General features: G+C 42.8%; 4 protein-coding genes, 5 long non-coding RNA genes, 1 other non-coding gene and 4 pseudogenes across 33 annotated transcripts in view; 10 read left to right on the plus strand and 4 right to left on the minus strand.

Moving 5' to 3' along the window:
• The first annotated feature begins 10,354 nt into the window (after nucleotides 1-10,354).
• On the plus strand, nucleotides 10,355-87,725 carry E2f3 (E2F transcription factor 3). 7 transcript variants are annotated; one of them, XM_039095500.2, is made up of 7 exons: nucleotides 10,365-11,114; nucleotides 74,773-74,884; nucleotides 76,200-76,401; nucleotides 77,286-77,444; nucleotides 80,691-80,805; nucleotides 82,940-83,075; nucleotides 84,098-87,722. In XM_039095500.2, exons 1-7 carry the CDS (start codon nucleotides 10,743-10,745, stop codon nucleotides 84,358-84,360), a joined length of 1,359 nt encoding a protein of 452 aa, XP_038951428.1. In that variant the 5' UTR covers nucleotides 10,365-10,742; the 3' UTR covers nucleotides 84,361-87,722.
• Rpl37l3 (ribosomal protein L37-like 3) lies at nucleotides 114,243-114,561 on the minus strand (annotated as a pseudogene).
• On the plus strand, nucleotides 127,221-679,827 carry Cdkal1 (CDK5 regulatory subunit associated protein 1-like 1). Of its 10 annotated transcripts, none has more exons than XM_063276594.1 (17): nucleotides 127,222-127,359; nucleotides 127,976-128,019; nucleotides 130,310-130,427; nucleotides 132,547-132,716; nucleotides 136,343-136,455; nucleotides 212,660-212,744; nucleotides 279,669-279,765; nucleotides 288,460-288,508; nucleotides 305,984-306,104; nucleotides 370,208-370,311; nucleotides 448,264-448,430; nucleotides 475,790-475,935; nucleotides 521,337-521,517; nucleotides 552,325-552,387; nucleotides 641,910-641,993; nucleotides 645,007-645,171; nucleotides 678,970-679,827. In XM_063276594.1, the coding sequence occupies exons 4-17, from the start codon at nucleotides 132,547-132,549 to the stop codon at nucleotides 679,159-679,161; spliced, it is 1,737 nt and encodes a 578-aa protein (XP_063132664.1). In that variant the 5' UTR covers nucleotides 127,222-127,359; nucleotides 127,976-128,019; nucleotides 130,310-130,427; the 3' UTR covers nucleotides 679,162-679,827.
• On the minus strand, nucleotides 152,260-152,366 carry LOC120098014 (U2 spliceosomal RNA; annotated as a pseudogene).
• LOC120097733 (uncharacterized) lies at nucleotides 521,524-550,870 on the plus strand. The gene is made up of 2 exons (XR_005495363.2): nucleotides 521,524-541,628; nucleotides 543,369-550,870. It is a non-coding gene; the product is annotated as an uncharacterized LOC120097733 (long non-coding RNA).
• On the minus strand, nucleotides 611,225-628,579 carry LOC120097731 (uncharacterized). Its single transcript, XR_005495362.2, has 4 exons — nucleotides 628,431-628,579; nucleotides 628,170-628,287; nucleotides 616,716-616,782; nucleotides 611,225-611,539 (listed from the first exon to the last, which is right to left on the minus strand). It is a non-coding gene; the product is annotated as an uncharacterized LOC120097731 (long non-coding RNA).
• A 19,701-nt stretch (nucleotides 679,828-699,528) lies between the features above and the next one.
• On the plus strand, nucleotides 699,529-699,681 carry LOC120098052 (U1 spliceosomal RNA; annotated as a pseudogene).
• Nucleotides 699,682-707,719: 8,038 nt separating this feature from the next.
• LOC120097975 (small nucleolar RNA SNORA67) lies at nucleotides 707,720-707,850 on the plus strand. The gene has a single exon (XR_005495930.1). It is a non-coding gene; the product is annotated as a small nucleolar RNA SNORA67 (small nucleolar RNA).
• A 50,890-nt stretch (nucleotides 707,851-758,740) lies between these two features.
• On the plus strand, nucleotides 758,741-764,556 carry LOC102548193 (uncharacterized). Its single transcript, XR_360997.5, has 3 exons — nucleotides 758,741-758,883; nucleotides 763,676-763,747; nucleotides 764,112-764,556. It is a non-coding gene; the product is annotated as an uncharacterized LOC102548193 (long non-coding RNA).
• A 170,333-nt stretch (nucleotides 764,557-934,889) lies between these two features.
• Nucleotides 934,890-948,414, plus strand: Ppp1r14b-ps1 (protein phosphatase 1, regulatory (inhibitor) subunit 14B, pseudogene; annotated as a pseudogene).
• Nucleotides 948,415-966,053: 17,639 nt separating this feature from the next.
• LOC100909866 (uncharacterized) lies at nucleotides 966,054-1,003,304 on the minus strand. 9 transcript variants are annotated; one of them, XR_005495826.2, is made up of 5 exons: nucleotides 1,001,503-1,003,297; nucleotides 1,000,108-1,000,747; nucleotides 994,932-995,050; nucleotides 974,783-974,886; nucleotides 966,054-974,227 (listed from the first exon to the last, which is right to left on the minus strand). It is a non-coding gene; the product is annotated as an uncharacterized LOC100909866 (long non-coding RNA). The 9 variants fall into 9 exon arrangements; XR_001841923.3 differs by lacking the exon at nucleotides 1,000,108-1,000,747 and having other exon boundaries at nucleotides 1,001,503-1,003,205; XR_010059157.1 differs by lacking the exons at nucleotides 1,000,108-1,000,747; nucleotides 1,001,503-1,003,297 and adding an exon at nucleotides 1,001,144-1,001,496.
• Nucleotides 1,003,305-1,076,297: 72,993 nt separating this feature from the next.
• Nucleotides 1,076,298-1,081,004, plus strand: Sox4 (SRY-box transcription factor 4). The gene has a single exon (NM_001271205.1). It carries the CDS (start codon nucleotides 1,076,954-1,076,956, stop codon nucleotides 1,078,274-1,078,276), a length of 1,323 nt encoding a protein of 440 aa, NP_001258134.1. The 5' UTR covers nucleotides 1,076,298-1,076,953; the 3' UTR covers nucleotides 1,078,277-1,081,004.
• A 47,170-nt stretch (nucleotides 1,081,005-1,128,174) lies between these two features.
• Rpl29l1 (ribosomal protein L29 like 1) lies at nucleotides 1,128,175-1,131,227 on the plus strand. Its single transcript, XM_006253902.5, has 2 exons — nucleotides 1,128,175-1,128,230; nucleotides 1,130,468-1,131,227. Exons 1-2 carry the CDS (start codon nucleotides 1,128,202-1,128,204, stop codon nucleotides 1,131,084-1,131,086), a joined length of 648 nt encoding a protein of 215 aa, XP_006253964.4. The 5' UTR covers nucleotides 1,128,175-1,128,201; the 3' UTR covers nucleotides 1,131,087-1,131,227.
• A 10,705-nt stretch (nucleotides 1,131,228-1,141,932) lies between these two features.
• Nucleotides 1,141,933-1,147,500, plus strand: part of LOC134482707 (uncharacterized) — a 372,018-nt gene continuing 366,450 nt past the window's right edge. The window contains exons 1-2 of the long non-coding RNA XR_010059159.1: nucleotides 1,141,933-1,142,529; nucleotides 1,144,082-1,144,346. This is a non-coding gene — a long non-coding RNA (uncharacterized LOC134482707). The remainder of the gene's footprint in view (nucleotides 1,142,530-1,144,081; nucleotides 1,144,347-1,147,500) is intronic.

Below are 1,147,500 nucleotides of genomic sequence, written 5' to 3' on the forward strand. Positions count from 1 at the left end.
ATCGTTTATTCATCTATGTATGCCTGTCTAATTTTGAATTTAATAAACCAAAGCCAAATGAAATGTAAAACTTGACCCATTGGTCATGCTATCTGTTGTTTATCTTGCTTAGCCACACAGCTAGGGGGTTAACCTATCAGATACTGCGAAATTGTGAACATGTTCACTATTTTAGAAAGCTCTGACAATAATCCATGAGTGGTAGTTAAAAGTTGAAAATAAATACCAGATCGTTTGGGAAGGAGTTCAAAAAGCAAAACATAGAAACACTATATTTACAGAAGGTCTACCCCTAAGCGTATATCCAAGAGAACTGGAAGCAGGAACGTGAATGGACATCTATATGCCCATCCTGCAGACTTTGAGGCTCAGTGGTGAGACCCATTTCTTCCTCCATCCCTCCTTTCTGGACCACAGGAGATGTGAGAAGGCGGCCCCACTGCTGCCACTGTCTAAAGCCACCCCACATTCATGCTTTCCTACCACGTTAGACTGTGCCCTCAAGCCATGAGTCCAAATATATCCTTCTTCCCCTAAGTTGCTCTATCTCATGTATTTGATCATAGCAATGAGAGGAGTAAGTCACACATCGTTTGGTGGGCACAAAGTTTCTGTTAGAGGATGATGGAAAAGGTTTGGGTACAAAGAGTTGTATGGTTAACCACCGTGAATGTATGTAATCGGATACTTATAGATGGCTGAAATGGTAAATATTACATTGTGTCCATTTAACCACGAGAAGAAGAAGTGGTCCAGAAGAGAATATTCAGAGTAACAGTAGCACTCGGAGAGAATACAGAAGAGATTTGAAGTCATCGATGGGATCCAGGAGGTCAGAGGAGTAGAACAGACATCACAAGGGAGTGCCACTGTCAAGGAACCCAAGGTAGCAAAGAAAAAGTAATTGTTTACTTATAGGCCCTTGTGACATGCTACTGGCAGTGTGCTCCATCTAAAGCTCACAAGAGGCACAACCAGCTCACCAAATATGAAAGGTGTGTGTTAGGCTTCCTTCCCCTACGAATCACACCATCATTGCCCACATGAGCTGAAACTCCTGTTCTGTCATTAGCTCTTTTGCACATGTTCTCAGAGACATTAGAAATAAAACAGCCCATAACTCTGCTTTTCTTTAATGCTTGTAGGAGCATCTGCCTAAGTGACATCACTCAATGACAAGCCAAGTCAGTGGGTTCAAAATAAATATTTTACAGCAGCAGTTCTCAGCCCGCCTAATGCTGGGACCCTTTAATATAGTTCCTCATGTTGTGGTGACCCCCAACCATAAAATTATTTTTGTTGCTACTTCATAATTGTAATTTTGCTCACTATTAATTGTAATGGAGGTATTTTTGGAGATAAGGGTTTATGAAAGGGGTCACAATCCACAGGCTGAGAACTACTGTCGTAAGATGATAGATAGCAACATTCTTCCATCTTTCTTTATCCTACCCCCCCATATTGTGCAAGAATAGAAATGACTTCTAGACAGTAGAGCCCAAAATACACAGGAAATGTTAGAACAAAACTCAAATATATACCACCTGAGTCCCAAGGAGCAATGAATGAGTGCCAACTGCCGGCTGCTATAGGCATCATGGGCTATCAGCAAAGACATAGGCAGTACACAAAAACCCAAGAACATGAGAACCTCCAGGTAGCAACCTCCAGACGCCAGCAGTTAGATATGAGAAGGGTTTTGTCCTCCAGCAGCAGGTGGGGCTAAGGGACTGTGGCTGGAAGATCTAAAGGATCTGGGGAAATCTAGCCTGCCTCTCTCTCTCAAAATAGACATCCAGTTGTCTTGGGAGGTGGCTCATTCAATGAAGTGCTCGCTTTGCAAGTGTAACCAGCTGAGTTTGCTTTCCTAGCACCTACATTTAAACACAAAGCGGGCATGGCTGTTGTAATGTATATTTATTAACTCTATTGGTTGTTATCTGACCCAACCAATCCTAATAATGGAGACTGGGTCCTCTGGATTTATTTAATCAGCTTTAGCACAATTACTGGGCAATTATCCCTAATCTACTTTTCTATATGCTAGACTAACTAATTCCCAGCTGTGACCCCCAAGTTACTTGTCACTGAATCTCAACCAGGCGCCCTTTTGCTCCATCTGCCTCTCCACAGGACACATTCTTTTCCCTGTGCACTGATCCATCTTCTCAGGGCAGCCTCCTCCTCCTCCTCTCTTAGTCTTTCTCCTCCTGTTCCTCCTCCTGTTCCTCCTCCCCTCCCCCTCCCTTTCCCCCTCCATCTCTCTTGGTCCCTACCAGCCCCCAGCTCAGTAACCCAAGTCCTGCCTACCTCTATTCTCCACAGTAATTGGCTGTAGCCCCTTTTATTTAACTAATAGCTTTAAATTGGGGAACAAGGTTTATACAACAAAGGCAGGTGCATGTAAGAACTCACTCCTCTGGGGGCAACCAGATCTTGGGGTTCAAAATTTAGCATTTGTATACACATAACAGCAGACCAACCCCCAACTCATGGTGGCACCCAAATGATTATAATTCCAGGTGATACAGGGCAGGGGAGAAAGGTATTCTTCTTGGGCTTGAGGGTCAGCCAGTCTGGACTACATGGTGAACTTTGTGGGCAATGAGAGCCTCTTTCTCAAAATCAAGGTGACAGGTACCTACCTAAGGAACAACAACTAAAATTTTTCTCTGTCTCTTTGTCTCTCTCCTCTTCCTTGCATACACACACAGAGGCATGCACACATACTCATGGACACATACACACACATGCACACGTATAAAAACATGCAAACATACAAACATGCACATATACATACATACTCACACACATACATGCACTGCCCCACATACATGCACTGCATACTGCCCCTGCACTGTATAAACATACAGACCTCTACACAATTCCCCTTGCATATTCATCCATGTACACATCCATACACACTTGCATGCATATATATACATATGCCGGAATACATGCACGCTTGTACACACACATACACACAAACTCACCACTGACATTTCCTTTTAAGGTAGGGTCCCAGATTGAGAACCCACTGACAGTGGAATCAAAACGGGTCAAGGCCGGATACAAGAGGAGGATTGGAAGGTTTAGAGTAGATGTAGGGAACGGAAAAGGTAAAGCCAGAAAACTCTCAGAAAACATGTCTCCATGTTCCTGGAAGCACCGAAGAAGGAGTCCTTCGAATGCTTTGATTCTTATTCAACTATGGAGGGGTTTGGAACATATATGTGTGCATATGTATTATGTGTGGAGATCAGAGAACAACTCGCAGGAGTCATCTCTCACCCTCTTCTACAGGTTCTGGGGGTTGAATTTAGGTCATTAGGTTTGGCCAAAAAAATTAAAAGTAATGTCCTTACTCACAGATCCACCCTGCCAGTTCCTAATCAGGAAATCTTTTAAAAGGGCCAAACGACATTCCACCCACCACATTCTTCAAAGAAGATAGAAAGCATACCTTGTAAAGGGATTGGTGAAGCACCATCAGCCTCAAAGACACCTTCAAAACAAAGTGACATTGTTGTTAAACAGATAAGAGTATACTGTGGGCCGGGGCAGCCATCTTCCAGTAACTCGCCAAAATGACAAACATAAAAGGAAAGAGGGGAAGTACTCGGTATATGTTCTCTAGACCTTTTAGGAAACATGGAGTCGTCCCTTTGGCTACATACATGCGAATCTACAAGAAGGGTGATATTGTAGACATCAAGGGAATGGACACTGTTCAAAAAGGAATGCCCCATGAGTGTTACCACGGCAAAACCAGAAGAGTCTACAACGTCACCCAGCATGCCGTGGGCATCATTGTAAACAAGCAAGTTAAAGGCGAGATTCTGTCCAAGAGGACCAGTGTGCGGACTGAGCACATCAAGCACTGAAGAGCAGAGACAGCTTCCTGAAGCGGGTGAAGGAGAGCGATCAGAAGGAAAATGAAGCCAAAGAGAAGGACACCTGGGTTCAGCTGAAGTGCCAGCCTGCACCACCCAGAGAAGCCCACTTTGTGAGGACTAACGGAAAGGAGCCTGAGCTGCTAGAGCCCAGTCCATACGAATTCATGGCCTAATGGACAAAAGGAAATAAAGGACCTGGACTGCAAAGTGTTTTCCTTAGGTTGAAATGTGGTGTCTTCTCCCTGAAAGAATATGTTAAAGCAAATTTTCATTGTCAAAAAAAAAAAAATAGAGTATACTGTGGTTCCCAGAAGTGTGCCCTCCACTGGCTTACATGTTGAAGGCCTGGTCTCCAGCTCGCAGAGTTCCGCTGAGAAAAGACTAGATTTTGTGGTCGTTTACCTTCATTAATGGGTTGCCATCGACGGCTTGAAAGGTGAATGGACTACGAGGGCTTTATATCTTGTTTCTAGCCCCTTTCTGATTGCTTCCTGACTGTCATGAGGTAACTAACTACCCTTCACCATATCCTTCGATCTCAGCCAGCCCTAAGCCGTTGGATCTGGTTAACCTGGACTAAAACTAACATGAGCCAAAATACACCTTTCTTCCTCTCAGTTGTTTTTCTCAGGTATTCCAATGAAAATGGACTAAACGACATGGCAATGAGGCTCTATATATCAGGCTCCGGGTCCTTCTGCTAGGAGGGAGAGCCGTGCTCAGGGTGGAGCACATGACTCAGGCCTCAGGGGCTCAGGCAAAGTTCTACTTCTAGACCTGGGTGAAAATGACAAGGTGTCCTCCCTTAATGACCCAGTGAGGCACACATTTATTTTGATGTTTTTCCTCATGTACTTTACAACATGGCGGAAGTGTGTTTCAGAAAGGCAAGGAAGCACACCCCTTTGAGATGGTCCCCTTTCTTACCCACCCACCCCAGCATATTTTGTCTGAATCACACTTGTTAGCTGAACAAGAACCTAAGTAAAAAAAAAAAAAGATTCCCATTCACACTACAGTCTAAATAGAATCATGCTCACAGTACTAGCAGTTGAATTACAAATGCTATATACGAGGGAGTTTTCTATGTTACAGTTACTCCCCCCCCCAAAAAAAAGAACAATTTTTTAATGCAGAGAGATTGCTGCCAGGTCACCCATGTTTGTATGGTAGTGTTTATCAAAGTCCATGATTCAAAATTATCCTGCAGATTTCTGGATTCCAACCCGAGAGCTAGATTCCTAAGAAGCAACTGAGGGCAGTGCTGTGTGTCAGAAGCACATCCTGGAGATATTTAAAGAGGCCCTGCCCATAGCCAGCAAGAATCTTTCTGCCCGAAGAGCTGAAGGCTTTATGCTGATGAATATACAGATCTTCAATGATGAAGCGGTCAGCGTTCTAGGCTACACCCTGAGACATTTTGTTATCAGTGTTTGACGTGGCAGTGCCTTAAGGACATACTCGCCTCTCTTTCTTCCAAACCAGGAAGCTAAAACAGAATGTCATTTCTTCGTGGGCCACTAATTGAACTGTCAAGTAAGACCCCTAAACTATGAAATTGGTCCATTCCAGATGCTAAAATTTAATTCTGTATATTCTAAATCTGATTGGCAATTAAACTGTGTAAGGCACAGTCTAAACCTTTGCTGTGCTGATGAACCTTCCTTAATCACCCAAAAGTTGTGATTTTTCCATCTGAGGGGTCAATAGTGAAGTTTCATACAACTATTGAATTCATAATGTTTTGGGGGGCATGACTCACAGGTGCTGACATAACTTTATCTCTAAATTGAAAATGTACATTTTTAGACATGTCAATTTTGTATGGCTACAGATAACATGTTTACATTGTATTCAGATATATACATACACATACATATACATATGTGTATATATATCCATATATAAACATATATGTGTGTGTAAATGTAAGTGTGTACAGGAAGGGGAATCCAAAGCTCCCAGTAATTTCGAGGGAAATTACAAACCCTAAAGTATTTAGGTATAGGACCAAGGATCAGAAGTCATTGGCTGGGCTTAAGAGATGGCTCAGTGGTTACAAATGCCTGCTGCTCTTGCAGAGACCTGGAGTAAGAGCCCCAGAACCCATGCCACAATGGCTCACAACTGCCTGTAACTCCAGATCCAAAGGGTCCAGTATCCTCTTCTGACTCTCCAGGTGCCAGCATCCACGCATGTTCCAGATCTCTGTCGTTAAGCAGACTATACTCGACAACTCCTCACCAGAGTCTATAGCCCGACCACAGTTAGCATCACTGGTGTTCAATACGGAATGATACCCTGGCAGGAGATCTATAACGTGAGTGGGAGCTTAGAGGTTTGAAAGTCTGGGTAGGTAGGATAACAGACTGGATTTGTTTCCTAAGGTGTCATACAAATCACCACAAAGTGGACAGCTCAATAAAAGTGTATTCTAGCACAGGGCTAGAGGTCAAAAGTCCAAATTCGAGTTGTTGACAGGGCCCTGCCCCCTCGAGGTTTAGAGATTTCCCCCTTGCTTCTTCCGTTTCTAGTGGCTGTCAGTTGCCTTGACTGCAACTCCCTACTCAACTGTCTTCAGAGCTTTGTCTCCATGTCTAGATGTGTCTACTGAGGAAGGATACTTACTGCTGGATTTAGGGACGCTCCAGGATAACCCAGAATGGTCACATATTGAGATCTCCTTCTCCTGTGTTGGTTCTAAGAATCAAAGTGTATTTGATTCTTAGCCATGGAAACATTTCTTTGGCCATAATCTTTTCAAGACAAAAGAAAAGACAAAAACTATATATCTAGGATGTGGCAAACACCACCCTAGTAACATCTGAAAAGACTGTCTTTCCTTAGATAGTGTCACAATCATAGGCCCCAATGAGTATAAGGTAGGCCTAGGCCTATCTTTGGAGGGTCCCGCTCCATCAGTCACATAGGCCAATTCTAAGAAAACTAGCTAGGTGTCAGAGTAAGTGAGAGGGGATGGTTGGTGGCAAAGCAGTCAGGCTCAAGCATTATGGAAAAGCATGTTCAAGAGGAGGTGGCAAGGGTTCAGAAGCGGGCCCCTAACCAAGGAGGAGGCTGGAGTGGAATGAACAGCAGAGGTGACTTTATGCGTAACCCTCATTTCTGAGTCAGAACCCTCTGTCCCTATACTACAGAACACGGTGGTACTTTCAGTTGGATAAAATCATTAAGCTGCACTAACAGGAGGACATTGAAGGCTCTCAGAAGGTTAGAGGCTGGGGCATCAGGCTGGCCTACAAGGAATTACGAAGCATGCTCATGTGAATTAGTAGCCTCCTAAGTAGCTACTGCCGACTGCACAGCCGCTATGCTCCCAGAACACTGCACATGTGCTATGGCCTCTTTTCCGCACCACCTTGCAGCTCGAGTTCTAGAATATGAAGTTCCATTTACCATATGAGAAAACAGGTGAGCCAGGACGGACGCCAGGACAGGTGAGATGGTACACCAGCTTGGCACCAAAGCCTGTTGAGCTGCATTCAATCCCAATCAAGGTGGAAGGAGAGAACTGAGTCCACGCACATGTCCTCTGGACTCTACATCCTTGTGGTGTGTGTCAACAGTCACATGCATCACTCACCTCCCCCAACACAATAATAAAAAATAACATGCGGTATGTAGGGTGGAGACCAGAGGACAACATGGGGAGTCAACCTTTTTCCCCCACATGGGTTCTGGGGATCAAACTCTAAGTTGTAGCTCTTGGCAACCAGTGTACTTTGACCAGCTGAACCATCTCTCTGACCTTTATTTTCTTTTTAAACAAGCAGGAGAGAGAGAGAGAGAGAGAGAGAGAGAGAGAGAGAGAGAGAGAGAGAGAGAGAGAGAGAGAGAGAGAGAGACCCAGATTATACTGACCCCTAAGTGCAAATGTACTAAAATGTGCTGACTCTCACCAAGGACTCATGGATTCTAGGGTCCGAACACAGGTCCTAGTGACTTACCAACCAGACTTTTTTCTCAGCTCCCAGGGTTATGCCCTACTTACCTTACTGCTGGTCACCTATGGGGAGCTCAAGTTTGCAAAGACGGAAATCTGGTATTGTCTGTAATGTCGGATGCAGCTCTCTGATGACATGTTGCAACACCCCTCCCCCTACAGTAACCTCCCTACAGGAATATCACGCAGCTGCCAGTGTCCTAGCTTACAGTATTAGCTTTCTCCACAGTGATCCACAATGCAAAGCGACAGTTATAAGATTAAAGAAGTGGTTCTCCTCCCTCTTACTCAACCAGGCATGTGTGCCTTCTGAATTTCACCTTACCGACTCTACAAACACAGCCAATAAGATTACTGGCCACCAATCTTCAAATGTACAAATTCTATGGCTCTTCAACCAATTTGAATGCAAAACCAAAGTGCTTCCAAGCCTGGCATGAAGCTTAACAGTATTTTTTTTTAAAAAAGATTTATTTATTTATTATACGTAAGTATACTGTATCTGTGTTCAGACACACCAGAAGAGGGGCATCAGACCTCACTAAAGATGGTTGAGAGCCACCATGTAGTTGCTGGGATTTGAACTCAGAACCTCTGGAAAAGCAGTCAGTGCTCTTAACCACTGAGCCATCTCTCCAGCCCCTTAACAATATTTTTAATTCCAGAGATGGTAATAGGACTGAAATATTAAATGGTCCTAACCTGAACTGACTCAAATTGTTAGGCTTCATATATGGTTTGAATGTGAGTTTGGGTAAAATAATAATAATAATAATAATAATAATAATAATAATAATAGCAACAATAATAATAAATAATACTCAGATGAAAGTACTCTGTGTAATGCAAGCCTCATCATCCACTGAGCAACCCACCAAATACCCTACATTTAAAAATTATAATGTGCCTGAGGTAGAACCATATATCTTAACAGCTGTTTCCCACAGTTCTCAGCTACTAAATGAAAATCTGGTCTACATCGTTCCTCACCTTCCTCCTCAGTCTTAAATACTTTTCTTGTGCATGTACAAGTGTATGTGTACATGTGAATGCACAAGCTTGTGTATACACGTGCACATACAAGTCAGAGGCCAACCTCAGATGTTTTCCTCAACAGCTCTCTACCTTAGTTTTCAGAATAGGGTAGCTCAATGAGTCTGGAATTTACCAACTAGCTTCACTGCTGACCAGCAAGCCCCAAGGATTTTCAGGTCTCCATCTCCCCGTTCTGGGATTAGTGATACATGCAGTCATGCCTAACTTTTTAAATGTGAGTGTTGGGGATCAAATTTAGGTCCTCTCGCTTACGCAAGTAAGCATTTTACTAACTGATCCGTTTCTCCAGCCCCACAATCCTCATTTTAAAGATCCATAAGTATTCACTTTCATATAGAAGCCAGTTCGACAACTATTTCATTTTCCTTGACATCTTCTGATTTACATATATACATAAATGTGCATACATTTTTTCTTTCTTTTAAAATATATTGGGTTAGGATTGGGTTGTAGTGTTTGCTGTTTGCTGAAGAATTTCCTGGAGTCTCAGGATGTAAAGAGCCGAGTGCAGGCAGCTTTCACTGGAAGTCCCACGTCACCATAAAAGCCTGTACTTCTTTGGATTGCTGCATGGCGGATTAAAAACCCGCGGATCAGTTCTAGGTTAGCCCTGATTAACTCCCCTGATTGTTTCTGGGCCAGAGAGGGTGTTTGTTAGACTCAAACCTATACTTGTAACAAGAGTTCACTGAACAAAGAGTTAATTTTTACTTAAACCGAATTCGGGCTAATCATGAAGCTGCCAGGAATGATCTGGAATATGAACTAAAGTGTGCCTGCAGTCGCGTCAGCTGAACCTTCTACCCCCACGGTTCTGTCTGCCCACATGCTTCTGTCTATCAGCCTCGGCCTCCGGATCCGCTCTCACGTCATTGGTTGGATTTCAGGAAGGAAGAAACCTAGGATTTAAAGGGCTCAGTTTTCCACCTGCCAGGCCGGGTCCAACTTGCCTTTGACACATATTTGGGAGAATTTCTACCAGTTCTTCATTTACTACCCTGATTGGTTAAAGGAAACAAAGTCCCTGAGGGTGTCACCTTGACAATCTCCAAAACCGAAACTTGCGCTCCAGACTAGATCCACACTGAGTCTGCGAGGCAGAGTCCCTGCCCAGGTCATCAGAGCCAGCCCCGCGGGTAGGAGCGAGGGAGGGGCCTGTGATGGGCGTGGCTTTCCGTGGGAGAGTAGGACTTTGCCCCACCTCCTAAGAAGCCTGCTCTGCTTCCACCCAATCAGATTTTCCTATGCAAATAAAGCCTAGGTCACCCCGGTAACCATGGTGCATGGCAGCCAATGGAAAACAGCCAGTGGCGACCTCACTCCAGGATTGGTACCGAAGTAAGGCGACAGCGATCCAATGGACTGTGGGAACAGTCCTCGGCGGGTTGAGGGGCGGAGATATGCAAATATGGTTTGAAAAGCCGGCGGGAAATCTGAGTTTCGCGGGAGGACCTTGGCGCGTAAACCGTATCCCTTCATTCATTGTCAGCAGCAGCTTCCTGGAGCCATTTTTCAGCTGCCGGCCGCAGCACCCGGGCTGCCGCCGCCGCCTCGCAATCCGTTGCATCGGCTGCCCCCGACGCCTCCATCCCTCCTCGGGGCCTGATATCCGTGCGGCCGGGACCCTCCTCTCTCCAGACCCCCGATTATTTTTGGCCCCCGGGGCCTGTGCGGTGCGGAAAAATAAAAAGAAAAGAGAGAGAGAGGGTTCGGAAGCGCCGGGAGGGGAGGCGAGAAGGAGAGACTTGGAAACTCCGGCTGCAAATAATAAAGAAATTGAAAGCAATACGTTAATATATCGTAACACTAAAAAAGAGCAGGAGCGAGAGATGAGAAAGGGGATCCAGCCCGCCCTGGAGCAGTACCTGGTGACCGCCGGGGGTGGGGAGGGGGCGGCTGTCGTCGCCGCCGCCGCTGCAGCCTCCATGGACAAAAGGGCACTGCTAGCCAGCTCCGGCTTCGCCGCCGCCGCCGCCCCGGGCACGTACATCCAGATCCTCACCACGAACCCTTCCACCACGTCCTGTGCCACCTCCCTCCAAAGCGGCGCCCTGGCCGCCGGCCCCCTTCTCCCCAGTGTCCCCGGCACGGAGCCGGCCGCCAGCAGCCTCCTCTACACCACGCCACAAGGACCCTCCAGCAGAGCCGGGCTGCTACAGCAGCCACCAGCAGCAGGACGCGGCGGCGGCGGTGGCCCACCGGTAATACCCTCCTCAGTGTCCTTAGCCCAGGTGGGAGGCGGGCTCCCGGGAGCGGTGGCGCGGGAGCGCGAGGCTGAGCATCGTGGGCCTCGTTGCTGTCCCTCCAGCGTGTGCTTATTGTTAGACTCGGGGTGCTTCCCTGCGGACGTTGGGAGGACATGGGGGCTTGGGCTGGCGCGCGGGGCGGTGGGGAGTCCCTCTTTGCGAGCCACATCCAACACTCCAAAACTTTTCGCGCCCCCCCTTCTTTTCCTGCACTTTTCCCTACCCCCACTCTCCCCTCCCTTGCAACTCGAAGCTTCCTCTTTCTCGGGCGTAGGAAGGGGTCACGCCCCGGATGGAGAAGGGGGTGGGGGAGGGAGTAGTGCACTGGAGAGTGGGGGACCCCAGAGGATGTAAACCGGGGGACCCGAGGCGTGCAAGCCTGTCTCCTGCCTCTGCAGCCCCTGGGCGGCCGGGGGTCCCGCAGGCGTGCTCCGAGCGCTGGGGCGCCAGTGCCTGGCACCTTTGGGGACCTAGCTCCCGGCAACAAAGGGGATCTGGGAGGTGGACGGGTATCGCTGTGGGGGAGGTGGAGCTGAGAGCCCCGGTAGACCAGAGCTCGCGCTGTCTGCGACAAGGGGCGGGCGGGCGGGTGCTCCGGCCTGGGCGCATCTCCGCGGTGGCAGCGGCGGCGCCCGCGTGGCCGGAGCGCTGGGGCCTTGCTCACCGGGCCCCGGGCCTGCCCTTGACCCGCCTCTCCCCTTGCCCCTTCCTTCCCCGCCCTGTCCCCCTCCCCGCCCCCCGGCGACGGAGGGCGGGGGCAGCCGGGTTCCCGTCCCGCCGCCAGGATCTGTCCCTTCTCTCCGGGACCCGCCGGTGACGTTTCGCACACGTGCGCGGAGGACGCGCCTGTGACTGGGGAGGAGGCGCCGGCGGGAGGGGGCGCTGGAGGGGGAGAGGGGGCACCCACTTCCTCCTGCTCGCCGGCTCCCAGGCCTGGGACGGTCCCGGCGCCCTCGCACCCGGCACCGCCACCCTCCCTCTCCCGTCCCCACCCCCCCCACGGCGCCCGCCCTCGCCCGGCGCCGCCGCTCCACTCGGCCTCGGGCCCCCTCTCCAGCCGGCCCCCCACCTCCCCCGGAGCCAGGCTGCTTTCGGAAATGCCCTTACAGCAGCAGGTTAGTGACCCGGACCGCGCGGGGGCCCGAGCCACCGCCGCGGGGACCCCGGATCCCCGGGGGGCCGGAGCCGGAGGGTAGGCGACCGAGCGGGGTTTTGGAGTGGGAACGGGGGGTTGGGTGCTTGAGGGAAATGAGTAAGCAAGAAAAATCTAACTAAGTAAATCCCCGGCCTCGGCTTCTAGGAGCCCCGGGGCGGGAGTAGCCGCCCCCGGGGTGGGTATAGTGTTTACGTGTGTTTCTTTTGGGGGGTGGATGGATGGGCAATTGAAACCCAGATGAGGGCTTCACGCCCGTGGCCGAGTTGAGCTGCTTTCTGTCTTGCTTCCCTTGTGCTGGAGGGGGAGGGGGCGGGTCAGAGGGTAGGGTGTCTGTGGGGTTCCCAGGCCACCCGCCACCCCCTCCCTTTGTCCCTGTAATTTATAAAGCGCCTTTGAGAGATGATTTAGGTCAGTATGCGGCTTCCCTTTTTGTTGCTACTAGAAAGAAGTGTGGCCCCGAGGTCTCCCCCTCTTCCTTTCTCTCCTGCATTCCTTCCTCCATGCCTTCTGTCTTCACCCTCGTGTTGAGGCTTGGCTCCGACCAGGCTAGAACCCACCCGGACTCAGATACCTATGGTTGCATGGTAATACCAGTCGAGGACCTCACCTAGTCCTAGGTCTAGATGTGTGTGTGTTTTTGCACAATCAGTGTTTTGCTGGGATCTCTTAAGAAAGTCTGTACACATATATAGGACTTTGGGAAATGGGGTGGGTAGAGAAAGAATTAATTTTTAAAAATTTCCTTTCTGTTTATAATTTTTCCCGGGGTTGGATCTTGTTCCTTCCATTCTAGATACTTACTAGGGATGTGTGATAGATACAGTCCCAGTCAAAGAGGCTCATCCTTTTAGTGACTAGGGTCTGCCAGCAGGGGGGAAGCCGAGTACAGTACCTGCTTGCACTGTATACAGTATCCAGTGTGCTAGATTCTCAGGCACAGGATAGTCCATGCTTTCATTAGCAGTTCATACTTTTATGGACTTGATTAAACATGCTTGGCCATACAATAAGCCTATTTCCCCTACGCACCCGGTTCCTATATCATAAATAAGCTGAAACAACTAGCTATTGACACACTTCTTGGATTAGATTCAGATTTGCAGGGAAAGTTATTTTGGATAGTAGGAAATTGTGAGGCTACTAAATTGCTCCTTAAAAAAAAAATCTTAGATTATTCATTGGACCAGCTCACCAAGACTGTCTCACCAAATTTATATGTAGTTCATTATATGTAGTTAAGTATTTAAAGTATAAAAATATTGCCTTCACCATCTTCCAAGTTATTTCTAAACTTTTATTATCCTTCTTGCCATGAAGTTGTTATTCCAGGAATATAGATGGTTCTGAATTTGTATATTTGAAAATAATGGTTCATTATAGGAACATTAATGCTTCTTACACATATTCAGAAGTAGTTCTACATAAGATTGTAATGTATGCCGAGTCACTGGTTAATCTACGAGTTCAGAGCTGTATCTTCTGGGAGGGGTGCACAGTTTATCTCCCAAGTGCATACAAAGTCCTAAGCGTTGGAGACAATGCTGACTTATTTGTTTATTTTTCTTGTCAGTGTTTCTGAAAGCTTCCAGTTAAATCTTGCAATTTATTTGATTTTGGGTTTATTTGGGGGGGGTCTTTTATAACCTTGAACTCCTGGTCTTCTTGACTCAAGTGACCAAGTTCTGAGATTAAAGACATGCATTGCCACGTGTTTTAGAACTCTGTTGATGGTTTTTCCTTAAAGGTTGGGAAGGCATAGAAGACTAAACATTCTATGTTCAAGAAGAGTTCTTCAGGGGACCAGAATTCTAGACCCATTTGGGTCTACTTTTCAAGTTCTGTCTCCGGAGCATCTAAGAGCTTGACAGAGCGAGTGACTTGCCTTCTTGGGGACTGTATAGCCTCCTGTCTTTGTTCACAAGTCGTCTCCTATTAGACAAATAGCTTTATCTGCACAAATGGTTCATTCTGTAAGGTAGGACAATAATGCCAACTAGAACATTAAAAAGTCATACGGTAGTAAATGTACAATATTTAGCTCAAGGCCTGGCAAATGGTAGCTGCCCCATAAAATCCGTATGTATAAATCAAGTATTTTTGTAACTCAGAGACTACAGGTGCCGTCCCTTTGTTTACCAAATGAGCAGAATGATCATAAGTTTTCTAAAGTGATAGGTAATTTCATTTTTCCAGAAAATTGAGAATCTGACAGTGCAAGAGGCAGCCTGTCATGTCAGATTTAATTTAATCCAGCCATAGCAACCTGCTGGTCCTTCAGAGAACCTCAGTGCCTGGGAATCTCCTCTGAGATTGGAGGACCGGGGGTGCTCTTTCAGCAGGGTCTCTTTCCCACAACAACTTTGAAGAGGAAAACTGTGGGTTCCTGTGGTTCTGTATGCAATAAGCTCGCTTCCACTGAGACGTACGCTTGATGCCAAGTTGAAGCAGGGAGAGAATTTTTAGTCACTCCATACCCCAAAATGGAAGTTTTAATATAACGCAGTGCCCAGGCGTGGGCAGTACAAATAGCTCCCCTATAATCAGTACTGAGGTTGCCACCCTAATCATGCTTGGGAACAAAAGCACCCTTAACTGAGCCAAAGCACCCAAACTTGAGAACAGGAAACGATATTTTGTGTGTGTGTGTGTGTGTGTGTGTGTGTGTGTGTGTGTGTGTGTGTATTTTTCTAAATATCACCACCTCGTATAATATAAGAAGGACAGAGTCTGAGTTTTAACAGTGTGCTGTGTAAAGTTAACTTGGAAAAAGAATATACTCTGGGATTAGCAATAAATACCAACACCTGGAAGTGAAAGGAGAGAGGGAGGGGGGATAGTTGGAGGGGGGTGTCTTAGGAATAAGCAGTAGTTTCTCCTTAACTTCTCTAGCGAACACACACACACACACACACACACACACACACACACACCTTTAATCCCTTTCCAATTGGCTTTTTTTCCAGCTTACCCTGACTTATACATAGTCCATATGTCAGGCCGTTAGTAGTGTCTCAAGCTAATCAACTTCTATTCTTTTTACTCATCTACTTTTTAATAATATTTAAGTCAGGGTGGGTGGAAATCATTTACTTGGTTTGCTGAGTCCCTCAAAGTCTGTGAGATTACCTGAATAGTGCAAGGAGGAAAGATTCCAAGTCTCTCCACCCCCATCCCCGAGTTCTTTGAGGTAGGAAGTGTGTGGTTTGATGCACACTCTCACAGTTGTGAGTAGCTTTAAGTAGTGTTTCAGGGATTGTGTTAACAGTTGCTAAGGAGCTCCCATCCAATATGGGACTAAGAAGACCAGATAAAGAGTGAAGTAATATGTATAGGAAACCACAGATGGAGGGCCTTTCACCTCCCCATCCTGTCTGCCTTCCAAGAACGACTGGGAAAATGATCTTGCACAGAGAAGAGGTTCTGGTACTGCATACAGCGTCAGAAAGCAACCACGCAAGGAGACCAGCAAGGTGGGGGTGGGATTATTACCGCAGAATTATTTATCTGGCTTTCCAGTGGAGGAGGCGTTTGATTTATTTTCATCTCCTGCTTTTGCTTTAAACATTGCCTTTAAGCATGTAAGTTGTAAGAGTGTTTCTCTACCCTGCTCACCTTAATGGGAGTTAGTCTTGTAGCCACAGGCATCCGTGACTTTGAGGACGTGGTAAAGCCAGGATGGAATCCAAAGGCCCCCGGGAACTTGACTTCACAGGTGACCGGAAGTACCAGGCTGCAGTTGGTGCTTTGTCGTGTAAAGCTGGAGCTGTGTCAGCTGGACGCATAAGCAGGGAGAAGAGAGCAGGTAGAATGCAGGGGATGGAACTAATGGCCAGACTATTTGGGACCCATGCAACAGTCCTCTTAATTTGACGACAGTAATTCGATACTTGGTAAGTCTGTTGGTCTTAGAATAATAACATGGGGGTTCGTAAAAGTTTTCCTATCCAACCTGCTTCTTTTGCAGGTAAGACATTTACAGGCCCACTGCAGTTACCCAGCCAAGGTCACAAGTCAACAGCTCCCCCACAGCCAGCCAAAACTGAAATTGGAGATTCTTGCCCTCTTAGAACCTCTTTTTGTGAGGAGAGGCCTAACTGCCTTATATGCCCTACATGGGAGGCTTAGGTGTGCGGACTGCGTTTTAAGTTTCCATCAGAAGTGGTTACACTGCCCCAGAGACACTGCGAAATCAAGGCTACTTAGACACTCAGTGGAAAGGACTTTTAAATGGAAAAAAATGACAGGTTCCCTACATAGTGGTACTAGTGTTTTTCAAAGCTTGGTCTGATATTTGAATTTTCAATTATTCTTTGGATGTGACTTTTCTGGTACCCTGAGAGACAATTTTACTTAATCAACAACAGCCTAAAAGGACTTTTGTAACTTTCTTGAGAGAGGGACACTGGGGGAAGCGTTGTCCTGAACCATCTACATCCTGAGTGACAGTCATGGTTTGCAGGGTTCCCTGGGCCTTTGAGTTACACCATTGACCAAGAGGCTCTTCCTCTGTGGTTAACACCAGGAAGATCTCTGGTGTGTCAAAGCTGCCGATCAGTTAACTCTTTCAGAGGGAGTTGTCTAACACCAGAGCTCGTTGCCTTAAAATGGTCTTATTTTACTTGTGGAACCGAGAAAGCTTAAAAATAGAATTGCTTCAAGCTCTGAAGCCGGAACGTGAAACATAATCCAACATGGTTGTGGCTCACAGCCTGCCCTGGGACAGGGGTGTCTGTTTATCTGTAGTGCACCAGCCAGGACGGTCCCCTGTGTGTGTAAGGGCTGACTTCCTGTGAGCCGTGAGTAGCAATTGATGAGAGTCCCCTTATCAGTAAGGCTGAGTTCCTCTGGAAGCACATTTGATGGCTGGAGGAGGTGAATGCCCTTGGCCTTCCTTCCCTGCCATTTCTTGCCAGTCTGCCCTGGAGAAACTTACGGCTCTTCTCCCGTGCTCCTGAGTGATTGCTGAGAATGGATCCATCCTGTTCTAGCCACAGGAGCCTGTTGTATGGATTCAGGCGGAGGCGGCGAACACAGGGTCTGTGTGTTTCACTCCGTCCGGGCACTGGGGCTTTGGGAAAAGACAGAGCAGGGCCCTCCAGTCTTACTTACACCATCACGTCTGCCCTTCGAATTCAGCCTCACTGTCCAGAGATGGTGGCTTGACTATAGAAGCCACACTCACCTGAAAGGCAGAGCGAGAGACAGCTGGATAGAAAAGTTAAGGGATGGAGGCTGAAGTGTTCTGGGTTCCTTTTCTGCCTCCACCTGCCAGACTTGGGCAGAAGCTCTACTGCCCTCTTCATTTCTCATCTTGCTGGGGTTGGGGGTTCTCACAAGCGAGATAGAAGATGAAAGGAGTTGATGATGTCTGGGAAGCACTTAAGCCAGTGTCCCACAGATGTGCTAGAGGTGCCAGGCCATCTCTCTTGCCATTGTATTTTGTGTCTTGGTTCTTTTCACTGAGAGTGGTTGACTGGGAAGGGGGTCCTGTGTCCTGGAATGGATGTCATAGTGCCGTCCTTGGACCCCTGGTCTTTGTTACCTCTTTCTAAGCTACCCATTGACCGGGAAAGAAACAGAAGAATAAGTTTTTATTGTCGTGGTGCAATCAGCAGTCCTGGTGCTATGAATAAAACCTTTATTTCTCTGGTGGAACATGTTCGTGAAATGGCTCGAGGAATGCAAATTGCACTGTTAACATAATTTCATGTCTGTACAGTAAGCCATAGTTTAAGACTGGTTCAGAAATTGGATGCTAAGCCTTAACTTGGAGGCGCCTTGGGTATGTATGTTAGGGCCAGGAACATGTCTTGCTCACTAGAGGCCACTGAGCTCCCACTGAGCCTTTTTCCCCCCTCATTTTCTCTGGTTTTGTTCTTGAGATGGTCTCATGAAGCCCAAGCTGGCCTCCAGTTCTTAATCTAGCTGCAGCTGGTTTCAACTCTTGGTCCTCCCCAGCACTGAGATGACAGATCTGAGTGACTACATTCCTCTCGGTTCCACAGTCTACTCCTGTGCCTCTTGCAAGTCCCTCAGACTTGCAGCTGGCTCCCTGGCGTGGGGGGCATTGTGAAATCTCGATTTGACTATTCCTGCTGTGTTTTCCCCGCCTCTTTCTCATCAGTCCTTCCAGGGTCACCTGAAGAAAGTTCATGCAGAGTACAGTCCCTGAGTCCCCAAGCCTTGGACCACTTCTGTGACTTCGGGCTTTTTCTGGTACATCATAGACTCCCTTATATCTGTAGTGTTTTGGGTTTGGCCTTTTACCAACCATCCTGGCCAGAGAGTGGTGTAGCTGGTTCTCCATGTGCTCTTTGCAAGGCCTTTCTGATTGTAGAATGAACAATTTGAGGAGATGCCTTCGATGTGCTTGGCACCCCGTTAGCTCTGCTGGGGATAGGACAGAAGGATGAGGTGGGATACGCCCTTTGTTGAGTTCACTTTCTGTTTGGGAAGACAAGCTTTAAACACAAGTGATCTGTAAGCAGGATTAAACAAGAGTTGGGAAAGAAACAAGACTCATCTGGTCCTATGTACGATGCAGCCAGGAAGTACCACAGGAGAGAATGGGGGTCACTAGACTCCACCTGGCTTGGGTGGTACATACCTTTACTACCCGCATTTGGGAAGAGGAGGCAGGAAGATAAAAACCTGGGCTGTATATTAAGTTCAGGGCCACCCAGGCTACATGAGAACATAGCTTTAAAAAAAAAAGTATCTCCTAGGACAAATATACAGATACCTGGGCCCTACCCAGACTAGCGATCTCTGAGGGTAAGACACAAGACACAGATGTGTGTGTGTGTGTGTGTGTGTGTGTGTGTGTGTTTTAATGCCAGACCATGTCAGTATGTGGCTGTCCACCACCGACTAGGTGGACAGAGCGAGCTGGCTTCTTTAATGTGCCATACAGTTTCCATATGAGACTTGAACCCACAGTGGGGCAGCAGGCGATCAGTTATCATGAGGGTCGCTAGTTGGGGGATACGTCAGTTGGGTATGTTAGTAGATTTGGTCTAGAACAGGGGTTGTTGCTTTCATGAACAGGCACAGTGAGGGGTGAATTGGGAGAAGGGGAAAGTGGGACAGACCTATTCTTGTAGAGAAAGTGGGTGTTATCAGAGGGGTGCCTAGGTTCCTGGTCTGTGTAAGCCAGAGGCCAGGGTATTTTTGCGTGTTGCCAGACATCCAATCTAATCTAAACATGTTTACCAGTTTTTAAATGTTGGATTGATTGAAGAGGAAAGTATGAGGGCCAAACGAAATAGGTCTCTAGGTCAGGTTTGGCTTAAGGGCCGCCACTCGGCAGTCGATGGTCTCTGGGCTGATAATAATAGCCAGTGTTTATGGAGTGCCCGTGGGTATTGAGGGCACTAGACTAAGTGCCTTCCTCGCCTTAGCACAGAGGCTGCATGGCAGCCTATAAAGTGGATGTTAGTACCGTTCCACACAGGAGGACTTGTTCCACACAGGCTGCCGGGGTTAGGGCTGGCTTAGGACCCTGAGAGTAAGTGGGACAACCAAACTTAAACTTACAGAGACTGTTCCCAGGGTCTCAGCTTACTTCCTCTTTATCCTCTGTGGCCTTGCACTGGGCAAAGCAGGTAGTAGGAAGCCAAAATACCTGCTCAAAAGGAAATAAGTTAGCGTTTTACCTGATGCAGGTTAAGTAACCTTCATTCAAAGTGCTGGGGACGAGGAGTGGTTTTTTTTTTTTTTTTTTTTTTTTTACGAGGAGTGTTTTGATTTGGGACTTTAAGACAGCCACTTGCTGCTTAGGCCAGTGGTTCCCCTAACTACATAGTCAAGGCTGACCCTAACTGGTGCCTCCTCGGAAGTGTGAGCTGAGGGGAAACACCCTGCTGCCAGGGTGCCGTGTTTGTTTGCTATTTGCACATAACTAATGACAGTGCTCTTAGGAGTGGGTCTAAATGCCAGGTAATTGGTGCTGTCGACACAGATTTAAGGTCATTTTACACGTTGTTTCTAATAGTTTTGTGCAGAACACCAATTTTATGATGTTTCAGGTTCTTAAAGTCTTTCAGATTCTCAGATTAGGGATATACAACCTGTAGTAAGATCAGCCTTTAGCATTTGAGCTAGGTAACGGATTTCCCAATCCATCCCTAACCTGAGTTGGGATCATGGCACCTGATCTTGAGAAATGTGTAGGCAGTCACTAAGAAAGTTTCTTCAGTGGGCGAGAACCTTGTATATGGTGCTCAGTCCATCTTTTATTTTAGAGAACAACAGACCCAAAGATCTTCCTGCCTACTCTGTCCATACCAGTGAGGTTCTGTCTGAAAAAAGAGGGAGAGGAGGAAGAGGAGGGGAAGGAAAGAAATGATAGGTGGAAAGTAGTCTAGAAAGATGCCCGCTGAATTCTTTTGGCTTCTGCATGCACACGCTCACACACGTACAGCCACACGAATACACACATCACACATAAAACCCAAAGGTGGTACAAGGAGTTTGCTAAATGACTGAGGATCTAAGTGTGGGAGGTCAAAGCGGGAAAGTTTGCTGTGTCCAGGCACCAACACTGACTGGATGCCCTGCTCTGAGTGGTTTAGTCTAACTGTAGGCTTTCTGTTCCGTTGCTCTGGTCTCTAGGAACAGATAACCAGATGGACAGAAAACTGGACTTGAATTGGAAGAGAGGCTGGGCATGTCTTTGAGGTCATGGATGCTATAGAATTGATATAACTGGGAGGAGGATGGAAAGGGGGGTGGGGATTACTAGATCTTTGCTTCAAGATAGGTGACTATGGGGGCTGCAAGAATAGTTGAGGCTTAGCACATCCCTAATTGTGTGGCTCTCCTGTGTGGAGAGAATCCTCCGTGGTGGGGAGGAATATGGGTCTGAGCCCTGGGAATGTTCTCGGCTTTGGCATAGAAGTTACATTAGAATTGCTCAGAAACCACAGATCAAATCTAGTGTTTCTAGATTTTGGAGGGAAAACCACATAGGTGTAGAGACATAGAAACCTTGCACGATTTTGCTTCTCCCTGTGTAATATGAAGATGAGTCAGATTCATCAGACTGATTTGGTGGTGGTGGTGGTGGGGATCAATACTGTCAGGGCTCCCAGAGACGACCCATCACATGTTATTTATGATGTGTTACTGTGCATGGCAGCGAGGCTGCTCTGACAGAGAGCTGGGGTTTTGCCGTGTCACAGAGCACAGGACCAACAGGGGAGTGCCATTTTTTAAGGACAAGTCATGCAATTATGTCTGAGATCAATGTGGCCCCTTTCTTCCTAATTTGCTGTGCTCTTTTGATTTTGCTAATAAGGAAAAAAAAATCTTGAAACTGCTTCGTTATGCTGTGTCAAATTGAAATTTTTAGATGATGACAGTGTTTTGGAGGACAGAGCCAAGTAGATTCGAAATGTCTACAATTAATTTTTTAAAATACATAACACGCTGAAGCCTGTTTGCACCACTCCTTGAATTGTGGCTGATTTTGTTGGCTATGTTGTATAGCAGTGTGACAGTCACGCTAGCACTGTCCTAGGCTTCCCAGCACTTTGTGTTACTGCCCTGCTCGTTAACACCTCAGACACCCTGATTCTGAGAATGGTGAGTTTTCAGCCCTGGAGAGCCATGACACAGCAGTAGGGTATGGAAGGAGCGCGGGACTTGGCGATCTGACTTGAGAAAACATCCTTTCCCAGTTACCAGCGTGTGACCTTTCACCAGTCACATCGGTGAGACACGCTTACCTAAAATAGTGATTCGGTTTCATTGGCTGGCCGGCCAGATTAAATGAGATAGTGTTTATAGGAAACACAACTTGGACTTTCCTCTTCCCAAGGTAGGAAGTGTTCAGTTTTGGTCTAACTTTCCAGGAAATCAGCTGTGGAAAAAGTACCTCATCGAACACTCCCCTTTTGGTGTGTTTGTAGGTCCTGGTACTGTAGAGGGCTCACGAAGTGATTAAGTTGTCTTTGTGGCCTTCCAGTAGTGCCTCAGTAGACCAGAGTAGTGTTCTCTAGTGCTGAAGATAATGTCCAAGGTAGTGGGAAAATAGCAGTGATGTTTCTTAAGTAGGCATCTAGACTTGGGAGGAAGGGGGTTCAGGAGGACAGGAAAGCAGGCTTGGAAAAGTTTAAAATAGAGCAACCCCATTAACATCTTGTTGAGGAAGACAGTCCTGTGCAGTTAGGATTCCTAGTATGTCTGGCCCCCATGTTCTTAGATGGCCAGGAGCAGCATCCTGGATGCTGACAGGGTTAACATTGGCGCCAGACATTTCTAAATTCCCGGGAGCAAAAGCACCATTGATTGAGAACCACTGGACTAGACCTTGAAGAAGGGTGTTACAGAGATCTCATGTGCGTCTCTTCTATATATACCATAAATATTTTTGTAATTGTTTGATGTATGTGCATGTGGAAGGCAAACTCGGATGTTCCTCACGTGTCATCTCTTTTTAAAATTTTAAGACAGCGTCATTCATCGGCCTGGAACTTGCTGAGTGGGCCACCTTGGCTGGCTGTTAAGCCTCACGGATCCACCCCGTCTGCCTCCCTAGAAGCAGGCACTACCACACCTAGCTTTCTTTTTTTTTTTTTTTTTTTTTTTTTTTTTTTTTTTTTGGTTCTTTTTTTCAGAGCTGGGGATCGTACACCTAGCTTTCTTAACATGGGTTTGGGGACTTGAACTCGAGTCGAGTCCTCAACCTTATCTGGTGAGCACTTTGTCATCTAAACTGTCTCCTGGCCCTAAACGTATCTCTGTGTGCGTGCGCGCGCATGTGCACGCATGTGTGTACGTGTCGTTTTAATATTTTAAATCATCTAATATTTTTCAAATTTTAAATTTGCAAGCAAGTGGCTCCTCATCCTGAATTTCACTTTGAACTGATTGCCCAGCTGCCCTGCAGACCACACTGTAGCTTCTCAGCCTTGGTAGACGGTACTTTCTGTCGCTGGCTCAAGCTCTGTCGTTTTATATGAGCAGAATAATATTAGTTTGCTGCAGGGAGCCTCTCTGGAACTCAGACCAGAACGGCATAAAGTCTGCAGTCCGGAGAAGTGACTTACATTGTCATTGTCCTGCTCAGATCAACTGCTCCACTTCACGGTGGGATAGTCTGGGCGTATCGCCTTCTTTCTATGGCCTGTTTGCTCCCGGTTCCTGCCTGGAAGGATAGCAGGTAGTTATGATAAGTGCTGGCCGAAGCTCTGTCCATGGCTGAACACTGAAGTTCCTGTCTTCCTCGTCTGTATTATCATTACTTCTCGGTCCGGCCTCTGTTTCGGGACAACTGAGCAGCAACTCTTTCTGCTTTCCTTCCCTAGGTGGCAGTGTCAGCCACTGGGAGTGGTGAGTTATTTAGCTTAATTGGGTGACCCTGTGTATCACCTGGTGTAAAGAGCAGAATCAGAACACACAGAATTCCTTAATCTACGTGACCTTATAACTAATGAGGAATAAATACTCGGTAATGTTACTGTCTCTGATGCACTTTGTGCATTGTGGCTCATGATGAGGGCCTGCAAACCAGTGCTATCACTTTGGAACTTGTCCTGAATGTTTTCCACCCAGGATCCCAAGACCTATTGAGTCAGAAACTTGAGTGTCGGAGTCAATAGCTTATTTGATGACCAGTCCTTGGGGGGAAAGTTCTGGGGAGAACCCAAGGGGCTTTGATTGGACTGCAGTGTTCTGTGGTATCAAGTAAGTGTTGCTTGTGTGGTGATTCTGGCCTCAGAGTTTACGTACTTGGGTATGTTACAGAAATTCAAGATGGTGGCACCTTGTTGGCTCATTTTGTATGGACCAACCATGGTTTGAGTGGGATGACTGAGAGGGTTCTGGCTAACAGAAATTCTTGGTCTTTCATTGTCTTTTCATTAGTAAAATGAAAATACTGTCTTTGTCTGGAGACTTTATTTTAATTTGGAGATAAAGTTTAATGTAGCCAAGGCTATCCTTGAACACTGTATGGCCGAGGATGACCTTGAACTGCTGCGTCCATCTCCTAAGTGACAGAGGCCTGTACCCACTGTGTCCTACTGTCCAGTTACTTACAGTCTGTCTGTTTTACCATTGCTATTCTTATTTTAATTCCTTAGCTGTCATTTTATCTGCTCCTATTAAAAATCTTTATATGTGTAATCAAATTGCCAGCCAAGCACACAAGGCTTATTTGGAAATGGAGTGGTGGTTCTCCTTACATGTTTGGTAGTTTGCATATTTAAAGATACTGTGAGGAGTAATGAAATGGTAGACCATGGGAAAGAGTCCAGCTGGGAACTGGGCACAGTGTAGCCGCAGGATAAATGTCCATGTAATTGCTGCCCTATCCAAGTTCATTAGAAAAGCCAAGGCATTAAATAAACAAGAGTTCATTGCATGAAAACTTTTGGATTCAGTTTGCATATGCGTTACCATCATAGAAATTAGAACAGGAAGCATAGAATCTAAAGTTTCGATTTGTACAGGACCCTATCCTAAAGCCTACCCTCAATACCACAAAAGGGGGAGAAAAATAAAAGCTTTTTTAAAAAAGGAATATTTCTCCCCCCAATCTCTGTGTGTGAGTGTGTGTGTGTGTGTGTGTGAGTGTGTGTGTGTGTGTGAGGGAGGGAGGGTGAGTGTGTGTGTGTGAGAGGGTGAGTGTGTGTGGGGGAGAGGGTGAGTGTGTGTGTGTGTGTGAGAGAGACAGAGAGGGTGTATGTGTATTGTGTGAGTGTGTGTGTGTGAGGGAGGGTGAATGTGTGTGTGGGAGAGGGTGAGTGTGTGTGTGTGTGTGTGTGTGTGTGTGTGTGTGAGTGTGTGTGTGTGGTGGAGAGATGAGATGCTTTTGTTTTTTTTTTTCTTTTAAGGAAAGGCCAAATCTTTTTGATTTGGTAGAAATACTTTGCCTGGCACCTTGCTCTGTCCTCAAATATGAATTATAAGTAATCTGTCCACTCAGTAGTCACCATTCAGTTTAAAGGCAGAAATTGCCTTCAGGTTAGGAGGGCTGTTTGGACCTCTGTATTCAGTCCTTTTGAACAAGGTCTTGACCATGCATAGGAGAGATGAGGGTCTCATCTCTTGATCCAGGTGTGTCTCAGTTCTCTAAAAACAGTCTCTGCCGGTGGCATTTCCTCTTTTTCTGCCCACCTTGCGCTCAAATAACTTCTGGCGACAGCAGTAGTTTGGAGGTCACCATTTGTGGTTGGTTTTACAATAGGGGCCATGAAAGGAAGGCAGGTGGTGTTTGTCTCTTGCTTCCTGCCTTGTTTCGGCGTATAAGGATCAGCTTCTCTCCTTGGCTTTTCAGTTTGCCTTTCTGGGTAGAAAAAGTGGCCCTTAGATACATAACCACCTATGAGCATCTAGCTCCATTCAGCACGACCGCTCTAGCTGAAGGCAGCCCCAGGGGTGGAACTTGAGGTCTCTTCTCTTGACTTAACAGAGTAAAGAAATAAAGATAGGGCCATACTGCCTTAGTATCGATGAGTTTCATAAAGACTTGTCAGAATCCAGTGTTTGGGGTATCAGTGGGATGAACTCTTGAGTCAAATACATCCAGTTAGTTGGTGTGTGTGTGTGTGTGTGTGTGTGTGTGTGTGTGTGTGTGTGATCATGTGGGGCTGGGCGATGAGACTCAGGGCGGCAGGCTTGGCACGCACTTTACCTGCTGAGGCCTCTCTGTGGCCGCAGCCCTGCTTTCATGTCTTACGTTATGTGAGCAGTGGTGTCAAAATGACATCACGTGGCCGTCCTTTTAAGAAAGGTGGTCTCCTGCGATCTTTGAGCCTGAGAGTGATTGCTGTCGGAAGAGGCTCTGATCCCACCTTACAGACTTAGGAAATAACGTTTATTACTCTGGAAGGTTGCTTTGTGTTAATCGGAGTTCCAAAGACTGATAAACTTAAAACATATACTTATTAATTTACCTCAGGAAGTAATACTGCCAAGCGGACAATTACAGATATTTTGGTACTTATCAGAGGAAAAATAAATGAGTTGAATGGTCCCATTAGTGTTGCCCTGCTGTGGTGGCCCCTTCTGGAGTGGGCCTTGGAGGCACAAGTATTGCCAGCTCCAAGGAATATATGCGAACGGTTACTTACTGAGGGTCTCCCTCCCTCACCCCACTGGGGACAAACGGTCACTTACTGAGCGTCTCCCTCCCTCACTCCACTGGGGACAAACGGTTACTTACTGAGGTGTCTACCTCCCTCACTCCACTCGGGAACACTGTCTTTGTTTATATAGAAAATACATATTTTTGGGACATGATTTTTCTTTTATTTTTAATCAGAAAATAGAAAGTAGAGTGAAAAGTTAAAATACCCGTAGTCCTGCTTCTTCCCCAGAGGGGGAACTGCAATAAAATGTTAGTCTGGTCCATTTCATATCCATTTGCAAATGTATATTTAATACAAAAAGACAAGTGATTTTAAAGTACAAAAGGGATACAAACCGGCTTGCAAAGTCTACTCCACAGCGTTAGAAGGCTCTCAGTGTCAGTGTTCACTGATGTGTTATTCTTAGTGGTGGCCACTCGTGGGATATGCCGACGGTATTTAGTTATTCCCACTTGATTTCTGTTATTTTTGATTCTAGCTGTTACTATTTTAAATAGCGCTACATTGGCTAGCCACAAATCGTCCTTCATCAGCTGCTAATGAGGGCACCATCCTTCATCGGGTACAACACAGACTAACCCTGCTGCCCCCCACGCCCGCTGCCGTCACTGCTATTGTGTATTGTGAAACGCAGCGTCGGGTGATGCCACCATTGTTACTGAGCGTCCTTAACAAACTCGGAGGGCCTAAGACAACCACTAGATATAGCCTTTTTCTGCAGTCAAGAGACTTGGTCACCATATAAGGAGGACTACACTTAAATTATTGGTAAGAGGTATAATTTTGGGGGCGGCGGTAACTCAGTAAAATTAAGTTTGGTGTCACATAGTGAGTCCCCGGTACCAGTGAGAAAGACCTTGTCTCAAAAGACAAAGTGAAGAAAGCCTGAGCTTGGTCTCTGTACCTGATCACATGTATCTTCACACATGAAGATATGTCTGCTCACGCGTGAGCACACACGAAACATAGTATAGTCTCTCTCGGGGTTAGTGATAAATATATTTTCATTGTCAAACATTGGGTGTGTCCACAGTTGTGCACCTCTCTGCTGTTGTGTGACTGGCAACTTGGGCCTGTTTACCTCAGTGTCATTAGCATCACAGGAGTAGTGTGTTGTACGGACACATTAGGACAGCCACCATGTCACTACATAAGAATTCTTCAGCTCTGTGACAGTCTTAGGGCATCAGAGTTTATAAGTGGTCTCGTTAACTAGATGTCATCTTCTGTACATAACTGTTGTGTGTGTACAGATGTGTGTTTCTATATGTCTTGGGATAGCAGGGCAGTGTATTATCACTAGCCTCGCTCCCTCTCTATTTAGACCTTTTCTTTCCTCCTGTGACCTTGGTTGTTTTACTTCACATGAGACATCAGGTGCTTCTTATGCCGATGTTTAACTCTTCCTCCTCTCGCCGGCTCTCTTAGAGGGATGGGTCTGAGGTTTAAAAGACAGATCCCGTATTCCCAGCCTTTCCATCTGTAAATTCAAGCAAGGATACAATTTACTTTTAAATGCATCTGCTTTAAACATGCAGACTTTTCTTCTTGTCTGTACCCTCTAAACAATACCGTAGAGCAACAGTTCTCAACTCGGTCCAATGACCCTTTCACAGGGGTCTTCTAAGACCATCGGAAAACAAAGATATTTACACTACGATTTGTTAGTAATTACGGTAGTGAAGTAACAATGAAAATAATTTTCTGGTTGGGGTCACCACAGCACGAGGAACTAACTGTATTTAAGGGTCGCAGCACTGGGCAGGTTGAGAATCTCTGGAGTAGAGTAAGAGCGGCATTAATATTGCACGAGTAATGAGGATGATTGAAGTGCACATGGAGGTCCTGTGGAAAAGAGAAGCTAAGACGAGGCCATGTTGCTTAAAGGACTTAACATCTTTGGATCTGCGACCACAGCAAGGTGGTGGTTGTTGAACTAATCCCCACAGGAACTAAAGAATAACCACACCATAAGGGTAATGACATCCTAGACATTCTGGCCAGAGGAGACAGCGACACAACCCTGGGAGTTGTCTACATATTCAAAAACATTGTAATGTGGTTAGCCGTCAGAGAAGTGACAGATCTGTGGGAAATCCAGAAGTACTGCTTCCCTGAGGAGGAGCCTTTAAACACCAGGGCAACTCAACTCGTGTGTGTGTGTGTGTGTGTGTGTGTGTGCGCGCGCGCGCGTGCGTGCGTGCTTGGACGAGGCACCCTATCGTCTACATAGTTCACACTTGAACTGTGAAATTAGGTTATTTTAAAAGTACCCTCAAAGCACGTGCCGGAAGACACCCCAGAACCACTACAATGGACAAATGTGGGATGAAGAGGTGGGAAAGATTGGAGTGGCGCTTGCACTAGGGACAGAGACAGAACTGGTGATGTGATGGTGGTGACAGGCGAGAGAGGATTGAGGTCTACCTGCTATCCTTGCCCAGTAGGGTCCACAGGATGGTGTACAATAGCCTGGAGCTTATGCACACACAGATTCAGCCCCCAGACCTGCTGGACCTGCTGCCCAGCTGGAGAATCGCTTGGCTCTAAGCAGTGATGGGGGCCAGGGATGAAGAAAGGTTCACTTTGTGGATTGAAGGACCATCATGATCCTCGATGCCATCGGAGGCCATTGGTGTCCATGGTCCATGCTGCTGCCCTAGACCACGATGAAGCCTCAGATTCATGGTGCCTTGGTGACGTCGTCACACTTTGCTACCTCAGGGAGCCATGCCAATGGGAGTGGCATGTGTAATCACCTGAGACCATGCTGAGGCTCATGGTCTAGGCAGCTGCTCAGGGCCATGCTGATGTCAATGGCCTGTGTTACCCCTGAAGCCGGTGCGGATGCCCGATTTGGTGGGCAGGGGCGCTCTGCAGTTCTCAGCGCTATAGTACACAGGTGGTTGTGGTCTACCTCACAGCTCTCCTCAGCTGATGCCTTCTGGCCCAGCTACAGGCAGAGAAAGAGTCATCCTCCCTTAGGGGCTGGCCACTAGCAATTTGGCCATACTCTACTAGTGAATATATAAACCACACAAAATATACTTTCAGGGAGGTATGGGGGATGGGATAGACATGGGAGGACTGGGAGGTGAGCGTTATTGGGGCACGTGGTGTAAGATTATCAAATAATTATTTTAGAGAAGTCTCCTCATTCCCCTGATACTGGTCTAAGTTTACATGTTAGGGGCTACATTCGTAGCTTTCTGGTTTCAGTTTGTGCCTGATGGAACCCTCCCTCCTCACCAGGTAGGGTAGCCCCTTGAGTCTTATTCTCTCTAGGGTTTTCTGCTGGCCCTCTTGGGTGAACATCAAGAAAGTGGTTTTCTTTGGGGACCTTTGAGACTGACTCCCTAACAGGGCACACATCAGGTTTTGAAGTAATCCTATTTATGAGTAGTAATGTATTGATTGTGTGTAAAATGGACCCAGAGGCCTGTAACCAGGAGTCCATTTGAATTATAATTTAAGATATCTAGCAGAATAACTGGTGGAATGTTATGTCTGCCCTTAGGATAGAAATGGTGAGTTATTTAGTGGGCTTTTTGTAATATAGTTGGTGTGCATGTGGGGTGTTTATTCAAGTTTGCTTGTCTTTTTTTTAGAAATCCCTGGTGTGTGTGAGAGATTGATTGATTGATTGATCATAGGTGCTCATGTGCCATGGGGTACGGGTGAAAGCCAGAGAACAATCTTGAGTATTGGTCTCTTGACCAGTGATGTTGAACGGTGTTTGAGAACTGTCTCTTACTAAAGCTTCTGGGAGTCCTCCTGTCATTGTCTCTGTCTCAACATAGGGCATTGGGATTATAGACAAACACAATGTTCAAGTCCACCTTCGCCTGGGGATTTGAACTCAGTTCCTCACAGTGGCAGAACTAGCACTTTAAGCCGCTGAGCCATCTCCAGCCCCACATCCAAAGTCCTTTAATGTGCGTTTTTCTCAGCAGTTAAATGGAGGCACTTAAGTCAGTGTCATAAAACACTTATAAAAACGTGGTTCTGCTTTGTTTATCCATATTATGTGACTTTATCTTAGACCGTAGAAGGTACTCGGAGCTAGGAATGCAGCTCGGGGTAGAGGGCTAAGGGGACAGAACCCTAGGTCCAATCGCTGTGCTAGAAAGACAAAAAGGCTCCTAGTTAAAGGCTTCTTACATTTACTGTATGACTATGCCCCCAGTCTTACGAAAGCCTAGATGGTTTCCATCTAGACTAAGGACATGCGTGAGTATTTTGTTGTAAGCATGCTTCTCGGGTCTGGGACATCTGTGCCATGCTCGCCCTCCCCATGGGCAGTATCTAGATCACCATCTAGCCTTACATTGGCATTATGGCTACATGTCGGCCCTTCCAGGGCTGTGACCGCTCCCTGGGGCCTGTGTGGGCGTCCTGACCTGGGTCCGCCAGCGGGGCCTTCGGTCCTCCCAAGGGCTTTACTAATACTTCCGTGCCTTCTTTCCCATCCTCCCCTCCCCCAACACAACTGCCCCGGCATCCTGGCTTTTTCCATTCTTGACAAATGATCTGTCCACTGTAACTGTAGCTAAGCTGTGCTGATATCTGTTGAAATTAGACCTAGAATCTAAATGTGGCTTCATGAAATGATGGGCAAGACATTTTTCCCTTCAGAGAGTCTGGATTCTTGGCAATCGAGCCACCTCCCAGTAGTTTCTGAGCTGAGATGTTGAGGGACAATGGCGTAATATGCCGGGAGCTTACTTAGAATGACAGTTCTCCGAGTGGCACACACGGTGTTGGCTTTTGTTGTTGCGATGGGATGAGGTAGGGAGCAGTGTTTGCTGCCACTGCACCTGCATTCCCTGAACCCGTGGACTGACTTCAACCTGGTGGCATCCCTTATCTAACAGGAATCCCAAACCTTCCTGGTGTCCCCTTCTTGCAGCCATTCCAAGTCCCCAATGAGGCTTTGTAACCCAGAGACTTAATGTCTTAACCAATACTGACTTATTCAAGTTCTGTGTATTTGGTCATTCCTCTTAACAGTTTGAAACAGTAATTTGATGGATGAAACTATCTCTGTACAACAGGTCAGTGACATGTGAGACCCCCTTTGTCCTGCAAGACTGTGTGGCCATTATCTGGGTGGCGAACCAAGACATTGGGAAGCTACTTGGGGAAGAAGGGTCTCCTGGGTCACAGGCAATAGTGAGGTTTACTGTGTAATCAGACTTGGGCTTCAGGACGCAGATGTGGACCTGTGGGCTCAGAGAGATTTAAAGCTACCTTCCACTCAGTCTCTCCTCAAAGCCACAGGGAGTTTTGCTGTTCAAGGCTTCATTCTGCTACTGAGCTCTAGAACCCACTTCAAGAGCTCACTGAATGCTGCCTCTGTTCTTAATGATGCTGTGAAGCACTAAAATCTTATTTTGAAGTTGCTGGTGAGGAGAGGCGTACAGGTCAGACGGAAACTCTCACCCAATCACCAAAGAGGAGGTTAGCTCTGGACTTCAGTGCTGCTTGGGTTTAAGATCTCATGACCTGGACAGTTCTGTAATGAGGGGTAATTTCACCTCCTAGAGTGAAAGGTGTGAGGGGATCAGCAAAGGGCTAGGGGATAGCACAGTCAGTCAAGTAATGGCCTCAAGGGTGAGCATGTGAGGTTGAGCCCCAGAACTTACATAAAAAGAAAGCCAAGCATGGCGGTGCTTGTAATCTTAGCTCCTTGTGAGCAGAGATGAGGACTGGGGCTTGCTAGGTTTAAGTATGTAATATGCTCTGGGCCAGAGACCCTGTCTCAAAGGAAGTGGAAACTGTGGTACTTCAGATGGTCCTCTAGCCTTTCCAAGCGTGCACACGCACACATGCACCAGTGCATCCACACCTGAGCTTATCTTTAAAAGAAGGATTCATAAAGTTGGTTCTGGTTGTGTCGAGCAAGCAAGAGAGTGAAACCAGAAGCATTCTCCCAACACAACTTTTTGTATGTAAAAGATAGATACGTCTGTTTAGCTATACTGTGAATATACTTAGAATGATTTTGGTCAAATGGGGTTTGCACACATACTGTTATTGGAAGTTACCTTGCAATGATCAGTTTAGTTTTAATGATTTTTACAATTTGTTTCATTTTTTACATGGATGAGTGTTTTCCCTGCATGTGTGTATATGTGTGTACATGTATGTGCAGAGGCCAGAAGAGGATGTCAGATTTCCTGGAACTAGCACTAGGGATGGTTGTGAGCTGCCATATCAGTGCTGGGAACTGAGCCCAGGTCCTTTGGAAGAACAGCAAGTGCTTTAAAAAACTAAGCCATGTGTCGAGCCTCCCGCACGAGCCTCCCGCACTGGAATTAAAAAACAAAACGGAACAAAGAAACTCTAGGACCTTGGAAACATTTGAATTGCTAAAGCAGAGGTAGAAACGGTCCTGCAAGACCCTTAGTTCTCAGCTGGGAGTGGTTCCCCCTCAGGTGAATTGAGAACGTCTGCAGACGTGTTTGATTGTCTTAACTGGGGTGTGGGAGGTGTTACTGGCATCTGAGCCATGCAGTTGAGGAATATATTTAGACAATCTAACATTCCCCCTTACAAACGTTAACTAACCTCAAATGTCAATACAGTAGTTCTTCGTAGCCACAGTTTGGCTCTCTGCATTTTTAGCAGCCGTTGTTCAGCCGAAAGTATTAAATGAGATGTAATAGAAATAACCACTGTTCATAAGTTAAATTGTACACTGTTAATGAGAAGCGTGATAAAGTACCGCTTCTGGCTGTCGTTCATCCCTTCATCCAGTGTGTAGGCGCTGTATGAGCTACCCACCTGGTAGAGATCCCGGGAACAACTAGAAGACAGTTACATAGATTGAGGGGAAGGGACTGTGGACTGATACTTGTATTGTTGTAGCATTTGTGTTTGCAGTTAGGTTCTCCTCAATTACCGTTTCTTATTTTTTGAGGCAGGTCCTCTCCCCAAACCTGAAACTCACCATTCTCAGGTAGCTTACTGACCAGCAAGCCCCTGCAGCCTCCTGTTTCTATGTCCACAGTACCGGGGTTCCAGGTGCATGACCCCACACCCGGTTTACCGCCCACACTTCACAATCGCCAGGCATAGCGCTATCTCAGAGATTGTGCTTTACAAAGTGTTAAATAATACATCTCGAGTAATTACTTGCCATAAGGAAGGAGATCGTTTCTGAAAAGTGATTTACAAACTGTGTTCTGTAGTCACATTCATTTGTCTCACAATGTAGCTCAAATAAACTGCCGTGGTGTGACTCCCTGGAGAGAGACCAGCAAATGTCTACCTCCCCCAGGCAAGCAAAGACCAAACCAAAGACGCAGTACCATCCAAACCTGGTTTGCTGAGCCAGTTTGAGTGGATTTAAAGGAGTCCAAGTGAGAGGTGGCTTTCAGGAACACAGGAGGCTTGAGCAGCTGAGGCACTGCAGAGCCCACCCTAGCGCGGCTGAGGACTCGGTAGCCGCCTCCCTGGAACTCTGTAGCTCTGCAGGCAGCCCCGCCAGGCTCCTCTTCCCCATCAGTTCAGCCTCCGTCCCTCAGAGAGGGACTCTCCTGAGCTGTAGAAGCTTGATGTCTCATGAGCTTCTGTCCTCGTTCATGAGGGAGTGTCTTATACGTGGAGGGAATCGCTCGCTACTCACCACAGGGTTTGTTAGTGCTACTCACCACAGGGTTTGTTAGTGATGTCCGTTGTGACATCCAGAAACCCCATTGTAGAGGCAAAGCTGGGCAGGAGAGAGAATCCTTTCCACGGGTGGTGTCAGAGATTGCCTAGAAATCCAGTTTGGAAATGAGCTCCAAACACCTCGTGAGGCTCGTGAATAGTAGATTGTCTTTTAGCATTGAGGATCAGTTAACGAATAGAAAAGGTGGGCGGTAGCTATAGAGTCACTTGGGAAAATACGTACGCATGTCTGTGATATAAAAAAAGTCCTTTGACAGGGGAGGGATTGGAGAGGTAAATCACTTTATATGTGTGAAGGCCTGAGTTCAGATCCTCGAAACCCGAATGTCTGTAATCCTCAGGCTCAATGAACCCTGTCTTAGAATATAAGGTAGTGGGGCTAGAGAGATGGCTCCGTGGCTAAAGGCACTGTCTGATCTTCCAAAGAGAGGGCTTGAGTTTGATTCCCAGCATCCAAATGACTGTTGACAGTTCTAGGGGATCTGATACCTTCTGACCTCTGGGCCTCAGGTAGGCCCATTGGTGCACAGACATACAGGCAGGCAGAACAACCTGTACACATTTTAAAAAGGGGGAGAGCTATCAAGGTGAGATTTACTTCCTCCAAGACTCAACCCCGGAGTTTGGTTCCTGGGATCTACATGGTGGAAGAAGAAAACCAGCTCTTGGAGGTGTCCATCACATTCACATCTTAGTACACAGAATGTGTGTGTGTGTGTGTGTGTGTGTGTGTGTGTGTGTGTGTGTGTGTGAGTGTGTGGTGAGTAAAGTTGGAAAGCAACTGAGGAAGACAGCTGGTGTTGACCTGTGGCTCCCACGTGCATACTTATGCATACAGCACACACAAAATGAATCCCCTGTTAGATGCTTGCTAGCTTCTATGACCTTAACGGTGTTTTTGACCCTGTATGTATGTGGTCTGCTGAACGAACACTCTGGTTCCACAGCTTGTCCCTTGCCTTCCTCTATTTTCCAGCCAGCTCTGTGCACACTGGGGCATTGATGGCTCTAACATTAGGTGCACACGGCACTCACTGCCTGGTGGTCTCACCAGTAGCTTCCTAGTGCCCCTGCCACCCACAACACCCTGTAAGTCAGGACAGTTGGTGCCTCAGGATCAGCCTCTCACCCTAGGGGAATGAGTAGTACTTGGGGTTTCATTTTGAGTGCTTCCTAGGGAGCCTTAGCAGACTTAGGCCACTGCTTCCTATCTCTACAACCTTGTGCTTTATGGGGCCACTTCTAGTTAAACCATAGAAATGTACTCTGGCAGTTCTGGAGCCCCAAAGTCCAAGGTCATGATGTCGTCAGAGCATCACTCTGCTGTGCGCAGGTGCCCTTCCTGTATCCTTTTCCATACAGACCAGTTCCACGGTGTCACCACATGCCCCGAAGACCTTGTTTTATAACTTCCTCTCTTTAAAGTTGCTGTCTGCAGATGCAGTAATTGTGAGGTTCAGCGCATGGATTTATTGGAGGGCACAGTTCAGTTCCTAACACCTGTGAAGAACAATTCGGGTTAGAATATGTGTCTTAAAGTGTAATTATTTGGCTTTAAGATTAGAAGTTTCATAAAACTCTTCTTTATCTAATTGACCTGCTGAAAAAGTCTTGCAATGAGTCTGAAGGAGGAAGAAAGACGGTCCCACGAGGTAGCCATCTCCTCTTAGTTCACTTGCCTAGGAAGGCCTGGAAGAAGCTGCTGTCAGACCTGGGAAGTGTAACACTTGCACCAGAACACAGTGAACTGTTGAGAAAACCCTACTTCCATGGGTTGAGCATGTGAAGGAACAGTTAGGACCCTGCCCTGGGCCATCACACTCCCTGCTTCCTCTGCCTGGAGCAGCCTGGCTTCATACCATAGTGGCTTGTCATCACTAGTGAAGTCTCAGAAGAGCTTGTGCTCACGGTTTGCTGCCATCCACTCTACATCACTGTTTTCCTGTCATTCACCGTCTGAGGTCAGAATCTTACCTTAGCTGATACCTACATAATACTCCATTATTATTTGTTAAATGAGTGAAGGCATACACGCAGGCCAGGCGCTGTAATACATGTTCATAGCAGCCTTATTTATAATAGCGAGAAGCTGGAAAGAGCCCAGATGCCCTTCAACAGAGGAATGGATACAGAAAATGTGGTACATCTACACAATGGAGTACTACTCAGCTATCAAAAACAATGACTTCATGAAATTCATAGGCAAATGGATGGAACTAGAAAATATAATCCCGAGTGAGGTAACCCAATCACAAAAGAACACACATGATATGCACTCACTGATAAGTGGATATTAGCCCAAAAGCTCGAATTACCCTAGATGCTATCCACAGACCACATGAAGCTCAAGAAGAAGAATGACCAAAGGGTGGATGCTTCAGTCCTTCTTAAAGGAGGAGATACGGAGACAAAGTTTGGAGCAGAGACTGAAGGAATGGCCATTCAGAGCCTGCCTCACCTGGAATCCAGCCCATGTATATACAGCCACCAAACCCAGACAGTTTTGCGGATGCCAAGAAGTGCATGCTAACAGGAGCCGAAAATAGCTGTCTCCTGAGAGGCTCTGCCAGAGCCTGACAAATACAGAGGCTAATGCTCACAGCCAATCACTGAACTGAGAACGAGGTCCCCATTGGAGGAATTAGAGAAAGGATTGAGGGAGCTAAAGGGGTTTGCAACCCCAAAAGAACAACAATACCAACCAACCAGAGCTCCCAGGGACTAAACTGCTACCCAAAGAGCACACATGGACAGACCTGTGGCTCCAGCTGCATATGAAGCAGAGGATAGCCTTGTTGGTCACTAAAGGGAGGAGAAGACATTGGTCCTGCCAAGGCTGGACCCCCCAGTGTGGTGGAATGTCAGGGTGGTGAGGCGGGAAGGGGTGGGTTGTTGCGTGGGGGAAAGGGGATAACATTCAAGATGTAAATTAAAAAAAATGTCAAATAAATACAAACTTAAATTCACTTTTGGAAACAAAACAATATATGCTGTCCTAGTTAGAGTTACTATTGCTGTGATGAAACACCATGACCAAAGCAAAGGCCAGAACAGGCATCCAAACATGGAGGGTCCTGGAGACAGGAACTGATACAGAAGCCATGGAAGGGTGTTTGCTCATTCTGACTTGCTCAGCCTGTTTTCTTGTAGAATCCAGGACCACCAGCTCAGAGATATCACTGCCCAAAGCGGCTTGACCCTCTTCCATTAAACACTAATTAAGGAAATGCCTTATAGCCAGATATTGGAGCATTCTCTCCATTGAGGTGACCGTTCTGATGTCTCTAGTTTGTGTCAAGTTGACATAAAAGTAGCCAGGACATATGTAAAATCAAGAGAAACAAAAACATGAAATACCTTATTTACTGGTTACTGACACGACATTTTAACTATTCCTTGTTAAATTTTAACATTAAAAAAATAAAACTTCAATAAAATGGAACCAGACCTCAGAAGCTCATAAGGAATTCCAAAAGCTAGGTTTTAAACAGATCATCATTGGACAGAATTGTAGAAACCACCCATTATTTTATTTGTTGAGATAAGGTTTCGTTAGCCCAGCCTGGCTGGCTTGGAACTGACTATGTGAACTCCAGGGTGGCCTTAGACTTGCAGTAATCCTCTGGCCTAAGCTTCCTGTCTGCTGGGATTGTAGGTGTGCCTCACTGTGGCGACCATGTAGATACTTTGTAACTGACGTTTACCCTTCCTCCCATCATGAATATAAGTAATAAACCACAGCAGAGTGCAGGGGACGAATGACTTCCTCACCTTGACAAGTCCCAGCTGCCTTTTCAGATCACATTTCACATGCTGCTGCTGTCTTTGAGATACTGCGTATATTTATCATGCTTTTAAGATTTTAAAGCTACAGGAGTTCTTTGGACCTCCTGGATCTTTGAATCTAACAGGCATGTTACTGTATCATACATATCTTTTTGGCACTTTGAATAGCTGTATTTCCATACAGGGCATTTCCTTGGTGTGTTTTATGTCCCAGAGTGTAAAAACAGTAGACTTGGAAGACTGTCATAGCCTTTGCTAGATGGCCAGAAGAGAATGGGCTGGCTGGGATAGAACTCGGCTGGTATACTGATTGACTAGCACGAAGGAAGCTCGGCGTTCAGTCCCCAGCACCATGTAAACAGGCTCCCAAGGTGCATGCCTTGGGATCAAGTAGGATTGGAAGTTCAAGGCCAGCCTGGGCTGCTTGAGATCCAAATCTGGGGTAGATGTGTGTAGAATGGGAAGCCCTGCCACCTTGTTTTTAAATGTGTTCTTGAAGCTCCCTCTAGGAAGTGCTCCCTCTCGGTGCTGTGCCTCTCCCCTTTGAAGCCGCTCCCACATCTGTCAGTTTCAGAGTGGGTTATAATGGTAGCTGCTCGGTTTATCAGGACTGCCGCGGGATATCCAGGCTTTGAAGGAGCAGAAGGATCTAGGACAGCTGGTCAAAACAAGCTTGTCCTTCCTCGTGGGAGGGACGGAGCTTTCCAGTTGATCTTTTGGTTAAGACCTTAATTAAAAACAGCCTCGGTCCACTTGTGGCAAGAATTTATTAAAGAAAAACAACCGTGATCAAGTCGACGTTGTCCTCTCAAACAGAGCGCTCACATGGGAATCACGGCTTAAATTCTGGTGAACTAACACAAGGAGCCAAGGCACCGTGGACTGGTTACTTAACAGTTCGCGATGCATGTAATTAGGGGGAGGATTGGTCTCTGAGATCTAAGAATCCCCGTACTTGAAGACACTGTGATTTGTGGCTTAATTAGAAACTGTGGTGTCATGATGCCAGAAGGAAGATGTATAGTCCTTAATTTCCCCTGTGCCACCGCAGTCTTGTGCCTCGACGTCTCCATGGAGTCTTCATTACTACTGGAAGCCTCTTGGTTGTTCTTTGTAAAATATAGAGAAAACCACAAATTTCTTCCACATCTCCTTAGAGTGGGCTGCAAGGCATCACTTTTGTGGTGTTTGGCACCAGAGGGTTTCAGGTATCTGAGGCTTCCCTGCCCTGACACCCCATTCTCTGCTGCATGCGTTTATGATGGCTGCGTGTGAGTGAACACTGGGAGCCCCACTGTGGCTCACAGCAAACCTCGCACACATTCATAGAGAGAAAGCTTGACAGATGGAATGGTGGGAAACCTGGACTGCAACCTGCTGCGGGCCCTGGCATTAGAGAAGGCACAGGAGCGCGGTGCCAGAGCTGGAACCCCTGGCACCAGTTGCAGATAGGTGTGGCCTTGAACTGAGCAAGGTCCCTCTGGGTTTATTTGTTCTTCCCAACAGCTGCTCTTTGAAGTCTTAAATGGTGTATCCATTTTACAGAGGAGGAGCTTGAGGCCTAGGAGGGTTACAACATGCCCAAATTGGTTACAGTGTCCACATGCCTAAAAACATTAAGGGGGAAAAACCAGCGGCCAACCCAGACTTCTTGATGTAAAAGGCTTGAGTATTATCATTTGGTCCTTTAGTTTGATAGTGAGATCAAGTCCCTTGAGAATAATAAAAGGCGGAGCAAGGGAAGCAAAGAGACCACACAAACACTCCCGCGCCCTCCCAAAGGGTTTTTCTCTGTCACTGTGGCTGGCTCAGACTGAGAGATCCCTACCTCTGCCTCCTAAGTATGAGAGAATAAAGGCATGGGCCACCATGTCAGTCACGTGAGACCCCATCTTCAAACAGGAAACCACACCCTGGACAACAGCAACAGAAAGGATAATAGAGTAAAACAAAGCCAGTTTGTTCCTTTAGAAGGGAAAGGGGGTGGGGTAGGGTGATAAGCATTGACTTGCTGGGCAGACAATAATTCAGATGTCATGGGCAGTAAGAATGAGCTCTGTTGGATATGTAATAATAATATTAATAATAATAAGTGCTGCTTTATTATTGCCTTCCCTTGTCTCCTCCAACATCCTCGAAGAAAAAGAGAACTTTTCAAACTGAGAGGAATGCTTGAGTCTTAACATTACTTAAGATAGCGATTCCAGGCTGCAGACCTGCTTATTAGATGACTTCCCACACACGATAAGAGCCCTGTTCCTTAAAAGTCCCAGGCCACCCTGGGTTCGGTCCCCAGCTCCGAAAAAAAGAACCAAAAAAAAAAAAAAAAAAGTCCCAGGCCAGGCACAGTGATGCCCGCCTCCAATCCCTGCAGAGGCAGATGGATCTCTGAGTTAGAGGCCAGCCGGGCCGCATTGTGAGTTTCAGGCAAGAATAGGACCTTAAAGACCAAGGGAATAGCTGCGGTGCTGATGGTTTTAGCTGTTCGATTTGTTCTGATAAGGAAAGTCACAGGAAAGCATTACAGTTGGGTCAATGGTACAGAGTGGGGAATTCTTCAAAACTAAAAGTTGGTCTGTGGAGATGGAGAGATGGGTCCGTGGGTAAGAGTGCTTTCCTGAGCCAGTATGGGGACCCGAGTTTGAATCCATTGCACCCACATAAAAAGCTGTGTCTGTAACCCAGCTCAGTCCTGTCCTCTACAGAGTGCACATGTGTGCATGCTTGCACACACCGAGGGTTTGGTCTGTATTCGCACATGAGAAAAAGAAGGCTCTGTTGGTTTACCACTATGGTTTGGTAAAGCATTGGGCAAAAGCAGCTCCTTCCAGAGACTGTCATTCCCACTCAGTTTAGTAGTTTGTGATATGACAACACTATAGTGTTCGATTTCTGAAGTAGAAAGAAGCCTTTCTTATTCTTGATCTTTGTAGGGCATGAAAACTGGCCTAAGCCAAGGTTGAAAATACAGCGAAACAACACAGTCATCTACAGAAAACATAAAGTTTAGGGCCTATTGGAAAGTAGATTGTTCCTAGTGTCGGTAGATTGTTCTGCTGAGCTTAAGTAACAGCTATTTCCAGCGAAGGGGAATGAGAAACTTTGGAGCAGAAACCTCTAATGTCCAAAGGAGAAACAATGGTCTGTTCCAATCTGAGTGTGCTAAAGCCACTTTGTTTCAGAGTCTAGTGAGGAAGGGACTGGGGAATTGTCGATCTCTTTCCCGCTATCCTGGTTTGGTAACAAGTCCAGCAGAAGAGGCTTGCCCGGGGCCAGCCTGAGCACTGTCATCTGCATACAAGCTCAGCTTGTTTCTAAGATTTATTTAATGGCATGTGTGACTCCGAGGGTGTCCTGGTAGTGAATACCACAGATTTGGCTGGGTAACGTGATCGTTTTTATCGCTTTAAGTTAACTTTAGCTTCTGGTGTGGCGTGATGGACAAGGGCAGCAAACTTGGATCCCAAGGCCCGAGTTCAAGTTTCATCCTTGACATTAGCTTCGCCTGAGCAGATCTGTGGGCTCTGTTTTCTTGATCCTAACACTCGTGAACTTTCCCTGTGTGGTTGTGAGGGGCTCTGTAAAATCTAAAGTAATGGCAAGCAAAGAGCGAGGTCAAGTTTTTTGTTTGGTTGTTTGGTTGTTTGGTTTGTTTTGGTTTGGTTTTTGGTTTTTCAATTTTTGGATAATCAGATCTGCATACCCCTGCATTGTTAGGTATTTCTGCTTCTTGTTCCTGATGGGTTCTCGTGTTGCCTGATTACCTCTGAACTCCCCTGTGCGTGGGAGGCAAGCCCTGAACTCTCCCTTCGCATTGCCTCTAGCTTCCAAGCACTTAGATCACAGGCACACCGGGCCTCGCCCTCTTTGTGCTTTACTCAGGATTTTTTTTTTTGTCTATGGAAGTCCATGTATTGTAAGTTAAGGTATTTCCCCTTCAGCCTTTGTCTCTGGTGAGTAAACTCCCGCTATCCCTTCCATAAAATTCACCGTTTCCTTGGCACACAGGTTGGTTTGTTTGTTTACCTTTTTTTTCTGTTTTACTTTACCTGATTAGGTATGAAACAGGGTCTCTCTGTAGACCAAGCTGGTTTCAAACTAGTGATCAGCCTATCTCTGCCTCCCCGAGTGCTGGGATTAAAAGTGTGTGTTGCGCTTGACATACATGTGGGTTTTCACCATCTCGAATGAACTCTTAGGTGTGGTTTTGGCTGCAGAGTAGAAATTGATAATTACACCCTAGTTTTCTGTGACTATCCGGGCAACATGGACACCAGAGTGGTTTAGGGAATCAACAGAACCACGTACTTCCCAGCTGTCCCTTGCTCTTCCTCTTGGAGGCCAGGCCCGATTGACTGGCTGCTGTTACTCACATGGGCGAGTTAGTTATTTACAAGCAAATATTAATATACTATTTGACTGTCGGTTTAATTGAGCCGTTCTTGAGGTGATTTGGGAGTCTCCCTTGTTGATGTTGGGGGTATAAAAGGGACTCGGAGGTTGATAGGATGAGGTTTTGTGAAACACTCAAAACTTATCTAAAATTCTGACTATTTTTTCCTTCTAATTTTTCTAACAAAAAAATGGAAACCCCAGCTGTATAAATAATGATTTCTGTTTGAAACTATTTCTTCCCTTGTTTTTAGAACCATCCAGGGAATTCAATTATAAATAGGTCTTAGCAGAGAACAAGTGTCACTGTGGAACAAAATGCAAGGCTGTTGAGTTTTGACCCTAGGCTCCGGGTAGAGCGGCTGTTTGTGAGGTAGAAAGGGTTTGTGCAGATGCTGCTTTTCATTGTCTTCACTTTCCTTGCTAGCTTCTTGCTCAGTTGTTTTAGATGGGTTTAAACATCCTCTTCTTTATGTATATTATATGTGTGTTTTTCCTGCCTGGATGGCTGCACCATATGTGTGTGTGCAGTGCCCATAAGAGCCGGAAGAAGGCAGTAGATTCCGTGGAACTGGAGTTACAGAGTGTTGTGAGCTGCCATATTGGGGCTGAGAGTTGAACCAGCCTCCAGGGGGAGCCACCAGTGCACTTAGCTATTATTAAATATCTATCCCCCCCCCCCAATTCAGAGGTGCTTTAGCTGTCTAAAATGGTACTTTCCATGTATTCATTTCATGTGTGGGGGTGGTGAGGGGTCACACCTGCCCCACATGGAGGCCAGAGGTTGACCTCAATTGTTCCTCTATCACTTTCCACCTGACTTTGGGATGAGGTCATTCACCCTGGATCATAGCACCTAACATCTGGCATCTGTTTCTGGCCCCTGATGCTGGGATTTAGGACAACACAAGGCCCTGCCCTGCTTTTTTCATGAGTACTAGGGATCACATTGGGGACCTCTTGCTTTCATAGCAAGCACTTTACTCCACTAAACCTTCTCCTTGCCTCTAAGATGATATTTTCTGCAAGCGTTTATGAGACTGTTTTCCCATGCTTCAGCTTTGACTGTGGCCTCAATCCCCATATTTTCTGTAGACGGATGACTTCTTCTTATAGTCATAGAGCCCAGTTAGTAGAGTGCTTATTTATCATGCTTGGAGTCCTCGGTGCCATCCTCGGCACATCGTCCAGGTTCGGAGACATTTGCATATAGTGTCAGCACTCAGTGGGTGGTGGTTCACATTTATCTACTCCCCAGACCTCATCCTGCTTAGCATATGTGACAGAAATGCCTAAGTCTGTGGCCTGCGCTGATCGCTTTCTTGCTTAGGTTTGTGTTTAGTTATGAACAAGGGCACATGTGTCTACCCAGGATGCAATAGACCTTCTTGTCGATGAATTGTGTGCTTTCTGATCCTCCTTGTTGTATTATTGGACAGTTCGTTTCATCCCATTTTTTATACATTTTTTGTCGTTATTGTATTTCATTTTGTATTTTTTTCTTTGAGATAGGGTTCCTGGTGGCCCGGAACTTACTAGGCCAGGCTGATCTCAAACTCACAGAGATCCACCTCCCTCTGTCTCTTGAGTGCCCGAATTAAAGGCCTGTATCACCTTGTCCAGCCCTTAATCACATTTTGAAATCAACTTTTCTTCTAGGGAGTCTTTTGGTTTTGTTCTCCATTCCACACATTCTTTGAAGTGTTGCTTCCAAAGAAATTGTCATAACTACTTAACACAGTTACTCAGGAAAAAAATCACAAGAAAAATGTAGGCATTAGTCTAAAGAAACAGGAGGGAACGCGACTTGTGTTAGGGGAGCCAAAGAAGAGCTCACTGTCAGCCCAGAGTACGTGTGGTCCCTTATCTCTGGCTTGTTGGTAGGAAGTCATTGCTACCTGCATGAAGAAGGCCGGCCAGTCTTTTCTCTGTAACCCACTAGATGTTTTCTTTCCATGCTGGGTGCTGGCCTCCAGTGCTGATAGCCCTTTCTGAGGGAAGCTCCTTACGGGTGACTTGTTTCTCTTGGAAGTGGAAGCCGCACGCTGCAGCCTAAGGCTGCTCAAACTCTGCTTTCCAGACTGGCCTGTGCCTAACTTTTGCCAGGAATAAATTCAGTGGACATCCTGAAGGAGAAACGTACAGATGTTTACAGGAAGGGCAGTGATCGCAGTGGAGGATGGGAAGGTTCTACCTCACTGATGGGCAGGGCCTGCCTTGGTTAGAAGCTCTTAGGGAACTTGTTTTTGCCTTACCATGGTGACGTAGATGGAACATGCAGGCTTAACTTTTGTTTTTATTTGGTATATGTGTGTGTTTGTTGTGTATGTGTGTACTCTGTACAGACATGTAGAGGTGGGTTTTCTCTACCTTATCTTTTGAGGCAGGGTCTCTCATTGTCCTTGGAAGTGACCTGTGGGCTCCCGGAACCTTCCTAGCTTTCACGTGAGTCTTCTGATCAAACTCAGGCTGTGGTGCTTTGGATATGAAGCATTTTACCAATGGAGCCATCTCACCAGCCCCAACATTGGCCATTTTAACTGTTTTTAGTTGTAGTATCCAGTAGAACCCGGTACATCTATCATGCCTGCCTGTATTCTAACACAGACTTCTGATTCCCTCCAGCCCCTCATGACGTCTATTCTGTTTTCTGCTCTCTATGAACTTGACCGCTCTGGATAATTTGTACAGATAAAACCAAACATTGGTCTGAGCAGTTTGTTTCAGCACAATATCTTACATTTGAGCCATGCTGTGTGGTATGGACCAGAACCTCATGCTTCTTATGACAGCAATATTCCTTTTATGTGTGCGGCCGTTCTCTTTACCCATCATGTGTTGAAGAGCTGCTCGTGCAGCACCTCTGGCTCCCACCAAGAGTGCTGGTCGGATGTTAGGATGCTTGCACTCCCCTCTTTTCAGCCTCTTTGGGTATGGGGCTGAGAAGATGGTTGAGAGAACATGCTGAAGAACACGTATTGCACTTGCAGAGGATCCAGATTTGGATCCCAGTACTGTGCCAACTCATTTGGGTGTATCTCCAGAAGTAGAATTTCTGTCATACAGTTACAGAGAATTTCTTGCAGGACCCGTACCGTTTTACAGTCTATGTACAGCAGAAGGCCATGGCAAGAGGCAAGAGGCATGTTGAGCCCTTTGGATGTCATCTGCGGCTTTCCCTTAATCTGCCTCCTCTTCATTGACCACTGCATCTCCCCTTATTGTTTCTGATCTGTGGTGGGGCCTCCTCCCCTGCCCACTGGCTTCTGTTGTTGATCCGGCTGGATGGACCTGTCTGTCTGTGAGGTGTTGGAAGGTGTGGCTCTGTGCTGCTGTGCGCTCTTGAGCATCGGGGGAGCAGGGTGGTGTGTGTAACCCTGTGCCCTCCTCAGACTGCCATGAGCCTTCTCATTCTCTTGGAAGCCACCCCTGTAATAGGTGCAGCTTCATGCGAATGAAAAATTCATTCCTATTCTGCCAGCCCGAAGGAGCGGCTCCTCACGTGTCCCATATTATTTTACCAATTATCTCAGTGACTCAGATGCGTCTCCCTTCTCAAAGGGAAGTTTAGAGTAGTGTGAGCTCGTGGAATAGTCAGTTCTGTGATGCGCTCTGTCATTCCAGTAAAAGGAAGCCTTCGAAGGAAGTTTAGGATTGTTCGAAATGCTTTTACACTTTGCATTAGCTATGTAATTGTGTGGGGCCCACATCGGGACATGATTCCTTGCATGCAGCCTTGTAGACAGAGCCTTCCTAAGCAGTGGAGGTCTCAGATCTGCGTGTGGCATTATTTTTCTTTAACTTTTGAAGCCTTTAGGGGCAGCAGGGGGTTTGTGGGTGCTAGTATCTTCTTAACAGATAAGGAGGCTGTCAACACAGAAATCTGGATCTGCTCAAGAACTTTCTGGGGTGCCATTTGGGGGCACCATGTAGGAGCTGGGCCATCTGCCTTCCTTTCTGTGACCAACCTCCACAGACATTCCCCAGGTCCAGGACAACTCTTCTTGACATTGGTTTGTTGCTGTTTTTCTCATGGAATCCTGGTGCTGGGCTCATATGGACTCACAGTGCTAACCCTTCATTCAAAAGCTGAAATCCTCTGCTGGGGACCATTCCTGACAAAATGTTTAACATAATGAATTGTGGTGCTTTGTATAGCATGTGAATTCTGGTAGGGCTGGCCTTCACAAGTTATGTGACGTGTCTGCTGCTGCATGTCTTCTGCTAACTAATATAGTGCTTCCAGGTACCTGCTGTGACTTTCCCGTCAGCCTCTCGGATGTTTATTAGCTTCAGAATGGTGGGGTGCTCTCTCAGCTCAGTCTCCTACTGTCTTAGACACTTTTAACAGACCACATGTTTACAACATGGCATACTGTTTTAGATAGACAGTAACAAAGTTGTTTCGGTTGAGACAGAGACAATCTCTTTGTGGCCAAGCCTGGTTGTAAACTTCTGTCAATCCTCCTATCCCTACTATACCTGGGCTAATACTATGTGTGAGCCATTGCACAACGAGTTCGTTATAAAGTAAGCTTGATTCAGATCCTCACGAATAAACAACATTTCTGTGTAGCTACACAGTTGATGCTGGAGACAGATGATGTGTTTGGTTCTTAGCTCATTCCTCCTGAATAGAATATCTAGTACCCGCTGTGATCCCCAGTGAACCCTCAAAAGTGTTAGCTGCCACCTTTTCCGAAAGCTGGGCTGTGGTGTGTTTTGCTGGTCCACTTGTGTGTTCGTGATACATCTGGGTCCAGAAGACAGTGCAGAAAGCCAGCCCCAGACTTCCAGTGTTACACAGCTTGTTTCTGTGCTCATTTACAAGCAAGCAGGGAAGTTAAATGGTGTGCCAGCCACAGCAGCAAAACAGAAAACATATTTTCTTAACTGTTTGCTGCAAGACTTTGTTATTAAGTCTTGGGGAAAGTTACGTGTTAATCCAAGGGCCTTGGGAAGTCCCCCTGAGTCATGGACGGGTGTGGTAGCATTGACATGTAGACCTCTAGAGCTCCCCAGATCCAGCTCTTTGGTCTGTTTAACCCCAGGCCCAGCACAGCTCCTTGAACACTGTAGGCTTAGCACTGACCTGCACTGACCTCGGGCAAATCCGAGTCATCTGGGCATCAGGCTCTTCTTCATTAGGGTGGAGAGTAGGGGTCAGAGCACTGTGACTTACTCCTTCAGAGAAGACTTTTTGGTGACCCAGCATGTCATCCTCGAAGAGAAGAGTATTTGTCTGGTCTTCCTTCTCAGGATGAGGCGGCTTTGGGAACATTAACCATCGATCATTACCTACAGTTAATTAGTTCTAGGAAACCCCTGGATACTAAAACACGGGTTCTCAAGGCTTTCATAAGAAGGTAGTCGTGCACCCTTTCCTACTTTTGTCCACTCAGGGTCATTTCTAATAGCCACTGCAATGAGTGTAATGCTGTACTGTGTTGTATAGTTCATGCTGTGTTGGTTGTGGGAATAAGAAGACAATTAGATTGCCCCTGGATAGCTTCAGTCCTTGGTGGGTTGATTGTACAGATGTCTACTTTTCTTCTTTTTGAAAACTAAAAATTATTTTTATGGTGTGTGTGTGTGTGTGTGTGTGTGCGTGTGTGTGTGTGTGTGTAGAGGCGGGGAGAGGGAGAGAGGATGTTGTATGTGTCTCTTGGGGCTGGAGTTTCAGATGGGTGTTAGCTGCCTAATGTTCTCAGCAGCAAGCATTCTTATCCCCTGAGCCATCTCTCCCGTCCTCTTTTCTCCATTTCTTCTCAAGATGTGCGTTCTTTTTTCATTCGTGCATTTGAATTCCATCCTTGCTCTTCCTCTGCATTTGCTGATACAGCGTGGCACATCTCGTAATCCTGGCTTCATGTAACCGGGACGTTTGTCTTCGCTCTTGGAGGCAGCCTCGTATGATCACTGCTAATTGTGATTAAAAAGACTTGGGTAAAATGATCATTACAGCGTCAATATTCTGGGGTTCAAGTCTCCACTCTGCATCTTTTAAATCCAGAGTCCTCACGGTTACACCCTGGAAGTTACCCCTATTTTGCAGCTTCCTAAATAGCAGAAAGTTTGGCCATGTATGACTTGGAGAGGAGGGAGTAGCTGGGTTTCCTTAGCGGCCTGGCTTAGAGCAGAAGGCTGGTGTGTATTGGCCGTGCTTACTTCCATGCAGTTATTTCAGAGCATGGCATTGAAATGCGTACTTGACATGCGCAGGAGGTGCATGAGACACCACAGATGACCCTCAAGGTTGCAATCATGGCTGAACATGATGTAGGATACCTGTTTCTGACTAGGAATTAACATGAGCTTTGTAGCCGCTTTTTATACTATTTTGGGTTGTGTATACAGGATGTACTGAAAGGGGATTTAAGACGTTCAAAGCAAAAACCAAGTCCGCGTTTACCGACAGCAGGTTTGCGAAATTGCGAAATGTTACCATTTTGTAATGGGATACAACCACCTTGGACCCAGAGGTGGTCCTTCTGTGGATTGTCTTTCTGGTTGATATCAGGATGTGATAGGTTAGGTTCACATCTCGGCTTGTGTCTTCTCAGGGAACATAGGTAGGTCTTCAGAACCTGAAGATCTAGGGATTTCCACACTGTCCTTTCCAATGTCACAGTGGAGGAACAGTCCCCAGCCAGGGCCTGGTGCTCCACAGCAGGCGATAGATGTGGGGGAAGGGTAACCTTTCCCTTGTGCAGTTTCTTGCCCCAAGGGCAAAAGGGTTAAGCAATGCTGTGTTATTAAAAGGGTGTGTGCGTGCAGATGGTCGTGGATTCATGCACAAACATAAGAGAGAAAAACAGGTAATTCTTGCTAATTTTGCCTTTTCTCAGACAGCTCACCCCAGCCCCTTGGAGCAGGAATGGAGTTGTAACCCACAAGTGACTGAGTTTCCTGCCTAGAACCCTGAATTCTAAACTTGAGCAAGTCTTGTCAGTTCACTGCTGTAGAACACTGACTCCCCAAGCAACCTTCTGGGGTTTCCTTCCCCAGTAATGACAGTGACCTGTACTAATGAGGCCTCCAAAGACAAGGTCCATGGTGAATTAGAAAATACACTTTCATTATGCCATCTTGTGCAGGCACTGCTATACAATTAGAAATTCAGCGTCTAAGAGAATAGCCTGTGAAATGATATTGCCTGTGTAGGGGGAGGGGAAGGTAGGGTACAAGCACATTCGCCCATTGTGAACTGTCACCAATTTGTGTGTGTGTGTGTGTGTGTGTGTGTGCGTGCGTGCGTGTGTGTGTGTGTGTGTGTGTGTGTGTGTGTGTGTGTGTGTAAATGGCGAGTGTGTATGCTCGCTCGTTCATATGGATGCCTTGGAGGTCAGAATAGAGCATCGGACCTGGAGCGGGAGCTACAGCTAGTTGTGAACCGCCTGTATGTATGCGTGGTGTGCACAGAGGCAAGAAGAGAGCATTAGATCCCTGAACTGGAGTTACAGGCAGTTGCAAGCAACCGTGCGGTGCTTAGAATTGAACCTGGGTCTTTGGAAGAGCCTTCTCTTTATTCCTGTATTTTATTCTTGATAGTACGTGGGGTTTTCAAGTAACCAGAGCAAGCTGTTAAAAAATAAGTAGTCTGGGGTCTAAATTTTAGTTATCACAACCCTTGTTTGTGCCTTTGGTGTTGGGCAAATGAGGACCAGAATCAGGAAAGGAACACAGTGCGCTAGAGCCACAGCCAGGGCCAGTCTCCTCCATCCTTTGGGTCTTCCTGGTTCCACGTGGCCTCCTTCTTTCTGCAGGTGAATTACAGATGATGATGCGCGGAGCCGAGCAGTGGATAGGGAAAACTAGTACGTAATAGGCTCCTTGTCACTTCGAGTGTATCTTGAGTGCTCCCAGCACACAGCCTAGAAGCCTCTCCTGACAAGCGCAGATCTGCTCTTGGAGGAGTGCAAGCTTGTGCAAGCAGCCATGCTGCCTTGGGAGCTGATGTACACCCTCCTGCTGGTTTCTCAGTACTGAACGTCAGTGGAGGCCTGCAGACTTTCCCCCCCTTGCAGGGCTGACAGCTTGGGAAATGCTATCCTGGTGCTCTGCCATATCCTAGGCAAAGTTAAATACTTGTCTTTATCTTATATCGCCATGCATCAGCAGGCTGACCAGAGAAACTTTTTATTTTATATTTTATAGGGGAGCTTTTTTAAAGGGTATGTAGCAGGGCAGAATGGTTCATAACTGAAGTTTCAGTACATGAGAAACTAAAGAGAAAGATTACAAGGAAGAAAGGAGTACAGGTATTACAGGGCTAGGGATGTAGCTCAGCGGTAGAGCGCTTGGTTTAGCAGACACAGAGCCATGGGTATGGTCCCCCAACATGGCAACAACAGGAATGTAGAGCCTGGAGATTGCAGCCATTTCTAGACAGACATGGAGACATTGAGAAACTTTGGGTGCTGTGACTGTTATACTGTATCCGAAAATATCACCTTTACTTTGAATTAGTTAAATGACAAATTTGAGAGGTGGGGGAGGAACAGGTCAGATTTCCTGCCTGTTCTGGGGAATTTTGTATTTGAAGTCTTTAATTAGGTGTTCCTGTTGATTGTCTGTTTTTTAGAACAAAGTTGGGGGTGTCTCATAGTAAGAGACCTCCTATGCAGACATCAGAGCTCACTTAAAAGCATTGGCTGGAAAGAGATGTAAATTCACTGTTAATTGGGAGAGAGAATTTATAGAAAGTGAACGGTCCTATAAAGCTAAAAGCCTGGCTGCTTTCATCTCAGAGTTCTGCTTTAGTGCTGTGTCTCTCAAAAGTCCATGTCTGCAGGGTGGACTTTGCTGTGGAGTCCTGCCAGCTCTGAGGTCAGTAATACCTTTGGCTTAGCCTGGTGACTTCGTTCCTATCTACCAAGTTTTTTGTTGTTGTTTTGTTTCGCTTTGTTTTGCTTTTTGACTTTGGACTATGCTGAAAACATACCTGTAAAAAAAGATGCTTCTGTGTGTGCTGAAAATTTCTCTTTGTACGTGTGAGTGTGTGCACATGTGTATGTAGGCCAGAGGTCGGCCTCTGGTGTCTTTCCTTGGGAGACATCCACCCTGTGTTTTTTAGACAAGGTTCCTACATTGCCCTGGAGGTCACTGTTAAGTGAGGTTGGCTGGTCATAGAGCCCCAGAAATTTATGTGTTCACCTCCCCAGGCCAGGATTAAAAGAGAAAATCACCAGCGTGTTCTGGTGCTCTCTCTCTTGTCTCTCTCTGTGTCTCTGTCTATCTGTCTCTCTCCCTCTCATTCTCATTTGCTCTCTCTCTCTCTCTCTCTCTCTCTCTCTCTCTCTCTCTCTCTCTCACTGTGTGTGTGTGTGTGTGTGTGTGTGTGTGTGTGTGTGTGTGTGTGTGTGTTGATGATTAGGTTTTTGGATTTGTTTTCTTTTGGGATGAGGTCTCTCACCATGTGTCCCTGGCTAGCCTGGAAGTCACAGAAAGCTGTCATCCTCTGCCTCTCCAGTAAACACCCTGCATTTCTAGCAAATTCAGTGTGGGTCCTGGAATCACTCTGCACCTAATGCTCGAACAGTAAGCATTTGTCAGTTGAGCGGTATCCCAGCTGTCCTGGTTTTGATATGGTTGGCACTTTGCAGTCACTGTTGTACAGAAACCTCCCTGGGAAGCTCTTGCTGTCCAGCGTGTTCCTGTTGCAGCTGCCCTCTATGGCCTTTCCAGGCCAACAATGCTATGTTCATAAGTTCTTCCACTCTTTATGAGACTCAAGGGTTTTTGGATTTTTTTAATTTTATTTATTTATTTGTTTATTTATTTATTTATTTTTTGAGACAGGATTTTGCTGTGTATCACTGGCTGGTCAAGAACTCTTTGCAGATCAGGCTGGCTTCGAACTCAGATCTGTCTGCCTCTGTCTCTGTTGCTGGGTATAAAGATGTGCGCCATCATGCCCAGCTCAAAGGTATTTTTTTAGATCTATTTTTAAGTTTGTGTGTGTGTGTGTGTGCGAGAGAGAGAGAGAGAGAGAGAGAGAGAGAGAGAGAGAGAGAGAGAGAGAGACTGACTCTCAAGGGCATACAAGGTCACAGTGTCCATTGTGGAAATCAGAGCACAGTTGGAGGAGTCAGTTCTTCTTTGTGCCGTGAGGGTCTAGAGGTTGACCTCCGATGTCTTTACCCACTGAACCGTCTGCTGCCTCACCAGCTCTGTGATTTGCTTGTTACCCTGTTGTCTTAGAACAGATGGCGAGTTAACACTTGCTTGCGCATTGAACAAAACTGAGTTTTCCAGGCCCATCAATGAACGTTACTTCCTACGTGTGCAGATTTGTATGTAGGGAACTTTGGGCGATGCGTACGTTCATAGATAATGTCTAATGATATTGATGTCCCTGGGTACTTATTTATTGTTTATTTTGATTTACCAAATAAATGGTGACCCTGTCCTTGCCCCTGCCAGGCAAGCACTCTACCACACACACCAACTGCGTGCCCGTTACCTTTTACTAGTGAGTAAGTTGCCAGTGATGCCGTCAAACTCACTCTGTAGCTCAGGGTCCTTGAGTTTGCAATCCTGGCCTCGCCCTCTGTGGTAGCTGAGATACAGACTCGCACTGTGGCCCCAGCTTGGTTTCCCTTTCCAAGAACTGATTTATTTTGCACTAACAGTTGCTTTGGGGAGCTTCACCAGCAGAGTACGTTGTTGTGCATTCTGGATTCTTGCCATTCTCATGCAAAAAAAGCACAATATCCATATGGTTTGAATTTATAGCTAGAGCTTGAGAGAGGTTGAGCATCCTGCGTTTGTGTTCCTCCACCGTCTCTCATGCCAGGCGCCCTGCTCGCGGTTTGCTCTTCTTTGGGTTTGTTTCCTTTTCGTCTCTTTGATATGTGAGGTCTTTATAAAGATTGCCTTTAATTCTGATGTGATCTCCAGGAATTACCCCCAGTTGATGACTTCCTTTATCTTCAAGGGGTTTTTGCATGCCAGATACAGATGTTGTATGCATCTGTGTGATACATATATATGTACACGAATCCACATGCTCACCGAGGCCTCGGATTCACCTGTCTCTGCATCCCCAATGCTGGCCTACAGATGTCCACTGCCACGTCGAGCTTCTACACTGGGAGTCGGACCACAGATCTTCATGCTTAAATAGCAAACGCTTTTGCCAGCCGAGCCATCTGGCTGGACCCTAGAAGCTCCTTTTTTGTTTGTCTTGTTTTCCTTTCAAGACAGGGTTTCTCTGTGTAGCCATGGCTGTCCTGGAACTCCCGCTGTAGACCAGGTTGGCCTTGAATTTAGAGATCCACCTGCCTCAGCCTTCCTGGTGCTGGGATTACAGCCTGACCGGAAGTTACTTTTATAGAGCACATTTCTTCTTAACTTTTCAGCTCCTAAATTATGGATTACGGAGAGCCTCTTCCACTGCCCCCTCACACATACAAGAGTTGATTCTCATTTCATGCAGAATCTCTGGTATCATTCTTTCTGTGTTTAAATATATGATCCATTTGATGGGTGTCCCAGTACTCTGAGGAGGATGCCCATGTCCTATGCCTCCATTATAAGGATTTTTAAAATGAAAGGTACACACTATGCCCATGTAAAATCAGAAATGATGGGTCACGTTTGGATATGGGGGCATTTAGGTCCTTTTGTAGCTTAAGGCAGTGCTACGCTCTCTCCTTCAAGAGTAATGTGTTTACTCTTGAGCATGAATGAGTGAACACACTGAGTCCACCTGTGTGATCAGACCTAGGGGGACAATGAAATTTTGCCTTTGGAACAAATCCCAAGATATACCCGAAGACAATGTCTTCTTTTACTTGAAGTGTTTCAGTTTCATTCTTTATTTCCCCAGCATGAGGAAATTTCTCTTGTTTAAGAATTGTGCCTTTTGTGAGCCTTAATGTGAGGATGCTCAAAGTAACATCTGCGTCATTTAGAAGTTGCCAGAAACGGCCACTCCTATTGACGTAGTTTCAAAGTCTTTATGGCAAGTGCCGGGGGTCTGGGGATGGCGCTCAGCTGGTCAAGCGCTTGCCCATCATCCATGAAGCTCTGGCACCGTCCCCTGCACTGCACGCACCAGAGGGGAGGTGGTGAACACGGGCAATCTCAGCACTTGGGAGCAGCATGAGCAGCCCGAGTTCTAAGTCATCCTTGCTACGTTCAGGGCCAGCCTGGGCTACGTGAGTCTGCTGTCTCAAAACAAAGCAAAGCAAAAGCAACAACAAAAAGCCCTGCTCTAGCAAGGCTCAGCCAGTTCAAGATGTGTAATGAGAAAAGTGGCGAGCGGAGATTATTCGGGGTGGCTGCACTGGAAAGAGGAACAGATAAGGAGTGCAGCGACCCATTGCTCCCCTCCCAAGACCCCTCCAACTCTGTCCTGACTTTAGGATTTAGTTTAACAGAGGCAAGAAGAATACTGGGTCATTCATTCAGCCTTGGTCAAAGGTCCCTGCCCACCAGCTCAGCTCCAGTTCTGCAGGCTGCCTGATGTTTAGTTGTTGATCTGTTCCTTGCTGTCATCCCCATAGTGGATTCCTACCAAGGAGCTGATTCTGGTGTGGCACTGTCTTTCTTTTGGGGATTAGGTGACTGAAGAGAAAAGGTTAAGACCTCTGACAAATCTCTGTGCTCTCGAAAATGTAAAGGCGGGGGCAGAATGGAAGCAGTGGTGCTAGGCTTTCCTGCTGTCTAGAGAGTGTACATCTTGGTACTGTGTAGACCCAAGTGTGGAGTCGGTCACCCATGATCCCGCATGCAGGGCCTCAAGAGCCTGACTCAGCCTTCCAGGGGAATCTGAACATGCTCCGGTGTGAGTCCTGTGGCGGCCTTAGAAGTTGTATTTAATTTTGTAACAGCAGATCACAGTCTTGCGATGCTACCATGTGAGTGAGTGGGATTGGCCCTTCTTGGCATGTAGCAGTGTAAGGACTTAGGAAGTGGTGATATCTGTTATTTGACCCTGGTGTGCTTAGGAGTGGGAAATTTCTTCAGGAATTTTCCAGAGCTCACAGAGTCACTGCTGCTTCAGACTCTGTTGCATCCAGAATCCTGCCGACTAGGCTAGTGCTTCCCAATGTCATATAATTAAAAACCAGAAGAACGGGTTTCCAGAATATGCTAGGAAGTTTTGTGGCACTGGAAACTTGTTTACCCCCAACAAAAGCACCATTGTTCCTCCTCATCCCTCTCTCCCCTCTGCCTTTAAAAATAATTTGACACCAGAATGGAATACATATTTACCTGTGGTGGCTGTGGGCCAGGGAAAGTGGAGTTCGCCTACACAACAGTAATTTCTAAACTTCACTGCACCTACTGTTAAACTTAGGGCAGCTTTGCAGGACAGAATCCCCTAAATCCCTCTGAGAAGTCTTAGCACTACCTAACCCACATCTGTGTAAACAAGTTCATGTCTCAAGAGTGAGACCTGGGAGATGGTTTTCCTAAAGTTCCCCCAGACATTTCCACTGTGTGTGCACGTTTGAGACCTGAGCCTTTAAAGTCATGGAGTCTCTTATCACAGGGACCAAAGATCACACACACGAGAGAGAGAGATCTTGGCCTGGCAAGATGGTTGAGCCAGTGGATAAAGGCACTTGCTCCCAAGGTTGAGGAACTGAGTTTGTCAGGACTCCCGGGGTGGAAGGAGAGAATTGACTCCTACAGGTTGTCCTCTGACCTGCACATGGACACCATGGTATATGTTTGCAAGTGTGTGCACACCCGATAGACAAACAAATAAATAAGTGTCTTACAAGTGTGCATACACCCAATAGACAAGCAAACAAATGTAATACAAAGAACGGGTTCCTTAGGGTGAGTATAGTTAGAACAAGAAGTTGGTCGTTTACTTAGGAACGCACATGGAACTTGGTTCCTGGGATGGCTTTCCCATCTGAGAAGACCTCAGCCTGCAGTGTGTCTGTTTCCTCCTGAATGTCTTTGTAATGGTCTTACCCATTGATTTTGCTGGCTGCCAGCAAAGGTAATAAAATGCCAGAGGCCACCTGTGCCAGGGAGGTCAGGGCTGGACTTTCCTATTTGGCTCTGTTTTGATAGCATTAGCGGATTAATTCAAACCCCTTCTGGAGACTTTGACCTCTACGGGATTGTGCTGTCTTTGAGAGCAACAGTCCTTTCCAGATCTTTTCCTGTTAACACAGCCAACAGTTGAGAATCCTTAGGAAGTCCGTGGCCTTATTTACTGGCTCTCCTGCGAAAATTTCCCCGTACAGACTCTTTCAAAGTTTTCCACAAGGAAGGGAAGATGCAGATTAAGAACACCACTGCTCGGGGCTGGGGATTTAGCTCAGTGGTAGAGCGCTTGCCTAGCAAGCGCAAGGCCCTGGGTTCGGTCCTCAGCTCCGAAAAAAAAAAAAGAAAGAAAAGAAAAAGAAAAAGACAAGAACACCACTGCTCATCACAGAGGGCGTTCAGGCCCGGGGCACAGGTGCTCCAGTGGCATTAACGGGAATGCTATATGGTCATACCCAGAATGTAATCCCAGCCCTGGGGAGGGGGAGATAGAGCAACTCCCGATGCAGCCAAGCCACTGTAAGAAATGTGCAGACACCAGGTACAGTGAGAGACCCTTTATCGAGCAGTAAGGTGGAAAAGCAGTTGACAAGAAAACTGATGTCCACCCCTGGCCCTCAACACGTGTGCGTGTCTATGAAAGACACCAAGCTTTTGAACTTCACCGTGTGAGGCTTCTGACACTGAAGGACATTCCGAGGACATTTTCTCCTCTTCACTTTCTTTTTTTTTTTTGGTTCTTTTTTTTCGGAGCTGGGGACCGAACCCAGGGCCTTGCGCTTCCTAGGCAAGCGCTCTACCACTGAGCTAAATCCCCAGCCCCTCCTCTTCACTTTCTACCACTCAGACTCACTGGATCCACAGCTTGGCTAAGGTCTCTTGCCTGCTAGCCAGGCTCCCAGGTTAAATAATAAGTTATATTTTGCTGACTTGCAAAGACAGCTGTATGCTGGTGCAACTGAGGTCATGTCTTTTTAACGCGTCTTTATTCACCGATGTAAACGGCTGACAATGGTGATGTAAAGAGCATGTAAGTCAAGTAATCCTTTGTTTAACTCCTTCTTCTTTTGTATGGAATGACAGCCTCTATGCACATTAGTGGCCAATAAAAGGTGTGAGTAGAAGTACATTGGGAGGGGGAGGTTAGTGTTAGTCTGTTAATAGAAAAAACAGACCACAGACCTATAGGTTCAAACCATATCTCTAAGACTCTTGGGCTTTGGGGAACTGTGTGCTTTGGATGTATAAATAATATTCTCAGACCCATGAGCTTTGACTGCTTATAGAAATCCTGAGTTTTTGTTTACCCTGTGTGCATGTGTTGCTTCTTAGCCAGGTGGATATTTTGCGTTAATAATGATAACATTACTAAAAAGCTAACTCTGCTGGTAGGAATCTTCACGTGTGTTCTTGGGGTTCTGTGGTGTTCACTTGGGGTCAGTCATCGAGGAGAGCAATGCATTTAAGGCCTGTGAATTAAGGTGGTCACAGGTGAGCTTTCCCCGCCTCTCGGAGGAGGAGGGGACGTCATGGGAGGATGTGACACAGATAGCCTTCCAAGATGTGTGGTTTCTCCCCGTCCTCTTGGACATAATGTAGTCTAGAGAGACTATGTTCCCAGACTTGTGTTCAAACAGCATGGAATGTCCTAACCCTTTCCCTCACTGATTATGAAGCCTGTGTTTTAAGCAGTTCCCTGGTACACATGTAATTTCCCATGTAGTAAAGATAAAAGCAAACTTGCACACTGATGAGATGGATATGTCTGTCTAATACCGTGCAATTCAAAGATACACCAATTTGGTATTTACGCAGATGCTCTCATAATTCCTGAGAGGAATGATAGTAGGGAAAGAATAAAAGAATAATTAAACAAACTACCATGCTTCTGTAGGCCCAACGCATTGTGCAGACAGTAAAATATATTGCATTTTATGACACATAATAATCTTAACTCTGAGCCAGCGTGTTGCAGACAAGGTGCACTTGTGTTCCATAGTGTGACAGCATGCACAGTACAAAGTGTGTGCTGTGTGTTCTTAGTCAAGGCTGGGGCCAGGAAGGTGGACCGTCTTTATGCCCGGTGAATGACCTGATTCACTCTCCAGAATCCACATGGTGGAAAGAGAATGGACTCCTACAAGTTGTCCTCTGACCTACACACACACACACACACACACACACACACACGCACGCACGCGCGCACACACACACACTTTGTGTGTGTAAAATTAGAAGCTTCGAACTGTTTTCTTACTTCTCTGCTTGGTCTCCTAACTCGTACATACCTATGAAGTAGCATCTAATGGTCAGAATTACTATGAGGTACATAAGCTAGAAGTAGTTAAAAGGTAAATGGGTCGGAAAATAAACTCAAAGGAGACAGGATCTCAAATTGGACACCTAGTTGTAGGTGCCAGTGTGGTCTGCAGATGACTTTATGCTTGACATCAGCTAGATTCCTGTTCTCATAAATCGTTGGCTCCCGCGATAACGAGCTACTGAGGAAATCGCGGGCTCCTGATGACTCTGTCACTGGTTTTATCTTACTAAACGTTATCTGGGTGTCGTCATTCCCTATACAATGCACTAACATTTTTCCAAGCTCGTTTTAATAAAGAACACTTATTTCCCGGAGTTTAGTGACTTCAGAATTACCGGCCTTGTATATTTACAGAGCTGCAGCTCTCCTCTTCTCCACCCCACATTTCTTGCCACCTTTTTCCCTGGTGTTTTCCAGATCCTTTTACGTGCATCTGGAAAATGAGCACGATTTCCCATGTATTCATTAGGAGTCCCTGCCAGAGGCTGTTCTGTTTGATTTTCTTCCCCTCTGAACCTCAAAGGTAATGGTTCCTTCCTTATAGAGTAGAAAAAAGCTAACAGGGCCTTGTTCTGCATTTTCGAGGGTTAAGTAAGAGACTTTCCAACCACAGCCTCTCAAACATTTGCCCACATTAGTTGTAATGGGGAGTTAAAACCTTGTTCAGACAGCATCACTGTTACGCTAACTGTCGAGTGAGAGTGAAGGAGCTGCCTTGTGCTGTAGGGATCCATGCTTGTTTCCCCCAACTGAGGTGCCAAGGCATGGGTGAGTGACACTGGCCCTCTCCAGCCTGGGTCCTCTTCAAACTACTGTACTTCCCTCAGTGTGGAAAATCTTCTGGTGGGCCTTCCTAGAAGGTCCTAGAGATCCCTTGTCTTGGTTGCTTACAGAAAAGGCCAGTTATGATCCTAGAGGAGGTGTCTTAGTGTGGGTTAACGGATTGCTTCCCGGCCGTTCTGTTTTGTCCTTTACGAGGTGACCTGTTGTATGTGTGCAGGATGACGTTCTGTAACCCTGGTGCTTCCCTGGCAATAACTGGGAAGACTGAGTGCTCTATTCCGAAGGACCTTCAGTAATAAGCCCTTCTTTTGGGGCATTGAATGTGATTTAATGACTTCAAAAGTCATTCAGCCTGGGGTGGTGCGTGCCTTTTATCCCAGCACTTTGGATACTGAGGCAGGTGGATCTCTGTGAGTTTCAAGACAGCCTGGTTTGAATAGCAAGATGCAGGCTCTATAGGGTACATAATGAGACCCTGTCTCATACAATGAAATAAAATTAAATTTAAAGTTGCCTAACCCTGTGTTTGCCTTATTGAGTGTGTTGTGCTGGGGAGTGGGGGGCATATGAAATTGGGTCTCTGCAAGATTTTCCATAGTTACTTGTTCTTTAGTAAGATAGCTAGAGGGCACTTCAACGAAATGAACATCAAGGGGAAGGAAATCACTGGGCTTATCTTTTTTTATTATTTTTTTTAAATTGTTCTATGTGTATGAATATTTTGCCTGTGAATATATATGTGCACCACATGTGTTCCTGGTGTCTGAGGAGGTCAGAAGAAGGTGTTGGAACCGCTGGAACTGGAGATGGTTGTGAGTCTCCACAGGGTTATTGGGAATTGAACCTGAGTCCTCTAAAAGAGCACCAAGTACAGTATTATAACCTTCCTGAGGCGTCACTTCTTCAGCCTGCAGGATGTATCTGAAGAAGTTTAATTGATGAGGAAGTACATTGTGGAAAAGCTTTGCCATCATTGGGTGAAGAGGCTGCTCTGAATTTGTCCTATTACCAACATAGATGGCTCCTGAGGACTGACACCCAAAGTTGACCTCTGGCTTACATCTGCACGCGCACACACACACACAGTGGGCCAGCATGTTAGAACTTTCTGTATGACATGTTTTTTCACATAAAATAGTACATATTTGCTGTATTGTAAATAGTTCTTTTTTAATTTTTTTTTTTTTTGGAGCTGGGGACCGAACCCAGGGCCTTGCGCTTCCTAGGTAAGCGCTCTACCACTGAGCTAAATCCCCAGCCCCTTTTAAATGTATTTTTATTTTTAATTATATGTAAGTGTGTGTGCCTTTATGTGAGTATGTACACGTGAGTGCATTAGCCAGAGAAAACCAGAGGTGTCAGACCACCTGAAGCAAGAGTTAGAAACTTGTGAACTGTACGGTGTGTGTTTGGAAATCAAACTTGGGTCTCCTGGAAGAACAAGTGTTCTTAACCCCTCAGTCATCTTCCTATCCCTGCTTGTTGTCTTTTGAGTAGATGTAAAATCAAGGGGGAGAAGTCATCTGTGTACCCATCTGGTCACACTGCTAATGTTCTTTCTACCTATGCAGGCTTCCACTCCTCTTCCTCTTCCTCCTCTTCTTCCTCCTCCAAGGGCTTTACCATTTCTGCTGTGGTTTTGCTGCTGAAGAATCTTTCTGCAGGCACTGTTGGGGATCAAAGCAGGCATTTGCTCAAACTCTACACTAGGCTATATTCTCAGTCTTCTTTTAGCTTTTACTTCTTTTTTTTTTTTTTTTCCGGAGCTGGGGACCGAACCCAGGGCCTTGCGCTTCCTAGGTAAGCGCTCTACCACTGAGCTAAATCCCCAGCCCCCTTAGCTTTTACTTCTAAGAAAGTCTTTTCTCTCTGAACTGTGAAGTGTATTTTTGCTAGGTATAAAAGTCAAGTTTGCCAGTATGTACCCTGAATATTTCCAAGCTGCTCTTCTGTTTTTTGGATGCATTGTTAGAAATGAGAACTGTTCTACCTTTTTGTTCTTTTTCTCTTTAAAGAATTGTATTTTCTCTTTATCACCAATTTTAAGCAATGTGGTTGTACTACGTCTCTTATTTTTAAGTTTTTATTTTGTTTGTTTATTGTCAACATACACATAGAGGTTAGAGGACATCTTTGAAGAGTTGCTTCTCTCTGTCCACTACTGTGTACGTTCTGGGGTCAACTCAGGCCATCAGGCTTGGCAGCAAGCAACTTTACAATGAGCTAGTAATTTTTTACTGGAAACTAGGCATTGTTGGGTACAAGATGTTTTTGTGGTTTTGTAAATGTTCTTTATCTTCCAGAACTGAGGCCACTAGTTTCATCTTTGAGGTCTTGCTTCGTTCCGTGTGAACAGAGTATTATTTTTTGGGACTGCTTTTACCCTTGAAAGAGGTGACAATACGGACCTCAGTCCTCTACCCTGCACCTGTGATGTATGGGGCATTTTTTAGGCCTGGTAGGAACACACAGGTTCTGACCCCCAGGAGTTCCCACCACTGTGCATGTTGGTTTTTTCCTCTAGGACTTGGGTTTATTTGCATCTTCATTTTCTTGTACATTCTCTGGGCCTAGCTCTACTCCATTGAATATGAGGAGCCATTTTCTGTAAGTCTCCAGCGGGGTTGGGCGCTCCTGCTCACTTTCTCCCTCCCCCTACTATCCTCTGGTACTCTGTCCAGGTTCTGCTGCTTTGACATCCCTCACCCATCCTTCAGCTCCACCCTCTTAGCTCAAGAACATTACCATATCCACCTGGGCTTCTGCAGTCTGGGGATTTCCAACCTCCATATGCAGAAGGCTTGAGTTTATATGGATTGCAAGTAGAGTGAGCAGAGCCATCTGTCGTTTGTCTAGGTGTTGGATGTCCATGGCATAGTGCAAGACCAACATAGCTTCCTGTTCTTTGCCTGCCTTCCTTACTGTTGAAAGTTTCACTCTTTATTCTGATCATCCTCATACACATGCTCTTCCCATGATCCTCTAGCCTCAGCTGCTCCCTAAATTATATGTCAGCCCCCAAGTAAGAAACTGTGTATGGGTTTTCATCTGCCTATAAACTGTCCTTGAACGGCTGGAAACATAAAAAGGCATTCTCTAGTTTTTCCGGCTGTGGGGTTATGTTGTGCAAATCAGTGGGACAGCTTAGCATCACTTTTTAGTCCTCGGCCAATAGACTAAAGCATGGCTGAGGTATCCCATTCCCCAAAACGATGATTGGATGAGCAATATAGAGTCCATTAATAAAAACGCAAATGACTGCTGGGTGTGCTAGTGCACACCCTTAATTTCAGCACTTAAGAGGCAAAGGCAGGCAGATCTCTGTGGGTTTGAAACCAGCCTGGTCTGCATAATGTTTAGCAAGCCAGAGCTACATAGTAAAGCCCGGTGTTGAAAACAAAACAATAAAAGCTCAGAGAGATGACTCAGTGGGCAAAGCGCCTGTTCCACAAATGTGGGGACCTGAGTTCAAATGACCCATGTAAAGTCAGTCAGAGTGGTCATGCATATCTGTAATCCCAGTATTTATAAAGCAAGATGGGAGGAAGACCCCTCCAGGGTCTCATGGGCCAGCTAGCCTGGTATATGCAGTCGGAAATAAGAGACCTGATTCGAGGTGAAAGGCTAAGACTAATACCCAAGGTTGTCCTATGACCTTCATACACGAAGTATGACATTCATGGTGGTATTCATCCTAAATGAACACATAGCCTTGTATACACACACAAAGATTTTGAAAGAACATACTAAGTTACAAAAGGAATTTATCCCCGTAGCCCTAGAACTGGCTGTGGTCCAAAATATGGCCCCTGGCCTCTTTTATAAATAAAGTTTTATGGAAACACAGCCCAGTCCCTTTTTTGATATCCTCTCTGTGTCTATGCCAGAGCCTAACATACTCCTCTGCCCTTTGCAGAACATGCTTTTGAATTCCTGTTCTATTTCACTGTTGTCGAAGCAAGAAGTAAAAATCACAAGGCCAAAAGTTAAGACTTAGAAGAAAAAGTAGAATAAACTGTACTCGGGTAGAAGATTCCAGAACACTTGCTGTGAAAAATACACACAGCAGGATTAGCCTAAACTTCATCACCACTCACCACCGAATATATTTTACATATCTTTTGCCAGACTTAAAAATAGAAATTTGGGTGTCCAAAGAGGATGTGTTCCCTAGTATGGGCAGTGTTTATACAGTTAAGGTTAGCAGTTTTAAGGAAACAACACATCACAAATCAGTAGAGTGCATTTAAAACCCTCTCTTAGGTTACTTTGTGCTTCCCCGTGTCCAGAAACAGCCGTCGTCTTTGGACTTGGAGCAGAAGAGCGACGCTTCAGTTGTGAGTGTCCAGCATTTCCATGCAGACCGCCCTGCCACGGGACTGCTGCTCTCACAGACACAGGTTACTCATGGCAGCAAATTATCTACAACTTCTTATAAATTTTGCGCATCTGCCCTTTTATGTAAGTTACATTAGGCTTAGTTGATTTATTCATTGGGTCTTTCTCCTTACCTTCTACTCCAGTTGATACAGATACAGGATTAACCTGGGTTGGCCTTGATTTTGTAGTTGTTAATGTTTACTTATGAGAGTGTTTGAGAGGTCGGAAGATGGTGTTGGACCCTCTGGAGTCATAGGCAGTTGTGAACTGCCATGTTGGTGTTGGGAACTGAACCCTGGTTCTCTTCGTAAGCATTCTTCACTGCTGGAACATGGCTCCAGACCCTGTTGTTTGTTTTTAAGACAAGTTCTTGTGTGGCCCAGGCTGGCCTTGAACTCAAGATCTTCCTGCCTCAGGGCTGGAATTACATGTTGAGGACCCTTTTCTTAGGATTTCTATTGCGGTGAAGCACCATGATGAAAAACAAGTTGGGGTTAAAGAGTTTATTTTGCTTATGAAGTTTGTACATCACTGTTCATGGAAGGAAGTCAGGGCGGGAGTCTAGAGGCAGGAACTATCCAGAGGCCATGGAGGGAGGCTGCTCACTGGATTGCGTCTCTGTGTCTCTTGGCTTGCTCAGCCTGCTTTCTAATAGAACCCAGGACCACCAGCCTAGGGATGACCATACCCACCATGGACCAGCACAGTCCACACCCCTCCCAACCACCCTATCAACCATTAATTAAGAGAATGCCCCACAGGCTTGCCTACTACCAGATCTTGTAGAGATATTTTCTCAATTGAGGGTCTTTATTCTCAGATGACTTTAGCTTGTGTTGAGTTAACATAAAAACCAGCCAGGATTTTAGTTTACTTTTAGGACCAACATCCTGTACTTGGGGAATGACTTGAAGAAGATACTAGAGCTTGCAGAAGGGATCGTTAGTTATGTGAGCTCATCTGCTAACAAGCCTGTCTGGAGTACTTAATGAATGTGAATTATTTGTATTGAGTAAATATTGAGACTGTGCCTTTCTGTGGCCCCAGCTGACCTAGAATTCTCCATAGACTCAGGGCTTGCCTTGAACTTAGCCAGTCCCCTGCCTCTGCCTCTTCTTCCCCTGTGTTGGGGTTACAAGCTTGTCCCACCATGCCCAATGAGACATAAATACAGAGGTTCACTCCTGCTTTGGGAATACTGACCTTCATACAGTCTGGGCTATACATGGAGGTCTGCCTCCCCAAATACATAAATGATGAGAGACGACCTTGATGGGAAAGACAATTCAGCAGACTTCTGGAATGCCAGGAATAGATACCATTGACAACCAAGTAGAACAGAGGAAGAAACTGTGAACACAAGTACCACACACAAGTAATAAAACCAAGAGTCAGTGGAGCTCCAGTGGAGACCAGTAGGCTCAAAACATTTCAATTTATTTTATTTTAGGTTTGAATGTCACCATAGCAGATAATTTAGTCATAAAACAAAAACAAGATCTAATAGTGGGGCTGGAGAAATGGTTTAATGGTTAAGAGTGCTTGCTAATCTTGTGGAGCACTGGGTTTGGTTCCCAGCACACATAGGGTAGCTCACAATTCCTTGAAGCCACTCCACTTTCTGGAGATCTCACCCTTCTCAGATTTGTAGGTACTGCACATTTGCAATGCACACACATGCATATACATGGGTGTGCACACACATAGAAATTACATAAATGGAGCTGGGCAGATGGCTCAGTGTTTAAGGACACTAGCCACCAAGCCCGATGTCCTGAATTTGTTGCCAGGACTCACATAGTGGAAGGAGAAAACTGACTCCGGCAAGTTTTCTTCTGACTTCCACATGTGTGCCTGTGCATATACAAAGAAACAACAAAAACCCAAAAGTTTGTAGCTGGAAAGATGGTTCAGCAGTTGAAGAGCATTTGCTGCTCTTGCAGAGGACCTGAGTTCCCAGAACCAACATGGCAGCTCATAGCCATTTGTAATTAGAGTTCTAGAGGAATCAATTCCTCTTCTGGCCTCCAAGACCAGTACGTGCATGGTGCACATACAACATTCAGAAAAAACATCTATCTACGTAAAAATAAATCTTTAAGATTTAGAGTTAAGTAATAGCAAAATCCAAAAGAATGAGGCTCAGATTGGCCGTAGGTTTCTCAGCACTGATAGTGGATGTGGAAACAAGCCTTTGGGGCTTTGAGAACCACTGATGTTCAGTTTTGAATTCTTCCTTAGACTGTCAAGTACCAGGGTAAAATACATGGTTTTATCCCTCCAAGAAATACAATTTAATGTTCCATACACTGTTTTGATGTGTTCCAGGAAACCAGTAGATTAATAATCTACAAGGGTGCCGACTCGGTTGTAAGCAGAACTAGTTTGGGTTTATTGAACCACAAGAGGAACGTATTGAAAGGATATTGGATAGCTCACAGGGTGGTTGGGAAGATAAAACCAGTCTTAGGGAACAAGTAGGGGCAAGAAAACCTAGACAGCTAGATCCATAGCTAAGATGGGAGACCCCATAAGGGACCAGCAGTTGGACTTCCTCTGAGGCCTCCTGGGCCTCTAGCGATCGTCATGGTGCTATGTACAACCTCCTGCTATTGGTGCCACCACCAGGACTATCATCATCACCTGATGTTTCCTAGGGTTCAAGTCCAGGGTGGGTCTGTGCTTTGCCTCCACCTAGGTCAGGGGCTTATAGTTGTCCAACTTGTAGCCCTTTTTGATGAAGAAATTTTTATATGACCCCAGGTACATGAGTATATATAATAGGTATACAAACTAATCATTTACTGATAATAAATTATTTAAGAATTGCTTCAAGCCATTTTTGTGTAACACGCAATTTTACCACTTATTAAGGACAAAGGCAAATTTGCATACTAATAAAGCAAGATGTGCTTTTTATTTTAATATGAACAATGAAATCTTGAGCTGGGAAAATTATACCTCAACAGTAGAACACGTGCCTGGCCTGCTCTGGTTCTGGGTTCAGTCCCCCAATATTCAGATTCAGGGGGTGAGGAGTTTAATCTTGGCAGAATACCACAGAAGCTAAAGGAAATTCAACCTTTTTCACAGTAAATTGATATTTTTACTTTATAATCTTCGAGAGTGAGAACACCAGTCACATAAATGCATAACTAGATGGCAGAAATATGATTGGGGCTATTTCAGAAATGATTGGAAATCCTGTCTTGTTCTCAGGTTTTTAATGAAACTGAAGTCAACTCAAGCAGTAGTTTTTGTTTTTTGAATTTTAGGATCGCACTCCAACGATACACTAATTTGATTTTCCTATGCTGGGGAACAATGATAGGAATATACTAAAAAGTCTTTGTTTTCCGTAATTAAGCCACGGTGTTTCTGTCAGCAGAAAGCTTTGTGTGTATGGTGCAAACACAGTGGTTTGTGAGCTACGTAATCTCAGATTTGTACTGTTTCCTGGGGTGTGTTCATTGGTGTTTTTCTGGTGTGATGGCATGTGCAGTACAAGCGGTATCTTGGGTGTTCAGAACCAAGGCTGTGGTGGAGGTGTCTGATAAAATATGAGTGAACACTCCCAGACACCTATGGTCATTTTGCGGTGTTTAATTTGGGGTTAACTTTTGATGGTTGCACATTCAAAAACCTTTGACAACTACCAGTTATTTCATGTGACTCCTAAATGTGGTTATGCAAACTTCTGTGTAGGGTCAAGACTACCCTTGTCCCACGTTCTTCACGTGTGCTGTTTCGTTCATGCTTTACAATGCTTCGATCCAGTGAGGTAGCTATAATTATATATAATTATCCCCATGATTCAGATAAAGAATTGTGAGAGAGAGGCTGCACGTAGTAGATGTTAGATGTTGAGTACGGTCTGGCCAAGGTTCCAGAGAAACGAGTACAGAGAAGTGGCTGTTTCAGCTTCCGTAGCAAATGGAACTACTCACACACACTGATAAGAGCATTTTCTTAACACGGGGCCAGGTTCCAACAGTAGGCAGATAAATAATGTCTACCAGAGGCTTCAGCACTGTGGACAGTGAAGGAAGATGGCAAAACAGTAGCCATGTTGGGGACTGGGAAGCAGCCCAAGGTCTAGGCAGCAGATTGGGAAATGTAGGCAGAATATGGGGTGGGGGTGGGAATTTGGTAGACTATCTAAGATGGAGGGTATAGTAAAGGCAAGAAAGAACTGGACACAATCTTACGGGAGCTTTTTTTTCCTGGCAAGTTGGAAGCATCCATTCATCTCAGATAGGGCAACAACAGGTTAAAGAAATGGTTCCACCCACGTCCAACCTATGAGCGGCTGAGTTCACCTGGGCTTGACTTCAGGAGCATGGGCGATTTATCAGGCAGAGGCTAAAGAACCAGGAGATCTATGCCAACAATAGTTAACAGAAAGAAAACACAAACTGTTGTATTTGACTTGGACATGAACAAAATTTCAATAACCGTGGTGCGCAAAAATGGCCTGTTTATCCAAGGGTATAGTGTGTTTGTAGAGGGAAGGGAAGAGAGGGGAATATTGCACCCCCAGAAGATTGCAGCACAGGATAACAAAATTGGCTAAATTTAAGAATTGGCTGCTGGAGTTGGGGATGTAGCTCAGTGGTAGAGCGCTCGCCTAGCAAGCGCAAGGCCCTGGGTTCGGTCCCCAGCTCTGAAAAAAAGGAAAAAAAAAAAAAGAATTGGCTGCATAAGCATATTACATAGGGACACCAGCCGCAGCAATGGCGACATTGGTTCTCCTGTAAATGCTCTGAAGTGGTAGACTTTGGGACTTCCTTTTATGTTTAAATTATCTTAAATTGTTAACAACAATGTAGCAGGGCTGGAGAGAGAGTTGAGCAGTTAAGAAAGAAAACTTGTTACTCTTGCAGAGGAGACCTGGGTTTGATTCCTAGCACCCACGGAGACTCATAACTTTCTGTAACTAGTTTCAGGGGCCCCCACACCCTCTTCTAACCTGTGTGGGCACTACGGGCACACAGTACTCAGACATACATGCAAGCAAAACACCCACAACATGGTTAAAATAATTAAAAAAAAAAAAAACACCAAGGTGCAGAGCAGGTAAAGAGATGGCCAGTGGTTAAGAATGCACAGTGCTCTTACAGAGGACCTGAGGCTGTCCCTCAGCACCCAGGTCAGGTGGCTCACAGCCACCTATAACTCCTGCTCCAGGGACATCTGACATCTCTGACCTATGACGACAGCTGCATGCCTATGCTCCCACAGAAACACGCACACACAACAGCCTAATTTTTAAAATAATTTTTAATTGCTTAGGAAGGAAGGCAGATCTTAATTCATGACTAAGTGGCTTCTAAGCATTGGGTGTCAGCTTGCAGCTGCTTTTCCCTCAGAAACTCTCATAAATGGAGAATTGGATCCCTGAGTGAGCCCATACATAAAAGTCATAGTTTAACAGTCTAAAAGAAGAAAGTGACTGAGCTTGAATAGTAGTTGTAGTTCAAGAAATAATGGTGGAAAAAGTTGACCAGGGGCTCTCGGGTCACCTGTTCAGGTGACCTCTCACCCTTGCCTGGATTGGTTTGGTTACTCGAGGCTCCTCACTCACAAGCTCACACCCAATGGTGTTCGGAATGTACCTCTTAGAAGATCTCACTGTGGGATTCCTGGTGCATTCCTTTTGGTTTGTGTGCGTCCTCTTAAGTAGCAGGGACCATTGTGCCCCCTCCAAGACTTGGCCATTTATGGTAGACACTGGGAAGAAACAAGTATTTTAGAAATTGCTCTTTGATTTGAGACCGTGTCTCCCTAAGTAGCCCTGGCCACCCCACAACTCACTATGTAGATCAGGCTGGTCCCAAATTCACTAAGATCTCCTGCCCCTGCCTCCTGAGCACTGGGATTAAAAGATGTGTGTCACCATGCCTCAACTGCTGTTCCTAATACACGGATGCCAGAGAAGAAATACCTGTTGGGGTTCTACTGAAGAATTGCTCGCTTGAATATTGTAAGTTTAATATGTGGAAGTGGCGGGTTTAAAAATACAATAAAATGTTACAAAAATAAGCACGAACTCGTTGCCTCATTTCCTTTCATTGTACTTCACAGAAATAGCCACCATGAACATTTGATAGTGGATCTTCTTTTAAATTATAGGTCCTTTGTATGTGGTCCAGGCTAGCGCCATAAATTATCTTCCTGCTTCCACTTCCTAGCTCAGCGTGCCATGCGTCTTTCCGTGCCCCTCTCCCCTGTGAGAAATTCTTGTTCAAATGCATAGTTGTATGCTCCCACTGCCCCCTATATCTCTCTACAGCTCTCATCGCCATGGTGTTTTTCCTGTGTGGTATGTGGTATTAAACTCCAGTCCATGCACAGACAGACACAGTTATGCATGGACACACATAGCTTTTACAGGTTAACAACTCTAAAGCTTCGTGATGGGGAGTTAGAGAATCAATCTCTTGTCTTATTCTGTATAAATAAATAAATAAATGTATGAGGAGCACGTCTTTCGTCTATCGCCTTCTCTGGGGATCCTAAGCCCCGTAAGACTTGAGCTTCTGGGCTGGGCATGTTGGTGCACCCCTTCAATCCCAGCACGCAGAGGCAGAGGCAGGCAGATCTCTGTAAACTCAAGGCCGTCCTGGACTACTTAGTGAGTTCCAGGCTATCTAGTGAGATCCTATCTAAAAATAAAACTTCTGGACCAGTGTTGTCAGTAAAATCGTGCTGTGGCAGCCCATAAGTCGCTATGGAAGCAGAGGATGTTCATCTCGTAGCATCAGAAAAGTCAAGGTTGCTTAGAATCCGTACAGACCACATTCGCTAATCAGCTCAGTACAGAAAGAGTGTTAATACCTATTCCACAGAGTCATCATTAACATCTATGGAGAAATTATTATGTAATCGTGTTGAATGCTCGGTCACAGCTTAAGTAAAAGTAGCCTGTTAATTACTGTATTATGCCGTCACGAGGAAGCAAAGTCATGCACTGCCAGCTGTCACACTCCAAGACATGTTGATAAAATAGTGTTGGCATCACTTATTTGTAAAAGGACAAAAGTTAAAAATATTACACTATGGGGATGTGTATATATTATATATACTTAGATTTATACACAGAACATCTGAAAAGTTGTTGTCCAAGTAACTTCCCAGTGCTTATTTTTGAGAAAAAGACCCGGGGATCAGGAGCAGGAGAAAATCTCGCTTTTCACATGTACCTGTTTGCAGTGATTAAAGTTTGTGTTTATGATGGAAAGAAGAGTTTGGCTTTTCTTAATGGATGAAATAATCTTCAGGTTTACTACGAAGGCAATATCAAGGGGCTAGAGAGGCAGCCCAGCGGGTAAGAGCTCTCAGTGTTCTTACAGAGGAGTGGGGTTCCTAGCACCCACGTCCTGTGGCTCAGTCTCCTGTCACTCCAGCTCCAGAGGCTTCTCTACTCTCTTCAGGCCTGCGGGACACCCACACATCTGTGCACGCATGCATGAAAGTAGATAAGTGAGTAAGTAAGGCACGGGGAAGTGGCTCCGTGGGTGAGCGCTGCTTCTAGCAGAGGACTTGAGTCCAGTTTCCAACACCCTTATCAGGTGGCTCGAAACTGCCGGTGACTCCAGCTCCAGATTGGTATTTTTCTGGCTTCTGTGGGCACCTACACACATACATATAAATAAAAACTAAAGTAAGGTGGTGTCGATCTACAATAACTCTTCAAATGTTTTTATATGGCAGTTTCCCCCGAGCTTCTCGTGAAGCGGCGGTAAGCGAGACATACCAGTTCTGGGCTCTAGAGACTGTTGTTGTGTTAGCAACTGCCATACGGGGAGACCATTAGATGTCACAGCATAATCAAGTACAGAGCAACTAACACTGGTATAAGGCTGAGTCAGGACCTTTGCGTGGCCTGTCAGTCTTTCCGTTTACCTAAAGTTAAAGGGCTCGGTCCCCCAGCCATGCTACTGCCCATGTCATCCTCAAGCCCCAGGTTGTCTTACCTGTGCTTTCGGCTGACCAACTGCGAATTAGCTGCCATGAGCACTTTACTTATCCTCACTGGCCAACAGTGAGGCTATTCCAGAGGAAAGAGACGGTTGGGGTGAGGTACAGAGAAGGGTGTGGACCTAATGTGCCTCCACTTGATTATCAAGCTCCAGGATGACTTACTCAGAACCTTCTGAACCCGGTGTTTTGAGTTTTTAATAGAAGCTTCATTATATAGGCATGATTGGTTTAATTATTGGCCATTGACAACCAATTCAACCATTATGCCCCTTTCCCTGCCTGAAGACTGGAGTGGGGACTAAAATCCCTGTTATGGCTGGAGACAGACAGCCCTTCACAGGCTCATGTCTTGAATGCTGTTTTCCAGCTGGTGGGGTGATTTGTTGTAGGGTTACGGAAACCTTTGGAGGTGGGACCTAGTCACTGAGGGCAGGCCTATGAAGGGGACACCGGCCCTAGTCACTGTGCTGTGATGGTAGGCTCCTCCACACTCACAATGGCTTACACTCAACCATGCCTTTTCCTCTGTGGTGGGTTGAGATTCCTAAAAGCATGAGCGCAAATAAACCTTTCCTTCCTTGTTATTTCTGTCAAGTTTTCTATCACAGTAGCACAAAAGTAATATAAGCCCCGACCTTATAGTAACTGTCACCACTCAATTCATCAACATACCAAAGTCAGGTCACTAGGAAGCCCTTAAGTTTGGGAAGTTGTGTGTAGGTGTGCCAAATGAAGACCAAGTATGTGTTTCATATCACAGTTTTCAACCAAGATACACTGTGAGCAGACAAAATGACAGAAGAGACTCATACGTCAATAGAGGCAGAGATCTTATCACTATTTAATCTAGCTTTTCTTTTTTCTTTTTTTTCGGAGCTGGGGACCAAACCCAGGGCCTTGCGCTTGCTAGGCAAGCGCTCTACCACTGAGCTAAATCCCCAACCCCTTAATCTAGCTTTTTTGTTTTACTAAATATATATTCTTCAATTAGCCATGTTCAACATTAAAACCACATTGCTCTATCACAGATCAAAATTTAGCCTTTGCCCTCAGAGTCTAGACACTAGGCATGTTCAAATGGGGGACTTACAGGAAATGTATCATTCATTCAAGTCTAGTCAGCCCTCTCATTCAGTTCATGAAACGGAAGGGGATAAAATAGACCAACAGAAATACCCACTTAAGAAAGTGGGACACTGTGTAGTGATCATTTTCCATAACCCCTTGTGACTTCAACAGGAATGGCAGGTATGGACTGACTTGGTGGGGATGGGATGATTGTGAAACTGCTAATGGCCTCCCCAGTTGGACACTCTGGAAAGGATATCTTTGGGCTGCCTTTCTTCCATAGCTTGTTTGTTTGTGGTGTGGGTCTCTAAACCTCATGATTAACACCCTTAAGAGACCGAGACATGGCAGGCCTGTGCTCCCCCACCTAGCATTTATTGTACCGTCTGGTATTTACAATTGGTTTTGCCTTGTTGATGCTTAGTAACCAGAGCCACACGTGGAGACCTTCTGGTCCTTGACATTACAGCTCAGTCGCTTAGCAGTAGACCTTTGGGGACTTGGTGCTTCCTTAGGCCTTTCCCGAAACACACATTTAAATAGCCTTGGGCGATAAGGCAGAAGTCACATGTACCTCAGCTGCTGGCCAGAGGATAGATCTTGACTGAAGGAAAGCATAGATTTGGTGCCTCCGAGCATTTCCTGGATCCCAGACTTCAAGCTTTGCCTTCTGTTGACTTGGCCTTGGGTAGAGGAGACAATTGTCTGAACTCTGAGTTGCTCTTCACAGACATAACAGGACACGATGGCTTACTATCAGGTGGTCTACCTCCAAGTCAGGTTTTCTATCCGTAACAACTTTCCAATTGCCACAAGGAGTCACACACGTGTGCTGACCTTACCATTCTACTTTCTACCAGGACCCTGCAGTTTTCTGTTGCACCCTGGCCCATCTTGACTTTACTGCTGCTTGCAACACACTTCTAATGTCTCAACCCAAAGTCCCTTTGCTAAAGCTGCCTTTATTGCCTAAAGCAACAAAAGGATGTGAAGACCAAGCATTGCTCCTAACGCATGAGCCGAGCCAGACTCCTTTCTCTCCAGCCCTGATTTCAAGCCTATAACTTTGCCAGTAGTTCCTGGAAAGTCCTTAGAGTTGAGTTGTCCCTTCCTTCCCCAGCTTTGGCCTTATGTCATGCAACCTAGTTGCTGTGGGGCATGGACCAGGAGGCATCACAACCGTTACACAGATCCAGGTGTGTTCAATTGCACTTAAGCCCTAAGGGGGAAGGGCTGGTTCTTCTTGCTTAACCTCGGCTCCTAACTGCAGTTCCCAGTATTAATGTGTTAAAGGGATATTCAGTGGAGTGGAAAATAAGTTCAAAACTTAAATGAAGGTTCCTGGCTTGCCTGTTATTAGTGCTGTAGGTTGTAGCTCGTGGTGGTGTATTTACGACGTTTACCTTTTCGGATGAAGCTGCGGCGTTTGTAGCCTGTCGCTCATTGTGTTCCTCTGAATCACTCACTGGATGAATGTATATAGAAGGACTGGCTGAATACCTGCAGATCCAGGCTCTTACCAAGCTCCAGGATGCAAAGATAAATGAGAACTGTCTTAAAGGAAATGAGAGGCAGAGAAGTAACCAGTTAGGGTTGCGGGATAAGCAAACACAGTATCTAAGGAACACTAGGAGGAGTATCCAATCATGTCAGATGGAGAAATCCCCACGAATGTCAACTTCTGTTCCGTAGCGCGTGAGATATTCTTAGCAGCCAGCCCCGTGCCCAGCACATACACTGAACAGTGGATAAATGATGAAGCCAGAGCAAGAGTTTCGTTGTTCAACCATCCAAGTGTAGGTACAGGATCATGGCAGGGGCTGGGAGTTTGTGTGATGGGTTGACCTTCTGAGTAAGACCCCGGCTGTGGGGCACGGCAAGCCACAGAGTCGGATAGAGCAGGAGAAGGAAAGCAAAAACAGGACCAGTGACAGCCATCTCCCCTTCTGATTACAGGCAAAGCGAAGGCTGGAGCTGGGCGAGAGTGGCCATCAGTACCTCTCAGATGGTCTAAAAACCCCCAAGGGCAAAGGAAGAGCTGCACTACGGAGTCCTGATAGTCCAAAAAGTAAGGATGCTTTCGTCTGTTTCCCTGTTCTCCTTGGTGTGGGACTCTCAACTTGCAAAGCTTGTGGCTGGAAGGGTGCCAAGGTGTGAATAATTTTGGCATGTTTTCTTTATTTCTTTCTGTGCCTATCCAAAAAAATAAATAAATACAGTTTCTTCTGGCACCTAGCAAAAGGCGATAGTCACTCCAGTACCTGGATGCATTTGCATTTTGAACTAGTCAAATTTAAGTTTCCCTTCCCTTAATGGACGTCCCTTAAGAGCGCAGGGGTGGAGGTACATGTGGTGGTGTAAATGATGCCTCTGCCAACCTCGTTCTCCATCTCATCACACCGAAGCCTATTTGGGCAGAACTTGCCAAGCGTGAGGACGCCTGAGCTCAGTCCCCAGCACCACATAAACTGGTAGCACACATCCATAGTCCCAGCATTTGGGATTTGGACGGGGAAAGGTCATGAGTTCGGATCATCCTCCGCTACATGGTGAGCTCAAGGCCAGCCTGGGATCCGTGATACCTTAGGAAGGAACAGAAAGAGAAACAAGTAGTTGTGCTAAGTCCCAGCTAATTTCTGCCTCGGTGAATACTGTCATCATGTTTGAGAAGGAAAGGAATGCATTATAAACACCCAAATAAATATCTCCTCTGTTTCTGCTCTCAGTGCGAAAGCTAACTCAGCTTGGCTCTTCCCCCATGGTTTCTCTGTTATGCATCTGCAGTCTTTGTGTAAGGGATAAATTAGAACCTCACCGGGAGCTCCGACAGGAGGATGGCACAGCACTAGACAATGGCATTTCGATTCAAGGAAGTGGGGAGCGTGAACTTTTGGGGCTATTCTTCATCAAAATAAGACTTTTTCTGTAAGACGGATTGACAAAGGATATCACAGCAGCACCAGAAGGGCTGGTGAGGTCCAGTCTGTTTGAGACCCTGTTTTGAGCAAAGATGACCTGGCTCCCGGAGTTTAGGCTTCTTAAATGAGGTGCAGGGAGGGCTTAGCTGTTTTCATCCATTCACCAGATACTTCTAGACCCAGAGAATAGGGCAAGAGAGCATAGGAACTATTGACAGAGTCCAAGGAAATGTTACTACCCGACATAGGAAGCCTTTATTAGCTCTTCCTTTTCTGATAAAAGGACTTCATAGCTTTCTATAATTTACCCCCAAACAACAACCAGCTTTGCTTTAGATACTAATCTCGCTGCCGTGGGAAAGAGGGCTTGCTTAGCTGCGAAGCCGCCCTTCATTTCTTTACCTCTCCCCCTATCCCCCACCCGTTCGGTTTTTGTTTTTCTTTAAGCTCCAAAATCTCCCTCAGAAAAAACGCGGTATGATACGTCACTCGGTCTGCTCACCAAGAAGTTCATTCAGCTCCTGAGCCAGTCACCTGATGGGGTCCTGGATCTGAACAAAGCAGCAGAGGTGCTCAAGGTGCAGAAGAGGAGGATCTACGACATCACCAACGTGCTGGAAGGCATCCACCTCATTAAGAAGAAATCTAAGAACAACGTCCAGTGGATGTGAGTAGGAGCCCTTCTCTCTCCAGGCACCAGCTCCTCAGGACCTGCCTCAGTTTATCCAAATTTACCTTCTGCATTCAGACCCATACTTCTCCCCTCCCCGCTTCCTCTCCCTCCGTCTCCCTCTGTCTCTTTCCCCCTCAGAGTTGTAGAAAGTCAGGGCTGAGGATGGAGCTAAGTTAGTGAGTAGGCTGCTTGCCTAGAAGGCATGGAGCCCAGGGGTCAGTCCCAGCCCCACACACACTGAGTATGGTGGTACTGGACAGCCTCAGTCAGAAGTTCAAAGTCATCTTCCAGTACAGGGGGAGTTTGAGGCCAGCCCAGGATGCATGTAACCCTATCTCAAAGAAGGAAGGAAGGGAGGGAGGGAGGGAGGGAGGGAGGGAGAGAGGGAGGGAGGGAGGGAGGGAGGGAAGGAATCGAGTGGATCTCTATCTAAACTTGATCGGGTTTGACTGTGTGTGTTTGGAATCATGGACAGCTCCGGCACTCACTTTGACCTGTGCCTTACAGAAACTGTGAACTACTGGTCTGTCTTCTTGCAGATGCCTAGCACACCTGTCCCATATGTCCCCAGGGATGCGAGTATTAGGTGATGGGGGCAGACCAGGTGGCTGCTTTCTTGCCCTCAGGATTTGAGACTCTGAACAATTAGACTTTTTTTTTAAAAGTAAGACCCTGAAAGTAACTTTTCACCTAACTTTGTCATGTGTGAAGAGTACATGGCTGTATTTATAAAAACTGTATTTATAAAGATTTACTCCTGACACTTGGCTAACAAACAACACAATGTGGGTGAGGGAGGTTCTTGACCCCGGAGGAGTCATCCTCCCACCCCACCCTTTAGCTCCTGTAAAGCGTCATAATCTGTGTTTGGGTTCTAGGGGCTGCAGTCTGTCTGAGGATGGGGGCATGCTGGCCCAGTGTCAAGGCCTGTCCAAAGAAGTGACCGAGCTCAGTCAGGAAGAGAAGAAATTAGATGAACTGATCCAAAGCTGTACCCTGGACCTCAAACTGTTAACCGAGGATTCAGAGAATCAAAGATATCCTTTGTGCCGCTGGTGGTTAGAGCCTTCTGTGCTGTTCCAGAGCTGACAGACTAACTTACCCCCGAGGTAGAGAGATGCTACTCTGGCATCATATAAACTAGCAGTGTCTGTGTGTCTGTGTGTGTGCGCGCGCTTGTGTGTATGTGTGTGTCTGTGTGTGTGTGCGCGCTTGTGTGTATGTGTGTGTCTGTGTGTGTGTGCGCGCTTTTGTGTATGTGTATGTGTGTACGTGTGTGTGTTTGTGTGTGTGTGTGTGTGTGTGTGTGTGTGTGTGTGTGTGTGTGTGTGTGTTGTGTCCACACATTTAATAACATACTTTCAGACTATGTGTATAATCTGTGGATAGCCAGGTGAGAATTGTATTTTCAAGCATATTATTCCTGTGTGGTTGTAACATATGAATACACTCACACCATAAGAACACACTGTTAAACGATGTTGTAAGGTGTCTGTATCAGTATTGATGACAACATTCAGCAGATTTGGCCTTGGCTTCCCAGAGTTTTGGTGTGGGTTAGTTGTCACTGTTGGGGTTTTGGACCTCTATTTCTTTTTGTTTTTTGTTTGTTTGTAGCAGATGGAATTTGCTGAGTCTAACGTGTTGGGCTACAGTTGGAAATAGAAAAGTAAACCATATCTGGGTGTCCTGGGACTGCCTGTGATCCTTACAACAGGGAAACTGAGCCCTGAGTGCACAGCCACCCTGGCTACAACCACAAGGCCCTATCTCAAGAAAAAAACAAGTCAGGTGTAGTGTTGCACATTTGTGATAGCAGCATTTGAAAGATAAAGACAGAATTATCAGAGGTTCAAAGCCGGCCTGGGTGCCACAGCAAGTTTAAAATTAGTCTGGGGTACATGAGCACCTGTCTCAAACAAAGCAGAAAGATCAGAAGTTCAGGGTTACCTGTGTCTGCCTAGAGAGTGAGGACAGTAAAAGCAAGATGCGGTGGTGTGTGTCTTCAATGCCAGTGTTCGGGAGTCAGATTGAGCCCGTCTACATAAGGAGTTCCAGACTAGCTACAAGTGCATAGTGAGTATTTCCTGTCTACCTTGTCTCAAAATTTTAAATAAAATTTTAAGAATAAAAAGAGCCTGGTGTAGTGGTGCCCTGCAGCTATCCCAGCTTTTGGGAGACAGAGGCAGGCAGATCTTTGTAAATTTGAAACCAGCCTGTCCTCCATAGCAAGTTCCAGGCCAGCCAGGACTACACAATGAGACTGTCTCTAAATATATAAATGAATAGTAGGTAGGTCAGCAGGTGAAGGTGCTTGCCTCCAAACGTAAATACCTGAGTCTGGTGGGTGGGACCCACCTGGTAGAAGGTAATCTGACCTCAGAACTCATACTATGACATGCCCTGTGCCACTCATACCCACTCATTCACATACTAAAGAAACAGATACTAGCTCTTTTTTTTTTTTTCCGGAGCTGGGGACCGAACCCAGGGCCTTGCGCATGCTAGGCAAGCGCTCTACCACTGAGCTAAACCCCCAACCCACTAGCTCTTTTTTTTTTTTTAAGAAAGAAATCAATAGTGGGCCTTTATAGTTCACTGTTAAATTGGAACTTTGTTTTGGAAAAGCTGTGTGGTTACACATGATTGGCAGCTGTCCTGAACATGTGGCTTATAGTACTGTCATTCCTATTGACTTCTTATGGGACCTTTTCTACAGGGAAAAAAACTGTTTTCTAGCCAAAACCCAGATTTCAGAGGGAGCCACATCAGAGGAAGGACTTTCAAGTCTGTAACTTAGAAATTATATTTATGAAATTTACCTCACTCTTCCATTCAGTTCCCTGTCTGGTACAGCTTCTTCACAGATGTGTTGAAAGTCTGCTTCCTGTTGAGTAATTGTAGATGAGCTTTATTTTTGTAAGCTCTTGTCACATAGCTTTTTTTGACAGTGGGCTTAAGGTTTAAAGCTTGGTTATCAGTTTATATAGTATTCTCAACAAACAGACAGACAGAAGACAGAACCGTCCAGTGTACCGTTGGCTCCTTTGGTGGGCTAAGTAGTGACTTAAAGCCTACACTCTCCCAAGAGCATTCACACCTACCCTGGCTTCAAGTACTGAGATTTGGGAAAGAGTCCAATACAGGCAAAAAGAGTTCTGAGCTCCACACAGTGCACATACCTATAGGCAGGCAAATACTCTTACACTTAATTCAAGTATTTAGATGGCCCTCAGTGGATAAAAGTGCTGCATAAGCTTGGCTGGTGACCTGAGTTTGGTCTGTGGAGCAGTGGTAGAATGAGAGAACCTGGCTTCTAAAAGTTGTCAGCTGACTGCCACACTAGCTGTGATGTGTGCACACGTGTACACACGCGCGCATGCACACACACACACACAAACTAATTTTTAAAAGGTTGACTAGAAACTCATATAATATCAAATGTGTTCCTCTGTGTTGATTAAGAGAAAGCCTTGAGCTGTAGACTACTGCTGAACGTCTGTCTCTAGCTGAGTGTGTGAGCGCGTTTGTCATCCAAGCTCTTTCGTGATATCCTTTTAGGCTTAGCTTCCAGGACACTTAGACGAATTGTTCAGGACTTGGAAGTAACTGCAGAGAGTCGTGAAATGTTAATTTATTCTTTTTAGCAGAGTCATTGTATCTTAAATTCATTCAGTTGCTGAGCACCTGGGAGCTGCTCACCTCCTTGGGAACCCTGAAATGTTCTGGTGATAATAATAACAAGGGTGATTTTTTTTTCTAACAGAAATAATGATGCTCTGATCTCTAGGCAATATGTAATCACAGCAGCCCAGGTGCACTCCAGTAAACAGGCTTGTCTGCCCGAGCGGTAGACGCCATTCTTCCCCCGATGTATTTGCTCTTTATTCATTCATTTGGTGCCTGCTGACACTTGCTAATAGCAAGCAGAAGTAGCTGCGATCTCAAATTTTGATTAGTAAATCTTACTCCCCCCACCCCGCTGCAAATTAGGATCATCTGTCAGTCAGTTTGATTGACAGGGCACTTCACTGGAGTTCATGGGATACATGATACATGGTACACAAGATTGGCAAGGTAAAGTAGATTTCTTTTAGTCTTAAACACCAACCAGAAAGGAAGGGCCATGAGGAATCCATTTATTTGACAATCCGAAAGGGAAGGCGTACCTATTCTTAAGTCATGGAACCATGGGTAATTTTTCTGTGTCTGATACATCATTTTTTTATGGTAGCTATATCTGTGGCAACAAGGTGGAAGGTGATTTCCTTAACGCGCCTTACGTTAGCTTATGTTACATATCAAGATATTCGAAAAATTAGTGGCCTTAAAGACCAAACTGTTATAGTTGTGAAAGCCCCTCCAGAAACAAGACTTGAAGTGCCTGATTCAATAGAGGTAAGGAGACAGCGCTGCGGTCCATCTGTGGAGAACATTCCAGAATGCCTGAACTGAAGAATCGTCGGTTCACGGTTAAAGTCTAACCCCGCCCAAGAACTTGATGATCCTTTCCCATATATACCTTCCCTTAACCTAAAGTTTAAAGGGGTTCAAAAGTCCCCAAATGCCTGGCTTCAATTTAGAAGGGTGTTCTGTCCCAGCAGGCTTCGGTGCCCTTGCTGTCTTAAACTTGCCTTTTTCACAATTTGTTATCTGGTGGTTGTGATCAATTTGAACCACTTGAGAAATTTTATGTTGACTGCCTTGTGTACGGACAGTCCCCACTATGGATTGAGTTCCCAGGGTTGTAGAAGTAACTCCCTGACCCAGCCCATTTTAAGAATTCGTAAAAATCATTTGTAGCCTGTTTACTTTGAGAAAATTAAATGGGACCTTGGGGTAATCAATAGCCGAGAATATTGTAAGAAAGTAGGACGGTCGCGCTTGTAATTGCTTTCAGGTGTACTTGGATGAAATCAGCCTAGGCTGTAATTATAAGGTAAAGGATCTATAGTGAAAAGAAAATACCTAGACTGTTAGAAGATAATACCTAAAATATTAAAAATGCTAAATTTACAAGGTAAATTTCTTACCTTATACAGTTACAATGTTATGGCCTAGATAATAGTGTACTGAGCAAGCTGAAGAGATGGCTCAGTGGTTATAGCACTGACCCTATTCCAGAGGACCCAAGTTCAGTTCCCAGCACCAATGTAGTACACCTCATAAGGACCTGAAACTCCAGCTCCTGAAGATGCAGTGCCCTCTGGGACTCTGGCCCACACCAGCCACACATAGGAAGCTATATTCACAGAGACATTAAAACATACCTTTAAATAATGTGCTGAAGAGATGGCTTAGTGGTTACACCTATTGCTTTGCGAGAGGACCTTGGTTCAATACCCAGCAGCCATGCGGCACCTTACAACCATCTGTAATAGCTTGTCAGGTGCCCAGGCATGCACATGGTGTAAAGACATACGTGCAGGGAAAACATACAAACACGTAAAATGAGAATCATTCTTAAAAATAAAAATAATAAAATTAAACTAAGTCTTGGGCTGGAGAGATGGCTTAGTGGTTAAGATCAGTGGCCGCTCCTCCGAAGGACCTGGGTGGTTCCCAGCACCCACACAGCAGCTCACAGCCATCTGTAATTCCATTCTCAGCGGATCCAGCGCCTCTCACAGCACCAACAGGTTTACATGCTGATGCGTAAGGATGCATTCCAGCAAAGCACAGGTACACATGAAAACAGATGAGTGATTCTTTCTTAAATTCATTTATAGTCCAGTTATTTTAAAATAAGTAAATAAACATTTTTTTTAACAATATGCTGGGCAGTGGTGACACACGCCTTTGATCCCAGCACTTGGGAGGAAAGGACAGGTAAATCTCTTGAGTTCAAGTCCAGCTTGTAGGCGAATGAGTTCCAGGACAGGCAGGGCTACACCAAGAGACCCTATGTGAAAAACAAACAAGCAAATTTAAAATAATCAATATGCTTTATTTATATTCTCTTACTAAAGCTCCTAGCAATTTAAAATACTGTTTATAAATTGGATATTAGAGTTTAATATTAGAAAAATCTTATTATGAGGAATGAGAATACATTGTTTGAAACATTTAACAGACCTTTAAATAATCTGTAGGAAAATAATATAGCTAAAGAAGACCTGGACATCTCCACCCCCCAAAAAATTATTTCTCTAGCGAGAATCAACAAACTTTTAAAGCTCCAGGTTGTCCTGGGCTTTAGGCAACATAGTTTCTGTTCAGATTATTCAAGCAGTAAACTCTATTACATGTTACTATGTGATGTGAAAATAGCCAGAGGCAATATAGGCAGCCTGGGAATGGCCACAAATTCTCTGTCCCAATAAAACTTTATTTACAAAGCTGGATGGTGGCCTGGATTTGGCCTTCAGACTGTAGTTGTTTGCTGGCCCCTGCTCTTGGAAAATGTCAGTGCTGACAGACTAAGAATGGAGGAGCGAAATAAAGAATGAATGTCGCCCTTCCATTTCAGTGTTAGGGAAGATGTGCTTTGCTTTTCATTTCTAAGTGAACTTGATCTCTTTCTTGTTTCTAGAGCCTACAAATCCATTTGGCAAGTACCCAAGGGCCCATTGAGGTTTACTTGTGTCCAGAAGAGACGGAAACACACAGACCCATGAAAACAAATAACCAAGACCACAATGGGAATATCCCTAAGCCCACTTCCAAAGGTAAAGAGACTTCACTCTGAGAAACAGTGTTTACAAGGAAAGTCGCTGAGAAGGATCTTTTGGGACCCCATGGCTAAGACTTAACAAAATGCTTGGGTCCACTAGACTGATGCCACCTAGATTGATAGGAGTCACCTGTAACCCATCAAACTTGCCAGAGTAACCAAAGTGCTGGGCAAAACCAGTTCACAGGGTCAGTGCCCGCAAGTGGGCCTGGAGTTTATGAGTGACGCTAGCCGCTCATCACTCACCGTGTTAAAGGCCTGGTGCGAGAGGGTGACCTGCTTGCCCTGTAGGAGTCAAGAAGGTGGCTCCAAGTCCATTGTGAACTTGCTTCCGGGTCCTGGGTATCCACCAGTTGGCCATGGGATGACCTGCGTGTTTTATGAAGGGCGGATGGGGAGAGAAGTTTCATGTTATCAGAATAGTTTTCTGAGGCATTATTATCAATTTGTAGACTAAAATAATGATCTTGGTCCAAATGGTCCCTCACCCTGATGAAGACTCTTGAAATCAGAAAACTGTTTCCTTGGTGTACCGGACAATTGCTAACAGTGAGGAGTGAGGCTGTGGATGGGGGTGTCAGCCATGCTTGGGTAGACATCTTGAAGTCTACCCAAGTCATTAGGGATAGAATTGAAAAAACAAGCCTTGCTCAGAGCCTTGACCTCATCTTCCTCTCCAGGGCAGAGAGGAGAGGCTGTATGCACTCAGAACACGGCAGGGAAGTAGCCCACTTCTCTTTTCCTCCCAATGAAGAAAGACTCTTGGGAGCTTCAGCTTGGAATTAATGATATAGAAAACCCGTCTCAAAAAAAAAAAAGGTTAAACATGAATAGGCTAGAGCCAAACAAGTGATGCCATTCTTCATGCCTATTAGCCCAATGGTGATCTCTGTCCTCAAATAGCCCCATTGAGTGAGGGACAGCAGTATATACATTCTTCCAGAAAAAGTAGCTTGTTTGTTTGAGTTTTCTCCTAACCTTGGCTCTCCTCCCCATCCCCCTTTTCCGCCCTTACAGACTTGGCTTCTAACAACTCAGGACATAGCGACTGCTCGGTTTCTACAGCAAACCTCTCTCCTCTGGCCTCCCCAGCCAACCTTTTACAGCAGACTGAGGACCAAATTCCTTCCAACCTTGAAGGACCTTTTGTGAACTTACTGCCTCCCCTGCTCCAAGAGGACTATCTGCTGAGCCTTGGGGAGGAAGAGGGCATCAGCGATCTCTTTGATGCCTATGATCTAGAAAAGCTGCCCCTCGTGGAGGACTTCATGTGTAGTTGATTGGGCTTTGTACAAACTGTCCTTATAAACCAATTATTTTTTTATCACGGAATCAGAACGTGTATCGCAGTGTTGTCCCTTCCTACCTTCTTCCTCCAAGAGTATCATGAAGTAAACTTCAGAACAAAGCTGACATTTTGATGAATTAATTTTTTTTTTCTAAGCGCACAGTTGTGGGCTCCCTTGGGAAAAGCCCTGCCTGGTCCCAGGCTCCCAAATCTTCCTGACGAGTCAGCAAGTGAGAAGATGTGCAATCAGGTGTCTCTCACCTGTCCTTTTCTGCCCTCCTTCCTCTGCTTTCCTTGCAGACTGGCTTGCTGTGCCTGGTGGACGGGCTGTGGGATGGGTCCGGCCCCCTGGCCCACTGGAGAACGGCCCCCCTGACAGCATTTCAAGCCGTGCCTTCTCTGCAGAATGCATGTTTGTGAGTCTGCTAACATGGAATCGAATTCTGCCACAAATGCAAGCTTGAAGTCATGCAAAGGAATGACACGGATTTTCTTCAGCTCTTAGGAATATTTAAATTACTCTTCTAATTCAGTGTAAGCTATGGGCCGCGTGTCCCACTAGGAGGCTGCAAGAGCCTCCGCAGCCTTTTGGATGAAGACCTTGTTTGCAAGTACTCATTGCAGATACAGAGACTGGTAGAGTTCTGCTGCTCGAAGCTGTTGTGGATTTCCCTGTCTCCATACCCCTCTCACACGTCCCCCATCCTGCGTATTTGTGAGTTTCCAGTTGGTTACTTTCGACTTAGGAGTTCCTTGTGGGTTGTTTTAGAATTTTTATTTTTTTCTAGCTGCCATCGACGCATTCCTGTGGCACCCATCACTATTTCGATTGAGTTGTTTACCTTAAAGCGAGTTTGCAAATTCCTATTCCTTTAGCAGAGGGAGAGCACCTCTACTATGAAAGCATCTGCCCTGTGTGACCTAAGGTCCACTTAGCCTCTGCCAGAAGCATCCTCTTGTCTTGCTTCCTTTCCCAGGAGGGGAGCTGAGGGCGAGAACCGCTCTGGAGCTCGCTGCCTCGGGTGGCCCACGGTGAGGACCTCGGGCCAGATGGTACAGCTGTCCCATGGAGCAGCAGGCATGGATCCCCTCCATCCTTGGGCTCCCCGGGCCCCTGTGACCGGGGAAAGGGCTCTAATGCCACACTCAGGGAGACCACTTCTCAGGATGCGGTCAGGTGGAGAGGCCCTAGGGAGAAAGACATCCCATGGTGTGAGTGGCATTCTGTCAGGGACACTTCCTTAAGTTGGAACAAGGAGCTCCCACTGTGTCTGGGGGTGGACTAGTTCTAGCCAGAGCCCATTCATCCCACCCACTGTGAGTGGGTGAGTTTGGATTAAGGGAGATCAGGACACGGGAAATGTCGTTGATAGAATGCCAGGGCGACTCCCTTGTTACTCCTCAGGAATGGTGTCCCAAACTGGAGGCTTTGTGTCAGCAAAGACCCTTCCAGTTACTTCCAAGAATAGCGTTCCCACTGGCCGGTGGCGAAGGCCATCTTGTCCTGGTGTTGAATATGGCATAGTACCTCAAATCCATTCCTCGGATGCTAAGGGCTGCGGAAATGAGTTAGTCATGACAACTAACCTCCAGCTGAGCAGTTTGAAACACTATGTGCCTGGCCTGCCCAGGAGGCACGTAGTAGGCACTCAACTCATACACACTTGATCGAGTTGAAAATATCCCTTGGGAAAACACTGACTAAACCACAAGAACCCTGGCCAGTTTACTCTAGATAGATTTCCACAATATGCAAAGTGGTGGTGGTGTGGGGAGGGTGGAGACAGAAGACACCGGCACTTTAAACTCTGTGTGTGGGTATGCGTGGTGTATGTTTGGGAAGAAAAAAAAAATCAAAGGTGCAGACTATCTTCCTCTCTCTTCTTCGGCCTCCAGCCCCGGCCTCCTCCCCTCACACACTCTGGACTTGGTACAGAATAATCCTCCGTGTGGTCCGAGCTGAAGCACTGGGGTGGAGGAGGGAGGGGGAGTTTCGTGTTAAGTGCCTACTGGAAATGCACTGTGGGGTTTTTTCCTGTATGGGAAACCGTTTATGCCAAGCTTTCCCCCATGCCCCTATATTTATCTCATCTGGTTAGCTGCCTCTGCTTCTGGCGTTGTGTAATTCTCTTTGCCAGCTGCATAGGGCTGGGTTTCTTTCCCCAAAGTCTAATGACTGAACTCACCTGGCCCTAGGTTGTCGTGTGTTTGGTTGAACTTTTCTTGTTGAAACTATTCGTATTGTAATGCCGTATTTATTGTTCTAAGAAATGAAAGGAATACTAATAAGTCTTCAAGAGTTCTTTCACGCATAAGGCTTTTTATTTTTTTTTCCAGTTAAAGGGGCTTAACTGGCGTACGTAGTATGACACATCCATACTATGTTCTGTTTGCATTTAGGCATTTTCTTTGCTCGTAGCATCTGGCACACAAAGTTAGATGAGTACTACAGTATTTTTGTTACTTTGAAGGCCTGAGATGCAGGTTCCCTGGTACCATTGAGTTGCTGCTACTGAAAGCTCACATGCGGAATGGCTGAAAGTTACACGTGTGCGCATGAAGACGGCGTGAGCCTCGGAATTTAAAACTGTATAAAGGGCAACACATGAGCTGTCAAACAGTGTTAGGCGTGTGTTTGTGTACATAGCCGTTTTATTTAAGTCAATACAGTCCACTCACAATGCCATTATTTACCGGTTTTGTACAGAGATAGCAATTCAGTTGTAAACACTGCCAGAATATTTTCTAGCTGGTTTGTAATTTTTTAAGACCGTCGCCTTTGGGTTTTCGTGTTTTGTTTTGTTTTGTTTTTTGTTTTTGTTTTTTTGTCGTCGTTGTGCCCGAGACTCTTGTTTGCCTTTTTTTTTTTTTTTTGTGGTTCATGTAGTTCTGTCTGTAAATAGAATCACAGTATTTAAAGCTTTCGCTTTCAGGAAAAAAAAAAAAACGAAGTAAGAATCCAAGTGTGCGCGTGGCAGGTTGTGTGTGTGAGAAGGGATCTGAGGAAGATGCCTTGAGGAGGAGGTTGGGTGGCAGTTGGCAGGGTGTGGGAATGTCTTTCCTACGGGGTACATGCTTTTTGTAAAAAGGAAGTGTTCCTCCCAACCCTGGGAGTAGGCAAACTACTAATCAGTTTAGCTTTGTGCTGTATGCTAGTTTAAAAAAAAATAAATAAATAATGTAATATAATGTAAAAATAGACAAACAAACAAACAAAAGCTTTTATGATGGATTTTGTAAATAGATTTGTTACAGGGTGACCTGTTCTAGCTGTGATCTTACCACTTCAAATGGATGTAATTTGAATAAATTTTGTATGGTAAAGGGTCAATAAAATGATTTTTTTTTTTAAGAGTTCAGACTTGTGGCTGGATTTTCTTAGTGTTAAGTTCTCCTGGGATGAGGTGGTTGGTGTTTTAGGCAGGATATTCTGTATTCTGGTTGGCTTCGAACTTGCTGTGTGGCTGAGCACAGCCTTGAATTCCAGATCTTTCTGCATCTACCTCACCAGTGCTGAGATCATAGGCCAGTGGGTACCACCTCACCCGGTTTGTTTTATGTGTTGCTGGGGATTGAACTCAGGGCTTTGCTAGACAAACACTCTACCAACTGAGCTACGTTCAAGGCATGCTCCCCACTATAGATAGGGTCTTACTACGTGGCCCAAGCCTACAGTGTGTTTAGTCCTGCATCATATATGTCGTGGATGTTTTCCTATGTTGGCACTTACAATCCAGATTCATGTTTGTAATGGCCTTATACCATTCTCAGGATTTTACTCATTACCCAGTCGCTTTCTTATTTTGAGAAATGGGTTGGGGGTGGGGGCACAGTAGTTATGCCAGGAACTTTTTTTTAGTGTAGTAAAACACACAACAAAACATATCATTAGTGACTTTAGTGTGTTGCTCACAGTGCACAGCCATATCTATCTGGTTCCTAAATAGTTAATCACCCCAGAGGGAAATCTGTATAAACTAAGCAGCCACTTCCTTTCCTCCCTACTTAATGCTGGTGACAACCGGCTGCCAAGGGTTGCCTTTCTGAATATCTCCCATAATGGAATAAGAACTATAAAGTCTCTGTGTCTGGCTTTTTAGTACAATTTCAAGGTTCATCCATTTAGTAACATGGCCAATCTTTCATTCCTTTTTATACCTGAATAACAGTCCATTGTGTGGATGTGCCTCAATGTATCTTCTGTAAGCCGATGCATACACGGGTTTCCAACTGTAGACTGTTAGAATTCTAAACACTATCTCAGGTGCTCTGATGAATGTTCTGAGTATTTGCAAATCATGCATGAGTTAGCTCATGCTGCCTCCTCTTTTACCTTAGAACAGAGGTTCTATAATGGTTTCTGTCTGGTTTACTATGATGATTTCAGTTCCTAGAGTAGTGCCTGCGTGTACCAAACCCCTTGTAAATACTTAAATGAAAGTTCTTTTGGGTTTTTTTTTTTTTTCAAGATAAAAAAAAAAGTTTTTCTGTGTAGCCCTGGTCATCCTGGAACTCATTCTGTAGACCAGGATGGCTTCCAACACAGATCTGCCTGTTCTCCTTCCCAAGTGATGGAATTAAAGGTGTACACCCCCAACCACCAACCACCCAACGAATAAGAGTTCAGATTTTGCACATTTAAATACCCAAGGGTAGGCTGGAGAGAGGACTCAGTGGTTAAGAACCCTGACAGCTCTTCCAGAGGTCCTGAGTTCAATTCCCAGCAACTGCATGGTGGCTCACAACCATCTAAAATGGGATATGATGCCCTCTCTTGGTGTGTCTGAAGACAGCTACAGTGTCCTTATATATAATAAATAAATAAATCTTAAAAAAAGAAACCCAAGGGCCATATCAGTTCAGAATTTGTTTTGTTTTGCTTTTGCTTTTTTGTTGTTGCCTATGTATTACTGTTTCTCAACTTGGATCTGACTGTAATGTGTTCCCATTTGTGTACATTGTCTTACATTTCATTTTGTTCTGTGTAGTGTCATGTTCACCCAGAGCTTAGGACCTGACTTTTCTGTCATCTAACATGGCTGCTGTCCTAGCCAAGGAAACCTGTGTATTTGGTCAGCAGGTCATCGAGTCTACAATCAAGCCAGTGACTGAAGCATAACAAAACAAAGATACATTTTTTTTCCTTTCAGCAGTCTACTCATAACAGAGTTGACACATTAAAGAATTTCTCATCCACAAAAACAGCTGAGAAGTTTAGATAGATGAATTTGAGTCCAATCACATAGGGTTGAGTTATGTAGGAACATGGACTGAAGACAAGGATCTGTAAATTTCAGAAGCATGCTTGGTATTATATAGGATTGATGTCTCTAGTGAGGAAAGGCTGGACATTGGTCTTAGTAACATTTAGAATCAGCATATAAGGGCTGTAAAGGTTAAGCAAGTAAAGGCATCTGATAACATGAGTTGTATTCCTATGGCCCACAAGATGGAGAGAAAATCGACTCCTGCAAATTGCCCTCTGACCTCCTCACATTATAAATAAATAAATGGAAATAAGTAAATGTATATTTTTTTAAAGATAGCAGATAAGTAACAAATTTTGTATTCACTCATCAGGATAAGGAATTTGGTTGTTCAGTCATGCTTTGAATGAACAGAAAGTGGTAGTTTTATGCCAGGTACTGTTCTAGGTGCTAGAGTTGACTGGGATGGAGGAGGGTAGGTTTAGGTGGTAGAGAAGTCTTGCACATTCAGTTGCACAGGCCAGAGAAAGAACTTTTAACTAAGAGAAGCAAATACGGATCTTTTCACACCTTCCTTTCTAAAGCCATTTGCGGAAGATGCAGAAGAACAGATGGCTAAAGGCAGAAGCAAAAACAAAGGATCCAATCCTGTCACTGGGGAACTCGACAGAGCATCTGATGAAGGGTGGTTTGGGGCGGTGCCCAGTCTCAGGCCCGTGTGACTGAATGTAGGAGTGTTTGGAGAAGATTGCCCAGACAGACACAATTCCAACTCTACTAAACCCAAGCCAGTCCTTTCTCTGCGAGGTAGGGTAGCCTCAACCCGTATCTCAACTACAACCTTGATGGGAAGAAAATAACAAGATTCCGTTGTAAATCCATGTGTTCTGAACAGGATTTGTCCCCTGCACGCTCATGTGCTTCAACACTTGATCTCTAACTGGTCACAACATGCCACTACATTAGTGGATTGTGGGGCCTTAAGACTGAATTCAAAATGTGCTTATATTATTTGATCGTGTGTGTGGGGAGAGGGGTATTTGCCTATCAGTACAGGGGCCTTTGCAAGCCAGAGGCATTGGATCCCCTGGAGCTCGAGTTGCAAGCAGCTAGTTGTGAGCCATTGGATGGATGCTGGGAACTGAACATGGGACCTCTACAAGAGGTGCTTCTACCCACTGAATCATCTCTCTCCAGCCTGCGTTGTGGAACCTTAAAAGGTGGAGGAAGTGAGTCATTGGTGGTGCACCTAGAGAGGACTGCCGCATCCTGTCCACACTTTCTGACTGCAGATTATGGCCTTAAAGCGCCATACGTTCCTCGACATAGTGGACCACATTCCCTTGAACTGCAAGACAAAATAAAGCCTTGATTCATGCTTTCTCAGGTATTCACCGAAATAAGAAACATGACCGATGAGGTCATCTGTCTGTCAGTGACCTACAAAAACTCCTGTACTGACCAGTTAGAATCAATCAGTCTGAGGACTTGAGCTCTTGGAACCCACAGGATAGCATTCAATAAAGCCTCAAGTTCTGGAGGAGATGGTGTTCTAGAACCTTCCCCCAGGAGACATTATAAGAAGACTCAGGCTAAGAAAGCTAATCCCAGGACAGGAAGGAGGAAGCACAGAGAAAGATAAGAAACCGTCTATATCTTCTACCCCAGTCTGGAAGTCCAGTCCATAGCCACAAAACCGGCCTGGAAGGTACAGACAGCTTACAATGTCAGGTTGGAAATCCTACACAGGAGAACGTGGTGTGCCTGACTTTGGGTGCAGGCTGGCATTGGAAAAGGCAATCATAGCAATGGTCTCAGATCGTGGAGTGCTGCAGCAGGGAGCTATCTCCAGAGGACGACAAGACTTGTTTGGGCTACGCTACTCTGGAGACCTAGAAATAGGGAATAATCACAAGTCAGGAAAGCTGTGCATACCCTGTAGGTCTGTGTGGTGGCCAACCAGAGGTCCCTGTAGATGGAGGAAGAATTAGACATAGACAAAAGGCTGCTCGCTGAGCTCTGAGCCCAAGGTCCATTAGATGTCCAGATTCTGCGTCTCACACACACACACACACACACACACACACACACACACACACACACACACACATTTTGCTGGATGGAATCTAAAAGCACTGAGCCAGGCAGGCAGAAGAACCCCATGCCTTCGACTCTCCATCAAGTGCAGAACCGTTTCGTGCTTCCCTTTCTGACACACTGGGAAGTGTGTTCCTTTCTTGGGCATTTCCGTCCTAGCACATGGGATGCACATGTTCCAGGGAGCAAGTGAGCCTCGGCAGTAGTGGTTGCTGCTTGACCGTGGGGCTGAAAGGTAATGCAGTGGCAAAGTATTTGTGTAAAGCCCCCTGATGTATGATTGACGAGCCTGATCTCAAGTCCATACCACCAACAACCTGGAGAGTGTGAAGAGGGAAAAGCCAGAGTCCATTCCAGCCCTTACCCCAGACCTCACAGATTCCAATGTAAAAGGGCCCAGAAAGCTCTTCAATGTCCACTTTTCTGTTTCCACTGTTATTTTTTTCAAAGTTGCTTTTGCTTTATTTTTAAACCTTTGCCATCCCTCTTTCATCCAATTTTGTTTACATAGTCTATTTTGTTATTAGATAGTTTGTAATGGATGTTCGTCACGTGTGTGAAAATGCCTGTAGGGGCCAGAGAGGGAATGAGTCCCTCCCCTACCCCAGAGTGGAGTTACGGGCAGCTGTGAGTCATCCAGTGCAGGTGCTGGGAACAGAACTTGAGTCTCCTGGAAGGGCAGGAAACCAGTAAATGTTCACCATCGAGCCAACTCTCCAGCCCATTACTAGATGGTTTTATGTCTTGCCTTTCTTTATTACTATTTTCTTTTGTCATGCTTCTCCCTACTTCCTGCCGCCCTTCTTCCTCCCTCTCCCTCTCTTTCTCTATCTGTACTCCTTTTCCTCTTATGAGTTTTTAACTCCACACTTATCCTAGGCTATTCTTTCCCTCTCTTTAGTGTGGTTACCATGGTGGACATGCTTATTGGCCCTTACTATGTTTCTCTGTCAGATCTGTTCTGATACGCTGCTGTTACAGAGGCCTGCTTTCTCTTCAGTGATACTGGGGATTGAGCCCTCAAGGAATGACTGCTCATCAGAAGAGATAGCCATCTCCACAGATGCATAAATCTTCACATAGAAACCACCAAACAAAAACCAAAAAGCAGAGCAAGGACTCCTCCAAAACCTGCTCTGGGTCACGGAGGCAGAAGACATGAAATGGCTAAAATGCCAACAATTCAAAGGTCCAGGTTTGGGTTTTGCTTCTGCGGTAAAACTGCCCAAATCCCACTTTTAGAGGAAGCGGTTTGTTTCAGCTTAGAGTTCTGTGGTGGGCTGATCTTGGTTGTCAACCGTGTCCAAATCAACTTTAAAATGAGCTGCTGGGTACTTCTGTGAGGGATTTTCGTGATGGGTTATTTGAAGCAGGAAGACCCACTATGAGTGTGCACGGCACTTTCTGGTGGCAGCACAGATGAACAGACATGGAAGGTGGAAGCTTTTTGCTCTTTGCCAGCTTGAACTCACCCTTGACGACGAGTTTATCAAGTCTGTGGCTGAAGCATTCCTTCACCAATGTTGCACAATCGACTTCTTCCAGCTTGTAGTGTAGACTGAAGGCCAGTAGCTCTCTAAAGTCATCTAGGCCTTCAGCACCAGATGGGGACTGCTGAGACACCCAGCCTCACAGACTGAACGACTACCGGATTTTCATGTGAGATGGCCATTGTTGGACAACCCAGACCATATCCTGTGAGCCCAGTTCTGGTAGCTCTGTTCCTTTAGTGAACCCTGACCCATATAAGCATCAAGATGCCAGGGCAGAAACCTGGAGAGGCAAGAACTGAAGCAAAAACTTATGAGGGAATACTGCTTATTGCCTTTCTTGCTCTGGCTTACTAAGCTACTTTTTTTTTCTTTTAAAGACTGATATCTTTTAAATTGTGTGTTTGAGTGCTTTTGCCCACAGAGACAAGAGGACGATGAATCTGCTTGAACTGGAGTTAAAGACGGTTGTTAGCTACCATGTAGGTGCTGGGAATTGAACCCAGGTCCTTTGGAAAAGCAACCACTACTGTTAACCACTGAACCACCTCTCCAGCACCCTGACCTACTTTTCTTATATAACCCAAGCCTATTTTCTTAGTAATTAAGAAAATGCCTGTGGCTAGAGAGAGGTCTTAGCAGTTAAGAGCACTGGATGCTCTTCTGGAGAACCTGGGTTCAATACCCAGCACCCACTTGACAGCTCACAACTGTCTGTAACCCTAGTTCTATGCGATCCAACACCCTCATACAGACATACATGCAGGTAAAACACTAATGCACATAAAATATAATAACTCATTAAAAGAAGAAGAAATTCCTCGCAGGCATGGCCACAGGCCAGTCTGACAGGGCAGTTCTTCAACTGAGTTCCTTCTTCCCAGGTGTGTTAACAGTGACAGTTCCATTGCTGTAAGTGACCAATTACCTCAGAAAGAATTAAAATAAACAAAAGAATGATGCGTGAAAGTTAAATCAGACTTGGGAAAAATTCATCTGGATCATACTGAAAAATCAGTATGGATGATAAATAAAAAGGTTTCATATTTTGAGGGCTGGATAAAGGCCTTAAAATACCTGTTGTGAAACCTTAAGCTCCTAAATTTGGATACTCAGAACCCTCATTAAAACAGGGGTATGGGGTTGGGGATTTAGCTCAGTGGTAGAGCGCTTGCCTAGCAAGCGCAAGGCCCTGGTTCGGTCCCCAGCTCCGAAAAAAAGAAAAAAAGGGGGGGTGGTATGGTTGTGGTTTCAGATGGATCTCTGAAACTGGACATTCTAGCCAGTGGATGAGCACCAGATTTAGTGCAAAGCTAAGATAGACATTGTAACCAGGCAAGGACTCAAGTGGAACGAGAGGGTCACCAACCCAGCCACAAACTTCCGACCTACAATTTGTCCTGCCTGCCAGATATGCTGGGACCAGAGCCTAGCATTATCATCCTCAGAGAGATTTCATCCATCAACTGAAGGAAGCAGAGTCAGAGTCCCACGGCCAAATACGAGTGGAACACGGGGAGTCCTACAAAGGAGGGGGAATAAGGATTAGAGGATCCAGAGGGGCCAAGGACACCACAAGAACAGGACCCACAGAATCAACTGATCAAGATTCAAGTGGGTTCGCAGCATCGGGGAGCCTATATGGGTCTGACCTAGGCCCTTTGTGTATATGTTATGGTTGTGTAGCTTGGAGTTTTGTGGGACTCCTAACAGTGGGAGTCAGGAACTGGCTCTGACTCTTTTGCCTTGCCTTTAGGACCCTTTTCCTCCTGGGTTGCCTCATCTAGCCCTGATGTGAGACTATGGGCCTGGACTTCTTTGTAGCTTGTTGCGTCATGTTTGGTTGATGTCCCTGGGAGGACTGATCTTTTCTGAGGGGAGGTGGGAGGAGAGACTCAGGGGAGGGGAGGAAGGGGAAGCCACAGTATATGGCAGAATAAATAAAAAATAATGTAGAATAACTGAATAAGACAGTAGACAGTGACCTGTAGCCTCAGTATATTTGTATACACACACACACACACACACACACACACACAATCAAGCTCATATATACACATGCATACATATCACATATATATATGATATACAAAAGATATTCTAGGAAAAATAGAAATATTAGCAACCCATTTTCAGGACCCTTCCTTGCTACTTTACTCAGTAGAAGCCTTGCCAGCTTACCCTTGAAAATCAAAAAAGAGACTGATGAGGGCTCAGTGGTTATGAGCATGTACAGCTCATGCTTAGGGCCATAGGTCAATTCCCAGCATCCAAGTGAGGTGCATATGTCCAAGGCTTTTATAAAGGAAAATAAATCAAGATTAAGAGCTCAGACATGATTCTTTTGATGTAGCAGGAAGAAATAAATTATATAAAAACATAAACTATGTCCAATGAAACTATACTAAACAAAACAAAACAGAACTAAATTAAATCTAGAAAAAAACATGCCATCCCAGTACAGGATCATTTAGAGCCTAGTTAGCTAGTTGTCTGTGATCATGACACAGATTTGAGCCGACTGAGTAGAGAGACCCTCAATTGAGAAAATGCCTCCCTCAGATTGGCCTGTAGACAAGTCTGTAGGTCATTTTCTTGATTAATGTGAGTGGGCCCAACCTGCTGGGGACAGTGCCACCCCTGGGCTGGTGGTCCTGAGTCATGCACGAAAACAAGCTGAGCAAGCCACAAGGAGAAAGCCAATCAGCAGCATCCCTCTGTGGTCGCTGCCTTAAGGTCCCTGTCCTTTTTGAGTTGCTGCCTTGTTACCTCTGATGATGGACTGTGGTTGGGATGGGTAAATAAACCTTTCCTCCCCAGGTCGTTTTTTGTTTGTAATTTATCATAGCAATAGAAAACAGACAACACACAGTCCCACATAGAAGCAATGAGGAAAGCACCTCTCCGCTTTCTGTGCCAAGAGTAGAGAACAGCAAGAGAATAGAGAGTTCCGGGGGTGGGGGCCGGGGGGGGGGGGAAGCCGAGTTACTTAACAAAGGCAAAACTGTTAGAATGGCACGTCTAAACATACATTCCAGATGCAGGAAAGCATGAAGAACTGATGCCTATCAAGTTCTGAAGCAAAATAGTTGCCAATCAAGGTTCTTCAGCAACATTTTTCTGTCATGAAGAAAAGGAAAAATAAGTGCTAAAGGACGCAGCTCTCATATACTATGGATGAAATGTAAATTGGTCCAGCCAGTATGCAAGTCGAAATGGAAACTTCCTCAACGAACAAACTAAAGATAAGGTCTCAAGAGATGAAATGGCTCAGTGGCTCGGAGTGCGTGTTACTCGTACCGAGGAACCCAGTTTGGTTCCTAGCGTCCGCGTGACAGTGAACAGCCGTTTGCAGCTCCAGTTTCAGAGGGTCTGGCTCTCTCTTCTGGCTTCCATGGGCACTGCATGTGCATGGTGCAAAGCACCTACACACACAAAATAAAAATTTAAAAATAGCAAATAGGCCTTGGAGGGGGCTCAACCATTGAGAGCATGGAATGGTCTTCCAGAGACCTGTATTCAGTGGACAGCACCCACGTGACATTGGTAACCATCTGTAATGCCATTTCATGGAAAATTAACACCCTCATCCAGCCTCCGAGCATCAAGCAGCATCTAGCAATGCATAAACACAGTGTAAATATATATACATATATATGTATATGTATATACATATATATACACACATACACATATAGTGGAATATTGTCAGCCATAGAAAGAATGAAATAATGCCATTTACAGGAAACTGGATGTAACTGGAAATCATGTTAAATAAACCAGAGTCAGAAAGACAAATACCATTACACTTTCTCTTGTGAGAAAAATCTAGATTTTTTTTTTAAAAAAGTAAATCTCCAGTTAATGGTGATTAAGGTGTGAGTTTAATGAAAAAAATATGTTCATATACAAAAATGTCAAAATGAGGGTTTATGAGATGGCTAAGCACACGAAGGCACCTGCTGACAAACACTTGCCATTCAGGACCCATAAGGAAGAAGGAGGGACCCCACTTCTGACATCTGTCCTCTGACCTCTGACCATCACATAGTGCACACACACACACACACACACACACACACACACACACACCACCACCACCACCACAACCACCACCAACAACAACAACAACATGCAAATAAAGTTCAAACGTAATAAAGAAATGTTGCAGTGAAACCCCTTCTTCTGTATAATTAAAATATGCTGGTCTTGATAAGGGGAATAAAGAAGTTGCAGATGCAGCTTTGCTAACAGGAAGTGGAAATGCTACATGGGATATGGAGGTCAGCCATTGTGCTCTTACATCTAGAACTTGAAGAGTGAAAAACAGATGAATTTATTAAAGTATTAATATTATTAATTTATTAAAGTATTAGCAAAAATTATACCAGATATTCTGAGAATGCTCTTAGGATGTGTGAGAAAGTAATCGTGAAGCCCCTGATGCTGGAGTTTCAGGGAAGTGCAATGAAAAACAAGGAACAAAACAAACAAACAAACAAACAAACAAACAACCATGTTATCGGTGTCACGGTCCTGGTCCAGCCTTGGAAGTAACACCGGAAACCCACAAGATGCCCCAACATATAAAAAAGACACATGCTCCACTATGTTCATCGCAGCCTTATTTATAATAGCCAGAAGCTGGAAAGAACCCAGATGCCCTTCAACAGAGGAATGGATACAGAGAATGTGGTACATCTACACAATGGGATATTGCTCAGTTATCAAAAACAATGACTTTATGAAATTCATAGGCAAATCAATGGAACTGGAAAATATCATCCTGAGTGAGGTAACCTAATCACAGAAAACCACAGATGGTATGCACTCATTGATAAGTGGCTATTAACCCAAATAACCCTAATAAAAAATGGAGTTCAGAACTAAACAAAGAATTCAGCATTACTCCTGCTAGGATGTTTTAGGAGTTGGGTACATCCCATAACACAAGAGGTAAAGTCAGTCCTAGCTGAAGAGTCGCAAGTGTTTCCTCCTCCACATCAACAACAGTGGCTGCCTTTCCTCAGATTGAAAATACAGAAGTGCAGGAATTTAACCACAGGCGTTTCGATAGGCTAATAGGGGTCTTCAGAGATGGCTCAAACTTAAGAGCGCCTGCTGCTTTCAGAGGACCGAAGCTAGGTTCCGAACACCACATCAGTCAGCTGACAGACACCTTGTAACTCCAACTCCAGGGGATTCAACACTTCTGGCCTTGGTTGGCACCTGCACACACATACACATACCCGCATGTGGATACACACATGCAAATAACTTGTAAAATAATAGAAGAAAGCTAAAAATAAAGATAGTTTTTAAAGATAAGCTAGGACTGGAGAGATGGCTCCATGACTGCTCTTCTCAAGGTCCTGAGTTCAATTCCCAGCAACCACATAGTGGTTCAGAGCCATGTCTAATGTGATCTGATGCTCTATTCTGGCATACAGGTGTACATGCAGATAGAGCACTCAGATACATTAAATAAATCAATCAAAAAAAACACCCCCTCTCCAAAGTAAGGTAACAAAACAAAACCATTGTCTAGTTTTTCAACACTGACAAAAACCACATGAACTAAAAAGAATCACAGAATCATAGGGCATGAATTAAAGACACCTGCACATCCAGCAAGGAGCCCATCCCATTGTGTGCTCTACCCTCTGTCCTGACCCCCATCCCCGCTCCCCACCCCGTGTGCTGTGGATCACACCCAGAGCTTTATGTATACTAGACAAGTCACTGAGCTACACCCACAGCCCAATTTTTCATCAGGAAAATGTTCTTAGCCTCCAGGTCCAACAGTTTCTGGTACATTTATAATCTCTCGCTTCTCTTAGCTACACCCATCAAAAGTGCTACCCTTCCAAGTCTCAGCCTCAGAGCTGTAACCTAGATGTCATGCTTAGTTTATTGATTTACTTATTTGAGTTCTGGATGATTCCTTACCATACTCGATTTTTAAAATTATTTATTTATCCTGTGTGTGCTTGCAGGATTTTATGGGTACCAGGTACACGTAGCAGCCTGTAAAAGTCAGAAGAGAGAGATGGATCTCCTGGATCTGGAGTTACAGGTGACTGTGAGCCACCATGTGGGTGCTTGGAACCAAAACCTGGGTCCCCTGCAAGGGCACCCAGTGCTCTTCTTAATCTCTGAACCATCTCCCCAGACGCCTGGCCATGCTCTTCTGCAGCCCCGTAACACTGACTCTTCACAGTCTGTTTCTGAAGTTATGTGGCAGCCATGCTCTCAGCTCCCGTACAACAAATTGAGAGAGGAAAATTGTAAGGAGAAAAAGTTCTGGAGGATGTCTCAGTGTTTTGCTTGTCTTCAGTATGCAGTGGGAAAGGATTTTTCTTATTCAAATAGAGGAGGAATCAAGTTGGCAGTGGCTTCTTCATAGAATATTCCATTTCCACCTCGAAAGACGCTGCCTCTCCAGACTACTGCTCAGCTTTGGAATTCTTTGATGGCTTTTGTGCATAATTGAATTCAGAAGTCTTATTGTGACTGTAAGTTTTGTTTCTGAATAGTCCTGAGCATTTCAGGGTCTTCACAGAGTACAAGTATTTTCATGTGCCTGTCTCTTCCTTTAAAGCCGTGCATAAGTGATGGCAACAGCTGCATATAAACTAGTCAATCTGGAAAATAAAGGTGTGTGTGTGTGTGTGTGTGTGTGTGTGTGTGTGTGTGTGTGTGTGTTCCTATAAATGGAAGAAGAACGTGTTTGGCTTCAGTTTACAGCCTGGAGACGCAGGAACAAGAGACAGTCAGCACGTCCACAGCGGACACCAGAAAGGCTATCAGTGAACATAAATTAACTGTGCCAAGGAAAAGGCTAGTGGTGGCTGGAATAGGAATGGCCCCCACAGGATCATCAATTTGAATGCTTGGTCATTAGCGAGTGGCTCTACTTTAGAGGGATTAGGAGGTGTGGCCTTGTTGGAGAAAAGAGTCTCGCTAGGGTGGGTTTTAGTGTTTCAAAAGTCTAAGCTAGTCCTAATGTCTTCCTTTTCGTGCTGCCAGTGACTCTGAATGTAGGACTCTCAACTACTTCTCTGGCCCTGTGGCTGCCTGTATGCCACCATACTTCCTGCCATGACAATAATGGCCTGACCTCTGGAACTCTAAGTAAGCCCCCAATTAAATGCTTTCCTTTATAAAAGTTGCCATAGTCATTCTGTCTTTTCACAGTAATAGAACACTGAATTAAGACAATGTACAACCAGGTAATAACAGCAAAAACAAGTGTTCATCTCTCTCTCTCTCTCTCTCTCTCTCTCTCTCTCTCTCTGTGTGTGTGTGTGTGTGTGTGTGTGTGTGTGTGTGTGTGTGTGTGTGTGTGTGTGTGTGTTTAGGAGCAGAAGGAGACAAAATGAGACCTAAAATATTTTCTTGTGGGTTTGTTGTTGTCTTTTCTGTTCAAGACAAGTCTCACTATGTAGCCCTGTCTGTCCTGGAACTCATTTTGTAGACCAGGCTGGCCTTAAACTCACAAAGCTCCACCTGTCTCCTGCCTCCCGAGTGTGGTATTTAAGGCCTCTGCCATGGTGCCCTGCCAACTTAAGTTTAAAAGAACCACAAGCTACACCCTGTCCTTGGCAAGAATACGAAGAATGGATGTTCCTTTCACCAATAAGGAAGTATTGTCCCCATCACCCAGAGGTTGGGTATTGTTAATGGATTACAATGAGTTCTGAACACAGTTGTGTGCTATGGCGAAGGGTGGGGAAGATGAAAAGTATGGAAATAATCTCCACATAGCTCTGGAAGGCGATGAGCTGGCCAGAGAGGGCCGAACTTAACTCGTAAAAGCAGAAAGGGCATTGGACGAGACGTCTGGCGATATCACAGATTCAAGTGACATAAAGCCCTTCTTTTACGAACCCTCTAATTTCAACAGAAAGAGTAACTTTTTCTTATTGCTGAAAGAATGGGAAATTCCCAAAGAGATTGAACAAACCCAAAAGCCAGGATGAGAACCAAATCAATAAATGTGCACATTGGAAAGACAAGTACACAAAAGAATGTATACCATATGCATTCAGGGGCACGCAGAGGCCAAAGAAGGTGTCAGGTTCCGTAGCCCTGGAGTTACAGGAGTTTAGAAACTGCCCACTAACAGCGACGGTGCCACCAACTGACCTTGTCTACAGTAGCAGTAAGCACTCTTAACTGCTGAGCCATCTGTGTTAGCTACTCACCTGCCTGTGGCACTAAAACACCTGACAAAATTAACTTTAAGGGAGGATATATTTTAGCTCATGGCTCTCTGACCTCCACGTATGTGCAGTATCATACATATAGCCCAGGCCCCACTATAGACAAATAAATATTTAGAGAAATAAAAGATGGCATGTCAAAAACGTATGACCAATGAAAAGTATCATAATTTACCAGACAGATTAGAGAAAGGACAAAATAAAACACTAGAGTTAAAAATACAATTACAGGAACTGGCTGGTGGTGTCTTATGCTTTTAATCCCAGCACTCAGGAGGCAGAGGCAGGCAGATGTCTGAGTTCGAGGCTAGCCTGGTCTATAGGATGAGTTCCAGGACAGCCAGGGCTACACAGAGAGAAACCCTGTCTCAAAAACCAAACCAAGGGGAGACAATTACAGAAGGAAACAACAGCAATAACAGGTAATTGATGACTAAACAAATTAAAAAATGGTTAAAGAAATAACAAGTTGGAAACATCGTCTAGACTGCAGCAAAGAAAGAACGGAAGACGAGAAAGGTGAGCCTGTGTCAAAATGTGGTGGCAGAATTGCCATATTTTTCTATAAAGAGTGAAGAAACAATTGTTTTAGGCTAAACTCTGCCTCTGTGTTTGAATGTACTACTAAAAATTCTATCATGACGGTGGCCATGCTTCAACAAAACGTCCCTTATGGAGCTAGGGCAATGACTCCGTTGACAAAGTGCCTTTTGTACAAGCAGGAGAACCTGAGTTTGACTCCCCAGCACCGGTACAAACAGCCAGTTTAGTAACAATCTTTCACGTATACAACTCACAAAAGGATGATCCACGGGAAAAAAAACCCAAGTTAGAGAGTTTTCACAGTGTTAATGCATTGATCTGAAGTGGTAAGATCACAGGTACTGGCTTCACCATTAACCACTAAACTTTACTTTTATGTTGTTCATGATTTTTTTATAACATTATGAACAAATTGAGAATATATTTTAAGCTGGATGTGGTGGTGGGTACCTTTAATCTCAGCACTCAGGAAACAGAGGTAGATGGATCTCTGTGAATTAGAGGCCTGCCTGATCTACATAACAAGTTCTTGAATAGCCAGGGCTCTGTAGAGAAACCCTACCGATATACAGACATGCACACACACAGAGACATATACATTCACACACACACACACACACACACACACACACACACACACACACACACACACATATGATAAGGTCTTATGTACGCCAGTCTGGCTTTCAATTTACTATGTACCTGAGGATGGATGACCTTGGACTTGTGCGATATCCCCTCACATCTCCCCTCCCCTTTACCGTTTTTCCTGTCCTCACTCCCTGCTCCCCAGGAACAAAGCCCATGCTTCATGAATTCTAAGCATTTCTTTACGAGTGAACTTTAACCCCAATTTATTACTCCTTTCCTTGATATTAGTTTGTTTTATGTATGCGTGTTTTGCCTGTGTGCATATATGTGCAGCACATGCATCCCTGGTTCCTGTGGAGCTCAGAAGAGGCCATTGCATCCCCTGGAACTGAGTTATGATTGTTTGGATGTGGGGAACTGAAACCATGTTCTCTATAAAAGCAACAGGTGCCCTTAACTGCTACACCATCTCTCCAGGCCCCCAATTTATTGCTTTTTAACTCTAGATGAACTATAAGTGTCCCTGCCTACTCCACGTATCTGTGACTGCCTTCCCTCAGTCTTCCTTTCTTGAGTTGGTACAGATGTACTTACTTAACAACCCCCTTTCTGCAAGCACATGTCTTTCATGATAGCTGGTGTTGGTGTTTGAATCTTAAATCTTGATATTTCAGTCCTGGCCTTCACAGCATGCATGTAGCAAGCAGAAGAGGAAAGAAAACAAACTCTCATTCCTGACCCTTTCCACCTCAGGTTAGCTACGCAATTCAGTTTGAGATCTTTAGGCCTGTGCTCCCCCCCCCCAACCATTTATTGTACTGTGCAGGAGCATGTCATATAATCTACATTCCTCTGTGAGGGCTTGAATGAGATGTCCCCCCATTCTTGAGCACTTGAGTGCTTTGTTTCTAGTTGGTGGCCCAGTTTGAGGAGGCTTAGGAGGTGGAAAGGAGTGTATCACAGGAGGTGGACTTTAGAGCTTCAGAACCATCCCCATTTTTAGTTCGCACTCTGTTTCTCACTCACAGAGAGATGTGGGCCTGCTCCATTGTTGTGTACACTCACCTCCTGGAGGCACAAACCCAAATAAACATTTCTCTAAGTTGCTCTGGTCACGGTGTTTCATCACAGCAGTGGCAAAGACACTAATACAGCTGCCCATCCTCTCACTATGTAGCTGTTGATGTGAAAATCATTTTCTTCTCTGAGGTGGGATTGTCTATTTCTTCCTCTCCCAGCTCTTGAAGCAATTATTTAGCACACCTGAAATAGGCTTGTGGTGGCGATTCTTGGTTGTCAACTTGACTACATTCAGAATTATCTAAAAACGCAAGCACCTAAGTACATCTGTGAGGGCTTTTTCTTGATAAATCATTTGAGGTGGGAAGAAGCCCCCACCTCTTCCCCCGCTCCTTAAGTCTGGGCCATGCTCTCTGGTGGCAGCCTGAATAAACAACATAGAAGGAAGTACTTAGTCTTGGCCTGCTTGCCTTTACTCTCCCTGGTGAGCTCATTCCCTCACTGTGGTGTCTACTGAAGGCCAGCTGAGACTCCTGCCTAGTGAAATGAAACTACTGGATTCTTGCACTTTACATTGAGAGACAGCCATGGTCGAACTAGCTGGCCACAGATGTAAGTCATTCTAATAAATCACACACACACACACACACACACACACACACACACACACACACACACACACACGCACGCACATACACACGCAAGCATGCATGCACACAAATGCACACATGTGTACATGCATATCCACTCTGTTCCTCTAGAGGAACTGCTGACTAATATAGTGCTAATAGTTTAGTGAAATTCTCTTTCATTTGTGGAAACATCTACTTAGAGTTGCTTTATTTTTCACTTAGGGCAAGGAGGTGATTTGACAGTAGAAGTGGAGATTACCCTATGGTTGTTTCCTGACTTTGCACGCGCTACCTACAGCTGCCATACCCCCGGGGCTATTGCAGAACACCACAAGAGATGGATGGCCTGGAAAGCTCCAACAGTTCCAGTGAGAATTCTAGTGAAATTCTTCTTGTTTCCATTTCCAATGATGCAGTAGTGATTGGTTGCATTTTAACTTTCCATGCTTAGACTATATACAGGATGAATAAAGGAGACTTTCCAGGATGTTCTGGAAAATTCTACCCACAGTCATAGTTGTTGAGCTGATTTAGATATATAATAGCAAAGACCCTGTCTTGGTTCTGTATCTGCTCGACAACTTCTTTTTGTCTTCTCAGCTCCACCATACTCTTACCCAACAAGGGCCACTCTTAGGGTAAGCCACATTTTTGTAGGTCAGAAGAAAATGTACACTTTGAGATGGTCAAAGATGAACAATTTAGTCTGATAAGAAAAACAATGCCAAAAGGCAACACACTGGAATACTTAGTTGACTTCCAATTAGTTATTCTTGAATAGTGAGAGACTGGTGTAGAGCTTCTGCTTAGGGCTGGAAACAGGGACTCTAGCATGGAAAGGCTGTCAAAATCAGACTGTATGATGATGTAAAAGCTACAAACTGATTACTTCAGAGTCATTAAACAGTGGAGGATGTTCATCTTTGCTCTAAAAAAAAGATCAAGAAGTTTGACAAGTGTTTTCTCGATTAATTTATACTCTTGTCATAAAGGGCTGCTAAATAAATTAAACTTCAAAACAAATTAATTAGGCAATTAAGAAATCAAAAACAAAGGTTTCTGAGCTATTACATACATGGGAATATGATTATATTATCAAACACATCTGTAAGGTACTGTGCATTTGCTAGAGAGAAACACTAATTAAAAGAGTTTTCTAGAACCAACAAGAGCACAGAAGCAACATTATACAATTTAAACTTAAACAAACAAACAAACAAACAAACAAACCAAGGTCCAGAAAAAGGTCTAGTGATTTCTGGTTTTAAGTTCCCCAAACTATAATTTTTCTGTAGATCTTCACAGAGAGAATACAGGTTAAACCAGACAACAGCAACAACAACAGCAACAACAACAACACAGATTGATTCAACCAACTATCATTGAGAACTTGTGATAGTTGCATTTATGTTCTAACTTGCCCAGGCCCTGATACGCCCACAAGTGATACATTACCTTGACTGTTTCTGTCAGGGTTTTTGGGGATGACATCAACATTTAAATCAGTGGATTGTTAATAAAGCATGCTATTCTTCCTCCAAACATGAGTGAGCCTCATATAATCAGACGAAGAAGGCCCAAATAGAACAAAGGCTAACCTTGGAGATGGAAGAGAGTCTATGGGAAGACATTTTCTGGATTTGAACTGTAACACAATTCCTTTCCAGGAAACTGGGTATCTTAGCTACGGTTAGCTGAGATGAAGCAAAAGCAAAAAATGACCAAAAGCAAGTTGCAGAGGAGAGCGTTTATTTGCTTACATTTCCACACTGTAGTCCATCACTGAAGGAAGTCAGGGACCTGGAGCTGATGTGGAGGCTATAGAGGGGTGCTATTTACTAGACTGCCTATCACAGCTAGCTCAGCCTGCTTTCTTAAGGAACCCAAGGCCACCAGTCCAAGGATGGTACCACCCACAATGGTCTGGTCCCTTCCCTATCAATCACTAATGAAGAAAATGCCTCACAGTCAAACATTTGGCATTGGAGGCATTTTCTCATCGAGTGTTCCTCCTTTCAGATAACTCTCACTTGTGTCAAATTGACATAAATCAAGTCAGAACACTGGTTACCAGCCCAACAGCCCACTCTGAAAATTTTGCACTTACTAGCCTCCATTGTGGAATGAGACAATTACCTAAATCAAGGCACACACTCTCTCTCACACACACACAGACACACACACACACACACACACATGCTCACAGAGCTCTGTTTTCTGGAGAACCTAGCACAGCATCTTTGCAATAGAAATATTCTTACTGTATGACTTTCTTTGTCTCTCAAGTCACAGGGTCTCAGGTGAGTCCTGATGTCATTTGTGCCTCACCACCTGGATGCAGTTGACAGAACATGATCCTTTTCCAAGAACCTGAAATCATGGCAAAGATAAATGTCCTCATTTAGCTTTTGTTGCTGTGATAAAAGCCCATGACCAATCACAAATTGGGTGAGGTAAGAGTGCACTTGGCCTACACTTCTACGGTCTGGTTTATTATTGAAGAAAGACAGGGAAGAACTCTAGCAAGAACCTAGAAGCTAGAACTTGAGCAGAGATCACAGTTCATGGTTTGCTGTGCTTGCTTTCTTAAAATACCCAGGACCACCAGGGGTGGCATTGCACACAGTGGAATGCCCTCTCATCATTGTAATGAAGAAAATGTCCTATAGACAAACAAATGAATAGACTTATCTGCGGGAAGCAGTTCCTCAGGTGAGCTTCAGTTTTCTTAGGTGACTCTGATTTGTGTGGAGTTGACAAAAACTAACAAATATAAGAAAGTGAGCATTTAATCACAGATAGAGAGCATGCACCTGCTCAAGAGCGAAGCTAACCATCTTCCAAATGAATCTAATTCAGAGAAATTAGACAGAGAAAGTCGAGGCAATTAGAGAAGGCTCCCCAAGAGTCAAGATGGAGAGCACTGGGCTTGTGATTCTGAGAGCTGACTGCACGGTGTCTGTGAGTCTCCATGTGACGCATCCTTCGTTTGAACCTCTCTATCACTTGCAACAAAACACTGTAATACACTGTAGTGTTTTGGACAATTTTACAGTCACCACTGAACCAAAGACAAAAGGGCAGGGCCAAAACATAAAGAAGCCCAAGGGGTAGGGGAAACATAGCTTCCTCTCTGCCACCCTTCCAACTGCTTAACAAAAAATAGACAGACAGACAGAAAACAGAAAGAAGTCATAGTCTCTTTTTTAAAAGAAACATCTAATATCCAAGTAACAAGCACATGGAATAGTGTTATAAGTGAAGAGATCTTTAATGCTGCCATATTTAGAAAACAAAGCCAGGAAACCCTCTACAGAGAATATCTTATGTATTATATGAATACATCACCTGTCAATTAAAAACCTATGGCCTATAAAAAAGGGTAGAATAGAAGGTGGGACATACGGAGGCAGAACGAATCCTGCAGTAGAGCCAGGTTACCTGTGCTCAGGCACCATGCCCTGTCTGGTCACATCTTCCCAGGCAAATGCAAGATGCAGCGGTGCAGTAGTGGCACAAACGTTGCTGGAGAAACTAACCACTGTCTGGTTGGATTTAAGGCCTACTCCCATACTCAACGCTTCTTGTGTGGCCAAGAACCTAAGGCCATGGACCTGTGGGAAAACCAAATACAACTGTTCTGGTAAATGAATGTAGCAATAAAGTTATTCCTAATGAGAGTCTGTTATACTCCTAGATCAGAGACTTGCTCAGCCATCAGCAGGAGAGCTTCCTCCTGGGGTAAACGGGATCAATCACAGAGCTCCACAACTGGACAGCGTGAAGACAGTGATCCCTAACACTCAACCCTAAATGCCTCCATCAAATCCCTCCCTCTAGGGCATGAAATTTATTAGAAGAGCCAATGGGAATGAAGGAATCCACCGAAACAAGGCCCTCTAGACACAACAGGGTGGAAGCTTTTCGAACGCAGACTGTGGCAGCATGCTCAGGGCTAAGCTAGATGGAGACCTAGTGCTGAGAGGGGAAGCTCTGATCCCTAACTCAGAAGCTATCATAATTGACAATTACTCTCAAAGGAAAACATAGTCCTCCATTGGAGGCCCCACACCCAACAGACGGCCAACAGAAAACAAACTCAGTGATGCCTGAGGGGTTCTTTTTCTCATACAATTTTTGTCTGAGTATCTTTTTTACCTTACAGATCTTTTGCTGATACATTTTCATTTCCAGTGAAGTGGTTTTATGGGAGTTCTGTGTTTGTTTTTGCATCTATACGTTTCTTGTGTCTTTGCTTTGACTCCTTTTCTTTTACTTTGCTCTGTCATTCTTTTGTTGTTGTTTCTTTTTTGTTTTCTAATTAGAGAGAGAGAGAGGGTATAGATTTTGTGAGTGGGGTGGTAAGTAGGGTTTGGGGGAGGGGAAAGCATGATCGTACTATGTCGTGTGATTAACTATGTCGTGAGATAAAACGTCTATTAAAAGTATCTGGGCGAGGGGAGGAGGCAGTAAAGAACAGGTATGGTGGTGCACGCCTTTAATCCCAGCAATGAGGAGGTAGAAGTAGGCTGATTGCTGAGAGCTCAGAGTGAGCCTGATCTACACAGCAAACTCTAGTCCAGGCAGAAATATATAGTGAGACCTTAGGTCAAAAACAAAACAAAAACCTACCAATAACTGCCACCCCCAAATAATTGATTTGGGGGCCAAGGAGATGGTTCAATGACTGAAGGAAATAACTTGCCACCGAGCCTCAGTTCAATCCCTGGAATCAAGCACAGCATAAACTAGGTGTGATGTCACAGGCCTATAATCCCAGCATTGAAAAAGTGGAGGCAAGAGGATCACAAGTTCAAGATCATCCTCAGCTTCTACGTTGATGTCGGTGTGAGATTCATTAGACCATGTCTTAAAATAGATAAATAAAATGTCTTATTTTAGACAGAATTCTTTATGTCCAGATCTACAGGTATGAATGTTTCCACACCTCACTTTTCACATGGCCCAGCTTTTATCTGAAGCGTTACAGATGGTTTCCTTTGATGCAAAGTTGAACCTACTGAGAGGCAACCCAGGATGTCATGTGATGGGAAATACTCTCTTTAATAGAGAACCATAAATAAATATGAACAGAAAGGAAACACAAAGTGAGTCCACATACATCTGAGAAAAACCCATTTGCAAGAGAGTCATCACTGCCAATGCCTGCCCTCCCAGCAACCAGGCAGCAGAGGCAGGAGGACACCTGCATTGGCAGGAAGAGTCAGCATTGAAAGTTTCCAGGTCAGCCTAGTTATAAGCACGACTCAGCCTCAGGGGGGACAGAACATTGACTGCTCTCGGAGAAGACATGAGTTCAGTTCCCAGCACCTATGCACTGTAACCCAGTTTTGCCTGTAACTCCAGTTACACAAATCTGACACCGTCTTCTGTCATTCTCTGGTACCAGGCACACATTCTGTGTACATTTGGACAAAGCCCTCATAGACATAAAGTAAAAATAAACATCTTTAAACAAACAAACCAAGTGTGATGGTATATCCCTTTAATCACAGAACTCAGGAGCTAGAGCCAGATGGCTCTCTAACTTCAAGGCAAGCTTAGTAACAGCAAGTTCTAAGCCAGTCAGGGATACATAATGAGACTTTGTAAAACACAAAACAAAACATAAAAAAAAAAACAAAATCGAAGAGGGGAAGGGGCAGAGGACACACACACACACACTCACACATACACTCACACAGAGAGACAGACAGACAGGCAGACAGACAGACAGAGAGATAAGAGCAATACAACAAACCAAAACAGGACAGCTCTCATTGTTCATGATAAGACTTAGTGGCCACACTAAGGAGACAGGCAGGGCCTGTTGTGACTATTGAGAAGACAGTGAGGGCTTTTCATGGATGTGTGGGAGGGAGACTGGGTCGGGGGGTGGGGGGCACTGACACCGACTGTCAAACTTTTGTTGAGGAAAGGTCAGCAGCTACAGTGTGAAAAGCAGTTCTGAAGAGAATGAGGCCCAGGGCAGGCATTTACAAACCTATTATTTAACAGTGCGTTCGGGTGCCAATGGCGACCCAAGCTATGCACCAAGAGTAACCTGGTGAAAGAACCTGAAAAGACCTAGCCTGTGTACTCAGTGTAAAGACCAAAGGCCTAGCCTGTATATTCATTACAAGCCAGTGTGAATGCCAAGGATGAAAATCAGCCTAGGATGGCGTCCAGGTGCTGGATTTTGGCTATCTGATTTGTTACATCATGAATTGAATTTGAAAGGTAAAGGCAGATTTGGCTGATGTTAAAATGTTAACAGAATGATCCGTGTGCTGCCTTTGTGGATAAAGGCAGTTACCACTAAGTCTGACAACCGGAATTCAGCTCTCAGTATTCACACAGCAGAAAAAGAGAGCTGAGTCATACAGTTGTCCTTTAACTTCTACATGTATGCCTTAGCATGTGTGCCTACACACACACACACACACACACACACACACACACACACACACAATGAATAAATATATGTTGGGACTAGAGATGGTTCATTAGTTAAGAGCTGTACTGCTTTTGCAGAGGACCTGAGTCCATGTCTGAGCATCTATAGCAGGTGCTTCAAACTGCCTGTAACTCCAGTTCCAGGAGATCCTTGTCTCCATGGGCACTGATGGCACTCACATACCCAAACACACAGAGAGACACACATAATTAACCCATAAAAGTAAGGTCAGGCCTGGTGACACACACCTTTCATCTAGGTACTCAGTAGGCAGAAGCAGGCCAGTTTCAGACCAGCCTGGTCTACATAGCGAGTTTCAGGACAGTCAGGGCTACACAAAGAGACCCTGTTTCAAATAAATAAATTGTTTCTAAAATTTTTAAATATTGAAACTCATTTTGGTAGTGCTATGAATATTTTTTCAGAAGTAATTTGCCCAAATTCACAGGCAACACCAAGTGTTATAATTTTCACAGCAAAGCACCTAGTGGGCTGCTTGTTAAAATTTTTGTTATCATTTGTTGTTACTTAATTAGAGCCCTTAAATACATTGTCTCAAGACAAAAGTGAGTCTTTAGACAGCCAAGCGATTTCTGCAGATCAGGAATTCATTGCAACTTTGCTAGGTGTCTCCATGGCTGTGAAGATGTCCACAAAGGTGATCTTTTTTTCCAGGTAGGCCTGGGGCAGGAAGAGTGACTGAATTTGGCACTCTCATATACGGCAAGCTGGTGGCTTTTGTTCTTCCCCTTGGGAATGTCTTCACAGGGCTACTTTGGTGTCCTCATGAACATGGAACAAGTGATCCAAGAGAGAAAGACACAAATATCAAATAGCATAACCCTCTGTGGTGATTTGAATGAGAACTGCCCCCATCTGTTCATATGTCTGGATATTTGGTCCCTAGTTGGGGACTGTTTAAGAAGGTCACACCACTGAGAGGTGTGACCTTGGAAGAGGTGCGTTACTGAGGGTGGGTTTTGGGGTTTCAAAACCCAATCCATCCCTAGTATCACTGTCTTTCCCTGCCCGCAATGTGCAGATCAAATGTGAGCTCTGAGCTCCTGCTCCAGCGCCAGGCCTTCAGCCAGCTGTCATGATTCCCAACACGATGATCACGGAATAAATCCCTAAAACTTTAAGCAAGCCCCCCAATTAAATGTTCACTTTTATACATTGCCTTGGTCATGGTGTCTCCTTCCAGCAATAGAAAAGTGACTTGACAATACCCAGCTCATATACTGCTATTTCTTCTGTATCCCATAAGGGATTGAAGTCAGACATATTTAGCATGGATGGGAGTATACAGAGCTAAGGACCATCCATCTCATCATCTTGGGTACTGGCCGCCCATATGTTCTACTTACATTCTGTTGTTGTGATAAAAACACTGTGACCAAGAGCAACATAGGGGAAGGAAGGATTTATTTATCTGCCTTTTACTTCGGGGTCACAGTCCACCACTGAGAGAAACCAGGGCAGAGTGTTGAAGGAAATACCGGGGAGGAATACTGCTTGCTGACTTGTTCACTCATGCGCATGCTCAGCAAACTTCCTTACACAATCTGAGACCAGATTGATCCACAGGAGACTGAAATCTTCTACATCTATCAGCAGTCAAGGCAGTCTCTCAGAGGCATGCACATGGAGTAACCTTTCCTTAATTGAGTCTGTATTTAATCTTTGGTTTGTTTGAGACAGGGTCTCATTATGGAGTCTTGGCTATAGAAAAGAGTCTGGCCTTGAGCTCCCAGAGACCTGCTTCTGCCTCCCAAATGCTGGGATCAACAGTGTTTGCCACCATGCCTGACAATTGAGACTCCTTTTCAGGTGATTCTAGGCTGTGTCAAGTTGACACCTCATGCAAACTAGGACGCATACTTTTCCATCTGACCACATGGCTCTGTGTCACAGAGTCTTCTGCTGTGCACTCTAGCTTTCAGCTCATCTGACTTTACTCAGAGATAGATTTTTGGAGACAAGTATGCCCTCCACACCCTTAGGGTACTCCTTTATTAATATTGTATCTGTCAGGCCACCTCCAGTCAGTGTTAAGCATCAGGAAATTTGACAACATAATCCCTGACAAGGTTCCTAAGGGTGATAAACACCTCTTGCTAAGGAAGGACACAGAAGTCCTGCCTCCTGAGCTCTACTGATATCTGCATTTCAGCTCATGCCAGTCTCCTCATGCATTCCTTTCTGACTAGGCCTTTCCCCACCTCAGAACCTGTGAATTCACCATGCTCTGGAATGCTTTTTCCCTTGCTCTCCACCCCACGCCTATCTGCTAACCCCTACCTTCTTCTTATCCTAGGCATCTGCTTAAATGTCAACACCTCAGAGAGAATGTCACTGCTCTCTTAGGGCTCTAGCAGAGCAATGGGCCCTCATAATTGGGGCCCTGAGCCAAGTCTCTCAAAGATGCACTTGAAGAGGAATCTGTCGTTCCAAGGAAAACAGCTCCAGCAGAACTATCATGGAGGAAGCTAGGCACAGTTAAGTCTGGTCCGGTGTCAACAATGCTGATAAGAAAGGTAAGTGTTGCTATAGTGGTTGGTCTTTTGGTGAATGGATCCTTGTCTTCAACTCCTCCGAGACTTGACTTGTATAACAACACTAGTGAATATATAAAAGCAGATTTCCTGAAAATGTCAAGGGATAGATAAAAAAAAACAAAACCTGAAAAAATTCCTTTGATTTGACATTTTTCAAAGCATCTTTCCTTCTACTCTGGCATCGGATTATTTTATTCACTTGTTATGCTGGTAAATGTTGAACAATTCTCTGGGGGGCAGGGTGAGATGGGATTGCACAGCTGCAGCTTTGAGGGTCTCTAAAGGCTGGGAAATGATGCCGCCTTTGGCCTAGAGAACCATGGCAAGAGCTGGGAACCCTAGGAGCTCCCTGCAAGACAGTCTCATGGAGACTCTTCCTCACAGCCTTACCCGCTCTGCTAACCTAGATAGATCAATTCTGCATATGTAAACTCTGTTCAATTCCCCAAAGATATGAGTGAATTCAGCCTTCCCAGAACATATTTTTTTTTTTTTTTTGGTTCTTTTTTTCGGAGCTGGGGACCGAACCCAGGGCCTTGCGCTTCCTAGGTAAGCGCTCTACCACTGAGCTAAATCCCCAGCCCCCCCAGAACATATTTTTATAGCAGACCTTTACTCCTGGTATCCTAGCCTCAAGAAACACACCAAACACTTCCTCCAAAGTTTTTATTAGGTCATGAAAGGAATTTAAGAAAGTGATGTTTCTTCTCTCTCCTCATGCTGTCTCTATTAGTTACTTTTCTATTGCTGAGACAAAACACCGTGACCATGTTGTCTGATCCAAGAAAGAGTTTATCTGGGAGTTTAGTTCCAGAGGGCTAGAGTCCTCATGTGGGGAAGCATGGCAGCAAGTCACAGGCATGGAGGTTGGTGCAGGATGCTGAGAGATCACGTCTTGAATAGAAACCATGAAACAAAGAGACTGAACTGGAAATGGCACAAGGCTTTTAATCTTGAAGACCACCATCTGTGACATATTGGGTGTTGTTGTTGTTGTTGTTGTTGTTGTTGTTTTTAAACCAGAACATTTATTTTATGACCGATTGAAATCCTCAAGATGAACTGGATGCTGCAACAGCTGCCCTCTTGGGTTTAGGTGTTGTTCCTTCACGGAATCCATGTCTGAATCTTCGGTAGACAATCTTTAGGTGCCTCATCCGACCAGTCCCGGTAGTGTTTCGCCTCTTAGCCTTGGCACTCCAGTTATACTTTCTCTTGGGCTTGGCAGGGTAGCCACATTTGCCACAGGTCGACTTCTGAAGGTGGTGGGCCTTGGAGCCACAGCGGCGGCACAGCGTGTGCGTCATATTTCGATGCTTTCCAAAGGATGACCTTCCTTTGGTCATTTTGCTTCTACTGGCGAGGCCAAAGAGCATGACATATTGTTTTGCACCAAGGCTGCCCCTCCTAAAACTATCCCAAACAGCACTTCCCACCGGGGACCAAATACTCAACTACAGGAGCCTATGGGGACATTTCTCATTCAAACCACAGTACTTATCACACGGTGTCATTGGAATATTTAATATCCCACTTTTCCAAGTTAAGAACATGACGTTCACAGAGTTTTAGATGTGGTGACCAAACTCACTGCATTAGGAGTGGCTTTCCTAGGACTTGAAGCCAAGGCCAGTTGCCTGAAGCCTAGGCTGTCGGCTTTTACTTTGTGTCACAGGATACTAGTGATGAAGCACTTACAAGGAAGAAGCTTACTCAGGAGAAGGGCAACATTAACACAGGGGACAGGAGAAGGAGAGAAGATTGTAAATAAGGAAATGCAGTAAATGTCATTCAAGTCTGCACAGGAAGCATGGGCCCCGGTGAAGCAGCAGAAACAAGACATTAGTGTTTGTAGAGAAGTAGCCCATCTAAGTAGCCCTTAGATGAGTACTCTGGCAGTAATCTTGGAAGTCTACACAGCTTTAGTATGCACCCCACTCCTGTGGGATCCTCAGAAAAATTCGATCTGTGATGTAAAGTTATTGTTTTGATGACCAGCCACCCTTTGCCTTTCTGCTTTAACAGTATCATTTGCTCTGGGAAGCTAAGTGTCCCCGACTTTATTACAGCTGAGTAGCCTAGACAATATTTCATATGCATTATAAATATAGGCTGCTATGTAATTTACTTATTTGATTCTATATTTGATAATATGTGGACTTTTTATACAATACTTTATCTACTCAGTTTCTCATTATTGACAATGGAGAATTAAAATACTCAGCATAATTTTGAACTTATAAATTGCCCTTTTTTTTTTTTTGAGACAGAGTTTCTCTGTGCAGAGCTGGCTGTCCTGGAACTCACTCTGTAGAGCAGGCTGGCCTCAAGTTCCAGGACAGCCAAGGCTACACAGAGAAAGAAACTCTTCGTCGAATCAACAACAATGTGTCCTACGGCCAAAGGGAAACCCAGAACTGGTAACCAGTGGCCAGAGAGTTCATTGTTTCAACTTAGATTTCCAGGTGGGCTTACACTATTTCTTTAACATTTCTGGACCAGACAGCTTCCCGGAGGGTATGTTCCTGTTCAGGTGACTGACCGGTCCATTTGGATTAACTCTTAAGGGTCGGGGGGGGGGGGACAATGCTACGGCTTTGTTCTTTTCCAGAAATCCTCCAGCTAGATAAGAATCTTAAGATCTTTCAGGAAGTTTAGAATATCCTGTCACCACCCAGGGCCAGTGATTCCTTCAGGTCTCATTCCTTCAGGCCTGCAGTCTTGATTCTTGCTGCTACAGGGGCAGGTACGCAGCTATGAGGGTGCATCCTGTATGATCTCCAAGACTGTCGATGTCTAACCAGCTACTTAGCCGTCTCTTCAGCTATCTTTGTCCTCAGCACGTCCCTCAGCCTTCTCTGCTGGCACTGCCACAGGCTGACACTCAGTAGTCAATAAGCTCTCTTGACAGGGAACCAACTGGATGGAGCTAGCTGAGAGAGAGAGAGAGAGAGAGAGAGAGAGAGAGAGAGAGAGGAGAGATATTAATGCGGGTTCAAAGGTCATTATAGAACTGAGGGTCACAGTGCTGTGTGGAATATGTGGGTCACAGTGCAGTAATGGAGATGGTTTGCTGGGTAAAAGTGCCTGCTATCAGAGAGTTCCTGGGGGAAGGAAACAACCAGCTCCTGAAAGGATCCTCTGGCCTTCACACACACACCGCGGTGTGGTCCGCATTGGTAAAATAATTAAGAATGCAGCCTTCCCTTCACAGGATCAGAACCACAGTTTTCTTTTCAATTTTTTTTCTACTTCTTCTTTCTTCCTGGTTCTTTACCCTTTCATTCTCTTTGTAAGTATTTGCTCCTAGCAGTTACACAGAACTCTAAGGAAGTGACCTACAGCATACTAGCTGTACAATAAACGGTACTATAACAACAGGAATTTGTAGTAAAATTCACCCACTTTGGCAGTTTGGCCAAGGTGAGAGTAAATGTTTTATTCCAGTTTTAATTAATTATCTTTTCTCTCTCATGACCTATCACACAGTACATAATAAATAGGTCTATATTGCTAGACCTGTTTATGGGCTGTAGAATGAATCAAGTGGACGAATCGACTGTTTTGAAGAGGCTTCAGAAGAGGCCTGACAAAGACTCTCTGTAGGTTAGAGAATGATCCAGACCAACGCCAGGTGGAAACTGCTGGTGCAGAGGAAGAAAGAAGTCAGCCTCGAGGCAAAAAAGGTAAACCAGGCTGGAGCAGGAAGCAACCGGTCAGATCCAGAAGGGTGAATGGGTGGAGGGGCAGGTAGAGAAGTAGGCTGTGTCAGCAGCAGAGAGAGTCCCTGAGCTTTGACACACACCAGGTATTAGACATAGGTTGGTATGGGGCGTGCTACCCCAGCATTTGTGAGTATCATTTACTTTATGGGGTTCAGGGGGAGCTAAGCCCCTTTTCTAACTGACGTGTTCCATATGTTCTTGGGTCTGCTGCCCTTGACAGGATTTTATGATGCCCATGTGGCCTCCAGTTTTAATGCTGTCCAATGAACTCATAGGGTGGCTTCCTTCCTAGTCCCAGGGACTAGCCATTTATCAGTCTGTGCCAGATGTGTGGTGCCTGCCAGTTGGTGCCGTTTCTGGGTTTCACTCAGGGGCTGCAACATTCTTTTTCCTCAAAATAGAGTCCAAAGCTGCTTGTAAAATAGTTTTCCAGGGCAAAAGAGAGCCTGAAAACCCACTATTTTAAAGCAACTCTACCCTAAGTAACTTAGGGTAGAGTACAGCCAGACCTCAACAGTTAGTCACAACAGGTTCTTTTCTATCCAGAAAAATGTTCACTGTCAGACACACATAGTTGCTCAATGATAAACAGATGAGGAAACTGAAACGTGTTCCCAGCTTGCTGCTTACTGTACAGTTTTTGCAAATTCAGTGTTTGTGGGAGAAGGCTGTGGGGAGGGGGGTCTCCTTTTTCAGTGTTCTTCTGTATTTTAGTTGATGTTTAAGAAGAGATTTTAGGATGTGGAAAACATTCGCATTTATTGCTAACTATCAAAACTTCTTCCCCCTATTTAAATGGAAAGGCCTTTGGATTTAACACACTTAATCTCCGTTTTTCAATTAAAATTATTTTATTATTTTATGAGAATGGTTGTTTTGCCTGCAGTATGTCCGTCTGTACATTCCATGGTTATGCAGTAACACATTCCCGAAGTAGTCTGAAGAAGGTATCAGATTCTTTGGACCTGAAGTTACAGACAGCTGTAAGCCACCATGGGACTCAGTGCTTTTACCTCTGAGTCATCTCTCCAGGCCCCATCGGCAAAACTGATAGGCGACATGAATTCGCTGGAAGTAAAATTACCCCCTGACATTGATTTGTTCATATATAATCATATTGTTTTAGAAGGGCACACACCAGTTTATTTAATTGACTGTTGATAATCTTGGCTAGTATAGGGAAAACTACTGGGGTTGGTGTTTGAGATATGGGTCAGCAATCGCCAGCAATGGCTGCTCTTCCAGGGACTCAGGTTTAATTCCTAGCACCCACATGATGGCTCACAACCTTCTGTAACTCCAGTTCTAGGGGATCTTTTTGCCTTCTTTTGGCTTACTCAGGCATAATGAACACGTATGGTGTACATACATACAGGCAGGCAGACACTTATACACATAAAATAAAATCTTTAAACGCATAACTAAATTTTCATGGTAGTTATGTGTAATATATGTAAATTATACCTTGAAAATAGATATCTGGGCCATTGAAATGGCTCAACTCCTTTTTTTTTTTTTTTTTTTTTGAGCTGGGGACCGAACCCAGGGCTTTGCGCTTCCTAGGTAAGCGCTCTACCACTGAGCTAAATCCCCAGCCCCAAATGGCTCAACTCCTTAAGGCCCCTTTCACTATGCAGGAGGAGCACCTGAGTGTGATCCCGAGGCCACACACGGTGGAAGGACAGAACTGACTCCTGAATGTTGTCCCTGTGGCATGTGCACGCACCCAAAAGAAATAAGCTAAAATCTAACAAAATTATCTTTTTAAAAAATAGACTGTGGAACAATTCACTGAGTGCCTTTTATTAAACTTTTTTTTCTTCCCTTCTTACTAATGTTTGAGAAGTTATGGAGGGAAATATGAGATGAAGATTTTCAAACAAAAGGCCTTTTGTTCTCCCTTTGTTTTGTCCTCTTTGCCTTTTCTTTTGATCTCCGCTCCTGTTGAGTGGACAGCCTGGGAGAAGGCTTTGCAGATCTTTGCAATAAGTAAATAAGCTGAAATGGAATATTTCCGCAGCCGGTTCTGTAGGTTAGGGAGCACGTTCTCAGGAGACCACCAGCTGCTGGGTGTCCTGCTCGCTCTCTGAGAAAGACTTCCTCACCAGCAAGTCCCTCTCATGCCTTTGTTATTTCACTCTAACTAAGACTTGCTTGGTGGGATTGCAAGTCTGAATTTCACCTACAGATTAGCACTTGTAAAGTGTGTGTGTGTGGGGGGGGGGTGGGGCATCAAACCTGTAAGGAATATAACTGGTAGTGAGAATTTAGTTAATGTGGGATCTGTGAGGCTCTCTCTCTCTCTCTCTCTCTCTCTCTCTCTCTCTGTGTGTGTGTGTGTGTGTGTGTGTGTGTGTGTTGGAGTATCAAACCTGTAAGGAATGTAACTGGTACATTCCCCATTTAGTTAATATGGGGTTTGTGAATGAATCTGTGTTTGTGTATGTGTTGTGTCTGTTTGCCCAACAAACAAAAGCTATGAATGCCCTGTGGCTAAAAATAAGGGAGCTTAAAGAAATTTATTTTCTCTTCCCTCATCTTCTTGGCAGTAACTAACCAACCACGTTCTGGAACTTACTAGAGAAGACTAGAGAAGTACATTTCCAGTAGACTATTATACTTGACCATTGATAGTCAAGCTAACACCTTACTAGAAATCTTCGGTGTTTGTTTTTTGTTTAATTTTTAATTTAAAAACATTTAGTTGTTTTAAAAACATTTTAAAACTTAGATTTTAAAATGTCACAAGTAAAATGTTTTATTTGTTTTGTTTTGTTAGAGACAGGGTTTCTTGTAGCTCAGGCTAGCCTCAAAGTTCTATGTAGCTGAGGATGGCCTTAAATTCCTGATCCTCCTACTTCCCAGGTGCTGGGATTATAGGCTTTTGCATCTTGCTCTCCCTACCTTTTGACAGTGTCAGTGTGTCAAGTCTGGGGCCTCCTGTATCCTGGGCAAGCATTCTACCAATTACCAACTGAATCTTCAGACTGTTTTAATCACTTAAAATAGGTTTTAGCTGTTTGTTTGCTTGTTTTTGAGGAAGGATCACAGTATGTAGACTTGTTGGTCTGGAACTGTCTTTGTTCTGGACTCAGAGATCCACCTACCTTTGCCTCCCAAGTTCTGGGATTAAGGGCATGTGCCTGTAACTTTAATGTTTTCAAATCTTATTCTTAATGATGGTTCTTAAACGCTTTAACCTCCCTGCTAGCCCACCACCCACCAGAGATAGTGGGAAAGAAAGAATATGGGGGGAATAGATCTGTTGAGAAAGGTTCTTTGGATCAACTCCTGTCCATGTTGTCTGGAAATCGGCAGTTCAGTTCACAGATCAGCAGGCAGTGGTAGCTCGGTCTACTTGCAAACAGTTCATGGATACACCAACAGTCCAGTTCAGTAGAGTTGGGTTAGCAACAGCGGTGACACGACCTAGCAGAGACAGCCAGGCCTCAGCCTCAGCTTGAGTTAGGAGGTGGGACCAACAGGAATACCAGAAGTTCTCAGCTGTGCCTCTCTCAGAGAAGCGAAGACTCGAGACCCACAAGTGCTGCATGGCTACTGTACCAGCAAGCCAAGCTCTGTCTCCGTCACTCCATAGAGTCCTTTATACCCTCCAAACATCAGGTGTCCTCCATGTGCCTTGCTTCAGCACAGCTCTTGCCTCAGCTCATGGAGTCAATCAGCCCAGGACCTGAGAAGCAGCAATAAACTGAATAAACTGCAGCACTCCACCATCCATCCATATATATATGTGTGTGTGTGTGTGTGTGTGTGTGTGTGTGTGTGTGTGTGTGTGTGTGTGTGTGTGTGTTTCTCTCTGGTGTTTCAACAAATGCAGCTCAACTATGTAAGGTGGACCAATACGTTGTCAGTGAAAAATCCTTCATCACTTGTCCTTTCAGGTGCTTGTTTTAGCAGAACATCTCTCCTGTGTCTGCTTCATCAAAATGTTCCTTCAGGAGTCTGCCTTAGCCTTTCACACCTGTGTCCACTTTCATGAAACATTCCTTCGCATGTTTGCCCCAGCAAAAATGCCATCCAACCGACTTTTCTTTTTTCTTTTTTTTTTTTTTTTGGTTCTTTTTTTTGGAGCTGGGGACCGAACCCAGGGCCTTGTGCTTCCTAGGCAAGCGCTCTACCACTGAGCTAAATCCCCAACCCCCCCAACCGACTTTTCAAAGAACCCTTAAGTTTCCACTTCATATGCTACCTGATATTTTTATTTATTTTTAGATAACTTTGGCTTATTTTAAAAATATTTATACCTCAAGGAATATCATTCTGTCTCCTTTTTTTCTGCTACCATCATCTTCCCATTTCTAGGGGACTTAGCATTTAAGTGTTCTTGTTTTTCATATCTTCAACACAATTCTTTCTTTTGAACATGCCTCCCTCTTTGCCACAGTCCCATCTCTCTGCTCCTGACTGACATCCTGTCTCTAGTTCCCTTCCCCTTTTACCTTTGATATAGTCCAGTCAAGGTTTACTCCCATCATTCCTCCAGAAACTACCTATCCAGGCTGTTCACACTGACATCCCATGCTCATCATCCCTTCCCTGCATCTACAGCATCGGTTACGGCTGCCTGCCATCCCCACCTCTGAGTTTCCCATTGGTTATTTTTCAGTCTTTTTTCCTGTCTCTTCCTTTTCTCCCCCACCTCAGTATTGGCCTGCTTCAGGCTCATCACACGGGCACTCTCATACACCTCAGAAGTCCTGGCTTAATATTCTACCTGTGTGACACTAATGCCCAACTTCACAGCTTCCTCCTGCATTTCTCAAAGCTTTAGGATCATAAGTCCAATTGCCAGGTCAAGAATCCACATGGATAGCTAACAGAAACTTCAAGTTTGCCATGACTATTCTGTAGCCTCTGGAGCAATGACAACCAGAAGCAATAGCACACTGCAGCTCATATCATTATTTACTTATTTTTAGTTTTGTGTGTGAGCATGGATGTGTTTTTGTGCATATGTAGATGCAGGGTCTTTTGCAAGAGCAGTAAACGTTGCTACCTACCTTCCCTTGCCTTCCCTTGCCTTCCCTTGCCTTCCCTTGCCTTCCCTTGCCTTCCCTTGCCTTCCCTTGCCTTCCCTTCCCTTCCCTTCCTTTCCCTTGCTTTCCCTTCCCTTCCCTTGCCTTCCCTTGCCTTCCCTTGCCTTCCCTTGCCTTCCCTTCCCTTCCCTTCCCTTCCCTTCCCTTCCCTTCCCTTCCCTTTCCTTTCCTTTCCTTTCCTTTCCTTTCCTTTCCTTTCCTTTCCTTTCCTTTCCAAGTAGAGTGTCACATGGTCCAGGATATACTTTCTTTGTAGCAGAGTCTGGCCTTAAATTCCCTATTCTTTTGTCTTCATCTCCCACATTCGTGAGCTATAATGTATATCACAACATTTGGCTTCCTATCTTGGTCTCTAGCACTTTAAACTAATAGGAACTATAGTTCTGTGGAGATTAGACTGATTGCAGGGATGGGGTAAGGAGGTATAAGATGAACTTTGGCACATATTGCAATAACAGGAAAATGTATGTCTTCATAATTGAAATGTAGACATTTCCAAAGAACACCAAAGGAAACCCAAAGCCATGGCCAAAGTTGGGATAATTTGAGCAGCAAAATAATACTAACAATGGCTTAGAAGCTATAATATAAAATGAGCACAGTCATCCATACCAATATAAATAATTGAATAGATAAATGAGAAGGGAAAGCCCATTCAATAATCTAAGTAGAAGGAATGATAGAAATGGAAAGTCCCCATTTGGCAAGTGCCACAGTAATAATTGTTCCCTGCAGGGCCATTTAGAGATGCCGCAATTAGAGGCAGCAACATACTCTGGAACAAGATGCTACTGTAATCTCAGCGTGCCTTCCCTCAAGTCACTCATTGATAACAGAGGGTGGAAGGGTTGTTTCACAATGGTGAGACTGACTGTTCAAAGTACTGCTAATGAGACAGGTCACATGCCTTGCTGAGATAGGCCAAGGGGAACAGACAGCATTTCTTCTGTGGTGTTCCTGCCCCAGATCCACAACTCGAAGGTAGCTGTACCAGGCATGGTGCCGTACACCTTTAAATCCTCGTACTTGGAGGCAGAAGCCTTTGGAACTCTATCAGCTTCAGGAGAGCTAAGGCTACGTAGCAAGATGCTGTCTATAAGCAAAGCAAAGCAAAACACAGAAAACAAAACACATGTGTAGTTGTGAGAACATCAGAGGACTGAAATGGAGGGAAAGTTTACGAACATCTGTGCCATTCTTCTTCTAAAGCATCAGGTTAAAGAAGAGAAGAAAATGAAAGACTCTCCCAGGATTAGTGCAGTCAGATGGCGTTATAGCCACAACAGTCCTGGGTGTGGTCACTGTACTTTGGTCGTATGAGGTGCTATTATTTGGGAATGAAGCTTATACATGTATCAGTTACAATATTCGGGCAACTTTTAAGAAATGTGAAATGAGCTAGGTTTGGTGGTGAATGCCTTTTATCTTAGAGCATTGGGAGGTAGTCGCAGGGCAATCTCTGTGAGTTCGAGGCTAGCCTGGTCAACATGGCAAGTTGCAGGACAGCCAGGACTATAGAGACCCTGTTTCAAAAAGAAAAAAAAAGAAAAGAAGTTTGAAATAGTTCCCAGATAAAAATTTAAAAAGAAAAATAAAAATCTTGGGAGGAAGAAGTGATATTGAGGGTGTATGGGAGGGAGTTGGGGAGGATGTGTGGGAGGGAATGGGAGGAGTGGATTTTGTCAAAACACAAAATATGCATGTACGAGTGAAATTCTTTTTTTTTTTTTTTTTGGTTCTTTTTTTCGGAGCTGGGGACCGAACCCAGGGCCTTGCGCTTCCTAGGTAAGCGCTCTACCACTGAGCTAAATCCCCAGCCCCTACGAGTGAAATTCTTAAACGACTAAAAATGATATCATTGTGTGTGCGTGTGCGTGTGCGTGTGCGTGTGCGTGTGTGTGTGTGTGTGTGTGTGTGTGTGTTTGCTTGTCAGGCTTGTGTGGAGGGCAGAAACAGCATTAGGTATCTTCCTCTCTTGCCTTGCACTCTGTTTAGATCTCACTAGGTAGCCTTGGCTAGACTGAAACTCACTATGTATACCAGGCTGGCATGGAAACGCACAGAAATCCACAGAAATTCCCTCACCTCTTCTTCCCAAAATGTGGGATTAAAGCAAAGTGCCACCGTGCCTGGCTATATTTGCTATTTGCTATGTTTTGTCTTTGTCTGCTGGCATATGTCTGTTACCCTCTTAAGGAGGTAGAGACATTGTTGCGTTTCATTTCCCGAGCATTTAGAGTAGTCCTTAGTATACCTAGTCCATGCAGTAAAGCTTATGTAACTCAATTCAGGTGGGCATCAGATTTGTCATTACTGTTAGTGTTTACAGCAGTGGTTATTCAACCTGGGGCCTTAGGCATGCGAGAGTCCTAACACTAAGCTGTATTCCTCACAGAAACAAATTTATTGTGTATTGTCATGTGTTAGAAGGACAGAGAAAACATCATGTCTCCTGCTGATACTTATAAACCATGAGACTGTTATACAATAGATGTGAGTTATCACTTTAAATCATTGGAAGAATATCTAACAATAAGAATTTTAATGTATTGAGGTTCATGCCTTTTATCCTGGCACTTGAAAAGTGAAGGCAGGAGGATCAGAAATTCTTAGCTACACTGAAGGTTTGGAGCCAGCAGTCTGGGGTACATGAGGTTCTGTCTTAATACAATTAAAACCAAAAACCAAAACATCATCACCACCACCACCACCACCACCACCACCACCACCACCACCACCACCACCACCACCACCACCATCAACGGATAGAACTCTTTTGGTTGTAAGAGAAATGCATATGGATTTTTTTTTAAAGGGAAAAATGTAGTGATTTATTTGTTCAGAAAATTGAACTACTTAGAAATAAATTTTGCTCTAGATAAGCTGGGTAGCAGGGATCTTGAAATTGTCTTTAGAATTTACTGATCCCCCTCCCCCCATCACTGCTTATCTTGGCTTCATCTGAAACAGCCTTGGGCAGGTTCTGTTTTCTTCTTCTTCTTCTTCTTCTTCTTCTTCTTCTTCTTCTTCTTCTTCTTCTTCTTCTTCTTCTTCTTCCTCTTCCTCTTCCTCTTCCTCTTCCTCTTCCTCTTCCTCTTCCTCCTCCTCCTCTTCCTCTTCCTCTTCCTCTTCCTGTTTGTCCGTCCGTCCATCTGTCTGTTTGTCTTTTTGTGGAGCCAGCATCAGATTCTTGCTTATGACAAAAACCCAGGGGGCTGGGGATTTAGCTCAGTGGTAGAGCGCTTACCTAGGAAGCGCAAGGCCCTGGGTTCGGTCCCCAGCTCCGAAAAAAAAGAACCAACCAACCAACAAACAAACAAACAAAACCCCCCAGAATTCCGGGCCCGGGTAGATTACCTGCTCACAGCAAAGGGATGTGGTATTCTATTTCCTCTGACAAGGGTTACAGGTTGCAGGAGCCTGAAAAGAGAAAATTACTTACTGAAAAAGCAACGCCATTTATGTGAAATGCTAAGCCAATAGCTGGTGTCAGAAGCTCAGTACTCTGACCTCTAGTGGTTACTTTTTAAGATGCCCTTCAGCGTGCCTCCGAAGAATGGAGGCGATTTCACGTCACATCGTCACATCGTCTATCATCAGCTAAGGCTTCTGGCGTCTTCCTCTCACCCTATATTTCGAGGCATTCATCCACTAGAGGCAGCCTTTCTTTTGACGTTGGTATAACATTCCTCCTGTTTTCCCTTTGTTAACACTGTCACTCTTTCTCGTTGGGTTCATCCAACTCTTAGGGGAAAACTCTTCCTTAAAAATTACTGTTGTATGGTTTTCAGGCAGGGGAGGTTTATTCTGTCCAGTAATTTCTTATACCCGATCGATCTCAGTCCCTGCATCCAACATCAATTCTTGTGTGTATTCCTTGTTTTGAAATTAGAGCTGGATTTTAGTCACAGATTGTGGAAAGTCAATGTAAATCACAGCATATTTGCCTAATGCCTAATTCCTGGACTTCACAAATTAAGGGCACCTACATTTGTCCTGTTCTCCTAAGAAACAGACTTATCCGTCTTAAGTCGACACTATTATGTGCATCTAATCTCTGCACAAACAATTCACATGTCCTGTTCTAAGAGCAAATTAAACACACACACATTGTGTCTCATGAAAAGGTTATCGATTGGCTTAAATTCTTTAGTGCAACTGATAATTGCTAAGGTTATAAACTAAATCTGTTTCTAAATTTTTATAATTTCTAGATTTATTCTTCCTTTGTCCATTGAGGGTAGTAAGAATCCATTGGTCTTATTATGACTCACATTTTCCCCTTCGGTTTTCACTATGGAGACAAAAACAAATAAACAACAACAACAACAAAAAACAACAAAAACAACAAAAACAACAAAAACACAGGGGCAGGAGATGCAGCTTACTGGTACGGTGCTTGCTTAGCATGCATAAGTCCCTGGGTCCCAGTACATGAACTGCTAAACCATTCATCCTTCAACAAAAATCTGCATCACTCTAAAAACATAAAAGACCTCATTCCATATTTTTCATATCACTCCTTTCTTTATGCTTTTCAAACTTAAAGTTATTCATTACTGGTAAAGAAAGTATTACATATTCTTATGGAATCATTAAATGAAACCTGACTACCTAGGCTGAATTGTCTCTGCCGAAGCAGAAATAGAAGCCTACTGCGGTGAGCCACAACCATAATCCCAGCAGTAGGAGGCAGATGTAGGCAGGAGTTTGATGTTAAATGACTTTTGTTATTCAATAGAACAACCATTTTTCTATTATTCTTCTTTATAGAAGTGAAGGAAATTAGCTGGGCATGGTGGTGCACGCTTTTAATCTCAGAATTTGAGAGGTAAAGGCAGGCTGGTCTCTTTGAGTTTGAGGCCAGTTCGTTTCATATAGTGAGTGACAGGGCTATATAGAGAGATGCTATCTCAAAAGAGATGATCGATCGATCGATCTCGATCTATCGATAGATAGATAGAGAAGTAAAGTAACAAAATGTAATGAATGTAATGAAAACGATTTACTCCGGGGAATTACTCTGGTAAGTACTTGAAGACTCCAGTCCCTTTTTTGAGTAAGGAGTAGTAATAATAAATGGCGGGATGTTAATGTTAATCCCTTAAATGTGCAGTACAGGTTATAACTTAGAAGAAGTTAGTTGATAAGCCACTCTGAGAACATAATGAGATAGGAATGTACTCTCTTTTTTGTTTGTAGAAGAATCTGGTAACAATTATGAGGCCAAACGCAAACTTGAAACAATGATATGTTTTGACCTCTCCTGGCTGCCGTCGCGGAGCATGCGCAAATAAGCCCGGCGGGACACAAGTGTCATGGCGCGCTCCATCTGAAGCCTGTGCAGTTTCCTGACAGTGGCTTGTGGTTTTTCTCTCAGTTTGGACAGGTGAATTTCTGGATTTGTGTATACTACGGGCAAATGTACCAAATGTCCAGCGACTGTGGGCCGAGTTGCATTTTTGGCGGAGCCTCGTTCCTGCAAATTTTCTTCTTTGGGCCGATCGCCCGCTTGTTTTCGCAGTTTGAAAGACTTGGCAGCTGGCTTGGGGAATCGGATGCTGGAGTGCTGCCGGGAGAGAGGCCGGTGTGGCCGCAGATACTGCTGGCTGGCATAGTAAGGGACTTTCAGTCTGGTCTAGCCTCATTTTCTCCTCTAACTTTTCTTGTGAATGTACTTGTGCTACGTGATCAGGCTTTCAGGAAAGGAGTGTTTTACACTGAAGTTGGGCACAGGGGCAGTTGCTTTGAGTTTTTGCGCCCCTTCTCCCCAGGCCCCTTTCTTTGCTCCTTTGCTTAGAAAACTTTCCTGTATTACAAGGGATCACTTGTTTCTTACTTGGTGATTTTCACTGTGCTCAGGAGTTACAGTGCAGGGAGGCAGTTTTCAAAGTGGCTAGATGCGTCTTTTTTTTTTTTTTTTAAAGGAAGTTGTAAAGAGGTCTTACACTGGTTTTATGAATTTATAGGATACTTGCATTTTCTAATTAATTTTCATTTTCCAGATTCATCTTTCAAGAGGACTTGAGACCAATTTCAGATAATCAAGGTATTGGTTTATTTTAATTTTTAATAGTTGAGTAATCAGTTACGCATTAGAATATGAAGAAAGATGTCTCAATTTTTTAGTAGTAAGCCACCATCATTTTGTAAGAACTAGATTTCTCTATAGCTGAATTGGAGAGATACTTTTGTATTTCTTCCTAGTTTTTCATTTTCATTAAGTAGCAGGGACATGCTCTCTTCCTTTGCCATGTGTGGCTGTTACTTCGTCCTTGTTATATCCTACTTCTCTACCTGGCTGTTAAATATGGCTTTCTTTCTTCTTTAAAATATTTATTTTTTATTTCATGTGCACTGGGCTTTTGTCTGAATGTATATCTTTGTGAGGTTGTCAGATCCTGGAGTTATAGACAATTATGAGCTACCATGTGGTTGCTGGGAATTGAACCCAGGTCCTTTGGAAGAGCAGTCAGTGCTCTTAACTGCTGAGCCACATCTCCACACCAAATATGGCATTCTTGAAGGCTCGTTTCTGTACCTCTTCCAGCTAAGTTACCTTGTTTTCTTTTTTTTTTTTTTTCGGAGCTGGGGACCGAACCCAGGGCCTTGCGCTCGCTAGGCAAGCGCTCTACCGCTGAGCTAAATCCCCAACCCCTCTTTTCTTTTTTTTTAAAATTTCTTGAGACATTGTCTTAATGTGTTTTCCCTGCTAGCCTGGAACTCAATATGTGACCAAACTTGCAAGTGCTGGAATTAAATGTGTACACCACCATGCCAGGCCTGATTATTGTTTCCTTTCCGTGTGATGTGATTCAGTGCTGTTAACATGACTGCTTGTCTTTGTGATTCTAGTTGTCCCAGGGAGTGTGAAGTGTATGTCTTTGTGGGTTCGAATGGCCTTTCCCTCATAGCTGATTTTACTGACAGCTCTCTGTTCTTATCAGATAATTATATATCGTCTTTGGAAATCTGTTCAGATTCCTTTCCCATATTTTAATTTGGGTTGTATTTTTGAGTTTTTTATTTACTCTGATAAGAGGCCCTTATTGTATTATGTGAGCTGCTGTTTCCTTCCATTGCATGCCTTCTCATGATCTTCATGTTGTCTTTGAAGCATGAGAATCTTTTCTTTCCCCATTTTTGAGAACAGGTTTCACATAGCCCAGATTAGCTTCAAGTTTGATTTTATCTGAGGACAGCCTTTAACTCATGATCCTCCTGCCTTAAGTTCCCAAGTGCTAGAATTGGAAGCACGAGCCACTGTGCCTGGCTGAAACACTTTAATTTTGATGAAGTCTAACCTGTTGTTTCCTTTTGTGCTCTTGCTGTCCTACCTAAGAAGTCAGTGTCTAATTGGGACACTTGGTACTCTCCTAGTCTAAAAGTTTAGGTCTGTATCCCCCATGAGTTAACTTTTGAGTAGGATGTGAGATGGGCCCCAGCTGCCATTCTTTGTGTGTGGCTATCTAGTTGCTGTGGTGTCATTTGTTAAGAAGACTGTTCTTTATCCCATTACATCATTTTTATACATGTTACAGTCACTTGATTCACTAACGCCTATTCGACATGCCTTTTAGGTAAGTCTTTATGAAATAAGAACTCTAAAACAGTAGATATCAAAATTATTGGAGGGTCTTTTGAACCCGCTATCTGTATCTGTGAGGAGACTTCCAGAGAGGTTTAGCTGATGAAGGAATTGTGTCCTGGATGTGGGCTGCGCTTTAAGACTGAATTAAAAAGTGTGTAAATGGAGGACGCCAGCTGAGTACTAGCATTCATCCCTCCCTCCTGATTGGTGCAGTGAAACGAGCCACTGGATGCCATCAAACCTTTGCCTGGATGGACTGTATCTTTTCAAATTATGAGCCAAAATAACCACCTTTTTTGCTGGTACTTTGTCACAGCAATGGGAAGAGTAACTAAGACAGAGGTAGCCAGGCCTGTATTTTGTTAGACCGGGTGGGCTGCCTGTAGTGAAAAAACAATTACTGAGAAGCTGCAGGGTGTTAGAGTTTTATCAGGATTAGAGTTTAAACAGGATTAGGGAAGTATGGAAATGGAGCAAGACGCTCTTGCAAGTCGTCCTCTGAGTGTTGCTACAGGTACTGTGGCACACAGCTGTCTGCAGTACCACTCCTGTGCTCCGACACATATCATACACATTATGAAATACTTCTTTAAGAGCTTGGTAAGGAAATACTTTTTAGAAAACTACTAAGGTCAGAGAATGTTTAGTTTCTTTCCTGCACATCTTCACAGTCCAAACCTGTGCATTATAGATCTGTAAGAGGCAGAATTTCCTAAACTTGTTCAAACTGTTATTTTTTCACTGACAGTTATTGCATATAAATGGAACCTCTGTGGGAAAGGCCAACCTGTACCCTCATGGCTGTGTTGGTGGACCTTTGTTTCTAGGAGGGAAATGCCCAACTCAAAAGATGCTAGACTCTAGAGGTAGGTTGGTGGCTCAGAGGGGTGAGCCGAGGAGAGTTGCACCTCAGGGCTCAAATGCAGTTATTATGACTCTTTGTGTCTGCACCTCCTGCTGGGCTTCATCCCTTAGGTGGGTGGCACAAAGTTCACAAAGTTGGCCTGTTACCCCAACCCCATCCACTGTCACTCCAGGAAGCTGCCTTTACTGTCGGTTATAGAAAGGTCTGGCTGGATGGTCTTGTGACTATGAACCAATCGTCGTCTAGGAAAAGGGAGGATTGACTGACCATGTGATGTGCTCATCACCCTAACAGTTTTAAGGAAGGGTGCTTGGCTCACTTCTTTTTTCCTTTTACTGATGACAGATATATAAGTAGCTGAGATTTAAATAGAGGTCTAAATGATGATGCATACGCTGTTAAAAGTTTTAAAGCAAACATTTCAAATTCCAGGCACAAAAGTAGGCCTGGTAGGAAGCCACTCTGTTATTTGGATGATATGAGCAGAAAGATGGGAATCCTGTAGAATAACAGACAGGCTTGAAGACAGGTGAATATACAGCGGTGGTTCTCACCCTTCCTAACGCTGCAACCCTTTAATACAGTTCCTCATGTTGTGCTGACCCCCAGCCATAAAATTCTTTCAATGCTACTTCATAACTGTAAATTTGCAATTGTTATGAATTACAATGTAAATATCTGTGTTTTTGATGGTCTTAGGTGATCCTTGTGAAACTATTTGACCCCCCATCCCCACCCCCGAAGGGGTCATGACCTACAGATTGAGAACTGCTGATTTATAGTCTTAACATTAGTTCAGATGACCTAATGAGGCAAGCTAATAGGTAATAGATGCCATAGTATGCATGGGCCTAGACGCTTTCTTCTCTGCTGGCTTCAACCCCAGTTTATTACTTCTTTCTTTGAGGTTATTTTATATGTGTGTGTGTGTGTATGTGTGTGTGTGTGTGTGTGTGTGTGTGTGTGTGTGTGTGTGTGTATTAGGTACTGCATGAATGCCTGATACCCTTGGGATTCAGAAGAGGGCATCAGATTCTCTGGAACTGGAGTTATAGATGGTAGTGAGGCACCATGTGGGTGCTGGGAACAGAACCCAGGTCCTCTGAAAGAACAACAACCAGATCTTCTGCAAGAGCAGCTGGCTTTCTTATTCTGCTAAACCATCTCTCTGTCCCCTTCTCTAGGACTTGTATCATGAAGGCATGCTGGATTTTGTCAAAGGCTTTTTGTGCATCTGTTAAGATGATCACAAGATTTTTAATCTTTAAGTTCGTTTATATGATTTATTACATTTATTGGCTTAATGTATGCTGAACCATCTCTGGGATCATTGGGATACAGCTAATTTGATGTTTTTGATATATACACCTGTGTTTGGTTTGTAAACATTTTATTCATGATTTTAACATTTGTGTTTGTCAGGGATATTAGCTGGTAGTTTTCTCTTTTTTTTGGTGTGTCTTTACTTGGTTTTGTTATTAGAGTAATACTTTGTAGTTTTTTACCAATACTAGTTTTATTTGGCATAGCTGACCTGTGTGTGTGTGTGTGTGTCTGTGTATGACTCACCATATATATGTATTATGAGTGTTTTGCCTGTATGTATTTATATCCACCAAAAGTGTGCCTGGTGCCCAGGGAGGTCAGAAGAAGAAGGTGTCCACTGAACTGGACTTATGAGGGTGCTGAGCCTCTATGTGGGTACTGGAACTGAACCTGGGACTTCTATAAAATCAGCAAGTTCTCTTATCTGCTGAACCATCGTCTCTGTAGCCCTTCTTAAAGTCAGGCACACCAATTCCTTCTCACAACACTGGAGGCCTTGGTGGTAATCGGCCTCAGCAGCAGTGGCTGATGGGAATTTCTGTTTCCTTTCTCTTGAAAAGACCCTGTCCTATGTTCCCTCCATAGTATTAGTTATGCCATTTTCCATTCAGTCATGGCACGTTTCTGCAGGACTTGCATGGTTGTTTCTTTGGTTTATCTGCCTATGTTTTCTGTGAACTTAGGCTTAACAGAGTTGAGAAGATTCAAGGTTGGTGAGAATTGTTTACCAATACCATGCTAAGTGGATTTTACTAAACCTCTGCTATTTGTGACTTTTTTCTATACTACAAAAGATGCCTTCTGCATCCTGTGATGTACTGCTGGATGACATAGAAGATATCATATCACAGGAAGATTCAAAGCCACAAGATAGACATTTCTCAAGAAAGCATGTGTTTCCTAAAGTACGGAGGCGGAATACCCAAAAATATTTGCAAGAAGAGCCCAGCCCACCAAGTGACAGGTAAGCATTCCTCAGAATTACATTTGTTTCCATCCCAGGAGAGGCTGACACTGCTGGCCTCACCATATGTGCAATATCTCCAGGATTAGGATCTTTCTATTTCTAATAGGAAATAAAGCACTTCAAAAAAAATTTGAATTGTTTCAAATCTGGCAAGTAATAGGTTAAAAAATTCAGAAAAACCAAGGGGTTGGGGAATGGATATAGGAGAGGTTAGGGGAATAAATATGATCAAATTACATTGAAGAGAATTTTCCAAGAATTAATTAAAAAACAAAACAAAGTACCAGATTAAATGGTCTTTGCAGGAGGCGACAGGACACTAGGAATTGTTTTGATTTGACTATAGTTGGTATAAATCTGTTGTAATTGCAAGTTAGAACTTTTATTGAGATTTGTGATTCCTATTTGGCAATGGTGTATGGACATGTGATTATTCTTAGTCAGTGCTTAGGCACTGGGCACAAAAAAAATCATTGTCCTGTTTATACTTTGCGTGGTGGGATTCTGGACAGTAAGATCTAATGTGACAGGGCAGAAATGATTGCCCAGTTGTATGGTTTTAGCTTGTAATTGTTTATCTAGGAAATTGTGGGCAGGTTTAATGTTTATTTTGTTTGGGTTATTGAGCTTTTCTAGGCTGTGCATGTAGAATGTGTTTTAATTAGTGGGGGTTGTCACATGAATTCCAACATCTCTTTATTGTCACTTCTGTTTACTTTTAAATTGTTAGGGCAGTCTAAGAGGGAAGTCTTTTTGTACTTCCTAAATAAATTCTTTAGAAATCTGTGACTGGAGTAACATTAATTGTGGAGGTTTCAATTTTGGTTATTTTAATGTGTAAGTTTTAAATGGATAAAGATTACAACTAGCATTTAAGAGTGTGTGAATGGACAGGTCATCAGACTTTGTTTTTGTTCTTTATATGTTTTTTGTGTTGTATATGTGTGTAAATGTTCATGAGAGTGTACAGGTACCTGTGTGTGTGTGTGTACGCGTGTGTGCACGTGTGTGTGTGTGTGTGTGTGTGTGTGTGTGTGTGTGTATTGGGACAGGGACTGTCACTGAAGCTGGAGCTATTGATTCTGCTAGACTGGCTGGCCTGTGTATTTTGTGATTCTTCTGTCTTCTCCCTTGACAAGCACTGGGTTACAGATGCCTGCTGCTCCACCTGACTTTTATCTGGGTGCTGGGTGTCTGGTCCCTAGTCATGTCCTCATTCGTATAGGGTAGTACTTTGATGGTTTCATCTCTTTGGGTGTTATTGTTGCAACTGGCATTTTCAGTGCCACCATCCGTGTGTCCCTTTCTAAAGGTTGCACTAGTCATAAGTAGTATGGTTAGTAAGGAATTAAAGTTACTCTCCAGAGAAGAACTTTTTCTGAGGCATGATCCCTTGTAGCTTGGTCCACAGATGACCCTCAACTTCCTGCTTGGCTTTCCTAAGTGCTGGGTTTACAGGTATGTGCCACCTGGCTTGAAAGGACTTTTAAAGAATTTGTATTTAAAATGTTTTAAAAAATTATGTTTTATTTATTTATGATCTATGAATATGCATGAACACATGTGCTGAAGCATGTGAGTGAGGGTCAGAAGTCAACTTGTAGGAATCAGTTCTCTAGCATGTGGATCTTGGGATTGAACTCAGGTCATCAGGCTTGGTTGCAGGCACCTTTACCTGCTAAGCCTTCCCATGGATCCAAAAGGACATTATTTATTTACTTTTTAATTAAAAATTTTAAACATTATTTTACCCTTTTATTGAAAATAGATTTTTTCAACATAATATATTCTGATTATGATTTCTCCTTCTTCTACCCCTCCCAGCTCCTCCTCATCTCCCCTCCCATCTAGATCCACCCCTTTTCTGTCTCTCTCAGAAAACAAACAGAATAAGATATAATGTAATGAGATAAAACAAAAAAAAAAAACACTGAATATAGCAGAATGTCATTAGGAGTCATTTACTTCTCCATTCTTTTAGTAGAATGGTAGTATTCGGTTTTACCCTAGTTTCTGGCCTATCTAATCTCAGGTTCATGGCTACCCGAACACAGGCGGGGATGGGTTCCATCTCCTGGAGTGGGCTATAAATCCAGTCAGGTATTAGCTGGTTTGTCCCATAAGCCTTTGCTACTATTGCGCTAGTGCCTTAGTATTTCTCGGCCTTCCTTCTGATGCAGCTCTTTATACAGTTCCTTTATGTGGTGACCTTCAGTTATAGAATATTGCATTACAGCTTCATAACTGTGATTTTGCTTAGTTTTGAATTATAATGTAAATATCCATATACAGATATATGGATGTCTGATAAGCAGTCCCCAAAAGGTCATGACCAATGGGTTGAGAAGCACTGCACTATGCATCTGGCGTACAGGCACCATTGTAGACTGAAGAGTCTGTAGCAGGGCCAGTACTCACCCTTCTCCTTTAGTAGTGTGCAGAGTCCATTCCAGTACTGTGAACATTTAGTTGTAGGGGCGAAGGCTCTAGGTAGGCACCAGCTGGACTTCTCCCTGCTCAGTGAGTTGTGTAGGTGTTGTCTTCAGCAATAGGACCTTACCATAAGCTTATGGAAAGCAATCTGTAGTACTGTAGTCTTGACAACAGCTTGGGTTGTTTTGGGGTGTCCATGGGACCCTTTGGCCAATTAGAGGTAATCTATTTCTAGTCCTGGCATTTGGTGACAAGAGATGCAAAAGGACGGTGCTTAAATACAGAGATTCTTCCTGTGATTCCATGGTTATTTTAGTTTTAAAACACTTATTATTATTGTGTCTGTATACATAATGTGTCTAAGTCTTAGGTAGGGTTTCTATTGCTGCCATGAAACACCATGACCAAAAAGCAAGCTGGGAGGAGAGGGTTCATTCAGCTTACACTTATATCCACAGCACTTTCGTCATTGCAGGAAGTCAGGAAAGGAACTCAAACAGGGCTGGACGTAATTGATGTAGAGGCTGATGCTGAAGTCGTGAAAGGATGCTGCTTACTGACTTGCTCCTAGTGGCTTGCTCAGCCTGCTTTCTTATAGAAATCAGGACCACCAGCCCAGGGATGGCATCACCCACAATGGGCTGGGCCCCCTGCCTTCAGTCAATAGTTAAGAAAATGCCTTATGGACTGAACCTCCAGTGAACATGATTGTTGGGGGGAGGGCGGCAATGGGGGGAGGGTGGGGAGGGGAACACCCATAAAGAAGGGGAGGGGGAGGGATTAGGGGGATGTTTGCCCGGAAACCGGGAAAGGGAATAACATTTGAAATGTAAATAAGAAATACTCAAGTTAATAAAAAAAATTACAAAATAAATAAATAAATAAATAAATAAAAAAAAAAGAAAAAAAGAAAATGCCTTATGGCTGGTTCTTGTAGAGGCATTTTCTCAGTTGGTATTTCCTTCTTTCAGATAACTGTAGCTTGTGTCAAGTGGACATTAGTGATCTAGCTCACTGATCCTTATTTTAAAGTTTTGTTTTAACAGCAGGTTTTAAAATAATTTGATGCATTCTGAAACTAGGTTGTGAATTGATTCTAATTTGTTTTTTGTGTCCTAAAATCATCTAGTGGCTTTTATCTTAAAACTCACTCACAGATACTCACTTTGTTTTAATTGATTACTTAACAGCACGATTCCAGGCATACAGAAAATTTGGATACGAACATGGGGCTGCTCACATAATAATTCAGATGGAGAATACATGGCTGGACAGCTTGCTGCCTATGGCTATAAAATTACAGGTAATGAGATCCATAATGTATTTGTATTGATTACATTTCAGAGTTGCAGATTTTGGAGACAGGTAGTCTAGCCCCAGCAATTTAAGGGGATTTTTAGAGTAATTTAATGATTTGAAGGTAGAACACTAATAGCTACTATGTATTATTAGATAGCTGGTTATATATTTCTTGACTTTTGTTGTATTTTTTTTTTGTTTATATTAAATTTTGTTTGTGTGTGTATATGTGGGGGCACATATGTGCAATGGAGGTCAGGAGACAGTTGCAGGATGAGACTTCGCTTTCTCCTGTGTGGATCCTTGTCGGCAAGCTTGATGACGGGTGCCTTTGCTCACTGAGCCATCTCACCTGCCTAGTTATTTTAAAAGAACCTAACGACCTTTTGTATTTTGAAGTGAAGCTACAGAAAATTCATATAGGGCCAAAAGAGGGCGTTAGATCCTCTGAGTTTGGAGTTACAGACAATGAGCACTGCTATATAGGTATCAGGACTGAAACTTGGGTCCTCTGGAAAGAGCACCATGGTCTTAAATGTTGAGACATATATCCCGTCCCACTTTTAGCAATTTTTATTTTATTTTTCATGAAACTATTCATTTTATGTACAGCAGTACAATTTGCACATTAAAAAACACAAGAGAATGATTATATATATATATTTTTTCTTTCTTTTTTTTTTGGACAGAGTAGCTCTGGCTGGTCTGGAACTTGTTTATGTTGACCATCTGGCCTTGAATTCACAGCATTAATCCTTCTGCCTCTCTTGGGATTAAAGGCATATACCCCCATGAGCAGTCTGGCTTCATATTCACTGTGTGCCCTATGTGGTTTGCACTTACGTGGGTTCTGGAGATCCCACTGTTAGCTTGCACAGGAGGTGCTTTATGCCCCGGGCTGTCTCCTCCCTCTTTTCTTTTTTAACACTGTGGAGTTCACCGAGTCTTTACCTCTGCTAATCATATCCTTTGTCTTGAGCTGTAATTCCCCAACTCTCTGTAGAACTCAAGTTTAGATCTGAAGCATAATTTAATTGGTTTCTGGATTACTGATGTCAGGTTTTTGGATTATTATGGATTAGTGGGATTTTATAAAATTATTAATTTAAATTGTTTTTGTTAATTAGGTATAGCCCTAAAATAGCAATGAATATATCATAGGTATAAAATTTAGATTTCATGTATAGAATACAGAGATTATTGGAAAGAAGTCAGGATTTCTTAATAGCTCCTCGTAGGCATTTTACTATTCGGTGAAGAAGCATGAGTTGACTTACTTGCAATTGCTGCTTGTAACTATGAGTCCAGGCCATGATTATTCTGCAGGAAAACTTAAGATTTGGAGTGGTTGTTACTTATTTCTTTCTGCCATTTTTAATTTTGAAGGAAAAATTCATAATTTAAGAAAATATTGTTTTGACACAGGGATTCAAATTACTGAATTAGCTGAGCATGGCTTTGCATTTCTGCTCTTCTGCGTGGTTTTGTGCTGTGCTGTGCTGGGCACAGAACCCAGGGCAGAGGAGCGTGCTGGGCAGGAACCCAAGGATAATGGGGAATGATGGAATTAATCGCCAAGGTAGCAAGTAGGTGAACTAGTGCTTTTAAAAGAAGCATGGTTTGGTTGGGCTTGCAGGTGACTTGGGAAACTGAGCCGGGAGAACTTTGAGTTGTCAATAGCCTGCTGTGTAGTGGGACACTCTCAAAACTGAGTAGAAATGTGATCTGAATGCCTACAGCCCAGGAGCACATTCTTTAAGGAAGCAGTTCTGTAGGCTGACCTTTCCCCTAGAATGGCTCTGGTTATTGTTTCTGTTGGAGATCTTGCCAAAGTCTTTCCAGTGTCTTCCCACATGAGGTGTTAGAAACAAGAGACCTGTGAGTACGATTCAGGGCATGCTAGTGAACAGTGCTGCTTTATCAACAGTAGACATTTCATCTTTTATTTTTTCTGAAAGCCCAGGCTGGCCTTAAACTCACAGCAGCACTCCTGCCTAGGCTTCTTGAGTACTGGGAGTTTTGGTAGGCACATTTCTGTCATAATTGGTTCTGGGAACTCTTGAAGAGTAGCAGCAATTCTTATTTATTTATTTATTTATTTATTTATTTATTTATTTATTTATTTATTTAAACATACTATCTCTCTGTCTCCTTTCTGTGTGAGGGCCAGGCTGTCTTCAGCAGTAACTCTTAGGCTTTGGGTTTCTTCAGACTCTTTTAATACATTTCTATCAGAGAATTCATTACAACCGCGTAGTCCTAGTGAAATGTGGGCCTGGCTTCCTTAGGTGGGTGCTGCATTCAGAACAGTTATGCTAATGTGTAGTTACACCTGCTGTGCATGGGTACTGCATGGGCATTATGGTTTGTGGGAAAGTTCACCCCCTGGTTGAGACCTCATAAGCACATGAGGGGACTGTATGTTTGTGCACTGAGGATCTTATGGAAATCAGACCTGAGTGCTTGTCTTGGGTGCCCTAGTTTCAGAAAGCTTAAAGACTGCTAGGTTTTTGCATTCTTGATGGTTTCTCTGTATCTTTGTGTATAGCTTGTTCATTTGGCAAGTACTTGTGCACATACTGTGTATCCATGGGTAGAGTTCTGGGAACTTGTGGAGATATAAAAGGAAGAATCTCTATGTTCTTGCTTAAATCTTAGAGGTTATCTTAGGCAATGCTTATTTCTAATGGATTCTTTCTTTCTTTTTTTTTTTAATAATGGAGGGATGTAGAATCTGCTCTAGTTAAAAACTTTTATAATTTATATTTTAGAAATACTTAGTCATGTCAGGTCAGAATGTGGCATTTTATGTTCAATTTAAGGAAACTTATGTGTGAAACTCGGTGTAGGGGAGATAGCACAGTGGACTGATTCAAGTGTATAGAGTACTTCTGGGCTTTGGCCATTCAGTGTGAAGAATCTTTAATGTTGTGCCTGAGGTCAGTTTCATGTATTTGATTCATGTATGAAAATTTTTGTATAAGAAATACATCCAAGGATCACATTACTGATGAGAAGATTATTAAAATGTAATTTTTAGCTGGTGTTGATGTTGACAGAAGTAGTGCTTGTGACATTAAGTTACTCAAAACCAGCAGCCACAGCAAATGTTGCCTGATTATCTGTTTCCTTTGCTGGCTCGTGGTGAGGTCGCTTCACATGAACGTATGAAGCTTGCCTATATAGTAAATTACTTTAAGACACAGAGTAAGCTGGGTGTGGCTGGTGCGGGTCTTTAGTCCCAGCACTCCTAAGAGGTTTGTTTGTTTATTCATTTTTTTAAATATTGGGAAGAGGCAGAAGCAGGTGGATCTCTGAGACCAGCCTGGTCTACATAGTGAGTTCTAGGACAGTCAGGGCTTCATAGAGAGACCTTTTCTCAAACCCAACCCAACCCAGCCCTTTCCATAGGGTTCCCTGAGCTCCAAGGGGAATTAACAGAGACACCCACGTAGGGTTGAGTGTTCCAAGGTCTCTTACTCTATGTTCATTGTTCAGTTCTGAGTCTCTGTTCTCATCTACAGCATCAGGAAGCTTCTCTGACACTGGCTGAGCAAGATGCTGATCTATGACTATAGCAGAATGTCATTAAGTGACATTTTATTGTTACTTTTCTTTAGCAGGTATTTGGTTTCTCTCCTATGTCCCTGGTCTGTCTGGTTCCAAGTCCTTGGCCACATGAGCAGTATCAGAGATAAGTTCATCTCATGGAGCGGGACTCAGATCTAACCAGAAACTACTTGGTTTGTCTAGCAAGTCTCATGCCGTTATTGCATTAGCATATTTTGCATGTACATCACCCATGTAGATCAAAGAATTTGTAGCTGAGTTGAGTCTGCCTTTCTCCTTTGGTAGTATGCAGAATGCCTTCTGGCTCTGTGCATATTCTGTCAGTAGGGGTGAAGGCTCTAGGTGGACACCAGTTGGCCTCCTCCACACTCAGTGAGCTGTTGTCTTCAGCAGCAGGGCTTTACTATAAGCTTATGGAGAGCAGTATATAGTTCTGTAGTCGTGGCAACAGCCCACGTTGTTTGGGGGTTCCTATGGCCAACAACTTGATTGTGTGTAAGCCAAAGAATACATTTTTAAAAGAGAAAAATTGCAGTGAACAGACTTAATGCCACAAATAAAACTGAAGGCTTTAGTGAAGGTCATTAGAGTGTGTATATATGTGTGTGCGTGTGTGTGTGCGTGCTTATGTGTTTGTTAATAATGACTTCAGCTTTTGGAAGGATGTGGACCAATGTAATTGAAAACCATTTGTATAATAGGGCATCACAATGTTACAATTTGAAAGGCCATTGATATATGTAATTAGTTGCTGGATGCTATGCATAGCTCTCTGTGGCCTCAAGGGACAAATGTGCCTTTGAGAAGTATAGCAGCGCTGTGTGCCACTAGGGTTGGGTGGTACACGGCAGAAGGGAAGCTCTGGTAGAGGTGCTGCACAGCTCCACTGAAACACTCTGGCCAGTATTGTTCCTATAAAATAGAAAATATTAAGCATCTTACATATAATTTACTTGCAAGAAAGTTGTTGAGAAAAAAATGCCTTCTTATTAAGATTTATACTTTATATTATAAAAACTAGCAATTATTCTTTATTCACATTTCTACAGTCTATGATCACTGTATTAAATATTTTGATGAATTTTGAAGTACTTGGACTGGGGATATAACTCACTTACTTGGTAAAGTGCTGGTGCACAGGACCAGGATCCAGCCCTGTTATCTACTTAAAACAAAGACATGAGCAAAACCAAAGTCCAAACAGAACAAAACAAAGCACCCAGTGAGGTGCTGTGTTTTTGTGATCCCAGCTCTGGGGAGTCAGACAGACAGATTCCTGGGTCTCTGGCCAGCCAGCCGTGCTTGTTTGGCATGTTCTAGGCCAGTGAGATTCTGTCTTCAAAAGGTGGACTATACTCAGTAAAGAACACCCGAGGCTGTCCACTTGCCTCCACATACATGCTCACACTTTTATTTACACTTTTATTTTTCAGGCAGCATAGAAATATTTAATTATTAATTTTTTTGTCCAGTTGGCTCAGAAATTTCCCCATATTTGTTTTCTTAGAAAGTACCCAAACTCAGTTTGGACCAACAGAATGCTAAGCAGCCCTGATTTGTCCTGTACTGTGTTACCTGTACAAACCAAGTAGTTTGGGCCTTTCCTGTGTCCTTTATACTCTGAGCAATATTCTCCTTATGTTTAAATAATCTTGAATGATTGAGTAGAATGTTTTCTTGAAGGGTTAATTGAAAATCTAGTTCACTCTCCTGAATTTGAGTGTTTGATTAGAATTGTCACTTTTTGTGTTTTGGTTTTCAAGACAGTGTTTCTCTCTGAATCTTTACTTTTTTTTAAAGGAGTAAATGAAATCTAGTTCATTCTTGTGAATTCTCAAGTTCTTGGTTCTGTGTCCTCCTTCTGAAGATGCTCATATTCCGTCTAAAATGAATGGCCAGCAATGATTAAAACTTCCGTGCTAGTGAATCATTTTGAAAATGGTCAAAAACGTGCTTTCCCAATTTTCCCACTATTAAAGTTGAGACGTTACCATCCTCCTGTTCCTCACTGTGAGCTTGCAGTTGCTCTTCATCCTGTTACCCTTGGCCTGACCTTTGAGTCTCATAGGCTTTAGCTCTGTGTAGTTTGTGAGTGGAAAAGCCAGCCGTACGCTGTTTTCATGAATAAACTTGATTGAATGGGAAACTGTGTCAGGAGATCAAGGATCAAAAAAAAAAAAAACTGCTTACACTGTTCTACCTACAAAATGTTAGAGGTTTATGAGGTTATGTTATGAGACAGACAAAACACAAGTCCATATACTTTCAGTAATCTGATATCTGTTTAATTGCTTAATAGTTCAGATTATGCTTAAGAGATTTTGTACAGTGTTGTTGAATAAATTTATGTAGAAATAGCCAGAATTTAAGTTGTATTTTTTTCTTAAGGAAATGAGTAGATGGCAAATTACCATAAATGAAAACGTCATTTAAAAAGTTACTTTTTATTTTTTTATCTCTTTCTTTTATTTTGGGACTGAAAACTTGAGGGTCATCAGTAGTTGAGCTTGTTCGACACTGGCCTTTGAGGGCTTGCATTAAAGACAAGTGTGTTTCTAGCTCCTGAACAGCAGATGGCAGTATTGCATCGTATGATCACTTGGTGGTGTTATGACCCCGAACATGAATTTCATGTTACAAATGATCATCTAATAAAATGATTAGAAGTCATTAAGTTACCTAACATTTAATTTTTCTCTGCTTTTTCTATTTTTTAACAGTATTTATAAAAGAACTTGGCAAATTGACCTTTTCAGAGGCCTTGTGAGCTCTTGTTAATCTGAGATGCAGTGTGCAGGAAATCAGATGTGTGATTATCCAGTGATGGGCTGACAGCTCCAACTGGTCTTGGTCGCTCTCACTGCTTGTCCTAGCGTCTGTTGTGGCCGTTTTCCATAGGAATATATTAAGGTGGGAATTTCGAGTGTGAGGAAAAACTATTTGTTACTTTCTGACTTCATTACTTTCACACATACTAAAAACAGTGGGTCCGCATCTTCAGTACCTCAGTAATCCTCAGACCTGCTTACCAAACAGGCTTAGGGAATGGTAAAGCAGAGTGAGCTGAACTCTGCACTTTTACGTTATCCTCTGCCTTGATGTGGGTTGGAGGCTTGATGTAAGGGGCTCAGAGTTTCCGTACAGGTTTATGTATACCCTTGCCTGTATGCTATATATCAATTTAAGGGCTTTCTTGGTGGTGGCGGTTGTGGCTCAGCGTTGTTTCCATGAACCTGATCATCGTAGACACTAATTTCCATAAGCCACACACGGTGGCACCATGGCTGTTTAACTTACTTCTGTCTGCTGTGACAGTGACTTCTTAGCCAGTCCCCACCTCAGTGTGACTCAGCCATTTTTCCTTCCTTTCCCTTCCTTTCCCTTCCCTTCCCCTCCGTGAAGCCTTTCCGTCTTTCTCAGCTTGTACATTTCAGAGATACTTGCTCAGCAAATCAGAGCTGAAGTACCCAACTTCTAACTCCGCCACACTGTAAAATCAGCTAATATCTTCTATTAGCCTAACAGCTGGACAGATGACAATGGTTATGTCAGTGTTCTTGTTAGGATTACTAGAGTAGTCTCTCTCTCTCTCTCTCTGTCTCTCTCTCTCTTCCTGCCCCCCCACCCCCAGAATCTTTCCATATAGTTCAGGTTAGTTTTAAATGCATTATATAGCCCAGGCTAGCCTTACACTTACAGTGATCCCCATGTTCGTCTCCCAAGTCCTGTGATTTGGTTGTGGTTGAGTAGAGGAATAAATGAGCTAGCATGTGTGTTTGAATCACTAGTGCCATTGCACAGGGGACCACACACAATAGGAATTTTTAAAATGTGCATTATATATGTATGGGTTAGTGATCAAGTAAACTGACTTTTGAATATGATAAATGTTAATAATTGTTTTCCAACTTTAACACAGCAAAACGTGAAAGTATATTGTAACAGTAAACTGAATGGTCTGTATGCATGTGAATGTCTGGAGCTCTCAGTAGAGTCCTATTTAGGTGCTGTCAAGTCCAGTTGGCTTATTCTTGACATGTCTGAGATAAGATCGCACGCCATCACTCTTCTTGACACGGACACTTTTACAAATGGTATTGAATCAGAAATCCAGTTTAATCCATTCTTATTAAATTGGAAGCAGTAATTGCTCTCTTGTTTAATGGGATGGAATTGACTGTAGCAATCTCGATGGACCTTTAAACTTGATAAAATATGGTTACATATGTTCGTGTTGGTTTGTGTGCTCCTAAGAGTAGGGGTAAGAGCGATCCTTTATTCAAAAGTTGGATTATTTGCAATGGTTGGTAAAGGGTATAGTAGAAAGGTGGGGATAAGAATGGCATCTTCTCATTTTCTCCCTTTTTATTTCTCAGGAAATAAAACAGAAATAAATCTAAGGGCCTTCAGAATGGAGTTTTCACTCACCACTCAGAATTAGGGGAAGGAGAGTATCTCTAGAGAAGACCTGGCGGGCGCACACCGGCCCCTGAGAAGTGAAGGAGAGCTTGGGGAGTCACAGCCTCCGACAGTTAGGCTTTTATTTAGTGATGTCTAAGTCTCTCCATTTCCGTGTCTGTTTCTGTTCTGTAGAGTGACAAGGCTTGCCAATGGCCTGAAGATGTTTCTGAGATGTTTAATGATTGCTGTTGTAATTTGCTTTCACAGAAGAGCTCAGTGTAAAATAGCTTTTCCTGTATCTCAATTTCTGCAATGCTGAGTCTGACCCAGGCCTTTGTGCACAGCAGGCCAGCACTTAGCAGATGTCCTGTGTCCCCAGCTCCAGAGCATCACTCAACGCACCCTTCAGCTTCTGGTGTTGATCCTTCTGTGTTTTCTGTCGCTGTCTTGCTAACCTTATAAGGTGTCTTCATTTTGATAGCTTTTAGCTGTGATTTAAAAACTCACTATCTGAAGAACTATTTGCCGATGGTGATTTGAGTAAAGTTGAGTGATTCAAGAGCACAGGCAGACCATTGTAATATCTTCTGCTTTCCACACGAGAGCTGAATTGGTAGTTAGTGGACAGAAATGAAGGAACGAACTCTGAGGGGTACTAGAGAAATATGTTGTGATTTCATAACACTGAAATTATTGAACAATATCAACAGGGAGGACAGTGAAGGTGGTTTGCAGACCTCATCAGTTTAAGGCACAAATCCTTGAATGGGCGTGTTTGAAGCTTATCAACCACAGTTCACTTGTGCATCTTGTGCCTTAGGCATGGTGTAAGGCAGAGGTGCAGGCTGTAATGATGAAGGCTGAACTTTTTCCCGTAAGGGAAAGGCCATTTGCAGTTTCAGTGATGAGGCCCTCCCCATTGACACACGTATAAATATTGTCTTGGATACACTGTTTAATATTTTTGAAATGTAAATACCTTTATGAGTGCAGTTAATGTTTGTATAGTCATGTAATAATTTAAGCATAAACATCATTTTCTGGGCACATGTATAAGAAAAAACATTGTAAAAAAGAATAAAACCATTTTTCAACGTATATAGAAATGTGTGTATTACTTATAACAATTATGATTATATGGTAATATAATTATAATAAATTAATGTTGGAATTCGAAAACTAGTATTTTGACCCAGCTGATTGGCTCAAGGGTTTTCAGAAGTCAGTCATTAAAGCTTTCTCAGTTCCTATAAGAGAGTGGTTCAACCAAATGGAGCTGCAATAAAAACGAACATGAGTTTAAGAATGTGCTATTACATTGATAGGATGTAGGTTATAGAAGTTAAAACCTGCTATTGACTTGCCTCCTCTTCTGTGCTTTCCTTATATGCTGCATTCAAGGTGTAGATTCTGTACACCTTCATGCAATTACAAAACAACCCAAAAGATGGCAGTATTGACCCGTGTTAGCATTTCCATCTGCTTTTTTTTTTTTTTTTTGATGAAAAAAGTGTTGGATGTCTTATCTGCAAATGTCTTAAATTGAGGTTATATTTTTTACATTTAATTTTCTGTTTTGTAAATGGATCCTTAATTCATGTAAGGCTTGCTGGGACCAGATTTCATTTTTATTTTGAAATGGTTTGGAAATTTGGTTATTTAACAATCATGTTGTAGACATAAACTATATAATCCAATATAATTAATGATGAAACCTTGTCTCAGTGTGACAGCTAATGTTTCATGGGAGACATAGTTGCTGTTGTGTGGCCAAAACCATTAATTTTTTGAAGTCTCTAAAACTGTCCAGTGATTAAAACATAGCAGGAATAAATAAACAATTTGTGTGGCTTTCAGGTCACGGCACTCTGGCTTATCCATTTTGGGAAGTCATTTTATATTAACAGGACTTTTGAAAATTTAGCAAAACCTTTCACTATTTTGGGTCCTCTGGCTGTAATACGATAGAAGGAGGGTCTAGGGCCTATGAATAGCTTTTCTAGGTGAGAACTAGAGTAGCTAATGAGTCTCTGGCCCCACGGTAGGCTTCTTTGAACAGCAGCGTGGTTGTACCCACCAGCATCATGCTGTTGAGCACCTTCTGAGGCCATCCTGAAAAAAGATTTATATTTAATTGTGTGTATATGAGTGTGTGTTGTGTGTGTGTGTGTGTGTGTGTGTGTGTGTGTGTGTGTGAGGATGTATGTGCATGTGTATGTGTGTGCACGCATGAGTGGGTGCGTGAGTGAGTGGGTGAGTGAAGGAGTGAGTGTGTGCTGTGTTTTGGTCTGTGCATGATGAGTGTGCAGATGTCTGCAGATGTCAAAGGCATCAGATCCCCTGGAGCTGGAGTTGTGAGCCTGCCTGAGGTGAACGCTGGGAACCCAACCCAGGTTCTCTGCAAGAGCAGTGTATGCTCTTAAATGCTGAGCTGTTTATCCAGCCTCTGATGCACAAGTGTGACCCAAGTGTGATTGTACAAGTGATGGTCTTCTGTCCAGTCAGAGGTGTCTGTGCTTGTTTCTCCCTTGTACACTTACTGGAAGTGAGAAAGCACAGACTACTTACCCAGCTTTTTTTGTGAGATGGGTGCCCTTGTTTTGGGTCAGAAGTACAGGACCTTGCAGGTGCCTTTATCTTTCAGCTTTTATGTTTCTTCTCCCCAAATCACTTTTTATTACTATCCCTTAAAACTGACGATATTGGCACCTTATTCCATTACACCCCGTTCTCACCCTGACAGGATAGTCACCTGTGTGCCATTTCAGGAGTGGCGATGCCTCTGGCTGCAAGAGTGGTTTGTTCTTGTGTTTGTGGGAACAGATGTACTTCTCAGCAGATCTTCACTCTTCTTGCTGCCTTTGTTGATGCCAGTGACAGGGTGCACATGTGATGTGCCTGAATTGCTTAACAATGCACAGTTAAGGGGGCGGTTGGTTCCAGTGGATTCTGACTGACCGACAGCCCTCTAGAAATTCTCCTCCAGGATCGTGGTCTTGTGAGGGGAGAGCTGTCTGAGAAGTGAAAGGCTTGCCTTCTGACCTGGATGCTTTGGAGGACATGCTTGCTCCAGACTTCCTGTAGCATGGGCGGTGCTGTTATTAGTATGAGTCTAGCTCCTTCATCTCTTCTTGGAGATGGCAAACTCTGGGCTTGGTAAATAACAAAGGGTTAGTTTCCTGCACGACTTTATGTTTACAGACTCTGGTAGGAAAAATAGAAAAAAAAAAAACCAAAAAAATGCACTAAAAACAAAATAAAACCTTTATTCCCAGAAATGGACAAAATCAGCTAAGTGTTTAAAACATGTGTTAACAAATTCCATCTCAAGCCATACATCCAGGCTGTCTGGATTCAAATTTGTATCTCAGGCTGGAGTGGGAGTAGTCAAAGGTGCTACTGTACTAGCAATATTTCCTCCAAGTAGTTCAGTCAAACAACATTATATGTTTGTGTGATTCAGAGATCGGCTGTGCGGAGTTTTGCCTGTCTTCTGTAGCTGTCTCGTAATAATGTGCTAATTTATGCTGATGATCTTACCTCATGACCCTTCTGTGTGGCCTAGATATGTTAATACGCTATAGCTTTTTAATTTCAATCATCCGTGTTGGCTGAATCTGCTTGTTAGCGCCCACTACCATTTATACTAGTCTGTGTCAAGGCCTGGTAGAGGACAAGAAAAATGTATCTCAGAATCAATTTCTTTAAGCATGCATTAGTAATGGAAGAAATTATAAGATAGACATAATTTTAATAAGACTGTTATGTCTGAACATTCATTGCGAATAGTAAGTATTCTTACTACCGTCAGCTTTTAATTAAGAAAGGGAGTCGGGTCATTGGCTTTATTAAGCAAAGGCTCATGACCATCTTTTGATTTTTTTTTTTTTTTAATGTCTGAGAGGAAGTATCCAAAACAGAAAAGTAGGTATCACAGGCAGTTTTACAGAAGCTAGCGCTCCTTGGTTATACCTATGTCTCTAGTCCTTAACCGTGAGTCATGTATTTAAATACTGCACAGTGTATGGTGGAGAAATTGAGAACTCTATGTAGAGAAAGAGTCAAGCTGACCAAAGTTTAAATAGCTAAGTCTGTTACAGTGAAAATTCCGTAGGGGAAATTTATAGATCTTAAATACATTTTCTTACATTTTTGTCAACAGAATATTTTTATCTTTATTATAGAAAATATACTTAGGATATTTCTTCCTTATATTTAGCCTTTTATATGGTAGGAACAGTATCTACTGTTCTGTTGAGTTCTGCCCTAAAACTGTTTCTTCTCCAGCCTTTGGATCAACTTTTGTTCTTAAGGATACTGATAAATCCAAACACCGATAAAACCTGGAGAATGTTGTCATAGAAATGATTCTGGCTTCTCTAGGCCCATGACTCTTCATGTCAGGAATGGTTCTAGGGCTGTTACAATGACCAGTAAATGGCTGGCAGACATTAGCCTTTAGGCTCTAATGAAGAAACTTCCCATCTATGATGTCTTAGACTCCAGTACCTTACATGCACTGACCATGCTAATGAAATTTGAATCAAGCATGTATTTAATGGCTTTTGATCAATTTAGATGTCTTTTAGTTGTCTATGTTTCCCTCCTGTGTATCTTTGTCTGTGGTGAGTGTTAATTAGGAAGCGAGGTAAACTCTGATGGCTTCTTTGGGTAGTCAGCGAGTCAGACAGCAGTGATTTTTATCAGAGAAATATGTGGGATTAGGTGTCAGAGGATATGGAGTCTTGTTCCAAAAATGGCTGGTAGTCAGTGAACATCCTCATCTTTTCTCAGGTTTTTAATTCTCACAAATGAATCATGTTGACTATGGCAGAAGTGAGAGGCCGGGTACACCATGTAACTTTGTCTGAGGTGAAGCCCTTGATTAGAACTGTCAGGTGTGAAGCTCTGTTTGAACTTTTCTTACTCTTCCCTTCCCTGCCCTGTCCCACGCAGACCCCACTCAGGTCCTTCTTTTACAGTGCCGTGGCCTCCAGCCTCTCTTTCCCACCTGTTTGTGCTTTGCTCTTACTGGGACGCACCCGAGTAAAGAACAGTCTTCTCCTTTTGTGTTCCTAGCACCCACTGTATTTTGCCTACAATATGTACTTGATTAGGATTTAATGGTTTATGTCAATATTCATGCCATTTTATGGGAAGCAAACAGAGCTTGCTCTGTATGTGTTTTCTCTTTCTTGTGCTGCTCTTGTCCCTTGTTAGGTACAAAGCAAGGGATGACATGCTACCACCTGAACAGACAGGGTTTAGCATCTTTGTAGTCTGTATTTAGTTATTAAGTTTTCGAGGCCCTTTCTTCCAGCAAACCAGTGAAATGGCTTTGTCCGTACCTTTCAGATGTGATTCATAGGCTCTGGTGACCATGAGTCAGTAAAAAGGCACATGCTCTTTGCTACTTTCCTCCGTTGGCTCTTTTCCTCTTTTTACTTACTGGTGACTCCTTGGCGCATCTGGCCAGTGTTGGGTGTTTCTTTCTGACTTACCATTTCTTCTGTACCTGCCAAACAAATGCTTTTACTCTGGTCAGGAGCATTTCCAGTGAGTTAGTTTTACTGTTGGCGTAGTCATGGACCACCTGATAAATCCCAGTGTGTCACACTAATGAGTGCTGACTGCCAGTCACCAGATTGTTTGGTTTGGGGATATCTTACTGATGGTTTTGAGTGTAGAAAAAATTTCTTTTCTGATTGTAAAATTAACCTCCAAATAATACATTTTTCACCCATAGCTGTTTTTGTGTGGTTCAAGTTTCTAGAAAGAGTGATATATTGAACTTAAATCTGTATGTAGGGGGGAGGGGAGAAAAAGCAAAGGCATAGTGTTAGATTGTACAGGAATGACCAACTGGCCCTGTGGCCTTAGTGACACTGTCCAATGTTCCTGAACCACAGGTTATTCATAAATAAGATGAACACATGAAGTCCAGTGCGCCTCAGACTCTTTATAGATTCATTTATTCACTAGGTATGCATGGATCGCAGGCCTGTGCTGTGTATTCAACCAAGGAGACAAATCTGGTCTTACCCTTGCAAGAAGACTTCCATCTCCCCTCTGTCCGTCCACCTGCCCTTCTCCCTGCTTGCTGGTTTGGTCAGTGGGTAGATAAGGAGCAAATGAAGCAATGTGAAGTGATTCATGACAAATTCATGGGCTCTTGTCTTATGTACAAAATGACTGACCTTTTTTTTTTGTGAACATAAATGGTCTATAGATACAATAGCTGATATTTGCTTTAATGTTATTAAAATGAGGTGGATTATCTAGTAATGGCAAATTAATTAGGTGCTTTTTAAGTGAGAAGGTGGAAGACTTGGCTGTTATAAGTTTAGGTGCAGTGTATATAAAACAGGAAAAGGATTTATTCTTGACATTGAAAAGCAACTTAAAGAAAAGCACAAGATCTGGGTAGTTATTCATACAGCTGTGGGTGCTGAATATCAGAAGTAAGTTTATTTTGGGGAAAATCATCTTTGGTATAAGTCAGGCCTCTTATTTTGAACATTTTACCTTTATTCTGGAGAACTGAAATTTATTATGTTACAAATGGGAAAATTAATTTGAATGGAGTTAATACAAAGGAATAAAATATCATTTAATTGAGAAATAGGGTAAGGTCTCCAAAATGAGGACACATTTCTTACTTGTACTCGTCTGAAGGAAGCCCGGGTTTGTACAGGTTTGTACAGGTTAGTTCAGGTTTGTACAGGTTTGTACAGGTTAGTTCAGGTTAAGTTCAGGAGAGTTTAGCTGTGGGCAGATGCCAGGTTGGTGTCGAACAGTTCAATTCTCTGACTTCTCCGAAGACACTGATGAGGGCAGCTAACCTTATTGGTTATTAGGTGGCAAGAGTAAGTTCAATTTTCTCTGTACTCGTGACGATTAGAGGCTGGTTCTAGCATATCTAGTGCTCGAGTTTCAAGGCTACCTCTATTTGAGAGCTGCTTTGGGGAGATAACCTTGTACCACATACATTTTAATGAGTGCATTCCTTTTACCACCTGCTGAAGCCGACTCGGAGTGACTACTGACCTGAAGTGAATGCCTGCGTTCAATATTAATATGGCATGTCTGAATCCAGACAGCAATCTTTCATTTTGACATGCACATAGTCAAAGTAAATTAATGTTTAAAACCTGAACACTCCAAGTTCAGCCAGTGTGTGAGTCCCATAATAATCCTTCAGATGCAGTTTACATAGAAATGCTGAGTGCTTTCTTATACTTTATTTATCATACACATGGGTCTGCACTGCTGCATTCGTAACAGCGTTCATCTAGTCCTGTTGTTGTGGTTCACGTGTTTTGCATTCGCTAATAAAAGTAATTTCCTTGTTCCTAGATTTATTTTTTTGCATTATTTTAGGGAAAGTTAATATTTTAAAAAACATATTCACATGCTTTGGAGGGCAGTCACAATTCAGTCATTTTATGGTAGTTCCGTACTTTATTTCTGCCCACATCACAGTCTTTGGTGACAAAGATAGGCAATGCCAACTCGGTGGGGCCTGGAGCAGGTGTGAGTTTGTGCTGGGGGGACTTTCCTTCCGTGGATACCGTTTTGTTTTTGATTTTATTGGTTAAAAACCATCCATGACAGATGTAGTAATAGGGAAATTCTATTAACATTTAAGTATTAAATTAGCTAGTAGCCAGAGCCTCCTTTTAATATGATGACAGTTTGTAAGTTTGGGATCCTAAGGACCACATCGCATAACATGCTGTACATTTCCTGTTGGCCTGTTTCCCCTTTAAAGTGGGTTAGCTCAAATGTTGGAAATTTCCATTGCATATTTCAGTGTTACTATTTTACTCTTCAGTTCTATGGTTGATATTTATGAATTAAGATATATGTATATAGGTGTATCAAAGATTAAACTGATAAAAACAGATACCACATTTGATTTTAGCTACAAGGCCAAGAAGCAGTATATTTTAGTAAATTAATAGCCAATTTAAAAAAAGGATATTATGTAGAAATACATACATACGTATATACATACATATGTATATATATATATTGCATGCATGCAATGGCCATAATGAGAATTTTGTGATAACATCTTTGAATTTTAATTTTAATAGAAAAGTCTAAAGTTATATTATTAGTAAACATATTTCAGCTAGAAAGTTTTTCTTGCTACAAAATGATAGTGGATGGAAGTGAACCTATTATGTACTCAAAGAAAATATGCTGCTCTTATTTTAATTTACATCAGTATGATGACTTGGGCATTGTCTTAGAGTTATGAATGCCATAGTTTTGCTCTGAAAACAAAATTAGATTTTGACTACATTTCACAGGATTTGTGTTCAGAAATAAATTCACTATTTCATTTAGGATACAGAATATCCAATAATATTTAACATACTTATTCTTTTATGAGTATTGTATATCTCAAACATCAGGAAAACATGTGCCTTACCCGTGGTACATTGGCTTAGATTAGATTTGAAAACACTGTGCAGAGAACACCTATTGTTTCTGCAGAATGCTGTATGCCCCATAGAGGTGACCTCTGACCCACTGCTCTTGCAGTAGTAATGGATTCGCACTGATTGGAGCACAGTCTCCCACTAGCTTCTGCTTTCAGTTTTCATGTGTAATAGCTGCCTAGCACAATCAAACATCTGCTTTGTGGCTGTAGAAGGCAGTGTGACAAGCTGGCTTGGACCAATTCGCATTTGTAACCCTGACTTGGCGATATTGTGTTTTTACTACTGAATTAGTAAGCTGTGTGTGGATAAATTATCTTTGATGAGTACTCATTCTTGTTCAGCTGCATGGAGCGTTTTGCCCACATTTAGGGTTTTGTAGAACATGGTATTAGCTTAGATTAATTGAAGGATCAGCATTGAACACCACCTTTTTTCTAGTCAGAGGCTTGGTGAATAATTTCCAACGAAAAGTGAGCATTTAAGAGCTGCTTAGATTGACTCTCTTATTACTGACCTGATTCTAATCTGCTTTGATAATCTCTTCAGGGAAAACTCAGTCATATTTGCCCCTTAGACAGTAAGAAGTAATTCTAGCTGAGGTAATCTAGAGTCCTCAGAAGCTGAACCAGTTTGATAGAAGCTATCCCTATGCGTTCCTTCATAGAGACGTGACAGGGTAGACATCTTTAGTGCAAAGTGGCCTGTAGCTGATGACTGTTCTCACCACGTGCAGCCTAAAGCACTGGCATCAGAGGCCTGGTTACTCAGTGCAAAATATGTGCATGACCACATATAATCAAGGTTAATGTTTATCAAGGGTCGCCATGTTTTTGCTATGGTCTGACAGTCATGACCTACATTGAAAGGGCCCTGTGAGTCTGTCTGGTATGTTTTTCTTGATGTCTGCTTGTCAGTTTGTTATAGATCATCACTTGGGGTCCTTTCTGGGTTTTCAGGTGTGCCGTACACAGTGTTCTTTGCTGTTACATTGTTTTGAGGAAGCTGCTGCTTCATAATGTGTAAATAGACTTTAGTCTTGAAGGGTAAGCAATTTGGGGGACGTTGTCCATGGGTGTGGTGTTGTGTTCAGATGGTAAATTATCTTAGCGTAGAGTAAACACTAGCTTTTCAACCAGGATTCCAGATTTGGCTTAAGCAGTTGATCCTTTAGTGAGCTCTTCTTGGGAAAGCAGTTTGGGAATTTCACTTCAAGTCTATTTTAAGAAAAATCCAGATGAGTGGCTTATTTCATAGTATACCAACTAGAGAGATTTTATAAGATAGAAATTTGCAAACATTTCTCTTTTTGCTGGTAAAAGGGGGATAGAGGTTAACGTTTTTAAAAAGTGTCATTTTGAACACTTTGGTACCACAGAAGCAAAACTCAATGCCTGTTAAATTGTATTTTTTTGAAGTCATTCAATTTTGGCCACATCTGTCTTAGTAGTTTAAAGAATAAACAGTTCAAACGGTAAGGGAAAGGCACTTTGTATTTTGTCAGTTTTCAGCTTTAGATATCAGTAAATCATTGCTGTAGCCTTCTTTATCTTTTGTTTGCACAAAAACCCTGTTAGAATTGTGTCTGGGGGACCATCTGCTGTGGTTCCCAGTCTCAGGAGTGTGATAAGGGATAAGCTGTATAAACAGGGCACCACGAAAAAGAAAAAAAGGAAAAGCTTGCTTTAGGAGTAGGGGAAAGTGTAAGGCAGTTTTAATTTTATAACAGAGCCACAGAAAGTCACAGGCTCATAATCTGTCAGGATGGAGGCTATGATGTATTTATTCAGAAAGCACGAGACAGTGTGTGGTTTATCGTCTCGTGAAGTTAATATTGTCTTTCTTTTTTATTGTAGTATTACTGCTCTGGAGGCCGAAGCTTTTAGAAGTTTTCCAAGTACACTTCAGCATAGCTCTTGACATTGTGAAGGTTTCCACATTGTCTTCTTAGGTTTTGGCTTTTTTTCCCCTCTCCTAGCCATTAATTTTTCTCTCAGTTGAATCCTCAGAAATCATCCTTTCCCTTTTTCATTTGCAATGAGGTCATGGTGCTTCTTGAGGAGCAAGCCAGTCATTTCCATGGCAACAGGCTCTATCAAAACATCACAAGTCTGTCTTGCCCCTTACCTTTAAACTTAAGTACAAGGAGGGGGAGGGGGAGGGGTGGGAGGAGAGGGAGGAGGAGGGGGAGGAGAAGGAGGCACCTAAGAGCACTGCTGTTCCTATAGTTTCGGGCTGCAGGGCCAGGGTAAGGAAAGTCAGTTTTAAAAATGTAACCTCTAACATACTGTAAGTTATTTAGCTGTGATGTCTGTATAAAGGACTTCTTTTACATTAGGCTCCTTCAGTAGAGCAAACGTTGGTTTCTAATGTCATTATCTAAGAGAACAGTAAAGGAAAACTGTGTGTTACAGTGCACACATGTCTCACCATGGCCCGAGATGCCCACTGACGCTTTGGTGCTCTGGTCTGGGTCGTCATTTTGCATTAAGGTAATGGGATTTTGTTGATGGAATAGTGACACCTTGTACTTTGAAAGGAGCCCAGGACCTTCTCGGGCCTTTTCTCCTTTTCATCTGTTGTGCCAGTGAGGTGCAGTGAGTTTGTGTTTATGGACTGGGAGAGTGGCCTGTGTTGCTCACTGGTAGTCAGGCATGAGATATAGCACAGTCCCTCTGTCCTTGAGGTGCTGGAGACTGAACCTGTGTCGCTGGGTGTGAGACACATGTACTTTATCACTAAGCTGCATCCTCAGCGCCAAAAATAGTTTTGCTTTTTGTACTTCCAAAATACCCGAATTGATTAGTAAAATTCCTAAGCAACGTTAGTTGCGTAGTTTGCAGTTTGCTAAGTAGTCCCTGTTCCTTCTTACCAGGGCATCGACAGATACAGGTTCTTTTATTCTGATTTTAACTACTAATATCAGCTTTCAAATCACATATTACACAGTACAAAGTAAGAGCGTATATGTTACAGAGTGGACGGCATTCAGTGCCTTACTGGAGGCAGAGGAGGCCTGGCACCGCTACAGAGGGTCACTGTCACTGCAAGGGTTCTAAGATGGTAATGAAGTCAGCTCATAACAGTTTCATAAGTTTAGAGATTTTATGGTGAATTACTTTTTTTTTTTGGCCAGGGTCTTTTTGTGTAGCTTTCTTCAGCCTCGTGAGTCTGGACTTGCAGGCCTGTCCCACCTTGTCCGGCTCAGTTGTAATTTTATTAACTTGAAGTATTTTCAGTATTTCATCGGCTCAGTTCTACCATAGCTTTTCTTTCTGCCCTTGCCTTTCCAGGTGGTGGCCAGCCCTCCTAGCATCTGTGCTCCAAGCCGCTCCTCGTCTGATGTTTCTGAGCTCTGCTCACCCGACTGCTTCCACTCTGGCTGAAGCCATGCTGGAGGCAGGAGCTTGATTTTGCAGTGTAAGCATCCAGCATTGAGGAGCAAAGGACCAGTGACTGACTGTAGAGAGTAACGGCTAGCAGGCCTGTAGGCAGCTGTTTGTAGGAGATGTTTCCTATGGGAAATGCCGATTACTTTTTACTTGTTTTGTATATAACATGAAGTCAGAATAAGTTCTACATACCCATCTTGTAACCTTTATGGTTCACTGATGTTATGGAGACCAGGCCCTGACATGTAGCTTTGCCTGGCCTGCCGTATGCTGTGTGGCCTCGTTAGGCCCTTTGCTTGCAGGGGTTCTCCTGCCTCAGCTTCCTGAGTGCTGGGATTAGAAGTCTATGGTTCAGTGTCCTTGAGTGCTGTGGTGGGCCATCTTCTCAAGCTGTTCATACCTCCCGCTTTTGTTATGACGCTCATGTGTCCTGCTCCCCATTTCTCCTCAGTTGTGGTGAGCTAACACTGACACTACTTAAGCTGTCTGTAAGGGGACAAAACTGTGTGTGGGGGGTGGGGTGGAGAGAGCTTTCAAAGTCTATAGACACTGTCAAATTAAGATTTTATTATGAAATATTTTCTGGAGAAAAAGCATTAAAAAACAAGATAGAATATATACTGTCTACCCAGATTTGGAAACAAAACACCCCCAAGTGCCAAACTTCTCCATGTATGAGTAAATGTGCCTGGCACTGTGTTTTTCATTCTCTCTGCCCTGTGGAGAAGCTCCAACCTTCAGAGGGAATCTTCCCTGCTTTCTGTTGCATAGCACTACCCCAGGCCTCTGTGTACTATTGAACCTGCCAGTGTGTATTAGTGTGTTACAACCATCTGTTCAGTTGTCTGTCACCTCCACCAGGCTCAACTTGGGCTTTGTGTTCTCAGCTCGACACATAATAGCCGGAATGGAATAGGTGCTGTCGTGTGAAGGAGTAAATGAATGAGTAGGTGCAATTCTCTTCCAACAAATGCCCTCCTAGCATGGGGTTCTGTTTAGCGAATCTGTTTCCTTGTCTGGTCCATAGTTAGAGGGTCTTGCCGCTCTGATTTGAGCAAATTGAATTAAACAGAAAGTCCTGTAGAACAGGTGCGTTTACAAACCTCTGCTCACACAGCTGCTGGGCTGTTTAATAAAATCCTTGCTGTTTTGATTGGGTATTCAGTCTTTCTTTCTGTCGACTGCGTTGCTGTCGTGGTCTAAGCAGCGCTGCAGACTAGAGCAGATGAGGGGAGGAGGGAACTGGTGCTCCTGGCTAGGATTGCGGGGATGCCGCATGTCACGGAGATGGAGGGGAGACGCTTCTTCTGTAGCGGTAGATATTTAGACAGATGCAAATATCTGTCCTTCCTGGACCCCAACTTTTAAGTCTTTAACTCAGTACTTCTCATTTGTTCTCCCCCAACCCCAGGTTGCTAAGTGCATCCTCTTTCCTCTCTGAAGGAGTCTAGAATAGAAGGTGTACCCCATTGCTTTTGCTGGTCAGGTTTTGAAAGTTTAGGTAAAATGATATCCAACAAAGGGACACATTTCAGTTTTTTTTTTGCAATATTTATATGTGTGAGCAAATGTGCTTGCATGCATATAGATGCCATGGCGTGCATGTGGAGGACAGAGGACAACCGTCAGGAGTCGGTTCGCTCCTTTTGCCACGTGGGTCCCAGAGATTGGACTTCGGTCCCCAGGCTTTATAGAGAGCGGCTTACCCACTGAGCCCACTTAAAACTGCTGATACTTGTTGATATTTGAGACAGAGCCTTGCTGTATAGCCCGCACCGTCCTGGAATATACTATGTATAATAGCTTCTTCTCCTGCTTCAGCTTCCTGACTACTGCTATTGGACCTCTTAAAACTTTCAATGTGTAATCAACAAGTTGTTCCATTTTATTGGCCATGTTAGTATCGCTACAAACAAGGTGGGAGACATTTCCATATTCTAGAAACTATTTTGTCACAGACATGTTTCTCTTCAGTTCAGAATGGAGAGAGAATAAATGTATCCATGCAGGTGCTCCCCCTCATGGTGTGTCTTCCCACCCCAGGGCAACCTACTTCGAAACATCCCTCATGGCCGTGCCCACAGGTGCCAGCATAATCTGACCGTTTCTCCTTGAGCATCTTCCCCAGTGAGTATAGACTATGTCAGGTTGATGATGAGAAGTAGCCATCAAGGCGTGTGTTTGAGGATTGTCGTTTGAGTTAGTATCAGCTTACATTCTTGGCCATTAGCTCCAAACTGTGCTCACAGGTGTCACTGTATTGTCACTCGTGCACTCGGTCCCCCAGCAGAGCAGTCTGGTGAAAATCTTGACACACAGTGACGGTCTTAGTGCTTGCCAAGAGGGCTCCTCTGTGTCTCATTCTGAATCCCATTGTTTCCCTGTGAACTCAGCACAGGGTATTGGTGCGCTTCAGTCCTGAGCTAAGCACCCCAGGAAAACTCAGTCTAGAGTCTGCTCTGAGGCTGTCAGGATTAGGAGGGTGTTGGATCCCTTGTAGTTGGAGTGATAGGTGGTAGTGAGCTTCCTGATATGGGTGCTGGGAACCCAACTTAGGTCCTCTGGGAGAGCAGCAAGTGCTCTTAACTACTGAACCATCCTCTCCTTCAACATGACCTGAATGAGTCATGTATCTGTACTGTTTGCTTTGCTAGCATTTACCTAATCGCTTATTCAGTGACATTTCTGATTTTGCATATGCTAATTCTCAAAACTGAGTACTGGAGCATTTTTTTCATTCTACCTTCTACACCTGAAAGGACTGGGTCAAAGTCATAGAGCACGGGTGGAGCTGTGTTTGCATCCGGACAGTGGTTTTCTGCCTGTGCTGTGTGTTCATGATGCTTATGCCTCTGTTTTCTGCCTGTGCTGTGTGTTCATGATGCTGTATGCCTCTGTGCCTGTGCTGTGTGTTTATTATGCTTATGCCTCTGTTTGCCCCCATACATAACCCACTCCTCACCTGGGAGGCGGGGTTAGTAGAGATTCACAATATCAAACAGATTTAAGGATTAAAGCTTCTTTATAATGTGTGCACAGTTTACAAGACGTCTCAGAATGGTATAGTTTTTCTTTGCAAGTGGGGCAGGATATTTAGGAAGGCCTCTTTCAATTTGTACTCTCTGGCCCCAGAAGTCAATATAAGGACTTTAAGCTTCAGGAAACTAGTTGTTAATCAGTTTGGAGCTGTTTCAAGATGTGCTTGGTGCTTCTTAGCTGGGTGACAGTGGTCCTTGGAGGAGACAGTGGAATCCACAACACATGGGTGTGAATTGGATGATGGGAACTAAGAGTACTCATCCTTTTCGGGGGTCCTTGTGCTTGGAAGGACTGGGCACCCCCGCAGTAGGTGCTTCGCCCACAGTAGGTACTTGATGTTTGTGAATTTGGTATGTGGGCTTTCAGGGTACCTGCAAAGCCTGTGACATTTAGTTGTTTGCTATGTTGCTATGAGCATGATGCCTGTTTCATATAATGGGCTGTAAAAAAGTGGTGCATACAGGAATGGCTGTTCAAGGTTGTAGTCCATTCTGCCCATTTGGCATTTGAGAGAGGAAGATTCCAGCAGCAGAACTTTATGCATATGCAATGACATCATATTATCAGGAATAGAAAGTAATTCTTTTTTCTCATTTATATAATTACTTATTTACTTACTTCCTTACTTTACGTCCTATCTCAGCCTCCATTCTCCTCTCTCCTTCAGTCCCACCTTTACAAATCCCTCTTCCCATTACCTCACCATTTCTCCTCAGAGAAGGAGAAGCCCCCACTTGGGTATCACCCCATCCTGAGACATCTAGTCACAGCAGGACTAAGCATCTCCCTCCCAGTAAGACCCAACCAGGTAGTCCAGTTAGGGGAAGGGCCCAATGGCAGGCAACAGAGTCAGAGACAGCCCCTTCTCCTTTTGGTAGGGGACCTAGAATTCTTTCGTGAAGGGTGATTCTTTTCTGGAAAAGTAAACTTGACCTTACCTTGGACTGTAGCTTGGTTGGCCAGTGCTTTCTGCAGAGGAAGTCCGTAGGGGTCTGTTTTATCCTAGGTTTTTCTTTCTTCTCTGGTCACCACGTGTACTAACTACCCTTCCTTACTACAGTGTAGCTTTTTTGACCCCATTCTTCATTTTCCCGTATCTCTGTTTCATTTCACCTTAATAAAGGGTTTTGATCCCCGAGTCAGAGGACACATGTTTATCATATTGATGTTTTCAGTATTGTAAATGTCTATAACTGGCATTCTTAGTGCGAGAGTAGAGAGCTGATGTGTTATTAACATTGAGTTGCCCTCAGTGCACACTGAAGTGTGTGTGGAATGCGTGTGGCTGTGCTTCATGTTTGAAGATTAAAGCCTCTATGTGATCTGGAAAGATGAATGGCACACAGTGTTTGCATGGTAATATGCAGAACTAAAACACATAGTATAGTGGTTGGTGGTAGGCTCTCTTCAGGGTCAGCGCTTGAAGGCTGTGGAGGACAATGGGAGAATGGAAAAGCCTAGAGTTAGGGTAGTGTGGGTGCTACTGTTGTGGTAGATGTGACAGGCATTACACTTGTTCTGAAAGCTTCCTCTTTGTTTGTTAGAGTTCACTGTTGTAAGGAGTATCTTCTTCAAGTAATTTTGGCTGCTTATGATATTTTTTACTTTTATTTGTATTTTGTATGTTTGCGAGTGCATGATGTATGTATGTGCACCGGTGCCATAGCCTGTGTGGAGGTCATAGCTTGTGGAGTCACTCCTCTCCTTCCACTGTGTGGGCTTTGGGATGGACCTCAGCCCTCAGACTTGGTAGTGAGCGAGCACTTTTACCCATGATGCTGTCCCATCCGCCACTCACTGTGCTTCTGAGGTAAAACACTGACAATTTTTAGAGTTGAAGTTTGATGTTTATGAACAGTCCAAAAGCACTTTTTGAGTATGGGATTTGAATTTGCCTCCTTAATGAATACCAGAAATCTAAGGAATCAGAACACTAGTGGTGTTGGCAATATTCTGCGCCCCAACCTTTAAATGCAACTATGCCGTTCACATTTGGTTTGTTTCTGGAATATCTCCTCTTTGAGTGGCTCGGGAAATTAAATTATGTATGTATTGTATGTATTTAGTTTCTAATCTCATTCTGTAGACTTTTTTAAAATAGGAATTTTGATACTTGTGAATCTAGGGACCAGAGGGAACCACATAGGAATCAGATCTAATCACAGTAGATAAGGTGCTGTCTAGAATGTTTAAGGGCAGACTGATATTCTAAAAACATCAGACCTGACTGGTCTATAATGAGTAAATGGGACAGTTATAGGAGGTTAGCTGGTTGAAGGTAATGATGATTTGGGTGCTATGTGAGCGTATGGTGGTGTGTGTGTGTGTGTGTGTGTGTGTGTGTGTGTGTGTGTGTGTGTGAGAGAGAGAGAGAGAGAGAGAGAGAGAGAGAGGGAGAGAGAGAGAGAGAGAGAGAGAGAGAGAGAGAGAGAGAGAGAGACAGAGAGACAGAGAGACAGAGAGACAGCTCGAGAGCCAGCCCTGTGTAGAGGTCAGAGAACAGCCTTCTGGTGTCAGTCACTGCTTTCCCATCTTCTTTGAGACAGGGTCTCTTCAGGTTAGCTGCTCTGAGCTTCTGGGGATTCTCCTGTGTCCCTGCAGGGATGTGCTGGGATTACAGGCCCTTGGGCCATATTTTCTAACTTTTATATGAGGTTTGTGGATATGTGCTTGGTGGTGAGTGCTTTACCCAGTAAGTCATGTCCGTAGCCCCATTTCAGTAATTTTTAGTAAAATGGACATAATTTCTGTCTGTGTAGGTAGGAAGTACAGCTCTCCTTCCCAGGAATCAGCAGGACAATAAGGGGACAGGATGGGCTGTGGCCGTGATAGCTGTAAGCGTCTTCTTGGTGATGCTGACTGAGTGTTTACAGCTCAGACCTAACTGGTAAGGTCTATGTAGGTTAAGGCTTAAGCCGAGGTCCCTTGGTGTTCAATCTTTCTATCAATTTATTTGCTCAGTACAACTATTGAATAATTTAAAGCCTGCAAGCTTGTTAGTGTTAACAACATAGATGATTACAACAGCCAATTCCTTTGAAAGGCTGTCAATCTAGTGAGGTAGATTGTTGTTTAGAGCCATCAGGAGCAGTGTCTATACTTTCCTGCAGCAAATCTGCAGGTCTGAATGAGGGTCCTTCATGCAAGGGCTCTGTGGTCCCTTTGTCACACTTCTTAATAGGTCAGCTGAGCTGCTGTGTGAGGCCCACCTCTGTCCAATGCCCTTACCTCCTGGCTTCCAACATTGGCCACTTTCCCTTTTGCTGTTCTTTCCTGTTTTCTCTAATGATTCTAGGTTTTTCTTCCAATAGCAAAACTCCTTCTCAGAGTCTGTTGATATCTGTTGTTTCTCCTGCTGTTTTGAGAGTCAGGCCCTCTTTATCAAATTCACCAGTGACTTCTTCATGGCCAAGTGCAACTGTCATTCCTCAGCGCTTCTGTCTTCCTTTGTCAGGATTTACTGGAGTTGGCCTCTTTTCTTCAGGGGTGGTTATCTCCTGTCCTGAGCATAGTACCCCCTGGCTATGGCTCTCTATTATTCATGGGCTGTTCCTCCATGAAATGTTCTTGACTGTTGATGCTATCTCCAAGGCTCCTGTGTGTACTCAAGTACTTTTCAGTTTTATGTCCTCCCAGCTTTTGAGTTTCCTCCCTATATGGATGCCTCCCAGTGGTGTATTTCCTTTGCTCTCTGGACTCTCCCTCTTGTTTATCACTTGAATGCCAAGGAATGCTGATTTACCCTGCCCAGAATTCTTCAACTCTCCCAGAGGCTGCTTCTCCAGTCTTTCAGTCTTATTTAGAGGAACGTGGGCCCTTCCAGTTGCTAGGGCCAAAAGAATTGGAGTCAAGAAGAAATACTCTTGTTTTCGTGTCACATTACATCTGTTCAAACATCCTGCTTTGCGCACGCTAAGATACGGATACAGACTCTGACCTTTTTCTTTTTTCTTCACTTAACCTACCTTCCCACCTCCTCTTCTGAACAGTAGCTGGATTCTACTCCTGCTTTCCCTCTACAACTGTTTTCTATGTCCCCATCAGGAAATGTTTTGAGATACTCAGGTTAGAGATGTGGCTTGTGATACACTGCACATTTAGCCACGTGAGATCGTGGGTTAGAGCCCTAGCCCAGAGTAGAGGATAGAGAATCGAAGTCAGATTTTTTTTTTTTTTTTTTTTTTTTTTTTGTATACATAGATAGAGTAGCCTCTAACCTTGCATGACCTAATTCCTGGTGTGTCCAAGGGATTGAATTGTAAATTATACTTTTTAAAAGTTCAAATAGAGATAGCCACATGAGTGAAGGGCAGAGTTTTGTTATGTCCTCTATTTTGTCTCTAATCCCACAGTCACCTTGTGTGTTAGTTACTTTTCTATTGCTGTGATTAAACACCATTGTCAAAGCGTCCCATAGAAGAAAGGGTTTTGTTTGGGTTTGTAGTTCCAGAGGGTTAGAGCCCGTGAGAGTGGTATGAAGGTGTGATAGCAGTCAGGAGGCTGAGAGATCAGGTCTAAACCACAAGCACAAAGCAGAGAGTGAACTAGAAATAGCCAGAATCTTTAAATTTTCAAAGCCACTTCTCCAGTGACATGCATCCTCTAGCAATGCCACACCTCCTAAATTTACCCAAACAGTGCCACCAACTGTGGACCAAGTATTCATGCCTGAGACAGTGGTAAACATTTCATATAAAAGACCACACCTTGACTTCTTACTGCTCTTTGAACATACCAAACATGCACTTGAAGTTATTAATCTCTTGTGTCTGGAATGTTCTTCTTCCCCATTTTGTTTCCTCATGTCACATTTTTGCTCACATGTCATTTCATCAGTGAGGTCTTCCTTGAGTCGTGTACAACAGGCCTTCATCTCTAATTTTCTTTATTTCTTTGGAATGATAATCATCACCTCATGAGTCATGTCTTGATTTGCTGTTTTCTTTTCTTCTTTGTCTGGTGATACTGCTGTGTAAAAATGGTCAGGAGCCTATAGTAGTCATTTGGTAAGTATTTATCAATGAGTAGAACTGTCAACCAAGGTGATCTGCTGTTGGCCAATGAATAAAAACTGTCTGTCGAATAATGGAGGAGGACTGGGGAGATGGCTTAGTGGGTAATGTACCTCTTCACAAGCATGATGGCCTGAGGTGTTTAGAGCCTCAGAACCTATGTAAACACCGATTATATATTATATATTATATTTTGTAATATGTTATAATTATATATTTGTTATATGTTATATATATACATATATATATATGTATAAATATGTTTGCAATCCTAGTGCATCAGTGTGACAGACAGGAGGTTCCTGAGAGCTTGCTTGTCAGCCAGTCTGGATGAAGCAGCAGGGTAGAGTGTGAGAGAGACACTGACTCAGAGATAAGGTGGAAATGGATAGAAACTCAGGCTCTGGCCTACATGTGTGCATGTATAGGTGCAGGTACTTTTAACCATGTACTCACATGCACATAAACTATATTAAAGAATTATGGAAGAATCAGCAGTAACTTCTATGTTAGGACTTGTGGAATCTTCATGCAAACAGTAATACCTCCATGCAGACAGTGCTGACTCCATACGAAAACTGATAACTCCATATGATCTTGTGATACCTTCATGCAAAGAGAACACCATACAGTGATACCTTAATAAAACAATAATACCTCCATTGCAATCAATGATACCACCATATAAACAGTGACATCTCCATACACAATGATACCATCTATCTTATTTGGGTTACTGTCGTATGATGAAACACCATAACCAATAGCAAGTTGGGGAGGAAAGGGTTCTTTTGGCTTATGTATCTACATTCATAGTCCATCACTGAGGGAAGATTGGACAGGATCTCAAACAGGGCAGGGACCTGGAGGCAGGAGCTGGTGAAGAGTCCACGGAGGGATGCTGCTCACTGACTGTTTATCATAGCTTGCCCAGCCTGCTTTCTTACAAAGCAGGACAACCTGCCCAGGGATGGCACCACCCACAATGGGCTGAGTCCTTCCCCAGTAATCACTAGTTAAGAACATGGGGACATTTTCTCAATAGAGGTTTGCTGTTTTCACATGGCTCTAGCTCATGTCAAGTTGGCATAAAACCAGCCAGCACAGCTCCATATAGACAATACCTGTACCCAGACAGTGATGCCTTCGTGGAAGCAGTGGTGCCTCCAAACAACATAAGCCTTCAAGAATGGAGGCAGATGTGTCTAATTTCAGTGGGAAACTAGAATTACCTCATTTAGTTAGATGCTTGCTTTATCCTTATTCAGATAATGCTGATGTTTAGGCAACAAAATGAATAGACGAGTGCTTCTATGGAAGACAGCTATGTTTGACCTGGTGATTTTGCAGATAAACGGTTGTAGTGGGGGGATTGCTTGCCCAGCGTGAACAAAACCTTGAGTTTTATTCCAACTCCATGACCTCTGGGGTGGGGGCGGGGAAGAATTGTTTTTAGGAATGTCTGCTGATTGATAGGATGACATAGTGTAGTGATACCCACTATTGGAAATAATGAGGGTAGGTTTATTTTTCTTAATTAAAAAGTATTTTTATTTTATGTGCGGGTGGTTTGCTTGTATGTATATCTATGTATCACATGCGTGCATGGTGCTACCAAGGCTAGAAGAGTGTATCAGACCTCCAAGAACTGGAGTCGCCTATAGCTGTGAGCTGTTGTGTGGGTGCTGGGAATTGAACTTGGGTCCTTTGCTAGAGAAAGTCCTTTTAACTGCAGTGCCATCTCTCCAGCCCTAGCTTTAGTTTTATCAGCATATTAAGTGGTGATTTAGAAGATACCCCTTAAGAGACATGAGTAAGAGAACTGTGCCAGAGTGATCTCATCATCAGCTCATGTTGTGTGTGTCTGATTCTCAGCAGCTGATTGGCTCTAACTGTTGTCATAGGGACCCAGCTTTCTTTTCATCTGCATACTTCTTTCTTGTGACAGGAAGGGAAATTTGTGCAAAGTTTACTGAGATAATAATATTCATTAGTTGTTCATAAGCTTTCAGACACTGAAAGTGTGCATTCTTGGGGCTGGAGAAATGGCTCATTGGTTAAAAGTACTTGCTGTTTTTCCATAGGGCACCGAAGTCAGGCAGCTCCCCTCTGCCTGTAACGCAAGAGCATCTGACTCTTTTGGCCTCATCAGGTTCCTGTACACACAGAGCACTCCCACCACCACATGCACATACATAGCAGTAAAACGTAAATATAAAGAATGGATTGAGCTTTTTGTTCAAAAAGGGATGACCTGAAGAAGTTGATATGTGATCTTGGTCTGCCATAGAAGGTTGCTGTAGCGACTTTAATGTCCCTTAAAGGTGAGTAGATGGTGCTTCAGCCTGTCCTGCTGTCACTTCCATAGCATTTCATTGTGCTTCACTGTGGTCTTCTTGCAATGAGATTTTCAGAAAGAATTTTCTTTCCTTGTATCCCCAAAAGTATGTTCTTCAAAGCTGCCTTCTGCGCTCCTGCCTCGCCCAATAGCTCGTCTTTTCTCCATGCTGCCTTTGTTACTCTTATTTCTTTGAGCCCACCTTTGAATTTAGGACTTGTAAAATGATAAACATTTATAAATGTTTGATCTCTGTGTCCATGGAACAGCTTTAAAAATCTTCTTTAATCTCTGAGACGAGACAGGCAAGAGTGCGGCATCTTCGATTATAGACTCTCTTTGAAGTTGTCGAGCATTTCAGTGTTTCCCTCCAGCACTTCAGCTTGCAGCGAGGATGAGCTACACTTTTTTTTTTTTTTTTATTAAAGTTTTCCCCTCCCTTTTTGCTTAAGTCTATTTGGCAATCTTTCAAAGGTTCAGAGGGAAAATTAGTGAAATTATACTTTGAACTTTTCTTATTGTTTTCTAATTCTGCTTCTAAGTTGTGTCAGAGGCCACCTTTTAGAGTATCTAATCTGTTTTGTACATTATTTCTGTTTTATAGAAGGACTTTTAAATTTTATGTGTATGCACCTGAGTGCATACATGTGTGTGTCTATTTATATATGTGCATGTGTGTATAGATACATAGATACATACAGAGACATATATATGTGTGTATGTATGTGTGTGTGTGTATGTATGTATGTATGTATGTATGTATGTATGTATGTATGTATGTATTGTAGCAAATATATGTAGTGTCTGTGGAGACCAGGAGAGGGCACCAGATGCCCTGGAGCTGGAGTTACAGGCTCTTGTGAAGCTCCTGGTGGTGCTGGGTACTGGACCTGGGTTCTCTGAAAGAGCATTAAGTGCTCTTAGCTGTTGAGCCCCCTCTCCGCCTTCCATTTTTGCTGTTGTCACAGTCATGGCCTTAAGAATGTGCTCTTATGTCTGTGATTAATAAATCAATATGTCTCCACTCTAAATTTGCAGTTACCCATTTTACTCTTTAGGGTTCTATATTTAAGTTTGGCTTTATGAGAGGAAAAAATTGAAATCTGGTAACGATAGGTTTTTTTTTCCTTTTTCTTTTAGTATAGAAAAGATTATTATAGGGTAATGTGAAATACCTATGAGTTGAGAGAGTGTACCATGCCAAAGAAAACATTGTGTAAAACTACATGTTTAGGGACACTGTTCACTTTCCTCTGGGCTTTTATGTGAATCATAAGATCTTGCTCTAGGCAATATCAAAATTTGACTACAGAATGGAGAGTTTCTTGTTTCTTTTTTTCTTTTTTAAATTTAGGTAGCTCTGTGAAAATATTACTGGATTTTGGGTTCCATAGGTATCCAGAGTCATGCTTGAGAAGATTTCTTTGCTTTTGTTTATTAGAGTTGCAGATTGTGACTATTTAGGCTAGATACTGTCAGTCAGAACCACTAAGATACGTTTGCCATTGTATCATGCATATTAATATTGTGTGGTGTTGTTATTACTGGACTGGGAGTGACAGGGCAGACACTTAGGGCTTCTTTCTTGAGCTGCTCTCTTATTTTAATGTGATAGTCTGCAGTCACACATAGCTGTGAGGGATTGGAGTGGAGAATTTCAGAAAAGAAGTAGGAAACGGCATCTCTTTAAATTCTTATGTATGGGAAGAGTTGCAGAAAGCACTCAAAAGCAGTTTGGAATAAAGGAAAAGCTGTAGCCATCCAAAATAGCTTTTCTTAATGTCACATGCTAATTTTCTTTTTTTCCCAGAAGGCAAAGTTGTTTTTAAATGGAAACCTCAGCCTGCTTAGTTTTGTTCTCAAGGCTAATATACTGCTGACCAAAAGCTAGGTTACTGCCATTTTTGACTAGAAAATATGTTCCAACATTTACATTAAATGTGACATGTGCTATGTGTCTGACACATGGAACTAAAATCACTCACTAATTCCATGACCCCTGTCATTAGCACATTTTAAATTTACAAGTGGTGGCCTTCTGAGAAATGTCTGTTATGCTTATTAGAATATACATGTATACCTAATAAAACTAGAATCCAATGGAACATTTCAAATAGTTAATTTTATCAACTTTAATAATTAATTAGTTTTTGTTAGCACTGAGAATGAAGTAATTACAATACATTTGCTCTCTGCTTTAAGACTTCTGCTTCTGGAAAATGAAGGGAACACTTACTTTTCACAGATTTAGGTAGTTCTACTTTTGTTCTCTGGAGGCTTTGTGTATAACAAAGGCCCTAATGGAGGTTTTTATTTTAAAGTTATAATTACATAAGATCTTTAATGCCTTTTGATGTGGCAAATTGAATTGAGGTGGGTGACAATGATGGAGTTCCTCCTTTGGTTTCTGTGGCTAATGCAAGTCCTTTCTGCTATTGAGCTGTGTGGCCATATCATCTTATCATTTCATTTACATTCTTGTTGATTCAGTATTTGAGGTAGTTGGCATCACGAGTTAAAATGCTCAAAATGTGAAAAGATTTACATGCCAAACTGTTGTTTCTGTCTAAATCTCTTGTTTGCTTAGCTTGCACGTCCTCTCACATAGAAATGTATTCCTCCAGTTATACAAATGCTGCCCAGTGCAAACATATTTCAGATTTTCTACCATTTATTCCACTTATAAATGCATAATTCTAAAGACAATAGGTGCTTGATAGTAAAACTAACATTACTTAGACCAGGCCCTAGTAATTTTCTACTTGGACATGCTTTCATATGTTTATATTTCTTCCCCTGTCAGACACTCCCAGTGGATTTCAGCTGGGATATATATTGTTAGCTTCATCTTGAGAACTGTAAGTTCCTGGGGAAGACAGACCGCCCTTTCTGTATCTGTTTCTGTTTGACCCATTCTATGCAAACTCACTCATGCAAACACTGGGTGCTTTACACAAACACTGCCACCTGGATTATTTCTTTGTGTTTCTCAAACGAGTTTTGTTAAAATTTGCATCTGATTTGGCTCATTTAGCTTTGTGTGGTGTTAAGACCTCAAATGCTATGGATATGAAAGATTACATTATATACCAAATAAAAAGGTTCTGTGACAGGCAGTGTTCTTAGGATAACTGTGTCTTAGGTGTTTAAATCTAATTTGCATGTGGAATTTAGACCCATGATTATTAACCCAGCCCCATTTACAGTTGATGAAGATTTGCATAAAATTGGTCTCCTTGATAGCTTAAGGTATAGTGAGCAAAATGTTAACTCCTTCTGTAGTGAGTGCTGCTATGATTGACTGCCACATAAAAGGCTAATCTAACACATTTGCCTGACTGATCATCTTTTCCAGAAATTAGCTGTGGTATCCTATTAGGCTATCAGGAAGATGTCTGACAGCTTCCCTTCCCTTCCTGGAAAAGGGAGAGCAGTGTGACATTCAGGCAGTGTGACATACTCAGCACATGGGTCTCTTCACGGTCGTCGGCTCAGTTTAGAAGGCTTGTGATTTGCTTTGTAATTACGAAAAATCATGTACTGATTTTAATGCACTTAATGTTGACTCTTACTTTCCTGGAGGTTTTATGTTTGGCATGATCAGTGACTTCCCTCCCCACCGTGGTTCTTTTTGTAGTAGTTTGCATTTGGATATATATGATTTTTCTTTTTCTTTCCTTTTTTTTAATACTAAAATCATGTGAGCATATTCATTCGTGTGTCTCCTGGGACAGGAGCTGATAGAAATCTCCTTTTTTCAGATGGGGTTTCTGGTTATTGACCAAGGCTGATTACTTTTTAGAGCAAAGATGGCCTTGGATTTGCAAAGGCAGAGAGAGCTCACATCTTGTATTTTACCTTTTGCCATCTGTTGTTAAATCTACTGTAAATGCTAGTAGGCATTTCAGGTCACTGAGGGGTTTGAGTCTGTGAGTGTCATTGAAGTCACCATTGTTCCTGGGACCCTAAATGAAATACCTTTTTTTTTTTTTTTGCAGTGCTGACCCTTAGTTTCTAAAATCTGTTTCGTGTGTGTGTGTGTGTGTGTGTGTGTGTGTGTGTGTGTGTGTGTGTGTAAAGGTCTCTATCTTTGTCTTTTGGAATGATGATGACGTTAAGTATGATGGTAATCAATACCTAAGATTCTGTATTTACTTTCATATATAATGTTTTGATTATTGCAAATGAATCTGATGATGGTCAGAAACAGAATGGACATATGCATATCTCTACCCTCACTATCTGTCATCCATAATCCATTTATTTATCTACCTATCTATCTCATCCATAATCCATCTGTCTATCATCTATCTATCTATCTGTCTATCTAGTCTACACATATCAATAATATATGAAATTAGTTATTCTTTAATAATATCCTTTTTAAACTATAAATTTTCTTTATTCTGGAGAGCTTCATTTATGTGGGTTTTTTTTTTTTTTTGAGGAATGACCTTATCTACTCAGCCATTTTTCTTTCATATTCCCTGCAGCATGTCCTCCTTCCAACTTACAACATTTATTTATTTATTTTTTATTCTGAAACAGTATTCATTTTTTAGTTCTTGCTAGCAAACACCACTAATATACTTAAGCTTGTATCAGATTCATAACGGTCATTTTCTGAATGCTATTAGATTAGAATGTACATTACATGCCTCACACCTGTATAAAACCTAGCATGTTTTCATTCTCAAGTTCTGTGTACCGAATGGCAAACATTCCTGTTTTAGCTAGATTGATCACAAATCCCCGAGGGGACTAGCAGTTTTCCTTTCTATGGCATTGGTAAGTTCTTCCTGTCTTGCTTTCCCTGCGGCCTGTACTTAGGTCAGATTACTGAGAAAATCGGTGTTATTGATGAATGCTGGGGAAATGATCATAAAAGCCTCAGTACCTCTGAGAAGGAGCAGAGACACATAATTAAATGCAAATGGTGTCAGCTTGTTTAATTTTGAGTTAATGTGGGTTAATCCAATGCCATTGATCAGTTGTGAGTAGCACTGTGTGTGGTCCGTCTAGTGAAGACCATAACGATTCTTGTTGTTTTCTTGTAGGTAAATTAGTTTGAGTTTGAGGGGGACATTTTTATTTCAAAACTGGTGCTTAAGTGCTAGGCATGGTTACATATTCCTTTAGTCAGTAAGTAGAAGCAGGTAGCGCCTGTGAGTTTGAGGACAGCCTAGTTTACATAGTGAGTTCCAGGCCACCAAGGGCTAGATAGTGAGAGACCCTGTTGTTTGTTTGTTTTTTTTGCAATTTTGAATTGGATTTGCTTACTATTTATTTATTCTGTGTGTGTGTATGTGCATGTGTGTGTGGTGTGTGTGAGTGTGTATGTGTGTGCATGTATGTGTGGTGTGTGTGAATCTGTGGGTACTTGCACATGTGCTTATGCACATAAAAGTCAGAAAATGCTCGTGGAGTCTTATTTTCTCCTTCTACCATGTCGGTCTTTGGTTTTAAACTCAGATAGTCAGGTTTCACAGCAAGTACCTCAACCCACTGAGCCACCTATCTCGAAATTTTGAGATTTTATTGATGGGTTTTTTGCCTTTATGTATGTCTGTGTACCACATGTGTGAGAGGTTTTAGGTCCTCTGAAACTGGAGTGACAGATGGTCTTTAGCCAATATGTGGGCAATAAGAACTGAACCCAGGTCCTCAGGAAGAGCAGTCAGTGCTCTCATGGGCTGAGCCATCTCTCCAGCCCTTATCCTTGGGAAGTGAGCTGGTGTCTGGTTTAGATGTGGATGATACAAACAGAAATCTGGGAGGCCCACATACAAATAGGCTTAAAACTTAAAAGTCTAAGATATGCTTATTGCATTGTAGATTGTAATGAAGGAAAGAAGTCTTGATAGCACTTAACTCAAACTCGTTTTACAGCTCAGCAAATGGAGGCTCAAATATATAAGAGGCCTGTGCCAGCCAGTGAATGAGTTACTGGCAGCCTGAAAGCCAGCTCCTATTTGCTTAGCCAGTGCCTCTCACCATATTATTCTTTGCCATGTTTATTACTTATACATAATTGTTATTGGGTTGCCAGATGGTTAAACATGATTGAAAAAGCAGTAGGAATACCTAATGGAAAAGTTGATTTCCTAAGTCTGCTGAAGACCAGGGCTGCTGATGGGCGTTAGTGGTAGTAGCTTGTATAACACGGAGGACTGCTGTGGAAGAAGCACTTTGCGTGGTTTTACATGTACCTGCATGCAGTCTTCCAAAGAGATCTGTGCAGTAGATAGCATTATGATACTATTTTATACATACAAATGTGAGTCTTAAAAGGGGCTGAAGTAATTTGCTAAAACACTTCTCCGCCTAGTGTGTGAGCGTGTTTGAACTCCTACCATGTCTCCTACTGCCTACTTGGATCCATCAGCACAGAAAGGGACAAGGAACAAATCCAAAGCCCCTTTTTAGCTACTAATCAGTGACTTCTAGACTTTAGCTTGAAAAAAATGTTGTTTTTATATTGTGTTCTCCCTGGCTCCCCTTGGCTGAGGACAGAACCTAGGCTTTTGCGCTTGCTGGACCAGCAGTCTTATCACTGAGTTAAATCTCCAACCGGGTTACTGTTTTTAAAATTTTCTTTTCCATTATCATTTGAAATCCAATTAATATACTCTTATTTTTGCTTCTAAGACTTCTTTTTTTGGGGCATGTGTGTCTGTGTACTTCCCTGTGTATTAATGTAGGTGTGTATATATACATGTTGAGAGGCTAGAAGTTGATGTGCTGTATCTCCCTCACTTTGCTTATCAAGGCAGGGTCTCTGATTTAACCTAGAATCACCAATCCAGCCTCTCTAAGGTAGCCATCTTGCTCTGTGGGTCTGATTCCTGCCTCAGTAGCATTGAGACTGCAGATACACCTGTCTGGCATAAGTTTTAGCACTTAGGAACCTGGTGCAGGAGGACCAGGAGTTTGAGGTTAGTCTCGGCTACATAGCAAGACATTTATCCCAATAGCATAACGGACACAGGTGTGCATGTATGCACATGCATGGACACACATACACACACACAAATCAAAAAACAAATTATGATTATATCTGAAGACTGAAAGACACTGAATAAATCACCCAACTTATATGTATTTTGAGAAGTGATGGTAGGGTACAGAGCGACTCTAGTTTGGAGTCTCAAGGATTGATGACAGGGAATGGGTCACCCTGACTTTTGAGTGTATTTCAGCTTGATGTCTGGAACAGGTAACCCTGATTTCTGGTTGTATCTTAAGGATGATGGCAGCAAACAGGTCACCCTGGATTTTGCTTGCCCACTTTTATTTCCCATGTCCTTCCTTTTGCGTACTTCTTTAGAGCTTCTACAGTGATAGAGGTGGAGCTCATCTGTTGCATTATTTTTTGGTGTTAAAGTTGCATGGGTTGTTTTTAGAACTCTGAGGTGCTTGCTGTAGTCTCTCATCCACCTCCGTGTCTGTGGTGATTTCTTTTAGCCACACTATCCATGTGCTGTCTGATCTAAAGAAGACGGTGACTCCCAGCTCTTGAATGCAAGGATGAGAACTCACTGCCATGATTTCCATGGAAACTATGTTTCAGAGAAGAGCATATATTGGGAGGGACATTCAATTTGTTCCCACTGAGTTTGGAGACCTGGGGGACATTGTGGCTAAAGCTTGTGCTCAGGTTTTAAAAAAAAAAGTTACCCATTGTCATCTTTTTCTGGTTACTTGTTTCTGGTCAGTAAGAGAGTTAACAGGAGAACTCTTGGTCTGCTGGTTGCCTTGAGAGACATAACAGATGAGCCAAGTTATCTTTGTGTCCTGTCATGAGCTGGGTGGTTTCTAACCCATTTAGCTATGCATAGTAGCAGTCTATTGTCAGAGGGAAAGGTCTACAGGAAACCAAGCTTGACCAGGTCTGGATGTCAGTTTTAAGGAGTGAGTCAGACCCTTTAGTGCCGCTGCTATCCTTCTTTATTCTGCTTTTCTTCTGCTCATGGCTTCTTGAGTTGTTGCCATGACAGTTGACTGAAGAATAGAGCTTGAGTTGGCTTACAAATGGGTCTGAATGATTTCTCTTGTACTCAGAATTAGACATCACAGCACCAAAGTTCCTCACAAGACTGACCATGCAGGACAGTGTGAAAAAAAATACCTCCACTTGGCAAAAGTTGGGGCAGTATAAGTGGTCACCTATTATTACAGAGCGAGAGAAGATTGGATAGAGCAGAGTCTATAGTGACGAGTGCACATTTACTAGTGCTTTTCTGTATGATCTGGACTGGTGGCAAGTGAATATGAAGGAAAGGTGTGAGGAGGGAGAAGGGCTGCAACACGCTGTGACCATGTCAGTCCAGTCCTCTTCCTCTCCATATTAGGGCTTGAGCAGCGGGCCCACAAATAAATGGCTGTGTTGGCAGTGGGAAAAGCTATTCATGGGTTCAACAATAAGGACCATTGTTAGTGTTGTAATAAGGCCGACCTGGCTGATGTTACTGTTGAGATGTTACTACTCTGCCAACTGTAGCGTCCCATCTTTGAGTCCCTGGTGTGACACCATTCTCTGAGGGAAGCAGCCAGCCATCTGTTGGTGGTTAAATTATATTGGACCTTTTCCATCACCGGGAAGGAGAAATACATCATTACTAGAATAGTCATCTATTCTGCATATGGCTTTTTCTCCTCTCCCTAGAATCCTTCTGTCAGCACCATTATCTGTGGATTCAGAAATCCTTGTCTACTCATAGGGCACTCTGGATTGTATCCCTTCTGGCCACTGCATAGTGCTAGTTGAGAGATAGTACCATGAAAGGATGTTCTTGCTTCTTCCCAGGATGCAGTGTGCTCTGTGGATCAAAGACCATTGCACGTGTTGTCGTCTCTCTAGTAATCATACCCGTGGCCTTGGAAATCGGGGTAAAAATTAGAGCTGCTTACTATTTTACCTAGTGATCCACGTTGTGATTTGTATATGCCCTTCCCTCATGGCTCTTGTACTGAAGGCTTGGTTCCTACTCATGCGACACTAATTTGGGAGGTTCTAGAAAGTAGGAGGTGGGGCCTACCCGAGGAAGTAGACCTGGGGACATATCTTCAGGGCTGTATCTTGTCCACCCTGCTCTCTGCCTTTATATTTTTCTGTTTCCTGGCCAGTATGAGAGCACAGCCTCCTGTGCACTCTGACCATTGTGTTGCACTGCCTCATTGCAGTCACAGAAACGTGGTCCATGTGACCATGGGCTGAGTGAGGGCCCTGAGGCTGTGAGTACAAATAACCTTTCCTCTCCTTAACTTGTTTATGTCTGATACTTTCCACACTGATGAGTCTGAGTTTCAGACCCATTGGGCACAACTTTCACTTTGTGCCATGTCAGCATTGACCTCTCTGCTCTCTGCGAGGTCATGGTTCCGAAACGGCGACTGTCTCCATGGAGAGAACAGTAGTTCCATTGCATCAAACGATGAGACCGTTCCTTGGCTGGTTGGGTTCTCACCTCAGTGAGTCAGCAATGACCCACAGTAGCCTTATAGGAATGAATGATCCTGAGTGCTGATCTGGGAGGATTGAGTTTCTGTTCCACAGTGGTGCCAGGGAGGTGACATCTAGGCATGGGATCCTCTGGGCACTTCTTAGCCTTTCCATCCCCAGTCTTAAAGGTTAACAGAAAAATTGATCAGTCAAGAAAGGACCAGCTCACAACTTTCAAGAATAAAGTTCTCTCTGCCAGCCGAAGAAGCAGAACAACTCAGTTTCATCTCTAGAGCCTCAGCTGGGGTTGGCTTCCACTCTCTTGAACATCTTAGAAGGCTCCACTTAAAATTTGAATTTATTTAACACAGTTATAACAATATACTGTTGTTATTGTCTGAATTAGAACATTGTCGTCATTACTAGGTCACCTGTTTTCTGATTTTTCTCTGTATTTTGAGATAACATTTCCCTTATTCTGTCACTCATGTTAGAGTCAAACCAATGTAACTTTTTTCTAGTAGGTATTTTTGTATCTTTTATGCATATTCTTGAGTTCTGATCTGGGCTGTAGTTGTTTAGAAGCATTTGGTTCTCTTGCGTGGAATAGGGTTTTGTTTAGTTAGGACTGATTAGTCCCTTGGACTGAAGTCAGGTCCTTTGTGTACTACCCAGTGGGCCACGATTCATCAAGTTTCCTGCGTGGCTGAAAGAGCAGGTGCCCCATGTGAGCTCTGCGCTATCACCTCCATTTTTTCTGTTTGTGTGTCTCAGTGTGCTGTGGAGTTGATGTTAGGTGTGCTCCTTAATTTTGTTCTTTGTTTACTGAGGCAGTGTGTGTGTGTGTGTGTGTGTGTGTGTGTGTGTGTGTGTGTGTGTGTGAGAGCCTCACTGAATCATAAGTGTGCCAATGTAGCTAGTGTAGTCAGCTTACCCTCAGGATCCCCCATCTTTGTTTCTCTAGCTTTGGGATTACAGAGAGGGTCATGGTCTGGGGACCCCAATTCTGGACCCCAAGCTTGTACTGCAAACCTTCGGTCTACTAACCTTTTCTTTTCAGTATCCTCACTGCAGCTCAGTGTGGAAAAAGCCAGGCGTGGGCCTCATGGAAATCATTCACCGTTGTCTTCTGTTTCTCAGGGGCTCACTGTCCTTCACCCCGTCAGCTTCAGGGTCTGAAAGCACTCTTGTATATTTTTTGCCTGTTTCTTTTTTTTAATGCTGTTATTTTAATGAATCATCTGAGATCATATATTTAGGCAACCCTGAATAGGCTAAGATCAAACATAGAAAAGATATTTACTAAGAAAGTTGAAACATTTTTGCATAATGGGAACCTGCTTTTCATTATTTAGAACCATTTCTTAATTATGTTTTTATGGAAGACTTGTCTCTGCAGATTTCTCTTATAAATAGTAGAATACAAGGAAGGGGAAAACAGGTGGGATCCAGCCATGTGCAGGTCTGTGGAACGAGAGGAGCTGAGCCTGGAGAGGTTCAAGGTCAGAGGGAAGTCTGGGGCTAGACTCTGAGCTCCAGAGAATCATTTGTAAATAGGATAGGCTGAGAGAAATGCAGACTCCAAAGCTGTGTTTGAAGCCCCTTGTTCCTCAGGTCTTGTCTTCAGGATATATTTCTGTGTTTGTTGCGTATTGATTGGAGATCTTCTCAGTGGTTGTTGGAAAATTTATCAGGCTGAACGTGTTGTTTCTCAGATGCTGGTGAGAGGCTGTTTATGAATTGGAAAGAAAACTAAGCTTAAGAGATGCGTCACGAAGTTCAGTTAGATTCAGGGTAAAAATTGTATAACTCCATGCTTGACAATGAGGTTTTGATGCTGTCCTGGTTTCCTATGAGCCTTAGGAATTTGGGATTTATTTATTGGGATGTCTTTTGCCTGACAGATGCCATGGGCTTTACATGCGTCATCTCATCTCGGCCTTCTGACAAATGCTGCTAGTTGAATGATGGTGATCTCATTTCAAAAAATGGAGACTCCCAGACTGTTCATTGACTTCGGGTAGTGGGCAGGTATTAGACCTGGGACTTTGGCTCCTGGACACACATTCCCAGTGTCCTCACACACATGGTTGCCTCTCCTGGAAGTCAAGGGTAAGATTTTTGTCCTTGAATGAGGCGACAGACGGCGAGGTGGAAACTGTTCTTACATCAGCTCTGAGGTTAGTGGGGTTGTAGGCTGTGTGCCTTCTAGACTCGGCTTCCCATTCCCCTTGTTCTGCCTGAAGAGATTCTGTTCAAATGCCTGTACTGACTTTGTTGAAATGGCCACACATTTCTAACTAAGGTTGTTTCATTCTCTTAAATGCGTATTTTATCAGTTGACTATGCTGTCTGGTTAAATGATGTGTAGGTTACAGTAGATTTTTATGCCATAAAGTGGCACTGGGAGTTCCGTTGTTAACATCAGACACCACCATCTGGCCTGAAGTGTAGCCCTGTGGAAGTGAGCTTCTTATGATAAAGCCGGCTACATTCCTTTTGCACGTTTTTTGTCCAGTTTTGTTATAATAAGGTCAAGTTGGATACATCTAATGTCTGCTTGAATTATTTTCCAATGGTTTACTGAATTAGCTTTTACTTTGAGAGAGTTTTAGCATGGATCCAGCCCGTGACTCTAATTTCTGTCTCTTATTGATGGAATTATAGACCTGTACCACCATGCCCCAGCTTCTGAGATAGTGTTTGATCGAGAAATAACTCGGGGTACTTTAAATCTTAGTATATTTTGTTGTTCCTCAAAGAATGAATGTGTGCATAGTTGCTAAAGTACCATCATTTGGACAGACAGAACTGTGCTGAAGAAAGAAATTGAGTGTCTGTCTTACAAGCTGTATCATTACTTTAAGTAATGTCTGAGGCTTGTAGTCAAGGTGCAGACAGATCATGAAGTAATGGAGATGGGCCCCCCTGGGCTGTAAGGATGAAGTTAGCATGTGTGCCTTGGACCTTTAGGAAACTGGAAAGGAGCTGAGGATCTGTCTCTGCTTTTCAGGCATTCCTGGCTTTGTTCTGGTTACTTCCAGCTTATGTAACTGCACTATCCTGTTGTGTCCCCATCCCGAAACCAGACACATAAATGAAATCTCGTGTGTTGTATCCTTGACAAGAGCACTGTTTTGTTACTGACATATGGTTTGTCATTAGTTTTATTCAGTACCAAACCTTCCTCAGTTAATGGCACCATCTGTTAAAACTAGGGCTGAGACCAGTAGAGAGGAAGCCAATTATCCTTTTGTTTGTGAGCTCTGGCTAGGTGAGAGTATGTCTGAGGTTGCCTGCAGTCAAGCACTTTACAACCGGTCTAGTCAAACAATTGGACCTGGGGCTGCCTTGGGAAACCAGATCAGGAAAAAACATGAGGATGCTTGTCTAGTCTTCATCTACACTCAGCAAGAACAGCGCGTTGTAAGAGTAAATATCATAATTAAGTTATTAAGAAAGGTTTGTATGATATACTTTTTATCTAGTGCTATCAAACTATTGGTGTTCTGGTCACATCTGTCATATCAAGAGCTGGCAAAGGACTTTTTGTGGCTAGGCCAAACCTTTACAAGAATGATGTCTCAAAGGCATCTTTTCTTTTGTGTATGTGTATAGATTTGGGACAATATTATGAAAATAAAATAAACACTATGATTGTCAGACATCATTTTCAGAATTGGGATCATCATATTAAATAATTCAGACTTAGATAAATTTATGTAATACAGGGATTAGAAGAGACACTGTGTGGGAAAAGGGAGAGGACTAGCAGGTTCCAAGGGAGGGTAAGAAAGGATCAAGGGGTGAAGCATCTGCATGAAGATGTCATAATGGGGCCTGGAGAGATGGCTCACATGTTTTAAATGTGCATATATGGATGTGAATAAACATGTATGTGCTGGGCTCTGAGGCTGACATTAGGTGTCTTCTTTGATTACTCTCTACCTACATACTGAAGCAGGATCTCTAATTCGGGTCCAGGGCTTCCTGGTTAGGCAGGTCTCACCAGTCAGCTTCCTCTGAGCATACTTGTCTTTCCATTCTGAGCACTGGTAAAAGCTTTAAGCACTGATCTTCCAGCCCTCATATCAATGTTTTATTTATGGATTTCTGATTTCTGTTGGCTTGGCACTCTAAGCCTCTCTCTCTCTTTACCCTTTCTTTACATCTTCCATTGTGTGTTCTGGAATTCGCTTGGCTATGGTGTGCCAGAATCTAACTGGTAGCAGTTAACTCTTGTGTGCTTGCTTACTACTCCACACACATTAGTTATGCCTTAAAAAAAAAAATCTGTGTTGCAGGCATTTAATGAAGACTCTACATATTTTAGCATTTTCTAATATTATTTATCTTGCCCCCATTGTGCATGCCCATGTGTGTGTGTGTGTGTGTGTGTGTATGTGTGTGTATATGTGTGTGTATGTATGTATGTATATGTGTGTGTTAATGTATGTATGTATATGTGTGTGTTTATGTATGTATGTATATGTGTGTGTATTTATGTATGTATATATATGTGTGTGTGTGCGCACGCCTGTGGAGGCCCTGAAGCTGGAGTTACAGGTGTTTGTGACCTGCCAGATGTGGGTGCTGAAACTGGAAGTCAGGCCTCTTGTAACAGTGGTTCGTGCTTTACCCACTGAACCATCACTCCAGTCCCACAATATCGTCTGTGTGCCAGGATGACTGCGTGTTGCCATTAGTGACTTCTGCTCTTCTTAGGTTTCTGAAGGTCTTCTAGGCTTGCTCTGCCACTGCTGTCCTTTGCTTACCTGATTTGCTTTCCTAACCTGCTTTCTTGTTAGAGAAAGGGCTTTTTTAGTTCCTTCTTGCCCACTCCACAGCAATTTTCCTCTACTCAGAACTGTCAATCACTTTGCTTTAATTAAGGAAAAATCATAGACAAAGCATGTGTTATTTCTTACTCATCGGCACCTATGTGTTAGCATGTTGGACAGCTGTTTGAGGAAGGGTGTGCTCCCTTACTAGTCCCCGGGAGAACAAGACAGACAAGAAAGATTATTTCCATGTGAGAAATGTATTTCAGCAGCTAACTGTATTACTGGGGTAACTTGGATGCAGAAGGTTTTCCTTGTAACCCAAGAACAAACACATTACGTGTTTTAGACTAAAATTAATAATGTGTATAACAAAGACCCTAGTTTTTTAAATTCTACACTATCAAACTAATGCTGGCAATGGATTTCTGAATACATATTTAATTTACAGAGTGTAAGTTCATCAGAAAGAATGTTTGGCAAGAGAGTAGATGAGCTGGAGAGCATCATGGTAGACTCTTTGCTTGCCTGGCATGCACAGGGCTCGGGGTTTCAATACCCAGCAGGCTCAGAGGTTTGTTCTAAGTGCTGTGTTCCACCATATCAGTGAAGCATGGTCTTAACCAGTCCGTCCATCTGACTGTCCTTCCTTCCTTCCTTCCTTCCTTCCTTCCTTCCTTCCTTCCTTCCTTTTAAAAGGCTTATTTATTTTATGTATATAGGCACACTGTGGCTGACACACCAGAAGAGGGCATTGGATCTGATAACAGATGGTTGTGAGCCACTGTGGTTCTGGGAATTGAACTCATGACCTGTTGGAAAAACAGCCAGTGCTCTTAACCAGTGAGCCATCTCTCCAACCCCAGCCCTTTCTAGACTTCCCATTTCTTGTCTGTTGCTACCACCAGTGATGCTTCAGTGATTCCTCTGTCTTTGTATGTAGGTGTAATATGTGTGTGTCATTTTGCACACATGTAGCTGATCTTTGGAGTAAATACCTGTAAGTATAATAATTGGGTTAAATGTGTATAAATTTATAATTTTACTATAGACATGTTGCCTTCTGTAGAGAGTGTATTAATTACGTTCCTATCGGCAGTATATGAATTTGTTATTTTCCCCAGAGTCTGGCTAACATTATGTGGTAACATTATGAGCCTTTTGGTTTTTACTAATCTGATGAATGAAGAATGGTATGTTAGTGTCTTTTGATTTGCATTTCTCATAAGCATCATTTTACTTCCTTTTCTGTAACCTATTCATAGCCTTTTATTATTTTACTGGATGGTGATTAGTATTTTGTAGGTATTCTCTTGGGGACATCAGCTGGGCATAAGACACTTGTTACTCTTGATTGCCCTTGTTGTGAAGAAACTTACTGTTCTTTTACACAGTTGATTTTTTTATTTTATTCCTTTTTAAAAAAATTTTTTTTAAGGTCTAGATGACAGCAGTCACCTGGGTTTTATTCCTGCTATTACACTAATGCTCTCATTTTCTTACATTTAAATCAGTTACATGGGATTGTCTCTGATTTACAGGTGATGGATGGACCTGCTCTCATCTTCCCAGATGACTAATCGTCTTTCCTGATACCATTTATTAAGTAATCTGTCTTCTCAACTCTAATTTGAAATGCCACTATGATCATACACAAACTTTCTAAGTGTATTTGTATTCTTTCATCCTTCAGAGCTGATGGTTTATTATGAAAATGTTTAGTCTCTCACAAGAGGGGGAACTAGTTCAGAAGCGCCCTGCCCCCCCCCCCCCAGGGGATTCAGTGCTTAAGATTGGCTCCCTTCTTTTAGCTGTTGTTTGATTTTACCACAGGATAGTCGGGAACTCCATCTTTCTGTCTCCTCTGGAAGGTGGGATCACAGGCCTCCTCTACCTGGCTCTTTGTTATTTATATTTTTGTTGAAGGACTTGGATGTTATGTGTCTGATGTACCTATGGGCGAGTGTGGGCTTATGTATGCTATAGTATCTGCATGGTATCCATCCTCATCTCTTACCTTGTTTGAGACAGGCTAGCTGGCCCACGAGTGTGCAGGGATTTGCTTTCTCTACTTCTTGCCTTGCCATAGGTCCAGTGGGACTACAGGGGTGCACTACTCCAGCTGGCTTTGTTTGTTTCTGGGGATTCAAAAAATTCAGGTTTGCTTACCCAGAAAGCACTTTATCTGTTGAACTCTATCTTTAGTCCTCTGTTGAAAGATTTTAAAGTAATTGTAGATATTGTGCCATTACTCACCCTCATCCTTATAGATATTACTTTAAAAATAGTTAGATGATAGCAAAGTATTTGTTTTGTTGATCTGAAATACAGAGACAAATCCCCTTGGGACTACCATTTGGAATGCCTTCCCCTGTAAGGCAGAAGATAGTGCTGTACTGGCCCTTTAACTGTCTACCATCCTGCCAGGAAGCTTCCCCCGAGTTCACGTGAGGGGAGACCTCCTACAGACTGTGGGTCTGTACTTGTTAGTGTCCAGGTGTGCAGTGATTTTACCAAGACCTTCGTGAAAGGTAGAGCTGTGAGTGATGCCTAGGTGAGTTCAGAAACTGTTTCAATGCAGTGCAATGGACTTTTGAGAGTAGAGAGGGCTCAATGTTGAAATCAACAACATTTTGGTCAAATTTCTGATTGCTTTCTTAAGAATTGGTCTATTAAGGAATATGTTTCATATACAGTACTGAACTTAGTGCCTTGTTTTAATTTTATCAGTTTCGGAAGAGGAAAGATACGGCTACAGATAGTTTATGTAAACATGTGCTTCAGTTGAAATTCTCTTTGTAACTCAGAGTCTGTTCTGCGAGCTGTCCTTATAATGTTTTTTTACTGCTAGTACTTGTGCTAACTCAGAGATATCCTCAGATATGTATTGCAAAGGCAGCTTTAGAATGGGCTGCACATTTTTTTTAATTCATGAAAATCTTTTAAGGATAAAGATTTCATCTGAGTAGTAGGACCAATAGTAGCTCTGTTGTACATGGTGTCTTAGTTAGGGTCTTGTGGCTGTGAATAGACGCCATGACCAATGCAAGTCTTATAAAGGACAACATTTAATTGGGGCTGGCTTACAGGTTCAGAGGTTCCGTCCAGTATCATCAAGGCAGGAGCATGGCAGCATCCAGGCAGACATGGTGCAGGAGGTGCTGAGTTCTACATCTTTACCCCAAGGAAGCCAGGAACAGACTGAGCATCCCCAAGCAGCTAGGAGGAGGGTCTCCAAGCCCACCCTCACAACAATACACTTCCTCCAACAAGGCCACACCTTCTAATAGTGCCAATCCCTGGGCCAAGTGCATGCAAGCCATCACACGTGGTGATAATAGTGTTAACTGATTGTCATCATCTTCATCATCATCATCTGAGACAGGTTTAATTCTGTAGCCTTGGATGGCCTGCCTTGGACTGTGTAAACAAGCTCTCAGAGATCTGCCTGCCTCTGCCTTCTGATTGATGCGTGTATTTTAATTTGTCACAAAAATATTTTGGTTGAATTTGTCTACCTCCAACTCTCCCCAGATCCACTGTCTCCCACTCTCACCCGTCTACCCATCCTGTTTTGAGCCCATCACTTCCAGTTTGGGCTGCCTATTTACTCTTGGGAGTGGGTCTTCCTTGGAGTGCGGTTGACCCACCCAGGGTTATACTATAAAGAAAACTGACTCCCTTTCCCAGTAGTTATCAGTTGCCAATGGCTTCTCAACTAGCAGTTGCATTTCGTGCTATCCCCCCTCTCTCTGCTGAGATTTCTGTCTGCTGATTTTGAGCTGGTGTAGGTTTGTGCGTGCTGTCACAAATGCTGTAGGCTCATCCGTGCAGCTGCCCTGTCTTTTGTAGAAAACACGGTTTCCTTGAAGTCATCCATCCTCCCCTCTGACTCTTATAATCTTTCTGTTCCTTCTTCCATGAAGATCACTGAGTCTTGGGGTGGAGGGTTGTGATACGTAGATCCTATTTCAGGCTGGGCACTCATTGTGTTGACTAGTTGAGATTCCTGTGTTAACTGCCATCTACTCCAAGAAGAGGCTTCTCTGATGAGGCTGGAGAAATTTCCTGATCTATGAGCATAGCAATATATTAAGTTCTTAAAGAAATTTCCTGATCTATGAGCATAGAATACATTAAGTTCTTAAAGTCAAGAGAAGGGATGTCAACATCATGTGGGTGTTCTTACACCAAAAGTGATAATAGAACCATGTGTGGTAAAATATATGGTAGTATATATATTAGGGTATATATTAATAATATATAATATATTAGGGTAATCCACAACACACACAGACACACACACAGACACATACACATGGAGTGCTTAAAATATATGGTAGCTAGCTATATTAGGGTAATCCACAACACACACACACACACACACACACAGACACACAGACACACAGACACACATGAAGTGCTTAAAATATATGGTAGCTAGCTATATTAGGGTAATCCACAACACACACACACACACACACACACACACACACACACACACACACACACGGAGTGCTTCCAAATACTTTATGTGGTGAATACATTCTGAAAGGGTAATAGAATGAGAAACCCTCTTGCTGAATAGGCCTACTTTTCAGATGTGTTCCTCCAGCTACTTGGGACAGTGTGAAGTGAATACAGATTTGGTTTGAAATTTATCAAATTAGATTAATGTCTTCCTTTTTTTGGACAAATCTGTAATGCTTTGACTATCTCCCTCCCACCCCCACCAATTGGGGACTCTATGTGTCTTATTACAATCTGTTTGAGTCAACTGAGGTGTATAGGTTCTCAGCTGGTTGGGTCTATGAGAGCTTCCCAAAGATGTATTATTATATTTAGCACACCCCTGTATATAGGCATTTTTTGGGGGAGGCTACCTTATTGGGCTCTACTTTGTACCACCTTTTTCTACCTTCCAACCCATCACCACTAGATAGGTGAGAAAAAAGGCTAGAAGGTAAAGGGGGGATAGACCTCTTCAGACTACTTCCTGCTGATGAGGGGCATCGAGTTCCTATGGGAAAGTCCAATCTTTGTCGTTAGGATATATCTATCCAGCCACCAGCAATCAACAATCCAGCAGCTCAGCAGCCCAGCAGCCCAGCAGTCCAGCAGTCCAGCAGTCTAGCAATCCAGCAAGCAGCAGTCCAGCAGTCCAGCAATCCAGCAATCCAGCAGTCCAGCAATCCAGCAAGCAGCAATCCAGCAATCCAGCAATCCAGCAGTCCAGCAATCCAGCAAGCAGCAATCCAGCAGTCCAGCAATCCAGCAGTCCAGCAATCCAGCAATCTACCAATCCACCAATTCATCAATCCACAGTCCAGCAGTCCAGCAATCTAGCAAAAGCAAAAGTAGCAAACACAGCAGCAGGAACCAGCAGTATCAGGGACCAGCAGCAGCAATGGGGGGCGGCAGCAGCAGCAGGGGGAACAACAGCTGCTACAGTTCCCTCTCTCATATTTATACTCTCTCAAGAGTCTCCAGAATTCCAAATGTAAACTATCTGTAGCTGGCGAAAATCATGCCCCTCCTAGATCATGAGACCATCATAGTGACTGTAGACAATCTAAAGCAGCCCCATATCCCACATCTGGGATTAAAACAAAAACAAATTCATATAACATGACTGGGCTTTTAAGAAACTGAAATTCTCATTACATACATTCAAGTGTGGTCATGCACATATGCAGGTGCATATATACTGTGGCACACATGTGGAGTTCAGACAACATACAGTTAACAAGTGATTTAAAAGATGCCCTGTTGTTACAAGTTTCTTTTTTTTTTTTTTTACTTGATTCTATTTGTGTACATGGGTGTTTTGCCTGAATGCTTGTATATGTACCACATGTGCGCCTGGTGCCCATGGAGGCCAGAGAGGGTATTGGATCCCCTTGTACTGAGTTACTGGTGGTTCTGAGCTGCCTTGTGGGTATTGGGAAGCGAACCCTGGTCTTCTGCAAGAGCATCAAGTGCTCCAGTGTTTTTTTTTTTTATATATTTTATATAAAATATAAAATCGGTGTTTTTATATATTACCATCCTTTTAGAGCTACTGAATTTGGAATTGCTGAAATGGTTATTTTTTTCTAGTTTTTTCAATAGGAGCATCAGTGCCATTTAGGCTTTTCTCTCGTCTGACACAGTCCTGATGGTGTTTGCCTTTGTCTTTATTTGTTATGATAGGTACACAGAGTGTACATCCTGCACTCAGATAGGTGCCACCACTGTGGTTCCAGAAGTTCTGTGTCCTGGTGCGGGCCTCCCATCTGGGATGTCATCAAATGTAGACTTGCAGTCGCATTGCCATCCATGTGCTATGTTTCTCCTCCTCCTCACTTTCGTATCCCATGGTAGCTATTACCTTTTAAGTATTGTGCCTGCCGATGCCTATTGATTTTATATTTGGTTATTATTCAGTAATGGCTTCCTGTGTGTCTTCGCCACACCACCCGGCTCTGTGAGATATTTCAGCCTCATCTTTTGCATTTCCCAGCCAGGTCCTTAATCAGCCTTTTTCCTGAGGGGAGGTGTTTCCTTTCAATGGAGACCAAGTGTGGTGGGCTAGAGGTACCAGGTAGTGGATCTGCTTTTCTTTTAGATACTCGATGGCACATCAAGGACATCTGTATCTGTGTACATGTGTGTACGTTTCTGAACCAATATGTACCAATACGAATTCATTATAGCTTCTACCTAAAAACCTTCTGTCAACATGTGAAAGCGCTCTGGCAGTGCTTCTCACCCACAGATCTCTTTTCTGGTGTTTAGTCTAGGACCCAGATTTAGGAGGACTCATTGACCACCCTCCCTTATGTAAGAGAGGGGCTCCTCAAGTTGTGATCTTTTTAAACCTTCTTGGGGTTGTTTGATTTACATAGGTCTTCTCCTTTGACCTGAAGAAAGTATTCATGGGTAATTGTTTCCTAACTCATTGTTATGTAAATTGTATGTTAATTTTCAATAGTATACAAGTTTGTCTAGTTTGAGTCTATTCTCTCCATAGACACCTCGTGATGTTTTTGTTGGTGATTTTATTTCTTTGTTTAGTTACTGGGTTTTGAGAAAGACAGAATTTATGATTTTATATTCTGCCATTTTTAACTTTGAGGCTTGGAAAAAATCCACCTAAAACCCTTTCTGCTCGTATCTAGCTGCCTTGCCAGATTTATTATGTCTGTTTAAATACAGCCATAGTGTCTGATTGCTATCTGAGCTGTCATCCAGTGCAACTCTTTTACTTTATAGATGAAGCAATTTAATTGGCTATTATTTGCATTAGAAGTGATTTTCCTAAAAATTTTTTTTCCAAGAAGAAAGAAACCACTTACTTAGTTGCCTTTGCCAGCTCTTTTCATTAAGATGTTTTTGTGCCTAACATGTTCAGGGTGAGTAATTGTATTGTTTTTATATGGATTTCTAGGGCAAGAAGAATTAAATGTGTTTTGTTGGTTAGTAAGGTAATGAAATATGAATCTTTCCAGGGCAAAGCATGCATTACTCCTCTTAGAACAGATTGTTCTGGTCAAATTTGGTTGTTACAGAAAGTCCATTCAGTGTTAATAAAAATACAAAAATAGTTTTAGCTGGGCGTGCTGGCACACATTTAATCTAGCACTTGGAAGACAGATGCAGGAAGATTTCTGTGAGTTTGAGGCCAGCATGGTCTACATAGGAAGTTTCAAGGTAGCTAGCTCTCTATGTAGACACCCTGTTTCAAAAAACAAGCAAACACCACTCCCCAAAATCTAACATAAAAGTAGCTCCACATTTTGGTGCAATATACATTCTTGTCTGAAGAGAGGAATATTGTTTGAAGAATCTTGCGATGATCTGTATATGATTTAACTCTGTCTGTGTCGGTCCAGCTGGGGATTTGGATGTGGCATCATGGCCCAGTCTTCCAGTTTTGGATTGTCAGTGTGCAAAAGACTTGTTATAATACACTGTTGTATTCTCACCTTGCTGAATGTCTGTTACAGTTCACTGAGGGATATAGCAATTACAAATATCCAGTGCAAGGTGCTCACTGTGTGTTTGACAAAGTCAGTCAAGGTAGGAGTAGGTATTTATTAGCGGTAGAGTCAGTGGTTTCTCTACCGTTGTTACTACTTAATTCCTGGTTTTCTGATCAAGTACATGGCCAAAAGCAAATTGTGGAAAAAAGAATTTATATTGGCTTATGATGCCAGATGAATGAGTCTGTGACAGGGAAGAGGCGTGGCAGCAAACAACAGGCATGGTGTCAGGGGCAGGAAGCTGAAGAGGTATCGTCAGCCCCAAACAGGAAGCAGGAAAGAAGACCAGATTATACACTCTCAAAGCCTGCCCCAGTGAAGTATTTGTCTAGTCAGACTGCATTTTCCCAAAACTTTCCCAAAGAGCACTAACAACTGGGGACAGAGTGTTAAAAGGCTTGGCCCCAGGGGGGGCATTTCCTATTCAAGCCAACATGGTTGTGGTGCCTGCTTGTGCTTGTTTTTTTTTATTATTGATCAATATTGAGATGCTTTAAAATAATTTCATAAAAGTAGTAATCAGCTTGCAGAGCCAGAGCCAGATTGCCGAGGACCACTGTTTGCTCACTCGTGATCTCGGCCGCTGAGGTCGCTCTCGTGAGTGGAACTCCGCATGAAGGATTATCCAAGGTGTGGGATGAAATGTTCACATACGGCACAACGGACATGCCCTGTAAGCGCGAGCTGTGCTTACACTGTGTTGCTTTTAAGGAACACTAGTTATTCTTCATGTGCTTCCTTTGTAAGAAGGGTAACCACTGTGGAGTCCCCTTATCCTTCGATTTTAAATCTTACAGAACTGGGGTTCTGTAGGCTTCTTTTCCAAGTCTTAAGGTTTTGGGCACTTGGTTGTTTGTGGTGACAGTGAGGAAGAATGGAAACTTTTCTGTCAGCTGATAGAAGTGTTGAGAACTGGGAGCCATGGAGAATCACCTCTTAGCAGTCCATCAAGATGGACGTGTATTAGATTTCAGTTTTTTCTTTTGCGTTTGCTGTAGATGTTTCTTGCTGTCTTTGATTCTGTTCTGGGGGTCCAGATTGAAGGTCCTGCTTTGCTAAACTGGGTTCTTGCTTCCCCCCACCTTAGTAATTTTTTCACAATCCACCTCCCACTGGATTCTCTGTGAGAATGGTCGGCCTGCTCACTGATTAGGCGAGAGGCCTAGAATTAGCAGCAACATAAACAAAGAGTATGGGGAAACCGAGAAATGAATCTTGAGAAGCATTTCAAATCACAAAGATTGTTTAGTATTCATATTTTATACAGGTTTCTGAATTTAATTCTGCTTAGCATTAAATCCCCATAGAATGTGTGGAAACCCAAGTTTCTGTTTATTAATTATCCCTTCAAGAGCTGATGTTCGAGTGGGCCGTGCAATAGCCTCTATAATAATTATTTTGTCAAAAAAAAATTCTACCTCTAATGTTTTTATGCTTTTTGGCACAGATCATGAGTAAGCTTTATCAAGATACTTCCTGTGCACTTATGTTCTGAGTACTAACACTATTACTTAGAACGCCAACACACCTAATTCAAAACACAATATTTGTTTATAAGATAAAGCCATGAAACATCACAGATGGAAATATTACAGAAAGTGAGATCCTTGGGAAAATTATTCTCTTTCCCCTGGAGAAAATAGAGCTTCCTGAGAGACAGACATGGCCTTGTAATTATATCCCTACAGTTTCCACTCCACGTCAGCTGCTGGCTTGAATGCATCATAAAGCTATTGTGTTATTTACCAGAATTCCTTTATTTACCAAATAGGAGAATGACTTATTGGTGGAGTCAGGTAAATTATTGTATCAGTATGTATGTGTTTTCTCTTTTCTGTGCTACTTCATTGAGGAAGAATCCCAAGAGTTGGGACTAGAGAGATGGCTCGGAGGTTGACAGGACTGACTGCTTTTCCAGAGGTCCCGAGTTCAATTCCCAGCAACCACATGGTGCCTCACAACCATCTGTAATGGGATCTGATGCCCTCTTCTGGTGTGTCTGAAGACAGCTACAGTGTACTCATATACATAAAATAAATTAATCTTCAAAAAATATCCCAACAGTCTGTAAGTCCATACTTACTCCCATAGTGCTAAGGATCCCAATAGTGTGTTAATCCACTTGGACTCTCATAGTGCCCACCAGGGAAACAGGTGTTACTATGTTCACTGGGTATCTTTTGTGACTTATGGCAAATCCTTGAAAAATTGGAGTTTCAGATGAGTCAGGTTATGTGGTTTGTTTATAAAAAGTCAATATTTTGCTTTAAGGTTCAGTTTAATAAGCATTTATTCTGTTTGGCTTAAATGTGCTCTGTGTTTTTCAACTCTCCTAAGTGATTTTTAATATTTAGATCTGTTTTCTCTATGGTGTCAAGTACAAGTAAGGTATTTGTAATCGATGAATTGCTTTAGGGTAGAGTTCCATACAGAATTTGCTATAGTAAAGATGCCCAAATACTGTCTTAAAAGAAAATGCAAACTGTTACATCAGAAAGTTTACATTCTGTACAGCTCTAATTAGGAGCCTTAGAAGAGGACTCTTGGCTAGTTGTAGCATCTCGGTTTTCTTTCTAGTTTAGTTCTGTATATTAAAAATAGTATTCTCTGCATTGTCTTTTCTGTTATGTCTGCCACACCTGACTTCCGGGGTCTGACTTAGAATTAGTTTTCTATGAGATAGTTTGCTAAACAGGGTGATGTGGGCTTAGAGACAAAAATGGATTTTTTTTGTACTTTACTTTGCAATTACTTTATTTCTAACTTTCTTTTTATTGATTAAAGTTTATTTCCTGCACTTACTGAGTCTGATGGTTTGGCTGCTGCCTGTTAAGGGTAGAATCTAGCCTCATTGCCTTCCAAGTGGTAGGGTTAGGACACTGTGTTGCTGTGAGAAAGAAAATACGTGATTGCTTAAGCAGCTTAAGGGAGGAAGCGATATCTTGACTAAAAGTGGCTCACAGTTAGAGAGGAAACAGTCCATCACGTAGGAGATGACATGGTGGCAGGAGGGGGCAGCTAGTACATTCATCCAGAGCCAGGAGCAGAGGGTGAGTGCTGGTGCTCAGCTGGCTTTCTGCTCTTTAGGTACCTAGGTCTCACACCCCAGCCCATGGGATGCTGCCACCCAGTCTCCTCAGCTACACCCTTCTGAAAACACCCTCGTAGACATGCATGCTCCCATGCTGATTCGAAATCCAGTCAAGGTGACAAAGAGGTCCGTTATCATCTGCTTCATTTTACAAGTAGCTTTCCATGTTAGAAGGCAACATGGCTGTCTAGTTCTAGATCTAGACCTTTGAAGGACACTGAACTCATTCTTTGGCACTTAGACGTAAAGATGAAATGGTTCCGTTCTTCGTGGATGGAGAAATGGGTCATCAGGTTAGGAGCACTTGGTGTCCTTTAGACGATCCGAGTTTGAGTCCTAGCACCTGCTGCCTCCCTGGGATTTGACACCCTCTTCTAATGCCTGTACATGTAGTGTGCATATGACATATGACATACACTCATGCAGACACATGCACATACATAAAAATAAAAAAATTTTATTTTATTTTAAAAGATTTAAAAAATTCCTCTTCTCTTCTCTTTACTCCTCTCCTTTGCTCTCCTCTCCTCTACTCTACTCTCCTCTCCTCTTCTCCTCTCCTCTCCCTTCCCCTCCCCTCCCCTCCTCCCCCTCCCCTTCCCTCTGCTCCCCTCCTCTCCCAGACCTTCTTTTCTCCTTTCTTTTTCAGGACAGGCTTTCTCTGTAGACCAGGCTGGCCTCAACCTCAGAGATCCAGCTGCCTCTACCTTTTGAGTGCTGGGATTAAAGGCATGTGCCAACACACCTGCTCATTATTAAAATTTTTCCTATGTATACATGTTTTGCGTACATGTTTGTATATGTATCATGTGTATGCCTTGTATTTCCAGGGGCCAGAATAGTGCATCTTCTGTAATTGCCATGTGGGTACCAAGCCCAAGGTCTCTGCAAGAGCAAGTGCTCTTACCCACTGAGTCTCCCGCCCCCATGGTTTCATCCTTGAGATTTTGTACTGTATACGCTTCCTTCAGCCTTAGCCATGAAGTCCACTACCAAGAGTCCAGATTATGTGAGGGACATGCTCCGCCATTGAAAGACAACTTGAGGTTTCTTTGCAGAGAAGATTTGTCAGAAGACCCAGAGCTTGAAAGCAGAGTTGTCGTAGGAAAGACTCTTAACCCGCTGGAATGTATCTGGGAAGCACATGGAATGCTGCAGGGGGCGCATGAGAGCTGCCCTGTACCAGACACAAGGTTCTTTGAACTGAGCAGAGCTGTAGGAGTATTTTTCCAGCCATGTTTGGCGGTAATGATTTCTTGTACTTGAATTTTAAGGTTTGTTTGTGAGAGTCAATGGACTGTAGGAGTTAGGTTGGTTTTTGATAAGGAGCTGGGAAAACTTTCTTAGGTATTTTGTTCTGTGTGTCACATTTGTTATTCTTGATTTTTTTATTTTTTAAACCTTTTACTAATTTTGGCACTATGTAATAGTGAGGAAATCTTAGTTTTTTTTTTTTTTTCATTTTTTCCTTTATGGTTGAATCTTTGAAAATAAGTGAGTTGCATTATTTGTCAAAACCTGAACCAGATGGCTGGAGAGATGGCTCAGTGGTTAAGAGCACTGACTGCTCTTCCCGAGGTCCTGAGTTCAAATCCCAGCAACCACATGGTGGCTCACAACCATCTGTAATGAGATCTGATGCCCTTGTCTGGTGTGTCTAAAGGCAGCTACAGTGTACTCATATATAATAAATAAATAAAATATTAAAAAAAAAACCTGAACCAGAGTCCAAAACAGGCACAGCAGGGTTCTTCCTGAAGGGTTTCTGTATGTCTAATGAATCTGAAGGAATCCCTGACCAACAGGGTCATAGTTGTTAGCATTGTGTCTAGGCTCTGCCCCACAGTTACCTGGCAGCAGCCAGGTGTGCCTGACACTATAAAAGGGGCTGCTTGCCCCCTCTGCTCTCTCTTGCCTTCTTGCTCTAGCTCTGTCCTCTCATACCACTCCTCTCCTCCCTCTCTCTCTCTCCACATGCTCATGGCCGGCCTCTACTCCTCTATTCTCTCTCTCTGCCTTTCTCTGTCTCTACTACCCTCTCAACTCCCCTCCCCATGCCCTGAATAAACTCTATTCTATAGTATATTGTCTGTGGCTGGTTCCTCATGGGACAGGATGCCTCAGCATGGGCCCGTGGAGGAGCCCCTTTCCCCTCACACCTGACTACACATTCACCAAACATATTCCTTCTCTCTTTATTTTTATACCTAGTTACCTCGGAAGCACAATCCCTGCAGAAATTTTAAGTCTTATAAGAATTTTACAATAGGCATTTGTACCTTTTTATAATGAAGAGAGTGGGACTTTTATGTGAGAAAACCTGGAGGTAGATATCTGCTGGGTGCCTTGGCTGTGTGCCTTTGGGTGGGCTGATGCTCTGCGACTTCCTTGGCCTTTTCTTAGTGGTGGCAGGAAGCCTGCTGCTGACTGGGACCTTTCCTTTTGCTGTGTGACCTGGGTGATGGTGAGCAGTGGTTCCTCCTTACAGTCGGAGGCTACAGCCTTTCTGGAAGCCATGCAGCACAGCTCTCCCCCCAGATCTGTTGCCACTCTGGCTGGGAGGAATGCCTTGAAGTATTGAGTTAGCCTTTCCAGCTGCAGGTGGAGATGGAGGACCTTGAATCAAACCCTCAGTTTGTGACCAACAATATTTGAATAATCTATCTGATGGGTGGCTAACCAGAGTCTGCTTTCCGTGTCATCGTTCCTGAGAGATACACTTTTTTTTTTTATGCTTGTTTCTTTTTTTTTTTTTTTTATTAACTTGAGTATTTCTTATATACATTTCAAGTGTTATTCCCTTTCCCGGTTTCCGGGCAACATCCCCCTCCCCCCTCCCCTTCCTTATGGGTGTCCCCCTCCCAACCCTCCCCCCATTGCCGCCCTCCCCCCATAGTCTAGTTCACTGGGGGTTCAGTCTTAGCAGGACCCATGGCTTCCCCTTCCACTGGTGCTCTTACTAGGATATTCATTGCTACCTATGGGGTCAGAGTCCAGGGTCAGTCCATGTATAGTATTTAGGTAGTGGCTTAGTCCCTGGAAGCTCTGGTTGCTTGACATTGTTGTACTTTTGGGGTCTCGAGCCCCTTCAAGCTCTTCCAGTTCTTTCTCTGATTCCTTCAACGGGGGACCTATTCTCAGTTCAGTGGTTTGCTGCTGGCATTCGCCTCTGTATTTGCTGTATTCTGGCTGTGTCTCTCGGGAGCGATCTACATCCGGCTCCTGTCGGTCTGCACTTCTTTGCTTCATCCATCTTGTCCAATTGGGTGGCTGTATATGTATGGGCCACATGTGGGGCAGGCTCTGAATGGGTGTTCCTTCAGTCTCTGTTTTAATCTTTGCCTCTCCCTTCCCTGCCAAGGGTATTCTTTTTCCTCATTTAAAGAAGGAGTGAAGCATTCACATTTTGATCATCCATCTTGAGTTTCGTTTGTTCTAGGGATCTAGGGTAATTCAAGCATTTGGGCTAATAGCCACTTATCAATGAGTGCATACCATGTATGTCTTTCTGTGATTGGGTTAGCTCACTCAGGATGATATTTTCCAGTTCCAACCATTTGCCTACGAATTTCATAAACTCGTTGTTTTTGATAGCTGAGTAATATTCCATTGTGTAGATGTACCACATTTTCTGTATCCATTCCTCTGTTGAAGGGCATCTGGGTTCTTTCCATTTTCTGGCTATTATAAATAAGGCTGCGATGAACATAGTGGAGCACGTGTCTCTTTTATATGTTGAGGCATCTTTTGGGTATATGCCCAAGAGAGGTATAGCTGGATCCTCAGGCAGTTCAATGTCCAATTTTCTGAGGAACCTCCAGACTGATTTCCAGAATGGTTTTACCAGTCTGCAATCCCACCAACAATGGAGGAGTGTTCCTCTTTCTCCACATCCTCGCCAGCATCTGCTGTCACCTGAGTTTTTGATCTTAGCCATTCTCACTGGTGTGAGGTGAAATCTCAGGGTTGTTTTGATTTGCATTTCCCTTATGACTAAAGATGTTGAACATTTCTTTAGGTGTTTCTCAGCCATTCGGCATTCCTCAGCTGTGAATTCTTTGTTTAGCTCTGAACCCCATTTTTTAATAGGGTTATTTGTTTCCCTGCGGTCTAACTTCTTGAGTTCTTTGTATATTTTGGATATAAGGCCTCTATCTGTTGTAGGATTGGTAAAGATCTTTTCCCAATCTGTTGGTTGCCGTTTTGTCCTAACCACCGTGTCCTTTGCCTTACAGAAGCTTTGCAGTTTTATGAGATCCCATTTGTCGATTCTTGATCTTAGAGCATAAGCCATTGGTGTTTTGTTCAGGAAATTTTTTCCAGTGCCCATGTGTTGCAGATGCTTCCCTAGTTTTTCTTCTATTAGTTTGAGTGTGTCTGGTTTGATGTGGAGGTCCTTGATCCACTTGGACTTAAGCTTTGTACACGGTGATAAGGATGGATCGATCTGCATTCTTCTACATGTTGCCCTCCAGTTGAACCAGCACCATTTGCTGAAAATGCTATCTTTTTTCCATTGGATGGTTTTGGCTCCTTTGTCAAAAATCAAGTGACCATAGGTGTGTGGGTTCATTTCTGGGTCTTCAATTCTATTCCATTGGTCTATCTGTCTGTCTCTGTACCAATACCATGCAGTTTTTATCACTATTGCTCTGTAATACTGCTTGAGTTCAGGGATAGTGATTCCCCCTGAAGTCCTTTTATTGTTGAGGATAGCTTTAGCTATCCTGGGTTTTTTGTTATTCCAGATGAATTTGCAAATTGTTCTGTCTAACTCTTTGAAGAATTGGATTGGTATTTTGATGGGGATTGCATTGAATCTGTAGATTGCTTTTGGTAAAATGGCCATTTTTACTATATTAATCCTGCCAATCCATGAGCATGGGAGATCTTCCATCTTCTGAGGTCTTCTTCAATTTCCTTCTTCAGTGTCTTGTAGTTCTTATTGTACAGATCTTTTACTTGCTTGGTTAAAGTCACACCGAGGTACTTTATATTATTTGGGTCTATTATGAAGGGTGTCGTTTCCCTAATTTCTTTCTCGGCTTGTTTCTCTTTTGTATAGAGGAAGGCAACTGATTTATTTGAGTTAATTTTATACCCAGCCACTTTGCTGAAGTTGTTTATCAGCTTTAGTAGTTCTCTGGTGGAACTTTTGGGATCACTTAAATATACTATCATGTCATCTGCAAATAGCGATATTTTGACCCCTTCTTTCCCGATCTGTATCCCCTTGATCTCCTTTTGTTGTCTGATTGCTCTGGCTAGAACTTCAAGAACTATATTGAATAAGTAGGGAGAGAGTGGGCAGCCTCGTCTAATCCCTGATTTTAGTGGGATTGCTTCAAGTTTCTCTCCATTTAGTTTAATGTTAGCAACTGGTTTGCTGTATATGGCTTTTACTATGTTCAGCTATGGGCCTTGAATTCCTATTCTTTCCAGGACTTTTATCATGAAGGGGTGTTGAATTTTGTCAAATGCTTTCTCAGCATCTAATGAAATGATCATGTGGTTCTGTTCTTTCAGTTTGTTTATATAATGGATCACGTTGATGGTTTTCCGTATATTAAACCATCCCTGCATGCCTGGGATGAAGCCTACTTGATCATGGTGGATGATTGTTTTGATGTGCTCTTGAATTCGGTTTGCCAGAATTTTATTGAGTATTTTTGCATCGATATTCATAAGGGAAATTGGTCTGAAGTTCTCTTTCTTTGTTGTGTCTTTGTGTGGTTTAGGTATAAGAGTAATTGTGGCTTCGTAGAAGGAATTCGGTAGGGCTCCATCTGTTTCAATTTTGTGGAATAGTTTGGATAATATTGGTATGAGGTCTTCTATGAAGGTTTGATAGAATTCTGCACTAAACCCGTCTGGACCAGGGCTCTTTTTGGTTGGGAGACCTTTAATGACTGCTTCTATTTCCTTAGGAGTTATGGGGTTGTTTAACTGGTTTATCTGTTCCTGATTTAACTTCGATACCTGGTATCTGTCTAGGAAATTGTCCATTTCCTGAAGATTTTCAAGTTTTGTTGAATATAGGTTTTTATAGTAAGATCTGATGATTTTTTTAATTTCCTCTGAATCTGTAGTTATGTCTCCGTTTTCATTTCTGATTTTGTTAATTTGGACGCACTCTCTGTGTCCTCTCGTTAGTCTGGCTAAGGGTTTATCTATCTTGTTGATTTTCTCAAAGAACCAACTTTTGGTTCTGTTGATTCTTTCTATGGTCCTTTTTGTTTCTACTTGGTTGATTTCAGCTCTTAGTTTGATTATTTCCTGCCTTCTACTCCTCCTGGGTGTATTTGCTTCTTTTTGTTCTAGAGCTTTTAGGTGTGCTGTCAAGCTGCTGACATATGCTCTTTCCTGTTTCTTTCTGCAGGCACTCAGCGCTATGAGTTTTCCTCTTAGCACAGCTTTCATTGTGTCCCATAAGTTTGGGTATGTTGTATCTTCATTTTCATTAAATTCTAAAAAGTTTTTAATTTCTTTCTTTATTTCTTCCTTGACCAGGTTATCATTGAGTAGAGCATTGTTCAATTTCCACGTATATGTGGGCATTCTTCCCTTATTGTTATTGAAGACCAGTTTTAGGCCGTGGTGGTCCGATAGTACGCATGGGATTATTTCTATCTTTCTGTACCTGTTGAGGCCCGTTTTTTGACCAATTATATGGTCAATTTTGGAGAAAGTACCATGAGGAGCTGAGAAGAAGGTATATCCTTTTGCTTTAGGATAGAATGTTCTATAAATATCCGTTAAGTCCATTTGGCTCATGACTTCTCTTAGCCTGTCGACATCACTGTTTAATTTCTGTTTCCATGATCTGTCCATTGATGAGAGTGGGGTGTTGAAATCTCCCACTATTATTGTGTGAGGTGCAATGTGTGTTTTGAGCTTTAGTAAGGTTTCTTTTACGTATGTAGGTGCCCTTGTATTTGGGGCATAGATATTTAGGATTGAGAGTTCATCTTGGTGGATTTTTCCTTTGATGAATATGAAGTGTCCTTCCTTATCTTTTTTGATGACTTTTAGTTGGAAATTGATTTTATTTGATATTAGAATGGCTACTCCAGCTTGCTTCTTCTGACCATTTGCTTGGAAAGTTGTTTTCCAGCCTTTCACTCTGTGGTAGTGTCTGTCTTTGTCTCTGAGGTGTGTTTCCTGTAGGCAGCAGAATGCAGGGTCCTCGTTGTGTATCCAGTTTGTTAATCTATGTCTTTTTATTGGGGAGTTGAGGCCATTGATATTGAGAGATATTAAGGAATAGTGATTATTGCTTCCCGTTATATTCATATTTGGATGTGAGGTTATGTTTGTGTGCTTTCATTCTCTTTGTTTTGTTGCCAAGACGATTAGTTTCTTGCTTCTTCTAGGGTATAGCTTGCCTCCTTATGTTGGGCTTTACCATTTATTATCCTTTGTAGTGCTGGATTTGTGGAAAGATATTGTGTAAATTTGGTTTTGTCATGGAATATCTTGGTTTCTCCATCAATGTTAATTGAGAGTTTTGCTGGATACAGTAACCTGGGCTGGCATTTGTGTTCTCTTAGGGTGTGTATAACATCAGTCCAGGATCTTCTGACCTTCATAGTTTCTGGCGAGAAGTCTGGTGTGATTCTGATAGGTCTCCCTTTATATGTTACTTGACCTTTTTCCCTTACTGCTTTTAATATTCTTTCTTTATTTTGTGCGTTTGGTGTTTTGACAATTATGTGACGGGAGGTGTTTCTTTTCTGGTCCAATCTATTTGGAGTTCTGTAGGCTTCTTGTATGTCTATGGGTATCTCTTTTTTTAGGTTAGGGAAGTTTTCTTCTATGATTTTGTTGAAGATATTTACTGGTCCTTTGAGCTGGGAGTCTTCACTCTCTTCTATACCTATTATCCTTAGGTTTGATCTTCTCATTGAGTCCTGGATTTCCTGTATGTTTTGGACCAGTAGGTTTTTCCGCTTTACATTATCTTTGACAGTTGAGTCAATGATTTCTATGGAATCTTCTGCTCCTGAGATTCTCTCTTCCATCTCTTGTATTCTGTTGGTGAAGCTTGTGTCTACAGCTCCTTGTCTCTTCTTTTGGTTTTCTATATCCAGGGTTGTTTCCATGTGTTCTTTCTTGATTGCTTCTATTTCCATTTTTAATTCCTTCAACTGTTTGATTGTGTTTTCCTGGAATTCTTTCAGGGATTTTTGTGTCTCCTCTCTATGGGCTTCTACTTGTTTATTTATGTTTTCCTGTAATTCTTTCAGGGATTTTTGTGTCTCCTCTCTATGGGCTTCTACTTGTTTATTTATGTTTTCCTGGAATTCTTTCAGGCATTTTTGCGATTCCTCTCTGTAGGCTTCTACTTGTTCTCTAAGGGAGTTCTTCACGTCTTTCTTGAAGTCCTCCAGCATCATGATCAAAAATGATTTTGAAACTAGATCTTGCTTTTCTGGTGTGTTTGGATATTCCATGTTTGTTTTGATGGGAGAATTGGGCTCCGATGGTGCCATGTAGTCTTGGTTTCTGTTGCTTGGGTTCCTGCGCTTGCCTCTCGCCATCAGATTATCTCTAGTGTTACTTTGTTCTGCTATTTCTGACAGTGGCTAGACTGTCCTATAAGCCTGTGTGTCAGGAGTGCTGTAGACCTGTTTTCCTCTCTTTCAGTCAGTTATGGGGACAGAGTGTTCTGCTTTCGGGCGTGTAGTTTTTCCTCTCTATAGGTCTTCAGCTGTTCCTGTGGGCCTGTGTCTTGAGTTCACCAGGCAGCTTTCTTGCAGCAGAAAATTTGGTCTTACCTATGGTCCCGAGGCTCAAGTTCGCTCGTGGGGTGCTGCCCACGGGCTTGGGCTCTCTGCAGCGGCAGCAACCAGGAAGACCTGTGCCGCCCCTTCCGGGAGCTTCAGTGCACCAGGGTTCCAGATGGTCTTTGGCTTTTTCCCCTGGCGTCCGAGATGTGTGTGCAGAGAGCAGTCTCTTCTGGTTTCCCAGGCTTGTCTGCCTCTCTGAAGGTTTAGCTCTCCCTCTCACGGGATTTGGGTGCAGAGAACTGTTTATCCTGTCTGTTTCCTTCAGGTTCAGGCGGTGTCTCAGGCAGGGGTCCTGCCACCCCTGGGCCCTCCCCCACGGGAGCCCAGAGGCCTTATACAGTTTCCTCTTGGGCCAGGGATGTGGGCAGGGGTGGGCAGTGTTGGTGGTCTCTTCTGCTCTGCAGCCTCAGGAGTGCCCACCTGACCAGGCGGTTGGGTCTCTCTCTCACGGGGTCTGGGAGCAGAGAGCTGCTGCGGGCGGGGATCCGCGGGTGTGGGACTTCCGGTAAACACAGAACGTGCCCAGTCCTAGAGGAATTCTGCTTTCCTGTGTCCCAAGCTCACCAGGCAGCTTTCTTGCAGCAGAAAAGTTGGTCTTACCTGTGGTCCCGAGGCTCAAGTTCCCTCGTGGGGTGCTGCCCAGGGACTCTCTGCAGCGGCAGCAAGCAGGAAGACCTGTGCCGCCCCTTCCGGGAGCTTCAGTGCACCAGGGTTCCAGATGGTCTTTGGCTTTTTCCTCTGGCATCCGAGATGTGTGTGCAGAGAGCAGTCTCTTCTGGTTTCGCAGGCTTGTCTGCCTCTCTGAAGGTTTAGCTCTCCCTCCCACGGGATTTGGGTGCAGAGAACTGTTTATCCGGTCTGTTTCCTTCTGGTTCTGGTGGTGTCTCCTAGAGATACACTTTACAGAAAGGCAGTCTCTAGTACTCCGAGGGAGATGATACATCCCCACCAACTGCCGATCTTGCCTCAGTCCACAACACATAGTTTCTCCATCAGGACTGGCTAGAGCTATGCTTTCAGAGTATCAGCAAAGTGGAGTTGCTAAAACCGTGATAACTCTAACAAACCCTCTTGAGACGGAGAACTGGAGTCTCAGAGTCCCCGGTCTAGAGATATGCTCTGTGGTGCAGGGTGTGTGCTGAAGAGTTCCTGTTCCGGTGTGTGCTCATCTTCCCCTAACTGTGTGCTGGTCCTGTGTCTGCCCTTAGAAGACTCCACTGCAGCCATGTTTGACTACAAGGTCTGCATTACCACAGATACAACGTATATCTCTAAAGCAGCTGGAGAGGCTGGTTCTACTTGTGTTAACTACTGTTTGGACTTCTTTATATGGATTTTGAAAGAAATTGACCCCTCTCTGCCTTGAGATTTGATAGGATTTTTTTTTTTTTTTTTTTTTTTGCACTCATTGGGGCATTTTGTTAGAGAAATACATTTGGGTTTCATTTTCTTTAAAGAAGTGTTATTGTACATGTTTTTTTCATTTTTCCTTCAACTTGACTTGTTATCAGTGTGCATTTGCTTCTGTTTGTTGATCTCACTTTGCTTGGGGTGTGAATTCCTTTTGATTTACTGCACAGTGGACTGTCTATGCCCTAGGCAACAGAGTGTTTCTACCCTGCCTGCTTTATAACTAGAATTTCCTCAACTCTGATGAAGATGGATGGTGAGATTTTAGGGAATCAAGTTAAGCGTTTTGATTGCACTCGTGACCTGTAGGCAGACCCCTTTGACTCAGAGTGCAGAGAAGAGGCCTTTGCTTTCCCTTCCCTCAGAGCCAATCATTCTGTCACCATTGCTCAATAAAGCAAACCCTCCCAAGTCCTGCTCACCATGATGCTTCTGGTGTGTATTCCTACCTACCTGATGATTTTTATTCCATGATACAACAGTCCTTTCCACCCTAGATTTGCTGTTCATCATCTGGGGTGACATCAACCTTTTTTGAGCTCTTTCATGTTCTCTGGTTGCTGTGGCATAGTCCCGCTCATCTGTCACAGGGCTTGGAGTGAGCAGGGCTAATGCTGAATACCTTCCTCTTCTTGCCCTTCCTGCAGTCTGTTCCTTTTTGGAGTGGCCCCTTTTATTAGCCTTATAGATTAGAAATCTTCAACTCTTCCTCTTGTCGTAGAGGAGATCTAGTTAGTTACCGATTTCTTCTGTTTTTTTCCAAATACCTTCTCCATTTGCGTCTCAGTTTTCCCACAATTAACAGCATACTCGACCACGTATGTTCTTACCTTTTAACTATTGAAATAGCCCCTCTCAAGGCAGAATTAGAGCTACAGTGGGTGTTTGAGTGAGTCAGATGATACAGAACATGTATCCAGAGATTTGTAAAAACCTCTAGATGTACACCTCAGGCCTGGGGGAGAACACACACCTGCTAAGCCCTGACTCATGGCCAGATCTTCAGAATCTAGGAAGACCTGATTTCTAAAGTTTGAATTCTATTCATACAAATGCTGGTGCCCCTACATTTAGTTGACATTCCTACTACTCTATTGTTAAAGCAATCTCCTTTTACTTTTGCTCAACTGTACACTTGTATCAACTTTATATGCATCCCTTAAATCCTTCAAACAGGACTTTTGTTGGTGTTCTTTTAGTAAATTTAATTTCTTTGTAATTGATACATGTATCTTAATGGAAGAAAGACTGCCATCTTTGTTTTCTCTTCCTGTTAGAACAAGACGTTATCCTGGAAGAGATACCAAACTGTCCATTGGAGCTGGCCTCAGCGTCTCCTGAGACTGTTTTTCTAGTTGTCTTTCTGATTCTGGTGGCCCCATGGCCATTATCTGTTTTCAAGCATGGTCTCAATTCTGCAGTCCAAGCTGTCCTGTAATTCATCATGTAGTCCAGGTTACCCAAGAATTGGTGCAGATCTCCTGCCTCAGCCTCCCGAGTGCTGCAATTTCAGGCATGAGTTACCATGCTCAGCTGCAACTGTCAGTCTAGAATCACCTCCATTACCACAAGAATAAGCCGCAGGTCATCGTAATGTCTGCTCCTCTGCCTCCCCAGCCCTAGGCAGTCTGCCGTTTTTTTCTGTTCTGTGTTTGTGTCTCATCTGGACCCTTGGTTATGGTGTATGGGCTTGCCTGACTGACGTCTTTCATTGAGCATAGGGTTTCAGGATCCATCTGTGTTCTCTCTGTCATCCCTCATTTTTCATGGTCAGTAATATTTCGCTGTCTATTCTGGGTTATATTTATCCATCCATCAGTTGATGGCTGTTTAGATTTTCTCTACTTTCCGGCTCTCAGACCGTCGTGAATGTTGACGTACAGGGTTCTGTGTGAGCATGCGTTCACATCTCTAGGGCAGATGTGCAGAGGCCTTGGTGGATTGTGAGGTAATTGTGTTTAATAGTTAAAAGACCAGCAGGCCATTTTTGCAAAGCAGCTAAACGTTCTGACAGATGATCTGCAGCCTGGGAGTTCCCCAGGTTCTAGTGTCTTCATAGCTTTGCCAGCACATCTTTAAAACAGTCTTAGAAACTGTAGTCGTCCCAGTAGGTGTGAATCCGTCCTCTTCCGTGGTTTCCCTTTGCCTTTCCCTGATGGCTAACGCTGTGGGGCATTGTTTGTACACTCACCGGCTCTTTCTCTAGCTTTGGACGAGTGTCTACTTAGATCTTTTTATATTGGATTATTTGCCATTTTATTATTTCCATCTAATGTTTTATGTTGTCTGTTTTTTTCTGAGGCAAAATTGGAACCATGATTCATTGTATTTGACTTTGTTGTTAGAAAATGTCCTGAGGCAAGACATCAAAATAAATTTAACATTTTTTGTAAGCAGTGTTTACACAGGAGCACTTGTGTGAGTTTGTGCACTCGCCCGTGGGAGCCCATGGCATCCAGAGAGTGTTGGATCCTCTAGCTGGAGTTCCAGGCCATTGTGAGGTGCTGGTGTAGGTGTTAGGAAGTGTAGACGCCAGCCGTCTGCAGGAGTAGCGAGCGCCCTTGATGGCTGAGCCATGAAACCCCAGCGCTTGTTCAGAGACGTTCCATAGGACATACTTGCCTTTGGTCATCTTTGTCATTTTTTTTCTTTAAAAAATTTTTTTAGTCAAAATAATTCTCTCCACCTTATATATATATTTTTTCTTTTCTTTTTTTCGGAGCTGGGGACCAAATCCAGGGCCTTGCGCTTGCTAGGCAAGCGCTCTACTGCTGAGCTAAATCCCCAACCCCTCTCTCCACCTTCTTAGTGCAAGAAGCTTTTAGGTATTGTGGCAAATGCATAAGGCTTTCTAAATAGCTGTCCTTCCCAAGTAGTGTGTTTTATTTTTGGTAAGTTTTGGGTAGTTTTTGACAGTGTCTCACTCTGTAGCCAAGACAATCATAGAACTTACTCATTTGTTCAGATTGGCCTCAAAACTCACTCTTCCGAGTGAGTGCTTTGATTATAGGTATGGGCTACCTAAAATAGAATTATAATGCAATATTTTACCCTTAAAATGGCCATTTACTTTTGTTGCATTGATGAAATATGCCTGTACTTTTAGCTGTCGTGATATACCTATTTCAGTGATTTCCATTCATTAACAAGTCAGTAACAAGTAACTGTATTGTTCAATTTGTTTCTTTCTCGGAGTAATTTAAAAAATCTAATGTGGGTCTGGGATGAATATTGAGAAATAAAGCTTAAGCAACTTTGTGCTCTCTCTCCTTCTCCCTCCCTTCCCTTTTGCCTCCCCTCCCCCACTCCTCCCTCTGTCCCTCTGCCTGTCCCCCTCCCCAGTGTGTGTGTGTGTGTGTGTGTAAGTTCGTACGTGTGGAAGTGAGAAGACAAACTCCAGCTACTCCTTTGCTGTCTCTACCTTCTCTTTTTGAGACAGGGTCTCTTTGGCTCGGGACTTGCCAAAGGGGCTGAGGTGGTTGGCCCCGTGGAGCTGCAGGGAGATGGTTGTTTTGTCTGTCTCATGTTGGGATTAAGGTGTGTGCCACAGTTCCTGGCTCTGTTCCATGGATTCTGGGGGATGGAATTCAGATCTGCATAGTTGGGTGGTGAGCATTTTGTTGCCTTGTTTTACATATTTGGTATCATTTTGTTTATTAGATCTTTGATGATATTCCTCTTTTCATTTCATCGAATCTGTTTTATCTTGCCATGTCATATGGATGGCACCCCTTCCCCAACTCCTCGAATAACCAAATTGGTTATTGTTTTGACCCAGTAAACTTGCTAAGTCAAATCCAGAAGTGACCCTCGTATTAACCTTCCCTGTATTCCAGGGTTGTTTCTGATCCTGGAAATGCACCACTTCTAGTGGATGACTTGAGTTACTGATTTGTGATAAACAACTGGGGACTGTACACAATCTGACAGAAACCAGATGTTTTTGGCAATTTGCAAGCGAGTGATGGTCTCGGGCTTGTTTAGGTCTTTTGCTAAATAGAAGTCCTTTTGTTCTATCACTTTTAGGGTATATGAAGAAAGCTATTTTATGTGGAATATATAAATTTAAACATCAAATTGTATTTTGGACTTTAATGTATTAAGGCACGGGCTTTGAAGGTATACTGCGGCAGGAAAAGAGCTAGGCAGCTAAGGGTGAGCAGTGGCTGTGTGCAGAGGCTGATGGTGGCACAGGTATCCTGGCCTTGGCCACCAGATGCCCTGTTTTCGAGTCTTTAGAGTTCTGAATCATTATGTGTGAGACTCATCATGGCTATTAGAAGTGATAAACAATATCAGCAGTGCTCGTCTCTGTAACGGGTCCATGGCTGTCCTGTGTTCTCATTTAATTATGACCAGGAGAGTTATACAGTGAAGGTTCAGTAGTTGCTGGCGGAGTTTTGCCAGCTTACGTATCACTTAAATGAGACATTCTTTTTCCTTCCTTAGTAAATAGAGTTCATGCTGACTTTTAGTTCTCTCATCCTACTTCTGTGAAACACTGGATAGGAGCATTTTGAATTATGAATTAGGAGTATTAAGAATTATGGGATAACCTGCCAGAGACTTCCTACATCTTGCTTTGTGCAGGGAGTCTCCACAGTGACCAGCACTCTGGAGCTGAGGGCCCTTCCTGCTCAGAATTAGACACGAAGTCTGGACTCTCTCAGCCCTCCAGGACTCTGTCCTCCATCTTTTCTTCTGATCCTTTTTCCTTATCCTCCATAGCTGGCTAAAGGGAGACTACTTTCTAATAAGTCATTTTCAGTGGTTTTTAAGAACAGACTGAGACAGCGTAGTTAGTCCATACCATTTTATTGGCCACAAAAAGAGTAGTGGGTGACCTGTAGAGGAAAAGTTAGCTGAGGACCAGCATTTTAAGTTATCTTTTATTGGTCTTACGAAGTTATCGTTTCCAAGATACACCTTTTGGTACATTTAAATTCTCTCATTAATGCGCAGTTTACTCTCAAAGTTTTTAGTAGGCTCTCAGTGATTTGTATTATACAAATAAACTCCTTGGGTCTGAGTAAGCTTAATAGACATTTAAACTGTTTGGACTCTTCCAGAGTTCTGTGGTAAAGAACACTCAAAATGCTTTTGGGGCCAAAACAATCAAACTTTCTCCTCTTCACTCTGACTTAGTATGTGCACCAGCGTAACCACCCTCCGTTTCAGTCTGTGAATATATGCTTCTTACTGCTGCTCCTCTGCTGTCTTTCGCATGGAGCAGTTGTACAAGAAAAACGCTCTTTTCTGCCTGGTGCCGAATCGTGCCATGCAGATGCCTGCAGAGAGCAGGGACACCGGCAGGCGTGTCTGGGCTTCAGACTAATAACTCTCATTTGCCACAGAGTCTCTTGTTACTTCTTCATTGCCCACCTTGGATGAGAGCAGACCAAAGCTGGCCCATTCAAAATTCTTAGAAATATTGGACATGGAGGAGCAGCTGTGTCAGAAGCCTAGAAATACTTTGAACGCAGCATTCCAAGGCCAAGTTGGCGCTGTTCTTAGATACACTCTGCATTAGTTTCGGTCAAGAGGTGGAGAACCTCTAATGAGACATGCTGACTGCCTCAAGTTCACAATCTGTGGAGTCAGTTTGTCTGGACTTCTAATCCTTCCCCGTCCCTTAACCGGTGACTTTCTGAAAGTTGTTTTTCCTTCTAAGCTTTGAGGCTCCTTCTCTGACAGTGGGTATAATTTAAGGTTCCTCACACAGGGAGAGTTGTATGTGGCATGGATGGCTTCCCACCTGACACAATATATTCAACAGTGTCAGTGCTGAGCCTATTACCGATTGGGGTTTTCTTACCGTGGACTTAAAAGCAGTTTCTACTGTGTGTAAAGAAATCGTTTAGAAACTAAGTGCATTTTGATTAGAACAAGTATTTGTTCCTCTTTCCTTATGCTTGGAGTGGGTGGTTTGCTGGTGACATCTCTTTCCTGGCTCAGTGACCACAGCTCTAAGCAGGTGGTGTCTGTCAGGTCTTTGCTTTCGTGCTGGGTCACAGTAAGGAGGTAGTTCATGTTCTCACCTTAGGGAAAAGGAAGTGGGAGACTCCATGTACTGTTAGGAAGGAGTCAAGGAGATGAAACAGGTTTACCGATTCCAGAGAAAAGAAAGCAATCCGTGGTTTGCTAAGTCAGGTACGGCCAGTGAGATGGCTCAGTGGTCTGGTGCCAAGCAGTTTCCAGAGCTACTCCTGCGAGCTCTCCTGTGACCTCTGCATGACCTCTATGCACTCATGTGCACGCACTTATTAAGGTAATAAAGCCAAATAGGGCCAGTGAGATGGCTTGGTGGGTAAAGGACACTCACTGCTACAGCCTGGGGACCCGAGTTTCATCCCCGAGACTTTATTACATATGTCTTCCCCAAGTTTTTCTCTGATCTTCACAGGTACATTGTGACAAGTACCTCACCACCATCAAACAAACAAACAAACAAACAAACAAACAAAAATAAACAAATGTGCTATTTTTCTTAAAAAAAAAAAAAGAAGTCATATCAGGGGTCAGAGCAATGGCTTAGCAGCTGAGAGCATGTTCTGCTCTTGAGGTGGACCTGAGTCGGGTTCCCAGCACCATGTCAGGAACCACCTGTAACTTTAGTTCCAGAAGGATCTGAAACTGTCATTTGAACTCTTTGTGCATTTTATTCATGTGGCCACCCCCCCACATATGTATACACCAAATAAAAAAATAAATCTTAAAACTCAAATAGTATGTGAGAGGGTATAAATTAAGCACTGTCCCTTGCGCTCCCTCTCGCCAGCAAGAAAACACGTGGGGACATAGGAATCCTAGCTGCGACCAAACTTTATTAATATCTTAAGGAGAAGCCCCGAGCGCCAGCATGGCGCGCTTATATACACCCTAGCGCGGCGCATCCACACATGATTGGTCGCTTACTCATGATCTCATCAGGCACGCCCCGGAGTGGGCAAAGACCTGGCACGAAGGCACTCTTGCACATGCGCACACAGTTAACTTCCTGAAAGGAAGTCGGCTGGCGCGGCGAAGGCCGGCGCCATCTTGTCTAGCTCGGCCTTCCACGTGGGGCGCAGTGGAAGCCAGCGCCATCTAGTGGTGGCGAATGTTATTGCGGCCCTCTACAAAGCATTATTTTGCTCTTAAACATTAAATTAAAAAACCAATCGGCATTCACGCACGCTGAACTAAAACCAGAGAAAACGGAAAGTTAGATGTAGGACCTGATGCAATGGCTTAGCAGATAGAGGAGCTTACTGTCGAGCCTGATGACCTCCGTTTGATTCCTGGAACTCACATGGTAGGAGAGAGCTGATTCCTACAGATTGTTGGTGACAGTCACATGTGTGCCCAGATGCATATAGCTACATTTACACACACACACACACACACACACACACACACACACACCCCTGAACAACCAGCCAACCAAGATACAACAGAACAGTATTGAAAGACAATGCGTTTTCTTCTCACCTCAGAGCTAGATACCTAGGATACATGTGTCTAGAAAGTTTGTTTTGCCTTTATCGTCTTCTCCTTTTTCTTCTTTGTCATTTAAAACACAAATTGGATATACTCTTCAATACCTTGCTCTGTCTCACTTTATATAACCGATCCATACAAGTTATCCCCTGGGGATTTATTTATCTTGCTTTTTAAACGTGGTGTTTCAACTGCAGTCTGTGGTCAGTTGGCTTCCCATCACTGTGACAGCACACTGGGGAAGGTCACCTTCAAGGAGGAAAGGTTTATTTTGACTCAGGGTTCCAGGTCATGGCTGCTTTTCTTTGTTGCATTTGGACCTTTGATGAATAGAGGAAGCTACTCAGTTCATGATTGTGAGTTAGTAGAGGGAGAGAGAGAGGAGAGAGGAGAGAGAAGAAAGGAGAAGGGAGAGGGGAGAGGGGGGAGGGGAGAGGGGAGATGAGGGAGATGAGGGAGATGAGGGAGATGAAGGGAGAGAGGACAGGGGACAGAGAGAGAGAGAGAGAGAGAGAGAGAGAGAGAGAGAGATCACAATCTTAGTAACTCCCTCAAGTCTGATCAACCTGTTATGAAACAGGTTCAGAGAGAAAGAATTTATTTCCACTAATGAATCTGAGGTATCACTGGGGAAGGCATGGTGACTCCATGGATCAGCTAGCAGAGAAAGGGGAGAGGAGGGGAGGGGAGGGGAGGGGGAGGGGAGGGGAGGGGGAGGGGAGGGGGAGGGGAGGGGAGGTGAAGAGTGGGGAGGGGAGGTGAAGGGGAGGGGAGGGGAGGGGAGGAGTGGGGAGGAGAGGTGAAGGGGAGGGGAGGGGAGGGGGAGGAGTGGGGAGGGGAGGGGAGGGGAGGTGAAGAGTGGGGAGGGGAGGTGAAGGGGAGGGGAGGTGAAGGGGATGGGTAGGGAAAGAGAGAGAGGGAGATGCACTGTGCCTGAAAGCAGGGGTCAGTTGTAACTCTCATGTCTTGACCCTTGGTGGCCCATTTTTTCCATCTATGACGCATATTCTTTTTTTTTTTTTTTGGAGCTGAGGACTGAACCCAGGGCCTTGAGCTTGCTAGGCAAGAGCTCTACCACTGAGCTAAATCCTCAACCCCTATGACCCATATTCTTAAGGTCGCATAACCTTCCCAAATAGTGCCAGTTTGTGGATCAAGTGTTCAACCTTCTATAGGCTTCACATGCAAATCATAACGTCCTGTACTTTATTTCCTCCTAAATATTCTTCTACTGTCACTGATACTGCTGAGTACCAGTGTCCAAACTTTAACACATGGCCCTTTGGGGGATACTTAAGATCCAACCACTAGTTATGTATTTATTTAAGCTGTCTTTTTATAATAGATTTACAAGCTTTCTAGTTCTTATTATCTTATTATTCATCAATGAAAATTTTGTTTTATATATATGTATATGTGTGTATGTTGAATTCATGTATGTTATATGTTAAATGTGATCCAAGTGTCCCAGTGAATATTAAATGCTTGGTTGCTGTTCTGCTTTGCCTTGCTGAGAGCTTCTTCAGCATGGATGGCAGTGAGGGAGCGACAGTTTTCCTTGTTGCCTTGCTTATGTTACATAGCATCACACTTACAATTGTTTTCCAACTTGATAGGAAAATGCAAGCACTGACTTTACTTTACAAATTCAGTAACATCCCTGTGTGCCAGAGTAAATGCCTAACATCAGGAATCAAAATGCAAATTCATGTCCTATTGGTAGGAACAGGCATGTTCTTTTCCAGTCACGGATAAGGGAAGTGCCCTCATTGTGAGTCACAGTTGTAAGGCCAAATTTCGGGAAATAAAAGGAGAAAAATTTTAGCAACGTGATGCCTCAGAAATAGAAAAGTATCATGAAAACTGACAAAAAAAATTAAATGAACTGAGGAAAATATTGTGATGCCTGTTCTAGATGTTTCCGTAAGTGTTCGGCAGCCCAGTTGAAAGCACAGAAGGTAGGAGAACTCCCTAACTGAGTGTGGAAGATTTTCAAGTCATGATGCGAGGAATTTACTTGGACCCATCCCTGATACCCTTTTTTCCACCAGATTGTTAAGAGGTCAGAGGGTGACAACCCATCTAGTAAAAGGCTAGGACAGCTCAGGGGTCCTGTTCACGGATTATATGATGATATACCCTGCCTAGGGTGCTTAACAGTCTGCAAGGACATTTCAACAATTAGTCTTCGATTCAACAGTCCCACTGTTTATATTGATACCACAGGAACCATGGGAAAATGTCACGTCACACGGAGTCACAACGTTGTCTATAGGACAGATAAAAGTTATGTAGACACTGTAGAACTGCTGCCACTCCAGCTCACTGCCATAGAGTATGGTGCTGGGTTTACACTTCAACCTCTCATTGTTAGGTACACTTCAGATATCACTTAGCACTCACACCTACACACACACACACACACACACACACACACACACACACTCACACACACACTCACACACTCACACATCCTCACACACTCACATACACACGCTCACACACACGCACACACACACACACACTCACACACACACTCACACACTCACACACTCACACATGCTCACACACTCACATACACACACACGCTCACACACGCTCACACACTCACAACACACACACACACGCTCACACACGCTCACACACTCACAACACACGCATGCACGCACGCACGCACGTGCGCACACATACTCACATACACATGTTCATTGAAGTCCTGCTGAAATACTGAACAGCTTTAACTAATGTGGGTTTTAAAGGAGAAGTTGAAGCAGAGGCTCCATCTGGCTATCATGACATTTGCAGGTTTTCAAACCCGATCTGACCAGAGCTCTGACTGTCAGTGCTGCAACGGTGCTCACGCTGACTGACATTCCTGCTAACACTGTCCCCAGCATCCCCCTGCCGCCTGGGGAAGCACCTGCATGGTTTTGAAGTGACTAGATGTGATATTTATCTTTTCTTTTTGTGTTCATTCTTTCCTTTACTAGAAAATGCATCAGATGCAGATCTGTGGCTCCTGAACAGCTGCACTGTGAAGAACCCAGCTGAAGACCACTTCAGAAACTCAATCAAGTAAGTAAGGGATCCCATTCTCTTCCTTTTACATAATTGATGGAGGAACTAGTGTCAGCCAAGAAGCCTTTACTTAAAACAAAACCAAAAAAACAAAAACCACAAATTTATTTGTGTGTATGTACCTCAGTGTGCACATGGAGGTCACAGGTCAAGTCGAGGGAGTCAGTTCTGTCCTTCTGTTATGAGGGTCCTAGGGATTGAATTCACGTCTTGGTGGGAATGACCTTTATCCACTGAGCTCTCTCTGCATCTCCAAATAAGTCTTTAAAGATTTCTCATACGACTCTGATTTCTCTTCAGCTCACATAAATCTTTTGCCTTTTACTGAGTGACTCCTAATAGTATTAGATATTTAGTATGTAACAAAAGTATAAGTTAGACTTTAAGTGGTTTTTAAGATAAAACACTCTATTCTATTAACAAATAATAACGTCACAACTGGGTTGAGGAAGCCAGTGAAGCCCTACCCAGGTGGGCTTCTAGGATCTAAGAGTTACCTTACTATCATTCTAAGATGCGGTCGATGTGGATATGTCTGATGAACAATGTGTCACTGTGGAGTTTCACAGTGCGATTTGAGCAATTGAGAAGTGATTTGTCTGGTTGGAGCTCTGTGTTCTTCTTGGGGGAGGCAGGCAGGCCTGGTAAAGTTGCTTGCTGTAGCCCTCCTTCCGCCCATTAGCCTTTTTCTAGGTGGTGCCGTGTGGGCCCGTGAACACCAGTAGGGAACTGATGTGTGGATCCTTGCTTGGGTTGTCCCCTCCGTGTGGAAGATGCTTTCTTCACATATGCTCTGAATCTTATTCTACCCGATTCCTTAGAAACCTTATTCTATTATTTCCTCCCAGGCTTTCAGTCTCTCCAGCTCCATTGGCTCCTTTCCATGGCTGTTCAGCACTCCCAGGTCTAGTCAGTCCCAGATGTCTTTGTTACCTGTTTTCCCTCGCCTTCCCAGCCAGACCTTTTCTTAGCATTACTTCTGTTATTTATTTATTAAATATTTATTTTCAATTTATATGTGTGCATGTGTGCACCTGTGTATGTGTATGTTATATATGTGCAGTCAAGAGTGGAGGGTGGCATTCTTTTTAACTGAGCAGGAACAGAAAAATTTTGAGTCACTGCAGGAGGTAGGAAGGCTGGACAGAGAAGGAATGGAAGGTGAACTCCAGAAGAAAAGTCCTAAACCATAGCAGGGGATGGTGCTGTTCACTTCCAGGAAATTATTCTCTCTCTCTCTCTCTCTCTCTCTCTCTCTCTCTCTCTCTCTCTCTCTCTCCTTTCAGAGTGAGAAATCTGTCATATTCACGACCTTGTCTGTAAGACAGATGAATTACGCAGACACTGTAGAACTGCTCCTCCAGCTCACCGCCATAGAGCATGGGTCTGCGGTTACAGGAATCACTCAGCAGTCAAGCCTGTGTGTCTGGTGTTCTGAGTTCAGTTCACAGTGTCACCACAACAACGAACAGCCTGGACCCAAATAAAAACACAAGGAAAGAATGAAAGGGAAAGAGGAAAGTCCCCCCATTTCTTTTCGTGGGTTTTGTCTTTGAGCATGTAAGCAGTTGCTTCCCTTTGGTGAATGAGCCTCGATGTCAGTATGGGGCATGATGAAGCACCACTAATCGCGGACGGAAAGTTTGTTCTGGTAACACCACAAAGCTAAGAGTTGTAAGCAAGGGTTTCTTTAATGTGCAACTCTGCTTGAATGAAGACAAGGGAAAAGGAGTATTATATATGATTAAATATTTTTAATGGCTTTAAAGGCTTTTGATCCATATAGCCAATTGTTAATAAAATAGCACTTCAACTAATGTTTGATTTGTTTCCAGAGTAAATCTGATCATGTATCATATACAAACAATTTACACTGAGAACATGTTAGGTACAAGTGATACTTATATATGTGAAGACGTTACACACACGCCATCCTACTTTTTGCCATCTCCTAACAACAAAAGGTAAAGATGAATATTTTGTGACCTTTATGTATTAATATGCTATTACATGTATGCAACGATATGTAGTTACATTTGTCAGCTGTCATTCTGTGGATCCATTCTTTCAGACTTCATTCTTGGATGTGTTTTGTGTTGCTTTATGCTTTTCAATAGATGAAGTAGCATTTAAATTCAAGGAGAATATGATACTATGCCGCTTGTCCATTTGTGGTGGCCAGTCGTCTCTCTTAGAAGATTATAGTCCTTTTTTCTCCCCTGGATCCCTTATCCACAATAATTGCTTTGCTTTATCCATATTTAATAACAAGTCCCCTGGTGTGGGGATAGCACTAACTCTCTACCCTTGAGTTTCTCCTCAGGACCTGGAGCATGTTGTGCACGTGCTGTCCTTGCCCTGTCTGTCACTTCTGCTTTGTTCCTCTCCAGAGTATTCTTGGTCTTTAGCCACTGCTTGCCCTGCGTTACCCATTGTCCATCACATCCTTTGTTTCCTGGACCATGAGGTAGATCCACCTCACTGAAGCAGGGACAGCAGGGACAGGGATGAGTGATAGGAGGTTGTCTTCTTCATGTGATTGATACAAGTCTCCTGTAAGATCCAGCAGAGCGTGTGTGTGTGAGCGTGTGTGTGTGTGTGTGTGTGTGTGTGTGTGTGTGTGTGAGTGTGTGTGAGTGTGTGTGAGTGTGTGTGAGCGTGTGTGTGAGCGTGTGAGCGTGTGTGCATGTGTGTGAGCGTGTGTGTAAGAAGACAGCTGTGGTTTTTTTTTTGTTTTTGTTTTTTTTTTCTTTTTTTCCGGAGCTGGGGACCGAACCCAGGGTCTTGCGCTTGCTAGGCAAGCGCTCTACCACTGAGCTAAATCCCCAACCTAGCTGTGTTTTTTAAAAATGTTCCTGAGGATTTTTATGGTAGATTATTGATCAGATTGATGAAATCATAGAATTTTTAAGTAACAAAAATAGAAATGAAGTTGCCTTTCTGGGCCAGCCTTGAACTTTGAACTCTTGTTATTGGCTGAAGTACTTCACATAAAAACTGCTAAGGGACCTGTGTTTCATGATGCTGCCTGTCAGATCTCTCTGTTTCCTCATCTGTCAGTACCAGGTTTCTGTTTCATCCATTATTCCAGCGTGGTTTAAACAGTATGGGCTTTAACTTGAGTAAATGAAAAAGATCAAAAGTTTGAAAAAAAATTGCTCTTAATGAGAGTATCAAATCAGAAAAACCTTTGACTTGTGCTTTACAGAAGTGTGGGGTCTTTCTCATGCCACCTAAGGGGGTCATGCAGAGGCTGATAAAAATAAACACATCTTGTGTGTTCCATGTAAAGACAGGCAGAGCAGTCAGCATGCTTTGATCATGGACTGATGACCCCTGTTTGACCTTGTACATTATTACCCAAATGGCCACACCGGTAGCAGACAGACAAGAGTCATTCCTGTTTTGAACTGGCCTTGCCCAGAAAAACGTATGCTAAAGCTGACAGGACTGGTTAGATAGCCAAGGAAAATGATTTGCCATAGTTGAAAATAGAGACCTGGGCACAGCAGGGAAAGGTGGGCCTGAAGTGCAGGTTACCTGCTTCCTGTGGTGTCTTTTCTCTACAGGGAGTCCCTTATACAATGCTCTTTTTAGCAGGAAAAAAATGGTTCTACACTCCTTCCTGCAGTGGAAATATTGTTTGTTTTATGTGGATTTATCTCTGAGTTCTTCATAAATTGTCAGAGGTAAAAGAGTGCTATTTCAACCAGAACCCATGAATAAATTGCTTTATAAAATAAGCTGAGCTGTTAAGAACAGACAAGGGCGTGGCCTCTCAGTAATTAATAACCCTGTTTAAAAGAAAGGGAAAAACTCAACTGATTCTATTGTTAACTAGATTCACTAATAGTTATTAGATTTTTTAAGTATAATTTCTGTGGTTAATTTTGATTTTCATTTCATTTAAATGAAAAAATTGACATTAGAAAATAAAACCACACTGGGCCTCATTTGGCTTTTTGTAATAAGAAGGTTAGCTAATGAAAATTGTTCTCACACACACACACACACACACACACACACACACACACACACACACACGGGCAAGAAGAAAAGGAGAGAATGTTGCTGAGAGTGTGGACATGCACAGGCCGCAGCGTGCTTGTGGAGCAGGTCAGAGGACAACCTTCAGTTGCCAGTCCTTGTCTGGCCACATTGTTGGAGACAGGACATTCTTACCCTGTCCTACCTTTCCCTAAGGAATTTAGGCTGGCCTCTGAGATGTTCCTGCCTCCAGCCACTGTTTCCTGCAGCCTCGGCAGGATTGTAGATGCCTGCGCTTCTGCACTTGCTTGACTCTTGCATGGTTTCTAGGGATCCAAACCTAGGCTGTTAGGCCTGAGCAGTAAGCGCTTTTACTTGCTGAACCTTCTTCTGGCCCACGTTTGGTTTTTAGTGCTGTGTTTTCCTGAACGTAGATGTTTTACCTCAGCTAGTTGTATGCCTGGCTCGAGTCTCAGTTTTGTGTTGTCTCCAGTGTAAGAGGCAGATGTGGTGAATCCTTGGCTCTCCTACACCACAGCAGTCTTGGTGTTTCAGCCATTGCTACACACCAGCCTTCTGGGGCCCTTAGTTGGGAGTATTGGCCTGTGTAGTTTTGTGTGTGTCCTGTTGTCTACCCCATGCTGGTCTTAAGCCTTTAATCCTTCTGTCTCAGTTTCCTGGAGTGCTGGGGACCCTTTCTCCTTGCTACTTGAGCCATCACTATTGACTCGGATTGTCTGGTGGCATCATCTGGAAGTTTCTTTGTTCCTCTTTCCTTCCTTCTTGCCCTTCAGCCTATTTCTCTTCTTTTCCAGTCCAAGCCTCTTGCCATTTACCTGCTGGTGGTCAGGGTTCCTTTTGAAACAGCATCAAAACAGCAGGCTCCTATGCTCTACCTAATTATACGAGCCAGTTATAAGCCATTTCAATAGAATCTGTTCTATCCCAAGCTTCTGCTTTAGATAATAGTAAGTAACCTTTTACACTCTTAACAGAGCTGGCTTTCTTTCTCATCATTTGGCCTCTTTAAAATCCCTTTCATGTCTCTCACCCTGCAGCTACACAATAGAAGACATAATTTCTCAACATGAAATACTTTTGTTTGTTCTTTGCCTACCTCTCCTACCTCCCTTCTGTCATTCTCTCTTTCCTTCAGACTGTAAAATTTTGCAAGCACACAAGATGTCTGCACATATTCCCCTACCTGCTGCCCTGTGTGTGTGTGTGTGTGTATGTGTGTGTGCACGTGGCTTTATGTCTGAGGCTAACACTAGGTATTTTGCACAATTGCTCTCTCACGTTTTGAGGCAGAGTGTTTAATGGAACCTGTTGCTTACTGATTTGACTGGACTTATGGCCATGAGATCCCAGGCATACTTCTGTCTCTCTCTCCCTAGTGTTCAATTACAGACACGCACCACCATGTACGTTTTTAAATCAGCAGTTCTAAGGATTGAATTCAGATTCTCAACCATTGCCTCAGCTTAAGAAGGTCTTCTGTATGGAGTCTTTGACCCTAAGACTGTAGCTTGTGATTATCTTTTTCCATTCATAGAGTAAGGTTCTTTGAGCATGGTCTACAAGGTTGCCATGCTTTTATAAACAGGAGAGAGAACATTATTAATTTTCAAGTCCTGTGTTGAGGACTCTCTTTTAAGAAGTGCTGACACTTACTTAGAGACTAGGAAGTAATCGGCCTCTCTTGTCCTGAAGAGGTGAAAGTCTGCTTTTTTTTTTTTTTTTTTTTTTTTTTTTTTTTTTTGGTCACAGTTGGTTTCCAGTTTCTTTCCTGAGGGATGTTATGACAACATTAAGAGAACCTGTGTCTTGGAGTCACCTGACCATGCTGGTAGCTCTGGGCTGTGAATGTCAGGACCTCTTTCTCTACCAAACTAAACCAGCCAGGGCATCTTCTGGATTGTACTCCTGGGTCATTTTGAGTCAGAGGGAAGGAACTGTGGTCTTTTGCCTTGAGCTTGAGAGCCATGATTATTACTTCATACACGTTTGTTTAATTTGCCTCAATTCAGTTTTCCTTTCTGGGAAGGATCAGAGTCACTCCTGCTGACACTGTCCCTGCAGCTCGCTGTCACTGTCTTAGTCAAGGCCATTGTCACTTCTGTGTGGTCTACTGTTAACACCACAGCATTGCCTTGCATTTGGACATCAACTTGTTTATAGTTTCTGTGAATGAGAAAAAGCCACCAGATCTCTGAAGAGAAGACAAAAGACTAGTGAGGAAGGATTGCATTGGGAAAGTTAACCTGGTATGTTAGGGTCTAGAGTGAGGGAAGGCACGGCTCTGTAAGGAAAGACAAACTGGCAGTGCAAGGTGTCGCAGCTCTGTGGCAGATATGCTGTAACTAGTCAGGGGTGAACCGATGAAGTCCAGTTTCTCTGGTGAGTTGTTCATGGTTAGCTCTGGTTGCCCTTCCTCGTGTGTGGATGTGTTTTGTGTGCATTTATTTATCTGTCTTAGTTCTGTTTAGTCCTCTCTCTGCTGTTTTGGGGACTTTGTTACCTGCCCAACCCCTGGAGGAACTTTGGAATGGAGGGTACTACTGGTGGAATGAACTTTCTAGGCACATCAAATGAAACTTAATTTCTTTTTCTCTTGAAAGCAGGGACTGAGTGAGACAGGCATGTAGGACATTGTGTTTCGTTGCTCATCCTGTAAGCACAGCATAGAGATGTATGGAAGGATGGAAGACAGTTAGCTCGTGTGTATTCCAGTCAGAAATTCAGAAGAGAAGGTAGGAAATGTACTCAAATTAATGGTTGACTTTATAAAGGTACAGAGACAAAAAGGAACTTACAGTTAGAGCAGTCATTGAATTTGCAAATAAGGAACAGAAAAGCACTTGCGAGGGAGGGAGCAAATCACTTTAAAATGCAAAGCCGAGTTGTGTAGTTATCTGAAACCTTTCTGGAGAGTAGTATTTTGCATATTTCATGATTACTGTCGCATCAACAGTTGCTTTGTTTTTGCCGTTTTATGCAAGAGAGTGAGTGAAAGAGGTCAGTGTATTATGAGCAGCAACAGCTGGCTGATGGCGGAATCCTTACAGAATTAAATACACGTGTTGGCCGCTGTCCTAACAGCCCCGTAGGTGGAGGCTCCGGCAGGCGTGCAGAAACTTGCTTTAGCCGGATTGGAGAGGAACTCACCTTAATCTAAGCCTGGTCTTTGAGCCAAGTGATTTCCTGTTTTTTTTTTTTTTGTCTTGTTTTGTTTTTTGTTTGTTTGAATGACATTCTCCTAAATCTTGTGTGTTTATAAACAGCCCGGAAAAGACTTTCTCCCTACTGTATTCTGCCAGTATGACAAACCTGATATTTCTTAATTTTTCCATAGAGTTGTTGAGTAATGGACAAGAACTTCCATATTTCCACTTAGCACATGCTATCCAAATATGGAAATTTATAATTTTGGGTGTTTTCTGGGGCACACTGCTGAGGTTGCCTAGATAGTGCATGGAGGTATGCTTTTCTGTGATTTGGGAAAACTGGCTAGGGTGGCAGTGGAGTAAAAATACAATCTTCAGGCAGTAATGCAGCTCAGCTTTTGGCTGGTGAATGCTTTAGGACTCTGAGGTAATAGCCATGGTGTGAATCCTCAAAGTTCATTCCCCTTTGTAACTTCACGCTGAGGCCCTGCCGTAGCATTGGAGATAAGCTTGATGAGTCTTAGAAGGAAGAGGTAGGCACAGTCCAGTGCAGGCTGGGTGTCCTCCCCTTACCGTAACTATTGTAATGTTCTTCTTGTCTGTGTCCCCTTCAGCTCTCAGGGACAGCCACTGTCTCAGTGGCTCATCTTGTGGAGGATGATGATGCTTGAACAAATGACTGGACTGACTTGTATATCCGCCTCCCTGGGCATTTATGTTCCTCATCCCCTCTCCCCTCTGCCTGCCTCCATCAGACCCATGCCTTCCTCTGAGGATTTTCTAAGAACCTTTTCTGTGTCTCTTTCTTATTAGATTGTATTGCTTTCACTTAACTTCAGAAAATGTCATATAAAACCTAATAAATAGAGATTTAAATAAGGTGGGGGATTTATTTTTCTGATATATTGCCAATTTCACAGTTACCAAGTTGTTAGTTTGGTTTACTCGTTGGGGGATCTGAGGGACTGAGGTGTTTGTGTTATCAGTGGCCTTTCCTGGCTCCCCAGCTCCTGCACGGTGTTTCCAAACTTTAGGAAGGAGAGAGGAGTATGCCAGCTGATACTGCCTCTTTTTCAAAGGTGCTTTCTAGAAAGTTTTACTCAAAACCAGTGTTTCTCTCTTGTCTGGATCCTTAATGAGAGAACCACCTGCATGTGAAAGAGGCCAGGAAACACAGTGTTTTTCTTTCTTTTGGATGTAGTCCATTGTTGCTCTCAACAGATTGACAGCTCTGCAGGAAAGGAAATAGACACTGTTTATTGGGGGCTGACTTAATGGCTCTGCTACAGGTCTAAGTGCTGTGGTAAGATGCACATTTTGTTTATCTTTCTATCTTTACCAGGACCAGAATGTCAGAGCTGGTCTTTAAGGCATTTGCACGCAGACCTTTTTGCCTTCCCTGCATTCAGACTATTTAAGAAATAACATAGTTGACTGGCATTTGAGAACATTTCTTCATTTGTGGTCTCTGATGAAGTAATAGCAAAATGCATAGGAGAAGTTCACGGCTCTGATGTTCTACAATGCATTGGAACACAACTAGGACTTGTACATGCTTGGTACTCTTAACACCTACAGTGGCCATGTCTGAAAAGGATTCTGTAAGGAGAGTGTGTATGTAACTCCTGAGATCATACTCTCATACGAACATCATAACCAGGGCTTAGAAACCAGAAATTCGAAAAGAATTTAGGTGGCAGGAATAGAGTTTATACTATGGGGAGGGAGCAGGTTATATGAGAGTGAAATTCATTTTAAATTATAATATTAGGGGGCTGGGGATTTAGCTCAGTGGTAGAGCGCTTACCTAGGAAGCGCAAGACCCTGGGTTCGGTCCCCAGCTCCGAAAAAATGAACCAAAAAAAAAAATTATAATATTAGAAAACAATGTCTTGTCTAATTGTAAAAGTAAGTGGCAGCTGGGAACAGTGCTTCTTCTGTTCTGAGGACGAAATGTCAGAGTTTAGGGTTAACTTACGCATGGAGAGTTAGGTAAAAGAATTGGAAATCTTCTCTGTGGGGAGGGTTCACTGCTGTCTGCTGCCCTTGGATTGCGTCAGAGGGAAGTTAACGCATAAATTCTGGTCTCACTGTCACCTTCACAGTTTGCCTTCTGTATCTGTGGTTGTCAGCTACTGGGCGTGTTCATGTTGGGATGGCTCAGTGCTTTCTTGTTCTAGGAGGCTCTTTTGAATGTCACTACATTAAGAACTGTAATGATGGAATCACATAGAATTGTCTTGGGAAAAAATATAAATGGAAGTGATGTCGAGGACTCCTTTAACTGTCTGTTTTAGAAGTCACTAGTGTATCCTTTGTGACAACCAGCCACTGTGTGTTAGGTTTATACATTGTTTTCTGTAAGATATCTTTTTATATCAGTTGAAGAGGGATTATAGTAAAACAGGAAAGTTTAATTTGGTGCTGTCTTAAAGTGCCTGTCCGTATCTTATAATAGTTAAGAAAAAGCCCTGCTTTTCTTTGAATGAGAATATGTTTGTGTCAGTGTATTTATAGTTTTTTAATCATTCATAATTGAAACTTAGCTACTCAAATAATGTTCATTTTTACTCCTTTAGTAATATAGGGTCATCAAAGTAAAATTTATAAACTAATTAGCAAGTCGTAAGAGCAAAGCTGGTGGATACTGCATTGAGCAAATTCTTAGAAACGCTAACATTTTCTCTTTCTTCTGGGCTGCTAACATTTGCGTCATCATTTCAGTATCAAATAAGGAAGACTTGGAAATATGCCACCTTGGTAGTCAGCAGTGGCTAGTTTGAATGTTGTAGTTTCTAGTCAAGACTTTTAGAATCTAGGATGATTAAGGGCAGTGAGATGTTTTGCATTCCCTTCATTGTCCCACTGCTTATGTGACTAAGGGAGGCCAGGTGTCAGAAAGGCCACCAAGACTCTGAGTCCTGTGAAGAGAGTGCCCTGTGTAGGTCGACTTGGCAGAGGCCCTATCATGGTCGAGAGGATAAAAATCCTCAAATGTGGATGGGGCGGGGTTCTTTATTTTCTGTCCGTAGGCGTGGCCAGTACTTCTGAACTCCATCAGACACTCAGCATTTTATATATTCTTTTGTTTTGCAGTATACCTTTAAGAGAAGCCCATGACCCCTGTGATTACTGCCACACATAATTCTGCATCAGTTAGTACAGTCCTCTAATGTGGAACAGAAGTAAGACCTGATAATGAGCCAGGCTGGAGACGGAAAGTGCTCAGGCAGACTCTCTGAGAGGGCCGTGCACAGTTACTGGGAGTGCTGGGTAAGGAGGACAGACACATGTCACGTGTGGAACAGCTCACCAAGCAAGAGCAGCAGCGCCCCATGCTCCACATGCTTTTCCAGAATGTGTGACACTTCCTAATAAGACGAGTAACTAGGAGCTGAAAGAGAAACACACTGTATGCAAAAATTAAACTGGATTCTGATGGGAGATTGCATGGGACATTTGCAATGTACACAGCACATTGCGATCCTTTGTGCAGAGAGGCCTGTGCTGGGGAAAAACCTATTAGCCCTTGCAGCTCCTGCACAAAATGGCAGCTACATCTGGCAGTCAGTAGCACAGCAAGAGAGCAAAGGGGTTTTCTACTTGGTGACTGAAATTTCTATGTGGGCTGCAGAAGCTCATATATGATTAATCAAAAATGAAAAATCAGTACACACACAGGCACAGGCACATGCACACACACTCATATACATCATTTGTATACATATATGCACATATATGTATATATATCATTCACTGTGACTGTACACAAGCGCTTTCATTTATGCATGAACGTTCTTACCTTGACATATATACTAGTTGTGCATTCTTTTCATTTTTCCATGTATTAGTGACATATATTTCTAAGGAAAGATAAATGATATTGAAGAGCTGCTTTAATTCCAAACCCAAAGGATAAGAACATGCAGTTTCTGGACGAGGCAGTGCTAGTGGCAAATAAATAGGAAACTTTTTTTTTTTTAATGTTTACCACCACACAGATAAAAATAAGGTACTGTTTAAGTGAGATTCTGCTTTTTAACTTCACCAGAATTTAAGGTGCAGACTTCCTGAATGTAAGGAAGTGTTAGCGGTGTCTCATTGCTGGTGGGACTTTGAGCTGCTATAATTTTCTTGGAAGGTGACTTACTGCTAAGTAATATAAAATCCAAACACACGTGCTCCTTCGTCTAGCAATCCTGAGTTTTCTGACCTGGCCTACACATACAAGAAGCATTGCCTGGGAGGATTGGAACATACCGCTGTTTGTCGCGTCATCGTTTAGAACAGGAAGTGAGTTGTACACCCCTTCCTGAGCGTGTTTGGGTGCTTTCCTCTCTGGCACGGCCTAACACAGAGTCCGCTAACAGCAAACTGTCCAGTGAGAAGAATTCAGAGGCCCACCCACCACTGTACTTCAAAGATCCTTCTTACTAGTGACTGTGTTGACATTACCCTTCCTTGAACCCTTTCAAATGCACAGAAATATGCCCAGATGATGTTTTGGATGTATCTGGAGTCTATGTGCTGCTGTTTAAAGATTTAACTAGTTCTCCCTGTCAATTAAGATAGAATCTTCTAGCCTTCTCTTATCACTCCTGTAAAATATCATTTGGCCCATCTTTCTATTTTCGGTCCAGTCAGAAGAGACACATTCCAGATACTAACCTTAAGATAGCAGGCCCGTAGCTTTTATCTGAAATAAATGTTTATGTTCCTTGGCCTCCATGTTAAATATGTATGGAATGTTTCCCACATTTGACAGTGAATATCCCGTTCAATTGACTTCAATTTTCCCTGTTCCTGCCAACAAATTGTAACAGTTTCAAATCGCATTCTTCTGATTTTTCCAATTAAATGACTTTTGCATCACACTGAGCCAGCTAATTTTTGCTCTATGCTAGAGAGAATTGATATTAACTTCACAGAAAACTGTTGGATATTTATGCGTTGAAGGCTTTGTCAGTTCAAACAGTAATAAGGCATACTAATAAGCTCTTAGAAGGTGGTCTCTTAATAAACATATGTGGAGCTAGAGAGATGGTTCAGCAGTCAAGAGCACTGGCTGCTTTTCCAGAGGACCACAATTCACAGCACCCAACATGGTGGTCAGCAACCATCTGTGACTTCAGCAGGGGATCCAATGCCCTCTTTGGACTTCCGCAGACATTAGACATGCATGTAGTGTATAGACACACACACAGACAGAATACCTATACACTTAAATGTATTGTAAAAGAATAAAGACACAATTCAACAATTCTAATACAGTTCGGTAGGCTCGGTAATCCCATCACATAGATAACTGCCAGTGGTTGGTGTATTATTTCCTTAAAATCTTAGGCCCGTCTCAACTCTCAAGCCATGTTGGTTCTACATATTTTAATTTATAGCTGCCTCTGCCAGCTGTAAGGAAAATTTATCATCTCAAGACACAAACAGCTTCAAGGATGGGTAGTTCCACCTTTGATTAATTTAGTGTTTCAAAGATGTTGTCAGGCATCCCGGGTACTGGTATTGTCTAACCTTTCTACCTTTATTTCTCTGTCATGCCATGTTCTGTGTACCGGCTCGGTCTTTACTCAGGTTGCCTCGTTTTGTATGGTGGCTGTGTCAGTTTTGGATGCCATGTGGTCAGAGACAGTGTCTTTTTTATGTGTCCTCTTCTTTGTTAAAGTTTCATTCTGACATAATTTCAGACTAAGTGAAATGTTCAAAGGATTACATACTGAGTGTGTGTATTAACCAGGCCCCCTGGAGCTAAATTTGTGATACTTATTTTTTTCATTTTGGTTATGACTAGTATACTTTTATAGTTAAAATAAAGGTTTACTCTCTTAGTCTGACACTAACCCTCCTCTGTTCTCACTACAGTTTGTAGAAGCAGCCATCCTGCTGCTTCAGTCCTCCCCTGCTTTTCTTTTCATTTTGTATTTCTCATCCTAACACTGTGTTAACTAACCTTACAGAAGGCGGATGGATTTACTCAGTATTTTTATTAAGCATTATGAAGCCTCTATGGCTCGACCACTCTCCTATTTATTCTCTATTCACACAAAACTAGCACCAGCAGGCTCAGTTGTAATGTGCTCACTCTGGAATCTACCAGAGTCTACCTGGACCATGACTGCAGTGACATCTGTACATCTTTCTGCCTGAACATATAGGTCAGCTATCAGCGAGCAAATCTCTGGGTGACTCTGAGTGTGTAGGATAGTAGTATGGGTCTTCTTTCTCAAATGCATACCTTTGTAACTGTTTATACATTTTTGTCTTCCGTCCTGAGGTTGGTAGGACCCCCCTGATTGCCTAACGACATTCAAAGCATTTTTCTTATTGTCCTGCTGTAAAGGGCATGGCTTCTTCTTAATGGTATTAATCTCTGCACCTTCTTTGGTCATAACTTTAAACATTAGTTCCTCCCCCCAAAAGCTGTAAATAAATACTGTGTCTTCCTTAATTCTTACTCTAAATTTTGCCAAAACAGCAGCACCCTCCCATGCTGCTGCCCCAATGCTCTGTCCGCACAACAGCTTTTGCTCATGCGAGTGAGTCCATCACCGTAAAGCCTGCCTGTTTCCCACAATGTCAGTGCACTGACAGAGAATTCAAATTCTTCACCATGGCACAGCACGAGTGGCCTCCATTCCTTTTGTCACCTTTATGTGCAGCCTCATGCATGCACAACTGTTTCTGCTCACCTTTTGGCCAGCACTTGGGTCTTCCGAGTGCTCTGAACAGGCTCTGACCTCCACTCGTAGCTTCTGTGTTCTCTGTCTGTCTTCTCCAAACTTGTCCTTGTCCTAGTTCTCACAGACCCCTTTCCCTGCACCCCTGGAGGATGTTTCTCCATGGCTGGTCTATACTACACTTGAATTTGTTTTAGACAACTCTGGTGCCAGTTAAACCTTCGTTCATTACTTTATTTTTTCTTCTTAGAGAGTCATTTTTTATTTTTGAAACCTTTTGAAGGGGTGTGTCTTAGAATCGATTGTCTCAGTTAAATTTGCTCATTCTTTCAGCCTGCAGACTCCCTTAAAGGAAAGGAAAATTTCTCTGATGCAATTACATCGATTATACAGTTCTTTGACAGGTTCTCTTTCTTTATGCCTTAAAAAACCTTTTTGGCTAGGGTTCTAGTTTTAAGACTGTTTTCTTGCCTTCCTTTCTTATTTGTCTTTGCCTGTGACCTCTTCCATCAACTTATTATTTTGGTATTTTCCTGCCTTTGTTGAATACCCACTATTAAATGTTTATTGGTAATTTGTAATGGTATTTATGACAAATGAGGTTATTTTTGGATGGGCCTACTTAGGAGGACTTTTAGAAGGCATATGTTCAAATCTAGAGCGCAAATGAATTCTCAGAAATTAATTAATAGTCAATGAAAGGAAAGATCATTGCCTTAGTGGGAAACCTGCTAAGCAAAATCTGTGTTCACTATTCACTGCCCTCCCTGGTGTTAGCATTCTGGTCCCCGCCCTCTTCAGGTGAGACCTAGATCTCTTCTAGGAGCTCATTTCCTTTGGCACTGATGAATAAAGGAGTTTTTAGAATCAGTGTCAGTGTACAAATGCCATTAAACAGATCATTTTTCTCTTAGTACTTTGACTTTGTGGGTATGAGCAGCACTATTCCCTATGGTTAGAGGTGCCTGTGCTTTACACTATCTCGTGGGGAGATCCTGTGTCTGTTCCTTCAGAAAGTATCAGTCATCTCAGTGTTGGACAGTTGTTAGGGCTGGAGACACACATGGTTCATGCTTCCATTGTGAATGAACCATTTTAAGGTTGAATGGCTTTAGAGAAGGATTCCTGTATAAAACATTGTTTAATGCCTGCAAGCTGAATGAATCTACTTTTGAACTGTATTGAAAAAACACACTTAAGATTACAGGGACGTTATCAACAGTGTTGAGTCTTAAAAGCTTTCCGTTCTCTTAGTTGACCCCAAGTGCTGTTAGACTTTGAAGGTGTGGCGATACATTTGTGATGACTTTCCTCATGAGTGTGCAGCAGACTAAGGAAAACCGAGGAAGAACTTCTTACCAAGAACACACTGCTTGATTTCTCATGTTCACTTGCTCAGACCATGACTATTTCAGTACTGCTTCTTTCTATGGCTGGCTAAAACTAGGATGGGCTATCACTTGCCTGGAACCTTTCTTTCTATAAGCAAGGTCTTATTAATAGGGGTATGTTGTCTCCCTCTCCCTTTCCTTTGAAAGTACTTTGTTCTGGTTAAAAGGAAATCTTTGCTCCCTGAGCACAGCTTTATATGCACAGCTGGCACCAACAGGGCACTTTTGGATCAAATCTTGGAGCTTTAAAAACATGAAAAAAAAAATACAGCTAACAATGCTTGTTCTGTTCAGTAAGGCGAGGCTGTTTGTAACTGGGCAAAATTTAAACCTGTGTTTCTTGTTTGCTAGCTGCAGAGATGCGTCTTGTTTGATCCATCAAAGTTTCCTGACATCAGGATGTAATTTTAAGAAGACAAAATAACAATTCTGACACTAAACATACCAAAGCATGGCAGGTCTTAGTGAACAATTGGTATTTTGTTAACAGTCAGAAGTAGGCTCTGAAGGGCGCAGGGTTTTGATTTGTTTCAACATGTTTGTTTGAGACTCGTAGCTAAAGCCTCCTCCCTCTTGGTTGGCTTTTGTCTTTGTTGTTTCCTAGGGTTTGAAAGTATTTGCAGTTGGTTTACAAAAAGGTCCACGGAGATGAAGCCCCCACAAAGCATGCTGTGTTACCTTGCTTCAAGAGTTCCTGAAATGTTTTGGGTAGCACTAGCTCTAAATATGCTCCACTTTTGGGGACACTCACTTCCTGTTGGGTAGACCCTTCTGTCTGCCTTGTAACTACACCAGCTCAGATGAGCGTGTCTCTCTCTCTCTCTCTCTCTCTCTCTCTCTCTCCTCTCTCTCTCTCTTTCTCTTTGTCTGTCTCTGTCTCTATCTCTCTATCTCTCTGTCTTCCTCTCTCTCTGCATCTCTCTGTCTCCCTCTCTCTCTGTGTATCTCTCTCTCTCTCTCTCTCTCTCTCTCTCTCTCTCTCTCTCACTGTGCTTTGCCAATGAACTGTTTTGGTGTTTTATGCCAGTCATTGTGTTGGAGGCCCAGGACAAAAATGTGAGTAAGGCAGATTTCCTGCCTAGTGTTAGGCGAGCCAGCTCGGCCGTCTGTGCCTTGTTTTCTTTGCTGCTAGACCTAGGCTCCGGAACAGTCGTCTTGTGTTAGCAGGTGGCATGGTAGCTTTGTTCTGAGGGTGTGACAGGGACAATGCAGCCCTATCACCAGCAAAGCCATCTGCCTGTACCGTTTGTTCATTCCCCTACTGCTGGGCATTTGATTGCAAGGTTCAGCCATTGTGAGGGAATGGGCTGAAACTCACATGCAAAAAGATCCATAAGACTTTGGATCTTTTACCTCTAGAGAGGACACGGAAGGGTCTGATTGCTAATTTTGCAAAAAGAAAGTCTAGTTCCCCAGCCAAGCTGCTCGGAATGACGGCAGCAGTGAATGGTGTGTAGGCAGCATTGCGTTTTCTTGGTTTTGTCCATTGCAAGAGGCACCACCATTCTGTACTTTTTTCTAGTAGCATATGACAAAGAACGTCTTTCTGTGTTTGTACTTCCCTATCACTCCTCCCAATCCCCTCTAGACAGGACATGACCCAAACCAGCTTGGAAGTTACTTCGTGGCCCAGGTTGGTTATAAACCCATTATCTTCCTGCATCTATTTCTCAGGTAGCTGTGATTACAGAACTGTACCATCATGTCTGGCTCTGTGGAATGGTGCCTGTAGAAAATTATTTTAAGTTATGATCACGTATGAGGCCACGGACATCAAATTCTCTTGGAACTAGAGTTCCACGTGGTTGCGAAGCACCTGATACAGGCGCTGGGAATTGCACTTAGGTTTTCTGCAAGAGCAGAGCAGTGAGTAGTACCCAGCGGCTCTCCAGCCAGCTGGCCTCTTTGTTTTGCTCACTGATTCATTTGCCTATTCTTTTGCAAATAGCACACACTCTGTTAGATCTTCGGAACTCTTTAAATCAATTTTGTATTTTAAATTTCTTCTTATTAACTATTCTCTCTCTCTCTCTTTCTGTGTGTGTGTGTGTGTGTGTGTGTGTGTGTGTGTGTGTGTGTGTGTGCGTGTGTGTTTGCATGTGTACCCATGCTCATGGGACTGTGCCACAGAGTCCTTATGGATGTCAAAGGACACTTTTTGGAAGTTGGCTCTGGCAGGGCTGGAGAGATGGTTCAGTGTTTAGGAGCACTGACTGCTCTTCCAAAGGTCCTGAGTTCAATTCCCAGCAACCACATGGTGGCATACAACCATCTGTAATGGGATCTGATGCCCTCTTCTGGTGTGTCTGAAGACAGCAACAATGCACTCACATACATAAAATAAATCTTTAAAAAGACCTTTATATATATAAAAAAAAGAAAGTTGGCTCTGTCCTTTCACTTTGGATCTAGGGATGCAATTCAGGTCCCCAAGGGTATGTGCCAAAGTGCTTTTATATATTGAGCCATCTTGCCAATTAGGTATTTTGACTCTCCTTATTTAGAATCCTTTACTTGACAATCCACAAAACAACATGGTGGGCTGCTGAGCAGGGTGGTGTTAACTACATTGGTCACATTTGTAAGAAGTAACCTTTGACAGTATTAAATCTTTCTACCCTGTGTTTGTTAAGTTCTTCTTTGATTTTATGCATTAGCTTTGAATTTTTCTTTATATAGATTTTATACATATTTTGTTATATCTGGACCTTGAAAAGTGCAGAGTTGTGCCCACCCAGCAGCTATGTGAGGCTGCGGGTAGTTGTAATTGTCTTAGAGCAGCTGCCTTGCTGCCTGTATAAAGTCCCATGTTTAATCTCTAACACTGCGTAAAAAAATGGAAGTGATGGTTCACACCTGTAATTTCAACACTAGAGAGGTGGGGGCAGGAGGATCAGAATTTCTGAAGATCAGGTCTATGTACATAGCAAGTTTGAGGCCAGACAGGTCTTTTTCAACATGCAACTTTGACTTGCTCAGAACTCAACTATTATAGTCTGTTATTGACCAGAAGCCTTACTGGTCTGACTGTTTGTTAACTCATACTGAGTATGAACACACACACACACACACACACACACACACACACACCAGCACACACATGTATGTATGTATGTATGTATGTATGTAAAAACACAGAATCATCAGTGGTTACACATTTCAATACAATACCCAGTTTATTGGAAGGCAATGCTATTCATACGGAGTGGACTCATTTCTCACAGTGTCTCCAGTGTTTGTGTGATATAACCCCGCCTTAGCTGTGCTTTATTAGCACCATTGCAGGTGTGGATTATTTTCCCAGTTATAAATGGTGTGGTGCATGGTCTGTATGTGTTTTTATGAATGTTCGCTATATTGTAACCCTGTATAGTAATTCTGTGGAGTTGGAGCATCATAGTAAAGAGCACTTGCTACTCTGGAAGAGGACCTGAGTTCAGGTACTAAGACCACATCTGGTGGCTCAGAATGCCCTGAAGCTCTAAGGCTAAGGAATGTGGTATCTTCTGGCTCTGCAGGCACTGCCCGTATACATTTTAGAAATTATAAAAAGTTGTATATATTTCTTGGCAGCAGCGTAAAGTGTTATCTACATCTGTCTTATGGCTTGTGGCACAGCGGAGATTATCGTGTGGTTGAATATCTGTTTTCACCCCCTACTTTTGTGTCTTGTATGTGTGCATCAAAATTAATGATTACACGTACCCATGAACAAATTGGGGTACTGTGGCTTTTGTTTATTTGTTATACTATTGTTCTCTTTTTTAAATATAATTCTAAACCTGCCTCTTAGCTCAGTCAAGTACAAGAAAATCACAATTTTCTATTTTACCTTCACTGTTGCTTCGTTAAAGTCCTTCTTCATGCAGGTCTGTATCTTTGGCCTCTATGGTTTCCTTCTCAGTGGAGAACCTCTCACATTTCTCAAGAAGCTGTTTTAATGTCGGTGAAATCCTCAGTTTTTCTTAGAGAATAATCTTGCATTTCAGAGTTCAGAGCTTTATGCCCCAGTGAAACACTCCACACATGTTTTCCTTGCTTCTATGGCCTTTGTAGGGAAGTCAGAAGTAGCTCCTACCTTTGTTCTCCTCTGTAGGTGTCCTCCCCTGGCCAGGGCTTTCCTGGACAGCTTTTGCTACACTTTTCTGGTTTAACCACTCCTTTGGCATTGTGCTGCTCAGGGTATTTGAGCTCCTTGGGTCTGGATGGTGCATGACAATGTCAAGGAATTTCTCCGTGGTCAGTCTTTTGTCTATCCCTTCTGAGCTTTCCTTTGCAACATCTTCTCTAGTTTTCTCATTACTGACCCCCCCTTTTTTAAAAATTATTTTATAGCTTTTCAAGTTCCAACTTTGTATTTTCTAGTTTTGTATTTGGTTTAATTTTTTCTTTTCTGTTGAGTACCCTCAAGCTCAGAGCACCTGTAAGCAGCTATGTTCAGTCTCCTACTGAACCCAGGAGAAGCATACCTTGTCTGCCTCAATGGCTTACTGTATCGTGTTTCCTTTTGTTCTCACACGTAGTCTGTTTTATCCATTAAAGACATTAGCATATTAATCATTGTTGTTTTAAATTCCAGGTCTGATTAGCCTAACGTGCCTGCCATATCTAGGTCTGTTTTTAATGTTTGCTTTCTTTTCAGATCTCGCCTTTTGCTTTTAATCATACTTTGTGATGTTTTCTTGATATACAAGCACAGTCTACTTGGGTAAAGGAACCGAGGTGTAAATCAGCCTTTAGTACTGTAGTAGCAAGGTGCATGGTATAGGAGTGCTCTGTAGTTCTGTGAACAGGTTTCTGTGTCTTGGTAGTTTGTGCTCCACAGGGGTTCCTTGTCCCCTCTCCCTGGGTAGAAAGAACTAGAAGGCTGCGGGGGGGGGGGGGGAGAGTGGGGGGGCTGATCTTGGGTATTTCCTGTCCTAGATCAAATAGTCAAAACCCAGAAAGTTAGGCTGTGGTTAGTTACTTTCTTTTTGGGACATTCCTAATCTAGAGGAACTGAGTGCTGTGGTATGTTTACAAGTGGCTTCTTTACTTTGGTCTTACCAGAAGCTTCCCAGGGGCTTCTGTATCTGCTGTGAAAGACATTAACATCCTGGAAATAAAACTAACAGTTGACAGAGTCATTTTGTGCCATGGAGTTTTAACTCCAAAATTATCCATACAGTACCCCCAGAAAGTTGTTAATTACAGTTAGGGTCTTGATAGCACGGCTTTCTGTGACTGCCTCTTTGGCAAATTATAATTCTCTTCTACCTAATGTTAGGGCAGTAGTGTATCCTATGGCCTTAATTCTCTTATGTATCTGAGAATTGTTGATCATTTCATTTATTTAGAGTTTTTACTTGGTAGGAGGGTGAAAGACCAGCTTACAAACTTCTTAAATTCTTATTTCTGAATGGTAAGTTCCTGTAGTAATTTTAGGTATGACAAGATTGCTGAGGAACGGCTGTGGTCTAGGTCATGTGTACTGTGTAATTCCTAGTGTGGTTGGGTGGCACTGAAGTTACCATTGGTGGCAGTTTGTGAATGTTGATGATGTGATACAGATTCTCAGTGAAAATGTCAGAATCATATGAGAAAGAATTCTCTATTGAATATAGCTTTTATTTTATGAAGCTTGTTTTAGTGTAAAAAATAATTTTCAGAAATCACAGTGGTGGTTAATCCATGGACTTTAAAAACTATTTTTCTTCTTAAGTATTAAAAATTCTAATATGGAACATTTGAAAGATATGATTTAAAAATTACTCATTTATGCTGGTTTCTCTAGGTAACATTAATAAATGCTCATCTAGTCTTTTCTTTATTAGCTTCTCTTCTATATAGATAAAACTTTTATACATAATCATATTTAATGTCTATTTAAATGACTATATCTAATTTTATGAATACCTTTAGTTATTACTTTATCTTTGAGTGCTTGCATTTTTTTTCAGTTCTTCATTTACTACTGCAAACATATTAGTTAAATAAATGAATATCTTTGGACAAACATCTTTGTCTTAGTTTATTGTTACCACATTTTGTTTTGTGTAGATAAGATTCTGGAAGGTGAACATTGTATCAAATTGGATCATTTGAAGAACTAACTCTCTCTCTCCCACTGGAGAACTGGGCTTGCCACTTGTCTGCCATGTGGTAGTTTGAGTGAGGGAGAGATACCTCTCCGCTCACCGCAGTAGGCTGGAGAGCTGGCCTCAGGTCATGAGAGCAGGAGAGATACCCTTGCCCCTCACTCAAGAGCAGGACCTCCTCTTCCTCCCCTAGGCAGCACAGCAAAGCTGGCCCTGATGGGGAAGGTGCAGGTGAGTTGGCCCCAATGGTGTGAGAGTGGGAGAGCTGGCCTAGCCTTTTGCATGCTGAGGCATTGGGTGAGCTAGCCAGGGCAGTCAGTGCTGGAGAGCTTGCTCTCATGGTGTAGGTGCAAGAGAGCTGGCATGCTGACCAACTCAGCCACTACCCAGGCCCAGATTCAGGGCGTTGACTTGTCCACCCAAATGTATACCCTATCTTTGAATTGCTGTAGCATGTAAAAGGGCAAGTCTTGCAGATCCAAAGCTTCAGGATCTCCATGACACAAGGCAACAACACGATATCCAAGAGGAGTCTCGGAGAGCATCCAGTATTGATACTGTAACAGATGCCAGAGGCCTTGAGCTAGATCAATGACTCATTGTAATGAATGTTGCAAGTGAAGATGAGTGTGTACAAAGGTAACTGTGGGACACATTGTGACATAATTCATGAGGAGAGTTTTTGAATGTTTAGTTTATTTATTTTGCTTTTTATTTTCTTTTTTGGAGGATGCTTGCTGCAAGAGCAGAGGGTGGATATGAGGAACTGGGGGATGAGTGGGCTTGGGGTACAGGATGTGAAAATCACAAAGAATTAATAAAAAGTTACAAAGAGAGATAACTCTCCTAAGAGTAGCCAATTTATTCTTGAGAAAAGGTGAATGAATAATGCTGTATACTATCAAAGAAGCTCTTTCCCCCTGGCTCTATCATTCCCTCCTCTTCTTCTCCTACTTTCCACAGACCTGTGCTTTTACTGTTACTAGCTGCAATTGTGCCAACCAAATGGTTGTGGGAATGAAAGACCACTGTTTCATTGTCCTTGTCTTTCTTCCTTTGGGCCAGCCCACCTACCCATAAATAGAGTTGAATGTCTTTACAGCTACCGGGATTATTTACCATTGTTTTGTCTTTGCTACACAGTCCATGCCTCTCGGTATGTGCATATGAGCATCTTGGATAGAGAATCAGCTGTGGAAAATGTTTACAGTCCTAACTACTTTACCACGTACACTGAAACAGTCATCACTTTTAAACACCCAGACCTTGAGAAGAGGTTATTATGAACATGTAATGTATTTTCACTAAGTGATTGTTGTATGTTCCCTCCACTATCTGATTAAGTACTTTAATTATTATAAGAATGACAAGGATTACGATATCATATGATAATCATTTTATACAGATGCAGTGATGAATATAGTTTAAAATGAACTGCATATTGCACTCAGTAATGCTTCCGTCGACTTTAGAGATAAGGATACACCTGTGCTAATAGAATTTAGTGGCTTCAAAGTTCTTCTACACTGTGGTGCTATCTGACCCTTCTACCAGGAGGTGACACTGCTCACATCTTTAAACTGCCGAGTTTTCTCCCGTGCCTTTTCTTTGGCGCTTTCTAGCTTTTCTTTCTAGGTCTTTGGGTGAGTTCCTGCAGGAAATCTGAGTTCACAGTGGGGCTCTCTGGGCCTGGGCATCTCTGAACCAGCAGACCCTAAGCAGTCGGTGCCTTTGAGAGCAGGTGTGTGTGCAGATGGCATGGGGCGAGGGAGCCTGCCTTCTGCCCAGTGATGCTGGAGAGGGTGATTGATAATAGTGCTTACTCTGAGCCATGCTCCAAGGCCAGCCGAGCCCGAGTACCTGGAGAGGAAGGGTGGAAGTCAGTGGCTGGCAGCATGATAGATACTTGATTCAGCCAGCAGTTAGAGTAAACTTTCTTGTTAGTGTGATTAACCTGGGCTTGCCATTTGATTCTGCCCCTCCCCACCTTGCCTTGTCTTCTGAGGGAGAGAGTACTAAAAAGCAGGAGGTACAGAAGGTCCCTCTTCTGAGCTGGAGGTTTCAGTTGGCAGAATTTACCTTAGCATGGTCTCCATGCCAGACTCAAAGGCCTCTCACTTTTATCTCTAGTTGTCAGTTTGAGTTAGTCAGGGTTCTCTGAAGGAACAGAACTGATGCAATGAATATATCTAATCTCTATATCATCTGTCTAACTGTCTATCATCTATCATCTATCTCCTATCTATCTATCTATCTATCTATCTATCTATCTATCTATCTATCTATCTATCTATCATCTGTCTGTATCTATGTATCTGTATGTATGTTTGTATCTATCATCTATCTATCTACTATCTATCTATCTATCTATCTATCTATCTATCTATCTATCATCTGTATCTATGTATCTGTATGTATGTTTGTATATATATGTATGTATCTATCTATCTATCTATCTATCTATCATCTGTATCTATGTATCTGTATGTATGTTTGTATATATATGTATGTATCTATCATCTATCTATCTATCATCTATCTGTCTGTATCTATGTATCTGTATGTATGTAAGTATATATGTATATATGTATGTATGTGTCTATCATCTATTTATCTATCTACCATCTATCTGTCTGTATCTATGTATATGTATGTATTTATGTATGTATCTATCATCTATCTATCTATCTATCTATCATCTATCTGTCTGTATCTAGTATATGTATGTATGTATGTATGTATGTATCTATCTATCTATCTATCTATCTATCTATCTATGTGGATGTATGTATGTATGTATCTATCATGTTTGTTTGTTTTTAAATAGCTGCTCACAGACTGTGTTCTTGGTATTCCAACAATGGCTGTCTCACAACTGAAATGCCAAGAATCCAGGAGTTGTTCAGTCCATAAGGCTGGATGTCAGCCTGGAGCTAGAGACCTGGAGGATAAGTGGGTTCTGATTCTTGGTGAAGGAGTGCCAGAGCAGTATAGATGAGCTTGCCAGTGAGAGTGAGGGCAAGCAAGGCAAAAAAGCAATAGCTTCTTTCTTTCATGTCCTTTCATGTGGGCTGCTGCTACCAGTGGTCCAGATTTAGAGTCAGTCTTCTTACCTAAACATCCAGTCAAGAAAATTCCTCACATGTCCCTGGCTGCTTGGGTTTTGGTGAAGTTGATAACAAAAATTACACCTTACAGTCTTTAATTGCCTTCTGAGTGAGTACACATGTCCTTAGGTCAGTTAAAGTAATGTATGGGGTAAATTAAAAAGAAAATATTAAAAAACATTTTTGTTGTTTTATTTTTGTGACAGTTTCATTATTCCTTCTGGGCATGGTATTCTGTGTCTGACTTAGAGGTCAAAGCTCAACCTTGACTGTTGTTTGCCATCTACCTTGATTTTTGATAAAGTGTGCCCTGGCCTGGAATGTGCCAGCTCGACTAGCATGGCTGGCTGGTGTCCTCCCGGGATCTGGTTTCAAGTGGGTAGTTCTTGAAGGTCTAAGGAGTTTCTTCATCTACCCTGCTTCCAATTTACATATTTCAAATGTGAATACATTTATTTCCTTTTCTTGTTGCAAATACCATTAGTCAGGTTTCTGGAACCTAGAAACGATTCTGTTAATTTGCCAGCTGAAATAAGAGAATTCTTATAGCTTAATTCCAGATTCCTGAAATCCTCTGGTATACCTGTTTTACAAAGTATAAACCATGGCTGATCATGGTGGCACATGCCCTGAATCCCAGCACTTAGGGATTAGTTGCTCTCTGAGTGTCATGCCAGTCTGATCTGCTTAGTGAGTTCTCTAGATTAAGTAATGCCCTCTTATTTGTTTGCTTGTTTGATTTTTTGTTTTTGTTTTCCTTTTTATTCCCCCCTTCTTTGCTTGTGTAAAGGGCCACATAGTCCTCCATAAACAAACAAAACAAACCTTAAACCATAATAAATGACAGAATTCTCTTTCCATATTAATTAGTTTCTCCCAGAGACAAGTGTTCTGTGTAAATTTATTTTCAGTTTCTATATTTAATGTTAGTGTGTATGACAACACCCAAATTGTCTCTTTTCGCTTTCTGAAGGTCAGGCCTACAGAGATCCTTGCCTGCTTTTGGCATGTGCAGTTTATGTCCTGAAGATGATGGGAATCTAATAGTAAGAGCTTCTCTTAGTGCCTGGACATGTGATGCCCTGGGCCAGCTTGACTCACAAAAGCTTCTGGGTGAGTTGACAGGCCACTGCTACAAGGCAGGAGTCACCATTGGCATGGTTCTAAGAACCTGCCTCCTGCTTTCATCAGAGTGTCAGATTTTTACTTTGGATCTGGAAACACTCCTAATGTTTCTTTAATAGGAGCATGAGGTAGGCAGGGTACCCTGGGGGAGTGGAGTAGGGAGGGAATTAGTTTGGCTTGCATGATGGGGCTGGATAGTTAAGCCATGGCTGTCTGGTTCCTAGAGGGACAAAGAACCAGATGGCTGCTTGGTTTGGGAAGATGATGTCTCCACAGTCTGAATGTGGAACTGAAAGCTTGGAAGATTCCTATGGAATCACTATTTTTTAAAGGAGGCTAAAGAAAGTCTGATGTCAGCAGTCACAGCAGCAGCAGCGATAGATGCATTCCCGAAGAATGGCAGCCGAGGCAGGCGCACAAATGGTGCCTCTCTCTAGGACCTCTTTTATATCTGGTCAGTAGGTACAGATTACCTTGTGTTACTTGGGAGGCCGTCCCCCCTCAGTTCATTGTCTCTGCAAATACCACCAATGACACGCTCCTAGGTGACTCAAGTCTCGCAGATTGACTGTCACAAACACACACACAGAGAATTCTATAGCTCCCTGTGCTTCTGGTGCATGCTTTGAAGTGTGCAGAGGTCCTCCTCCGCAGTGCATGCTGTCTCTGCCTTTACTAATGGGGCATTATAGCCATGGACGTCACCAAACAGATCACAAGCCATGAGTGTGCTATTCCCCAGTGTACCAAAACTCACAAAGCCTACGTAGAAGTCTTTGTGACTTTCTCTTGGTTTACTGAAAGAACAGAAGATCTTTTTCAGATTCTGTCATGCAGTACTACTTTCCCGAGCTAATAACTGGGAAAGATGTACACACAGTTAACATTTTTTTTTTCAAGATTGAAAAACGCATCATGTCATAACCTGTAGAATTAGTTTGTTTTTTTTTTTTTTCATGCTTCTAAGCAAAATTTGACACTGACAAGAATATCCAGAGTGATTGCACAAAGACTGTGGAGGACATTTGGCCTGTTACCATTTCTTTCATTTGGATGAAGGGCTTGCAGTCAAAGCCAGCTTTTAGGACTTCCTCGGCACTCACACTTTTCCCACACAGCTGAGCCCAGATGCTGAATTGCAAGAGGAGGAGGTGACATCTGCATGTCATCTGGGAGCTTCGTTTCCATATGTACAGGTTCAGTGATGTCCCCTGACCTCTTGACACCTATGTCTACAACTTCTATTATTTTTTTCTGATTTCTCTGGCAGGTAAATATTAGATGGCCTCCAGTGTAAGACATTTCAACCTTATTGTGGCCCAAAGCCAATATGCATGCACGTTGTTAAAAGTAAACTTGAACTCAGCAGCTTTCAATCCTAGGATGCTGTTGTTAGGATGTTGGGTAGTGGCAGTGGCTGTTGATCCCTGTCATCCTCATGGTCTGAACAGAAATATCCTGTGCACTCTGCTGTGTGTGTGCTGTGATGCTATGACATGACCTAGCCTACTGATGTTAAATGTATTTTGAATGGCTCTGGATGGAATATTAGTTTGTAAGCATACCCTGGGGCAGGGACATCTGTTTTCTGAATTGTATCCAGATAAGATAAGATTATATATATATATATATATCTACCTATATATATATACACACACACACACACACACACATATATATATGTATATATATATTATGATATATAAGATTTATATAAGATATATATAATGATATATGATATATATAAGATTTATATATATTTTATATATATATAAAATAGAGCAGAAGCTGGTTTCATTATTCCAACTGAAACCCTCCTAGCAATCTTTACTCCTCTCTCCCCTAGTCCCTGCTAACCCCCTATCTGCTTTCTCTTTCTCTGAATTTGCCTGTTCCAGGTACCTCATAAATACATCCTCTGATATGTTTAAGGTAGACTTGTAAAAGCTACATTACTCAAATTCATGGCTTAAATCACCAGTTAGTTTGCTTTTCTTTTTTTCTAGCTGTGTCCTTCAAGATATTCTACCTTGGATATCTGTGAGCAAGGCAGGAAGTCATACCATCCTGTGGTATTCTTGTGTCTCACTTTGAATGTTTAAATGATATAAGCCATTTAATGAGTGATGAAGGGTCATCTGTTTACAGATGCTCATCAAGGGGAAAGCACTGATAAACTTCAAAAGCCTCTCAAATTATTTCAAACCGAGCACAATTATTAATTGAATTTTTCCCTCTTTTGTGTTTTATTATTTTTTCTTTCCATGTGTGATTTTTTTTTACATTAGGGTTTATGCTATTTAAGTTGTGTTAACAATATTGAATATTATTTTAAAGCACTTGTCACCAGTGTGGTTTATCCCTTAATTAATGGTAAGATGATTTTGTAGACAGGTGACACACTTTAATTTATTACAGAGACTGTTCTTGCTAGTTATTGATTATCAATGAATAAATTACTGCCATTTTTAATCATAAGTTTTCTTTTGGGAATAATTAATCAGTTTCTATCTTTGTAAGTAGTATGGCAGTATTATCTTCTGTATTAACAAGCACGAACCTGCCTGCCTCTGCCACAGGTAAATTGAGGGCAGAGGGAGGCAGGTTTTCAGGCCTGTGATTTGATCTTGACTTTTATTAAGCAGATAGAAGTGTACATGCTTAAAAATGACTTCAAACTGCCTTTCCTGTCGGATAGGTTTCACACTACCTGCCTGACAGATGGTGTTGGAAGTCATTACTGAAATCATGTGTTTACCTGCTCATGGACATGTGTTCACCAGATGCACCCTGTTTATCCAAGACTGCTTGTTTCTTAAAGAAATATGCACCTTCTGGTGAGCGTTGCATAACTTAGGAGAACAGCAGCTCAGCAAGCTGGAGCTTCCGATTCTGTGCCCTGAATTAGCCACAGTTGAAAGACTGTTTCATTCTTAATGAGAGAGCAGAGAGGCCCAAGAGCTCCTCGTCAGTGTCGATCTCTGCTTCCTTTGATTGTGCTTTAATTCTGCCTGGCGACTGAATTATTTACCAACCGGTCCCCCCACCTTGCCTTGGTTCAGTGGCTGCACTCATGACTAACCAGTCTTTTAAGGCGATGCTTTGATTAATTATGTTTACTGAGTATTTGGAATGTCCTACAGACCATTTTCTAAACGCTATATGCTTCTCTCAATTGTAAGTTCTTCTTCTGGAGGTTTGGTGTCTAGATGAAGTGCTGTCCCCATTTTAGCATTTCATAGGTCATTTCTGTGCTCCGCAAGACTGAGTATTTTGTTTGCTACCTTCAGAACCTCATTCAGTCTTTCCTCCTCGCCACTGTCTTACTTCTCCTGAAAAGTGGAGAGAGCAGAATGGTAGCCGCTCCTCTCTCCTCCGCCCTGAGCTCTTGGCTTTGGAACGGAGCTTGTCTAACTGTCTGTAAACCCCAGGAAACAAGGAAAGTTATTGTTTGAGGATTGTGACAGGTGCAGAACTGTAAATAATTACAGGTCTGGGCAGAAAGTGGGGCAGAAGTTGCACGGCAGCTGGCAGGCCTAACCTGTGGCAGGCCTGTGCTGAGTGAGGGAGCCCGAGTTCGCGGCAAGCTCAGATTCGTTTTATAGTCTGAGGCCCATCTTCTGCTGTAGGAGAGGCTGCTGATGGAGGCAAGATACCAGCTGAGCAGCGAGGCACCTTGATGAGTGGGAAAGAGAGCTGCCCACTGGGCTGCCCCTGGTGTGGCTCCAGGGCCAGCTGGAACTTGTAGATGTGTTTCCACACTGATTTACGTTCTGCCAGAAGCCAACCGCTCAACAGTGAATGTTTGCAACGGCTATCGCTGGGGCAGCCTGGGCGTTTTATTTTTAATTTTAAAAAACTTTCAGTGTTGCAAAAAGCTGATGACTGGGCTGTGGGCTGAGTTGTCATTGACTGGTGAAGTGTTTCCACAAATTGTTAGATTTACATGTAAAAAGAAAAATTATTTCTGGTTTCTAGGCAAAACCTACTGATACAGTCCTGCAGCAGATTGGAGCTGATGAATGCCCGCACCTGTGCTGTTAGACACTGGTGTGCCTCAGTCTCTGTCACACCTGCACCTCTCTCTGCTTCCCTGCCATGCTGAGCTAATGTGACACCTGGACTGTATGTAGGGTGTGTGGGTACAGAAGTGAGCAAACCCGCCGAGGAAGGACACGTGTCAGCACCTTTGCCCATCAGGATTGGTTTGCCTGGATGCTGCATTCCTTGCTAAGCCCTCCAAGTTCTGACCCTTTTTCCTTCTCCCCAATCCCTGCACTGTCTCCATCCTTACTTAATGCAGAAAACATGAGTTCCTTGAACAGGGATCTTGTAACTTACCGATTCCATGCCCCCAATGCTTTGCTTGGCCAGTTTTTCTCCCTGTTTTTAGAGGAAGCCAGCTTTATTAAATGAAAACACACAATGGGGAAAAGGCAAGTGGCCCCTCTTAAAGCCCCGGGTAAGACCATGGTGTGATGTCATGGTGGGTGACTTAAGATGCAGTAGTCATCTTGAGGCAGAGGAGAGAAGCTACAGGTTAAAAGTTTTCCAGGAAAAAAAAGTCAATACTCTGTGGGGGCCTGACTTTCATGACGCAGTTGCTCGGCAGTTCAAGTGACTTCTCTTTGTTTTTTCACGAGGGACAGAGGAGGCTAAGGAGATTTGCTCTAGTTGTCTAAAATCTACCAACTAAAAGTAAGACTGTTTCTGTTGCAGCTTGTATTTTAACAGTAGTGGAAGTTAAGCAAAACCATCACCATATGGTACTTTTGGCACACAGCCTGTTCATAAGCTGGGTCGTTGTGGGCTCAGATAATGTTCCTGGAGGAAATGAGGTGGGCTAGAGATCTGCCAACTCTAGCCTTCAGAACAAACCTAGCTGGTTACTTGGTTTTTGTTAATAAAGTTTTATTGGAACAGACAAGTTTATTAGCCAATGTGCTTTTCCACTGTTAGGGCAGAGTCTGGAGTTTAATTGCGACATAGACCATATAGCCTTCAAACTCTAAAACAGTTATCTGGCAGTTGACTGAGAAAAAGGTTGCTATCCTGCCTATCAAAGGTTCTGTCCAAAAATGGGCACAATAGCACCAATTCCGGACAGTTCCTCTGTGCTCTCCAAGATGGTTTTGTTGGAAAAAAAAAAAAAGGAATTAACCATGTAATTAATTTTCTTTTTCTTTTTTTTTTTCCGGAGCTGGGGACCGAACCTAGGGCCTTGCGGTTGCTAGGCAAGCGCTCTACCACTGAGCTAAATTCCCAACCCCTCATTTTCTTTTTTAAAAATTAATTTTTTGTGTGTGTGTTAGTGTTTTGCCTGCATGGATGTCGTCTATGCACCATGTACATGCCTGATGATGTGGAGGCCTGAAGAGGGTATTGGATCTCTGAGATTGGTATTTCAGATAGTTGTGAGTGGTCATCTCAGTGGTAGAATCACCAAGCCATCAGTCTAGCCACCAATTCATTTAACTTAAAAGTAGAGAACTATTATTCTGCTCCTGGTTTGGGAGAGCCTAGGCTGTGATCAGCTGAGCATACCTTTTGGGTCTCTTGTGAGGATGCTGGGTAGTAATGATAGGGGACTCTTAGCTTAGCAATTTTGACTGCATGGCCAGGAAGTGGAAAGTAATGAGTAATGTCTGCTAGCATCCTCTAGTGCCCTGAGGACCTTCGTGGTGGCTTGAAGAAAATGTTCCTCGTAGGCTGCTGTATTTGAACACTTGGTTTCGGTTGGTGTTGTTTTCTGGGAAGTTTGTATGGAGCTGCAGCCTTGCTGGAGGAAGTACGTCCTTGAGGGCACACGTCCCTCAGAGACTGTAAAGCATCGGTCTGAATCCCCTTAATGCTGTGACCCTTTAAAACAATTCCTCTTGTTGTGGTGACTCCAAGCATAAAATTATTTTCATTGCTACTTCAATACTGTAATTTTGCTAGTGTTATTAATTGTAATGTGAATATCTGATATGTAGGACATCTGACCTCTATAAAAAGGTTGGTTAACCCACAAGAGGGTCCTGACCAACAGGTCAAGAGCCACTGCTTTAAAGCCTTGGTCTGCATGTGTTTGTTCTAAAAGATATATCTCTCAGCTTCCTCATTCTGCTACCTGATCTGTGCCTCCTACCATGGTGGACTCTCATTCCTCTGGTACTCTAAGCCTCAACTCCTGCTGTGGTCCTTGTCATGGAGTTCTGTCACAGCTACAGAGAAGTAATTAATACAACTGCCCAATGAGAACAACCTTGCCCTGATGTTCCATCCCTATTCATAGTGACACCCTTGCAGCCATCCGTTAACACTTATGTGTTGGGAGGACAATCAGCAAGGATCTACATCTTCTTAAGGCAGTTTTATATTTATTTGTTCATTTGCATCATTGTCGTCGTCATTGATGTCATTGTCGTCGTCGTTGTCATCAACATCATCATCATCACCCTTTTTGTGTGTCTGTGTGTGTTTGTGTCTGTCATGTAGAGGTCAGATTGATGTGATTGATGGTTCTCTCTTCCCATCATGTGGGTCCTGGAGATTGAACTCAGGTTGTCTGGCTTGGTGACAGATACTTTTACTCCTGAAGCCATGTCACCAGCCCAAATCTACATGCTTTTTTTTTTTTTTTTATTAACTTGAGTATTTCTTATATACATTTCAAGTGTTATTCCCTTTCCCGGTTTCCGGGCAAACATCCCCCTCCCCCCTCCCCTTCCTTATGGGTGTTCCCCTCCCAACCCTCCCACCATTGCCGCCCTCCCCCCATAGTCTAGTTCACTGGGGGTTCAGTCTTAGCAGGACCCAGGGCTTCCCCTTCCACTGGTGCTCTTACTAGGATATTCATTGCTACCTATGGGGTCAGAGTCCAGGGTCAGTCCATGTATAGTCTTTAGGTAGTGGCTTAGTCCCTGGAAGCTCTGGTTGCTTGACATTGTTGTACTTTTGGGGTCTCGAGCCCCTTCAAGCTCTTCCAGTTCTTTCTCTGATTCCTTCAATAGGGGACCTATTCTCAGTTCAGTGGTTTGCTGCTGGCATTCGCCTCTGTATTTGCTGTATTCTGGCTGTGTCTCTCAGGAGCGATCTACATCCGGCTCCTGTCGGTCTGCACTTCTTTGCTTCATCCATCTTGTCTAATTGGGTGGCTGTATATGTATGGGCCACATGTGGGGCAGGCTCTGAATGGGTGTTCCTTCTGTGTCTGTTTTAATCTTTGCCTCTCCCTTCCCTGCCAAGGGTATTCTTTTTCCTCATTTAAAGAAGGAGTGAAGCATTCACATTTTGATCATCCGTCTTGAGTTTCATTTGTTCTAGGGATCTAGGGTAATTCAAGCATTTGGGCTAATAGCCACTTATCAATGAGTGCATACCATGTATGTCTTTCTGTGATTGGGTTAGCTCACTCAGGATGATATTTTCCAGTTCCAACCATTTGCCTACAAATTTCATAAACTCGTTGTTTTTGATAGCTGAGTAATATTCCATTGTGTAGATGTACCACATTTTCTGTATCCATTCCTCTGTTGAAGGGCATCTGGGTTCTTTCCATTTTCTGGCTATTATAAATAAGGCTGCGATGAACATAGTGGAGCACGTGTCTCTTTTATATGTTGAGGCATCTTTTGGGTATATGCCCAAGAGAGGTATAGCTGGATCCTCAGGCAGTTCAATGTCCAATTTTCTGAGGAACCTCCAGACTGATTTCCAGAATGGTTTTACCAGTCTGCAATCCCACCAACAATGGAGGAGTGTTCCTCTTTCTCCACATCCTCGCCAGCATCTGCTGTCACCTGAGTTTTTGATCTTAGCCATTCTCACTGGTGTGAGGTGAAATCTCAGGGTTGTTTTGATTTGCATTTCCCTTATGACTAAAGATGTTGAACATTTCTTTAGGTGTTTCTCAGCCATTCGGCATTCCTCAGCTGTGAATTGTTTGTTTAGCTCTGAACCCCATTTTTTAATAGGGTTATTTGTTTCCCTGCGGTTTAACTTCTTGAGTTCTTTGTATATTTTGGATATAAGGCCCCTATCTGTTGTAGGATTGGTAAAGATCTTTTCCCAATCTGTTGGTTGCCGTTTTGTCCTAACCACAGTGTCCTTTGCCTTACAGAAGCTTTGCAGTTTTATGAGATCCCATTTGTCGATTCTTGATCTTAGAGCAGAAGCCATTGGTGTTTTGTTCAGGAAATTTTTTCCAGTGCCCATGTGTTCCAGATGCTTCCCTAGTTTTTCTTCTATTAGTTTGAGTGTGTCTGGTTTGATGTGGAGGTCCTTGATCCACTTGGACTTAAGCTTTGTACACGGTGATAAGGATGGATCGATCTGCATTCTTCTACATGTTGCCCTCCAGTTGAACCAGCACCATTTGCTGAAAATGCTATCTTTTTTCCATTGGATGGTTTTGGCTCCTTTGTCAAAAATCAAGTGACCATAGGTGTGTGGGTTCATTTCTGGGTCTTCAATTCTATTCCATTGGTCTATCTGTCTGTCTCTGTACCAATACCATGCAGTTTTTTATCACTATTGCTCTGTAATACTGCTTGAGTTCAGGGATAGTGATTCCCCCTGAAGTCCTTTTATTGTTGAGGATAGCTTTAGCTATCCTGGGTTTTTTGTTATTCCAGATGAATTTGCAAATTGTTCTGTCTAACTCTTTGAAGAATTGGATTGGTATTTTGATGGGGATTGCATTGAATCTGTAGATTGCTTTTGGTAAAATGGCCATTTTTACTATATTAATCCTGCCAATCCATGAGCATGGGAGATCTTTCCATCTTCTGAGGTCTTCTTCAATTTCTTTCCTCAGTGTCTTGAAGTTCTTATTGTACAGATCTTTTACTTGCTTGGTTAAAGTCACACCGAGGTACTTTATATTATTTGGGTCTATTATGAAGGGTGTTGTTTCCCTAATTTCTTTCTCGGCTTGTTTCTCTTTTGTATAGAGGAAGGCAACTGATTTATTTGAGTTAATTTTATACCCAGCCACTTTGCTGAAGTTGTTTATCAGCTTTAGTAGTTCTCTGGTGGATCTTTTGGGATCACTTAAATATACTATCATGTCATCTGCAAATAGTGATATTTTGACCTCTTCTTTTCCGATCTGTATCCCCTTGACCTCCTTTTGTTGTCTGATTGCTCTGGCTAGAACTTCAAGAACTATATTGAATAAGTAGGGAGAGAGTGGGCAGCCTTGTCTAGTCCCTGATTTTAGTGGGATTGCTTCAAGTTTCTCTCCATTTAGTTTAATGTTAGCAACTGGTTTGCTGTATATGGCTTTTACTATGTTCAGGTATGGGCCTTGAATTCCTATTCTTTCCAGGACTTTTATCATGAAGGGGTGTTGAATTTTGTCAAATGCTTTCTCAGCATCTAATGAAATGATCATGTGGTTCTGTTCTTTCAGTTTGTTTATATAATGGATCACGTTGATGGTTTTCCGTATATTAAACCATCCCTGCATGCCTGGGATGAAGCCTACTTGATCATGGTGGATGATTGTTTTGATGTGCTCTTGAATTCGGTTTGCCAGAATTTTATTGAGTATTTTTGCGTCGATATTCATAAGGGAAATTGGTCTGAAGTTCTCTTTCTTTGTTGTGTCTTTGTGTGGTTTAGGTATAAGAGTAATTGTGGCTTCGTAGAAGGAATTCGGTAGTGCTCCATCTGTTTCAATTTTGTGGAATAGTTTGGATAATATTGGTATGAGGTCTTCTATGAAGGTTTGATAGAATTCTGCACTAAACCCGTCTGGACCTGGGCTCTTTTTGGTTGGGAGACCTTTAATGACTGCTTCTATTTCCTTAGGAGTTATGGGGTTGTTTAACTGGTTTATCTGTTCCTGATTTAACTTCGATACCTGGTATCTGTCTAGGAAATTGTCCATTTCCTGAAGATTTTCAAGTTTTGTTGAATATAGGTTTTTATAGTAAGATCTGATGATTTTTTGAATTTCCTCTGAATCTGTAGTTATGTCTCCCTTTTCATTTCTGATTTTGTTAATTTGGACCCACTCTCTGTGTCCTCTCGTTACTCTGGCTAAGGGTTTATCTATCTTGTTGATTTTCTCAAAGAACCAACTTTTGGTTCTGTTGATTCTTTCTATGGTCCTTTTTGTTTCTACTTGGTTGATTTCAGCTCTGAGTTTGATTATTTCCTGCCTTGTACTCCTCCTGGGTGTATTTGCTTCTTTTTGTTCTAGAGCTTTTAGGTGTGCTGTCAAGCTGCTGACATATGCTCTTTCCTGTTTCTTTCTGCAGGCACTCAGCGCTATGAGTTTTCCTCTTAGCACAGCTTTCATTGTGTCCCATAAGTTTGGGTATGTTGTATCTTCATTTTCATTAAATTCTAAAAAGTTTTTAATTTCTTTCTTTATTTCTTCCTTGACCAGGTTATCATTGAGTAGAGCATTGTTCAATTTCCACGTATATGTGGGCATTCTTCCCTTATTGTTATTGAAGACCAGTTTTAGGCCGTGGTGGTCCGATAGCACGCATGGGATTATTTCTATCTTTCTGTACCTGTTGAGGCCCGTTTTTTGACCAATTATATGGTCAATTTTGGAGAAAGTACCATGAGGAGCTGAGAAGAAGGTATATCCTTTTGCTTTAGGATAGAATGTTCTATAAATATCCGTTAAGTCCATCTGGCTCATGACTTCTCTTAGTCTGTCGACATCACTGTTTAATTTCTGTTCCCGTGATCTGTCCATTGATGAGAGAGGGGTGTTGAAATCTCCCACTATTATTGTGTGAGGTGCAATGTGTGTTTTGAGGTTTAGTAAGGTTTCTTTTACGTATGTAGGTGCCTTTGTATTTGGGGCATAGATATTTAGGATTGAGAGTTCATCTTGGTGGATTTTTCCTTTGATGAATATGAAGTGTCCTTCCTTATCTTTTTTGATGACTTTTAGTTGGAAATTGATTTTATTTGATATTAGAATGGCTACTCCAGCTTGCTTCTTCTGACCATTTGCTTGGAAAGTTGTTTTCCAGCCTTTCACTCTGAGGTAGTGTCTGTCTTTGTCTCTGAGGTGTGTTTCCTGTAGGCAGCAGAATGCAGGGTCCTCGTTGCGTATCCAGTTTGTTAATCTATGTCTTTTTATTGGGGAGTTGAGACCATTGATATTGAGAGATATTAAGGAATAGTGATTATTGCTTCCCGTTATATTCATATTTGGATGTGAGGTTATGTTTGTGTGCTTTCATTCTCTTTGTTTTGTTGCCAAGACGATTAGTTTCTTGCTTCTTCTAGGGTATAGCTTGCCTCCTTATGTTGGGCTTTACCATTTATTATCCTTTGTAGTGCTGGATTTGTAGAAAGATATTGTGTAAATTTGGTTTTGTCATGGAATATCTTGGTTTCTCCATCAATGTTAATTGAGAGTTTTGCTGGATACAGTAACCTGGGCTGGCATTTGTGTTCTCTTAGGGTCTGTGTGACATCAGTCCAGGATCTTCTGGCCTTCATAGTTTCTGGCGAGAAGTCTGGTGTGATTCTGATAGGTCTGCCTTTATATGTTACTTGACCTTTTTCCCTTACTGCTTTTAATATTCTTTGTTTATTTTGTGCGTTTGGTGTTTTGACTATTATGTGACGGGAGGTGTTTCTTTTCTGGTCCAATCTATTTGGAGTTCTGTAGGCTTCTTGTATGCCTATGGGTATCTCTTTTTTTAGGTTAGGGAAGTTTTCTTCTATGATTTTGTTGAAGATATTTACTGGTCCTTTGAGCTGGGAGTCTTCACTCTCTTCTATACCTATTATCCTTAGGTTTGATCTTCTCATTGAGTCCTGGATTTCCTGTATGTTTTGGACCAGTAGGTTTTTCCGCTTTACATTATCTTTGACAGTTGAGTCAATGATTTCTATGGAATCTTCTGCTCCTGAGATTCTCTCTTCCATCTCTTGTATTCTGTTGGTGAAGCTTGTATCTACAGCTCCTTGTCTCTTCTTTTGGTTTTCTATATCCAGGGTTGTTTCCATGTGTTCTTTCTTGATTGCTTCTATTTCCATTTTTAATTCCTTCAACTATTTGATTGTGTTTTCCTGGAATTCTTTCAGGGATTTTTGTGTCTCCTCTCTATGGGCTTCTACTTGTTTATTTATGTTTTCCTGGAATTCTTTCAGGCATTTTTGCGATTCCTCTCTGTAGGCTTCTACTTGTTCTCTAAGGGAGTTCTTCACGTCTTTCTTGAAGTCCTCCAGCATCATGATCAAAAATGATTTTGAAACTAGATCTTCCTTTTCTGGTGTGTTTGGATATTCCATGTTTGTTTTGATGGGAGAATTGGGCTCCGATGGTGCCATGTAGTCTTGGTTTCTGTTGCTTGGGTTCCTGCGCTTGCCTCTCGCCATCAGATTATCTCTAGTGTTACTTTGTTCTGCTACTTCTGACAGTGGCTGGACTGTCCTATAAGCCTGTGTGTCAGGAGTGCTGTAGACCTTTTTTCCTCTCTTTCAGTCAGTTATGGGGATAGAGTGTTCTGCTTTCGGGCGTGTAGTTTTTCCTCTCTACAGGTCTTCAGCTGTTCCTGTGGGCCTGTGTCTTGAGTTCACCAGGCAGCTTTCTTGCAGCAGAAAATTTGGTCTTACCTGTGGTCCCGAGGCTCAAGTTCGCTCGTGGGGTGCTGCCCACGGGCTCTCTGCAGCGGCAGCAACCAGGAAGACCTGTGCCGCCCCTTCTGGGAGCTTCAGTGCTCCAGGGTTCCAGATGGTCTTTGGCTTTTTCCCCTGGCGTCCGAGATGTGTGTGCAGAGAGCAGTGTCTTCTGGTTTCCCAGGCTTGTCTGCCTCTCTGAAGGTTTAGCTCTCCCTCCCACGGGATTTGGGTGCAGAGAACTGTTTATCTGGTCTGTTTCCTTCAGGTTCCGGCGGTGTCTCAGGCAGGGGTCCTGCCGCTCCTGGGCCCTCCCCCATGGGAGTCCAGAGGCCTTATACAGTTTCCTCTTGGGCCAGGGATGTGGGCAGGGGTGAGCAGTGTTGGTGGTCTCTTCCTGCTCTGCAGCCTCAGGAGTGCCCACCTGACCAGGCGGTTGGGTCTCTCTCTCACGGGGTCTGGGAGCAGAGAGCTGCTGCGGGTCGGGCCCAAATCTACATTCTTATTGTTAGTTATGTGATTGACCCTGAAAAAAAATCTTTTATTTACTATCTATATACCTAACCTCTAATGGCCCATCCATCCATCCATCCATCCATCCATCCATCTATCCATCCAGCATATCTGCCTACTATATAGCGTGTGTTGTATCCTCCTGGGTTTAACCAGGGTGGTGAGGTGATAAACACAGGACAAACATACAGGCCCACATTCAGAAAATCTGGGATTGGGTGGTCTGGGCCCTTGGGTGGATAATCCTCAGAGCCCCAGAGGCTTAGTGTGTTTATTATACATGGTTGTACAGGGAGGAAGGGTTATTATACACAACAGAACAGGAGGCAGGTTTGACCAGTCTGAGTAGGAATAGGTCCTGTAGAGGTAGTCTTAACAATGTGAATATCTGAGCCAGAGAGAAAGTTATAGTAGCCGTTTCCTTCACAGAGGTCGTTATCCACACAGGGCCAGAGAAAGGCTTTGCCATCTCTCTGAGCCTCAACAAAGGAAAGGCTGTTACTCTCTCGGGTCTGAGGCCATGCCAACAGCACACATTCATGCAGGACTTCACTTACTCCTTACATGTGGGAATGCATGTGTGGATTAGAATATCTGTGTGGCAGAAGCTGGGGACCTTCTCTACTGCTCAGCCTGTTCCTGTCTGTCTTTACAGAAGAAAATGTGTGGCTGCCTCTGGCTCACAGTTGAGTAGGATGCAGGTTGATGAGTGTGCAGAGACAGCGGCAGGGAAGGCATCTCATCACGTCTGGTGTGGCATGGAGAGAGCAGGAAGTGACTGGACTGAGGTGTACCCCTCAGTGAGGCTCCACTTCCTGTTTCTGTGACTTCTTACAATCCGCCTATCCCTTTAGAGGCAGGGTCTTTCCTTGAACACAGGGCTTGCCTTTTCTCTCCTAGGGTGGGTTATCGTTCCTCCCTGTCTCTGCCTCATTGGCCTGCAAGCCTGAGCCTGCTTCCCACTTGTCGAGTCTTGGGATCCAGTGCTCATGATTGCACAACAGTCACTCTTAACCATGGAGTAGTCACTTCAGCCCCAACTACAGCTTTGTCTTGCTTGTATTTTAATAGTGAGCAAGGCCAGAAAGTTGTTTAGAAAGCCAAAATAAGATATTAATCAAATTTAGTAAAAATAAAAAAACCCAGACTGTTTTGATGAGAAGACTGAATGTGGTAAGTTAAAGTGGGTACTTTGTGTTCAGTTTTGTTTCCGTGGGCATTTAGAGTTGTCAGTGTCCACATATAGTCCATATGCAGTAGTTTCAATCTTTATAACAGTTAAAAGCTTTAGTGATTATGGGAATAGTTAACTTTTATTTATTGATCAAATTTAAACACTGTTAAACACTAATACAGTTATTTCTTTATTGCTTTTTCTCATTTTGAGAGCATTTAACAATAGTAGGTCAGAGAGTGGACGTTTAGCTCAGCAGGAGAGAATGCACTTCATTTATCAAATCTTCCTCATTGTAAGCAGACAGACAAATCGTCAAAAAGCCAACATGCCTGTGTGTTGAAAATCACTCAACATAATTACCCAGCGCCTCAAGTATTAAGTATTTCTCTAGGTACTGGGCCTTCAGTACTAAACAGAACAAAAGACTTTATGAGTGCACATGGGGAGGGTCCACATTTCATAGATGTTATTATTTATTGAGCCAAGTTCCAGTGACTTGTTTGTTTGTTTTTAAGGACCTGGAGATACAGTGGTGAGCACATTGAGTTTTTGTTGTTGCTGTTTTCCCTTTTCCTTGTAGCTTACATCGTCACTAAAAACATAGTCTTAAGTCAGGTACTCCATGCTGTGAAGAATATGAAAACTAGGTCTTGGAGAGATGGGACATGCATGAAACTTTGTGTAGCAGGATTAGGAGAGACTTCTTTAATAGGATTGCATTTGAGCAGAGACCTGAAGTGTTAAAGAAGGAAACAGAAGTATAGAGAATGGAGGAGCATGCTTGGGAAGCCATGGCCAGTGTTGCTGGGGCCGAGGAGCCGGAGGGGGAGGTTCTAGGAGATGGGACCACACTGTGTCTAGTGGCCAGGGACAGTAGTACAGGACCTATGGAACATGTCTCTATATCAGGGGTCAGGAAGAGTACTTCTTTGCTCATTGCGTCTCCTTAAATCTGACTCTCCGAATCTCTGGGTGACTTAGTCTTTCAACATGGACTTTTGGATGACACTGTTCAGTTCCCGGAGGCCATGCTGGTGGTTGAATTTATGTAAGCCAGCACCATCACAGGTTGGTCATCTGGCTAAATTGTAGCAAGGAGTATGAAGTTTGGAATAAGTGGGTCAGAAAACAGGGATGAAAGGAAACTAACAATTCATATTCAATTAAAATGTGCATAGCTTGCAACAGCTTTTGACTGTGCTTAGATAAAGGGGAAAAGGAAGGATGGTAATTAATAGTTGTAAATTTAAAAGTCAGCCCTCTTCTAAGTGTTAATTTTTCCTGTAAGTGTTGTACAAAATGGTCAAGCTCCTGAAATTGGCGAAACACTGATCATGGTGTTTGTAATTACAAGGCATGCTGGGTAGCTGGCCTCAAATGTGAACCAATTAACTTAGGGCTGGTACAGTACACTTCAGCAAAAGTAGATATTTAAAAACAACTGGCTCTTTTCTCATTTCAAATGACTACTTTATAGCATTTAATTCTGTTTGCCTTCACGTAGTGCATGTTTGTGTAGTCATAATTTCAATTCTAAAGTACAGGTTGAATAGCCCTATTTAGAAATCACACTGATCTGAAATTAGAATTACTTTGTGTTCTAATATGACATTCAAAAGTTTTAGATTTTAGAACATTTGGGTTTCAGATTTGCAGAGTCGGATGCTAATCCCTGATGGAAAAGCCTGTGTCATATTCTAGAAGCTAAAAACTTCCCCAGTTCCACAGTTCTGTCCCAAGCTTTTAGGATGAGCATGCGGATTAGAGTGAATTTGTCTCACATGAGATGATCATCAGCTAAGTTTTTCACAGAGTACAAGTTTAGTGAAGAACTGTGTCATCCACTGTAGTTCAGCTCCTCCAGGAGCAGCTCCTTCTGGAGTTTTGGCATGCAGCGTTAGTGAGTACACTTTAGACAACTAGAGAAGTCATTCCCCAGGACAGTGCCGCATACGAACAAGTTCATCTGAGAAAACACTTGGAGTTTACCCAGGAAGAATAGCTGTAGTAATTCAGTTGTTAGGTAAAGCCAAAATGTGAGGTATCTGAGTCTACTCATGAACTTTAGAGGAGTCCCTGGGGAGGGGTTCAAGTGGGAACCTCTGCCTCTTCCTTAACCTGGTTGCGTGTTTCGGTGGCACAGCAGGTCTTGAGTCTGCTTGGGACCAGTTTCCTGTTTCTCCCTGTATTGCCAGCTCAGGCTTCATCTCCCTGTATTGCCAGCTGAGGCTTCATGTGTTGATAGAAGAGCTGGATCTCGGACCCAGGGGTTGGGTTACTGACATTACCAAACATGGGTACCCATCTGTGAAGTGCCAAGGGCAGCAGGCTCTATTCGTGGGTCCCATCGGTCACTGTCTGATTGATTGTCAGGGACAAGAAGGCTGAGGTGATACTAGAGGCGTGTTCCTGGTAAGGCACGGGCCAGGCACTTTAGAGGGAAGTCGGCTGAGACAGGTGGGCCCTGTGAAGAGCCCACACATTTCCTGTCCAGGTTCTGCTTCTTTAATTCTGCTGCTCTGTCCAGGATGCCCAGGCCTTTACTGACCTTTGATAGAGGGAGATCGACCTTGGCTATGGAGTTGTTTAATGGGGACGTTGTGAGGGAGGGAGAGAAAGAGGGAGAAAAATCACTTAGCTTAACTTCTTTTCTGTTGCTTCAATCTTTTCCCTCCTTTTCTGATGAGCTTGATATATAGCTCTAATGTAGGAGGGAGTATGTCCCGCCAACCCCCAGATGGTGCCTGAAACCATGGCTGGTACTGAAAACACATGCATGCACGCACGCACACACGCATACACACATTTATGCACACATACACGTGCGTGTTTCTGGTATAAACAAATCTGTGATGCGGCTTAATTCATACACTAAGCTCAGTGAGATTACCCACTCCTAATAAGAACAACTGTAATGAGATGCAGGTAATGAAAGTCCTTTGCCGACTCCTGGCCCAGCAATCTTCTTACTCTCCATTCTTAAACCTTTAGTGGAAATGCTCTTCAGATTCTAAGGACAGGGGACATACCTCTCTTCTCCCTGCTCTCATCAGGTTTGCAACATTTTATTTGTATTTACTCAAACCAAATGCTCACTTGGTTTGGCCTCTAGACTTTATGACCTAGGACATGAAATACCATCGAGTATGTGACTGCACTTGACTCCATCTGTGTTCATGTGGATGGTTTCTCTGTCTGTTATGCAAAGTCATAAATAATCCAGGAGCCCTGCATCTGTCCCACCTGCTGCCGTCTTTATGATGCGAAGTGGTGAGTCACATGAGTAATTGTGCTACTTGTATAAAGAACTTGGAAGACAGTTTCACTTGTGTAAGTCCTGGCTGTATGTCATAAACAAGAAAAGTGTGAGCCATCTGTTACTTAAAAAATGACACTGCTGTACCACCTGCTGTTTAACTAGGCCTCAGGATTTGTTCCAGGCTCAGCACTGCTTCACTGAACAAATACTGAGGTGAGGGTGGGGTAAGGCTTGGCAGGTACCTCTGGGCCTTGGGAGGGGCTGGCTGGCCCTTTTCACTGAGCTCTGAGCAGACTTACTTTTATCATTGATGTTTCCTCTTGTGGTTTGCCCGCTATTAAAGGCAGTTTTGTTTTAATTTTGAAAATTGGATACCAGGGGTTACATCATACAAAACAAACCCATACAAATTGTGGAGATAATGTCACGTGCAGGATGGCTGAGTTTGGAGCAGAGGATGGCCACCTGCTAGGACTTTGTTCCTTAGCAGTCTGGTGAGTGGCCCTGTGTTGTGGTTGCTTCCTTGGTTATGTGGCTGTTGAGATTTGTTTTGGTTACTGCAAATCATTAATCCCATTGCACAGAACTACAGAATATTTGGCTGCTGGATATTTGAATGAATGAAATAAATCCCCTTTAAAGTTACTATTCTGCAACTGAAGAGTACTTTTATCACTGCTGAAGTAAGCATCTGAGGCTTTACGTTTTATCCACTGCCAACTTATTCTTATCTACAGCATTAAAAAGAAGTATGTGTGGTATTTGGCAGTATGGCAACAGTCATGCACCTCTCTGCTCAGCTACTGTGATGGGCTATGAGGAATGTGGCACAGTGAGCACCCTCACGTGTTCCAGAACATGCTAGAAGTTAAAAATTGACTAATACTGGTGCTGGGCCATCTCTAGGGTAGAGATGGAGATGGCTATGGTGGTCACCAAAGCAAGGCTACACATGTCACTGTGATCTTCATTTAAGGATAAGCACGCACTCCTCACTCATGGGAGGGTGATTTTAGAGTTGGATTTCTCGTCTGTGGGTTTAGCAGGTGGTGATCCCAGGATTTACAAAGAAAACCAGGGGAAGAATTGCATGTGCCTGACCAATCCCAACTTAGTATAACTGTCTGCAGCATAGTTTACAACCATGAGTAGACATTTCCATTCTCTTTCTAACGTAATCTTGAGTTTATATAATGTTTCTAGAAGAATTGCATGAGTTATATGCAAACAGTACATGGTATTCTGTAGAGAACTTGAGCACCTCTGAATTTTGCTGTTAGTAGAGGGTTGACCCCAGAACCCTTTGCTTACAAGGAAAGTACTCCAGTCTTGAGTCCCAGGCCCATGCCAAGTCTCATCCCCAACGCCAGGTCTAGCCTAACAACTGTATTTTTAAAAAGATAGATATGTGATAGATATATGGAATTTGAATAACTTACTCTTTAAAATCTTAAAGTCTTCTGCTATATCTCTTAAAATGTACATTCTCAAAGAGCTGTGGGTTAAAAATCTTAGGTATTTTCTTTACAGTCAAACCCAGTCTCATATAGTCCCATAGTGATATCCATGGCCTATGACATAAACTCTGAAACTGTTTTAATATGGAGAATAGTATAAGGATAACTTTTAAAATTTCAACTTTCTAGTGCCTACTCTCCTCTCTCCAGTGATTTAAAGCATATTGTCAAAGGGCACCCCGTTCTCCAGTGCTCCTCTCTCAGGCCTTACTGTTTTCCTGCAAATAGTTAGCAAGCAGTTCAGTGGCTCCCTGATGACTTAGACTTCTTCCTGAACCGTGAAGCACCGAGCGGCCTCCTTCACGTGTATGGTCATACACTTTGTGACAGCTTTCTAGACTGTTGAGACTGGATATTGGAATTTTCGTTATGAATTGTTAATTTTGGAGTTTATTACTTTAAAATGGTTTTTTTTTCTTTTAAAAAAAAATCCCCTCTGTTTCCCAAGTCTTTGCTATGTGCTGAAGGGAAGGCTGCCTGCGTTCCTGACACTGCCGTGAGTCAGCTTCCTCAGCTCAGGAGACATTGATTGGATTTGGGTCCTCAATGGAATATGCTGCAGAGTGAGCTGTTGTTGGTCTCAAGACTGTGCTGGGCTGTTCTGGTTAGAAAGTGTGGGCTAGAAACTTTGTGGTCCCCCTCCTCCTCCTCCTCCTCTTTCTCCTTCTTCTCCTTCTTCTCCTCCCCCTCCTCCTCCTCCCCCTCCTCCTCCTCCCCCTCCTCCTCCTCCCCCTCCTCCTCCTCCCCCTCCTCCTCCTCCCCCTCTTCCTCCTCCCCCTCCTCCTCCTCCTCCCCCTTCTCCTCCTCCTCCCCCCTCCTCCTCCCCTCCTCCCCCTCTTCCTCTCCCTCTTCCTCCTCCTCCCCCTCCTCCTCTCCCTCTTACTCCTCCTCCTCCCCCTCCTCTCCCTCTTACTCCTCCTCCTCCCCCTCCTCCCCCTCTTCCTCCTCTTCCTCCCCCTCCTCCCCCTCTTCCTCCTCCTCCTCCACCCCCTCCTCCTCCCCCTCCTCTTCCTCCTCCTTCTTCTTCTTCTCCTCCTCCTCCTCCTCCCTCCTCCTCCTCCCTCCTTCTTCCTTCCTTCTCCCTCCCTCCCTCTCCTCCTCCTCCCCCTCCTCCTCCTCCTCCCTCCTCCTCCTCCTCCTCCTCCTCCTCCTCCTCCCCCCTCCTCCTCCTCCTCCTCCTCCTTCTCCTCCTCCTTCTGCTCTGAGATGGATTTTTAGAAAGATGTTGGGAAAATCTCTGTATCAAGACCCAGTTAATTGACACAACATCCCATCTGTCCCTGGGCTCTGGTTCTAATAAGACAAAATGGAAACAGATGCCATTTCAACCTCCCCAGTTTTCCTTCTTTTATTTTTAAATTAAAAATTTTATTTTATTTTGAGGACAGTGTGGGTCCCTCTATGTGTCTGATTTTGCAAATTTCTTCTCTCTGTTACTTTCCTGTACTCTTGGCCTGATCTCTGTGGTTCTTTCTCTTTTAGTTTTTTTTCCCCCCTGACTTTTTTTCTCGCTGGCTTTTTCCCACTGGAGTGGAAGAATTCACCAAATCATTTTGTTTATAAGCATCTAGTTGGTTGTAATGTTCAGCTATGGATCATGTGAGGACTTGCTTGGGTCCTTCATGAAGATGCTTGCTTTCTTGTTAGTTAACTCCTTCTTTCTGTCTAAGCTTCTGCTCACTTCTAATCCCCAGAGTCTGGAAGTGTGTGCTGGGCACTGAACAATTATTTAAGGATGCAGAAATGCTTTTTGCTTTGCTGACAGATTAGCTGTCATGTGTTGCTAAGGGAAAGTCTTGGCAGTCCTTTGCTCCACAGACAACTTGCACATTGGCTGGTATTTAATCTGATGGGGAAGAAAGTCCTTTTATTTTTGGAGCACTGTAGGTTCACGGTCTCTTATTTCTATTACTGTTGTCAAGTACAACTTGATTTACTGATTTGTCTGTGCCATCTTTCATTCCAGTACCAGAACCTCATCCAGGAGTCACTGCAGCAGTAAGGAAGTGGGGTGTGTGGCTCACGTAGGCCTTGGGAACTCAAGAGTGGGGTCAGTGAGATCTATGGTGTTCCTAGGCACCCAGACTCTTTCCTTTCTCTTGTTATTCTCTCTCCTGATTGGCTAAGAGGCTAGCCTGCCTTTCCACGAAGGACTCAGCAACAGTCTCTTCATGCATCGTTAGTACAGATTCTCCTTTGAGTCCTTGGCAAAGCTGGTGAATTACAGGGTTGACTTGGACCAATCATCTGTAGTGAGATGGATGAGCGAACTGACGATCACACAAAAATCCCATCCGAATCACCGTTTAGAGATAACTTCTACAGACTTGATTTCCAGAGCTCAAGTTGAGATTTCCCAGTCTGATTGGCTTGGTAATGAAGGTGTTGGATGAAATCAACATTATATGATAATTATTTTATTACAGAAATTGTAGCATTTGAAATAGAAATACAAGCAAGTTCTACCTATTTAAATTTAGTAAATATGCTACTCAGCATTGCTTTTATAAAACAGAAAGTGGATACATAAGCCCAGTTGGAGCTATGACTCCCTCTCCAGTGTGTTTGAACTGATAACAATTGGTGTGTTTAAATTATTCAGATAAAATAGAAGCTTGTTGACTAGAAGAGTGGAAGAGATAACTGAGTAGTGGAGCTTATTTCAAAAAATAAAAAGTCAATATTTAGGACAGTGTACATCTGTCAGCCCAACCTACTAAAAGGTTTTTGGTTTACTTGAACACAGTAATGGATTATTTTTTGTTTGGCCAAGTATCCCCAGTAAATATTTAATAGGCAGCTTAGAAGCGGTCTGGTATTAGGAGAAAGCATTGAATTAGGAATTGGATTCCACATGCCACTTCTGGTTCTGGCCCTAAGTATCTGTGATTTCTAGTAAAGCAGCCAACCTCTGTGGAGCCCTTCTTCTGTTATCTGTAAAGACATTCCCCTCTGTTTTGAAGACACAGCTTGGTCTCCATTGGTCGTAACCACTCCTTTCCTGGGAACTGCCTGACACACTGAGCAGTGGTGGTGGTGTGCTATAAAAAGTGAATCAAGATTGTGAGATAGAAATGTCTTCTGCTTTCAGTGTATGCGCTAAGTATAGGAAATCCTTTGTCAGTTCATTGCACAGGAAGTATTTGTAGGTGTAAGCACATTACATTTCCCCAGTGTGTCTGCTTCCTCATTAGTCAGATCTGAGCTTCTCATGACACCCGGCATCTGGAATGGCATTAGGCTAATAAGTGTGTAAACAGCAGACAGAAGTGTGTACTCCCTGTCACCTGCGGTACACGGGAGCTCTGGACTCACACTGCTGAGACTGGGCTGGAATCGTACCTAGCACAGCTGGTCGGAAAGGGAGCCTGTAGCATGCCAGCTTATGACCTGCGCACTGCAGTCAGGTGGAGGTGGGCATGAGTTCAGGCTCACTCCGTATGTTAATGTTTATTTTATTTTATTATTTCTTGTTTGTTTTTCAGACATGGTTTCTCTGGGTAGCCTTATCTGTCCTGGAACTCGCTCTGTAGACCAAGCTGGCCTTGAACTGAGAGATACACCTGCCTCTGCCCCCGTGTGCTGGGCCTCTAACGCATGTACCTCCACCATCGGGCTGCATTAGTGCATTGCTGTGAAAGGAAGGTGATTCAGCTTGAATAGCTTTGGCTGTGTGCAGCAGGAGACTCAATCAAAAGCAGAGTGGAACGCTGAAGGTTTTGTTCCTAATTATTAAAAATGTGTGTGTGTGTGTGTGTGTGTGTGTGTGTGTGTGTGTGTGTGTGTTCACAAGCATACATGTGGAGGCCAGAGGACAACTTTGAGGTGTCTGTCCTTTCATTCTACTACATGGATTCTGGGAATCCATTTAATTCATGGAATATATATATATTTTTTTCTCTTTCAAATTTCAAATGAGGTTCCTCTTCCCAGGCCACCCTAGTTTATGTCAACTTGACTAAAATCCAGTTGATTAGCCATACTGACCACATTATAGTACCTCAGTATTTAGTAGGACCTGCATTTAAACCATGGAGTTTGGTAACGTGTGGATACTGTCGGCAATGTGGGAATTCACAGAAGCATAGACAGGGAGAACACAAAGGGCAGAGTTATGATCAGAGATTTTTCTAAAAGAAAAGACATCTCACTTATTGCCTGACTAGATGGGAATCAGGCAAGAATATCCAAGTAGCAATGTGCCCTTCTGTTGCCAGAACACGATACCCAACTGTGCTGGGTCCTAGTTTTCAGGAACGTTTTAAGACAGGCTTTGACCTACTTGGACTGAAGCTCTATTATAGCTAGCTAGAGCTGTAAGAACTAGTTCTTTTTCCTTTCCCCTTCCTCCTCTCTCTCTCTGTCTTTCTTTCCCTAGACAGAGTCTCTTTGTGTGGCTCTGTCTGCCCTGGAGCTCTCATTATAGACCAGGCTGGCCATGAGCCCAGAGATCTGCCTGCCTCTGCCTCCTGAGTGCTGGCATTACAGGTGTGCACCATCACACCCAGTTGTAACGTCTAATTTTTAGTGTGATCCTTGTTAAAATACAATTGTATAATGTTAAAAGTGTTGCCTTATAAATGTGAAACACTGTCTTTGATCTCTGTAACAATTTAAGTATCAGTGTAGTAATCATGTGGCTTTTAACTTTTTCCAAATAAAGCATTGATTCTTAACTTAATGACTATAGTGAGAAAAGTATATGCTAGAGTAAAAATGAAGGCTGTCTTTAATTACTGAGGAGGATAGTTAAGGAAGCTAGACATAGCAGTGCACAGGTGTTACTGAGATAGGAAGGTCATGAGTTCTAGATTAGCCTATGCTACACAGTCAAGAAACATGCTGTCCCGTAATTCTATTTCATTTCAAGCTTTTGGATGAATTAATTGGTGAGTTTTGGTACAAGAAATTAGACTCTTACATTTTCTCTTTATGATCCAGAAGTGAATTTACATTTTCTGTGTAGTGACATTATTTTACTTCCTCTTTCCTAAAGTCTCTGAGGTTGATACTGTGCTATCCAAGGAGTAGTTGGTGTAGTCGATTCTCACCCCACATCCTTGCCAAAAGCAGTGTGCTGAGAACTTTGTCTATTAGATACGTTTGTTTGTATTTCTCGACTAATTCTTCCCCAGGTATATTCATGGCGAGTGCTCACAAGGCTAGCCAGCCATTTTTAGATAACAGGAAAAAATTATGACACGTGATTATACATGTAAATACTTGACAGAATAAGACCCATGTAAGACACTGCAGTCAAGTCTCAGTAATTGGTGTTCATCCGTGTCAGTAAGTTTTCTTTGCTTGTTAAAAATAAAACAGAATCTTTGCCTAAAATGTAATAATCACATGAAATATAAAAAATTGGTAGAGTGGTTTGCTGTCGATATGCAGGTGAGGGCAGGTGAGAGCCTGTGTTTGGGCAGTGGAAAGGAAGGCGGGCTGAGAATTTTAGAGATGGGCACAGCGAGTACAGAGAGACAGAGAAGGAAGGAAGATGGAGGAAGAGAAGGAGGACCCAGATCTGCGTGGCTTTAAATAGCCACAGGTAGCGATGAATATCATGTAAGGGATGGATTTTTACAGGACAATTTGTTCAGCCTAAGTGGGCAGCTTATATCAATATCAATCGGCTCTGAGATCTCTGGGCGTTTTGTGGGGTGGGAATTTACTGCTATAAATCTGACTGATAAAATACAAGCCTCCAGAGTTTTGATTTTGCCGGGTTACAGGGATTTGTGACAGCTAACCACAGGGGCGGAAGACTGGGAATGCAACCAGAATCTACAGCAGGAGAATAGCAGTTGGGCGGTCCCTGCATGGGGCTGGCCATGGAGGCAGCAAGACCACTGGGCCAGAGAGTAGCCGGCAATAGCAAGGGATGTTCCTCTTCTTTTTTATTACTATTTCATGCAACAGGTAGATCTATTCTTTAACAAAAATTTAAAATTGTATTTATTGTTTGTGATTGAGTGTACATCAGATGACAGCTCTCAGGAGGTGTGAAGACCTCTAGAAAAGTCTTCTCTCCTTCTATTGTGTGGAGATGGCGCTGAGGCTCTCAGTCTGACAGATTCCTCAGCTGCTGCACCCCACGTCTTGCAGATCATTAAAGTATCAAATGCTTCATCATACATCATTATTATCATTTGCTTTTGAGAGTCAGCCTCTTACTCTGTATCCTAGCTTAGTTTGGAAGTTACCATGTAGCCAAGCTAGCCTCAACTTCACAGCAACACTCAGGCTTAGCGTCCTGAGGTACAAACTACCATGCACAGAAAGAAATTACTGTGAAATATGTGGACTGGTGCTCCTTTGTGTTTGGTTTATATAAAATTCCAATGTGAATCAAAGCAAACTTTACTTTTTCCCTTCCCAGGTTATTGGACTAAGTGAACATCAGTGATACTATTCTGATCATATTTGGATTTTTAACAAAATTATTCTCTTTGAAAATTGTATATAATGGTAAAAAGAGTGATTTTTATAGGTTATAATTTAACACTTCTTTGTTTTTTGTTTTCTTTTAATGAATTTTTTAAAAGATTTATTTATTTATATATAAGTAGACTGTCTCTGTCTTCTGACACACACCAGAAGAGGGTATCAGATCTCATTACAGATGGTTGTGAGCCACTATGTGGTTGCTGGGAATTGAACTCAGGACCTCTGGACAGCAGTCAGCACTCTTAACCATTGAGCCATCTCTCCAGCCCTTAAAGAATGTTTTAGTTTTCTTAGATGGTGTTTTTTTTTTTTTTTTTTTTTGGTTTTGTTTTTTTTAGCTTCCCTGAGGTTTCATGTGCTGTTTTTATAATAAACAAAAAGAACTTTATATTGATAAAATTGACAGTATGATAGAGTGTACCATCTTGCTGTAGTATTTAAAATATTTTATTACTCTAAAAATATCCTCCCTCACCCCCAAAATCCTCAAGCAAACAGAGATGAAGCTGAGGATGAGGTGGAGAACTTGCCTAGCATACGAAGCCTTCAGTTCCCAGCAATATCCAAAGTGGGCGCATGGTCTAGACCAGTAGCACCCATACCCAGGGCTGGTGGCAGGAGGCTCAGGAGCCTCAGATACTCACAGTTCATGTCCAGGCTGCATTATATGAACCCATGCATTAAACAAAACGAAACAACCCAAGATGAGATGAAGGAGAACGCAGAGGCCAGGCGCTTGAGTTCATATTTAGCTTCCTTGGATTCGGATTCATCATGGAATTCCAGTACTGCTCCATGTCTGAGTATTTCAAAGATAGAGCAGCGGAGGCAAGAAGTGCGGTTGGACTGTGTCACGCCTTTCTCACCATGATGGACTGGACTGTCCCCTCAAATTGGGAGCCAGAACAAACCCTTCCTTCCTTAGGCTGCCGTTGTCATGTACATTGTCACAACAATGGGAAACGTCACTAATGTAGTAAAGGAGAACTTTATCATATGACATTTGAATGGGAAAGGATTTTGTTGGGCATCTCCAGTGCCCTGTTTTGTCTGTGTGTGTCCCATGATCATTATTTGGAAAGTTCTCAGCTGTGTGTGTGTGTGTGTGTGTGTGTGTGTGTGTGTGTGTAAGCAAATCAATATTTAAGAAATGAATAACAACTTCATGTTTTGAGATACTCAATTATAGGAAAAACAAGTCATCCTGGCGCTTGGGAGACTGAGGCAAGATGAACAGTCTAAGGACTATTTATTTCATAGTGAGAGTTAATTTGAAAACCATCAGCCAACCAACCAACTATACAGCCAAATCGGTAAAAACTATAGGGGGTGATGGAGCCCAAGGTGGCATATTTCATTCACTCCAGTCGAGCTTAACCTTCTAAAGGAGAGACTATTGATCAGAGATTGGTGAAGTAACTGATCAGTCTCCAAGATCTCCGGAGTGAGGTTGTGAGATTATCATGTTCATGGTCAGGAAGAACCTCTGAGTTTAGATATTGTAGTCGTACTGGCAATGAGAAGGGCTTGAGTTTGAATTCTGTTTTAAAGCTTGAAACAGTGGCCTTTGTGGGCACATTGAATGTGGACTCTGAGAGGGAGCAGTTCAGGGAAGTTCCTGGTCTGCCTGCCTACCTGCCATCCTTCCTACCCCTTCCCCTTCCCCTTCCCCCTTTCCCCTTCCCCTTCCCCCTTTCCCTTTCCCCCTTTCCCCTTCCCCTTCCTCCCTCCCTCCCTCCCTTCCTCCCCTCCTTCCTTCCTTCCTTCCTTCCTTCCTTCCTTCCTTCCTTCCTTCTTTCCTTCTTTTGTTTCTTTGTGGCAGGGGAGTTGACTATTGGGTGTGCATTGATTCCATTTGTATGAAATAGGGTGCTATTCTGTTTGTTTACATGTGGAGTGGTGTGGGTATGGGAACAAGAAATAAGGATCTGTCTGGAGCATGCTGACTTGAGGTACTTACTCCATACCTAGGGAGAGGGGTGTGTGTGTGTGTGTGTGTGTGTGTATGTGTGTATGTATGTGGTGTATGGTGTATGTCTGTATATGTCTGTGTCTCTATGTGTTACCCCTTGCTAATGCCAAACATTATCTTCGGCCTCAGTCTCTCTAGTACTGAGGTTTTGTCTTATATATATATATATATTTTTTTTTTTTGGTTCTTTTTTTCGGAGCTGGGGACCGAACCCAGGGCCTTGCGCTTCCTAGGTAAGCGCTCTACCACTGAGCTAAATCCCCAGCCCCTTGTCTTATATTTTTTAAGATGTGATATTATGTGCATCTATACACTTAATAGAGATCCGTTGTAGAGGGAAAATGCCTGCTAGAAGAAAAGCAGGTAAGCACAGCAGCAGTATGTGTGTGCCGGAAGGATTGGGAGGTATATGGATGGGAAGCATCTCAGTTTGTGAGGGATAAGGACAGTTGATCTATCTGTGGGGGGCACACATGACATGGCCTGTGTGTGCTAATTGTTAGGTAAGCACTCTCTGTGCTGAGCCAGTGTGTGTAGAAACAGCCTCTTTCTCTTTCTTTCTTTCTTTCTTTCTTTCTTTCTTTCTTTCTTTCTTTCTTTCTTTCTTTCTTTCTTTCTTTCTTCTCTCTCTCTCATTCTTTCTTTTTAGTAAAATAAACTGGAGAGTCATTTGCTGAGACTGCTATCCTATGTAGGGGAGGCTGTGTTACGTATAAAACGTTTAATTTTTAGAGATAATGCCTCAGAAGTGTGCTTTAGCCAGCAATAGTCCCTAAATTGATTTAATTGAAGCAGGGAGACCTGGGTTCACTGAGCCTTCCATGGCAGGCATTAGGGACACACGGTCCTTTGTGTTTACTGAGGGGATTTGAAAGCTGGAATCTGGCGTATTGGTGCGGCCTCTTGTTTCTGTCTCTTGCCTGAATTATGGTAACACAGAGTGGGGGTAAGCATTTACTTCTCTGTCTCCTACACCTGGAGCCTCTGGGGATTGAGCGCTGCTTGACTCTGTCCGGGGCAGCTGTAATCTCACTCTTGGGATGATGACTTGGGTACCTGGAACTCAGGGGCTGTTGTTTAGAATTTAAGTGAATGCCCATCATTCTGTGTCTGCCACAGATTCCCTCCGAATTCCCATTTGCTGTGTTTTGTGGATGCTTTCAATGAACTTTTGTGACTGATTTAATACTGTAGCATTTAGAAAAGGTTTCACTCATTCCTACAGTATTTCTTTTTAATGTTACTAGGCTTTGTTTGTAATTACTGCCTGTTAAGGCAAGTGTTTCCTATTACAGTTGTAGAGTTTTCTTGCCAGTGTAAGCTGCGGGATTTAGCAGTTTCCATTTAACACGTGAGAAAACTAGGGCAGAGACAAGGTCTGCCTTTCGTTCAGTTTGCCACAGAGACAGAATCTAAACTGAACTCTTAAGACTGCTGGTTTAGAGCTTCCTTCAGAACCACGTTGTGTCCGTCAGCAATGACTGAGGACAAAGAACTCACAGAGAGGAAAGGGATAGGTGGCCCACAGTCTAGGATTGGTGGCTGGGTACTCAGCTGCAGTTTGGTAGGATGTCATAGAAAGAGATCAGGCAGGACAGTACCAGTTACATCAGAGAGAGGACAGGCCAGGGTCTCTGTGTCCACCAAAGGCACGTCAGCACTGAGTTAAAGGCCTGCTTCTGTCTCCAAGCTAGCAATTGTCCTTGTAGTAGCACTTGAGAACCATGCCTTGAACACATGGGCCAAGCTTAAAGTTTGTTTTCAGAAACAGAGTAATGAGGCGGCCCAGACACACTGTGGAAGAGAGCCGGTACAGGTGTATCCTGAGCACGTTTCTTGTCTTCTCAGTAGTATAGCTTTGAACTTATTGCCACCAAAATGTAGAAAGCCAACCGATTATTTAATGATGTCTAAAATCCCTTTAATCAAAATTCTTAATTAGTTGGTTGAAAACCCCACTTTATTTCTTCTGAAATGATCATAAGACCAAATACCATCATTTTCTTCCCTAAAGCATTCATCAGGGTTCTTCCAGCTAACTGTGACATCCTGTTTATAAGGCATGGGTTAAAAACCACTTTTATGTGGGTTCTGAGATAAATAGGAAGGTTCAAAGGATGTAGGGACACTAACCACAGTTTTATTTCTCTTCCTCTTTTTGCTGGGAAATTTCTGCTTATTTATTTTTAATTAAAATATTGGTTTATTTTTAATGTCTATATTGTTAAATAAAATATTTTAAAGTCACACAAAAATGTCTGGGCCAGCAAATTGCTTAAGCAAATGCTCATCCCTATTGATACATCTTCTTCAACAAGGCCACACTTCTCTTTGTCTCTTTGAATTTTTAAAATTACTTTAGAAAACCTTTTATTGACTTTTTAAAAATTTTACATTCACTGCAATTCCATCATCTCTCAGTCTCTTCAAATCTAGCCTTGCAACTCCTTCCCTCAAGTAAACAAACAAAAAACAAAAACAAAACAATATCAGACACACACAAAAACACCACCTTGTCATGGAAGATATGGTGTGTCACACGGTACCCCCTTTTGCCCAAATAGCTTTCCTTGAAATGTTCATTGCAGTGAGTCATTGGTCTGGCTGGAGGCCTCTGGCTTCTGTCTCATTATCAGTACTGGATCCGCACCTGGACTCCTCCTGGCTATCCTCTTGTGGCCCTGTGTCATGGAGATCTTGCAGCTTTGGTTCTTAAGACAGAAGGCCCCATTTCTTAGTTCTTCCCAAGCCATTCCACCAACTGGTAACCAAGAGTTCAAATATATAGGCCTTGGGAGCCATTCTCATTCAAATTATCACACTGTGGAAGTCACTGCTTGCTTCATCTATAAGTGACCACAGTTTTGATGAGTTGGTGATTAGTTTTGTGGGTTCTTTATTATGATCTTCTTTGTCATTAAACAGTAAAGTAAAATCCTGATGATTTTTAAAAATACTTACTTGCATCCTACATTTCTTTTAATCTGTAGGCTCCCCCTATGTTTTTCTTTCCTTACAATTTATCCATTAACTATTTCAGGCATTTTGACTGTCAGCTTCCTGTGGGCCAAGTTTTATACAAGATTATGCTTCTCCAGAGATGGGCCTCCTTGAAGCATAGTAGAGTTACTGATGCTTTTGGTGTACTTTGTAGCAGGGTTGTGCCTTTTATCAATGGCAGAGTCTCCACTACTGGCCTCTGAGGAGGTGAGGCTCACAGGCCCAAGTGGAACAACTCGCACTGGTTTGTGTAGAGATGTGCTTGTAGTCCCAACTTGTGAGTACTTTTGGGGGCTGGCCACTGCAACATTAGGAATATTCATGTCAACATGTGTTCATCTTTAGCCAGAGGTCTGCTTTCTCTGTCCCTTCACTTGGCTCTGTGGCTTTTCTTATAGGTCATGTTTTTAAGAGTTACACAGAAACGCGTTCATGTTCAGGTTGTTTATGGGTTCTCCCTGCTTACATCCCCGCCATAGGCTTGCTCTCATGTGTGTTTGTCTTGTCTGTTGAGCTTAGGAACTCACTGAGCTATAAGCTTTTAGTGCTTCAGTCATCTCAGTCCCCGAGAACTCAGACTGTAGTGTTTAGGTTTGCATGTTTAAATTATTTAGAGATATTAAATTCATGCCTAATTATTTTTTCATTTTTCATTTTTATTTTTTCCTACTTATTTTTTTAAATGAGGCTCTGATCAATACATAGTTCATTCCAGTTTTGACTTACTTCATAACAATTTTCATATGATAATTCTGAATGGGATTCTGTCATCTCATTCAGATCTTGGTTTTTGAGCCATAAATTAAGAATTTAAAAGTATTTGTATGATATACAGGTTTAATTTTATTTATATTTGAAAGTACAAAGAATATGTAGCTCTTTTCTCACTACTTCCAGTGCTAAGATTATTTAACATCAGCCCAATGCCACGTTGGCTGCCTTTACTCTCCTCACTCATTTTTGTGCAAACATGAGAATGAATATTTGTGTATTCTTTGAACACTAGTAGAATATAGTCAATGATTATTCACAGAACAATCCTTGGAACAAAAATTATTCTGACTGTAGATGTCAATTTACCCTAACATTAGATAATTATCCCAAGATGGCTACATGCCCACAATCCTACATATAGAAGGCTGAAGCGGGAGAGTTGCTCTGAATTGAAAGCCAGCCTGGGCTACAAAGTGAACACCAAATTTGTTAACATCTTGTTACTCAGCTAGAAAACAAAAAACCAAACCAAACAAACAAATAAACAAAAAGTATTTTATATGGGCAAGACGGTTATTAGAGTTAAATTCTTTTTATCATTATTAGCATATATGTTTATATATATATACATACATACATATACATACATTAGTGTCATCTCAGGTCAGTTTTGTTCTAACCAATAGTACACGCTGGGTGGTACTGGTTCTTATACATGGTGGGCAAACATTCTACCACTGAGCTATTTTTTCCTCTGTGTGTGTGTGTGTGTGTGTGTGTGTGTGTGTGTGTGTGTGTGTACATTCTTTTAAAAATTTGTTTGAGAATTTTATACAATGTATCTCGATCATATTTGCTTTTAACTCTTACAGATTCACCTCTACCTCTTAATCACCCAACTTGTCACTTTTTTAAATTTGATAATCCACAGGCTTTAATTCATGCTGCCCATATTCTTGTGTTTGTGGGCCACCCCTACGTGCCTCCTGCGTGGTGTTTAATCAGCAGGCTGTGGTTGATTAGCTCAGGGTTTTCCACTTGCTACAGAGCTGGGCATCATTTTTCATGGATACATATAGACATTTTATCGTAGCTTTCCCTAGGGAGATAACAACAGCGCATCCAATCAAGGCACATTCTGAGTGCATGCTTTTCCAAGGCTAATTGGCGAAGCTTCAGCTCCCTTTCTGTAGGATTCTGCTGAGCCTTACTTTCCTCTGCATAATGGACGGTGGTAATAATGAGGAAACCTGGTTTCAGTTATACATTACAGCATAATTTGGTTTGTTTAAGTCCTGTTGGTAAATGGTGAGTGCTGTTTTCATGGTTGTTTTAGTTGATAATTTGAATTGATGTTAGTGTGAGTTTGTCCATGAGCTAGAATTGAAACAGAAAAACTGACAACTTAACCCCTCGAAGTGGATGCTGTTTTGCCCATTTATGTTGTCAAGAGGGCATTTTTACATAAAACAGTGTGTGGTATTTCTGTCTCCAAAACCACTGGAGCAAAGGCTGGGTTTGGAAGTGAATAGTGGCTCCAAGGTTTAGTCTGCTCTATGTATGTAGGCCACTGCTATTTTAAAAGGATCCCTCCCCCCAGCTAACAGTTGTATTTAATTACATAGCTTGTGATGAAGCCACCTACACTAAGGTCAAATGAGTTCTATCCATTGCTTTGCCACTTTTCTGACGTTAGGCTTGGTGTAGCTTTTGTTGCTTTTAGAGGAGAAATGCAACAAAAAGAAGGGAGTTGGAGGTGGCTTATATACTAAGAAACTTCTCTACAGTACTGTAACCCTTATGGATTCAGATTTTTGTTGGCTCGACTTAAGGATTTATCATAAACCTCAGATGTTGGTCAATGATACTAGATTTGTGTGTAATTGAATGTAAGCTATATTCCTTCTCATTGGATTGTGTGTATTTTACTTTTTACAACTATTATTTGTAAGTGTATGTGTGCATGTTTATGTGGATGCTTGTGTGTTTGTGCATATAAACATTTGGGGATCAGAGGACAATTCTGGGGAGTCAGCACTTGTCTTCTCCTTTTCTTTTGAAGCAGCATCTCTCTTGTTTTGTGTCACTGTACTGTGTGTTCCTACTTAACTGGCTTTCAAGCTTTGTGGTCAATTCACTCGTATTAGATTTTCCTCTTTCCATGGGAATAACAGAATCACATATGCAAACCACCGTATGAGGTTTATCATGTGGATTCTAGGATCTGAACCCAGGTTTTCAGGCTTGTGAGGCAAGTGCTTTTCCGTGCTGAGCCATCTGCCCAGCCCTTGTGCAGCCATTCTCTTAAGAGTTTTAGCAAGAACATTGAAGGTACGTGGGGGAATCACGTCTTTATTTTATAATGTGGAAAATGCAGATGAAGGCATTGTACATGCTAAGTGCATACTAGACTGAGCTATCCCACAAGCTACGTGTTACTTTCCTATTGGGATTTTGCCACATCATCACAGAATCAGAATTTTATCATGTTCAGGTTAACTTTAAGAAATTACTACTTGCATGTAGCAGGTTTGTATCTTGGTGATCTGCCCAGAGCACCTTCTCCTGCTCCTGTCACAGGCATGGGCTCCTCCCTACTAGGTGCACTGTACATTGCTCACCATAGTGCAACACTTTTCCTTCTCACAAAGCGTGAGTTACACTATTACAGTGGCACTCCATACCGCGCTGCTGAGGTTATGCTCCATACTTGGAAATTGAATGTCCCTATACATTCCTGAGTGTTTCTGTTTGGACCATTACTTTTGGTCTGTACATCTTAGAGTAGGTTTTAGTTTTACTTCAAGCTTTTGGGAGCTCATGGCCCAGCTGTGCAGTTGTGACAGCAGAGTCTTGCAAGTGCACACTGCATTACGCCAAGCATCTCCTTCTCGACTGGGTTCAGAATAGGGAAGGCACTGTGGCTAATGAACTGTACCAGAGTCTCTCTTGTTTGCTTAGGTGTGTCTCTGTGTTGCACATGACTGTATGTATATACATCAGTTGATACCCCTTGTGAGAACATCTGATTGCAAGAGTCTTTCTTGTAGGTGTGCTTGCCTCCTACAGAAACACAGTGCATGACCCTCTTCCTTTTGCAGTCATGAGGAAGAGTTTTACACTTAGAAGTGTAAAACCTAGACATACCGAGGGGATTCATTTTTCATAAGATTCTTTATTCTCTAATTGCTATTTTTAAAAAAAAACCTTTTTATTGGTTCTTTGTGTGTTTCACATCATTATCCCCAGTCCCTCTCATCTCCCTGTACTCTCCTATCAACCCTCTGCCCTTGCAAACACCCCTACCCGCTCAAAAACACGTGCTCCTGACAAACCCCCCCTTTCCCCCCAAAAAACCAACAAAACAAAAAGTAACAACAGAAACATAGAAAGCACCTCATTGTGGAAGCTGTACGTGTCACAGTGTGTGCCACAGTATATCCCTCTGTCCACACGTCTTCTCTTGCAGAGTTTTATGCTTGAGTCATTGGTCTGGTTCAAGATCTCTGGTGTCTGTAACACCAACTGAGAATCAATCCACTTAACCTGTTGTTGCCCTGTCCTGGAGATCTCACAGCTTCAGATCAGCAGGGCTGCCCCTTTCACAAATCTGCAGTTTGCAGATGGTACAGATTTTGGGGTGGGCCAATTCAGAGCCCTGGATCTAGGCTTGGGTGATAGCTGAGCTGGTCAGTGCACCCCCATCCCTGTTCTGTAGCCCCAGGGCGAGTTCTCCAACTGCTCCAATGGGCCATGCAGCACCACCATTGGCAGGAGGCAGGGTCTGCTTCCCTGCTCTCAGGCCCTCAGGGCCGGCTCACAGGCACCCATGATTCCAGAGTGAGCTGTGCTGTGCTGCACAGTTAAGGTGCGGGGCCCACTCTCCCAAGTTCTGCAGCCTGTGCGGGGCTGGGCCAACTCCTCCTCTCACACTCTCTGGGCTGGCTCACCCTTGCCTTAGCCTCTAGGACCAGTTTCACTCTGTTGCCCAGACTAGGTGCTGGCTTGCCCGAATGCCAGTGAGAGGGCAGATCTAGTTTTCTCATTGTTTTGCCCTGGGGACCAGTTCTCCAGACTGCCACCTCAGATGAGTGCTGGGGGAAACTTCACCCAGGCCACCTCAAGGAATCTCGTCCTTGGGGCCCAGTCACGTGAGGCCCCACCACCACTGTCAGTTCTGCTCTGCTGCCTAGACAAGGTGCAGGGCTAGTTCTCTCTTTTTCAGGATGCTGTGAGAAGATTTCCCAACTTCCAGAGGTGGTAAAGGGTGGGGTTGGAGGCACTGGGACGGACTTCTGCTCCACTGACAATGATACACGACAGGAGTTTTTTTAAATGAAAGGGATTTTAGGTGAAAGTTACGTTACTATGAATATTTTTGTATTAATACCAATTTGATAACATGTATGAGGAATAAGAGAAGTACAGATGGAGATTCCTCAGTCTCCCCTGACCTGATACTAGTAGAAAAAGATCCATGGTTTTCTGCATATTCCAATGAGTCTAGTTTTCTACCAGACCATTATGTTGCTCACTGGACTTGGGTGAGTAGAACAGATACTGAATTGAGGCTCTTCCTGGAAGGCACTTGGCTTAGTACATGACCATGTGTTCCAGAGAAGGAACGATTCCTCAGTGTTTGTTACTGCGTTCTCAAATGTGGGACTCGAGGATCCAGGCGATCTTGGGCTCACCCTGGCTCTGGCTCACTCAGCTGAGATCACTGCTTCATTTTGAAGCTCAGTTTTCTTACTTTTGAACTAAAGAAGTGACGCTTTGTCATCATTAGGGATCCTCACGCTGCTGTGAATCTTCAGCTTCTCTACAAACCATTTCCTGTGCTTAGTATTCAGAAGAGGAGGTCCCCGCTTTATTTTTATTTTCTGTGTCACTCAAGTTAATGGTCTATGCAGGTGCATGCCACCAGTCTCATTTGGAGATATGTTTCAAGAATATATGAACCAAAATATTAAATTAACTTTATATTCATTAAATTTTTAATTAACATGCCAGTGCCACCTGAAAGGAAGACATGGTAATTCATACTATTTTAAACTTTCTTAAGTTATTATTCTCAGGAGCATTCACATTTTGAAGGATAAAAGTTTTTTAAAAATACCTGTGTTAGGGGTTGGGGGTTTAGCTCAGTGGTAGAGCGCTTGCCTTGCAAGTGCAAGGCCCTGGGTTCGGTCCCCAGCTCCGAAAAAAAGAAAAAAAAAACCTGTGTTAGGTACGTATCAAAAGAAAAATAATTTCACCTTGTATTAACATGAGCAAAGCTTATTAAAGGAAAAGGACAGGCTGTCAGAAAGGAATGATTATAGCAGGAACATTCGGAGACTGTATTAAAGCTTTGGTGCGTTATTTTGGTCACATGTAAAGTGTGGCATCAGTATCCCATGGCTGGGTTGAGGCTTGTCGTAGGTGTACTTCTCATCTGCCCTGCCATTTTGAAGCTGAATTCAACTCAGCTTGGAATAGTTCTTACTTAGTAAGTTCCTAGGTCAGGCCTTTTCTGAACCTTTACTCTTAATATTATGGTATTCATAGTGCTTGACAAACAGCCTGTTCTGCCTGGTGCTATGGCTAACACTGTTCTCCTGTCCTCCAGATCACTCTCTTTTCTTTGTTCTGCTATAGTGACTGCTGCAGCTTTCTGTGCTTCTTTGTCTGCGCCTTCCTGCTTATATTTGCTGGTAAAAATGTCTTCATGGAGGCTTGTCTGGTTTGTACATTGATCTTCTCTTCAAGACCCCTGCACTTCTCTCTGCCACTGAGAGGTGCATGGTTGCTGCCAAGTTGGTTATAGTTTTGTTGTATCACCTTTTATTAACATTGTTGAATTGTAGGCATGAGTTTTCCTCATTTCTATATTCCCTTTAAATCGTTTCATTTCATGGGAAACAGGTATTTTCTTTAAAAAAAAACTTTGATATTAATTTTATTCTTTTATGTGTGAGTGCTTTGCCTTCAGGAATGTATGTGCACTGTACCTGGTGCTGAAGGATGTCAGAAGAAGGTATTGGTTCTCCTGGACAAGATAATTCTTAGTTTCCATGTGGGTGACAGGAGTTGAACTAGGGTCCTCAGTGTCAAGTGCCCCTAACTGCTGAGCCATCTCTATGGCCCCAGACATTTTCTTTGAGCATAATTTTGGTGATCTTTTGGATACTTAGCTGCGATTCTACATGTGAAGGTTCTTGGAAAGCACAATGTTAGCTGTCATGTAGAGTTTGATAATGAGAATGGAAAAATATTTTCATTTGTTAAGGAGTTTTGCATTTACTATTAAAATGTATTTGTTTGAAGTGAAGTCCTTATCAATAAAGTGTAATTTTGTGGCAGGGATAGGTGATAAATCCTTTGGATGTCCTGTGAGTCACCCAAGTACAAGCTTGGGTTTTTAACAAAATTATTTAGCAATTGTTTCACTCAGGATATTTTCTAGTTTCATCTATTTGCCTAAGAATTTCACGAAGTCATTGTTTTTGATAGCTGAGTAGTACTCCATTGTGTAGATGTACCACATTTTCTGTATCCATTCCTCTGTTGAAGGGCGTGTGGGTTCTTTCCAGTTTCTGGCTATTATAAATAAGGCTGCTATGAACATAGTGGAGCATGTGACCTTATTATATGTTGGAGCATCTTTTGGGTATATGCCCAGGAATGGTATAGCTGGATTCTCAGGTAGTGGAATGTCCAATTTTCTGAGGAACTGCCAGACTGATTTCCAGGGTGGTTACACCAGCTTGCAATCTCACCAACAGTGGAGGAGTGTTTCTCTTTCTACACATCCTCAACAGCATCTGCTGTCACCTGAGGTTTTGATCTTAGCCATTTTGACTGGTGAGAGGTGGAATCTCAGGGTTGTTTTGATTTGCATTTCCTTGATGGTTAAGGATGTTGAACATTTCTTTAGGTGCTTCTTGGCCATTTGATATTCCTCAGCTGAGAATTCTTTGTTTAGTTCAGTACCCCATTTTTAAATAGGATTATTTCATTCTCTGGAGTTTAACTTCTTGACTTCTTTGAATATATTAGATATTAACCCTATATCGTATGTAGGATTGGTAAAGATCTTTTCCCAATCTGTCGGTTGCCATTTTGTTCTATTGACAGTGTCCTTTGCCTTACAGAAGCTTTGCAATTTTATGAGGTCCCATTTGTTGATCTTTGATCTTAGAGCATAAGCCACTGGTGTTCTGTTCAGGAACATTTCCCCCATGCCCACGTGTTCGAGGCTCTTCCCCACTTTCTCTTCTATCAGTGTATCTGATTTTGTGTGGAGGTCTTTGATCCACTTGGACTTGAGCTTTGTACAAGGAGATAAGAATGGGTCAATTTGCATCCTTCTACATGCTGACCTCCAGTTGAACCAGCACCATTTGTTGAAAATGCTTTCTTTTTCCAGTGGATGGTTTTAGCTCCTCTGTCAAAGATCAAGTGACCATGGTATGTGGGTTCATTTTTTGGTCTTCAGTCCTATTCCATTGATCTGCCTGCCTGTCTCTCTACTAATGTCATGCAGTTTTTATCACGATTGCTCTATAATACAGCGAGAATTTTTTGTGAGAATTTTATTGAGTATTTTTGCATTGATATTCATGAGGGAAATTGGTCTGAAGTTTTATTTCTTTGTAGGGTCTTTGTGTGGTTTAGGTATAAGTGTAATTGAGACTTCAAAGAATGAATTGGGTAGTGCCCCTCTTGTTTCTATTCTGTGGGCATCCAGAGACTGCCCCACCTGGGGATCTATCCCATATGCAGCCACCAAACCCAGTCACCATTGCTGATGCCAAGAAGTGCTTGCTGACAGGAGGCTGATATGGATGTCTCCTGAGAGGCTCTGCTCGAGCCTTACTGATAGAGATGAGGATGCTTGTGGCTAACTATCAGACTGAGCATGGGGACCTCAATGGAGGAGTTAGAGAAAGGACTGAAGTTGCAGAAAGCATTCGCAACCCCATAGGAAGAACAACAATATCAACCAACCAGTTCTCCCAGAACTCCCAGGGACTAAACCACCAACCAATGAGTACACACAGAGGGACCCATGGCTCCAGCTCCCTATGTAGCAGAGGATAGCATTGTCTGGCATCAATAGGAAGAGAAGTCCTTGGTCCTGTGAAGGCTCCTTTTCCTGGTATAGGGGAATGCCAGGATGTTGAGGTGGGAGTGTATGGCTGGGAGTGGGAGCATCCTCATAGAAGCAGGGGGAGGGGTTATGGAAGAGGTTGAGAGGGGATAACATTTGAAATGTAAATACATAAAATATCCAATAAAAAAAGAGACTTGAAAAAAAGTAAGAACCAGAGGATGTGTTTGCTGTGAGACTGTGTCTCCTAGTAATGCCAGAATCCATACCCATAAAGTTCTTCTCGACCGTCCTAACATGAGCTGAGCACAGGTGATGCTAATGAGCATGCCAAGCTGGACAGGGAAATCCCATGAGGTTTCAGTCTTACACAGAGAAGTACAAGCCACCGAGTGAGGCTGGGAGTGAGAGAGGCGGTCCTTCCCCTGGGAGAGTCCACCAATGGACTGTCTGGTGCCACATGGTGAGCCTGGAACACGTAGATTCAGGTGGCATTATATGGATACAGCAGCTTATATTTAGGATAGATATGTGTACACACACACACACACACACACACACACACACACACACACGCAGAAACATTCAATGAAAAAACAGGCTATGAATTTGAAGGAGAGTTGTATGGGGTATATGAGAGGTTAGACAGAGGAAAAAGAAGAAATGTCATAATTTAAAATCTCAAAAAAAGAGTGAATTTATATGCACTTATTTTATTCATTTCACTCTTTTTGCACTTCCCAGAATTTTTTTTTCCCCGACGTTTAATTACAACGACCTATTTCTACTGGCCCCAGGAGTTTTCTTGTTGTTACTGTTGGCTTTTAATTCTGAACCTGTGCCCTGGAGTTGTCAGGAAATGACAACAAATGTATGCTGGGCATGGAGACACATCATTTCTTCACATTCTTCATATTCTAAAGTCAAGTCCAGAGCCTGGACTGAAAAGCCTCAGCTTTCTTGGGTGTTGGAATAGCATGGTTCCCAACCTGGTACATACATTATGATAGCCATGAATGCAGCAGTTGAGACCAGTAACCAACTTCCAAACTGATGCTCTGGAGAAAGAGTCGAAGGCCTGCACATTTAATTTTATATGAGCAGAGGATATAGTTGACTCCAGGAGGTTTAAATAGGCACAGATGTCTGTTGTCACTAGCATAAAGTCAGTGTTGCTGGAAACAGTGAGTGACTTTACGGACATGCGTCTTCACTCCTCAGTAACCAAATGCCCCATAATGCTACAAATGCCAGGCGCTCCGTTGAGCCAGTGTTTCTACTTAGAACTTATTTGTTTGTCAGCTTTTGTTGCGGTGGAAAAATATCAGGAAATTATCAGTAAGACAAAGGTCCAGGAACAAGGTCCACATTTCAAGGGTTTACTTGCTGCTGCTCTCTAGACCCGCATTGCTTCTGAATGGCTTGTGTAATAAGAAGTCACTAAGGGATTAACCCATGCAGAAGACCAGGCTTCATTAACCAGTCTTTCTTAAAGATAAGTATGTATGCAAACATGTACATATTTGCATATGTGTGGACACCTACATCATCCAGTCATGCTTGCTGTGTGAAGGGTGACAGCCAACACAGGAAGCCAATAACCAAAGGTTGTCCAGGGAGAAGGAGTTGGCAGGGAGTTTGGGAATTTCTATGGTACGAGATATTTTACCTTCTATTCTCTCCTGTTGAAATTATTTGAACTATACTTTATTGTTCAATGTTTAAGAAAGAATATATGATGTTTCATGTGCATTCTTACTAACATTTTAAACACATGACTTGTTTGAAGGCTTAGCCTATCTATGTGGAAAAAAGATTTTTGCAAATGTTTCATATCAGCATTGCAAACTTGTATGATTTTTTTTTTTTTTTTGGCAATATGGTGATGATGAAAGTTCTAACAGACACATGCATTAGTGGTGTGAGAAACGGGCAGGCAGTACATAAGTTTAATGATGAATATTTTCTTTAGCTCACCGCTGGAAAACCCTGGTTCATGTTAGATGGGCTTCTTAATTGGAGAACTTAGGTGCACAAACATCACTTTCTAAGGCTGTGTCAGTGAGCAATAGAATTCACAATGATTTTCTCCATTACAGAAAAGCTCACGAGGAGAATAAGAAAGTTGTCCTCGCTGGCTGTGTTCCCCAAGCCCAGCCTCGTCAGGATTACCTCAAAGGACTGAGCATCATTGGGGTAAGAGTGGACTGGATGGATAGAAAGAAGAATTGTCATGTTGTCACCTCATTTTATTTCCTCATGATAGTTTACTTATGACTTTTCTAAACATAACTGTCTTTATCTCCTGTGGAACTCCTTTCAGAATGTGTGACTTTTCACCTTCACACACACACACACACACACACACACACACACACACACACACCCCCATGTTGTAGGCTCTCTTACTAAGTCATTAGCACTGTAAAAACTACACCACTATGGGGTTTGTGCCTTGTCATGTCTTGGTCTTCATCCACTCTTGTCACTCTCCACGTCATGCCACATTTCCCACCTTCCTGAGCCACCGGCCCATCGTCCCCAGTACATAAATGTCTGTTTGGAAAATGTTCTGCTTTCCTCACCCCCAGGTCTCAGCCTCTGGGGAGCCCAGGCTGTATAGCTCTTTACTATGGTTCTCCAGCATCCCATCTTTGGGTGCCTTTGCCCCCTGCTTCTGCCTCTGTGTTTAACTTAACAGAGAGTTAGGGTTGTACACCTAAGCAATTTTATTCTCCCACAAAGCCCATAACTCCAATTTAATTTTTTACACCAGGGAAGCTTTTCATCACTTTAACCACTGTGTTTCTCCAGCCTTCTCCATCACTCATACACAAGTGTATAAGTTTTGGTGTATTATTTTCACCAAACATTTTTCCTTTTGTAGTTTTGTTCTTAAACATAACCGTTGGGCAGCCAGATCTGAGACGTCCACAGACTGTTTAACTTAGTTCCCAAAATGACCCTGTGCAAAGCTTCTGGCACTGTGGGTTGTGACCCCATAGTTATGAAAATGACTGGGGATGGCCATGAAACATTTGGCAAGTGAGTTACATTTCTGAATGCCTAGCAACTAAAAATAAATGCACATCACCAGGTAGCCGATCTGTGGTGATTCTGACACCCGTGTTGTGTCATGTGACTTCACTGTAGCCTTGGTTCTGAGCGTAGCTCTGCACACGGTACTGAGCACACTGTCTGGCCTCACAGCCCTGGTGAACACCTCTGCTGGAGCCATCTCAGCTCAGATCCCAGACTGCGCATGTGAGCTGTGAGCCGCAGTGCGTTCAGACTGTGCATGTTCTGAAGTGCTGAGCGCTTCTTGTACCCATAAACCTTTCTTCTCCCCCAGAATGTAATGGTTGAATTACAGAAAACAAAGGTGTTTGTGATTTTCCCATGATCATTCGTTAATCTATCAAGTCTGTATATATTTTTGGATTGTGTTGGTAGAGACAAGCAAGTTCTTCTGTGTTATTGGTATGCAAATTTGCTTTAATTTTAAATACATGGTGGAATTATATACTGATGAAATATTTTAAAATAAATTTCTTATGATTTGCTATCAGCAAATGTTTGATTTATATACCTATAATAACGTATCTCTTTATCCTCAGAGTCACGTAAAATCCTTTAGGCAGATAGGATTCACAGTGGAAAAGACGCTTCCCTGAGGGTGTAGTTGCCTTCAGTCAGCATTTCCTTACGAGACGGTGGCAATTTCCCTTCCCACCATTCTACTGAAGATCTGCTCAGAAAGCTCACCCATGACCTTGAAAGCAAAGCTTTATCTTATCCAAGGGCAGGCGAGGCGGCCCAGTGGATAAGGACGCTTGCCGCAGAGCCTGCTGTGCTGAGTTTGATCCCCAGGACGTTTAGGATTAAAAGCGGTAACTCATGTTCAATACTAGCATGCAAGCAGAAATCAAAGAATTACCTAAATGTTGGCTTTATGATTGTACCCATTGGCTTGTCTCGAAGGCTGTTTAGGAAAATGCCCCAGATGCCTGTCAGAGCTGGGCCTCTGGCAGTGGAGTGAGTCCTTCCACCACAGGCGTGTGGCCCTCTTTTTCTAGCCCAACTGGGAAGCTGTCTTGGAGGTGTTCATTGGCTTCTAAGAGCTGACCTGCAAAATGAGCTCCTGACTTACAATTCCTTAAACCTTCCTGTCCCATATGGCTTAAGTTAAACATTTGGGGTTTGAGCTGAGTACATAGTGACCACAGGTGGTTGGTAACTGACACAGTGGACAGCACTGTGTGAGTATCTCTGCCCCTGGGAGAAGTTCTGCTCTGAACAGTTTGGAGATGTGGGAATAGCACCTTTCATTTGCTGTAGGTGCCAGCATGTTGGCCCGTTCCCTCTCTCCATGTTCAGCTGTGACCCTGAAGTCTTTTCTGAGAGCAGGGTAAAATGTTTGTATGGGCCCTTTGAAAGTCCCTCCTCAGAATGACTCAGTACTGTTATTTATGAATTGTTTGGTCACCAAGTCCTTGCTCCCTGGTTGAGAACGTACGGAGCCAGTAAGGGAACATGCTGCGTGCTTTGTTTTGTTTTTCCTCTGTATACTAAAAATCAATTGCCCGAAGGGCACACGATACTGTTTTACGTGTTTTATTTGAATTATATGCTGTTGAATAAGCTCTTTTTGTATCCAGGGCTGCAATTTATGGTGCTAACTGAGAACAGCTTTCTTTTTTCTCCAGTGGAAGTTCAGTCTATTTTTCCCTCCTCAAGGGGAGTTTGGCTCTGCCTTTGCTCTGTCCCTCCTCCCACCTGCGCTCAGGCTGGCCCTTCTTCCACCCCTGCCTGTGGCTGCGGTTCCTCCTCCTCTCTGCCTTTTCTCTGTCTTCTTTTCTCCACTGCCCTTATCACGCACGGCAAGTGGACACAATAGCTTCCTAAATTACATAATGAACTTCATTTCTGCTTCTTTGTAATTAAGTAAAAATAATGGTTTCTTACTCTGTTTTTATACACACTTCTTCCTGGTCTTTTGTCCTTTATGGATGCAAAGCCCCCAGCTGTCCACAGTTGCAGGGAGCTGTGAGTCCTCAGGGTCCCTCCCTGTGCAACCTTCCTTAGTTGTTTTCTTTAACGACCTTCACAGTACAGCAGTCGGCCATTTTCGTGTTTTGTTCTTGTTGTTTTTAGATATAATGGCCTTCTTGACATACAATTCATACTTCACACAATGCATCCAACTGTAGTGTGTAGTCCTGTGCTTTGTATTTCGAGTCTACGACCACCACCATAAGCAGTGTCAGAACACTTCCCTCCTGGAAGAGAGTCGGGCTGCCTAGTGCAGCTGTCTAGTTCCCCTTCGGCCGGCATCCATCCGTGGACGGTCTCTATCTTGCTGCCCTTCTGACTTCTTGTGGACATTTCATCTAATGGGCTAACTCTACAGTATGAGGACTGCCTGATTCCCACTGCCTGTGGACATGTAGGTGTCTCCTTGTTCCCATCTCTTTCTTGGTGTACACTTCATTATCAGTTGGTGGACAGTTCAGTCTTTGGCCATAAAAACGTTGCTGTGCACACTGTGCACAGGTTTCGTGTGTATAGGTTTCATTTCTGTTGCATGGATTGAGAACCGCTGGGTTATACAATAACTGTGTTTAACTGAGGAAATGTCGGATTATATTGCAAGGATCCTCCTCCTCCTCCTCCTCCTCCTCTTCCTCCTCCTCTTCCTCCTCCTCCTCCTCCTCCTCCTCCTCCTCCTCCTCCTCCTCCTCCTCCTCCTCCTCCTCCGCAGCAGCAGCAGCAGCAGCAGCAAGAGCAGCAGCAGATGTCACTCACTGCTGTCCCATAGCTTTCAAACAGTCCCCATATGCGGAACCCTCATCTTCCCTTTGGAACTTTTCATTCTCTCTCTGTCTCTCTTTTTTGTTCTGGTTTCTGCCATGGCCACTTTCTTTACTGCTTTAGGTCTCTTCCCATTTCTGTTGTTCCTGCTGCCACCAGGGTGGTAGCCACCGCCGCTGACTTTGCTGCCTTGCCGTTGTTTCAGCTGGCTTCTCTAAGTTACCAGTCTACTGATGGATGATAAAGGTAACCATAGGCGAAGGACGCAGTGGGCGAGTCTTTCATGAAGGTTAATTTTATTTGGGAGCAGCACAGATGGGAGTCTCCTGATCAACATGAAGGTAGGCTCCTCCTAGTCCCTGAAGAGATAGAGCAAGAGTGTTTATACAGTCATGGCACAGTCAGTCAGAGACATTAACCAGTCACAGACCTTCATCTGGACATGCAGAGGAAAGGCTAGAGCCTTCGATGGTAAGAAGTTTGCTGCAAGCTAGTTGAATCAGTCCTGTCTGGGGATATGCCCTCTGGAGCTGCAGTTGCTTGGGCGAGCCTGTGTGGTTGCTGGGTAGGTGTTCTGCATAGTTGGTAATCCAGCTGGCTGCTTGTCTCCAGGCAGCCAGGACACCAGGGAAGGATCTAAACTGTCTGGGCCTCAGTTATCTCGGCTTAAATGAAAAACAAACATTGCGCAGATACTTTAATAAATGCTTAAATTACTAACATTAATTTAAAAGTAGTTAACAATACTCTAATATTGCTTACTTCTTGCCTCAGTGTCCCAAAGAGAGGTGGATCCTTCTAATCCATCTCAAACCACCATTTTATCCAAGGTTCTCGTGGGGTGTTTCTGGTTTCCCTATTGGGCTCATAGTTTAAATATATGGACATATTGTAACAAATGTCCATCACGTTAGACCATTCCCTGCTTCCTTACTGTTTGTGTGCTATAAGAGCGAGTGTTGGATTCCGTCCGAACCCTTCTTTTTCCAAGCACATACGAAGACAGTATTGTTCAGGCCCTATTAGTGAGTTATTTCATATTTTCTCATCCCCCCCCCCCACCGCTATCCACTGTTCTCAACCGATAGCTCAGTAATTCATCTTTATACTATACACAATCTAGTCAAGACCTCTGCCTCCTACCTCTCTCCAAATCCTGGTCAATCGAGTCCCTATGTGTGTTGTGACTTACACTTACCCAAACTTGCACTTCCTTCTGGGTCAACTCCAGTGGGAATCACCTGCACGCTGTTTCGGCACCCTGTTTCTATAAGCAGACACCGGCCGCACTTTTCTTCACAGGTACTGAAGAGCTGAGCCCACACTAATTAAAACCTGTATTTTTCCTTTCACCATCCTTCCTCCCTCCCTTCCTCTAAATATTGGTTCTGCTTATTCATGTGTTTTTCAAGCTTCATCTGAGCCCCATTGCAGAGTCCACTATTTTCTTCTGTTTGTCTCTCGTCTCTGCCACTTGCTTCTCCTGTGCCATCTACAGGTGCTCCTGCTCTGCTTGTCCTGTTTTCTCCTCCCCTTGATTCAGTGGAGGAGACTTTCCATGCTAGTCTTGTTTCCACCTTTCACTCCCTTTTCAACCTCCCTCCCCCGCCTCTCTCTAGTTCTCTTCTGCTCTCTCTCCTCTCTCCTTTTTCTCTCCAAAGGAATGAATCTCATTGTGACATTTTTCCTACATGTGTATAGCATACTTTGGTCATAGGACTGCAGTCCTGTTCCTTAATAGTTATGTTTTGGTTTTTATGCTGTCAACCTTTTGTTTTTTTAAAATTATTTGTCCTATTTTTTATTGATTGATTGATTCATTCTACATCCTGATCACATCCCGCCTCCCTCTTCTCCTTCCAGTCTTACCCTTTCACTCCCCCTTTCTCCTCTCCTTCCAGTCTTGTCCTTTCACTCCCCCTTTCTTCATTTTTTACCTCTCCTTCTCAGAAAAGGGGAGCCTCTCCCTTTCCTGGATACCAGCCATCCTGGCACATTAAGTTGCATCAGGACTAAGTGCATCCTTTTGTACGAGGTCAGACAAGGCAGCCCAGCTAGGAGAAAGGGATCCAAAGGCAGGCAGCAGAGTCCTAGTCAGAGACAGCCTCTGATCCAATTGTTAGGAGACCTTCATGAAGACCAAGCTGCACATGTGCTACAAATGAGGGTTTAGGTCAGCCCCTGTATGCTCTGCGGTTGGTGTCTCTGTAGGTCTTCTTGTGGTGTCCTTGATTCCTCTGGCTCCCTCACTCCTTCTCTTGACTCTTCCACAGGACTCCCCAAGCTCCATTTCATGTTTAGATGTGAGTCTCTCCTCTGTTTCCATCAGCTGCTGGATGAAGGCTTTCTGATGACAGTTTACACCAGGTGCCTGTCTGCAGTCATAGCAGAGTATCATTAATAGTGTCAGGGGTTAGCTCTCTCTCATGCTATGGGTCTCAAGTTGGGCAAGTCATTGATTGGCTTTTCCCTCAATCGCTTCTCCATCTTTATCCCTGCTCATCTTGTGGACAGGGAAAATTGGGGTCTAAGGTTTTGTGGGTGGTTTGGTGTTCCCCCTCCTTTTACTGGAAGTCCTGCCTGGCTATAGGAGGTGGCCGCTTCATTCTCCATATCCCCAGCTGCTAGGAATCTCAGCTAGGGTCACCCCCATATCCTCCTAGGGACTTCCCTATCCCAGGTCTCTGGCTTGTCCCAGAGATGGTCCCTCTGCTCTCCAATTTTCCTGGCTCAACTATTAAATGCTAGGCTCACAACCAAAAATGTTCGTCCTATTTTTAACATTTCTCCACAACCTTTCTTCTCTTTGCATTTAAACTGTTTAAAAATAGTTATGTAGACCAAACTAGATAAATTATTGATAATGCATTACGTTATCTATATCCTTGTTTGTGACTTGTTACCACTGTGCCTACATCTTTTCCTGAGGTTTCCAAAGTGCTCCTCCTGGGTTTGATACCCAGAAGTAGTCCTCACAGGCTGCTCCTGCCTGAGAGCAGGCAGAGACAGCGCGTGGTTTGTGATTACACACCTCTCCATTTTTTTGTGTGTGAGACACTGAGGATAAAGAAATATTTTTCAGAGCTGTCATATGTGTTTTTAACGTATCTGGTGTAAAAGGTTCTTCTCATCCTGGTTTAGGACCACATCACTGTGGTGTGATAGCGCTGTTGTTTTATCAGTAGGGTGTAGATGAGTGCATATGGTCTCTTCAGTGAATGGGATGCTAGGCAGCTGGTAAAACCAGCACAGTGGACCCTGTTGCATCAATGATGTATACACCCGCCTCTTGGTTTTTCCTTGTCTATGTGTCTAAAAACCTCTGTTACGGTCAATGACAATAGCCACAGAGAAGACATGCATACACTCCAGAAGGAATCTGAGTGTCTAGTTTTCATAATGAGTTATTTCATTTGTGCAGCAGAAATAGAAGGTAAGTCAGGCATGTTTGTCAGGGAACGCTTTTAACCCAGCACTCTGGAGGCAGAGGCAGGCAGGTCTCTAAGTTTGAGATTAGTCTTTTCTACAAGTTCAGATCAGCCAGAGCTACGTAGTAAGATCCAAGATCCTTTTCTGAGGTGGGCGGTATTATGTACTGATTTAATCATATTTTACCATTTTCTTTTACCGCGCTTGCTTTAATTTCCTGAGCTCATTGTTTTGTTTTCTTTCTGTCTTTGTGTGTGTGTGTGTGTGTGTGTGTGTGTGTGTGTGTGAGAGAGAGAGAGAGAGAGAGAGTGTGTGTGTGTGTTTGAGAGAGAGAGAGAGAGAGAGAGAGAGAGAGAGAGAGAGAGAGAGAGAGAGAACACAGATACTTGGAGAACATTTAGATGGTCAGCCTTGAGCTATTCTAAAGAACTTCTCTAACTTCTGAATTGTGATTTACTTGTTGTGCTGCCTTCATTTCTTTCCGACTTCCTCTGTGGCCCTCGGTTTTCTTAGTGGCTTTTCATGCCTTTATTCAGAAGACTCTCTGCTCCCTCACTCCCTTGATTTCCTTTCTCTGTGTTTCTGCTGCACTCCAGGAATTCTTCCCCGGTCACTTGTATGTTGAAAATGTTGTCTGTGGGTACCTGGGTCTGAATATGGTGCTCAGCACAAGGCATTAACTCACTGCAAAGGTTTTAAAATTTGAAATAATAAAGCACAAGATTTCCCATGTTTATCTTTAATATTCTGTTGTGTAATCTGCCATTTTATATCCTGCAACTTGAAGCTTTGAAGGAAGAAACATATTTTGATTAAAATTAGTTTATGATTCAGTCTGAGTTTACGTGGATAGCTATTACCTGGCTGTTTATTAGGAGATAAGAGCAAATGTCTATCCAGCCAGGTCAGACTCTGACAATAGTCAGCTGTGCAATTCAGCCGATTTTACCCTTAGTACGATAGTGAGTTTACTACTTTATTACAGGGTTACTTGACAAAGCAAGGTAAATTCCACTCCAGCGTAGGGGGAAATTCACTAAGGCTACAAGTTAAAGCCATCCCATTTTCCCAGTGTTTAACCTTGGGTTAGGAGTCTCATGAGTCTTAGAAGCTGTTTGAGCTTTCTGAGTCTTTTCTTCTGCGGTCATGGTTCCAGCCCTAGTAACAGTGATGCAAGAGGATACACAGCTCATGGCAACAGTCACACTATACTCTTTCCCAGGACAGCCCCATAGGTTAATTCTGGTTATCTATCTACTTTCTATCTATTGTTTATCATCTTATCTATCTATCTATCTATCTATCTATCTATCTATCTATCTATCATCTATCTCTATATCTATCTATCATCTATCATCTATCTATTTAATGTATATATTTAATTAGGCAAGTGGAGTAAAACATACATCAATGGTTCTTTCTATCTGTCTATGTATCATCTATCTTTTCTACTTATAATTTTATGTATGTATATATAATTTGGTAATTCAAGTAAAACCTATATCAACACTTATATTTTTATCTAATCCATTTTATGTGTGTATACATAGTACTTAATCTAAACTTAATTTTACCTACATCAGTGTTCTTTGAAAATGTACTTTGACTTCACCAGAAATGTTCTGACTTCTTATCTCTCCCCCTTTTCAGGTTCAGCAGATAGATCGTGTGGTAGAAGTTGTGGAGGAAACAATAAAAGGTAATGTGGGATGTAAGATGCAGCTTCTGAACTGAAATTTTGGTATGCCATTGAGTTAACACTTAGTGAGCATATTTTAAATAAAGAATATCATTGTATGATAAAAGTCGTGTGTGTGTGTGTGTGTGTGTGTGTGTGTGTGTATCATCCATCAATCAGCCTCACAGGTTCAGCGTCCACCCCTGCCAAGTGCACCTATCAAACTATGCCCCTGTCTCCAATCGTCTCATGATATCGCTAGCCCTGAGCTATCACTTTTCATCCTGTGAACAGCCAGTGAGAGTTCCCATCGCTGCATCTCTACTACTGTTTCTAGCAGCACAGCCTCCCCTCTGAACCCACACTGGGCCCAGCTCATTAGTGAGAAGCCTTTCCTCATCACCCTGGCTATATGTATAGTTCAGGTCCCAACTGAATCAGGGAATTTGCTCATAATTCCTTAAAATTTGTTAAACACTAAAAAAAATGAGCAATGAAGTCCTGAAAGACAGAGGGTTTGCAGAGTAAAATAAGGCAATCTTTAGTGTTATTAAAATGATTTTAATAATGCTACGTGGTATCAACTATATGACATTCTGGAAGAGGGCAACTGTAGAGGTGGCAACAGGATCTGTGGCCTCTGTAGTTAGATATGTAGGGAAGAGGTGAGTGAGAAAGACCCAGAAGAAATTTGGGTCACCTGTGACCCCTGTGACCCCTAAAGACAGGTCACATTAAGAAAGCTACCACTGATGCATTTGGGTGCAGGTGCTGAGTTTACCTGTGAACCTAAACCTTCTTGAGAAAATTGAATGGGTTTTAAAACCAGGTGGAATTCAACCTGAGCTTCCTCGGAAGTGTGTAAAGACAAGGGTTTTGTAGCTGACAGAGGCCTTTCTCCCCCTGGCCAGGGTGATGAGGAACGCCTTCTCACTGCCTTCTCACTAATGAGTTTGGCCAGTGTAGGGTCACTGGGGAGGCTGTGCTGAGGGCGGTTGTGAGAAACAACAGAAGGTATGAGATGAAGTCGGTGGGAACCCTCATTGGCTGTTTGGAGGATGAAAAGTGATGAGCCCAGTGCGAACAATATCATGAGAGGGTTGGAGACAGGGGCATAGTTTGTAGAGGTTGAGTGAGTTCACTTAGTTAACCGAAGTCTGGGAGTGAGGCTCTGTCCTCATGTTAATTTGCAAAGACACGTTCTGTACCTTGTGTTTCTGCACACATCGGCAGCCCTCCGCCACCCATCCCGCATAGCACTGATACATTTGTTGATTGCCTTTGGGCACATTGGTTTTCAGATGCTTAGTGGCCGCAGCTGCAGCGGGAGAGGATTTAAAGGTTTTCCATAGACTTTTCAGCTGCTTTGCTTTTATCTTAATGTCCCAAACAGAACTCTCTAACCTCTGGCTGCCTCCCCAGAGCTATTTTCCACATTCGTCTGTGTCCACCCAGGCTGGGATTTATGTGCTAGATTGCTTAGTATCCAGAGCTACTCTCTTCTCATTGGTACCCAGAGGTACTCTTGTTCTCTGGTGCCCAGGAGGACCCTCAATCTGTTGTCCATTAAAACCTGTGTTCTCTGGATCCCAAAAGGATCCTTGCTTTCTAGTATCTAGTCGAATCCTCAGTCTCTGGAGTCTGGTGCGATCGATAGTTCCTCTCTAGCATCCACTAGGATCCACATTCTTTGGTGTCCGATGATATGTAGCTAATGGGGAAGGTGACTCTCTCCTTCCGTCATATGGACCCTAGGAATTGAACTCAGGATGTCAGATTTGGTGATGAGTGTATTTACCCACTGGGTCATCTGCCTCCATAAGTGGTGTGTGTGTGTGTGTGTGTGTGTGTGTGTGTGTGTGTGTGTGTGTGTGTGTTTACAAATTTGTTGATGGATAGTACGAGTTAGGTAACCAGATATGGGACCATGAAAACTAATTTTAAGGTGGGCAGGAGATATATATATATAGATCTATCTATCTATCTATATCTATATATGTGTATATATATATATATATATATATATATATATAGAGATAGAGAGAGAGAGAGAGAGAGAGAGAGAGACAGACAGAGAGAGAGACAGAGAGACTGACTAGCTTTGTGGGGCGTAAGGGGCTTGGGGAGGGTATGAAGGGTACAAGTATGTATGAAAATGCCCTAGTCATGATGAATTTCTTCCTCTGTATGCTAACGTAAACACAGATGATAATAAATATCCTACTACCTGATAGAGAAATAGCCCTGCCTTTCTTCCTGGCTTAAATATTGACTTACATGCTAACTCCCTTGTAAAACACACTGTCTGGTTATCGGGGAAGATGAGCCGGAAGAAGATTTTCATTAATAATTTTAATGAAAGACATGGTGAAATCTACTGATGCCAGTTTCAATTCGAATGTCTTTACTGATTATTTATGCTATCTATGTGGTATGCTGAGATGTGGCAGTTTCTGAGATCCATGTTCTGATCTCTACAACATATTGCTTTCTATCATATGATAAAGATGGTAAAGTATCAGTCCCATAACAAATTTGTAATATATATATAAACTTCATTTTTTTTATTCTAAAGGACTTGCTTGTAAAATACAGCAGGTTCTGACTCCATTAACAAAACATGTTCACCTAACACACATAGCTGCAGCATACTTTTCATATGCTTCCCGGAGGACAATCTAGTCAGCAAAATGCCTGCCATGCGAGCCTGGGTGCACCCAGAGGAAAAGTTGGCATGGTAGCATGTCTCGTAAACCAGGCTCGGGGAAGGTGGATGGACATAGATGGATGCCTAGGGCTCTCTTGTCAGCCAGCCTTGGCCCATCTCCATTACAAGGTTCAGGCCTATCTATGAATGAGCCTGACTCAAAACAATGGTGACACCTGCGCAACTGTGCTTGTCCTTCAGTGTCCCCGTCATGCCCAGGCTCCTATGCATGTGTCCTCAGACACTTTGTGAACCTGCATTCGTGAATATGCAGTACATGCATGTGCACATGTGTGTGCCTGTACACACACACACCACACAGAAAGTTTTTTTCCCATGTGTTATTTTAACAAGACTAAAAATGGTTAGGCTGGCTGATCATAACCTTGCTAAGCTTCGTGTTGGAGGTTAGCCTTGTCAGTCTTCTCTGGGCTGCTGGCACTGTGGGCCATTGCCATGGTTGGGTGTAATTTAGGGTCCTTGGGAAGCAGTCGGTGTTCTCCTAGCTTCCTGCACACATGTTAAGCCTTCCAGGATCTGGTGAGGGTCTTTATCTGCCTCTCTTTCCCTTCCAGTCACTGCACATGAGTGACTTCATAGGCATCACCCTGAATCTATAATACTTTAATTACTTAGGTAACAAATCACTTCCAAAATTGATTTTCATTGTCAGTTTTTTATATAAGTGGAAGATTACATTCACTTGCAGCGTACGAAACTTTCCTCACATCATTAACACGGTAGGTCTTGGTTGGACTACACTTGCATTAATTACTGTGGCAACTGGAATAGCACCTTGTCCAGCTCTTCAGAGCTAATCTTCTCCATAGACATTAATTCCCTTGCATGCTGCAGGAAGCCTTGCTGTGCTGGTGCTGCACTGGGCAGCCCTGAGTCTGAAACCTCGCTCTCTGGTTCCAAAGCCCGTGTTCTTTCTGTGTTCTTTCTGTGAAGCTGCTTGAAGTGAACAGAGGGAGGTGAGGAGGAGAGGACCTGCTGACTGTAAACCCATCCCCCTCCAGTGTAACTTTGCCTCTCACTTTTTCCTGTTGTCCTCAAGTCCTCTTCACACATTTTGTTCCTTTACATTTTTGCTTCTTTTTACCTCTCTCTCTCTCTCTCTCTCTCTCTCTCTCTCTCTCTCTCTCTCTCTCTTTCTCTCTCTCTCTCTGGGGAATGGAGAACCTTTTGGTGTCTGGAAGTTAGTAAAGATTTGATTCATTTTTTAAAAAAATTCAGTAGAATGTTTTGGTCTTGCTTTGATGTTAAGGTACTTAAATTAGAACATGAGCAAAAGGGTTTCTTCATTGAAACTGGAGATGAATCCTGAGTATAAGCAAGGAGGTAGCAAAGAGTTTCTATAAGGGAAGTTCTTTTTTATGTGCATGTGTTAAAGTTGACTTGAAATTTTACATAAATTACACTCTCTATAGTTTTTATTGTCAGTCGATAGGCCAAGAACATTGTTGTGCATTTTCCTAAGGACACGAGGAATCTCGCATTCCTTGGTACATACTACAGGCAGGAGAGTGTCACCTCCAGAGACACACATATTCTCATGTAGAAACTACAATCCTTAAACTTCATCATCACCATCAGAGTTCTAAAACTAAACTCCTAAGAAGATGTTTGATTGACCATTTGATTGTAACCAATGCTTGAGAGCTTTCTCTATTCTTATTTCATAAATGCTATTTCGGGCATTATTTTTAGAAGGTGTGCCTTTCCACCACGGGGTCGCTTCATGCCCATTCTTAATAAATCTTTTTCCATGGGATGTAGTTCTGGTGACAGGCATTTTACTTGATGCTTTAAGGAAAATTAGCAACCAGTTGTAGTTCTAGCAGAGTGTACTATGACACAGAAGATGTGTTTTGCATATTCAGTGTTCTAGATAGCAGGAGGGGACTCTAATGGGTGTCCCTGAGACAAAGTCTGTCACCGAGCCTGGAGCTTGTTGTTGTTGTGTCTGGCTTCGGTGATGGCCAGGAACCCATAGCCATCCTCCTGTCTCTGCCTTCTCCCAGGGCTACGGTTAGAGGCTTAGGTTGCCACACCTGCCTTCTTACATGGGTGCTGAGGAACCAAGCTCAGACCTTCTGTCTTGTGCAGCAAATTCTCTTACCCTCTGAGCCATCTTCCTATCCCTGTGGGGTTCAGTCTTAAAAATTAAATTTCGGGGAGATGGGAGAAAGTTGTGTGTGTGTGTGTGTGTGTGTGTGTGTGTGTGTGTGTGTGTGTGTAGGGGACTGACCGGGAGGGGAGCCATGAGCAGGATGTGTAAGTGAATAAGTAAGGAAAAAAAAAGATAAGAAAGTTGTCTCAGTGGTTCCTAAAGTCATCTATTCCACTCCTGTGATTTCTCCAGCAGGAAATGCACCCAGACCAGGACAGAAGCACTTACCCCTTTATCGTTGGAAATATCACAACCTTGCAGCTTTTTAAACAAACTTCTAATGGGAAAGTCTGTCCTAGCAGGGAAGGCCATGGCCTGAGAGGCTTCTATTCAGGGTCAGGGGCCTGTTGGCTATTGATAGTTTGAATGGACAGTTGAGTTAGATTGCAGATAACTGACACCCCACACACATCTCCTTCCCTTGTCATAAGAGGCATCTCTGCTTACAGAAGGCATAATTAAGATATAAGATACAATACAATACCAGTGTATTGTAATTTACCTGCAGAAGGCATTTCTGTTAGAGCTAGAGGACATGTTGTGTAGGTTCAATCTCATAGCAATCTGTGGTTTAGTCTAACTTTAGTTACCATAAGCTAAGTCTACTAGTGTGCGTTGGAGCAGAGCATCGCTAGGAACCTCCTGTTGTAGCAAAGCTTTCAGTGTCCACACACCAGGCTCTCACTTTGATGGTATAAGGCAGGCGTATTTTTCTGTGCAACATGAGGTTCTGACATAAAATCATCTTCAGATTTGCAGAGATTTAAACTGTGCTGTCTAATTTTTCATAGCATCTTATTTTTTAAAATGTTAACTTAATTAATCTTAAAGAGTATGTTTTTTATTGATTCTTCGAGAATATCATGCAAGCATGCAATGTGTTTTTGTTACATATTTATCTTCCCTCCAACTCTTCTGTTTTGTTTTTTTTTTTTGTTTTTTTTTTTTAACTACCCCTTGAGTCTGTAATGCTGTCTGAATACTCATGGGCATTGGTCTGTCACTGGATTATGGTCAACCTAACAGCCACATTTTTTTTTTTTTTCGGAGCTGGGGACCGAACCCAGGGCCTTGCGCTTCCTAGGTAAGCGCTCTACCACTGAGCTAAATCCCCAGCCCCAACAGCCACATTTTAAAGAAACTCTCCTTCCCCTGGCAGCCATTCACTGTCAGTAGCTCCTCAGCGGGGGTGGAGGTTCACATACCCTTCTGCTATCCAAGCTGGAGGGTTGAGTAGACTCTTCTTATACAGGTCTTGTGTGGGCAGCCACAGCTACTGTGAATCCATCAGCCCTGTTATGTCCAGAAGAGACTATTTTGCCTCATTTTTCCCTGACCACTTGCCCTTACAGCCATTTTATCTCGTCTTCCTTGATGTTTTTTGAGCTTGTGGAGGAGGAACTGTAATATAGACATGGCGTATATGACGAAGCACTCCACAGAGTCAGCTTCCTGTTCTGTGATCTGTTGTGAGTCTCTATAAACTGTCTTCCAGCACACTAAGATGTTTCTCTGATTAGCCTTGAAAGCTGCACTGATCTGTAGAGAATGAGCTTCCTCCTGTGGAGCAGGCATTGAATCATGGGAAAGCGATTGCTCATCCCTATAACATTTGAGCCACGGTTGCACTAGTGGGCATATCTTGCTTTGCCTGTCATCGTTGCAGGTTCACTGCTGGGTAAAAGTGTTGCTGCCATGTCTCGCCCAGCAGCCTGTTAACAGCTTTGCTATTATGAAAGCTAGTCATCAGGGAGAAAGCTTCTAGGTCAGTACCAGCTTGATTTCTCCAAATCCTGTGACCAAAGTATATAGCTGTTACTAGCAAGTTCTGGTGGGTAGCCAAGAGTATTGTGTTCTTTATGTTTTGATAAGGTCTAGAAACTACTGAGCTGAGAGCCCGCCAGTACGTCCTTTTCCAGTGTGGCTTATGCTTTGAGTTCTTTCCTTTCTTAATCACATGTATGTGTATGTTAGCATTTGGGTATTTTCATGGTGCCCCAGGAAGTCACAGGCTTTGGATCCACTTGGAGCTGGTGCTATAAGCAGTTGTGAGTTGCTTGATGTATGTTTGGGGAACCAGACAAATCCGCTGCCAGAATGATAGCAGTCCAACCCTGAGCCCTCTCGCCAGCCCCGTCTTAGTATTTCTGTAAGTAAGTGCTGTTACTCGAATTACCAACAAGTCCTACCTGAGGCTCATGCTGCCTCCTCTCCATGGCTGAAGAGGTTCGTGAGTTGTTCAGCCAGCTTTGTATTACATACTCTTTTCCAGCCTCAACTTGTGAGGAAGCTGTAGCTTCTGCTGAACTCGTCTTATTTGTCATTTCTCAAGATGAAAATATTTGAAGGCAGGGTCGTACTTCTGTTGTGGATATCAGAACATGCCCTTTCCCGTCAAAAGTGTTGCATATGAGGAATTATATTGAACGGAGTGGAGAGCAACTTTGACTATGCTGTGCCTTCTGCTCCCATATCACTTTGGATTGCTTTCCTAGTACGTATTTCAGGAGGCTGAACTGCTTAGAATTCAGTTCTGCCTTTTTTTTTTTTTTGGTTCTTTTTTTCGGAGCTGGGGATCGAACCCAGGGCCTTGCGCTTCCTAGGTAAGCGCTCTACCACTGAGCTAAATCCCCAGCCCCCAGTTCTGCCTTTTTATTGTGTGCCTACTAGGTCTACATTTGTGCAAAGTCATCAGTCAGTGAGAGATTAAGAAATCAGGAAACAGTAGCCTGCTGTCTAAATAGGTGGGATGAATGAAGTTCTAAAGGAAACTTTGGCTATTTTTACAGAGTATTTAGAAAAAAAAAGAAATGAAAGACAAAAGTATACAAAAGAAATCCCACTTGTCAGATTGTTGATGTTTTTACAACATATAATGACTCTCCAAGCTAATCTGTGAGAGTGAGAAGGGAGAGGAGATGGGTGTGTAGGCTTTAGTTAATAAACACATGTTTGGGAGGTCATCATATTTCTAACATTCTTTCACTGTATGTGCTGGCTTGTGACTGGCCGTTCTGACAGGCTCACTGATCAGACACCTGGGTGGCCGTCCTCCTCTCATGAAGGCCTTCAGAACTGTGGGTTTCATCAGAGTTTGCTCTCGATCCACAGACAACACTGAGTGTCAGTGCAGTGTGTGTAGCAGCTGTTGCCCCAATCATGTAGGGCGGCTTGGCTTTCTCTGACCCAGGTTTAGAGTTATGAAGTGAGTCCTAAATAGCTACCTTTTGGGTTCAAAATTCACCTAATAGGTAATAATAAATGGTTTCATGAAAATTTTCAGTGAATTAGTTCTAATGTAAAAACCATCATGTAATCAGTGGTTTGAAGTTGGTCTATAAATAGCAGCTGAGATCTTTTAGAGCCTATAATTGAATTTCGCTTTCACAGTTTTGAGTTTTAAGTGATAATTAAAAGCAATAGCTTAGAGAAGTATTTATTGAAGATGGCTAATCTATTCAGCTATATCTGGTCATTATATAGAGACACGAAGTGTGGTTATATTTGAAATGGAAAAGAGAGGACGCGCTAAGTTCCCCACTCTCGTGGGTCCCGTCACCATGTGACGTCACTTCTCTTTCTTCCCTGTGTTGCAGTAGCTCCTATTTCATCTCGCTCCTTCTTTATCAGTTTCTCTTCAGCAAGAGTGTTAGGACTCAGCTTTGTCGTGCCGAACATCATTCACTCCATCTTGTAATTTCTTTAATATGGATCATTTACTGTCTGTTCCTGTTAACCTCTGTTGTCTCTATTTTCTTCCTCCTTCTCCCCTAATTCTCACAAGAAAGGTGATAAAATACATCCCAACCTGTTGTCATCTTTTTCTTCCCTGGCAGTATGGGTGACATTCACTTTTTGAGACAGTCTTGTAAACTAGTCTGGGGGGTGGGGTGGGGCATTGGGCTGATCTTTCTGCTGCAGCCTCCTGGGTATCCGGGATTACAGGCTCATACCAGCAGGCCGTGCTAGCTGTCATTCATTTGCTATCACAGTGCTGGACACTAGTGGCTTACAAGAAGGGATCAAGCCAAGATGTAGCACGTGGGTGTTCAATTATAGTCTTCTCTTTATGGCCCTTTATATATACATATATATATTGAATAGATATATATTAATTTATTCATTTTCATGATATGTTGCTTCAAGAATCTGCCCACGTCTCATCTCCACTCCTTCAGCCTGCCTTTCTGTTCCCCCTTGTTTCCTCTTAATGCTATACCTTCATGTTCTTCTTTATGTTTTTGAATTTCAGTTTTGCTTCTGAAGGCAACAGTATTGATAGCTGCACATGAGACAGGAAATAACTTGGAACACGTGTACTCTGCTTTATAGCCTGTGGGTTTGACGAACATTTTGCAATAATTTCCTTTGAAACAGGACATTAAAGAGGGATAATATATCAAAAACAGGAGTTTCATTTTGTTAGTCCTTTTTAAAAGAAATCCCATCGCTTCCTCCCTTTCATCTTTGCCTATATATAACAAACAACTTTTATGCTTTCTATTTCTGTCCTCGGTGCACCAAACACCAACTGGCCTATTGTTAGATATGATACTTTTTAACGAGTCATTGGATTAGAAAATAACTCTTCGTATCATTGCATGTAGGCACGCTTCTCTATTTATATGCAGATAGTGAAGATGAATAATTTATTGAATATTATTAGAGCAGGCTGCATATTACAGAGTCCCGGCAGGACATGAGGAAATTTGCCTGGAGCTTATATGAAAATGGCTTTCCTTTTGCATAGTCATTCTTGACCTTTTGGACTTTCTCAGAGAACTGTTGTGTTATCTGGCCAATCTCGCTCCTCTCTTCATTAGCTGGACCTTGATTGAGAAGTTCATCTTATCTTGAACATCTGTAGGATTTAATTAGCCACATACGTGGTAGGCTTTGACTATTCATAACTGTTCGAACAGACATTGTCAGAATGAATGGACATTTCCTATTTGAGTTGTTAGTGCATCAAGGGCTCTGACTGATGGTTTCCTTGTTCCTGGTCTTGGAAACTTGCCTCTTCAGATGTTTAAACAGTCCATCTTTCTGAAATGCAGGGCATATGTGTAACATTGTGTATCGTTTGAGCTTATGGTAAGAGATTGCTTTGAAACAGTTGCATTTGACTTGCCTTTGGAATGATAATGTGTTTTGATCCACAGAACATCTCCACAAAACAATGATAAAGCCAGACGAATAAAACTCATCAAAACCTTTCAGCCATAAGTTAAAACGTTAGCATTGTGAAAATTACTGAAGTTTGGCTAAGAATAGTTGTATGCGACATTTATGCTTAGGCGGCTTGCATTTCCCTTCTTGATGTTGTGGACAGGATCTTTCTACATAGAAAAAGCATACTGTGCGAGCTGGTGTCTCAGTTGCTAACTGTTAGTTCCAGTGGAGATTTTGATGATCAGGGAGAGAGCTGTGTGGCTCTGTAGCACTGATGCTACTGGCTGGTTTGATGCAATCAAGGTCCATCATCAAGTGCACCAGCCCTGGCTTTACCAGGAGATTCCAGTTTGTGAGACAGTGGTGGGAACCTAGAGAAACTCCCCAAATCCTCTGAGTTGACTAGAAGGTGTGCAAACACACTGAAGAGATGGGAGTGGGCCTGACATACCCACTTGTGTCTGCCTGTACATGAATTGAGAGAGGGCCAGGATGTACCAGTGGGTCACAAACACACACACACACACACACACACACACACACACACACACACACACATGTATATACATACACATATACACACATACATTCATATGTGTAAACGTCTATGTATATACATACACACATATGACATGAAAGTGTGAGTGAGGCTGCAAAGGAAGGAGGAGAGTGGGGATAGTTGACTAGCAGGTGACTATAGAAAATACTTGTTCAGACTGTTTTAACAGAGTGTGAGTTACTGTCCATATGTCTTAATATTGTCAGAAAACAGCAGGTAGTCCTAATATCCTTGTAAGCTCTTTCTGTTGCATTGTCCTATCTGGTCAGTATAGATCGTGTTCACCTGTGAGATTATTTTTAAGGACATTGAGCATTTCCCAAATGTGCACATCCTGTGAACAGCATTGGCAGGCGTAGTCAGTCAGTCCTTAAAACAGATTCTTTTTTGTTGTTGTTGTTGGTTTTTTTTTTTTTTTTTAATTGAGTATTTCTTATATACATTTCCAGTATTATTCCCTTTCCTGGTTTCCGGGCAAACATTCCCCTCCCCCTCCCCTTTCTTATAGGTGTTCCCCTCCCCACCCTCCCCCCATTGTCCCCCTCCCCCCATAGACTAGTTCACTGGGGGTTCAGTCTTAGCAGGACCCAGGGCTTCCCCTTCCACTGGTGCTCTTACTAGGATATTCATTGCTACCTATGAGGTCAGAGTCCAGGGTCAGTCCATGTATAGTCTTTAGGTAGTGGCTTAGTCCCTGGAAGCTCTGGTTGCTTGACATTGTTGTTCATATGGGGTCTCGAGCCCCTTCAAGCTCTTCCAGTTCTTTCTCTGATTCCTTCAACGGGGGTCCTATTCTCAGTTCAGTGGTTTGCTGCTGGCATTCGCCTCTGTGTTTGCTGAATTCTGGCTGTGTCTCTCAGGAGAGATCTACATCCGGCTCCTGTCGGCCTGCACTTCTTTGCTTCATCCATCTTGTCTAATTGGGTGGCTGTATATGTATGGGCCACATGTGGGGCAGGCTCTGAATGGGTGTTCCTTCTGTCTCTGTTTTAATCTTTGCCTCTCTATTCCCTGCGAAGGGTATTCTTGTTCCCCTTTTAAAGAAGGAGTGAAGCATTCACATTTTGATCATCCGTCTTGAGTTTCATTTGTTCTAGGCATCTAGGGTAATTCAAGCATTTGGGCTAATAGCCACTTATCAATGAGTGCATACCATGTGTGTCTTTCTGTGATTGGGTTAGCTCACTCAGGATGATATTTTCCAGTTCCAACCATTTGCCTACGAATTTCATAAAGTCGTTGTTTTTGATAGCTGAGTAATATTCCATTGTTTAGATGTACCACATTTTCTGTATCCATTCCTCTGTTGAAGGGCATCTGGGTTCTTTCCATTTTCTGGCTATTATAAATAAGGCTGCGATGAACATAGTGAAGCACGTGTCTTTTTTATATGTTGGAACATCTCTTGGGTATATGCCCAAGAGTGGTATAGCTGGATCCTCAGGCAGTTCAATGTCCAATTTTCTGAGGAACCTCCAGACTGATTTCCAGAATGGTTGTACCAGTCTGCAACCCCACCAACAATGGAGGAGTGTTCCTCTTTCTCCGCATCCTCGCCAGCATCTGCTGTCACCTGAGTTTTTGATCTTAGCCATTCTCACTGGTGTGAGGTGAAATCTCAGGGTTGTTTTGATTTGCATTTCCCTTATGACTAAAGATGTTGAACATTTCTTTAGGTGTTTCTCAGCCATTCGGCATTCCTCAGCTGTGAATTCTTTGTTTAGCTCTGAACCCCATTTTTTAATAGGGTTATTTGTTTCCCTGCGGTCTAACGTCTTGAGTTCTTTGTATATTTTGGATATAAGGCCTCTATCTGTTGTAGGATTGGTAAAGATCTTTTCCCAATCTGTTGGTTGCCGTTTTGTCCTAACCACAGTGTCCTTTGCCTTACAGAAGCTTTGCAGTTTTATGAGATCCCATTTGTCGATTCTTGATCTTAGAGCATAAGCCATTGGTGTTTTGTTCAGGAAATTTTTTCCAGTGCCCATGTGTTCCAGATGCTTCCCTAGTTTTTCTTCTATTAGTTTGAGTGTGTCTGGTTTGATGTGGAGGTCCTTGATCCACTTGGACTTAAGCTTTGTACAGGGTGATAAGCATGGATCGATCTGCATTCTTCTACATGTTGCCCTCCAGTTGAACCAGCACCATTTGCTGAAAATGCTATCTTTTTTCCATTGGATGGTTTTGGCTCCTTTGTCAAAAATCAAGTGACCATAGGTGTGTGGGTTCATTTCTGGGTCTTCAATTCTATTCCATTGGTCTATCTGTCTGTCTCTGTACCAGTACCATGTAGTTTTTATCACTATTGCTCTGTAATACTGCTTGAATTCAGGGATAGTGATTCCCCCTGAAGTCCTTTTATTGTTGAGGATAGTTTTAGCTATCCTGGGTTTTTTGTTATTCCAGATGAATTTGCAAATTGTTCTGTCTAACTCTTTGAAGAATTGGATCGGTATTTTGATGGGGATTGCATTGAATCTGTAGATCGCTTTTGGTAAAATGGTCATTTTTACTATATTAATCCTGCCAAGCATGAGCATGGGAGATCTTTCCATCTTCTGAGGTCTTCTTCAATTTCTTTCTTCAGTGTCTTGAAGTTCTTATTGTACAAATCCTTTACTTGCTTGGTTAAAGTCACACCGAGGTACTTTATATTATTTGGGTCTATTATGAAGGGTGTCGTTTCCCTAATTTCTTTCTCGGCTTGTTTCTCTTTTGTATAGAGGAAGGCAACTGATTTATTTGAGTTAATTTTATACCCAGCCACTTTGCTGAAGTTGTTTATCAGCTTTAGTAGTTCTCTGGTGGAACTTTTGGGATCACTTAAATATACTATCATGTCATCTGCAAATAGTGATATTTTGACCTCTTCTTTTCCGATCTGTATCCCTTTGATCTCCTTTTGTTGTCTGATTGCTCTGGCTAGAACTTCAAGAAATATATTGAATAAGTAGGGAGAGAGCGGGCAGCCTTGTCTAGTCCCTGATTTTAGTGGGATTGCTTCAAGTTTCTCTCCATTTAGTTTAATGTTAGCAACTGGTTTGCTGTATATGGCTTTTACTATGTTTAGATATGGGCCTTGAATTCCTATTCTTTCCAGGACTTTTATCATGAAGGGGTGTTGAATTTTGTCAAATGCTTTCTCAGCATCTAATGAAATGATCATGTGGTTTTGTTCTTTCAGTTTGTTTATATAATGGATCACGTTGATGGTTTTCCGTATATTCAACCATCCCTGCATGCCTGGGATGAAGCCTACTTGATCATGGTGGATGATTGTTTTGATGTGCTCTTGGATTCGGTTTGCCAGAATTTTATTGAGTGTTTTTGTGTCGATATTCATAAGGGAAATTGGTCTGAAGTTCTCTTTCTTTGTTGGGTCTTTGTGTGGTTTAGGTATAAGAGTAATTGTGGCTTCATAGAAGGAATTCGGTAGTGCTCCATCTGTTTCAATTTTGTGGAATAGTTTGGATAATATTGGTACGAGGTCTTCTATGAAGGTTTGATAGAATTCTGCACTAAACCCGTCTGGACCTGGGCTCTTTTTGGTTGGGAGACCTTTAATGACTGCTTCTATTTCTTTAGGAGTTATGGGGTTGTTTAACTGGTTTATCTGTTCCTGATTTAACTTCGGTACCTGGTATCTGTCTAGGAAATTGTCCATTTCCTGCAGATTTTCAAGTTTTGTTGAATATAGGCTTTTGTAGTAAGATCTGATGATTTTTTGAATTTCCTCTGAATCTCTAGTTATGTCACACTTTTCATTTCTGATTTTGTTAATTTGGACGCACTCTCTGTGTCCTCTCGTTAGTCTGGCTAAGGGTTTATCTATCTTGTTGATTTTCTGAAAGAACCAACTTTTGGTTCTGTTGATTCTTTCTATGGTCCTTTTTGTTTCTACTTGGTTGATATCAGCTCTGAGTTTGATTATTTCCTGCCTTCTACTCCTCCTGGGTGTATTTGCTTCTTTTTGTTCTAGAGCTTTTAGGTGTGCTGTCAAGCTGCTGACATATGCTCTTTCCTGTTTCTTTCTGCAGGCACTCAGCGCTATGAGTTTTCCTCTTAGCACAGCTTTCATTGTGTCCCATAAGTTTGGGTATGTTGTATCTTCATTTTCATTAAATTCTAAAAAGTTTTTAATTTCTACCTTTATTTCTTCCTTGACCAGGTTATCATTGAGTAGAGCATTGTTCAATTTCCACGTATATGTGGGCATTCGTCCCTTATTGTTATTGAAGACCAGTTTTAGGCCGTGGTGGTCCGATAGCACGCATGGGATTATTTCTATCTTTCTGTACCTGTTGAGGCCTGTTTTTTGACCAATTATATGGTCAATTTTGGAGAAAGTACCATGAGGAGCTGAGAAGAAGGTATATCCTTTTGCTTTAGGATAGAATGTTCTATAAATATCCGTTAAGTCCATCTGGCTCATGGCTTCTCTTAGTCTGTCTACGTCTCTGTTTAATTTCTGTTTCCATGATCTGTCCATTGATGAGAGTGGGGTGTTGAAATCTCCTACTATTATTGTGTGAGGTGCAATGTGTGTTTTGAGCTTTAGTAAGGTTTCTTTTACATATGTAGTTGCCCTTGTATTTGGGGCATAGATATTTAGGATTGAGAGTTCATCTTGGTGGATTTTTCCTTTGATGAATATGAAGTGTCCTTCCTTATCTTTTTTGATGACTTTTAGTTGAAAATTGATTTTATTTGATATTAGAATGGCTACTCCAGCTTGCTTCTTCTGACCATTTGCTTGGAAAGTTGTTTTCCAGCCTTTCACTCTGAGGTAGTGTCTGTCTTTGTCTCTGAGGTGTGTTTCCTGTAGGCAGCAGAATGCAGGGTCCTCGTTGTGTATCCAGTTTGTTAATCTATGTCTTTTTATTGGGGAGTTGAGGCCATTGATGTTGAGAGATATTAAGGAATAGTGATTACTGCTTCCCGTTATATTCATATTTGGATGTGAGGTTATGTTTGTGTGCTTTTCTTCTCTTTGTTTTGTTGCCAAGACGATTAGTTTCTTGCTTCTTCTAGGGTATAGCTTGCCTCCTTATGTTGGGCTTTACCATTTATTATCCTTTGTAGTGCTGGATTTGTAGAAAGATATTGTGTAAATTTGGTTTTGTCATGGAATATCTTGGTTTCTCCATGTATGTTAATTGAGAGTTTTGCATGATACAGTAACCTGGCCTGGCATTTGTGTTCTCTTAGGGTCTGTATGACATCAGTCCAGGATCTTCTGGCCTTCATAGTTTCTGGCGAGAAGTCTGGTGTGATTCTGATAGGTCTGCCTTCATATGTTACTTGACCTTTTTCCCTTACTGCTTTTAATATTCTTTCTTTATTTTGTGCGTTTGGTGTTTTGAATATTATGTGACGGGAGGCGTTTCTTTTCTGGTATCTCTCTTTTTAGGTTATGGAAGTTTTTTTTTTTTTTTTTTTTTTTTTTTTTTTTTTTTTTTTTTGGTTCTTTTTTTTTGGAACTGGGGACCGAACCCAGGGCCTTGTGCTTCCTAGGTAAGCGGTCTACCACTGAGCTAAATCCCCAGCCCTGGGAAGTTTTCTTCTATGATTTTGTTGAAGATATTTACTGGTCCTTTGAGTTCGGAGTCTTCACTCTCTTCTATACCTATTATTCTTAGGTTTGATCTTCTCATTGAGTCCTGGATTTCCTGTATGTTTTGGACCAGTAGCTTTTTCCGCTTTACATAATTTTTGACTGTTGAGTCGATGATTTCTATGGAATCTTCTGCTCCTGAGATTTTCTCTTCCATCTTTTGTATTCTGTTGGTGAAGCTTGTATCTACAGCTCCTTGTCTCTTCTTTTGGTTTTCTATATACATGGTTGTTTCCATGTGTTCTTTCTTGATTGCTTCTATTTCCATTTTTAATTCCTTCAACTGTTTGATTGTGTTTTCATGGAATTCTTTCAGGGATTTTTCTGATTCCTCTCTGTGGGCTTCTACTTGTTCTCTAAGGGAGTTCTTCATGTCTTTCTTGAAGTCCTCCAGCATCATGATCAAATATGATTTTGAAACTAGATCTTGCTTTTCTGGTGTGTTTGGATATTCCATGTTTGTTTTCGTGGGAGAATTGGGCTCCGATGATGCCAGGTAGTCTTGGTTTCTGTTGCTTGGGTTCCTGCGCTTGCCTCTCACCATCAGATTATCTCTAGTGTTACTTTGTTCTGCTATTTCTGACAGTAGCTAGACTGTCCTATAAGACTGTGTGTCAGGAGTGCTGTAGACCTGTTTTCCTGTTTTCTTTCAGCCAGTTATGGGGACAAAGTGTTCTGCTTTCGGGCGTGTAGTTTTTCCTCTCTACAGGTCTTCAGCTGTTCCTGTGGGCCTGTGTCTTGAGTTCACCAGGCAGGTCGCTTGTAGCAGAAACGTTGGTCTTACCTGTGTTCCCGAGGCTCACGTTTGCTCGTGGGGTGTTGCTTATGAGCTCTCTGCGGCGGCAGCAACCAGGAAGATCTGTGCCGCCCTTTCCGGGAGCTTCCGTGCACCAGGGTTCCAGATGGCGTTTGGTGTTTTCCTCTGGCGTCTGAGATTTGTGCAGGGTGCAGTCTCTTCTCTTTAAAAATATGTATTTATTTATTTCATGTATATGAATACACTCAAATCCCACTACAGATGGTTGTGAGCCACCATGTGGGTGCTGGGATTTGAACTCAGGACCTCTGGAAGAGCAGTCAGTGCTCTTAACCGCTGAGCCATCAGTCCAGCTTTTGTTGTATTTTTAATGTTTAAATGACCACATCTTTCCTAGGATGCTTTTCTTACCGGAAGAAAAATATCAAATACAATCACGAACATGTTTATTGGAAACAGTTAATGACAGTGAATGTGTGAGGCTAATGTTTGTCTTGTGCTTGATTCAAAGGTCACTCCGTGAGGCTCCTGGGCCAGAAGAAAGAAAGTGGGAAGCGGTTGGGTGGAGCGAGACTGGATTTGCCAAAGATCAGGAAGAATCCGCTGATAGAAATCATATCCATCAACACGGGGTGAGTATCTCTCACTTATTCACGACGCAGGAATTTGGCCTGTGCGCCCTTGACACCTGATGCAGGTGGGTGATGCTTTTTCTGTTGGGAAGACAGTCACACAAAGTGCTAATACTTGTGCATGTAGTTTCTTTTAAGATGTGTCCTGTCTTTAAATTACATGTTTGCTTGAGTCAGGGTTTCACATGTTTGATGTTACTTTTCTCATTTTGGGCAGTACACATGGATTTCATTTCCCAGGTATACACTTCATTAAAAATCTTTTTGAAAGTTCTTAGAAATAACACGAGTCTCCTAGCGCACACCTGCAGTGCCAGACTAAGACACTAGGGTCTGAATTGGGAAATCTGTCTGTGCCATAGAGACAGCTCAGGCCAAGGTGAGGGAGATCCGTCTCAGTCCCTCATCCTTCTCCTAGCAAAACCCAAACATGGAGAGTTTCAGACATGACTGACTTGGCATCCCTGACTGCTTCTCTTCTTTCCTTTCTTTCTCTCTTTCTCCTTCTCCCTCCCCCCATGCCCTGTGTGTGTGTGTGTGTATGTGTGTGTGTTTGTGTGTGTGTGTGAGTGTGTGTGTGTTTGTGTGTGTGTTTGTGTGTGTGTGTGTGAGTGTGTGTGTTTGTGTGTGTGTGAGTGTGTGTGTTTGTGTGTGTGTGAGTGTTTGTGTGTGTGTGTTTGTGAGTCTATGTGTGTTTGTGTGTGTGTGTGTGTCTCTTTATCTGTCTGTGTGCACCTACATGACATGCCTGTACAGGTCAGAGATTCTGGGAGAGATCGCCCCAAAAACTAAACAATAGCTCTCTGTTGTTTCGAACAATTCTTCAGACATCCCATGGGAATATTAAATGCTCCTTTAGTTACCTCTTTTTGGTCTGAGGTCCTCTCAAGCTATCCCCCTTGTCTGCTACTTCTGTTTTCTTTGCTCTCTGTCCTTGGGCTTGTGTTCTTTTAATTAGACTCCACGTTAAAGCCTTGGTCTTCCTGGGAAGACTGAAGGCTTACATTCCTCAAGTCCAGGATTTCCTCTCCACCCCAGGCTTGACTGCTGCTGCTGCTTTCTTCCTGCCCTCCCCATTGCGGGTCTTGCTCTGCTCCTTGGTAAGCTCCAGGTAGCTGCATTCCTGCTGTGTGCTGGCCCACCCCGCTGCCAGCCAGCTCCTCTCCAGTCTTCCCTGTGCCTGCTTCACCCTCATACTGCTGCTGTAGTCCACAGAAGGTGGAAGAGATTTTTGGGTTTTCATTAGCTTCCCTGTGGTTGGCAATTAACCAACTGGGAAATGTTTTGTGGAACCAATTTCTGGCTTTTAGTATTGAGGGTGCGGGGGCTTGGACAGAAACTCAGAACCCTCAGTAAAGTAGCATTTGACAGCCGCAGTGACTGCATGAGCCTCTTACCAGCACAACGCTGTTAGCTTCCTTCATCTCAGCTATTGCTTTTCCCTCAGACTCAGAGAGCTGCTGCTGCTGCTGCTTCCTCCCCCCTTCCCTTCTTTCTCCCTCTCCTTTTCTCTCCCCCGCCCCCTTGTGAGTGTGTGTGTACGTGTGTGTGTGTGTGTGTGTGTGTGTCTGTCTGTCTGTCTGTCTGCCTGTCTGCCTGCCTGTCTGTCTGTCTGTCTGTGTGCACGTACATGACATGCCTGTACAGGTCAGAGATTAGTGCTGGGTATCTGCTTCATTTACTCCTACCTTATTTTTGGTCATGGAACTTGGTGCTCAGCAGTTCAGTTCTACTGAGTAGCTGGTGAGTAAGGTCAGACATCCCGTGTCTCTGTATTTCAGTGCTGGGGTCGGAAGAGTATGCCTCCAGTTTTAAGTAAGGTCAGGCATCAGATACGGGTCCTTACATTCTCATGTCAAACTCTTACCTAGTGAGTCATCTTCCTAGCCCCTGAATGTTTCATTCTAAAGTCAGTGCAATTTTGCCACATATTAGTCATTCTAAAACTCTTAAGTATTTTGCATTACAACTTGGTTTCAGCCGACAAAACTAGCATCATGTTAAAGTTTCTCTCCTATGTGAGCTGCACTTTTCCCCTGTGGATTAGTTCTTGTGTGAAGCTCAGCAGGTATTTGCAGTCGCTCCCAGTCTTGTCCCTCACATCACTGAATATAGACTTGACCCTTGGAAATAAGTAAGCAAGTACGTTTTTGATGTTAAGTCACTTCATATTATCTAAAATCGCAGTAGGCCTTGTGAGACGTGACTCGCCATTACTTTGCTGAGCCGGGTGCTTGCTGTCTTATCGCTTCTCTCCCATGGAAACTGCCCATGAGTGTCGTTCCACACTATCACCATGTAATGTCTTTGTTTGGGTTTCAGTCCTTAACCCTTATTGCTTGTGGAGCCAATGCTTTTTTGAAAAACTTAACTTGAAAATACTTTTAAATGGTTATGCTCATAATAATCATTCTCCTTATCAAAGTCCAAAAAACTCAGTGTTTTGTTGCAAACTAAATCTGGTATTAGACCATCATATATGTGCTTCATTAAGAAGACAGCCCCATTTGGTTCATGATGTGCTTTGCCAGATTACCATTTGAATGTATAGAGCTGATTCTCTGTTAATGTTAACTTCAGAAATTTCAAAACAGGGCTTGTGACATGGTTCAGTAGTTCCAAGTTTTCCTCCTAGAACCTGTGTCAGCGTGTCAGGAATTTACACACTTGTAGAACCTGTGTCAGCGTGTCAGGAGTTTACACACTTGTAGAACTCTAGCTCCAGGGCTTCTGAACCTCTATTCTCCGAGGGCCTCAGTACTCATGCCTTCACAGATGCATATGTATATCCGTAATTTAAAAATATATCAACGGAGTGTATTAGTTGCTTTTTGCCAAGGAACAAGTTGAACAGTTCAGGTCAAGTTGAATTTTTTATAAACTAGGGGGTTATTAACTTGAAAACTATATACATAACAGCTTTACTCAAAGTGTTTTAGTATTTTCATAATAAAGATCTAGAAAGAATCTTTTATTTAAAATATTTTGTACAATTTCTTTTGTAAGTTTATCTTCTGGGAATTGTTTCTGTTTATTGTATTAAATGTGTGAATTATAGGCCAAGCAATTATTTACTCCATTTTTTCTTTTATTAATTTTTCATTTGTGAGACCTTCATATCTACTAAATCTCCAATGAATATGTGTGTGTATGTGTGTGTGTGTATGTGCATGTGTATGTGTGTATGTCTCTGTGTGTGTATGTGTGCGTGTATGTGCATGTATATGTGTGTATGTCTGTGTGTGTGTGCTTATGTGTGTTTGTATGTGTGTGTATGTGTGTGTGTATGCACATAATGAAGCACAACCATATCTGCCTTTCATTTCTCATCTCTAACTCTTTCTACCTTACAACATGATCCCTTCCTAATTTCCAGTCCTCTTTCTTTTTGATGGCCTACCAAGTCCAGTCATTGCTGTCCCTAAGCGTATAGATGTGGGGCATCCAGTAAAGCATGTGCCATCTCCCAGTGGTCACACAGTCTGAAAAGCATGATACTTCCTGTCCCAGCATCTCGCAGCCGTGATGAGCTCCTTGGTAAGGGTGTGATCCGGAGAGCACACCACCAGTCCGTGCAGGTGTTTGCTTAGGTCTTGTCCAGACGACTGTAGCTGGCACCACTCCTGTGCACAATGGCCTGGTCAAGCCTGCAAATTAACATTTTACAGAACTTTTCCCAGTCAATCTTGCTCTTACATTATTTCTGCCTCTTGTGATACTTGCTGAGTCTTGGGCATGAGGTATAGTTGTGGTGGTGAGGGTGAAGTGGGAGCGATGTCCTAATTAGGGTTGAACACTCAGTTTCTTACTCTTTGAGCAGCTATGCATCTTAGCATTAACTGCTGCCCATTGGGTGGTGAGTTAGGGGAGGATTCTCTGACCAAAGTAGAGAGTAGCAAGGTCTATTGGCATAAAGACCAATGTGTAGAAAGCAATTTGACAACATTACCACTTAGTAAAATATTTATAGCAGATTCTACCCAAGGACTTATGACTTCCCCAGCAATGAGTTTTGACCAGGATTTCAGTACCAGGCACGAAGTTACTGCCTTGTAGCCGACTTCAGCCCCAATCAGAATGCAGTTATTTACCCAAGAAGAGTCATGTCACAGATGCACCAGCACGGGAACCTTGTCTATCAGTTCAGTGATGTAGCACGAAGGGTCCAGGTCTAGGTAAGAAAATTCGTGCTTTTTTATTTCCCCAACAGCCTGCACAACATCTTCTGGTGCTGAAAGAATGCTAGCAAGGCAATAACTTTGTGTTCAGTTTGAGTTTGATTTCTGTGTGTCTTCCAGCCAAATTGTGTAGTTACGCCATTAGCAATAGGGTCTTCCCATGTGCCTTTGTGGATATCTAGGGCATTGGCAATTAGCTGTGTTGTTTTGGACCTCTGGGGCCTCCCTGGCCAGCAACTCATAGGGATGTGTCCTGTGTCTGGCCCTGTGCATTTTATTAAATAACCTATTCCCTCCATGCAAGGTAATACTGTTTGAATGCTCTCATTGTATTTTATTTTTAAAATATTCTTTTTTTGAGTGAACTATTTAAGATTAGTGGTCATTTATCCAGTATGGCTAGCATTTGTAGACTCTCTTCCATGTGTCAAAGTTTCTGAATAGAGTAAATTAGTGTGAAGAGGTCCATCCTTGTGTAGTAGGGCAGTAAAACAGTACCATGGACATTACCAAGAAAATGCAGTAAGAATAAAGTAATAATAATTTCTGATGCGCATTCAGTGTACCTCAGGTACTTCACGTGGTTTACGAAGTCTACAGTCTTCCCATCATCTAGTCTCACAATAAATAGCCATACGATATTTTTTGTGCAGATGACAAGCTAAGAAAATTAGGTCACTTGCCTTCATAGAGTTGTCCCCATAGGGTGGGACTGGGGTGAGTCTTGCCCATAACTCTTTTTTTTTTTTTGTTTTTGTTTTTGTTTTTGTTTTTACGTTGCTTTTTTTTATTTTTTTTATTTTTTTTATTAACTTGAGTATTTCTTATATACATTTCAAGTGTTATTCCCTTTCCCGGTCTCCGGGCAAACATCCCCCTCCCCCCTCCCCTTCCTTATGGGTGTCCCCCTCCCAACCCTCCCCCCATTGCAGCCCTCCCCCCATAGTCTAGTTCACTGGGGGTTCAGTCTTAGCAGGACCCAGGGCTTCCCCTTCCACTGGTGCTCTTACTAGGATATTCATTGCTACCTATGGGGTCAGAGTCCAGGGTCAGTCCATGTATAGTATTTAGGTAGTGGCTTAGTCCCTGGAAGCTCTGGTTGCTTGACATTGTTGTACTTTTGGGGTCTCGAGCCCCTTCAAGCTCTTCCAGTTCTTTCTCTGATTCCTTCAACGGGGGACCTATTCTCAGTTCAGTGGTTTGCTGCTGGCATTCGCCTCTGTATTTGCTGTATTCTGGCTGTGTCTCTCAGGAGCGATCTACATCCGGCTCCTGTCGGTCTGCACTTCTTTGCTTCTTCCATCTTGTCTAATTGGGTGGCTGTATATGTATGGGCCACATTTGGGGCAGGCTCTGAATGCGTGTTCCTTCAGTCTCTGTTTTAATCTTTGCCTCTCCCTTCCCAGCCAAGGGTATTCTTTTTCCTCATTTAAAGAAGGAGTGAAGCATTCACATTTTGATCATCCGTCTTGAGTTTCGTTTGTTCTAGGGATCTAGGGTAATTCAAGCATTTGGGCTAATAGCCACTTATCAATGAGTGCATACCATGTATGTCTTTCTGTGATTGGGTTAGCTCACTCAGGATGATATTTTCCAGTTCCAACCATTTGCCTACGAATTTCATAAAGTCGTTGTTTTTGATAGCTGAGTAATATTCCATTGTGTAGATGTACCACATTTTCTGTATCCATTCCTCTGTTGAAGGGCATCTGGGTTCTTTCCAGTTTCTGGCTATTATAAATAAGGCTGCGATGAACATAGTGGAGCACGTGTCTCTTTTATATGTTGAGGCATCTTTTGGGTATATGCCCAAGAGAGGTATAGCTGGATCCTCAGGCAGTTCAATGTCCAATTTTCTGAGGAACCTCCAGACTGATTTCCAGAATGGTTTTACCAGTCTGCAATCCCACCAACAATGGAGGAGTGTTCCTCTTTCTCCACATCCTCGCCAGCATCTGCTGTCACCTGAGTTTTTGATCTTAGCCATTCTCACTGGTGTGAGGTGAAATCTCAGGGTTGTTTTGATTTGCATTTCCCTTATGACTAAAGATGTTGAACATTTCTTTAGGTGTTTCTCAGCCATTCGGCATTCCTCAGCTGTGAATTCTTTGTTTAGCTCTGAACCCCATTTTTTAATAGGGTTATTTGTTTCCCTGCGGTCTAACTTCTTGAGTTCTTTGTATATTTTGGATATAAGGCCTCTATCTGTTGTAGGATTGGTAAAGATCTTTTCCCAATCTGTTGGTTGCCGTTTTGTCCTAACCACAGTGTCCTTTGCCTTACAGAAGCTTTGCAGTTTTATGAGATCCCATTTGTCAATTCTTGATCTTAGAGCATAAGCCATTGGTGTTTTGTTCAGGAAATTTTTTCCAGTGCCCATGTGTTCCAGATGCTTCCCTAGTTTTTCTTCTATTAGTTTGAGTGTGTCTGGTTTGATGTGGAGGTCCTTGATCCACTTGGACTTAAGCTTTGTACACGGTGATAAGGATGGATCGATCTGCATTCTTCTACATGTTGCCCTCCAGTTGAACCAGCACCATTTGCTGAAAATGCTATCTTTTTTCCATTGGATGGTTTTGGCTCCTTTGTCAAAAATCAAGTGACCATAGGTGTGTGGGTTCATTTCTGGGTCTTCAATTCTATTCCATTGGTCTATCTGTCTGTCTCTGTACCAATACCAAGCAGTTTTTATCACTATTGCTCTGTAATACTGCTTGAGTTCAGGGATAGTGATTCCCCCTGAAGTCCTTTTATTGTTGAGGATAGCTTTAGCTATCCTGGGTTTTTTGTTATTCCAGATGAATTTGCAAATTGTTCTGTCTAACTCTTTGAAGAATTGGATTGGTATTTTGATGGGGATTGCATTGAATCTGTAGATTGCTTTTGGTAAAATGGCCATTTTTACTAAATTAATCCTGCCAATCCATGAGCATGGGAGATCTTTCCATCTTCTGAGGTCTTCTTCAATTTCTTTCCTCAGTGTCTTGAAGTTCTTATTGTACAGATCTTTTACTTGCTTGGTTAAAGTCACACCGAGGTACTTTATATTATTTGGGTCTATTATGAAGGGTGTCGTTTCCCTAATTTCTTTCTCGGCTTGTTTCTCTTTTGTATAGAGGAAGGCAACTGATTTATTTGAGTTAATTTTATACCCAGCCACTTTGCTGAAGTTGTTTATCAGCTTTAGTAGTTCTCTGGTGGAACTTTTGGGATCACTTAAATATACTATCATGTCATCTGCAAATAGTGATATTTTGACCTCTTCTTTTCCGATCTGTATCCCCTTGATCTCCTTTTGTTGTCTGATTGCTCTGGCTAGAACTTCAAGAACTATATTGAATAAGTAGGGAGAGAGCGGGCAGCCTTGTCTAGTCCCTGATTTTAGTGGGATTGCTTCAAGTTTCTCTCCATTTAGTTTAATGTTAGCAACTGGTTTGCTGTATATGGCTTTTACTATGTTTAGGTATGGGTCTTGAATTCGTATTCTTTCCAGGACTTTTATCATGAAGGGGTGTTGAATTTTGTCAAATGCTTTCTCAGCATCTAATGAAATGATCATGTGGTTCTGTTCTTTCAGTTTGTTTATATAATGGATCACGTTGATGGTTTTCCGTATATTAAACCATCCCTGCATGCCTGGGATGAAGCCTACTTGATCATGGTGGATGATTGTTTTGATGTGCTCTTGAATTCGGTTTGCCAGAATTTTATTGAGTATTTTTGCATCGATATTCATAAGGGAAATTGGTCTGAAGTTCTCTTTCTTTGTTGTGTCTTTGTGTGGTTTAGGTATAAGAGTAATTGTGGCTTCGTAGAAGGAATTCGGTAATGCTCCATCTGTTTCAATTTTGTGGAATAGTTTGGATAATATTGGTATGAGGTCTTCTATGAAGGTTTGATAGAATTCTGCACTAAACCCGTCTGGACCTGGGCTCTTTTTGGTTGGGAGACCTTTAATGACTGCTTCTATTTCCTTAGGAGTTATGGGGTTGTTTAACTGGTTTATCTGTTCCTGATTTAACTTCCATACCTGGTATCTGTTTAGGAAATTGTCCATTTCCTGAAGATTTTCAAGTTTTTTGAATATAGGTTTTTATAGTAAGATCTGATGATTTTTTGAATTTCCTCTGAATCTGTAGTTATGTCTCCCTTTTCATTTCTGATTTTGTTAATTTGGACGCACTCTCTGTGTCCTCTCGTTAGTCTGGCTAAGGGTTTATCTATCTTGTTGATTTTCTCAAAGAACCAACTTTTGGTTCTGTTGATTCTTTCTATGGTCCTTTTTGTTTCTACTTGGTTGATATCAGCTCTGAGTTTGATTATTTCCTGCCTTCTACTCCTCCTGGGTGTATTTGCTTCTTTTTGTTCTAGAGCTTTTAGGTGTGCTGTCAAGCTGCTGACATATGCTCTTTCCTGTTTCTTTCTGCAGGCACTCAGCGCTATGAGTTTTCCTCTTAGCACAGCTTTCATTGTGTCCCATAAGTTTGGGTATGTTGTATCTTCATTTTCATTAAATTCTAAAATTTTTTTAATTTCTTTCTTTATTTCTTCCTTGACCAGGTTATCATTGAGTAGAGCATTGTTCAATTTCCACGTATATGTGGGCATTCTTCCCTTATTGTTATTGAAGACCAGTTTTAGGCCATGGTGGTCCGATAGCACGCATGGGATTATTTCTATCTTTCTGTACCTGTTGAGGCCTGTTTTTTGACCAATTATATGGTCAATTTTGGAGAAAGTACCATGAGGAGCTGAGAAGAAGGTATATCCTTTTGCTGTAGGATAGAATGTTCTATAAATATTCGTTAAGTCCATTTGGCTCATGACTTCTCTTAGTCTGTCGACATCACTGTTTAATTTCTGTTTCCATGATCTGTCCATTGATGAGAGTGGTGTGTTGAAATCTCCCACTATTATTGTGTGAGGTGCAATGTGTGCTTTGAGCTTTAGTAAGGTTTCTTTTACGTATGTAGGTGCCCTTGTATTTGGGGCATAGATATTTAGGATTGAGAGTTCATCTTGGTGGATTTTTCCTTTGATGAATATGAAGTGTCCTTCCTTATCTTTTTTGATGACTTTTAGTTGGAAATTGATTTTATTTGATATTAGAATGGCTACTCCAGCTTGCTTCTTCTGACCATTTGCTTGGAAAGTTGTTTTCCAGCCTTTCACTCTGAGGTAGTGTCTGTCTTTGTCTCTGAGGTGTGTTTCCTGTAGGCAGCAGAATGCAGGGTCCTCGTTGTGTATCCAGTTTGTTAATCTATGTCTTTTTATTGGGGAGTTGAGGCCATTGATATTGAGAGATATTAAGGAATAGTGATTATTGCTTCCCGTTATATTCATATTTGGATGTGAGGTTATGTTTGTGTGCTTTCATTCTCTTTGTTTTGTTGCCAAGACGATTAGTTTCTTGCTTCTTCTAGGGTATAGCTTGCCTCCTTATGTTGGGCTTTACCATTTATTATCCTTTGTAGTGCTGGATTTGTGGAAAGATATTGTGTAAATTTGGTTTTGTCATGGAATATCTTGGTTTCTCCATCAATGTTAATTGAGAGTTTTGCTGGATTCAGTAACCTGGCCTGGCATTTGTGTTCTCTTAGGGTCTGTATGACATCAGTCCAGGATCTTCTGGCCTTCATAGTTTCTGGCGAGAAGTCTGGTGTGATTCTGATAGGTCTCCCTTTATATGTTACTTGACCTTTTTCCCTTACTGCTTTTAATATTCTTTCTTTATTTTGTGCGTTTGGTGTTTTGACTATTATGTGACGGGAGGTGTTTCTTTTCTGGTCCAATCTATTTGGAGTTCTGTAGGCTTCTTGTATGCCTATGGGTATCTCTTTTTTTAGGTTAGGGAAGTTTTCTTCTATGATTTTGTTGAAGATATTTACTGGTCCTTTGAGCTGGGAGTCTTCACTCTCTTCTATACCTATTATCCTTAGGTTTGATCTTCTCATTGAGTCCTGGATTTCCTGTATGTTTTGGACCAGTAGCTTTTTCTGCTTTACATTATCTTTGACAGTTGAGTCAATGATTTCTATGGAATCTTCTGCTCCTGAGATTCTCTCTTCCATCTCTTGTATTCTGTTGGTGAAGCTTGTATCTACAGCTCCTTGTCTCTTCTTTTGGTTTTCTATATCCAGGGTTGTTTCCATGTGTTCTTTCTTGATTGCTTCTATTTCCATTTTTAATTCCTTCAACTGTTTGATTGTGTTTTCCTGGAATTCTTTCAGGGATTTTTGTGTCTCCTCTCTATGGGCTTCTACTTGTTTATTTATGTTTTCCTGGAATTCTTTCAGGGATTTTTGTGTCTCCTCTCTATGGGCTTCTCCTTGTTTATTTATGTTTTCGTGGAATTCTTTCAGGCATTTTTGCGATTCTTTCAGGCATTTTTGCGATTCCTCTCTGTAGGCTTCTACTTGTTCTCTAAGGGAGTTCTTCATGTCTTTCTTGAAGTCCTCCAGCATCATGATCAAAAATGATTTTGGAACTAGATCTTGCTTTTCTGGTGTGTTTGGATATTCCATGTTTGTTTTGATGGGAGAATTGGGCTCCGATGGTGCCATGTAGTCTTGGTTTCTGTTGCTTGGGTTCCTGTGCTTGCCTCTCGCCATCAGATTATCTCTAGTGTTACTTTGTTCTGCTATTTCTGACAGTGGCTAGACTGTCCTATAAGCCTGTGTGTCAGGAGTGCTGTAGACCTGTTTTCCTCTCTTTCAGTCAGTTATGGGGACAGAGTGTTCTGCTTTCCGGCGTGTGGTTTTTCCTCTCTACAGGTCTTCAGCTGTTCCTGTGGGCCTGTGTCTTGAGTTCACTAGGCAGCTTTCTTGCAGCAGAAAAGTTGGTCTTACCTGTGGTCCCAAGGCTCAAGTTCGCTTGTGGGGTGCTACCCACGGGCTCTCTGCGGCGGCAGCAACCAGGAAGACCTGTGCCGCCGTTTCCGGGAGGTTCAGTGCACCAGGGTTCCAGATGGTCTTTGGCTTTTTCCTCTGGCGTCCGAGATGTGTGTGCAGAGAGCAGTCTCTTCTGGTTTCCCAGGCTTGTCTGCCTCTCTGAAGGTTCAGCTCTCCCTCCCATGGGATTTGGGTGCAGAGAACTGTGTATCTGGTCTGTTTACTTCTGGTTCTGGTGGTGTCTCAGGCACAGGGGTCCTGCCGCTCCTGGGCCCTCCCCCACGGGAGCCCAGAGGCTTTATACAGTTTCCTCTTGGGCCAGGGATGTGGGCAGGGGTGAGCAGTGTTGGTGGTCTCTTCTGCTCTGCAGCCTCAGGAGTGCCCACCTGACCAGGTGGTTGAGTCTCTCTCTCACAGGGTCTGGGGGCAGAGAGCTGCTGCGGGCCGGGATCCTCGGGTGTGGGACTTCCCTTGCCCATAACTCTTTGCAGATGCATGTGTGGGTTCAGAGGAATAAGGTTTCATGTCTGATATGGCCGGCTGAGCTTTCTCTATCAGACTGGAATAATGAGAAGGGCTGCTGCAGGGGAAAATGAATCTGGACAAATTCACACAAGGATGTACTTGGTTTCACTTGCTGAGCACAGACCTGCTTGCTTAAACCCTTTGAACCTATTATCTTACCCTGCAGGAGGGGGATGTCTAGCAGGCCTTAGTAAGTCAGGAAGTGCGGGCAGGGAGGTTCTAGAGGTTTTGGGTGCTTGGCCACCATGCCCACTGGAGACCCATCTTGTTCTTTTGCCTGTGGTTCCCTTGACAAAGTTCACTCTGTGTGTGTCTTCTCTTGTCTCCTTCCCTTCACTCGTCTCACTTTTAAGTGATGACTTTGACCCAGTAGGATAATCAGGGCAGTTTGTATATCAGTGCCAGTTCATTGTCCACTTTACCTCCACTGCAGTTTGAATTCCACCTGCCTTGCTGTGTTGAAGAGGTGAGCATGTACATCCGATTGCAGAGACATTTCTGCTCGGTACAGGAAGTATGAGGGACAGGTATAGGAAGACAGGAAAGATGAAGTACAAGGGCAGCAGACAAGTTGTCTGTGCCTTGTGTCAGTGTCCAGTTGTCTGAACAGTCTAGCATACTTCAGAACGGTGAGGTGGATGGTCTTATGTGTGAAGAGTCTGACTGCCCAGGGTGAGAAATGCCAGTCACTTCACTTGCTAGAGACAGGGAAACTGCTGAAGTGAGGAGCAGCTCTGAGGCAAACACCGAGATTATTTTCCTGCCAGCAGTTTGTAACGTGGGCTGGTGTGGGAGGGTGGAGAGATTCAGGGAGAATGCTCGAGAGGAAGGTTGGCTGGGGGGATATTGGAGCACACCTGTAATCTCGACTGATGGGAGGCTGTCAGAGGCTGATTACAGTGAGTTCATGGCAAAAGGGTTCCAGAGTAAGACTCATTCTGAGGGAGAGGGGGAGAAGGGGGAGGAGGGGAGAGGGAGAAGGAGGGGGAGGGGGAGAGGGAGAAGGATGTGTTGGGGTCTGGGGATGTAATTCAGTTAGTGTGGTAATTTCTTACTATGCCTGGGGCCCTCCTAGTTCTCATGTGTGCATGTGAGTACACACACACACACACACACACACACACACACACACACACACGGCTCATAGACACATATGAACCATTTCTATACTCTGTGAAAATGTGAGACTTCTTTAGAAACCAGTAAGGTTTGCTACGGGAGGTTACTCAGCTACTGACTAAGCTTGTGTATAGGGAGTAGAAGATCTCCCTTTCTTTCTCTCTCTCTCTTCCTCTTTTGTTCTCTTTCTCTCTTGTTCTTGTTTTTGTTTCTTTGAATCTGAGTTTGTTTAGAAGCAGAGGATCAGGTTTTCGAGACAGTAGTGTGCCAACTGCATATGGTACCATGAGCACTGATGGAGAGTCAGTCCTGGTAAGGAAGGACACGAGGTTTCCAGAAACAAGAGTTAAGGAGGACAGGGCTGTGAAATCCCAGTTGTTTTTTCTATCAGTTTCTTTACTGACTTGGATGGGAGAAAGCAGGTCTAGTGCTTCATGTGACTAGGCCACGTGAAGGACGGAGTATGCCAGTTGGGCTCATCTTTCAAATATTTTATTAACATATGTTAGTTATGTATAGTAATGGGTGTTACTATAGCATGTTTATATATGTGTGTATATATTCATGCCCGTTACCTTCTCTTATTCCTTTCCCTAGTTAGCTTCTACATTCATGCTGTGTGTGTGTGTGTGTGTGTGTGTGTGTGTGTGTGTGTGTGACCACATACGTTTCATTATTGTCTTTTATAGGAAGTGCGTGAGGGAACTTGGTCTCAGGAGTGCTTTATCAGTGGCTCCCCCTATTGTAAGCATGATCCTCTAAGGACTGTAGCCATCATATTCATCACAGCCACTGTGAACACTTGAGATTGAAGCATTGATTAATATTCTTTCATAGAAAGGGTAGGGTAGCGCCATTCCAACTACAGTTCTGGGCTCGATCTCCTTCCCAGTCCGCCAGATGTAATTCTTCCCTACTTGCATGTGGCCCTGTGGTACTCACTATGTAAAAGGGGAATGGACCTGAGGACAAGGACTCTGCATGGCTGTGGAGAAGTTATCATCCATGCTGCGGTAGTTTGTCGCTGGTTTGGTGTTACTCATGTTCCTGTAAGTGAATCCTCCAACATGTTCTAAGTGAGCCTAAAGCTCATAGTTCCTCATTGTACTTTGTTTTGTCCTTGGTGCCCTACAAAGGGCCAGTAGTCATTTCTCATATGTTCCCATAGAAGGCTCTCCCAGTGGTGCCACAGAATTTTGCTAGGGGTCCGTTGAGTAATACCTTTGCTTTCCTAGCAGTGGGAGTGGGGTGCAGAGGCAAAGATAGTAGGGTGTTGTACATGGGACATAAAGTAGGAAGTCGGACACTGGAAAATGAAGGCAGGCTGTGTCCTGCTCGCCGTTTCTTTGATTGGTAAGGTTGTCATCGTTGGCAGTCTTCATCTTCCTCAGGGAGGAGTTGACTGCTGCCTCAGGGCCAGTGAGGGTAGTGCCATCTGCACGGCTGTCAGGTCATCCTAGGCTGGAGGCTCCAAGCCACTCCTCCATCAAACACAGCTCAGAAAATGCTACTTGGCCTCCAGGTACCTGATGCTTTTTCTTTCATTATTTATCTTGTCCCAGTAGTTTTCATCAGTCAGGTATAAGAAAGGTTGTAGTTGGAGACCACTGAGGGGAATTTAGTTTTCTTTGAGAGTCCATAATTGGAGTTATTACCATTTATAAATGTATCTGTTACTCCCCATTTCTCCCCCTGTAAGCAGCCGAGCTTCAGGAAAACATTCTAACTTAGATGTTTTCAGTCTTTGGAGTGTCTGCCCCATAGCAGGCTCTTTCACAGCCCTTGATATCTAACCTCTCATAAATACATGAATGAAAGACAGTGGTTACAGTCATCCTACATAACTGAAATTATTTTTACAGAAGCAGTAACTAACTGCTAGTGCTTCTGAGTCTGTGGTTTAAAACATAGGCATCATTAGTGGTGATACTCACAGTACACTTGGAAATATAATTGTTTCATGCTTATGACATCAGATTGTAGAACACAGAGACAAACTTCTCCCAAGTCACCTATAAAACTGACATCATGGAAATATACAGCTACAAGTGGAGTATCTAAGATTCTGCCTTTGGGGAAATGCCTCAGCTCTCTTCCGTCTGCTGAGGTCACAAGCAATGATTCCTCAGGTCTCTGACTTTAAGGGGTCATTGGAGTCTCAGAAGTCCTCTTCCTTTCCCTGTCTGCCACATGCAGAAGCATCAAGGACTAATAGAATGGGCTGCATCTCCTTGGCCTCTGTCCGTCCTCTAACACCTTTGTCATGAGCACGGTACAATGCAAAGCTCCATTGCTGTCTCTTTATGTTATGTTAATTGAGGCTTCTGCAAATAACATTGTATACATAGAGTGTTTTGAGCTTCATTAGAAATATGGTAGCCAGGTGTGATGACTGCCTCTGATTTCAGCAATAGGCAGGTGGATCATTGTAAGATTACAGCCAGTCTGGTCTACACAGTTTCAGGTCAGTGAAAACTACGTAGCAAAACTGTACCTCAAAAATAACAAACCTTAAAACAAAACATCAGATAATGTTAAAGGTGGGGAGGGAGGAGTAAAAGTTCTCCCAATGATGGTGGACCATGCATGTAATCACAACACTTGGGTTGAGGCAGGACGAGTGTGTTTGAGGCCAACCTGGTCTGCAAAATGAGACCCTGCCTTAAAACGTCTCTACACTCAAACTTGCAGAGGCTTTCTTCAACAGGCATACTCACACTTACACTAGGTTCATTCATTTTACAAATTTTGGGAATGTGCATGTGCTGGTTAGATCCTCATCAGTTTGACACACACTAGTGTCATCTGGGAAGAGGAAACCTCAAGGAATTGCCTTTGTTGCATTGGCCATAGGTAAGCCTGTGGCGCATGCTCTTGATTAGTGATTGGCACAGTGATGTCCACAGGTAAGCCTGTGGCGCATGCTCTTGATTAGTGATTGGCACAGTGATGTCCAGTCCATCAGAGGCATTGCCAGTGCTGAGCACGTGGCCCGGGTTGTATAAGAAAGTCAGCTGATGTATCTATTTCTGAGGAAACAGGGTTTGTTTGTGTCCTATGTATCAATTCCTGCCTCCACATTCCTCCCTTGATTTTCTGCCTTGGATTCCTTGCCTAGGCTTCCCTAGGTGATGGAGTATGACACGGGAGTAAGCCAAGTAAACCCTTTTGTACTTCAAGTGGCTTTGGAATGTTTTATCACAGCAACAGAGAGCAAACCAAGACAACTATGTATTTTAGTATACTCAAATGAATTTCTTGGATACTTACTTTATATGTAGTATGCTGTCAAGAACCAAAAATACTTACTTAGCTGTCAAGAATCAAAGACTCATTTACTTTATTTTATTCATGCTAGACCATTGTGTAGATATTTTGATTAAATGAATCAGGCCTTACTCGGAATCTGATTGCTTTACATTCTTTACTCTTGGTGCTATGCTTTGAGACAACTCGTTGAAGATCTTGTTCCCTTTGTCCAGTGGGGTAATGTCTGAAGACCAAATAATTGACAAAAAGTGCTCAGTAATTTCTGAGTTACTCAGCAATATAAGTAACATGGCTAAACGTTTCCTGTTTAAGAAAATTAAAATACTGGTATTTACATAATTTCTGCCTCTTGTGCTCTTTCTCCAGTTCCTCCTGTATCCCACCCCTTCTCAAACCATGACTGTTTCTTTTTAAATTATTGATGTTACAAATATAAATGTAACACTTAATTTTCTATGTTTTTAACAATACATTGAGTGCTAATGGTTGAAATTCAACCTGAGCTAATTTTTTAGTGTCTCCCTCCCTCCCTTCCTCCCTCTCTCCCTCCGTCCCTCCCTCCCTCCCTCCCTCCCTCCCTCCCTCCCTCCCTCCCTCCCTCCCTCCCTCCCTCCTTCCTTCCTTCCCTCTCACCTTCTCACTCTCCTAACTTCCTGTTCTTTCCTCTTTCTTTCCCTTCTGTATTTCATTCTCTTCTCCCTTTTTTCGTCTTCTTTGCCCCACCCCCAACTCTCATTCTTCTCTCATTTCCCCCATTAGGTTAGGACAAGTCCCAGAGCAGACTGTGCAGTGAGACCACCCCTAGGCGGGCACCGTCCAGCTCTTCTTGTAACTGCAATGAGGCTCTCTCCTTGTGTCTTTTGGTATGACTGACTCAAATCTTGCAGGGAATGATCACTTAAGCCAGTCCAGACAGTGTAGGATGTAAGGACAATATGGTTTTCAGCAAAACCAGTCCAGGGACCAAGGCATGATCTGTTCCTTAAAGATCTTGGCTGATGCCTCTCATTCTGTGGACCAGTATCTCACCATTAACTATTTACTGCTGGCCATGACACATGGTGAACGTCAGAGCTGGCATCTTTGAAACTTGTTATAGGATTTTACTCCAGTTTAACTGAAGGAACTCATTCTCACTTTATTTTACACAATTCTTAGTTTACAGAAGATTGTCAATAAATCCATGGTTGATCACCATAGATGCTTTAAGAACGAAGTAGGCTTCCGTGTTGTTATATTTTTTCTCTTAGTTTGGAAAGGTTTTCAGTCAACACAGAGATCTTGATTCCTCCCAATGAGGTATTAGTTCTCATGTCTTTATGTTGCTACATAGCCAGAGTGGTTAGTAGTTGTGTTGGCTTTTATGCTGCTTTGACAAATACTTGAAACACTTCAAAAGGGACATGGTGTTATCTTAGTTACCAGGCTCTGAGCTTTTAACCCATGGTTGCCTGGATCCACTGTTGAGGGTGAGGGATCCAGGACATGCAGAGGCACAGCTATGCCTGCCCAGTTACCCTCCCACCCTCTTCTGTTCCATCTGGACCCATTGTGTTAGGTATCTTCCCCTGCGCTAATGTCCCTTGTATATAATGTCTGTGGAGACACCGTCACAGCCACATACCCTAAGTGTGCTTTACTCGTCCCATAAGTGTCTGAGTCCAGTCAGATTGACAATGGAGATTAACTGTCACAGTAGTTTGCTGTATTTTCAAAAATGAAAACTTAATTTGCTAATCGTCAAAGCCTCAGATGCTGAGCTCAAGGGTGGTTAAATATATGCAGTCATTTCTGCAGGGAAAGACTGTTTTTGGTCAAACATAGGCTGAGGACTTGTTTGCTCTTAGAATGGTAGCTGAAATCAGATCCCAGTTTGTATGTGCTCTGTGTTGGATTTCCCCCCGACCGGAGATTCATAGCTCTTCTAAGATGGCCTGTGAAATCTAGCCGCTAAACACTAACTGTAATTTAGCTCTAAGATGAGGCAGAGCTGTCGTTGCTCATGTTGTGTAAGCTACACAGAGCAGTCAGGATGCTGGATGGGATGTGACAGCAGCCCATTCTGGAAGGCCACATTGTTCACTGCGATGAGTCTCTGGCTGGAGTTTGGAGTCCCTGTCCACGTTTTCTAGCTGGGGACTCAGGTGAAGTAGTTGCTTCTCAACACACCTCTCTTCTATGCAGGACTTTGGGGCTGCTGAATCATTACTGTATGAACAATTCCCATGGTCCTTCCCTTTCTGGAGGCTTCATCCTTTTTGCTACCTAGTCATGAAAGCTTCTGGAACTCCCATAGTAGGTTGGGATTTGTCCTTACTCAGCTCCTCAGTCATTGACCACAGTGATTCAGATTCGTGCTAGTTTCTGAGTCAGGCTATAGCCCAAGTGCTGATTCCCTGCCTCTTCTTCTGTTGTGTTGGGCTCTTAAGTGTGTCCCCGTATGCCTGGTGAATGTGTGTGTTCAGTTGTGAGTACCAGAGGCCTCTAGCTTTCAGTCGGTTGAGATTTGCTGGGTATTTTCAGGAATGGTGAGGTGAAATACAGAGACCTTTTCTGGCCAGGTTGGAACATTGTACTTTTACTTTTCTCCTAGGGATGATTTTGTTCTTACAGTCAGAAAATGAAACATCCTAAACAATTCAATACCTGGAAGCTGATGTACTTAAAGTCATCTTGAGCTTCTTGTAACATTTTTATTCTTTTAACCAAAAACTAGTTTTCTTGAAATTTGTAGCTCTCTTCATATCTTCACTGCCATTTCCAAATATATCATTTGGAGATATCTTATATACTGTAAAAATGAAATCTCTGCACAACAGATTTTTTTTTTTATGTATTATGTAACTATATTTAGGGAAGATCTTCATAGGAACAGTGGATGGCACTATTGGCCCAGACCTGTGATGTAATTATCCATAAACTTCAGAGAAGTGTCCTCAGAGGAAGTCATTCAGTTAACAAAGATTAGGCAATATTAGGATAGGGTTAATATTAAATTTTGTAACTTTTTCTTTACATAAGTATTATTTTAACTTTGTAATGAACATATCTATCATCTATCTATAACTGATATATAAATATCTGATTAAAAGTTATTTAAATCCTAGCATGTTATAGGATTCTCTTGCCTAAGTAAAAAATTATACCTTGCTTCCTTGTAACTTTCTGTTGAACAGAACTATTTAGGTTGAAGATGGGAGATTAGTTTTAAGAAAAATCAAAAGTAAAGGTAGTCGGGCTCACCATTATAGTCAGGAATTTACATTAAGTTGAATGGGATGATTGGCAGTTTGTCCAGGCTCTTTCACAGATTTATGGTGTAGACATGTGTCAGTATATCAACTGAGTGATGCCTCTACAATGTAGAGAGTTTATTAACTCTTATTGGGAGCTTGAGCGATGACTGAGCACTTCAGAGCATTCTCTGCGCTGGTACAGAATCACGGTACAGTTCTCAACATCCATGTGGCTGCTCAAAGCTATCACTCCAGTTCCAGGGGAATCGCATACCCTTCTCTGTCCATCACTGGCACTCCACACACACACATGTTATACATACATACACGCAAGCATTTTTATATATAAAATAATATATTCTCAAGTAAATATCAGTTTATTCTATGCTTGTTCATTAAGAAGACTTTGCACTGGATATTTATTTTGTACTGTTTATTACTTTTGTTCCAGTGTGATTGATTATTTTCTATGTATTATGCATAATATGAGCTTGTTTAGTCTCCCCTGAGAACTCCACAGCAAAAGGTGAAGCTGTAAACAGAAAGCAGTGTTGTAACGTAACAGTGTGCAGCGTAACAGTATGGAAGTGAGCGAAGTCACCTCAGGGTCGTGGTGCATTGTTGGGGTGTTGGAAAGGGCTTCCGTGCAATGGGATGTGGAGGGTATGTCTTAAGTTATCTTGTGATGGCTTCAGAGGCAATCAAAGCAAGGTTAAAAATCGAAGCACATTCATGAGCGTAGCACTGACTGTAAAAGGTCATGCCTTGTGTGTAGAATCGTAAGGAGTTCAGTGTGCTGGGGTTTTGTATAATAGTGGGAGAAGGATCCAAAAGAGTTTGACAGTTGTGTGTGGTAGTACGGACCTGTGATCTCAACACTTGGGAAGCTGAGGCAAGCGATTTACAACTTTCAGGTCTGACTAGACCCCCTAGTGAGACTCTGCTTCCCTGCTTTTTTCTTTTTCATTTGGAGGCTCTGGGGGTTGCTGGGGTTTAGATCTTGGAGCCATCGTTTCATCATTTGCTGTTGATAGCGAATACATTAGTCAACCCTTCTGTCGGTCTAAATGTTTAACTCCCTCGTCTTTAAGGTGTGTGTGACGCGATGACAGTGCCGTGATAGTGAAGAGAGACCCCACGCTCATATGTAGTCTCAGCATGAAGACTGTCCCAAGCATCTGCTCAGATGTTACTAGGGTTCTCACTGCGGCACTGGCCTGAGGACAAGTTTGAGGCGTCTGTAGATTTTAGTTTCCTTAATGTGACAGAAATAACAAGTAGAGTGACTGTGGGACCATGCCCGTAACCAGTTCTGTCCTGTATACTGAAAGCTCAGTGGTGTCTAGCTTGCTTCGTCCTTTAGGCTTTTACTGCAGTTCTACCAGCAAAGACAGAGGTAAACTTTGAGACTAATCACAGGGTAGTCCACGAAATCTGAGAAGGAAACTGTGGACACCAGAGTCTTTCACAGAAGTTAAAGGTAGGGTAACAGTGACCTGTTCAAGTGGAGGTTAGCCTGGAGACTTTGTCTCAACATGTGGTCAGTTGACCAATGGAAGGAGATTGATTTTATATGATGTTTGAATGGCGAGATTCCTAAATCATATACATTTTTGTTGATGGTACCCAGTGCTCTGGCCCTTATTGCTGTCTTGTTTTTCTGTTCAAGCCTCTACACGCTTCGTGGTCCATGTAACTGGTTTCCGTGTGCAAGGAATCAGTAAATGTGATTGGATATATCAAGGCCCTCTGTAAATGGTTCCGTTGCTTCAAGAAAACTACTATTCCAGTGTGGTCAGGGGAGGGGGTAGGACCCAATTTATGTAGCCCGACCAAAATTATGTGTAATTGGATACACATGTAATGTTTGGCAGGCCTGTCAGCTCTCTCCAACACTAGCATAATACATATCCCATATTTACTTTTAAAACCACTTTGCTTTCATTTTATCATGGTATCAGCATGGTAGCCTCAGTTGGTTTATTTTTTTCTAACCCTGACAAAGCACAATGTTTTATTTGGCTTTTTAAAAAGGCAGTAGTGCATGTAGTTAAGACCTCATTTGCTTTATCTGATGAAATAGTCTCTGGGGAATGAGTTTTCCCTATAAGTCCACTGGTTTTACAATAAGGTCATTTGTAAGAATTCCTGGTTTCAGTTTTAAAATAACATATGTGACTTAGTGACTTGTAATGTATGTTTTTGTGACTTTTAAAGGCTAACCTAAAGTATTAGTTATGAGATAATATGACTTTCTATCGAGCTTTTTTCTTTTTTTGTTCGTTTGTACCTTGTAATCTACCTTTTATGTGTAGTTCTGCCTGTGGTGGTATTTTCATCTATTTTTAATTCCTTTTCTCTTTTATTTTCCCACACTTGTATATAAGTTTGTGAAACTTATGTTCAAGAATACAAGAATGGACTTATTTCTTTAGGCCTGAGTAACTATAACATACCCCAGGTGCACTGACAGAATGTTACTCATTGGTTTGCACATCTGTTTAATTATTCTTTTGTTCCTTTGTGCACTCCGTTAATGTGCAGAGTGTTTGGTAGCCATCAGATACTGTGTGTGTTGAACGAAACAAGACCTACCCCAAAGTCACTGTTCTGGAGGGACTTTTGACTGTCATCTGTGATAATATTGCTGTGTATGTGTATGTGGCTTAGAGTGCATTCCTTGAAATTACCACACATGTCCTGAATGAATAATAGGGTTCCTACGATAGAAGGTGACTGATCTGGGCCTGGGAGGTAGTGGTGTGCAGCGCCTTGCTACCTAGTGGTACCTCTTTGATGCTGAGCCCCTGGTGAGAATCCCAGTATCACCACCACATGTTCCTCAGACTCCAAAATGTGGGTGACTGGTTATCTTTTCAGTGCTCCCTAAGCTTATTCTTTTTGATGTCACTTCCAAAGTGGAAGAATTGTTGCAACTCTTTCCTGTCTTTCCTGTCTGTATTTGTGCTCTGAATTATTTCTTCATTTTTACTTTCCTACCTTAATTCTCACTTATGTGCAGAGGAAGACCCAGGGCAACAGAAAGACAGGGTTCCATGGAGCAGTGATGTCAGCTCCTGGGAAAGGTGGTGCCTGTCTGTAACAAACGCCCACAGAGGGCCCTGGGGCTCCTGTGCTGTGGGACCGAGCTCACTTGCACTTCTGGAGTGTCGCGAGGTACCTAGGATGGCATAGCGGGGAAAGGGTGAGGAAATGGACTTCAAGGTCCGTATTTTATTCCTTGGTTATTTTTCAAATGATTAGGTTTCCCAGTTGCACTGGTGCACTTTGGCTCAAGTATTCTATTTGGAGTGTAACCAATGTAACGAGGAGTCTGTAAACACTGAAGTGAAGGGTGGGCAGGAGAAGACGGCAATGACTGCTGTTCTGAGTTTGCTCCTTCTTTAAGTTGACCACTGCCATGTTACCTTCCCCACACAGCACATCTGTGTGTAGGACTCATCCATGCAGAGGTTCTCATGCATTTCACACATGCTTATTTGAAGCAGCATCAGACAGCATTATCTAATTACCTATTTTTTCTTTTTCCCTGCATTTTCATTTCTCTGTAATTGTTTGCCTTCCATATCTGTATTTTGTTTTCTTTCTCTTTTTAAACGTTTAATTTTTTATCTTCCCCCTTTGCATATTCTGCATTTTTCCTTTTGAATTTCTGACTTTTATATAACCATATCTTATTAAATAGCTTCTTGTTTGTTGTACTAGATGAGAAAGACCTACTTGAATTCATGGACTTCTACTGTAAATATGTAGATTGTTCATTCTTTCTTTGGAAAGTGTTTGGATGGGTACGAGAATAATGCACTAATTCACATAATGAGCATTAGTTTGACTTATTAATGGGTTATGCTGCTTAAGATCTTTAGCCAATTAATGAGATTGCTCTAAGGCCTTTTTATTAGAGGTAGAAAAAAAACCTTCCTTTGAATTAGGGATAAGTTTCTACAAAATATTTAATAAGTCCCTTTATTATTTGTAGCCTCATGGCCAAACACCAAGTGCCCACACACATCCTTAATATGAATCTGTTCTTGGATAATTACAGATCCTTTTGGAAAATGCATATATTCATAGACTTTTAGAGTCAGAAAAGATTATAGAATTTAAATTTTCCATGTAGACAATGAAACTGAAAGGGTCCTCATTTCAGTGAAAAGATCCTAGGTCACTTCAGTGTTTGGTGTCCTAGCTAGTAGGAGTAAAAAGTTTATATGAAACAGAAGATGGTGCACCTTAATGTTTAGAAATTTAGGTATTAATGGGTGGTTTGCAAGGTTTAATGGTTTGTATGAAGTATAAAAACTATATTTTATGTTACTTATATTGAAGTAGAATTCAAATACAAGAAGGCAGCACTGTGGTCATTAATTTTTGATAGTTAAAGAGGCAGATATCCAGATGCTCCTTTTCCTTTCTAAAATAACGTTTTTATTTATCTTTTGATAATTTCATATAATGTAGTTTGATTATATTTATCCCCCCTTCCAACTCTTGCTAGATCCTCCCTATCTACCCAATTTCATATTATTTTTCTATTAAAAAGAAAAAAAGAACCCATCAAATCCCATTTGCCTTGGCCAAGTACTCCTAGGCGTGGGGCCCACTCTGGATTGTGGTTGATAATACTAGGTGTCTCTGAATGAAAGAAAACTGAAATATCAGTAGTTCCTCATTAAGGGTTGACATGGCCACTTGCCCCCCTTTATGGTTAGATTTTTGTCTGGCTTTACTTTGCATAGATCTTGTACAAGTTTGTATGATTTCTGTACTTTCTCCGTTGTGCTTGGTCAATACTGTTTTTGAGATGATCTACCCCTCTGATTCTTACAGCTTTACTGCTTCTTGATCTGTATCCATCCTTGAGGGGTGGGCAGGGATGGGACATGGATACGCCATCTGCCCTGCACAGCAGCTTGTAATTAGCATTCAGTTTAGACGTGTTCACCACTGGATAGAATTGAAGAGCCTCACATATACCTACATACTTATAAGCATCTGCTTTGACAAAAATGCACAGTGGAATAAGACAGCGACAGCATCTTCAATGAATGGTGTTGGTCAAACTAGGTAGGTTTAAGTAGAACCATGAAAGTCTGTCAATATCTTTCATCTTGTACAAAATTCAGCAGTAAGTGAATTAAGGACCTTAATTTAAGATCTGGTACCTGACTCTGTTGGAGAGGAAAATATAGGGCATGTGTGAACTCATTGGTACAGTAAGAACCGTTGTCTGAGCATCTCAGAACTCTAAGACTACTGTCTTTGACTGTCCACTTACCAATGCCTTTTTCACCCACATTTCACGGTGTTCTTAGGAGTTTCTTTCTGTGGTAACTGAACTTACCAATACATTGGTGCTCTAGATGAAAACATTTTCCTGGCTGGATCTCCAGAGGTCAAGGGCGTGCTTTCATTCCACAGTCTGTCTTTATGCTTCTGGACTGCTACCCCTGTATTCCAGCCTTGGTCAGTTTGTATTTTCTGGGAGAATTGAATTGACACCTGTGTGAGTCCCCTAAGGCTCTCACTGTTGTGGTTTAATTGTCTTCTGGTAATCTGGAATGATCTTAGCTGTATATTATGTTTGGTAGAACTAAAAATTAGTTACTTTGATTAATTACCTTCTGTACTGCATTCTCTTGGAACATAGGTTTGCGAAAAGCTGACTTACTCACTTCAGCAGATAGCTTTGAAGATGAATTAAATGTTAGTTTTCTCAGAAACACCATAAATGATTGGCTTTATTTTAAAGTTCTTTCAGACATTTTATGTTCATGGATTGAATTTTTATAAGAATTCTTGCTAAGTTGGTATTATGCTGAATGGATCACAGTAACCTGGGTGTACTCTGAAATGTGGCACGCAGAATGCGGAGGCTTGATCTAGCAGCTGTGTTTGCCACTTGAATGGTAGACTGGCCATTGAATGGTGAACTGGTCATTGTATGAATTTGCATAGAAGCTTGCTAGGTCTACAGCAATGCAAGTTCAAAGGGTAAAGAACAAATGGAGGAGCTGGTAGAGTGAATATGACTTGCTGTGTACTGACTGCTATATCTGACACAAAAGACCTTCTACCCAGGTACGGTACCTGACGCCTGTAACTGCCTCAGGTTCTTATTCCCAAAACGTTCAAATCAGATATGTCAGGACAGAGTCTTGTGCAATTGGAAAAATTGTTTAGTGTCACATGATTATCGACATAGATAATCCCATGATGTCTATAATAAAACTCTTAGAAGTCTGGGTGCAGCAAGGTTAAGACATAAACCCACAGAGTCATCCTGGCTGCATTCAGCAGCAGTGCAGTTGTACACGGTACATTGTACAAAAAAGGTAATTGCAGGTTTTATGTTACGTAGTAGTTTCCAAATTCAATTTAATACTTAAGGAAAATACCTTGCAATTATTGCACAGTACAAGAATTTCAAAATCTCAAAATCAGAAATAATAAGGAAGACCTAAATGAAAAGACCATATAACATTCATGAACTGGACGATCAAAGTAGAAAATATGTCAATTCTCACATTTTTGGGTAGATTTAAAGAAATTACTATATAAGTGTCGGCAGAATTTTAATTTTTTTTGTAGGAAACACAGAGGAAATAGAGTTTTTAAAATACAGTTGAGAATGAATACAGTTGGAAAGATAATTCCCCACACTGTGGCTTTGTGAAGGAGCATCAGCAAGGCAGTGTGGAGATGATGAACAGACACATATCAGTCACTGGACACAGTATAGTGGGTCTAGAAATAGAAATAAATACACAGATGCAGCCAACTGGTTTTTGTCAGAGATTCAAAGGTCCAGCCGACACAGGCAACAGTGTTTTCATTATCATGAATATCCATACGGAAAAGGGAAAAGAAGCTCTTAATTTGAACTTTCCATGTTTACAACACTCAACCCAATAGCGATCAAATATGAGATGCAGAGTCTACCAACCTTAGGATAACGTGTAGGAAAACACGTTTGCCAGCAGCAGATAAGCAGAGAGATCCTGGATGTGAAGTACAAAGCAAGATGTATTAAAGGACAAAGGAGTCCTCATCAAAGTGACAGCTCTTGCTCTGTGACTCATCTGATTTGCAGAATACAAAGCAAGCCACAGGTGGGGTGACACTTATCCAGAATATCAAAAGAAGCCTCAAAATAGCAGAATAACAGTTTGGAAGACCGGAATAGGCACCATCTGCAGATGAATCCCAATGGAAATAAGCACATGTCAAGCGTTTTCTGAAAAGCGTCACCCTCAAAGACCCCCCCCCCCCCCCAGAGCTGGGGACTGAACCCAGGGCCTTGCGCTTCCTAGGCGAGCGCTCTACCACTGAGCTAAATCCCCAACCCCCTCAAAGATTCCTAAACTAAGCTGTTTGATTAGTGAGGATGCCGGCTTGGCGTACTGAGGTGGGACAAGGTATGGGACATCTACTCTCATCTACTCTCATTCAGATTTGCTCTGTCATGAAGTTAAGCTTATACTAATCACGTGGCCATATTTCACGGGGAGGTATAGGAAATGAGTTTATATAGACAAAGAAAAGTCACACATGTTCTTTCTTGTTTGGGGTTTTAGCTTCAAAATTGAACTACAATTACTAGAAAGTAAAATAGAACTTTGTGGTACGGGCAGAGCTTTAGATTGGGGAGAATGGGGCAGAGGTGCCATGAAGGGGGATTTAGGAGAAAATGAGCCCAGGGGAGACTTTAACTGAGAAGTAGGGAGGGAGGAGAGATAAATAATGTTAAAAATGTTTGAAAAGGGGCTGGGGATTTAGCTCAGTGGTAGAGTGCTTGCCTAGCAAGCACAAGCTCTGAAAAAAAACTGTTTGAAAAGTCCATAGGGAATAATATAATAAATAATTTTTTTAAAATTACATATTATAGATGTTTATATGTAAGTGTATGTTTGTATGCATGTATGTATATATACACACATACATATATATCTATATATATTAATTGAAGCCATACAACTTGAGGTTACAGTGCTCCCTCTCAAAGCCATAGATTACCAGTGGCAGGTGTGAACCTCTTTAGCTTGTTGGTCAGTGCAGCCTGTGACTCCCAACAGTGTAGAGTACTGCCCTTGCCCTTGGTTGCCTCCTAGAAACTGACCTAGACCCTGTTGTTGAAGACACCACACGCTTTGGTCATAGAACTTGAAGACGTTGAGCAGGATCTGAGCCAGAAGTCTCTTCTCTGAGCACTTGCTGTCATAGTGTCTGAAGGTGCTGTGCAGTGTGCAGTCAGGATTCCTACCCAGCTGAAATGCCTCCCATCTCAACAACGACCAGAAGAGCGACCATCCGAAAAGATGCAACAGTGGTCCTGTATCCTGTACGGAAGATGCAACAGTGGTCCTGTATCCTGTACGGAAGATGCAACAGTGGTCCTGTATCCTGTACGGAAGATGCAACAGTGGTCCTGTATCCTGTACGGAAGATGCAACAGTGGTCCTGTATCCTGTACGGAAGATACAACAGTGGTCCTGTATCCTGTACGGAAGATGCAACAGTGGTCCTGTATCCTGTACGGAAGATGCAACAGTGGTCCTGTATCCTGTACGGAAGATGCAACAGTGGTCCTGTATCCTGTACGGAAGATGCAACAGTGGTCCTGTATCCTGTACGGAAGATGCAACAGTGGTCCTGTATCCTGTACGGAAGATGCAACAGTGGTCCTGTATCCTGCACGGAAGATGCAACAGTGGTCCTGTATCCTGCACGGAATCGAACAGCTGGACCTGAGGCCAGCCGAATAGGAGGCCATGCCTGGTACTTTAAACCTAACACCACTCCCCGTAGCTGGTGAGGCCATTGACCCTAATCAGAACCCACTTCTGCTGCTTTCCTAAACCAGTATGATTTCTGACTTTTATCTACCTACTTATCCTTATACCCACAGATAAGTGTAGCTCTCACCGAGATCAAAGCAGCTTCCTTTCAAGGCAGATGGAGATGATTACAGAATCCATAACTGATCACAGTGTAGAGAACAACTGACCAGGGGATCCGGCATGTTGATCCCTGTAACATAGCCATACACCTGTGGCTCAGGGAGCATCACAAAAGGACTCAAAAAGAACCGGAAGTGCAGAACGTTTGCTGTATGGTAGTGTCTTCTAGATCACAGGGAGGGTGCACTCATGAAATCTCAGCAGTGCGACTGGGTAAATAAGCCCTGTACCACCCCAACAGCAGTTACAGCACATCCGCTCGTCATCACAGACAAATAGGCAGACTTTAGATGGAAAGAGAACCCACACTGGATATCTCTCTCAGATCTGTGTCCTTAGAGTTCCAGTAACCCTGAGGGAGAGGAAGAACTGTAGGTGTGTAAACACCTCCCACAGAATCAACTAAGGAAAGCTCACAGGGCCTCACAGAGACTGAGGCTGCAATCATGGAGCCTGTATGGGTCTGTGCATATATGTTATGGTCATGTAGCTTGGTGTTTTGGTGAGACTCCCAACAGTGACAGTGGGGTGTCTCTGACTCTTTAATGACTTTTGGGACTCTTTTTCTCCTACCAGGTGGCCCTGATATGAGAGTTTGTGCTTTTTTTATGCTGTGCTCAGTTGATATTCCTGGGAGACCTGCTATTTTCTGAAGAGAAATGGAAGGGGCAGATGGGAGGTGAAGTGGGCGGAGAGGAGTTTGGAGAAATAGAGGAGGGGGAAACTGTGGTTGGGATGTGCTGTATGAGAGAAGAATTAAAAAAGAAAAGCCAGTGTAGAGCGCAAGCACTCTATGCTGAGCGACAGACAACTAGTGACTACTAAGAGACTCCCCTTATGGTTTCTTCACTCCCAAGTTGTCAGCCCCAAGCCAGACATTAAATGAACAACACTAGGGGACTCAGCCTGTTGAATTGGTAAATTTCTATCTCTGTTCATATGTAACCACAATTAAGGCTAAGGAGCCATGATTTGAAAGGTAGTTGAGGAGGGGAGGTGAAGAAGAGTTATAAGGGGAATAATGTAAATATAGCGCTCATGCTGAAATGCTGAAAGAACGAAACCTTTACTACAGCTGCGTCTTGATTGCAATAAACCGGAAACGGCTCCTGTGTCCTTTGTGGGATCACTGGGTAAACGACCTTCTTTCAAACCGAGTACTGTTGAGCCACAAACTAGAATTAGGGCTAGTGTTATTGCCCTCTGCATTGATCTCGAAAGCCTTATGAAGAGGAAGCCCATCAGGTATCTCTATGTCGATCTCTCAAGGCACACCGTGTTAGCAGAGAAGTGGTCAGTGGTTTCCTGTGTTTGGAAATGCCTCAGGGAAGGGCAGCACCTACACCTATTAACAGACTGTGTGGGCTAAGGCACGTTGGAGTGAGGGGACTCCAGTATATTTTGGTATTGGTTTTATGCATCTGTATCTGTGATGAGTTCATTCAACTGTACTCTTGTCAAAACACCAGTATTACTAGTAAGGATTTCAAAATATTAATTGCTCTGGCCAAAAAAAAAAAAAATCCTGGAGAGAAAGGAAATCTTTGTCCCTAGTTCACTTGGGAAGGCTGGACCTGAGCTGAGGGAGGAGAGTCTGGGTCTGAGGGTTGGAGCCGAGCTGAGAGTTGGACCAGTTGGAGAATGCATGTGAAGTTTATCTGATGCTTCCTCACTGATGTTACCTCCTCTGGACAGAATGAGATCAGAACTGTGTCATTCCCAGGGGTGTGAGGGGCAAGACTAGCCTCTGATTAGAAGGGGGCACATTGCACAGGGCGAGTCCCTTGAGTTGTAGGTGTCACTGACCCTTTCATGTTTCCTGGTAGGTTTTTCTGGAAGAAATTTTGTTAACTTGTACTTTATTTAAGCCTGCATCTATAGCTAACCTCTGTGTGTCTGAGAAATTTCCCAAACTGTATAGTCCTGGCTTCTTGAATTCTTTTGCTATTTAATATTAATCTGTAGGTATTATCATTGTGTTATCTTTTCCCCTAAACTCATTTTATATTTTCATTTATTCTTGTGGAACATAGATCAGGATGATGGACATATCTGGAAGGTAGGAGAGAGTGGTGAGCTCACCCATCTTGTTGCTCACAGGCCACCGGAGGGTCCACCTGCAACCCCATGTTGTGTGCATGTGTTCTGGGTATCCTACTAGGCTTCCTAGGCAGACCGTAGCACTTGCTAGGCACTTCCGGCAGCACAGCAGCTGCTGGTGGGAGGGTCTTATTTGCCTGGTGGGAAGGCATCCTGGATGAAGCATCTCTGCCTCCTTGAGGCTGCTAAGTCCTCATATCCTGTCTGACTGTCAACTGTTAAAGTGACTTCAGTCGGGCTGTGCTGCCCTCTCCAGTGCACTCCTTCATGCCCAGGCTTCATTCCCACCCACAAACAACACCCCCAGCGCGGGCCAAGTCATCCAATCTGTGGGAGATATTTCATACTTGAGTCCTAACACTGTATATCCTTTGGCCACGGGCCTCTTATCTGCTAGTTTCAAATATTTAACCGATTGTCTTTACAATAATTCAGACTAATGATCTTGAAGGCTTACTATGGGGTGCAGAGAAAAGAAGAGCCATATGGCCGTTGGCCTTCTCAGGTAATTTAGCTCACCCACTTTATCAGCATTTTACTGACGGCATCTCTTCAACACCTGTTGCTTAAGTGCCCACATGTGCAATCGCCTTTTCAATTAATGACTTATTCAGTTTTTATTTTTGAAGACTTCTCTCTCTCCTGTTAGCACCCCCCACCATAACAATGAAATTAAAATATTTCTGTAGATTTTGATTTGGGTCACAGAATCTTTGAAACTCGCAAGTACTCTTAGATATTCAGAGACTCATTAAAAACTTCTGGTCTCAGAAGTAAGATTCATGGTTTCCTTCCTTCTCCCCCACTTGCTAATCCCCTCAGCCAGAGTTTAAGCATGGGTCTTACTTGCTTTACTTCTTTGGGATCTGGGTAGCTTCCCTCTATACAGACGTGGTACAGTTTCTTTGATTTTCATCCTTAATTATTACAGTGAAAAAGTGTGGTCCTCCATGGGGATGCTCATGTCCTTTGTCCATACCCCTGAAAGCATCCGGTTTTTACTGTAGCAGAAATGTTAATGACGGCTCCTTAGTAGGGCATCTTCCAAGATCATAGTCAGGGAGAGTTGAATAGACACATGGTCATCAGAGGTCAGTGATGACCCTTGAAAATGGCTGTGGGATCCAGATAGCCAAAGACAGAGGCAATGCATGGAGTTTATTTTGCACCCTCCTCCTACATGAACCCTCATGCTTACATATGTTGAATTTTTTTTCTAAAAAGTTAAGAAAATTTTCAAATAGTAATGGTGTCAGAATTTTCAGTGGACACTGTCCATCCACCATGAAGATCCTGTCATTTATATTTATTGTCCTGGATCTATGGATCCATCTGTTTCTGCATGTCCCTCGGTGCATATTATTGTTTTGAATTATGTTTTTATTGTGGACCCGGTGACTTTTTGCTCTAAGTACTTCATCACATGTGACAGTACCACTTAGGCTTCAATGTATATTTTTTGAGATCTTTATGAAATTTCTAGAAATAATAGAAATATATTGTTTTTATAGTTGCGTTCACTTGCAAAACTCAGTAAGCAAGCTTCTGCTCCTGTAATATTCTGAGTGCAAATACAGCAAGTCCTCCATATGCCGGAAGTGTTGGTGTGTTCTGTATCTGCTTAGTTGAGAGAAGGAGGTAGACGCCTTTCTGTAATTTCCTACTCAGTCCCCTCATGGAATTATGTAGATCATAGATGACTTTAGCTCGTTTTGTAGACTCTTTTTACACGGATTAAGGATTTCTTGTACATAAGTATTGTATAGCATACTTGATAAAATATTTTCTTCAAAGCTGTATTGCTATATTCACTATTGACCTTTAAAATGTGTAATTAAATTACTTTTAACAAAAAAAGAAAGTTCTATAAAGAGTTTTCTTAAATCCTTGAAATATGACATTGTCTTCACCCATTCTCTGTACAAAGAAGAAAAAAAAGTATGTTAATTCCTTAATTATTCTTTTTAAGTAATTCTACCTTAAGTATCATTTAACTAGTCAAATAAAAAAATCATTATGGTCTGTCTATCTTTCCTGGGAAGTAAGCCTTCTTTTCAGTTCTGTGATTGCAAAGGAGTACTACAAAGTTAATACCGTGAGAGGTTGGGAGATAGATTAATTGGTAAAATGCCTGCCATGTATGCAAAGGACATGAGGTGAGTCCCCAGAATTTACTTATAAAGCAAAGTAGGCAGAGACAGTCAACAAGAGTAGCTGGAAAGCCAGCAAATCCAAACTAGCAAATTGCAGGCCACTGAGGGATTCTGTGTCTAAGAATCACATTGGTTGGACCATTCCTGAGGAACCACACTCAAGGTTGACCTTAGGCCTGCACTGCATTTGTACACATGGGCATATACATTTGTGTGCAAATGCACACATACATAAATATTTAAAGATGGTCCAGTGACGTTTGCTATTTACTTTTTATTTTTGTACGAGGTAGCTATGTGTACTTGTGTGCCTGTATATGTTGAGGTCAGTTTTATTTGGGTTTGAATTGACCAAGGCAATGCATATAAAGGCAAACATTTAGTTGAGGCTGACTTAACAGTTTCAGAAGATTCAGTCCATTATCGTCATGCAGGACGCAATCAGGGTGCAGGCAGACATGGTGCTATAGAGGAGTTGAGAGTTCTACATCTTGATCAGCAGGCAGCATAAGGGGACTGCCTTTCTTTGGCAGGAGGAGGCTCTGATTCCACACTGGGTTGTGCTTGAGCACAGAAGACCTCAAAGCCTGCCTATACAGTGATTCACTTTCTCCAACAAAGGTATAATTCTGTATAGTGCCAGTCCCGGTGGCCAAGCTGAACACATGATCAGTGGGGCCAAACCTATTCAAACCACCCCAACGTCCTGTGTCAACACCATGAATCTTCTTATATTACTCTTCATCTATTTCTCTTTAAATCTCTCACTGAACCTTCACTGATTGGCCTGACTGACCAGCAAGTTTTTGGATCCACCTGTCTCTTTAACCCTAACACACTGATTACAGAAGTGGGCTACCGTATCTGTCTTTCCTAAATACCTCAAAGTATTAAAATTATATTATAGGTTGAGTATCACTTCTTAAAAATGTTTGGAGTTAGGAATATTTTTGATTTAAAAAGTTTTGAATGGAACTAGATAAGAAATTTTTAATATTTTTTTTCCTTAGGTGATACAACTTTCCTGTATAGAATTCTTTACTTCTGGTATCGTGTCAACATTTAGAATGTTTTGGATTTTGTATTCGAGTGCCCAACACATACAAGAGTGGTGTGTGTGTGTGTGTGTGTGTGTGTGTGTCTGATGTGGTGGTGTGTGTGGTGTGTATATACATGTATGTTTGTAAGAGTTGAAGTCAGAGGAGGATGTGGGGTGTCCTGCACCTTATTCTCCTGACAACCCCAAGCTTGCTACTTTGGCTAGACTGGTAGTCAGTAAGGCCCAGCAAGCCTCCTGTTTCTGGCGCCCCTTAGCACTGCATATGTAGGCTATGACTAGTGTTCTGCATGGGTTCTGGGTATCTGAATCACAGTCCCTCTGCTTGTGCACAAAGTGCTATGGCCCATGAAGCCATCTTCCCAACATTTAGCTGAAACATCTTGTGCCCATATTGGATGGCAGCCAGAGAAGAAATGTGATGGAGAGAGTGATGAAGTGAAGAGTTCTGGACTTTAAAGGCTCATCAGGGAAACAGTGGCAGTGTGACTTCTGTCAACAATAGTCAACAGAGAGGGGGAGTAACTGGGCCTAAGATGTCCCAGGACAGGCCACATGAGGGTTGGCAAACCACGCCCTGTGGGCTCAGTATGGATTCTGCCTTCCTATTGCTCATAATCTAAGAAAGAATTTGATGTGTTTCAATAACCAAGGAAGGCTATCAGAGCATAGCTTGAGATGCGGGAAGAGGGCATAGCAGTGAGCTAGATCCTGGGTAGCTTGTGGGAGTGCAACTTGTAGACATTTCTGTGAGGTTGATAAAACTGTTTTACCTCTTTCCTATTGAGCATGGACTTTTCTTTGGGGATCCTGTCAGTCTGACAGATAAAGCTAAACTACAATCTCTTGACTGACTCTTGAGTGGGTTGTTTTGGGCATAAATATTGCATGCATGCGTCTGCTGGGGAAGGAGTTTGTTCATTGGGGTCATCTCTGAGACAAAATTCAAAGCTCATGTACGTGCTGCTCCAGGCTTTACCTCTGTGTTTTTCGCTAGCTGATTGCTGTAATAGATGATTGCCATGTGTGCAACTGTCTCCCTGCACTGAGTTCTTGTGCTGATCTGCTGACCATGTGTTTGATGTCAGGACCCCTGGGCGGGAGGGAGTTTTGTGTGTTTGCGTTCCTGCTCTGCATACTGCATGTGCATCAGAGCTCTGCGTATCTCAGTGGTGATCTGTGTGGATGCATCTCACTGTCTTTATTTCTCTTGTTTTCATCGCCACAGCCTACTCAGTCGCCAGAATGAAGATGAGTAGAGTTTGGATCTCACTGTGAGATATTTCTTATTTATAAGGGAATTAAGAAGGCACAGATTCAGCTAAGCAGAGGCAGAATGTTCCTTTGGTGAATGCTAAGACTGCTCCTTTGGTGAGGGTAAAAGTGTACAAGTTAAAAGGCTCAGATTCACAAATCCATGGTCTGACAGCACATCCTCACACACTGTATTAGATGGCCAGTCGATTTTCCTTGTATTTGTATTCAAATATTCTTCATAAGTAGATACTGACATAAGAGTTGAGATTTTCATGGACTTTGAGCCAGTAGTGTCATTCAAAGACTCCGCTAAGGTTAGTTCCATGAATTTTTCTAAGAACTAAAGCGGGGTCATTGCTCATGGTCTCAGAGGATAGTCGCTGGAGAGCCGAGCAGTGGCAAAGTGTTGCTAGGACTGATTTGTCTGCTTATTTTGTTACTGGGGAGGACGGAGTCTCTCCAGCCCAGAGAGTCCTGTGACTAATGATCCTCCTCCTTTCTCTGACTTCTAAGGATTACACTATACCCCCACACTTTATGTGGCTTTTTCTTATTGTTTTTTAATATATTTTTTTGAGATCAAGTACAAAATTCAAAGTTTCTCATAAAATAAAATCACCTTCAACTACTGTTTTTGAACATTAAATAAATCAGGACATTGGATTTTGCCAAAAGCTTATCAGTATTTCTTAATGTAAATGATCTAAAATCGAGAGGCAAAGTGACAGTTACACAAAGAATTTATATTGGTAAAGTCATTGTGAGACCGTCATTCACAGTGTAGTAGTGTCCGGCAGCCCAGTGCTCTGAGGGCTTGCCCAAACTTGCAGCACACACACGATTCAAGTGGTACTGCCAATCCCCGCAGCCTTTCTCCCTCCCATCTCTCTGCAGACACAAAGGCAATTTCTATACTACAAAGTTCATGTAGATGTGCAGGGAAGAGCTGCCTCTGCACACAGAACCAGCATGGGAAACAGTCTGTATCATAAGGGACATCTTAAAAGATGTACACTGAGAGCAGAGTTCTGCTAGGGCATCCTCCTGATGGATTTGCTCCAGTCAGGCTTGTGGGATGAACGCCTTCAGTACTTAACAGTTGCCTGTCTCTGTGAGGACACTCTTAAAGATGGACTAAGTGAAATCTTGCCACGTTAGTACAACAGAGACATATATGTAATTGATCGTCATGTTAAGGGGTATTATCTTCATACTTAAGTAAAATGTTATCCCATAAAGAAGTTCTGTTCTTAATAGGCTTCTTTATAAAACTTGTAGTTTTATTTGTGTTACTATGTTTTGAATTTTCCAAGAAGGCTCTTACTTCTGAGTACCCTTGTAATGACCTGGTTCCTGCATTTTAACACGGAACGTCTGGTCTGGAAATTATTCGCTGATCCTTTACAGAAAAATAGCTGATGGGATGTAGAAAGGGGAGGATGTCTGAAAAAGGGAGAGCCAGTGTCTGTAGTTGCCACAGACAACTACATTGTGTAGGTGGCCACAATGCTGTACAGCTCTGTCCTCCAAGCTGTCCTCCTCACCAGTGAGCTGTTATTTGTTAGAGGCCCATGGACTGGATTTCTCACCGAATGAGCCTTGGGATGGCCCTGCCCTGACATGTCAGTAGTTCCCTCTTACCTTCTGGTCAGATGTGTCTGCCATAATCTTATGTGACCCATGGTCTTGGAGGTCTAAGAATCTTGACTGTAGAAGACTAAGTGAAGGAGAGACTTCACGTACCCATCTGTGAGGTAGACCTCATCCATACTGTGTGAGGCGTTCTGGTCAGTGCAGCATATGGGTTCTCTGGGTTACCCATGCTCCTGTAAGTAATTCCTCACTTATGCTCTGTAAACAGGGTATTCTCCCTGTACCTGCAAGTCTGGCTTTGGTGGAATCATGGTTGGGTTTGCTAGTGGTGTTCTGGAAGGAGCTGGGGGTGTATTTATGTGTTCTCAGGGATGGTGTTCCTACAATAGACAGCACAGCACGGTTGTGTATGTGTTGGTTTCTGGAGAGACAAGAGGTTTGACAGTGAAGAGCCAGCTGAACTTTGGATCTGTGATTGAGATGCTTTAGGGAGACTTTTTAGCTGTAAATTGAGAATTTGTGTCTTGTTAATGCTTGCCTGTCTGTTGTCATGGTAAAACACTGACCAAAACCAACTTAATGAGGAAAGGATTTATTTTGGCTTATGGGGTTATAGTTGTATCAGCAAGAGAAGCCCAGGCAGGAACCGTAGCAGAATCATGATGGAATGCTGTATACTGGCTTGTTCTCCATGGTGTTCTCAAATTATTTTATATACTACCCTGGCCCATGTGCCCACCAGAGACATTTCCTACAGTGAGCTGGGCCATCCCACGTCAATCATTAAGAAAATGCCCCATGGTTTCAACCACAGAATAATCTTGTGGAGGCAATTTTTCAATTGAAGTTCCTGCTTTTCTAGTGACTCTAAATTGTATCAGAGTGAAAACCACCAACCCAGCACTGCACAGGTCTGCAGTCAGTTCAGAGAGAAATGGGGTTGTAGGGTTGTCATTATATCAGATGGTGACAGAGTCCACTGCATGGTCCTTAGTGTGTTCTGTGTTCCTTTGAAGGGAATCACTTATTTCTGTGTTTTCTGTTATGGAACACTCCTGAAAAGATACCCAACCATTATAAGCTAGACTGTCTTTTGGTTTTATAGAGGGGAGCATGTCACTTTTTTCTGTTGACTACTTAATTCTTTCACTATATATATGTGTGTTTGCCCCTCAGCTATACTACTTGAAGTAGAATCCAGAACTTTTTTTTTGAAAGCAAAGAACATCCACAAATTTTGGCTTCATGAATGTTGCTTGCAAAAACCACAGTGTTTATCAGAGGGCAAGCAAACACTCATTTACAGTGTAGAGTATAACGAAATCTGTGATCTTTTTGCCTGAGGACTCTTTCCAAAACAACATCCAGGCCAGTGTTTCCCAACCGAGAGTGTTGGCCTGCAGCTCCCATCTGGGCCATCGCTCAGGGTGGGCCTCCTCTGTTTTAGTTCAGGCTGTTAGTCAGCATTCTGAGGCCTTTCTCATTTTTTATTTTTAATGCTAGGGCTCTTAAAAAGCGAATTTTAAAGTTCTTATACTTTTTTGGGGAAGGGAGTTCAAATTTACCCCCAAAACTTAAATTTTCTAAGTTCTTATAAATGAGATTAAAATTTAGTTTCCAAATATTCATTAATATTGTATATAATTGAGTATTTCATGTGTTAACACTATACCATACCATTTTACTAAACTTGCTTAAGAAGTCTAAGTTTTCAAAAGTTTGCTTCTGATTGTCTGTCCAGTCATGTTGTATGTGTGCGTTCTACTTTCTTCTCTATGCTCCTATGCCTTGAGATTGTTTTTTAGTTATTTTTTTGGCTGGGCCGTCCTCCATAGTGTGACCCTGAAGCTTGCGGGCAGACGCCTAGTGTTCTTACCAGGTAGAAGGGATTGGTCATTCAGCTTTGAATATGATGTTGTGAATTCTGTATGGTAGAGGGAGTTTGCTTATGTTCTGCGTTTGTTGAAAAATTTAATCATGAGCTCACTTTTGTCAATGCTTTCTCACACTCATTGGAGCGATCCCTTGACTTTTGGTTCAGTCATTACTGTGAGGGATTACGTGGTAAGTTGTTTTCTAAACCCCCACTGTGGTACTGTTGTGAACTGTAGTTGGTGATGGTGCATTGTTACTCATAGATTTTGGGATTCAGTAGATTAGTGTTTGGCACATTTATTATTTGGGGGAGGGGTGTCAATGGTCGGTGAGTGACACATTGTCAATGGTCAGATTTAGTGGAGGTTTGTCATTTCTTGTATTGTCATTATTTGTAGTTTTTGTTGTTGTTGTTGTTTTAAATTTGGAAACATGGCTGATTCTGTAGCCCAGGCTAAATGAGGGTCCTGAGTGGCTCCAGCATTTGAGTAGAGTTAGCGTCATTTCCTCTTCTTTACCGCTAGGCACCTGCATGTAGAATTAAGTAGACTTAAGTGTACGTTGCTTGGTTGCTATTTTTTCCTCTGAGGTAATTTCTTTCACATTATTGTCTTCTCTTCACTTGCCTCTGTGGCGGTTTTGGTTGTGTGAACACTCCTCCTGCTACTGTTTGTGTGTCTTTTCTCTCACTGAACGTGGCTGATCTGCCTGTGTTGTCAGCTCACCCATGTTCTCAGAGAGCTAGCTTTCATTATAGAGATTTCTCTTCTGATCATTTTTGTTCCTCCTCGATGTTCTCTTTTTTTGTTTCCTGGGCTTCAGAATGTAGGTTGTTTGTTTACTCTTGTTTTTCAGTAAAACATTTAAGGCTGTGTGGTTCCCTTTACAATTATTGTAGACATCTTGGAAATTGACATGTATCCCCATACCTCTGTCTACTTCACCTTATTTTAAATTCCATTTGTGATGTCATATTTAACCCTTGTAATGTGAGAAGCAAGTTTATAGCCACAGACTTCTCAGGAGCTATCAAAATATCCTTCTGTTGTGTTTTTGTCTTAATTCTCTATTGCTTGAAAGCTATGATTTCAACTTATCTAAATTTTGGGAAACTTGTTTTGTTTGGAATGTAATGTGTTTTGGTGAGTATTTCATGGCTCTTGATAAGAATGTCAATTAGCTCAACTTGTTAGCAGTGTTGTTCTGGTTCACTTTGACATTACTTTTTTTCTCCCTTTTCTCTTCCATAATGGAGAGCTGTCTGTTGAAGTTTGGAAGTTTAACTGTGGCCTTTCCAGTGCTTTCTTTCAACTCTAGTCATATCTGTGTACTTAAAGCTATAATTTTAAATGATACAAAGTTAGGATTTTTATTACCGCTGGATGGATCTGCTCCTGCCATTATGAGGCAGTGTCAAGCTCCGATTATGTCTGTAGCTCTATTTTCTCTTTATAGAGTTAGTCTAAATCTCTGGTGCTTGGTGTGAGTCTGACGTGCTTTTCCTATTGTTTTAACTTGAACTCTGGCCTGTACGTTTGCTTGTTCATGTGTTTGTTTTGTTGTAGCCCATCTGACAGTATCTGCTTTTGCTTCTTTATTGGGATATTCAGGTCCTGTAGCTTCCGTATGTCCAAGTTGTCTCCATTTCATCCTGCTATGTCATCTTTCATCTCGTGTGACTTGGGTTTAGTTTCCTTCCTGCCTTTTATTAAACATTGATTGTCCTTCTCCTGCTTCCTCATTGCCTTAGTCATTCCTCTCTGGTTTTAAGAATTTATATGTAACTTACTGTAATTTTCCTATCTCCTGATTTATTTATTAAGAAATTTGTCCTACGTTTTACACCAGTAAACTGGCCTCATGTCTATATAATGTTTTCTTTGGACAGAGGACATTTATAAATTTTTTTTCCAGGAGTGCCACAGTATTTTCTCTTAACTTCCGTTCTTAATCAGTTCTAGTGGTTTCCCTTCCTTTCCGTGTGCTCAGATTCCTGTTGAGGTCACTTCTCTCTGTGAGCCTTTAAGGTGCCTGCAGTCTAGTCTGCTTTCTCTTATCTTTCTCAGATCATAAATAGTATTTGTCACTCTGATTTTTAAATGATATTTTTGATGCAGTTAATACTTGAGTATTTTGAATACTTTCAGTATTTTCAATGTGTTCTCAATACTCTTTATCTTTTACTACTTTGAGGATGTCCTGCATTCCTTTTACTGATCATTGTTTCTTACCAGAGGTCAGGTGTCTTTTAATTTTATTTCACAAAAGGGTAATGTGTTTTTAAATTTTTGTTTGGGAGCTGTACAGCTTTATTGGTGTTTCTGGACATTATAATGTAGGCATGACCCGGTGGTTTCTTGTGCAGTTTCTATACTGTGTTCCTTGAGCCTCACGGTCTCTGTGGGTTTAGATTTTTCCTCCAGGTTTCAAGAAATTGAGCGTTGTTTCCTACAAGGATCCCTCCTGCACTTCACTGTTTTCCAGCTGGTCGCTCTCCTTCCTGTCCCACAGCTCAGCTGTGTTCTGTTATTCACTTTTTAATCTTTCTCTGCATTTCATTAGGGCTAATTTCTATTTTGGGCTTCAGGCTTACTCATCCCTCTATTTTTCTTCTTTACCATTCTATTTTTAACTGCTAGAAGTGTGACTTGAACCTCTTTTTAAGCACACATATAATTTTACATCAGTTCGCATCCTCATTGTGCCCATAGACTCCTCCTTCACTGAGCACATGGGACTTGTTTGACCGCTCAAGCTCTTGGGGTCATGTTTTCCTACTTCTTCTCATGTCTGGAAATTGGTTATTAATAACCAGACTGTAAATTTTATGTTGTTAGGTGCTGGTTTATTATTTTTTCCCAAACATTTTTGGATTGTGTTCTTGGTCCCAGTTCGGTTACTTGGAAACGGTCTTTTCTGGACTTTCTCTTAATTGATGTTAGCAGGTCAAGGGTAGCTGTTAGTGGAGGGCTAGCTTTCCTCAAGCCATTTAAATATGCTTTTGAAGAGTCTGCTCAGTGTCTAAGTGTTGGAATGACTTTCTCTTCCTACTGATAAGAAACTCCTCATGGGTACAGGCTGGTCAGGCCATAAGAGAGAGACTTGCTATGATCTCCACAGCTCCTATAAGTGCCCACCTGCAGATTCTTAGGCACTTAGAATTGGTGACCAACCCTTCTCTACCAGAGCTGCGTCTTCTCCTTGGCATCCGTCTACATGAATACACTGAGATGAGGAAAGTATTTTCAGAGAGCACGTGGGAGAATTGGAAAGCTGGTCCTACTGAGTGCTCTTTCTTTCCTCAGTGCTCGGTCTTCTATGTTTATTCATTTATTTATTATTGTTTGTTTATTTCTGGCCCAGTATCTGAAAATCGCTTTGCATATGTTTTTGTCCTTTTTATTTATTTTTGAAGGAAAGATTGATTTCTTCTCATTCCCTCTTTGTCCAGAGCCCAAATCTATTTGCTGTTTTGATTAGTATTTTTATATTAAATATATTTTATATTTATATTTTTATATTTATCTGAAAATGGAGGTGTTGCCCCCTCCCACTCTCTCACAGGTTTCTTTGTCAGAATGTTGAATCTGACAGAAAAAGAAAAGTTTGAAGTATTTTCCTTGTTTTTCTGTTTTTAGGAATTATTTATGTAACCACTTTATCATTCAGTCTGTGAGGATTACACAGAAGAAATGTTTAGCATTTAACTATGGTGATTTAATCTTCAGATTATTTTGTCTTTTTCTGGGAATAGATTTGGTAAATTGTATTTTTCTATGAAATTATGAACTTTATCTGGATTTTCAAAATCATCCACAAAAGGTTGTGTAATGTCTCTTATTTTAGCAAAAATGCATGTTTTGATAGACATCCATTCCTTGCCTTTCTATTTTTTGCATGTTTTTATTTATGCCTTGCTTCCTGATTAACTTAACTTCGTTCAATTTTTTTTAAATGGAGTCATCTTCATTGGCTTTTGTTCTGATTGTGAAAGTAAACACATTATTGAGAAAGGGTTTATAAATTTGGAAAGAGCACAAACAGTAGAATAAAAACCAACCACTGTTTCATTCAGAGATAATCACTATTCCCAGCTTAGTAACTCCTCATATGCTAGTGTACATGCAACTGTGTAGTCGTTGTAACATCACTGAGATCAATCTTTTGAGCACACACTTGTGTTATTGACAAAGACTCTCAAGCTGGACTGCTTAGAATCGGCACTCCTAGGAGCTTTAGATCCCGGTAACTCTAACTAAAGCTGCAGCAGTACCATGCCTCCTGTAGTGTCTGTCTGGGGCAGAGTCCTCCTCCTTTCCTGTCCTTAACTGCTGGGTGCTTCCCCTTCCTGGCCTCAGAGAGATTAACTCTCCATCCCCATCTTCCCTCACCTTTGGGTGGGTTAACTCTCTGTGCAGATCTTCCTTGGCCTTATTTTTCTGTGCTCCTGTACAGATTCCTCAACCTTTAAAAACAACAAACAACAACAACATCAACAAAACGGCCATTGGATTAGGACCTATCTATTCCAGAATGACCTCACCCCGACTAGATTCTGTCCACAATGGCAGTGCTTCCAAATAACGGTCCAGGTAGAGATGGATTTGGGAGAGGCGCTATTCACTCCAGTACAGTATTACATTGCCATTTCTCATTCTATTTCAAGAATTCTGTGTATGTTTGTTTTTGAAATTGAACTTAGGGCAAAACCAGTACTGCTGGTATGTTACCTTAGCACTGGTCTGAGTGAGTACTTATGGTTTACTTAATAACAGATTTCTATCTACAGCTACAAAACACCATCCAAAAAAGCCAATCAGAGCCCACCAAACTTCCAGCTTACATCTTCATTAGTTCTAGAAGACTCCATGTTCTGTCATCCCTTACAATTTTTTGTGTCACATGTTTCAGTGAGTAAAATGAATGCAGTTCTTTTCCAACTCAAAACTAAGAATCATAAAAAGTAAATAGTAGTAATTGAATTGTGTTGGCCTAAAACACTGTGGCCTTGAGTCTTGTTTACGTGTTCAGTAAGCCCTTCCTCACCCTCGTGTTCATGTGCTAGTCCTCCCTGGCTTAAGCTTTCCCATCCTTAGTCATGCCCTCATTTCTGGAGTACATGCTTTTCTATCTGCAACCTCCAATGCTAGTTCTGCAAGGGTCAGTGGCTCTTTTATATTATGGGGATTAATTGTTCATTGTTGTGCCAGCGCTTTGAATTTTCCTTACTCTGATAAAAGAGTATGGGGGCTGAGGGTCAGGAGGGAATTAGAATTACACACTGTGGCATGGTTACACATGGACTTTTCTTTAATTCTTGAAACTTAATGAATGTATTAAGAAATGGAGACAAAAATGTTACTGATAGTTATTGGAATAGTTTGACTTAGAGTTTAAGTTACAGCTTCCTGTTTTTGTTTATAGTTTCACGTTGGAGATACATATAAATATCATCTATAAAGTCTTCTATCTATGAACTTGCTTCTTACATTTAAATAGGAGTCTGCTTAGTTTTTATTCCTTTTGATTTCATTCTCATTCATGTACTATCTATTCATGGTAGATTATAGTTTCAAATTTTTTCTTATTTTTCAGATTAAGAAAAATACATTTTGTATTTTTTGCCACCTTTATATTGTATGGTATTAAATGAATTGAGGATATTTAGACACACACACACACAAACACACACACACACACACACACACACACACACAACCACTCACGCACACAGCCACTCGAGAGCGAGCTCGTGCACAATTAAACTGAATAGTTGACACATGCTTGTAATTCAGCACTTAGTCGTAGTTTAAAGTATCAGGAGTAAGAGTTTTAAGGCCAATATGGGACATAGCAAGTTTCAGTGCAGTCTGGGCCTTCCTCAGGAGATCCTGTCTCTACTTAGAGCCGTTAAAGATGTGAGCAGATGTTGTTGAGTTCTGAAGTGAGGTGAATGGTTGTTCTACACCCCAAAGAACACACTAACCATTTGCACTGTTTGCACAGCCATGGTGATGTGCACAGCACACAACACAAATTTACTATTTGATCTGAGGATTTTTAAAATTTGATTCAATAAGTAAGTTTGGTTGTTTCTTTTTCTGTTTGATAGGTTCTTCTGTAACTTTGGCTGAACTGATTGTGTATCCATCCTCCTACCTCTGACTCCCATGTCTTGAGATTACACAATGCTCATTGCACAATTGTGTGTGTGCGTGTGTGTGTGTGTGTGTGTGTGAAGATGTGTGGTTCTGTGCTATACTTCATTAACATGGTTCATGCCTCTCAGTAAGCCTCGTGCTCGCAGTGTGGCCTGTGTTCTGGAGCTGTTCTCCTGATATTGAATCATTTCCCAGTGATTGCTCCCTTCACAGCTTTCAGCATCTCTTGTTTGGCATTGTGGGGCCAAACATTAAAATATCACAATCAAGAATTAGATTGCAGTCTCTTGCCAACATGTCTCAAATTGGCTGTTAGCTTGTTCTCCTGATACATATTCCTGAATTGAATTCTGGAAACTATATAATGGGTGGAATGGCAGGGCCTACCTCGTTCCTGCAGTTTGGGTACTGGGAACTGGGACCTAGTACACTCTCAGATGCTGTTTCAAAGGGTAGCTCAACCTCTTGTAGAAGTCAGTTATTTAAAAGTGTGGACCTGCATCTCTACCACAGAAATCAGAGTTTGGCTAAAGTCATTCCTGACTCTGACTTTGTAAGGCATTCTTTAGAGTGAGAACAGGCTTTAGCAGAACACATATTAAACCTAGGGAAATATTTAAGAATTCCTATAAACTCATCTAAGTCAATTTTTATGAATATGCCTTGTCAAGATGGTGTGTGTGTGTGTGTGTGTGTGTGTGTGTGTGTGTGTGTGTGAGAGAGAGAGAGAGAGAGAGAGAGAGAGAGAGAGAGAGAGAGAGTGTGTAAGAGAGAGAATGAGAGAGGCCCTCCATTTCTCCTGTTTTGGCACTGAGTATTCATATAGTCAGGATTTAGGCTGTATAAGGATTTTTAAAATCTTGTTTTCTCTGTGTGTTCTTAATAGATGGAGCAATTGTATTGTTTTATCTGTGTGTGATAGGATTCCTTGGTTCCTTTACGGTTTAATTACAAGAGTCATTTGATTAAACTAAAGTTCCTCGGCCTTCACTAGCTACTTGCTCTGTCTCGGTATTCACAACAGACACTTTCTCTATTGCTCCAGAGCTCAGATATGTATTGTCAATTTTTGGCTACATGTCTGCTATTTTATGTCCCCAACCCCATTTTTAAGTGTCAATTTTATCTAAATTATATATTTTAACTTCTATTAATGAACAATTTCAGCGGAGATAAGTGCCTTCTGGGATGTCTTAAAAATTCTTAGTGACTGAAGCAAACGTTTCTCCATCTATACTGCAGATGATAGCTAGTGTGTTTTAAAAACACCTTTGCCATGCTTCCCTGGCACTTTTCTTCCGTGAATAAAACCACTTTCAGTTTGCGAAGATGTGGTGGAGCCTCCCACTGCACTGGCAGGGGGATTCCTGTTTCCGTTCACTTGGAGCTCTGCTTTCTACTCCCTTGATGGTAAACTGGCCCTCACCCTTGCTCCACATCTCCTCACTAGGCCTTTGGTTTTCAAAAAAGCCATGAGATGATCTAAAAAAAACGATTACATACCTCTGTTTTGTATTATATTAAAGTGTTAATTAGTGAACAAGCGAGGCTGCTTTTGTACATGAAAATGAGTACAGAAAGGAAAGCTATTTCTAATGTGTATGGCTTTTTTAATTCTTTAGGTAGATATTTATTATAGAGATATAACCCTACATCTACCGTCAGAAACTTCAGCTAATATTTTTACAGTCATTCAAAAAGATACCACGTCCACTATGCCCTCAGCCAGCAGGGCGAAGGGTGACGGGTGCCAGCGGCCCCTGTCAGTGGCGTCATACATAGAAACTGATGCTGCTCAGTCACTCCTGTTGACCCTGGAGGAAGAGGCTCCTTCCACCTGGACTGCCTTCCATCTATGACTGAAGTCTAGTGTGGCCTGCTGTGGTAGTTGTCGATTCCTGCCAACTGTGTGTTTGTACTGTGTGTCGGTGCTGTGTCGAATCCCAAAGCAAAGGATTGGAGCCTAGCGAAGTGTAGGTGGTGTGGTCCTCTCCCACACAGAACTGCTGAGTGCCTGACACGGAAAGGATGTGGGACTCTGATCACTTGCTCTGTCTCATTAGCACTTCAGCTTTAATTACTGTAACTAATCTAGTTTGACTCAAGCCTTTTTGTCTCAAAGCTTTTGGATTTCTTCAAGTTTCATGGTCTCCCAGTGACCACTTACCTTTTTCTAAGAGAATTTATGGATAGTAGCTTGGTTGTCCTTCCAGTCATCTCTGTGAGGTGAAGGGTTAGTATTATTCCACGTGTGTAAAGCTTTATAAAGCATCAGGCAGATATTCTTAGTCAGGGGCAAATCTGGTGTTAGAATAGTTTAGTTTTAGCTCTCGGCAGGTTTATTAAAGAGCTCCTTCCAGTTCAGTGGGGCCATGACTTACTAGGTCATTGACATTGCGAGTGCCTTCTGTCTTGTTTTGTGAAAGAATTCCGCTATCCCCATTCATTTGAAGTTTTTATTCAGAAATTTTATTCCCTTTTGTTTAAGAGTGCCCTATCCCTTAATTACTCGAAAACTTCATTCAGAAATGTTTATTGAGGCTTTCCTGTATGGGAAGCATTAGAGATTGTGCTGTGAATGAGGCCCTGGTCTTCATGTGGTTTAGATTCTGGAGACAGATTAATGAGCAGACAACTATTACTAAGAACAAGGACATTGGAAGTGTGCAGACGATCAACTGAGCTGTCTGAGTAGCTATGGAACAAGGGCGTGAACCATTTTGGACTGAGAAGTTTTAAGAATAGTCTTGGAGGGAGTCTTTCTTGGGAGACATAAAGGAAGCATGGTGGTGGTCATAACACTAGTGGTCGTTAATGGTGGTGGTATCTGGAATCTAGAGTCCTAAGTCAAAATGAAGTCTTGGTAAGCTGCTTGATACGGAATAGTAAGGAGGCCATGGTGTAGAAGTGATGAGCAGCAGGGGTAGGAAACCAATTGGGAATCATTGAGACTCCAGGTTTTAGTCACCGTATACTGGGACTCAACATGGCGGAGGCACAGTTCTGCTGTGTGGAGCAGTTAATAGATTCAAAATGGGAGAAGCAAGAGTAACTGACTCTGTAGTAGTGCAGGTGAGATGGGCTGGACGTGTTGTCCTAGTGTAGGCCCTGTTTTACAGGAGCGCCACTGGAGTATCTTCCCCTCTTTGGTCCAGGCCTAACTCCCTTACGCTGCTTGATGCCTCCTCCTCCCTCTTTGCTGACACTCAGAGGCCTGTTTCTTTCTTTTCTGCACAGCCTTGCCATGGCACCAGTGTTCTCCCTTATTAATCGTGGATTATTCACAGACATTGCTCCCCAAGGGCAGGGTCTTTTCTGTCTCCCCCTTCAGAATATTGAGCAGAGCCAGGTACAATGTGTGCATGCACACAAGTGGCTTAAGGCTGTGGAGAAGTATTGGACAGAAAAGGTATTCTGAAGACAAAACAGACAGGGCTTTCTTTTGTATGTTTTTCTCATCTACTTTCTAGATGTTGTTAAGTTGGAGGTAATAAACTTGGTTTAGTGCCTCGTATAAGGCACAACCTCTGGTAAGACATGGATGTAATTATATCCTGGTGAGGCCCCTTTTACTCTTTTATGGGTAAGGAAATTAGTGGAGTGAAATACCGATCAGAGGTCAGCAAACTGTAGCCCATGGGCAGACCCAGTCCTCCTTCTTTTTCCACAGGTTTTGCATGCCTCTTGGCTGTGCTCTCACAGTTTTGAATTGTCTTGGCTGCATCTGCTTTTCAAAAGAATGCGGTACTTGTATAGAGTCTCTAGACCTGAAAATACGATATTCTGGTACTTTATAGTAAAGTATACTAGATTTCATTCAGAGCATTACTCTGAAATTATACTGTATTACATTTTATAGTATAAATCTGGTCTGTGACAAGTTGTTCCAATGAAGTTAGGATAGCGAAAACTTGAACAATAAGAATATATCTGTTCATGGGTTAATACAGACTTTTCCCCACTGGTTATTTATTTTCTTCCAAAAGCAGAATTGGAAGGGAAGTTGTACACATGATCAGTTGAAATGTCACTGGGCACTAATGGCTCACATTCCGTCCCACTCTCAGTAATCATAACAGGCCACATGGTAAGTCTAACCCTGAGGATGTTTCCCCGATATCGGCTCCAGAATCAGCAACATCAGGCTGCATGGCAAACAGTACCATTTTCTCTGACCCAGCATGTTTAAACGCTTTATAGTCGTCTAGTAATTTAAGCACACTCTTCTCAGCCAGTCAACAATTTAGTCTTTTCTGTAGCCCGACTGTCTGAATAACTCCTGCCACCACACCTACATCCGCCCCTTCTCTTCTTTGCTCCTCCTCCTTAAACTGTACACACTAATGGTTAGCTGTTATTCCAGAAGAACGTCTTTCCTCATCCTCTGCATCCCTGTGTCCACTTGTGAAAACCCACATTCTTACTCCAGGCCTGTGACAGTCCCACCTCCTTCCAGGATGTGGCTCTGCTTCTAATTATGCTGTATCCAACCTGCTCTGACTGTCTTGCCGGCCCAGTCCCACTCTCCTGTGTAAGTCACCTGTGCACTTGTCAGATTCCTTTCTTCTGACCCCACTAACACATGGCATAGTCTTTTTGGAAAGTGAATGTTCAGTGATTCTAGAATTGAATGAATTACTACAGTACGTATTTAGAAGGCTTGCGTTGCATTCTGAACTTTTCTTGTGTACCAGACAGAACGCCAAGGAAAAACTGCCAATCACAACTTGAAACATTGCACACTCGTGTATTTTGTGGTTGGTCATGATGGCTTTCCACACTGTAAACATTGAGACTGTGAGTCGAAGCTCAGGTAAAGTGGATGTGGGCTGACCTTCCAAAGGCATGGCCTTCCTCCTACTCCTTGTCTTTCTGCAAGCATACTGTGCTTTGTCTAGGCCAAGATGAGGCTTAGAGTCTGGGAAGCTTCTTGGACCTTTGCTGAAGGAGCACATTTTCCTGACAATCTAGTGTTCTGTGCATTGCTCTTCCTACACCGTGACTGCTTGCTCCTTCAAAACTGGCAAAGGAGTGTTTCCTTGGTGGGCGGAAGTTACGGAATCATGTGAAGGACTTTTTAACCACTTTGAAACACTGTAGTGGTCTGAAGTGGTTGTCTGATCCTGCCCACACTGTAGAGAAAGGTTTACACGTGGCAGACATTCTAGGCAGGGAATTGGAGGCCATTGCACTCTCATGGCAGTTGGATACACATAGACTGGCTAGAAGCAAAGCCATGGCACAGTGAGTTCTATCGCATAAACACTCAGTGAGGTGTCTGTGTGTGGTCAGAACAAAGTAAGGTATTTAACTCTTCTACCTGCAACTTGTGGCTAATTGCTAAATATGGGCGGAGACACACACACACACACACGCACACACACAAACACACACACACACACACACACACACACACACACACACTTCTGCTGGCTCCACATACCCCTGTACTACTCTTTTCTTCCGATGAGGCTGGACATAACATTTTCTCCGTTTTGAGCTCTTGCTGATGTTTGGGACCATTGTTGAGTTTCTATTATTAATGCTTTCTCTTATACATAGCTCTCCTTCTGAGTCTTCCATGGTTTCTTTCTATTTCTTTCTTATGGAATCTTTACTCTTCAAACTTTATAATTTAGTCACTTTTTCCCCCTCACACATAGATTAAATGTTCAATTAATCCATATGGAATTAGTGATTTCAATGGGCAGAATGGATCTGCATACGATGAGAACAGGTTTCTAAACTGAGCCCCGCTGAGACTTGGGCTCTTACTAAGGGGTGTAATTGAGTAAGGCTGAATTTATAATGGTTGCTGGTTGGTGTATGATAGTTATTGGCCTAAGAAGATGCATGGAGAGTAGAGGGAATATTCAAGATGCTTTTGTAGGGTTTTGCTTCTCTCTCTCTCTCTCTCTCTCTCTCTCCCTCCTTCCCTCCCTCCCTCCCTCCCTCCCTCTCTCCCTCTCATGGCACTGTGTATCCTTGTGTTATTCTAACTAATGTCCTGAACATATGAAACGTGTCTGTGTTCCTCTGATAGTTCTGGGCCTGGGTGTATATCACTCAGGCTGTATTTACTTTAAAACTGGTGCTGTGACTGTAGAGATGGCTCAGTGGTTTGGAGCACTTGTTGCTTTTACAGAGGACCTAGGGTCAATTCTCAGCATCCACATGATCGTTTATAACCATCTTAATTCCAGTTCTAGGGGACTAACACCCTCTTCTGACCTCCACTGGTATGCACATAGTTAACATACATATATTCAGGCAAAACATCCATGCATGTAAAATAAGATAAAACTGAAACCAATTACAAATGTTGCTGATGACAGTAGTACAGTCGATCACAAATGGCTGCAGTTCGTTGCTATTAGTACTAGCTGGTTAGCATTGTGACTCAATGAACCACTTTAAACACTCCTCGGGAAGGCTCCGTCACAGGCCTCAGCCTCGTGTGTGTGTGTGTGTGTGTGTGTGTGTGTGTGTGTGTGTGTGTGTGTGGTGGGAAGGTGAATTCTTTATAGTACATTTTGGGAACAAAGGCCTCTTTGTCCTTCCTAACAGCTGCGACCTGAATTGGGTCTGAAAGTGTTCTTGCTCAGGGTCATGGTTTCACAACCTTTCACACAGAATCATTGTTTGCATGGATGTATCAGTGGAAGTCTGTCTGAAGCCTTTCTCCTTCGTGAGGGAAGCAGGCTCAGTCTCTTCTCCGTACCTGTGCACCCAGCCTACAGAGCTAAGGGCAGGGAGGGTTGACTGCGCTGACCTCTTGTTAACAGGGACCCAGGCCTCAGCACTGAAGCCATCTTAGCAGTTTGTTCTTCCCTTGGAGTCCATCTTACTGCAAGTCTGACTGACAGAGAGGCCTTTCGTTTCCTCTCCTAGTTGACTATGAAAGTTGCTGTTTTCAGGTGTTTTGAAATGTTGTGGGAGTTATAAATGGCACCGTGTATGTCAGAGGTCAGCTTGGAGTCATGGCTCGTCATGTGGCTCCCCACCCTTTTATTTTTAACCAGCGCACGAGTGTCTGCCTTTCACGTGGTCTTTCTTCTTGTGGGCTGCTGCCAGCCCAGTGTCTTGTTTTGAGGAGATAAATGTCTGGTGGATTTTGTTTTGCTGCGAGATGCATGAGTCACGCTTAGCATGAACTCCGTGCTGCCTCCAGGCTCTAATTATTTTGGGTTGTCTACCTGCACCCCAACGCTGTGCAGCCCGTGTGCTGACAGTTCTCTTCACCTGCCAGTTTGTGAGAGTTCCCCGCTCCTTTATGTCCTCCAAAGAGAACGTTTATTTCTTTCTGTGCCACATACCAGTCCCATTGCCTTTATTTTTATATTCATATACTGATTATGAAATTAGAAAGAAAATGAAATTTTCTGTTTCATTGAAAGCTGGCCCTAACCTCACAATTCTTCCTCAGTCTGCTCTCCCATGCTTGCCTTTTTGCAAAAGACTTTGCAAGTCGTCCTTTATAATCTTCGTTAAATATTTTCCCAATGGTTATGAACATTACCAAAAGTTTAGGCTTCCCTTGTGTGTTTAACCCTCCAAGACACACAGACTTTTAAGTTTACAGTTTAAAATAAAAGTAAAATATTACTGGGATCAGCAAGACAACTGAAATATTTTCTATTATGTTCCCATTAAAGATCTTGTTAAGCATTATCAAACTTATCTTTACTTCCAATATGTTATGACATGTAGCGTGTGTAATGGTTGCCACTGTGTGTAGTGGAGCCAGACTGTCTGGTTCACCTACTTAGCCAGCTGTGTAATGTTTGCCATATTTGTCAGATTATTTATGTTTCTATGTCTGCTTCATCTTTGGAGAGAATGCCAGTGGCAGGCACTTCACGGGGGTACTTTTCAGAGTTTGCATAGTGTGTCTAAAGAGCCGGGAGCAGCGCGTGCTGTAGGTGCTCTGTGTATCATTCTCTGTCCGCCATTGGGGACACATTTCTACATCTGTTTATATTTATGTGGTGTGTGTGTGTGTGTGTGTGTGTGTGTGTGTGTGTACACATACATGTGCACCAGTATTCATGGAGTCCAGAAGAGAGCATTAGATTCCCTGAGTCTGGAATTATAGAATTATAGGTGATTATGAGCTGCTAACATTGATTCTGGGAGCCGAGTTCAGGTCCTGTGCAATTGGTGAGCTGTGGCCCCAGTCCTTACATGTGAACACACACACACACACACACACACACACACACACACACACACACACACACGCACGCGCGCGCGCATCTATATACATATATTATATATACATATATATAACTTATAAATATATATTTAAATAAAACATTTTTATGAGATTTCAAATAAATGATAGGATTTCCATTTCAAAAATTCCATATTCCATGTAGAGCTCAGCTTTGTGTAACACCAAAGAAGTGAGAAATTAGGGTGGAGCAGTCCTTATCAAGGCCTTTTATGGCATATAAGTATATGAAACACTAAAAGCGTGTCACAGGGTTACATGGAAGATTCAGTAATACAGCTCTGCTGACTGGTGCTACTCAGTCGGCTGGTAGAATTCTGGCCGAGCTTACCCGGGGCCTGGGTTCTACTCACCTGTGAGGCAGCATACGTGTGTAATCCCAGCCCTGAGAAGGTGGAGACGGGAGATAGGGGCTCAGCGTCCCGGGGGCGGGAAGAGTAATGGAGACTGTCCAGAGCTCCGAGACTTCATTTCATTGTGTGGCGTAGTGCGGACCTTTCTGTGATGGCCAGTCTTCCTTGGTCAACTAGACGAGATCCGGAATCTCAGAGAGACAGTTCTAAGTTCAACAGAGGGAAAGACCCACTGTGAATTTGGAGGCACCATCAATGGGCTGGGGTTGTGGGCTGATATAAAGGAGAGAGGGTACAGCCAGAACTCCCTCTCTGCCTCCTGACTGCATGTAATGTGACCATGCACTTCATCCTCCTGTCCTCACAGGTACAACTTCTCTGTTCACATGCTTCCGTATTATGATGGGTTGTGCCCTCAAACCATGACTCCTTTTCTTTACTTTTTAGAAAAAGTTGTAAATTTAAAAAAAAAAAATGTCGGCCTGAGCTATGAGATCCTGTCTCAAAAAAACAAAACAAAAGTTTCTGCCTGCCTCTTTCTCAGCACTGTGGCATTCTGCAAGCATTTCTAAGTCTCCGCTTGCAGACATAGACTAGGTGTGTTGGGCGTACCTTGTCACATCCCACCAGAGGTTAATTGGAGTCACCCCAGCTGTTCCCTTGACTGCTGATATACTTACATGCCATTGTTTTTGTTGTCTTTTATTGGGAACATTTCCTTGAACATTTTCTTTGAGTATCAAAAGACGTTTTGTCTGTGGTTGGAAAATATGTCTCTGACCTGCCAACCAAACTTGAAATTGCATAAGAAAATGGGTGTTGATGCTGAGAAATGGAGTGTAGGCAACAGCATTCTTGTTCTGTACAGAACAGTGATGAAACACCAGCAGTACATGTGGAGTCGCTCTTGCTTTGTACAGAACAGTGATGAAACACCAGCAGTACATGTGGAGTCGCTCTTGCTTTGTGTTTGTTTGGAAAGAGCTTTGGGAAGAAAAGACCATTTCTGCTGTCTAATACGTTTCCTTATATTTTGGGATGGGATTTGTTTGGCAGTCATTATAGGTACAACATAGAACTAATTCTGTACAAAGCTCCTTAGGTCCTGTTTCTTCGTGTTTGTGTTGAAATTTAACAGCCATGTATGCCTCGTAGGAAACAGATCTGTGAACTCCTGAAGTAGTCTATAGAGTTTCTCTATTTTCAGCTATTATCATCAAGTGTTCGTGTGTCTGTGTCCCACACCGTGTGTGTGTGTGTGTGTGTGTGTGTGTGTGTGTGTGTGTGTGTGTGTGTGTGTTGCTCAGAGGTCAGTCATACATAAGATTTTTTGGCAGAGGTCTCTGAGTGGCCTGGGACTTCAATTGGCAAGTGTTTTTTTTTTTTTTTTTTAATTTATCAATCAGCTAAGCTGTTTTCCCATCTCTTACTTAGTCTATGTGTTTTACACCACACCTGGGGACTCATACTCATAACTCCAGTACTCAGGAGGTAAGGGAGAAGGATTGGTGAGTTTAAGTCTGACCTGGACTACATTAGCAAGGGACTGTTCTGGTTTAGAGAGGATGACCTTTACACACACACACACACACACACACACACACACACACACACACACACACACAAACAGAGAGAGAGAGAGAGAGAGAGAGAGAGAGGATACACACTCAGATGATACACACACACTCAGATGATACACATACACACAGATGACACACACACAGAGATAGGATACACACACACAGATGAGATGATATACATACAGAGGTGATACACACACAGATCACACACACACACACACACACACACACACACCTTAAACTTGAGCATTTTACTTCTCTTGGTTATGCAGTTTGGGAGCACTTACCTCAGTCTTCCTGTTTATTGGGAGGCCCTCCCCACCATTTGACTCCAGAGTCTATTTGCCCAACCTTTGATTGTGTTCATTAAACAGCAGCCTCCCTGCTCCACCGTGTCTTCAGTCCTCGCAGCTCTCCCACTGTCTGCGTCTGAATCTGGCTGCACTGCTTACCTTTCGGCTGGAGTCCCATCTTCTTGTCCCTTTGTGATGTGCTTTTCTCACTTAGTGTTGTACCTTTATGCTTCTCCCCAGGAAGTGCATGGGGCAGATTCCACTTTTCAAGGACAGATGCTATTCTATTCTATGTACCTACCAGATTTACTTTGTATATTCTAATTCTGATCGATATTTGTGTTCCTTTGGAAGTTTTGCTATGAGAGCAATATTTACTGTAAACATTGTTGAACAAATCTGTATGGAAGTGTGTGTGCAGTTCTTTTATTTCTGTGGTGTTTCTGGATCATATCATATTTCCTCTCTGTCTCTTTATGGGACTGTCTAGTTGTTTTCCATAGCCACTCTGTTACTTCCCATCTCTACAACTTGTAGAATCGTGTGTCCTCTTTTCTTCAGACTCAGTCAACAGATATCCTCAAAACAAAACAAAAATCCTCCATTCTCATATATTGTCAACAAAAGATTTATCTTAATTCCTTGGTATGCAAAGTTTCTCCATAATACTACAGATGTTCATTATTTTAGGTCTATCTGCCTCTTTTCTCTTAACACCACAGTGTTTGTGTGGACGCAGAGTAAGGTTTCAGCTCTCAGCTTTGGTCAGAGAGTTTAACCTCAGCAGCACGTAGAAATCTTGTGTGTAGAGATCTGGGGAGATGTTTTTAAGGTCTCCCAAAGAATAAAATAGGGAAAACAACTATAAGTCTCACCAGATGCTTAACCCCACTGCTCTGCTCTGAAGTGTGACAGTGCTCTGGCACAGGCACCTTGATTTCTCAGAGTGAGGCCAGAATCTGTAGGCCTCCAGTACTGCAGTGCATCAGCAAGTCCTTTGGTCAGTTATTTTCATTAAAAATTTGTTGAGATGTATTGATTTTATTTTATGCATGTGAGTGTTTTGCCTGTATGTATGTCTGTGCACGCTTTGTGTGCATGGTCCCCTCTGAGTTCAGTAAAGTGCACCTGATGGAACTTGAGTAGGGATGACTGCGAACTGCCATGTGGATGTGGGCAGCCAGAACTACATCTTTGCAAGACCAGAAGGTGCTCTAAATTATGGAGCTCTCTCTGCCACTTCTGATGGATTCTTTTCAGTGTGGATGGTCTTCCCACTTACAAGAACAACAACAACAACAACAACGACAACAACAACAATAAGTTGATAGTGGACTAGAGGGATGACTGAGCAGGTACGAGCACGGGATGCTCTTCTAGAGGACCACAGTGAGTTCCCCAGCATCGTGTTGGGTGGCTCACAGCCATGTGTAACTCTAGCTCTAGGGGATGTTAATGTTTCTTCCGGCCTCCATGAACACCATAGTGATGTACATTCACCACAGATAGATAAGGAGATAGATAAAATAGATGGAATATATTTTTCCCTAAAAATGCCACTTGATAATAGTGGTATGTCTCCCTTTTCATTTCTCCAAATAAATAAAAATGAGTCAATGACAAGGGAAAACATGGCATCCGTTGGTGTTTGGCTCTGACGCATTTCCGCTGTTTTCTGAAAGTGGTAACTACAGGAATGAGGCGCTGTGGAGAATTCACTCTTCATGTTCTGCTTACAAAGACAGTGCATTTATATGGCGTGATTCATGAAGATTTTGTTTAAGCAAATGAATTGTAAAAACATTTGAGACCAGTTTTTAGAATATGATACAAACAAACATTTAAAATAAAACAAGTCAAGGAAAAGGAATTCTCTTTCCCCAGAACATGGGCAGTGCCCATGCTTCCACCCTGCTCTCCCCTTTCTACCCTTCCACAATCCTTCTGGAGGTTCTGATGGGACCTGCCCATATGGTAATGCTATCTTTAGCCAGGAAGAAAGCTGTATTCCCAATCTGTGTTTTCTTCTTGGGTTCTATTAGCAAAATTGTGTCGCATTTATTTTTTAACTGTAAAATTAGACAATGACCTTGATGAGTATTTTGCTTGTTTTTTTTTTTTTTTGGTTTGATTTTGTCACAAATTCAGAAATGTAAGCAGTTTTCTATACACTCCCTTCTACGAGGCCTTTGTAGTATTCCTGCTCTGTAATCTTTTTTGTCTTGATGCATGGACTGTATCAAATGTTCACAAACTTGTTACAAATCCCTAGAAGAAAAATGTTCTATTTTGGGGTTGGGGATTTAGCTCAGTGGTAGAGCGTTTGCCTAGCAAGCGCAAGGCCCTGGGTTCGGTCCCCAGCTCAAAAAAAAAAGAAAAAAGTTCTATTTCAAGCATAAAGCGGTATCTCTCTAGGATGTTCAGTGTATTCATATATCATGGTAGATGGACTTGCTTCTTGCTTCTCTTTTACCTTGCTGTTTAATAAACACCTCCAGAAAACTGTTTCTGGTGCTGTGGGCACAAGACCTCTTCTTAAAAGAAAGCCGTGAGACATAGAAAACACGGGCAATCGACCTGGAATTATTGCCTCCCCACGTGTATAATGTTCATTCCATACTCTATCGGCTGAGACTAGTCACTAACCAGGACAGCACACAATTGAACAATGCTGCTTTCTTGCCATATTTTTGTATGTTTTAAATTTTGAGGATTTTTCTTGACTTATAAAGAAAACTGGGGATATAATAAAGAATGACATAAGCAAATAGGTTCCCGAGACTTAGATGGCTCTTTGCTGGTCTCCAGAGAACTAAGAAATGGGAGTAAAATATGAGTTTTGTGAAATTGAATGTAAATGCTTATATTTTGGCATTCTTTTTATTTTGGTATTTATATTTCTTTTTTAATAGTAACAGTGGGTCTGTGTTCCCACTGATGACTGTAGCGCTCACCCAGAATAAGTTCTCTTCAACAGAGACCATTACAGAGAACCACATCATTTAAAACTCAGAGCTGTGGAGCTTGGTTTGTGATAAGACTCCTGTGCCTTTAAGGCCCAGTAATCATCGCAGAAGCAGGAGGGGAAAGATTGCAAGAGCCAGGAGGAACAGGGAGTTTCTGGTGAGATTGTGTCTCTGAGGAATGTCAGAAGCCAGACCTATGTCTCACCAACCCAACTACATAAACAAGAGCCGGAACGGACAACAGCAGCGAACCTGCTGATGAGCTTGGGGAAGCCCCCGAGGCTTGAAACCTACACAGGAAAGTGCAGGCGATCAGGAAAAGCTGAGAGAGGCAGGATTAGTCTTCTCTAGGGAAGAATATACAAGTTGGCTTTCCAGTGCCAGTGGTCAGCCCTGAAAACATAGGTACAAAGAACGTTATATAGACCGAGCAGACTAATTATGCCTTTAAGTGTGTGTGTGTGTGTGTGTGTGTGTGTGTGTGTGTGTGTGTACAATTAATGAAAAGGAGGCCACTGATTTGAAAAGAACAATGAAGAGTGTATGGGAGCAGTTAGAGGGAAGATAGGGAAGGGGGAATAGAAAGTAACTTTAAAACTAATAGTGTGAGTACAAGGTAGTTTAACTTCAGAGGAAGTTCTTATTGCTAGGCCTGATGTCTTTCTCTTTCCCTGTGTGTGTTTTACTGAGGACCTCCCTGTATAGCACGCCTCTTAACTCTACTAAGCTAAGGTCTGATAACTTGCCTAGTCCATTTTGAGATCTCTAGTGGCACCAAGTATTTGTTGGTATTTTAGTGGAATACAAGCACTGTGTTAAAGGTTGAGTCACACAATAAAAATTTCTGCATGCTTATGAAGGCAGCTGGAAGATTTTTATTTGTAGGTGGTATATGTACACCTGTGCATATGGAAGGGCCAGGGTATTGTGCCTTACTTTATGTGTCTCAGATTCCTTTGAGCTAGTGTCTAGAGTTGAACCTGGAGCTAGGTCAGTGAACCGCAAACTTCAGCAGTCTTCCTGCCTCCATCTAGCCACACTCTGTAGTTTATAGTTGCATGGGTGGCTGTGTCTAGCTTTTTACAGGAGTGTTGAGGATTTGATCTTAAATCCCCACTGCCTTATAGCAAGAGCACTTACTCAGCAAGGCACCTCACCAGGCACAACTGTAAGGCTTTTAAAGGCTCAGGCAATCAGTCTGTATTCTCACACAGAGTTAGTTTTTGTGTTATTAAGGCAATGCAGAATTTAATTTATGATGTTGAAATTTCAGAGAAGATGGATTCGGTCTCTGGCTGGGTTATAATAGCACAAGATTAACATGCTTAAGCTTCTGGGTGTGGTCTCCAGTATCATATAAAGAAAAGAAGAAGGAAGACATTGAGCCTGACTTGGCTCTGTGTACCTTTGGGCACAATTTATAGTCCTTTGAGCTTTAGTTTCCTTTATGGACGATCCAGGTACACTTGTATCTTTATTATGTAAGACACCTAACTTTGTATCAAGGAAGCATGCAGCCATTTTTTTTTTGTTATTATTAGCTGCCCTTCCTACCAGAATAATTTTAAAGGTCTTGAGTTTTATGGGACCAATGGGTGCTGGCCATAGAGTAATCCTCTCAGGTAAAAGGAATGGAGATGAAATCCGTGGGAGTGAAATCCCATTGATGCAGCCCTTTGAAATAAGGAATGAAGTGCATAGGCATGGAATAGGGTGGATGGAGGTGCAATCTGTATAATGTAATCTTTAACACAGGAGCTGGAAGCCCAGAAAGGGCATAATGGAAGATGATACTGAGTTACCATGGAAACTCTGGTGTTTGGAGGGAATTGGTACTCAGTGATGAAGCGGCGAGAATCCTGGTCTCAGGAAGCCAAAGACTTCATCGTTCTGGAGCTTCACTTCTGCTGTCTCTGGTGCTCCATTTTCCTTTGCGTAGGGTTTCAGCCTTGGCAGCATATGTCTTTATTGCCTGAAGAGTTCATCAGTCTGCTGATGGCCTGTCCTGTATTTGGTAGTTCAAACACTTGGTCCTTTTCTTTTGGAAAAGTCCTGTAAAAGGTTGATGAGGAGGCCTAGTAGGCGCTACTTAACAGCCAGGTCTGCCTTACACCGTTATCCGGTGGGAGTTGTTGATTGGATTCTCATTTTTCCTTTGCATGGTGATACCTTGGTGCAGAAGAACACGGGCAGGTCCATCATAGCTTTTCCAAGACTTAGCTCCAAAGAGCTTATTGTTTTGTCGCACTTGAAACTTCTAAACATTTTTTACACAGTAGTAACTGATTTTAAGGAAAGTAAGGACTAAAGTGTAGGAAGGGCCACACTGCACTGTTTCAGTCATTTCTACTTCCCTGGTAATGCTTGATTCTCAAGTGGGTTCGCATATTCAAACGCATTCTCAACCTAGAATCGAGGAGAAACAGGAGCCTCAGTCACGTGAGGCTTCTCACTCTGCTCCTCTCCATCCAAAACAAATGACACGAGTTACGTTTTAGAGCAGAACTTACAGTATCTAAGGTTTGTGAAGAGACTGTGTGAAGAGGGTTTCTTCTTATTCCCTTCATGTGGTTCAGCTCTTGCATCAGTGCATTCTCCTGTGTCCATGGGAACTCCCAATTTTGATCCACCTTGTTATTTCTTTCGTTTGCTCTATGTAGTTTGTAAGTGCTGCCCCACGTGTGCTCTCGCAGACTTTGGGCCATGCTGCTGAGTTCAGCCTAATCTCGCTTTGCTCCTGAGCTGGTTAGTGTTTCTTGGCCAGTGGCCAGCTCACAAGATGTGCAGGTGTGTTGAGCTTTCTCTGCTGTCGCCACAGCCAGGGTAGGTGGAGGGTTTCCTGCGTCCTCGCAGTTCAGCAGCCACCTCGGTTTGGCTTTGGCTTTCAGTGGTGAGCCTTCAAAGATCTTTTGTTTTCTGACTGTTGAAGAAACAGGCTCAGTCTTACTCTTGGACAGTTCCTTAATTGCTTATGGACAATTGAAACTGTCTGTTATGAATTCCCTTATTTTAAAGTGTTGAAGCAATTGGTCAACACAGCTCCTGGTGACTGCAAAAAAAACAAAACAAAACAAAACAAAACAAAACAAAACAAAACAAAACCAACAACAAAAAACCCACCATTGTTTTGAAATATCAAAAAGCTCATTCTTTAGTGCTCTGGCACTGCGATTTTCCTCTGTATTCTAACAGACCCTCCTATTTAGAAGTTAGACATAAGACTTACTGCTTGAGTTGGTCCTGTTGTGACATGTTTACAGAAGTATGCACTTTAGATTCAGAAAGGTGCACTTTAGAATTGTTGAGTTTAAGGTTGCTAACAATAGCAAGGGTCTTTTTTTTTTTTTTGACAGATAAGAATTAATCTATCTTATTCAGTGGAAATTTAGAATTCAAAATCTCTCATCCAGAATGTGTGGAAGAGTGGTTGAGTGAAGAATATTTTGAATTCCTAATGTAGTATTTATATTTCCTGGGTTTTTATTAGGAATGTTTTAGAATATCACTCATTTTAGTACATTTTCGCAGGCAGTTTTTCATGGAGTGGCTGCACTTCTGTTATTGAATAAGACAGTAGGGAACTGTTGCTTGGTTTCCACACCTGCTTTGTAAACTAAGCTGTCTTCAATACATGTGCTCCACAGAGTTGGACATACAGTGCACATGCTCCATAGAGTTGACATACAGTACACATGCTCCATAGAGTTGGACACACAGTACACATGCTCCACAGAGTTGGACATACGGTACACATGCTCCATAGAGTTGGACACACAGTTCACATGCTCCACAGAGTTAGACATACGGTACACATGCTCCATAGAGTTGGACACACAGTTCACATGCTCCACAGAGTTGGACATACAGTACACATGCTCCACAGAGTTGGACACACAGTACACATGCTCCACAGAGTTGGACATACAGTACACATGGTCCACAGAGTTGGACATACGGTACACATGCTCCACAGAGTCGGACACACAGTGCACATGCTCCACAGAGTTGGACACTGAGTACACATGGTCCACAGAATTGGACATACAGCACATGTGCTCTTCAGAGTTGGGCAGACTTGTCACATGACAGTGCACAAATACTGAGTGACTGCTATGTAAACTTGACCAATTGTCAAGCTTTTCTACATGGTTTAGCTTTATCAGTTCTCCTGTGTTTTGTTTAGAACACTTCTTCCACCTTCCTTCTGCCCATTTTTCTTCCCACACCCTTTCCTTTGGTGTGGTGTCTTTTAAGAAGCAAGCCCAGTCAGAAGTGATAGTGGCTTCTCCCAACATTGTCCCTGGACTTGTCATTTCCCTCCGTCTGGATGAGGCAAAGGTGAGAGCAGGGTCCCTGAGTATCATTAGAGCCTGACATGGCATCTTGCCTGGAAGAGTGCTGACTTCAGGGAGTGCCAGTTAGAGGGGAATCCCAGGTCCATGAGAACACTTTGAGGAAGAGTCAGACAGCACACTGGCCTCCCAGTGTTCCCAGCACAGTACTGGGAATTGAGTTCCAGAATTTGAAACAGAACAAGTCATTATGTGGTGACATAGCAAGAAGATGAGACACAGAACAGATGACTGACAGTGGGCATGCAGACACAGGCAGAGGCCAGTGTGGACAGGAAACCTGGCTCCAGGCTCTCAGACTGAGGGAGAGATGCACAGTTTAAACAAATGGCCTTAGTCAGGAGACTAAGTGTTGTCAAATATATGTTGCTTTATCTCAGCTCCTAAGGGGTGAGCACCTTCTGTCTTCATTTGTATGCATGTATCCTAATGGTTCCTACTGTTTTGGGTGTTTGCTCTTGTGTTGTTTTTTTCATACAGGAAATGCTGGAAACCTAACCCAGAGCCTTACTTCTACTAAACACAGACTTTAGCAATCCACTTCGAGGATGCTTTATTCACATTTATTTCAGGGGTTTGTTCAACCTGTAGTTGAAATCTGGTGGACATTTTTGTAATACGCTCTGCTCCCTCCCCACTCCCACTTCCACCACACAAATGAGGCCAAAGGAGAGCTTGTGGACCATATTTAACAAGTTGTTTTCCTTAGTGAGGAGGGAACAGAGGGCTACAGTACAGAAGGAAACAGCATAGCTAGGCATCATTCTTCTAGACATGCAGAAGGTCTTCAGTTTTTTAAATGAAATATAAATTACTTGGGAGGACAGTGTTGGCAGTTAATGATCAATGGTCAGCTAAATAGTAAAATACATTTCAAAATGTACATGTTACTGTTCCCTAGAAAACCATAAGACTATTAGACATTGTTAGTTTGACTACCAAGGCCAGTAATTCATATATATCTCACAGCTATATACCAGTAAAACCATGTTGGTAAGGTTCACTTGTCAAGTTCTGCTGTTACAATGTGAAAATTTAGAGCATTTGTATAACAGTGGTCCTTTGAGAGCCTCGTTCCATATAGTGGATACTGAACCGCACGGATAGACAACTTCAGTTTCCGCCAGTGTTCTTAAACTTCGTCTTTTTGTATACCAAAATTGTTTCTTTTATTTTGTAATACACTTATTACATTGTGCTTTTAAACTAAAGGAATCAATATTCTAGTTTAGAAACAGTAAGTTTGAACCATGGATGAAGACTGTTGGGACACGAGTCAGATTTTGCATTTCTCACAGCTTGTGTTGTTGCCATCCTGTTAGTTTTTCTAGCTCATGGAAGTCACAGGAGCATCTTAATATTTTCCTCGTGGAATAAAAATAGTCTGAAATTTTCTAAAAGTTTCTAATTTTATGAGACTGCAGTTGTCTATTCATTTATTTTAAATCCTTAGCTAAAGATTCAATGAATATGCTTTAATATTCCCAATAAAAAGCTACATATGAGCAACACTAAGACTTTTCTAGTTATTTGATGGCCAAAGAAATTTTTGGTGGTTTATGAGAATTTTTTTTTAACAACTGCTGTTTTGAATTTCATTTGATTAATCATGGAGTTTATAAACTTGGGTCCTGAAAAAAATGTGTTTAATCACAAAGCAGTTACAAACTTTGCTCCTTGCAGAGTTGTGTGTTTTAGGATAATCTGTGGCTTTCTATGATCATTCTCTCATAGTTAAAAGTCACAAGGATTACCAACTCTGTTCTTCATAGACGGTAGATATGAATCATTTAGATAATTATTTTTGTATCTCTTATAAATTAAGCAAATGTTACTAAAATGTCTGTTACTGCACTGTTTGTTCTGCTGCCAGTTTATGTATGCCATGTCTTTAAGTTTTCGAGCCTTATTTATTGTTCCCATTTGAACAGGTGTCTCAATGCTTGTACCTACTGCAAAACTAAACATGCCAGAGGAAACCTGGCCAGCTATCCCATTGATGAACTTGTAGAGAGAGCCAAGCAGTCCTTTCAAGGTAAGAGTTTCTATGATTATGTATGAAGTCCGTGTTCTTAATAAGTCATATCCATCTCCTAAGTAATACTTCCCATTAAATGTTCCAGATTCTTTAGCTGTCGGAAGTGTGTGTGTGTGTGTGTGTGTGTGTGTGTGTGTGTGTGTGTGTCTGCCTGCTCACCTACCAGAGCATAGTATCTGATTTAATTGCTCAAGTTGTATTTCTATTGGTTATGGTCTTGCACCATTTTTCTATTTAACCACTCAGGTAAAAACACATTGGAGCTTCAAGCATGTCTAGATATCATGGAAAAGGAAAACAAGGGGGAGGGAGGGGGGGGACAGAGAGAGAGAGAGAGAGAGAGAGAGAGAGAGAGAGAGAGAGAGAGAGAGAGAGAGATCTGCACAGCTGGGAAAGTCGGGGCTGGGGAAGAGTGGTTTTGGTGGGGTCCTGAGAGAAACATTCTGCCTGGACTGCTTACTGCTGCCTGAATCACTGGCTCCTGCCCTCAGCAAACAGCACAGCTTATCTTTAACATGAGTCACGGCTGTTTTGACACATAACTGCTTAAGCCGTGAACTTCCTCTTTTGTCTTTGTTTTACTCTGTGTATATAACAGTGGTATGTTTTTACACCCAACATGTGGATTGCCTATTGTCTCCTCTTCTTGTGGGTTAATAGTTACTGGCGATGTTTTCCTCTTAGCAAGTAACTTGGAAAACTGTGTTCAGCACTTAAACCCTAAGTGTTTGAAAAACAAACATATTCCTTTATTTGATCCATCTAAAGCTTTTATCGATATGAATTGGACTGTTTCGTGTAATAGAGAATGACATTCATTTTATGTCATTTATTGCCATAAAACCATTTTTATAGACCATTTCTTTTTAACTTATTCCTTTGCCATGTTCGTATTCAGCAGCACTGATGTCCTTGTTGGCTCTTGGTAGCACTCGTTTTATTGTTGGGTTTTCTGTGTTCTGAAAGATTGTCTTTTTCTTCAGTGTGATTCCTGAAAGCCTTTTTCAGAAGGGCAGGAGTTTGGATAGCGACCTATTCTCTGCACCTGGTCCTGTTGGCTGGCACTTTTGACTGGGCCTCATGTTTCCTCACATCCGTCTGACAATGGAGAGATTAAGTATAACTGATTTATGGGACAGCTTCTACAAGTATAGGAAGTATATTTTTCAACATTATGAAATTGCATAGACAAACAAACCTATCTCATTTCACTTGAGAAGATTGAAAACTATAGAGATATAAAATAACTTTTAGGAAGTATAGAATATTCTTTATTACTTCATAATTAAGCCATACTTTTGATGGGCTTGCATCATGACTTTGTATGGACCAACCCATGTCTCATACAGGACTGAGGAGAAAGAGAACATGGATTTTATAAATTGGGAACTCTTGTAAGTGCTTCCACCTCAGCAGTCTTATTTCTCTTCTGAGCAGCATGCAGTTTCTTCTGGGATAGTTGGTAGTGTCAGCTGTGTAGTGTTAGGCTTATGATGATGACTGACCCGGGCTTATCACAGGCCAGTAACACTTAGAAAGTTCCAGAAGATCATGGTATTGTTGTCATTAGTGATTTGTCTGTTATTTTCATTTGAACTGAGTGTTAGCTTGAAGCTTGTCTTCTTGTTATCTGTGCCTTAGAGTTGGTAGTGAGACCCTCCCTGGTTCTCAGATGACTGCAGGCTCATTTGATTGACCTGTGGTGTTGTTGCTGAAGCACTGAGACCATACCTTGCTAAGGGGCCCAGTGTGCCACTGTGTGCAGGAGGCTTGCTCTAGGCACTTTGGGTTTGGAGCAGTGCTCTGTTGCTCACTGCCAGGTGGTCTGACCTGGTTGTCTGGCCTCTCCAAGCTGTAGTTTGTCTTCATTACTAATTTAGCATTGTCTATTGTAAGAATTCTAGACAGTGTATGCATGATATTGGCGGAGTGAAGGGGAAGAAAGTAGATAATGTTTCATACAGTGAACAGATTGTAAATGGATCAAGGAACATTGTAGCATCTGTAACAGACATAGATAACTGGGATCCAAGCACAGGGGTTACTTTTGCTTTAAAATATATGAGAAAATTCTCTATAGATGAGCTAGTTAACACGACACTCACTTTCAGTCCTGATGATAGGAAATTCCAGTTTGTAAGCTCACACCATAAACACCTTGAATGGGTACCATTATTTACAAAGGACTTTGAAACTTTATGGGTCATAATGAGTCCTAAAGTTTGTATTATCAAGTCTCAAAAGATAATTTTATAGGTAACATAATAGAAGAAATGTTCCATTTTTCTTATTTTTAACTTTTCTTTATTCTGTAAGAATTCATGTGCCTTTGATTCAAAACCATTCTTTAGAAGGCTGGCCCCATTGTGAGTAAGAGTCGTGTCTCTGTCTGTGAAGAGTTACTTACAGAGGGGGTGTAAGTTTGCTGCCAGTAAATTACTTTATTAGCACAGGTACATTTCCTTCCTTAAAATGCTCCCCTCTTCCTTTCCCTGCCTCTTCCTTTTCCTTTTCTGTTTTTGTAAGACGAGATCTTTGCGTTTGGGACACTGAACTATGTGAGCTAGGGCAGCCTCAAACCTGAACAGTCTTCTTGCTTCTGCCTTCAGAGTGCTAGAAGCACATGAGCCACTGCACCCTGCTTCGTGGCATTTTCTTTTTTTCCTTTTCTTATTTTGCTTACTAGCTTCTGAGTACCAGTAATATGGATGATTAAATTTGGATAGACGAAGATTAGAAGCCAGGTTCCTGTCATGTAATAGAATATACAACAACTATGTAATTTCTTCCTTAGTAGCATATTCTTGAAATGTTTTGTTTATAAAAAAATTATCTCCTATCTGTATAGTGAATGTGCCAACTAAAGCCTATTGAAAGGCAAGCAGCACTCAGAAGAGAATGCAAGCCAGTCAGGAAATCATTAGGGATAAAATGGCCTCCTGAAGTGTTGAATCTGCCGTCCCTGCATTTGCCTTCCAAAGCTGTGCCTGTGAACTTTTGAATGGACAGCATCAGAGTCAGGATTATAGCTCATAAACAGAAACCTTCATTTCTCTTATGCATAAAGCATGGACATGTTTGGTTGGTTTCTTAGCTGCTTTCCCTGATTTTTCCTCACTTTAGTCCTCTGGGCATTTTTCATTGACTCTCTACTTTCTCAGGGTTTTTCAGTGTGGGGGAGTATCTACATTTGTGTGTTGGGAAATTGTCTTCCCTGCCTCCTTCTCGTTGCTGAGTCAGGATTTTTTCTCCTTTAATGAAATCATAGGGATTAAATGTGGTCCCTGGGCTGAGATTGCTGGGTTCCGTGTAGCTGCATTTGTAGATATCTAGAAGAACACGTCGAGCAGTGACCAGGACTTTGTTGGAGCCAGAATGAATTCACAGGCTGGTGTTTTCTAGGATATTTGTATCGATTTTTCTCTAGCAGCTAATCAATCAGCTTCAGTTGTGTTCTCAATGGAGCAAACCTTTGTGTGTGTGCAGGGTGAGTGGTGTGGAAACAGCACCTTCCATTGCTGTCTCTGAATCAAAATGTGGGGATGATGGATGGGGCGTTTGCACAGCTATCGTGTGCTTTTCTAGATCTCATTTGTGTGTTGCTCCCCCTGCCCCCTCTCTCACCACACACACACACACACACACACACCTTTTTCTGCCCTCATAAATCTGAAAAGCCCTTGCAAGGGATGTGACATTAATCAGCTACAGGATATAATGTAAATTATGGATGGAGTATTCAGAATAAAAAAACAATTTTTGATGCCTAGTGATTTCAATATTAGTGCTGAAATTTTAAAAATCATATTTGGAGCTCCAGGCTGGCAAGGAGCTAAGATTAATTGTGCAAAACAATGAGATGACAGACATTGCTTCCTGCTGTATACTGGGCAGTTAAGGCTAGGAGCAATATTGGATTTTCTGTTGTATTATCCAAATTGCTCCATTGTGGCGCTTACATAAAGCCCCCCTTTGACTATCACCTCTAGTGATGATTACTGTAGAATGATTTTGCTTTGATAAGATAAAAATGAGACCAATAATGGCATCCTATTAATTTGTATGGCAGTTAAATGTCTAATTCCCTTATCTTTTCATTTGTACAATATTCAAATAAAATAATCAAGCAAATGTCCCTTATAGATCACTTGCATAAGTGTGCTTGCTATGTGTTGTCAACTCTAAAGGGATTTAAGCACCACACATTAAATAATTATATGTAATGGACTATGAAAATGAAAGCTGCATAAAGCTGTGCGTCCTTTGAAAGAGAAAAGATAATTTTACTATCCTGGAAATCCTTACAATCTAGAAAGGTGGGGAAAGAGTAAGCTTCATGATTTCAGGAAGGTCGGAAGGCAGGCACACAGTGTACCGTGGGACCTCTCCATGCTTGTAGGCCTGAGGACTAGAAGACTCATTTGTCATCATGCAGATAGGATCGAAGACACAGCTGACAGTTATGGAGTACTTACTTTGCAAAGTGTAGGGATTAAAAAGATTAAAGCCACATGGACTGTGTTTTAAGGCACTCCTCTCTGTTTAGGAAAGAGGGTACCGAGTGGGAGTAATGACGTTTCACCTAACCCTAGCTGGCCTACAGCTTGCTAGCAGGTGAGAATAACGTTGTACTTCCGAACCTGCTGCCTTTTCCTTCAAGGGCATGCATTACGATACCTGGTTTTGGAATGATGAAATGTTAAGTGTACAGAACCATGAAGAAAGTCTTAGGCTATAAGAGCTCATCGACCTTTTAACAATTTAAATAAGCACATGTGGAGTTTAAAAACATACCCAAGTATCAATAGTGGTGTCGCTCCTTGTCAGCCCTTCCATCGCTCCCCCCTCCCCTAACACGGACACTCCTTGCTCGTCTGAGTACTCATCAGTGGTCTCTGTGTAGGTCTTGCTGGTCATTGGTCCTCAGTGATCAACCATGGTCACTCTGCTGACCCTTAAGATCCAAAATACCATTCATAATATTGGAGTGTTTGTTGTGCTAGAGGCCTGTGATGTCACCCTGAGTTAAAGTCACTATTGGAACTATATGGCCACTATTTACTCAATAGATATTTCCTGAGCATGCATTGGAAGCAGTTTGTATTTCTGGTAATAGACTTGAGCTGTAGAAAGGCGATGCTTTCTGTATATGCTGTGATTGGTCCCGGGCAGCTTCTATAGAAGATGTTAGGTTGAAGCTTATGTGGTAGTTTGCATGGGTTGGCCAGTATTCAATAATTGTTGGGTGAGTGGCTAACATAGAAATAATCCTGCCTCATGTAATTCCTTGTGCTTCTTGGAGCCTGTAAGGAAAAGGTGGCATGTAAAGTCTATGTTTTGGAAATGAGCAGGAAATGCTACTTGTCTTCAGGTGTTCATCTAGTGCAGTTAATTGAACACAGACTGGATTGTATGACCCAGATGTTTAGTGGTACCGGCTATCCTGATTTTCAGCTGAGAAATAACTGGAGACTGCTTTGCTGCCAGGTCACAGGCATCTACTCTCTTATAAGTTGGGTGTGTGCACTTCGCTCAGCTTAATGACTAATACATAAAATGCACTTGCTTTGTTATTGTGCATTCTTAGCAGCACTTTGCAAATTACCCTGGGTGACACTGGGACAAAAGTGCTCCAAGGGTGTGTTCTCAGAGTTTGAACTGAAGCTGATCTGTTTCTGGGGTGGTTTTGGTGAACTTTGAAAGTTGTAAGTTAGTGTGGAAGGTTGTTTTTGGGAAATTTCACCACCCTGGGAAGTTGTGAAAGCGGTAATGTTACCTGGTGGTTTCTGAACCCGACCTTCCTGGGATGTTTTCTGGGAAGAAGCACTACTCCATGGTGCCAGCAGTTCGTGCTCGTTCTGCAGAGTCTGCAGTTTCTCACACTGGCTGACAGTTCATTTCATTTGAAAACTTATTAAATTTCTTCTCCTGCTCCCGTGGATATTAAATTGCCGTAAACACCCTTACACAATGTCACGTATGGTGAGCACAATTTTCTGCATGAAAAACAATGTTTGTTAGTGGGACCTTGGCTGTCTGCAGAGGTTATAAATTCCTGTATTTCTTGTTATTTGTTGCCCTCCACCTGCTCTCTATATGTCTTGGTCAGTTCTAACACATTTCTTGCTGCTCGTGATATAGGAACAAAGTTTGGCTTGGGTTGCTGACTTGGAGATGCATGCCCTTTAATGTATCATTTCTGATAGTGTTAACAAGAGCAGGGTGAAAGCCAGAGGCTAGAAATCCAACAGTGACGATGTAGTTGAGTAAAAAGAAGTTGATGATTAAATGAACTGAGTGATTAAGGAAATGAGTGATTAAATAATTATGTGCATGTGTGTGTATGTGCGTGTGTGTATGTGCATGTGTGCACATGTTTATGTGTGTGCATGTGCATGTGTGTGTGTGCATGCGTGTGTCTGTGTGTGTGTGTGTGTGTGTGTGTGTGTGTGTGTGTGTGTAGGTAGGTGAGTAGGTAATAGTGGAGATCCACCCCAGAGCTCTGCCCCTATCCTACATTCTTACAATTAGTTCTTCTAAAATATATAATATTGGTTCTTGAGGATGTCATACAATGTATTTTGATCATGTTTACCACTGCCTCAACTTCTCCAAGACCCAATCTCCCTTTCCTATCCACCTGACTTCATGTCCTCAAACAACGAAATAACAATTAAACAAGAAACCAGTAGGTACAATTCATGCAGTGTGTGATATATATATATATATATATATATATATATATATATATATATATATATATATATATATAAAATACTTTTTTTTTTTTTTGGAGTGTGGGGCTGTATGCTGGAGTGTATTCAACCAACCCGGGCCATAGCCGTAAAGAAAATGGGTTCTTCCTCTCCCAGCATCCATAAATTGCCAATGGTTTCATAGATAGGGGTAGAATTAGATACTCCTCTCCCTTCCATGCTGGGATATTTGTCTCGTGATCTCACATTGTTGTGCATGCTGCCAGATGCACTGTGAGTTCCCATGTGGAATTGCCATGTTGTGTTCTAATCTTGTACTGCTTCCTGCTCTTCCCATCTTCCCATCTCTTTTCTGTAATGATGCTGTGTCTTGGAAGGAGGGGATTTCACATAGATTCTCCATTTAGGGTTGAACACTCTGTAGCCTCTTACTCTCTTCCCCCCGACCAGTTGTGAGTCTTTAAATTAATCACCATATACTGCAAAGAGTAGCTTCCCCAGTGAGGGTTTTGAGATGCACTACTCTGCAGGCATAGTAACAAGTCATTAGGAGTCATTTAATGCTATGCCCCTTCAGAATCATAGAAGTAGGACCTCCCCCGCTATGCTACATGATCTGCCTTGCCACATCTTCTTGGCTCTCCTCATAGTGCCAAGTATGGGTCTCATCCTCTGGGCAGGTCTCATTAAAAGCAGAAAAATGCCCATGACATTTGTGCCAGTACTGAACCAGTGGGCATGGAGACTGCTCTTCTCCTCTGCTCTGGCCGTGTGTTTAGCACCTTCAAAACTATCTTATTAATATGTCGAGTTTCTAGTCAAGGACACTGAATATTGCTAAGGTGTAACTGTAAGTGTGAATTTTAAACTCAGAAGGAATCTGATCTCTAGACCATTTTTTGATGGAAATATCTGGCCAAATTCTTGATCTAGTAGCTTTGTCATAAACCTGATATTATGCATTTTTTCTCAAATAAGTCACCGTCCATAACAGAGATGAAGGTGAAATGTAGACCACCTCTGGAGACTTTGCGGAAGTATTTTAACTAATGCTACCATTTGATCAAAATACTCAGTGAAAGAGTGAAATTTGCTATTTATGTGTGGTTACAAAAATCTTACCTGCATTTTTTCATGTAATAAGTATGTGTATCTCTTTTCATTTTTATGTTAAGACTTCTGCATTCTTCTATTTGTGCTTCTACAATATAATACTTGGACGTGGTGCCAGATATCTGGGTTCCAGGATGTGCAGGTTGCTGTGAAAGGAGGATTGCTTGAATTCTAGAGTTTAAGACTAGTATGAATAACACAGTAAGGCACCTTCCCAAAAACAAAACGGCAGGGAGTAGTGGGACATACCTTTAATTCCAACGGTCCACAGGTAGAGTCCAGTAGGTTATTGTGAGCCTGATCTTTTCAGTGAGTTCCAAGCCGACCAGGGTTAGATTGTAAGATCCTGTCTCATAAACAGCAAAATGACACAGAGCTGGTAGTTTACAAAGAACAGAAAGTTAAGTACTCATAGTTCTGAAAATGGGCAGTCCAGGATTTGCTGAAAGTCTGCTAGGGGCCCAGTCTCTGTTTCCAGTGGCAGCTTGTTCTCTGTGCTCTGGAGTTAATTACGGAAGGGAAGGGAAAGGAACCTCCAAGGCCTTCCCTGCACCTAAAGACGGTGCCTTTTAATGATGCTGGAGCTTCAGTTTGAACTTTGTGTTGGATGCAGATGATGGATGTACCAGCATCCATTCTTTAAGGAAGCTTTTAGAATACAGATTCTACACATCTACCCCCAAAAGGTTCTGATACTCACCAGGAGCTTCCTATGGTCTGGATGGTTGTCAACTTCGAGGATTCCTCAGTTTATATTAAATCCCTCAGTGACCCTATTAGGAGGTTTATTGAGAGGCACTTTGCACGTGAGCCCAGTTTTACTACCGTTGTAGGTGAGAGCTGGAGGAGACTGCTCTCTTCACCCTGTGAGGATTCTTGCTTCCTGCACCCTTCCATGTGTGAGAATGCAGCCAGAGTCTCCATCCTTGAAACAGAGCGGGAATCTGGCCCCTTGATGGTCCCTTGTTTCTGGCATTCCAGCCTCTGGAGCTATGGGTAATAAATACATACTGTTCATACTCCAAGATATTTTGTAGTAGCTCTCTGAATAGATTAAGGGAGCTATATGTTAGGATGGATATATGTATATATATATATATATATATATATATATATATATATATATATATATATATATCACCATAATTTTGAGAATCAATCACCTAAATATTTTCTGGGTGTAGTTTTCAATTTTACTAAAATTCTTTCCTTAACTATCATGTATTTTGATGAGAATGACTTCATTCTTTGAAAGCAGAATTTCTTATAATTAGGAGAATCAAGGGACCTTTAACTTCCTTAAACATGTTTTATAAAACAAACATGCCTTTTATTCTGGAAATAATCTCTTAATCGATGCTAATGAACTAATTAGATTTGTATTAATTGCTTTTCTGTTGCTATAATAAGACAGCACATCTAAGGCAACTTATAGAAGTAAGATTTTCTTCCGTCCATCATGGTGAGCAGGAGCAGGAAGCTGAGAAATCATATCTTCAATTGCATACAAAGGAGAGAGAGAACCGGAAGTGGGGCCAGGTTATCAATTCTCAAAACTCCCTTCCAGTGCTGCACTTCCTCCAACAAGTCAGTGCTACCTCCCCAAACGGCGCCACCAGTTGGGGAGCAAGTGTATAAATACCTGAGCCTAGGGGGGACATTTTCATTCAAACCAGCACAGACCTTCTGTTTACATAAATACTGAAGTAACGTGTTAGTACTTGTAATTTTGTGTGTATTTTTTTGAAGAATAAACTTAAGAAGATTTAAATTTTTATATTGTAGAAATCTACATCTTTACTAGAAAACATCTATCGTGATTCATGTTTATTGGAAAACATTTAACATGATTCATTTATGCGGTAGAAGATAACACGGTTGAGAATAGTAGCTTAGGGAAAGGAAGATGGTGAGCTGGAAGATAAAAGTGGTGACTTAGGAGGGGCCAAGGGGCGTGCTCTGCGGCAGAGTGAGCTGTGAAGCTTATGCTGGAGTGCAGGTTGCGCTTGGCCCCTCCGGGCCCCATAGCCTCCGGCTGCATCCTCTGCTCACACCACATTCACCACTCTCACTGGCCCCACCCTGTCCTCCCGTCACTCACTGAACCTAGCCCTTTTCTTACCCCCTCCCTTTTTTTGGTGTGTGGGTGTCTGCACACTGGAGAGTGCATCACTGCAGGTGAGCTTTGAGAACTAATAACCTGGCCCCACTTCCGGTTCTCTCTCTGCTTTGTTTGCAGTTGAAAATGTGATTTCTCGGCTTCCTGCTCCTGCTCACCATGATGGACGAAAGAAACTTTTACTTCTATAAGTTGTCTTAGACATGGTGTCTTATTATATAGCAACAGAAAAGCAATTAATACAAGTCTACTAAGAGTCTAGAGGTTATCTTCTACCTAGTTCTTGTCATGGATCTCCCGTTGATCTTGGCGCTCACTGATTTTTCTAGGCTGTGGACAATGAGTTTCACTGATTTCTCATCCCCATCTCCCTGGTCCTGGGTTGTAGGTCCACACAGCCCTGCACAGTTTTTATATTTTGTTTGTGCTGGGGATCTGAACTCAGCTCCTGATGGCTGTGCTGTAGGCACTTTGCTGGCCACTGTGCTCCCGCCTCTCATTTCTTTTCTATGACAGGGATCTCGGTGGCTTTTGTATGACTACTTGGGGAGATGCCAAATTAAGTGGCTTGCATGTAGTCCCTTCACTCTGGAGGATGAATTGGAGGATGACAGGTTTCAGATCAGTGTGGGATACTTACAAGATTTCTATCTTGTCATGTGTATATGCATGCAATTATAAGTAATGAAAATGGGGTCATGATTTTGAAGGAAATCTTCAAAATACAGGAGGTCTTGGAGGGAGGAAAGGGACAGAAATTTTGTACTTATGTTATAATCTCAATAAAAAGGCTAAGACTTAATTATTACTCCCTTGCAAGGTGGTTCTTTGTTCTCCCTTTTGGAGATTGGAGAATCCTGTTTTCCTTTCTGAAACTGATCACTCCGAAAAGAAAGCAGCACACTACAGTAAGAAAAGTGCCATAAGACCCTGTTAATGTATATATTATATCATCTTACTCATGTTCCTCCAGCAAACATTGATTGTGGGACCAGTATATAGCATTTGTCATGCCAAATTCTTAGAATTCAGTGGTGGATTCAACAGGCGTTCACACTAGCTTAACAGCAAGAAAACAATGAATGAAGTAACAGGATACTAAATATAAATCGTATGTACTTTAGAGGAAGCAGTGCGGCAGTATAGGGTGAAAGTTGTAAGAAATGCAGCCTGCTTTGGCAGTGGCTTGTTGGCCCAGGACCTTCCTCTCTCGGACCTTCCTCTCTCTCACCCTCCGTATTGATCCCTCAGAACGGGAAGGAGCCCCATAGCAAGAATCTTCCAAGTCCCACACACAGAGCCCTGCACTGGCAGCTTCTACACATCGTGTCTGCTAGATAGGCTTTGCTTTTAGTTTCCAGATGGGAAAACTGAGGAGGAAAGAGGATAAATGGATTTCTTAAAGTCTCTGAGCCAACAACTTCAGACGCACAATTGTACCTGTCCCGTTCTTCACCAAAACAGCAAAGTGCTGTACAGTAATCCAATCCCGCTATTATCAGTAAGCACAGTGGCTTACGCAGCCGTGTACAGCAAGCTCAGAACCGATGGTTGTGTGAGTTTGGGATGTTTCTGCACGTCATGGTTCCTGGTGATAGGACAGCAATTCTTACAGCCATAACCCCACCCTTACTACATTCTTACAGAGTGGAAGACATAATTTGGTTTATCTAACTAAACTCAAAAGAAGTGAACAAGGAGAAAGGACCTGAGAAAACCGGGTGGGGCCTGAGAGTTGTGCTGTGCTCTTTAAACCATGTTCTTAATGCTCTGTGTGTACCTACTCATGCCTGGCCTCACATGTCCATGCCTGGGTAACCTTTTCAGAAGAGGCACTGGATTTCAAGCATATTTTCCATGTTGCAGAGTATCTGTGCATTGCCTAGGTATTTTGCGGACTTGGGAATGCTATACTGGTTCGTTGGGTAGGGCCTTGGAGTCTGCATTGTTAAACTCCCAGGTCATCCCGATTCAAGGTGTCTGGGGTCACAGTGGGTTGAAAGGTCCTAGAGAGTGAAGTGCTTTGCATGGCCCTTCATAATTTGGCTCAGTAGCTATTTTTTTTAGCAGCAGAATGTGGCCCCAGCCGTAGAGAATGCTTTGTTTCTCTGTGGTGATAGACCTTGCTAGCCGTAGAGCAGTCTACTTATGCCTTCCACTTGACCACCTTGGCAGTAAGGACTGCCTGGGGCTCACTTCTCCCCATGTTTCAATTAATGTTCAGTAAATGTGTTTTGAATGAGTGCACATTGTGTGCTGTGATGATTCTCATAATTAGATAGGAAGGAAGCCTTAGCAGCCAGGGGTAGGGAATGTTCTCAGAAGAAACCTCACACATGTTTGGGTCCTCCAGTGGGAAGGAATTGCCACCTAGTAGCCTTGATTGGTAATGAAGGACGGATTGTTCACAGACAGACGTGAGGTCACTTGGGAGGACAACACAGACTGGGCTCATGTGAATATTAGTATATATATTTATCTATGTCACATGACATAGAGCAGCAAGCTAGACAATATTTGGAAAAAGACAATCTTTTACATAGGAATTGTTGAAGAAAATTATTTCAAAAGAAATTAGTTTTTCTTTGGGGAAAAATGATATTGATAGAAACTCTACCAAGTGAATTCATTTTCATTTTTATATCTATATTTGTTCACTGTAGTAACATCTGAGCTTTATTTTTTAGACTTGAAATAACTTACACTCAATGGTCTGACCTTTAGTTATGATTGCAGTGACTTTCAGATGTAATTCACTATGTAATTAGTTTATGTAAAAAAGAGGGGGGCAATGGGAGGAGCTTGGCTCAGTGTTACGTGGAGAATAAATTGAATAAAGATTTTTAAATAGCTTCTTTAACATGATTAGTTCAATATTTAAATTCATCCAGCAATATTTTTGGAACTTGATTTTTCAAATAATGTATGCTTTTTGTAAATTCATAAATATTTTAGTCATGTGAAAAATAGCTCTCTGTGTTAATTTTGAAAACCTGTGTTATTTTTTTTAGGTTGCCTAACATTTTGCATTTTATTGCATGTTTCTTGACTTAAATTGATGACCTTTAAAATAGCTTACTTTGAATAAATCCAAGAGAATCGTGATTTTTTTTTTTTAATGGCACATTAGCTGAGGTCAGTGTGGGTGTTATTCTTTATTGTTTCTACCATTAGTCTATTTAAGAACGTTTGTCCAATACTCCTAAGTAGAGGGTTTGTGATATGAAGATAATGCTATTAATATTTTGTACTTTCTCTGATGAATGCTGGAACATGAGAACCAACAATGACTAATTTCTAATTAGGAATTGCTATAAAGTTATGAAACAGGGTGGGTTTTTTTTCAGCAAAATATTAGAATATTAAATCATGGCATTCCAGAATAGTTGGTGTATTACCCAGGATGCTATAGACAAAGGAAAAACTAAATGGAAGCTCGGCAGAATATATCCTGGGTAAAACCAGGTCTTCCTTTAATGGGGATCATCTAATTCCTGATATCATATGTTCAACCACAGTACTGGTGAGTTTTCTTAAACATGGATTCCAGGAATGAAAACTACTGACCTGGGCCTGGAGAGAGAGCGCAGCAATTTGGAGTGAGTACCACTCTTGTAGAAGACCAGAGTTTGATCCCACCACCATGTCAGGCTGTGGGGAACCACCTGTGATTCCAGCTCTACTCGAACCAGTATTCACACAAATACACCAAACACAGACTTACATGTGTATGCAGAATCAAAAATAATAAAATCAACCTTTAAAATCTTCACAAAACCACTAACTGAAATAAACAGAGCCTTATTTCATAAGCCAGGTCAAATCCATGTACATCTTTGTTTTTTTGTTTTTTGTTTTTTTTGTTTTTCCCATTTTGCATTGTGATGACTGTTTTGATGACTGCTGTGTGCTTTTGCCTGTAGCTGTCATGCTGTGCTGCTTTGTCACTCTTTATGTTGATCGTGAATTGGGTACCAGGTAATCTTTGTACTTTTACCTCTCTCTGGCCTCTCATCCTATCCTTCCATTAGCTTAGTGACTTCTGGCCGCTGGTGCAACTGTCCCTGCTTAAGGCTGGAGAAGAGTTTAAAATGCAGACCTCTTCGCCAGGGCCAGGGTGCCTTGTCTCTGGTGCCGCTTGGGGAAGTGCTGTATTTAGATGCTGGATGCTGCAGATGCATTGCAGTTTAAGGAAAAGCCTTGATAGAATTGCAGTCACAGTGCTCTGGATGATGTCCTCCAGCTTCTTCTGTGTCTTCAGCTTTGCTGTCCTAGGCTACTTTCTAATATGACATACCTAATAAAAGAACTCTGAGCTTCAGACCCAAGGTGTAATTTCTGTCTCTGGGACCTTCATGTATCGGGATATATTAGTAATATTCCAGAGTGAGTGCCAGGGTGAGGTATATAGTGAGACCTGTCTGAAATAGCAGCAGCAGAGGCAACAGGGAAAAAAATACAAGGAAACTATTTCATATTTCATAGTGAGGGAGTGTATGTATGGTGGTACATTAGGGGTGCTGAAAGCTTAATTCTGGCACGTGTGCCCAGCAACTTGAAGCTTGGAGTCCATGCAAATACTTGAACTCTCCAGCATCCTCGTTGGGGTAGCCTCAGTACTTCAAGTCTGCATTCTCTGCATGCTGCAGACGTGCATTAAATGAACTGTGACTTTTAATTTGAGATGTATTTGCAAAGCAATTTCTATAAAAATGGATTTACAGCTTGAAAGCAGGCCTCCGAAGTGCCTGGTAACCCCGTCCATCTTCCGAGGTAGTTGTGCCTGTTTCTGATTTTAGGCAATTGCATTTGTGTTGCGCTGATATTTTGCTTCAGTTTGTGAGAACTAAGGCACCCTAGAAAGAAAAAAAACAAATCCACTTTTGTTCCTAGTTTATTTGCAAACCAGGTCAGACACCCTTGATTAGCTCTCAGTTGGAGGATAATTTGAACCTTGACAGATTGAACCCAAACAGCAGGGGTTTTCTAGTGTGGCCAGTAGATAGCAAAATAAAGGAAAGCCTGTTCCAGTTCACAGCCGTACAACAGGACTGAATAGATGTGCTCCGGCTAACGAGTAGTTGTTTCAAATATTTACGAAACGCCCAAGGAAGAAAGAAGACGCTAGCATCTTAGGCAGCTGTCTGCAAGGGATACCTATTAGAACTAAACATGCTGGATAAGGCCCCAGGGCTGAGAGAGCTGTCAGATACCAAGTGCCCGCAAAGACTTGTTTCACAGGACAGACATCAGAAAGACCTACTTGGACATGAGAGTGCCTTGCCTTTTGTTTTATTCAACAAATTGTTTTCTTTCATGTTTGAATTGGTTTTAATTCTTCAAGTATTCATATAGATATTAGTTAATATTTTCTAGCCTATGAGGTCGAGTTACTAGGGCGAGTTGTGCCTATTAGGATAAAGTTGGGTAGAACTTGTATCTAGCCTCATGCACACATCATCTGGGCTTGTATATAAAGTTAGTTGGTATTGTATGGAAATGCATATTATATGGTGGTTTGTATATGACAGTGACAGCATTTTGCTCTGACAACAGTATGGATGGGAAGTTCTGTCGTGACAAGCAAATGGTGCCTGAGGCAGTGATGGCTTGGTTTCCAGGCTGAGTACAGGTGCGGTCAATCATGTCTGAGAATGCTTTTCCGTGTCCCCAGCAGGGTATCTACTTCTTTTATGCACTACCCCACTTTAGAATTTAGCTGAGATTAAAAACGAATTGTACTCGTACTATGTGGATGGTTGACATTCATGTCGCACTATTCTCATTTTTAACTATTTCTTTATTCCTCAATAAAAAGCAACTTTAATTTCCCAAGGCTTGAATCTACATCAGAGTAGCTTTGCGACTTATGTGGAGGGTCAAGTCACAGGGATCTTGTGATTGGATCCACTGTGTGCTTTCAGGCCAGTTTCCCCACTAAGGCGTGGGCATGGCCATCCTCCTTCCACTTTTCTAGAGACGATAGATGTGATTGTAGAGACTCTGGCAGAGACCCTGGTAGAGACCGAGAGAGAAGCCATGACTTCATGATCTGACCCTGGCATGTTGTTTCTGCTTGTGTTCTGTCCATAGTAACAGAGCTACTCAGGACGCTCCATGGGTGTTGGCAGGTATATTTTCTCCATCCCTATCTAAACCTCTATGATCAGAAGGTCCGTAATTACCTGTCACCTGGAATGGTGTTTAATCACCTAATTCCCGAGATTCACTAATGTAAGAGGAGAAGATGCCCGAACAGCAGACAGTGATGCTTACGAAGAAAACGATCCAGGCTCTTTAATTTTTAGCCAAGTATTGCTTACGTGTAGTAAAGGAGGCTGTTTTGATTTTGCCACTTATTAATGTAAGTGGGCACATTCACATTGCCCCATAAACAGGGATTGTATTCTGAGTTGCACATGCAAGAGGCTCGGTGTCAGCATCACTGATACTTTTCAGCGAGGAGTGCCCCTTCCTCCTGTGTGGAAATGGGTCTCAATATCTCCCACAGCAGTAACTGCAACGGTGGTGAAATCTGCAAGTCTCTCTTCCTTATTTATTGGATCTGGACTCCACTGATAACACTCAATTTTTGCCCCACTCTGCAGTTATATTAGACCCTTAAACTTAGACTCTTTGTACTTCATCATTGTAATTTACACACTGGGCTGGGACATTCCCTTCAAGACAGTTTGTCTCGTGCCTCCAGCTGCTCCCCAATAGCCATTGTGCTGAATAAGCACTTAGTTCAGTATGTCCTTGATACAATTAATGCAGGCATCTGCAGAAGCGGCCTCGGCGGCAGCAGCTGCACGGCCTTATGGAAGCCAACTTCTGCTTAGCATTGTGATAAAAGAAATAGTTTTGAGCTGAAGCGAATGTTGGCTTATTTTTAGCATAAAGAGAGTTGCACCTGCCAGGGCTAGGGGAGGCCTGAGGTTTGTTGATTACAAGTTCTTGTTAGTGCCATTGTTATTGGTAAAATGGGCATGATGTCATCCTCATGAAACCGAATTGGCACCCCGTCGAGTGACAAATAATTTACTCTCTGTGGTTTTAGCAGCTTGGAGCGCGGGAGTTTTCACAGTTGAGTGCCATGGGACTGCAGAGGTGTGTGGCAGTGAGAGGGATTGATACTCAATCAGCATGCATAGTAATGGCCAAGGTGTAATGAAACATAAGTGCACAGTTAGGGTACCAGGTGGGGCCCTGGGGCTTTGCATGCACTGACACCACAGTGAGCAGCCCAGCAGCACCATGTGGCAGATTCTCATTTTCTCATTAATCCTTCTGTCCCCCAAGTCAGGGCAACATTGACTTTAAACAGCACTTCATCTGTTCAGCGTGTCCTCTCAGCAGTGGATGGAGATGATGTCATTCATGCTCTCGGTTGACTGCAATATATTAAAATAAATCATCAATCTGATCTTGCTTGGGAGTGATGCTAGCCGTCCTTAATGGCGGTCACGTGACTGGCAACTCTAAACTGCTTACCGTTGCAATAGTCATTTTAATAAAGGAGGGCAGCTGCTTATTTAAATTAGTCAAGTGATCTTTGGCCTTAGAAACAAGTTACAAATTAAAGTATGATATATATGCAAAAGAGTTAACAGCTACTAAACGGTGTCTTCTTTGATTGTTTTAAAGCTGTACTATATTTGTAGAAGCTGGTGCGGCTTTTGCTTTACCCATAGCTAAGATTCTCTTTCAGGCAAGCTTCAGAACGAGAGACCAGTAAAGGCAGTGTGGCTCATGAGTGCCGTGCGTGCCACTGAGCCGCACACGGAAGAATGGTTGAAATAGTAAAAGAGAAAAAATGTCCGAGGACTGTTGCATGGGGAAGTAGAGTGTTTAGAACTTGCTGAAGTGCTTAACTAGTGTTAGGGCAGCACAGGGAAGGACCCCAGGGCGTTCACCTCTGGTTGCTTTGGTTGTGATTGGAAGGCACTGAGTCTCTTTGCTAGAACACAAGCAGCCTTAGACTTCTCCCATCGCTGAGTTTTCTAGGCTACATCTAGTATAACAAAGTGCAGTATCTCAGGATGCCTCAGGTCGGATTCTAGAGCCGTGACTATCACTGACACCATCACGTTAGTTGTGACTTCACCCACAGAAGTAATCCTCCTGGATTTTGTCCTGTGGTTTTCTGAATGCTCCGAAATGGAAAATGGTCTACATGAATGCCCAGTGGTGTGGTGCTGAGGAGGGGAAAGCTTTGCTCTTGGTGCCATAGCTGCTGTCTCTTTTCTCATTGGACTCCCACCTTGTGTCCAGACACATTTCAAATGCCCAACCGGTTTCCCAACATTTGTTTTGAATATGCCCACGAGGAGGTAAATTCACCTCGGTCTACCGCTTTGTTCCTATATATTCATGTAGGTCTGGACAGTGCGTGAAACCCCCTGTTGTTGCATGTACAAGTACACAGTGTGGGGGTGGACCAAAACCACACCAGCAGCTCTTTCCGTGTCTCCCGAAGTTTGTTCATTTGTGTTGAGATCCCAGCAGAAATATCCCAGGGGAGTATTTCAATTCATCAGCCGGCATTTACTAGATCCCATTGCTAGCTAGGCAGGCTGTGAGGTCCTGCCATGACCTCTTGCCCTGTAGCTATGGTTCTGAGCAGGTCCTATTCACCAAGTGACAGTCTTCTCATCTGAACCCTGAAGTACCAACTCTGGATGAGCAGTGGCTGCTGGGGCTTATGCTTTCTAACAAGTTCTGTGGCACACAGATGGGTAGAAGCCCACACTTAGCTTACCTTCAGAGACATCACTACACAGGAAAAGTAGAAGAAAGCCACCATCATGGTTCTTAGCCTTTTTCCTTCTTTAAGTGTAGTGATGACCACCTTTCCTCAGGCTGTACACCAGAAATTTCAGGTGACTGAAAGGAATTAGTCAATTGTGTGAATGTCTGAACTCTCCTCTCTTGGCGATTATTTTTAAACCTGTGGCATAAAATTTATAGGATTAAAGGAAAATATTATTATCAAAACAAAGAATATCTTCTTGACATAGCTTTTTTACTTCTACATTAAGTAACAAAATATATCTGGTTCTAATATATTCATATATTTAAAGCAGTGGGTGATACTTCAGATAATCTGGAATGAGGGTAGCGTGATATGAAAGAATATTTAATCTCTTATAGGAAAAATATTACAGATACTTTGAATACGTACGAAAGCTTGTTGCCTGTGTTCTGAACTGTGAACTTCAGTAAGTGGTAACAGAAAACTGACTGGATGCTTTTTCCAACCCAAGTTCAGGTTTTTTTCTCAGCTATATGCATGCATGAGTTCCTGTTGGTGTTCAGGCAGCTCACTTCTACCTTTCTTAGTGAAGAAGACATAGTTATCACCCACGACAGAAAACTCATCTGTAAACTCATTTAGCAGCGTCAAGAAAATAGGTCCTGGTAGTAGATAGAATTGCTCGAGAGTGCTTCCTCTCTTGGTAAGCAGGACCAGGCTAGCATGCTTATGTTGTCCTGGCCCTTGCCTGAGACTCCTGGTTGGGGGCTGTGTAGGTAGGACCTGTGGTAGACATTTCAGAATCACATAACAAAATACGTGGGAGGATTTGACTTGAGGAGGAAAACTGATTTTACTCACTGCTTCCCAGGTTTCCTTCAATGATGCTTGACCTAGTTGAAGCCAGTCAGTTGATGTGGCCACTTGAGTGGCAGAGAAAGCTGCTCAGGTTTTTGGTGACTGGAAGAATATGGGGTTGAGGTCTCAATATCCCGAGATCATGCCCCTACCTAACTTTCTCCTTCAGGCCCCACCTCCTAAGGTTTCAGCTCTGCACAATAACCACCGCTAGCTGAAGATCGACTCCTGGACATATGTAGAACATTTAAGGTGTCAGTTATTACATTGCATCTGTTAGTCCCCTTTAGGAGATTTACTGTAGATCAGAAATTAATATTAAATCTTTCTTGTCAGGACTTGCTGGGAGCTCATTTGCTGACACTCCAGACATTGGGTCTAGGTTCTAAATGTTCCTTTCTTTGTTGTTGCCGTAAAAAACATCCTGACAGAAGCAACTTACAGAAGGACTTATTCTGCCTCACATTGGAAGAGGCAGCATGCAGTACAACAGCCTTTCCTGGCAGTCAAGGAAGCGAGCCTTGAAGAGCTGGTCACATGATGACTGTCTCAAGAAAGAGATTGAGGAAGACTGGTGCTCAGCGAGCTTTCTCTTTTCACTCAGGCTGGGACCCTAGCCCAAGGGTCATCACATAAAACCATTATAGGTCCTAAAATACACTCTGAGAGCATGCACACACACACACACACACACACACACACACACACACACACACACACACACACACACACACACACGTATATGTCGATTAACAAAGAAGATTAAGCTCCACAGGTCTCAAACTTAATGTTTTATTTGATCCAATTTTCTGGAAATTGATACATATTCCTTGTTTAATTTATGTGTCACCATACTACTACATTGAATTGTTTGGTAACAAAATATTTGTCTCTTCACTGTGAACTAAGAATGCTTAAAGGCCCACTAGGCTCAGAGTTCACCGATGGTTTGTGTTAGCTTACATAGATATCTGGACTAAAATCTTTCTGATTTTTACAATGCTGGAAATCAAATTCAGGGTCCTGGACATGATGGGTGAGCCCTGTCCCATTGAACTCTTGTCTGAGCTTCCTGTCCTTTGCTTGAGGCATAGGGCCAGTGAAAAGACAAGTTCATCCCTTATATAAGAGGTTATGTTTGTGTAGTTCTAGACATATTATAGACATGAATAGCCACAAACTATATCATGTGTCTCAAAATTCGTTCTAGACTATTTATTATTTAAAATATTTTAATTTAAGATACTCGTTTTAGAACAAGATCTGCTTTATTATTTTGAAAAGGCATGATTTTCCAAATGTGTGTTTTCCTAATTGTCCTTCAGAAGATAAATTCAGAAGTATTATAGCTTTGATTACCAACATTGTTTCCAGAGCTAAGTAAAAATAATGTTTATCAATGGTCTTTAGACCATTCCCAAAAAAATCAATCTTGGCTTTGAGGCTAGTGCATGATTAAAAAGGAGTTTCAAAAGGCCCTGGGGGCAGTCCTGGTGAATGTGATTCTGCCTTTAGAGAACTGGCCTGCAGCCTGACTCTCTTCCTGTCCCCTGTGCCTTGTAAGCACACTTCGATGCCTTTACCTGTGAGAAACAGGCTTTCATCAGACACTGAGTCATCCAGTGCCTTGCTCTTGAGAACAGTGAATCATGCTTATTTATAAGTTACTCAGCCTGTGTTTCTTTGTTATAGACACCTGAATAGACTAGAAGGAATCATGAGTCTTTCTGCTCTAGGAATTTGTAGATGTTCCCTCAAAACCATCACCTGAAGCTTAAGTGTAAGGTTCTGGAACTCAGACACTGTAGCAGAGTGCAAAAGAGGTTGAAGAACAGATTATTTGATATGGCAGTCCAAAGCTCATGCTTAGGTTGCTCTCGAACTTTCGAATGCATTAAAAATAAAAATCTTGGAAGCCTGTTACATTTTTAGGAACTTGATTCTTTGTTTATTTTTTCAAATCACAGATGCCTAGCTTTAAAGAAAAATAAGAAAACTATGTTCTCTCTCTCTCTCTCCCTCTCTCTCTCTCTCTCTCTCCCCCTCTCTCTTTCCCTCTCTCTCTCTCTCTCTCCCTCTCTCTCACTCTCTCTCTCTCTCTCTCTCTCTCTCTCTCTCTGCTTTATTATAATGCCAAGCACTGTTCTGTTTCATAACATTCATAATCGCCATCTCATTGGCACCCCATCAGATATGTACTGTGATTTACATGTTTTGTAAATGAGAAACTGACTAAAAACAGGTTCAATGTCTTCCTCAAGAACACACCCCAAGCAGGGTGGACCAGAGCCCAGTATCTTGACTGCCCTTTCTCCCAGTGCTGAGTTAGCTTATGGCAAAGGCGGTCTGTTGACCCGGACCCACACCTGCCAGGGTCAGCATCCTGTCTGCTTCTGTGGATGCTGTGAAGGCGGTCCTTTGTATAGTGTCGTAATTTCTCAACACTGGCTAGACCTCATTCATTCTTCTGTATTCTTCGAATCTTAAGATCTGTTCATGGCCAGGCCTTGGTTGGTGTCCGGGAGGCTGTGGGGCGGAATGGATGTGGTAGGAGGATTGTAGGGCTAAACGTTGCTACAGGGAGACAGGGATATCAAGAAGCCCAATTTCAGCGATTGAGAAATAGTATTGGCAGATCCAGAATTCTGCGTTGAAGGGGTCTGGCATTGGCAGCCCTGCATGGAAGGGCATGCCTTGATGTCATGTACAATTGGATCTAAACTGGATTGAAGGGCGCTGAGCTTGGGTAGAGGTTAATAACAGGCTAGAGGTGGTTTCCGGGCATATCGCTAAAGCCCCTACAAACTAGCTTTGGGTATCCCTCAGTATTCCAAGAATTGGAATGACACACTAAAAAATAGAATCGTGTAGAGGAAAGGTGTTTTAGTTTTAGTTTTGTTCCAGTGTGAGCTGCTTTGTTTCTTGATGAAATAGAACAAGGAAGTAGAAAGCAAGATTTGAAATTACTGGAGAGCCAAGACTTAGTTGACGGGAGAATGATTTCAGAGGAGATGAACACTCTGATAAGCTTAGCCAAGCAAGGGGTCCAGGAACATGACCTATCCTGCTATGACAGGGAAAAGCTGAGGCAGCGGCAGAGGTGGGGTGGGGTGGTGGATCATGTAAAATATACCCTGAGAAATCGGGATGACAGTTTAAGGCTTTGAAAATCAATTCTCCCTAGCTCTCTCAGTAAGTGGGGATTTATGGAGAAGCGTTCTGACCTATTAACTCCGTGTGTGTGTGTGTGTGTGTGTGTGTGTGTGTGTGTGTGTGTGTGTGTGTGTGTGTTCGTTCGCGTGCTCACAACCTCGAGAACGCATTTGAATTAATAAAAATAAATTTTAAAAATTCAGGAAGAACTTGAGCCCGCTCCAGTGTTTGGATTACAGGACCTCAGGTTGGCTGCAGCTCCTGGGCTGTGGGCAGGGGTGGGATCACTGGCTCCAGGAGAGGGCAGCAGCGCAGCACGAGCCTTTGAGCTGGGCCGCTCTTCCTGTGTGCTTGCCTAGTCAAAATTAAGCAAGCAATTTGGTAATTTGGTCACCATTGCTTTAAGTGATGAAAAAAAGGGGGAGTCTCTAGAGATATTTAATAATATTACAATTTATTAAACTCGTAGTCTCACCGAAGTGGCAGGACCGGAGCATTCAAAGCTCTAAACATACCTTGTGTGGAAGAAAGGCTTCTGTTGGGAATATTTCGGGACAATTTAGGCCTAATTTTGTTCCAACTTTGCATGTGATTTGTGTAGTAAGACATTCAGAAAAGGCTCACCAGCTAAATAGTGTATAAAATACAAACTCTGGGAATATAAGCCTAATTGGGCTTGTTGAAAGAATTTTTAACATATAAACATTAATTTTTTATTGAGCATTGACCAAATTGAGAAAAGGCTAAATTTACATGTTAAAATAATCTGACATCTTCACTGCAGATCCAAATTTTCTGAAAATGTAAATAAATTAAATGTAGGCTGTGTTCTGCCATCTGTAATGAATTAGCATTCCGTTTTACCAGCTGCTGCTGGGGCTTGGTGCTAACTCCAGATCACAGCTCACCGGTGGGCTGCTGCTAAATTTAAGAACCTGGGGTTTAAAACTGGCAGAGTTAGACTGGCTATTAGAAAAGTCTCTGCCATTATGAGTAGCAGATATTTCCACTTGGGACAGGAAATATGTGTCTACTTTTTGTACAGATGTTGTCAGACAAATGAGGAGGCCAAACCACTGCTTCTTACAACCAACATGGCAGGCAGATGGCTCTGGGGGCCACTGCTATCTGTGGTTAGAGTTGCCCTGGAAGGGGAAAGCAAAGAACTGTAGCAGTCATTTCTTATACTTAAAAAATGTTTTATGTGTGCGCATGCATGCCTGTTTGCCTTTGAGGTCACAAGAAGTCATCGGATCCCTTGAAACTGTAGTCATAATTCTGGGAACGGAAACCCAGTCTTCTGCAACTGCCGAATTTTTTTGTAATATATATGTATTAATTTAGTGTGTATGGTGTATGTGGGTGTGTATGGGGTGTTTGTGTAGGGGCCTGTCTGTATGTGACTTGTGGGGTATGTGGGTTGTGTGTGGGGTTATGCACATGTACGGTGGGTGAGGTGAGGGTGGGGTATGTGTGCTTGTGAGGGTGTGGAGTGTTGGGGGCTTTCGAAGAGGATGTAGTGTGTGTGCCTGTGTGTACTGGCGCAGGCATACTCATGGAGGTCAGAGGACGTTTTGCCTTTCGTTTCACCATATGGTTCTAGGAGTGGAACTCGGGTTGTCAGGTCTGGCTGCGTTCTCCCATATCCATTGAGCCATCTCAAAGGCCTGCAATACAAATAATCCTGTAAGTAACAGAAAACATTCTAGAAAAAATGGAAATGTTTATATGCTGGTGAGAAGTTTCATGCTTCAAATTAAGCTTATTGATGTTGCTTCATTTTCTGTCTTTTTATTTTGAGCCTGTAGGAAGTAGACCTCTAAACAGAGTAAATACACATGTGTGTCTCACCATGGAACTAAGGCTGATCTCAAGCAATCCTCCTGCCTCAACATCCTGGGTGCTGGGATTACAGGTCTGTGCCACGTATACCTGGCTAAGACTAAACGTTTTGGAGTCAGGCAGGTCTTGCTCAAGTTTGAATTATGTTGCTTCTTGGGCTCCTGGTCTTGTAAAATCCCTTCCATTTTCCAAGCTTCAGTTTCCTCATCTGTGTAGAATGTCAGTAATTACACTTACCCTTTGAAGTTGTTCCATCATGTGGGACTTTCCCTAGAGGCTGAAAGTGTATTACAGGAAAAGAGTGGGCGTGGCCTGTTGGTGCCAACCTGTCATTGCACTGTTCAGGGGATGGAGCAGAACTTCACTGTGATAAGTGATATCTGATGCTTGGAATACAAATAGTGGGTATGAGGCTTTAGCAATGGGCAGACCACCCCGGACATTTCTGGTCTTATTTTTGTGGACATGTGCCTGAATTGTTGTATCCCTGCCATTAGTTTGCTTTTGTTGTTTCTTCCTTGGCCTAGATTTAGTGAAAGCACAAACTCTGGCTAGAAGTTATTTGCTTGCCTCAGGACTGAAACATGGCCATATCTGAAATGCCCATGTTACCATTGCCTCATAAGCAGTATTTGTTCCCATTCTAAAAGTGTCACTGAGACCTGTGTGATGGCTAATCTCGACTTGACATACTGAGAAGATAGAAACTCACTTGTGGAATTGCTACCATTGATTGGCCCATGGATATGTCTTGGGGGGAAGGGGTTCTTTTCCTGATAGCTAATTTATGTAAGAGGGCTGAGCCCATGTGAGTGGTGTCAAGCCCACTGTTGGTGGTGCCATCCCCTGGGCTCTATAGGAAAAGTAGCAGAATCTGAGCCTGGGAGCAAGTCAGTAAGCAACATTCCTTATGGCTTCCCCTTCTGGCTTAAAGTCCTGTCCTGACTTTGGTAATGATGAATTGTGACCTGGAAGTGGAAGCCAAAGACAGAACAAAGGCAAATAAACCCTCTCATCCCAAGCTGCTTTTGGTCTGTGTTTTATCGCCGCAGCCAGAGAAATTGGACTAGAATAGTATGTTAGCCCTATGAGTTTAATAAGTTCAAGTCCCTTAGGTCAGGGAACACATTTACTTAATGTAGGACATGTGCAAGGTGATGAAGTATAAATTCGGCCTCCTACAGCCTAGGTTCAGAACATGAGGATGTGACTGATGTGAATACCACAGAATCAGGTGCACCTATGGCCTGAACAGCGGTGTGATCAGAAGATCAGTGCAGCTGGTCAAGCTTTACTCAGGCCATGCTGTTAAATGTAGAGCAAAAATAGATCCTTAAGCACTTCATAAGTGAGAGGTACAGAGATACTCCTGGTGTTTAAATAGGGTAGTGATTCTAACCCAGACAAAACTGAGTGTTTTCCACAGCTCTGCAATCTAAAACCTGACAAAACTTGGGGGAATTTTTAGCCTGCTGCTTTGAAGGTATGTCAGAGCCTTTTCGGAATCCTCTGTTACCTTTATCTCGTATTCCCACTGTTCCAGAATCCTCAGGTGGCCTCAGGGTCAACTGACTGACCTGCATCTATCTAACTAGTATGCAGGCCAGCTTGAACTGGCTGCCCTAGGGCTGACACCTGTGTCATAGGCTCACTGTGCCATACCCAGGCTGGCCCCAATCCCTGCTTCTTCAGCTGTATCTTAGTATGAACCCAGAGCACCTGTTCATGACTCTCAATTACTTCTGTGTTCATTTCTTCGTGTTCCCTGTGCACACATGAGTCATGACTTGGTCCTTCTTTTAAGCCTGTGCATTGAGATCACTCTTGACTGAGCCTTTTTTCTTTTAGAATCTGACTCTATCACTTGCCTCGTTTTGACTTGTTCCTTACACAGCCCAAGCCTCTGCCGTTGGCTTTGTGTGGCTAAAACCTAGCCCCGCAGGCTGAGAAGTTACCCCATGTGCTCGCTATTGCCAACTTTGGACTTGACTGGCCCACTTGTGATGTTCTGTCAAGGTCATAACCTAGTATTCACTTACTAAGTTCAGAGTCTTTGCTGACGCCATGTCGTGTGCTCAAACTGCTGTAAGAGTTGGGGCATCCGTTCTGATTGCCTTGCTAGCTCTTTCCTCGCCCCTGCACATTTATGTTTTCTGTGTTGCATTGTAGTTATGGGGGCTACATTTTACCACTGCAACTAGATTGCGAGGTAGTGCTATCTCTCAGGTCATGAGTGGAGTGGTATAGGGATTCAGGCTTAGACAATAGGGCAACAGGGCCAAATGTCCCCTTATTTGCCTATCTAGTGATCTTCCCCCTGTTCCCTCGAGGCTTTCCTCTGTGACAGTCTCTCCTTGCTCACAGTACAGAATCCATCTTGCTCTTGTACCTCCAGACAACACTGTTGTTCCCAACTTTCTACTTCAATACTTTGACCTTTAAAGCTCACCATCATGGCTTGCATGTGACAAATTTGGAGATGCTTTTGCATAAGCTTTGGACTGAACTCAGATGCTGCTGTTCATTTCTGTAGCTCAGAACCTCTGTGCTCCCTCAAAGTCTTGTTCCCTAGGAAGGCGAAGGACACTTTTGTCATATAAGGAAGAGTTGGTCTTCTCTGATCATAAGTAGGATTCCAAACTACTTTGATATGGTTTAGAAGAAGTCAGGTAAATAATTTACCCTGCGTGTTACGCATCAGCCACTTTAACAGCTTCTGTACCATTTAACTTTAAAAACCGTTTCAGGTAATCTTTGTTCACACTCGACAGATGAAGAACTAAAGAATCAAAGAATATCCACAAAACAAGATGCTTATCGCTGCCTGGCTGACTTGCCTCCATCATTGCTGGTATAGAGACATTTAACCCTTCTTTGTCTTCGACACTTGAGAGCAATAAATACCTCTTCTCCCTTGGAATTTCTAGGCATGCCTCTCTTCTAGCCCTTCCCTAACTTCCGGCTTCTAGTCCAGCCAGTGCATGACCTTTACCCTGGAGTACTTCTGAGCCCCAGAACCTGACCCGTTTAAACAGAATCTTGATCATGTTTGCTTTTGTCCGTAAGCAGAGCCTTTCGTTATTGCCAGTGAGGGGTTTATCCCGACTGGCATGTTTTCATCTGACAATGCAGAGTTCTGACAAAGTCCACTCTCCCTGCAAGCTTTCTGTCTTCTCTCTCTTGGGGGTCATCTTTCCCTTCCTCATTTCTGTGCCTCTCTGGGTGTTGGAAGAGAATAGCCTGACTTTATTTTGCCTGTTCATCTTGTTAAAGAACCATGTTTTATTTCCCGCCTTAGGAGGTTTAAGTGTCATACAATTTGGAGGCTTTAACTGCTCAGTGGTCAACAGAAAATTTGTGTAAACAACCTGCGTTTTCTATGCCATAGACATAAGGGCAAGCATTTGTTTGGGTTTTTGTTTGTTTGTTTGTGGGGGTTTTTTTTTCTTCATCTTTTGGTTTTCTTTTTAATGATGTTTCTATAAGAAGTTCTCTTAGGAATCAATATGAAAAGTTGACAAGGGCTCTAGAACATGCAGAGTATAAATATGAAGTAGTAGCATGTTGTTCTGTATATGCCAAGGATTTATTTATTGATTTTTCTTATATCGGGTTTCTCCTCGGCCCCAGCTGATCTTGAGCTCAGTGTGTAGCTCAGGTAGGCCCCAGGCTCTGGGCACCCTTGCCTTTGTCTAGTTCTCGGCTTACACATGAGCACCACTCTGTCAGTTTTTATGATGCTTAGACATGAATCAAATGCTGTAATATGTCACCCTATTTTATAAATAAGAATTTATTTCATGTGATCTTTTAATCATTTGTATATTTCTCTATAAATTATGTCTTATTTATAATTTGTTTCTTGAATTTGTTTATAGTTTGAGTTTAAGAGCATATTTGGGAAGTGGATTATTTAAAATTTAAATAGTCAGTTTCTGTACTTTAAAGGGAAGAAAGAAGCTCTACACAATAGTCCAGTGAGAAGGAGTAATATTTCTCATTATTTCTTATGCACATTTGCCTATTCACTAGGTACAGGAAAAATGCCAGGAAACTTCTTGGGCAGGTTATGGGACTCCCTCAGCAGGGGACTTAGGATGAAATCACTCACCAAGGTGGTATTTTCTGTTCCACAACTTTCTTTGCCTTTAACTCATTGCCACCCCGAGTTTATTTTAGTATGAAAGTGTAGAAGAGAAGGACAGGCAATTGCTTTTCTAATGTGTTTCCCTTTTGCCATGACAGTTTGTAAGCACATGAGTGCGTCTGAGAGTGACCAACAGCCTCTACATCTCAGTTCTTGAAGATCCCAGTCACCGTGTGTCATAAAGAAAGATTTTGGGACCATTCCCAAGGTTTCTGTGCCAAAGGCCCTGGGGTGCATTTCAGCCTCTAAGATTATACTGAGCAGTTGGTCCAGTATGACACTTCATGGTGCAGCATAGTTTATGGTGTCCAGAAGCATATATTTCCTGTGTTTGATGTATCAATGCATAGACTTTATTTGTACACTGAATTCTGTGCATTTGTCATTGTCCTTACCTTCAGTGCACCTGTGATCCAGCTCTTGTATTTTCTAGCTTGATCATTTATAAATGGGAAAGCTATTGATTTTGCTATACTTATCTAGAAGTTGATTGCACTTCTTTTTATTAATTATTAACCTAGTGGCTTTTTCGTTGCTTCTTTGGGGTCTTGCTGGTAAACAATTATATTATTTCAATTTTTTTCTTAGGACTGCATTTATCTCTGAAATTTCTGGGTATAAAATACCTTTTGACCGTCCTTCCTCCCTCCCTCCCTCCCTTCCTCCCTCCCTCCCTCCCTCCCTCCCTCCCTTCCTTCCTTCCTTCCTTCCTTCCTTCCTTCCTTCCTCCCTTTCTCCCTCCCTCCCTCCCTTCCTCCCTTCCTCCCTTCCTCCCTCCCTCCCTCCCTCCCTTCTTTCCTTCCTTCCTTCCTTCCTTCCTTCCTTCCTTCCTTCCTTCCTTCCTTCCTTCCTTCATTCCTTCCTCTTTCCTGTCCATCTTTTTTTGGTTGTAGTTTTAATTTCTTAAGTTCATTTTTAAGTTTTAATTTTTTAAGTTCACTTTTATATACTTTCAAATCTCTTGCTTCTAGAAGCCTTCAAGTGAGTTCAGTCTTTTATACTCACACTTTAAAACATGTTGTGTTTGGACACTATAGCTGCACATACAGCCCTGGTCCAGAGTAGTTGGCTGGCCTGTAAAATGCATCCGTGTTCCCTGATGCCTGGATCTTCTTCATGCAAGTCCTGGCGGGGAGGGATTGCTTCTTTGTTCTGGCGTTTGTCTCTCCTAGATGGCACATGAATGCAATTATTCATACGGAGCCTGATGAGGTTCCAAATGTTCTGTCCCCTCGTGTGGTGCCTGAAGATCCCTTTGTTTTACACTGAAGGAATTTGGGAAATGGCCATTGTGACCTACACACAAGAGTGTCATCTAAGACATGCCCTTCTTAAACTCGCTGGAAAGGTTTGCCCTGTCTTCAGTGACATAGGGCCACCTGGCAGAGCCTGCAGGTTCACTGTCTTCAGCTCAAGCCCCTTTGCCAGATTTTCTCACAGCTTTCATTCTCTACCGAACCTGGCATAGGCACACAGGCTGAGCCAGCTCTGTATCCCTTATTTCCTCTGGAGACCCTTGGTTGGATAAGGAAATCCTCTTGTTTTACACTAAATATATTGACTTATATTTCTTTTTCATTTCTTATTTCACCAGTTTCATTAACAGGACCCCATATGAAAATCCATGAAGACAGCAGAAATAGATCTTCTTTCCCTCTACTATGAACCCTTTCCTTCCGGTCTCTGTCATTTAGCATAATGTATAAGGTTCATTGATATGTCTGCTCGTCGATTTCTTTTCATTTTTGAGTGGTGTTCAATTTTAACGAAGGGCTTAGGGTTTTTGTTTCTTTGTTTGGGGGATACCATTTTTGGTGTTTCGGAGTAAAGCTATTAGGAAAACCATATTGTCATTTATTACCTTCCAATCACGGTTCCACTTAATTCCTTGGAGCCTTTGTTTTTCATCCCTTGATAATTATGTGTTTATAAGGCACAGTTTGGTGTTTCAGTGCCTGTATGCAGTATTTAATGATTAAATGTCTGTATCCGTGTCTTTGTATTTTTAAGGATGCTATTTTAAAACAATGAACAATATTCAAAAACTCGGAAAAGAATTCTTTTTAAAAAAAAATCGTATTTAGCATTGCTGGGGATTGGTCTCTGAGGTTTTGAAGTCCTTTCTCCTTTCTGCAAAGCTTTTCCATGGTAGAGGTGAAATAAGCACCACGCCTAGGGCTCAAAGCCACTCTCCCACACAGCCACGCACTGCAAGTTTTCTATCCTTAGTATAGACTTAGGTGGGCCCTTGTGGAAGGCATGGAGAAGCTAACTCAGAGTCCTAATACCTATTCTGAATCTCACCTAGACTTCACAAGTGCCTATCACTGTCTCTCATATTCCAGACTGAAAATAAGCACTTAAAAGATGCCGATATGCAAAGTTTATTACATTACTATCCATAAATGTCCTTTAGTGGATGTGGGATAACTGGATTTTCACTTCCTTGTGGTGTTTATATAGACACAATGTGGCTTCTACATTGAATGTTGAAGTGAGTTCTCTACAGGATTAGGAATGAGGTGTTAAAACAAGTTCACAGCCCCAGTGTGCAGGCTGTCCTTCCTACCGCTCCTCACCACTGTCTATCCCAACTCATCCCACCCTTTCTCCTTTTCTGTTTTAGTTTTAGCTTGGTTTAATATAGGTTGACTTTGAACTTGGAATTCTCCTAGTTTAGACTTCTTGTTGCTATGATCATAAGGCATCAGAGATCTTGAGCAAAAATAGGACTCAGAAACTTTTGGCTTGAGCTATAACAAGGCCACTCATTAGCAGTAGGTGTGTGGACATGCTGTCACTTAATTGGAGACAAGACAACTACCTATATTATGTGATGTGCCAGCTTTCTTTTCTTCCCATGTCCATGTCTTGCATGCATACATGGTTCTTAGGCTTTGCTCATGTTTTTTTTCCTGTTTTAAATTTGCTCCCAAGGTTGTGTCCCATCTCAGAGTTGCTACAGCATCCTCAGAGTTGTTGTGACTTTTGTCTCCACCTCTGTAAGCACTGGGGTTACCTGTAGCTGGTTTCTGTGGATCTGTAAAACAAACATGTCTAAGCTCTGAAGCAACCTTACCAAGAAATTAACCTGGACTTTTATTACAGTAGTGTAGAAGACATGGGGATGTGCTAAAGTACACCCCAGAGCTGTGACCAGCCAAATCCTTACTAGAGAGCCTGGTGTTTTTTCTTCCACCGAGAAACAGATGGAGAACATCTAGGAGGAAGAGTCGAAAGGAAGGAGGGGGCCTTACTTAAGAGGGTACACTAGGTGGCTCAGCAAGGAAAGACATTTGCTACCAAATTTGAGTTTCATCGTTTATGTGTGGATAGCTACGAAGAAGAACACCGATGCTTTAAATATCTATTTTAAACTTTCAGAGATGTGGCCAAAGAATATCTGCGGGTGAAAAGACATAGCTGCATAGAACTCCAAATAGAAAACAGCTTGTACAGAGAAGCTCTGTAGCTCAGTGGTACAGCACTTGTCAACCATGTGAGGCCCTAGCTTCAGTTCCAGTGGCGTGGAGGCATTAAACTGTATGTCCATCATCCTAAGCTGTCTGCACAGACTCCAGGACCCAAGAGCAGTACTCACTTTAAAATCGACTTTTTCCTGAGGGCCTCTGTGGGTGGTATTTCTAAGTGTTTGTGTTTTGGAGGGTGTCTCATCATACAACCCGTATATGTGTATGTGTATGTATATGTATACGTACACACACACACGCACACACGATCTTATACTGTCTATGTAGTCTAACCTAGCTTTGAGCTCTCAATCTTCCTGCCTTACCTTTCCCAGTGCTAAGATGTCAGCCCCAGATGTTTTTGAGGGTTTTTTTTCCTTTCTTTCTTTTTTAACTTCAAGCTGACTCTCCACTTCCCCTTGACTTGGAGAAGTTTTGCTGCAGTGCCCACTGTCAGGGCTTTCCTTGAGGAGTCCAACTTTGTTGCAGCCATGGCTCTAAGCACCTGTGATGGTTAAATTGAGTGAATTAAACTGAAGCAAAGTCAAGTGGATGAGAGAGTCCTGGTCTTCCCCTGACCATCTGCTCCTGTGACAGGCTGACAAAGGTCACGTTTACTGAGGACCTGGGCTGGATCGGAGGGAGCAGGTGCAGAGTCGTGGGCTCCTTTTGTGCTGCACCTGTTTCTCCACAGGTAAGTAGAAACAGCTGCCGAAGGCAGAGAGGCATTGCCCTGTAGGTGGGTCTGGAATGAGCCCAAATATGTAGCTGTCTGTGCTGCCTCATTTCTGATCGTTGATATTTTTGACTTGGTATCACAAAAGAAGTGCATCAGGGTATCTTAGTAAAACCAAGTTCTTTGGGATCGTGAGCAGAGTCAATCAGATAATTGTGATTCATTGAAGCTGCAGCACCGACTGCATTTGTGGCCAGCAGCTGTCATGAAATATTTTTTGGCTTTCTGCTTGTCTCAGAGCAAGAGAACGACAGAGCTCAGTGTGTCCCCTCTCTCTAACTAAATGTTTATTGGTATATTTGGTTTAGAGCTGACTAAATGTTCTCTAATGGCTTTGCTAAAGCCTAGGGGATGAGTGTCTATGGGAAGTGATGTCAATTTACAGTGTATTTGCTGTGCCTTGTTGTATTTTTGTTGTTGTTGTTGTTCTAGACGTAACCCCACATAGCTGTTCATAAGGCATCCTGTCTGTGTGGTTTGCACAGTATCCTGACTTCATTGTCAGTTAAAATATTGTTTTCCTACCTGTGGTATCTGCTTGATTTGAGACAAGACATTTCACATCTGTATAGTTTTTGCTGTTGGGCAAAATGAAACTTAGAACCAGCTTCATTGAGTGTTTGGTGGAAGTAGGTAAATTATAAAATCGGCACCAAGTGCCAATCGTAGGGATAGACAGGGACTAAGCACTGGACAACTTGCTCTGACTGTTATTACTATTGGTGACATATTAATGAGGGACCAGAAGATGGGTTGCATTAGCTTGGATGTTCCTCCATGGAGCCGCAGTTAGCTCTTACAGCTTTAGCTCATGCTCGTGTGATGGTCTTTGCTGAAGCGTCTGAGTGCAGGGACTGAATGCACAGGGAAGGGAGAGACAGTAAACTTGGACCTGTTGCTGGGCACTGAGTTCGGTTTAGTGAATGCAGGAGTGGAGTTGTTAGAGGTGCTGGCGGTTAGTTCGCAAGCTTTGTCTGCACAGCAAGCATCTAAAAGGTTACTGGGGAGCAGTGAGATTCAGTTGCTCATCAGTATGTCACTTTCTTCAATTGTTTGATTCTTTTAAAAATACGTAACTATTTCAGTCAGGTGCTTTTTAAAAATTATAATATTTAAGTAAATTTAGTTTTTCTAACACACAACTGGGAACGGTCATCATAAGTAGACACTTGCTTATACATTTAGCAACATGCGGCTCATCTGTGGAGTACAGCTTATAGCTTGGTTTTCTCCTTCCACCTGATGTGCCTGAGGGCTGCAACTAAAGTTGTCAGTCTTGATGACAAGAACCTTTCTTTACCCACTGAGCCGTCTCCCCAGCCCTCCTCTGTCCTGGGTTTTCAGATTTATACCACGTGATTCTTTCTGTGACTCAGGAGAAAGAACATTTCAACACATGGCAGCTTCTAGATTTACAAAACTCTGTTATGCTTTTGATGGAAGTTGGAGTGACCCTCACGGTAAAGACTTCCCTTCTTGTGTGAACTGCCATGTGGAGACGTTTGAGGGAAGTCTTCCATTTTAGGCTCCATGGACATAAGAACTGTCCGATATCCATTAGTTTTTATGCTGAACTGTACACTGCCACTGTGGGCTTGGGGTAAGTAAAAACTACTGCCAGGTTTTCTCGAGAATTAATAAATTTTAATTTTATCACAATTTTCAAAAAAAAATGACAGATAAAGTCTAAGTTCCTTAACTAGTATTCCATATGTCCTACTTCTTGAATCGGCTGCTCCCAGGAATTTGGTATGCTTACCTGCCTACCTCCTCAATTCAGGAGTGCCTATGGGTTATAAGTTTATAGTATATTTTTAGGTTTTTCTCTTTTTTTCCCAAAATGTTTGTTTGTTTGTTGTTTGTTGTTTGTGTGTGTGCACATTTGTGAGCTATCACATTATTGTGTGACAGGCTCCTGGACACATGCGATGTGCACATATCTTCTCATCCCAGAAAGGGATCCTTGCTGACACCAAAGTATGCACACCCCTGAAATCTAGCTTGGTAAACAAATGTTTTATTGGGGCCACTTCCAGGAATATGGGTGATGGGTTACTTATAGGGGCAAAAATGATTCAGACAGATGTGTCACCATTCCATTCTATGGGGCTTTTCAGAAACCACGTAAATCAAGTAAGATAGCACGAGGAAGGAAGCTGTTCTTTGGTGAGGCTGTGCAGTCCCTGATGTAACCATGGTGTTGTGCAGTGGATATGCAGATAGCACATATCTGTGTTACACGCATGGAGACACTGAAAAGTCCTTCCAAAAATAGACCATTCTACTAGATACTCAACTTTATATTCAGATAAGTATTCCCTTAGTCAAGGAGCAAGACTACTATACAAGTTTTAAGGTAAAGATCAGGTCTATGTATATGTGTAAACAAAATTGCTATTAAAATACCCAAGCTTCATTTCAGTTTTATATTCAAAGACTTTAAAAATATAAGTGTGCATTGTCTTTGTTTTCTATACTATGAGTTAGCTTTCTTTTCCAAATATAAAATAATATAAACAGATTTAATTATTAAATGTAGTTAATTATTCAAATGCATTATTTATTTTACTCTCTCCCTCCAGGTAGCCTCAGTTCTGAATTGTGTAGTCTTAGTCTCTCATGCCCCCAACCCCCTCTCCTCTTTCAACTCCTCCTCTTATATTCCTATCATCCTCATTCCCACTACTTATTCATTCCCCAACCCTCTCATCCTCATAGTGTTGAGGACTTCTTTCTGTTGCCAAGGACTCTTTCGATATCTGTGGTTGGGATCCTCTGAATGGGGTTTTTAGGCACATCAGGCAATAATAAACATGTTTCCTAAGTGTAATGGTCTTTCTGAGAGTAGCATCTCACTTAGGCTTTCCCTAATTTTTGTAACTCTGAAGTGACCTGCTTTTGTTCACGTGACTGATTTCTTTGACATCTGAAATCAGAAAGCTTGAAACTCAGACCTCCTCTTCCTATATCCAGTGAATGCTGTACTACATTTTGGGAGAGCATGGCTAAATCCAGTATGCTTCCATGATCTCAGGATGAAGATGACTAAATAGCATTCATAGAGTCAATTATATGTGTCTTGTTTTCTTCGCAGTATAATTTTTATTAAGATACTTTTATTAGGATGCAATTTTTAAAAAGTATTTTTTGTTCTGTTTATGTGTGTTTTTGCCAGCCTGTTTATCTGTGTACCACATTGAGGACAGAAGATGGTGGCAGATCCCCTGAACTAGAATTACAGAGAGTTGTGAGTTTCCATGTGGGCGGTGGGAATTGAACCCTAGCCTATTGGAAGAACAGCCAGTGCTCTTACCTGACAAGGACTAGTCTTTGCTTGGAGAGGGCTTCTGAGAGAAGGGGTGCCTGGGAGCAGCAAAAACAAAAACAAACAAACAAACAAACGAAATGACTCAGAAAGTCAAACCGTGGGTCCAAGCTGGCAGCCTCTGTTCAGCTCCAGATCGCTTCCTAGACAGCTCTCTGTGTAGCTCTTAGCTCTACAGTCTGCTCAACACAGCTTGTTAGGCTGTGCTCTCTCCCTTTGTGTGTGTTCTGCTGGAGACAGTCTTTTCTTGCTATTCTAAAAAACTCTCTGCTTTCTGATATCTAGCTTTCTGCTTGTGATAGCTATCTGGATAGATCATGGGTTTTTGACTCTGGTCAGAAATTCTTACATGTTCTGGCCAAGTTAGAAATCTTGTTAGAAAAATTCTAAAAGTAATTCTTGGGGGTTCTGATAAAAATCAGAAATGCAGAAAACATTCTAAAAGAGTTGTGTTTGCTCGCTAAGTTATTCTGACCTTTGTCAGGAATCCTGTCACAAACAAAATTCAAAAAGAGGTATGAAAAAAAGACTAAAAGAGCTGTGTTTGCTCTCCATGGAGTTTTTCCACCAAAATCAGAGATTCTGTTAGAAAAAGTTTTTAAGAGCTGTGCTCACTCTCTAGAGATCTTCAGACAGCTCTGCTCTAGCCACAGTAAATTTTTTTTTTAAAAAAAGAACTATCACTTTCTTCTAGCTCATCTCATGCAGACAAAAAGCTCAGGTTTTTTTTTTTTTATTTACATATCAGTTATTTATTCCAGGTTTCCTTTTGACCATCCCATGAATCAGCATTTCACCCCTTGACTCTTAGGAAGAGACAGCAAGCCCAAACTCAGACAATAAGATAGCTCAGTTGGGGGAGTTGGGGATTTAGCTCAGTGGCAAGCCCAAGGCCCTGGGTTCGGTCCCCAGCTCTGAAAAAAAGAAAAAAGAAAAAAAAAAGATAGCTCAGTGGGACCTACACTCTGGAATTTCCATTCTGACCATTCTTGGACCTAAATTTGCTGTCATAGGCTGAACTTGAACTCAGAAATCTGCTTGCATTTGCATCTGCCTGTCTTTGTATCTTTCTGACAAGCTGGCTCATAGTACAGTTGCCTCTGTTCCTTTAGATCTGTGAAGCTCCTTATATAATTCATATTGCGTCCTTATATTTTTTGTGTAGTTGTATATTTTCAAACTCATGTTTTCAGTGTTTTTCCCCACAGCCTTAGGGCTGTCCTGAAGGTCACAATGTCCTACAATTTTGCTGAGACATAGACATGCTTTCGCTTCCAGGACTCATGCTGTCTTTGATTATCATGGAGTCATTAACTTGGCAGACAGGGCATTCTTTGAAGGACATACATGAAAATATGTACAGTATTTCACAAATAAGCTTTATGCCTGCAGCAACCTTTGTCATGCTGGCTTTATTCCAGGGGCAGGAAATCATGCCATACTGTCTCTTACATGGCTATGCTGAACTCAACACTTAACTATTGAGTCATCTCTTCAGTCCAGTATATTTTTTAAAGCAGTTTTATTTGAATTTATTATTTTTTATCAGCTTATACTAATGGTGCACTCTAATCAACTGCTAAAGAGTGTCTTGAAGACTATCATATAATGTTTTGTATTTTATTTGTATATAAAACTCAAGAGATGGGCTAATATATAATTTTCTGAGTACTCAAACTATGGTATTTCCATTAACTTTTGGGGAATCATTCTTTTACTTTCTTTTTTTTTTATTGGGTATTTTATTTATTTTTCATTTCAAATACTATCCCTGATACCAGTTTCCCCTCTGCAAACCTCCTATCCTCCCCTAGCCCCTGATTTTATGAGAGTGCCTTCCACCCACCCACCCATTCCCACCTCACCTCCTTAGCATTCCCCTATACTGGGGCATGGAGCCCGTCACAGAACCGAGAGTCTTTCCTCCCATTGATGCGAGATATGGCCATCCTCTGCTCCATATGCAGCTGGAGCCATGTGTCCCTTCATGTGTACTCTCTGGTTGGTGGTTTAGTTCCTGGGTGCTCTGGGGGTCTGAGGGAGGGAATCATTCTTACAAATGTTCCTTTAGGACACCTTCTCTGCAAGTACCAGTTACTTAAGCAGACCTAGACTATGTTGCCTACAGGCTAACAGGCTGCATGCATGAACACTATCACATGTACCATCCTTCTTTTGGAAATTTCATCTTTTGCTGCTAAGCTGTTGCATTGGTAAGCACAACTTTAACGTTGGTAGACACGCTACCTAACTTCAGCATTGGTGAGCACAGTGTGTAATGATAGCATTGTTCCATAGTATGTAACTCCAGCTTTGTTCAACACAGTGAGAACTGTGGCATTGGTGTGTATGGTGAGCTCTGGTATTGGTATTTATGGTGAGCACAGTGAGTTACTGTGCTGTCGGTGTGCATTGTGAAGACAGTGTGTAGTTGTGAAATTGTTGTATATGGTGAGTATACTTCAGCACAGATCTGGCTCCAGAAACCTTGGACTTCTAATTCTTTAGTTACTACTCTATTACGTTAAAAGGTCATTATTTTCTTTTTCAAAATTACGTGTATTTATTATTGTGTGTACATGAAATATGTTGTGTATATATATGTATGTATATACATCTCAGTGTGTGTGTGTATGTGTAAGTGTGTGGAGGGGGTTTTGGTCAAAGGAAACATTCAAGATTAGATTCTTTCTGTCCACCATGTAGACCTCAGGAGCCAAATTTAGCTCATTAGACTTGATAGCAGGCACTTTTACCTGCTGAGCCATCTTGTTAGCCCATGTGTTATCTGAGAGCTCAGTATATGCTGGTCTTGCTTTTAGGAGTCCTGTGGAAAATGCAATGCTGGGTGATTTGGTCGCAGAATACTTACCAAGCACAGTATGCAGTGACTTCTATTATTATCATTTCTGGTTTTATTCTCACAATATTTGGTGTTATTTTTGTTTGACTTGAGAAAGAAATGGGATGAAGAGGGCGTGAGACAGTTGATGAAGACAGCATTGTTCTGATGACATTGCATTAGCTTTAGGCAGATGCAAAGTGCCTGGAGTTCTCTGTCTGGACACCCTATTCTTACTGGAGAGAACGAGAGCAGTCATGACTGTCTTGGTGTGTTAATCCTAGAGTCTTTACATGGAGTATATTATTCAGAAAATGTTTGACGTTAATAGCCATCTCCTCTCCCCTAAATATACACCTTTGTAGAATTTATCTCCTATGTCCTTCCTGATACTGAGTAGATGTTGAGCATCTGCTCTAATCCTCTGCAAAAGTGGAGGGAAGCATATACCTAGATTTGTAGTAAAGCCAACTGCCAAGTGAGGTGATATGATGCAAACCATCTTCGAAGGCTCCTCCAATCGACTAGCCGCTATAATAAAATCCCTCACTGCTAAAATTTTGGTCCCTGAAGAAGCTGTGAGCAATGAAAGGCTTCTCCCCTGATCAGCACTGTCAAAGTGGCCTACCGTTGTCACTTCAAATGTGGCATGCTCTGGTGCAGTATGCAGATGAAAGCAGTGGCAGCTTCCAGAGCTGCTGCTGGTGGCACATCATGTCTGCGCTGCCCAAGTGAGAAGGCTTAATGATGAGGCAGAGCGTCATTAGCTGTGCTACTCAAGGGCTTCCCCTCAACATCTGCTCCCTTGTCAGAACTGTCACTCTGCAACAACACCTGTAGGGTGGAGTCCCTTCCAACTTTCCCTTCACTGAATCATCTTGCTTTTTGCTAATAGATTTCTTGATAATGGATGAAAATGCAAACTTTCTCTAAAGCATACTGTGATATTTCTGCCTAAGTAATATGCTGTAAATGAAAGATAATGGACAGCATTCCTGAACGAAATTGGAGGTGAACATGCGATGGAATACTTAATCATTTGTATAATTCTTCCTGGAAGTTAAATATTAAAACTGAATGAGAAGTCATTATCTGGAATGGTTTGTGTGAGCTATAATAGTTTCTGTTGCAATCATGTACTGAAAATCAATGGGACACATCCTCTTTCATATTTATGATGAGATAATGTCTATTGGAGCTCATGTATTAAAAGATGAGCCTTTGTGTTCTGTTTGAAATCCAGATGACAGCCTCCCGGCTGCTCACAGTATGTGAAAGAGAGAGGGAGAAGGGAATGGCATGGGAGTGGAGCCGTATCTGAGACAGATGCGTGCTGGAGCCCTTTCCATGATGCCCGTGTGTGAAGATAACATTTCTCAGTTTCCTTTGTTTGCAGGATCCATTGTTTTTTCTTCTCACACTTTTTGTTTCATCTCTTTATTTAAGAATAACATATATATAAAAGACAAATCCCTATGCTTAAGAGTACACTGATAATTTCTCAGTGTGCAGAATTATTTTACAGCCACCTGAACTAAGAGAGAGAACATTTCTGCTAACCTAGAAAGCAGCCTCTCTTCCCTTAGCCACCCACCTAGAGTACCCACTATCTTGACTTCTAACTCTGTGGCCTAGTCTCACTTTTGTACGCCTTTAGATGATGGATTTTGAGCTTCATCCCAAGAACAATGGGAAGTTATCAGAAGGTCTCGGGCAGTGGGATGACATGGTCTGATTTGCATTTCTAAGAAATCCATAAGAATGGTGAGTGAGTTGTTGAGATCAGTGTGCAGGGTCCTGGCAGAGGCTATGTGGAGAAATCACATAGTTTGAACAGCATGGCAGCAGAGACAGAAAGAGATGAACAGATTCAACACACACACACACACATAACACACACACACACACACACACACACACACTCCTATGTGCAAATTCACAACATAATTATTTTGTCAAATACAGTGAAGTTACACATGAAATATGACTACAGCAACTAAGGTTTAAAAAGCACTATAGGTGGAAAGGAGAATTATCAACACATAGGTTGTAGTTAAGATTGTACTGTTGATGAAATCTGTTCATGATGGAGTATAAAATGTAATAGTACAGAGAAAATGTGCAAAAAGAACAAAAAAAATGGTTCATTGGGTCAGCTATATAGAGAGTGAGTAGACGACATGTTTTGGCCTTCTTTATCCAGAATGCAGCCATATGGTCAATGGCAAAGGTAGGGCTTACATCAGTAGTCCTTTCTCCTTCTGTCCTCAGTGTTGGCTGCCATGATATTATTCATGGTGTGTGTGTGTGTGTGTGTGTGTGTGTGTGTGTGTGTGTGTGTGTGTGTGTATGGGTGTGTATGGGTGTCTGTTGGTGTATCTGAAGTGTGTGTGCTCATACACGAGTTCAGACATAAGCATGGTGTGGTAGAAGTGCGGTGAACACAGGCTAGCCCTAGGTATGTTCCTTGCCTTATACCTTGTTTATAGCAAGGTCTTTTGTTGTTTCCACATAGCAGACTAGCCGGCCCATGAGACTCCAGGGGTACCTTTTCTCTCTTCCATCTCACCACAGGAGAGTTGGGGTTACACATACAGGCTTCCACGTCTGGTTTTATGTGAGTTCTGGGATCCAAGCTTAGGTCCTTGCTTATGTTGTAAGCATATTACCTACCAAACCATTTGCCCAGTCACAGACTCATTCATTTTGAAACAGTTTAGCGGCCAAGCTTATTTGCCAATGTCTGTGTCAGATTCCCCTGCTTGACTAGACAGTCTAAAGCAGTGGTTCTCAACCTGTGGGTCTTGTCCCACACAGAGGTCACATATCAGATATCTTGCGTTATCAGATACTTACACTACAATTCTTAAGAGTAGCAAAATTACAGCTATGAAGTAGCAATGAAGTGATTTTATAGTCGGGGGTCACTACATGAGAAACTGTATTAAAGGGCCAAAGCATTAGGAAGGCTGAGAACCACTGCTCTAAAGAAACTTCCCTCTTCCCTTATCCAGCCTTACACATGCCCCCATATTCATACCCACGCATATTTAACCCTGAATGTCTTACTCTGATTTCAAAGCTTTTCTGGGGATTCAGTCTTTGAAACATTCTGTGCTTTTATCTTCTGAAGCATCATCACTGGGAGATGCGTTCCTGAAGGAGGTAGGGCCAGAACTGGTAAATGCATGTCCTCCGCTTTCCTCTGCCTGAGTGCCTTTGAGATTTTCTAATTGAACATTAGCGATCTGCGTCATCCCAGCAGCCTTGAGAGATCGATCTTGTTGTCCTCTTTAGCGAAGCTGCTTTTACACAGATCCTCACATGTTTATTAAGGAAGCTGAGGCAGGGCTGGTGCTTCTACATGCGTTCCTTTGACTGCTTGATCAGAACAACTTTTTCCATAGATGGAAATTGAGAAAAAGGAGTAATTCTCGCAACAAAATCCTGCTTCAGTAGCATGGAATCGTGTCACATTTGGATTGGCCTTCATGGATTTATTTGAACACTTCTACTATTGATTAAAAATATAATACTTTATTCTAAATAGAACTTATAAGTACAAATTTAATTAATCAAGCACAACAAATTGCCTCCTGGTTCTTATTTGCAGGCAAATGATTTTGATGTCACATGATCTAGATTATCTAGATTTTAATATTGGCTTTGTTATTTACATAAATGTTTTGTTTCTCACTATGAAAATTAAAAGAAATAACATATATGGAAATTCTGGAGAATTACACAATCCTCAGACGTTTTCATGTCTTTAGGGAAACTGTTTCCTACAACTGACAAGAGGTTGATTTATGCATAAACGTCTTTATTCTGAGTAGCAGTTCCCAAATGATCAGATGCCCTGCATTATGTGTTATCTGATTTCACTGTGCTTTGCTTATATCTATTGTAAACTGACAGAATATTCTTATTTACCATGAAGTAAATTTATTTTGTGATTATTTGTATAACATGAACCTTCTTGTGTAGCTTTAGTAAAAGTGCTAGTATTCCCTTTATCATAAGAGTATAATTTTTATCACAGTATTTGTATCATTTTTGTGTTAATCAAGATTCTCTAAGGGAACAGAACTGATAGAATAAGTATATATACCTACACACACGTGGGATTTATTGAACTGGCTTGCAGCTTGTGATCCAGGCCCGCAGTGGCACCTTCGGATGGAAAGACTGAGAGTCTGGTGTTATCTTTCAGCAACCTCAGTGTGGGGCTGAGTCCTGGAAGCTTCCTTAACTGGACTTCAGTATATACTGGAGTCTTCAAGAATTGGGTTCTAATTCAGGTGAGTAAATGCCTCAGCAGCAGGGTAGACTGACTTGCTAGTGAGGGAGAGGGCAAGAAGGCCAAAGGGAAAGCTTCCTTCCCCCATGTCCGTTTATGTGGGCTGACACGAGCTTCAAATACTCTGATGGAGAAAACCCTCACGGGGTACCCAGCAGTTTGCATTTTAGTTGATTACTGATGTAGTCAAGGCAACAGCCCATGTTGGCCATCATCACAGAGGTCATGCTACAATATATTTGAATGATCACTGGTTAGATCCGCATTGATGAGTTTTCAAAGTTCCAGTCATTCTGTATCTTTGATGCATCCGTTTTCTGGTAGATAATATAAATTCAGATCCTAATGCTATGGAATGGTAGCCATTGCATGTGAGTGACAACTCCAGGGAGTGATCTGTGTCTGTAGACAGAGCACATCCCCTCTGGAACCAAGTTAGCTCGTCTAGACCTCAGAAATCTTCAAATTTCTAGCTCAGTAAGCTCATTAGGAGGAGACAGTCAGAATTGAGGACAGGACCACGAATGCCTCAGGCTGCCTGAAGACGCATCTTTCAATGTCAGTCAGTCAGGTTTTACTTTCAGGTCCTCTGTGTCTGAAGTGGTGACACTGGTTTAAATGGTTACGGGTCATGTGTACAGTGCCACAGAATCTGCCCGATGAAGCTCATTCGCGAGAGTTGCCCTCAGCACAGACTCTGTTAGGGCTCCTCTTGCTGGGGCTTTGCTTGCTGTTTTATTCTCCCATGTTGGAAGCGCATTTCAGTACCCGGGGCTACACTGAGACCACCCACAAACCATGCACAGCTCTGCACTCACTGCGGCCACGTGTAGGGAGGAGGAGAATTTTGCACTGGGAACACCCTCCAAGGCAGAAGTCAGGTAGCATCAAAGATGCAGTGCAGGAGGGGCCCAGCGGCCGGTCCTCCTTCGACTCTCCGGGTGGCCTCCATCCCAGTGTAAGCCGAGGTTGTCATGTGTGCACCTGCTGCATGAAGGAGCCTGAGGAACAGCCTCACTAAGCTCCCACATCCACGGTAATCTTCTCTGGGGTCAGCCTTGCTACTCCTACCTGCATTTTCCTGGTCTACAGAGGCACTCGTGACTCTAAGCATTGGTGTCTCAGCCTTCCTTCTACTAAGGCCTTTTTGTTCTTTCTCTTCCTTTAACCCTTGCATCCTAGTGTCCACTGTTTGAAAAACATTGTTCCTTTACGTCCCAGCACACAGCCTTTCAGAACCCTCCTATGAAGGTAACAGTGTGGGAGTCTGGCCAGGAGCTTGGGAGTTTGCACGACAGGTTCCACTGTTAATTGTGGAGAAATGTGAGGCAGCACTGCCTAACCCTGAGAATTCTGTGTGGCATTGCCACCCACCTGTTAGGTTGCCAACTTTAGTCAATAAAAACAGAGGAGGCTCTGTGCAGTATATTTCTACTGAAAAAAAAACCATTATTTATTTGAAAATTGAAATTAACTAGGTGTTCTGTATGGCAGTTAATGTGGAGAAAAGCTGCAGAAACAATGGGTCAACCTTAAGCCTGGGCTCAAATGAGTGCTGGCAAGAGTTCGTTCTCTCAGATTTGATATTTCAGCACAGCCTCGACATTCTGGGTGTGTTGACTATTTTGAAGGTGTCTGGGTTATAAGGTATATTTTGTTTCTCTAACCCAACTTCCTCAGAGTGTGACCTGATTTAGAGGTAGGACTTGTTATGTTAGCTAAGCAGCTAGAAGAGAGCCCACAGAGTCTACCATCCCTGCACACACCTGTCTTCCACGAGGGGATCTTCTTCGTAAAACCTCTGAGTTATTAGACGGCACTAAAAATCCGAGCTGATAGAGCAAGCGCGTAAATATGAAATCTAACCTAGCAGGACTGTCATGTGAATGTACAGTATAGTCTAGTAGGACCACCAAGGAAATACAGTCTATAGCCTAGTAGGACTGTCATGCAAATGTACAGTATAGTCTAGTAGGACTACCATGGAAATACAGTATATAGCCTAGTAGGACTGTCATGTGAATGTACAGTATAGTCTAGTAGGACCACCAAGGAAATATAGTCTATAGCCTAGTAGGACTGTCATGCAAATGTACAGTATAGTCTAGTAGGACTACCATGGAAATACAGTATATAGCCTAGTAGGACTGTCATGTGAATGTGGGAGTGCCTAGTGGGACTGCCATGTACATAGAATATAGCCTAGTGGTTATATAGTTAGTTTCCCCATTTCTCTGGCCAAATGCTTGATAAGAAACAATTTAAGGAAAGGTTGCTTTTGCCTCATGTTTTGAGGGTGGGGAACATGATGGTAGTAGGCGCATCTTCTGGCTGAGGAGGCCGGGACCCGGGGTTGCTTGCTCGTATCTGGGCCAGCGGAAGCAGAAAGAGGCATGCTAATGACACTCAGCTGTCTTTCTCTCTCTTCCATTTTTATGGATTCTGGACTACGGGATGGTGCTTCTCACATTCGCAGCCCCTCCCAATCCCCCACCAGCAACCATTTATTTTGCTCTGGAGGCACACGCAGACTTGCCAAGATGTGTGCCTCACCAAGGTGTGTACTAACCAATCAGCTGACTTCCAGTTTCCCATCGTGGCAATAATTGCTTTTGTACAGTGGTTGTTACATACCGGGCATTTTAATACATTATTGATTTTAAGATTTTATCTGTATAATAACTGGCAAATTGGGAACCACATCTAGTCCATTTTCTTTTCTTTTATAGTGAAATATAACTGTTGGGTAACTTGGGAACTGTAGAAGTTTCCATGGCTCATTGTGCCAAGAAGCCCAGCATTGACAGTTGATATGTGCTGAGGAGAAAACAAGGTGGAGCTGGCCTTGCCTTTAATCCATTGCTCTCTCTACATCTGTAACCTCAGGACCTGAACACCTCCTGTCCCACTCTAACATGGCAGTGGCTGTTAACACAACAGTTTCAGGTGACACTGCCAAACCACACCAGCACCATTACTCCATTTTCCATGTGAAAACTGCAGTTTGGCAGGAGGTCTGGTGATTTGGAAGGAATTGCACGCTTCTGAACCCCAAGTCAGGGCCAAGTCCACAGATCAATCGTGTTTCTCACCTTGTGCGTGAGAGCCCCACTCCTTAGTCATGCAGTTCTCAAAGGACAAGACAGGGAGGGGTCTCTCCCTTCAGCTGGGTCCTTCAGGTTTAAGCACAGCTGTGTGTTTGTTGCTTCTGTGTGAGGACACTCATCAGATGGACCATGCTGGGGCTGGGGTGAGGGAAAGGACTTTGTCATCAGATACTGGGGCTGGGGTGAGGGGCGGTACTCCTGTTAGCGGTATTGTTCTCCTCTCTCGCTCCCATTGCACCTGTGCACACAAGTTGCTAACCCTGTGTATGGGGAAGGTCTTCCTAAATGTTTTTGCTCATGGATTTTTACCAAAAATGACAGAATTTGATATCTCACACTGAATTTATTTGTGTGTGTGTGTGTGTGTGTGTGTGTGTGTGTGTGTGTGTGTGTTACAGATATATTTAAGTTCCATTAGTGTGGCTCTTAGATCTGGAAAAACAGATAAAATTTCACTTCCAGGTTTTATATTTTTGTTTGTATCTTGTAGTTTCCGTAAAGGTTGGTGGCAGAAGTTCCTTCTGACCCAGGGTGTGCTACCCATCTCTCCTCTCGTCCCCTCCTTTGTCTTGCTTAGGCTCTGAGGTCCGCAGCCCTGGCTTCTGCTCCTCTGGGTTGTCACTGGCTGCATCTCGTCTATCGTCTTAACAGTTAATGTTGGCTCGGTGCACTAGAAGGGGGATTTCTCACCAGAGGTGATTTCTGGCCTGCTTCTGAGATTTGTTATTTTTATGGGGTGGAGAAGTTTCTCTGGGCTATTTTTGTGAGTGAGAGATCAAAGTCAGATGGCTCTGACAAGCTTCCTCTGAGGAGGACCACCCAATAGTTTGATAGTTCTTGGATTTTTCTACTGCTTGGTGATTGATATACCCAGGGTCTACTACTGTTTTGGTTTGAATGAAAATCTACCATGATGCCCCGTTTCTGCCTTTGATTTTTATCAGGCTGTCTTATTATCATTTAATTCAAATTCACAAAAATGTGGAATGTTCATCCCCTCTATTCGCTGCCCCAAACTTTCTGTTTTGCTCTCATTTATTTCTTAGTCTTTCATCTGAGGTGGAGTGTGGTCAAATGTGTTTGGCTCTCCCTGCCTGGGTGGGACGTTGGAGGCTCTGTTGGGCTGGACCCTTGGGATAGAGGGTTGAGCCTCTCTTGAGGTAAAGCTGGTCTCTAGGTTTCTGGAGATGACAAGTTTTATGAATGATACAGTTAGGGTGTTGATCAAACCTTCAGGTTCTGAGTGAGGGAGAAGCACATGAGCAGCTGGACACAGGAGATTCAGAGGTAGCTGTGTGATGCCTGCCGCGGTCTGTGACATCTGAGGAACTAGATGGCAGAATGTAGTCCAGGAAACAGGAGCCAAGAGTTGAAGGCACAAATGGTACAGCTGAGGATTAGTCTCACTAGAGAACATTTGAGCATCTCTTTTTCTAGGCATCATTTGTGGGAGGTGAGAACTCATCTTTGACCATAGGAGCCCATGTTACACCTTCCCACGGATGTCCTCCCTGTCTTCCCCGTCTAAGTTAGCACATCGTGCTACAGCCCCATCCTTTAATCCTTGACCTAGTTTTTCTTTTCTTACTAGGGATTTGTCAAGCTCTAAGCTACTTTATTTTTTTTTCCACACCTTACTCCACCCACCCCACTATTTGTAGATTTGATGTGCACTCAAATAGGATTTTTTTTTTCTGGTTTTGTGGGGAGTGGCATTTGAATTTTTTTCCTCCATCTTTATTAACTTGGGTATTTCTTATTTACATTTCAACTGTTATTCCCTTTCCCAGTTTCCAGGCCAACATCCCCCTAACCCCTCACCCTCCCCTTCTATATGGGTGTTCCCCTCCCCGTCCTCCCACAATTACTGCCCTCCCCCAATAATCAGGTTCACTGGGGGTTCAGTCTTGGCAGGACCAAGGGCTTCCCCTTCCACTGGTGCTCTTACTAGGATATTCATTGCTACCTATGAGGTCAGAGTCCAGGGTCAGTCCATGTATAGTCTTTAGGTAGTGGCTTAGTCCCTGGAAGCTCTGGTTGCTTGACATTGTTGTACTTTTTGGGTCTCGAGCCCCTTCAAGCTCTTCCAGTCCTTTCTCTGATTCCTTCAACGGGGGTCCTATTCTCAGTTCAGTGGTTTGCTGCTGGCATTCGCCTCTGTATTTGCCATATTCTGGCTGTTTCTCTCAGAGAGAGATCTACATCCGGTTCCTGTCAGCCTGCACTTCTTTGCTTCATCCATCATATCTAGTTTGGTGGCTGTATATGTATGGGACACATGTGGGGCAGGCTCTGAATGGGTGTTCCTTCAGCCTCTGTTCTAAAGTTTGCCTCCAGTCTGGAGGTTACTCAGAAAATTGGACATCGAACTACCTGAGGTCTCAAATAGGACTTTTTTTTTACTCTTTTTTTTTCTTTCTTTCTTTCTTTCTTTCTTTCTTTCTTTTTTTTTTTTTTCCCGGAGCTGGGGACCGAACCCAGGGCCTTGCGCTTGCTAGGCAAGCGCTCTACCACTGAGCTAAATCCCCAACCCCCTCAACTAGGAGTTTTAAAGAATGTGCTATCACTAGAGACTAGACTGTGTCCTGATGGTAGAGGTCAGTAGAGGCTCTCGGTTGTGTGCGGAAGATCATCTTGGTGCGGAGATGCCGATGTGAGCATTGTTGTCTTGCAGGGCCTTCCCTCCTCCTTCCCTGCCTCTTCCTTTTCTTTCTTCCTACACTTCCCATTCACTATGCAGTCCAGGCTGGCTTTGAACTCATGACAACCTTCTGGTTACCCTGCTTGGCCCTTACACTATCAATGCTAAACCACCAGGGCAGAATTTGAAAAAATAAAAATAAAATACCTTTACTACTATGCAAAATACCATCGTTTTCTACGGTGGATACAGACCTGCGAACAGGTTTTTCATGCTAAGCCTATGAAATAATCTACTTTTTAAATGTATAGACATGTTTTAATATGTCTACTACCACACTGATAACATGAATGCTGTTTGTATCGTTGAGGGATTGCTGACATCCACACTCACAGAGTGCCTGCCTGTGGGCCTGCGCAGTTTACATGGTGGGTGTGAAATGGAATGCACGGCCGTTTATTTTCCTTCTTTGTCACATAATTTGCATAATACAGCAGTAATGGAATTTACATTAGGAATTCTCATAGCATATTTCCAGAATATCAATCTTAGTCATTGGCAAGTATGTCATAAGTTGATTAACATTTTTTGTCACAAATATATTTATATATTTAGGGGAAATTAAAAGGTGGTAAATGTAGACACCTTTGCCTATTCCTTAATCACACAGTGCTTCGGTGTGTGTGTGTGTGTGTGTGTGTGTGTGTGTGTGTGTGTGTGTGTGTGTGAGAGAGAGAGAGAGAGAGGGAGAGAGAGAGAGAGGGAGAGAGAGAGAGAGGGAGAGAGAGAGGGAGGGAGAGAGAGAGAGAGGGAGAGAGAGAGAGGGAGAGAGAGAGGGAGGAGAGAGAGAGAGAGAGAGAGAGAGAGAGAGAGAGAGAGAGAGAGAGAGAGAACTGTCAAGCCTGAGGCTCTCGGGTACGCTGAGGCAGGTTGGAGGTTTTAGCTGTGATCAGTGTTGATTTATTAAGTCCGAAGGTGGAATTTTTTCAATTTTGAGGAATATAATCTTTTCATTATGGATGTTCCAACTGATTTGAAGAAGTCTGCTCACAGGTTTAAAGAAGAACTTGTGGAGCGTTACTATTTTAGATGTTGGTCATTTGTGAAAAATACCTCACTGCAAAAGCGTGACTGGGGTCCAGCCTGGCAGTTGAGTACTACGGTGGTGTCTAGTCACCAGACAAAGCGGTCGCTGCTCAGACTTTCCGTCCTGGAAACCCCTGCAGAACTTCTGCTGCCGAACTCCTGAGCATAAAGGTTCATAGCAACTTTATTAGCCCTAAAGTGTGAAGAGCCCATGCATTTTTTAAGAATGTGAATCGATAAGCAAACTCGAGCATGGCCGGACCGTGGAACTCTACTCAGCAGTAAATAGGAACATTTACTCATAAATGAAGCCGTAGGATTGGAATTCAGAAGTATTTACACTTTACAGAAGTGAATCTCAAATGATTGTATGCTTTATGAGTTTGTATACCTAAAGTGACAGTTACAGACGTAGACCTTGGTCACAATGAAAGCATTGGGGAGTTCAGGGTGAGTGGTTGAACAGTTCTGTGTGCGGATTGCTGTGGCCATTCTGTTAATTGGCATTGCAGTAAAAGTCTATAGAAACCTACTTGTTCTGCTAAAAACATAAACAAGGCCTGCGGTCGAGCTAGGATTTTAACATCAAGGAAACCTGAATGAAAGCTGGAAGGGAGCTCGTCACTAGTTATACAATGGAATTATAATGCAGACTAATTCAAACTTATGATTTTCAGTGTGACTGAGAAATGAAGGATCCGCACAGACTCGAGAATTCAGGAGTAAACAACTAAGGGCAGGCAGGGGACAAAAGAAACAAGGAGAGCACAGCATGAAGTTTTGGATTGAGCAGCTGAGAGGAAGCTTAGGAAAGAGAGTGGACAGGTTGCTGGGTGGAGAAGGTGTAGTCTCTCTGCGGACCTCTGCTCCATTTCTGAGGCCTTCTCTTCAGTGTGAAACTCAGACAGGTACATGGGAAGAATGTACTTCCAAAGAACATTGATGTTTTGGGCAGAAAGCTGCAAGGCAAAAAGCACTGGTCCTAAGCTCCAGTGCACTCTCAGGTTCGTCCATTTGCATGTACTTGGCATGTTTCTGTTCCTTTCACGGGACATTGCATGGACGTGGAAAGTCTCCTTGGAAAGAAGGACTTCTTTTCTTATTAATAGTAAGGCAAAAGAGTAATCAATACCACCAAATGCCTTTCGAGCCATATGCCTGTTGGCCATGAATTTCATTGAACTAATGTGCCAGTGGAGTGCACTGTATACATGGCGCTACGTGAGGGCCCTAGATTACAGTGTTCCCATGCCCATTTTAACAGATTGAATTACTTCCTAGTCTCTGACTATTTGTGTCCTTCTGGAATCCATATGGAAACCTAATCCCCGAGATGATAAAAGAGGAGTCTTTGAGAAGTGCTGAGATCATAAACTCCTGCCATGCGCTGGATTTATGAGAAGAGAACTTTAGCTCCTGTCCTTATTCTTCTATAGGAGGGACATGCACACTTGCCTCATTTGTGAAATTGTTTCATTTATGACATAGCATAAACTCTCTCATGCTATGCCCTCATTGTAACCACTGTCTACAAAACCGTTACTATGTAACTGTTACTTTAGGAATGCAAACTCAAAAAGTACCAAGTACCACGTCTGGGGCCACTTTGATCTTTGATTTCTTAGCCTTCAAGAAAGTGCAGATTAAGTTCCTGACAGTTATTTATAACACTCTTAAGTATTTTGTTCTAGAAGCTTTAGCATATGAGGACATTACCATCTGAACTATGTGAGCTTTATCTGATACAAAACTCTTCTCCAATAAATATGCTAAGGAAAGGGATTTTTTTTAAAAACAAAATGAGCTGCATAATTAATCTTGATTTTAACTAAGCCAGAAGTTGTGCTGTTACTGCTGACTGTATCTGCAGACTGTTCCAGGAAGCCAGTTGTCTGCTTTCTTCCTGACTGAGTGATGTAGTTCTGCTTCTTGTGCATCCCATGAAAAAGGCCAGACTTACAACATTTGGGTGTTGTATATGTGAAATTCTGTGCATCCCACTATTGTTTTTCAGACATGTGAAAACAATTTGCCTTGCCTAGAGATCGTTTTCCAGTTCCTTTGTTTCTCCTATTTATAGCCGTGTATGTGGCTTGCACTGGGGGGCTACCTAAGGTGTTGTTTTGGCAACACAGCAAAGTGAGCTGTGAACCTTCATTGTAGTTCTCCATGTGAGTTGCTGAGGTAAGCACCAGTCCATAGCACCCACCACCATTTCTCCCCTCCGGTATTCACTAGTAGCAGTGTTGTGCTTACTTTAACCTGGATTTTATCTGAGAAGTAATCAAACTCAAATAGCAGTAGTCACGAGTTACTCCCCGAGAGCGGGAGTGAGTAGCCTTGCTCTCACATTAGCCCTCACAGCTCTCACAGGCTGACACAGTGATGCTCCACTCTCTTCTTTCTGTGAGTGCTCACTTGTTACCAGCACATATAGTTCTGTCCAGTTGGCAGCAGTGGCGTCTTCTGGCTCCCTGGCCTTATTTGAACATTCTTCTATAATGTGGGGGATTTCCAACCTTACGAAAATGACTTCACCATGAGAAAAGTTGGAGAACTGATGTTCCAGTGTCCCAAGAATGTGACCTGGATTCCACCAGCACAGAAAGGTCAGAAGTAAACAGTGAGAAGAAGATGGTTGCACTTAGGATCTACTTCTCTTTCTTAGCCACACTGGGCGCCTGTGCCATCCAGCTCTTAGGTGTCAGGTTCACAGAGCCAGATGTTTTGTGCAGCAGTGGCATTGGCAGTTTTCTCATTAGCCCCATGTTGTACTGTGTCAGGCATCATTCCTGCAGGGTTCCTTCTGAACTCTCTTCTCAGCTTCCTTTAAGAAATTAGTGGCCACCTCACAACAGTCATTGTAAAAGATTAGCAGTTCTTAAGTTGCCCCAGTGAAGCATCTTACTTAGGTGTCCAGACTAGATTTGTTCAGCCTGTTGCAGGGGCAGGGCAGGCAAAGGCCAGACCTGGCACATCTGCTCTGATGTTCTTCCGAGGACTGGGCTTTGACTTGGAAGTGTAGGAGTAAAGAGTGGAAAGTGGGTCAGGTAGCAGATTGTGGAGGAGCAGGGACATAGTGGACTGAAGTAAGCGGAGTCCCCAGTGAGCAGATCAGGTTCATCCTTGACTGGCAAGGGTCTCACCACTAGAGGGTCTCAGAGCCTTTTCCATTCCTTGATTCTGACTCTCATCATAGTTACAAGATTACAAATCTCTACATAGTTTCAAAGATTCTATCCCTGTGGAGTGTGGCAAGAGCAAAATCATTATTATTGGTGTTTGTTACCCATATTTCCATTGAGAATTGCAAATGATTCTTAGGTTTAACTGTTAAGGTCCAGACAGTTCTTACCATAAAAACAATGCCTTAGGTGTGTGTGTTAGAAGTCCCCTATCAAATGCTTGCACTTTAGTAGACTGATGCATGTTGAGAGTTGGTTAAACCTGTCTGTACACTGACCTGGTAATTTGGGAATATGGCCACTAGGAGGTAGCATGCTCAGACCGTGCTCACACTACCAAGGGCCTGTCTTGAGACTGGATGAGTGTCTGCCTAGCTATGATCCTCTCTTAGATATGGAGCCTCAGTGTCCCTGTGCATTTGGTCATGTGGAAGTGCATTTCTTGTCAGTGTGTGAGAAGAGATGGCAGGCTGCCCTGCACAGAGGGCGATGATGCTACCCAGGCTGCTGAATTCCCTGTGGATTGCTTTGGTCTGACGCTTTAATTCTTTAGACTCCTTTTAGTTTTTACCCAGGACTATAGACCGCAGTTCGGGGATTCTGACTTAAAACTGGGATGAGAAAGTTGAATTTTGTATCCTCTGAAGTCCCTCAAGTTTATCATCAGGTGGAATCTTAGAAAATAAGGGGTGCTTGTGCGTGTGTGTGTGTGTGTGTGTGTGTGTGTGTGTGTGTGTGTGTGCATGTGTGTGTGTGTGTGCATGCCTGCCTGCCTGCCTGCCTGTCTGTTCATGTATTACATAACACACAGTTTTCCATCACTTGCTAATGTTTTAGCTGCATCTGTTTATCCGTTAGGTTGATTTATTGAGTGAATGTGTAGCTTCTGCTGAAGGCACATGTGTTACGGTGACTGGAGCACTGGATATAATGTGGGTGGTGTTATATTAAGGAGCACTTTCAGAGAAATTACCATATAGTAAATAACAGGAGATCAAAATCTGTGTATAACCTCTTAGGTGCATAAGGTGTTTCAGTTCTCCTAGAGAACAATGCAGTGCTGGTTTGGGGGTAGACCGACTTGTTTTGTCTCCCGTGCTCTAGTTGATTGGGTGAGTGCCTGTCAGTGTTTTGAGGACGTGCGCACTACAAAGCACACTGTTACAGAGCCACCTTTGCTACATTTTAGGGTCTACTTCCTTTGAAATGTATATCTAGATGTGGCTACCCTGTGGATTGTGTAGAAACACCCTTCTGTACTTTTTGTTTATATTAACTTTAGAGTGTCTACTTTTGAGTCTTACATCCTTAAAATGCTGTAATCATCTAAATTGACTTACTTGTCATTGGTATTAATGACAGCAAATGAACAGAACCAAGGCAAGGAATATGGTTTAAAATGGGTGTGCTGTCTCTCAGAGCACCTTCTCTCCAGTTTGAGGGCCTGGTAGCCTGATTAGAAGGAAAGGGAAACTGTCAGCTATGTGGGTGTCAAGGAAAACCTAGCTGGGCTTCAGCATCCTTTTCCTAAAGTATTTTAGGGTTCAGCCGTAGTGGTTGATTCAAGCCTTTATTCCCAGACCAGAGGACACAGAGGCATACAGATTCCTATGAGTTCTGAGACAGCTTGGTCTCTAGTGAGTTCCAGACCAGCCAAGGCTACATAGAGAGACCCTGTGTCAGAAAACAAACAAAAAAGTTTTAGTAAAATGAATCCTTGCATATTTGGGGATGTTCAGAGAGCTCTGGTAACTACTCAAGGATGATTTTTGAAAGATATATCATAAGTTTGGAACAACATTGCATTTTATTTAGTAAGTGGAATGAAAACTATGTGAAGTTTATTGGTGTGTGACATCAGCAGAGGAGAGATTCTTGGCTTAAAGGGAAAGAAGGAATGCTAGTTAGCTGTGGATGACTCGGTCAGAGCCATCAGTAACTATATGGTAAGTCAGATCATAGAGTTGTTTATGTTAAGGATTGGGGCTTGGCACTCACCCAGTGAGAAATAGAATCCAGGCAGCACACTTGTGTTATGGTAAGGATATGTTATTCTTGTAAGAATGAACTTTACTTTGGGGTCTACTACCTAAGCACTGAGAAATTATTTTATTACCCTCTGGAGAAATTCAGTGGAATAGGTCAGGCAAAGAAACCTTTGAGAGAAATTAAAAGAAGATGAAATTGTTTGATTTGGATGGAAAAACCAAGAGATTGGGGTTTATGAGGGAAAGAGGCACCAGCTGTTGTCTCTTTCTGCAAGTTAAAAACTAAGTAGATATTCTGGAGAAGAGAAAGCAGGCAGCTTGGGTGTTACAGTAGATCTACGAAAGAAAGAGTGTGGTATCTTTCCTTAGAAAGTATGAATGTGGCGTTTATTGCTTCTGATCACTGTATGGACTTGTTTGCTGAATATATATGGAGCTCTTCTGCAACAATATTCAATATTAAATGTTGATGAATGCTTGAATATAAGAGACTGATTTGTTTTGTTTTATATGTAGCTTTTTTTCTTTGCAGCTTTGGCTGTCCTGGAACTCACTTTATAGTCAACCTCAGAAATCCTCCTGCCTCTGCTTCCCACGTGCTGGGATGTAAAGTACGTGCCACCACCTCAGCAGATACAAGAAACTAAACCAGCCTTGTCTGGTTTTGTGACCTCTGTGAACATGGGCAGCAAGCTGAGACTTCTGGAGGACTGAAACCTTTGTTAGGTCCTCTCAGTGGGGTGTGTTCAAACATAGAGTCATGGTTGGTTTTTTGCACTGTGCTCTGCTCATGGCTCTTGTGTGGAAAACAGAGACACTGTGGACAGAGACCCTCTCAAGATCAGGCTTATTAACATTCTCTTCTAGAAGGAGACCTGCGGAGAGGACATTCTACCCTCACCTAAGATCCCAGGCTTTTACTTGCCCTAACTCCCAGCTTCCTGTCATCCTGCCTAGGCTGCACATGATTGGGCTATGCCAGATTATATAGGCTGTGGAAGGTTGTATGGGGTGGGATGTCAGGGATGCAGCTTTTCTCAGTTGCTACCTGGGCCATGGTGGGGTTTCTTGACTGAAGCTGTCTGAATCACTTGTGCTCTTGCAAGAAACTCCAATAAATTAATTGGTTCATCTAGGTCCACTTGGGTAGACTCATTTCTTTAGCTTGTGAATGGCCTATCTGGAGTGAATAGAATCCCCACGCATGGATCAAGAATAGAGTTAGTCACTCTTTGGTGTCAGTTAAGCTGACCTTCATGTCTATTGTCTTTTGAGCATTTTTTAAGAACTGTCAAGTGAGATAAAGTAATGCTGCTCGTATTTTCCTTGTCCTTATTTACCGTATATTCTGTATACAGTGTAATCCCTCAGCCAACTTTAATTTCAGAGCTATTTATTGTGTTTAAACAGCACCTTTCTTATATTAAATATTTATGGTAGTCTTTGAGAAGAATGCATTAAAATGGAATATGAGGGACATTTTAAACATTTCTTCCATTGAAGGCAGGGGATCCTCTTGTGAATGTTTAGTCTGCTTTCAAAGAAAGTTCAGTGTCTGCTAAGAACCAAAGGAAGCAACAGTTCCACCAATTCCTCAGCCAAAACCCTTGCTTTCCAAAACCCTTGTCTGCCAGAAGGCTGCATGCTCCAGCAACTCCCATTCTAAATCCATTTGCAAGGGCAGTGGACAGGGTTAACCCAAACAGGCACGGTTGTATTACTGATCAATAACGGGAAGGACATACATCATCTGCATTGAAACTGCCTTTTAATCCATTTTAACCACAATGGTAAAGACAAGGGGGAAGTTTGACCTGTGTTGGGTGGCAAGATGTGTTGTAGAGCCTGGAGTTTGCAAACATGAAAGGAATTTGGGGATTATATTCTAGGTCTCTTTGAATATTAAAAGAGACATGTTGTTTGTTTATCTTTTTTGTTTTGCTTTTTTTTCTTGTCTGTGTTGTCCTATTTGTCCTTGTAACTAATACACCAGAATCAAGGAATGATGGTGATATTCCTCCTAGAGAGTTGTCTTGTCCCAACTTCAATTGAGAAGGGTGCATCTCTAATTGTAGTAACTATATTAAATAAAAATTAAAATTGTTATTTTTAATTACAATCTCAGAAGAACATTTTCCTGAGTCCTCTGTTAACATGTCAGTTTCTAGCTAATCTTACCTGGTTTTCTGAGCAGACAGCTTGCATTTGATGTAGATGGGAAATTTTTGTTTCTGAAGGTCTTAAATTAGCTTCAACCATTGGAGTCATGAAATGTTTCATGAGAGCTTTGCAGGTACCAGGTCATGGAAATCCTAATTCTAATAATGATCAAGACACTTCCCAATCGGTATTTCCCACTTCGTTGAAGCTGTTTCACAAGCATGCAGAATGTTTGACTGCAGAGGAGGCCAGGGCAACCAGTAATGAAACAGAACATTTCCTAAGAATTGTTTAACATTTATTTAATGGTGACATGAAGAAACTGAGTTAAAAGTAACAAAAAATTTATACCTTTATACCTTTATTTTACAAACTGGTCTATTAGGCAAACATAAGACCACATTTTAATTTCAGAAATTTCTCATAGTTGTCCTTCCAGTGAGCTGTAAACGACCTCAAACCAAATGAAAACTGTGATTTACATTCTTTTCAACAGAAATGTCTACACCAAGGCAATTAGAGGAAGTGCACTGGTTGAAGTTTCTTTCCAGATAAACTGACAGCTGACAGAATATAGTGAATTTATTTAAAGTTAGGCAATATTCAAAGAGCTAGATTTAAAACATTTTATTTTGTTGAATATCTCTGGGATTTCCTTTTTTTCATACATAAACTAGATATCAAAGACCTGGATATTAAAAAAAAAAGAATTCAGGAACTTTCTGTTTGACTTAGAATCTATGTGAACCTGAGTTCTTGCTTTCTACTCTCCTTGGATGTTGTCTTCAGGTCCATCTAAGTCTAAGAAGAATAACTTTGAACCCAGGCAGTAGTCATTTTATCTGTAAGTACTAATATCACCTCACCCTGGATGGAACTCTTACTATCAGTGTATGCTTACATTCTGATACTCCTGAGTTTCTGGTAGGCATTGAATGCTTGGAACTGCCCCTCTCCCGCTTCAATACAGTGTGTGTGTGTGTGTGTGTGTGTGTGTGTGTGTGTGTGTGTGTGAGAGAGAGAGAGAGACAGAGAGAGAGAGAGAGAGAGAGAGAGAGAGAGAGAGAGAGGGAGGGAGGGAGGGAGGGAGGGAGGGAGGGAGGAGAGAGAGAGAGAGAGAGAGAGAGAGAGAGAGAGAGAGAGAGAGAGAGAGAGATCTTCCGGCCCCACTCAGTAAAATGCAAAGGGTCAAGCACTTGGGCTGATTGAGGATCCCATCATCCCTCAGAGGCTCTGAGTGTTTCCCTTTGTTTTAACCTGTCTCTGCACACTTAGCTAACTGGTGCACTTCTTCACCCGTCCATTGCCGTGCTTTGGATATGAGGGGTAAGTGATCTCTGGGACCATTTGCTTGACCAAAAAGTTCCAAGAGAAACTGCGTTAAAACAACAAATCTAATTTTGAAAACACTTAACAAGTTAAAGATTCAAACCAAACTAATGAAAGCTATTTAAGAGAAGTCAGTTGTAGTGGTTTTAAAGCATTTATTTCATTGCTTTTTTAACTTCTTGACTGTTAACACCATAAATGTGAATTTGAAAAAAAAATTAACTTGGATTTGAACTCTATAAAAAGTATTTTTTTTCTTTTAATTAACTTTATTGTTTTTACAGCCGTACGTCGAGTCCCATTTCTGCGCTTGGGTAGTTCCCACTTGCAAATGGGGTGATTTCTGCATATAGGTCTGAATAGGCTGTGCCACATTATCTCTTTTGTGTAACTCTACTGACAAAAGAGTAGCTTTCTTCTCCAAATGGAAATTCCAGGGTAGCTCAAATGCCTTAGCAAGTACTCTCATTTTCCCCCTCATGGCAATGGCCCTTGGTCCATTAAAGAAAGCTCATGTCGAAACGTGGGATGGATCCATACCCACCATTGCTCTTCTGTTGTTTGGTATGGGCCAGGGAGAATACGAATTGCTTTCTGTCTGTAAATTATGTCATTTAATAATTATATGAACCCTGAGGTATTATAATTCTTTTGATATCGTGTCTAGGGATACTTAAGTAAGGCAAATTCTAGAGTCCTTCAATGTAAGTAGTGGGACAGCCAGAGTTGTCACTCAGGCTGCCACAAAACCCTGTATAGCTGGGTCACTCTCCTCTAGGACATAAGAGTGTAGGCCTTGATTGACATCTGTGCACTGTTTATCTGGTTACACTTCATCTTTGAAGTTACTTATCTTTGAAGAATTACTGTATCTAATTTTCGTCCTTGTGCCATGTTTCAAGAGTTTTATTGGTAAATTGACTGTTAGAGTAACAACGCAATGTCACTGTGTCCACCAGCTACAGAAAAACATAGAAAATACTAGATAGAGTGTTCACCCCTCTGCCTGGCTAGAGAGGACCAGAGGAGGTGCTCAACAAAACTGCCTTGTTCCTGTGCACCAGTCAAGCCCTTCCAAGGGATGCTGTTGGGTGTCGATGAAGCGTATAGTTATAACCTGACTTCTGAGCACCGGTACTGTTCATTTCCACACCGTAGGAACCTTGGGGGTTTTGGTCATGCCTTTTCAGAAACAATGTCTAGGATGTAGCTCAGTCACGGGGAAGGGAGCATTGGTAGTATATGTGTGTTTGCATATTTTGACACACACCTCAGATTTTAAGGGATGTTTTTCCCTCTCTTTACCAAGTGCGCACTCAACACCATTAATTCCTGTCTGTTATTATTCCTGTCTCTGTCTGTCTGTCTGTCTGTCTGTCTGTCTGTCTTGTTTCTTCAAGTGTAGCATGATTTACACATCATGAAGTGTGTGAACTGTTTCTAAACTACTTACAGCAGTCCAAAGCCTTTATTTCTTTTAGGAATCAATAATTGGGGGAAAAGGACATCTTAGTGCCAATGGCAGCTGAATCCAAGAGGGAAATTTCTGATATGTTTATAGGAGTAAAAATAACCTTTCCCCTAGGGAGTTGAGGGGAATCACCTTACCGCAGTAGGGAAATTTTCAATCTTGAATTTACACTCAGAAACTTTACCTTCTGAAACACTGGAGAGGACTTTCAATGGCATTAAGTATTACTTGCTAAGCTTGGCTACCAAGCTCCCAACTTCTGGGTGAACCTTCCCGAGGCATGTATGTATGCCAAACCTAAGAGATGCTGGGGACCTAGACATTTTAGTTTTGTTCATATTTAAGCTTAGCAGAAGGAACTTGGATTTGGGCAAAGCTGGAAAGATACACAGACTCCTGATGACTTGTGAGACCTACCTATGCATAGGCTCTTGGGAATTCGGTCAGTGGAAATGGCACAAGATCCCTTGGCTCAAAACTCACCCTCCTCAGTAGAAGGGGGTCACCTTTGTTGGTTCTAAATGACAATATGGGCAAACTTTACTACCAAATTCTGGAGTTCTAAAAACTGACTTTTAAGGAGCGGCCAAGATGTTTCCTTATAGTGGGATTGATGTATTTTCTTCTTAGTTTCTGAGAGGCCAGTGCTTCTGCGGGTTTGTACAATCTCTGTAGGTTCCACCAGGGGCTGTGGGGCAGAGGGGCGGGGGGAGGTGTGGTGTGTGGGTGTGGTGTGTGGGTGTGTCTCTGTGTGTGGTGTGTGTGGTGTGTGTGTGGTGTGGGTGTGTATGTGGGGTGGTGTGTATGTGGGGTGTGTGTGTGGGGTGTATGTGGGATGATGCATGTGTGTATGTGGTATGGTGTGTGTGTATGTGGTGTGGTGTATATGTGGTATGGTGTGTATGTGGTGTGATGTGGGTGGTGTGGGTGTATGGGTGGTGTGCGTGTGGTGTATATGTGGGGTGTGTGTATGGTGTGTATGTGGGGTGTGTGTATGGTGTGTATGTGGGGTGGTGTGTGTGTGTGTGGCGTGTGTGTATGTGCATGCATCCTTTCATCCTCTTTTCTGTGAGCCAGTCTCATTGCTAGGTGTGTCTTGTGCTGATGAGTCTTATTGTGTAGCAGAAGCCTGCAGGCAAATGAGATGGTGATTAACTCTGGGGTCCATTCAGTAGGTTCCCAGCCACACTGAGCTTGAGTTGCCAAAGGAACATGGAATCAAAGCTTTATTTCGAAGTTGTGTGCCTTTCATACCAAATAGAGGGAAAGTGGAGGGTGTTATTTTTCAATCTGTTTTATGAATTACATCCTGGGAGACCATTGCCTTCTCAAAGGGCAGAGTTGAATGAATTGGAAACGTTGGTTAGCCTTGCAGAGAAAGAGGTAACCTTCGTTCTGAACGTCTAGCTCACCTTGGGGAGGACTTGTGTTCTTTGCTCTCAGGCAGTAAGGTAAGTTTGGGGTTTTTCACTTCAGGTTCTCAAGGACTAAAATAAACAGGTAATGTGTGTGTCAACAGCATTTCCAAGGCAGCTGTGGTACCATGGGTTTGAAACCTGGATGGTAGTTGACTCTTGAAAAGGAATGAGATAATCAGGAGCTAAAACTGGAAACCTAAAATTAAGAATGTCTCTGCACTGTAACGCGAGCACATGTGCCCGAATGCAATAATGTATTCACTGTAAAGTCTAGAAGCCTTATAAATACATGACTGGCAGTTGCCTCCGGCAGAAATCTTTTACTGATGCAATGAGATAAAAGTAATTGAGCTGCATGGAGACGGATGGGTAATTAAATCCATGTGAAGCATTTTCTAACTAATTGCTATGTTCTAATCACAGATAGCTTTCTCTTTGTCAAGGTAAGTGTATATAATTACACAGCCCTTATTTGCTTTAATCTGAAATCATCCCAGTTGGGTGAATATTTTTAAGCACTGTGAATCTTAGAATATTTGGTACATTTCTGGCATGAAGGTAATTTACATATTGGTAATTCGAGGGCCTTTATAGTAAAATAGCTTTGAGTGTCATTGAAAGCAATTTTGTGGTCAGTAGAGATTTCTCCACTCTGAGTTCATTTGTTATTTAACCTTTTTTTTCCCCCTTTTTTTTTAGTAAAAGGTAGTTTGTTATTTGAGGCACCAATAATGTTGAAGGCATTATCCTGATTACAGTGATTAGAAAAAAGACAAAAAATTTAATAAAATCAGGAAGTGACTAGTGACTGACTCAGGAGCTAAAGTGAGCTTCTTTTAAGGTTGAGGAGTCTTCATATGAGGATGCAGGATAGCCCAGGCCCTGCCCTCAGCTCCTTGGCTTTAAGGAGACAGAAGGCACTTCTGACTGAGGGGAGAGCACAGATGGCATCTTTTAGTTGAGTGGCATTTTGTTTTAGAAGATCAACGGCCAGGTGTTTGTAGTCACACTGCTGGTGTGCGACACTAGACAAGGGATCTGGCACAAGATGGGGATGTGCCTTACTCATCCTTGTGTTCTTATTGTGATGTTCAGGATGTGGAATGTGTCTCTTGTTTGTGGAACCAACTACAGCCGCTGATTAAGATGTTGATTGATTAGGGAATTGGGTCCTCTTCTATACAGATTTTCCTTCCTGACTAATCTCTCTCTCTCTCTCTCTCTCTCTCTCTCTCTCTCTCTCTGTTTGTGTGTGTGTGTGTGTGTGTGTGTGTGTGTGTTTTCATTGGATAAAGAAGATGTTTTCTAATAGTCTAGCATGTTAAGCTATTTTGCAGTGAAAAGACCAAAAGACCCTATGTATTAAATTATCCTATACACATTGTTCTACTAATCAAGAGTTTCAATCCAGGCCTGTGATGCCACCGTTTTGGGAGGCTGAGGCTGGGAAAATTGTCTTGACTTACAGTCTAATCTGGGTTACAACATGGGATCCTGTATCAGACGTCTTAATAAAAACAATTAGGTGGGGCATGCTCCTCATGACATAAGCCTGATGGCCTTATTTTAATCCTGTTGACTTCATATATGTGGGAGGAGAGTGTAGACTTCACAAGAAGTTCTCTGACCATTTTGGGATCACCCCCACCCCAAAAACAAACAAACAAACAAACAAACAAAACAAACAAACCACTGCTCCACAGATCCACATGCAGATATAAATTAAAATGAATTACAAATCTTAAAACAATGTTTCTCCTCTTTTTTTTTTTTTTCTTTTTCCGATGACTGTCAATAGCCCTGCAGTTTGTGTTGGATGCATTTTAGGGTCCTTCTGACCTGTGTGGTAGATACTGGGGAAGGCCTGGTTGTCTGTAGCCTTTCTCGGGAACATGAGTGGTTTTGTCTTCTTCTTTCCCATTGTTGCTGTGACTATTGGAGGTGTACGGGGTAGTATGTAAAGTTGTACTTTTCCTCTGCGGACCACAGAGCAGAGCTGCTTCCCAGCACTCCTGGTACAGCAGTAGGTTGCCAGCCTGCTCGTGAGCAGGGTGTCCTTTCCTTTGGCTCTCATTTTTTATTAATATTTTTATACAATAAGTTTTGGTCATATCCCCCAACTCCTCCCAGATCCTTCCCACCTCCTACTTACCCAACTTCATGTTCTCTCTCTTTTCTGTTCCAGCCCCCCTCAAGGAAATTGAATTAAACAACTCAAAACATAAAAAAACAAACAAAACAAAACAAAAAAAATGGGGTTGGGGATTTAGTTCAGTGGTAGAGCGCTTGCCCTGGGTTTGGTCTTCAGCTCTGGAAAAACAAAACAAAACAAAACAAAACAAAACAAAACAAAACAGCACTGGTACACTCAGTGACACTCCGTTGGGTAAAACTGATTTCCTGTGTCAGAGGGTATGGCTTGCAAATAGCTCCTGGGTTAGGATTGAGAACTCTTGTTCACTTCTCCCTCTTAGTGCTGGGAACCGTGTCTAGAGCCCGTGCAGGTCCTATGTGTGCTGCCCCATCTCTCAGTTCATGTGTGCATCAGCCCTGTTGTGTCTGTTTCCTTGTAGTCACCCACCACCTCCAGGTTTCTGACCTCTCCACCTCCTCTTCTGCGTAGGTCCCGGAGCCTTGATGAAAGCTCTTTTTCCTAATGTAAAAACTCTCAGTTCCTTCCTGCCTCTGTACCTTGTACCATTTCTCCTGGGTTGATTGTGGTAACTAAAGGTTTAGTACATCTTGTATTTCTTTATATTTAGTACATTTACCCTTGATGCATCTGGGTTCAGTGCCTCAAAAGCTGACTTACCTGTTCTTTCCGGCGCTTCTCAACATCACCAACAGAGTCCATGTGTATCCTTGAACTCTACTCATTATGGTTGTGCTAACTTGCTTAAGTCCACCTAAGAATTTTCTGCAGTTTTCTTTAATTCTGGGTCATAAGTTTTGTCATATACCCAAGGATGTTTCACAGAGGCCTTCTTGTTAAAATAAAATTTTCTTTTCCCTCACTTTCTACAGGAAAAGTAATTCATATGTAGAGTCATCTCAGTTTTCTATACTTTTCCCTAGATTTTTTTTTTTTTTTACTGCATGGTGACTCCATATTTATCTGGGTTCATGAAAAAAAATAGAATATAAGTAGGAAACAAGCATATTGATTAAATAGAATCTGTATTTTTCAATCCTTCCATCCTTCCTTGTGTCTGTCTGTCTGTCCTCCTTTTGTTCCTGGAACAGGGTCTCACTGTATAGCCCTGGCTGGCCTGGAATTAGCTATGTAAACCAGGCCAGCTTCAAACTCACAGAGATCTGCCTGCCTCTACCTCCCTAGTGCTGGGGTTAAAGGAGTGCACCATCACAGCTGGCTTCAAACATTTCTTAATATGGCTCTAATTTTTAAATTATTTGCATGACTCATGCATAGTATTTGTTTCTTTTGCGATTGTGGTGATAAAAATGCCGTGATAAAAGCAAAGGGAGAAAACGATTTATTCGATTCAGGGATCCAAATTGTAGACCATCATTGCAAGGAAGTCAAGGCAGCAGAGAGAATGCTGCGTGTTGGTGCTCAGTTGGTTTTTCTCCTTTAGTCACTTAAAAAAAGTGGAGTAGGGACATGGTGGCGCACACCTCAAATCTGAGCGCTCAGGAGGCAGAGTTAAGCTGATCTCCGTGAGTTCAAAGCCAGCCTGGTCTAAAGAACTCCAGTACAGCCAGGAGTACAGAGAAACCCTGTCTTGAAAAACAAAACAAAACTGTTTTTGAGATTATAATATAATTGCAACATTTCTTCCTTCCATTTCTTCCTATAGAACTCTTCCATGCAGCCCTCCCTACTCTCTTTCTGTTTAAGGATAAAATGTTTTTCATTGTTATTACATATATGTATATGTGTGTGTGATGTATATAATACTCATTCCTAATCAGAACCTGCGTACAGGTTTGTGTGTATGTTTTCCGTTGGTGTTGGACAACTAGTTGGTGTGTTCTTCCTTGTAACTCTCTGTGTGTGGGACTGAGGCATTGTAGGCTTTTCTATTTTGGTGTGCCCATTGGTGAGGCTCTTGTTCAGTTCACATTTGTCATGTTGATGACATTTTATGGGTGTAGTGTCTAACAATACTAGGAAACACAATTTCACGCCAAGCTCCTTGATCTTTTGACTCTTACAGTACACACACACACACACACACACACACACACACACACACACACACACCCTTACCTCTTTTGCAACATTTCTTGAGTTTTAGACTAAAGAGTGTTTTGTAGATAATCCATTGGGACTGGGATCCAGAACTCTGCATTTGATTGGTTGTCTTTATTTTGTTGTAAGGAGAAAATTTCCAAGCCAATCTACCAATCTATCAGGCCCTAGGATTGGTGCTGCCCACAGTGGGTGGTCTTTTTGTATTAGTTAATGCAGTGAATTCAGTTTCACACATTAAGTACACATACCAGAGGCTCTTCTGGGTGATTCTAAGTTGTGTCAAGTTGACAATTTAACTACCATAAATGTTTTTATTGTAAAACTCTGTTATAAACTGTAGAACTATAGAAAAAAATTGAGAATCAATTGGATTTTATTTCTGTTCTGTATTTTCCCTTTTGAATGCATGCATCCTATGTATTTTTCTGGTATGCTTCTTATTAGAGTGAGACTAGATTTATATTTTCTGCTATTTATAATATCATTACTTTTAGGTATGTAACATATCTCAGAAGTAACATTGTGCTGTCTTCCTCTAGTTCCACCTTTTCTCATCCCAAGTCATTGCCCTGCTTTCCTTACACTTCATGCATTTCTTGTTTCTCTTGATTTTATTCATTTGTTCATTTAACCAAATACAATGGATTTTCCAAGGCACTGTTTTTGGCAGGAGGTAGGTCTATGAACCAAACTGTGGGAAACTTGCATCTTCCTGTATGTTTCATTCAGTTGAGGCTGAGGTAAAGAGACAATCCAGACTGAATATGGGTAGACATGCGTTATGGGAGGCTGTGAGGTGCGTCTTTCTGACGCTGCTAGGGATCGTTAGGTGACCAATTTCAACCTCTCCAGGACCTTCTGCTTCAATCTCATTTCAGTTGAAGCCACATGGAGTAAAACACAGCAGCTCATGAGCAGAGCACAAAAGGGAGCTTCTCACTCCTCACTCCTGCGAGGGTATCTGTAGACTATTCAGGTGAATTCAAATTTGAAGTATTGAAATAAAATTTATTAGGTTTGAGACTTGATAGAAGTAAATAAATCATTCAGAAAAAATAACCAAATGAAAATGCTTTTGCTATAGTTGGCTAATTTTTGGCCAGAGCAAGCAATTATCATAAGCACTCTATTTTGTTTACAAATTATAGTTAATGCCACAGTAATATTATGGCTACAGAAACAGAGGGAAACGTGGTACATTTTTGCATAATGATTCTATGGAAGGGGATTGAGAGATTATAAATATTCATGTACATTAAATTAATTTTGTTACTTTGTTAATACCATTTGATTATTTTTCTTTGAGAGAAACGAGTTAAAGATAATGCACAATAGTATTGTAGACTTAGGAGTTTGTGAGTGTTTATTTTCTATTAGTAATATAATTTTTTTTTTTTTGGTTCTTTTTTTCGGAGCTGGGGACTGAACCCAGGGCCTTGCGCTTCCTAGGTAAGCGCTCTACCACTGAGCTAAATCCCCAGCCCCAGTAATATAATTTTGAGATGTTCTATAAATGATGTCAAAACAAAGACAAATAAAAGAGGGTGAACTATAAAATGTTTGAGATGTAGGGGTTCACGATCACACAGCTATGTAATTGTCCGTTTCTGTTTGCTAAGGTGTAGAGGAAAGTGCCATTTGTTACTGGCTGCCCCGTGATGGGACTGAAATGTCTGTTAAGTGTCACAGAGTTTCATTGCAGGCAGTTCTGAGTTCTAAGTATTTTCAAGTGTGACAGCCACCTGTGCAACTGAAATGCTCTAATGGCCACCTCATGCGAAATTGAAGAATACAGATTGAATGTATGTCAGTCAGGAATTTGAATTAACTTGATATTTCTAACATGTAATTGTTGAAACGTGCAGTCGATATTAGAGAGCCTTAAATATTTTACACCTTTGGTTTCCTCCTAAATCTTTCAACTCCAGCATACTTTGCTGAAGCCACCTCTGTGGCCCGTCTGCCCTGCCCTGCTCAGCCAGTCTGTGGTTGGAGTCCGAGCACAGTGCCCGCTTAGCCACTTACAGCAGTCATGGCATCGAGTTGTTTGGGTTTTCTTCGCTGTTTCTCATTTTTCACTTTACCAAGCTTCCCTCTCATGTTCTAGTTGCTAGATTTATCCTCTTGCAGTGGTTACAGCTAACGTTCTGTAGATGGTCTTCTGGAGTCACTAAAATGAACCTCCCCACCACCACGAACAAAGGCCATTGGGGTGTTTTATTGAAAGTAAAGAGATTAATTCTTATCAAGGCTCCACTTCTGGTTACTGTACAGCCCTGGGACAACCTTTCTGATCTTGTGGTGAAAATGAACTAAAATCTTTATTACCTAGGTAGTAGTCATTTAAAATATCAATCATTTTTTAAAATTCACACACATTGACCAGGGAGTATCACACACAGTATTAAAAATAGAATGGGGTGGGTGGTTTTAGTAAGCCTGACAATAGTCTGTGAGGAGAGCTGGTGCTCACACACTCACAGTTATCCCCGCTCACAGCAAGCGTGCCCATGAACCTGACGTCTTCTTGGCTCCACTTCCCATGTGCTGAGATGACAGGCATGTGCCTAAAACCTTGAGTTATTGATGACGAGAAATGTTCATTTTTATCTCTTCTGAGGAGATAGTTTTAAAATGTCATTCTGATTTCCACCCTCAGGCTAGAGGAGCATTACCATTCTATTTTAAAATATGAATATTAGCTCTCTAAATTAGCTTATATAGATGATATTTAATAAGAAATTAATAAGAAGGATTTAGTAAAGGTCACTTGCTCCTAATTATGCTTACAGAGCCCTAAGTGTTTTATAAAATAGAAACGTGATGAACTTCAACAATGTTCAGTCAGATCATTGTCATTAAAATTGTAAGACTTGTTTACAATTTGAAAAAAACTAAGTTAGCACAGTTAAAAACTACCACGTGTCACATCTTAACATTGTATCACATTTACTTCAAATAGTTTTAAAAGAAACAGGGAAAGTTGTTTGTGGCACCTGCTATGAATCCCTCGTCATCCAAATCTCCATCCTATTAGATGAGGCTTGCTATGGCCATGTCTTGTCTCTTTCCTTCCGGCTATTTTTGCCTTTTTTTTTTTAAAGCAGTGTGTTAGAATTTCATTTTATTTCCACTTTTACTTGTTAGCAATACCTATTTGTTTTATTCTTTGATTGACAGCTTCCTTAGGACTTAACTAACACCCATAGCTTATCGAAGTCTTTTTTTTCCAATGGTACATTGTTCTGGTTACAGACTTTAGTCATAACTCTGCGTAATCACATATTCCCTGGCTTTCTCTCGTGAGTTATTCCTACCACTGTCATAGTGTCAGTGTTCTCAGTGTCGCTTTAGCACACCAACGTTGTCAAGAGATTACAATTAACATATATTTTATGTGAAGGGCCACACACTTAGCACTCCTGACTCTCATCTGCTATCATCTTTTGTTCATGGTTTTTCTTCAGTTTAAAGATCTTTGCTGGTGGTGGTGGTGGTGGTGATGACCAGGTCTGCAGGTCTGCAGGTAATACGGTCCCACTGTGTGGTTGGTCTGAAGAGCCTTGTTATTTTTCTTCCATCTCCCGTGTTACATCCAGTAATTATTTTCCAGGCTCTCCCCCTATCCCCAACTTTGCATCTCTTCCCAATTATATTCTGGCTATGTGGACCCTGAGAACACTCTCATTTTCATCTTTCTGTCTGTATGCAGTTACTTTCTTATTTCCCCATGTATTTGTGTATTTTTCTCCCTCCGTTCCTCCTTCTTTTTCATTTGCTTCCTTCCTGCTTGCCTTCTGCCTTTTTTCTTGCTTTCCTCATTGTTTCCTCTGACCCCCCTACTGCTCTAGAAAGATCTATGTAAGGCGAACATCAGAATCCTCACGATCCTCGTTCCTCTGAATGACAAAAGTCTGGGTGCACCATCTTCCAGTGTTCATACATCCGTCAAAGTATAGGTTGTGCTTACAGGAGCTCTTTTCTGCCCTTTGGGGATCCCGTCATTTGCCCCACTATTCCTACTGATGGGTTGTGACCAGACAAGAACTCAGTCGACATTTCTTTCCTTGTTTACATGTCTGGTATTTCTGGGGGTGCTAGACATTTTGGATTGCTCATTATTGAGTATTGGGTCTGCTGTGTTACTTTATTTATTTATTTAAGATTCATTCTTCTATATAGTTAAGGTCTTTGAAAGCAGTTTGATTGTTTTAAGGCTTTTAAGGTCTCTTCATACAAGTCCAGAGCAGTATTTATTTTTAACAGAAATTTTCTTTATAATTCCGTATAATTCTATATAATTCCTGATAAAAACTTAGTTTGATAATCCATGCCAGTCTGTCTTGTTGCTTGTGGGGACCTTAGCTGTTCTTAGTCATCTGTGTTGTCCTAGAAGTTTAGTCTGCTGCTTTCTCATATTTGCTTTTCTCACCTTGGGACTGATTGTCCTGCACATGCTCAGACCATCCTTCTGCTGAAGAGTGGTGGCAAGAATTTGCTGCACTTTAAGTCCGGATGTCTCTATGGTTGTCTCCAAGTGTTCAATGCTGTGAATGCTAACTTTCTAACGCCCTTCTCTGAAAGTGAGCTGGGGTATCGGGCTCTGTTTAGTCTGCTCCTTTCTCCTCTGGCAGATCTCTCCAGATCAGCTGGGAACTCATGGCTTCCTTGTTTCTCTCCGTCGGTGTCCTGCATTATAAGATGCACCCTTGCCTGTGGATGGGGAGGCCGTGTGCATCATCAGTTTTCCTAGTTTTAAGTTTTAAAATAATTTTATGTACCCTTTAATGCATCTTCCTATAGTATTCCCCTTCAGTTGAATTTTGTGTCATCATTAATGTGGCCTGAGCCAACAATTTGCCCAGGATTTCAGAGGTCCCACATTTGTCATTGTGGGCACCTGGTGAGTGGCCAGCCGGGCCTTTAAATAGCCTTATCTTTCCAACCTCACGGGGGGCATTATTTATCAGTAAGTTTCCCTGCAGAAGCAGGTTAGAAGGTGCAGGTCTGATTTGCAGAGCCATGGACAAGCTGCAGCTGGCACCATCTGGAAGACAGCATAAATATTTTACTGGTTGGGGAATCTTTTGATAGACTACACAAGCATAGTTTAGTTCACAGATTGGGGTGGTGGTGGTAAAAATCTAGTGTAAGCATATCATTAGAGAACCAGGTAAACAGTTATTTTGTGTGTGTGTGTGTGTGTGTGTGTGTGTGTGTGTGTGTGTGTGTTCATGGTGATCTATGAGTTAGACTTTCATGAAGAATTCACCATTTATATAAAATTCCATGGGGCAATCAAAGGCAGGGGTAGCTCACCAACATGAGACTGAACTTGGCCTGATTCACAATATTAACTGCTTTTCCAACAAAGCACCTACCAAGTTAAGACTCTTACCAGCCTTGAATGCAAGTGCATCCCTAAGCACATCCTCTTCAAGGATGCAGTGGCTCTCACTGACCTACTTTTGCTTATTAGTTCTTAGTCACTTCACCTATCTTGCCATATATATCCTGAAGCATATTCAGGATCTGATGCCATTGTCTTGACCTAGGCTGGACTGGTTTGGGGGTGCTTTTGTAGTCAGACAAAGTAATTCCTCCAAATGAACTTTCAGGAAAAATTCCTTAATTGTCAGCTTATGCCTACGCATAGTCGGCATGCATACAGTTAAAATCATATTAACAAGACAAAGCCATGTTCTAGGAACACTGACTTACATTAGCCAAGGCTGTCGAGATCATACCTGTACCCTAAGCAGCAAGTCCTGCTCGTAGACACACAAACAGAAGCCTGGGACCATGACTGGGGACTCTGGAGTAAACCTTACTTGGAGCCTGCAGCTCTCTACAGGGTACTTCACCGGCATTTTGCTATCTTTGTGAGTCTCTACAGTTCATGAAAAAGATGCCTGAAACTCAGAAACACCCAGCCCGGAGACCATTGATAACAGAAGGGTCAACCGAGGTGTACACCTGTAATCTCAGTACTCAGGAGCTTAGGCAGAGAACACTAAGTCTGTGGGCATCCTGAGCTGCACACTTAGACTTTGCTTCCAAAACTAAAGCTTTGGCCCCTAGCATTTCTATGCTAGTCTTACTATGATGTTCTCTTCAAATAAGATTATTTTCCCCACCCCCACTGTAAAATAAAGACATAGAACTTTTGGATGTCAGTTCAGGATCTGAAGTGTCTATTTAAATGAGTGGGTGAATGGGGTGCACTGTCCACGTCATTACTCAGGATCCTTCTGGTGCTTAAGCAACAGTCAGTTGATTGTGAACTTTCCAAGGTAAATTTTATGAAAAAGTTCATAATCTAAGATGCACAGCAATCCATACACCAGGAAGAGGCAAGTTTGGGTAACTTAATACAGTATATATATAAATAGAACAAATTCCATATTGGTTTATTGTGAGTAAGAAGTCTAGAATGAAATGGTGAGGAACAAATCAAATGTTACCACCGAGAGGAAGGGAAAGTCAGAAAGACAGGAATGGAGGGCAAACCCAAGAGATGGAGAGGAAGGGAAGTGTGGCAGATTTTGAGATGATAGTCTTAACTTGAAATTGGTGTAGGTTTCTCTGCCATCCAGTGCACATGCTAAGTGTTACAATTGTCATGGCATTGCACTTTATTACCTTTTAATCAAGATTCCCCCAATCACTATTTTATGCTGTAGTTTTTGAGATGAGCATATTTACCTCCTGTGTGTGAGTGTATGGACACATGCATTTTGGGGGCACACATATATGTTGAGGAGAGACTATGTAGTTAGTATCTTCCTTTATCACATTCCTCTTCTTCTTCCCTTATGGCAGAGTGTCTCCTTGGACCTGGGGCCCATGTTGTCTGGGCCAGTATAGAAGCCATGAACTCCTGGAAATCCTCCTGTCTCTACTTCTCCAGAGCTGGACTTATAGGAATGTTTGGAATGCTTGGCTTGCTCTGTAGGCTTTGGGATCTGAACTCCAGCCCTCAGGGTTGTTCAGCGAGCGCTGTTAACCACTGTAGCATCTCTTTAGCTCCTCTAGTTAACGTTTCTATAATCTTTGTTTTTCAAGTTTTCTAACAATAGAATAATTGGAACCACTTTTTTGTGGTGGAACTTTTCCCCAATGATAAATCGAGATTTATTAGAGACATCACTTTTGAAACAGAGTAAGTTGATTTGCATCCGTGTTTTAATTTGTGATGGTACTCATAAGAGTCTTTTGGAGTTGAGTTTTGATAAATTACCATTTTTCTTATGAACAGGATTTTTTGTTGTAAAAATATTTTATTGAGGATATGATCATTTTTATTAACCCTTTATGCCTCTGTGTTTCCCATCTTCTGTCGTCTCAGTTTACTGTGGTGCAGAGGTGCGAACCCAGCTGTTGGCATTGTCTCCACTCGGAAAGAAGTAGCCAGTGTTGGGAGTGTAGCCTCTTGAGTTCTTGCTCGGTCAGGAAAGATGATACCGGGTTCTGATGGCTACCTTGTTACTGAGAGGGGTCTCCTGCTCAAAGTGCATCTCATCCGTCCTTACCTCAGGATGTTTATCAAAGCAGTCTGCAAGGTTGCTGTGATCTGATGAGCCTGGCACACTTCAGCTTGTCGGGTGGACAGACTGTTTGGGGAAATGAGTGGAGCACGTACGGTGGAATGGGCTAGGAAAAGGGAAAGCTTCTTTTTAGGAAACCGTGCTAGCTTGCATGGTTTTGTTCATATTTGCTTTTACAGGCACGGGAGTTGCTAGTGGAGCATTTGCTTCTCTCAGTCACTCATGCTTCTGTTTTTCATGTTATGTTCTTAGTTTTCAAAGTTGGAGTTAAGTTCCAGTGCAGCTGGATTTGTCCCTTTGGGGCTGGCATTGTAGGCTTTCAGGCCAGCCCTGCTCCTCCCCAAGAAGTGAACAGAAAGGTTCATATATCTGTCCCACTGCCCCAACAGTGCCTCTGTGATAGACAGCCTTAGACTACAGAAGCTTTATCACTATCTGTATCAGCTATGGGCACACATTAGACAGGCACAAATAAAGACTTGAGTACCTGAAGTCCTGATGGATTGGAGCCATTTAGGCGAGCACTGCTGTCTTTAAGTGTTGCCAACTAAGTTTGCAGACGTGGACATGTCTGTTCGTCAGCGTAAGTCCCATTTTCATTGACTGCAGTCCCAGTTCCCCATCACATTCATGCACAAGCTTAGCCTGGCACAGACCGTTTACAATATGCATAATCATGAGACTCAGGGAACACCAAACATGAGACTGGGGATTCCACCTTGCTCTACTTTCATTTCCTAATAGCTTCATGGTGGTAAGAAGTGTGAGGCAGTCCCTCTCACTATTATGAATGATAGAAAGATAGCCTTACAAAGTCTGAAGCTTGTTGATCCATAGCAGGTCTTTGACAGGCTTTTGGATTGATATGGCAGGGCAGGACTGTCAAGGCCAGGGCTTACCATTCACATAGTCTCCTCTGGCCTGTGTACTGTAGCAGTCTCTGTCTTAGGGACATAGAAACTGCTGCTTCTATTGTGGTGATTTAGTTTTCCCGCTGCTTCCCCTGTGTGATATAATTTGTAGTCGCACCCCCTCCATGGGCTATTGCTCCCCACCTTCGCAGTGTGGCAGCAGACTACTGTTCTTTCCAGCGGATGCTATTCCCATTCTGTCCAGAGTGATTTCCCCTCTATATTCATCAGACAACAGAAAAGGCACTGTTCCAGGATCTTGCTCTCTCTACATAAGGCATACGTGGAACCATTTGGATGGAAAAATTATAAATTAAGATTCTTTTCATTTAAAAATATTCACATTGTGTTGCTCAAATGCCAGTAACTGGAAAATCACAGTTAATGTCCTATTTTTATAACCTCTCTTAGAATGTTTAAAAATGTGTTTACGGGGTTGGGGATTTAGCTCAGTGGTAGACCGCTTGCCTAGGAAGCGAAAGGCCCTGGGTTCGGTCCCCAGCTCTGAAAAAAAAGAACCAAAAAAAAAAATGTGTTTACATTGTTACTTGACCATCTTTCTTCTTGGAGATTTTCTATTTTTGAAATTCCAAGTTCTTTAAAGCAGGTTGTATGAGTCCTGACTTGGTAGTTCGGTCTTATTATCTGGGGCCTGAGACAGGATACTAACCATGGGTCTGCAGCCATCCTCAGCTACAGAGTGCACTCTAGGCCAGGCTATGGTACATGAAACCTGTCTTTAAAAAGAGCTGGACTTGCATGAGTGACATACAGAATTTTAAAATCAGGACAACACCATTACTTGGAACAATTTTTTAAAGAGACTTTTTATTTTTTGACAATTTCATACATGTATATACATCATAGCTTGATCATATAATGAGAAGCACAATGATTGTTCTGTTTTGAGACAAGCAGGAGTGTCACCTCTCCTGTCCCACAAGTGGGCTAGACTTGAGCCTCCTCTTGTCTCACAGTTCAGAATTAGAAAAGTACAGGTGGTCTGCTTCATGACTGAGCCCAGAATTGGAGAAGAAGAGCAGAGCCAAGCTTCAAGTTAGTCACTAGGTGAGAGTTTTTGTCCTAGGACACAGAGAGGAGGAGTTTGGGATGTGCAAGTCCTGACCTTTCAAAAAGAGGAAGAGATTTTAAAAAATACCATTCTGTACCAAATCTATGTGACAGCCATTTTTCCTTTCTCAATGCTGTGTCCCTTTCTGTAGAATTGTACATAGATGACCACTTCATTTCCACTAGCTTCTTGCATTTTTGGTTATTTATTTCCTCTACCTCCCATGTCACATTCCCGTCTTTATCCCCTGGATGAGCCACCTGCTGTCCTCATGACCTTTCCTCTTCTGAGTGTGTAACCCAGTGAGTTTCTGTTGCCTGCTGGAGTGCTGACTGGTGTCTGCTTGTGCGGGCAGCCTCAGAAGGCCGCTGTGCTCAAAGACAGCATCTCATAGCACACTTCTCTTACGTTCTTCCTGCCCATTAGACATTGTGCTCCCTGAGCCTTGAGGTGGACAGGTATTGGCATACTTCATGTTAAATAGAGAAAATAGAATGAATTTAAAGGCAATGTTCTTACATGCCACACGTATTTCTTTGGGGCTTATTATTTCTGGAAGCTGTACATTCAAAAGGAGGAAGCACATAAGACAATCCTAATGTTGTTTATATTTTTGGTTTTGGTTTTGAGCCGAGGTCTCACTGTGTAGCTTTGTCTGGTCTAGAATTCAGTATCCAAATCAGCCTCACTTCCAACTCAGAGATCTGCCTGCCTCTGCCTTCTGATTAAAGGTGTCCCTACCACACTCAGCTACATTACTGATTTTAATACTAAAAACACCCACAGTTGTTGTTTTTAACTGAACTTCTTCTGGATAGGTTTTGTTCTTGTTGCTGATTCTTGATTCTCTAAGTGAAACCTGAGCTACCATTCACATCTAACCTTGGGTCCCCTGAGTCGTGCTCATAGTTATTGTTGCAGGTTTGAAAATAATAATCGTAATGTGTATATATATATATATATATATACATACATATATATATATATATATATATATATATAGACATATATGTTATTTAAAGAAAGAATAGTTTCCGGAGCTGTGGGTCACGTTGCTGATAATTAAAAGCTCCGTTGTGGGCTTTCTTCTTTACAATTGGAATCTATTCTGTTCACAAAGAAGTCACATTTGTTGCCTCTTGGCTATTACAATGAAATATTCTTTGAAATTCTGTTATGAAGTGGAAATTTTAAGGTGTGTTTCTAGAAACTTCCTTCGTGTTTCCCACTGGAGAATACATTAATGCCCCTGTATGTTGAGGTCTTCATAAGCAAGGGATAAACTGAGCCTGAACTAACTTCACACTCATTTTGTTTACTTTAGTCTTTTGAATCACTTGGCCTTTTAATATCAGCTAATCCTCTCACTGAATATGGGTTCAGGAAGGTTCTGTGTGGCTGTTGCCTGTTCTATCTTATTTATTTTTAATAGCACTAGGTGGTCCAGTAGTATTTTCTTGTGTTTTTTGGAGGGGTCCTATTGTGAGCTGTAACTAGCTGCTTACTTAGTTCAACTTTCTGAGACAAGGGCTTGCTCTATAGTCCAGACTAACCCGGAAGTTTGAAATCTAGATTGGTCTTATACTTAGGACAATCCTCCTGCCTCAGCTTCCTGGCATATGTTGCCCATCTAAGCTCAAGCCACAGCATTTGAAGATAGGACTCCCTAAAACATAAATCAATCAATCAATCAATCAATCAATCAATCAATCATCTTTCTTTTTTTTTTTTTTTTTTGGTTCTTTTTTTTTTTTTTTCGGAGCTGGGGACCGAACCCAGGGCCTTGCGCTTCCTAGGTAAGCGCTCTACCACTGAGCTAAATCCCCAGCCCCAATCATCTTTCTTAAGGTCTGAACCAATTAGTAAAGGGTTTCCAAGGCAGCCACTTAGGTTTTATACAACCATGGTTATTTTTTTAATGTGAAAACAAAGAATTATTTTAATTGAATAAAGGAGAGAGATTAAAATAGTTACTATGGGAAAAATGGGTTTCTTGTAATCAATAACTTGTGAGATAATCCTTAACTATAATTGACATTGGGGGTGGGGGAATTGGTAACAGGCTGCCTACCGAGTTGTCTGCTCCCAGTTCCCATTCTGGGGAGGAACTGTCTCCATTCTGGGCTTATGGTGTTCAATGAGTGTTCTCTGAGTGGGTCTAAAGCTCTTGCTTTGATCAGAGTGCTTTGGAGAAGCGTGCTTGAACTGATTGGCTGTGAATGTTAATGACTTCATAGGGCACACTGGTGATTTATGACATTGTTGAAACTCTCTGGTGTTCATAAAATGAACTTAATAACCCACTGCCACAGAGGGATAAGCTGCTTTCTCTCTGCAATTGAATGCCCGTCCTGCCTGCATAATAGTGTTGAAAAATACTGCATTAAAAAGGGTGAGCAGCTGTATGGTGAGGGATTGTTAATTATCCTCTTTAATTCACAGAGGGTGTTTGTGAGATATGGCTGACCAGCGAGGACACCGGGGCCTATGGCAGAGACATTGGCACAGATCTCCCCACACTCCTGTGGAAGCTGGTGGAAGTGATTCCTGAGGGAGCCATGCTGAGGCTTGGCATGACAAATCCACCGTATATTTTAGAGCATCTGGAGGTAAGGGAAAATCACATTGACATGCTGACACAGATGTCCCCATCACAGACCACGTGGTAGCCTCCGGATCATCATATAAGCTTCATTTTGAACCATTGTCCCGTGTGTCTCTGGTCTCAGAGAGAGTGAGACTTGCAAAGTTCCTCTTTTATTCTATCCCATTGATGTTTATGTACTTCCTCATTATTTGATGTGTGTGTGTGTGTGTGTGTGTACATGTGTGATCATGCACATGTGGGTATGGGTGCACACCATGTATGTGTGTATGTGCAAGTGGGTATGCGTGTATATCTGGCTGGCCTGGAACTTGTATAGGCCATGTTGGTCTCTAACTCAGAGATCTGCCTTTCCTCTGTGTATAGCCTATAACGCTGCGGCTGTAGGTTTGAGTTACCATACTTTGCACTTTATTTTCACTTCACTGTTTTTATATATGTCTGGATTAGTGTATACCACTTGCATAAGGGTCCCAGGGAGGGCAGGAAAGGGTGGAGCTAATGTTGCAGGTGGTGGTGAGCTACTCCATGTGGTTGCTGGGAAGTAAACTTAGGTCCTCTGCAGTAGGAGCAGATGCTTTGGCTACCAAGCCATCTCTCCAGTCCTTCTTATAGCCATCATTATTTAATGTTGCTTAAGTTAGTTAACCCCTGGCACCCTGCCAGGGTTCTTTGCTGCTTTTGTGTGTGTGTGTGTGTGTGTGTGTGTGTGTGTGTGTGTGTGTGATCTTTTAGTTTGTTTTTCAACAGTTAAACCTTTTGGTTTCCCCCAACTTGAGACCCTTCCTAGTTGAGAATTGCAAATATATTGGACTAATATTTATGCTGACTATTTTAACTGTTTGTAAAGGTGCTGTATCCCAGTTTTATCTTTTTTTCTGGAGAGAGTTAGGGATTGAGTAAATTCAAAGGAATGCAGGAATTGAAACTTCAGGATTCATCTGTAAGCAAAGGAGGAAGCATGGTTTAGAAACTTCTATACATCAGAATTTGACCTTTAGATTAGGTATCCAAATGTCAAACTAGAAAAAATTAGGCACATGTCCAAGGCTCTGTGGTATCTGATGGCAGGTTCCACATAAGGCCAAGCAAAGATGGTGGACAAAGGAGCAATTGTTCCAAAGGAAAAAACATTTTAGGATCCACAATTATTATTGGAGAAATATTACTGTAGCTCCAGAGTCTGGGACCCAAGCCCAAGCTAGTCACATGCACAGTAAGGAAACAAGCTTTGTTTTTCATTAAGGGTATTCTTTGTACTACGTTTCAACAGGCTAAAAGCAACCATAGTTGCTAAATTTTACTGCCTGAAATGCCAATAATTATTTAAACAATATTACTTGGGAGAAGGTGTGGGGGATCTGGAGAGATGGCTCAGAAATTAAGAACACTTACTGCTCCTCCAGAGTTGGTTCACACCACCCACACTGTATGGCTCCAATCTGCCCATAATTACATTTCCAGTGTATTCCATGATGCCCTCTTCTGTCCTCTGACACCCCCCCATACACGCACACCACAGACACTCATACAATAAATCTTTTAAGAAGTATTTCAATGAGCTGGTTGGGAGGATTTTTTATATGGCAACCTTAATATTGGTAGCATATTTTAGAGATCCTCCGAGGGTTGATGACAAACTGGTAATGTAATATATGGACTAGATGTTTCGGGTTTCTTCTTCACATTTTCCGAGCTCAGTCTATCTGTAGCCATGTGATTTAGAGAATGACTTTCATGCTTCATACGGTGTCGGCTGATTATAATCTGCTATTTTAAAATGAGTCACAAGCATGTCAACGTCTACTTAACACTTTGACTTAACACTTGAGGAAAGCAAGTGCTCTCAGTTAAAGCGGAACTATGGCAGTCTCGCGGTGTTTGCAGTACGTGTGAGGCTGCCATGGCAGAGGCCCGCCGATGCGCTAGATGTGTCTCTGCTAGGAAGGGGGATGGGCTTTACTGATGCACAGTGGATGTAACATGCCAATTTCTTTAGATTGGAAAGAAAAGTTGATCCAGATTCTAAAGTAGTGTTGACAAAATTCAGGTAGGAAGTAATCACAAGGACAAAAGAGAAGGTTGCTCAAAGGTGTCAGGCAAGTCCCCCTTGGAATGAACACAGCATTTTAATTGGTGGCACGATTGTAGCCACAGATGCCTTCTTCATAGCATGTGCCAGCGCAGACCATACATATAAAGCAGTGATTGACTTCTTGGCCTCCCAAAGGTGTTCTGGAAGACCTTACAGAAATCACTATGTTGTTCAGTGTAACTTCTCTGTATCTGGAAAACACCAAATGGTTAGCTCATGAATTCTAGAAATGTAAAAAAGCCCTGGCTCCTTTTTTGTTTTTAATTTTTGTGGTGCTGGCAAGGTCCCAGGAATGCTGGGTATGTGCCCTCAACTCTGCTCTATCCCCAGCTCAGCATGATAAGCAATTCTAATTGTCATGATGTTGTACTCTCTTCTTCTTTGCTTTAAATCAGTCTTGGCCTTTCCTCACTCACTGCTGTTGTCATAATCAAAAGTGCTCAGTAAATGAATATAAAAGATTGAATAAAGGCAGAGTCGTCTTCATAAAAGAAACTCTAGAGCTCACATAGAATCACAAACTTTGAAGTCATGACACTGTGATCAATAGGGACAGCAAAAGATGATGATGTAAATGAGTTTTGAGGATAAGTGCATGCCCTGTAGCAAGTCATGGTTTCACATTACTAAGAGTAGTGTTACAGGTAAGTGAGCCTTCCTGAGAATAGGCCATCTAACCCAGCACAAGGAGCAAAGGCAGGCATAGAACAGTAAAGTTCAGGACCTTTGGAAGTAAGAGCTGATAAACTCTTAGCATTTTGACAAGATCTTCATACCTAGCTGGTACATCCATCCTATTATGCTTGACAAATATATGCTGTGTGACACAAAGTTAGTTACCCTGGGTTCAAGGGTCCAAAGGGCTTCAGAAAGGAGGCCAACTCAAGATAGTCAGCCCATTGCCCCTCCCTTCATCACAGTCCTCTCATTGAGCCTAGGCCACTCAACAGAAAGTACTGGCTTACCTAGGATGCTGGGAAGCCACCAAGAAAAGTGAAAAATAGGTCAAAGTGCTAACAAGGGAAACATAGTGAAAATGAAAAACAGGAGCAGGCCAGGTAGTGATGGGACACCTTTAATTGGGAGTTCAAAACAAACAAAATCAAAACAAAAGAACAGCAGCAAAGGGAAGGGGGCAAGGGCTGAAGCTGTGGGAACAGGAACCTACTGTTGAAATATCAACTCCGCGCCTTAGTATCCCGGAAGGGAAGATGTGAGATGTATTGCTACAACATGGCCTTTGTGTGATCCAGGAAGATGCTTCACACCATAGACTTTCATTAAGGAGGATTCTCTTCTTTTTACATCCATGTGATTGCTTGATTCTCTCTCTCTCTCTCTCTCTCTCTCTCTCTCTCTCCTTGTTTTGATACTATGAAATAGTTTTTTTAATTAACTTTACATCTCAATATGAGCTCCTCCCACCTTCTAGTACCTCCCTCCCCTTCTCCTTTGAGAAAGGAGAGCCCCCTCTAGGTAACAGTCCCCCTAGCTTCCCCATTCCATACAGATTACAAATCTGTTACAGATTTGTGCTCAGTAAGACTCATGGCACCACAAGGTTAATGCAAACAGGATACTTTCAACGCTCCCTATGCTTTTGTTTGGAAATATTTTAGTTACTACAACAGTTAGCCTCCTGCTGCTCGTGACATTAGCAGGCTTGTTCCTGGCTAAGTGACCTTATCCTTTAACCTAATTGTGCACTTACTAGAACTTATGTGTCTGATGAAAGACAATGGGTAGCTGTCAAGGACTCTGGGTAGTAATTTATGAACATTAATAATATGTTTGGTTTGGCAGACTGTTTAAAATGCCTCCTAATGTCAATATAGAGGCAGACTCAGGACCCGTTGTGCTCGAGTTTTATCAAAGTAGTTCAGAATTTCCAGACTGAGCAGTTCAAATGGGACTTTTACAACATCTCCTCCCCACCCAGGACTGATACTTTCCAGAAAAATAAAAAAATGTAAATAGATTCCAAATTGTTCTATGCTAAATAGTTTTTCTGGGGTTTTGACAAATAAAAGTGTGTGTTGGATGGTTTTGAGCAAAAAAGAAAGAAAGAAAAAGTTCTTTATTTTTGTCATCACCATATATGTGAGGTTCCACCTGACTGCTGAGCCTTATCTCCTGCTCTTGCTGCTCACCAGTCCTCATTCGTTTTACTCTAGCATTTGCATGAAGACATCAGGAGTTATTATAATCTCTGAGGATAGATAGGAGGGAATAGTTTATGCCCATCTGTGAGGAAGAGGAAGGAAGGAAGAAAATTAATCAGGAAAGTTCATGTTCATATATACATACACATGTACACATATATACTTATACACATGCAAGTGTGTGTCTGTCTGTCTCTCTCTGTCCCTCTCTCTGTCCCTCTCTCTCTCTGTCTCTCTGTCTCTATGTCTCTATGTCTCTGTCTCTCTTTCTCTGTCTCTCTGTCTCTCTCTCTGTCTCTCTCTCTCTGTGTATGCGTGTGTGTGTCCGTCTGTCTGTCTCTCTGTCTCTCTGTCTCTGTCTCTGTCTCTCTCTGTCTCTCTGTCTCTCTGTCTCTCTGTCTCTCTCTCTCTCTGTCTCTCTCTCTCTCTCTGTGTGTGTGTGTGTGTGTTTGTGTGTGTTTTTGTGTTTTTCCTGGCTCGGTTTTTTGTCAACTTGGATAAAAGCCAGTCATTTGAGAAAAAGCAATCTTAATTGAGAAACTATCTCTACCATTGGCCTTTTAGAAAGGTCTGTGAGGTCATTTTCTTGATGAATGATGGACGCCGTAGACAGCCACCCCTTGGTAGGTGGTCCTGAAGTACCTAAGACAGTAGGCTAAGCAAGCCATGGGGAACAAGTGTGTAAGCTGCATTCCTCTCGATTTCTGCATCTAGTTTCCTGCTTTACTTCCTGCCCTGACAGACTTCTAAGATGAAATAAACCCTTTCCTCTTCAAGTTGTGTTAATCATGATGCTTATCACAGTAATGGAAAGCAAACTAGTAGTGTGTGTGTGTGTGTGTGTGTGTGTGTGTGTGTGTGTGTGTATACCAGTACTAGAAGGGACTATTTTGAGTGGAAAGGAAGAGATTATTAACATATAAAGGAGAATCTTGGGGAATGGTAGTATGACAACCTATACGGAAATACATACACAGAAGTCATAATGGCGTTCACACACAGCACTCATGTGGCAGCTGATAGCTATCTGTGACTCAGTTCCAAGGGAATCACATGCCTTCTTCTGGACGCTTTGGACACCAAGCATGAATGCAGTGCTTAGACATACTTTCAGGCAAAGTATTTGTACACACAAATAGCAATAAAATAATTTTAAAATTAGAAAAGGCCATAATGAAACCCAGAACTTTTATATACGAACTAAAATAAAAATTAGCAGCTTTTATTAGAAACCTGATTCTCAGCGCTTTCAGGAAGGGAAGGTATGAGTAGGAGAGAGGACCAGCCTGACTTACTGATGGTTTGACTACTTCTGACAGAAGATGAGACTGAAATGCTGTTCCCCATCAGCAAAGCTTCATCTGGTTTCTTAGATTCCTTCTAGGATCTGGGCTGGCCCGTTCTGCAGCCTCTGCCTCATTGTATAATGTCTGCATGTATCCTGGTCCAGCCTCTAATGCCAAACTAACTCAAGATGCCAAAGCAGTTCTCAACTCAGCGAGAAGCGTTGAGTCATTTATTGCCTCCTGAGATTCAGTTTCCAGCATCCAGATAGACGTCCAAATAGCATGAGACTGAGAGATGCTCGCATGAACACCCAGACAAGTTTCAGGACAGATTACCCCGTCCTCTAGTTGTCTTTGTTACTCATTTCCTCTGTGAATGCCCTTTTGTTTTGTGAAATGTGATTTCATATTTTACTTCTGGGTATGTTTTCAGAGGAAAGTGAACTATTTTGTGGATGCAACTCTAAGAGTGGAAACAGTTTTGGATATCCATGTCCTCCTGGTGAGAACAATAGAAAAATGCCGTGCCTAAAATGGTTTTTATGCCCTTCATCCTTTATAGAGAAATCCCTGCCCTGCAGGCTTCACTACAACCTCAATTCCAGTTTCTAAATTATAAAAATATTTGCAGGAGTCCAGACCCAGTGCGTTCAAATCACTCTTGGTTACCCTAAGGTACCTTCATCCGTGCTGGGATAGAAACTTCTTAGCTCCTCCCAGCGGCAGGCATAGTTCGTTGTCTCTTCCCTGTGGCCTGAGTGATTGAATATGGGCCATGAAGTACAATGGTGAGCGATGGAGTACAGAGGAGATGGTGGTTTTCTGAGAGACAAAGAAGAACAGAAGAACAAACATGGAAAACCTTATCAGGTTGTTGACAGGACTATATGAAAAACGGAGGTCACAGTCCGTATCCCTCGGTGTAGATCACACACACACACACACACACACACACACACACACACACACACACACACACACCAGTCCTTTTAAATTTATACAAGCATTTGAGTAGTTTTTCTTTTATGCTAGGATATTTGAAATGCATTGGAATTTACCTGGTTGTTTTACAGCCTACAAATTTTTCTATTTCATCTTTAGTATTCTGGTGTGCATTTATAAAAGAGGGCCTAAGATACAAACATGAATTCATTTTTGTTTTCATTACAGAAAGGTTTGCCAGTTTGTTTTCAGAGTAGCTGAGGAAGTGTTCTCACCTGTTAAACTTATTACAGTTCAAAGAGCAGGATACACCATGTGTGCTAGTTACACTCAGGTCATTAAGAAAAGTGGCCATTGACTTCTAAGTTCACAAGCTGAGAGACTTGCTAACACACAGGCAGTCAACATTCTTCAACAGTTTCTCTCTGGAGTCCATCGTCCTTTCTGTATTGTCTTTGCTCTGATAGCTTCCTAAAGCCCACCCTAGGCACTAGCTAATTCACCACTTAATAAGATGAAACTCTTATATTTTATATCAGGCAGGTAGTAGAATTCTATGATTCTTGGCAGAGAACAAAAGTCTGGCAATGAGCTTAAAGGTTCATAGAATTGAGGGACACATTGCCTATCTGTCAGAAAATGAGCTTCATTTCAATAGTCTGTCTTTCATCTATAGAGTTGCTTGTTCAGATTTCATGTCTGCTATATATCTATGTGTGTATGCACGTACATGTACACACATACATACATACATATATACACATGTACACACACATATAGAGGGTACTGCCACTCTGCTCACCTCACTATCTCTATTTCTGGCTACAGAAATAATCCATGGGAAATTGTTAAGCTGTTGCAATTCTGGTCCAAAAGTTTTAAATGTCACTTAACAATAAATAACAACTGTCTCCTAAACTGGAAACATTGGAGTTATTTTTACTGCTGAGGACACCTTCATTTGCATGTGCCATAGCAGAAATAAAATAGATAATAGCAGACACAAAAGGTCTACATGGAATAAATAGTTATATTTTTAGCAAGGGGTGATATGGAATATGGGCCTAATAAAAAATTAATCTGTGTAGAGCAATATGGAAAGATTGCAATTGTTCCTCAGTTAGAGAGGTGTTCTAGTTAGGTATCTATTTCTGTAATTAAACAGCATAGCGAGGAAAGGGTTTGTTCAGTTACATGTCCCTCACTCTCACAGTCCATCAGAGTGAAATCAGGAGAAGAATTCAGGGCAGGAACTGGATGCAGGGACTAAAGTAGAAAGAAACCGAGCAGGAGTGCTGCTTATTGGCTTGCCTCTCTTGGCTTGCTCAGACTATTTTCTTAATATCCAGAACTCCCTGCCTAGGGGGTGAGGCCACCCACAGTGGAGACAAATCTGCAGTAGTCATTTTCTCTAGTAAGAATCCCTCTGTCCTGGTGACTTTACTTTGTATCAAGTTGTAAAACTGATCTATACAGGAGAGAATCTGATTATTTTTATAGAATATATTATGTGGTCTTAAAAAATCACTGTGAGACATTTGCTGCCTGTAAAGGGAAAATGTTTTGGATGAATGTGGCTCTGCAACAAAGAATAATCAATCTTGCTGAAAGTATTAGCATACAGTAGAGTCTGAGGCAGGAGGATTGCCATCAGTTTAAAGCCAGTTGGGTCTGTATAAAGGTATTTTGTCCCTAAAGAAAGAAGAAAAGAGAAATCTTCATAGTTTATGTGTTAAGATATTTCAAAAACAAGCTTTATACCCATGATTGTCCTACAGTGAATCTCTGCCTATGTTTTGGTCAGTTTAAACATTAGATATCCCACTTTGAGTTAATTCGGCTGCTATATTTCACTCTTAGTAATTTTATATTTTTCAACTTCTCTCTCTCAGTGCCTTTATGCTTAGCTGCTGTAGAGAAGTACCATAAACTAGTTACGGAAACTAGGTTGGGTACCACTCAACTGTAGGAAAACCTTGGCTTAAATCCCCAGCATCACATACCCATCCATAGTTCCATCACTCAGGAGAGGAAGCAGAGGATAACAAGTTCACAGCCATCCCCAGCTTTATAGCAGTTTGGATCCTTTGGAGATGGAGTTATACATGGGTTTGAGCCGCCTCCTATGGGCTTGGGAAATGAACTTGGGTCCTTTGGAGGACAACAGCAGGCACTCTTTTTTTTTTTTTTTTTTTTTTTTGGAGTCTAGCATTTTCTCCTTTTATTTTTATTTATTTATTTATTTTTATTAACTTGAGTATTTCTTATTTACATTTCGAGTGTTATTCCCTTTCCCGGTTTCCCGGCAAACATCCCCCTAATCCCTCCCCCTCCCCTTCTTTATGGGTGTTCCCCTCCCCATCCTCCCCCCATTGCCGCCCTCCCCACAACAATCTAATTCTAATTCACTGGGGGTTCAGTCTTAGCAGGACCCAGGGCTTCCCCTTCCACTGGTGCTCTTACTAGGATGTTCATTGCTACCTATGAGGTCAGAGTCCAGGGTCAGTCCATGTATAGTCTTTAGGTAGTGGCTTAGTCCCTGGAAGCTCTGGTTGCTTGGCATTGTTGTTCATAAGGGGTCTCGAGCCCCTTCGAGCTCTTCCAGTCCTTTCTCTGATTCCTTCAACGGGGGACCTATTCTCAGTTCAGTGGTTTGCTGCTGGCATTCGCCTCTGTATTTGCTGTATTCTGGCTGTGTCTCTCAGGAGAGATCTACATCGGGTTCCTGTCGGCCTGCACTTCTTTGCTTCATCTATCTTGTTTAATTGGATGGCTGTATATGTATGGGCCACATGTGGGGCAGACTCTGAATGGTTGTTCCTTCTGTCTCTGTTTTAATGTTTGCCTCTTTATTCCCTGCCAAGGGTATTCTTGTTCCCCTTTTAAAGAAGGAGTGACGCATTCACATTTTGATCATCCGTCTTGAGTTTCATTTGTTCTAGGCATCTAGGGTAATTCAAGCATTTGGGCTAATATCCACTTATCAATGAGTGCATACCATGTGTGTTTTTCTGTGATTGGGTTACCTCACTCAGGATGATATTTTACAGTTCCAACCATTTGCCTACGAATTTCATAAAGTCATTGTTTTTGATAGCTGAGTAATATTCCATTGTGTAGATGTACCACATTTTCTGTATCCATTCCTCTGTTGAAGGGCATCTGGGTTCTTTCCAGCTTCTGGCTATTATAAATAAGGCAACAGCAGGCACTCTTAACCACTGAGCCATCTCTCCTGCCTCTACTAGAAAATTGTAAAATGGTTTGATTTCCAAAACAAAAGGAAATAATCCAGAAACAAATTCTTTCAATTCTGGAGGCTGAACTTCCAACTAAGTGAAGGTGTTAACAGACTTAGTTCATATGAAGTCCTAGAGGGGAGAGCTAGCTCAGTCATGATTTCTGCTTGCTGCTGAAAACTAGCTTGGCATAGACCAGTCTGAGTCTGTATGTTGTTTTGTGTCTGTGTCTCAGTGACATAATGCCTTCTTCCTTCTTTTCTTTTTGTAATTTAAATTATTTACATTCCGGCCACAGTGCCCTCCACCCCCCAGTCTCCACTTCCTCAGTTCCTCATCCCATTTCCTCCTCCTCCTTGGCTATGAGTGGGTGCTCTCCCTCCCACAAGGCCTCCAGGCTTCTTAAAGTACCAGTTCCTGGGCCACAGGCATTCAATTCAATGCCACTCCATTTTCACTTGATTACATCCACACCTTCTTCTTCTTCTTTTTTTTTTTTTTTTTTTTTTTTTTTTTTACTAACTTGAGTATTTCTTATTTACATTTCGATTGTTATTCCCCTTCCCTGTTTCTGGGCCAACATCCCACTAACCCCTCCCCCTTCCCTTTTATGTGGGCTTCCCCCTCCCCAGCCTCCCCCCCATTACCACCCTCCCCCCAACAATCACATTCACTGGGGGTTCAGTCTTGGCAGGAGAGATCTACATCCAGTTCCTGTCAGCCTGCACTTCTTTGCTTCATCCATCTTGTCTAATTGGGTGGCTGTATATGTATGGGCCACCTGTGGGGCAGGCTCTGAATGGGTGTTCCTTCTGCCTCTGTTCTAAACTTTGCCTCCCTATTCCCTGCCAAGGGTATTCTTGTTACCCTTTTAAAGAAGGAGTGAAGCATTCGCATTTTGGTCATCCTTCTTGAGTTTCATGTATTCTGTGCATCTAGGGTAATTTAAGCATTTGGGCTAATAGCCACTTATCAATGAGTGCATACCATGTATGTTTTTCTGTGATTGGGTTACCTCACTCAGGATGATATTTTCCAGTTCCATCCATTTGCCTATGAATTTCATAAAGTCATTGTTTTTGATAGCTGTGGACCCAGCTATATCACTCCTGGGCATATACGCAAAAGATGCCCCAACATATAACAAAGACACATGCTCCACTATGTTCATAGCAGCCTTATTTATAATAGCCAGAAGCTGGAAAGAACCCAGATGCCCTTCAACAGAGGAATGGATACAGAAAATGTGGTCCATCTACACAATGGAGCATCTACGCCTTCTTAAAGAGAGCCCCGTTAGCCTCGTGAGGGACTGGGGGCTTCTTTTCCAGTTCCATGCACAGTACACGCCTTTCATGGTCCATGTTGTCTAGTGTGCTGTTTCTCCCCTTGCTGTTTTTGCTACATCATATACAGATGTTTTAAGTGATCCCTAGGGATTAGTAGTGTCTTAATTTGGATTTAAGTCAGCTTGGCTATAATAGCTTACACTGCCACTAAGGCCTTTTCTTCCCTCGCTTCATGTGGCCTCTCTGAACGATAGATACACTCTCCCTAGTCTGTGCACATTTATAGTCTACATTAACTGTGGAGTCATCTTCACCACTGCTTTTATTTCTTCATGGGATTGGGGGGCTTGTCCCAGTGTGCTTTCCTTTCAATGTAAATGTCTCCCTTTCGTATTATTAGAAAGGTAGATCTGTTCATCTCTGTCTATCTAGAAGTATCTCGCTGGGATTGTATCTTTGAGGGATTGCTTCTCAGGACATAGTTTTGGTTCAGGCCTCCACTTTCTTTTATCTTAGTGACTTCAGGCTTCTACTTTCTTTTGATTTAAAAAAAAAAAAACAAAAAACCAAGCCCACCCTCAATCTTATTGAGAGCACCTGCACATGCTAAGCTAACTCTGCTGATTCTCTCATTACTTCATCTGCTCTTCCCTTCAGTGCTTTGCGTATGACGCATGGCGGCCCAGGTCCTGCGTAGAAGGGCGGAGATTCCATGATGCTCTCCTTCAATTAGAGGGTGTTGGCATCATCTATCTGTTTTGGTCTTCTTTCTCCTTCTCTCCTCTTCTCCTCCACGTGTTCATTTTTCTTTATATATTTCTTCTCTATGTCCCTTGGGCCTCAAGTAACCTGTTCTTGATCTTATTGATTCGTCTGCCTGTTCACACCTCCTGAAACACTGAAGTGAACTTTTCATGTCAACTAGTTTATAGTGTGTGTGTGTGTGCGCGCGCGCGTGCGCGCGCGTGTGTGTGTGTGTGTGCGTGTGTGTGTGTGTGTGTGTGCATGTGTGCCTATGCATGTGTGTATGTGCGCGCACATGCATGTGTGTGCGTGTGTGTGTTGATGTTTGTATCATTCGTGGTGTGTTTTATTTAGGGAGACCTTCTACTGCTTTCATTTAATTCTGTAGGAATGTTTCTTTGATTGTATTTTAAATGATTGATAGTCTTTGCATTGTTTCATTTCTGGCCTTTCTCAGTCTCTTCTATTGAGTACCTTGCCCTAAATACAAGCTGGATTTGCACAGGGAGACTTTGGTTGCTCTTTATGAAAATTGGATGTTATAAACAGCATGAGGAAAGCAGATTGGTAGCTTCTCCGATGTTTGTATTGTTGGTTTTGCTTATTGATGCCTTTACAGAATTAATTTTGTAATGTCTGTAATCTAGATCTTGTGTGCTGTCTCCACCTATTTGATTAGTAATCAACTAATGTCTTAAAAGGCAGTTTTTACAAATGCTCAGAGCCCATCAATATTTTTGGCTTTTGCATAAGGGTCCTACATGAGCATTACTCCATGCCTCCATTAATCGTCAGATAGGCAGCACAATTGCACCATTGCCTTCACTTCCTGTTTGTGGAATGTGTCAGATTTAGAGACAGGTGAGAACTTAGCATCTGACCATGTCTTTACTGAACATGTGCATCACCTAATTGAGTGAACACACAAAGACACATAAACACACACACACACACACACACACACACACACACACGTGAGACAAAGACACACAGAGACAGATATAGAAACAACAAGAAAAAGGCAGAGACAGGGAGCCTGTGCATGTTTGTGTGGTCTTATAGAGTTGCAGACGTACATCTGTGCTTTCTCAAGTCCCCGGTGAATACCACGTCTTCTACTTTTCCTTTTAAGCCTCTTGCTTTGCTTTTGTTTGCAGGAACTGTTCTTCAGAGCCTCGGGCAGCCATGATGCTAAACACTTGGCAACTGATTATTTCTGACAAATACCCCTGGCCAAAAGGCTCTTCTCACTGGGTGAATGCCAGGTCACGTTAACCACGCCAGCTATTACATGCACACATGCCAAATAATGGCTGTTTTCTGGGAAGGAGACTCTGAAGGAGCTGGAGTGGCTCACAGGCTGGTGGTAGACCCTGATAGAAGGCCAAGGCTTTTCAAGGGGCCGTGGAGCCAAGAAGGGGATTTGTGGGTAGGGTAGATTGCAAACAGATAGATAACATAGTATTCTTACCATAGTTCAGGTATGGTTTCATTGCTGAAAACCTCTCCTCAGTTTCCTGAGATTTAAAAAAAAAACATGATTATGGTACCTTTTGACACCGGCTTTATTGTTGAATGGAAGTGAGTATTCTCAGAGACCCCCCATCATTCCTTGTGACATCATTAAATATAGTTTGTGTCTGGAGATGGGTTGCCAGTTTGTCAGGCCATTCATATGTGAGGTTAAATCGATTTTCTTGCTTAATTTTTGTGTTCCACATCAAAGGTGCCATCAATCACTTATGATGCCATCTGTCCTTAAAGAGCTTTTGAAAAGGAATTTGTGGCATTTGTCAGTGACTGGCAACAAAGATCACTGTTAATTGAGTCTCCATCATGGAAAGTACAGAGATTCACAGATAAAACTGTTATTTCATTACATACTTGGAGTCTTAGATTCCAAACAAAAAATAACACTCGTACATAAACTACATATTGCCTCTGACATTTATCCATTTTTCCTTATTAAACTGATAACTTTTATTAAAAAACCGTGCTATATATTTTGTTCCCCTTCTGATATATGCCAGTGTGGTGATTTCCACACTCTGTGTTGTTGATGCTGCTTAGTCTGCATGCACCGTGAGTTGTAGATTGCGAGGTGGTTGGCATGCCCTTTCTAGAGCATCTTCTTCACCTTTGCACATCACTCAATTAGATGACTGCTCATTGGAAAGATGCGTGTTGTTGACATCTCTTTACTAAATTGAAAAGATACCGAACTAGAAAGAAATTGCTGTAAACTCCATAGTTTGTAGTAAAGTGTAGTTTGGGAAGTTCTCCACAAGTAGAAAGCAAGATTTTACCATCATTGGAATAAATGCAGATTTTAGTGATTCACTTCCATGCCCAGTGCATTTCTTACATCTTTATGGTGGGTTTATTTCATTGTCTTTCCAGCTGACTATTAATTGTCATTCAAAGTGGAAGCTTTGAATCAGAATCATGCTTGTCATTCATCTGAGACATTAATTGAATCATGGCCAGTCCATTCACATCTGACTTTTCTAGAGAAAGAAATGTCAGTTTAAAGGATCATGATAGCATAGACCTTATTGTGAGCCTTAGGAAATTTCTTCAAACTCATTTTACTTGACGTAACTCTGAACAAAAAGGCCTTTCAGAGACTTGTCATGTCTTCTCATTGGGCATTGAGAATTAATCATCTCCATGCCATGATGACAGCTGTGTATTATGTCGATCTAAGACTGTGTCAAGGAGGCCTGGAACCTCCAGCTCTTGTTCTATCCTGAGTCTAAGACATCCTCTAGGGCATTTCTTCTGTGTAAGTCATTCCCCATTCCCTCCCTTGCAAGTGTTGTCTATGCTACAGATAACGCAGACACTCAATTTACACACACACACACACACACACACACACACACACACACACACACACACACACCTCAGTGAGATCTCTGTTAGTTAAAAGATCCATTGACTTACCAACAGACTTCCTGCTCCTCAGGGATGGCTCTGTATGAGACTGGATCTTTTTGATGGTGTGTCCCTGTGGACTCTCACACAACCCTCTAGCAATGACTTTGCCCTTTGGAAGTTCCTCGGGCCATCCACTAGTGTCTTTATTCATTCTCAGTGCGATCATTAAAAGTCTATTTATGGTTAGTTTTCTTTTTCTCCTGTTCTTTAGATTTCTTAAACAATTTTTAAAAAGAAAGTTGGATAAACACGTTGGATATAGTAGCTCGTGGCAGCAGACTAAGGCTGGAAGTGGCTAGCCTGACCTACAGAGTGAGACTATGTTTAGAAAAAGAAGACAGCACAGGATGGATATTGATCTGAAACTATAAGCTAAATCCACCTGCCATCCCCCACACCACCACCCCCTGAAAAGCAGAAAAACCCTGCAGTGACCTGTTTGCATTTCCCCCTTCATTCTTCCATTCTAGCCCCTCTTGCTTGTTTTCACTCCATCAAGTTCAGGTACAGTTCCTAAACATGGGTTATCAGTGAGTGAATCCTGCTGCACCTGTCTTCCTGTGAACCTTTCCTATCCCCACAGACACACTGGGGATTAGTCAACCTATGAAGACGGGACTGTGTGATTGACTAGTGCCAGGGCCAGTGTTCAGACAGCCCTGGGTGTGTTCCTGAACAGTGTGAGTGTTCATATTTGTGTGCGACTTGGTGCCTACATATATTAATGGCTCTTTTAAGCAGTTACATGCCCTGTACAAAGAATATTAAGTAATACTGTGTGGAATGCCCTACAAATGTAAGAGCAGACATGTATGATAGAATTTCCCACCTTTTCCTATATAAAGCAATCTCTTCATCGTTTGTGGAATGTGCTTTCTTTTAAGTTCTTAAACTCTGCAATCATTAACTGCATCAGGAGCATCTCTCAAGAAGGTTTGTTTGTCTTTGTTGTCTGTCACTCTAACAAGGACCGGGCAAACTTATTCTGAGACCAATATTCCTTTTGTCTCACAGTTTGAGAGATTCCAGTCTATTCCTGATTGACTCTGTTGCCTTCAGGCCTTTGGTTTCACTCTGACAACTAAGGAGTCACATGATAGACTACAGTGAACACATGGGATTCATTTGGTAGTAGTTACCACTTCCATTTGTCCTTTGAAGTGGACTGTGTAGCTTAGAATCATTGTATTCTATATACCAAATAAGGGCTCAAAGTTATAAAAGTCGATCTAAAATTGATGCCCCAGGCTATATTATCCCAAAATGCTATTTGTTTTTCAAAAGGAAGTGAAAGCTTTCCTGGCCACTCGTGGTTTTGTATAGTGACACGGATGCAGCTGGTGCTTCGCTGCTTTTCACAGAAATAGATTTTCAAGAACACAGTGCATTGCCAAGGCTCTGCTTCCCATGGAAGTCTGCAGTCTGTTGGAGAGACACCTCCAGCCTGTGGCTCTGGGGCTCTTCTGATCGAGCCTCACCAGTGGCTGTGGTGCTTCCTGACATCCTCGGTGAATGTCTTATTATAGGAACAGGGACTGCAAGCTGGTTCTGGGGGCGAGGGGACTTCCTATCGCCACCATTCTACTTCCCATCTGAACTGCGGTATGACAGACACGTCAGCCAGATAATGGTGCATAAATAGAGGCCATACTACTCCAGGGGGAGTAGTGTGGCCATATATAGCAATGTCCAGTCTGCAAACAGGCCATGTGGAGCAGGAACCAGGCATGCACTACAAAGGTGAGCTGCACTGAGAAATACAGGGTCTCCTAAGAGGTCAAGGTTTTGTTATTGAGTGATGAAGCAGGCTGTGTTCTCTTTAAATGGAGGTTCCTCGGGTTGCATATTTCAGTGTTTGGGGAAAACAAATGAATTAAATTATTGATTCCTTAATATTTTAGAGGCATAAAACGTGAAATGGCACAAAACTGATATGGTTAATGAGTGTGATGTGGTTTGAGTTTTGTTTGGTTAGAGAATCTCTGTTGGGCATGATGTTTAAGAAAGGCTTAGGGCACAGTGTGCAAGTGGCCACTGCTCTTCCCTGAGCTGTCCTGTTAAGTGAGCTCCTTGTTCCTTTCTTTTCAAAAGATATTTGTAAACTCCTGAAATTTGGCGGTATTCATAATTAGTGTTTTATATTTATAAATAATTATGTTATTCTTAGGTAATGTCATAAAATAGTAGTATAAACTCTTATTTGATATTGCAGAAATTTTAGAAGGAACTATCCCTCTACAGTTGATTAATACCTGCCAAGAGTCAAACTATAACTTGTGTGTCTGTGAATACTGAGAGTGCTGCCTGGGTTGCCCAGTCTTAGAAACAGTGCTGCTGATGGTCATGGCAGGTCAGTCATCACAAGTGTTGGCAATGAGGTGGCAGGGGGATTGCTGAGAAGGGCAGCTACATAGGAAATAACACACAGTGGTCACTGCTTTGAAGGAAGAGAAGGAATGTAAGTGATCTGTACCTTGTGTAGTGAGAAGCCACAGGAGGAGGAACTATTGATGCCTGGGCAGTTGTAGTCTAGGCAGAGGCACCATCTATAAAAGACGTGAATAGTCTACAGGATATTTTGGAAAGGCAATGGATCTCTTTTGTTGCGAAAGGGGTGCAATGTGCTTGAAAGAGGATGGGCAATGTGACAGAAGCAGCAGCAGGAGGTGACCGTGGACAGACCCAGTCTAGCTGGGAGACACCAGCATAAGGAGTTTCCACTGTTCTCTAGACCAATAAGAATCTCTGACAATTTCTTGGTGCATTACCTCCCAACAGGTGCTATGCCGTCATCATTCTGAGAGCCCAAACTTGCTCTATAGCTTCATGGTTTCTTGTGTGCCATTGCCATTACAAAGGCTTTTGGGTTTTTTTTTTGGGGGGGGGGGGCTGTTGTTCCTGGGTGCAGTGGACCAGGGAAGTCAAAGTTTTCTGGCCAACCAGTCTGACCCAGATGATGAACTACAGGTTCACTGAGAGATCTCGTCTCCTAACACAAGATGGAGAGTTAAAGCAAACATCCCACAAGTTCTGGTACACAGACACAAAAGGGAGAGGGAGAGGGAGAGGGAGAGGGAGAGGGAGAGGGAGAGGGAGAGGGAGAGGGAGAGGGAGAGGGAGAGGGAGAGGGAGAGGGAGAGGGAGAGGGAGAGAGAGGCACAACTTGATTTATTGTAAGGAATCAACTTAATGTTCTCAAGCAGCCTCCTGATCTCTATCAGTGGAGCTTGCTGTGCTTAAAGAGAAGCAGATTAGAATCGCAGAAAATACCCTGACACAGTGTTCATAGACTCAGTGCTGACTCAGCTCCTCTTTACTTCAGTTCCAGGGAAAGCACTGATGGAGGAGGGCGGTTGGACCAGATTGAAGTGCTGTGCAAAAGGCAGAGTGCATGTTCCTCGTCAGCTTTGTGGAAATACATGCTGGTTTACTGATTTGTGCTTTAAGTCCATAGGGTATATGTATCCCTAAGGGTCCATGTGGCGAAAGTTTTTCCTGATCCTAACATCCTAATAAGGGACAGCTTATCTGGATTCTGGCAGACGGAGCTTTGGGTCATAAGGAGGTACAGTACCTTGGATAAAGCCTGGTTCTCCTTAGGAGGAGGAGACAGCACACAGGCACACTGTTTCTTTCTATGCAGTGCTTTCAATCCCAGTTGCTACACAGCAAGACCCTGTCTTCACAAATAAGCAACAAATTCATGGCTTGTTTCCATCCTGGTTCCCTTTGGTATATCATGTATATGTGTGTCTGGCTGGATATATATCTATGTGCCATATATGTGCCTACTGCCCATGGAAGCCTGAAGAGGGTAAGGGCAATCTGAGACCTCTGCAAGAGTAAAGTGCTCTTAACCACCGAGCCCTCCCTCTGTTCCCCAGACATTCATTATTAATACTTGTGTGTGATTTTTTTTCTTGACTATTCCACAGGAAATACCTTGGGGTACAGGGATAATGTTGCTGGGATTTCTCTTGCCTTTCTTCTGCTTCCCAGACCTTGCAATCTCAGTCACATGAGTTCAGATGACACAGAGTAGTACAGATAGTAGGCAGAACATTTATAACATTATAGCAAGAGGCATCCTCAGGTGTGAGGGTACTGGCCCACTGCAAAGGACAGCTTTGTTAGTGGTAACATAGAGAATAGTCAGAGACTATGGGCCTCCATGCAGAAGGTTTTCACAGAGATCTCTGGTCCGACTAGGTTTATGGGTCCTGGAGAAAGGAGGACTCAGGCAGGTGTTGTTCTGCCTCTGTTTCAGGCCAGGCTTAGCCAGCAGGAGACATACTAGCCAGCGAGGGGTGCAAATGGGCTTCTGGTGGCGATTTTCTGAGAGTATATCTCTTCCCCAAGAGATGGTGTTACAGCTCTTATGACAGAAGCTCTCAGATGACGGGGTAATTCTTGCACACCTTTAATTCTGAACACGACCCTTAAATACAATTTTTTGGATGGGCCAGACCTCATATACATATTTGGGGGCGTGGTCCTGTTTCTATAACTGATCTGTCTTGAGCCTATGTAACCTGTGGTCACGTCCTCACCTGTGGAGGAGGGGCTAGGGTTAGGGTTAGGGTTAGGGTTAGGGTTAGGGTTAGGGTTATTGCTCTATGTGACTTGGTCGTTCTCAAACCTCTCGACAGGGGTTTGTGGGGGGCTGTGGCTAGTGACATCCTGAACTGGGAGACTGGGAATGCTCCTGCTGTCCCTTTTAGGGTCCTCAGGGATTTGACCTGTCTTGTCCAGGAATCAGGGTACCTTTCACAACTTGCCACCCGATAAGACATTGTATTGACGTATATTTTAAGTTGAATATGTGTTTATGCCTGTGTCTGTAGGTGTGTTTACAGAGGACTGGAGTTTGGACTGTGCATGCTCTACCACTAAGTAACACCCTACTTCCTTATCTAGAAGAGAGCGTTCCTGGGTAAATTTATCTGTTTGAGTGATTGGCAGGTCCAATTGGATTGACTCTTTGGTTTTGAGACAGAGTTTCACTAGGTAGCTCTGGCAGTGCTAGCACTGACTGTGTAGACCAGGACGGCTTCAAACTCACAGGCATCTACCTGCCTCTACCTATATGGGATTAAAGGCATGCAGGAATACACCAGACCTGGACTTTAGCCCTTGGAGGCAAGAAGATCCAAGGTGAAGACCAGCCAGTCTTATAGAGTATGAACTCCTCCCCCCAGGGGAGGTGGCAGTTATTAATTTTCTTCTGTTTTTCAATTTTCCTAGATTTTTAATGTAAAAATGTGTTACATTTGTAACAGAGAAATTACTTAACTGTTAGGGGGCCTTTCCACTGTTACATGCACTAATTGTCTGATTGATGTGTCTTTTATTTTCCTTAACAGTGTAGCAGATTTAACCACAGTGATCTACAAATCCACTATGAATAGGACAATCCTCTTTAGAATTATTTTGATTAAAGAAATCAAGCAATCAATGTATTCACTACGATAATGAATAGATTAACTATTGCATTCCTCCAGCTGTATTTTTAAATCACAGTTTTCATAACGATTCACACTGTGTTGCCCAGACTGGCTTGGACTTGAGATCCCAGCCTCCCAAGTGCTGGTACTCTAGGGCAGCGCCGTCAGACTGGGGCCCAGATAATATAAGAGTAATGTTAGAGCAAAAGAACTGGCCTGCAATATCCATGGACTGCTTTATAGGAAGCATAGCTTTGTATTTTAACACACTGAGGTATGCTTGCCCAAAATAAATCTCTGAGTTTCTTATATATTGTTTTAAAAGAAAGAAATTGTCTATGATGATTTTTAAGGGAAGAAATGTCTTAAGTGGATTTATCATACCCAGTTTTCTTAGTTTTACTGAATTATGAATTAATCCTAGGTTAGACTTTTGTGTTTAGCATTGCAATGTTTTAGAAGGGACCAGCATGACTTTAGGGTCATTTAAAGATGGCTGACTTTGAATTCGTAAACTGTGGCCTCCACTTGTATTTTACTTGAACATTTCTTCTGGTAGTTTAATTAGAAAATGTTTTATTTATCATCCAAGATTGAATATTCCATGGTGTGAAAACTTTTGCAGCCAACTGAACAGAGCTGGTATTTTTTTATTTTATATTTGAAAAGAGGCAGTAGACCATTGGGAGGGCTAAGCCAAGGTAGGAACAAGAGAGGGTAGTGGGATAGTAGATAGCATGCATCTGAACACACAGATGTCATAACGCAGCCTGTCATCATGTATGGTTAGTACATGCTAGTGAAAACAAAAACTCCATCCTTCCTTGTACTGCCATGAACAGTGATACACTTGCCCTTCCAGATAGCCAACTCCTCTGAACCGTACACACACCACCACACTCCCCTACTGCACCTAAGTTATTCTACCTCAGAACTGAGACTGAAACCAAGCATAGAGTTTCCACCGTCCACTGGAGTTTCTGTCCTTATTTCATTTGCAAGTCAGGGATCTCTCCTGAAATATTTGACCAGTAGGAACACAGCCACTGCCAAAGCAGCAGGACTTCTGTTTAGAGGTGTCGGAAGGACTTGCATTGCCAGGAGCTTTTCTGTAGAGCACTTAGTACAATCGGGGCACCAGTGTGCCCATTTCTGAAATGCAGAGAGCATCACTGTCCGATGGGCTGATCCTGGAATGTATCTGATGTTAAATGAGTCTTTGTTTAACCTCAGCATTTCCATAACTTGTAACTGATGTAGCTAAGTTACTAGACCAAAGTGCGTGCTTTGCCTAAAGTGTAAAATAGATGTTACCCAAGGTATTAAATTGGATAATCAGACAAGAGATAAACGATGTAAATATTTTAATATAAATCTTTAGCTTGTGCCTTTGCATTAGATTCCTTAATTATTTATGTAATGTTTAATAGAAGCCAATCGAGCTGTCTCAGCTAAATGCTGAATGTAACTGGCTTTCCCTTTACCCATTAAACTGAACAGTTATTGATTTGTTTATGGTGTGTTTCATTGCCTTGATCTTTTCAAAACTACGGAAAGGAAAATTACAAGAGGATTATTCTTTCTTAGAAGTATTATCTGTTGTGTCATATAGAGTGTTTGAATAAAAACACGTTTTTCTGTTAGGCTTGTTATTTTATTTGTGAAATTAGCTGATGATTTTTGTTCAGCCACGTGGTTTTTTTAATATACATAGATTTATGCAACCATTGGCATAGTCGGGATGCTAGAACTTACTTTTGATTTCATTTTTAAGGTAACATTTTTAGTCTCTGAGACTTTAAAATTGATTTTTGACTATTCTTCTAGTTTTTCTCAGACCCACCACCGCATTTCCCTACCTCTATCCTACTTTAGATTTCTTAAGAGAGCAGAGAAGTAACTTGAACATATTGTAAACACTGATGGTATGGGGTGAAAATGAATGTCTCTCTGTGTGTGTGTGTGTGTGTGTGTGTGTGTGTGTGTGTGTGTGTGCGTGCGCACACGCGCATGCATGCATCTTCAGCTTTTAGCCTTTGGCATTAGTATGGAGATGTGTATTTTTATCTTTATAATGTACAGTGTGGTCTCCGCCCTGACACTGAAATGCAGGAAGATGAAGAAGATGTGCCGAGGTCTTCGAGTGTTTCTGTAGAAGCTAATTAGAACAGACATTTTTCCACAACCTATTTTAGCGCAAATTCTGAAAACATTAACTCTTTGTAGTGTAAAATCCAACATCCTGTTTCAATGAAGCTATAGTTCATATATAAATTAGAATCCATTCACAATATCCAGTCCTTTCCATTTGGGACACTGAGACTGGGGATTGCCCCTGTTCACTTTCTGATGCTATTATGGTGATTGATTGCTCACTTGCTGAGAGGAAATGTGGGCTCTGCTGATTGACTCAATGCTGCTCTGATGGTATTAATGAAGCCATGGATGAAATATGTTCCAGGTTCTCTTCTATGGGGGTGCGCATGACTTTGCCAGTGTTGAAGGTGACTCCGGAATGGCTTCATTTAGCACTGGGGCACTGCTCTTTTGTATATTCTCTTGCAATTGTCACAGTGCTCACTGGAAAGAATCATGTAAACAGGTTGCATGGCCACTTGTTTTTATGATCAAATATATTGTAACTTTGCCTTTAAACATTTTGATACTTGATTGGGATATAATTTAGAGATCAAGGAAATAGAGAAATAAAATGCTATTTGCATTTATAGCCTTTGGGTATGAGAATATGTGGTATAATTGCAGGGTAGGAAAAAGTGTGCCTGGAATCTGTACGATGTCCTCTGACATGGCAATAGAGCCATCAGCCACCTAAAAGCGAGAAAAGGCAAATATGTAAATTGCTACAGAAAGGAACATTGGAAGATTCTGCAAAATAAAATTTGCTAACAGCAGTCACAGACTGTGTGCTTCTATGTATATGGAATGCCTGGAGTCCTCAGAGTCATAGACCCAAAGGACAAAGGTGTTTCCCAGAGCCCAGGGAGAAGGAAATGCAGGGTTGATCTTCAATGTGCTCAGCTTTAGTTTTAGAGGCGATAGATGGCATGTGACAGTTGTATGACTTTGTGGCTATACTTGATGACACTGAACTGTATGCATAATGAAAATGACTAATGTAAATATCACCACAGTAAAACAACAGGTTCATTTCTGCTCTACTCACAATAGCTAGGTTATAGAAACAGCATAGATGTGTATCAGCTGATGAATAGATAATAAAATGTGGCATTTATACACAGTGGAATTTTATTCAGCTGTAAAGGAAAATGAAATTATTGAACTTGCAAGGAAGTGGATGGAAATGAGGTAAGAGTGTGGCGATGCAGACACAGAAGGATGCACGCCATGCTTTCTCATACATATCTAGCCTTACACCTTTCTTTAGAGATTTATTTCATTTGTAATGGTATATCTAGGTGTGTTCCATGCACACAAGTGCACATGCAGGGCAGTTCAGAACAGGGAACTGGACCTGAACTTAGATCCCGTGGGAAAGAAATATGCGCTCTTAACTGCTGAGCCATCTTTCCAGCTCGTGTCTTATTTGCACACTCATACATGAGTGTGTGGTATAGATATTCAAACCAGGCACCCACTGGTGACTGCAGGGTAACAAAAATCAATAGATTGCCTGTTAAGTTTGAACCTTTTGCATTCAGCATATTGCTTTTCCTTGATATTTTAAGTTCAGAAATAAATAATAAACATGGATATAATTTCCATTGTCTAAGAAGACAGCCCCATATAACAGCACGAGACAGAAACACTGGCTTATTGATCTGGTTAGCCATTCTTCACTCCCACCTTGTCAAATAGTTGCCTTCTTATTGTGATCAGCCTTGGCATATCAACTCTTAAATTATAAATGAACTCATGTTGAAATAGTATTTTTACATTGTTTGCTACCCGAGCTCTTCAAAGCACAAAGGCATTCATATATGTATGCTCTGTGTGTGTGTGTGTGTGTGTGTGTGTGTGTGTGTGTGTGTAACTATACCCCTCATATTTCTGTGCCTCTGTGTAAACTCTTCCCCAGCTACACAGAGAACTACACCAGAACAAAATTCTCCATTGGTCTTTGGTAAATTCAAGCTGTATGCACTGGACTGAAAGTTCCATTGGTGAACTGAGGCCCCATGTCTGGGCTATGAGTTTCCCTCAGCATTGAGCCTCAGCACAATGAATGGGCTGCAGATTCCTTCCATTGGGTTGTATGTTATGGTTAAGATCTGAACCTCTAGGGGCAGATTTGCAATCTTGGGTTTAAATTTTGTACACATTCATGTATACTTTCTCTCATTCCAAAAATTAAAGCAAGCTGATGCCTGTGGATCTGCTTTTGTCAAACTGATTCAATACTAATCAAATTACATCTCCCACTGAATGTAGATATTTTCTTTTTTAATTTCATTATTATGCAAGCATGCTTCTAAACATCACATTCTATTAATATATGCTGTCCATATATGTGTTTGTGATATATTCATAAAATATGTGTGTCCATAAAATAGCTATTTGGAAATGCAAACTGTGTATATGTTGGTATTAGATTGTGTGTGCGTGTGTGTGTGTGTGTGTGTGTGTGTGTGTGTGCGCATGCGTGTGTAGATCAGAGCAGATCTGTAGAGACTTAGCTGCTGCTTTCCACAGTCTGATTTTCAAGGACTTGAACTAAGATCTGAGGTTGTCAGTGTCGGAGCCAGCACAGTTACCATCTCGGCAGCGTATGCTCTATATTTCAGTCTCTAAGGATCATTAGTGTCATAGGAACCTTGTTGGCATACGTAGACAAGAGCAGAGGTAACCCCTATCCTCGTGTAGCTTTCAGTCTTGGATTTCTTGCATCCCTTCCAGACAGAACTATCAGACCACCTCGATAGCACTGGGGTCTGAATGCTGAGAGACCGGAATGAAGGAAGTGTTTGAAAAGGGAAGAAACACAGGTTGTCCTTCATCAAGAGCACCAAAGGCGGTTCGGGGGAACTAGAAGAAAAACAGAAAATGCGGTTGCACTAATCTGTGTTGTTGGGGACTCTTGTGAAGTGGCCGAACACAGGCATTGTTAAGAATCTTTTTGGAATGTCCTGTGGCTCACAAATGACCTTGGTATTACCGTGTATCTGAGGATGGCCTTGGACTTAGAACCTCTGGCCTCCGCCTCTGGAATGCTGAATTATAGGCCTGAACCATCTCGCCTGGTTTTATGTGGTGTTGGGGCTGGAACCCAGGGCTTCGTGTGTTGTAGGCAAGCTCTTCCGTCAGTGTGGTGCTTCCCCAGTTCATGAAACACCGGCTTTAATGGAGGGGCGTCTGTCTGTTTTGATTTTGTGCCCCAGTGCCTAACATCCCAAATCTGTGAAGTGTGTAGCATCAAACAGAGAAGCTTATTTGGGAAGGGAAGATGAAACAAGCCGCCACCTTTCTACTGCCTTTCTGATGACTCTTCTCTAATATGGCACATGTTCTAGGACCAAGTCATGCCCAGAGCTGTGCCCTCCTCATAGCCATGTGCTTTTAGGAAATGCATTTCTTCTGTCCTGGTGGAACAGCCTTAGATCCCATTGTAGGGCTCTATGTGTTGTATTTTCCCTTTATGTGTAGTGGTCTCACTGTTGAAGCATATCTGATTATTTACTGCCTTTTAACACGAGCCCAGTGGCTCTGTGAAGGGGTGTTATTCCCATCCCCATTCCACAGATGCGGAATTCCAGAAACAGAAACTGCGAAAGTAACTACATTTTCCAACCGTATGTGTGTTCCAATACTTTTCTTCTCACCACAGTAGATGTGTCCAAGAATAGCTAAACCTTTGAGGAAAAAAGATCTTAAGGATCTTTCTCTCAAACATTGGGTATCTAGGTCTTCTGGTATGGAGAAGCCAGAAAGGTGGGAATCATAGCTGAGGACCAACATTTTCACTGCAGAGCAAGTAAGTTGTGGTCCCAAAGACCATGGCGCTGCATCTGGCTAATTCGTTACCTCATTAGAAACTCCAGCTCTTGGCAGTCTGTCCCCAGCCAGGCGTGTGAACTTCCTAATTCCTAGGAGAGACCCCGCACAGCAAGGGTAGCTGTGACTAGTTTTGTTTGGTAATATGCACTTTGTGGTGAAAGGGACTTAGCTACACTTCCACTCAGAAGGTGGCTCATTGGAGTTCACTCTCTGCTTGTGCTTTGGCGAGATCGCTAATGTTCAGCCAGGGGAAGGAAATAGGTAGCAAGGAGCAGGACTGGTGTGTGTGCGACGGAGTTGAGAGTGACTGAAAGGCCACTTCGAGGCGTTAGCTGTTTGTTTGACCCCATGAGATCCTTCAGAACATTGTTGTAAGGATGAACCGAGGTGTGGGAGGAAGGATGAAGAGAAAAGGGTGAGGAAGGGGGACTGTGTATGCTGCAAATGTAGAGAAAGCAAACCTGAGGGAAACAAATTATGCAAGCCTGGTTTAAACCTCTTCTAAGACTAGAAAGGAAACCGGGAAGAATGAAAACCCTGAAAGGTGCCCCACTGTTCTCTCCTGGGAGAAGCAGCCCCCACTGCACATGCTGGTGAAGAGCGGCACAGACTCCCTTCGTCTCTTTCACTTCATCCTTCCTGTCCACCTCTTCCTGGCTTTTGAACTCTGCCTGCCTTTTACTCTCAGCATACAGCAGGAGGCTGGCTCTCTTTCCTACCTGGCCATGTGACTTTCCCATTGTAAATACTTGAAACTTATTATCAGTAACTAAACTGAATTTAAAAAACAAAAACTTTTTTAAAGGAAAGAAAGAACTCTGGATACTCTTTATCTTCGGTATTCAAAACGTACACTTTGAACTTCAATATGAAATTTTTCTGTATTCAAGTAGACAAAGTCATGAGATCTCACCAAGTAAATACAAAACTTCTTTGTAAGAAAGGAATGCTAGTTAATTTTGAAGCCCTCAAAAATACCTTTTCTTTGGCTCTATCTGATTTCACTTTTTTTTTTTCTTGACTGTGCAAGAGACAGTGAAGAGTAAGTAATCCTCCCTGGAAGCCTCTGACAGTTACACGAGACACCCACTGTCACCTTGGAACAGGGCCCACAGAAGCTGCCTTAAGTGTCATGAGGAGCAGGCCATTTTTTGAGTGTTTCTTCCCCAGCCCTTACATGTGTAGTTCTGAAGGAAAGCGCTGCCTCAGCTTTGTTAAAATGATGATTGTGTCTCCTGTCGTCTCTCAGGAAATGGCAAAAATCCTCAACCACCCCAGAGTCTACGCTTTTCTCCACATCCCGGTGCAGTCTGCCTCTGACAGTGTGCTCATGGACATGAAGAGAGAGTACTGCGTGGCCGACTTCAAAAGAGTTGTGGATTTTCTCAAGGAGAAGTAAGTCTGCTGTCACTTGGGGAAATAGCCCTTTTGTTCCTCCTTCCTGAGGTGTATGGTGGAGGAGCACTTAGGCTCTTCACAGTCAAGGTCCCTGGCAGAGGGCGAGGCTCCGGAAGCTCTCAGAGCCTCTAGTTTCCTTGGGGCCCTTGATGTGGTTCCGTCTCCCCTTCCATGAGTGCACAGTGTTCTGGTGATTTGTGTAAGCTTGCCCGCCTTCCTGAGGCAGTCCCAATTGTGATTATTTTCATACCTGACCTGTTCCTAACAACTGCCTTCCCTTCTGTACCCTTTACATCTCCTTTCATGTGGCCTTTGTAAGTTGTGAGCTGGCTTTAACATGGAGGAAGGGACCAAGTCTGTCACCGCAGAGTGGATCAGTTTCCCCTGACTAGGGTTTTCACAGCTTCTGGAATGCCTTTGCTCGTACACACTGCTCCCTATAGTTAACTTGCAGTTGACAGCGAGGCAGGAAGATTCTATTTTCTCCAGTTCACATTGCTGTTGACCAAAATTAAGGCATATTTACACAATCGCAGACATGAATGATAATTTTGTTTCCACAGAAAAACACTTGCAGTCCATAATTATGTCCTTCAGAATCTCTCTTCCAAACATGAAATGCATTCTGTGATTAGACCAGGCAGGAAACAGAGGTGGGGCCACGGTCACCTAGACCCTCCTCAAATCTAGGGCACCACCATCACCTCTGGGAATGTGTCATTTCTCTTGGCACATTTGTGCTGTGGTCCTCTCTACTGCCTATAATTGATGTTTTACCCCCACTGCTGTTGTTTCCATTTCGTTATTTGTAATTATGTGCTCTTGCGCCATGCCACTGTCCTACATGGGTATGATTGCTTTATACAAATTGTAAGCAATTATTTTTTCCATCGTTAATTGCTCACTAATTTCTATGGCATACACTCTTTCCCATCTTCTCCCTTTTCCTCTTCCCATCTTTCTTAACATGTCTTTCAATTTTTTTCCACCTCTAGGCAGGCCTTGATTATTCTAATCACCGAGAATAAAGACATTTAGGGTACATTCAAACAAATATGGCTAATTATTCAAATAATCACATCAGGAATAGGAAGTATATTTATTCCAGGATTGCATAATTGTAGCATTAAGCGTATGCAGCCTTCAAAGTAACACAGAATCATCGAAAAGCCTTTCTATCTCCTATACTCCTAGACCTTGAGTAGATCTGGCCCAAGATAAAGAACGTGGGTTTTTATGCCATTTGCTTTTGTAGGTAAACTTGTCTCATGTAGTAAAATCCTTACAAACACTGTGATACTGGAGAAGATTTCCCAAATACCAAGCTAATTATAATTCCTGTGAAATTTCCTACATTTCACGTTGCAGTGGCAAAAAAAAAGAGTATGCATATTTTGTGCACATTATATGCTATTTTGCTAGTATAGGCAAACATCCTCTGTACAGAATAGACCGGAATCCCCTTCATGTACTTTTTGTGGGCTCCTCTGCTGGAATGAGACTAAGGCCTCAACACCTCTGCTCTACCTGGGCTGTGCAAGTAGTGACCCCGTTGTTTGTGGGAATTACTCTGGTAACCAAACTGGGCAACAGTGCCCTAGCAAGTTCTGGCCTTTTGTGTTGCTCTGAAGACAGATCTGTTGAATGTGTTTCATCTTGAAGATTTTCAGTAGCCTCCATGAGCTGTATAAAGGTCAGATATGAGTCCCATTAAGACGTTAGAAAGTCATTCTTTGCCATTTTTCACAAAATAAATTCTGAGACTTTCCCTTGTAGTCTCAGGTATCTGTGGCATTTACGTACTTTCCTAAGGCTAATCTGACTAGCTAGAGATCTTAAAACCAAGAGCTCTAATAGGGTCCTTTAGTGTTTCCAGCATCATAGACCCCAGAGATCCTTGGCAAATCTAGGTACTAAGGATGCCTGGAGAATATACTCCATCCACACATGTGCTTAATTTCATAATCTCAGTTTCTATGGGAGTATGAAGTATGGTGGTAGCCAGTCTGCAACTACAAGTGAGTTTAAATTTGACTAAGCATTGTCCCCATACAGCAAGGACAGAAGTAAACCTGTATAGTTGAAGTTCTCAGTTAGGTAATAGGTAGAGTACAGTGGGAAACTGAGTCAAAGCCAGCGTGAGTACTGAGAAAACCTCGGGTACTCTACAAAATCATTCTCACTGAATGAAACACTCCTTGCATGGTCTTAGAAAATTCATCAGAACCATAAGACTAGGGCGAAGTAGCCCATCTCCGTTCATGAAGGCAACACATAGGAGCTCTGTTCTCTCGTGAAGACAACTTGTCAAACCCCTTTAAGGAACCTCATCCATCTAGTAAATAATATTGTTATTATGGGCAGTTGGAAATAGATGGAATATTATACTGGTTGCTAGTCTTACCCCACTAAAAACTGCATATCTTTATGCAAGATAAGTTTACACATATTTTAGGAATACTGAAGTCCCCAAGTTACTCTGAGACTGACAATATTATTTTGTCTGGTATTTATTAATGTTCAGTGTGGCACTGTCATTCTTAGAAAGGTTCACACATTCTGATTTGTGTCCTGCTGTTGATCACTAAATCATCCTGATAGAAACTGGTGTGCTTGGTGTATTTTTAACTTTTTCTTGCTTTCTTTCCCTTATTTTTTATTGATTAAGTATTATTTGACAACTCCAGGCATGTAGATTTGTGTGTTTCGTCCCCTGTAGATCTCATTTCCCCTAACATCTTTGGAGGCTTTTGTAATGAGTCTTTAAGGACTGGACGACACCTACTTCTTCATTCAACCTTGTGAGCCTCTCAGATCTTTGTGTTGTGAATGAGGGAATGAGGCATTTCCCAATCTGTCTCCTCATGAAGCTGGCCTTTACCACAACCTCTAGCATTAAGTTTGGAATACACCAATATAACGAGTTTACCAGAAACAGGCTTTGAAGCTACAAGTGCAAAGGGCTTTATTGGGCCCTGTTTCTCACACAGTGGAGGTGAACTCTTTTTAATTAATTTTCTTTTACAGTTGAAAATGGCCTACATTTTAGCTGGGAGCAATCTAAGTTTACCTGAGAGCCAGCTCTTGGCGTATTCATTATTCTCCTCAGTTGTTTGAAAGTTGGCCGCTATTATCGTAACAGCAGCTGCACTGAAGATAACTGGGTAGGCTTGGCACATGTTGAGGCATATGGGAATTTATTAAATCATGCAGCCTTTGCAAAAAAAAAAAAAAAAAAACCCAGTGTCTAAATTACTTAACATGCTCATTTAAAACAGCTGGCCACAAGCAGAGAGTCCTATGACTTGAAGTCTATTCAGATGTATGAACCCAGCAGACACTTTGATTTAAGTGAATTGATTGTTTCTTGAAACACAGAGTGGACCTTGTAGGAATATGGAAGAGAACTGTTGAACAAAGCAATAAACACAACTTTTTAGAAAGTTTGTTTTCGTATTTTAGTAAGAACACCTACATTTCACTTCATAGTATATTCCTGAGATTTTAAAAATATAAGTCATTACTTTTTTTTCCCTGTGCAATTTTGTATTTTCCCCAATTTGAGGAAGTTTGGGTTTCTTGTTCTTGTTGATGGTGGTGGTGGTGGTGGTGGTGGTGATGATGGTGGTGATGATGGTGGTGGTGGTGGTGGTGGTGGTGGTGGTGGTGATGATGGTGGTGGTGGTGATAATGATGATGGTGGTGGTGATGATGATATTTCACTATGTTATGTAACTGTTAATAGGATTCTTTGACTTTGGGGCCTGTTATAAAGAATGCCAGGTGTATTTTTTCTCCATTCCAGACTCTTAGAAAGAATCATGCTAACCCATCCACATTCTGGATTATCTTTCTTTCCTATCATTAGGGTGGGTTACCCAAGTGTTCATTACTAGAACACGGTAGAAAAAAAAGGATGAAGCATTTAAATTTGTGTGTGGTTTTTTTTTTCCATCTTGTTTCATCTAGTGTTGTTCCTAATGGCTTAGAAATAAAAGTGGTGGTTGCTTATAGTAACTTATGCCTATAATCTCAGTGTGTGTGAGGGCGATTGCCACAGTTTCAAGACCAGCCTAGATTCCAGAATGAGACCCTATCTCAAAAGCAGGAGGGAAATAAACTAACCTGAATAAGAAAGAATAAAAGACCAGCTTAGCAAGGATTCAATGGTTATGTTGTCTCCCGGTGCGTTTCCAGATGTAGGGGTGCTCTCGGAAGAAGCTCCCCTGATATCATGTCTTCAGAAGTGCTCTCTGGCTTTCCTGGATTATGCTGTTTCTGATGTCTCTCACTAGGCTACTATTTTGTTGTCCCAACATCTTGTTTGCTAGCTTATATTTGTCATTTTGCTGTACAAAATGGTGTTCTCCCTTCTTTTTGTTGTCTTGTTAAAAATTTTTAGCACACTAAATATTTTATTGGAACAAGTATCAGTAGAAAAACGCGTTGACTTTTTTTTTTTTTTTTTTGCAGTGTGTGCTCCATTCACAATTGGAGAAATGCATGCTGGGTAAATTTTTGTGTCCTGTGTTTTAATACCATAAGATGTTGTAAACACAAGCTCAGTTCATTTGTAAATAAATGAGTGTGTTGTCTATTGATTTGGCTTCTCAGTTCCTTCTAGTCTGCTTAAGAGAAATTGTCACACCATTCCTGTCACTTTATAGTTTTACGATTGCATTATCTTCTCAGACAACAAAAGGGTGTCACCTCTGAACGTTGGTACATTTTTCCTGCCTCAGGACTATGCCCCTGAAGTACAGCTGTGAGCCTAGATCTGTGAAGTAGGGTGTGTGTAATAAGTGTCTCTTCTTTGTCAGTGCTTCTGAAGTCCAGTTGCATGTTGTCTCATGATTGCACCAAAGCTTAGCCCTGTGGACAATGCAAATGTGTTTAGTCTACATTGTTTCAGGTGAGAATGAAGGGGGTGGGAGTGATTACATTTTTTGAAATCTGCAATTATTAACTTATGAGGTATAAGATGAGACTCTCATTTCTGCTTGTGATTTTTATTCTTGTTCCAATATTAATTAAACAAAGCAAATGTAAGAAAGAGCAATCCCAATGATAATCTGATAACATTAAAACCAATATCTGAACACTTTTCAGAACACACTTGTATGTCAAGAACCTTGCATGTATTAACATTTTAATCTTCAAGGACAAAGCTAGTCCAAGTTCATGCAGTTAGCAACAGGATTCCATGCAAAGTCAGACTGTAAGATCTCTCAGCAATGCTCTTGACTAATGTGATGTGCTGTGCACCTGGTCTACAGTGTGCTGTGCACCTGGTCTGCAGTGTGCTGTGCACCTGGTCTGCAGTGTGCTGTGCACCTGGTCTGCAGTGTGCTGTGCACCTGGTCTGCAGTGTGCTGTGCACCTGGTCTGCAGTGTGCTGTGCACCTGGTCTGCAGTGTGCTGTGCACCTGGTCTGCAGTGTGCTGTGCACCTGGTCTGCAGTGTGCTCTGCTGCCGGGCAATGGAAACCACAGCATGGGCTCAGCAGATAGTGAGGAGACAAAATGTGCACTGTTCACTTCGACTGAAGGCAGTAAAGGCACGTGTGGATATAAAATTTAGCTCCTTGGTGTCTGAGCTCAATACATGCTCAGACCAGCAAGTGTGTGAAAAATGTCTTCCGTGCAAGCCTGATGCACCTATTTAAAGCAGAGAACCAACTCTTGAAGTTCAATCTTTGACTTTCACATGTGCACATACATACCTATAGTTCATACACACACAAACTCAGACACATCCACACACTAGAAATGAAAGGAAGAAAGATAAATTAAGACACAGTATGAGGTAATATGTTTAGAAGTGGTTGGGACTGTGACTTGTGTCCTGGTTGATGGTCAGCTTGATTGCATTGTCACCTACAATATTAATGAGGCACAAGTCTGGGTTGGGTATAGGTGAGGGTATTTTCATAAGTAACTACCTGAATGGAGTGGGTGTTCAGTCCTTAGTATGGGCAGCACCATGTCACTGAATAAACAGAACAAGGTAAGAAGGAGCTGAACATCTGTGTCCATCCTTTTCTGTTTCCTAACTGGTCACATTGTGACCAGCTTCTTCACTTCTTGCCATAACTCCTTCATCTGCCATGATGAACTGTAGCTTCAAACCATGAGCCACAAGAGACCCTTCTTCCCACCTGTTGCCCTTATCCGCTATGATGATGACAGAGGTCACAGCTACAGGTAGAATGGTGAGCTGGACTGTGCCGTGGTTGTGTTGTCAACCTAATTCAATCTAGAATCTCCTGGCACATGGGCAGGCCTGTGAGCATCTGGATTGCCTTAATTGAGGTGGGGAGATCTACCCACTGTTAGTCTAGACTTTAAATAGAGAAAGGGGGGAAGCAGCAGCTTGCAGTCATGCTGTTTCTGATTCCATGTGTAATGTGACCAACTCGAAATGCACCGTGACCTGTGAGGCAGAATAAATTCTTTGTCCCTTAAGTTGGTTTTGTCAGCATTGTTATAAGAACAGAAAAGATGCTCAGATGGGATTGGGACCAGGACCTGGAGCCCTATGACGATTAAATTGACTGTGGTTCTTAGGTCACTAGAAAGGTTTGCGGGCTGAACGTAGAAGAGCTTGTTTAAAAGCCATTGGAAGAAGAGCTTAAAGGGCCATTCTGGTGGGAGCTTGGAAACTAAGAATGCTGAAAGAAACATGGGCAGTGGGGCCTGATTCATAAGTTTCATAGAGGAATAGGGACTCTGTGTATAGCTGGGCTAGGTACCGCCGTGGGACCCTGAAAGGCAACCTGGTTCCCAGTTGAGGAGGTTTGAATCCCTGGTGACCCTGAAAGGGAGGGTAGGTGTTTCACCTGACTCCCAGGAAACCAGGGTGGTCTCTAGCCACAGCCCTCCATAGATTTGTGGCCATCAGTCATATAAGGGCAATGCTCCAAGCCCCTCCACAGGTCTTGTAGGCTCAAGACAGATCTCCATTATAAAAAGGCCTGGAGACTTAGCCAATAACTTTTCCTTCCCAGACACTCCTCCCTGCAAAGTATTTAATCTCAGGCCCACTCTGAGAACTGAGGTACAGTTTTACTCATCCACTTTCCACCATGACAGTAAAAGCCTTAAAACCACAGACTGTCTTTTTTTCACTGGGATCTGCCATGGGGTGCCATAGAGAAGGCCTTCACCTTCTGTAGAGCCTTCTAATCTCCTGAAAAAAGCCTCTCTGTGCTCCAAGCCACCTCTACCACCAAACCCACCACTGCCATCAAGCCAAAGATTATCCTGGTGGGGGACCAGCCAGAGCGTTACCCCCTAGTCCCCAGGCTAGATGCAGTCTGGGTAGGTTGGGGGGGGGGCGATGATGGGACTCTGTTCTCATCTCTGCTGTGTTATCCCAGAGTGCCTGGATGCCTAAGAGCCTGAGAACCAGAAGGCCCCAACCTCCTTGCAGGTCCGGGGACCCCCAACCAGCTCTTGCTGTGTCCTGTACCACAGACAGTACTTCTCCACCCACTGAGCGTTGTCCCATGGCTTCCCACTGCCCGACACCCTCCCAGTGGCAGAATGGGGTAAGTATGGTCAACTTCCCTGAATCCTGCCTCCCCTAGTGGCCTGACCCCTTTGGCAGATCGGACATGGGACCAATACCCCTACAGTGCTGTTCATGTGACATTTTGGCAGATAATCTGGTGGCTTCCTTCTGCCCAAATACAGAGAATCTGAGTGAAGATGAGGTTCGTGTGCTGATTTGCTTTCAGAGGAAGTTGGAAGACAGAAAAATGTTCAGGCTGGTGCTGAGAAACTGCAAAGGTGTTTGGGGCCAAAATCCTTATCCTGTATGGTAATAATCCAAATTTATTTAATGGAAGAAAGCACACGCTAAAGGGGCTCTCTGCTTCTAGAAAGCAGTGCCCAGGAAGACATTTCCCACGGTGGGCGCATAGAAGCTGATACAACTGTGGGCCAGAGAGGACCGGCTCCGTCCTGAGCTAGCATCAGGGTTTGGGGATGTAACAAGCTGTAGGAACTGTGGGGTCCAGAGATGGACAAGGCGTGTAAGTGTGGAGGGAAGCATTTGAACAGCAGACAGTCCACGTGTGTATTAGAGAAAGGGGAGGAGGAGGAGAGAAAAGGAAGGATTGATCGGGTTTCTCTAGAGGAACAGAAGTTACAGAATAATTATATATGGGGTTTATTAGAGTGACTTACAGGCTACCGTTTGGCTAGTCCCAACAGTAGCTGTTTCCTGATGGAATCCAAGAATCTGATGGTTGCTCAGTCCTTGAGACTGTAACACCAGAGAAGAGTGCCTTGGCAGCAGGGTGCATGAACTTGCCAGGGAGAGTGAGGATGAGCAGGCAAAAAAGGAAAAGCTTCATTCTTCCATGTCCTCTCATGTGGGCTGCCACCAGAAGGTGGCCCAGAATCAGGGTGGGTCTTCCCACCTCAAATGACCCAATCAAAACAATCCTTCATGGGTGTGCTCTGTTGCTTGGTCCTTAGTTGATTCCAGGTGTAGCCAAGTTGAAATCAAGATTAGCCGGATGTAGATCTCTCCTGAGAGACACAGCCAGAATACAGCAAATACAGAGGCGAATGCCAGCAGCAATCCACTGAACTGAGAACAGGACCCCCGTTGAAGGAATCAGAGAAAGGACTGGAAGAGCTTGAAGGGGCTTGAGACCCCATATGTACAACAATGCCAACCAACCAGAGCTTCCAGGAATTAAGCCACTACCTAAAGACTATACATGGACTGACCCTGGACTCTGACCTCATAGGTAGCAATGAATATCCTAGTAAGAGCACCAGTGGAAGGGGAAGCCCTGGGTCCTGCTAAGACTGAACCCCCAGTGAACGTGATTGTTGTGGGGAGGGCGGCAATGGGGGGAGGATGGGGAGGGGAACACCCATAAAGAAGGGGAGGGGGAAGGGTTAGGGGGGTGTTGGCCTGGAAACCGGGAAAGGGAATAACACTCGAAATGTAAATAAGAAATACTCAAGTTAATTAAAAAAAAAAAAAAAAGATTAGCCATCACAGAGATCTAGGAAGAACTAACCCTGAAGAAGCCAAGGGACAGTTTATGGAAAGACAGGAGGTAAGGGCCCAATGTCAGCCATAGTGGCCACCTATGAACAAGCTTGTCGCTATAGGATTTATGGAGAAAAAATTAGCATTGCCGCATCTTCTTTCTTGTTCAAACAGGGCATCTGCTCAATCTGTTGCCATAAACGAGTATCTAAATGGAAAGATCTCCATGGCCTGATGTTGGTAACTGTCCCAGGTTGCTGCACCATGCTCAGTGTGTGCACAGAGAGAACCCTGCACATGCTTGTGTGCGCTCATCCATTGCATACAGCAGTGAGGGCTGTACAGTCAGGAGGTGGGAACGACCAGCAGTTGATAAGCGAGGGACCTCACTTTGGAACCCCTTAAGAAGGAGTGGTATCCTCAGTCTGCTGTAGGTAAACCTCCTTTCCTACAGGAAAAGTTTACTGAACCTCTTTATGAAAACAGACAGATTTCTTTTCATAGAATGGAGTACTCAGCCCTCGTAGAGGTTCTGTGCTCTGGGGATGCCCGCTGGCTTCTTGCTGCCAGTGATGGCCAGGTAAAGTATACTTACCAGAACATTTATGCATGAGTTTATTGAATTTCCACAGTGATACATACCAGAAAGAAGTTCTCCCCGCTTTACAGGGTAGGACATGAAGGTATAGGGAGGTTAAATGACCAGTCACAGAGCTCGTGACTGAGCTCAGATTAGAAGCAATTAAGAAGGGCTGTTTGTCGGGCTGGAGAGATGGCTCAGCGGTTAAGAGCACCCGACTACTCTTCCAGAGGTCCTGAGTTCAATTCCCAGCAACCACATGGGGGCTCACAACCATCTGTAAAGAGATCTGATGCCCTCTTCTGGTGTGTCTGAAGACAGCTGCAGTGTACTTATATATAATAAATGAATAAATCTTTAGAAAAAAAGAAGAAGGGCTGTTTGTCAATCAAGACTAGGCTGTGCAGTTAAACAGCCACTTCTTGTTGTCAACATCTCCTACTTAGGGGGGTCACTTGCAGTCCAGGCTGAGGGACACGTGATTAGAGAATAATGACCTGTATATGAATGTGACCACAAGGAGAAGCTGTTAGATCTTTGTCAGCACCAGAGTGTTCAATGACTGAAAGTGTTCCTAAAGACTTAGACATGTTCATATCTTCAAATAAGGTTCAGCACCAAGGGCTGTCATGTCTTTTAGCTTTGTTAATCAATGTATCAGTGCCTTAATGTACATGTGTCCACATGACTACAGAAGGACAGAAGTGCTAGGTGTGCGGGAGCTGGAGTTAAAGGCAGTTATGAGCCACTCGATGCGGGTGCTGGGGACTGCACTGGAGTCTTCTGCAAGAATGGTATGCAGTCTTAGCCACCAAGCCATCTGTGCCGGCCAAGTTTCTCCTATATTGTAGCAATGTTTTCTTGCAGAACCCATGTAGTGACAGTTTTAAATTAACTCAGTTTCTCCTCCCATGTACTTCCTGCTTCTAGGACAAAGTACCTGGAACATAAGTGTTTGCTGGTCACAGCTGGGATTCCTAACCATATGCACCCCGTGTCCTATGCAGGTGCCAGGCAGGTGGGATCCAGTCACTGCCACTCTGCTTCTTTGGCTTTGTGCTTAGCATCACACTCCGTGTTCACATCCTTGGGCTTCATCGTCTAAATGGTGTGCCCTGTGGCAGGGTTTCTCCAGAAGCTAGGTTGCAATAAAGGAGGATTACACAGGGCAATTTGTGTGTGTGTGTGTGTGTGTGTGTGTGTGTGTGTGTGTCTGTGTCTGTGTGCGCGCGCGTGTGTGTGTCAGTGTCCGGTATTATGCATGCTAAAGATACAATCTGACTTATTTACAAGTCAGAGAAATAAAAGTGACAAAAGAAAGAAGGTGGAGGCTGACGTTTGAGCATCATTGAAGATCAGAGCTCAGCAGAGGGAATATGGAGAGCCACAGGGGTGCAGGATAGACCTTAGCTCCCATGGCCAGGGTAGCTTTGATGTTCAGCTATGATTAGCAGGATTCTCTATCTCGAGGCTCACAATAACTAATTCAAAGCTAACCTTCAAGTCTGTATTCCAAATATGCAAAAGACACTGTGTGGAAGGTTGTATTAATATGTGAGTCTTTGTATGTGTGAGTCTTTGTATGTTTTCTTTGAATAGAACATGGTCACGCCTAAGCACAAAGGATGTTGAAAAATACATTTATTCCAACCATCATATATCCATTCTTGGATGAAATGAACCAATTATGAAGCAGCTCCCAAGAGTCTCCTTTTCAGAATATGCTGTTTTTACTGTTCTCACTTTAGGGTTTTAATGGCTACCACTATAAAGAAATGATTTTAGAGTCATTATTCTTAGATATCAAGCCCAGTTTTGCACATGACATCAACACTATTTGTATTGTTAGTGATAATCATTCTTTTTCTCAAAAATCTAGGTGTAACAGCAGAGGCTTGTGGTAAGATCACAATGGGGAAAAAAGGCTAACTAGAGGCAGAGTGAGACTGTCTCAGAAACATAAGGTGGGGGGAGGGCCCTTTCCTCAGACCTGAAGAACTTCCTGCCTAAGCTTCAGATGCTCTGTTTAGTGACTTCCCTTGTGACCAGCTGTAGTGCTGTTGGACACTTTGAGGCTCCTTAACTCTGAGAAAACAGAATAAACCCTTACTGGCTTGAAATTGAACAGTTGTGTTCCTGGGAATTATTTTCTTTATTGTTGCCCTGCTTTCCTTTGGGACGGTGGGAAGCGACTCTGGTCCTTCCCTTATAGCCCTTCCAAGGAAGCCGTAGGTTTACATGGTCTGCCTTGTATGACATCAGACTCCTGTATAACATAGTTTCTCTTTCCTTTTTGTTTTTAATTAATTGGTTTTGGTTGTCCTAGCCATTAAGTTACTGTTTTTCATCTAGGGCATCTCTGCCTTGGTGTTATGAGGATTTATTTCTGTACAAGTCCATTCGTTCAGTACTGTAGGCTTCCTATATATTTTGTAATTTAGCTTTCTGTCATAATCTTCCTACTGTTGTGTCAGGTGCTGGGTGTAGAATTAGTGCTCCTACAGGACTTTTGTTTGACATTAAAAAATAGACCGGAGGCCATCTAGCATAAATACTAGGGCCTTGGGTCCATGAAATGCAAATCATTATTTTTGCCAAAAGCTGTAGGCAGCCCCTCAGTGTCATAGAGGCCCATGGGCCCTGCTGCTGTTGATGATTAAATACTCTGCTTGTCTTCTGGGCATTATAGTGATTGAGAATATTTCCCATTAATTGGATGTGTACAGAAGGCATCGTCTCTGTAGTGACAGGCAGCATGTGACCTCCTGATTCAGGTTCCTCCCTCAGAATATGTATAACCACTAACAGGCCAGGAGGAGATTCTATGTCATAAGGAGACGTAGGGACACTTAATTTTCTTATTTTGTCAGACCATAGGGAGAGAATCTTAAAAGTTGTTCCTAATTTAATTTGGTTCCTTTTTTAGATCACTATATTAATGTGGTCAACACTATCTTTCTCAGGCTACATCCTTTACCAATTAACACTTTATGCCCTGAGAGGCATACTTAACATGAGTTTCTTAAATATTTATTGATTTGTTTATGTTTTTATGAGACAAGGTCTATGTAGTGTGGCCTTGAACCTCTAAACCTTCTACCTGCATCTTAAAATCTTTGAGATTTCAGCCCTCATCATCACACTAGGCAACGATCCTGTTGAATAGTCTAAACATTGTAGTGCTAGAAACATTTCATCTTCTTTCTCTTTCCTCTAGAATGGCAGTTCTCAACATCTCGGTCACAACCATCAGAAAAACACACATTTCTGATAATTTTAGGAACTGAGACACTGCTCAGCAGCAAAATTATATCTATGAAATAGCAATAAAAATAACTTTATAGTTGGGGTAACCACAACATGAGGAACTGTGTTAAAGGATTGCAGCATTAGGAAGGTTGAGAACCACTGCTCTAAAATACAGAAGTGAAGGAAAACCACTAAGGGACGCATGGTTTGGGCAGTTTAATTAACATGATCACGAGCATGTGGTACTGGAAGGTGCTTTCGATCCCCATTTATGTTCAGCTGAAGGCCCAATGAATTAGTTCCTGCATTCAGGTATTCCCATCTTCTCTCCTGCCCTCCCCAGCTCTTCCCACCTGTCTCACCTTCCTCTTTCCTTCTCTCTCTCTCTCTCTCTCTCTCTCTCTCTCTCTCTCTCTGTGACTAGGGAAGTCTATTGATTTTCTTTTTCTTCTCTCTATGTGTGTGTGCTCATGCATGTGTATGAGTGGATACATGTCTGGCATCTATATGCACGTATGGCATGTGTGCATGCATGCCTGTGGAAGCCTGAAGTCTCCCTTGGGTGTCCTTCCACAGACACTGTCCACTTAGCTTTGTTTAGACTTTTGATTTTCTTTGGTGCGTCCTGGTGAGAAGTTAGTTGTCCATTTTAAAGATAACTGTTTTAGACTCTCAAAGAGCTTTAGCAGATTCATAAGTAATACTATATAAATTTTAAAATGAACAACTAAAGAAAACATACTAAAGCAAGTAAATACTGGTTGGACTCACACACTTAGGTAGAGAGCTGCTGAGTTCATGGAGGCTCAGGACAAACAACAGTTATGTAGAAACAATCAGAATTGGATAGTGAGAGGGAGATGCTGGTTCCGTAGCTAAAGGCACTGGCTACTGAATTAAGTAACAGTGAGAATCAAGCTATGATTTCAGCGCAGTGGCTGACAGTGCAGGGCTAGAGTCCAGTGAGCCAGGCTTCAGTCCTAGCTAAAGTGTTGAGCAAGTTGTTAGTAAAATGAGGACAACATTCTTCTTCCAAACTTTTCCAGTTCTTATGAGAATTAAATGAAGTAGTGTGTGCCAGACTTCCCATGGTCAACACTCATTCAAGGGTGGTGGCTGTTTTACCCCTAGTAATAGTAATGACAGCAAAGTCAGCCACGGTGTGGTGCACAGTCACAGACAAATTCTAACAAATCAGAGCAAAACTCAAATTAGCTTCAACATAGATAGATAGATACACACATGCATGCACACAGACACATACATACACATAGATGAAGAGAACCATATTGAAGGTATTCCCTTTGTTCATTTATTAACAAGTCTTTATAAGATGTCTCCTTTGGTTGCAAACATCATTTATTGGGCTTAACTCACCTAAAACATGCTATAACCGATACTGCCTATTAATTAATGCACACTGATGTCTGTAAGAGTGATGCCATCGGTTAGACTTTTCAGGGAAAAATAAGATTGTTTTTTCAGAACCACAATTTCATCACCATTTCTAGACCCATGCCTTTCATGTTCAGCTGAAGCCCTGGTAACTTAACATGAATCCACACATTTCACATTCTCTGGTTCTCACCTTCCCTCCCTGCTTCCACCTCTTCTCTGTCCCTCTCCTTCTTTTCCCTCCCTAGGATGACACCCAGCCTTCATGGCCACAGTGGTACCAGCTTCTACACACTGCGTTGTCCCTGCCCTTGTACACTTTTGCTTTCCTAAATCTCCCTATATCGATACACTGATGGGAACTTTCTGAATGAATTCATTCTCATTGAAGGTTTGGTGAATAGGCGTGGGGACTCATCCTTCTTAATTACAATAGGTGTTTGGATAAGGTCTTACAGTTCTAAAGTAAAAGAAAAGTATCAGAATACTAGGCTAGGGACATGAAAAGCCAATCTATGAGAGTTGGAGGCATGAATGTAGTGGGAAGCATCCTCCAGAAATTCCTGTGTGAGAAGCTTGGTTCTAGTGTGAAGGTGAGGCCGCTGAGCCCTCTGAGGTAGAGCCTTCCAGGAAGCATTAAGTCATTGACTTAGAGGAGACTGAGGAGGTTTCACTAGGCCTGGGCTAGTGTCCTCAAGAGTGACTGCTGCAAAGAGAGAGAGCTTGCCTTTGAGTCTCACTCTGTTCCAGGTGTATGATATGACCCCTCCCTGTGTGTAACCACTTGCTATCCTCTTTGACATCATGCTATGATATAGCCAGAAGTCCTTGCTGGGATGCCAACTTCATGCTGTTTGCACTTTCTAGGCACCAAAGCCATGATCCAAGTAAACCTCAACTTAATATGTCAGCTTCTAGTATTTTGTTACAGCAACAGAAAAAGAACTCTATAAGAAGATACATTTGTTCAGGAATCTCTGCACCTGTGGTCCCTGAGCAGATGCATCGTTTTGGAAGGGACTCAGTAAGTTGTAGGGAAGCTACTAGGCTATGGAGTGGTGGTGACCCGGGGAACATTGAGGGAACATTGCCTTCTCTCTGGCAGCACTCAGGGAATAGTAATGCTTAGATTGTATCTGCCATTATCTGACATTCCTGTTAGCTTAGAAGTAAACAAGAAGAAAACAATGTTCTAGAGGTTCCTGCCGAGGGCCAGAGTGAATTTTGAGCATAGTTTGCTAGTGGTGAATTATATTCAGGACACTCATGGCTTGGCTGTTGTCCAGAGCCCTACGAGATGTAATCAGTTTCAGTTAATTCCAAACAATAGGCTGTGGCAGGAACCTGGCTAAGCTGCGGGTGACGGCTCCCACGCTGCTGATCTAAGTTGTCGAAGGAGTTTGACGCATACTCAGACCTGATACCAGTTTGAGTCAGCTGGCTGAGCTGTAACCCATTGCTGGTAAACCCTGCCACTCTGTGTGTGAGAAGGGAAGGCATGGCCTGTATGCAGCTCAATCCCTGTCTGACTAAATACATTGCTGCCTGACTCCAGGGCCCTTCGTGACTTGCTGGGGCACAGTTCAGCCCCTGCAGCCCTCAGGCCCATGCTGGTCATCTGGCCTCATCCCAGCTGGGGCTGCTGATGGCCTGTGGTCTGTTTTGGTGATGTTTAGTGAGAAATACTTGAATGGTTGGTTTCATGGTCATGTCTATATGCTCAGCTCCTGATAGTTTCTTAGGAAACTCTTTGCCTGGTATGGTTGAGGCTAAGGGAAGGCAGGGTTACATCGTATCAGCATTAGTCATCTTTGCTTGCACTCTGAGTAGATCATTCACCGTGAATATTGACTGGAAGAGTGATCTGACGCTGAAAGCATGAGGATACATACAAGGAAAACAGCAGTTTGTTTTAAGGAAGTTTTGTTTTAAAGTCTGGAGATAAATTATGATTTAATTTTTTTCTGCCATTGGCCTTTGAGCATTAGCAATAGCATATCTTATCAATTGTACATACACACGCTGATGGAAACTTATTAGGTTTCTGGAACTGATGTCAATGCTTTACTCTCAGGTGATATGAAGTCCTTGTAAAGTACATTTCTCAGTTCAGCAGACGAAAGGATGTCCTTCCCGGACAGGACCAAGTCCCAAGGGGAAAGTGATGCAGGGTGATTATTAACTTACTCTCTCCTGTGTGTCTTGGGAGGTTTAGCAGCAGTGATTTGATAGGAATAGCCTTTGTGTCCTTTCTGTAAATGAGTGTATGTTCAAAAGCCAGAATGCCCAAGTCTTGAGGCACAGAAATCAGATGATTCTCTTTTCTACATACTCCTGTCAAATTCCACCCTTCTTGTCTCATAAGCTTTAGTCTCTAAATTTCCTGGCTAATTGGCTCCTTATTTGTACATATCTCTACTCTCCAGTAACCAAAATTTTGTCTTCCAAATAGTATTTGCCCAAAATAATCCTGATTTGTGGTTTACTTTGCAGTTAGGTTTTCATTTATGCTACGGTGGCGAGAAGAAACGATAATCAGGGCAGCGATTGGTGTTTAGTGTACTGTTGACCACACCTACTTAACTTCTGTGTGGCATAACTAGGGGCACATCCATTCTGGTCTCCTCATTTTTCACAGTTGCCATTCTTGGGTGGTGTGTGAGTTACCACATGGTGAGATGTACAGTGGCCTCACAAGAGGAAGCCCTAGTGCTGGAAGAAAGGTTTGGGATATTAACATGTGATGTTCTCTTTCTTACTAATTGCTAGGTGAAGGTGGTAAAGGTAATTAAATACGGAGTTTGGCAGTTATGTTTTAGCCAGAGAAATAGGTTTTCTTATAGATTTTACTATATATGTATCGCTAGTTTATATTTCACAGTTATGTGATATAGAATGACTTTGGAAACATGTCAATAAAGCATCTAAACATTTGAAGCAATTTTCTTGTCTGGATGGACTCTAAAACAGCATGAGAGGTGGCATGAGACTGTGCAGCTCTGACAGCCTCATTTAGTAATTGAGGCGGTTTCCAGAAAATTGTGAGATATCGAATTATATCTTCACAATTTAGTTAGGTTATATTTAGTTAGGTAGGTAGTTGCTTGGTTATGATTGTGGGGCAGGTGTTAATTATGAGAACATGATGACTCAAGGGCATCTGTGTCACCAAAAGTGACCTCTCCTTATTAGAATGCTGTCTTACGGCTCAGTGGGACTTCTTCATACACTGATCACTGTTTGGAACTTATATAACATTGTATCGGTTCACTCCTTTGCTTAGTCATTCCTCATGAGGAAACACTTGGATTCTTTCCAGTTTGCTAGCAGCTTGTAAGGGTTCTGCATGAGTTCTTTTTTCCTTTCTTGCTTTTGAGGTGGAAGCCATAGCCACAGGTTACACTTTACAATTAAATAGAAATGTATGTATGCCGTCATTATAGCTAATACATAAATGTCGGATAATATGAAACAATGATTGGATACATTTGTATTTTACTGTTTTGTGGGTTCATTGTACATATAGTTAAAATACACAATTTTAGCCTGTGTGGGGTTAATTCCTTTGAAGTAGGCTGTGACAGATTTCCAGTTGAAGGTAAGGAACAAGCCTGTTAGATTTGATCTGAAATAAACTAATTTTTCTAGTTTCAATGTGAACCTCACCTTTTGAGTGACAGGACTTGAAACAAACTTAGAGGTCCCCTTCATACTAAAACGCTAGCTACCCTTAATGACTTGGACACTGTTATTTCTGTTTCGCGGGATTGTATGAATTATCGTTATATCTTTGCTTTTATGGTATAGTTGTGCTCTTATCACAGTTTATTCCATGCTGAGTCACAGACAGGAGAGCAGCAGTCCATGTTTTTATTATTCCTGTGAGAAAAGGCAGACTTTCATGATGCATTTTCCAGGAATTCATTGTGGAGAAAAACGGAGACAGCCGGTGTATAAACCAGACACATACGCAGTCTTAAGGAAGATATTATCAGAGAGAATTGTTTCCTTTCCAGACACCCCGGGTTGTTTGGTTGCCTTTATCTGTTATTGGACACGACCTTGTGAATTATGTTGTCCGTTTACGATAGCTACTAATACCAGTGGCGCTCAGAACCTTCTTGGCATGCGTCAGCTCTCTCCTGTTCATCCTTTTCCTGACCCCTCACTCTGTGGTACCTCCTACAACAGGTGTGTTTCTTGTCCATCCAAGGCCCCTATGCCACCTGCATTTCCTCTATGGCCGAAACTTGCTGAAGAAGTTGAACACTTTAGTCCCGCTAGAGCTGTCTTCGTGGTTGCTAAGTCCCCTTCCTTTTCACTCTATTCCTCCATGTTCCTATTAGCCACATCGAATCTTTTCCCTGCAGTTTATCTTCATTCTGTAAGCACCAAAGCGAATCCTCAGCAACAAGACCAGACTTCCCAGAAAGGGCTGCTGTGTCCACCCTCCTCCCACAGCTCACTATACATTAGCCTTTCACCATCCTTCCTATGCCAAGTGTGGCTTGGGGCACAGTCAAGCAGATCCTCATGCACACAAGGGGAGAGGAGTGATAACGGCTGGCCTGGAGCCTCTCGTGTCCTTGTTCCTAAAAGTAGGATCATGTGAGGGAGGACCTGGGCGGAGCTGGTGAGGGCTTTGGCCTACCAGCCTGATTTAGAACCTGCTACATACACACGGGCACTCAGCCGAAATGGAGGGAGAAATAAGGCTAGATTCAGGAATGCAACAGGCCAGAGCAGGAGCTAGGAAGCTGAAGGAAGATGTGAGGCAGTAGGGTCAGTGGACAGGGTTCAGTCACCCTGGCGAGCGAGCCTGGGGATCTGTACATTAAGTTTCCTTTCTTGACTGCTGAAGCAACCTCCCTGTTACTCCCCCTCTTCAACCTTGGTCAGAGTCATCCGTCCATTTCAGGGTCCATTCTGTGCCGTGTCAGGTCTCAGAACTGAGTAGGCATTATCTCTTTTGATCTTCCCAGCATTCAACGGGCATTTATTAGTCGGCTTGCGTTGTCATAACAAAGTACCACACATTGAGTGGCTTAAACCACAAAAATGTGTTTTCTTAAAGTTCTAATAGCTGAAAGTAGAAGAACAAGGTGTCGGTAGATTCTGTCTGGTGAGGACTCTTGCCCTGACTTGCAGATGGCTGCCTTCTCTCCACATCTTCTATGTGTATGAGACTGAGAGGGAGAGCTTGCTGACCTACCTCACCCTGAGGTCAACAGCCCTGTTGAATTAAGGTTTGCCCTTCAGGGCTTTATTTACCACATATATTCCTGGTGAGGGCAAGGCACAGCTCTAATGTCAGGGGATGGGGATCCATTTCATTGTATAACAGCTGGTTAGGGATTATCCTCCATGTACATTAACATCAGGTGCTGAGGGATGCTGCTGTCCTGCTCGTTCTTATAACCATCATCTAACTAATGTCATGAGTTCTTTTGCTTGAAGTATTGATCACTATCCAAATTAGAGAGCAGGGGAAGAGGAGGTGGAGGAAGGGGCAGAGAGAGAGAGAGAGAGAGAGAGAGAGAGAGAGAGAGAGAGGAGGAAGAGGAGGAGGAAGAAGAGGAAGAGGAGGAGGAAGAGGAGGAGGAGGAGGAGGAGGAGGAGGAGGAGGAGGAGGAGGAGGAGGAGGAGGAATTCTGTGGAGTTTCCTTCTTGAAAGGCTTGGTCTTCAGAGTGGGGAGAGTAAGATACCTGGGTTACTTTCCCCAGCTTCAGAGTTATGTGAAAATAGCAGCGTTTTCTATCATTTACCTTCTTTTGATTTTTTTTAATTCACCTGATCTTTTGTTTTATGATGAAATTTATTTTCAGTAACTTTATTCCCTTTTTAGGAAAAAAATCATTTTTTACTGTTTTCATTTATGTTTTGGCCAGCAAACAAAGGCTAGGAAGACATCCTCGGAGAATGCTCTTTTTTCTTTTTCCTTTTTTCTTTTTTTCCAAACAAAGTAAGCCTTCCAGTCTGTCTCTGGAGAAGCTTGCTGGAGGACTGATTTAGTCACCCTTATGACCCATTTTCTGTTCATTGAACCTGACAGGGCTGCCCCATTTCACTCTGAGAATTTGTTTGCCCTTGCTATATATAACAAATGACCTCAAATTTCGTGGCTTGGACTGACATAAATATATTCTCTCAATTTCTATAGATAGAAACTTGGTACCAGTCACTTCTTGTCCTGGTTGGGGTTACTATTGCTGTGATGAAACAGTATGGCCAAAAGCAAGTTGGGAAGGAAAGGGTTATTTAGCTTATTTTTACTCATAGTAGATCATCATTGAAGGAAGCCAGGGCAGGAACGTGGAGGCAGGAGCTGGTGCAGAGGCCATGGAGGGGTGCTGCTTACTGGCTTGCTCCTCATGTTTTGCTCAGCTTGATTTCTTCCAGAAACTAGGACCACCTGCCCAGGGTGGTACTACGCACAGTGGACTGGGTCTTCCCACATCAATCACTAATGAAGACAATGACCTACAGGCTTGCCTACAGCCCAGTCTTACAGAGATGTTTTCTCAGTTGAGGATTTCCTCTCTGGTGACTGTAGTTTGTGTGGAGTTGACATAAAACTAGATAGAACCTTCTTCTCCTCAACTTTTCCTGAGTGTAAGATCGATATGGTCAGGGCTATGTTCTCAGCAGGGCTTAGTATCCTCTTACACAACCTCGGAGGATGGGTATGGTTCAGCGTCTTGTGGTTTCTCGATTGTTCCTGCTGGCTTATTGACCTGGACCAATCTCAGATCCTAGAGGTTACTCACAGCTCCTCACCACTGCCCCACAGAGACTTCCAGCATGGATGTTTGTTGTCTTTCGGGCCAGCCTCAGCATGCTCTCTGACTCCCTTCTGCTGGCAACCTTTGGAGATACACTGCTCTTAGCAACAGGCTCACTCTGTTGATCCAGGCCCATCGGAACATTGGTTTTCATTGTAATGCTCATAGATTTGGGTCCTTAACCACATCTGTAGAATCTCTCATCATCATCACCTGGATATGTATTTAGTTGACTGGGGGAAACTGTCTCTTTAATAGGAATTGGTTTGGGAACTCTCTTTGAGTTCTGCCTGGAATATTCATTCTGTCTTGGGCTTGACTAAGCTCAAATATAAGGTAGAAATGGCAACTTAGAAGCTAGAAGTCAAGACTGGTGGTAAATGGACTGGATGGAGTTTGGGCTTTGCTAGATGTAATTGACTTGTATATTTGTTCTTTAGTTTAGATGTCAGCAGTGTATTCTGTTCCTTTGCTTTTTGTGTTTATAGCAACCCAATGTCTTCTAGTGTGTTGTTTGCCTGAGTTTCAACATTATTCAGGAAAATCTTGACTGTTATCAAAAGTCTTAGCTGGAGTTTTTGTTTCAACACTTAAGTATGGTAGGTCGATAGTAATCGCTTTCTGTATTTATAAGTTGCCTTTCTTAAAAGAGGATCTTCGTAGACAATGCAATGCCTTTTGAATTCAAATGAGGGCTCACAGAGTTCAAATGAGGGCTCACACACCTCTACTCTACAGTGATCAGCAGGCAATTTGCGTGTGACTTGTAAACTGGTCAGACTTTTGAAGAAAATACAGCTGAGAGGTTGTGAAAGAGCAGGGAGGATAGATAATGCTTAGCAAAGAAATACACTGCCGATGTGTCCTTCCCAGAGGACAAGTGCCTCTGAGCATGGGAACAACATGATCCTACTGTCACACAGGTCATAGTAGACTGAAGCACTTTCATAAATATGATAACACTTCCTTCCTTTTATCGTGTTTTAGTTTGTTACTGTTAGTTTGCAGTGCTGGGGATTGGGCCCAGGTTCAGGTATTTCAGGCAAGAGTTCTAGCTCTAAGCTAATTAATTCCTCAGCCTTTTCTCTCTTCATTGGAACTTGACTAGGTTTAAAGAATAAAACACAGGACTTAAAGTTGACTCAGGGAATTTCTGTATGGGTGACCAGAAACCACTCATGTTATGGGGGGAAAGATAAAGGAGAAAGGAAAAGACTGAGAGGAGGGACATCAAAGGAATCTGCTGAGGCACGCAAAGTTAAGGAAGAAAACACCTGAACAGTTTACAATTCACTGAGTGACCTGAACTAAGGAAAGACTGTTGCAGGAAGAACCTAGTGTCCACGATCTCTGCTGAATCTGCCTTACCCCCTCCTCCTGCCAACCAGGTTTACCTGTGGACTGTGGGTCCTGCAAAGGCAGGTTTCCTAGCTCTAGAACCCAAGCATGGGCATGTGCTTGTCAAATGAATAGAGAGATGGATAGTCAGTACAGTTTATATGTCAAGTAGCGCTAGAACAGAAAGTAACATTTAAGGAGTTGCCTGTTATGAGGTCAGAATTTCATCAGCACTTTGGGGCAGGAGCCACAATGCAGAGGATTTACCAATAAGTGAGTGGTGAGGAGTAAAATCAGGGTGTAGTCTGTTCGTGCAGACGTTTGGAAGGTAAGTGTTTGGAACCAGTTAGGGAAACGGGATGGAGGAGTTAGGCAACATGTACGGAGTTGACTTGTTCCTTAATTGCAAGAGCAGAGTGCCAAGGATTGCAAGGGAGACTCCAGGAGTGTTTAATTGCAAGGGGAAAGTGCTTACAGCAAAGGGGAAAGCCTAGGTTGGAGGCTGGAGTCTGAGGATGCTGCAGAGAGGAGCAAGGCAATAAAACTATCCGTTGTGGGACTAGGGCCCACCTACACAGAAGAGTAAGAGGCAGAAAATATATTTCAGAGCATCCGGGAGGAAAAATACACAAAATTAAGCCAAACTTTTCAAAGATTTGTGCCTGAAGGTAAAATGGTGGCATGGCCAGACAGCGTCTGCCTTTCTGGTTATGAAGATGATGGTGTACCTGGTAAATACTCGCTGGCTTCCTTTTATCGGCCTAAGTTTCCCCTTGTCTCAGAGCTGCCACTGTTCTATCCTGAGAGGGTCTGGCATCTTCTAGCTTCAGTACTAATAAAAGACGTACATAAAATCAAACCCAGTATTCAGAATTATACCTTTTGGGTTTAAGGCGGTAGCCAGCTGAAGCGGCTCATTGCTGAGCTAACCAGAAAGGTTTTATTTTATAGGGACACATGCAGCCTGATATCACAAGTAGTCCTACCTCATGAAGCCAGCCAAGTCACCTAGGAAAGCACCTGCCTTGTTATCAGGCCAACACAAGCTGCCTACAAGTTCAGCACATGAAAGACTCATTCATATGAACATACGGTTGGTTTGGGACAGCTGTTCATTCATCCAAGAAAAAAAGGGAAAACCTAATCTCAAAAAATATTGTGCTGCTGTTATTAAAAAAAAATAACCAATCTCGGTTCAAGTTGATAAACCCAAAGAAATCAAATATGAGCAGTTCATGTGTGACATTTTCACTATCTAGAAAAAAAGGCCATGAGGATACAAAAATTCATTTTAGGATGCTTATTTGTGAATTGTAAACTCAATTACTTTTTAAATCTTTTAATCTGTAAAGTTTACAGTGTGGCAGATTGTCCACACATCACATACAAAGAGATGATGCCTAGTGAGGGTTATTCTGATGAAATAGAACAAAACTGAAATGGCATGTTAGGGACCTTTCCCATTGAAATGCTAATTCTGTGAGTGTTTATGTGTGTTAATATTTGTGATTGAAGTTCATTATAGATTTTATTTTAGCATCGCTCCTTTTATCAGCAGCCATCTCAAGCAATACATGAGAATGTATTATTGATGCTCAATTAATTTCTCAGCTGAGCAGGTGGCACAAATCTATAACTGTGGTACTTGGGAGGTGCAGACAGAGGGTAGAGAATCCAGGGCCAGCACAAGCTGTATGGTTATTTCAAGACCATCTTGTGTTACATAGCCACATGCTACCATTAAAGATTTTATTTTTAATACTAAGTTAGATCATTTTTTTTATTTAGTGTTATTTTATGTGCATTGCTGTTTTGCCTGCATGTATGTTGGTATAAATAGAATTACCAAGGGTGTAAGTTGCTGTGTAAGTGCTAGGAATTGAACCTGGGTCTTCTGGAAGGGCAGGTAGTACTCTTAACTGCTGAGCCATCTCTCCAGCCCACTAAGTTAAATCTGTAGCTTCTCATTTACCAGTAAATTCTACATCCCATGACTGGAGTCTAGGACCAGTTATAGTCCATTCAGATACATTGTGCATATAGGGAATGCTCAAAATAGGAAAATTCTTATTTTCTTTATAGAATTGTTCAAAACAGAACACAGACAATTGCTGAAACAAGACCTAGTACCTTATGTGTCCTCAGTGTTTTGTTTTGGGATAAGGTCTTGTTGGTTGCCCAAGCTGGCTTTGAACCTACAGTCTTCCTATGTCGTCCTCCTGAGTGCTACATTAAAGACAGGCATGCCCCATCATGCCTAGTCCCAATATATAAGTTTTGTTTGGGCAGGAGGAGACTATGTGTATATATATATAATATATATATGATTCATATTTATATATAGTCATAATATATCAACAGATATGTTTTATATATAATTATTTGATATATATTTTAAGGTTTGGATGATGAAAATGAAGAACATATATTTGACATAATAGGCATAATTCTGGTAAAGGGAATGGAATGACTCTATTTAGGACAATATTTACTTGTTGAGATTCAAAGCTCGGTATCCCTCTTCATTGAAATTAGTTGTTAAAATTAATTTGTATGTTCTGTGCTTTTAGGGATTTCATTTTTGTTTTACACACAAATATATGTTCTTGAAAATATTACTCCCAGTTAATGGAGGCAGTATTTCATGATATTTGTGTAATAAATTTGTTATCTGGCCATCACTTCTAGAATTCCATTTGATTCCTCTTTATAAAGCATTCTTTATGGGGCTACCTACATCTACATAAAAGTTCCATGCCAGCTCTGTTCAGCAGCACTGGTAACTGCTGATTAGACATGGACATCCCCTTTGCATTTGCATTGGTGTCTGAAATATATCAATAGGCATGTAGTGGGGGTTCCCTTGTCCGTCCTCATGGGAACAGAGTGCATGACTCTGGCCTGATGACTCAGTCACATGCTGCGTGTAAAGAACGTGACTTGATTTGCTGAAATTTCTGATTTTAAGGTAATTATTTCAGTTTTATTTATTTTGTATGTATGTATATGTGTGGGTGTGTATATGTGGTGGTCAGAGAGCAGTTTGGGGGAATTAATTTTCACTTTCCACCATATGGGTCCTCAGGACAGAAAAGTCATCAGGCTTAGGGGCAAGCACCTTTACCGGCTAAGCTAGCTCACTGGCCTTTAGGTTTGAATTTTCAGTCCGTCCATCCCCCTTCCTTTGCCTGACGCACACGTGCAGATTAGAGAAGAACCTTGGGTGTCATTCCTAGCCTTCTACCTTGTCTCACAAAATTCTCTTCTTGTCCATGCTTGTGGACACCATGCTAATTGGCCTATGATCTTCCACCATTTTCCTGACTCCACTTCCCCATGTAGGAACACTGGAGTCATGCATACATACTTTGATGCCTAGATTTTACTTCATTTTCAGGAATTGAACTCTGGTCCTCCAAGTTTCATGTCAAGTCTCTTACCCACTGAACCATCTTCAGAGCCCTTCTCATTCCTCAAAAGGCCTTGACTTTTGTTAATGTTTTGTATCAATAATTTTCTATGTAATTTGGTGTTGAGTTCCTTAAGAAACATTACCAAGTGTGTAATTGTTTATAAATGTTTGCTAATAATTCTTTTAGGGATTTCCTCCTACTGAGAAGAGTTCAACCTGAACTGTGAGTGTAAAGCAAGGCATAAATCTCACCTCCTGAACTTTTAAACTAACGTGCAGCAGAGCACTTTAGACAGACAGGGGCATGATGGGTATATGTTGTCCCTAAGAGAAATGCTCTGAAGTGATGAAAGCTGAGTCCATGAGCACAAAATCATTCTTCATTCAGAGCACAGAGTAGTCCTCACTCAGGAGCACAGTCCACGAGCATGGAGGAGTCCTCACTCAGGAGCACAGTCCACGAGCATGGAGGAGTCCTCACTCAGGAGCACAGTCCACGAGCATGGAGGAGTCCTCACTCAGGAACACAGTCCACGAGCATGGAGGAGTCCTCACTCAGGAGCACAGTCCACGAGCATGGAGGAGTCCTCACTCAGGAACACAGTCCACGAGCATGGAGGAGTCCTCACTCAGGAGCACAGTCACTTATTTTGTGGAGTACATAAGCTTATACTGTATGAGCTTTGTCAGTTTTTCCACCTAACCCTTTTTAATGTATTCATTTTTATTTTATGTATACAGTCATTTTTGTCTGCATGTATGCCTGTGTACTGCATGTATGCCTGGTTCTCACAGGGATATCAGATCCCCTGAGACTGGAGTTCCAGACCACAGTGTTGTGAACCACTGGAATCAAACTTGAGTCCTCTTTAAGAACAGCAAGTGCTCTTAACCCCTGTGCCCTCCAGTCCTCATATATATCTCGTTCTTCCATGAGTTAACAGGACATCTACTTTAGGTTATAATTAAATGCAATCTTCTCAACTTCTATGAAATTTTTCTAATCTATAGGAGGTGCATAGAAATTTTTAAATGTGTTTACTTTTTAAAATTCATTTCAATTTTGATGCTGATTTTCCAAATAAGTTACAATATTAGGTACAGCCATCAATTCCATAAGACTAAAGAAGATCCTTAAGAAATACTTGCTTAGCTTTCAACTCAACTGCTGATGTTGTTTCTGGCATCCCCACAGCATGTGATGACCATGGAAATGACAAGGCTTTCAATTACAGTGGGCCTTCATACAGGCCGCTAACAAGGACTTTGATGCTATTTTTTTTTTTTGACTTTTTATTTTTGCTTACTTACCCTCGTCTATCATTCTTTAATAAGGGAAAATGAAATTTACCTGTTAGGCCCATTATATAACCATTAAATCTAGAGTGATTTCAGGTAAGAGAATGTAAGAAGTCCAGAAACCCACAGTCCTCAAGTGACATGCAAGCTGTTTCCCTTCCCCACAGAACAATTTGGAAAAACATTTGTAGCAGTGAGTAAAGCGCTTGTGCAAGAGGGAAAGACCCAACTGATACACTTTGAGCAAGCTTCCTTTGAGTTACAGGAGGAAGGGAAGGACAAAATTCAGTACCTTCTCAGTCACTCTTTGTGACAACATAATCTATAGGGACTAGTATCCTTTTGCAGAAAGAGGAAATAATGGTTGAGATATGTAGGACTGGGTTTGTGTTTCAAGTTCTGTTATAGGATTTTCTCTCTCCAACACAGTGTTGGTGAAGGCAGGTGGTGAACAGGCCTGGACCTCCAGTTCTTTGGGAGCACGAGGCAGGAGGGTTACAAGATCAGCGCTTGCCTGGGCAAGACTGAGTTGAAGGCCAGCTTAAACAAGTTAATGAGATCCTGTTTGAAAACTTAAAGTAAGGACATAGAAAATGGCCTCAGGGTAGAGCTCAGTGGTAGAGTGTTGGCCCAGCATGTACAAGGCTGTAGGACGCCATCTCTAATACTACCAAAGCTGAGCTCAGAGCTCCATCAGAGCTCGTTCTGTGGTGTACATATTCTGAACCTGTGCTGTCAGACATGGCAGCAACTGACTGACCATTCTTGGCAGTTGAAGACTTGAAGGGCAGCCAGTGCTCTTCAGTGCTGTTTGCTTTTGGTTTGTTTTAATCTAAGTAGTCACGAGTAGCTTGCTTGCTCCTACTCATTTCTACATGCATCCTTGCTCAGACTAGTTTACTGTCCAACCATTCTGCCATACTTTCTCCCTTCCCTTACATGAATATTATTCAATGTATCTTTATCTTAGAAGTTTTCTTAAATGTATTGCACTAATATTCAATTTTACCTGGTTAAGAGTCAAGTCTAGATGAATGCCATGTGTGAGATCTGACTTTTCTTCCTTTAAAGGGAAACTGTTATGTCTTTAATAGAATCATTAAGATGTTATTCAGTACCTCTGTCATCCAAACACAGCTCTGGACCCTAGGAATGTTACACAATTCAAGGCAGACATGGATACACTGTCTTTAAAGAACTTACTCATCCGAGTGGAAAAACAGACAAGGAACAGGTAGAAAGGTAGGAAAGACATTAGACTCAACAAAACGGAAGGCCCACTGATAGGAACATGATGTCAGTTCAAGGAAGCATTCCAAAAGTAACGCCCTTGAGTGTCAGGTGATAAGTTAGCTCCCTCAGTGCTAGCGGAGGGATGAGCAGAGCCAGCTGTACGTGACACACTGAAGAGGAAGGCCACTTGAAGGGAGTGGTCTATAGAGTGGGGTAGGTAGAGCTGTGTGCGGAGGACTGGCATCTTACCATCGTATGATTGAGGCTTTATTACTATTCCTCAGTTAAGCAGCCCAACTTCAGAGAACTTTCTATCATCCGTAAAATGCAATGTCAGTTGACGTTTCTTTCAGGGACTGGGTGTTCTCTAGAATAGCTGGGGTTCCTTCTGCCTTTCTGAGCCCTTCTTCCTGAAACAACCTAAAATTGTTTTGATATGGTCGTCTCCATTTTCTTAAAATGCCCCAACGAAACAGCAAAGGGTGAATTTAGAAGATGGGCACCATAGAAAGTCTCCTCAGCCTTTTTTTTTTTAAACTTTGTTTTAATTGGTGATTAAAGAAAGTATCTGGTAGGCCTAGCCATGGTTTGGATAATAGCATAATCTGGGGATGAATAATTCAGAATCTCTCTGCTCAGATCTGAGTCAACAGCTGTATACCTGTGGATGAAGTGACAGGCTTAGTCACTTAACCTAATGGAGAATGTGCAGGTAAGGATGGCTCTCCCCAGCTTGGCCACTACTGACAGTGACAAGAGAGTTATCTGTTCTTATGCCACTGCCGCCGCCGCCGCCGCCCCCACCGCTGCCGCCACCACCACCACCCCCCGCAGGTTTAACTCTTGCTGATTACTGACCAACTTTGTAGTTTCTTTTTCATTTAAGTGATTTTTTTTAACTTCTAGATTATCTACAAAATAAAAAATCATGACATTATAATATTTGGAGGACTCACAGGCATAATTTTTAGAGTTCCACCAAATATGGTTGAAAATAGAGGACTGACCCTTTTAAATGGGTGTCAGTCAGCAGAGATCCTGTAATTTTCTATACTTTGATGTCGACTGTCCCATTTTTCTTCCCATATGTGCCAGTTTGAATGTTTTATTTAGAAGTATTGTTTAAAATCAAGAAAAAGAAAACAAGCAAACAAACAAAACCAACTTAGTGTGGCTTTAGTTCCTGATTTTGTGCAGCAAACATGAAGTTGGTCCGATGAACATTTCCAAGGCCAACCCTTAGGAAACAACATACTTTATTTTTAGTTATGACCTTTTGTAATTCAAGCCTTGAGCCTTGGATGCTGTTCACTTTCGATGCATCTCCAAATCCCCCTTTTTATGCATTTTAAACCAACACACACTTGCTCTGAATTAATGCGTGTGGATAGACGGAGATGTAATTTAAACACATCTGTTCAAATATGCATTTCAGATCAACGCGGTGCCGCTTCTTATAATATGATGGAGTTTTTGACGGGTATTATATCCCTAAAGTACACAGCAGATGGTATTTATTAGAGGATGAATGGAAATGAAGTTTAAGGATGTTGAGCTTTTTGTCTTAAGTCACTCGTTTTTTTAGTCATAAAACAATAACAGTCTGAAGTCCTATGTCGCTGTGATGAGCCTTTGTGTGAAATATGCAATCTGAGTTCAATGTCAGCCAAGTTGAGATGAAATGTATGCTTTTTCCTGAGTAGTCAATGTTACTGAGAAAAGCTAGATGGCAAAGATCTAGAAGAAGTAATAGCCTAATAATAGTCAGTAGCTACAACCAATACTTCATATTGTGTAATTTATGGACTTAAATGAATTGAATAACTTCACTAAATCTTCATTTACTTGGCAAATGTCAGCGAACAGCTTCAAATTTATAAAAATATTATATTTTAAGATTATTTCAGCATCTAAAATAAACATATTAATCTTCAATGCTACCTTCCACCCCCTCAAATAGAAATAGATGACACATTACATATCATTTGTGGGTCTGGAATTAATACACAGAAATTCATTGCCTGTCACATTTACCAGCTTCAATCACAAGCTGAATGTACATAACTGTTGTGTCAATAAATAAAGAAAAAAATGACATATTTATGCCACCTTCCCTGGATGCTTGCACTGCCTAACTCGGGCACAGCATTCTCTTCTGTGCCTCTGTGCTCATATCTGGGGATGAAACTCTATTGAGACTTCAAGTCATGGTATATCTCACCCAGAAACCAGGAAGATGACAGGGTCTCTAGAGCTATAGTGACCAGCTTTTAGCATTGGTTTTTCCTCTCCAGAATTTGTGACCGTTGATGTATCCAGTGCCAAGGGGCAGGCTGGATCCTGCTCAGGAAGCAGAGTCTACATAGGCAGACCTTTCTTCCATTTCATTCAGAGCTATGTCCTCCCATCTGCAGTCAGGAAACTAGACCAAGAGGACTTAGGAGCTGTTACTCACGTGCCCAGCACACAGACACATCGTTCTCTTGTTGGCTTAGACACAGTGCAAAGGGAAAGCAGTGGTTGTGAGGTAAGCTGTGGTTATGTTAGGTAGTCACAGGAAACATTTTAAAATATTTGACATAATATAATTGCTTTGCGGTGGGAGCACGTACTTGAATAAAAGATGTCAGTGGGTGTCCTCTAGCCTGGAATCTCATGCTGTTGTATTTATTGGACATATGCACACCGTCAGCGGGTTTACATTTTCAAAGCAGTCCTGGAAACAGAAGGCTTGCATTTAAAAAGCTTCAAGTTTAAAATCATGTTACGCTTTTAAAGTGAATTTCCAATTGAATAATGTATAGTTTTAATATCAATTTCCTTTTTAGCTTACTTGTTGTCATTGTTACTGTGAAAAATGTATTTTCACATCTTTCTCAATATACACAACACACAGTATTTGGTCATCTCATTTGATATTAGATGATCTAACAGATTTTTTTGGTAGAGGTTTTCTGTTTTAATGAATATGGACTTAATGTTTAGTGTATCCCAAGGCTACCGTGTATGGATAGTCGTCTGTAGTTGCCAAACTTCATTATTGCAGTCAGAGTACAAAAATATCTCCATTATTGAAGTTGCTTTTTAGGATTGCATGACAGCGTGTAGTTTTAGCTGTTTGTTTTTGTTTTGGGGATTTTGTTTTGTTAGTTGTTTTGTTTATTTGTTTGTTTCAAATCTTTTAAAGTGCTGGAGACCAAATCCAGAGAATTTTGCATGTTAGACAAGCTCTCTAGCACCAAACCATATCCTCAGCCCAAAGGCCTTAATTTTTAAGGACATGGCCTAAAATTAGAGGAATTTTTAAATTTTTATTTATTTATTTGTGCACAAATGCATGTGTGTGCATGTTTGTGCATGCATGTGCATATGCACAGTGTCATGTGTGAAGGTCAGAGGACAACTTCGGGAGTCAGTACTTTCCTTCTCCTGCAAGGGTCCTGGGGATTAAACTCAGGTCAGCGGGTTTGCTGGTAAGCACTGTGACCTGCTGCGCTCTCTTTGCAGACTTGGTGGAGTTCGACATGTGCTCTGAGTCTGGGGCGATGGCCTAGAATGTCACACACTTTCCGATGAAGTCCTGCCTTGTTTCTGCCATGCTATTACCTTCTTCTCTCTATTTAAACGGGAATCTGGTATCAGAGGTCTCAGTCTTAATCTACTCCATGTCTGCTGCGGCCTCCTTCCCATCATCTCTAATAAGTTCAATGAATTGAGTCCGTTTGTCTGTCATCTAGCATCACGCTCCTGTGTGTCACCTCCAAACACGCGTTACACATTCATAGTACATTGCAGGCCAGGGAAGGAAACTTGATGTGCCTGGTCCCCGGCCTCACCGCTCTACATCTCATCTCTTCCATGACTGTCACTTCTCTTATGGCTCTGGACTCTCTAATAGTTGTGCGGATCCCTCGTTCTGGCTGGTTTCCCCTGCCACTGTCGTTGCTGAGGTCATCACTGTCTGTTCCCTCATCATGTTCTTCTATGGAGTACAGAAGCCCCGGCACACTGGGAAGGCACCACGCCCCACGAAGCCTTGGTTGATGCTTCTGCAGACATCTTCATGCTGGTCCTGACTCTGTAGCTGAGGTGCCTGCTCACCCATTGCTTTGCCCTACATCCCATCATGCTTGCTGCTTTGGACATAACTGCACATGCTCTTCTGTCCCTCCACTTGAGCCTGTGTTCCGTTTTCCTCTCTACCTGTGCTAACAGGTGCACAGCCACCTGTGTCTTTTGAACATGTGGAATGTGGCAAGTTGAATTGTTCTGTAAATAAATAAATGTGAAAATTCTGTCTTAGTACTGAGAAAAAGTGAATGTGATATACTTCATTAGATTTTATACTGACAGCTAATCGAAATGACAATTTCTGCTTGGTAAAAGGTCACCAGTAACAAATTTTAGATACTGACACACCTCTTGTTTTTGTTTCTTTTATTGCCACTTAAAATCAGATGCCTTTTTTACATTGTATAGTGACTGGATATGCTGGACTCCCCACCCCTCCCAACCCCCCAGTCCTTCCTGCCTCATCCTGTCCATCTCCTGGTTAAGCCTGTGCTCACGCATCACCTTCATGAAGGCTTCCTGTCCATCTCTCATATCTGTGTTTTGTCTTTGAGGATTTGTTTTATAGTGCTCATTATACAAATGCATTCATTACTCTGGAGTTCTGTTGCTTGACCAGGAGATACTAAGGTATCACATGAAGAGCTTAGGCTTTTAAACAAAACTGAAAGGACCAAGATCACAGCTCTTACCTTTACTTAGTGTCTAACCTTGGAGAAGCCAAATGATCTCTTCTGAGTATCCACATAATACATTTGCATTGTACAGAGAATTTAGAATATTGTCATATTCTGTGTAAGTATTGGAGGATCGAATGCACTAGTCTCAGTGCATGCCCTGTGTGTTAGCCTTGAATACTGTCATTGCTAAAGCTGTAGCCATCTCAACTGCTGTTGGTGAGCACCTGGCATCGGGTTTCTCCCGGAAGCTGTAGCATCGGGCTCAGCACATGGTTCAGTGTTAGGGCATAAATATCCTCCTCCTTTGATATTGATTAAATCAATTATCAGTTCAATTGCCAGTATTGACTAAGGCTGCTTTACCTAGGGATGTTATCAGAGCCTAGTTAGCTCTTCTGCCCACACTTCCAGAAGCTGACCTTGGAGTAGAGGACCTACATGACGCTACTGTCCCTCCTAACCCCACATATGTGACTGCTTCATCCCATTATTTCCAGGCTCCTACGTGAAACCTCTTTGAGTCACTTAGGGAGATGTGTCTTCACTCTTGGGCTGGCAAAGATTATTTTATTCTTCTCTCTTCTAGTGACAGTTTGTGCCACGGCAGTTTGCTGTCATTTATATGTGATTTTCTGTTTTATTCAGCTTATTTATGTGATCATCTTATGAAAGTGTCATCAGGCATTAAGGGCAGCTTTTCTAGAATACTAGATGGGACAGGTGACCTTGTCCTTGAGAACAGATGGTATAGTCTGTGAAGCAAACCAGGTACTATTTAAGATGATGATGATGATGATGATTATCTATCTATCTATCTATCTATCTATCTATCTATCTATCTATCCATCCATGTGTATATGTGTGCGCGCACGTGTGTGTGTGTGTGTGTGTGTGTGTGTGTGTGTGTGTGTGTGTGTGTGTAATCAGAAATCATTAGCGCTTGCTGTAAGTGCGCTGCACCTAAATGGAGGTGCAGTGGAGATCCTCGCAATGACACACTTGCGGTTGGTTGGAGCACATCCCACTGGGAGGTGGCTGACCACCAGTCTCTGCAGCTTGCCCTGTCCCTTTGCTTTATTCTGTGTCACTGTCTAAGGCTCATAGCTGCATGTGCTCTGTGCCTCCGTGTTCTACCTTCTCCCCTGCTCTGAACTGGGACTGCTGCTCACACCACCCTTCCCTTTGCTCCTGGTGGAAGATGCTGTGCAGCTCCCTTATCCCTGGCTTCTGCTTCCTTGCTCCTCCTTGTAGGGATTCCAGTGCCCTTAGACTGAACCCAGTCTTATTGAAGTTAGAGCGTCCTCCTGGTACACCTTTCCATTCTGAAACCCAGCTGGCAGTATGGCACATTTGTACACTTGCGGGGCACATCGCTACACATCAGCACTTCCCACATAGAAATTTACTTCAATAATTTTCACAAGATTATTATACTGTAATTTATCTTAGCCCTTATGGTTAATAAAAGTATTAGGTATTATTCAACATAATTCACAAGGATTCAGTCAGGTGGTTGAGAAAAGACTTACAACTTCTCACTTTTCTTTGCCTGTCAGTCACTTTTTTGGTGTATGTCTGTTGGGGGGGCGTTCATATACACGTGAGGCCAGAGGTCACCATTAGGTGGCTTTCCCTTATAGTTTCGAGACAGAGTTTCTATCTGAATCTGGAACTTACCAATTGGATGGACTGCCTGGCTATCAAAGCCAAGGTACCTGCTTACCTCTCTCTCCCTGGCACTGGAATTCCTAATCCATCACCACAACCAGTGCTGCAAATTCACACTCAGATCCTGCAGTTTGTATAGCAACAAGACTAAGGCATCTTCCTGCCTTCTTTCACCTGTTTATATCTCAGAAGGTTGTTTTTATGATCCCCCTGTTTAACATAATAACTATAACTAGGTAAACTATACAGTGCCAGAAGCTGAAGATCCACAATTCAGGCACCTGTAGTTTCAGTCACAAAGTTCTTTGATTTGTGTGTGAGGCTACAAAGTGCAAGGCAGGGTATCCCAAGCTGTAGAAGTTCCCACAAGATTCTTAAGTTCTTTTATTAACAGTGATGTCATTGGTGCTATTGCCTAGACCATGGGGCATTTTGGACATGATGTCAGGTGTATAAGACTGCTTCTCTAGCAGCTACAATGTCTGGACCCTGTGGGGGTTCTGTGGGGCTGTGTAGCCTCTCCACAGAAGGACCATATATGGCTATAGAAGTTGAACATTCCTCTCAGTAAAAGGCCAGCCCGACATGGCTGGGGCCAGAACAGATTAGAATTTCCAAGGTAAAGTTCAGGCCAAGTGAATGCCACAAGAGACAGGCTCAGTATGTAAACCATCACCTCCATGTGAGCTTCACCTAGGACAGGCTGCTGGTCCCTGGCTGTCTCTGTGCCCTCTCGGAGGGTCAGAGGGAGCCTGTGGAGAGGTTCTGTCAGTGAGGAGAAAATATTACAGTGATAGATTTGTTCCTTTCAGGTGACAAAAGGGGGCTCCTGTGACCTGGAGTCAGTATGTAGAGTCCTCTGCATATACCTGAACACATGTCTTTGTTTCCAGGACTCTCTGTTGCACCCTCTACCCCCAAATTTTGATGAAAATTTGTACATAATATCACGATGCACATGTATACAATAGCATGAGCGTTGGCCCAGCCTTGCCCTGGCAATCATTTCTAGAGGTAGCAATTGAGAATGCGAGGGCTCTAAGTTAACCATGCATTTTTAACCAAAGTGCTCACTTGAGACAGGATGCCGTCATCACCCACAATGCAGTAAAGTGTACATTTTCCCCCAAGACGCAGATCAGTTACAGAGCCCTGTGAATCGCCACTTCCCTTCCCTGCCATGGCTACGTTCTGACTAAAATACTGAGACTGGTTTCAGTCAACACAGGAACTAACCATTGTAGACAAGTCTGGCACTGTATTGAATCTACTGATTCATCTCCTTGTCTAACCCAACTTTCCTGAGTGTCCATGGATCCAAAAAGCACCACATGCCTAGTAACCTTGTGAGACTGATGCCTAGTTTAAGACCATAGGCTACTCATGGCCCATTAGGAGAGAGAACCAGTGATCACCCTATAGCTGTGATTTTTATATGTGTTTGTGTGTGTGTGTGCGCGTGTGTGTGTGTGTGTGTAGGTGTGTGTAGATAGATAGATAGATAGATAGATAGATAGATAGATAGATAGATAGATAGATATGAAAATGTTCCCAGAATGGTAGGTCACAGAGAAGAATCTGAGTAGGAGATAGGATTGAACTGTGAGTTTGCTCACACATGAACTTGTGGAGAGCATTTTCTTCATCTCCTCAACAGTGTCCCTCAAAGCAAACATCAGGGAGTTCCTGGCCTGATGGAATCAAATCCCATCATATGGTAACTGCCTGTAGTTCTGTAGACCCTGTGGTCTGTGTTGAAGCTGTCATGATCTCAGCTCAACTCCTGCAGAGTAAGCTGCTGTAAACAACATGTAGGTGGATGAGTATTCTAGGACTCAGTAAAACTTTTATTGATAAAGCAAGCAACGAGAAGATTTGGCACTGGGGCCAGCCCCGAGCTGATGAGGATGACGTCAGTAAAGGCAGAAGTAAAAGCAGTTCACCTGTTTAGGAATGAAATAATTGCAAAACTGCTTTGATTTCTCTGTTGTGCAGGTATATATTGTCTGCCTGTTTCCTCCCTCCTTCCCTCCCTCCCTCCACCTTTTTTCTTTCTTTCTTTCTTTACACTCATGTAGCTAAGCGTGGCCTTGGTACGCCCACCTTCGCCTACCCCTCGTGGGGGCTGGTACACCACCGTTTACACGACCACGCCCAGTTTATGTGGTGCTGATTTGAACCCAGGGCCTCTTACATGCTGCTCACTGAGTCTACAACCGCTGACCTCAGGGTACCAATTTTTATTAACAACATATCCATGAAGAAGATTAATTAGCCTGGTTTGTTGTTGGTATTAGACTGTATATTATAAATATTATGTTATGACCATATAAGTTTATAAATTCTCCTCAAGATTTAGTGTTTATCATACTTCTGACAGTGCTTCCCTTTAGAGAATCCTGTGATCCAGGGTTGAGTTTCTAAAATTTCAATAAGTGTTTTTTTTTCTCGTAGTCTAATTTTAAAAGGTTTAAGAACTTGCCCAACTTTGTAGTTTGTACCCCGTCCTGATATTCATTTAATTGGTTCTGCTAATGTGAATGCCCTTTCAAATATGAAAAAATAAAGCAAGAGGGAAAAGTTGATTATTTCTGTAATTGGATTTTCTCTTGAATAAAATGATTTCACCTACTTTATCTTTCTGACTTAAGGGATGGGAGTGGGGGCTAGCTTTCCCCCCCCATTGTAGTTAGCAGCCCACAGACGAAGGTATAGTGACTTCCAGGGTATCAGAATGGCAGAGTGGTTTGGGCTGTAATTAATTAGCGATGCTGAACGTACTCAGCCATGCTTTCCTTTGCAAATCTCAATTTCTACTGTGTGCAAAATAATTCCATCCAGGAAGAATTCTAATTACTTTAGTAATTATCGTCTTATCTCTAAATGGAATTCAGACATTCGCTGCAGTTTATGAATGTTAGGACTGTTTCATTTCCTTTTCACCTTGAATAACAGAAAAATACACATCACCAAATCCGGCTTCATTGAACCTTATAATTCATGTTACCATAGAAACAGAAAAACTCATATAAGAATCATGTTAACAGTACCATAGATAGTAAATACCTTCACTCCAGCCCTCAGTGTCATAAAATGATTTTAATAACAGATGTGTGAGAATCCTGTGAAATTTAATATGGCTCCTTTTAAATATTATAACAGTATTATTCAGTATGCTTACTTTTAATTTTTAAAGCAATATCTGTGGTCTTATGTAAGGCTTTGTGCTTATTCCAAAATATTTGCAGTGCAGTGCAAGATCAGTGTCACAGGATAAAAATCTCACTTAGCATGGTGTTTATTTAATTTTTAGTTAACAGTCATGTTTCATTTTGCATTTTTTTCTTGAAGCAAAACAACATCTTTTAGGTTCGTACCGGGTTTGGAACTGTAATAAATGCCATTAAATTCTTCAGTGTCATCAGCTAAGGTTGTCCCCGTGCTCCCCCACCTCCACCCGATCCTGTCTGTTTTATAACCATTCCTCTTTCTGGGTTGCAAAAACAATTTTCATGTGTACTTCCCATTTCAGCATGGATATTAAGGCCATTTGTTTTATAGTTGTAAATTCTGGTCTCCCCACTTAGCTAGAAGCTCCAGAATGCCCTCAGTGATTTGCATCTTTCTCTTGCCTATGTCACATAGATTACTTTTTTACTTAATAACAAAATTATGTTAAATCTATACTAAATGACTTAAGATTTTTCTAGTTCATTGAGAGTTTTACTACTTTCAGTAAAGATTAAAAGCCTGCATCTATAAATGTTCTTAATCTGTTTAATAAATAATCAAGTAATATGTATATTAAAGAATTATTTCAAAATAAATATTTTAATTTTGTTCATTTTTATATTCATTACATCTGGCACTAGGCTCTGGAAGAACATTTTCATACATGTATGTGTCTTACAACAAGCTTATCTCCCTCATACTGAAACTAAGACTTTTAAAGACACAATACCTGTGGTCCTTGTGTATCTGCACTCACTGATGTCGGTCTTGGCCATGCAAATTATTTTTGCAAAACCAATAATTAAGAACTAATTGGTAAAAAGTTCCCCAAAAAGAGGATTAATAGTTCCTATCACATCAACGTCACATTTCGCCTCATGTTTGAAGCATCTTTCATGTTGAAATGTTGAAAACATCTTCACACACATATGTTTAAACTGCTCTTTAAGTCTTATACATTTTTATAGATATTTCTTTTTGGAAAAGCTTCTGTTTGCTGATTTATGGAACTGTGTGCTTGCACTTGGCACAGGGCCTGAGTCTGTAGCCCAGGCTAGCCTCTAAGAATGTAACTGTGCTCTTGCTTGTTGAATTGTTTTCAAGCAAGAGGGCTTTAGTGCCTTTCTTTTTCGTGATTAAATGTTATCTGATCCTGAAAAACTATGACTCCACAGATAGTCTCATTAAGTATCAAGATCTGATCCTTACATATTTGATAGTCTGGTCTGGAGTGATTGTGCTAGGAAAAAAATTCATGTTCATATCTAGGAAACTAGTTGGATAGGTGGGTAGACAGTCACATGCCTACGTGCATAGATTCTAAACCATGAATGCTGCCATTGGAGAGAGCCTTGGATGGATAGACAGACTGTCCGAAGGATAACTATCTGTTTGAACAGATTTTCCAAAATCAAAACTTTTGTCAGCAATGCTATTTTGCCTTTTCTGTCTTTTAAAAGAAGATTTACTCTTTTTACATATCTGGGTGTGTGTGTGTGTGTGTGTGTGTGTGTGTGTGTGTGTGTGTGTGTGTGAATACAGACACAGAAGAGGGAGTCATCCCTGGCAGGAAGGTAGCGATGGCTGTGCCATACTGCCAGTGCTAGGAACCCAGTCTGAGTCCTGTGCTAATGCAATATGTGCCCTGAACCGCTGAGCCATCTCTCCACCCCTCAGCTGGTTACTTTAAGTCAACTTTGACTTAGTTAAGGTTGTTTTTTGTTTTCATAAAAAAACAAGCCTGTTTTTGTTCGTGCAATCAGTGTGAACACTCAGAGACTGTGTCATGCTGATGAAATCCCTTCACTATGACATTTTAAGGCTCTTGTCACTACAGCCAGAATGTTGTTCAGATCTAGTGGTTTAAATTTTCTTAAGATTTACTCATAAAGCAACTTACCAAATTTCCAAGATTTACTCATAAAGCAACTTACCAAATTTCCATGTTTTCCAATTTTAGTTAATTTAACTTTTGATAAAGGAAAGTGAAACTGCTTGTGTTAGGTAGGTCTCCTTGAATGGCCTTTATATTCTGATTCGCTTAGTCTTTAGTTTCCTAAAACTTACCCGGGGCACAATCAGAACCATAAACAGAAACAGCCTGTGAAAGTGGTAGAATGGAGATTTGGTGCAAGTGTGGTCCATGCCTTCGTCTCTTATGGAGACTAGAGAAGGGGTGTCACTTAAGAACCTACTGTATTCCAGCTGCCATTCGTAATGCCTTACCCTCAGTGCTATCCAGGAAGGGTTGGGGTGTGATCCCATCATGTGAAAGACGTGTCTAAAGCAGGGATGTTTCGAATGACTTTTGGTAGCGAGGCTGTAATGAAGGGCCTAAGTTATGATTTCTTTCCTCTGACACTGTTGCTACTGTTTCTCTCTGAGCCGTCTGTATAGAGGAATAATCAATCACATTCGTTCCTGGAAGAATAATGATAATAGTAAAGGCAACAATAAGGTCTTAGAAAGAATAAATGTAGCCCGGAGCCATTTAGTTTTAAATTGCCTCTCTGTTCAGTGTGAGTAGTGGAAAGGGCACTGAGAGGGTTGGAAGATTCAGGTTTAAATCCTGATTGTACCAGCAATAACCTGATGACCTTCAACAAATCTCTTAACCTCTAGACAGAGTATAGATATCTTTGCTCTAAAATACTACTGCAAAAATACAAGCAGGTTTTAACATCGCAGTAAATTAATGTAGAAAAACTATTATTAATAATAAATTCTGTTCCCAGTGAACTTATGATCTCCTAGTGCTTCTAGCAGTCATGCAATGAACACATGTGGATACAGGTCAGAGGGAAGACAGCCTTCAGTAGTGATTAAAACCTGCAGACCAGGGCCCTCATTTGATATGCCCTAATTGTGTAGTTGTGTGTAATTCCCTCCCTGAATCTTACTCCACTAAGGATATTTCCCCCATTTGTCATAGAGGCTTGCAAGAAATTGTCTTAAGCAGAATATAAATTTTAGCACACTGCCCGGCACCCAGTGTTTCTAGCTCTCTGACAAGATTGCATTAGAGGTGGGTAACATGCACAGGCCTTGTTCATCAGGTGCCGTTCTGAGCACCCTATCCACGTGAGTAAACTTATCAGTGGATCCTTCTACTAGGAGCAAAGCAAAAGCATCAGAGGCCAAGTAACCCAGCCTGGGCTGCAGCAGTAGTTCACATTCTTAGCAATAAGCCACCTGCTAGCAAATGAAAATCCAGAGATTAGCTCAAGTGTGCATTTTAAGTAGTATTTCAAATGTTCAGAGCCAGGTTGCTGATAAGTACTCACAACCCCAGCACTTGAAAAGAAAGAGAAGATGGTGGGCGGAATTTGAGGGTAGGTTTTTAGCTTAAATGACTATTTTTAAGGCTAGCCTAGATTATATAAAACTCTTCTTAGGAAATCAGAATGTGGAGTTTATATGTGTATTATTTTTATTCAAGGCAAAACCTTGTCTGATGTTGTTCTTTGTACTGCCAAACTAGTTTATGTGGTGCCAGAGATCAAACCCAGGGCATGCATGCTAGGTAAGCATTCCATCAACCGAGCTACCTCCCCAACCTCTTAAGCCCCAACATAGCACTAGCAGATACAATGTAGTCATTACAAGTTCCTCGTAGACTTCGTAAATGAAGGTAGCTGTTCCTGACATGTCAGATGTGCAATTAGGATTCCCCTTACTCTGTTCCCAAGTTATTTAGCAAACCTGCTTTGGCAGTAAGCAGAAGAGAGAAAACGATGACTCAAAAGTTTTCTCTTATCACAGCTCTTCAAATATTTTTATTTCATCCTCTTAGAATTACTTCCTAAAACTACTAGGAAAACATAAATATTAAAAGGTTTTACAATTCAAGAACATACTAGTTTGTATTATATATCTTGTACTCACAACTTCTATAAATTGGTGAGGATGAAATTTTTTTAAAAAATTGGAATTTTGAAAATTTAGTGCATCAAAGGCAGTGTTTGCCCAGGGTTAGCATTTAAATATTTGTAATAATATTCTGTTTTACACCCTCATCATTCCCTCTTACTTAAATCACCAGATACAAAATTAGAATTTGCTTCACTTCAAACTTCTTTGATTTTTGCATACTGAGAATTATTTACTAGGCAAATTAACAATGTAAATGAGATTTTAGTTGGCTCACCTAAAGGATCAAATCATTTTCAAGAATATAAGTGGCAACATTTGCATATTTTAAGTTAATGTATAGATGAGCCTTGTCTGATAGTAAGATACAGACACCACATTTGTGATATAAAGAATCAACTTATACTCTTACATACGTTGAGACAATTAAACAGCTCCTAGCTCTCAATACTGAAGTGCCATCAAGTCATAGCAGTCTGTCTTCAGTGTTACCAGTCCACTCTTTGAGTTGATTGTCTAGTTACATTCACATTTGAATCTTTTAACATTTATAGGGGCTCCTTTAAATGTTGGTCATAACCTTACCACCACCACCACCACCAAGAAAGCCAAAGTAAGCAGGTGTTGGCCAGTGCTGAGCACAGCTGATGGATGGGGGTGGGGGGTAATCAGAACGGGACTTTCCTTCGGGAATACCCGACAGCTATTGCCACATTGATTCTGATTCAGAAATTAGGACAATGACCAATTGTCTTGTCTCTTGCCATGTTTCACAGGCAGTTTCTAAGATATTTTTAATTTCCTGAGAGAAATGGACTCTGTCATCTGTTATTTTTCGCCTCTATTTTTAGCTGTAGATTTCTTTTGATCGTGAGTAGTTAGAAGGCAAGTGTAAAACTAGTTAATTGAAAATTATTTACACACTTCTTTCTGTTCATATGCTTGGCCTAGGAATAAAACGTTTTTATCTGCATCTTGCTATGGAAGTGTATCTTTCTATGTTTTTTCAAGTGTGATTTTGATTGCTTTTGTAGAAGGAAGAAATGGACTTATATCACATTAGACCATTTCTTTTGTTCTGTGTGTGAATTGTCCCTCGTGTTTATCATTATACAGAAACATCCTTAGAATTCCTTTACACGTTATAATCAATCGAAAAGAATGACTATATGAAGTGAAGTAGAAATGGGAAGAGAGTATTTTCTACAATAAATGTGTCATGTTTCCTTCAAATACACATATAAAGTGCTGTGCAAAGGGGGTTGGGAAAGCTTCTGTTTTCGAGAAATTGTTAGGAGTTCCACAGCCTGAGCCTTCTTTTCTCTTATTACATCCAACTACCGTGCTCATTCACAAACAACAATGTATGATAGGAAAATAGGTGTAGTATGATGGGAACTCTACTCCCTAATGTTGATGGAGTCATTCATTATTTTGCAGTATTGTTAGTGTTCTCTTACCATTACACTGTTAAAATATAGGAGAACTGTGTAGCCAACCTGATAGAAACTGGACGGCCTTAGAGAAAATGGTACCAGAGCCAGCCTTCCAGCGGACTAAAAGCAAGGGCGGTCTGCTCTCTAGTCACTCTGTGATGAAAGGCTGCAGGCGTTGGAGGACTGGAGGATTGCTCAGCAGTTAGGAACACTGGCTGCTCTTGCAGAACACTTGGGTTTAATTCCTAGACTGTCTCTAACTTCAGTTCCAGGGTTTCTGATGCTTCTGACCTCTATGGGCACCAGGGATGTGGTACACAGACATACATGAACGAAAAATTGCTCATGCACATAAAACAAACTAAAATGTCTTTAAAAAATAGTTGCAGTGCTTCGTTCTTATATACCAAAAGGACATCAAAAATGACTGTTTCTTGATGAAATTCTCAGACTAGAGTAATAGAGACAAAAGCCATGAGCAGAAAAGGTGAGACGGATTCTATCACCATCAAGGAAGAAAAGGTCTTGTGTCCCTAAAACTGGAACCAAGGTGTCCTGTACAGGAAAACTGAGGATGGAGAAAGAGCTCTGAGAAATTGAAACATAGCAAATTACTGCCTTTTTATAAAAAAAGAAAATAAAGACTGGAAAACATGTCAAGTAAGTTTTCTGGAAGATAGAACAAATAAACACATAGAAAATGAGACAGAGAAAGCCAAAGATTAAGTTGGTAGTTTCAACATTCAAAAGAAGAGTCCCTAAGAGAAAGTGATATATATATATATATATATATGCATGTATATGACATTTCTTAGAGAAATTACTAAGGAAATATTAAAAGACAATTCCCTAGAGAAATAATTAAAGGCATAATATGAGAGAATTAGATTTCTGGATTGAAAGACTGTTAGTCTATAGATTCTGCCTTGTATAAAGATTTTTAAAATATAATAAGCTAAATAGCATGAAATTTAAAATGATCAAAAATAATCTTACACCCCCAAAAAGACAGAGATAACACACATGTAGAGGAATATGTATGGTTGGAGTGTGGGTCAGTCCTAGAGCCCTTGGCCTGGCTGGCAGAGGCCCTCGTTTACTATCCAGCACTGGAAGGAAGAGTGTGAGCATGCGCAGGAGCGGATCCCATGCCTTCAGCGTCTGTCAGTTTGTAAAAGGAATAATGCAGAATTCTGGTGGATAATCCTTTTTAACTGGGAGCACTGTATACCACTGCACTGCCAATCAGCTGCGTGTTCAGACATCTGGAGACCTAACCACAGTGTCACCTAATACTGAGAACACACTTCAAAGTGAAGGAAATCGTCAAGAATTAGCAAGACCTAGGGCTCAAAAAACAAAACTGAGGAAAGAGAGAGGGAGGGACCGCAGTCAAGGGTAATAACCACCAGTCCATTGTGAGAGCAGTGCATTCTCTAAGAGAGTAGCTGCACCCTTTCAGAAACAAGAGACATGATTGTGGAACAATCTAATGTATCGAGCCTTTAGAAAATTTGATTTTCTTTTCCCTGACCCATGCTAGGCATTGAACCTAGGACACTGCATATGATTGACAATCAGCAGCTCCTTCTGCTGCTGAATTTTGGTAGGTCTGATGGAGCCTTGAGAAGATAGAAGCTTAGGAACATAAAAATGTTAAACTTTTCAAAGAGGCACTTCCTACCCTTAAAAACCTCAATATTGTTGAGATAAGTCTACCAGTTGTCTTTGCAGGTCTTCTACAGAAGTACTATGAATATATTATTAAGAAACATATGGCTAGAGTATATTTACAGCTAGTTAATTTTACCACAACATAAAAGTCCTTAAATACTTAAAAAAAAAAAACACAACACATCCAGAAACAGCAACGTGAACATCTATTTTAAGACACTGAGGAAAAAAAATAAACATAAGCTGTCTAAAAGCAATAAAAATGGGTGTGTCTGGAAATGATGTGGGACCACTATACATTGTTTATATCTTAATATCGAGGACTTTCCAAACTATTTGCAAATGTTCTGTCCTACAAAAGTAAACTGTATTTTTTAATGTCATTTAACATGTCAAGGAAATAATAGTTCTGGCTTGTAATCAACTTTGTTTTAAACATTTTTGTCTGTTTTTTTTTTTTCCTCCAGGGTTCCTGGAATAACGATTGCTACGGATATTATCTGTGGTTTTCCTGGAGAAACCGATCAGGATTTTCAAGAAACCGTGAAACTTGTTGAAGAGTACAAATTTCCAAGCCTCTTCATCAACCAGTTCTATCCAAGACCCGGAACCCCCGCTGCAAAAGCCAAACAAGTCCCAGCACACGTGGTGAGAGTCTGTTCATAGGAGCCTTAGCATGTGCCTGTAGTGACATAGACCTGTGCCTCCCCGATACCGCCAGCTCGTGTTACAAACTAGGAGGACATTTCCAAGCTTGGCACGGGCATGGAAGTGTTCAATGACCTCACGTAACGAGAAGCAAACAATACCATCTTTTCTCTTGAGAAGGAAGGTTGAAGTTTTTAAAACTTTTAAAGCTACTGTCTTGTATGTGCTTGTATGTACATCTTGGGGTGTTTTAAAATCAGGCAACATTTAAATACATGAAAGTGGAATGTGGCCCAGTGGCAGAGCACTTCGTAACATACGTGAGCCTCTCATTACCATCTTCAGAATTTCAAAGCAAACAAGTAAATAAAATAAAAAATAAATATCTGGGTAAATAGGCTTCATATCTTCCTACTGACAAAAGAGCATTTTATTTATTTACTTGCTAAATTTTTTTGGTTTTCTTACTTGATTCCTACACATCTCTCACCTGTCTACTCTTCCATTCATCTAGCTGACATCTCTCTATCTGCTTGTCTGTCTTCTTTCTATTTATCCATCTATCATCTAACTACCAACCCATCCTCTACTTATCCATCAACTCATCCGAACAAACAAATATGCCTGTACGCTTAGTGCAGATATGTAGACTGCTTAATTCTCTTTCTGATTGACAAAAAACAAACAAACAAACAAACAAAAACGGGCCAAACTTTAATAGCGCAGATAATTAACTTTACACAGACATGAAAATAAGCTAACCTATTACTTTTTCTATTTATTTATTATGAAGGTCTGAGTTTTTTGGTGTTGGAGGGTCTATGAATTGGCAGTGCTTGTGCAGTGCACCCCATCACAGTCAGGTGTGGGACAGTTCCATCCGCCACCCAGATGCTTTCCTGTCCTCCTGTGGTCATCTGCGAGCACTTACGAGCAGATATCAGCTGCTGATATCTTTCCTGTCATAATTCAATCCATTTTCCTAGCATTTTCAGAATTGTTTTTGAACTAAAGCATATCTACTGACCTAGTTTTCTCTCTCATTCATGGGGTCCGTGTGCATTATCATCTAGTGGCTTTGAGGTGTGCAATCAATCAATTTGATAACATTAGTCATGTACCCAGGTCTCTGGCATGTCTATGCAGAAAGTGATCCTCCTGGTCTTCTCCCTTCCCAGGGAAGCTGCTTTGTGTCTTTTAAGAAGAGACTTTCTGAGTGTTTGAATTTGAGTTTTGTGTATTTCCTTGTCATTGTGTCAGTAAATCCAGTGTTTTGCAAAGTGGATGTAGACCACGCATGTTCTCTCCTGTGTAATGTTTCCTCGTAAGTTATCCATTCTACTAGTGAGGGAAGTGGGCACTTTCAGCTTCTTAACGTAAGAACTACAGATGATACAGTCATCACCAATCTTGTTTTTATCTTTTGTTTCCTTCACGTGTAAGCTTTACTGCCGATCCTAGTAGAGTGTAATTGTGTTTTCGTGGAAAATGCAAATGGTCTGCTTGGCTAGATAATAGCAGAACACCTTCCTAAGTTGTTGAATAAATGTAAAACCCCTGTAGCTCTGTATAAAAAAAGATATCAGATCATCTGCCTGCCAGCTCAGAGCTGTGTTCTCATAATGTTTGTCTATTGCCTATGCATTGTAATCTAACTGTGGCTTTATATCTCTGTGGAAATGAGTAGTGTTCAACTGTCTGCTTATTGTGTAGTACCCCAACTGGCTGTGGTTTGAATTTGCAGTTCACTAAAGGCATCTAGTGGTGAGCATCCCCTCATTTGCTGCCCCACTCACATGGGTTCCCTTGTTCGGGGCATTTCCTTTTGCCTAATTGGAATATGTTCTTTGCTTTCTTAATGCAACGTTTTTAGAATTCTTTATAATTTGGGATGATAATCCTTCAGATACAGAGATATTCTTTCTGTGTCTTGCCTTGAGTGACAGTCACTTTCTCACCATCTTTATGAGACTTCCTCATGTGCTTCCACCTTGATGACACAACAAGCAGGACAAAGTGATAAGGACAGCAGGAATATGTGACTGCACATTTCTCAAGCCTGGAGGTACAGAGGCAGGCCCATGGCAACCCTCACATGTGTAGGAATCTTTCCTGGCTTCTTTCTGGCTTCTGGGTGTGTCGGCTAGCCAAGGTCTCCTCCTTTGCCATCCTGCAGCTTCAGTCTCTGCCTTCATTGTCACCACATGCCCTTGTGTGTGTCCTGCAAAGACCTCCATCTCCTGAGGGGTTAGAGGCTCCTCCCACCTCATCTTAACTGCTTTCATCTACAGCGTGATTTCTAACATTGTGAGGTGATTAAGACTTCAAAATAAAAGTTTTGGTGACACAATCTGATGCCTCTTACATTTTAGCAATTAGGCTTTGTACAAAAACCATCTCATGAAGTTTTAGCTTCATAGAATACAGAATCATAAATCCAGAGAATTAGACATTAATGATGAGACCTTAGAGATTTACTGTCAGAGAATAGATTTATAGTATACATTGTGTCTTCTTTTACCTCCACATTTACCACAAATTAATAATTGTTTACCCTGCCTGTTGCAGGTAGTTTATAAAAAAACCTTATTGCAACAGTCACTAACATACAAGATTATGGTAAATGAGCAATAAATATTATTTCTCATCCCCTTGCCAAGAGAAATCAATAATGAAAATGAGCCTAGTGAAGGACTAGCACCTTCTGGTTCCTCTCCAAGAATGGCTTTCTCTTCTGCTATATAAATCACTCTCTCTAGGCTTCTTTTTTGACATGTATTTCATTTCTCTTACACACTCCCAATATGTTCTTCCCTCCCAAATGATTTGAAATGGACTTCAATTTCCCCCTTTTTCCTAAGCAGTTTTATATCCACAATAGCATTAGTATAAGCAAATCTTGATGTTTTAATGGGCTATGTTAATGCCCTCGTGAATGAACTAAATTATGTTTGTTTTTTAACCATGCAAATCACAGTACTGGATGGTCAAGTTTGCATTTTCAAAAGACAAAGGGTAAATTCTTTATTATGGCTATTAAAAAGAAGCACAACACTTTAGAGTTTATAATGAAAATCAGATGATATGTTGTCATGAAAAGCTAAACTTAAATTTATTTATTAGCTATTACAAAGATGTTTATTCAGAAATGAGAGTGACCTTGGAGTACTGATGAAAGGTCAAATTTACTTGTTTATTTTCTCTACTGAATTCTGTCTTTCTTCCTTAGGCTTTATTTTGTTAATTCTAGCAGTATTTTTAATTGTGGCTTGGCTTCTCAGGCTACTTGGAAAAGGTCACTTAGATTAAAAAAAAAAAAAAAACAAAAAATGTTTTGATCCTTAGCTATCACTTCTAGACTGACTTCTGAGAAACATTTAATGAAAACTAATGAAATTGTACAGTGATTTTTATTTGAATAGCTATGTCTCTTGGAGGAATATACCTTAGCTAGCAAGAATGGCTGTGGGGATATTCATACTAGATGACAATGTTAGTTATGATATTAAACCCCGCATACTACTTGCTTTACATACTTGAACCCTAAAGTAAAAGTGATGTCTCTAAATATATTAGTAAAAAAGAATCATGGTTCACTTACCAGAAGTTTCTGGATTGTTTTACCCTTCGCCTAAAGAAGCCACTGTGGACACTTCTTGCCTGTGCTCCAAGGGTTGTGTATTGTGAAACATGAAGAGGGATATGGAAGGATGCCCTCTAAATAGACAGAGGCAAGTTTCCTAGTTCTCATGTTGATGAGTCCACTCTTGCATTACATGTTTAAGTCAAGGTGACCTGGCTGCTTAGAACAGATGCAGAATACAGAAGGTTGTTCAATGCTGTTCCATTATCATGGCTCTCCCAGATCCTACTGCCTGTTGGGTCAGGACATAGTATATTTAAAAATATATGCCCCTCCAACCTCCACACATACACATGTCTGAGAGACTTCAATTACTCTGTCCACATGTTTAAAAAACAAAAACAAAAAACAAAAAGCAAACAAACCTTGATTTCTGAATATGATCTGAGGATTTAGAGAAATAGGTGCTGTAGTTCAAGGAATACCAATCCTTTCAACCTACTTCACAACATCATAACACTGGTGTATTTGTATACACAGTCACAGATGTTTGCATCAGGTGTTTTCCTGTGGATCAGAGGATCAGGGGGCTTCATATTTTAGATCATTCAGAACATTCATTCATTAGGAATTGAGTCCCAAGCACAACTTCACAGAAACCCATCTATCTTGGCATTCTTTCCAATTGTATGTGATCTCTTCTGCTTACCCCTTTCCTCAACAGAAATGATTGTGAATTCCTATGACCGCAGCTACTGGGGGAAACAGAGACAGAACATACGCTCAGGGCTAGCTTAGACAGTTTAGCAAGACCCTGTCTAAAAGCTGGAAGATAGAAAGGAGGGAGGAGGGGAGGGAAAGAAGACAGGAGGAGTTAGGGACGAATATAGCCCAGGGCTCAAACCCTTGCCAAGCATTTGAAGGTTTGTGGATCTATCTCTGGGGTAGAGGCAGTATCTTCTCTTTTTCAGATACAATTTTTCTTTATACTTACATATCTGGTCTGCCCATCCTTTTTTTATCTGTTTCGGCAGATTACTAGCAGAGTTTTTCAGGGTGACTCTATGGTACTAGTAGGGAATCATGAGTGGCCACAGGCTATGAGGCACGCAGTGCTGCTGTCTGAGAATGCAGTCGATGCTCACTTAAGAAGAGGAAAGTGGAATGCAGTGATCTCCAACCCCCTTGACATGCTTACTGATAGCAGATTCTCCGTTGTATGGTTTCCCGCCTTTTCATAAGTGGGAAGGTTTGATTTCTATCTCAGATGTTATCTTTTGTCTCAACATCTGTTGTTGTTGTTGTTGTTGTTGTTTTATTAATGAATATGACAGTTTATCCAAACTATTGATTGGCTCTCTTCTTGAATCTAAGCTGGGACTGCTGAAACATAATTATTAGTGTTCTTTGGGTTCGGATGGCAACAGTGACTAATGGTTGGGGAAAGGATGGACCCCAAAGATCTCCATATCCTAATGTTTAAAAATGAACATGTTAGCCTATACAGGGAATAGGGCTTTATAATAATACAATCCACAGACCACATGAAGCTCAAGATGAAGGACAACCAAAGTGTGCAGGTTTCAGTCCTTCTTAGAAGGGGGAACAAAAATATTAATAGGAGGAAATACGGAGACAAAGTTTGGAGCAGAGACTGAAGGAAAGGCCATCCAGAGACTGCCCCACCTGGAGATCCAGCCCATACACATATAGCCACCAAACCCAGACAATATTGCTAATGCCAAGAAATGCATGCTGACAGGAGCCTGATATAGCTGTCTCCTGAAAGGCTCTACCAGAGCATGACAAATACAGAGGTAGATGCTCACAGCCAACCATTGAACCGAGAATGGGGTCCCTGTTGGAGGAGTTAGAGAAAGGATTGAAGGAGCTGAAGGGGCTTGCAACCCCATAAGAACAACAATACCAACCAACCAGAGCTCCCAGGGACTAAACCACCATCCGAAGAGTACACATGAACAGACCCATGGCTCCAGCTGTATGTGTAGCAGAGGATGGCCATGTTGGGCACCAATGGTTGGAGAAGTCCTTGGTCCTGCAAAAGCTGAACCACCCAGTGGATTTCCAGAGTAAGGGAATATCAGGGCAAGGAGGTGGGAAGGGGTGGGTAGATGGATAGGAGAACATTGTCATAGAAGAAGAGGGGGTTGGGATAGGGGTTTATGGACAGGAAACCAGGAAAGGGGATAGCATTTGAAATGTAAATAAAAAAAAATCCAGTTAAAAAAAAGTTACCCGTGGAGTTATAGGGTGGCATTTTAACACATATGTACAGTATGTTGATCTGATCATGGTCATTAACATAGCCATGACCAGTTGAAACCTTTTTTATTTCTTTATGCTGGACTTTCAATATCATCTATCACATGTTCTGTTTGTCTTTCAATAGGTGGCTTATGTACCACATGCCACTCATGCAGATATGACTACATAATATTCCATTGTAATGTTCTCTACTTTATTCCTTGCTCTGTTGAAGATGCTTAGGCTGCTTTTGTAGTTTAACTGTTGAATTGTGCTACAATAAACCTGGGTGTGCAGCTGTGTCTCTGACTGACTGATTTCCATTCCTATAGACACATACTCAGCAGAGAACTTGTGATTAAGTATTCAAAATTCTCCAGATGAGGGGATGGCTATGAGTTACCTGGTACAGGGGCAACTCATTATAACCACAAAGCCCTCCTCAGAGAGAAAAGGGTATCAAATCTGAGATCACCAAATTAGAAAGAACAGTGCAACTAGGGTACTTGCAAGGTCAAAGGTGTCTGGAGTGAATCCCAGGGTCATCCTCTAAGCTGGAAAAGGGCAAGAACAGTTTTCCTTAGAACACTGAGAAGGCCATCTAAAAACCTTCATTTTGTCTCAAGACATTTCAGATGCTGCAAAGTGAGAATGAGTTGTTTTAGAACTATAAACGTAAGCTAAACATAGTGGTTCATGCCTGTAATCCTGCCATTGGGAAGGCTAAGGCATCCTGCTTTCGATGATCATGAATTTGAGGCCAACCTGGACTACATAAGGAGAGCCTGCCTAGACAGCACACACACAGACTCCATTCATGTTACCATAATGCCCTAATAGGAAGCTCACACAGACTGGGACTCTTTGGCTTCTGGTGAAAGCTGTGTTCATTGATTATTCATCTTTTCTTTTTCTAACTAAGGCATGTTGTCCCAGTAGATGCCTCATGATTATCTGAATTAGTTTTTCGTCACTGCATATTCAGAGATCTTTTTTACCATTGCTGGATTTGGCTCAAGCCCCATTCAACAATGTAACCCTACAGCATCGCAGAGCTTGCACAGCTGCAACTTACACCGTGACCTTTGTCAGGACGTGTGGGCCTTGTCTGTCTGTGTTTCTGGCCTTTGAGAGATTGGGAGGCAGCGTTCCTATCCCTGCCAACCCCAAAACACACGTGGCCAGCGGCAGGAAGGCAGCACAGGTAGAGTTCATGAACGCTCTTAGCTGAATTGTGAAGGCTGAGTTACTGTCCACCATCAGACAGCGCCTGTGAGGGATCGAGTTTGTTTCCCTGATACAGTGAGCACCAGGGAACCATACAACATTTAATCAGCTTAAAATTCTCTCTCTTGGTGCTGGCTAGGTGAGTTCTGATTTGTTTCTTTGGGGTTGGGTGACAGGCAGCATACAGAAGTAGATTACTGTAGGCAAAGCTTAGGTTCAGATCGGTCTACAGGACATGTTAAATAGCTTTCCACTGACCTGGGACTAGTGTGGAGCTCCCAAATAGTTGTGATTATCTGTAGAGATCTCCTTTTAGAAAGGAAGTACAGATGGACGGACTCATCGGGAAGCCCATTAGGGGATTTTGCAAGAGTGAATTTGGAAACAAGTTAGTAAGTGGGTCTAGGCATGTCTATGACTAGCTCCTTAGGCATCCCACAGTCTCTTTCAGGTTTGATGATTCTAAGTCCTAGACATCGATCCATGTCAGCAAAGCTATTCTGTGTTCAGTGGGGAGTACTAACTTGTTCTATAGAGGTCATCTTCTTGGCCTTGCAGGCACTTCAGACATCACCACTACATATTCCAGGGACTCCTGAACATTTCAAAAACTTAGGAGAATGCCGACTGCTTCTTACTTTAATCTGTCTGGTACAACTGACAGTTAAATCCTAGTGGTTCTGAGACTGTGTCCTGACCAGCTCTGAAGTAGAAAAGCCAACCCTTCAAATACTGTCCTGTCTTCTCCCTCATACCTCCAACTTGATTTTCTCTGTTCAAACTGTTTCTACTCTACAATTACAAGATCGACCTTTCAGCATTGCCTCTTCATTGTGTTTCTCTTGTCCTAAGTTCCACATAAGCTTGTAAAGTCAGTGATTAGTAACCTGAAGAAACAACAGTCTGGAACACATTTGAAAAGGACTCGATTTTTCTTTTCTTTTTTTTTTTTAAACACCTTATTAAATTGAGTACTTCTCTTTATTCTTCTGTCCACATTTATTCAAAACATAAGGAAAAGAGGTAATAATGTTGAACTTTTAAGGATATAAAAATAACAAAAATTGTTAGTAAGCCTCAGCTGTAGAAAGGAAGGTTTGCGCGCACTGCTCACAGAGGATCCTCACCAACCCTGTCAAGCACTTGGTGGACTACCGTATTGAGTTTGAGGCTTCATCTAGGGTGGAGTACAGTATGCAAAGCTCTCATGAAGGAAAGGGCTGTTTTGAAGACACCAGGGATCTTCAGGATTATAGACCCTATGTATGCATGTGGGGTAGAGCAGCACACCACTTCCCCATAGGCAGCAAGGGCTCACCCACTGGAGATGGGGATTGAAAAGTGACTTCCTGGGGCCAGAGAGATGGCTCCACAGTTAAAAGCACTGGCTACTCTTGTAGAGGACCTGGGTTCCACTCCCAGCACACACATGATAGCTTTAGTTTCAGGGGATCTGACTCTTCTGACCTCCATAGGCAATAGGTACACATGAGGATCATAGAGACACATGCAGGAAAAGCCTCATATATTTAAAATAATTTTTAGGAGCATAAGCTCCTGATTTTTCTCAGTCAGAACCAAATCATTCCCCCTGAGTATGCTCATTGTTAGCATCTCAGTTGACTCTTGCCTATCTTCCCAAACCTCGATTAGGTCCTGATGTGAGTGGATGATCTCTGTCACCATGTTAATCAGCAGTGTGAGCAGTGGGGTGTTCACTGTACAGTGGAGACTAGGTTCAGCAGAAGTCCTGAACCTGTGATGATCTTTGCTCAAGACGTAATAGAGCAGCAGGGTTTGAAAAGCAGGATTTTGGTGATAGCTGTTCAAAAGACCCCTGATAATCTTAAGCCATTTCAAAACAAACAAACAAACAAACAAACAAACAAACAAACAAAAACATCTATGTCATTGATTGAGCTTCTAGTTAGTCTAAGAACTAACCATTTCAAGTTTCTTTTAAAAATCTAAATGTAGGATAATGAAGAGTCAGTATAGCATCCATTCAGTGAGAGTGACCTCTGGTTTTGATTTGTGATGATCTTTTTTTATTATTATGTTTATTTTTTTAATCAAGCCATTGCCCCCACTCCTGGTCCCCTCTCCTACAATTCTTCATCCCATTTCCCCTTCCCCCTACCTCCAAGATGGTGTTCCTCACACACACACACACACCAGACCTCCCCACTCCCAGGGGTTTCAGGTCTCTTGAGGGTTAGCCACATCTTCTCCCACTGAGGCCAGCCTAGGAAGTCCTTTGCTATATTTGTGTCAGGGGCCTCAGACCAGCTCCTGTATGCTGCCTGTTTGGTGGCTCAGTGTCTGAGAGATCTCAGGGATCCTCGTAAGTTGAGATTGCTGATCTTCCTATGGGGTTGCCCTCTTCCTCAGCTTGTTTCAGCCTTTCCCTAATTCAACCACGGGGGTCCCCAGCTTCAGTCCAATGATACTGATAGTATCAGTAATAGTGTCAGGCCTTGGAGCCTCTCTTTGAGCTGGATCCCAATGTGGACCTGTCACTGGACTGCCTTTCCCTCAGTCTCTTCTCCAGTTTTGTCTCTGCAGTTCTTTTAGACAGGAACAATTCTGAGTCAGAATTTTTGACTGTGGGATGGCAATCCCACCCCTCCACTTGATGCCTGTCTTTCTACTGGAGGACTCTGCAAGTTCCCTCTCCCCACTGTTGGGCATTTCACCTAAGGCCCCTCCCTTTGATTCACCTCCCAAGTCTCTGGTACTTTCTAGACACCCCCACCCAAAGTTTCATATTTCCATTCATTCGGGGCTTCTCTCCTGTCTCATCCACATACCTGATTGTGTTCTTCTTTTCCCCTCTCTTTCCTCACTCCAACCCAGATCCCTCTTTCCCTCTGCCTCCTATGATTATTTTCTTCTCATTTCCAACTGGGATTGAGGCATCCTCACGTGGGCCCTCCTCTTTGTTAACCTTGAGTTCTGTGGATAGTATCCTAGATACTTTGTGACTAATGTCCACTTAGTGAGTACATATCATGCATGTCCTTTTGAGTCTGAGTTTCCTCAGTCAGAATGATATTTTCTAGTTCCATCCATTTGCCTACAAAACTCAGGATGTCCTCATTCTTAATAGCTCAATAATATTCCATTGTGTAAATGAACCTCGTTTCCTGTATCCATTCTTTGTTTGTGGGACATCTGGGTTGTTTCTAGCTTCTGGCTATTACAAATAAGGCTGCTATGAACATAGTGGAGTACATGTCCCTGTGGTGTGGTGGGGCATCTTTTGGGTATATGCCCATGAGTGATATAGCTGGATCCTCAGGTAAATTTATTTCCAATTTTCTGAGGAACCTCCAGACTGATTTCCAGAATGGTTGTACCAGCTTGCAATCCCACCAGCAGTGGAGGAGTGTTCCTCTTTCTCCACATCCTCGCCAGCATCTGCTGTCACCTGAGGTTTTCATCTTAGCCATTCTCACTGGTACAAGGTGGGATCTCAGGGTTGTTTTGATTTGCATCTCCTTGATGACTAAGGACTTCGAACATTTCTTAAGTGCTTCTCAGCCTTTGGAGATTCCTCTGTTGTGAATTCTCTGTTTAGTTCTATACCCCCCCCCTTTTTTTAATTGGGTAGTTTGGTTTTTTTGGATGTTAGCTTCTTGAGTTCTTGATCTATTTTGGATATTAACCCTTTATTGGTTGTGGGGTTAGGAAGATTTTTTCTGAATCTGTAGGCTGCCGATTTGTCCTATTGACTGTGTCCTTTTGCCTTATAGAAGCTTCTCAGTTTCATGAGGTTCCATTTATTACTTCTTAGACACTAATGGTCTGTTTAAGAAATCCCCCCACCAAGTCCCAATGAGTTCGAGGCTCTTTCCCACTTTCTCTTCTATTAAATTCAGTGTATCTGGTTTTATGTTGAGCTCCTTGATCCACTTGAACTTGAGCTTTGTGCAAGGTGAGAAATATGAATCTGTTTTCATTTTTCCTACATACACGCTGCCAGTTAGACCAGCACCATTTATTGGAGATGCTTTCTTTTTTTCCATTGTATAATTTTTGCCTCTTTGTCAAAGATCAAGTGACCAGAGGTGTGTGGGTTTATTTCTGGGTCTTCACTTCCATTACAGTGATGGACCTGACGGTCTCAATACCAGTACCATGCAGTTTTAACCACTATTGCTCTGTGATACAGCTTGAGGTCAGGGATGGTGATTTCCCCCAGAAGTTCTTTTATTGCTAAAAATTGTTTTTGCTATCTTGGATTTTTTGGTTTTCCATGTGGAAATGAGGTTTCCTCTTTCCACGTCTTTGAAGAATTGGGCTGGTATTTTGATGGGGATTGCCTTGAATCTGTAGATCGCTTTTCGTAGGAAGACCATTTTTACTGTGAATCCTACCAATCCATGAGCATAGGAGATCTCTCCATTTTTTTGAGATCTTCGATTTCTTTCTTAAGAGACTTGGGGTTTTGTCATACAGATCTTTCACTTGTTTGGTTAGAGTCACATCAAGATATTTTATATTATTTGTGATTATTTTGAAGGTTGTCATTTCCTTGTCTTCTTTCTCAACCCATTTATCATTTATATAAAGGCAATCTATTGATTTGTTTGAGTTAATTTTATATCCGGCCACTTTAATTTGTAATGATCTTTTAAAAAACCACATGAAGCAAACTTACATTGTATGTTCAATTTATTTCTTCAAACTTTGTTTTTATTTTGGCATTAACTTTTATCCTGCTTTTAGGAATTTTTAATTGCCATGACTGTGATAAAACTTTTGATTACACGTGTATTTTCTATGTTAGGCAGCTTGGTGGCAGGTGTTATAACTAACAATGACTGACTGGATTTATTTGGAGAATATAAATTCTGTCCTTTGAAAAGTCATTTTTACTATATTTCAATATATGCTTTTGGGGAGGTTTCTTCAGTTTGATTATGTGCCTTGTTTGGTATAAGCTGCAGAAAAATTACAAAGGTCTACATAATTCTGTGTCTTTTATGAACCTGATTTATTAAAATTGTAAGATTCAATTTGAACTCATTTTTATTGCCTCAATAATGGCTTTAGACGAGATGAGACTCTGGACTAACTTCTGAGGAGAAGGAGCTTATGGTGCTGTATTACAGTCTTGATCTTGTATTTCTTTCTCTGTGGTAAGTATGGTTCAATAATAATTCCACATATCTCCTCTTTCAGGGGAATTAGAAGTGTAGTTTTAAGAATTAGAGCTGATGTTAAATGTACATTGGGGCAACAGGATCGATTCGGTAATGTAGCATGAATCTCGTTTCTATAATTAAGAACACGAGAATCAAACCAAGTGGTTAGCGTTCAAATGGACAAAAGTGTATTCCACCTGAGTCTTCTCCCCTTGGATACATGTGTAGTTTTGCTCTATGCAGCAGTGTACCCTAGAACAGTGCATTCTACAACAAGAAGTCAGGAGGGGTGAGGGGAGGAGGAGAAAGCGTGCACTGTGAGATTATCAGTGTGTGACTGACAGCGTGGGCTCTGCTTCATGTGTGTCCTGCCTCTCGTCATCTTTGCAGGATTTAAGATTTCTGCTTGGCAGAGCAGTTAGCTGGCCTCAGTGTCACCAAGTTGGTTTGCCTCACAGCGAGGTAGAAAACTGGGACTGCTGCTGTATTCTTTCTGCTCTCTTGTTCCTTGCTGTTATAAAAAGCAAATGAAATATTAATTCCAGGAATTTACAAAAATTTTAGAAAACAAAATCCTGACTTTTAAATTATGTCCTTTTAGGGCAATTGCATGTGTGGTTTTAGAAATGCTTTTAACTTATTTTTTTTAAAGCTTTCTGGTTTTCTTTGGTGTACATGTGTGTCTGTCCGAAGACAGCTTACGAGGTGTTTGCTCCATCCACTGCATGGGCTCCAGAGACGGAGGCCAGCTGTTTGGCTTGGAGGCGAGCACTGCTCCCAGCTGAACTGCCTTCACTGGCCTGTTGTTGAGTGCCTAGAAGACCTTAGACTTAGGTATGTGGACTCAGTCGCTTTCCCAAGATTCTTCAGTTTTGCTCTGTATGTTCTCACGTGTCCACTTTTACGAGAGTTTACACACAAGCATCTTTCTTCTGAATCCTTCTTGTGTTCGTGCTCCTTCCTTTCCCTCCTAAGAGAGGACAGTCAGAAAGAGACACAGCAAGACTTTTCCCATGAACAGCCTGTACAGACAACAGACAACTCCATGCTGTAGTCATTAGTGTATGTTTCCGAAGAGGGGAGCCATAGGTAATTACATTTTAGTAGAATTTGAGAACTTTAGCATTGATCGTTTTATCTGATCAACAGTTCATTTTCTGGGTTCATCACAACTCTCAACAGCGTCTGCAGCAGTGTTCTCCTGCCTGTGTGATGTACATGGTTACAACCTGTTGTCCCTTCATCCCCAGGTCCTTCGTACGCTTTTCCTTTCCCAGTTTGAGCCTGAGATCTCTTCACCGTTAGGCTAAGGTTATAGTTTCTGTGTGTCTGTGTTTATGTGCTTGGGTCCACCAGAGGAAAGATGAAGATGTGCCCTCAGCATGGCACATCTGGAGGTTGTCATGTGCTCGTGCCCCTTGTTAGGGACTTTAAATTGGTTACTGCTTAAGAGCACTGTCTGGATTCTCTGCCTTACGTGTTTGGACAAAATCTGTTAATCCAAGTATGTCACAGGAGACAGAGTGATGAGGCTACAAAAACTAAAATGTCTCAAATGACTTAGGTCCCATTTCCCACTTTCTGACTACCTAAATGGCTACAGTCACGCACCTTAAGACATTTTTCACTTTAGTCTCGATCCATTCCAAATTTTTGGATTATTTTTAACAGTTCTTAAGCCTGAGCCTATCTTTAAAAAATAAAATAAAATAGCTCAAATTTAGACCAGGGCAGAGAAGGAAGCTAAAGTTAGAAAAGGCAGGGTTGCCCCCCCTGAAGTGCCTGATCGTTTACTTGGCAGTGGATAATACGTGTAGACTTTCCTCTTCAGAACTGTGCCGATCAAAAACGCATGTGGGTTGAGAGGAGCTGGGGAGATTTATGGATGATAAAAATCTCCGCTCGAAGGAGAATTTACAGGTCATGTCTGAAACGTTTCTCCTGGTGTTCAGTAAGACTCATCACTAACTCCGGCTGCATGGAAATTGGTGTTGGCTGCTGCAGTCAGAAATACTTCCCTTCCATCTTACCTCTCCTGCCCTTCCTCTCAACCTCTGGTATCTGTGCAATCACAAAAATATCTCTCAAGTGACTTTGTGGTGTTTTGAACTTGTTATTTTAGGGAAAACTAATATAAAGAAATGGGAGGAACATTCCCATGTAAGATCCAGCTAGTTCTGGAGCCAAGAAGGAAAAGCTATCATTCCACCGCCAGAATGCCCTTTTACTGGTACAAGTGTCCCTTGTAGGTTATGAGCTTGGTTCTTATGCAGTCTCTGAATAAAGTGTACAAAAATAGGATTTTTAGCTTCATCTTAAGTTTCCTTGGGCTGTGTTTTTTTTTTCCTGGTTGTGACATGGAGTGCTGACTTCTTGTTTTGTTTTATATTAGATTTTTTAAAGGAATTTCTAAGTTTGTTGTATGTATATGAACTATAGGGCTTTAAAATATCTCCTAAGGATTCTTCAATGAATAAAAAGAGAGATCTGATTTTATTCTCTTATTAAGAAATCTATCAGAACTATAGTTTCAGGTTCATGGCATATTTTTATTGGATATTTTCTTTATTTACATTTCAAATGTTTTCCCCTTTACCAGTTTCCCCTCTGGAAACCCCCTATCCCATCCCACCTCCCCCTTCTTCTATGAGGGTGCTCCCCTACTCACCCACTCCCTCCAGCCTCTCTTCCCTGGCCTTCCCCTACACTGGGGCAGCAAGCCATCACAGGACTAAGGGCCTTTCCTCCCACTGATGCTGGACAAGGCCATCCTCTGCTATATATGAGGATAGAGCCATGGATCACTCCATGTGCACTCTTTGGTTGTTGGTTTAGTCCCTGGGAGCTCTGGGGTGTCTGGTTGGTTGATATTGTTGTTCTTCCTATGGGGTTGCAAACCTCTTTAGCTACTTCAGTTCTCTCTCTAACTTCTCCATTGGGGACCTGTTCTTAGTCCAATTGTTGGCTGTAAGCATCCACCTCTGTATTTGTCAGGCTCTGGCAAAGCCTCTCAGGAGACAGCTATATCAGGGTCTTGTCAGCATCCTTAACCCATAAAGATAAATTAGACTCAGGAGCGCTGTGATAGCTGGAAAGCAGTTGAGCACTTGACCACAGAGTGGAGTGGGCCAGAGAAACTAAGGTACCAGTTCATACACAGCAGGCCCTTCTCCACAGGTTCAGCCATCCATGGATAAAACCATTTAGGGAAAAATGCCTCTGTACCAAAGCAACGCTATTCCTTGTCATCACTCCCTTAATAGTGCAATATGACCACTACTTACCAAAGACTTCTATTGCATTGTAAGTAAACAAGAGAAGATTCATTTTAAAGTATACCAAAGGACCTGTGTGGGCTACATAGGCTCAATGCAGTTGCCACCACCTTTTGTAAAAGGGACTCGAGCATCTATACTTCTTTGTATCTTTGGAAGTCTTGCAACCAATTCATCCCTAGTGCTGGAATACAGATGCTGGAGATTAGATTCAAGTGGTTTGGGAATTAGCTGGTACTTCTTTCTATAAGAGAAAATGAGGCAGGAAGAGAAAACACTATGATAAGGAAATCTATAAACTATGAAGGAGTTAGGTTCTGCTTTCCTCCTACGTCCATCTCTGGTTTCTAGGTGACATCCCTCCCCCTGTCCCACCTGAAACCCAGTGTGATGGTTTGCTCATGCTTAGCCCAGGGAGTGGCACTATTAGAAGGTGTGGGCTTGTTGGAGGAAGTGTGTCACTGTGGGGTGGGCTTAGAGGCCCTCCTCCTAGCTGCCTGAGGATGCTCAGTCTGTTCCCGGTTTTCTTCGTATGAAGATGTAGAACTCTCAGCAGCTCCTGCACCATGCCTATCTGGATGCTGCCATGCTCCCGCCTTGATGATAATGGACTGAACCTATGAACCCGTAAGCCAGCCCCAATTAAATGTTGTTCTTTGTAAGACTTGCATTGTTCATGGTGTCTGTTCACAGCAGTAAAACCCTAACTAAGATACCTGGTGACTACTGCATTCACAGAAGGTGACAGTAGAAATTCTATGGGTAGAAGGACACTAGATATGGTTGAGAGCAAGCAGATTCCAGTCGGTATCTAAACTTAGAATGCTGTTTGTATTAAGCAAGTAGAACACTGCCAGTAACGTATGGCTTTGCCTTCTGGTGAAGAGTTTAAAAGTGTCTCTTTGGGAAAGCTGAGAAACATTGCCTACAGAAGTTCTAGAGTTAAACCGTCTAGGTGGATCACTGCAGTGTGGCCTTGGGAATGCCAGTCACCTGTCTCCATCCCTTATGTTTAGAATGAATACCCTCATGGACTCTCAGACATCTCAGAAAAGTTAACAGCTGATATGAAACAAAAGACTAGTGTCAACAGACCAGAGTGGTTAGGAATAGAAAACAAATGGGACTCTGAGTGGAGGAGACAACTCTAGGAACTACCATCAATATTAAACTCATGGAGCAAGCTCAGGGCACCATTTCAAATACTGCTCTAGAAGCTAAAGGGGAACTCTTAAAACCTGCAAACATGGCAACAAATGAGGAAAATACCATGGGGTGGGTGCAAAGTAGAGCATAGGGTGGAAGGGAAGTCAAGCATGCACCTAGAAAATAGGATAAAATGAAATTGGGTAGAAAATATTGTTGCAATATTCAACATTCAAATAACAGGAATTCTAAACAGACTGAAGAGAAAAATAATGAAATAATTCAAAAGTACTTCTAATGACTTCAAAAGTTGCCTGAATCATGAATCTGTAGCAGACTTAAACCACGACAGGGGGAAAGAACCAGTTCATGTTGAAACACTTGGGGATCAGAGTGTCTCAGACTTCTGGACAGCACCCAAAGAACATTCAATGACCAATGCTAAAGAAAAATGCTTCCCAGTCTATGATTCTGTGCTGTTATCAGAAAGCTTTTAAAGACAGCCTGGGCATCATCAAATAAGAGAGTGGGTGAAGGAAGAGGACACAGGAGAAAGGAAGCATATGGCTTAGCACAGATAAGAGGTGAGCAGACCTCCAGTATGCCAAAGGAGACAGCCATGTGCCAGACCTTGAGAGCAGACAGATCAAATAAAACCAGCCAGAGCTTTGAAAGAATCTTCTTCCAGAAGATGAAAAGGGAGGGCTGGGATTGTAGCTCACCCGTAATGTGCTTGCCTAGCATGTCCAAGGTCTAGGAGACCAGTTCCAGCTCCAACTCCATTAAAAAAGTTTTATTTCACAAGTCTAACTTTATATCGCTATCTAAATCATGAAAAGAAAACCATGGTCCGTTAGGATTTTTCTGAAAATCTTCAGTTAAATATTGCCAAGCCAAATCAAAGTATATTACAAAGATTGTATATCATGGCCCAGTGGAACTTGTCCCGGCCATGCAAAGCTGGATTAACTTAACATTAATTATTAAGTTGTAACTTAATAATTGTGATATATACAGCAGTGAAAAAACAAAACAGAAAGGATCATGATCATCTCAGGTGACAAAAGGCATCAGACAAGTTCATGGTTTTTTCTTAACAAGAGCTACTGCAAAACTACCAGCAGTTTCTAAGTTCAGACAAAATCCTCAATATAATTAAGGCTATTTATCAAAACCAAAAAACAACAAAACCCATAAAAAAACCAACAAAACAAACAAACAAACAAAGGCAGGTATTATAACAGAAGAAGCTAAAAGCCTTTACCTCAATATCTGCTTGACAAAGATGGTTTCTTCTCTCATTTTCTATGTTACTGAAAATACTAATGAATAATCAGGCAAGAAAAATAAATAAAGACATAAAACAAGACAGAAAGAAAGTCTTTGTTTAAGGATGTTACCTTCTGTGTGGAATGCAGGTATGAATCCACAAAATCAATTCACTCAAGTTGAAAACACACTTGCAGTGCCATATGAAATTACTGACCAAATTGGCAAGTGCAAGGCCCTGGGTTCGGTCCCCAGATCCGAAAAAAAGAAAAGAAACAAAAAAAAAAAAGAAAGAAAAAGAAAATACTGACCAAGTTGGGGGGAAAAAACCAAGTCTCTTTTTATAATAGTATTTCAAGAGTAAAGTTAGACAATGAAGTGAAAGATGTTGGTAGGACAGAACTATTTAAAACATCAATAGAAGAAACTGTAGAAGATACAAGAATCTAAAGTTCATGAGCCAAAATAATTAATATTATTAAAATGACAGTATTCTCCAAAGATTCAAAACTATCAGACACAAATTCAGCACAACCCTTGTTAAAACACCCTATGGTATTCTTTACAAAAATGGAAAAACTCATTAAATAATTTATGTGGAATCATGAAGACCCTGAATAGCCAAAGCAATTCTGAGAAAGAAAAAGGCACCACATAGTCTGTTTTAAAGTTATATTAATAGCAAGACTGTCAAGTTGCCTTAAAAGCAGATTCATTGATGACTCAGGCAGAAGAGAGTAGAAAGAGAATTCCAAGCTTGTGGTGAACTCCTTTTCAACCTTGGCACTAGAGGACCAAATCTGTCTAAGACAGGGTAATCTGTCTAATAAGTGCTGTGAGAAAACTAGATTCCCACATGTGAAAGGATCTGACTGAAACCGTATCTCACCTAACCCCAAGTATCTGCAGAGTGAGGTGGTTAGGCTTCAGCCACACGCTCCAGATGAAACGGAAGGCAGAGACATCCTCATAAAATCTTGACTTTTTTTTTTTAATATCACATGGAAACTTGGGCTTCGAAACTAAAAAAGAAATAGGGCAGTACTGAGCAATATGGTCTGCATAGCCAGAGAAATCGTCAACATAATGCTAGCTACACTGGGCAACGTTTTAATCTTATGTCTGAAAAGAGAATGACAGCCAAAGTTGGAACAGATTTCATATAACATTTAAATGATAATATAAAGTGATTTTAAACACACACACACACACACATGAACACACACATACGCACACATACACACATACACACACATGCACACACACAAATCAGAAAATAATCAACAAATGTTTTGGGAGTATTAAGGAAAGTAGGTCCTGAAAACAACTAATATATACAAAATAGTCTGTGTGGAAGCAGCCTCTTCAACCTGAAGTGTGGGTTCGGCGTAGCTGTGGGTCAGTGGTAGTTTGGATATGCCCTATAAAAAATCCCTGTACTGGGGACTTGGCATTTGGTTTGGTGGTGCTGAAGTGGTAGTGCCATTAAAAGATGAGCCCAATAGGCTAGGTTCCAAAGTGAAGTGTTTGCTGAGCATGTGTGAGGCCCTGGGCTCCATCTCAGCAATACAGGAAGACTTAGTGGGAGGTCCTAGCCTCACCCCTTCCAACCTGTGTTCCTGTCTCTGTGTGGTGCACCCCTCAGTCTCATGCCCTGGATCCCTCCAAAACTCTGATTAAAATTTACAATCTTCAGGTATTTTGTTATAGTGAGGATTCATGGATATGAATATAACACACTAGAAAAATGCTAGCTTCTCCCTGCTATTGATGGTTTTGTTACAAATGGCTCTCTCTACATTCTGCTCCAAACAAGAATCACAGACAGGCAAGGAACAACTCAGACTTAAGAACTGAGTTTCCAGACGTCAAAGCTTCTAATCCTAAGCCTTGGGAACCAGAGACCGAAGTACATCGCTCAAGGCTTCAATGCCAGCACCCAGCAGCTAGTGCTCCTACCAGAGAGCTTTCATGGGTTTTATGGACTCAGTGTCGTTGGTATCGAATGACACAGGGGAAAGCTTAGCAGTCTGTTCCGCTTTGTACTTTTTCTAACTTCCTTCCCCCACCCTCACCACATACTGGTATGCCTGAGCCCTCTCTTCTGGTAGCTTCAGTTCTGCATGGCAAAGGTCAGCCTTCGAATCTACATCCGGTGGACCTCTGTATAGGAGCCCTGCTCTACAACATGAAAAGGTATCGGCTGATTTCTGAATTGACATAAAAACAAGACAATGGAGCGGGCTGAGCTGTCTATTAAATTGTCCTCTGGTTATCAAATAAAGACACCTTTGTCATAAGGGCCAAAGATAAAAGAAAATGTGTGTTTAATATATAGAACAAAAATAACTCTATTTTTTGACATAGTACTTGAAGAGAAGATAGGTCAAAAAGCCTAGCCACCCCTGAAATGAATTTTAGACTCCATATTATTGGTGTGATCGGTCTGAGGGAGAGATCAGTGATGGCTGCCTTGCTTATAGAAAGGATTTTTTACAGTAGGTGCTAAATTAGATGTAGAAAGTGGGGGAGTTATCAAGCCTCCCTGGTCATGTCTGACCCTCCAGGTCGCAGCCATGGGATCATAATAAAAATGAGTCTTGGTCTTATCGAGAGAGGCAGCAATAATGGCCTCAAAACAGCTTTCAAGCTTCTCCACAAATGGGATGACACTGGGGCTTATGTGGGGTCATGGAGGAGGTGCAGTGGTTTTGATCAGTTTTTAGAACTATACAGCAGCTTATCCATGGGTCAGAGAAATTTAGTTTTCTTCATTCTTTTTTCACCCCACCCCCACTCCTCTTAGGCTCTGTGCAGATTGGCCTCTGCATGCCAGTACAAGGCTGCAGATGTAAACAGGGCTTGGACAGATCCAAATCCCATTTCTACAGTATTGACTACAAGCCTCAGCCTCGCTGGATGTTATATCAGTGTAGGGACAGGACATGAACGAATAGGAACGTAGGTGTGATAGCAGTGAGAGGAAGTGCCCGCAGTGCGAGGGTGCTGACAAGCAAAGCTCACCAGCACTGGTTTGTCTACCAGAATGTCACCTCACACTGACGTCTCCAGCCGGACTTCTTTCCTTTGTGGTTCAGCTGTAAATAAGTCTTTCTAAAACAATTCATGGCCACCAAGCATTGTTATTAAGTAAGTAGGGAAAAGTTAAATAAATCCAACTGCCCTTCTTTAACCATTAAAAAAAAAATAGAAGTTTGTAAAGACAAAGATAACCACAGTCTGGTATACAGGCTGCACACTACTTGTTCCATGTTACCTGTTGGGTCGTTAATGTGGTGTAGACATCAGAGCTTTAACACTGTAACTACAGATTGTCTTAAATTGTCTCTGGGAGAAGAGTATTGTGTACTAAAGGATTGTTTTAAAGTAGAAATAGTAGGAACATCTTCCTGACAGAAGTTTCTGTCCATGGGTTATTTCTCTTCCCTGAAATGTTTTTGACCAGAAGAGTTTACCTTTCAGGGGATTTTACATAGACTTGGCAAAGTGAACATCTCTACCCAAGACTCTAAGACTTGAAGCACTTTAAGAATATCATGTGTTTGGATTAGAGTTGCAAGCCAGTGATAAGTAGCACTGAAAAGAAGCCCCGTTTCCTTTGCTTTGTCTATCAAATTAGTTTCTAAGTGATGAAGGTCCAGGGGAGCCTTCTTATGTGTGCTGGCTAGATTTATGTCAACTAGACACAGGCTAGAGTCATTTGGGAAGAGGGAACCTCAACTGAGAACCACAGCAGATTGGCCTGTAGGCACGCCTGGGCTGTGTTTTCTTGATTGGTGATTGTTGTGGGAGGGTCCAGTTCACTGTGGGGGTGCCAGTCCGGGGCTGGTAGTCCTAGGTGCTATAAAAAGGCAGACTGAGCAAGCTATGAGGAACAGTGTAATAACCCGCATTCTTCCTTGGCTTTTGCTACAGTTCCTGCCTCCAGGTTCCTGCCTTGAGTTCCTGCTCTGATTTCGCTAGCTGGTGCACTGTAAGCTAGAAGCTGGAGTAAAACCCTGCCTCCCCTTGTTGCTTTTGGTCATGGTGTTTATCACAGCAATAGAAACCAAATTGAGAAGTGGGGTGTGGCATTCTTGTCCCCTCTGCTGTGAAGCCTGGTATCTCAGAGCATGTAAGTGTCTGCCACATCCTGAATGCTTATTGGTTGTTCCTTTAGTCTTTATGTAAGGAGAAACCACAGTGTATCTGTTGGTTTTATGCATCATGATAATTCTTCCATCCCGCACAACATTGTCATTCCTGTATCCTATAGTATTTGTCAATAGAGAAAAGAACTTTATAAAAATGCAAACATAATTTAAGATTTTTTTCTTTGAGTATACATTGAATGAGAGAAAAATTTCATGGAAGACAAGTCTGAAACTTTGACTTGTTTACGATGATAGTCCTAGAGTCCTGACGCATCATTTATAGCCTTAACAGTGCCATCCAGACTGCTGATGGGCATGAAATTTAACAATCTGCTTGGGAGTCATGAACTGGATGTCCATTCTGTGGAGACACTCTTATTAAGCAGTAGTTATACCAGACATTGCCATCCAGAACATTTGGAATTCATTTTGCCAACGTGTCAGCACTCAGTGTGTGCGTAGATGCTGGTTAGGTATGTACAAGACTTGGCTTTTCCTCCTTGTGAGTTCATGAGCTCTGTTAAGTCAATAATGCCAGGCTGGCTTGCTTTCAGATGCACTAGTATGGTGCCTGCAGAATGGAGGTTATGTAGAACGTGGATTATTGGAGTCAGCTCAGAGAACAGACTGTATGTGAAGGCGGTAATCGGTGAAGCAGGACAGTGGGTCAGGAGGCTCGTAGGACAGAGGAGAACAACCATGTGGTGGAAGGCTCCATCAAAGAATTGAATGGATATGTGGTTTGGGGATTGATCCGACTCTGAGAGAGTATAAAGGACAAAAGAATGTGGAATCTGACCAGAAATAGGCTGGAGTGCTGTCTTTCCTTCTATACCCAACATGCTTGGTGACATAGATTGACTTTTCCTTGGAAGTAAATGTTCTCTGTAGAAAAGGGTGTACCAGTACATAGGCATGGCTGCTCCCTTCCACTTCACCACATATCACCATCTCCACACAGGCAGCCTTCCCTCGTTATTGCCCACTGAGGGCCCCAGTGATGGGTCCGTACAATCGCCTTGTTATTTGAGGTGTTTCCTACTGATGCTCTCCATGCTTTCGAATCACCTCCACATTGTAATATCTGCCCAATTTGATGTGTGTACTGTTATGCTGGGGTAATTAGACTCATCAACTCCGTAATTCTTCCCTTAGCACTGCCATCTTGTCCTGCAGGAAATGCTTCCACTGTCCTCTCCACCCAACCAGTGGAGAGCCCACTCAGTGTATGAAGGATGACCTTCGTTATTTCTCAACCCTTACTAGAGACTAACGAGTAATGTCTTCCTGAGACTTGCAGCTGTGTCTTGTTTTTTCCCCTATGGTCACAGAAGAGGCCTCTCACAGAACAGTAAGGAAACACTCCTATGCCTCAGAAAAAACAGAGGGACTGGCTGGGGATGTAGCTCAGCGGCAGAACACGTTTTATTTTATTTTTTTTATTTTATTTTATTTACTTATTTGTTTGTTGCTGCTTGTTTGCTTGTGGAGGGCCCTGAGTTCCATCCTCAGAATGTGAATAACAAACAATGTTGTTAGCAGATAAGATTTGAAGCTCTTCCCTGTTTTCTTCTGTACTTGAGGGTGCACACCAACCATATTCCACAGCAGGTTTCCAACTGGTTTCCGAAACTTTGAGATGTGTGGTTCATATTCCAGGGGCCTTTTTTCTTCCTCCTTACTTGGCTTTCTTGGAGGATTGCTATCTCAGGACCACCATTGGAGGACTGACAATACAAACACGAGATTGCTGACTGACCCTGGTATTGTCCATGCTTTTAATAAAGCTTCTGGTGCTTTCCACACATAGTAAAGGGCTAGGCTTATCAAATTAGTTTTCCCTTTCTTTTCCGAAGCATTCACCAACTTAGGAATGTAGCATCAGCCCACTCTGCAGCCCACGCTCTGTGTGGCCCAGAGGGATTCCTGGAGAGAGAAGCTATGTCATAAGTAAGGGAAAGGTTAGGAAGCAAGGCAGAGCTGCAGGCATAGTGTAGAGCTGAAGATTAAAAGTTCCTGATGATGGCAGGAACCAAAGGATGTTAGGGAACTGGCCTAGTAGCATAGAAGTCAGAAGCCAGCTTAAGGAGCATCCTGGATCTCAAATTTAACCATGCCTTGGGAACAGCGAGCTGTCTAGAGTCCCGCAAGACCAATTAAATCTGAGACACTGGAGAGGACAGAAGCATCAGTGATTCTCGCCTGCAGCAAGGGGTGGATATCACTGGCGTATTCCAACTGCCTCTCAGCCTTAGGAAGCTCTGAGCAGACAGCTAGCTAGATAGGGTCAGGAGACACACATCTCTCCTTTCTCACTCCATTATCTCCATATATGATCTCAAACCAGTTCTGCTTCAGAGGACACCAGTGCGCTCAGAACCCCCAAACCTGTGGCCTTCGTACCCTCTGCTGGGCACCGGCTGCTTCTCATTACTCCCACGTGGTTCCCAGCCAGTTCGTTCTCCTCCACAGCCTGCTTGTTCAGGCCTATTCATTCCATCAAAGAGCTGAAGCCAACCTCTTGGAATCTCTTTTCTTTCTTCTCTTCTATACTGTGACTTAGTCACCAGGTGCCAGCCATCCTGCCTCTCAGCTTGTGTAATCCAGCCCACCCTCTCACCTCACCTGAGCTTTCCCAGGGAGTATTATCATTTGATTGGGATGGTTTCAGTAGCATGGGTGGTTTCTCACACCACCATGGGAGGGATTGATCTTGGTCTGACTGGGCTCCATCTTCAATCTCTTTGGGGACCTCTTTCTGAATCCCAAGTTTGACCATCTCTTGCTCTATCAATTCATATCGTGTCTTCTGCTCATTTAACCTTTCCTTTTTACCAGCCAGTTCTGTCTATGTGTGTGCCTATACTCAGCCTGCTTCCTCACCACCTGTAAATGGCATCGCTGCCTGTCAACTCAGTTTTGTGGAAATCTAAGCTGTCAAGCAAGGGTTGTTGTTCCTTCAACCCAATGCTGTCACATTGCAAAGGAAACTTAATGGGTCCACTGTTGTCTGTATCCTAGCAGCAATGAACGAGAGTTAGACTTCCTGTAGAGGAAGGAGGCTAAAAGATCCCCTCATACATGAAACCCCAGGCATGTCTCATACTATGCTCTGGCTGCCTTCTACCACGTCCTTGATTTAGTGGCCATTTCTTCTAAGACAATGGTTCTCAACCTGCGGGTCATGACCCTGTGGGGAATGCATATCATATATTTACATTAGATTTCGTAACAGTGGCAACATTACAGTTACGAAGTAGCAGTGAAATAATGCTAAGGTTAGGGCTCAGCACAACATGAAGAGCTGTATTAAATGTTCTCAGTGTTAGGAAGGTTGAGAAGCTCTGTGTGAGACCTGGTCCTAGCTCTTCTGTGTGTGTGTGTGTGTGTGTGTGTGTGTGTGTGTATGCGGTTAGAGGACCTCCTTGTACATTAGTTCTCTCCTTCCACCCTCACATGGGTTCTTCAGATAGATCCTGATCGCCAGGCTACCTAGAAAGCACCTCTTCCCACTGAGCCATCTTGCTGGCTCTCATCTGTTGTTTTCATCTGAAATGTCTTAGTTCTTTTGGCCCTGTTAACATAGAATGTGGTTCTGACTTCCCTTCTGAGGGACTATCATCGTCCCTTCCCTTTAATTCTCTCTCATTCTCCTGTGGTATTATTTTCAGACAGTCATGTTCCCTCAATCGTCCCCTTGTGGCCTAGAAGTCAGCTACTCAGAACCCTGTAGTCTAGCTTCTAGTATCTAGGCTCTGTGTCCTCTTCTATTATCTTTCTGCTGTGGTCTTCCAGTTGCTGAGTTAACTACATCTTAGACTCCCTACCAGTAATGGAATCTGCCCCCCTAAAAAAACGGAAAATAAAGGAGTATGTTAAAACTCCAGCTTGTCCCTTTCAGCTTCATTCCGCACACCATGCTGTGTTGTGATGCAGTACTCTGCCATCCCTTATCATTCTTGAGAATCCATAAGTAGAAGTGAAGTCCTGTATTCTTCTTAGAACAGATTTATGCAGGAAGTTCATGTCTAGAGAAAGGTACTGTGACAATTTGACTTAGCAGCAGAAAAAGAAGAGTGTCGGATATTGCCCAGACTCAGGTAAAACAGGTTCTCTGCCCACAGGGAGCTTCACAGTGTGTTCTGTTATTTAGTCTTCTCTTTGTCATTTGCATTTTCAAGACAGCATTTCTTTGTGTAGCCTTGACTGTCCTGGAACTAGCTCTATAACCAAGCCAGCCTGGCCTCGAACTCACAGAGGTCACTGACCTCTGCCTCCTGAGTGCTGGGACTAAATGCCTGTTACATCACTGCCTAGTTGCATGCTCTTGTTAGAGGTTAAAATGGTTACAACATTGGCAACCTGCACTGTTCAAAAGTGGGGCTTAAGCTTTGTTTGGTTGGTTTTTTCCCCTAAAAAAGAGTTGCTCATAAATATAGAGGTGTTTCTGACCTTAGGGAGAGAATGCCAATGCAGTTTGTAAAGTGAGGTGGGGGAGGGTGTGGGTATGCAGCTCAATAAAAAATAAACAATTACTAATTAACTAAACAAACAATAATTGTGAGGCCTTAATGAAGAGGATGGAAAACATAATGTAGATGTTCTGACAAACTTGCATACTGCCTTGTTTCCAAAGCCACGCAACCCACATAGACAGCAGAGCTTAGCCTTCTCTAGTCCTGCTGTCCGTGCATAGGAACTGAAGATGATGATGACTTGATGGCACCTTGCAAAATTCTGGAGAAACATTTGCCAGGCCACCCTGGTCACAAGTCTATCGTGCGGCGTGTTCTATGTGTTTACTTATTAAATGCTTGGAGGACTCTCAGGTGGCTGCAGGACTGAGGTGTTTATTGGAACAGGCTGAAAGGTGGGAGGTCATTTAGACCTGTGCTCCGATGCCATAGGAAAATGCCCAAGTATTCCACCCGGGGCTCAGCTTTTGGTCTCAATTAAAGCTGCGGAGAGCATGGCTTAGTAATTCCTACACGGTAGCTTTTTCATGTTTCCTGTCTGAGAAGCATGTAGACTACAAATGATGGCCAACTCTTCATCATTTGTCTGTGAGACTTCGGGCCCAACACTTTGTCAAAGATTCATTTTTGTAGTTTCTAAAGTCACAGGATACATCTAGAAAGGCTATGAGAACCCCAGTTCAATTTCAGCCTGCTCCAGGACTGGCAGTATTCTATAACTTCCTATAGAATGCTCTGGAAGATCAAGTCGTGAAAACGAGATAGCTGGTTGTTGTCCCTCACTCTTCATTCATTGTTAATGCATCAATGTATGGGCTGTGATTGCTTGTCATCTGTCTTCAGAGAGCAGGGAGAAGGAGCAGGGCCTCTTTCTGGAAAGCTGTTTACTTGCTTTTCAGTCCAGGGGATGCCTAACTGGTGTGTTAGGGACACAGACACTAAACTGGAGTGACTGGCTCTTTCCTGCAAAAGGCCAGGTAATAAATTCCTTATGCTGGGTAGGACTCAAACTCTGTTGGGACCACTCAGTTCTGCTTTTGGAGCATGAAAGCACTCACAAATGAATGAGTGTGGCTATGTTTCAATAAAACTTTATTGACTTGACGTATGTGTGAGAGAATCTGAGCACGTATGTGGGATTATGTGTGTGTAGGTCACAGGTAAACCTCAGAAACCATTCCTTAGAAGTCATCTGATATTTTGAGACCATCCTCCCTCAGTGGCTTGGAGCTTGAGGATTAGGCTCGTCTATTTGGTCAGAGAATTTCAGGAATTTGCTTGTTTGCACCTCAACCGAGCCGCATTGTAAGTTTGTACCATTATGTCTGGCCTCTTCCCTGAACTGAGGTCTTCAGGCTTCCATGGCAAACATTTTACCAACTGAACTATCTCCCTGGGCCTCAACAAAACTGACTTAAAAGAACAGGGGTTAGCCTGGATTGGCCCGTGAACATAACTTACCACCCTTTGTTCTGCATTCCAGAATTGCACCACTGGGTATATAACCAACTTCAGGAGGAATATCTATGACATCCAGATAGCACTGTTGATGTATTTCCTTTTTAGGTTCATAGCCAGAACTCTGCTAAATGTGTGTGTAATTAGTTGGTTATCAGAAGTAGAGTTCTGTTTCTTTCCTGGGTTCCCCCAAAACCCGCTTTGAGGGGATCCAAATACCATTATTTAATTACCTTTACCTCCTTTCTTCCCCAAATCACTTGCATTAGTTTACAACAAAAGGTATGTGTAGGCCGGGGATGGGGGGAGGGTGCAGCTCAGTGGAAGAACATAAATTTAGCTTGCATGAAGTTTTTGTGTCCCCCAAAATAAGATAAAAAGAAATAAAAATCAAGGTGGAAGGCACACGTGGGTTTGGGCTATCCACACTCACATAGAAAGGCCTCACAAAACAGCTCTTGCCATTTCTTACCCACCTGCCCGCGGTCTGTGAGGCTACTCAGCCTTCAGGCTCTTCCTACGTTGATTGCTGCTGTGTTTCCCATCTTATCTCCACTAGGGCAATTTCCTTTCAGAGGGGGGAAATGCCCCAATGCGTTGCATCAAGTCTCCCACTAAAGGAAGTGTTGGTATTTCTCTCTCTTTTTCTCTTTTGACTGAAGTGTAGCCAAGAACCATTCCACCACCTAAGTGGGTGTAAAGGAAGGAAAGAGAAAATCATAAGCTAATGAAAACTTTGGTGGACAAGTGACTGTTCAAAATAGACTCTGAGGCTCATAGGACAAACGTTTCACTAACTAAGGGAACTGTTTTCTATTTCCTTAAAGACATATCTCTGTTGTGCAGGCAAGAAGAAAAAGGGGGTTATATTGGAAGCACTGCTTGACAGGGGGCAGAAGAGGCGGGAACTTGAGCAGGAAAGATGTCTATCAGTGGGCGTCAGAATGTGGCAATCAAGGCCGACTGATTGGAAATGATGCCTGTGGAATTCTTCCTCTCAAGATAGTTTTCCTACGGAGCTGTTCCATTTCACAACTGTGAGAGTGTATAAATGACTTTCACATGCGACTGTAATTATGATCAGATCCTGGCAGTCAGGAGGTGTGTGCTGGACACATAACATGAAGACTCAGGAGTAGATGGCAAATCCCTCCCTAGGCCTCATGGCTAATCAGCAAGGGGTCACTCAAACGAAAGCACCCCTGTTGCTTGTTCCTTGGATATCATGGCCATTATGGGTCACATGCTTGACGGAACTGTAAGATATCATAGAAGTTGATTCCATGATGAACAAGAGATAACTATAATGAAAGAATTGTGTGTCCATTCTACAAGACACATACATAGTTATGTAAGTATGATCCCTATTCAGTCCCGGGGCAAAGGCACATTGAAAGGAACAATACTTGAGGCATGCAATTTGGTCATGCCAAGGTCACAGTCATGCATACAATGTGATCCTGAAACTAGATGTGCACAATTTATTTCTTTAAAATATACAAACTTTCAGGCTTATAGAAATGTTTGTGCAAAGATTGCCCTTGTATCAAAACTTGATGTATTAGCCTGGTATAGCAGAATACACCTTCAGTCCCAGCACTCTGGAGGTTGGAACAGTAGGATAGCAAGTTCCAGGCTAGCCTGGGGTATATAGTGATGCCCTGTCTCATAAAACAAGCAAAAAAAAAAAAAAAAAAAAAAGATTTGCTGGGAAGATTTGGATTTCTAAATCTTTAGAGTTTGAGAGCACCTAAGAGGGAATGAGAGCCTGTGTACACACGGATGTTTGGCAAGGAGGAAGTATGAACTAGAAAGCAGACGTCACTACAGTGCGAACAGCCTCCTCCCTCTGACAGTAACAACCCATCTGTGTATGTGAGGTCCACGCGCACATGCTTGTGCACAAGGTATATATGGAAACATATGAGCTACCGTGGCAGACATAAGCTTCTTGTCAATGACGGTGATGGGAGAGCCGCATTTTCCTCCTTGTCATGGCCTGGGGAGCAAGCTTGAGGAGAGAGCCTCATGAGAAGTGAAAGGCCTTGTCTCTTCAAAACTGCCTGTGAGGCTTCTGATAGCTCCATGCTGCTCTGCCTCAAGTAGGTCATGGATCCATTAAGCCATTATTTGTAGGGTACATACTGTGTATAGGATGCTGGGTACTAGACTATAGAACAGTTTTGTGATGAAGGTGCCCTGCCACCCCCAGCTGCAGGCTCAAGCACACAAACTCAAGGTGTTCCAGGCAACCCAGTGCAGATGTCACTCAAGTAGATGCTAGTGCTGGAGGATCAGTTGGTGGCATTAAAACAGAGTTGAAAACATCCCATAAAAAACAAGCTGAGGCTTCTCTGTCCTCACTGTCGTTTTTAGGTGTGTTCTTAGAAATAGTTGGAGATGATAACTGGCTTTAATTACAAAACCTTCTATAACCACAGTTGTCAGCCTATTGGCTGTGACCCCTTTAGCAAAACTACTTACAAAACTACTATTTCCAAAAATAATTACATTATGATTCATAACAGTAGCAAACTTGTTTGTGAGGTAGCAATGAAATAATTTTATTGTTGGGGTCATCACAACATGAGGAACTGTATTAAAAGGTCACAACATTAAGAAGGTTGAGAACCACTGTTCTAGGAAGAGGTAGCCTGCCTGCTATGTGGCAGTTGAGCTATGTATCTATCAGTTGACTGGTGTCTGCTTGCACCAAGCTGTAGTCTATCTGTAGGCAGATAGAAAAATACACAGATATGGATTTTTTTGCTGTCAACTCAAATATTTGTGTTTTTTCTTCCACAGAAAAAACAAAGAACAAAAGATCTATCTCGGGTGTTTCATTCCTACAACCCATATGATCACAAGGTAAGAGAAGCATGTGATTGGTATATTTGGGATTAGAGTGTTCAATGGCAATTCCTAAAACATGTAGGGGGCGTGCTTAGCTGTGATTGCCTCCCATCCTAGATCTTCCTAAAGGTTTCACTTTATATGTCACAATTTTGAAACACACTAACAATTGTATTTGTATTTCTGTTTTTAAAATGTCTTATAAATTAAACAGAAAATTTCTGTTTATGAACTGAATTGCTGGCATTTTTCTCAAGTTGGAATGTACTTTCATGGGGGCCAGAGCTGTTGATGTCCTGTGGAGGTTCTTACCCAACATGCATGAAGCCCCTGGCTTACTCCAACTCTGCCCCAAAACAAAGGAAGTCCACAATACATTATTCATGAAGTGTTGAAAGTTTGGGTGTTCTCTTGAGATGGAGGTGGTGATTTTACTATTTTAGTTGATCAGTGTTTTCCTTTGAAATGCTCTGGTGAGTGAACCAGGCTTTGGAATTGGTAGAGACAAGCAAAGCCTTTACTATCAAATCTCTAGTTTCTGTTGTTCTGATACCTTCTATGCTAAACGGACAGTATGTACAAGAAGCAGCTCATGCCTGACATCTGAAATGCCCTTCCAAGACCACCGAGGTGAAGACCAAGGTGTAAGGTCTCTCACACTCCCTCCTGCTGCTCAGTAAAGACCCACAGCCCTTCCTGTACAGGTTATGCCCAAACTTTCCACCCCATGCATTTGAAGAACTTCCATATGTGTTTTTACTTATAAGCATTTCCCCACATATTTGTCAAGGAAAGGACTCCTTTAAAAAGTATACAAATCAGGGATTGGAGAGATGTCTCAGAAGTTAAGAGTATTGGTTCCTCTTCTAGAAGACTCTGGTCCAACTCCCTGAGCACACATAGTGACTCACAACCATCTGTTTCTCCCATCCCAGGACATGCAGAGCCCTCACCTCACCTCCATAGGCACTGCCCACAGGTGGTGTGCAAACATACATGCAGGCAAAAGGCCCAAACACCTAAAATAAAAATATACTTTTTAAGCTCAAAATTCATATGCTAGTGGCCAATATTAGAACTCCTAACACTCCATATCTTCATGGTGAAACACATCACAGGTTTTCTTTCTGAGGTTTGTATGCTGTGAACTGTTCCAATAAATTTGTTAATTAGAGATGATTTCAGAAGAAGACAAGCAAACAAAAAAAAATCACACAGTTAAAATGTTACTATAAATATGAGTCCTTACCTATGAACTTGCTTGCAGACATGGTGGGAAGTTTTCAGCCAGCTAAAATAAGTGATATGAAAATCCCTATTCCTCAATTGAGAATAGATAGGTATCTAGACTCAAGAGACAAAACAAATCCGCCAATATGTGGAATTTCAAAGAACTTAAGAGTTTCTAGTGTGTAACAAGGGACTAATTGACTTTAGCTCCAGAAATTTTTAACAGAAGTGTTTATGCTTTGTGGAGATGTGTGATACTAAAAGCTATCATTTCTTGGCATTTTATTCCAACCTCAGTCAGTTACTTCGAAGCAAGGAGGGATTCATTTGAAAGAGTCTGGGAGCCAGTGACATAATAGTCATGTGACATCATTGGCCAAAGACTGGCCAAACTGCTGTGAGGAGTGTTGCCTGCCCTGCATGAGACCATTTAATTAGCATAAGTCCTCTAACAACTTAAGTTAGCTTTTAACCACAAATTTTCAAATGCTTTGACAAATCAAAGGTTTTGCTTGAATTGTCTGAATTTTTCCTACTTCTATTATTTTTAAAATTCACAGATGAGGGAAATTCCTTTTTTCTTTCGCTAGAACTCTTAATGGAGCCTACCCTGTAGCTCCATCTGTAGCTCCTACCGGCTTCCTCCTCATTTCCTTTGTGGCATGGTACCAAAGTTGCCTCAGAAGATTTTGGATTCATCTTGTGAGGACTTCACTCTCCTACAAACCAGTTGTTGGCAGTGAAGAGTTGAATAGAAATGCTAGATGGCTTCCTTTTGATCTCTGCTCTCAGATCAGTTGTAAATTATTATGAGGAGCTAGCCTGCTACGTGAGTTATTTTGAGCCTATAAGTTGGTCTGTCTTTTATTCTGTGTGTTTGTAAAGAAGGGGGAAAGGGTTGTAGGCATCTCCAGGGCCCCTTAGTAACTGCCTCCCATTTTTTAAAGCTTTATGTAAGCAGATCTTAACCAAATTATTTTATTTCGTCATTGACTGTAATGTTTACAAAGCCATAGGAAGCCATGTCCGTGTACTGTCTTCTCCATCTTGTGTGTGCTTCTCCCTACCATAAATAGAATAATAGTCTGTGTTTCACACTACTTTGTCATTTTAATTATCTAATTACAGTCAGGCAAATCAGTTTTCTAGATAGATAGGTTTGAGTATAAAATATTTTATAAGATATGGTTGAAGTTGATTCAGACATCTCATGTGCAGTGAGATTTCTGGAGTGATCTTTAGAAAAATAGACATGTGTATTGTAAATGAAAGCTTACATAAAATAAAACATCACTTGTCTGGAAACTGCTTTAAAAAAAATTCCAAGCAGGGGTGGAGGGGGGTACATGGAGTGAGCTGGACCATGTGTTGGCAATTATGGGACCTGAGTGACAGCTTTGTGGGGGTTCTTCTGTGTATTTTACTACATGGTCGAAACTTTCCATAATGCTAGAGACAGGAGAGTAAAATAAACGTAGGCCTGGGCTGGAGAGTGAGTGTTCTCATATCCATCTCTCTCTGGCTATGCTTTCGAGGTTAATGTTCCCCTTGATGTCCTTGAAGAAGGGAAACAGCATTTCAGTGCTGGGTTCTTGATGCCAAGTGAACTCAGGAATGGGACTGTTGTGCTTCTGCTGCTGTCGGTTCCCGGGAGTTCATCCCAGGTTAGATCGGGCCAGGGAAGTGATAGCCTTGCCCACTGCTAAGCGCTAAACTTGTCATTCCAGAGAATAGTGAGTGTTCCTAGTCTAGGGAGTCAGGTGTGTTCCCTGTCCCCCACCCCTTCACCACAGCCAGGCCAGTTCCTGCCTAAGCACAGGTGAAGAAAGTCACCAGGTTAGAGAAACATGCTGCTCCAGGGAGGCCATCTCATTTTGTAATCACATCCTAAAGCTTTTGTGTAGGTAGCAAAATGGTCACTTGGTTTTTCTCTTAAATGCTATTGCCAAAAGCAAGCAGAGCTGAACAGCAAAGTGTGTACCTGAATGGATGTTGGGAAACACTGCTTAGCTGGAAAATGGTGCTGGGGGCCTGGAGAGCTTCATTTTGGAGGGCTTTCTTTTCATTTAAAAAGAGATGTTGACAAGAATTTTTACAATAGTAACTTTTTTAAAAGACCATATAAATTTATTTGACCAATGCATATTATCTTTTATCTATTCTGATTGAAAGGAACTTCAGGAGAGGCAGCCCAAAATACCAGGGAATCTAGTTATATTTTATCTGCTATTCTAATATCTAAAGCTTATAAGTTCTGAAAATAGCATACTAACTGTCAGGAGAGGTTACCCACATGCAGGCCTTCCAGGGTGCACAGTGTCAATCCAGAACTGAGTTTTCCTTTCCATAAGTCACAGGGAAGTCAGGGCCGGATATAATTAGGGTAGTCCTATTAACGGCATGCCAGCTAACATGTGGAGTGTATCTTTATCCTGAAGAAAACATTACACACATGAAAGATGCATTTCTCTTTTTCCTTCCCTTTGCCTCTCTTTTCCTTGTTAGATTTTATCAGAATTTATGTGCTCAGGGGAAATCTAGGTTTATTAGCTGAGCATAGATGTTTATAATCTGCTAATGTACAAAAGTTGTTGTGAAATATGAAACCACTTTGAAAGGAAAAAGTTAGAAAACTGCGGGTCTGCAGCAGCTTTTAACATCTGCTAAGCTAAGTTCTAAACCAGTTCATCTAAATAAATGAACCTGTTTCCCCACCAAGGGCCTTTCTATTGGGCTATCACTGTCACACTCTCTAGCTTTCGTGAGGCCTGTTTCGTCTTTCCTATAGCAGCCAGCTATATTAAGAATTTTTCTCTGTACATCGATGTAAGCTGATGGACATGCCTCAGGCAAAAAGTCAGTATACATCTTCTGCATTTGTGGCTTTTTCTTTGTCCTGTGATGATGGCTATTATTTAATATGTATTTCAACAAATTGAAAACAAATTCACATGTCCCAGAAAATAGCAGTGTTTGAATGCACTTGGCAACTTCTTCTCTCAATAGGAAGAAAATGAACACCAGTGCTCTCTTCAGCACATGATCTTGCTTAACTCAAAATATAACTCAGAATTGGCCAGAGGGCCAGCCTGGCCCCGAGTACTCAGAGAATTGTGTAAATCCCTCCCCCACCTCATCCACCAACCGTCTGTCCTTTTATTTACGTCCACTTTTCTACCAATACACATGTCTGCCTGCCCAAAGTGCATAGTCAGCCACAGCAGCAATTTCAAAACAGGTAGGTACTGCCTAAGAGTCCAGAGCTCTGGGAAGAAGTGGCAGTCTACAGAGGAAAGGAAGAGCTGGCTAAAAAGACAGAGCCCTTGACATGCAGCTGTCAGGACCGCTTAATTTAGACCCCCAAGACCCAGATATCCTAATGCATTCTAAGAACCCCAGGGTTAATCATTAGGATTAGCTTATATCAGGAAACACAATGATTGACAACAGGAAGGATGCATATATTCTATCTTTGGAAACATTGGTGTTTTAGGGGGGAAATGTGCTTGTCTTAAAATCCTTTGGGGCTAGCTCATTCCTGGAAGAGGTTCAAGTAGGTGAAGTATTACCATAGAGAGTTGGAACATGTGTGAGTGATTAGGGGCAGAGACCGCAAACATGAGTGACCATCAGAGCTGATCATGTCAACCAGTGTGGCCAACACTAAGGATTTATAAAGCGGGTACTGTAAAGCATGTGCTGTTTTTAAAAGTATGAAGTTTTTATCTAAAGACTGAGTGGCAGTAGATAGATAACTCAGTTGCTAAAATGGTTGCTGTGAAAGCACAAGGATCTGAGTTCAATCCCCAAAACCCATGGAAAAACACTGTATGGTAGCACACACTTTTAATCTCAGTGCATGGGCTCAGTAGCCCATCACCTAGCCTATTTGGTGACTTCTAGGCCAGTGAGAGACTAAATCTCATAAATCAATAAAGGTAGAAATCTCTGGCAGCTGAAGATGACCTCAGGCTTCCACAAGCATACGCACCCATGTGCACGGGTAGCACAGGTACCACACATAGGTGCACCCATACAAATGTGGGTCTGTGTGCACACACATACCTATGGGAAGACTGGTCCAGTAACTCATTAGCTAGCTCAGTGGTACAGCTCTTTCCTTGTGTGCATAAGGCTGTTAGCTCATTCCTGGCATCACTGCTGTTTCTCCCCACCCCCACCCCCCAGAACCAAAAGATTACTCTAGACCTAACATGGCATAGTTGTAATGATGTATTAGTATATTTTAGTTGTGTGTCTGTATACATATGTTTTCATGTGTATGGGTATACGTGTGAGTGTTCAGACATGCATGCACATGTGTGCACAAGCAAAGTTGATGGTGTCTTCCTGGTTACTCTCCATTTTATGCATTGACTCTCTCAGTGGACCTCTCACTGAACTAAAGCTGGCCAATTCCAGTTAGTCTGGCTAGGCAGCTCACCTGGGGACCCATGACGTCTGTGTGGTCACGTCACCACATCTCCCAAGCTGTGTGGGTTCTAGGGGTTCCTCTGGGCCTCACACTTGGATGGCAAGCACTTTATCTACTGAGCCCAGCCCAAGCACAGGTTTGTCTTATTATCTCACTTTATAGGTGTGTATAGGTTTTGCCTGCATGTGTGTTTGTATACAGTGTGTCAAAAGAGAACATGCGATTCCCCTGCAACTAGAGTTACAGATGGTTGTGAGCTGCCGTGTGCGTCCTGGGAATTGGACCCTGTAGATCAACCAGAGCTCTTAACCACTGAGCAACTTCTCAGCACAGCCTATTTTTTCTTTTTACTAGAATACCAAATATACAAAAAAGTTTATTTCAATAATCCACACTTCCTAAGACTACCTTAAGAACTAATTATACAAACATGTCTGGGAACCTTGTCTACCAGTGGTCAGTGAAATGTTATACAGTAAATGTATAAATGTGAGGCAAAGTTCCATCAGCTCTGCTTTGATCGGAAGTGTACAGGGGAAGTCTGCACCAACAACTTTGGGCTGTGCTACTGTCCTTTCTTACCCAAGGTGTTAGATACTTTGGTGACATCAGTTTCATAAATGCTTGCATCATACTTATAAGCAAAATATACAGCCTCATCTCAGAAGCAATATATTGATGTCCATTAATCAGATTGTATAGAGATGCAAAGCAGCAAGAGTCCTTTCACCTGGCTTTGGTACCCAGCTCCTGCTGTTTGAAGAATGATGGCAATCTGGAGGCAGCCACAGTGTTGTCAAGCCCTCAGCCCCCCTCCCCCACAGTCCCACATAACAGAGCATCAGAGTGCTATGAGCTGTGCTTCCAGAGTGAAGAGAGAGAGAGAGACAGAGACAGAGACAGAGACAGAGACAGACAGACAGAGAGAGAGAGACAGAGAGAGACAGAGACAGAGACAGAGGGAGATGGGATTTGGATCCCTGCCTGCTGGCCCTACAGAGCCTCAAGCTATCTGTTGTCTGGAAATAGCAAATTCAGTTTTTAATTGATCCAGCACTCTATGGTAGCCAGATTTCTCATGCATGTGCAGATAAAGAAACAAGTTATTGATCCGGCATGTTGATGTCATGCTTAAAACAGTTCTGCAGCAGCTTGCCCAAAGTCGTTTGTGCATGTGACTCTGCTTTCCACCTTTGGCAAAGATGGAAAGCACTTTGAAAAGTGATCGTAAGGATGTTGCTATCTATCAGGCGAGTGTCTGGCTGACGGTATGTCCTTACTGTCGCATTGACACACATCCTTATACACAAGTCACACTTCAGTTGTAACCTCAGAATGGAGGGATGTGAAACTTCAAGAAAAGATTAAACTCATTCCCTCAATTCCCATCTAAAGACAAACAAATGATGACCCGGCCTCAGGATAAAGCCGAGGTCACATGAACAGACCTTTGAATATAAAACCTGCTTCCATTTATTGAAATGCTTTCCTTCCGTAGATGGCCATGTGATTGTCACCACGGTTGCAGCCATAGCTCAGCTGTTTCCTTCTTTCATGGACTGTCTAACCTGGGCTAACCTAATCCAAAAGCTCTAGCCTCCTTTTAACTGCATCATATCTAAGTAGCAGGTCATATTTCCCTGAGCCTAACTTTGATATTATATGTATATATTTTCCTTTAAATGGGATATTAACATTAAACATATTTTATATATTAGTCTAGTTTATTTTGCTACCATAGCTGCAGGGATGGGTAGGTAAAACTTGCACCCATGGCAGTGATTTTCATGCTCTGAAAATGATGTGCCCAGAGACCCACAGATACCAGAATTCTACTCTGCAGGCTAGATGAAGAATTTACAATGAGAATGAAAGCCAAAGAGATCTTTATTATGGCCATGGGTTATAATAAAGCAACCGTGCATGTAGCTGGCACCTCTCTCAGAACTTTGCATGCACATAACTTATTCAACCTTACACTAGCTCTGGAAAGGGAGCACCCTTGAGGCAGGGGGATGGGCGGGGTAGGGGATGCTTGCTGCACAACCCCGGTACCTAAGTCCAATCCCAGAAACCACGTAATGCAAAAGGAGAAAGCTGATTCTAAAATGTTATCCTTTAACACTTATTCTGGGGCATTTGTGCCTACATATGCACTATACATGATAGATAGATAGATAGATAGATAGATAGATAGATAGATAGATAGATAGATAGATAAACAGATCACACATACTATACACAATAGTTAGACAGAGAAATATGAACATAATTTTAAGGTTGGGATTCCTGTACCCTGCCCTGCCCATGAGGAACTTGAAATGCAGAGAGGTTAAGTAACTGTTATAGGTTACAAAGCTAAATTTTCTTGCTCCAGAGTATATGCCCATTAATTACCTCTGTGGCATGAATAATTGGAAATCTAGACAATAGGTAGATTGGCAAACACAATTGTCTACTCAGGGTTGACATGGGCCTTCTTTCCTTCTCTCTCCTTAACTCCAAATCACAGTCTACATAGAAGTATTAACAGAATAAGAACCAGAACAGGTTCCCAGCCCGATTAATTCAAAGTCAGCCTAGAAAGAAGAAGCATACTTAAGCTGGGGATTGGGGCTATTTTGTTAGAGAAGCTCGCCAAGGGCTCTTGGCCATTGCCGGGCATCCATATCCTCATAGTGCATTGTCCAACTTACTCCTTTGGCTCTCCTCATGGGACCTATGGAGGTAAAATGTCAGAGTGGTCTCAGACCCAAAACACAGGAACTGTCCAAGCAGAAAAATGGGCAGAGCCAGAGCTCAAGAACCTAAAACACTGAGCAAAGCTGAGGAGACTCATAATTCGTGGATCTTGGAAATGACAGCAGGGCAGTGTAGGAGCAGAAAAAAAAATCTTCCCTGTCCCTTACACACACACACACACACACACACACACACACACACACACACACACACACACACAATGCAGATTCTATTTGCAATGACTTGTGAATAGAAAATATTTTCATGGACCAACAATTGATTCTTTCGTGGCTTTGTATGCTATTAAGACATAATCTCAGTTCTCAGAGCACTGTTGAAGTGTACATGAGAACACCACTCTCTGGAGAGTGTAGCAAGAGAATTGGGAGATATGGGAGAAAGGAAAAGTTCACTCTGACTCCCTTTTATGGGTTATCCCAAAGGAGTTGCAGTAATAGAGGAACACCAATCACAATCAAAGTGTTGTGTATTTTTTTTTTTAAGTCCTGATTCTAAAACTTGATTGAGATGTTAGTTCCTATGTTTCAAATTATTTGTCAACCCTGAAAGCATCTGTGACTCCTGTCACTGGTGATTTACTGCTTCTACTGCTTCTGGCATCCTGGGGAGAGGAGTTGCCTTGGGCCCAGTACCAGGGTCTGCCTGGGTCTGCCTGTCACTCCCTGCTCATCTCCTGCTGCTCAGGTCACTAGAGCTTACTCTCCGCCTTGATGACCTGTATCTAATCAGTCTGGGTAGCTATGTTTTTCTCTCATCACACTGCCATGGTCTCAATGCATACCCTACCCCTAAACCAATTTTTTCCACATCTCCCAACCTTATCTATTATACTCATAAACCTTACTTGTCCCCAGTCAAATGACAGATGCTGTCCCCCCAGCATTCACTCACTGTGGTAGACCCAAAGTCGTATGCAGGGCTCCCCGAGTCTGCAAATTAGAACACAAAGTACCCAACTTAGTCACAACGTCAGGTAACAGTGGGCATGCTTTAGCATGCATGTAATTGCATGAGTTCCATGTGTCGCATTGTTTAGTAGTTGCACTAAAACATTTACTCATTGTTCTTTCTGACATAGATATCAGGCTGTACATGTGTCTTCCTTTGCCAGCGTGCACTCCACATGACTTACACATTTCACTTGGGCAGGTTGAATCAAAACATTAGGAAGGAGAACATTTAACACAATGGAACAGAATAAAACTGATTTTCAGAGCCTGGCTTATGCATCAAGTCCACTTACTGATCGTGCAAGGTCTTGGGTTCTATTCCTATCACTCACCTTGGGCAGCTTACAACCATGTGAACTCTAGCTCCAGGCCCTCCAGTGCTTTCTCTCTCCTCAGGTCTCCACAGATACATGCAACCCCCACCACATATGTACATAGATAGATAGATGGATGGATAGATAGATAGATAGATAGATAGATAGATAATAGATAGATGATAGATAGATAGATAGATAGATAGACAGACAGACTGATTGATTGATTTCAGACCTTCCCTTCATTCATTTCCTGCCTAGAGGACCAAGTGACAGCTAACAAATGTCAGACACAGCTTATTAAGCATATACTCGTATTTTTTAAAAAGAGAAAACAACTTACTAAACTCGGACTCTCACAAGATTTAGGAAAACATTGACCTGGAAAATCTTTGTGAAAAGTTTCTCGAAATTATAAGGAAAAATTAAATTAAAACATGCTGTTATCATGTTTTAAAGAAAGTTGAATTTTAACTACTTCCCCTAGGATAGTATGCTCTGCTTTTCAAAAATGCAGCTCACCATAAAATAAAATTAATGACTTTTAGCTGTGTATTTTATTGGGATGTGCTGGAAATCCCTGACAGTGCCATGTCCCAGGCATACACTGGAGAGGTGAGGGCTTCTGCCGAGGCCTCGGCTTCCACTCTTCTGCTGCTGCCATTCTGAGGATGTTGGTGGGGTCTGGGTTGATGCTCTTCGGGGAGGGACTCCCCAGACCTGGTTCCTCTTTCTCAGCAAATTATTAAGTGATTAAAGGCCCCATCTGTGAGCCACAATAAATGACTGCCACCTTTGAGGTTAGATTCTGAGTTACATGAAGCAATTGCCAGAATTCTGTCTAGAGATAATAGTGAATAGAAAGTATTTCCCTGGGCCAATTGCCCGGTCCCTTTGGGGTTTGTTTGTTTTACAGTATTAAGAAGACATAGTTACAGAATGCCTTTATGGCACTTTTGAAAATGTGTGTGTTGATACTCTCCTGGAGGATATAGGAGAAGTGAAAACAGAGTCTCTCTCTATAACCCAGCATGGCCTGAAACTCGTGGCAATCCCCCTGCCTTAACCTCACAAGTACTGGGTTTACACTATTCACAGCTTCCATTGTCTTCTCTTGAAATTGGAAAACTAGAGTTTCAACATCTGAGAAGAAAATGCGTTCCAAACTGCTGCTGATGATGGTAAAACGTTTTCTATTTCAACATGTGGTCTGTAGGTGCCTTTTAAGGCTTAAATGTATCTCTTTTAAAAATATTTTTATTGAAAAAATTTCCATGCAATATGCTTTGATCAAACCTCTAGATGTATCTTAAATGCAAATAAAAGTACAAGAACTGTAAAGACTCAAGTTCTTTGGTTTATAAGTGTATTCCATTTTAACCATTGGAAAGTAGAATAATCTAGTGATTTTTGCAGGAAATAAAATTCTCTAATGTAATTTGGGCTTTTAAAGCTACTTATTTGTCTTTATTATTGTATTTGTCATTATAATTTAATATAAAATGAGAATTTTAAGTGAGGCACCAGAGGTTCCGAGTCTGTGCTGCCCACCCTTTCTTCCCATTAGTAACTACAGTTTCCTTCTGTTTTCTGTTGTCTCACATTCTCTTGCCCTGCAGGCTGCTTCTCTTTCCCTGTACATAACTCAGATTCCTGTTTTATCAGTATGTCGCCACACAGTCACTTAGATGCTCTGGCTTCTTGCCTTCCTCTGTCTTCCTGTTGGGTGTCACTTGTGGGCTCTGCAGCACAGTGCATCATAGCCTTGGTTCCTTCTCCACTGGGGAGGGTACCATGAGCACTCAAGAGTACATGTGTCCATTTTCACTGGTGAGTGCTCTCGGACGAGGCCAGCGGATTCACACGTCTGCTGCTTAGGAAAGAGTGGGTCTTCCCGTCCTGCTAAATTCTTCCTCCTCCTTCAAGACCCAGATTAGTTTTACCTTTTTCACCTCTTGTCTAACATACACGGAAGGTTTTCCTCCTGGAACTGGAACTTGTGTGTGCCTTTGTTATCTTTACAAACCAGATGTGACACTTGCGGTCCAGTGGGACATGGAGAGATGGTAGCGAGCATCGCTTCGCATTCACTGTGCTTTGTGGCAGACTCACTTGCTGATATCACAGTTTACCTAACTCTGCTAGGAACGCCTTGAGGATAGGGATCATGGCTTGCGTTCCCTCCCCTTTCACCTTGAAAGACCTTGAATTGAGGGTACAACTTTGATATTTTATTTCTTCCTGTGAAATGTATTTTATTCCTATCTTAGCAATGTAGGGTGGTTGCTCACCGTCCCACAGCAGATGCTGGGCTGGGATTGAGTCTTCTCATTCTAGTTTGACGATTTGTGTGGGAGGACACAGCGGGGATGTGGTAATAACCCAGGAGCGTGAGTCATAGTGCGTACTCCCCAGCTGTGGAGAACATACTGAGATGGCTCTTCATTTTCAATTATAAGACAGGTAATACCCGACCCCATATTCAAAGAAAGTCTCTTGCCAGCCATGCCCTGCAAACTCCCCAGCCCCTCTCCAAAGGCAACAGTTGTTTCGGGTTTTGTGTGCATGCTTTTAGAGTTATTTTACACATATTGATACATGCTTTTTCACATTCAGACACTAAAGCATCATGCATTCTTCCATTTCTTTTTCCTTTTTTTTTTTTCTTTTTGCTCCAATCCTTACCGAAAGAGCTGCCACATTTCTTTTTCAAAATACCCCAGACCAGGTGTCGACCATATTTATTTAAGTGGATTCTTATCTATAGCTTTTGGAGTGGTCTCTGCTCTTTTGATCTTAAAGTGTTGTACTATATAATCTTATAAATGTGCCATGGAGTGCCTTTACAGCCATTACCTGGAAGAAAGCTCTAGAAGGTTGTCTGGCTGTTAGATGGATGTGTTTGCCGTCATTGCTGGTGTTGTCAGGGGCCCATTTATCACACATTTCCAGGAGTGATCTCGGGCTGCACTTCTTTCTCCACAATCAACACACTGTCACGGCCAACTTTTCAGATCTTCTTGTTAAAGGAGAAAGTATATGCCTTCTTGCTTTAATTTGTTTTTCTCATGTTAGTGTATTTTCTCAACTATTATAAAGAACTCTAAAAATATGTTTTGGTCTTTATAAATAACAACCTCCAATTTCAAGCCTCTGACTTTTGCATATACCAGCTATGCGATATTGGTAAGATGTGTGTGCTTTACTTAATTTTCTTCCTCTATAAAATCATGCTACCATGCTATAGCCAAGTTACTAAGACATCGAGTCCATGAAGTTTACCTGTTTATAGGATTGTCGAGAGGATTAAATGCAATAGTGCCCAGTACGTAACAGCTACTCAGTAAATAGCTATTATTGTAGTGAACAGAGAGTCGCAAGGATGCTTCCCCACAACAGATATTTACCACACAGTACATCGTCGGTAAGAATGCACTTTCAATAAATATGACCGCTAGTATAATATTACAGTTATCAGAACAGGAACAGGGATTGTATATCTGGTAAATCTCATTCCCTCTACGTAACTTTGTGACGTGTGCTGTGCAAATATAAACTAACTGAAAGAATTCATCTTCTTCTCCTCCAGAACTAAGTCAAGTGTTACAACAGCATCGCACCATAGAGTTTGAGGCTCTGAGGTCTTATTCCCACCCTACCCCCTTCCTCTACATGCAAAACCTTGTTGACATTACCTCAAAATGCTTGATTTCATTTTAACAATGAACGCGTCCTCTGGAGTTGAGGTTAGACATTTAAGAATCTTTACTCACAAAAAACCAAAAAGCCTTACACTGAAAGCCTTCACCAAAATACAGTTTGTAGGAATTTTTTTCCAACGATCCCAATATATTCTACATATGGGATCTTACTAAGAATTGAACAGGATTTATATACATCCTACCTTGGGGTATTTAATTTGTACTATAATTTTTACTACGTTTGTATTCTGAACTGTTGTTGAGTACACTTTCCACTCTAGGACAGTGGAGGAATAAAGGCCTTTGTTTTGTAGTACTGACTTTCTCTACTTGAACTTGAACTTGTGTGGAGCTGTCATCTTCCAGGCTCGCAGGATGTGATATGAAAACCATGTTCTTTATAACCCTCTGCTCCTTTAGGCTGTTTGAATTCCCTATTCTCTCGTTGCCATCCGCCATAGACGTCATTTAACCTGATGACACGTATTTCAGTATTTCCATGTGACACAGGTCTCTCTTTCAGTCTCTCTTTCAGTCTTTTTGAAAATTTAAAAGGAAATACTGATAGAGTTACTTTAAGAAGAGGAGACATGAAATGAAACTGTGGAGTGGTTTTATAAACATTACTAAGTAGGTCTACACGAGAGAAGATTGGCAGGTGTGTGGATGATACATAATATAGTAGCATGCTAAAGGCAACATGAACTCAGCTAATGTGAGAATTAGCTGTGCTAACTCGACTCTCATGAAAGCTCATGTCGTCTGGCTGGTATTATTTTTCCCACCTTGTCAGTGGTGGTAAAATTCTCAACTGCTTAGAGTGCGTTCAGATTTAACCCCGTATCACTGCCTTAAGCATAGTTGAAGGTACCAGAGTTGTCTGAACCCATCCATCCGAGCACAGCCCATCCTCTCTCAGGCCCCTGTGGGAAGACACCCCACCCGCACCCCCACCCCCACACCCACCCCCACCCCACCCCCTTTCTGTGAGTGCTGAACATCGCTGGAGTTCACTGGGTGTGTCACAGACTACTTTTACCACAGATCCATTTGCCAGGGTGTGATCTGACTTCACAATCACCTTTTACTTCCCTGAAAAGATCAAAAAGGTCAAAACCTGGAAGTTTGCTCTGAAAAGTTGAGGTAAAACTAGTCTCCTGTTAGAACAGCACCTGACTCTGCAGTGAGGCCTAGGCCACAGATTAAAACTGCTCCTCAGCTGTCACCAGATGAGTGCTCCAGATGTCGTAGCCGCTCGCACTCAACCGGGACAGCCAGCTCTCTAGACTATTAATTTAACTGTTCCTTTCTCAGTACTGGAGCAGTTTGAACCTCAATTCAGCAGTTATAACTCAAATATATTCGTTTTCATATAAAGACAAAATGTTCTTTATTCTTGAATGAAAGATCTTTTCCAACCTGTGTTTTCAAATGATGCCTGAATCTATAAGAGACTTGTACTTAAAACTTCCCTCAAGGTGGCAAAACACTTACCTAAGTCTAAGTTTGCATACATTCAGGTGATATATTCCTTCTACATGCCCACCAGAGTCCCTTCCATTTTCTCCCTTCTCTTTAGATTTCTCTCCATTGGAGTCTCCCTCTGATGCTGTACCACCTTGCCAAAGAGCTACACAGCTACCCCACTTCTCAGCCACAAGCAGAAAGTCAGTCTGAGCTTTTCTCTGTCCTAGGTCTGACCTCATCCTCTTTGTGGTCATTACCTTTGTGTTGACCTTTAACAGTGTTCATGAGAGCTGCTGCTTCTCTTTCACACCAGTGTTTCCATTTCCATTCTCAGTGACCTCTTCCAAACCCAACCCATGGTTCCACTACTTTGATGGCAGAGACTTGTGACCTACTGTCTAGATCTTGTTTGACCCATTGCAGCATAACTCCTGGCCCTGGGTCATTTCCAGAATAAAGCCCCAGCAAGGTACTCTAAGGCTCTCTGTCACTAGTAGCTTCTTTTTTAGATTGTAAGAGAAGATTTATACTTCTTGTTTGTGTGTATGTACCTGAGTTAGTTTATGTGCACCAGGTGTTTGTAGAAGCATGTAGAGTTGACAGAAGGGAATCAGGCCCCCTTAAAGGCAATATAGATATTTGTGAGCTAACACACAGTGACTCAAACCTGGGTCTTCTGCAGCAGCAGTAAACACTCCTAACCACTGAGCCATTTCTCCGACCCTACTAGGAGCTTCTTATCTCCTATCTTCTATGCCTTCCTTGCCTAATTATGTTTTTCCTTCATATTCTCCACATCTGAATGCATACCACTGCCTATTTCTGAAAGGGTCTGCTGACACAGTCTATGTTTCATCATTCAGAATGCAATCAGCCCCTCCTTCTGAAAATTGCCCCATTTTCCTCTACTCTTACCTCCTCCCAGGATTCTAGCTGTTCTTCTTGTCTTCCCCCAGTCTCTGTTTCCTGACCTCATGGACTGTGCCTCCTCTGGAGGGCTGTGAACTCTCTGATACAGGACTTGCGTTGGAAAGGTCCCTGCTGGATTCATGGAGAGATTGACATAAAGATACTCAGTGTGAATGGGAGCGATGGTTTCCAGGAGTGTGGCTCAGGACAGAGCATAATGTTTTTATAAGGTCTGGTTCTTACTTGGCTATTCCTGATATGATATCTGAGACATACATTTCAATTTTACAACTTTTGTGATCCATGCATATACAAGAATTTCAAAGGCTTGTAATTCTATATTTAAATTTCAATGTCCTTCTTTTCTATCCCCTTTATATATAAATTCGTGTAGAATGACTATAAGCTGTCTTTGTTCTCCTTTGCAGCTCTGTGATGGGCATTTAGGCTCCATACAATGGCAGGATGCTCCCTACACTCCAAGAATTTTCAGCTTTAATGGCTCATTAGAATCCTCTCGGGGCTTTGCAATGTGCTGATGCTCAGGCCCTACACATGTACATAACATTGCTTTGCTCAGGAATGTTCTAAATAAAGAATATATGCAAATTGCTTCATTATAAAGTTATCCATCCCCATCCCTACTGAGCACCCCAGCTTGAGTGTCTCCTACATCTGCAGCCAGCTTTGCTGGCTGCCCTAGCACTTGTCCTAAATGTTAACACTTTCCTTACTTTTCCTGTCTTACTGCAGGGTGTGTAGCACTTCTCCCTGCCCGACAAGTACAACTGATCTGACATGATACTGTTCACACAGCAGTCTGAGTATACCCTTTGGATCTCTTATTTTGCCATCACCCTACTCATTCTGATGATGTGACTCTTCCCTTGGGATCTTAATTCGTTTATTGAATGTTTTATTTATGACTACATTGTGAGCAACTCAACATATGCCCTTAATAAATAGAGATGGCTTATTTTTTATTAGCTCCCTTAAGTGACTATCATGGTGGTTTCTGTATTAAGCAATACTTGACTCACAAGTCAGAATCACCAGCAGGCTTCCCTTGGTACATTTGATGTCAAAGACCACCCATTGTTAGCACATCTATTCTTGGGCTCATCTCCTTAGAAAAAGCACAGTGGCTATTGCTGACCCTTGCTGTATCAAAAATGAGGAACAGAGAAGATATCTGTTCTAGAAAATCCAATTGAAATTTTGTTATACACAATTGACTTAAACTTAGAAATATGTATTTCCCTGAATTGGGCCTGACCCAGTCAAGGTTTCACCCCAAGATCTGGGACTGCAAGACCCCTTCACATTGCAGTGGCTGAGGTATGATGGATAAAAGGTTAGTGAGTTCTAGGAGAGAGGAAAAAGGAGGCAGAAAGAGAGGAGAAATATTCACAGTGTTGCACATGCACATGATCGTAATATCCATATTTAAAAGTCTCACTAACATCTGAAGTGTGTGTATTTAATTTCAAATGTTATATGCATAGAATTGAATTGTTTGGTCAGATTGTACTAGTTTGTATTTCTACTGAGAAATCTATGGAATAGTATTATCAATGTATAAGAGTCTCCAAGACATTTGAATTATATATATTTAATTTGAGATGCCATACATACAGATATATATTTAACTGTTTGATGTTACCAAACCATTTGAGTTTCTACTAAAAATTCTGGGGAATCCTGTGTCTGTGTGTGTGTGTGTGTGTGTGTGTGTGTGTGTGTGTGTGTGTGTGTGTGTCTGTGTGTCTGTGTGTCTGTGTGTCTGTGTGTCTGTGTGTGTCTGTGTGTGTCTGTGTGTGTGTGTTTGATTGTGTTATACTGTTTTATAAATAATATCACTTCATTGATGTTCTAGAAGACTTGTAGAATGGAGTCTAGAAAAGCTATCTTTGAAGTCATGCTTTGCTACACACCAATTAGACAACTCTGAGTAAGTAGTTTGTCTTCTGACCACCAGTTTCATGCTAAATAAACATGACTGACAGAATTTCTGAGAGTATATTAAAGCAAACTTTCCATTTGACAAGTTAGAGTTTCATGTTACTTTTGATGTTCACTACCTCATGAGGTTTACCTAGCTACATAAAATATTATAGTTAAAAGATAATTCTGTTTGGTCAACTCATTACCTTTTATACTTAAAATATTTTCATCATTGTCCAAAGAAACCTTAACTTTCGTTCATTGAAAATCTACAATAAATTAATAGGCTGGAGGTAAAGAGCCTGCCTCATACGAAATAGATGTAGCAGGACACTCAGAATATGGAGGCGGTGGGATCAGGGCCATCTTCAGATCACACTGAGTCTTAACACAAGTTAGACATGTGAGGCACTGTAATAACAACAACAACAATAGCAGCTGTGTTGCCAACAAAATCTGAGTCCTGGCCACTGTCATGAGTAAGTGCCTAGGCTTCTGGGAAGCAGATCATTAAGGGAACAACTCTATGCTCTGCTAATGGAAAGTGTATCATTCAGGAGTGATGGCTGTTCCTTGGGGTGAGTCTCTTAAGTAGACTACACACTGCACAGTCTTCTATGAGAGCACAGCAAACAGCATAATGGACCTCTCCATCATAAAACCCACATTAGTAAGATCCGAAGCTGCTTTGCATGGTAGCAGTGCCCTGTGCCCAGAGTTTGAACCTCCTGTGTACAACATCATAATTTGCCTTCTCTAGGCTTAGCTTTCTCTTCTCTAAAATGGAACAAAAAAGCAGTACCTACCCCATAGGGTAATTGTAGAGATGAGATGAGAGGCGTCTGTTGAAGAGAGGAGCATGGGGCTTGGAAGGCAATGAAGGCTCCATAAGGATTCCTTGTTATAGTAATTAGTATTGTAAATTCTGTCAATAAACATTTATTGCCATAATTAATTATCTTGAAAAGAATATTAGCATTGAGATGATCTCATTGTTATTAAAAGAAGCATGTGACTGAAAACTCAGAAAAATCACCAGGGTCTTTATAGCAGACTTTAAAAATCCAGCCATCTGGAAATCTAATGAAGAAAAATGAAAATATTGTTCTGGTTCTCTGTGAGCCAATCAAAAATTTCTGGTGCTTTTGAAAGCAAGACAGTCGAGAGTAGCACTGTGATTCTCCAGGGTCCCTCGGTGTGAGTTCAGGATGAACCCTCAGAGTTCCTGACCCTTGGCATTGTGCTGCCATGTATGAAGGCCCATTAATATATTGTACCTAGTAGGTGTGGTCCGGCTATCCACTTAGAAGACAGTTCATGTTCTAGGTTAGCAAAAATAAATGAACAAAGGCACAGTGACAGTGAAGTACGTTATAATAAGAATTCTAGACATAACCCAAACTATGATTACCTAGTTTTATATGGTGATCTGTTGATGGCGGGTGGCTTATTAAACATAATAAAAATAAAGGGGTGTGTGTTTGAAGTCACTCCACCTTGGCTCTGATGTGTTAGGGGGTCAGTGTGATACAGTCCCATCACTTTTCTTGTTTTGTGATGTATGTGTAGAAACAGAGGCCCACAGGTAGCTGACTTTGTAATGATAAGTCAATACCTTACATTCAGATTAGCTGACACCGTTTCTGGTGTGGTGACAACCATACTACACGGTGTTTGGGTTTTGTAGGTCGTTCTCTCTGCCCCTCAACCCCCACTGTTATTTATTTCTGTTTTTAGATCTTGGGGCTTTCCAATATTTGTGATCTAAAAAGCAGCTTGATTTTTACTCTGGAGTTCATAACTCTGGTATACCCCACCTTTTAGTGATCAAGATTGAACTTTTTAACAAGGCCTTTGATTTCACTCAACTTAATGTGAATTTCTCACTTCCTTGGCTTTGATGGGAGGCCAGCAATCCTCTCTCAGAAATTATAGTGGCCAGAATAGTGCACGGCTGCACTTGTGTTCTAGCTCCTTAAACGAGAGTTGCCCAACTGACTATGGAGCTTAAGAAAAAGTGGAAACAATAAAAACTATCTAGGGGCTAGAGAAGTAAAGTCCGTCCTGCACAAGGACCTGAGTCTGGATTGTCAGAGCCCATGTGAAAAGCCAGGTGTAACAGTAAAGACATGTGACCCCCAACTCAAGAGGGGAAAGGAGCAAGAGAATCCCGGGGCTTACTGGCCAGCCAGTCTAGCTGAAACATCAAGTGTATGTTAAGTGCTCTTTATCCATATGTAATATCTAGGTATAAAAACCAATAACTTAGTATTTCCCTACTATCTTTCCTCAGCAAGTAAGTATCAATTCAGCATAACTTCTGATTGTATTATGTTACAGTGTTTGATTTCCTATCATTCAGTTCAGCATCACTCAACCAAGTTTTAATTCTTTATGCCAAAATAAATAAAAACATTCTCCATGTTATTATGCAAATGTGTTTTCAGCTTTAAAAGTATAATCATATGTATACCAAAAATAGTCTTAAAATAAATATTTTTATGATTTATCATCAATAAGTATCATATTAGTTTACCTGGCTTATGTACTTATATACCTGGAGTCATGTGACCATTGCTTATGGAAAAATGTGGCAGGTGGAACAAATGTAAGAAACCTTGCTAAAGAGCTGCATGGTCTTGGGTCAGAGACAGCGGTGGTAACCTGCCTCTCTTTCCTACTGACAGAAAATCCAGAGTTGACTGGACTAGTTAGTAGTCCCTGCCTCCTGACAGCCTCTCCACTGCCCGCTGTCACCACGGAAGGCCCATGGTGATTGAGGTGGCAATGTGAGTGTGTGACCAGGTAGTGGTGCTGTAAAACCTCTCAGTTCTGGCTGTCCCTTGCACCACCTCCGTGATAGTATTAGAAGAAGTGAGATCCCCGGACCCAGCAAGATGGCTCAGCTAGCAGAAATGCTTCTCGCCAAGCCTGTAACCCAAGTTGGGATTAGAACCCCAGGACCCTCGTAGTAGAAAACTACCTCCCACTAGTTGTCCTCTGATCTCCACGTGGCTCACCCTGACATACAAGGGCTTGTGTACACACACACACACACACACACACACACACACACACACACACACACAATTTTTTGAAGAAAATATGTGATTCCAAAGATTACTTATGATTTAGGGAAATGTATAAACTATTCCAAAGTCCAGAAGTCCCAAGCCGGGCACAGTGGCAGCACATCTGTAATCCTAGCACTTGGAAAGCAGAGGTAGAATCTGTGCAAACTCTAAGCCAGCCTAGTCTACACTCCAGGCCACACCAGATACCTACAAGATAGACAGACAGATACATACACACATACATACATACATACCACATATACAGTACATGTATGAACAAGAATAAAAGGCTGTATCTCAATGACAGCACACGTCTCTAGCATACACAAGAGGCAGTGACTCCCAGTCTAATGGAGGGCTCCTTTTATGCAGTATCATTGTCTATCCATAGGGAAGACTAAAAGAAGGAATAGACCACTTCCTTTTGAAAAGACCGTGACTTTGTCAGAGAAGATTTGAATATATTTACTCATGTATTACCTGTTTGTTTGTTTTTTCATTCTTAGCATAAACATTGCCATGTTTTGGAAATCCCAATTGTGTGTGGTAGTAACTTCCTGTCAGGTGGTTTGCCTTAGCTCCTAAATTATATGCTGTATCTGAACCACTGTGATCTTTCGAAGGGGCTGCTTGGTCTTCTCATCATTTGCATACGCCCACTGTTCTTTCCTTTCTTGCCATGTGTCTTCCTTACCTGTGAGATTTCTGAAATACAAAAATCAAACAAGTCTCCAAAAAGAAGCCAGACGCACTAGGTGCTAACCGTACAAGTTTTGGTACCCAGGAAACGAAGACTTATTCTCTGGAATGATCAATACTGGAAACATCGTGGCCAGAAACTAGAGGACTGTGTTGGTTGTGCTAGAGCACTTAATTGTGTTGCATGCTTTGGAGTTGCTTCAAAGGGAGGCCTGCCTGAAGTAGTGGGAAGTCCTTCTTCAGAAACGTTTATCCGACTTTCTGCTCTCAAGCAATAGGTCTTTCAGTACTCCGAAATAATAAATGCTGTCATATTTTTATAAATTAAAAAATATTCTATAGATGTGTATGCATTTCTGTTTGAGGTCACAGGCACATGAGTTCAGGTGCTCTTGGAAGCCAAAAAAAAGGCATTGGATTCCCTTGAATTGTGGCAAGAGAAGATCAGCCTGGCTGCTGGGAATGGAACCTGGCTTCTTTGCATGAGCAGCAAGCCTCCTGTGACTGCTAAGCCATTTTGCCAGCCCCATGTTGTGATCATTTGAATGAATAGACAGCATATCTTTACTAAGATATCAAAAGACATAAAATGAAAATGTGTAGCCACAGAAAAATGTGAAACCCAGTTGATAATTAAAACAACATAAATTAAATAGCTATAAATCAGTGTTCTTTTTGTAATGTTTAAAATGGATTTTTGAGTTGACACTACAATATAGGATGAGAATATTAATTTCAGAAGGAGCCTTAAAATTCATATGAGCAGAATAATTCAGCTTCTGAGAAATCTACCCTAAAGAAATAATCTTCAAGACAAAAATATACCATTCTGCTGTATTAGTAGGAGAGAAGGAGGGAGGGAGGCAGAAAAACCGTAGATGTTTGCCTTTAAAGAAACTACGCATACCACCTCTGGGTCATTGGCTAAGATTGCCTCCAGGAATCAGTTCCGCGTGTGCGCAGTAACCTAAGCAAGGACACCGGAGCGTGTGTACGTGGGGTCCATGCCACTGCTCACGTGAAGAAGCTCCCGCTAGAGAAGACGGCCCCTGTAATAAAGATGGAAAACATCTTCACATGAGTTATAAATTCCTCCCTCTTTCAAAACTACAGAATGAAAATAGAAGGGGATACCATTGTTTTTACTCTCCCTCCAAGTGTAGATGCTTACAGTATAATTTTTATCCTACAGGGAACATATCTTTACATAACACATTAAAGCTCTCACTTTTTTAACCTTTGTGCTCGTGACTTTTAAAACACCATTTAAGTATCTCAACATTTTTGCCACAAAACCCGTCTGCAGAAGTTGTATTTGTTTAAACTTCTCTTTACTTGTGCACGTCTCTCTCCCTGAAACTAGAATTCCAATGGCTATTACAAGGCAGTTCCTGTATATTTATTTTCATTTTTTGTGAGGTCCGACGGTGCATAGGGATCCTTCAACATTTTCTTAGTACACATGATCCATTTACGAAGACAAGGCACCTTGTGTTCCTATAGCTGGCTTTATGTAAAGCTATTAAAGGGACAGGAAATGCCCTTCGGCCCCTCTCTCCCTACAGCTGCCCCAGAAATAGTCATTAGTATTAAACACAGTCGTCTCAAACTGTTTCCCATAGATCCCTGGAAAAAGACTGCAAAATAACACTGAAGCATTTGCAATTAGTTATAATAAAGCCCTTCCAAAAGAAGTGAGCCGCCGGGCACTGTCAGACGGGCATCGGCAGCTGCTTCGTTACTGTGTGGCACTGCCCCATCCTAAATCAGATGGGAGATGGGTGCTGTTTGACAGATCTGTCATCAGCATTAGCATTATTAAAATAATTTAAAAGCTGCTGCTTCCTTTTCTAAGCTTAAGGGTGGGCTGTTGGTTTATCCAGGCCTCCCTGGCTCTGGTTCTAAGGACTCCAGCCTCAGTGTTCCCGCCCCAGATTTTCTATCCAGCCAGACCTCAGCCCCCAGTTTTTATCCCAGTGGGACAGTGCAGCTATGTTCCTGGCGTTTTCTGCCTATTACCAGTTAGGGTCTGTGAACAGAATCTCCATTTGTGAGAACCTCATTGTGGATAGCACGCAGTGGTCTTTTCATTTTGATTGATGCCTCTGGTTCTGCACCATCTGGCTTCTGATAGGCTGCATTAATCATATCCCGTACTAAGGAAGTATAGACATGTCTGCCTAATATGTACCCATACATAACGTAACATTAGTTATTCATTCAGCTTGCAAGGCAGAGTCATAATATACGCAAGGTCTTTATATAGTAAAGCATAAATATTAATATGAGACCCACTAATGCTGTTTTTACTTGTACCAACCTCCCCCTCACACAGTTGTTTATGAAGATTGAGGAATTAAGAAAAAGACCATGTCCACAATTCACATGGCATGCCATGTTCTGCTGGCCCCTCATGCGGATTTAGAGTCATGTATTTCCACCACCCCATACCATGTCTTCTCTAGTTGCCTCTTGAAATACAGGTTAAATGCAAGTGGCAAGCCGATAGCTTTTCTGTCATGTGAACTCGGTGCTCCAAATGTCAGCATCCGTTCACCGGGGTCGCTGGGAGCAACTGTGACCCGGTTCTTTTGTGCTGCCTCTGGCTGGCCCCACTCTTGACAAGCCCTGTCCCCTGCTGTGTAATAATGTTAAGAAAGGAGGAGGACCAGGAAAAGCAGGATAGGAATTCACAAATCAAATAGACCAGACTCAAAATTTAGGGCCTCCATCCTTATCAGTAGTTCAGATTTGGTTTTAGAAATTTGCCGGGCCTTTTCCAGGAGGAGACATTTAGTGAGCATAAATCATGCTCCCTTCAGTATGGTGCGGAGGGGGGGAGGGGCTTCAGTTCTCCTGGGAAGTTACCTCGCTCAGCTGTGTGGGAGCATATTTTTTTTTGTAGTAGCAAATTAAAACCATAACTTCAAAAAAGCACATTTTATGTTTTATTAATTGTGTTTTGTCATAACAATACCATATTCCTTCCTATGTGGTTACATCTTCTTATATGTGTGCCAAACTCAAAGTGTGTGTTTTAATGAATTATACCATTGAAGTGTGAGCGAAGATTAATGCTCTTATGCCGCCGAATGCAAAATACAGCACACAGTATAATAGTGATCAATCATGGAGTAAAGCCTGGGAAAGAAGGCACACACTCCGAGTCTGCGCTGAGAAATAAGCGCACTGCAGCTTCCGTTTGAAATGTAATTTCGTGAGGTTTAATTAGTTGCCTAAGCACCAGGAGCAATGGCCGTAGAATGTATGCCCGACATGACATTACCCACTCAGAAACTGTCATCTTAAGACTTGTCAGACTGAAATGGCACATGGAGAGCTGGGAAAACCATTCCGGGGGATAAAATCCATCATTTAACACCCGGTTCATCTGTTTCTTATTTCAAAATTCATTTTTATGTTTCTTTCAATAATGTAGAATTCATTATGCTTAATTCACTTTATTAATTGATTTTTCAGTGCACTCACAGTCACCAACACTGCATAGACAAATGAGAAAGCAGAACCTCTAGAATCAGGCTCCGGCTGTGGCGATGCTCGTGTAGCCCAGAATGCAGGCAGAATGCTGACTTTGCCAGAGAGCACAGGGTGGTTTCTTGGCTGTGCCTTGCCTTGGATGATCTAAAAATAGCTGTCAACTAGCTAGGCTGTTTCCAGGTTAACCCCATTTTAAGAGATTTAACATCTTAATGTGCTTTTTTGTTACAAAATAATAAAGGAAAACCTTAGTGACCTCAAGCCTGAAAAGGGAGGTCATTTCTACTCCCTAGTCTATAAGATGGCATTCAGTAAAGCTCTGTGTCACCACTTGTAAAGGTGCACTCTGATTTACAGTTCCTGCACTGTATCTAGCACACATGTAAGTACCCACCCTGGGATCCAGTCTCCTCCTATGCTCCAGTCACTGTGAATGGTGAATATGAGTGCTTCCTGCCGCCTGAATTCCCCTTCTTGCATGAGTTCCCTGGAGGGTTTCTGGCTCAAGCTAAAAACTATCCTTAACCTATCAGGGACTGAGCACTGGTGAACGGCAGCACAATGTCATTTCTTTCTTTGAGCAACATGTAAGCTGTTCGACTGTGCTTCTGGAAATTAGGGGCACTCATTGTGAAGGCCAGGCAGGTATGAGGAGAGTTATTTTAAAATCTTATCAGCTCGGGAAAGCAGGGCAGGCAACTTCTAAGAGATCAGAGCTTTTCTGCTTCAGGGCAGGGCTTGGACAAACATGTCAGAAAGCCGAGGTCTTTCTTCCTCCACAGTCCTTCGATTTTAATTGAATATGCACCAACTTTGTAAATAATCCATCTATAATTTATATATACCAAACACATGTGACTTTTATGTTTGTAACTTTGCTTGTGTATGACATGTGTGTTTGTGTGCGCACCCATGTAGAGACCAAAGATCAACTACAATATCACTCTTCTAGCCCTGTCTACTTTCTTTTCTGAGGTAGGATGTCTCATTAGCATGAACTCATCATTTGGGCTCTGTATGCTGGCCAGCTAGCCTCAGGGGTCCTCCTGCCTACCTCCCCACTACTTACAGATGTGTGCCACGGTGCTTGGTGTTTTTACTTGGGTTCCACTGATTGGACTGACGTCATGCATGTACGGCAAGCACTTAACCCACTGGGCTCTCTACCTGGACCTTCTTTGTAACTACTTTTTCAAATATGTTTTAATTAAAATATAATTACATCATTTTCTCCATTCCTTTCTTCCTTCCAGCCCTTCTCACATATCCCCTCTTCCTCTCTCTCAAACTCATAGCTCTATTTCTTTAATTTTTATTACAGAGACAAATGTGTTCCTAAGTATAGAAATGCAAACTGCTCATTCTGTGTAATTTTACTTGTATGTATGTGCTTTCGGGGCTAACCACTTGGTATTGGATCTATTTTGCTACAGTTTTGCTTTATCCACAACATAGGAATACGCTTTTCCTCGTCTTATTTTATAGTTTTTAATGTTGCCGTCTTGTCGAGAAGCAACCAGACATATGTGTAGCTCTCCAAATCAGAGAACAGTACTTCCGTTACGGGCTACGAGTTCTGTTCCCATGGCCATTAGCTGAAGTCAGGTGTCCTCTGATGACTTGTGATTAGTGTCACAGGGTAGATCAGTGTCAGCGTGTGGACAGTCTGTCTTTGTGAGTGGGATTCAGTAGTCATTCTGTGACACACTACAAGCTCACAGTCATTACTTCTCCCACTGCATGTGAGGCTCTGGACATAGAAACAGTGAGGGTCTGTGTGCCCTTGTCCTCACACACTGTCAGTGTGTTGTGGGATGGAGTAAACAGCTCTTTAAACTCCGCTATTCATACACAACACCAGGAGCACCGCTCTTGTTAGCTGCCAGTAGTATTAATAACAATGTTTACATGTAGTTTTGAAACATTGTGAAAGCTTAGCCAATGGGTCTTGGAACTTTGAAAGCATGAAGAATTCACATGCAGTGTTGATCCTAAAAAGTGTTGTGAGAACTATGACTCATTGCTTGGACCAAAGAAATGTATTCTTCTTCTTCCTTTAAGACCTCAGGGGGTGGCTTTTGCCACCATCTCCCGGAATTTAGAGGATGGCCATACTGAAGAATTACTCATTAGCCACCTGTCCGATGCTGCAATAAATTATTTTCACCTTGTCTACAAGCCTCCATGGTTATTGGTGGCCCACACCAATGGTCACCATTGTCATTCCCAAACCCTATCTCTTACTAATATTGGCCTACATCCTCCAGAATATAGCCCTGAAAAAAAGCAGACGTTATGAGTGGAAGGGGACAGTAATACAACAGCATTCAGTCAGCATGTGCAGGAGCTGCAGGCCACCAGAACTCAACTGACTTATAACGCGTCGTGATAGCATTCTTTGCGTTCAGGAAGTCTTTGTTGTACACTGACCTACTGTATTACAATTACTTGGTTCCAAGTAGAAGATACTGCTTTTAGGGGAAAAAGCCATTTATTTGTAATCATATATTACTAATTATGAGTATTTCAGTTATTGACGATTTGTTCCTGACCCTCACTGCCAAAGACAGATTTGTCACGTAAATGAAGGAAGCTACTCTTACTGTTTTCACAGTCTATTCAAGCTCTCAGAAGATAGTTAAGCTTTCAGCAGGAAAAGCCACAAACCAAAAGGCTAAAGCCATCTTTTGTGTAGATAACATAGTTAGATACTTGTCTTTTGAGAGAGCTTTCTTTGGAGTTTTTTTAAAAACACTTTGAGAAAGTAATTTTTTCATAAAGCAATAATTTCATTAGAATTATTGGTTAAAGAGCCTATGCATGGTATAAATTGAGTGTGATTGCTCTTTGAATTCATGGGATCAGATGGCAGAGATACAAACTAATAAAGGGAGTGCCCCTAATACAGTTACTATAAGTAAACAGGAGAAGTTGCCCATCAAAGTGGCGGTGCAGCCATGATTTCCGTAGGAGTGACATAAAGCTGTTCACCTTCTCATTGCAAACCCTGGCGTCCATAGCTGAGACCTCTCTGTACAACTCACAGGCTCATGTGCTACATCCTTGCCTTGCTTCTCTTGCTCAGTTTTAGTCTTGCTGTTTTGCTAGCTTCCTAGTCTTTCTTCTTCTGTCCTCTCCCTTCCCTTGCTCTTCCTTCTCCTCTCCTCCTGTCCCTTTTGTCATTCATTCCTTCTTTTTATCTTCCTTTCTCCCTTTCTTTTTTCTTTGGGTGGTACTGGGGCAGAGCTCAGGCCCTTGTACGTGTTGGGAAAGCACTCTGACAAGGGGCTCTGTTTGTCTGTTTCTTTCCTTCACAGTAAACAGTAATTGACTTCTGCATGAGTGACTAAAGTCTCACTTCTATTTCAAGTGGAAGTGTGAGTAGATGGTTTATTGGCATCTGCATTTTGTCATGCAAAATTCAGTGACTTGGCCGTAATATTCTTCATTTCCCTCTCCCCCCAGTCTCCTCCTCCTCCTCTTCCTCCCAACTCCTCTCCCTCCACCTCTCCCTTTCCCTTCCCCCTTTCTCGCAAAACATTCTGTTGTCATTTCATTCACAGATAACCACAACCCAAAGTGTTTAAAGTCTCTAACATTTAACACACATGATTTCATTTCTAATATTTTTGTAATCCAGATTTGCTAAAACCCCAGGCAGCATCTATAGATAGGAAAAAGCACGTACTTCCGTCCAGCGTGCTCTGGCCCACAAATACACACTCTCACTGACTACTTAGGGAAGCTCCGGGCACGTTTGCTAATCCTTTTGACCCACACATTTGTCATCCAGGAAAGAGGGAGAATACTATCTTCTTCTTGTAGCAAATGAAGCTGCAAAGAGCTGATTTGTAGAAATAGTTGGAAAAATCTCCTGTCCGTTTCCTTTCCCTCCCTGCTAAGTAATGTCTATGTAATGTATCCAGTCTAGACATGGAAACGCTGAAGTATTAAATATAAGAATACATTTTATGTCTTACTGCTTCTTACATCTTTCCAATCATCAGCTGAGCTGATCCTACAGAGACATATGTGAAGTCACAGTCGCTTCAGGGCAATGTGTGTCCCCTCACTGCTGCATATTCTTTTCCATGCTGAGGACCTCAGCTGCCTCCTGTCATTCCTAGTCACCCACAAACACACTTGCTTCCAAGACAATACAGTGATCTTAGCCACTTCCAGTATAAATTATTAAGGAACATCTGCAGGAGAGACTCCTGGTTCTGTTCAATTTGAAAACAGGAAGGTATTTAAGCTGACATCCAAAGTACCAGTCGGTGGTGCTCAGTGATAGCAAACCTTCCTGTTTCATAGCAGGCTTTCTGCAATGCATCCTCTGGTATGTCTGAAAAATTATCCATTTTAAATTGTACCCCCCATAGACGTCCCTTTTTATGTCTTGTGACCTGATCAAGGAGATCACTGGAAACTGCTTTCTTCAGACAGAAGCCCATCACAACCAGAGAGCCTGGTATCAGTGACTGGGGAGGTTGGAGGTCACCAGAGAAGGCAGGCAGCACTGAACATAGGATGGCATCTGCTGGATGCCATTACTTGAGATCCTCAATATGCCCCAACAAAAATCTGGTAAAACTGAAGAAGGAAGCCAGCTCCCACCTTAGTGCAACTCTCACGATGCCTTTCTAAGGCATCTGTGCTGGTAGAAAGTGTGGGACACAACAAATCTCATTCATTATGAAGATACCCATTACAGGCACGAGTGTAACTTTCCCCTTACGTAAATTGAGATGGCGTTTTCCCCACAGTCTCTAATAAGGGAAAGACCAGGCTTGCTGGCATCATAGCTTTCTGCTGACTGTGTTTCTGTGTTGCCTTCTTCTGATAGGAGAGTTAAGCTAAATGTGAAAGTTTAAGGGGAGGAACAGAGAAGAATCCACTTACTGGCTAAATGTACCCATGAAGCATCTGAATAATACTGTCAAATGCTGGGTTATATATGGCCTTGTGTTTTTACTTAATTATACCTTAGCTGCTAGAATATAAATTTCTCCAGATTAGAGACCATGTCTTCTGCTCTCAAGTACTCCTCAAGGAACACAGAAAAGGAGTCGATGTTTAAAAGTTTGTAAGTAAATGCTTGTTGAGTGGAATTGACCTTATGGTCATGTTACATATAAATCATTTATACTAAGACCATACAAAATCACCAAGAGGAGTTGGATGTAGTTCGGTGGACACACTGTGGTCCTGTGCCTCCAACCACCCCTTAGACATTTCTTAGGATAATGCTTTCATTCAGACAAGCCGTGCCCTTCTCCCTGACCAGTTCATCTCCATGCATTAGGATTTTACCCAGAGCTAATCTCACTCTCTCCATTGGGTATACAGGAGGAGGAAGGGGCACATCATTTGTAATGATGCCACTGGCATTTGGAACCCAGGGACCAAGGATGCAGAACACCCTGGATGTTGCCATCTGTCACAGAAACAATCATAGCCCCTAGCACCTGTTAATAACAAGCTGGACTTCTTAGCATTTGTACTCAGAATTGCACTCGAGTCTTATTCTCCCCCCACACCTTCACTCTGTGTAAGGTTTGCTGAATTGCTTCGTCCTCGTCAAACCACTCTGTGTTCTCACACACCTCTGGATATTCCATCTTCCCCCGCTCCTCTCTCCTCCAGCGAGGGCTTTAAAGCCTGTGGACTCAGCTCAGCCATAAGCTTCTCAGTGCAGCCTTTGCTTCATCCCGGATGGGGCAGGCGGCTCTTTGACATGCTAAGCCCTCAGTTGGTTGTGACCTTTTGTTTCTCCCACTTGATTAAAAGTGAGTCTCAACAGTTCATTCACTGCCTATCATCTTCCTGGTTACTTGATAAATAAGCTTTTATTAAATGAATCCATTGGTGACATTGTCAGGTAGGAAGCAGTTTATCTAGACAACAGTTAATGTCATTTTATCCTGATGAGGAAGAACCCAGTACTAAGTATTCCAGGATGGCAGCAACCCTGGCAGTACAAGTAGGGACCTTTCCTGTTGATGCTAGAGAATAGATAAAGAAAAGCCAACCCTTTGTCCTGGGGCTAGCGGAGGCCTCAAGACCAGGGCAGAATCCATCAAAGTTGGAAGGGGGACAGCAGAAACTAATCGCTGATCCTTAGAACTAACCTGGCCACAAAAGAATGACCCGAAAGTTAGAATTTAGAGTAAGTATTTAGGAGTTTGGGGATAAGTTCATGCTTTTAATCTACTACAAACAAGAGGCCGCCTTTAATTCCATTTTCTGAGCATTCCTTTTCATCGTGTTGTATAAATAAATTGGTTCCTCGTGGATCTGAACTTTTTTCAAAGAAGGAAGATCTTGCCATTGGTGGCCGTTTGACTGAAGATTCCTAGCTAGGTGCAAAGAAAGCAGTCCGTCTTCCCTTCCCATCAGCCACTGTTGTGACCAGGGTGAACACAGCGGGAGTTGGGCCTCTCTGAACACCTAGAGCAATAGGGAAGACAGAAGGACCTCACCAGTGCACCCAGGACCCCTTGGCTCCTCGTGAGAGACAGGTGCTCTACAAGGAGAACCCGGCTGCTGTGTAAGGAGCCAGGGCTCCACACCAGCCTCTGTACTCACTGCTCAGTCGTCACCGTCCTTCTGGGGAGCCACCTGCAGATGAGCTGCTGAGCACTGAACAAAACCACTGAAGTCAGACACTGTGACCCCCTGAACCTGTGGACAGGAGAGAAGCAGAGACGAGGCTGTGGCTGACAGGCCTAGGTCAAGGGTGTGTCCTGGCCGGGTCAGAGGTGGAATAAGTGCTGTTCCTTTCACTATAGAACCACAAGATATTGTGAAATGGCCTTGCAGGCTTTGTTGTTTGTTGTGGTTTGGTTTTGAGTTCGTGTGTGTGTGTGTGTGTGTGTGTGTGTGTGTGTGTGTGTGTGTGTTTTGGTTTGTTGTTTGTTTTTTATTTTTTGGGTTTTTTGTTTTGTTTTGTCTTTGGTAACTCGGTGATACAGATCTCCAGTGTGGATATTGTGGATGACAGCATCATGTCACAATGCAAGATATCAGACGACACCTAAGAGAAAGGGAACCACAACATATGCTACTATAACTCTAAAAAGTACTTATGAACTAGTCTGTGAGCAAAATAAAGCAAGGAAATTGCGTTCACTAGGTTCCTGGAAGACGGGAGATGCTGCTGCAGCCCCATGTTTACTACTTGTATTCAGCAGTACAACCCGATAAGACGGCCAGTGTGCAGCAGAGCCTGCTGATAAAACTCACAGCTCACTACAGGCGTTCTAACTAGGGCAGAAGAAGAAAAGTCGGTCCAGACAGCGTGTCTGCTTTGTTTGGAAGAGAAGCATAAATACCTCATTTGCCTTGTAACAGAGTGGAATGTGTAATCCGCCAGCGTGTAGCCATATCATCGTGTCATCTGGCCCAGAGTGCAGGGACAGACTAATCTACTCACCCTGGTCCTCACTCATCCAAATACATATTCCATGTAGTCACAGTTCATTTCTTAGAAGTTAAAACACAATTTTTTTCTGAGTTTCTTTCCTTCCTTCCAAGTTCTTTTCTTTCTTCAATTTTTTTTATTTCATTTTCTTTTTTTTTTGTGTGTGTGATGTCATTTTCTTTTTTTATTTTATTTTATTTTTTTATTAACTTGAGTATTTCTTATTCACATTTCGAATGTTATTCCCTTTCCCGGTTTCCGGGCAAACATCACCCTAATCCCTCCCCTTCCCCTTCTTTATGGATGTTCCCCTCCCCACCCTCCCCCCATTGCCACCCTGCCCCCAACAATCACGTTCACTGGGGTAAAACACAATTTTTGCCTGAAGAAGAAATCTAAGAGCATCCAATAGGGAGGAGCTCACTACATCCTGAATAAAGGCGGGGCCACTGTAATAAATTTCCAAGTGCATTTTCCTTTCAGCCTTTCTCCGGCTTGTTGGGGTTTGGGGCAAAGTGGGGGGATCTTTTCAAGTGGTGTCTCATCAAAACAAGCATGTCAGTGACGATAAATATATCTTTTGAGTGTGAGGTGGACCATGGAGCTCTTACTGTTGGCATTTTCTCACCCAGGTTCTGCATATTTGCCTCTTGAAGAAAAGTGAGGGTTTGAAGACCCACAGCAACAGCCTAGGCTTTGTGTCTGAATAGCAGCTGGCCTGATAACATGTAAACCAGAGGCCAGCATTTGGGATTTAAACTTGTCACTTTTAGTGCTGAGCTGCTTTGAGCAGGACTCGTTTCTGTTTCCAGGTGCATTTGTGCTACACAAAAGCAAATGCATGAAGTAACCCACGCTGCTCTCATACAGAGTGCGCAGCCACGGGATGATTGTCTGATGCTGTTTTCTTTCCATATTAAGTCAACCTGAGAAACTGGTGATTATACCAAACACTATTGCTTAATGCCATGATTCTCCAGTCCTCTGTCACGAGAGACCCAACTTGGGAGGTTAATTGTGCATGTTTCTGCTTTCTGTTGAAAGGCCAGTGACAGCCTGTCTGGAGCAACTCAAGACATACAGCAGTCCATGTCAAGTGCCAAACTGCCTGTGTTGTGGCCTGACGTGGGCTGGGTGGAGAGAGAGAGAGAGAGAGAGAGAGAGAGAGAGAGAGAGAGAGAGAGAGAGAGAGAGAGAGAGAGTCTAACACCAGTAGTTTTAGCAAGCCAGACATGGCAACAGGAATCTGTAATCCATGTTGAAAAGGCAAGCAAGTAGGTCCCTACGTTTGCTAGCCAGCCAGCCTAGACTGTTTGGTAAGTTCCAGGCCAGTGAAAGAAATTATCTTAAAAAAAAAAAAAAAAAGATAGACAGTCTAAGGAAGGATACCTGAAGTTGACCTCTGACCTCCAAAGGCATACATGTAAATGGGCACATAGGCACATAGGCACAGAGAGAGAGAGAGAGAGAGAGAGAGAGAGAGAGAGAGAGAGAGAGAGAGAGAAACATACACATTCGGCTTACACACAGAGATCGCATTAATCTAATTGGTGTAGTACTCTATAGGGATGAATCATCTCTTTATAAAATCTTGCACTCACAAACAGGTTTCTTTCTATCCTTTCTTCATTCTCCATTTTCTGATCTGTAAAGTGGGCATACAATTGCAAACAGTGCTCTTAACCTCACAGAACTGCGAAGGGAAAATGACCTAGAGCTTTGAAATCATAAATTAGCAGGTGTTTCTGTCATTTTTTTTAATTATACTGTATTTCATTGGTTCCTTTCCCCCTCTAACCTCTCCCCTGTATCACCCCCCATTCTTGTTTTTAAAGGAAGGGCCACGAGTTAAGTGACAGGCAGTGAGTGTGCATCCCACTAACAGACCACACCAGTCCTTACAACCCCAATGAGCTTCACTTGGTAACGTGCCTGCTGCGCAAGGACCTGAGTTCAGATCCCAGCTCCCCCTGCAAATGCTAGACACAGTGGTACACATCTGCAACCCTGCTGCTCCAAAGGGAGAGGGATGGAAAGGGCTTGGATCCCAGGGTCTACTGGCCAACCAGTCTCCTCAGTGAGCTCTGGCCTCACTGAGAGATACTGCGTCAAACAAATAAAGTGGAGAGAGAAAGGAGCATCACCCTCCAGCCTCTAAACACAAGTATGTATGTATAGCAAGTGTATGTGCCGCACATCATACCCATGTGTGCCACAGAATAAAACACTAAATAAAAGTCAAGGAAACCGGACCAGGTGAGCCCAGTGGAAGTGTGGGTTGCAGAAGCATGGGGTAAGAAGAATGCCAAACACCACTGATCCAAATCCCTTCTGCTTGAAATGCAGATCCCACTATCTGAAGTTCACACAAAGTGCCTTTAACCTCATCACCTGTCCATAGTCAGTTCTGTTTCCCCGGGCTTGAGCCCTAGGTGACCTGAGCCTCCAGGAGTCTACTGTCTTGCACATGCTCTCTGTGGGCTGCACAGTGAAGTGGGGGGAGCTCCGCAGCCTGTCACCACATAGCCCAGGCATGGTGGCACACACCTGCAAATAGCCCTGAAGAGCCTGAGGCAGGGGGACCAGAAGGTCAGAGCCATCCTTGACTACATAGTGAAAACCAAGGCTAGCCTCAGCTACATGGGACTGTCCCCGAAAAGATAACCAGGCCTCCACGCTTTGCCCTGCCCCTTTCGTCTCAGTCCAGCCTCGGAGCTGCACGTTTGGAAGCTGTGGGTACTGGCGATCTCTCCGCAGCCATGTTTGCAGAAGCCATGAGCAAGGGTCTCTTCAGGAAAACACACACAGAGCGTGTATAGGAGACATACCCATCCATGTGAGTGCCGCAGAACCTGCAGTCTAGCAATGCACTAACCTGGGCTTTTTTACACATTAGATCATTTGATTCCAGAGTTTCTTGACACAGAAAAAAAGGGAAACTTCCTTAACTGTAGAGAAAGCCAACAGGAAGAAGCATAAGAAACTGGACTTGTGACTTTGTATATAACCTTTTTAAAGAAAACATATTTTTTTAAAAGTTTGATCATCCACAAAGCAACGACACCTAGCTGAGGAGCTTGGGAAACTGATAGGGAGTGGTGTTAGACAGCCATGCTGGACTGTCTGGGAGAAGGTCAGGCTGTCACTCAGACGCTTAGACGTAAGAATGGTAAGAGTAGAAGCGGCTGTCCTGGTACCAGGCCTCAAGAACCTGGGGAGAAAGCACAGCCCCTCCCCCTAGTCAGGGTGCCAACCAAGGCCACGCCTACCCTTTGCCATGTCAAAATCTGACTGACCCACGAAGCAGCTAATTTTAGCTTTAATTTTTGCAAAGAATGATTAATAGTCACTTCTGTTTGGTGGACTGTAGTCTGTTGAGGTAACATTAGGACTTTTTACTAAATAAACCGCTATGAAGAAAGGGGGTGGGGGAGCTGTATAATCTTTTTGTAACAAGCTATAAGATGATGTACTTAGTCTTTAATAATTAAACAGAGACACTTTTATCCTCATGATGTTGCAATCACATTGCTAATACAGTTTAGTGCTTATTTTTTAACTGATTCATTTTCTTGCTTATGACAATCTAGAAAGGTTTATTAAATCTAATGACTACTTAGGCTTAAGTAGGGGAAAAGCATGTTCTAATTACAGGGACGGATAAAAGCAAACTAATTAACCAAAAATGTGCATTTCCTTCCTCCCAGATGTCTGGTCAGCCATGTCGGAGAGGAACTTGAGTTACCTAGCTCCTGAGTTTTTAATCATGTTTTTAGATTGCATTTCTTACACCATCTGTAGCATTAACCTGACTGTAATTTCTGTCACAGTTGGAAGCTTTCGTTAATAAATGTTTTGTTTTGGAGGGGAATGGGAAAGCGGGCAGGAATCCGAGAAGGTTTATGAATGAATCAAAGAAACTATGCCTTACCTGAGGAGCCACAGAGTAAAACTCTGGACTTTTATGACTGAAAATTTGGCTTTCTTTCTCTGCCTCACTTTATAGCTACATTTGTTTGGGAAAATACTCTTAATCCAGCTGTAAGCAAAAGTAAGTAAGTAAATAAATAAATAAATAAATAAATAAATAAATAAATCTAATGGATGCTGCTAACCACCAGCTTTGCAAAAATCTTAATGACTGGAGATGGGTAAGGGGCCCAGTCAGTCAAGTGCTTGCCCAACAAGCATGAGAACCTGTGTGTGAGCCCCATCATCCAGGTAGAAAGCCAAGTATATGTTTCTCTCCCAGTGCTGAGGAGACAGGACAGGAAGAGCCCTAGAACTCATTAGCCAGCCTGCCCTACCCAATCCGTAAGCCCCGGGCCCCCGTGAAGACCCTATCTCAAAAAGCATGGGGAATAGCTCCTGACTAAAGACACCTGAGGTTGCCTTCTGGCCTCCACATGCACATACATGCATATACACCTGCTTCCATGTGCACCTGCACACAAATGCACATACATGCATATACACCTGCTTCCATGTGCACCTGCACACAAATGCACATACATGCATATACACCTGCTTCCATGTGCACCTGCACACAAATGCACATACCTGCATATACACCTGCTTCCATGTACACCTGCACACACATGCACATACATTCATATACACCTGCTTCCATGTGCACCTGCACACAAATGCACATACATGCATATACACCTGCTTCCATGTACACCTGCACACACATGCACATACATGCATATGCACCTGCTTCCATGTACACCTGCACACACATGCACATACATGCATATACACTTGCTTCCATGTACACCTGCACACACATGCACATACAAATCCACACATATACTCAGACTCACAAAGAACATCTAATTTTATTCATGTCAGGCAGACTATAGATACAAAAAAGTGCATGATTATTTTATAAAATACAGAAGCATTTATTTTTAATGCCTTATATATCCTGAATAAAACATAGAGTCAAAGTACTATTGAGCTCTAGGTAAATTTTTATTCTATTTTTATTATAAATCTTCTGTATCTGTTACTAGTAATCATTGCCACACACCTTTTGAAGAAACTAATAGCGTTTCAGAATTAAAGAAATGAGAATTTTAAAGAATGAAAAATGTTAAAGAATGATATATGGATTAAAAATCCCATGAAAGCAGATAATAAAAATGGGGAAGGCAATCAAGACACACTGTGAGTCCCAGACTTACTGACAGGAAAGTAAATACAAATGCTTTTGTGTTTGAAACTTTTATCATTGATTGGTAGCTAAAAGTAGTAAACAGAGTAGAGGCCAAATATTCGACTGAGTCCTAGAATAGAAGTTTAGCATGCTGAAGCATGGGCACACTGGCGTTAGGGAAACATCAGTAGGTATTGCATGTTTCCAGGTTCTAGGGCTTAGAAATGCGGATGAAGACGAGATTGACAGTGCAGTAGACTGTGGGGAATGACAAAGAGTTGCAACAAAGTAGAAAGTGTGCTGCTTTATTTTAAACACACATTAGAAACTGAATACACACACACACACACACACACACACACACACACACACTTTCTCTCTATTTCATCAGTAGGCCATTGAGATAGCATCCTGTATGTTTGCCGTCATTTGTGTGTGAACTTCTTTGGACCTTGCATCCCAAAGCCTAAGATTCTCAGAGGCTTAGATCTCAGATTCTCCCAGCATCTCTATTAGAGTTAGGACTCCACACCTTGGGTAGCAGAGTGGAACCTTTGCACGTGGCAGGTCATTGAACATCTGAAGCTCTGCCTTCTGAAGGTGACTGTTGTAGGCAATCAGGAAGCCACCTGAGATGCAAACCCTGGGGAGTTGGCTAAAGCTACTCCCCAGGTGAGTCATTCATTTCTGATGAGGAAGTGGTCTGAGACGTCTGAACTACCTATCAGTGGAGTGACACAGTAAGTACACAACCTGAAACTAGTCACACCAGAAGCTGTGAGACCAAAGATGTCCTCCAGCAGCTGTAAAACCCTTCCAGGAATAAGAGAAGAGAATGTGTTGTATTTACAAGCACAATACATAGCTATTCCTTATTTGTCTTGCTTTAAAATAAAAAGTCAAACTCCTAGACCATGTGTTCTAATCTTGTTGTAAACAAAATTCCATCACTAATGAGAGCACTTTGGGTGTAAGGTTTGCTAAAAGGAGATTTCTTTTCCCCCTACAATAACTAAATGTTAAAAACTTAAAAGGTCCAGGGCTAGGACTCAGTTAGAGTGAGTGATTGCCCTAGTGTTTCTAAAGCCTAGGGTCCCTACCCAGCATTGCATAAACCAGCCGTAGTAGCACACACCTATTATCTCAGCAATTAGGAGCTGAGGGCAGGAGGATCATAAATTCAAGATCGTCTTTCAGTACATAACACGTTGGAGGCCAGCATGGGCTACCTGACACCCTCCCACCCACCCTACTCCAGAAAAATCCTAACTGGGCTATTGAAGGCGAGTCCTATAAAGGCTGCCATAATGGCTGTGCAATGTGGACTTAGGCTGCCAGTTAGCCACATACACTTATCAATAAGGCTGGTGACCTTAGAATTGATCAGATTAGGCAGTTTATTCAACTTACTATTTAAAATGCTTTCAGATAATTGCCACATGGTTTTATTAAATGCAGCAGCCCAATTTCAAGGTTGTCCTGTCGGTTTCATCCTGGCAGACTGTGCATGTGCCCATCACAGGCTTTCCAACTTCCTCCTCAGCAGACTGAAATCAGAGTAATGAAAACAGTCAAACTGCTCATAAAATGTCACATGGCTATGAGAGCACATATTATTTCTACAGATATTTTCTGTCAGTCAGTAGATCACTACTCAAATGACAGCCGTGCCTGGCTGAAACGTGCTGTAAAAATGACAGTCCCATACTGCAGGAGACTACTGGCACAGTAAAATTTACTGCTCTGTCCCTTTGATCTCAGCCAACAAAAGACACAAAATGTTACTTGGGAATAAATAAAACATTTATAGAAAAGGGGAGAAAAGGTTATATGCTTCATTTTGCTTATCAATGTCATTTCCAAGCCAACAGTTTTATTAGGGGTAGGGGTATGGTGACAAGCTATTTTTAGTTTGTGGGGGAGAAATGTGACATTTAAAACAAATGTCATAGCATTTCTTCAATAAAAATCCATGCTGTCAGCTGCCTACTAGCACTAGAGACTCTGGCAAAGCTGGATGGGCCGGAGAGGAGCAGGATGGCTTGCTGTATTGCTCTCCCTCTCAGACCCTCATCAAGGTACGAGAAACTGCGTGTCTGTGCCCCAGGTCTCACCTGCTGGCAAAAAGGCCCACTTGGAAACAAAAATCTAAACTGTCTACCTAAAAACGATGGTCCTAGGTTCAACCAAAAGCCCCCTGACCTGTTTTGTTCGTCAGATCTTCGGACCTCCAACTTCTCCCACAAGCAGACAACTCAAATATCTGCTGTCATCCTCAGCATAGAACACAGAAAATGACTTCATATTAAAAAGGATCAGAAACAGTGGAGGAGACCATTGGTAGATAGAAAAGAACTAGTTCTCTCTATAGATAGATAGATAGATAGATAGATAGATAGATAGATAGATAGATAGATAGATAGATATAGATAGATAGATATAGATATAGATATAGATATATAGATATATACACATTCTCACATTCTACCCTGAGATATCTCAGAGTTGTTATTTAACTTTTGGTGGATGGGAGCCATATCTTACCTTTCTCTGACTCTCCTGCAGTGCCTAGCACAGTACTTGATAAAAACCATGGAGCAATTAAAACCTTGGCTTGAAAAGCGTAGTTTCTATCAAATCTGCCCTGGCTTTCCCAGCTCTGCACAACCTGCCACTCCCCCCACGACAGAGGGCTTCTCTTCTTCTCTGCCATTTTTAATGCCCAAGTCCTGCTTACTCCATACTTTTGTAACAACCTTTACTGAAGATGATCGACTCACTCTCTTAACATAATTTTCTTCTCACGGGCCTTTGATCCCAGCAGAGGCAGACACAGGCACACATCTGTGAATTCAGGAGCAGCCTGGTCGGCCTACATAGCAAGTCTAAGACCAGCAAGGGCTGTAGAGTAAGGAGTTCGGCTTCAAAAACAACAAGAAGGGGAAGACGCCTGTGCCCTTTTCCCTTCTTTCCTTTGCTCACTCCCAATTCACTGCTCCAACCTTAACTCCCTGGCATGCTATCACAGAATGGCTTTTCTTTAACCAGGTTCCTCTTTTCTGTCATCTGTGTCAGGCCTTGGCTGGACCTCTGCCAGTTGCCCCCAGGAGTCTGTGTGTCTTACACCTTGCCTTTGCTTTCAGGTGGCAGAGTTTAGTAATAGTCTCAATTTAGCCTGCTGTCTTCTAATTGTCATTAATTTGCTAGCCATGAATTGGCCACTCAGTAGGCACAGGCATGGAGCCAAGGAGCAAGAGGCAACCCCAGAGTCCGTTCTCTTAACCAGCTCTCAGCTGCCAAAACTACTTAGGAGGTATCCTGCTCTGTTTATTACCTCAACAAACATTCACTCAGCAAACATTTACCAAGTCAAGGTCAGGGACCACCTACGACAATGCCGGTCTTCACTCTTCCTTAATAAGCTGATATTTTATTTCAGTTTGGAGGATCTAGGGATCAAACCCAATGCCTCTACTTACTAGGCAAGTACTGAGCTAGGTCCCCTGCTTGGAAATCCCAGCTCTCAAGACCACACAAAGCACTTACTCCTCCTACAGCCTATAGAAACTGTAACTCTTATTCTCAACACTTACTTATGTACTTCCCCAATGATAAATCATGTTCTGTGAGTGTCTGAAGTGTGCTTAGTGTCCTCCTGCAATCACCACAGAATTGGGGTGTGTGTGTGTGTGTGTGTGTGTGTGTGTGTGTGTGTGTGTGTAGGACAAAAGTTGATATCAGGGTTCTTCTTCAGTCCTATTCACCTTATTTATTGAAATAGAACATTCACAGACTGCAGTTGGCTGCTATACGTAGCCAGCTTGCCCTGGGAATTTCGTCTCTGACTCCTGAGCACTGGGATGGCTGGCCAGTCCCCAAACCTGCCTGCCTAGCCTTTAGTGGGCACTGTGGATCTGACCCCTGGTTCTTGTACTTTCATGGCAAGCACGTTCACCCCTGAGTGTCTAGCTCATAAGCTCTACTGCAAAATCATTTTGAAGGCAAAGATTGTTTCTCAATAAACAGTCTCCCTGTATTTTTGCTGACCATTGCCAAAAAGTATCCCCAAATCAGGGCCTCTTCATATGCCCAGTTCCACCATAAACTGCAGCCCACTTATGTGCACACTGGAACCCAATTGACTTAGGAAGTGAGCAGTTTGAGAGCTGTTTCCCCCATTCTACACTTTATTTGAGTCTTTTCATCTCTTTTTAGTCCTCCTACTATATAAAGCCATGTGAATAATTCATATGCACTGGTTCAGATGTAGGTGATGTTTTGAAATTTCACATTTATCTGAATTAGATATATATGATTTAGTAATTTGTGTATGCCCCCAATTACACTGTTAACCTGTTTTTTCTGATACTGTTTTGACACTTGTCTTCTGTATTGACAGCCTCATTGGCAGGGATGGAGGTGGTGAATTCTTTGTCATTAAGCATTGTCATTTATAACCATGGATTCTGAAGTACAAGGAAAAGTGATTCCTTACATATGGATTTATTTAAGACTTTAATGAATTGATTTAATGTCATTTGAACTTTGCGTGAGTGTAGCTCAGATCTGTTCTATGGAGCAGCTGATTAATCTTCAGAAGCAATGCTTTCTGTCAACCATCTCATGTTGCATGCCCGTTATGTATGGGCATAGTTCTCTAGCTAGCAGCAGAATTCCACCTGGAAATGGAATTGGCTTTTCTTAGAACGCAGCCCTAATAAACGGTTCAGTGCACAGTTAGAACCTGAGGCCACCAGAAGGAAGCAGACTGTGAAAGATAGATCTAACTGCTCTGCAATAAATTTTTTTGTAAATTTACCATAAATAAGAAAACGAGCAGGGCTGGAGAGATGGCCTATAGATTGAGAGCACTTGTTCTTGCAGAGGTCCCAGGTTCGATTCCCAGCACCTATATGATGGTTCACCACTCTTCCTAACACTAGTGCCAAGAGGTCTGAGGCTCTCTTCTCACCTCTGTGGGTGAGCACCAAACATACATATGGTGCACATGTATATATGAAAAAACACTCACACAGAAAAGAAATTAATAAATCCAGTGTTTAAATTTTAAATAAGAAAGGGGAAGGAATGAAGAATAGCCAACATTTATCTTTAGATGTTTGCAGTTTGGTTTTGGGTGTTTGTTCTTGTTGTTTTTGTTCCCTGTGTATACTTAGTCACAGGACTTAAATCAGAAGAGCAAAAATTAGGGACAAGATCAGACCACAATGATCTAGGTTCTCTAGATACTCAAAATCACTTAAGGAAGAGAACTGGTTTCTTCCTCACAGGGCAAGGTGGGAGGTTGGAGCCTGTCCCTTTGCAGCCCTGGACAGCTGAGGACCATGACGCCCCTGCCTGCCTCCTCTCCTCAGCCCTGACTCTTACACACTGTGGGTGACATTCTGCTGCTCCACGCCTCCGCTTCCTCCTCTCCATAGAGAAATGATGAGGTACTTTTCCCTACTGGTTCTCCTTGGCGATTAAATACTAGTAATACTAGTGAAGATTGAAAGTGTTTATATGCATCCATTCGGTGGATAATCGGAGCGAGATCACACACACATTTCTGTATAAACTGAGATAGCTGTATGATAGAACTTAATGGGAAACACATGTTCCGTCTTTAGGACAGTGTTTCCTTACACAGCCCAGCCTGGCCCCTCCCTCTTCCTGTCTGTGCTGAAGACTGTACTGGGATTGCAAGGCATACTCCATCATACCCGCCTTGATTTGTAGCTGAATATAAAGGAAAAATGCACCAAAGCTCATTATCAGGGGACAAAACTAGCTCAGTAGTCCCTATCTCTACCAACCTCATTTCTTATGTAAGATATTCAGCCTGTACTCTGTAAACAAATAGATTAGTTTAGTTTTAATTCATCACTCCTATGCTAGTGGGTTTGGGTTTTTTTGTTTGTTTGTTTTTGTTTTGGGGGGGGGCTTGTTTTTTTGTTTTTTGTTGGTTTTTTGTTGTTTTTGGTTTTGGTTCTTTTGTTGTTGTTATTTTTGTTTTGTTTTGTTTTTGGCTCAGTCTGGGTCACCATGAATTTACAGAGACCAAAATTTTATGAAGGTCTTGATGTGTTTGCAGATCCCTCTGCACATGCTCTTTTAAGGAAGTCTGTGTCTTATTCTCAGTTACAGTGCAGCTCTGTACTTACAGGGGAAGGCTCTGTTCATTTGCCTCTAGTGCACAAAAGCAAATCATTCTGTAAAAGTGCTTCACCTTCACTGGTGGTCAAGTGCTACACCGTGTAAAATATTAAAATTCAAGAGTGATGAAGTTAATTTAGAATATAATAGCTGGTTTTGATCGTTTCCAATTAAAAAATATTTAAGTCATTCACTTCTGGCCAGTTTTGAAATTAAAATTAGTCATGGAAAATATTATAATTTCAATACTCATACATTAGAAAACATTGAATATCAGATTTAAAAAAAATACTTAGAAAACAATCATTTTTTTAAACTTAATATCTTCCAAAATTGTTTACTCTGTAATCAGTGTTTGTGTTAAGGGGGCAGTAATGTTAAGAAATTGTTATCAATCAATAGCAATTCTTTTTCTAGGTGGAAGGGTAAAATGAAAGACTGTTTTACTTCAGCTCAAGCTAGAAATAGAAATAGGAAATGTGGGGATTGGGAGTCTAGTGTCCAGAAGGATGAGAAAGAGGGAGAAGTTACTGTAAGGAAGGCCAGGCAGAGCCCAGCTGGACGTTCCTCCTGTCAATCCCCAACACACACACACACACACACACACACACACACACACACATTTCTTCCTCCTGCACAAGCTATGGTCACCCTTCCCTGGAGACAGGAAGAGCTCTCAGAGCAGGGAACAGCCTGCCTGCTGGATCCCCTGTCCCTAGCACGTGTAGAAGGTTAATGAGGATGTGTTAAATGAATTCGTTAATTCACTTATAAGTCATTGTGCAGTTTGGTGATTATTCATTATGTTCAAGAGACCCATTTCCCATGCATTCGTAATTAGTCTGCTGGGAAAGAAATTTCATAAACCGTAAGAAGGGCAAATCAAAGCTAGCCACATGTGCTAAGGAATATATTATAAAGTAAGTCTTGGCCAAGTAAACATGAGTCTGCAGGCTGTTCATCACAGAACTGTTGATAAGAATCAAATGGAGCCGCCTAAGTGGGCAGTAGGTGATAAGTTACATATACCACGATTTATAACACAGGGCCAGGTGGCCAATTAACCATGTCATAATGATAAGGAATTTTTATTGACTTGTCAAAAACTGTACTGTTATAGCCTATATGTGTGATATCAATTTTATCAAAATAATAGTATACATATACTTAGAAAAACCAAGACTGGTAAATAACATAGCATGATGTTAGCAGAAGTTATATATAAACACAGGTGATCTTGCTTTCTTTTTTATGCCTGTGTCTTTGCAATTTTCACTCCTTAGGTTCCCCACCCCCTCAGAGAGTCCTTCCTTCCCTCCCCCTCCATGTCTCTTTTGAGATGGTGGAGAAATACCCCTCCCTGGGTATCCCCCACCCTAGCGCATGAAGCCTCTGAAGGTTCGGGCCCATCATCTCCCACTGAGACCAGACAAGGCAGCTTAGGTGGGAAATGGATTCCACAGACAGGCCACAGCTTAAGGGACAACCACATGGAGACAGCGCTGCACATCTGCTACATATGTGCTAGGGGCCTCAGTCTCTGAGAACTCCCAAGGGTCCAGGTTAGTTGATTCTGTTGGTCTTTCTGTGGAGTTTCTATTTCGGGCTGGTTATTGATTGGCCATTCCCCCAGTCTCTGTTCCACCTTTGTCCCTGCACTTCTTGTAGATAGGACAGATTTGGGGTGGAAAGCTTCGTGTATCTTTATCCCTCCACTGAGGATCCTGTGTGGCAACAAGAGGTGGTCTATTTAAGTTCCCTATCACCACTGCTATATCTCAGCTAAGGTCCCTCACACTGACTCCTGGGAGCCTCCCCCATCCCAGGTCTCTGGCACTTTCTACAGATGTCCCCAACCCCTGGAAAGTGCAAATATCCATTTAGGTATCCATTCAGTTTCCTCCTCCGGCCCTCTCTGTACCTCTGTAGTAGAATCTATTGTTTGGATTCCCTTGTCCCTGATGACTAAGAAAGGAAAAACATTTTGTTAAGTGCTTCGCAGCCATTCGCAATTCCTCTGTGGATAATTCTCTCTGGCTCTGTATCCCATCTTTAAGTTGGGTTGTTTGGTTTGTTGGAGTCTTACTTCTTCTGTCCATTCTGTGTTCTAGATATTAGCCCTGTCAGATACAGGACTAGGGAAGATTTTTTTTTCCAATCTGTAGGCTGTAATTTTGTCCTGATGGTGGTGTACTTTGTTTTTACACAAGCTTTTCAGTTTCATGAAGTCCCATTTGTCAATTGTTGATCTTAGAGCCTGAGCCATCAGTGTTCTGTTCAGGAAATTGTTTCCTATACCAAGGTGTTCAAGGCTATTTCCCACTTTCTCTTCTATTAGATTTAGTGCATCAGGTTTTATGTTGAGGTCTTTGAGACACTTGGACTTGAGTTTTGTGCAGGATGATAAATATGGATCTATTTGCATTCCTCTATATTGCAGCTCTCCAGTTAGACAAGCAGCATTCGTTGAAGATCTTTTTTGTATTGTTTTGTTTTCCATTGTATGATTGGCTTCTTTGTCAAAAATAAACTGTCCATAGGTGTGATGGTTTATTTCTATGTCTTTGATTTGATTCTATTGATCAACCTATCTGTTTCTATACCAGTACCATGCATTTTGGTTGGTTGTTTGGTTAGTTGACTGGTTTGTTTGTTTGTTTGTTTGTTTTAATCACTGTCGCTCTGTAGTACAGCTTGAGGTCAGGAATGGTGATTTTTCCAGAAGTTCTTTCATTGTTCAGGATTGTTTTACCTATCCTGGGCTTTTTGTTCTTCCACATGAAGTTGAGAATTCCTCTTTCAAGGTCTGTTTAAAAAAAATTGTGTTGGAATTTTGGGAGACACTTATGTATACCAGCATATCCACAAATCATGATACTGTGACTTCTTCCTTTCCTTTCCAATTTCTATCTCCTTGTTCTCCTTTTGTTGTCTGATTGCTCTAGCTAGAGCTTCAAGTACTATATTGAATAGATAGGGAGAGGTTCGGCAGCTTTGTCTTGTCCGTAGTTTTAGTAGGATTGCTTTAAGATTCTCTCCATTTAATTTTATGTTGACATTGCCCTGCTATATATTGCTTTTATTATGTTTAGCTATACACCTTGTATCCATGATCTTTCTAAGACTTTCAACATGAAGGGGTATTGGATTTTTGTCAAAGGCTTTTTCAATATCTAATGAGATAATCATGTGATTTTTTTTCTTTCAGTTTATATGGTGGATTACATTGATGAATTTTAGTATATTGAACCATCTCAGTCTCTCTGGTATGAAGTCTACTTGATCATGGTTAATGATGTTTTTTTTCCATCTTTATTAACTTGAGTATTTCTTATTTACATTTCGACTGTTATACCCCTTCCCATTTTCCAGGCCAACAACCTCAAACCCCTCCCTCTCCCCTTCTATATGGGTGTTCCCGTCTCCATCCTCCCCGCATTACCACCCTCCCACCAACAATCACGTTCACTGGAGGTTCAGTCTTGGCAGGACCAAGGGCTTCCCCTTCCACTGGTGCTCTTACTAGGCTATTCATTGCTACCAATGAGGTTGGAGCCCAGCGTCAGTCCATGTATAGTCTTTGGGTAGTGGCTTAGTTCCTGGAAGCTCTGGTTGGTTGGCATTGTTGTTCATATGGGGTCTCGAGCCGCTTCAAGCTCTTCCAGTCCTTTCTCTGATTCCTTCAACTGGGGTCCCGTTCTCAGTTCAGTGGTTTGCTGCTGGCATTCACCTATGTATTTGCTGTATTCTGGGTGTGTCTCTCAGGAGAGATCTACATCCGGTTCCTGTCGTCCTGCACTTCTTTGCTTCATCCATCTTGTCTAATTGGGTGGCTGTATATGTATGGGCCACATATGGGGCAGGCTCTGAATGGGTGTCCCTTCTGCCTCTGTTCTAAACTTTGCCTCCCTGTTCCCTCCCAAGGGTATTCTTGTTCCCCTTTTAAAGAAGGAGTGAAGCATTCGCATTTTGGTCATCCTTCTTGAGTTTCATGTGTTCTGTGCATCTAGGGTAATTCAAGCATTTGGGCTAATAGCCACTTATCAATGAGTGCATACCATGTGTGTTTTTCTGTGATTGGGTTACCTCACTCAGGATGATATTTTCCAGTTCCCTCCATTTGCCTATGAATTTCATAAAGTCATTGTTTTTGATAGCTGAGTAATATTCCATTGTGTAGATGTACCACATTTTCTGTATCCGTTCCTCTGTTGAAGGGCATCTGGGTTCTTTCCAGCTTCTGGCTACTATAAATAAGGACACTATGAACATAGTGAAGCACGTGTCTTTGTTATATGTTGGGGCATATTTTGGGTATATGCCCAAGAGAGGTATAACTGGGTCCTCAGGTAGTTCAGTGTCCAACTTTCTGAGGAACCTACAGACTGATTTCCAGAATGGTTGTACCAGTCTGCAATCCCACCAACAATGGAGGAGTGTTCCTCTTTCTCCACATCCTCGCCAGGATCTGTTGTCTCCTGTGTTTTTGATCTTAGCCACTCTCACTGGTGTGAGGTGAAATCTCAGGGTTCTTTTGATTTGCATTTCCCTTATGACTAAAGATGTTGAACATTTCTTTAGGTGTTTCTCGGCCATTCGGCATTCCTCAGCTGTGAATTCTTTGTTTAGCTCTGAACCCCATTTTTAATAGGGTTATTTGTCTCCCTGCGGTCTAACTTTTTGAGTTCTTTGTATATTTTGGATATAAGGCCTCTATCTGTTGTAGGATTGGTAAAGATCTTTTCCCAATCTGTTGGTTGCCGTTTTGTCCTAACCACAGTGTCCTTTGCCTTACAGAAGCTTTGCATTTTTATGAGATCCCATTTGTCGATTCTTGATCTTAGAGCATAAACCATTGGTGTTTTGTTCAGGAAATTTTCTCCAGTGCCCATATGTTCGAGATGCTTCCCTAGTTTTTCTTCTATTAGTTTGAGTGTGTCTGCTTTGATGTGGAGGTCCTTGATCCACTTGGACTTAAGCTTTGTACAGGGTGATAAGCATGAATCTATCTGCATTCTTCTACATGTTGACCTCCAGTTGAACCGGCACCATTTGCTGAAAATGCTATCTTTTTTCCATTGGATGGTTTTGGCTCCTTTGTCAAAAATCAAGTGACCATAGGTGTGTGGGTTCATTTCTGGGTCTTCAATTCTATTCCACTGGTCTATCTGTCTGTCTCTGTACCAACACCATGCAGTTTTAATCACTATTGCTCTGTAATACTGCTTGAGTTCAGGGATAGTTATTCCCCCGGAAGTCCTTTTATTGTTGAGGATAGTTTTAGCTATCCTGGGTTTTTTGTTATTCCAGATGAGTTTGCAAATTGTTCTAACTCTCTGAAGACTTGGACTGGTATTTTGATGGGGATTGCATTGAATCTGTAGATCGCTTTTGGTAAAATGGCCATTTTTACTATATTAATCCTGCCAATCCATGAGCATGGGAGATCTTTCCATCTTCTGAGGTCTTCTTCAATTTCTTTCTTCAGAGGCTTGAAGTTCTTATCATACAGATCTTTCACTTGCTTGGTTAAAGTCACACCGTGGTATTTTGTATTATGTGGGACTATTATGAAGGGTGTCATTTCCCTAATTTCTTTCTTGGCTTGTTTCTCTTTTGTGTAGAGGAAGTCTACTGATTTATTTGAGTTAATTTTATACCCAGCCACTTTGCTGAAGTTGTTTATCAGGCTTAGTAGTTCTCTGGTGGAACTTTTGGGGTCACTTAAGTATACTATAATGTCATCTGCAAATACTGATATTTTGACTTCTTCCTTTTCAATCTATGTCCCTTTGACCTCTTTTTGTTGCCTAATCGCTCTGCCTAGGACTTTGAGCACTGTATTGAATAAGTAGGGAGAGAGTGGGCAGCCTTGTCTAATCCCTGATTTCAGGGGGATTTCTTCAAGTTTCTCTCCTTTTTGTTTAATGTTAGCTACTAATTTGCTGTTTATTGCTTTTACTGTGTTTAGGTATGGACTTTGAATTCCTGATCGTTCCAGGACTTTTATCATGAAGGGGTGTTGAATTTTGTCAAATGCTTCCTTAGCATCTAATCAAATGATCATGAGGTTTTATTCTTTGAGTTGATTATATAGTGGATTACTTTGATGGATTTCCATATATTGAACTATCCCTGCATCCCTAGGATGAAGTGTACTCGTTCATGATAGGTGTTCGTTTTGATGTGCGCTTGGATTCAGTTTGCGAAAATTTTATTGAGTATTTTTGCGTCAATATTCATAGGAAAATTGGTCTGGAGTTCGATTTCTTTATTGGGTCTTTGCGTGGTTTATGTATAAGAGTAATTGTGGCTTCATAGAAGGAATTCGGTAGTGCTCCATCTGTTTCAATTTTGTGGAATAGTTTGGACAGTATTGGTATGAGGTCTTCTACGAAGGTCTGATAGAATTCTGCACTAAACCCCTCTGGACCTGGGCTTTTTGGTTGGGAGACCTTTAATGACTGCTTCTATTTCTTCAGGAGTTATGGGGTTGTTTAAATGGTTTATCTGTTCCTGATTTAACTTTGGTACCTGGTATCTGTCTAGGAAATTGTCCATTTCCTGCAGATTTTCAAGTTTTGTTGAATATAGGCTTTTGTAGTAGGATCTGATAATTTTTTTAATTTCCTCTGATTCTGTAGTTATGTCTCCCTTTTCATTTCTGATTTTGTTAATTTGTACATACTCTCTGTGTCCTCTCATTAGTCTCGCTAAGGGTTTATCTATCTTGTTGATTTTCTCATAGAACCAACTTTTGGTTCTGTTGATTCTTTCTATGGTCTTTTTTGTTTCTACTTGGTTGATTTCAGCTCTGAGTTTGATTATTCCCTGCCTTCTACTCCTCCTGGGTGTATTTGCTTCTTTTTGTTCTAGAGCTTTTCGGTGTGCTGTCAAGCTGCTGACATAAGCTGTCTCCTGTTTCGTTCTGCAGGCACTTAGAGCTATGAGTTTTCCTCTTAGCATAGCTTTCATTGTGTCTCATAAGTTTGGGTATGTTGTACCTTCATTTTCATTAAATTCTAAGAAGTCTTTAATTTCTTTCTTTATTTCTTCCTTGACCAGGTTATTGTTAAATAGCGCATTATTCAACTTCCATGTATATGTGGGCGTTCTTCCCTTATTGTTATTGAAGACCAGCTTTAGCCCGTGGTGGTCTGATAGGATGCATGGAATTATTTCTATCTTTCTGTATTTGTTGAGGCCTGTTTTATGACCAAATATATGGTCAGTTTTGGAGAAGGTACCATGAGGTGGTGAGAAGAAGGATATCCTTTTGTTTTAGGATAGAATGTTCTATAAATATCTGTTAAGTCCATTTGGCTCATGACTTCTCTTTGTCTATGTCTCTGTTTAATTTCTGTTTCCATGATCTGCCCATTGATGAGAGGGGGTGTTGAAATCTCCTACTGTTATTGTGTGAGGTTCAATGTGTGCTTTGAGCTTATAAGGTTTCTTTTATATATGTAGGTGCCCTTGTATTTAGAGCATAGATATTTAGGATTGAGAGTTCATCTTGCTCGATTTTTCCTTTGATGAATATGAAGTGTCCTTCCTTATGTTTTTTGATGACTTTTAGTTGAAAATCGATTTTATTCGATATTAGAATGGCTACTCCAGCTTGCTTCTTCAGCCCATTTGCTTGGAAAGTTGTTTTCCAGCCTTTCCCTCTGAGGTAGTGTCTGTCTTTGTCTCTGAGGTGTGTTTCCTGTAGGCAGCAGAATGCGAGGTCCTCATTGGGTATCCAGTTTGTTAATCTATGTATTTTTATTGGGGAGTTGAGACCATTGATGTTGAGAGATATTAAGGAATAGTGATTATTGCTTCCTGTTATATTCACATTTGGATGTGAGATTATGTTTGTGTGCTTTTCTTCTCTTTGTTTTGTTGCCAAGATGCTTAATTTCTTGCTTTTTCTATGGTAGCTTGCCTCCTTATGTTGGGCTTTACCATTTATTATCCTTTGTAGGGCTGGATTCGTAGAAAGATATTGTGTAAAATTGGTTTTGTCATGGAACATCTTGGTTTCTCCATCTATGTTAATTGAGAGTTTTTCAGGATACAGTAACCTGGGCTGGCATTTATGTTCTCTTAGGGTCTGTATGACATCTGTACAGGATCTTCTGGCTTTTATAGTCTCTGATGAGAAGTCTGGTGTGATTCTGATAGGTCTGCCTTTATATGTTACTTGACCTTTTTCCCTTACTGCTTTTAATATTCTTTCTTTGTTTTGTGCATTTGGTGTTTTGACTATTATGTGATGGGTGGAGTTTCTTTTCTGGTCCAATCTATTTGGAGTTCTGTAGGCTTCTTGTACGTTTATGGGCATCTCTTTCTTTAGGTTAGGAAGTTTTCTTCTATGATTTTGTTGTAGATATTTACTGGTCCTTTGAGCTGTGAGTCTTCACTCTCTTCTATACCTATTATCCTTAGGTTTGATCTTCTCACTGAGTCCTGGATTTCCTGTATGTTTTGGACCAGTAGCTTTTTCCATTTTACATTATCTTTGACCATTGTGTCTTCTTCTTCTCCTGAGATTCTCTCTTCTATCTCTTGTATTCTGTTGGTGATGCTTGTATCTATGGCTCCTTTTCTCTTCCTTTGGTTTTCTATATCCAGGGTTGTTTCCCTTTGTGCTTTCTTTATTGCTTCTATTTCCATTTTTAATTCCTTCACCTGTTTGATTGTTTTTTCCTGGAATTCTTTCAGGGATTTTTGTGATTCCTCTCTATAGGCTTCTACTTGTTTATTTATGATTTCCTCCGTTTCTCCAAAGGAGTTCTTTATGTCTTTCTTGAAGTCCTCCATCATCATGATCAAATGTGACTTTAAATAAAGATCTTGCTTTTCTGGTGCGTTTGGATATTCAGCGTTTGCTTTGGTGGGAGAATTGGGCTCCGATGATGCCATGTAGTCTTGGTTTCTGTTGATTGGGTTCCTGAGCTTGCCTCTCGCCATCAGGTTGTCTCTGGTGTTACCTTGTTCTGCTATTTCTGAGAGTGGCTAGACTGTCATATAGGCCTGTGTGTCAGGAGTACTGTAGACCTGTTTTCCTGTTTTCTTTCAGCCAGTTATGGGAACAGAGTGTTCTGCTTTTGGGCGTGTAGTCCTGTCTACTGGTCTTCAGCTGTTCCTGTGGGCCTGTGTCCTGAGTCCACCAGGCAGGTCGCTTGGAACAGAAAAGTTGGTCTTACCTGTGGTCCTGCAGCTCAAGTTGCTTGTGGGAGGCTGCTTTTGAGCTCTCCATGAGGGTGGCAACCAGGAGGCCCTGCGCCACCTTTACCCGGGGCCCTCCTGCACCCGGGTTCCAGATGGCGTTCGGTGTTTTCCTCCAGAGTCAGAAATGTGGGCAGACACTATCCAAAGACTATATATGGACTGACCCTGGGCTCCAACCTCATAGGTAGCAATGAATAGCCTAGTAATAGCACTAGTGGAAGGGGAAGCCCTTGGTCCTGCCAAGAGTGTACCCCCAGTGAATGTGATTATTGTGGGGGAGGGTGGTAATTGGGGGAGGATGGGGAGGGGAACACCCATACAGAAGCGGAGGAGGAGGACTTAGGGGGATGTTGGCCATGAAACCGGGAAGGGGAATAACAATCGATATGTAAATAAGAAATACCCAAGTTAATAAAGGTAAATATATAAAATTTTAAAAGAGAGAGAGAGAGAGAGAGAGAGAGAGAGAAATGTGGGCAGAGTGTAGTCTCTTCTGGCTTGTCAGGCGTGTCTCCCCCTCTGAAGCTCTCCCTTGCACGGGATTTGGGTGCAGAGAACTGTTGACCGGGTCTCTTCAGGTCCAGGCAGTGACTGGACCGCAGGGGACCTGCTGCTAGTGTGCTGCTGAGCACCAGTTAATGATGTTTTTGATGTGTTCTTAGATTCATTTTGTGAAATTTTTATAGAGTATTTTAGCATTGATGTGCGTAAGAGAAGTTAGTCTGAAATTCTCTTTCTTTGTTAAGTCTTTGAGTGGTTTAGGTATCCTGTGGCCTCATAGAATGAATTTAGCAGTGTTCCTTCTCTTTCCATTCTGTGTAACAATCTGAGGACTATTGGTATTAGCTTTTCTTTGAAAATCTTGTAGAATTTTATGCTAAAACCATCTGGCCCTTTTTTTTTTTTTTTTTTTTTTTTTTTGTGGTTGGAAGACTTTTAATGACTGCCCCTGTTTTCTTAAAGTTTATAGGACTGTTTAGATAGTTTATGTGATCTTGATTTCATCTTGGTAATTGGTATCTGTCTAGGAAACCATTCATTTCATTTAGATTTTCCAATTTTGTGGCTTTTGAAGTAAGGCTCCCCCTCCCCTTGGATTTTGTTATGCCTTCCTTTTTATTCCTGATTTTGTTAATTGGATACTATCTCTGTGCCGTTCAGTTTGGCTAAGGGTTTGTCTATCTTGTTGATTTTCTAAAAGAAAATCTTGTTGGAAATTTTTAAAGTGGACATTAATTCCTCTTGTAAAAAGCCCGGAAAGGAAAGCTTCTTGATACGTTTTTGTGGGGCAAACGGCTCAGAATTAGGCCATGTGGAATGGAGAAGTATGCACAGTTGAGAATACAGCACGGGCTGGCTGTTTTTAGTCATGGCCACCGAGCACTTTTAAGGTTGGATTCTTAGGTGCCAATAGACCCAACTCACCTGGGAGCAAGGCAGGTATGTGTATTGTTGGCCTTGTTCTGGAAGGAGTTCTTCCAAGAGTTACAGTACTATAAACTGACAAGACCACAGGCTGGTATAGATACCTTGTTTGCATTGTGATTGTTTCTAGGGGTGGGCTTTGTGTTCTTTCCTGATAGGGAATAGCCTTAAGCAATAGAAATTGGTAAGTCAAAAACACCAACCATAAAAGCAAACTGCTTGCTTGGATCAGGAGTGTTACTTATGTTTGCTGGCGTTGATCTGTCACCTGAAGTGGCCTTGTGGCAATCAGTCCCTGAGAAAGGCAAGCACATCCCCTAGCATCATTGTGGAAAACTGGCCAAGCACCTGGATGTACCCAGAGGAACTGCGATTTCACTTCTTACTCCACAAGCAACATCCTTCTGTTGTGAATTTAATCTTCACAGTCAAAATCTATGTCTGCTCATTTGGGCAGGAAATGTTTTGTGTGTAGCAGTGGCAAACAATGTAACACTAAACAAGCTTAACGTCGGTCATTTGGGAAGGGGATGTTTTGTGTGTAGCAGTGGCAAACAGTGTGACACTAGGCAAGCTTAGCATCGGTCATCTGATCTTCCATCATACCCTTGCCAAGTCATTTTTCCTTTGGGTTTGTCATCGTGTATTGTCGGCCACAAGACCCGTTATATGTTATAATATGTGTAAGCATTATGTTTGACATGTGTTTGTCAGAGGTATGCACACTACACAAAACCTCTGTGTAAATCCCGTATATACCTTCACTTACATGTATGACTGACTGAACTGGATCCTCCATGTGCACTGCAGGCTTCTGTCTCCAGTTTCATACATCCCTGCCTGCCACAGCCAGGACAGGAAATTCTCTCTCTTCTTCCTTATTTCCTGTCCCAAACTAAACTTGGAACCCGATGATACTTACAGACCCATGCTGTGATCATCCTGCTCCTACTTCTGTATTTCAGCCTGTTCTGTCCTCCACCTCCATGGCAGGAGCCCTTGGTTCCATTGCCTTCAGCTTCCGGCCTCTGCAGGGACCCGGTCTGCTTGCACTCTACTCAGGATTGGAGGCTACTCAGACAAGCTCTGGGAAGACTGTGAACCAGATAATGGAGCATGCACTGGTCAGCATCCTCGCTGGAGCTTGACATGGTGGCTTTAAACCCTGCCGTGTGACTCCAAGCCACAGAAAGGCATTCTGTGCTGTGAACAGCTTTAGTTTCCTGTACACATCCATTCCTCTACTCCTGAGTATCCACAAGTCTAGTATTGTGTGATGGAGTCCATAGAGCAGCAGTGTAAACACGGCAGCTTCCTGTCAATTCCATCACTGCCGACAAGCAAGTGTTCACTAATCTGAGAACTATAATTGAGATAAGGAGAGATACTTCATCCTTTAAAATTCATCCTGGAATAACCAAACATTAGCATGAAATTACAACTTATTGTTTTCAATTTCTGTCATTTTTTCATTTGGAAACATATGAACTAATTATATATTTTTAGTTTTACCTATTTGTAATTATATACCTAATTATACATAGTGTGGCTTTCCGTTATGCAGATTTGTTATGACAACTGATGTTTCAAATATATCTGCTTTGATCATTGTCAGCACACTTGGTAATTGTTTACCTAATGCCTTAATCAAGGTCTTGCAACTCTTTTCTTCTTAACTTTTAAAAAATAGTTTTAAGTAACCTCTATATCTTATCATAAAGGTCATTTCTGAAGTGTTCTTGAAAATGAGTGTGGAAGAATTGAGAGTAATAAATGCATTTCCAGATACGAGCCACCTTCTTGTTCTGGTGAAAAGGAAGCTACCGTAGTGAAAAGCTCCTGGTGATACTGGCACTATTTGTGACCTCCTGATCGATAGGTCCCCTTAGTTGTCCCCTCTTGTATCAGCTGCTTTTCCTGTCACCATGACCAAGTGCCCAACAATAAACAGTTTGAAGAAGAGGTTTATTTTATCTCATGATTTCCAGATAAGGCCATCCCGGTTGGGAAGACCTGGCAGCAGGCACCTCTTTGTTGACAGAAGTTTGTGGCACACGGCTGCTCACATCTCTGGAGACTAGTAATGAAAAGAAGGCAAATGCCAGCTCCCAACTGGCTTTCCCCTTTTTCTCTTTTACTCATCCCAGGACTTAGCTCTTGGGATGGTAACACCAGATTAGGGGAACATACACACTCACATGCACACACACATACCACCCCCAGTTATCCTTTCTAGGAATGCCTTCACAGACATGCCCAAAGTTCTGATTCCCCAGGCGTCAGTTCTCAGACTGGTCAGTGGGTAGCTGTTCCCCAGCCAAGAACCTCTTACCAGTAAGCAAGTACCTTTAGTCCCCAGGTACTGTTGATGGACAGCCTCTGCCTGAAAGGCTCATCCTGCCTGGTGACTTCTAGACACCATTAGACTTCATCTCTGAAGCTGCCTCAGAGAACCTTTCTCTGACCTTCCTGTCCTGCTCAGAGCAGCTCACTCTGCACTCTTCCTGACTGCCACACTCCTCTGTGCACAGCAGTGTCTTTCCACTTTCCTTCCCTCGCTATGATGAAACTGTGATAAAAGAAAGGAAAGTTATGTTTGCTTAGTTTAAGAGATGAGTGTGGTGATTTGCCCTGGTTATTTTGGATCTGTGGTAAGACAGTCATGGTAGAGGAGTGTGGTAAAGAACTGCTCAACTCATGGTGGCCAGAAAGAGGAGGCTCAGTTCTTAATACACCCTTCCAGGGTGGGCCAATGACCTACGCCCTTCAACCAGGCCCCACCTACTAAAATCCCCATAACACCATGGGCTGACTTTCAGCATGAGATTGGGAATTATTTAGAATTCAATGTATAGCACTACTTAATATTTACGTACTGATTTGATAGCTCTTCATCTCCCTCCATACAGGATAAACTCCAGAAGGACAGAGACCATGCCTAATCTAACATGCAGTAGCTGCACAGTGCAAGTGTCGGAATGGTGGGGTGGGCCGTTATATGTGAAAGTTGTCTTGTTTCTATGAAAACAAAAGAGTAAACGAAGAGATGATGCTTGGTTTTTCTGAAAGCATGTCCTCATTTACCCTGGTTCCCACCGATAGCTACAAGGAGAGAAGCCTACTTGACCTGAGTAATACTTTGTTGAGATCACATCTCCTGTCCTTGGTCTGCCCTTGAAACTTGGCCTTCAAATGTAAACTACTGTGTCGGAGCCTGTTTGAGAGTCCGACCTTCCCCTGCTTCCATCATAGATGAAGTTAAGATGTAGTTTTCTAAAGAGGCACGAGAAATCCAGACACGGTAGTGCACATCTTTAATCCTAACACTTGGGGGGCTGAGGTAGTCTGTGAGGCCAGTCTGCTTAGCTCCAGGTCAGTTCAGGATACAGAGTGGACCTTTTCCAAAAACACCAAAAGGCAAGGGAAGATTGTGCCTTCCTCACTTTTGAGGACGATCTTGACAGTGCAGCCTGACAGGGTTCATATCGTGTATGTCGAGAAGATGTGCATAACCAGTCCACAGTGCCCCAGGCCCATTGTGCTTTCATGATCTTGGGTCACTCACATTTAGTTTGGCTGTTATTAAAAGTCCCGCAAGTAGTGTCCAGCTCCTCTTAGAACCCAGTGTGAAAATGTTAAGTTTCAGCAGCAGAACCCTCTGAGGCTTGCTGGTACTCCTGGCAGCCAGCTCCGTTTCCATCGTGACTGCCCTCGACGGGGAGGGACATGATGTAGTCTAAGCTGTGAGCACATACAGTTTAGCTGACAGTGCCTGGCCTGCCCGGGAAGTAGACTGGCTGTGCTGTAACCCGTGGTGGAGGACCTGCTGGTTTAACATGCAGGAGGCCACCTTAGGTCGAACCTTCAGTGCAAAGAAGGAAGGGAAGGAGGAGGAAAGAGGAACGGGAGAGAGAGGGCAAAGGGAAAGGGAGCGGAAGCAGATGGGTGTTGGGATCCAGGAAGATGATGTCCAGGGACAAGCACTCTGCACAAGCATGTCCCTCGTCTTCCTGGTGAAACCTGCCTCCCCTCTGTACTGCACAAGGCTTCCTTGCTCTTTTCACTGAAAATATTGCATAAGATTAAATTGCCACAGTAAAATTAAAATTCCTGCTCCCTGTTTATAAGCAGCAGCAGATATAACTAAATCACCGCTACGCTATTGACAATGTTAAACGTAGTTCTCACGGGTACAATGTATCCACCATTTCAACCAGAGTGAAGTTAAGAATGCTTCACTTTTGAGAAAAAAATGTATCGTGTCTATTAAGGGAATTTATACACGTGATATGTTTATAGCAGTGACCTACACTTCAGACATGTAATGCTTTATTATATGTGCTTTAAATATGAACATAAAATTTTAATTTCAAAAAAAAAAAAAACCCTCAGCATCCACTCTTCTGTAAAGCTGACATAAAAACTCCAACTCTGCACTGCTCCCTGATGGGCTCGGAGTAATTAAGCAGACATAACACAGAAAGGAATTTATTAGGCTTTTATTAAGGCTTGATAATTTGGGTTTCAGATTTTAAATCTCAGAGGGCTCATAATTGTTGTCATTTCCTAGTGAGAGACACGTTTGGAAGGAAGTTCAGTCTCTGTGCAAAGGAAAAACAGATTCGGATGGAAAATCCAAAGGGCCGTTTCATTATCCCGGAGCTGACTGCAGGTGTCAAGGCTCCCACTCTGAGGCTTTTGCAGGAGCGCAGACAGGTTACTGCTGCAGTTCCTCGGTGCTGGTATTTCCCTGAGACTGTGTTCACTGCGGGAAGTCGAGTCTCAAGGCTGAGCTGTGCCTTAACAGGAAAGGAAGATTGTGTCAACTCTAGAAATGTGAGTGACTCTAATTCACAAAGGCAGTTTGAGCCTTACTTTAAGATTCAGTCTCACTCCTGTCACAAGAAATACACTGAGGCCAGTCCAGAGCTCTGTAGAGACCCTAGAGTGGGTTGTAATGCTGAACACTGTCTTCTGCTTACACTGGATTCCTTCCTAGTCCTTTTTTTCCTTCAAGTGTTTTCCAAAATATTGGTGAAGACATCTTTTATTGTTTGGATCTTTTTTCTGAATTCATATAGTGATAACATCACTATAAAAATATTCTTGGACTAGGGATCAGCAAAATTCTTGCCCACAAAAAATGCTGGTCACTTTTACCAGTGTTGCCTTAGTCCATTGCTAGGATGCTAGGCCAGGAGAGTGTCTGAGGCTTATGGCCAGCCAATCAAGACAGTCAACAAACTGTCTCAGGTAGAAAGCTGAGGAGACGGTTCAAAAGGAAAGCAGTCGTCACAGCAGCCCAAAGAACCAAGTTTGGGCACTAGCAGCCCATTAAAGCTAAACCAGCATGGTAGCCCACTGTAATCCTAACCCTGGGCAGATGGAGATGGAACTCCCCAAGGCCAACAGCCAGAGCATCCAATCAGCAAGTTCCAGGTTCCATGCTAGACCCTGCCTCAGTGTATAAAGACGAGTAACAGAGAAGAGACCTAACCACTAGCCTGTATGTGCATTCACACACATGTGTATGTGTCTGCACATACCTAAGCACGCTGGCAAATACTCAGCTACATGGTATTTTTAAGTGAATTACCTAGTGAAGTAGAATGTCATAGAGGACACTTGACATCTGCCTCTGGCTTCCACAGGTACGTACACATATATGTGTACACACACACACACACAAACAATTGTTTTCTCCCCAAAATGTGGAGAACAATTGTGTGTCTGTCAGGACAACAGATTGGATATATGTTAGTCTATTTTGTGCTATTACCAAAACACCCTAAGTTGGTTAATTCATTTAAAAAAAGACGTAAGGTTTTTTCTTACAGTTTTAGAGGCTAGCAAGCCCAGGGTCAGAAGGTTCCCTTTAAATAAGTGTGTTTTATGTTATTTCATCTCATGGTAGATGGCAAAGGGCAAGAATACAAGAGGACAAATTCACAGCTCTAACCTCTATAAGAGGCATCAGTGCTTTGTGAGGGTGGAGCTCCATGGCCAGAACACCTCCCACCTTCCTGCACTGGGAATTAAGCTCCCAAACATACTGTACTGGGGACACAGAGACCAGCAATATGGCTGACGTCTTCCTTCCTTGTTGGTTCCTTATCTTCCATAAAATCATAATCTACTAGGATCATAAAATGAGCATTTCCCTTAATAGAGGCACCAGAAGCCCCTGGTGTGGCCAGCCTCAGCCTCCCTGTCCTTATGTCCTTATGTCCTTATGTCTTGCTTACCCTGAAGAACCTGCTCTAATGTCTGAACCACACTATGTCAGTCTGCTTTGTCATTGTTGTCACACACTCAAAGGACAGGATGAGAATAAAATGTCTGTTTCCCAACACACAATCTGACCTTTACTTCACGCCCATGTCTCAGGCTGGTAAGTAAGTGCCCTTTCTGCCTCTTACAAAAGCCCAGCTCAATACTGCTTCTTCAAACAGTGACTGGGATGGATAGGTAGACACGCCATAACTGGGGTAGCTGCTCTTCGGCTCTCCCTGAGACTGCTTTACACACGACTCTGCCTGGCTCTCAGCAGTGCAGGGCCTCACTTCCATTGCTCCTCACTTTAGCTCAGCTGCTTAGTCTCTGGATCAGACCCTGCTAATGCCGGGTTGTGGCCGCTGTGGTTTGGAGAGGGAATAGTCTAGAACAGTGCTTCTCAACCTGTGGGTCATAACCCCTTTGGGGATGCATATCAGATATCCTACATTTCAGATATTTACATTGTGATTTGTTACAGTAGCAAAATTACAGTTATAAAGTAGCAACAAAATAACTTTATGGTTGGGGATCCACCACTATATGAGGAACTGTATTACAGTGTTGAGGCATTAGGAAGGTTAAGAGCCAGTGGGCTAGAAAGTCTTCATTTCAAGTCACCTTTTCTTTATTTTCCCAATTTTTCTTTTTCTACCTAGTGAATTCTATTTGTCCTCAAGGTTGTCTTGCTAACTACTCAAAATTCCTAATTCTGTAAAGACTCCTGAACTACAATATAGATATTTGTTAAGTTATATTTTAACTTAACAAATAACAAAAAACAACCAGGAGGAAGTGCAGAATTGATCTTTCATACGCTTTGTGTTCTTAAAATGATGCTGTTATCCTCATTATTAACTAGATTCCCTACCCCTAGTATTGTCCTTCCAGCTCTGGCTTAATTATGGTCCCAGAATGATTTATTCCCTTGTTCCTAATTACTGCTCCATTGAATGCTTGTCCCGAAGGATGTTTTTGCCAATCTGCAGGCATAATTTAAAACACACAATACTCCCCAACACACATAAATACACACACACACACACTACAATATAGTCCATTTAAATTGATCCTTTAATAGGGTTTTCTAGCTATCTATGGTAGCCCAGGCCTGTAATACCACTTGGGAGGTAGAGACAAGATCAGAAATTCAAGACCACCTTCTCTTACTACATAGCAATTTTAAGACTAACCTTGGCTACATGGGACCCTGTCAGACAAACTGATGGATGATGGTTGGATGGATGGATGGATGGATGGATGGATGGATGGATGGGATAGATAGATAGATGGATGGATGGATGGATGGATGGATGGATGGATGGATGGATGGATGGATGGACGGACAGACAGATATGCTCTCCATCAGAATCGCTGTTGTGGCATGATTGTGACACTAGACACTAAATATTTTTGATCCAATTGGTAAGATATAATTGCCCACCTAAACATGCAAAGCCCTATCTACATCCATCCCTTAAGAACATTCAAAACAGCCTGTAAATGCACAGAGTGGAATCTTAACGTCAGCCTCCATGTTCTCTCCACTGTGGCTTCTCTCCGCCCCTCCTGTCTCTTCGACATTAAAAAATTTTAATTGTCCTTGTTTATGAAGTAAAAAGTGGAATCCTTACAGAAGAACCTGATTTTGGAACATTTTTTTCTTTAGTTTTAGTCATGTTTAGAATCTAAAACATTAGGAAGCTTAGATTGAACTAGAACAGAGTTTAGCCTGATCAGCCCCACCCTTACCACCCCATGGTAGCCACCCTGATCTGTAGCAAGCTGGGGCCTTGGCTTAGCACACAAAGGCCTCCCCTGACCCCATTTTCCCTCTGGACCAGTGTCTCCTGCCACTCACTATCCTAACACTAAGTTGGCTCAAACACATTTCTGCCTGAAACTGCTCAGGAAGGGCAAAGACATTAGTGATATCACTGTCTACACCCAGAAGCTTGGCATTGGAAAGGGAGACCAAAACTCGCCTGTACTTAAGTTGAGGTTGAGTGCCCTCTGTCTTCTGGGGCTTTACCCTGGCTTGGGGGTGTGGGAATGTCTGTCTCCACTGTAAAGAAAGCCACTATTACTAGCCACTGAACTTTGAATTTCCAACCCCACCACCAACTTGGTGCCGCCACAGCCCATGCCTGTGTGACTGCAAAGAAGCTTTGTGCTTTGTTTCCTGCTGTCACCAAGCCTTATAGCACCATAGCGAAAATCGGTCTTTCTCATCATCATAGGTTCAGAACACACCTTGGCTTGTTTGTTTGCAATTTTGTGTTCATGTGCATATTGATATGTGAATACAAGTACACATGCATATGGGGAGTGTGCACTTGTGCACCTGTGGAGGCCAGCAGACGGCTTCTGATGTCGTGCTTCCTCAGGCATTATCCACCTGTTACTGAGATAGAATCTCTCGTTGGGGAGGGGGAAGGGGGGCCGCTCTGGGGTAGGCTAAACTGGCTGCCCAGTGAATTGAGGAGCTGCCTGGCTTTGCCCGATCTGTCCATAGTATATGTTATTGTATATGTCATATGCTATATATGTCATATACATAGTATGACTTTACTTACATGCCCTGTTCAGGACAATCGTATTGAAATGATTGTATTCTCTAAAGATTTCTACCCAATCACACCACTCCTGATGTCACCAATATCTGTACTGCCCAGCTTTCCTAAGTGCAAGTTTTTATGCCATTCTATAAAAAAGAAAACTGAGGCATTTTTTTTTCTTTCCTCTCAGCTATAAAGAACAGTTATGCCATTTGCTGGGGAATAGATACAACTGGAGATAATCAGTAAGAGAATTAAGTCAATCTCACACAAATAGGTTTCCTGTCATTTACAGTTCTTATATGTTGTGTGGATGCATACACAGTTCGTATGTGTATATGCATCTAAGTGGAAGTGAAATGAGGGGGTCTAACAGAAGTGGGGAATGTGGTAATAGAAAGCACACTCTAATTATGTGATGTGTCTGTATGTGCATGTACCACACACAGCGAACATACACTGATGTAAACCTGGAAAGGAAAGTAACAACAGAAAGGACACTGTCAAGTTCTAAGTTGCGATTGTAAAGAATAAAGAAGCATTGGATAGTGAATAGAAAAATAGCATTATTTGTACTCCTGAGAGCAGGTCTACTAAGCTATCACAGATATGGATCACCGTCTCCTTTGTTTTGCTTTGAGTTGAGGGACATATTAACCAGACCCATTGCAGAGCCCTGAGCAGAAGCTAGCACAGTGAATGGCTGAAGGCGGCAGCACTTTCCTTTGAAACACACTTTTAAGTTCATTGCACTAAGTCCTGGCCATACCAGAGCACAGAGCACATGCTGAGGTCCCAGGCCCATAGTCACTGCTCTCCTCCATCATCAGGACCGTAGGGAAGCCACGCTGGATGACAGCAGAAGAGCGCCCAGCATGCTGTGAGTGTGCTGAATGAGGGGGTGTCTGACCTCTAGATCAGGGTTCACTAGGGAACTTTGCCAAAGGAAGCCATACATAGCCTGACAGTCTGAGTCTTCAGGTGGAAGATGGGTGTAATAGGAGACCCTGCATCCATCCACTGGCCCTTCCATTTACTTTGTGGCCATTGAGAAGTAAGTTAATTCTTCTGTGCACACGGTTGAAACAGATGATAGAAGAGGTGCTTCTTAGTGTCCTTTTGAGCCTTGCGCATGTTCCGTTACCTGTGTCACATATGGGCTCCATAGAACAGTCCTCGGTAGAGTCTGCTTCCTCCATTTGCTTGTTTTCCTGTGTTTCAAAGACAAAGTCACTGTAGACCAGACTGACCTCTAAATTGCTATATAGATGAGGCTAGCCTCCAATTCCTAATGATTCTCCTGCAGTCACCTCCTGAATACTGGGATTGCAGATGTGTGCCAACATGCCTGGATCTTACTTTCTGCTACTTGGAATCAAGCGGACACATTAGATGTGGGGGACAGTTGTATTGTGGTTAACCGTGTTGAGAGCTGCATGTGCTTCTGTATTGTCATAAGGGAGATATCACATATAAGGTTATGGAGTAGTCAGAAATGTAGGGACATAGATGATGGTTGGACTTCACTGTGTAGTAGACAAAGGGGACAATTAAAGGTTTCCAGAGTATTAGATTCAGACTTTGTAAAAAAAATGTTCTAGCCAGTTTTAAGGCTATAAAATGGAAATGTGGGGAGAGCCTGAGCAAAGCAGAGATTCTATCTAACATGCTAAGCATAGTGGTGTAGCCCTTGCAGAATAGCATCTTCTAGCTGTGGCACAGCCATGGCAGTCATGAGCTCATAGGAATGCTGTTACTGACCCAGTGCTTGCAGAGACTGGCCCTGTAACCAATCAGGAAGGGTGTGGAAGTGTTCTTAGGGTATATCCTACCTGTAGCCATAACTACAATTAGTTACCTGCAGGAAGCTCAAAGTACAAAATAAAAAGTCTTGTAGATCAGTGTAACCACAGTGAAATGGACTTGATCACACCAGCCCTTCTTTATGCCAGAGTGGAGACCATCTTAATCAATACCAGGCTGCTAGTCTCCTCCTCCTGCCAAGACCCATGCCTGAATGACCAGTGCTGTGACTGGTTCATCACTACTGCACAGAAAGGGAATTTGAGATCAGGTTGAGATGGAATATGGAATAGTTACGAGAGCTGTCTTAGTGACTGTTGTATTGCTGTGAAGAGACACCATGACCAAAGCAACTTAAAGTGAAAGCTTTAATTAGGGGCTCCTTGGAGTTTCTGAGGTTGAGTCTATCTACGACCATCATGGTGAGAAACATGGCAGCAGGCAAGCAGGCATGACACTGTAGAGTAGTTGAAAACTTACATCTGATACACGAGCAGTAGACAAAGCAAGAGATAGACAGAGACAGACAGGCAGACAGACACAGGCAAATGACAGACAGACAGACTGGGCCTGGCTTGGACTTTTAACACCTCCAAACATACCCCAGTGACACACTTCCTCCAACAAGACCAAATGTCCTAATCCTTCCTAAACACTCCACTAACTGGGAACCAAGAATTCAAATATATGAGTCATGAGAACCATGCCCATTGAAAACACCTCAAAGATTCTGCACTGGCCTAGAACGATGACCCACTTGGGCAAATGTTCGCAGGTAACATGGAAGCTACAGGGAAATCAGTTTGGTTCTTTAGTGGGATTGCCTTTAATGCCTAGCTGATAGCCACAGATTTTGTATGGAATTACTCCCATAGAACTATTATCTTCCAAATCATCATGAAATGCACGTCTGTTGGGAAAATTTAGAAGGGGCAATTTCAAAATAAAAGCACACCATGTGTTTCTAAGGTCTAACAAGCATATTTTAAAAACTAATGTAGTCTCAAAGAACTGTAAAAAACAATGGTTAATGTACTGTGATACTCACAGACCATGTTAATAGCAGACTTTTATCAGTTTTCTCTCAGGTAAAATATTAATCTTAAAACCAACAAAGGTTGATATTCATCCTCTGTCTTTGCTTCTCTTTTTCCCACTTTCCCTTTGTCCTATTTCTAAATATCTTTTTTTTTATTGAAACAGTTATAAGTAGGCTCTTTTCTGCCCAAGACAGGAGCTAACTTAATTTGAGTGTACCCACTAGACTACAAGACAGAGTCTGTGCTTGAGAAAACTTTTGGGAAACTCAATAAGAGGCAAGGAAGAGGCTGCTTATTTAGAGAAACTAGACCTGCTTGGTGTGGGTTTTTATCCAGATGAAAGTAATGTGGCAGAGGCAAAGAAGGTGGCCTACACATTGGGCATTAAAGAGAGAATAGAATTAGACCATTGTGCAATGTTCTTCTCATGAAAAGAATTACTGTGAGTGGACAAACCTACTGAAGACTTGCATCAATCCGGTCAAAGCTCTCTTCACCAGTACATTGTTTCTCTCACTCGTAGGCATAAATCATAAACTTGGGGTCTTTAAAAAACACTTTCCCTTTATCCTATAGAATGTCAACAAACCTACTGATGGTTATGCTAGTCTGATGAACATGTGGGTGTGTATGTGTTTATGTGTGTGCATGTAGAGACAAGAAGATGAGCTACTGTGGAATCTGCCTGCTGGAGTTCACAGGATGAAAGCACCAAGATAGACTTGTTAGGGTTGGGGTTGTTAGGGTTGGGGTTGTTAGGGTTGGGGTTGTTAGGGTTGGGGTTGTTAGGGTTGGGGTTGTTAGGGTTGGGGTTGTTAGGGTTGGGGTTGTTAGGGTTGGGGTTGTTAGGGTTGGGGTTGTTAGGGTTGGGGTTGTTAGGGTTGGGGTTGTTAGGGTTGGGGTTGTTAGGGTTGGGGTTGTTAGGGTTGGGGTTGTTAGGGTTGGGGTTGTTAGGGTTGGGGTTGTTAGGGTTGGGGTTGTTAGGGTTGGGGTTGTTAGGGTTGGGGTTGTTAGGGTTGGGGTTGTTAGGGTTGGGGTTGTTAGGGTTGGGGTTGTTAGGGTTGGGGTTGTTAGGGTTGGGGTTGTTAGGGTTGGGGTTGTTAGGGTTGGGGTTGTTAGGGTTGGGGTTGTTAGGGTTGGGGTTGTTAGGGTTGGGGTTGTTAGGGTTGGGGTTGTTAGGGTTGGGGTTGTTAGGGTTGGGGTTGTTAGGGTTGGGGTTGTTAGGGTTGGGGTTGTTAGGGTTGGGGTTGTTAGGGTTGGGGTTGTTAGGGTTGGGGTTGTTAGGGTTGGGGTTGTTAGGGTTGGGGTTGTTAGGGTTGGGGTTGTTAGGGTTGGGGTTGTTAGGGTTGGGGTTGTTAGGGTTGGGGTTGTTAGGGTTGGGGTTGTTAGGGTTGGGGTTGTTAGGGTTGGGGTTGTTAGGGTTGGGGTTGGTGGAGGTGTTGGCTTCCATGTGATTGTTATGGACTTTAGGACGCCTTCAGCTTTTGCAAAGAGATGGAGTCACTCTGTAGTTTAGGCTGGCATAGAACTCACTCTGGAGCCCACCAACCATGACACTCACAACAAGCCGTCTGTCTCTGCCTCCTGAGATCACAAGGAAGACCACATCTGTCTTTAGTTCCTTCATTTGTATCATTAATTGTGGCCTTTTTTTATTCTTTACATTCTTTTCTTCTTTACAAAATGTAAAAGGAAGTTCCTGCATCAATATTTTAAATCTCTTTCTGGGCTGGCAAGATGGATCCATGAGTAAAACACTGGCTGCCAGCCTGATGGCCTCAGTTTGATCCTTGGAACCCGCATGGTAGGATACACTGACCCCTTCAAATTGCCTACAACCTATATACTTTATGGTGCGCACGCGCGCCTGTGTGTGTGTGTGTGTGTGTGTGTGTGTGTGTGTGTGTGTGTGTGTGTGTGTTATATAGAGGTCAAATGTCAGCATGTGCATATACATATATACCCCACAGATGAATTTTCAAAAGTTATTGTTTATTGTCTCAATATACAATAAGTTCTGTGCTCTGTATTGGGAAAGTGGCAGGGAAGTAATGGGAATAGTTTTCATCTTGAAACTTTTAATCTAGGGGCTGGGGATTTAGCTCAGTGGTAGAGCGCTTACCTAGGAAGCGCAAGGCCCTGGGTTCGGTCCCCAGCTCCGAAAAAAAGAACCAAAAAAAAAAAAAAAGAAACTTTTAATCTAATATACTTTACAGATATAAACATAACAATTACAGGAAGTCCAAGAGAATTATTTGTAAAACAAATGAGTGTAATCCAGATATGAGGTCCCTTTAGGGGAAAAAGCAACTAAAAGGTTAATCTAAATAAAAGAAGTGGAGAAGATCAGGTATGCTGAAGGTAACAGGCCCTAAGTAAGCAGATACCCTAGAAATATGTGAAAAAGAAAGAGGAAAAGGCATGGTGGCTCAGTGATGAAGTGATTACAGAAAAGCCAGATGACCTAAGCTCAACCTTTGGAATGCACATGCTGGGAGGAGAAAATTTACTCCCCCAAGTTGCCTCAACATGTATACCTGGCTCTCACACACATGCACCCTCACACATGCACCCACAAGTACACTAACATGAATGTAGAGGGGGAAAAGAGAAATATGCACCTTTATGATAAAAGGTGATAATTATCTAAAAATTTAAATGATACATAAATGAAATTATAAAGCTTAAGTCTATCCCTGGGTAAGACTGGATTATGGCAATATCAAAGTCCTCACATGATTCTGTAGACTTGATAGTCTTCATCAAAAAGCCAGTGAGGCTTTTGTTAAATTTTAGTACAAAGCAGTACAGACTTTATATAAGAAATAACAGGATGCCGTTAGGGATACACAGCATAGGAGGAATTCCGTCATTGTAACTCAGCAGAAAAATAGGCAAAGTCAAAATACATAAAAATTATAACAAAAACTTGACCTTTTATGTCAGCAGAGACTGTGGTTGTGTGTGGGGCTGTGGTATTTTTTAAATTGATACTATATACTGTTGTTGTAAAAAAAAAAGAAAGTGCTGTAAACTGTCTAGAAAGGAATAAGTTGGCACAGCCGCTGTAGAAAGCAGTTATGCTGAAACACGCTTTCCTCCTGATAATTCCCCACCTAGATAAATGTTCGCCCACATATCCAAAGAGGCATGCGCTGTTACTGCTAATAGTCAAAAACTGGCAGCAAGCCAGGTGTCTTTTAATAGGAAAGTTGTTAAATAAATTATAACATCTTCATCATCTGACCTCGTGTGCACTCAGATGAAAACTGAAGCAGAGGCCATGCGCCAGCATAGAGTGCTGGGCTTTCCTCCGTGCGCACAGGGAGCCGTTGTGGGGCTTTAAGTAGAAGCATACCATGGCCAGACTCGAGCTTCTAAAATATCTTCTTGGATGGATTATGGAAAATGATCAGAGAGACGTAAACTAGGGTAGAGAACCCCATTAGGAGAGTGTTAATTCGGTTGACCATTAATGATGGCCCCCTGAGATGGCAGCTACAGTGCTGGTGCCGGCCAGAAACACTTCGAAGTAGCAATATATTTTAGTGTTCCGTTTTGACATATCTTGGGCAGCTCTTCATACAAAATGCTTACCGAGGCAGAGATGATAAAATAGGTCTGCTGACTGAATCATCGGCTGGCTAAATTATTTAGGATTAGAGGTCAATTTTTCTCACTCACTGGCTTTCTGTGTCCTTGTTGAAAGGATGGAGCCCATCGATGTGACATTGACGTTCTTGAGCAGCTGCATGGGCCTAACTTAGATGTAGGTCTAGCCCAGGTTAATAGTACAGCCAGTGTCTGCTTTTCTCCACAGATTTCTTCTCTGGTTTTCGTTTTCAAAGGCTACATGGTGTGTGTGCTTAATAGTGTATACCAGTTTATCCACCTTTTGAGACCAGGCAGATTTAAATTACTAATAAATGAATGAGTATAAAAGTCACCATCTTAACCATGCTGTGGCTTTGATCCCTTGGTGGCTGTCAAGGTGTCACTTGATATTTATCTCTTAACATGAATATTTCATATTGGTTTAGAAAAGGTCATCTAATAATAAAAAAATCATTTTAAGCTCTCACCAGCTATTTGTACTGATCATGTTTCCAGGATTAATTGCACATTTGCAATGTTTCTTTATAACCCTAACTTGACTTTAAACTTGAGGCTGTAACATGGTGTGGAAGCTCAGGCTCTAGAGCCGGACTACAGAGTGAGAGGGTGAATAGTTGTCACCTACCAGCTATGGGAACAGGGGGACACTCTGGGACACAGTGTCTTCGGGCCTCCAGGTCGAAGTGGTGTTGAACACCAATCTTGTTATATTAATAAAACACTTACTGTCATTATATGCTAAGTGAACACATTAAATGGAAGTCTTTCTTGACATGTATGTTTAGGTGAAATATAAAAGTAACTTCACTGGAGAACATACAATAAGAGAACCATTTGAGGTGTAAGCATTTGTTTGTGGGTTTTTAAAAAAGATGTATTATTATTTTTGTGTATGTGTCTCTGTATCTATACACATTCATGTTTGTCTGTGTATGCATAAAATCAAAGGCCAGAAGAGGGCGTCAGATCCCTTGGAGCTGAAATCTAAAATGGTTGTAAGCTATTTCATAGGTACTGGGAAGTAAACCGATCCCCTGAGAACAGGCAGTGCTCTTAACCCCTGAGCCATCTCTCTAATCCCTGGCTGTGGAATTTTTCTATGTACAAATGTAGTGTGTAAGAATATTTTTGTGAACATTACTAATATTAGAACCAGAGTTTGAGGAGTTTGTTTTATTTAAAAAAAAAAAACTGAAAAGGTACCTTTCCAGTTACAACACGACATCAGTGTCCCAGCAACCGTGGCCAATCAGCCGTTTGACACAATTAACGTGGTATGTAAACCAACCACCTGGCTCTACCTAGCAGCTGCCAGTGTGATAAGAGATGGTGCTAGCTGAGCGAGGTACTACATGGCTTTCATCTCAGCACTTGGGAGATAGAGGCAGGTGGAGCTCTTTGAGTTCAAGGTCATCCTAGTCTACATTGTAAGTTCTAGGCCAGCCAGAGCTACATACATACTGAAACAATTTCTCTTCTGCCTCACTCTTCTCTGTCTCTCTCTTTCACACACACACACACACACACACACACACACACACACACACACACACACACACACCACATACATACAGACAGGCTTGCATGCATTGATGGAACTGGTTCTCCATATATTTGATATATGTATGGAGAGGATCAGCCCAGCCCAGCCCAGCAGGGCTTGCACCTCGCCTGACTCTGCTCAGGTCACATGTTGCTTCTGCCATATCAGGGTGTAATTCCAGCAGGGTAGGCAGTACTGGGAATGGTTCCAGCCCACCACGAGTCTTCTTGGTCTCTGAACAAGACAGCATGATTTCACAGGCACATTTGTCAGGAATGCGGTCACAGCCTAAGGAGCACAGAATACATGTTTGGCAGTATCACTCTCATCTTTTCTCTGAGGCCTAGGCGGAGGATATTCTGACTAGGAAGTACGTCATGGCAGAGAAGTCAGGACGGCAGGAGCATGAGGCTGCTTGTGTACATCTTGGCATACCAAGAGAAAGAATAGGTTAGAAATGAAGCTAAGTGAGACCGTAAACCACCATAACACACAGTCCAGCACCCCAAGTCCTTCAGCTGAGCCCCACGTCCTAATGCTTCCTTAGCCTCCCTAAACAGCACAGTATTCAGCACAGAAGTCTGTGAGTGAGTGGTATTAAACATTTACACAGAGCTGTCTCTGTGCCTGTCCACTTCCTCCAATGGTATAACACAGTAGGAAGGCCCTAGGCAGCTTCTCCGCCTGGATTTTAGATGTCAGTGTATCCAGAACTGTAAAGATGTAAGGTGGCCAGTCTCCCTTTCTTCATGATAGAAGCACAGCTTGATACAGAGATCTCACTGGAACAGTTTTCCTAGTCAGCATTTTGACATGTGCCGTTCTCTATTTGGTACTATAATCTAGCCCTAAGTACAGAACTGTGCATAGATCTTTAATAAGCTATTTTAATTACTTTTCTCAGCTAATTAGGGAATGATGTTGGAATTCCTCCTTTCATTCCCCGTCATTTTAGGCTTGCCCGAGCTGATAGGATTTTGATGTGTGCCGTTAGTGGTTATTGCAATGTCTTTGTTCTTGTCTTCTATGTTGCTCTAGACACCTACAGAAGTAGCAAAAAAGAGAATGCCTATGGGATGCTGAAAGCATCTGCAGGGGACTGGGTGCCTGGGCGGGGTCTCTCCCACAGTTGCCTTCCGCAGAGATGCTTGGAGCTGTTTCTGTGAGGTGCAAGCAGCAAAGGGGGATGTGAAACTGAAACCTCGAGAGCTTCGTGGATAAGGTGGTTATTTCAGCCCCCCTCTACTGTAGGCATTAACTGAAAGATGGACATTGTCTGTGGCCCTTACTGAAAGTTACAGAGGTAAAGCCTCTATGGGAAAAGATAGCACTGGGTAGAGTCCAAGTTAGAGACTTTTCAGAATATTGATGTTCCTTGGTACAGCTTCAGACAGAACCACATACCCACTAAAGGCTGATTCACCAGTCAGGAAATACTGCGAATTGCTGTGACAGAGGCATTGTTTCAAACACTGGTGGACAAATGGAAAAAAATATAGTTGTGTGCTTTTATCTTGGATGTTTATTTCTCTCAAAAATGTTCAAGGTAGGGCCAGCAGGATGACTCAAGGTAAAGGTGGCCTCTGCCAAGCCTAGCAGCCGAGTTCACTCCAGCGAGAGAGAGAGAGACCGGTGTGAAGAAGAGACGCAGTTCCCCCCACACACAGCAGTGCGAGATGGGTGGCGATTAGCTTGCTTACAATCACGTAGGCTGTTTTTCCTACCAGGGGACCACTGCATGCACTGCTCTTAAACTTGGTGCTATCTGCTCTACTATGTTCATCGCAGCCTTATTTATAATAGCCAGAAGCTGGAAAGAACCCACATGCCCTTCAACAGAGGAATGGATACAGAAAATGTGGTACATCTACACAATGGAATATTACTCAGCTATCAAAAACAATGACTTTATGAAATTCATAGGCAAATGGAGGGAACTGGAAAATATCATCCTGAGTGAGGTAACCCAATCACAGAGAAACACACATGGTATGCACTCATTGATAAGTGGCTATTAGCCCAAATGCTTGAATTACCCTAGATGACTAGAACAAATGAAACTCAAGACGGATGATCAAAATGTGAATGCTTCACTCCTTCTTTAAAAGGGGAACAAGAATACCCTTGGCAGGGAATAGAGAGGCAAAGATTAAAACAGAGACAGAAGGAACACCCATTCAGAGCCTGCCCCACATGTGGCCCATGCATATACAGCCACCCAATTAGACAAGATGGATGAAGCAAAGAAGGGCAGGCCGACAGGAGCCGGATGTAGATCTCTCCTGAGAGACACAGCCAGAATACAGCAAACACATAGGCGAATGCCAGCAGCAAACCACTGAACTGAGAATGGGACCCCCGTTGAAGGAATCAGAGAAAGGACTGGAAGAGCTTGAAGGGGCTCGAGACCCCATATGAACAACAATGCCAAGCAACCAGAGCTTCCAGGGACTAAGCCACTACCTAAAGACTATACATGGACTGACCCTGGACTCTGACCTCATAGGTAGCAATGAATAGCCTAGTAAGAGCACCAGTGGAAGGGGAAGTCCTGGGTCCTGCTAAGACTGAACCCCCAGTGAATGTGATTGTTGAGGGGAGGGTGGTAATGGGGGGAGGATGGGGAGGGGAACACCCATATAGAAGGGGAGGGGGAGGGCTTAGGGGGATGTTGGCCTGGAAACCGGGAAAGGGAATAACAATCGAAATGTAAATAAGAAATACCCAAGTTAATAAAGATGAAAAAAAAAAAACTTCATGCTATCAGGTGTACTGTTTAGGAACGAAGTATTGTTTATTATTATGGTTTTGGTTTATTAATGAAGAAGTACTCATTTTCAAATAACTGTTTAATCTGTAATTAAAACCTGGCAGCACTCTTAAAAATACAGTTAGAATGCATCGTCACTGCCATGCTATGTTGAATATGCAATGGCAAGCATTAGACAAGGCCTATCTGTTTATCACTTTTAATGAATCTTTCACCCTGGGCCCACTTTAAGCCCTCGCTGATACTCCCGTCACCCGGCTCATATGCTTCCAACAGCATTATCCGTCCCTGGGCCTGTGCATGGCTTAGAATAAAATCAAAACCTCTAGGTTTTGATCACATATAAGCAGGTCAGGGGAAAAATCATTATCATTACCACATCCTCATTAAGATGATGGGTCTGGGCCATATCTGCATGTTTGCTTGGCCATCTGAAATTCATGCGTGCAGAGGAAATTCTTCTTATCCTTTTGAAAGAAGAATAATAAATATTTATATTGCACACACAGCCTTAACTCTTTCAGGCAGGCACCGGATTGTGTTTTACAAACGAAAGGAATTGTTTCTGGGATCTTTTTCTTTCCCAACATAATTCATTTTTCCAATAACTCCTTTAAAATTAATTATAGATTTATCAGTATTGAAAATACTCCCTTTTCCTCCCCTGCCCCCATTAAACATATTTAGTCTTACTTTGGCAGTCTTTCTGAGCCATGGCTTCTAACTGGGGCAAACTTAGCTTTTCATAGCTGGTCTTCAGTAGGACCCCACGTGCCTACCCAAGATGCTGATCTGCCCTTCATATCCAGGAGCCCAATCCTTCCTGGAACCCTTCACTCTGCTAGCTATCATGTTGAGACATAATCTAGAGTGGCATATTAATATGATGCTAAAAATAAATAAATAAGCAAACTCACAGGAAAGCTGGGCCTCATGTACTCCATCCAGGCTGGCCTCTAACTCGCTCACTAGTTAAGGATGGCCTTGAACTGCTGACCGTCCTGTCACTTCTACAAGAATATTAGAATGTCAGGCTTGTGCCACAAGAAGTTTTATGTGGTCCTGGGATCGAAGGCATGTTCGTGTGCATATAGTACATATGTGTCTATATGTACTAGACAAATACTTTACCTACTGAACTACATCCCAGTCCATCATGTGAGTGTGTGCACCTGTACTTAGGTTCATGCAGCCTGTGTGCACTTGCAGAGGCCAGGGTCTTTCTCATTTAATGTCCACCTTGGTTTTTTTGGTCAGGGTCTCTCACTTCCCTGAAGCTCACTGATGGGCTTGATTGGCTGGCAGGGATCTTCCTGTCTCTGCTAACCCTGAGACTTACAAAATTATTCCACCTGGCTTTTTATGGGGTTGCTGGGGATCTGAATGGGGGTCCTCACCTTACCCACTGAGCCATCTCCCTAGTCACACATCCCTTCCTCCCATGTTACGTTCACAACCTTTCTACCATCTTGAGGCAGGAAATTCAAAAAGGCCCTATGCATAGTTAACTTCATTCTACTTAGAACAATCTCATGACTCGTTTCTTAAAAGACACCCAGCAATAACATAGCTACCGTAAGTATGTTATAATTGGTACTGTAGTGTGTAACATACCTGTAATCACATCACTTGGGAAGTTAAGGCAGTAAGAGCAGAAGTTCAAAACCTTCTTCAGCTACACAGCAGGATTACAGCTTACCTGAGCTACATGAAACCTTGTATCAAATTCACAGACAGACAGACAGAGAATACTGCAATAAATGTTTCTGTTCACAGAGCTACATTTGCATAGTAAATGAAAGGTTCATGAGAAGTTTGATTACTCACATGAAGTTCTTGAGCTTCTCTCTTTGACTTACATGAAGTCTTTAGCTGTGGTGCTACCTAGAGGGCAGCCCAGTGCTATCAGCTCTCATAAGATAGACTCGTCCTCCATCATGTCAGCCTGTTAATATGAAAGCAACTCAAGACACAGGGCACATAATTATTCTAATAATACAGTTCAGAAAGTAAAAGTTTCTTCTGTCCATTCTTTCATTATCCTTTTATTATTGTAGTGGTATGGGACAATTAAGGGAAAGCTATTACCTTTTGGTCAAAAGAAGAGTCTACATGCCCTCTTCTCCTCACCTAGGAGTTAATCCAGTTGGGCTGGTCCATCACCTAAGAAAGGGACTGCCTCAGAAAGGCTGATTGGCCTTTAGTCACACTAAAGAGACAGGAGGAATAATCATCCCTTTACTAAGATCAGGTACTCTTCCTGCCCAGAATCCTTGTTCTTTGTGCAGTCATAAAAGAGACACTGTGAATACTGTTAGGTCTCTCCACCTTTCTGAGTCCTAACTCAGAATGACAAAACTTTTTTCCCCTTCTTTTCTGTCTACCTGTCTCTGTCTGCTGGCTGGAGCCTACATATGCTTTCTCTGGTCCTTTGGTCTGTTTTACTCTTTCTCTGGAAACCTGCATGGGGCTGCTTGTTCACCATGTGCCTGCTTACAGAGGTCGTGGCTTTGTCTTTTCCTCCTCAATGTCTTTCTCCTCTAGGCAGCTGCCAACACTTACAGCTTGTGTACCTGGAAGTTTTTTCTTTTCAATTCTGACAAAATTGTCCTTGAGCTTTCTTGTAAATATGGTCTTAAATTATTAATGAGACTCAGAATCCCAAGAGGGATTCCCAGGTAGCATGCAGGACCAACCCTGTTGCCACATGTTGCCTGGGATAAGAAAGGGCCACTAACATGCTGACTGCAAGAAAGGAAGCAGAGATGGTCTCCAACATTGTCCTTTGAGATTGCTTCAGAAATCTCTGCACAGTCCCTGTAGGCAATTTCAGCTTTGTCACTTGAAGTCAAGTTTTCGGCTCCTAGACAAAATCCACAGTAAAAGACCTTCCCTCCTGAGGGTCCTTAGCTTCTTCTCCTATCAGGGTCAGAGTTCACATTGAGAGTTCCAGACATAACTTAGAAATGAACTGTGAATGGACTTTAAAGTGAGAACAAGCTACCATTCATAGTATGTTATTGCATATTTGAATCAAAGCTTTAAATCACCATATAAATAAATATTTCTATAATAATCTTGATCTCTTAAACAGGATTGAGAGTCATTGGGGAATCAAAAAAAAAATTCCTGCTGTGCCCCCAGTGTGAAATGTCAAGAAAGACTAACTTGGCATGTGAGAAGAATCACAACAGCATGCTTGGTTTGCACAGGAGTCTAGCACGTGTCATTCCCTTGCTAAGAGGATGAGAACATCTCAAGACCTGGCTGAATCTCCAGGCAGGAGGAAGTGCACTGGATGGAAACGATACAGTGTGTGCAGTCTGAAAAAGATAGGGCCTCACGAAGGCTTCCTTTTAAAACCCGGAGAGAAACTTCATTAAGGGTTGGAGTAAGAGAGGGCAAGGATAGCCACCACCAGAGGAATGGTGGGCGGAGGCTGATGGGCCTCTTCAGAAAGTAGTGTTTATATGTAGACCCCAGGCAGTCTCCCCGAAGAGTCTCACACCAATCACTAGGAGAAAGGAAAGGTCTGACTTTCTGTAACTTTAGGGCAACAGGGACTTTCACAGCACCTGGTGTGCTGGAGCATCAGGAGGACACAGGGAGCTGGCATGGGTGGGCCTAGTCCTGGTTAGGATGTATGCCACAGGCACAACTCTTGAATCCCAAGTCCTTTACCGAACAGAGAAGGCGTTTTAGGATTTAAGTGTTCTCCAAAGGTTACTTTAACTATATACGGTCTCACACAAAGTATTATAGCATTAGAATGTCTGGCCCGACTTTCAGCCTGGCTTCAGTAGTCCCAGTGTCTGCTGGTGCCTGCCATACAGTAGTCTTAGAGAAGTTTGGAAGACCCAGACAGACTGCCTAGGCTTTCCCAGCCGGTCCAGCCAGTTGGCTGGCTTTCCCCGTGCTGTCCTGGGAGCTGCAGCAGAGGCTCCTGTCTGCATCTGTGATAAACAGCTTTCCTAGAGAGCCCACAGACCTGGCTAGATTTGGCTTTGGTCCACAATGCAATATTGTGTTTGGCAGCTGAAGCCATTATGGGAAAGGAGGGAAAAAAAATCAAAGAACCCTCGCACCAAATTTCCTTTTGAAAAGGGCATTACTGATCAAAAAGCAGGGCTCAGAACTGAAGATTGCTTAGCGTAAATGACTGTCACGTTTCTGTTCCTCTCCCGTCTCAGTCCTCACCCCAGAAGATGAATATTAGAAATCAGTGAGACTTTTGTTTTTCTCAGCAGTCACTCTCGAGAAATAAGTGTGTTTGCTTCTTTGGTTATGTAGGATCTTTTATTCTTCGTTTAAATGTGTGCAAAAAAGTCCCCTGTCCACAAGCCCTGCCTCCCTATGTTGAATTTCATGTATTTTCACACTTGTCTGTCATCCAAAGGAAGCACGGAGACTAGGTCTGAACCAAGCTACTCTCATTTAAATTGCAGGATGTGTGCGTGCACATGTGCACCCAGCTAATTACAGGTTGCAACAGAATTTGGTAGGATTTCAATTTCGTTTCATTATGTCTCAGACAGGGGTGTAGCATTGAAAAGGAATAGCTAGAATGGGTGAAGAGAAACACATAGGTGGCATTTTCTTTCCATACAGACCTTTAAGGGGGTTGGGATTTAGTTTGGGGTCTTGTTTTGTTAAGTCAACAAGAACATCTCTCAGTAGAGTCTGATCAGATGGATAGCAGGACTTGTTTGTGCTTAAAGAAGATCCATTACCCCAGCAGAGAAGACTGAGAGATGCAGGTGTCTGGTCCTGCGAGTGGGATTTCCCCCTTACTGCCTGGATGCGTCGCTAACAAAGCAGAGGCTCTCCAGCTCAGGTCTCAGGGTCTCCCAGAGCTAAGCCTAGAAGCAAGGAAAAGGAAGGATGGCTGGAGAGAATAATTGCTATTCAGCCTTCTTTAATGAGATGTGTGGCCCGCTGCTGAAAGATTGTGGCTGTGTCTTTTGTTATGCTAATTAGACACATTGGAGCTTGGCGGTCTTTGATTTCTGCTTAATCCTTTCTGTTTCCTCAGCCTCAGTCCTGACTGGCAAATGCTTTGCAGATAGTGGGCTGTGTCTCACCACACTTGCTATTTATCAGTTCTGTGTACACTGACTTCTTTGGTAGGAAGGTGGATAATAAAAGATTTATTTTACCAAAGGCAGTATGTATTTCAGGCCTTCATGTTTTGACTTAAAGTTGTTTTTTGTTTTTCATTTGAAAATGACCATTCTCTCTCCTCCTTTTAAGTTCCTTTGCCATTGCTGTTTCTGTGGCCACTCTTTCAGTCATAAAGAATAGGTGACAATTTGGATCATCTCTCCTCTGGTCCCAAGACCTCGCTAAAATCTCTGTATAAGTCTCAAGTTGATTACACCCTAAAATGTTAGGGAAGCTATAATTTGAAGGGAGTTGGGGAGAAGCAAGAATAATTTAATGGCCCAAACAACAATTTAGCCTGACTTTACAATCTGCAGATACACCTGCCTTCTTTTCTAAGACTGAAGCATAGACTTATAGGTCACCACAATTAAGAGTATCCGTGGTGAGTTTTTAATGTCTTTTGAAAAATTACCAGCATGGTCCTCTTCTAAATAGTACATGGAGTGCTGTGACCTGTGAGATTCTCTGACAGATCCTCTTATGTATGTGAGATATATATATATATGTATACATATATACATATATATATATATATATAATTTAAGTATACCAAAAGTGGTGTTTTAACAAGAAAACAGTCTAAAATCCAGTGGAGAATTCTACATGATTCTATTCATCCTGACTTTCTGTTTTAAATAAAGGTCTCAGTTATACAGGCCAGCATCATGCTCCTGTAGCCAAGCGCTACCTCAGACTTCGGATCTTCCCACCTCCATGTTCCACGTTTTGGGGTCCCAAGCATGGGCTAGCACACCCCCTTCTATAGGTGCTGGGGTCCCAAGCATGTGCTAGCACACGCCCTTCTGATGGTGTTGGGGATAGAACCTTGAACCTACTGTGTGGGACACAAACACTAACAACTGAGCCACATTTGCAGCCTTATGTTGTTTTTTTGTGTTTTGTACCAGTGGGTACTTTACTTATAGCACATTTCAATTGGATTTGTTGCCTGTGCAACAATTAAATTAAACTAATTAAAATTTAAATGTATAGTCATGCTATAGATATATCAGTTGGGACAAGGCTCCATAACTGGATTGGTGTGGTAAAGTTATCTCATGGACATATACCAGTTATGACAAAATGTTTTATGAAAACTTTTATTTTTGAATCATTTTATACTTTTTTTGCCTTTCTGTATAGTTGATAAAATGACATATGGTCATAGTGTGTAATGTGTTTGTCTTCCTTTATGAGATGCTTATCAAAAAAATTTGGCCCAGCCTTGCCAAAGTGACCAAAGGAAACCAGTGGGGAAAACTAGTGGGGTAAAGGTGAGTCAAGGGTTAAGTTGTTATGATTGGGCTTTGGGGAACAGGGCTCTGGAGAGCTGATGGCCCAGTGGTTACGAACATGTCTTGCTCTTCCAGAGGACCCAGGTTCTGTTCCTGGCACCAAGGTCAGATAGCCCAGAGGCACCTTTTACCTTTTATCTTTAACCTTTTGCCTTTAACCTCCACAGGCATCAATACAGACATACACACACCCTATACCCATGCCCCTACACACACACATTATTAAAAATGCAAAACAAAACTAAATCTTAAAAGGGGTAGGGAACTCTATCCATATATCTCACATGAGGCCATGTAATCACAGTAATAAGATTCCATGGGTAGCTTTTACTGCCAACATCTAGCCAAACAAGTCGGTTAGCTCTGAGTGCTAAGCATGTCGCCATACCCCTGAGCATAGAAGAGCTTATCCTGGGCTGGAAAGAGTAGATCGAACGGACCAGTGCCAAATCTGATAAGGGGAAAGGATTTGTGTTAGTTCACTGACAACATGTGTCTCACACTGTCCATCAGTACCTCAGTTAAGTACACACACGCACTCACACGTTCTTACATACACACACACACACACACACACACACACACACTCATACACACACATACATATTCACACTCTCTCATACACACACATACTTCCACTAAAGCAGGTAGGTGTAGGCGACTGTGGAGCAGTCTCAGGTGGTCACCAGGCGGCTGGGCACTACTGCTTTTGGTTCTGTGAGTTTTGTGAAAACAGTGCTGGAATGAAGCTTGGCCTCCAGCTGGGAAGAAACTACCAAGATTTGCCTTTGTGGCCGGGTGGTCACAGGGCCACCATTACAGGAAAGGTCTGAGGCTTCTGGCACAGTGGCTTCAGTTAGCCTCAACTGTCTGGACTCTAGTTCCTGTGTCTGTGTAATTTTGAAAGGGCTTTGGAAGGACCTGGTTTTCAGAATTTCTTCCTGTTTAGGTAATGTCTAAGTGAAAGGAAGAATAAGAGATACAGTGGGGTCCTCATAGCATTTAATCTGTATGCAAATAGAGATGACTTTAAAAGTACAGACATTCTGCCTCAAAGGAGTGTTTTTCCCGCTTGACTAAAACTAGCCCCGTTAATAAGTGTAGCTAAACAACGTTTTTCCATGTGGAGGAAAAATGTCTTTTCTAAGACACTAAAATGTTTTTATCGTTGTTTCATAATTAGACACACATTCCCTTAAGCATAAATGCCACCATCTCTTACGGGCCCTGGAGCAGCCCAGGCAGCTGCGAGCTAGCTCTGTGCCTGCCGATCTGAGGCTCACCACTTGTTTTCTGCGGCCTCACCTTTTCTGACACACATTCCTGTGCCGCATACCTCTTGCACTACAGACTGGATGGAACTGTACAGTGAGAATGCTGTTAAAGTCCAGCGCCATTGCTGTCATCACTGTTGGCTCTGTCGTTAGTATACCTGAGTGTGCTTCTTCAGTTCCAGCGCCTGGCACACGAGAACACAGAAGTGTGCGTGAACAGTCAGGAAAGAGAGTGATGGAGACCCAGTGCCGCACGCTCTGCCTGTTGTGAGTGATGAGTCAAAATGGAAAGGTTATCATTTTCATTAGCAGGGAAGGGGACCATGCTTTTCTCCCAGTGTAATTACAGCGCTTCACTGGCAACAGCACACTACAGTAATTAGTCTAAAGGTGTGTACTGTAAGGGCAGGCTTCTCCACATAGACACTGGAAAGATTATTCCACAGTTTAAGGTCACAGCCTTGTGTTTAACATGTTCCAGGCAGCTTAGGGGAGAGAGAAAAAAAAATCCAAACTTAATTTGACTGGAGCTAATGAAAGACATTTGACATTTCCCAGAGTCATGCATTCAGAAGTTAGTCAGGTAGAAAAACTGTATTTTATTATCTACACTGGAAAAGAAAATGTAGCCACAATAGTAGCGTGTCATAATATTTTGTAGGGCAAACAGATAAAATTCAAGCTGATCAGGACTGTGGTATAAATGATTATAAGCCTATACAGCTTAATCTCCCTTCTTTTTTGGAAACAAGTATGGATAGAAAAACTGTTTTGCTTCTGAGACACTGGAGCCTAAACCGGCCTGGAACTCCTGTGTAGCCAGATGGCCTCAAACCTCTGATGAGCCTCCAGCCTCAGCCACCCAAGTTCTAGAATCTCAGGAGGCCATCTCCAAGCCCAACGTAGAAAAAGCAACTACCAGGTTCCTTCAGGAGGTCATTTCTTCCCCCCTACAGCTTTTCCAACAATAGATGTTTCTCTCACGGTGTGTATATGTGTGTGTGAATGTTTATGAATTCTTCAAACTGACTCTGAACTTTGTTGGGGGGTAGCATTTCTTTTTTGTTCCTCTTGAAAGTCACATTGAAATATTAAAACTTGTTATAATGTAGAATTTGAACGTAGAAATTACATTGACATTATTTTCCAAATCTACTTTTTGGGTTTTCTATGTGTAAAATGCTCATAAAAAACAGAAAAGAAAAAGAAAAAAAGAGAGAAAGAAAGAAAGAAAAGTAAAGAAAACACTTCACATTCTGTGTACAGTCAAAGACTCACACGAGGTTAGAGACCCCATTTGCTTTTTCTAATACAAAGTGGGGTTATATAGTCCCTTCTCTTACTGAATTAAAGGCATTCACCCAGATACTCCAATTTAGGCCAGTGCTTGAATAGCAGCTGCCTTCCTTCTAATAGTTGTTTCTCATTTTTCTCTCCAAAGTTTTTAGTATAGTATTGCAGGGTGTTGTTTGAGAAGAAATGGGGGGAATAGAGTGGTTCTGACAGCATGCAGTCAGCAGTTAGAACCTGTGGGAAATCATTGCTTTCTTATGTACCGTGTGTTTACGCATGTTTCCCAGCAGTGGAGTTAGAACCAATTTCCCTCTCAACTTGAGCACTTGGGAAATCTACAGCTGAGATTTGAGGCCAGTGACAACAACCTCTGATGATGTAACAGGCTGGAAGCCTGGACAGGAACTGAAGTTGAGAAGTGTCCTTTTCTGTTTGCCCTCAATGGTGTTTCCATGCTCAGAAGTCAGACACTGCAGAATGAGGTCCCTGAAGCTGTGAGGGGTCAGCTCAGTAACCAGTTAGTTGACCAGGAGGCACAAGAGCTGGCTGGGTCCAGAGGCCTCTTTCTCCATGGCCGCTGACTTGGGAGACCCTGGATCCCTCTCTCAAATCTAAGACTGCTAAGCACCCTCCAGGTTCAGAATTTTTTCAGTCTGTGGAAAGACTGGCTTTAGTTTCTGTTTTCTGCTGTACTTGCAGGATGGAGGGGGGACCACATGGGTGGGGTAAGGGGGATTGAGAATACTGAGATTGACTCTCTCACCTCTCTGTAAGACCTGAACCACTGGACCTCACTGTGTTTCCTGGCAGCTCTTGGGGCGGGATGGGGGAGTCCCCTTCTCTCAGGGTCCTGTGAGAATTTCTGCACACTTGTTCTTGTCTCATTTGGTCACCCAGTCTATTAAGCAGATAGTTTTACAGGATAGTTTATAATTCATCTTTTACAGAGTGACCTTTCAAAGTTAGGTTAAGATGGGCTGAATGAAGTTTTGTACGTCCTGGGAAAAATCGCCTTCTCCGCTGACATTTGATGAATAAATGACAAAGGATACTTAGTGGATACCAAGACCAGGAGCCACCCTGGAAAGTTCAGAGAGCTGAATTAAGAAACAAGCACGGGGGTCACATTGTCCCTTCCTTCCGAGTCAGAATGAGTGTGTTTCCCTGGCAGATGAGCTGAAGTCCAAAGCTTTGTAAAGGGAAACTGAGCAAAACTCTTCAGCTCCAAGGGAGTCACACATGAAATAAACATTTTATTTAGCTAACTGAAAAATTACATCCTTACAAAACAAAAAGTTGAGGCATCTTTCTGAGGGTTTTTTAAAGGGGGGGTTGGTTAAATTTTTCACTAGATATTGGTTCATGGATGACCCAATGAGCCTTTAAGAAACTTGTGAGTACCCTTTGGTGGCCATTAAGTATGAAGTTGTTAGTCTAAGTGCAAAAGATTAATGACTGTTGTTTTCAGAGCGCTCTCTATATACACTCACTGTGAGAAAAACCTCCATTGCACAATTTCCTTTGCCAGACACCCATGAAGTTTTGTGTTGATATCAGTTCCTAAATACACGTCTAGATTAAAAATATAATAATAATAATAATAATAATAATAATAATATAAATTTTTAAAAACCGACTTGGAATGAAAAGTCTTTTGTTTAATATTTGTATTTATTTAGTGTGTAAGTGTGTATGTGCTCACACATATGAGTGTTCCTGATGAGTCCAGAAGGGGCATCAGATCCCCAAGAACTATAGTCACAGATAGTCGTGAGCCACTTGATGTAGGCTCTGGGAACCAAATTCCCAGGTTTTTAAGTATTCTCTTTCCTCTTAGCGCTCTCCATCCTCCCAAGTTCCCCTGGAGAAGTGCCAGTCAAAGCCTAGTCAGGTCCCTGTCATCTGGGAAGTAATCTGCTGCCAGGCACCCTGTAGCTTGCTCTGCTCTCCTACACAGTACAGAGCATTCAGGGTGCTTTTCGGTTAGGTGTTAAGGAATTTGAGGTTTTGTTTTTGTTTTTTCCCACCCCCCTTGGATGCTGCTAGATCACATGCTCTTTCTGTGGCCCACCATGCCTTTCTTCCTATCCTACAATCTCAGGGTTTCTCTGAAGCCACCTGTAGAACACTCTGTAGACTTGCCAGTGGCGGCTTAACTTTTTCTGCTGAATACGGTATTGTGCTGCCACTGGAAGACTTGTAAAAACCGTGTTTTCCAGCCCAGGATTTTCTTTGGTCACTTTACAGAGTGACATGACCTCTCATTCCTGTGGGTGGCTCCAACCTTTGACAGAGTCCTGTCACTGAAGAGCGATAGGTACAGAAGGCCACATGTCAGACGAGGACACTTGTGGTCTGGTGCTGGCTAAGGTCCAGTGCGTTCTCTATCATTCTGTAAGATAAGCTCTGGTCTCTTCTCACAAATCAGCCCTGCTGCTAGCTAGCAGAGTAGCTCGGAGGGATGGTCTGATAGGCCTATGGAGGCCCATGGCTTGACCCTTCTGCCAGATGCCCTCTTTTTATCTCTGGGGTGGGGCCTTCTCACTCGGCTGGCAGCAGCACTCATGATAAGGCCTGTCATGCTGCCCACTGGAGATCTGATGGATGAGTCTTTAATGGGGAGTGGGCGAATCACATTTAGAAAACATAAAAAATAAATGTTTCCTCTAAAATGAGGTTTGATGACTGGGGTATAACTCAGTGGCAGACCTGTGCTAGGCCCTGAATCCCATGCCCAGCACTGAGAGATTCGTTTTAAAAAATATGTAAGACATGAGGCTTGCAATACAGTTTGTTAGATCTATCAGGTCTTTATTATTCCCCAAGCCAAGTGCTTCTTGGAAATGCCTCTCCTCAACATCTTACGGCTTCTGAGAAGACTTCGTTCTACATTAGAATGCAAAGCTTTGTTTGTTTTCACCGTCATCATTGTTTATGTCTCCATGTGAAGTAGAATAGCCCAGAAAAGCAGCGAGCAGCACCCACCCTCAGTGTTCTCACAGGGTTAACGCTAGCTGGAGTTTAATTGCAGATTACCTTAAGAACCATCGACAGGTACTCATCCTGTGTCATAAGCCGCGTACATTGGGAGCTGTGTGCAAACATCCCAGCTTTCTCCAGAAGAATAAACACCCATGAAACCTACCATTTACCAGTCGTTTTTGACAAATGGAACTTTAGAAGCTCATCATAAATATGGGGAGAACTTTCCTCTGTCTATTTTGGATTGTTTTTAGAGAGATGTGTTATAGGAGTATGCATTTGGGGGGGGGGGATCAGTGGTTGTTTTGGAGGGGGGTTGTTTGGTGTTTTTAAGTCACCAGAGACCTCACAGCCTTTGGCTAAGGAATAGGGCAGTAAGCGAGATGGCACATTGGGGTGTACTTAGGTATTGGTGGAAGGGGGAGTGGAGAGCTTACTGTTGTTTTTTTTAATTGTTAGGTGGTCTGTTCGGTGCAGCTGTGTTTATACTTCCTAAATGATAAGTGCCTGAACACAGTGACAAGTCCCCACAAATGAGAATAGGACTTTCTTTTAAAAAAAAAAAAACAAAAAAACAAAAAACAAAAAACCAAACCATCTGCCAGCATGGGGTGTATTTACCAAGCAGCAACAGCAAAAGTGATTCCAGGCAGTTTCACAGCTGGTTTGATGGAGCAGACATTTTTGACAATGTTGGGTTTTGTTTTGTTTTTCTAAGTAATTGATCCTTTATAGGATATATTTCACAGTGGAATAAACTGGGAAATGACAATTGGGAGAGAGCACAGTCACTCTTCTTTAACCATTGTTTGGCTGAGGTAACCTATAGTTATTAACAATGACTGCATAAATTTGGAAATATAGACCTAACAGACCCATTGGTTGCTGAAATTTCAAATGTATTTTTATGAATTCTTTGAGAATTGTATATAGTTTATTATATTCACCCCATTTGTCTTTCCCCAACTCTTCAGAGATCCACCCTATCTCCCTACCTTTCCCAGCTTTGTGTTCTCCCTCTCTTTTTAAGTTACCCACTTTCTGCTGCCCACATACTCATGGGTATATGGCCATACTGGAGAATATTTCTGTAAGATTTATCTACTTCATGTGTGTTAGTGCTCTGTGTGTTTGCACCTCTACATGCCAGAAGACAGCATTTGGTCCCACTTTAGATGGTTGTGAGCCACCATGTTGAACTCAGGGCCTCTGGAAGAGCAGCCAGTGCTCTTAACAGCTGAGCTGTCTCTTCAGCCCTTGGGAACTACACTACTCTTAAAGAAAATGGACACTCCTTTCCCCCACAAGAAAATGACTATCAAGAGCTCCCCAGAGATGGAAGCTTGTGAGCCCCTCCCCTCCTCCATACTAGAATGTTAACCGATTTGACCTTGTACCGGTCTTGTGCTATGAACCCATGAGGTCAGCATCTTGTCATGTCCAGAAGACACTGTTTTGCACCCATCCTCCCTTACCTCTGGCTCTTAGAGTCTTTCCATCACTTCTTCTGTGCAGTGCCATGAGCCTGGGGCTGAGCACTCAAGTGACACTAATTCTCTATTGGTTAACTACCATTTACAGCACAAAGAAACGTCTCTGATGAGATCTGAGAGCTGCACTAGGACTCTAAATATATTAATTTGATCCTTGACCAAAGTATGCCATTTAACAATAGGGTTTTGCCCTAAAAAATCAAGTTGGGCAACCAAGAACAAGGCAGTGGCCAGTATTGTTTTGGAAGTCTCCAAGACATCTCCCAAGGGGAGGTATGCCATACCTGGCTCTGAGATTTTTGTTTTGCAGACTATGGCATCTAGGAGCATCTCAGTTTTTATTGCTGGGATAAAACACCACAGCCAGAAACAACTTGAGGAGGAAAAGGTTTCTTTCATTTTACAACTTGTAAGTACATCATCCATGAAAGTCAGAGCCACCACTCAAGGCCTTAAGCTGCAGGAGGGAGCTGATGCAGAGGCCTTGGAGGAATACTGCTTACTGGCTTGTTCCCCGTGGTTTGCTTGCCTGCTTCTTGTACACCCAGGACCACCTGTCCAGGTGTGGAACCATCCACACAGTGAGGTAGGCCCAAGCATACCAGTCATCAATCAAGAAAATGTCCCACAGTCTTTTCTACAAACTAGACTGGAGGGGGCATTTTCTCACTCAAGGTTACTTCTTCCCAAGTGACTCTAGCTTCTGTCAAGTTGCCAAAAATCTACCCTGCACAGGAAGGAGCATTATCTCATGTAGGGTAACTCCAATTAAACTCTTTTATTGACCGTGTGTGTGTGTGTGTGTGTGTGTGTGTGTGTGTGTGTGTGTGTGTGTGTGTTGTGTGTGTATGAAGCTTATAAGTACATATGGCTTTTTCACGATCTTTAGTATTAGTCATCCGTCCCTCCTTTGCCCTACCCTCCCATCCCTCTCTCCACCTAAACCTCCTCCCTTTTATTTCCTTTTTCCCCTATGTATCATCTGTGTCCTACCATCCTTCTTACCTTAAGGTCCTTCTCCTGCTCCCTACCAACGCCTCTCTGGTTTTCTGAATTCTGCAGGTACTCCCGATAAAATAGCACATCCAAAGATCCACTCATGAGTAGCACATGTGACATTTGTCTTTCTGGGTCTGATATTGGTTATCTCACTCAGTATAATGTTTTCTAGTCCCATCCATTGACCCTCAAATTTCATAATTTCCATGTTTGCTCTTTAGGAAGTAACAAGAACATGAAGTTGTAGCGACAACAATGAGACACTTGCCTATGACAGAGGAAAATACATATAAGAAGTAAATGACTTATGCAAATTAGTCATAATTTCAGAATTGTATGGAACAAGTGTAACACTGAAGAGTGAAGGCTTAAAAACTAGTTTTGTTTTCTAAATTGTGTGTACTGTTTTAAAATTAATGTGGGTGGGGGAGGTATGTGCACGTTAGTGAGTTCAGGAACCCCTGCATACAGAAGAGGAAATCAGATCTTTAGGAAGTGAAGGCATAGGCAGTGGAAGCCATCCAGTATGGGTGCCAGCCTCAAACCTGGATCTTCTGGAGAAGCTGTGTGCATCCTTCATCAGCGTTGTCTCTGCAGCCACTAATGACTAGTTTTGGGTGCATTTTTCCTTAGTGTTAGATCCCTTATAACTCAAATTAATGTTTATTACTATTCTCCCATATTGCCAAAATATTTTCCTGCATTTGGAGTAGAAGCAGCTTGTTCTGGCTTGTTGTGCAAGTTTGTTGAAAGAAGCAAAGTGCTATTTGGATTTTAGTGCACTCAGAAGCTTTCATTGTATCTAATGTGGAAGAAAGGAATCTGATTGAGTTGTTTCATAGTCATGTAAAAAAATAAGGGTTTGTGCTATGATTATTTTACATTCCTGAATAGATAATGTTTTTCAAGAGATTTGAATTAGTTATGCACAGTGTTGTCTGTTAAACAACTGACCATCTGTAGTCTACTTTAAATTCACACAGCAGCAGCTATGGTCCAGGAATATATGGGCTGCTATTTATTTTCAGATTCTTGCTTCTTTATCCTTGTCTTTTCTTTTCCCCACAGATTGGCGAAAGACAACAAGTGTTAGTCACAGAAGAGTCTTTTGACTCCAAGTTTTATGTTGCACATAACCGATTCTATGAGCAGGTAACAACCACATTTCTGCTTTTTCTTCGAAGTGAGACTGGCTCTGAACATTTGAGCAAAAGGGAAAAGAAGAAGAATGGATTGTATGACTGAAGGGAACCAGGCTAGCAGGGTGGATCCCTAGTTTACTTCACAGAGGTTGTAAGTGTCATTGTGTGTACTGGAGGCCCTGCAAGTCCTGGATAGGACAGCCTCAGGCTTCTGGGAGTTGGGACTCAGAAGCTACCACTGAGTGAATGGAGAGGGGAGTCCTGTTGAGAAGGCAGGAAGAGTGTATATACCAAACACAGTAGTGTGAATTGTAGGGTTCTCTCACTCACTTGCAGGTAAGGTAAGGAAGGCTGGCAAGAAGGATAACCCTGAGTAGCCTCTAAAACCTCCAAGGGAACTTGCCTCATCCTCACAAGGCCTCCACAGTAGTTCATCACTCTGAGGGGAATCCAAAGAATAGACCCTTTCTCTTTTGTTCCCTGCCTTTCAGCAAAGTAGAATTAAAAAATATTTACAAAATCTAAATGAACCCAAAAGTATCAACTCAAACCAAACACAGCCACTGTTGAGGGCTGTTTAGACCTGACTTCTGTCAGCACTTGGGTCTCACTTCCCCAATAGGTGAGAGAATGTCAGACGTGACTCACAGAGTGGCTCCCTCCAGGAAGAACCCTGAAAGATCTGAGCAGGACCCGTGACCAGGGGACACTCAGAGTGGATGGCCACAGATGGTTCTGAGCCGTATTAATTTTCCTTAGTGTTAGGTGGGGTTTCCTATCCTTATGTTCTTTCTCATCAGATGGGAAGTGGATTTTTTTTTCTCTCTTCTCTAGGTCATGACTAGAATTGGAATTTGGGGATTTTTAAGAATTACGTGGGCACTTGAGAAAGGACGACTGGAGTTAGAAAGCAATGAAGAGGCTACACTATTGCATACCCACAGGAAATACTATCAAACTGGGCAGGAGTTCCTAGGTAGAGCCTCTCCAAACCCAAGAAGACACACTTGTCGGGTATCCAGGAAAGGCTGCAGCTGAGGAAGGAGCCCCTGTGCCTCACCTTAAAGCCAACCCTTCCTGTCCCATCTCAGGAAGAGCTGTTTCCCTATGCTGCCAACCCTCTGCTCAGCCCTGAGGAGGACCAGGATATATTTCGGTCATGTCTTCCCTCTCCTTTCTCTGGCCATCTGGGTTTGTACCTCAGCCGGGAATCTTTCCTTTCGTTTTAAATGCAACTGCCTGCCTCGTTAGCTGCTTCCTCTGTGGAAGGCAGGTGGACTTTTTCCAATTATTAAAACCCGAGCCCTTCATACAGGTCAAGGCAGCAGATCAAGACGACTTACATTCCCAGGTATAGCACCAATATTTCTAGGCATAGCTTCGGCTAGGGATTTTCTTACTTTATGAAAATTATTTTAAAAGGGCCTGATACTAAGGCCCTCTAGGTCACCTTTTCCCTATCCTTTGATGAAGCTGTGTCTGCTATGTGTGCAATGATCATAAAAACCAACCTCAGAAAGACCAACACCCAGTGTGGCTTCTCAGGGACATCGGCTATGCAAGTGCAGGCTCTTTTCCTTAACCTACCCCCCTTTTTTTCCTGTCTTTCTAACCAAGCCTTTGAACAGTGCCATACCTTTTATTTTTCTAAATAAGATTGTATGAAAATATCAAACTATTGATGGTTTGTGATGTGTTTATAAAAAGATAAAGAGAGGGAGGGGAGATATGTTTTATGGAGGTGTATTCAGGTATGGGGGAAGGGGGTGACTCCATGGGCCCATGATGAGACATCCCTTCTCCCTGAGGGACCGTATAGTATAGTTAATTCAGGGCATGGGGGGTGAGGGGGAGTCAAGAGGGTAGTAGAGGCAGAGAAAGGCAGAGAGAAAGAGAGAGTAGAGAAGTAGAGGCCAGCCATGAGCACGTGGAGAGGGAAGGGGGAGGGCAGTGGGAGGACAGAGCAGGAGCAGGGAGGTAAGAGCAAGAGAGTGAGGAGAGGGCAAGTAGCCCCTTTTATAGTGTCAGGCATACCTGGCTTTTGCCAGGTAACTGTGAGGTAAAACTTAGACAGAATGCTAACAGTTTGGAACTGGTCTGTGTTGGAGCCTGACCTGAAGAGGTTCACAAGAAGCTACAGTACTAAAGTTGGTGTGTGAGGGGAAAGAATGACTACATCTACCTGTAAGTCCCCAGCAAGAGGAGACTCTTGCTGAGGTAAACATACCTCTATCATCTTATCAGCAAGCTTGAGCAGAAAGAGCCATTTGAGCCTGTGAACCTGTGAGCCAGCCAAAGTAGCCTTCAGAGTGGCTGCTTCTGAACAAAGGTTGGCTCAGGAGACTAACAAATGCATCTCCTTTCCCACAACAACAGGTGTGAATGGCAGCCACTAGCCAGAGAAGTCATTTAGGCAAGCACCAATGTGCTGTGTTACTGAGAGTTGTTTTGAAATGCCCTTCCTTTTACCCTCTTGCACACATGAACACGCACGCACGCACGCACGCACTCCTTCATTTGAAGGGACAGCTAACTTGAAGCTATTGTGAGTGAGGCTTTCATAATTTTCTAATTTGTTTCCTTTATTGCGCAGGACAGGCAAGGCCCAGGTATGAAAGGCCTGTCCAGAAGTGGTTGGCTGGCTATTGGGAATTCCCCAGGCTTCCTGCCACTGTGCTTCATTCAGAATAGCTGGCATCTGGTGAGGGCACTGGGTCTGCAGCCCTTTGGCTCCTCTCAGAAAGGCCTTACCATGCCCCAGGACTCCAAATCCCCCAGCAGCCAGGCAATAGAGCTGTCTGCAGTGGGATCCCAGGGCATCTGAAGTGTGGACTGAGCTTTTCGTGGCATATAGCTCTTTTATTATTCATAGTAGCAAGCACATCATGCTGCTGTTAGATGTTAATGATGGGCAGAGGGATGTGGGAGGCAAGACGTCTTCCTACATCATTGTCCTGAAACCCAGAACTACTGTTAAATAATGCTGATGTGAAAACTCCTGATTTCTGAAATCTGTTTTCAAGGTCTTAGTGCCAAAGAACCCTGCATTCATGGGAAAAATGGTTGAGGTCGACATTTATGAATCAGGAAAACACTTCTTGAAAGGACAGCCAGTATCAGAAACCAGAGTCTATACACCCTCCATCTGCAAGCCGCTGGCCAAGGGAGAAGTCTCAGGTTTGACAACGGTAAGCTTCAAGTTCCTTCCCTCCAGGCTGCTGATGCCATGGCAGCTTAGGAAGCTCAGTGACCCTGACCCTGCATCTGTGATCGCGTACCAGCCCCCCTTTCAAGGAGGCACAAGGCTTTGCTCCTTCCTTTCTGGCAGATGGAGATCTGAATGCGCAGGGTGGCTTTGCTGATGGCTACACTTTTGCTTCTCTGCCCATAAAGGGAATAAACATCCTTTTCCAGGGCAGAAGCAGAAGGCCAAAAAGCCATTTTTGCAGGTAAGAGATTCAACACCAAGGGTGACCAGATCCAGTGTGGTTCTGTCTCGTTGATCCTGAAGGGAGGGTGAAGAGGACCCCGTGTTTCCCTGCTGACAAAGCCTACAGGTGGACAGACACTGAGCCGTGGCACACATGTGGTGGTGGGGTCTTCTGCTAGTGTGAGCTGCACATATACTTGAGGCCTATGGACTGAAAATCAAATATGGTCTTCATTCCATAAACAAGTAACCTGGCCCCTCCCTGTAAATATGGCCGTTTGCCAGACTCTCTCACACATTTCACTGAGCTACAGTTGTAAAAGCTGAGGGAGTGTGAAATGAAAATGTGTATCACATTTCTAAGCATCATTTGATATCCTTTCTTCAACACAATTGTTAAACATCCCCTCCATAAAAGCATATAGCAATGACAACATACGGAAAAAGATGACGGGTACTTATCTCCCATGCAATCCCTGGATCACTTAGATCTACAGTCCTTCCTTCAGATGAATGGTACAGACTTCTTCATTAAAGTAACAGAAATACGACTTTACTTCAGGAATAGTGGCAATCGTGTTGCCTCTGCCTGTCTTCACCAATGATGCTAAACTCAGATCTGGTGAGAACAGTACCTCTTCTGTGCTTGGCTGTTGCATTGGACAATACCCATATATGATGTCTGACCCACAGCAGAGGACCATGGGTTAGCGTGTGTCAAAGCCATGCCATCACTCTTCATTTGTGTGTACATAATTTATCGTCGTCGTCGTCATCATCATCATCATCATCATCATCATCATCATCATCATCACTATCGTTCAGTGTGTGTGTGTGTGTGTGTGTGTGTGTGTGTGTGTAAGTGAACATGTGGAGGTCAGAAGACAACTATAGAGATTTGGTTCTCTCCTTCCACTGTGAGATCCAGGGATTAAGCTCAGGTTGTCAGGGTTATACAGCAAAACTTTCATTCACTGAGCTATCTTATACCAGTATTTTATTTTATTTTATTTTATTTTACTTTTGAGACAGGGTTTCATGTACACTAGACTAGTCTTGAACTCATTTTGAAACTGACAATGAACTTGAACTCCTAATCCTTCTTCCTTCACCTTCCACGTGCTAGCATGTACCGCTATATCCAGTTTGAGGCTGCCATCTTGTTAAAACTTGACAAGCAAAATCACTTACATCCGTTTGGAGCTTGGAGGTATTTTAGTTACTGTTTTTGCTTTTGTTGGTGTTGTTTAATCTTATTTGGAAGTTGAAGAGAATAGTCTGGAAGCAACAGTAGTCTGGTATTGAAATTAGATGGCTAGAAATTCAACTGCATTGTGTCAGTTTGCTCTTGGCTTGTTTTTCAGAAAATAGCTGTACTGCAGAGTGTGCTGTAAAAGACTTTTCTTTATCCGACACTCTGAGGCTTAGACTCAGGGCTGCATGTGTGCTAGGAAGCCTATCACTGTGTGGTTTCTCCACACCTAGGAAGCTGATTTCCAGTGGCTGTAGTGGAAAGAATTTAACAGCAAATTGGACGAAATCTTTTAAAGGCCCTGCCTGGCTTGGTTCGCACACATGCATCTCCTGTAAGCACTCAAGTTCTAAAACCATTTTGTTTAGTAGCAATCCCTGAACAAGGGAAAGCAACCCTTTCTGCTGTTTTCACAAACCTTATGCTTTCTAAAGGTGCAGCCCACTCAGCTCCTCTCCCCTCTCTCCCTTCATTCAGCCTAGGAAATAGTGTTGCCACCAGCCTGCCTTTGCTCATGGCAGCACAGACAGCCAGGTATGATGAGGTTGTGTGGCTTCCCTGGGCTTAGAGAGATGGATTCTTCTGCCTTCGTGAAACTGCAAGGACAGGCTGTGGTGGGGTTGTATTAAGCTCTGTCTTACATCGTTGTTCCTCTTTTGCTGTTATTTGCACATTTACCCAGCATGCCAGGATCAGAACGCCTTGCCAGTGAATTTGTTCTGTTACTCACTGTATCCCTTAGGAGAAGTGCACCAAGGGGGGGTGGAAGAGGGGGGGTAGAATAGTAGCTTCAGGCTTTTCAAGCAGGCAGGAGAGGTAATAACTCCATCTCAGGCATGTTGAGCTTTGATAGCAGGGAAAAGTTCTGGAATTGGATTGGGAGACACCTAGCTCTGTGTGTTCGGAGTCTGGGCACAGGGACCTGGCTTTGCCAGTGCACCTGGGTCTGAAGCGCTCCAAGCTTTAGTTCTGCCTGTTGAGTGGGAGTGAAGTATCCACCTTGCAGTGTTGGTAAAGGAATACAATCAGCCCTGCTGCTGAATAAGTTTCAGCTGGTTCATTTCCTTGCTCGAATTACATACGGTCTTTAGCTTCTCCCCAAATCTTGTTGTATTCAAGAAGAGTAGGGTGAAGACTTCAGGAAAAACATCTCCATGTTGGTGTTGTTGACTACTTTAGCCATAATAATGGGTTCTCATTGTCTTTGGCAGGGATGGTATTTTTGTTAGGATGAAGCCACAGAGCTAATCCTATCAGAATTTGTTAACTGTCTGAACTTCCTAGGCTTCTGCTTAGTTCTTTTTTTTTTCCCCTAGAATAATCCCTTCCTACACCCTTTGTAAAGAAGTCAAAACAGAACAGGAATAGCTTGATGCCTATCCTAAAATCTCACCACTGGGGTAGGGTGGCAAAAGGATCAGGAGTTGAAGGGCATCCCTGGCTACGTAGATAGCTAAGACCCCATCTCAGAAAGGAGAAGGTATGGGGAGAGAAACCCAAAGCACTGGAAGGAAGTTACTGTGCCAAAAGTTATTTTCAATAATGAATACCTTTCCCTAATTGTTGATTTCATGGCCATTCTAGTGAATTGTTTATTTTTTTTTTCAAATACATGTGAGTGCCTGCATGAGTTTATGTGCAAGTGAACCCAGGTGCCTGAAGAGGCCCAGCATGAGCAGTGGGTCCCCTGGAACTGGAGTGACAGGAAGTTGTGAGCTGTGGATGCTAGCACTCAAACTCAAGTCTTTGGAAAAAGCAGGAAGTGTTCTTAATGGCTAAGCCATCTCTCTGGTCATGGTCTAGATGTTTAAGTCCTGTTCTTTGGGCTTACTCCATCGCATGTCAGGACCTGCAGACATCCTTCACTGGAGCTGGTAAGAGGGACAGCTGATTAGGGAGGCAGTCTAGGCAAGGAGAATAAGAGGTCTGTGCTATGGGGTTCTGTCTCTTTAATTGACTTGTCAGAATGTATATCACCAGGCTCCCTGAACCCTGGTGTCTCACATACAACATGATCATGCATAGTGAGCACTGAAGAAACTTCTGTCTCTACTGTTCAGTAATTGAAATATCTCACTTGACAGAATAGTCAGTGCTGCTCTGTGAAAGAACTCAGAGTTCCACAAATATGAATAAAGTTATTATTTTAAATGATGTCTAGATTCCTGGAGCATGGAGGAAAGAGGAACTATAGAGTTGCTGTCTCTAAGAAATACATCTTGGTGGAAAAAGACAGAGAAACCTTTCCCCCTCTTCTTTGAAGTACTGAGACCTGGACCCAGGGCCTCCCACATATGATGCAAAGTTTCTACTGTATAATTACTACATTTATAAGTTTTATTTTCAGACAGGGTCCAGCCTGCCCTGTTCTCCTGCTTCAGTTCCCTCAGAAGCTAGGCATATAGGTGTGCACAAGCAAGACAGAAGCGTCATAGATTGTTGATTCTCTCTAGGTTTATTAGAGATGTGTAGGAGGAGAAGAGAAAAGAAGAGACACCATTAGTCTGACTATTCTTAGGGAAGATGGGAGACAAATGCCACTCATAACTTAAGAAGTAGACTGAGGAAGTGTGGTTGATTTAGGAAAGTTTATGGAATAACTTAAGTGAAGGACGCCCAGACTGGCCTTTCCTGGAGAACAGTTATGCCAGGGAACCATGGTCTTGGGGAGGAGGAAGGGACGGTGACATGCATTCTAAGACAATTCTTCATTGTTCCAGCATTACTTCTGAACTATGAAAGAACACAGATTTCACCCCTCCCCGCTCCCCAGCCTCCTAGGTCAAAGACTCTGGGGGTGACTCAGTGAAGTATTCTTAGGGATATTGAGTTGTTTTGTCCTGCCCTGTTTTTTAGATCAAGCCACACTGTACCTGCTGGTCTGGAATTCACTATGTAGAAGGCTGGCCCAGAACTCCCAACACTTCTTCCTCAAGAACTAGGATTATAGGTGTATATCACTGTGGCACAGGATCTATTTTTAAATTATTTTTTTCACAACTTCATACATATAAACTTCATGAACATATAAAATGTTGCTTATATTATAGGCATATTATCTTATCTCCTTCCTCAAAATCTTTTCTTAGTTCCAAAGAGTTCCCTTTTTGCTCTCATATAGTTCTTACCTCACATGTGGGGTGGGACACCCCTTTGCATTTAATTACAGTTTCTTGCATGAGAAGTAAGAATTATTTATTTAAGCAAGGACAACCAACTTATCAATGGCCACACTACTGGGGAATAGGACCCCACCGGCCCTCATGCTTCTTAAGAAGGGATAAGGCCCAATGAGCCTTCTTCATAAATATAAAATACTGACTGGCCTGTCTTGTGTAAATAGCCTCTACTGCTATGAGTTCAACATGTCATGTCCAAGAGACAGAATCACAGCCCTTCCTCTGTTTTCTTTTCAGTGATACTCTCTGAGCCTTGGAGGGCTTGATAAAGATACCAGCTGAACACTCAACAGTCATGGATGGATGGATGGATGGATGGATGGATGGATGGATGGATGGATGGATGGATGGATGTGTGGATGGATGGATATAAGAAAGGAAGGAGGAAAGGAGAAAAGGAAGGAGAAAGGGATAATGAATATGAATACATTTTCCACTATAACCATTTTATAGTGTCATTGTTCAGCAAGCAGGCTCCTGAACTCTTATTAATGCTATAAAAACTATAACTCTGTACTTATTAAACAGTCACTCCCCTTCCACCCCTCTGTTATTTATGATCTCATTGCCCATGACTACCTACTGGAGATGATTGATGAAAGAGACGTTGTACTGCCTTTGCCGTTTTGTGACTTGCTTCTTGTCCTCAAATTTCATCCGTCTTGTGCCGCTCCCAAAGGCTGGGTGACATGTCATTGTGCCATTACACATTGGGAGTGCTCCATGACATTTCCCCTGCTTAGTCTTCTATCTGAACACATTTGGAGTGCTGCCACCAGGTGCTTCCTGGCAACATGGTGTACGGATGTCTGCCTAAGTCCCTGTTCTAGATCCCAGAGTGACTCAGCTTCTGCTTTTATGGGATGTGGTTGTGCTGTTTCCCATGGCAGCTGTGCCATCAGTGATATTCACTCATAACCATGTCATCTCATGGCTTTGCTATAGACCATCCGGCATGCCAATCAGTTAAAGCCCAGCTCCATTCTCTTTACATTGCAAGAGTCTTACTTGATACCTTCTGCTCAGGAATCCTCTTTCTATACCAGACTTTGGTTCACCGGATCCAAGAAGAGAAGGAAGGAGAGACAGAAATTGATAAGGAAGTAGGTGGGACTAGCCACCTTCTGTGTACTCAGTCACAGCAGCATTAGACTCTGTGCTATGAGAGAACAGAGCTGTTGACCCCTTGCAAGGCTTTTGTGACTCATCCTACTCAACACACTTGATCTGACCACGTCTCGCATCAGAATGTAAGAAGTCCGCTGGGCAAAAAAAAAAAAAAAAAAAAAGTCTGCCAGGCCATGCCTAGCAGAAACATTTTCTCCTGGATTTTAAGACTACAAATATTTGGTTTTATTGCAAAGATTTATTCTTTTGTTGAGTTCTCTCCTGGTGGTAGAATTGGTTTAAGAAAGAGGTGTGTCACTAGTGAAAGGCCAGGAGAGCTTATGGTCTGGCAGGTTTGGGTCAAATTACAGTCACAGTTCCTGCAATACTGTGCTGCTCACTTCCTTGAAACAGCTTCTCCAGAGAGTGTAGTTATTACCTCAATCAGGGAAGATTAAAGTAATAGTGTAGACATGGGCACGGACATAGTGGATATATGAATGTTGTAAGCATAACAGCAATTTCCTGGCCTTTATTTTGACTATAGACTTCTTTAAAGTATTTTACTACATTGGCTTCTGATATACAGTACAGTATAACAATTCAGAGCATGCATTCAGGATTCTGATAGCCTGGGTTTACATCCCCGTTCCACCCCTTACAAACAGTATGAACTTGGAGAAGGGTAACCAGCCCAGGTCTCTGCTTATGAGACCCACAGGAACACCTAGTACAGGATACAACAGAAGAGGCTTAGCACAGTAAACATTGCCACATTGCAAGCAGCAGTACCAGCAGCATTATTGTGATTTACTCCAAGGCATGATCCTACTCTAACTGACAATAGAAATTATATACTACTCTATAATTTCTTTTTTTTTTTTATTAACTTGAGTATTTCTTATATACATTTCGAGTGTTATTCCCTTTCCCGGTTTCCGGGCAAACATCCCCCTCCCCCCTCCCCTTCCTTATGGGTGTTCCCCTCCCAACCCACCCCCCATTGCCGCCCTCCCCCCATAGACTAGTTCACTGGGGGTTCAGTCTTAGCAGGACCCAGGGCTTCCCCTTCCACTGGTGCTCTTACTAGGATATTCATTGCTACCTATGGGGTCAGAGTCCAGGGTCAGTCCATGTATAGTCTTTAGGTAGTGGCTTAGTCCCTGGAAGCTCTGATTGCTTGGCATTGTTGTACTTTTGGGGTCTCGAGCCCCTTCAAGCTCTTCCAGTTCTTTCTCTGATTCCTTCAATAGGGGACCTATTCTCAGTTCAGTGGTTTGCTGCTGGCATTCACCTCTGTATTTGCTGTATTCTGGCTGTGTCTCTCAGGAGAGATCTACATCCGGCTCCTGTCGGCCTGCACTTCTTTGCTTCATCCATCTTGTCTAATTGGGTGGCTGTATATGTATGGGCCACATGTGGGGCAGGCTCTGAATGGGTGTTCCTTCAGTCTCTGTTTTAATCTTTGCCTCTCCCTTCCCTGCCAAGGGTATTCTTTTTCCTCATTTAAAGAAGGAGTGAAGCATTCACATTTTGATCATCCGTTTTGAGTTTCGTTTGTTCTAGGGATCTAGGGTAATTCAAGCATTTGGGCTAATAGCCACTTATCAATGAGTGCATACCATGTATGTCTTTCTGTGATTGGGTTAGCTCACTCAGGATGATATTTTCCAGTTCCAACCATTTGCCTACGAATTTCATAAACTCGTTGTTTTTGATAGCTGAGTAATATTCCATTGTGTAGATGTACCACATTTTCTGTATCCATTCCTCTGTTGAAGGGCATCTGGGTTCTTTCCAGTTTCTGGCTATTATAAATAAGGCTGCGATGAACATAGTGGAGCACGTGTCTCTTTTATATGTTGAGGCATCTTTTGGGTATATGCCCAAGAGAGGTATAGCTGGATCCTCAGGCAGTTCAATGTCCAATTTTCTGAGGAACCTCCAGACTGATTTCCAGAATGGTTTTACCAGTCTGCAATCCCACCAACAATGGAGGAGTGTTCCTCTTTCTCCACATCCTCGCCAGCATCTGCTGTCACCTGAGTTTTTGATCTTAGCCATTCTCACTGGTGTGAGGTGAAATCTCAGGGTTGTTTTGATTTGCATTTCCCTTATGACTAAAGATGTTGAACATTTCTTTAGGTGTTTCTCGGCCATTCAGCATTCCTCAGCTGTGAATTCTTTGTTTAGCTCTGAACCCCATTTTTTAATAGGGTTATTTGTTTCCCTGCGGTCTAACTTCTTGAGTTCTTTGTATATTTTGGATATAAGGCCTCTATCTGTTGTAGGATCGGTAAAGATCTTTTCCCAATCTGTTGGTTGCCGTTTTGTCCTAACCACAGTGTCCTTTGCCTTACAGAAGCTTTGCAGTTTTATGAGATCCCATTTGTCGATTCTTGATCTTAGAGCATAAGCCATTGGTGTTTTGTTCAGGAAATTTTTTCCAGTGCCCATGTGTTCCAGATGCTTCCCTAGTTTTTCTTCTATTAGTTTGAGTGTGTCTGGTTTGATGTGGAGGTCCTTGATCCACTTGGACTTAAGCTTTGTACAGGGTGATAAGCATGGATCGATCTGCATTCTTCTACATGTTGCCCTCCAGTTGAACCAGCACCATTTGCTGAAAATGCTATCTTTTTTCCATTGGATGGTTTTGGCTCCTTTGTCAAAAATCAAGTGACCATAGGTGTGTGGTTTCATTTCTGGGTCTTCAATTCTATTCCATTGGTCTATCTGTCTGTCTCTGTACCAATACCATGCAGTTTTTATCACTATTGCTCTGTAATACTGCTTGAGTTCAGGGATAGTGATTCCCCCTGAAGTCCTTTTATTGTTGAGGATAGCTTTAGCTATCCTGGGTTTTTTGTTATTCCAGATGAATTTGCAAATTGTTCTGTCTAACTCTTTGAAGAATTGGATTGGTATTTTGATGGGGATTGCATTGAATCTGTAGATTGCTTTTGGTAAAATGGCCATTTTTACTATATTAATCCTGCCAATCCATGAGCATGGGAGATCTTTCCATCTTCTGAGGTCTTCTTCAATTTCTTTCCTCAGTGTCTTGAAGTTCTTATTGTACAGATCTTTTACTTGCTTGGTTAAAGTCACACCGAGGTACTTTATATTATTTGGGTCTATTATGAAGGGTGTCGTTTCCCTAATTTCTTTCTCGGCTTGTTTCTCTTTTGTATAGAGGAAGGCAACTGATTTATTTGAGTTAATTTTATACCCAGCCACTTTGCTGAAGTTGTTTATCAGCTTTAGTAGTTCTCTGGTGGAACTTTTGGGATCACTTAAATATACTATCATGTCATCTGCAAATAGTGATATTTTGACCTCTTCTTTTCCGATCTGTATCCCCTTGATCTCCTTTTGTTGTCTGATTGCTCTGGCTAGAACTTCAAGAACTATATTGAATAAGTAGGGAGAGAGTGGGCAGCCTTGTCTCGTCCCTGATTTTAGTGGGATTGCTTCAAGTTTCTCTCCATTTAGTTTAATGTTAGCAACTGGTTTGCTGTATATGGCTTTTACTATGTTTAGGTATGGGCCTTGAATTCCTATTCTTTCCAGGACTTTTATCATGAAGGGGTGTTGAATTTTGTCAAATGCTTTCTCAGCATCTAATGAAATGATCATGTGGTTCTGTTCTTTCAGTTTGTTTATATAATGGATCACGTTGATGGTTTTCCGTATATTAAACCATCCCTGCATGCCTGGGATGAAGCCTACTTGATCATGGTGGATGATTGTTTTGATGTGCTCTTGAATTCGGTTTGCCAGAATTTTATTGAGTATTTTTGCGTCGATATTCATAAGGGAAATTGGTCTGAAGTTCTCTTTCTTTGTTGTGTCTTTGTGTGGTTTAGGTATAAGAGTAATTGTGGCTTCGTAGAAGGAATTCGGTAGGGCTCCATCTGTTTCAATTTTGTGGAACAGTTTGGATAATATTGGTATGAGGTCTTCTATGAAGGTTTGATAGAATTCTGCACTAAACCCGTCTGGACCTGGGCTCTTTTTGGTTGGGAGACCTTTAATGACTGCTTCTATTTCCTTAGGAGTTATGGGGTTGTTTAACTGGTTTATCTGTTCCTGATTTAACTTCGATACCTGGTATCTGTCTAGGAAATTGTCCATTTCCTGAAGATTTTCAAATTTTGTTGAATATAGGTTTTTATAGTAAGATCTGATGATTTTTTGAATTTCCTCCGAATCTGTAGTTATGTCTCCCTTTTCATTTCTGATTGTGTTAATTTGGACGCACTCTCTGTGTCCTCTCGTTAGTCTGGCTAAGGGTTTATCTATCTTGTTGATTTTCTCAAAGAACCAACTTTTGGTTCTGTTGATTCTTTCTATGGTCCTTTTTCTTTCTACTTGGTTGATTTCAGCTCTGAGTTTGATTATTTCCTGCCTTCTACTCCTCCTGGGTGTATTTGCTTCTTTTTGTTCTAGAGCTTTTAGGTGTGCTGTCAAGCTGCTGACATATGCTCTTTCCTGTTTCTTTCTGCAGGTGCTCAGCGCTATGAGTTTTCCTCTTAGCACAGCTTTCATTGTGTCCCATAAGTTTGAGTATGTTGTATCTTCATTTTCATTAAATTCTAAAAAGTTTTTAATTTCTTTCTTTATTTCTTCCTTGACCAGGTTATCATTGAGTAGAGCATTGTTCAATTTCCACGTATATGTGGGCATTCTTCCCTTATTGTTATTGAAGACCAGTTTTAGGCCGTGGTGGTCCGATAGCACGCATGGGATTATTTCTATCTTTCTGTACCTGTTGAGGCCCGTTTTTTGACCAATTATATGGTCAATTTTGGAGAAAGTACCATGAGGAGCTGAGAAGAAGGTATATCCTTTTGCTTTAGGATAGAATGTTCTATAAATATCCGTTAAGTCCATTTGGCTCATGACTTCTCTTAGTCTGTCGACATCACTGTTTAATTTCTGTTTCCATGATCTGTCCATTGATGAGAGTGGGGTGTTGAAATCTCCCACTATTATTGTGTGAGGTGCAATGTGTGTTTTGAGCTTTAGTAAGGTTTCTTTTACGTATGTAGGTGCCCTTGTATTTGGGGCATAGATATTTAGGATTGAGAGTTCATTTTGGTGGATTTTTCCTTTGATGAATATGAAGTGTCCTTCCTTATCTTTTTTGATGACTTTTAGTTGGACATTGATTTTATTTGATATTAGAATGGCTACTCCAGCTTGCTTCTTCTGACCATTTGCTTGGAAAGTTGTTTTCCAGCCTTTCACTCTGAGGTAGTGTCTGTCTTTGTCTCTGAGGTGTGTTTCCTGTAGGCAGCAGAATGCAGGGTCCTCGTTGCATATCCAGTTTGTTAATCTATGTCTTTTTATTGGGGAGTTGAGGCCATTGATATTGAGAGATATTAAGGAATAGTGATTATTGTTTCCCTTTATATTCATATTTGGATGTGAGGTTATGTTTGTGTGCTTTCATTCTCTTTGTTTTGTTGCCAAGACGATTAGTTTCTTGCTTCTTCTAGGGTATAGCTTGCCTCCTTATGTTGGGCTTTACCATTTATTATCCTTTGTAGTGCTGGATTTGTAGAAAGATATTGTGTAAATTTGGTTTTGTCATGGAATATCTTGGTTTCTCCATCAATGTTAATTGAGAGTTTTGCTGGATACAGTAACCTGGGCTGGCATTTGTGTTCTCTTAGGGTCTGTATAACATCAGTCCAGGATCTTCTGGCCTTCATAGTTTCTGGCGAGAAGTCTGGTGTGATTCTGATAGGTCTCCCTTTATATGTTACTTGACCTTTTTCCCTTACTGCTTTTAATATTCTTTCTTTATTTTGTGCGTTTGGTGTTTTGACAATTATGTGACGGGAGGTGTTTCTTTTCTGGTCCAATCTATTTGGAGTTCTGTAGGCTTCTTGTATGTCTATGGGTATCTCTTTTTTTAGGTTAGGGAAGTTTTCTTCTATGATTTTGTTGAAGGTATTTACTGGTCCTTTGAGCTGGGAGTCTTCACTCTCTTCTATACCTATTATCCTTAGGTTTGATCTTCTCATTGAGTCCTGGATTTCCTGTATGTTTTGGACCAGTAGCTTTTTCCGCTTTACATTATCTTTGACAGTTGAGTCAATGATTTCTATGGAATCTTCTGCTCCTGAGATTCTCTCTTCCATCTCTTGTATTCTGTTGGTGAAGCTTGTATCTACAGCTCCTTGTCTCTTCTTTTGGTTTTCTATATCCAGGGTTGTTTCCATGTGTTCTTTCTTGATTGCTTCTATTTCCATTTTTAATTCCTTCAACTGTTTGATTGTGTTTTCCTGGAATTCTTTCAGGGATTTTTGCGATTCCTCTCTGTAGGCTTTTACTTGTTTATTAATGTTTTCCTGTGCTTCCCTAAGTGTGTTCATGTCTTTCTTGAAGTCCTCCAGCATCATGATCAAATATGATTTTGAAACTAGATCTTGCTTTTCTGGTGTGTTTGGATATTCCGTGTTTGCTTTGGTGGGAGAATTGGGCACCGATGATGCCATGTAGTCTTGGTTTCTGTTGCTTGGGTTCCTGCGCTTGCCTCTCGCCATCAGATTATCTCTAGTGTTACTTTGTTCTGCTATTTCTGACAGTGGCTAGACTGTCCTATAAGCCTGTGTGTCAGGAGTGCTGTAGACCTGTTTTCCTCTCTTTCAGTCAGTTATGGGGACAGAGTGTTCTGCTTTCGGGCGTGTAGTTTTTCCTCTCTACAGGTCTTCAGCTGTTCCTGTGGGCCTGTGTCTTGAGTTCACCAGGCAGCTTTCTTGCAGCAGAAAATTTGGTCTTACCTGTGGTCCTGAGGCTCAAGTTCGCTCATGGGGTGCTGCCCACGGGCTCTCTGCAGCGGCAGCAATCAGGAAGACCTGTGCCGCCCCTTCCGGGAGCTTCAGTGCACCAGGGTTCCAGATGGTCTTTGGCTTTTTCCTCTGGCGTCCGAGATGTGTGTGCAGGGAGCAGTCTCTTCTGGTTTCCCAGGCTTGTCTGCCTCTCTGAAGGTTTAGCTCTCCCTCCCACGGGATTTGGGTGCAGAGAACTGTTTATCCGGTCTGTTTCTTTCAGGTTCCGGCGGTGTCTCAGGCGCAGGGGTCCTGCCGCTCCTGGGCCCTCCCCCACGGGAGCCCAGAGGCCTTATACAGTTTCCTCTTGGGCCAGGGATGTGGGCAGGGGTGAGCAGTGTTGGTGGTCTCTTCCGCTCTGCAGCCTCCGGAGTGCCCACCTGACCAGGCGGTTGGGTCTCTCTCTCACCGGGTCTGGGAGCAGAGAGCTGCTGCGGGCCGGGATCCGCGGGTGTGGGACTTCCGCTAAACACAGAACGTGCCCGGTCCTAGAGAAATTCTGCTTCCGTGTGACCCAAGCTCACCAGGCAGCTTTCGTGCAGCAGAAATTTTGGTCTTACCTGTGGTCCCGAGGCTCAGGTTCGCTCGTGGGGTGCTGCCCAGGGGTTCTCTGCAGCGGCAGCAATCAGGAAGACCTGTGTCGCCCCTTCCGGGAGCTTCAGTGCACCAGGGTTCCAGATGGTCTTTGGCTTTTTCCTCTGGCGTCCGAGATGTGTGTGCAGGGAGCAGTCTCTTCTGGTTTCCCAGGCTTGTCTGCCTCTCTGAAGGTTTAGCTCTCCCTCCCACGGGATTTGGGTGCAGAGAACTCTACTCTATAATTTCTAATGTACCCATGAACCGTTGACTTCTTCCAAAATGGCAGGAGAAAGCAGGTCACCTTAAGAGACTATAATGTGAATGACATTAATGCAAACCACAGGAGGGCCTGTGAGACAGCTCAGCGACAAAAAGCAGCCAAGTTAGATCCGGAAGACATACATGATGGATGGAGAGAACCAGTATCTGCAAGTTGTCCTCTGACCTTTACACGCAACGCTATGGTGTGTGTGGCTCACTTGAGTAAGTGGCACAGCTCAGCTTCCACCCTGCAGCCACTCTCGGTAAGAGAGCAAGCATTTTAGGGCGGCACGCTCGCTTCATTACCTGACAGAGGGCCAGCATGGCCGTCAGATGAACTGAATTCTGTGTACAACTATGCTGTGTTTTCAGGGCTTTGACCCTTAGACAAACACTGTTAAATGTTCTTCTTCCCATCTAACATTCATTTCCAAAACCACTGAAGTGAGGGGGCTATTAGTTCAGGGCCAGCTTTGAAAGCACATGAAAACTTTGTTCATGAAGTTAAGAAATGGCTTAATAATTAAGTTAGAACAGTTGAAAATGGATCTAATTTCAAACAGATCAGCTAACCGTGTTAGGAGCAAATGAGGGTGTGTTCCTTCCTAGTCTCCTTCCACCCCAGTGTGTGGCTACAATCCCAAGACGGTTTTCCAGTTCCTTTCCTTTTTGTTTTCTTCCACCCCCACCCCCAGTTTAAACCATGCAAGACTGCATTCTTTATTGCTGGAGTGTTAAATTGGTGTCACAGACAATTAAGACCATAGCACATGTAATATCGTGTGCTTTGCTGTCTGCCATGGTGCATCTCGTCTGTTCCTTTGCAGATCAGTTAGGACACACTTGATGGATAGCTGTTACTCCACACTTCCTTCCAGCCTGTGTTTATTTGGACACTGCTGAACTAGTATGGATCCTGTCAGTGGAAGCCGTGTAGAATGTTTACGCTGCCTTTCGTGTATCAATCTGAGTACCATTCAGAGCATCATCAGCCAAGATGATGCTGAACAATTAGCTTTCATCTCACTTGAACCCCTAATTGTGCAATCAGCAATGATAATTTCCCTCCTCCCGAGGGTTGGAACTGGGCACACAGAGGAGAATTGCATGCATCAAGGGACTAATTGTGTCTTAATCGTGATAATAACCGCTACCATTTCATGAGCCTCTACTATGTGCCTAGCTTTGCGGCTTGCAATGCCTTGTGTTGTTACTGTAGCCTGGGGGTGGGCAGCTGAGCACCGGGAAGTGTCCTCAGCATGTCTGTGCACAATGACAAGGAGATGCCGACAGTGACATTGAATGCACATGTTCATGCGCTCACATACACATCCTTCTCCTTTGCCCCACTGGGGCAGGGCAGAGAGAGAAGTGCAGTTGAGACAAAAGCAATGGCAGATGCCCAGAGCTAGGGAGGCTGATGAGTTTAAAAGCAAAGAATCAGGCTCTGGAGCCTGAATTGCTCATACGTACAGCATGCAGTTGCCTCCAGACCACTCATGTTTCCATCTTCACTGAAAATAGTATCTGGGCACTGAACTTGCTCTTAGATACAAGCAATGAAAGTAGCCTGAGCTTTGTGGAGGTTTTGGACTGGCTGCTGTGGTGGTTCTGCTATTCCGTTGTGACTCTTGTGAGTGGGACGGACAGTGAGGATAGCAGTGAGGTCCACCAGCCTCCCTCACCATACGGAGGCAGGCGTGGCTGACGGCTGTGGCAGCAGGGGTGGGATGCTGCTGGCTCACATCTGGGTAGACCAAGGAGGAGGGAAGTGATGCAGGCACTCAGCTCACCTTCTCCCTTTTCCTCTTTTGATGCTGCCTGGGGCCCCCACCCAAGTGACAGGGCAGCCCGTGGTCAGGGCAGGCCTCCCTCACTCAATTCATCTCGGGAAGCACCCTTGCAGCCACACCAAAGGTGTTCTTCCCTAATTCTCTGGGCTTTTCACAATCTATTCAACTTAGCAATCAAATGTCGTTAGCCTGATGGCATAACTGCCTAATTTGTGGATGGCTTTTCTCGGTTTTGAAGTGAATCTAGTCAGACCTAGGACAACACTTGGTGGGAAAACTTGTTAGATTAAAAGCTGTCTTCAGCAGCTTGTGAACATGGAAGGTCCCTGGTGTCTGTCCCACCTCCGAAGCTTAGAGATAATGCACCTCTTTGGAAACACAGCCCCCTATGGTGAGTGGGTCCCAGCTTTCTAGAGCTTTCCTGAGTCTTCATGTCATTTTGTAATTATTCTACATGTGTTCACCCCATTTCCACTTAGTGACTATTTCCAGAATGGACCCTATGTCTCACTTGTCAGGTACTATCCCAGTCTGTCCCACTTGTCAGGGGCTATCCCAGTCTGTACTGTAGGCTGACACCACTGGCACTTCTTCTGCCCACTGAAAATGGGTTGGATAAAAATTCTGTCACCAACTCTGAAGTGCCCAAACTGTTTCAGAACTGTGTTAACTGCCACTTGAGATACAGAAGTCTGGGTGTGGACTTGCCTTTTAGGGTGTTAGGAGGGGAAATGCTTACTCAATATTCATGTCTCCCCGAAATTCTTTTGTGAAAACAACCAGAACCATGAAAGGAGTGCAGGCTTTGGGACACATGTTATGTGGCAGAGTTCCCAGGCTTGAATCTTGACTGATACCAGGTGAAGACACAGCAGGGGCACTCTACATGAACTTGCGAGCAGCTCTGGCAGTCTAGATGGAAGAATCTAGACTTCCCAAACTCCAGACCTGTTGTTCCAATGGTCCCCAATCTGTGGGATTTTTATTCTAGTAATTAAAACAGTGGATACGTGTCAGTCAAATGTGTGACCTATCCAGTGCTGAGTCACACAGTATCAAATGTAACATGGGAGAAAGTCCTTGAAGAGGTCTGAGAGCCAGAGCTCTTTGGGAAGCAGGATACAGCTGACAGCCTCAGTAGGAAGGGAATTTAAAGGCAGACACTGGGCCATTTGGAGAATGACTGGAAGCAGAGTCTTTGCTGCTTTCTAGAAGCACATCGAAGCTGCCCTGAGATTTCTGGCCTTTGCTCTGCCTTCCCTTGCCCCATCTGCTTCGCCAGTCTTCTTAACGCTCATGCTACCTCCAATTATGGAGGCTGAGTCTTGTGTTTGCCCCTGGGACAAAGACACTTGAGAAGGGTTCGTGGGGAAGCGTATGACACTGACAAGGTAGAATTGACATTGGGAACTGTCAACGTAGAGAGGACCTCCCACTTCCACTTGGAAGGTTTCACGGATGTGAGATTAGAGCTGGGTTTGGAAGGTGAGGACTCAGGCAAGTGAAGAATGAAAGTCTTAGTGTGAAAGGGTCGTAAGTTGATACAGAGTGCACAGGGCCGTGTCTGATGTTCTTTCACACTCAAAGCAATTGTGGGCAGTGGGAAGTCACAGGGAAGTAATGTTCAGTACTGAAGACTGAGAACTCTGGGTTTAAGAAGATAATGTTTATACTAAACCTGTCAGAGAATGTGTCTTCCTCAAGAATCAGCCATGCTATGCTGCAGCACAGGTTATGCCTGACATCTCAGTCTTCCAACACAAGAGCAGACACATCCTGTCCACAGTAAGTGTTCCCTGTAGAGTAAGATTGTCACACATGGTGATTGAGACCTCATGACAAGGCAAGAGACATGCAGGGAAGGAATGCTGGAGGCCTATGTGAGAGCAGCTCACCGAAGCAGGGACGTCCCACCCAGGTTTCTATGTCCATTCCCCCTCTAGACCATAGTGCCATGGCCACCTCCAGTTAGTCCCCAGTACGTAAGTGTTGAATGCACTTGGCTTTCAGTGATCTGCACTGAGATGGATGAGTTCTCTAAGCAGAGCGGTTGGTGTATACAATACACTTGTGCACATCACTCAAGATGTTAATGTGTTCTTTGAGCAGGGACTCTCAGGCAAGCTTCTCAGTCTGCTCCTTGAAGTCCTTTGACATCATGATAAGCAGATTGCAAAAGCTCCTGTGAAACAGATAATGATCTGTAAAGTTAAGTTCCTTTCATGGAGACTATGAGTACTTCACAACAGGAGCTTGCCTGCTGCATGAATCCTAGCTTCACCCCACCTCCCGTCTTAGTGAAAACCACAGCCTACGTCCCCCGTCATACTCAGCATCGGCTTTGCATTGTGTGTAAAATAATACACAATACTTCTGACATAGTTTGCAGTATTTTATGTTTGCAAGGAAGAGCTTTCAGGAAATAAATTTCTTCTTTCCACCTGTCTCCCAGATGCAATGCAGTTCTGTAAAACTACCATGGAACCTACGTATCCGGGCCATCATCAGGTCCATTATCTCAGGCAGTTATCTGGTAGGATGCCGACCTGCAAAACCAGCGACCAGAGTGTGTCAGATGTGCCACCTCCTGAGAGAGGAGTCCAGAGAGCACTCGCAGCAAAGAATTACTGCAGACCTTACCAGGAGGAGCCCTTCCCCCACAGGCCCCTGGCTCATCGGGCTTTTTCCTTGGAGCCAGTGTGGCTTTGGCATGGTGGCCTCACCCTTTCAGATTGTGCCATCATCCATTGGGCACTTGCCCTCTCTAGGTAGTTTGCTCAGCTACAATTTAGGGGGTAATAAAGCCTGATTTATAGTTTTTAACAGTAGACTAAGGCTTGGGGAATGCTCAGAGCAGTGCCTAGGTCACAGTAAGCAGTCTGTGCATATCCTGTGGAATTTAAGGTTTGTGAGGGGGCTAATATCTCATCTATGGTTCGAAGACGTTGTCCCATATCACGTGTTCAGTGAGAATGGAGTGTGGGCATCAGTATTTAGCCAGGTGTATAAGCAGAGAGTTACAGAAAGCAAATCGTCTTGATGGCACTCGTGCATCTTCCACTCTTCCTTTGACTTCGGGTGACTTTCTCCTGCTACTTTCATCCACAGTCTCTTGTTCTGAATAGCCTGAAAGCATCTGTGTTATGTCTGGGTCGTTTTCAAGCATTCTCCTGCAAAGTAACTTTCCCTGCTCCGCAGTTATCCTACAGTATTGCAGTCTGTCTGACAGACTCCCTGTCTAAGGCAGATTGTATCCTCCTCATCAGGGTCATCCAGAGGTCCACGGGACCCCAAAATTCCATTCTTCTTTCCTATACCAAAAGTAGACTCCGATTCCTTTATTCATCCTTTATTCACTGAAACAAGTGGCAGGCCAGCCACCTCCCAATGCTCAGACGTTTGGACAAATACAACGTGATATGCGGGGTTAAGAGAACTTCATTCGACCATGAGAAGCAATGAATTTCTCACATAAGTGACTGCACAGATATACCCTGAATTTGAGGTGAAATAGGACAGACCAAAGTGTGACAAACATTGTGTGGGATAGGCAAGGGGAGGGTCATTCAGCCCTCTGTGAGGTGGCCAGCCACCAAGCTGACAGAGCTTCTGTGTGGGCTGAGGAACCGTTAGAAATAGTAACAGTGGCACAAGGAAGCGAACCCAGGAAACAGAACGAGTGTCACGGGCTCCGCATTCAAGATGGCTACAGCTATCACTTTCATTTACATATATTTTATAATGAAAAATTTAAAATAGGAAAAATCAACCTGTGGGTTTCAGGGTGAAAGCTGACAGCATCCCACAAGTCTGAGACCTTGACTTTTCTCCCCTTATGAACACTGGTCCAGCCACAGCAGCCTTCCTGCTGCTCTTTGACATGAAAGTATCTCAAATGCCCATTGGGGAGGGCTTGTGCACCTGTCTGTCCCTCTGTTCATAGTGTGTTTCTCATTAGGGTGTCTGTCATCTTGTGTCACTCAGACTCTGCTGAAACACACTGCCTTATCAGTGATCACCCACCCACCTCCTATCATAATGTCGGTTACTATTTTTCTCTATAATGTAGTTCACCACGGCACACATCAAATACCTTATGTCAATTTCCAGACCCTAGAAGCTCATGAGTTCTAGGACTTTGTTTCATTTGCAGTTGTCTTCTTGAAACCTAGATACCTGCCACACAGTACCTGCTGTTAATCATACGTGTTCAAGAGATACATGGATAGCCTGCATTCAAAACACTGCTGGACCAAGTCTGTGGACACCGTCTGTCTATCTACAGTTCTCCATTGCTACTGTAAATGCCCCTTCCCTGATCTCTGCAGGGCTCACACATGTATTCGTACCAACCATAGGGTAGGGTAGTAAAGGGTGAGGAACAAGAACACAGTGACCTTAGGCTTCTGCCTATGTATTTGATAACATCCCATTGGATTGGCCACGTAAGTCATGTGGTCAACAGAGCACTCTGCAAAGTGATGTCAGAAGGCAGACGTGCAGAAATGAGGAGTAAGAACCTTCATATATTCCATTACCAAAGCTCTGAGCCTGGGCATCTGCGATTCGCTCTTCCTCTTTCTGTATTCCCATTAGAAAGCATTCTGCTCCAGCCTTAGATGCAGTGCTGAGTCTGGCTCTGTAATGCCATTTCCAGGTATCAATACAACTAGAAGAGTTGAGCATCAAAAGCAATCAAAACAGTAGCAGAAGGAGCCTTCTTACTGATTTTTGATTAGGAATGTTAGGTGTATATTGCTTTAAGCCAGTTAGACAGACTGTGATCACTTGTTACCATTAGCATTGGGAAATGAAGGCAGGGTAGTCCTTAGTCTAGACTTACCCTTCCCAATGCTATGACCCTTAATACAGCTCCTCATGTTGCGGTGACCCCCAACCATGATACCATTCTTTTTGCTACTTTATAACTATAATTTTGCTATTGTTATGAATTATAATGAAAATACCTGTGTTTTCTGATGGTCCTACACAGCCCTTATGATAGGGTTTCTCAGTTTGCAAAGGGGTTACACCACAGGTTGAGAAGCACTGTTCTAGAGAGTCTACATAAAGCATGAGAAGTTGTGAGTGGGCAGCCAAAGAGATGTTTACTTCTCTGATTTCAACATTGGCCAGCCACTTTTTAACCCCATTTCACTCTTGCGCCCTGTGGTAAACAGGATAACAGCCCTGCAGGTTTCCCCACTGTGCTGGTCAGTCTTATGCCAACTTGATACAAGCTAGAGTCATCTAAACAGAGGGAGCCACAACTGAGAAAATGCTTTCATAAAACTCACCATACGGCATTTTTGAACTAGTGATTGATGGGGAAGGACTCAGCCCCTTTTTGGTTGGGGCCATCCCTGGGCTGGTGGTCCTGGGATCTCTAAGAAAGCGGGCTGAACAAGCCATGGGAAGCAAGCCAGTGAGCAGCCACTTGCTATGGCCTCTGCATCACCTCTTGCCTTGTTTGAGTCATGTCCTGACTTTCTTCAATGATGAACCTCGATATGAAAGTGTAAGCCAAATTACCCTGCTTTTTTGGTCATAGTGTTTTATCACATCAATAGAAACCCTACTAAGACATCATCTTCACCATCTTAAACTTCAGATTTGTGACTGTGTTAGGTTACATGGCAGAACTCAAATTTGCTAATCATCTGGCTTTAAAGCGGGTTTCTTGAATGGGCCTAACATAATTACAAGGGTTTTAAAAAGTGAAATGGCAAGAAGGAGACTCAGGGGTCGGGTGATGGGAACCTGACTAGCAAGCTGCATGCAGGCCACGAGCCTAGGGACAGAAACTTGGAAGGGGTAGGGAAATGATTTTCCTCTAGATTTTCCAGAAAGACGCAGAAAGCATCAAGACCCATTTGTGGCACATGAGCTCCACTTTTTTAAACTGGGAGTTAGACAGGGAACAATTTAGAAGCTGAAGGTGGCAAAAGGAAAGTGCTGGGGAGGGTGGGGCCTAGTCACTGGGGCCAAGGAAGGGAAAGAAGTGTGTTAAGAGGAGTGGAGAGTTGGTGTTCTCCGGAAGTCTGACTCTGTTTGCCTTGGGCATCAACTCCTGGGGTTATTTCTGCCTTTGACCACCCCAGTCTCTAGCCCACACCCTGCTGGAGGTTTGTAACTCATGTCACCTGAGTCACAGGGAGGGGAGGTTGGCACTTCTGCATCCCTTCCTGTGGAGTGCAGACTGCACAGGAGTGGCACTGTCTCGTGGTCCTGTGCTCACTTCCTCTTTACTAGACATCACCGTGATGCTTCCTAAGGTGCCCACTGGAGTGTAGAGCAGCAGCATTGCTGTGTCCCGGCCCCTCCACTCTCACTCACATTGATTCGTTTAGACTCACTTCAAAATTTATTTTATTTTGCCTATATCAGTGTTTTGCCTTCATGTGTGTCTATGCATCCCGTTCCTCCAGAGGCCACATGAGGGAGTCAGATCCCCTGGGTGATTATGAGCCACTATGTGGGTGCCGTGGATTGAACCTGGGTCCTCTGGAGAAGCAGCTGTACTCTTAACAGCTGTGCCACCTCCCCATCACCTGGGACTTTTAATTAAGACATTTGCACATCTTTTCCCATATGTGTTCTCTAGACTTCTGCTGGTCATCCTTTCCTATGGAAGTTTAACAAATTACCTCATAACTTAGCAGCTTTATGGCATCTTCATCATCTCGAGGTTTCTGTGAGTCAGAATCTAGTGCAGTTGCGTGGCACATCTCCCAATAGTGCCACTCGTAGTCGGGGCAGCCAAGGCTGTGGGCTCTTCTGAGCGATTTCGGGGGTGCAGTGTGTGTCTACCCTGCTCACCATGGGCAGTGCTGCTTTACCATGGGAAGCTACACTGAGAGAAGCAGAGTAGAGAATGGCGGAAACTATTTGCAATGTGACCCCCATCCTTTTTGTCACGTAGGAGTGATTAAAACTGTGTTAGTAAGTTCAGCCAAGAAGAAAGTACGACCCAGGGACATGAATAGTAAACGGCCATCTTCAGGGCTGCTTCTGCCCTTTAGTAGTGACAGAAATATTTAAGTACATCCCTATTAAACATATCCTAGTTATTTTAAGTGACTTTTGGCTGGACCAATGGGTTTTTTGTCTGTTTGTTACCTTTTAAAAACTTTATATTCAAAATAGAAAGAGGACACGTCTAGGAAAGGCGGTTTGGAACGATGTGCAATGGAACTTTGGAGACAAAGGAAAACATAGGCAGAGATGTGAACTTCTGGTTGGTCATTCTGTAATTACAGAGTGTTTATACCAGGGAACTGATCTTAGCTAGTTTTCTAGCTCTTTCCAAGCTGAATGTCTCATCATCACAGCCTGTAGGAGACAGTGTTATCTGTGCTTTGTCTTTCGTGAAGCTCTTTGAGACAACAGAAACACCTGCAGTTCACTGAGCAAAGCGGCTCAGAGATGATTCTAGCTAGTATATGGAAACGACACCTAGAACCTCTGAGGACGACAAAGGACAGGGACACTACCATCACCCGTGACTGCTTTTTCTTTAAAAGTAGAAAGTGAACATGGTTACCTCGTGGGAAGGAAGCTCAATAGCAATTATTTGAGTTTGATTGATTACCTGAAGATGCGTTGGAAGATTCTAGTTGTATTTCCAGCACCTTCATCACTCCTGTGTACATGGCTCTGGGGTGAGGATGGCTCTGCTGGTGACTGGAAAGAATAGTGAAAGGATCTCATCAGTAATGCATCCTGGCCCTGCTGGGAAAGATCTTATCTTCCAGTGCATACTAGGGCCTGGTGCCAAGGAGAGGGTGCTACTGCCTGATGGCTATCCAGACTCCTACCTGCTCCTTAGAAGGGTGTGCTCACATTTTATGTAGATATAAATATCCTTACCACAAGAAACACAATTTACCTGTTGTATTTCTTTGTTATTTATTTATCTTTATCTCACATATTACATTCCAGCCACAGTTTCTCCTCCCCATCCACCATCCATTCCCCTTGCTTTTCTTCAGATAAGGGCAGGCCTCCCAGGGATATCAATCAAACATAGCATTATTTATCAAGTTGCAGTAAGACTAGGCACACCTCCCTCCATATTAAAGCTGGAGGAGGCAACCCAGTAGGAGGAAAAGGGTCACAAGAGCAGGCATGAGACTCAGGGACTGTTAGGAGTACCACAGGAAGACCAAGGTACACAACCATAACATATAAGCAGTGGACTGGTGTAGACCCATGCAGCTTCTCTGACCATGATTATTCCAAGCTCCTATCTATGAATATAGTGGGATACCCTTAGGAATCACGTCATTGGCTTGTTTTAGTTTTTGTCAGTCGTGTCTGGTTCTATCCTAGGTGTCCAGGCTATCCTGCCTCTGGTTCCTAGCCGTCTAGACAGTGTCAGGGATGGGCTCCTTCTAAAGGCTTGGCTCTCAAGCTGGAACAGCCATTGGCTGGCCACTCCCACAATTTCTGTACCTCCCTTTCCCCAGCACATTAGCTTTAAAGGACAATCACACTGTAATCCACAGGCCCAGAGAGGCTAAGTAACAAGGAGGGGATGGGGGGCAAATGAACCTCCCTGTGAAGGGAAACTGGAGTAAAAATTGAGGATACACTGGGGAACAATAGGGACAGGGACAGAAGGGATCAGGTGCGGAGGAATGGAAGAAGAGAGTACTGGGAGAGACAACTGGAATTGGGGACCATCTTGAGGAGGAGCTGGGAATGTAATGCAGTGGACACTCCCAGGAGTCTGTGATGGTAATGTAGCTGAGACTCCCAGCAGTGGGGGATCAGGAACCTGAACCAGCCATCTCCATAACCAGGCAAGACTCCAGTGAAGGGACTGAGACACCAGCCCAGCCACAAACCTTCCACCTACACTTTGCCCAGCCTGCAGGACGTGCTGGGGTAAAAGTGGTACAGAAATTGTATTTCTTATTAGATGACCAGATCCAAACTCCCTCTCTCCAACCCTGCCTGTGGAGCCGCTCCAACTCGTATTAATGCTACTCCAATTTAGAACAAATGACCTCAGATTTTCACTACTATCCTGGGCACTGATTATAGACATTAGATCAAAGTGTCGTCCTTTGTTCCTCTTTATGCCAAGACCTGCCTGTGTGTCAAAAATGGACGAGCAATTTGCATTAATGGCACTTACCCCAAGAGGTGGGTTTTGAGGCTTGTATTTGAAGAATTAAGATGCAGTTATGGTAGAGATCACTTTTTGACACAAAAATATGTCTATATTCAAAGCAAAAGCTCAGTGCTGGAGATTCTCTCTGGGATGCTGCCTTCCACAGGGCGTGTGCTGGAGCTCAGCAGGCTGTCCACTGAGCCCACGTCAGGCCCTTAGGAGACAGGGATGATAGAAAGTCTTACTTAGCCTGAGACAGGGGCTACCAGCATCATATCCTCCACCCTTGTTAGTTTGCACTTCAAGCTGTTAACTGCTTCTGAGTGAGGCAGGAAATGAATTTACACATAAGAAATGTCTTCAGTCTTTTCTAAGAAGTTCAGAGCTTGGAAGGTTTTTTTTTCATGTCTCTTGAGTCAGATGAAATGCAGACTCCCCAGGAGTCACAGTGAGGTGACAGGCAGATGCTGGGCTTCGGTTTGTTTCACTGGCACAGTCCACGTCCGAGGGGTAGGCATCCTGACAGAGAGAGGTCACCCAGGCCATGCAGGGACACATCACATCTACTCCTTTGGTGGATGTCAAGGCAAAATTATTCAGAATATAATCTGAAATTCCTTCGATAATATAGTAAATAGCTTAATAATTTATGCTCAATCTTATTAGCAAAGTAAACACAAGCCTTTGCTATCACCAAAATAAGATTTAAAAAATTAGGATACTAACATTAGAGTGAGAAATTGTGTTAAGTTCATGTTTAAATTTTTTTCCTTGCAATTTTAATGAACTGATAGCAATTAAACATTTGGGGTGGGGGGTGGGGGCCAGAATATCTGAGGCTGAGTCACTCATGCCTGAAAGTGTTACAGAGAAGCTGATAGGTATTCTCATCGTGTGACTGGGCGTCAGGTTTTCAAATGAAAAGGCCCAATTAATTCTTAACTGCAGTGTGTTGGCCATGTGTATTCCACAGTGCCTACTAAGCTGACTGGCTCTGTATGCAGCGTCTTAAACATAGGCATCAAGAACTAGAAGCATCCTTGGCTTGCAGATAATCAAGGACTCCTAAGACAGTAGCATGTCCCCAGGCTAGGAGATGTCTAGGAGAATAATTGAGATAGTTTGGTACCCTTGGTCACTGTATGTCCTATTATCTCTTAATGGCATGAATCACTGGATCATGGGGAATGACATTGTCTGTCAATCTGAGAGAGAGAGACATGGCACTGGATGTAATTGCAGGGCCCTGGCAACACCTGCAGGTGTCGGGGACAGAAGAACTCGTTTAGAAACTGCTGTACAAGCTGGGAAGGCAGGTGGTAACCCTCTTACTGGGCTGACTTTCATTTGAGCAGGACCAGACCAACTGTTTCTCATTAAAATGCATCTTGCAGCATGCTGTAATATGAGCATGTCAGTTGTGTATGTACTCATGCACATGTGTACACGTGTGTGCTCTGAGAAAATCCAGCTATACTCCTTGTATCGATACCGTCTCAATGTGGCTCAGCACTGTAAGACACGCAGTTAGAAAGGGCTTATGCATGACCTAGGCTGGCTTTCCTGGGATGGCCTTCTATAGAGAAACGGGCTGAAACTAGTGCCTCAGGGTCCAGCATCAGGGAGAGTGCATACAGCCTATGTGTTGGAACCCTGGGTTCGTGTCAGTCGGTTTGATAGTCACAAGGCACCTGACATAATAAGAGAGTGCTCTTATTCACAGCTGACCATATAAACATCTCTGAAATATATTGTGCATTATAGAGCTAAAGCCTAGCCTCTCTTCCCTATTCATCATACTGACTTAGGTGACTGGATTACCAAGAGTTGAGTTCTACCTACTCCTTCATTGTGTAGTTTAAAGAACAACAACAAAAAGTGTAAAGTATGAGAGGCCTACTATACATATGGCAAGCTTCCAGAAACACTGCTACCGCTGTTTTCTTCTGGATCCATAGCCTACTCCATAGGAGTAGGAGGCAGGACTTCAAGGGAAATCACCAAATGATCTGACCTTTTTCTGCTGGAGACCAAACCCCCACAGCTCCCAAGGAAAGAACACTATGACTGCTGACACAGTAAATGTGGATAATAGAGAACTCAGTAGAATGCAGCACCCACTTAGCAAACAGCAGCAGACTACCTCCTAGGAGCCCTTCCCCGGGTGGCTGCAAGTTCCATGACTAGAGCAACTCAGAACAACTCATGGAGTCCCAGAGGCCTCACAGCAAGCAGAATCAGGTCTGCGCTAGCTGGGAGGAAAAGGTTTAGCAGAGGCTGGGCCCTGAGGGTCTCCTGATTTCTAGCCCTAGGAGGCTTTATGGCTTAGCCAAGACTGGGCCCTAAAGATCCCCTCCTTCCCTCTCCTAGGAGGCTTCATAGTTAGCCAGACACATAGCTGCCTTCAGCTCCTCTGCCATGTGTGAGCGCTGCAGTTCTGTTGGAGTGTATTCTCCTGTGCCGAGAAGTTGGTTCAACTCTGCCAGAGCTGAGCACACACACATACTAGTGGGCCGAGCCTGAGGGATTGTGCAGCAGTGTGCATAGTAGGTCCACATCTTAGTCCCTGAAAATTGCACACATGATACCTATCCTAAAAAGGACTTTGCAAGCATTGCTAAGGAAGGACCTTGAGATGAGATTGTCCCAGGATAATCCTTGCGATATGTCACCATTTCTGTGCTTCCAGCTTCAAAAAGGAAGAAAAGGCCACTGGCCAGGAGAATCAGGCAACCACTTAGCCACCTAGAAAAGGCAAGGATTGAGTTCTTTCCCAGAGCCTCTGCTAGGAATTCCTTCATCCCTACCTGTAGCAAAATCTTAGAGCGTGTGACCTCCGAATTCTAACAATAGTTCTGTATGTTTGATATTCTAATTTAACATAGTTCGTTGAAGTCATATATTAGAAAACTAATCTACAGCATGTATAAATTACTTCTCTTATGGCTGTAATAAAATATGTCACATGACCAACTTAAAGAAGGAAATGGTCTTGGATCGTGGTTTGAAAGGCAGATAGAGTCTGTCTGGCAGGAGAGGCAGGCATGGTGTCAGGGATACGGAGCTGCTGGTCAGTTGTATCTGCATTCAGGACACACATGCAGGCTCTCAACTGGCTCTCTCCTTTCTCCTCATTTTATACAGCCCAGGACCCCAGCCCCAGGGATAGCACCTCCCTTATTTAAGGTGGTAATACCCTCACAGATATGACCAGCCGTGTCGCCCAGGTGATCCTGGGTCTAGTTGAAAATAGAGATTAACCTCTATTTTCCTCACTAGTGCCATTTCCTCACTAGTGACTTTGTCCCCGGTACCTGATGCTCTAATAAGAAAGACAGCAGGCAAGCGACATTTTCCATGTCAAGAGTGCTTATATAAAATGTGAATATGCGGAACTAAGGAAGAGGTGGAGATCTTAGTGTCCATCCAGCTAGTTCTGCTTTCTCCTTGGCGCTGGGCCCTGTGCATCTATTGGGAAATTGAGGAGGTCTGCTCAGGGGTGCCGGTAGGATAGGGAGAGTAAGCAGACCTATCCACAGCGCATAGGATGCACAGAGAGGTGATACTGATGGGGCGTTCCTAAGCCAAGTCCCATCATCAGAGGCGAGGGCTGGGTGGTGCTAGTTAAGCTTTTCCAATCACTGGTCTTACCTAGCAGGGAGCCGTACTGCTCACCTCTCAGTGAGTGTAAATGCTGACGGGACGGGGCTGTACAGCTTCCTGCTCAGGGGCTAATGTCTGTGAGGACATTACTAAGGACAGGATGTCACTGTCTTGGGGATGCTGCTTAGAATCAGAGACCCTGGTGTTCGCTTCTCCATGCCATATCCCTGTACAAACAGCAATAGCAGCCTTTCTATGTGCGCAGAGCCAGGCAGAATCCCCGGCTGTCTGCTAACTTCTAACACCATCCTAAGGCAGAGGTTAGTATCTTACATCACAGCAACAGTAATTACACTTGGACCTGTTGCTAGCTAAACTTGGACCTGCAGTCATCTGTCACACTGCAGGCCTCCTGCTGCTGTGTAATAAACTGAAATACCTACCGCGGGCGGATTAATCACATCTGGAAAGCAAATAAAATGGTGACTTTGTAATTTTTCAAGAATGTTTGCGGTCATTTGCATAGTCCATTAGAACCTCAGAGTAGCATGGCATGCATTGATCCCACTACAGCCTAAACACTGAGTTCTTTACGTCTCAGTCAGTCCTCAAAATGACCCAGGGATGCACAGATGCTCTAAGCACCGCCACTTTATAGGAGGGGAAATGCCTGTCATGAGAGAAGACCATGTCTCAGAACCTCACAGGGAGCTGGGAGTGCAGCCCAGAATTGGCACTCACCGCCTAGAACCATGCTTCCAAGAACATGCTCAAGCTAAAGATCACCCTTTCTGTCCCCGCCAAAACATGCAACCTTCCTAGGGAAGGAAGCAATCAGGGCCAACAGGGGCCACTCCAGCTGCCTTCACCGGTAACTGCTTGAATTCTTGGCTTCATCCTCAGACTTCTGAACTTAAAAGCTTATTGTTGTTTGGTTGATTTGGGGCATATATATATATATATATATATATATATATATATACACACACATACATATATATATATATACACACATACATATATATATATATACACACACACATACATATACATACATATATATGCTTCTGTTTTAAGATAATTTTTTGCTCTGTTGAGATTTGATAAGCTATACTTTAGAAAATTAAAGTAGATAAATCTCAACTGTAATCCTAACACCAAAAAGCTGAGGGAGAATCTTGACCTCTGACTTCTGGGCTATCCTGGGCTTCGTAGAAAGACCCTGTGTCAAGATACCATGAAAAGCTAGCCAGTAAGTAGGCTTAGAAGTCGATCAAGGGAGCAGTGAGATTTCCAAGGAGGGAGAAGTGCTTTTATCTAAGTTAGCAGGGTGCATGGTAACTGTCGCTGTATTCCTTAGTCTGTGAAAGTCAAGGGAATTTTATTTGATTGAACAAATATCAACCCCTGCCTTGTTTCACATTTGTTTTGGGAAAGATGTTTCTGAGAATTCAAGTGCTTAAAAATTATAAATATCAGAATTGATTATTTTAATAAGCATTAAATTTTCTTGAATTGGGCATTTTAAAGAGATATCTCAAATTTTAGGAATAAATGACTTTCAGTAGCTAGAAGACTTAGAGGGAAGTCCAGGCCTTACTGCTACTAGTTTTTACTTGTACTATTGGCCTCAGCTATATTTTTCTTTAAAGAACATTATATTCACTGTTCTATTGTGCTGACTTTTATCTTTTGTTGTCATTTATAACCATTTCCCCTTTATCACTGTTGTGTTAAAATACGCTGTTGGTTGGGGGATGCTAAATGGATAAATCACTTGCCACACAAACACAAGGACTGGGGCTTAGATGCCCAGAACCCACATAAAAAGGGTGGGTAGGCATGGTAGCCCCCTGCCCTCCCAGTACTTGGAAGGTGGAGGCAGGAGAGCCCTGGAGCATGCTGGGTAGCTAGACTAGCTCAGCCTCTGAGCTCTGGATTCAGCGAGAGACCGTGTCTCAGTAAATAAAGATTAGTACAATTGTGGAAGGTACCCAGCATCAACTCCCTGGCCACTACATGTATACATACATGGGCCCAAATACATGTGAACATGTATACTCATATGCATACCATACATCCACACGCAAAACAAAAGCTCCATTGTTTTCTGATCATGATTCCTGCTTCTAACTTCATTGGTGTCAGACGTCCACCCAGAAGTGGGCTGGACAGACAGAAGCTCTGGGCTTGGTTCCGAGAACCCCGCCATGTTCACTGTAGCAGTCACACTAACTCATGTTTCCAACAGTGGTGCTAAAGGAATTCCCTTTTCTGTGCCTCCTCACCAGCATCTTCATTTGGAGATGAGGTTATGGCCATCAGTTAATCTTCGTTGTTATTGCTACATCCATTCTAACTAGGGTCAGCTGATGTCTCCTTGTAGTTTTCGACTTGCATTTCCTTCATGGTTAATAATACTAGAAATTTTTTTGTGGGTTTGCCATTTGTATTTCTTGAGAACAGTCCATTCAGATCTTTAGCCCACTCCTTAACTGGTTTTGTTTTGTTTTAAGTACATGGGTTTCCTTACATGCTCTAACACTAAACCCCACATGCAGCGAACAGCTAACAGGTTTTCTCTTTCTGTGGGTTGGGGCTTTACTTCATTGTTTTCTTCACTGTGTGAAACACTCTTAACTGGATGCTGCGCTGTTTCCAGTCTGGGCTTTGTTTCCTGTGATCGAGGGCTTACCCAGAAAATCACTCTCCGCACTGCTGCAGGTACATCTAATTGGTTTCCTCAAATACTTTTAGTTTTAGGTCTTACTTTCAGGTCTTCGATTCACTTTGAGTTGGGTTTTATTACTTGCTTGCTTGGTGGTTTGGTTTTGGTTTGGTTTGGGGTTTGGTTGGTTTTTATTTCTGTACTAGATGAGAGATTGTGGTTAAGTTTCATTGTTTCCCTTGTGGGTGTCCATTTTCCCAGAACCGTTTATTAAAGATACTGTCTTTTCTCCAGTGGACATTTTTGGAGATTTAGTCGATGTGTCTGCCATTACTGTGCTATTTTGATGACTGTGACTCAGGAGAGCAGTAGATACTTAGTAACCCACTTGATGACACTTATCTCGTGTCAGATGGCCACAGGAACGGTGGTGGTGCCTGCACAGTAGCGTGCACTGGGACCATCTCCCCCAGCAGTATGTGGCACAGGGCACGGTAGTAGCCAGGGCTGTGGAGTCACTTGGGACTAACTCCCCACATTCCTCATCTGTGCCACTTTTGAAGGGTGTATACTTCTGTCTCATTGACTGAAAGAGTCTGGCTTCCTCCTGAGCTTGCCGTGTGTCCGCTGCCCACGATTCTGTTTGGAGCTGCTCTGAGTCAGTGTGTTGGTCTCTGAGATCCAACCATTGAGAATTTCATTGCACCCAAAGTCTGTATCCAGAAATTGTTGCTGTCACTATGCTTCCAAATGAACAGACTAAATTATTCTCTAAACATTAAGGACATCATTTGGGCTGTCTTGGGAAAAAGAGAAAAAAAGTTAACAAAAAAGGAGGAGAAAGGATGGAAGGAAAGAAGGCAGAGAGAGAGAGAGAGAGAGAGAGAGAGAGAGAGAGAGAGAGAGGCCAGGCAGGCATGGTGGCTCATGGCCATAATCCCAGGACTTATGAGGAGGACAGGGGAGAGGATCAAGAGTTCAGTTCAAAATGGGACTACACGAGACCTTGTCCAAAAACAAACAACAACCCAAATGTTGAGTGACTTATGAACACTTGCAGGGACTGGGGCAAGATTAGTTTTCTCTGTGGTAGAAATTAGGCTGCAGGCCAAGCAAGAGACTTTACAGCAACAGTGCAGGCTTTCTTCTTGACAGAGGAAAAGAATTCTTCAACCTGATTAAGCAGAATTGAACAGAGAAGGCAGGAAATTGGTGCCCAGAAAGTATTAAATGAAAGTATTAAAACATATTCTAACAGAAAAGAGGAAAAAGAAGGGCTGGGATTAGATGGTGAGCAAAGCACTATAATAAAAGCCGACTATGAAGAGCTCTTCAGGCCGAGAGCCACCTTGTCCTTGTCCTTGTCCTTGCTTGGTATAAAATAGAATCAGTCATCTCCAGTATGGACCTCTGAGCATAATTACCAAAGGCACAGTTATGGGTGGGGATACAGCTAAGTTGAGTCACATGATACATGGAAGCAAGGTTGCTTGATGGACATGTGCCCATGTTATCAACAGTACTGAAGTTGCTGGACACATCAATGCAGTGTTCTGGTTTGATGGCAGTTTCATATAAATAACTCCTAATGATTATTAAAAACTACAAACCCATCATGAACACATTCAGTCAACTGAAGCAGAAGCTTGTACCAGACACCACACAAGCCAGCCTCACAGAAGAGCTGTCTCCCAGAGGCTGTGGCCAGTTAGGTTCAGCGCTGCCCCACTCCTGCTGTGGGACAGAGTCCACTCTACTCTGCTGTGTGGCTCCCTGTTAAGGACTCCCAGTGCACAGAGACCAACCTGGGCCCAAATGCCTGAGAAGTACAGAGGCAAAAAGCTGGGGTTGAGAAAGATCCCCTGCTAGCCAGCAACTTTGAGTTCCCAGTCAGGAAAAGCACGGTTCTTCCACATGAATCCGGTAGAAATATAAACCTGGAAATTAGGTCATAAAAACTGCCTTTGTTTCTATAGTTCTGTTCCATTTTAAATAGTGTGTGTGCGCGTGTGTGTGTGCGCGTGTGCATGCGTGCGTGTATTTATGTATGTGGGGGTTGCACACATGAGTGCAGTAATCTCTGAGTCCAGAAGGGGGCATCAGATCTGGTGGTGCTGGAGTTACAGATGCTTGTGAGCTGCCTGATGTGGATACTAAGAACCGAACCCTGGGTTCTCTGTAAAAGCAGTCTGAGCTGTCTTGACTCCAAATTTCTCATACTCAACTCATCTGAATGTAAACCCCATTGCATCTGGTTTTAGTTTGTTCTTCCTGTATTTCTGCCCTTGTCCTAACTAGAGGTCTTCGGGTCTTCAGTATCTCCCACTTCTATTGGCCACATGCGCCTCTGGGACTGTCTACATTCTGCTGGCTCAGTCACTAGCCAGCGTTTGCAGTGGGAAGGCGCTGGTTCCACACCTAGACAGAGGTGTTCAGTCAGGGTGCTCAGAGGAAGGCACAAGGGAGTCCCATGGTCTCAAGGGCAGCGGTGCCTTGACTGAGCCTTACTTTCATCCCTGTGATCGCCCCATCTACACGTCCTGTCAGCTCTAGCAGGGATGTTCATGCTGTATGTGGGCGCTGTTTTGATAGGAGATGTATGGTGGAAAACTTCTCATCTAATAGAGACAACAGGTGCTTTAAAATATTAAACCTGCCATGACAGTAGCAATGTTCTTCTTTCAACTTACCTCATGGCAAACTAGAAGCCTTGCTGAAGGAACGTCTGCCCAAAAGCAGGGCAGCGGTGTTGACTCACCCTGCACTCTCCTCAAGCTGTGTTCTCCAGGCTTTCCTGGGTCTGGCACACCAGGGTGAATGCAGGGAACTCTGGACTGGGTCCTCTGGGCACTCAAACCCTTACAGGCCTAGCTGGAGGTGTGCTCAGCCTTCCTCCCATGATGGACACCTTGTAATATCTGCCTTCAAGAGTGCGTTTGGTGAACAAAATGTCTTCCATGGAGTCTTAAACAAAACAAAAACCACGCCTGTGTTTTAATCTTTAAAAAAAAACAAAAAACAAAAAAAAAAACAGACTTCTCCATACCATGGGGCTACCTAAACCCTACAGGGCATCCAAATGTTTCTATATTCTATGGCTAATATAGCTGCAGGAACTTTTTCTAAAAATTGTTTTTCTTACCTATTTCTGTCTTTATAGGAATTCAGAAATAGACTTGGGGATCGTCTGAATTCAACTTCGGGCACCTGTCCTGCACCTCCACAGGGCTCGGCCTGTTCCAGAATGGCGCTGCAGACGTCCCAGTATGACTGTGCACTGAAGGTGGCTGCAGGCCTGGCTCTCATCGCTCTCCTTCTGCATTTCTGGCCTGAGTCTATGTTTACAATGTAACCAAGTAAAGCATCTGTAAGGATTAAGTTTCTAAATAAAATCTTCAATGGACAGGAGAGCAACAGCACCAGTTCTCAAGAGACAGTCCTCTGAACTGGACACACTGCCTTGTCTGGATCCCTTCTTACTGCGCTCACACTGAGCTGAGCCCTTTGACCTCAGACCAGATCACAGCTTCTGAGCATGTCTTTCTCATCAAACTCCTTTTGACTCCTTTTTAACAACAAACACAAGTGGTAGGATTTTTTTTCTCCAGTCATTTAAGTCCCAGTCTAAGTTCACAGTGGCTCTGCCCACCCGTGGCTCTGCCCACCCTTTCCTTGTGAGGAAGAACATCCAGCCTTAATAAACATTCTCCGGGCTGTGTTTGGAGTCCCCGTGCTACAAACATCTTTTTCACAGCAGATGTGTTCCTGAAACGTTTATATAGAAACCTATTTTGAGAACTTGGACCCAAGTCTGCCACTTAAAGGACTCTTCCTGGTGTTCTAGCAAATGTGAAGATTCCATGCCTGTGGCACCCACAAACTTTCAAACAAACCATGATCCTTTCCTGACACACCCGGCCAGACATGCTGCATTTATCATTCTGCCCCAGCACCATCAGCAGTCTGAACAGCTGCAATGACCTCTTTCACAATAAACGGAATCGGTGCAGTAAGAAAACACTGTGTTTGTCGGACTTTGAGTGAGTTGTTTGGACTGGGTAGGTAAAGGAAAACCAAATAAATGCCTTTAGATGCCATAGGAGTATTCTCCTCTCTACACCCGTCCCCACTGTCAGCTCTTCCTTACGTGCATCCCCTGAAGAGCCCATGTGCATTGCAGTTACCCACATATGAGCACTCAGGGCAAGTCTCCTAACCCTGCCATGTGCTTCTGGAAGGAACTTGCATTGTATTGAGGGGAGCTACAAGCCTGGCCCTGACTACTCCTTTTTGTCTTTTTTTTTTTTTTTTTTTTTGTCAAAGTCTAGGCTTACAATGTAATTAAATGAAGCATCTGTAGGAAATAAGTTTCCTATTAAAACCTTCAATGAAAGGGAAAGCAGCCAGCCAGTTCTCACAGGGCAGCCAAAGGGCAGGGCTAGAGAAGTGGATTAGTGGGGAAAGTGCTCACCATGCAGGTATAAGAACCTGCGTCCAAATTCCAGAACCCACAGAAAACCAGACGTGACATTGCTTGCATCTGAAATCCCAGCTCCCATGACAGTACGGAAGGCAGAGGCAGGAGAATTCCCAGAAGCTCACAGGACAGCCACCATGCTGTATGCAGCAGAGATCGAGGCCCTATTTCAAACACAGCAGAAGGCAAGGACTAACACCTGAGGTTGTCCTCTGACCTTCGTACACATGCTTGAAATGTGTGCATACACATCACGTACACGGAGATCAAAAGTGTAAATGTCTACCTGCGCCTGGGTGCTGCAGAGGATCTTGGGAGCCATGCCTCGGTGGTTGCAGTAATTGGGAGATGCAACATCAGGGCAGGAGCCTGCCACTGACTGCCTCTCTTGAACAGCCATGGGCATTGCTTTGCTGATAAACCGTGAACTCCGGAGTGGTGCTTCTTTAATGAGAGCCCAGCAAACATCAGAACACTTTCCCAGACCTAGAGCCACACTATATGGGGCAGAAGAACTTTCCTCCATAGCCTGTTGGAGGCACCTTTTCTCACCCCTCTCTTCCTCCCCCATCCTCATCCCTTCCCTCCTCTCTTCTAGTCCCCCTCCATTTGTCCGTCTGTGAGAGACTGACACACCCAGGTATCCACTATCCCCACTGACACAGTAACAACCCTCAAAGGCTGATTGTCCTGTTCAGGACTCTCCGCATCTGTGACTGTCCACAGAAGGACCAGCCATGTCTGGTAGTAGAGAACTGTCACACACAGTGTCCATCACTCTGTTGGTGACTAGCTTACCCAGGGGATAGCAATGGCCTGGAAATCTAGCTTGCTCTTCCCTGTTACCTCCTGCTAGAGGGAGGGAGGGAGAAGACTGTCCAGTTCTACATTTGAGTTATTGAGAGGGTGCGGAAACACAGCTCTCAGGGACAGGTCTGAGTGTGACTAAAGCAGGTGTGGCTTTCAGTGGCACAATTGCTTCTCCATCTTACCTCCCTCCTGTCCAGTGTGGCTCCACTGCTTTTCCCATGAAGCCAAACATGTCTGTCTGTGTTTTTTAGCACTGAGTATATGTACAGAGGTGCTGTCCTTGCGCAGCTGGGTTGAAAACTAACTAGTGTACAGTTGGCTCTTCCCATCATTGTGGTGAAGGTGGGCTTTTGGGGCTGAATGAAAATTTCTTCATCCTGGGTCCATACCAGATCCAGCCACACATGCATCAACCCGGGGCCCCCTGCCAGATCCAGCTACATGCACGTCATCCAGAAGTGTACTGCAGCATAAGTTACTAGGGCTTAATTAAGATTGTGTCCATATGACCCGACTCAGACCAACAGTCTGCCCAGACAGGACATGACTTGTAGGTTGTATCTCTCCTCTTTTGAGAGAGTAAAACTTCATGTACAAAATATTAACTGGGAAGGATTTCCACAAAGAGAATTACATTTTTAGCCAGCACTTGGAGGCCACCAGACAACCTCCCACTGGTTAACTCTACCACAGAAGACACAACCACTGTCCCTATCTCTAACACAACCGCTGTCCCTATCTCTAACACTGACTTTGCAGCATTTACACCAGCCAAACCTTTCACGTCTACCTTCTTTTGCTCAGCACCGTGAAATTCGTTCCATCTGTCACACGTAGCAGTGACTTGCTGACATTTATTGCGGAATAGTATTTTATCCAAAAATACCTTGTGTTTACCCTTTCTATATTTGTTTCTGACCTTTTGCGACATGCTACTATAAAGATGCTGGCACGCAGAAATGAGGGTGTGCTGAGGGTATGCTGAATTGCCCCACCAGATCATTTGCTTGTGTTCAGCTATCAGAGACACTGAATGGATTGTACCTGTTCCCAACCCACAAGCAGGTGAAAGGAAGCCGGCCATTCTCTAGTCTCTCATTGTACCTTTGAGGTCTTCGCTGGGCCTCTCCCTGCCAACTGCTTATAGTGGGGCTAGCCCTGTTTTACTGGTAAGGATTTGGATAGCCACTCACTATCATAATGTGCTAGACAGGAAGTACATCTTATCATGCTAGTCAGTCCTGAAGAAACAAATGGAGATTGGTATTAATACCACCTAACTGAGAAGAAAGATAGAGAAGTCACAAGACTACCTTACCCAAGTGCACAGAGCTACTAAGAGAAGAGGTGAAACTGCAACACGGTTCCAGTACAGATCTTCTGTACTAGTACTGGGCCATCCTGCATCCACACCTCATCTTTGATCTCAACTTGATATGTGCTTAGTGTTATGTGTATCCAGGACTGACTATGAAGATGCTTGGGTCCTAGGTGAGCCTAGCATCTATTCTGTGACATCATCCTACTCCAGGACTTAAGAGTACTTATTAAATAGAGACTTAGTTGTGGAGGTGTTTTTTTCTTCACTCCTCTTGTCCCTTTCTCTCATCCCCTGCTTTGGCAGATGTGAAATGGCCCATCTGTGAATGTGAAAATTTAGTAAAACCCATGCTCTATGTAGGGAAGATGTGCAAACAGATGTTGGACAGATGCTTCCATTAACACCGAGCTCTCTCCAGTGACTCAGCTCCAGCCAGAGTTTCAGTGTGCGTGCAGTGCCATGGAGGGAAAGTTCAAATTACAAATGAAATTCGAAGAGATTTAACATAAGCCAAATAGTTTAAAATGAAGAACGGGAGGAGGTGAAGGGAAGTGAGTGGGGGAGAGAAAAGGGAAGACAATATTCTTCAGGCCTGACATTGCAATGCGATAGGTCTCTCAGTGTGCTTGTCTGGAGAAACCAGTCCAAATTACTACAGACATACCTGAAGCGGATGCAGTAGAAATGAGGATGCATATTCAGAAGGCTTGCTTGATCCCCAGACACCCTAGGAACCTCGGGGAGTTCACAGAAGGGCCTCAGGTAGTCTCAGGTTCTTGAAGGACACAGTATTTATCAAATGCTATGCAAATTGCAAGCTCACAACAGTTCCATTTTGGGGCTAGTGAGATGGTTCAGACTAAACACATTTGCCACCAAGCTAGATGGCTTGAGTTTGATTACCAGGACCCATGGAGAAGGGGCAACCCAACTCCCAAAATGCAGTTCTCTGACCTCCACACATGCAGTGTGTTGCACATACCACACACATACATACAAATTAAAAAATAATTCCATTTCAACACTAACGTATATGATATTTGATATTTATGATGATACTGTATCTTTGTAAAAGGAGATTTTTGTCCACTGGTGTGATTAAAAGCAAATATCAAATGAGAATCAAGGCAGAGAAGGAAGAGAAGGAATACAGGGCCTGCCTCAATGCTAAAGGTGTGACGTGCTAGCCAGCAAATGCACACCCTCATTGCTAAGCCGCACTGATGACTGTTCTTTCCACTGTGATGGTTTTAACATGGAATATTTTGTTATGCTACATGCTCATAAATAGTTCTCATAAGACAGTAGAACATGAGTGTATATTAAGATCTACCAACTAGATAGACCGTTGGCTGTTTCTTCAGTCTGCTAATGCCATTTGAGAACTTCTGCTACATTATAACACCTAAGCTTCATGCTCAGTGTATTTAATCTGGGGTCTTAATTACTTCACATTAGTTTATTGGTCCACACATCACATCATTAACTCTCTCTCTCTCTCTCTCTCTCTCTCTCTCTCTCTCTCTCTCTCTCTCTCATTTTTTTAATTTTTAAGATAAGGTTTCACGTTTTATAAACAAAACAAAATATCCCCCCAAAGCCAAGCAAACCAACAACAGTAACAACAACAAAAAAAGCGTCTATGTACATAGCTCTGGATGTCCTAGAACTCAAAGACATCCTCCTGCCTCTGGTTCCCAAGTGCTGGGATTCAAGGGCTGTGCTATTATGCCCAGCCAGGAATACACTTGTTCTTAGCCTACCATATGGGTTGATTCATATGGTAAACCCATAAAGGATGGCACAGGTCCGGGTGTTTCTCAGGACACATATGAAGCAAACAATATAAAGAAAAGGCACAGGAGTTCACCACGGCAAGCCTGGGGTCAACCAGGCTACTTTCAATAAAATCAGAAAGAAAGATTTCATTGCAGGGTGTTGAGACATGTATTGCAGGGTATCATGTATGTAGATACTATGTCCTTAAGTAGATAGTACATGCAGTAACTCCCAGCACACAGGAGGTAGAGGCGGAGGATCCATAGCCAGAGATACACAGAGAGACTTTGTCTAAACTAAAGATACATGATGTCCTTACATGTATCAGTTCCTCTCCTTGAAGAAACATTAGCCATTGTAGAGGCAAAAAGATAGCTGATGCTCAAAGGAAATAGGAGCTAGCTTATTCCGAGTCTTATTGGAGTGACTTTAGAGTGAGAACATAGGTACAGATGGCCCCACATGACATGTTCCACCACAGAAGTGGCTTCTCTGAAATTGTATAGTCTCAGACTGAAAGGTAGCACTAAATTATTGTTTTGACAAACAGCTTTTCAACACATTTGTGGGGACAGCAGACAGGCAAGGCTTAGGAAAACAGGGACATGTCTGCTATAATCTGATGATGTTCTTAGAGATGAGTAAAGGGAGCGGAGTTTCAAGATTTTACTGAGCCTTATACAAGGACAGTAATAAGGAGACCAAAGGCAGCCCAGTCAATCCGTCTCTCCAACATGGGCAATGCCAGGCAGAACATCAGAGAGCTTCACATCACTTAGGGGTGAAACCCAATTTTGTAAGTAAAGTCAGTTTTGGATTCTGATACACATGATGACTCAAAAGAATTATAGAGGGAATAAAAAGACTCTTGCCTCAAGGGACTTTGGGTCTGATTCTAACAAATTCAGCAAAGGAAGGAAAATTCAAAGAAAATGGATTGCAGCTGCATTTCAAGAGATCAAATTAATGCGTAAGTTCAAGCGCAGATTTGAAAGGCTGATCTAAGATCAAGAAGGAGACTTTCTGTGGCCAAAGATGAAAAGGGCGTCTAGATTAAAAGAGAGGCCTGGTAAGCCATGTCCTGCTGCCAACCCCACCCCTAACTCGAGGGCAGGAGAAGGCAGAAGCAGTGACTTGTTTCTATCCTCCCAATACTGTTTCCTAGAGTTCTAACTGTAGGGACACCCTGATGGTGGCTAAGGTGAAGTGCACGATTTGATCTCCATTTGCCTAGTGTTTGAGCATCTAAAGCCACCAGTCCTAATGAGAAACAAGAAGAAAATAGCAGAGGAAGGGATGGCCTTATGTCAAAATGAGGGACATGTGCCGTCCAGAAAAGCCTGCCTATGGGGGACTTCAGCTCTCGGATCTAATCTGCCTTTAGTACAGTCAATGCACCATAGCTGTGTATGGATTGCTTCCACAGAGAGCCATAAACCTATGGCTTTTAACAGACCTAAGGTTTTCCAAATAGGAAGCATACTGTTTACTTAGGACATTTTATGTTTTGGGCACACATGTAACATACTATGCACACAATAGACACACAATTCATAATTTCAATATACAACCAACTTTGGAGTCAATATTATGTCCCTCAAAAAGGTACTCTGATGACATTCTCAACCCTTAAAGTCATTCCTGCACTACTGCAAGGAGAGGAGATAATATACTCTTGTGTGATGATTTGTTTTAAAGTAGCGAGAAGTAGCAGAAACATCTGGAAGATGGAGCTTCATTTTGTACTTTACATGTAAATGAGGGACTCTGGGAAATTCTTCCCAGCACTTAGAGCTCTTGAGAAGATGCTTTACAGCAAGACTTTCTTCCTTTAATACTAGACTTCCCTAGACAGCAAGAAAGAACCATTATACTGCAATGAAACATTCCAGTCGCAGGGTGGCGACCCCAAGGAACTTGATACCAGAGTCAGGTCAAGCCATGATGAGAAAAGAGATACTAATCATATTCCTTATGAATACATAGATGCCAAGGTTACGAACATAAATGTTAACACATTGAATCCAGCAGCATATTAAAAGGAGTATTTACACTTGTGATGATGAAATAGAATTTATCCTAGGGACTTAAGGGTCACTCAAGGTAAGAAAAATTAACATACTACATCATTGCTAAAATAAAGAGTAAGGAACACACAGTCATCTCAATCAACACAGAAAAAAATTTGATAAGATTCATGATGAACTTACAATAGAAAACAGGAAACAAATGGTAAATTACTCAACATAATAAATAGTATACAGGGGTACACATGGCTGCCTTCCAACACACTCAATGTTGAAAGACTCCAAAGTCTTCTCCCTAAAATCACAAAGAAGTCAAGAATGCCCTGCCTACCCCTGCTGCTCAGTGTCGGACCAGATGTTTGAGCGCTATCTATCACACAGCAGGAGGAAGGAAAGGGACGGAAAGGAAGATGGAGGCTGTTTGCAGGTGACATGATCCCCCTGTGGAGAACCCTGTCGAAATTCCCAAGGAAGCCACTAGTGCACCAAATAATCAAAGAACAATTAGAACAGTAGCTACACTTACAATTGCATCTTAAAAGTATTTCATTTTTAATGACTTCCTTAGGAGTTTCTATACCCAAGGAAGTGAAAGATCTGTATGGTGAGGGCTAAACGATGTCGCAGATGTAGGTAATATAAGAATGAAACCATGGAAAGTTGTCCCAGGTTCATGAACAGGAAGCTCGGCATTGTGAAGAGTCAGTACCACCCCTGATATCAAAAAAATGTGTGGCTGGGTGTGCTGACACACATCATTAATCCTGGCACTCGGGAGGCAGAGGCACGCGCAGATCTCTTGAGTTCAGGACCAGCCTGGTCTACCAAATGAGTTCTAGAACAGGTAAAGCTACACAAAGAAAAAAAAAAAAACCCTGTCTTGAAAAAAATAATAAAACTATGTGCAACGATGCTTTTGGTAATTACAGCAGCTTGGTATGGGCATAAGGACCAACATGCAGACAAAGGAAATAGGATTGCAAGCCCAAAAGTAGATTCTTGCATATGCAATTAATTGGTTTCTAAAACAATGTTTTAATTAATCCTTTGAAAATTTCATACAATGCATTTTAAACGTATTCATTTTCCACCCCAACTTCTACCATACCCACCCTCCCATCCCTTCCCACCAAACTTTAAATCCTCTTCCTCCTCCTCCTCCTCCTCCTCCTCCTCCTCCTCCTCCTCTTAGTCATTAAGGAAATGCAACCATTAGGGAAATGCAACTCAGATCACAATGAGCTGTTATTGTTCCATGCTTATTAACCTCGTCAAAAGAACAGGAAGTAATGGTGGTGGGAAGAAGTCAGAAGCCCCGAACTTTCACTGGAAATGCCAAATGATAATGCAAGCTACTAGAAACTAGGGTGTTGCTCCCTCGAGATTTAAAACTGGAACCCAGCAATTCCACTCCTCGATGCACACCCAAATGCCTTACAAGTAGCAGCAAAGAAAGTCTAAACACCAGCGATCAAACATGGAAACTACCCCAAACACAAACAAAATGCGAAGACATAAAATAGTGTGCTATTTGGCCCTGAAAATGAGGGAAATTCTGATACAACACGGATGAGCCGCCATTCCCATACTCATTCATTCGCTTTGCTGAGGGCTAACCCAGGGCCTTGCACATGTGCCCTGCCACTGAGCTATGTCTTCAGCCTCAGGAACTTTATTGAAATGTACTGGATACAAAAAGACAAATACTACATGAGTCAGCTCCTCCGAGCTTCCTAGACTAGAGATTAGCAGTGGAGGGTGGGGGTTAAGGAGAGTTACAATGTATGAACATACAGAGTTTCTGTCAGGGTTGTGGAAAATGTTACCTATGAGGCAGGACTGGAAAAATTAGACTGAGAGATAATCTCAGTGTGTGTTATGAAGAGTTTTGAGGCTGTGGATTTAACTTAGTTGGTAGAATGTTTGTCAAGCTTTCTCACAAAGCCCTGGGTTTGAACCCTACCCCTGCATAAACTGGGTATGGTTCACTCCTTGAATACTAGCACTCAAGAGGTGGAGGCATTAGGATGAGAAGTACAAGGTCATTTTGGCTAAATATCAAATTCAAGGTCTGAGCTATTCAAGAGCTTGTAGAACAAGGCTGATGCACTAGCTCAGTCAGTAAGGGCACCTGCTGCCAAACCTAACAGCCTGAGTTCGAATCCCAGGAGAAGGAAAACTGACTTCTGCAAATTGTCCTCTGACTTCCACATGGATGTGTGCTTCCCCTTCCCCCAGCATACCCAAAATAAATACAATGTAATATTTTTAAAGGTCAGCAAAACAAAACAGCAACAATAGGAACAACAACAAAACCCCAGAATTTTAATGCTGTGCTAAGAGGTTTAGACTTTATGCAATAGCCAAGGAAGAGCTTGTATTTGCTTCCAAACAACTTTCTAAATCTTTTAGGCTCCGAAGAGCTCCACATTTGGTAGGATAAATAGTGACGATGTGAAAATAGCCGCTTCTCATATTTATACTTGGGGTCAGTGAGCATCCCTGATCTTACCTTTGATACATCTAGAAACATGCAACAAAGTATTGCTTTCCTGAGAACCTTGAAGCAAGGCCATAAAGGAGGTAAATCCTTTGGTTTAGTCCTTTGTCCATCCTCAAATTTCCTGATGCAGCCATTTTCAGAAGTAATAAGGTGGGTGTCACCTCAGCCAGGTGTTAGTGGTCCCTGTTGTTACTGTTGACGTCGACATTAACTTCACTCTCTGGCACCATCTGTCTTGGGATTGTGGCTGTAACACAGAGACAGATGTGTGGATCCCATAGTTCTTTTAAGAAAGTTCCTGAGTGAGACACAAGAATATCTTCAGTGTCAGCATCTCCTACCCTAGCCTACTTTTTTCTTTGGCACCCCCACATGGTTCTAGAAACCTAGCAACTCTTCATCCTTCTAGCACCTGCTCCCTTCTCCATGCATCTGTGGTGATTTAAAGGCCTGACTCCATCATTCTGTACTTTATGTTGTTACCATACCTGTCCTGTTAAGAATGCAAGTCCCCTGTCCTTAATAAGCAGACAAATAATAAGTGTTTACCAAAAAGTCATCTGTGGTAGGTAACTTCGTTGGGATTGTAGCAAGCACATGTTCTTGGGTTTTTTTGTTTCTTATCAAGCTGATGAGATTAGCTGTGAAAATGACAAGAAGCTGCCAGAAACAGAGTGGCTCGAAATGGTGCAAGTTCAGGTAGAAGAATGTTTTTAATGCTGTTAACTTCCAAATCAAAAGAAAAGTGGGGAGGAGAAGGGAATTTAACAGCAGCTTTCCCTTGTGCTGTGTGGCAAAGCCAAGCTGTCTATCCGAGGAACCCTTGCAACTCCAATTACTATTAAATCAAAGCCTGTGGTAACTGAGCCCCAGAAACATGAATGCAAAGCTGTGAAACCCCACCACTGCCCATCTCCTGTAATCAATCTTAGCCTTTGCTGCTCTGTAATGTGCCAGGGAACTCAAACTTCTCTGCAGTAATGTTCGAAATTTCAGTTGAGGTTTGAGTTGACTACAAAGCGATCGCTCTTCCTAGGTACAGAGAGAGAGAGAGAGAGAGAGAGAGAGAGAGAGAGAAGGAGGTAGGGGGAGGGGAGGAGAGAGAAGGGAAAGGGGAGGGGGAGAGGGAGAGGGAAAGGGAGGAAGAGAGAGAACTGGCCAGGTTCCTTGGCATCAGCTAGAACCTGATGTTTCTCAGGAAAGTAGAGGTGGACAGTGGAGAACCTGTAGGTCATCAAAGAGTGACAGAGTGTGCTTTTCTATCAGGTATGACAGCCCAGGTGTAACTCCTAGCACTGAAGAGTGGGGGTTGGGAAAGGGGAGAGAGCGTGGGAAACAGAATTTTAAAATTTCTTCTCTCTAATTAAAAACAATGTTTAAAAATATTTTGTTCAAAAAAATATTTTGTTCATTTGGAGAGAAAAAAAAAACTGGATGCCCACATGCTGACGAATGGAATTTGACCCATAGCTAACACCTTGTGCAAAAATTAAGTCCAAATGGACCAAAGACCTCAATGTGAAATCTGAAATGTTGAAACTGCTAGAAGAAAATGTAGTCAGCACCCTATCAGATGTAAGTGTCAACATACATCTGAATAGAACTCAATTTGCCCAGGAATTACGGCCAACAATTGACAAGTCTCACATCATAAAACTAAAGTTAAGGGGGGAAAATTACGGTAAAGAGGAAGCCCACAAAGTAGGAGAGAATCTTTTCCAGCTGTATATCTGACAAAGGATTAATTTCCACAATGTATAAGGAACTCGAGAAATAGTGAAAAACCAAAACCAAACCAAACCAAACCAAACCAAACCAAACCAAAACCAAACAACAAATACAAAACCAAACAACAACAGCAAAAACCTAATGGCCTATTTTTAAAATGGGCTATGGTTCTGGACAGTTCTTTAGTTCTTTTAAAGGAGAAATAAAAATGGCTAAGAAACATCTGAAAAAGAATTTACCTTTGAGATTTTCTCTGATCCCAGTCAGAATGGCCCAAGGTGAACAAAACAACTGACCACAAGGATGTGGGAAAAGGGGACCCTCATTCATTGTTGCTTTGGTGGCAACCTGGTCTAGGAACTCTGGAAATCAGTGTGGAGACTTCTCAAAAGACTCAAAGCTAAATGATGAAATTCACATGCAAATGGATGGAACTAGAAACTATTAGACTGAGTGAGGTAACCCAGATCCTGGAAGACAAATACTTCATGTTCACAGTCCTGTGGTTCCTAACTCCACCTCTTCAGACATGAGTACATAATCTGGAGAAACCACAGAAACTAGGGAAGTAAAAAGATACCATGGGGAGCACCGGATAGGACACTAATAAGATATGAATGATATAAAGGGGGAAATGGGAAAATGGGGAAGGGAGCTTTGACTGGGGTAGGGGAGGGATGTCAACACCAAAGGAGGGGAAGGAAGGAGAATAAATAACACTTTGGAAAAACCTTAAAGAAGGATATTTATATGCTTTCTAAATTGCATATAACATGTATAAATATATATGAATATATATTTATTTTAAATGAAGTTATGCTACTTGGGCTGGCAATGCAATATCCAAGAACCATACACCATCAAGCAACAACAACAGCAAACAGCTCCAGGCATGAGAAACTCGTGTTGGTAACTTTTGTGTTGTTGATAAGGGAAGTCTAAACAACTCTAATACAGACTGTTGCTGTTGCCCTTGGTTGCCCCCCAAAAGTCAATGGTAAGAACCTATTGCTGAAGACACCATGAAGATTTGAGTTGCATCTGGTCTGACTTATGGCCTGTTCACAGGCGGGGCATCATGTCTGGTATTGGAACCTTAGCCAACTGCAGGGTTAGTGAGGTCATGAATCTTAGAGGAGAACCAACTACTACCGGTTTATAATTCTAACAGCATTCTAAGTACTTATCCTTATACCCATTGTCTTAGGGTTTCTCTTGCTGTGAACAGACATGATGGCCAGGGCAACTCTTAGGAAGAAAACTTAATTGGGGCTGGTTTATAATTTCAAAGGTTTAGTCCATTATCACCATGTCAGGAATTAAAGCAGCACACAGACAGACATGGTGTTGGAGAAGGAGCTGAGAGTTCTACATCTGTATCTGCAGGCATCAGGAAGAAAATGCCACACTCGGCCTGGCTTGAGCATCTGAAACCTCAAAGCCCATCCCCCCCGTGACCCACTTCCTCCAAAAACACACACCTTCAACAAGGCCACACCTCTGAATAGTAGCACTCTCGATAAGCCTACGGGGGCCATTTTCTTTCAAACCACCATACCCATAGGTAAGTATAACCCTCAACCTTCATCAGAGAAACTTCACTTTGCAGCAGACAGAGACCATCACAGAATTCTACAACTGATCAAAATACAGAGAATAACTGATCCCAGATGGCAGGCAGCCTCTACAATATAACTCCTGCATCCAAGCCTCAGGGAACGAGAAAAATATGTGAGCCAGGGGAGCACAAGTCTGCTGAGATTGCGTCTCTTAGAAATGATGCTCATGATACCACACCAATATGGCTGCCTAAATGAGACCTGATAGCTATGGCATTAATAAGCACACTAACAGGGAAGGGGTAAACATCAGCAGCCCTACTCTTAAACAAAGAACTATAGGCAGCTAATGACTGCTGAGAAAGGCAGAATTAATCTTCTCCAGGAGTGAGCCCTACATGGTTATTCGATACCCACAGGTCAGCTCTGAAGCCACATACACACAAGCAACACTAAACGAACCCAGTAAGTTGTATTTAAATATTTACAAACAGATGTAACAACAACAATAATAATAGTAATAAAACTGAGACCATGGATTTGAGAGGAAATAAGACAGGACTTGGGAAAGGTTGGAAAAGGGAAACAATGTTTATAATAATATTTTAATTAAAATTTTAAAAATCATTTTTACAAACTAGGCTAAAAATCTGTATAGGTACTTTTTTAAACGAAGGCTCCCAAGTGGCCAAGAAATGTAAGAAACATGGAAATCAAGGACGCGAGACAACACCTCACTCTAGCTAGAACCCAAGGCACACAGAATGCTTAGTGAACACTCCACTCAACCACTCCACTCAAGCACATTCCTGGATATAAGGATGCAGAGAACTTGTACACATCCTGGTGGGAAAAGTAGCATAGCCATTCTGTAAAACGGTATGGATAGTCCTTTAAAACTGAAAATAGAACCGTAATACGATCTGATCATACTACCGAGAATATACAAAGAGTATAAAGTTAGTAAAACAGGTACATGAGTGCCCACGTTTATGGTGGTACTACTCATAATTATAAGATGTAATTAACCTGAAAGGGTAGATGAATGGGGAAAATGTGAGCTCTCTCTCTCTCTCTCTCTCTCTCTCTCTCTCTCTCTCTCTCTCTCTGTGTGTGTGTGTGTGTGTGTGTGTGCATGTAATCTAAATTGTATCTATCTATAGGTAGATAGAGAGATGCTTTAAGATTCCCTATGACAAACGGTGGTATTACGGAAATGTAGATGTATATGTGTAATGAAATGTTACTCAACCACACTCAACCACAAAAATTATGTGATTTTCTCATTTGTAGACACACAGAGGGCCATTACACTAATAAGCAAGACACACGTGCTTGCTCACTTATGGAAACTAAATGGTTGACCTCAGGGAAGAATAGAACAGCCACCAGAGACGGGAAGAGTGGAGGGGGAGAGAATGGATGTTCAGTAAGGGTCACGGAACAGAGAGAAGGGATGAGCTCTGTTTTTTGTAGTACATTAAGGTACTAGTTAAAACAAAAATGGCATCTGTTATAGTTTTTTATTTTCTAGAATCAGGGTTTTACTATCTACTCTGGCTGGTCTCAGCCTTTTAAGTGCTGGGATTGTAGGTGTGCACCAGCACATCTGGCTTGTGCACCTGTACTGAACTCTGATACAGGAAATTTGCTCTAAAGTCCATCAAATAAGGGAAAGTGAAATCCATGTCTGAATTTTCTGAAATTTCTTTCATGGTGTCTAGAGATCAAACACAAAACCTAGAGCATGCTGGTTAAGTGTTCTACCACAGACTGTCACCTCTATCTCTTGGGTTTTTTAGAAAGACTCATTCTATGTATAGTTCAGGGTGGGCTAGAACTCTCAACGTAGCCTAGATTAGATTTGAATTCCTTACATAAGCATATATGTATATAATACCGCGCACTGCTGAACTTTCTATAATTCTAAAACAAATAGGCAATGTCACAGAGTGCATATTTCTTGTAAAAATGTATTTAAAAGGGAGGGGAATGTCTCAGAGGTCAAGGGCACTTGCAGAGCTAGCATGAGGAACTGAGTTCAATCCCCAGAGTGCATTTAAAAAGCTAGGCATGGCTATGCACACCTATAACCCCTTGGTTTAGGGGACAGAGCTGATGGGTACTTTGAGCTCACTGGCCGGCCGGCCCAGTTGACGTGGCACTGCTTCTGTTTTGAGGCAATAGCCTGTCTGGAGGCAGTATGACAGGAATAGAGGTAGACACTGGCCATTCTGGTCTAGTGTCTTCATGAGAGCCGTGGGTGTGCACACTCACGCAGGGGAATGCAACATGTTCACACTAAAATAAAAAAGAATGGAGAAAAGAAACCATATTTAGCCCCTTCTCTCTCCTTTCAGTCCTTTTGGAGGAGATGGAATGACTTTGCTCTGACCAGCACTTCCCCTGTCTCTAGAAGGTGAGAAGGTCCAGGTCCTCTCCCCACTGCAGTTAACTCCCAGCCTGGGATCGGCCATGGTGGCTCCGGGTTCTCCTTTCTCCAGCCCTAGCTGAGAAGCAATTTCTCAAGACAGTTTAACTTCAGTAACAGGTAATTCCAATCCACTGTGAGCATTAATCTGACATGAACGTGTTATCTTCATTATTATAATTACTCTTCAAAAACTATTTTTTTTTTGCCCGACACTTTGCAAGAGTCATTGACTAGAAATTGTCAAATTTCATCTTATCATGGCTTCATATGTGACATCATTTAGCTGCACACCTAAAGTCAGGAAATTTGTTTGTGAAACTCTTTATCTTAAACTAGTGCGAGGGGAAAAAGTTCCCTTTTTGATGGGAAGTCACCCACCTCTGTCACGCGGCTGCCTGTGCCCTTCTGAACAGCTGACAGTTTCTGTTAATTTACTTTCACTCTCCAGTCAGCTCCCCGTCTGGAAAGCCGGAGTGATTTTTGAATACCAGCAAGTCATATCTGATGTGGCAGCAACTGGCAACTCTGACATTGAACGCGGCTGTGGCCATCACCCAGGATTCCTCACTTCTCCTTGAGAAGCAATTACAATTTCACAGGCTGGAATTAAATCTCCCTGTGGTCTGAGTAGAGTAACTGACGATGTCAAAGTGATTTCGAGCTGCTAATCTCTCGCTGGAGTACGAGGGAAACTAGAGTCCTTCATTGTGGCAGAGGAGGCCTGCAACTTTGAAACTCCAACTCTTTGATATGTTTTAATTCACACTGAGGTCAGCTGGTGTGGCTTCCTCCCAAGAAAGCTGATACCTCTACTTGGTAGAAGATTCGATGTTTTCTTAACAATGGAAGCAAAGGAAGTTTAAAGAGAAGGAAGAAGTGTTTGGGCTGGGAAGGAAAATGAAAACGGGCTGGGGAGGAGATAGCTCAGTCCAATGTGCCAACGGGAGGACCTGAGTCTGATCCCTGGTTGCCCACTTGTCATCCTAGCACTGGGGAGGTGGAGACAGGAGGATTCCCAGAACTTGTTGGCCAGCCAGCCTAGTGAAATTGGGCAAGCCAAGGGTTCAGTGAGAGACACTGTCTTAAAATATTATGAAGCTGAGAGAGACCTCACCGCCTGATCAGGTGGGCACTCCTGAGGCTGCAGAGCGGAGGAGACCACCAACACTGCCCACCCCTGCCCACATCCCTGGCCCAAGAGGCAACTGTATAAGGCCTCTGGGTTCCCGAGGGGAGGGCCCGGGAGCGGCAGGACCCCTGCGCCTGAGACACTGCCGGAACCTGAAGGAAACAGACTGGATAAACAGTTCTCTGCACCCAAATCCCGTGGGAGGGAGAGCTAAACCTTCAGAGAGGCGGACACGCCTGGGAAACCAGAAGAGACTGCACTCTGTGCACATCCAGACGCCAGAGGAAAACACCAAATGCCATCTGGAACCCTGGTGCACGGAGGCTCCCGGAAAGAGCGGCGCAGATCTTCCCGGTTGCTGCCACAGCAGAGAGGACTTAGGCAGTACCCCACGAGCAAACTTGAGCCTTGGAACCGCAGGTAGGACCAACTTTTCCCCTGCAAGAAACCTGCCTGGTGAACTCAGGACACACAGAGGCAAAATTCCTCTAGGACCGGGCACTTCCTGTGTTTACCGGAAGTCCCACACCCGCGGATCCCGGCCCGCAGCAGCTCTCTGCTCCCAAACCCCGTGGGAGAGAGACCTCACCACCTGATCAGGTGGGCACTCCTGAGGCTGCAGAGCGGAGGAGACCACCAACACTGCCCACCCCTGCCCACATCCCTGGCCCAAGAGGCAACTGTATAAGGCCTCTGGGTTCCGTAGGGGAGGGCCAAGGAGCGGCAGGACCCCTGCGCCTGAGACACCACTGGAACCTGAAGGAAACAGACCAGATAAACAGTTCTCTGCACCCAAATCCCGTGGGAGGGAGAGCTAAACCTTCAGAGAGGCCTGGGAAACCAGAAGAGACTGCACTCTGTGCACATCCAGACGCCAGAGGAAAACACCAAACGTCATCTGGAACCCTGGTGCACGGAGGCTCCCGGAAAGAGCGGCGCAGATCTTCCCGGTTGCTGCCACCTCGGAGAGGACTTAGGCAGTACCCCACGAGCAAACTTGAGCCTTGGAACCACAGGTAGGACCAACTTTTCCCCTGCAAGAAACCTGCCTGGTGAACTCAAGACACAGGCCCACAGGAACAGCTGAAGACCTGTAGAGAGGAAAAACTACACGCCCGAAAGCAGAACACTCTGTCCCCATAACTGGCTGAAAGAAAACAGGAAAACAGGTCTACAGCACTCCTGACACACAGGCTTATAGGACAGTCTAGCCACTGTCAGAAATAGCAGAACAAAGTAACACTAGAGATAATCTGATGGCGAGAGGCAAGCGCAGGAACCCAAGCAACAGAAACCAAGACTACATGGCATCATCGGAGCCCAATTCTCCCACCAAAGCAAACACGGAATATCCAAACACACCAGAAAAGCAAGATCTAGTTTGAAAATCATATTTGATCATGATGCTGGAGGACTTCAAGAAAGACGTGGAGAACTCCCTTAGAGAACAAGTAGAAGCCTACAGAGAGGAATCGAAAAAATCCCTGAAAGAATTCCAGGAAAACACAATCAAACAGTTGAAGGAATTAAAAATGGAAATAGAAGCAATCAAGAAAGAACACATGGAAACAACCCTGGATATAGAAAATCAAAAGAAGAGATAAGGAGCTGTAGATACAAGCTTCACCAACAGAATACAAGAGATGGAAGAGAGAATCTCGGGAGCAGAAGATTCCATAGAAATCATTGACTCAACTGTCAAAGATAATGTAAAGCAGAAAAAGCTACTGGTCCAAAACATACAGGAAATCCAGGACTCAATGAGAAGATCAAACCTAAGGATAATAGGTATAGAAGAGAGTGAAGACTCCCAGCTCAAAGGACCAGTAAATATCTTCAACAAAATCATAGAAGAAAACTTCCCTAACCTAAAAAAAGAGATACCCATAGGCATACAAGAAGCCTACAGAACTCCAAATAGATTGGACCAGAAAAGAAACACCTCCCGTCACATAATTGTCAAAACACCAAACGCACAAAATAAAGAAAGAATATTAAAAGCAGTAAGGGAAAAAGGTCAAGTAACATATAAAGGCAGACCTATCAGAATCACACCAGACTTTTCTCCAGAAACTATGAAGGCCAGAAGATCCTGGGCAGATGTCATACAGACCCTAAGAGAACACAAATGCCAGCCCAGGTTACTGTATCCTGCAAAACTCTCAATTAACATAGATGGAGAAACCAAGATATTCCATGACAAAACCAAATTTACACAATATCTTTCTACAAATCCAGCACTACAAAGGATAATAAAGGGTAAAGCCCAACATAAGGAGGCAAGCTATACCCTAGAAGAAGCAAGAAACTAATTGTCTTGGCAACAAAACAAAGAGAAGAAAACACAAAAATAACCTCACATCCAAATATGAATATAACAGGAAGCAATAATCACTATTCCTTAATATCTCTCAACATCAATGGCCTCAACTCCCCAATAAAAAGACATAGATTAACAAACTGGATACGCAATGAGGACCCTGCATTCTGCTGCCTACAGGAAACACACCTCAGAGACAAAGACAGACACTACCTCAGAGTGAAAGGCTGGAAAACAACTTTCCAAGCAAATGGTCAGAAGAAGCAAGCTGGAGTAGCCATTCTAATATCAAATAAAATCAATTTTCAATTAAAAGTCATCAAAAAAGATAAGGAAGGACACTTCATATTCATCAAAGGAAAAATCCACCAAGATGAACTCTCAATCCTCATCTTCGGTTGGTTTATATATAAGTGTGCAATTTCTAGGCTTGAAAGTAAAATGATGCTATCTGGTGCTGGATAGAGGAGCCTTATTTTTTATTATGGCAGCTTGCTATTTTTGTAACATGGTGATTTGGTTACACCAAGTACAGTAGTAACTGATCTCCCCTTCTTCCTGGATGAGTGAGGAGATGATTAAATGTTGATGTCAGCATCCTTGAGCATATTCAGATGAGCTTCTGCTTCTGTTGAAAAGGATGCTGTGTTTGATTGTGGTCCGAAGCTTTGAAGCACTACTTGGCATCTCCTTCCTTGGAGGTCTCACTGTTTAAACATAACAGATTTGATAGCTTGTTGGTAAGGTGAGGTCCAGCTTGTCTCCACTAGGTCATTTTCATGTGAATCCGGTGGTTATACGGTTTTGTTCTAGGGATATTTCATTTTTTTAATAACGGTTTTAGCTGACATTCATGAAGAGAATGAATCCTTAGAACTGTGCCACTAGTGAAAGGAAATCCTGTCTAGAGTATGTTTCTTTACAAAGCTGTGTCACACCATCCTTTGGGCCCTCTGCTGGAAAAGTAGAATCAAGTCTCAAATAATGCCTTTTAAATTGTATCCTCTAGTATTATAGATGTAGGACAGTACTGTATCATACCTCTGTGGATGTAAAATAGCTTGTACCTGCTTTATGATACGTAGTAGTGACCGTGCTTTATCAGAGCTGTTTTTAATGATGTTGCTCAGAATGTTTTCTTTCCAGATGATGATTGAGAAGCTAATTTTAAAAAAAATGGTGCCAGGTACCACAAGAGTAACAGAACTGTGCTGTTTTCTCAGGTTTTGTTTTTTTACTTTTTTTTTTTTAATGGAGTGTGCTGGATGTCTCTACAGTTTTGTTCAGATGACTGCAGAACCTGGAAAAGCTGTTGCTGCTGTTGATGCATAACACACTGCTATTATTGGTCTTTTTATATAAATATAAATATATATATACAGATATATAATTTGAATTTTTTGAAACTTTAGCTGTGCTGTCAACTTTGGAAAAAAGTATCCCCGTTTACTGTGTTGAGTTGGCACTGTACAGAAATTAACAGCCATATTGGTCTAGAAATGTTGAACTTAAGTTTTTTCCATTTGTACAGGGGTAACACACTGTATTAAATATGCAAGGTCTTATCTACGTGGGTTTGATTACAAAAACTAATAAAGTATTCTCTAAATTAAAAAAAATATTATGAAGCTAATAATAACCTGGCAGGGGAGATACCATGACCACAAAGGTGATTTTCACAGGGTGAGGCACTCTGATGTGCTGACCCCTGTGATTTCCCCAAATGCAGGAAACTCGACTGTATAATTTGTGGTAGTGGGGGAGCTGTGTTCGCATGCTCCCTGGGGGTGGGAGGGATATGGAGCCAGGCTTGGTGGCCCACACCTTTAATCCCAGTACTTGAGAAACAGAGAGTGACATCTCTGAGTTCAATGGCAGCCTGGTCTACATATTGAGTAGCTACAAAGTAGAAAGCCTGTCTCAAAGAAACCCAAACAAAACACAGAGGATTGTTCCCGAGGAACACCTGTGATTGACCTTGAGCTCCATGTGCCTTTGTACACATATGTAAGTTCCCCTGTACATATAAGTGTACCTTCATTCAAGTCAAATGTTTTAAAAAGAAAGCTAGAAAGATAGTTCAGCTGACAAAAACTCTCATTTTGAAAGCCTGAGGTTGCCAGTCATCCCAAGACCCACAGCAGAAAGATAGAATCAACTCCTGAAAGTTGTCCTCTGACCTCCACATATGCACCATGATACACATGCTCTTATTCACACACACACACACACACACACACACACACACACACACACACACATCACATATACTACATTATACATACAACACACACACACACCCCATAGACCTCATACACACATATCATACACATATCACAAACATACATATTTCATTCACACACCACACACATACATCATACACACATACCACACACACATAAATACATCATACACATATACAGATACAATAATAATAAATGTAGTTGTAAGATAGGATCTCAGGTAGTCCACTCTGGCCTCAAACTTGCTCTGCAGCTGAGGCTAAATTAAACTCCTCATCTTCCTGCCTCTGCCTCCAAGGGCTGGGATTACAGGTATTCTGATAGACCCAGCCTTGGAGTCACCTTTTATTTAGTGTCATCATTTAATACAGTGTCATATGTCATAGACCAGTAGGTTTATTGCCTGCAGGTGTAGGCCAATCGCTATCCTTCTAATCTGGTTTGGGTTTTTGTCTGATTTTCCATCAAGACATCTACATCTTCTTTGGCCTGAGGAAGGCATTTGTGCTGACAGGTTTTGCCACCCCTGTTCCTCCCATCTGCCAGGTGCGATTGTTAAGTGGGATGGATGGTGCTGTCAGTGGTAATCTATAACATATTAGAATTCAGTCTGGTCCTGTGCATTTCGTTTAATTAGGCATCAACAACGTGTTTTTCCTGAGTAAGGACTCCAGACCTGGCAATATAATTACTTAAACAAACAAGCAAACACCAAGGGATCAAAAAAGCTAACATAGCTAAAACATGATGGGCGCCTATCAAAGGAAACACCTATCAGCTCAGCCATTGTTATCTTTCCCCTTATTCATACAACATTCCAATGGTCAGAAACAAGAAAGAGATGTGGACCTTAAGCTCCTCAAAGTTCGCAAGGGTGATGGTGTGAGGTACCCCAACACCATACCCTAACCCAGTCCTTCATCCCATTGGTTTGAGTGTCAGCTTTCATTTTAAAAAATAGTTAACTTCACACAATACATACCTTCAAGTGAAACTGGATGCATCCCCGGATGCTGTGCAAGCCTCATTGCCTCCAGACAGGATTGTTCCATTCAGCCGCACTCATTATTCCCCTCAAGCCCAGGTCTCAGCCTCTGCTCAACTTTTCATAACCTTGATTTTAATGATTTTGGATCTATGGATTTGTACATTTTAAGAATCTCAGATAATTGAAATGATACAGTGCATTTTTAATATTTGGCTTATTTTATTTGGTGTACTATTTTCAAGTTTCATCATGTGTGTGTGTGTGTGTGTGTGTGTGTGTGTGTGTGTGTGTGTGCATTTTGTTTATCTATTTGTATATTGATACACATTTGAGCTGACCCACTATTTGGCTATGGTGAACCATGTTATTTTCTATATGCATATACATTTTTAAGTACCTGCTTGCAAATCTTGCATCTATAGCTAGAAATGCAATTTCTGGGTCATGAAGTAGGACTGTGTTTAACTCTCTAAGCATCCCCCAAACGATTTTTCTAGAAATGACATCTCATTCTGTAGGATCATGAATTTCCATTTCCTTAGGGTATGTTCAGCAATTTCCTCTAAACTATTTCAAACCTATTAAAAACTTGGGAGTGTAGCAAGCCTCGCGTGCTAGCCACACACCTCTCAGGATCGTCCCATTTCCCATGTTTCCCCTGTCACTCATCCCAGACACTGTTCTGACTTTTTACATTTTTGCTGTAGTATATATATATTGAAAATTTTATTTGTTTGTTTGTTTAGTTGTACAGGGTGTGGAAGTTGACAGTGACGGTGACATACCACAGTGTACACATGGAGGTAAGAGGAAAACTTGAGTCTCCTCTCTTCCTTCATGGGGGCCAAACTCAAGTTGTCAGGCTGAGGGTCAAACACGGAGCCATCTTGCTGGTCCAGCTAGAATTTTAAGGCAAATATCAGATATCAAGCAATTTCCATCCCTTCTCAACTCAACTACATCCAAAATAGAAAAGTGTCCCTTTTGCATAAATAAATATAATGAAATTAACACATTTAATACCAATCAGTATGTAATCAAGATTTACTTTTTCTGAGTTTTAAAATATAGTCTCAAATTTGATTGTTTTGAATATAAAAAAATCCAAGCAAGGTCCATTTTACTTGATTAGTTTATATGTGTTTTCTTAGGAGAGTGGTGGGTCTAGAGCCAGCATGGTCTAGATCAAGCATGTGTTAAGCCTACACCCTGTCACTCAACTGTTTCCCAGCCTTTAGTGTCCTATAGGTTGGCTCTAATCTCTTTAATCTATACCAGTTATTCTAAACCTATGGGCCTGACCCCTTCAGGGGCATATCACATATTTATATTACAATTCATAACAGTAGCAAAATTACAGTTATGAAGTAGAAATGAAATAATTTTATGGTTAGAGGTGACCACAACATGAAGAGCTGTATTAAAGGGTCTCAGCAGTGGGAAGGTTGAGAACCACTGTTATATGCTAATGTCTTCTAAAAGAAATAAGGTCAGAAGAATTGAAACAACTTTCACCACAGGTTATCTCTCCTTCCCTGGTCTTTCTCCCTGTCCTTTGACAAGGGTTTGATATATAACTTGGTCTAGCCTTGGACTTGCAGTTTCCCTTTCTCAGGCTCCCAGGGACTGGAACTAAAGGTACATCTGCCCATACCTTGCTATACATTCTCTTAAACACTTTCTTTTATTTTGCCAAAGTGACACATACTCTGTTTCTACAGCTGTCACTCTCAAGCCTTAACACCAGCAGTGAGAATTGTCTGAAATATCTTTCAATTAAGAACTATATATTCCTGGCCTTTCTGCTTCTCACTACATACTGAGCACCCAGAAGGGCTCGTGAGGAGATATAGGTGGCTGTACTGCATCTTTAGTAAGGCCCATAGCAAATTGGAGCAGGCAGTCCCCATGGAGGAAGCATCACCTTGTAGAGATGGAGTTTGTCAGGTCATCTTGCTCTCAGACTAAGGAAACAGCCCTGTTTGTGAAAGGATTCCAATGGTGCCAAGATGACCCAGAGGAGAAGAGAAGACTCAGTACCACCGTCTTCACAATGTAGCCACTTCTGCCAGATTCCATTTGAAGGAAGCATTACGGCCACCATGCTCAGATGAAGATTCTCTTTAGAATGTGTTCATGACACAGTAGCCACGCTTGAGGGTTGAGGGGCATAGGCATAGGATGTAGATACCTCTTGTGTGAGACTCTTCTATACAGAAAAACAGTCCTCGTCTCCCTTGCTTCCCTGTTTCCCCACTCAGTTTTATTTGCATCAATACTGTCTTGCAGGTATTAATCTAATATCATTCTCTTACTTCCACTTCCCCCACCCTCCCACCATCACCCTCTCTATTCCAGCTCCGGCCATTGGGAGCTCATTCAATGGCTCTGGAGTGGTGTCCTATTGATATGTGCCATCAGTTGGTGTTCTGTGTGGTCATAATCACATCTGGCACTGCAGGATAGCCCAGCGCATCTCCTTCACTTTCGGTTCCAGACTCAGAACGAACCGCTTATTCTAGGACCCTGGCTCCTTTTATTACACAATGGTTTCATAGACCAAGATCTGTGTGCCAGGGTGCTTGTTGCTTTCAGAGTGCCAATGCTTTTTATCTCTCAGCAGACAGTGCCAGGAAATATGTGTATATTGTGGTAGTAGGTCTTCATGGTCAACTTGATGGGATTTGTTCATCATGGGAACACTACTATGAGTATTATCTATGAGGATGCTTTCAGAAAAGGTGAACTGAATATAGAAGACTCACCCAGAATGTGACTGGCACCATCGCTGGAGCTCAGGTCCTAATCTGAAGAATAACAAAGGAAATGTGAACTGAGCACCATCCTTCATCCCTCTCTGCTTCCTGACCGGTGATGATGATGATGATGATGATGATGATGATGATGATGGTGGTGGTGGTGGTGGTGGTGGTGGTGGTGGTGGTGGAGGAGGAGGAGAAGATGATGGAGAAGATGATGAAGAAGAAGTGATTATAATAGTAATAAAAACAATAATAATAATTCCTTCAGCCATAGAACCCAGATTCTTTGATGTTTGGAACTATGAGGGAAGGAACTGACTTGGAAGAAGGCTTAATTTTGTACTATCTCACTTTCAGAATTATAACAAAAAACAGAATGAGTTTTGCCTAGAATTGTTTCTGTGACTTACCTATTTAATCTTTTTATCTTCATTTTCTGCATTCCTGGAAACCACTAAGCTATCAATCCCAATAAAGATCTTTCTAGAATGCTGTATAGTAGGAATTGTATAGCATATGGCATTTTTAGATTGACCTTTTCCATTTGGCAACACATATTTATTTAATGATTTTTAGTTGTATGTATATGTATGTGGGCATATGCATGTGAGTGCAGATGCCAGTGGAGGCCAGAAGAGGGTGTGGGGTCCCCGGAGCTAGAGTTATAGGTGGTTGTGAGCTATGTGGCATGGGTGCTAGGACCTGCATTCAGGTCTTCTGTAAGAACAGCACATGCTCCTAAATGTTGGGTCTTTATTCCAGCCACAACAATAAGCATTTGAAAATTCATTCATGTCTTTTGTAGGCCATTTTTTTTTTTAGAAATGGCCAAAATTTTTTACTTTAATGTTTAGATTTCTTAACAAACAGGGAAGTATAAATTTATAGTACTTTGAGAATTAATTTTACCACAGAGTAAGAAGTACAAAAAAAATAAATAACTAAAAGGAAAAGAACATCAAATTCTCACATGAGTGTGTGGAATAAATGTAGGGAAAGAATAAAGTTTACTTAATTTATTTTTATTTATTTATTTATTTATTTATTTATTTATTTATTTATTTATTTATTGGTTCTTTTTTTCGGAGCTGGGGACCGAACCCAGGGTCTTGCGCTTCCTAGGTAAGCGCTCTACCACTGAGCTAAATCCCCAGCACCCCCCCCCCTTTTTTTAAATTAACTTGAGTATTTCTTATTTACATTTTGAGTGTTATTCCCTTTCCCGGTTTCTGGGCAAACATCCCCCTAATCCCTCCCCCTCCCCTTCTTTATGGGTGTTCCCTTCCCCATCCTCCTCCCATTGCCGCCCTCCCCCCAATAATCTAGTTCACTGGGGGTTCAGTCTTAGCAGGACCCAGGGCTTCCCCTTCCACTGGTGCTCTTACTAGAATATTCATTGCTACCTATGAGGTCAGAGTCCACGGTCAGTCCATGTATAGTCTTTAGGTAGTGGCTTAGTCCCTGGAAGCTCTGGTTGGTTGGCATTGTTGTACATATGGGGTCTCGAGCCCCTTCGAGCTCTTCCAGTTCTTTCTCTGATTCCTTCAATGGGGTCCTATTCTCAGTTCAGTGGTTTGCTGCTGGCATTCGCCTCTGTATTTGCTGTATTCTGGCTGTGTCTCTCAGGAGAGATCTACATCCGGCTCCTGTCAGTCTGCACTTCTTTGCTTCATCCATCTTGTCTAATTGGATGGCTGTATATGTATGGGCCACATGTGGGGCAGGCTCTGAATGGGTGTTCCTTCAGTCTCTGTTTTAATCTTTGCCTCTCCCTTCCCTGCCAAGGGTATTCTTTTTCCTCATTTAAAGAAGGAGTGAAGCATTCACATTTTGATCATCCGTTTTGAGTTTCGTTTGTTCTAGGCATCTAGGGTAATTCAAGCATTTGGGCTAACAGCCACTTATCAATGAGTGCATACCATGTGTGTTTTTCTGTGATTGGGTTACCTCACTCAGGATGATATTTTCCAGTTCTGACCATTTGCCTACGAATTTCATAAAGTCATTGTTTTTGATAGCTGAGTAATATTCCATTGTGTAGATGTACCACATTTTCTGTATCCATTCCTCTGTTGAAGGGCATCTGGGTTCTTTCCAGCTTCTGGCTATTATAAATAAGGCTGCTATGAACATAGTGGAGCACGTGTCTTTTTTATATGTTGGGGCATCTTTTGGGTATATGCCCAAGAGAGGTATAGCTGGATCCTCAGGCAGTTCAATGTCCAATTTTCTGAGGAACCTCCAGACTGATTTCCAGAATGGTTGTACCAGTCTGTAATCCTACCAACAGTGGAGGAGTGTTCCTCTTTCTCCGCATCCTCGTTGTAGGCCATTTTTATCACTGAATAATATTCCACTGTATGGGCAAACCACAGTTTATTTGTCTTTTACCTATCGAATAGCATTTGGCTGCTTTCATAGTAAAGCAATTACTTAGAAAGCTACTATACAGTCCTCGACTTATCTGGGAGAACATCAGGGAGCAAGATTGCTGATTCTTTATGTTAAGAGTAACCTCAGTTGTTTCTGTAGCAATCTGCCAAATGGTCTTCCAGTGGGGCTATCCCACTGTTTTCCCTCCAGTGATGAAAAGCACTGTTTCCTGTCCTCCCCAGCAGTTGTTATGAACAGGGGACTTTTGGTTACTAATATTTCAGTCATTCTGACAGTTGTATGAGGTACTTGGTTGTTGCTTAGCATATTTTATTTTTTTTAGTCAGGCATGGTGGTGCACACCTTTAATCAAAGCCAGCCTTCAGGAAATAGAGGCAGGTAAATCTCTGAGTTCGACGCCAGCCTGATCTACAGAGCAAGTTTCAGGACATCCAGGACTACACAGAGAAACTCTGCCTTGAAAAACAAAAAAGGCACACACACAGACACAAACAAACAAACAAAAAAACACACAAATCAAACTAGTTTTCTATAGGCACACAATGAACCACAAGCTCTAGAAACTAAATCATTATGAATGACCCACCATACAGTCTTCTTCTCTCACCTCTCATAGCCCCAAAACAAAGAACTGGCCTCTTGTAGCCAAGGAACACTTACTATTGAAATAGTTGAGACATCAATGGCACACCCATCATACAACAACATCTGAATAGCTGGGGTAGTAAGTCAGTCACTCGAGGGTTTGCCTTACAGTTTTATAGTAAGTACACTGAACATGAGTTGATCCGCAGGACCTACATACAAAGTCCTTATGTTTATACACTTGTAGATAAGTGCACCTCTCTGACCCTCATCAAAGGACCTTCCTTTCACAGTGGATGGCAATTAACACAGAGACTCACAACTGGTCAAGGTGCAGAGAACAAGAGACTGCAGAGTGCTTAGTCTTAAATGGGTCATACATCACGCTCCTTCCTCCGAAGGTTGAAAACATCAAGATGAAAGACTGTAAGAGGCAGAGGCCGCAGATAAGTACAATGGAAGTTTTCCAGACACAACAGGGCATTTGCACAGATGAGCTCACAATGGTCACGACAGGATACCCAAGACCTACAGAAGCTCAAGGCAAACCAAATCCCAGCATGGAGACAGAGCTAAGGAGCAATTGATAGCTGCTGGGGAGGGGAGTCCATTTCTTTAAGGTTGACTTCCCTGGAAGATCAACCAGGGCTCCATTAGATGACCCATACCCTTTGGGAAGCACAAATTGGAGCTGATGGTTTTCTTTTCTTTTCCTTTCCTTTTCTCTTTTATTTTTTAATGAGGAAAAAAGTTGGTTAGAGAAATAGGGGTGGATCTGGGACGAGTGGAATGGAAAGGATCTGATGAACATACAGAGATCGACATTCTCAGAGAGTAAAAATATACACTTAGGTCAAGGTGAGTTCCTCTTCAAGGGGCTAACTACTGCCCTTCTCAGGAACACGGCAACTTGGAAGAAAAGCTGCATGCCTCAGGTCTTTGTGGAGCAAGCGATGCTTATTTCCTTTGGCTGCCTACAGGTATGACTTAAAAATTGATAAATATATTTATTTATGAAATGCAAGATTTTGATTCACCCACACTTCAAATCGCCACAATTTTATTATCCATAAATTGATTATATTTGAGCCAGTGAGACTGTAAAGGTGCCTGCTGCCAACCTGGCAGACTGCGTGTCATCCTTGGGCACATAATGATGGGAAGAGAATCGACTCCTGAAAGTTGTTCTCTGGTCCCCACAGGCAGGCACAGACAGACAGACAGACAGACAGACAGACAGACAGAGATACACACACACACACATACACACACACACAAATACACACACACACACATGAGAGACACACACAGACAGACATACACAGAGACATACACACACACACACATACATACAAGTAACATTATATAGACTGAGCAGACTGTATTTAGAATATATATGTATATAGACATTCATATATGCAAATAACAATAATGACTAAAGATAGAGGCCATACATTTTGAAAGAGAGCAAGAAGGAGTACATGGTCAGGTTTGGAGGGAGAAAAGAGAAGGGGAAAATGATATATTATAATCTCAAAAATTAAGGAAAAAGTAAAAAAGACTAAGCAGATTCCTGATTGAGATTCTCAAAACACAGATATCCTCAGCCTTGGGGAATGTAGGGCAGGTTTGAGATAGGCAGCCCACCTCCCAGAACAGTAGCTATTCTACAAGTACATTACAAGACACCCCCACCCAGTGGGTGCCTGGAACTCAGAACGCTACCCAACACCATGTGTATTGTACCATCTTTCTCCTATGTCCTTCAGTATTGCCACACCACATCAGGTTCATCTGTCCTTCCCAGGTTTCTGCCTTTTCACACAAGGGCAAATTGGATGATTGTTTAGTAAAATAAGTGTTATCTGAACACAGTTTTGGGATCTTTTCTGGATCACTGGTCACATAATCAAGTGGGAACTTGGGTGACTGGTGGGTGGTTTGTATGAAAGTTATAATTACGCTGGACAATAAGGGCTACTCATGCTTGTGGGCAGGAAGGAGCAGATGATGCAAAGTTTTACCACATCACTCGGAGCAAGGCACAAATCAAAACTTAACTATTGTTTATTTATGGAATTTCTCATTTAACAGGTTTGGGTGATGGCTGACAGTGGGTAACAGAAACAGCAGAAAACAAAGCTGTAGTTTAAAGACTTTAATTTGCCCCACACGTTGAGTCATTTTCCTACACGATGATGTGAAATAGGCCAGAAAGCACTGGGGAAGGTGCTAGTCAGCATCTGACAGAAAGAGTTTGCTCACTTCTACTCTCCCCCCATATTAAGATAAACACCAGGCCAGCGACATGCTGTGCCAGTCGATGTGGACATCAAACACTATTTTGGGGATGTCAATATATAGCCTATGTTTCCTGCTGCATGTTTGTAACTAACAATTACAAGTGTTTAGTGGTTTGGGGGAATTTAATATTTTTTTCTGTATCACAAAGGATTGTGATATATTGTTGGGTTACAGATTATTTCGAGCACCTAAACCAACCACATCTACCATGATGACATAGCACTGACTGTCTAGGAGGAGCTAGCCCTCTCTTTTGTTCAGTATCACATTCATTCATTATTATTTGTGTATGGTCACACCCATGCCATGGCAAGTATGTGAAGGTCAGAGGGCAACTAGTAGACTTGCCTCTCTCCTTTTACCATGTGGATGCTGGAGCTCAAACCCAGGTCATCAGATTTAGGAGTGTGGTAGTTTGAAGGAAAATGACCTCCATAAGCTCAAATATTTGAATGTCTGTTTTTCAGTTGGTGGAATTGTTTGGGAATAATTTAGAGGTATGGCTTTGTTGGAGAAGGTGTGTCACTGGGGGTGGGCTTTGAAGTTTCAAAAGCCCAGGTCAGCTCTAGTCTCATTTTCTTTCTGCCTTCATCCTGTGGGTCAAATGTAAGTTCTTGGCAGCTGTTTCAGCATCTTGCCCTTCTGCCTGCCATCATGTTTCCTGCCATGATGATCATAGGCTAACCCTATGAAACTACAAGAAAGACCCAAGTAAATACCTTCTTTTTAAGTTGTCTTGGTCATGTTGTCACTTCATAGCAATAGAACATTGCCTTAGACAGGCAGCAAGGGCCTTTCTCCACTGAACCATCTTAACAGCCCCTAATCTTTCCTTAATTTGTGAACCCACTGCCTTATCCAGGATTGCTCAAATAGTTGTACTCAATAAACACTAATCTTATAATTCATCTTCTGTGACTATCTGAAATCTTAAAGTAGCTTTGAGGCTAACTTTCAAATTATTAATGGAAATTTGATTTGAATGGCTTTATTTACTTCTCTGAACAGAACATTTATTTTTATAAATTGTTAAAATTAATCATATTCTCTTGGTTTCCTTACAGGTCAGGGTTTGTAGTTTATAGTTAATGAGAAATGATTACTATCTTGGCATTTGTCATTGTCATGAAACAGGATTTAAAAGAAAAATAATCTGGAAATTTTAAGGGTTCTTTGGAAAGTCCGTTGGATGGTTTTTTGCTGGGACAAACACATGAAGGAACAGTTTGTTAAAGTGGAAACAGGTATGTAAAGCTAAAGCAGACTCGTGGAGGAAGTGTTGCTGAAGCAGAAAGAGGAGAGAGGATGTTGTACTAAAGCAAGCACGTGAAAGGACAGGTGATGAAAGATTCTTTGCTAACAACATACATGTATTGGTCTTCATTACAGTGCATAGCTGAGCTGCATTTATCAGGATGCCATAGAGAGAAATACACCAAAAACATGTCTGGTGGTAGAAAGACATAACAACAGAAACTGGGGAAATTCCAAAATTATCATTATATCCTACTACAAAAGCCTGTATTCAACAAAACTGGAAAATCTGGAGAAAATGGACAATTTTCTAGACAGATAGCAGGGACCAAATCAGGATCAGATAAGCCATCTAAACAGTCCCACAACCCCTAAAGAAATAGAAGCAGTTATTAAAAGTCTCCAAACCAAAAAAAAAAAAAAAAAAAAGCCCCAGATAAGATGGATTTAGTGCAGAATTCTATCAGACCTTCAAAGAAGACCTGATACCAATACCCTTCAAACTATTCCATAAAATAGAAATAGATGGAACATTACCCAGGTCGTTCTTTGAAGTCACAATAATGGTTATACCTAAACCACATAAAGACCCTACAAATAAAGAGAATCTCAGACCAATTTCCCTTATGAGTATCGATGCAAAAATGCTCAATAAAATTCTCACAAACCTAATCCAAGAACATATCAAAATGATTATTCACCATGATCAAGTACACCTCATCCCAGGGATGCAAGAATGGTTCAATATATGGAAATTCATCAACATAATCACTATATAAACAAACTCAAGGGAAAAATACACAATCATTTCATTAGATGCTGACAAAGCATTGATAAAAATCAAAATTCTTTTCAAGACCCAAAAGTCTTGGAAAGATCAGGAATTCAAGACCCATACCTAAAAATAGTAAAAGCAATATACAGCAAACCAGTAGCCAACATCAAACTAAATGGAGAGAAATTTGAAGCAATCCCACTAAAATCAGGGACTAGACAAGGCTGCCCATTCTCTCCCTATCTATTCAATATAGAACTTGAAGTCCTAGCCAGAGCAATCAAACAACAAAAAAATAGGTCAAAGGGATAAAAATTGGAATGGAAGAAGTCAAATTATCACTATTTGCAGATATAGTATGCTTAAGTGACCCCAGAAATTCCACCAGAGAACTACTAAGCCTGATAAACAACTTCAGCAAAATGGCTGAATATAAAATTAACTCAAACAAATCAGTAGCCTTCCTCTACTCAAAGAATAAATAAGCTGAGAAGGAAATTAGGAAAATGACACCCTTCACAATTGTCACAAAGAGTATAAAATACCTTGGTGTGACTCTAACCAAACAAGTGAAAGATTTGTATAACGAGAACTTCAAGAAAGAAATTGAAGAAGATCTCAGAAGATCTACCATGCTCATGGATTGACAGGATTAATATAATAAAAATGGTCATTTTGCCAAAAGGAATCTACAGATTCAATGCAATCCCCATCAAAATTCCAACTCAATTCTTCATAGAGTTGAAAAGAGCAATTTGAAAATTCATTTGGTATAACAAAAACCTAAGATAGCAAAAACTATCCTCAATAATAAAAGAAGTTGGGGGTGGGGAATCACCATCCCTGACCTCAAGCTGTATTACAGAGCAATAATGATTAAAAACTGTATGAAATTGGTACAGAGGCAGGCAGGTAGATCAATGGAATAGAATTGAAGACCCAGAAATGAACCCACATATATATAGTCACTTGATCTTTGACAAAGGAGCTAAAACCATCCATTTGGAGAAAAGATAGCATTTTCAACAGATGGTGCTGGTTCAACTGGCCATCAGAATATAGAAGAATGCAAATCAACCCATTATTATCATCTTGTACAAAGCTCAAATCCAAGTAGATTGAGGACCTCCACATAAAAACCAATACACCGAAATGAGTAGAAAAGAAAGTGGGGAAGAAACTTGAACACATGGGCACAGGGGAAATTTTCCTGAACAGAACACCCATGGCATATGCTCTAAGATCAAGACTTGACAAATGGGATCTCATAAAATTGCAAAGCTTCTGTAAGGCAAAGGACATTGTCAATAGGACAAAATGGCAACCAACAGATTGGGAAAAGATCTTTACCAATCCAATAGAGGACTAATATCCAATATATACAAGGAACTCAAGAAGTTAGACTCCAGAGAATCAAATAACCCTATTAAAAATGGGGGACAGAGCTAAACAAAGAATACTCAACTGAAAAGTATTGAATGGCCAAGAAGCACATAAAGAAATGTTCAACATCTTTAGTCATCAGGGAAATGCAAATCAAAACAACCCTGAGATTCCACCTCACACCAGTCAGAATGGCTAAGATCAAAAACTCAGGTGACAACAGATGCTGGCGAGGATGTGGAAAAAGAGGAACACTCCTCCATTGTTGGTGGGATTGCAGACTGGTACAACCATTCTGGAAATCAGTCTGGAGTTTCCTCAGAAAATTGGACATTCCACTACCTGAGGACCCAGCTATACCACTCCTGGACATATACCCAGAAGATACCCCTATATATTACATGGACACATTCTCCACTATGTTCATAACAGCCTTATTTATAATAGCCAGAAGGTGGAAAGAATCTAGATGTCCTTCAATAGAGGAATGGATACAGAAAATGTGGTATATTTACACAATGGAGTACTACTCAGCTATTAAAAACAATGACTTCATGAAATTCATATCATCCTGAGTGAGGTAACCCAATCACAAAAGAACTCACATGGTATATACTCGCTGATAAGTGGATATTATTAGCCCAAAAGCTCGGAATACCCAAGATAGAATCCACAGACCACATGAAACTCAAGAAGTTGGAAGACCAAAGAGTAGATGCTTCAGTCCTTCTTACAAGGAAGAACCAAATATTCACAGGAGGAAGTACAGAAACAAAGTGTGGAGCAGAGACTGAGGAAAAGGTCATCCAGTGATGGCTCCACCTGGGGATTCATCCCATATACTGTCACCAAACCCAGGCAATAATGTGGATGCCAAGAAGTGCATGCTGACAGGAGCCTGATATAGCTGTCTCCTAAGAGGTTCTGCCAGAGCCTGACAAATACAGAGGCAGGTGCTCACAGCTAACCAATGAACTGAGAACTGGGTCCCTAATGGAGGAGTTAGAGAAAGGATTGAAGGAGCTGAAGGGGTTTTCAACCCCATAGGAAGAACAACAATATCAACCAACAAGACTTCCCCCCCCCCCGCAGAGCTCCCAGAGACTAAACCACCAACCTAAGAGTACCCATAGAGAGACTCATGGTTCTAGCCACATATGTAGCAGAGAATAGCCTTATTGGACATCAATGAGAGGAGAAACTCTTGGCCCTGTGAAGTCTTAATGCCCCCATGTATGGGAAAGCCAGGTGGGGAGGTGGGAGGAGTGGGTGAGTAGGTGGGGGAGCACTCTCACAGAGACAAGGGGAGGTGGAAAGGGATAGGGAGACTCCAGAGGGGAACCGGGAAAGGGGATAACATTTGAAATATAAGAAAATATCCAATAAAAAAAGAAAAAGAAAAAGAAAAAATGTCTGGTGATGTGCTGCAGTTTGTTGCAGCTTCCAAGGACTTGGGCTGATTGGATGCACATGCTGAGGCAAGGCATGTGGAGGACACATGATGTCTGGAGGGTATAAATAGTGTTACATGGAGTAATGGAGACAGGGCTTGTCTTGTTTGTATAGCTAGCTGTGTAACACTTGTGGGTGTCAAGTCTTTGTTGATCTTTGGTTTCCTGAGAGAGGCATAGCCTAGAACTTCTGGTGTTCCTGTTGGTCCCTCCTGCTAACTGAAGCCAAGGCTGAGGCCTAGCTGTCTCTACTAGGGTGTGTCACCATTATTGCTGACCCGACTCTATGGAACTGGACTGCTGGTATATTCCTCAGGCATGGGTGAGTGGATCGAGCTGCCCCTGCCTGCTAACCTGTCAACTGAACTGCTGATTTCTAGGTAACACAGATAGGAGTTGCTCCAAAGAATCTTTCTTTCTACACTGTAGCTATCTTCAGACACATCAGATAAGGGCATCAGATCTCATTACAGATGTTGTGAACCACCACATGGTTGCTAGAATTTGAATTCAGGATCTCTGGAAAGCAGCCAGTGCTCTTAACCACTGAACCGTCTCTCCAGCCCTCAAAGAACCTTTCTAAACATGTCTACTCCTCCCACCCCCCCAACCCCAGATCCTTTCTTGCTCACTACCTGTGGTGCGCTACAAGGGAGGTTAAAGCATTTAAAAACCATCATTAAAATTAAGATTTTAAAAAAATTAAAGTTACAATTATCTGTGAGCTTAACTGATTTAAAATTAATTCTCCCACCTACTTCTGAGAAAATCCCAGTTTCTTGGTCTTTGTGACTTCTCTTATTAGCATTTCTGACCATTTTCCAAATATTAAACTTTGCTGTTCATCATGGGCTTCTCTCCCTAAGGGAGTCCCTTTCTGAGGCAAACATCTGAGGTCAGAGCTTTACATTAAGGAAATAAGTACTGAAGGTTCTTTGCCCCCCTCATATAAGAACGAAGCCAAGAAGATAACAGGACTCACTGGTATCCAGTAAGACATGCGACAACTGTCCTTGTCACATTTCTTCTCACCCCATGCAGTGACTTAGCCATATCAGGAAAGACTAGCAATGGGGACAGTAAGAAACAGAATGGTTATTACTTAGCTTTCAAAATTGTTTTTATAATTTTTCCAAGAACATGGACCTAGGGTGGCATTAGAAAAGCATAAGTTGAATAAATCTAAATCCTTGGCATTAATGGAGACCAACGCTTGTAAAAAGCACTCCTAGGAAAGGGACAGAGAAGCATGAAAGGAAAACAGGAACAGTTGCATATAACAACTTTAGGATGGCACCCTAAGTAAATATTCAGGGAGCTCATGAGATAGTTCAATTGGTAAAACTTGAAAAGACTTGAGTTCAATCTCCGGCAACCATGTAAATTTATAATCCCAGCATTGAGAGGAGGCGAAGGAGGATACCTGGGGTTTTCACTGGTGTCTGCCCAAACTTGTGAGTCAGCCTCTGTTCTCAGTGAAAGCCCTAAATACAAGGTAGATGGTATCTAGGGAATGACTCTAAAGACTGACATTTGACCTCTATATAACACACACACACACACACACACACACACACACACACACACACACACAGAGAGAGAGAGAGAGAGAGAGAGAGAGAGAGAAAGAGAGAGAGAGAGGAAGAGAGAGAGACTCATACAGAGTCATACACACATGCATATACACAGTCAAACACATGCATGCATACATGTATACACACATTCAGATTATTAGAGAAATTTAAGAATATCAAAGAAGTAGAAAGTGTATTCAGAGATGATTAAAACCCCCACTCCCAAACTTAAAGGATACGAATATCCTAGTATATGAGTACCAAAAGGTCACCAGGTGGAGGTTTCTTTTTTAACTCAATCAAGTACAGTATAGTATCCAAGCACAGATAAGATATAAGAAAGTTCTCAGGGTAATAAGAGGAAATAAATAACACAAGGGTGTCTTAATTCTGACAACTGGATTCTCAGGGAAAAAAAAGATCCATATTGATCAGAAGAGAATGGCATAAGACTTTCAGTACTTAGGGAAGAATCTGTTAATTGGCAGTGACTTTTTCCAGTGGTATTTAAGTCCCAGATGAAGAAAGCCATGACAGCCTGAAAAAATGATTCCATCCAAGTCCAGCTTACTAAACAACTATATTACAAGAGCAGAGTGATGGGGTACTGCCAAGAGTGTGGATGAGTCAAAGGCAGATGAAATGTCCACTCCAGTATGGGTGACACTTGTGACACCCACTATAGTTACGTGTCTACTTCTTGCCTACCTCCACAACTGCCATGACTACATGCACCTAAGGCAGGGCTCTACACAGCTAGGGGGGAGCAGAAGGCAGGGAATGGCTAGCATCTCAGCTGAGGTTCTGATGACCCACATTTATCTCCTTCTGAGCCTGTTATGGGGTGGGGTGGGAGGGTGGTTGTGTGAATTAGCATAACTATTCAGATTCAAGAATTAACTGTTGAGCTCCCTGCACCCAAATCCCGTGGGGAATAGAGCTGGACCCTCAGAAGTGTGGATACTCCTGAGAACTCAGAGGAGACAGCTCTCTGCCCAATTCCTGACCCAAGAGGAAATTGCCTAGTGCCATCTGTGCCCCCTGGGCACAGGGACCTAGAAGCAGTCAGGGGCAGGACCCTTAGGGTTTCTACCTGTGCCGAGATCTGAAGCCAGTTGCCAGGAGCACCTACACACCTTGAGAGCAAACTCTCTGCTCCCATATCCAACTGAAAGAAAACAGATCTACAGGAGTGCTGACACACAGGCCTACAGGAGTGTCAAGCCACTGTCAGAGAGAGCAAGACAAACTAACACCAGAGACAACCTGATGGTGAGAGGCAAGCACAGAAACCTAAGCAACAGAAACCAAGACTACTTGATATCATCAGAGCCCAGCTCTCCCATCAAAGCAAATGCAGAATATCCAAACACACTGGAAAAGCAAGATTTAGATATAAAATCACATTTTATGATGATGAAGGAGGACTTTAAGAAGGACATAAATAACTCTGTTAAAGAAATACAGGACAACACAATTAAACAAGTAGAAGCCCAAAAGAGGAAACACAAAAATCCCTTAAAGAATTATAGGAAAACACAACCAAATAGATGAAGGATTGAACAAAACCATCCAGAATCTAAAATTGGAAATAGAAATGATACAGAAAGCACAAAGGGAGACAACCCTGGAGATAGAAAACCTAGGAAAGAGATCAGGAAACATAGATGCAAGCATAACAAATAAAATACAAGAGATAAAAGAGAGAATCTCAGGGGCGGAAGATACCATAGAAAACATAGACACAATGATCAAAGATAATGTAAAATGGAAAAAGCTCCTAGCCCAAAACATCCAGGAAATATAGGACACAATGAGAGGATCAAATCTAAGGAAGTACAGAAGAAAGTGAACACTCCCAACCTAAAGGGTAGTAAATATCTTCAACAAAATTATAGAAGAAAATTTCACTAACCTAAAGAAAGAGATGCCCATAAATATACAAGAAGCCTACAGAACTACAAATAGATTGGACCAGAAAAGAAACTCCTCCCGTCACAAAACAGTCAAAACACCAAATGCACAAAACAAAGAAAGAATATTAAAAGCAGTAAGGGAAAAAGGTCAAGTAACATATAAGGCAGACCTATCAGATTTACACCAGACTTCTCACCAGAGACTATGAAAGCTAGAAGATCCTGGGCAGATGTCATACAGACCCAAAGAGAACACAAATGCCAGTTCAGGCTACTATATCCAGCAAACCTCTCAATTAACATAGATGGAGAAACCAAGATATTCCATGACAAAACCAAATTTACACAATATCTTCCTACAAATACAGCCCTAAAAAGGATAAAAGATGGAAAACTCCCAAACAAGGAGGAAAACTATACCCTAGAAAAAGCAAGAAAGTAATCTTTTTGCAACAAAACTAAAGGAAGAGAGACACACAAACATAATTCCACCTCTAACAATGAAAATAACAGGAAGCAACAATCAGTATTCCTTAATAACTCTCAATATCAATGGACTCAATTCCCCAATAAAAAAGACATAGAATAACAGACTGGATACATAAAGAGGACCCAGCATTCTGCTGCATACAGGAAACACATCTCAAAGACAAATACAGACATTACCTCAAAGTAAAAGGCTAGAAACAATATTCCAAATAAATGGTCCAAATAAACAAGGTGGAGTAGCCATTCTAATATTGAATAAAATTGACTTTCAATCAAAAGTCATCAAAAAAGATAAGGAAGGACACTTCATATTCATCAAAGAAAAAATCCACCAAGATGAACTCTCAATCATAAATATCTATGCTCCAAATACAAGGCCACCTCCATTCACAAAAGAAACCTTACTAAAGCTCAAAGCACACACTGCACCTCACACAATAATAGTAGGAGATTTCAACATCCCACTCTCATCAATGGACAGATCATGGAAACAGAAACTAAACAGCGATATAGAGAAACTAACAGAAGTTATGAACCAAATGGACTTAACAGATATTTATAGAACATTTCATCCTAAAACGAAAGGATATACCTTCTTCTCAGCACCTCATGATACCTTCTCCAAAACTGACCATATAATTGGTCACAAAACAGGCCTCAACAGATACAAGAAGATAGAAATAATCCCACGCATCCTTTCAGATCACCACAAACTAAGGCTGACCTTCATTAACAACAAAAATAACAGAAAGCCCACATATACATGGAAGTTGAACAATGCTCTACTCAATGATAATTTGGTCAAGAGAAAAATAAAGAATGAAATTAAAGACTCCCTAGAATTTAATGAAAATGAAGGTACAACATACCCAAACTTATGGGACACAATGAAAGCTGTGCTAAGAGGAAAACTCATAGCGCTGAGTGTCTGCAGAAAGAAACAGGAAAGAGCATATGTCAGCAGCTTGACAGCACACCTAAAAGCTCTAGAACAAAAAGAAGCAAATACACCCAGGAGGAGAAGAAGGCAGGAAATAATCAAACTCAGAGCTGAAATCAACCAAGTAGAAACAAAAAGGACCATAGAAAGAATCAACAGAACCAAAAGTTGGTTCTTTGAGAAAATCAACAAGATAGATAAACCCTTAGCCAGACTAACGAGAGGACACAGAGAGTGTGTCCAAATTAACAAAATCAGAAATGAAAAGGGAGACATAACTACAGATTCAGAGGAAATTCAAAAAATCATCAGATCTTACTATAAAAGCCTATATCCAATGAAACTTGAAACTCTGCAGGAAATGGACAATTTCCTCGACAGATACCAGGTACCAAAGTTAAATCAGGAACAGATAAACCAGTTAAACAACCCCATAACTCCTAAGGAAATAGAAGCAGTCATTAAAGGTCTCCCAACCAAAAAGAGCCGAGGTCCAGACGGGTTTAGTGCAGAATTCTATCAGACCTTCATAGAAGACCTCATACCAATAGTATCCAAACTATTCCACAAAACTGAAACAGATGGAGCACTACCGAATTCCTTCTATGAAGCCACAATTACTCTTATACCTAAACCACACAAAGACCCAACAAAGAAAGAGAACTTCAGACCAATTTCCATTATGAATATCGACGTAAAAATACTCAATAAAATTCTGGCAAACCGAATCCAAGAGCACATCAAAACAATCATCCACCATGATCAAGTAGGCTTCATCCCAGGCATGCAGGGATGGTTTAATATATGGAAAACCATCAATGTGATCCATTATATAAACAAACTGAAAGAGCAAAACCACATGATCATTTCATTAGATGCTGAGAAAGCATTTGACAAAATTCAACACCCCTTCATGATAAAAGTCCTGGAAAGAATAGGAATTCAAGGCCCATACCTAAACATAGTAAAAGCCATATACAGCAAACCAGTTGCTAACATTAAACTAAATGGAGAGAAACTTGAAGCAATCCCACTAAAATCAGGGACTAGACAAGGCTGCCCACTCTCTCCCTACTTATTCAATATAGTTCTTGAAGTTCTAGCCAGAGCAATCAGACAACAAAAGGAGGTCAAGGGGATACAGATTGGAAAAGAAGAAGTCAAAATATCACTATTTGCAGATGATATGATAGTATATTTAAGTGATCCCAAAAGTTCCACCAGAGAACTACTAAAGCTGATAAACAACTTCAGCAAAGTGGCTGGGTATAAAATTAACTCAAATAAATCAGTAGCCTTCCTCTACACAAAAGAGAAACAAGCCGAGAAAGAAATTAGGGAAACGACACCCTTCATAATAGACCCAAATAATATAAAGTACCTCGGTGTGACTTTAACCAAGGAAGTAAAAGATGTGTACAATAAGAACTTCAAGACTCTGAAGAAAGAAATTGAAGAAGACCTCAGAAGATGGAAAGATCTCCCATGCTCATGGATTGGCAGGATTAATATAGTAAAAATGGCCATTTTACCAAAAGCGATCTACAGATTCAGTGCAATCCCCATCAAAATACCAATCCAATTCTTCAGAGAGTTAGACAGAACAATTTGCAAATTCATCTGGAATAACAAAAAACCCAGGATAGCTTAAACTATCCTCAACAATAAAAGGACTTCAGGGGGAATCACTATCCCTGAACTCAAGCAGTATTACAGAGCAATAGTGATAAAAACTGCATGGTATTGGTACAGAGACAGACAGATAGACCAATGGAACAGAATTGAAGACCCAGAAATGAACCCACACACCTATGGTCACTTGATTTTTGACAAAGGAGCCAAAACCATCAAATGGAAAAAAGATAGCATTTTCAGCAAATGGTGCTGGTTCAACTGGAGGTCAACATGTAGAAGAATGCAGATAGACCCATGCTTATCACTCTGTACAAAGCTTAAGTCCACGTGGATCAAGGACCTCCACATCAAACCAGATACACTCAAACTAATAGAAGAAAAACTAGGGCAGCATCTCGAACACATGGGCACTGGAAAAAATTTCCTGAACAAAACACCAATGGCTTATGCTCTAAGATCAAGAATCGACAAATGGGATCTCATAAAACTGCAAAGCTTCTGTAAGGCAAAGGACACTGTGGTTAGAACAAAACGGCAACCAACAGATTGGGAAAAGATCTTTACCAATCCTACAACAGATAGAGGCCTTATATCCAAAATATACAAAGAACTCAAGAAGTTAGACCGCAGGGAGACAAATAACCCTATTAAAAAATGGGGTTCAGAGCTAAACAAAGAATTCACAGCTGAGGAATGCCGAATGGCTGAGAAACACCTAAAGAAATGTTCAACATCTTTAGTCATAAGGGAAATGCAAATCAAAACAACCCTGAGATTTCACCTCACACCTGTGGGAATGGCTAAGATCAAAAACTCAGGTGACGGCAGATGCTGGCGAGGATGTGGAGAAAGAGGAACACTCCTCCATTGTTGGTGGGATTGCAGACTGGTACAACCATTCTGGAAATCAGTCTGGAGTTTCCTCAGAAAATTGGACATTGAACTGCCTGAGGACTCAGCTATACCTCTCTTGGGTATATACCCAAAAGATGCCCCAACATATAAAAAAGACACGTGCTCCACTATGTTCATAGCAGCCTTATTTATAATAGCCAGAAGCTGGAAAGAACCCAGATGCCCTTCAACAGAGGAATGGATACAGAAAATGTGGTACATCTACACAATGGAATTTTACTCAGCTATCAAAAACAATGACTTTATGAAATTCGTAGGCAAATGGTCGGAACTGGAAAATATCATCCTGAGTGAGGTAACCCAATCACAGAAAAACACACATGGTATGCACTCATTGATAAGTGGCTATTAGCCCAAATGCTTGAATTACCCTAGATGCCTAGAACAAATGAAACTCAAGACGGATGATCAAAATGTGAATGCTTCACTCCTTCTTTAAAAGGGGATCAAGAATACCCTTGGCAGGGAATAGAGAGGCAAAGATTAAAACAGACACAGAAGGAACACCCATTCAGAGCCTGCCCCACATGTGGCCCATACATATACAGCCATCCAATTAGACAAGATGGATGAAGCAAAGAAGTGCAGGCCGACAGGAGCTGGATGTAGATTGCTCCTGAGAGACACAGCCAGAATACAGCAAATACAGAGGCGACTGCCAGCAGCAAACCACTGAACTGAGAACAGGAACCCCATTGAAGGAATCAGAGAAAGAACTGGAAGAGCTTGAAGGGGCTCGAGACCCCATATGTACAACAATGCCAAGCAACCAGAGCTTCCAGGGACTAAGCCACTACCTAAAGACTATACATGGAGTGACCCTGGACTCTGACCTCATAGGTAGCAATGAATATCCTAGTACGAGCACCAGTGGAAGGGGAAGCCCTGGGTCCTGCTAAGACTGAACCCCCAGTGAACTTGATTGTTGGGGGAGGGCGGCAGTGGGGGGAGGATGGGGAGGGGAACACCGATAAGAAAGGGGAAGGGGGTGGGTTGGGGATTTAGCTCAGTGGTAGAGCGCTTGCCTAGCAAGCACAAGGCCCTGGGTTCGGTCCCCAGCTCCGGGAAAAAAAAAAAGAAAAAAGAAAGGGGAGTTGGGAGGGGGATGTTTGCCTGGATAAGGCAGATAAGAAATACTCAAGTTAATAAAAAAAGAAGAAATTAATGCTTAATTATATACTATATATAGTATATAATAAGACCATAAGTACAGAAAATATATATAACTGTATACTACATTTAAATATATGCAAGAGGGAGGGATGGAATAGGCAGAAAAGGATGGAGAAAATAAATTAGAAAACAAGTCTCAAAATGGTTTTATTTTATTTGAAGTTCTTATTATATAGTTTGTTCAGTGTACATTATATATAGCAATACCAATTATAATATCAATAATTAACCTAAATGTCAATGAATTAAATTATGCCATTAATAGGTAGACTAAATTTGTAAAAACCAAACAATTACCAAAGTAACAAGACCCAACAGTATGTTGCTTACAAGAAGGCAACTTGTAAGCAACAAGAGCAAGCATAGGCCAAGAGTAGAGGATTAGATGAGGTACATAGTAGACATAAGCTAGAACAGACAATATGTCAAAAACAGTGAAAAGATATAAAAGGTCAGTATATTATGAGTCATTACAAGTAAGCAAGAAAAAGAATAATCCTAAATATATATGCACCTAATATTAGAGCCCTCAAATATTTTAGGCAAGCATTAATAGTTCTGAGGAAAATAAAGACTTCATTGCTCTCTAGGCCAGGCACACCTAAAAGAGACACCCACAAAGCATCACCCAACAGCTGCAGGGCACACACGGACCAGTCTCCAAGACAATCATATGAGAGGCCCCAAAGAAGGCCTCGGCAAATTAAAAAAAACAATTGAAATCATACTAAGGAACTTTTCCTGCCATAGTGCAGTAAAACTAGGAATACATAACAACAGAAATGTTCGAAACTATAGAAGCACATGGAAACTTGCTGCCGAATAACAAGAAATGAATTCAAGAAATGAATTAAGAATTCTTATTCCTAATTTTAAAGTTTTTACATTTTTCTTCAAATGAACATAGATATAAACCATGACACCGATGACACAAATAGAAATACATGACCTACAGACTTAAAGAAGACTAAAGAAGACCTGGCTTTTCCAAAATATAGCAGAACTGTGAAATCCTCAGCCAGATTAAGAGAAAGGGAGACTGGAGCTATAGCTCAGCTGTAGAGCAAGTGTGCAGACTCAGTTAATACTGGGGTGCAGGGTGGGGGCAGGGGTGGGTGAGGATACAAAGTTCAAGGTGAAAATGGAGACTGATGCCACAGAAATGCAGGAAATGGCTAGAGATTATTATACACAATTCTATTCCACAGAATGTAATAATCCAGAAGAAACCAATAAGTTCCTAGACACATGCAACTTAACAAGATTAAATCATTAAGAAACTAATAACTCATAACAGGTAATGAGGTTGAATTAGTAATTTAGAAATACCACCCACCAAAAACAGCTGTACTGTCGAGTGTGGTGCCAATCTCAAATTATTAGAGAAAAAAACTTGAAGGAAAAACATATTCTATGAAACCAACAAAACTCTGACAGATAAGGTTACCAAAAGAAAGAAAATGACAAACCATTATCTTCAACAAATACAGAGACAAACATGTCAATGAAATACTACCAAGCTGAGTCCAACAGCACATTAAAAAGATGACTGTGATCAACATAGGCAAATCAATAAGTACAATTTAGCACATGAACACAATGTAGGACTAAAGTCAGAGGATCCTCTCAATAGATACAGAAAATGCAATTCACCATGACCTTGGTGATTAAAAAATGCTAAGCAAATTAGGATTAGAAAAGTCAAGCCTCCACATGAGAAAGGCCATACACACCAAGTCAAGAACTAGCAATATAGCTCACTCAGTAGTGAAATTCTGGCAATTGGTGTTGTCAGGCCTAAACTAAGACTTGGTTGGCAGCATTCACTGCTTTTACTTACCTTTGTACTAGAAGTCTTCGGCAAAGCAACCAGGCAACAAAAAGAAAGAAATATCCAAACAGGAAAGGAAGTTGTTTGTGCATGATATAATAATCTTTTTTGAGATAGATTCTTCCTATGTAGTCCTGACTGATCCCTAACTCACAGAGATCCTCTTGCCTCTGCCTCCAGAGTGCTGGGATTAAAGGCATGTGACGCCATGCCTGGTTACATGTCATCGTCTATGTAGAAAACCCCAGAGACTGCTACCAGGAAACTATTAGAGCAAACAAAGTTGAGCAAAAGCTTCAGGACACAAAGTCAACACAACATGGGGACACTTGAGGATGCTGGAGACTTGCAGTACTGTTTACGTGTGAGTCTTTAAAGTACAGAAGACAAAACAAAGGCAGACAAATGGAGTCCGTCCAAACTGTATATCCTCACAAGGAGAAGAATCATCAGAACAAAGAGACAACCTACTAACGAGAGAAAAACATGGCAAAGTATACATCTCAGGAGGGGTATATGAATATATGAAGAACTTAAAAGTCTTAAGAGACAAATAATCTAAGGATGGCCAACAGAGCTAACATATTTCTCAAAAGAAGGTGTGCAGATGACCAGTGGATAGACAAAATAATGCTCAGTGCCAGTAGTCATTGGGAAACTGCAAATCAAACCCATAGTGAGAGCTAGGTGCACTGGCTCACTCTAGGAGCAGTGACGGGGGGTCCTCCTGGATCATAAGGCCAGCCTGAGCTACATGAGAGACCCTGCCTCAAAATAAACAAAGTAATAACAAAACCCACAGTGACATATCATCTCACTCCAGCAAACTAGACTCCTCTTACAAAGTCAAAAGAGAGGCTTGGAAGGCTCAGCAGGTCAAGTTGTTTGCTCCCAACCCCGGTGGCCTCAATTTGATCCCTGGGACCCACATGGTGGAGAAGAAAGTCAATTCTTACAAGTCCTCTGACCTTCCTTGCACTCATACAGGAAATATATAAATAAATGGTTTGGGTTATGCTTTCAGGTCAAAAGCTTTTGTAGATGTGGAGGAAAAGGAGCCTCAGCACACTTGCGGTTTAAAAGTAAATCTGTTCAGTGACTGTGAATTCCCAGGGCTTTGCACATGCTAGCCAAGCACTGAGCCAGAGATCCTGCCCCCACTCCTTTTTTTTTTTTTTAAGGATTTACAGTATGATTCAGCAATACTGCTGCTGGGCACATACCAAACACGTATGTGAATGAATGAATGAATGAATGAATGAATGAAGTCAGAATGTCAAAATAGTATCAGTTCTCCAAGTTTATTACAGCACAATTTAAAATTGTTAAGCTATGAAAACTATCAAAGTGCTCATTAGCTTACAAATGGGTGAAGAAATTGTAGTGGGTATATTCACAACAGGATGTTGTTCATCAAGAACAAAGGATGAATTCTGGTCATGACATGCGTGAGAAGTACATGTAGATGGTTATGAGACGTGAGATTACTCAGGCCAGAGCAAGGGTCGCAGGAGCTGGCTCAGATGTAGAGAATTTATACAGTTACTTTCTTGGATATTGAAGGGAGAATGGTAGCCATTAGAGGTTGAGAGAGGTGCTGGAGGGATGGAGAAAAGTTGGCCAATGGGCGTAAACGTTCAGTTAACCAGGATCAAGGAGATATAGAGTGCTGTTGCCCAGTGGTAGGAGACAGTGAGGATGGGCCAGAGGAAAGGATGTGAATGTTTGATTTTTTGAGGGGTTGTGGGGTTTGTTTGTTTGATTGGTTTTGCTGTTAGTTTTGGTGTTTTTGTTTTGTCATAAAGAGGGGAGAAACATCTGAGATGTGTTTAACTTGACCACACACACACACACACACACACATACACACACACACACACACACGCGCGCGCATGCACAATCTGTGCATCTGTGTGGGTATTTCACATAGTGTGTCATTAATATGTATTTTTGTGTCTTTATGTTTCAACTGAAATATAAATTTAATTTAGGAAAAGGTTTTCCCATTAAACCCCTCAGGAGGGGTTCCCTGCTGCCCTAACGCATTCATTCTTAGCCCCCATCTTAACATTAAGTGGTTCTAATGGTGTTCAGTTCTTCCAAGTACTAAGGAAGTCAATAACAGTCACAGTCACTTGTTATTCACGGCTGCCTAGCAGTCTTTAATAAGAAAGGAAGCCAGGCAAACAAAATGCTTTTAGGATTAGAGAAAACAGGATACTAGAAAAAATGACGGCTGTGCTTGTGAGTTTCACATTTGTGGGTGTATAAATATGAAATAAGTGCATAAATAATGTTAGAATCATAAAGATTGAGAAATAACCAGATTCATGGCTTTTTTTTAAAGAGCCATGGGCCTAACAGATGGCCACTAGGAAGCTATAATAGCATTAGTATTAAGACTCTTAATCCCTTGAATATAAATGTTATCCAGTACCACACTTTCGTCTCTCAGCATTTTGGTTTTTAAATTTCAATTTAATAATCTTTGTCTCTGCATGAGTGGTGAGTGGTGCATGCACAGGTGGTCTGTGTGGTGCTGAGGCCAGAGGACGCTGCCTGGTGTCCTGTTCCATTCCTTTCTGCCTTACTCCCTTGAGACAAGTTTCTCAGCAAACCTGGAGCTAGGTTTGTGGACAGCAAGCTCTGTCTACCCCCCTTTCTCTGACCTTCACAGTGCACAGGTTAGAAAACCACATGCCGGACTGTTAATGTGGTCTCTGAGGATTTGAACTCAGGTTTGCAGGCTTACACGAGTGCTCTTACATGCTGAGCCATCTCCCCCGCCTTCATTTGTTTCTTGTTTTGTTTGGTTTTGTTTGAGCCATGGCCACTCTAGAATTCAGTATGTAGACCAGGCTGGCCCAGAACTCACAAGACCTGTCCGGTTCTGCCTCTTGAGTGCTAGTTTTAAAGGCATCCGTGACAGTGCCTGCCTTGTGTTGTTTTTAATTCTTATTTTCTTCCCTGACTTTTCTGTTAAGTTTTTCAGTGAATACCAGCCTATTTGTTTTGTCTTCTTCCTGCCTTCTTTGGAAGGGTTAGCATCTCCTATAGCTGTATGTGGGTGGAAAGTTTAAACAAACTGAGAGCCATGTTTTGATGAACAGCAGCAATCCCAGCATTTGGGAGGCAGGGTTAAAGAGCAGAAGCATCAGCCTCAGCAATGTAGTAAGTTCAAGGTCACTTCAGGGTACTGGAATCCTTGTCTGAAACAACAAGGAAAGCAACAGATAAGTCCTCTCACAGACAGCTGGGCTGGCTTGTCAACCCCTTCACTGTCAGGTCACACATTTTCCTGACCATCTGTCTAACGTTCTAAGTGCCTCTATTGGGTGTAAAGGATTCAGATGGCCTCCCATGTCACACACCATACAGGAAAAAGACAACTAAGGCCAAGAGTTCGTTTAGCCTTGGGGCCTTCTTCTTTAAGAACTTTTGAGACTCCCCATCTTGAACTGGGAATAAACCACACCCAAGTCTATGTGATGCTGAAGGCAGTCTGGGAAATATAGTCTTCAGGAGAGCAGCATCCATCAGAATAGTATTGGTGAAGTGCAAGTTTTAAAAATATTGTATAAGTATCAGACAAACCGCCAACAGAGTGTCCACTTCAAGAAGAGAAAGTCCTCCAGCAACCGCTTTCCCTGCTTCCTTCAATCTTGCGTTGTTCCATGGTTCAGGGCCGTCTCCAGGGCAGTATTTCACCAAGAGAAGCTTTCAGGAATCTTTATCACATTTACACAGCAGGCTTGCATCAGCATCAGTAGCACACTGCAGGGGTAAGGATACCTGGGTGCCTACCCTGGGGAGGAGAATATAATTGGTCTAGGGTTGAGCCTGGGCTTTGAGAGTTTTAGAAGCTCTCTAAATGATTCTATTTTGGGAGGTGGCAGAAATACTTGGTTGAGACAGTATTTCATGTAGCTCACACTGGCCTTGAACTTTTGTTATGTAGTCTAAGATGACCTGAAACTCCTCATCCCCTGTTAACACCTGCCAAGCTGGTGCCCCCATATCTGGTGTTCCTTAGATGATCCTTGTATGTAGTACAGTTCCAGAACCATTGTATCAGGAGGAGCTGACCCATCACCAATTCCCTGGCAATTCCAATGCACAGTCAAGGCCACAGAGAAGAATTCTAGGTTGGAAACCAAGAATGATCTTACCACCAGGGTTTTGGCTTCCATCCTATTTGGGTCCACTGACAGAGACAGGAAAAGCTACCCAAAGACAAAGATGAAGGTTAATTTAGCCTCTATGAACTTGTAAAACATTGAAAATCAGGATGTAAGTTTGCTAAGGTTTATGTGCTGAGTTGGCATTTTTACCTCCTCTCTTCTCAGTGAAGGAGTTTGATCAACAAACAAGTGGACTTTGGTATCTTAATGGTGGGGTTGTTGGAGGATGAGGATATTGTGGTCAGGGTAGCATGACAGCTTCTCCACCTGTGGATAGCCTGGGGACAGTTCACTTTCTTGTTAGGAGATTCATGTGCAGTGAATTCTTTAGAATTTTGCTCCCTTGGTTTTGATGTCCTTTTTGTTTCAGACAAGGTTTTGTTGTGAAGCTCACACTGACCTGGATCTTCTCATCTTTCTGCTTCAGCCTCACTAGCCTGAGATTACAGGTGTTTACCACCATGCCCCATGAGTTCCTGTTTATGTTCATATTGCCTTGATAGCTCTGAGAGTATGCTGTGTTCACAACCCAACTGCTTTCAACTTAAAAAGAAGCTAGAAGAAAACAGATATTATGTTTTCTGCTTATTTATAATTAATGACACTGAATAATTTAATGTTACTGTTTTGCAGTGTTTGAGCAAGATGACTTTACCTATGACAAAACATATTTCCTTATAAACAACAAGACACTCGTTATTGGTTGAAAAACTTTTCCAGGAGCTGAGCATGGTGACCAAATGCCCTTAGTTTCTGTACCCAGGGGGTATACACTGACAGATTTTTGTGAGTTCAAGATCAGACTAACACATGTAGCAATTTCCAGACCAAACAGAGCTACAGAGGAAAACTCTTACCATCAAACCAAGTTCCAACATTTTCACAACCTAAACATAGGCCCCAAAACCTACTTCAGGGGTAAAACTAAGCTGAGGCCTCTTGAGAGAAAGGGAGTCAGGTCTATAGCAGAATAGAAAGAACCGACTTGAGAATCGCCATGTGTTAAGGTGGGAGAAAGTGTTGACTTCCACAGTTGTCGGGGTGAACAACACACATGGAAGGAGTGTCCTGGGTTGTTCCTTAAAATGTCAGCCTTGTGCTCTCCTCCTGGGAATTTATCCAAAGGTCTGCAGACCTTAGACCTTGGGGGCATCAAAGAAGATTCCGATAATAACAGGTACCGTTACATTTTGGGAAGAAAGTGTCCCCCACAGGTTCCTGTGTTTGAATGCTTGGTCCTCAGCTGGGGTTGCTTTTTTGGGAGAACAGGAGACTTTTAGGAGATGAAGTCTCACTGGAGGAAGTGGGTCTCTAAGGGATGAGCCTTGAGGTTTATAGATTTGGCTCCATTGTGTATCCTATCTCTGTTTCCTAGTCTTCACGGATGTGAAGAGTCCCAGGCAAATACTCCTGCCTCCTCAGAACTGCCCGCTGCCATAAGTTCATGGTGATGCTACTACACCCTCTTAACTGTAAATCCTCCCTCCCAGGCTCTGGGGAAGAGACAGGGGACCAGGATGCACTAAGCAAAACTTTGCACTGCTCAGGCCCCATTCAGTGCCTTATTTGATCATTAAGACAAGCTGGACAGGAAAACAATGAGACTCAGAAAACTAGAGTAATCTGGCTGAGCAATTTGACACTGAGTGGTTTGACCTATTTAATGAACGACAGAGCGGAGGGTTTGAAAGCAAGTCTTCCCTCAAGGGGTTTCCTGAATTATAAATGTGTAAAAAATGGACAAGGGGGGAGAAATAAAAGTCTTAAAAAGATGGCAGGCCTGTAACAGCTGAACCTCCTGTATCAGTTTTTCTGATAATATCTCAATCTGACAATTCTCCCAGCACACGTTCATTTCCAGGCACGAGGAACTCATTCTTTAGGGGTGGGAAGTCATGCTCACCCTTCGCCAAGTGTAAAACAAGGAAGAATGTGGTTTACACTCAGTTTCCTCAGATCTAAGGTAAGAGGGAGTCAGACAGCACATTCCTGTTAAACCCCGGGGAGCAGCAGCGACACATATCCAATATCCTACATGCGGTTTTCACAGTAACCATGACAGCATAGACAACCTGGGAACACAAAGATACACCTTTATCGTTTTTGAGACAGTCTCACATGGCCCTGACTGACCTCAAACTCACTAAGCAGCTAAGGCTGACACTGAACTTCTGGTCCTCCTCCCTCTACCTCTCCAGAGCTGGGATCACAGGCCTGTGCCGACACTTCTGGTCCACGGAGAGCTGGAGACCAAAACCCTGGTGCATGTCAAGTAATCACTCTTCCAAGTGGAGATGAGCTACGTCTCCAGCTCCAAAGCTCTTCTATTAGATATGAATTAATTTCTGCTTTCGTCATTGTGAAGCTCGCATCCGCATTTCTTTCTGGCATCATCCCTCAAGTCTCTTTGCACTTTTATTGGGTAGGGGAGTAGTTAGTACCTTGTGCGGTCTCAGTGCTGTAGTCGTAACCCAAGGGAGAGTTTATCCTAACTTTATTCCTATTTTTAAAATTCTTAAAGCTGAAGGAAGTGGTTCCTGCCTGGCGGGGTACAGAAGGTGGAAGTCGTACGAATGGTCTGGCTCAGGTGAAAAGAAACAAAGTTTGGAGAAGAAAGTGGTGCTGGTCTTCAAAAGCTGGCTAAAGCAGGCAGAGCCTGAGCCCTGGGCAAGTGGATGAGGCCCAAGGAGGAGCCATGCCGGCTACCCAAGACTGTGTGTAAAACAGCAGAGGGAGGAACAGGACAGGGAAGAAGGTTGAAGACGTGCACCCAAACAAGCCCAGCCCAGAGCCACCACTTACCGCTCTCACCGCTCTCACCGCTCTCACCGCTCTCACCGCTCTCACCGCTCACCGCAGTGCTGTGTTGGGAAGGTTAGCAGTGTGCTTGAGGAGCAGTGTCCACGTTCACGCCACATTGGTGTCTCTTCAGCTACAGGGTCAGTTTGCTGTCCTCTGCACAGAAAATGGTGAGGAGAAAACAGTAATTCCCCCTTCTTTCTGGCTCTGTTTTATGTAGTTTCTGCCACTTTCAATTAACCAATGTCTGCAGATGTTACATGGAAAATTCCAGGTATAAGCAATTCGAGAGTTTTAAACTCGTACAGCATTCTTAGCAGTATTTGGGATTGCATCTTTTCCTGGTTTGGTCCATCTGGGATGCGTATCATTCCTTTTTCCAGCGTTTCTGTGCTGTATACACTACCAACCTGTTAGTAACTTATTCCCTGAGATATAAAGGCTACTGTTGAAGTTCGAAAATAGCATACTTTTGTTCAAGAAACCCTTATTTTGCTCAATAATGTTCCTAGCACACAAGAATAATAATCCTGGAAAATCAGATGCACCGCAGGGAAGCTATGGGGTTTAACTGAAAATGTAGCTTAGGGAGGAAAAAAACCCCTCATATGCTGAAGTTGTTGAGGTCTATACTATACTAAGATATCCTGAGCTAGCTATGATGGTTTGCACCTGTACTTTCAGTACGTTGGAGGCAGAAGCAGAAGAATTGCTGTGAGTTCAAAACTAGCCATGGCCACCGAGATCTTACATGAGAAAATAAAACAACAAGGGCTCTTCCCAAACCAGAAAAGTAAAATTTAAAATATATGTCTTGAGAGGTTAAGACTGATCACATCCTAAGAGACACATCTAGAGCATGTCCAATACAGAGGTCAATGCTAGTAGAAAACCACCAAACTGAGAACAGGACCCCACTGGGGAGAATTAAAGGAAGGATTGAAAGAGATGAAGGGGCTTGCAACCCCATAAGAACAACAATGCAACCAACCGGAGCTTCCAGGGACTAAACCACTACTGAAAGACTAAACATGGACTGACCCAGGGCTCCAACTGCTTATGAAGCAGAGAATAGCCTTGTTGGGGCACCAGTGGAAAAGGAAGCCCTTGGTCCTGCCAAGGTTGGCCCCTACTGCAGGGGGACATGGGGGGGCAGTAAAGGGGATGGATGGGGGGGGAATAACCATATGGGGGAGAGAGAGGGGATGGGGCTTATGGACAGGAAACGGGGAAAGGGAATAACATTTGAAATGTAAGTAAAGAAATATATCTAATAAAAAAATAAAGAAAGAAAAAGGACAGTAAAGTGAATCCTAATGATACTCTGCTGTTCCTTCGTGCCTAGCATAACTGTCATTAGAGGCTTCATCCAGCAACATAGAGGAGCAGATGCAGAGACCTACAGCCAAACATTAGGCAGACCTTAAGGAAGCCTGTGGAAGAGGAGAAGGAAGGATTGAAGGAGCCAGTGGTGTCAAGAACACAACAAGAAAACCCTCAGAACCCACAACCCTGGGCTTACAGGGACTCACAGAGACTGATCCGACCTAGGTCTTCTGCATATATATTATAGTTATATAGCTTGGTGTTCTTGTGGGACTCCGAACAGTAGGAGTGGGGGCACTCTCTGACTCTTTTTTTTCTCCATCTTTATTAAATTGGGTTTTCTTATTTACATTTCAATTGTTATTACCTTTCCCGGTTTCCAGGCAAATATCCCCAAATCCCTCCCCTTCCCCTTCTATATGGGTGTTCCCCTCCCCATCCTCCTCCCAGTACCACCCTCCCCCCAACAATCCTGTTCACTGGGGGTTCAGTCTTGGCAGGACGAAGGGCTTCCCCTTCCACTGGTTCGCTTACTAGGGTATTCATTGCTACCTATGAGATTAGAGCCCAGGGTCAGTCCATGTGTAGTCTTTGGGTAGTGGCTTAGTCCCTGGAAGCTCTGGTTGCTTGGCATTGTTGTTCATATGGGGTCTTGAGCCCCTTCAAGCTCTTCCAGTTCTTTCTCTGATTCCTTCAACGGGGGTCCCATTCTCAGTTCAGTGGTTTGCTGCTGGCATTCGCCTCTGTATTTGCTGTATTCTGGCTGTGTCTCTCAGGAGAGATCTACATCCGGCTCCTGTCGGTCTGCACTTCTTTGCTTCATCCATCTTGTCTAATTGGGTGGCTGTATATATATGGGCTACATGTGGGGCAAGCTCTGAATGGGTGTTCCTTCTGCCTCTGTTTTAAACTTTGCCTCCCTATTACCTGCCAAGGGTATTCTTGTTCCCCTTTTAAAGAAGGAGTGAAGCATTCACATTTTGATCATCCGTCTTGAGTTTGATGTGTTCTGTGCATCTAGGGTAATTCAAGCATTTGGGCTAATAGCCACTTATCAATGAGTGCATACCATGTGTGTTTTTCTGTGATTGGGTTACCTCACTCAGGATGATATTTTCCAGTTCCATCCATTTGCCTATGAATTTCATAAAGTTATTGTTTTTGATAACAGAGTAATATTCCATTGTGTAGATGTACCACATTTTCTGTATCCATTCCTCTATTGAAGGGCATCTGGGAACTTTCCAGCTTCTGGCTATTATAAATAAGGCTGCTATGAACATAGTGGAGCACGTGTCTTTTTTATATGTTGGGGCATCTTTTGGGTATATGCCCAAGAGAGGTATAGCTGGGTCCTCAGGTAGTTCAATATCCAATTTTCTGAGGAACCTCCAGACTGATTTCCAGAATGGTTGTACCAGTCTTCATTCCCACCAACAATGGAGGAGTGTTCCTCTTTCTCCGCATCCTCGCCAGCATCTGCTGTCACCTGAGTTTTTGACCTTAGCCATTCTCACTGGTGTGAGCTGAAATCTCAGGGTTGTTTTGATTTGCATTTCCCTTATGACTAAAGATGTTGAACATTTCTTTAGGTGCTTCTCAGTCACACGGCATTCCTTCAAGAATTCCATTCCATTCAAGAATTTTATGAGTATTTTTGCATCGAAATTCATAAAGGAAATTGGTCTGAAGTTCTCTTTCTTTGTTGGGTCTTTGTGTGGTTTACGTATAAGAGTAATTGTGACAATATGTTTCAATTTTGTGGAATAGTTTAATAGTATTGGTATGAGGTCTTCTATGAAGGTCTGATAGAATTCTGCACTAAACCCGTCTGGACATGGGCTCTTTTTAGTTGGGGGACTTTTAATGTCTGCTTCTATTTCTTTAGGAGTTATGGGGTTGTTTAAATGGTTTATCTGTTCTTGATTTAACTTTGGTACCTGGTATCTGTCTAGTAAATTGTCCATTTCCTCCAGATTTTCTAGTTTTGTTGAATATAGGCTTTTGTAGTAGGATCTGATGATTTTTTTGAATTTCCTCTGATTCTGTAGTTATGTCTCCCTTTTCATTTCTGATTTTGTTAATTTGGACACACTCTCTGTGTCCTCTGGTTAGTTTGGCTAAGGGTTTATCTATCTTGTTGATTTTCTAAAAAAAAACAACTTTTAGTTCTGTTCATTCTTTGTATAGTCCTTTTTTTTCTACTTGGTTGATTTCAGCTCTGAGTTTGATTATTTCCTGTCTTCTACTCCTCCTGGGTGTATTTGCTTCTTTTTGTTCTAGAGCTTTTCAGTGTGCTGTCAAGCTGCTGACATATGCTCTCTCCTGTTTCTTTCTGCAGGCACTCAGAGCTATGAGTTTTCCTCTTGGCACAGCTTTCATTGTGTCCCATAAGTTTGGGTATGTTGTACCTTCATTTTCATTAAATTCTATGAAGTCTTTAATTTCTTTCTTTGTTTCTTCCTTGCCCAGGTTATTGTTAAATAGCGCATTATTCAACTTCCATATATATGTGGGCGTTCTTCCCTTATTATCGAAGACCAGCTTTAGCCGGTAGTGGTCTGATAGGATGCATGGGATTATTTCTATCTTTCTGTATTTGTTGAGGCCTGTTTTATGACATCATATGGCCAATTTTGGAGAAAGTACCATGAGGTGGTGAGAAGAAGGTATATCCTTTTGTTTTAGGATAGAATGTTTTATAAATATCTGTTAAGTCCATTTGGTTCATAACTTCTGTTAGTCTGTCTATGTCTCTGTTTAATTTCTGTTTCCATGATCTGTCCATTGATGAGAGTAGGGTGTTGAAATCTCCTACTATTATTGTGAGGTGCAATGTGTGCTTTGAGCTTTAGTAAGGTTTCTTTAATGTGTGTAGGTGCCCTTGTATTTGGAGCATAGATATTTAGGATTGAGAGTTCATCTTGGTGGATTTTTCCTTTGATGAATATGAAGTGTCCTTCCTTATCTTTTTTGATGACTTTTGGTTGAAAATCAATTGTATTCGATATTAGAATGGCTACTCCAGCTTGCTTCTTCAGATCATTTGTTTGGAAAATTGTTTTCCAGTCTTTTACTCTGAGGTAGTGTCTTTCTTTGTCTCTGAGGTGTGTTTCCTATGGGCAGCAAAATGTTGGGTCCTCATTGCATATCCAGTTTGTTAATCTGTGTCTTTTTATTGGGGAATTGAGCCCATTGATATTGAGAGATATTAAGGAATATCTTCCTGTTATATTCATATTTGGATGTGAGATTATGTTTGTGTGTTTGTCTGCTCTTTGTTTTGTTGCAAAACGATTAATTTCTTGCTTTTTCTAGGGTGTAGCTTGCCTCCTTGTGTTGGGCTTTACCATTTATTATCCTTTGTAGTGCTGGATTTGTAGAAAGATATTGTGTAAACTTGGTTTTGTCATGGAATATCTTGGTTTCTCCATCTATGTTAATTGAGAGGTTTGCTGGATATAGTAGCCTGAACTGGCATTTGTGTTCTCTTAGGGTCTGTATGACATCTGCCCAGGATCTTCTAGCTTTCATAGTCTCTGGTGAGAAGTCTGGTGTAAATCTGATAGGTCTGCCTTATATGTTACTTGACCTTTTTCCCTTACTGCTTTTAATATTCTTTCTTTGTTTTGTGCATTTGGTGTTTTGACTGTTATGTGATGGGAAGAGTTTCTTTTCTGGTCCAATCTATTTGTAGTTCTGTAGGCTTCTTGTATATTTATGGGCATCTCTTTCTTTAGGTTAGTGAAGTTTTCTTCTATAATTTTGTTGAAAATATTTACTACCCCTTAGGTTGGGAGTGTTCACTTTCTTCTGTACTTCCTTAGATTTGATCCTCTCATTGTGTCCTATATTTCCTGGATGTTTTGGGCTAGGAGCTTTTTCCATTTTACATTATCTTTAACAGTTGTGTCGATAATTTCTATGGAATCTCTGGTCCTGAGATTCTCTCTTCTATCTCTTGTATCCTGTTGGTGATGCCTGTATCTACAGCTCCTTGTCTCTTCCTTTGGTTTTCTATATCCAGGTTTGTCTCCCTTTTTGCTTTCTTTATTGCTTCTATTTCCATTTTTAATTCCTTCACCTGTTTGATTGTCTTTTCCTATAATTCTTTCAGCGATTTTTGTGATTCCTCTCTTTAGGTTTCTACTTATTTATTTATGTTTTCCTGCATTTCTCTAAGGGAGTTCTTTATGTCTTTCTTGAAGTCCTCCATCATCATGATCAAATGTGATTTAAAATCTAGATCTTGCTTTTCTGGTGTGTTTGGATATTCAGTGTTTGCTTTGGTGGGAGAATTGGGCTCCAATGAAACCATGTTGTCTTGGTTTCTGTTGCTTCGGTTCCTGTGCTTGCCTCTCACAATCAGGTTATCTCTGGTGTTACTTTGTTCTGCTGTTTCTGACAGTGGCTAGAGCGTCCTATAGGCCTGTGTGTCAGGAGTGCTGTACACCTCTTTTTCTGTTTTCTTTCAGCCAGTTATGGAAACAGAGTATTCTGCTTTCGGGCATGTAGTCTTTCCTGTCTACTGGTCTTCAGCTGTTCCTATGAGCATGTGTCCTGAGTCCACCGGGCAAGTCACTTGGAGCAGAAAAGTTGGTCTTACCTCTGGTCTTGGGCCTGAAGTTGCTCCTCAGGGGCTGCGTTTCAGCTCTCCATGAGGCCAGCAACCAGAAGGGTCTGCCCCACCTTCACTTGGATCTCTGTGTACAGGGGCCCATATGGCGATAGGTGTTTTCCTCTAGAGTCAGAAATGTGGGCAGATTGTAGTCTCTTCTGTCTTCCCAGGCATGTCTGCCCCTTCTATAGGTTTAGCTTTCCCTCCCATGGGATTTGGGTGCAGGGAGCTGTTTGACTGGGTCCCTTCAGATCCGGGTGCAGTCTGGACTGCAGGGGACCTGCCTCTTGAGTGCCTTTTTCCGGAGGCCCTATACAGTTTCCTCTTGAGCCAGGGATGTGGGCAAGGGTGGGCATTACTGACGGTCTCTCTTGCCTTGCAGTCTCAGGAGTGCCCACCTGTCTGGGCGATGAGCTCTCTCTCCCACGGGGTTTGGGAGCAGGGAGCTGCGGGCTGGGATCAGCAAGGTTCGGGCTCCAGCTAGAAACCAGAAGTGTCCGGTCCCAGAGGAATTTTGCCTTTGTGTGTCTTGAGTCCACCAGGCAGGTCACTTGGAGCAGAAAAGTTGGTCTTTCCTCTGGTCTCGGGCCTGAAGTCACTTCTCAGATCTGGGTTTCAGCTCTCTGTGAGGCCAGCAACCAGAAGGGCCTGCCCCGCCTTTTCTCGGGTCCCTGTGCACAGGGGGCCCAGATGGTGCTAGTTGTTTTCCTCTGGAGTTAGAAATGTGGGCAGAGAGTAGTCTCCTCTGGCTTCCCAGGCGCGTCTGCCCCCTCTGAAGGTTTAGCTCTCCCCTGTCTCTGACTCTTTTACCTGCTTCTGGAACCCTTTTCTGAAGTGGCAATGTAAGGGTTCTTTTGGAAGTCAGTTTGATGGTGTTTTGCTGGGGCAAACACATGAAGAAACGTTGTGTCAAAATGGAAATGAGTGTGACAGGCCAAGGCAGACTCATGAAGGAATGTTTCGCTGAAGCAGACACAGGAGAGGATGTTCTGTTGAAGCAAGCAGGTGAAAGGACATGTGATGAAGGATTCTTTACTAACAGAATACATGCATTACATTGCACAGTTGAGCTGCATTTGCCAGAACACCATAGAGAGAAAGGCACCAAAAACCTTCTGTTGGTGTGCTGCAGCTTCTTGACACTTCTGCTGACTTGGGCTGATTGGATGCATGTGTTGAGGCAAGACCTATGCTGAGGTAAGGCACATGGAGGACATGTGATGTTTGAAGGGTATAAATAGGACTCCACAGTTAATGGAGACAGAGCTTGGTTTGTTGGTACAGCTAGCTATGCAATGCTTGTGGGTGTGCCTTCGCTGATCTTCGATTCCCTGAGAGAGGAACAGACTTCTCCTGGTGTTCCTGCTGGTCCCTCCTGCTGACTCATGCTGAGGCTGAGGCCTAGCTGTCTCTGCTAGGTCATGTCATCACTGTTGCTAACTAGACTCTCCCATGAAGTGTTTGTGAGTGGATCAAGCTGCTGCCGCCTGCTAGTCTGTAAACTGAACTGCCTATTTCCAGAGAACACAGATACAGACGTTGCTCCAAAGAATCTTTCTAAACAGGTCCACCCCCTCCCCCGACCCCTGTATCCTTTCTTTTCCATTACCTCTGGTGGGTGGTGGGCTACAAGGAAGGTTAAAGTGTTTAAGAACCATCATTAAAAAATAAGGTTTGAGAAACTTAAAAAAAAAGCGACTGATCACAAACATAATGTATAATATTTTAACTATTTCACTTTATTGATTATTATTAATCCCTTACTGTGTCTACATTATAAATTGATTGATTGTAAATATGCACACATAGGTTAAAAAAAAACAAAAGCAAAAACCACTCTATACAGGGTTTAATACTATCTGCTGTTTCAGACTGGGACCTGAGAACAGATTTTCCTACTGAAGGGAATGGTAGAGTCTGTAGCCATTCTGCAAAAGGCATTCTGAGAAGACATATCTGGGGCTTTGCATAGTCATCCTTGGAGTGGCAAAGGCTTCTCAGGAAAACCATGGTGTCCATGGGTGATGAAGCTAAGGGTTAGGGTAGATGAAACACAGAATCTTCAGTTATGTAGCTCTGTGTGTCACCATGGTCAAGAGTCATCCTGATTAAAGGTACTCAGGAGGGAAGCCTCCAGAGAGCAGGACTTATCAGGAGGTCAGAACAAGTCATGTGTGACATGTAGTGTACCTGGCAAGTATTTTGGCCAGATCCATTCTTTGTTTGAATCTGAGAAGGATTTTCTGACTCCACACGACCTGGCATAGGATGCTCTAACATTAGGAGAGTCATAGACCCTGGGACTAGAAGGCACCCTGATGCAACAACACCTGATTCAACAGCTAGAAAAGAACACATATGGTATGAACTCACTGATAAGTGGATATTAGGAAAAATGCTCAGAATATCCACGATACAACTTACAGGCTATATGAAGCTCAAGAAGAAGGAAGACCGAAGTATGTATGCTTCCTAGAAGGGGGAACAAAATAATCACGAGGGGGGGGAGGAGGGTAGAAGGTGGGAGGGACTTGGGAGGAGGAGAGCAGGGGGTGGGTTAAAAGGGGCTCAGGATCAGGTGTGGGAGGAAACAGGGGAGAAGTACAGACTCAGGAAATTGAACAGAGGTGTGTAGCAATGGGGGGGGGGTGGGGAGCTGGGGATAGCCAACAGAAAGTCCCAGATGCCAGGAAAGCAAGCGGCTCCCAGGACCCAACAGGAATGATATTAGCTAAAGTACCCAAGAAAGGGGAGAGAAACCTGTAGAGGTTAGGTACAGCACCCGATTGAGGGATGGGGCCATCTGTCCTTTTCAAAAATTTTAACCCAGAATTGCTCCTGTCTAAAGGAAATACAGGGACAAAACGTGGAACAGAGACTGAAGGAAAGGCCATCCAGAGACTCCCTCACCATATGTAGCCACCAAATCCAGTCCCTGTTGCTGATGCCAAGAAGTACTTGCTGACAGGAGTCTAACATAGCTGTCTCCTGAGAGGCTCTGCCAGAGCCTTATCTATACAGAAGAGGAGTTAGGGGAAGGACTGAAGGAGCTGAAGGGTTTGCAACCCCATAGGAAGAACAACAATATCAACCAACCAGAGCCCCCTGGAGCTCCCAGGGACTAAACCACCAACCAAAGAATAGACATGGAGGGACCCAGGGCTCAAGCTGCATTTGTAGCAGAGGATGGCCTTGTTGGACATCAGTGGGAGGGGAGGCCCTTGATGCTGTGAAGACTTGATGCCCCTGTGTAGAGGAATGCTAGGGTGGAGAGAGTGGGTGGGTGGTTGGGGAGCACCCTCATAGATGCAGGGTGGAGGGAGGATAGGGAGTTTGAGGAGGGAAAACCAGGAAGGGAGATAACACCTGAAATGTAAATAAGTAAAATAACCAATTAAAAAAAAACAGCTAGAAAAATCAAAGACAGAGTGTGATTCCCTCCAGACTTACAGCTTGACTTTACCTTCTGAAAGGCCATGCATTTATACAGTTGTTCTGCAGAGACACTCAGAAAACCACTATAGTCATTTTCAAAAGATGTCAGGTGTCCTACATGGGAGCATAAACCTCTGATTTACAAGACAGCCTCCTCCCCACGCTGACTCTTGTGGTTTGGTGTGGGTTCTCTTTGGGCTCCTAAACCTTTTAGATCCCTGTAGTGTGAAGGAAATGTTAAGCGATACTGTTAATGGAAGTAGGCTGTGCTAGATTGGAGAGCTGCAAGCAGCTTTATGATCCAGGAAAGTCAGAAGGCTGTTTATGTAACAGATAAGGGCAGGGCAGGCGCTGGGTATTCCTTGTGGGTCAGTGGGAGGGGCTGGCAGGAAGGAAGCATAAAGGAGTGAAGATAAATGATTAGAGAAAGAGGCAAGACACCCATGGAAGCAGGGACTCATTTCACAGGGTCCCATTTGCCTCACCAATTTGGGACCAGCCATAAGGTGGGAGTCAGTGAGGAGATTCCATTTGATCTCTTCACCCTGTGCTGGGCCATGGGCATCCCCTTCTCAGCTGCTGTTTGTTTCACACAGTGGCACCATTAGATGCTCAACTAAAAATGTAAAAATGATGCCATTCTTAAGTCAAACATACTTTAGGGTCCTCTAGATCCTTCTAAGTCCTCAGTGGTTCAGCCTTGCTCCTGCTTCTGCAGGCTACCACTCCTAGCGTGTGTGTGTGTGTGTGTGTGTGTGTGTGTGTGTGTGTGTGTGTGTGTGTATGTGTATGTGTGTGTGTGTCTGTGTGTGTGTTATGTGGGGGTGGGAGCATGTGTGGTGTGTGGGGTGTGTATGGATTGTGGGGGTATCTGGGGGATGAGGGCCAGCATGAGGATGGGGTATATGGCTGTGTGTTGGGGTCTCATGGTATATTCACGTACAGAGAAAATGCAGTCTTTCCTGTTAATGATTTGTTGATAAAACTGCCCCAATTACAGAGACCTGAATGTGTGTAGGTATTCCTTTCAGCATCTTTAGATGCCAGTTAGTAATCATAACACAGTTTTTGCTGTTAACTCTTTATTGAAAACTAGGAAACTGAGGCACAGAATGGTTATGTGGTGAAGCAGAGGTATTTGACAGAATGGAGGGCAGAGAGTGGGTTTTCTTGAAGATCTTGCATAAGTAAACCTTCACTTTTTGCATAGGCACACATTTCGTCTTTTTTTAAGGCAGTAAATATTAGCCTCAAACTTGTGATCCTGTCTCTGTCGCCAGACTGTTAGGATTACAGGTTTGTACCATCATACTAGGCTCTTTTGCTTTTCTGAATGACATTTGGGAAGGGTTAGACATAGTGACAGAGTCAAGGGGCTCATCCCTGTACCCACATTGTGACCTCTGTACTCCTCCTGTTCTCTGATGTGGTATAATTGGTCTGAAATACTCCTTGGCCTGAACACATTTGTCTGACAAAAACAACAGGCTTTAGCCTTTTAACAGAAATGGACTGTTTTTAGAGATCAAATGACAGGTAAGCACAGGAGTCCTACTGGGCACATCTGCAGAAGAATGGACTCTTACTTCTCCTCTTCAAGCCTCAGAGAAGCAGCAGAGACACACATTAGGATGACAAGATGGAGAACACAGCTTTCTTTGCTCATAGAATGCCTCTCAGAATCGAAAGGGATAATCTAGATGTCAGAAGTTCTGGGAACAAGGTCTTAAAACACTAGTGTATACTTTGGATTATGAATATCTAAAATAAAAGACAGAAATCAGCTCATTTCTAGTGCATGAATAACAGCACCTTTTGGCAAAAGGTAGAGACTGAAAATATCAATGTGTAAAGGGGGCTTCTTCCAAAAGAGCATTACACAAAGGGTAGCAGGGAACCTCACAAGCAGAGTTGATTCATGACCCCGGGAATCTCTTTGGTGTTATCAATAACTAATAATCATATGGTATATTTTAGTTCTGAATGAGATAAGCATAAGAACTCCACTGACAAAAGAGTAGAATATTCATCTCATGTGCACATCCATGTTTGCATTTACTCAGGACAGCTAAGAGTAGGCGTGTAGTTGGACAGTGGTAGCTGTGCCTTTAATCCCAGCACTCGGGAGACAGAAGCAGTCAGATCTCTGTGAGTTCCAGGCCAGCCTGGTCTACAGAGAGAGAGAGTTTCAGGATATCCAGGACAACATAGTAAAACCCTGTCTGGAAAAATCAAAACCAAACATACAAAACAAAACAAAAACAAGAAACAATACAAGCAAACAAACAACCCAGAAAAAGATACTCTTTTGGACAAGTCGATGAACATGTGTGTTCTATCCTTAAGATTTAGCCAGAGGGACGAAGCAAAGAAAGAATGAGAAAGAAATCCCAACATACACAGCAAGGTGGACCTCAAAGATCACGTGATCGGTACACCAGTCACAGACACAATGTGGCTGATTCCACTGTCTTAAGTGTCCAGAGTAGAATGATAGGTCATACAGACATTTTCAAACTTTCGGCATTGCAACATGACATCATTTCTCTTTCTACAAAATTCCCACCTGAGAACCTGTGATCAAGTTACAAAAATGAAACTCAATGGACGTCTCATAATGTTTTAAGTTAGGAAGTAGGGCTGTGCTACCCAACCTCAAGGCCCGCCCCCACTGACTCTCTTTTTCTACTGAGGCTCCACCTCCTAAGGTTTCTAGACCTTAATGAATAAGAGCCCATGGAGGGACATGTCACATTCAAACCTTCCACACCGCAGCAAGTCCCTCCTTCTGTCTTCATGTGACTATGAAAGACAGCTATCATTGGATTTGGGGTCCACAGTTACTGTTTCTGAAAGATCTCTATTTCCATGTGTGAATATCATTTTTCTAACTAAGCCTACATTCACAGTGATTCCCATAGCCTTTGGGAGCTCGTTATATGGTAGCACTCAGAGTTCAAACTTCGGAAAGATGGAGAGCGATAACCTAAGGTGTTTAGGGGCAGCACTAGCTAAGAGTTTCAGCCTTCCCAGCCCTAAGCCTGCCAAGATACCAAGTCACACCGTCCCTTTTCTCTACAGCCTGAACTACCAAACTGTTAAACACACGGACCTAGAGAAGTTGAGTGTTCTTTGTACTCACGTTAGTTACAGAGGCTGGGTAAGGGCTGAGTCCTTGATTTCAAGTGCATCTTTTTTTCCAAAGAGCTATTTTAAAATCACATCGCTGTGCTTGCGCGGCAAAGGAGATAGAACTGGAGAACCAGAACACGAAGCCTTGCATTCCTGGCAGCCCTCACAGGCTGTTTCCAAAGAAACTTATCAGCCTGTCAACATTCTCCCCAGCCCCTTGCCTTCCCAGTGTCACAGGCCCGACAAAGTGCAGACAAATGTGCTTCTTGCGAACCCTCCGCCGGGACCAAGCTAGGCAATTTTTCATGTCTCCTGTCCAAAGCATATGATAGCAGTGACTTCCAGACAGCTGAGCCACAGCTCTAGTCCTGTGAACTATGCTGTCAATTTGTATTTTAACTCTTTTTTATTCACAGTTTGATTTCCTGTAGGTTTGGCCTTACTTTCTACTCAAACACCAGCGCTATAGTCCTTTTACCACAAGAACTAACCAATCATTACTACAAAGAAGAAAACTGTCCCATGGACTCTCACACACAGTTGGGCTTCTGTGTTCTCTCTCTCTCTCTCTCTTTCTCTCTCTCTCTCTCTCTCTCTCTCTCTCTCTCTCTCTCGTTCTTTCTTTTTGAAACAGGATCTTTCTACACATCCCTGTCTGTCCTCAAACTCTAAAAGATCTGCCTGCCTCTGCTTCTAGAATACCAGATTAAAGAAGTCCACTCAACTCAGTTTCCAGTCTTAGAAGCACAGTGGAGAATTACATCTTTACTTGTTTACTTTATTGTGTATCTTTCTGCCTTTAGGCTTCCCTCACTCTGTAGCAGAGAATGACCTTGAACTCCTGATCCTGCAGCCTGTGCCTCTGCAGTGCTGTAATTACAGGCACTCACCACTCTACCAGGCTTATGCAGTGTTGGAGATCAAACCCAGGCCTTTGTGCATACTAGGCAAACATTCCACCAACTGACCGCATCTTCCAACCTTCCGTCTTGACTCTCCATCACTTGGTGTGACCCTGGTTTGGAAATCTCTTGTTTCCTCCTATTCATTCTGTTTTCTCATGTTCTTGAAGGGAGCGGGAATAAGCAGACTGTTCAGAGCTCTGGAGTGTTTAGTACTCATGACCTAGAAGGAACTGCCAGCTGTGAGTTTCAACGTGTCTTTTGATTGAATGAATGTTAGAAAGCTGTTTAGCATTCCTGGGAGCCTGGGAGGATGATGGGTCGCTGGGGATAAGAGCTCTGAAAAATCTCCTTAGTACCTGTTGTTGTTGTTGTTGTTGTTGTTGTTGCTGCTGCTGCTGCTGCTGCTGCTGCTGCTTTAACGGAAACCCCCAAAGCTGGGTAGTCTGTAGGAAAAGTGGTTCGGTTAACTTAATGTTTTGGTCATCCATGGACATAGTACTGGCAGATGAGCTTCTTTAGGGAATGCCTTAGGGCAGCAAAGGAAGCAACGTGTGCAGAATTCACACAGGAAAGAGTCAGGACAGCAGCAGGCTCCCACAGGAAAGCTGAACTCTCTAACACAGGGCCTCAAGGACAACCAATCCTCCCCTTGAGCTCACTCCCATGTGAAACTCATTCAGCCTTCCTAATGAGCTAATCACCTCTAAAAAGGTCCCGCCAAGCCTCAACCCTGTTCCGCTGAGATGAGCTCTGATGTGGGTTTTGGGGATGACCTCTAGCAAGTCTGTCTAAGTTCAGAGAGTGATGGGACTTTGTGATCTACAGTCTAGGCTTCCCTTTCCAAATCTTCCTTTTATGTTGAAGTGTTTGAATGTCTGAAAAATGCTCAATCCCAAATGCACTCCCCTCTTTATTCCACTCACGTGCTTGGTACTCGTCACCGCTATTTCAGCAAGTCTCTCTGACATACAGTCTGTTATCAGGAGGAACTAATGCCACACCCTGTGCTGCACCTGCTAAATATGACTCCATAGCATCCCAGCTGAAGGGGGCCTGGCAAACTGGCTGCCACTGGCGTTAGCCGGGGCTTGGCAGATGTTTTCTATAAACAGCTATATAGTAAATATTTTAGCCTTTACAGGTCATATAGTCTTTTAAAGCTATTAAAGTCTGTTTTTGGGAGTGTGCAAGCTGCTGTGTTGAAGAAGCAGGCACGTCTGTGTCCTGATAAGGTTTTGTTTAGAAAAGCACATCGGAGAGTGCCAACCTCTATTTCGGCCCGAGCATGGCCTGCTACTAAGAGCTGGACACCTTGTAACTCTGTAGGAGAGAGCAGCGGAGATAGTTCCTGATGGCCACCCAAAGGTGGCTCTCACTGGATGAGAACTGCCCCCTCCCAGAGCCACTACTAGAGCTCTTTGCTGATTATAGAAACTTGCACACACGTTTGTGTGTGTTGGAGGCCAGAGATGACAGAGTCCCCCTGCAGCTGGAGCTGCAGTCAGTTGTGAGCTAGATACCAAACTCAGATCTCCTGCAAGAGCAGCAAGTCTTAACTGCCGGAACCATCTCTGTCAGTGGTCACCCCACCACTGTTTGCTTGTTCGTTTGTTTGGAAGAGAGCCTGGAGTTTCCCATGGTTAGCCCGACTGATCAGCAAGCCCCAGTGACCCCACCCCATCTCCACCTTCTCAGTAAGGGGGTTCAGCTTTTGCTGTGGGTGCTGGTGGTACAGGCTCAGGTCCCCTTGCTTGTGTGACAGGCACTTTACAGATTGAGCCATCTCTTCAGCCTGCCTTTGGAATGAACGGTATGAATAAATACCCACACACATGCAATTTATCTTGTTTGTTAATGACCAGGCCCTCTGGCCAGAGATTTTGTGGCAAAAAAAACTCCATAAATACTAAAAGTCGCCAAATTAGACACATTTCCACTGGTGCTCTGGCTCTCGGATCTTGACAGAAGAGTGGGACAACTAGCTAGAGGGAGCTGCGAGGCCAGAGCACCTGCGCTGGGGTGTATGTTAATTTGTTTGGAAATATTTATCTATGCACACATAGGCTGTGCACTTGATGAGCACTATATTTGGGCTGCACTTACATGGGTTTTTTTCCTGCCTTTAATGCAATCAGCGCACATTATAGAGGCATGAATATGCAAATGTTGAATAAAGCTTGAATTTTTTAATTAAAAAAGCTAAATCAGGGGAATTATAAGAACCCAATTTAACATTTTAAATACGATGTGAAATTCTCTGCTTCATTCCCGCTCATCGTCATCGATTCTGTTGATAATTCAGCGTGGGGCTTGATTGATCTTGATCCTTGGAAGGAACTGGTGTGGGTTTTGGTGAGATCCAGGGAATCGAGGATGGGGTGGGGGAGGAGGAAAAGCAGGGCAGAAAATGTCTAAAGGGTGACTTTTTTTTCTCTTTTGGTGGATGCCCTGGGTGTACAAAGCAGTTTATTGTTGGTGTCCTTCTGAAGGGTGGGGGCCTACAAATGCTTATTTGGGAATTGAATTTCTAAAAGAAGGCATTTCCCCACTCAGTTTCCCCTCACTTTTAAGTCGATGTCATGGGCAGTGTGGATGAATCACGGCTTTATCTTCATTCAGGGATAAAGGCGGGCCTCTCAACAACCCGCTCAAACTTGTAAACAAATGTTCTCTCTTTGGACTTGACTCTTTGCAAAGAGAAAAGCAAGCCTCTCTCTTCTGGCTTGGGATTAAACAGTGCTTCTGCAATCGCCTGATTATTTATTAAACACTTCCTCCAGTGGGACGAAGTGCCGCCCATAATTAATTACAAAGACCCTGGCGCTTTAGTTTCTAGACTCTTCCATGGCTTAAGCAGCCAGTGATCCCTGCCCAAAGCCGGGTAAGGTATAATTACTGTTGATATCAAGAGCTGCCTCTGTCTAGGCCAGTGGATCCTTGTTTAGTATAAAATCCACTCCTGGGCCTCCGGTGGGGGGCGGGGTGGGGATGGGTGAGCCCATCTCTAAGTCTGTAATGGAGGGTAAGTATGAGTTCCAAAAGAAGTCGTTTAAGTGGAGGGTAAGGGAAGCTAGGCTGATAACACGTGCACTGACCCTCACGCCGACTGGATCCTAGCATGAACAAGGAGCAGAGCTTCCAGCCTGTAATGGTGAGATCATGTGTGCTCCAACTTCCTCAGTGGCTCTCGGGGTTATAGTTGAGGTTCGGTCTTTTGCTATGTATTATAATACTAAGCATTGGGCCCCCCCAAGGTCTGGTTGCCCCCAGAGACAAGAGAATCCTCACAAATCTGAGCAGATGAAGTTATGTGACCTTGCTCCTTAATGCAAAACTATTGATTGAATAAAGATGCCAACGGCCTTTAGCCAGGCAGAAGAGAGGTAGGTTAGGTGCGCTTTTAATTCATGGGCTTGGGGTCTAAAGAGGACCACAAGGGGAAAGAGAGAAGGTGAAGGGGGGAGAAGACACCATGGGACAGGTGTGTCATGAATCCATGGCCATGAGGGCTGGCAACTGGAGTTAAGAGCAGCCCCGATGGAACGTGGCAAGTTCTCAGGTTATTGATGGGAGTGATTCTGATAGCTTAGAGTGTAGATGTCTGCCCAGCTCTGGTGCTTTACAGGCTTATCCTACATAGAAAGGGTTTGTGTCTTTTACCTGGGAATGATCAAAGTCAGGGGTAGAAACCCCCAAGTGAGATTAAGTAATTAATACATTATAGAGCTTTGCGAGTTGGTTTCCTGGCCTGATCACTTTACAAGGGAAATTCCTTCAGGACTTGATCTTAATGTCTTAACTTCATATCTTGCACCACTTTCTACACTCATAGCACAAAGGTGGTCTAGCATTCTTCTCTAGATTATCTGATACACTCTTCCCACCCAACGACAGACTAAGCTCCCTAAGTTAGTGTCAAACGGAGGATTCCCAAAGACTCAAAGTCAACATACCACAGAGATACCCGCACATCTGTCTTTATTACTGTACTATTTACAATAGCCAGGAAGTGGGACCAACCTATATGTCCATCAACAGATAAGTGGATGAAGGAAATGCGGCACGTATATACCATAGTAACTTATGCAGCTATGACAATCAAATGAAATCATGACATTTGCAGGAAAATGGACAGAACCGGAGATCATTTTGTTCAGGGAAAGAGGCCAGGTTAAGAAACAAAAGCACTGCATGTTTCCCCTTAAGTAAGGAAGCTAAGCTTAGAATTACATACATGTAATATATACATACATACATATATATATCTATATCTATACATATTCACATTCAATTCATAGTTACCTAGAATTTTAAGTTGTGTTTCTATACTTTTCCCTTTTATGAGATCAGAGGGCTGACAAGAGGTTATGTATTATAACTCTTAGTTTAAATTATATACTTTTTCTAAGTGAGAAAAAGATGTAAAATTTTTGTGATGTTTTTATTTGTTTTGAGACAATTTTAAATTTTTTCCTTTTTAATTATGTGTTTCTGTATGCATTTGAGTGTGGGAGGCCAAGGGGGGTTGGATCCCCTGGATCTGGAATTACAAGCAGTTGTAAACTGCCTTGTGTAGGTGCTGAGAACTGAATTGAGGTCCTATGCAAGAACAGAAACTCTCCTCACCCTGAGTGCTCCTGCATCCCCTGACACAGACACTTGTCCTTTAGCCCAGGTTGGCCTTGGACTTGTTTATTTTCCTGCCTCAGCTTCCTGACTGACAGACATTACATGTGAACATCACACTAATCCACTTTGGGGTGTTTATTTTTATTTATTAATTTAGTTTTTAAAACTCATTTTTTTGGAATAATATAGATAGGTTCGTGGAAAAATTGCAGAGATCACTCAGCGTTCTCTTGTTCCCTCTCCCAGCAGAGTTCTTTGACACATTTGCCCAGTCTTCACCGACAGTACCAGCTTACATTACGGTGGTATACTTGTGGAGTCTATGAGATCAACAATGATGCATTACTATTAACTGAAATTCAGATCACTGCCTTCTGAAAGGGAATTTAAACCCTTTCGTGTTTGTGTAGCAGAGCTAGCTCAGACACTTCATTTTCTCCCAACTCAAGCTTATTAAATCAATGTTACTGACACACAGACTGAAATATTAGTACACTTGTTCAGATTTCTGTAGAAGGCTACTTGTAAAAATTATGTTATTGTTATTGTTGTTGTTGCTGCTGCTGTTGTTGTTGTTGTTTTTTGAGACAAGATTTCTCTAAGTATCCATGACTGTCCTGGAACTTACTCTGTAGACAAGGATAGCCTTTGAACTCAGAGATCTGCCTGTCTCTGTCTCCCATGTGCTGGGATTAAAGGCAGGTGACACCATGCCTGGCGATGTATTTTTCATTTTAGAATGTCTTTTTATTAGTTTTTAGAGAATTTTGTACATTCTATTTGATCATTTTACCCCTCTCCCTTACCTACTGAACTTCGTGCTTATTTGTTGACTGACTGACTGACTGACTGACTGACTGACTGACTGACTGACTGATTGGGAAGGCACTTGTAGAAGTAGAGGCCGACTTACAGAGATAGGTTCTCCTTCCCACCATATGGGTCCTAGGAATCAAACTCCAGGCTTCAGGCTTGCAGTGTCTTTACCCACCAAGTCATCTCACCTACTACTTTTGTTTCTTCTAGTGATGGGGATGGTACCTGGACCCTTGTACATGCCAGGCTTAGTACTCACTTCTGAGCTGAATCCTTCCACCTTCTTTAAAAGAAATTCTGTTTTCATAACGTGAGTCAAATAAGCTCTTTGCAGAATCTACAGGGCCAGTGTGTCTTTAATAGAACAGCACCGTATTCATTGACACCTATTCAAGGGACTGCGGCTGTATGTGGTTCGGTCCATAAAGCACACACATCTGGCATGTGCAAAGGCCTAGGGTCATGTCTAGTGTTGCAGAGACCCCACCACACTTGTCTTGGAATGATGAAACCTTTATGTTGCCATGCACAGGAAGAACACTTACTGGTCATTGCAGAATGGGTATGAGGATTGTGAGAGAGAGAGAGTGGGGGTCCTGGGGGTTCCATTTCCCTCTGCAGACTCTGCAATGGTGAAAGGCATCATCCAGGAGTGCCTGGGTTTTCCTAAAAGTGAGCATTTCACTGAGGTCAGCCTCGCAGATGTCAGCTAATGCCAGGTACATGTAAGGGGATGGGATTCTACATGTCAACGCAGCAAGGAGCACCAAACACGCTCTGTCAACACGCATCACCGTTAGTCTAGCTACAGCTGATGCCTCAGAGTCATCTCCCAGAGAATCAGGGCAGCCCAAATACGCTTCTTGCTCGAAGTACAGATGGAGGCCAGGAAACCGAGCAGATGTGGCGGAGCTAATCAGGCTGAGGCACAGCAGGGTAACTCAAAGCGAGGCTTCGCATGCTTTCATGAGCCTTAATTAAAGAGCTCGGTGCCTCCTTTTGTTTTATCTGTTGCCAGTGTTTGGTCTCCTATTGTGACAGTTTTTTGTTTTTTGTTTTTTTTTTTTTCTTTTTTAAAGTAACTATCAATTTGCTGTGGTAATCTAATGGAGAAGAGAGAACAGTTCTCAGTCTGGGAAAGAGTGGTGGGGGCTGCAGCTGGCAAAGAGTTAAGATGCTGCTTTTCTCACGGTTGCAACCCACCCATAGCAAGAGCCATGCATGGGGAGGCAAGAGAGGGGACAGGAGAGAATCTGGGAGCATCCCACACGGTCTTATGTAATGGCTGACAAACATAAGCATCTTTAAGGGGGAGGGGCTAAAGGATGGAGCAGGCTTTTAACAGCAGGCAAGTAGGGAAGAAATCTGAAAATTGTGCTTCACACTCCAGTAATAAATACAGTGTAAGGAGGAGAAATCTGTCCCAGCAAGCAGCCAGGACTTTGGGAATACAGACAGCCTGCTATCAGGCTCTTCCAACAATGACGAACAGGGATTGGAAGCAAAGGGTGCTGGCTGGATTCAACACCCAGCTCTTCTGTGAGAGTTGGAGGGGCACTGGGTGTGAGGAGATAAGGAAGCTCATAAACAGTCAGGCTTCCCGCAGCTGTGGGATTAACCCCACAGCAGTGCCTGAGCTGCCAAGGAAACTGGTCTCTGTGGAGAGTGAATTACACACAGCCCCATGCCTAGTTCCAGGTTTGCAACTTTTATGGTTGGATGGTGGTGCTGATTGCACAATGTGAACGCGCTTGCTGTCATCCAACTGGACACTACAAAACTACTGAGACGTATACCGTCATGCATCTTTCACTGTGACTGAAAATTAGTATCTAAGCATAGGGTTGAGGTAGAGGAGGTAAACAAACTTCCTAAGAAGCATCTCTCATTTGCCTTTCTCTGGTCCTTGAAGAGTCCTTGGTGCATAATACTCAAATCAGTATACTTGACAGATGTTTCTTATGCCATGTGTGTGTGTGTGTGTGTGTGTGTGTGTGTGTGTGTGTGTGTGTGCTCGCATGTGCACGTGAACACTGCCCATGTGTGGGGACCTGCCGGAGGTTACCTTACATCTTAAGAAAGGCTCTCTCAGTGATTTGGAACTCAGCAATTTGGCTGGCTGGCTGGTCAGCAAACACAAGGGACCCTCTTGTCCCTGTTTCCCTTGCGCTTGGATTATAAGGACACAGCACTATGCATGAAATTGTCTTTTTGTACATAGATTCTGGGGATTGAACCCAGGGTCTCGTGTACATATGACAAGTGCTTTACCAACTTAGACTCTCCCAGATCCCCTGAGTGTTTAATTTATAAATGTGCAAAATTACACATGTGGCTGAAAGACAGTGGAAAGGGACATTGCTGCCTGTGTTAGACTTTCCATCACTGTGACTAATACCTAGATGAATTATTTAAAAGGAAGGAAGATTCATTTTGCCTCGTGGTTTCAGTCCATGGCTGGCTAATTTATTGCTGTGGGCCTGAGGCAAGTCTGGACATTACGGTAGAAATCTCACAGTGGAGCTCAGCCTCCATCCTACTTTGCTTTCTGTTGCCATGACAAACACCAGGACCAAAAAGCAGCTTGGGGAGGAAAGATTTTCTTTAGTACACTTTACATTTCCTCATCTAGAGAATCAAAGGCATGAACTCAAACCAGGAACCTGAAGGCAGGATGCTGATGCAGAGACCATAGAGAGATACTGCCTACTGGCTTGCTCCTCAGGACTTACTCAGTTTTCTTCCTTCCTTCCTTCCTTCCTTCCTTCCTTCCTTCCTTCCTTCCTTCCTTCCTTCCTTTCTTCTTCCTTCTTCTTCTTCTTCTTCTTCTTCTTCTTCTTCTTCTTCTTCTTCTTCTTCTTCTTCTTCTTCTTCTTCTTCTTCCTCCTCCTCCTCCTCCTCCTCCTCCTCCTCCACCTCCTCCTCCTCCTTCTCTCTCTCTCTCTCTCTCTCTCTCTCTCTCTCTCTCTCTCTCTCTCCTTTCTTTTTTCTTCCCTTTTTGAGTTTTTAAGACAGGATTTCTTTGTATAGTCCTGGCTATCTAAGAACTTGCTGGTCTCAAACTCAGAGATCCACCTGCCTTTGCCTCCCAAGCGCTGGGATCAAAGATGTGCGTTACCACCACACACGCCCTTCTTATGTAACCCAGGACTACCTGCTCAGGTCTTGCACTACCCATAGTGGCCTGGATCTTCCCAAATCAATCAGTAATAGAGAAAATGCCACCAAAGGCATTCCCACAGAGCAGTCTGAGCAAGGCATTTTCTCGGTTGTGGGTCTTTCTTCCCAGTGTGACTCTAGTTTGGGTCAAGTTCACCAAAACTCACCATTACAGCTTCTCACCTGTGGCAGACAGGAGCAGAGAGAGCCATGCCTCGACTGTGGAACTTTCTCCTTTTCTTCCTTTATTTTCATCCCAGTATTCAGCTGATGATATTGTGCCACCCACAATTGTGTTAGACCTGTCTGATCCCCTTCACAAAATAGAATGTGCTTTACTAACCTTCCAGGTAGATCTCAAGCTAAGCAAGTTGGTAATCGAGGTTCATTGTTGCGCAACCCAACAATATTCATGAAAAGATAGTTGGATAAACTAAAGATGCTTAGAAAGGAAGATATTTAGATAAGTTGGACCTATCGTATCTAGTGAATGTGAGGTCAGCTCTGTTTTAAAATCTCGTAATTGGACAACCCCATTCTGGCTTTTCAGAACTGTGCGCACTCCTGTGTCAATAAGAGCGTGCAATCACAGTAGCTCAAGCTTGGTGACCTCAGTCACTCATTCTGCCATGCCTGCCTGACTTGAAGCTCCCTACTCCTATCACCCGGCTCTCTGACCATCTGGCTTCATCTTCTGGATTGTAATACCAATGTGGGTGTGTCATGTTTTGGTGACCTGTTGGACTCTTCCCTGCATGTTTCTCAGGAGAACACAATGAAACCAGAACAGTGACAGAAATGAGTCCTGACATGTGAGAGCTGACCCCTGGTGTTCAGTCAATTACAATTAGCAAGTCATTAAGTCAGGCCAGAAGCAGAAGCATAGATGAGCCCCATTGTATCTCTCAGCTACCAGAGACCAGCTGACAAGCCATGAGGACAGCACAGCCCACATACAGGGAAAGCCCCATTCGTTTTCCTCTACATAAAGAAGTCTGGGGAAGACACAACCCCATGCCTCCTTTTTCTTTGCTAATAGGTGGTTCTATGAAGTATGGGCAAGACAGCCCTCCGTACTAGCAGGTTTACTCCTATGGATTCAGCCAACTGTGGATCAAAACTAATAGGAAATTGTGCCAATGCTAAAAACCAGATTCTTCCTGTCCTTGTCTTATGAAGAGCGCAGGTACTGCAAGTGAGCGAGAGATGATTTTCAAAGTGTACAGTGGCATGTGCTATTTTGTATAAGAAACTTGGACATACTCCAACTTGGGCATCCATGAACAAGCTAAATGGTACAAGTGGGCAACTATATAGATTCTTTAAAGGTACTGACAATCCTTGCCTTTGTTACTTTGGAGCCAGAATAAAGGGCTCATAAAAGAAACACTGACATGGGATTAGTTGAAGACACCTTAATTGTCTTTTAAGTTGAATCTTGAAATAATTAATTTTTCTAGGTTTGAAAACCTATATCACATGTATATTGTAAATATAAAAACAGTGAAAAGTATAGCTGGGCACTGTTTCCACTGGAAATAGGAGTTGACTTGCCTGGATAGTCCTTGCACTTGAAATCTTCAGCCTGTAGCTCGTGTGTTAATTTAGGTTTCTCTTGAAAATATTCCTCTATTCCCAAATGCTTCAGCCTTGCCGAGGTGGAGTATGGGTATTGGAATACAGGCTTGGGCTTATGTTTGTTATATCCCTGTACACAGTCTCAGTTATATACCTCTACAGGGCTGATGGCTTGCTTAGTGGTTCTCAGGAGAACATCTCAGAGAAACACCGGTCTTTATGAACTTTCTGTTGCTCTAACAGAATGCCAGTATCTTACAAAGGAAAGATTTCTTATAAAGGGAAAAAGGGTTACCTCCATTCATGGTTCTGGGGGCTGGAGGTTGCATGGGCTGGAGGTTGCATGGTCTAGTGACCATCCTGGATGAACTTCATGAATTCATAGCATAAAACACAAAACCAGCAAGGGTGGAAAGATGAGAAGGCCCTATGGTAGCTGACCGCTACTCATGAGAAAGACATTCATTCAATAAAAACTTGCTCTTTTAACCTAAACCATCTCAGTGTGTGAGTTTGTGTGTGTGTGTGTGTGTGTGTGTGTTTGTGTGTGTGTGTGTTTGTGTGTGTGTGTGTGTGTGTGTGTGTGTGTGTGTAGACACAATAGACCTTCTTGTTGTAGTAAATTAAAGTGGCAGTTGTGGGTGTTGGGATCTGAACTCTGGTCCTCATGACAGAGCAGCAAGTCCTCTTAACTACTGAGCTTTTTTTCTAAGCCTTTCTAATGCAACTTAAGTTGCATCATCAAACCATGGCAATACACTCTTAGATATCCTCATCAAATCTTTAATGTATTTTTTGTTTCTTCGCTTGTTTTGTGATATATATATATATATATATATATATATCTGTGTGAGTGCTGTGTTATATGTATCTATGTACGTTTGTATGTATCTATGTATGTTATATGTATGTATGTACGTTTGCCTTTTGCATGTGTGAATGAGGAGACCAGAGGGCCTTCTCAGGTATTGTCCTTGCCTTCTACTTATTTAAAACAGGGTCTCTTATTATTTACCAATTCAAATGCCAGGCTCGCTTGACTTTCTAATGTGTTCTCTGGTCTTTTCCTCCCATCTTGTTTGTATGCTTGCTGGGGTATACACATGTGATAATACTTCTGGCTTTACATGAGCTCTGGGGATCTGAACTTAAGTTTTCACATTTGTACAAGTATTTTACCCACGGAGCCATTTCCCTACTCCATGACTGTTTTTAAGACAGGGTCTTGCTCTGTGGCCCAGGTTTGCTTTGAACTCACTCTGTAGCTTAGGCTGGCCTTAAACATGCACTGATTTTCCTCTTTCTGCCTCTCAGATGGTAGTGTGTGTCACTAGATCCTGCTTCCAATGGTGTTTCTCCTTCTTACATTTGTTTGTGTGTGCATGTGTGTGGAAGTCAGAGGATGATTCTCCTCCCACTATGTAGGTTAAAGGGAATGAGGTCAGATGTCAGGCTTCAGGGCAAGTACCTAAGCTCACTGAGCCATCTAATGGCGTTTCCTATGCTGACTGGGGTCATTTAATGACAGTTCATCCTTTTGAGGCTAAGTGAGAATGCTGAGCTTGTTCTAAAGCACAGAAAGTTCTAGAGTGAGAGTGTTCATATAGCATTCTTACCCCACCAAAGCCCAATATTAAGCTCCTATTGCTTAGAAGTTGACAATCATGCTAGAAACAGGAAAAGCTATGAGACCACAGGGCATAGTCAATATAAATGACAGAGTGGGAAGCCAGTCTAAATGACATCAGAAAGTTAACACACCTGCCACCCGCTATCTTGGCACTCTGGCACACTACTCAGAAGTCACCATTGTAGCAAGATGATGAGGGTGTCATTCTACATGCATCTGAGACACATGCTGTGCTATGCTCCACTTGTAACTCTTGTCTGTCTGAATCACCTTTCAGATTCATGAGACAGTTTTTTAAAGCTACCTACTTAGATTTTAGCTGTGATTCCAGTTTCTCCAACAGAAGAGCAACTTAGAGGAAGAAGGGTTTATTTTAGCTCACAGTTCCTGGTCATGGTCCATCACAGTGGGGAAGACAAGGCAGGAGGGACTAACAGCAGCTACTTGTATCACAGTCAAGAGCAGAGAGAATGAATGCATGTTTACTGCTCAGGGAATGTCCTCTATTCTGAGAGTCCAAGACCCAAACATAGGTCACTGGAGTTGCCTCGCTGTCCCCTCATTACAGACAGCTCTTGGGCATTCATGTACCAGTTACTTTCTCTCCTATGCAACCAGATACCTGATGAGAAGCAGTGTAGGGGAGGAGGGGTTTGCTTGAGTTCATTACTTTGTGGCAGGGAAGACAATAGCAGCTGGGACTCTGGGCTTGGAGTAGAGCTTGCTGGTTAGTCAAACTTCTGCAGCAGACAGGAAATAAAGACTCCACTGAGAAAGAGCAAACTATCACCCATAAATCCACCCCTGGCGTCTGCTTCCACCAGCCAGGCTTCACATCTTATAGGTATTTCTGAAACGTGTCTAGGGACTTCAACACATTTATAGATGCCATGTTGTGTCACCATGTGAAAAGGATGGATGCTCATGTAAGGTTTCACAACCTCCTCAAACAACATCACTAGCTGGTAATCAAGTGTCCAAACACATGAGTCTTTGGGGATGTTTTATGTTCAATACAAAACACTTCAAAATTCCTATTTATATGCATCTTGAAATAAGGTTCTCTTGAGACTTTCTAGGTATTTAAAAGCATCTCAGGGGTCAAGACAGCAGGAGTTGGGTTAATTACTAGAACTGGTTAAGCAAGTTAGAGTTTTGAAATGCAAGGCACTGGGTGCCTGGAGATGTCTCATGTTCCTCCATTGCAGAAGTTAAAGCAGAAGCTAATGAGATGTGACACGCAGACAGTATAGGTCTCGGACAACCTTGAAAATGCTCTATTTCCTGGTACCCATATCCTTGTTGAGTATCCTCCTCTGAGGAGAGATGCTTTCACTGGGACAGATCTGCAGAAGAGTGAGACAGCTTCATTGTTCCACTTCCCCTGGTTGGTTTCCTGTACCTTCACATGCTGGTGGAAGCCACCTGTTCTGTGGTGAGCCTCTGTCTAGAGAGGATTGCAGGGCAAAGCATAGAGGGAAGTCCTTGACCAATGCTCATGAGGAAGCAGGGAACTCAGTCCTACAACCCAAAAGTGTAGGCTTAGATTTCTCAAAACCTCCCTTAATATGGGTTCTCAAATGCTCTGGTCCCCCTTGCAGTCTGCCATCCAAAGTTAGGGGAGAAGAGATGGTAAATAGAACAAGAGAATGTAGATCTGTTTAGAAGTAGTCCTTGGGGGTGATTCCAATCTCCATTTGATAGGACACCTGCAGTCCAGATCAGTAGTGTCAGGATACCAAACAAATCAGCAGCGGTGGCATGGTACAGCAGAATTAGCCAGGCTTCTGCTGAATAGATGAGTCAGCGGGAGACACTAGACCCAGCTGGGACACCAGGAGAAGTTTCTGCTGTGCCTCTCTGGATGAAGTGAAGATCGGTGCAGATATGAGACCAACAAAATGTTGCAAGACTAGCTACGCAAGTACCACATCACTGTCCGTTGAGTCCTATTTATACTCTCTCCGAGCATCACATGTTGCCTCAGCAAGACACCACAGGAGTCTGCATCATGTGACACGACCAGAAACTTCCACTTCACAGGAGGAGCGGACTCTTGCCAGCCAGCTAGCGAGTGGCTGGTTGGCACTTCCTTTGGAGTCAAGCCAGCAACATGTTATACTCCATGTACCTCGTCACAAGCAGGACCCCAAAGCAGAAGAACCAGGTGAGACGTACAGAGGGAAAGTAGGAGATGAGAATTATATTCTTTCAGGTGACAGCTTTGGTCTAGCTTGTCATGTAGCGACCATAAATGAGTGGAACATATTGAACAGTTGTCTTCCGTTTTCCACCTCAGGTTGAGGGTTCTATGACTTGTAAGGGCTTAAAAAGGAGACTCAGCAGGGACTGAACACACTGGGGCCTGAACCGTTGTTACTCCCATTCCTTTCTTCTTCTTAAGTCCAATAAATAGTTGTGCTTATCTGTCGGGATTCATGCTTTTTTGTACCCAGGCTTGTCAGCCGGCTGAAGCCTTATTAGGCTGGTCTGAGAAAGTAAACTAATTCAAGCACGTGCCATCAGAAGCAGTAGGAAGTCCAGTGAGGAAAAGGAAGATGCCATCTGGCTGCTAAGGCAGTGTGCTTTGCATTTGAAATAAGAGTGATCACAGCTCAAATCAGCAGTCTGGAGGTGTCATTGATTGCTCTGGGTCTCAGCAGTTCTCATAATCCAGCCCATTATTTTCCCTGTTAGCACCAGGGCCCATCATAGCTGGGACTGAATGGTTCCTTCAGTCATCTGTTTGAGGAGGTGACACCATAGCTTTCTGCATAGATGTATTTGTGACTTAAATGCTCTTGGTTCAATAAAAGAATTGCAATGCTTTATTGTCGTGGGTGGAAGTCCAGGCAGGCTTTGCTACTGCTGCTTCCAAGGATCTGTTACCTTGCAGGCTCCATCTACATAGTTAATGTTCTGTGTGGAGATTTCCAGTCTTCATGGCTGAAAACAGAGAGACAGTGACATACTAGGGCTTAATGCTGTGGAAGCAAACACAAGATGCAGTTTGAGGGGCAAGTTATTTAAATAAATGCGAAGTCTCGGTGTATGAGGCAAAACAGCTTTCATTCCTTCCCCCACCCCCAGGCAGACTTCACAAGGTTTGAACAACAGAACAACAGTGAATTTTAAGCCACTGGAATAGCCTTGAAGAGAGAGCACCCCAAGGAAATCAACCCCGTGAAAACTGTCTAGTATTCCCAGCCTACTGTGCATTGTGCCCCAAATGCAAATGACTTGTTTCTTTTGTGTGGTGTGTGTGTTTGTGTGTGTGTAATTAGCACATATTAATTAAACAAATGCATGGGGCTCATAATAAGATTTTAGCACATGCATATAATGTACTTTGATGGCATTCACCCCTCCAATAGACTCTTTCTCATGGCACTCCCCTCTTTTCCCTTTCCCCCTCCACATCTATATCCATCCATACATCTATCCATCTATCTAATCATCCATCTATCCATCCATTCACCCATCCATTTTTAACTTTTTATTGAATCTTTTTTAATTTCCCATCATGCACCCCAACCCCACTCATCCTCTGTTCTCCTCCTGCCTGTACCTGCCCTCCACCCTTGTAACTTCCCCCACAGGAGAGGAAAACAAATCTCATTGTGGAAGCTAAAATGTGTTGTAGTGTGTCCCACATTTCTCTGTTGGGAGAAATGTTCATTGCAATAACTTACTAGTCTGGTACAAGGCCTCCGGTATCTGCTACTCCATCCATGCTGAAACTTCACGGAGACTCCTCTGGGATATCCTGTTGTCCCGTGTCATAGAGATCCTATAGTTTTGGATCTGTAGGGTCGGCCCCTTCATGCTCTCCAGCAGTTCATTGATTGGGTAAATGTTGGGGTGGGCCAAATCAAAGCCCTGGATCTGGGCCTGAGAGGTATCTGAGCTGGTCAGCCCACCACCGGTTCTCCCACTCTCATGCCCTTGGGGCTGGTTCACTAGCCAACTCCTGCTACCAGGGCCAGCTCTACCCTGCTGCCCAGGCAAGGTGCAGGGACTGCTCTCCTGAATGCTACAGCAGGTGAGGGGCATGGAAAACTCTCCCACTCTGATGCTCTCAGGGCCAGCTCTTCTGCCTGTCATAGGTGACAAGGGGCAAAGGGAATGTCATCTCTCCCTAGCCTATGTCACTGCTTGGCAGACAACTGGCAGAGCTAGCTCTCCCATGCACACCCCTTTAGGGCTGGTTCATCTGCACCCCTGCCACCAGTGTCACCTCTATTGTGCTGCCCAGGAGAGGTACAAGGCCCACTCTCTCAAGTGCTGTGGCTGGTGAGAGGCAGAACCAGCTTTCCTGTTCTCATGCCTGAGGGCCAGATGTCCCGCCTGCTACAGGACCTGAAGGGCAAGGGGTAGGAGCATATCTCTCCTTTGTCCACAACACTGCACTGGAGATGAGTTCAGGGCCAGGTCTCCCATGCTCATATATCTGCTAGGGCCAGTTTACTCCCAACTCCCACAATGTATGGAGCTACTGTCCTGACTACTGTAGCTGGCTAGGGGAAGAGGTAGCTCTCAGGTCCCCAGGGCCAGTTCTCCAAGGATGCCCAGGTGAGGAGTAGGGCCAATTCTACACAGCACTCACACATTAATACACCTCTGGGTGACAGTCCAGACCAGGGACATTCACCTGGCTTTTTGTGGTAACAGACCCCTGCTGCTGCAAGGCCATGAACCCAGACAGGGCCCCTGGTGGCAACATAGGCCAGGATCCCACCATGGTCTCAGGTGGCATCACTCACACCAGGCTGTCCCTCATTACTCTAGAGTCTCCAGTTCTGTCTGTCTTCATTATGCTCACATTTTTCTGTTTCTTTTTTTCTTCCATTTCTCCACCACTTGCTCCTCTTAGAGGCACCCAAGATCTCTGAGTGTCTGGAATCATTTCAGGAGTGCTATGCCCTGCTTGTGCATTATGGCACTGGGCAGGGGTCATCGTAAGCTTCCCCCAGCCCCTGCGCTTGTGCAGTACCTGCCTGGTGCTCATCTCAGGCTAGCTCCTCACCAGCCTTCCTGAGTGCCCCATGTTAGGCTTGTCTGTCTCGGGCTCACTCCCACCCGGACCCTCAGTCCCTGGTGGGGTTCCTCTAGTCTCCAGCTTGTTTCTGGTTCTCGGAACAGATGGGGTCTGTGTCACTCTGGACTGAACTACTTACTGTTCTGCTAAAGGAACCTAGCAATGAAATGACTCTAAGAACACTATGCTAGACTCATAGATCAGTGCCTTGCTCAGCCATCATCAGAGAAACTTCCTCCTGCAGGAGATGGGAACGAACAAACATGGAGACCCACAGCCAGACAATGTGCAGAGAGTGAGAGACCTTGGAACACTTAACCCTACATGGGGTGTCTCCATCAAATCTCTCCCTTCAAGGCTCAGGGAACTCTGCGGAAGAGGAGGCAGAAAGAGTGTGAGATCCAGAGAGGAAGGAGGACACCGAAGAAGCAAGTCCTAAACACAACAGGACGGACACACATACTAACTCATAGAGACTGCAGCAGCTTGCACGGGGCCTGCACAAGTCTATGCCTGATGAGTACACGGGCTAAGGGAAAAGTGGACACAAACCTTCATCCCTAGGCCAGAAGCTATCTCCAATCAATAAGTGCCTGCAAATGGAGTTCTTTTTCTCCAAAAAAGTCTTACTAAGGACACAAACCACACTCTTAAGGGCAGACCCCATGCCCATCAGTAGATGGCCAACACAAAATGAGCTCAATGGCCTCCATGAAGGTTCTTTATCTCATAATGTTTTGTCAGGATCGATCCCCCCCCCCCACCGGGCTCTCTCATTTTCACAGGTCCTTTGCTTATATTATGTCTTCAGGCTTTGTGATCTTAAGGGATTCCTGTGTCTGTGAGTGCGTGTGTGTCTCTGTGTCTTACATGTGTTTCTTGTGCCATTTCTTTGGCTCTTTTGTTTTTGTTTTGTCTATTATGATTTCTTTGTTTTTGTTTTGTCTTTTTTATTATTATTCTTTAGATGCCTGCTTGTTTTCCAACAAGAGACGGAGAGGGTGTGGATCCAGATGAGAGGGGAGGTAGGGAGGATCTGGGAGGATTTTAGGGGAGGCGAAATGGTAATCAGAATATAATGTCTGAAGAACATCTATTTTCAACAAGAGAAAAATAAGAAGAAAAACAAAACAAAAAATAATGGACCCTACTGAAAGTGAAAAACAATGATGAAATCTCAAAGCTGAATGGGAAGGGGTGGGGCACTGGAAAGAAGTTGAGGGAGGAGTAAATATGCTCAACATACATGGTATGAAATTCTCAAAGAATTAATCAAAAACTGTTGAAATTATGGTAAAATACATGGAAAACAGTTTATCCCTTTTGTCATCATCTAGTTCTAGAATTTTTCATTACCTCACAAGGAAGTTCAATGTCTACTGAATTGTCTCTAGTTGCCTCTCCCAACTCTTGGCAACCATTAATCTCTTCTGTCTCTTTGGGTTGTCTCTAAGTTTCATAAACCTGAAACCAGATGCCATGTACTCTTTAGCTTAGTGGGATTTTGTTGCTTTGTTTTATTGGAGACAGGCTTCCTCCACATGCCATGCTATGCATCAGCATTCTGTTCTTCTATATAGCTAAATAATGTTCCATGAGAAAAATGTACATGTCTTCACTCTCGTTTCTTCAGGTGGTAGATGTGGGCTGTGTGCTTCTGTATTGCTTCCAGACAGGGTCTCATGTGATCTAGAAGGCCTTAGACTTCTGATATTCCTGTTTCTCCCTGTGAGTGATTGATTATCTTACAGCTATGGGCTACAACATCCGGTTTATGTAGCGCTCGTGGTAGAGCCCAGGGCTCTGTGCATGCGAGGCAAGCACTGTACCAGCTAAAGCTACAACCTCAGTGCACACGCCCTTTTAAAATATTTATTTATTTATTTATTATTTATTTATTTATTCATTTATTTATTCATAGATGAGATCTCTGTTTGTCAGTGTTGGTTCGGCACTCCTGGGTTCAAGTGGACATCTTGCCTTAGCATCCCAGGTCAAGATTTTTTTTAACATTAATCAATAAAACAGTATTAAATTAAGAGGATCATATATTGATAAGTATTGGTAGATATTCATATTACTAATGACCTTCAGAAATAGAATCCTTTCCTGTTTATTTGTCTAGCAAATTGGCCTCAGGAAGGGAGAGACAAGACTCAACTATACCTTCCAAAACGCTGAGACAACCATAAGGGGAAATGTTTACAAGCCGGTTCCCTAGTGTGGTGATTTCAATAAAGATAGGCCCAATAGGTTCATAGGGAGTGGCACAATTCCTTGTCGAAGGAATTGTCACTGGGGGTGGACTTCAAGATTCCAAGTGCTCAAGTCAGACCCTGTGTCACTCTCTCTTCCAGCTACCTGCAGATCTGGACATAGAACTCTCATCTACCTCTTCAGCACATCTGCCTGCACAGCACCATGCTTCCTGCCCTGATGACTATGGACTAAACCTCTGAACTGTAAACCAGACTTAATTAAATACTTTCCTTTATAAGAGTTGCTGTGGTCATGATGTCTCTTCACAGAAATAGAAGCCCTCACTAAGACAGCTAGAGAAAAAGGACCTTCTGCCCACTGCCAGTTATATTTGCTGGTCATTGACAAGCTGGAGTTAGTAGAGGGAACCTTGGATCCAGTAGCACGATAGCCTGATCTCTTAGGGCAGTTTCATCCAGAGAAGGTCTGTCTCTGTCTCTGTCTCTCTGTCTCTCTGTCTCTCTGTCTCTCTGTCTCTCTGTCTCTCTGTCTCTCTGTCTCTCTGTCTCTCTCTCTCTCTCTCTCTCTCTCTCTCTCTCTCTCTCTCTCTCAGCTGACAAGTGGCTGGAGGCCCCATTCCTAGCAATCAATTCTGGATATTGCTTTGTCGATGTACAGGGATGGCTCTATTTCAGCCATTCAAATGATCATTGTTTCCCTGTGTGAGTTGGATTTCTATGACTCTAGTATGTCACCATTTCTCTGAGTCATACTATTGCACTGGGGCCACGTTGAACTTGGAGAACGGAAAGAATCTAGGATGGGAGAACCCATAATCATGGAAGCGGGAGTAGATCTGACAAAGGTAGGCTGGGGGGTAGAGGTGCCTCCGACATTTGTTCTCACACAGATTACAAGAGCTATGCAGCTCTGTGTGTGTGTGTGTGTGTGTGTGTGTGTGTATACATATATCCATTTTCTATACTATATATTTTGTGTGGAATCTTGAGAGAATACAAATATACTAATGTTTTACATGTCTTTAGTGTGTGTGTGTGTGTGTGTGTGTGTGTGTGTGTGTATACATATATCCATTTTCTATACTATATATTTTGTGTGGAATCTTGAGAGAATACAAATATACTAATGTTTTACATGTCTTTAGTGTGTGTGTGTGTGTGTGTGTGTGTGTGTGTGTGTTTGGCAAAGGTTCACGATATATAGCCTAGGCTGGTGATAAACCTATCCCTTCTCTCAGCCTCCTGAGTACAAGGATTCAGAAATATTTTGTCTGAGAAGAGCTAACTAAAACCCCATGAAAGCAAGCTGGATTCAGACAAGAGGAACAGGGCACCCAGACTGAATATTTCTTAGGGTTTATACAGGTGGCTAGTTTAGGTCAAGTTCTCTTTGTATTTGGAGGCTCTTACGTGAGTCTTCTTTTGACACCCTTCTCAGAAATTGTCAGTTATATCAGGACAGAAAAAACAGCTGGCCTCCTAACCTGGGGAGGTAGGAGCACAGGAGTGATTGTGTGGTTTTCAGACGTCTACATCTTATTTTTAAATACCACATGGCTTCTGTTGTTGTTTTTTAAAATAAATTCTTTGATGTTTTACATAAGAGAAGACTTAACATTAGAGATGATTAACAATCACTTTCCCTTTTAGGAAAGCAGGGGCCATGCATGTAGCCCGGCATGTGTTCCCATGATACATGTCAGAAAGTCTAAATGAGTCATGCTGAACAAGGATGCCCTGGGTCTTCCACCCATGGACGTCCCAGGTGTGATTGGCCACTTTAACCCCAATTTCTGGCGAGGGGAACTTCTTGGGCTACTGCTGCAGTGACTAGGTTGTCAGTACCTTTAAATCTTGAGTGCATATTGCACGGATCCAGGTGATTCCGGCTCAGGGGTGTGGCTCACCGCCTTTGTCAGAGGACTTTGTTAAAGAAAGCTGCGCTATTCATCTAGGTTGCTATAGTTTCCACATCATGATGACACAGCACATCCTGGAGCAAAGGCCATGACTAAATAAATATCACTTAGAAGCACAGCATTAATCTGGGACATAGTAGAGTAGCTACTCCGTTCGTCGTCCTTCATTAAATTATTTTATTTTTAAATAGGTTTTATGTCTGTGAGTGAGAACGTGTATGTTAGAGCATGTTCCCAGGCAGGAGAGAGGAGGGTGCTGGGTCTTCTGGAGCTGGAGAAAAAGGTGGTTGAGTCATCTGATGTGGGTCCTGGAAACCAAACTTAGGTCTTCCCTAGGAATAGCAAGTGCTCTTAACTGCTGAGCTCTCTCCTTTGTTTTGGAAGCACCGAGAACACTCTCTGTCACAGAGCCCAGAATATTTCCTAATACATCACAAGGGCTTGGGGGGAGGGGGAGGTCAGTGACTCTGGCATACACTGACTTTTGTGTCATAACTTGCTAAGTACTTGTATTTTTATTTGAGACATGTCCAGAAAGGCTTAGTCTGAGCCCACAAGGATTCTCTCTGCTTCCTCTGGACCAAGGCACAAAGTGGGGTGACATACCCATAGGTTCTTCTAGAGTACGGTGCTTTGTAGCGAAGACTAAATTCATTAGCATTTCTGCTGTGCTAGCAGGGAGCTCATTCCTCTAACATGAAAATGAAGCATTTTCTCAGTTGTATTTTCACACAGGAAACTCAACAGCTGTCATTATTCTTCATAATTCCCAAGCAGACTGCACGGTAAGTTAGTTACATTCACTCAAAAGTATTGGAGCCAAGTTGTCCATAGTCTTTTACGGTGAGGGTGCCATAGCTGAACACCGACATTGGGTGGCTGAGGGTTCTGTGGGGTGTGCTTGCTGTCTAGTATACCCTGGTGTTCTCTAACTTTTCGGTACATTACTCCAGCCTCTGCTCCTGGTGCCACATGACTCCTAGATTCAAATGTCTGTGCCTTTTCTCTCCTTCAATCACAGGGAATTAATGGCCCAGAGAATTCCAGTATGACCTCGCCCTAACCTCACTAACAAAATCTGCAGTGACCCCATTTCTAAACAGTATCACATGTGGAGATGTCGAGAGTCAGGAATTTCATCATATCTTCTGTGGGGGAGGGATGGACTCAGTTCAACCAATAAAACTCACTTGATCTGTATTTCCTTGCCCAGAAACTGAACTCAGACTTGGCTAAATCCCTAAGAGGAAAACATCTCAAGTATTGTTTGGGACTCGGGAGCTGCAAGTCTGGCCCCTCATCTCATTACACACAGGATTAGAGGAGGTTTTGGAGAAAGATACAGTATCATTGATAAAATGATCACTCACTGATGGGGAGGCTGTGCTTCAGTGTGATTTATCCCCTGATTTCCTAGCTTTCCTTTGCTGAGTTTGAGTTGGGATGGCTGCGTGCCTCAGCCCTTTCAAACACTAACAACACCAACACCATCTCGCTTCATCCCTGTGATGTGCACCACTAAGCTGAACTCCACCTTCAGTTGTTTTAGTTAATAACCATGGAATCAGTTCTGTATGTTTTTGCTGGCCACACATGTTCAGCACTGGCATTCCTATGCCGTCTTCTGAGAGGGGTTGCATCCTTTCCCCAGAACCACTGTGGAGTTTAGGGGTGCGAGCTCAGGGAGTTTTCTGTAAGAAGCACTCACAAACCTTTCTCTGCACCTGCCAGAACGTTCCATCTCACGCCTGAGGACAAGTTCAGTTAAGACTACACTCTGGGACAGATGGCCAGAGTGGGAGGAGAAATGGAGGCGCCTTAGTCATCACAGATGATAGCCAGACCATGTCTGGAGCGGCTGCTCCCACATCTCGACAGCCTGAGTTAGGATTCGTGGCAGGATTCCTTGTCTTTAGGTGCAGAGGAAAGATGATCTCTGATACGGGGTCATCTAGCTTACCTAATACCACTTAACACTCGAGATGCCAATAGCTCTTCCTTCCTTATTTGTGAAACAAAGGAGAAACATAACTAGCTCCTGAGAGCCAATGCTATCTACAGTTGGGGCACATTGTCCATGATCTGTGAATATTATGGATCAGGGAAAATACTAGAATTCACTCATAAATGCACACACTCCCATATTGGATTTTGTATTCCTTCTATTATTTTGTAGCATTTCTTCCTTAGCTATTAGTGTTTTCTTAGGGTGTTAATATGTCTGCTCAAATTGTTTAAAATAACTATCATATAGCATTTTCATATGTGGCTGTTATATAATTATTCTCATATAGTTATCAGACATTGAGCCTGTGTGCAGTTTTTCTATAATAAATAACGCTTTTGTCCTTGCAACTGATAGTATGTATTGTTCTCAGGTCTGGCTTTGTTTTGCTTTTCCCTCTTCTTTTGCTTGATACATATGCTTTCACTCAGCCACAGCATGTTCTGGTGGTTGTGCTGAGCAATGTTAAGCGCTTAGATTCTTTGTTCTCAACCATGAGACATTTCCAGTAGTAAAATAACTTCTTTGAAAAGAAAAACAAAATTGGAAAATGTTATAATCTACAACAAAACACACAGGAGAACCAGGTGTCTATTAGTCAGTTCAGGCTACCATAACAAAATGTCAAGAACTGAGTGGCCTAAACAATGGGAATATGTTGCCCAGGGATGTTGGTTGAATAGCTTCCCGTGTTCCTTAGGCCTTGGGTTTCAGCTTCAGGACCACAGAAAGGACACAGGCTTATGGGGATCAGGAACAGAAGGTCACAGTATGCTGGGATCACCTTGGAGTGTGGCTGCTGTCACCCACCATGCTATTTCCTAGTGGGCCAATTTCTGATGTTGTTTAATTCCTATTCTGAAATATGAGCATATTGAGCTATTAAACCTTCTTTTTTCCCCCTTCTCTTCCCTTCCCAATTTAGCTTTATCACTTCTTAACACATGCCTGTATATTGTGCTGCATTATGTTTTACTGTGGTTATATTGTGTCTGAGGTAGACGCTTCCCCCCGTTATCCAAGTGCTGGGCATTCTTGCACACTCTTCAATTGCTTTGTCATTAACTCCTATTACCTGTCCTCTTTAATTAATAAAAAAAAACCCACCTTATTTTCTTATGCCTTATTGAGTTTATAAGTCTGGCTTTTCCTTTTTTTCCTAACTTAGCCTTAGTATTTGAAAGTATCGTCTTACTCTTGATTCTTAAATGCAATATCCAACATTTTCCTTTGTTTTCTGTATGGCTCATGTATCTCTTGGGTCAGGGAGGGGAGGGGTATGTGGCACAGAGCAGTTAACTGTGGATCCTTCTCTTCACAATGGAGGTTTTCCTCAGTACAGAGATGTCACATAGCCTCCCATACTGAATTCCTGCCCATTTCCTTCTCACTCCCCTCTGTGACTGTATACCTCACGTATCCAGATGAAAGCTTCACCCAATGCTGGGCACCTGGGATTTCTGAGGAGGTGGATTTCTGGTTTCTGACTGGCTGATCGCTCAACGTTGTCATCCCTACCAGCACTCAGGTTTAAGCCTCCCTGCCTCTGCAGGACGCTGGCCAACAACCACTTTTGCATTTGCTCTGACTTGAAATGTTTGTTGGAGTTGCTGATGTGTCTGGTTTCATCAAAGATAGCCCGTTTCTCCTTGTCTTTGCTGTTGGAGGCTTAAGAATTTTTCTGGAGAGGAAGAGGATGTCATTTTGCTATCTTACACCCTCACAGCACCCAGGCTTTCTTTCAGATGGCTTTTTATTTGCTTGGTGGGAAAGGGGCACCCAGACTCCTTGGTCAAGGCAGAGATCACCACAGCTAAGATAGATACTTTGACCACCACACGGTGCTTCAATGGGCACAGAAGATAATGTAAAATCTCAAATCTCATCCCGGACCTTCCCAAAATGCAGAAAATGGATAAATGGTCTATTTGAATTATGAAATTTCTTGTTTGACAGTGCCCATGGCTTGTAACTACTTGGCCCAAATTAGATTTCACAGAAACATTATGTCTTGATTATAATATTAGAATTCTACAGCCAGGCACACAATGTGATTTGAAGGCCACAAACTTGCTAGCTGTCAGACCGAATCTTCCTGAGCTCTTCTGTTCAGCTTTTACAAAAACAGAGAACTGGCCAAAGTTTTTCTAGCCAGAAAGAAGCCAAGTGGGGACAACCACATCAGGTCTAAAGTAGGGGGGATGGGGGTGGTGGGGTGGTGGTAATGTTGATTGTAGGATAGTACTGATTCTCTCAAGATAGTCCAGGTGAAGCTGAATCTTCGTGACCAAGTGGCACCTTGGGGATTTGTCTCTGAGACACTCCAAAATGTTAAAACATGATTCAAGGTGCCTGCACTCCAGGCTGGGGAGGGAACATTTTATGAAAAGCCTTAGTTATTCTGCGTTTGCAATTTTCTGAGCTAAACCAGTATGGTTTGCATTAGCCAGAGCTCTGCAAATTGTGTAGAAAGGATTGAAATCAATTCTCTGGCATATGTGAAAATAGAGTCCGTGGTTCCTGGCTCCTTAGAAGGCCTTGTGGGAGTCCCCGTGTAAAGTGATCTCTTACACGACTGATTACAACTGTGAACCAAACAACATCTCTTTTTCTTCTTCTTCTTCTTCTTCTTCTTCTTCTTCTTCTTCTTCTTCTTCTTCTTCTTCTTCTTCTTCTTCTTCTTCTTCTTCTTCTTCTTCTTTTCTTCTCCTCCTTCTCCTTCTCCTCCTCCTCCTCCTTCTTCTCCTCCTCTTCCTCCTACTTCTTCCTCTTCCTCTTCTTCCTCTTCCTCTTCTTCTTCTTCCTCTTCTTCCTCTTCCGTTTTTTCTAACAATGAACATTTTGCATGAAGAAACTGAAGTTTTCTTCAGTCATCTCTTTTCTTTTAGTGCTAAGTAGGTCAATTTGTTATATGGTCATATAACTCAGGGAAGCATTGTCCACGTTTAAAATACACATTTGGCGAGTTCTGTGATAATAACCTTGTCTCTCATCTAAGAGACAGGGCTGTTCACTCTGTCTTAAACATTGCCTTGGATTAGAGGGAAAAGTCAAGCACCTCAGTTGCATGCATACGGAGTAGCCTCTCCCTACCTTTTCAAATCACTTACCAGTGGTGTTACTGTTTGATAAAGCCCTTTATTCTTCAGCTAGTGTTGCAGTTCACACCTTCTCTACCCCTGACAGAGGAGACAAAGGAGGTGCTTTCACTTCAGATCTGCAGTTTCCACCATAGCATGGTAGCAGCCAAAAGGAGGGATGGGCTGTGTTAAAAGGCTTTTACAGCCAGCCAGACAATATGATTTGAGAACCACAAACCCAATGGCTGTCAGACTCAATTTCAGCAGCCCAAAGCTATAAAGGTTGCCTCGACTAAGGAAGGCAACTGTTTTTCTTGACACATTTGTTGAGGGCTGGCCCTGCAGATGGGCAAGGGCCAGGACATGCCACTGCCAACATATTGAAAAGGTTTGAAAGTCAAAGTTGCAATCCAAGTCCCAGAGAATAGCTTCTCGGGACACTTCAGAAATGCTTGATGAGGAGAGCTTCTTTTTCTTACAAGTCCTGTTTACAATGCATTCCGTGTGTGTGTGTGTGTGTGTGTGTGTGTGTGTGTGTGTGTGTGTGTGTGTGTGCGCGCGCGCGCCTGAATGTACATGTGTGTGGAGGCCAGAGACTATTAGATCCAAAAGAAACTAAGGACAAATGGCTGACTGTGGTGCCTATTAGCAAAGCACATGCTGACCTCCAGGCTCCCTCAGCATCACAAAAGTCCATGGCATCCTGGCTCACCCAGCCATCTACCATAAAATTTTCATGGGCTTCCCTCCTCCAGCTTCTTATTCCTATGTAACTCTGCCACTTCAGCCATGCGCCTTCTCGGTCCTCTTGTCCACTTTTGTCTTGGTCCCTCTCTCTGGAAGGGCTCCTCCTCTTCCTCCTCCTTCCTCCTCCTCCTCTTCCTCCTCCTCCTCCTCCTTCTTCCTCTCTCTCTCTCTCTCTCTCTCTCTCTCTCTCTCTCTCTCTCTTTCTCTCTCTCTCCTCCTGGCCTGTTCCAGTCTGCTGGCTATCTTAGTCTGCCACTTTCTCTCCCTGCTCTGTACTCTTCCAGATGCCCATCGCATCTACAATCAAAACCTTCCTGTGAACCATATGTTGAAGCACCCATGCCCTCACTTTATATAAAGACAGCCTCACCAAGTAGACTAGATCGACTGTGCAGTGAGCCCCAGGGATCTGCCTGTCTCTACCTCTCTAGTGATGGGATGGTAAGTATGTGTCACCATGCCATCCCCCAAGTGCTGTTGTTAGATCTCAGGTCCTCAAGCTTGCAAGGCAAGCACTTTACCAGCATGGTCACCTCCACAGGCCTGGATTCCTTTTCTTGCCAAGATAGTGCAAACGCGAAGGATGTAAACAGCATTCCTAAAAATAAATGAATGCATAAATGTGACCACAGGTTTTCCATTCCTTAGCAAAGTAACATTTATTTCTTTACAGAATAGAAGGGACAACCTCCCTTGGCTGGTTGAGAAGTAAGAACACTGGTAAAAGCAGTATTTAGCAGGAGAACTCCAACTTTGTTGCAAGCCAGGAGAAGAATCTGTGGTGACAGTGTTCACCAGCTGACAGTCATCTTAGTTCCCTTTATCTGCAATGGTTATTTTCCTCTCTGAGACTTTTCATAAGGTTTTCCACTTAACTTTGTAAGAATGCCAAAATTCCCCTTTCACTTATATTTGGGGCTCATACTATGACTGACTATTATTGACACATGAATATTTTTTCTCCCCTGAAATGTATTTTCTCCACAGGTTGGTGTTGGATACTCTCATCTTGGCTGGCCTCAAGCCACTGCTTACAAAGTCATTCAGGAGGACTTGGGACCTAGCCTCTGGTGTCTCTGGAAACCATGGCTTCAATAATCATACTGATTTTCTAAAAATAAATAGACAAGTTAAAAATGCTTCCAAGGAAATATTTGTGTATGTGTACATGCATGAGCACACACATCTGCACACACGTACACACACATACACACATTATATCACACTTCATCTATAATTTCTGGGTCTTGAACACTTTCACAAGAACATGGACTTACAAGGAACACTGCCAATGTACGGGCTTGACTCTAGATCATTCACAGCATGGATTAATGTGTTTCTCCCTTAAGGAGATAGGAAAGGACCTGGCTAGTGTGTGCTCAAACCTAAACCAGATCAATGTGGGAGGGAAGAAGCTCCAAACATCTTGTGGGGAGAGACGCCACAGGACTGCAAGTGTGCAAAGCGCTCAGATGGGTGTTCCATTTTGCTCGCAGTTACTTGAGTAACTCTCTTTTGTTTACATTATTTTTTAACTGTGTGGAGTTGTGTGTATCTGTGTATGGGTATGTACTATGAGTGCATGTGCTCATGGAGGACAGAGGCATGGGATCTCCCTGTGTTACTGTACAATTATTTTAAAAGGGCTTTCTTTTGCCCCTCACTAGATCTGGCAACACAGTACCCCAAGATATCTGGTAGATATCTTCATCTCAGTCAGCAAACCATCTCCCCACCTTTGCTCTATCCCACATCACTTGCTGATGGCTACTCTCTGACCCTGGCAACAATCTCTTTACCCATCTAGTTCCCAAGACAGGTTGCCACCATGCCAGACATACACATTCCAATTCTGTGGTGGAACACATACTCTCTTGAATTCAATTAAATCGCCACATGAAAGAACACACAACACAATAACCTTTCATCCAATTGATAATATATAATTTGCCCACCTAGACCTACAAAGCTCTGTACACATCCATCCCTTAAGAATATTCATAACAACCTGTAAATGTGCATAGAGGAATCTTAACATCTGCCTCCATGTTCTCTCCTCTCCTTGCTCCAGTCTCCTCCTCTCTGTAAAACTTTTCTCCCGCCCATCCTTCCTTCTCATCCAATGACAGGCCTCGTTCTATCTTGTACCTGCCTTCATCTGCAAAATAACATCATCCTACATCCCTGGAGTTGGAGTTAGAGGCTGTTGTGAGCTGAAGAATAAAATTCAGGTCCTGTGCAGGAACGGACATCCTCTTATCGGCTGAGCCATCTCCAGCCCCTGCAGTCTTACTGGGGTAACTGGGGAGGGGAAAGGGTATCATTCACTGAAGCACTCCACTTCCTTATTTATCTAATTAAGGGAGATGAGTAAGCTCTGGAAATGTCTAGCTTGAGAATTTGTCATTCCAGGTTGTCTCCTCTTTTAGTGCCTATTGGCTCCTAAAGAGCACACTTGGGCTGCACATAGTATGAGGGCATTGCAGGGGAACCATGGCTCATGGGGTCCTCGCCACCTTGAAGGAAGACAGGTCCTGAGGCATCCTCAGCCTGTTTTAAGTGAAGAACAGTTTTCTCCCAAGTCAGTGCTTAGCATAAGCCCCACTTTTCAGGTGACCTTTTCTCAACCTTTCTGGGTTCTTAGTAATTGACTGAACACTGGGTAGGAACCTTGGGATTTTTGTACATCTTCCTGCATTTGATTCTTCGGAGAGGCATGTTTCTGGGCTCCAACTTATTCCACTTGACTCTTCTGGATGAATTCAGTATCTAGGCAGCGATTCATGCAGCTGGAATCATGGAATCACAGATCCTGTTCTCCTGGGCACCTGCTTCCTCCATCTATCCACCATGGTGCGTGCGTGTGTGTGTGTGTGTGTGTGTGTGTGTGTGTGTGTGTGTGTGTGAGAGAATGTTGTGTGTGTATGTTTTGTGTGTGTGTGTGTGTGTGTGTGTGTGTGTGTGTGAGAGAGAGAGAGAGAGAGAGAGAGAGAGAGAGAGAGAAGGGGAAGGCATAGAGGGAGAGGGGAGAGAGGGGGAAGAGGAGGGGGGGGAAGAGATATCAGTTATAATTTTCAGGTCTCGAGTGCTGGAGAATGCCCATGTCTTCATAGGAACCAGACGGGGATAAGAAGTGTCTTCGCAAGGGGAAGCTAGTTTAGGGTGATGGGAAGTGTGAAGGGAACAGAGGTGTGGGTGTCTGAATTTACATTCATCTTCCATTTCCGTTGTTTCTAATTTGAGCTTCTGAGAGCCTCTGTCACTGATATCCAACTACCATGAAGAACGGACAACTTTCACACTCAAGTCTTCTGGGTTGAGAAGGGAGATTTCCTGGGAAACTGTTGGTCTTCATTTTCAACAAAAGGAGTGGGAGATGGCATCGCTATACTCGATGGGACTTCTCGAATTATCCTCCCAGCTTCCTCTGATGACCCTTTTCCAGAAAGGATCACATACAAATGTCATGCATCGTTTCTGTCATAGATGACAGGAATGTAATCACTACGTAATTCCCTTCAGAGTCTCCTCGGAGTTGAGTGTTTCCATGCAGTTGCCTTCTGATGGAGGTCAGGACGAGCCGGCACCACCCCGCACATCGCAGAAGAGAGATTGAGGTTCACTGAGGCAGGAGCTCAGAAGTGAGTCATGAGAGTTTTGTTTCCCATACCCTCTGGGCTACAGCTTTAATTAGGTGGAATTGATAAGCTTGATAAATTTTGAACTATTGCTTTCTGTTTGCCAATAACAAAGTCTTACTGTGTAGGATGTTGGCTATTTTCCGCATCAAGCCCTTTCTATTTTCCTGAAGATACCACTTGCTTCCATTTCAACGGGTCTTTTGTGTAGGGGGAAAAAGACTTTTTTTTCCTTTTCTGGTTTTTTGTTTTTTGTTTTTAATTATAGCACCTTGGTGACTGACTAATAGGTAGTTTCTTTAGATTTTCTTCTGAACCGTTCTCTAGACTCCCTTCCATCCCGGGCTCACATTGTTTCTTTGTTAGTAATTAGATGAAGCAAACAACTCAGAAACAGGTGACATCTTTGAACCTCTCACTTAGCATTTCTTAGGTTATGCTTTTTGTCTTCAAGTTTCTGCCCAGCTTCCTTCCCTCTTTCTCTCTCTCCTTCCCTCCCCTGAATTATACAGACCTTTTTATCAAAAATGTCATAACCATAGACATTAGATTCATATTTTAAATGCTAGGAAGCTAGGAGCAATTTTTAGAAACCTCAAGCTAGCAGCAATAATAACGGTAAGATATAGAAAACAAATATGTATTTAGTGACAAAGAGATTACACACATAGGTTTGCACATATACTTAAAAAGATATGACAAGTTGGAATATTTTTCTTTGTGATGGCCTGAAACCATGATTATTATATCTTAGTGAAATATTCAATCAAGTTTTGTCAGGCCCAAGAATAATGGTTTTATAAATTTTGTGGAATGAAAACTTAGATGTCTAAGAATTCTATTAACTATCCCAGAGGTGAATATTTTGAATATAGAAGGGTTTCTTTCTAGTTTGATTTTGACAACAGGTTTAAGTCCCAGTTCATTTTCTGTACCTTAGGAAAATATATTCTTGCTAATCCTTTTGTTCAAAGTACAAGGAAAGACTATTCCAAGTAATGGCACCTTGGAAATAAATCTACTATTCAGAGGCACAGGAAACAGCAACTGTCAGAAATATGCAGCAGACGGAGTCACTGAAGCAAGTCAGAAACTGTCCAAAGGTGAGGTTGGAGCGAAGCTCCCCAAAAGCAGAAGACTGAGCTCGGTGGCCTCTTTAACGATAGACAGGAAGCTGCTTTCCAGGAAGATGCTTCGAAAGATGGTGCTTGGCAGCTTTCCAGGCAAGTTCCTTCCTTTCGTAGCTATTCAAACAGAAACCTTACTCAGGAGAAGCCCATCTTTTTAGGGTGCTTTCCTGTGGCTGGGCCGCTTTTCAGGAAGGAAACCAGGAGGTTGAGGTAGAGAATTTGTGGGGGAGAAAATAAAGTTAAGGGTTGGATGGGGATTACGTGGGTAAATATAAAAGATTGTACAAATTTATCTTATTTAAAGTTGTAAAAGGAATAATTACAGTTGGTGGGACACACACAACATGGATGTGCACAGTTCGTATGATGTTAATGGCGCAGTGGAAGAGGGCAGAAATGGAGTTTTTGAAGAAATGGCTGTGTTTTCCCAGAAGGAAATAAATTACAATGAAACCTAAGGAGCTTGCTTTATACGATCTCTATGTGACTGGCTCTATGTGAGGCTAGTGGCCTACACCTGTAGTCCCAGCACTCAGGAGGTAGGGGCAGAAAGGGCAGAACTTTAATGTTGGTTACACAGAGAGTTCAAGGTCTTTTGGACTATATGAAATCCTGTTTTATGGAACAACATCCACAAAAATGCCCGCAGTACTATAAAACAACCATTGTAAAGTAACAGTTGAGACAAAGTAACAATCAGAAAGATGCAGCACAGGGGAAACTTACAAAGGATGGATTGGAAACAAATGTTTTCAGACATGGGAAATACATTTCAAAAGGCAGACATAAATTCAACTAAACTAACGATTGCATTAAATGTAAACAGACTAATCCAAAGGCAGCAGTTTCCAGAATAGATGAAAAAAAATGAAGATGTAGCAATATTCTATCAACAACAAACACACCAACCGATTTATTGTAAAAATGGTAGGAAAAAGATACACGATGCAAATAGCAACCATGGAAAATACTGAACTGCTGTGTCATTAGATAAAATAGTATATAAATAAATTAATATTACTAGAGACCCAGCATGTCTCTTCTAGATACATGCTCAGAGGAAATAAAATCTTCATGACAGAGAGTAACCAGTGGTCTTGTTTCCAGATTTTTGCCACCTTATTCAAAGCATTGGAAAAGTACATACAAATTGCAAAGTAGTTTAAAGAGACAGCAAAGGATAGGTTGCAAAGAGACAACAGAGTGCTAAGGGCATTTTTTTTTATTGTTTGTAGCTTCCTTTTCAGGCCTCCAGGAAGAGGATGAATTGGTTGCGAGATACAGTAACAAGACATGTTCACCTATGCAATAGTGGCACAAACGTCATGGGAACAGCCAAACATTTTGAGATTGGATTAAGGCTTGATTCACAAATTGAAACCCCACCTGATACCATATATTTCTGTTTAGTTTCCGTCTGAAAGAGAGAGAGAGTGGGGGTACTGAAGTCGCCCACTCTGACTGTATGAAGGTCAATGTATGATTTTAGCTGTAGTAGTGATTCTTTTATGAAGTTAGATACACTTGTGTTTAGTGTATAGATGTTTAGAATTAAAATATCTTCTTGGTAGATTTTTTTTCCTTAATGAATATGTAGTATCCTCCCCTGTCTATTCTGATTGTTTTACTTTAAAGTCTTTTTGTCAGATTAAGGTAGCTATCCCCGATGCTTCTCAGTTCCCTTTGCTTAGAACACCCTTTTCAATTCTTTTTTTTTTAATTTAGAGAATACTTTATTAGTTTTTGTAATCAAACCCACGTATATAAGACCTTACATATTTAATACAGTGTGTTACCCCTGTACAAATGGAAAAAACTTAAGTTCAACATTTCTAGACCAATATGGCTGTTAATTTCTGTACAGTGCCAACTCAACACAGTAAACGGGGATACTTTTTTCGAAAGTTGACAGCAGAGCGAAAGTTTCAAAATATTCAAATTATATATCTGTATATATATATTTATATTTATATAAAAAGACCAATAATAGCAGTGTGTTATGCATCAACAGCAGCAACAGCTTTTCCAGGTTCTGCAGTCATCTGAACAAAACTGTAGAGACATCCAGCACACTCCATTAAAAAAAAAAAAAGTAAAAAATCAAAACCCGAGAAAACAGCACAGTTCTGTTACTCTTGTGGTACCTGGCACCATTTTTTTTTAAATTAGCTTCTCAATCATCATCTGGAAAGAAAACATTCTGAGCAACATCATTAAAAACAGCTCTGATAAAGCACGGTCACTACTACATATCATAAAGCAGGTACAAGCTATTTTACATCCACAGAGGTATGATACAGTACTGTCCTACATCTATAATACTAGAGGATACAATTTAAAAGGCATTATTTGAGACTTGATTCTACTTTTCCAGCAGAGGGCCCAAAGGATGGTGTGACACAGCTTTGTAAAGAAACATACTCTAGACAGGATTTCCTTTCACTAGTGGCACACTTCTAAGGATTCATTCTCTCCATGAATGTCAGCTAAAACCGTTATTAAAAAAATGAAATATCCCTAGAACAAAACCGTATAACCACCGGATTCACATGAAGATGACCTAGTGGAGACAAGCTGGACCTCACCTTACCAACAAGCTATCAAATCTGTTATGTTTAAACAGTGAGACCTCCAAGGAAGGAGATGCCAAGTAGTGCTTCAAAGCTTCGGACCACAATCAAACACAGCATCCTTTTCAACAGAAGCAGAAGCTCATCTGAATATGCTCATGGATGCTGACATCAACATTTAATCATCTCCTCACTCATCCAGGAAGAGGGGGAGATCAGTTACTACTGTACTTTATTGTGTTCAACCAAATCACCATGTTACAAAAATAGCAAGCTGCCATAATAAAAAATAAGGCTCCTCTATCCAGCACCAGATAGCATCATTTTACTTTCAAGCCTAGAAATTGCACACTTGTATATAAACCAATCGAAGATGAGGATTGAGAGTTCATCTTGGTGGATTTTTCCTTTGATGAATATGAAGTGTCCTTCCTTATCTTTTTTGATGACTTTTAATTGAAAATTGATTTTATTTGATATTAGAATGGCTACTCCAGCTTGCTTCTTCTGACCATTTGCTTGGAAAGTTGTTTTCCAGCCTTTCACTCTGAGGTAGTGTCTGTCTTTGTCTCTGAGGTGTGTTTCCTGTAGGCAGCAGAATGCAGGGTCCTCATTGCGTATCCAGTTTGTTAATCTATGTCTTTTTATTGGGGAGTTGAGGCCATTGATGTTGAGAGATATTAAGGAATAGTGATTATTGCTTCCTGTTATATTCATATTTGGATGTGAGGTTATGTTTGTGTGCTTTCATTCTCTTTGTTTTGTTGCCAAGACGATTAGTTTCTTGCTTCTTCTAGGGTATAGCTTGCCTCCTTATGTTGGGCTTTACCATTTATTATCCTTTGTAGTGCTGGATTTGTAGAAAGATATTGTGTAAATTTGGTTTTGTCATGGAATATCTTGGTTTCTCCATCTATGTTAATTGAGAGTTTTGCAGGATACAGTAACCTGGGCTGGCATTTGTGTTCTCTTAGGGTCTGTATGACATCAGTCCAGGATCTTCTGGCCTTCATAGTTTCTGGCGAAAAGTCTGGTGTGATTCTGATAGGTCTACCTTTATATGTTACTTGACCTTTTTCCCTTACTGCTTTTAATATTCTTTCTTTATTTTGTGCGTTTGGTGTTTTGACAATTATGTGATGGGAGGTGTTTCTTTTCTGGTCCAATCTATTTGGAGTTCTGTAGGCTTCTTGTATGCCTATGGGTATCTCTTTTTTTAGGTTAGGGAAGTTTTCTTCTATGATTTTGTTGAAGATATTTACTGGTCCTTTGAGCTGGGAGTCTTCACTCTCTTCTATACCTATTATCCTTAGGTTTGATCTTCTCATTGAGTCCTGGATTTCCTGTATGTTTTGGACCAGTAGCTTTTTCTGCTTTACATTATCTTTGACAGTTGAGTCAATGATTTCTATGGAATCTTCTGCTCCCGAGATTCTCTCTTCCATCTCTTGTATTCTGTTGGTGAAGCTTGTATCTACAGCTCCTTGTCTTTTCTTTTGATTTTCTATGTCCAGGGTTGTTTCCATGTGTTCTTTCTTGATTGCTTCTATTTCCATTTTTAATTCCTTCAACTGTTTGATTGTGTTTTCATGGAATTCTTTCAGGGATTTTTGCGATTCCTCTCTGTAGGCTTCTACTTGTTCTCTAAGGGAGTTCTTTATGTCTTTCTTGAAGTCCTCCAGCATCATGATCAAATATGATTTTGAAACTAGATCTTGCTTTTCTGGTGTGTTTGGATATTCAGTGTTTGCTTTGGTGGGAGAATTGGGCTCCGATGATGCCATGTAGTCTTGGTTTCTGTTGCTTGGGTTCCTGCGCTTGCCTCTCGCCATCAGATTATCTCTAGTGTTACTTTGTTCTGCTATTTCTGACAGTGGCTAGACTGTCCTATAAGCCTGTGTGTCAGAAGTGCTGTAGACCTGTTTTCCTGTTTTCTTTCAGCCAGTTATGGGGGCAGAGTGTTCTGCTTTCGGACATGTAGTTTTTCCTCTCTACAGGTCTTCTGCTGTTCCTGTGGGCCTGTGTCTTGAGTTCACCAGGCAGGTTTCTTGCAGGGGAAAAGTTGGTCCTACCTGCGGTTCCAAGGCTCAAGTTTGCTCGTGGGGTACTGCCTAAGTCCTCTCCGCGGCGGCAGCAACTGGGAAGATCTGCGCCGCTCTTTCCGGGAGCCTCCGTGCACCAGGGTTCCAGATGGCGTTTGGTGTTTTCCTCTGGCGTCTGGATGTGCACAGAGTGCAGTCTCTTCTGGTTTCCCAGGCGTGTCTGCCTCTCTGAAGGTTTAGCTCTCCCTCCCACGGGATTTAGGTGCAGAGAACTGTTTATCCGGTCTGTTTCCTTCAGGTTCCGGCGGTGTCTCAGGCGCAGGGGTCCTGCCGCCCCTGTGCCCTCCCCTACGGGAACCCAGAGGCCTTATACAGTTGCCTCTTGGGCCAGGGATGTGGGCAGGGGTGGGCAGTGTTGGTGGTCTCCTCCGCTCTGCAGCCTCAGGAGTGCCCACCTGATCAGGCGGTGAGGTCTCTCTCCCACGGGGTTTGGGAGCAGAGAGCTGCTGCCTCAATTCTTTTCCTCTAAAATGGTGTCTGTCTTTGATGGTGAGGTGTGTTTTTTAGATGCAACAGAAAGATAGATCCCATTTTTAGTCCAGTATGTTAGTCTTTGTCTTTTTATTAGTTAAATTGAAACCTTAGTATTAAGTTATAAATTAGCAGTGTTTATTAATCTATGTTATTTTGTTATGGTAGTGTGGGTTTTCCCTTGTCTTTTGATTAACTATCCTGGGATTATTTACTACTTGTCCTCTCAAGTGTAGTTAACCCTGTCCCCAGAATGAAATTGTCCTTGCACTGCTTCCTATATAGCTGGCTTAGTGGGCAGACACTGTTCAAATTTGTTTGTATTATGACAGGCACTTAAATTCTAGATAAATAGGCATATATCCCATGTTTTTGGATGGGAGTAGTCAATATTGTCAGGATGACAATTATCTACTGATAAATCAAAAACTGAATATTGCCCCTATGGAGAGCCCAGCAAGATTATCATTTTTGTGAAAATTAATTAATATGTTGCTTTTTAAATGTTCTGAAAAAGGGAATAACAATTGAAATGTAAATAAGAAATACCTGTTAATAAAGATAAAAAAAATTAAATGTTCTGAAAATGTACATGGTCTAGTATTGGCAGAAATGGTCTAGTTTTGAAGAAAGGACAAAATTGGATTATTTCTCATTCGCAAACTCTTTGTGTACTTCAGTTTTCTAAACTGGAAGTATAGCAGCTAAGACTGTGCGATCAGTGTAGGCTAGACAAATGGAGCCAGGACAAAAGCTAACGTCCCCAAATTAACTCTTATATTGATGGTCTACTGGCTTTTTAATAAAAAAAAAAGTCAGTGGGAGAAAGACCAGTCCTTTCAACAATTAGCAATTTTATCCTTAAGAAGCAAGCAAAGGAATTGCCTCCATCTGAACTTTACATCATACACAGATTTCAGCTCAAACTGGATCGTGGTCTTAAATGCAACAATTAATATTCTCAACTCTTTGAAAACAGTATAGAAGAATCTCTTTGTGAACATAGGCTAGTCAATGATTTCCAGAATGAACACCAAAGCTGCAATCTACTTTAAAAAATATATAATTTGCACTTCATTAGATTAAATGTGCTTGGCCTTCAGAAAACAACATTAAGACAATAAATATGATCCACAGGATAAGAGAAATATTTGTAAATCTAATATTTTGTACCCATAATAAACATTTATAAGCTTTCTACCTAGTTTATTTTACCTATTATCCACCTTCCATCTAATGTATCATTACCTATATCTTCTATTATCACAATATATAATCATATATTTGTATGAATTTACTATATTTCTATAGTATAGAGCATATATAAGTAGAATGCATTTAAAAACACACCCTTCCATAGCCTGTGAAATGGTCCAGTGAGTAAGCGCACGTTCTATCAAGCCTGATAACCCGTGTTCAATCCCCAGAACACAGTAAAGGAAAGAACTGATTTGAAAGGCTCTCCTCTGACCTCCACACACGTACCCAACCCACATACATATTAGTAATAAAAAACTCTTTCAAATAAATAATAGAATCATTCAATTGAAAGAGTTGATAAGATTTAAGGAATTACCTCACCAAACAATACGTACAAATGATTAATAAATACTTGAAAAGACCATCCACAGTGCTAGTCATGGCTCTCAGTAATGAAAACCACAGCAAAGCCATACTACCCACACACTAGTGTAACTGCAGTCAAACATCCTCACAACTCCCTGTTGAGGAGGATGTGAAGAAGCTTAATATGTTGGTGGGCATGGAAAACGATGTCATTTCTTGAGGACATAATTTAGCATTTTCTAAGAAGACTAAACATAGAATTCACATGCAATTTAATGATTATACTCTTATGAACTCACCCAAGAGAAGTAAAAGCTTAAGTCCACAAATATTTGAATGTGGACATTCATCCCATCATTATTTATGAGTGCCCCACTAGAAACTGCACAAATGTCCATCAATCAGTCAATGACTATCCTAACTATGGTATGTCCATGTAATGAAATCCTTTTTAGAAACTTAGAAATGAATTGTTGATACACAAGCCAATATGCATGAACCCTAGACTCTTTATGTTAAGCAGGGATGGGGCAAGGAAGAAAGATGACTTGACTCGGTGGTCACCATATGAAGTGTCCGGGAAAGGCAATTTTAAACAGAGCAGGTGAGTGACTGCCACTGAAGCGGGGAATGAAGATTAACTGTGGCAGCAATGAGAGTTCTAGAATTTCATCATGATGGTGATGTGATTTAGACAACCACGTGCATTTCCCAGAAAATATTGTGGAAGCAAAAGTGGAATGAATACTGGATTCAGGGGTACACAAGGAGGCCTGAAGAAGGCATCAGATACTCTGGAGTTGCAGGTGAACTGCTATAGTAAGTACTGGAAACTGAGCTTAGGTTCTCTGAACGATCAACAAGCACTCTAATCTCTGGGCTGTTTCTCTAGCCCTTGATAGTTTTGCCTGTGCCCCTAAGTGCTGGGATTACAGCTGTGCACCATCCTACCTACTTTTTTAAAATATATTCACAGTGGGTGAATTTTTTGTAAATTAATACCTGCAATAATACTACTGAAGACATCCTAAGTCTAGATAGTCAAAGCAATGCTATTTTGGTAGAGCTATCAATAAATTTTCTAATTTTTTTTGCTTCACAGTATAATTTTTAAATTTATTTTAATCTAATTTAATTTTTATTTAATTTTATTTTGTAATTTTTTAAAAGATTTATTTATTTATTTATTTATTTATTTATTTATTTATTTATTTATTTATTTTATATGAGTACACCATAGCTGTCAGACACACCAGGAGAGGACATCTGATCCCATTACAGATGGTTGTAAGCCATCATGTGATTGCTGAGAATTGAACTCAGACTCTCAGGAAGAGCAGTCAGTGTTCTTAACCGCTGAGCCATCTCTCCAGCACCCACACTATAATTTTTTAATGCTTGCTATAGCTGAAATTTGTTCTGACCTTGTCCCTTTTGCTCCAGTAGGTGGTAGAGCTGGCCGACAGGGTTTCAAAACAGATTGTGTAACTGAGTAATAACGCAGATGCTGAGGACATGCATTTGATTCTGAAAGTAAATTTTGTTAGCAAGTATTTGTCACCTAGTACCAATATTTTATTACTAATTTTTATAAATGATGTTTTATAATTCTGTGGGTAAGCATATTTAATGAATAATAAAAGGATTTGACCTATGAATGGTGACCATAAACTTGTAGAAGAATATGGCCTGTGGATAGTGACTATTAGCTTGTAGAAGGATATGACCTGTGAGTGGTGACTATTAGCTTGTAGAAGGATGTGACCCGTGAATGGTGACCATAAGCTTGTAGAAGGGTATGACCTGTGAATGGTGACTATTAGCTTGTAGAAGGATATGGCCTGTGGATAGTGACTATTAGCTCGTAGAAGGATATGACCTAGGAATGGTGACTATTAGCTTGTCCTTCTCTTATGTGGCTGATGCCATTGTACACTAGCTAGGGAAACAAGTGTTTTCTGAAACAAAGTATCTTGCTTTCCTCTGTGACAGTTTAATGCATTCTTATAATAGTGTGCATTAGTGTATCCAAATTACTTTCATCTTTTTGAATACTTAAAGTTCAGAAACTAAACCAAAGAAATATTACCATTCCCTTTATACTTACAAACACAAAACCTAGCATAATGGATAGAGATGATGTGAATGGCTTACAAGCACTCATACCATTTTATTTGGCCCATAATCTAAAGAATGAGATTCTAGAGCATTCTATGAGAACCTTGGCCTCAACTCTAGAACATGTTATATGCTCTGTCTGGCATCTCCACCACTCAGTGAACACAAATACATTCAATTATATAAATTCACAACTCTCAATTTTTAACTGTGTATACACAGGGCACATGCTCATGTGGAAGTGCATATTCACAGGCATGTATGTGGATGTTGAGGATTGAGGTGGACACTGGAGGTCTTCCTCCATTATTCTTCATTTTATTGATCAGCACAGAGTCTCTCACTGAACCTAGAGCTTGCTGACACCATTAATCTAGCTAGCCATCTTGCTCTAAGGATCCCGTCCCTGCTTCCCAAGTGTTAGAATTACAGGGGTTGACCACACCTGTCTGGTTTTTATGTGAGTTCTGAGGATCAGAACTCTAGTCCTTAAATGTGTATGGCAAGCCTTTCTTTAGTCACTAAGACATTTCCCGGCCTTTAAATCTGACTTAAGAAATACACATGCTAGAAATGATGTCCCAATGGCTTCTCTTTCTTCACTCTCAGAGACAATGAACTTATTAAAACGATGTTGCTCAAATGTTTCTATTGCTCAAACAAGTTTTGATTTAAAAAAAACAGCATGTTGTCATAATTTGTCTCAGATTCTTTAAAACTATAAAATTGACAAATCTTTTCCCTTAGAGGTTTGGTTTGCTGTTTAGAAACAGTTGAGACTGTTCCAGGGCCAAATATGATGAATAAACTGGTTTATCAGTCTGGAGGATGTAATTTTTAATTAAAAACAGAGTATCTCCTATCAGTGTTAATATAGTTACTTATTGGGTTAATAAACTGTTGTAAGAGATGCTGGTATCTGTGGATATTACTATTATAGCATTGCTTTCATATTTAAAAGTAATAAAGATGGGCTTTCTAAGGAATCAGGAAAACATCTTTTAACTTAGTGTTTGGTGAGTAAGCCTTAATTACTGAGCTGTAAGTTCAGACACTGTGATGGCTCTGTCTCTAGCATTGGGGCAGGGCTGGGCCTCTCCATTGCACTGGGCCAAAGCTCTGACTTTTTCCATGTGTTCCCAAGACTGACGTTCTAAAACAAGCCTGTGTCTTTTCACTTTGAATTTTCCAGTGGTTCCCTCAGATCTAAAATCTTATGCCTGGTGGTCTTCCAAGCCGCAGATGAGTTCCTTCTTATAATCTTGCAACGGATGATCCTCTTATCTGAAGTCATAAATGAGCTTCCTTTTATGAGCGTCCTGTCTTCAGTCTTCACACATCTCCTGCAGAGAAGGAGTGCTTCATGTGGAAGCTATTCCTCACTTCCTTTCTGCTCCTTTTACCTACCCACAGCCATCTCCTTGCAGGTCTCTGTCCCTGTTGATATTCTAGAGCTCGAAGAGTTATGTGTAGAACTCTGCCTCCTTTTGGTTGCAAGGGGGGATACCCTTCCCCACCCTCAAATAGCTTTTGCAACTCCTTTTTCTCTAGCTGGACATGTCTGTGTCTTTCCAAAGGAAGGCCCGAGGTAGCGAAACCAGCCTTAGAGATACTTGTATGCCACTTCCCCATGAGTCCTTTCTTCTTCTATGACATATGGATACTTTGGGACAGGTGGACTTGGGGTGTGGATCTAAACTAAACACACACACACACACACACACACACACATACATATACACACACATGCATGTACACACAGTCACACACACATATGCCACAGACACACAAGTACACAGACACACACACATACATACACACACACATGCATACACTCATACACACACACACACACACACACACACACACACACACACACACACACCCTTTTTGAGACGAGGTCCTGTTGTTGTGGATTGCTGTTGCTATTTTGATGCTAATTCTGCTCATTCAAGAACAGTGCCCTTGTGAGGCACTCAGGTGATTTCAGGTGAAATCTTAATTGGTAAAATAAAGGCTAGAGTTTGTGATTGGGCAGTGGAAGGAAAGGTGGGGCTGGGAGTTTTAGAGAGAAGGAGAGAGGAAGGAGGAGAGGAGTTTGAGGAGGCAAAGGGAAGAACAGAAGAAAAAAAAGAAGAGGTGGAAGGAAGATGACGGAGCAGTAGCACATGGCCGTAACCCCTTGAAGGTTTCATCATCTCCTAAAAATACTACCTTGGGGACCAAGCTGTTACGTATGAAGTTGAGGGGGACATTAGCCTACCAGGACAGAGGGGAAAATAAAGGTTAAATGTGACATCCAGGTTCTGTGACTTCAGGCTGATACTGCCATTGATTGACCTGTGGGCTGCTGAGGAAATTAGCTAGTCTTGGGGTGAGGTCTCAGGAACAATCGTGGGTTGTAGTCATCAGGGAGGAAGATGCTGCAGCTGCTAGTTTTCGCACATGCGTCTCAATTGTTTATAAACCCAGAGGAAGCCTTTGCTACTCCTCCGAGCCTCACCCAGAGGAAGTCTTTGCCAATTCCCATGGGTCTGAGACAGTTATTCACTTGGGACTTTCTCCCATCCTTACACTTCCACTCCAGGCTTTCTCTACTCCTTGTTCCCTCCAAGAAGTTTCCTAAACCAGACTCCAAAGCTGTTTCTCTGCCACACTTCTCTCTAACCTCTGCTGATGGACTAGCATTCCCAGCCTGTTTTTGCTTCTGCCTAGCTTCTCTGGGAAGGAGCACAGTGGCTTCTGCATCACCACATTCCAGGGTCACCAGGAATGCTGAAATGCAAAAGGAGCTATAGGGGAAGTTTTAGAGGCCACAATCAGCCCCCCACTGCCATGTGGCAGTGATGAATGTTGATGGTTCGAGAGCTTTCCACTTGCAACTTTCCCTGGTACCCTGTGGCTCAGCTTTCCAAGTTCTAGTGATGCCAGCTGGGGAGCACATTCCCAACAGTGGCGTCTGAGGGGTTGGATTAAGATGGGCCGTGATAATGGTCACATCTCAGACTTGGACGCTTTAAAAGTTTTGCTGGTCTTTGTGTTGGCTATATTGATGTAGAAGGTTTTTGTGAACCAATTTGACTCTGCCTTATTGGGATTTTCAAGCACATGACTTTCACTTGTATTCACAAGCATATTAATGCAACATACAATGGAAGACATGCTTACACGAGTCCATTTCAAGTAGTCCACCTTCACTGTTGTTGTTCATCCTTAGTTGGTTTGGTGGATTTTATCTCTCCTCTCCCCTCCCCTCCCCTCCCCTCCCCTCCCCTCCCCTCCCCTCCCCTCCCCCCCTCCCCTCTCCTCTCCTCCCCTCCCCTCCCCTCTCCTCTCCTCTCCTCTCCTCTCCTCTCCTCTCCTCTCCTCTCCTCTCCTCTCCTCTCCTCTCCCCTCCTCTCCTCTTCCCTTCTCCTCTCCTCTCTTCCCTTCTCCTCTCCTCTCCTCCCCTCTCCTCTCCTCTCCTCTCCTCTCCTCCCCTCTCCTCTCCCTCCCCTTCCCCCCCTCTCTCTTTCTTTCTTTTTGGGACAGGTTGTCATTCTGTAGCCCAGCCTAGAGTGAAATCCTCCTGCTTCCATGTCCAGAGCCATTCAAGGCTCAAATAATTTCTCTCTTAATTCCCTAAGACAACTCTGATTGCGGGGCAGCCAGCACATTTCCCCAGGGAACAGGAAGTGAGTGAGCACACAGAACCACCTCTGGAGTGGCTGAGCTGATGGAACTCCAAGCTCGAGAATCCTCTTCCTCATCACTGGAGAGGTCATCAGACCTTGCTAGACATCAGTGATGTACACCAGGAAGTACCAAACGCCATACTCATGTGTCTTGGTGCTTTCCCCTTTTCTCAATTTCTTTACATCTGCTGTTCCTTCATCTCCCTCTTCCAGTCCTCTTTTCCCGCTTCCTTTGTGTCTCTCCTCTGCCTTAGTGGACAATACAACTAGCACTACATAAACATTAGGTATGCCATACCATGTGTTTGAAGCTTGAACATATATTAGAATTATAATAATTACAGTGTGGATCTATGTATGGATGAATACATATGTATGTATTATGTGTGTGCTTATATGTGGGTATATGTGTTTGTATATGTATGTTTATATGTATATACATGTATGTTTCTATGTCTTATATGTGTTTTGTGTGAGTATATATTTATATGTATTTATATGTATGTATACAAATGTATGTATATATGTGCATGTATCTATATTTGTATACACACACACACACACACACACACACTGATTGATTGGCTGATTGTATGGCATAAAGTTTCTCACTTTTGGTGAGTTAATTATATTTTTCAGTGTTGGAAGATTTAACCCAGGGCCTTCCAGGAGTCATGAATTGTATTTCTCATTCCCCATCTCTCAGAAGACCATCCCTCACTCTCACTAACACATCCACTCCTGACTCTTTTCTTTGCTGGAATGAGTCCCACCCTGTCTGTCTCTTTGACACCCCTGGTCTTCCGGCTTCATTCAGGCAGGCTTCTGTAAGGGAAGCAAATGCCAGGCATTTGCCAGGGAAGGCAGAAGCCTGGAGCAGAGACCCATGTTCTAGGGAGCAGGCTACCCTGCACCTTTGCTCCAGCCTGGAGCAGTAGCTTGGTTTTGCAGTGGGGGCTGTGTTTCCCCCAGCAACTCTGAAAGCCATCTCTCCTCCTCCAGAGGCCTCTCAGCTGCAGACTCATTTTTCTGAGGCAGCAGAGTTGCCAGCTCAGGGCAGAGCACTGAGGTCCTGCTTGGGCTGTGCTTTCTCTCTTCTGTCACCGCAAATGAACCAGAAAATTCTCTGAAGGGACAGGCCCGGCAGATAGAGGCTTGATTTCTTTTGTGTGCACACGTGTGTTGTGCCTAAGAAATCATTATCTAGCCTTGGATGGGGTCATTTTCTTCTCGCTTTCAGGACGGCGCTATAAATTTAATTATTTGGTCACTGCCACTTTAATTAAAAAGGCCTCTCCCTAGAGGTTTCCTCTTGAAATTTCCAGGAGATTAGGATTATGCACGGCTTGTCAGCATTTTTTTATATCCATATACTATATGGTTCCTATAATAATATAAAAGTGAAATACTGAGATATGAGAAGCTAATCATAGCCTACATTTCTCTCCTAATAATCCCAGATTACATTAATCATAAATGTCAGCCACGTCTCTAGATGACTTCTTGACTTTTGACAAAAAGCCTTCATTTTGGCCCTTTAAATTCCAAAGTCAAGGAGAATGTAACATTCAGAATAATTATTAGCATTATTTTACTTTGACATTTCACCCCTGCCTCTAGTTTAACATTCCACCCAGGCAGCGAAGATGAATGTCATCTTCCGACTCACTGAAGGGAATTGCCCCAATTAAACCTGACTTAAAGGCTATTGGAAATGCTGTATTAATTTGCTGTTCTTCTTTAACATAGAAAATATCTCATGAAGGAGAAGAATTTTCATTAAAACCATTAAGGATTTACCATGACATGAACAAGCAGTTTTTGAATTGACTTTTTCTCCTCCTCGGGCTAGCATAATAATCAGTGTGTGCTTGGCCAGACCGGGGTCTCCCTGCTGGCACACAGCCCATCAGGACTTGTCTCCTTCTTGTCCTTGCCATTCAAAGGTCATCGTTATAGTTTTGTCCCTTCTAAAATGATTAGAAGTGTCTTTCAGAAATCCTGGCCTAGGAGCAGAGCTGCCTAGGGGAACAATTCCTGGATTACACCTTCCAGCCTTGCAACTAACCATCCCAGCACACACACACTCTATCTTTAAAAAAGAATAGTGAAAAAAAAAAGCCTCTAGTTCCTCATTTGTTATTTAAGATGGACGGGTGATCTGGCGTCTCAAACAGTGAACACTCATCCACACAGTGTTTGACTTGTTCATTAATGTGTCTCCAGTGCCTAACAATGAGTTAGACTGACCCTCATAATTCAGCCTCATAATGCACAACCCAGGTTGTGAGCACTGGCACCGACCAGCAGAGGTTCGATTTCAGCTTTGCTGTCCATTCCCTCTGTTGGGCAACTCCCTTCTGAGCTCTCCCTTCTTTGAGGCTCCTGCAGGGAGCTTTCTCCGAAACCTAAAGAGCAAAGGAACAGTATACCTGTGCTACCCAGCAGTCTATGTGCCCTTTCTAAGCCTCCGTATTTTCATCTGTGAAGTGGGTGCCAATACCATCAGATTGCTGGAAGTATTAAATGAAATGGTAAGAGTTTGAGCTCTGGATCCTGACCAAGGTTGTGTCTTTCCAGTCACTCAGAAGTGAACCAGAGCAAACCCACTGACCTCCTCCTTGGCACTGTCTTCTTCTGGCATTTGCTTCAAGTTGCAGGAAAAGCTATGAACAGTTCCCTGTGAGTCTGAGGTACAGCTGGGTCTTGGTTGTTCGTTTTGCAGCTGTCAGTGGGGCTGTGCAAACATGGCTTCTTCTTTAGAAGTCAGACAGAATTCTTAGCCCTATCTTGCTTGAACCAGTGGTGTTTCTATTCCGTCAACTCATCTTGACTTGCCCCTTGAATGTCTGTCTCTTTGGATGGCATTTCTGGACCTGGATAACCTGTATTATATTGACACCTATGTTGTAACCTTGCCTTTCTTGTTGACCTTGGCAGTGCCTCTTCAACTTTTGTTGCCCTCTATGCTTGTATCAACCTGCCCCATTGTCCTATTCCTGTGACTGCTGGCTGGACATGGAATCCTTCCATCCCTATGCAGTCTAGGCTGGTTCTTGATTCAACTCTCACAGGTAAGTCCTCTCTCAGTAACACCTGCCTCTCAGTGCTTCTTGATACCTTTACCAGAAGGAACTTAATATTGTTTTACTTCTGGGCATGTCTGAACACCTCGTCTTCATCATAGAAAGAATACTTCTTCCCTATTGCTACATTCTCAGATAAACAAAATATTAAAATATTTCAGACATACAAAAAATTAAAGAATAAGTTGACAGCCATCATAATCATGGCTATACTCTGGTTGTGTCCCCTTAAGTTTATGTGTTATAACCTTGATCCTCAAATTCACATATTAAGGGGACCTTTGAATGTGGTTTAAGATTGAATGTTGTTTATAATTTTTCCTGGGGGAATTCAGACAAATATCTGTGTATTTGTTTGTAGGCACTGATGATGGACCAGAGAAATAATTCTAATCAAGTCTAGTTTAGCTTGATAAAGCAGTGAGTTTCCTGGGGTTATTTTTCATGGGTGACTCAGGTAGAGGGAGGTTTTATCCTGAAGTTGTTTTTCTTCTCACACATTTTGCACATTTACTATGCATTTATATGTCCATAAGTACTACTGAATACCCTACCACAGCATGCTTGAAGATTCACAGAGGCTGCATCTCTGAAGCTCCCTGCCCATTTTGAAGGTAACTCCACCAGAGAGTCTCCACTCCTAGGAACTATTGACTACCTTTGTATCCAGGGGGATTGGGGGGGAATGTCATGTGAATTTTATAACTTTCATGAACTTCCTGAGCTTTGTAGGTTTTCTTTGCTTCCTGAGTCTTGTGGACCTTTTTTCAGGAAAAAAAATGCTTAGTTTGGAGAGAAGAGCTACACAATTGATCCAGTAATAAAGGTAAAGAAATCCCTTGACGCTTTTAGTAGCTTTGTCAGGTGGGGAAGAGAAGCCTGAGCTTGGGAGCATGCTCTGTCCCAATATGTGATGCCCATGATGTTATAGTGCAGCATGAGGGCCCTTAGTACCTTGGGTTATGACCTTATTTGGGAAATTATATTGCTGTAATTAGTTAAGCCTCATACTACTACACAGCAGATATAGTGTTATGGTTTACTTCCCAACTTCCAGAACCATGAGCCAGATTACCTTCTAATTAGCTGTAAGCAACAGTTATAGCAACAGAAAACAGAGTAAGGCAGATTCTTACAATCTGAACACTTAGCTGTGTTTTGTCATATTTTTAAATAATTGAATGTTAAATATAGTTGCATCTCCTTTCTGTCTCCTTCCTATTCTCCCTCTGGAGGGAGGTTTTGTCCTGAAGCTGTTTTGCTTCTCACACATGTTTTGCACATTTACTATGCGTTTATATGTCCATAAATACTACGTGGCATTGCTTTCTCTTTACAATGTCATGCAATTTAAGATGTATGTTTTGTACTGTATGTGTCTATTATGGGTTGAATTGTGTCATCTTCCATCCCTGAAGCCTGAGGTACCTTGGGTGATGACCTTATTTGGGAAAAAGTGCATTGCAGCTGTAATTAGAGAAGCGGATACTACCACACAGCAGTAGGGCAAGTCCCTGTGGCTGGTAGCCTTACAGAATGAATGCCATGTGAATGACAGGGATTTCCAGAGGGAAAGATTTGCAGCGTGAAAATACAGACTGGAAATACTATATGACTTCTTCCTGGGTTAATATAAAACATCATCTGCCCCAAGGTAGAGAGAGCAGCAACAGACCGAAGGATTCCTTGATGAACTAATGTGTTTGTTATCTATGGGTGACTCACTGGCAGTTACAATCACCAAGAAATCCCCTGGGTGACAAATGGGTAGTAATACCACTGAGAAGTCCCAACTTAGGAACTGTTTACCTCTTACATAGAGGGACTGGAATCTCTGGTGGGAGGAGGTTGTTAACTGTCTGAGGATTCCCTGAGGGACCCAGGACCCTTCCCTCTCCTTCTACATAATGTCAATAGTCCTGGTCATCACAGGAGGTTTCAAGTGGATTATGATAGTGGTTCCAATTGAAGATGTCAATAGCCCAGCAAAGTCTTCAAAGTCAGCTGTTGTTCAGACAGTAAGCCAGGACAGACCTACAGGGGTATTTCCTTTGCTTCATGGTTGTAATTTTAAATTTAGCCATGTTGGGGGTAGCAGATGACCATTCCATTTTAAGTAGCACCAGCAGGATGAGAAAGCATTTTGCAAAGCACATGTCACACAGCTCAGTGAAAGCACCTTGGGTAGCTGCTCTTTGCCAGAGAAGAAACAGTGAGTAGGACAATCAGCTACAAATGGGAAACATGACCCTCACTGACCAGAAGGCCATGGACAATGTGGCACAAGTGCGAAAACATGGCTTCTAGAGAGGAAGGAATCTGCAGAATCGTCAAGATTGTGGTGAAAAGCTGATTCCTCAGTCACAGTGTTTCTCACCTGTCAGCTGGCATGTGAGCTCCGGGAGTGATTACCAGAATGCATACGAGTAAGGCCCCGTCTTAGTGCTCTGATTCTTGAGTGTGGGGTTGAGACTATGCATTTCTAGTAAGTTCCTGGTAAACCTAGTGGGTCTACTAAACCTCTTCTCTGTTGCAGTCACTCTTGTAGCAGTTGTCATCTGGGCTTTTGTTGTTGTTGTCGTCATCGTCATCATCGTCATCGTCGTCATTGTTGTTGTGTTTTAATACAGGATCTGGTGTAGCCTAAGCTAGCTGAGGTTGATCATAAATTGATGACCAGCTTTTCAAGTACTGGAATCATGCGCACTTGCCACAGTAGCTGGCTCTGTCTTTGTATTTTTGCTCTGTTGCTGTTTTCTATCTTTCTTTTTATTTTTGACAAGTTCTTGCTGTAACAGCTTAGAGTGACCTCGAACTCATGATTCCTCTGCCTCAGTTCCCTGGGTGCCAGCACCACAGGGTGTTTGCCGTCAAACTCAGCTTTGTATTGCTTGCTTTCCTTTGAGACAGTGACTCATTATGTACCTGCAGCCTAGAGTTTGCTATGCAGCTCAAGCTGTATGTTTTTAGTATGGATTGATTTTCAGCAGGATTGAAAAAGGTCTTTGTCATAGCCTGCACTTCAATTTTTCCCTCTGGTGAAGTTTTTGTGTTTTATTTTCTGGTGGGGGACTTGAGGTACCAGTGGTCCTGAGCCAATACCACGGGTCAGTTTCTTAGGCACACTTGCTGTACCCTGCAGGAAGGAGAGGTTCCACGATTACATCTGTACCTACAAAACTTGGGCTGCAGAGTTTCCCCTCTCATGTAAGGACACTGGGATAGCATGATTTTTTTTTCATTTCTGAATTGCCACTCTAGGCCTTTGTGTAGGGGTCTTCTTAGCCCCTATTACACAATAAATTGGGTCTTCCCCAAAATTGATATGTTGAAGTCCTAATTAACTCCCTATTTCTTTGGAAAGTGACTATGGTTGGAAAAAGACACTAAGGTGGGAGCTACCCAATAGGATTGAGGTCCTGTTATGAAGAGGAAGATGCCTCTGGGATCTATGTATGGAGGGAAGGTCATATGGGGGTCACGTGACCATCAATCAGCACAGCACTATTTCAAGCCAAGAAAAGGCCACAGGAGAAACCCACCTTGCTCAGCCTCCAGATCTCTGAGTATAAACATTTCTGCTGTTTAAATGACCTGTTCCGAGGTATCTTTTCATCACAGCCTAGCAAACAAACAGTTGTCATCACCATCCTTGTATTGTCATCATCATTCTCCTCCCCTTCCTCCTCCTAATGCAGTGCTGGGGAGTGACTCCAGTACTTAGGCATGCAAGGTAAAATTTCTACCACCGAGTCACACCCCAGTCAGCAGCTCCTTTCAGTGCCACAGGAGTTCTGTGTCCAGGATTCACCCTCTCTAGGTCAGAATGCTACATTTCTCCCCAAGACCCAGCATCCTCTTGCTGCAACTGGGTGGTCCAGAAAGCCAGAGAAAGGCCAGGGGCTGCTTCTCTTCACTCTTCTGGCTTCAATTCCCATCATTTCCAGTGTCCATGACCCTTAATTTGGCTTCAGGTTTAGTTCTTTCTAGATGTCTTATTTTTTATCATCTAACTGGTTTCTTTTGGCTAGAGGGATCCAGCCCATCTCAGACTCATATACCTGTTGCTAAAGGGTTCATGTTCCAGTTAAAAATCTGTTTAGTAATTGTCCTGCCTCTGATTTGATTGCGTATCCCTCCCATGATATATAAAGGCAGTATCACAGCAACAACAAAAACCAAAGTTTGGGTTACTTAAATGATTCCTCTGGTAACCTTGGAACTCATCCTCCAGGCAAACCCAGGAGATGTGGGATATCACAACTCAGGAGCCCTGGGAGCAGTTTTAGGACCATGAGCAGTACTCCAGCTCTACCGACCTGAGAGAGAGCGATGTGCATACTGTGGCTTGTGCTTAAAAATCCCCAATTCAATGAAGGGAATTGAAGCCAGAGGAGTGGAAAGAAGCAGCCCCTGGCTTTTCTCTGGGTTTCTGGACCACCCAGCTGCAGCAAGAGGGTGCTCGATTCTGGGGAGAGGTGTAGCACTCTGATCTAGAGAGGATGGAGAGAGGGTGAAGTCCTGGACATAGAATTCCTATAGCACTTAAAGGAATTGCTGACTGGGGTGTGGCTCAGGGTAGAATATTTGCCTACATGCCTAAGTCCTGGAGTCATTCCCAACACTGTAAGGAGTAGGAGGAAGCCAAAGAAGACAGGGCAACACTGCCTTCCAAATTAAGCTACAAGTGCTGCCCTGAGCACTGCCTTTGACCATCTTCTTTCTTTAGCTCTAAAAGTGTCTCTTGAGAACATCCATGCCCTTTATTGTAAGAGACTGATTTTCCTCTCTTCATTCCTGGCATTAAGCAGACACTCTTTCTAATTTTTGTTCTAGTAGATTCTTCTGCCAGCATCCAAAGGACTTTCTTCATTAGAAGATAATCCTGGAAGCCTATACAATGACAGAAGGAAACTGTCAGAAATGTTAACTGATCCCCTGGATACTGATCTTGGGGTGTTTGGCTTAGAAATGGATTTGAAGGTGAGTTTTTCTTGTACCCAGACCGGCTTAGTAGTGTCTGAGGAAGTCTTCTTCATGCACACACCTATTGCCTTTGACCTGACTTTAAACTCACTCGCCACTTGATGCTGTGAAATCCATGTCAATTACAATTTCTCTTGTAATTTTCCCTCTTTACTGGATACATAGAGACTGTACATTTTTGTCAGGTACAGTATGACAGTTTGATACACATATGTAGAATGTAATGATCAACTCAACATTCCTTAGGACTGGAGAGACCATTCTATTACAGGATATTTGGTCACATTGTGAACTTCTAGATTGTGTTATTTACTGAAAAAAGGCTGATTCTACTTGTGTTGTGGCTTAGCCCATAACACATACCTTTAATTCCCCTGACAAGATTATAGACATACCTGTAGTACACATGCTTAATCCCAGACTACGAAGGTAAAGTTAGTTGGTAGAAGGAAGCATCCATATTTGAAACTGATATATAATTGAATGGCAGACAAAGTGGCAACTCAGAGAAAGATATGAGAGAATAGGATATACCCAACTCTCATGAGAAGAGAGAGGAAAAGGAAGCTGTTTAAGAGAGAGACAGTACAGACAGATAAGGAGGAGAGGAGGCAGGTTTTACTGGAAAGGTTTTACAGAAATAGCTTGAAGAGAACAAGCTAGATGCAGGTGAAGACAGAAGAATCAGAGAATGAGAAGCTGGGAGAGTAGAAAATATTGCCAAAGTTAGTATGAGGCCAAACAGAGCAAATCAATAAGAAACGGAGAGAAGCCAGTTTGAATCAGTTAGCACGGAAAGGAGTTTGAGCCAAACAGCTGAGTTGAGCCAGACATCCTGAGCTCAGAAAGAACTAGAAAGGGTGAGCTTATCTGGTATTAAGTCTCAGAGGCTGAAAACATTCTAGGCCTAGATAAGATTGTATAGAGGCTAGAAGCTTCCAGACCTAGGCCTGTTAGCATGAGTCAGTATGCCTTTGAGATAAAATTTACTTTAGGCAAAAGTTACATTTACATGGCTCAGTTGGTAAAAATGCTTGCTACACAACTCAGGAACTGAGTTCAGATCTCTAGCAGCCATAGAAAAGCTGGGCACTGTAGTGTGTGTGTGTGTGTGTGTGTGTGTGTGTGTGTGTGTCCCAGTACTGGGAAAATGAAAGCGGGAGGAGCCCTAGGGTTAGTCAGCAGGTCAACTAGTCTGTCTGAGAAGATGAGCTCCAGGATCAGTAAGAGATGCTGTCTCAAAAAATAAGGTGAAAAAATGAGGAAAACATCCAACCTCAACTTTTGGTCTCTATGCATATGAACATGCATATACCACACACACACACACACACACACACACACACACACACACACACACACACTCAGTCATACACATCCAGATAGCCTTCCCCTCATCAACATTGTTTCTATCTCCTAACACACTGTTTGGAGCCTTTGAACTCTCTTACCCCTAAGCTTGGGACAAGAAAATTACATACTCTTCTTTGCATCCTCGAACTCTAAAAGGATGCTCAAATTTCCTTTTGATTCTTGCATGGGAGCCATCCATTTTTATTCCCCTCCAGCTCTTTTGGTCTTAATCCCTCACACACCTCTTGTCTTCACTCTTCACTTGCAGTCCTGCCTGAAACTCATTTTCTGCAGGGTCTCAAGAGGGTTCGGGAGATTAGCTTTTGATTCCTGTAACTGCCTCTGCTTCTTTTTTCACACTGGCTGTTGAAGGGCCGCCAGAGACATCTGTGGCTCAGCTCCTGCAATCTATTGGACCTTAACACGTGTGTTTTATGTGCTAATGTTACAGAGCTTCATTCGGCTCCAAGGCCCTTACTTGCTATCCAAAAGGCTTGTTTAGTTGGCAGTCAGAATGCCCCCAAATTAGAAGCTTTCCATAAGGAATAGCAGGATGGGATCAGGAGAGACGGCTCAATGGGTCAAAGGCACCTGTCACTGTCACCAACCTTGAGGACATGAGTTTGATCCCTGAAACTCATACCATAGGAGGAGAAAATTGACTCCTCTGACCTCTACATATTCTATGGTGTGTGCGTGTAATAAACAAACAAATAAATAAATGGAATTAAAAATAAACATTAGCAAAGATCATGATACTATGATTCAATTCTGTTTGTTCTTTTTTTTGTTTGTTTTTTTGTTTTGTTTTGTTTTGTTCTGTTTTTGTTTTTCCCTTTTAGACAGAATCTTGCTATCTTGCTCAGGCTGGTCTTGGATTCATGGCAAGCCCCCTACCTCACTTCCTTATTGATGGGGTTACATGTGTCACTATGCAGATTTAGTCTTTATTTAGTGTAATTAATTTCAGTAGTTAATACACAAACTTGTTATGAATGAAAACTTGTTAACAGTAAGCTAGTTCATGGATATTGAGTTTGTTTTTGCTAGGGAGATGGCTCAGTCAGTAAAGTGCTTATCTTACAAGCTTGAGTTTCATTCTCAGAATACATGTAAACACACACACACACACACACACACACACTCAAGGGGTGGGGAAATATAAAGACAAAGAAATATTAGAAGGAGGAGGAGAAGGGGAGGAAGAAAGAGAAGAAGGAAGAGGAAGAGGAAGAAGGAAGAGAAGAAGGAGGAGGAGGAAAAGGAGGGGGAAGCACTAGTATAGATATTGTTTGCATAGCAATGTGGACACAATTACTACTAATGACTTGTGCACTTTTAAAAGGCTATGTATCATGGAGTAAGGTCTGGTGGTACAGGTCTGTAACCCAAGATGCTCAGGACACTAAGACAGGAACACCACAAGCCTGCTTGCACTCCAGAGGAAGTTCGAGACTATCTTGGGCAACTCAGGAGGCCCTGTCTCAAAATTTAAAAATTAAAAAGGCTGCTGGAGACACAATTCAGAGCAGGCAGCTGTGTGCTCTGTGCAAGGCCCTAATTCAATCTCCAGACCTGAAAAAGAAAGAAATCAAAGGCCAGGGGAAGGGTGTGCATATATTTTATTTTATGTGTATTTTAATTTTAATTGACAGAGCAAGATAACAACTTGGTTTACATTTTATATGTTGCCTGCCTAGGCTGGTCTGGTCTTTCCTTTTTTTTTTTTTTTTTTTTTTTCTTTTTCTTTTTTTAGGAGCTGGGGACCGAACCCAGGGCCTTGCGGTTGCTAGGCAAGCGCTCTACCACTGAGCCAAATCCCCAACCCTGCTCTGGTCTTTCTTGGACCTGACTACTCCCAATACATTTAACCCTTCCGCATGCCCACTGACACTGACATAAAAAAAAAGCCCATCGTTACTTCTAACACACATAATTATTTATAGATGTAGAGATAAAATAACAGTTTCCTTTCCCTTTTGAAAGACAGAAGAATTCTTTCAGCCTGCATGCATCTTGACAAGTCTTCTTCATTGACCTTCTGCTGCCTCCCAGATACCTGTCCAGGCAGCTGCCAGGGAGAGGGGCGGAGCCTCTGCGCTCCTAGCTTCAGGGTTATCAGGTTACAGCCGTCCTCAGGAACACAGCACACAGAAGAGGAATGACGTGACAAAGAACGTTTATGCCTTTGGAGTAATGTCTTCTACTTCTGCTTCCTGCTAATATTTTAAATGTGCGGAAAAAGAGTTGAGGTCAGGGCCCACATGAGCTCGCCGGCACAAAAGGAAACATCACGCTGAGGAGAAACGGTGGAGCTTATCAAAGCAAGCTTGTGTTGTTGTGTCTTTTAGGGGAAAAAGAACCTTCTTCATACCTGCTGAGCGCCCTCCTATTGCTGCCTCCGGGTTCACTGTGCCTCTCGCAGATTAGCCAGGCAGGCAGAGGGCCAGGCCACACACAAGAGCTGCTTAATTGTTAAAGCATCTCCAGAGAGTCAGCGATTATTTCAAATGGCAGGAATTTCTTTTACCGTGGTTGGGAAGATGAAAAAAGAAAAACAGAAAGAAAAAAAAAAGAAAAGAAAAAAAAAACATCAGAAGCACAACAACGCTTGGATCATTTTAAAGTACATCTATTTTTGTTTTCTGTTTGATACTAAAATGCTTCTGGCAAAGTCAAGTTCTATAATGGTAAATACCTTAAGTCACGGGATCCTAAAGAACACAAGCCTGGGTCTCAGTGCAGCAAGAAGAAAACAAGAACAAAAAGGGCCACATTGCGTTATCTCCCTTGATAAGGCCTCACTTTCTTCACACAGAAAAAACAAAACAAAACAAAACAAACAAACAAACAAACAAAACAAAACAACTGCCACCACCCTAAGTATTTATTGGGACCCAGTGTCCCAAATAGTAGCTTTGCTTGTATTTTTGCTTTTTTGGGGTGTAGACAAAGTTGCCAGGTTTCTAACTTGACGATTCTGCAGATTCCTTCCTCTCTGTAAGCCATGTCTTCGCACTTGTGCCACATTATCCATGGCCTCTGGTCAGTTCAGGTCACGTTTCCCATTTGTAGCTGATTGTCCTACTCACTATCTGCTAACTACCTGCTCTTCAAATTCTTTGCCCAAGCAGCAAAACAACTAGTTGAGGTAGCATCCTGTCTTCAGGGGCCGCACTTCAGGCTGAGAGCAGGAGGGCAGTTTCAAATTCAAGGCAATCCTGGGCTACATAGAAAGTTCCAGGCCACCCTGGGCCTGGGAGTGAGGCCTCCTCTAAAGGAACGAAGGGCAGACACTTTATCTGTGTGATGTCTCTGCAGGAGTTCAGTGTTACAGCCCAGCTGTGAATCTGTCTAGTGCCAAGACTGCTTCTCTTTCGCTCTCTGCCTATTGACGGGATCAGCAGGTGAAGCCACTGTCCTCGGTCACTGTATATTTTCTCCCAGTCTGACTTCCCATCTGTTGTTCCTATCTGGCGTGTCTTTGTTTTTCTGCATCTATCATCTTGATTCATCTTGGAGGTTCTGTTACTGAGAGGTCTTTTGGCAACATCTGAATCCCTAAAGTTACTTGGATAAACCTTCAGGGTTACAGGGTAGCTTTTTTCTGAGTTCTCCTTTCGTATTTGTTTATTTTGGTGCAGAATTTCATATATGCATATAATGTGTTTTGCTCAGCTATCTCCTTGATTCTTCCTTTAACCTTTGCCCATTACTTTCACCTCCCAACTTAATGTACTTCAAAAGAAATACCCCACTGAGATCACTTAGTGCTGTCAGTGTGTGCATGGATATAGGGCCATCTACTGGAACATGGGTAGCCTCTCGGGAACTGAAGAAAATGGCTCCCCCTCTCCTATCAGCCATCAGTTCCAATAGCTTCTCAAATAGGGGTGAGACTGTAGGACCCTCTCTACCATCCATGCTTGGATTTTTCCTGCCTTGGTTTTGTCAGTCATAGCTGCTGTGAGTTCACGTAAGCAACAACCCTGTCCCGGGCGGATAACACTTTCACTCAAGTCATTCACTACCTCTGCTCTTACAAACTGCCTCTTCCACGAAGGGGAAATTGCTCGTTTCTTAACAACTCAGTTGTGTCATGTGATATTTTTCTAGAAGCTGTTTTATTGAGAGGACATTTGGTGTTTTGCTGAAAATAGACACGTGAAAGGATGTGTGATGGTTAGAAAGAACATAAGTGGTGTTCCCAAACAGCGAGAAGTTGTTCTATGCCGTGCAACACTTCTCTGGTCGTCACTGGTCTTCACTTCCTAGAGAGAAACTCCAAATAACTTCTTGTGGTATTCTGGCTGATTCGAGCCACTTCTGCTGACTCATGTAGAATTGGCAGAGCCTTGCTGTTTCTGTTGGACAGAGCAACTGCTACTCATTTGTGTTTGGTGTTTGCTGTTGGACTGGACTGCTGGTATCTTGGAATTGTTCCAAGAACTTCTTCTAAACACCCTTCTCCTATTAACTTTCTTTCTCCCATACCTCTGGTTGGTGGGTCAGAAGGGAGGTTGAAGCCTTTAAGAACCCTAAATAAAGTAGGTTTAGAAAAAACTCTAAGCCTACACTTCCATGATGATACCTGAACCTTGAGAGGAAGGGATGTGATTGATATTGATGACCTATTTATGACTGAGCACACCATAGTCTCATATTCTCTGTTCATCGACCAGTTGTGAGTGTCCGTATTAATCAACATCTATTGCAAAAGGAAGCTTCCTTGAGGAGGATTGAAATAGGCACTAACCTGGGGGCATGAACAGAAGTCCTGGGAAGGCAGTTTAATGCTATAGCTACTGAACAGGATAGTAACAGTAGGCTCTCTCCTAGGGCCACTGATCTACCCAAGCCATATGTTCTTAGCTAAGACACGAGTTTTGTCTTGAACAGACAGTAAATCCAGACAGAGAGTGTGGTTCATTACTCCTATAACATTCATGCCACTGTTGTACCAGAGAGCATATCTTGATCAGTATTAAATTTCGCAACCCTTGGGTATGAAACTCAGATCACAGTGGGAAACAAATCAACACCCATTGTCTTCCTGTAGGTAGCTGTGTCATCATCTACAGGGAAGCAAGAATGAACAGAGAAGAGGAGAGAATTGCCCCAGTGTTTTATGGTTAGTGGGTGGAAGACCAGAGGAGTGCACAGGCCTCACCTTATCCAACATGACTGGGCTCACTTTTGATGAGCCAGACAAACAGAAAAAAAAAAAAAAGCCTTATTCATAGTAGAATCGGCTGATCGTCAAGAGTCAAAGCTCCTGACCTAAGAGTCCTTTGGGAACCCCACTGGCCCCCAAATTTGCCAACAATGAATTCCCTGCTTTCAGGGACTGCCAGGTGCCAGCCGCAGCTGTGTACTTTGTGCCTCCAGAAGGGATAACTAAAGCCATCAAAAATGCCCCACTCTGGGCCAGTGAGGTCTTCTGGGGCAAGCTGGCCTCTTAGGCACCTGCCTCCACTTGTTACTTGTGCTGCTGCCACAGCTCCTTTGTGACAGAGACAGGGACTTATGTTTCAGCGACACTGAGCCACCACAGTTACAAATTGGCATGGAGGCCAGTTGATTGCATTTAGGACATGTAGCCCCCAAAAACAGTATCCTGGCCTCTGTGAAAGAGCAGTGGTAGGAAGAAATTTCAGACCTTTGCTTCCCTGAGGCAATCCATGGATGAATGATCTGACCTTTGTCTGAAGCAGATCATGAGGCCCTGAGCAAGAGGTGACTTCCCCACACGCAGAGGACAGGACACTCTATCTCTGAAGAGCTATAGGGTTCCATCAAGTAAGCCTTGCTAACTTCTCCCGGCTTCTTACCACTGAACCGTACCTACTTTTGACTACATATTTCTCTGTGACTACTCACTCTGGGCCACAGCTAAGTATAAATGCAGAGATCTTTTTGCTCCTTTAAGTCTTTATTTCTCTAACTCCCATGTCACTTAAAACTTACATTAAACGATTGTGTATGCCTTGTTCTTGTATTGTTTCAATACTGGTGAGAAAGGAAATAAGTCCTCTGCCCTCACATCAGCCTGGGCAGCTAAATAGGCAACCGTAGGAACAAGCACCAGCTGTCACTTAGGGGATGGCACAAGGTGATGACCCTCCGGGACTCCTGAGGGTAATGTCTTTGTTTGACAACTTTGACTCCCTGGAGATAACACTTATTTTAGGGGGAGGAGGGTAGCTAAGTGTCTGACAGATCCACTTCCCCAACCCAAGTGCTCTTGAGAAAGGGAATTTGTTTTCAGAATTATTATTCTGAAACATAACAGGGAAATGAAGGAATGCCTATGTCCAAGTGGCTTTTAGTTGATCCTTAATATTAGTCCATAAGGGCGATAGCACTGAACTGACCAAAAGACACCCACGAGAAGTGTGTCTCTGAACACACTCAGCTCACCTTGGCCTTCACCCTTTGGGAGCTACCCTTGAAGCATCCGTGCTATGTCTTCAGGCAGTGCTTCTGTTCCTTTGGGCTGGCCCTGGCTCTGCCTGTTGTCTACCAACACCGAAGAAAGAGCGGCTTAAACTGAGCCAGGCATATAGGTTCATGCCTGAAATACCAATCCTTAGGAAGCAGAGGCAGGGGGATCACCACAAATCCCAAGTCGGCTGGAGCTATAAATGAAGATCCCATCTTTAAATTGAATCTTTAAATCCTACCTATGAATTGAACTCCCACTCCTCCAAGACTCCTCCAAGACTCCTCCAAGTGTATGGAGGTTGGCTAAAAAGGGAGACTACACAAACTACACTACACAACAACTACACAAAAGGGGACTGTGGTGAAACAGGAAGACCAGAGGAGTCTGCGTGTTGCCTTCTAAAAGTTCAGTATTTGCTGTATATGTTTGTTGGGTATTTGGAAGGGTGGCTACTGTAGGGTGGTCCTTCCTCTTGAAGCTTTTTTTGTATTGATATGGCTCCGTTCCTTTTCTACTGAGAGAAAAACCTGATGTTCTTTCCTCTGCCATTAGGGAGAGACCTGCTCTGGGGGTGTGAGTGGGCGTGTGGGGCCTCACTTGCAGTGCAGAGCAGCGAAGCAGCAAATGACCCTCTTCATCACCGGCCTGCCAGTGCCTGGTTCTGCCCAGGTGGATGGGCACCTTCATCATTGCTGCCCAGGCCTGACATGCTCACTGCACCTTCTGTTTCTGGAGGGTACTCCTTGGGCTCCAGACAGAATGATTAATGGCCCTTTAGGCCAACCTGAAAAGACCAGAGAGACAAATATACCTCATTCATAGAGAAACAAGCCTCAGGACATACATTATCTAGGAAAAATGGGGTGGCCAGTGAACTAGTCCACGGAGGTATTTAGCAGTTTTATTGTAGGACTGGGTGTGTGTATTGGTGTGTGTGTATAATCAGAGGTCTCAAAAATGTGTATGTACTTAAATATGTGTTTATACAAATATATATTCATGGTTTTCATAGAAAAGCTTTCTTGATTTCTATTTCAAAAGTATACAAAGTGATAAAACTAAAGGCAAGATTTTATTTTTTTAAATTGATACAAACTTTAATGTCTGAGTCATTAGATCTGTACTAGAAATTTTAAGCACAACACCTGCAAATGACATTGGTGTTCCATTTTGCGGATATGAAGCATCGTCCTTAGCAGTTAAGTCTCTCTAGTGCTCAGATTCAGTTAGGGACAAGAATATGTGAGTCTACGTATCATGGTCTTCTTGGTACTTGTATAACATGTTTGTTAAAAACAAAAAGATACTATGCAATGTTATAGGAGAGCTTTTCTTACATTCTTCATATATATACATATACATACATATACATACATACATATATATATATATACACATACATATACATACATATATATATATATATATATATATATATATATGTTGTTCTTATGACCCATGCTTGTAGGGGCATTTCCTTGAGTAACTAGGACATTTGTATAGCATTTAATGACCTTTGGGCGTATTATATGTATGCTGAAGGATTAAACAAGAGAATTTATATCATACATTTAACACCTTGCTCATCTCCTAAATGATAGTTAGCTGTTAGAGTGATCGTTCTTAATTTCTTCCTGGACCAGGTATCTTTCTCTGTGTTTCACAGCATCACTGATGAAGTCTTTAGCATTTTGCACTCATGAACAATACTGTAACAATTCTTCCTTTGGATAATTCTATGCATAAAGCCACTGGTATGTCTTTAAGATAGTTCCTCAGAGGAGAATTTTCTAGTGTTAAAGGGTATCCATTCATTCACTAATTGCTTTTGAGGAAAACTTGTGTTTTTTAAACATTGTGTGTATGTGTATGAGTACATCTGTGTACAGGTGTAGGTGCACATGTGTGCATGTGTATGTGGAGACCAGAGGTTGCATGGGATACCTTCTGCAATCATTTTCCATTTTCTTTACAGAGGCAGGGCCTCTCAGTGAAGCAGAGCTGGCCAGTTCTTCTAGTCACCCACATCATTCCTGGGCTCCCCTGCCTGTGCCTATGCACTGTGATGACATGCGGGCAGCCATACCCAACCAACTTTGACATCCTCACGCTTGCCTGACAAGCACTTGAACCACTGAGCCAACTTCCCAGCCCTGTTAAACTATGTTTTACTGAGGATTTATATTTGCCAGTCACAATTCCAGGCAGAAATAACCCCAGTAACAGTTCCTCTGGGCACTTGCCCTGGTGGAGAGAAATAATGAAACAAGTGCAGGGAGCTCAGTGTAAAACCAATTCCAACATTCAAGACACATGTTGAAAAGATGCTCAGAGGCTGCAATCCTAATGAAAATGCAGATGATGGCGAGGATAAGATGCCACTTATAACCAACCCATCGGCTCTACAAACAAGAGCGAGGGAATAGGCAGTGGAAGAGCCTATTCTACTTTCAATGTATGGTATCCATGCTGATCCTTATAGGGAACCATGGATACAGCCCTTTGGGAAGGAATCGATTCACATTAAGACAATAGGAAACACGTTTACTCAATACTCCAGGGAATTTACTCCATATAGAAACAATACATTAAAGGCATACATTCAATGTTGTTTGTTGTAAAGCTTCACTCACAGTGATAAAACACTAGAAGCAAGGCCGGGGGGGGATGGCTTGTCATGGAATGGAGCTTGTTGCCAAGTCTGATGGCCTGATTTCAATCCCTGGGACCCACAGAGTGGAAGGAAAGAACAGATTTCTGCAAGTTGTCCTTTGACCTCCACATACAAGCCATGGCACACATGCTGTCACTTCCAATATCAATAAATAAATGCAATTAAAAAATTAAACTAGAGACAGAGAGCTCAAATGAGGAGCCAAGGCTGGTGTTACAGGCCATTGTAAGACACCAAGTAGGTGCTGCAAATCAAACCCAAGTCCCCGGAATTGCTGCTGGTTCTCTTAACTACTGACACATCTCTCTATCACAAATAGTAGTTTTACTAAAGCATATCAAATACTCCAGCGAAGGTGGAGGGTGTTTGTGTTTAAGAAGTTCTAGGTAGAAACACTTCTCTACCTTCAATGCACGGTATCCTTGACTTGCACAAAAGGGGCCTTCAAAATCATAACAACAGGGAGCTGGGAGATGGCTTAGCGGATGAAGCATTTGCAGTGTACATATTAAGATTCAAGTTCAGTCTCCCGTGCATTGACCCATATAAAAGCTGCTGTAGGCTTAGTGGCCTGCTTTTAATCTTAGCACTTGGAAGGCAGAGTCAGGATCCCTAGAACAGAATGGCTAGCTAGACTAGCCAATCAGAAGCTCTGAGTTCAGTGAGAGACCCTGCCTCAGCAAACAATAGCAGAGTGATCAAGAAAGATACCTGACATCCATCTTTGGCCTTCATATGCATGCTCTCGCACGCACGCACGCGCGCACACACACACACACACACACACACGCACGCACGCACGCACGCACGCACACATATGAATATGCATACACACATGCACACGCATACACCCATGCCACATACACACAGCATAGGTAATAAATAGGTCATGGACACAATTACCAGTTATTGTTCTTAGTGTGAAATATTATTTGAATATATTATATGTTGACAAGAAAAGGAATTGACATTCAACTCTGGAACCTTATGCTGTCAGGCCTTTTCATCTCTGTGATGTGAATTTTTCCTTCATTCGCCTCAATGGCGGTCAGTAGGAATCATGGTGGATAAATAGAGCAAAATGCCCAGCATGGAGTCTGGCACGATGTAAACACCCAAACATGTCACTTGCCCTTGACACTCAGCTTTTCAGTTGTCATAAAGACGAATGGGGAGGGGAGGGGGTGCTTTGGGATGTTGCAGATGAAGTGCTAACATGAGGCTGCTGGGAGAGCCAGCAGCAGCACTGGCAGGAAGCCTTTGGGGTCAGCATTCACATCTGTTCTCAAACATCCCCATTGCACACTATTGCTAGCAGAGAGCCTCACCAAGTTCAAGAAATTGTTGGCTCATCCAATGGCCAGGATGAGGCACAGGATGAGGTGAATTGCTCCAAAGGAATGTCTGGCACAGAGTCTCTGTTTCCAGAACTTTCCAGCACTGGCAGGTGTGAGATTCTGCAGTTACTGGGGGCCTGCCAAGGAGATTCAATGCTAACTGCTGAACATGAAGGGGAAAGTCCCCCGATAGGCATGCATGCTGTTGAAGGCAAGTTACAAAAGAGGGTACCAAAAAAAAAGTCAGTTCCTAGAACACTTTGCAGGCATTGATACTTGGCCCGAGACAGCCCGTGTGCTGGTTCGCTCTTACGTGTAGAGAGAAACGTGACCAGACAAGGCTTATCGACTAGCATTCTTTTCATACTGGTCTGTATAGCCAGTCTCTCACAGCTCACAGCGAAAGGACTGGAAAAGGAACGAAGTGAAAGTTTCTATCCACATTGCTCCCCTATCTGCTACGTCAGCAGAGCAGACCCTTGGAAGCTACTTTTGCTAGAGAATACAGACTCCTCACTTGGGACACCAAGGTAATTAAAATGAGATGAAAGCCTGATTTTTTTCACCTTTATGTTGAGTCTGCCTCCTTTATTTTGGCTCAGATTGCTGCTTAACTCCACCTACCTCAGGTGTCCTGTCGCCTGTCAGGGATGAAGGCACAGACATGAGTAAACCATCTTTATTTTTCCTCCTGAGTCACTGTGAATTTCAAGGACAAGACTGACTGACCCATCAACATTTTTGTGACAAGGGGCTAAAGCTCCCTCCGAGCAATGGTGAGCCAGCAGGAGAGTTCACCCCCAGTTCACCTCCTGCCCCCACCCAAAGGAGAATAATCATCTATGCTGAAAATGTCTACCCAGTCTAGATTTGGTAGGGAACAGATTGGCCTTACACCTTGGCCATGCCTGTGATTGACAGATTGATAATACATTACATCATCTTGGAGAACTGGAGCTAAGACAATGATTAAGAGCATCACGCCACAGCGAGGACTACTTAATAATGCATCTTCCTTGATCCCTGCCCATCCTTCCGATGCTTAAACCTAAATCTCATGTTGGTGCCCCGAAGAGGAAGTTGCAGTCACTAAGACCCCATTGTCTTCTCCTGCTTTCACCTCGGGTTTGAAATCTTCCTCCAATCCAGTCTTCATAGAGAAGTAATGGAGCAACTGTGAGGGGTGGAGCCTCCCTGCTGTAGGGACTAAAGGCAGTGGGCAGCCTGGCGTCTGCAGGAAGGCGGAGGCATAGAGCAGAGGATGTGGCTACATGTAAACATGTACAGTTTGGGTTTGAGCCCCGAGACGGAAATCTCTTCCCACTTTCTTCTCAACCCTATCAAATCCTCCCTCACTTAAGGAAAGCTCTGTGTCCCCATCTTGGTAAATAATTGACTGCAAATCAAATCGCCTCCCCCCACCCCTGCATCGTGGCCCGTCATCAGAGGTGGCCATTGACAGTCCTTATTAACTCTATGGTATTGCTATTTTCATTGGCCACCAACACACAAAGGCTTTGGTGTAAACACAGCAGGCACTAATAGTCTGATGGGTTTAGGAGAATAAATATTCAGAATAAAACTGGACAGCAGTGTGTACTAAACAGCTTTTAAAATCTCAGTCACAGGGCTGGAGAGATGGAGCCATCATTAAGAACTCACACTACTCTCCTGCTGTTTACTATGGTAAAAGACCACGACTAAAGCAACTTATGGAAGAAAGACTTTATTTTGGCTTATGGTTCTAGAGGGAGAAGAGTCCATATGGCAGGAGAAGTGTGGCAGTGGGTGCCTGGAGAAGGAAGCCGAGAGAGGAAGTTTCCAACTGCATGCAGAAGGCTAAGAGAGTAAACAGGAAGGATGCTGAAGTTACACATTTCCAAAGCTTGTTCCTTGGTGACACAGTTCCTCCAGCCAACCCCACATCCGAAAGGTCCCATAACCTCCCAAACAGCTAAGTGTTCCAATTGAGAACTAAGTATTCAAATACTTGAGCCTCTGAGGGACATTTCTTACTCAAAGTACCATCTTGCTCTAGCAGAAGACCTGAGTTCAGTTCCCAGCACTTATCTGAGGTGGCTGAGAACTGCTTGTAACTCTAGCTTTAGGATATCCAATGTCTCTGGCCTCTAAGGCCACTGTAGTTTTCTGCACACCAAAACCAATACTGCATAAACTAAGTACGGTGGTGCACACCTATAATCTCAGTACTTGGGAGGCAGAAGAGGGCCATCAAATGTCCAAGGTCATCCTCAGCGTCACAGCAAGTTTGAGTCCAGGGGAAACTATGGTTACAAATCACACTTCGGGAGAAGGAGTCTCTGTTCCATTACAGGCCCAGGTCTGCTGCTGGGGATACCAGCGAAAGGCTTTGCCTTGACAGGTCTCTATTTGCTCAAGTGTGAAGATCGGAGGCTGAATTAGACTTCCATAGTTCTTTTAAAAAGAAATGGAATTCTGGAGAGTGAAAGGGAGTATTGCCATAGGGACAATGCCCCAGGTCATTGTTCACAGGGAGATCTCTGAGGATGCTGGTAGCAGAAATACAGAAAGTGTGATAGGAAGTTATGAATACAGTTTACTTTAAAAAACTAGAAATACTGGTTTTGTAGAAACAGCATGTGTAAATTTAAGAAGTTAAGACAGGATTTTCCTTTTTCCTGTTTCATTCAAGAGAATATTTTGACATGCTTAAGTTATATCAAATAATATGTTTTAGCCATGATTTTTTAAAAGGAATTAAGAAAAGGAAATTCTTGAGGAGTGGGTTTCAAAAGAGGTAAAATCTTTAGAGCTTCCTAGTCTGGGGAATTTAGAGGACCGTGGCAGAAAGTACGCTGAAGTAATCTCTACTGTGATTGGCTAATTCTTTGGGCCATCATGAGGTAACCCAATGGAGGACTGATTCTCTATGTATAGCCCTCTGACCCAACCAGAGAGCTGCTCACATACTGTTCATGTCACGTGCACACAGTCCGGGGTAGTCGAACTCCCCTCTGTCGGTCTCTGACTCCTGCTTTGACGTTGCCTGTCAGTCTCTTGGTGTTTGGCCGGCAGCATTGCCTCTGACCTTGTAGGTGTCCCAAGTGCTGTTGGCTTTATTAGGCTGTCTTTGTTCCCAAGATGTGGCTGCAGTCTTTCTTGATTAGCTCATATGGAGGCCCCTGTCTGTGAGGTTGTCTGTGAGATGGACACTTCTGGTTAGAAGCCATCCTTACTTACGGTTCAGTCTGTTACAATTAACTGCCTTAAAAGTGGGAAGAGAGAAAGGACACTGGTGCCTTGCATACATTCCTCAAAGGCTTTCAGGGGAGACTGCTGGCCTGCTGTCACTGGCCCAGAGCTCTGCCTTTTCTCGTAAGCGTCTAGCTCAGTTACCTCATACCCAGCCATAGGCCCTCTTAGTCATCTTCCTCACTGCTTCAGACTGCCATTTTAACCCCAAACCTTTCCCTTAACACCAGCCTCCGTCCACTGCAAAGTATACAGGCAACTTAGAGTTGTTAGCATGATTCCCTGCTCCTGCCCCCACCACCTCACCACACCCTGTAAGGTCTACAGCAGAACCAGTTCACATCTCAGTAGCATGCCTGCCCAGCAGCCATAAGCCTTTGTGTTTGGTTCCCAGTACTGCAAAAATGAACAAGTAAATGATATCAGACAAATAGGTCCAGAAGAGATAACATCTGTAATCCCAGCACTCAGGAGGCTGAGGCTGGAGAATTTTCTGGTCAAAGCTACTCTGGCCTATTTCCAAACAAACAAACAAACAAACAAACAAGAAAGAAAGAAAAACCTATGGTGACAAGATTCCCTCTTCACTTCTAAACCATCACATTTGACCATCTTATATCAGTTATAATACTGTTGAGAGGAGATCGGCTACCCTGGGCTCTGCCCCAGGCAGAAGAAAAGGGGAGAGTGAGAAAGGTGACCCACCCTGTATCCTTCAGATTGTACTGTGCAGTCCTCTACACCAGCTGTAGAGCACAGCATCCCTCCCACTGTCCCAGCCTCTGTACAAATAAGGAGTATAGCAAACTAAATTCTGTCTGTCCTCTTACGTAGTCCTTGGTTGCTGTTGAAGAACTGTTTCCAAACTCCCACCCCAGCCCACAGGAGACAGCAAACTCTGCCAGTGCTCACAATGCCTCTTGGTGGAGTAGCGTGGTATTTGTGCATAAATGACACAGATCCTCGAACATACTTTAAATCATCCATAGGTTATTCAGAATGCAATACAGATGTGGGACAGACAGCTCTCATGCTTCATTATTTAGGGAACGGCAAGAAAAAGCCCATACTTGGTCTACAGAGGTTCAGTTTCTATTTTTTTCAAATCTTCTCAATCTGCCTTTAGTTGACTTTGTGAAGGCGAAGCCTGTGGATTCGGAGGGCTGACCATATGATGATCTGGTTTCATTTTTAATCAGAATGTAAAAAAATTAATGGGGTTGGGGATTTAACTCAGTGGTAGAGCGCTTGCCTAGCAACTGCAAGGCCTTGGGTTCGGTCCCCAGCTCCGAAAAAAAGAAAGAAAAAAATTAATAATAATTCAAAGAGATAATTCTTTTTGTCCTGTGGAGTTAAGTTCCAACATATGATGAAGGACATAGACCACTCTCCACTACGGCATCTTGGTTGCATTTTTTTTTTTAGGGAGCTATGGTTTTCTCTTCCTGAATACTCGACAGCATTGAGAAACAGAAGAAGAGAGAAAATTTAAAAAAAAAAATACATTGACTGCTTGTAACTTGTTCTAAATAATTTCATTTTGGTTTTGTGCTTGTGGGTCTTTTGTTTGTTTGTTTGTTTGCTTAATTTTCGTAAATGAATTGAACACAAATGAAAGAGAATGTTGTGTTAGCTCCGTCTTACAGGTAAGAAACTTTTGGCCTAGTGACCTACTGACTCATATACCTAGTGAAAAGTCCTGTCCAGCTCAGCCACTTGGTAAGTAGAGATTATCACCTGACTGGTCAGTGGAAGAACTAAGGCAGAAACCTGGGCCTTTGATTACAGTTACCTGCTCTTGCACTGTTCCACCCTTGGTGTTGAAGGGCCCTTCCAAGAGACCCTATGACCTTCAGGAAGAAGGTTCTTCTGGTGCCATGGGAAGAATGGTGGTCTACCTATATCTACACAGACAGCTTATCCTGCTTTCCTTCAGCTCTCCAGTAAGCCTCAGCACAGAGGCACGTGGTTGTCATTAGCACAGAGCAGCCTGGTTGTCATTAGCTCAGCAGACAGAAGATTGTTCAAAGCCTGGACATTCCCACAAATCCCTGCTTGCTTCCTATCACAGCATGACTGGGCTCTGTGTAGCTCAGACAGCCCAGGGGAGAGTCAGAGAGAAGCTTGCATTCCAGATAGTTGCCATAAGGCCTAGCAACCCCCAGAAAAGGCTGGAAAAAATTAGTAAGGTTCATCCCCCCTCTCTTCTGTCCCACATACAGTGACACACTCTATGTGTGTGACTATAGAGGCCTCAGTAGATATTGGTTAGTCTGTAGCTGGGTAACCTAGGCTGGATCAGGCCTGGGCTGTTTGAGCAGGAACTAGAAAACTGGCCCAGACTCTGGGCTTATTCATTGCAAGCTTCACTGGATCACCATGGGGTGACATTTCTGGGTGTGTCTACCAGGATGTTTGTACAAAGGTTTAACGGAAGAAGGGAGACCTACCCTGAATGTGGATAACAGGAGTCCTGGGCTGATTCAAACCCAGAAAGGAAATAGAGTTGTGGATTCAATGTGTTTACTTGCCTCTCACTCCAGCTGTAGAGATGGGTGCAATACTCCTCAAACCATGAGCTCAAATACATCCTTAAGGGTTTTGTTTTGTTGCTTTTTGGGGGGTGGTGGTGCTTGTTTGTTTGTTACGGAGTTAATTACTTTGACATTAAAATGAAAAACAATAACAACAACAACAACAACAACAACAACAACAACAACAAAATAACAGAAACTCACATATTTGCATTCTGTCCTGCAAATGTTGGGGCTGTGAATGTGATACAGCATCATTATCTTTTGCATGGATAGATAGCACAAAATGTATTTCAATTGAATTTGAATAAATGTGACACCAATTTTTCATCTTATCTAGTTTAATTTTTATGTCATTATTCAGCCCCTGGAAAGTAAACACTTTGCACCCACCTGTATTGCCTGTTGTGTCTAATGTGTATGTTTTTGTTTACACTGGAAATATCTGTTTACTCACTGACATTGGGCAAGTGATTAGGAAAGCACACGCTAGCTGGGTTTATCACGATAGAGTCTTAGTTTGTTCTTTCACTCTGCTAAATACAAAATCCGTCTTTACATTTTTTAAAAAATTATTAAACCTTCATTGGCCAAACCTTCCTAAAAAGCAACCCCTCTGATTGCCTCCCGGTCCCTGTCTTCTCCTAGCTGCAGACAAACAACATGTATTACCATAATCGAGATAATTAAGGGTAATGCCAGGTACTGTTCTCCTCCAGGCTTCTGTAGTTCAGGGACTGCCAATTTCCTCTCCCTCCTAACAGCCTGGAGGCGTGGAGATTAACACCTACAAAGTGTGGTGGTTTGAATATAGATGAGGGGAGAGACAGGCTGCTGCCTTTGATTAAAACATTAGAAGAATAATTATTACAATAGCAAAATGGCTTAGGCCTTCTGCTGGGATTCTTTTTTCTTCTTCTGTTTACTATGTGTCTCTGAAACTTTTCCCTCAAACGATCATAGAGCAAATAACTGTCTCTGAGCATCTTACATTTCAAGTTGAGAATACTCTGTATGGTATCGCATGCAGAGTTAGCCCCACCATCACCTCCACGTCGGGGTAATTTTCATTGTTGCTGAAGAGAGCAAAATATTACTTCCAGAAAGCCAGCAGGCATTTTATTAAGCAATTGTACCAGCTGGAAATAAATGATTGCCTTTCTTGAGACTTCCTTTCAGTATTGGATATTTTCATTTCAGCGGGAAGGACTAGCGAGGGTTCTTCCGAGGGTGGGTTTCTTAGCAAGCCCACCCAGACCCAAATCATAACCAGCTTTCAAGGCCATTGGCTGCTGTTTCCACACCCAGGTAGTGGTTACTTTAAGCTTGGGAACTGATTTCACCATCCCCCTTTTCCTCTGTGGCAGGCTCTGGATTATTTATGAAGGCACAGAGGTAGAGAGACACACATGTTGGACAAAATTCAAATGCAATACATGTATCCGCCCCTTCTTTGACTGTGATTTGTGTAAAACTCCATCCATGCTATAGCCACAGCCCCTGGGGCTCATCTCTGGTATGAGGTACAAGAAGCTGGCAGCATACTCTTCACACAGGACAAAGCCACGCTGGCTGCTGATTCTAAAGGCCCCATCATCCAGAATCTTGTTCTGTTATTGGAAAAAAACCATGAATCTGGCTAAGGTCACCATTATCAGGTAATATCTCCATTCTGTGTATTTAGTTGGAAAATAAAGTATATCAGGAAAGTGTAATTTAGAAGGGTGGAGTGAGGCACATAATTTCCAGGGCAGGGAAAAGAGTTCTGTTTGGGGCATTTTTAGTGGAACTGATCTGCTTTGGCATTAATTTCCAGCTTCTCCCTGCACCAACACCCCCACCCCCGCCCGCTTTAATAATGGAAAAATACAGCCCAAGACCCTGACCGCCCAAAAGTGACTGCTGGGAACCCTGCCTGTTGATCGCTTATTAGAACTTGTTTACTACTTAACGTCAACGTGTTTGTTAGGAAAATTAACTGCCTCCCTGTAGCAATCTTAATTAAGCTAGGCTTGTTTCAAATCCCAAGAGAAGTATCTTTTGGTCATTCCATCCCTTCAAAATCTGCTATACTTTTTGACCCAGTTGCTTAGAAAACAGAAAAACAGAAAAAACCCTGTATGTAATCTCGTGAGTCAGGAACCCAGAACCCCGCCCTGAGATTGTGGGTACTCTAAAGAGACAGAAGGGGAATGAGACTGACATAACAGCCAGTGTTGCTCAGGAGGAAGTGGGAAGAAGGCGGGCACAGCCTGCGAGCCATTTCTGAGTTCAGCATGAGTGCTTCCACCACCTTGAACGTCGAAAGGGGACAGGGCTGAGTTTGGTGGAGATTTTTCTCTGGGAAACACAAGTTCCCAGTGGCAGTGAGTGGCCCCGTGGCATGCTAGTGAAGCCTCATCGTTAACTCACCTGGATTTAGTATCACCATGGAAACACACCTCTGGATGTGTCCCGGAGGGTTTTTCCAGGAAACTTGAACATAGAAGGGACGACCCACCCTGAGTGTGGGTGACACCATCCCAAACAAAAGGGAGAAATGAGCACCAGCACCAGCACCAGCCTTCTCTCTGTTTCTTGATTGTGGTCACAGTGTCACTGTCTGCCACAAGATCCTGCCGCCATGCTTTCTCCACCATGACTGAGTGTGGCCCCACACTGTTGAGACCGAATAAACCTTTCTTACTCAAGTCAGTTTCATCAGGCATTTTGTCACAGCAACACAACAATAAATTCCACACTGACTTCTCTATTTACTCCAGCTGCTTGATGGGGCATCTTTCCTCTTCACTTTCAAACTTCCTTCCTACCTGAACAGTTCTCCATATTATCTCCACCCTGGCCCAGAACCATTACAGAAGTCTCAGTGGTGGGACTGGAGGAAGGTCTTCACACTTAAGATATGGAACTGCAACACTTCTTCAGTAAATTGAATCAGAATCCTTTGGGGGTCAGCCATAGTATTAGGCTCTAGATCCTCACATGCCATGAGAAGCCACTGTTGGAGTTTGGAAACACTTGTGTCACCAGTAATGGGAATTTTAATTGGCAAGAGTAAGATGGTACTATTTCTTGAGCATCCTCACTGTGAAGACCTGTAGGGAGGTGAAATGTTCATAGTTAGGGCACAGAGATCCCTGGGTTCCCAGTCATAATGCCTTCAAAGCATCTCCAAAATGTCTCTCCAGGGATAAAGTTCTTTGATTAACTCAAATAAAATAGCCTGTACTTGACATCATAAAAAGAAGTGTTTCTTCATGAAATATGAACTTCAACCGAACTGTGTGTTGCATCTCAGCCAGAACCCATGTCCTCACTGAAAAAGTTATTAGAGAAGAAGGCTAACCTTCCATTTGGACTGGGACCAATCAGATTAGCAATTCCTCTTAGAAGACAAACAGCAGAGGCTGTTATGTGTGGAGAGTCTGACTGAACTTGGGACTGGGATATGACAGATCCTGTCAGTTGTCACTGAGTTAGAACTCAGGCTCTGTCTGATCCAGGGCTTCAGGTTGGCATTTCTTCCCTGAATGACCTCTCTGTAGTTTGTGGTTTTTCTCAGTGAAGGGTTTTCCAGAAGCCAATCTGAGAAGCATGAGTTCTAAGAGCTTCTTTGATGAGAACCTTAAAATGATCTGGCGTCCAAAATGTTTGGAAAACTTATTGGACTTTAATCCCTACTTGGGTATTGACAACAAGCATAGAAGGCCTTCTTAAACTTGGGTCATGTGGAGTTTCTCACACACACATGACCCCAGAATGTCTTCTTCATACCAACTACATGGAGAGATGTGTTCTGGAAAACACTGGGATAACAGCAAACATATTTGATCCAAAGAGGCTGTGTATGTGTCTCTACCATGACTTTCTGACTGATCCAGTCAGGGAGATATCAGTGACTCTCCATTATCTACATATGAAATGAATCTACACAGCACTGGCCCTATCTGTCTGCTATGAAGTGGGAAATATATGTCAATGACAACAGCTCTAAGATAATGACAAGAGCCAATGAGATGGCACAGCACATAAACTCTTGCCACACAAGCCTGATGACCTGAGCTTGATCCCTGGGACCTAGAGGAAACTCACTCTTTAGAGTTGTCTTCTGCCATCCACACATGTGTGTCTATTCTTAAATCATACATCACACACAATAATAATTAATAATAATAATAATAAAATAATGGGCTAATAAAATATTAACATGTGTATGTATACACCATAGATGTCAGGAGCCAGCTGATTACAGCCTATTCAGTAAATCTTATCCAAGGCCTTATTTTATAAATAAAATTTTATTAGAACACAGCCAGGCTTGTTTATTTACACATCATCTATGCCTGAGGACGTGCTGCAGTGGCAGAACTGAACAACTGAGGCAGATGAACAATTCCTCCCAGGAATGTGAAAAGCAAAGGCAGTTGCAACTCACAAGGGACAAAATGTGCTTCTTCCTGTGTGGCTTTCAGAGACCCTAAAGTGCTTGCTATTTGGCTCTTCACTGGAGAACAGAAAGAAAAACAAAAACGTGCTGATCCCTGACTTGTAAAAAAAAGGATAATATACATTCAAGGACGTGTTGTACCAATGGGAGAAGTGACAGTGAGTACTCTGCTCTGCATGTGCAAAGTTGTGTTGTACAAATGGATGAAGCCCTGGTCTGATCCTTGGCTGGGGATAACTAGGTGGCTCCATCCTGCTTACCCAGCATGGAAGTGGTGAAGTTGTTCCACATACTTTCTCCAGATGATAACTTGAATGATTAACATGCCTGAGTACTTGTCACAAATTCTAAAAGGTTTCCCAGTCCACCATAATTCAAAGGAAAAGAGCATGCAACTCCAGGCATGTCCATTTAGAAGGAGCTTTGTGGCCGTTTAATGTAAATGCACCGTTGTGAGTTACAGCTGAAGGGCTGGTGTCTCTGTGAGTTTCTTGAAAATGTTAAGGATGAGGCTGGTGAGGTGGCTCAATGGGTAGAGGCAATTGCCACCAAGCCTAGTATAGTAACTTGAGTTCAATTCTCAAGACCCCCCAAGAGTTATTCCCTGACTCCCACCCCAGAGGGAGGGAGAGAGGAAAAAGAGAGAGAGAGAGAGAGAGAGAGAGAGAGAGAGAGAGAGAGAGAGAACAAACACCCTAGAAACAGATAATCTTCTACCAAATCAGTTGTAGGAAGATGAACAAACACTGAGAATCACAGTGACATTTCCAAACATTTCACCCTTAGGTTTTCTACAGGGGGGGGGGGGGTGTCACAATTGTCAAAATACCCAGAGGATCAGCATTCCAACATTCATTTTACTAATTTTCTAGAGCTTAGTAGCATAAACTCAACTGGCTTGCTTTCTGCTCATAGCCTAAGAATGCAAGCAGCAAGAACAAATTCTAAAAGGTTTCCCAGTCCACCATAATTCAAAGGAAAAGAGCATGCAACTCCAGGCATGTCCATTTAGAAGGAGCTTTGTGGCTGTTTAATGTAAATGCACCGTTGTGAGTTACAGCTGAAGGGCTGGTGTCTCTGTGAGTTTCTTGAAAATGTTAAGGATGAGGCTGGTGAGGTGGCTCAATGGGTAGAGGCAATTGCCACCAAGCCTAGTATAGTAACTTGAGTTCAATTCTCAAGACCCCCCAAGAGTTATTCCCTGACTCCCACCCCAGAGGGAGGGAGAGAGGAAAAAGAGAGAGAGAGAGAGAGAGAGAGAGAGAGAGAGAGAGAGAGAACAAACACCCTAGAAACAGATAATCTTCTACCAAATCAGTTGTAGGAAGATGAACAAACACTGAGAATCACAGTGACATTTCCAAACATTTCACCCTTAGGTTTTCTACAGGGGGGGGTGTGTCACAATTGTCAAAATACCCAGAGGATCAGCATTCCAACATTCATTTTACTAATTTTCTAGAGCTTAGTAGCATAAACTCAACTGGCTTGCTTTCTGCTCATAGCCTAAGAATGCAAGCAGCAAGAACCAGAAGGCACCGGTTCTGCAGAGAATGCTCTCACCGAGACTATGATGGGATTGTGATAAGAGTCTGGAAGCTGAGTTAATGTGTGTCGCTACAGTGCCTATTCCTGGTTCCCAGGTCACGAGCTGCTAACAGCATCTGGTGTCCATATAGCTCTCCACTGAGGAATGCTTGCTGAGCTATTTGTAGAGTGCATCTCTAAGAGAGCACTTAAGACACCTCATGCTTTTCTAGGCTTCTCCCCACTTGGCTTGGGTGTGAGGGCTGTGATTATGTTTATAACAAAAAAAGGCTGATGTGCTTCTTCAGTCACAATGACATTTCAATGTCCTTTCTCTCCTAAGAATTGTTCTTGCAAGTGAAAACTTACCTCTTGGCCCTAAAGATTTTAGAAACTCATAGAAACAAGAGAGTAAAGACCATGACTTGGGGTCAGACTAGCTAATTAACACTATGCTTATTTAATCATATAGAACCACAGACATTCCATATCAATGTAGAGGCAAATGGCCTGCTCTTCTGCATGGATTTTAAGACTTTCCAAAATTTCACACACATGTATTATACTGTCCTCCATGAATTGGGTCCATGTCCTCTTTAACTGACCCATCCTGGGCCTCCACAACTCCCTGCAAGACCACTGTCATGAACCTTCCTGATATCTCAATGCCTTTTCTCTGAACTTGAGAAAAGGAACTAATGCGTCCCACTTTTACAGGGAATATCATTAAGGCTTCTGAGGGAATGCAACACGGTGAAGGAACAAAGAAACTGTTGAAAGTTGGCCTGAGTTCTTTAGGAGCCAACAAGTCTCTCTTCAGGTCTCAGAAGCCACTCAAAAGGTAAAGTGCTTGCCATGCAATTATGAACATACAACGGAAGCCAGGTAAGAAGCCAGGCGTGGTGGTGCGTGTTTACACTGTCAGCACTGCAGGGTACAGATAAGTAGCTGCTCCTCGGGGCTTACTGGCCAGCCACCCTAATCCACCAGCCAAATTACACACCAGTGAGAGACTCTGTCACCTGAAGAAGAGAATGTCACCTGAAGAAGAACACCCAAGGTTGACTCCTAAGCTCTATACATATATGTGTGCATATGCACCCACACATGAGCTGAATGGCCACAGATGCTGTATGGGTATCATATGACATGCTGGTGCTTACATATTTACTTACTAAGACTTAATCATGAAACCATGTTATCCCCTAAAGATGTCCCTAGCAACCACAAATATCCTAGCATAAAATATATCATGGCAATAAAAGTGGCTTGTGACAGGCAAGCTGCCACCGAAGTGTGTAAAATAAATTTTTAAAACTGGGTTAAAACAGTAGGAGGCATGATTGTCTACCAGAAATAAATGACAGTTGGAGATCGTCAAATATAGATAGTTTGCCACTCCTGGGTAGTCAATGAATCTCAATCTCTCTCTCTCTCTCTCTCTCTCTCTCTCTCTCTCTCTCTCTCTCTCTCTCTCTCTCTGTATAAAACATTTTAATAGTGACCCCTTGATTCTATATCCTGCCCAGAATTTCTTTGTATTCAAACCTAATGTTTAGTAAAAGGATCAGGAATGGATGGGTTGATATGTTAACCCAACAAAAAGGATTATAAATAAATGATAGGGCTGGGGTAAGGAAGGAAAAAACTCTGAGGAAGTAAAGCATATTTTCATAGTCTTGTAGCACTCCTTGCTATGTGAAATTGGCTATAACTTTACCCTAATATTGGCCAGTCACTAATAATAATATCAACTCTTTGAGTAACCTGTTAATGGACACAGCAGCATGCTGAAGGCTAGTTCTCATTAACCACTCAATTAATCACAGCTTCTCCCTGGGGGAGGCATTAGCATTCTCTGTTTTATAGATGAGGAACATAAGACTCAAAGACTCAGCCCAACACACAGGACAGTGGAGGCTGGCGATGCCATTATAAAGAAAGCTGGCAGAAAAATCAAGTGTCTTCCATATTCCTGGGTTCCTTAGCTAGTCCCTATCAATTCGACTCTGACCCAAGGATATTCTGTGGTTTCAAATTCTTAGTTATGTGTTGGAGCCCATTGACATGGCCTCAATAGACAGCAAGACCTTTGGAAATCTGGACACCAGCAGACAAGATCAGCATGCTGGCTAGAGCAGTCTATGCAGTAGACTCAGTGTCTCCTTGGTCTTGGCTTTCCATCTCATGTGTGATGCTATGCTTGCTGGCCAATTCCAGGGATGTGAGGGTATAAGTTGGCGCCCAGCTTTGCTTAGCCCAAGGATCTTGTGTGTCGAGCCAGGACAGCCTGTGGGGTATGCAAACACTAGATGTAATCTCTACAATGGCGGTGCACCTACTCCCTGAGAAGCTCGTTAGCCTGCTGTATTGGCTGGCTTTATGTCAACTTGACACAAGCTAGCGTCATCAGAGAGGAAGAAACCTCAGTTGAGAAAATGCCTCTATATGATTTAGGCTCTAGGCAAGCCTGTAGGGCTTTTTCTTAATAAGTAATTCCTGGAGGAGAGCCCAGCCCATTAAGAGTGGTATCCCTGGGCTGGTGGACCTGAGTTCTATAAGAAAGCAGGCTGAGCAAGCCATGAGGAGCAGGCCAGTAAGCAGCACTCCACCATGGCCTCTGCATCAGCTCCTGCGTCCAGGTTCCTGCCCCGTTGAGTTCCTGTCCTGACTTCTTTTGATAATTAGCTGTGATTCGGAAAGCATAAGCTGAATAAACCCTTTTCTCCCCAAGTTGCTTTGGTCATGGTGTGTCATCACAGAAGCAGTGACCCCAACTAAGACACATGTGTAGTTCTTTGTTCTGCAACCAATTTTAATTGTATTGGGGAGGCGAAGTGGTGCCTTGGCACATACCCAGCAGGAGTGCTTTATGGCCATGCCACATCCCCAGGCCTCCATGAGTGCTTTGAACAATTCACAGAAATAGGTAAAGGCAGACCAATAAGATGGCTCATTGAGTAAAAGCACCCTAGGATCTGAATTTGTTCCCTGAGACCTGACATGTTAGAACAGTGGACTCTGACAAGTGATCCTCTGACCACAAGCGTGCAATGGCACTTACACGCTCCACCCCTGGAAGTAAAATAAAAATAACACCCAGGAGAGAGTATGGTTGTTAAGCACATAACTTCACGCTGGACCTCCTAACCTTCAGAGGCTAGCTGTCCATGGGCAGTGGTTTAGGACAGTAACCTGCTTACTCTGATTCTTCTGATGCTCAGGGTTTTAATTTGTCTCTTGAGAGCTGTGGGGGTTTTCAACTCACTGGGATTAGCAAGCAAGGTTCAAATATTATAAATGCAACATATTAGACGATTTCAGGCTATTTGGACAATGCATACTAGGAGGAGCTGAGAAACATCATGCTGCACCAGCCAAACGTCAGGTTTGAAATAGAACTTTACAAAGCTAAATAGTTTGACCAAGCTTTATTTTTAAGACTGAAAGTGAAAACAGGGAAGCGTCATAGCCTTAAGTCTGCTAAAATTCCTTATGGAAGGACAGTTGGAAAAACGAATTTTCAGTCTTCCACGATCCCTTAAATTAGTCATTATCCTAAAAAGGAAAACCCTGCCTCTCCACGGACTAAGTGCCAACAGCACTTGGTGTCTTTTGGATACTGTATCCAAAAAAATATCCTATTTTCTGACTTCAGCGTTGTCAGTAGGATTTGGGGGGTTTATGAAATAAATAGCTATGCTCTCCTCAAAATTACTACAGCTTGCTACATTTGAGCTCCCTGAGAAACTGCTTTAGAGAAAGAGTTCCATCTTTGGAAGCATTTAGGAATGAAGACCTCTTCTAGTTGCTCAGTAAGAAAGCCAGCAGTAGCTGCTGTGCTCACGTGTTCATGGTGTGGCTGTCCCCACTCGATCAGTCCCAAAGTACATATGAGCTGGGACAGTTGGCTTTGGAACTGAGATTATTTTAGAAGGATGCCGAGGATCCAAAAATAATAAAAAGAAGCAGGGAGGTGGTTCTCTTTTAAACAATGCTTTTAACTCATTGCCTTCCATTTTGGTGTATCAAAGTGTAAAAGTACACATGGCGTCAGACACCCCTCTCCAGGTGCCGCAGCCACATTATCAGTGGACCTTGATGGCTAACTTTTATATGCAAGTCAGTCATCTACATCATGTCATAGAGGGGGCCCCAGATGGTTTGTCTAACGTTAAGACTGCTGGCTGCTGCATTGGATACGCTAGGCAGGGCGGGGCTGGAAAGCTCACCCTGGTGATTTGGGTATGGTGGTGTGGATGCAGGAGAGCTAGTGGCCTGACCAACTCAGCTATCACCCAGGCCCAGCCAGGACACTGAGTTGCCCACCCTAACATCCACCCCATCTGTGAATGTGTGAAGGGGCCGGCCTACAGATCCAAAACTGCAGGATCTCAATGACACAGGGCCACAAAAGGACATCTGGGAGGAGCCCCATCAAGGATCCGGTACTGATAGTGTAGCAGAAGCCAGAGGCCCAAACCAGACCAAAGACTCAATGCAACGAACATTTCCAGGTAAAGGAGTATGGACAAAGGGGTGTACTGTGGGACACACTGTAACACTCTACAGCTTCCACACGGAGATTTTTTCTTTCTTTTTTATGGGAGGTTACAAGTGTGGAGGGTGGGTACAGGGGGATAGGAAATAAGTGCAATTGGGGTACATGCTGTGAAATTCACTCATGCACACACACACAAACACACACACACACACACACACACACACACACACACACACACACACCAATGAAAAGTTTTTTAAAAAGCCAGGCATGGTGTAGTATGCTTGTAATCTTAGCCCTGGAGAGGAAACAGACCAGCAGATCCCTAGGGCTTGCTGGCCAGGCGATCTAGGCAAACTGGGAAATTCAGGCCAATGGGAGTACCTTGTCTCAGAGGGAAAAGGTGCATGGCTTTGAAGAAACAATATATGAGGTTAATCTCTGGCTTCTACATGTGTGCACCCCACACACACATGCATTTATTTGAGTATGCATAAACATGCATGTGCACATACACACAAAAGTAAAACAACTCCACCCAAATAGAGCTTCATGAGCTAATGGCTATACTGGAGTCACTTACAGGGTATCAGGTGACTCCAAGGCAACTGAAAAGCCCACACCGTGTGTTGACAACTCCTGAGAGTTGCACCTCTAGGGCTCCTTTTCAAACATGCAGGCAGCTCTGCAGCTCAGAATCTTTTCCCAGCTGTCCTTGCTGCTCATATACACAAGTTGGTGTGGAGGGGCCTACGAATCTTGTAGATTTGCAGAGTTTCCTGAGTCTTAGGAGTCTCCCTTCGCCCTCTACCGGAGAATGCTTCACTTGGGAGGAAGTAGCTGCACAACATGGGTGTTCAGGAAGCCCCGGAACCATTACCTCAATTTCATGTGGACACAGACCTGCTCTACAAAATAAGATCTATTTTTAAAAGTTTCCATCTTCCAAGGAAACAATTCCTAGGGTGGCATAGTGAAGGTGGAGTTGTCAAACTTTGGTAGGGTTTACAGGTTCTCTGGACCTTGAGTCATTAGAAACTATAGAGTTTTGGGGGAAAGAAAGGGAAAGGAGGAAGGAAAAGAAGGAGGGAGAAAGGGAGGAATGGAGGGAGTCACTTCAAAGCCTTGTTCCTTATAAATGTGACAACCCAATTGACAAGAGAGGTATTGGGTGCTCATGGAGAATGCTACTTTCTGAAATTTGTGTTGTTCTTTCTTCACTGTGGTGCATTAAAGGATAAAGTGGGAGAGTGAGGTGGTTGAAGCCTTATGGTCTTCAAAGTGGCTCCTTCCTAGAAGCCTAGAAAAGAGATAAAATGCCTCCAGATGTCTGTGCAGAGGAGCTTGGCTGAAAACACTGAAGAAGGGACCAAGCTTTGTGTGTTGGGGTCTCTAAGTGTGACGTCCACAATTCCTGCAGGCTTGTAAGAGTGACACGAAGCAGAAGAGACAGCATGACTGCCAAAGGACAAGGGATTTTTGTGTGTGTGCTGGTTTTCCTAGCTGCAGTGGTCACTCTGGAGAAGTCTAAGGCTCTGGTGGATATATTATACCCTTAACCTAGAAAATGCTGACAGCCACATGCAAAACAGATGGTGCTTTCGAGAGTTGTTTTAATAATCAAATCCAGAGTCTTCACTGAAGAACTTTCCTTACCAGGCAAGTTTAATCTTAGGCGGTCCTCGGGAAGGAAGCACAAGCGTGACAGACCAGTCTAGTCATTTGAGAAAGTCCTCATGAGCTATGTATCCTGGAAGGCAGTGGTAGACCCTGGGAATTACTTGGGCCTTGACTTAATGTTTGAAGATAGTTTAAACCATATCTGCTGAGTACTTTGAAGGTGGTCAGACGGCCCTATGTCTCTACTTGGTAACTGATTTCTGCAAGGTAGCTTCCATAGGATGCTCTGCCTCTCAAACTATTCACAATCAAAGAGAAAGGTGGCCATGTTTTAAATGCTTGAAGATGCTTTGGGGTGAAACATATGTACTAATTTTCTCTTTTGTGAACCACGAAACTGGTTTGAGAAAAATTTTGGTGGTGGTCTATAGAGACTGGAGGGATGGTGGCACATTGAGGGTACTTCATGGGTGGTAACTGCATACATTAAGGGCCTCTTAAATAGCAAGAGCTAGTGGGAGGTATTGAGAGAGTACAATCCCTTAAACAGAGCCAACAAGGCCACCTGAGTTTGAAGGGACCATGACTTGGGGTATGGTAACAAAGACTGCCCCCAATTGAAGATAAAGCTCCTTCTATTGTCCTGGAGCCAAATTCAGGTTTTATAAAAATGTTTGATGAAGTTGTTACCTCATCTACCCTCACTATGACCTACTTGCCTGTGTCTGATTCTTTCACCCGTCCTTTAACCACGTGTAATCCATTCCTGTCTTAGGGTTTCATTGCTGTGATGAAACACCATGACCAAGGCAACTCTTTTAAAGGACACCATTTAGTTGGGGCTGGCTTACAGTTTCAGAGGTTTAGTCCGTTGTCATCATGGAAGCTCAGAGTCTGTATCTTGATCAGCAGGCAGCCAGGACACTCAATGTGTTTTACGGTAGACAGAACTTGAGCATATGTGTGATCTCAAAGTCACACCTCCCCAGGGACACACTTCCTCTAACAAGGCCACACCTCCTCCATAAGGACACAACTCCTAACAGTATCACTCCCTATGGCTAAGCATTCTAACACATGAATCACTGAGAGCCATTCCTATGCAAACCACCACGGTTTCCTATCCCTAGCTAGAGCCACGTTCTTGCTTTCTGTGTAGTGCCTGCCCTACCTGGAAGGAAGTATTGGTTTCAAAATCCTTAGCTTGGCTTGTTATAAACAAGTTCAAGTTAAAATCAAGCGTGGAGGATTTTTAACACAATGATTCTTATGTCCTCCCCACTTTCAGATTAGAAACCAATGCGATGGTGTGGAGTGTGGGGCCATGTGGTGCCGAAGAATAGCCCAAGCTGAGAACCGCAGACCGTGTGCATGGGGCCTGTTTGAACTTAACTTGCACTTCTCTTTTATTGACTTCTGTTGAGTTTGCCTTGAATTGACTCCCTTGTCTTGGGTTCTGACCTTCAAAATTTGTCTTGACTACAGATTTCCATTCTACTCCTTGCTGGCCTCTGAAGTCTTCATTTCTCTTCAATATTTTATTATGACTCTCCCTGGAGAAAACTTCAGTCATACTAAAAAAAAAAATTAGTGTACACTTTATGTCTAGTAACTGGGACTTGATTTCCTGGGTCCATTGGCAGTCTGACTGTGAGAGACATTGAGTTCTGTGCTCAACAGGATCACATCCTCAAGGGCATGGTGACATGTCCTGGGTTATCACAGCTTTTAGAGTTCTAGACCAAAGTAGGAGCCAGGTGCCAGGTGTGTGTGTGTGTGTGTGTGTGTGTGTGTGTGTGTGTGTGTGTGTGGTGTGAGAGAAAGAGAGAGCAAGAGAGACAGCTCTTTGGCTTGATTAGCTCAGTTTTGTTACATATATCACAAGGATTGGCAGATGGGATGGTCAATGTCCACACTGTGCCTAAGGGCAAAGTGGCTCCTGTGTGCGCTATCTGCCCTTCCCTGTCATGTCACGATTGAGGATAAAAAGGCAGTATGTGGTTTCTGGAATCTAGAAATGAGGTGATGCTCCCAGACTCACAAATATCTTTCCTGAGCTGTGCCTATTATTCTGAGGCACAGGCTCCATAGGATGGCAGTCAAAAAATAAATGTGAGAACTTTCCATATCTCAACAGCTTTGATGAAAACCCCTGGGGATCCTGTCTCTCTTAGGTGAGAGTTTTAAAAAGCAGTTTAGGAGTTGAGAACTCCTTCTTTGAAATTCTAATTTGCCTTTGAACATATTCCTTTGCCTTCCTGAGGACCACTGTCCCATTTCTTCTAAAACCAAGACAGAGAGGGAGAGGTGGTCTAATCTATAAAGCAAACTGTCATCATCCTTTCCAAGGATGGCTTCCTCTTCTTCCATAAACAGTTTTCTGATTAGAATGATGGCTTTCCAGAGCTCAAAGTCCAGTGGTCAGATGTATTATTGTGGGTTATATACCTAACATACACTGCATGCACACTTGTGTGCGTGCGTGTGTGCACATGTGTGTGTGTGTGTGTGTGTGTTTGTGCATGCTTGTACATGTGCTTATGGAAGCCAGAGAACAAACTTAGGTGTCACTCCTTAGAAGACATTTATTTTGTCTTTTGAGGCAAGGTCTCTTCCTGGGCCCTGAAGCCTTTTGGCTAGACTGAGTTGAGTGGCCAGCAAGCTGAGCCCTTGGGAATCTATCTTTCTCTGTCTCCCCAGCACTGGGATTATAAGCACCATCATGGTGTCCTTTCTCACTGTGTTTCTGGGAACTGAACTCAGGTCCCTGTGCTTGTCAGACAAATCATTTTTATATGTGCTGTCTACTCAGCCATAGAAACACAGCCTTTGAAATCCAGATAGCTATGAAGACAAAAACAACCAAACATACCCAACTCTCAAATAAACTAAGTGAAGGCATCCTTACAGTTCCCAAGTCAAGTACCTTCTGAGTTAGTAGGAATATTGCTTAAAGTTTTGGGTTTGCCTTTCTTTCTCTCCCTCTCTCCCTCTCTCCCTCTCTCCCTCTCTCCCTCTCTCCCTTTCTCCCTCTCTCTTTCTCTCTCTCTCTCTTCCTCTCTTTCATTAGTTCTGTTTGTTTTTTGCCAAGCATAGAACCCAGAGCCTTGGATGCTAGACAAGTGCCCTACAGTGAGCTACACCATAACCTTAAATCAGTGTTCATTAGTACATGACCTTCTGTTCATTGTGTGGAGGACGTGTAAGACTTAACAATACTTTTCCAGTCTTTATGCCGTTCTATTTACTGATAGTGATGCTAATTTTTCAAGAAATTAGCAATATGGAGTTAGGCTGTCTAGCAAAATTCAATGGAATCAATAGGAGACTCCGAGATCTGCATTCTTAGCATTGACACTAAGGAAGTGTCCACACACATATATTTCCCAGTACTGAAACTTCACAACATGCTTCTTAATGGAGGATGATCAACCGCAATGCAAATTTAATGAACTCTGAGGTGGAATTGCAAACCAAGTCCAATCTCCCACGGAAAATTAACCTAATCAATACTCTCATTTGATGCTATAAGCTGTATGAGCAGCTCGCTGCACTGACCAAGTCTTCCCTTTTAGATGTCACCACATGGAGGTGGCCAATCCATTTTAGGCTTTACCACCTGTTCTGGCTGATTAGAGTATTGGCAAAACGCACTCACTATTGTTTTTTAACAAGGATGCTACCAAGTTCATTAGAGTTGTCCAAGTAATGTTGGCCTCCAGAAGGCTTTATAGGAAGGGGAAAAAATACAAAACAAACCAAAACAATCTAAACTCCGGTAAAAGGGCTTATCCTTCTGAGCCTCAAAGCTTTGTTTAGGCATGTACCTCACAGACCTGCTCCTCTCCCTTCACTTGGGCCCTGGCATCAAGCCTCGGGCAGTGCTTTCTTTGAATCACAAAGACACTCCTTGGCTGTTCCTTATAGCTATGTACTTACCAAGTATTCCCACAGTGAAATACAGTTTTCTACTTAAATAGAATTATAAGATAAAAGGTAGTATGTGCATATATGTATATTATATATTCAAGTATACATATACATGTGTAATACAGATCCATGGCTAGAATCTTCTTCGACCCCTTTACCTCAGAAAGTGGGTGAGTTTGCCCTGCATTTACCCTTCCAGGTAGAACTTTCTGGCACGATACCATGGCCCCTTGACTTTCTTCCCAAGATCTACAGAGAAAGGAAACATTGCATTAGTTACCCGTGTATAGTTTTGATCAAAATATCTGAAGAAATATGTGAAGGAAGCAAGGGAGTGGGAAGGAAATGCTCTGCCACCCTACCGGCTTTCTCTCTCTCTTGCCGTTTTTATTTCGTGCAGGATGCACATGTTCTTCCCTCAGGTAATGCTCTCTGGAAACACCCTATTCTGCCCCCCACAGAGGTATGCCTCACCCACTCTCCTAGGTGATTTTTCAATTTAGTCAGTTTGGTAATGAAAATTGACCATCAGAATACTTATCAGAATAGAACTCACTGTAGTTCTGGGGTACCACCTCTAATCATGCTTTTTAAAGGGATGTTCTGCAATCTGTACGGACATTTTTTTCTTGGTGTGTGTGTGTGTGTGTGTGTGTGTGTGTGTGTGTGTGTGTACACACACACATGTGTACATGTGGAAGCCAGAGGGCAGCCTCGGGTATTGCTTCTCAGGTTGACCCACCTTGACTTTTGAGGGAACATCGCTCACTGTAGATTAGAGTAGGCTAGCTGGCCAGTGAACCCCAGATGTCTGCCTGTCTCGGTGCTGGGAGTGAAGCACCATACTCTGCTAATTTTAAGAATGTATTTATTATTATTCTGTGTGCACATGATGTGACTGTGGTGGCAGGTGTATAAGGTGGAAAGCAGACAACTTGAGTTATCATGCTTGTGCAGAATGGAGTTGTTAGCTCAACTCTTAGCAGAGGGTGAGATTGTCTTTAAGGATGTGGAGAGTGAAAACATTTCCACCTTAAAGACTTAGTAAGATGTGGAGAATCTTCATGGAGAAAGGGAGGGAGGGAGGGAGGGAGGGAGGGAGAGAGAGAGAGAGAGAGAGAGAGAGAGAGAATTACACCACACCACAGAATGTGATACCCAGAATGAGAAAAGGAAGTGGAACCTTTGTAACTTTCCTAGGTTGTATGAGGAATAGAGACCACAAAGCCTTAGAAGAGTGTTTTGGAGGCAAATGAAGCCTTCTGTAGCACTTAATTTATAGAGGTTTATAGACTCTGTTCTTTTTTGTTTGTTTGTTTGTTTTTCTTTTGTTTGTTTTTCTTTTTCTTTTTTCCGGAGCTGAGGATCGAACCCAGGGCCTTGCATTTGCTAGGCAAGGGCACTACCACTGAGCTAAATCCCCAACCCTTAGACTCTGTTCTTAATGGCTGTAGCTAGAGCAATTGCATAAGGGAAATGAAGACTTAGAAGTGTGGTCTAGAAACAGCAAGGGGCCACCATCTTACAACAGGGGCGTTTGTGGTTCACAAGACACATGCTGTGTGTACGATGGGATCCAAGCTTTCAGTGGTTATTTCCTAAGCCTTGTTAGTGCAAAGATATCCCTACTTCCCAGATATTAAGAAAAAGGCTGGAAGCTGGTACCCACTGTGAGGAGCTGGGGAGGTAAGTGCAGGTCGTATGTAAGTAGGTAAAGAGCCTGCTATGCTTACGTACTCATGAGGGCCTGAATTTGGATGCCCTGTACTCATGTAGATGGCAGCAGGTACTTGTAGCCTTAGCACTGAGAGCAGAGACAGGAGAATCCCTGGAACTTGCTGACCAGGCAGTGCAGCTGCGGATGAGCTGCAGATTCACTGAGAGATCCTATCTCAAAAAATATGATGGAGAACAATTAAAAAATGCACAAGGTATTGGACTCTGGCCTATACACCTGTGCACACAAGTATACATCTGTACATGCCCATAGATACACGTATACACACACACACACACACACACACACACACACACACACACACGAAAATACTATGTTGGGACTGGAATAACACCATTTTCTTAGGAGTTGGATGTTCAATGCATAGGTCTGAAGAGCATGCTCATATTTATTTCCTCTGAAATAATAAAGAGATTTTAATTTCAGGAGACAATGCTGACATTTCACTAGATTTTAAATTATGTGAAATCAATTTAGGTAACCAAGATGGTTCATTACAGACAAGCAATAAAAAAAAATACAATCAGTGGCAGGTTTAATTCTGTGGCTATGCACAGGAGATTCCGTTTCTTGCTATGATGTTCATGACTCTTGATCCATTTCTTTCTGTGTATTTCTGTGGTTTCATTGTAGCATCCATATGTCTGTCTGTCTGTCTATCTATCTATCTATCTATCTATCTATCTATCTATCTATCTATCTATCTACTCATCTGTTTGTTTAGGTGGTTGATTGACAATCTGAAATCCTAGGAGTTCTATTCTAGTTTGAAGGATAATTTTACCCTGACTGAGGTCAGTGGTTGTTAATTGCTTGTCTATTTCAATCTGACATTAAGTTTCCCATAGTTCTTCTAACCAGTTCAGTACCTGAGTCTAGATTCTAAAATGGTCCAGGGGAGAGGCTTGGATCCAGGCAGGATCAGGGCAAACCCCAGGAACCACTCCCAGCTAGTTAAAACATTATTTCCATATGAGCTAAGACTGTTTCTATAGCTTTTCATGAAAACAGTTTACTGTTATTAAGTGACATCTGGAATGGCTCTCTCTCTCTCTCTCTCTCGAGAGAGAGAGAGAGAGAGAGAGAGAGAGAGAGCTCATAACCCTATGGGGAATTTTTTCACTCTATGTGGCTCTCAGCCAGGTACATGTAGATATCTGTGTGCACTTACCTGTATGCACAGATGAGTTTGTACACATAAAAAATCTAACAGACTGAGGAGAAACAAGGTCCCTTTCAGAAGTGCAGACTTAACCACCCTTCATTCTGTGTAGCTCACAGCTATTTTTATAGCAGCACTAGAGTCTGGATTTCTGGGAGGAAGCCAAATGTTTTGGGTGTGCCTATACAAAGAGGCCATGGAGGAGGTGCAGACTGAGCAAAAGAAAACAGTTCTCCTTCTGGCTTCTAAGCATGTTCAGCAGCAGCATACATGTAGCATGCTAAGTTACTTCACAGTGAGGGAAGTACCAAGTGTATTTTAATATTCTTTGTAATCTCACTTTTCCATCCTCCCTAGCCTCTTTATTCTCCTGCCAAAACATTGCCCTGTCTAACCTCTGCTGGCAGGATAAACCCTGACCTTCATGGAAATTCCACCCTCTCCGTAAAGGAAAACTTCAGCTCCAGCCAGCCCTGCAATCCTTCCACGAAGGGAAGCTGTAATGAGATTTTAATTGGAGTAAGTCACTGTCCAGTTATTTACTCAACATGAACATTTAAAATAATGTCTTTGTTCAAAAATAATTGTTTCCAGTGGTATTGTTTTGAAATGTAGCTTTGGATGGTATCTGGTATTGGGCTACAAAAACATATTAAAATGATGAAAACTCATGTTTTCTCATAGGCCACTGATCCTAACTTCAAATCCTACCATTTTATAAGAATTAATAGGGCTTGTGATGCTACTAATATAAAGAGCTGCCTCATGAATTATTTAGCCATTCCTTTTCCTGCATACTCATGTTCTTGATTCTGAACGACATTCTCAGCCACCAAACATATTGTGATATTGCTTTCCCCAGCTTTAATTTCACAGTCTAGGGAGGTTTATTAAGATGGCATGATTCCAAATACCGTAGGAAAAAAAGATTTTTTTCTCCCTTTTCGAACAACATTAAGCCTTACCATTGTACGCATGTATCCAAGTGTTATTAGGCACCTCCAGGAGAATTTACATACCCATTTGAGGTCAAAGTATCTTTAGCCAATATATACAAAAGAGAAGTGTAAGGACGTCAATGTAGATACTAGGTCATGATCATGTGAGATCATGGATACATCCATGAAGGAGCAGATATGACTGTGTTTCCAGTTCTGCTGACTGTGGGCTTCTAGACTATGTAGTAGACATCACATCAGGTAGCTAATCAAATAAAATGAAGGACATAAAACAGGATGCTCTTAATTCACGTCCCTCCACCCACACTCACATACTGGACCTCAGAATTGTCTTTTGCTCTATCTAAATAAAACAAGAGAAACAATCAAATAAGTATGGATGATGACTTAGCTATCACACTTGAAGTAATCTACCTCAAGAAGAGGAAGACTGGGTCTTGCTGGACAGTGGAACCCAGATGCTAGCCAAGACATGTTCACATTTTTGTGGGATCAATGAGCACACATCTCTATCACAATGACCACAATTTCCTGAGGACCACCTGCACATGACCTTGAAGACCCTGAGTTAATCACTATGATGCAGACTCAAGAATATGCACTTCCACAGAGACTCATGGTCCATAGATGCAACTGAACAAAACTAACCTTCCTCTTAAAGAAAATTCTAGGAGCTGAGGAGATGACTCTGGATACAGTGCTGACCACCCAAGCATGGACACTGGAGTTTGGATCTCCACCACCCAGATAGGTGCCAAAAGCTGGGAAACTTCCCTATAATCCAGGTATTTGGGTGGGGGCAGGCAGAGGACCCCTAGAGCAAGCTTGGTAGTTAGATTAACTCAATAAGTGTGACATCTTGGTTTAAATGAGAGACCCCGCCTCAATATATACAATGGAGAACAATCAAGAGACATCCATCCTCTGGCCACTACACATACATGCACACACGTATGCAAACGTACACACACATACACACACACACACATACACACACACGAATGTGAACATCACACATGCACTTGCAAAGAAAGATTTAAAAGAGAGGGTACATGCAAATAACTAGTTATCAATGTAAGTATATGTAAAAGGGGAGGCAGCAAGATGGCTTAGTGAGTAAGGGTAGTTGATGTCAAAGCTAGTGACCCTGATGGTGACAAAAAGAACTGACTCCAGCAGGTTGTCCTCTGGCTTGCACACTTATGCTGTGGCATGTGTATGTGGCAACTCCAAGTAATGGAAAAGGAAAGTGCTAGGCAGGAGAGACCAACTCCAGCTAAGATTTGCTTAGGAAAAATAACACCTGAGGAATAACCTTTGAGAGTCTAATGGGCCTAAATGTGCGTGTGTAAAGCATGTGTGCTGGAGTGTGAATATGTGTGCCCATGCACAGACATAAGCATGATGATCATGACACCTTGATTGATAACTTTTGTCTTCAAGATGATACAGTTGTATCCATGCCATCTATCTACTTTTCAGTTTCTATAAAGTATTCACAAATTACCTGACCTATCAAACACTTGGTTATAAAACAGACTTTGGGTGAAACAGATAGTCGGTGTTCTAAGGGAGTCTGGTGTAGGCCAGGCTAAGATGGGGCATTTGGTAGACTGGGCATGTTCAGTGCACTATGCACTTACAGTATTTTTCGTCTGTGGTTGTTCATTGGGATATAATTCTGTCCTAACTTAAGCAGCATCTGTGCAAATGAAGGCTGGAAAATATTAATTCCTTTTGGGAAATTGCCATGTGCAAGTCATTTGGGAAAAAATATGAAGGGGCTGCTTCTCAAGCTCCATTGGCTGGGTTCTAAGAAAATGACTCAACTCTGTCTGGAGACTTCTTGTGTCAGAAATCTTTCTGGAGCCTGAGGTGATGGCTCAGTGGGTAAGATCACTTGCTGTACACACTTGCTGAGTTTAGAACTTAATAACAAAGCAAAAGTCCGAGTAACACTATGGGTGCCTGCCATTCTTATGTGGAAGGGTGGGACATGGAGATTCTCAGAACTCACTGGCTAGCAAGTCTAGCCATTCAGTGAACTCCAAGATCAATGAGACCTTGTCTCAAAAAAAACCTGACACCAATCTCTGGCCTCTACCCCAACTGCTTCCCCCCATACACACATGCACATACCCACACATGCAATCCCTCTGCTACACATACATAAGGAAGTTCTATGCATGGCACAGTGTATCTATTGAATGTGTGTAAGGATGTGGAGAAGGAGCTCTGTGAAGTCCTTGACTCCTCCATCAAGGCATGAAGTGAGATCCTGAGACTTAAATGTGGGAGGAAGTTTAAACTCCTAAGGGAGACAGGCCATCACCATCCTATCTTGAATGCCTACTGACACTCCTATGTTCAGAAGTTTTAAAGTGACATAGGTTTGAGGGGACAGCTTACTAGAGAAGGTGAGATCTGTGACTAGAACCTGGTAGCATAACTTGAATGGAGTATGCCTTTGTGTGTACAGTATGAATAAAATCCCTGCTTTCCAAGATGTCCCCACCTCACCCCTTCTTCCCATGATCCCTACACAGTGATCAGAAATCACGAGCTCCTTAGAGGGCAGCACCTTCCTCTAAAACTCCTGAGTATCTTAGCCAGTGGACTGAAATTAGAATTTGCAATATGCAAGAAAGCTTTCCCTGATAATCTGGGTGAAGCCAGGGTTCTCAAACATCCACCCAAAGGCTTCTGATAAAGGAATATTCTAGTATAGACCAAGACAGTTCTAACTGAATATCTGCATGCCTGAGGTTGGAAGCTTTCTACAGAAGAGAGAACTCTTCAGAGGAGGCCCATGAGTCCTGGAGAAGGGCAAGGATATTCAGCTCAGAACATAAGGTCATTTTCTTATCATTTCCCTCAAGATTAACCTTCAATAACCCTCTGCATTAGGCACATGCCTGAAATGTAGAGACAGGACTTGGGAGTAGGGTATAAGTCAATGAATGGTAGAGTGAGTGATAAGTGTGTCTGAGATCCTGGCTTGATCCCACGCAGGAAAGTTTGAAAGTATCTTCACTTTCTCTAAAGTCCAGCATAGATAAGATCATGGGCTCAGACTGCTTCTTAGCAAGAACAAGAGCTGTGGATGATGGCAGCAGCTCTGGTGAAGGAGTGTGCCCAGATAGCACCCCTCCAAGGACCACTGGAGCTCACTCCTTTTCTCCCTCGTTCTTCACCAAGGGTGTGCATGCTTGAAGCTCATCAAGAAGATGACAAACTGAAAGTCTGCTGGGAAAAATGCTTGGCATGATGTTTACTTTCGGTAGGCCTTCCAGAAGCTGTGAGGTGGAAGTAGGGTGGATGGATTTGGCTTGTTCTTGGGTTGGACGGCAATACCTTGCTGGTAAAGATTAAGTATTCAAGAGGGACAGAGAGAGAGAAAAGGGTCACCGGGGAGACGATGCTGGATGCATTTGAGAAAAAAGAGAGGGGGGATTTTGAGCAGGAGCAGAAGTGGGGGAGCTCCCATCAGGGAGTTCTGGCTCTGGAAGGCTTATTCTTTGCTAGCATCTCTGTGGGACATGGATAGATGGTCACAAGCCTTCAGTAACTGATCGGTCATCAAGCCAAGCCCCAGGGCAATGCTACCACTTAAAGTCAGTGGAGAGTGGGTTAGCCAATAAGCCCAGGGTAGCTTAATTTGCATGCGCAATCTCTATCTGTACACAACTTACTTACGAGGACATTTGATTATATGTTTGCAATCAAAGTTAGTTGCCAAGTCAGAAAAAGTAGAAGAAAAACAAACTTTCCTTTTGATAAAGACTCTTATGTCCTAGAAATACTTCTCTTGTTCACTGAAATAAACATCACGAGAAATAAAGGTAACTTGCGTTGTCTTGGTGTGGAAGGAACAGGAATTACAAGGTTGAATCTCAGAGAATTGGAAATTTGAGGAGACTTAAAGTGGAAGATTGGAGAGATTTTCAAATCTCAGCCATGAGTTTCATAGATGAAGGAGGGCCATGCTGGTGTAGGGGAGTATTAAGTCAGAACTGCCCTTGTCCTTGGCCTACTGCTCTGTTAACTATGTCTGTTCTCACTAAGCCAAAGCCAGAGGCTTAGAAATGTGGGATGGGGAAGACATGGGAAAGCATGCCCAGGCCACCATACTTCAATAGATAAAGGAACACGGGTTGAAGAATGTTTAAAAGAAGAAAGAATTGCCATCAGATGGAACAAGTATGAACAAAGTTTCAGCAGGGAACTTGTGGCTGTGTTGGAGAGGAAATTATGTGCTGGGGTGTGGGGCATAGCTCAGTTGGTAGAATACATGCTAATGCACCAAGTCCCGGGTTCAATGCACAACACTGCAGAAAGTGGATACAGAGGCAATGCCTATATCCTAGTACTTGGAGGATAGAGGCAGAAGGATCAGAAATTAAAAGTAATCTTTGGCTACACAGAGAGTTTGGAATAAGCATTGTCTGCTGAGTGACCTAGAACGAAAGAGACATGAAAGTCAAATAGGAAGCATGAGAAGGCCCTAAACTATCCCCAAACGTTGTAGGAATGCTGAAGGTGTTTCCTATTACTCATGATTGAAGATAAATCGGAGACAGGAAGGGCCCAGAGCACAAGGCTAAAAGTGCCTCACTGTGTGCTGTGAGTAAATTTGAAAAGGTAAACTACTTTTCCCTGATCTCTTCTCTTTTCTGAAGTTTCAGTTACTTTTGTTCAATCAGAAGGAAAAAAATTCAAGAAATAGCAAAATTATAAGTTTTTGGTTGTACACAGCACCATTCTGACTACTGCGAAGACATCTTGCTCTACCTGGTTCTGTCTCTACCTGGGTGCAAACAAATGATTTCTTCACTGTGAAGGCAGTATATACATGACCCACCCTGTAACCACCTCAGTTATTACATCCACCATCACGGTACCTCAGTCCTTGCACAAAAGACTCTTTGTCAACTGGATACTGGCTCCAATTATAGTGACTCAAGGTAGACACTATGGCAGAAAACTTGAAAGGTGGAGAAACACCGGGGCAGTGTGGAAGGCATGCAGGGAAATGAAGTTTAAGTCCGTGCAGGACTCAGCACTGTGTATGGTTTTAGCTGCTGCTAGGGGTCTTCACATGTGAACCCACAGGTAAGAGGGGGCTGCTGGGCCACCGCCAAGCTGTGTTTTGTGGGGATGGGTCTGGAAGTAGCAGAGAGGATGGATGCAAAGTAAGAATGGAGGAGTGCAGAACACTGAGGGGTTCTTCCTCTTCCCTCCATCGTGGCAACTTCGGTGTTTTCCCTCTGTGACACAGGTCACATGACATAATGTTATATGTTCATGTTGTTTTGCTGATGAGATATTTCCTTACTAAGTGGTGAGTGCGGTAGGCATTGAGCCACTGTGTCTAGCCTATCTCAAACCCCAGTATGCGATATATATCTCTGCACATACAGGAGGAGTCTATGAATTTTCCATTGGATGAATGATTTGAAAGTGTTCAGCCATCTGGGCATGGAAAAGGAGAAGTGTTGATTGCAAAGGAAAAGAGAGTTGAGGTAGATAAGGACTATTAGGAAAACAGATCAAATCGGAAGTGACAGAAACACATGCCCAAAAGAAATGTGGACTACACCAGAGAGGTCCTTACAGTGACTGGAGGGATGGGTATTCTGAGCAAGAAAATTGTGTCTTGTATCTGATTTTACCAGACTCTCTTTCACACTAAGGAGTGGAGAATTTTATTAATGCTAAGTATATGCAGAATCCCATCATAATCATAAACAGACTGACTAATATAAAAGTACTCCAACACCAGCTATGTATTGGCTCATCCCCACAATGCTAATATTAGGAAGGTTGAAGTATGAAGAATACTGTGGGTTTGAAAGCAGCCTGGTCTACAGAGAGAAGACCTGTTTCAAAAAACAAACAACAAAGGGGTTGGGGATTTAGCTCAGTGGTAGAGCGCTTGCCTAGCAAGCGCAAGGCCCTGGGTTCGGTCCCCAGCTCCGAAAAAAAAAAAAAAAGAAAAGAAAAAAACAACAACAACAACAAAACAAAAACAAACAAACAAACCAAACCACCAAACCAAAAATACTCAAAGAAAAGATACAGTGAATGGTTGGGATGATTGATATGATCTGTCTGTCTGTCTAGTGTGCATGTGCATGTAAACATATGTACTTGCCTATGAAGAAGGTCTCTTCCTCAGTTATTTTGCTACCTTGTTTTTTGAGACAAGATCTCTCACTAAACCTGGCTCACCAATTGGCCAGACTGGCTAGACAGTATACTCCAGATTTGTGTATATGTATGTTGATATGTACGGACCGTATCCCATCAAACTGTAAGCCAGAATAAGTCCTTCCTCCTTTAAGTGGCTTTTGTCAGCTATTTAGTCACAGCAATGAGAAAATAACTGTGTTTATCTTTTATGTGTCCTCTCAGCAATTGAGGGCTATCAGGACAAATGACTCATGATATCCCAATGTGGACAGATGTAAACACTGACTACCTGCTTAGAATCAGCCCCCGAGCACCGTACATGTTCTCACTATTACCCTCATGGTAAAAACGTCTCTGAAGGTTGGACATGAAGCAAAGTGGCAAGAGCAGCCACACAGCCCTAGTTTCTTCTTCAATCTCATTTTTCCCACTTCACTAAATTGTTACTGAGTGAATAGGGTTCCAAATTCAAATTCACTGCTTTTAAGAGGGCAACAATCCCGAAGTGATTGAAGAGAGGATTCAAAATGCAGGCAATCCCTTAGGTTCTCAGGAGCTATGTCTGTGTGCTCATGGGAGCTAGCTTGTTGGCCCATCATCAATAATTGTCTCCTGATTATTTGAATTCTAGCCCAAAATCTTTTCTCATGTTATTTTTTAAAAAGACCTTGTGAAACATATCTGTATTGGTTACCTTCCTTCTTGTTAAGACAAAGGCAATGTAAGAGAGGAGTGGATACCATTCATCATTGTGAGGAAGGCACAGCGGTAGGAGTTTGAGGCAGCTTATCAAATTCAATCCCCATAAAGGAAGCAGAGAGCTGATGGGAAGTGGGCTGGGTTGTAAAACCTTAAAAGCCTCCCTCAATGACCAACTTCCTCTAGCAAGACTCCACCTCCAGAAGATTCTAGCACCATTAGTTGGGGCAGCATTGAAACAGACCAGCCTATGAGTGACATTTCCCATACAAACCATAATGACACTTGGTCAGTTAACTGGAAACTTCCACAAGCAAACCACAAACTGAGCTCCATGTCACTCTGTCTCCCCTTTGCAAATACTGGTGAGGGCATTTTGCAAACTGGACAGAAGGTGTTGCCTTCTGAGCCATTAAAGTGAGATCTATAAATTTTCTCCCTGCCATACCCAATTTTAGTTTCTGTTTTTGCATTAGGACTGGTAGGGTGCAGCCTTTGGGTGGAGTTTTGTTAACAGTTGGGCTTGGGAGCTGGGAAGGGAAAAGTCCGATCAAAGAGAAGCGGTGTGAGGAAACGTAAATGTTGGGGCTGGTGGCCAGATGCTGGGGAACCACGCAGGGTGGTAGGTAGATGGTATTTTCATGACCTGCTCCATGTAAATAGTCAACCAAATGGATTATTTTTGCAAAAGCTGAGTTCAGGGGAATGAGTCTCTTACTAATATTCACTTCCACTGGCTTCGCTTTCCTATTGATGTCTGTGTCTCCCAACATGATCCAGGGCACCTCTGATGCACCTCTGGCCAGGAAACTGTTCAACATCAGTTTCCTTTAGGCTAAGGAAATATAGTTCCACTAAAAAAACATGCTAGGGTATGTTTTAATCTCCACAAACACATATCATGGACCCAGAAGAAATTCTGTGATGTTCTGAAGTCTCTTTGCTTTTTCTTTTTTTTCTGGCTTTTTCTGAGTCCCTAGCAATCAGCAACAAAAATATTGACATACTGGGACTGAGAGGTACCCACCGAGCTGAGAAAGGACTTGCCTTGCATATACAAGGGTTTGAGTTCACTTCCTACAACCCACATAACAAGCTAGGTGTGTGAGAGCACACCCTTACAATCCCAGTGGTGGTTGGGCAGAGACGGGGAGTGAGCCCAGCCTCTTTGGCAGCTCTGGAACACTGAGAGACCCTGTCTCAGTACAAAAAAGGTAGATGGCTGCTAAGGGACAATACCTGAGGGTGTTATCTGGCCTTCACAAGCTCATGCATGTACACTTCTGCTCACATGAACAGACATACAGAAAGAGAGGAGGGGTGAGGAGTTACAATCTCTACAGGTTCAATGCAGACTGGCTGTTCTTGGCTGGGGAGATGCTGAAGTTTCAGTTTGAAAGCGTTACTAGTACTTTTGCCTGTCTCCATAGGACGCTTAAGCAGGGACATGGATTCCAGATTTAAAAATGTCATAATACAGGAAGATGGTTCTGACATGCCCAACTCTCCTCTTCCTTAAACCTGATTTGTGTGAGAAATGAGCTAGCCTGGTGTCAATGACAGGCAGTAGACAGAGCTTCTCCACAGGAAACAAAAGGAAAACAGCACACTTTTGCTATTTATCCTGGGAGAAACTCACACATCTGTCTATATGAACAAAACTGTCATAAGAACTGTGGAAAACCAACCTTCAAGTGGTCAGCTCTCTGTTCATGATAAGTATACCCTGTTTACAGATCCTAAGGGCTCCTCTTCTTCTTCTTCCTCCTCCTCTTTCTCCTCCTCTTTCTCCTCCTCTTTTCCTCCTCCTCTCCCTCCTCTTCCTCTTTCTCCTCCTCCTCCTCTTCTTCTCTTTTTCTCCCCCTCCTACTCTCCCCCCTCTTCTTCCTCTCCCTCCTTCTTTACTATGTCTTGAGATAGCATTCAAGAAGACATGTTTCACTGTGACACTTTCATTCTTATAAATCAGTGCCCTTTGTTCTTATGTATGCACTACTGTCTTCCCCTAATTCCTCTCCTCCCTCAGACTCACTCCTTACCCTCTTACTAGGTCCTTCCTTTGGTCTTCATGACACATATGTATGAGAAGATTGAAATGAGGACATCTTCAGGGAAAGTGGATGGATCCGTAGCTCATCATGTTAAGCAAGATAAGCCAGCCTCAGAAAGGCAAATGTCTATTTTTCTCTTATATGCAGAATCTAGATTTAAACTAACATGTGTGCATATACATGTATATATGTAGGAAGGAGATTATGCTAAGGGAGGAAGAGGTCTAAAGGAGTGATAGAAGAAAGAGTAGCATACAGAACTTTTATTAAATTATTTATTCTGGGTGTGTGTGGGGTCATATACCGTGTGTGTGTGTGTGTGTGTGTGTGTGTGTGTGTGTGTGTGTGTGTGTGTGGCACAGGTTAGAGGAAACCTTGTGGGAGTTTGTTCTCTCCTTGGACCGTGGATCACCTTCCATGCAGGGATTGATCTGGCTCATCAGTCTTGGTGGCAAGTGTCTTTACCTGCTGAGCCATCTTGCTGGCCAGACCGTTGAGTTTTTAAAGGAACATTAGCTTCCTGAGGCTGCAGTAACAAAGTACCATGTGGCTAAATTGTTGTCTCATGGTTCTGGAGGAGGGAGGGCTGAGATGAAAGCATCACAGGGTTGGTTCCTGCTGAGCATGTGGAAAAGCCTGGTACATACCTCAGCCCTTGCTCTGATGGCTTGCCGCCAGTCTTCAGTGGGGGAGCCCCGCTTGGTCTCTGTCTTCATCTTCATGGTATTCGCCCAGTGTGCCCGTGTCTCTGCTCCCTCTCTTTTCGAGGATAGCAGTCAGGTTGCATTAGGTATCACTCTAATGACTTCTTTTTAAAACTGAGTATTTTTTTTCAAATGAACTCCAAATAAGGTGAGATTCCAAGGGATTTGGGCTTAGGGCTTTAAAGTATAGATTTGGTTGATGGTGTGGCCACACAATGTAACCTCTAAAAATGAAACTTGCTTGTAGATTAGATAGACTCTTTTTACAGTGTGTTGCTGCTCATTTTGTTAGGACAGGAGTCGAGTAAACAGGGGTAAATGAAGTTCTAGGCTATTTACTTTATTGTTACACTAAGTTTTGGTATCAGGCTATGGTGGTGGTTGTGGTATCAACTTGAGGCTTTCAGTTCATGGTGTATCAAATGGTTTCTTACCACAACCAGGGATTGGGTGAGTTGCCAGATTAAGTCTCGAATGCTGCATCGAATGAGGAACGCAATGAGGAAGGTAGAAGTGACGTGAAATGAAGCTTCTCTTTCTCCCCGTTTCTTACTTGGTTGTTGTTATTATTATTACTATTATGATGTGTGTGCCAGGGGTAGGGGAGCTGTAGGCGCATGCAGGGCCATGGGATGTGTAGAGGTCAGGGGTCAGAGGTCAGAGGACAACTTTCAGCAGTTTGTTTTCTCCTTGTACCTTACTGAGGCAAGGTCTCCCTAATGGTTTCTGCTGTACATCACATTCCAGGCTGGATGACAGTCAAACTTGTAGGAACTTCTGCCTTGGCCCCCCCTCCTATCCCATGACAGGGCTGTGGGACTAAAGGCACACACCTTCCTAGCATTCCTTTGATGGAAGGTCTGGAGCTGTAAGCATGTCCTCTGGCCTGCACAGCAACTGTTGACCCATCCTGGCAGTCCTTGATTGGCCAGGGGTGGGTTGGGACAGTGTCTTAATCTATAGCCTAGGCTTGCCTCAAACTCAGAATCAATCCCACTCCCTCAGCAGCCTGTGTCCTGGAAAGGCAGACATGAGCCACCATGTCTAAAATGTCCTATCCTGACCATGCTGTCATATGCTTCGATCAGTTGAAAATCTCTTGGCTTGTGTGGGGGAATGGTTCTTTCCTTGGCTATGAGATTGGAGAGATGGAGACCTCAGAGAGGTGGCAGCCCATCCCTATCTAGAGGTATATAGTGCAGGCTGGTATTGCTGTGCTATCTGGTCTATCTAGAGGCATATCGTGCAGGCTAGTATTGCTGTGCTATCTGGTCTGGGTACAGAGCAAAGCACCAGCCCACAAACACTCCTTGCAGGTGAGGCAGGTCTCCATAAGGAATTCCTCTCAGTCTATCAGCCCTTCATTTTACTTCTAACACGCCCCCCCAGTCTCACCCCTGAGACCCTGCCTCCTTCTGTTCAGTTTTCATCTCATAAACTTCTTTTTATGGAAATAGTTTTAACAGCTTTCTCCTAGGGAAACTATTCTGAAATTCCAACCACCAGAGTTTTTCCAGAACATTCTAAAGCTCAGCAGTTCACTTCCTAAGGTATCCAGGGGCAGGCGTTTAGAAAATGAAATTTCGTTTTACTAATTGCCACGCTGCCTGGTTTCTTCTTTCCGAGGGCTGCGGTTTGGATTACGGGAGAGAGGCACCAGCGTGGGTTACAACACAGAGCTGACCTTTCGCCACTCTGCTGCAGCTTAAAAAACAAAACCAAATCCCATCTCACTAACCATACCTGCGTCTTTTCTGGGAATTACCCCAGAATACAAGTTTGTTTGTTTTTAAAGATGGTTTTCCTTGCCTGGGAGAACAATCCTGAGACTTAAGTCAACAGAGTTCTCACACTACATAAGCATTTTGCGTCCTCCAATTGGGCTCCGGGCCCTTTCCTTCTCAAACACACACAATCAAGTACCTAAGATCTCAGCTTGTCCTGGGCAGGTTATGCAATCCTAATCTTATAAATATGAAAATAAAAGGCATAATTAGAGCTAAAACAGGACACTTTATTTTTAAACCTGTGAAAGCAAAAGCAAGAGAGAAGAAAATGATCTAATTAGCATCCCTGGCTCCTGGGGGCAGGGGACAGGGGACAGGGACAAAAGTGCCTTTTCCCAGAGTTCCCTTCATCCTGTGGCCTTCTGGATCCTCTCTTGTCTCCATCGAGCTCTAATTTTATAATTCCTTCTATGGGGATGGCAGGTGAGAAAGGTCAAGGCAAGCTCTCACTATGTATTCCTGGTCTGCCATGCCTGATGCTCTGGTAGCTTCCTCCTTGGTCCTGGATTGTAAGTGTGTACCACCACGGCCGGCTTTTTGATGTTCACATTTCTTTCTCATTTTCATCTAATAGTGCAGCTTTCAGGACAATTGTAATGTCTGGCTAATAATGCACTTGCCTCTACCAAAAGTGAAGGGGAGCTCTGGCAATGGGCCAATTTCTGTCCAGTTGGAGACTCCCTGGTGGCATCTGTTAAAATGGTCCCACTGGCGTCAAGCATTCTCTCTGCCTGATAGTATGGTTGCTGCTAAGGATAATGACTAAGATTTACCTTGTACTTACCATATACTTCTTCACTCCAAACAAATCACTCCAAACAAAATGGCCTCATTTGACAAGGGACAGATTTGAGACTATAAAGGGATGAAGTAACAGCACCATGACTGGGCAAGTTTGGCAGAGTTGGCATGGGAAGCTAGGATTCTCCAAATGTTAACCGTGCCCATGTATCTGAAATAATGGCGGAACTATCTGGAGAAGAAGGAAGCGTAAATCTTTAGTGAGCTTGAGAATAAATTTGTGTAGGACGCTGGCGGTGGAGGTAATCACCAAGTTACAGTATTTGCCACCTCAAAGACATGTATGAGTCTGGCTGTAGATGAAACACAGAAAGAATGAGGATAATACTTCAAATGTATACACAAAATGAAATACCACTCAACCATCAGAAAAAATGGAGGTCATCCTGTCTATAGTGGCTCAAATGAGCTTTGAGGACAGTATATTCAGAGATAAAATCCTGTCACTGTAGGACAAACAAACAAACAAACAAACAAAACAAAGCATTAAACAAAAAAATCCAAAAAACTACATGGTTCCATTTATTGAGGAATGTAATCTAGTCAGATTCATAGAAACAGGGAGCAGAATGATGATTACCTGAGATGTTGAGGGGAGAGAACATGGGAAGTTGACAGCTCTGTTTAGCACTGTGTCCGTATTTAAGAAGCTGAGAAGAGACTAACTAACTAACTCTTATATTCTTACCACAGTATCAGAACAGTCCTCAAATGTTAGATGTATCAGAGACAACTGAGAAGACAAGGAGCATCTATCTCCCAGCAGTAGAGTAGCTGGGAAGGGTATGGAAAGCCACGGGTTAGATGACTCTGTAGACGTGGGCTATGAGCAAATGTTGGGAGAACGAGGAGTAGATAAATGAGCAGCCTTAGGGATAGGCAATCCAGAGTTAGGGGAGAAGGGACAAAGGGCTTGCTGTATGGAATAAGACCAGCCTCCTCATTCTCTAGGAGCCACCACAGTTTCAGCTAGTGTGCCTGTTTCCAAGAAAGACATCAATACTAGGTATGTTGTTCCCTTTACAGGGCAAACACCCTCAAGGGCACACTGCCTTGTGCCTATGACTCTTGGGCCAGAATTATGACTCATGGCCACCCAAGGCTAAAAGGGAGGCTGGGCAAACAAGCTAGTCATCTGGGATTATAGGTAGGAGACAGAAGAGAATGGGCAAGCCAGCCACCAATCCAGGAGCAGCATTTGTTCAGCTGTTACCTTCATCCATGCCTTAGTGTAAGTGGTTCGCAAGATTGCTTCTCACCTAAGTCCGGGAGGCTGCACGGAGGACGTTGAAATGTGAATCTAGGACAGGATAGAGGAGAGGGAGGACTGGGACAATCTCCATGTCTGCTGTGCTTCAAGGAAACAGGCTTATGCGGAGTTCAAAGTACATGATCATTGTGCAAACAGAAATTAGTCTGCCAGCTGCAGAGGCCAGGTGAGGCAGAGCCAGGCCTAGGCCAGGAACACTGAGAGCAGAAAGACAAGATGGGAACAAAGACCTGGTTTACTTTGTCATCTCCCCAGCACTATCAGCTTCTCCTGTGTACTGATCACAAAAGATTCCCAGTACTGTTTTTCCCCTCTCAACCTCCACAGAGACTTGCCATAAAAACATCCCTCTTAGGATGCCTTCCATGAGTAGCAATCACAGTCCTACCAAGGCTGCAGGTGGAACGGCCTTGGGAACAGGCCTTCCTGGTTGAGGTCACTGTGGCCCCTGGGAGTCATCATGCTGGCTGTTGTTTGAGCTCTGTGGCTTTAGAGGGATGAACTGAGTGATATCCTAGTAGCTGCCTTCCCTGACCTCCAGATGACCAGGGCCGGCCCTGAATTTAGAAAAGCAAAAGCAAGTCATGAGTTAGCTTAGCAGAAAGAGCTGACACGAAGGAGGCCGTGAGTCATCCCATCTCATTTCTGCTCTCTTACTTTTCCCACTTCATTTTGCTTTAATTTCATTTTAGAAGGGCTGCTTTTGGCTATGAAGGAATGAGTTTTTCCCATGGTGAGGTCAGGACTTGGGACTTCAGAGAATCAGTTACAGTTGTGGTTCCCTAGATGGGTAGAGTTGTGGGCAGCTGTGACAGCTGAGCAGGACCCTTGGGGGTGGGCACCAAATAGGTGACATTCCCTCCTGTGACTGGACAGAGGTCATAGATGTGTGGCTTTGTGTTCACAGGGGTGCAGGGGAGGGTCATGTCTTTTTGCAAAGCTCATGTCACTTCCAACCCCAGCACTTGGCAGGGAACTGATGATGTTTTGAAAACCTACCTTACTTAAGGAGACCCCGTTGCTTTCACGGACTAGTGTTGTTGCTGCTGGTTTCCCATGCACAATGGGAATGACTTATGAAAATGTTACTGTCCTCATGACCTTGGATATAGTTTTGGCTTGTACCTTCAACAAAGTCACTACATAACAAACTCCGTTTACATGAACTAACCTGTTGCCTCCTTTAACATCAAGTTTCTTTTTTGATGACAGGTTTTTGTACCAGGCAGCTTGGTAGCACACCCCCTCCTGTACCCAAGGATACACAAGAAAAGCAGCTTCCCTTTCCTTGCCAGTGTGTGGTGCTGTACACTGAACCAAGGCTTCACACATGCCGGGTGAACTGTCTGCCACCTAGCTCTGGCCCCGTCCCAGAATAAATGGGTTTTATTCGATTTGAGAGAGGGTCTATTTTATAGCCAAGGCTGGCCTGGGATTCCCTGTTGCTCAGAGTGTTCTTGAACTTACAGCAATTCTCTTGCCTCATCATGTCCATATTCCCAAAATGTTTTGAAGTCCAAATCTATTCTTATATGGAGAAAGTGGATTAATAGACTTTCTGTTACTTTAGAACTTAGGTGCTGAAATGAGATTGATATACAAAATTAGCTTAATTAGTTTTCTTAATTGCCGAAATGGGTTTTGTGAAGAGTCAATGATAGAATGCCACGTTGTCCCTTTCATTAAGGAAAAAAATTCTTGATTTTCTTGGGAATAGTTTTCTAATTATTTTATCAGTTATTTGTGTGTGTGTGTGTGTGTGTGTGTGTGTGTGTGTGTGTGTGTGTGTGTGTCTGTGTGTGTGTGTATGTAGAAGTTCAGAGGACATCTGAAGGGAGTGGGTTCTCTCAGGGGTCATTTTAGGTCATTAGGGAGGCATGACAAGTACTTTTACTTGCTGAGCCATCTCACCGTCTTTGATAGTTTGTATATGCTTGGCCCAGGAAGTGGCACTATTAGGAGATGTGACCTTGTTGGAGTAGGTATGTCACTGTGGATGTAAGCTTAAGACCCTCACTCTAGCTGCCTAGAAGTCAGTATTCTGCTAGCAGCCCTCAGATGAACTCTCAACTCCTCCTGCACCATGCCTGCCTGGATGCCACCATGTTCCTGTCTTGATGATAATGGACTGAACCTCTGAACCTGTAAGCCAGCCCCATTGAAATGTTGTTCTTGTAAGACTTGCCTTGATCATAGTGTCTGTTCACAACAGAAAAACCCTAACTAAGACACTATCCCTGAAAGTAGTTTCCAATCTAGAAAGTAAGTTATTAAATAAATTCAAACTAATTTAAATTTTCCATGTAGCCTTGACTATTTCTACATTCTTCTTGCCTTTCTCTGTAATCTCCGAGGCTTTTGGAGATGTCACCAAAAGATATAGTAGGCACTACTGTGAATTTAAACTACCCATGTGCCTTCTCTAGTAACTAGTAAGCTAAGAAATCATTTTGGATGTCTGGGAGTGGGGAGGGAAGTGCAAGTGAGCTTAGTCATGAGTTGAAACAGTTTCCAGGTGAGGATTAGATTAGAAATGCTGAGACACGGGCAAAGAACCCATGACATAGGACACACAGACATGGTGGCTTTGTTTTCCCCTGGGGCTTGGCTGTTCTCCCTTTGGTAGTAGAAGACAGTAAGAGTGTACATGAACATCTCCCTTTCAGATCATCAGTATCTGCATCTCTATTCAGATCAGAGAGGTACATCCACCACTGTTCAGTGGACTCCATTTGGTACAAGCTCCTATTTGGATATCTTTGAAGACCAAATAGTCCTGTCCTCCTAGAATTCTGATTCATATGAAAACCTTTGAGAAAATGGTGTGAGGAGAATCATGTCACAAATGAGAGCTCTTGAAATCAGGATTAGTGCCCTTGTGAACGGGATTCTTGAAGAGCTGGAGAAATGGCTCAGTGGGTAAGAGTGTAAGACTTATTGTGTAATCCTGAGGCCCTGAGTTCCAGTCCCTGGATCGCAAATGCTGAGTATGGATGCATGAGTGACCCGTGGAGGATCCATGACCTTTGCTGGGTGTCACTCTATCTCAAAGGTGTAAGGACACTTGATGTCCTCCTCTGGCCTTTGTGTTCATACATTGGCACATACATATACACTCTGAACATATACACTCTGAAGGACCCCATGCCAGGATCCTAGTGAATTGTCCCATGTATTCCATCACATGAGGACACATACGTCTCCTATTAGACAGAGAGTGGCCCTCACTAGACACCGCATCTACTTTGAAATTGAACTTCTCCATCTCCAGAATTTGGAAAGAGAATTCTGTTCATTTCTAAGATGCCCAGTTGATGATATTCTATTACAGAAATCATGGTGAATGAATAAGACTCTCACCCCTCCCAAATGACAGGGCTTCCCATTATGCTGACAAGTCTGATGGTGTCATCCATCACGACAAACCATCCAATGCTTCACTATCATCTTGAAAGAAGAGTCAAACATCTCAACCAGACCCACTGGCTGGATTACCCCATTACCACCAAAGCCAGAATACATGTAAATCTGTGATCCTTGAACTTGCCCTGTTGGTCCACAACTCTCTGTGAACTCTCTCCCCTCTTTGTTGTCCTGGAACCCCATTCCCTAGCCTTTTAAACCCAGCTCAGTGTTAAATCTCCAGAGGACCATTCCTCCTCTTTCTTTCCGGCTTTGTGACTGACATGGCCAGCCTCTGTTGTAACCTTTCTCCCTCTAGGGCTTGCCCTCACAGAACTACTCAGGGAGGAAGAGGGTCTTGTTCATTACTGTGTCTTCAGGATACTAGCACTACATGGTACCATGGATTAGGTACCTAATCTGTGTCCACAAGGAGTATGTGAAGGAATTAATGTATACTTTAGTGAGGAGAGAGGACTGTAGGGGAATGTGGGTCTGGGGAGCTGTGAGCTGGGGGAAGAGGCCTGGAGCAGGCAACATGAGACTGAGGTGTGTCTAACCCAGGAAATTTCATCCTGAGATCAGCGGGAGTAGGATGGCTGCTCCCTGCCCCAGGCCTGCATGACACCCTAAGTAGCCATGTGCCTCACCTTTGCCTCACCAGAAGGGACTTCCTTTCCCCTTATAAGATCACATCCATCAGCACCAGGAATTCCTTCTCATGCACATGAGGCATCCTCAGCACCCTGACCCCTGTCAATGACTTACGCTTATCCCTATATATCCCTGTACCCACTTCCCAAAGGGTTTAAATAGCCTCCCCTCTGTAGGATGTTATAAGGTGAAGGCAGGTACAAGATAGAATGAGGCCTGTCATTGGACAAGAAGGAAGGATGGGAGGGAGAAAAGTTTGAGGGAAGAGGAGGAGACTGGAAAGGGAGGAAAAGGAGAAGTTGCGGAGAACATGGAGGCTGAAGATTCCACTCTGTGTATTTACAGGTTGTTATGAATGTTCTTAAGGGATTTGTATGTTTAGGTGGGCAATTATATCTTATCAATTGGATCAGAGATTATTGTGTTGTGTGTTCTTTCTTGTGGCAATCTGACTTTGGGAGAGTGTGTGGCCACAGAGACATTGGGCCACCACGGAGTTGGGATGTGTGCTTCTGGCAAGATATCTAGAAGATATCTTGGAGCACTGCAGTGCCAGATCTAGTGCGGGTAAAAGACAGCCCATTTTTTTTATATAATTTTACAACAACACCCCTCTAATACACTCCAGTTCTCCAAAACCTGTTCCCAGATGTGTGGTCTTAGCCAGACCACTCATTGCTGACCAAGACTCTGCCTGCATCCGCCTGCACCTGGCCAAGCACCCACTATGCAACAGGCCTGCCTACTCCACAGAGAAGCAGTGGGAGGGCCAAGGCCATAGGATGGCCTTGGGTTGGGACGTGTATGTGGGCGTATGTTCCAAGCATCGTTTGTCTTTTTCCAACTTTACAGTGGTAGGGCCTGTGAGTAGAATCTCCAGACCAGCTATATCACTGTCCCTTAGGAAATTTCCAGGGCTGGAGAGATCATTCAGTGGTTAAGAGCACTGACTGCTCTTACAGAGGTCCTGAATTCAATCCCCAGCAACCACATGGTGGTTCACAACCATCTGTAATGAGATCTAATGCCCTCTTCTGGTGTGTCTGAAGACAGCTACAGTGTACTCATATATATAAAATAAATAAATAAATCTTTAAAAAGGGAAATTTCCAAAACTGTGAATTCTCCAGTTTCATTCCAAATTCACCCAGGTAGAGCTCCTGGTTTTGGTGGTTTGGGGGTTGGGCAGCAAACTGTGTTTGAACAAGCCTGGCAGAGATTCAGAGGCAGCTCCAATTTGGAAGCTGGGCCTGGGGACAAGGAAGTTGGGATTTGATAACATGCTCTGTCCTGCCTTCCGCTGCATGCAGGTGGATGAGTTTACACAGGCTCATCCGCAAGAAGACATCCCCCAGAGAGGCTGACTTAGTTTCCTTTAGTATCCTAGACCCTCACCCTTTCCTGTCAACTGACTTTCCTCAGACTGACTTTCCACACTCTGCTTATGGCCAAATAGCCAGTTCTAGAGGACAAGATCTAGAGCTAAGATGACTGTGAAGGGTCTTGTGGGATGAAAAAGATCCAGTTTGTGTTGGAATGAAGCCACATACCTGGGCTTTTCCATCCCTGCTAGAGAAACGAAGAAGATGTCTGTGATCTAAGATTTAGCAAAGCCTGGGGTAGAAGCAAATTGTGTGTGCTTGTGTGTGTGTGTGTGTGTGTGTGTGTGTGTGTGTAGTGTGTGCACGTGTGTGGTGTACATGTGTGTGCATGTGTGTGATTATGCGTGTGTGTGTGTGTGGTGTGCGTGTGTGCGTGTGTGTGGTGTACATGTGTGTGCATGTGTGTGATTGTGCGTGTGTGTGTGTGTGTGTGTGTGTGTGTGTGTGTAGAGGTCAGAGAATAAACTCTGGTGTTGTTCTTCAGGGGCTGCTCCGTTTGTTGTTGTTGTTGGGTTTTTGTTGTAGATGCTGTTGTTTGAGGCATGATGGTCTCTCATTGGCTTGGAACTCATCAAGACTAAGCTGGCCAATCAGTGAGCACCAGGAACTAGCCAGTCTACTTCCTCAGTGCTGGCTGTTTACATTACAAACACACAGGGTTTCATTCATTTTTGTTGTTTTTGTTTTGTCAACATGTGCTGTGGAGCTGGAACTCAGGTCCTCATGGTTGCAAAGCAAGCACTTTTCAGACTGAGGCTCCCAAGCCCCAAGATCTCCCTTACGGCTGAATCAAGATCATTTCTGAATTGACCATACCAGGCACACCTGGCAGAGGGGCTCAGCACTGCTGGATCAAGAAGCCATTAGTTGTCTTGGAGACGGGAGGCAGTGGGAGTAACAAAGAGGAGGTCTCTTCAGTACAGTTGCTGCTTCCATTAGCAGGAAGCAGAGAAGACTTGCTTCCCACCCAGGTCTTCCTGGAAGTTGAGTTTTGGTCTTTGTCCCATTCCCATGCACTAGCTGCAGAAGTTGGACTCAGGTAAGGTATTCAAAACGGTGACCATGCCCTTTACGATTCTTCAGTCTTGATTTTCACTGTCCTCACCAGGGATTTGTAGAGCAAGGAAGCTTTGCTTAATGTAGCGAGTGAGTTGGCTCTTTAGAGTATTTGCTTATTTTCACCCCTTTGAAACTGTTTAGCAGCTGAATTATTTAAACCAGAAAGAGATGAGGGAGTTAGAAGGGAGGGCTGCTGGCCCCAGGCACAGCCAGGAGAGGGTGCTAAATGTGGTTATCAAGAGATCAAAGAGCCCAGGAAAGGCCTTTGATCTGATGCTTGTCAGAGTTGCAATTAGAGCTTTGAGAGGCTCCCTCCCTTCTCTTGTGTTTCTTCTTTATTCTGGACACCTGGAAGTGGTAGAGGGTGAGGGAGGCGGGCCCTGGAAAAAGCCCCTGTGCTGTCGGCTGAGGGGAATCAAGTGTGCCTGAGGACTTGAAAGACATCATGTCTCCTGGAGGAAAACCCCTTTTATGTAGCTACAGTTGGCCTCACTTGTCTTTCCCCTTTTTATGTGTGTGTGTGTGTGTGTGTGTGTGTGTGTGTGTGTGTGTGTGTGAGTGTTTGCATGTACGCATGTGTGTGGATGTAGAGCCCTGAGGTTAATGTCTAGTGTAGAGTCTTTGGTTGCTTTCTACCTTATTGTCTGAGACAAGAGTCTCTCAGTTGAACCTGTTACAGGATTGTCTAGTGAATCAGCTTGCTCCACACATCTCCTGTCTGCCTCCCATGTGCTGGGATTACAGGTGGGCAGCCATGTCTACTTGGCATGTATGTGGATGCTGAAAAGCCAACGCCCGGACCTCACGTTTTTGCCACAGGACTTTGCCCACTGAGCCCTCTTTTCAGTACCAATTTTTTTTTATTTTTGAGGAATAAAAAGAAAAATATGGCCCTCACACTCATCCCTTATCCTGCAAACGCATGTCCCAGGGTTTGAGCTGGCATGCACCACCCTGTGGTTTTTTTATGCACATCCTTTGGCACAAATAGGAAAGGTATTTATCAATTGAGAGGTAGTAGAGTCAGTTTTGGTCACCTAGATCTTCCATGTATCTGTTGGCTATAGAAAGACCCAGTGGAAACCGTCAAATCTGAGTGGTTGGCTTTGTCACCAAGTTAAATTGTACACCACGTGTGATTTCTTTTTGCTAAACAAGGCAGGACTCATTGCGCAACTGAATGTACAGCCTTATTTGTTTTCCTGAGAACCAGAAAAGCTGCTTCACAGTGTCTGTAAGATCCCGTTCCAGCTGTAAGGAGAACCAGACTTATTCTGAGCATCCCTTAAGACAACTTTCTCAGCTTCAAAAGCACAAGAGGAAGGGGGCTGATATCTGCAGCCGAGCCATTCGGTGTCAGCCACCGTGTGACACAGAATGTCTCGTGGTTTTCAGATCTGTTGCCCTAAACAGGCAGGATGTGACATGTTGGTTTCCTAATCATGAGGGAGTGAAATACTGGTGCTCATCCCTTCTGACTTCCTGGGAATGGAGCCAGTGTATCTTCATCTCCCTGCTCTGACTTTGTGTGGTTCCCTGCTGACCTCGCCTGTGAAGACCAGCATGGGGTTATATTCGTTCTAGAGGCTGGGGGATGCAAAGCCCTGTGAAGTAGGCTTGACAGCCTCATTTCTTTTGATGCACAGAGGAGGCTATTCCCCACATTTCTTAGCCGGCGCTACTACATACGCACCCCAATCTCTTGTGCTTCTGTCTGTCTCATCTTGATGTGTACAGGATGTCCAATGGAAATAAGAAAAGAAATTACAGCTGAAGATTCATTTGAACTTCTGAGTGGGAATTATGACACAGAAGGTATTTGTAAATAAAAAAAAATTAGAGATTTACTTGTAGAGTGAGGGACCTTAGCAAAAACCTCTTAGGCTCCCCCAGCAGCTCAAAGAGGCCTAATAACATATAGGGACTAGTCTGCCTCCTGCTTCAACAACCTCCCCACCCCCCTTGAAACTGTCTCCCATAGCCCAGCCTGGCCTCAAATTCACTATGTAGGCATGAATGATCTTGAACTTGTAACCTTCCTGCCTCCGTGGCCTGAGTGCTGGGACTACAGGTACATGCTCCCACACCGGCTTTACTCTGTGCTGAGGATTAAACCCAGGGTTTCATCCATGCTAAATAAGCATTCTACCATCAGAGGTATGTCCTTACACCATTTCTATACTTTAAACTCTTTAATGCTGGGAGGAAAATTACATTTGGGGGAAGTTGTAAGCTTTAACAGTGGGAAGGATCCTAGGTTGGCTCTCAGCCCTGCCTTCTTCTGTGCAATCCTCCTTATGCTGGCTTTCAGAAGGAGCAAGTGAATATGGACTTGATAGGTTCTTCTCTGTACAATCAGGATGAAATGATGTCTGTGATGTCTTCTCTCTCCACTTCCCCAAGTGACTAGTGTCCTACACTGGTACAAATAAAAGGCTGTGGTATGTTTGGGGGTTTTGTTGTTGTTATTTTTATTGTTCGTTTTGTTTCTAAAGTAAACCTACCCTAAGTATCCAGAGAGTGACAGGGTATCAAATGTCTCTCTAAATTATCTAGATTATTAGTGCTGACAATAAATGCCCTTAGAGAAAAACCCCTCCTCTTCTGATGAGTGTACTAATTCCTGAGTGCTAGCTAGTCCCCTCACCACTGCCTTCCTGCCCACTCACATCCAGTTTAGAACACTCCTCTTCTGGGGAGAAGTCATTGCTGCCCAAATCTCTGGACTCAGTGGGCCTTCAGAGGAGGGTGCTGGCATGTTTTTCAGGCCTACAATTCTTGCTTTTCAGTTCTCACTCCTCAGTTCTCCCTGTCCCCTAGGCCTATCCGATGCTCTGTCTGGGGGCATTTGTAGGTTTGACCACATCCTGTATCATAGTCAGTTCTCTGTCCCTCTAAGTGGAGTTGGTATTGTATTCACAGACTTCCTCTGAAGGTCACTGAGGATGCGGCCCTCAGATTTGATTAAGGAAGTTTTCCTGAGGACCTGAGTTAGTTCTTGAGAGAGGATTGTGTGTCTATGATCTATCACCTATTATCACCCTCCCATCTTTCTATCCAGTCAGCCATCTCAGACAAAGGCCAGGATGAGACTATTAGCACACAGCATGTGTGGAGATGAACAAGCTAGGCATCTCCCTTTGCCTTGCCTTCCTCTCTTATCACGAGATTTGTTCCACTTCAATACACTTCTATCATGGTGATGGCATCTGCCATGAGCTCCTTTTCAAAGCTGAGATGATTCTGGTGCCAACTCTTGGCATTTTTAAAATGTTATGGTAAAGAAATCTCTCCTCTTTAAGTACTCAGCTTGTGCTGTTATAATAGTGGTGCAAAGCTTGTGGGTGTAACAACCAATATCTGACTGGATTTAAAGCCCACTCCATGAGGTGGAACTCATGCTTGATACAACTTGGGTAGCCAAGAAGTTTCTTGAATCTAGATAGACCATGGACCTAAGGGGAGGAATCTATCTTTTCTGCTCAGCGAATATAGCAAGAAATGACCAGTATCTTTGGTCACCTATCATCAAAGAAGCCTCCTGCAGTGAATGGGATCTAATACAGAGACTGACAACAGGACAATGTGCTGAGAGGGAAAGACCTTGGAACACTCAGTCCTAAGTGGAATGTCTTCATCAAACCCCTCCCCTTCGGGGTTCAAGGAGTTATGTGGGAAAGGAGACAGAAGGGGTTGATGATACTCAGCACACTAAGTACCTTCTAAACACACATGACTGACACACATATGAACTCACAGAGATTAACACAGCACACACAGAGGGTCTGCACAAGTTCAAGCCTTCCATTGCAGATGACAAGTCTCAGTACTGAAACAGAAAGCAGATATAAACTCTCCTTAACCCAGAAGCTGACTTCAAGTGTCAACCACTCACAAAGGAAAAATTAGTGTTCTCCAGTGGAGTCTTACTGGGGACACAAACCACAGTTAAGGACAGATCCCATACCCAGCAGTAGATGGCCAACTCAAATGGACTAAATGGTACTTTGGGAGAGTTTTAGTCTCATAATGCTTTATCTGGGCATTTGTACCTTTTTCTTATGTATTATGTTTTTCAATTTTGTGTTTTTATGAATTGCGTGTATGTGTGTGTGTGTGTGTGTGTGTGTGTGAGAGAGAGAGAGAGAGAGAGAGAGAGATTCTGTCTCTGAGTAGATATATATTTCTTATGCGTTTTCTTTTTTATTTGCTTGTTTTGTTTTATTCTGCCTTTTTTGTTTTTTAATTTGTCTGTTTGTTTGAGGGAAAAAGAGAGAGAGAGAGGGGCCTGGGGTTGGAAGGTGAGGGAGGGGAAACTGTATGTATTGTATAACATATTATATGAAAAGTTCTTTCCAATCAATGAATAAACACTCAGCCTCAGATATTTTGTTATCACAATAGAGAGAAGACTACTACAGTCAGTCCACCCAAGTCTTCCACTGAGGAATCTGCAGGAGGCTTTCAACATTTACTGTCTCCAGGGTGAGTAGTTTCACTGAAACTGTGTTCATTAAAAACTATAAATTGTAAAAATCTGATAGCAAGTAGGAAATGGGAAGACACAAAAGCAGAAACGAGGAACTGTAGTTGTCAGAAACAAATTCTCCATCTGTCATCATTCTTTTTTTTTCTTTTTTTTTTATGAACCACTTTCTTCTTCTTCTTCTTTTTTTTTTAATTAACTTGAGTATTTCTTATATACATTTCGAGTGTTATTCCCGTTCCCGGTTTCCGGGCAAACATCCCCCTCCCCCCTCCCCTTCCTTATGGGTGTTCCCCTCCCAACCCTCTCCCCATTGCAGCCCTCCCCCCCATAGTCTAGTTCACTGGGGGTTCAGTCTTAGCAGGACCCAGGGCTTCCCCTTCCACTGGTGCTCTTACTAGGATATTCATTGCTACCTATGGGGTCAGAGTCCAGGGTCAGTCCATGTATATAGTCTTTAGGTAGTGGCTTAGTCCCTGGAAGCTCTGGTTGCTTGACATTGTTGTACATATGGGGTCTCGAGCCCCTTCAAGCTCTTCCAGTTCTTTCTCTGATTCCTTCAACGGGGGACCTATTCTCAGTTCAGTGGTTTGCTGCTGGCATTCGCCTCTGTATTTGCTGTATTCTGGCTGTGTCTCTCAGGAGCGATCTACATCCAGCTCCTGTCGGTCTGCACTTCTTTGCTTCATCCATCTTGTCTAATTGGGTGGCTGTATATGTATGGGCCACATGTGGGGCAGGCTCTGAATGGGTGTTCCTTCAGTCTCTGTTTTAATCTTTGCCTCTCCCTTCCCTACCAAGGGTATTCTTTTTCCTCATTTAAAGAAGGAGTGAAGCATTCACATTTTGATCATCCGTCTTGAGTTTCGTTTGTTCTAGGGATCTAGGGTAATTCAAGCATTTGGGCTAATAGCCACTTATCAATGAGTGCATACCATGTATGTCTTTCTGTGATTGGGTTAGCTCACTCAGGATGATATTTTCCAGTTCCAACCATTTGCCTATGAATTTCATAAAGTCATTGTTTTTGATAGCTGAGTAATATTCCATTGTGTAGATGTACCACATTTTCTGTATCCATTCCTCTGTTGAAGGGCATCTGGGTTCTTTCCATTTTCTGGCTATTATAAATAAGGCTGCGATGAACATAGTGGAGCACGTGTCTCTTTTATATGTTGAGGCATTTTTGGGTATATGCACAGGAGAGGTATAGCTGGATCCTCAGGCAGTTCAATGTCCAATTTTCTGAGGAATCTCCAGACTGATTTCCAGAATGGTTGTACCAGTCTGCAATCCCACCAACAATGGAGGAGTGTTCCTCTTTCTCCACATCCTCGCCAGCATTTGCTGTCACCTGAGTTTTTGATCTTAGCCATTCTCACTGGTGTGAGGTGAAATCTCAGGGTTGTTTTGATTTGCATTTCCCTTATGACTAAAGATGCTGAACATTTCTTTAGGGGTTTCTCAGCCATTCGGCATTCCTCAGCTGTGAATTCTTTGTTTAACTCTGAACCCCATTTTTTAATAGGGTTATTTGTTTCCCTGCGGTCTAACTTCTTGAGTTCTTTGTATATTTTGATATAAGGCCTCTATCTGTTGTAGGATTGGTAAAGATCTTTTCCCAATCTGTTGGTTGCCGTTTTGTCCTAACCACAGTGTCCTTTGCCTTACAGAAGCTTTGCAGTTTTATGAGATCCCATTTGTCGATTCTTGATCTTAGAGCGTAAGGCATTGGTGTTTTGTTCAGGAAATTTTTTCCAGTGCCCATGTGTTCCAGATGCTTCCCTAGTTTTTCTTCTATTAGTTTGAGTGTGTCTGGTTTGATGTGGAGGTCCTTGATCCACTTGGACTTAAGCTTTGTACAGGGTGATAAGCATGGATCGATCTGCATTCATCTACATGTTGACCTCCAGTTGAGCCAGCACCATTTGCTGAAAATGCTATCTTTTTTCCATTGGATGGTTTTGGCTCCTTTGTCAAAAATCAAGTGACCATAGGTATGTGGGTTCATTTCTGGGTCTTCAATTCTATTCCATTGGTCTATCTGTCTGTCTCTGTACCAATACCATGCAGTTTTTATCACTATTGCTCTGTAATACTGCTTGAGTTCAGGGATAGTGATTCCCCCTGAAGTCCTTTTATTGTTGAGGATAGTTTTAGCTATCCTGGGTTTTTTGTTATTCCAGATGAATTTGCAAATTGTTCTGTCTAACTCTTTGAAGAATTGGATTGGTATTTTGATGGGGATTGCATTGAATCTGTAGATCGCTTTTGGTAAAATGGCCATTTTTACTATATTAATCCTGCCAATCCATGAGCATGGGAGATCTTTCCATCTTCTTAGGTCTTCTTCAATTTCTTTCTTCAGTGTCTTGAAGTTCTTATTGTACAAATCTTTTACTTGCTTGGTTAAAGTCACACCGAGGTACTTTATATTATTTGGGTCTATTATGAAGGGTGTCGTTTCCCTAATTTCTTTCTCGGCTTGTTTCTCTTTTGTGTAGAGGAAGGCTACTGATTTATTTGAGTTAATTTTATACCCAGCCACTTTGCTGAAGTGGTTTATCAGCTTTAGTAGTTCTCTGGTGGAGCTTTTGGGATCACTTAAATAAACTATCATATCATCTGCAAATAGTGATATTTTGATTTCTTCTTTTCCCATCTGTATCCCCTTGACCTCCTTTTGTTGTCTGATTGCTCTGGCTAGAACTTCAAGAACTATATTGAATAAGTAGGGAGAGAGTGGGCAGCCTTGTCTAGTCCCTGATTTTAGTGGGATTGCTTCAAGTTTCTCTCCATTTAGTTTAATGTTAGCAACTGGTTTGCTGTATATGGCTTTTACTATGTTTAGGTATGGGCCTTGAATTCCTATTCTTTCCAGGACTTTTATCATGAAGGGGTGTTGAATTTTGTCAAATGCTTTCTCAGCATCTAATGAAATGATCATGTGGTTTTGTTCTTTCAGTTTGTTTATATAATGGATCACGTTGATGGTTTTCCGTATATTAAACCATCCCTGCATGCCTGGGATGAAGCCTACTTGATCATGGTGGATGATTGTTTTGATGTGCTCTTGGATTCGGTTTGCCAGAATTTTATTGAGTATTTTTGCATCGATATTCATAAGGGAAATTGGTCTGAAGTTCTCTTTTTTTGTTGTGTCTTTGTGTGGTTTAGGTATAAGAGTAATTGTGGCTTCATAGAAGGAATTCGGTAGGGCTCCATCTGTTTCAATTTTGTGGAATAGTTTGGATAATATTGGTATGAGGTCTTCTATGAAGGTTTGATAGAATTCTGCACTAAACCCGTCTGGACCTGGGCTCTTTTTGGTTGGGAGACCTTTAATGACTGCTTCTATTGCCTTAGGTGTTATGGGGTTGTTTAACTGGTTTATCTGTTCCTGATTTAACTTCGGTACCTGGTATTTGTCTAGGAAATTGTCCATTTCCTGTAGATTTTCAAGTTTTGTTGAATATAGGCTTTTATAGTAAGATCTGATGATTTTTTGAATTTCCTCTGAATCTGTAGTTATGTCTCTCTTTTCATTTCTGATTTTGTTAATTTGGACACACTCTCTGGGTCCTCTCGTTAGTCTGGCTAAGGGTTTGTCTATCTTGTTGATTTTCTCAAAGAACCAACTTTTGGTTCTGTTGATTCTTTCTATGGTCCTTTTTGTTTCTACTTGGTTGATTTCAGCTCTGAGTTTGATTATTTCCTGCCTTCTACTCCTCCTGGGTGAATTTGCTTCTTTTTCTTCTAGAGCTTTTAGGTGTGCTGTCAAGCTGCTGACATATGCTCTTTCCTGTTTCTTTCTGCATGCACACAGCGCTATGATTTTTCCTCTTAGCACAGCTTTCATTGTGTCCCATAAGTTTGGGTATGTTGTACCTTCATTTTCATTAAATTCTAAAAAGTTTTTAATTTCTTTCTTTATTTCTTCCTTGACTAGGTTATCATTAAGTAGAGCACTGTTCAATTTCCCCGTATATGTGGGCATTCTTCCCTTATTGTTATTGAAGACCAGTTTTAGGCCGTGGTGGTCTGATAGCACGCATGGGATTATTTCTATCTTTCTGTACCTGTTGAGGCCCGTTTTTTGACCAACTATATGGTCAATTTTGGAGAAAGTACCATGAGTAGCTGAGAAGAAGGTATATCCTTTTGCTTTAGGATAGAATGTTCTATAAATATCTGTTAAGTCCATTTGGCTCATGACTTCTCTTAGTCTGTCTACGTCTCTGTTTAATTTCTGTTTCCATGATCTGTCCATTGATGAGAGTGGGGTGTTGAAATCTCCCACTATTATTGTGTGAGGTGCAATGTGTGTTTTGAGCTTTAGTAAGGTTTCTTTTACGTATGTAGGTGCCCTTGTATTTGGGGCACAGTTATTTAGGATTGAGAGTTCATCTTGGTGGATTTTTCCTTTGATGAATATGAAGTGTCCTTCCTTATCTTTTTTGATGACTTTTAATTGAAAATTGATTTTATTTGATATTAGAATGGCTACTCCAGCTTGCTTCTTCTGACCGTTTGCTTGGAAAGTTGTTTTCCAGCCTTTCACTCTGAGGTAGTGTCTGTCTTTGTCTCTGAGGTGTGTTTCCTGTAGGCAGCAGAATGCAGGGTCCTCGTTGCATATCCAGTTTGTTAATCTATGTCTTTTTATTGGGGAGTTGAGGCCATTGATGTTGAGAGATATTAAGGAATAGTGATTATTGCTTCCTGTTATATTCATATTTGGATGTGAGGTTATGTTTGTGTGCTTTTCTTCTCTTTGTTTTGTTGCCAAGACGATTAGTTTCTTGCTTCTTCTAGGGTATAGCTTGCCTCCTTATGTTGGGCTTTACCCTTTATTATCCTTTGTAGTGCTGGATTTGTAGAAAGAAATTGTGTAAATTTGGTTTTGTCGTGGAATATCTTGGTTTCTCCATCTATGTTAATTGAGAGTTTTGCAGGATACAGTAACCTGGGCTGGCATTTGTGTTCTCTTAGGGTCTGTATGACATCTGTCCAGGATCTTCTGGCCTTCATAGTTTCTGGTGAAAAGTCTGGTGTGATTCTGATAGGTCTGCCTTTATATGTTACTTGACCTTTTTCCCTTACTGCTTTTAATATTCTTTCTTTATTTTGTGCGTTTGGTGTTTTGACTATTATGTGACGGGAGGTGTTTCTTTTCTGGTCCAATCTATTTGGAGTTCTGTAGGCTTCTTGTATGCCTATGGGTATCTCTTTTTTTAGGTTAGGGAAGTTTTCTTCTATGATTTTGTTGAAGATATTTACTGGTCCTTTGAGCTGGGAGTCTTCACTCTCTTCTATACCTATTATCCTTAGGTTTGATCTTCTCATTGAGTCCTGGATTTCCTGTATGTTTTGGACCAGTAGCTTTTTCCGCTTTACATTATCTTTGACAGTTGAGTCAATGATTTCTATGGAATCTTCTGCTCCCGAGATTCTCTCTTCCATCTCTTGTATTCTGTTGGTGAAGCTTGTATCTACAGCTCCTTGTCTCTTCTTTTGATTTTCTATATTCACGGTTGTTTCCATGTGTTCTTTCTTGATTGCTTCTATTTCCATTTTTAATTCCTTCAACTGTTTGATTGTGTTTTCCTGGAATTCTTTCAGGGATTTTTGTGTCTCCTCTCTATGGGTTTCTACTTGTTTATTTATGTTTTCCTGGAATTCTTTCAGGCATTTTTGCGATTCCTCTCTGTAGGCTTCTACTTGTTCTCTAAAGGAGTTCTTCACGTCTTTCTTGAAGTCCTCCAGCATCATGATCAAATATGATTTTGAAACTAGATCTTGCTTTTCTGGTGTGTTTGGATATTCCATGTTTATTTTGGTGGGAGAATTGGGCTCCGATGATGTCATGTAGTCTTGGTTTCTGTTGCTTGGGTTCCTGCGCTTGCCTCTCGCCATCAGATTATCTCTAGTGTTACTTTGTTCTGCTATTTCTGACAGTGGCTAGACTGTCCTATAAGCCTGTGTGTCAGAAGTGCTGTAGACCTGTTTTCCTGTTTTCTTTCAGCCAGTTATGGGGGCAGAGTGTTCTGCTTTCGGACATGTAGTTTTTCCTCTCTATAGGTCTTCAGCTGTTCCTGTGGGCCTGTGTCTGGAGTTCACCAGGCAGGTCACTTGCAGCAGAAAAGTTGGTCCTAACTGTGGTCCGGAGGTTCAAGTTTGCTTGTGCGGTACTGCCTAAGTCCTCTCCTTGGCGGCAGCAACCGGGAAGATCTGGGCCGCTCCTTTCGGGAGCTTCCGTGCACCAGGGTTCCAGATGGCGTTTGGTGTTTTCCTCTGGCGTCTGGATGTGTGCAGAGCGCAGTCTCTTCTGGTTTCCCAGGTGTGTCTGCCTCTCTGAAGGTTTAGCTCTCCCTCCCACGGGATTTGGGTGCAGAGAACTGTTTATCCGGTCTGTTTCCTTCAGGTTCCCATCTGTCATCATTCTATTAGACAGATACAGTCTCTGGCCAGCTGTAATATTCAGGATCCAGTGTTTCAGATGCTCTGGGACAGTTTCTGCTGTCTGTGGAGAGCGAAGGTATCTGTTTTTAAGACCAAAGGATTAGTATCAGTCACTACTGACTACTCAGTGAGTTCCACTGTTACATGATCTCCATGAACAGTGAAGAATCCTTCCTGTTTTCTCTGTCCTAAGTGATAAGAAGGTTAATCATCAGCTACTGCCAAGGAGGACTGTCAGACAGTTGATCCCACAACAGCACTGGAGTGAGTAGAATCCAAAATTTCAAAGAGAAAGTAGCTTTTGCAAGGCAGCATGGTGAAAACAAGCCTGGGTAATAGATAAGACGGAGCCTCACTGACGGCCAGTGATGTGGTTGACGTAGGACACAGACGTAGTTTCTTGCTTTCATTGAACTCAGCGTGACTGTCAACCAGTATTCATTCCTTAACAGAAATACTGATGCAACATTCTGAAATGCAAGAACATTTTCTTCTCTTCATAATTAAGTGGAAGTGTTGTGGGAATGGAGCCAGGGGATGGTCCAGATCTGGATAGATTCTGATAGTTAGGGGAATACATGTAAAGGTAGTGGTGAGCCTACATGTGTGTGCATGTGTGAGGACAACCTCAGGGGTTATTCTTCAGGAGACACCAACATTGTTTTCTGAGACAGAGACTTTGACTGATGAGTTCCAGAACTCATCAATTAGGCCAAGCTGGCTGGCCAGTGAGTCACAGGGATCTGCCTGTCTCTGACTCTGTAGCACTGAGATTCCTAGTGGGTACTACCACATGTAGCCAGGGATCCAACCCCTGTCTTCGTGCTTGTATACCAGGCACTCTACCAACTGCACTCTCTCTCTCTCTCTCTCTCTCTCTCTCTCTCTCTCTCTCTCTCTCTCTCTGTGTGTGTGTGTGTGTGTGTGTGTGTGTGTGTGTGTGTGTGTGTAGATCGATTAATAGATGTATTTCAATTGCTACACAGATCTGGTCAGCCTTGGAAATGGAAATATTTAGATTTTACTAAGAAATCTACACTTCATCTTAAAGTTGCAAAATATCTTCCACCTTGTTCAGTCCTTTGATTCATTTTTGGGTTTGCCTTTCTTTTTATTTTGAGAGTAGGTTTCACTATGTGGACCTCACTCACTATGCAGGCTCAAACTCATGGAAATCCACCTGCTTCAGTCTCCCAAATGAACCTTGTCACTTTCTAAAAGTGAGTTCTTTGGCTCAAAAGGAGCCTGGTTTTGCTTTGAATCATCCCATGTGCTGAGCAACTATAGATATAAATTCCAGGAGACAGATTTCAAGCCCTCAGGCTGAAGAAGCACGAAGCTCACAACTGGTGGTTCAGGACCTACCTCCCGTCCACTGTCAATCCCAGAGGCTGACTTGCTGAGTCTTGGTTTCATCATTAGAAGTTTACTGGAACAAGCCAAGTGAAGAGAAAGGGTACATTTTTATAACTTGTGGTTGCTATAATTAAAGTTATTAGTTAAGGAAGGGCTATTACACTAGGCAAAACAATCAGGAGGAAGTTTTAGCAATTAAGTCAAATACACTGTGGTGGTGAGGGCTCCCCCCCTCCCCCGCCCACCCTAGTTCCTTTTGGAAAACAACCTCAGGCCAGTGTTCTGTACTTCTCAAAGAGCATGGTGACTGCTGAGGCTGAAGAGCAAACAGTGAACAGTGAACTGGGCTGTTGACTCTATCAGTAGGTTAATTAAGAAAGCTGTTAGTGATGAGAAAAAAGCTGGAGCATTCTCAGTTCCTATTGACAAAATCCATGACATCGGCAGAATGGCTGTTTGTTCGATACTGAGAAAGACGTGCTGGAGGCATTTAGGGGAAAAGGCTGACGAAGGAATCTAAGTTCAGTACAGAGTGTCCTGATCACTACCACAGTGCTGACAACCTGAAATGCCCTGTGCCTTTTCCTTTACTATAACTACTTGAGAAGAGGTATCTAGGTCCCCAGCACTGCCCCAAAAAGCCCAGTTGACTGGGCATAGAGTGATTACAAAAGACATCTGGCTCAGGATTGGAGATACTGAGTCCTAGACCAACAAATAGCTCGCTATGTAACAGGAACAGAGTTTGGGGTTCATTTTGAGAATGTCTTACAGTTTAGCCTAGAAACTCAAGCAGCTAATCTTTCCCCCAGGACATCACCCCTAAGCTCCTCCCTCCCAACTAGTGTGCTAAGTGGGATCGAATCCCATCAGTAGGTTACTAGACATCTGGACTATGTGAGTGACAAGAGCTCGAGAGGACAATGTTGGGATTGTCTTGCTTACACAGGGCCTGGAGCAAAGGGGACCTGGTTAAGCTTTATTTTGCTGCCTTTGACTTTGCCCTTCCCTGATTCTTTTCCCCTCAGCCATTACTCAGTCATGTCCCTGCAGGGTTGTCTCTCTTAGGATCACCACAAACCCTTCTTAATGCTGTGGACTAAGACCTAGAAAAACTGTTGAGAATGAAGCAGAGGGATCAGTACAACAGGAACAGGCTTGTACCCCTTCCGGTTTCCTCCATGAGGGTACCATGTTTCATTTCCAGTTTTGGTTGCTCAAGGGCAAAGCCAAAGGGAAGGTACTTGTCTCAGGTGGCCATGGAGTGGGGAGGGAAGGCTGCTGTAATTGAAAAACTCATTGTAAGTTACAATGGTCATCTCTAGTTCTTAGGAGCAAGAATGAAGGGTCTAGATGGTATATTAAAAGGCCTACATGTGGAGAGACGGTTCAGTGGTTAAGAGCACTGACTGCTCTTCCAGAGGTCCTGAGTTCAATTCCCAGCAACCACATGGTGGCTCACAACCATCTGTAATGGGATCTGATGACCTCTTCTGGTGTGTCTGAAGACAGCTACAGTGTACTCATATACATAATAAATAAATAATTCTTTAAGAAAAGCCTACATGTGAATGAAGAGGAGGAGACCCTGTTTGTTTCCAGGAAGGATCTTAGGATAGCCTTGGGGAACAAATTGATTAGCAATAATATGTATAAAGGGGAGACGACACAAACCAAGCTGGAGGCACAAGCTAGGCTTAGGGAAAGTTTAGGGGAAAAGAAATGAAATCTCATTTTGCAAAAACTAGGTTTGTCCAGAAATAAATTAGGTGGAGATATATATTATATAATATACACACACACACACACACACACACACACACATATATATAATATATATATATATATCTCATATACCACTTAGGAGGCAGTGGCAGGCCTATCTCTGTGAGTTAGAGCCCAGTCTAGTCTACAGAGTGAGTAGCAGGAGAGTCATGTGTCAAAATAAATAATAAATAATTTATAGATTTATAATAATATAATAAATAAATAATAAATAGATTTTAAAAGACAAATATGAGTCACCATGCTCATTCAAAGAAAAAAAAACAAACACCAGATTAAAACACAATCCAAGACTAAGATTCCAGGACAGAGCCACAGAAAGTGTCACTGATCTTTAGCAACTGGGGCCAGGCTCAGCAGCATGAGTGTGAAGCATTACCCTCAGGCTGTGAGTTTGGATACTTGGTTGTCAGCTGCTTTGTAAGGTTTTAGAGCTACGAGAGGTAGCGCCAAGCTGGAGGAAGTAAATCACTGTGGTAAGGACCTTATGTTTCTGTTCTTGCCCTGTTCCCATCCTGCCTCTACCTCGTCATTTACCTAACTGAGCAAACAGCCTCATGGCTCTGCTACTGTGCCTTCCCACGATGATGGACTGAACCCTGAAACCATTATCCAGATGAACCCTTCCTCTCTTAAGTTCCTTCTTGGTCAGTGTCAAGAAAAAGAATTACTTCAAGGTGCTGTTTGTGACCAAAGTCCACTTTGCCTGATTTAAAGCTCAGTTTTCTCTGTGTGATGCCCAGGTTGGTTGACTTCACCAAGTATCAGAGACAAGGATAGAAAGGGACTCTATAGAAGATAAAGAGAAAGAAAACAAGGGAATACTTAGCAGCACGGCTTGCAGGGTAGAGTCTGGGCATTCCTCACTCTGCTTTCTTCTTTCGCTCTCCTTTCTGGCTCATCATCTAAGTGGCTCCCTTTGACATTGAGTCCCTGCTATTGCTGTCTGGGGCCCCCATAAGGCCCAAAGCAATGGGGCTGCTTAAATTCTGACTAGGACTTCTAAACCTTTTTTCTTCCTATGTTAATTGTCGTGTGTGTCGTGTGTACACATTACTTCATTACTATAAAACACACACACACACACACACACACACACACACAAGTTAGAGGGCAACCTGCAGGATTCAAATCTCTTCTCCTAGCATGGGGCCCTAGGAATTGAACTCAAGTAAGCAGGCCTAACAATAATGACCTCGGCTGCTGGGCCATCTCACCATCCTTTCATAGAGTCTGAAAACAGTATCATTCAATCATGTCTTCCCATGTCTCATCAAGGATAGAGGGACATCGAAACTTTGTCATGTTTTGTTTATTTTGACTAAAATATTTCACTGTGCAGAAAGCTGCAGAGACTAATATCATAACTGCTCCATCCACCGGCATTCTCTTGCTGTGTGGTCATTGGCCACTGCTGTTTTCCAAAGCTTTCAATGAGATGACATTCCAGACAGAATGAGCGCTCTCCTTCATCCTTCGCCCTTCCTCCCCCTCAGAGGGACCCACTCCCCTGATGTTGGTACATCCTTCTGTCTGTGCTTTCCTACCATGTTCGGAAAGGTGACTCTAAAGGATGTACGGCATAGCTTTGTGGAGTTGTCATAGTGTGTAGCCCCGGCCTAGATTTGTACTCCAAGCCATTACTCATCAGAGCCAAAGTTATCCAAGCTTTCTAAACCTGTTTCCTCAGTTATAAAATTATAATAATAAAATGTCACTTCTGAATTTTCACAATTTAAGATAACATAAAAAATATTTGGTTCCGTCTGGTGCCTGCAAAGAAACATGAGCAATGCTGGGATGCGGATGGTGCAGAGTGCTTCCCAGCGGACAGGGGACCACCCTGCCTCACAACTCCATCGCATGAGCCATCTGCACAGGAACATACGGTTCCTTTTTTATTATTTAATTACTTCTTAATGCATCATGTTCTGAATGTTGCCATACTTTTATATAGATTTCCAAACTTCTGGATCTTAGCTATTAAAGAACAGAACAAAGGGCTGGAAAGGTGACTGGTAGTTAAGAGCACTAGCTGCTCTTCCAGAAGACCTGGTTCCACTTCCCAACACCTACATGGTTGCTAACAACCATTTGTAACTTCAAATCCAGGGGATCTGATGCCCTCATCTGGCCTCCAAAGAAGCTGGAATTTTTAAAATTGAAAATAGATTTTTTTCATACAATATATTCTGATTACGGTTCTCCTTTTGCTCCTCCAAGTTTCTCCCCACCTACACTCCCATCTAGATGCACTCCCTTTCGGTCTCTGGTTAGAAAACAAATAAGTGTGTGTGTGTGTGTGTGTGTGTGTGTGTGTGTGTGTGTGTGTGTGTGTGTATGGATATATACCTATCCCTTCATTACTATAAAATACACACACAGAGGTGTGTGTGTGTGTGTGTGTGTGTGTGTGTGTGTGGTGTGTGTGTTAGAGGACAACCTGCAGGACTCACATCTCTTCTTCTAGGGAGAGCTTTACACCCCAGTCTCTTAATCTGTATCTTATATCTGTGGTTGTATAGATTGTAGCTTGTTTGTCAATGACTTAAAAACTGACATCCACATATAAGTGAATGTTTGCCTTATTTGCCTTTCTGGGTCTGAGTTACCTCACTTGGGATGATATTTTTTTTACAGTTCTATCCATTTATGTGCAAATTTCTTGATTTCATTCTTTAAATGACAAGTAATATTTCATTGTATAAATGTCCCACATTTTCTTTATCCATTCATCCACTGAAAGACATCTAAGTTGTCTTCAATTTCCAGCCATTCTGAGTAGAGAGCAGCAATGAACATGGCTGAGAGAGAGTCTCTGTAGTAGGATGAAGAATTATTTGAGTACATGCCCACAAGCCATATAGGCAGATCTTGAGGTAGATCAATTCCCATCCTTCTGATGAACTGACACCCTGATCTCCATAGTGGCTATATAAACATAGATATGTGTATGTACCTACCAGCAATGAATGAGTGCCCACCTCACTCCACATCTTCACCAGCCTGAGCTCTCTTCTGTTTCACTGATCTTAGCCATTCTGATTGGTTTAAAATGAAATCTCAAAGTACTTTTGATTTGCATTTTCCTGTTGACTGAAGGTGCTGAACATTTTTCTAAGTGATTCTTAGCCACTGTATTTCTTCTTTTGAGAACCCTCTGTTTAGATCTTCCTCCCCTTCTGCAGTACTCTCTGAGCTCCACCTAATGTTTGTCTGTGAGACTCTGCATCTGCTCCCATCAGTTTCTAGATGAAATCTCTGATGACAATTATGTTAGGCTCCCATCCAAGAACACTCTGCAGGAGGACAAACTGTAGCTAGGTTAGTGTCTCAGTCCCTCCACTTGAGGTCTTGCCTGGTTACAGAAGATGGCTGCTTCAGGCTCTATGTCCCTCATTACTGGGAGTTTTTGCACTCCCAGCAGCAATGTAAGAGTGCTTCCCTTTTTCCACATCTTTGCCAACATGAGCTGTCACTTGTGTTTTTTGATCTTAGCCATTCTGACAAGTACAAGATAGACTCTCAGAGGTTGTTTGGATTTGCATTTCCCTAATGGCCAAGGATGTTGAACATTTTTGTAGATTCCATGAAGTTTCCATTATACTAGGTTTTTACATCACCCCTGAAATTTCAGTTGTCCCGTCACCACCCCAATTTTGCTCCTCACTCTGAGTATTCTCTCTTCATTCCTCCCACCTGATTCCTCCAGTTCCCATCCCCCAAGTCTCTCCTCCCGACCTTCTCCCTTCCCCAGATCCATCCTACCCACCTCCCCTCAGAAAAGAACAAAGAATACTGTCAATAGGACAAAATGGCAGCCCACAGATTGGGAGAAGATTTTTTACAAACTCCACCTCTGACAGAGGGTTAATATCCAAAATATATAAAGAACTCAGAAAACTAGACATCAACAAACTAAATAATCCAATTAAAAATGGGGTGTAAATCTAAACAGAGACATCACAAATGGCTGAAAAACACTTAAAGAATGTTCAACATCCTTGGCCATTAGGGAAATGCAAATCCAAACAACTCTGAGATTCCGTCTTGTACTTGTCAGAATAGCTAAGATCAAAAACACAAGTGACAGCTCATGTTGGCAAGGATGTGGAAAAAGGGAAACACTCCTCCATTGCTGCTGGGAGTGCAAACTTGGACAGTCACTTTTAATCAATCTGGTGGTTTCTTAGAAAATTGGAAATGGATCTATCACAAGACCCAGCTATACCTCTCCTGGGCATTATACCCAAAATATGTTCCATCCTTACTCAGTTGAGGAAATGCTTCCATGAGATCTAGCTGTAGGACATTTTTCAATTAGTGATCCGTGGGGGAGGGCCCAGCCCATTGTGGGTGGTGCCAACTCTGAGCCAGTAGTACTGGGCTCTATAAAACAACTGGCTAAGCAAGTCAGGAAGAGGTAGAACTCTCTAGAATCCGTGCAGCAGTTCCTGCCTCCAGGTGCTAGCCTGCTTGAGCTCCTGCTCTGACTACCTCCAGTGATGACCTAGGATCTGAAAGTGATTGTGGAAGGGCTTTGGAACTTTGGGCTAGAAGAGTTACTTGGTGTTAAGAGCTTAGTGGGAGGTTCTGTGAGAATGTTGGAAGCAGTGCAGAAGATGGAAGCCTGGCTTGGGAAATTTCAGATGAAAGATTAAAGATTCCATCAGATCATTTGCAATTTTGATTTAAGATTCTGTGGTTCTGATCAGCTGGAGCTGAAGAATCAGCTGCGATTAACAAGATACCAGAAGTACTGAAGCAAAAACCATTACATTTCTGGGACAATTGATGCTGGCTAGCTAGAGCTAAGAAATTAGTGATGATTAAGGGACCTGTATCACTGAGGTGAAATCTTCTGGGAATTGTTTTCTGAGAGCATCATGAGTGTGTGTTTCAGAGGCAGCTAAGGTTGTACCTTATGCTGGCAGATGGACTTGGTGATGTGTACAAGTCACCCAGATGATACTGGTTTTGAAGGCATTAAGGTGTCATGGAGAGCAGCTGGGGTCTAGCAATGTGAGAGACCAGGAGAGACCATCTGTAAAGTTTAGCCTCAGTGACAGTTTAAGACCTAGGACTAAATAAGTCATGTACAGAAACTGAGGCTTGGCACCAAGAAGGAAGCCTATGAGAAGCTATAGTGAAAGTGCAGCCCAATTGCATCAAAAGAAAAGCATTTTAGAGATGCTAGTACTGTGGACGAACACCAATAACAACAATAGTAGCCTAGAAGTGGAGCCAGCCTAGAAGACATTGTGTGTGCTATAAAGGGCAGAGCTAGATAAGTGACTCAAGGCCTTTGAAGGAGTCTAGAAGATTACAAGTGGATCTCAGACATTGTACAGTTAGAGTTTGTTTGTGACTGTGCCCTGATTATTTTTACCTCTTGAAGTAAAAAGTATTTTACTAGAGCCCACAGTTAAGAGACTTTGAATATTAAAAAAATAATTTGGATTTTGAAAAAGATTGGCTACTTTAAAAGGATAAAATTTTAATGTGTTTGAATTTGTAAAGACTGTGGGGCTTTTAAATTTATTTAGATCTTGGGGATGAATAAGAAAGTAAGGGTTGTGGCTTATTAGTGATATGTTCGTGTGTCAAGTTGACAAGAGGTTATTTGCACTGGCTAGATTTGTGTGTCAACTTGAATCAAGCTAGAGTCATCACAGAGAAAGGGGCCTCAGTTGAGGAAATGCCTCCATGAAATCCATCTGTAGGGCATTTTCTCAGTTAATGCTCAATTTGTGAGAAAGCCCAGCCAATTGTGGGTGGTGCCATTCCTAGGGTGGTAGTACTGGGTTCTATAAGAAGGCAAGCTGAGCAAGCCAGGAAGCACCACCCTCCATGTCCCCACTGCATCAGGTCCTGCCTCCAGGTTCCTGCCCTGCTTGAGTTCCTGTCCTGACTTCCCCCAAACATGAACTATGATCTGAAAGTGTAAGCCATTAAATAAACCCTTTACTCCCCAACTTGCTTTTTTGTTTTTGTTTTTGTTGTTGTTGTTGTTGTTGTTTTGTTTTGTTTTCTCCATTATTCAGTTTACATCCTAATTACAGCCTCTCCTCTCCTTCCGGCCTCCTCCCATTCCTCTTCCTCCTCCAAAAAGGGGGAATCGCTCTTCCCCAAAAGGACCCACCCTGGCACATCAAGTCACTGCAAGACTGGGCACATCCTCTCCCACTGAGGCCAGACAAAGCAGTCCAGTTAGGGGAAGGGTACCCATAGACAGACACAGATTCAGTGACCCCTCTCCCCTGACCCACACCAGTTTTTGGGGGATCAACATGAAGACATCTACTGCATAATTTGTAGAAGGACGGTAGTAAGGTCTAACCCATGTAGACCTTGGTTGGTGATTCAGTTTCTTGGAGTTCCTAAGGGTCCAGGTTAGTTGACTCAATTTGTCTTCCTATGGAGTAACTATCCCCTGCATCCCCTCTGGGTCCCTCAATCCTTCCCCCCAACTCTTCCACAAGACTCCCTGAGATCTGTCCAATGTTGAGCTGTGGGTCTACATCTTTTTCTGCTAGCAGCAGAGTAGAGTCTCTTGAGAAAAGCTATGCTAGGCAAACAAAGCAAAGCAATGGACACCACTGGAACCTGAAGGGACCGACCGGATAAACAGTTCTCTGCTCCCAAATCCCGTGAGAGGGAGAGCTAAACCTTCAGAGAGGCAGACACGCCTAGGAAACCAGAAGAGACTACACTCTGCCCACATCTCTGACTCCAGAGGAAAACACCAAACGCCATCTGGAACCCTGGTGCACAGAAGCTCCCCGAAAGGGCGGCACAGATCTTCCTGGTTGCTGCCCCCGCGGAGAGCTCATAAGCAACACCCCACGAGCAAACTTGAGCCTCGGGACCACAGGTAAGACGAACCTTCCTGCTCCAAGCGATCTGCCTGGTGAACTCAAGACACAGGCCCACAGGAACAGCTGAAGACCTGTAGATAGGAAAAACTACACACCTGAAAGCAGAACACTCTGTCCTCATAACTGGCTGAAAGAAAACAGGAAAACAGGTCTACAGCACTCTTGACACACAAGCTTATAGGACAGTCTAGCCACTGTCAGAAATAGCAGAACAAAGTAACACTAGAGATAATCTGATGGCGAGAGGCAAGCGCAGGAACCCAAGCAAAAGAAACCAAGACTACGTGGCATCATCGGAACCCAATTCTCCCACTAAAGCAAACACAGAATATCCAAACACACCAGAAAAGCAAGATCTAGTTTCAAAATCATATTTGATCATGATGCTGGAGGACTTCAAGAAAGACATGAAGAACTCCATTAGAGAAACACAGGAAAACATAAATAAACAAGTAGAAGCTTACAGAGAGGAATCACAAAAATCCCTGAAAGAATTCCAGGAAAACATAAATAAACAAGTAGAAGCCTATAGAGAAGAATCACAAAAATCCCTGGAAGAATTCCAGGAAAACACAATCAAACAATTGAAGGAATTAAAAATGGAAATAGAAGCAATCAAGAAAGAACACATGGAAACATCCCTGGATATAGAAAACCAAAGGAAGAGACAAGGAGCCGTAGATACAAGTATCATCAACAGAATACAAGAGATAGAAGAGAGAATCTCAGGAGCAAAAGATTCCATAGAAATCATCGACTCAACTGTCAAAGATAATGTAAAGCGGAAAAAGCTACTGGTCCAAAACATACAGGAAATCCAGGACTCAATGAGAAGATCAAACCTAAGGATAATAGGTAAAGAAGACAGTGAAGACTCCCAGCTCAAAGGACCAGTAAATATCTTCAACAAAAATCATAGAAGAAAACTACCCTAACCTAAAAAAAGAGATACCCATAGGCATACAGGAAGCCTACAGAACTCCAAATAGATTGGACCAGAAAAAAAACACCTCCCGACACATAATAGTCAAAACACCAAATGCACAAAATAAAGAAAGAATATTAAAAGCAGTAAGGGGAAAAGGTCAAGTAACATATAAAGGCAGACCTATCAGAATCACACCAGACTTTTCGCCAGAGACTATGAAAGCCAGAAGATCCTGGACAGATGTCATACAGACCCTAAGAGAACACAAATGCCAGCCCAGGTTACTGTATCCTGCAAAACTCTCAATTAACATAGATGGAGAAACCAAGATATTCCATGACAAAACCAAATTTACACAATATCTTTCTACAAATCCAGCACTACAAAGGATAATAAAGGGTAAAGCCCAACATAAGGAGGCAAGCGACACCCTAGAAAAAGCAAGAAACTAATCATCTTGGCAACAAAACAAAGAGAAGAAAAGCACACAAACATAACCTCACATCCAAATATGAATATAACAGGAAGCAATAATCACTATTCCTTAATGTCTCTCAACATCAATGGTCTCAACTCCCCAATAAAAAGACATAGATTAACAAACTGGATATGCAATGAGGACCCTGCATTCTGCTGCCTACAGGAAACACACCTCAGAGACAAAGACAGACACTACCTCAGAGTGAAAGGCTGGAAAACAACTTTTCAAGCAAATGGTCAGAAGAAGCAAGCTGGAGTACCCATTCTAATATCAAATAAAATCAATTTTCAATTAAAAGTCATCAAAAAAGATAAGGAAGGACACTTCATATTCATCAAAGGAAAAATCCACCAAGATGAACTCTCAATCCTAAATATCTGTGCCCCAAATACAAGGGCACCTACATACGTAAAAGAAACCTTACTAAAGCTCAAAACACACATTGCACCTCACACAATAATAGTAGGAGATTTCAACACCCCACTCTCATCAATGGACAGATCATGGAAACAGAAATTAAACAGAGACGTAGACAGACTAAGAGAAGTCATGAGCCAAATGGACTTAACAGATATTTATAGAACATTCTACCCTAAAGCAAAAGGATATACCTTCTTCTCAGCTCCTCATGGTACTTTCTCCAAAATTGACCATATAATTGGTCAAAAAACGGGCCTCGCCTGGTTGCTGCCGCTGCAGAGAGCCCCTGGGCAGCACCCCACGAGCGAACCTGAGCCTCGGGACCACAGGTAAGACCAAATTTTCTGCTGCAAGAAAGCTGCCTGGTGAACTCAAGACACAGGCCCACAGGAAAGCTGAAGACCTGTAGAGAGGAAAAACTACACGCCCGAAAGCAGAACACACTGTCCCCATAACTGACTGAAAGAGAGGAAAACAGGTCTACAGCACTCCTGACACACAGGCTTATAGGTCAGTCTAGCCATTGTCAGAAATAGCAGAACAAAGTAACACTAGAGATAATCTGATGGCGAGAGGCAAGCGCAGGAACCCAAGCAACAGAAACCAAGACTGCATGCCATCATCGGAGCCCAATTCTCCCACCAAAACAAACATGGAATATCCAAACACACCAGAAAAGCAAGATCTAGTTTCAAAATCATATTTGATCATGATGCTGGAGGACTTCAAGAAAGACATGAACACACTTAGGGAAACACAGGAAATCATTAATGAACAAGTAGAAGCCTACAGAGAGGAATGGCAAAAATCCCTGAAAGAATTCCAGGAAAACACAATCAAACAGATGAAGGAATTAAAAATGGAAATAGAAGCAATCAAGAAAGAACACATGGAAACAACCCTGGATATAGAAAACCAAAAGAAGAGACAAGGAGCTGTAGATACAAGCTTCACCAACAGAATACAAGAGATGGAAGAGAGAATCTCAGGAGCAGAAGATTCCATAGAAATCATTGACTCAACTGTCAAAGATAATGTAAAGCGGAAAAAGCTACTGGTCCAAAACATACAGGAAATCCAGGACTCAATGAGAAGATCAAACCTAAGGATAATAGGTATAGAAGAGAGTGAAGACTCCCAGCTCAAAGGACCAGTAAATATCTTCAACAAAATCATAGAGGAAAACTTCCCTAACCTAAAAAAAGAGATACCCATAGGCATACAAGAAGCCTACAGAACTCCAAATAGATTGGACCAGAAAAGAAACACCTCCCGTCACATAATTGTCAAAACACCAAACGCACAAAATAAAGAAAGAATATTAAAAGCAGTAAGGGAGAAAGGTCAAGTAACATATAAAGGGAGACCTATCAGAATCACACCAGACTTCTCGCCAGAAACTATGAAGGCCAGAAGATCCTGGACTGATGTCATACAGACCCTAAGAGAACACAAATGCCAGCCCAGGTTACTGTATCCAGCAAAACTCTCAATTAACATTGATGGAGAAACCAAGATATTCCATGACAAAACCAAATTTACACAATATCTTTCTACAAATCCAGCACTACAAAGGATAATAAATGGTAAAGCCCAACATAAGGAGGCAAGCTATACCCTAGAAGAAGCAAGAAACTAATCGTCTTGGCAACAAAACAAAGAGAATGAAAGCACACAAACATAACCTCACATCCAAATATGAATATAAAGGGAAACAATAATCACTATTCCTTAATATCTCTCAATATCAATGGCCTCAACTCCCCAATAAAAAGACATAGATTAACAAACTGGATACGCAACGAGGACCCTGCATTTTGCTGCCTACAGGAAACACACCTCAGAGACAAAGACAGACACTACCTCAGAGTGAAAGGCTGGAAAACAACTTTCCAAGCAAATGGTCAGAAGAAGCAAGCTGGAGTAGCCATTCTAATATCAAATAAAATCAATTTCCAACTAAAAGTCATCAAAAAAGATAAGGAAGGACACTTCATATTCATCAAAGGAAAAATCCACCAAGATGAACTCTCAATCCTAAATATCTATGCCCCAAATACAAGGGCACCTACATACGTAAAAGAAACCTTACTAAAGCTCAAAACACACATTGCACCTCACACAATAATAGTGGGAGATTTCAACACCCCACTCTCATCAATGGACAGATCATGGAAACAGAAATTAAACAGTGATGTCGACAGACTAAGAGAAGTCATGAGCCAAATGGACTTAACGGATATTTATAGAACATTCTATCCTAAAGCAAAAGGATATACCTTCTTCTCAGCTCCTCATGGTACTTTCTCCAAAATTGACCATATAATTGGTCAAAAAACGGGCCTCAACAGGTACAGAAAGATAGAAATAATCCCATGCGTGCTATCGGACCACCACGGCCTAAAACTGGTCTTCAATAACAATAAGGGAAGAATGCCCACATATACGTGGAAATTGAACAATGCTCTACTCAATGATAACCTGGTCAAGGAAGAAATAAAGAAAGAAATTAAAAACTTTTTAGAATTTAATGAAAATGAAGATACAACATACTCAAACTTATGGGACACAATGAAAGCTGTGCTAAGAGGAAAACTCATAGCGCTGAGTGCCTGCAGAAAGAAACAGGAAAGAGCATATGTCAGCAGCTTGACAGCACACCTAAAAGCTCTAGAACAAAAAGAAGCAAATACACCCAGGAGGAGTAGAAGACAAGAAATAATCAAACTCAGAGCTGAAATCAGCCAAGTAGGAACAAAAAGGACCATAGAATCAACAGAACCAAAAGTTGGTATTTTGAGAAAATCAACAAGATAGATAAACCCTTAGCCAGACTAACGAGAGGACACAGAGAGTGCGTCCAAATTAACAAAATCAGAAATGAAAAGGGAGACATAACTACAGATTCAGAGGAAATTCAAAAAATCATCAGATCTTACTATAAAAGCCTATATTCAACAAAATTTGAAAATCTTCAGGAAATGGACAATTTCCTAGACAGATACCAGGTATCAAAGTTAAATCAGGAACAGATAAACCAGTTAAACAACCCCATAACTCCTAAGGAAATAGAAGCAGTCATTAAAGGTCTCCCAACCAAAAAGAGCCCAGGTCCAGATGGGTTTAGTGCAGAATTCTATCAAACCTTCATAGAAGACCTCATACCAATATTATCCAAACTATTCCACAAAATTGAAACAGATGGAGCCCTACCGAATTCCTTCTACGAATCTACAATTACTCTTATACCTAAACCACACAAAAACACAACAAAGAAAGAGAACTTCAGACCAATTTCCCTTATGAATATCGACGCAAAAATACTCAATAAAATTCTGGCAAACCGAATTCAAGAGCACATCAAAACAATCATCCACCATGATCAAGTAGGCTTCATCCCAGGCATGCAGGGATGGTTTAATATACGGAAAACTATCAACGTGATCCATTATATAAACAAACTGAAAGAACAGAACCACATGATCATTTCATTAGATGCTGAGAAAGCATTTGACAAAATTCAACACCCCTTCATGATAAAAGTCCTGGAAAGAATAGGAATTCAAGGCCCATACCTAAACATAGTAAAAGCCATATACAGCAAACCAGTTGCTAACATTAAACTAAATGGAGAGAAACTTGAAGCAATCCCACTAAAATCAGGGACTAGACAAGGCTGCCCACTCTCTCCCTACTTATTCAATATATTTCTTGAAGTTCTAGCCAGAGCAATCAGACAACAAAAGGAGATCAAAGGGATACAGATCGGAAAAGAAGAGGTCAAAATATCACTATTTGCAGATGATATGATAGTATATTTAAGTGATCCCAAAAGTTCCACCAGAGAACTACTAAAGCTGATAAACAACTTCAGCAAAGTGGCTGGGTATAAAATTAACTCAAATAAATCAGTTGCCTTCCTCTATACAAAAGAGAAACAAGCCGAGAAAGAAATTAGGGAAACGACACCCTTCATAATAGACCCAAATAATATAAAGTACCTCGGTGTGACTTTAACCAAGCAAGTAAAAGATCTGTACAATAAGAAATTCAAGACACTGAAGAAAGAAATTGAAGAAGACCTCAGAAGATGGAAAGATCTCCCATGCTCATGGATTGGCAGGATTAATATAGTAAAAATGGCCATTTTACCAAAAGCAATCTACAGATTCAATGCAATCCCCATCAAAATACCAATCCAATTCTTCAAAGAGTTAGACAGAACAATTTGCAAATTCATCTGGAATAACAAAAAACCCAGGATAGCTAAAGCTATCCTCAACAATAAAAGGACTTCAGGGGGAATCACTATCCCTGAACTCAAGCAGTATTACAGAGCAATAGTGATAAAAACTGCATGGTATTGGTACAGAGACAGACAGATAGACCAATGGAATAGAATTGAAGACCCAGAAATGAACCCACACACCTATGGTCACTTGATTTTTGACAAAGGAGCCAAAACCATCCAATGGAAAAAAGATAGCATTTTCAGCAAATGGTGCTGGTTCAACTGGAGGGCAACATGTAGAAGAATGCAGATCGATCCATGCTTATCACCCTGTACAAAGCTTAAGTCCAAGTGGATCAAGGACCTCCACATCAAACCAGACACACTCAAACTAATAGAAGAAAAACTAGGGAAGCATCTGGAACACATGGGCACTGGAAAAAATTTCCTGAACAAAACACCAATGGCTTATGCTCTAAGATCAAGAATTGACAAATGGGATCTCATAAAACTGCAAAGCTTTTGTAAGGCAAAGGACACTGTGGTTAGGACAAAACGGCAACCAACAGATTGGGAAAAGATCTTTACCAACCCTACAACAGATAGAGGCCTTATATCCAAAATATACAAAGAACTCAAGAAGTTAGACCGCAGGGAAACAAATAACCCTATTAAAAAATGGGGTTCAGAGCTAAACAAAGAATTCACAGCTGAGGAATGCCGAATGGCTGAGAAACACCTAAAGAAATGTTCAACATCTTTAGTCATAAGGGAAATGCAAATCAAAACAACCCTGAGATTTCACCTCACACCAGTGAGAATGGCTAAGATCAAAAACTCAGGAGACAGCAGATGCTGGCGAGGTTGTGGAGAAAGAGGAACACTCCTCCATTGTTGGTGGGATTGCAGACTGGTAAAACCATTCTGGAAATCAATCTGGAGGTTCCTCAGAAAATTGGACATTGAACTGCCTGAGGATCCAGCTATACCTCTCTTGGGCATATACCCAAAAGATGCCTCAACATATAAAAGAGACACGTGCTCCACTATGTTCATCGCAGCCTTATTTATAATAGCCAGAAAATGGAAAGAACCCAGATGCCCTTCAACAGAGGAATGGATACAGAAAATGTGGTACATCTACACAATGGAATACTACTCAGCTATCAAAAACAACGAGTTTATGAAATTCGTAGGCAAATGGTTGGAACTGGAAAATATCATCCTGAGTGAACTAACCCAATCACAGAAAGACATACATGGTATGCACTCATTGATAAGTGGCTATTAGCCCAAATGCTTGAATTACCCTAGATCCCTAGAACAAACGAAACTCAAGACGGATGATCAAAATGTGAATGCTTCACTCCTTCTTTAAATGAGGAAAAAGAATACCCTTGGCAGGGAAGGGAGAGGCAAAGATTAAAACAGAGACTGAAGGAACACCCATTCAGAGCCTGTCCCACATTTGGCCCATACATATACAGCCACCCAATTGGACTAGATGGATGAAGCAAAGAAGTGCAGACCGACAGGAGCCGGATGTAGATCGCTCCTGAGAGACACAGCCAGAATACAGCAAATACAGAGGCGAATGCCAGCAGCAAACCACTGAACTGAGAATAGGTCCCCTATTGAAGGAATCAGAGAAAGAACTGGAAGAGCTTGAAGGGGCTCGAGACCCCAAAAGTACAACAATGCCAAGCAACCAGAGCTTCCAGGGACTAAGCCACTACCTAAAGACTATACATGGACTGACCCTGGACTCTGACCCCAAAGGTAGCAATGAATATCCTAGTAAGAGCACCAGTGGAAGGGGAAGCCCTGGGTCCTGCTAAGACTGAACCCCCAGTGAACTAGTCTATGGGGGGAGGGCGGCAATGGTGGGAGGGTTCGGAGGGGAACACCCATAAGGAAGGGGAGGGGGGAGGGGGATGTTTGCCCGGAAACCGGGAAAGGGAATAACACTCGAAATGTATATAAGAAATACTCAAGTTAATAACAAAAAAAAATGTAAAAAAAAAAAAAAAAAAAAAAAACGGGCCTCAACAGGTACAGAAAGATAGAAATAATCCCATGCGTGCTATCGGACCACCACGGCCTAAAGCTGGTCTTCAATAACAATAAGGGAAGAACGCCCACATATACGTGGAAGTTGAACAATGCTCTACTCAACGATAACCTGGTCAAGGAAGAAATAAAGAAAGAAATTAAAGACTTTTTAGAATTTAATGAAAATGAAGGTAAAACATACCCAAACTTATGGGACACAATGAAAGCTGGGCTAAGAGGAAAACTCATAGCTCTGAGAGCCTGCAGAAAGAAACAGGAGAGAGCATACGTCAGCAGCTTGACAGCACACGTAAAAGCTCTAGAACAAAAAGAAGCAAATACACCCAGGAGGAGTAGAAGACAAGAAATAATCAAACTCAGAGCTGAAATCAGCCAAGTAGGAACAAAAAGGACCATAGAATCAACAGAACCAAAAGTTGGTATTTTGAGAAAATCAACAAGATAGATAAACCCTTAGCCAGACTAACGAGAGGACACAGAGAGTGTGTCCAAATTAACAAAATCAGAAATGAAAAGGGAGACATAACTACAGAATCAGAGGAAATTCAATAAATCATCAGATCTTACTATAAAAGCCTATATTCAACAAAACTTGAAAATCTCCAGGAAATGGATAATTTCCTAGACAGATACCAGGTACCGAAGTTAAATCAGGAACAGATAAACCAGTTAAACAACCCCATAACTCCTAAGGAAATAGAAGCAGTCATTAGAAGTCTCTCAACCAAAAAGAGCCCAAGTCCAGATGGGTTCAGTGCAGAATTCTCTTAGACCTTCATAGAAGACCTCATACCAATATTATCCAAACTATTCCACAAAATTGAAACAGATGGAGTACTACCGAATTCCTTCTATGAAGGCACAATTACTCTTATACCTAAACCACACAAAAACACAACAAAGAAAGAGAACTTCAGACCAATTTCCCTTATGAATATCGATGCAAAAATACTCAATAAAATTCTGGCAAACCGAATCCAAGAGCACATCAAAACAATCATCCCCCATGATCAAGTAGGCTTCATCCCAGGCATGCAGGGATGGTTTAATATACAGAAAACCATCAACATGATCCATTATATAAACAAACTGAAAGAACAAAACCACATGATCATTTCATTAGATGCTGAGAAAGCATTTGACAAAATTCAACACCCCTTCATGATAAAAGTCCTGGAAAGTATAGGAATTCAAGGCCCATACCTAAACATAGTAAAAGCCATATACAGCAAACCAGTTGCTAACATTAAACTAGATGGAGAGAAACTTGAAGCAATCCCACTAAAATCAGGGACTAGACAAGGCTGCCCACTCTCTCCCTACTTATTCAATATATTTCTTGAAGTTCTAGCCAGAGCAATCAGACAACAAAAGGAGGTCAAGGGGATACAGATCGGAAAAGAAGAAGTCAAAATATCACTGTTTGCAGATGATATGATAGTATATTTAAGTGATCCCAAAAGTTCCACCAGAGAACTACTAAAGCTGATAAACCACTTCAGCAAAGTGGCTGGGTATAAAATTAACTCAAATAAATCAGTAGCCTTCCTCTACACAAAAGAGAAACAAGCCGAGAAAGAAATTAGGGAAACGACACCCTTCATAGTAGACCCAAACAATATAAAGTACCTCAGTGTGACTTTAACCAAGCAAGTAAAAGATTTGTACAATAAGAACTTCAAGACTCTGAAGAAAGAAATTGAAGAAGTCCTCAGAAGATGGAAAGATCTCCCATGCTCATGGATTGGCAGGATTAATATAGTAAAAATGGCCATTTTACCAAAAGCGATCTACAGATTCAATGCAATCCCCATCAAAATCCCAATCCAGTTCTTCAAAGAGTTAGACAAAACAATTTGCAAATTCATCTGGAATAACAAAAAACCCAGGATAGCTAAAACTATTCTCAATAATAAAAGGACTTCAGGGGGAATCACTATCCGTGAACTCAAGCAATATTACAGAGCAATAGTGATAAAAACTGCATGGTATTGGTACAGAGACAGACAGATAGACCAATGGAACAGAATTGAAGACCCAGAAATGAACCCACACACCTATGGGCACTTGATTTTTGACAAAGGCGCCAAAACCATTCAATGGAAAAAAGATAGCATTTTCAGCAAATGGTGCTGGTTCAACTGGATGTCAACATGTAGAAGAATGCAGATAGATTCATGCTTATCACCCTGTACAAAGCTTAAGTTCAAGTGGATCAAGGACCTCCATATCAAACCAGATACACTCAAACTAATAGAAGAAAAACTAGGGCAGCATCTCGAACACATGGGCACTGGAAAAAATTTCCTGAACAAAATACCAATGGCTTATGCTCTAAGATCAAGAATTGACAAATGGGATCTCATAAAACTGCAAAGCTTTTGTAAGGCAAAGGACACTGTGGTTAGGACAAAACGGCAACCAACGGATTGGGAAAAGATCTTTACCAATCCTACAACAGATAGAGGGCTTATATCCAAAATACACAAAGAACTCAAGAAGTTAGACTGCAGGGAAACAAATAACTTTATTTAAAAATGGGGTTCACAATCACAGAAAAACACACATGGTATGCACTCATTGATAAGTGGCTATTAGCCCAAATGCTTGAATTACCCTAGATGCCTAGAACAAATGAAACTCAAGACGGATGATCAAAATGTGAATGCTTCACTCCTTCTTTAAAAGGGGAACAAGAACAACCTTGGCAGGGAATAGAGAGGCAAAGATTAAAACAGACACAGAAGGAACACCCATTCAGACCCTGCCCCACATGTGACCCATACATATACAGCCACCCAATTAGACAAGATGGATGAAGCAAAGAAGTGCAGGCCGACAGGAGCCAGATGTAGATCGCTCCTGAGAGACACAGCCAGAATACAGAAAATACATAGGCGAATGCCAGCAGCAAACCACTGAACTGAGAACGGGACCCCCGTTGAAGGAATCAGAGAAAGAACTGGAAGAGCTTGAAGGGGCTCGAGACCCCATAAGTACAACAATGTCAAGCAACCAGAGGTTCCAGGGACTAAGCCACTACCTAAGGACTATACATGGACTGACCCTGGACTCTGACCTCATAGGTAGCAATGAATATTCTAGTAAGATCACCAGTGGAAGGGGAAGCCCTTGGTCCTGCTAAGACTGAACCCCCAGTGAACGTGATTGTTGGGGGAAGGGCGGCAATGGGGGGAGGGTGGGGAGGGGAACACCCATAAAGTAGGGGAGGGATTAGGGGGATGTTTGCCTGGAAACTGGGAAAGGGAATAACATTCAAAATGTAAATAAGAAATACTCAAGTTAATAAAAAAAAAAAAAAAAAAAAAAGCAAAGCAACATTAATAGCATCAGGGATTGTCTCTTGCCCATGGGTCAGGTTTCAAGTTGGGCTGGTCATTGGTTGATCTTTCCCTCAGTCTCTACTCCATTTTGTCCCTGTAATTTTTTTAGGCTGAACAAATTTTGGGTCGAAGTTTTTGTGGATTGGCTGGTGTCCTTATCCCTCCACTAGATTCCTGCCTGATTACAGGAAGTGGCCGCTTCAGGCTCCATATTTCCCACTGCTAGCACTCTGAGCTAAAGTCACACCCATAGACTCTCAGGAACACACCCCACACACACACACACACACACACACACACCCCAGCTGCTGATCTCCATTCCCTTTCCCAGACCTTACTCCCTGACTCTCTCCACACCTATTCCCACCCCATCTCCTCTCTCCATCCTGATTATTTTATTTCTTCTTCTGAGTGAGATGCAAGCATCGTCACTTGGGCTATTCTTGTTACTAGCTTCTTTGTGTCTGTGAAGTGTAGCATGGGTATCCTGTACTGTATGGCTAATATCCACTTATAACTGAGTACATACCATGCATGTTCTTTTTGGGCTGGGTCACCTCATTCATATTTTCTGGTTCCATCCATTTGCCTGCAAATTTCATGATGTCCTTGTATTTTAAAGCTGAGTAATATTCCATTGTATAAATAAACCACTTTTTTTTCTTCATTCTTCACTTGAGGGACATCTGGGTTGTTCCCAATTTCTAGGCTGCCATGAACATAGTGGACCCTGTTTCTGTGTGACTTGGTAGAGCATTTTTGGGTATATGCTCAGGAGTGGTATAAGTGGGTCTTGTGGTAGACCAATTTCCAATTTTCTGAGAAACCACCAGATTCCAAAGTGGCTGTCCAAGTTTGCACTCCCAGCAGCAATGGGGGAGTGTTCCCCTTGCTCCACACCCTTGCCAACAGGGCCTGTCACTTGTGTTTTTGATCTTAACCATTCTGACAGGTATAAGATGAATTCTCAGAGTTGTTTTGATTTGCATTTCCCTAATGGCCAAGGACGTTGAACACTTAAGTGTTTTTCAGCCATTTGCGATTCCTCTGTTGAGCAGACTCTGTTTAGATTCATACCCTATTTTTAAAAATTGGCTTATTTGATTTGTTGATGTCTACTTTTTTGAGTTCTTTTTAATGTATTTTTATTGGATGTTTTATTTTTTACATCTCAAATGTTATCCCTTTCTCTATTTCCTTTCCACAAACCCTCTATCCTATACCCTTCCTCCTGCTTCTGTGAGGGTGTTCTTGCTCCCTGCCTTTTGCCTCGCTGCCCTAGCATTCCCCTACACTGGGGCATCGAGCCTTCATAGGACAAAGGGCCTCCCCTCCCATTGATGCTAGATAAGGCCATTCTCTGCTATATAAGCAGCTGGAGCCATGGGTCCCTCCATGTGCATTCTTCAGGTGGTGTTTTAGTCCCTGGGAGCTCTGCAGGGGTCTGATTGGTTGATTGTTGTTCTTCCTATGTGGTTGCAAAACCCTTCAGCTCCTAAAGTCCTTCTGCTAACTCCTCCATTGGGGTTTCCATGCTCATTCTGATGGTTGGCTGCAAGCATTCACATCTGTAGTGGTCAGGATCTGGCAGAGCCTCTCAGGAGACAGCTATATCAGGCTCCTGTCAGCAAGCACTTCTTGGCATCAGCAATAGTGTCTGGGTTTGGTGACTGCATATGGAATGGATCATGAGGTAGGACAATCTATGGATGGCCTTTCCTTCAGTCTCTGCTCCATTCTTTGTCCCTGTATTTCCTTTAGACAGGAGTAATTCTGGGTTAAAATTTTGGAGTCGTGTCCCCATCCCTCAGCTGGGGGCCATGGCTAGCCTCTGGATATGATCTATGCAGGTTCTCTTTCCACTTTGCTGGTTATTTCAGCTAATGTCATCCCCGTTGGTCCTGAAAGACTTTTGGTTCCCTGGCTTCTGGAACTTTCTGGTGGCTACTTCCCAGTTTCTCATTCCCTCATTGCTACACACATCTGTTCAATTTCCTGACCCTCTGAACTTCTCTCCCATCTCCTCCCATATCTGATCTTGCCTTCCCCTCCCCCCACTCTTCCTCTGAAGTCCCTCTCATCCTCTTCCTCACTGATTATTTTGTAACCTCTTCTAAGTAGGACTGAAGCAATCACACTTTGGTCTTCCTTCTTCTTGAGTTTCATATGGTCTGTGAATTGTATCATGGGTATTTCAAGCTTTTAGGCTAATATCTGCTTATCAGTGAGTGCATATCATGTGTGTTCTTTTGTGATTGCGTTACCTCACTCAGGATGATACTTTCTAGCTTCATCCATTTGCCTGCGAAATTCATGTAGTTATTGTTTTTAATAGCTGAGTAGTACTCCATTGTGTAAATGTGTTACATTTTCTGTATCCATTCCTCTGTTGAGGGGCACCTGGGTTCTTTCCAGCTTCTGGTTATTATAAATAAGGCTGCTATGAACATAGTGAAGCATGTGTCCTTGTTATATGTTGGAGCATCTTTTGGGTAGATGCCCAGGAGTAAGATAGCTGGGTCCTCAGGTAGAACTATGTTCAATTTTCTAAGAAACCACCAGACTGATTTCCAAAGTAGTTGCACCAACTTGCAATCCAACCAACAATGAAGGAGTGTTCCTCTTTTCCTACATCTGCAACAGAATCTGCTGTTACCTGACTTTTTGATCTTAGCCATTCTGACTGGTGTGAGGTAGAATTTCAGGTTGTTTTGGTTTCATTTCCCTGATGACTAAGGATGTTGAACATTTCTTTAGGTGCTTCTCAGCCATTTGAGATTTCTCTGTTGAGAATTTAGCTCTTTGTTTAGCTCTGTACTCCATTTTTAATAGGGTTATTTGGTTCTCTGGAGTCTAACTTCTTGAGTTCTTTGTATATACTGGATATTAGCCCTCTATCAGATGTAGGATTGGTAAAGATCTCTTTCCAGTCTGTTGGTTGCTGTTTTGTCCAATCAAAAGTGTCCTTTGACTTACAGAAGCTTTTCAGTTTTATGAGGTCCCATTTGTCAGTTATTGAACTTAGAGCATAACCCATTGGTGTTCTGTTCAGAAAAATTTCCCCTGTGCCAATGTGTTTGAGGCTCTTTGCCACTTTCTCTTCTATTAGATTCAATGTATCTGGTTTTATGTGGAGGTCCTTGATCCACTTGGACTTGAGCTTTGTACAAGGAGATAAGAATGTATCACTTTGCATTCTTCTACATGCTGACCTCTAGTTGAACCAACACCATTTGTTGAAAATGCTGTCTTTTTTTCCACTGGATAGTTTTAGCTTCTTTGTCAAAGATCAAGTGACCATATATATGTGGATTCATTTCTGAGTCTTCAATTCTATTCTACTGATTTACCTGCCTGTCTCTGTACCAAGACCATACAGTTTTTATCACTATTGCTCTGTAATGCTGCTTGAGGTCAGGGACGGTGATTCTCTTAGAAGTTCTGATATTGTTGAGAATGGTTTTCACTATCCTGGGTTTTTGATTATTCCAAATGAATTTCAGAATTGTTCTTTCTGACTCTATGAAGAATTGAGTTGGAATTTTAATAAGGATTGGATTGAATCTGTAGATTGCTTTCGACAAGATGGCCATTTTTACGATATTTTTCCTGCCAATTCATGAGCATGGGAGATCTTTCAATCTTCTGAGGTCTTCTTTGATTTCTCTCTTCAGAGACTTGAGGTTCTTGTCATACAGATATTTTACGTGCTTGGTTAGAGTCAAACAAAGATATTTTATACTATTTATGACTATTGTGAAGGATGTTATCTCTCTAATTTCTTTCTCAGCCTGTTTATCCTTTGAGTAGAGGAAAGCTACTGATTTATTTGAGTTCATTTTATATCTAGCCACTTTGCTGAAGTTGTTTATCAGCTTTAGTAGTTCTCTGGTGGAATTTTTGGGGTCACTTAAATATACTATCATCATTTACAAATAGTGATATTTTGACTTCTTTTCCAATTTGTATCTTTTTGATCTCCTTTTGTTGTCTGATTGCTCTGTCTAGGACTTCAAGAACTATATTGAATAAGTAGGGAGAGAGTGGGCAGTCTGTTTACTCTCTGATTTTAGTGGGATTGCTTCAAGTTTCTCTCCATTTAGTTTGATGTTGGCTACTGATTTGCTGTATATTGCTTTTACTATGCTTAGGCATTGGCCTTGAATTCCTGGTCTTTCCAAAACTTTTAACATGAAGGGGCACTGAATTTGTCAAATGCTCAGCATCAAATGAGTTGATCATGTGTTTTTTTTTTCTTTTGAGTTTGTTTACATAGTGGATTACATTGATAGATTTCCATATATTGAACTATCTCTGCATTCCTGGGATGAAGCCTACTTGATCATGATGAATGATTGTTTTGATGTGTTCTTGGATTAGCTTTGCGAATATTTTTGCATCTATATTTATAAGGGAAATTGGTCTGAAGTTCTCTTTCCTTGTTGGGTCTTTCTGTGGTTTAGGTAACAGCATAACTGTGGTTTCATAGAATGAATTAGGTAGTGTTTCTTCTGTTTCTATATTATGGAATAGTTTGAAGAGTATTGGTATTAGGTCTTCTTTGAATGACTGATAGAATTCTCTACTAAAACCATCTGGTCTTTTTTTTGGGGGGGGGGTTGGGAGACTTTTTTTTTATTAACTTGAGTATTTCTTATTTACATTTTGAATGTTATTCCCTTTCCCAGTTTCCGGGCAAACATCCCCCTAATCCCTCCCCTTCGTTATGGGTGTTCCCCTCCCCACCCTCCCCCCATTGCCGCCCTCCCGCCAACAATCATGTTCACTGAGGGTTCAGTCTTGTCAGGACCCAGGGCTTCCCCTTCCACTGGTGCTCTTACTAGGATATTCATTGCTACCTATGAGGTCAGAGTCCAGGGTCAGTCCATGTATAGTCTTTAGGTAGTGGCTTAGTCCCTGGAAGCTCTGATTGCTTGGCATTGTTGTTCATAAGGGGTCTCGAGCTCCTTCAAGCTCTTCCAGTTCTTTCTCTGATTCCTTCAACGGGGGTCCCGTTCTCAGTTCAGTGGTTTGCTGCTGGCATTCACCTCTGTATTTTCTGTATTTGGCTGTGTCTCTCAGGAGAGATCTACATCCGGCTCCTGTCGGCCTGCACTTCTTTGCTTCATCCATCTTGTCTAATTGGGTGGCTGTATATGTATAGGCCACATGTGGGGCAGGGTCTGAATGGGTGTTCCTTCTGTGTCTGTTTTAATCTTTGCCTCTCTATTCCCTGCCAAGGTTATTCTTGTTCCCCTTTTAAAGAAGGAGTGAAGCATTCACATTTTGATCATGGTTGGAAGACTTTTAATGATTTAAAGACTTCTATTTCTTTAGGGGTTATTGGATTGTTTTAAATTGTTTACCTTATCCTGATTTAACTTTGGTACCTGGTATCTATCTAGAAAATTGTCCATTTCATTCAGATTTTCCAATTTTGTTCAGTATTCTCTTTTGTAGTCATATCTGATAATGTTTTGAATTCCCTCAGTTTCTGTTGTTATGTTTCTCTTTTAATTTCTGATTTTGTTAATTTTGATATTGTCTCTGTGCCCTCTTGCTAGTCTGGCTAAGGGTTTATCTATCTTGTTGATTTTCTTTAAGAACCACATCCTGGTTTTGTCAATTCTTTGTGTAGTTCTTCTTGTTTCTACTTGGTTGATTTCAGCCCTGAGTTTGATTATTTCCTGCTATCTACTCCTCTTGAAGTGTATTTGCTTCTTTTTGTTCTATAGCTTTCAGTTGTAGTGTATGCTCTCTTCAGTTTCTTTTTGGAGTCACTTAGAGCTATGAGTTTTCCTCTTAACACTGCTGTCATTTTGTCCCATAAGTTTGGGTATGCTGTGCCTTCATTCTCATTAAATTCAAAAAAGTCTTTAATTTCTTTATTTCTTCCCTGATTGAGTTATCATCGAGAGTTGTTCAGGTTCCATGTGTATGTGGGCTTTCTGTTGTTTTTGTTGTTATTGAAACCAACTTCAGTCCATTGTGATCTGATAGGATACAAGGGATTATTTCAATCCTCTTGTATTTGTTGAGGCCTGTTTTCTGACCAACTATATGGTCAATTTTGGTGAAGGTACCATGAGGTGCTGAGAAGAAGGTATATTCTTTTTGAACCAGTCTATAGATATTTGTTAAAATCATTTGGTTCATAACTTCTGTTAGTTTTACTGTGTTTCTGTTTTCTTTCTGTTTCCATGATTTGTCCATTGCTGAGAGTGGGCGTTGAAGTCTCCCATTAGTATTATGTGAAGTGTGATGTGTGCTTTGAGCTTTAATAAAGTTTCTTTTATAAATGTGTGTGCCCAGCAGGAGGAAAAGCATTGGTCCTGCGAAGGCTGGACACCCCAGTGTAGGGGAATGTCAGGGTGGGGAGGTGGAAATGGGGAGTGGTTGGGGAGGAGGAACACCCTTATAGAAAAAGGGGAAGGGTTAGGGGGTAGGGGCCTTATGGACAGGAAACCGGGAAAGGGAATAACATTTGAAATGTAAATAAAAATATCCAATCGAAAAAATGTGGATGCCCATGTATTTGGAACATAGATATTCAGAATTGAGAGGTCATCTTGGTAATTTTTTTCCTTTGAGTATGAAGTGTCCTTCCTCATCTTTTTTGATAACTTTTGGTTGAAAATCAATTTTATTCGATATTAGAATAGCTATTACATCTTGTTTCTTTGGACCATTTTCTTGGATTTTTTTTCCCCAGTCTTTTACTCTGAGGTAATGTCTGTCTTTGTCACTGAGGTGTGTTTTCTATATGCAGCAAGATACTGGGTACTGTTTACTTATCCAGTCTGTTAGTCTATATCTTTTTATTGGGGATCTGAGTCCATTGATATTAAGAAGTATTAAGGAAAAGTGGTTGTTGCTTCCTGTTGTTTTTGTGGTTAGAGGTGGAATTATGTTTGTGTGGCTATCTTCTTTTGGGTTTGTTGAAAGAAGATTAATTTTTTGCCGTGTCTTGGGCGCAGTTTCCCTCCTTGTGTTGGAGTTTTCCATCTATTATCCTTTTTAGGACTGAATTTGTAGACAGACATTGTGTAAATTTGGGTTTTTCATGGAAGATCTTGATTTCTTCATCTATGGTAATTGAGAGCTTTGCTGGATATAGTAGCTTGGGCTGGCATTTGTGTTCTCACAGGGTCTGTATAACATCTGCCCAGGATCTTCTGGTTTCCATAGTTTCTGGTGAGAAGTCTGGTATAATTCTGATAGGTCTGCCTTTATATGTTACTTGACCTTTTCTGCTTACTGCTTTTAATATTCTTTCTTTATTTTTTGCATTTGGTTTTTTTGTTTGTTTGGTATTTTTTGATTATTTTGTGATGGGAGGAATTTCTTTTCTGGTCCAATCTATTTGAGGTTCTGTAGGCTTCTTGTATTTTTATGAGCATCTCTTTGTTTAGGTTAGGGAAGTTTTCTTCTATCATTTTGTTGAAGATATTTAGTGCCCTTTAAGTTGGGACTCTTTGCTCTCTTCTATACCTATTATTCTTAGATTTGGTCTTTTTATTGTGCCCTGGATTTCCTGGATGTTTTGGGCTAGGTGATTTTTGCATCTTGCATTTTCTTTGACTGGTGTGTCAATGTTTTCTATGGTATATTCTACACCTGAGATTCTCTCTTCTCTTGCTTTCTGTTACTGATCCTTGCATCTGTGACTCCTGGTCTCTTTCCTAGGTTTTCTATCTCCAGGGTTGTTTCCCTCTGTGATGTCTTTATTGTTTCTATTTCCATTTTTATATCCTGGATGGTTTATTCAATCCTTCACTGGTTTGTTTGTATTTTCCTGTGTTTCTTTAAGGAATTTATGTATATGTTTCCTTTTTAAGGGCTTCTACCTGTTTACCTGTGTTCTCCTGTATTTCTTTAAGGGAGTTATTTATGTTCTTCTTAATGTCCCTATTATTATCATGAGATGTGATTTTAAATCAGAATCTTGTTTTTCCAGAGTGCTGGGGTATCCAAGACTTGTTGTGGTGGGAGAACTGGCTTCTGATGATACCAAATAACCTTGGTTTCTGTTGCTTATATTCTTGCACTTGCCTGTTTCCACCTGGTTATCTCTGTTGTTAGCGGGTCTTGCTCTATCTCACTATAGCTTGTCTCTCCTGTGAGCCTGTGATCTTAGGTGTATTAGCACTCCTGGGAGACCAGCTGTCTTCAGAAGGGACTGGGTTTCAGAGAGCTGTGGCACAGGGTTAGCTCAGGAGCACAGATGAAAACCCTTGAGGTGCTTATATATTTTAAATATTAGCCTTCTCTCTTTTTTCAATCTGTAGGTTGCTGTTTTTGTCCTATTAACAGTATCCTTTGCCTTTCAGATGATTTTCAGTTTCATAAAGTCTCATTTATTAATTGTTGATCTTAGTGTCTAAACCATTGGTGTTCTGTTCAGTAAATTGACTCCTGTGCCAATGCTTTCAAGGTTATTCCTCACTTTCTTCTACACACAGACATTCAGTTAGACAACCTAAATTGCTTTTTTGACCATGGTGTTGCCTCACAGCAATAAAAACCCTAACTAACAAAGATGTTATTTCAAATTTCCTGTATCTGTTGAGATTTTCTTAGAGTATAAGTATGTATCAATCTTGAACATAGTTCCATGAGTGGCTGAGAAGAAGTTATGTTCTTTGGTGTTTGGGTAAAATGTTCTGTAAATATTTTTAGCCACATTTGGTTTATGAAATCATTTAACTCCAGCATTTCTTTTATTTTTTGTCTGTAATATCCACTGTACTAAATGGAGTGGGTTATTGAAGTCTCTTAATATCAGTGTGTGGGGGCGTCAATATATGATTTTAGTGTAGTAGCATTTTGTTTGTTTTTAAAAAATTGGATAACCTTATGTTTGGTGCAGAGATATTAAGAATTGTAATATCCTCTTAGTGGATTTTTCTTTTGATAAGTATTTAGGTCCTTCCCTCTCTCTTTTGATTAGTTTTGGCTTGAAATTTATTTTGTCGGATATAGAAATGACTCTCCCAGCTGACTTCTTTGTTCCATCTGCTTGGAATATCTTTTTCTATCTTTTAGACTGGATGGTGGGGTGTGTTTCTTGAATGCAGCTAAAGGATGGATCCAGGCTTTGCATCCATTCTGTTAATCTGTGCATTTTTATTGATGAATTTAGATAATTGATGATGATGATGTTTGCTATAGTGAAGATATTCCCTGTCCCCTCATTTTATTTGCTGGTCTGATAGTATTTCTGGTGTTTCCATAGCTGTCCTTCTAGGGCCACTATCATGCTGGACTGGTATATAAATATTAGTTAAATTTGGTCTTATTATGGAATGTCTTTGTTCATCTGTCTATTGTGATTAAAAGTTTTACTGGGTATCATAGTGTGGCTTTATTCTCAGATCCAGAACTTTCTTCCAGCCTTACTTTATCAAATAATATTTTTATTAGCTGACAAACTACAGGTGGCAGTGCTCTCTGGTTTGCAGTTTAGTCTTCTCTCTCTGGAAGGCATGCTCAAGGTCGCTGATTCGTTTCCATTGCATCATCTGCTAGTAAGGATGTTAGTAAGCCTATTCAGGAATCTTTGGGTCTGGATTCTTTTCAGATGGAGTATTTTTCCTTGCTTTGTAGGTAGGTAGGTAGATAGATAAATATAAAGAGGTGAATATAGACAATATATATATATACACAATATATATACATATATACAAATAGAAACCTGCATAGACATAGATGATTGATATTATAAATTTAAATATATACCAAAAAATATAAATATATAGAGTTATATTTTAGATGATAGACAAGTTGATAGATTATATATATTAGATACATAAGATTAGATAGACTAGATAGATAACAACGATAGAAATAGGTAATAGCTATAGATGTGAGCTACATATATTCTCAACATTTCTCTTGCTTTGTATGTTTTCCATTCTGAAGCATGTTTGTAGCAGGTGCTTTAAAATCTTGGTTTCTACTATAACCCCTGGATTGTCTCAGCATTGGTATCCTTTGTCTTTCATTCAATATGAATCTAAGTATCTATCTCTTTATAGTAATCTTTTATTGTATGCTAGATGTTGTAACTCATTATAGAGAGAATCAACTATATTATGTTCCTTAAAGTATGCTGAGTTTTGCTCTGGCTGGCTGTTGTATAATCAGTCTATACTCTTGATCCAGCCAGCCTTTGCTTCAGGCTTTGTGGAAGGCAGGAAACTACATAGAACTGTACCTAAGAAATATGAATAAAGATTTTTCCATTTGAACCCAGGGTCAAATGTGATTCCATGACACTTACTGCTGGACCCCAGTATACTGGCCCCTTGATTTTAGTAAGCTTTTAGTTATATGGTAGAGTTCTATGAATATTTCTACCTGGCTACTACATTATGTTTTCAACACTTTCTTTCTGGCTAGGTTGTATCCCAAAGTCTGTAACCCTCAATCCCTAGTATCTCTGTGTTAGGAATCCTCTGGTTTTGGTCCAGGATTTGTGGGGAATCTTCTGTGTTCTTTATGGTAGAACTTGGTGTGGCTCTGTGCAGTTTCCTCTATTCATTGCCTGGCTATCGCTAATTCTAGCTGCCTCTCTCTTTTTTTTTTTTTTTAAAGTAACAGTGTCTTTGCTAGGGCTTTCCTGCCCTACCATGCCTTACCATGATCAAGTCAACTCTTATAAGGACAGCATTTAATTGGGGCTGACTTATAGGTTCAGAGGTTCAGTCCATTATCATCAAGGTGGGAGCATGGAAGCATCTAGGCAGGTATGGTACAAGAGGAGCTGAGAGGTCTACATCTTCATTTGAAAGCCATTAGGAGCAGACTGACTTCCAGGCAGTTAGGATGAGGATTTTAAAGCCCACGTCCACAGGTACACGCCTACCCCAACAAGGTCATACCTCCTAATAGTGCTTTGGGCCAAGCATATTTAAATCATCACAAGAAGTGATCTTGTTTCTGATTTTGATGGAAATTTCTCCAGTGCTTTATTATTTTTTGATGTTTATGAATCTGAGAAATTTTTTTATCTTATTTAAGACTTTCTAAAGAGCTTAGATATGTAGTTCAAAGCTTTAGCTAAGTTCAATTCCCAGAATTCAAGTGAGTGTGTTTGCATGCATGTATATGAGACACACAAATGCGTGCACACACACACACACACACACACACACACACAGAGAGAGAGAGAGAGAGAGAGAGAGAGAGAGAGAGAGAGAGAGATTCTTCTCTTGCTTGGCTTAAATATTTTCTTTTGAATACCTACTGGATTTTATCTTATATTGGTATATTTCTACATTTCCATACCTTATTGATACAATTCCTAAAACTTAGTTGTGCTTGCATTTTATAATACCTTTTTGTATTCTATTAGCTGTAATTTTCAAATTTTAGGTGCTCTTTAATATTTAAGCAACTAAGACAATAATAATTGGGTTTAAAGTAGTATTTAAACTTTCAAATGTAAGTGGGTTATATGCAAATTTTATTCTACTTTTTTCTACTCAATGCTTCCAAGATGAGTCATGGTCAAGACTGAGTTACTATTGGTGAAATGGAGAGAATTTAGTATCGTAGCTGCTAGCCTGGGAACTCAGGGTCCTTGGTCAGTCTGTGCATCCTTTGCATTTCAGGCGCATTGTAAGATGAAGAGAAATGTTGTATTCATACTCCAAGGTTCCTGAGAGCATCAAATGTGGGAATGTGTATGTTTTATATAAATAACAAGTCTCTGGACAATGACAGTGGTCATGCTCTGTTACCAGTCATATCTGAGGACTACACAGCCAGTGACACAGGTCATTCCTCATGTGGAAATGCACTATGGGGAAACCCTCTTTAACTGTTGCATCGCTGTCTGTCCGGTTCATTGACATATGGATGCCAGGACTCCTCCCTGAGAGGGGCATGTTTGAGAAGGCAAGAAAGGGAAGAAGTGGGTCCAAAGGGAATTGAACCTGGGTCCTCTGGAAGAGCTGTTAACCACCGAGCCATCTCCTCAGCCTCTGCTTTTCTCATTTTTAAGGCTGTAACTTTCATTGGTGTCCTGCTTTGTGTCCTTTTCCAGAAGACAGCTGCAAACGTATCAGTACATCTCAGCTTTGCTCTTCTCGTGACACCCGCCCCCCCCAGTCTCCGTAGTCTGCTTCCTCCGCCTCTCTCTTATGAACTTCAGAATCGGTTTGTTAAGTTACATAGTGTGGCTTCATGTAGAAAAATCAGACATGATTCAAAAATAGTGTTGGAAAAGGAATAAAAAGCAAAGCACCAAGCTGGCATGAGAAAAACCAAGAAAGAAGGAAAGATGATGTTGATGATGGGTTTTTTAACCGAGACTGTCACAGGCTGGAACACATTGGGAAATTGAAATTAATGACCTGGAAAAGAGACTCAGATTAAGAAATATCAGGTTGGAGAGTAATCCCGATGAGGCGGAAGTAAGAAACACTGACCTTTCCTCCCCTCTTCCCACATACCATGTTGCAAAACTGCTTTGGAGAGATACTTTTTAATTCTTTCCACAAACTGAACGTCATTTCCTCAATGCTTGATGCAATGGTAGCAGTCCGTGCTTTACATGTGGAAAGCAAACTTCTTGCAGGGAAAAGGCAAATACCTTCATTTCCTCTGGCCTCCCAGGACTAGTTCTTTGAACAAGCTGACAGAGCCACCCACTGGGACCTGTTTCCTAGACTAGAGAGCTTCAAACAAGAGTTCAAAGTGCTAAGCGTATGAAGAAGCTTGTAGAGCTGACTCAGGACCATATTTTAAAAATTTAATCTAGGAGGCTGGTGAGGTAGCTCAGTGCATAATGCACTTGCCCTATCGATATAAAGTCCTGAGTTCTGATTCCTAGCACTTGTGTAGAAAGCCAGGTACACTGGTATTCCAGAGTTAGGGAGACAGAGACAAAAGGGTCCCTGGGGCTCAAAGGCCAGGTAGTCCTGCTGACATGTGAAGCTCCAGGTTCAGTGAGTGAACCTCTCTCAAAACTGAAGGTGGCAAGTGATTGCAAAATGCACCCAATGCTGACCTAGAGGACCCCCGAGCAGGCACACACATGCAAACATGCACAAATACATGAAACATACATAATGAATAAATAAAATAAATAAACACACTGTTAAGGTTAAACAGACCTTAATGGTAATCTTCTCAAAGCTGTGCCAAGTGGGAAGAGTTCTTGCATAGTAAAAGGAAAAGTGTTTTAGGGAGAAAGCAAGATGCAGAAGCCTTTCTACTTTTCTGCTCTGGCTGGGAGAGTCTGTGGTCAGTGGGCTGGGAGAGTCTGTGGTCAGTGGGCAAGTGGCATTTTATGAATGAGGGGAGATAGATACGGCACACCAGTCTAGGAGCAACGGGTAAGTATCTAGTCCACAGCAGAGACTTCTCAGTGCTCTCTAGTCTAAATCCAGTTAAGCTTTGCTCGAATTGAAAAGAGATGTGGTGGACTGACTTAAAACATGGGCGTAACAAGTTTAGGAAAGGGTTGGGTCATTGCCCGAGGTCACGCAGGTATTTTGGGGAGAGGCCGGATTTGTGACTGGGCTAGTCAGCCTCTAGAATCCACACTTCCAGCCACAGTGCTGTGGTTTTGTACTAGATATAGGCACAGAGACTTTAAAAATAACCTGTTTTGGGCCATTTTTGGAAAAATATATTCACAGACTAAAACAGTGGTTATTTTAGCAAGAGTAACTCTTCTTTTTCCAGCCACCCATTCATTTCGTAATACAAGATTAAATACAAAACAAGCTAGAGTCATCACGCTGTCCACACTGTAAAGTGTGGGCTAAAAACTAAAGGATGGCTCTGTGTGTGACCTTTGCCACCTTTGGGTGACCTCCCTGGCTTGAAAGAGAATGACTTCAAGATCGTCCTTTTAAAGTTATGGGGGACTGGGGAGATCACTCAGGTGGACCTAAATTTAACCAAAATTCATGTTAGAGAGAGAGAGAGAGAGAGAGAGAGAGAGAGAGAGAGAGCAAAAAACAGAAAACAGAGTAATGTAAGTCACTCGTTTAGTTTTTTCTTTGTTGTTTTTGCATTTTTATTTATTCACTTTACATCCTAATTGTAGCCCTGTTCCTTCCTCTTCTCTGAGTTACACCATGGTGCTCCCTCCCCTTCTCCTCCTAGAAGGGGAAGACCCACTGTGGGTACCAACCCATCCTGGCACATTAAGTAGAAGCAGGGCTATGCTTATCTCCCACTGAGGACAGCCTAGCTAGGGAAAGGAGATCCAAAGGCAGGCAACTGAGTCAAAAAAACAAAAAAACAAAACAACAACAACAAAAAAAAAAACCAAAAAACAAAAAAACTACCCACTCCAACTGTTAGGGGACCCACATGAAGACCAAGCTGCACATCAGCTACAAATGTGTAGGAAGCCTAGGTCCAGTCCATGCATCCTCTTTGGTTGGTGGTTCAGTCTCTGTGAGCTCCCATGGGCCCAGGTTAGATGACTGCATAGGTCTTCTTGTGGTGTCCTTGACTCCTCTGGGTCCCTCAATCCTTCCTCAGGCTCTTCCACAAGTCTCCCTGAGCTCTGCCTACTGTCTAGCTGTGGGTCTCTACATGTTTCCATCAGCTGCTGGGTGAAGCCTCTCAGAAGGCAGTTATGATAGGCTCCTGTCTGCAATCATAGCATAGTATCATACATGCTGTCAGGGGTTGCTCTATCCTATAGTCCTGATGGGTCTGAAGATGGGCCAGCCATCGGTTGGTCATTCAACCTCTGCACCATCTTTATTCCTGTACATCATGTAGGCAGGACAAATTTTGGATTGAAGATTTTATAGGTGGGTTGGTGTCCCGGTCCTCCACTGGAATTCCCACTTGGCTACAGGAGGCGGCCACTTTAGTCTTTACATCTCCAGCTGCTCAGAATCTCAGCTAGGGCCACCCATATAGACTCCTGAGAGCCTCCCCAATCCCAGGTCTCTAGCTGGTTCCAGAGATTGCCCCCCACACACCAACTTCTGTTCTCTCTCCAAGCCCTCCCTACTTCTCCCCATACCTAATCCCTACCCCTGTTTCCTCTCCACCCTGTCTCCTCCCCAGTTCCTTCCTTCCATCCACCTCCAATCTCTATTTTATATTCCTTCTGAGTGAGATTCATGCATCCTCCCTTGAACCTTCCCTGTTACTTAGCTTCTTTGGGTCTGTGGTTTGTAGCATGGTTATACTGTGTTTTTTGGCTAATATCCACTTTAAGTGAGTGTATACCATGTGTGTCTTTCTGGGTCTGGGTGAAGTCACCCAGGATGATATTTTCTAGTTCCCTCTATTTGCCTGCAAATCTCATGATATCTTTGTCTTTAATAGCTGAGTAAGTGTATTCATTTTCCATCAAAATTCCAACTCGATTCTTTACAGACCTTTAAAGAACAATTTTCAACTTCATATGGAAAAATAAAAAGCCCACTCTTCTATAAGTGGCCAGAGGTCACCTGTGAAGATGGTTTGTTACTCTGTTGACCAGAAAAACCCACAAAACCATGCATATCAAGAGGTTCAAACCTTCATGTTCACGATAACAACACCCAGGAAAATGCCCAAGCCATTAAGGATATGCATATTTACAAGGCCACCAAGTATCTGAAGGATGTCACTTTAAAGAAACACATGTTGTTGAGGATCTGGAGAAAGAGGAACACTCCTCCATTGCTGGTTGGATTGCAAACTGGTACAACCACTCTGGAAGTCAATTTCAAGGTTCTTCAGAAAATTAGAAATAGATATACCTGAAGACCTGGCAATACCACTCTTGATCATATAACCAAAAGATGCCCACCATTCCACAGGGGCACGTATTCCACTATGTTCATAGCGGCCTTATTTGTGATAGCCAGAAGCTGGAAACAACCCAGATGTCCTACAACAGAAGAATGGGTACAGAAATTATGGTTCATTTCCACAACGGAATACTACTCAGCTATTAAGAACGAGGACATCCTGAGTTTTGCAGGTAAATGATGGAGCTAGAAAATATCGTCCTGAGTGAGGTAACTCAGACCCAAAAGAGTATGCTCGGTATGTACTCACTAATAAGTGGACATTCGGTGCCCCCCCCCACAAAGGGAAAAAGTACAGAATACCAAAGATGCAGACCACATAACAGGTCTACAAACTGAGGGGCACAAGTGAGGATGCCTCAGTCCCACTTGCAAGGAGAAAAAAGCAACCACAAGGGGGATGGAGGAAGGGACCTAGGAGAGAAAGGGGACAGGGGTGGGAAATAAATAAATAAATAAATAAATAAATAAATAAATAAATAAATATCACACAAAAAATAAAAGCAGGATTTAAAAAAATAAAGAAGCAATGTGTAACATTCTAGTAGTATAATGGTGGAGTTGGTAGATATGCTCAGGCCAGACAGTGGGGCTGGACACAGGGATGGTGGCCAAAAAAAGAGTGCAGGATTTTTGCTGCACATGCTTAAAAATGCAGAGAGTAATGCTGGACTAAGGGTTCAGATGTAGATCCTCTATCATTGAACACAGCCAGGTGAACAAGGCACCTAAGATGCTCAGACGAACCTACAGAGCTCATGTCTGATTAACCCATACATGAGCTCCCCCGCCACATTGAGATGATCCTCACTGAGAAGGAACAGATTGTTCCAAAGCCAGAAGAGACATTTCACAGAAGAAAAAGATATCCCAGAAGAAACAGAAACTCATGGCACAGGAATAAATTCAGCACAAAATAAATACAGATCAAAGTTTAATTAATTAATTAATTAATTAATTAATAGCCCAGGACACAGTCCTGTACAATAAAGAGCCTCTAGAGGCATCACCATCCCTGATTTCAAGCTGTACTAGAGGACAGTAATGAAAACCACATGGTATTGGCATAAAAACAGATCAATGCAATAGAATTGAAGACCCAGAAATAAACCCACACACCCATGGACACTTGATTTTTGACCAAGAAGCCAAAACCATACAATAGAAGAAAGAAAGCAACTTCAACAAATGTTGTTGGTCTAATTGAATGTTTGCTTGTAGAAAAATGCAAATAGATCCATATTTATCACCCTGTAGAAAACTCAAGTCCAAGTGAATTAAAAACCTCAACAACAACAACAACAACAACAACAACAACAACAACAACAACAACAACAACAACAGATATACTAAATCTAATAGGAGAGAAAGTAGGGACTGCCTTGAACACATTGGCACAAGAGGCAACTTCCTGAACAAAATACTAACAGTTCAGTCACTAAGAGCAAACATAAATGGGACCTCATGGAACTGAAAAGCTTCAGTAATACAAAGGACACTGTCGATAGGAGAAAACATCAGCCTACAGAATGAGAAGAAAATCACCGACCCTACAGCCAACAGAAGACTAATATTCAAAATATACAAAGACCTCAAATTAGACACCAACAAACCAAATAACCCAATTAAAAAATAGGGTACAGAACTAAACAGAATTCTCAAGGAAGGAATCTCTAATGGCTGAGAAGCACTTAAAGAAATGTTCAATGGCCTTACTAATCAGGGAAATGTAAATCAAAACAACTCTGAGATTCTGTCTTACACCTGTCAACATGGTTAAGGTTAAAAAATAAATAAACCAAAACCCTCTAGTGAAGATACATGCTGGCAAGGATGTGAAGCAAGGAGAATACTCTTTCATTGCTGATGGGAATACAAACTTGTATAACCACTTTGGAAATCCATTTGGTGGTTTCTCAGAAATTTGGGAATTGATCTACCTCAAGATTCAACTATACCACTCATGAGCATATACCCCAAAGATGCTTTATCATACCACAAGGACACTTGCTAAACTATGTTCATAGAGGCTTTATTCATAATAGCCGTAAAGTGGAAACAACCTAGATGTCCCTCAACCAAAGAATGGATTAGGAAAATGTGGTATATTGACAATGAATACTACTCAGCAACTCACTTATAATTGTAGCACTGGGAAATGGGAACCGGCAGATCTGTGAAGCTTGCTGACCAATTGCAAGCTTGGAGTCCCAGGGGAATACCCTATCTTCAAAAGCAAGGTGCAGGATTGATTCTGAGGAACAATACCTCTGGCTTCTACAGACATGCTAACACAATGCCCCCCATGCCTGACACAAATGAGCACATACACAAATAAAACTACAGAGACAAATGTGAGTAAGTGATTAATAACCTTTAATGTCAACTTATTTCCTTTGACATAATACCAGGTTTAAATTACTCAGCAGTCACAGATGAAACAATGATTTCTTAAATCCAGAGAAGGAAGCACACCTCCTGAAACAGGCAAGTCAGAAGGCAGGAGTTGAAGCACAATCACTCTTGGAAATACAGAGACAGTTGATGCTACTAATATGAAAGGCATGGGCAGTGGAAAGTTGCTGCCTGCAAGCACAGAGAGAAAAATCACTCACTCTATGACACAGGGAAAGGATCACATCTGTCCCTCCTACCTAAGAGCCACAGAGTTGACCTTCCAAGTTGGAGAAACTGGCTGTCCATTGGCCTGTGTCTTGAAGGACAGAAAGCCCATGTGGCACAAAGGAAAGAAGGCATAGAGGGCAAAGAGATCAGCTCCCTCACTTCCCTTCCTTCAAAAGGTGCAATATTTACCACAAAATTGGTAGAAAACTATCCTTGGAAAGTTGAGAGCTTAAATCAGTAAACTTCACTTACCTAAAGTGAAAATTAGTAATTTTAAAATAGATATGAAGATCTGGGCATAGTGGCTCATATCTGCAACCCCAACACTATAATCCAGAAAGGGAGAGTATACTTGTCCCAGATCTTGAGGCTGGAAGACCTTTAATCCAGATCCTGAGGAATACTTTTAATCTGGGCCATACCTTCTGCTAGAAGCCTACTTAATAGCAACAGAAGAAGGAAGGCTTCTCTTTTGACTGCTTCCACTTACCTCAAGCACATCTATTGGAGACTACTTCTTTAGGATTCCAGTGATCAGAAGACCAGGTGAAACCCCAGTTTCATGGGACTGAGCAACTACTAGACTGTTGGACTTCCCATCCACAGCTGCCCAGTGTTGGATTAGTCAGACTGCAGACTGTAATCATTCTAATATATTACATATTTATCAATTGATCAATCAATCGATAGATATAGAGATAGAGATATAGAGATGTAGAGATATAGATATATAGATAATAAATATAGATATAAAATTTGATAAACCTAACAGAGATGGCCATACATCTTGGGGCTATTATTTAGCATCAGGCTGTAGTTATTTTCCATTTTGATGATAGAAAAACAGTATACATTTTCTTACTTTTCACAAAATAGTCTTGCTACATGGAAAAAAAATCCTGAAAATTATGTGTGATAAGAGACAGCTCAAATAGCATTGGGGGTTATTTCTTTTTCAAGGAGTTAATGCCCTTGCAATTTCATTAGTTATATTTGTCATATGCTAAATCTATCTTTGGTGGCCGTGAATAGACAATTCAGACTTGATGCTTAAAAATACAGGCGAAGCCGATACAAAAGTCTCTTCACAGTTATTATCTGCTTATAAAATGGAGACCACACTTCTGGAAGCTTTTTCGAGGTGGGGAGTAATGAGAGAATGGTGTTCAGTAGTCATTTAGCACCTACACGGCACCAGGTGCCGCAGCTAGCAGGTGCCATAGCATACAAGGCAATACCTCACTGCTGATCTCTGACATTATGGAATTAGGTGTAGCATCTCTTGCAGACTGCACAAGAAGCTTCCCAAAGGCATTTTCCCTCATACTGTAATGTGAAAGTATGAGCACCTTTATACACTTCCAAAGAAAGCGTGTAAATCTTCTCAGGTTTCACCCGAGACAAGAGACTTCCACAGTTCTAAGATAACCAGGAAGCCAATTACACTTGGGCTGGGGAATTGAGATTGTGCTCATGATTTGTATGGTTTTCTTAAGTAGCATATTCTGTCTTTATCTCCCAAACTTTAAACACTTTATGATTTTAGGATAAATATTCAAGTTAGGAGTGTGTGTGTGTGTGTGTGTGTGTGTGTGTGTGTGGTGTGTGTGGTGTTCGAATGAGTGTGTGAGTGCGCTTGTAGAGAAAGGAGAGATTTACAGTGAACAGTGGATCACATAGTGTTGGAGGATAAGGAGCTCCACAATCTGCCATTTGCACAACTGGAGTCTCAGGAGAGGTAGACTTGACATTTCTTCACAAGCCTGAAAACCAAAGACCCAGGGAATCTCAGGAGAATGATGCCCCAGCTCAAGGCACAGCAGAGAGGAGCAAAGCAGTGCTCCTTCTCTTTGGACTTAGTCTAGTTCCCCACAGTCTGGATCCTGCCCAGAGTTAGGAGGCCCATCTATACTGGTTCATGAATTCTACTGTGGATTACATCAGGAAGTACCTTCACAGAAACACCCAGAAATTGTATTTACTCTGGGCAGCTCAGGTTAACCATTGCAGAACCCATCCACTGAAATTTAGAAGAAAAAAAATCAATAGAAAGAAAATTGAGCCATTCTCCAAGAATCAAGCATCTTGACCAATACCATAGCCAAGTAGAGGTGGAAGTATTAATGAACTCAAGGACTCCAGTTCCAAAGCAAATGTAGTAGGATTTTGTTTCTTATATCACAGTTTAGAACTTAGATATTTAAGTATTTTGCCTTTCTTTTTTTTACCTACCCTTGTGCCAAACCAGATTTCATGTCCAATGTTTAAGGGGGGCACATAGCATCCCACAAATTTCCTCATCCTGGAATGTTTCTAAACATTGTTTGAATTGCTTTCCTCACAAATGTGATCAATAACCTGCCAATATGCAGCATAGGGGAAGAATTTACTTTGCTTAGCATTTTAGCAATGCAGGGAGGCATGGCAGTTAGGTTCCAGTGTGGTGCAGTCTAGTCAAGTTTCCTGGGATCAGGGAGCAAGGCTCAGGCTAGAACTCTCACTAGGTCCTTACCCACAAACTTGCCCTGGGACCTCCATCTGGTCCTTAATCCTTAGAAACCCAACATCCTCCCCAAATGAGCACCACCAGCCAGGAAACAAGGAATGAAACACAAGATTTTTGCAAGGGTATGTCACAGTCAAACTATGACAACTTTAAAATCTGCAAAAGGGTAGCATCCAGGGTAGATCTCTGGATAGGATAATGGTACTGTGATAAATCAGGACCTGCCTGGAAACTCCTGCTCATGTAGAATTGATTTTCCATAGCTTTTAGTTTGGGAGATGTACGGTCAAGGGAAAGGGATAATGGCAGACCAACCTGACCTCAACTGGATACACTAGGACAATTTTAATTCCAGTGCCTGGGGTGTGGGGACAGGAGGACCCCTGGAGTCTCACTGACCAGTCACTGTAGCCTCATCTGCAGGCCCAGACAAATGACAGATTATCTTACAAATAGGCGGAGAAGCCCTTGGTCCTGTGAAGGCCTGATGCCCCAGTGTAGGGGAATGTTAGGGCGGGGAGGCAGGAGAGAGTAGTGGGTGGGTGGGGAAGCACTATCACGGAGGCAGGGGGTAGGGTATGGGTTAGGGGGTTTCGGAGGGGAACCAGAGAAGGGGGATAATATTTGAAATGTAGATGAAGAAAATATCCAATAAAAAATGAAAAAAATAAAAAGCAAACACGTGGACAGCATGTAAGAAACAGCATCTTAGTCCAAAGACTGTGACTGTATCATCTCAAAGACCGCCGCTGACTAGCTAGCTATGAGTCTCTGTGCCATTCCTAAGATGTTAATTTTACAATTGCAGACCTGATGACATTAATTTCTCCTGACAGGGTCCTCTCCATCACCTTCCTGGAAGATTTCTTTTCTGTGGGTGCCTACCTCCCAGAATTAGATTCTTTATACAACCCATTTTTTTTTTTAAGAATCAAATCATTCTATCTCTTGCCACAAGACAAGAAGGGACCTCATAGGCAGATCAAGCTCATGGGACAGTTTGTCCATTAAGCTCCAATTTAGTCTCTACCTCTCTAGCATTGCTTTTGAAGCTGGGATTAGATGCCATGGGTGGGCCCCACCTCCTGTCCAGCAAGCTGCTGATTTCTCTGGAGGAGCTTCTGTGCTGCCCCATGCCGACAGCCACTTATTTTAGCATGGGCTAATCACTAATATGTTCTGTTAAGTGTGACTCTTAGATGCTGATTGCATTTATTGCATAAATTACTTCATTATTAAAATCAGGTCATTTGAGCCCCCCAACCATTACCATGAAAGCTATTAGCATAATTTCATAAGCTAATAAATCAAGCAAAGGAAGAGAATTAAAGGATTCTTGGTGATAAGTGTTTCTTCAGAGATTAAGGAACACAGTTTTCCCATGCATATTTTAACATTTCATGAGTGGATTCACACAAGAACAGAATCTCCTCTCTGCACATGCAGTTCACTCCATCTCCATCCCTCAGCCTTTAGAGCTTATTTCAAAATTAAGGATTCCCACCCCTTCAAATAACTAAAGCAAATTTCAATCAAACCTATCAGCTCTATGTGATATGCTGCCTGCCCACAAAATTCTTATTTTTCCTGCCTAGAGCACAAAGGCTTGAGATTGGGAGCAACATCAGGGTAAGGAAAAAAATACCACAGGTTGGTTGTAGATAATGTGATTTTCATCTAGGTGAATTCCAAACATTTCCGAGCCTTAAGAGGTTTTTGTGCAGTTCTAATTATCACTCTAATTACAGTACGTACCGAGGTTAAGTGTTCTTATCAAATGGTGCATTTAAAATGGGTTTCATTCCCAGGACAGATGTAATAGCATGATACTGGCCTGCACACACAGAAATGGTTCCCTCTGTTCATTTCACTAGCCAGATTGTGGAAGACGCCGAGAGTCAGAGACATCATCATCATGTGCAATGACGTTGCCTGGAAACGGAGATACGTTCCAACGTAAATTAGACTCTAACAACTTCATCCTGTGTGTGCTTTGTATAATGTTTTCAGCAAATAGCAACTGATGGATCATAACTGAAATCTGTGGAATGTTGTGGGGTGAGCACACTGAGCCTAGAAGACGGGCACTCTGTGTGTGAATGACTAGTGACCACACCTAGTCTGCCTAGAGTTCTCAGAGACTTCCAGTATTTTCCCCATGCTCCGGCCTCTCCTGTCTGCCTCATTAAAGCCCTTCATCTGAGTCTTGGCACCTTTAGAATAAAATATCTAGAAAGACACTTCTCATCATGGCCTAGAAGACCCCATGGGCTAGCCGCCCTTATCTTATGATTTCTTTACTGTTCTTTAATAGCACCATTTCCTCCTGCCTGTGACTCTGACACTCTGCTCTGTTCTCTGAATACATAAACTTCCTTCTTTCTTCTGCTCTTAGCCCTAGAGCCATTTCCTTCAGGAAATGTTATCTATAGTGGCCTGCTAGAGAATGGTGCTACAGGCTAACGTCTTGGTGATAGTCATGATGGCTCCCCAGAGCACAGAGCTCTTTGGATATTATTATTTCTACAGTTAAAACAAACAACCAAACACACTCCATGTACTCTTCCTTTCTATGAAAGCTCTCGTGTCCTCTTTCCCATGGGCAGGTATGACTCTGACACAACGGACACCCTCCTTTTCCGGGGTATTTCTCTCCCCTGTTTATGAAAATCACCTATCTCAAAATCTCAGATTTTTAATATTGAAAGAAATCTCTTACTTGTATATGTAAATAACCAAATCCCCTCACTTACCAATGAAACAGGTTTTAGGATATGATTGTGCCCAAGGTCACAGCTAGCTGAGGTTTTATGAAGCGCCTTCAATCCATTTATGTGTTGGCAGAGCAAATTAAAGAGATTTTCTTTCCCCTCTTTCGTGTTCCCAAATTGTTCCAGATGAGGCCTCTTTGGTGAACATGGTACAGAGAAGTACAGCTGTATCCAACTTAGTTTTAATTAGTAGTATTTCAAGGAGACAGCCTTGCTAATGCACCCAAGCCTCGTATGTCAGCCATTTTGGAAACCATTGCTGTTCTCAGGACTGTGAAACCAGACATGATCGGAGCACTGGGAGAAGAGTTCTGAAAAAGAAGCTGGCATCGTTGCTCTGGGACTGTCAAGTTACTGGGTTGGTGTGGGGGCTGATCACACTACACAGCTGAAGGTGCTTGGGTACTCGGTGTACCTCCAATGGACACTTCTATGGATACCTACATGGGACAAACTGATGACCTTTAGAAGGGACAGCAAACAGAACTATGGTGCTAATACAAAGAGGCTGACCTTGTGGTACTAGGTGACATGTCGACGGTACCACCTGTATTGTTATAAGCATATATAGTTAAACTTTCATTCCTTGGAATTACCAAATAGCATGGGGTTTTTTCTGAGGGGGACAAATATCAAAAGCATAATTAATAAAACAGAGAGGTTATAAAATCCATATATTCTTGTTTTGATTAGTTGGTTAGTTCATTGGTGAATTTATTTATTTATTTATTTATTTATTTATTTATTTATTTGGACACAGGATTTTGACTAGCTCAGGCTAGCCTCAGACTTGGTATGTACCCAAGTCTTAGCTCAGGCTCTTAATTGTCGTGGCCCACCTCTCAAGTCTCTCAAGTTCTCCAATTGTACACGGGCCACTCCACAGCCAGCTTTAAAATCCCTATCTTTTATACTTAATTTTTCTATCCAGCCAGTGTCAGGATAACATGTAAATAAAAAAAATCTTTATGAGACATTTCCCTGGAAATTTGTATTTTATCTTTGTTGAAATTGGTTATGATAGAGTACTTTTCAACTGTAGATTTAGGAAATTTAGAACAGGAAGTGAGCTAGGCTTGCTAGCTTCAATTTCAATGGGGAAAAGGAACTGGATGAATTGAAATAACCAAATATTTAGCTGCAGCTCAGTATGCACAGGCTTGTGCCTAGAGACGTTGGGATTAATGTTCGGACCTGTGATTCCTGTGGTACAGCTTAGGGCTCAATCAGTTCATACAAAGGTTTCACTGAGAACCTTCTCTCGACCAAGAAAATCAAGCCCTTCTTACATTCCTCTTTTGAGATTGCCCCTGGGTGCCTACCACTTTTACTCCAATAGAGAAATGTCTAAGCTCTTGTCTCTCATGTTTAATGAAAACTAATGGACACTGATTGTCATGCAGAATGCGGGGAATATAATTGGTTCCGCGATTACTCGGTGCTCCTGAAAGACAAACCAGAGGTACCTCTAACTAACCGTAGCAAATTAAAAAAAAAAAATGATTACGCCTCCAATTCCTCTCAGTGACACTGGAAGACTCAGCAGGGAAGTGGAGAAACACATGAGTCAGGACCACAAGAGAAAGAGGGAGCAAAAGCAGACCAAAGGCTGAATAGCAGGCAGATGGGCAATGTCTGACTTAGTAGACGGGAGGCTACATAGGAAGAGTTTGGAAACCAAAAAAGCCAAAAGCCAAGTTGAATGAAATGACTGAGCCCCAGAATGCTTCACCAGTAGAGGCATCAGACCCCTTAGCAGGGTATGGGCAGAAGAGAAAATGAGGAGATAAAAGCCCTCTTAAGAATAGTTTGATCTCAGATTTACCCCCATGATATCTGGCACCACCAGGGACCTCCCTTCCCTGCTTGAGACAGAATTGGAGGCTTATTTTCAAAAAGAGGTTCACTGACCAGCAAAATCACCAGCTAAGAAACACTGGACAGAGCTTAGGGCATTTGAAAGTAAGGGCACTAAAGAAGCAGTTGCCGAGCCAAGTGCCTCCATCTCCTCTTGCTTCTGGGATGCTAAGAGCTAGGATTAAGCATGCGGTTGTGGGAGAAGAGGGATGCCTGGAGAACTCCACTGCGTGAATATAAAGTGTCTCCCTTAGACCCCTGTGGTTAAACACTGTCTCTAGATGATGGCTGTGTTTGTAGACACTGTGCAATCTTTAGGAGGTAGAACCTCACGGAAGAAGCCGGTCACTTAGAGGTAGGCCTTGCCACTTACAGCCTGGCTATACTTCGTGGTCCACTGAGATGTGAGAAGCAGCTTCCTGTTCCCACTGCCACCCCTACCAGCTGCCAGCTAACCTCACTGAATGTCTTCTTCATTGTGGCCAACTGGACTGTCATATGCAGCCAAAATAAACCCTCCCTTTCTTAAGTTGCTTCTTGCCAGGTGATTGGTCACACTGACACAGAGTAAACACATACTCACAGTGAGGTACGCATGCGCATGTACCCCTGAAGATGTATACCCCGTAGTCATGGCAATGACCCACTCCTTGGCTACTGGTTTCCTATATTGGCTACTTTTCATGCTCCTGTGACAAAATACCTTAAAGAAACAATGTAAGATAGAAGGATTTATTTTAGTGACTACCTTCAGATGGTTTGTTTCCTCAATGTGAGGAGGACGGTATGTATTTCTTGCCTTGCAGTGTTATGAACTTCTCTGTTCTACCTTGGAAATATTTCCTGGGTTTAGAGACCTAGCCACTCAGAAATCCCCTACAGTCTTGACCCATGAGCGTCGGGCTACTGCTCAAGCTGGTAGGAGACTTTGGCGTCCATAATTCATGGGGTTGCTGGTTTTGCAGACACTCAGAATTCAAGGGTCGCAACATTATGGACGTTCACACTAATTTTTAAAGAAGAGTTTGGAGGCCATGACATTTGTAGTAGAGAGAGTGTCCCTATGGGAAACTGTAACTTGGAGATTTAAAAAGCTGAAAAGTGAAACCTAAGCTACAGTGACAATCCAAGGAAATTGGAGACACTGGGAACACGAGAGAGAACTTCAGGCAATGAATGCAGCCAACTCGAGTAAGAGGCAACATAGGCTATAAGTGTCCAGGCCATGAAGGTAGAGATACTCAACTCGATTGGAGCTCATGTCACAATGCCACATGTCGCGGACACTGGACATGGAGTTACAGAACTAAACGTTTGCTCTGCTGGGATTTGTCTTAACTTTGAATCAACCATTCCTTGCTGTTCTCCTGAGTGTTCCTTAAGAGACGAGAAACATACTTGGTGCTTTTACATTTGAGCAGTATTTAACTTTCTTTTTCTTTATTTCATAGATGCTTAAAGCAAATAGTTTGCCTTGAGTCTTAGAAGAGACTTCAAACTTGCATGTCTGAACATTGTTAGTAAAGCTTTGGGAATTCTAGATGTCAGTCTCAATGCATCCTAATTATGAGACAGACGGGAGCCTTTTGGGGACTAGGGATGTAATGCTATTGCTTTAAAATGATGTGTTGGTAAGCCAAGTAGATAAGGGTCAGACTTGTGATGGTTAATGTTCATAATCAGCTTGAGTGGTGCTGTATGCTTCTCCGTATGGCTGTGATGGTGTCTTCAGAAAGGGTTCAATGAGAAGAAGGTCTACACTGAAGATGGGTGTCCACATTCTATGGCCTGGGGAGGCATGAAAGGATAGCAGGGGTAGGGGAGAGAAAGGACAAAGCCAGCAAACACAGACATTTTGTTTCTTGTGTTATGAACTTCTTTGTTCTACCACATCTTCCTTGTCATCACAGATTGAGCCATCTGAATCCATGAGCCAAAATAAATTCTCCTCCTCAGTGGTTTCTGTCAGGTATTTTGTTACAGTGACATGAGCCATACTAATGCACTATGGTAAGGAGAGTACTGTCTACGTCTCAATCAATAAAACCTGTGTTAAGTCACATGGAAAAGGCAAGTAAGGTGGCAGCTGGAATTTTCTTAGCATTCTAATAAAGGGGTAGTGCCATAAAGCAGGATTAAGATGTTCTTATGCAGGAATATTATAAAGAATTCAAGAGCTTCTAGGACTTAAAAAATGTTTGTTAAAATATTCTATTTCCCTGATGGCTAAAGGTGCTGAACACTTTTATTTGTATTTCTTCTTTTGAGAACTTCATATACAATTTCACCTAGGTTGTTTGTGTTCATGGTGGCCAGTTTTTTGGTCTCTGTACAGTCAGTATATTAATCCTCCATCTGATATGCAGCTAGTAACAAGGTTCTTCCCCCCATTCTACAGTATGCCTCTTCACTCGATTGACAGTTTCCTTTGTAGTGCAGTACATAGTCACAAAAGGGACATCAATATCATACCCTTCTCTAAGGGGTTGAAGCAGAAAGACTGTAAGAACCAGAGGTCAGGGAGGACCAGAGCGAGACAGTATCTTTTGATATGATAGGACCAGTGAACTCATAAACTCACAGTGGCTGTGACTGCCTACATAAGACCTGAGCAAGATCAAGCCAGTCAGCATTCCAGTCAGCATGGAAAGGGAGGGACTCGTGTTCCAGCAGCTATTGATAGTTAATAGTTTTGTGAGGAGGGAGGGTCCTTTTTCTTTAATGGTGTGGCCCAGGATAGGCCAACCAGGCTTCAGTAGATGACCCCATATCCATGAGTGTATGAGCAATGTAAACCGAACTGGTGGGATATGAGTGGGAGAGAGACAGACAAAAACAGAGACAGATAGACAGACAGAGACAGAGATAAAGACAGAGATAGACAATGGAGAGAAAGAGAGAGAGATGAAGTTGTGAGAGAGTGGAGCAGTAGAAGGGAATCACGGAGACGTCAGGAGGAGTAGTTAAGGGTAAATATGACCGAGTATACGGTATACATGCATGCAATTCTAAAAGAATAAAATATTGTACTTAAATATATATAATGTGTTAAACAGGGATGTAGAAAAACAAAGTTTTAAAACCTAAAAAACAAAACAAAGAACAGTTTTAAGGAAAAGTTATACAAGTATAGGATCTATAAAGAATATTCAAACAGGGTCTCAGAACAGAGTAGAAAACCTAAGAGATTGGAAGAATGTGTGTACTACAGCATGAAGGCCTTTGCTACAACACTGCTACGTCTGTTTTCAGAAGTGCAGTAATAACTACTCAATTCTGAACCATCCAGAGAAGAAAATCTGGTTCCCTGCAAAGGATCTTGGTGCCCCAGAGCCCTTGCAAAAGCACTGACATTCCCAACTAAGAAGTCCCAGGCCAGCCACCAAGCAAGTATGTACGTGGCGTGGGCATCTGCAGACACACTCAAAAGAACAGGCCTAAAAAAAATCCCTCCTATGCAAAATTTGCTGGAAGAGGCTGCCATCCACCATGAGAAAGAAAGGGTGCTGTGAGCAAGAAGCTGGACCATGTGCATACGAGAACAAGGAAAGACATCTTTAGAGTGTCAGTGTGGGGTGGCTGGGCAGGTCATAGTGAGGACAGGGTGATCTATGGGTGCTGCTGTGTGGGTGGGGAACACTATGCTTACCAGATATGCATGCTCTTAAGAGAGCTAAGGATGACTCAGTGGGCCTGAGCACTGGCTACACAAGCATGAAGACCTGAGTTCAAATCCCTAAACCCGTATAGAAAAGCAGGTGTGGTTATACGCATGTCTGTGACCCCAGTGTGGTGGGTGGGTGGAAACAGTAGGGTTGCTGGGACTTGCTGGCCATAGCCTAGCTCCAGGGTCAATGAGAACCCTGTCTCAAGAGAATAAGGTAAAAAGTGATAGAACAAGATACGCAATGCTTGATGTCCTCTTCAAGTCTGCATGTACTCTCAGATAGGGAACCCCTTCTCTTTGTATCTTTGACTGCCTGTCTGTCTGTCTCACTGTCTGTCTCTGTCTCAGTCTCAGTCTTCTCTCTCTCTCTCTCTCTCTCTCTCTCTCTCTCTCTCTCTCTCTCTCTCTGTGTGTGTGTGTGTGTGTGTGTGTCCTCTCCTCTTCTTACCTCTCTCCTCTCTGACTCTCTCTGCCACATACACACACACACACACACACACACACACACACACACACACACACACACACACAGTATTTACTGCACAGTGTAGAACTCTCTGGCTTTTTTTTTAAAGCCAAAAAACAGGGAACTTAGAACAGGGAACGTTGGCAGTTGAAGCAGAAATTTTATATGTAGTTATTTTGAGGCCAAGTAATAAGTTAACATCTATAACTATAGCAGGGGAAATACTGACTTGGCTCACATTGGTGACTCCAGCTATGTGGACAGGACAGTGGTAGGGAACGAAGCATGGTGTGTGTGTAGTCAGTCACCCAGGCCCTCCATACTGCAGAGTCAAGTGCTTGGGATCAAAATACTATTTTAATTACATCTGTGCCAAATGATTACAACTGCTTCCCCCTTATTAATACAATGTAACAACTTTTAAGTAACATTTGCATTGTGTCAGATATCTAAGTAGTGAAGGGGTGACTTAGGTAGTCATCAGAGACCAACATGTTGACTCAGATGACCTGAATTCCATCCTCAGAACCTGCATGGGGTAAGGAGAAAACTAACTCCTGCAAGTTGTCCTCTGACCTCCACATACACGACATAGTGTACACATGTTCACAAACAAAAAATAGATAAATATAAAACAATTAAGTAAATTACTCATTAAGGTGTGCATAGGTTACATGGAATTTCCATGTGTTTTATATGATTTAGGGACCTAGAAACAACCTGGAACTAATCCCTCCTAGATCCTGAGGGACACTATTTGTGTGTATGTGTGTGTCCATGGTGGTGTGATAGATTACAAAAGCAGCCATCATCTGTGCTCTTTGCAATGATAATCATAGCATCTTCTGTCAAGAGATGGGATGTATTTTTTATTCCCTGTTGTCGGCCACAGAAGGGATGGTTCTGAGTCCAGCCCTCAAGAACCTGTACAACTTTCCACTTCCATCCTGTAACCTTACCATCCTGTGAGTGAGCTGCTCTAGCAGAGTCCATGGCAGGATGAACGAACACAAGAGGTAGAAATGAGTCAGCCCAGCTGGAGCTGCTTAGTCCAGACAGACCTGAGCCAACCCAGTAACCTCACAGCTGCACAGATGAGCTCAGCCAAGACCAGAAAAATCGAGCCAAGCTCAAACTGCTGATCAGCAGGATTGTGGGTAAATAAATGGTTCCCTTAAGCCAATACGTATTGAAGTGGACTGTTACACAGTAAATACCAATTGATACTGAATGTGTGTGTGTGTGTGTGTGTGTGTGTGTGTGTGTGTGTGTACCCCGTGTTAGTAAAACTAAGCTTTTGTGTTTTGCAGTGGAAAACTATATCTAAGTCAGAAGATGTGTGACACAGTAGAGGCCCAAACTTGATTTTCAAGTGGATGATCCTAAGAGTCATGAGCCCAGAGCTGGGAGGGACAAAATAGTAGACTGTTCTTTGTCATTAGAGGTCCTATAGACTTGTCCATGAAGGAAAAAAACAGACAGACAAAACCTATATACATGCTTCATTTTGATAAAGCAGAAAATTAAGTAGAAATCAAAAGGAAAACCAACTAAACGCCCAAACCATCATAGGAAGCCAGTGCTCAGCAGCTGACAATGCCAGGAGCAGTCATGTGGCCAACACATGCCCCAGGACCAGAGGAATTTCCAGCTCAGACATTGCCACAACTAACCCAGATTTCCCTTTTGATTAGTATTCAGACTTCACGCTTGCATGCTTGTGGTTAGTGAGCAGTGAGGGGAGCTGAAAAGGGATGGAAAAGTTGGCTGCAGAGGGTCAGACACTGCAGGTGCTCTGCACGTTGGTAGTCTCTACCCAGCAGTCCAGCGAGGACCACAAGCATCCAAAACTGTAATGGAAAGCTGGCCGCACCCAATCAGGAATTGGAAAAGGCAGTCATTAAAAATGATTCTGTGGCAAAGTTATTGAGTTGGCATTGAGGAAAAGTGGGGCAAACCAGCAGACTGAAAGTAATGAGGGACACTGGGAAGACGAAACAGGAGGCAACACACAGAGAGAGAGACAGACAGACAGACAGACAGAGAGACAGAGAGACAGAGAATGACAAAGACAGAGACAACGTGACTGTCCTCTGGGCTGGTAAGATGTTTCAGCAGGTAGAGACATCTGCCTCCAAGCTAGAGGACCCAAGTTCAATCCCCATGTCCCACATGGTGGAGAAACAGCTCCTCTTGTTTCATGATGCCAGCATGTATGTAGACACACATGCAGAGGCGATAAACAAACCTAATAAAAGTTCATTAAATACCTGCCATTACTCTCATTTCTCCAATACCGCTCTCTATGCTTTAAGTTTAAATGTATTTTTCTCTCTGAAATGATTACTTTTCAGTGATTACTTGCTTATATTTTAGGCTGCCTCTTCCATTTTAGATGAGAAATAAATTTGGGACACAGAAAACAAAACATGGTACTGTCTCATTCGTCAGGATAGACCAGGGTGTGCCACCGTAGGGAAAACTTGAAAACCGTTGAGACTCCAAATCTCAGGCCTGGGATACAGTGGGTCTGCAAAGTGGGTCTGTATCGAGGTGCCTTAAGGATTCAGGGTGATCTGTGCTGTCAGAACCAGTTTTCTCAAAGGGGGCTCAACGTGGCATGCACCCCTTCTGTTTGTACTTCAATAGGGAAACCTTGTCTAAATTCATGAGGGTAGGGAGGTGCTATCTGACCATAGACCCAGAAGGAATCTAATATAACCTAACTCGGTTGTCTCTCTGTTCTTCAAACAGAACATGCTCAGACTTACCTTTGCCCTGAGTAAGATTTTCCTACAGGTTTTATTTCACAAATTTTTTATGCTTTAAAGGCACGGGGTGAATCTGGGTAGAGTGGGAGAGGATGGGAGGTTATATGAGGTCCTAAAGTTATGTAAAGTAGTGTGTGTGGCTTCCGAGTATTTTTTTTCCCTCCTGTGGTTGAGCAGCACAGTACAGTATTTGCAGAGCAATCCTGGTTTTCCTTAAGTGGTTTCTATAACGAGGTCATTTTCATTCACCAATCACCAACCAATTTATTTCTGCTTACAAGTGGTCTTATGTGTGCCTAGATTTTGAAAATTGTGAGTTTAGGGAAACTCCACCTTTTCGGTGTTGAAGTAGGGACCCGTGCTGCCCTGGAAATAAAATTGGTGCAGGTGTACCAGTGAGAAAGCTTTCTTCTCAGAATCCCAAGTGAGCAGTTCACTTTAAATAGGAGAAGACAAGGAGAGCCTAGTTAGAGATCTGGGAGTCCTAAAACGTAAGGTTTTCAGAAAGACACAAATGGGTCGGGGAGGACAGAAGGAGGTGTCCACCTGTTAGGGACTAAACCCAGGGGTTCTTTTCGGGGGACTTCAGTGGTGAGAGCTTCACTCCCCCTTTGCAGATAGCTACAAACAGAAGAGAGTCCCAGATGTTCAACCAGAGTCCCAAACTCTAACCCACCAACCCCAACTTCTCAGGGTTTCACGTCCAAATACAGTTATTACACCCTCTCTAAAGTCCAAAGAGTCAGAAAGCCTGAACTCCCCAGGACTGTGCACTTTGAAATAAGGAAAAGCTCATGGTAAGTGAACCTACTGAAACCAGGCACATTTTCAAAAGAGAAGCAATTTCTAAGACATTACAGGGTTAGGGCTAATTTTGTCCAATTTAAAAAAAATTTTTTCCCCGTATTTTTTCTTCGTGCATTGGTGTGTGCGCATGCTGGGTATGTGCATGGATGGAGACCTGAGAACAGCCTAAAGCCTTTTCCTCAGGGCACTGGCACCTCCTTTGAAACAGGATCTTTCATTGGCTTAGAACTCACCAATTAGGATAAACCAGTTAAGTCCCAGGGATTGGCCTGTCTCTGCTGGGGCAGTTCTGAAATTCCAAGCGCGTGCCACAAGTTCGTGGATTTTGTTTTGTTCTTTGGACGTGGTTTCTAGTGCTTGAATTCGGGTCCCGGTACTTCTAAGACAAGCCCTTTACCAAATGTTTTCTCTCACCTGTTCTCTCCCAATTGTTAACTTCTCAAAATGATATGAAACACTCAGGCAAAAACAAACTTTGCTGCAATGAACCCTTTATCCACCTTTTTTTGCATTTTGAACTCTAGAATCTTTATCGTGGAACTTACCAACCAATCTGGTTTATAAATAGCAAAGTCTTCCATCTAGGATTTGATGTGGTTTGCTGTGAACATGTTGTGGCTCGTCAGATCCACAAGCACGTGTCTAAAACTGCAAACCGTTTATTAGGGGCCCGGAGAACACCACCTCAAGCTCTTCCTCACGGGCAGGCTAAGGGCACATCACCACCAGATCTGAGGGTCTGAGCCACGTAAGCTCTTCTTTGCTTTCGTGTCGCATGTTCCCACACCACAACCGGGATGCTCGGATATCAATTGCTTTATATTTCAAATGACGGTGTCCGCACCGAACACCACGTCACACACACGGAATCACGTAACAGGAAATGTCAAGACTTGTCCAAGTTGCACTCTTTTTTTTTTAACATTTTAAAAGTCATATTTTTACTTTTTGTGTGCATGCGTGTGGGCATGAGTGCCACAAGGCTCACGAGGAGGTCAGAGAACAATATTCAGGAGTCAGTTCTGTCCTTTCACCTGGTAGGTCCTCAGGATTGAATCAGTCTGAAGCTGATTTCTCGAAGTCTAGGGTTTCTGAAGTCTGGCACTATTGCTGCCTCCGGGCTATGCAGGAAGACTGCCCTGGACTTTAAAAGGTGTATGGATATATGTTTTGAACCTCTGCCACCTAGACACTAGGACCACCTATTCCTCTGATTGTGACAAGGAAGGACCATTTCAGGACATTGCCAAAGGTCCCTAAGGGAAGTCCATTTGAGGATTAACAAGCTAGGCGACTAGCCTTCAGAAGAAACGTACCACAGAACACAAATGCAAGCCACAGACATCAGGTTACCTTAAACTAAGTTAAAAAGAAATTAGCAAAATAAAATTGAGTGTTATTTTACCATAACACAGTGTATCTAAAATATTGCTTCAGTATGTCATTGATTTAAAAAACAAAACAAAACAAAAAATGATGCCTTTGCTTTGGACCTGTGGCACATCATGGCAGGGCAAAGTTGGTAACCTCGTAACTATGATTTAAAAGACAAGAGGAGAAAGAATAAAAAGAGGAAAGATAAAAGAGGATGGAGAACAAGAGGAGAAGGAAAAGAATCAGCAACCACGGTCTGATCCTTAGTAGGCCCCACCCTTAAATTCCACCTTCTCCCCATACCATCAAATTGAAGACCAAGCATTAAACTCAAGGTGTTGAGGAATATTCTGGATCCAAACCACAGCACTACCGTTCTTTGTCTCCCTAGCTAGAAGTCTGGACTGTAAGGACGAGAAAGGCAGGGAACATACCTTGCAATTTCCTTGCTTTCAGTTCGTTTCCTAGTATAGTGTGAGATGCAAAACCAGCCTCCACTGCTGAATGGATGTGAGTGTGTGACTGCCTGGCGTGTTCTGTCAGCTCCGACCTCACATACCCTGGGGAAAGGCAGAGGACAGGTTTAGAGCATACCCATTGTGTTCGTCATGTGTACATACACCTGTAGAATTGCTGAATAGGAACTAAGAGATGGCTGGCCATCTACAACATTCCTCAGTGGCATATTAGGTTATGTTTATTAAAACACAGAACAGTAGACCATCGCAGCTACTACTTTACCACAATATTGGATTGGCTAAAATTCCCTCTCTAGCATCCGGAGAGAACAGTAATTTTGTGATTCTGTTTTTGGATTAGTCCTATTATAATATCAGTTAATAGGGCTATAAGAGAATAAGAGCCACACCGTCTTCATTAGAAAGAGTCCCTTTCCTCACAAGAGAATTAGAACAAACAGGTCACAGAAAATCACCAACTCTGAGTTTCTGGGTCTTCTCCCTTGTGTACATTTTGCTCCGCTGTGTTCTACTGTATATGAATCTTCTTGCCCAGACATTTGTATCTTGCTGACAAAGTGGCAAGTAAGACATTCCTTGTACGAAATGAGATCTTTAATGCTTTCACTCAGATTCCATAATGTTCTAGAATCCTCTAGTGTCACCTCTTTCCAGAACTCGTATGACCTTCAAGCTCCTTTGGGGTATGGGGAACTTCTATAAGACTAAACAGAGAGAAGATATAAGAAAAAACAAAAACTTGATGAAGGGCTGTGAGAAGCAGAATCCTTCTAACCAGGAGCTCAAAGCAATCTAGAAGTAGGTCCCATGGCTGACTTCTGAATATCTGTCTGAGTCTGCATCCGTCTAAAAGAACCCTCCTTCACATATTGTATTTCATCTGTTCTCTTCCTGGGCATACTTGTAACATATTCTTAAAACCTCATGAGTAACTTTGATGATTTACGATGTGGGGGGAGCTACTTTCCTGTGTGAGGAGGTGTGTGAGAGGGTAACGGGGAGACATAGAAAGAAGGTTCTCCCCCAGTGAACTAGACTGTGGGGGGGAGGGCGGCAATGGGGGGAGGGTTGGGAGGGGAACACCCATAAGGAAGGGGAGGGGGGAGGGGGATGTTTGCCCGGAAACCAGGAAAGGGAATAACACTCGAAATGTATATAAGAAATACTCAAGTTAATAAAAAAAAAAAAGAAAAAGAAAAAAGAAAGAAGGTTCTCTGTGTTTCCCTTGTGAGTCTGTCTCCAGGGGTTCAGTCCTGGCGACATCCCTGCCACAAACGAGATTCAGGGAAAAGAACTTTGAACTGAAAGTCAAGGCAGTTAGATTTGATTCTGTCTGTTATTGGAGATCTGTCTTTAGCCAAGTCATTTATTCTGGCAATCAGTTTTGTACCTGCAAAATGGATTTTATAAGCAATAACTCTTACTTTGTGTCTTTGGGAAATGTGATTTCAAATGTATTTAGGCTGCAGAGAACACATTCATTAAAGCTGTTATGATTATTCACTGGTACATAAAACAGAAGATCAAACACCTCAATATTTCTCCCCAAATATATTTGGACAGGCTCATTCATTGACAGAAGCCTCTTCCTATTGTCCCTACATGCAATCATCTTAATACTCAGTTAGGTGGAAATATCATTGCAAAATGATCACAAATAGAGAGACACAAATACTGTCCCTTTGTTCTCAATTAAACTTTCCAATTAACTTAAAATTAGCCCCACAAATGTTCCTATTATTGCATGGTATATTTTCATGTCTTTTTTATTTGAATAATAATATTTTATATCTAATACACAGAAATATAAAACATGTAAAGCATTCTTTTGTTAATGTTTTCTAAATGATAGCATCAATTACAAGGAGATTGCAGTTAATAACTAAGGATTAAAACATGGCTAGTTAGAATTAATCTGCATATGTAAACTTATTAATGTTTTTATTCAAATTGGGTGATTTGCATAAAATTTGAGACAAATTTACTTTATGCTGTGTTTCCATTTTCCTAAACCTCTACTACTTTATAGCCATCACAAAAGCTTAAAACAGTTATTATTTACAGATGGTCAGCCTGAATGTAGTGATACATTTATTTCATGAATAGCCATTACTATATAATCCATCAAGCATATTTATTTTGACTTCAGAGATAAAGAATTAAAAAAAAAACCCACATACTTAACTATCTATAGAAAATCTAGATCTAGAGAGATGGGAGGTCATGAATTAATTCTGAGATCCAGAGGCTACCTGTGACTGACTGCCTTGTGGGGTGTGTGTGTGTGTGTGTGTGTGTGTGTGTCTGTCTGTCTGTCTGTCTGTCTGTCTGTCTGTGTGTCCGTGCAGGTATGCATGCAGGTCAGAGGTTGATGGTAGGTGTCTTCTTCCAGTATCATTCCTTTTTTTTTTTTTTTTTTTTTTTTGTAGCTGGAATCTCACTTTGTAGCCCCAACTGTCTTGGAATTAGCTGTGTAGACCAGGCTGGTCTCAAACTCACAGAGACCTACCTGCCTCTGCCTCCTGAGTGCCAGGAATAATGGGATGTGCCACTGTTCCTGGATTCTACCTTACTTTTGAGGCAGATCCTCTCACTGAACCTGGAGCAAAAGGAGTCATCTAGGCTGACTGATCCTGCAGTCTCTGCCTTCCCGGTGCTGGGACTGCGGGCCTGTGTTGCCACTCTCAGCCCTTGCATGGGTGCTGAGGCCTGAACTCAGGTCTTCACACTTGTACAGCAAATCCTCTACCAATGGCACTATCTCCCAAGATCCTCTGATTGGGTTTTGTCTGCCCTAAAAAGTGACAGACACGTGGAAACCATCTCAAATAGGAGCTGGTACCAGATGCCTCTTATCCCTAGTCCTTTCTCTAAATTCCTGTGAAGTCAGAACTCAGGGAACCAACGGGGCTTTCTGGCTTGGATGCATCACCATGTGGGATGCAGACCAAGATGCCTGGTGCTGCTACCAACACTGTCATCTGCCACATCCCCAGGAGCTCATCAGCTGTAGTGACTGCTGCTAGTCCAAGGGACCTCATCGCTCGGCAGGAGGAGAATATACGTGAGTCCTGCCCAGAAACCTCTTGAGCTGCCTGCTTGCTACCACATCCTCTATGAAGGCCTTCTGGGGCTTCGAAGGCCAATTAGAGGTTGGTCTGACCCTATCTGTGTATTTCTGGTTAAATGGGTCTCACTGAGACCTAGCCAGACTCTTCCTGTGTCTTCACCAGACCTTCTCTTCCCTGTAGTCCAAGGAAGAGTCTTGTCTTCCCTCTCTCCTCCAGCCCCATTCATTGGTCTTGCCAATTAAATGACAAACTCCTTAACAACAGTTTCTGAATTTTAAATTTTGAATTAGTATTATATAGTAGCTATATTGTATGGTTACAGTATATTTCAGTTTTAGGGTGTACACATTGTATTTCAATACGTATGCAAAATGTGTCATGATCAGAACTGGCATATCCACCAGTTCAAAAATTTATGATCACTTTATGTCGAAAGCACTCAAGCCTTCTCTACCAGCTCTTTTGAAATACACATATAATTTATTGTTGTCTGGTTATTCTTCTGTGCTGCCAAACACTGGATGCTATTCTCCCAATCCCATAGTAGCTCTGTACCCATTAATCACCCTCTCTCTTCTCTCTGTATTAGTCAGCTTTCTGTAATAATAGAAAAATAAGGAATAAGAAATGGAGGTTTATTTGGGCTTGGGTTTCAGAGACTTGAGACTGTTGTCCCTTGGCTCCAGTGCATTAGACTCACGGCAGGAAGATGCACAACAGTGCTTACTCTGGTGGCCAGGTCGGGGTTGAGGTCAGGGTGCTAAGACCAAACAGACTCTTCAGAGCCATCCCTCCCTGTGCCAGTGTCTCATTTCCTCCAGTTAAGCCCCACCCTGCAAAGATCCCACCACATCCCCATAGCCCACGAAGTCATGGCCTCTTCAGTCACTTAACCTATTGGTGACATTAGAAACCTCATTATCTCGTCTTTTTTAAGACCCTCAACTCCGAACACTGCTGCGCTGAGACCAAGCCTTCAACACATGAGCTTTAGAGGTATAATTTAGATCCAAAGCATACTGCTACCCTCCACATCCTTCCCAGCCTCTGCTAACCACTATTTTAGGCCCCACTTACATGAAACCGGCCTTTGTAGCATCAAAATGCAAGTGAGACCACATAGCAACTGACTTTCAGTGCCTCCAGTTCTGCAGGATAACATTTGTGACTGATGTTTCTTTACTAAACTCTATCTTTTTTCTTTCTCCAGTACTAACTCAAGACAGGTGTTTGGGAATTCTTGTACCCTTAGGTTGTTTTTTTGTTTTGGTCTTTTGTTTGTTTTGGTTTGGTTTGGTTTTGGTTTTTGGTTTTTGTTTTGTTTTGTTTTGTTTTAGCTCAGGTAATAGGCAATCTAACCCTGCTGTCATTCAACAGAGACTCTTGGGAACCTACTAGCTGAAGAGCTCCGTGGGGTTCTGAGAATGTAAAGGTTTCCAACAAAGGACCAACAGGACAGGCTAGAGAAAGGTAGCTAACTGTCTTTGCAGCTCTGGGCTTTTGTGGGGCAAGCCCAAAAAAGATCATTAGTTGGGCTTAACTGCTTATTGGCTCAGTCAGTAAGATTTGTTTCAGATTCTTGCACAGGAAATGACTAGGGGTGACTTCAAATTATACAGGAAGTCTGTAAATTAGATGCAAGTTGTGTCTTAACAGTTCATTCCTACAAAGGTTCTGTGGAATCAGGAGCACCCTTCTTTTTTCTTAACTAATTAATTTATTTACATCCCAAATGTTGCCCCCCCCCCAGACTTTTTCACACCATACCCCATCCCTTTCACCTCTGACAGGGTGTCTCCAATCCCTTTTCTCTGGGGCATCAAGTCTCTACAGGAATCCCACAAGCAGTGGAGGCGTGTCCCTCTTTCTCCACATCCTCACCAGCATGTGCTGTCACGTGAGATTTTGATCTTATTCCGCTCTAATTGGTATATGGTGGAATCTCAGGGTCATCTTGATTTGCATTTCCTTAATGACTAAAGATGTTGAACATTTCTTTAAGTGCTACTCTGCCATTCCTCTGTGGAGAATTCTCTGTTTAACTGTCTACCCTATTTTTAAATTTGGGTTATTTGGCTTTTTGGAATCTAACTTCCTAAATTCTTTATATATTTTGGATATTAGCTGTCTATAGGATGTAGGGTTAGTGAAGCTCTTTTCCCAATCTGTAGGTTGCTGTTTTCTGCTATTGACAATGTCTTTGCCTTACAAAAACTTTTCAGTTTCAAGAGGTCACATTTATCAATTGTTCATTTTAGAGCCTGAGCCATTGGTATTCCACTTAGGAAGTTTTCCCCTGAAATATATATATATTTATATTATATATATTTATTAAATATATATTATTTATTAAATATAAATAATATATTATATTATATATATATTTAATGTGAGTACACTGTCGGATCCCATTACAGATGGTTGTAAGCCACCATGTGGTTGCTGGGAATTGAACTCAGGACCTCTAAGAAGAGCAGTCAGTGCTCTTAACCTCTGAGCCATCTCTCCGACTACCTGAAGCATCTTTCTAATTTGGTGTTCTGAATGGTAGTTTTGCTCTTAGTCTTGTTGCACATAGAATCCTATTATATCCACTTTGTATTTAAAGTTAAACACTGTATAATGTTAATGACATAGATTCTGGCCCTATGTAAACTGTTGTTCAGAAAATGACAGGATTATAAACTTTGCATATGCTAAACACAGAACCCTCCCCCTTGGCTTTCTGGCCTCCCCTCACTCTGTCAGTTCAGAGCCAGAGAAGCCACTCCCTTTATTGGCTCCATGTGATTGATACTGGAATAGGAATAACCTGGCCTTTTATTCCTGGCAGCCCAAGGCTGCAGCCAGGAAACAAAGTTTCAAGGTTGAGCCGTGTAGATGGAAAGAGATTGAAAGAGATTTGCTCACGTCGCACAGCACTAATTCATTGTCTTCTTTTCGTGTGCATGTGAGTGTGTGTGTGTGTGTGTGTGTGTGTGTGTGTGTGTGTGTGTGTGTGTAGTAGACACACATTAGAGTATGTGGAGGCCAGAGGTCCATGCCAAGTGTCTTCCTCTATTGTCTTCCACTTTATCTTTTGACTCCGTCTCTTGCTGAACCTGGAGCTCGTCAATTCAGCTACACTGACTTACCAATCAATTTCAGGGATCCACTGCTCTCCAGCACTCAGAGACTCGGCTTTGACCTGTGGGCTAGAAGGAGCTAAGCTGTTTCCTCATGCTTCAATAATAAGCCTTATTGACTTGCCCATCTCCCCAGCTCCTACCACATTTGCTCATCCTCATGAGAATAAATGTTGGGGCAGAGAGAATTAGTGCCTTCTTACTGAAAAATGTTCTCTGAAAATGTCATTTTGCTACTGTCTTCTAGAATTATTAAGATGTTTTATTCCTTCCCGTGTGGTTTCCTAATTAGGGAGAACGTGTGTTCCTGTTTTTCCAGTATGAGAATAACAATTGGCGGGCACAGTAAATTTCAACTTTTCTATGATATATTAGTTAAATAGCATTAGATAGACTGATAGATTTGTATTCTTCTAGGCTACTTACTACATTGTCAGTTTGTGGGTATGTATGTATGTGGAGACCAAAGGATAACACTGGGCATCATCCCTTAGGTGCCTTTATTTCTTTGAGACAGGACCTCTTATTGAACCAGGAGTTCAGAGATTCGGTGAAGCAGCCAGCCAGGCCAGTGAGCCTCAGGAATCCATCTCCCCAGCTTAGGGATTATAGGTATAGGCTACCATACATGGCTTACATGGGTTCTGGGGGGTAGGCTCAGGTCCCCATGCTTTCAAGGCAAGCACTTTACCAGCTGAATGCTCACGATTCAATGCACTAACATGGCCAATTTTCAGACAAGCAACTGAGGCTTAGCACAGGGGAGAGCTTATCCAGTAAGTTAGTAGCAAATAGACTCAGCTTGAGCAGGATGCAGCCAGAGTTCAGCTCTCCATTTTCTCCTAGTGCTTTGTGTAGGGCCCAAGAACAGAGCTGTCAGCATAGAATATTATCCCCCTCCCCTGTTTTATATCGCTGAGTCGAGAGAGGAGAGAATTATTTGGGCTCGTGGTTGGAGAAGACACATTTCATCATGGTGAGGATAGACTGGCAGAGGACTTGGTCGATAGCAGTGGCAGATGGGGAAGGAGGAGATAGAGGTGTTACATGGTACCTGGTGCTGATCAGGAAGCACAGAGCTAAAGCGGAAGTGGGGCAGCCTATACTCAAGGTCCACTGTTACTGCCCTAACAGTTACTAGCTAGTCCCCATGTCCAAAAGATTCTCCACATTCCAAAAACAGCACCCCGAGCTGGGTGCTGAATATTCTAATAGGTGAGCGAGTCCATGGACACTGGACAGTCAAACCACATCTCTTCTTCCTCACTAACCTCAGATCAAACCTGCAGAGCTTGCTTCCCTGACTGTAGGAAAGACCCTATCTCAAAGGACTAAGGCAGCTAATGATAGAGCAGGACATACCACATCCTCCTGTGACCTGCACAAATACATAAAGTGCGCGCGCACGCACACACACACACACACACACACACACACACACACACCACTCCTATAAATCATAATTCACAGAGGCAGAATAATACAAAATTAATCATCACAGGGGCCAGTTCAAGGGACACGTCCTCCCCCAGTTCCTTGATTTGTGTATTGTACATCTGCTTTCCTGTTGGCCACAAGGTAATTAAGAGGTGATAATAGTATGAATCCTCCCTCATCAAAGTCATTAACACATTATTATTGTCATAAGGCAGCTTGCTGCTGCTTGGTCATGGTCAGGTTGCTTGAAGCGAAGAGTCTTTATTGTTCTACAGGGATTTCTACTGTGAAGAAAAAATAATGGTTTGTGGATGGATTAGAAGGTCACATTTTCTGGGATTCCTCGTTGATTTATTTACTGAAGCATTGCAGACTTCTGGAAACCCCTAAGGGGCCATACTGACTCTAGGTTCATCCTACTACATGAGATCTTTCTAAATCAAGACCCCAAAATGGAGCAAGACCCACCTGTTCTTCCAACTATGCTTGAAGACTTGGCTGGACACTTTCCCCGATCTGACCACAATGCCTTCTCAGTTAAAACTGAGACCTCAATAAAGACACAGCAGATTCATCCAACACAAGTTTGTTTTCGAGTTCTGGTTAGCAAGTGCTACCAGGTGCAAATACACTCAGACAATAGGGAAGGTTTTGTAATCAGTCTCTCCGGCAACTTAGAAAAACCTAGGAGTTTCCGTTTATGTAGCTTAAACATGTCTACAAATTGGAATGGCAAATAGATTTGGCATGGTTTGGAGATCTCCCAGGCTCTGTTATATGGGAAAATTAGATCATATGCTCATATGTGTATCTAAGTTGTATGATCTTTGAGGGTAGGAATGCATCTAATTTGTTGATCGTGAGCCTTCAGAATAGTCTGAGAATGACAGTTTAAAGTTTAATAAATTTACACATTTTAATGTATACATTTTAAGAACCAAGCATTGTTAAAGGTCTTTAGGAAATGAAGGGAGAACGAGAGAGAAAGCTCTGCAGGTAAAAGCACTTGCCACGCAAGCCTTGTGACCCATGTTCTGTCCCTCCAGCACACACATGTGCACACACACAGATGCACACGTGTGCACACACAAAAAAACAAACGAATATTTAAGAAACAAGAGGGGATGAGTAATGAAAGAATCTATGCTCCCTTCATCACCCTTCCTGCTTCTCAGAAGGCTGCAATTGTAACTTTGGGGTATGTCTTCTGATACTTAATTTGTGAGTTTGTGAGTTACACATGTATGTTATGTGTCCTGGAGTTTCTCTATTTGGCACCTGCTGTTGTTGGTGACAATTTAAATCTCCTAACCTACAATACCCTCTTCTTGTGTTCTTCTTTTGGGTTGAATCAATATTCGGGGTTTATATTATTATAACTATGTAAACAATGTTCTCTGCTAAGCTAACACTACACTATTATTACTTTTCCTTTCTTGTTGAACTTTTTGTTTTTCTTGGAGTTAATAATTGATTGCCTTGTTTTTTCACCGGGTTGACTTTGTATATTACTATCCCCAAGTGCCAAAATGTCCAGTATTTTCCCCCCAAAACTTTCCACATAGTAATGTATAACAGAATCCTTCCATGTCTCAAGACCTCCTTGATGAATCTCCACACCCTTTTAAATTTTTCCATCCTGGAATGATTGTCTTCAGAGCAGGGGCAAGACTACACAACGGTCCTCCCTGTCCTGGGTCTTAGGAGACTCATATCCTTCAAGGGTTGGAGCCTCTCTTGCCTGGTTCTTTTGTGTTCCTCCTGTGTGCCCTCATTACAGAGGCACGCCCTTCCTGCAGAAGAGTGCATGTCAGGTAAGTTTACTGGGGACTTTCCTGCCTGAAAATACCTTTATTCTACCTTAGCATTAGTTTGCAGTTTGGCTATGAGCTGAATATTGAAAATAAGTCTTATTATGAATTTAAAGGCATTCATCTTCTAGCTTCCATGCTTCCCTTGGCAGATCCACTGTCATTCATTTCACGGTCGTGTAAGCTGTTTCTTCTGCTGTTCTGAAGTTTCAAAATGATAGGCTTGACTTGGGTTTTGTCAGATTGTGTTGGGCACAACAGTCACGTGCTATGAAGTTTTATTTTGCTATTTCTTCTGTAATCTGTTTCCTTTTATCCTTCCTTGGATTTCCTTTTTTGTTGTTATGTTTTTGTTTGGTTAGTTTGGTTTTGGAAACATGGCCATTACTATATAATCTAAGTTAGCCTCAAAGTAACAAGTGCTCCTGCCTCAGTTTCCTAAGTGGTAGACTTATAATTGTGTACCATTTTGACTAACTCCATTCTTTGTTGTGTGTGTGTTTGTATGTGCTTCCATGTACATGTGTGCACATAAATCAGAAGACAACCTTGGGTATTGTTTGTCTGGTATGATCCACTTTTTTAGACATTCTCTGACTGGCCTGAACCTCACCCAGTAGACTGGGTTTGCTGGCCAGCAATCCCCAGGGATCTTCCTATCTCTCCCTCAACAATACTGAGATGAAAGGTGCATACACTATGATCCCCAATTTTTTAGTTTTTAAAATATGGGTTCTAGGAACCAACCTCAGGCCTTCCTGCTATAATAAATAAATGGGCAAGTAAGTAAGTAAATACATAAATACATAAATAAATTTAAAGGTACTTTACTTGTTAGGCTACCTCCCAAGCTCTCTTAGCATGATTTCTTTTTAATAGCTATTGACCCTTCTGGATTAATCTCCCATATTCTGTCTTTTCTCTCCTAATATCTGCTCTGTGGTTTTGCTCTACCTTCTGGAAGAATTTATCCTCCTTATTTCTTAAACTTTATATTGACTTTTGTTTACTTATTTGCTTCTTTTTTAAGGCAAAATCATGCTGCGTAGGCCTGGAATTATGTAGCTGAGACTGTCCTCAAGATTTAGCAATCCTAATTTCAACTTCAGTCTCCCCAGTACTAAGACGTACTGTGGATTTGTTATTGCCAGGGCATTTAGTTTTTTAATTTCTAGGAAATCTTTCATGTTTTATGATTAGTCTACCTTATTGTGCCTCTTCTTGTTTTATGGATGTAATATTATAAAATCTTGTAGCAATTAACTATACTCCATTGGCTGTAATCCCTACACTTTAATTTTTTTTCCTACTGGTTTCCTTGTCTACTGTTTCCTTATGTTGTCTCCATCTTTCATCTTGGATGCTGTCCCCAGATCTGGTGGTCCGTGGATCTGAAGGAATGGCATGTTTCATGAGGTTCATTGACTATTGGCTATGAGGCTCATGGAAAGATAATGGTACACTGAGCCATCAAGTGTCACTTGGCATCCTCGGCTTATTCAGATCTTTCCTTTAAACCCATCAATGTCTCTTCAGAAGAATGTTTTAAACATCTTCTTTGGTTGACAAGCAAGGGGGCTTTGAGGATGGTAGGTGGAGGGAGTAGGCTGTAAGACTCTGATGGACAGGCTAATGGCTCCAGGTTCCCTTTCGTCTATGCCTTGGGTGCACATCTGTTCCTGAGTTAAGTCTGTATGCTTCACTATTTAGAAAGAATAAGCCACCTATGTCTGAGGACGTAAAGTAATGATGACAAATGGACATAGGTTATGTGACAAAGGGTCCACAATACGAATTGTATCTCATATTGACTTTACTCCACCCTACACTTCATATTGGTACCTCCTTCAGATCCCGTGTGCTGAGTCCTACACTGCTTGGTCCTGGAAATGGAATGAAGAAAGGACAGACATGTGTACTTAGAAGCTGGAATCATGTAGGTTGTGCTCTTTCTGCTCGAGAAACACCAACTAAGAAACACATCCTGGAAGCTCAGAGCTTTTGTTGTATACAGGACAAAAGGAGGAGTTAGCCAGTCTCTAGTAGGAGGTCTCTGTAGGGGAGCAGTCTCAGGTTCTACACATCTGGGAGGAGGAAGCTGCAGTTGCTAGTTTTTGCAGACACTGGTTTATTGTTCATAAACACTTGTCCTTGCACACACTCTCAATATTTGCACTCCAACCAGAGGAGGGCTTTGCCATCTGTCTGAGCTTTGCCACTCCCATGGATCTGAGGCACTGAGGTTCCTAACATGGCCCTACACATGTCAGCAATACACAGTCACTGAAGGCTTCCTCCATTCCTGAAACCCATGCCTGAAGTCCCCTTGCTTTCATGAGTCCTGTTTATGATTGGATAGTAGCCTATGTGGCTCATGGAAACCCTCTCTATTGTGTTTAAGCTGTTCCAACTCTCTCTTTCAATAGCTTTCTATCCAGTAGATATTTGCTGACATTTTTGACCACTGATGTTCTTTCTTCCCCTGTGCTGCTCTGTTCAGGCCTAAAGATTTTTATTTTGCACATCTTTACTGACACTTCAGTGTGTTTTCAGGATGGAGTAGAGATAAATGTGTACATGGGTTAAAGCAAGTGTGGGTGCATGTATGGATTCAGCATCCTACATTTAAGAGCCTATAAATTCTATAATTTTGTTGATGACTATTTCTGAGTCACAGGCTGTTTTTTAATAAATGTTGCACCTTGACAGATTGATAAAGGAAGTGGATGCCCAAAGTTAAACTCCCTGTCTTCATACCATCATTTATTTCAGTGTTATAACTTGGGAAGGCTGGGTTTTCCTTACAAATGAAGGCATTAACATGTAAAAGTAGGAGGTGTAGCTTTGTTGGAGATGTGTCACTGGGGTGGGCTTTAAGGCTTCAAAAGACTCTAGGCATTTCAAATTAGCCTGCTTCCTGCTTGTGGATGAAGATGTGGAGTCGGCTTTTGCTCCAACAGGACGCTTGCCTCCCTGATGCTCCTGCTTCCCATAGCGATGGCAACTGACTCATATCCCTCTAAACCATGAGCTCCAGAAAAAACCTTCCTTCTAGAAGTTACCTTTGTCTTATTACATAATAGAAAAGCAAGTTGCATTTCTGCTTTATGTGCTGGAAGGTAGAAGATCATCTATAGAACATTGTAGTCTAGCAAAGAAACCTACTTTTAAAAATCAGATAGCAACTATGTAACATAATTTATCTTAGTATAGAAATATCAGTCTAGAGCTGCCCCCGGGCGCCCCCGCCGCCGCCCTCGCCGCGGAGCTGCGCCGAGCGGAGCCGGCGAGCTAACCGGAGCCAGCGGCTCGGAGCCAGCCGGCGGGCGTCCGGGAGGCGGGGGCGCAGGGAGGGGCCCGAGCGCGCACGTGGCCCCGGCGGCCGCCATGGCGGACAGCGGCCCCGCGGGGGGTGCGGCGTTGGCTGCCCCGGCCCCGGACCGGGTAGTGGCAGCACAGGGCCCCGAGTCTACTTCCAGAGTCTCCCTGGGGCCGCAGGCGAAGGCCCGGGGGGCACGGATGATGATGGCCCGGTAAAACGGCAAGGGAAGGTCAATCAAGTACGACCGCAAGGAGCTGCGGAAGCGCCTCAACCTGGAGGAGTGGATTTTAGAACAGCTCACGCGACTCTACGACTGCCAGGAGGAGGAGATCCCAGAGCTGGAGATCGATGTGGATGAACTCTTGGACATGGAAAGTGATGATACTCGGGCTGCTAGAGTCAAAGAGCTGCTAGTTGACTGTTACAAACCCACTGAGGCCTTCATCTCTGGCCTGCTGGACAAGATCCGGGGCATGCAGAAGCTGAGCACACCCTAGAAGAAATAAGGGTCCTGACTCAGATGACCATGGCTCCCACAGGACAATCGCTGCCCCCCAACCTCGTAGCAACAGCAATACTGGGGGACCCTGCAGCCAGGCCTGGTGCCATGGACAGGGATCCCTGTGCCCCGCCTAGGGGCCTTTCCCTCACCCTCACTTTTCCATTTTGGGATTTTTTATTGTTATTAAACTGATGGGACTTTTTGTGTTTTTATATTGACTCTGCGGCGCAGGCCCTTTGAAAATAAAGCTAGGATACAGCCTTTGGAGCAGCTAAATAAAAAAAAAGAAAAAGAAAAGAAAAGAAATATCAGTCTAAAGCAATGGCGGTATCAATGGAAATACAAGTCATTTTTTTTTCTTGGTGGTCTTCACATTGGTAGAAACCAAAGCTCTGACTGCTAGGAAGGTTGGAAAGAGGGTGGTAGAGCTGTAACGTGTCAGCAGTCCAAAGGGTATAGATGGCATAGATGTCAAAGATGGTGGAGGCATTAACTACACATATTTCTCTTAAGAGATGCTAAGAGTCCGCAATTTTTGTTCTTTAGAATTGATCCAGTAACACGTTGCTTTGTATCCCCTCTAGAGAAGACCCAACCCTGAAGGCACCATCCCACAAGCATTGATCCCAAACTGAATGAAAAGAAGAAAGCTAGCTGAGCACAGGCAAAGCGTTCACCTCTCTCTGCTTTCTGACTACAGACGCAATGGATCAAGACACCTTGTGTTATTGCCGCATGCCTTCCCAGCCATAATAGACTCAGCTCCTACACTGTGGGCCAAAATAAGCCTTCCTTCCCTAAGTCGTTATCGCTGAGTATTCGATCATAGAAGTGAGAAAAGTAAGCCACTGTACATAGAGCTAAGGAACGCTAACACACTTTTGTAAGTACTTCAGACCCAGCTGTGAGTATGTCCCTTGTAGGGAATATATTTTTACTGCCACTAAAGCAGTGTCTGAACCTCTGGTTGTCTCCATGCTTAGTTTAGTTGATGATATGGCAATCTTTAAGAGAGGCTTTGGCTGTGAGGGTCTGAAGAGAAAGTGAAATGTGGGAGGAGACACCCAGGTGAGGAACCTACATGCTTTGTCCTTTGTGTTTACTTTCACTCAGGAAACTACAGCATGATGGTTTCTAGTCCTGTCATTCAGTCATTGTTGCAGGAATAATGAATGATTCATCATTGTCACACTTAGGGATATTATTGCTATGATGTAACTCTGTAACCAAAGTAACGTGAAGGATATGGTGGTTTGAATAGGAATGGCCCTCATTGATTTGTGTGTTTGAATTCCTGGCCCAAAGGGAGTGGCAGTACTAAGAGGTGTGTCCTTGTTGGAGTAGGTTCGGCCTTGTTGGAGGAAGTGTGTCACTTCAGGGGTGGGCCTTGAAATCTCATATATGCTCAAGTTAGGCCTAGTGTAGCTCAGTCTTTCTCCCACTGTCTGTGGATCAAGATGTAGAACTCTCGGCTCTTTTTCCAGCGCCACACCTGCCTGCATGATGCCATGCTTCCCACCAGCATGATAATGAACTAATCCTCTAAACTGTAAAGCAGCCTCAATTAAATGTTCTCTTTTATAAATGTTGCTGTGGTCATGGTGTCTCTTCACAGCAATAAAACCCTAATTAAGACAGAGGGGAGAAGGGTTTATTTGGCTTAGACTTCCATATCACTGCTGATTATCAAAAGAAGTCAAGACAGGGACTCAAATAGAGCAGGAACCTAAAGGAGCTGATGCGGAGGCCATGGAATGCTGTTTACTGCTTTGTTCCACAAGGCTGACTCAGCCTGCTTTCTTATAGAACCCACGAGCCGAAGACAGCCCCACCCACGATAGACCAAGCCCTTTCACATAAATCACTAGTTAAGAAAATGCCCTATGGCCCAATATTATGGAAGCATTTTCTCAATCGAGGGTCCCTCCTCTCCGATGGCTCTAGCTTGTGTAGACATAAACCTAGCCAGGTCATTCATCATCTAGCTTAAGCAGTTATGTTTTACAAGGCTGTGCTTGGCATGCAGTGCTTGGAAGGGACCTACACTTCTCTGTCAGAGTTTACTGAGTTCCCTATAATACTTAACTGTTTAAAACACCTTTTTGAATTAAACTCTCTGATGGGAACTACATTGAGTTTATGTATTTGAGTCTCCTCTGCCCTCTCCCATATCATTGATACTTTCTTTTTATCCAACATTTTACTGCCTCAAGGGGAGCTCTCATCTCCTCCTAGGGCTCTGTTTACTACTTCTATGCTCATGGACAGTCAATCTTGTCAATGTCACTTTTATTTCCTCAGATGAAAGGATAAGATGAGAGGTGTACCCAAGTTTTGGGAACATGGCTTGGGCTGAGCCCAGAGCATTCTCTTCTCTGTTCTAACTATCCCTAGGCCTAAACATAAATGTTTCTATTATACATCTAATCTTCCAAGCTGACTGATTTAATCTGGCTTCTCTCAGCTTCTGCCTGAATTGTTTAGCTTGGCTTCATATTATCTCTGGCAATTTGTTCTAATCTTCTGGCTCCTTCTTATCCTCTGACTTGTTTTGTCTTCACCTGTATCTATCTTGTGCTCTCTGCAGCCTGTTTCTGTAGAACAGGCATACACACACCACCCTTTTCTCTTTCTTGCTATTCTTAAGTAGCCTCTTTCCTGTCTGTTTTCATGAGAGTTGGCTGTATCCTATCTCTGACTCATTCTATCAACTCTTTGTCTGACTCCTCACTTTGTCTTCCCCTCAATTTGACATGACTTTCCAACATGGCTTCCTCCTCCTACAAACTAGCCTTACCTTCACTGTTGGGGATTAATGCTGCATACTAAGGTCATGTCTGTATTCTACCCAGATCACACTGTAATCCAGGGTATGTCTGCATATAGACCTAGAAGGTCTTTGAATGTCATCCCTTACCAGAGCAGCCATGTTGCTGGATTAAAAGTCCTCTGTACAATCTGTATGAATTATTTCCACTTCCAAAATACCTTTAAAGATTTTATACACACACACACACACACACACACACACACACACATATACATATATGTTGCGTTTTAATGTATGTTTATATTTTCTAAGAATTCTATGCATGAGTACACTATATTTACATAATTTCCACCTTTTCTTTCCCCCTTTCCAGTTCTTCTGCCCTCTCCCTCTCATGACTTCTTCTATACTTATTATTGTTACACAAATAATAAGTCCATTGAATATTGCTCACATGTCCACATGCTTAGGGTTGACCACATCATAGTAGATCACCTATAAGAGTCTTATCCTTGAAGAAAACTGGCCTCCCTCCTTCAGCAGCCATTGATTGAATATAGTTATTCATCTAGGGGTAGGACCTAGTGAGCTTTCTTCCCCACCTCATAAGTATGTAGACAGATGTGGTCTTTATGCAGGTCTTAACAGACTTCCTATCTTTGGCTTAAACCAATTTTCCTCTTTTAATATATATTCTCTCCTTTCTTTCCACTCCCTCTCTTTGTTAGGGATCACCTCAGGCCTCATTTATCCTCAAGCAAATGCTCTACCATTGAGCTCCAGGACCAGTCCTCTCTTGGCTTTGAATTCATGGTTAGTGTCTCTAATACCAAAACTTCACATTGAGGTGGGTGAGGTGGCTCTGTGAATACAGGCACTTACTGAGTAAGCCTGGAGACCTGAGTCCAGTCTCCAGAACCTATGTAAAGGTAAAAGGAGAGCTCTGTCTCCACGAAGTTGTCTTCTGACCTCCACATGTATGCTGTGGCACACGTACCCACACACCCACACACATCATTCACGCAGACAATTTTTAAAACAAACCCTAAATCTGTAATGTCAAAGGATCCAAAACATTTTGAGCCTTGGCATGATACCACAAGTAGAAAAAGGCCACACATAAAGCTGTTTCTTCCCCTCTCTTCCATTTATGACTATAGGATTGAATAAACTGTACATCAAAATTATTTAACATTTTAGATTATAAAGTTATTTTAAATGTTATATAAAATTACTCTCAGGCTGTATAAATCATGTGCACCTGTGGAACTCTGTCCTCTGGGCATTGCTATGTTGGCAATGGAGAAGCCATGATTACCCTCATGATTACCACACAAGATTGACCTATAGCATCCCTCTTAAAAGGTCAAGGAATGAACACAAAGTGGCACATGAGAAGATAGGTGAGAGCTTACACCTTATCTGTAAAACAGGCAGAAAGGGAACTGTCCTGGTGTAACTTTTTAAAATCTCAAAGGCTACCCCCAGTGACACACCCACTCCAACAAGGCCACACCTCCTAATCCTTCTTTCATAGTCTACCAACCAGGAGCCAAACATTCAAATGTATGAGCCTATGTGGCTCATTAGCATGCAAACCACCACACTATATTTACATTTCTTTATATGTTCATCCCTATAGTCCCCTTATTTGACCTATGTAAATGCTACTGAGTGTCTGATGACCTATATTAATTCACTGTTCATGTCCTTACATATAAATAAGTTTGGGTAGGAGGTAAGGATTCTTTCTACTCCATAAGAATTAGCAAGTACTCCGTGTGTGTGTGTGTGTGTGTGTGTGTGTGTGTGTGTGTGTGTGTGCGCGCACGCATGCGTTTGCATATGTGTATTCATGTATGTGCATGTATGAGTGTGTCTGTGTGTGTGTCTGTTCTCCAGAGGCAATTACTAGGCTCCAGATAAAAAGAATTTCAAGTGACATTCAAAATGCGCAAATATATGACATTTTAATGCTGATATTATAAGGAAAATTATCAGCTTGCTGCGACTATCTCAGCCCTCCTAGGATATCAAATTAGTTAAAGGTTGGATTTTATTTTTTCAGCCATCTAGTGTTGAGTTTAGAAAAACTTTATACATTTATGGAATGTGAATTAAATTACCTTCTTTAGAGCAATTTCAAGGAATTCCCATTTTCAGTATTTGCTAGAGATTTCTGTGTGGCCGCTGAAACTCCAGCATAAATGAGGAATTTGTCTTTTCAGAGCAAGAGTCATGCCCTTCTGTTATCGTGGACTCCTGGTGGGTAAGGCCATGGAATGCATCATCTCCAGCAGGTGCTGTCAGTACCCTGCCTGATAAGAGAGAGGAGGCCGGCTTGCAGGGCAAGGCAGGGTTCACTGCAGAGGTCAGAGATACTGTAGAGCCTCCCCAGTAACTCCCCGCGGCCTGCAATTCCTCACCCTGATGCTTTGCCTTTTCCAGTGGTTTACGGACCCAGACATCCCACTATGCAAAACCTTCTGCATGATAGAATCACAGGTTGCTACTCCAAGTCTGCTTTCTGTTTAGAATGGACCTTAAATTTCCAATCATGGTGTCATTTCTCCAGAAGACACTCGAAAGGGGGACCAGGTAATGGATGGTTCGATTCATATCATGGCAAAGGTATTTTCAAACAGTGGTTGATGGTATTTGAGAAAGCTGTTAGATGGCGGTGGGACGTTCTGCTGACGGTCCTCTGCTTATCCAGTTAAGAATAGCTGACCATATGTCTGCGTTTTGGCCGCTGAGTTGCTTTGGTTTCTTTGAGCCCTGTTATCATAGATTGCTCTGCACTTTCAAAGGATGTGTAGAATAAATGACGTCTCCAGCACTGCTACAAGGCTAACCTGGGGCTTTCTCTTCTTGTTTTGCACTCAGGAATCTGTTGCTTATTTTGGAAAGCCTACTAGAGACTGCCTTTCATCTGGCTCAGGAGAGAGGAGTCGCCTTTCAAGAAGCACTGGGTGGTAGAAGTGATTGTAGTTCTTCCACAAACCTTGGCTCCTGAAGTTCACATACCCTATACAGACTCTGGGTTATCTGAGCTCTGTTTATACTGGCAGGTTTCGGTAGGATGTTTTTAGACCTATACACCATTGGCATGGTCTCAATCTCCTCCTATCATAGACATGGACATTTGAAAGGCTATGATATCTCTGAGGAAGTATGTATGTCATGTGTGTATGTGTGTGTGCATGTGTGTAGAGACCTGAAGCTTTCTGATTTGGTTAGACTAGCTGGCCAGCAGGTCCTGGGTGTCCTGGTGTCTCTGCTTCCCCAGTGCAGGGTTATAAATAATCTTTTTAAGATCACTAGGTCCAGATCATTAGGCTCTCCAAAATCTCATTTTAAGTCAGAATCTAGAAACAAACTTTTCTCGCTGTGATCCTAAGCTACAAGGAACGAGAAGAGCATCTCTGTCAGGCAGTGGTTCTGAGGGCCATTCTACCTAACAGGAATGAGGCTAAACGGAAAGGCTGATGGACTTATAGATCTTTCCAGCCCTGTTAGTGCAGAGTACAGCTCCCTGCCTCTTGGAGACTCCTGCTGTCTATAAATAGACATAATTAAAAGATTAAAGAAACATTTGGCAATGTGAAGCTGGTCACTTTTTAATCAAGGAGATTGATTTTCCAATCTCGATGTGAAGGTGGAATTCTGAATAATTTATAGAATAGAAATCAGTGGCTTGTCACAACTCAGTTCAAGGAATAAAGGCTAGCAAAAAAAGACCTGCTCTCTCGCTTCTCTCAGGGCCTTGTGGAGAGGAGCATATGAAGTGAGGGGCAGTGACTGAATTGTTATGGATGAAACCTTCTCCAGGAGGATGAAGATGAATCCTGCTCCATCTCGCCTCACCCTTATGCTTCTCTACCTCAGCCCAGAGGCCTGGATACATTCTCTTCACTGCTCTGCAACATTGTTCTTTCATCCTGTGGGTAGCAGTTGAAGCCTACATTTCTTGCTCTGCAGTTAGTCAAGCTTCCGTTTAGCCAAGGAGATACATGGCAGCGCACACACTATCAAGAAGCCTAGAATCCAAGCCAGAGATCTTATATTCTACCATGAAAGCCGGAGGACGGTTTTTTCTGGTATGAAAGACAAAGCTTTCCAACATTAACACTGACTCCAGTAATACCTGGGAGAAAATACAAAATATATACCCAGAAGTCATATTGCTAAGGAGAAGAATCGGTTGGCCAGCAGAAGGCAGAACAGAGCCTGGAAGAAGAGGATTCTCAACTAAGATTAAGCTTGTGGGGAGGAAGGGGGACTGGAGAAATTTCTTAAATCCCTGCTCAGAATTCCAATGAATTTACCAAGTTAGTGGATCCTCCCTGAGTCAAGATGCTGCTGGGTGAAGAGTTGGCTATTCTGGGTCCCTTCTGAGCATCCTTGATGTTGAGCAGATGAATTTTTAAGAATGAAGCAGAGCTGGTTCAGTTGGTAGAGTGCTTGCCTAGCACACATGAAGCCCTAGGTCCAATCCCCAGCACCGTATAAACAGAGCATGTATGTCTGAGATCCCAGCACTGGGGAAACAAGGCAGGAGTAGATCAAGACTATAGCAAATTTGAGGCCAGCCTGGATTTCATGAGTCTCTGAAGGAGGAGGAAGAAGAGGAGGAAGAAGAGGAGGAAGAGGAGGAGGACAGAGGGAAATTTTCAGGTAGTCTGTCTTCACATGTAATCTCTTTCAGCTCTTCTCATATGCAGTGCTTTGTCACGCTGAAAGTAGGAATAGTGAAAGCCCTTCCCCCACAAGCCCTCTGTAAGGATGGGTGATTTGCCATTAACTTGCACTTAGCAACAAACAGAAGCAGCCAATGAGAGGCCCTTTTCGACCAGCTCTTAATCGCTTAATGTGCCTTTTGGAATGGAAATGTCTGGAGAAAGAAGACAGACAATGGCTAAAGACTGTGCCTTGTGGAGTGGGCATGTGGAAAGAATCATCATCCCTCAGAGGGAAATGACATACTGAAGGTGTCAGCAGAAAATATGGCTCTCTGTGGCCAGTGTCTGACATTCAATTAGCTGGGACACTTAGAAGCTGAGAAGCAAGATGTTTTTGACACTTATCAGGATACATCACCTGAACAATCTATTTATAGGGGACCTTCTTCAGAAGGACTTGACTGGTGAAGGATGTCACTATAGTGGACTCCATGGAAATTGCCTGAGACTCCTAGCCTTCTGGCTACTGAGGTGGTGTTTAAATGGATCAAATGGACCAAACTCCCATCCTCCTGATAGCCAACTATGAGGTTAAACATAATGGTGAATTTCTGGAGGTAAGCATCACTGGGTGAGACATATTTTATGTCCATGATTTTAATACATTCACTGGTACTCCTGAGTCAAGCATGACTAGACATCACTGTTACCTACCTAGGTCATATCTCTAAGCCTAGCCATTTGTCTGTAGCCCTGGGACACGGTTTATCCACTGTGGCAGAGTTGATACTTAAGGCTGGATCATTCTTTAGAGATAGGGGTTGTCCTATGTGTTATACGATGTTTGATAGCACTCCTACCCTCTCATTGCAAGTAGAAGCTCCCCATGAACTTCCCTGTTATGACAACCCAAAGCATCTCCAGATATTTCTAATGGCCTCTGGGAGAGAAGGACAAAATTTCCCACAGCTGAAAAGCACTGTCTTCAACCTATAATTTGTACCGAATTAGCAAAGCCAATTACAGATCGGGTTGAATCTGCACTCATTTATTAAGCTTTCATATAAACAAATAATAAGACCACATTAGACATGAGCTTGTGGGTTTGAGCCATACTGGAATCATTCTCTCCTAATTGTTACCTACCCTGTTTGCACCAGGATGGCAATACAGCCCATAATAAAACTGCGGCCCCCACAGTTCTACGCCACCACCTGTCTGTCAACTCCTCTCTGTTGCTCTTTATACTGTGCCTGCTTCCCACCTTCCTGGCCAACCACGTTGACTTAACATGAAGCCCTTTGGAAAAATGTTTTTCACCCAGTGCTAAAAGTGAAGGAACGGCTCACTGCTGGTTCCTGGCAGCAGGGCTCTGGATGTCTGGGAGAGGTTTCTGCATGGAGACTCCGCCAGCCAGCATAAATAACTCCAAGCAGAGGCCACCCAGTCCTTGTATTTGCACGGCCAACTGTGGGGGTGGGGGTCCTATCTGTGAGTTTAACCACTGACAGAAACGCTCAGCATTTGTTTTGGTTTTGCTGAGAGATGAAGCTGGTTCCAAGAAGAGACAGGCCTCCCCTTTAAAGAGTATGAAAGCATTTTGCCCCAGGAAAGGAACAAGAGCAATCAGTGGTTCCTGGGAAGCTTTCTTTACAAGTTATGAGATTAAACAAAGTGTTACCATTTGTCTAATGTTAACAGGTTCCACTGCCTGTGGGATCTCTGGGTCAAGAGTGGAGAGGATCTAGGAAAAACACCTCATGACCAATAGAACTACCCACGGTGGGATACCTCTGAAGAACTCTACCTGGGAGCTCTGTGAAACCAGGAAGCAAAATTTCTTTTCTGCATGGCTCTGGAGTTGCAAGTGAATGTTTGGTTCTCAAGTGATAGAGGGGACTCCTATTCTAAGGGTCTTTTAGGACTTCTGCAGCTACCTAGGAGAGTGTGGGCACCAGGGCCACCGATCCACAGCTATAACTAGACACCCAAGGTTGTCTCTTAGAAATTAGTCTCTTCTTCTCGTTATTATACAGACGAAAAGAAAGATTTTAATGGTCTTGTTGTTTTAAAGTTCTATGTTGTGTGTTAATGTTTTTTGGTATGTCTTATTAAAAGTACAAGTGCTTATTTAGAGAAAATAAAATGATATGAAATGCACAGTTAAACTCACAAGAGTCCCAAGCTTTAGAATGTCATAGGCTGGCATCAGTCTACATAGAATCTGTAGAGTAGATGGGGCCATGTGACAAGCAAGCTATGACCAGTGGCTGTCATGATACCCCTTCTAAACCTGGGGATACTCTCCTTACTATCTATGCAACCATGCTGAGTCTCTCTACTGAACCATTTTGAGTTATCTAGTGAAAACTGGATCTAGGTATAAATATGTGTTGAGTTTCCATGCTCTATTATGACTTTTCTCTCTCCACATAAATGATCTCTTACCATTGGTCCAGTCTGGGTCTTTAGTTGACTTTCAGATACGGTGTGACTCACTTATGGATGAGGTCATCCATTTCATAGCTTAAACACCACCTAGTTACTGATGGCTTCCCTAGTCCAGATATCTGAGCTTTTGCTTCTAATTCAGTATCCCCATCAACAGGTCTCTCAAGATTGGGATCTTCATGGCTGATCCCATTCAGCTGACCTGTTCTCCCTGAGATCATTCTCAACTTGACCAATGGCAACTCCATTCTTCCCTTCAATCAGGCCCAAACCTTTGGTTTCATGATCATGTCTTTTATTATTCATGTGCAATCCAAATAGTCTGCCTCACTTTCAAGAGCATCCATCCAGTGTCTAGCCATCTCTTGCTGCTACTGTTTCCACACCTATACCAGCCCTGTGACCCTCTGTCTTAATCAGGATTCTCTAGAGTCACAGAACTTATGGGTAGTCTCTATATAGTAAGAGAATTGATTGATGACTTACAGTGTATAGTCCAACTCCCCAACAAGGATCAGCAGCAGTCCAAGGATGTGGTGGCGGCTCAGCCTACAAGGCAGGCAGGAGAAAGGGCTCTTCCTTCTTCCAATGTCCTTTTGTAAGTCTCCAGCAGAAGGTGTGTCCCAGATTAAAAGTGTGAACCACCATGCCTGAATCTGGGACTTGCTTTGTCCCAGGTAACGTTGAACTCAGAGATCTCTTTGCCTTAAGCTCCTGGGATTCATAGCCACTTTGCCTCAAGATCTCCATACCAAGATCCAGGTCAGAAACTTTTATCTCTGAGCCTCAAGATCAGGATCAAAGGTGAGCCTTCCAATTCTGGATTGTAGTTCATTCCAGATACAGTCAAGTTGACAGCTAGGAATAACCACTACACCCTCTTACCCTCTTTTAAAAGAATTTATTTTAATGTTTTGATATGTATCTGCACTTGTGATGAGAGCATGTGTGTGGAGGCTAGAGTAGGCATCAGTCTTCATTGGTTGCTCTTCACCTTATGTTTTGAGACATGAACCAGAGTTCATCAGTTCAGCTAGATGGGTCCCAGGGATATTTCTGTCTCCATCTCCAAATGTTGGGATTGTAGGTACACATCCCCATGCTTGGCTTTTTATATGAGTGCTGGGGATATGAACTTGGGTCCTTCTGCTCACAGCGCCATGTCTCCAGCCCCTTCCCTGGTCTTTTGTTTAGTTAAATGCCACATCTTAGCTCACCTTCCTGCTTCCTCAGCTTACCTTCCTGCTTCCTCTGTTGTTCCCTTAGCTTCATTTTCTGATCACAGCAACAAAAGGGACCCTTTGAATTGCTTCTTTGGAGCAGACAGTTGACTCATGCCTGTCATCCCAGCACTTGGCAGGCTGAGGCAAAAGGATAGCTTTGAGTTTGAGACCAGCTTGGGGTATATAGTGAGTTTCAAGTCAGCTCAGAACAAAGTAAGACCCTGTCTAAATAATAATGGTGGTGATGGTGGTGGTAGCTTTTAAAATAAAATTGCTACTCTGCTTAGAAAATCATCTAACGTCATCACATCTGGGTGTCAATTTCCATAGAAAGGAACAGAGCATGTGGTGCTCCCCTAGCATGTGATGCTCCGCTAGCATGTAGTGCTCCCATAGCACATTCTACCCACCTTTCTTAGACTCAAGGTACTCCAGGCAACTGTCCCTGTTATTACTATTTTGAACTCACTCAGAGTCCACATACATCTGAGTCTTTGCACCTTTTCTTCTCTTCTGTCCCTAGACTGCTGTTGCTCCAGACAGAAACCTTGATCCTCCATCATTGCCTTCTACTCAAAGGCTACCTGCCTTACCAGTAAGGATGCCTTGGTCTCATTGAATAAGGCTGCAAGCACACCCTTCTTCTCCACACTCTGCCTTCCTTTGGCTAATCTTCTCCAAGGCGGCCATCACTTCCACTGCTCTCTGACTTACTGTCTCTCCTCAACCAAGGCCTGTGAGGCTGATGAGGGCAAGACTTCATCTTTCTTGCTGTTCTCCTCACAGAGTCTGTACCAATGTCTGTTGATACATTTTAATGCTTGGCACTCAAATGTACACTATATGGTACTTTTAAGTTTTATGTGCATGTTGCTTTCCATAGGAAACATTCCATGATCCTGTAAGTCTAGATAAACATTTCTCCCATGATGCTATGTTCCTTTTCTGGTACTTCTCAAGCTGCATGATGAGAACAATACAATGCTGGGTCCAGTCACTTTCTTCACTGGTGAACCCTCCATACTTGCAAGGCACCATGTTGCTGAAACTCAAATGTTTGTTTTGTTGAATATTTTTCTATTCAGTCAAAGGCGTAGTTATACATGGTACCTTGTGAACTTTATTTAGGATATGTACTGTATGAAACAGGATCAGTCAGTTGTGATCTTTAAATTTCCATGTGTATATTACCATATTACTGCTACCTCTCAATAGTGAACCCAAATTATTTTCTATTCGGTGAGCATTTGGGGGGATTCTTTTTCCAGGGGGGAATTGTTCCGTTTGGTCTGCCCAGTGTTTACTGGGATGAAAGCATCAGTGGTAAGACTGAAATTGGGGGCTGATAACCATGCACCAGACCATGAACTAAGTGTGACCCATGCAAGGACTTGTTCCTCAACCTCAGAATTTTTTTGAAGCTTAAAAAAAAAACATTTTCTAGGGACATACTAAAAAATAGTTTTATTCTGTATACATTGGACACAAAGAAGCAATTGCCCTAGTGAGAAAGTAAATAGCTGTAGGGTCTGGACCAAGATACAGACAAGAAGTCAATAACAGGCCTCTAAGAGGAAGCTGGCAGAGGACTTCACATCCAGGCAATTACCACTCTGTCCCACAAGATGCCCCTGCTTGGGGGCAGGCCAAGGCTGCCTGGGTCTGGGCGGGCCCTGTGGTGAGTTACTGATGCCTCTCCCATTAATCTGGCTTCTCCTGAGAAATCTTCCTGGAATTGCAACCAGCTTCAGGGTTCCAGAAACTTAATTTTATACACAGTAAATGAGTTTGCCCTGAGGTTGAACCTGGATATTTTCTTGACTTTTTGCAGATTTCAGAACTTGAAGGTGAAGCCATTGAAACCAACAAACTACTTCGCTTGGTACCAACAAGAAATTCAAATTCATATTTTTGGAAGGAAGCAAAAATATAGTCTTTCTTTTCTTTTCTTTGTTTCTTTCTTCTCTGTCTCAGTTAATTACCTTGGAGCATTTGAGAATTAACTGACTAGTTTGAAAACCTTTTATACATTTGAGTTCCACATGCCAGAAACTCATATTCCCCTTCTGTTCTCGCCCTATCTGGTGATTTTCATTTTAGATTTCATAAAGATTAATAATTTGGGGTGGGGACAGCATAGACTATTCTTTAAGTTCAGTCTGCTGTAACATCCAAATGTTACAGTCTAAAACTAATTTGGCCCCAAAACATTACACTGGCCACCAGATGATCAGTAATACACATGGTTTGAAACATGGCTCCCTGGAACAGATCAGTGAACAATAATACTGGTCCTCTGGTGAGTGGAAGGACATGACAGGATAAATGGAGTTCAGTTCCACCAATGTGATGATGCTAATTTTCAAAGGTTTATGCCTCTAATAATGGGGAATTAGAAACACTTGTGGGAGTTTTGTACTTCTGAAATTGAAGGCATGCTGGTTTTTTTTTTTTAACTTGGTAAAATTTAGTGCAAAAGTGAAAATACCATCAAGGATTCAGGAACCTGGGAGAGACTATTGTTTCGAAGCAGGAGGCATTGTTCAGATAAAATGATCACACTAAAGACAGATTCAGCCATTGCAATGGCTCAGTGGGCTCACATATTATCCCCAAGAAACAAACCCATTCTCCTAAACACACTTTCTGAAAACGAGGAGAGAACACCTTACTCTTTGTCCATTTTGGCCAACAGCTATGTAAGGGACCTGAACTCTGGGGAAGGGTATCACTCACATATCATACTATTCACCCTTTTTAAATTTCTATGAATTTTTATTATTTTTTGACATTTCTGATATGTGTGCTCAGACCAATCTCATCTCCTACCCCTGCCCACCCTTGTCCATCCTCCCTTCTCTGCAATCTTGAGTCAGTTCACCCTATTTAACTGTACAGTATGGCGGCTTTCAGTGTGATTGTGAGATTGTATATCTATCATTACCCTCCAGGCTCCAAATGTCCTCTCATCCCAAGAAACCCTGGACTCATTCATAGTCACTCCACTTTCTCGTTCTACTTGGACGCTGACAGCCACTACCCACTCTTTCCATGAGTCTATTTAATTTAAAGGAAGTTTTAAGATCTGTGACCTTTTTTGTGTTTGGCCTTTAAAATGTAGCACATTTTCAAGGGTCCTCCATGGAGTTAATGTGTACTAATAATTAGTTCCTAAGTCTGGCTACATAATATTCCATTGGGTATAAATTCCTTTTGTGTAAGCCAAATTTGAGGGATAATTAGTGTTTGATGAAGTCATGAAGAGAAGGTCCTCGTGATGGGATTTCTGTTGCATTCTTCCTCCCCCTTCTTTTTCTATCCCCCTCTCTGTCTGTCTCCCTCTCCATCCACATGTGAGGACAAAGAAGCAGGCTCATTGCAAGTCAGGAAGGAACTCCCACAAAGGAACAGACCAACAGAATCATTGATAACAACCTTGCCAGCTTCCAGAAGTGTGAAAAGGGAATTTACTAGGCTACATGGTAATTGATATTGTGTTATAGCAGCCTACCCTGACTCATATAATATCACCATCCCTTTGTGGGTTCATGTATTTCGGTGCTTGGCTTTCTCCCCTTTAGAAAGACACCCATCACACTGGGTGAAGAGCCACATGCGGATCTCTCCTGTGTGTGTGTGTGTGTGTGTGTGTGTGTGTGTGTGTGTGTAGCAGAGAACAGTGAAAAACCACAGGAATGAAGGATGCCAAAAAGTAAAGAGATGCTCAGAGCAAAGGAACAAAACAGAAAGGAAGCAAGTAGAAGACCACAGAGACCAAGATGTATATGAAGCAACTCAAGTGTACTTGGGTGAAACATGGGAGTTTTTCTTCTATCTAGAACATGACTTATATTCTCATGATATCCCATCTCAAGTGGGAGCCATAGGCATGTGCCTGCTTTAGTTATATGGGAGTTTGCCTTCATAAAGGCCAAACCATGTTCCATCTCTGTCTTAAAAGTATTAATAATTTAATCTTTGGGGTTATAATTTTAGATGAAGCTTTATAGGATAGTGAACTATCACTTGAGTAAAGGTATCAATGATTTGTGTTTCCCAGCATTCCTTGCTGAATGAGTCACGGTAGGACCTTTCTCAAGCTGTGACAGGACTGGACTCAACTTACAGTGAGGTTGCATCCGGATAAATTTATTATAAATTGAACATGTTCTCAGTTGAAAAATATGCTCAATGCTTATACCCCTCTACACATCATAGTTAAGGATACTAGAGTGACAGAGGCTTTGCCTTTTGACAATTGCACGTAGTGGCTCCTCCCCATTGGTTCAGTGAGACAGGAACCAACCAATACGATCAGCACAAGGAAAGATCTAAATTCAAAATTTGAAGTACAGTCTCTACTGAATTTATTTTGCTCCTACACTGTTGCAAATTTGGAATATGGTTAAATAAAACCATCCCATGAAGGGGGCCATCTGTACTGGGTACGATGACCCTCCATCACAAAACCAAATGTCGCTCACATGTGTGGTATTGAGTAAGAGTCAATGTAAATAGAAAGGAAATGAGTTCTGTCTGTGAATGAGCAAACAAGGCTTTAAAGACCCTAAAGTCATCTGTTCCTTCTAATCAGAACTTGCCTCAAACCCAAAAGGGTATCGGATTCTTCCCAGAAGTGTAAGTGACTAAAGAATGCTACACCATCCTTACTTATGATTGTCCCCTGTGCTAGCCAACAGCATAGGCTGAAAATGCTGTCATGGAGAAAGGAAAAGCTTGGGATCTGGAGTGATGACTCAGCAGTTAAAATGCTTATACAACTCTTACAGAGGACCAGAGTTCAGCTCACCACATCCATGTCATACAATTGACACTTGCCTGTCAGGATTTGCATGAGTACACATACACATATGTCCATAATTAAACACAAGCTAAATCTGCAAAGCCAGAGTTGCTGCAGCTCTGCCCTGTTTTCCTCACGTACCCGTGGGATGAGATGAATACCAAGGTAACACCAAGGGAAGTCAGGTGAAGCAAACTGTATGCGGTTCCAACTTGATTAAGCTATAAAACCAAAGTGTTTATCTGTGGTTATACAACGAACAAATTGACTGTTGTTTCAATGTCATTTGGCATTGTTTTGCATCAAGATCAATGGCACAATTAATTGGAGCTATGGGTGTATCTCAGTGGAAGAACAGCATATGCAAAACCCTGAGTTTAGTCTCTAGCACTGCAAGGGTCTTCGGAGAGCAAGAAGAGAGGAGGAGGAGGAAAGGGGAGGAAGAGGAGAGAGGAGTAGTAGAAGGGAGAGGAGGAGGGGGAGAAAGTGGAGAGAAGAGAGGAGGAGGAGAGGGAAGAGGAGGAAAGAGGAGGAGAGAGGAGGAGAGAGGAGGAGAAAGGAGGAAGAAAGGAAGAGAAGGACCATTGTATAAGGGGTCTAGTGTGAAACTCCTCCCACATCTTCCCCACTCACCCAAATCCATTCCATTTTCCATTCTTGTTAGAATACAGACATGTTTTAATAATAATAATAACAACAAACCAGAATAGAACCAAACAAATAGAAACAAAGAAGGGCCAAAGGAAAAGCAGGAGAAACACATACACTGAGAACATGCTTGAACACACAGAAAACATAAAAACAAAATTGGAAACCATAATATTTAAACAAAAGATCTGTAAAATAAACAAAGCAAAAAAAGGAAAGCCCAGACACAACATTGTGAGACAGGGGCTGTAGGGATGACTCGGCACTTAAGAGCATTGGCTATTCCTCCAAGGCCCTGGGTTCAATTCCCAGCACCGAATGGCTGCTCACAACTGTCTGCAATTCCAGTACCAAGGGATCTGACACCCTCACACTGACATATGTGCAGGCAGAACACCAATGTACATAAAATAAAAAATAAATTAATTAATTTTTAGAAAAAGCATTGTGAGACCAAAACCAACCAACCAACCAACCAACCAAACACCAAAAACCCAAACCAAAACACAATGCTAGAGGCTGGTATGTGCACATGTGAGTGCAGGTGCCTGCCGAATCCAGAAGAAGGGACTGATTCCCTGCAGCTGGAGTTACAGGGAGTTGTTTTAGGCAGTCAGCATGGGTGCTAGGAACCAAACCTGGGTTCTCGGAAAGAGAAGTGCACACTCTTATCTGGCCCCAGAGGTTAATTCTTCTCATGCAGAGATGAAGCCAGCAGTTAACTTCAAACTGATGTGTTTATTATAAAGTTCAGATGTGGATGACCAGCCAGTGAGGGAAGTCCTTTGGAGAGGAACAAGTTTCTGTCAACTCTCTAGTCATGTGAAAAACTAATGCCTTTCACAGAGAACCTGATCCAAGGCAGTGAGAGGCCCAACTTGGCAGGAAAGATTTACAGGGAACTTTCAGAAAGCGCCACAAGAAACTTCCAGGTGGCTTGCTTTCTAACAGCAAACTTAGTATTCTTTGGAAATGAAAGACAAAGATTGGTGCCTTCTGGGAATTGACTTCAACTGACTGATACACAGTTGCTAACTTCAATTAGGGGAGCAAGCAGGGGGTTAGTGGGTGTTACCTTAGGGAGATTTGTCAAATGGATATTTCAGAGAAGTCATTCCTTTTGGGCTCCAGAGTCATTAGCTCCTCCTGCAACCGACTGTGAGAGCTGTGTTTGAGCTTGTACTGAAAATTACATCAAGACAGGAGAGGACTAGGCGAGGAGGCTGCCTCTCTGCCAGGGTGTTCACACATCTTAAGAGAGAAGCTGTTGCTTCTTGGGACTTGATTGGAATACTTGCTGGGGGCTCCTCTGTGATCCTCAGAAGTGTCCATCTGTAAGAGTCAGCTCCAGTTGGGTCCCACTCAAAGCTGGATATCAGTTCTGAGGTAACTCATGCCTTTCACCTTTTATCCAGAAAAGTAGGATTCAAATATTCCTCTTGCATTCCGTCATCCATTGAGAAGCACAACTGAAAAGGCGGCCTTTTAGGAAAAGCTCTCAGAGTACTTTGTTCAGCCTGGCAAACCACTGTTGCTTCCTGTTGGGACGAGCAGGGGAGGGTGAAGGAATCTCGGGTGCCATAGCTTGGGGAGCGTGCATTAGCTTTCTAGCGCTACTATAACAACAAAGTGCCACAAACTGGTGGCTTACATACCAGAAATCCATTGACTCACATCTCTAGAAATTAGGTGGTGAGCATGGTGGGTTCCCACTGTGGCCTGGGACCCAACTTCCGGATTTGTGCAGAGTCCTCTCACATTGTCTGCCCTCTGATCAGATCTCTGTGTCCAGATATCCCCTTTCCTAAAGACATGGTCTGGGCACGACTCTAGTGCCTTTTCAATCCCCTTTTGTTTTGTGAAAGGGTGTCAGTTTGTATTCTACAGCCCTGTCTCTACCTCCCACACCTGAGGGTTCCAGGGGTAGGATGTCACCACTCCTGGCAAAGCATTTTCTGTTACAATTCTTAGGAGTGAGCCCAGGGCCTTGTGTCTCCTAAGCAGGTTCTGTGCCCCTGTGCATCCCCGACCCTGACCTCATTATAAATAGTCTCGGTAAAAAGCCTGAGTCCAAGCAAATCCAAAATATCAAGACCTCAACATATGCATTTTAGGAGAAAATTTAAGTCACAGTGGCAGGCGAAGGTGGCATTTAATGAAAATTCGAGTAAGAAGGGGCAAGCACGGCAGAGGCACTGGCACAGGCTGACCTCTGAGTTGTTATCTGTCTTATCACTCTACAAAGTTCCTGACAGAAACCACTTAAGGGTTTCCTGAGACCTCATAGTCTTGGGTGGGTTTCATATGGAAGGGAAGGGGCCATCCTTTGCATCAGAAGTCTGTGAGAGAGCCCTTCATCTTGGTAACAGAGAACTTGGCCCAAAACCAGAAGGCATTGCCCTCAAAGTCCATCCACAACTTCCCAAAAGAGTTCCAGTAACTGAGGACCAAACACATGAACCTACAGGGGCCATTCCACAGCCTCCATGAGAGATTCAGCACAGCAGCCAAGGTCTCCTGTGTGATAGATAACCTTCTAGAAGCAATCAGATAAGTCCACTGCCGTCTCTCATTCGACACCCAAATGTGTCCAGTATTCCTTTGGAATGTTTCCATCCTGAAGGGGTAGTATTTTGAAATCTTGATGTCTGAAGGACCGTCACTTTTAACGATCAGGTATTAGCTTTCATTCTAAACAATTAAATTCCCACCCTAAAAGCTGTACTGTGGGTCTTCGGTGTAAAGTAATTGGAGGCAGTTCAGGTAAGATGATTTCTTAATCCCACACTCTGGGTCTTGGAGATGGCTCAGTGGATAAAGTACTCGCTGTGCAAGCATGAGGACCTGAGTTCAGATCCTCACTACCTGCATATGAAGGTGACCTCGGTCGCTTCTTAAACTTGTTATCCCAGTGCAGGCAGATGGAGACAGGGGGATCCCTGGAGCCTGCCAGAAAATGAATTCCAGATTCAATGAGAGACCCTGTCTCAGAAAACAAGGGGGCGGGGGCTGGGCTCAGCGGTTAAAGGCCCTGGCTGCTTTTCCATAGGTCCTGAGTTCAATTCCCAGCTCCCACATGGTGGCTCACAACCATGTGTAATGGGACCTGATGCCCTCTTCTGGTGTGTCTGAAGGCAGCTACAATGTACTCATATACATAAAATAAAGAAATCTTTAAAATAAGAAAGATAAAAAAGGCAGAAACCAACTGAAGATATCTGACATCAATATGCCTTCCTTATGAACATGTATAAATGGATGTACACGCACAGATCTGAACATATATACATGAAGGGAAAACACACCCGCACACGTGTGGGAGGCGCAATGCTTTGGTAGCTGATGCTTTTGTTTCTTCCAGTCTGTATTACTTTGGACATATCACTTAGCTTCTCTTTCCTTCTCTGTAAAATGGCCGATGATACCTGGCTCATTGAGTTGATCTGTTTTCCTGTGACCGTGATACCCTCACAAAAGCAACTTAAGGAAGAGAGAGTTATTGTGGCTCACAGTTTGGGGATGGCTCTATAGTCATGGCAGGAAAGTCACCAAGGCAGGAACCAGACACCTTTGGTCATATTGCATCTGTTATCCAGAAGCAGAGACAGATGCATGCTAGCTTTCTCCACTTTATACAGTGTAGGATTCTCTGCCTAGGGAGTGGTCCTGCTCACAAATAAGTTGGGTCTGCCCACATTAACCTAGTTAATGTAATCCCCCAAAAGCATGCCCAAAGGCCCTTCTCCCAAGTGATTCTGTATTCTGTCAAGTTGAAAATTAGCAGTAAAGATCACAGAGATAGTATAGGCAGATAGAGTCGTGGCACACAGTAGCTGCTAACTGAAAGGTAGATGATCCTATCGTTATATTTTGTATCCTTGTATAACAAGATTGTGGGTCAGGAGCTGTTCTACATGATGGATAGCAAACAGAGCCACTTCACACTGGTGACCTCTGATGCTGACAGAGGCTATAGAGGCCAGGGGCTACTGAGCTGAGTGAAATCATTAGCAACTGTGATGGGACCCACAGCCCCAACTCTGTACCTCATAGATAAGCTGTGAAAATCAGTGTCATTAACATCCACTGCATTTCTTATGGAAGGAGCTTGGCAGAAATCTGGTGTGGGAAGGCGTGGCAATAAGAAGTCTGAAAGGAGCAAAGACAGAAGCACCCATCAGCAAAGAAGACCGGGCCATCACAGGGAAGCAGACCCCTTATCCCCACAAGTAACTGAAGTGAACGCCATGCTGTTTGTGACAGAATATGTGACCTGGGTACAGTCTCAGAAAGCTCCCTTCAACCAGTCTGTTGGGGGTTGACATTGTTCAACATCATTTACGCTTTGCTTATTGACCAACTGTTCTTCCTAATAACTATTTTCTTGGCTTTGCTTCAGTTCTCCTGCACAATGGATGGATTATTCTCACAAAACTCCCCCCTCTCCAACTTATCCTCATACATGTATGTCATACATGTATGTCATGTTACCTGTAGCCTTCTTTCCTCCAGCCTCCATGCCATCACTTCTCACAGTCATCCCTCGGTCATGAGTCATGAAGAAGGCTACTACTCTGAGTTCCCATTCCCCATATTGCTTTGACTCCCTAGAATGGTGCCATTTCCCTCCTGTGAGCATTTCACTCACAGATCATCAACTAGACTCTCCTAGCCCTCAGAGAATGAGCAGTGCCACTGCGTCTGTCTCAATATGGTCTCCAGCACTAAATTCCTGTGGGCAGTCCTTTCCGTAAGCCCCATGGTAAGTCAGGCTGCAGCTCACCTCCTGACTCATGGCGTGCCTAACCCAGGAGCACTCAATTTGTGTTTTAATGACAGATAAAGAAGTGAATGAAAGTGACTGACTAGGAGTGGGGAAAATCCAAGACATCAAATAATCTATATTTGTGTCTGGAATGCATTTTATACATTTCGAGAACATCAAACAAAAACTTCAAACAAAGTAATGAAGCCAGCCTGTGCAGGTCCCGGTTGGGTGGGGTGGCTTGGAAAAAGGTGGGGACTCTGACAGGAAGGGAGGAACCTCTCACCACCAACTATCCTTCCCTGTCCTCGGTGGCTAGTCGAGAAATCAGACTCAAAATGGCTCAAGGCTCAGAGTCCAGAGCTAGATGATGAATAACTATTGTAAGGCCTGGTGATGTAAGTGCTGTGGAAATGTGTGGCCAAAAGAGAAATAATGCTCTTCCATTCTGTGTGGAACTGGGAAGGACATATTCTTAATTGAAATTGGGTTCAAGAAACGGCAATAAGTTGGAGGCACAGTCGCACCGAATATCGCGCAAAGCCACTGGCATTCCGAGTGCAATTACAGTGACCGTCCACCCTGAAAACAAATTATCCCAGCTAATGACAAGCAATGGCAATCAGGACGGTTTTGAGAAAATTGCCTGCAAACGGCATTGTCAACAAGGACCACGGGAAGAAGGCTGTAAACAGCTTAAATAACAGAAAAGTGCAGTGACCTCTACCCCCTGGGATGGGAAGCCGCTGTTAAACATTCGGGGTCTTCTTCTGAGAGACAGCTGGGCAGTCTTTAACCTCCGTCTCTCTGGGTGATTCTAAATGTGGTGGAGATTCCAGTGCCCTTGAACATTTTGCTGTTTGGTCAGCACAGTTACTCCTGTGCTCTGGATAAGTCCCCCCTTTCCCTCTTCTTTGCCTTTTTTTTTTTTTTTTTTTTTTTTTTTTTTTAGTTATCTTTGGCATCCATTCTTTTTTTAGACATGTGCCTCACTTGGAACAGATCCATGAACACAAACAACTTGAAAAGTTTCCAAACAGTCTTGGCCATTGTGATAGGCTGGTATCTCCCAGAGCTCACCGAGCTCCCAGAGATGGGAGTGGGAGAGTTTCTTGTTAGCTGTAATAGAAACTGACATTTTCATATCTCCATTTTAAAGCACAGGAGGGTGGGTGGGTGGGGGGTAATAGAAGAGAAATCAGTGCTAGCATTGGAGGGGAGCAGGGGTGGCTGGGAAAGGGGACTTGTGGGACTGAAAACATTCTCGGAATGATTTGTTAGCAATGCAGTGAAGAAGGTGGCTTCTCCCAACTAATATCGCTACCCTTTCACGGCCTGTTAGGAAGAAGCAAGTGGTCACTGGAAGTTATGTGAGATTTGCTTGTCTTCAGAAATACAAGTACCCAGGACACTTTGAGGAAAACATGCTAAGTGGAATTGTTCTGAGAATGTGTATTCTACGTGCTTCTCTGAGTAAACAAGTGTTCCAAGCAGGGCAGTTTCTTCAAAGTTGAAGATTCATCATTTGAGATATTATCACATGATGTCCTGTAATCTAGTCAGGCCTGGCATCTAACACAAAGCCATTTTTGAAATGTGTAGTCCATTTTTCCCTACTTCTGCAGTATTTAGGCTGGCAAATGTCACTTCCTTCTGCAACCTCATTCATTTGTCATTTTCCTGCTTCTTACCCACTGCGGCTTAGAGAGTCCAGCCTCTCAGAGTCCTGGAAGGTAACTGGGTCTTGGTGAGAGGCTGGGGCAAGTATTGGCTTTGATGTTCCCTTTGCCTACTAGAAGAAACCTTTGACCTTTTCCCAGGCCTTGACCACTTTGCAGAGAGTTGAGCCAACTAACAAATGTGTACCCTAAACTTACTCAAAGGTGAACTGATAGCATAGAATTTAGGCATGTGAGGGACTCAGTGGATAAGAGCACTCTCTTTAAAAGCCTCATCACGTGGGTTTGACCCCTAAAACCTGAGGGAAGGTGGAAGGACAGAACTGGTCTCTGAAAGTTGTCTTCTGACCTCTACATGCACTCTGGGTCCTATGTATACAATTTCCCTCTCATAATACATACATACATATATAATACACATATATACACACAGAATAATGAAATAAAGTTCTTTAAATATTAGGTATATGAGAGATTCAAGAGGATACATATATATTTCTTTTACCTTGGTTCTTAGGCTTAAATTTAAATAAGGTTGAAGTGATTCAGTGAATTAAAATTGTATTTATTTTTAAGCATATTCTTATTAGAATGAATATAATTCTATTATAGAGAAAAGATATGCATCACAGATCCGTGCTCCTCTCCCCACTGTTGCCTTGCCCTGATCTTTTGTGTTTCTTCTTTAGAAGTTTGCACCGTCCATTTGAAATACACTCTCATAATTATTTCTTCTGTTAGTCTTTTGTCTTTGAGCCTTTTTAATGTCTATAGGTTATTCCAATGAGTCACGAATCACTGAGTCATCTCCTTACCAGACTTCAGATTATCTCCAAGTTTTGACTTTTTACTACTGATCATGCCATAAGCAGACTCCTCTGTCTGCGTCTTTAAACCCCTTCTCTGAGGAGTGACGGAGGCAGAGTTGGATACCAAGAAATTGTGATGATGTAGAGCCAGGTCTTTTACAAGTGAGATTATTCAGTGGTTATTGATAGTTCTTGATCCTTAAGTATGTATCTTGTTTAATGGGAAGAGAGCAAAGAAGTTAATTTAAAAACCTAGGGCTAGAGGATGGCTCAGTAAGTGAAGTGTGTGTCCCATGGGCACAAGAACATTCTGATCCCCAGCAGCCATGTGAAAAAGCTGGAACTTGAGTGCAGGCCTGTACTCTAGAACTGGAAGGGTGAAAAAAATGAGAGGAGCCACAGAGTTTGCTGGCCAGCCAGCCTAGTCAGATGAGAGCTTCAGGTTCAGGGTAAAAGACCTTGTCTCAAAAACCCATGTGGGGAGTGATTGAGGAAGACACTGGACATTGACCTCTTGCTTCTGCATGCATGTTCATACATGAACACCCACAGACACATGTACACACAAACCTAAGCCAGAAGGGAGTAGCACATTGTCTGTCATCCCTGCTCAGTAGGAGGATTAGGAATTCAAGGTTATCCTCAGCTACTTAGCCAGTTGAAGGCCAGCCTGAGCTACAGAAGACTGTCTCAAAACAAAAACAAACAAACAAAAAAACAAAGCAAAACAAACAGCAACAAACAAACAAATCTAAAAGAACTGTTACCCCAAATCTGTAAGTAGGGAAAAAAAGGACCACTAGGCATAAAAGACTTTTTGTCTAGAGCAGTGATTCTCAACCTTCCTAATGCTGTGACCCTTTAATACAGTTCTTCATGTTGTGGTGAATCCCAACTATAAAATTATTTTCATTACTATCTCATAGCTGTAAGTTTGTTACTGTTATGAATCATAATGTAAATATCTAATATGCAGGATATCCAACATGTGTCTTCTGTGAAGGGTTGTTTGACCCACAGAATGAAAACCACTGGTCTAGAGAACCATCTTCTCTGAACCCTCTGAAAGGAAAGAAGACACAATAAAATAGTAAAATTACTTTATCCACCACATTAGGAGAGAACTTACGTCCTCTGTAGTGATGCAAGAGGGAAGAGAGGTGGGTAGGATGAGGATTCTCTGAATTAGAAGCAAGAGGATGCCAGGAAACCCTATCCTTGAAGATTGCAAAGAGGCTGAGCTCTTGGGAGAGAGATGGCTATTCTTGGGTTCAAGTCGTATTAATATTTAATTGTCAAGACTCAGGAAGGCCACTACTCCCAAGAACTTGCAGGGGAATGCAGTGCATGGAACACTGACTGGGCTGGGAAGTAGGAAGTGGAGGATGAAGCAGCTTTGAGGAACAAGAAGGCAGGATACACTCACCATGGGAGTCAGAGTGAAAGATGATCAAGAAACTATGAGGCTCCCAAGAACTCTGACATCATCATATTTTATATGGCTGTGCTTCAAGCTTAGACTGATATTAAATGAAATGAGAACTCAGAAGGTTTGTGAACCTGGCCCTTAGACAATCAGCCTTGGAGGCACAGAGAAACTAATAGGTTAAAATGTAGATGTTCTCAAGACAAAAATTGAACTATTAGACTGAAGATAAAACTTTAGTAGTTTTTCCACAAATGCTAGAATTTGTAAAAATCAATGTTTATTTTTGACTTGGGCTTCAATCTAGTTTAAAAAAAAAAAAAAAACAACAACCAGGGTCCAGCTATACAGTCAATACTGAGCTCAAACTGAAGAGTCCTCTTGCCTTGGGCTCCTGAGTGTCTAGGATTACTTTTACCTATTGCCATGCCCAAGCTTGGTTAGAATTTGACATGGCTAGTGTGCGTACTTTCTCCAGTTTATATATTTGGCTTTATAAAAGGCATGCTGGTCCTGCTTCAGTGTCTCTCTTGGTGACCCGTGGAAAGGTTCCTAGACTCTAGGAGGCTTGGTAAGAATATGTCACAGAAAACAGAAGTGGATTCTGTTCTCTAAGTATTGGTCAAAGAGATGGCATAGTGTTTGGAATAGTTATTTTAAGTCAAACAGCAGGTTCTCTCAGGTAGAACAATAGATAAAATGTATATGTACAGGCAAATTCACACATGAACACACACACAGGAATCTACAAGGCCATAAACAGAGACTAAAAATCAGTTTCAAAGTGGTGGTTATGATTTCTTATGACAAGAGGTGTTTGGGCAGGGAAATATATCCTGTAGCTAGACCCTCCCCCACTGGGAGCTAACAAGGGCTCTGTGATGTGTTGAAAACCATGTGGATTATCATGTTATGTGGCATGTCCCTAGAGAAACGTGTATCATGGTCCCCAAAGCAAGGGCTGCCTAAGAGAGTGAGTGACATGGGGAATGTCATTCTATACATACATTAACTTAGGGACATGAAAGGTTGGTCACCTGTTCTGATGTCCTTTCTGTTGCTGTGATGAACACTAAAAGCACTTTACAGAGGAAATGGTTTATTTCAGCTTATAGGTTATGGTCCATCACTGATTGAAGTCTGGGTAGAAGCCTGAAGTCAGAATGGCTTCCTATCCCACAAAGCATTTCCTCCAATCAGGGAACCTATAACCAAGGTGGTGCAAACACCATAGAAGATGCTGCTTTCTAGTTGGCTCGCTTGTCAGCTCCTGCTTCGCCAGCTTTCTTAGCATGAGACCACCTGCCTAGAGATGGTGCTGGCCACAGTGGACTGGGCCCTCCTGCATCGATTAATAATCAAGGCCATTTTCCCAGGACATGTGTACAGGACAGTATGTTGCAAGCAATTCACTGATGAGGGCTTTCCTCTCAGAATAGTCTGTATGAAGTTGACAATTGCATTACTTACTTTCCTACTGTTGTGATGAAACACCATGACCAGAAGCAATTTATAGAAGGAGGGTTTATTTGAGCTCATGGTTCCAGAGCAATGAGGATTCGTCATGATGGGAAGCACAGACGCATACAGGTATAGCAGTAAGAGTGGGAAGCTGAAGGCTCACATCTTGAATTGTAAATAATATAGGTTGGAGACAGAGAGAGAAAGAGGTGGGGAGAGGGAGTGAGAGATATGAAGAGAGGAGGAAAAAGGAGAGGAGAGAGGAGGCATACACTGAGAATGGTGTGACGCTCTGAAACCTACTCCCAGGTTCCTCCAACAATATCACACCTCCTCAGCCTCCCTAAGCTATCAACAGGGAACCAAGAGTTCAAATGCCTGAGATTATGGAAAACAGATCATTGAAACTACTACAACAATGAAAGCTAACTAAAACACCATCTGAACAAAATTGAAGTTTGGTTAGAATAAACCAGGGAGAGCTGGGGATGCAGAGTATTTACAGGATGAGATTAGCTGCTACATTCAGTGTGTCTGCCGTGTAAGAGACAGTGTTCTGAGCACTTGCCTGTTACTTTAAAATACACAATTCAAATTTTAAAAGCATATAACAATTCTAAAACTTCAACTCATTTGAGTTCCCACGGTTAACAAGTTACAAATGTGACTCAATTCTCTCTAAAAAGACCAAAGCTGACACTTTCTGTTGCCTTAGTTTTCTACTCTCTCTCTCTCTCTCTCTCTCTCTCTCTCTCTCTCTCTCTCTCTCTCTCTCTCTCTCGTCCACAATACAAATTACAAAAACAAATTTGCCATAAATATGTAAATGTGCATATAGCGGACGTCTTAGAGTTTCTAACAATTACTTCAAAGAAACACCATGACCAAAAAGCAAGTAGGAGAGAAAAGGATTTATTTGGGTTACAGTTCCATATTGCTACTCATCATAGAAGGAAGTCAGGAGAGGAACTCAAACAGGGAAGGAACCTGGAGGCAGGAGCTGATACAGAGGCCATGAAGGAGCGCTGCTTACTGACTTGCTCCCCAAGGCCTGCTCAGCTTGCTTTCTTACAGAACCCAGGTCCATCAGCCTAGGGATGGCCACACCTACCGTGGGATGGGTCCTTCCACACTGATCATTAATAAGAAAATGCCTCACAGCTAGATCTTCTCAATTGAAGCTCTTTCTCTGATGATTCTAGTTTGTATAAGTTGACACAAAACCAGCCAGTACAGAGGGGAAACTTTACATACTCTTTTGAGGGTATTCTTGGGCTTCCCTGGGCTTCTGTTTATTTACCTATGTCATCCATACCTACCTTATGTCAAGGAAGGATGACCGCATTGTTCTGTATTCTTGAAGGTAAATATGGGGTTGTTTGTTTTCAGAGCAGGTCTGTTTATCCCTGGGTATTAGTGGAAGTTTTATAAATGTTTGTTGCATTTTTCTCTTAACACAGCTAGCTCCCAAATAATTGAGATTAGACTATTTCATCTATTTAGCAAGTTTTAGGGGCACAACAACTGCATGCAGTATTACTGCTGGTCTCTCTCCCTGTGGCTGAATCCCTGCTTCCTCTCTCTCTTCCTCCCTCCCCTGGCTGGGAGGAAATCCAGCCCTATTCTCTCCCCTGCTCAGTCATTGGCTAATCAACTTCTTTATTGACCAATTAGGGAATAATTGGGGAGCAACCAGATACGGGAGCACAGAAATCAGCAGTTAAATAATACAAGGCTAATCTCTACACTGTACCCAATAATATTATGTCTACACCTAGCTGTCCTAGAAATTGCTGTGTAGACTAGGCTGTCCTCAAACTCACAGAGATGTTCCTGCCTCAGCCTCCTGAGTGCTGGGCTTAAAGGTGTGTGTCACTATACCCAGTCCCCTTGGTTTGTGCTTTTTTTTTTTCTTTCATTGAATCCTTAAGATCTCTATTTATCAAACTTCTTGAAAGAACTTATTTTTTTTCCTTGACATAAAAGGAAATAATTTTCATTCCTTGTATCCAATAGAAGAGTTTTAAAAGGATATTTAAGCTTTATTTTATGTGTGTGGGGGGCATGTGTGCATGTGTGAGAGCAAGAAGACAGTCCGCACGAATCGGTTCTCAACTTCCACCATGTAAGTCTCAATCCCTACTGAGCCACTTTATGAACCCAAGGGCTTTTTTTAGGTAGGTGATTTAGTTAAAGTTCTCTAGAGGAACAGAATCTTGCTATAATCTTAACAAGGTTCTCCGTGTTCATGTTGTGTTCTATGTGTATATACATGTGTGTGTGTGAGTGCATGTGCTGTATATGTATATTATATACACATCATTTATTAAATGAGCTTTAGAATACTAACAATTGCTAAACTGCCAAACATCAGTGTAGCCCCAGAGAGTGGATCTCACTGGGGGTTGACAATCAGTAGTTACTCGGTTCACAAAGGGGGTTCCTGAATAACCCCACTCTGGCACTAGAGGTTCCTGGAGCTCAATCCATGGGTCCCTATTCCATGAAGAAAACTTGGAAACAATGTTTTTCCTATGGTCAGCAAAGGAATCATAGCAGCAGCCAAGCAGAGCAACCAGATAGAAGGCCAAGCAAGCGAGCGTCGATCCAGATACTCCTTCCAGCCCCTTTTAAATCTGGGGGTGGGTCTTCCCACATCCATCAAAGCAAAGGGGAGAATTTTTTTCAGGTGAGGCTCGCTACTCAGATAATTCTAATTTGCGGCAAATTGACCTTAAAATCAACCATAAGAGTGACAACATGCTATTGACCGCATCTTTCTCTGCCATGGCTCTGCTGCTAGGAAAATCTTGTCAAGACTGTAGCAGGCCCTCAGTCTGTTCCTCCTGAGCATGCGAACAGGCTGGGGGCTCTTCTTCTAGGAATATTTTGTTAAGAGTGTTCAGAGTGTAGCAGGCTTCAATCTCTATTTTTTCTGGGCATGTGAGCTTATCAGTATGAGTACCAGCTCATCCATACACACTGTACTCACCTGTGGGGGTCTGTCTTGGCCTTCTACTGTGCTTTGAGTGAAAGCCTCTTTGTTGCTTCGTGTAAGTCAGGCTAGCTGACCTGTGAGTTTCTGGTCCTTCCCCTGACTCAGCTTCCTGTTTTCTGGAGGCACACTAGGATTGCAGACACTCAGGCTACTGCATCTGGCTTTAAGTGAATCATGCTCTGCAGATCCAAACTCTGGTTATCAGCCTCACAAAGCACTGAAGCATCCCACAGCCAAGATCTAAGTCTTCTGTGGACAGAGCCCCAGGCTGATGTACCGTCTCCCTTTATGCCGCCTGTGAAGACAGCGGGAACTTCACATCTCCACTTTGTGTCTCGTCCTGGACTCCTCTGTTTTGCAAGATCCTCTGCACTCGTTCCTGGCCTCTCTTTTGATCCTCAGTCCAAACTGTGTCTAAAATCTGGATGGGGCTCTATTAATAAGTACTTGGTTTAGAATGCTATTTTTCTTGCATGAGACCAAAATAGCATTAAACGTTTTTGTTACAGTTTAAACCGGATTTAGACAAAACATACTGTTTTCTCCTAAATGCCAATGGCCCCAAAGGATATTTTTAAGGTTTCTATTTGGAGGCTTATAAGTCAGAAATCTGTAAAATTGTGTACAACTGTTGTAAAGCACACTCCTTGCTAAACCAATTTGGCCATTATCGAATGTTAAAGAAATTATAGCAATACACCAAGAAGCACACAAAATCCATTGCAACCTTACTGTTATGAAAAAATACTAGTTAACTTATAGAAAACAGAATGTCTGTCTGAACTTCATGTGGGGGTGGCGATGTATGGTGTGTGTGTGTGTGTGTGTGTGTGTGTGTGTGTGTGTGTGTGTTGTGACATGACTGGTAGGTGGGTGTATAGGGGGTTGAGGATGTGGTACGTAGTATGTTGTGTAGTGTGTGTGTCTTTGTGTGTGTGGTCTGTGTGTGTGGTATGTGGATATATGTGTGTTTAACATGACAAGTTTCTGCATTCATTTCCCAGACAAATTCTAGTATTATATTTATTGGCTTTTTCTTTAAAATGTAAATAAAAATCATAGTGCCAAGAATATTCAATAATACTAATACTAGTTTATAGCAACACATTTGATACTCTTAGATGCAGATGAACAAGATTTAGGTCTGCACTTTGAAGCTTTTTATGTAATAAAAACAACATAAAAAATGACAACTCCTTTATACTGTTTTGACAATGTTTTCCCCCACTTTGAATCATATGACCACAGGCTCTAGGAGCTTGGAAGAAAAAAATGAAATAAATTTTATGAGAGTTAGGTCACAAGGAAAACAAGCAAAGAATTCTACAATAATCTGTCACATTTCACACTGTCAGACTTACAGCTCCACCACGCATCTGGGGGGAGGGGTGACCTGTGGTGTTTCCACATGGAGTGCACAGAGTTAAGAGACTCCTACAGTTAATTCTCAAGTAGAGGTCCCTTGTAACAGAACCTGGGGAGAGAAAGGCGATCAACCACCATTAGGGACTAGGTTAGGGAGAGAATGGCATGCTTTCCTTTGTCTTCTAGAAACTATAGCTGCTCAACCGATATTAAACATTTTTGCAAAAGGCCAATCCCTAGATGGCAAAGGGAAAATATAAAAATCTTCACCTAAAAACTATATAGTCACATATTGTATACTATATCATGCATTAATTAATACAGTGGTAGACATATTATTTTACTAATGGCTGCATGGCTTTGGAAGAGTTAATGAACATTTATGCATATTTGTGTTTAATGAAATGTTCATACACACTGGAAGCCAGTCTCAAGGAAGGAATGTACAGCCCAGTCCTTGGGAATGCTATCTGAATGCCTTCTCTCAAAATCACTTCTTCACTGGAATGCTACTAGGAATTTTATCAAGTGGTAAAGAGTCATAGTCTCCCCGGAAAACACGCTTTCCAATTGCTTGCTGTGCATACACGTCTCTGTGACAGCTAAGCTAATTACAGAGCGAGGTCTGGAAAAGAAGGAGAAACTCCTGTCTCCATGCGCAATGACACTCTATTTCTTCTCTCATTCATCATGCAGGAGTATTGTTCTGAGGACTGGGATGGGAACAGAGATCATTAAGACGTGGCCTAGGGCTGGAAATCAAGCTCACTGGTAGAGCACTTCTCTCTTGCGTACAGGGGGCGAGGCTCTGGGTTTAATCCCAAGACTCAAAACAAAACAAAACAAAAACATGGCACACATGATAATTAATAATTCAAGAAAAAGTGAGAAAATACTACAAGAGAGAGCCAAGTGCTGCAGGAACAGAGAGGAAGTGACTGGCAAACTTAACCGCAGATGTCAAGGGGACTTGGATGTTGTGGAGAGATATCCTCAGGTAAGAGGACACTGGGTAGTTCAGGAGGAGGAACCAGACATGGTTGTGGAAGTGCAAATAGCATTTCCTCAGTCAAAAGAGCAAATTATTCTAATTGGCAGGGTCCTGTCAGCTTACATTGATAGACGGAAGTGTGGGATGGGACTGACAAACTGACCAATGACATTCCGGGATATCATGCTAAGAGTATTTATGGTTGGTCTATGAGAGTTAGCCCCACTTTCTATTCGATTCATGAGGAAATTAGGCATGGCTGAGTCCCAAATTGCAATGCATTTCCAGCCTCTGGTGCATCACCCTGCTTTTAATTTATCATGTAAACACAGAAGCAAAACTGTGAGGCTGGCCGATAGCTCAACTGTTGAAAGTGATTGCCTCATAACTGGGCAGACTAGTTTAGATCCCCAGAGCCCAGATAAAAATCTGAGCAGTGTTGTGTGCCTAGAATGACTATGCTAGGGAGGCAGAGACAGGAGGACCCCAAAAGCTTACAGCTAGAATGGCCTATGTGGAAAAGTTCCAAGACAAGGGAAGGCTGATATTCAAGATTATGCAAGCCTGCTCATGCATACACATATACCCAGTTTAATTTTCTTCAACATCGTATTTTTATTAATTCTCTGGGGGTTTCACACCATGCACCCCGATCATAGTCACTTCCCAGTCCTTCCATGTCTACTCTCCCCTATGACATCTCTCCCCAAAAAAGTAAAAATTAAAATTAAAAAGTCCGAGGTGTGTTATCTATACTCACTGGAGCATGGTCAAACTCTCAGTGGCCTGCCTGCCCCTTAAATAAAATTGAGTCCTTCCCCTCCCGCACCTTCACCAGATGCCACCGATTGTGGAGAGCTATATGAGCATCCACACCATACTTTTTAAGAGTTCTCTTTGGTGACTTCTTGTCTAGGTTGTTACTTTCTTAAGGGTGGTGGGGTAGGGTGGGTGTACTGGCTAGTTTTGTGTGTCACCTTGACACAAGCTGGAGTTATCAGTTGTGGAAATGCCTCCATGAGACCCAGCTGTAAGGCATTTTCTCAACGAGTGATCAAGGGGGGAGGACCCAGCCCATTGTGGGTGGTGCCGTCCCTGGGTTGGTGGTCTTGGGTTCTATAAGAAAGCAAGCTGAGCAAGCCAGGGGAAGCAAGCCAGTAAGAAACATCCCTCCATGGCCTCTGCATCAGCTCCTGCTTCCTGACCTGCTTGAGTTCCAGTCCTGACTTCCTTTGGTAATGAACAGCAGTGTGGAAGTGTAAGCTGAATAAACCCTTTCCTCCCCAACTTGCTTCTTGGTCATGATGTTTGTGCAGGAATAGAAACCTGACTAAGACAGTGGGGGTTATCACAGAAGCCTTCCATGTCTCTCCCAGTCAACTCACACAGTTTTACTTTTAAAATGCAGCCTGTAGTATTTGGTTTTTTTATTATATTTATTTAGTGTGTACGTGTGTCACGGAGGACAGCTTGCAGGAGTCAGTTCCCTTCTTCCACTGAGTCTGGAAGACCAAACCCATGTTCTGTATCTGCTGAAGCATCTCGCTGGCCTCTCGCAATGCTTTTCTCTATGGTCATGTGGGTTAAGAAGAGTTACACCAAAGCACCTGTAAGACTTAGTGGTGCTGTTGCTGGTTCTTTAAATCAACTAACTTGAAAACTTGCTCTGGAGCTCATACTGGAGCTGCAAGTGCATTAGAACAGGCCCTGAAGTTTGTATAGCTCAAGTCCCTGGAGTGGCCCTGGGTGCTCCAGCAACATAAAGGAAATCAAGCCTTCCATGTTCACGTGAGGGTAAAGAGGTCTGTGAATGTTGGATAATAATCTTGGTAGGTTAAAAGTGAAGATTCAATTTCAACCCTTGATTCTACATTATTTCATTCTGTTTTGGTGTTGGCAGTTAAACCCAGGACCTCCAAGACATACCATTGAGTCTATACTTTTCTGTTAATCCTGGCTGAAGCTTAAGTTAACCTTGGGAAACTCTGACAAGTTTCTACTTTATCATCTAAGCATTAGAATATTAATACTGCTTAGCAAGGTTGCCGGGATAGATTAGAGCTAAACTATAAATTAAAGTCCCTGTCTCAGTGTACCCAGGATGGTTACTAGTACAACTTTCTCTGTTGATTTCTAATCTGTGTTACGCTTTATTGTTTTCATTAGTTCGTTGAGAACTTCCACAATGTGCTTTGATTCCCCTCCGTTCCTCTGACTCTTCCCAGATCTACAACTATATTATTGGATAGGTTTTCTAGCGTGTGGAAACTTCAAATGTGTCCTATAGACTATAACCTTCTCAAGCTCTAAACAGTAAAACCGTAGCACTGTGCTGTACCTATGGACAACCTCAGCTCGGCTGACACTTCTCTCCATAGAAACAGCGTCATGTGTTTAATAATGGAATGGGGTTAAAGCAATCTACTGCACAGTAGTACAACTGGGTTTAAATAAATCTGTTTGCATCTAATTCTCCCCACTTTCTGACAGAATAAACAGTTTTATTACAAAATAATCAGCAAGTGGATTTTTTTTCCTAAGCATTTTCTCCATCTCCGTTGCCCAGGCCTCCAGAATCTCAATGACTCTTACGGACGTCTTAGCAGATTGTGTTGAATTTTAGGTGTAGTTGTTTCTGCATTCTTCACCTTTGGGGAAACTGATCTGATAGGAACAATAGAGTTTGACTTATGGCCTGTGGAGGGTTATAGAGACAAAAAAAACCAAAAAGCAGATAACTCGTCAAAGCAAACAGCATCTTTCGAGAAGTTATTGCTTCCTCTCCAGACAGGACCAGCTATTGTTCATTAAGACTGACAAACTCAGGGGAGGAGGATGCTATGTGTCTTTGTAAAATGGATGCTTTTGAAAGCATCTGCATGCCCTGAACATCCTGCCCCATCTCCATTCCCCAGTGATCTTCTCATTAGAGGCTTGAGACGAGTGAGTTAATGGGGTTCGTGATCCCCATTCTGATTTTCTTCCACACGGGTCTCCTGAGACTATTAATTTGTACATTCTATTTCAATAGAGACTTGAACATGAAAAATGTCAAGTTGTTACCCAGATGATTTTTGTCACTTATTAGAGACATCTCGGTGGTCAAGTCCCCCTTCACTTGCAAGGGTGGCACCTGACGAGTTCCGACTTCTCAGGGGATCCCCAGTGGAAATTCAAGGCTTGGGAATTTCTCCTTGCAAATCTCAACCCGATGGCAAAGAGCTACCTCAGCTGAGGCAAGTTTTATCCTGTCTCCTGTCTCACTGTAGATAGCAGTTAACAGTCCAATCTGTCTGGCTTTGTATCAGACATACAATGTCCCAAGTTGATTTTTAAGAAAAAAATTAGAGAGAGAGAGAGAGAGAGAGAGAGAGAGAGAGAGAGAGAGAGAGAGATTGGGGTGAACTGTTTCTTAATGGAGAGGGGTGAGAAACAGAATAAATAAGCTTGAAGCTTGCTGTACTGTATCCATTCTCAAAAGACAACTGGGATGGAAGGATAGAGAACCGACTGACCCCAGTCCTTGCTCTACTACCCCAGCAAGGGTAGCAATCACAAACTCAGTGGTGGCCGTGGGAATCTACATCAGAACTTAGATTAGAGACCTGGAGAATGATTCTGTTGACCAAGGCCTTCTCTATGGCTGCTCCTGAGACCTCTGCATGTCCTTGCTCAAGCACCCTCTCTCCTTTATACTTTCTGGAGTCCCCTCATGGCCTCTGGCCATTTGTTCAAGTATGTCCCCCTGGGTTGTCTTCTTTGTGACTCAAGTTGAAAGGTGGAAGAATGGGCACTTAGGCAAGGGTCTAAACTAGCTTGTTGCCATTAAAAAAACAAAATAAAAAACAAACAGAAAACAAAACACCCAACCAAACAACAAAACCTTGATATTTTTTTGACTGGGCAACATGACTCTCCTCTGAGTTTCAGACTCCATCAGGAGTGTAACTTGAAGATTCCTCTCTATTCAGGAAAGTTCTTTCTATTTGGGCTAACTGCTGTCTACTGGAGGGAAAGGTGGGAGGTGCCCAAACAGAAGAGATTTTGTAGATCTATTTGTTCAAAGGGAGCTTTCTTCCTCTGCTGTGCCCGGCTTCCCCATATTTCCTCATCCTTTGTGGTTTGAATGAACTATCAGCCACCGGCTTAGGTGTTTCGTCATTTGCCCTCAGCTGCTGGGCCTGTTTGGGGAGGATATGGAATGTTTGGGACGTAGGGGCCTGACTGGAGGAAGTGAGTCACATAGGTTTATAGCCAGGCCTGCTTGCTGTCTCATATCTCTGTCCCCACTACTCTCCGTTCCTTCCCACTCCCACACTCCGAGCCCCGACTCCCTCCAGCATTCCTCTCATTGATCCATATCCACCTGTGAACCAGAAATCCACCCATCCTCCCTCAAGGTGCTTCATCAGCTATTGGATCAGAGTAACAGAATTTGAAAAGTAACGGATACAAAACCTCAGTGAGGGCAGTCTCTCCCTGAGCTGCCCTTGCAGCGTCCTGCATCTGCACACTTCTCTCCACCACGCCAGAAAGCACAATGTTAGTTCTCTCCTCTTTTCTACACATGCTTACTGGCTGACACTTTGGCATAAGGGTCCTTCCTGACTGTGCAGATGCCTGTCCCTGTGTCTGACCTCCATGCTGGCTCAACTCAACTGCCCTGGCCTTTTTTGTCCTTTTTCCCTTTCTCCTCCTCTGGGCAGCTGCTGAGCTTTACAGCTTGCCTGCCCTGGGATTTTTCTTTTAAACTCTAATAAAATTGTCCTTGAGCTTCCCATTTTGACCATTCCTAAACTCATTTATTGAGGAGACTAAGATCCCCAGAAAGCTGTTGAATCTAGCTGAATGACTTCTCTCTGGGAAACATTTCTATACATCGGAAGACAGTTGCCTGGCCTTCCGTCAGCCATTCTCTCTTTTTACCTTTGACAGTCATAGGCATTATATGCATCCCAATTTTTTGTTGTTATTTTGTTTGTTTGTTTTTTGTTCTTTCCTTGTTTGTTTGTTTTTTAAATCTCAGTTAAAAAGAGTGGGAAATGGTCACAGTGCGCTTTGTGGTAGACTTTATGTCCCCTTCTGGACCTCATCTGGTCCTCCTCCATCTTTTCTACTCAGTGCCAGCCTCGTGCCTTGTCCCTGTCCCTCCACAGTGGCCAGCATGCTCCTGCCTATAGTCTTTAAGGATGTTTTCTGCTCTGTCTGGAAGGCTATTTTGCATATGTCTGCATTACTCCTCTACGGCTTTCATGTTTTCACTACATTCTGAAGGGAACCTCTCGCTGATCCCGCCCCCTCATGATGAACAAGTAACGTCTCACAGACTGCCTCCCTACACTCTTCCTCTCTTCTCGGCTTTATATTTTAACACTCATTACCATCTAATGTAGTGTTAGAATAAAGTAAACAGGCAAGCCTGGGGCTGTCTCACATTTGAGTGCAGATTTAGCAAGCTATATCCTAGCTTGGCATGTAGACAAACTAACACCTAAGTTAGTATTGGGGTTTTGTTTTGTTTTGTGTTTTAGCCAATCACAGACACCATATGATCAGGCATACCCTACAAACACACACACACACACACACACACACACACACACACACACACACACACACACAAGAGAGAGATAGGGAGAGATAGAGACAGAGACAGAGAGGCAGAGACAGAGACAGAGAGAGGGAGATGATAGCCATTCAGGTTGTTTTCCTACTCCAGAGCTGAGCTCTTGAGAAGACCCTTTTGACTTTTAGCTCCAGGCCCTAGCTCGACCAATATTTCCCTGTTCTTATTCTGTTATGTATAACTTATGAAAAGGCTTTTTCTTCGAGCAGTGTCTTAGTTAGGGTTTCTGTTGCTGCAATGAGACACCATGACTGAACAGCAAGTTGGGGAGGAAAGGGTTTATTTGGCATACACTTCCATATTGCTGTTCATCATTGAAGAAAGTCAAGACAGGAACTCAAACAGGGCAGGATCCTGGGGGCAGGAACTGATACAGAGGCCATGGCTTCTCCTGGCTTCCACTAGGCTTGCTCAGCCTGCATACTTGTAGAACCCAGGACCACCAGCCAAGGGATGGCCCCACTCATAATGGGCTGGACCTTCCACTATCAATCGCTAATTAAGAAAATGCCCTACAGCTAGATCTCATGGAGGCATTTTTCTCAACTGAGGCTCCTTTCCTTCTGGTGACTCTAACTTGTGTCAAGCTGACACACAAAACCATCCAGTACAAGTAGCTATGTTGGCAGAGTGCCTACAGGAGGCTCTGACTTTGATCCCGGTCGCCACATAAACTGAGTATGGTGGCACAGGCTTGTAATCTCAACCTGTGGAAGGTGGGAGCAGGAGATCAGAAGTTCAAGGTTATTCTCAGTCACATACCAAGATTGAGGTCAGCCTGGGCTACACAAGACTCCAAGTAACATGTTGGTTGAAACTACATCTTATCTGCTAGCTTTTTAAAAGCACAGGTCGAGGAGGACAGTGTTTCTTTATATCCTTTCTGTTTGAGCTTGTTTCTCCTATACCTCAAACACTGCATGGCAGCTGACAAGGGCTCACAGGAGCCTTTGGGAAACAATGAATGATGGCCAAGACATAGAGTGCGCCATTTACTGACATTCTCCACTGTCATCTGTTCATCTCCTGAGGGTCCTTGTGCCACATCTACTGATGATCAGACTATGGTTCAGGCTCTCTGTTAGTGTCCCCAGGACCTGGGTATCTTCTGGATCCTCTTGCTATTGAGCTGATCAGGGTATAATTAGTGCTCCTTGGTTCTCTGTAAGGTGTTCTGAGGCTCACCCTCTGTCGGGGTAGATGAGATCAGAATTAAAATCAAATAGGAATTCACAATAACTCTGGCCTCCCCTCAATCCTATGCACTTGCAGGGTGTCTCCCTCAATTTATTTCTATTCACATTCTTCTATGCTAGCATTGCCAAGACACTTGCTAGTACCTCTTGAGGAAGGTCTCACATCCACTGCCTGACCTGCTGCTCTCCTCTGGTTTGTGGGAAGTCTGTTTGTGAGGATTAAGGGAAGAAAGAAGCATGCTTGGTTTCCAGCCTGTTTAGTACTCAGAGCTGCTGCTGGGCTCAGGCCTACACTTTGTCAACTGCTGAATAGAGAGCTTGCAACATGTCTTTATTCCTCCATTCCCCACTTCCCTTCCAAGTGCTCATGGGAAATCACCCCTTGACCCCTCCTGTGCCCAACACAGAAGTCTATGGAAACAAATGCTGCGACTGTCTGGACATGTTGCCTTGTGCCAGAAGTTTCTAGTTTGTTCTTGCAGTTGACCTTGTAACTCATCTTCATCTGTCTACAAGGAGGACTGTAGTCTGTCCTTAACTCACTTACCTAGGGAACTGTAAGCAGGGACCAGAGCCTGCTGATGTTCTTGACTGGATAGTAGTGGCCTCTTCCTTAAGTCAAAGCTCACAGTTCTTCTAAATCAATGTTTCCTGGAAAAAGAAAGGGAAAGAAAGTCTCCTAAGGTTGCTGCTTTTAAGAATCTGTTTTTACTGGAAATGTGATTGTTTTGCTTATCAAATATCATTTAGCCTTGAGATTTGCAACCAACTTTTACCAAGAATTGAAAATGTTACAAAATTTTAAAGCTGCATGTTCAGCAATTTAATAAACAAGAGTGTCAACTTGTCATTAAAGCTCAGACGTGCACTAACCTTCAGTGGCTGACACAGATTCAACTTGGTCGTTTGTTCCTCTTGGAATAAGCACAGTGTCATTTGTCTTGAGAACAGAAACAAGCTTTGGCTAGGCCCATGACCAGTTTGGGAGCAAAGGAAATGCATTTTGAAAGGCAACGGGCATCGCCGATCAGGAACTTTTATTAGCAGCAGATGTGCGGCTGTGGTTTTCTGTACTAAACACACTGTTATTGAAACAAGTCAGATGACGGAGGACCAGAATATCTTTGTTTTTAGGAAAGAGAAACATGAGCAAACTGAATTCATAATCTTCTTCTGTAAGGGATTGCCCAATTTTGTTTGTTTTGACAAACTCTGAGGTACTTATGCATATGTTGAGTAGTGTACCCGGAAGCTGGGGCAGAGGTTTAGGAAGGAATTATTCTTTACTTAAAACCACTCTGCTAATGTCTATTATTTGTTTACAACTGCTTACTTTGAATAGATTTTTTTCCTCTTAGGGTTAATGACCCTAAACCCAAGCTATGTGCTTATGTTAGCATTGCTGTGACAAAAATACCTGGGAAAAGGATCTAAGGAGGGCAGGGATTATCTTGGCTTATAGCTTGAGTGTGCACAGTCTATCACAGTGGGAAAGCAATGGTGGCAGAAACAGGAGGTATATGGTTACACTGCATCCCTAGTCAGGAAACAGAGAGATAAATGCTAACGTTCAGCTCATGTATTCTTTTTTATTCAGCCCAGCCTCTAACCCATGAGTTGGTACCAACCACATTCAGGATGGTGAATTAATTAATCTTCCATTAATCCCCTGTAGAAATGCCTTTTAAGACATACCCAGAGATGTGTCCTTGGCCTTTCCAAATCTAGTCAAGATGAACCATCACAAGGCTGCATATCCCAAGATCATTTTTTTTTCCTTTAAGGACAGTGTGAGCCTTGAGGACAACTCTCTTCCTTGGGCTTGGTCAGCTACAGGGAGAATTTCAGACATTCTATATAATTCCCTTCTCTCTCTGACAGGCACTTTTGTTCCAAATCCTTTATGAAGATTCCTTTACTTATGGAAACTCCAGAGAAGTTTCTAGTGACTTTTGCAGTCATATAATATAGTCAGTACCCACCTGACAGCAGCTTTGAAAGAGGCAGGGGCATTGATTATTCTTAGTGGCTGTAAAGCATCAGGACTCAATTCTGCAGATGAGGAAACAGTATTAGCAAGGTGCTGCCAGGCTCCCACCTGATACTGCCCGTGTCACAGGGAGTCAACTCCGTAGTTTCTTAGTATTGTCTGACACAGACCTTTACCACTGTGAGTGGTTTACTTATGTCTGAAGTTTTCATGTTCACATCTTGTTCTTCTTTCCCATTCTAATTCTAATATAAAAACATAACGTATACTTGATATGCATCTCTTTTCATTGCTTAATTCCTAGGAGTGATTCAGTGCCTATCTTTCCCCTGAGCACCTGTGTTTTCAGGGCTTGTTTGAGTTGGTGTCTATGCATCTATTCTGTTGTGTCTTCTGCTATATGATGCTGTGATGTGTATGCATCCTACCATCCCGTGATTGACAGTCAGGCTATCTCTGACTCCCTAACATCATTAGGCCTGGCAGCAAGTCTGTCTGATAAATATTATCTCTTCAAATTTAGAGATAAGGAATTGAGATTTAGAGCAGTTAAAGAATTTGCCCCAGGTTCTATGGGCAGGAGAAAAGAAAGAAACCCAGGAAACACGGACTTGAAAGTGGATTAAATATTTGATATTCTACAGATTCTGGTTCACTCTTCTATTCTGTCTCCTCTCTTCACCTCTAACAGTGCCTCCAAGTTAAAAGTAGAGATTCCTGGGCAAGGTGACACAGCGCTGAAGAAGAGCACTTACTCAACAGCTGTGAGGACCTAGTGTGATGCCACTGCCTCTGAAGGGGAAAAACATTGAAATTCTTTGACTAAGGCTTCTGTTTATGGAAGAGTAGGTATACACAGAACAAAATGTCACCTAGCCAAATTCATGACATGATGGTATGTATCATTTGCAACAACACAGATGGAACAACTGGGTATTTCATTGACTGGAATAAACCAGGCAGAGAAAAGCAAAGGATGCATATACTTAGCAAAATGTGGAAGCTGAGAAAAGTGTCTTTCATTGAACAGAAAAGATCAGTGGCACTAGAGAAAGGGAAATAGGAGTAGGGAGGGGCTAGAGGAAGCCTGGCCAAAGGGTACCAAAATATGCTTATTAACAGCTAGGACAAAAACATGCTGGCACGAGGAAACTATGGTTCATTTTACACTTTATTTGCTTCTTTTTTATATTTAAGGCCACTAACCATTTATTACATATTTAGTAAGGAACTAGAAAAGTTCATTCCCAACATACCTGGACACGGCTAACATACACCTGTAATCTATCTAGCTCCTGAGAACCCAAGGTCACAGGAATACCATGAGTTTGAGAGTAGCCTCAGATACACAGTAAATTCAAGTCCATCTTGAGCTAGAGTGCACCTGTCTCAATTCTCCTAACGCACCAGAGAGACAGCACAGACATTACAAGCATGAAGACCTGAACTTGACCCCCAGAACCCATGGAAAATGTGGGATGTAATGGCCTACACTATAATTCTAATGCTGGGACAGTAGAGAGAGTAGAATCTCTGGGACATTCTGTCCAGCCAGGGTAACCTAACTGGTGAGTTTCCAAACAATGAGAATCTCTGTCTCAAAGGAAACGAACAGTGTGTGTTCCTGAGGATGACACCCAAGGTTGTTCTTCCAAATATGTGTGCACACTCAAACACACACATGTATGCATACATATGTGCACACCCTAAACACAAATGTACACATATGCATACAAGAATGCATCTCAAACATGGTAAATATTTGAGAAAGAAATGCTAATCTGACCATTACACATTAAATACATGTATTAAATGATCACAGTACTTCACATAAATATGTTCAATCAAATTAAATTAAAAAGGAAACATAATTAAATTCCACTGTAAACAAAACCACAGATTCTTTTCCATGATGTAATGATTATTTTCTAGTCAGAATCTAAACAGAGTGTCAACTTTACTGAGTATTTGTAACTTGTGATCCAATGAGCTCTTAGTCCCCTTTTAGTGCTGAGAGATTAGGTTCACTGTGTAGCTAGTGAGAGTTATCTCAGGGTAGTGTATCTGAGAAATCACATACAGCAGCTGTCCAAGGGGTTCTAACAACGTTGTCTCCAATAGGTGCATCAGCCCCATTTGGATTTGGATCAGCACCATCTGGGTCTAGAACATTAGGCTTTAAGCTCTATCCAGACTCCCTGAATCTAGAGTCCTGTGAATGACACAGATGCTCACTCAAGTCTGAGAGCTACAAGACTGTCCTCTATTATGAGGGATCCTGACTTTGGCATCAAGGCTGGTCCCCACAGCAACAACCAAGGCAATAGAGAACCCCGGCTCTTTCTGTGTTCCTCTCAGGTATGTTCAGCACAGAGCTTTTACCTTTGCAACAAGATGCACTACAGATAAATCTTCATTCCACCACAAATATAGGCAGATCCAGACTATATTGATCCAAAATTGAAAAACCTTTCTAGATACCCTTTACTTAAGATCCTGTGGTAATCAAGAGTGACACAGCCATGCCAAGGGGCAGCAGAAAACACACAGGCAAGTATGTGATAACTTTCGTACTCTCTGTCATTTTGTTTTTAATCAGTGTTTTGTAGTTATGACAAAATGCCTGAGACAGCCAATCTGTAAAGAGAAAAGATGCATTGATTTATGCTTAAATAAATTTAAACTTATTTTGGTTCACAGTTTTTGTTCCAGTTCTTGATTTGATTGACTCTCACCAAATGATATCAAAACCGCTCCTACGTATAATCTAGTCCTCTTTTGGGATCACCCCCAGTGAACTGGATCCACACGTGAAGACCGTTGACTACTCATTCACTCCTTCCCCAAAACAAGCTGAGACCACGAGCCTTTGAGGGGTGGGAAGCAATACTAGAAATGTAGCATCCTTATACACCGGAAGTGGGATAATTCTGAAACAGACTCAGGAAAGTGACGTCACACGATCTCGAGTCAGCTATTCTGCTGTTTGTACTTATAAGCTGAGATGGAAGAAACAAGAGGATAGTAGCTGGGTTCATCGTTCTTTTGGAGGCTGGCTTACCATAGCATGAGAGCTGGCGACGCTTTGTAGTCTGAACCTCAGCAAGAGATTGTTACTTCACTTATGCACACACTCCGCTGTCATTTGAATGTGCCACCCTCAGTTCCCTTTTGTGATCGGAGGTCAAGAAACACTGCATATTGACAGCTACTAAGACTAGCTTCTTCAAAGCTGAGGCTGTATTCTATCCAGTGAAAGCCATAGCTTGCCTTTGTTCCAGGCAGAGACAGACTAAGACAGGTTGGCTTATAGGACATTTTGTGTACACAGTCCCCCGGCCTAGCAGGGGCAGCTTTTATTTTTGTCTCTCAGTCTCCAATCTCTTGTGGTCTCCCCACCCCCAATATCCTTGCCTGTTGATTTACCCTCTTCCTCAGGGTTATTTTTCCCCCTACTTCCTTGAGTGCTTGGGAATAGGCTCTTGTGTAGAAAAAAAAAAAATGTGTATCTTTTCTTTAGATCTCCAAGGGCTGCATGGTAAATAAGAAAAGCCAAGGGGGTCTGGTCTTAAGCCTATTCATTCTTGTCAGTGAGGGGGCAAGTTTGCTCCTCACAACCTTCGAGGTAAGAAGGGCGGGTGGCTGCTCTTTTCCCCAGACCTTTCATGTTCTCGTGCACCAAGCGTGGGGTGTGCCTGTCAACACTACAGGTGGGTCCACAGCTAGCGCCAAGCGAGCAGCTGCACAGCCCTGGGACTTTGAGCTGTTAGCAGCTCCTGGCTTTGTACCCCTGCCAACTCACACACACCTGGGAGTTCAACAGCTGCCGGCCTACGGCCACCCCTTCCCACCATGTGACCTAATCTTCATTCCACCTGTTCCTCTTTGGGTGCAGCCAGGCCATCCCCACCTGGCCTAAAGACGGCCTGGGGAGGTTTGTTAGACCTCCCTCATTCGCGCCTGAAATAGCCAACTCCCATTAATTTCATGGCAAATTATGAGAGATTAAGGTTTACTATGGAGTAAAACCATACTTGACAATTAATCAGCTTGGTCATTTGGGGATCAAATTAAATTGGACCTGATGTCTCCTGGATGCTAAAATGAAATTGAAGTCTCTCTTCTCACATGGTATGGGCGACAGCTGGGAATACAAACTCAGTCTGTCCGCATTCTCCTCTTTGCATACAGATGCCAATTTATCATTTTAAAACAGAGCAAGGAAGGAAGGTGCAGGCTAACATTTGGGTTTCTAGTGTGACTGTAGGGCTTCTGTTTGACTCAAGAGACACTAATTTTGCTCTTTGTAAGTCTTAGAATCCTCTCAGGAGCAGGGGATTAAAAACTCTACACCAGACCAGATCTCCATTCTTTTCTATTAAGATTTGAGTTATACAAAGAAGTGGGCTTCTGTGTGCATGTGTTTAGTGTGGAGTATGCAAGTATATCATATATGTGGGGTGCACTTGTGCCTGTGTGCCTGGGTGGAGGTCAGAGGTCAATGCTGGATGTCTTCCTCTATCTCTTTGCACCTTACTTTTCATTCTGAGACAATGCCAGTCACCAAATCCATAGTTCTCTGTTCCAGCTAGATGCCTGGCTGCTGAGATCCACAGAATCGTTTCTTTCTACCTCTCCAGTGCCTGAATAATGGGTATATGCTGCCACTCCTAGCTTTTCTGTTCATTCTGGGGATCCAAATTTAGGCCTTGAGCTTGCACACCGAGTCATGTCCCCAGGCCATTGTGACATTTCCATGCATATCACTGTACTTTAATCTCATCTATCCTCTCCTACTCCTTCCTCCCATCTCTGGTCTCGACATCCCCCTCTTGCCAGTACCCTCTCTCCTCCTTAACAGTGCCCCGATCCTATGTCACAGGATCCAGTAAAGAAAATAGGCAAGTCATTAGTGTAAACAATAGTTAATTCTGACTGGACCTTAATAAGTTTGTAGAACATGTGATGGTTAGCTTTAATGGTCAGCTTAACACGATCTACAATCACTTGAGAAAGGAGTCTCAATGAGAGATTGTCTAGATCAGGTTGACCTGTAGGCATGAATGATTACCATGATTATGTTAATTGAAGTTGGAAACCCACCCACTATGGGTGGCACCATTCCCTAGGCAGGGCATCTTGGATTATATTAAAAAAACAAAACAAAACAAAACAAAACAAAAAACCACTAACTCGCTTGCATTAATTTATTGTTCTTTGCTCTTGACTGTGGATATGTTATTAGCTGCTTCATGTTCCTGTTGCCATAACAGACTATAGCCCAATGAACCCTTTCTCCCTTAAGTTGCTTTTATTGGGGATCTTTTGTCTCAGCAACAGGAAACGGAACTAAGAGGAGGAAGCATCTGAGTGGCAGTATTGTACTTTCTCTGTTGGGATAGGCACTATGGAGTAACTACAGTAGGATACTGCCTCTAACTGTGCTAGGCATTGTTTTGCCCTATGTCTGAGCCAAACATTCTGGGCATGAATAGAGTCCAAGGCTGAAGATGGCAGTCACCATTGGAAACTGCCAACAGACATAAATAACTCTGATGGGTACAGCTTTTCTCAGGGAAGTAATAAAAGCAGTCTGGTGGTTAATGGCAATATGCAGGAAAACCCTTTTCTGGCTCTGTCATGGCCTTGTGACTTTGGATATGAAATACAATCACAAGTCCACTGACTTTTCAAATGTAGCTTCTTACAGTGGTGTTCCTCCATTAATAAGTGCTAAGCACTCAGCATGTGCTTGGTGGGATTCAGTGACACTTCTCTGAGTCACAACACTGCAAAAATGTTGAAAAATAGGGAGGAGAAAAAAAGGTAAATGTTCTATAGAACCACAACTCTCATTTCAAAAGGGCATCGGTTGTAAATATCGCTGGACTGAACAGCAACTTTTTGTGCAGTTTAAATTTTGACAATTCTAATAGCACTTGATTAGAAAATGTCCCCTCTGAGTAGAGAGAGAGCCACCGGTGCTCTCACTTGTCATTTGCTTTTTAGAAGTTCAAGGGATTGCATTACTTTAGCTCTTTGCATTTCTCTCAGGCCATAGGGTTGCTCTTTACCAATGAAATGGGAGGAAAATTGAATTTCCTATCTGACTCAAGCATCTAATCACTCCAGTTCAGCTGGACCTCTTTCTCCTCTTGCCTCAGCACCATAAAAAAGCCTGTCTTAAGGAGGCTGAGCCATCCCGAGGGGAAGCCTCTCTGGAAAGTCAAAGGGGTCTGAAGTGGTCTTTGCATGAAGAATGAGAATGGATGTTTGGTTGCTCTAAAAGCTACTGGCTATGTGGTAAAAACCTTTTAAGACAGAGAAAAATCTTCTAAAGAACCCTTAATCCCCCAAAGAATTTATAATCAGTCTCAAAGCAAACAGTGAATCATTTTTTAAAAAAGTTATCTACCTCCACATTTTAAAGACCTATTTCATGCATGTAAGCATTTTGCTTGCATGTGGGCACACCTGTTGCTTACAGAGGCTCTGGCATAGGATCTCAACAATAATGGACTTTTGGTTGCTCTTAAAGCTATTAGGATGTGGAGGTGGTTGTTACTGCAGAATAATGTAGCCTGTCCCAAATGATGGGTTACTGAGCATTCTCACTGACCACGAGGAAATATGTGATGTGTCTGTGACTGGAGAGAATCAAGGCATCGTGTTCCGGGTGAACTGACACAACAGCCACCTCAAGGTGTTCAGTGCATGCTCAGGCACCGTATGTTCACTTCATACAAAAGATCTTATTGGTTATGTGACACACTTTTCACATTTCACAAGAGATTCATAGCGTTCAAGTGACTTACCCAGTGTCTTAGTCACGGTTTCTATTCCTGCACAAAACATCATGACCAAGAAGCAAGTTGGAAAGGAAAGGGTTTATTGAGCTTATGTTTCCACATTGCTGTTCATCACCAACGGAAGTCAGGACTGGAACTCAAGCAGGTCAGGGAGCAGGAGCTGATGCAGAGGCCATGGAGGGATGTTACTTACTGGATTGCTTCCCCTGGCTTGCTCAACTTGCTTTCTTATAGAACCCAGGATTACCAGCCCAGGGACGGCACCACCCACAATGGGCTGGGTCCTCCCACCTTGATCACTCCTTGAGAAAATGCCTTACAGCTGCATCTCATGGAGGCATTTCCTCAAGGGAGGCTCCTTCCTCCGTGATAACTCCAGCTTGTGTCAAGTTGACACACAAAACCAGCCAGTACACCCAGCATCACATATAAGTAGACCTCATGCTACCAAATCCCAAGGGTCTTCTTTAAAGTAATTGCCTCCCAGGAAGCTGATCTAGAATATTCCTTTGCTGATACAAGTTAACATATACTCACATGAGGCCCAAGTCAGTATTTGGCACTCCTTCATTTAAGTATTTCTAACCACAATCAGGACTGGGTTCTAAATCAATCCAGAATCTCTTCAGTGTCAAAGAAGCCATCATAAGGACGGAGAGGGAACGATTAGCCCCATTGTGCAGGAAAAATAATCCAGACACTGGGTCAGCAGAGATGTAGGAAAGTGCAAAACATGGGCAAGATTTCTTTTTCATTTATTTTTGTTTGAGGGTCCCGTGTGGCTTCATCCGGTTTAAAACTCACTAGTGGAAACTAACTGTCAACTCCTGATCTTTTTTCCCTCTGTCTAAGCACTGGGGTGGGCATGGCCACCATTCCTGGTTTATATAGTGCTGAGACTTGAATCCATAGCCTTGTGTCTACTAGGCCAGAACTCTCCCAACTAAGCTTCATGCCCAAGGCAAGGATCTATATAAAATGCAATGCATTGTTTGTTTGTCGATCTGATTGGATCAGAAACACCTTGGGCATTTCTGAGGTACACCTTTTGCTGTGCGTCTATGAGATGCTTCCCAAGAGGATAATGGGACAAGACCTACCCTGAACATGGGTGGCACCCACATTCTTGTTCCCTGTGGCAGTGTGCTTAATACTTAGGCAAACCACAGAAACAAAGCAGTTGTCTATCTTCAATAATGAAAAATTGGGGAGTTTGCTTTAAAGAATTACTTGGTGTGGGGGAGCTGAAGACATGGCTCAGTGGGTAAGGGTACTGGATGGCGCTGCAGAGCACCCAGGTTTGGTTCCAAGCACCCATATTAGTCACCCAGTTAGTCACTCCTAACTCCTAACTGCCAGTTCCAGAGGATCCTATGCCAGAGCCTCTTCGAGCTTGCACTATACAAGCAAAGCACATACATGAAGAAAATACCATAAATCTTTTTTAAATGCTGAGTTAGATTTTAAAATGATCCATTGTTTGAGAGTGATTATAAACTCTTTGGGGGATTGAGGGTTGTTGGGAAGATGTTTGTCTGTTTCTAAAGGATAGGTTTTTACAACATAACTAGGCCAGGCTAACCTTAAACTCGTGGCGGTTCTCCTGTCTCAGCTTCCCCTGTGGTAGGATTACAAAAGCGAGCCATCACAGCCGGCTCCACACTTCTTCAAAACGAACACAAGTTAGCAGAGATGCTGGAGCTGCTGTACAAACAGCTCCTAATCAGGACCATGTGGGAGCATGTGTGTGGCCTGTTGTCCCCTCATCTAGGATATTTCACTGTACATTTTTCCTACCTTCAAGAGACATTCTTCAAGAAAACCACAGCACAGCCATCAAAGTCAGAAAACTAACACTGGGCACATTGCTGTCTTCAAACCTTCAGGGGAGGGGAATTAAAATTCCACCAGTGGTCTCAGAAATGGATGTACAGCAAAAGGAGACAGTCCCCAGAATCTCACATCCCTTCCAAAGGAAACTAGCATAAGGCTACAGGAGGGAAGACTAAGCCATTCTGAGTCAAGGCATCACCATTCCCAATACCTTTCTTCTGAGTAAACGGTGGCTCAGCCTTACTGGGTAAGCCTGCGTGAGCAGAGCTGAGCAAAAGTGACTTCTGCGTGCCTTCCGCATTTGGCTAGGCATCACAGGTGGGACTAACCCTCAAGGGCTGCTGTTCAGCTTATGCCTTTCAGTGATGGGGTAGCTTCATTTCCCACCACCCCTCAGGTGATATTTTGGTTCATTTCCCAAGTCAGGGTCCACCAACCACAGTTACTCATCTCTCCTCCTCTGTGACCTAAGTATTTGGAGGTGTAATCCCTTGAGGACTCAGATTTCTCATGCTGTTTATTCTTTGTGTAAAGATTTATACCCCCTGCATTATTGGTTGGGTTAAACTATGAAATAATATATCACAATGCTCCAACTGCTGTGGCTTTGGCCAGGTGCAAGCAATTCAGGCTGGCTTCTCTGCTCATTCCATGACCCTAGCATTGCATAATCTTTCCTTAGTCTCCTGTACACATAGGCTTTCTGGAATGGTCCCCAAAGAAGCTGAACAGAACCTTAGAGAAAACTAAACTCAACTATCTCATTTTATTTAGCAACTATTTAGCTTCTGGAAGACAAAGTCTTACACTGTAATCCAGGCTAACCTGGGACTCATTATATAGCCCAGATTAGCTTCAAATTTAACAAGAGTCCTTCTGCCTCACTCTCCTGAGAATCAGAATGACAGACATAGCTTTACTATGTCTGGTTGAAGAATGTCATTTCCAAGGATAATTTTGCTTGGTAAGAGAAATTGGGTTTGTTTATTTGTTTAGTATTTGTTTAGTATGTGAACATGCACATGTGTTCCCTGTCCCATTCAGTGTGTTCATCCCTCTTTCTGCTGGTTTACTGACATGTAGAAAATATAACTTAATAACTACTGAGTCTTTCTGTTTTAATTTCTTCAGTGACCACATACACCAGCATACAATGTGTACCTACAAACACAAGAACATACATGTACAAACATCACATATGTGTGCAACAACAGCAACAATAAGTGGGAACAGGTGCCCCTGGGAGCCAGTCTCTGGTTGTTTCCTTGAGTTTAGGCACTGGTCCTACCATTCCAGGCAGGCGCTACATCTGTACTTGATAAAAGGAGAAAGCAGTACAGCCAGCCAGACCAGCCATCTTTGGTCACGTGAATCCACAGCCTTGCCTCCCGTCAACCTCGGTAGCTAACGATGAGTACTTTTAACTTTCTTGTCCTGGGGACATGAAGATTTAATGTTCCTAGCACCTGTAGTAGGGGCAGGTAAGAAAAAGCAGTTAGGAACCAGGGTCAGGATATTCTGTGGTTGCCTGCCACAGATAAATCAACGGATAGTCCTTTCATTAGGCCGTATGAAAACCTTCCTGAAGGCTCAGGCCATGCTATTCACATTGCTGAATCTGGAGAACTTTGAGAAGAGAAACACCCTCCTGTCATCTTAGAGGTATAGAGACTTGGTTGCCTCTGAAGCCTGAAGACTATTCAGTAATTTTGTAGGTATATGATTATTTGATTCACTAATTAATTCAAAGCTCTCCATTCTTGATCTCTCAAAGCACCATACAGTACAATAAAAATATAGGACAGAGCCAGTGAGTTGGCTCAGCAGGGAAGGGTGCTTGCTGGTAAGCTTGCTGACAACCTGAGTTTGATCCCTGGGACCCATGTGGTAGAGAGAACAAGTGTCCATAACTTATCCTCTGATACCTACATATGTGCTAGGGCATGTACATTCACACAATGCAGACACACACACACACACACACACACACACACACACGCATGCATACACACATACACATACACATGCACATACATACGCAAACATATACACACGCACGAACACACACATACACACACACACACATGTACATACTCATACACACACATGTACACACAAATACACACACATACACACAGGCACACACATACACATGCAGACAAACATGCAGACACACATACATAGGAGAATCACTGGCCATGGCCAATCCCAGTCTTCATGAGAAAACTTTGTCTTCTTTGTCTCCCCAGTTCTAGGAAGAATGTTATGCATATTATTCACAATTGGTTAGGTAGGTCGAGAAAAAAGATTCAGTAAATAAGGTAGAAGCAAAATATCAGTAACTGAGTGTTGGTTCACTTTACCAAACCCATTTGGATCATCTATCTTTAAATTAATCTGAGATCCTACTAGGTTGATGTGAAAGAATCACTGGGATGGGTTGTGGGCATTTCACAATACAGCCACAAATCGTCCCTAGACAGAATATGCTACCAGATTTTAGGTTGTGCTTATTTTTATAAACTCATTCACGAAGCACTTGCAAGTGTGTGGTGACAATCTGGTTTACTTCTGCCTCCCACTGCAACATGCACTTCCTACACCAGGATCCACAATGGCAGTGACTCATTCTGATCCCAGACAAACCTCCATGTCCCAGGTAGTAGGAGGGAGACCGTGCGCATGGTGAACTTACAAAAGGCGTGCAATGCTGTGCACCAGTGACCTGAGCTACATAACCCCTCCAAGGTCCAGGTCACGGATATGTTAACTAGCGCATAGTAGAATGACAGAGGAGAGGCCCCTTCCTATACCATACCTAAAGCCAATCTAAGGACACCTTCCTCCACTGCAGTCCTTTATGTGACCCAGGACTTGTTTCTTAATACAAATAATTTCTTTCACACATATTTTCAAAATTCTTTTAGGGCTGGAGAGATGGCTCAACAGTTAAGAGAACTGTCTGCTCTTCTAGAAGGCCCACTTTCAATCCCCGGCACCCACAGGGCAGCTCACACCTGTCTGTAACTCCAGCTTCAGGGCTCCTGACACCTTCGCACAATCATACATGCAGGTAAAACGCCAATAGACATACGTTAAGTAAAAATAAATTACATTTTAAAAGTCCTTTTAAATTTTTAAAATTACATTTATTATTATATATTTACTTAGTGTGAGTATGTGTCTGTGTGTGTATGAGAGAGAAAGCATGTGTTATGACATCCATGTGTTGTGTATGTATATATATATATATATATATATATATGTGTGTGTGTGTATGTATGACAATTTATAGGAGTCAGTTGTCTCCTTCTGTCACATGACTCTACTGATCAAACTTCACTGTCCAGCTTTTCCCACCATCTTGCTGGTCCATTTTTGTTTTTATTTGGTCTGGGCTTTCCTTGTTTGTTTGTTTGTTTGTTTGTTTGTTTGTTTTTCAAGACAGGATTTCTCTGAGTATCCCTGCTGTCCTAGAACTCACTCTATAGAAGACCGGCCTTGAACTCAAGAGTTCTGCCTGCTTCTGCCTCCTGAGTGCTGAGATTAATGGCAAGGGGCACCATCACCCAGCTGCTGCCCCCACCTACCCCCATATCTCTTTTTTCTTGTTTTTGTTCTTTCTTGATTTTTTCTGATTTTTTTAAAATTTATATTATTTATTTAATGTACATGAGTACACTGTAGCTGTCTTAAGACACACCAGAAGAGGGCATCGGATCCCATTACTGATGGTTGTGAGCCAGCATGTGGTTGCTGGGGATTGAACTCATGACCTTTGGGAGAGTAGCCAGTGCTCTTAACCGCTGAGCCATCTAGATCACATTTATTTATTTGTTGCGGGGGCAGGGGTAACGTGTGTCACAACATGAAAGCAGAGGCAGAGGAAACTGGCAGAACTTCCTAGAACTGGTTCTCTCCTTCCACCATGTGACTTCTGGAGATGGGAGCCAGGCCATCAGGGTTAATGGCAACACGTCTACCTGCTGAGCCATCCCCCAGTCTCTATTTTATTTTATTTTATTTTATTTTTCCACATTGCACTTCTGGATTCGAGGAGGGAAACATGATAGCATCTGTTGTTTCGGTGGAGTTTTTAGCAGCTAGCAACTCCTCTCAGCCCACCCAGGCTCTGTGTCACACACCATCAATAGTCCTTAGCCCATTTCCAACAGACTTTTACTGAGCATCTACTTAGGAGCTGGTGTTCTACATATTGGAATATTGGAAATAAGTCTGCACTATGGTGAAACGTCCCCACATTACAAGGTAGCTGCTACAGTTATATACATGTTTTGTGTGCCTTGTTGTGTGTGTGTGGTGTGGTGTGTGTGTGTGTGTGTGTGTGTGTGTGTGTATGTGTGTATGTGTGTGGTGTGTGTGTGGTGTGGTGTGTGTGTGCGTGCGTGAGAGAGAGAGAGAGAGAGAGAGAGAGAGAGAGAGAGAGAATGTGTGTGAATACCTGGATACAGTGCATTTGGAGGCCAGAGGTCAAAATTGGATGCCATTGCTTAGGCACTGTCTGTCTGCCTCTTTTTTTTTTTTTAAAAGACAAGGTCTCTTGTTGATCTTGAACTTGCTAAGTAGGTTACAGTGTGGTGAGAATACCCCGATCTCTGCCGGAGTTGTGAGATTACAGACATATTCTACCATGCCCAGCTTTTTCACATGGATTCTGAGAATTAATAAACTCAGAATGTGAGTCTGGTTGGGCAAGCATTTCACTGACTGAACCATTCCCAGCCCTTAACTACATTTTCTTTTTTTTAATTAAGAAACAAGACCCAGAGACAGCAAACCAGTAGCATCTTGAAGTCACACTGCTCATTTGCAAAGCTGAGTGAGACCTGCCCTTCTCAGATCTGAATGCCACACTTTTTGCCTAATATCCTGCGGCCACCCTTCTGGCAGGCGACCTTATCACAAAGATCCATCCTGGCTACCGAGTGACATCTTTTCTGATACCACGATTCATGAATAACTGTGAAAGTATTGCTAATTTTGGCTTGTTTGCTCCTTGTACATCTAATGAAATGTAGGCAGAATGCTTGGAAGGAAAGTGAGATGAGGGGTCCTGTCCCCTCCTTCCACACTGTCGGATAACAAGTGAAGTCGCTCAGTAGATGATGCTTGATTCTGAGGTGGAGGCTCAGTGGTAGAGTGTTTGTCTCTCATGGAAGAGCCTTGGCTTTCATCCCAAAACTGAGAAATAAAACAGAACTAGAGTGACAGTGACTGAGCACCAAAGATGACCACGGGGGACAAGGGCTGATAGATTCAACAAATGTGCACGCTCCTTAACTTCAGGGATTGTTCCTATAGTAGAGCAATTCAGTTACTCTGCTAATCGTCACAAGTGGCCCCGAGAAATGTGTCCAGCTCAGACGGAAGGGTTTACAAAGAAAGCCACTATCTTCTTACCAACCCTGGTCTTCCAGGACAAGGACTAAATAGAAGCAGGGGAGAGCAATTCTTGGTACTTCTCTAAGAGAAGAATCTAGCATGACAAGAATGGAGCCATCACTCCAGACAGCAGAGAAGCCTAGAAAGGTAGGAAAAAGACGACTGTGGGAGCCAAGAGTAGGACAAGACCGTAGCATCTGCTGGACCTACCTGTGGTGAGGGAACCAGGTGATAGAATGCTGGAGAGGAAGACAGGAGGCTAGCTAGATGTTGGGCTCTATGTTCCTGAAGAGTTCACAGGCTCACGGGGCACCGGGAATGTTTCTAGAAGGTTCCAAGCTTAGATGATTTCATTTCTTCCAGAACCCCTCTGAGATGAGTTTCAATATTATCCATTGCTTAGAAAGGAAGAATTATAGGCTCACAGAAGCCAAGGCACTTTGCCAAGTTCACACACCTGACCACTGAGTACAATATGGGCTTGTGTCCTAAAGCTACTAAGAAGTCACCAAGAGGTGGGAGCTGGGTTTTGAGATGAGACTCGCCTCCATTTATTCTAGTACCTATCTTCACCCTTCTAGAGGATTCCCTGACAATATGCGTAACTGCTAAATATTCGTCTTTCTCCTGTGGAAATTTATATTGTTTGTTTACACACTTAATGATTACCTCCTCAGCGTATCAATAAAGCAATCAAATAATTGAAATCCTCTGGGATGAAATAGATTATAAATGGAAATTTGTACTTAATGGACAATTATACTTAATGATCAATTAGCTTGGCTAATTTTGCTCTTCCACCTTTCCCTAATAACATTTTGTCAGAGATAAATAGAAGTACTGTAGACTTGAGAAATACTAAAACAGAGAATGATAAACACACAAAAAACCTTGGGTCTTAAGTTCATTTTGTTTGCAGGAAATTATCCTAAGGAAACAATCTCACGCAGGTTTGGTACCCAGTCTGTTTCTACTTTGAGTTTTTGTCTTCCATTCCTCTGAGTTATGGAAAACATCCCACAGGTAAGATGGTTCCCCGTCGGCTTCTATGCACATATGGTCACAGCCAACGCCTCTGTTGATCTCACATGTCCTTACTCTATGGGGTGCAGGGTCTTTACCAGGTATCCTCAGTCTCCCACCTTGTCTTATCTCTGTAGGCTTTGTTATCTCAGAAAATTCTCTTTCACTATCTCCAAACATCCCAGACCCTGTATAAGTTTGAAAGTATCCATCGTCTCCACCATGCCTGAGTTCCCATTGGCTCCACTTCCTATCATTCACCTTCTCAGGGACACGCTTTTGATAGCAAGAGCCCATTGCCTTGTCTTAGGGACTAAGGCATCCAGAAGGTGGATCTAAATTTACACTGGAGCCCTTGGAAAGTACAGGGAAGAAAGGCATCTGTGGTTTTAAAATAAATCTACAACTTACAAATCATGCAATTTCATCCCAAAATATTTTTGGTCTCATACACTAATATTTGAATAAGTCACCAGGCTACATCTATTAATAGTGAGCACTAGAGAAACTTTTAATCTCCTACTAGAGAGAGTATCCACTGAGTAATATACAGCCATTAAAAGGCTCAATTTAAAAAAAAGGTTTTAGAGTTTAAGAAGCATACCCTTCTTTCAGAAGGCTTTTCTTCCAGCCTTTTTTTTTTTTAAAAAAGCATTTTCTTAGTTTGCTTGGAGGGGTGTTTGTGTGTGGAGACCAGAGGACAATCAAATTTATTATATCAAGGTTATGTGTTAGGGAAATACCTCAGTCACAGAGTGCTTACATAACATACACAAGGCCCTGGGGTCAATCCTTAGGACTAACAAAAACAAAAGTAAAAGTCAATTCTTCCCTTCTACTGTTGGGAACAAGTGAAGTCTTGAGTGGTCTGTGTTGTTTGACCAAGGACCCAGCCATGCCAAGGACCACAGCACCTCAGCACCTGCCTTCTTGTTCGGCTGTGTGGTAACTGGATAGGGAAACACAGTGAGCCTTGTGAGGTGCTGGGCTTTTTCCAGCAGAGTCCGGACCATCTGATCTGATTGCTTCTGTTGTCAGACAGACAACCACACTCAGGGCAAACTCTAGAGAGCTGTGTGCAAGAACACAGCACAGTTTGTGAGGCTGGAGACAGTGTCTTTACATGCTGAGCCATCTCACCAGGCCGGTCTTCACACACACACACACACACACACACACACACACACACACACACACACACTTTATTTGCTTATGTATTATGTGTATGTACACACGCAGGCACATATGTCACTGTCTATATATGGAGGTCAGAAAAGTTTTGTGAAATCACTTCTCTCCTTCCACATTTATGTGGGTTCCAGTAATCAATTTCACATTGCTGAGGTGGCACCTTTGTGAGCCATCTCACAAGCTCCAAAAGGCCTGTTGCATATTCTTGGTTTTATTTATTTATTTACTTATTTATTTTGTTTGTTGGCAAGTCCTAAGGACCTTGCGCATGTCAAGTAGGCACTCTGTGACTGAGGTGTATCCCTAACACATATCCTTGATATACTAAATTTCTAGGTCATTTACAACCCAGAATATGAAATGCAGTATCAGTCTCAGAGTGAACTTACATGTACAAGATTAAATGAGACTCAGTGCTTGTCTTGAAAGCAAGAGGACAGTGGTTGGAGTTATTGTCCTTTCATGCTGCTGTATATTTTCCCATTTTTTCTTATCCTTTCTTTTATCATGCTATTCTTTGGCCCAGTACAAGGATGTTTGCATGTGTGTGCACACATATAAGTGCATGTGTGGGGTTGGGGATTTAGCTCACTGGTAGAGTGCTTGCCTAGGAAGCGCAAGGCCCTGGGTTTGGTCCCCAGCTCCGAAAAAAAGAACCAAAAAAAAAAAAGTGGTTACATAAGTGCATGTGTGAGCATGTGTTTATATGTGTGGTGTGTATTTGTATGTGCACATGAGTAGTCATATATCACTGGCACTTTCTCCAAAACAGTAACACACATGAGGAAAATAATGACTGTGGTTTGTCTCCATAGACTTACTGGTTGGGAACTTAAAGATGAACTTGAGGGCTGGAGCAACAGACCAGTAGCTAAGAGCAATTCGCAGCCCCACACTGTGCAGCTCAGAAACTCCTGTGACTCCAGGTACAGGGAGACTTGAACCTCTTGTCTTCTTAGGTGCTAGAACTCACAGTTATACACTCACAGATACGTGGTCACAATAAAAACAAATCTTAAATAATGAACTTGAAAAGCCTGTAAATTCACAACATAGAGGAAGTGATACAGAAGGTAGCACCGCCCTCCCACACACACACATACACACATACACACATGCATGCACACACACACAGTAGCACGTCAGTATTTACCAGGACAGCACTGTGTGATTTTTTTAGAGTTCGTTTGGTTTTCCTTTAGAGACACAGCAAATCATACAAATCTGTGTTTTGACCACAATCAGATCTTGGGCAAGTAGCAATTCCAAAATTTCCTGAGGTTTGGATGTCTCTGTCACATCATAAGTAGCTCACTAATCTGCTATGTGTTAGGGAGCAGGTTGACAACTTCTCTGACCGTTAGTTTCTCAGGCTTGTAGTTTTGTTATTTACACCCGCCACCTGCCAGACATTCTCTCTTGTGTCACAAAATATTAACTTAGTGAGAGTTTAGTTCTTCCCTATGAGGAGAACATTTAATCTTCACCATAAGGTCTGGAGAAGCAAAGAGGGTTCTCGCCGTGGCTACTTCAGACGACCTGAGCAATGTATAAAGAATGATGCTTCTGGAACCCCCTGGTTCCAGAAGTCTGAGAGCACAGTGCCAGCATGTGCTTGGCTTCAGAAGAGTACCTACCTCACAACATCTGCAGAGGAGATGGCAGGGGCAGGGCTGCCACTTTGGTTTAGCACCACCCACCAAAGTCATTCCCCTGACTAGCCTCACAAGAAAGACATGAATCTCTCCCAATACCAATTTTCAACGTGTGGTCCAGCCATGAAAGTAGGGAAGCAGCAGGGTCAGAATTCAGACCCATGTTGTCTGGCTCCAGACTCCATCATATCAGCCACTGTGGTGTTTGTGCTGTCTTCCACTCAGCCACACACAGTCCCACTTGACTGCATGTGAAAGACTCTCACAGTCTTAGCACATCACTTCCCTTTATTTCCCGAATCTTTTTCTGCCGTATCTCTTGAATGGTCTTTTGAAAATCAAAGTAGGGAAATTACACTGGGTTGTATTTTAGGAAGGAATGGATGTCCTTCCATTGACTATTAATCCCTTAACTTGCATCTTCCAAGCTCATCTGTTTAGTGATAAATATATTCAGTATAGGGTAAGGGGATTGTGTCATTAGATGGCTCGTGGGTTTCCTCTTCTGTGTGCTGTTGATAGCCATTAGTCTGCTGGCTGGAGGCTATATCAAGTGTAGCCTTCCCCCAAGTCTGCCTTTTTGATTCTCCAGTAGAAGGAAAGAGAGAAGGCAGTGATTATTTTAATTCATTAGAACAAATAGGAATAGAACATGGAATGTTCACAGTTTAGTATTCTATAACCTTCAACAACTATATAGACTGTAGACCTCAGCTGTCAAATAGGCTGTCTGGATTTCTCTTCCCTGTGTTGTAAGTAAAAATTGAGTTACCCACAGGTAAAACTATATACCAACTAGTTTCTTGGGGAAACCTCCAAATGCTTCTTCTTCCAGTCATGGTGCAGGACAGTGTTTGTAGGAACCAGATGGATGACAGTATAGATGAGAGCTTCTGTACGTGTCTTTTGAACTATGTAGAAAAAGTACACAATAAGTCAGCATGTTAATAACACAATTTTATTCTCATAAATACATCTTTTTCAAACTAGAATCACATTAGGAATCTTCCTTGGATATGGCATTCCATACCAGAAAGTTCAGCGGTCTGGCTCAGAGCCTCCAGCCTTATCCCTGGCCCCTGTATACTCCTGGCTCTCTCACACATCATAGAAGTCCTTCCTACATATGTGGAGACTCAGGTCACCTAGGGTCCTTTCTTATCAACCTGTCAGTACTAAGAGCACATGCATAGCTCTTAGTTCTTGAGATGATGGTCCTTGGGAAGAAGTCATTTGAGGCAACCTTAGGACTCTAGCATCTGGACAGACAGAGAGAGCATCGCAGGCTCATTAGACATATCTGCTTCTTCCATTCACATTTTGTCTTTTGACAAGAGTCCCGCTAGGGCAAACTGAGTCCCTATGAAGTTTGGGGTCTAGCCAATGGTCCCTTTTGCTAGGTCTAAGAGGTGCATTTTCCTGGTATGACTTCAGCCATCTGCTATATTTCCAGGGCTAAAAGGACTAAGAAAGGGCTGGAGGTACAGCTTAGTGGCAAAGCATTTGCCTAGTAGGTAGGGGTTATAGGTTCAATTCCTGGAAGAGAAAGAAAGAAAAAGGCACTCAAGGTAAGTGAGGAGGAGGGCAGGAGGTAAAGAGGAAGGGAAGAGAAGGGAAGGAGAAAGGGAAGGAGTAGGGAAGAGATGAGAAGATCAAATCCCAGAACTCAGAAGGCAGAAACAGGCAGATCCTTAAGAAGCAAGGGCAAGACCATATCATATGATTTTGTCGTTCCTGAATGGAAATGCTCTAGACCACAGCTAGCAACAGAAACTAGTGCCTAGGAGACTCAGTAGATGTGGGAAGCCCAGGATGGTTTCTTTGTGGGGGTTACACTGACCTGGATCTTAGAGAAGTGTGGTGCTACTTCAGGACCCAGAGGAGTGAACAAGAACAGATCCAAGAAATGAATGAGTACTAAGAACCTGAGACACAATCCTCAGTCACTTAGGCTTTAATTAATTTTTTTTAAAAACTAATTAATAAGAGATCATGGGATTCCTGAGTCTGTCATTTTTTTCTCTTGTAACCATTTCCATGAAATTCATAAAACAGGGTGACTTGGGGGAAATGAGCAAATGTGTTCTCTTGTATCAGAAGCAGGAAAGAGAAGCTGAGAGAAAGCAGGAAGGCAGGTGTGGAGAGGGTCTATGGAAGAGCAGCAAGAGTTCCAGCAGAGCGGCTCCTGGGGCTCAAGAGGGTTCCTTCCCATGGGCCTGCGGGAAACAAGAAGGAACTCGGCCCAGAAGCCAGAGCAGCCTGGGAACTGCTGGTGTGTGGTACAATGGTGGTGCATTTGCCAGCGGTTCCAGGGCTTGGTGGTGAAGTCTGGCCTGCAAATGGAGACTAAGACTAGGGGAAGGCTACATGCTTCTACTTTAACGGGTTTCCCTCTATCAAAACCTGAGGGACTTTTGCCTCCAGTTTAAAACTACAGATTCCTGAAGTTGCACCAGCCGTTTATAAACAGACTAGAGGTACCTCGTGCCACGTGGAAACAGCAACAGTGATAGTTTCTTTTCAAAAACTCTCTGTTCCAATCCAAATTTGCTTAAAGGAGAGCACCGAAAACCGTAAACTTTGAATCTAACTAAGCATCTCAGCAGGCATATCCTTAGGGATGGGTATTGATGTCTGCAACTCACTTTGAAATGCATCCAAAAAGCAAAGCGATTGATGGATGAGTAGAGGGGTGGCGAAGCACGCAGATGCGGAGCAAAGGCAGCAAAGTGTATTTATAGATGCCGAGGTGTGCGTGGCTATTCCTAGTTTTGTGCTCTTTGTGTTTGAGATTTATCATAATGCAATAAAGGAAAAAGTTTTACTATAGAAAACAAGCTATTTAGAAAGAAAAAAATCACTCTACAGACACAAGATACCAACCTCAGGCCTGCAGGGATAGTTCAGCCAGCAGATAAGAACACATACTTCTCCTGCAAAGGGCCAAAGCACAGTTCCCAGCACAGCGTGGGGATCACACAACTGTTGGTAACTCCAGTACAGGGAATCTGACGTACTCTTTTGACCTACCCTCACATGTACATACCAACACATTACAGGCACATGTGCCTTCAAATAACTTAACTTTTCTTCACCTTAAGATAACCAACTTTTCTTGGCCTTACCATTGTCAAAACCAGGGGATGAAAGTGTTGTTTTTACCTGCTTCTTATTCGTGCCTGCCCTTTTCTCCCTCCCAGACTTAAGACTGCACAAAAATTGGTAAAGGCAACTTTCACACTACTCACTTAAAACTCAGGGAAACGGACCGCGCTGCTGTTCTTGTAAAATAATTCAATTAGAGAAACCCAGCCACGAGGTTTGATGATGAATATTTAGTCTGATGATCTGTGAAACGCATCCACAGAGCTTCGCTAAGTAGCTCAGATGCTCAGTGCAGATTAATATGTTCTCTGTGAGGAATCTCAGTTCAGTTCAGTTTGGGTTTATCCTCCAAGCTGGACTTCAATAATGAGATGAACGTAGCATACACTCATGAAAAGATGTCCAACACAACCAATTAACAAATGACAAATTGTACACGTCCTGTCCTAGAGTGTTGGTCATTTCCGTTTCTATAACTTTTATGAGTGGGTTTCTTGGGGAGGGGGGTTGCTTTAAACTTTCAGTCATTCTTTCTGACTGTAGTTGAGTCTCTGGAGTGTTGGGACCTTACAAGTGTGGAGCAGGGCATTGTTGGCACCTGTTTTATGCTCATAAAAATCCAACCACAACAATTATATGTATATAATTACACACACACACACACACACACACACACACACACACACACACACACACACGGTGGAGCCATTTCTTGTCTTAGGTATGACCTAAATTAATCCTGCTCACATATGTTTCCAGCATTTCCTCACTTGCGGTTGTGTGCAGTTATAAAGTCACCCCATATCTCTCAGTCAGTCACTGCATCTAGAGCACTGTGAGATGGATCTATGAGAGTGACAAGATATCACTGCTAGATTAAAAATATGCAACTTAGGTGTTTAAAAAAATGCTCACTTATGCGTAATCACTTTGATAAGTTTGCGAAGAAAAGTTTGACTTCAAAGAAGCAGTGGTATCTGAAATCTCTAAGGGACTCTGCAGTCCCACGTTCCTGAGGCAAAGTGGATGAAAGTGCCACTTGGGCAGGCACCAGCATACTGTAGGTATAATACAGATATTATATATAAACACTAATATCCTTGTATTATACTGTCGGTATAATACAGATATTATATATAAACACTAATATCCTTGTATTATACTGTAGGTATAATACAGATATTATATATAAACACTAATATCCTTGTACCTACACAGCCTAAAGAAACCAAACACACCCTCATTTTCCAAGACTCTGCCGTCTAAATCCTCTCATCATTAAAACATAAGCTCCCGACTTGCTATTCTTACCCAATAACTAAAATGGGTTTGTTATGGGTCCCCCAAATGGCAAGCCTGATTTCCAATTATTCTTGGATAACTTGAAGGTACTTGTATTTGTTAAATATCGGACAGCAAACCAATCGGCTCGCTCCATGGTAATCCTGTTGAAACTCCGGCTCTTCAAAAGATTGAAGGTGTCAGAAGCTAGCTCCCTTGCTGATCAGCAAAACTACGCTTTAATTATGGAAAAGGGAAGGTGATGCTGGCATAGGCATAGTGTGGACCTCCACACACCCTGCTGTCACTCATAGCAGAGCCTCTTTCTGGAGCAGGCTATGTAAAGAACAGCAGTGGTAACAGCAGTGATAGCCTGCGAACTGCTTACTGCTTTTAGGCAGTGTTCACTACATAAAACTGCCCCCCCCCCCCCGCTGTAAACACTATTAAAGCCTTGGATGCACTCAGTCAGAAAGAAAAAAAGAAAGGGGGAAAAAACCTACAATAGTCAAGTCAGGCTTCAAAATGCTGCATTTTAACATGTGCTCAGAAAACAGAGAAACACAAAAGTATAAGTTATAATGGGAAGAAAAGGCACCATCCACAGCACATTCCTACGCAATAAGGATCAACCATGCTAATTATATAAATGACTAGAAACGCAACTTACCTTATGGCAAGGGAGGGGCAGGTAGGGGGAGCATACAATGTGGGTAAACCAGCGAGTGAATTACCAAGGACCGCATCAGGGCTAAGTCCCAAGCACAATCCCAAAATTTTAAGAGAGGGATTTGGGACCTTCTTCTCGAATGGCTGTCATACATACCTCCGGTCCCTCCCTGAAGTGTTCAAATGCTGATTGGCGTGAACCACATGCTGTCTCCATGCTATAAGGACAATTCCAGAAACCCCAGTGTCTGCTAAATGATCCCGTTCTGTTCCCCAGGGAGGATGGAGAGCCCGTGCCACCTCTTCAGAATGGCACCGTCACCTCAAAACGAATAGGGCACTCTGCCAGACAGAAAGGTCTCTTTAGCACAGACTTCTGTGCACTGAGCAGGCACAAACACAGACACACAGCCTAAAAGCCTTGATGCATCAAGGAATCAAGCACACAGGCTTTCTGAAAGAGCTATGTGGAGTGGATGCTGCCTTTGCAACCTGAGATTCACAGTCGGAGAGGATCTTAACACACCACAGGGATCCAGGAAAATAATTTTATAGGAAGGAAACAGCTCAACACACACACACACACACACACACACACACACACACACACACACACACACACACACCATCCCAGCTGGCTTGTTAAACCTTTCTCCCAGCACTGAATCTAGCCTTTCCTCAAATAGACACATCTTGTAGATTTTAAATTTTAAGAAGTGTAAAAATTAACAAGTCACTGCTGTTCTATAACAAAGACAGGCTTGCCGTTTTCCCTCAAAAGGCATTTAGGGCAGAGCATTAGGGAAAAAAAATATAAATATAAAAATACAAAGATGAAAAGCTGATGAAAGAGACACTGTAACTTAGAAGAATGCTCTCCCCCAGACTGTGTGAACCAAGGTAGCACACACACCACCACTTTTGTTCCGTCTTGAGAGAGATCCACGGACAGGGCACCAGCAACTCACAATGGGTATTTAAGCCAGTCAGTCTTAGCAAATTAGGTAAATTAGAGACCATTCGATGGCATTCTATTGTTGCTATTGTAATCACAGTCATTTTCCCTGGTAATGGTGCTTCCTGATGAAGTGCAGTCCTCGGAGCGTAATTGTGAAAGATACTGAAAGATTCGGGGATGCGACATCTGCTTTTAAAAGCTCTTCAGATTCAAATTGGCATTTTACTTTATCTTGAAAATTTATTAGAGATTCAGCCCATGCCCGGTTTAAATGGGAAGGTGAAGGCAGGGTAGTTTCCATCTATGAATTATTCAATCTCCGCCTGGCAGGACTGCCATCCATGAACGGATGCTCTGACAGTCCCTTCGCACAGCCTCCATTACGCTTGTCATTTTTATTTCTTTATCTACGATCTCTTTCTCAGTTCCCCGGCTACTCCCTCAGGGCTTGGCTTCACAAACCCAGTATTTCAAATTGGCAATAACCACAATGTGCTGCTTTCTCAAATCGGCGTCTCCACGGGCTGTCATTTTTCTTTTTCTTTCTCCCCTGCAAATCATTAAAAGCCACGTCCATGATGATATCTCTTAGGCTCTTTGGTTTGATGAATTTTACACATACACACACACAGACACACACAGAGAGAGAGGGGGGAGGGAGAGAGAGAGAGAGGGAGAGAGAGAGAGAGATCACTGCATCACTGCAAAAAAGAATTATGTCCTTCTAGCATCACAAGAGAAGTCAAGCATCCTTCTTTGTTGTCAGAGTGACCCATCCTAGGAACTAGCATAGCATCACACAGGAGGGAGCCAAGGCTAATGCAGACTTGCTGGCACCCTGATTTGCAACCCAACTTGATGAGGGCTGCAAGGCAGAAAGACTAATCCAGACCACTGTGTGCTTAGCAAGCACAATTAGTTAGGAAAATAAGAAGCCATTAGATGACTGAAATTAGACTGTCAGTCTTCCAGGCTCCACCTGCATACAGACCGAAGTCCCAACGATTCTCCACTTGATGGCTGTTTGTGTCCCCTGCTAGCCGACAGCTGTCCTGCATCCAGAGAGGACTAGGATTGAGTTAGGCCAATAAATCTGGTTTCTCCTTTAAAGCATGATCTAACTGAGGATCGGCGGGGGGGGGGGGGGGGGGGGGGTGCCAGTCCCGTGACCAGCCTGAAATGAGAGCTGGGAGTTCCACAGTGCCAGTGCGAGAAGTTGCCCAGGTCTGCGTCAGACAAATCATGCTAAGATCATCAGTAGCATGGCACAAGTCCCCCTCCCCCGCAGACTACTCCCCTACAAGTTGAGCTTCAACATAGACAGTTTGCATAGCAAGCTCCGAGCAGTACCTGCCCAGCTGAGAATTCACGCTGCCACGTCAGAAGCCACCGTGCACATTCAGACTGCATCTCAGCTCCTGGCTACACAGAGGTAATGTTCTTCGTATGCGCGACAGTAGGCAGCATCAGGAAAAGCAAAGTTTACAACTCGGCTCCTCTGTGCCTAGCTGTCTGCCTCTGCCGCATCTCGACTGGCATCTGCAGGAATGCAGTATGACACAGCAGTCAGCTGACTTGCAGGGTGTTATCATTCAGTGTCCTGTACAGAATCAGGACAGTTTCTAAGGTGGCACCAGGCAGATGACCCTGGACATCAACAGGGTCCTGCAGGTGGACTGCAGGCTAAGTCCGTCCGGCTGACAATCATTTCTTCCATGTATTTGTGCCAATGCGGTTTTAACTCAAGACTGAAAGAATTATTTCTCTCCCGCTCTTTTAGCTGGCAGGCCATTCCTGAAGTGACTGATCCATGCAGAAATGAGTTAAAACCATCACTGACCATGTATGTCTCTTGGGTTTCTTGCGGTGTGTGCGGAACAATTTTTGCCGCTGTTTCCGTTTTAAAAACTCTTTTTCCTTCCCCACCCCCTCTATTCTTCCTCCTCTTCTTCTGTCCTTAAATCAGGTAGAAATTGTCTTAAGCTACATGGATGATGTCATGAACTCATAAATTGTACCTAAGACAATAGCAGGTGCAACGGAGAAAACACAAAGGTAAATTGGTCCGGCAGAAGCCCTAAATCATGCTCATTGCTACGAAGCGGCATGTTCGCTTCTGTGGTGAAACTCCATGTACAGCTCAATTAATGTGACAATGGAGCCAAAAGCTTTATGTGGGCACTACCACAGTGGTTTGAGGAACTGCTAAAATAAGCAAGCAGGCATTACCCAGCATTTGTTTAACGACTGTAATCCTGCTGCATTAATTTAACTTGCTACGATGGCTAACAGAAAGTCAATTATAAATCTGAGCTAAAAGAATGACAATAGGAGAATTTGCATGGGACCGTCCTCTCCGGGCATAGTGTCTAAAGAGAACTTCTTGTCCTCATCATTTAATAGCACTCTATTAGAACAGCCCACGAACAGCTACTCCCAGGACAGGCACTGGGGTGCTGAGCAGAATGGCACACACCTATTTTAGGAAGTGCATCCAGGGGGTTGTGTGCATACCCTTTATTTTGCAAGGGGTTGTAGTGATCTTTTCTCCACTTCTCACTCATGAATTTTAGTTTTCTGTTTGCTTCTTGAGATATGAATCTCACTCAAAAGAAAATGTTTCCAGACAGCAGACAGAGAAGTCAAAACTAGATGAACAAACAGCCTCCATGTAATTACAGTATTAAATGGCATCTGGATCCCACCTTTGTGGTTTATGGAGAGGCACCGAGAAGTGTTACCTAGAGAGAGCCAAAACTGGACTCAGTTGCCCTTTTCGGCTCATCTTAATAGAGTTGAGTGGTCTCTTAGATGGGGCTCACTAGCTCAGTTGGCAGAAGGATTGCCTTACTTGAACCAAGCCCTGGATTTGATCCGCAGGATCCCGTAAAACCAGGTCTGGTGGTACATGGCTATACTCCCAGCATTCAGACAGTAGAGGCGGGAAAAATCAAAAGATCAAGGTCATACGCAGTCATATAAGGAACTTGAAGAATGACCTTGAGCCTGGGCTATCTGAGACAGTTGCAATAAAACAGAGAGGCAATTTACCAAAAGATAACCCACTGGCTGGCAGGGAGCAAGCCACACATGGCGCCATTCCATGACTGTTTGCTGACTCCTCAGTCGTTACCTGAGTTTTCCTAAAAGAAAATTCAACTTCTTTAAAGGTCTCTAATAGAGAAATCCAACCAAGCATCTTCAGGTAGGAAATCATAACTGAGGATCTCAGAGTTGTTAGGGAGGTCGATTGTCCTGTTTTATCCTGTAGAAACTTTTGTGCTTGAGGTCCTGACCTGCTGGTGGCCCTAGGGAAGACTGGATCTGAAGCAAAAGTCAGGGAGGGTGGTGGTCAGTGTGGGTCCTTGCAGAAGCGGCCACCCTAATGGTTCTTATCCTCCTTCAGGACCTCCTACCCCACTCTGTGATTAGGCCCTTGTCCAGAACAGAACCCAAGCATTGGTGGTGTTACAAACCCCCCCCCCCCACGGCTTGATGTTTCCTTATCAATGCTGTGTTTCAGGTTTTAAAATTGTGTATATGAGTGTGTGTGTGTGTGTGTGTGTGTGTGTGTGTGTGTTTGTGTCTGTGTGTGCCTAAGTGAATGTGAGTGTGTGTGCATGTGCGTGTGTGTGTGTGTGTGTGTGTGTGTGTGTGTGTGAAAACCAGAAGTGGATGTCTCCACTTTATTTTTGTTGTTTAGTTTTTTCCTTAGAATTTGTTTTGAAAATAAAAATTTTATAAAATATATTCTGATCATAGTTCCCCTGCCTCATCTCTCCCCATATCCTCCCTACCTCCCTACTCACCCAACTCCATGCCTTCTCTTTGTGTCTCAGAAAACAAACTAAAAAGTAAATGGAAACAACAACAACAACAAAAAAAAACACAAAAAACCCATACATACTCAGATGCATGCTATTTATCCACATGTGCGTGCGCGCCCACACACAAAACACCACAAAAACCATAATATATCAGAAACCATAATATATCAGTAGAAGACCAGTAATACCCACAGAAAGCAAGAGGAGATAAAAGAAAGAAAGAAAGAAAGAAAGAGAAAGAAAGAGAGAGAGAGAGAGAGAGAGAAAGAAAGAAAGAAAGAACGAAAGAAAGGAAAGAAAGAAAGAAAGAAAGAAAGAAAGAAAGAAAGAAAGAAAGAAAGAATAAAGAAAAATCTCTGAAAATATCATTGAGTTTGTTTTGTGTTGATCTCCCACTGTGGAACAAGTTCCCTTAAATGTGGTTTGCATGATGTGGTGATTTGAATATGCTTGTCCCTGGAAGTGACACTATTAGGAGGTATAGCGTTGTTGGAGGAGGTGTGGCCTTGTTGGAGAAAGTATGTGACTGTGGGGGTGGGGTTTAAGACCCTCCTCCTAGATGCCTGGAAATCACTGTACTCCTGTTTGTTTTTAGAACAAGATGTAGAACTCTCAGCTCCTCCAGCACCATGTTTTCCTGGACACTGCCATGCTTTCTGCCTTGGTGATCATGGATTGAACCTATAAGCCAGCCCCAATTAAATGTTGTCCTTATAGGAGCTGCCTTGGTCATGGTGTCTCTTCATAGCAAGGGAAGTCCTAAGACCCTTACCCAGCGAGAATCCTTTGGAGGAAACTATTTTGTGTGCACGAGTGATTGCCAATTGCTGATAGCGTCTTGGTTAGGGATGGGAGTTCACATTCACTTCCCCTTCTCAGTGCTGAGACCCTATCTGGCTTGGATCATATGCCCTGTACATGCTCCCCACAGTCTCTGTGAGTTCATATGTGCAGCAGTCCTGCTGTGGTGAGAAGGTGAGGGTTTACATTTTTCTCAACCTACTTTAATAAACATTCAACCTCTCCTCTAGCCCACCACGCACCACAGAGAGTAGAAAAGTTATTAGGATGTGGGGGAAGTGAACCTGTTTAGCAATAGTTCTTTTGGGGGCGAGTCTAATTTTTGTTGTCAGGATTATCAGCAGCTCAGACCCATAGCAAACACCAAATACAAATCAGCAGCTACAGTCCAGTCCTGGAGAAACTGCAAGGCTTGCCAACGGGCTGAGGCCAAGGAGGAACCTCATGAGAAGCTCTTCCGCAAGTCTCTCTCTGGTGGAGCTCAGCAACACAATGTGAGGTAGAACACAGCAAACCAGGACTCTGGCACCCACTGTCTGAGGAGCCAAATTCATATTCCTTCATCACACATCCTGCCACGTGTCTGCTTTAGCAAAACATCCTTTTACGTGTGTTCCCCACCAAAACATCATTTGACAAACCTGACATTCCAAAGAAACCAGAAGTTTCCACTTCAAGAAAGCTTTGTTTCCTCGGGGTCACCCATCCCTTCTGGCTCTCACGCTCTTTCTCTCTCCTTTTCTGAAGAGTTCCCTGAGCTCTGAGGGGAGGGATTTGATGGAGACGCGCCATTTAGGATTGAGTGTTCCAGAGTCTGTTCTTCTCTGCACACTGTTCTGTTGTGGGACTCTGTAAGCCAGGGGAAGCTGCTCTGACGATGGCTGAGTGAGACAATAATCTATGGTAGAGCAGAATGTCACTAGGGATCATTTTATTGCTACATTCCTTTAGTAAAACAAAAGTCCATGGCCCATCTAGTCTCAAGTTCTTGGCCACTTAAGCAGTATCAGTCATGAATGGCCTCTCATGGAGTGGGCTGTAAATCCAATCAGAGAGTGGTTGATCGCTCCTAAGACATTTATGCTACGATTGCACTAGTGTCTTCTGCAAGCAGGTCACGGTTGTAAATCACCTGGGCCTGAAGCTGGGTTGTTGACCTTTCTCCTCTATCAGCAGACGGAGTGCCTTCGTGTGCCGTGCACACTAGTAAGTGGAGATGAAGGAAAGCTCCAGTCAGGCATCAAACAACCTTATGTTTTAAGACAGGGCTTCTTACTGATCCTAGAACTCTCTGATTTGGCTAAGCTGCCTGGCCAGCAAGCCCAGGAATTACACCTATACAGTCTATACCACCGCCATACTGGTCTTTTGACATGGGTGCTGGTGACCACAGCAAGTTCTTTAAAATTGAGTTACCTGCTTAGTCTCCCTGGGGTTTTGCTTGTTTGTTGTTTTTAATACAGAACTGAACATCCCAGGCTGAAGTCAAATTCTCATAAGCTTGGAAGGACCTTGAATCCTCCTGTCTGCTTTTCAAATAGCATGGCCACCATACCCAACTCCACATAAGGATCATTCATTCATTTGTTTGCAATCTTCCTTTTTTCTTTTTTTTTTTTCACATGTGGATTTGTAGTTACAAATTAAAACACATTCACACACAAACACACACACACACACACACATATATCATAATTTAAAACATGTTTGGAAAGTGAAAATAATCCTCAAACTTGCCTTTCTTTATCTTTATTATTAAGATGCTATATAAATCAATAGAAATTAACTAGGAAACAACATCTGTGATATATCCATGTGTCCCTGGACATGGGGACACTCTGACAATAGGTAAGCACCCTTCCACAGCTCCTTGTACCCTTCTTCTCCAGCAGTGCTGTCATGGAGAGCTTTTGTTCAATCCCGTGTCCTTGGGTGACTCAGGAGCTCTCTGAGAGTGGTTCCCAGGACTGTGGCACACTCATCTCCGTGGCCCAGTGCCATCATTCTGCCTGCTCACACTTGTACATGACAGGATCAAGGCTCAGTTACTGAAGATGGCAGGAACATCCATGTTTCCAATTTGAGAACATGATGAATTTCTTCCATTGCAGGTCATCCTGAAATTACATATTTCCCAAGAGCTGAAGGATGCTGCTCCTGTGCTGTAAATGTTGACCTAAAAATCACAGAAAACACAGAAGGAGAGAAGAAGTTGGTAGTTGTAGATCATGCTATGATCCTAGCATATGGCTGAGACAGGAGGCTCATCATGTGTTTGAGGCCAGCCTTGAGTTCCAGGAACACCTGGGGTCCAGTGTAACACCCAAAGTGTGTGGAGAGAGAGAGAGAGAGAGAGAGAGAGAGAGAGAGAGAGAGAGACAGAGAGACAGAGAGACAGAGAGACAGAGAGACAGAGAGACAGACTAATCGCTCAATGAAAGTTAAATGAAACAATGTTAATCAAAGCTTAACGCAGTCAATAAATATCAGTTAACTCTAGATATTATTCAGGAAAAACGAGGCAAATGCTTTAATCTTTTGTATTTTGGGAAAATAAACCAATGGGAACGTGACTCTGTCTGACTGTTATACTTCAGGTCTTAAGTATATTCTGTGTTTTAAGTATCACATGGTGAAGGTTTGGTTTCAGTCTATGTCACTCTTAGGAGACAATAGGCCCTTCAGGAAGGAGGTTGAGCCTAGTTAATAATGCTAAAACCATCCAGTGGAAAAAAGATAGCATTTTTCAACAAGTGGTGCTGGTTCAACTGGAGGTCAGCATGTAGAAGAATGCAAATTGGTCCATTATTATCTCCTTGTACAAAGCTCAAGTCCAAGTGGATCAAGGACCTCCACATCAAACCAGATACATATACTCAAACTAATAGAAGAAAAAGTGGGGAAGAGCCTCGAACACATGGGCACTGGGGAAATTTTCCTGAACAGAACACCAATGGCTTATGCTCTAAGATCAAGAATTAACAAACGGGACCCGCGGATCCCGGCCCGCAGCAGCTCTCTGGTAGCAAACCCCGTGGGAGAGAGACCTCACCGCCTGGTCAGGTGGGCACTCTTGAGGCTGCAGAGCGGAGGAGACCACCAACACTGCCCACCCCTGCCCACATCCCTGGCCCAAGAGGAAACTGTATAAGGCCTCTGGGTTCCCGTAGGGGAGGGCCCAGGAGCGGCAGGACCCCTGCGCCTGAGACACCGCCGGAACCTGAAGGAAACAGACCGGATAAACAGTTCTCTGCACCCAAATCCCGTGGAAGGGAGAGCTAAACCTACAGAGAGGCAGACATGCCTGGGAAACCAGAAGAGACTGCACTCTGCACACATCCAGACGCCAGAGGAAAACACCAAACACCATCTGGAACCCTGGTGCACGGAGGCTCCCGGAAAGAGCGGCGCAGAACTTCTCGGTTGTTGCCGCTGCGGAGAGGACTTAGGCAGTACCCCACGAACACACTTGAGCCTCGGAACCTCAGGTAGGACCAACTTTTCCCCTGCAAGTGACCGGCCTGGTGAACTCAAGACACAGGCCCACAGGAACAGCTGAAGACCTGTAGAGAGGAAAAACTACACGCCCGAAAGCAGAACACTCTGTCCCCATAACTGGCAGAAAGAAAACAGGAAAACAGGTCTACAGCACTCCTGACACACAGGCTTATAAGACAGTCTAGCCACGGTCAGAAATAGCAGAACAAAGTAACACTAGAGATAATCTGATGGCGAGAGGCAAGCGCAGGAACCCAAGCAACAGAAACCAAGACTACATGGCATCATCGGAGCCCAATTCTCCCACCAAAGCAAACATGGAATATCCAACACACCAGAAAAGCAAGATCTAGTTTCAAAATCATATTTGATCATGATGCTGGAGGACTTCAAGAAAGACATAAAGAACTCCCTTAGAGAACAAGTAGAAGCCTACAGAGAGGAATCGCAAAAATCCCTGAAAGAATTCCAGGAAAACACAATCAAACAGTTGAAGGAATTAAAAATGGAAATAGAAGCAATCAAGAAAGAACACATGGAAACAACCCTGGACATAGAAAATCAAAAGAAAAGACAAGGAGCTGTAGATACAAGCTTCACCAACAGAATACAAGAGATGGAAGAGAGAATCTCGGGAGCAGAAGATTCCATAGAAATCATTGACTCAACTGTCAAAGATAATGTAAAGCAGAAAAAGCTACTGGTCCAAAACATACAGGAAATCCAGGACTCAATGAGAAGATCAAACCTAAGGATAATAGGTATAGAAGAGAGTGAAGACTCCCAGCTCAAAGGACCAGTAAATATCTTCAACAAAATCATAGAAGAAAACTTCCCTAACCTAAAAAAAGAGATACCCATAGACATACAAGAAGCCTACAGAACTCCAAATAGATTGGACCAGAAAAGAAACACCTCCCATCACATAATAGTCAAAACACCAAACGCACAAAATAAAGAAAGAATATTAAAAGCAGTAAGGGAAAAAGGTCAAGTAACATATAAAGGCAGACCGATCAGAGTCACACCAGACTTTTCGCCAGAAACTATGAAGGCCAGAAGATCCTGGACAGATGTCATACAGACCCTAAGAGAACACAAATGCCAGCCCAGGTTACTGTATCCTGCAAAACTCTCAATTAACATAGATGGAGAGACCAAGATATTCCATGACAAAACCAAATTTACACAATATCTTTCTACAAATCCAGCACTACAAAGGATAATAAAGGGTAAAGCCCAACATAAGGAGGCAAGCTACACCCTAGAAAAAGCAAGAAACTAATCGTCTTGGCAACAAAACAAAGAGAATGAAAGCACACAAACATAACCTCATATCCAAATATGAATATAACAGGAAGCAATAATCACTATTCCTTAATATCTCTCAATATCAATGGCCTCAACTCCCCAATAAAAAGACATAGATTAACAAACTGGATACGCAACGAGGACCCTGCATTCTGCTGCCTACAGGAAACATACCTCAGAGACAAAGACAGACACTACCTCAGAGTGAAAGGCTGGAAAACAACTTTCCAAGCAAACGGTCAGAAGAAGCAAGCTGGAGTAGCCATTCTAATATCAAAGAAAATCAATTTTCAATTAAAAGTCATCAAAAAAGATAAGGAAGGACACTTCATATTCATCAAAGGAAAAATCCACCAAGATGAACTCTCAATCCTCATCTTCGATTGGTTTATATACAAGTGTGCAATTTCTAGGCTTGAAAGTAAAATGATGCTATCTGGTGCTGGATAGAGGAGCCTTATTTTTTATTATGGCAGCTTGCTATTTTTGTAACATGGTGATTTGGTTGAACACAATAAAGTACAGTAGTAACTGATCTCCCCCTCTTCCTGGATGAGTGAGGAGATGATTAAATGTTGATGTCAGCATCCATGAGCATATTCAGATGAGCTTCTGCTTCTGTTGAAAAGGATGCTGTGTTTGATTGTGGTCCGAAGCTTTGAAGCACTACTTGGCATCTCCTTCCTTGGAGGTCTCACTGTTTAAACATAACAGATTTGATAGCTTGTTGGTAAGGTGAGGTCCAGCTTGTCTCCACTAGGTCATCTTCATGTGAATCCGGTTGTTATACGGCTTTGTTCTAGGGTTATTTCATTTTTTAATAACGGTTTTAGCTGACATTCATGGAGAGAATGAATCCTTAGAACTGTGCCACTAGTGAAAGGAAATCCTGTCTAGAGTTTCTTTACAAAGCTGTGTCACACCATCCTTTGGGCCCTCTGCTGGAAAAGTAGAATCAAGTCTCAAATAATGCCTTTTAAATTGTATCCTCTAGTATTATAGATGTAGGACAGTACTGTATCATACCTCTGTGGATGTAAAATAGCTTGTACCTGCTTTATGATACGTAGTAGTGACCGTGCTTTATCAGAGCTGTTTTTAATGATGTTGCTCAGAATGTTTTCTTTCCAGATGATGATTGAGAAGCTAATTTAAAAAAAAATGGTGCCAGGTACCACAAGAGTAACAGAACTGTGCTCTTTTCTCGGGTTTTGTTTTTTTTACTTTTTTTTTTTTAATGGAGTGTGCTGGATGTCTCTACAATTTTGTTCAGATGACTGCAGAACCTGGAAAAGCTGTTGCTGCTGTTGATGCATAACACACTGCTATTATTGGTCTTTTTATATAAATATAAATATATATATACAGATATATAATTTGAATTTTTTGAAACTTTAGCTGTGCTGTCAACTTTGGAAAAAAGTATCCCCGTTTACTGTGTTGAGTTGGCACTGTACAGAAATTAACAGCCATATTGGTCTAGAAATGTTGAACTTAAGTTTTTTCCATTTGTACAGGGGTAACACACTGTATTAAATATGCAAGGTCTTATCTACGTGGGTTTGATTACAAAAACTAATAAAGTATTCTCCAAATTAAAAAAGAAGAAGAAGAAGAAGAAGAAGAAGAAGAAGAAGAAGAAGAAGAAGAAGAAGAAGAAGAAGAAGAAGAAGAAGAAGAAAAAGAAGAAGATGAAGAAGAAGAAGAAGAAGAAGAAGAAGAAGAAGAAGAAGAAGAAGAAGAAGAAGAAGAAGAAGAAGAAGAAGAAGAAGAAGAAGAAGATGACGACGACTCAAAATTGAGTGGGAAGTTGGGGGAGGGAATATGAATATGTTCTAAATGCATTGTATGAAATTCTCAAAGCATTAATAAAAATATTATTTAAACAAAAAAAAAAGAAAGTGTAGGGGTGTGGTTCACACAGCAGAGTGTATGCCTCACCGGTGTAAAGCCTCGGGTTAAATGCCCACCGCCATATAAATCAAGTGGCAAATATCTATAATCCCAGGACTCAGAAGATAAACCCGGAGCATCAAAGTTCAAGGTCATCTTTCATGACACAGTGAGTTCAAGGACTGCCTGGAATGCATGAGACCCCCGTCTCAAAAACAAAAATCTTATGGATCATCACTTGGTGGAATGATAGCTATGTAGTATTTTCTTCTGAATAAAAAGATGAAGAGATTGGAAAAAAAATAAAGTTATACTGTAAAAAAAAAAAAAAAGAATTAACAAACGGGACCTCATAAAATTGCAAAGCTTCCGTAAGGCAAAGGACACTGTCATTAGGACAAAATGGCAACCAACAGATTGGGTAAAGATCTTTACCAATCCTACGTCTATCTGATAGAGGGCTAATATCCAATATATACAAAGAACTCAAGAAGTTAGACTCCAGAGAATCAAATAACCCTATTAAAAATGGGATACAGAGCTAAACAAAGAATTCTCAAGCTGAGGAATATCAAATGGCTGAGAAATACCTAAAGAAATGTTCAACATCTTTAGTCATGAGGGAAATGCAAATCAAAACAACCCTGAGATTCAACCTCACACCAGTGAGAATGGCTAAGATCAAAAACTCAGGGGACAGCAGATGGTACACTCCTCTATTGTTGGTGGGATGGCAAGCTGGTACAGCCACTCTGGAAATCAGTCTGGAGGTTCCTTGGAAAACTGGGCATAGTACTACCTGAGGACCCAGCTATATCACTTCTGGGCATATACCCAAAAGATGATCCAACATATAACAAGGACACATGTTCCATTATGTTTATAGCAGCCTTATTTATAATAGCCAGAAGCTGGAAAGAACCCAGATGTCCTTCAAGAGAGGAATGGATAGAGAAAATGTGGCACATCTACACAATGAAGTACTACTCAACTATTAAAAACAATGACTTCATGAAATTCATAGGCAAATGGACAGAATTAGAAAATATCATCTTGAGTGAGGTAACCCAATCACAAAAAACCCACAATAGTATGCACTCACTGATAAGTGAATATTAACCTAAAAGCTCAAATTACCCAAGATACAATCCACAGACCATGTGAAGCTAAAGAAGAAGGACAACCAAAGTGCAGATGCTTTAGTCTTTCTTAGAAAAAAAATATTCATAGGAGGTGATATGGAGACAAAGTTTGGAGCAGAGACTGAACGAATGGCCATTCAGAGCCTACCATACCTGGGAATCCAGCCCATATACATACAGCCACCAAACCCAGACAATATTGCTGATGCTAAGAAATGCATGCTGACAGGAGCCTGATATAGCTGTCTCCTTAGAGGCTCTGCCAGAGCCTGACAAATACAGAGGCAGATGCTCACAGCCAATCATTGAACTGAGAACTGTGTCCCCAATGGAGGAGTTAGAGAAAGGATTGAAGGAGCTGAAGGGGTTGCAACCCCATAGGAAGAACAACAATATCAACCAACCAGAGCTCTCAGGGACTAAAGCACCATCCAAAGAGTACACATGGACAGACCCATGGCTCCAGCTGCATACGTAGCAGAGAATGGCCTTGTTGGACACCAATGGGAGGAGAAGCCCTTAGTCATGCCAAGGCTGGACCCCCTAGTGTTGTGGAATGTCAGAGTGGGGAGGTGGGAAGGGGTGGGTGGTTGGGTGGGGGAACACCCTCATAGAAGAAGGGGAGAGGGAATGGGCTAGGGGGGTTTATGAATGGGAAACCAGGAAAGGAGATAACATTTAAAATGTTAATAAAAATATCCAATAAAAAAAAAAAGAGTATCTTGATGCTTCAATCTGTGCCCTTCTCTCTCATCTTCTGGCCATCTCATGAGCAGCTTTGCTCCATCCCACTATCCCACCATGACCCCCTCCTCAACACAGACTCAGAAAGAAGCAGGATGACAGTCATGGATAACAACCTCTGAAACCATGAGTCTCTGCAGATCATCTCCTCTTTGAAGTGGTTTGCTCTCAGCTGCTGTGTCTTCCTTACTCCTCTGCAGGTCCTCGGCAATTCTTCATTCTGCTTCCTCGTTCTTCTCATTATTTTTTTCTACCACATTCATTCTGGAAGTCTCAAAAAGTCTATAGATCACTCTCAATAATAGTATTCTTCAATTTATATGCAATATAATGCTCAGAATTACAGAGGATATAAGTTGTATCACATATCTCACTTTCTAAAGCAACCTTGTTCAGGTTATTAGTAGATTCCAATTTTTTGTCCTAAAAAAGAAATACTATACTTTCCAAATTGACTAATTGACACCACGCAGACCTTCCTAAGTTCTACAGCTCTTTGGTATGAAGTATGAGGATGTTAGGATAAGTGATTTTTTTTGGCTTGGCTCATGTAGCAAAGAGGCCATAGACTACAAGACCCTAGTCCTCTAGACCAACATCCAACTCCCTCCTATGAGAGACTTAAAGCCACTGGGATGCTGATGTCAGTTGGCAATTTTTAAATATTTAGGAATGTACTCAGTGAACAACCATCCCTGGATTAAAATCAACCATGGAACGAATATTTACACCACAGAAACAGGCTAATGTGCAACTTGCAGCTGTTTTTCTCTGCACATCTGGTTTACATTCTGTAATATTTAATTATGCCAAGTTGTCTCACGATCCTTTACTTTAGCTCCGGAATCCAGAATGGTAAAAACATAATCACATGTCTGAATGTGCTGTTCTCAGGACACAGACCCAGTCTTGGATCCTGTCTACACCACTGACTGTCAGTGACCTGGAGCAAATTAATTCCCTTTCTGGGCTGAACCTCCTCTGTGTCAACCAGGACTAGTAGTCATGTGCAGGTTTGAGTTCCTGTCACATGAGTGCCTGTCACCCATTTAACATAGGCCCTCACACTAATATAACTCCCAATGACTACTAGTCAAGATTATTTCCCTCTTTCTTTCAATTGGGCATTATATGTGATTGGCATTATCTGTACTGACACAAGGGAAGACATTTTAAAGAGATTGTAGACAGAAAGACAAACAAAGCACTGTATGCAACCAACTTGGGAATCTGGAGAAGAGAAATTTGCTTTATACCTCTTGACTCTTTTGGACTGTGGAAATTTGAGGAGCTGATGTTGTTGTATAAATTGAACAAAGTGATTATTGATGAACATAAGTTCTGCATGATTTTTTAAGATTAAAGAGAAATCAGATCAATATTATAGATAGTCATCCCTCTATAGTCACAAGTTCTGAATCTTAGACTCAGTGAACCTTGGATCAAAAATACTCAGAAAATAACTCATCCTTTTGAACCATACAGACATTTCCCCTGTCTTTTGCAAAAACAATACTGTATAACAGTTATTTACTTAGGATTTATACTTCCTTAGGCATTATACACAATGCAGAGATGAATTCAGGAAGATGTGTGAAGAGAACAGAAGGCCGTAGGGCCAGTTTATGTTTAGATAATATGGCACTGCTGGAATGCTCACAGAACAGGCCCCCAGTTTTGTTCCTTCCTTTCAGTTTCTCTGCAGTGAGCATTTCTGAAAATGAGATTGCTATTGAAGCACGGGGGAGAAGAAGCTACCAAAGGGTGGTATATATGGATTCCCTTCCTCCCACCCATCCTGGTCTAACCACTAAAGAGTAAACTATGTGAATGCTGTGGTACCCAACTCAAAGGCAGTTCCTGGAAATTAAACAGAGAATGCTGTCTGTGTCATTATTATAGGCTGAGCATGATTGGGCCACAATTTCTATAAGCTGAGAGAGAGTAAAAGATTTTCAATTCTGCACACCTCCCTTTCTGAAAAAGTAGCACATTGATTTCCTCTTATTAGAGGTGGTATCATTGCAAAACATCCTAGCAGACAGCCTCCTCTTTCGTTGAGTTTCCCAATCTGCTCTCTTTCCCTGCCTCGCTCGTTCTGTACTCTTCTGGACCACCCAGTACAGCCTCAGACATTTACATAGCTTACCGATTACCCCAAACTAGAATCAGGTTTGATGACAATTTTAGGCCAGGCTGTGACCCAAAACTCATCAACTTCATAGTCCCTGTGGAAGATGGTGTTCTAAATAAAATTCTAATAACAGCACTCCCAAAAGAACAGAAACACATACCGTTTGCTGTCTACAATGCACCAGACACATGGGATAACCTTAATCTTCTTCTATCTTTTTTTTTTTTTTTTGGTTCTTTTTTTCGGAGCTGGGGACCGAACCCAGGGCCTTGCGCTTCCTAGGTAAGCGCTCTACCACTGAGCTAAATCCCCAGCCCCAATCTTCTCCTATCTTAAAAGCAATAGTCAATGATGTGTCATAGGGATTTTTTTTTTAATTTCACATATGAGAAACAAAAATTATGGGGCTGACAATGTGACTCATTGGCAGAGAGCTTCCATAGCACGCATAAAGCTCTGAGTTCAATCCCCAGTATGGCAAAAGCAAGAATATGCTTCGATTATACAGGATGATGTTTGTAACTCCGTGTACATTGTAGAATGAACACTTCTTCAACGGAGCTTATTTAGGTTCCATGTCTCTAAATGAAAATTAGTCAAGTCTTCCCAAGAGCTGTATATGAAGGACCATTTTTATTCCCACAAGTGAATTATAATAATAATAATATACTATTGTACTCCTCTAAAAACGACAACAAACTCCAAGAATATGAAAGAGCCCTGTCTACACTTATCATCGGCAAAATGGGCTGGTGAATTAAAAACCAGAAGTGTAATATAGTTCTCAGTGCTTGCCGTGTGTGTGTGAGGCGGGTGGGGAGGTGTCTCTATGGAGTCCTGGCTGTCCTGGAACTCATGATGTAGAGCAGGCTGTCCTGGACCAGAGGTCCTCCTGCCTCTGTCTCCTGAGTGCCACCTTTCCCAGTGTATTTGCCTTCTTAACTATAACATTCAATATGTATTTTCTAAATATTGATGCTTACTTGAGGTACCATCTTGGTAGGATGAGAGAACACAAAGAAGAAAGAAAACCAGAAAGCAGCCTTGGAGGTTTCAGCCTCTTGGAGGTTGAAAGGCCAAGAGACCCTGTCCCTAAGGGTTATCAGAAAATGTAATTTCCTTTTCATCATAGTGTCCTTTCAGTGACAATTGGCTTCAGGGACATTCTACAGCAGCTGGCTCTTAGGATTCAAGGTGGGGCTTCCTTGTCGTGAGTGCCTGTAAATGCAAGTATCATGGCTGCATCAAGTTTCTAAGAGCTCTTACTGTCTCAAAAAAATTTTAAAAAGTAACTTACAATTGGAGTTAATTTCACCAGATAACCATTTTGGCTAACACTGCAAACAATATTCTTCATTTCTAGAGGCCATATCACTTTGTCATACCTGCACGTCAAACCATGTGTATCAATAGGTTCTCAATCTGCCTTCAACAAACTACAGAACATTTCCAGACCTTTATATTCCTGTCATAAGTCCAAACAATACAATATAGTAATGTCCACTTACAAAGTATCTGTGTCACAATGAGCCAGGGATTATAAGTAAGTTGTGTAGGTAATGCCAAACATACTACTGCTGTATGTGTGAGAGACTTGAGCCATCTCCAGATTTGAGTATCTGCAGGGATTCCTAAGTCCATTTCTCCTGGATTCCAGATGACAACGTATCCTCAGGGACTCCAGGTGACAGCACAAGGCACTTTGTAGTAGACTCAGAGTTCTCTGCTACTATGAAACCCTGAGACTGGGGGCTGTGTGCAGGAGGATAGCTACTGTTATGATACTTGAGGAACTGGAGGGTTTTTTGTTAAGTTCATTGTAGAATTCTCAAACAAGGACTTTGTAAATGTCATCGTGTTAGAGTGTCAAGAGGCTGGATGCACTTGTGTCTCCTGTATCTTTTGTGCTGACCCTGTCAAATATTTACTTTTGTTTCTTGTATTTAATTGTTCTTACTTTTTTTTATTCTTGGTTTTAAAAGAAAAGCCAAAATTTTATAGATTGGTGTTTTGGGGTTTTTTTTCCCTCCTCTTGACTGAAGAACAAATCTACCAAATGTAAGTTGCTTTTTTTTTTAAGTTTTTTTTTTTTAAGTTTTTTGAGACAGTATGTAGCTGTCTCACTCTGTATAGCCTTTGTTGGCCTGGAACTCAGCATGTGGACAGACCTGGCCTTGAATTCACTGAGATCTGCCTGCCTCTCTGCCTCCTGAGGGCTGGGCTTAAACATACGTGGCACCATGCCTGGCTTAAGTTACTTTGTTAAGTGGACGAGCTGTAGCTTAGCTGAGTCAAAGGTTGCTTGCTTCACTCTGGTGAAGCTGCTCAGCCCTTGAGAGATCTAAGAAACCTACAGGTATGAGTTTACGGGTTCATGTACGTAGTTGTGCATGCATTCCACTGTGGATGTATTTATTGTAGTCCCTCTGTGAACCCAGAGCATGCACAAACACACAGAACTCACCATTATGGATTCCCACCTGTCCCTATGGGATATCCTGTTGCAGGATATTTGACCACACTGTGAATCCCTGAGAGTGTGTTACTTACTGAAAATAACTATTTCTAGTAGTGGTATGACTCAGCCTTTAGCACACACCTTTAATCCCTTGGGCTGAAGTATAGAGATGCCCTTAGTAAACACTTTTGGTCCCAAACAAGGAAGGTAAAGTTAGTTTGTAGAAGCAGCCATGTTAGAAAGTGATGTCTGTCTAATTAAATAACAGACAAAGTGAAAGATTTGACAGGATAGGCTACGCCCAACTTTCTCGGAGGAGAAGAAAGAGAAGCTACTTATGGAGCAGTGCAGAAAAAAGGAGGAGTTTTTACTAGAGGAGTTTTATAGAAACAGGTTGAAAAGAGAACAAGTTAGACACAGGTGAAGACAGAATGAGACAAAGAATGAGAAGGAGCCAAAAGATTAGAACAGATTGCTGGAGTTAGTTTGAGGCCAATCAGGATAATTCAGGAGAAGCCAAGAGAAGCCAGATTGCATTAGTGAGCTTGGAGAGGAGTTTATAGCCAGAACAACAGCCCTTTCCCAGCCAGCTAGAGATCAGAAAGAATGAGTATGGGTGAGTGTATTCAGCAGTAAGTCTCAGAGTCTGAAACCATTCTAGGCCTACGTAAGATTGTATGGAGGCTAGATGCTTCCAGGACTAGGTCTAGGTTAGCAGGCTGAGGTAGTAAGCTTCAGAGACAACACTTAATAAAGGAGAAGAAAATTTACTTTAACAATGCCCCACGGTTTAAGCATGCACGATATTTTGAGGCCCACCACCCCCAGTAGCCATGTAAGACATCCTGGGAATGCCTGCTCACCGTCAGGCCATGACATAAATTCAGACCTGGCAAATTAAATGGTAATTACCCTTTGAAAAGCCCTGTGACACTAAAGATAATCACCATATTTTGTGTAATATTTTTAGATCTTTAGGGGTATTAATTCATAAAGCACATAGAACCAATTGAATAATTGCATGGCGAGGGGCTGTAAGGTCACTGGAAAATGATGGTGTGTTATTTGATCCTGTCATGAAAGCATCTCTAATAGGACAGTTCCCTAAAGTGTTTCTTTAAGCTGTCGACCATTTTCAGGCCATTCTTCTCCTTCCCCTCTGTCTAACAGCTGTAACTTTCGTGCATCATCTTATTTGGTAAAACATACTTGTCTTAGTTAGGTTTCTATTGTTATGATGAAGATCATGACCAAAAGCAACTTGGGGACCAAGGGTTTATTTGGCTTCCCAGTTACAGTCTATCATCAGGGAAAGCCAAGGCAGGAACCTGGCATCAGGAACTGAAGCAGAAACCGTGGAGGAACATTGCTTCTTGGCTTGCTCCCCCTGGCTTGTTCAGCCTGCTTTCTTATGTGCCTCCTGTCCAGGGGTGGTAACACCCACAACATATTGGGCCCCTCCTACACCAATTAGTAATCAAGAAAATGTCTCCAAAGACTTACCCACAGGCTGATCTAGTGAGACCATTTTCATGATTCATAGTCCCTCTTTCCAAATGACCCCAGCCTGTGTCAAGTTGAATAAAATCAATCAGTTTAAGGCTAAAGCCGAAGTATGTAGTCAAAAAACCTATGCATGGTGCCATTTTCTGCATTATGTAAATGTTTCTAGTTTTCTAATAGATGCTGTGTCTTTAGAAAGATACAGTGGTGTGGGACTTTTGTTTAATGTAGAGTTCTTCCTAGCACCTTGATATGCCTAGGAAATGCTCCCCAGGTATGACTACGTCCTTACTCCATTAACTCTGATGGCAAGTATGCCTTCCTTCATCTCTCTCTTGTTCCCACCCCCCCCTTTGCTCTTCTCTTAATTATGGGTGCTGGAGATTAAGTTATACGTGTATGTATATGGCATAAGAGTAGATTCTTGAACTAGGAGATAGCAGATCCTGGGCAAATCATTTACTACTGAGAGCTTATAAAGTTCCAGATGGAAAGGAAAACATTGTGTGGGTAAGGACAGAACTACAACAGTTCTCAATCACTATTCTATTGCTGTGAAGAGATGCCATAACCAAAGCAATACTTATTAAAAACACATTTAATGGTAGCTTGCTTGTAGTTTCAAAGGATTAGTCCATTATCACCACAGCAGGAAACTTGGAGCTAAAAGGCACTGGCAGGCAAGCAAAGAGAGACTGGGCCTGGTAAGGGCTTTTGAAACCTTCATGTCCACTCCCAGTGACACGCCTCCTCCAAGAAGGTCACCCCTACTCCTTCCCAAAGAGTTCTACTAACTGGGGACCAAGCAATCAAACTTCTGAGCCTCCCAGGTATTCTCATTCAATCTACCACAGGCACAGAAACACATCATGTAGATAAATGCTCTAAAAAATTTGAATATCTATTTAATAACCTAACATTGTGAAACATTTTTATATTAGTTAGGCTTCTATTGTTGTGATAAAATAAGAGGAAGAGGTTTATTTCAGTTTACAGTTTAGTCTACAGTGAAGGAAGTCAGAGCAGGCACTCCAGGCTGGATGCAGACACTGAAGCAGAGGGATTGAAGGATGTTGCTTATTGGTTTGTTGAATTTGCTTTCTTACACACCCCAAGACCACCTACCCAGGAATGACACTGCCCACAGCAAGCTAGACCCTTCTATCTCAATTATCAGTCAATAAAATGCCCCACAGGCTTGACTACAAGCTGATCTGATAGTGTCTTTTTTTTTTCCCCAATTAAGTTCCCTCTTCTCAGATGACTCTAGCTTCTTTTAATTTGACAGAAAGCTAAGCAGACAGTTTCTAAAATGATCTCATCTCTGCTGCTACGCACCCGCTGTCTCCATTGCTCCTGGATCCGGGCCCTCATTCCAATATATCATTGTAATCATGCTCAGAAAATGGCTAAAAAGTGAAGAGCTAAAAACACACAAGTATCCTTAGAAATATTAGTCTTCCTTTCATAACAAGATGACTAGTATCTCCTGTTTGCCTTTAGGATTCTTCTCTAAGGATGCTGCTTATCCTAATCTCTGCAACAGAAGTGACCCAGAGAGTTCAAATTAGCAATAATTAGTTTTCAGCTCCACTAGTGTGTCTGATAGAGTTTTGATGGGGATGGGCAGAAGTGGGATTATACTCACCAGTGATACTTTGGACTTTTGTTGCTTTTGTGAAATGGTCTAGTCCCAAAGTGCTTTGCCAAAGGGACTCAGGTGTGTTCCATTTTCAGAGGGGGTGGTGCTGACAAATGCCAATCAAAGTACAGATTCAGAGTGACAAGGGATTTTCTGTGCTTGGTGCTTTCCTGTCACTAATGCTTATGCCTCTGATAATTCAAAATGGGACCAGCCACTCTTCATTCACCCTGTCACTCAGCATAGCACTCACTGTGTGACACATAGTTAAATACTGTTACAGCCTCCAGAATTACTGGCTGCATTTAAAAGAACAGAAATAGCCTTTTTGTGTTAAGAATTGAGCTAGGAGAAAAACAGTGAAGACAGGATAAAAATCATGCAGAGTCAAAGGTCACCCTTTGATCGTGAGTTATAAGGTATAATTGATTTAGCAGGAGAGCACATTTGGAAGAACTAGACTTATAACTAGATTCATGAATGGCCTCTTTATGAACATTAGATAAATGAACAAACCTTAAGATACAAGCTTCTAGTTGGTAAACATCTTAGATCTTATAAAGATAGGTGGGACAGGTTCTTGTAATCACGGGGGCTATTCAATACCTTGGGAAATCAAGAAGGGTTTATTGAGAGATTAGAGTGGATACAGGATGGGAGAAATGGCTCAGTAAATAGCTTTCCATACAAGTATAAGAACGGGAGTACAATCCCCGGAACCCACATAAGGAAGATGGAAAGAAAGCTCTAAGGCTCACCGGCCAGTCATCCCTGACTGCTTGGTGAGTTACAGGGTCATTAAGAGATTATGTCTCAAAACATAAGACAGATTGTGTTAAGGAAGATACTGAAGGTTGACCTTTGGCCTCCGTATCTCCATGAACTTGCACAGGCACATACACGTACCAACACATATACCCACAGACACAGAAAGATATATACATAAATATAATTTTTAAAGGTAAATACACCACACAGTAAATATTTGGTTTTTTTTTTTGGTTCATTTGTTTATTTTGAGGTAGGATCTATCAGGATAGCCTGGGCTGTTATGAAACTCACTACGCAGACCAACCTGGCCTCTAACTCTCAGAGATCCCCTGTTTCTCCCTCCTGAATGTTGGAAGTAAAGGTATTCTTTCAAGAAGTGTAATTAACAAGGGCTCAATAGAAGCAGTATTTTATAAGGTATACCCTTACACAAATGAGGTTTTGTTAGATCATTTATTAATCATCCTTTATGAAAAAATTCAAATGTGATAAATTGAAAATACTGGAGACAAATAAGTCACCAGTTGGAATTCCAAAGGAGACAGGAGATGAAGCCAAAGCCAAGGCAGAGAAGCTGGCCTGGAGCGTTCCTGCCAGCCAACTGACTAAGGTGACTCTGTGTCACCTGTAAGAAGCAGCTTGTGGATCCTGTCTCTAGGACATGGGATCAGGTCAGAAAAGACCAGAGGCTAGCATTTATTAGGTACTTGTCCTTATGACTGTGACAAAATACTAGACAAAAGGAAGAGTTTACTTTGGCTTTCAGGAAACTGTATAAGGCCTCTGGGAACCGGAAGATAGGGGCACTCGAGCAGCAGGTCCCCTGCTGTCCAGACACTGACCGGACCTGAATTGACCCGGTAAACAGTTCTCTGCACACAAATCCTGTAGGAGGGATAGCAAAACCTTCAGAGGGGCAGACACGCCTGGGAAATCAGAAGAGGCTACACTCTGCCCACATTTCTGACTCCAGAGGAAAACGCCATCTGGGACCCTGGTGCACTGGGTCCCCGGGAAAAGGCAGCACAGGCCCTCTTGGTTGCTGCCCTCACTGAGAGCTCAAAAGCAGCCCCCCACGAGCAACTTCAGCCGCGGGACCACAGGTAAGACCAACTTTTCTGCTCCAAGTGACCTGCCTGGTGGACTCAGGACACAGGCCCACAGGAACAGCTGAAGACCAGGAGACAGGAAAGACTACCCGCCCGAAAGCAGAACACTCTGTTCCCATAACTGGCTGAAAGAAAACAGGAAAACAGGTCTACAGCACTCCTAACACACAGGCCTATAGGACGTTCTAGTCACTGTCAGATATAGCAGAACAAGGTAACACCAGAGACAACCTGATGGCGAGAGGCAAGCACAGGAACCCAAGCAACAGAAAGCAACACTACCTGGCATCATCAGAGCCCAATTCTCTCACCAAAGCAAACACTGAAAATCCAAACACACCAGAAAAGCAAGATCTAGATTTTAAATCACATTTGATCATGATGATGGAGGACTTCAAGAAAGACATAAAGAACTCCCTTAGAGAAACGCAGGAAAACATAAACAAGTAGAAGCCTATAGAGAGGAATCACAAAAATCCCTGAAAGAATTCCCGGAAAACACAATCAAACAGGTGAAGGAATTAAAAATGGAAATAGAAGCAATAAAGAAAGCACAAAGGGAGACAACCCTGGATATAGAAAACCAAAGGAAGAGACAAGGAGCCGTAAATACAAGCATCACCAACAGAATACGAGAGATAGAAGAAAGAATCTCAGGAGCAGAAGATTCCATAGAAATCATCGACACAACAGTCAAAGATAATGGAAAATGGAAAAAGCTACTGGTCCAAAACATACAAGAAATCCAGGACTCAATGAGAAGATCAAACCTACAGATAATAGATATAGAAGAGAATGAAGACTCCCAGCTCAAAGGACCAGTAAATATCTTCAACAAAATCATAGAAGAAAACTTCCCTAACCTAAAGAAAGAGATGCCCATAAAACAAGAAGCCTACAGAACTCCAAATAGATTGGACTAGAAAAGAAACTCCTCTCCTCACATAATAATGAAAATACCAAATGCACAAAGTAAAGAAAGAATATTAAAAGCAGTAAGGGAAAATGGTCAAGTAACGTATAAAGGCAGACCTATCAGAATCACACCAGACTTCTCACCAGAGACTATGAAAGCCAGAAGATCCTGGACAGATGTCACACAGACCCTAAGACAACACAAATGCCAGCCCAGGTTACTGTATCCAGCAAAACTCTCAATTAACATAGATGAAGAAATCAATATACTCCATGACAAAACCAAATTTACACAATATCTTTCTACAAATCCAGCACTACAAAGGATAATAAAGGGTAAAGCCCAACATAAGGAGGCAAGCTACACCCTAGAAAAAGCAAGAAACTAATCGTCTTGGCAACAAAACAAAGAAAAGCACACAAACATAACCTCATATCCAAATATGAATATAGCAGAAAGCAATAATCACTATTCCTTAATATCTCTCAACATCAATGGTCTCAACTCCCCAATAAAAAGACATAGATTAACAAACTGGATACGCAATGAGGACCCTGCATTCTGCTGACTACAGGAAACACACCTCAGAGACAAAGACAGACACTACCTCAGAGTGAAAGGCTGGAAAACAACTTTCCAAGTAAATGGGCTGAAGAAGCAAGCTGGAGTAGCCATTCTAATATCAAATAAAATCGATTTTCAACTAAAAGTCATCAAAAATATAAGGAAGGACACTTCATATGCATCAAAGGAAAAATCCACCAAGATGAACTCTCAATCCTAAATATCTATGCTCCAAATACAAGGGCACCTACATACATAAAGGAAACCTTACTAAAGCTCAAAGTACACATTACACCTAACACAATAATAGTAGGAGATTTCAACACCCCACTCTCAACAATGGACAGATCATGGAATCAGAAATTAAACAGATACATAGACAGACTAACAGAAGTTATGAACCAAATTGACTTAACAGATATTTATAGAACATTCTATCCCAAAGCAAAAGGATATACATTCTTCTCACCACCTCACAGTACTTTCTCCAAAATTGACCATATAATTGGTCATAAAACAGCCCTGAAAAGATACAGAAAGATAGAAATTATCCCATGCATCCTATCAGATCACCACAGGCTAAAGCTGGTCTTCAATAACAATAAGGGAAGAACGCCCACATATACATGGAAGTTGAACAATGCTCTACTCAATGATAACCTTGTCAAGGAAGAAATAAAGAAAGAAATTAAAGACTTCTTAGAATTTAATGAAAATGAAGGTACAACCTACCCAAACTTATGGGACACAATGAAAGCTATGCTAAGAGGAAAACTCTTAGCTCTGAGTGCCTGCAGAAAGAAACAGGAAAGAGCATATGTCAGCAGCTTGACAGCACACCTAAAAGCTCTAGAACAAAAAGAAGCACATACACCCAGGAAGAATAGAAGGAAGGAAATAATCAAACTCAGAGCTGAGATTAACCAAGTAGAAACAAAAAGGACCATAGAAAGAATCAACAGAACCAAAAGTTGGTTCTTTGAGAAAATCAACAAGATAGACAAACCCTTAGCTAGTCTAACGAGAGGACCCAGAGAGTGTGTCCAAATTAACAAAATCAGAAATGAAAAGGGAGACATAACTACAGATTCAGAGGAAATTCAAAAAATCATCAGATCCTACTACAAAAGCCTATATACAACAAAACTAGAAAATCTGGAGGAAATGGACAATTTCCCAGAGAGATACCAGGTACCGAAGTTAAATCAGGAACAGATAAACCATTTAAACAACCCCATAACTCCTAAAGAAATAGAAGCAGTCATTAAAGGTCTCCCAACCAAAAAGAGCCCAGGTCCAGACGGGTTTAGTGCAGAATTCTATCAAACCTTCATAGAAGACCTCATACCAATATTATCCAAACTATTCCACAAAATTGAAACAGATGGATCACTCCCGAATTCCTTCTATGAAGCCACAATTACTCTTATACCTAAACCACACAAAGACAAAGACCCAACAAAGAAAGAGAACTTCAGACCAATTTCCCTTATGAATATCAACACAAAAATACTCAATAAAATTCTGGCAAACCAAATCCAAGAACACATCAAAACAATCATCTACCATGATCAAGTAGGCTTCATCCTAGGGATGCAGGGATGATTTAATATACAGAAAACCATCAACATAATCCATTATATAAACAAACTGAAAGAACAAAACCACATGATCATTTCATTAGATGCTGAGAAAGCATTTGACAAAATTCAACACCCCTTCATGATAAAAGTCCTGGAAAGAATAGGAATTCAAGGCCCATACCTAAACATAGTAAAAAGCCATATACAGCAAACCAGTAGCTAACATTAAACTAAATGGAGAGAAACTTGAAGCAATCCCACTAAAATCAGGGACTAGAAAAGGCTGTCCACTCTCTCCCTACTTATTCAATATAGTTCTTGAAGTTCTAGTCAGAGCAATCAGACAACAAAAGGAGATCAAAGAGATACAGATTGGAAAAGAAGAAGTCAAAATATCACTATTTGCAGATGATATGATAGTATATTTAAGTGATCCCAAAAGTTCCACCAGAGAACTACTAAAGCTGATAAACAACTTCAGCAAAGTGGCTGGGTATAAAATTAACTCAAATAAATCAGTAGCCTTCCTCTACACAAAAGAGAAACAAGCCGACAAAGAAATTAGGGAAATGACACCCTTCATAGTAGTCCCAAATAATATAAAATACCTTGGTGTGACTTTAACCAAGCAAGAAAATATCTGTATGATAAGAACTTCAAGCCTCTGAAGAAAGAAATTGAAGAAGACCTAAGAAGATGGAAAGATCTCCCATGCTCATGGATTGGCAGGATTAATATAGTAAAAATGGCCATTTTACCAAAAGCGATGTACAGATTCAATGTAATCCCCATCAAAATACCAATCCAGTTCTTCAGAGAGTTAGACAGAACAATTTGCAAATTCATCTGGAATAACAAAAAACCCAGGATAGCTAAAACTATCCTCAACAATAAAAGGACTTCTGGGGAAATCACTATCCCTGAACTCAAGCAGTATTACAGAGCAATAGTGATAAAAACTGCATGGTATTCGTACAGACACAGACTGATAGACCAGTGGAATAGAATTGAAGACCCAGAAATGAACCCACACACTTATGGTCACTTGATTTTTGACAAAGGAGCCAAAACCATCCAATGGAAAAAAGATAGCATTTTCAGCAAATGGTGCTAGCTCAACTGGAGGTCAGCATGTAGAAGAATGCAGATCGATCCATGCTTATCACCCTGTACAAAGCTTAGGTCCAAGTGGATCAAGGACCTCCACATCAAACCAGATACACTCAAACTAATAGAAGAAAAAGTGGGGAAGCATCTCGAACACATGGGCACTGGTGAAAATTTCCTGAACAAAACACCAATGGCTTATGCTCTGAGATCAAGAATCCACCAATGGGATCTCATAAAACTGCAAAGCTTCTGTAAGACACTGTGGTTAGGACAAAACGGCAACCAACAGATTGGGAAAAGATCTTTACCAATCCTACAACTGATAGAGGACTTATATCCAAAATATACAAAGAACTCAAGAAGTTAGACCACCGGGTTGGGGATTTAGCTCAGTGGTAGAGCACTTGCCTAGCAAGCGCAAGGTCCTGGGTTTGGTCCCCAGCTCTGAAAAAATAAAAAAGAAGTCAGAGACCGCAGGGAGACAAATAACCCTATTAAAAAATGGGGTTCAGAGCTAAACAAAGAATTCACAGCTGTGGAATGCCGAATGGCTGAGAAACACCTAAAGAAATTTTCAACATCTTTAGTCATAAGGGAACTGCAAATCAAAACAACCCTGAGATTTCACCTTACACCAGTGAGAATGGCTAAGATAAAAAACTCAGGTGACAGCAAATGCTGGCGAGGATGTGCAGAAAGAGGAACACTCCTCCATTGTTGGTGGGATTGCAGACTGGTACAACCATTCTGAAAATCAGTCTGGAGGTTCCTCAGAAAATTGGATATTGAACTACCTGAGGACCCAGCTATACCTCTCTTGGGCATATACCCAAAAGATGCCCCAACATATAAAAAAGACACGTGCTCCACTATGTTCATAGCAGCCTTATTTATAATAGCCAGAAGCTGGAAAGAACCCAGATGCCCTTCAACAGAGGAAGGGATACAGAAAATGTGGTACATCTACACAATGGAATATTACTCAGCTATCAAAAACAATGACTTTATGAAATTCATAGGCAAATGGTTGGAACTGGAAAATATCATCCTTAGTGAGGTAACCCAATCACAGAAAAAACACATGGTATGCACTCATTGATAAGTGGATATTAGCCCAAATTCTTGAATTACCCTAGATGCACAGAATACATGAAACTCAAGAAGGATGACCAAAATGCGAATGCTTCACTCCTTCTTTAAAAGGGGAACAAGAATACCCGTGGCAGGGAATAGAGAGGCAAAGATTAAAACAGAGGCAGAAGGAACACCCATTCAGAGCCTGCCCCACATGTGGCCCATGCACATACAGCCACCCAATTAGACAAGATGGATGAAGCAAAGAAGTGCAGGCCAACAGAAACCGGATGTAGATCGCTCCTGAGAGAAACAGCCAGAATACAGCAAATACAGAGGCGAATGCCAGCAGCAAACCACTGAACTGAGAACGGGACCCCCGTTTAAGGAATCAGAGAAAGGACTGGAAGAGCTTGAAGGGGCTCGAGACCCCATATGAACAACAATGCCAAGCAACCAGAGCTTCCAGGGACTAAGCCACTACCTAAAGACTATACATGGACTGACCCTGGACTCTGACCTCATAGGTAGCAATGAATAGCCTAGTAAGAGCACTAGTGGAAGGGGAAGCCCTTGGTCCTGCCAAGACTGAACCCCCAGTGAACATGACTGTTGGGGGGAGGGTGGTAATGGGGGGAGGATGGGGAGGAGACTACCCAAATATAAGGGGAGGTAGAGGGGTTACGGTGATGTTGGCTGAGAAACCGGGAAGGGGAATAACAATTGAAATGTAAATAAGAAATACTCAAGTTAATAAAGATGGAGAAAAAAAGAAGAAATACTCAAGTTAATAAAGATGGAAAAAAATAAAGGCCGAATAACTTGGAATATGAAAAAAACAAGAAAAGAAAAGAAAAATATCACCCTAAGTGATATAACCCAGATCAAAATCAATAAAAGTGGCATGTATTTGCTTATAGGTGGATGCTAAGTCTTCACTAATCAGAGTACAATTCATGTGATGTCAGAGGTTAAGAACAGAGAAACGGACTAGGGTAAGGGTTGTATCTCCCTAGGAAGGAAAAACAGAATACCTAGTTATAAAGCAATGGTGGTGAGGGGGACTGGAATAGGAGGATCAAACAGGGAAGGGGAGCCAAGAGTGGGTGAGGGAGAAAAAAGGGGGAAGACAGCTAAAACTGAGGGACATTTAAGGGGTCACATTGCAATCTAAGACATTAGAAGCTTCCAAAAGATACAGACAGACAGACAGACAGACAGACAGACACACACACACACACACACACAAAGGAGATTTAAATGGAATCACAAATAACAGGGGAGACAGACATCTCCATTGCCAACTGAGCCCTCCACTTCTGAAAATACGTTATAGTTAATCTAGTTGTTGGTGATGAGAACCCTTGGGAATCCTCAAACAACTCCAGCTATTGCCAAGACTGTCGGTGGCTTTCCACAAACTGACGGCAAGGCACTATGGCTAAAGATAACATCTATGCAATTCACTGAATACAGAGAAGTCAAGTTGTTGCCTACCATCACCCCTAATGACTAGAGTTCATGGTACTAGAAGGTACTCTTTATGCTACCAGAGAAAAAGGTAAACACCAACCCATATGTAAATCCTTTAACCTACGATGGTGAGAGTGGCATAAAACTTGTGGGAGTGACCAACCAGTATCAGGTCTCAGTCAAGGCCCACATCACAAGTTAGAACCCATGCCCAACATTGCTCAGGTGGCCAAGAGTGTGAGACTAGATAGGTCAGGAACCCGGGAGAACTCCAAATACTACAGTTTTTCTAAAGGAACAGCAAAATAAACTTACTCCTAACATTCTATGATACTCACAGGTTAGTGCTTTGTGTTGCAGGATATTTGATCACACTGTGAAACCCTGAGATCATGTTAATTTTTACTGACTTTCTTTTTACTGAAAAAAGAAAATTGTTTCTGTTTGTGGTGTACCTCAGCCTTACCACATCTTTAATCCCTCCTGCTGGAATACGGACATGCCCCTTAGTACACACCTTTAAATCCCAAACCATGAAGGTAAAGTTAGTTTGTAGAAGAAAAAAGACCATGTTTGAAAGTGATGTCTAACTGAGTGGCAAGGTGAGGAATCAGAGAAAGATTTGACAAAATAGGATACGCACAACTTTCACAAGAACAGGGAACAAAGGGAAGCTACTTAAGGAGCAGTGTAGAGAAAGAAAAAGGGACAGTGTTACAGAGACAGTACAAAGTAGACACAGGTGAAGACAGAACGAGCCAGACAATGAGAAGAGGCCAGGAGATTAGAACAGATTGCCAAAGTTAGTGTGAGGCCAAGCAGAGCAATTCAGTCAGAAGCTGTGAGAGACCAGATTGAACCAGTCAGCTTAGAGAGGAGTTTGAGCGAGAACAGCTGAGTTAAACCAGCCAGTGGAGTTCAGAAAGAACTAGAAAGGGTGAGCTTAATCAGCAGTAAGTCTCAGAGGCTGAAACATTCTAGACCTAGATTAGATTGTATGGAGGCCAGAAATCTCCAGAACTAGGCCTAAATTAACAGACAGAGGCAGTGAGCCTCCCTAAGGACAATTATATCAGGAGACTAAAAAAAAAATACATTTACAGCCCTGTTGAGCCACCATCAGAGAAGCCTCCTCTTGCAGTAGATGGAAACAAACCCAGAGACACACACTGGACAGTGTGGAGAGAGTGAGAGGCTTTGCAATACTCAGTCCTATTTGTCTATATCAAATCCCTTTCCTCAAGGCTCAGGGAACCCTTTGGACGAGGAAGTGGAAAACTGTAAGAGTCAGAGGATGCAGGACACCAATGAAACAGACCTTCAAAGGACAGCAGGTCTGAAGCACATGTGAGTTCAGGGAGACTGAGGCAGCATGAACAGGTCCTGTGTGGGTCTGCACCAGATGGGGTCCCAGCACTGAGAAGGACAGTGGACATAAACCCATATACCCAACTCAGAGGCTGTCTCCAGTTGATAAGTGGTTGCAAAGGAAAAATTAGTTTTCTCCAATGGAGTCTCACAGGTATACACACCAACTCTTAAGGCCAGGCTCCGTGCAGTTCCATGTAACTCTTGGAGATTCTTTGTCACATAATGCTTGGGGGGGGGGGCTTTTTTCCTACCTTACAGGTCCTTAAGTATATATTAAGGTTTCTAGTTGTGTGGTCTTTATAGGATTCCTGAGTGTGTCACTGTGTCTGTATGTTTCTTGAGATTTCTCTTTGATTATTTTTCTTCTGCCTGCTAATTTGTCTTGTCCTATTCTGGTTTGTCCATTTTATTTTATTCTTTTTTTTTTTAATTATTTTTGATGCCTGTTTGTATTCTAGTGAGAGTGAAAACAAGTGTGGATTTTGGTGTGTGGTGAAGTGAGGAGGATCTGAGATGAATTTGGTGGGGTGGGGGGCAGATTTAAGAATATTTTGTATGAAAAATATCTATTTTCCATAAAAAAAGAAAAGAACAAAATCAAGAAACAAAGGATGAAGAACAACTGAAGATATCGCATGTGAACTCAGCCTCTCCATGTCCACTCGCACACATGCACACACATAAACATGAACACACACATTTTTTAAAAAGTACCCGGAGGAAGAAAAACTTGAGCAGAAAAGAGTAAAGGCCAAATTCTGTGACATGTGACCCGAGTCACTGTGCTGCTCTTTGCGTATTAGACCATTTGAAGGATATCTCACTTCCTATACAGCGGATGCACTGCTGACCCTTCCTCTCGGAGGATGCGGTGCAGTCAGTATACGTTAGGAAAACTGGGAGCAATGTTGGGAGTGTCATCTCACAGCTCCAATAGAGATGCTGGAGCTCAGGGGCCTCGCCCCACCAATCCAGTAAGTCCCAGAACGTGGCTCGCACTCCTGTGCTCCGGTCCACGTTCATTAATCTGCCCAACACTGAACAACTGACACAGACACTCTTTTTGCACTGCATTCTTCTGTTTGAGATCTCACTGCACTTGACCCCAGATTTCATTCATCACCTTTTCCATCTCTTTGGCCACAGATTAAAGAAAAAAAGTTCTTGTTGTTGTTTGCTTGCTTTTTTAGATGGTCAGATGGGGCAATTTTCAAATGACTGTGCTTTGCCTCTGAGTCACCTGCTCACAGTCACAGGGAACTGGGGGGCGGAGGGGGAGTGCACGAAGAGGCACTTAAAAGCTGATGCAATGGTCACAGTGCTCAAAGGAAAAAAGGGTCCCAAGTTCCTGGTCCGTCAGTCGTTGAATCTTTGAATGGGTCACTTCAGTGTACCCTTGATGACGGGATCCTGGTATGCATGGATTTTTCTGAGATTCTTTCCACACAGAAAACAGTAAAATGTTCTTACTTCTCTAGTTTGGGACAGTACTGGCATAAACATTTCCTTGGTATTTAATGACTCTTAACTCCCTCTAACAGCTGCAGCTGCTGCGAGGCAGACGCAAGCAGAGATTAGATACAGGATATGCACCTGGCTGGCCATAAATGCTTCTTAGTTGTTGGTAAAGGTTAACAGGCCCAGTTCTCTTTTCTCCTCAGACCCAGAATTCGGGGACATGAAAGGGAGCTGTAATTATTTATAAACAATAAAAACTTCTGTGTGAAGCTCGCAATGAATGGATGGGTTTATCTGCCCACTTCAAGTGAAGGAGGCAGCTTTTGCTGTTTGTTGTGAATAGAAATGCCCCCCCCCACTTCCTCCTCCTCCCTCTTCCCACATTTCCCCTTCCTTCTCCTCCTCCTCCTGCCCCTCCTCCTCCAAGTGGTCCTGGATCGTCTGTGCTTAGACTATGTTTTTGTTTCCATCACAGTGACTAGGAAATCTGTGCTGGGTATGCTTTCTGCCCTGGGATGATTCTCGCTGTGAGGATCTGGGCAGGTCCTCCTTTGTTTTTTTCTGAGGCATCTGCTCCTAGATGGCCTCTTCTTATGACTCTGGTTTCCCATCCCAACAACCATCCCGAAGTAGAAGAAGTATTGCTCAACCTGGTTGACGAAACAGAGCTGGACAAGTTGTACTGAGTCCTTTCCTCAGCCTGTGACTCCCAACTGATTGGACTCTCCATTCTGACCAGCTCAGCTGTCTGCCAGCCACTAAACTTCAGTGTGGTCCTTGGAGAATGCTTTCGGTTTTTTAAAGCTGCTCAAAGACTCCACCTTGGCAGATCATTCAAACATGCACACCCTTACCCACACCCCTACAAGCCCTAACACACTACACTCCTGTGACCAGTACCTACAAGCACAAGCCCTTCTTAAAATCTGATTCTGTAAAGTTCAGAGCACACCGGGACTTCAAATTGAAACTCTCTGAGTTTCTAGTAAGTTTTCCATCTCTCAAGTATGAGATTCCATTAGTTTACATGATAACATATATCTCTGAATTGGGAATACCAAAAGCTACCATGAAAACAGATGTTGTCAATCACTGCAGTGACCATTACAGCACATACATTAGGCCATGGTAGATAAAAGCACATAGAATTGTTCTCTATCAGTTATTCTCCCTTGAAACTTGCTCTCAAAAGAGTAACTTTCCAGGAGTTTAAAGCTCAATTATTGTAGAAGGTATTTATGTATTTATCTATTTTAAAGATTGATTTTGCCAGGCAATGATGGCCCATGGCCTTAATCCCAGCACTCAGGAGGCAGAGGCAGGTGAATATTTGAGTTCGAGGCCAGCCTGGTTTACAGAGTTCCAGGACAGTCAGGTATACACAGAGAAATCTTGTTTCAAAACCAAAAAACTAAAGATTGATCTCATTTTTAATATGTGTGGGGGAGATGGGATGGGAAAACTTGGGTCTCCCTGTTGCCGGAGTTTCAGAAGGTCGGGAGGAAGTCTGTCGTGTTGGGAACCAAACTCAGGTATTCTGTATGGGCAGCAGCCCTTAAGCTCTGAGCCACTTCCCCAGCCAGGGGAAGGTCTTTGACATCTGTTCAGTTCATCTTGCAAAAGTGGTAGAATAAGGCCCATTAGTCCCATGGTGGGGGAGAAGAGGAAGCTAGGAAGCTGGCTTTGGAGTTTCTGGCCACATCTTCAGCTTCGTCCCAGCATATGAATACTTGGTTGTTGCTAGATGTTATTTTATGTGTCTGGGTGTTTTGCCTAGACATCTGTCTATGCACCACAAGCATGCCTGATGTCCTCCAAGACCAGAAGAGGGCAGAGGACACCCTGGGACTAGAGTTACCGATGCCCATGAGCTGACACATGGGTGTTGGGAATCAAACCCCAGTCCTCCGGAAGAGTAACTAAGACTCTTACCAGCTGAGCAATCTCTCCAGCCCCTGGACACCATTTTTTTTTAATGGAACACTGTAATTAGACAGAATTTCCCATCAGCTGTTCTTTCCCTTCTTACAGTGTGTAACACTTCTTCAGGGTAATGACTGCATTAGCAGTCTTGGACCACTCGTGAAAAATCCCTATTTAGTAAAACCACATTAAGAGAAATGCGAAGAGTATGATGAACGCCCTGACTTAATTTTTACACAGGATCCACATATTGAGCTATCATCTCTAATTTAAACTCGTGTTCTCTCTATTTAGACCTGTAAAATAGCCCTCAGGTAATTGGATATGCTTTATAAGATGCTTCTAGCTTCATTTCCCCTTTGATTTGGGCAAGCAATGGGTCCTAAATGATTCTCTGATTCACATTCTAAAACACAAAGCCTAATTCTGGAGGAAATTACAGTTCTCTCTCTCTCTCTCCTCTCTCTCTCTCTCTCTCTCTCTCTCTCTCTCTCTCTCTCTGGTATTTCCTTTTCTCCTGTAATTCCTCACTCTTTCCTCCTTGGAGTTTACTCTTCCCAGTGAAATTGTGTTAGTTTACATGCTAAAGAACAGTACTTCACTGGGGGAGAAGAAACAGAGGGACCAGCTTCCCACCCAAACCATTTCCAGGACAATCTTGTCTAGATAGTGAGCACCAAAGCAGGCAAACGTGAACGGATTACAAGGAACTCCTCTGCACCCCTAAGAATACTCCAGTGACAGCCATTTTCAACTGTGGGTCCCAACCCCCACAGGGATTGCAGATCAGATATCCTACATATCAGATATTTACATTACAATTCATAACAGTAGCTAAATTACAGTAAGGAAGTAGTAACAAAATAATTTGATGGTTGGGGGGTCACCACAACATGAGGAACTATATTAAAGGGTCACAGCATTAGGAAGGCTGAGAACCACTGCTCCCGGAAGTTGCTAGGTGCTGTTGAGAAACACAATCTTAAGCAGACTTTACTCCAGTTTACTCAGTGACTCCAAAGAGCCTGAGGGGAACCTGATAACCTCTCCTAATGGAGCTGCCCAGGGAGACGTGGAGGAGGGAAAGGCCTCTGTGACTGGCAGATCAGACTGACAGTAAACACTTAACTGCCAGCATCCCACAGCTACACACATAAGCAGATCTTCACCACAGACAAAAATCAAGGCTTCTCCAAATCCTGTTTTGAGCACCAGGTCACATTCTTCATATAATGTAACACCAGGCAGCTGAACCCTCCCCTCGATGGAGCCTGCCTCTGAGCTTCCTGGATTTGCATCCAGGTGCAGGCCTTCATCCAAATGCAAATGCTTTCTGCAAGATCAAAATTCTTTTGCTATGGAACTGTAGAGGTCAGCCTCTAGAAAAATTTGCATGTGGACTGGTAAAACAGGCCAAGCCTTGCTACAGAAATGAAGGGACAAAAAGATCATTACGAAATCAAATCAAAAAACAAATACAATGCAAATGTACTCTATTAACTGTCTCTAGATCTTTTCTTAAATAGGCAGACACAGGAATTTAGAGTGCAGGAAATGCATCCCATGAAAAAAGATACAACAAGGAAATGAAGATTTTTAATGAATTACAACCAGCTTGGTAATTACAGTCCAGCTTGATCATGCACAGCCCACAGAAAACTGGCTCTACTAAGTCACCTTCTGATGATCTGTGACAGCAAATGACTCTGTTCCAAAATAGGAACTCTGTGAAGGTTGCAGCTTAGTTGTAAGGAACATGCAAGGTGCTGCTAGTTTCACAGGAACTTGGCACATGCTAGACTCACTGTTGAAGAAGGAGCCTCAATTGAGAAGTTGCCCTTACCAGCTTGACCTACGGCCAAGACTGTGGTTCATTTTTCTGGATCCATGATTGATAGGGGAGCATTGTGGGTGGTGTCACCCCTACGCTGATGGCCCTGGGTTCTCTAAGAAAGCAGGCAAAGCAAGACAGTAAGCAGCACTCCAACGTGGCCTCAACACCAGTTCCTGCCTCCAGGTTCCTGCCCTTCTTGAATCCCTGCCCTGATTCCCCTCAATGGTGGAAAAGGTGGAATAAACCTTTTCCTCCTCAACTTGATTTTGGTCTTGATGTTTTGTACAGAAATAGAAAACCTAAGACAGCAAGGTAATATTAGAAACCAAAAAATTAAACCTCCGAGCAAATAGTTTTAAATTACTTGCTGATAGAACACATGAAAATATTTTCTAAGTTGTTAAAAAACAAGCGAGCATGGTGGTGTGTGTGGAGTATTCCACCATGTGAGAAGCTGAAGCAAGGGACTAGGAGGCCAGAGGGACTCTGTACTGCACAGGAAACAAAACCTTGCCTCAAAGAACCAGGAGTGAAGGAAGGGAGAGAAGGAGGGAGGGAAGAATAACAAGAACTGGTGAGATGGCTCAGGTAATAAAGTGCTTGCTGCACAAATATGGGGGCCCGAGTTCAGATCCCAAGCACCCACATAAAAAGCTGGGCATGTGGTCTATAAGCCTTGTGTAGAGACAAAGACTGGAGCACCCCTGTGGGGCCCTAGCCAGCCAGCCTAAACAGAGAGTTCCAGATTCAGAGACCCAAGTAAGGTGGAGGGGGATAGAAGAAGGCACCAGCATTACCTTCTGACCTACATACACATGTAAACACATGCACACCCCACATACATACACTCAAACAACTATACACAATTCCACACACATACAAGGTAAAAGGTTTAAATAACCCCTGTGCCCACCATGAGTGACTCCTTCTGTGGGTCATTCCATTGACATTTAGGTAGAGTAGTATGTTTTGTACCATAGTGAGGTTAGCAATATGGTCCGTGGCTAAAAGAAGAGGCCCAGAATAGCCCCAGGCAAGTTACTCACATGAGTTTCTTCTGTGTCCCCATCAGTAAGAGTGATACAACTGCAGCTGGGTTTCCTACAGTGGTTACAAGTGAGGTAGGTCAGGTGGGGTGCTGAGTCCGAACGACACATTCTTACTGTTCACATTTGCTCGGTGACAATTATGGTTATATATATAGGAACTGACATTCAGGGGGCCAGGAGGGACCACAGGTCCTAAAGTCTACAGGTACATTTAGAGTATCCCTGAATTCTTTTAAATTGTGGGCAAAATTAAGTTAATTTTGTCTGGAGTTAGCATTTTCATCAAATTTCGAATGCAGAGATGAGGTAAAGAAAAGCTTCAGATGGAGTGAACTGGATCAGTGGGCACACAGGACAGAAAATTTCCCCTCTGCAGCCTCACATTCTAACAGCGGCAATAAAAAATAAAAAGTTATATTTTTTTTTTAAAAATATGACATCAGGCCCGGGGGGGGGGGGGCAGGAGTGGCAGGACCGCTGCGTCTGAGACACCGCCGGAACCTGAAGGAAACAGACCGGATAAACAGTTCTCTGCACCCAAATCCCGTGGGAGGGAGAGCTAAACCCTCAGAGAGGCAGACACGCCAGGGAAACCTGAAGAGACTGCACTCTGCACACACATCTCGGACTCCAGAGGAAAACACCAAACGCCATCTGGAACCCTGATGCACTGAAGCTCCCGGAAACGGCGGCTCAGATCTTCCTGGTTGCTGCCGCCACAGAGAGCTAGTGGGCAGCACACCCCGAGCGAACTTGAGCCTCGGGACCACAGGTAAGACCAACTTTTCTGCTGCAAGAGACCTGCCTGGTGAACTCAAGACACAGGCCCACAGGAACAGCTGAAGACCTATAGAGAGGAAAAACTACGTGCCCGAAAGCAGAACACTCTGTCCCCATAACAGGCTGAAAGAAAACAGGAAAACAGGTCTACAGCACTCCTGACACACAGGCTTATAGGACAGTCTAGCCACTGTCAGAAATAGCAGAACAAAGCAACACTAGAGATAATCTGATGGCAAGAGGCAAGCACAGGAACCCAAGCAACAGAAACCAAGACTACATGGCACCATCGGAGCCCAATTCTCCCATCAAAACAAACATGGAATATCCAAACACACCAGAAAAACCAAGATCTAGTTTCAAAATCATATTTGATCATGATGCTGGAGGACTTCAAGAAAGACGTGAAGAACTCCCTTAGAGAAACACAGGAAAACATTAATAAACAAGTAGAAGCCTACAGAGAAGAATCGCAAAAATGCCTGAAAGAATTCCAGGAAAACATAAATAAACAAGTAGAAGCACATAGAGAGGAGACACAAAAATCCCTGAAAGAATTCCAGGAAAACACAATCAAACAGTTGAAGGAATTAAAAATGGAAATAGAAGCAATCAAGAAAGAACACATGGAAACAACCCTGGATATAGAAAACCAAAAGAAGAGACAAGGAGCTGTAGATACAAGCTTCACCAACAGAATACAAGAGATGGAAGAGAGAATCTCGGGAGCAGAAGATTCCATAGAAATCATTGACTCAACTGTCAAAGATAATGTAAAGCGGAAAAAGCTACTGGTCCAAAACATACAGGAAATCCAGGACTCAATGAGAAGATCAAACCTAAGGATAATAGGTATAGAAGAGAGTGAAGACTCCCAGCTCAAAGGACCAGTAAATATCTTCAACAAAATCATAGAAGAAAACTTCCCTAACCTAAAAAAAGAGATACCCATAGGCATACAAGAAGCCTACAGAACTCCAAATAGATTGGACCAGAAAAGAAACACCTCCTGTCACATAATAGTCAAAACACCAAAGCACAAAAATAAAGAAAGAATATTAAAAGCAGTAAGGGAAAAAGGTCAAGTAACATATAAAGGCAGACCTATCAGAATCACACCAGACTTCTCGCCAGAAACTATGAAGGCCAGAAGATCCTGGACTGATGACATACAGACCCTAAGAGAACACAAATGCCAGCCCAGGTTACCGTATCCTGCAAAACTCTCAATTAACATAGATGGAGAAACCAAGATATTCCATGACAAAACCAAATTTACACAATATCTTTCTACAAATCCAGCACTACAAAGGATAATAAATGGTAAAGCCCAACATAAGGAGGCAAGCTATACCCTAGAAGAAGCAAGAAACTAATCATCTTGGCAACAAAACAAAGAGAAGAAAAGCACACAAACATAACCTCACATCCAAATATGAATATAACAGGAAGCAATAATCACTATTCCTTAATATCTCTCAACATCAATGGTCTCAACTCCCCAATAAAAGACATAGATTAACAAACTGGATACGCAACGAGGACCCTGCATTCTGCTGCCTACAGGAAACACACCTCAGAGACAAAGATAGACACTACCTCAGAGTGAAAGGCTGGAAAACAACTTTCCAAGCAAATGGTCAGAAGAAGCAAGCTGGAGTAGCCATTCTAATATCAAAGAAAATCAATTTTCAACCAAAAGTCATCAAAAAATATAAGGAAGGACACTTTATATGCATCAAAGGAAAAATCCACCAAGATGAACTCTCAATCCTGAATATCTATGCCCCAAATACAAGGGCACCTACATACGTAAAAGAAACCTTACTAAAGCTCAAAACACACATTGCACCTCACACAATAATAGTAGGAGATTTCAACACCCCACTCTCATCAATGGACAGATCATGGAAACAGAAATTAAACAGAGACATAGACAGACTAAGAGAAGTCATGAGCCAAATGGACTTAACGGATATTTATAGAACATTCTATCCTAAAGCAAAAGGATATACCTTCTTCTCACCTCCTCATGGTACTTTCTCCAAAATTGACCATATAATTGGTCAAAAAATGGGCCTCAACAGGTACAGAAAGATAGAAATAATCCCATGCATGCTATCGGACCACCACGGCCTAAAACTGGTCTTCAATAACAATAAGGGAAGAATGCCCACATATACAAGGAAATTGAACAATGCTCTACTCAATGATAACCTGGTCAAGGAAGAAATAAAGAAAGAAATTAAAGACTTTTTAGAATTTAATGAAAATGAAGGTACAACATACCCAAACTTATGGGACACATGAAAGCTATGCTAAGAGGAAAACTCTTAGCTCTGAGTGCCTGCAGAAAGAAACAAGAAAGAGCATATGTCAGCAGCTTGACAGCACACCTAAAAGCTCTAGAACAAAAAGAAGCAAATACACCCAGGAGGAGTAGAAGGCAGGAAATAATCAAACTCAGAGCTGAAATCAATCAAGTAGAAACAAAAAGGACCATAGAAAGAATCAACAGAACCAAAAGTTGGTTCTTTGAGAAAATCAACAAGATAGACAAACCCTTAGCCAGACTAACGAGAGGACACAGAGAGTGTGTCCAAATTAACAAAATCAGAAATGAAAAGGGAGACATAACTACAGATTCAGAGGAAATTCAAAAAATCATCAGATCTTACTATAAAAGCCTATATTCAACAAAACTTGAAAATCTGCAGGAAATGGACAATTTCCTAGACAGATACCAGGTACCGAAGTTAAATCAGGAACAGATAAACCAGTTAAACAACCGCATAACTCCTAAGGAAATAAAAGCAGTCATTAAAGGTCTCCCAACCAAAAAGAGCCCAGGTCCAGATGGGTTCAGTGCAGAATTCTATCAGACCTTCATAGAAGACCTCATACCAATATTATCCAAACTATTCCACAAAATTGAAACAGATGGAGCACTACCGAATTCCTTCTATGAAGCCACAATTACTCTTATACCTAAACCACACAAAGACACAACAAAGAAAGAGAACTTCAGACCAATTTCCCTTATGAATATCGACGCAAAAATACTCAATAAAATTCTGGCAAACCGAATCCAAGAGCACATCAAAACAATCATCCACCATGATCAAGTAGGCTTCATCCCAGGCATGCAGGGATGGTTTAATATATGGAAAACCATCAACGTGATCCATTATATAAACAAACTGAAAGAACAAAACCACATGATCATTTCATTAGATGCTGAGAAAGCATTTGACAAAATTCAACACCCCTTCATGATAAAAGTCCTGGAAAGAATAGGAATTCAAGGCCCATACCTAAACATAGTAAAAGCCATATACAGCAAACCAGTTGCTAACATTAAACTAAATGGAGAGAAACTTGAAGCAATCCCACTAAAATCAGGGACTAGACAAGGCTGCCCACTCTCTCCCTACTTATTCAATATAGTTCTTGAAGTTCTAGCCAGAGCAATCAGACAACAAAAGGAGGTCAAGGGGATACAGATTGGAAAAGAAGAAGTCAAAATATCACTATTTGCAGATGATATGATAGCATATTTAAGTGATCCCAAAAGTTCCACCAGAGAACTACTAAAGCTGATAAACAACTTCAGCAAAGTGGCTGGGTATAAAATTAACTCAAATAAATCAGTAGCCTTCCTCTACACAAAAGAGAAACAAGCCAAGAAAGAAATTAGGGAAACGACACCCTTCATAATAGACCCAAATAATATAAAGTACCTCGGTGTGACTTTAACCAAGCAAGTAAAAGATCTGTACAATAAGAACTTCAAGACACTGAAGAAAGAAATTGAAGAAGACCTCAGAAAATGGAAAGATCTCCCATGCTCATGGATTGGCAGGATTGATATAGTAAAAATGGCCATTTTACCAAAAGCAATCTACAGATTCAATGCAATCCCCATCAAAATACCAATCCAATTCTTCAAAGAGTTAGACAGAACAATTTGCAAATTCATCTGGAATAACAAAAAACCCAGGATAGCTAAAACTATCCTCAACAATAAAAGGACTTCAGGGGGAATCACTATCCCTGAACTCAAGCAGTATTACAGAGCAATAGTGATAAAAACTGCATGGTATTGGTACAGAGACAGACAGATAGACCAATGGAATAGAATTGAAGACCCAGAAATGAACCCACACACCTATGGTCACTTGATTTTTGACAAAGGAGCCAAAACCATCCAATGGAAAAAAGATAGCATTTTCAGCAAATGGTGCTGGTTCAACTGGAGGTCAATATGTAGAAGAATGCAGATCGATCCATGCTTATCACCCTGTACAAAACTTAAGTCCAAGTGGATCAAGGACCTCCACATCAAACCAGACACACTCAAACTAATAGAAGAAAAACTAGGGAAGCATCTGGAACACATGGGCACTGGAAAAAATTTCCTGAACAAAACACCAATGGCTTATGCTCTAAGATTAAGAATCGACAAATGGGATCTCATAAAACTGCAAAGCTTCTGTAAGGCAAAGGACACTGTGGTTAGGACAAAACGGCAACCAACAGATTGGGAAAAGATCTTTACCAATCCTACAACAGATAGAGGCCTTATATCCAAAATATACAAAGAACTCAAGAAGTCAGACCGCAGGGAGACAAATAGCCCTATTAAAAAATGGGGTTCAGAGCTAAACAAACAATTCACAGCTGAGGAATGCCGAATGGCTGAGAAACACCTAAAGAAATGTTCAACATCTTTAGTCATAAGGGAACTGCAAATCAAAACAACCCTGAGATTTCACCTCACACCAGTGAGAATGGCTAAGATCAAAAACTCAGGTGACAGCAGATGCTGGCGAGGATGTGGAGAAAGAGGAACACTCCTCCATTGTTGGTGGGATTGCAGACTGGTACAACCATTCTGGAAATCAGTCTGGAGGTTCCTCAGAAAATTGGACATTGAACTGCCTGAGGATCCAGCTATACCTCTCTTGGGCATATACCCAAAAGATGCCCCAACATATAAAAAAGACATGTGCTCCACTATGTTCATAGCAGCCTTATTTATAATAGCCAGAAGGTGGAAAGAACCCAGATGCCCTTCAACAGAGGAATGGATACAGAAATTGTGGTACATCTACACAATGGAATATTACTCAGCTATCAAAAACAACGACTTTATGAAATTCGTAGGCAAATGGTTGGAACTGGAAAATATCATCCTGAGTGAGCTAACCCAATCACAGAAAGACATACATGGTATGCACTCATTGATAAGTGGCTATTAGCCCAAATGCTTGAATTACCCTAGATGCCTAGAACAAATGAAACTCAAGACGGATGATCAAAATGTGAATGTTTCACGCCTTCTTTAAAAGGGGAACAAGAATACCCTTGGCAGGGAAGAGAGAGCCAAAGATTAAAACAGAGACTGAAGTAACACCCATTCAGAGCCTGCCCCACATGTGGCCCATACATATACAGCCACCCAATTAGACAAGATGGATGAAGCAAAGAAGTGCAGACCGACAGGAGCTGGATGTAGATCGCTCCTGAGAGACACAGCCGGAATACAGCAAATACAGAGGCGAATGCCAGCAGCAAACCACTGAACTGAGAATAGGACCCCCGTTGAAGGAATCAGAGAAAGAACTGGAAGAGCTTGAAGGGGCTCGAGACCCCATATGTACAACAATGCCAAGCAACCAGAGCTTCCAGGGACTAAGCCACTACCTAAGGACTATACATGGACTGACCCTGGACTCTGACCTCATAGGTAGCAATGAATATCCTAGTAAGAGCACCAGTGGAAGGGGAAGCCCTGGGTCCTGCTAAGACTGAACCCCCAGTGAACGTGATTGTTGGGGGGAGGGCGGCAATGGGGGGAGGGTTGGGAGGGGAACACCCATAAGGAAGGGGAGGAGGGAGGGGGATGTTTGCCCGGAAACCAGGAAAGGGAATAACACTTGAAATGTATATAAGAAATACTCAAGTTAATAAAAAAAAAAAAATGTGACATCAGTTATAAAAGAATCAGCCGAAGATGCAACAGGACACAGAGAATGCCACCAAGGACAGCGGTGAGGACTTCACATCTCAGATGAGTCTGGGTCATGAACAGGAGACAGAGGAGTGACAGGATCCCAGGTAAGAGGTCAGGTACTAGGCACCTTAACTAGCCCCCCAACCCCCCCTCCAAGGCTTCAGGGAGAATCAGGAAAGGGGAGGTGGCAGGACAAATGTCAAATTCAGAGGACATGACATAGCTATTACTCTCATCAGCGCACAACGGCTATGACTCCCTGCAAAAGACCTGCAGAAGATCAAGGATCCAAAGTCCCAGCATGAATGGAGAACTCTTGAGGACTTCTTACCAAGGAGCTGTTGGCAGTTGATAGCTGCTGGGAGGAAGAGTCATTCCCTTTAAGAGTGTAGCTTCTGATTGGTTTCCCATGCTCAGTGGATGGCCCTTCACGTGCATATATAAGGAGCATGAACTGGACAAGGAGGGTCTTGGAGAAGAAATAAAGAGGAGAAAGGAGAAGAAAAAATAATGAAGTTGGGAGGTGATACTGTAGGTGGGATTTTGATTAAGTTCAAAGTGGGAAATGTGCAGAAGTCTGAGAGGACGCAGTCTGTCTAAATATGTTCAATATGAGTGAAACACAGCTGTTGCCTCGTGGCTTGAGCACTGAAGGTTTGTTGCTACAGTAACTCTTGACTTACCTCATGCAGTTCTGGAAAGGCATAGAAGCCTTTCTCGACTGTCACAGACGTGAGCTTATTAGGCAGGGTATGGATATTACCGTAGGTATCACCTTTATCCTAGAAGGGAGAGAGCTGCAGGCAGGAAGAAGCCCCTACATCAGCTATGGACTGAATTACTCAGTGCCCAGGCAGTGGCTTTCGATAGGGGGCAGTAGGAGCCTTCAGTCCTGTCCGTCCATCCCTAAGGTAATTGGAGAAGAACTGAGTCAATGGGATAGGCTAGGGTCCTGGATTGAAAGGACATACAGTTGAATCTTCAAGAGTTTTCCTGAATGTTAACCACCTATGAAGTTCAGGCATCGACATTATCCAACAAGAAAAATGAACTGACCGAGAAAGAGCAGCACAAAGATGTTCCAGTCAGTGTTGTCCAGAAGGCCTTCCTATGACAACAGACACGTGCCTGTCCCTGCACTGTTCAGTGTGGTGTCAACTAGTCACCACATGTGAGCACTTTCCTTTCTCCCTTCCTTCTCCCCTGTTCCTCCTTCTTGTGTGTGTGTGTGTGTGTGTGTGTGTGTGCATGTTCAAGAGAGAGAGAGAGAAAGAGAAAGAGAGAGAGAGAGAGAGAGAGAGAGAGAGAGAGAGAGAGAGAGAGAAATAGAAGGGCTCTAACCCAGAGTATTATACAAGTTAGGCAAGCACTCTAACTCCAAACCCCATCCCCAGCTCTGAGTCCTTCTTATCCATAAAGGGTTTATAATTCCTGCCACTATGAGGACATGCGTTTCTCAACGTAATGGAAGCCACCATAAACACCAGCTACAGTCACCGATTCGTGTGGTGGAATTTGGAAAACCTACTAGGATGAGAAAAGGCGACACGTGTGAAAGCTAACATGTCTATGAAAAACGCGTTCTAAGTGGATTGCACTTAGCTCAGCAGCACAGTCGGAACGATCCTGTGTGTCCTTCACACACGTACTGTGAAGGGCATCTGTGGTCATTTCGGCAGTGGGGACTGCTTTCTCCACTTTCTGAAACTAAAGCTAATCGATTCTGTACCTTCCTAATGGTCTGCCCTGGGGAGTTATTATTTTTGATGGCAATTAATCAAAATTAAAGCAGACTGTGCAGGATAAAGCAAATTCTAGCACTCAGACCGAGTCGGGAACATCTATCTGCACATTGAGATTAATCATGGCCGGGCTTTGGTGTGACGGGTATATCAATATCAGAGAGGAAAGAGAAGGGACATTTGTGAGGAGTTCCCAGTCTATTCTAAAGAGCAAAGGCTCCGAGCTTGTGTCTTGGTGGAACGAAACCTGCGGCCACCTATGACACTGAAAATAAAACTGTCTCTTTCCAACAAGTGTTGGGTGTTGAGACAATCTGTGTTACAAAGCATGGAATGTCACTGTGGAAGCCCCAGAGCCGGCAGGTCTGTGAAATGACCTAGATAGTATCAAAAGGTATGGAGTCATGGTTGTTTTCTTCCTCTTCTTCCTCTTCCTCCTCCTCCCTCTCGCCTTCCCCCTCCTTTTCCTCATCCTTCTTCTTTGAGATAGGGTTTCTCTGTTTAGCCCTGGCTGTCCAAAAACTTGCTCTGAGAGATTAGGCTGGCTTCAAACTCATAGAGACCTGCATGCCTCCGCCTCCTAAATGCTAGGACTAAAGTCATGCACCACCACTGCCTGGCAGGAGTTTATTTCTAAGATATTCATAGATATAAAATTAAAATTTAATCTTATGTTTTTCAAAACTGCCAAATATTGTTTCATCAAACAAACCACTCTCCTGTGGAAACAAAGAACTGGTACAGAACTGGAAATGTGGTAACTCTTAGAAGGCCTGGGGGCCGGAGAGATGGCTCAGTGACTCAGAGCACTGGCAAGTTCTTTGAGAATGCAGAGATTCCATTCCCAGCACCCACATGGTGGCTTACATTCACCTATAACTCTAATTCCAGGGGACCTGACACCTCTGGCTTCTGAGAACACATGTACACACATGCGCGCACATACACGCACACACACACACACACACACACACACACACACACACACACACACACAATTTAAAAATGAAAATAAGCATAATTAAAGAAATTTTAAAACAAAAAAGAATGGATGGTCCCTGGCTAATAGTTAGACCTTTAATAGTCAACAGTTGGTTTTATTCTCTAGGCTCCAGTTACTCTATTAATAAGGTAGAGTAGAAGCAGTTCCCAGAATTCAGCAGTGTTATAAAAAATGAGATATTATCAGCGTGCATTTTCTAACTAATAGACATGATAGAAACGATAATGGCGTTGTTGCCTGAGTGCTTGGTAAGGAGTGATCTCTTCGTCTCCGTTGCCTGCATGTGCTGACATACCTGGCTTTAATGACACTGCACTCTATAACTGAAGTTGCTAAGAGAGGTCAGTGAGCCCAGCAGGTACTTGCTACCGAACCTGAGGACCTGAGCTCCACACCCCAAATACACATGGGAGAATAAATAACAAGCTCCCAAAGCTGTCTCTGGCCTCTGAATACACCCTCTCCCAGATCATGTACCCTCCCCTAACACACAATTCAAAACAAGACTTAGATGCATGTGTAAAACTGCCAAGAGGATAGCTTGGAGTATTCTGATCAAGTAAGAATGATTGGCATGCACAGAATATCTAGATTTTATAATTTCACAATGTATACCTGTACTGAAACATGTTTTGTACCATGAGCATAATTTTTTTATGTCAATAGAAAAATATATAAGACCAAGGAGTCTTTTTAAATGTAAAACAAGCCAGGCAGTGGTAGCACATGCCTTTAATCTTAGCACTTGGGAGGGAGAGGCAGGTGGATTGCTATAAATTCAAAGCCAGCCTGGTCTAAAGAGAGGAGTTCCAAAATAACCAGGGCTACACAGAGAAACCCTGTCTCAAAAAAACAAACAAAAAAAAAAAAACCAACAAAAACAAAAACAAATCAACAAAAAAATAATAATAATAAAATAAAGTTGGAGATTGTGGATTGGAGAGGTGGCTCAGTGGTGAAGAGGGCTTCTTGCTTTTCCAGAGGACCCCAGTTTGATTCCCAGCTCCCACATCAGGTGCCTCCCAGCTATCTGTAACTTCAGATACCAATATCCTCTGCTGGCCTCCATAAGCACCCACATACATGTGGCATACATTCAAGTAGGCACACCTGCATATATGTAAAAATAAATACATGTGTTTAAAGAAGAATTTGGAGGTTATAAGCTACACTGTTTTACAGACTTCTTGTATCTTTAACAGGGATAAAATTGTATATTAAGTTTATCTGAGAAAGAGAGAGAGAGTATGTGTGTACATGTATGTATGCCACATATATGTGGAAGCCTCTGTTATCCACAAAAGGGACATCAAATCCCCCAGGGCTGGAGTTACAGGTTGTAAACCATACAACATTGGTGCTGGGAGCCAAACTCAAGTCCCCTGGAAGAACAGCAAGCATTCTTACCAGTGAGCCATCTCTCTAGCCCCACATTAAAGTTTAAACAGTCAGGTCTGCCCCTCAGCCACCACCGTCTGGTGAGCTTATATGTACTAATGAGATAAAAAAGATTTCTTTTTAAAAATCTTTTAATTAGAGCAAGAGAGCAAACACAGGTTAAACTGCACGTGTGTTTCTGCTGTGCTGGCCTTTTGTTGTATTTTGGTTTTGTTTTTAAAGAAACAGGTCAAAGTGAGTAAGACAGGAAGCAACAGTTAAACTTCATTTGTGTAACAAATATTTGTCGAGTTTCTATTTTGTACCTTATGTTGAATTATAGGATGGAAATACAACGAGGAAGGGAACAGAAGGGAAGTGGAAGGTGAAAGGGAAGGAAAAAAGAGAATACAGGAGAAAGGAGAGGGAAGAGGGGAAAGAAAAAGGGAAGGAGGAAGAGGGAAAGGATAAGAGAAGAAAAGGAGAAGGAAGGAAAAGAGAGAGAAGGAAAGAGAGAAGGGATGGGGAAGCTCTGTCCTGATCCTTAAGATGTAGAATTTGCTGTTCAGTGAGAAAGACTGTTGAGTGAACAGTCAACAGAGGCACAGGAGAGGAAGGTGAAAGGAAAAGGCAGCCTGTCCCTTTTACAAACTTCTAGAACAGAAAGAGGAGGAAGTTCTCACAGGGGGCTTCACAGGTAAACTAAGACCTGAAAGCGTAGGGGGTGGTGACATCATCACATTTGCATATTCAAATGACTGTGGAGGAGGAGAAAGTCCCAAAGGCAAAGGGCACTGAAGGGAGGCGGGCCAAGGATGATGACAACCAACTTGATATGGGTAGAGAGAAGAGAAGTTGAGGCAGAAGGCTCCAACCTGCGATTGCGGAGAATTCATAGAAGCTGGTAACTGACTGGAAGAAAGTGAGGGAAAAAGAGAATACTGTCTGTCCCCTCTTGGTTTTCCAAAAGAGAAAACCAAGGCAAGAATTCAAGTCCAAGTAGTTCATTTGAGAAGAATGGGGAATGTTGGAATACTAGTAGGAACGTGAAGATGTGACGTCAGAGAGAAAGACAGCAAACAGGGTGTGTCATCAATCTCTGTAGACTGAGAAAGTCTGCAATATAACCCATGAAGAAATCCTGCACATGGTTTAAAAAAAAAAGCCTCAGAGCTGTCTCAGCCATGGGACTGGAACTGCAATCACACATTCCCATGAGTCACCAGCTGATGAGCTTAGAGTCTCAGTATTTCCAGCTTGCCTTCCTGCTTACTAAAAGGTCCTTATGCCAAAACTGGATTAGACAGATGATAGATAGACAGATAAAAGATTCTTGATAGTTCATAGATAATGGAGGATATACAATAGGCAGATAAAGATAGGCAGTAGATGGATAATTGATAGTTGATTAACGGAATTGGATCTATTCAAGTATGGGTTGCAATTTGAGAGTTAAAAAAATGTTAGCCAGCTTTCCCTCATGATAACAAAACATATGTGATAATTAACTCATAAAGAGAAAACACTGGAGATGGTTCAGTTCATAAGAGTACTTGCCTAGCAAGCAAGAAGCTCTGTGCTCGACTGGTACAACCATTCTGGAAATCAGTCTGGAGGTTCCTCAGAAAATTGGACATTGAACTGCCTGAGGATCCAGCTATACCTCTCTTGGGCATATACCCAACATATAAAAAAGACACATGCTCCACTATGTTCATAGCAGCCTTATTTATAATAGCCAGAAGCTGGAAAGAACCCAGATGCCCTTCAACAGAGGAATGGATACAGAAAATGTGGTACATCTACACAATGGAATATTACTCAGCTATCAAAAACAAAGCCTTTATGAAATTCGTAGGCAAATGGTTGGAACTGGAAAATATCATCCTGAGTGAGCTAACCCAATCACAGAAAGACATACATGGTATGCACTCATTGATAAGTGGCTATTAGCCCAAATGCTTGAATTACCCTAGATGCATAGAACACATGAAACTCAAGAATGATGACCAAAATGCGAATGCTTCACTCCTTCTTTAAAAGGGGAACAAGAATACCCTTGGCAGGGAATAGAGAGGCAAAGATTAAAACAGAGACAGAAGGAACACCCATTCAGAGCCTGCCCCACATGTGGCCCATACATATACAGCCACCCAATTAGACAAGATGGATGAAGCAAAGAAGTGCAGGCCGACAGGAACTGGATGTAGATCTCTCCTGAGAGACACAGCCAGAATACAGCAAATACAGAGGCGAATGCCAGCAGCAAACCACTGAACTGAGAACAGGACCCCTGTTGAAGGAATCAGAGAAAGAACTGGAAGAGCTTGAAGGGGCTCGAGACCCCATATGTACAACAATGCCAAGCAACCAGAGCTTCCAGGGACTAAGCCACTACCTAAAGACTATACATGGACTGACCCTGGACTCTGACCTCATAGGTAGCAGTGAATATCCTAGTAAGAGCACCAGTGGAAGGGGAAGCCCTGGGTCCTGCTAAGACTGAACCCCCAGTGAACGTGATTGTTGGGGGGAGGGCGCCAATCGGGGGAGGATGGGGAGGGGAACACCCATAAAGAAGGGGAGGGGGAGGGGTTAGGGGGATGTTGGCCCGGAAACCGGGAAAGGGAATAACACTCGAAATGAAAATAAGAAATACTCAAGTTAATTTAAAAAAAAAAAAGAAGAAGAAGAAGCTCTGTGCTCAGTCCCTAGCACTGTATAAACTGGCCATGGTGTGGCTCATCTGTAATCCCTGCAGTTGGGAGATAAAAGCAGGAAGATCAGAATGTGAAGGTCATCGTCAGGCTACATAGCAAATTCAAGGCCAGTCTTACCTAGCCAGGACTCTATTACAGAGAAGGGTGAGAGCAAGAAAGAGAAGGGAAAGGATAGAGAAAAAGAAATATTGTGTCTCTTGGTGTTAGGGTCTGGTTCTGTATCACCCTATTGGTTTGTGTCCACAGCAAAGCTTATATGGTAGTAGAATCAAATGACTATGCAACCCACCGACATCGTTAGTCGGAAAGCAAACATGGAAAGGAGCAGAGACTGGACAGGATTTCTAGTGGCCTTCCAACTAGTCCCCACCTCTCAAAGCTTCCACATTTCCCAATAACAACACTTTACTACAGTATTACAGAAATGCTGCAGAAGCCCACTTTAGCATGAGTGACAACTCACAGCACCTGGAACTCTGGAACTGTCTGTATGACTTGCAAGCAGTTTTACAGACTAAAGAGTCTCTCCAGGAGGCTTGACTGGCTAGTTTGAGTCTCTGCAGAGTCTTTTACTTATACAGCCAGAGGAAGAACAGACCTTGTACATCTGGTCAGTTTCAGAAGCTTCCTAAGACTTATGAATTGTTTACTTCCTGAGTCCTCATGAATCTTCCTTTTGAATTTCCTGAATGTTAGGGAGTTTCTCTCCAGGATGGAGCTCCTCAAGTCAGAGGAAATTGCTACCCAACAGCTATCATCTCCAGCCCTCCATACTTGGAAACGGGGTTCAATTACAGTAAGATAAGATCACACAATAAATATAAAATGATGTATTATTAGTATATGAACCAACATGAACAATATAAGGGTATTTTCCTTGGCCAAAGGCTTGGTGGATTAAGACATTTTTCTGGTCTTCACATTTTGTTTTTGTTTTTTTACTTTTCACAAATTACTTAAGACTTAAATGAACTGGCAATTTAGAGATGTCAAGGGGGCAAGAGCAACTGCCCTTAAGGGCTGGGAAAGTCATGAAAATAATGAAGGTGGCTAAATAGTATTCTCAGACATCTTTGCTTACATGTTAAGCATGTAGGTTCGCTTCCACCCAGGAATGTGTGGTGTTCTGCTTTTCCCAAAACACTGAGTCCTGTTGTGCTGGTCTTCTCTTGTCTTTGTAGGACATGACTGTATACACACATCTCCAGGTATATTTTTACTTCTGAAAAAGACAACAGGGCAAGCACCTAGGTCACAAGTACTCAGTGGAGGGGAAAGACATGCAGATCCCACTCAGAGTGGCAGACCATTTTGATGCAATGACCCAGGCCAACCTGGAATGTGAGCTCAAAGTTACTAGTCATTCCATTTTGCAAAAGGAATTTCTTATGCAAAATTCCCAGATCTTTAAATGTTGCAAACTATCCAGACAGAGTGACTCACGTTTGCAAGCCCAGCACTTAGAAAGCTGAGGCAGAGAGCATGACAAATACAGAGGCGGATGCTTGCAGCCAACAATTGAACTGAGAATGGGGTCCCCATTGAAGGAGTTGGACAAATTATTGAAGGAGCTGAAGGGGTTTGCAGCCCCAGAAGAACAACAATACCAACCAACCAGAGCTCCCAGGGACTAAACCACCATCCAAAGACTACACATGGACACACCTATGGCTCCAGCTGTATATGTAGCAGAGGATGTTGGGTACCAATAGGAGGAGAAGCCCTTGGTACGGCCAAGGCTTAACCCTCCATTGTAGGGGAATGTCAGAGTGGGGAAGAGTGGAGGGGTGGGTGGATGGGTGGGGGAACATCCTCATAGAAGGTGGAGGGGGCTGGGATAGAAGGATGGGTTTATGAATGAGAAACCGGGAAATGGGATAACATTTGAAATGTAAGTAAATAAAAAATATCCAATAATGAAAAAAAGAAAGAAAGAAAGAAAGCCGAGGCAGTAGGATTGATTCCAGTTGGAGACCAGCTTCAGCTACACAGCATTATCCTGTCTTGATGATGATGGTGATGGAGATGATGATGATACATGTTTTCTTATCTTTCTTCTTTCCTTTTTCTTTTTAAGATTAGGACAGAGTCTCACTAAGTAGCCAAAGTTGGCCTTGAACTCAATGATCCTCCTGAATCATCTTCTCAGGTGGATTGGAAATATGTGGTACCACAATCAGATTCTTCTGTAAACACATTCACAGTCAGAATGGTGATTCTAAACAAAACACTGCTTGTGAACATGTGGGCCCCATGGTCTGCTAGTTCATAGCCTTTGCCGGAATACTGCTTTAAAAATTGCAGCAAATATACACAAAATACAAACATTGGGATTTTCAGGTCAGTGAGGCAATTCAGCAGGTCAAGTAAGGTGTTTGCTGCAGAGCCTGGAGGCCTTGCGGTCCATTCCTGGGACTCAAGTGAAGACCCAAGCAGAGAACCAATTCCATGCAGGTCGACTCACAGTGATGCTCTCAGGCTTTCATAGCTGCACACAGAGATGGTGATGATGATGATGATTGGTGGTGGTAATGATACTAGATTAAAACTAAATTACAATACTTAATTTACCATTTGCTATGGTCTGTGGTGGAGATGTCCCATCAGAATTCTTATGCTGAACCCTAATAATAGTCTAAAGGGTATAACCATCGGAGGCCATGAGATCTGGAAAGTGAGATACCAGAGCCTTCCTTTGTGGGGGAGGTGTTCAAGACAGGGTTTCTCTGTGTAGCCCTGTTTGTCCTGAAACTCACTCTGTAGACAGGCTATCCTTGAACTCACAAAGACTCCCCCTGCCTCTGCCTCCGCAGTGCTGGAATTGAAGGTGTGCACCACCACTGCCCAGCTCATGCCTTCTTTCTTTAACTGAAATAATGTTTTCTTTCATATATTTTATTTTGATCATGTTTTCCTCCTCCCCTAACTCCACTCAGATCCTCCCTACCTCCTGATCCACAACTTTGGGTTCTTTTTCTTTCTTTCAATAATAGGAATAAAGAGGAGGAAGAGGAAGAGAAGGTAAAGGGGGAGGAGGAGGGAGAGGAGGAGGGAAAGGAGGATGGGGAGGAGGAGGTGGTAGAGAAATGAAACAATAAAAGCAACAAAACAAGAAACAAACTAACAAATCCATAAACACACAAAAAAATCAACACAAACAAGCAAAAGACCAATAAGACCAAAAAAAAAAAAAAGCCAAATATGAAGCAAGCAAAACTAAACAAAAAAATCCAAAAAATACTGCTGAGTTTTGTTTGCATTGGCCAATGATTCCTGGGCATGGGTCCTGCCTGGAGTATGGTTGATATGCTAGTGAGACTCCATAAGAAAAGAACTGACTTTCTCTTTGCCGGTGGGCATCAATTGTAGATGATCTTGGTTAGAGGTGGCACCACAAACACACACACACACACACACACACACACACACACACACACACACACACACACACACCGCTTCTAGAGTACTAGAGCCCTGAACCCGTGCAGGTCTTAGGTGTGCTGCCAGTCTTAAGTGGATCAGTCCTTTAGTCTGAAAGATGTGGTTGTTTCTGGAGTCATTCATCCCTCTGGCTCTTATACTCTCCTCTATACAGAGATCCTGAGTCTCCAGGGGAGGGTTTGACACTGCAGACTACTGCCTTGGGAACCTTCCGTCCTACGAAGAAAGGTAGGAAACCGATCTTCAGACGACACTGAATCTGCTACGAGATGTCCTAGGCCTGGTCTTGCCAGCCTTCAGACAGTGAGAAACACATTTCTCTTGGTTTCGTTGTTTGTTTTGTTGGCTTGGGGTGAATGAGTCTGTGTGAATATGTTTGTTTTTGAATGAGTGTGAACATGTATTCCTGTATGTTGAAGCCATGTAAGGCACTGTCCACATTGTTGTTGTGACTATTTTGGCTTGGGTTTTGGTTATAGTTTTGAGACTGGGTCTCTCACTGTTCTGAAACTCAAGAAGCAGACTAGTTAGTCAAGTGCTTTACCGATCTCCCTGTCTCCAGCTCATCAGCACTAAGATTATAAGCACACACTGCTATGCCCGGATATTTTTTTTAACACGTGTTCTGGGAATGCTTGTGTGGCAAGCACTTTACCAACTCAGCCATCATCCCAGCCCCACATTTCCATCATCTATAAACCACTCAGTTTAAGTATTCATTGCAGCAGGCAGAGCAGAGGCAGACCCACGTTGACGACTCTTAGTATGCAATTTGCTATCCTTTATGACGCAGTATTAGGCAATCTCCACCACCATCAGATTCCAGAATTTTTCCATCACCCCCAGGAAAGTTCTGAGCATATTAATTTATAGTTCATTTTCATTATCAATTTGTGTGTGTGTGTGTGTGTGTGTGTGTGTGTGTGTGTGTGTGTGTGTGCATGTAAAGGTCTCCCTATATGATCCTGGCCAGCCTAGAACTCACTCTTTAGATCAGGACTGCTTCAAACTCATAGATATCCACCTGCCTCAGCATTTCAAGTGCTGGAATTTGTTAATAACTTTTAAAAAATGAAAAGACAGTTTTACAATGAAAATACCTTCCCCCTAAGTTATCTGTTGTTGAAAGGGCAAAACCTTTCAGACGTCAGTGTTAGGCAATCTGAGCCCCTTCTTCCAAAAGCCATGCAGGGGCTGTCTGAGTCCTCTGCCAGAAATCCCTTTCCTGTCAGCTCTCAGCTCATCTCATTAAATCTACCACCCACTCAGCTCTGGTACTTTGAGATGTGAAGACTCTTTCCTCTCGTGCAAACTCCTCCTCCTTTGACACCCACACCACCCAACTGGGTCACACTTTTCCTCTTCCTGTTGCTGTCAAACACTGCCACCTCTCTTGTGTGCCTGAGATCTCAGCACCTGGACGTCAGCCTTCCAGTCTACCTTAAGTGCTGTCATCCAGAGTCGCTTTCACTGGCCCGCAGTGGCCCATCATGAACGGATAGGAAGCTGATTGTTGAACTCTCTACCCCAGTGGTCTAAAAACTCACACAATGCTCAAAGCTGTGTGATTCACACTCCCACTCTTCCACTACCCTCTACCTCCTTTAGGACCGACCTCTGGAGCATGACCCCACACTTTCTCATACACCTCTGTTGCTTTAGGCGCTAAATAGAAGTCCCTCAGTCCAAATCCTGTGCAAACACCATGGCAATCATCTTGTTCTTTCCCTACTGGCAAACATACCAAACTCCAACCCTAGATGAACCCAACCATCTGGCCTCCCAGTGCCCTAGCTCCAGTGGGAGAAAACACACAGCTGAACTGATTGGTATCATTGGAAAGTCAACATCCCCAACCCACTGTTGCTTGGCAACCTAATTATGCATCTCCAGTGAACTCGGTTGATCTGTTTCCTGAATGATTACTTGGTACATCCCCACTCATATCAAGTCTTCCTTTTCTTAACTGCCGAAAGGAGTCCATCAGCAAGTTCTGTAAAGTTTACCTCTAACCTGCATCGCCCAGCCACATCTCTCCTCTGCTGTTCAAATGTCAATCATCTCTAGGCTGGCTGGTTGGGCAGTCTCCTAAGAATTTCCCCTACCCTCTTACTGCCTTCTCTTTGAATTCTCAGCACAGAGGCTAGAGTGACTTTGTAAATATGTTACATTTTCACTTCTTTGTTTTGTGCATATGTCTTTACATGTGTGCTTATATATGTGTGTGGACACACTCATCCCTGCAAAGCACTGAGGTGGTCTGAGGACAACTTTCAGGAGTCAGTTCTCTCCTTCCACCATGTGGGTTCTGGGTATTGAAGTCAGGCTATCAGTCACCTTTATTCACTGAGCATCACACTGGAACCCGGAGTGGTGGGAGCACCTTCACAGAAGCGGGGAGGGGCGGGGATTGGGAGGGAGGGAATAACATTTAAAATGTAAATACATGGGGCTGGGGATTTAGCTCAGTGGTAGAGTGCTTGCCTAGCAAGCGCAAGGCCCTGGGTTCGGTCCCCAGCTCCGAAAAAAAGAAAAAAAATGTAAATACATAAAATCTCCAATAAAAATAAATAAATTTTGAAAAGAAAGGCTTATGTTTAAAGTAAAGTAAAAAAAAAAAAAAGCAGTAAATAGGTCATATCATTTCACCTGTTTTAAAATAAAGTCATGACTACCAAATTCCTCCTGCCTCTCTGGTCTGGCCTCTGGGTACCATTCCATTTTGATTCGTGTCTGTTCCACTGTGTTCTAGCATGAGTTGCTTCACATGACAAGCTTTCTTTTCTTCCACCTTGGCTTATTCTCCTTCCGAGGCTTGGTTTGTTCCCTGGCCCTTCCACATTCCCTGCCAATTGTCACCTAGATAACTTCTATTAATTTTTTGATCTTAAGGTTAATAGCTCAATCTTAATGAAGTCTGCATTGACTAACCCCATCTTTAAATGCATGAGTAGTTTGGACTGAGGACTGGTTTCTCTTTCTGGTTTTTTACCAAAACACCAAAACACAACTTACACTCAACACTTTAAAGCAATCACAGAGGCCAAGCATGACAGCGAATGCTCGAATAGTCAGCACTTGGGAGGCAGGAGGATCAAGAGTTCAAGGTCATTCTCTGACACTGAATTCAAGATCAGCCTGGAATATAGAAGATCCTTTGAGAAAAAACAAATGACAATCACACTATAATTGGGCTGAAGAGATCATATATATATATATATATATATTAACTCTATCTTCTTATTTTAACTAATACAGGGTAATATCTCTTCTAAGAATAAACCAAGAGAAGATGATCCACCTATATTTTGTGCATGACATGTATTGGAACACGACTATAGCCATTCATTTTTAGGTGTAGTGTATGGCTAATTTATACAACAGTGGCCTAGTTAAGAGATTGTGATGAAAGTACAGTCTGCAAACGCTAAGACTAACGGCAAGGGCATGTGCAGGACATGCTTGCTGGCTCCTGCTTTGCAGTACTAAATAGGAATCTCTTAGGGCCTTGGTATGGCCAAACTTGTACACCGGAAACTTGGCCCACACGGTGGTACTGTCAAAGGGTGGTGGGATTGTTAGAGGTAACACTTGGTTGGAAGTAGTGAGGTCATTGGGTTCCTGTAAACCTCATGGAACCCTCGTTAGATAGGGGAGAGAGCAGTGTTAACAAAGAATAGGGTGGACCTACAGTACTCTGGCTTCCTGTCTCACCATGGGACTGCTTTCATATTATCTCCCTGTGAGATTTCCACCAGAGTCTGAAAAGGGATCTCTTTGTTTTATGATTTACCCAGCTCCAGATGCTTTGTTTCAGCAACAGAAAGTGAACTAATACAATACTTTCAAGAAATATCTTTGTCATTTTCTGATTTACTTTACCTTTTTTTGTTGAGGTCCATGTACACTAAGGACATAAATAGTCCTGATGGTAGATTTTTATAGATGTGTACAACATGTAAGCATTCTTCTGGTAAATATATTTACTATTTCAAATATTCTAATATTCTGTCTTGTAACCTGTTTTAGTCAACTTTCAGGAGCTGAAGAATTATCTACATATTCTTTGTCACTAAAATACTATGCAGTCAAATACTATACTTCTCCTTGTTGTAACAAATATCTAACAAAAGAAAGGGTTAATTATGTCTCATGAGTTAAGAGAACAGACTGGTAGAATTCTGTACTAAACCCATTTGGCCCTGGGCATTGGTGACAGTGACAGTGGAGGAGGAGTCGGTGTCAGCAGAGGTGGTGTCCGCAGAGGTGGGGGCGGCAGCTACTGCTGCTTCTTCCTCCTCCTCTTCCTCCTCCTCCTTCCTTCTTCCTCTTATTACTCTTCCTCCCTCCTCTTCCTCCCTTCCTCCCTTCCTCCCTTCCTCCCTTCCTCCCTTCCTCCCTTCCTCCTCCTCCTCCTCCCCCTCCTCCTCCTCCTCCTCCTCTTCCTCCTCTTCAGTTGGGAGACTTACAATTACCTCTATTTCACTCGGGGTAATAGGTCTGTTTAAATTGCTTATCTTCTCTTGGTTTAACTTTGGTAAGTGACATATATCAAGACAATTATCTGTTTCTTGTAGATTTTCCAACGTGGTGGCATATAGGTTTTTAAAGTATGCCCTTGTGATTCTCTGCATTTCCTCCGTGTCTGTCATGTAACCTCTTCCATTTCTACTTTTGTTAATTTGGATATTCTCTCTCTGCCTTTTAGTTTGGATAAAGGGTTGTCAATCTTACTGATTCTTCCAAAGACTCAACCCATTGATTCTTTTTCATTTTTGTTTGTATTTTATTGATTTCAGCCCTGAGTTTGATTACTTCTTGCCATCTACTCTTTTTGGGTGTAATTTCTTTTTTTATCCCCAGTGCTACCAAGTACGCTATCAAGTTATTAGTAGGGGGTCATTCTAATGTTTTTATGTAGTCTAATGTTTTAGTACTATGAAATTGCCTGTTAGAATACCGTTTATTGTGTCCCATATATTTGGATATGTTACATATCCATTTTCATTGAATTCTAGAAAGTCTTTCATTTATTTCTTAGTTTCTATCTTGACACATGTTTCATTCAGTAGTGAGTTGTTCAGTTTCCATGAGTTTGTAAGCTTTCTGTTGTTGATGATACCCAGCTTTAATCCATGATTGTCAAATCCAGATTGTAGGACCCAGGGTACTATTTCAATTTTCTTGTCTCTGTTGAAACTTGCTGTATGTTTCAGCAGGTCAGTTTTAGAGGAAGTTCCATGAGGTGCTGAGAAGAAGGTATATTTTGTATTTGGGTGAAATGTTCTATAAATATGTCAGGTACATTTGGTTTATAACATCACTGAGCTCCAGCACTTCTGTTTAGTTCTTGTCTGGAAGACATGTCTATTGGCAAGAGTTGAGTGCAGAAGTCTCCAGAGTTTCTTTTATGAACTTGGGTTCCCTTATGTTTGCTGTTAAAAATTGCAATGTCCTCATGGTGGATCTTTCCTTTGATGAATATATAGTCTCTCTCTCTCTCTCTCTCTCTCTCTCTCTCTCTCTCTCTCTCTCTTTTGTCAGATACTAGAATGGCTTCACAGGCTTCCTTGTCAGATTCATTTGCTTGAAATAGCTTTTTCTATCCTTTTACCCATAGGTTTTTAACCAAAGGTGATGCCTATTCTTGATGTTAAGGTGTGTTTCTTGGATGCAGCCAGCCAGCAGGATGGATCATGTTTTTAATACAATATGTCCATCTATGTCCTTTATTGAGAATTTAGACCATTGATGTTAAGAGATATCAATGTGCAGTATTTGTTGACTTCTGTTACTTTGTTATGGGGGGTAAGGAGTGTTTGACCTCTTCTGATTTGAAGGTCTCAGAGATGATTTGTTCCTTGTGTGCGGATAACCACTTTGTATTGGAGTTTTCCTTGTGTAGAGCTGGACTTAGAGATATATATTGCTTAAATTGGTTTTATCACAGAAAGTCTTACTTTCTCCATCTATTGTGATTAAAAGTTTTGCTGCGTGTACTAGTCTGGGCTGTCATCTGTAGCTTCTTTGAGTCTGTAGAACACCGGTTCAGGCCCTTCTGGCTTTTAAAGTCTCCATTAAGAAGTCAGCTAACATTATAAGGTGTTACTCTAGGTCTGCTTTTGTTACTTGGTCTTTTTTCTTGGTTCTGTTCAATCTTTTCTTATTATGTGCCAATGGACCTTTCTTTTCTGCTCCAGTCTATTTTGGTGATCTGCTTGCTTCTTGTCTTGATAGGTACCTCCATGTTTAGGTTAGGGAAATTTCCCACTGTAATTTTACTGAAAATGTTTTCTGTGCCTTTAACCTGCATTTCTTTTCCTTTCTTTATTCCTATTATTCTTAGATTTGATCTTTTCCCAGTGTCTCAGATTTCCTGAATGTTTTATGCCAGGAGTCCCTCAGATTAATATTTTCCTTGACCAAGGTATTCATTTCTCCTGCCATGCCTTCAGTCCCTGAGATTCTCTCCCCATCTCTTGTAATCTGTTGGTAAGACTTGCCTCTAAGGTTCCTGTTGGAGTTCCTAGATTTTTCATTTCCAGTTTTACCTCAGTTTGCATTTCCTTTATTGATTTTATTTCTACTCTCAAGTCTTGAACTGTTTTGATTTTTTTTTCATTTCCTTCCCATGTTATTTCATAGGTTTATTTAAGGAATTCATTCATTTCCTCCTTAAGGACTTCTGTCATATCCATACAGGTTATTTTAAGGTATTTTTCTTGTGCCCCAGGGACTGCTGTGGTAGGTTTGCTGGACTTCGCTGGAGATTTATTATCCTGGCTGTTGATTCTGATTTCACTCTGGCGTCTGGGCATCTGGCATTGGGAAGACTGTAATTCTAGGTGCTGATATCTGGTCCTGTCTTTGTTGGGTGGGTGTTTTGTTCCTTGGTTTCTGTTTCCCATCTGCTTCTGAGAAGTGTGTGGTAGTTGTATATTGCCTGGTAGGAAATTTTTTGGAGATCCTGATAGGTGTGCCACTGGAGACTCGTAGTGAAATGCATGTCAAGGTATTGGGAGCTGACATTTAGGAACGGAGATGGGAAGGGTCCAAAGGAAAGAAGAAAACAATGCATTCCACCAGGATTTGCTTAGTGCCCTGGGAATGGGAACAGAGAATGAGGAGAGGCAGGAGATTTCCCATAGACATAGGGATGAGACTGGGGACTGGACTTGGAGAAGCAGAGAAAAGGTGATGATCTGCACTTAGCCTGCCTGCTTCCCCAGCTGGTATGCAGAGGGAAGGCTTTCATATTATGAATTCCATTAATTTAATATACAGAATTATTTATCAAGTTGTTACTTTTATTAGACAGCAACTTCTTATACTTCTCTCATGGTGGGTGTGTACACGCATATGCATGCGTATGTACCTGTATGTGTGTGCATGTGTGAGAAAGTGTGTGTTGGGCATGTGTAAGTGTATTGTGTGAGTGTGTGTACATGTGTGTGCATGTATAAGTGTGTAATACTGTGTATGTGCATGTGTGTACATGTGTGTGCATATGTAAGTGTATTGTGTGAGTGTGTGTGCATGTATAAGTGTGTGAGAGTGTGTGTGTGATGTGTGTGTACATGTGTAAGTGTATTGTGTGAGTAAGTATATTGTGTGAGTGTGTGTGTGCATGTGTGTGTGCTGTGTAAGTATTGTGTGAGTGTGTGTGCATGTATAAGTGTATTGTGTGAGTGTGTGTGTGTGCACGTGTGTGTGCATGCAGGGATACACTTGTGCATGCCTGTTAAGGAAAAGAAGTTAGCCTTGGGTGTTGTTCCTCAGTCACCATCCACCTTATTTTTCTGAGAGTCTCTTGCTGACCTGGGAATTGCCAAGTAGACTACACTGGTTAGCCAGCAAGCCCCTGTCTGTCTCCTGTCTGTCTGTCTGTCTCCATCTTCCCAGCACTGGAATTACAGGCACTCACCACCAGTCCTAGGTTTTCATACGTGAGCTCTGCAGATGAAACTCAGATCCTCATAATTACTCCATGGGTGCTCTCCTGTACCCCCCAGCTCCCCACCGCCTCAGGTTTTCAGTTTCATTTCTTAGTTTTTTGGTTTGTTTCTTTTTGTTTTGGGGGTTTTGTTATTGTTTTGTTTTGTTTTCTTTGGGCGGAGGGTTTTTGGTATCGCATGATCCTTTTGGGTATCCACTTTGGCTACTGCTCCTTTGTGTGGCCTCTTCTCTCCTTGAATTAGTCTTGCTAGGAGTATAAATCACTTCTAAGAAGTAACTTCTCTTTCTCTGTAGCACATCTGCTCCCTGCTTCATTGATTTCTGCCCTTATCTTTGTAATTGCTCTGTCTTTTACTTTCACTGGGTTTAATTTACTTCAACTGCAACCGAGGTGCAAATATGAGTTCACACTGAAGGGTGAGTTCTTTAAAAGAACGTTGCCTGGTTTTTCAACCACATTGGGTTATTCCAGAGGATATTCAAATAACCTTCTCCTTGCTGATTTTTCACTTAATCTTACTGTTATTAGTGACATATTCTGTGACATGCCAGTCTTTTGAAAGTTACTGAAACTTGCTTTAAGACAAACATGTGAAAAGGTGTGTCTATCTGCAATATTACTCACATTAATATGTATCCCAAAGTGCTTGGGAGTTAAGATTTTCTTCTGCCTTCTAGCTCTCTACTCCAGACTCCCATCTTGGGCATGGTCTCTTATCTTTTTGCAGTGTAAGAAATCAAACCTAGGGTCTCTTTCATTCCAGACAAGTGTTCTACTACTCAACTACATGTCTAGCCTCTTCCTGTATTTTTAAAGCCTTATTTATTTTTATTTTGGGTATGTAAGTATTCTTCCTGAACAGATGATATGTTCACCACACGCATGCCTGGTGCCCTCTAAAACCTATAGAAAGTATCAAATACTGAACAGTTGTGAGCCACCACATAGGTGCTGTGCAAACTGAGCCCAGACCCTCTGTAAGAGCATTAGGCAATGCTCTTGACTAAGTCTTCTGTTCAGTCCCATCCATTTCTGTTCTTTTGATGGAGAGTTCAGGAAGTCTTTGGCTTTTATTCCATCCTGAAAGATCTGCCCTTCATTCAGAGTTGGATACTTGCTCTTTAGCTTCCCCATCATCCAGGTTCAAACATTATTGAAATTATTTTGAAAGAGGAAGATTTGTGTGTCTGTATGAGAGAGAGGGAGACAGGGAAGAGAGATTAGCTAACAAGGGCCCGGGGAAGGGTTAGTTTGTTTTATATGTCCCTTATGCTAGCATGATTTGTCTCCTGGCCACACCTACTAGCTTTCTGTATTGTACTAGTCATCCCCAAATGTTCTGTAGGGGAAAATGGTCGTTCATCTGGTGATCTTATAGAATGCCATTTGGCGATACCAACCTACACAGTCATAGTTTCTTCATTTTTCAGTATTAGGCTTGCCTGCTCTCCGTGAAAGCTTGTACCCATATTCAGGACATGCAGGAAAATGATCAGCAATCTCAACAGAGTTCTTCCTAACCTTCGTTTCTTCTCCCGGGGAGTCTTGGATAGGGTGTGGTCTAGTTGATCATTGTCTTGTTCTGGTTCTGCAAGATGGCCACAGGAAGTCCTATCACAGTTATTGCTTGAGGAGATCATTCTGCTTCCTAGATTACTTGCTCCAGGGTGCAGCCTCAGAACTGCAGACAGTTGCCCTCTTAGGGGTGAGGAGAAGTCAAGGTATGGCCCTGCCCACCATTGTCTGAGCTGATACATTGTTAATCAATGTGTTAATTACTGTCAAAGCTCAAGGGAAAAGCAGCCTGGTTCCTACTAGAGGATCTGATCCAGGGTCTTTCTCAGATAGTTGTCTTCAGCCTGGGGTGGCCTCTCCTAAAACTAACAGTTCCTTGGGGAATCTTTCAGGACATGTCCCTTGTCACAGAGATGTTTTGGATCGTTCCTATCTCTGGTAACCAAGGTGACTTAGAGCATCAATTTTCAACTTGCTGGATGGAAACCCCCTGACCCTGTCACAAGTGTTGCCTAAGACAATCAGAAAAATTAGACATTATCATTACAATTAATAACACAAATTGCAGTTATGAAGTAGAGGTGAAAATAATTTTATGGTTGGGGAACACCACAACATGAGGAACTGTATTAAAGGGTTATAGCATCAGGAAGGTTGAGAACCACTGCTTTAGAAAAAAGGGCAAAAACAATGGCATATCTCTGTGCCTCCAGCTTGGAAGGGGGATGCACTGGGTTAAGCATGGTACAGGATTTCAACATTTTTTCCCCTTGTAGGCCTGAAAGAGAAGTCAATGACTTTGGTGATGTCTGTCTTCTACTTACAGCTTTCTGCTATGAGAACATCATACACATAACCAGAAGGGTTTGCATCTCTAATGATTTAAAACCAATAGTCTAATGTAGTCAAGTTAAAAAAAATTACTGACAGAACATAAAATTGGTTTTAGTGTTGCAGCTAAAAGGACGAAGGTATTTACTTAAAAATAAATGTACAGGGGTTGTTTATTGTTTGTTTAGGTAATATGGAACAACTGTCACTTATACACACTTTTCTTCTCTCCTGAAATTGAAGGGCAAGCCATATCTCTACCCATTTTGGACCAGACCATGAATCTAATTATGACCAATTAGCTATGAACACTAGTGATAAATGTCATTTCTGGGGGCGGCGGGAATCATTAGAAAGTAAGTGAAGCTCATTGATAGAGTGCACACTTCACATGCATGAGACACTAGGTTCAATCCCCAGTGCTGAGAAAGAGGGAGGAGGAGCGAGAGAAGGAGGAAAAGGAGCTGGGAGTTCAGTGGTACAGCCAGTGCTTATCAACATCCAGGCAGCCCTAGGCATATCCCCAGCCTGTTTCAGTCTTAGCAATAAGGCATACCACGTGCTCAGCTACAGAACCATTCAGCCTGAGCCATTACCAAGTCAGGGAGTCACTCGGACTTAGAGTCAGTAAGAAAGAACTTTAATGGGTCTGGGAAAATAGCTTAGTTGGTAAAACCCTTGCCACACAAGTATGAGGAGGACCTTAAACGATCCCCAGAACCTACATTAAAAAGCCATTTGTGGGGTTGGGGATTTAGCTCAGTGGTAGCACTTGCCTAGCAAGCTCAAGGCCCTGGGTTCGGTCCCCAGCTCCAGAAAAAAAAGCCACTTGTAATCCAATTACTAGGGAGACAGCTCTCTGGGCCTCAAGGGCCAGCCACTCTAGCCTACATGGCAAACTTGAGTGAGAAGCCCTGTCTCAAAAGGCAAAGTTGGCAAGCACCCAAGGAACAAGATTAAAATTGTCTTCTGACCCATTACACACATAGGCACATAGACCCACAAACACTGTGTGTGCCTGTGTACACACACCAAAAACTTTTAAGGAAAAGAAAGTACTTTAATGAGTTGAGTCACTGTTCTCTCAGGACAGGCCTGTAGCTCAGCACTGTTGATCCTGTCCAGACAAATGCAGGGAGGAGCAGCTAATGAACACAAAACATGGCATTGGCTGTGGTTTACTATGTTATTTGTTATATGTGTATATATGTATGTATGTTTGGATGGATGGATGGATGGATAAATGTATGTATGTATGTATGTATGTATGTATGTATGTACGGATGGATGTGTGGATGGATGGATGGATGGACGGACGGATGGATGAATTGTTTTTTTAAGACAAGGTACCTCTATGTTATCTTGGTTGTCTGGTAACTTGCTATGTAGGCCAGGCTGGCCTCAAGCTCATAGAGATCCACCTGCCTCTGCCTCCTGAGTGCTGGAATTAAAGGCCTATTCCACTGCCCCCAACCATACTGCTTTATTTTTAAAGCTCCAAATTTTAGAAGCTAGTAACTTCTATTTGGACTGAGTTACAACAGGCAAGCATGACTGGAATGAATCAACCTCTAAAGGAAGGTCAGGGGAGAGTACCCTTCAAATTACAGGTTGTGGAGTTTCCTTAGGAAGTAATTTTCCCCCACCTTATTTCCCCTTTAGGCACATACATGAAAAAGAAAGCTGGATCCATTCTGAGTTAAGCTATAACATACCTTAAGTTCTAAGTAATCTCTGTGATACTATCTTGTGTGTTAACATCAGGGACTTTCCAGTCCCAAGAAATTAAAGTAGCATGCTTAAGAGAGTAGCAAATATTAACCTCATCTGTCATACCACACTGTTTACCCGAGAGCACTATGCTCAAACCATCCTTTCTCAGAGTGATTTCTCCTCCCCTCTCCCCGAAATCCTTATACTCACACATTTAGCAAAAGCCATAAAGAACGTTGACTAGGTAGATAAAACATTTGCTGTGTACACAAGTGTGAAGACTAGTTCAAATCCCCAGCACCCATGTAAAAACCACATAGGCATGGTAACCACTTGTAATTCCATAATTCCAGAGTTAGGGAGGCAGTGACAGGAGATCCACGGAATACTTTCTTGGATAAATATAATGCATATTTTACTTACATATTAGATGTTTTATTCTAAGGGGTAAATTTAATGATTTGAGTTTTGTGTTTTATGGGTTTGAGGAGTGGAGTTAGAGAGATGGCTCAGTGGTTAAGAGCACTGGCTGCTCTTCCAGAGGTCCTGAGTTCAATTCCCAGAAACCACATGGTAGCTCACAACCATCTGCAATGGGATCAGATACCTTCTGTTGTATCTGATGACAGCTACAGTGTACTCATATACATAAAGTAAATAAATAGTTTTTTTAAAGAGTTTGAGGGATAAAACTTAAAAAAAAAAAGGGCTAGGGGTTGGAGGTTTAGCTCAGTGGTAGAGTGCTTGCCTAGCAAGCGCAAGGCCCTGGGTTCAGTCCCCAGCTCCGAAAAAAAGATAAAAGAAAAAAAAAAGAAGAAGGGCTAGGGGAGGGCAATGGCTGGAATGTAATAACTAATTTAAAATAAGAAATTTTAAAAATTAAATTTATGTATATATGGTGTGAAAAAGAAAAAAGACTTGAGGATCCTCTCATTTTTCCATCAACATATTTTCCTTCTCTGGCTAGCTTCTTCAGCCAACACACAAAAGTCATCCTGAGTATAGCTATGTCTCTAAGACGAACTGTTGGTAACCGTGATGCTTAAGTTTCTCAGTTTCACTGGGCCATTGGGTACCCAAATATTTGTTGGAACATTCTGGAAGTATCTATGAGCACATTTTGGGTTGAGTTTAGTATTTCAATCTATAGGTTGAGTAAAACCGATTGCCCTCCCTACTGTGGGTGAAAAAACTGAAAAGAACTGAGTAGCCGATCCTCTCCCATATCCATGAGACGTAACTTCCCTTGTCCAACCGCCTTGTAGGTTGGAAGTTGTTTTCACCTTGCTCTTCCATTAGAACCATTGGTCCTCCTGTGTCTAAAGTCCACAGAGTGCATGTGTGCTGGCTAAGTTTTTGTCAACCTGACACACGAGCTAGAATTATCTGAAAGGAGGGAACCTTAATTGAGAAAATGCCTCTGTAAGATCCGGTTGTAAAGCATTTTCTTAATTTGTGATTGCTGGGGGAGGGCCCAACCCATTGTGAGTAGGTGCTATCCCTGGACTAGTGGTCCTGGGTTCTATAAGAAAACAGGCTGAGCAAGCCATGGGAAGCAATCTAGTAAGCATCACCCCTCCATGGCCTCTGCATCCACTCCTGCCTCCAGGACCCTGTCCTGCTTTGAGCTCCTGTCCTGACTTCCTTTGATGATGAACAACAATGCGGACTTGTAAGCTGAATAAACGCTCTCCTCCCCAACTTGTTTTTGGTCATAGTGTTTTGTCACAGCAAGAGACCCTAACTATGACAGTGTGTCTTAGGAATTAGCCTCCATAATCAGGAGCAAAATTCCTTATAGTAACTCACTAATGTCCCAATGGTCAAAGGAAGTTAGTGACCAAATCGAGAGTCAGTGGTGGAAAGGTCTTACACATAAGAGGTTGGATTATCAAGACTCAGAACACACTGGCTGCCACTGTGGAAACCCCCAAATATTGGCAGAATTCTCGCTGACTGGCACTTGCCTGGTAACCATAGAGCAAATTTCAAAGCTGGATAGTAGCATGAACAATTTTGGAATTTGCGAACAGTTTGGGTGTCCCAGTAAAATACAGCCTTACTATGTGTGTGGTTTTGAACTTTTAAAAATAAATTTGCTTTGTGGGTGTGCATGCATGTGTGTTGGTATGTGTGCCACAGGTATAGACATGATAGTCAGAAGACGTTAGGGAGTCGGCTCTCACAAAGGGTCTCTGTTGGTTTTCCTGCTGTGCTTAGTACCACAGGTTAGATAGCTCTCAGGCTCACAGTCATTCCGGAGTCTCCCTTCTCTGACACCAGCTCACAATGTTTCAGGAGTTGCCTGTCTCTGCCTCCCATCTAATCTACAAGCACTGAGGTCACAGGTGCCTACATCTAGCTCTCTCTCTTTTTTTTTAAAGATTTATTCATTTATTATATATAAGTCCACTGTAACTGTCTTCAGATACACACGAGGTACAGACAAGGGCATCAGATCTCTTTACAGATGGTTGTGAGCCACCATGTGGTTGCTGGGAATTGAACTCAGGACCTCTGGAAGAGCAGACGGTGCTCTTAACCACTGAGCCATCTCTCCAGCCCTACATCTAGCTCTCTTAAGTAGGTCCTGGGGATCAAACTCAAGACATCAATATTGTTGTAGCAAGTGATTTTACCCACTCAGTTGTCTTGATGGCCTGGTTTTTATTTGTTTGATTGGTTGGTTGGGCTTTTTGTTTTGAGATAGGATCTAACTAGGTAACTTAGGCTGGCCTTGAACTCACTATAACCCAGGCTAGCCTCCAACCCAGTGGGCACCATACTTCAGCTTCCCAGATGCTGGGATGATCAGCATGAGCCATCATGTCTAGCACCATGCATATTTGAAATGCATGGTCTTTACAATATACTATATAAATTTTAACACATGGTACACTGGGAATTATGTAGATTTTTAAAATACATATATAATAGGTAATGTCACACACATTTTCTTCCATATAAGGTTACATTACACAGACCATGGTGGTGCAAGCTTTTAATGCTAGCCCTTAAGAGCTGGAAAGAATCTGGAGTTCTAAGTCATTCTAACTGCTCAAATAGTTCAAGACCAGCTTGCATTAGAACTTGTCTTAAAAAACAAATGACTCAGTGTTTTTCATATTATAGTGATATTTCAGATGTTTGTGAAACTGAGTTAAATTTGAGTATTGTAAGGATGAGCCTTCATTTATTTGTCCTGGCAAGCCAAATCGACTTACTTGTGTAACTAACTCAATGCAGTCTGCCTCGGTAAGCCCAGGCTGGCCTTCAACTTGTGTTGCCACAACCTCTTGCCTCAACCAAGTGCTGAGATTCAGGGGTGTAAACCATTTGAAATTATTTTTCAACTGGGCTGTGTGGGACAAACAGCTCAAAGAGTCTTATGCTTCAGGGACCTATAAGAAAAAAGATCGTGAGCTACTACTACTATTCTAGGTTACTCAGACAGACACCACCCTCCTCTTGCCTTCAAATCCACCTCTTTACAAAGGCTACTTTGGTCGTGCCTTGTGGTTCAGTATGGTTCACTTTATTTTACAAGGTTCTCTTAGAGCTTGCAGAACAAATGATGCAGTTCCTGAGAGGTGCAACTGAAGGCTCTGAAGTGGGGGAAACGCACAGTAGGGCACTCACGTTGATTGGCAGTTGAAGTGGCAGTTGGTGTAGAGTCATCGCTGCCACGGGTACTCTTATCTTTCCTGGCCACACCCCTGGGCCAAGGAGGCGGCTCTGAACAGATGGTGAGTCTCCAGTGCCAGGTGTGCAGCACGCCCTACACTGTGTGCGGCACAGGGCTCTTTGGTCTTTGCCGCACCCCGCCCATCCCATGCCCGCGAGCGCCCCCAGCGCACTGTGTGCCTCCAAGCAGTCCGCACGCGCGGGATGCTGGAGGTGAAAGGCTGGGAAAGAAGAACCCTAGTGCCAGGCAGAGCCCGCCACCGGCCAGATGCTCGTGGGGCGCACGTTCCTCCTCTCCTTTGACTCCCATCGCTTGGCAGCCAACGGATCGCCTACTCGCCCCCTTTGCAGCAGCGCACGCGCATTTGCTCTTGCTCCTTTCCCTCTTCTCTTTTCTGACACTTTGTGGCTTCCACGGACTACTCTTCTCGGGATACCCTCGGTCCCCACTGGTTTCTCAGCCTCCAGGGCGGCTCTCCTCATTCCCTACCATTTGGGGAACTCTAGGCGTTTCTTTCCATAATCGTAATCATTTGCTTGCCTCCTGGGACTCCAAACTGTAATTGCTTTTACGTGGCTTTGGGCTCAGGAACAAGGAATCCACTGGGAGATGGTTTGGGGGCACTGGGGTGAGGAGAGGATGCTCTACTCAGATTCCGGGTACCGTTTGCGGGGTGGGGGCTGTAAGGGGGGAAGTGCGCCCAGCCTTTCGGTTATCCACCTTCCCCGTTGTCCTCGGCAAGGGCTCCTGGCATTCTGGGGCGCCTTCGAGGTCCTCTGTGGACACACTGACAAACTCCTCAACCTTCCTGAATGGGCTAGGGCCTGGAGGTGGGGAATTGACTATCCGGTTCCTGGTTCCTTCGTTCCGCTCCTGGGAAAAAGCCCTGACCGCTGCGCGTGCACTGACCCTCCCCAGTCAGGGTGAGAGCTGAAGCGTGAGTCCCGGACCAACGCAGATGGCACGCTATTTGGTCCAGGAGAGGCTCACAGAGGGTGAGGGGCTGCTGGGCATCCGAGTGCACCCAGGGACCAAATGGCTGTCTGTTCCGGTCAGTGGCGGAACTGGGCCCCAGCCGCTAGGACCAGTCTGGAATCGGGGGAGGGGCGCGGCAGGGGGAGGGACTGGACAAGATCCCCTCTCTGGGAGTGGCTGCTCGAGCTGCCACTTGAAAGGAGGCCCTGGAGCTGGAATGGATGGGGGGTGGGGGGACACGGACAGCCCCTGTCTGTCCGTGAGCCTCCTCAGAATATAGTGGTGAAACGCCTCTGCGAGCATCGCCCGAGCCACGTTTACAGTAGGAAAGACTTTCCTCCGAAAAGCACCATCCAAGTCCATTGCAGTTTGGCTCCTCCCAGTTAAGAGTCAGAGAAAGGCAAGGCGAGGCCAGTGCACCGGGAATCCCAGGCGAGCTTGGGCAGGACCCCTCTGTTGCTGAGCTCCGCGAGGCGTGCCGGGCCACGGAAACCATTTCTTTTCAGGAGCAGGGGTGGCCTCTGGGACTCCTTTGGTCATGCGCTGTGTGTCTCTGCCGCCGCCGAAGGAGAGCCCGCAGCTGGCGGAGAAACTGCATTCTCGCTCCTACTCGCCCGAGGGAGATGACCCGTGACCTCCGAAGTGAGGTTACCAGATCCGCAATCGGGCGTCTCTCCTTTCTCGGCCATTGGAGGGTTTCCGACGAGCAAACAGGGGGCAGCAGTTGGTTACCCTAAACTTTGACTTACGGCGGGGGGCCGGAGCGGGGAGCGGCCCAGAATTCACCAGCGCACCTAGTTTCCCACTGGCCCTTTAAACCGCTACCCGGAGAAGTGTTAGGGGTTCGCTGGTTCAGGAGACTAGAAGAGACGGTTGGATCTTCCCCCACGTTTTCCTACATCGCTGCAGGCTCAGGCAGGCTCAGGCAGGCTCAGCGCTGCCACCTGGCGGCTGCCTCTCCTGGATTGGGAGGAGCTGTGTGCATGCACGGATTACACAGATCTTGGAGGGTGTGCCCGGCCTCTGTCTGGGGAAACGGAGCAGAAGCTACAGTTAATGCTTCATATCTATGTGGCCCGTGCAGACTCTCGTTTTCTCCTTGTTCTCAAGAGTAAAGGGAAAATGTGTGGGCATTGAATGGCGTGGGTATAAAGAGCTGATGTGAGCCTGTTGGTTGTGAGGGATGAGAAAGTGGTGAAATTATTAGAAATATATGTTTCTGGTCTCTCTGTATTCTAACCGTGAAAATAAGTGACAGCTTTCACTTACCCTGCTTAATATTTTTCTAATAAGAATTCAATATATTGGTCTGGAGAGATAAATCGGTCCTTGTTAAAGGCTAAGGCTCACAACCAAAACCTAAGGATTACTACTGTTGGAATACAGCTGTCTTCTAGTCCAGTTTCCATATACTTTCCTCAGCACCAAAGATGGAGTGCAAGGGGTTGGGGGAAGCAAAATCAGCCCCAATGAAGGGTGGAACTGAAAACAGGGCAGTCAGTTTCCCAGAGCACTTTCCAGTCAACAAAATTAACAAGAAGGCTTCCCCCACTTGTGTTTATTGGAACTGAATGCTCAAAGCCAGAGGGGCTCATACAGTCAGTTTCTACAGTCAAAGCCAAGCACGAATCCTGGAAAACAGTGCCAAGCCCGATTCGTGACACTAATTTCCATCCAGGTTTTCCTCCCTCTGTGCTATGGGAACACATTAAGAAGTGGAGGTAAATCTTTTCATCCATACCCCATACATACCATTTTGTAGATGTGAGGTTTTATGTTGTGCAGGTGTGTAGGAGCAGAAATGCATTAGCAGATATTACACTCTCAGGCCGAATGGCTTGCATTTAATGGAATAAAATAAAGATCTGCCTTAATTCAAAATGTGAAAGATCTAATATCCTTTCCAATAAAGACCATTAGTTGATTATTCTAAGGTAGGACTTGTTTGCAAAACAATTCTGCCTCTCTGTTCATGCAACTACAAGGAGAGCGGAGGGAAGGAACACTGAGTACTGACTTACTAGGGGCCACCAAATAGCTGGTATCTGGGGAGTGGGGGTGGGGGTGTGGGGAGGTCAGTGGCGGAGAACTGATTACAAAGCTAATAGGACATTAGGTAACGGGAGCCAGAAATCTTTCTCCCATAATTTGGTGTTAAGTCCAGTGCATTCTGGTGTATGTATGTGTGCTTTACTCGTGGAAGGAGAGCTCTAATTAAAAGCCATTTGTCACATGTTTTGTCACATGTTTACATGCTCTAAGAACCAAAACAGTCACACTTCAATAAATCCAAGCAATCAGGTATACACTCCGCAGACTTCCAGTGCGCATTGCTCTAATTCGGTCAATGGATGCTACCAACCCATATTTCACCAGTTCTAAGAGCAACGCAGATACGGGTTCATCTTATAGTCAGGGGGATGAGGAAGGTCTTTAAACAGAGGCTGAGTTGGTTCATCTGGTACAGACTCCTCTGCCAAACCTGACAATCTGAGTTCAATCCCCAGTACCTGGACAGTGGAAAGAGATCACTGACCCCAACAAGTTGTCTTCTGATCTCCATTTAAGCACAGTGCCAAGCAGTTGACTACCATACAAATAATAATAATAATAATAATTAATTAACTTAAAATGTTTTATCCCCTTTCCCTTAAAGACCTTTTGTCCTTTGATGGCATGTACTATAACAGAACATCTTAAAATCTTTTGGGTTTCCTGAAATGCATCTAACAAAAGAATCAGGCCGGGAACTACTTTTCTTTTTCTTTATATACGCTTTTAAAATAAAATCTGTGCGTTAAGCATAAGTGTAACTGTGAAGGGTGATTTACACCATTGGAAATACCACCAATTTCGCCAACATTCATCTTTGCCAAATTATCCAACATTATTTGGTACAGATCCTACAAGGAATACATCTACTCTGCTTTTGTCACAATGAAAATATTGATTTTTTTTGTAGACAATAGACCTTTTTTAGGGTAACCCAGATGCCAGGTTGATGACATCTTAAGGATGTGCATCTGGGGGTGTCAGAAAAGACACATATGCCTTGCCTTTGTCCTGCAAAACACTTTTCTTGGTGAAGGGTTGTTTTGTTTTGTTTTTGTTTTTGTTTTTTTTGAGGGGGTGCATACTATTTTAGGATTTCCTCCTCTGGAAATTAAAAAAGGGCTGCCATGGGTAGCAAATGGTCAAAAAAAAAATTACTTGCTTTTACCCACAAAAACATTCTTGCCTGCGGTTGATCTTAGAGTCCCAATCAGCTGTCTCCATAGGGTATTCTTTCCAGTAAATGTCTAACTCTTCACACCCTAGGCCTCTTTCCAGCCTCCGTACTCTGAAACTATGACGAGATAAAGGGAAATATACCACCCAGCACTACTGTGCCACGAATTCAGAGCTGATTCTAAGTTGGACTCCTCTGTCGCTAGCCTGATGAAAATCAATTTATCATCATATTAGGAAAGGTCTGTTTTTACTAGAATCCCAGTGTTCAGATCTTGGGGAAAAGGGTGATTATGGAACTCAGTTATTCTATATTCTAAATACTTTCTGCCATGTGTATGCTCTTTGAGACAAGGTCTGGTACAGCCGGGGCTGTCCTGGAATTCTTTTTTTTTTTTTTTTTGGTTCTTTTTTTCGGAGCTGGGGACCGAACCCAGGGCCTTGCGCTTCCTAGGTAAGCGTTCTACCACTGAGCTAAATCCCCAGCCCCCCTGGAATTCTTAAGTATCAGTGGATGACCTTGAACTCCCGATCTTCCTGATGGCACCTCCCAAGTACTGAGGTAACAAACGGGGACCAGCCGACAGGATTTTGATTATGTTTCACCATCAGTACCCATCTTCCTTCTTAGTCTCTTGAATGTCATGCCGCTTTTACTAGAAGTGGCATTTGCATTAGGAAGGAACTCAGGTTAGAATCCACAGAGGGCTCAGGACACACATCAGTGGTTTATAATCACACACTCACCAGCCACTAACACAAGCCCATGGGGTTCCCGAAGCACAGAAGAGGTGGACAATTGAGATTTGGAAAGAAAGATCAGGGGTGGGGCTTGAGGTAGGTGCAGCAGCTCCACTCTCCTTTGCCACCCCCTTCTCTTTTCCTTAGTCTTCTAGGCCCATTTGCTTCAAGTAGCACAGGCTGCAGATAAAATGAGTAAGAAAACAAGGAGGTGGGTCAAAGGAACCCATCTATCCTTTGGAAATTGTGGAAAACAAACATTTAGAAAGTGAAGTCAATCCCATCCTGTATTCACCATGATCGCCCTATACAAAAATCATACAAAGTCTCTTATTGAGGTAATTATGGGCCACTGCCTTGGCTTTCCACAGAAAATCTTGTTTGGCCTACCCAGGATTTATAGGGGAGCTGAAATCATTAAATAACTAGTTAACCTCTGTTTGGCAAAAAGAGTAAGCAATTACTGAAAAGGGGGAAAAACTGCCTTTCACAAACAGCACAGATAGCATCCTGAAGGGATTTACACAATACACCAACGTCTGTTCTGAACATGGAGTTGTTAAAATAATTGTGATGACAGGTGTCTAGGTGCCACTTTCTTAATGGTTTTCAATATCCATTGATTTATTATTGTGGCTCCCCCCACTTACATCTCTAGCTTTAAGAAGGAGCTAAGAAAAGAGATTTTGCACCAAAGGCTGATTCTTTATTCCTGGGCTGAAAAGAACTAATAAAAATAATCACTCGGCTTTTAAGCAGAAAGCTTCCATTTACAGTATTTCACCCTTACCCCCCCTCCAAGCCCCTTGTTATCTAACATAATGGCTAGAATACATTTCCGTCTCTCCCCTTAATAACTTCATGCATTAACATCCTCTTCACACACGCGCGCGCGCGCGCACACACACACACACACACACACACACACACACACACACACAGGCACGCACGCGCGCGCGCGCGCCCAGCAAAAGGGGGGAAAAGAGGCAGCAGAAATCTCAGCTGTACTTCTAGCCCTTTTAAAAAGTTTGCTCTGTAAATTGGAATGAGGTCAGATTTGGAGCTTCTCATTGCACGCGGAGATTATTATTGCATCGGGTTCCAAGCCAATGGGAAGGACGGGGGAGGGGCTTGGCACGAGGAAGCGTTAGTTACAGCGGCTGATTGGCTGTCTGCGAAAGGATAAAGAAGCGCGAGGCGGAATTGGGGTCTGCTCTAAGCTGCAGCCAGAGAAACAGAGTGAGGGAAAGAGGGCCGTCTCCCTCCCGGTTTCCAGTTCTTGCACGCTGTTTCTTAGAGAGTCTGCAGTGGGGGAACTCTGCCGGTAACCAGCTCTCCTTCTTGCAGGAGGGAGGGAGAAACATACATTTATTCATGCCGGTCTGTTGCATGCAAGCTTCTTGGCTTCCTACCTTGCAACAAAATAATTGCACCAACTCCTCAGCACCGATTCCGCCCACAGAGAGTCCCGGAGCCAGAGTCGCTTTGGCTTTGCTCTGCAGGAAAGGGACTTAGGCGCTAGAGACGATGTCGCTTTCCTGAGCTACCGCGAGCTCTCGTGAACTGCAATCGACTGCTTCAGGGGAAAGGGGTGGGGGAAAGACTTGCCCCGGAGGCGGCGAGAAACTTGCGTTTGGAAGATACTCCGGCTACCAACGTTTGGAGAAACTCCTCGCCGCGGCCGACTCCAGCCTCGGTGCCCGCAGGGAGAACTTCAGCGGTGAGGGAGGACGGAGGGCCTCGGAGACTCTAGGTTGGCGGCGGGAGGCGGCCGCCCCTGGCCCGCGCGCTGCTCAGGGGACCCTGGTCTCCGCCCCGGGGAGCCCGCAGGGCCCGGCGACCGCGCCGCGAGCGTGTGAGCGCGCGTGGGCGCCCGGCAAGCCGGGGCCATGGTACAACAGACCAACAACGCGGAGAACACGGAGGCTTTGCTGGCTGGGGAGAGCTCAGACTCGGGCGCCGGCCTGGAGCTGGGCATCGCGTCCTCCCCGACGCCCGGCTCCACGGCGTCCACGGGTGGCAAGGCGGACGACCCTAGCTGGTGCAAGACGCCCAGTGGCCACATCAAGCGGCCCATGAACGCCTTTATGGTGTGGTCGCAGATCGAGCGGCGCAAGATCATGGAGCAGTCGCCCGACATGCACAACGCCGAGATCTCCAAGCGGCTGGGCAAACGCTGGAAGCTGCTCAAGGACAGCGACAAGATCCCGTTCATCCAGGAGGCGGAGCGGCTGCGCCTCAAGCACATGGCTGACTACCCTGACTACAAGTACCGGCCGCGAAAGAAGGTGAAGTCGGGCAACACGGGCGCGGGATCGGCGGCCACAGCCAAACCTGGGGAGAAGGGCGACAAGGTCGCCGGCGGCAGCGGCCACGCGGGAAGCGGCCACGCGGGGGGTGGCGCGGGCGGCAGCTCCAAGCCCGCGCCCAAGAAGAGCTGCGGCCCCAAGGTGGCGGGCAGCTCGGTCGGCAAGCCCCACGCCAAGTTCGTCCCGGCGGGCGGCGGTAAGGCGGCTGCATCGTTCTCTCCGGAGCAGGCCGCCCTGCTGCCCCTGGGGGAGCCCGCGGCCGTCTACAAGGTGCGGACTCCCAGCGCGGCCACCCCGGCCGCCTCCTCCTCGCCGTCCAGCGCGCTGGCCACCCCCGCCAAACACCCTGCCGACAAGAAGGTGAAGCGCGTTTACCTGTTCGGAAGCCTGGGCGCTTCGGCATCCCCGGTCGGGGGCCTGGGAGCGAGCGCCGACCCCAGCGATCCACTGGGGTTATACGAAGATGGGGGCCCGGGATGCTCGCCCGATGGCCGGAGTCTGAGCGGCCGTAGCAGCGCAGCATCATCGCCCGCCGCCAGCCGATCGCCCGCTGACCACCGCGGCTACGCCAGCCTACGTGCAGCCTCGCCCGCCCCGTCCAGCGCGCCCTCGCACGCGTCCTCGTCGCTCTCCTCATCCTCCTCCTCTTCCTCGGGCTCTTCGTCGTCCGATGATGAGTTCGAAGATGACCTGCTCGACCTGAACCCCAGCTCAAACTTTGAGAGCATGTCCCTGGGCAGTTTCAGCTCCTCATCCGCGCTTGATCGGGACCTGGATTTTAACTTCGAACCCGGCTCAGGCTCCCACTTCGAGTTCCCGGACTATTGCACGCCCGAGGTGAGCGAGATGATCTCGGGAGATTGGCTGGAGTCCAGCATCTCTAACCTGGTCTTCACCTACTGAAGGGAGCGCGGGCCGGGGAGAAGGAGGGCCAAGAGGCAGGAGAGGAGAGAGGAAGACAAAAAACAAAACAAAACAAAAATTAAAAAAAAAAAAAAGAAGAAAGAAGCAGGAAAAAAAAGAGGAAAAAAGAATAGATGGAGAGTGGAAGGAGAAAGGAGAAAAGAAAAGGAAGGAAAAAAAGTGCATAGGGCTGGCCTGAACCATGTCCCGCCGTTGGAGAAGGAGCGCGGGGGCGTAGTGGACCCGTGCTCCCATCCCCCACTCTCAGGGCTGGGGACTCGAGGAGGCGGAGAGTAGACAGGGGCGACCTTTTTTTGTTGTTATTGATGTTGGTGGTGGCTAAAAAAGCTACATCGAGTTTCCTCCCCAATTTTGCTTGAAGAGACTCCCCCTCCCCTTCCAACGAGCTTCCGGACTTGGTTGCACCCCCAGCAAGAAAAGAAGCCAAGCTAAGCTTCTAAAGACCGAAGGAATCTTGCCCCCCCCCCTCGCCTTGGTGATTTCTTTTTTGATTTTATTTTGCCTCTTGGTCAAGAAAGGAGGGGGGAAATCCAGCGCGCCCCATCTCCTACCCACCCTCTCTTTGTATTCTCTTTGCATTTTCCCCCTTTTTAAATTTTCTTTTTCTGCAATGAAGACAGAAGGCTCTGGGGTGATGCGTTTTGGCCATGGCGTTTGTGTTGGGCTTAGGGGAGCATTGGCATGGAGAAACTCCACGCTGGCGAGATCCCGGGCTGGGCTTTCTTCTCCCCCCCCTCCCCCCATTCCTTGTCCCTGCAGCTGGAGGAGATGTGCAGGGAGCAGCAGGCCAGCCTCGGAAATGGACATGGGGACCTCGTGGAAGCCACAGCAGCCTAGTTGGGGACGCAGAAGGACCCGGAGCACAGAGAGCGTTGGGGTCCCCCGGGCCTCCGCAAAATTAAAGAATTTAAAAAAAAAAATCAGAGAGGTGAGGCTACCCAGAGCCGGCGGGAGGACAGGAGACTGTGGGATGTGGTCCAGGGGCCGCGGAGTGGTTTTGGGGGGTAAAGAGATTTTTTTCTTCTCTTAATGGGAATCGTGATGGTGTTGAGTTATTTCACTGGTGGGGTTAATATAGCATGTTATCCTGTCTATCTTTTGAAGATTTCTGTATAAGACTGTTGAGCAGTTTTTAAAATAGTGTAGGGTAATATAAAAGGCGGATAGATGGCGCTATGTTTGATTCCTACAACGAACCGATCACCAGCTCCTTTTCATTCTTAACTCTTTAAAAGGATTCAAACGCAACTCAAATCTGTGCTGGACTTTTGAAAAAAAACACAATTCAGGACCAAATTTTTTCTCCGTGTGTGTTTATTCCTTATAGGTGTAATTGAGAAGACCCGTTTATTTTTACCCCCTCACGGACGCTCCATCTTTCTATTTTTTTTCCCTTGTAAATGTAATCAGATGCCATTTTATATGTGGACGTATTTATACTGGCCAAACAGTTTTCTTATTTTGTCCCCCCTTTTCCCCCTTTTCTTTTGCTTTCTTGTCTTTTGACCTTGTTTCTTTATCTTCCTTTTTATTTTCTTTCTTTTTCTTCGCTTTTTTTCTTTCTAGTGTTGTTACCCACGCCATTTTACGTCTCCTTCACTGAAGGGCTAGAGTTTTAACTTTTAATTTTTTATATTTAAATGTAGACTTTTGACACTTTTAAAAAACAAAAAAAGACAAGAGAGATGAAAACGTTTGATTATTTTCTCAGTGTATTTTTGTAAAAAATATATAAAGGGGGTGTTAATCGGTGTAAATCGCTGTTTGGATTTCCTGATTTTATAATAGGGTGGCTGGTTAATATCTCACACAGTTTGAAAAATCAGCCCCTGGTTTCTCCATGTTTACACTTCAATCTGCAGGCTTCTTAAAGTGACAGTATCCCTTAACCTGCCACCAGTTTCCACCTTTCAACCCCTGGGCTTAAAAGGGGATGAGAGTTCAGCCCAGCACCATAATGCTTTAAAGAAAACAGATTTTTTTTTTTTTAAACGAATTGCTGTTCTGTCTAGAGGTTTTAAAACTGGTGCATTCACAGCAAAAAGGGATTCTGTAGCTTTAACTCGTAAACCACATCTTTTTTGCACTTTTTTTATAAGCAAAAACGTGCCGTTTAAACCACTGGATCTATCTAAATGCCGATTTGAGTTCGCGACACTATGTACTGCGTTTTCATTCTTGTATTTGACTATTTAATCCTTTCTACTTGTCGCTAAATATAATTGTTTTAGTCTTATGGCATGGTGATAGCATATGTGTTCAGGTTTATAGCTGTTGTGTTTAAAGATTGAAAAAAAAGTGGAAAACATCTTTGTACATTTAAGTCTGTATTATAATAAGCAAAAAGATTGTGTGTATGTATGTTTAATATAACATGACAGGCACGAGGACCCCTGCCTTTTAAGAGGCAGTTCCGTTAAGGGTTTTTGGTTTTTAAACTTTAATTTTTTTTCCTTTTTTTTCTCTCTCTTTTTTTTTTTACCATCCATCCTGTGCAATATGCCGTGTAGAATATTTGTCTTAAAATTCAAGGCCACAAAAAAGAAAAAAAAAAAAAAGCAATGTTTGGGGGAAGAGAAAAAGAAAAAAGAAAAAAAAAAATACCAGCTAATCCTGTCCGTCACTGCCTGTCAGGTTGTTGCTATATACCTTCTGTAAATAACTTTTTTTGAGAAGGAAATAAAATCAGCTGGAACTGAACCCTAAATCTTGACTTTTGTCATCCTTATTCCTGAGATGCCTCCTGTCGATGCAGACTGCTGCTTTCCGGTGGCTTGGGAGCTAATGCTGATATGGCTAAGCCATCTTAATGGTGAACACTAAGTTCCTCTTGGCCAGATTTGGCAGGCCTGACCCTGAGTGATGGCATCAGCCACGTGTGTGTCAACCCTCTGCACGCCTTCGAGGAATTCTCTGCATCTACTGTACATCAGCAGGCACCCTTTGTCTGGAAATTTCAAGTGGGGGAGGGGCGGGTGGGCAGGCTTCTCCGCTCACCCGGGCTGCCTGAACTTTTTAGATTTATTTTTGCTTTGTGTGCCTAAGCCTGCTCCTGTACACACCAAGGTTTTGCACGAACCAAAAACAAATGAGTCTGTTAAATGATTAGGTCTTGCAGGAGAAAAGCCTTCGATAGTTACAAGATGAGGGAAAAAAGTACTTAGGCTTGCTTTGTTCGATTTGGAGGTGGGGGTTGGGGGAGCGGTCCCCTCAAATGCAAAGGTCAGTAGGGTGTGGTGTAATCCAAGTCCTTGAGAGGCAGGCCTGACTGAAGGATCCTGAGTTTAAGGCCTGAGACCCGGCTTCCAGAACAACAAAAGTTACTATGGCCCTAAGCTCTTCATCTTTTGTCACGCCCAACATGGGTGTCACTGTAAGTAGAATATAGCCTACCTGCTCCTAACTGGAACAGCACCCCAAGTAGGAGAGTATATGGCTGTTACAAGCACTAGACAGAGCATTAGTGAGGCCTGCATGCAGCTGTTCAGTATTTCCTGTTTATTTTACAGATCAACAGCCTCCATGGGCAAATAGAAATTATCTTCCCTTCCAAATGCTCATCTTCACAAATGTGTGCTTCCCGCTTCTCCTAGTCTTTGAGCCCTGGAGAGAAAGAGTTAACACACAGCATTTGGAAACCATCCATTCTGGGGATTACAGGCAAGGTCCCTGCATCCTGGGATCACAACAGAAAGAAGACTTAAAGACCAGCACTGCAAGCATTTTTGTACAGCCATTTGCTGGGTGCTGGCTGTGATCAGCACACACTACACACACACTTGCATGAAGCTTTCAAGGTCAAAAAATAAAATAAAAAATAAAAAAGCAATTCCCTCTCTAATAATATTGTTTCAATATCATTTCTCTCTGAGAGGCAGGATTTAGTTTCTCCCCTTTTCTTATGTAAGCTTCTATATTTTTGAGTTTTAATTTACTGGACATCCTATTCTAGTACTACCTTTTTGTTTGAGTGTAGGTGTGCATTTGTGGTACTGGGGATTAAGTCTAGGCTTCTGTGGGTGCTAGGTAAGCATTCTACCCCTGAGCTAGAGATCCTAAGATACCATTCTATCCTACACAGGGACCTTGAAAGAATATGGTGTCGTAAATTTTTCTTTTTGATAGGGGGTTTCAGGAGGGGAAACATTTCAGGGAGGGGGATAATGTGTGAAATGTAGATAAAGAAAATACTCGATAATAAAAAAAGAACTTTAAGAAAGAGTTAATATGCTTGTTTAATAACCACCATTATGATGAAGATAATAGAGTAGCTTATGGTCTTGGAGGAGAAAAGCCTTCCATAGTTACAAGATGAAAGAAAAAATACTTAGGCTTCCTTTGTTAGGTTTGGGGTGGGGGTTCCCCTCAAATACAAAGGTCAGTAGGGTGTGGTATAATTCAAGCACTTGAGAGACAGGCCAGGCTGAAGGATCCTGAGTTTAAGGCCATAGTGGATTAGTTGAGACCAACAAAAGACCTTATTCTTCCCCCCCCCCCACCACCACCCAGACAAAAACATCAGAATTCTACTGTAAGTGAAACCTGTATGAGTCACTTTTTAAGTGATGCATATTTTTTAATATGTTTGTATTTTTTAGGTTTTCCTGCTACAACCTTGTTTATTTTCCCCTGACGTTGCATGAGAGCAAGCACATGCTTTCAAATATTTTCCTTAAGAATCCTAAGGCTCAGGGTGAAGGTGTAACAGAGCACTTCACTAGCATGCTGGAGGCCCTGGGCTCTAGTCCCAGGCCGCTGAAGAAAACAAGGAATTCTGGTACATTACCCTTTTTTCCTTAATGTTATGAGACCGTGTGCTTCCTAGCAGGGCTGTGGCAAATGCCAACCACTTCTGTACTTCCTCAAACCCTGCATTCAGAAAGGATACTTACATGCCAGACTGTGCATGGCAAAATAGATCTAGAAAAGCACTTCACGGTGACTTTTAGATGGTGTGTCTCAGCAGAAAAGACTGAACTCCAGCTAGCTTTCCTCTCTGTTTTTAAGACACAGCTTCAGGCCCTGTGCTCAATGAGAGCAATGTAGACTAGTGGCACTTGTCACTGTGTCAGTTCCTAGCTGAATCCCCTGAAGTGCCATGAAAAAAAAAAAAAAAAAGATTGACAGACAGACAGACAGACAGTCTGCCTTCAGGCCGCTCTGGTGGGATGAGCTCTTGCTTGGGTTTTTGCTGACACTGGTCTAAATGGGTATCTTGAGTAAAGAGTAGAGTTGAAAGGTCAACCACTCCGTTTATCAGTTTATGTACAGGATCAGAGTGCTTCGTCATAAATCAATTGTTTGTTTGTTTGTTTGTTACTTTTTTTTTTTTTTTTTTTGAGACAGGGTTTCTCTGTACAGCCCTGGCTGTCCAGGTCCTTTCTCAGTAGAGGAAGACTGCCTGAACTCAAGGATTGTCCCTTCTCTGGAAGTGAGTGCTGGGCCTAAAGGTGCACACCAGCCACCACACCCTCTCATCATGGATCTTAGCCCACTGACATAGAAGGGTTTGGAAAACAGGGCATGGTGGGACAGTTCATTTAGAACAAAAAAAAAAAACAAAAAAACTTCCAGAAAACCTTAGAACCCAAATCTGTTAGATTTCTCAGGGTGGAAGTTTTCTGTCTCTCTTTTTTTTTTTTTTTTTTTTTTTAATGGGTACTTTGAGTTGAAGATTTATTTTATGGAAGTGTTTGTGTGTGGTGTGCACATGTGCATACGAGGGGCCTCACAGTAGCAAGGTGTCCGATCATCGTCAGAAGCTGGAGTGAGCCACCTAACTCGGCACCAGGAACTAAGTTCAGGTTCTCTGGAAGAACAGGAAGTAGTCTGCTGGAGCCTCTCCGCTTTCCTGTTGATTGTGGTTCACAGCCCTGGCTTAGGACTATAAATACACCTCTGGCCTCTGATCTCTTGCATTTACCCCAGCCTCTCTGATTCATCCTAGAAAACAACCTGAAAATCCATCTAGGTTTCCACTCTGCCTTCCATTTGAAAGCTGGGGTGGGCAGCTCATCTGCACCTCACCCCACCCGCCATTTGGAAGCTGCGTCCTGCAGCTTGTGTGGGTGGTGTGAGCATCTTTTGACATCTGCGTGCTGTTTCAGACTATCTACTGTCATTATTTCCCTTTGTCCAGGGTGAGGAACTCAGTTCACAGGCAACTTGTCAAGGCCCTGCACAAAATGGTGGCAGCTCACTTCCTCCAGTCTCTACAACCCAGCACCGCAGCGTGAAGCCTTCATCATAAGCTCTCCGGGTGGTAGAACACACCTTTAATCCCGGCACTAGGGAGGCAGAGGCAGAGGCAGAGGCAGGCAGGGAGTTCACAGCCAGCCTGGTCTACATAATGAGTTCCAAAGTAGCTCGGACTACACAAAGCAGGATTAACCCTTTAATGCCTGTTTCTCCACATTTACTGTCCAGTGAGTTCTTGCACAGAACCTGTTCTTCAAGCTTCCGAAATACATTCATTCCCCCGAAATATTTGCATTTTTGTGCTGCTGGGGCAAGTAGTGTTGAATTTAGAGAAAACTCTATGTCTGAATACTGGCTCTGAGGTCAGCTGGCTGGGGGACCGTGGTCAAGTTCCTTAGTCCTTCTAAGTCTCAGCTCTAACTCCTTACATAGAAGGCTACCTGACAGAGAAAGCTGTTGTGAGGATTGAGTGTGACCCCATATATGGAACCCATGCAGCCATGCCCAGAAGCAATCCGTGCTCATTAAGTACCAGCCCTTTGCCTCATGGCTGATTGCAAAAAGGTAAAGTCTGTGTAAGCCAACCACAGGTCCAGCAACACAGAAATTACACCACACTAAATAACAATAAAGATGCTGTCAGCTGCTCAAATCCTCAACCTGAGTATGACTTGAGAACAAGGCTAGCACTGTAGCCCAGTTGTTAAGTGCTTATAAAGCACACATGAAGCCATGAGACCCTGGATTGGCTTCTCGGTATCACAAGAAGACAAACCTAGCGATGCCATGCCAATACTGGGGAAACAGAGGCAGGGGGATCAGAATCAGGCTCTCTTTGGTTAATTAGTAGGTCTGGGGCCAGGCTGGGCTATGTGAGATCCTGTCTGAAAACAAAAAGAATGGTTTGGGCGTGTGTGTGTGTGTGTGTGTGTGTGTGTGTGTGTGTGTGTGTGTGTGTTATTGGGGACTGAACCTTGAGTCATGCTAGGTAATTTCTCTTTCACAGACCTAAATCCCAGTCCAGCATTCTTTTTATTTCTTTAATATATTTTTAAATTATTGTTAGTGAGTTTCATGCAAGTATATAATGTGAGTTTTCATCAAATCCATCCCCTACACTCTCCACCCTGGGCCAGGACGCTTTTAAAGAGCAGAACCAGACCACAGTCTAAGTTCTCCATATATTTCTCAGTGCAAACCAAAGTGAAAATGACTACCCTCACAGTGTGTTAGCATGATCTCAATAAGTATACAGGCAAAAGATTGATACCACCCTTTTTACAAGGAGACATGGAGATGATTCAGTAATAAGCCTGAGATCATAGAGTCAGAAGGGGAAGAAGGGCGGGGCTGTGGCTCAGTGATAGAATGCTTGCCCTAGCATGTCCGAGACCCTGGGTTGTAGCCCCAGCACCCAACTTAATTAACCATAAAAAAAGAGGTAGGGGACACTGGAATCTTATTTCCTGAGCCCAAGAATGAACTTAGATCCAGTTCCTCTCCAGGTATGGTGGCACATCATTCAGAAGACAAAAATGGGAGACTGTCTCTAGAAAACAAAAACAAGCCAGGAGGTGTTTGGCCACACATGCCTTTAATTCCTGTGTTTAGGAAGCAGAGATAGGTAATGAGTTCGAAGCCAACCTGGTCTACAAAGTGAGTGACAGACCAGTCAGGGTTACACAGAGAAATCCTATTTTGAAAAGCAAAACGAACAAACAAATGAAAAGAAAGGAAAGAAAAATGAAACAAAATCAAAATTAATAAAAATTTTTAAAAAACTACAAAAACAATCAAAATATGTGTAATAGAAATTGAGTAATAGAAAAACATAGGTGGGAGGCCTTGAGTCTTTGGTAAAGATTGGCCATCATCTCATTCCCCTCTCCCCACAACCATCCTTCCTTCAGCTCTGATCCATTTCCCCAAGGATGTCTTTGTACCATCTCAGTTGGCAGGCAAACTTAAGTAATTCGTGTGTGTGTGTGTGTGTGTGTGTGTGTGTGTGTGTGTGTGCGCGCGCGCGCATATTAGTTCAACAAATGTGTGTTAAAATATGAATGCACAGTCTTAATTTCAAGAGTAGGCAAGGCAGAAGAGAATAGAACTCCTCTAAATATCAGGAGTGGATCTTCTGCTCTGTCATCTAAAAGGTGGGGTCGGTGTCCACGCCACAAGTTATTCAGAATGACTTATGCAGAGGCTCCAAGCTACCCATCCTATTGGCCGTTGCTACAGTTAGCTTGAAGGGTTTTATGGTTTCCTGCATGTGTTGTTTTCCTGCTTAATGTTAAAAAGAAGAAGAAAAACCTCACCTCACTAAACTGAATTTCCCAGGGGGCTTTTGTTCTTCTGCAGCCTGGTTTATACGTCAGTTATGATGATATCCCTCTATGAGTGGATATCTGTAGGTATGGGGGATAACAAATTTAGTCCATTTTTTTTTCTTCTGACAGTTTCCATTCAAGACAATTAGTTTAATGGAGTCCTGCCAACATGCCAGGCACAAGTCAAGTTGTGGCATGAGCTTTGCAGCAGGGGCCTGTCCTTCAACCTGCAGGCTTTGTGGCGAAGGCTGAAGTTACGTCTCATTTATACACCAGTTTACTTTGCACTGCCCCTGAGGCACTCAAACGACATCCACATCTGATTGGAAAGTTTGGGGCTTTATTTTTAATGACTGGGACAGAAGAAACAAACGAAGTATCATTTACTTAGCCCATTTGCTTCTCTAGCTGTTTTCAATACAATTAGCTCGCTATTTCCTGCTCCAGTGTACAGTGTGGAGGGAGGGGACAGACTCTGTCTGTCAGCTTCAGCAGGTTCCTTCTGTAAGGAATGTGGTGATGGCATCCAAGTAAGGAGCAGGCAATTGCTTTCCTAAGAGCCAAGCAGCCAGCCCCGGCTTAACCGATCAGTTAAGTCCTGTTGTCTGTGTGCTTAATTGTCACTTTCCACCGGTGGCTGTCCTAACTCTCCCAGCTCTGGCACCTAAAACCTGTGAAAATAGTTTCCTGCAACTCTTCAACATCCCAGCGCCTCTCACTCTCTCAACCCCCCTTTCCCACACTCCCTATGTGGGCCTTTTATCTCTCCTGTTTGCCATTCCCCAGAGAAGGCAGACTTTGAATAATTTATCTAAAGTTCCTGGGAAGTTGTGGAGCTGTAGTCTCAAAACACACAGCACTTTGTTCCTCCCCCAGACAGAAGGGCCAGAAGTCTGTCTTTGACCTGGCCCCTCCTCAGTGAATCCAGGAACTGAAGTAGGTTGCAGAGCTGTGGAAAGTACTCTGTGTTTCTCAAATAGAAAAGAGCATTCCCAAATCGTTTCTTTCAAGGTGTGAGGGGGGCAGGGTGCAGATGGTGGCACTGCCTGTAATCCAAACACATGGACATGGAGGTAGGAGGATTGAGTTCAAGGCCAGCCTCTGCTACATAGTGAATCTGAGGCTTAGCTGGGCTACATGACAGTTTGTCTTAAAAAAAAAAAATGAAAAAAAATGAAAAACAAGGCCTAAAGAGTACTGGCCGCTCTTCAGAGACTGGAGTGCAGTTTCCTATATCTGCATGGCGTGGCTCACAACTGCCACAGTTTTCTTTCAACTCCAAGCCCAAGGCACCAATGTGCTCTTCAGGCCTCTGTCAATACTTGACACACATAGAACACACACACACACACACACACACACACACACACACACACACACACACACATACACAGAGAGAGAGAGAGAGAGAGAGAGAGAGAGAGACATAAGTTTAAAAAAAACTGATTTTTTTTTTCAAGCCAAGAAAGAAAAATTGTGAGGGAAGAGGGAAGAGAAAAATTGGGAGTGGACATTATCAAAATATCAGTGTGCAAGGGAAATGTCATCATGACCATTATTTTGTACAATTTAGACAGCAGAAACAAGATATCAAGCCAAGCACAGTGGTGCATACTTTTAATTCCAGCACTTTAGGAGCAAGTCAATTTCTGTGAGTTCAAGGAGTTTCAGGATAACAGGAGTTCAGTGGGAAAAAAAAAATACTGACCGGTTTCCTGTGAATAAATGTAAGATGGATAAGTAAATCAAAGAAACACTAACTAAAAGAATTTCCGGCTTCTACTGTTAAGATGATGTCATTTTATACTGATCTTTTCAAAGGTACAAGAATCTCTTTTTCTCTTCAGTTACCAGCAGTGGAGAGTTGCTGGGTCTCAGAATTGTAGATGTAGGTCTTAGTCCACTTTCCACCCTGGACATTTCCAGGTGTTAAAAAACCTAGGCTGAATCATTAAACTGAAAATGGGTAACCATTGGAGGAGTTAGAGAAAGGACTGAAGGAGCTGAAAGGGTTTGTGACCCCGTAAGAACAACAATACCAACCAACCAGAGCTCCCAGGGACTAAACCACCACCCAAAGAGTACACATGGACAGACCCATGGCTCCAGCTGCATATGTAGCTGAGAATGGCCTTTTTGGGTATCAATGGGAGGAGAAGCCCTTGGTCCTGCCAGCGCTGGATGCCCCCCCCCCCAATGTAGGGGAATGTCAGGGCAGGGAGGTTGGGTGGGGAAAAGGGGATAACATTTGAAATGTAAATAACCCCCCCCCCAAAAAAAAGCTGAGAATAAAAAATGGAAGCCCTGTCTCAATGACCTATAGTTAAAACCAAATTTGGAAACACTGATTTGTTGTTCTAACAGGGTCCTATATGTCTCAGGCTACCTTGGAACTTGCCAAGTACAGCCGAGTCCTTCTTCCACCTCCCACGTGCTGATGGCAGGCATTAGCCACCATGCCTAGCTGATGTGGCGCTGGAGGTCAAACCCAGGCAAGCAGTCTACCAACTGAGCGTCATCTCCAGGCCCAGAGACAATCCTTTTCTCCTCCAGAGAAAAGTCAAGCATGCAAGTCAAGGCATCTGCAAAGCACGCTGGGTGATATTTCTCATCTCGAGTATATAATGGCATATATGAATCAAAAAGAAGAATGACTATAGAAATAGCTTGGCTATCAGCCTGGAAGACAAAGAGGAGGGATTTCAATGCTGCGGAAATGAATGAATCTGAGGACAGAGGTCTGCTCTCTTTGGCCTTTTTTTTATTTTCTTCTTCTATTACCACTCACCAGGCTGATTCTCAGTTCTGTTTCAATGGCTTCGCTCTTACCAGGTTCTGCGATGTCAAGGCAAGAATTTGCTCCAATCACGTGAAATCATGGTGCCTTCTTGTAAGGAAATTAGTAAGTATGGGGAAACGGAGATGTCATGGGACTCCAGGGGAAACAGCTTTTGCGGTCCTTGCAGTTTTCATGAGCACATAGAGCAGGTGTTCACTTAGCATCACGATGCTGCTTAGGCATTTTCTTAGTTTTCATATGTATCTCCATCTCTTCCATGTTTTACCTTAGGGTCAGACAGGTGTGCCTGCCCAGTTAATTCACCGATCGCTTGCCTGGTAATGAACCAGCTTCCTCTGGTGGATTTCCTGCCCACTTCTGGACCAACCATGTATGTCTACCGACTAGTCAATTGGGCACATTCTTTACTTCCCTCATTATTGCTTTCGCCTTTGGAGTTCGATGGTGCCTGTTGTATTTCCGTTCTTTCTTCAGTCTCTATATAGTAAGGAGTCCTGAGACCCTGGAGGCAGCCTTGTTTCCTCTCGTGCTGCCCACGGGGTGTACTGTCTTCAGTGTACTCTCTCTTTATTGAATGAACTTATCCTTTTTTCTTCAACCCTACTTTTGGCGCTACGGTCTTGAGATAAACAGCAGAAATACATATACCACATTCTAACAAAAGTTGCTAATGCTTTAGAGATGAGCATTGTACTGGATCATACACGACACAGCACCCAACCATAATCAGTATTTGCTTTGTTAATCCTTCCCAGTTCAAGTAAACCTAAGACTAGAGTAAAAGAAGGGATTTAGTCCATGAGTCCCAGGGCAAACCACTGTCCTGTGCTGACGTCACCTGATCAGAGTCTGAAGGGAATCCTACAAAACAGCTGTTCATAGAGATCAGCATCTGGAAGAACATGCTGGTGTTTGGAGCCAGTCATCTGCTCAGGAAGCTGCATTGTTCTGCCCAGGGTGTTGGAGAAGGGGAAGTTAGCTGAAAGGGAGCTTGTAGACAGTCTTTGACTGTTCAGCACAGGTCTCAATGGGTTAAGAGCAACTTGGTAGAAATCTAAGACCCACAGGAAGGCTGTGGAGGAGAAATGTGGGGTGCAGGCATTAGAATGGCAAGAAAGAATTCAGTATGGGATCTTTCCGGAAAGAATGAAGCTCTCATAATGACCCACACAGGTGACTTGAGAAGGCCACATATCAGTATCTGTTTACTCAATCCACAGTGACAGCCAGACTGAATTAAGTAGAGATATAGCTGTGTTGCCTGCCCCCTCTTCGCCTTCTGGAAACACAATGGAGAAGTTAAACTTTGGAATTGGAGGGTAGACGGAGTCCTTTCACTCAAGCAACTGAAATTGACTTAGGAAGAGAGTCACATTTGAAAGCTTACTCTCCCTCTCCCTCTCCCTCTCCCTCTCCCTCTCCCTCTCCCTCTCCCTCTCCCTCTCCCTCTCCCTCTCCCTCTCCCTCTCCCTCTCCCTCTCTTTCCTTCCTTTCCCCTCTCCCCCATATATGTGTTAGTGAAAACAACCCAGGATAAGGGCTGGATTTTTCTTTATAATTAAAAACATGTTCTTATTTTATGTATATGGACATTTTGCCTGCATATGTGTCTGCTCACTACACTCATGATAAGCTTGAGGACTCCAGAAAAGAGCATCAGATTCCCCAGAACTGGAGAATCATCTAGAACCATCCTGTGGTGCTGGGAACTGGACCCAAGTCCTCTGGAAAAAAAAAAAAAAAAGCAAATGCTTTTAACCTCAGATTCCCCTCCCTCCTCTCCTCCCAGTCCCCCTCCCTGATTACTTTTAATAACTATAAGTTAGTAAAAAGTTATAGCCTCATATTAAGGTGCACTTCATTGGCCTTTCTCCCATACTGTGATGTCAGTCTGACCACACCATTTTCCATGTTCTACCATGTGGTAAATTGGCAAAAGGTATTTTGGGCTAGACTTAAAGAATACTATGTCTCAACCACCACCACCAACAGGAAACAGTGTCTCACCATGTAACTGTGGCTGTCTTAGAGCTCACTGCGTAGACCAGACTGGCCTCAAACTCACAGAGCTTTGTCTGCCTCTGCCTCCTAAATGCTGGGATTATAAAGGTGTGGCTGCCATGCCAAGCTAAGTGCACTTTTATATGGGCATCTCAGTAACCAAGACACAACACTCCTTTCTTCAGACAGATGAGCCCGACTTACCCCAGAGCATTCCCTCCCTCATCTATTGTGCTCAGAAAATTCTGCTTTTAAAATGGAAACAAACCAAATAATCCCACTGTCTTCAATGACCATGGAGCCACTGAATGTGGGATTTTATTAACTTAAATGAAACAGAAACTTCTCTCTAGATTGAGACTACCAAATCTACCAACAATTACATAAAGGGCTTTTGTGGTCTGAAAAGCTATCAACAATCCAGGTCCGGGAGATAGCCCAACCAGTATTGCATTGACTGAATCAACATGAGAATGTGAGTTCAGATCCCCAGTATCCACATAAAAGCCAAGTGCAATGGCATATACTTGTAATCCTGTGCTCAGGGGGTGGAGGAAGGAAGGTCCCTGAACCTCACTGGCCAGCCAGTCTAGCTAAAACATTGAGCTCCAGACTCAGTGGGAAACCCTATCGCAATAATAAGATAGAAGCTGCGCATGGTGATTAGGAGACAGGGCCAAGCAGATCTCTGTGAGTTGAGGCTAGCCTGACCTACACAGTGAGTTCCAGAACAGCCAGAATTACATGTGAGATCCTGTGTCTGTATAAAAAATAAATGATAATAAAATAATAACATAGAGAATGATTGAGGAAGACACCCAACATAGACATATGCATCTGTATATAAATAGGTATGCATAATTGATTGTACATATAACACACACACACACACACACACACACATACACACACACACAGAGTTGTCCATGACTCCAATCTATCTTTGCCAGAATAACCATTATAGCATGAAAGTCCCCATCCATTTAAAACAAAATAAAACCCACATCTACCATTTAGGTAGATATATAATTGCACTAGGATTGAAATGGTTTGAATAAATGGTCCTTGATCTTTTGACAACTAGATTTGGCTCAATTTGAAACAAGGATGTAACACTGTTCATTGGTGAAGTGTGGGTAGTTTGACAAAAAGAGAAAGAAAGAAGAGAAAGAAAGAAAGAAAGAAAGAAAGAAAGAAAGAAAGAAAGGAAGGAAGAAAGAAGAGAAAGAGAGAGGAAGGAAGGAAGGAAGGAAGGAAGAAAGAAAGAAAGAAAGAAAGAAAGAAAGAAAGAAAGAAAGAAAGAAAGAAAGAAGGAAAGAAAGAGAACATTGAGAAAAGAGGCAAAGACACCAGCAGTAACTAGCCGCCCTTTTGGTCACAGGCCTTTAGAATCTGCTGGGGAACCGCTGGGGGGGTAGATTCCTCCTTCTGGTTACTCCCCCCACCCTTCCAATCCATGGTCTCTGGAAGAGTGAGTCCAGGTGCACAGGTGTAAGTCAGTCTTCTTGACAGAACTGGCTAGTTCTCAAGGAATTAGAGCATTTTATGAATGAAACATAGACCCAAGTACTTCACGTTTCTTCCACAACTTTAAAAAGGAAGACATATGTAAAATACAGGCTTATTAATGGCTTTCCAATTGTTGCTGTAACTAGTGAAGACCTCATAATTATTGGGACAAGTAAAATGAAGTAAGCCTGATAAAAGACCCTGAAGTTCCCCACTCTTGTGTCTCCTGGACATAAGCAACCGTGCTAGGTGTCTTTCTAGCCTCTGCATGGGTGCAGAAACCTCCAAGCACTTTCTTCCTTTTGGTTCACACATGGCTCTGTGTTTTTTGGAGGAGGGCAAGTTTCCTCCTATCTCTGTACCATCTCTGATTCAAGCTAGTCCTTCTGGGAGTAATATTACCCAAGTGTTTATACCCTGAGCCCAGCTCTCCACAAGTGACTGCATGTTTCCTGAAACCAACCATTGGCAGCTGTTACACAGACATTTTCTCCTTTTTAGATACCTATAATTACACCAATTATGCCAATCATTGATGTTTATAAAGGATTTAAAATTTTACACACCCAGAAGAGCCTGTCAGAAAGCTGCATCCAAGGCAGAATACACCCCACAGAGGGGACTATTCGACCATCACAATTGCTCCAGAGGGTCCCTAAACTGAGAGTTAGCCCTGAGAATGAGGCTTCTCGTTAGCTTGTATGTCTCAGGCAAGCTAATCTTGTCACTGGGGTAAAAATCTGTTTGGTTACCAATCACATAACTCAATTTAACTTTTCAAAGGGAAGAATAATGTGTCCAGTTCAATGAAATTAGTCTTTTGGATTTAAACCCTCTTCACCGCAACACCAGATAAGAAGGGAGGCTCTCTGCTATCTTAGTCTCTGTCTTCCTACAGAATGAAGCACAAGGAGCATCCAGTTAGCCTGCCAATCCAGACCTGGTGAAATTAGTCTCCCTGGCAGTGCCTCATAGCTGTAATGGCGAAAGAAAACTCAATTTGTGTATTTCTGCCTTTATTTAAAGGTTTTGTTCACCATGAATATTTTTTAATACAATAATTTTGAAAGTTAAAAAATACTACATGGGAGCTAGAGATGGAACTCAGTTGGCAGAGTGCACACACAAGGCCCTGGGTTATAGATCCACAGCACTACATATGGCGAAGCATGTCTGTAATCTGTGGTGCTCAGAAGGGGAAGGCAGGAGGAGTCAGACATTCAGACTGCCCTGAGCTACACATGAAGCCATGCTGGGATGCATGAGGTCCTGTCTCAAGACAAAATAAAATTGCAAGAATATAGTATGTGCTTATAATTCCAGTAGTTGGGAGGCTGAGGCAGAAAGATTGCAAGTAGAAGCCAGGCTGGGGTTACATAGAGAGATTCCCCCACTTCAAAAAAGTCCTTGGGGCTGGGGCTATAGCTCAGCGAAGCTTAGCCTGTCTTTGGACTCTTGAGTTTAATTCTCCACAGAGCTGGGTAGGTCAATTTGCACTTGTATACCCAGCACTCAAGCAGGAAGTTTGCAACCAAGTTTGAGGGCTACATAGGGGTTCTGGGCCAGCCATGGATACCTAATAAGACCCTCTCTCAAACGCAGACACACACACACACAGACAGCCGCACATGCGCATGAGCAGCCAACTGGGCAGAGTGATTGTTTTTCATTGTTCGTGTACATAAGGATCATCTGGGCTTCTAGTGAAGCATTCAGTCTCCACACCTGAAATTCAGATTTACCATGCTGAGGTGAAATTCAGACCTCTACATGGCTAAGACCTCTGTGTGGCCTTAGTTAAGTAAACGTGTTTCTTACGCAGCCAAAACACATGTCAGCAATTCATTATCGATGTGTTTGAAAGCCTTTGCTTCAGGGGAGGGTTGTTTTGTGGGTTATATCCTGTCCCGTTAGGGGCAGAGGAGGTTCCAGGGAAATGTCAGGTGCCTAGGTTTAGCCATCAAAAGATTGAATCAACGGAATTACTCTCTGTGCTGGTCCTGAGAGAAGGAGATGGGGAGGGGGGATGAAGGGAGACAGAGAGAGAGAGAGAGAGAGAGAGAGGCAGAGAGACAGAGACAGAGACAGAGACAGAGACAGAGACAGAGACAGAGGCTTTATTTCCAGTCTGCAGCAGAATTTCCTGATAACTGTGCACTGTTTAAAACAGCACGTTTAAACACTTGATGTTTTTACAGACGGCTCACAAATTCGAGGAGTTATTACTACAGATCTATTCAGTGTTTTTACAGACATTTAATGTTACCTCGGAACATTACATTCCTTTACAAATCCCCCTTCTGTCAAATTCTCTAATTTAATAGGATTATCCCCTAATGGAATGCTTTGACAATATTTCTCAAGTTAAGGTCTGAGAACCAACTATTTATTATGCAATCCACAAACCATATGCTGACCTTTCCTGCACAATGTTATCGGAAGCTGCCCAGAGTGCTCGTGTACAGCTTCAGGCACGTGTACACAGTTGCAGGATTATCTACACCAAGGTGGAAGAAACTTAATCACAGAAGCTTGCACTCGTAGTTCACGCAGGCAGGTTCCGAGCATCATACGGACTCCCTACTTTACTCGACTCCAGCCAGATCACGTGCAAATTTATCCAAGGTCATGGAAGCCAGTAAGCAACCAGAGAATGTGACCTTCTCCATTGAGTAGAAACTAGGGACAACATGGAAACACTGTGTTGTGCCCAGTGGTAACTGGCACTCAGTGAACTCCTGTGATCTTAAAACTTCTCTTCAGATAACTTCCCACTCAGGTTCACCTGTACTTTTCCTGGGGACAGAGTGTCAAGCAACCCTCTGAGTCCTCTAAGTTCTTGTGAAGGAACTTTGAAGACCACAAGCTTCATCATTCAACAATAAGCCCTTGCTGACATTGAGGCTTTAGTTCAGCTGGCAGAACTTGATAACCATGTCAAAGCCTTGGGTTCCATCCCAGTGCCCAGTAAAATCTACACGAGTCTGTGCACACCTTGTCATCTCAACATTCTGGTGGTGGAGTCAAGATCATCCTTGAATCCACAGCGAGTTCAAGAACAATTTGAATATATGAAATAATGTTTCAAAATAAATAAACTAATAAATTACTATTCAGAATAGGTGGGATGGCCAGGTGTATGTAAAGGGGCTTGCTCCCAAGCCAGTGACTTGTGTTGGATCCTTGGGACCTACATGGAGGAAGAAGAGAAGTGACACTTCAAAGTTGTCTGCTGATCTCCACATGTGGACTGCAGCATGTGTGTGGAACATTTCTCCCCCTATATAGACACAAGTCTACCCCCACAAACAAATAAATAAATAAGATATGATAACTTAAAAAAGAAACACTACATAATCCACCTGTCCTCACAACCCCAATATCTTTCTAAAGTCTCGAAATCTTCTTGGAAGTTGATCATGCTTAAGTCTATCTGTCCCCTACTTTGTGGACTATTTTTGTGGGTATAAGGTCCCCAACATCCTTATCTAATGTTTGTGGGACTCATTATTTAGTAGTGGTTTGGGTAGTGATCCTGTTCATTCAGAAGTACATAGTCATTGGACAACTGTCCAGCTCAACTCCATTTCATTGACACACTTGGCTAGGAGAAAGGCTTGCTTTGTAAAAGACTGCTGGTCTGGCAGCTGGATAGGCCAATCCTGTGCACAAGGAGAGAAGGGGACTGAACTATGTGGGTCCTTTAAAGTTAGGGAGCAGAAAAGAATGTTGTCCTTGTTTCCTTGTCCCCTGATGTAGAAAGGAGTCTTCACCTTTGACCCCTCTCTATCTGCTTTGCTTCTCAGTAGTTGGACGTCTTTATCCCACTCCCCTCCTTTTTTGGGGGGGCAGAGGGGGTGGGAGTGTTTCATTGGCTTGTAGAGGGGAAGGAATAGGAGGTGGGGTTGAGGGGTCAAGGAGAGAGACCCAAGTCCTGCAATTAGCAGGAAGGTGATGTAGAAAAAATAAAAATTGCACCAGTTTTTACTTTGTGTTTGTAAGTTGTGTGTCCTAAGTAAAGTTAAGATGCAATTATGTTTTCCTTATATACATTACACACACACACACACACACACACACACACACACACACACACACACACCCCTCAGTCCCTCCCCCTTCCTACAGGTTCTCGGCTTTGTTGGAAGCTGATATTTTAAAAGATACTTGATCTGCCTAATGGAAGCGGAAGAAAACAGGGATGAGATCAAGGGGATTTCTGAGAAAGAAATTCTGAAACACAAGGGACAAAAGAATGAGTCACCAACCCAGTCATGAGAACCCAGCAGGCTCTGGCCTCAGACAGCTCGTTGTTGCTTTGGTTTTGTTGTTGTTCTTTTTTTTTTTTTTTTTTTTTTTTTAGAGATATTGACAATAACTCGTTCTGGAGCATTTGGGGTGGGGGCAGTGGGGAATCTCAGGTCAGCCTTTACTCCTGAGAATGATATTTAGGGATAGGTTCCTGAAATGAGCCTTTGGAAATATAGGTGGCCGATACTGGAAAGGAACTACCAAGGTAAAATATAATGGCAGAGGCAAGTCTCCGTCCTTCTCACCTCTGTGACAGAAAGGAACAAGTTTTCTTCTCAGACTCCTGGTCTACCAGGAGTGTCTGAGTAGCCAAGAGATGACTTAGCGCAAGTCTGGTGTGTATGAGTGGGGGTTGGGAGGGGTGATGGGGTGTTAACTGGGCAATTTTCCACCTTGACAATAGGGGAGAGGCCATTGATGAGCAGCCAATTCCTGTTTCCTTCCTGTTTTGTGGGTGGAGGGTATGAGATCTGGAGCACTTGGGGTCAGGAGGGAAAGGCCACCAAGAGGCTGACACTACAGTCTGACATCCTAAGGGAGGAGACAGAGGTTCAGAACAGCAATATCCATGGGCCGGTACAACTCTCGTGTCACATGTGGAAAACCCTGGTGTGCATCCCAAGCGCTGAAAAACAAAAACAGAGATTGGTTCTTTTTTCTTTTCTTTAAAACAGAGTTTCCTACAGTCCAGGGCTTCCTGCATGCTGGGCAAGCAAGCAGTGTAACATTGAATTTTTCATCATGTGGGAAGAAAGGACAGACTGTACGATCTCAGATACTTTTAGTCAAGTAATCCCTTGCTTGTAAACAAACTCTCACCTGACAGTGACAGAAAATCTTCACTATGGTTGTTGATTGTTTTTGATCTGAGATTGCTTCCCAACTTTATCACTACTGAAATCAGCAACACTTATTAAGCACTTATTATAAACTTACAACGTGTGTGTGTGTGTGTGTGTGTGTGTGTGTGTGTGTGTATGAGTGTGTGGGTTTGTGTGGGTGTTGTTATTGTTGTTTTGAAATAGGGTTTTACATAGACAAGGCTAGCTTTGAACTCTTCGTCCCTCAGCCTCTATCCCCTGGGTGCTGGGATTCCCAGTGTGCACAGTCATGTACACCTTATTTCATTTAATGCCAGCCCCACGAGACAATTATTGTTACCCACATTTTGTGGACCGGAAAATAAAGTAGAGAGAAATGAAGTCATTTGTTTTTGAGTAATAGCTGTAAGGAAAACTGGATGTAAGATGTCTGACTTTATAGCTCTTCTCTTCATGCCAGAATCCAATGTTTGAAGTGTGCCTCATCTTTTAAGGTACTCATCTTTGAAAAATACCATGGCTTGTTGGAGTGTCTTCACAATCACCATATCTACACTGAGCAGTGTAATTACTCTATGAATATCTTGAATAGTGTTTATTAGATTCAAATTTGACAGACTTTGCAAGTGAGGAAGGAATCAGAGCAGATCAATGAGAGAGTCACAAGAGAAAAAACAATGGTGGAGCTGGGGATAACCTGTTTATCAGCAAGCATGAGGTCCCGAGTTCAATCCCCAGCCCCACTACCACAACGCATGCAACACGCACGCACGCCGCACACAGCATGTCTGAAGAATCTGCAGATCTTGAGTTTCAAAGTAGACTTGGAGAGTGCCGTGAGAATCTACTAGTTGGTTTACTAACCTTGAGATCTGCCTCAGATTGATGTGGCCCATTAGAAAACAAGGGCAAGGGGTTGGGGATTTAGCTCAGTGGGCCCTGGGTTTGGTCCCAGCTCCGAAAAAAAAAAAAAAAAAAAACAAGGGCGCAGGACACAGTTTTACAGAGCATGGTTATTCTCCGTGCTATTTCAGATTTACTTTTTTAGTGACTACAGAGGGTTTAGTAGGATGGAATCTTGAATATTTCTGGAATTTACTGTGAAGCCCTGTAGTCTGTCCTTCTGTCTGTGTCAGTCTGTCTGGTCACTAGGACAAGCCCTACTCAGAGCCAAAGCTGGGCAGACTTGGGGTCACTTCTCAGTTCATGCCTTCAAGGTTCCTTTCCTGGAGGAGATCCTCGTGTTGAAACTGGACGTTCACAAGGACATAGCTGTTCTGCTTTTTCCTAAACTAAGCCTGGGCAGGCCTGTCACTTTCCGCTTTTTACTTCTTGAGCCTGGGGCTTGCTTTAAAGCCCCTCCTGGCAAGCACATGGCTCTGAATCTGGTAACCTTTCTGCCCAATCTTGCTGGGTCCCTGTTTTTTGTCTACGGCTTCAGCCTTTTACAAACCTCACTATGACAAGGTTTCTCCCTCAGATTCCTTTGGCTTGTCTTCATGGTTCCTTCTCTAGACTGGCTCTGTTGTTTTGGTTTTGTTTTTTTGTTTGGGGGACTGGGGCGTTGATTGTTGGTTTGTTATTGATACAGTGTTTCATTCTACCCCAAGCCAGCTTTAAATTCATTGTAATATACCTGCTTCTGCTTTCAGAGGGCTGGAATTACAGGCCTGCACCTGGCTCCAGGCAAATTCTAATAATTCAGTCCCGAGGGATTCTGGTGGGAGAGGCCTCTGATCTCCTGAGTCTTTCTCATTTTCCAGGCTCCGCTCCTCTCATTGTGCTCGGACTATCTGAAATCTGCTTCCCAATCCCAGGCAGAGTGCACAGGACTCTACTTGCCTTCGCTTTCCTTGGTGGGATAATGATGATTCCAGGAGTCTCCCTCCCACCCGCTTCCTGAGTCTCTTATCCTGTCTGTTCTACTGAAGAATCCTTTTCCAGACAACATTTAAACCCACAACAAACACTCACCTTTCACTTCATAAGGGAAACTCGCTTACTTTCAAATGAATTAAAATCTCTGGATGAATGAAATATATGTATGCACATTTATGTGTTTATATATGTGTATATGTATATGTGTGTTTTGTGCATATATGTGTGTGTACATGTGCATGTTCTATGTCTATGTGTGTTTGTATGTGTGTATATTATATGTATGCTTGTATGCATATATATGTACATATGCATAAGTGTATTTGTATGTACGGGGTATGTATGTATATATGTACTATGCATGCATGCATGTATGTATGTATATGTGAGGTAAATAAGACCAGTACTCAATGCTAAATGTGGGTTTTATTACAAGGATCGCTTCTGTGCCTACAAGAAGCCATGTGTGTGGTTTCTAGTTGCCTGAGCAACCCTCCAGTGTCTCGGAGACCCAACCTCTTCCCTTCCATTCCCACACTTATCAAAAAGCAATGAGAGCCTTACCACCCAGGCCACTGTACTCTCACAGGCAAGCACGAGGGGAGGAAGGACAGCTTTTCTCTCATCTGTGCTCTTCATCTTGGTTTCTAATCAGAAAAGAAAAAATGTCCCTGAAGTCCTCAATCCATGCCTGAATATACCTTTTATGCCCTACATGCATATGCTTATGATATTATTAAGATGCACAAGCACAGGGGTTGGGGATTTAGCTCATTGGTAGAGCGCTTGCCTAGCAAGCGCAAGGCCCTGGGTTCGGTCCCCAGCTCCGAAAAAAAAAAAAAAAAAAGAAAAAAAAATGCACAAGCAGGCGAGAATTACAGCATTTGCTCTAATTTCCTTGTCCTCATCATTCACAAAGTTAGACTGGTGAGCAAAGTCTTTGTGTAAGAGAGAATACCTTAGCCAGGTAAGTAACACACACCTTTGATCCCAGCACTCAGGAGACAGATGGATCTCCAGGGTAGCCTGATTTTCTATAGAGTGAGTTCCACGACAGCCAGGGCTACACAGAGAAACCCTGAACCAACTAAAACCAAAAGAGAGGGGGTCGGGGGAACACCATACAACCTTGGTTTCAATATGACTTTTCTGAGAGGAAACGGTTTCAATATGATTTTTCTGAGAGGATACACTAGAAATATAAACTAATAAAATACTGACTAACCTTAGAGATTAATTCTAACCTCTAGCATCCACATTTCAAAAAGACAAGCAAGGCACGGATTAATGGTATTCACTTTTAATCTAGTACTTGGGAGGCAGAGACAGGCAGACATACATGAATTCAAGGCCAGCAGGGTCAAAACAGTGAACTCTAGGACAGCCAGGGCTATGCAGAGACCCTGTTTTGGGAAGAAAGAAGAAGAGGGGGAGGAGGAGGAAGAGGAGAAAGAAGAGGCGAAAACGAACAACAAACAAACAGAAAGCTAACTAGAAGTGTGTAATCTCAGGACTGAGGTAGAGGCAGTTAGACCTCCAGGCCATCCCAGCTGGTGAGGCCCTGTCAAAAATAAGATACGACAGTTATTAACATGTAGATGTACATGTAGAAGGTAGAGCAATTCTGTAATTCATGACTCTCCGAACTTGGATGCTATGGCAGCCACTCCTTCGCCTCCTGCTTGAATGGCTCCAAAAGGAAAGAGCATGTGAATTGTGTGCCCTTATTCACTTACATTGTTTTGTAAAAGTGACTCAGAAGCTGTGGGCTCCTGGGATCTAATACTTTCCATGTAATTTATGACTTGCAAACTGATCATGTGTCTGCCAATTATCAGAACTGGAATCATATTCTAAGTTTCTCCTAATCATAGTCCATAACGGACTGCTTTAGCTGGTTTAACAACTGATTTTGAACGTAAGCCCAGCTTTAACCCCAGGCCTCAGTAAACCCAGTTCACAGGTGAGGCTATTTCCATGGGAGAACTAAGAGAAGGAGAGCCAGACTTGATGACATGCACCCGCAATTACAGCACCTGGGAGGCAAAGTCAGGAGTTCGAGGCCAGCTTGGGCTATGTAGTGATTTCCAGGCCACCTTGAAATGCAGATTCAAAACAGAACAGAACAGAATACTATTTGGGGGTGGGGCAGAACATGTATAAGTACTTTTCTTATATATTTGTCAACTAAACGAAAAGTGTAAACTTCAAGTTGGGCAAAGTTCTAGCTACAAGAGTTAGGATGCTTTCTGTACCTCATGTGGGAGAGGCAGATGAGAACTTTCCTCAGGCACCTCTTCCCACAGGCATCCTACCCAGCTTCTGCCAAGCTTCATGGTGTTGTCTCTGTGGCTAAGCCCACTCTGTCTTTGTTTCAGTAGCCCTGTGTGCTGCTGTGTTGATCTTGTCCTTTTGTTTGAATCGGTCAGCTTCCAAGGCACTGAGTTCTCTTACCTTTTTTCTGCTTTTCCTGGCCTCTCTGACAGCTGCTCCTTAAATATTAGCACTCCTCGGTTCTCTATTAGCACTCCTCGGTTCTCTCTTCCCACCAGTGTTCGTGAGGATGAGCACACAACTAGGGTGCTCATTCACTTCCATTGTTTTTAAAATGACGCAGGAGCTGTAGACTTCTGTGATCTGCAGCAGACTGCCTTTAGCTGCCCCCTGAACACTAGAACTAGCAGGGCTTTTCAGACATCTCAAGTGGATCCCAAATTCTCAAACCCAGAACAAACTCCTCTGGGCTGCCAGACCCCTCTAATACACCTGCACACTTTCTTTTTATGGTATCGATGATTAAACTTAGGCTTTCGTTCATGTTAGACCTGCACTCTACTACGCAGACTCATGACTAGCTAGCTCTGGTTTTCCATTTTTGATGAATGATATTGCTGTTAATTCACAGGGTAGGTTATGATAAGGTGCCATTCTAGACTGTCCCTCTCCTTGCCACCAAGTCCATAGATTCATGACATTCTTTCTTTTTTAGTTCCTCGAACTCCATTCCTTCTGCTAAGGTAGGAACTCCTGGGCATTCCTACCTAAGATGCTGTGGGAGTCATCTTTCTGGTTGGTCCCTTTTGTTTAAGAAGGTGTTATATATCTATGTTGCTCAAGCTGACCTTGCACTCCTGATCCTATAGGGGTTACAAAAGGATGCCAGCACACCCAGAGGCTAGTACTGCTCTGCTCCTGGTCGTTCATCACACTGTCTCCTCGAGGATCTATTTAGAACATATGAAAGGTCTTCCCACCCTCTCTTGCCCCAGCTCCCTCTCACGCAGCTATGGAACTCCAAATAGTGAAACTGTTCCCTCACAGCTGCCTGCTTGCCTGCCCTTTTCACCTACCACTGAGCTTAAAGGAGATTGCCACGTCTTCTTTCTGGTTCCTGTAGACTCCTTCCTTGTCTAGAGTTATTTACATGTGCTCCTAGAACATTCTACTTAAGGAAATGCCCTTTAAGAAGAAAATTGACTGGCAAATTTAGAGGAAAAAAAAAGAAAGAAAGAAAAACATCTTTTACCATTCTTCAATATTCTTCTTTGAATGAAGAATTCCAACACTGTTGTCGTGTTTAGTTGGTTGGTTTTGAGGCAGGATTTCCCTCTGAAACTCACTGGGTACATCAGGCTGGCTTCAAAATCACAGGAACCCATCTGCCTCTGTATCCCAAGAGCTAGGACTAAAGACATTTGGTACCACAACTGGTCTAGGAATTCCTTTCTTGAAGCATGTGGTGGTTTGAATGAGAAATGTCCCTCAGATTGCCAATTTGAGCATTTGCTTCCCACGCAGAGGTATTGTTGGTGGAGGTTTGGGTCTAGAACCTTGCTGAAGCAATTACGTCACCGAAGCAGGCTTGGAGATGGGATGGTTTCGGCCTACTTCCATCTCTGCCTAGTGCTTATGTGTGAGATGTGAGCTCTCAGCTTCTTGCTCTGACCACCATGCCTGCCTGCTGTGGTGTTGATCTGCCATGATTCCTCTGGAGCAGGAATCCCAATGAATCCTTCTATAAATTGCTTTGGTCATGGTATTTTATTCTAGTGACATGAATGTAACTAATGCAAGGTGAAACAGCCCAGATGTTGGTGGCCCCAGATCTGTTCTTAAGCATCAGTCAATGTTCCTCTATTGATCTGTTCTCCAGTGAGTATTTACTCTGTGGAAACTCATCGTCCTCATCTGTTGAATGAAGACCGGAGTCACCTGTGTGGTATGCTGTGAAGGTTAATAGAGAACTTTGAATCTAGCAAATATTAATAAACATTATCTTTTCCTTCTTGAACTAGCTTATTGGCCTAAAACCTTAATGTATTATGTAATTTTGATATGAGGGGCACATTTTTTGCCTTTCTACAATACAGATTATGGAATGCAGACAACTAATTTCTTAAAACACACACACACACACACACACACACACACACACATAGACACCAGGATCTCGACTACCCTCGACTGGCCTTGAATTCACTATGAAGCTAAATAAGGAAGGCCATAAACGTCTGATCCTCTGGCCTCCGCAACCCGATTATATTTAATCCTTTAATTAAGGTAGCTTTGCAAATTATAGAATAAAGTCCATTTCATACTAATTAATATTATACAAATTATTTTATCAGTATCCTAGTATAGGAGAATTATCTACAATTTTCTTGATTGTTATAATCACTAGTTGATTAGATTGGCTAGTACATTAATAAGAGTGGCCTGATTTATGCCCTTCTCGAAAGCATTCTAAGTACATTAAATAATGTATGAGTGAATAGAGTTAAATACGCCTGGATGATAATGCATATATTGGGAATTATTTCATGCAAAGTCATTCATTTTCTAATATTTCTTGGGTCTAGCAAACAAACATAAAGCAGTGCCCATCATTCTGGGAACTCAATGGTATTAATGTGGGGAGCTGGATTTAAATGGAGATTAAAATTTATGTGTTACCAAAAAATATTTTCAGACAAATAAGTCAATCTAGGTAACAAAGTAGACAATTTAAACATAAATCTTTTTTTTACATTGTTATGGATGGAGTCCTAGTGCCCCTCTACTGAGCTATACCCAACTCCCAAATGTTCCCCAAACATTTTTGTTTCATTTTGTTTTTGAGACAGCCTCTCTCAATATAGCCCTGGCTGTCCCAGAACTCACCATGTAGACCAGGCTGGCTTAAGACTCCTAGAGATCTACCTGCCTCTGCCTCCCAAGCGCTGGGATTACATGCATGAATTTGTTTTTTAAAGACAAGATCTCATTTACTTCAGTCTGACCTTAAACTTGAGAATGACCTCAAACTTTTAATCCTTCTTCCACCTCTGAATGCTAGGGTTACAAGTGGACACCACCATGCTGGGTTTATGCGTTGCTCGGGATGGAACCCAGGACTTCATACATGACTAGTCAGTGTTTCCCCGAATGAGCCACGTTCCCAGTCCTGCTCTGTCCTTGTTTGGGGTAAATAATTGTTTGACTTGAAAGCCTTGGCAAGTGCTGTAAGTGTATTCCCTCAGACTCTCTCCCTTTATGAGCTCCTTCACCCACGGATCCACAGCAGGTTAAACAGGCTACACTTTGGCTCCTTTTCACAAGATATGACTAATTACTTTAAATTGCTCTGGTTTATTAAGTGGAATCCAGAGCAGCTTCTGTGCTTACCTGACATTTAGTTAATGAGCACAGTGGCACCTCCAGGAGGTTCGTGGACCTTTGATAAAGGGGTAGTTTAATAGGCAAAATAGCATATCTGGATTTCATTGGGGAAAGCGTGAGATAATCCATATATTTGAATGCAATTTAATGTAATTACATAGTAATTTTGGTTATTGCCAAAAGAAGGTGTGTCACTTCAAGTGAGAACGGGAGGTTAACTACTTCTACATGTAATTAAAATCCGTCAACAGATATTAATTGAATCCTTACTATGCTCAAAATTCAGGGGTATTAGAACAGATACAAAGGGACACAGGACTTGGGCTCTATTCTTAAACAATGTGCACCGTCATGAGGAAAGTAATGGGAAATGTTGTATGTGTTACCTTCTTAGGTGTGTCCATGTGTTTTGATCGTATACTTTAGTAATCAAACTTTTATTGATCTGGATGTGTAGGACATTGTATGGGAGAGACAAAGAGAGATTAAAGCTGTTGTTATTTCCCTTCGAATTCTTCACAGGAAACAAGAGCATTGAAGTAAAAACAAGTAAACGGCCAGGAATGATGGAGTCAAGTCCCATTCCTCTGTATTAGCAAAGCACTTTAAAGGCTTCCCAAGACATCTGTGCTCCTGGTTAGCATAGTTGGCTAGTGAGTGGTGCTAATAAAAAGGCATTGCTACGGGTCCTACATTAAGATTATTTTGCCTGGCCTTGTTTCCTGTTAAGCTTCAGACCCAACATTTGCAGTGACAGCGGTTGAGATGGCTGGAAAGGTTGATCTATACTTATGTCCCCAGCATTTCACCTTTCTTTAACCTCAGCATCCACTGTAATACCATTCTGCACTGCTACCCTTCTCCAGTTTTTTTTTTCCATTAGCCAAAGTTATGGCTCCCTTCAGTTTTCTTCCCACCACATTTCTGTCACGAGCTCTGTAACTGGTCTTTTATTCCGAATTCTCTAAACCACTCTCTACCGCTCCCTTTCCTTCTCGAAGGATGTAAGGAACTATCTGGGGTATGATGTACACCACTGCTGCCCCTGAGATGCTGACATGACTTTCTCTGGAATACAGCCTTACATGGAAGCGGGCTTAGACGCCGAAGGTGACATCTAAGGGTAAGAGCAAGAAGGATGGGGGCTAGGAAACTTCAGGTAAATAAGGATCTGCAGCTCTAATTCAGTGGTAGACTGTTGTGTGCCACGCTCTAGGGTCATTTCCCCAGTACCTCATGGTCATGGCCACTAGCAAAGGAGAAAATAAGAACGGGAGACAAAAGGGCGGAGGTCTCTCAGCAAAGGCTAGTTCCTTTGCAACCATGCTTTACTGCCAGAATGAAATTTCCTCCTCTATGGTAGCTCTGAGAACCTACATCCTCAGCAGCCCATGGTCCAGGAGGCTTCAGAAGGTTTGTGTGGTATGAAGCTCAGAATTAGGTGGTTGGGGGAGATAGGGAACTCTAGCCTTAGATTTAACTCAACAATCACCAAAAGACCAGGTTCAAGAGCCTGAGATGGGAGGAGGCTGGAGAGCTGGCTCAGCAGTTAGGTGTGTTAGGTGTCTTCAATGCTCTCGAAAAAGGTCTGGGTTTGGTTCTCTGCACTCACATTACACAGTTCACAACCACCTCCAAGTCCCACCCTGTAACTCCAGTTCCAGGGCATCTGACAATCTCTTTTGCCTTCCACAGGTACTTGGAGGCACTTGGTGCCCATAAACCAGCACAGGCACATACACATAGACATAAATAAATCTTAAAATAAATAACACCCTGGTTCTGAAGCTGGGCATCTAGCCTTGTGTTTAAATTTAGCTCTGTTTTTCTGAGAGGTGAGGAGTCTTTCCTGTTTTTTCTCCTTTACCGTGAGCCTTCCTGCACAAAGAGAACTTCGCCCTCACATCCATTCTTTGTTTGCTGTGAAGTACTTCGATTCTTATCCTGGCCACCATCCCTTCTGGCTGAACCAATACAGATGCTCCTCAACTTCCATTGACTGATGCCAGGATCAAGCCTAAGTCATCTGGAGTTAAGTAGAAATTAGCCTGGACCCCCGTGGGCTCTGGCCCTTCGGTCTCAGCAGTGCCTTACAGCAGTGCTGCCTGCTTCCCCTCTTCATCCCTGGGGCAGAGATGCTCACTACCACAGCCGAGCACTGCACAAGAAGACTGGATTATATAATTGCTGGTCCAGGGAAAGGCCCAAGGTCAAAGCTCGAGTACCATTTCTACTGAGTTAAATTTGATTTCACAGGACTGTAATGGACAACACATCATCAAATTGAACTGTTTGACTTTGGGGACGTTTGCATGTTCACTGTCCCTTTATCCTCTTTATGCTTCATATGGTATCTAGACAGGTTTTCATTTTTATTTGAATGTTGAAACTTGAACTCAGGCTTCATGCATGCTAAACTCACATTCTACATTGACTCCCGCCCCCCAGCCTTGGAAGGATATATTTATTTATTTAACGACATCAGATTATGTTACCCCTTAATTAAATGTTTTCTGTCACTGAGCACCAGCTCTTGCATCATCTCTACAAGGCTTTGGGTACAATACACTCCAGCTGGAGTACTTCTTAGTGCCCAGCAGATTGGGCCCAATGTTTCTGCATTAACTGGCCCTGTCCTTGCTCACTGCAGAGATGGCTCCGTGGTTAGAGCTCTGGCTGCTCAGTCAGAGGAGATGGGTTTGGTTCTCGGCACAACTGTGTGTGACTCCAGGTTCAGGGAGTCCAACACCCTCTTCTCGCCTCCTTGGGGACCTAGCATGTACATGGCATACATACATGCAGGCAAATCAGTCAGACACATGTGATTAAAATACAATTGATGTATTTTAATTAAAAAGGACCTCAGTTCAAATATTCCTTCTAAGCTAGGACTTGATCTATCACCATGACCTCCCAGCATGTTACTAACAGAAATCACTATACTGATTTCACTCCTTCTCAGCCACGCACGGGTGACTTGTTTTTCTCTGTCATCCATCCCAGTGCCTGGAAGGAGCCTGAGATTTGGTGCAAAGTTATCAAATATTTGTTGACTATTGATGGAATGAAGTTGCTAAATCTTTTGAACACTGGTTTCCATGGGAAGAGTGAGAATTCTCATATATATAAACACTATAGATTCTCATTTACTATATAAAAATGTATTATATAAATATATAACATAATCATATATAAATATATATAACATAATATATCCATAATATAAAACATATATCTCATTATTATATTTAGTATATAGTTTTATATTAAATATATTTATATATAATATATTATCATATAATATACTCATCATTTAATAATATTTTATATGTGCTATATATATGTATCATATATCACATATAAATAAATTATAATACATAAAAATATAAATATATTAAATATAAATACATAAATGTTTAAATATAAATTAAAATACATATATTTAAATATGTCTGTAAAATTACAGACATAAAATATTCACTATGTAAGGAGACTTTCAACTGAAGAATTGCCTAGCCCAGAGTGTCCTGTGGACGTGTCTGTAGGGCGCAGGGACTGGACTGTAAACTGTAAGCCCCATCAACCCTTTCCTCCCCAAGTTGGTTCAGTCCATGTTATCATAGCAATAGAGAAGCAAGCTAGGACAACAGCTGCTGTGTTTCTCATCCTGCTGGCAAGTTTGGACGCTTACATCCATTCGGCTAACAGTGCTTATTAGGGTTTTGTTTCATTTTGTTTCCTTCAGTAATTTCTTTGAAGAATTTGCTGAAAATAGTTTTAAAATTGTGCTGCAGCCACCGGATTTTAAAAAAAAAAAAAAAGGCTTATGAGTATTTTCCTCAAACTAGAAAGTAGTGATGTAAGGAAGGGAAATCATTTCGTAACCCACTTTCCCTGTGTGTTACAAGACAACCTAAGCAATCCAGAAGATCCAAGAATTCACTGCTGAAGACCATTGGGAAAAGGAAAGTCACTTATCAAATTCCTAAGGCAGTCTGACTAGGGATTAACTCTCAGGATCCAATCTTTCCCTCCAAGTCCATCACATATCTTTTGGGTTCTTGACTCAATTTTGTCTTGAACTAGCAACACTTAGTTACATAGCCGCTTTCAGTAAGCTGAGATCCACCTGTGTCTGCCTTCCAAGTGCTGGGATCAAGGGGTCACAGCATTAGGAAGGTTGAAACCTTCTGCTATAGAAGTTTAAAACATCCTGATTTCTGAAGTAACTACCTTGTGGATTGGAAACAGTTTCCTCTGAACCTGACTGTGAGTATCAGAGAAAAGACACAGGCTGGAGAGAGAGAGAGAGAGAGAGAGAGAGAGAGAGAGAGAGAGAGCGCGCCAGACTGAAGTGGTGGGACTCAGGAACTTGATTTCAAAACTTTCTTTTTCTAAGTTTTTATTTTCATTTGATCATAAATTCCTTTGTATCTCCTTTCCATTTCTGCTTCCTCAAGGTTAGACCTTTCTTGATGAATCCAGTAAAAGGGTATAAGCAAATTCTGTTTCTTTGTTTGAGGTAGTGTCTCTGGTAGCCAAGGCTAGGCTCCAACTTACTATGTAGCCAAGGATCACCCCACACTTGTGATATTCCAGCTTCCTGCTGGGATAACAGGCAAGATCCACCAAACCTGGTTTACACAGGGTTCCGGTTCAGGGTTCAAACTCAGGCCTTCCTGCATGCTAGGTAAGTCACCAGACTGAGCTGTACCTCCAGCCCTAAATTATTTTCTTATCAAGTTGCTAAAACAAAGAAACAAACAAAATGAACAGATACATAAGCAAATAATGAAACAAGGCCCATATAGTTTGACTGAAGTATTACCCATTGGCTGTTTGTCCTGTGTATGGCTCAAAGTCTCTTAGAAAACGAGCCTGAAAAAAGCTTGGCTTTTGACTTTAGTGTCAAAAAAATTCTCTTAAGAATCAATATGCTTCCTCTTATTTCTTAAATCAAAACAATGAGTGTTACATAACACATCCTGTTGTACAGCTCATGGTTTGGTGGTGGGAAAATCGGGGACAGATATGTTCACAGTAGTTATATTGGTGTTTAGGGTGTCAGTTTTTTCCTCCTCCGCCCCCATATATTGCAGTTTGAGTAGGAAACAGCCTTTGGAAAAGCAAAGTTATAATTATTTTCTCAAATATATTGATTCTATTCAAGTAGCAGAGACAATCTTTCTTGGATCTTAAGAAGGTTCTAGAATTGAGTTGGGGATTTAGCTCAGTGGTAAAACCCTTGCTCAGCTTAGGGAAGCCAGGAGCTCAGCACAGCAACACAGCAAATTCATATGCGATGAACAGAAAATAGTCTCTTCTAATTTCCTATCCAATATTCCTGTTGTCTTCTAAAACTTTGGAATAAATGAGGGACATAAAAATAGAGATGTAATGGGGTGAGGATGGGGGCAGGTGGGATGTCTGGCGTATTCTGCTGACAGTGAACTTACACTCTCCAGACTGAGATCGTTAACAAGGCTCATTCAGAGACAGTTCTGTGTGTTCTTTCTGGCCATGGTTGGTAGAGTATTGGAAATGGACCTAAATTTGTTCAGGATATGAAATAGTTGTGACTCATCTCACTGTTTTGAACGGGTTTGTCTGTCCCAGTTCCTGGAGAGATGCTATTGTCTGCCTGCTCCACCAGAGGAAAAAAATAGTTGACATGGACTGGGTTGTGTGAGAGGCCCTGATTTCTGGTCACAGAGAAGAAGTAGAAACCACAATGTCACCTCAGGGCCATCCAAGAAAAAGCAAGGTGGAGCTGGGACTCGAAAATACCAGGAAGCACAGTCCTTGCCTGAGGCTCGCTCAAACCTGTCTTCCTTCAGGCTCAGGCCTCTCAGGTTTGGTTTTGTTTCCTTAAGGAGTTTAATGACCTCACCTTCAGGAGCAGTCCAGTGTGCTTCCAGTCGGCTGTTCCCTGAGTGACTGCTGCCCATCTAGCCAGGTGGTCTGGGAGGATCCTGGTGCCTGAGGTGAGGGAGGGAGGTGAGGAGGCAAGAGCTCAGGGCGTCATCCTCACCAGTAAGGCAAAGAGCACCATGACGTAGCACAACCTGGCTGCAGTGTAGTTTATTGCAAATTGAGCCGATGTTTGGACTTGCAAGTCATAATGGACTCTCGGTTAGGAGTGAAAGCACACTGTGGAGAGAGGGTGAGTGAGGAAAGGCGTTCCTGAGATGCTTACCTGGATGAGGTTTTGGCCACATGCTCATCTATAAAAATACCAGTGGTGATGCACTTTCGACAGGAAATTAAAGTTACTTTTGGGGCTTGTTTGTGAACTCTTGCCACACTGACTGTCTCGATTTTACTGGAAAGAACTTCAAAATGCAGCTGATGGTGTTGGTGTGCGACCGTTCTCTGTAAGAGGTCTAGGAAGAAGGGCTGCTGGAAATTTGAGGTTAGCCTGAGCTACAAGGTAAGTTCTGGCTAGCCTGCAATACTTTGAGTAAGGCTCTGTCTCACATTTTGGGAATGGTGAGTTTGAAGTAAGCTAGGATATGTGAGGCCTTGTCTCTAAACAAACCAAACAAATACAGACGACTGAAGTCCAGCAAGTATGAAGAAATTGCAGGTTCACATGTGACTAATAAGGAAAAATGACATCATGCCTATGAGCTTCCTTCAAGGGGAAAAAAAATCCCTGCTCTTTCAGTGATTTCTGGAATTCAGCTGCAATGCTATAACAAGAAGTCCTGGCTGTCAGAGTAAGCATTCTGTTTTACCACACACACACACACACACACACACACACACACACACACACACACACACACACACACACACGGAATGGCAACATGGCTCAGTGAATAAAGGTGCTTGTTAGCAAGCCCAAGGACCTGAGTTCAATCCCAGAGGCCCACAAGGTAGGAGAAGAATTGACCTCCCCAAATTGTCCTCTAACCGCCACATGGATGCAGTGACCCTGATGCATGCGCACATACACGAGGTAAGTAAATAAATCTATAAGGAAATGTAATTTTGCATTTTAAAAGTATATGGGGAAGGCTCTTGGGTCACTGAAGTAGCAACGCTGCTTGCTGTGAAGAGAACAAAGTCCTGGCTCAGAGCTTGTCTCCACATCAGTAAGAAGCCGTAATTAATGGGAATGTATCTACGGGGCTACAGTATCTTTTATGTTTTGGAAATACATTTTAAAGTGGTACAAGTGAATGTCTGGCTGTAGCTCTAAAACGTTTGTATTTCAGAAATCTGCAATGTATATCGGTCAGGCCAAAGTTGATTATTCTACGGTTATAGCTGAATTTCTTTAAAAAAATACATTAAAAATAAGAGCATATGTGTATTTAAATATATACACATAAGCACTTTGAAGCCAGGCATGGTGGTATACACTTGTATCTCTCCCAGTTAGGAAACAAAAGCAAAAGGTTCAGGAGTTTAAAACTAGCCTTAGGGGGTTGGGGATTTAGCTCAGTGGTAGAGCACTTGCAAGCACAAGGCCCTGGGTTCGGTCCCCAGCTCTGAAAAAAAAAAAACTAGCCTTAGGTACTGGAGACCTGTCCCAAAAAGAAAAGTAAAAGGAAATGTTATTTGATTTGAGAGCACTTGTATAGCATGCATAGGCCTTAAGGTTTATCCCTGATACTGCAAACAAAGAAGTGTGTGTGTGTGTGTGTGTGTGTGTGTGTGTGTGTGTGTGTGTGATCTGAATAGTAAATCTGGCCAGTTATTTATATTAATAACTTTAGGCTTCTCTCTCTCATTCTTGCCTACTACTCGACTTCTGTCTTAGTTATGTTCCACTGCTGTGAGGAAACACCTGGTGCTTGCTCACAGCTTTGGAGGGTTAGCCTGTTGTCACGGTAGAGAGTGTGGTGGCAGATAGGCAAGCCTGGGGTTGGAGAAATCTCCAAGAGCTTTACATCGCATCCTCAAGCTGCAAGCCAAGAGAGGAACATTGGGCCTGGTGTGGGCCTTGAAACCTCAAAAGCCCACCTACAGCAATGTATCTCCTCAAAAAGACCATAGCCCTTAATCTTTCCCAGTTACCTGGGAACCAAGTATTCAACATATGAGCCCATGAGCCTATGGGAGCCAATCTCATCTAAATGAGCATTATATATATATATATATATATATATATATATATATACATATATATATATATATATATATATATATATATATATATATATTTGAGTTTAATTTATACCTTGGCATTAATTTGACTGTTCAGGTATTCTGTTATAAAATATTCAGTGAGAAATTAAGAGTTCCCAGAGAAATTGTTTTCCTTTTATGTTCCTTCCTCTCTGGACTGCTTCCCACTTGGATGAAATATTTCATAAGCAGAAGAGAAAAGTAAGAACTTTCTCTACAAATGAACTCTAGTGTTTCTGGTAAAGCTTCTCAAACATTTACCGAAAAGTTCCTTTCTTGTTTCAGTGTTGCCTAGCAACCAGGGAACGTAGATGGTCAATTTACCTCATCACTAGGAAACCTATAGCAAAGCCTCGGTGTGTGTGTGTGTGTGTGTGTGTGTGTGTGTGTGTGTGTGTGTGTGGTGCTGGGGACTGAAGTGAGGACCTGGCACACATTAAGCACATTTTACCCCTGAGCTGTACTCCACTCCTGAATAGTTTTCCCATCTGCTTTGCGGCTGACGCTGTCCGATCCTGCATTTGTTTGCCTGGTGCCCATGAAGGGGGTTGGATTTCATGGTATTGGAGTTATTGATGGGTGTAAGCCACCATTTGAGTGCTGTGAATCAAACACAGGTTCCCTGGAAGAGCACCCAGGGCTCTGAAATACAAAGCCATCTCTCCAGCCCTAAAGACTATGTTCTAGACAGATTTGCTACCAAAAGCTTTATAATTTTCCAGCTTTATATAATTGCTAAGTTCTGTAGTCCCTGACCCTTTTGAGTATACTATACCAAATGTAACTTCTCAGTGGATTTATTGTTCTCTCTCTCTCTCTCTCTCTCTCTCTCTCTCTCTCTCTCTCTCTCTCTCTTCTTCCCTCCATCCCCTGCCCCCATGTATCGTTCTCTAAGACAAGGTCTCATGTAACCAGGGTTGGCCTACTAACTCAATTTGCTCTTTTTCTGTTGTTTCTTTTTGCGTCTTAAGACAGTGTTTCTCAGTGTAGCCCTGACTGTCCTCTATAGACCAGGATTGCTTCAAACTCAGAAATCTACCTGCCTCTGCCGAAAGATATTAGATTAAAGGTGTGAGCCACATGTCTTTTTTTTTTTTTTAAAGATTTATTTATTTATTTTATATATAAGTACACTGTAGCTGTCTTCAGACACACCAGAAGAGGGCATCAGATCTCTTTACAGATGGTTGTGAGCCACCATGTGGTTGCTGGGAATTGAACTCAGGACCTCTGGAAGAGCAGTCGGGTGCTCTTAACCGCTGAGCCATCTCTCCAGCCCGAGCCACATGTCTTATATCAACCTTTTACACATACTTGGGAATGACCTGAAACTTCTGTTCCTCTTCCCTTCCCTTCTCACTTCACTACTGGGATTAAAGGCTCAAGCCTCCAGCCAGGCTTCATGTGGCCCTGCTCTTACGTGTAATCTTTGCAAGTTAAGCAAGCACCCTGCCAACGAGGTCACATCTTTTCTTTTTTTAAAAAACATGTGTTTTGACAGGGTCTCATGTAACCCAGGTTGACCTCGACCTTAACATGTAGGCTTGGTTGACCTTGAACTCCGGATTCGCTGCTGGGATTGGTGATGAGTGGCTTAACTGTACCCAGTTCTACTCTTCTCTGCCTCGGATTATCCACTGTTGCATTTCCTTTTGTTTCTTACATTACTTTTAATAATATATGTATGTGTGTTTCTGTGTGTGGATATGCCATGTGTGTGTGTGAAGACCCATAGAGGTCAGAAGTTTCAGATGCCCCGAAGCAGGAGTCACAAAGGGTTGGAAACCACCTGCCTAAATGCCAAGAGTCAAACTCAGTCCTCTGAAAAAGTAATATGCACTTTTCACCCCTGAGCCATCTCTCCAGCCCCCCCCCCCCCACCATGTGTTTGTTCCTGATTGGCATCTCAGTGAACCAGGATGTGTTCTTGGAAGTCTTAGGTTTTACAATCGTAGACCCCATTCATCATGAAATTCAAGTGTCTTCAAAGAGAAGGCCAACTGACCTGAGATCATTTGGGTGCTTGGAAATGAATTCTTTTCAGCAGCAGAGAATTATCCTTCACCTCTCTGCTTCTCAGGCTCACATGCTGTTTCTCTGATATAAAGGACCTTCTAAGGCCTGGGGGTGCCTATCAGCAGTACCAGCAATTTGGAGGCAGGAAGAGTCCTTGATGCCAGGAGTTCAAGGCCAGCCTTAGCTCAGCATCATAGAATCTATCTAAACAATACTAATGATGTTGATAAAAATCTTTACTAATTTGTTTTTGACAGGGTCTCACTGTGTGACCCTGGAAGGAATTTTTTGTAACCCTGGTTGGCATGGAACTTGCTCTGTAGACCAGGTTAGCCTAGAACACACAGATGCCTCCCTAGTTTCCGGATTAAAGGCATGTGCTACCATTCCCTGAAAGAGTTAAGCCACCTGTGCTGGTTCCTTTATCAGTTCCATAAAGACGACCCTCAAGCTAAGGTCATCTGGGAAGAGGGAACCTCAATTGAGAAAATATCTCCAAAATGTTGGCCTTAGGTAAGTCTGTAGGCCATTTTCCTAATTAATGGTTGCTGTGGGAGAGTCCAGCCCACTGTGGGCAGTGCTGCCTCCAGGCAGGTCACCCTCAGTTGTTTAAAGAGCAGGTTGAGCAAGCCAAGAGGAGCAAGTTGATAGGTAGCATTCCTCCACAGCCTCTCATTTAGTTTTTGACATCAGACTTCTCTCTTGATTTTTCTTCCTGATAGACTGTAAACTGAACCAAACTTTTCCTCCCCAAGGTTACTGTTTTATGATAGCAAGGGAAAAGAAACTAAGATACCACCTTTATTTGTTTTTTTTTTCTTCAATATTCATCGGTCCATGCCCTCACCTTCTTACTAATAATTGAGCAATGGAGTTTCCCAACCAAAGATGGTTCTTTTACGGTCATCCTACTTCCTGCCTTAACAATAGTAGGCACAGAAATGAAACTCCATGCCCTCTGACTTATTTCTTTCTTTCTTCATTGTTCCAGGTTTGACAGCCAGTCCAATGCTGATAAGAAACTAAATCTCATCTTTTTCCTGATAACCAAGGAAAAGAAAATAATCCATTTCTCCAGTTCGTTTTGTCTTTCTTTTTTAATGTACATTGATGTGAAGGTATTGGATCTACTGAAACTGCAAATACAAACAGTTGTGAGCTGCCATGTGGATGCTGGGAATTGAACCCAGGTCCTCTGGAAGAGTAGCCAGTGCTCTTAACTGCTGAGCCATCTCTCTAGCCCTGTGTCTTATGTCTTATTAAGGGAGAAATCCATTCTCAATTTGCCAAGTTGTTTGCTCTAGCATGAATAGATCTCAAATTTTAATAATTGTTTTCCTGAAGTCATTAAACAAGAGATGATTGGGAGGGATCCCCTTTAACATAGTAATTCATTAAATCCCTTAGGTTTTTTTTCCTCCCTCTCTAATGCTAGATGGTTCTGTGTCTCCTTGGGGTATGCCGTATTTCTTCATAACTTATGACATTCTAAAATACGATGATAGATTAACCTTTACAGTTTTTCATTAGGGTTTTTAGAACTCTGTTGATAAAGGAGATTAAACTACAATTTTTTTTCTGAAATGACCCCTTGCCAGTTTGCATTTAAGGACCATATCATTTTGCAAAAGGCAAGAGGGACCCACTCACACTTTCCAGTTGGGGGATAGTTTGTGAAAGGCATAGCTCATCTTTTTTTTCTTCTCTGTCTTTCATTTAGAAAAAATAAAATTACTATGAAGTTGTCTGCCTCTGGGACCGGAGATTTGGCTCAGCAGTAAAATCCCCTACTGCTCCTGCAGAGGAACTGAATGGGAACACCCATGATGGGTGGCTCATACCTAACTGGAAATCAATCCAGCTCCAGAGAGAGTTGAGAGTTGAAGCCTCTCAGCTCTGTGTGGACTGGACTTGCATACACACACACACACACACACACACACACACACACACACCCATACACATAACTCAAAACAAAGATGCAGGGATAGAGAGATGGCTCAGCAGTTAGGAGCGCTGGCTGCTCTTCCAGAGGTTCCAGGTTCAGTCTCCAGTACCCACACGGCAAGCTCACAACTGTGTATAACTCCAGTTCTAGGGGATCCATCATCCTCACACAAACATACATGCAGAAAAACCACCAATGCAAATAAAATAGAAAGAAATCACTAAAAACATAGATCAAACATCTTTTTAAAAATCATATGACTCTACTATCTTTGTGTCTGCATGTGCATGTGTGCCTGTGTGGCTTGGACATGGGCAAATTCATATTTTCTTTGTCTTTTTGAACCAGTTTAACATGTCTTCAAATGGTTTTTAACTTCATAACTTCAGATTCACTGACATAAAATTGTGCCCCATATTTTCTCATGATTAAACAAGAACCGTTGTGAGACACATCACTTCCGGTCTCCCCTGAATCAGGATTGGTTAGGTCTCTCTAGTTGAGTGTCCGACAGTTTCTGTTTCTGGTTGCATTAATATCTCCTTTTCCCTATATTGGAATTAGTTGTGCTGCACTATTTGCTCTGCCTTTTCTGCCCAATTTAATTCTGACACATTGGTCACAAATCAAATGGCCATTTAAGTGAGAGTTTTAACTTGTTTCATCCATCTGGTTATCTCTGTTTACACTAATACCACATAAATTATATTTTATTTGTACCGAGGAAAGAAACCAGAGCTTTCCTTAAACAAGCACTCTACCAATGAGACAAATCCCCAGCCCTGACCTTCTCCTTACTTTTTATTTTGATATAAAGTCTCAGAAAAATTTCCAGGCTGTCCTGGTTCTCAATTTGGTATGGCCTCGAATTTACAGTCCTCCTGTCTCAGCCTCTGGAGTCCATGGGATTATAGACGTTGGGTATAGCCTGAGTATCACAAAAGAAGAGAGGAAAAGAAAGGAGAGAGTTGGATGATAATGTGAGGACATGGCCTCTCCACAGTATGGCTGAGAGAACGGTTCTTATGATAGATATTAGGGTGAGCACAGCACAGCCAGAGGTATCGGAGCAGGGAGAGAAGGCAGTAGACTGAGCTTGGCCAAGAGAGGAGACAGAGGAGGGAATGGGAGTGAGAGAGGAAGGGGCAGGGGTGGCAGGCGCACAAAAGGGAGAGAGAGAGTCAAGAGAGAGAGAGAGAGGGAGCTGAAGAGAACCAAGAGAGAGCCAAAAGGACCAAAGAGCAAAGAGAACAAAGATAGCATGACTGAAATGGCAGGGTTATAGAAGGAGAAACTGAGGGAAGCCCTTGAGCTGTAGAAGTTGAGGGTAGGGGGTGGGTGAGAAGAGCTGAGAGGGGCCAGGAAGTCAGTGTGGACTCAGTCTGTAACAGGTACTTGCCACCCTTAGAGAGCTTGGAGGGCAGCATGCTTTTTGGTATGCTAATAGAAACCACAGTTAGCCATTTGTCCTTGGGACCTGTGGAGAAGGAGGGAGGAAGGAAGAGGAAGGAAAACAGAGGATAAAGAGGATGTAGAGGGGGAAACGTGATCCCCCGTGACTAGTATCCATAATCTCCAGGATTTCCCCCCCACATAATATTGTCTTTGATCCCCTGGGAAATTCATGGCCTGTAGCTCACCACACTCACTTTCCATTCCTTCTGTGACTGCTCGCCTCCCTTTTGACCCCCCCCCCCAAAAAAAGAGAATAACAAAGGAAAACAAAACAAAACAAAACAAAACAAAACAAAACCAAGTCCATTTTGTGCCATCCAAATACTCATTTGAGCATGGGCAAACTCCGAGTGGCCAGTCCCCTACGGAACACTGGATCCTCCACTGGCACCCTCTCTTAACTCAGGCATGCGAATACGCACGCACGCACGCACGCACGCACGCACGAACGCACGCACGCACGCACGCACATGTACAGGTTCGGGGCTGAATTTCTAGGGTTTTATATTCAGCATCACAGTTTTTCCTTTTAGATAGTAAAGATGTTCACAGTTAACACAACAGTGATACTTGGCGCACTTTTCTGCTTATTATATTATATAGTACATTGTATATTATCCATATCATATAGTTTAAGTAATGGCTCTCCACAGCACATATTTTAAAAACCAAGACTTGAACTAGGCATGGTGGCGTGTCCTGTAATCCCAGAATTTGTAAAGTGGAAGCTGGAAATCAAGGGTTCATGGCTAGAGAGTGAGTTCAAGACCAAGCTAAGGTATGTGAGTCGCCGCGTTGGCTAATTTTAGGCCATTTTGACACAAGCTAGAAAGAAAAGAACCTCAATTGAGAAAATGCCTTCATAAATTCCAGCCTGAAGGCATTTTTTAAACTGGTGATTGATGGGTGGGGAGCCCAGCAATTGTGAGTGGTCCATCCTTGGTGAGGTGGTCCTGGATTCTATCAGAAATCAAGCCATGGGAGCAAACCAATAAGCCACTCTCCCACCCCCCCAAGGGCTTCTGCCTCAGGTCCTACCTCCTGGTGCCTGCTCTGTGTGAGTTCCTGTCCTGAGTTCCGCATGTTGCTTTAGTTCCAGTGTTTCTGTGCTCTGGCACAGCAATAGAAACCCTAACTAATACTATCTCACTATCTCAGAAAGCGAGAGAAAGGGGTGGGGCAAGGGAGAAGAACCAAATCTCAGCTTTTCTAACATATTAAAAAAACATTTTTTTTCCTAGCATAGAGTTTATTTGGGGACATGGGGAGGAGAGTTGAGAAGGGAGTAGAGGTAGAAAAAGAGAAGGGACAGAGGGGGCTGGGAAGAGAAAGAGGGAGGAGGGGGAGGGGGGGGAGGGGAGGCTGGGAACACGTGGAGGGGGAGGGGGAAGAGGAGAGGGAGAAAGGGATCCAAGAGAGGAAATGGGAGTAGAGAGAGAAGGGGGGAGAGAGAGAGAGAGGGAGAGAGAGAGAAGAGGCTATTCAGGAAAACATTGGGGTGGGGGGAGAGGCAGAAAGGGGAGAAAGGGGTCAGAGAATAAAGGGGGAGTCAGAGATAATTTTTAAAAATTTTAAATTATGTTTATTTACTATGTATTTACTCTGTGGGGCATATGCATGTGGGTTCATTCATGCTACAGCATGTATGTGGATGTCAAGGACAACCTTCAGAAGTTAGTTTCCTTGCTCCACCATAAGGGTTCCAGGAACTGAACACAGATCCACAGGTTTGGCCAGTGGCATCCTTACCATTTGAGCCGTCCTTCTAGGCCATTTTAACATATCTTATGTTCCATATTGTGTACGATGTGTAGTATATGTGTGTATGTGTGCATTAATATATTTTGCTGGTTTTTTTCAGTGTTTATAAATTATGATTGTATCGTTTATCCAGAAAATGTCAGGTTCTGGGACATCTCTGTTATAAACCTGGTGCTGTGGTGCAAATCTATAGTCTCAGCACTTAAAAGGATGAGGCAGGAGGATCACAGCCTGGCAACACAGCTACAAAGTGAAACTGGATCACAAAAACCCAATCGCCAATATCAACAGCAGCATCACCACCACCACCATTATCATTGTCATCATTATTGATGTCCTGAGCTCTGGAGATACAAGGATTATTTAACCCCATAAGCTGTGAGCCACATGCTGGCCATGCTAGAGTAAGGAATCAAGATGGTATAAAGTGCTAATAAGCAGCACCCCTCCTATGGATGGGGTACCACACAGGCTAGCATCACCAGGAGTGGAACACAAATGAATCTTTCAGCTTAATCCTGAATAATCAGAATTATAATTAATTATAGCAAAATGCCCCTCAGCATTCAGAGAGACATTTCACAAGGAAAGGGAAGTATGAATTGCTTTATACTTACAACCAGTGATTTTAGAGTAAAAGTTAAAAATACCAACTCAAGCAACTTTATTTGGGTTTGAGTTCTAGAGGTCTTGTTTTTGGTTTTCATCTGCTTTGTTTTTAAAACAGGCTCGTAGGTAGCTCAGGCTAGCCTGGGACTCACTGTGGAGCCCAGACTGACCTTGACCTCATAATTCTCCTGCCTTATAGAGTCTCATGTATCCCTGGGCCAGCCTCAAACTTGCTGAGGATGATCTTGAACTCCTGATCTACCATATTCATCTCCCAAATCCATTGCAGTGTACCCCAGCACACCAGGTTTATGGGGTGCTTCAAATTCAACTCAGGCTTTCTTGTATGCTAGGTGAGCCCTCCCAAGGGAAGAAAGATGTTTCTTTAACTTTATTTCAATCAAATTTTCCACAGATAGGGTGCATCTGCCAGGCCAGGCTACACAGGAGTGAGTACCACAGGTTTTCAGGGAGATCTCACTCAGTTCCTGGGATTGATTTATTTCCATTTAATATATTAACCTTCGTAAATGAACTTCTGTTTCAAGCAAGTTTGTATTGATTTACCGAGACCATATCACTCTGTCCTCTGTGTGACCCAGGCCATGTGCAGTTCAGAGTGGACAGAAATCAAAGACAGAGACATACTAGGGAGCTAGCAGGAACAGGGCTAGCCTGGGGTGCTGGGAGTCAAGCCTGTGACATAAAGATGCTACTTGGCCAAACTTACTGACAACTTAGGTTTGAGGTCAGAGGCTGCATCATGTGTCCTTCAAAACATGAAAGCAAGCAGACTTATTTGCTAAGGTGAATTCTCTTTTAAAATATAGCAGCATAGGAAAACAATAATCTATTAACTAAATAAAGAGCAATCTCCTCTTTCCTCTTCTCCTCCTCTTCCTACTTCCTTTCCCCCTTCCTCTCCCTTAATTTCCCCTTCCCCTTCTTTTCCCCATGTCCTCCTTTGTAAATCTGCTTGTGCGCCTTTATGATTCTTCCTATGGCCTGTTCCACTGAGAGACACCATTAACCTTGTCTATAACAAATTATTACTATGCATGCATTTTCTCTAACAATACAACAGTGTATGCATTTCAAATGTATTTCCACCTCTGTCTTCCTGACTGCAGGAACCAGGAAGCATTTTCCCTCCGTGTCATGGGTTCAATCCTAGAGGAGGCAGAGCTGGAAGCTGGGATTTCTGGATCCAGTCAGAGTTCAAAGCTTTAGGTGATAGGATCTAGATTTTGCTCTTTGAACATCCAAACTCAGAGAAAGCAGCAAGAGAGTCACTTGTGTGACTCTTTACTTTCATTCAAAATGGACAGGTAGATGTGACAGCCATTTGGAGTCAGTGAGATTTTTACCTGCTATTCAAAGTGCTTTATTTGTGAATAAACCTTGGGTTAAAATGGTTCTAGAAGCCATGTGTAGCAGCGTACATCTGTCACCTGGGAAACCAGGACAGGAGCCTCATCACGAATTTGAAGTCGGGCTGGGCTACACAGTGAGACTCTGTTTCAAAAATCCTAGAAAGTGAAATACACCCTGCATTCTGGAGTGCAGCTCTTTGGTAGAGAAATTCACGTAGCGCATGGGAGGACTGAGTTTTTTAGATTCTTACAACTCGAGACTGGTAAATCCTACACTTAGCATATGTGAAGTCCTGAGCTCAATCCCAGAACAATAATATTCTAGACACAGTTCTCCAAACTCTCATTGGGTAGAGCCATCAGAAAGCATCTTTACCTGAGCTTATAAAGGCTCATTTTCCTTTGTTGGCAAAGGAGACTGAAAATCAACTATACATTGATTCCTGCAAAGTCTTTTCTATAGAACAACAGATGAGCAAATCATGAAAACGCTGTAGGACAGGAAGTGATCACGGCAAAACCGCCAGGAAGAGGCTCCGGCCCACAGGTGTCTTCCTTCTCTCCACGCAGGGTGTGTGTTTGCAGAGCAGCAGATTCAGCTTCATGTTTCAGAGAACAAAGCGAAGTGGGAACCTGCCCAATTACTGCATTTATCCATAAGATTAAAGCCAAGCTATAAATGAAACACTTTTTGATCCAAAAACCTGTGAAATTGTTCTCCTGTAGCGACTTATAAAGAGGACATGGCTTGATATTGTAAAAACAGCCCTTGGCCACATCACACTAATAGACACAAAAACAGCTTTCAAGTCTCTGGTTCTTTGATATCTTTGAGTGAAGGCCAAGGGCAAAAGACCAAGGCACGCTCTACAAGGGGCCAGAGGACCTGTGTTCACAGGTCCGTAAGTCCGTGTAGGAAATACAATGGAACTGTAGTACCAGTTGAGCTAAAACATAATTCAAATGAATCTATAATGCTTAGAACTTTTTATAGAAACCTTATCAAACTTCAGTCAGATAAAGACTAAATCCTGGGATAGTGCAAAGCTGCTTTAAAAAAATTTTTTTAAAGGTTTGGAATGGTGGCACACACTTCTAATCCCAGCACTCAGGAGACAGAGGCAGGTGACTCTCTGTGAGCTCAAGGCCAGCCTGGTCTACCCAGTGAGTTCCATGCAAGCTGATGTGCACAGTGAGACCCAATTAAAAAAAAATAGGGACCTAGTGAGATGGATCATCAGTTAGGAGCACTGGCTGCTCTTTCACAGCCCTCATGTTCTATTTCCAGCCCCACACAGCTGTTCGAAACCATCTGTAACTCCCATTCTATGGGATCCAACTCTGTCTTCCAAGGCTACTGCATATGTAGTATATAGACAGGAATGAAGGAAAAACACCTATACAGCTAAAATAATAAAATCAGAAATGAATATTTATTTTGTGTGCACGAGTGTGGAGCATGGACATTCCAGGTCATGCATGTGGAAGACAACTTTGGGGAGTCAGTTCTGACCTTCTACACTGTTGAGATAAGGCCTCTCTTGTTGTCTGTTCTGAGGTGTGAACGCCAAGCTATTGAGCCTAGGAGCTCCGGGCCAATTCTTCTGCCCGTCTTACCACATGAGTGTTGGGATTACAGATTTATGCCACTACTTCTGGCCTTGAAAAACAATACAAAACAAAACAAACAAAACAAACCAGGGTCTCTCTTGCTTTATAACCTTGGCTGTCCTGGAACTTGCTGTGTAAACTTAATGGACATCAAACTCATAGCCATTTATCTGCCTTTGCCTCTAGAGTGCTGGCGCTAACGTCGTTTGCCACCACCCCAGCTTCTCCTGTTTTTTTTTTTCTTTTTTTTTCCGGAGCTGGGGACCGAACCCAGGGCCTTGCGGTTGCTAGGCAAGCACTCTACCTCTGAGCCAAATCCCCAACCTGCTTCTCCTGTTTTTAAATGTAGACTTTAGAGGTCAGTTCTGCTTGTTGGGTTTGAGGAGTGCAGATGCTTTTCCTGGCACTCCATCTTCCTTGAACATATATGTGTTTTCATCTTTAGTAACTTGTAAGATAATCATACCCGAGAATTGACTGGTTTTTTAAAAGAGATTTCATTTATTTTTTAATTGTGTGTGTGTGTGTGTGTGTGTGTGAGAGAGAGAGAGAGAGAGAGAGAGAGAGAGAGAGAAAGAGAACCTTACACATATTCCATGGTGAATTCACATACTGGTACATGCTTTCATACACACACGCAGACACACACACATCATAAATTTTTAAAAGACCAAATATTCATAGTGACAAAAGGAGAATAAATATATTTTTCTTCTTGCTGTTTTTGTTTTGAGGGAGGAGCAGAGCCTCACTTTGTAACAGACTGTTTGAACCTGGGCTCTTCCTGCCTCAGTCTCCCCAGGGCTGGGATCGCAGGTGTGTACCGTACATTTAGATCATGTGTTTTGAGACAGTGGAGGGGGAGGCCCCATTTGCTGTTTCCCTGGCCGATGGATGCCCCTTTTCTCAAAGAAACAAATGTTGGTTGTCCCCCGAAGGCCAGACACTGGCTTCATTACTAGCAATGCAACCTACTGTGAGAGACAGGGAGATGGGTCAGTGTGCAGGGAGTTAGGCGCTAGGCGTGTGCGCAGCTGGGATTCTGTGGAGCAGCAGAGCAGGTGAGAACCAGGAAGTAGGACTCTAATTACCCCTCACCTGGTCACTGGAGGAATGGGAGCAAAGGAGAAGGAGAAGCGCAGAGGGGGAGGAGCACGACTGAGCTCTGGAGGCTTAGCATGAATAGAGGAGAGGTACAGGAAATGATGTGGGGACGTGGCCAAGGCTAGCTCACAGAGAGGAAGCTGTCTTCACTCTGGCATTGAATGGGAGAATGTAGGCGCCTTTTTTTATTGATAAGCATAAGCAACAAGGCAATTCAAAAGTTCCTTACGTTTTAGTTATTATCTTGTGTATGCCGAGGTCTAAAGTCAGTTTGCAGGATTATTCTCCTTCAGCCAAGTGTATCCCAGGGATCAGACTCAGATCATAGATGCCTTTATCACCTAACCGTCTCACCAGGCTCCACACAGCACTTTTATAATGGTCGCTCTTGAGACGTCTTCAAACACTCGTACAGTGAGTGTGGAAGAGGAGGCTATTTGGAGGTGGTCAGGTCGGTTTCAATCATGGAGTTTTAAGCACAGATCTGACAAGTCTCCAGTCTAGGTGTGGTGTGGTCAGTCTTTAATTTGACTTCCTGGTTTGCCCATGGCTTTTTCTGAGAAGAGTAAAGAAGGTGGGGGTGGGGAGAGAGAGAGGAAGAGAGGGAGGGAGGGAGGGAGGAAGAGAGGGAGGGAGGAAGAGAGGGAGGGAGAGGGACACGATCAGTTCTTTCTCTTTTCTTTTCGAGACACTTTCTACATAGCTGTAGCCATCCTATACCTTACTATGTAGACCAGACTGGCCTTGAAGTCACAGAAATCCATCAGCCTCTGTCTTCTCAGAGTTAGAACTAAAAGTGTGCGCCACCACACCCTACCCTATCTTGTTTTTCTTTTTTTGAATGTGTTTTTCTCCCTGTTCCCCTCCCCCTTCGGTTCTTTTTGTTTGCTTGTTTGTTTATGTTAGTTTTTAAAAAATTTTTTTATTAGATATATCTCTTTACTTATATTTCAAATGTTATTTCTCCCTTCAGCTCTTTTTAATTTTTAAAAAATATTTTACTTTGTGTGCCTTTTGCCTGGATGCATCTCTGTGTACCACTTGTGTGCTTGGTGCCTGGAGAGCCAAGAAGAGGGCATTGGACCCGGTAGAACTGGGCTTAGAGATGATTGTGAGCCACCAAGTGGGTGCTAGGAATAGAACTCAGGTCTTCTGGTCATAGAGCAAATGCTCTAACCATTGGTCAATCTCTTCAGCTGAACTTCTGCATCAGTTCTTAAAGGACCCTAATCCTAAAAATCAAAGCCCCACCCCTTACTACATCTTAAACCTTATTACTTCCGTGGAGGCCCTAAACTCCAAACAGCCTAATTAGAACAGGAAGTTAGGGCTTCAGCATCTGAATAGGAGGGTGTGGCAAACACTGTCTATCCTACAGCCGACTGCAGAGGCTGAGGATGTGAGGAAGAAAGGGCCTGGTCTTTATGCTGTTTAAGCCTAGAAGATTTAAGCACTTCATCCGCTCCCACCCCCACCTCAGGTGGTAGTATTGTTTCATTTCGGAAACAGACGGTTTGCCTGAGAAAAAGGATGATTGATTGACTGCTGATTGATTGGTTGATTATGAGGGGATAAAATGAGTTTAATATGTGCTAAGGTGAGATGTGTGTAGGAAGCATCACGGATATTTCCAGGGGCAAGATGCTCTTCAAGGGAGTTTGGACAGACGGAGAGCTGGGCTAGAGAAGCAGGAAAGGGGAACCAGGCTACTGAGCAGGGTGGATAGGCAGATGGGGAACAGCAAGGGAACAGGACCAACTAAGGGCAAGTGGAGAAAATGGACCTGAGGGTAGGAATGAAAACTCTCCATTACCCACAGGTCTCTAATACCAGCACTGGCGATCAGGAGTTCAAGGTCATTCACTACATAGCAAATGGACCAGCCTGGGATACTTGATGCCCTGTCTCAAAAATGAAAATCAAAACAACCAATAAATAAAAACAACTAAGCAAACAAAACGACCCCTCTAACTCTTGTTAAAGGTCGGACTGCTTAGTTCAAACCTAGGGGATAAAATCAAGGAAAAGGGGGCTGGGGATTTAGCTCAGTGGTAGAGCGCTTACCTAGGAAGCGCAAGGCCCTGGGTTCGGTCCCCAGCTCCGAAAAAAAGAACAAAAAAAAAAAAAAAAAAAAAATCAAGGAAAAGGTTTCGTGTAGTCATTTGTTTTTCCAAGGCTCACATTCTCAATCTTAATAGTTTTGTCTGAACACATCCACACTTTTATTGCACTTCAAAGTGATATTTTGGCTGATAAATGATAAATCCTCCGGAAGGTGCCGGAACAAGCTGAGGGCTCTGTTCCGCCCGCTGTGGATTTAACCTCTGTGACTCCAGCTGCAGAAGGCAGTGGCTTATAACTGGGGAAGAGTGTTGTCTGGGGAAGGAGATGAGAAGTAGGTGCTTCTTTGGCCTACTGTAAGTAGGATGATGGCTCTCCTGTGGGTCCCTGTGGAGGTGGGTCCATCCTGAGACGAATCCTGGTGGCTTTTTATGGGCTCTCTATGATCCAGGTCAGGAAGGGCTGCTGCGGAGTTCCTGTGGGCTGTGGACAAAGAGACTCATCTCCAGCTCCTTTTCATGACAGCTAAGACTGGCTGCAAATAAAAGCAAACTAAATAAGTAATGAGAGAGGCAGGGTGGGGGAGGGGTGGAAGGAAGACATCTCTAATGAGAGGAAAAGTGAGCGCTGAGCCTGAGCAGGCTGCTGAGCAGGTGGGAACCCTGATGTAGGCTAAATTTGTCAATTCCAAATTCATGAGGAATGAGCAGGTGGCAGGAGACAGATTTGGTGACACATGCTTGTGCTCCCAACTAACCCTTGGGCAGAGGCAGGAGCCTGAGCAACACAAGATTGCGTCTTTATTTTTATTTATTTTATTTTATTTTTTTATTTTGAGACAGGGTTTCTCTGAGTAGCCTTGAGTACCCTGGAACTTGCTCTGTACACCAGACTGGCCTTCAATTCAGAGAATTCTGCCTGTCTCTGCCTCCTGAGTGCTGGAATCAAAGGGGTACCCCATCACAGCTAAAGACTGGGTGTTTACAAAATGAAAAACAAAAAACCCAAAAACACAACATTTAAAGTAAGAAAACAGTTGTGGGGGCAGGGGTTGGGAGGCCACCTTATTTATCTCCTGTGTATTTTGCTGTTCTGTTTTTTGATATAGGGTCTCACATAGCCCAGGCTGGCCTGTGACTTGTTGGCTAGCCAAAGGTAGCCTGAAATCCCCTCCTTCCTCTTCTGTCTTCTGAGTGATGGCAATATAGGTGTGTATTACTTCTGGTGTATTTATTTAGCAACACTGGGGTCTCACGCATGCTACACAAGGGCTCTATTCCCTTGTATAGCATTGAGCAAGAGCTCAATTCCCCACTGTGCTCTCCCCTCCCCCAGTGTAGGTATTTAACCTTGTCTACCTAGAACTTACTCATTATTTGAATCAGGCTAGCCTCCAACTCATAGAGATCCTCCTAACTTTGCCTCCCAAGTTCTGGTTAAATGTGTAAGCCGCCCCTCGGACCCTAATTATGTCTACTTATAAAGACAAAGCTACAGTAAGACCACCTCCCTGAGAAACTTCTCTGACAGAGATGACCACTAAGGTTTTCCTGGGGTTTGTTTGTCTTTTAGCCTGAAGTAAAATATCCAACAACAATCTCTCTCTCTATAAAACATACCCATCACTTCTAGCCTTAGTTGAGCTGTATCATCTCAAGTATTTTCATAGAAACGAAAAAGGCATGGGGAAAAACTGGAAAACACAAATATTGCAAAATTCAAAGCAAACAGGTGAGGACGTTTCCTCCTCTTGAGCTGCCTTTGGGCTAAAGATTGTATCTGGTAGACAGGAGAGATGAGTCTTATGGAACCGAAAACCTGGAATTAAGAGCTCTGTAATTACACCATCTGACACAGACCAGGATCTGGGTTCTTTCTTTTCTCCAGCAAAACATGACCTGGGGAGTACCTAAGAGTAGGGTTTATCATCAAAAGTGTAATAGACTTTCTATTGACAAAGGTCCAACCCATCCAATGAATTCAGAGACTCTACGGGAAGCCACGGACCAGAGGGAAGCCTGATTCTGTATGAAGTGCGGGTTCCAGCAGCACAGACCTAGGGACTGTGAAATGGTGGGAAGCAGGAAGTGAAACCAGAGCATGTAGAGATGCTGGGGTCCGGAGTGGTAGACACAGTCTAGCAAGGAAACACTGTGTTTAAAGAGATGGGGCTGCTCTGAGACTTTCAAATGGAATGGCAATGACTCTTGGTTCAAATGCTAAGTAAGCCAGGAGTCTTAAGGCATCAGGATGGCTACCAGAGACTCAGAGGGATTGGGAAAGGTTGTCTTAGATAGGTGGAATTTGCTGAATCTCTTTTTCTTTAGTTTCCTACCTACTTAGATTCCTTAGTAGGTGAAACTCTCAGCTACTCCTACATTGTGCCTGCCTGGATGCTGCCATGCTCCCCCTTGATGATAATGAACTGAACCTCTGAACCTGTAAGCCAGCCCCAATTAAATGTGCCCTTATAAGAGTTGCCTTGGTCATGGGTCTGTTCATAGCAGTAAAACCCTAACTAAGATACTAAGCTATGTGAGCCACTGTCTCAAGACTAAAAAACTACATCAAGCTCTTTCTCTTCCGGTCCTAGGCGCTGCGGGAGCCGAGGCTTACCGTGCAGACATGGCCAAGTCCAAGAACCACACCACACACAACCAGTCCCGCAAATGGCACAGAAATGGCATCAAGAAACTCCGGTCACACAGGGCTGGGGATTTAGCTCAGTGGTAGAGCGCTTACCTAGGAAGCGCAAGGCCCTGGGTTCGGTCCCCAGCTCCGGAAAAAAAAAAAAAAAGAAACTCCGGTCACAAAGATACACAAAGATACACAAAGAATCTCTTAAGGGGGTCCCCAAGTTCCTGAGGAACATGCGCTTTGCCAAGAAGCACAAGAAGAAAGGCCTGAAGATGCAGGCCAACAATGCCAAGACAGTGAGTGCACGAGCAGAGGTCATCAAGGCCCTTGTGAAGCCTCAGGCTGTCAAGCCCAAGATGCCAAAGGGCTCCAGCCGAAAACTCAGCCGTCTGACTTTCATTGCTCACCCCAAACTTGGGAAGAAGATTCGAAGCTACATGGCCAAGGGTCGTAGGCTCTGCCAACCAAAGCCCAAGGTTCAAACCAAGGCAGAGGCCAAAGCTCCAGCTAAGGCCCAGGCTTCAGCTCCAGCCCAGGCTCCCAAGGGTGCCCAGGCCACTGTGAAGGCCCAATAGAAAAGGCTCCTGTCAGTGTGAAGACAGATGGACTGCTGTGACACACCTACCTACACACTATTTGCAGATGACCAGTGTCCTATGCTGTTTTTACAAATAAACTTGAGACAAGAAAAAAAAAAAAAACTACATCAATAATAAAAACTTTGAGTCTGACTATTGTGGCTCCTGCCAATAATCCAGCACTCAAATACTGAATCGAGATGGATCATTGTGAATTTGAGGCCACTCTGGGCTACATTGTGAGTTCCAAGACAGCCTGAACTACAGAATGAAAGACCTTGCTTATAAAAACATAAAACAGCTAGGCATTGGTGGCCCATGCCTTTAAGTCTAGCACTTGGGAGGTGGAGGCAGGTGGATCTCTGTGAGTTTGAGGTCAGCTTGGTCTACAAAGCAAGTTTCAGGATAACCAGGGCTACACAGAGAAACCCTGTTTTGAAAAACAAAACAAAACAACTAAAACAAACAAAACTGGGAAGACAAAACACCCCCAAAAAGTGGAAACTTTGGAAAGTCAGTTGTGTTGGATGGTGCTTTGTGGGAGCAAATAAGTGAAGGAGTGTTTTCACAGGTGAAAGACTAAGGCAGACTCCTGAAGGAATGTTTACCTGCAGCAGACATAGGAGAGAGGAAGTTCTGCTAAAGCAAGCATGTGAGATGACACATGAGGAAGGATTCTTTGCTAACAACATGTATTGGTTTGTCTTACGTCGTGTTGTGTAGTTGAGCTGTATTTGTTGGATCTCTATAAAGAGAAATGACTAAAACCTTCTGGTGGTGTGCTTCCTCGGCCTTGGGCTGAGTGTCAGAGTGATGTCAGCTGAGGCAGATGCAGACACACATGTTGAAGTAAGATCCTTGCTGAGGCAAGACCTGTGGAGGACAAGTGATGTGTGGAGAGAGTATAAATAGCTCTTGACAGAGGACAGTGACAGAGGCTGACTTGGATTGCTTTTAGAGATAGCTGGGTAACACTTGTGGGTTTTGAGTCTTTGTTGATTCTTTGCTTCCTTGAGAGAGGCACGGTTGAGAACTCCTCTTGGCATTCCTCTTGGTTGCTCCTGCTGACTCGAGTTGAGGCTGAGGCCTGGCTGTCTCTGCTAGGTCATGTCACCATTGCTGATTCATGTTTGTTAACCTAACTCTACTGAACTAGATCGTTGGTTTATCCATGTAGTGTTTGTGAGTGGATGGAACTGTCACTGTTAACCTGTGAACTAAACTGGATTTCTAGATAACACAGATGAGAGCTGTTCTAAAGAACCTTTCTAAGCAGGTCCACTTTCCCTGTATCTTCATTTTTTCTACTACCTCTGGTGGGTGGTAGGTTATAAGAGAGGTTAAAGTGTTTAAGAACCATCATTAAAATTAAGGTTTAAGGTTTAAAAAAAAATTAGAAGATTCATTTTGCCCTGAACATACATAGAATGATTCTCCTGTTAGTATTTCAGTACAGTCTAACAGCTGCTATAGCTATTTTTTTTTTTTTTAATTTTTGGTGTGTGTTGGTGAGGCCATAATCATGGTGGTCAGAGGACAACTTTCAGGATTTAGTTCCTCCAAGGGTGAGTTCAGTTGTTCATACGATGGAAAAGATACACACAGAAAAGAGACACCGCCCCACTCCACAGTGGCCTGGATGGAAAACTGTATTTTCCAGTACTGTTAGTCATTTGGGTCCTTTTTCTTTTGATCCGTTCATAGTCTTCTGTTGCTTGTGTTTTTTTTTTTTTTTTTTTTTGGAGCTGGGGACGGAACCCAGGGCCTTGTGCTTGCTAGGCAAGCGCTCTACCACTGAGCTAAATCCCCAACCCCTGCTGTGTTTTAATAAAAGAAATGTACTCCTCTTTCTTTCTTTCTTTCTTTCTTTCTTTCTTTCTTTCTTTCTTCCTTCCTTCCTTCCTTCCTTCCTTCCTTCCTTCCTTTCTTTCTTCCTTTCTTTCTTCCTTTCTTTCTTTCTTTCATAGAGGTTCTTATGATCTTATGAGAGTTCGGGGCATCTTTAAATATACAGCTATGTAGTCAGTGGTGACCGTGAACTGCGGCTCCTTCTGTTTTTACCTTCCAAGTGCTGGGATGACAGACATCTGACAGCATGCCTAGTTTATGTGATGCTGGAGACTAAACCAAGGGCTTCAACACAGGTAGGTAAGTAGTCTACCAATTGCACTACGCTTCATTTTACCACTGAACTAGTTCCTTTAACAAGTTTGGATAATGTGTGTCTTCCATTCCCATCATCCGTAAGGACAGTCCTTTCTAGAACTCCAGTCTCTGTGACTGAGAGTTGAAGTAGTCCTATTTTGCTTACTTTCACCTCTTTTTCATCTGCTGGAAATAATTGACAGTCAGTAGCCGTCAGCTGTTTTTATTTCTTGTCAGGCCGACATGCTAAGTGCTTTCCATTTTGATGACAGTACTGCTGACGATCCTACCACACAGCTGATTATAAATCACAACAGAAGATCAGAAAGGTGGTGGAACTTGACCTTGGCTGGAGGGAGGGAGGAGCAGAGCCAGGGTTCTGGAGGGACAAGAGAGTAACTTTTTCTAAAAATTGTCTAGGCCTGTTTGCTATTTCCATATGTGAGTAAGAGTCTGTGTGAGCTTAAGTGCACCCTGCGAGCAAAGAGGGCATCAGATCCTCTGGGAATGGACTATAGATGGTTGTCAGCTGCCTGATGTCGGTGCTGGGTGTGTGGCAGAGTCCACTGCAAGAGCAGAATGAGCATTTAACCTAACCCTCTCCTTTTTAGTTTTAGGTGTTTTGTTTTGTTTTGTTTTGTTTTGTTTTGTTTTGTTTTGTTTTGTTTGTCTTTGGAAATAAGATCTTCCTTACTCTGTGACTCAGGCCGGTCTCCTCAAACTCACGGTGACAGTGCTCCTGCTTCAGCCTCTGGACGGCTGAGACTGACTCACAGCAATGACACCAGGTCCAGATTCAGAAGATTTTATTATATATATATATATATATATATATATATATATATATATATGCTGACCATATACCCTGTTATGTTCTGTATGTTATAAGATTTGCTAATCTTAAGAAATTCCACAACCATAAGCTTCACACAGGACCCATCAACTTAATCGCCAATATGAACTTTTAGGTCTGAAATGGCTTGAGTCAGGGCTGACCACCAGGCAGCATTTCTAGCACTTGTATATAAGCTCATTATGGTTTTTGCCTTTATAAGTTGGCCCTGAGAAATGTCCGGCCCACAGTTTCAAGCTCTTGAGCCGGAACTGTTACCCTGATTGATCAGACTTTAGGTGTGCATTCAAAACATCCCTGTCTGACTGAGATTGGTGTTCCTAAGGTTTGTGGGGAGACTCCTGGACCCCTTTCATGATAAAATTCCTCTGAGAATAAGGTACAGTAGAAATAATCACTTAGGGGTCATGTATGACAAGCCGGAAGCCAGGCTCTACCTCTACCGACCTTTCCTCTAAGATACAGAAGAAGACATCAATGTCCAGTGTCAGCACTTGCACTGGACACAGTGTAGGACATCTCAGCCAGTGTGACTGTGAATAAATAGACAGTTGAAGCTTCAGAGAGGGGAGGAACAGGCAGAGTTGTTTCTTTGCAGATGTTCTGCTCTTCTATACATAAAATCCCAAAGAACTTTTAACAGCAACAAAAGGCTCCGAGAATGAATACCTAATTTTAATAAAAGGATAAAATACAGAATCAATATAGAAATACCAGATATTGGTATTTTGTTCTTATTTTCAAAACCTCTACTTTCAGAAAAGATTGAGATTTGATCTGGAGTGGTTAAGGAAGAGACTGAGTGCTAATGGGTAAACCAATTCCTTTAAACCTCTCCAAACCTTCCCACAATGGTGGCTTTAGGACAGTGGTTCGCACCCTAATACTGCAACCCTTTAATACAGTTCCTTGCATTATGGTGACCCCAGCCATGAGATTATTTTTGCTGCCTCTTCATAACTGTCAGTTGGCTGCTGTTGTAATGTCAGTGTCACCTGATGTGCAGGCTGTCTAATATGGGACTCCCAAATGGGTCACAACCTACAGGTTGAGAACTGCTGCTTTAGGAGGACCCAGGTGCGAGTTGGAAAGAGGGGTGGGGGTGGAGGCGGGGGTGGGGAGAGAGGTGAGATAATTATCTTCAGCTAGAATAGCATGCCAGCCTGACAAGGCATGGCTACCTCCAGCGGAGCATGGTCTGTGAGCACAGGCATTCAGAACAGATGGGGAAGGAAGACAGAGAGGAAAGACAGGGCCTTATGCTATGAGCTTGCCTTTTGCCCTAAACTAAGAAAATAATCCTAATGGAGACGGGAACCACACAGAGGTAAATGGAAACTAGCAATCTGTAGGTCTTTGAAACAAAAGATGACTTTGAGTTTTCAGATATCATTTGGGGAAGGGAAAAATATATATAATTTTATATATATATATATGATTTTATATAGAATTTTAAGCCAGGCATTGGTTGCTCATGCCTTTATCCCAGGATTCTGGAAGCAGAGGTATCTCTGAGTTCAAGGCTAGCCTGGTGTACAAGGTAAGTTCTGTGACAGCTGGGGATATGAGCTGTGACAGAGAAATCCCTGCCTCAAACCCCCCTTCCAAATATTTTAAAAGTATTTCTGCAATAAGATAGCCATTTGGAATTAAGGAAATGGGAACAATTCTATAATAGACAGGCTGCTTAGCTGTGGTTCTGGGGGAAATTGGTCAGCCACGGTGAAGCATTTGAAGCTGAAAAGTTGCTATCATTATGGGCAGCTTCTAGATTAAGCACTTTAATTTAGTATCTCATTTAATGTCCATAATAACCCCATGAAGTAGGTAATGACTTCTTAGTTTATTAGGGAAATAAAACCAGTGACTTTTCTGAAGAAATCTACAACAAAACAAAATAAAACACTACCACCAACACCAAAAGAAATCAAAGTAAATATAAAGTAAGGCGTGGGTGTCCATGCCTAAAATCTCCTCCAGGTGGACTCCAGAAGGTCAGGGGTTCAAGGCCAGTCTTGGAGACATAAGGAGTCAGAGACTAGTGTGGTTTACATGAGACCCTAACTCAGTGGTTCTCAATCTGTGAGTCACAACTCCTTTCGGGGACAAATGACCCATTCACAAGGGTGTCGTATCAGACATTTACATTATGATTCATAACAATAGCACAATTATAGTTATGAAGTAGCAAGAACAATAATTTTATGGTTAGGATCATCACCACAACATGAGGAATTGTATTAAAGGGTTGCAGCAGAAGATTGAGAACCACTGTCCTAGCTAAACAAAAACAAGACCTACTAAGATAAAGATGTACTGAGCCCACAGTGTTGCTTAGAAGGTCCCCAAGCCTGTAAGTAGGTGATAAAGACTGAGAACACCTGATTCTTGCTTTCTTTGGGCTGTTGTAAAAATGAGGTATATCATAACTTGCAAGGTCCTGCCTCCATTTTAATAATTGGTCTTTTTTTTTCCCTCTCTTTCTTTGTCTCCCTCTCCTTCTCTCCCTCCCCCTCTCTCCCTCCCTCTTCTTTCTTTCTTGAACAACACTATCAATTCATAAAGAAAATAATTCAGGGTCTGGAGATATGAGCAGTTAGGAGCACTGGCTGCTCTTCCAAAGGACCAGAGTTTGATTTCCAGCACCCAAATGCTGGCTCTCAACGGGTCCTGTCTTCTGCTCTCTGGGTACTAGGCATGCTCAGGGCATCCAGACATACATACAGGTGAAACATCATAGGAATAAAATGAAATAGAGATAATGGTTGAGCTTGTTCAGTGTGTGAAGATGTTTGGTTGGAAGCCTGAGAGCCTGTGTCAGAGTCCAGCATCCCACATGGTAGAAGCAGAGAACTGGCTCCTACAGATTCTCCTCTGACCTCCATATGCACACCGTGGTGCACATATGCTCCCCCAACACACTCACATAAAAGTGAAAGACTTCACCCAGCCCAACATGTATTATTGAATCTGATGTCCAGCTAGAAAATAGTTCAAAATTTTATTTGAGCTTTGTGTACATTTTTAAAGATGAACTTAGGCAGAAACAGGAGAGACTCTGCCTCAAAACATAGTGGAAGGTAAAAACCATCTCCTCGTTGTTCTCTCTTATTCACACGAGCACCATGATGGGGCATGCTTTCACACATGTGCGTGCACACACCCATACCTACCCCTCCACATCTCTCCCCCACGTACACGTACCCCAAACACAAACAAGTCCCATAAACTCACTTCACTCAAAGGAGGTGTGCAGTACTGTTCTGTGTCGAGTGAGAACTTCAGGAAAGCAGGAGTCGAAAGGATCTAGTGTAGGTTAGAGAAAATGCCAGAGCTAAGGATGGCCTTAGAATCTTAAAATTATGTGATCATTTGATGACCTGCTCATTATGGTGGCTAGGATGAAAATGAAACCTGTTTATTATCTCTTAAGCTGTGGAAACAGCTGCTCCTGCACGGAGAACTTTGCTGAGAGGTTATAGCTCTCAGTCATACAGTTGTAACTGCCACTTAGCTCTTTCTCCATAGTCTGAATCTCCACCAAAAACTTCTTCCTCCCTCCTCTCCTCCTCTTCTTCCTCATCACCTCCCCTTCCTTATCTTCCACAACTTAGTCCTCCTCGTTTCTTTTCCTTCTCCTTTTCTTCCTTCTCTGCCTCACTTTCTTCTTCCTTCTGTTCCCCCCTCCTTTGTAATGTGTCATTGGGGATTGAACCCAGGACCTTGTACATGATAGGCATTTGCTTGATCATTCTGCCTCTGCCTTTTTGTTACTTTGAATTCAATTTTCTTTACTTTTCTTCTTTTATGAACAAGGTAATTTTAAAGAAAAATTTATTATTGACTTATTTTATGTGTATTAGTGTCATATATACATACATATGAGAGTGTTGTAACCCCCGGAACTGAAGTTACAGACAATTGTGAGCCTTCATGTGGGTGCTGGGAATTGAACCTAGGTCCTTTGGAAGAGCAGCCAGTGCTCTTAACCACTGAGCCATTTCCCCGCCCCTTGAATTCATTTTTCAAAAGAGAGCTTTCTAGTTAGTATTTCCGATTGCCTTGCCGGCTGTTGTCATTAGAGGAAGGAATTCGATATGACCATTATGAACCTGTGTATACAGCTCTCATAGGTAATATATGGTTCTATTTATTCCTACTTCTGTCTCAGTGAGCACGATATAACTGATCTTAAACTACTGCATAGCTAATTAAGTACAGTCCCTAAACATTTATTATTACTGAAGTGAATTAACTTCTAGGGAAAATGTGATGTGCTATCTTCTGTCTCCAAACAGAATGTGTTCTCCCCTCTAGAAGAATTATATGCAAAAGGTTTCTTATGTTGAATTCCCTAGGAAAGTGACTGTGAGGGTAGGACTTAGCAGCAGCTACCATAGTCTATTTGGGATGTGACTGTAGAAGGACCAGGAGAGAAGAGAGCAAGAAAATAAGCAGGGTGGAGAAGAGGGAAGGAAGGAAGGAAGGAAGGGAGGAAGGAAGGAAGGAAGGAAAAGAGAAGGAGGAGAATGTGAGGCAGCTAGCTAACACAGGGTTGGCTGTGAGAGACGACTGCTGTGGGTAACTAAGGCTTAACATTGGGGACAGCAAGGAGCCTATTCTGGTTTAGCACAGTCCCTCCTCCCAGTGAGGGAGCTCAAGTGTGTCTAGCATCTTCTGGGTAAGGTCTACTCTGAAGGGCTTTGCTACCTGTCTCCTGTGGCTTGTCTCCCTTACCTTGTTCCTCTGTACCAACCACAGTGGTCTTAGAGCTGGAAGAAGGCAATGACGACCGGAGTCAAAAGGGAGAGTCCTGTAGCCAAGTGTTCTTGTCGGAAGCCTTAGATCAAGCTTGCCACAAGAGTATACTCCTTTAATTCCAGCTCTGTGATTACAAAGTCAGCCTGGCCTACATAGAGGATTTCATAGGCAATCCGGAGATATGTAAGAAGACCCTGTCTTGATGATGACAAGAACAACAATGACGATAACACCGAGAATGACGTTCCATGGCAGCAATAGCACCCTCACTGAGAGCAAAGCTTCTCTCCCCATCTTTATTAACTTGAGTATTTCTTATTTACATTTCGGTTTCTGGGCCAACATCCCCCTAACCCCCCCCTTCTATATGGGTGTTACCCTCCCATCCTCCCCCCATTACCGCCCTCCCCAAACAATACCATTCACTGGGGGTTCAGTCATGGCAGGACAAAGGGCTTCCCCTTCCACTGGTGCTCTTACTAGGATATTCATTGCTACCTATGGGGTCAGAGTCCAGGGTCAGTCCATGTATAGTCTTTAGGTAGTGGCTTAGTCCCTGGAAGCTCTGGTTGCTTGGCATTGTTGTTCATAAGGGGTCTCGAGCCCCTTCAAGCTCTTCCAGTCCTTTCTCTGATTCCTTCAACGGGGGTCCCGTTCTCAGTTCAGTGGTTTGCTGCTGGCATTCGCCTATGTATTTGCTGTATTCTGGCTGTGTCTCTCAGGAGAGATCTATATCCGGCTCCAACAGCTTCTTTTTAAAACATAGCAGTGAACAACCTGACACAGACCAGCCCAGGAGTCCAGGAGATGGAGGACTTCTGAGATTCTTCATGAGCTGACTGGGTAAGAGATGTTTTCAATGAATCTTTTTTGATCTTAAAAAAAAGTATTATTACTTATTTAATTTAAACACAGGAGCTCATCATGTAGCCCCCTGCTTTAGGGGAGCTCCCTTTGTAGCCCAAGCTAGCCTTGAATTCAGTTCTCTTATATCCTCAGCATCCAAAAACTTAGGATTATGGGGCTGTGCCACCAGCGAGGACTGGTAGTGATACACTTTAAGGATAACTGGAGAATCGGATACTATTTAGGAATTAGAAACCACATAGGGTGACTCGACCTTCAAATTGGAGTATTTTCCAGAAGCAGCTGTATGGAGTCATCGCCATTGGCTTTTCATGACTTTTAACACAGATATGTGAGGGGAAGGGAACTGCTTATCAGCGGGAGGGTACATTTCTCCTATAAAGAAAATTCTGGAGATCATCCTAATTAAACAAAGAGGAGAACGTGCCAGACAGGAGTGGATGGGGGCGTTTCCTCCTTGTGGTAGTGATGCGTTTCGCTATTCCTATCCTAAAAAGAGGCTTTTGAATATCCAGGGGGCAAGGGACAACTCCAGGATGTCGCGCAGGTGTTGCCCACAGGTGAAAGTCCCAGCGGGCCCCTAGTTGATGGCCACGTGCTGCGGGGATCTCAGGAGTGATCGCTTATGCGGAATCTTGGTGGGACCCGCTTGGGCATGCGCCCCGCCACTAGTGCGCCCTGGGCCTCCCTCTAGGAGCCCCTTGAGCCACCGCCCTTGCCCTTCCCTGCGGTTACTTTATTACTTTTTTACATTTTCCCCAGTAGCTGCTTCTACCGAACTCCGTTCCCTCCCTCGACATTCCAGACCCAGCAGGGTCCCCAAATTTAAGAAACTACTTTTAAAGGAATGAATGGACCGGGTGTGCTCTGCTGGCTTTTGCGCTGAGGGCAGCTCGGCACGCGGGTGGGATCCAGCACCTAGCAAGGTTGGAGTACCGATCTCGGAGAGGGCATGTGTTTGATCCCGGGATGCAATTGTCCGGGTTTCTTCTGGCCAGTGAACCCTGAGCCCTAACTCTGGGGGAAGTTGATTACAAAGTTTCAGAGAGCTAGCAGAGTGCGCTCTGGCAGCGGAACACAGGGCCCAATGCAGACCCCAGGACATCAGGACGGAAGCCCTCTCACAGAGTCTTTGTTCTGCACTAGGGAAGAGGTTTGGCAAGCACTGGAAGGGTGCTTGTTGTGATCCACACTCATGGCATTCCACACCCAGCAAGTTCCCTTCCTACCCCCTCTTCGTATCCTTTATCCTAGCCAGGAATACAGCTCCCAAACCCGTCTCTTTACCCTCGAATTTAACAACTCACTGAGACTTCTATGTCTAGATTTGGGGAAAGAGTATATAAGGTGTGCGGACCTCAAGAGGTTGGGTATTTGCTTTAGAATGTTTGGGTGTCGTTTTAAACTCCCTTTGTCCTGAAGACTGACTTATTATAAAAGGCTGCTTCTCCCTCTACTTTCTCCCACCTTCTTGCTTTTTTCTTCCATTCTGGTGAGATCTCGAAAGAAAATTGGCGCTGCTTTGAGTTTCTTAGTGAGTCAACCATGTTGGGATGAGAGCAGAATGAGGCGCGGTTGTAACGATGGGGACCTCAGTTCTGGAAATGGACAATTTGCAGAAGGCTGGAGGAAAGTGACTCCGAGACAAGGAAGATGGGGAAGGGGATTCAGGGCTGCAACACACCAGTTTTGGGGAGGGGGGTGGGTAGAGGATGGGGAGTTAGAGGTGAAGGAGGAAGATCCTATAGCTGTGAAAGGAAGGGAACCAGGGAGGAGCGATAGGTATGGGGGTGAGAAGGAGCCATGTTAACCTGAGAGTCTTGTTAATGTAGTTGGAGGTGAGAGGAAGTTTTCTGAGGTTTAAGACGGTGGTCTCTGTTCAGCATCATGGGGGACAACCCTCCCTCCCCACCATGAGTGGCATACTGCCAGCAGCAACAGGTAGCCCACAAGGGCTAGGTGTAGGTCCCTGTGGGACACTTAGTGGCCTCTGCCATGCAGATTTGAGGTTTTCCCCCAGGGTCATGTGTGGGCACTGATAAGGGAGGGAGAAGAGACTTTTCCATCTCTTAGATCTACTTTGAATTCTTCCAGGCTGTTGGGTGGAGGAGGGTGAATAGGGTGGAAGGTCATGGATGGAGAAGCTTCCGTGAGCCCCACCTATATGATTGTACCTCTTATCTTAAAGGGTTGATAGGATCCTTCACAGTATGTCTCTTGGGATGCTGAGAAACGGCAGAAACTCACTGCCAAAGTGGACCGCTCCTCTCCCTGATTGGCAGGAAAAGTGCAAACAAAGAGGTGCATCTCCCGGAAACAATGAGTTTGGAGATTTCCCCAGGGCGTGAGAGCGTGGACTGAAGGCTGGGTGTTCAAAGGGTGTGTGTGAAGAGACCGAGATCCGCATCTTCTGGGCAAAAGTTTTCTGGGAGGTGGAAGGAGAGTGGGTCGGGACTGAGTTGCTAGTGCTTTGGGGACAGAGCAGCCGGAGCTGCGCACCAAGGCTCAGAGTCGGGCGGGAGATGCGGGGAGAGGGAGGGGGCGGGGAGGGAGGGGAGGGAGAGAGGAGGAAGGGGTGAGAGGGAGAAACCTGCCGCGGCTCTCCGCCTCTTTGTCTGCTCTGGGACTTGGAACAAAAGGGGGAACTCTGATGAACTCCTTCTCCCGCTCCCTGGACGCCCGGGTATCTCTTTCTCGCAACTTTGTCAAGGCGACTTTCTCCGCTGTCAGGCTGCGCAAAAGTGTCCCAGCGCTTCGCAGGCTGCAACAATGGAAACAATGTTCCTTCAAAGTGGGACGAAGTAGAGGGAGAAGGTGAGTGACTTGTCCTGTTTATCCTGCTTCCCTCAGGTCGCCCTGCTCCCAGCCCTTCCGAGGGCAAAGTCATAGATCCAACAGCCAAGTTTGACTGTTTTTCTTTTTTATCTTTTTTTTCTTCCTGTATCTCTTTTCCCGGTTCTCCTTTTCTTTTGTTCTTTAAGGCTCTGGCACAGATTGTTTTATTTGTTTATTTTAAACGCGTTTATTTCATGTGCTTCTTCTTTAGGGGTGGTGAGGGGCTGGGAAGAAGGGCATCCAAACTAGACTCTGCCTCGCTTGTCCCCAGTTGTGTGTAGATTGGAGGAAAATGTTCTAATAAGAATGGGAACTAGATCAAGCTCACCCGCACATAAGCCCCGACTTTGGTCACAAAAAAGGAAGAGATGCAGAGGCGGGGGTCATTTCCTCACTCATTTTCAAACTTCACTGTCTTATAGAGCGCTCCGGGGACACGAAGCTTGCAACAATAGAATGCAGACAGGGCTTGGGTGGTAAGGGGGTTCCAGCAAATTAATAGTACTTTGGGAAGTTTTCTTGGGGGTTGGGGTCCAGTTGAGGAAGCCACAGGTTCCAGACTGTCAAGAGTTGTGCCGGATGAAGCTGATGGGGCCTGGACCATTAGTTAAGAGTCCGCTCTCTCACCTCCCTGGTTTGGTTCAGTTTAATGACCCACCCAGAATGACCTATTGCTGTCCTCGTCGGCATCCATCCTCTCTTCGGTGGTGGCGACCCTCGGCCTATTTCAGCCAGTTTGAATAGAAAGGGGACCACGAGCCTGCGGAGATCCCCTGACCTAGCCCTCCGCCCCGCCTTTTGTGTTTTAACCTTTTGTTTCTATCGGCCACACCCGCCCAAAAGAGCGGCGGCTTTTTCGTCTCTGCTCTGTGGGAAAGCAGCGCAGTTCCCTCCAGTTAGCAGTGAAGGGCGGCTTCCTAACTTTGTTTCCCAAGTCCCCTAACTTACAGAAAGCTTCTGCGTGGGTTCTTGCTCAGTAAGTCAACATCATCACTTTATATGAAATATCTTTTGCTGCTTTTCTACTTCGTTCTTAAAGTTGTTTATCTCTACCAGCCACTTGCGTACATAAAAAAAGATAACTTCGAGACCTAAGTTAGGTTTGTCCAAAGGACAGAGGTTGGCTTTATCTGTCGGATGACTTTAAATATGACTTTGTCTTGATTCTGCAACACAAAACCAGGCCCATGGTCTTCAGGTATGTTTTGTGGGCTCCGTCCAAATACCAAGGTAATTTATCACCTTCTCCACCCTCTTCCGAGTTCCAAAATGCTGGAGGTGCTTCAAGCTCTTGAGCACTTTTCAACAAGACAAGTGAAACATGGAACTCATCCTACTTCGGGTGACTCCAGGAAGCATCCAAACAATGCATTAACTTCTGAGAGGTAGCATCCTGCAAGGTGCCAGAGCTGTGTGGAGCTTTGAATCTTCATGTCAAGGACTGAAATGAACTAAGACGACAGTTATTCTCTAAGGAAAGGAGTGTGTAGACTGCCCCTGCAACTAACCTTGATAAATTCTGATTGTATAGGTGTCGTTGCCAGCAGCTCCAAGTGTCATATCAGGCACTTAGCAGAAGTACTTCCTACTGAAATGCCTTGGGATTACTCTTATTGGAAATATACCTACCAGCCAGTAGCATGGAGATGCCAGGACCCCAGCAAGTTAGCACTGGATGAAATACCATCAACTTCTTCATTTAGAGTTTCTTCAGATAAAGTGTTGCGGGTTCTGACAAGGCTCTCATTATGTGGATTATTGGAGTGTGATGCCCAGGAATTCTCTACTTATAGAAGGTATGTTTCTTAGACACCCACAAGCACTTCCTTTTGGGCCTGATACTTAATGCCGCTGGAGGACTGTCTCCTTGTTTTGAGCCGTTGCCTGACCAAGTGATTTATAACTTTCTGTTTCCTTCTTGGGGACTGTTTTGTAGACAGTTTCTCAAGTGAAATGATGACTTGGAAGTGTTGATGAAGTTTATTGATTTTTTTTAAAACTATATATCCGTCAATATCTGCACATGTAATGAATGTTGATTTATGTAGATATATGTACATTTTATGTCAGTAATGGGCCCGATGTCTTCAACAGTCCATACCTTATTTTATCTGTGGCTGGTATCCACAGCCGACATTTTCTTTGAACAGAACAGGCGTGCTTTATGTTCTTGTCGTTATTATTTGCATTTTGGCAGTTTATTTTGTAAATAAAGTCCAGAAGTGACCCCCAAATAAATATATTTCTAATGGTAGGATGTCAATACAAAATGCAACGAGTTCTCTTAGAATGAAAGGTTTGGCCATGTCATAACCAAAGGGCTTGCGGATGTGTTTAACCTTCATGGCAGATTCCCAAGATTTTGTATTCCCTTTTGAATACCTTACAGGTAATTTCTGTTCATCTCTGGGAATGCAGCTCAGCGTGTTGTCATCTCAATAGCCACATGAAAAGTTGTTTCCCTACAGGGTTTCCTGCCCTTGTGGAAGTGGTTTGCCCTGAAAGCTCAGTTTGGTCAAAAAAAAAAAAAATTAATTGGGAAAAAACTTACCACATTATGAGTAAAATAGAATGAATTTGGGATTTGTGTAAAACTAGACTTTGAAACCCTTCCACACTTCTTTTGTTTATCACCTATAAAACAAAGGTTTAAATGAACTTCCGAAATCCTTCATCTCGAAGATGCTCCGTTTTGTTCCTGAAATTTAGATATGTTTGTTCTGCAGTTAATTTTCCAGTTGTTAAACAAGAGAGGGAAGGCCCTGGAGTCTCACTCCTGTGCTTGATTGCCGCAGAATATACTTTCAGCAAAGTGTGCTAGACAGAGGTGTCTGTGTTGCCTGGCTTTCCCTGGAAGTTCATCTGCTAGAGTATTTTTCTCAGAGAGGACGGTGTGGCTCTCAGGAAGACCGTTACCCTTCTGAAGTTACTGTATGGGAATTTGGTTTAATGGCTACCCGGTGTGGGCTCAAAAGTTTAGTGTTGGAATGAGTCCCAGCCCACTCGATTGCTCTCCGTGACTTCTTTCTTGCCCAGGTTGCTTGATTTCCTTGAATCTTACTTAGTTTTGTCATTTGTGAAGTAGGTACCCTGACACCTGTCCCATACGGTTATAAGAAGCATGTATGTGGGACTGGGATGTCCGTCAGTTATAGAATTCTTTCCTAGCATCATGAGACCCTGGGTTCAATTGCTAACACTGCAAATCACAACAGAACTCCCAAAGCATATATGTTTGGAAAAAATGTAACAGGGGGCTTAGCATTAATAAACTTAATAATCGATATTACTATTAACTTACTCAATGAGTTAGTGATGTTTGGAAGCCTCAAACTTTCTTAACTGGCTTACGAAATATAAACCAGGTCCAACAGAACTATTCACTAAAATAATCAAAATTAATTTGGATGTGAGTGTGCACAAGCTCGAGCATGCCTTTCTCTGAAAACATATTCTGTCCAGTTCCGTTGGCCAATCAATTGCAGGTTAATTTGCTTCAGCAAATATCAGTTATGCATAATTATGAGCTAGCCTGCTGCTGTGAGGCCTGGCCTCACCCTTGGATAAGTGGCTCTTCCTTCCCAGGAAGATGACAATGAGTTTCAGAATTAGTTTACTCAGATTCTGTTTTGTTCTTACACTTATCTGTTGATTTATTCTGTGTTGGAGCAGGCATGTGTGTGTGGCAGTCAGAGAACATCTTGCTACAAGTCCTTTCACCTTGTAGCTGTCTGGGGATTGAACTCAAGTCATGAGGTGTAGTGATAAGTGAGAGCCTTTATTGGGTGAGCCACCTCACTGCATGGGTGTCTACTCTGAAAGTTGTTAATGATGAGGAGGTCTTGGCTATAGCTTTAAAATTTGGGGTGACTGAGGATGTAACTCAGTTCATACAGTGCTTGCCTAGGGCTATGTAAATCTTGTTTGTTGAGTCAGACCTGTAACCCCAACACTCAACTGGTGGACTGGAAGTTCATGGACATCTTTCACTATCAATTTGAGTTTGAGGCCAGCCCAAGCTACATAAAGAAACAAGTATTTATTCATTCATAAGCCACAATGTAAAAGCAATGGCTTCATGGGTTACCAACCTGGAAATTAATTTTTTCTCAACTGCCTTTATTTAAATAGAAATTGGGGTTTGTGGAAACTGTGTTCAGGAGAAGAGCAGTTCTTTCTAAAATGAAGGTGCACTTAGTTTATTGCGTCTGTGCCTCAGAAGGCCGTGGTGCCGTCTGCATGTGACGTCTTACCTGAAGATAGAGTTCATTCCCTTTAGAAAGTTTTGGATAGAAATGACGAAGTATGGCTTCTTCTCATATGCAATCTACCATCAGGTAGTTGCCTAGAAATGATAATAGTCAATGGGGTAATATAGAATATAAAATATGAATATTAGGGTAGGGAAATCTCTTCTAAAAAGTTGTATTCAAGACTTTTGTTATCATTTGTTTGGTTCCCTGCACACCAGCTGTAATAGCTGGAAATGATGATGTAAAATTTTCCTGTGTATTGAAGTCATTGAAGTTATTACCAGGTTTACTTACCAACTTTAAAGCACCTGGAGTTTTACACTTTTGATGTTTAGCATGGCTAGGTCTGCATCTGCTTGGCTTATGAGAATCCCCCAGGGTGGTCCCAGTAAACTCCTATAGGAAGCAAGTCTGACTGTTCACCTGCGCTGTCTATAAATGGTGGCTTTCAAGACCTTACAAGTAAATGGAAAGCACTTGCTCAACTGGCTTTAAAGTCTGGGAGATCAGTAGCTGAACACTGAGCCGGGCCCTGAGTCTGTGAGCACTGAGCCGGGCCATGAGTCTCTGTGAACACTGAGCCGGGCCCTGAGTCTCTGTGAGCACTGAGCCGGGCCATGAGTCTGTGAGCACTGCCCTGGGCCATGAGTCTCTGTGAATACTGCCCTGGGCCATGAGTCTCTGTGAACACTGAGCC

This window comes from Rattus norvegicus, chromosome 17 (genome assembly GCF_036323735.1).
Source record: "Rattus norvegicus strain BN/NHsdMcwi chromosome 17, GRCr8, whole genome shotgun sequence".
In the NCBI taxonomy this organism is placed as follows: Eukaryota; Metazoa; Chordata; class Mammalia; order Rodentia; family Muridae; genus Rattus; species Rattus norvegicus.

Coding starts and splice junctions, on each gene's coding strand:
- Sox4 (NM_001271205.1), top strand. CDS start 1,076,954: ATGGTACAACAGACCAACAACGCGGAGAACACGGAGGCTTTGCTGGCT.
- Rpl29l1 (XM_006253902.5), top strand. CDS start 1,128,202: ATGAGAAGTAGGTGCTTCTTTGGCCTACT. Junction 1,128,231..1,130,467: donor AGGTGCTTCTTTGGCCTACT/GTAAGTAGGATG, acceptor TTCCGGTCCTAG/GCGCTGCGGGAGCCGAGGCT.
- E2f3 (XM_039095500.2), top strand. CDS start 10,743: ATGAGAAAGGGGATCCAGCCCGCCCTGGAGCAGTACCTGGTGACCGCC. Junction 74,885..76,199: donor GAGTCCTGATAGTCCAAAAA/GTAAGGATGCTT, acceptor AATCTCCCTCAG/AAAAAACGCGGTATGATACG. Junction 77,445..80,690: donor GAGGATTCAGAGAATCAAAG/ATATCCTTTGTG, acceptor AACGCGCCTTAC/GTTAGCTTATGTTACATATC.
- Cdkal1 (XM_063276594.1), top strand. CDS start 132,547: ATGCCTTCTGCATCCTGTGATGTACTGCTGGATGACATAGAAGATATC. Junction 132,717..136,342: donor CCCAGCCCACCAAGTGACAG/GTAAGCATTCCT, acceptor ATTACTTAACAG/CACGATTCCAGGCATACAGA. Junction 136,456..212,659: donor CTATGGCTATAAAATTACAG/GTAATGAGATCC, acceptor TTCCTTTACTAG/AAAATGCATCAGATGCAGAT.